The following is a 1153433-nucleotide window of genomic DNA, read 5'->3' as shown; positions in this document are numbered from 1 at the left end:
TATTTAAGATCTGTGTTGTTAATGAACCATCATAAGGTGCTTGTCTCAAGGTTTTCAATAAGGGGGATATGGGCATCCAAATCTACAGAGGGTTAATTGGAATTACTTCCAACATCTCCAGAGGGGGGATAGCGGTCAATCCTTTGACCAATCCAACTCACATGTTACCATCAGGCAACGTTGTGGCAGTATTCAGTCCTACCGAATTCACTGCAGTATTATTTAGTTGCCCTGCTCGGCATACCTCAGCATAAGACAGTGGTTTCGTCGCTAGGTCAGAGAGAACACTGGTTGCAGAGAAATTGCCACCCTGGGCAGTTGTATGGAGAGACGAACGCAATGGTTAGGTGGTTTTAAGGTAACGGTTTGCTTTCTGCCTTCGATAGGAAAAAAGTTGGATAGGGTAGGTTGGAGTGATTTCGACTTTGACATTTGTTTCAGAATAGGTGCTCCTTCTATTTCAGTTCCAAGGACAGTATTACCAGGGACATTAACATGTGCCCCTGTTTCTATTGCTTCAGCCCCTTTTCTTTTTTTGGCTGTTCCTAGCATCTTTTGTTCAGATTCCTTTTGATGGTTCATTTTATGTTTTAACTGGAGGCGATATCTACTTTCCTCGCCCAGTTGCCTCAAGTCTATTACTTCATCCTCACTACTTATCGCAGAGATTTGTTTGTTGTTGGAGTTGTGAGATTTCATTGCAGGTAGGGGCATGTTTTTTGTTTTCTTAGCTTGCGCATCCAAGGACTTTTTTCTATTTTCTCTGCGCTTTGCTGCTCTCATTTGCAGTCTTTTATTGTGGCGTGACAAGAATGAAGATGCACTATAGGAGAAGGCATCCTTCTTCTCATCAATTTTTTCATGGTCAATAATGTCAGTTACAGCCGTCAGACTATTCAATAGACCTCCTGCTGCGTGGCCTAGAGACATTTATCCATCTAGATGTTCATGGCTCTCCTTGTCACACATAGACCCCCCTGCCCAGTCCCAAAACGGATTTGTGCTTTGATATCCTTCAAATCTTGAATCATAAGTTTAATTTCCTGTGTAAGTCCTGCGACAGATGCCAAGAGGTGACCAGCGTCAACATGTTCGGTCTTATTAATGGCCAATTCCACATCAGTTACAGAGTTTCTGGCTGGATCGTGTGACTTTTTAATCACTATAGATACTGTTTCAAGGGAGCAGGGTTTGAGTCGACTTGTGTGAGGTCGATGTGTTATTGGCAAGTAGGTGGATGTCTAGGGCTGCCTCACAAGGTTCTTTATCCACGTGCCTACAAGATTCCCTTGACATAATAAATCCCTCCATATGGTTAATTTTGTAAAGAATATCTGCAATGGACTGCCTGATTTCCCCTCATTTCTAAGTGTGTCACATCATGTCCTTTATCCAATAGATCAAGTATTCTAATTATAACAGGAAAGGAATATGGCTCATCAGTGCCCGATGTAGATGACACGTGAGGCGACTCTTGGGCAGTTTGGTTGTTCACATCATTTGATAGTGAATTGAGTAAGCCATCTCCACGCCCCACTGGAGAGGTGCTAACATGATCAGGAGTTGGCGATGAGTTGAGAGGGCCAGTGCCACCCATCCCAAGGCTATTACCATTATGGAATGGGGAAACCCCTTTAGATGAATATTCAGGAAAAGATGAAGCAGGGAGGAGCAGTCCATGACAGTTGTTTCCCAGAATAGTAGGAGCAGTAGTAGTTCTGGGGGAATTCACGTTTGGATTTTCTCTTGAGAAAAGGCTAACCTCATCAATCCCCCTTAAATGCATCTTATGAGGAGTATCGGTACCCAGGGACAGCCTAACCCGTTGTCCTAGTTCAGCCACCACCACCAGTCCCAGTATGGAAAAATCATTCAATGCTTCAAAATTCATACCGATTGAATTGAGGGATCGAGATCTACGAATTTGATGTAAGTCATTATCCATTTTGGCTACCATATCAGTTTTTTCTAGGTCGTTCATTTCCTTTGTAGAGTACAGGGCATCATGGGGGATTGGACGGTCTGCTATCACTGCATGAACTTGGGCCACCGTACAATGTGGGTTATACACAGTGGCTGGTAGCTGGACCTCATTCCCAAGCAGTGTGATATCTGTGTGAGCTATATTCGTGACTACCTTATCGAATAGGGCAAGGCATGCCTGCACTTCATAACCTGGTAAAGGCACCGCTGCGGTGGATATAGCGTGCTTGTTTAAAGGGGCTAACACACCATTATTTATACTGTTCATCAGGGAAGGTTCAATGCATCTTCGACTGTGCAGAACTGCGCCGCCCACCATTTTCTATGGAAAGGAGGATGTCCTTTAATAATATCAGGATGTTATATCACTGATTTTAAGTTAGAATATCTCCAGAAACTTTCTAAGCTGAGAAACAAACTGAATATAAAGAGTCAGTCGAATTCGAGCAGAGAAGATACCATTACCATGGAGACATATGTTCGCTAGAACAGTGGAACAGCCAATGTACTCTGCACCAATGTACTAGAAAGGCAGGATAATACTTTTTATCAGGCAAACAGTAAATACAACTTTGCAGTGCAATAGAGAAATCACCCCAACTCCTGCGTCCTACCTCCCAGCCTAACAGCACAAGAGCTCTAAGAGGGGTTGCCGGGAGATAGTGGGTGGGGCCCAAGCACACACTGAAACACTGTGAAGCAAAAACAGAATAACGTAATGATCTTGCTAGATAAACAAAGACCCAAAGACCCAGCCAGTAAGTCCCAATGCACCGTAATGGGGCGTAAGTCCCAAATCTATATTTACTCGTTCTTCTTCTTGAGCATGCAGTTCTGACAGGTCTGGCCCCAGATACCAGAGTCAGGCGCGGGTCGCAGCAACGTCGACCTTAGATGTATATATGTGTATATACTGGCCTCAGTCTGACAATGATACATTTGTTACGTCCTTCAGTGCCTGTCTGTGTGTCTGTGTGCCCACTCTTACCGCTTCACCTCCTGGTATATGTCACTCAATCAAACACTGCTCTTATGTAAAGGCCCCTTATTCCAGGACTGCCTCCGCTCTCTGTTAATGTCTAAAAATAAAAGAAACATACATACATTGCCTCTCGCAGAGGGAGGACAGACGGAAGTCAGCACTTAGACCCTCCTTGCCCAACCCTCAGACTATTTCACTAGTCATTTGAAAGGGTTTCGGATCGTATTTAGAATGTATTCACTTCAGAAATGAAGAATGGCGATGATAGCTAACAGTAAAGAAGCTTGGCTCATTGGCTGAGCTGTGGTTCCATACCCTTCCCACTGTGTGTGGGAAACCATTTCTATTAAATGGATGGTGTATTGGTTTGGCAGATAATGAGCAGTTGTGTTTGCAACACACAATTCCCACTCTATGCCCTGTGGGAGAGTACCTGTCTTCCGGTTGATCCAACCCGAGCAGAGTGGTGCCAGGAACCTGTGGTTCGTATGTGGGCCGAGTCTAGAAGCAGAGTATTCCACTGCTGATACTGCTATAGAGAGACTCTGGAGGGTATTCATCGGTGGAAATGAATCATAGCTCTGAAAAGCAACTAGGCAAGCCAGTAGATGATGAAATATATTTACACTCATCACTGATGATTCAATAATGAAGTAATACTGCTCTGAGTCAACCATGGCTGAACCTGTACTGGGAATCTGTATATTTCTAGTAGGGATGCAGACTAAATGAATACCATTTGTGACCCTGATGGTTTCTATTGAAACTTGTATACTTCTGGGACACTCAGCTCTCACATGAATAATTGACTGACTAGCAGACAAATGTGTGCGCCAATACACTCCTTTAGGAAACAGTAACAAATAGATGGGCAGGTGTTCTGTGGCAAAGTACTTGATGGCTGAAACTTTATTTAGCGGTGACCAGGGCGGGCCAGTTTTATGATTTGCAAGGTCCTCTGCACAAATAAAGACACACGGAGCCTCCTCATGTACATACAATCATGGCTATTGTCCTCTCCCGCCTAGACTACGCTAACTTTCTTTTCCTGGGCGCCCCTGCAAACCCACTCAGAAAGCTCAAATGCACCCAAAGCACCGCAGCTAGACTCCTGCTACACCTTTACCCCAGAGAACACATCACACCCGCCCTGCGTGTCCTCCAATGGCTCCCTGTCAGGTGACGGTCCACCTGGCAGCAGTGGGGCTAAAGCCCTTCATACCGGCCCAAAGGGCCTTAAAACTCCATCAGAAACATACATGGAGTCAGTCCTGGCGCCTTTGGCGCCAGGCTCATTATCAGGAATAAAGCAATACCAGTTTTGGACCTTAATCCAACATGGAGGCCTAATACACAGCTCAGTTCTTTAGAACCAAGCCACGCGGTCTAGTGTTTTGGGTGTGGCTGGGCTTGGAACTACTTGGCCTGGAACTACTTTACCTAGGCTATTTAAAACACACCGAAACAGCAGAACACGCTTTGCGTTATTTTGCACTCCTGCAGCATAACGGTCACCGTGTCCAGCTCCTGCTCATCTGCTTCTCCGGTGGCCCGATCCTGAAGCCCTAGATCCAGATTCCATTAATAACCTGGAAGAACAAGAACAGCATTAGCGAGCAAGAACACTTACCTGTGAAGTAACCGACCTTGAATCCATCCTGCGCTCGCTTACCTCGCCCATCTCCAGAGTTTGCTGCAACCTGCAAAGATAAAGAAACAAGGACAGCATTAATAACAATTCTTACCTGGGCAATCAGCAAGTCCTGGCAGCACCCTGCGCTTCTCTTACCTCGCCCATCTCCGGGTTTCACCGCAATCTGCAAAGGAGAAGGAACAAGGTCAGCATTAACCAAGCACTTACCTGGGCAAGCAGCGTTTCGATTGCTCATCACTCCGGAACATCACTGCAACCTGTACAAAGAAGAGAAGAGAACACAGGTTACAAATTAAGACCAATAAACAGCGCAGCGCTCCGTGCATCAATAACTCACCGTGGTCTTCGCCATCAGTGCGGCAACTCCGAGATCGCAACTATCCCTGTGAAAACAAAAAAGAGATATTATTAGGGAACAGCGTATTGGAGCAAGACTGTTGAGACTTGAATGTCGTGTAGGCAGAAGAGTCCTCTGTCCCCAAATGCCACACAGAGAGAACTCAAAGTCACTCCCTGTGTGACTGTTGAGGCCACAGGTGGAGACGGTCAACTCCGGAACCGCGAACCTCTGGGACCCCAATCCGCTGCAAAGAAAATACTGATTAAGTACCAAGCAAATGACAGTAAATGACAGTGCCAAGATAATGTGAAAAAGGTCTTACCAGAGGGGTCAGGAGAAAGGCAATGAACCTATGAGGTAGGGGTCCGGGACTCACGTGGGCAGGTAGACTGTAGTCCCAAATAATGGCGTGAGAACCACCTGATGACAAGAACGTGGTTTGGTAGCTGTGGAGCTTGAAAGCAAGAAGTACCAAAGAAAACCAAATGCAAAAGGGAAATCCGTGTTGCAGTCCAAAGAGCAGTCCGTATTCAAACCACAGGCAAATCCAAGGTAACAAAGCCAGTAAGGTAATCCAAGCAAAGTCCAAGTAAGCAAACTGAGGTCAAAAATCCAAAAGAGTCAAGAAATCCAAACGGACGCGTAATGCCAAACAGGTTGCAAAGAACAGCTGTGAAGTAGCGAGTACACGGAGAGCCGTGTTTAAATACTCGCGCTTCTGGCATTACTTCCCGTCATGTGACGTGCTGTCGCATCACGTGAGTGGATTCCCGGGTCACGTGAGCACACAGCGCTGGTCACGTGACGCGGAAGCATAGTAGCGTTCCGGCGATTACCTAGGCGCCAAGGAAGCTGCCAATGCAAAAAAGGACGCAACCTGGAGAGCGTTCTGTTGCGGGTGAGGCGTGCATGTGCACGCGAGTCATCAGGAGGCCCACGTGAGTGCTGGAGTGTGAAGGGGGAATAAGATGGGACAGAGGGAGCGGGGCGAGCTATAGGGATTCTAGAGTTTTGGGCAGGAGTGGCAGTATTGTCAGGTGTGTGTACAAGGGAGGTTGTGACAAAGACGCAGAGACGACAGAGAAAACGTAGGGAAAGAAAGAGACAGAATAAAGACGGAAAAGACATTATAACTCACCTGGAAGACAGCAAGAAGAGTCAGAGTCTCAGCCGGTCTGGACCCGACATAAGGACACACGGACCAGAAAAGCAACTAGGTCCACGGAACGCCCGCACCAACCAAGCGCCCCTGCACAGAGAAGCAGGACAGAGAGTTCAAAGCACAAAAACCTAAGGTGAGCAATAACCTCAAGGGACGGGATTTGGACCAGAGGGAAGTGGGAGGCCAACCATCACAGAACCAGTATCTTAAACCTCCATTCTCCTGTTATAGGCGCTACCCAATGTCTGTCACATAACCAAGCAGAGAGGGGTCCGGGATATCGCTTAGACTTCCATCCAGTATCATGTGGCGCCCCTGTGGATACCAGGTGAGTGTAACAGAACATCACCCACCGTGCCCTGCACAATATAGGCATAGAAACTCTTCAACACAAGCTGACCTGCTACCAAACCAATAGAAAGCTGCAATTTGGCACTGCACTACTCCTTGTATTCCCTCCCTTCAAATCAACAAGTATAGGGAAACCTCCTGCTCTGTCCTAGCACCCACTATCTGCAACGCAATCCCCCTTGGCAATCCGCCGCTTAGAGAATCACCTTGCCTTCCGGAAAGGACCTCAAGTCTTGGCTTTCCACTTACCCCCGTCCCACCTGGCATTGGGCATTTTGGGTTATTTAACTCTCTGCCAAGGCAGCAATGAAACCTCATAGAATGCACTGAGCGATGGAGAGGATATACTCCGGCAGACCACGTGACAGCATCCACGCCACATCTACAAAACCAAGAAACCAGCCAAGACACTGTTATGTTTCAATGGAAGATAGCTGCAGGCACGGCCACCCACCCACACACATCTGCTATCATACACTACTTGAAGAATACATTGCACAACACCTTTGCCATTAGAACGCAGCTACGTCCCACGATAAAAATGTGGTCTAGCTGTCCACATAATCAGTCCCCTTCACTTGCATACTCTCCCGACAACCTCTCAGCACCCATCCACAAGCCAATTTAACATGGGTTCCTAGCAGGGACTTGGCCACCCCAACCCACCTTTGTATTGGCTTAAAAGCACACACGCATTCTAAATTCCTCTGACAAATCTTTCATACCTTGGACTTCGGTGCCCTGAGGGCATTCACCTACAGCACGTTGAGGCCATACCAATGGGAAACGGCACTATACAAATTACGCATTACATTACATTGCATTACATATGTACTGACATCACTGGACTTTGCATCACAACAAATTATGTCCTGGTGAGTGGCAACAGTCTTTGATCCTCAGGGGCAGCATGCAAGAAGTTGCCATGAGTAAGACAAGAGGAAATAACTTTCTAATGCACAGTAGTTGAACGCTCACTATTACTATTATGAAAAGAGGAGCACAACAGTTCACTATGAACAAAATCACTTCTAGGGATTCCCAATTTTGGCAGATAAGGCATTGTGATATAAAATGATTTATTTGACCTGGGGTACAGACTTTAGTGATAAAGCTGGGATTTGAACAAAGCTTGGTCAGATCATCACCTCATCCTGTTCTCCATCCCTTGAACCTCCCTTCCCAAAGCCACATCAGCCCCTCCTACGTTATCTAGAAACTGTCGTAACATCAACATCAACATTGACAGCCTCCAGCCCCTCATTAGCAACATCCTTAATGAGACCAAGTTCAGTAGCCTTGACCCTCCTAATTTGGTAGACCTTTATAACGACACTCTTAAATCAGCGCTAGACATCCCAGCCCCTCTTAAACTCAGGAAAGCCAAACCCATCACACACCTCAATAAGTGGTTCACCCCCGAACTAATAAGCCTCAGAAAAACCAAAAGATCAGTAGAATCCACATGGCGTAAATCGCCCATCCTCACCAACAAAACTGCATGTGCATCAGCTTCCTCTATTTACAAAGCGGCTATCCTCGCTGCAAAAAAAGAAGCCTACAATTCCAGACTCCACAATGCCAAATCCAGTACTAAAGAACTCTTCAGCATCCTAAAAGAACTCGAATCCACAGCACCGCCCTCACAAGACTGCATCAATGATGCAGAATGGTGCACAAAAATCCATCAAGCACTTACTAACGACTCTCCCTCTAGTCCAGACCCAGCTATAACCCCACATTCTTGCACACCCCTCGATTTCTCACAAGTAATGTTAAAGGAAGTTGAAGTTGAAGACATCATAAAAAGCCTAAAACCTTCCCACTGTCAAGGGGATACCTGCCCAGCATCCATAATTCAAGAGGGAGCAAAACACCTAGCCCCCTTCATCACCACTCTGATAAATTATTCTTCCTGCTCCTCCAACCAGGTTCCTAACCACCTCAAGGAAGCTTGGGTTATGCCTCTCGTAAAAAAGAAAACCAACCTGGATCCAACTATCCCCACAAACTATAGGCCCAGCACCACTGTCCCGTTACTTTTAAAAATCCTGGATCGGGTGGTCTACCTGCAAATTCAGAAGCACCTAGAGGAGAATGAACTCCTGGGTCTCAGACAACCGGGCTTCAGACCCAGACATAGAACTGAGACTGCCCTCCTAGACCTCAAGATCCAAATGGACGATGCGAAGGACAAAGGTAAGCTTGCGATCCTCCTACTCCTCGACTTATCTGCGGCCTTCGACCTTGTCGATCACCAAATTCTCACCAAACACCTCAACACAGCTGCAGCATTTACCACTAATGCTTCGGGCTTGGATTAAATCCTTCCTCTCAAATCAGACCACCAAGTTTTTCTCCCTCTCAGCCTCAGCAGACCCCACACCCATACTCTGTGGAGTCCCTCAGGGCTCTTGTGTGTCACCCACACTCTACAACATTTTTACGAAGCTATTATTCGACCGCCTGGAGAAATTGGGTGTCATCTATACTAACTATGCAGATGACACTCAAGTTCTTACCCCCTCACTGGATCCTACGACCACGATTCCAAACTACTGAACAACATTTATCTCGAAATCCAAGCAAGGATGGCCACCAACAGTCTACGTCTCAATGATGATAAGGCTGAGTTAAGGATCGTGGGTACTCAGGCACGACTAAATAAACTTGACACCAGGTACACATCCTTCGTCATTGACGGCAACTTAATCAATGGCCCTCATTACGAGGTTGGTGGTAGTCATGGCGCTATTTGCACCATGACTACCACCAATAACGGTACCGTGTCCGGTTTGGTGAGATGGGGACTTACCAGTCCAGTCCAACCTTGGTGGGACCGGTAAGTCCCCATTCACCAAACCATTCCCCATTCCCATTTGAGACCCTATAGGGCTCAATTGGAATGGGGAAGGCGCTAATAATGGTACCGCAAATTTCGGTACCGTTATTGGCTCTGATTTCCCTTAACGGGTCCCGTCCATAACGCCTGGTCAGTGTTAAAGGAGGGACCCGCTAAGGGAACTCGTAGTAGGGCGGTAAGGGATTACTGGCACCGGTCGCCTTACCGGTGCCCGGTATCCCTTACCGCCCTACTCGTAATAAGGCCCAATGTATCTAAAGAGATAAAAACAATGAGGGTCTACTTCGATTCAACACTCTCTTTTAAAAAACAAGTCAGCAGTGTGGCATCTTCCTATCTACAAGTAGTTGCCTAACATTAGCTAGAGTGCTTGCACTGTCTAAACTAGACTACTGCAACACATTATTCATAGGCTCCTCTGAACACAATCTAAATAGACTCCAGCTACTCCAGAACAACTGACTAAGAGCAGCACCTGGCTTTCCCAGATCCTGTCGTATATCCACTCACAGACACAACGTCAATTGGTTGCCCATCCATGATAGAATCACATTACGCACCCTGGCCATCACGTATAAATGGCTCACAAACACAGCCCCGAAATACCTGTCCGAAAAAATCTCAGAACCTGGTAGTACCAAGATTCAATCTAAAAACAGCCGGAGGAGCCAGCTTCCCAGTCCAAGCTTCCAAACGATGGAACTCTATTCCTATCCCTCTTAGACAGGAACCATCCTTCCTCACCTTTAAAGCCAGAATAAAAAAGTGGCTGAGCCACATGCCTCCTCACAAAGATATCGCCATTACGTTTGTCTGACCACTATTTATTTATGCTGTAGTACATGACCTCAGTTGCCTGACTCACCTGTAACTAGGGTCTCATTTCACTGCCTGTAATGTAAAGTGTGGAGACTAGGGTTTCCACATTTGCCTTTGATGTACTTTGCTTCACCTTGCATGTAACCTCTAGGTTTCTCAAGCGCCCAGTTACCTCAGGGTTTGGTGCGCGATACAAATAATAAACAAATACAAAAAAATACAAAGTCTACAATTCATGCACTTGGCCACATATCTTCTCAGGTCTAGTTTACACGCATATGTTTTAATACTTCACCTTCAAGTGCTAAAATAATATTCAGCAATAATGTGCACATATCACATAATGAACCAACCTGACACATCCCTATACAGTCTGTATTAAACGTGCATACTTGCAGGTTTATAATTCCTATCCAGAATGGAAGACTGCAATTATCAATAAGCAAAATAATGAGAATCTGGAGCATCTCTTATGGGTGTTGTACATTCAAGACTCAAAGACACACAACAGACAAATGTGTGATATGTGCATCTGCTTGTTGTCGTTGTTTGACACGGACATGCCTCTTGTTATTATGCATGATGTGGAGAAAGTTTAAAGTTCCCCAAAAATGGAAATCCTTTATGTGCATGAGCACAGACTGTGTACCCAACTGGATCTGTTTGGGGTCTGGCAGATACTCCTATTGCAGTTCTAAACGCTCAGTCACACTTATCAAAGGGTATTGTCACCAACAATGGTCATTATAATCTTCAACTTCCTGTGCTGTGCCTAATGTTATCCACAAATAAAGATGTCCGCATCTAAAGGGGCTGCTGATAACAGAGATGCTTTGTTTTAAGAAGGTATTTGAGTGACCCTAGTGCCAGGCCTTGCTAAAGGTGCAGTGGGGCATCACTGGGACGCTGTGTATAGTCGGAAACCTCCTCATCACAGCTCTGGCAGTACTGGAGGTAAGTACGGCTCTGATGCCCATGATATGGCAGAGCTCCATACTGTGCAGAGAGGGAAAGAGAACGGAAACGCAGGGGAAACATATGATTACACTGTGGCGAATTCATCCGCACAGTGGGACTCAGCACAAGATTGAGTGACAGGCCAAAAACGTATAAACATATATATAAACATCTATATATATATTCCTCATAAATTATGATAGAAAAGGCAGAGGGGGTGGTGCATGCATTCCATGAAACTGCACCCAATTGGATGGAAGCTGATGCTGATAACGTATAGAGTGGTATGAAATAAAACGATTACTACAGAGAGGAGAGAAAGTGAAGGAGCATTCCAGGCTGTCTTCACTGAGGCATCTTCAGGCTTGGGAAATGAGACAGAGACCACAGTCAACTGAAGCATGCTGCTGGCGAATTGCTACCGTCGCCTGATTTTCATTCTAATAAGGTTCAATTACTCATGCATGCTCCAGGGTGGTCGGGCAGCTGGTAAGAGTAACTGTGGGGACATGGAATGACACCCCGAGAACATTCCTCAATGCATGGTGGTGGCAGTGAGCGTACGCTAACAGACGCCTGCCGCTAAAAGTGTGGGGATCCATGGCTATGTGCTTGTTAGCCCTATAAAAGAAAAGTATGGGATATGGGATGGTAGACGCTTCTTCCCACACCCAAGCTTGCCAGTTTCAGTGGTGCGAGTGAACGATGTGATACACCGCAGAGCACAGTGCCATCTCATTAATCATTTTAAAAAGTAGCGCTTTGCAAGAATGGGTCAGTCAATAAACTCCAGCATCCGTGGCTACTGGGACCACGGGATCAAGTGATCCCATCTGTTGATATGAATTTGAGCTCAGGATCAACAGCATCAGCCCCAGCAATTGTTCAATGTTTCTACTGAAAATGTACCTGAGCCAGTGTGCAGGCGAATTGAAGCATTGACTGCAGAAATGATGGATAAGAAAACTCTCCTACTGGAGGCATCGGCAGTTCTGAAGGTAGCTCGTGTAATGTGTCGAGCTGCCGATCATGCAGTATATAGTCTTTTATGGCTGTGGCTTATGATGCTTCTCACGTCACCTTTTATCCTTACTGTTTTTGAGGTGTTGAACATATCATTGTTTGTTGTGCATTGTGTCATGATTACATTGTGTGTGTGGATATATAGAAAAGCTATGGAGCCAAGAGTGTGTATGGCTCTAAATTCTAAAACTCTAAAAATGAGGGGGCAGTTAGGGGAGAATATATATTTATAAAGTGAGAATATATATATATATATATCTGTATGGAGTGCGTTCTACTGGCATTGACCAATAGGTATAGTTTATGTCCAACAAATAAGTATATTGTGAGGTTGTGATATGGCTTTTGGAATGCATGTGCTCACACAGAACACCCATGTCTTCGCTTTCTGGTCTTTCACTCCGAGGTGCTGCTCAACCGCTCACCCTGATGGTCCGCGTGCACAACAGGACCTATCTCTGGGGCAGGTGTGGAATGTGCTTCATCAGCATCTTCAGTAGGCAGCAGTCGATCACGAAACGGATGTGTCTTCTCGCGGGACATCGGCCTTGGGAGGTCTGGGATGAGACTGCAGGGGGATAGAGTCTATTGTTCTGCAGCTGGACACAAAGCCCCCAAACACAGCCGTCTCCAGGTGTGTGGATTATTCAACGTATCCGGGTGTGTGGGTTATTCGACGTCTATGGGTGTATGGATTATTCAACGTCTCCAGGTGTGTGGATTATTTGACATCTTCGGGTGTGTGGATTATTCAACGTCTCTGGGTGTTTGGATTCTTCTCATGTTATGACTGGCCGAGGTGTCGATGGGAGAGAGGAAGCAGAGCAGTGTACCCCTTCATTATAAGTTCTGCTCTTGGGGAGAGTGGCCCCCTGTTTACCTCTGTCTCTGGCGTCTGTCATTTTTTGGGAAGGGCAGCCAGGGTTCCTACTGCTGGGGGATACCAACCGAATAACTGAAACTCACTTTACCCTTTCTCAGAAATCCTCTGTAACTGCGAAATATAATGTTGGCGCATTTCAAGAATGGATTATTGATAAAGATATTATCCCATAGAAAAAACAGGCTTTAGGAAAAATCATGTGACTATTGACAATTATATGAAAAACCTGGTTGAGAAAAGTTTTAGTATGGAATGGGAAATTATTTGTCCTGTTTGTTGATTTCTGCAAAGTGTTTGACCCAGTTGATAGACCCTGGCTATTGGAGAAGGTTTATAGTCATAATGTCGACAACAAAAATGTCCACAGTCAAAAAGTCGAAAAGAAAATGTCGAAAAAAAAAATGTCGACTTTTTTTTTCAATGCATTTTTTTTTCGAAATGGGGGGGTTTTCCCCCCCAGCCCCCCTTTTTTTTATTTTTTTTTATTTTTCCCTTTTTTTTACTCCCGAACCCCTAAAATAAATATATAATTAAAAAAAACGAAAGCCGACATTTTTTTTTTCGACATTATTTTGTCGACATTTTTGTCTGTCGACATTTTTTTTTCGACATTATGACTCCCCACCATTGGAGAAATAACATTCCTGGGTTATTCCTTCTGGTCTCTTGAACCTGTTTGGGGCTTTTCATAGGCATGCTTTTGTTAGGGTTCACTAGGATTTGGCTGGTCATCTCACTAAGAAAATTATGACTTGAAATGGCCTTTGGCAGAGGTGCATTTTAGCTCCTCTTACTATCCCGGTGGCAGATATACTGCTGTCATTAAGATCTGTATGAGATGTCCTGCCAAAGGTAGGTTCTAGGCAAGTACAGGTCCTGCTTTATGCTGATGATACCATTTTAATGGATGGGACGCCCATCGCATTGAGCGCTCTGGACCAATACTTTAAGAGACTTTTTAAAAAATGAAAAAAACTAAAGTTATGCTATTCCCCACTCCCCAACTCCCCAACATATACATATAGGTGAACACAGCTGGTATTTTAGATTTCTCAAAGTGGAATAAGTGGTGGTATATATATACATATATATATATATATTTGTATATATATATGGGTGTTGTTTTGGATGAAGCAGTAAGGATTAAGAAACAATAGCTTTGAGGAAGAGAATTATAGTGGTTCAAAATGCCATAACAATGTATGAACACCCAGGGTGCTAGAGACTTTTGCTCAATTCAGCTTTCAACCCAACCTCCTTCCATTTTGATGTCTGGGTGTCAATGCTGTACCCCCCAAGAACTAGAATAGCCTCCAAAAGATAGAAAGTAGAGAGCATGGACAAATATTCGCTCAATCTCTACCTGGGGCGAATAGAGTGAAGTCAGGAATGAATGCCATTAGTTTAAGGCTAACGCAGCTGCTGGGGTGAGGTATTGGTACAGAATGCATTTAGCTGACTCGGACACTGTCAATTTTTTACTCTTTCTTGAGATGAAGCAAAATAGGATTTATCATAATATTTTTGAATTTCTTTGTACTTGGGCCAAATGAGTATTTAAACTAAGTGAGGAACTCATGCTAACATTGGACCCCTATGCAAATCATACATCTCACTTAAAAATACTGTTACGTTTTCTATTCAGATTATTCCGGTTGTCAGAAACGTAGACTGCGCGCGGGTATCTGTCGGACGCTGAAGCCTGCAGTTTGTTCCCACGGGGTTCCAAATCGTGTGCTTGTTATAATTGAAATTCATTTTTATTGACTATGGTGTAAGAAATATTCAGCATGCATTAATTCTCATATGGTTCTGCTTCAAACAGCATTTCTTAAGCCTTTGGAAAATGTTTAAAATATTTTGATTTTTTAGTGCTGGAGAAACTGAGGTGTTTATATTTTTATAATTATAATATAGAAGTATGTTCTATGGTTTCTTTGGAAACCTTTAAATAAACTAAGGATGCCACTGACTTTGATGGACAGTGCCCATTTACTCTCATGGCGTGAACTAATGAGAGCTAATGAAATGCAGACAGCAAAGTTATCATTGTTAGTGCAACAGGGAGAGGCTCACCTTTCCGATGATGTCAAGCTTCTGGTTTGTATTAAAAACTTTAGCACAAACCTCTGTGTACAGAAAAACTATGTGGAAAAAATTAAAACATATGACAATAACTTTTAGGCATTAGGCCGTGGAGGGAAAAATGAAAAAAAAAAGCAAAAATCACTCAATTATAACAAGAAGTGCTTGGGAAAACTGTATCACCATAGCCCAAGCTATTATTTTGTTGAGGCTCGACAATTCTAATGCCCTCCTAATGGCTGCTAATAAAGGGTGTCCTGACAAACTTCAGGTCCTGCAGAATGATTCTGTACGCATTGTATAAGGAGTTTCTCTTGAGAGACCATGGCTCAGGAGAGCTATACATTGGCTCACGCTAACAGCTTGAATTCAGTTCAAGGCAGCTACGTTGGTTCATAAATGCCTTTATGGTAAAGCCCTGACATATTTGAAGGACAGACTGGTCATGCATGTATCTAAGAGGACTTTATGTTTGAGCGACTCTGCTTGTATGTTCCCTTACATTTAGGCAGACAAATGGCCTTGGCAGGTCTTACCCTGCTGTGACGACTCACTTCTGGTACCCCCTGCATTTGGAGTTGCGACAGGAAGCCGATTTGTTCCCTTTCTGCAAATCCCTGAGCCCTCTGCTGTTCAGCTGCAGGATGTTTTGCTGTAGAGTCTTCTGAGATATCTGCCCAGTCCTGTCATGGATGTTTGTACTGTTGTGTTGTTGTGCTCCCTGATGCCTGCAGGGTTTTCGGCTGTGTTAGAAATAAGTAATACAAAAAAAGATATCGGGCCTCATTACGACCGTGGCGGTACGGGGTAAATGGCGCCGTAAAAGGTGCCGGCGCCGTTTACCCCATACCGCTTCATTACGAGGTCCCCTCACGGGATCCAGGAAGCAACGCCTGGTCAAACCAGGCGTGCTTACCGGGTCCCGCGAGGGGAAGAGGGAGCAAACAACGGGCCAACTCGTAATGGCCCGTTGTTTGCTCCCTCTCCCATTCCCATTCAGCCCTATGGGGGCTGAAATGGGAATGGGGAAGGACCGGGTCCTTGGAGGGAGGAATTACCGGGCCTTCCGAACTCAGAATGGCCCGGTTATTCCTCATTCTGAGGACCCGGACGCAATTTCGGCGGCAGCCATGCCGCCAATAGCGGCATGGCTACCGCCGAACTCGTAATGAGGGCCATCGTCTTGCATTTGCTCTTTCAGTTAAATCCTTGTAATCCATGTCTTCATGACTTATTTACTCATTGATTGGCTCTATCTGGCGTCCCTCATTGTATTTCATAGGAGGAATTTTCCAAAATGGTTACACTGTAGCATAAAGCCCTGTGTTGCGGTCATTCACTAGCGATATTGGCCCACCAACCCATCGCGGGCAGGCCCGAGCTAAACAATGGCCTCTACCAGTTCTCAAGATCATTACCAGCTGTGAGCACAGATGGACACAGAACCTAATGCTATTGGCTCCCGGCATGGTATGCGGGGTGCTGAAGGTATTTTGTAGTTTGCCTGAAAAATAAGCTTTCTTTAATGAAAGGGTCCATGCATTGTTGCTCCCATGGATGCAATGATTACGCTCTCCATGGCAGCCTCTTGAGGGAGGCTCTTGAGGGAGGAGGCAGTGAAATGGCTAAACATCGGGCAAAAGGCGGGGTGCAGGCGGATGTTTGGGATGCGTGTGGCAGGAAGGCGACCACAGTGAGGACAGGATATGGGTGAAGCATGCAGCATGTGTAAACTGCAGGCTCATTCCATTGCACCCTACATGGCATTCCTAGAAGCTGGCCGGCTGCTTCCTCCACTGCCGCGTGTGCTGTCAGTCATGTATGGCTGGGGATTTGGAAGATCTTCCCTTTGCCAAAGTTCTTTTTAGGCTCACAGGTGTCACAAACCGGCATCAAGTTGTGACGATTCCCTACCAATAAAAAGACTGAACGCCAGATGTATATCCAAATTAAAAGAAATGTAATTAGTGTAAAGTGAAGCCCTTCTCTTGTCAGTGCTTCAGTCTCTCTAAGAGGCCGCGTCAACTTCCCTTGGTGTCTCCCCATATTGGACTTCTCTGTTGAATACACCTTCTTTGTCAGGATTTTGTGTTCATAAATCTCACTCTCTCAGATTTGTTAGTCTAAATATAGAAAAGGGAGCACCTCTTCCAACCCTGGCATCCTTCATAATGAGTCATACCTTTTGAAGTCTCCTTGGATTCACCTTGACTTTCCCATTGGTTCTTAAGCATTAATTATCCTCCGCCTTTGCACTAGCCATAGACTGTCACGTCTCTGAGAGTTATTTGAGTTTGATTAGGTTCCAGCAGGTGCTTCATTCCATTCCCTCAACACTTCTAGTCCTTCAAAGAGTGCCTGGGTCCCACAATGCATTGCACCTTGCTAGTGCATTGTTTATTTAGACTTCCCTTAGACTTGACCCTCAATATACATTGGTCTTTGATGTCACAATGGTTCTCAAGCCTTTTTCAGACTTTGTTTCTCAACTTGAATAATTGACCCAATGTAACACATGTACTTGGTTTAGACTTTGCTTCCCAGCATGCATCAGACCTGGTTATTACAATGATAGTTGAACGTTCTGTAGACTTTTTCCACCAAAAGTATTAGACTTTAGGCATGATTAACAAAAATGTTTTCAATGGGACATTCCCATGTTAACGTTTTTGCAAATCAGGCCCTTTGGGCCTCATTACACATTGTGCGCTAAAAATCGACATTTACCGGCATGGTGCTATTAACGTGTCCGTCTTGGCAAGAGGCCGCTAATAGCGTACCATTACGAGTACGCGGACACGAGCATAGCGCCATGCCGGTAATGACCCTACCACCATGCCGCTAAAGACCCTTAGCTGCACCGATGAAAGCGCTGATAGCACTTCCGACCTCCCGCAACATGCAAACAGCAGTCACCGCTAATAGCGGTCACCGCAATTAGCGGTCACCGTTAATTAGCGGAACCGGAAATAGCGTCATCGCACAGGAACGGGAAAGAGCACGGCGGCCATCTTTAAAAACACAATCCATTGCCATCCTCTACCCCCTGGACCTGTTTCGAGAACTGTGCCATTCCACAGCCACAAGGATTCCCTCGCCATGCCTAAGGCTATAAAAAAAACAACCGACCGCCAGCGCAAGGAGAAGTTCACCAACGAGGAGCTAACAATGCTCACTGAGACCCTTGCAGCGAATGCCGACGTGGTATTTTCAAACGACATGCGGCAGGAGACCCTGAGCCGGAAGAAGGCTATCTGGGCAGAGGTTGCCCTGAAAGTGAGTGTGGTGGGCACCACCACCCGCACTGTCCGGGAGTGCAGAAAGCGGTGGGGCGATCTCCGCCTCCGAGTCGGCAGCATCCTGTCTGCGAACCGCAACATGGCCATGGCCACAGGAGGTGGAGCCGATTCGCCAATAAAATTGAAGGAGTTGGAGGAGACCTGCGCCAACACGATTGGTGTTGAATCAATTGAGGTAGTCGGGAGCATGGAGCATGGTGTGGCCACTACATCAGATGGAGGTGAGTGTAAACATGAAACTATGCACTGTGAATGTTGAGGTCCCCCCCCAAATGTGAGCCCAGATTCACCTCATGGATGCGCCAACATCCATACATGCATACACCCCTGGCCATGTCAGTGTCAAACCCAAACACACACACATGCACGCATCACCACAGACAAGTGCCACACAGAACCATGCATGGATAACCCACTCAACAGACCCATCACCTGCATCCCTACCAATGAAGTCCCAATGCACACAACAGCATGATTAACGTATTCTGCATGAAGTACATTGAACCATCACCAATGCCATCCCCCTCTTTGTCCCCCACAGGCTCACATACAGACAGTGAATAACCTGGCACTGCGACTCAGGCACCCCCTGCCAAGACAAAACCAAGGCCACAGGACACAGGGGACACCCCCACTACATCAATGGGCAAAGGGAGAAGGGTTCCCATGCAGAGTGCCAAACATTGTCGGAGCGCCACTGCTACCATACCGCAGTCCACACCAGCAACAATTGCCACACCTTCAGATATGAACCCCCCACCACAGATTCCAGCCACGGAGGGCAGCCACAGCGCCGCTCTCAGATGTGGAGGACCCGATGGAGTTCTCCATGGAAATGCACACCCAACCCCCCCAGGAACTCCAGAGGCAACTCCACAGCAAACACCAGGGTCCAGTGTCCATGGCAAGTCTGGCGAGGACAACACAGGAGGGTGCAGTAGCCCACCGGTGGCTTCACCAGATGTCCTGGTTGCAGAGGAAGGCGCAGCAGCCACACCACAAGCACGCCACAGTGCCCTTGACCTGGCCAGAATCAGGCAGCGCCAAGAGGACATAACTGTGTTGCTTGGGCAGCATGTGGAAGAGGCTGCCCGTCTCAGGGGGGAGATAACAGAGACTGCCAGGCAATCAAGGGAGGTGATTGAAGCCTGTACCAACAGGCTGTGTGTGGAGATTGGCCAACTCAGGCAGGTCCTCACGCGTATTGCGGACGTGATGGACCACCAGTTCCCACCACCACCACAGGGACAGACAGCCACATCATCATCCGCTAGTTCGAGGCAGACAAGCCCCCTCCGCCGCTCCACGCGCACCACAAGGCACACGTCAACCCAGCCTCCTAATGCTGGTGGTGGCAATGTGGAATAGGGACTGCAGGGTCAACCTTCCACGTGTGCAGCAGGACAACAACATTGTGCCAGACACATAAGGGGTTGTTGTCGGTGAGAGGGGGTAAAGGGTGTTTCAGGACTGTTGTGGGGGAGGGCGAAGGGTGTTTCGGGACCGTTGTGGGGGGAGGGAGGAAAGGTGGTGGGATAGTTGGGGATATGGACTTTTACATCTTAAAATTCCTTAATACACTGGTGATTAATCAAAACACAGGCTTGGACTTCTTCATTGTGTATGTGTACTTTATTGGTGAAAGGGTCCATTGTGCGCTTCAACACAGACACCAGTGCATTACTACCCATATCCATCCTACAGAGTAAAACCATGTTACTCAGAATATTTGGTTGATCAGATGCTGTCTCACATCACGTCCCTCTTGCCCATCGCCTCTTGCATGACCTGCATCCCCGTCACCTCCGTCCTCATCACCATCATCATCCTCATCAGGTGCTTGTATTTCAACGTCAGGGGGCAGTGGCACATTCCGTCTGATACACATATTGTGCAGCATGACACATGCCATGGTGATCTGGCCACCTTCTCATGGCCATACAGGAGAGCGCCACCAGACCTGCTAATGCACCTAAACCGTGTCTTCAAAAGGCCAAATGTCTGCTCAATCACGACGCGGGTACGGGTATGTGCACGATTGTAGTCCTCTTCGTGCCTGTTCTGTGGGTTCCGTACAGGGGTAAGGAGCCACCTCTTCAGGGGATAGCCGATATCACCTGTATGGGGGGAAGAATGGGGACCTGTGTAACGCTCACCTGATTCTCGCAGAGGCGCCGGTCTTGACTGGGCGACTACGGTATCTTCAAAGGTGATGTGTAGCACCCGGTTGGCTCTTTGGGATGGACCTCTGTGCACTGTATGCCTGACGTGTAGAGTAAGATGTCTGCAGATAGAAAATATGGGGTTAATGAACTGGGGTTATTGGGGTGTCCCTATCTCTTTCCTCTTCTCCTCTCCTGTAGACCCCCAAAGGTTAACGCTCTCACCTTAGGTAAGTGAATGCCGAGCTCTCCATCTGCCTCGGGGCAGGGTGCTGTAACCAGTTTCTTCACTGGATAGGTAGCGCAGGCCTCTTGACTTCAGAGGACTGCTGTCCGTCGTTTACTGCACGAACGGTAAGTTTCGAGTCATTCAAATGTCTTTAAAGTCTTTAGTAATGATGTCTCTTGTTTTGCAGGGTTCCGGCGATGGCGGATGACGGGCTGAAGTGAGTTGAAGATGGAGCCCGTGTGATGAATAGAAGCGCCTGGAAGCACGTAAGTAAGCGCTTGTTGCCTGCTTCACTATGCGCTCTAACTGTCTTTTTATTTTGCAGGTACGAGTTCGGAGCAGCTGCAGGGTGCCGGAATACCCACTGGATTAGATGTGGAAAGGAGTAATGGCACGTGAGTATTAAAGTTCCCCAATGTCTTTAAACGCACCTTGTTTTGTCTTTCAGATGCCGGAATGCAGTGTGAAGACCTCCGGAGCGCACGAAGAGTAGGTAAGCCTTTGTCTTTCAGATGCCGGAATGCTAACCTGTTCTTTCTTGTCTTTATAGGTGTTGCTGAAGACTGGATTCAGGATGGTAAGCCTTTGCCTTTCAGATGCCGGAATGCTAACCTGTTCTTTCTTGTCTTTATAGGTGTTGCTGAAGACTGGATTCAGGATGGTAAGCCTTTTTCCTTAGGCCCAGGACCGGATGCAGAAGACACGATGAGCGTTCTGCTGCAGAGGTTGCAGAATAACGCAAAGCAAGATTCATCCACCGGGTGTGGTTTAAATAGCCTCCTGTAGTGCTTAGGTGTCTCCTTCCACAGCCACGCCTAAGTAAGAAAAGAGTTCCTGGTAAGAAAAGAGTTCCTGCCTTCCAGAAGAGTTCCAGTGTTCTGAATCTAGGGAGTGGCTCCAGCCCCACCCAACAGGAAAAGTAGTTCCAAACAGAAGAGGATCAGAGGCTCAACTGGCAGGCAAGTAAGCAGCATGGTCTGCTGAAGGTAAGTCCACCCAAGCATTATGAGCCCGGCGCTTCCAGCGCTGGGACTGGGCATATTTATGAGCCTGGTGCCACTGGCGCCAGAACTGGGTCCAAAAGGTCCCAATTGGGACTAGTTGGCACTCGGAACCTGGGTTATGGATCTGCTTCCAAGGGAGTTGGGAAAACCCTGACCTTTTGGAAGCAGAGATCATGACAGTACCCCCCCTCAAGACCCCTCCCAAACCGGGCTTCTCCGGGGGTTTTGGCTTGTCAGGAAATGTTCGGTGAAATCTTTTGATTAGGCGAGGAGCGTGGACATATTCAGCAGGTTCCCAGGATCTCTCTTGGGGGCCGTAGCCTTTCCAGTCAATTAGGTAGAATAGTTTAGATTTGGAGATCTTGGAGTCCAGAATGCTTTTGACTTCAAACTCGAGTTCTCCATCCACTAGGAAAGGTTTTGGAGATTTGGTTAGTCGGGTTTGAGGGTGCACGGGTTTTAATAGAGAGACGTGGAAGACCGGATGTATCTTCATGTGCGGGGGCAAGTCCAACTTGACCGCTACTGGGTTTACTATGGTAGTGATGGAATAGGGACCAAGGTATCTTGGGTTGAATGTGCGTGGCCCTTTTAGAGATAGATATTTGGTGGATAACCAGACTTGATCCCCTACTTGATAGTGAGGGGCTTCCTTCCGATGTTGATCTGCTCCTTTCTTGTATTGTTCTTTAGCCCTTTGAAGGTGAGAAACAGCTTCCTTAAAGGCTTGGGTGATTGTAGAATGCAGGTAGTCTACTGCTGGTGTTTCAAGATCTTGGAGGGGATCCAACTCCGAGGTTCGAGGGTGACTGCCGTACAAAAGAAAAAACGGGGTTTTCCCAGTTCCCGAATGGACAGAGTTATTGTAGGCATACTCGGCTATCCAAAGGATATCTTTCCAAGTTTTTTCAGTTTGTTGCAGCATGCACCGTAAATACTGTTCCAGAGTTTGATTGGTCCTCTCGGTTTGTCCGTCGGTCTGAGGGTGGTGACTGGTCGATAGTCTCACATCAATTTGAGCCGACCGACAGCAACTTCGCCAAAAATGAGAAATAAATTGACTACCTCGATCCGAAATTAGAACCGAAGGAAAACCGTGCAGTCGGACGATGTTTTCGAGAAATTCTCGGGCCAGAGTTGCTGCTGTTGGCAAGCCTTTGAGCGGAATGAAATGCGGCATCTTGGAGAATAAGTCCACGATTACTAGAATCGTATTGTATCCGGAGCATGGAGGTAGATCGGTGATGAAGTCCATAGAAAGCGTATGCCAAGGGCGAGGTGGGATGTCAATAGGGCGTAAGAGGCCTGCTGGTCTTTCCTTTTGACTCTTGTTTTGGGCGCATACTCCACAGGACATTATAAAGTCTCTGATATCTTTTTTCCAAGACGGCCACCAGAAGTAGCGCTTGATCTTTTCTGAGGTCTTGGCTATACCGGGATGACCTTCCATTAAAGAGTCGTGATAACAAGAGATTACTTTTTTCTGTAAATCTGTGCTGGGTAGGTATAATCGTTCTTGGAAATACAATAAGTTGTCCTTTACTGCAAAGTCCTTTCCCTGCAGATGCCAATTCTGTATGTCTGCTGGAGTTACAAGTTGCCTGGCTTTATCCTTAACTTCCTCTATGGATTCTGTGGCGATTACACCCAGAATTCTTTGTTCGGGAATGATTGGTACAGGTTTAGGGTTGACCAAGTGTTCTTCCACTCCCATCCGAGAAAGGGCATCGGCTTTACCGTTCTTTGTACCAGGTCGATAGGTAATTATGAAGTCAAACTCGGCAAAGAATAATGCCCAACGGAGTTGTCTAGAGGATTGGGCTTTTGCGGTCTTCAAATATTGCAGGTTTCGGTGATCCGTAATCACAGTAACGGTGTGTCGGGCCCCCAGCAGATAATGCCGCCAAGCCTTAAAGGCAGACTTGATAGCCAGAAGTTCCTTGTCAGTAATCGTGTAATTGATTTCAGGAGGCGAGAATTTGCGGGACCAAAATGCCACGGGATGCAACTGATTGGTTACCGGGTCCTTTTGTGATAGAACTGCCCCCATGGCAAGGCTTGAAGCATCAGTTTCCACGATGTAGGGGAGTTCGGGGCGAGGGTGTTTTAAGATTGGTGCAGAGATAAATTTAGTCTTCAAATCCTGGAAAGCTTGTTCCGCCTCGGTAGACCATTCAAAACGTTTGTTTTTCTTTAACAAGGCAGTGATGGGCTGGACTATTCGAGAGAATTCGGGGATAAACCTGCGGTAAAAGTTAGCGAAGCCTAACATGCTTTGCACACCTTTTACGGAGGATGGTGATGGCCATTTGAGAACTGCATCAACCTTCTTTGAATCCATACGCACTCCGCCAGGTGATAATATGAATCCCAAGAATTCAACTTCAGTCACGTTGAAAACACATTTTTCCAACTTAGCAAAAAGTTTGTGTTGACGCAATCTTTCGAGGACCATTTTCACGTGTTTCCGATGTTCAGATTCCGATGAAGAATAAACGAGGATGTCGTCAATGTAAACAACAACACATACATCTATGAGCTCTCTGAGGACATCGTTCATAAAATATTGAAAGGCGGCCGGGGCATTGCAAAGTCCGAAGGGCATGACCTGATATTCAAATAGCCCATACTTGGTGCGGAAGGCCGTCTTCCATTCATCGCCCTCTTTTACTCGTACCAAGTGGTAAGCTCCTCTAAGATCCATCTTTGTATATATGCATGCTTTTCTGACTTGGTCCAGGAGTTCAGGGATCAAAGGTAACGGATATCTATTCTTAACGGTGATCTGGTTCAGGGAGCAATAATCGATACAAGTTCTAAGGTCTCCTTCCTTTTTTGGAACGAAGAACAAAGCTGAAGAAGCAGGGGACTTGGAAGGACGAATAAACCCATTTGCCAGGTATTGATCCAGGTATTGTCGAAGGTGAAGGTTCTCAGGCTCGGTGAGGGCATAAATTCTACTACAAGGAGGAGTAGATCCAGGTATCAGGTCTATCTGGCAGTCATAAGACCTATGAGGAGGTAGAGAGTTAGCCTGATCCTTCCGGAAAACATCTTGGTATTCTAGGTATTCGGGAGGTAACTGGGGAGTCTCTGAAGAAATTGCGGCCAGTGCAACACCAGGTGGAGGGTGACAAGTAGAGACACATTCTGGAAACTGGACCGTTCTTGCTCGCCAATCGATCAGAGGATTGTGTTTCTCTAACCAAGGTATTCCTAGAATAATCTGAAACTGAGGGGCCTTGATCACATCGAACACGATCTTCTCATGGTGTCCATCTTGACTTACTAGCGTCACCTCTTGAGTGGTATGCGTTACTGGCCCGGAGGCTATCTCCGTACCATCCACCGTAGTAATGACGTCCTTTACAGCCTTGGGACAAAGAGTTAGATTCATCCTCAAAACCATTTCATGATCCACATAATTGCCGATGGCACCGCTGTCGACGTAAGCTTCAATTGCATGTAATCGATCTGGATTATCAGGGCTAATGAGGACCATAGGTATCACGAAATGCGAGGTCACGGAACTGGTTTTCACGCTCGGCAAGAGGACCTCTATTCTTGTCGGGCGAGGTCGTTTCCCTGCTCAGAGTTTGTAACTTTGGTAACTGCAGCTCCTACTGCCTTCTTTACAGGTTTCAACGGACAGTCTCGAAGAAAGTGCCCTGAGTTTCCGCAATATAGGCATAATTGCAACTGTTTCCTCCTTTCCCGCTCCCTTTGTGTTAGAGGACCTTTCAGACCCCCTATTTGCATGGGTTCCCCGGAGTCTACTCCTTTGGAAGGAGTTGGCGGTTTGGAAAATACTCGAGCATCAAACTTGGAACGATCGGCCTTCCTGTTCTGCAGCCTGTGATTTATTTGAACGACCAAGTCTATATAATCCGAACAGTCTTGTGGGGGATTCACTACTTGGGCTAAAACGTCTTTGAGCTCTCCACGTAGACCTCTATAAAACAGCGTAATCCTTTTGTCCTCAGGCCATTGAGTTTCCACTATTAGTCTATTGAAAGATGCAATATAAGCCAAAAGGTCTTGATTACCCTGTCGCAACGAAAGAAGCTCATTGTCCAAGGCCTGCCCCTGTGAATGTCTTGCGAACAGTTTTTCCATACTAAGCTGAAAGGCTTGAAAATCATGGAGAACCGGATCATCTTGATTAACTAGAGGGATCGACCAGTCTGCTGCATTGCCACTAAGGTACGAAAGTACAAAAGCTACTTTTGCTTGATCAGTTGGAAAGGCTGCTGGCCGGCATAAGAAGTGCAACCGGCACTGATTGATAAATACTGCAAACCTCTTTGGGTCACCAGAAAATCGTTCGGGCGGAGCCAGAGGTACATTCCCAGGTAGGTTGATCTGCACTGGATTCATAGAGGATGTTGAAGGAAGATTTGCCCCTGATGCGGGTAACGGGGTCTGTCTGGCTTGTGACTGTAGCACTTGTCTAGCAAGATTGTCTGTTCTCTCCTTGGAAATAATTAGTTCCCTTCTTAGAGCATTCGTTTCCTGACGAGCTGCATGCACTTCTGCCCTTAGTTCCCCAAGTAACCGGGCTAGGGGGTCAGTATCCGAGGTTTCCATAGCGCCTGGGCGAGAGTTTTGCGGTAGGCTTTGCGTTCTGTAACGCTCACCTGATTCTCGCAGAGGCGCCGGTCTTGACTGGGCGACTACCGTATCTTCAAAGGTGATGTGTAGCACCCGGTTGGCTCTTTGGGCTGGACCTCTGTGCACTGTATGCCTGACGTGTAGAGTAAGATGTCTGCAGATAGAAAATATGGGGTTAATGAACTGGGGTTATTGGGGTGTCCCTATCTCTTTCCTCTTCTCCTCTCCTGTAGACCCCCAAAGGTTAACGCTCTCACCTTAGGTAAGTGAATGCCGAGCTCTCCATCTGCCTCGGGGCAGGGTGCTGTAACCAGTTTCTTCACTGGATAGGTAGCGCAGGCCTCTTGACTTCAGAGGACTGCTGTCCGTCGTTTACTGCACGAACGGTAAGTTTCGAGTCATTCAAATGTCTTTAAAGTCTTTAGTAATGATGTCTCTTGTTTTGCAGGGTTCCGGCGATGGTGGATGACGGGCTGAAGTGAGTTGAAGATGGAGCCCGTGTGATGAATAGAAGCGCCTGGAAGCACGTAAGTAAGCGCTTGTTGCCTGCTTCACTATGCGCTCTAACTGTCTTTTTATTTTGCAGGTACGAGTTCGGAGCAGCTGCAGGGTGCCGGAATACCCACTGGATTAGATGTGGAAAGGAGTAATGGCACGTGAGTATTAAAGTTCCCCAATGTCTTTAAACGCACCTTGTTTTGTCTTTCAGATGCCGGAATGCAGTGTGAAGACCTCCGGAGCGCACGAAGAGTAGGTAAGCCTTTGCCTTTCAGATGCCGGAATGCTAACCTGTTCTTTCTTGTCTTTATAGGTGTTGCTGAAGACTGGATTCAGGATGGTAAGCCTTTGCCTTTCAGATGCCGGAATGCTAACCTGTTCTTTCTTGTCTTTATAGGTGTTGCTGAAGACTGGATTCAGGATGGTAAGCCTTTTTCCTTAGGCCCAGGACCGGATGCAGAAGACACGATGAGCGTTCTGCTGCAGAGGTTGCAGAATAACGCAAAGCAAGATTCATCCACCGGGTGTGGTTTAAATAGCCTCCTGTAGTGCTTAGGTGTCTCCTTCCACAGCCACGCCTAAGTAAGAAAAGAGTTCCTGGTAAGAAAAGAGTTCCTGCCTTCCAGAAGAGTTCCAGTGTTCTGAATCTAGGGAGTGGCTCCAGCCCCACCCAACAGGAAAAGTAGTTCCAAACAGAAGAGGATCAGAGGCTCAACTGGCAGGCAAGTAAGCAGCATGGTCTGCTGAAGGTAAGTCCACCCAAGCATTATGAGCCCGGCGCTTCCAGCGCTGGGACTGGGCATATTTATGAGCCTGGTGCCACTGGCGCCAGAACTGGGTCCAAAAGGTCCCAATTGGGACTGGTTGGCACTCGGAACCTGGGTTATGGATCTGCTTCCAAGGGAGTTGGGAAAACCCTGACCTTTTGGAAGCAGAGATCATGACACCTGTTACTGTTGACCTCAAGAGCGGCCTGTACATATCACACAAATTGACTTTGCATTGTGATTGAAATCCACGATTGCCAGCATGCATGCAGACGACCTGTGTGACTGCAATGTGCAAAGGTGAGCTCGACCCTGCAATTGGACATGCCCCATTCATGCCTCCGACAGTAATTGACATGTCCTGGGTGAGGCCAGGTTTTAGGTGTCCCTGGGCCCAGGCAAAATTGGTACCACACTGCTAGTGTACTGCCATTCCGACACCGATGTTGCCATGCTGTGAAGCATCACATCAGTGGTGCTATAGGTGCGTGGTTCAATGCTATGGCTAGGGGTGATCCCTTTGCATGCATTCAAGGGCACATTGCTTTATTGATGTTGTGCTGTGCTAATTCTGTATAACTATCTTGACGCCATGTTGCCGATTTGTGTATTATGTGGTGTGGCATGATGTGCAATGTGGATGGATGTGTGATATTTGGAAACCTGGATTGTTCTCAATGTTGTGCACCTTCAAATTGCATGTGGGTTCTTCTCAAGTACATTGTGGCCTTCCCTGATGGACATTGGCGTACATCTGAATGTCCATTTGTCCTACGGACGGCTGTCTACACCCCCCCCAATCACACCCAGTTGGAGTATGTATCTCTCCCCCCCAATCACACCCAGTCGGAGTAATTATCTCTCACCCCCCCAATCACACCCCGTTGGAGTATGTATCTCTCCCCCCTCAATCACACCCAGTTGGAGTATGTATCTCTCCCCCCCCAAATCACACTGCCATGTGCTTGCCCTGCTACTCACCAAGTAGCCACGAACGTTGTCTGGATTGTCACTCCATGTAGCGTCGTATGGTTGAGTTCCGCAGAACCATTGAATCATGGGTTGATCCGGGAAATCGGACACAACAATGTGTGATTATCTTGTTTGCGTCACATACCATTTGGACATTGATAGAGTGGAATTGCTTTCTGTTTCGGTAGACTACTTCATTGTGATGTGGGACCACCAATTCCACATGTGTACAGTCGATGTAACTTGGATGCCTGCCAGTGAATAGAAGCCAAATTTGGTGTTTGCGATCTCCTGGGCAGTCCGTGGCAGGAATATGTGTTCACGTGCATGCTTCAGGAGGGCATCGAGCACCTGGTTCAGCGTGAGTGAGAATACTGGTTGTGAGATGCCATGCATCTGCCCCACTGTATGCTGGTAGGTGCCTGTGGCTAGGAGGTGGAGCACGGTCACCACCTTCAGTAGAGGGGGGATGGCAGTTCTGATGTCTATGAGGCTCACAATGTCGTCATGTATCATGTCCACGATGCTGGTGATGGTATCCCGGTCCAGACGGTACAGGGTGTGTATCTGCTCAGGGGTTAGGTTAAATGGACAGTCTCGGATCCTGGGGATTGGTGGCTGCCTCTGTGGTATTACTAGGTGCCCTGGTGCTGCTTGCTGCGCCTGTCTTGCCCTCCTACTCTTCCTCCTCCTGCGTCTCCTCTGTGCTGCCTGTTGTTGTTGCTGCTGCACTGCAATCATATCCTCCAGCCCATGTAATGCTGCTAGTATTGGAACCATCTTGGTGTGGGAAGGGGTGTCGTGTGCTCCTTTTGTGCTGCCACAGTCTCCATTGCCTCCACCTGTGCTGATTGTGTCCACCTGTGGCAGATGGGAACACTGCCCAGTTCTCTTAACGTGTGGTTCGTGATGCCAGTATTAGCGCCATGCCGGTAAGGGGTTTTTGGGGCTTTACCATGCCGCTATTTGCATGCCCGCATGGCTTGTGATGGTGTGCTATTAGCGACATGCTGCCATTTACGGGATGTAGGGTCGCGCGCCCGCGGACAAGCCGCTATTAGTGGCACCGTACTTAGCGGTGCCGCTAATAGCGGTAAACCGGGTCGTAATTGGGGTTTGGATTTAACAATACCGGTATTCCATTACCGGTAACGTTAATCCCTTAACGCACAACATGTAATGTTCAAAATAATACTTCAAAGTGGTTTAGACTTAGGGCCCCATTACGAGGTGGGCGGTAAGGGATACTGGGCACCGGTAAGGAGACCGGTGCTGGTAATCCCTTACCGCCCTATTCCAAGGTCCCTTGAAGGGAACCGTAAGGAACGTGTGGTCTGACCAGACATCCCTTACGGGTCCCGCTAAGGGACCAGGGCGCTAATAATGGGCTTGCCATTCACGAGCCTGCTATTAGCACCCTCCCCATTCCCATCACCCCTGACCATGCCCCGCAGGTCACCCACACCACAGGGGACCCCCTACACCCCTGTCCATGACCCAGAGGCAGCCCACACCACAGGGCACCACCCAACACCCCTGGCCATGCCCCGCAGGCAGCCCACACCACAGGGGACCCCGCTACACCCATGTCCTTGACCCGCAGGCAGCCCACACCACAGGGGACCATCCAACACCCCTGGCTATGCCCCGCAGGCAGACCATCACCCCTGGCCATGCCCCGCAGCTAGCCCACAGCACAGGGGACCACCCCTGCACCCCTGTCCATGCCCCGCAGGCAGCCCACACCATTGAGGACCACCCATCAACCCTGACCATGCCCCGCAGGCAGCCCATCACCCCTGACCATGCCCCGCAGGCAGCCCACACCTCAGGGGACCACCCATCATCCCTGACCATGCCCTGCAGGCAGACCACATGGCACCATGCACCTGCAAGCCCCAACTCATGACCCCCACCAGTGACTGGCACCTGCAAGCATGCCCCGACTCATGTCCCCCCACCAGTGACGGGCACCTGCAAGCAGGCCCTGACTCACGTCCCCCCACCAGTGACGGCACTTGCCAGCAGGCCCCGACTCATGACCCCCACTAGTGACGGGCACCTGCAAGCAGGCCCCAACTCATGTCCCCCCACCAGTAACGTGCACCTGCAAGCAGGCCCCGACTCATATCCTCCCAACCAACACATTGTCAGAACATACATGCATGTAGCAAATGTCCACCCCACGCTGGCCCCCCACAGTGCAACTCCACACCCATCCATTGTCCCCACTTCCCAGTACAGGCCCCATGGTATATCATTCACAGAAGCACACATGCATGCACCCCAAGACATGCCCCACATGGCCACACAACAGCGAAACATGGCTGAGGCAATGACAACTGGCACATGCACCAAACAAATGAGAGCAGACAACAGAAATATCTGAGCAAATGAAAATTTATTAAAAAACGGAAATCTACCAAACGCAAAACAACCATGAGAAAAAAAAATGTATGAATGTGAACTGAACTGAAATGCAAAAGCCAAAAAAATATGTTATCCAAAAAGAAAAAAAATGCTCAAACTGGGCCATGTCCAGAGTTCAGAAATCAGAATTGAAAGGGCAAAAAAATAAAAAAATAAACATTCCTTCATGGGTGTCAAAAAATAGATGAAAACAATCCACGGTAGCAGGAATATTTACAAGGAATTTTTGAGGGTCCATGAGCCCAAAAGAAAATGAAACTTATTAAAAACCCTACAAAAACACAACTATATACAAAAAGTGCAGCAATGTCCGTCAACACCAAAAAAAAAGAATAAAACGAAAGGAAACCTAACCCTAAATAACTATTTACAATGGCGGCGGGCTAGTCCTACAGCTCACCGTTCTTCCCAAGAGTCTTGGCCTGGGCATCATTGAACTCCGACTCTATGGCCCGGAGGCGGGACTGCGCTCTATCCTCGAGGTCTCAGGGATGCTGCCATGCTCTCCTCCAGCACCCTGCGAGTCTCCACGAGGAACTCTGCCCGCCTCAAGGCTCGTCGCATGGAGTTCTCCTCCCTGACCATGGTGAGCCGTGCCCTCTCTGGCCGCCGCTGCTCTGCACCTATCTGCTGGCCCAACCACTGCCACACAGAAAACATACTTTGTCCAGTGTCCTCCTGACCTTCGGCCGATGCCTGCCCCCGTGATGTAGTCAGACCGGAGTCATGACGCCTCCCACGTCGAGCCTGCTGCCGCCTTGATGGCATCTGCCTGTGCCACCACGGCTGCCTCTGGGAAGATGGCAATACCCAGGGGCCGTTATGCACGTGCCCTGCTTGATGGTGCCTGCACAACCTCCGTTGCCAGGGGTCCAGTTGCTTGGTTGACCACCTCTGCTGGACCTCCGACTCCCGACTGTGGCAGGGATGGGATCTCCACCAGCATGGCCGTAGTGGCTTGGGCAGGTCCACAGGGGGCCCCGGTGGCATGTGGGCCGGAAGACGGCATGGAGTACGACTGGGGCATAGTGTGTAAAGAGGAGGAGAGGGTTCCAAGAGCACCCACCACATGTTGGAAACCCCCGACAATGAACCCTCCTAACCGGTTCATGTTGGCACACACCTGTTCGTGATGACGTGCGTGGTCCCCCCAGGAAGCACGCACATCATCATGAATTGCCCGTGTGCGCAACACGATACCTATTAGGACAGGCTCAACCCTGTCCTGGATCGCCACGTCCACAGGTAGAGAAGTGTCAGTTGATGTGGAACTCCCCCCTACCTGCGGCCAGGCCTGGGACGGGGCATCCCTGCTGGTGCATGGTGATGCAGTCTCAGTATCAGGGACAGGATTAGAAACAGGCCCCTCTGCGGTGACCTGTGCTGCCTCCTGCCCCTGCCCCTGGACTGCACCACTTGCACCAGTGGAAACACCCCCACCAGGCCCCATGTGTGGGTCTGATGCGGCCGCCTCCTCCTCCTCACCCACCACCAATCTGGATGCCTCTGCACCGTCTTCTGCTGTGGACAGCACCTGTGGGGGCTCACCTGCCTGTACCTATACCGAGGAGCCCACTTCCAACCTCCGCCTCTTAGGCATCCCCTCGGCAGGCCTGGCCATGGACGAGGCACCAGTCCCCTTGCTTCCGGAAGATGAAATGTCCTGGGAGGGTGACGGGCCATGCGTACCCGTCTGGTGGCGGCATCCCAGTGCTCTGCTCCACAGCGCTGTCTCCGCCCTCTTCCTCAGTCACTGCTGTAGATAGGGAGAGATTCAACACAAGCATCAGGGTACTGAACAATAGTCTGCTAGACACAAAGCAATTGCACGAGTGGCACTGTCAAACGTCACTTCCATCATCACCCTCCACAACACACGGATCAGTGCAAGCAACACACATGCAGAAACAGGCATGACACATGCAAAAGACATTTGCATCCATGCCCAAGGCACCGTTGGAACATCCGATGGGGGGCTGAACGTCACATGCATCATGGGACATGCAGATCACATGCACACACACCACCGGACAGTCATGCATCTGGCCATGTCTACCTCCCGACACAGTGGATTCATGGACAACTAGGCCGCATCAGTGAATTCACGGATCGTGATGGTCATGTGTCATGCATCCATGGCGTTTCCCAGTCACACACACACTACTCAGGCATACGCACGTGTACACCATGCATGACCATGACCGTGACATCAGCATCCATGTCTCACACCCCAAACATGGCCAAGTCCAGACACAGGCATGCAAACATGTCTGCGTCGTCACATGCTCGTGCACATCATGCATTGCAACACAGACACCATTGACGTGGAACACGCTTCAGTGGACTCACATGCAGCACTGTCATGGCTCTGCGCTCAGCTATTGCTGCTGACGCGCAGGCCAACAGGGAAGCCCTGAGGGAAGATTACTCATCCCTCAGAAGTACTCTGGGTGCTTTCATCATGGCCCAGGATAAACGGGCAGACCAGAGGATGGTGCAGCTTGAACGCACACTCTCGGCTGAACGCCATTCAAGCCATGAGGAGGTCAGTCTGGCACGTGAGGCCTCCCTGGCAGAACTTTGTGTTATACGTGAGGTGGTGTATGGGGACCTCTGTGCCATATTCATTCATAACCAGGCTCACCAGGCCCGCATGCTTGCTGCCGTGGAGGGGCTTGCTGGGGTTATGCATGGTCAGGCACCTGTGCCATGCACACCGCCTGATGTACAACCAGGGGGTGACGATGACAACAACCTGTCTCTCACTCAGCTCATGCCGTGAAGACCATGAGCCCATGGAGGATTTTTTTTTTAGTCTCAACATCGACACGTGGGTGTTGAGGTGCCCCCTGCACCTCCCCCCTCCTGGGTGAAATCCCCACTAGCCCCACCCACACACTAGTTGCCTTCAAAGACATGCTGTGTCCCTGCTGCACATGTTCACATTGGGCCACATTACAGTTTGCTGGTACAGTAACAACGGTACCGGTAAGCTTGCTGGTACTGTTGTTACCATACCGGCAAACTACAAGTTCTGCTCGCGGGTGCTTTTGCAGCCACCAGGTCTGACCTGGTGGCCGTACCGGCACCCGCGAGTAAAACATGAGGGTAGGACCGGTACGGTTATTAACGGAACTGGTGCTACCACCTTCCCCATTCCCATTGAGCCCTATGGGGCTCAATGGGAATGGGGAAGATTTTTTCCAGCGCCCAGAAAAGGGAAAATTACTGGGTCTGGCAAGGTCGAAATTACCCGGTAATTGCCCTTTTCTAGGTGCCGGAAAAAAATGAATACCGGGGGCAGCCATGCCTGTACTACAGGCACGGCTACCGCCAGCCTCGTAATGAGGCCCAATGTATTGTATTATACTGATTTCATAAAGTATGTTGAATTGGTTTAAGAATATTGTATTTTGAATAATTAATTTATAAGTAGATTTTATAGTACTGTATTAAGAATCGTAATGTAATATGTGCTTTTGGTTTCCTGTTCGGCCTGTGTTATGTAGAATAAATGTGTATACGGTTTATATTAAATTAGAAAAAAATACAACAAACAACAATTATGCTGCACATTTTCTCCGGTGTGTACAGTAGGTCTCCACAACACCAGAATCAACTATTGAGTAGGTCAAGTGGTCTGTCCAGAGTATTATGGGTCTTTATATGGGCCCTGTTTGACCTGTGTTCACTTTTTCTTCGCAGGTATTAATGGGGGGAGTAATCAAAGCTTCAGGGGGTAGTCACTGACACATGTCAAGCAAGCAGAGAAGAGAAATATTACCCGTGAGTACATTTCCAGGTATAGAGGCAGCTGTTTATCATGACAATATCTTACAATATGAGAATATCTGTGTTGAAAGTATTTGCCTTGAACATAGAAATTGTCATAATAGACATGAACCTTACCCCCACGCCCCATTCACATGGAGCAGGCGGGGAAGGTTATTGTGATCCTCTAGGCTTCGTCCAAAGTAGTATAGGCTACACCTGGAGCTTTTCCTTACATTTGCCCAAGCACTTTTGGATTCTGGAATGTTACCTGCATGAACCAATGCTGAGTATGCACGTAAGGTGGTACATCTATGGATGCACACCTGCAATTTGCACCAGGACATATGACATAATTCAGATTTTCATACTAACGTTATAGAAAGTCATTATTCTATTAAAGACACAGAGGCAAAGGATTATGGTTTACTCTTTAATTCACTACTCGAGCAGCAAAGCACAAAGTTCCATTTAAGTGAATACCATCAAAGAACTTCTATTTCCATGAAAGACTGGGCCTCATTACGAGGTGGGCGGTAAGGGGTTAATGGTGCCAGTAAAGGTGCCGGAGCCGTTAACCCCTTACCGCCCTATTACGAGGTCTGCTTGCGGGTCCCGCAAGCAGCCCGGCATGCTAACAACGGGCCCGTCATTAACGGGCATGTTGTTAGCATGTTCCCCATTCTCATTGAGCCTATGGGGGCTCAAATGGGAATGGGGATGGTCCGGGTCCAGGTTCTCTGAATGGGGAAATACCGGGCCCTCCAAGGTCGGATGGCCCGGTATTTCCCCATTCAGGGTGCCCGGACCGGAGTTTGGAGGCAGCCATGCCCTTTTTAAGGGCATGGCTGCCTCCAAACTCGTAAATCACTGGGCGAACAATCGCATGCTATGTTGCTTCTGCGTCTTATCAGCCAGCCTCGTTCTTTACGCTCTTGCATGACCTGTCACTTGGCTTCTCAAAAGCCTGCCCTCCAAAGCTGCCTAGTGATTGCGTGTGTGGGATAATACTTTGCCTCTGTGTCTTTAATAGGATTGTGACTTTCTATAACCTTAGTATGGAGAATCTGAATTCTATGTCAAAACCCATAGGTTTGTATTATGCTTGTTTAACGCTTACTTACCACCAACAAGGCTACCTGATCCACTGTTTTCAATAAAAGGTTTTGAGGGTCGTCTCAATCACCAATCCACGGCTCTCATGATATCTTGGAGCCATGCTCCACAAGTGAAAGCTTTTGACGCCATGGTGCCACGTGCTAAGTGTGCTCCAAAGTGCTACACATCAATGTCAGCCTGGAGCATAATCCACTTGACCCAGCGGGCTATGATGGCCGCCGACACTGCTGGAAACGGCTTATGTAGTGCAATGAATACTCTGCTATCCCCTACCGGCCTGAGGTGTGCAGTCCTCGCCTCATACTCCTTGAGGCTTTTGACCGGGCAAAGGCTAGCCTGTCCCGGAAACGCAGAAAAGGATACCGAGCTGATGGCTGTCTTGGTTCTTCCCCTCACGTGAAAGGTTACACCTTCTGGTGAAAAGGAATTGCTATTCATCTCAAGGGCCCCCACCTCTGAAACCCTCTTACATACTGCCAGGCACAACAGCATTGCTAACTCACCAGAAAGCTCTTTCCTGAATAGGTCCGGGTTGTCTGGCCATCTTTGCAAGAACTGAAGAACTACGTCTACGTCCCACAGACGTGACTATTTTGGCTTGGGTGGATGGATGGCTTTCACTCCTTTGAGCAAACTGGAAATCAGGGCATGCTCACCTATCAGAGTGCCCAGTACTTGTTTGTGCCCTGCTGAAATGGCTGACCTGTAGGTGTTCACCAATCTGTATGCTTTACCTTGAGCTGCCAGGCGCGCTAGAAAATTGATGACGTGGATCACATCTGCAGAAGCGGGTTGGACGCCCCTCGCCAGACACCAACTATGCCATTTAGCCCAGGCTCTCCTGTGGGATCTAGTTGTCTTGGGCGCCCAGGACTTTCCGATGAGTCTATCAGCTTCACCCAAAGGCCTAGCTGTCTCCAGGTACTCCTGAAATCCCCCAGGCCATCAGCTTCAGAGTCCATTGCAGGACTAATGGGTGCAAGAGTCCCGAATGATCCAGGAGGATCTCCCCACTGTCAGGCAGAAGAACTGGGGTATCGCATGAGAGATACAGAAGATCTGGGAACCAAGCCTGACTCTTCCAGGCTGCCATGACTAGGACAAGCCTCGATCTCTGTCGCCTCATGTATGCCAACGTCCTGGCAATCATTGCGACGGGGGGAAAGGCATAATCCGTGCCAGGCCCCCACTGCTCTAGGACGGCATCTATGGCGGCCACCTCTGGGTCCAGCCTCCAGCTGAAGAAACGTGGCAGCCATCGATTCAGTCTGGACGCAAAAAGATATGTTATGCAAGGTCCTTTCAGATTCATCAGGCTGCGAAATATCACTGTGTCCAGCTGCCAGTCGCTGGAATCCCTGAGATAACGAGAATTCCAGCCTGTGACTTTGTTGGCCAGCCCAGGTAGGTATTCTGCTGTGACGCTGATTCCCTTGTTCAAGCAGATCCGACAGAAGTCCTTGGCTAGTTCCGCTAACAGCTTGGACTTTGTACTGGCCAGTCGGTTAATATATCGAACGGTTGACACGTTGTCCATCTTCAGCAGGATGCAACACTGCACGCTGTCTTGAGTCAAACTCCTCATCCCAAAGGAGCCTGGCAAAAGTTCCAGGCAGTTTATGTGCAGTTGGCTCTCCTTGGTGGACCAGCGGCCCCTGGTCGAGACCGCTCCAAAGCGGTGCTCCCCAGCCCCTGGCATTTGACTCCATCACCAGGTCCAGGAGAGCACCAAAAATGGCTTTCTGTTCCAGACCTCTTATGTTGGACCCACCAGTGCAGCTCTATCTTCGCCTCCTGAGACAAGGGCACTCTCTGATCGTAAGATAGCCCCTCTCGGAGGGGCAGTATTTTCAGAGGCTGCAGTGCCCATTAGTGTAGGGGCCCAGGTAATATAGCTTGAATGGAGGTGAGCCTCCCCACTATCAACACCAGTTCCCTCAGGAACACCTGGTCTTTGCCCTGGACTGCTCGGAAGTCCTTCCTGATGTCGTTAACTTTCATCAACGGCAGACTCAGGGTCCCTTGCACCAAGTCTATTATGAAGGCCAGAAACTCAATTTTCTGAGTGAGATTGACCTCAGACTTCTCTCAGTGACTAGGAAACCCACGTCTTCCAATAGCTCCATCACCTTCACCACCTGCTCCCACAGATGTTGGGCATCTTGTGCCATGAGACAAATGTTGTCCAAATAAATGATCAGCCTCACTCCTCATTGTCGCTATTCCGTCACCAATGGTTTTAGCACTTTGGTGAAACACCAATGGGCTGAGAACAGGCCAAATGGCAGACAGGTGAATTGCCACCTCCGACCTTCCCAATTGAACTGGAGGAAGCATCAGTGGGGGCTGTAAATGGGGATCACTAGATAGGCATCCCTGAGGTCTAGGCGCAGTACCCAATCTCCTTCTTGAAGGATGTCCCGTAAAAGATGGATGCCTTCCATCTTGAAATTGGTGTAAATCAGGATAGCATTGAGGGCTCAGAGTTTTATGACCGGCCTGACTTTTTCCTTTCTTTTCAGTAGGAAAAGGTTGCTCAAAAACCAATCTGGCTCATCTGTGACCTGACTGATCGCCCCTTTTTTTAAGCTTCTCTGTCTCTTCTCCCATTAGAACCCAGTCTTGCTCCGAGAGGATTACGGTCCGGGGTGGGGTAACATAGGTGGGTTACTTGAAGAGCTCTAGCTAAAACCCTTGCACTGTTGACAAGACCCAGCCGTCCCCCGTAATCTCTCGCCACCTCCCTAAGCATGTGGCTAATCTGCTGCCTATAGCGGGTAATGCAGTGCTTGCATTCGCTACGGTAGCGTGAGCTCTCACCTGGTGGGGGGATGGAGTACCACCAGCACCTCCTCATCCTCTACCTCTGCCTCTCCCCCAGGTAGGGAAGAAAGGAGTAGGTTTCCTGGATTCCTGGTGACACCAGGAGCCTCTTTAGCAGGGGTACCCAACATTTTGCGTGGAATAAGCTAAATTAGCATATCAAATAAAATGGTGAGTAACATCCATTATTCAATGGAACATATCAGCACTCAGTTGGTCGAAAGAGTATTGAAACACAACCTATAATTTAAGATTGCTAATAGAGCATAGTCATTTGCAGTACTTAAAAAATAATCTAGAGCAGGTGCAATTCTAGAGGAGGAAATCTTCAATGGCTTTTAGCTTCATTTAACATTAAGTGCATTGCAATTAGGTGGAAGGGACCTTATACGTTTACACTTTTGTGTAAACAGGTCCCTGCCGCCTACGTTTCCTCAATAGAATGGCAGAGTGCTAAAGGGAGGGTAAAAAAAACAGCCTGCATGCTTTTATGCCACCCATTTGTACTTCACTCTGAAAATTGGGAAAATGCTGCCTGCCATGTAACCATGTCAGACAGCATTTTCAATGGCTTCCTATCAAGTATACCTGCTGTTTTCCATGTGCAAAAAGCATGCACACTACATAGGAATCCCCAGTAATTTTGCCAGCATGAAAATGCATACTAGTGCAATGTATTTGCATGTTGGAGAGGAAAGGGGTGGGGGAATCAGACGCTTCACCCCTCCTCTCAGTCATACACCTTAACAAAAATGGGGCATGATGTTAGTGATAGGCGTAAAAGCCTCACACTAGACTTTATGTTACGACCAGCTCAACAAAAGCTCCTAAGTGGTTGTTTACAGGAAATGTTCAGGAAATTAAGTGGCAAGAAGGACATTTTTAGACAGATGGGGCCAGTCAAGTTGTTCCACAACATGGTAGAGCTAAAACACTACCAGGGGCTTTGGGTTTTCGCTCAAAATATTTCCAAGAAATTTAGTGCAAATGTTTAGACTGTAAAATTGGTCAGAAATGGAGCACTGATCTTGAGGTGTCATTTGGAGTAATGCCCAAAGAACATTTTTGATCTTTAGTGGTAAATGGTGCATTCCTAAGCATAGAAGACGTGACATGTACTGGAAAAACGTGTATTTTCAAAGCACCCAGTGCCTGTTTCATTGCTGAAAAAGTGGTTAGGAATAAACGCCATTTTTCTGAAGGATTTGGGGCCTCTTCCCTCCCCAAAAGGGATTTTCTGAGACATTTTGTGGCAAATATTGGCTATATGTTTGAGCCTTTGAAGAGCACTTCACAAAGAGATGTGGTGGTGTTAACTATGTATTTGAATTCATGAATTGGCTTGTTACTTAAAACACAGTAACTTAATTGGATTTGAATATTATCTGTCCATCATCCACGTGTCAGGCGGACACAGTGTCAAATGCTGACAATGTGGTGTAGGTGACACTAAAAGTAATATTTTTGATACATGGTGGCATGAAACAAACCTCACCCATACAAAAAGCCGCATATGCAAATTATTTAATAAAGGAAAGTTGGGTATGTATGCCACTTGTCCGTTATGGAATTACTAGCTGTGCAAAGGAACAGAAGATAACAATTTTTAACAGGACACAAACATAGGCACATGGTTGAATTATTTTGCTCATTAATGCATTTGCCAGCTGGGCAAAGTATCTGAAGATGACGACATTTTAACCATGACACTGCAATGAGGAAGTACATTTTCTGAAAAATAATTTGCATGCTGGCAACACACTCAAATCTTGCTTCTACAAACATATAAGCCAACTGGGATCACAGCAGGCACATTGACTAACACTGGCTTGCACAGCACTCAATCCTAGCTACATTGCTATTGAGGTCTCATCCTTTCAGCACCTCCTTCTTGGCCTCCAAGCCATGAACTAGAGCAACTGGCGAGCAACATTTTAGGGTGGTATGGGCAACATGTTGCTCCTGAGCTACATGGTGGGGATCACCACTCTATAGGAAGGCCTTGACCTCTACCGGCTTGCCCAAAAACTCAGGGCACGAAGAATCTCTTGAGAGAAGCTTGAGCTTTGTCGAGGGCCACGAATGTGTTGACGAATTTTGACATATCTTTAACGAAGGCGTCCCCAAAGAAGCAACCTCTCACTGCAGTGTCGGCCTCAGAAACTGCCAGCTCTCCCAATTACGGATACATTTTAACAAGGATTGACCTGCATCGTTCCACGGTAATGGCACAGTTTGTGTTGCCGACAAGACAATCCGCTTGCAGGGTATAAACCCCTTAACACCTGGAGGTCTAACTCTTTCTCTCTGGCCTCTTCCGTCATCTCCATGATCTTAGCTAAAGGACCTGTAATGTCCAGGAGCTTATCCTGGCAGGCGGTCAAGGACCCATCAATCCCTTTGCGGATATCCTTAGCGTACTTCGCCATACTTCTTAACATCTTAGAGTCAATCGCGAGGTGTCCGCAGCCTTGTCTGGCAGGAGAGGCCTGGGCTTTCGGCCCTCAGCTTGTTATGTGCTTCCTTGCTGAGAGGCGTGTTGAGGCATTTACCTAGGTGGGCCACTACTGAGGCTGAACGCTCCCACTCAGATGATCTGGGATGCACCAACATGTCTGGGTCGAACTTACCTTCAGATTGCTCTGATGGGCTCATGTCTCTCTTGCGTTTGCTAGGCTTTCCCCGCTTCCGCAAGCTAGCCTTTGAGCGAACTGACACCACTGATTCCTCATCGCCTGTGCCTGTTGATCTTCTTCCGGCTAGAGGGTACGTCCTTGCGCCAATGCGCGATGTTTGGACTTCAGGAGTCTCTTGGAGTTGTGTGAGCTTTTATCTTGGCACTTGGGAGGGGAACCCGTAGGCTAACGTCTCTTATCGCCTTGCAGGCTCTGCACTTATCAACGCGGTCTTCCCCCTGTGTGCTCTTGTCTCTTCTCTGCCTGTGCCGGAACACTCTGGGGCCTTGTGTGAGGGACCGATGGGGGGTCTGTACTTCCACTATTTGGTAGAGGAGAGGCACAGAGGACCCCTGCCAAGATTCTCAATATTGGTACGTGGTCGAGCAATCAAGGCCTAGCTTCTCGGGAAGGTGATGCGGGCTGATTCTTAAGTACAGTGTAGTCCCCAAGCACCCACAAAGGAATGTCCACACACTGTATCGGTTAAAACACAGTCTTTATATAATTAATATTCAAGGTTATATACAATATCACAATAACGCACTTTGTACTCCGTTATCTATTATGGCAAATATACAGTTCTACGTGGTACCACAATTACTATTAGATCTCTTTAAAGTATATCAACTGTACGGTTAAAAGGCGCACAAATCAAGTTGTAAAGGAAACCAACAGTAGAGAAAAGAGGAAAGCAGTTGATAAGAACAAATGGCAGAAATACTGGTCACTACCGTTAAACACAGCTCTGTGTGGAGATCCCCCCCACCTGGGCAACCTGTAGAATAAAGATACAAGCCCAGTCCATATGTTGTTCACAAGAGACTTCCCAATAGTTCTGCAACCCCAAAGTACCTGGTGTTGTAGCGTTCCTCTTCGGGGAATCGACGGCCCTTCTTGAGTATCCTCCCTTTAAGGCAGGAGTCACTGGTCGTCGAACGTCCGACGGAGAACAGGGTGAGCTATGACGGTGAAGTGGCAGCTTCGTTCCTAGCGGTGCTCCTTGACAGGGAAGCGTAAACGTCCTGCAAGGAAGAGGCGTGCGGGGCACCTCGGTGTCGATAGTTCTGGACTGCAAAGAGTTTGAAGAACTGTGGCCCAGCAAGGGCGTCGAGTCGTCGGCGTCTCTTTGGTCTTTGGGTGGCGGGAAACCCACCGGCGGATGTTCCTCAGCGCATCGACGGTCTGGCCTTCTCCAGCAGGATACAGCGGCAACGATGCGGACAAGAGCGTCCTTGGATTCGAAAGTTCTTAGGCAAACGGGAGCAGGGCGGCTCCGGTCAACAACAGTGGTCGTCGACAGTGGCGGACAACAGTCCGGGTGCTTCTCTTTGGGAATCCGCGTCAGTCCCCGTCTCGGGTCGGCAGCCTGTCGAAGGTCTGTCTACTAGGGAGCTTTGGCAAACATCTGCTGGTGCACGATGGTCCCTCCTAGCTCGGGAAGAGGGCACCTTACCAGGTCCTCTCTGGGTCAGTCCTTGGAGACACAGCAGCTTTCAAATTGTGAAGGAGAGCAACAGCAATTCTTCTCATCCAGCAGGGCTTCAAGGTCAAGCTTCAGTTACTCCAGTTGCTCGTAGTGGACTTCAGCTTCTGAACACGATTCCTAGCAGTCAGAGGTCCCCAGATATACTTTTGATCTCCCATTTATTCCGCTGGGTCATACTCAAGCATCCAATCACGGTGAAGGGCATTCATGCAGGCAGGCAGCCAATCAGGCACACAGTGCATTTAGGCCATTCACTTCTCTCCAGACACTCACAACAAGTTATGTGTATTGGGACAAGTACCCAGCCATTCAACACTCCACACTGCATTCATACCGGTTTCGGGCAGGGCTGTCTCAGTCATTGGGCCTCATTACGAGGTGGGCGGTAAGGGATTACCGGCACCAGTAAGGCCACCGGTGACGGTAATCCCTTACCGCCCTACTACGAGTTCCTTTTGCGGGTCCTCCCTTAACGCCTGTTTTTTCCAGGCATTAAGGACAGGACCCGCAAAGGGACTCTGGAGCTAATAACGGTACCGCAATTTGCGTTACCGTTATTAGCGCCTTCCCCATTCCCATTGAGCCCTATGGGGGCTCAAATGGGAATGGGGAATGGCGCTGGTGAATGGGGAATTACCGGTCCCGCCAACCTTGGAATGGACAGGTAATTGCTCCATTCACCAGGGCGGAGTCGGAACGAGTTTGGAGGCAGCCATGGCGCTAATAGCGCCATGGCTACGTCCAACCTCATAATGAGGCCCATTGTGTCAAACACCAGATACTAGACGCCCACAACACAGAATGCGTATTCGTCACATACTCCATTCACACAGGTCCCACCCACAGCCGTACCCACAACATACGGTCATTGGGAAGGCTCCAGCTAGTCTGGTCAGCACTTCCCCACACTACCATATATGGAACTTCCACCCAACAGCCAGCCAGGGGTAAGGGACAGAGTCAGTGCTTCCCGGGACTTCGGGAAGATCAAGGTAACAGGCGATGGAAGGCAAGAGGCCACGGGGGCCATCTTGTCTCCATCAGGAATCTACCGATTCTAATGACAGGGCCTGGGCATCCCAAAATGGAGGACGCTCAGGGCACCAGTCAATTCAACATGGAGCTGCCACCAGTCCGTACCCTGCTTTGTGGGCCACCCACAGGTGCCCAAAAACATACACTAGGGGCACAAGGTTGTACCTCTACCCATGGGTACCATAAGGGTATCCCATGGGTCTGTTCACCAACACCAAAAGAGAGAGCTGCAGCGCCAGAAGTCCCACATGAAGTGCTGCATGGAAAACACAACAGACACATGATAAAAAGCAGTAAAGGACAAGGATACAGAGGTCCTGTTCCTCCGATGCATTTCCAGCATCACAGTCACCCCCCCCAGACTGATGTTAGGGTGCCTAATCTCCCACGAGATAAACACCCTCATCCAGATGGTCAACATTCCTTCTGGAAAGGCCATCTGCATTATCGTGACTCTTCCCTGGTCTATGCTCTATGGTGAAGTCTAACACCTGTAGGCTAATGGACCACCTGAGCAGCTTCGGGTTCTCACCCTTCATCTGCATAAGCCACTTCAGGGGCTTATGATCGGTTTGGACCTTGAAGGTGGACCCGGTAAGGTAGGGTCTAAAAGGCCTAAGGCTCCAAACTATACTAAAACATTCCTTTTCAACAGTAGCCTACCTAAGTTCTCTACCCTTAAGTTGTCTACTTATGAATATGATCGGATGTTCCCTTCCTTTGTCATCTAACTGGGACAAGACATCTCCAATTCTGGTTTCGCAGGCGTCAGTTTGAACGATAAAGGGTTTGCTGTAATCGGGCAAACACAACACAGGTGCCCTACACAGACTTTCTTTCAAGCCATCAAAGGCCCTCTGACAGTCTTCAGTCCAATTAACATTCCTAGGCGGTTTGGGCAAAATCAGAGCTGTCAGTGGTGCAGCTATGGTGCCATAGTCTGCCATGAAATTGCGATAATACCCAGTGAGACCCAAAAAGGCTCTCACCTGGGTTTGAGTAGTGGGAGTCTCCCAGTCATGTACATCCTGTACTTTACTGGGGAGAGGTTGGATTTGACCCCCTCCTACCTCATGATCAAGATACGTGACTTTCCCCTGAGCTATCTGGCACTTGGTGGCCTTGATAGTGAGGTTAGCCCTTTTTAAGGCCTGCAACACCTTATCCAGATATGTCAAATGCTCTTCCCAGGTGGAACTCTAGACGGCAATAGCGTCTAAGTGAGCTACACAAAAGGCTTCCATCCCACTGAGCACATGGTTGACCAATCTCTGGAAGGTGGCAAGGGCATTCTTCAACCCAAAAGGCATGACTCTAAACTGGTAGAGTCCCTCTGGTGTTGAGAACGCTGTCTTTTCCTTAGCATGGTCCGTCAGAGCTTTTTGCCAATAGCCTGAGGTAAGGTCAAAAGTGCTCACAAATTTGGCAGCACCTATGGTGTTCACAAGCTCATCAGCCCGGGACAACAGGTGCGCGTCAGTTTTGGTGACGGCATTGACTCCTTGGTAGTCCACACAGAACCTCCACTCCTTGGTACCTGCCTGGGAACATGCCTTGGGGACAAGGGCCACGGGACTAGACCAGGGACTGGCTGAGGGTTCAATAACACCCAGATCCAACATCTTGGCGACCTCAGCCTGGATGTGCTTCTTAACTGTATCTGACATACGGTAGCACCTGCTTTTGACATGCACGCTGTCACCAGTGTCAATCTTGTGACTACACCACGGTGTAAGGCCTGGTGTCAGTGGGAACAGAGAGGCATACTGTCCGAGCAAAGTCCTGCAGGCCTTCTGCTGCTCAGTCGTCAGATTGGGAGAGAGATGTACTCCCTCCACTGAGCCATCCTGAGGGTTGCTATGCAGCAAATCAGGAAGGGGCTCACTCTCATCCTCTTCTTGCTCTGAAGCTAGCAAGAGATATGAGACATCGGCCCGCCGGTGGAAAGGCTTGAGTCTGTTAACATGGAATACCTGAGGGTCTACCCCGGAGGCTCCCATGTCAACCAGATAATTGACCTCACCCATCTTGGTGATTATCCTGAAGGGTCCAGTCCATTTATCTGCCAAAGCCCGAGGCTTGGTAGGCTCCATCACGAGGACCTCCTGTCCCGGAGTCCAATCACTTGCGATGCTTTATGGTCATGCCAATACTTATTCAATTCTTGGATGGCCTTGAGATTCGCTGTTGCCTGACCCATCATCTGTGTCATCCTCCGTCTGAGGCCTAACACATAGTCCCCCACTGGCTTGGTGGGACCTGGAGGGGTGGCTTCCAAACCTTCTCTGATTAAGGCAAGGGGTCCCCTCACGGGATGTCCGAAGAGTAACTCAAAGGGGCTGAAACCAACACCCTCTTGAGGTACCTCTCTGTAAGCAAACAGCAGGCATAGCAGGAGAAGATCCCACTTCATCCTTAGGGGCTCTTCCAAAGCGCCTAGCATGCCCTTGAGAGTTTTGTTAAATCTCTCAACCAGACCATTGGTCTGGGGGTGGTAAGAGGTGGAGAACTTGTAGGTTACCCCGCACTCTTTCCACGTGGTTTTCATGTAACTCGACATGAAGTTGGATCCTCAGTCAGAGACAACCTCCTTAGGGAATCCAACATGGATGAAAATGCCCAGGAGAGCCCGGGCAACTACCTTGGCAGTAATAGTCCGAAGGGGTATAGCCTCAGGGTACCTGGTGGCATGATCGACCAAGACCAGGATGAACCGATGTCCACCTGACGTGGGAGGGTCAAGGGGACCTACGATGTTGATGCCCACCCTCTCAATCGGTGTGCCCACCACTGGCAACGGCTGCAGTGGGGCAATGACACTGCCTCCAGTCTTGCCTGACAACTTACAAGTGGGGCAGGCCCTGCAGTGGGACTCCACTTCTACTCCCATCCGAGGCCAGTAGAAATGGGCAGAGAGCCTCTGCTTAGTCTTCTTGGTACCAAGATGACCAGCTAAGGGCACCTCATGCGCCAACTGCAGTAGGAAGGGCCGGTAAACCTGGGCTACCACCAACCTCTTGAGGGCACCCGGTTCAGGCTTAGTGGGCTCACTAACAAGGAGCTCACCCTCCCAATAAATCCGGAATGTCCTAGGCACTTCTGGGATAGGGCCTGTTTCCTCAGACCCTCGAGAGAGTGGCACTCTCTCTGTCCCTTACAGAAGTCCGCCCGGGAGGGTCCCTCTTCAGCTAACAAGCACTGAATGTCGGGATGATCCTCTGGGTTGAGAGCCTCTCCCACAGGAAAGTCTTCTGGCTCTTCTCCCACAGGAGTTGAGATGGGATTCACCACTGGACCCAGCCCGTCCGGAGCATGGATCCCAATGGGTGCTGTCGGAACAGCAGGAAGAGCAGGGGCTCCCTCCACAGAGATGGCCTTCCTACGCTTCCTTTTCCTTCGTGCCTTGGGTTTCCCCATCGGCAAGGATACCGGGCCCGCAGCCGGACCCTGTGTGACCTGCGATCGGGTGAATGCCACAGCAGCCATGGGTAGACTATCCGTGATCATCCCCAACTCAACCAAATCGTTTCCCAACAAAATGTTTGCAGGCACGTCGTCCTGAACCAGGACCGGAAGCTTTGCTGTCTTGTCTCCAATCGTAATGTTGACAAAGGCTACAGGCGATAATTTGGGAGGCCCACCAGCTAACCTGATGGTTCTCAGAGGAGCATCTACATAGTCCTCTGGCTTGAGCATAGTCCTGTCCACCACTGTCCTGCTTGCCCCAGTGTCTCTCAAACTAGTAGAAGGCTGGCCATTCAAGAGGACACTTCTCAAAAACCTACAAGTGTTCTGGGGGATAGTCGCCAGTACTTCTGCGTACTAGTCCCAGGCCCCAAGGGACACTAAGGAAATCTCTACGGGAGCACCAAAGGTGATCCCAGTAGAGGTGGGGAGGACAGTGGCCTCCACCTCAGGTACGGAGTAGGGGTAGGTCGGGCTGACAGCCTGGACTCCAAGTGCCTTACCCTTACACTTGGGGTCACCCCTTCGGTGATCCAGAGCCCCACAATCCCAACATGTGCCAGGAGTGCGGGGTACGGTACTGGAGCCACTGGGACCCTGCTTTGCAACAGGCGGACCAGTACTTTTACTCCCACCCACAACAGACTTATCCCAACTAGGTTTTTGGGTCTTTGGAGAGGAAGGTTTTGGTTTATCCGACTGTGACTGCTTTAGGGACTCCTCAGCTTTTGGAGAGGCCCCCTTTTCTTTGTCCTTGTCCTTCCCACTGGTGTCCTTAGGGGACACCCGGTGGGAGACCCACTTATCAGCCGACCTAGCCAGCTTAAAGGGGTCCAAAATGTTTTGGTCAGCAACATACTGACGCAACTCTGGTGAACAGGCTTCTGAAAAATGCTCAAAAAACAAAAGGTGGGACAATTCGACAAATGTTTACACTTTGTAACCATCAATCCACCCCATCGTGTTCATGTGCGCAGCACTCACCCAGTCAATCCAAGAAACATTCTCTCGTTTCTTAAAATCCATGAACCGTTTAAGGTATTGGGTCGGTGTCTTGCCAAACTTGGCAGTTAAAGCAGACTTCATGCACTCATACTGACCATTTTCTTCCACACTCAGTTTCAGAATACAGTCATGTCCAGTTTGAGGCACTCTGTTTAACAAACACTTAGCCCAAACTCTCTTATCAACATCATGAATTGCACAAGCCATTTCAAACGCTTCAATCCATTGAAGGATATCAGAACCCTCCGCATACACACCAACCAAATCTTTCATAAACTTGGTTGCTGGGGACCTGACACTCTCAACTGGTTTAGCTGAAGTCTCCACTCGAGCTTTCTCTAACTGGATTCGCTGACATTCACTGTCCTGGTTTTTGAGTTCAAGGTCCTTATCTTTGAGTTCACAATCCCTATCTTTAAGTTCAAGATCTCTATCTCTGAGCTTAAAGGATAGTTCCAGGACTTTTTTTTTATTGTCCCTACGGTTCGGCCATGTGTTTTTAAGCATAAATCGGTAGATCGTAGAAAACTTTCCTATGGACCTTACCCGACTTTTCGTCCATTAACGCACTCGAAATCAGCCGCCATTTTGTGATAATCCTATCATTTCCCCCCATCGACCTGGCTCACCTGCGTTTGCGGCACTAAATCAAATCCCCCGCCCCTGAGCCTGACATCAGCAGACGCGTACCGCCCATTTCCCAACCCCAAAGCACGTTTCGTGTCAACAATCGCTGCGCCTCAGCTAATGAAGTGTCGCTATGGAAATGGCAGGACGCCTCTTTCCTCAATAAGTATAAACACACCGTTTCACAACACACAGCAGCAGATTTTCGATTCCATTCCTCTCTCTGTGTTACTTTGAGTATTCTGTGACTCGTTTCTGTGCTCTGGTCAGCTACCTTCGCCGCTTCTAGGCCTTGTGAACACCTGTACCATCTCTGTAAATTATTTTACTTTCTTTACCACACAATGGCTACAATAATGCCGTTTATGTACGAGCCCGAGTACACCGAGGAGGAACTACTGGAAAGGCAAGCACGCGAAAACGATGGGGATTCGGACGGCAGTTGGGAGGACCAGTCAACGGATGAAGAGCCTGGACCATGTCGCATGGACGGCGTCTCCACCTGGTGCACGTGCAATCGGTGCAAGCTAATGCCAACTGAGGAGGAGAACTGCTGCTGCCGTGAAAATTCCGGGTGTTTGGCCTACATTTCGGAAGGCGAGCCAAGTCCGCAATGCATCACCGAGCTGCCAGAGTTCAGGGAAGCCTGCCTCTCACGGACCGTGTTGAGGATGATGGTGCTTATGCACGAACTTTGCGGCACTGTTCGTCCGCATAATCCGAGTAACGAGTAAGTATACTCTGGTTGTGATGTCAGTGATGCCACTACTATTTCATGGTCGTCTCCCACATATAAAATTACATCTACATATCATTCGAACGCATGTAAATTGGTTCCATATTGTGCATTTTCTAGATAGAATTTTTTTCAAAGCAGAATGACATTTTTTACCTGAATCGACATTGATAAGAAAGTTTTGTCATTTTAATACAGTTTGCATCTTTCTTTTTCACAGGTGGTACAGGCTGGTGGCCTATCGTTGCTTCACTTGGTGGCTTCACGGGAGGCTTGGACACCGCATTCGGAGAGTAATACCTGCCTGTGCGGTACTTGCCATTAGACAACATTTCCCCAGCGACAGTGGACAATACCGCGGATTTTCCCTGGATGTGCTGCAACTGGAACTTTACAATGTGTAATGTTTATTATTTATGTTCAATTGAAATTAAGATCTAAAATAAAACCCAACATATATTTTAACAATGGTTGTTTTGATTTTTTAAATGAATCTAGTGTGTCTCCATTGAATAGTCTTCCTGTGCCTTGTCTTGTCACACCACATGTCTCCGGCCAGCATCCTCCCTCACGCTGGCCGTCCACCTTCAATCCACATAAGTGTGTCTCCATTCACGAGTCTTCCTGTGTCTTGTCTGCACGACCACCGCCCCAATCCACCCCCCGCCCTATCAAAGGCAGTTCGCACCGGGGTACTTGCGCTGGCAAGTGGAGCTGTCAGGGAGCGATAAAGGCCAAGAGGTGCCAAAGACCATGTACACTTCAAAGTGGTCTATAGAGCATGGGTTGTTGTTCCCATGTCTACCTCCAGACCCCGTGTCTCCTGCCAAGCATCCCCCCTCACGCTGGACGCCCCCCTGCAAACCGCATAATGCCACGACATATACACGTCATTCATTCACAAACACACCCCTGTTTCGAATTCTTTATAACCCACTTCATGTTTCTAATGAGAACTTCTTTGCGCTTTGCTAGTCAACCCGTGAAGGTGCTGGTTATCTGCTCTTCTTCTCTGTGAACTTCCGTGACCACTTCGAGCAAACTCGTCAGTTTGCAACCTGTGAACTGCTCCCTGTTCTACGACAAGAAACTACTCTGATCCCTGCATCTAACTGTTTGTTCGTCAAGGTAAGGCCATGTACCATAATCATTTTGCGTCCAATTTTTAATTTATATCTATTTGCTAGTAGTCATCAAATTGCATCCATGTTTTCTTTTCGTTCAAGACAGTACATGCAAGGAACTAGTCACATGTTCTGAGTTTAGTCAAATTATTTTTCTATTTTTTTAAAGTTATTCAAATACTTATCCGCATGTGAATAACGTGTATAGTTCCAAGAACCAAAACGAACCTTGCATTGGACCTTTTATGTGTCATTTAATTTTTTAACACATTGGTATTCATTGAGAATTGTTGATCTTTACTTTTCAGAACTTTCCACAATGCCTGCCTGTTCCATTGGCGGTTGCCCTTCGAAGACCCATAATAAATCTGAAAGTACTATAATGCATGTTTTCCCTAAGACAATAGATCAGATAAGAGAATGGGTCCGATATTGCGGATATCCACCGTCTGAGCTTGAAAGTAGAGTCCTAGAAGTCTTTGCGGACAAGAGGGGTGATCGATACCGCATCTGCAGCAGGCACTTTAGCTCAGACATGTACTCCACATCATTGCTAATAAAGAAGAATACACCGCGAGCGACGCGAAAATTGCTCTCAACCGCTATTCCCACTCTATTCGTCCACATCCCTCCACTGGTGAGTCAAGTTTACAGATTTAGCTCTCGGCCTTGCGGTAGTGTGTAGCATTAGCTAACAATAATTTCCCCATTTATGTATCCACTCAATATGAAGGCGGAAGATTCTCCATCCGTGTCGTTATTGCAGTCATCAGCCACTTCAAGCGCCTATCGGGTAATCTTACTTAGCTATTCTGCAACTGACTTGTTTTAGGCATGTAAATCAATAGTTTTAATTTATCGTGTAATTATTTTACCTAATGGTACACCCTAGTACTCGTCCTCTAGTCTTTGTTTCAGTTATAATTATTGTTATCCAAAATAATGCAAGTACTGTCTTTCAGGGAGATGCTGAGGAGTCCAACGCATTGACGACAACCGTTGATGTCACTCAGATGCTCGAGGTACGTTTCCGGACAGTTCCATCGATGGAGATCATCAGATCTTGCATTCTTGTAGCGTGATTGTTACACACAATGTTTCTTTCGTTTTTAGCCATTGATATGTCCTTCTGTCGTCGCCCTCCTATGTGTCTTCTTTTTTCAATATTGTGTTCATTACTAATGAAAGTCCTATGTTTCAGGGAGTCGATGGAGCATTAGCCCAAGAAGAAGGGGGAGCATGCAGTTACGGGTCGGCGCAACAGCTTGCAGAAGTGTGCACCGCAGTTACAGCGTCCCTTGATGTTCTTATGCATTTCGAGGTATGGATACTGACAGTTCGATCAAGCGAGATCATATGACGTGATTACATCCGCTATACTTCCTTCTTTATTAACGCAAGTACTATGTTTCAGGGAGATGACGGAGCTTCTTCTACAAGAACATCACCCCTAGTAGTTGATGCAGATCTCTGGGTGGTGACACTTCCAACGATCGAGCAAATCGAATCATATTTAGATATCCATTATTTATTTTAGACAACTGATCATTTGTGCAGGTCTATTTAGATGAGCCGTTGACGCCTGCACAAAGTTTATGTTCTTTTTAACAAAATAGAAAACCATACTAATGCAATTACTGTGTTTCAGGGAGTTGCTGAAGCGTCATCTTCAATAATATCATCAATGGAAGTCTATGCGGAGCCCGAGGTATGGATCTTGACAGTTCCATCTAACTAGATCAACAATGCGTGAATAATTGTCGTTTGAATGTTCTACACAATGCGTTCATTCGTGTTTTGCTATTGAGATGTACGTGGGTATTGGTCCCCAAGTACATTTTGTGTTTTCAATATTATTATACATACTAATGAAAGTTCTATGTTTCAGGGAGTCGATGGAGCGTCAGTGCGTGATGGATGTGCTTATCATGAAAATATAGTCGTTGCAGCGCAAGAGGAAGTGGAGACATGCACACACGAGTCGGAGCAACAGCGTCCAGATGTTGAAGTTCGAGGCAAGAAAGTTTCAAAGAAAAGAAAGCAAAAGAAGGTTAGTGTCCTGGTCACTATATTATGTTGTTTTTCACTGTTAATAGTTCAATACTGTAAGTTGTGTTTAAACTGAACATCCCTTTTCCAATCTGTCCTCTAGTTGCGAGTGGGTGTACGAACTAGATCTACACAGACAGTGAAGCGAACGAGAGATGTTGCTTGTCAAACCTTTTGGCAGGGACTTGAGACTGGAGATGCATCGTGCCAATGGGAAGAATATGAAGTGATTGACAACGGAGCTATACCACCACCAGCCATTGATAGTGAATGTCCTCCTGGTAGTTCGGATGCAGTCGGAGATCAATTCACAGAATCCACACCCGCAAAAACTAAGACCGCGAGAAAGTTGAAGAAATTGTTTTATTCTCCCATCGCCGGAGAAGGAACAGATGTTGCAATGGAAGAGAATGAAATGGACGACAATGAAACACCATCAATATCACTGAACATAGCGGAAGACGATATCAGAGATTGTACCTTTAATGTGAGTGACATGTCCTCAACATTACAGGCCGAACCAGCTGGGATGCAGAGTGACAGTATAAGGAAAGAGGCCAAATTCATTGTATTCGATAGTTGTTTGATTGATATTATTATTATGATGAAATGTGGGCATTCGGTTGGTGGGGAAGTAGGTGGGGAGCCATTGATCAATGTGACTCGTGCAATTCGAGGCACTAACCTTAAAATACATGCCACCTGTACACAATATCATCCGTTCTCATGGTCTGCACAACCCATGCTGGGGCAACTGCCAGCAGGCAATCTACTTTGTGCAGCGGCCGCACTTTTTAGTGGTTCAAGTTTTAAAAAGTTAGAGTATTTCTTTCAGTTTGTGGGAATCCATTTCATTGCGAAAACTCAGTTCTACAAATACCAAACCGATTATCTATTTCCAGCCATTAGCGAAGCTTGGAGAATGGAAAAAATGTCTATTGAAAGTACATTCGCGGGCAAACGGTTCAGGCTAGCCGGTGATGGACAGTGCGACAGCCCAGGATTTTCAGCCAAGTACTGCACCTACCACTTTCAGGACATGGAAAGTAAGAAAATTGTGAGTTCGGTGGTCGTGCAGGTGTCACAAAGTACATCCTCAGTGGCCATGGAGAAAGTTGGCTTTGTAGCATCATTGCAAGAACTACAATCGCGGGCAATGGTGATCGACCTGATAGCCACGGACAGACACATTTCAATTGCCAAGACAATGAGAGAAGAGTACAAAAATATAAATCACCAATTTGACGTATGGCATCTTGCAAAAACAATCAATAAAAAAATGTCGGCTGCAGGTAAAAAAAAAGATATGCAAGGTATTTCACAGTGGTCCAAGTCAATCAGCAACCATCTTTGGTGGAGCTCAAAAACATGTGAAGGGTCGTTGGAAATTCTACTGGGAAAATGGCGGTCAGTAATGCTACACTGTAGCAACGTTCACCGCTGGACCACAAACCAACATTTCCACAATTGTGAACATGGCCATTTGTCCACAGAGGAGGCACGGAAGAAGAAGTGGTTGATTCCTTCATCACCCACTCACAAAGCCATTGAAAAGATTGTATTTGATAAAACTATAACAAGAGATTTGAGGGGACTCACGGAATTCTGCCACACAGGAGATTTGGAGGTGTTCCACAATATGTGCCTAAAGTACAGGCCAAAACGATTGCATTTTGGCATGGAGGGCATGATAAATCGGACTCTTCTAGCGGTCTTGGCACATAACCATAATGTTGGCCGTCAACAAAGTAGGACGACCGGAACTTTAGGGACGCTTCGCTACAATAAGGCCTTCACTAAAAGAAGTAAACAATGGGTGATCAAACCAGTGTTTGAGGATATGCAATATGAGTTTATTGAGAGACTTATTGTTGATGTCCTAGATAGGCACATACATGGAGTTGTGAACGAACCTGTGCAGGGGACAACTGCATTGCCACCCAACATTGCCTCTGTTCCATGTCCACCTAAAGCAGAGCTCATTGAGAAATACACATCACGGTTTAAATGATTGTAATTTGATTGTCTGTTCTCTCGAGTCGCCTCATGTTGCAGGCCCATTGAATATGTGTATCTATGTAATGTGTAAATAAAAGTGATTGCTCAGTGTACATGCAATGTGTCTCTCCACCCTTGCCCCTCCCTTCACCGTGCAGTAGTGCAAACCACCCGGGTGTCACCTGTGACTTTGCTCTCGAGTCTCCTCATGTCGCAGGCCCATTGAATATGTGTAGCTATGTATTGTGTAAATACAAGTGATTGCTCAGTGTACATGCAATGTGTCTATCCAACCTTGTTCATTTGCGCATTAAATTAAACCAAACAATAATATAAATCATTTTTCAAAAAATATAGAATGTCTCCGTATTTATGGTTCTCTGGGGCTGCAAAGCACGCAGACAAAATGCAAAGATGGAGTGTAAATTTCAAGTCCTGTGAGATGGCCTTACACTGAAAGTAGCTAACTAGGAATGTGTGCTCGTTCAAAGTGAAGGTCAGCTGCTTTGATTTTTTGCTCGGGTGCCGGAATGGCCCACGACTCAGTATAAGGTTCTATTGTTATTTGACCTTGACAGCCCGGGCCCATCCCGAAAGACTTCTTTTTGGGGGTGTGGTGCAATAACGTAAGAAACGATAATGAATAAAATTTCAGAAACGATAGCCATTTAATGTTCGTTCATTAGAAGAAATAACGTCGGCATAGAAGGAGTGGTATTTCGGGGCTGCCCTACGCACAGACACAATGGAAAATGCAAATATAATGTAAGTAACTCTTTAGATGAGTTTATACCGCAATTTAATTACTATACAGTAGCTTTAAAGACGGGTTAAGTTGTACTTGTTCGTTCTATGTGGCATATTGTTTTGTACCGCGCACTATCTTGAGGAGAACCATCTCCTTTTACGGAAGCACCTCAAAACTTTCCTCTTTGCTTCTGCTTTCTCTCTCCCTCTCCCCTGCTACAACTGGTCCACTGTCTGCGACCTCGGTCCTGGGCCCTTCCACTCTCCACCTGCACTGCCTCCCTGTCAACCTCTGCACTGGGGGACTGTCTCAGTATCCTACAGCCCCCCCCTTCCCAGCACTTGTTCTGCACTTACCTTGCACTCCGCACCAGCTGGCCCTATGTATTTATTATTTTATGCTACTTACCTTGTACTCCACTTCCCCCCTCCCCTTCCCCTTGCACTTTTATCTTCCCCCTACCCCTGCACTTGCGCGATCTGAATGACACCTGGCCTAGTAGGATCATTGTCTGTCTTCTCCTTGTTCCCCCCCCTCCCTGCCTCGCCACGCCTTAAAACACTTGTGTATAGGCGCGTTGCAAATGCCATATTATATCATATCAGTGACGAAGTGGTCCACTGGTGCTCAGGCGGCTCTGAAAAAGGCGGAGGAGAGGGGGTGGGTTACTGGAAATGACGTATAATACCCAGTTGCACTGTCCTAGCTATGAAATAATTTCCCGACCTAATATATAAAATGAATAATTTTAATAAAGATCTGATGGTCAGACTAATTTCATTTTTTATGTCTTTAAAACAGGTACATCCTTCATTATTGTCTGTGTCACGAGTACCAGACACCGGCGGATGGCTTTTACAACTGCCAGTTGCTTCTCCGCGTGAACAACGTTACCACCCTGACCATTTTATGGGACGATCGCCAAGTACAAGTATGCCCTTACGCGGTACTAATGGCTAGATGCAACATACATACCGTTGTGGTGGCCTAGTGCCTCGTTGTTGGAACAGCCATGCGATTATCAGTGCGACCGAAGAGCTTATTTTATCGTAAACCAACACCCTGTTTACTGCACACGAACATCGCTTGCCTCAAGACTAACTATTTTGGATCGAGAGCAAAGAAAAATGCAAATCGCTGAATATTCTCTAAACATTTGATGTCCAATAAATGTACTTTGCCAAATGTACAATCTTGCGGTTTGATTTAAAAGTACAGTTTCATATTCCGAATTGTGACGCGCTGTGTTGTGAGCTGATCTGTGTTGGTTTCCGGGTTATGTGTGGAGTCGCGTAGAAGACGCCTGGGCGCGTTTGCCTACGCAGCACAGTCACGTCACGGATAGAGGCGGGGAATATGAATGTTTTGATAAAGTCTGTTTCAGGGGCGGGGGATATGATTTAGTGCCGCAAACGCAGGTGAGCCATGTCGATGGGGGGAAATGATAGGATTATCACAAAATGGCGGCTGATTTCGAGTGCGTTAATGGACGAAAGTCGGGTAAGGTCCATAGGAAAGTTTTCTACGATCTACCGATTTATGCTTAAAAACACATGGCCGAACCGTAGGGACAATAAAAAAAAAGTCCCGGAACTATCCTTTAAGATCCCAATTCTTGAGCTCTACTTGCTGTGCCAACTCCTCTTTCTTAAGCTCAGCATCTATTTCCAACTTGCGATATTCAAATAACTCAAGCTCCTAGGATGTGCTGGGGTTTGGAACAGAGGCATCAGGAATGGTGGCATTCCCAGAGTCAGATTCGGCGACAGCCCTTGGAGTAGAGACCTCATTGGGTGCATCCCCCCCTTCAAGAGGTTCTCAATCGATCTGGTAGTCCACCAGGGCAGCTATCAGCTCGGCCCTTGACTTATCCACAAAGCCTAATCCCCTGGCTTCACAAGCACTCTGGAGAGCCTCTAAGATCATCCGAGTCAATTTACCATTTGCAATAGATTCCATTGCTTGTAATGCAGTTATCTTGTACACAACTAAACCTTAATTTAACAAAGTGCAGATATCCTTCGTAAGTGGCACGGTTATACACTGAATCTAAAAACCATAAGCATCCCACCGCTGCCACCAGTGTGAGGGACTGGAGGGGGGACTGTACTTATGCTCTCTATTTGGTAGAGGAGAGGCACAGAGGACCCCTGCCAAGATTCTCAATATTGGTACGTGGTCGAGCAATCAAGGCTTAGCTTCTCGGGAAGGTGATGCGGGCTGATTCTTAAGTACAGTGTAGTCCCCAGGCACCCACAAAGGAATGTCTGCACACTGTATTGGTTAAAACACCGTCTTTATATAATTAATATTCAAGGTTATATACAATATCATGATAACGCACTTTGTACTATTATGGCAAATATACAGTTCTACGTGGTACCACAATTACTATTAGATCTCTTTAAAATGCATCAACTGTACGGTTAAATGGCACACAAATCAAGTCGTAAAGGAAACCAACAGTAGAGAAAAGAGGAAAGCAGTTGATAAGAACAATTGGCAGAAATACTGGTCACTGCTGTTAAACACAGCTCTGTGTGTGGATCCCCCCCACCTGGGCAACCTGTAGAATAAAGATACAAGCCCAGTCCATATATTGTTCACAAGAGACTTCCCAATAGTTCTGCAACCCCAAAGTACCTGGCGTTGTAGCGTTCCTCGTCGGGGAATCGACGGCCCTTCTTGAGCGTCCTCCCTTTAAGGCAGGAGTCATGGGTCGTCGAACGTTCGACGAAGAGCAGGGTGAGCTACGATGGTGAAGTGGCAGCTTCGTTCCTAGCGGTGCTCACTGACGGGGAAGCGTACACGTCCTGCAAGGAAGAAGTGTGCGGGGCACCTCGGTGTCGATAGTTCTGGACCGCAAAGAGTTTGAAGAACTGTGGCCCAGCAAGGGCGTTGCGTCGTCAGCGTCTCTTTGGTCTTTGGGTGGTGGGAAACCCACCGGCGGATGCTCCTCGGCACGTTGACGGTCAGGCCTTCTCCAGCAGGATACAGCGGCGACGATGCCGATGAGAGCGTCCTTGGATTAAAAAGTTCTTAGGCAAACGGGAGCATGGCGGTTCCGGTCGGCGACGGCGGTCGTCGACAGTGGCGGACAACAGTCCGGGCGCTTCTCTTGAGGATTCCGCAGCAGTCCCCGTCTCGGGTCGGCAGCCTGTTGAAGGTCTGTCTACCAGGGAGCTTTGGCAAAGATCTGCTGGTGCACAATGGTCCCTCGTAGCTCTGGAAGATGGCGCCTTACCAGGTCCTCTCTGGGTCAGTCCTTGGAGACACAGCAGCTTTCAGATTGTGAAGGAGAGCAAAAGCAATTCTTCTCGTCCAGCAGGGCTTCAAGGTCAAGCTTCAGTTACTCCACTTAGTCGTCATAGTGGACTTCAGCTTCTGAACATGATTCCTAGCAGTGAGAGGTCCCCAGATGTACTGTTGATCTCCCATTCATTCCGCTGGGTCATACTCAAACATCCAATCATGGCGAAGGGCATTCATGCAGGCAGGCAGCCAATCAGGCACACAGTGCATTCAGGCCATTAACTTCTCTCCAGACACTCACAACAAGTTATGTGTATTGGGATAAGTACCCAGCCATTCAACAGTCCACACTGCATTCATACCGGTTTCGGACAGGGCTGTCTCAGTCATTGTGTCAAACAGCAGATACTAGACACCCACAACACAGAATGCGTATTCATCACACACCCCATTCACCCAGGTCCCACCAACAGGCGTACCCACAACATACGGTCATTGGGAAGGCTCCAGCCAGTCTGGGCAGCACTTCCCCACACTAGCATATATGGAACTTCCACCCAACAGCCAGCCAGGGGGAAGGGACAGAGTCAGGGCTTCCCGGGACTTCGGGAAGATCAAGGTAACAGGCGATGGAAGGCAAGAGGCCACGGGGGCCATCTTGTCCCCATCAGGAATCTACCGATTCCAATGACGGGGCCTGGGCATGCCAAAATGGAGGACGCTCAGGGCACCAGTCAATTCAGCATGGAGCTGCCACCAGCCCATACCCTGCTCTGTGGGCCACCCACAGTTGCCCAAAGAAATACACTAGGGGCACAGGGTTGTACCCCTACCAATGGGTGCCATAAGGGTATCCCATGGGTCTGTTCACCAACACCAAAAGAGAGAGCTGCACCGCCAGGAGTCCCACATAAACTCCTGCGCAGAAAACACAACAGAACACACGATAAAAAGCAGTAAAGGACAAGGATACGGAGGCCCTGTCCCTCCAATGCATTTCCAGCATCACACCTTGTGGGGAGGAGATCCATTTGTTGATGAAGTCTGCATTGGCAGACAGTGGAGGCCCCAGCCCTGCCCAAACCGCCTTCTCTGAGTAATTGCTGCTTCTCAGGCAGCCAGCTCAACCTGGAAGGGCCTGCCCCAGGTGACTCTGGGTCCAATGAGCATCCACCCGCATAAGCCACGATAGGGCTGTTTGTCACTGCTGCTCCAAGTATGAGCACAAATTGGGCTCCGCGCGAGGATGTACTGCTGCCATGCACTAAAATGCTCCACCTAATCTCTTCCAGGTTGCTTGGGCCTGGACCTGTCAGTAGTGGTATTTAGCTGCTGGTTAAACATTTCCACAGGCTGCAGGAATGAACAACCAGCAGGTGGCGCACTTCACGCTTGGTAGCCGTGATGTTTGAGAGGCACTACCAGCGAGGGAGCACTGTCGCCTGAAGCTGCTGTGGCGGCAAGGAGCTTGTGCGGAGGCAAACACACGTCTGGGGGCCCGGACCGTCAAGGGACTGAGGCGCAGGCGCACAGAACTTCGTTTGGAAGGTGCTAACACACCTTTGCGCTTGCCATAACGTGGTGAGGCTTCGTCTAGTATTGCATGGCACCACAATCTGTGACATGACACTGTGAATAAATGCTCTAAACGAATACTAAAACGTTAATTAAGGTTGCATAAAGCGCTGAAGTGAAAATGGTACTTATCTGCTGCTCGAGCAGAAAGGAAAGAAGAAGAGGAGGAAGGAATGACAGAGTTTATGCCGTGGACCAAGCCCTGATTGGTGGGCTGAGTCATGTGAGAGACACTGTCAGAGAAGTCAAGTTTCATTAAAAAAGAGACTGTATACGAGTAGTGAATAAAAGAGTAAAGCATAATACGAGCCTGCGGGTCTTGACGTGACTTGAATTCAAACAAGGCAAGCTCCATGTCATGACCTATCAAGACACTACACAATGGCTGACTGACGCATGAACCCTAGCACCGACACCAACAACATCTAACACCAACATTTACCAAGCAGTCACTTTGCTTGTACTGCAGTGACATTAGTGGTACGTTGCTGCTGCCTAAACCATGTATACCATTGCAAAGGTTGCAACAGTATGAGCCATCTTTACGTTCATGGAGCATGTCAATTTACGGTTATGGAACATCTGCTCCATTGATCATGGGGACACCCATCGGCACACAGTCCTACCAACACACCAGCCTACATTTGAGAATGAGGCAAGGCTGATGAAGCAACATGCTTTGAGCATCGTCAATTGAGCAGCAGTGAAGGTAAAATGGGTACTCCTGCACTATTGACATAATGACCTTCATTTCCTGGTTTAAAATCCGTGAGAATATGGGCTGAGAAAACCTAGGAGTTATTGTAATTGGTTATTTATAACGTGCTTAATACCCAGAGGTTTCTAAGTGCGGACCCGAGGATCGAACGTCGTCTTGCTTCCAAGGCAAGCGCGTTGCCCCTGAGCTATCCTCCTGGCCTTATGGCTACTATACCCTGGAAGCATCCAGTGGCACAAGAATAAAGAACGAACAACAACTTGACGAGAGTCGGAACAGCGGTGCAAATCTTGGTGCAAGGTACCATTTGGTGTTAATATGGCCAAGTAATTCAAGCATTATTTCTGTATGCTTTTAGAACCTGCTCAGTACTTATGGTGAAAAGTGATACCGTTGTGCAATAGGTGTGCAACTTTCACTCTACTTCCATGCACTGCCTGGGTCACGTTGTTAACATTAGCATTCCTTTTTTTATAGCGGAGTGCTGCGCTTGCAGAGAAGGGACACCACTTAGCTACCCCACCCTTCCCTGCTGTCCCTGAGGGGCACTGATAGATGTGTGGCATAGAGCTGGGTGAGAAGGGCGAGTCCAGTGAGGCTCAGGCCGGCACGGGCGTAAACTGGGGCTATGGCCTGACCTACCTCCCACGATAATGCCTGCACACAGCAAAGGCCAAGCACGAGCCAACCTGCAGCCCCGTCGCCCAGAAAAAAGTGTTTTCAAAAAATGTGTCTGACATGTTGGCCTGATGCCTGACTTCCTGTCTGGGCCGCCTAATGTCCTGTCCCGCCCCAGCCACTTCATTGACTGGAACCGGCAGGAACACAACAATGTAGCCGCTGGTGGTGACTTAAAGGCTAAGTCAAGCTCCTGCCTTGTCCCTACAGTGCTCATTCCCCTTGCTGTCTCCCATACTCCCTATCCTTCCTCTCACCATTCTAAAAAATAAAAATACCCACGCCGCCCCTGCCCCTCAAGCACCACCGTCCTCTTTTCCCTGCCCTCCCTACCCCTGCCATCCACAAAACAGAAGCTGTACCCCCCAAGCACCACAATCGCCTTATTCTCTGCACCAGCGCTCCCCCATCAAAGAAAACCCAACACTGGTGATGCCCCTATCCCCTCCTCCAGCACCGCAATCCCCTTCCCCTGTCCCAAAGAGAAAACTCACTGGACTGTCGAGACAGCCCTACCTCTCGACACCCCCTCCGTGACACCATCTACATGCCCTCCCACATCCATCCACCACACAGCATTGGCTGAGCCCACCTTGGGCCCTAGAGCCGGGCCTGACCTCCAGGTTCGGCTCTGGCTCAGCCAGACCCCAGAGTTCCCTGGCTCTTCCAGCTCCAGTGTGTCAACAGTCCAATATATTCACAATAACAAACAGCTTTTCACATACAACACTGCAAGAGTACTAGATAACTGTTGTGCACCTCTTCAGAAAGTTTCCGCTTCCCGAATGAAGCAAAGGAGGCAAATTCGGCACTGCTTACATCATCTATGCCACTGCTTTGCTGACGTACATTGGACACCAACATACTCAAAATACTCAATGAATCATACAAATATGCAAAGCCTGATTCTAAATCAGAGTCTTTATTGCATAACACGGGTACTCCTCAATAGGAAAGCAATACTATTAGATAATGAAGGCATTGTTGTGCAACCGACTACAGTATCTTTCATATGCAGAGTGCTCCTACCAGGCTGGGACTGGGCTATAGGCAATAGGACCACAGCCAAACCCAAAACACAAAATGCTGCTGTTGGGCAGTATTTATGGTCAAAGTGGGCCACTTTTTGTTTGCAAATGTGGGCCAGTTTCATGAGTTACTTCACTCTGCGGCTAATCGTTTTGACCAGTGTTGCTAAATAAATATTCTTTAAAATGCACAATTTGCATCACATTTTATCAGAAAAAACTCCCCATTGGGTACTATTCAAACAGTGTCACAAATTGGAATGAATAGCCATTTGCAACTGTGGCCCACTTTTTCATTGGTGCCCAAGACAATTTTATGGCCCAGTCCGACCCTGGCTCCTACCCCTGACTAGGACTTCTATAACGTTTCAATTCGGAGGTACCAACTGTCTTGAAGAGGACAACATCTTCTTAAAAGCAGGACCAGTGAGTCAATAGTTTCCTCTAATATTAATGGCTGCAGATTCTGCAGTCCAGGAATCCCTAGACAAAGGGAAATAAGCATTTCTCTCCAACTAGCATGCAGTATGTTCTTTAACAATTGAGTATGCTCCTTATAAAATGTTCACTCACTGTATATTTATTAGCATGTATTGAACAGTTGCTAAAATAGTCATTACATTCAAAAATGATATAGTGCTCATCAGGGAAGGAATTGGGCAGGACCAAGACGGAGCTGAGGTTCGTCAAAAGTAGTCTTGCCGGAGCGCCGTTCCATGTAGACCCGAGGCCCAATCCCCCTGCCCCACCACCCTTCGAGTGGAGGGCGTTCTCTGCCCTGACCCTGACTGCCGCTAGTCTCCTGGACCCTCTGTCTCAATGTGTGCAGTTGAACGGCGATATGCAACAATTTCACAGACTGCATCTGAAAGGAGTCCTTTGCTCAACAGCCCAAACTGCAACAATGAAACAGTACAAAGCTGTATACATGTCTCATGCTTTGCCCATATGTTACTGTCAAGGTGACTATTCTGACAGCTGAAATGAGCACCAGGCCAAGTGTGCATTGCATGCTCAGAAGAAATGTCCATTTGAATTACTAACAAAACATGTTTGAGAAATTGGTGGTCATTATTATGTTCCCAAAATGCACTTTGTTTTTATACAAAGCAGCCAGCATCCTATATTCGGGCAACACACATCATTAGACACTTAGCTCCGCCCCTCAGTCACGGCCATACGCTGATAATCCATTCCACCCCCAGCTCCACGCATCCACGAAGGAGGGGGGAAGGTGCGTTCTCCCAGTAAATTCTGTCTATTTCCAGCACTGGTCCTAGTATATGTTTACTTGCGTTGCATTTGCTAAAACAGCAGCATTAAGCATTTGCTTGACATTTTCAAATCACATTAGCAGGTTTGCCTGATTAAAGCTTTTAATTTGCCCTTCACATTCCTGTGTATTGCATAGTAAATGCTTAAATTAGGCACTCTGTAAACTGTTCGCTTGCATAGTCAATGCTCAGGAAACGCCTTTTGTACTTTGGGCATCTCCCTTATAAGATATCAGCCAAACCATTCAACATGCTGTTTATTAACCTGCATGTGACATATTCGCATATGGGGCATCTATAAACAAAACGGTGTATTCACTTGCAAGAAGAAATTAATGCAGACCTGCAGCCATTTTGCTGTGTACCTGAGAACGTGAGTGATTGGAAACTACGAATAGTACCTCTAACACCCTGATGGGCTGGAAACCCTGAGATTGGGACCCTCTTCCTCAGAATCTAGCCTTCAAACATTTTCTAAAAGCAGAAAGTAAGCAGCCAACTAAGTGCAAACAAAAATGAAGGGGAATTAGACTCCACGCTTCCCGAGAATGACGAAGCCCGGGGTTTTGACGTGCTACGCAGCCCGGCACTGGAAATCCCACGGTTGCACACTAAATTCCCTACATTGCAGCTTTTTTCTAGAAAGCAATAAAACGCATGAATAATAAGAACAAAGGAAAGTAATCATGTGGAAATGACGCAAGAGTCTGGCTTTGGTTCGTAAAAGAACAGTACATAAAAGTAGCTGTGAAAAGACCAGAAGTCCCGGGCTAGTGTGTGTGGGTGGGCAGAGAAGTGCCCAGTGACGCAGTCCGCGTGTAATCTGACATTTACACGGTTCGGTTGAGCAACATCCAGCACTTTCTTTGCGTCTGTCAAAACCCACTGCCCTTCCTCATTTCAGCCCGCAGGAAGTGGTGAACGGGGGTGCTGCTTGACGGTTTGTGAGGCAAGAGCTCTCCGGGGCATTGGATTACGCAAGCGCGCGCTTTTCATGTACCTGGCATTTCTCCGAACCCTCCTCCCCAAGCCTGCGCTGGGGCACTCAGGTTCATTAATGCAGGCAAACTTGCAAGTCAGCTATGGTTTTCCCTTCACATTAGATTCTCCCTCCTAGTGACGGCACTTTCGGCCTAAAGCGAGGCATACTTGTCAACATTCTGTGACCAAAAAGATGTAGGATTTTGGAAGTTTCAAAAATTAATAATTCCCCTAACAATGACATCACGGGAAAATGCATAACATACATTGTTGGCACCATTGAATTATTCTAAAATACTCAACCCATCCAACAGCACAGTATGGAAAGATGTTCAAATGTTAAAAATGTATAATTGTGAATGGTAACTTAACACCAAATTCAATTACCTAACTTCACAGAAGGTAATTACACAGAGCTGGTGGGCAACGTTTGCCACTGCTGTGTAGTGGCAGCCCAGGCCGTACATATTTATTGCAAGTTGAACACTGAATGGCATGGTGACCGATACCCCCCTTAGTCTGATAGGCAAATGTTGTGTAAAGGTGTTACACTCTGCCACTTGCCTTCGCTGGTGGTTCACCTAAGGGTTGTCCTGGCAAGAGTGCAGGACAGTCACGTAGCTGTCAGGTCAGTGGATTGGTCTGAGCCCAATCAAAGTAATCACCTACCAGTCCACTGTACAGACAGACTCATGTGTTGCATGCTTTATCCTGGAGCTTGCCTTATAGTCACATAAATTACTTGCCACTATAAAAAGCAGTAGGACCTGTCACTGAAATCTGTAGGCGGTAGGACTGCTTAAATCTGTAGGGTCGGCAAGTATGCTATGATCGTTTTCCCTTTTTGAGAGCATCCCTCCCCTTTCTTTGTTTCTGACATCAGTGTCCAGCCACTTTCATCTGAAAACAAGGAGTCTTTGAGGTGAATAACATTGGTTTTATGCTTGGAAATCCATATTTCTATTCCCCTGCCTTAAATACAGACAAATGTGAACTCAGATACCTCACACTTGGTCCCTCTTTCCTCTGTAGTTTAGCTAATATCCTTTTTGCTCTGGAGAAATTACTCTGTTTACCCAACACTGTCTGATAGCCAGTAATCTCGATTTCAACTAAATTGCATTATTTCCGACGCAAGCAATCGCTCCCTGCAATCCATCTTTCCATAATGCTTCCTCCTGTAGTCTTTCCCTCTCCTCTGCAGTCTCTTCCACCGGAAAGGCTCACCCCTGTTGCAGTCTCTGTGAAGTCACTGGCCCATGCCCGGTCTCGAGCTTCCACCTGCAGTCTCTCTTACCCTGCCTATGCTTAGGGCTTTGCTCTGTGTTTCTGAAATCGAGGTGAACTTCCAGGGGTGGCAACTAGATGGTGTTGTGGTGTGTGTGGCTTAATGGAAATGTCCTATTTCACTCTCACTTTATTTAGAAGGACTTTTTTTCTTCCCTTTTTCAAACCTGTAATAATAATGGTATTGTTTTATATTGCTACAGTGTCTGTCTCCCTGTGCAGATTTGTTCCCAATGATGTTAGGCTATATGCAGGTGTCCATGTATAGCACCTTTGTCACAAGTGGCCCCTTGGTGCTGACAACTGTATTAAGAAAACAAATAGACTGCACCTGAGGGTAATATATAACCTGAACTAACTGGACAACAGGAAGTTTCAAGTTTTTTTTCTTAAAACTTGTGAAAGGTGCGGTTCCTCTAAGAAAAAGAGAAATAGAATTCAGACGGGAACAAGAAAGCGGAAAAATCTCCTGCTTAACGTTGAACTTTAGGGCAAGTCACCAGTAAATGGAATGCACACCCAAGAATCTGGTGAGGTCGAAGTTAATCATGGCTAAAAGTGGGTCTCTAACCATTTTTTATTTTATTTATTGAACATTTGTATGGCGGCTGGTGGAAATGGAGTTGCACAAAATCACACGGTGCAGCAGCAAGCGCCGGGAGCACAGCAAAGCTTGCAACCGCAGACTATGACACATTTTCCGCAAGGTCAGTCTCAACAGTCACTGATGCAACTGTTACAGACAACAAGTACAGGACAGGTACTGAATTCTGGAATGAGAAATAACACTGGTGATGGAGGAAGTCCATTCACTCAACATGGGACAAAGTTATATATGGACTAGGACAGCTCACTGGTAAACCTGATGTGTTCTATCCGATAAGTGACACCAAACCCTCACGAGGAACCAAGGGTAGATGTCCTTATAGAGGATAAGGAGTATTCTTTCTTAGTTGACACATGTGCAACACGCTCCTGTATACGTGACGGCAAGTTTTCTTTATCTGGCGATGCCATAAATACTCAAGGCTTCACAGGAGCAACAGGTTGTGTTCCTTTTACAAAAGAACTTCCAGTTTCCATAGGAGAATGTGACATGAATGTGCCACTGCTATATTCAAGGCAAACCCCAGTAAATATATTGCGACGAGACCTAATGACGAAGTTAAACATGACAATCTCGTTCACGGAGAAGGGCATAGTATGTTCAACTCCAGGAATGCATTATTTGAACGTATGCGAAATGATTAGAGCATACACAGGACAAACGGCTATGAGAGCTGTTCCATTGGAACCAGAAATATTTGCGTATGGAGTGCGCATATTAATGTCATGGCTATCAGGCATTACAGACAAACCAATGAGAACCCCAGATGATTTTTTATTTAGACCAAGAATACCTATGCATGAGGGAAAGGGACAAGTGTTTCCCTTGGCAATACACACAGCCATAGTGCGAGGAAAGATGGCACTGATCAACAGTTGTGATGACAAAGGCAGACAACGGTGCACAGTAATCGCCATTGAGGAAGGCTATAAATTGACTGACGTCACTGATGACGATCTGTTTGAAGAACAAACAGGTGTAGATGAAACAACAGTTACGGTTAATCTCATTTATTCTGTGAAAATGATCAAAAGAGAAGTACCCCAGAAATGATGCTGGCACAAAAACATCCTGAATATTTTAACGATGACATGGCGAAAGTGCCTATCTCAGTGTGGACTACAGGCCCTTATGACGTAGGCTTGTTGAAAGGAGTGGGAGAAGTAAAGATTACTTTGAAACCAGGAGCAATTTTACCAAAAGCACGACAATATCCCATCTCTAGGGAAGCATATGAAGGGATTTTTAAAACAATTTCTGCTATGATGGAGCAGGGCATCTTAGTGACGTCAGAGCCGTCATGCAACACCATGGTTTATCCGATTAAAAAATCAAAGGGAGGGTCTCTGCTTCTAATCCAAGATCTTTTCCCGATAAATTATATTGTAGAAGCCGAGTTCCCTCTAGTTCCCAACCCGTCCACAATCCTATGTAATATACACGTTGAGGCGAAATGTTTCACGGTGATTGACTTGAAAAACAAATTTTTCTCAATCCCATTGCACAAAGACTCACAAGATATGACTTCATTCATGTTCAGACAAATGCGTCTGAAAAGTACAAGGTTACCTCTGGGGTACTGCGAGTCTCTGTCGATTTTCAACAGAGTCCTGCAGATGGACTTAAGCAATATTGCATTAGAGAGTGTTGTCTTGCAATATGTGGATGACATCTTAATTTGCAGCACACCAGAGGAGACGTGTAACGGGTACAAGGACCTAATTGTTGTGGTGTGTCCATTCTCTAGATGGGTAGAGGCAGGTGCATGTACACACCCAGACTCTACCTCTGCGGCCACATTTCTGATGAGGGAGGAATTTCCCAGATGGAGAATATGTGAGGTCATGAGGTCAGACAATGGACAATGGACCTCACTTTGTTAATGCAGTATTTTACCAGATCAGCTTGTTGCTTGGTATAAAGCACAAGTTTTCTTTGGCGTATCATCCACAAGGAAATGAAATATGCGAGAAGCTCAACGGCTTGTTAAAGGAAAGAATAGCCAAGTTGAAACTTACTCTAAAGAAGGGATGGATGCACTTCTTCCACTGGCACTGTATGCGCTCAGAAACCAGCCTGGTTCCGACCACCATCTCACGCCGCATGAAATTATGATAGGCAGAAGGATGCACACGCCACTAACACCCCGAGATAGAGCTAGATGTGATGCTCAGCCAATGAGGGAAGTGTTAGGATCAGAAATGCAAAATTACTTGAATTGCATGACATCTTGTCTTACTGTAATTTCAGGACAGCTGCAGTGATGACAAAAAGGGTGCAGGGCAGCACAGAACATGGAAGGAGATACTACAACAGACCAAGGTCAGGGTTTACGTGTTCCACAACTGTTCCCTGGGGACACGGTCCTGGTGGGAAACCACACGAGAAAAATGTGGGATGAGCCAAGGTTCAATGGTCCCTTCAGAGTGGAGGACATCACTCCCTCTGCAGTAAAGTTACAGGGAAGAAGAGCCTGCATCTGTTTGGGTGTCATCAAGCCATATATCGGAGAAGACTCTCTGCCCTCACCCCAACACTTAGAGACTACAAATGACGGGGAAGAACCACAGCATGTGCGGACGAGATCCATGACGAGGAAGAAGAACGCATTACCAGCAAAGCAAAGGCAAAGAACTTTTGTGCAAAGTTGTGGTTTAATTTTGGACAATTCCTCTGAGCAAAATAAGGGGATAAGGACATACACACGGACACTCTGTGCATCCTAGTTGCAGGTTGAAGAAGAAAATGACATGTATAATCCACAACATAGTCTGTTGACTTTCATCTTTGGACTGAGGCATACTGAAGCCTTGATAAGAAAAGAATATGCCAAATTTTGTTTGAGGACACATAAATTGGAAGAAAATACAGTATCCAGACTCTTTCAACACGGAGACTTTATTCTGGCTCGCGTATGGTGCCCACAGTAGTGACATCACTAAAGACGTCTTAATCTATTTCGAGTTAGTATTGAGACCGTACCCATCGTTAGTGGGAAGGCTCACTAACATCACTGAATTTCTTCAAGATCCTGAAAACAAAAAGACAATCAGAAGGCTGCTCACTGTGATTGCTGAGCAGTTCCTTTTGCTTCCGGAATACAGGGAGGACAAGACAAATGTCCCTGTCACCAGAATATAGCAGATTAGCAAGCAGTCTATTTTTCCACCTGATTGAGTACTTTCCAGAGCTTGTGGGGAGACCTGCCAGTGTTGACGTCCTCACTTTCATCAGAGACCCAGCTACCTCTACAAAGATGAGCATGCTCCTGCATGGTATTGTAATGCAGGTCGAACTTTCTAATCATCATCAGATTTTCTGGAGAAGATTGTAAAATTTCTGCCGAGGGACAGTTCGAGAAAGTGTTGCCAGAGAACTTCACTCCTGCTCATGCTGACAACAAAACAACATGTTTTCTGGAGTGAAACAGATAAAGGCATTGACTGAGAGCTTGTTTATTTTGAACAGGCACATTAAAGACTTGCCGAACTTATTACCTTATTTGACATTTTTGTATACGGAAAAGAGAACTGTTTCCAGAGACAAGAGACAATCTATTATTCAGGCAAAGAAGAACAATCGTTCCAGTATCTGCAACTTACAAGCAGAAACAGCAGAACCCGGATATAACAACATTACCTATAATGTATTAAAGAGTTAGTCTTATTTCCTTAGATGATCGAGATGGGCAACCAAAATAGTAATCTTGTCCTCCCTCAGGAGGAGAGACGCTTGTATTGGCCCAGAAATAAGTGTTGCAAGTTAACCTACAAAGGAATCATTTACCTATGAATAGTGTTCATTATTGTTTTGTTGTCACTGACGATTCAAACTGAATTTTTTATTGGTGCACAAAGCGTTCCGATTCCAGTGCACCCACCTAATGATGTAAGCATGAAACCCACGAAGGTGCCCAGATCTTACATAGTCATTCCAGTCCCTAGAAGGTCTGACAGGGGAATGAGTGAACTTGAGATTGATGTGATTAGCAATGACACACACACACACTTTTGGTAACAAGCAAGATGAAAAGCCAGAGACAGGGTTGGCAGAGCACGCATGAGAAAAGGTTAACGAAAGACACACACGCAAACGATTAGCACACATACACCAGGTCTAGTGTCAATAACTGCATAACCACAGTCCAAAGAATGGGAGAAGTTTGGACAAACTACAATGAGAAGCTCCACACCAAGAGAAGTCAAATGGCAAATGGAGACAACTGAACTTTTTAAGAGACAAGAGGAGTTCGAGAATAAACAAACAGAGACAGCATTGACAAACACCCCCAATCCAGCAATGAAAGGGGCAAGTGCAAGTCCTACAAAACTGTCACGCGCAGAGATGATATCAGAATCAATATGGCAGTTTATAGCCAGAGCCAGGAAAAGACAAGAGGACAGGGAAAGAATTACCAGACTTTCTCCTAGTCAAATGGTACAGATGAAAATGCCTGGACCGTGGAAGGAGATACCTGAGAATCCTCCAGTGAGAAGAAGCTATATGGATGCTATTAAGAATGTGATGATAGCAAACTACATTAAAACCTTGAGAATCAGGAGAAGCACACAAGAAGACAACAGCAAACTAAATGACTACCTGGACAGCACAGCACACTTGGGAAATAGCATCTGGTACCAACATATGAAAGAAGTTGGACGACGAAATTCAGAGGAAGAATGCTTTGTTTGTGCACTCCTACCTCACAGCATGGGGAAGTCAAAGATCTTTGTAGCTGTCGAAATAGATGTACAGACAGCACACTGTCTGTCACATATAGCAATGTGCAAGACCAGAGGCCAGTTCATGGGAAATGATGCTTCACTCAAATGGGCAACTGAAGCAACTGATCCAAATGAAGACAATTATGTCCAGGACATCAAGACAAGAAACAATGGAAAAACAAAGAACATTGTGATCAGATATGAGAAGCCTGGAGTTAAAGGAGCAGAGAAGAGAGGCAAACCAAAGACTGAATGTTCAAGGGACTGATTGTTACCAGGGTACTATTGACATAGTACAGAATGGAGGCAAGCCATTATGGCCAAAGCTTGCAAGTCTGCTAACATGGGTCAAGGACAGAGGAGGACCCTTGCAGATAGTACCATTGGAAAGCCCGAAATTCTGCTTCAGAAATAATGGTACAAGAAAAATGGGAGAAAATCAGAATTGTGGCCGAGTCTTTGATGCTCTAGGAATGGCACATGGTACTGCAGTGATCATGGATCATTATTGGGCATGTGGATCCAAAGCATATATCAGATTTCCGAAAAATTGGGGAGGTATATGCACACTGGTAAATGTCCATGTTCCAGCGTTGGTGATTCCAAAAAGTGATTTGAATATTGCCAGTTTTACGAAAGCAGATGCTCACCTGAGAAAGAAGAGATCTGTGGAACTGATTAACCGAATGAAGAGAGAGAATTGCATTTCTGCTAAATCAGAAGAAGCCTTTCATGCAATCCTGTATGAACACAGGTTGTTCAGCCTAACCTCATCAGTGTTCAGGACAATTCTGATGCCAAGAGTTCAGGTTGGAGCAAATACTAAATGGTTGCAGATAACCAGATGGGAGTTACTGCAGACCATCAACACGACCATAAAATGATTCAATGCAATCAAGGAAGAGTTAAGTGTGATTCGACTAATGACTCTCCAGAACAGATATGTCCTTGACATGATCACAGTTATGGATGGAGGTGTTTGTACAAAAATCGGAGAATCATCACATTTATACCATCTCACGATGACGAAAATGGAACCTTAACAGAAGCCATAGATATGCTGACGAAACTACCGAATCAGATGATTGATGAAGCTGACAAAGTTGATGAAGACAGCTGGTTTGGATCGCTATTTTTATGGATTCCGCAATGGATGGCAGATGCATTCAAATTCCTAGGAGCCCTGCTGCTGATGATATTGCTCGGATTCTGTGTTATCAAGATAATATCTCAGTGCCAGAAAACTGCAAAAAAGGCCATAGGGATGAAGATCATGATTGATGTTGAGTCAGGATGGAAGCCTAAAGACCTGACTGATGAAGAAATAAGAGACTTTGTGAAAGCCAGCATTTATGCACTAGAAGGAACAAAGTTTCGATATCCAAGGAAACATAGAAATGATGAGGGAAGATCGATCTATTGCAGTCCAAGTGGACAATGTCAACTAATGACTTGGAACAAAGATGAGCACGTAAGAACAGTAGGAACCTTGAAGGGAGTAATAAAGATATGGCCCCAAAGAGATATTTCTTCAGACCTCTCTGTGTGGACCCAGAGGATGAAGTAAAAGTTGATCCAGAGGATGAAGTAAAGGTGGATACAAAGAAAAAAGTGAAAGTGGTTGATGAATCACACAGAGGGGGAGTGTAGAGGAGGTGCCAAGCTCGATTCACACTCCAACCGCCCATTTTGAAGTACCAGGAACATTCACGCCGAAATATGTAACGTATGATGAACAAATAAACCAGCAGAGAGCCGCAGTGGGGCTCTGTCCAGTACCTATCAGAATAACAGCAGCCATTGAAGTACCGACACATAGGAAAACCTGGACAGTAAGGTACCCATTGAGAAAACCATATCGACAAGTGAGAAGAAGAATTATGACGTCATAAGAGCCCGGACTGACTCACATATAGAAGATATTATGACCTATGAATGATGAAAAGAGACGAAACACCATGGATAAGTGACATCCTGAGCCTAAAGTGAAACAATTGATGTCAAGATGTCAGAAATTATGCCATATGCATGATGAATATATTCAGTTAGTTTAAACGTGTACATATGCAAAGTAACCGCAAGAAGCACAGAAATCGTGAGGCTAGCTTATGCTTAGTAGTAAGATAGAGTGCAGCAAGTGCCACCTATACAAATATCTACCTCAAGGAGCACTTTATATAAGTATACTTCCACTATGCACAAAAGCAGAATCAACCAAAGGTTACTAAAGGTCTCAAGAGGAGAGTTTTGCAGCAAACAAATTGAGAATTAAAGACGGAGAGAAACTCAGACAAAGGCAATCATGCCAAGAAGCCAAGGTTGTATCAGCTGAAATAGACCAACAGTGGATACAATTAATGAGAAGAAGAACAGAGTATCCTGTGTAGAAAGGTCAAGATAAGCCACAGATGGCAGACGACTGGCAGAATTAAATCAAATACACGAAATTGCATGAAGAATAAGACGATTTCACAGTATTGGAATCACGTGACTAAGCAAGCAGAAGGGATGAAATTTTCACACCTACTCATGGACCTTGCCCATGCACAGACGCCTTAACTTTCCCAGACCAAGAAGCAGACTCGAGGCCAACCACAAATAAATAATTGACACATGACCACTGAAGTGATGATTCATTGTAGCAATAATTGGAGGGAAGCTGGGGGTGCAGACGATCTCCCTGCACCTGGCCGGCTATTCTGCATACTGCTAAGCAAGTTGAAAAGTATGAGTGGGGTTGATGCCAACCCAATCATAATGCACCATGTAATCTAGGGTCCTATAGTTAGTAGAACCAATGAGACGTCATACTTTTAGTGACGTTTGCAGGAGCCATTTTGAAGGAAGGGCTTAGTTGCCCCACCTGACATTGTTTATCCAATTCCCTCTTCCCGTTACCATATACAGATATAGTGCCTGTATTAAAGTTAGCTTCCTAGAACCAATCGAGTTGCATGCTAAGTTTTGTAAGCGACTTCAATTCAACACTACAGCTAAGTCAATGCCTAGTCTGGGATGCTGATGTAAGCCCTTATTGATGTATTTTTATGTCCAGTTCATTTACTCTGGATGACAACCCTTATATAACACCCCTCTCTCAGAATCCCCCCGACCCCGCTGAGCCAAGAAGTAGGTTTGTTTTGCAAATTTAAAAGGTTTATTTGAAAATTAAACAATATATATCTATCACACTTTTATAGTAAATTAATGTTTGATAGCACACTTGTGAAAATGATAGTGATCAACAATGGATAATGTTACAGTGGTACACTCTTTTTGATGGCTTAGAAGTGATATAGAGAGGATAAAGTAGCTGAGGATGCTTTTATGGCTTCAAGGACAAGGCAATGATGAATGAAAATGCAGTACAGAAAATAACTTGACATGACTTCAACAAAAGACAATGTAATCACTTTTCTTTGACAATTCACCCTCCCCCCCCTCTATGCAAGGTAAAGAGATGGGAGGAAAGCACACAGTTCTCAGGAATGCAATCAAATATAATTCAGTTCACACCTAGCAAGCTTAGAGGAAAACACGTAGGAGTTTTAAACACAGGCAAAATCCTTTTAAATGTGGTTGCAATTAAGTGAAAAATATGCTAAAAAGGCTTTCAATTCCCTATAGGGGGTTCAGGGTAGTTGATAGATACTTTGAATCAGTTCAGGATCACTTTAGCAATGCTCTATGAATGATTGTCAGGTTGCACATGAATTTCAGCAAGGAAAGCAAGGACAAATATTGTTACACTTGGCTGAAATTAAGCAAAATGTCAAATCGCGGCAAATTTAGTCGCGTGCGTCGAGCACAATTACGGAGGCACTATAAGGAGTAGGAAGTCGGTTCTAGGCTCGTTGGAATGCTTAGAATCTAAGCTTTAAGATGACAGTTAAAACTCGCACAAACGGTTCCGGAGATATTGCCGATTTAGTCAAGGTAGTTTTTCGGATTTTAAATTTTAAAGCTCATAATGACAGATGACAGTTTTTAGTTTTAAAAATGACAGAATGACACGATTTTAGGAGGCAGTTCTAATAGGCTAAAATAGTTTGGGTTAGATTATTTTAAACTAAGAGATTGGTTTTGGCACAGTGCTAGCTGGGTACTCACACTAGATTTTGGACAGGAATGCGACATCGTCACCGATCGGGTCAGGATTGACTGGACTTCTGCTAGCAGTTCTTCACAGCGATCTGGTCTCTGGTTCTCTCTGGTTCCGGATACAGCACTGCTTTCTGGATACTGCTACAGGTTCTTGCAAAAGGTCTTGGCAAAGAATTCAAACAGCTCGCCCGGCTGTTGAATAGTTTGGTTGCTTTTAAGTCCTGCTGGAGAGGATTCAGCTTGTGGATTCAGGCCTCTCTGCTACAAATTCTGGAGTTAATTTCTGGTCTCTGGAGATTGATGGATTTGAAGTCTGGATCTCTGGATGTGAAGTCTGAAGTCTCCCGGCAAAGTGTCCCGCAAGAAAGTGGAAAGTGAATCTCCCTACCTGGGTTTCAATGTTCCTTTTTATGTGTTTAGAAAATGGGTGTGTGCCTGGGCCTAGCTAAGCCTGCCCCTCTCACTTATCATTGGCCAAGCTTTCTTCTCTCCCTTGATTGGGGGAAAGAAATGGAGTGTCAGAGTGATGCTGTAGGTTTTATGGTCAGAGGAACCTCCCCTTGTCAAATTGCACACAAATCTATTTCTGATCCAAATACATATTTCCCAGATACACAATTTGTTGAAATTACATGTACATATTACAGATTCCTTATGGTCCATGCTTGTCCGACTCTGATCTTCCTGGGGGCTTGCATTAAAAAATGACAACTTAATTTCGTTTTTAATTGGTTTACCAATGTTAAATCTGTATCAAAAATTACACCAATGTACACCCTCCTTCTACACACATTCCAGTAATTTATTAGGTTTCTAGCATAAACCCGGTGTCTGTAATATCAATAAATAGCGGGGTTTCGCCTCAGAACATGGTACAAAGTTGAATCAAGTCTTGAATTGTGGGGACATTTCTTGGATTAAGGTTCTCTAAATTGCACATTTTTGTGAGCTTAGTACAATATTTTAGAAGCATTTAACTTAAACATATATTTGCTGCAATAGGAATCCACACTCAAGTCTGGCCCGCCCCTCGAAGCTGGGTGGGTCAGCTCACATGTCCCTGCTTCCAGGCAGAGCTCTGTTTACAGTCCACATCCAAAATTAACATACTCCATTCAAGGGAAAGAGTCTATTGTGTGGGTCTCTGGGGTGAGAAGGTTTCCCAGCCTCTTGGCCTGTTAATTGAATCAGATTGTCTCTGGGAACAGCAGGTGGTTAAGAATGTTAATTAACCAACAGGCTTTGAAGTCCCAGTTAGGCTGGATCCTCTTGCACTCCTGAGATACAGTCCTACTGTCAGAGTTTAGACCGCTAGCGCCGGTTTGTGGACAAAGCTGGTACTGTACCCATTTTTGGGATCTGTCTTTTTCTGAATTAATGCATTTCAATATAGTGGTCTTTTGCTTGATAGTAAAGGACCCTTGTTTAACATTGGTTTGATGGCATCCTTACAGTAGAGTGGTGATGTGGAACCCCCCACAAGAAGGTTGTATCTTTAGAGTGGTCTTGTGCCCATGATTTTAGCAACTTTTTGACATTAAAAAAAATTGATTTTGAACTGAACCACCTTTCTTTGCACTGGTGGGTGGCAGATTAGGTGTCCATTTTGGTGTGCGCAAACTGCGCAGTTCTCCTGGATTCTGGCGTGAATGTGGGCGGCGACAGCTCATCCCCACATCTACCCAGTCTATTGATTTAGTTTGTTCTGGGATAGAATAATGGGCGGCGACAGCTCATCCCCACATCTACCCAGTCTATTGATTCAACATGGGTCAAAACCCTTGACAAGCCCCCCTGCCCGACTGCGCTTTGATTTCGAGTCGAGGGGAGTCCGGCGCAAAGGATGTTTTGATCCACGCGCTGGTATGTCTGCATCATCTTCTTCCAATTCTGTAGATGGCACAGTTCAGCATCTTTTCCTCCATCCAGTTGGATCGATCGGTTCTCCTCGCCGGTCCTGATGGGAATATTGGGCGGTACCCCGGGCCCCTCGGATCTCTGCTCCCGGTCCCCGGATAGTTCTCCTGGGTCAGTCTCCGTGGTTTTATCTCTCTTAGGATGATAAAGCGAAAGCGGCAATACCTATTCGTAGACATTTCTCCACCACTATTAATGGTGTGGCGAACACGTACATTTTATACATCCGATTACATTTTTCAGTCTTATTTTAAAACAGGATATAACATGAAACATTTTTTTTTCCAATCATAATATTTTAGAGACTATATGTGGGATATTTTAGGATGGGAACTGAATAATCTGGAGTGGTCCCCTCTGGTATTGCAGAGGACTCCTCCAGTTGCTGCAGAGTGTGCCTGGGATGGCAACACTTTAGCTGATTTATATGTACCCACTTGTCTTCCCCTTCCGCCAGATTACCTTTGGGGATGCGGATCTTATAGGCTACAGGGGAGATTTTGTCTATAATTTCAAACGGTCGATTCCACGTAGGCAAACATTTTCGCTGTTTTGCCTGGTTTCTTTGGAAATTGTATAGATAGACCCGGTCCCCCACCTCATATACTTTCCTGGTGGTTTTCAGGTCGTAGTGGGTTTTCATGCTATCAGCTGATCTTTCTAGATTCCGCTGAGCATAGGCAAAAGCATGTTGAAGGTGTTTCCTTAAATTCTCCACATACCCATGAGTTGTGGAGGCATTTATCAGCGTCTGCTCTTGGGTCCTGTAGAGCAAATGCTGGGGAAGCACCATCTTGCGTCCGGTCATCAACTCAAATGGTAACATTTTAGTTGCAGATAAAGGGGTAGATCTGATGGCCATTAGGACCAGAGGTAGTCGGATATCCCAACTTGGCCCAGAATCTGCCACAAACTTTTTTAAGATGCTCACAATGGTTCGGTTGTAGCGTTCTACTGCCCCAGAAGAAGCTGGCCGGTAAGCAATATGTAACTTCCTTTTGACCCCCAGTATCTCCCACATCTTTGTCATTACCTCGCCGGTGAAATGGCTACCTCTGTCTGACTCAATCCTTTGAGGTAGACCAAAACGGGAAAAGATGTGGTTAATCATCAGGGCAGCTGCTGTTTCTGCCTTGCAGTTTGGGGCCGGGAGACATTCCACCCACTTGGTAAACAAGCATGTGACGGTCAACATGTACTTGTTTCCTCTAGATGAGCGAATTACAGTGCCTCCAAAGTCGATTTGCAAATCTGACCATGGCAGTGTCATCCCCCTCTTTTGGAGAGGTGCACGGTGTGTGAGGGATGATGGCTGAAATTGTGCACACACAAGACACCCCTTCAAGTATTGGTCGAGGTCCTGCCCCATGTGTGGCCAGTATGCAACCTCTCTTAAGATTTCCATTGTTGTGTGAAACCTCCTATGACCGGCTGTGGCCGCATCATGGGCGTGACTTAACATCACGCTTCGGAATGAGGTAGGGACCACCCACTGATCATGGCCAGCTTGGGATTTCCTTACCAACAAACCGTCTCGGATCCGGAACCTTTTTGGACATTTCATCAACACTCTTAGGTCCTCTTTCCCAATGTAATCAGTATCCGTTAGGGGAAAGTTCTCAGGGTCCTCAATGTGTTGGTAAAACTTACCAATTATTGGATCCCCTTTCTGAGCTGTAATCAAATCAGCATCAGGGGTCTCCTTACTCCATTGTGCAGTTGAAAGATCATTGTGAGCATTTGTCTGGGACCTAGTGATAGCAGTGACCTGGATTCTCTTTTTCCAGTAGATGGTCATCCCATTCGATGTGACCAGATCATCAATGTTTTGGATTAACTTCCCATGTTTCAAGGGTTTGTTATTAGCACATAACATGCCTCTGGTTTTCCAGTTAACCAGGTGCTCCACAAACCCGTTCCGTACATAATCCGAATCTGTGATTATGACCAGTTCGTGGAGTTGATGTTGGACAGCAGTGAGGATGGCCTGATGCACAGCCATCAATTCTGCCACCTGACTACTTCGGGGACCAGTTTTGTATCCAACGGAGGGTTCTGGGGACTCATTCACCTATGCATTCCCTACGCCGGCCACCAGTTCTTTCTCCCCGTTGTTGTCAACATGGTAAGAGCATCCATCCACATAGACAGTGGGCATTCCCTCACACTTGTCTTCTTCAAAGACTTTGTGTGGGGAATTAAGGTATGCCTCTATGTTGTCCTTGATTTTTAGACTTTCGTCCTCGTTCTCTGGCACAATCATGCAAGTCGGCAAGACCTTGCGCGAGGGGACTCTTCTTTTTTTGGCCATATCTGACCTCCACAGGAAAGCCTTGCATTGACAGAATCCAGGAAGTAATTCGGGAATTACTCACATTTCCGGCCCGGATTCTGTCACTTTGGAGATATTGCAGAGGCTGGTGTGGAGTCTCCACTATGATGTGTTCCCCCTGGATGAACGGGCGGTAATTCTTCAATGCCCACACCGTTGCCAGGAGTGCCTTTTCACAATCGTTGAATTTTTCCTCCACAGAGGATAAAGTTTTTCTTGCATAGGAGATTACTTTATTAACCTTGTCATGCTTTTGGTATAATACTGCCATCAAGCACGTATTAGAGAACCCTGTCTCCAGGAAGAGCTCCTTGTTTCTGACAGGGTAAGCTAGGCAAGGCGCTTGTGAGAGACTTCTTTTGAGTTGTCTTACTGTCTCGGATTGTTCTGGACCCCATTCCCACTTGACCCCCCCTTCAAGAGATGAATCAGGGGTCTAGTGATCTCTGCGTAGCCTTCAATGAACTTTCTGCTGTAATTAGTCAGTCCAAGGAGGCTCCTTAGTTCCCGCAGAGTTGTGGGGTCTTTCAGTTTCTGAAGTGCTTCCACTTTCTTATCCTGGGGACAGAGACCCTGAGGAGTAATCTCATGCCCAAAGAAATTAACATGGGTTCTACACCACTGTGCTTTCTGAAAGGAAAGTTTTGTTCCGGCGGCCCTCAACTGTGTCAGAACATAACGGATCTCCGCTATGTGTTCTTCCACAGATGAACTTTTGATGAGGACATAATCTACATGAGCCAGGTTACCCCTCGCACCCAGGTCGGGCATGGCCTTATGTGGGAAAATGTTGAATTCATTGCCGGAGTTGAGGTATCCGAAGGGAGTCCGGGTCCATGTGTACTGCTGGCCCCCAAAGGTAAAAGCCAGTTTGTATTGGTCCTCCCTACTGACAGGCACGGTCCAGTATCCATTGGTCAGGTCTATTGCAGTGAATACCTGTGACCCCTGGATCTGGGCCAGCCCTTGGTCAATGTAGGGCAGAGGCCATCGGGAAGTATGGACCCGTTTGTTGAGCTCCCTAAGGTCGGCGCAGAGTCTCCACTGGCCGTTTGGCTTCAATATTCCCAGCACCGGATTATTGAAAGTGCTGCGGACTGGACTGATTATTCCCCGGGACTCAAGGTTCTTAATTATTTCAATAAGGGACTCCATGGGTGCGAGAGGCAAGCGATATTGCTTCACAAACACTGGAGTCATGCCCGGGTCCGTGGGAATTGTTGTTGTGTGGATGTCGGTGCAATCACAGTCATATGAGTCTACCGCAAAGAGATCTTGGAAATCCAAGAAAACTTGTTTCAACTTTTGCTTCTGTTCCAGAGTCACGCAGGCATCAGCTAGGTTGACTCTCTCTTCCACCATCTGCCTGAAGCCTGGAAAGACTTCTGGTTTAGCTATCTCAGCGGCCTCCTCCAGCTGGGTGGAGAAGTCCCTGGTCAGAGTGCTGATTTGGACTGGAGGCTTCAGGTGGGAAAGGCAGCCCTCATGGACCTGGAAAATCACCTCATCCCTCCTGAAGTCACAAGTCACATCTTCCTTACCATAAGGGCAAGAAGTGTACACCAGGAAGTTCCCCCCATGCCGGTTGAAAATCCTGTCTGGTGTTGTATTGTCATCACTGTCACTGTTAAAACAGTCCTTGGGGATTGGTCCTAACAGTTCATTTCCTAAATCAATGGAGAAATGTCGGTCATCAACCGCCATTCCAATAATGGTGCCTGCGGCTAGAGTAATACTCTGTAAGTCGCTGTTATCCACCTCTATTGGAATGGTGTCATGTTCTATGTTGACTAATGGTGTTGTGTTTACCCCTAACCCTTGCTGTTGGAGAGAAGCATTTAGATGAATATAAGCATCAGGGTTTTTCAATTTTTGTCCTCTTTTAACTTTCACTTCCAGGGAGAATTGTCGGGTCCTTTCTGGGGTGGTGACTTTCTCTTTAAGCTGAATTTCAACTGCATAAGGTAGCAATTGAGCTGACCTAAATGCTTTTTCTTGATCATCAAAGCCCATGGGATTATCTGCTAATCGGGACCAAGCTTTGAAGTTTATTAGGTCCAAACTAATGGCGAAGCGATTGAGAATGTCACTGCCTAAGTAAAAGGCGGCAGTGACGTCTCGCACGACCCAACAATTATGTCTTGTTGCCAATGGAGATTTTGAGCATACACCTGCTTGGCAGGAGATGTTTGGAATTGGGTGCTTCCAGGTCCATTTCCCATTTGTCTTATCAGTTTGAATGTGGGAATGGCTGGATCTTTTGGGAGTTGGCGGAACATGGCTTCGCTGATGAAGCTCTTACCGTTGGTCACAGACACTCGGGCGAGAACAGAGTCCTTCCCATCATTTAACTGAACAGGGATGAACAACTGCTCTCCAATTTGCTGAATATCAGCCAGGCTCTGAGCTGACTTCACATCTTTCTGGACTATAGGAGTGGGAGTGTCTGATTGTGGATTGGTAAAGAATTTCAGAGTGTTTCCTTCCAGTGTGGAATACCACCTTAAACTGGAAGGAAGGTTGATTTTCAGAAATAGAGAGGATCCCCCATCACCAGTCTGTTGTCCTACTGCTATTACTGTCACGTCTGGAATTTGGTTGTTCTGGAAGTGAAATTCTACTTGGTTAGATTTTTATTCAACCATGTGGCAGGTGCCATTTAAACTAACATGGTTGACACTCTGTTTTAATTTTATTGGTCGGCTAGTCTGGGTCCAGAGGACCTTGTTTACACAATCTATTAGGGGTGACAACCTACTCAGGGGGTCGTTCCCTAGTAAACAAGGGGTGCCCTCTGGAGTCACTACTATGACCGGGTGTTTCACCTTGTGTCGCCCAATTTTAATGTCCAACTCTGCAGTCCCCTCGACGGGAATTTCCTTCCCGTCAAAGTTCTGCAGTTGTCGAGGAAGAGAGGTGAGAGGAATGCGGTAATTCTCCCCCCTTCCTGCATTTAGTTCATCAAAGGCCCTTTTGGACAGAAGGGTAGCTTGGGATCCAGTGTCCACCAGTGCCAAAATTGTACCCTGCCCCTGTACTTGTACCGGGGCATAGTATCTTCCCTCCTTCTCCTCAAGGGGGCACAGATAATGCACATTTTTGGACAACTGGTGGGCTAACTTTCTGGTTTTGGACATGGCGAGAGAAGAGATTTGGGCAGAATTCTGTGAAGTGTCTGGGGAATCTGAAAGAAAAAGTTGGCAACTGGAATGGTTTCGGGTTCTGGGCTGCCCCCCCCCCCCCTTTTTGGAGGCAGTCATCAGGATGGGTTTGACCCATGGGATTTTGGTATTGTTGGTTCTGGGATAGAATGATGGGCGGTGACAGCTCAATCCCCACATCTACCCAGTCTGTTGATTCGGTTTTAGGTTCCTCTGGTTCCTGTTCTGGGCCACCCCTGCCCTTTTGGAGGCAGTCACCAGGTGGGTTTGAACCAGGGAAGTTTGGTTTTGTTCGTTCTGGGATGGGATGATGGGCGGCGACAGCTCAATCCCCACATCCACCCAGTCTGGATTGGAATCTCTTGGGACCCATTTTTCCTTGGGAGGAGTTCCCCATCTCTGAAGGAGAAGATCCTTTTCCCAGGATCCTCTTGGGATCCCTCTCCCTCAAATTGGAAGACCTTTACCTCCTCCACAAAGTGGGTCTGTTTGGGTACTTTGTTTCTACTACCCCCTCTCTGCTCCTTGGGTGGCATACTTTCAGGGGTAGGAGATTTTGTTTCCGGTTCCTGGGTTTCCAGGGGGTGTTTACAAGTTGGGAAGGAAGCTTCCTCCAAGGCTTTACACCCCCCTTCCCCTTGTGCTCCTCACTGGGAACCAGTGGGTTATCGGGGTGCTGCCTCCGTCATTGTTCTGGAGCACCAGGTCCAGAGTTTGGGGCATTCTGCGGTGGCATGCTCATCGGAGGGTTCTGTTGAGCCCTCAGTATGTGACCCAGATCCCGTGCCATATTTTCGACCTGGCGCTCTAACTGTGAAACCCGCTCAGGCTGATACGGGGTCCTGTTTTCTCCCCTGGGCTGATCCCGGGAAGGGTAGCTATCCCTTCTCTGGTAATACCCTGGGGTGGGAAGATTTGGGTACCCCTCCAACCTTGGCCTCCCCTCTCCCGGATTAGGTTGTCTGGGCCCAGGGAATAAGGATGGATGGTTTTGGGGTTGGAAATTGGGTGGATACCTGGGAAAAAAGTTCTGCCCAGTGTTCGGGGAATTTCTGCCCTCCTGTGGGAAGTTAGGAGGGAAGTTCCCTGGGTCAGGTGCTTGGCTGGATCCCCCCCTTGGCTGGAGGAGTCCACACATAGCCCAGGATTGGTTGGTTTCCCTTGTAGCGGGGACTTACATAGTCCGGGGAGCGAGGGACCCCATTTGTGGGACTACCTCCTCGACTCCCTGTCTGTGACTGGCCCGAGGGCCTTCTGGGCTGTGAATTATTTGGTGCAGGCAGGTTTTTAGGCCCCCCCATCTCCAAATCTAAAACGGGAGCAACCTTTACCTCTGCCACCTTGGCAGCAGCAGGGGTGCTGTTGGTTTTGGGGGTTTTCTGCGCATTACTTTTATTTTCTATGGGCTTGTGCACCTCCTAGATCTGGGTGGCTTGCTCAATGACCCAGTCTAAAGATCTTTTCTCGTGAAAATCTCTCACGAGCTGGGTCATTATGTACTTGGGAAGAGCATGGAAAAATGTGTTGATGAATTCTCTGCTGTCCGTGCGCACCCTTCTGGTGGTCTGCACAAAGGCACGCTTCAATTCTTGCACGAATTCTTGTGGGGCCTGATCCTCCCCACATTGCAAATTGTAGGCTGCCTTGCGAGCCTCTTGGGGATTTCTATGTACAGAAAAATGTTTCAAGATGGCCGCCCTATATGTGGACCATCTTGAATGGTTTTGGTCCTCCAGCCCGCAAAGAAACTGGAGTATTCAGGGGAGAATGTCCATTTGACGTACTGGATGCAGCTACTGCTGTCCTTCAAATGGAAAGTCTCCATCATTTGCTCATAGAGCTCCAAGTGTTCCCAAACAGAATACTTGGCGTTCTTATGATAAGGCGTGATAACACTCCTGATTGCCTTAATCTGTTGTAAGGGGTCCTTAAGCAACGCCCTTTTCACCTTATTGGCCTTTTTGGTTCGGGTAACCCTGGTCCATTCATCCTCTGATTCAGAAGCACTTCTCCCAGAGGTGCCCGTCTGACCTTCCAGGTTTTCCCGGATTCTGCGAGCCTGGGAATAGCTGGCAGAATGTGGGGACCTGGTCTCCTGTGTCCTGTGACGCTCAGAGGAGTCTTCAGATCCCTCCTTGCTACCAGGATTTAATGGGTACCCCCATCCAAACTGACCCAACTGGGCAGAGGTTTTCAGGATGCCCTTAGTGGGCCTACTCTCCTGGGGTTCCCCACTAAATTGCACTGTACTTAGGTGCCCATACCCGGATGCCCGCCCATCCATTCCTGGGTGGTACTGGCCTATGAGCCCCATCCTTTTGGCTGGATGGTAATCTGCCATCCCTATGGCCCTGTGCTCATGTGCGGCAGGGGACATGGGGGTGGTAGAGTCCAGGGACTGGGAGAGATGAAGGCCTCTGGTACTAGGGCTCCTGAGGTTATGCTCAGGCATTTCCCTTTCCCAGCGAACCACATCTCTATCAGCCCCTGCTCCCTGTTGCAATGCAAGAGCCTGCGCTTTCAGTTCCTCAGTTAAGGCCTTGCTAGACTCTATCAGTCTCTCCTGCATGGCTACCTCTTGCTGGAGCCTATCATTGTGCTGGCAGAGAGCCTCATTCTCTCTCTGTGCCTCCTGATTGGTCCTGGAGTACTGGGCCAGTCTTTGCTGCAGGAGGGTTACCTCCTGACTCCCATCCCTACTGGCCTGCTCCTTTCTTGCCAGAGCCTCTTCCACCCTCCTGGTGTGCTCTAACAGGTTCTGATGCTCTTTTTGGAGGTCACCCAGCCCCTGGAGGGCCAATTGATTTTCTTCAGTTTTTCTTTTTAAATGGCAGACTTCCTGGCCTAAGGTGTCCCTTTCCTGACTAAGAGTCTGCATCTGTGCCGCCAGGTCGTCCCTTTGCCTTTGAAGGGCACCAGCTTTCTGGCGCTCCTGATCAAACTCTGCCTGGGTATCCAGGTCTTTCAGGATCAGTTTATTGCTCTCTGCCTTTTCCCTATCTAGGTGGCTTTGCAGGGTGACTACCTGCTCAGCACATGCCCTATTGAAATCTAATTGTTGCTCCAGCTTTTTCTGGCTCTGCAGTAGGGAGTCCAAACCTTCTTGGTACTCCTTCTGCAAGGCCAGTAATCTGGTATCCTGGTCAGACTTTTCCTGTTGCAGGATATACATGTCCTCTTTGATTTTAATGAGATACTGTCTGCTCTCATTTTCTGACTCCTGGCTTCTGTGCATACTCTGCTCAGAAGAGACCAGGTCAGATTGGGCCTTCTCTAACGCGATCTATTGCCTATTTGCCAGATCTTGGCCTTCAGCACATTTGTCCTGCATGGCTCCCATATATAGATACAAATATGCCGCTATCCTAACCATCTTGTCGTTTTCATCTTTAGCTTTAGGGGCCATGTATAGTTCACTCAGGGCCACATGTAAGGGACCCTGATCTCTCCAGATATCTAACCCAGTTGCAGTGACCTGTCGTGTGATTGCCTGCAACCACGCATCCTGGCCCTGCTCAGCCCATTCACCTCTCACAAATAGCTTATGTAAGAAGTGCTCTCTGGCTATTTTGATGTCTACCAGTGTCGTCATTCTGGAATTTGAGTTCCTTCCTGATTTACGGAAGTTTGTGTTTTATTTTGCAAAACAGATCGTTTCCTTAGAGCGTTCCTTTGAGGAGTGCTTTACAGTGTAACACAGCGTGGTGATCTAACTGGATATGTGTATCCGGTCAGTTGACACTCTGTATTAAGCTGCACAAGTGGTAATTCTAACCTAGAATCTCCCGGCTACGAGCCCCCACTTTGTAAGCGACTTCAATTCAACACTACAGCTAAGTCAATGCCTAGTCTGGGATGCTGTTGGAAGCCCTTATTGATGTATTTTTATGTCCAGTTCATTTACTCTGGATGACAACCCTTATATAACACCCCTCTCTCAGAATCCCCCCGACCCCGCTGAGCCAAGAAGTAGGTTTGTTAGGCAAATTTAAAAGGTTTATTTGAAAATTAAACAATATATATCTATCACACTTTTATAGTAAATTAATGTTTGATAGCACACTTGTGAAAATGATAGTGATCAACAATGGATAATGTTACAGTGGTACACTCTTTTTGATGGCTTAGAAGTGATATAGAGAGGATAAAGTAGCTGAGGATGCTTTTATGGCTTTAAGGACAAGGCAATGATGAATGAAAATGCAGTACAGAAAATAACTTGATATGACTTCAACAAAAGACAATGTAATCACTTTTCTTTGACAATTCACCCCCCCCCTCTATGCAAGGTAAAGAGATGGGAGGAAAGCACACAGTTCTCAGGAATGCAATCAAATATAATTCAGTTCCCCCCTAGCAAGCTTAGAGGAAAACAGGTAGGAGTTTTAAACACAGGCAAAATCCTTTTAAATGTGGTTGCAATTAAGTGAAAAATATGCTAAAAAGGCTTTCAATTCCCTATAGGGGGTTCAGGGTAGTTGATACATACTTTGAATCAGTTCAGGATCACTTTAGCAATGCTCTATGAATGATTGTCAGGTTGCACACGAATTTCAGCAAGGAAGGCAAGGACAAATATTGTTACATGTGGCTGAAATTAAGCAAAATGTCAAATCGCGGCAAATTTAGTCGCGTGCGTCAAGCGCAATTACGGAGGCACTATAAGGAGCTTTAAGGTGACAGTTAAAACTCGCTCCTAGCACAAACGGTTCCGGAGATACGGCCGATTTAGTCAAGGTAGTTTTTCGGATTTGAAATTTTAAAGCTCAGAATGACAGATGACAGTTTTCAGTTTTAAAAATGACAGAATGACACGATTTTAGGAGACAGTTATAATAGGCTAAAATAGTTTGGGTTAGATTGTTTTAAACTAAGAGATTGGTTTTGGCACAGTGCTAGCTGGGTACTCACACTAGATTTTGGACAGGAATGCGACTTCGTCACCGATCGGGTCAGGATTGGCTGGACTTCTGCTAGCAGTTCTTCACAGCGATCTGGTCTCTGGTTCTCTCTGGTTCCGGATACAGCACTGCTTTCTGGATACTGCTACAGGTTCTTGCAAAAGTTCTTGGCAAAGAATTCAAACAGCTCGCCCGGCTGTTGAATAGTTTGGTTGGTTTTGAGGCCTGCTGAAGAGGATTCAGCTTGTGTATTCAGGCCTCTCTGCTACAAATTCTGGAGTTAATTTCTGGTCTCTGGAGATTGATGGATTTGAAGTCTGGATCTCTGGATGTGAAGTCTGAAGTCTCCTGGCAAAGCGTCCCGCAAGAAAGTGGAAAGTGAATCTCCCTACCTAGGTTTCAATGTTCCTTTTTATGTGTTTTGAAAATGGGTGTGTGCCTGGGCCTAGCTAAGCCTGCCCCTCTCACTTATCATTGGCCAAGCTTTCCTCTCTCCCTTGATTGGGGGAAAGAAATGGAGTGTCAGAGTGATGCTGTAGGTTTTATGGTCAGAGGAACCTCCCCTCGTCAAATTGCACACAAATCTATTTCTGATCCAAATACATATTTCCCAGATACACAATTTGTTGAAATTACATGTACATATTACAGATTCCTTATGGTCCATGCTTGTCCGACTCTGATCTTCCTGGGGGCTTGCATTAAAAAATGACAACTTAATTTTGTTTTTAATTGGTTTACCAATGTTAAATCTGTATAAAAAATTACACCAATGTACACCCTCCTTCTACACACATTCCAGTAATTTACTAGGTTTCTAGCATAAACCCGGTGTCTGTAATATCAATAAATAGCCGGGTTTCGCCTCAGAACATGGTACAAAGTTGAATCAAGTCTTGAATTGTGGGGACATTTCTTGGATTAAGGTTCTCTAAATTGCACATTTTTGTGAGCTTAGTACAATATTTTAGAAGCATTTAACTTAAACATACATTTGCTACAATAGGAATCCACACTCAAGTCTGGCCCGCCCCTCGAAGCTGGGTGGGTCAGCTCACATGTCCCTGCTCCCAGGCAGAGCTCTGTTTAAAGTCCACATCCAAATTAACATACTCCATTCAAGGGAAAGAGTCTATTGTGTGGGTCTCTGGGGTGAGAAGGTTTCCCAGCCTCTTGGCCTGTTAATTGAATCAGATTGTCTCTGGGAACAGCAGGTGTTTAAGAATTTTAATTAACCAACAGGCTTTGAAGTCCCAGTTAGGCTGGATCCTCTTGCACTCCTGAGATACAGTCCTACTGTCAGAGTTTATACCGCTAGCGCCGGTTTGTGGATAAAGCTGGTACTGCACCCATTTTTGGGATCTGTCTTGAATTAATGCATTTCAATAGAGTGGTCTTTTGCTTGATAGTATAGGACCCTTGTTTAACATTGTTTTGATGGCATCCTTACAGTACAGTGGTGATGTGGACCCCCCACAAGAAGGTTGTATCTTTAGAGTGGTCTTGTGCCCATGATTTTAGCAACTTTTTGACATAAAAAAAACAGATTTTGAACAGAACCACCTTTCTTTGCACAGGTGGGTGGCAGATTAGGTGACCATTTTGGTGTGCACAAACTGCGCAGTTCTCCTGGATTCTAGCATGAATGTGGGCGGCGACAGCTCATCCCCACATCTACCCAGTCTATTGATTTAGTTTGTTCTGGGATAGAATAATGGGCGGCGACAGCTCATCCCCACATCTACCCAGTCTATTGATTCAACATGGGTCAAAACCCTTGACAGTTTTGAGAGTTACACATCAGTGGTGACGAGTTTTTGGTATAAATATGTTTTTTCTGAAATGAATTGGTGTTGAAGTGAGAAAGAAGATCGAACAATGGCTGATATTCATGAATGCCCCATTTTTTGTACTTGTCATTAAATGGACTCCCTTTGCCAAACTATTGAGTTGTCATCATTGATTTGATGCGAGAGTATTAATCTGCATCCCCATCCATCTCAAGGGTGCTGCTACTCATCTTGAAGTGCTGTTGGGCAACTCCCAGTCCTATGGGCCGGCTGGGGTCCCTACTGCACACCTGAAGCAGAAAAGTATGCATTTCCATCGTCTCTTGGAGAAAAGTAATATTGGCCTCCCCCACCTATGATTGTAACCCCCTGATTAGGTTAGTAAAACCACAAACGTTCCACGACACAAGTCTGCACTCCCCATCCTAGAGCACATTTTTTTGACTCTCTGACCGTGCAAAACATTTGTACAGCTTCTTCCAGCCAAGAGCAGTCTTCCAAGGCCACAGTCGCACGAGACAATGAATTAGAACTCAGGAGGTTGGTGCCCAATGCAGGGCCGATAGATTTGGGAGTCAGAAAACCAGCCTGTTCGTTGGGTCATGGAGGTCAAAAAGATCTTAGCCTACCACCTTCAACATTGCTCGATCCTTCCACACTATTTGTGCTATCAGGTTCGATAGTAGACAGATATGGTCATTCCTGATTTGGGGAAAGTCACTTGAGTTATGTCATCGGATCTCAATGCACGTAAAGACAAGATTTTGTGAAAACCCCTCAACATTTGGGATCTGTTCATAGATTTTGGATATTTGCCTGGGAAACAAAGTCCCACCCTATGATAGTCCCCTGAAAGGTATCAGCCCTGGTTGTATCAGATGAGCCATCATGCCTTGAAGACAACAACGCAAGCTCTACTGGTAGAGACATGGGCACCACACCAGAAGTCGATGCCTGCAGTGTCATTGCAGTTAGTTCCAGTACGTCTTGGTGAATAGCCAACGAGTTTATGGGAGCCTTTAGAACGTCATTACTCATCTGCACCTGGGCTAGATTAGGTAGAAGAGAGGTACCCAAGAACAATGTCATCTAACTTTGTTTGGTGGCTGTCTTCTTCTTGGGACTTCGTACTTGGGGTGTGGAATCCTCAGATATAACCTGAGACATAGGGGAAAGTGGCATCAGAGATACAAGTACCAGGTCCTTGACTATGTCCTTACCCGATAGTGTGCTTATACATTTTTGGACTTTTTTCCGCTTGTTCTGGTTAGAAGCTGGAAGATTTGTAGACACCTTTGGGGTGTCCGGCGTGGTGTTTTGTTCCAGGCGCTAGAGGAAGGTAGTTGTTCTGGGACATGTGGCTCTGGTACTTCCCAGACCTCCTCATCAATGCATATGCACTCGGGAACGAGGCACCCCATTTGTGGATTTTGGTGAGAGGAAGCACGATGAAGGAGTTTGGAGCCTTCCAGTAATAGGGTAATGTAAGAGTCAAGCTTGCCCAGCTTCCTTGCATTGTCCTGCGCAATGTCCTTGATGTTATCGTACAACCTGAGCATAGATTTGCACTTTGAAACACCTTGTGTATAGGCGCTTTATAAATAGACATATCATATCATATCATAGATTCTAACACCAGGTGCTCTGCTGAGATTGATGATGGTCCCAAGAAGTCTATCTGCGGCAGTACCATAGAGTTCCTCCTCGTTTCCATGTTGCTGGGCGTGAAGAAATCCCCATTCAAAGGCTGTTTGAGGATAGATTTCGGAATGGGATTGTCCATATTTCTTGTGGTAGGGGACTTGAATGGAGACCCTTCAAATAAGCAGATGGTCTAGAGCCCAACGAATAGAACCTATAGCCTCTGTTGGTTACCCCCTCTACATGTTCACAGAGTCTTTCAAAGGAATTTTCCATTATCATGAAATGATTTAAGGATGTCGAGGGAGCAGCCTGCAGCCCTGGTTGTTCTGGAGCCTCCACTGCCACAGGTAATCCAGCCACAGGCCTCCTGTCCTCCGCAGAAGACCCTAATCCAAACGCAGGGGAGTGCAGACTCGATTTACCCAGTTCCACCATGAAAGTAGTGCACTGGTTTAACCTATTTGATGTTCGGTTGATAAAGGGTGGATTAATTGCCTCCTTGGGGGTTGTATAGCAAGCAAATTGAGGGACCCAGTAATTAAAGCAGGTCTAGCCACTACTTGTGAGAAGGGGGGGGCGTTTTTGTTGAGATTGTGAGTGAACGCCCTCTCCCCCTTCCTCTAGAACTAAGTGGGTTTGTTCTACGTTGGTTGGTATGCTGCCCTCTGAAGTGGCTAGTGCCTTCCCCGCGTCCCATTCTTTCAGGGCCACCAAACCCTTCTCAGTGATTAGCAGTGCCCTGCTCCACAGCTTTGCAATGGGCATTATTGAAAGAACACTGAGTCAACACAAACAGTCAAGTGACATCGTGCTTACCGTAATGCTGATGAATGATTGTGTCGGCATGGCATGCTTCACTCGCCCACAAGACCAAAAGACCACGTTTTGATCCACTTGTGATCCGTGCGCACGCTGCGCTGTTTTGGTGTCTTTATGCAAGCAGTGTTCCCAGTAGAATGGAAAGCGGAGACAGACTCCAAGATTGGAGAACAGAATCCAAGATTGAAGGACAGATCCCGCGTTGCGTGCACAGTCAGCAGCACGGTAGTCACACACAAAGAAACAAGTCGCAAAACGAACCAAAACACCACTTATTGATCCACTTGTGATTGGCCTGACCGTTAAACAGAGGGGTGCTGCATATAATTGATGCCTGGGAATTTTGGTACGGGGGAGACAGTGCTTTGCAAAGTGAAAACAAGTGTAATTCTCCATTGAAAGATATACACTCTTTCCTGACATTATGTGACCCTGACAGCAGAATGATTTTGTATTGCTTTTGGGGGTGAAAAAGGAAGGGTTCTATCAATCAAATGTAGTTGTACAAATCTGCGTGTTTTCAAAACTGCTAGCATTTTCAAGTGTGCAGGGAATTGACATGTAAAAAGGACTGCATGTGTAACTTGCTTTGAAAACCAAAACTTAGAGTTGTTTTAAATCTAAACCCGATCAGTGATATTTACCTGTTTATAACAAAAGGGAAAAGGTGCATTTTTTAGGGAAGCTTTGTTTTGTGCCACAGTGAAGGTGGTGTGTTTGTGCCCATTGAGTGCAACATTTATTGAACCTATACTTTAAATGAATATATATTCTCTCTATACACCAGCCTGGTTCTTGGCTCATTGTTGGCAAAGGGAGAGGGATCTACGAGGCTCTATATGGCTCATGGATAGGGCTAGCCAAACCCTAAATCAATGGTGTATTGTGGGCCATCTTAATTGGAGGCGGGACTCCCTAAGTTAGCGTGGTCTCCTAATATATCATTACATACCAGACATCCTTTCAATGGGCCTCATTCTAAGTGGGACGGTCTGGAAATAAGAGTGCCGGTCCCACCGTACTGGCACCCTTTCCGGACTGCCACACTACAACTCTGCCTTCTGGGGCCATTGTGCCCGGCAGGTCTCACCTGCCAGGCGCAACGGCCCTGGATGATCGAGTTGTCATGGAAGCACCGGCATCGTTAAAAACGGTGCCGGTGCTTCCATGAACCCTGGGACTCCACGAGAATGGGGACTTCCCGAATCCGCCGCCTGATAACCCAGGCCGCCGGGACTTGTAATATCCCGGTGGCACCGGGACATCAGGCAGCAGATTCGGTGTTACAAGGACAGAGGAAACCCGCCGGTAGCACTAGAGGGTTACAGCCGCCCTCCTAATGAGGCCCAATATCTCCCTGCGCTCCTGTCCTTAACAACTGAAGGCCTGGTCCATCCTCAATTCCTGGCATAAAACTATACCCCACCACCAAAACACATATAAACGCACACAAACACGCACGCACCAAGTATTGTGGGTATGCTGGCTAGTTGCTCATTGTCAACACCCCCTAGAAAACTATGCACTTTCCAGCGTTGTGTGTGTGTGTGTATTTGTCTGTGTATGTGCATCAGTGTGTGTTTATCAATGTATGTGTGTTTGTGTGTGTCTCTGCATTTGTTTGTTAGCGTGTATGGTTGAGTTGGTACATACCTTTGTCTGTGTTTTTATTAGAGAGAAAATGCATGTCTGCATATGTCCGATTGCCTATGGTCGTAGGTAGTTTGCACACGTCAGCGCTTGCAAGTGTGTATGAACGCATATTGTTCTGTGTGGGAGATTGTGTTCGTTTTTGAGTGCATGCGTGTGTATGCATGCGAGGGTTGGTCCTTCTGTGTTCATAGCTATGATATGATGCCATTAACTTTCAAATGAGGGAGAACGAGGACAAAAAAGTTGAGCATGCCTAGGCATAGGATGCAATACATGCACATCATGTGACTATCTGGGCATCTCATAACAGTGCCTGGCATTTCACAGGAATCCTAGAAAATAGCATGTCACTGCTTGGACGTATGATTCTAGTACATGGTAGATAGTGGAACTACAATAAGGGCTACTAGTAGGAGTAAATGGCACTATGTAGGCAATACATAGCATATGGTGTGATACATGAGCTGAGCATATTATCCCGAGATGCATCCGATCACAGTGCCTGGGCATCTGATGGCACTACCTGAGCAAATGGAACTGCCTTTCCTGGCATATTATACTCTGGGCATCATCAATGACCTGTAGCCATGGACAGGAACACGGGGCATATAGGCAGTATATGGAGTGGCAGTAGGCATGGCCTTTGATTATGTGTGTGAGACATACTGGGGATTGGCGCACACAGGGTGTGGCGTGTGCACTCTATGTGGATTACAAAGCGAATGGCCTGGGACTTTACACAAATGTGTTTTCCACACTTAGATACACTCTTACTTATATCGGAGTTATTAATGCGTAAGCAGAGGTCGAAGTGAGAGGGAGCTATCGGTAACGGAGTTTCACCATTTTTATTTCTATTTTTAACAGTTCCAATACTTTTTACAACCACTTTCACCATTCTGGAACTGTTCTTTCTGAACTTAAAACATAGCTCTTCATTTTACCACCCTATGGTAACTACAACCCCTTCAAATATCTATTGTCACATGTTCACCGCGGCATACACCGCCCCCCACCGGAGTCACAGTTCCACTACTTTTTTTGGCACACTTCTACCACTATGTGGAAGAGGTTAAGCAACAGGTAGGGAAAAGCTCACAGTCTGCAGCCAAATTGACATCATTTGTTAATGAAGTGGCAACACGTTTGGGAAACGTTTTCACAGGCAAGAGAAAGCAGTCAATTAAAAGTCAGGACTTTTAAATCCGTTTGTGATGGTTGCACAGTGAGAAACCACACTGCTTTCGTACACATGGGAGTCCAGTGTTTCAGGCACTTAATGCTTAATGTTAATGAGCACACTATTTGTTTTTCTTTATTTTGGTTGGTTAATTAATTAACCTTTCAAAACAAACATTTTATGAATACAATCAAATAAAAAAGAGACAGAGAAAAATAAAACATTGACATAACAATAAAACCATCATATAAATAATTTAAAAAGGAAGAAGAAAAAAAACAGAAATTATCATATATACATGTTCGCATCACATTGTAGGTTTAAAATACATGTTCACTAACCTTCTATTATAAGATCAAAATGAGAATGAGTATGCACCATTCTCATTCACTTCAATAAATCCACACAAGCCGTGTCTCATTCCGAGGATCTTACAGTGTCTTAGTTTCAATCGATTGCAGTTTAGACAATGACAATAGGGCAACTAATTCTCAAAATACGTAGTATACAGAGCTGTGTTTAGAAATTGCATAGTTGCTATTCTTACTGCAATTTTATTTTTGATGTCGCAAAAAACTCGTGCCACAGTTCATCATTTGACCGCATAATGTGGTGATTTTGTGTTAATTTTTTAATAACCACTTCTCTCTCCTGTCTCAGGGCAACACAATCAATTAATATGTGCCTTAACGTTTCTTTGCTATCTGTTATTTTACAAAATCGACAAATCAAATTTTCCACTTGAATAAGACCTCTTCTCAATAATATCTGATTAGTCGGCCATAAATTCAAACGAAACCGTAATGTCTGATTTCTTAAATTAAAAGAAGGACATTTTAATAAGTAATCAGCAGCCTGTCGGAATTTTTTGTGTGCGAAAAGTGCCCTGTCAAAGTCTTTCAATTGCATACATCTTTGTTGTGTACTATTCCAGTCTAATTGATGCAGTTTAAGTTTTGCTTTGTTAGGATTGTTTAGCAAGGTATCGAGCGAGATGTTAGCATCACTCATATCTGACATTACAGCAGCTCTCCATTTCGACAGGAAAGAATGCTCGGATCGTAATAAGTAATTTGCCAATCCTGTAAGCACATTTTTATTGGCTAAACCCAATATACACTTTCGAAAAAGGCAACATCTTTTCCATACTACTTGTATTTGTATAGATAAGTTACCCAACTCAAAGCGGAGGAAAACAGTAGGTGTTGAGTTCATTACCCTTTTCCAAAACTGTGCTTCTAATCTATTCCAATAAGTGGGATTTTGTGGAAGCCAAGTCTCAGCTCCATATGTAATAATGGGTACTACTTTCTGTTGGAAAAATACCAGGATATGTGCACAGGAGAATTTCCCATACCTATACTGAAGAATCCTCGCCTGTGCAATGAGAGCTGTCAGCTTGCTATTTATGCTGTTAAACTGAGGTTTGTTCACAGTGGAATTACTAAACAGAACGCCAAGATATCTGTATTCATCAACTATAGTTAGCTTTTGCTTCTTCAGGAACCAGTCATAATGATTTCTTTGTCTCTTTTTATTTTTACCTAATATCATAATTTGAGTTTTCTCCAGATGTAAAGTTAAATTGTTTTTATCAACATACAGGTCTAATTTATGAAGCATATTTTGCAGACCACTCGGCGTCTGCGAGATAAGGATGAGGTCATCTGCATACAGAAGCCAAGCGATGGTCTGACTTCCTAGTTTTGGTGCATCATGCGTTACTTCCATGAGATCAATTCCTAGATCAAAGATGAATAGATTAAATAAAGTAGACGCAAGTATGCAGCCTTGTTTTAGGCCTCTCTTAGTATGAATCACCTCCGATAATAATCCATTCAAATTCAATTTTACCTGCATAGAGGTGTTTGAATGAAGTAAGTGTATTATAGAGACTAATGCAGATGGACAGCCAAATCTTACAGGTTTCTGAAGAAGCAGAGGGCGATCTACAGAGTCAAAAGCAACTCGAAAATCTACATACGCTAAATAAAGAGGTTGTTTTTTTGATGCATAGAGCTCTTTGATCGCATTTAGAGTCGTGATGTTAATAGCAGTGTCAAGGCCTGCGACAAATCCAGTTTGAAAAGGATCGCGGCAGTTCTCATTAAAAGTCCAGGCGTTAAGATCTCTTAGTACAATTCTACTAAAGATCTTCCCAGGGGGGTCCAGGAGAGATATTGGACGATAACTAGCCGGATTTGTTCGATCTCCTTTTTTATATATTGGCACTGTTATCGCTCTACACCACGACAACGGCACACTTTGTTTTATTAGTATTCTTGAAAAACAGCATATAGTATGGAGGCCCACAATATGGGATTCTGTTTTAGGGCAAAATTTGATATGCCATCCGGCCCAGGTGCTCTAGAGGAGCAGGCCTTTTTTATATAGCATAGCACATCATCTAGGTCGAATTTGATCGTGAAGGTAATTTCTTTCTGATCGTAAGCCAATTGTGCGTTATTAGTTTGTGGATGCGCATACATATTCGTGAAGTGACTAAGCCAACCCTTTTCAGATACACCATTGAGTTGTGATAGCAACTGTGGGCGTGATGAACCCATATTTAACAGCTTCCAAATTGGAGACGATTGTTTATTCTTAAATACTTGCAACCAGTATTCACCATCATTTTGGTGCATTGTTGCCTTATGCGCACGCATCCAATTTTTATACTTTGTTTTTAACCACCTTAAAGACTGCTCATGATTTTGCACCGGAAGCAATAGAATCTGTCTTTTTTCCTTCCGGAAAGTCATTTTTCTGAGTCTAACAGATTGGTCAAATATGTGGGTTTGCACAATGCTGGGCTTATTGGTATCAGACGCAAGTGCAAACAAGTGTATCTTGTCAGTATACTCAGGAGGAGTAAATCCCCTCTCTAAGAGATGCTGGTCTTCTACTACGCTACAGGCAAAAGCTTCTAACACAGGGCTAGTCCAATAGAGTCTATTTCGTTGAGGATTTATGACTAAATTCCTCAGTGTTTTTTGTTGCGTTCGAGATTCATGGGACAGATGGATCACAAATTCGGTCTCCAGCATCAAATGATCACTAGATAAGGTTGGCACTACGGAAAACTTGACAATTTTAGTAAATAGTCCTCTATCCACATACATATAATCAATAGTTGCCCTTTGTGCTCCACTTATCCAGGTGTGAGAGGGTGGAGAGTCAGACTCCAATGCTCCATTCAACATGATTAAGTCCCAATTCTGAACAAAATCAAGCTATTGAGTGACCCGTTCCGAATTTCTCTTCTTGCCAACTGCCACAAGATGTATATTCAGATCACCAGCTAGAATCACATGGTCAATATTTGGAGTAATCATAATGTTCTCCATAATTGAATTCAGATCTTTAAAAAAAATATCGGTTAGGATTGCCATTGGATTCCAGTATATATTAATTATTTCAAATCTTGTATTTTGTATCTCTATTATAGAGCATTGTACCAAGGAATTCGGATAGGGCCAGTCAGCTAAATTGTTTATGGTAGTCATGTTCGAGATAGTAACAAGGCCAGACATAGGTCTGCCTTTTTGACCTTTTATTGCTGGAAGTAAGTGAACATAATGATTATCCCATGAGAGAGGCACACTTAGCCAAGTTTCCTGCAATAACACTAAATCAAATGTTTTGAGTTGGCAATTGGCATTATTAAGTAAATGCGTGTGACCTGTGGTATTCCAACTCACAATAGCTATTTTATGAGGTGTAGAATGCAAATCACTAGATTCTAGTTAGGTTTTATTACATTTGCAGGCCACTACCACCGTACCCTCAGTTTTATCCCCTTGGATTCAAGGCTGTTGTAACGGGGCTCTCTTTTGTGGTAGAGATTAACATAAATCCAAGGTCATGTAAGCAGAGCTTGCAGACCATATTGTATTGTAAATAATACGAGACTTTATCCACAGGCAGGATACAGTCGGATCGTTATCATCAGGAAATTCAACCTGCTGGATATCTCCTGTGGATGTATCCTCCAACCTAGAAATGTCGGAAAATAACTGTAATATGGTCATTCTGTTCATAGTATTAGAAGGAAAGGAGCCGCCCCGACAACTAATAAACACTGAGTACATTGGAAGCGTCTTTATATTCATAGCGGTCATCTTTGAGCTCACCTCCTTCTTATTCAGTTTAATATCTCTATGTAAGCCTCAGTTCTCTTCTTCTAAAGGCAGTCTGAATGAAACATTCTTCGAGATCCCTTTCTCATCAGAAGCATTTGGTAAATCAGATTTATTAACTAGCAATGATTTCATAGAGTATTTAAGTATCTTCTGTTCGGCAGTTAGAGCTACTAAGCAATCTTTAATTGTGCTTAGAATGTTATTTTGTAGATTATCCTGTATATAAAGAACAGAAGAGTTTTCATTCAATTTCCCCTCTGTAGTTTTACTTTGAATCTTCAATGGTAAACCCATCAGATTTGTTTCGGTTTCTTTAAGCAGACCTAACTTCGGCTTGATGGCAGAAGTTAATTGAGCTAAAGGATGACTCACACTCGTCTCTGAGTGGAATTGGCTCATATACTCATCCACAGCTTTCCTAAGTTCTTGTCTATTTAGTGTAGATTCATAGTTCACAACCTTGCTCTCTGTCTTATTTTTAGGCATCAGAGCTGGTTGAGTCTCTAACACTACATTCTCTTGGCTAATATTCATCTCCTCTGCGACCTGTAACAACTTATCTAATGGAGAATGAGATAGATCAACTTGAGGGAAGTTCTCACCATTCTTTGTATTCTTATCTCTTTCTATAGTTTGATTTAAATATTTTTTAGTAATCGCGTTAGCTGCCAATGTAGAACATTTCACTGGCTTAGAGAGTGATTTAAAAAACTGCCTTGTTTGTCCACTCCCATTCACACCCTTGGATTTTTGATTTTTTGATTTCTTCATATTGGTCCTAAGGTCGGTTTTCTGGATTATTGGATTTTTCGCAAAGATTGTGTATGCCTCTTTACTCGATCTGGCATTTTTGGACTTGTGCAAGGCCACCTCATGTGGCTTACTTGCCACATCGACAGCAATCGACTGTAAGTCCTCTTGGGCTATTGTGGCTACATCCAGAGGTATTTCACATATAATACCCTCGACACATGGAACTGCTGACTCCAAACATTGTAATTTACCACCTCCCGTAAGGTGTTCCTCTACACGTGGAGCCACAGACTTCACAAATTGTGATTTTTCACCTGTTGCCTGTGTTTCCTGCCGCAAATCCAGTTGGCCATTTAGTTTTTTGTACAATGACGAGATGTCTACAAATTGCTTTGTCATTAGAGCGAATTTTTTATCATCGGACACTTGTCTCTGAGCCAAGGAATCACTGCAATTTTTTTGCCAATTTGCTATACTTTCTAGATTGGTATGAATAAGATCTACTTTAGAATTTAGTGCTTCAAATAATCTGGCAAGTGACATTAGTGCCGTATTCATATTTTCAAAGGTCATCAAGGAAGGTTCTTTAAATTGGGAGCCCACAGTTGTAACCGAATCATTCCTAATCTGTCTTCTAGGAGTTTTGAGGGATATAAGAAATGGAGGATTCTGATTCTGAGATATTCCTATCCTGAAACAATATCGGCGATTTTGATAAGTCGGATTCATCTTCCTTGGCTAAGAAACAAGAATGCAATGATTCTAATTCTATAACCGCATCATCTGCCACCAAATCCGATTTAGACTTGTTGAACAAGGGTGCAACAATTCCAGAACTAGCATTTTGTAGGATCATGGTATCAGACAGGGAAATATTACAAGGTTGTTTACCGGCCTCAATACCATCATTCACCTCCAAAGTAGTAGGTGAGCTCATTAGCGGGTGCTGCGCTGCAGCACCTTTTTGATTAGTCAGGATTGGTTGTGCCTCTGCAGTCCAGACGCTTAAGTTTATCACTTCTGCCATTCGATTCATAGGACCGGGGGAAGGCAAAGCAGCAAACCCAAAATGCCGACGATCACCCGTTACACTTTTGGATCGTGTTCGTTTCCTTGATAGTCGTTTATCCCACGGTGCACTCTTCGCACAAGGCCGTGCAGATTTTGGCGTAGAGGCATTTCTTTCATTTAAAGTGGGGTTAAACAGAGCACGTAGTCTTTCAGGACAGGGCATATCTGTGGATAATGTAAACATTTATGCCCCTCGCAGCCACACACTATCTCAAAGTGGGCACTACCAAACCTTCAGTTTCACCCAAATCAATATGCCACTTGCACTAACAATTTTCTAGCTGTGGAGAGGGTTACAGTTATTTTCCACTCTGCTAAGCTAACCGCTACGCCGCAGCGAAGCAGCAAAGCGGGACTTGACGGGGTTTCAGCGCAACCTCGTATTTAAAGCCCCTCCCAGGAAAAGTAAGCAGAGTGCCTGCTGGTTAACGTAGTTCGTTGCAAGTCCAAAAGCGCTGTCCCAGGAATGGTCCACAAAAGTCACCCGCGGCAAAGCGGGACTTGACGGGGATTCACGGGTGCGCCACACTATAGCGTTCTCACGAGTGCTTTCAGTGCTTTCAGCCAGGCTTGTTTTTTGCCTGTTCTGGGCATGGTTCTTTGAGAATGCCAGGTCCAGTAGTACATTCTGAAAACACATAAATATAACTTCCTCTTGGGGAAAACAAAATCTGTATACGGCCCATCTCACGTGTCTCTCTGCAAATCTGTGCATTTCGAATATCTATGGATGCTTCCAGTCTATTTCTGCCAAATTATATCTCGCCGTAGTTTCTTTTGTGAGCCAGTTTTACCACTTATTTACTACAAAGAGGGAGTAGACTCCCGAACCCATCCACTTCCACCCCCTGCCCCCAATTCTATATTGTATCTAGAGGATAGCTTAGGGGCGCTTAGGGGCAATGTGCTCTCCTTGGAAGAAAGACGACACAGAGCAACACAGGTTCGATCCCAGGGTCCGCGCTTAGAAACCTCTGTGTATTAAGCCATTATGAATAACCTATCATATCCCAAACTTACCATCAATATTTTTGCGGCCAAAAAAAATGTGCACAGAAGATCGGTGAAAGCGTCCTTTGGCAAAATGGGGAATAACGATTTCGATCGGTCTTCAAGCACTACATTCTAATGCTGCATATATAACCAAAATGATCCCGTGTTCCCCTCTCTTCCTTAAAAGTATATGCTTTACATAACCTCGGTTACCAGTCTGAATGCACAGCTTTTTAAAGTTGTACATAATATCTGCCCAGTTGGTCAATGGGTTTCCATTCACTTGTGTTTCATAACCCAATGGGTTTAAGATGGGGTTGAGTTCAGGTCGCTCGAGCGGGCCACGCCGTTTTCTATTTCCACCATCCCATACTAACATTCTTCAATATACAACTGCGACATAAAACCTGAATTAGCATCCAGTGCCGGCGATGAACTCTATGGCAGGCTGATAAACAGTTATTGCTACAGGCTGTTTTTAGGCACGAAGGGTCGAGTCAGGTCAAGAGTGTATGTCTGGTTAATCAAACATCTGCCAAACACAGACATACCACGCCTAGCTTTTGGTGGGAAGAAGGGCGGGGAAACTGAAAGAGCACCTGCTTTTCGCACACACAATTCAAGAGCTCACTGAAATGGAATGTCCCCATACCACAAAAAACACACACAAATGAAAAAACACAACTTTACCGTGGGAAACAGTGCATGTCGAAATTTTGACCTGTTGGTTTACCATATGCTGGTAACGAAATGGACCAATAGCTCCTCGTCACAGTGGACAGGAACCCGTAGCTTTCAAATGAAACTCTGAACACTGTAAAAATGACCCTTTCATAGATCTCTCCTCTATAAAAGCACCATAAAAACGGCCCCACAGAGGAATACCTCCTGCGTTTTGTCTGTCCTTGGACACTCTTGCCAGAGGGGCCTTGGTGGCCACAGCCTTTGCCGTTTCAAACATATTTTGCTTTTCCTTTCCCCAACATGTCTTGGCTGGGCACTAGGCTTGGGGTTCATTGGGGTTCATAATACTGGCAACCGACTGGCAGGGCCTGCGGCTAGCTTTTGCTGGAAGTCATGTGTCAACTCACAGGCGAGAACCGCCAGTTTAGCAACTGTGCACACCACAAACATGGAAAAGGAAGATACGACTGTATAAAGGTATTTAAAGGATGCAGTGCGCCCACAGACACTTAGCAGGTAGAATGGTGCACTGAGAACATTGGGGTCAAAAAAGTAGAGCACAGCTCTTTAAAATGTGTATTTTCTTTGTTATATATTTATTTTGACTTTTGAGGAGATTGTACACATTTTGAACAAAGGACTTTTTACATTAAAAAGAATGGAACGTCCTGTTGGGTGCACCAGCCCCGGAGATTTACCCTAGATCGGAGAGGATGGCTAAACCTTTGACTCAACTCCTATGGCGGCGAAGATTACGATTGTCCGCACATGGAAGACTACTGAGGGCCCCTCCATGATTCTGTGGTGGATTAAAACATGGGATATACTAGTGGCAGAAAAGGTAACGGCGGCCCTGCTGATGGACCTCAACAGGAACTTCCCGGCACTGATCTATAAACTGCGTCTAGCCCAACTGGCCCTACGGTCGGGCCCAACAGTGCCCACAGATGAACTTTCCTCATTACGCCAGGAGGGGTCCTGATCGGGGGACCGGGAGGGATAAAGGGGAAGGGGAGATTACAGGGCCTCTAGATTATGGACACACAGCCTGTAATAGCAATGACTCTTAGTCGCATCAAATGTCGAGATTACTTGTACTCTCTCCTGCTGTGCTGCTGGTTTAAAATAAAAAAGATTGGAAAGGTCCATACTGAATAATTTAAGATTAATGATCTCAAGAGAACAAGACTCCCTCTCCTGCGCTGTCCATTCAGTTGAAAGAGAAGCCTAGAGTTGGCCATGCAGAAAGCGCAGCTGGCTGAAGAGGAGCAAGCGAGTGGGCTGGAACGGGAAGCCTAGCCCTTGAGCTTCACCAGCGACAAGCTGACTTATCAGAGAAAGATGAGGACCATCTCAACAGATGGAGCGTAAGATACTCAAACGCGAACCAAGAAAAAAGGGCACAACATGAGCCCAGGACAGGATAATGGAGCAGCACATCCTTTCCACCCCTACTTCACAAAATACATGGGAGCAGTGTATGGGATTGATTCTATTCTATCCATTGGCCTTGTTTGATTTGGTCAGGCACTATGCACAAGTTTAATGGGTAGGATAAAGCGGCCTTTCTACGTAATCGCTAATATCAAAAAAGTCAATATTTTGATTCGGGGCATAAGGAATTAGTATCTCCCTCAAGTAACAGGGAGCCAGCCTTCGAAGACATTTGAAAGTCAGACATAAGATCTTGAAATAAATCCAACTTTGAACAGGTAAGCAGTGCAGAGAGCGGTGCTGTTGTGACACATGATCGGTTTCTTTAGACCAGCATAGACCAACGAATTGCAACATTCAGTACCCACTGCAATCTTTTGGATTTAGTAAGCAGGAAGTCCTGCATTGAGAACATTGGAATCATCAATCATCCTGCAATAGCGTAATTATAATTAGAATCGTTCTTTTATAACACGCTTAATACCAGAGAAATTTAGTTCTACGCGTGGGATCCAGATTCGAGCCCATGTTGCACTGCGTTTTCTTGCTTTCAAGACAAATGCTTTGTCCCTGAGCTATCCCCCACTCACCACGTGATGGTCTTCTTTAGGGATGAAGTTAAGAATCTGATGCAACTCCTGAAATCTTAAGATATAACACACGACTACCTCATTTATCTGGGCTTGGTTTCCCCGATTAGCATCCGCGATAACTCTTAGATGCCTTATCTTCGTAGAGAAGGATTTATCAAGACATAACAATATGGGGGACACTGGAGCAATCCTCTGATGAAAGATCAATTTTTTAGGGTGCAAGCAAAATACCCTCTCCCCCTGGGAGGCACTTGTGAAGAAATGTCATCTGCGCGGGTGTGCAAACCCACGCTTTTGTGATTTTTGTTTCGTTATCTTGCATTTGTATAGCATCTTCTGCTATAGTTTATGGCATTGAAGTACATTTGCCTGTTAGAGAGTGAAAGGAGCAGTATAATAAAATATTCAGTAGTGGTAGAGAGGAGAAAAGTCTGGCAGATATTTGGGATGAGAGCGAGGGATAGATAAGATACTCAGGAAGGAAAAGTTGAAAGAGCTATGTGTACAAAAAGTGGGACTGAACTGTATTCTGTTGGGTGCTGCACTGAAAGGAGGCATAACTGGAGAAAGGTGTTCACTGGGGTAGGTTGTATGTCTGGAATGTACTCATCTCATGGTGAAGCCATTCCCAAGAAGACACAGACCACAAAGCCCTCCTACTAACTTCCGTAGGCCCCCAACAACATTTGGGAGGGGTTGCATGTCAGAAATCTGAATTTGCCAAGTTTGCAAAAGCTCCCTGAAATGTGTGCAAAACCCCCCCTGAAATTATTTAGTTTCCTCATTTATGTCATGGTTACCAAAACCCTAAGCTTATGCTTCTGTGCAAAGTGCTTAAGGTCTATGGCTTAGCCATGGTCAGATGTTTGAGCCTATTTCATCAAAAGAAGGGGCATATACATACTTAATAACACAACATGTTACCCTCTAAAATCTGAAACCTACCATACAGCCACTTAGCAAATGTGGGCTGTGTGTAATCTAATTAATGACATATGACAATACTTACACTAAAATATCATATTTTAATTCATTTGCTTAGTCACACAAGTATCAAAAAACATTTATAAAAATACATTTACACCACATAAAAAGTATACAATGTTAAAAGTAGTTATTCCACCACACAGAATCAAGTTTTACAAATACTTGAAACACTACGCAGTAGCAACTCAATTCCTCTTGCTCCCTACGGCATACACAAAAGTTAGCCCAACTCATATAAGTTTCTGTCCTTGATGTTACTATTAACTGGACATTCTTCAGGGGCAGAAATGTGTCTTGTGCTTCCTGCAGACTTCTCTCTTTACTAAACCTTAGCCTACCCTAATCACCATTAAGATGCAACAAGTATACAATTTATAATACACTGGTGCCTCACACTTGTAGCAATAAAAGTTTACAAGTCTGTTTAACAATTACAATAATTGTTATTCACTTTAAACTGTGGTTTGGAGAAAATAGCCAGAACCTAACAACGTTCTATAATGTCATTTTAAAATTCACCATGCCTTTATGTGCACAGTATTACCATGAGCCTCGCTATTAATTACCAATAACCCGAGGAGGACAACAAAATAAATTTAAATTAAGTCCTCACCTCGGTCCCATATATAGCTTCTCGCTCTCTTGGGGAAGTTTATTAGATCTTTCTAGTGACCAAACAACCATGGGGTAATACGTCCACAATGCGGGTCATATATTTGATCTGATGGAAGTAGAAAAAACTCAATGAGTTTATAGCAACAATAGGGGCGGGTATAAAGAAATGGTGTGTGGAATCAGTCTACGCAAACACTGAGATCCAGGCCCTTACCTTCAAATCGCTAATCTGTAGGGCAATCATCATATCAAGGATCTGTAGTTTCCAATTGGAAATCCCAACCCTGGCTTTCTGTCCATTCAATGGATGGGTAAGCTTCTCACCTACAGCAAAAACGGACAAACCCACCAATATGTTACAATGAGAATAGCCTGGCTCGAACTACAAGGAACCCATCCCCTGGGGAACCCTTGCTTACCTCTCACATGTGTTGCTCTTGCAAGTCTACGGTCTGCTGTTTCGTGCTACAGACAAGCCCGCGATGCAAGCATTAAGATAACCCTACAGCGTCGCGACCACGCGTGAGCCGATGATGTCATCACGTACAGCGTAACGCGATGACGTAACGGAAGTTTGCGTTGTTGCTATGCGACCCGTAATACAGGAGTTACACTCCATTTTCCTCATACGTAAAGCGGCAGGTTAAAACCAAACCAAATGCAAAAACATGTAAAACCTTCACCAAAAAGTGTTGATAAAGGTTACTAATAGTTGCCCTGTTTTAAGTTCGCTAATATGGTTTCTCATGTGTCTATATGTACCTGACATCGGCACTGAATATTTCCTCTAAATTCATGGGGGTGAACTTGGATCACCATTAGTTACCCTCTAGACTCGTAGGGGTGAAATTAATATAGAGCCTCTCAATTCTGCATGAACAATCAGATACACCTTAAAAATCAGATACATCTCAAAAATCTATCCAGATTTGACTCCAGAGGGACGATAGCATACACAATTATGTCAAATTCATTTAAAAAGACAGTATGGATCAATCTAAAACCCCTCTCTTATGTACGATTAGAGGACTAAACATCTTGTCCTTCCATGAGTTGGTTGATGTACATTCTTTTTGGATAGTTATCCTTATGCATCAATAGGGAATGTCAAACAGGAAATGCAAGACTAACGAGCAAATTGTTATAGATCAAGTCATTGCTCATTTAATATTGTGCCACTCAATATTTTCATTTAGCCCTATTACATGGCTATTAGTTAGAAAAATGAGTTTCTGTTCTAAATTAATCAAATTCCCATTGATTTCTTCCTGGGTTTTCCCCTTGACTTTTTTCAGAATACACCACTCAAAATCCATAAATGAATGGCCCTTCTCTTCATAATGTTTAACCAAAGGAGCTTTCTCAGTGTGGTTTTTTAGGAAGCTCCTATGTTCAATCATGCGTGTCTTGCATTTCCTATTGGTCTTCCCTATATACAATAATGCACATGGGCATCTGATCATATAGATTACGTTATCTGTTTGACAATTAGTATGTTCTTTCATTTGCCAGTCTGATTTCAGGCCTAGATTCACAGAGGTCATTTTACGTGTTAGAGGGCACATAACGCATTCACCACAAGGATGGTGTCCCAAGACCCTCGGTAAACCCCATAAAGTACTCTGTCTACCCTCAGAATTACACGTCTTCTGTATATCATTCCTCATAACTAAGTTACGGATATTGGTGCTTTTCTTAAAAGCCACCAGGGGAGGCGGAATGGTCATTATCGTCTTCCAGTTCCTAAGAATGATGTTCTTTACTTTGTAGGATATATTACTGAAAGTATTTACAAATACCAAAGGGCTCTCTGGTTTGTCTCTGTTTTTCTTTTCAAAGAGAGCTTCTCGATGGTTGTTGAAGGCTCGCTTAGCTGATTGTTTAACAATCTTGGCTGGATACCCTCTATCTGTAAGTTTGTTGATCAGTATATTGGCTCCTTCTTCATAATCTGACCTAGTGCTGCTATTGAGTTTGAGGCGCAAAAATTGCCCAAAGGGCAAGTTGTCCCGCACATGTTTGGCATGGTGACTACCATAGTACAAGAGTGCGTTTCTGTCAGTGCTTTTCACAAAAGGTTTTACCCACAGTTGGTTATCTCTGTGATAAATACTCAAATCCAAATAATTGACCTCAATTGGACTCATAGATGCTGTGAATTTCAAATATCTATTTTGATTGTTTAACCACCTCAAAAAGTTATTAGCTTCTTCTGACAATCCGTGCCACACCATAAATACGTTATCTATGTATCTCAGCCACTGTATTATGTGGTGTCTGAAAGGATTAACCCCAGAATAGATCACAGTTTGTTCCACCATATCAACATACAGGTTGGCTAAGTTAGGAGCCATAGCTGCACCCATGGCGGTTCCTTCTACCTGAATATAAAACTGTCCTAGGAATTGGAAGAAATTATTAGTGAGGGCTGTTTCCGCACACCATAAAATGAAGGCGTTACTAACATGATGGTTATCTTCTCGTTGTAACAATGTTTCTTCAATCACTTCTAGAGTGGCTCTTTGAGGAATGTTGGTATATAACGATTGTATATCCAAGCAGATCAAAATGTCTGTAGCAGGGTCAAAAGTCAACCCTTTAATTTTTACAATCGCGTCTCTAGTATCCTGTACATAACTCTTCATTTTGTTTACAAAAGGACGTAGATAAAAATCCACGTATTTGGACAGAGGTTCCAAAATGGAGTTGACACCTTACTAGAGCCCCTACAGCACTGCTACCACTACATCCTCTACAAGCGATATTTAAAGCATGCATTTTCTTTATGCTTTCCTATTTATCAGGTATAAGGAAGGAACAGGATTGCCCTCTTAAATTCACCTGTACAGGTAATATTCATACCTTTTACAGGTGTTACTCTATTAATAACAGTTAAACTGGATTTATAAGCATCACTAGCTCACACTAGTTTTTTCTTGTCTTTGTTTGATAGGGAATGAATCGCACCCTCCACCTTTTGCCAAATCCTCAACATTAGCATATGCTTCAAGCCAATAATACTACCAGGGTCCCACTCCTAATGAAAGTTCTGAATTTTTTCCCATGAACTGAAACATGTTGAGACTTTTACTCTGTATAACAATACTGCAGTGATCACCTGACGCAGTCAACCACCTAAAGAGGTAGAAAACTCGAGGGTATACTGAACTAATATTTTTTAAAAACCCGAGGATAACAGGATAAAACAATCCATCTTTGTTAGAAGTACCCTGGCTATCGAAACGGCACTTTGTAAATGTATTTTGTAAACGTATATGTCTAATGAATCACAATGTATGTGCTGTTTCTTAGCATATATCTTTTTAAACATTTGACATGTGTGATGTTGAAACTTTAGATGATTTAATATACTGATTAAAATGTTTTGTTAGCACTGTAAGGTATCCCACCCTATCAAACAGGCCTCTATATTTCTTGTCTATAGCATTGAAAAGGCTCAGAGGCGTAGGCAGGGTAGGGCCTGAGGGGCAAGGCCCACCCAAAATCTGTAAATGCCCACTCAGTAGCGCTGTGTGGGTATTTACGGATATTTTTGTCAGTGCAGTGGGCCCAACTACATTCGCATCAGGCCCCATTTGCTAGACAATCCTGGCTACGCCTCTGAAGAGGCTAAACATATAGGAAACTGTCTTCTTTTGAACTTGAAAGGCATATTTGTATCAGAAGGAATGAGAGGTATGCGCGGTATAAGATCAGTATCTAAATTCAATCCATGGATTAGACTGGCCTCTATGATGTGTCTTAGTAATTGCGTAATTGTCAACCTTATTTCATTGCAGCGTTCCCGTGACGGCATATGATTGCGTAGTAGCATAATTACAGCACCTGCTTTCAGTTTTAGCTTGTGAGGAGGCATTTGTCCTACAGCATTTCGCTCTTTAGAGAATGAAAAGTTGAGCCAGTAATGAACTGTTCATTGACACTGGAACCGCTGTGCCCTGTGTAAAGAGAAGAGGGGGTGGAAACAAGTAACTTGAAATTCTTCAGAATGTTTGCAATAGTGGAAGGTGACCACATAGAACCATACTCATTCTGTTTGTTAAAATGATAGTTGTTGTTGAAGTGGAAGGGCACACAGAGGTGCACTTTGCCATTTGGACAGCAGAGGGCAACCAACACTGATAAAATGCTTTATTAAAATGATAGCTGTTTTTGTTGAAGTGGGTGGGCACCCAGTGGTGCACTTTGCCATTTGGACAGCAGAGGGCAACCTAACACTGATAAATTGCATCAGCTGAGTACGGAAACATACCTAAGCATTTTATATACATATATGTGCATTTAGCTTTGGGAAAAGAACACATTGCTTCCAGCAGAAAAAGACATTACTCAACATGTTTCTACAGCTTAAAACATGGCACAGTGTAGCATAACTTAACACAGTGTAACATACCAAACCTAATTGAGTGTAGAACTTCAACTCCCAAACATGCTGTAGTACTGCCAAGAAAACACAGATAAAAACTCCCTCAGCTTTTGCACAGTGCCATGTTATGTGATATAATCTTGCATTTTTATAGCGCCTCCTGTCATAGTTTTGGCCAAAAAGACAAAAGAGGAATATGATGGGGCATTCAGTAGGGGCAGGGCACAGCAAAGTCAGGTAGATAGTTGGGATGAGGGCGAGGGATAGATAAAATGCTCAGGAAGACATGAGATGCAAAGGTTGGAGGACCAATGTGTTCAATGGACCAAATTTACAGTGGAACTCAACTGCATTCTAGGGGCCGCAGCCCATATAATATAGCATATGCAACCCACCCTGCCAAACCAGCCCCACTTTCCAATTCTCCATGCTCAAAAAGTGTAATGCACAGCCCAACAGGGAGCATGCTCATGTTTGCAGCCTGAGTGCGTATCTCCCATGTTGCCAGGAGGAAAGGTGGAAAGAGCCCTCACCCAGACCCCCCCCCGGACTGACCCGGGCTGGACCCCACTGACAATAAAGGTTCTGTGCATATTGTCCTGCAATTTCGGATGGATTGGTAATTCTTTGGCTGAGCTACAGCAAGGATGAGACGGCGGGGGAAAACAAAAGTGCTTCCCCTGGAACAGCATTCCAGTCCCTGCGTGCAACGTGAACTACGGGTCCATGTTGGGCCTGCGAGGAAGAACCCAGTTCCTTAGGAGCTGCCCCTAAAGCGGCAGGGAGCAGATCTGTGGCCCGGAGGAGTGAGTGGATCCTGCCTGGTGGGAGGCCCCCTCTCACAGCGGGAATGGAAAGGCCCATCGGCAACATCACCACCACGGACAGGGAGGAGCTGTGTACCTGATAAGGCTGTAGTGAGGCCCGCTCAAAGGCACAGTGAAGAAGCAAAACAACAGAGCTCCATGTAGCGGAAGGAACCCCGCAGCTGTCCGGCCCCACCAGGTAAGGAGTGGGGACCGTGATGGATTAAAGGAGTGGACCCCCACAGAGCGACAGTAATAGAGCTATCACCCGGGCCCAAGGCCCGACTTCAATTGAGTGGGCCCACGGGCTCCCATCTGGGACTTGAGCCGCCTACAGGTTGGCAACTGCAACCATCTTGAAATGGCCCGGGGGTGATAGCAGACCATCACAAAGGACTTTGGGAGACTTGTGGATGGGTGCCCTGGGCCGACTTCGCAGGGTGTGGGCCCCCAGGCTGCAGACAGTGGTGTTTGCCCGCACTGTGCCTCTCCCGCCTCCACGGGTTCAAGGTTTTGAAACAGAGATTTGGGAATGGTGGGCAAAGACCTGGATAGACATCCCACATATCAGACTGACCAGCCAGACCCCCAAAGTAGGTGAATCTGCAGAAGGCATTGGAGGTAGGGTGACTGTGGTGGAGGGGGGACTGGTTGAAGGCGTAACCTAGTGCTCCTGTCCCTTGCATCTGAGAGATGACCTGTGGACGGAATTCTAGGGCTCATGCTGCAACCGAAAGGGGGATTGCGTGGCAGTGGGCCCTTGAAACATTATAGCAAGCATATAGGAGGCCCCACCAGCAGATTATCAGACCTGGCTCTGATAGAGGGCACCCCGGATCACACGAATTGGAGACTGAAAATGGGTCGAGTTGAGTATCTGAGAGGCCCAGGTCTGGGGCATCCAGTACCAGCTCTGAACATGCAGGAAGGCAGGGACAACCCGGTGTCCACGAAAAAGAGACATTGGGCCTCATTACGAGTCCAGCGGTAACCGCGGCGGTAAAACTGCCTGGTTACCGCCGGACTCGTATTACCATTCCGCCTCCGTGACTCTCGGAAATACCAGGGCATTACGACCCTGGTCTCCTGGGAATCCCGGAGGCGGAATGGTGTAAATCCCCATTCCCATTGAGTCCCAAAGGACTCAATGGGAATAGGGAAGTGGAAACACCGGCACCATCTCGTGATGTTGCTGGTGTTTCCACGTCCGCCTGCAGGCGGGAGGTGTTCAACCCGCCAGGTCAGACCTGGCGGGAAGATCACCTCGCGCCTGCAGGACTCGGGATCGGGCGGTCTGGAATTAACAGCTTCGGGGGGTTTACCGCCACTGTTAATTCCGGACCGCCCGACCTGTAATGAGGCCCATTGTCTCCTCATTGTAATGAGGATATTCGGAGTATGAGGGCGGACATCAGAGGTAAAGTGGACAAAATCAATGGTATAATAGATAAAATGGACGAGAGGTTACAAGCTGTGGAAAATAAACGCTCTCAACTCTGGAGCTTCAGATGAACATGAGAATGGTGGAGCTGGAGAGAAGGGAGGAATAGAGCATGCTTAAAATGGATGACTTTGGCAGGATTCCAAGATGGCCGCCGGTGTGGGGAGACGCGAGTGAGACTCGCTCCGGCTGGGCCTGTCATCAGAACCACAATTAGCCTCGATCCCGAGGGTACCACAATTAGCGACGTGTGGTCCCGAAAGCCCAGAGACTGCGGGATGGCTTGGGAGGTGGATTCCCACCTGTAAAACCCAGGCGGCGCAGCAGGAGCGGAGTGCCTCTCCCCCACCGCGGCAACAGCATTCCCAGCGCGGGCCGGAAACAAGGGGCAGCTGCGTCGGGGATACCCGGAACCTGGGCGGAGGAACGCAGTCGGCAGCCACAGAGACGAGGAGGGACAAGCTATAAGGGGTCTGCTCCGTCGGCAAAAAACGCCACAGAGGAGTAGCGGCAGACCGCTCCCCCCCTATCCACCCCCAATGGAGATCACAGCGACCCACACAGAAGACAGAGAGGGGGGAGTGGGACGCCACAAAGCGGGGACTCCGAAGCGGACAAGTGGACAGCAGATAAGCACAGGGACTGGGTGGCGGGGCCCCCCCTCTCCCTCCCGATTCGGGGAGCGGCGGCTCCGGACACAGAAAATGCCCCGGCCCAGAGATTTCAGCGTCAGCAGCTCCCGGAACGGCGGATGTGCAGGTGAGCGGCTCCTCCCTGCCCACCCCCCCCCCCTCCACCCTCCAGCAATTTTTGGGACTCATTGAGCACCACACAGGGGACATCCTTACACCCCTTCATACAGGCCAAATAAGGCCGGTGACCGCAGAACCAAGGTGGGGGAGGAGCCCACCTTCTACCAACAGCCGGTAAATTACTTATTTGAATAAGAATAGGCCATTGAGAGACGGAAGCCCAGTGCACAGCGGAGGCTTAATTACATCAAGCAAAGGCCTTGTCTAGAGCGAAAGGGAAGGGTGGGGGGTCCCAACTGACCTAACTACCCCCCAAACAGGACTCGAGCCTCCTTCATATGTGGGCTTCAGATACCCCGGTGACCACCAGGGGAAGATCACAAGAAGAGCCAACAATGCCGACATCAGTCTCCACCCAGACCACAAGTGGCAGTCAGCCCCCAACAATGGACGACATGCACGCCTGGTTCATTGAGTTACAAGACAAGCTCATGTCGACAGTGCAAGATCAATTTGCCTCAATGAAAAATGAACTGAAACAGGCAGTCCAGGAATGCAAACATGACATTGACAACCTCGAAGAAAGGACAGACACCCTAGAAAAAATAGTGCAGAACGTAGAGGACGAGGCGACTCAGTACAGCGAAACACAGGAGCACCTGGTGCGATTAACCCACAATCTGGAAATACAGTGCGAAGACCTAGAAAATAGGTCCCGCAGATCGAACATTCGCATTAAAAATATGCCAGAATCAGTACTGGACACTGACTTCAAAAAAGCGGTGCAGGAAGTGTTTGGCGAAATCATTGACGCACAAGAACTGGACAGCATTGGGATTGACCGCATTCACAGAGTGGGCCCGAAACGCACAGGGGCACCTGGGGAAAGACCGAGAGATGTGCTGGCCGCTCTCACATCGTACCCACAAAAAGAACTCATCCTACGGAGGGCGAGGCAGTTGGACCAAATTAGGACGGTGTAGACATTCACCTTTATCAAGACCTATTCGCCGTGACACCCCAAAAGAGAACAGAAATTGCCCCACTAATAAGAGAGCTGGTCTCGAAAGAGATAAAATACAAGTGGACATTCCCCTTTGGTCTGTTGTTTGAGGGGGAAGGAAAGCAAAGAAGGGTGACCACCTGGGAAGAGGGACTAAATGTCATGGACATTCAGATCGAGGAGGCTCCTTCCAGGTGCGAATTGGCAAAGGGGGACCAACAGAAGAGGCCAAGAGGTTGGGAAACGGTGCAGCATAAAAAGAAACGGATTGGAAGGGGAAAGAACACGCCGACCTCAGCGGAATAAAGCTGTAGAGGCAAGATTGGGACAAAAAACACATCCAAGGCACGCAGAGAGGTATCCTTTGAAGGGAATTGAACGCTGTGGGATATACAGGTCCGATGCGGAGTAGGCACGACTCGCAGTCAGGTCTGAGGAAGATGCAGGGTTTAGGACCCCCCGCAAAAGAAATCTCGAGCATACTGAGGGCAGGGAGCGATAGGTGGAACGCCAGAGCTACCACAGGAACCCGGGCCCTCCTCGGGAGCAAAGTTGTTATTTGGTTATTAGTTGGGGTACTGTTGGGGCGTTGTGGAGGGTGGGGAGGGGGGGTTATCCGGAAGAATTTGAAGGCTAGCGCTCCCGGGCTAAGGGGAAAGTCAAGGAGGGCATGCAGATATGGGGAAGATTAGACTGCTTACCCTAAATGTTAGGGGTCTTAACTCCCTGTGAAAAGGAGAAAAGTAGAGAATATGCTCAGGAGGGAAAGGGCAGAAGTATTCCTATTACAGGAAACACACATTAGAGTAGTAGATAGGGGGAAAATACGCATTCGTGGGTATGATATCCTGACGTAATCAAATTCCTCAGGGAAAAGAGCAGGGGTGTTGATGGCAGTCAAGGGGGGACTGGAAGCAACAATGATAGATAAACAGGCAGACAAAGATGGGAGATATGTATTCGCCAAAAAATCAAGATACACAACACGGTATTTACCTTAGCATCCATTTATGCTCCTAACACGGGCAAGGATGGCTTTTTGCGGGATGCGATGGGGAGACTGGAGGGGTTCGCGAAAGGAGAACTAATCATTGGGGGGGAGATTTTAATATGACATGGCAACCACAGCTAGACAGGAGTGCGGGGGGTCCCCACATCCAGAACATCCCATCGGGACGTCTAAAAAAAAGAATGGACTGCATGGCACTTTGTGATGCCTCGCGGGATCTGAAAGGTCTAGATAAGGGGTTTACATATTACTCGCACGTGCACAACACAATGTCGAGAATTGATTATTTCTGGGTCTCAGCGGGAATTCTGGGTAAAGTTCAGGGATTGGAACTGGGCCCCCTAGCACTGTCTGATCACACCCCACTTTGGCTCGATCTATTGACCCCTGGGAACGAGGGTGGCCTTTGGCGCTGGAAACTACCGCAGGACCTGCTCTCAGACCCATTGATTGGAGAGGCTATTAGGGATAAAATCCTAGACTTCTTTGAGCACAATGATACGGGGGAAGTCCCTCTGGGCATGCTATGGGAAGCGTTCAAGGCAATCACCAGGGGACACTTCATAGCTCTGAAAGCCACTAGGGACAGTCAAAGGCTTGGATGGGAATGAGAACTAGAAAAGAAACTAACTGAGATTCGAGAAGAACTGCTGGCCCATCCCACCAGGAAATTAAAGAGGACTCTACAACACACACAGGGGCAGCTGGAACTCCTCCGCAACAAAAAGGCAGAGAGATCACTCCTCTACCTCAAACAGAGATTCTATATCAAAGCCAACAAAGCGGATCGACTCCTGGCAAGGCAACTCTCTGCAAAGCAAAAGTCCAAGACCATCCTCAATTTCAAAAATCCACAGGGAGTGACACTAGCGTGTACCAAGGATATTGGGGAAACTTTTAAGACATTCTATCAGGAATTATATGCAACAGAACATCCAGATGAGGAGGACCAAAATCTCTTCCTGCGGCCACTCCCCATCCCAAAAATATCAGAGGAGAATAAAATTGCATTAGACGCCGAGATAACTGAAAGTGAGGTAAAGAAGGCAATAAAAAGATCTCCCTCTCAATAAGGCACCGGGCCCGGACGGTTTCACGGCCTCTTTCTATAAAAAATATGCGGACATCCTGACCCCATTTCTCACGAGATTGCTTAATTCTTTCAAAAATAATGGAAATGTAACACCATCCATGAACGAGGCAAAGGTCTTGGTATTTCATAAAGAAGGGAAAGATCCCTCCCTCCCCACCTCGTACCGACCAATCGCACTAATAAATTTGGACTCGAAGATATACACGAGAATACTAGCGGCAAGACTTTCCCCGCTGCTGCCCTCTCTGATACACCCGGATCAATTGGGTTTCATCCCAGGGAGGCAAACTCATGATAATCTCAGAAGACTAATACACTTGATAGAAAAAATAAACATCACCCACACCCCAGCAATTCTTTTATCACTTGACACCGAAAAGGCATTTGATAGGGTGGAGTGGTCCATACTCTTTTAAACCCTGGAACACATGGGATTTGGGAACAACTTTATAAACATAGTCAAAGCCAACTACGCTTCCCCCTCGATAAGAATAGCGGTTAATGGGGCAGTCACATGGCCTCATTACACGCCTTACTACGAGGTCCCTTTGCGGGTTGGGGGATTTAACGCCTGCTTTTTGCAGGCGTTAAAAACCAACCCGCAAAGGGACCCAGGGAGCTAATTACGGTACCGCAATTTGCGGCACCGTAATTAGCGCGTTCCCCATTCCCATTGAGCCCTATGGGGCAAAAATGGGAATGGGAAGGGCAATGGTGGAAGGGGGAATTACCGCCCCGCCAACCTTGGAATGGGCCGGTAATTCCCCTTTCCGCCAAGGCGGTGCTGGTATTTTACCTGCATGAACCATGGCGCTAATAGCGCCATGGTTCTCCGCCATCCGTGTAATGAGGCCCACAGAGAGGGTAATGGTCACTAGGGGGACGAAACAGGGCTGCCCGCTTTCCCCCTCTTATATGCAATTATTTTGGAACCGCTCTTAATTAAAATTAGGGAATCTACCCAAATTAGGGGGATAGAAATAGCGGGCAGACAAAATAAAGTGATAGCATATGCGGACGATATGCTGGTAGCGCTAGAGGAACCAACGGACACACTCCCCCGAGTGGTACAGGTCCTGGAGTCATTTGGGGACATCTCGGGCCTGAACATAAACAAGAATAAATCAGAGATTCTACATCTAGCAGGGGATAGAGATCCACTGGACAGGGGGGCAGGAGCACTGGAGCTAAAGATAGCGGGTGAAGGCATAAAATACCTAGGCATAACACTCACACAAAAGGTAGAGGCGCTATATAAACGAAACTACCCACCTCTTTTAACCAAAGTAAAAAAAGACATGGAACGCTGGTGCCCGCTAAATATCTCGTGGTGGGGAAGAATTCAATCGATAAAAATGAATACACTCCCCAAACTGTTGTATTACTTCCAGGCCCTTCCGATTGTAATCCTGAACTCGTTTTTTAAAGAGCTGGCAAAGACGGTCTCCCGGTTTGTCTGGAATAGGAAACCCCCAAGAATTGGCAGAGCAGTGCTGACATCACTCGTTAGAGAGGGGGGGCTAGCTCTCCCTCACTTCAGAAACTATTATCAAGCAGCACAACTTTGGGTACTGAAAGAATGGCTGGGGGACGGCCAAAAATCGATCTGGGTGACGCAGGATAGGGGGGTAGCGAGAACCCCCCTAGAAGATCTCCTGTGGAAACCTGAGCAACATAGACATCCAAACCTTCGAATCAGCAAAATCATGAAGCCCACATTGAATACCTGGAACAAGCAAATGCGGAAAGGACACATTACCACGTCAACCGCCCCTTTTTCACCAATTTGCAGGAACCCACAGTTTCCACCGGGACTGGAACACGGGGCTTTCGAAAAGTGGGAAGAGGCAGGGTGCAGGAAAATTGGGGAAATGTTCCAGGACAAGGAAATTAGACCATTCGCGGAATGCAAGACCATGTGGAATCTAACGAATTCAGACAGGTACAAATATGAACAGCTGAAACACTGGTTAACGACCCCGGAGATGATCCAGGCGGCAACCAGGGATCTGACCACTTTTGAAAAATTCCTCCTTACCAACTCAGGAGACAAGAAACTAGTCTCCACTCTATACACCTTCATTAACAAACAGGAAGAAGGAGTCAAATGGGCATACATGAAAATTGGGAAAGAACCTTAGGGGAAGAAACCACGATCCTCCAATGGCAGGCGCTGTGGGGGGACATCCCTAAACTAACAAGAGCAGTCCAGACCAGAGAAATGTGGATAAAGGTAGCCACACAATGGCACTACACGCCGGAGAGGCTCAACAACATGTATCCGAACTCGCCAAATCAATGCTGGAGAGGCTGTGCAGAGCCAGGCACATGGAGGCACATCTGGTGGGACTGTCATAAGGTTAAGGGGTTCTGGACAGAAATGACTCAGAAATGAAAAAGATATTCCCAGAGGTGGAACTGGTAGGAGAAAAGGTGTGGCTGTGCGGAATGCAAGACCAACAAACCAGGAAATACTCAAAGGCGCAACGTAGAAGTTTCATGGGCCTGGTCATTGCGGCATGGGCCACAATAGCTCAGAATTGGAAGCAGCTTGATACTCCAACGATATACACATGGCTACAAAAGGTCTGGTCACATATGACCATGGAAAAAATCATGCATATTTTCAGGGAACACAGGACTCCTTTATGAAAGAATGGGGGGGAGTGCTTGAATATTTGCAATCGGACTACATGGTGCAATGGTGCCCACATAATATTAGAATATCAGACATTTTTGCCGCATAGATCAGCCCAAGGACAACTGCATCACTGACACTTCTTCCGGAAGGGCGGTTGGGTGGGGGAGGGGGGAGCTGGGTAGGGTGGGGGTGTTTGTTGGTATTTTGTAACCAGTTTATACTGTGAAAACAATAAAAATAAGTTTAAAAAAAATGGATGACTTTGAAAACCGAGAAAGGAGAAATAACTTTCTCCTTTTTCCTGGAAAAGGGGAGCGAGACAGAAAGAGACTTACGGAAAATGGTACAAGAGGTGGCAATCGCTCTCTTTGGGGATGACACTATTGATGAGCCAAACAAAAATTGACAGGGTGCACAGAGCAGGTGGGGCGGGTAGAGGCCCGAGGTCTGTCATGGCATGCCTGCATAATTACTCCGACAAGCAGAAGATCCTCGAGAAAGCGAGGGGCGCTGGGGCCGCAACATTGGGGAATGCAAAAACTATGGTCTTCCAGGATCTGTTCTCCCTCACGTTGGGAAAGCTGCGACTGTCAATGCCCCTCAAAAAGGGGCTGAATGAGAAGGGAGTGAGGTATAGATGAGGGTTACCCTTCTCCATATCTTTCGAGGTGTATGGATACGCTTACAAGTTGGTGTCAGAGGACGATATAAAGAGGGTCATGGGGAAACTGATGGGAGATGAGGCCCCTGTCCCCGATGGAGAGGTGAAGGACCCTGGAGACGGACAGTGGTATGAAAAGGACTGCGCAGACGCAAGGTGCGTGGCACAAGGAAATACAGGAAGATGAACTCCACCCCAGCGGGCCTTTTGAACTGGGATGATTCTTATATTTGGTGTGGCTTTATAGCCGCGTGCCACTTGCACCAGATTCCTGTTGACAATTTACAGCAGTTGGACAGTTTCTGTGGGGTAAGGTATTTGATTGTGAGTGATCCCAGGAGAGGGAGGTGGAGTTTGGAACCTGTTTGGGGGGGGGTCAGTTTGCGGGCAGAAGGGTGAATGTTAGTATGAAAGTTATTTGGGGTAGCTGAAGGTGGGGGGCTCTTGTTTTAGAGGAGGGAGTGAGGTTGACCCGGCATTTTGGGTTCTATTGTTGGTTCAGTTCTTGTCCATTGATAACTGGTTGGGACAAAGCGCTGTGGGGGGGGGCGGCTGGGAAGGAGCTGGGGAGAGGCTTGGGGGGTGGGGTGGGGTGAAATGGTTGGGGCAGGGAAGGGGAGTTGGGGAGGGCACGAGGCAGGGGAAGGGGAGTGTTTACTTCAAATCTATCTGATCCGGGGGAAAATATTTGCTTTATGAGATGGACCCTCTTGCTGGGGAAGGTTGTGAATGTGAAAAGGCTTAATTCACCGACCAAGAGGTCCCTGGTTGCCGGAGAGTTCCGCAGAGTGGAGATGGATGTTCTTTTTCTTCTGGAAACTAGGTACACAAGGGGTTAGGAGAGGAAGATCCCATGTTGTCTCTTGGGACAGTCATATTGGGGGTCAGGGACGCACAAAAATGGGGAAGTGGGTATTTTGAGCCACAAGATGCTCAAATTGGAAGTTGAGAAAATATGGAGGTGTGATGCGGGGAGGGCTCTGCTAGTGTCTGGCCTCATGAAGGGGACCCGGATAACCTTGGTGACACTCTGTGCCCCAATCAGGGCCAACTGCCTTTTCTCAAATCCAAGTTAGTGAGGGATTTGAATGAAGGGGCAGGACACTTGGTGGTGGGAGGAGACCTCAATATGTGGATAATCATGAAGCTAGAGAGAAGGGCAATGGGGCAGAGTGAGACGGGACCTCCCTCGCTGACTGGTGACGGGCTGCAGGGATGTTCGATTTCACATGGATTGTTCGATGTGTGGTGCTTTTTCCACCCCCAGGAAAGGTGTTCACTTTTTACTCCGCACCCCATGGGACTTGTACTCACATAGACTACCTTTACATTCTGAGGGAACTTCTGGTAGGGGCTTTGGGAGCAGAGATCCATCTGGTCTCGTGGTCAGATAATGACATGGTATCATTGGACTTGTCCTGGGCTGATCTCTCCCCCCGCAACTCGATTTGGAGGTGTAACAAGTCTCTGTGGAGGGACCCTGTTTTTCGCAGGGAGTTGGAGGGGGTGATACAGAAGTACCTTGCTTTGAATGACATGGGGGAGGTGGACCAGAGTAAGGTCCGGGATGCGGGCAAGGTGACATGGAGGGGCCTGCTGGGGAGGGAGCACGTAGGAAGAGACAGATCACCTTGCTGACAAACAAGCTGAGGAAGGAGATAGGGACATTGGGGAGGTGGGTAGGGAGACAGAAGAGGGGGTAAGGGAACTGATAATGGACGCCAGGGGCAAGAGGGCGGAGCTCAGGCTGTTGGAGGAAGGCAGGACAATCTGAAAACTTCAGTTTCCGAAGAAGAAATACTATGAAAAAGGGGACAAGGCTGTTGCTTTGCTGGCAGTGCGATTATGCAGACAGCAGGCTGACAGATGGATATCGCGGTTGGAGGGTCCCAGGGACGTTCTTGAAATATCAACGAAATGGGAGGTTGAGACCTTTGCAGACTTATATGAAGACCTATAAAAGGGGGAGGACCAAACAGAGGGGGAAGGGAAGGGTGCCTACGTTGGAGGTTTGTTGCTACCAAGGCTGTCCCCTGAAGAGGCTGATGATATGGACGTCTCCATTACAGGCGGGAAGGCAATCCGTCATATGCAATTGGGAAAGGTGCCATGGGAGGATGGGTACGTGGTGCGTTTTTATAAGACGCTTGCTACTGTCTTTACCACCCACACCTGTTCAAACTATGGGCCCTTATCTCTGTGATACATAAAGAGGGTAGAGACCCATGGGCCTGTGGTTCATACCGTCCAATTTCTCTCCTCAATGTCAGGTCCTGGCATCGAGACTAGACCCACATATGCATCGGCTGGTGTACTCAGACCAAGTAGGATTTATAAGGGGTAGACAAGGAGCGGACACAATGCGCAAGACTATGCATTTGATTGAGGGTGCCCGGTGTGGGGGAGGTAACCTCATGCTTCTATCTGTTGATTCAGAAAAAGCCTTTGACAGAGTTGATTGGAATTTCCTGAACGCAACCCTGACTAACTTTGGATTTGGTCCCAGGATTCTGCTAGGATTTCTGGCTCTGTATTCGGACCCGGTAGCTTGTGTTTCCGCTAATGTTCGTCCCGGGAGGATAGCTCAGCAGCAACATGCTCGCCTTGGAAGCAAGATGACATGGAGCAACACGGGTTCGATCCCCGTGTCCGCGCTTAGAAACCTCTGGGTATTAAGCGCGTTATAAATAACCTATCATATCATATCATGTTAACTTTTCATGATGTTTTGGGTTTGGTCAAGTCACGAGACAGGGTTGCCTCCCTCGCCGATTCAGTTTGCTTTCTCTCTGGAATTGCTGGCTCAGACCCTATAGGATGACCCCTGGGTGGAAGGTCTGTCCGTGGGAGGGACAGAATATAAACTGGGCATGCACGCCAATAACATTCTCCTACATCTTAGGAATCCTATGGCTGCAGTCCCAGCGGTGGTTGAGATTGTCTGGCGATATGGGGCCCTCTCGGGTTTTGAAATAAATACTGGGAAATCCATTTTGTTTTCATTGCACCAGATGGGGTGGAGGATAGACCGAATCTGGCCAGTCTAGGAATGAGGGTTGAAGAGGAGCAGCTGCGATACCTGGGTATAAAGGTGACAAATAACATAAGGGGCTAATACGAAGCGAACTGCCCCCCTCTTTTGGTGAAGCTATTTAATGATCTCAAGAAATGGGGCAAATTGAAAATGCCATGGATGGGGCGGCTGAATTCCATTAAAATTAACTTTTGCCCTAGAATACAGTATCTATTTCAGATTCTTCCTATTCATGTCCCAGACACCATGTTTTGCGAGGTTAAGACACGGCTCCTGAGGTTCCTGGTGCTCCCAAAGGAAAGGGGCAGAGTGGGCTTCCCCGATATCTAGCTGTACTATAAGGTGATGCAACTTACAGTCCTGGTCCCGCATCTACGGGAAATAGGGGACTGTCAGTGGGTGGGCCTGGACAACATTCTTCTGAGACCGATGATGGTTGGGGAATGGGTACGGGTGCCTAGGGACCAATTCCAGAAGGGAGTGAGGGAATATAAAACGATATCATTTTTGATAAAGTGTTAAAGAGCATGCTTAGCGATGCACTGGAAGAGACTATTGCTCTCATGCAGGAAGGAATGGATAAACGTGGGCAGGAACATTTATGTGATGGAAAGAATCATAGCTGCAATACACGAGAAAGGAGGGAATCTAGAGTCGGAGTGGGCCGAGTTTCAAGCCAGGTATATGCATGGGTAACTATATACTAGGAGGCTGGGGTCCTGGACAGGGAATGGGGATAATGTGGTGAATATGAGGAGAAGATGGCAGCATACAATGTGGGAAGGGGAAAACGATTTATGGTAAAGGAGTTTGGAATATAAGGAAAGCATGGTATCAACAGTAAGACGGACACAAGAGACCACAGTTCAAAGGTGTTTATTGAACTTTCCCAAATGTGTGATAAATGCCTATATAAACCTAAATCTACATATGGGAGCAAGCAACAACCATCAAATAATAAAGAATGCAGTCCTAGTGGAGTCTTGTCAAATAAAAAGGACCTATACTAAAAAAAACAATTGCCAATCCTTACTGCTAATTTGCAAATAGAGTGGGGTAATGTTCATGAAAAAGAAAGAAGTGTTCACAAAATGATATGTCAGGATGTTCGGGCCGTTGGCCTCCTTTACCAATGTTTTCAGCACGGGGCAAGGCCGTTCACTCGAGAAAAGCACACACTCTAGCTTCTTCGACATGAGGATACAGTTCTATTTCTAGCAGCATGGCCTTCTGTGCCCAAGTCTCTTTTCTCATCACATTCTCTTGATTCAGAGGACCTGATGTACAAAAATTAAGATACACTGTTCAGTTCTTCTTACAAGTATTCAACTCGGGTGCTCTACCCTGGATGCCTGTCAGCCGGGTCAGATCCTGTTACTTTCCCATTGTTAATGCGGACCCCCCCTTCTGGGCTCAGATCCTACTTTTACAAAGTTCATAGAATATTTGTTTTCTCAGGCAACTCACGGTTCATCCTGGGTCCCCCTCAGCCAGGCTCAGATACATCCCCTTTTCCAATTAGTCTCCCTCAGCCGGGCTCGGACCAATTGTAGTTCACCTTGGTTTATCAAAGACTTTTAAATGCGCACAGGATTTAGCTTGACCCATTGCGGGACCATTTCGATACAAATTTCCGTTGTACAATACAGTTGCCATTCAGTTGAATACCTAACATAGACCTTCGAATGAGCACCCACATGGCGACGGACCACTCTATATATGGTATCTTGCTTCGCCTCCCCAAAGTTCATTCACTCATTTGGTTTCCAATTATATTCGCGTCACTCATCACATGCGTTTCGCACACTGTCCTCGTTTGATCTCGTCATACAATTTCGCCGCTTGCAACCTTGGTTCAAACACAAGCTGGTTTGCTATCAGTCTCTCCAACCCACCGGCTGTGCTGTCTTTACTGGTGCTGCTTTGTTGTAGGAGCCATGGACAGTACCATGGCGGCAATCGCTCCTGCCCACCTTGGTTCTCAACACAGGAGAGGCCCAGTGTAGGTTTGTTCAGCTTTAGTTCCCGGTCTTAGGTTTCTTACTTTCCAAGGTTCGCAAAAGTAACTGTCTTTAAAGGTCAAGGGCACTTCCCTCCTTGCAACACTCTCTGGTCTCGCCGTGTTTCTCCTTGTATTAAACTGCCATCTTGGAACTGCTGTTTCCGCATGGGCTTTTTCTCGATCCTAGTGTGTTTTCATGCTCTGCCATTTATCCATGTGGGGAAGTGTGATGGAAGTCAGGTGTGTGTAATGATCAGGAATTGCCTGACCTTGCCTGACTATTGTATTGGGACATGTCAGGTATACAGCTCTGGTGTTAGTCTGTTGCCGCTTCATGGTGAACTGTCCATGAGAAAGTGTTTGTGTCGGGAAAGGGGTGGGGGGTTGAGTTCCTAGGTATCCTACATGGTAGGATGGGGAAAAGGTGTTACAGGGAAGGGGATACCTCGTCTCACTATCCGGTGCCCCATTTCCACTCCCCAAAGAAACCTCATCCAGGTGATCCTCCTGCACTGGTCCACCCACAGGAACTGGATTGAAAAGCAATGGTCATGTCCTGGCCACCTGGATGACTGATCCCCAGGGACTAGTGGGTGAGACACCTTCAGGATTCTCACAGGAAGAATATCTGGTACTCGTGCCCTCAACGGGACGGACCTTAATATTCCCTGCTTGGCCGCGTCAGATGGTGGAGTTAATATGTTTAAGGGGAAGCAGGGGAGAGGATATGTTAGGCCATTGCCAAGTTGTTCTTTAAGGCTTTTCGTATGTTCTTTTATTTGGCTGTATGGTGTACTGTCTTTGTTCTTGAAAACATCAATAAAGTTGAATTTCTTTTTAAAAAGTGTAATATACATATCTACTCGATGCTGGACCCTCATAACAACATCCCTGCAACTTCCACATGGTTTCCAAATGACAGCCCCAGAATACCATGTTAGCCCGAAAAAGTCTTCTGTAATCCAATATTTTCGAACAGCCATGGGCTGCCCTAAACAGGGGGCAACCATGATTCATATTACATCACCAAGACCCAGTGGAAGCTTGGTGAATATCAATATAAAGCTATATCATTTTTGATATAGTGCCTTATGAGGAAATACAGCTACACATTGTCAAAACAATCTCGTGCCATTTTGTATGAACTGGTTTCCTGTGACTTCTACAGTTGTCAGAGCTTCTATGTATTACTGTCTGGGGTTAGGGGCTACCCACAACTAACTTTCCAGCAATCTCTGGGTTGGCCCACTCAGTTTTCTGCCTGAGAAGGATTAACATCTTCCACGATAAACAGGGCATATCCCCAGGCAGCAGGATGGTAGCCAATACATCAAGGGATACTCTGCCAGCACAAAAGGGAAATAACACCAGGGGGATAATTACTGGAGTCTCTTTGATCAGACAGCCACATAGGGAGGGGAGGATAGTGGAGCTTAGGAGAGGATCTGTTCTCAGAGAAAGGGTCCTGCAATGTAAGGTAATGTAATGTAATATGGAGAAGATGGCACTGTAACCAGAAAAGGTATCTAAGCACTCCACTGAGAGTCCACCGACTGAAACAGAAAACCGAGCAGAGAAAAAAATCTCAGGAGAGGAATCTTTTGACTTCCTTTCTAAAAGCCAATAAGTTATTAAGAGGGCACACATTTCAGGGAGGGCACAGTTTTGCAGCAGTTACCACAACAGACCTGCCCAGGCCCTTGGAGAGAGTGAATTGATGTATAGTGGCAGACAGCACATTGTAGATGAGTCGCTGCTTGCCACTTCTAACAATCTTAACAGAGTGTTGCGTATCCTTAAAGCTTCATGAGCAATGGCATGGAGTTTGAAGGCCTCTCTATTTTTTACTGGCAACCAGGACTAGGGAGATATGTGCATAATTTGGGGTATTGGTTATAATCTGTTCTGCAGGGTTTTTCACTACCGTAAACTGGTGCAGTATGGATTCCTAGATACCAGCATATAAACTGTTACCATAATCCAATCTGCAACCAACAATTGCCTGAGCAAACTTTGAGCAGTGTTTTCCAGGAAGAAATTATCTGTTTAAGGAGCAATGGGGGAAAATTAACGAATTGACTATTAATTCCACAAAGAATAGTGATCATGACATTTTAAACATTTCAATTGCTGTTTTCGACAGAGCCATTAGACATATGTATGGAAGAGACACTGTCGGTTAATCAGGGTAATTGTATCTAGTGGGCTAAAAGTAATACTAGATCCTTAAATTATAGTCTGAAGAAGGCCCTTGTGGTTGACCAATGTATTGTCCCGTGATCTAAGACCGAATCCAACAGTTGGATTGCGATTATCTTGAATAACGGGGGAAAGCCTACTGTTAACTATCTATTAAAAGAAGTGCTCGAAACGTACGACAGCCTAATAGCAGAGAGAAAGTGTGTTCTTAGGTGATCAATTTGCCATCTTTGGAAAATTAGACTACTATCTGTAGAAAGCAAGCTATCGAAATTAGGGCCCTTAATAACAAATATAGAAATTGGTTGTGGGAACATAAATCTTCTGTGCACGCTAAAAGATAGCTACTTATGCTAAAGACACGGGCGGCCAAGGATACAAACAATTCTGGATCCTTGTTGGGATAATACGGCCCTAATAAATACTGTAACTGCTTCTAATTGGGAAGAGTACATTGAGTCCAATTATTTCGCCCCACAAGAGTGTTTCTGCAAGAGACCTAGGGACAAGTTTGACCTTAGTGACTACGATGTAACTGATCGTATTGAAGTATTAGTAAGGGACCGTAAAAGGTCTGGAGCCCTGGGTTCTGACAGTCTATCTAATCTGTTTGTCAAGGACGATTCGCTTACCTATGACTACTTCAGATATATATTGGACCAAAACGAAATATCGCAACCTTGGAAGCGAAATCCTAAAAACAAAAATGCAATCCTGGTTTGAGGGAGAGAAATGCAAGTGGAACTGCAGCGGCTCATATCGCTGCTGTTTCACTTGAAAAGAAATACATGACAAGATCAGGGGTGACCCTGTGATGCATTGCACACCCCCGGCACCTCTTCCAAAAAGGCACAAGGGAATGTCTTTCATTTGAGTGTATTTCAAAATACATTCCTGTTCTGAATTTGGGATGTGCTTTAAAATGCTCAGAAACACAACCCTACTTAAAATGCGGAAAGGGGATGGACAAAGGGCATCTACATGTCTGCATCTGTGTGTGACACGACCATACAAACATGGCCTATTGTTGACAACCGGTAACCATGGAGCACTTTCATTGGGGATATCCCCTTCTTTTTCTTGTATATGAATTAACTAGAGTCCAAAAACAGAATTCTTAGTAAAACAAAGTTAACAGCATTTCATTTTCCCTCACAAATCAGTTTGACACATTCTAGCTCACAAGTTACCCATCCTTTGGGTTAAGACCACAGTTTGTCTTAATCAATTTTTATTAACAAAATCCTCTTTTACAGCATAAAAAATTCAAACGTTATGGTCAATAATTCTTGACCTTATGATGCGCACATTCAGATGAGCTTTGACAATAGAGCAGAACATTCTTTGGGGAAAGTCACGAGATGCTCGAAAGCATCTCATGCTTTGCGCAAAAAAAAAAGTAGTAGGTCCTGCCCAGTATATCAGTGGGTAATATGTAGGATGGCGTCATATTTGCAAGGTTGCACATTTGGGGTGTACTGAATGGCATGTCTGTGCTGGTAGTTGCCCTCTTGTGGTCTGCTGCAAAAGCGAGGCCTACTTGTGTTTAGGAGGCTTTAGTTCATCCTCAACCTGTTTAAAGGCATAGGTACCTGGTCACAATTAGGCTGGTCCACCTCCTTATGCATTTTTTATTGTTTATATTATTGGAGTGGAAGGATTTAGCTCTGGTCATCGTTTTTTGTTTTGTTGCTCTAATCATTTTTGGAATGGGCGGAGGGCCGTGAGGCCACAGCCCATCCCATGCGGGGCTGATAGTCGGCACACTACACAAGAGGACAAAAGAAATGACAAGTAAAGCGTGCTTAGAGACTCCTATAGCCCACACAGTGATGTTTAGATTCCAAATACCCCTCGAGAGGGTGCCAGAACTGACAGGCAAAGCACGGTTAGAGAAACCCATAGCCCACACAGGGCAGAGAATTCGAATTCCTGACGAGGGTGTTCAGAAAAGCCAGAACCAAAGCAGGGCTGAGCATTCTCCTGGCCAACGGCGGGCTGAAAATCTGAACACCCCAGGAGGTGGTGAGAAAAGTGGCAAACACAGCAGGACTGAGCAGCCCATGCTACACTGTAAGTGTAAATTCCTGGAGGGGAAGGAGAGAACCTTGCTGTGGTGAGTACCTGCCTACCCAGGTCAGGGGAACCTGTTTTGTATAACAAGGAGAAGATATCCCAGGAGACGGGGTCTTATAGGAACATTTTGGACTGCCTGACAAGGCCATTGCTTTGGCCAAAGGAAAGCTGAGAGACATTTTTTGTTTTTTTTCTTGGAACTACCAGGCCGAGGGCAGGAAAAGACTTTGATGGCTGTCAGAAAACCAGCCCCCACTAATGTATTTACGGTGCCGTAATTAGCGCCTTCCCCATTCCCATTGAGCCCTATGGGCCAAAAATGGGAATGGGGAAGGGGCCATGGTGAATGGGGATTTACCACTCCGCCAACCTTGGAATGGGGCGGTAAATCCGCCATCCACCATGGCGGAATCCGGCATGGACCATGGTGCTAATAGCATGCCAGGGTTGCAATGAGGCCCTATGCCTTTACAGAGTTTCAGTACAAGGGAGCAAGAAGGGTAAAGGAACGGGAACGGGAAGCAGATCTGGTGATAGGGAAAGGACAGATTAAAGAGAGTTTGGGAACACAGGGCGGGATGGGCAGTACAGTGTGACAAGTGGCAGATAGGGTGACACAAATCATGAATATATTTGAATGCAAGGAAGAAGAAGGAACCAGTGCAGCTTGGAGAGGCTTCCAGCATGCTGGTGACGTCAGAGCTGGGAGAGGAACAGGGAAGGTTGTACAGTGTACATGTTGCAAAGATGAGTATTTTGTTTAGGGGGTTGAAGAGTAGAGTGGAAGGCTCTTGAGAAGGTTCAAGCAGTAATTAAGTAAGCTGGAAACAAGAGAGGAAATCAAGAATTTAGTAGTGGTAGGTGAGGTGGCGATGGATGTTGCATATGTTCAGTATGTTAACCGTGGCAGCCATGGCAGTAGAGGTAATGGATATATAAGGTTTTAGTACACTGTCAAAGAGGCCCCCGAGGTTCCAAACCTTGCACGATTGGGTGAGGAGATTGTCATGTTGCAACATGACTCATACAGCCCTTCCACATCGTTATGTGGGCAGCCTCTGTTTTGGGCCACAATAGTAAACATGGGACGTTGGGCTAGGCATGGGGGCGGGGACTACGGGTGTCAGGTGGGTTCAGGGCTTTGACAGTTGAACCGTAACTCAAGAGAAATAAAGAAGCGTTATAACACTACGCTTGTCCTTGTTTATGGTCTATTGGGTTTTGCTCCCCACCCTGTCTGATGAGCCCTAAAATATTGTGCAGGAACTCTCACAGAGATCAAGGGTGGGAAGGGCGCTACATGCAAAGACTCACAGATGATTTCTGTGTCCTGGCCTTCTCCCAATAGCCAATCAGTTGCGCATTCATTATTTTCATTATATTGATGGTTTACAAGGCGCCTCTCGGGAGGATAGCTCAGCAGCAACGTGCTCGCTTTGGAAGCAAGACGACAACACGGAGCAACACAGATTCGATCCCCGGGTCCGCGCTTAGAAACCGCAGGTTATTTAACCTATCATATCACACAAAACATCCCCATCAGGGCACACACATAAATGAGAAAACGGGGGGAGGAGGGAGAAGGTTACAGCATTCGCAGGCATCCCGTTCTACGCTAGACTAAACGGCCACATTCCCATACAGGCCCCCTTTCACTGAAGGTGCCTTGCAAGCACTCTCACGGCCAATGTTCGAATGCATGCAAGTGGAGTGCCCCCGTTTGCAGAAGGGCGCTCTTATGATAAGGTGGTACTTTGTAAGACTGTCACATGCACATTGTAGCTCAGCTTTGTTGTGTGGACGAAAAGCCCACACACGTGGGCTCGCCTCATTGTGTCGCTGTTATCGGAAAAGAAAGTCTATAAAACAATAATGTGTGTTCATATTTTCTCGCTAGGCTCCCTCTGCTTCTAAGCGCTGTAATAACAGGTGCTGTAATAACAGGTGTTAATATCGTCCCATATAATGACACTCAATGTATGGACCTCCGTCGGATTAAGGGCTGAGTTGGTCCTGCCAGGGGATTGAGACTCGTGGAGCGCTGATTTAGGCACACGGAATTTGGGGAGGTGATGTATTGCACCACCTGACCGTACTATAGCTACCAGTCATGATAGCATTTCTAGGATTTTAATGCTGGATTAAGAACTTTCTTTGCACAACATTGAATGTAAAGCAATGTGAGGGCTTGAACATATTATTGTAAAGGGGGGTGCCCCTGGATATTGGGCGTTAGGATGTCTTCTCAGGGTTTGAAAGGCGGCGGTACGTTCCAGTTCATCAGAGCGGTTTCAGAAATGGAGGAATGGGGAGAAGTTTATTGCGGCGACGCCACCACAGGTGGACAGTTATGTATGATATGAAATGTTATTTATAACGTGCTTAATACCCAGAGGTTTCTAAGCGCGGACCCGGGGATCGTACCTGTGTTGCTCAGAGTCGTCTTACTTCCAAGAGGAAGTACGTTGCCCCAGAGCTATCCTCCCAAGATAATGGTAGCCTTGCTGCCGGCGGCGAAGAGAAGGGCAGCATTGTGCACGCTATTTATAGTTGGGCTGCCTGGCCCAAGGGCCATTGGTTGGCATTGTGCTGTGCCCCAGAAACAAATGGGAGTCGTGTTTTTGGTGCAGGGCAACACACACAGGGACTCACCCATGGCCCCAAAGTTGGGTAAGGCGAGAGGGGTGCCCCTTGCCTGGTAGTGGTGGGCATGGCTGTTTTTAAATAAATGCGTTTTGCCCATTATTGTTCCAGTGTCTGGCCTTGCGCGAACCCCTTAAAAAGACAAATACCTGTCTTGAAAACAGGCCAGCAACCAGGGGCTTAAGGCATGGACATTATCGCGCGCGAATGCCCTCTCATTATAAGTCATTATTGCTTAAATTTAGTTTAGATATAATTTTAAAAAAATGTCTTTGGAGTGACCACCGAGGCCCGGCCGGCTGCATCTGACTTCCGCTCGACTGAGGCTTAACTAAAAGCCATGTTCCGGGTCCGTGAGTTGAGTCCTATGCTTTTCAGCTTCCTCTGGATACAGAGGTAGTTTCTGTGCTTTGTATGAACTGCGGTGTGTGAGAATTTATGGCTTCACAGTTTCCATGAAGTCTGTGAACGTGACGCGGCTCTGTGCAGGAGGCATACTTCAAGAGGCCGAGTTAAAAAAATAACACACACACGCACAAATGTTGATGCTGATAATGAGGCATGCCTAACGCGCAATGTTTGTACGACACACATCAATCCCGCCGCTGTACGAACGGCTTTGTGAAGATTATATAAGCTACCTCCTCACCTGCTCCAAATCCATTTGAACTCATCAGTATCTTAAGTTCCTCTTTGCATTCTTGAAACTTGGTTTGATTCTGGTTTCTTCGCTTCCTTTAATAAAATGCCCTTGGCTTCACTCAATAAGCCGCCTGTTCTCGCTACCACCTCTGGCCTTCCTGATTTTCCGCTCACGCATCACATTTCTTTATTTGTGACTTCTTGATCTTTTTACATTCATGGCATACCAACAGGAAGTGTAGCAGTGTTTCTTTTATGTTCATGTTTCCCGGGCACCTGAGCCAGCCAACAGAGAAACCCACCCTCATTGGTGTTTCCCGCATTGGCATAAGCGAAGGAGCAAGAGGTGGCCAGGCCACTATACATGTATAACACAAACCCGCCGCAGGCGGGTTTGTTCTAATGATTGGCTGCAACTCTGGTTAGTGTTGGCAATAAAAGTTTGTAGATTTTATTGCACAATACATAAGTAAATCATAAAACATGATTGTAATTTCATTCATAAAATGTACTCCTGTATAACATAAGGTCTCATCTCTGTTGTACTTTTGGGCACATGTTTCCGCAAGTGTCCTCTTACGTATGTAGTCTACTGATTGTGATGAGGACTTAAGTTGACAGTATAATCTTTGTTACCTGACCTCTGAAATGGCCTCATTTACATTGTGGGGTTGAAGAGGAAACCATCAGAAAAAAGCATTTCTGTGGATTTTTTGCATCCCACCATTCTAACCCTTTTCCCAAATGGAGCACGAACCACACAATGAACACTGGCGCCCCTTCTTGCAGTGAATAAAATACAGTGGGAATGACATAAGCTGTGGAAAAAGTGGCGCGCATGCTTTAACCTTATTATCCACAGTGGTCTGCAACCTTTGGCTCTGCAGATGTTTTGGACTACAACTTCCATTAGGCCAAGTCATCAGAAGCGATGGCGAGGGGCCATGGGAGTCGTTATCTAAAACATCAGACTGCCATCAAGTACCCGGGCATCTAATAGGAGTGCCTGACAAAAGCTTAAAACATATGCAGAAGCCAAACATTTTGTCCTTGTCAATGCTTGTGTTTGAACAGGAAGGACCTCAGTGGCTTTGCCAATGCTGTTTTTAACAGGACTTCAGCGAAGGACGCGCAGAGTGCTTATAGATCGGGTGCCTGAAGGGCTGCAGCAAATTAATTTTGTAATGTGAGCTGTGCAAAGCGCACTTTTAAAGCCCCAGAATGCAAACATTACAAAAATGTATATATTGCAGCATTATACAACTGATGATTGGCACATGGTGGTAGTTGCTGGTACTTTCTTTACACATTGTACTAATGATTATTCTGGTGCAGCTTCAATGTTACAAGCAGTTAACTCTTTCTCCTTCATGTGTGAAAACCATTTTAATACTGCTCTGAGCCTATGTTGCCCTTTCTCAGATCAGTCTCTCGCTTTCTCTTTACAGACCATCAGCAACACCTTACATTAACAAATCCAACCAGTCCAGGGCAATTGAGCAACTAAAAACAACGGACTTCAACCTCCACAGTGCACCTTCCGGGATTTGGATTTCCCATAGCAATGAGCTCATTGCAGTGACCATTCCCCAGAACGAGGTGAGCTAGCATGAGTCTTTTGTAGGGTTTGGTGCTCAGGGCACTCCAACTCTGTTTGTGTTCATCTGTAGTAAAGAAGGCACACCATTTTTTTAAAAAAGAAGCCCATGTTTGTGGGGTCAATGAGGAGGGGGGAAATCTGATGAACAGTACAGACTACAGAATGGCATCTATGACTAGCTGAGAGGGTGGCATTTGAAAATGGAAAGTCATACATATAATGCAAAAAGGCCTGCTTATGGTTCAACAGAAGCAAACCTGTCCATTTGGAAACTGTTTTTCGAAGGATAGGATTGGGTGGTGGTTCCCACTTACCTCATGATGTCCTGGTATCTTCCAGGTGAATGGTATACAGTAATTTGTTTTACTGCTGTAAAATCCTAGTCTTTCAAACATCAGAATACCTTCTTTCTAATCTTCACCATTGCTCCCAAAGTGCTTGGGAGGAGTTGGGGTTGTGTCATGCAGTCAGAAAAATCTCCCTACATTCTAAACAATGTTTTTTTAGAACAGTATTAACAGAAGAAACTTGCCTCATTTCTTCCTTAAGTACTCAGTTGCCAAACAAGCTGCAATACGTACTGTGTGGCTGGTGTCACATTTGCTAATGGGGATGTGTGTTAACGCATGCGTAGATAACATTGGCAATTATACTCAACTGTACTGTTCGATGATAAGTACAGAAGAGTTGTGTATAATTGCAGACGCTATCTGTGTCTAGTACCGACTAATTATACTTATGTGTTATTGAAGAGCATACCTAACAATGACTACATGATCCCATCTAAATATACATGTATATAATCATTTTGCTTATTAACAGGTGTCACTGTTGCCGAAAATGAATTCAGTGGACCAATTACTCTCAAAACCGTTTTCCGGACTCGCACACAGTGAAAAACTGGAGGTGAAAAGACTAGGGCCTGATCGGCCAGATGTAAAAATTGAACAGTCCGCAAAAGATAGGGGAAAGGCTTACACACGCACATTTTCCATGGTGTGGTATGAAAAGAAGACATGGCTCACTGGTAGCATTGCTAAGCGGTCTTTGTTCTGCTTCCCTTGCCTGCTGTTTGGAGGTGAAACGACCTGGATAAAAACCGGAGTCACTGACTTAAAGCATTTGTCAGAAAAAAGCAAGAGACATGAATCGTCCAAATCTCATATTGAGAATATATTACAGCTGCGCATTTTGGGAAGTGTAAACATTGCAACACAGTTGGATGATGCCTATTGCGGGAGTGTGATGAGGCATAATGAGGATGTGAATAAAAACCGATACATCTTGTCAAAGTTAATAGACTGTGTGCGTTTTTGTGGTGCGTTTGAATTGGCTTTACGTGGCCATGATGAAACTGAAGACTCTTTAAATCGTGGTGTATTTAGAGGCCTGGTGGATTTTGTATCCAGCATAGACAGTGCAATGGAACTACACTTAAAAAATGCAACAGTATTCAAGGGCACTTCAAAAACAATTCAGAATGAACTGCTGGACTGCATGCTCACGGTCATCAGAGAGATCATTTTAGAGCAGTTAAAATGCACTGATTATGTGGCTATTCAGGCAGACGATACAACTGATATTTCTACTAAGACTCAATCTGTGCTAGTCTATCGCTACATTGATGAACGATGCAGAATTGTTGAAAGGTTTTATGGATTCTCTGATCTGAAAGACTCTAGCGCGCAGACCATTGCTACTGCCATAATGGAAAAATTGGACAAAGTATTCCCTGAAGATTGCCACAAAAAAAAGTAATTGCGCAAACATATGATGGTGTGAGTGTTATGAGGAGGTGTCTGGTGGAGTCCAAAAGAAAGTAGCTGAAGTGTATCCAAATGCACATTATGTACATTGCTATGCACACCAGCTTAACCTCATCATTGAACAGGCTGTTTCAAAAATCTCACAAGCTCGAGTTTTCTTTTTGGATATCTCTGGCTTCTGTAAATTTTTTTCTCGTTCTCCAAAAAGAACCGCAGTTCTAGATGAGGTATCAGATTCCAGACTTGTAAAACCATCTCGCACTCGCTGGAGCTACCATATTTGGGTAGTGGAAGCCATATATCGGCACAGGGAAGCACTCCGTACATGCTTTGAGAAAATTATTGAAAGACGGACTGATTTTGAGGGGTTTCTGTGCATGAGGCCAGGGATTCACTCGAACTCTGAAAGAGAAGGAGTTCCTTTTCTTCCTTTTTTTGTTCAATGACATAATGCCTCATGTCGACATTTTATATAACCAGCTTCAGAAGCGAGACATTGACTCTGTGTATGTGCAGAAAGCTACTGAAACTTTTATCAAGTGCATTGGCAGAGTATGTGAAAGCACTGACAATCTGGAAGCTAAATTTCCATCAGATGCAACTTTTTCAGGTCGCAATGCAAATATGAACACTTTGAATCGTTTGGCTAAAGAAGTATGTGATATTATAGTTACACAAGCCCAAGAACGCTTTGCATTTACTAACCACTTGGATGGGGCCAAATTGTTGCAGAGTGACCTATTTCAAACACATGGACAGTCTTTTCCCAATGAGGCACTGAATGCAACTGTCCAAGCGTAACCCATGTTAAACAAGGAAAGACTGCGCACTGAGCTTTCAATTGTTTATGAGAGACCAGAATTCTGTAGTTCAAGTGGGGCAATTTCTTTATTAAAATTGTTCGTTGAAAACAATCTCGAAGAAGCATTTAGTGAGACAATGCAGTTATTAAAAATTCTGATTACTACACCCATGACAACAGCTGAGTCTGAGCGCTGTTTCTCCACCCTGAAGCGAATTAAAACATTCTTGAGAAACACAATGACTGAGGATCGTCTGAATGCTTTGGCCATGCTGTCTATGGAAAAACAACTAATTCAAGAGATCCCTGACTTCAATACACGGACAATTGATAAATTTGCCTCTATGAAAAATAGACGTGCACAATTTGTGTACAAACTTTCAAAATGATTGACCAGTGAATGTTCTGTTACAAACAAGCTATTTGCAGTTATTTTGTGGGTTACTTTGAATTCTTTGTTTCAATGGCCTTATATATGTTAGGATTGTGTGTAAGGTTGCAGTGATCTATATGACAGAACAATGGGAAATGTGAAGTATGTTTTGATGTTATGGTTGTTGGTTGATAATAAAACACTCAACATAGTAAACTATTTCTGTTGCATTTTTCTCCATGCAATATGTATGTGCTATTTCTGAGACCTGTGCATACCACGTGTTGCAACTTTGAGCAACCAAAGCAATGGCAACTCAGCGAGGCAGACAGCCATTAGAGGTAGGACAAATATGTCACATTAATTAAGTGGTTAAAAACTAAAGTAATATTTTAGCTTAGTTTCCCCCTTTCAGAAAATGCCTAAAATCCCACCTTAGTAAGAGGATGAACGCATGTGAATGCCAGTAACAGCATGACAAACATGTTTCCATCATTACTGACTATATAATGAATTTCTTTATGCATACACCATAGTACCAGTTATTCCCAATACAGCTGCTGTAAAATACACCATCACACTTGCACACGTAAGAATAGTGTACCACCATTAATATGTAAAACTGAATGCTTTTTCATATTTCGGTGGGTTTTTTTAACAGTAAATTGCACATTTTGTAGGCCATTTTTCCAAAACTTTCACGGGAGGAGAACGCCCCTGCACCCCTCTTAGGGGGGTGGGCTCGCGCACTGCGCATGCTCACTACTATATTCGCCCAGGGACATTTACGCCCCACCAACTTTCAAACTCACCAGCCGCCACTGGATGGGAGTGAAAGGGCCAGTGTTTGGGGCAGTGTTCCAAGGATTGGTCTAATATGTCGGAGGCAATTCAGTCAATATATGACACGCTTTGCCCCTGGAAGGTATGGCAGCGTTGAAAGTTCCATTGAGTGCCGTTACGAGCTTCCAGCAATAACAGTCTAGTCTTTGTTCTATTCTGGCACATCAAATACAGGCCACGCCCCTCGCTCCGAGTGTTGCAACTTTCTCAGTTCACTATGCTCGTAGCTTGCTACTCACTGGCCTCATACACTTTTGCAAAGTTTTGATCCCTACCCGCTTGGGAAGGCTCTCTCTATTTTCCCGCTCTGTTTTCTTCTTCTCTCCCGAGTTGATATTTGCCCCGTCTCCTGCCTGCTCTCTCTCTCTATCTCTCTGTTTGCGAAGCCGGCGCTTCTTGCTTTCTCTGTCCCCTTTTGTTATTTTCTCTATTGGCTGTCACTGGACTTGCGCGCTTACCCTGGTTACCCCGCGGAGTCAGCTTTCCCGATATTCTCTTCTCTTGGATCCACTCTCTGTTCCTGGATTGGCTCAGTCTCTGCAGTCCTTCCCGCCAAGCTTACCTTCTTGCTCAGAGTGATCCCTCTTTTCACTCCATACTGTTTTCTTTCCACACGGGCGGCTGCTTCCTCTTTTCTGTTACGTCTGTGTTATATTCTCAGCCTTTTGGTTGCGGGAGCGGTAGGGTTGTTCGTCCTTTCGTCCCTCTGCCTCTGCTCTGCCTCTGCTCCACAGCATCTACCTTTGCTGCACATACCCTCTAAAATCTCATACTCAACCACGGGGTGCTGGAGACTTCACTTCTCCCTACTTACGCAGAAGTTGCCAGATCTACATACCTACAAACAACCTGCCGTACCTTTCGGATGAAACAGGGTTTTTTCTGCCTATATTGGATTTTTCCCTGTTCTGGGGTTGGCTCCTCAGGGTTCCCCTTGTCCCTAGTCCCTATCTCGGTCAAGGTGGCCTCTGGGGGAGCTCGCCCTTATCTCCACGAATGAAAGATGGTGAAGAAGGAAAAGAAAAAAAGAAAGGAAGAGGAAGAAGAGGGATTGCAGAAAGAAGAAGCCGGTTACCCAGGACAGGTCAACGGAAGACCCAGGTGAGGAGAGTCAGAGGGAGGATCTTTCAGAACCTGATAATATAAGAAAAGGATAAGGAGAGGAGGAATATGAACAGTGTCAAAGGCAGCAGAGAGCTTGAAGAGAGCTTGGAGTGGAAGGGAAGTTGGAGCAATCAGAGATTGCTAATTACATAGTTGCTTGCTGCAGAATCCATTGGAATTGGAGGAAACTGCAGAGTCCCTTGGTCTCTAGGTAAATAGTTATACTGTTAAATACTACATTCTGTACAATTTTGCATTAGTGATGGGGAGGGAAACAGGCTGACAGCTGCCAGGGTTACTGGTCTCACTTGATTCTTTTTTTTTTAGTGTGGTAGGTATTTTGTAATAAGCAGGCAAGGTACACGAGTAAAGAGTAAGGTTGAAGAGAGAGGAGGGGTAGGAGCAGGTAAGCGGTGTGAGGGTCGTGATTCTCTGAAGGTGGAAAGAGTCTAAAGCAACACAAAATTGCAGCTTTGTGGATGGGTGCCAGTTCAGTCGAGGTTGTGGGAGAAAATTATAGTAGTGAATTATAGTAGTGAGGACAGATGGTAAGTAGCTTTTGACACACTCCTCCCAGAGGGCTACAGGATCCTCTCTAAGCCCAGGCCTAACCAGTCTGGAGACGGAGTGGCCTTGATCATCCCTGAAGAGGTCCCTGCTACTATCATTCCCACTCAGACCTACTCTTCTTTTGAATGCCTCTTCTGCAGGCTTGGTGTCTCTCCAACCCTCTCGCTGACTCTCGCCACCACCTACAGGACTCCATGTCTGGTCTCCCTCTCCCTCCACCCCCAAGCTTCTCCTCCTCAGAGGCTTCAATATTCACATTGACACTCCTGATTCGGCCACTCGATCCTTCCACAGCCTCTGTGACTTACTTTCCCTTACCATTCATCCCTCCGGTCTGACGCACTCAGGCGGACATACCTTGGATACTCTCATCCCAGCAGACATCCCCATCTCTAACCCTCTCACTACACCTCTCTCCTGGTCTGACCATGCTCGCCTGTCCACTCACCTTGATCTCTTCGGTCCCCCGGCTAATCCTCTACCTGCACTGCCAGTCTCTTTCTCCACCATTCGACCGATGAAGCGAGTGACAGTTGCTGCTTTTGCCGCCACTTTCATCCCCCTCCCTCTCCTGCCACATACTCCTACACTGACTCTGCCCTTGCTAATCTTCACCTCTCTATCAACCAATACCCTGGACATTCTTGCCCCTGTCACGACGATCCACATGAAGCCTGCCTCCGAGCGCAACAGCTGGTATGACAGGCCTGGCACTGGACCGGTTGACCTAATTCCTCTCCGACCAACCTTCCTAGGTTCAACTGGGCCCTTCTCTCTCCCCTATCACACTCTCCACCTGTGGCATCCTTCAAGGCTCTATCCTCTTGTCGAAGCTCTTCAACATCTACCTTGCCCTTCTGGCCCACCTGATCTCCTCCTTCTCTCCTCACTTCCAGTGTAATGCAGATGACATACCGCTCTCCTTCAAGCTTCCCGCTACTGCCTCCTCTCTCATCCCTGACTGTCTATCTGCTACTCAGGCATGGTGTGCTGCCAATGATCTCTGCCTTAATGCCAGTAAGACTGAGATCCTTCTCATTGGGACCCCAGCTCCCTCCTTCCCGCCTACCTTCTGGCCGCCCTCTATGGGCCCCCTCCCCTCCCCCTCTTGTGAGGCAAAAAACCTTTGTGTCATCTTTGACTCCCCTCTCTCCTTTTCTCCTCACATCACGGACCAAGAAGACCCACTATCAGCTGTACCCCCTCAGAGGCATTTTCCCTTACCCTCATCTCCCCCCAGAAAATCAATGTCTCCAGAGATCTGGTCCTCTCTAGGCTGGACTACTGCAACAGCCTCTTCCTCAATCTTCCTTTATCCTCCCTTCACCCCCTTGACCTAATCCAGAATAGGACTGCAAGACCTATCCTTGGCTTCAAGCCCAGGGACTGCTCTCTCCACTGGCTCCCAGTTGCTGCTTGAATCAAGTTCAAGACCCTCTGCAACATCCACAAGGCTTTCTGAGGCCTAGGACTCAGCTACATCCAATTCTCTGTTCCTAAATACCTCCCTGCTAGAGACCTTCGGTATTCTAGCTCCAACTCTGTGCAGATCAGATGCTTCTATAAGCAGAGTGGGGGCAGAACTCTCTCCTCCACAGGATCTTCCCTCTGGAATGCTCTCCCTGCCCCTCTCAGGCTTGAGCCAGATCTCCTTAAATTGTGGAATCTCCTCAAGACACTCATTTCCTCTTCTTCCTTCCCTCTTCCCCTCCTCTGCTAACACTGCTTCCTGCTGCAGTGATTGGCTGCATGGTTCTACAGGGCACACGCTCCCCGCCCAGTCCACCCCTCTCCTTGCACTTAGCATGTGGACCCTCTCCTGCACCCCATGTAATCCCTGGCACTTGTCTTCCTGACCTCCCCTTAGCACTCTCTGAGGTCCTGTGGCCCCCTACCCTCTCCTCCATCCCCCTCTTTCACTTGCACTTGCCCTTCTTTACCCTGCACTTCCCTTCCTTCCCTAGCACTTCGCATTTCGCACAGACCAGCACTCCACCCACCACACACTTTTTGTTATTGCACTTTCACGATCCAAATGCCACAAGGGCTAGCAGGACTGTTATTTTTATCTTTCTCACTTGTCCCCCCCTTTTTATTGTCTTGTGGTGCCTTATAACACCATTTGTTGTATAGGTGCCTTACAAATATACAATAAATGAATAAATAAAAATACAATGTCCTCCCACGCATAGGGTATTTTGGGGGACCATATTTTAGTCACCCCCCCTCAGGTTGTCTGCACCTCTTATGTGTTCATCCACACTCCAGGTCATATAGCAGCCCCCCCCCTTGAAATTGCAATATACCCAGCGTCCAACATGGTTACGAGGGTGTTGGGGATACGTACATTTTGATCCTGGAGGGGTAATAGGGCTTTCCCTTACGTGAACATGAGGTAGATCATCAGTTTGCGTATGTTCATGGATCTGGGATTTCTGATTTTTGTCACTATTTCCATTCCAATGGCTCCTTTGGCAGCCTTTTTGCAACCGTTTATTGCTATTCTTAAAACACGGTAAGCCAGTAGTATGAAGACTACTATGGCTATTCATATTTTTAATGCATTAGCCAACCAGGTGGGTATCCATGAGAACATATGGCTGAACCAATCATAATTTTCAAGTTCATCTACCTCCTCCACCACTTTTGTGTGGAATTCTGTTAAAGTGGCTATGGACTCTGTGAGGGTTCAATGTTTCCCATTGTGAGCAGATACGTACGTGCAGCAAAATAAAAATGGATTATTTATGTACACACCACCCTCCATGGCTGCTATCAAATTGAGGACATCTGTTTTGGAGGGTCATGAGTCTTATGGCCCTCAATTCCTCCTTTATGTCATTAAATCCTTTCACGGTTGAGTTTGTTTGTAACAACTCCCATCTGGTTATTTGTAACCATTTTGCATTTGTTGCTGCCTGCAAACCAGCAGTAAAGAAAGATGTAAAGAACACTGCCGTCCTGCTGAACAGCTCATGCTCATCTGGTATGTCATCATAGGGCTCTACTTATTTGCCTGAGAAATAATGTTCTCTTTTACTGCGTTTGAGGGACCTTTTGTTTTTTGGGTGTGCATCCATTCGAGGGAAGTCAGTGATTTGTACTTCACTCTGGGGTATTACTATGGTTGGTGTATTTATTAGTACTATGCAACATAGGCCTCCCCAGTTCAGGGGCAATTACATATAAGCTTTGGAATCACAAGCCCAATAGTGCTGCATTAATACTGCTGCTCCTACTTTCACACCTTGTACATCGAAAATGCGTCCTCATTCAGTGTTCTTTCCATTATAGACCCATGTGAGTAACCTGTGATTTTGGGCCATATGTTGAGACATGCTTTATTTCCCTTTAGCAGGACCTCCTTCCATTACTTCCAACAATGCGTGTACCTTGCACACAACCAATCCTTCAGTACGTCCTTCTGGTGTGAATACAGTCCCTTTTATTTGTAACTGTCCTCTGTACCAACATCCTGGTATTTCTTTCCCTTTCTTATCGTTGCACTGCAGTATTTTATTTTCTTCTTTTCTAATCCCTGCTCCATTTGTCTCAGATGGTAGATATTTTATCATCTTGTGCTGTGCCTCGGCCTTTATCATCATCTTCATCTCCTGTATGTAACTATCTTCCGGTGTGCAGTTTGCTTCATTTACCCATGCTAGTGAAGCCGTCGGACCCTGAAGTAGTCCTCTGGTAATGCAAAGTGGCAGGTGCGTTAGGCAATGTGCTGTGTTCAGGGGTACTTATGTTGATATAAAAAGTCTGGACGCGCTCATGGTAAAGGGGATACGAGAGCACACATAACAGCTCTCCTCAGACGTCTCTCTCCGCACTCGGCCCATATGCTGATACCACACATTATCAGTTACTTGAGTGAATTTGATCATATATGAGTACATGTGCTCAAAATCATCTGTCACACTTCGTTTCAGTCTCCTCATCTGCTTGGTTACTACAGGAAATTCTTGGGTAATCATTTCATTTACCATTGTGGGTATAAGGTAATAATGTCCAGGTAGTAATATTTTGTTTTTGAAAAAAGAGATTGTGTGGATTGGAGTACTTCACTTCATTTAAATTGCAAAAGGGGGATGCTCAAGGGGGATGCATGCATTTATAACCAATCTATATGGCTAAACTGTGGGGGGGTGGCCAATACAGTACCCGGGGCAAGTCATGGCATAGCATGGTCAGGGAAAAACATTTGGGTGGGTTATTATAGGAGAGTAAATGGAGGAACATGAGTGATCACATAGGGTCATTCAAGAAGAGATGGGGACTTGGTCAGATGATAGGAATTAAATAAAATAGGGATAAAATGTAATAAGACTTTTTTTAAGGATTCAGGGGGGACAGCTTGTCAGATCTCCATACCGTCTCACTACGGCATTAGGGAGAGTGCATACACCTTTAGAAACCAAGTTTAAGTCTGCCCGTAATAAACATACGTTTACTGGCAATCACGATCTGGACCGAAGGAGCAACATTGATTGGTTGCTGAGGACGCAGCCAGGTGCTTGGAAGTTGGCCTGGCAACGCTGGCGTCCTATGCACCGTAGGATGTTCCGCCCTGCGCTGATAGCAATACGCAATCCAGTCACATGATCTGTTCCTCATAAGCTCCTCCCATTGACTCCTTCGACACTTCTGAATAAGCTTCGGTGGCGTTTTAAGAATATTGCGATATGTTTCTTGGAAACCCCGCTTCCTAGTTACCAGGACCATTCCTTGCCCCTCTTACTGTTCTAGCTGTTATGGCCACGGACCGCTCCTGAACTTGACTTGGATTACGTTTGTACTTTGCTGCCTGCACCCTGCCTGAATACGGACCGCTCCTGAACTTGCCTTGGATTATGTTTCTACTTTGCCACCTGCACCCTGCCTGACTACGGACCGCTCCTGAACTCGCCTTGGATTATGTTTGTACTTCGCCGCCTGCACCCTGCCTGACTACGGACCGCTCCTGGATATCCTTTTCTGCCGGCTTTTCATCTCGCCGTTCGTAACAAGCAGCACAGACCTTTTGTTCTACAATATAGAACTACACCCGTGGATTTGGGAATTTTGAACCTTGGTTTTTCTTTGTTTTTGGGACTCAAACGTACACGGACTAGAGCCTTCTGGGTGTACTAGATTATTTGGTTATTGTGCTTTCCTCTGGATACAGACTTGGAATTCTTTATGCCACGTGCTACTGCTGCCCTTTGAACTCTTCATTACCGTTGGACAGGAGTCCTTTGTGGTAAGACATTTAACCTTGTATCAGTTGACTCCTATTTAACCAAACTCAGTTACTCATTCTGGTTTTCTCTTCACAGAGAAGATCAGGTTCCGGCTTCCCTTAGCTCTCTTTACCTTGATACTGCCATATCGTATGAATAGTAGGTTAGTGAGTGCAAAGTTCTGATGGTATATTGAAGTTTGCCTGTTTATTTGGTTACTGATAATGTGCTTTGTTTTCAGTTTGGTGGTGTCTCCTTCTTCTCATTTGCGCCATTTGAAGTTGGATATTGCTCTCCTCCAAGAGACACACTTGATAGAGACAGAAGCAGACAAAATGTTTAGGGGCTGGGTAGGGCAGGTATTTCATTCCTCCTATTCCTCAAGTTCTAGAGATGCGATGATTTTGATTTCCAGGAGCGGTTCTGGCTACAAAGTAGTGAAAAAGAAGGGCGTCTGGTTTCAGTGACAACGCGGATCCAGGAAATGATTGTGTTAGTGTGTAACATGTATGTAACAGTGGAGTTTTGTTTGGTGATGTGGCATGGCATTTACAGGATACAAGAGAAAAAAATATCTTGTTAGGTGGGTGGACCCTTTTCTGGATAGAAGTAGTGAGAGATTTCGAGATGGGAGAAAGAAAGATAGGGAGGTGTTAGGCCTTCTCATGAGTGATTTTAGTTTATTGGACATATGGAGACTGGAACATCTGTCAGGTTGAGAGTACACTTTTCATTCAGGAGCACATGATGTATACTCAAGAATAGAAAACATATTGATGTTGGGATTGGTATCTCAACATTTTAAAAAGTGTGATATTGAGAACATTGTGTATTCAGATCATGCCCCAATAGAGATGATGTTGTCTTTGGATTATTCGTCCAGTAGATCATACAAATGGAGAATGAAATGAACACTTCTATATCAGAAGATGATGCATTGAGGGAGGAGCTGGTACGAGAGTCAGATGAGTACATTAAATTTAATATGAATGGTGAAGTGGAAGTGGCTACTGTATGGGAACGTTCCAAGTGTGTGATGTGGGGGGTTCTAATGAGACTCTCGGGAGACAAACGAAAAATTTTAGAATGTCCTTTGGTCCCCTGAGGAAGACGTAGTGAAATAATACTCAGACGTCAAAACCGTTCGGTCCTGTTATAGTCTTGGAAATTGTGACTGTGCTCCATTTGACAACTACTTAGATCTATTCCAAGACAGAGAGAGAAAAAAAGAAAAATGAAGACACAAAAAATTTGTTGATCATTGTCATGGAGTGATGTCGAGATCAAATGATTTGTATTTGTATTGTAATCTAGTATGTTGTATAAACATGAATGTTGAACTGGCGATGGATGATTGCATTAGGATAGATTGCCTGATTGATGGGTGCGCATGAGTTGTTGTTATCCTTGTTTTGTACTTTGTCACAGTTGTGATTTTACCTGCATCGAATTGTTGCTTTGTTGATTCACTCAGGATTTTTTCCTGCAATATTTGGTATCAATTTAATTAAATATTTGTGATACTTTTCTATAAAATTATGTCCTCTGGTTCTTCTCTTCAGTATACTGTCAGATGGTTTAAGGGGAAACAACTCTGATTTGGAATTGTTTATTTTTTATCCAGAGTATCTGGAGAACTCACGTACATCTTGCATAATGTGGGGTAAGTTCTACTCCGGGTCCAGTACATAAAGTAATGTGTCGTCGGATATTATCTGGGGTGGACCATTTATCCTAATATGTCTATGCCCATGTATCTTTCTGATTAACGCAGCCAGCGGTTCAATAGTAAGTGCAAATAGCAGGGGCGAAAGGGGGCAGTCCTGCCTGGTGCCCCTAACCAGAGGAAACAGCACTGACAATGTTTGATTAGTATGGACCCTGGCAGCCAGTTTAGCATATAAAAACCAAATGCATTTTAGGAAATAAAGACCAACCCAAAAACAGTGAAGTACAACAAACAAGTAGCGCCATGAAACCGAATTGAACGCCTTTTCAGCATCTAAGGTGGTTGCAACCGCTCTTGCCCGGGGATTCACTTGTGCCATTACACAGAACAACCAGCGTAGGTTTAGGGTAGTGGACCTTGTGGGTATGAGGTCCGAGTGCAAGAGTTGGGGCAAGAACAGGAGCAGCCGGGTATCAAGAATTTTTGCAAATATCTTGGTGTCTGTGTTAATTAGGGATAATGGTCTATACAACGCCACATCTTGAGGAGGCATTTGGGGCTTGATCAGATTCGTGATTATGGCTTCCCGCATAGCTTCCCGCATAGACTGTGGGAGTGTGTCACCATCCAGGGATTTTTCCCATACCGCCAACAATATGGCAGCCGAATCCTGCCGGAATGCCTTGTATAGTTCTATCCCCAACCCATCTGACCCCAGAGCTTCCCAGCAGCTAGAGACTTCACTGCACCTTCAATCTCCTCTAGTGTGAGGGACTGTTCCAGGGTCAGGACAACCTTTAATGACAGTGAGGGCAATTCAATTGCAGACAGATATCGGGAAAGGTTGCCTTGTGTGACCTCATTGCAATTAGAGTACAGCAAGAGTAAAAACTGGAAACGGTTTAATTAATATCTTTCTCGCTCACCATCACAGTGTTGCCAGGTCCATGAATTCTGGTAATATTTGTATTTGTATTTATTGGATTTTATAAAGCGCTTTACATGAAACAACAGGAATACATAAAAAGCAATATAAAAGAAGTCATGAGTCAAATAACCAAGAACAATTTGCCGAGATCATTGGAGAACCTGAGTAGGGTAGAGCAGAAGAGGGAAGTAGTAGAGCACTGTCAGGAGAAAGATTGAAGTAGGTGGGATTTTAAGGAGGAGCGGAAAGATGAATATGTGGACATAGAGCGATAGGGAGAGGGAGAGAATTCCAATGGAGTGGGGCAAGGAGCTGGAAAGAGCGGAAGCGGGAAGGGGCGCATGCTGCAGGTGGGACAGTAAGTAGGAAGTTATCAGCAGAACAGAGCGGGCGAGAGGGAGATTAGAAAGAAAGGAGGGAGAAAAGGTAGGGAGGGGCAAGATCATGATGAGATTTGAAGACGAGACAGAGGAAGTTGAATTTGAGTTGGGAGTGAAAGGAGAGCCAGCCAAGTGAGGAGAGTGAAGATGAGATGGAGTCATGTGGCGAGAGGAGATAGAGAGTACGGATGGCAGAGTGATAGGGGGAATTAAAGGGGGGCTAGATGTGAGGCGTGGAAGCCATAGAGGAGAGCTGAACAGTAGGAGAGACGAGAAAAGAGTAGGGAAGATATTAAGAGTTTGGTGGCATGAAAGGTGAGGGAAGATAGGATTTTGCGGATGTTATAGAGATGGAAGCGACAAGCACAGGAGGTAAGAGAGATATGGTGAGCAAAGGAGAGGTTTGAGTCGAAGTGGAGGCCAAGATTCCTGGTAGATTTGAGCAGTGGGAAAGAAAATAGAAGGAAGGGGAGTGGAGGGGGAAATGTGTTGGTAGGGAGGAATAAAACTTTGGTTTTGTCAGTATTTAGGGTGAGAAAGTGGGAGGACATCCAGTATTTGATAGCAGTGAGACAGGAAGAGAGTTTAAGGTGGATTTCGGGGGTGAAGGAAGAGAAGGAGAGGAAGAGTTGGGTGTCATCAGCATAGAAGTGGTGAGAGATACCAAAGGAAGAGATGATTGGGGCTAGGAAGGAGGTATATAGCGAGAAGAGGAAAGGGCCAAGCACACAGACTTGGGGAATGCCCAAGTCAAGAGGGTGGGTAGGGGAGATATGGCCACCCCAGGAGACGGCAAAGGAGCGATTAGATAGGTAGGAGGAGAACCAGTTGAGAACAGAGCCTTTGAGACCAAAGGAGGAAAGAGTGTCTAGAAGTAAGGGGTGATCAACGGTGTCAAAGGCGGCTGAGATGTCAAGGAGAATAAGATGGGAAGAGTGTTTAGAGTAGCGTGCGGTGAGGGGGGGGTTAAGAATCGAGGTGAGAGCAGTTTCAGTAGAGTGTTTGGGGTGAATCCCAGACTGAGTAGGGGGGAGGAGAGAGAGGTTGGAGACAACAGCTGAGAGTTGGGAGTAGACAAGGTGTTCAAGGAGCTTAGAAAGGAAGGGTAGAAGAGAGATGGGGTGAAAGTTGCAAGCCAAGTGGGGGGTAGGATGGATTGGGGGTAATAGGATGCATGTGGTTCTCGGTCTTAACAAGCCTAGCTAAAAATCTGCCAATGTTATCCCCATCACCGTATCTCCTTGCTCTAACAGGAATAGCCATGTGTTGGACCTCCCAGTCTGCTAACGTATGAAACCTACCTAATATCTCCAGAATCTATCCCAGAGTAGAATCCCCACAGGACCTGCTATAATCGTTTTCAAGCACTCCGCCCGACATAGCTCCTGCCTAATACTCCTGAGGGCCCCAGAGGATTTAGCCATAATAATACCCCTTATCCATAACTTAGAAATCTCCCATAGTATTGAGTGTGAGTGGACAGATTTCTCATTAATACTAAACAATTCAGCAATTTCAATATGTAAGGATTCAGCCACATTGGAGTCTCTCAGAAAAGAAGAAGCCATTACCCAGCAAGGATTTTTCTTAGGATAATCAACAACCTCAAGGGACAGGGATACAGGGGAATGATTGGACAAAGTGTGAGGGAAAATTGTACAGTCCTGCACCATAGGGGCCATCTGAGGAGCCATTAACCAAAGATCTATACGAGACCCTGAGTCGTGAACAGAGGAGTAATAGGTTAATTCCTTCACTTGTGGTGAAGTTCCTGCCAAATATCTGTAATAGGGAGGTACAACAGTAATTGGTGCAGTGTCTGGGCCGCCCTGGTGAGAGCACAGGGAGCACAGGATGACCTATCTAGATCTGTGTCAAGGATTGGATTAAAATCCCCCCAACCCCAAATAACTCAAGTCTCTCCCCAGGGGCTAGCAGAAATCATATTATAGAACCCATGGTCATCCACATTAGGCCCATATGTATTAACCAAATGGTTGAGTTTCCACCCATTTCACCCCACCTTATAACATAGCGCCTCTGAGGGTCTATGCTAATTATCAAAACCCTGAATCCCAATGATGGATATATAAGGGTAAGAATGCTCTGCGATTGCGAGGAATAGTTGTGTAGAATCTTTGGGGACCCCAGTTCCAGGCAAAGGGTTCATTCACCTTTCCCAGAGCATGCATCTCCTGCGGCATCAGGATCCTGGGCCCATGCCTTGCACCATGTGAACTGACCTATCATGCTTTAACCAGGTTGTTGAGCCCACAGACATTCCATATCAGCAGCGTGATCTGCAGGCAACCACCAGCGGGTCTACTAGCTGCTATACTTGGCACAATCTATTGACATATATAGTACGCTGGTGTCTGACCCACATGTAGTTGCTCTCAATATGACCATCACTTTTTCCAACTTTCAAACCAACAGCCACCCCGAACCCTCCCCCATCTGCACCATACACCCCAACTTGACAGTGTTACCCCACGAACCAATACTATAAGGCAGCAGGAGGCGTAACGCGAACAACAACACACACTACGCGTTATGCATCAAAACTCATGGCGGCCAACAGGGTATTATTTTTTCAAACACAGCGAGAAATGTGGACCTAGTCATTCACAACAGGACCCACTTCCAACACCAGGTGATGGCTCCACCTGTTAAGCTGACCCATCATTACGCCCAGCATCTGCACCACCAGGATTAACTGGAACAGGGATGGACCGTTCAATGTACGAGGTAGCCTCCTCCGGGGACTCGAAAAAGTGCACCCTTCCAGCATGTTGAATGCACAGCATGTGTTAGGAAATCCGACGGCCTTGAACTCGTAGTGTAGCCGTGGAGATCCTCAAGACAATATAATACTTGTGCGAGGCAAGACTAGAACACATCAAGTAAGATATTGGCCAGAAGATGGAGACCAGTGGACGTCACGGAGCTCGGGACGATGAGGGTCTTGAAGCCTCTATTCAGTTGCAGCAAGATGATAACTCAGTGGTAATAGAGCTAAGATGCGGAGTATTTCAGATGTGGGCAAGAGACAGGCAAAACCCCTAAAATTACAGAAACAATATGAACCAATATTTCAGAACAGAATGAAGACAGTAATTTACTTAGAAGCAGAAATAGGAAAGACTTACCACTGGGCAAGGCGGAGGATGATAGCACCTCTGGTCACCAGGATCCTAACCCGATGCCACACAGAACGCCTAACCCTGGGGTGACAAGTCTCTAGTTCAAAAAATGTCACTGGGCCCGACGGAACAAGGACGCCTTTACCTGAAGTGGCGAGTCCCAAGTCCCGAATGCTACCGGACACGACGGAACGAGGACACCTAAAAGGTAAGTACACTGGGACCAGAAGGGATATTGAGTCCTGAGAAATCCCAAAAGATGATGATTAGAAGTCCACTGCTGTTCAGCAACCAAAGGAATTGCAGAGGGTCCCAAGAGTCGGTCTACTCCAGATGAGTAGTAAGATCTCCAGATGATTGTAGATGTGATGCTTCCGGTGGATAGCAGGGTGCGCCGGTAATCCAAGAAACAGAAATGACAGAAGCAGGGTTAGGTCAAAGGGAGTAGAAAAAGAAACAGAGTTCACGGGAAGAAAACTCCAAGAACTGTACCAGGAGAACCAAGCTGAAATGAACAGGCAAAATCAAACCAAGGCAGTGGGAACAAGGTCGTTACACGTAAGTATCCAAAAAACCAGAAACAGACACTTGAAGAGTAACTGGAACTGCTGATCCTCGACGCCCAGCTGGAAGACGAAGACTTGCTGTTGCATTTGCTTCGACCTGATCTGAAAGCTGCCGAACTCGTCAAGGACTGATCCGAGAGAGGACCTGGTAAGGCACCCTCTTCCCGTGCTCCGGAGGACCATCGAGCACCACTAACCTTCGCCGAAGCTCCCTGGAAGTCAGACCCTCGAAAGGCTGCCGACCCGAGACGGGACCGCTGAGGAGAACGAAGCAAAGCACCCGGACTTCGCCGCTGTCGAAGTGTATTGCCGTCGACCAGGGTTTGCAGGTTTGTGCAACCGCTGGAGGCCCGTCGAAGTTGTGTTGCCCAGCTGTGGGGACCACTTGACGCCGTGCAGCCGACAACCGGAGCCGCCCGCTCCTTTACCTAAGAACATTTGAATCCAAGGACTCCCTTGCCCGCAACGTCGACCGCTTTGTCCCGCTGGAGAAAGACGAGGACGACCAACGCGCTGAGGAGAATCCGCCGGTGGGCTTCCCCCCACCTGAAGGCCACAAAGACTTCGACGACTCGACGCCCTTGTTGGGCCACAGTTCTTCTGAAACTCTTTGCGGTCCTGAACAGTCCATCGCCGAGGTGCGCCGCACACCTCATCCTCGCAGGACGTCGCTGACGAGCACCGCCTGGATCAACATCGGGGTCTCGGCACCCTTGAACTTCTCATCGCCGCCGTCAACGACAAGTTCACCATCTTCGACGCCTCTCGATGATCCGTGGCGCCTGATTTAAAGGGAGTCACTCAAGAAGGATTCTTCGACGCGTCTTTGAAGAGCTCTACTCCACCAGGTACATTGGGGGGGTAAAACCTTAATAGGAGGAAATAAAACTAGTGAACAATATATGGACTGGGCTTGTGCTATATATCTTTATTTTACAGGTTGCACAGGTGGGGGGATCTCCACACAGAATTGTGCCTAGTGGTAGGGGCCAGTACTCTACCTATTGTTTCAACCATCTTGCTTTCCTCCCTATCTCTATTGCTGGTTTCATCGTTATTGATCTGTGTGACATTTGAACCGTACAGTTGATGCACTTTAATGAGATTTGATAACATTGGTGGTACCACTTTAGAATTGTATATATTTATCATTGTTGATTTCCGAGTACAAAGTGCGTTATTGTGATCGTGTACATACCTTTGAATATTAATTATATAAAGACTGTGTTTTCAGTAATACAGTGTGTGGACATTCCTTTGTGGGGGTTTGGGCACTACACTGTACTTAAGAACCAGCCTGCATCACCTCCTGAGAAGCTAGGCCTTGATTGCTCGACTACATTACCAATAATAGAGAATCTTGGCTGGGGTCCTCTGTGCCTCTCCTCCACCATATAGAGAGCGGAAGTATAGACACGCCCCTCCAGTCTTTACACTGGTGGCGGCGGTGGGATGCTTATGGTTTTAAGAATCAGTGTATAACCGTGCCACTTACAAAATATCTGCACTTTATTAAATTAAGGTTTGGTTGTGTACATAATAACTGCATTACAAGCAATGGAGTCTATTGCAAATGGTAAATTGACTAGGATGAGCTTAGAGGCTCTCCAGAGTGCTTGTGAAGTCAGGGAGTTAGACTTTGTGGATAAGTCTAGGCCTGAGCTGATAGCTGCCCTGGTGGACTACCAGACTGATGGTGAAACTCTTGATGAGGGGGGGGAATGCAACCAATGAGGTCTCTGCCCTTGGGGGTTCTACTGAATCTGTTTCTGGGAATGCCACCATTCCTGCTGCCTCTGTTCCGAACCCCAGCAATTCCTTGGAGCTTGAGTTATTAAGGATTAAATTGGCCTTTGAATATCGCAAATTGGAAATAGATGCTGAGCTTAAGTAGGAGGAGTTGGCTCAACAAGTGGAGCTCAAGAATAGGGATCTTGAACTCAAAAATAAGGACCTTGAACTCAAGAACCAGGACACTGAATGTCAGAGAATCCAGCTAGAGAAAGCTAGAGTGGAGACTTCAGCGAAACCCAGTGAGAGTGTCAGGTCCCCAGCCGCCAAGTTTATGAAAGATTTGGTTGGTGTGTTTGTGGAGGGTTCGGATATAAGTGTTTGTTAAGCAGAGTGCCTCAGACTGGGTATGACTGTATTCTGAAACTGAGTGTGGAAGACAGGGGTCAGTATGAGTGTATGAAGTCTGCTTTGATTGCCAAGTTTGGCAAGACACCTACCCAATACCTTAAAAGGTTCAGAGATTTTAAGAAAAGAGAAAATGTGTCTTGGGTTGACTGGGTGAGTGCTGCGCACATGAACATGGTGGGGTGGATTGATGGTTCAAGGTGAAAACTTTTGTTGAATTGTCCCACCTGCTGTTTTTTGAGCATTTTTCTGAAGCCTGTTCACCGGAGCTGCGTCAGTATGTTGCTGACCAGAACATTTTGGATCCCTTTAAGCTGGCTAGGCTGGCTGACAAGTGGGTCTCCCACCGGGTGTCCCCTAAGGACTCCAGTGGGAAGGACAAGGACAAAGAAAAGGGGGCCTCTCAGAAAGCTGAGGAGTCCCAAAAGCAGTCAGAGTCGGGTAAACCTAAACCCTCCTCTCCGAAGACCCAAAAATCTAGTGGGGATAAGTCATATGTGGGTGGGAATAAGATTAGTGGTCCACCTGCTGCAAAGCAGGCTCCCAGTGGTTCCAGTACCGTACCCCGCACTCCCGGCACTTGTTGGGGTTGTGGGGCTCTGGATCACAAGAGGGGTGACTCCAAGTGTAAAGGTAAGGCACTTGGAGTACAGGCTGTCAGCCTGACCTACCTTACCCCATGTCTGAGGTGGAGGCCACTGTCCTCCCTTCCTCTACAGGGATCACATTTGCTGCTCCTGTAGAGATTTCCTTAGTGCCCCTTGGGGCCTGGGACCAGTACGCGGAAGTACTGGCGACTATCCCACAGAACACCCATAGATTTTTGAGAAGTGTCCTCCTGAACGGCCAGCCTTCTATTGGTTTGAGAGACACTGGGGCAAGCATGACAGTGGTGGACAGGACCCTGCTCAAGCCAGAGGACTATGTAGGTGCTCCTCTGAGAACCACCAGGTTAGCTGGTGGGCCTCCCAAATGATCGCCTGTAGCCCTAGTCACAATCGTAATTGGAGACAAGACAGCAAAGCTTCCTGTCCTGGTTCAGGACAATGCTGCGATACCGACCACGCACTACGACTACGCACTACCTGCAACAAGCATATTGACCCCCCCACCGCTGATAAGACTTTTCCGCGGAACGAGTGCTGTGTTGGCCCGACCAGGCCTGCTGTCGGCGGTGCACACCTCGACCACACATAGCAATTACCGCCATACGCCGATCAGAGAAGGCAGAGCACATTAATCCTGTGGAACAATCGATCAACAAAAAAGGGGATAATGCCCAAGAATTTTGGTCCTAAGAAGAACAAGGGGGCTATCGACAAATACACCACGACTATCCAGAAAGATCCAGCGTCCGAAATGGAGGAGGTAACGATCCCGCTCGACCAGCAGGCTCCGCCAACCACGCTGATGGACCCGCAAGCGGTCTTCCTCGCAATGCAACAGGGGTTTGCAGCACTGAAAGACAAACTTGACGGGATCACTGCAAACGTGGCGTCCATTAAATCAAAATTGGACAAAACGACAACACGTATAACGGAGGCGGAAACAAGAATATCGGGCACTGACGATGCTCTTGAAGCCCTGAAAAGTACGGTATCCACGATGGCGATCGAACTAGGAACGGTGAAGACTAAATGCGAGGACTTAGAAGCGAGGTCAAGACGCAACAATATTCGCATAGTGGGGGTGCCGGAGGAAGCGATGAAGGGCTCCATGGAAAAAGGAGTTGAGGCCTTCCTGCACACACTGCTGGGGGACCCCGGGTGGTCACCTATGTTCATTATTGAGCGAGCTCACAGATCTCTGGCCCAGAAACCGAAGCAGGGAGCATATCCCAGACCAATAATAGCACGTGTGATGAACTACAGGGACAGGGACCTGATACTGAGGGCGGGAAGGGAAAAGCAGGAGATGAGATGGGAAGCCAACGTGATACGGATCTTTCCGGACTTTACACTAGCGGTGCAACAAGAAAGGAAACAATTCAATGGGGTTAAGAAACTGCTCCGGGAACGGCAGGTTCGGTACACCATGCTCTATCCGGCAAGACTTAAAATTCAATATCAGAACAAGATCCACTTCTTCACCTTCCCTGAGGAAGCCGCCAACTTCATAGAGACACATATCCCCACGCCGTCGAGGAGCACTGAAGTTAACGGACAAGAATAATCCTCATGAGTGCACATTAACAGAACGTTCAACCAATGATACATTAGTCCTGTAGCATTGGCTCCCCCTTCTGGGGGTTGCTTTAAGTGGGGGCGGGAATGTGTCAATATGTGTGATAAGCTGCATTGCAATGTCCCCCTCTGACAATAACAAGTGTGAGAGTAACGTATGGAACCGGTTACCCTTATTCAAGGTTTGGAAAAGCATAGGCCCTGGGAATCACCGCAGGCCCCCCTGTAGCAGGTGCATATGCAGTTGGAAGGGGGGAAGGGTTGGGATCCTAAAGGCACAGTTGAAGTTAGGGGAACTGTGAGGGTGGGGGGAGGTGGGGAGTTTGACACGTTGGGAGGGGGTTATGTTATGTTGGGGAAGAAAGCAAAAAGCACACAGTTAATGTACACTGGCAAATCTGAAAGCATTGTAAAGCAATTTTTGCAAACACACATTCACAATCATTTCGTGTGGAATGGCTGAAACAAGCATTGAAGATATTAAAGTAATGAGCTGGAATGTTCGAGGTTTAGGCTCCAGAGTTAAGAAACGGAAAATTATAGCATACATTAACAGACAGACTCCCAAGATTCTTTTCCTACAAGAGACACACATTGGGCCACAACAGGGGGGACAGCTGGTTCCGAATTGGGGAACACACCAATATTACACAACTTACTCGAAAAGAGCTAGAGGTACAGCAATCTTGTTACACAAGACCTTGCGGTTCACGTGCAAAGAAGTGGAATGTGACTCTGGGGTGAGATATGCGTTAGTACATGGTACTCTACGAGATAAAGAGATAGTCCTCCTAAATATATATGGGCCAAACATAGATGACCCGGAATTCTACTCCACAATCTTCGGGAAACTGGCACACTACCCCACAGCCCATCTGATATGCGGGGAGGACTTTAATACCATTCTTGATGTGAACATCGACCGTACTTCGACACAAGTGAGAGCATTATCCAAAGCAGCACAGACAATTATCACTCACATGGCAGATTTGAGACTGAAGGATGCATGGAGGACATTACACCCCTCTGCGAGAGGATACACATATTACTCGACAGTACACGACATGCACTCCAGGATAGATATTTGGTTGCTGGATAACACAGTATTATCATGGGTCATTGACACTCAGATACTCCCCAGGACATACTCAGATCATTCCCCCATACTGGTGGCATTGCGAATACCCGGCAATGCGGTGGGCAGGCCCCCATGGAGATTCAAACCGGCTGCGCTAAGGGATCTGGTCTACAGAAATGCAATGGACCAGCACATACAAGAATATTTTAAACTCAATGAGAACTCAGTGTCCTCTCTCGCGATGTTGTGGCAAGCATTTCAGGTGTATATAAGGGGCACATCCATATCAAAGGAAAGTGGCATCCTCAAAGACATTAGGAATAGAATGCAATGACTAGAAGTGCAAATAGCATCAATATAAGCCCAATATGTGCTCACTCCGACACCACAACTCACGTTAGATATAAAAAACAAGCTAGATAAATATACGGACACAGCAGACCAAGAGATCCGCTACTTTGACAGACCGGCGGCTGCACGTCGCTACGGTGAAAGCGAACGCCCGGGGAGGTTGCTAGCCAGAGCAGTGAGGGGAGAAAGGGGATCAACAGATATCCCATGTATACAAACAGCAGACGGCTCGGTCACCACAGATCAGGGTAAGATTTGTGACACATTTCACGCATTCTATGAAGAACTTTACTCACCTCAATCCGACGCTACGGATGTGGAGATTGAACAATATCTCTCCCAGATCCCAACGACATTGCTGGCGGAAGATACCAGGGAGTTGTTGGAGACTCCGATATCTGAGGTGGAAGTTGTGGAGGCAATTGAGGCACTCCCCAACGGGAAGGCCCCTGGCACCGATGGCCTTAGCGCAGAGTTCTACAAGGAGTTTAAACATCTTCTGGTGCCCAGACTACTGGCGATGTGGACCGAAGCCCTGGACAGAGGAGAGCTCCCTGAGACTACAAGGGAAGCAGTAATAACGCTACTGCTTAAATCGGGGAAACCCCCGATGACTGCGGGTCTTATAGACCTCTATCATTAATGAATACGGATGCAAAGGTCTTGGCAAAAATACTCGCCACTAGGTTAACACCATTGATGCCATATATGGTCCATGAGGATCAGGCAGGGTTCATTCCTGGCAGGTCCACGGCCACTAACATCAGAAGATGCCATGAGATCCTGACTACAACACCCCCAGACCAGCAAGCCATAGCCGTGTCACTAGACATGCGCAAAGCATTTGATACAGTATCCTGGCCCTTCCTGTTCGGGGTCTTACGAAATTATGGGTTCGGTCCAAACTTCCTGAAATGGATACAACTACTATACACAGGGCCCCAGGCCAGAGTTAGAGTTAATGGCACCCTAACAGAAAAGCTCAAACTGCGAGGGATACTAGACAGGGTTGCCCATTGTCGCCATTACTGTTCGCCCTAATAATAGAACCATTGGCGGACATATTGAGGGCTCGCTACAGCGCATAGGGCTAAGGATAGGGAATAAACTACACATCATAAATATATACGCAGACAACATCTTGCTGTACCTAAAAAACCAAGACAGAACATTGGGGAGGGTCCTGGCAATAGTAGAACAGTTTGGTAGACTCTCGGGCCTACGACTTAACCCCAACAAATCAGAAGTGTTCCCCATTACTGAAAACACAAGTAAACCCCATGACCTGCATGGCCTACAGTGGTGCCCGACACATATTCTGTATCTGGGAGCATGTATAGCCAGGACGGCTCAGTTGTCTCGGGCACTAAACTATAACCTGCTGGCAGACTCTCTATGTATGAAGTTAAAGCGCTGGAGTGCTCTCCCCATTTCCATGATGGGTAGGATTGCCTTAGTGAAAATGATAATTCTCCCAAAGCTGTTTTATTTATTTAGTACGGTACCGGTCTGGCCGGGGCGGGTCTTACTCTCCAAGATGTCTAGTGCATGTGTTTCATTTGTTTGGGGTGGTCACCCTAGGGTGAGCTGGAGGGTACTCACTGATGACTACCCAAAGGGCGGTTTGTTGGCACCAGACCTCGAACTATACTATTTGACAGCACAGGCACAGCATGCCGCCCAGTGGGCCACAACATTTCTTAACCCAGCGGGCCCTTCCCTGCACCGAGCCAGCCCGAAAAAGAGGCCGTGTTGGTGCTCCACCAACTCACGAGGCCCACTTCCAAGCATTATAACTCCCTGAAACCAACAAAGGTGGTTACTACGGCGTGGGCCAAAATAGTTGAGACATATGGCACGGATAAGATATACCACCCGAGTATGCCGCTCTGGGTGACCCCCAGACTCCCTTCAGTATAGAGGGGGAAGTAGCCTGCCATTGGTCCTCCAGGGGCATATCACAATGGGGTCAACTATTCACGGATGGGCACTTTACCCAGTGGGATGATATCAAGGATGTAGTGGGGAATACGCATGGGACCAGACAACAATATTCCCGTATACGGGCAGCCATACAAAGTATATGTCCGACCTTTCCTAATGAACCACCACTTAACATGGGATTGGGATATATGTTCACGGGGGGATCTCGGGGGGATCTCAAAAGATAACGGCATCAGCACTGTATAAGATCATACTCCAGACACGTCCGATAGAGCAACGCACAACTAAGGCCAAGTGGGAACAAGACTTGGGAGAGCGGATTGAAGATGATGAATGGTCCCGACTCTGTGCACTCACCAAACAGATTTTCTGTAACTCTAGATACAGGCTAATTCACTACAAGATAATACAAAGAACACACTACACTCCTATGAAGCTCAAACGCATATATCCGGCCATGACTGGGAACTGCCCGAGATGCCATGCTGAAAATGCAAACATTTACCATATGTTATGGGCGTGTGTTAAACTGAGGGGATATTGGGAGGAGGTGTGTCTAGCATTGGATGAGATGGCAGATCAACCAGTGGAATGGACCCCATGGATGTGCCTGTTGGGGGTAGTCGAGAAAATGAACCCGATATGGCGGAAACTACTGAACTTAAGTCTGCTCCTAGAGGGCAATCCTGCTCAAATGGAAGAGTGCGAATCCCCCAACCAAGGCGGATTGGGACAGGGACATGGTATGGGCAAACGACATGGAGGAACTGTACATAGACTCGGTACTGCCTGTCTCCCGGCCAAAGAATATTTGGGAAAGATACAAACTGTACCTATTTGAAAAGACCGAGCAAGAACACTCTGACTCTGAACAGTAATTGAAATTGTACAATGTATGAACATATTAATATTACAGCTAAGTGTTTGTATTAACTGTGTGCAACAAAAATAAAGAATTTAAAAAAAAGGGTGTTGGTTTCAGCCCTTTGAGTTACTCTTTGGACATCCCGTGAGGAGGCCCCTTGCCTTGATCAGAGAAGGTTTGGAAGCCACCCCTCCAGGTCCTGCCAAGCAAGTGGGGGACTATGTGTTAGGCCTCAGACGGAGGATGACACAGATGATGGGTCAGGCAACAGTGAATCTCAAGGCCAGCCAGGAATTGAACAAATACTGGCATGACCTTAAAGCGTTGCAAGTGGATTGGATTCCGGGACAGGAGGTCCTCGTGATGGAGCCAACCAAACCTCGGGCATTGGCAGATAAATGGACTGGACCCTTCAGGATAATCTCCAAGATGGGCGAGGTCAATTATCTGGTTGACATGGGAATCCCAGGGGTAGCCCCTCAGGTATTCCATGTTAATAGGCTCAAGCCTTTCCACAGGCGAGCCAAAGTCTCATGTCTCTTGCTGGCATCAGAGCAAGAAGAGGATGAGAGTGAGCCCCTTCCTGATTTGCTATATAGCAACCCTCAGGATGGCTCAGTGGAGGGAGTGCATCTCTCTCCAGATTTGACAACAGAGCAGCAGAGGGCCTGCAGGACTTTGCTCCAGCAGTATGCCTCTCTGTTTTCGCTGACGCCAGGCCTTACACCGTGGTATAAGCACGAGATTGACACTGGTGACAGCGTGCCTGTCAAGAGCAGGAGCTACCGTATGTCAGATACTGTTAAGAACCACATCCAGGCTGAGGTCGCCAAGATGTTGGATCTGGGTGTTATTGAACCCTCGACCAGTCCCTGGTCCAGTCCTGTGGTCCTTCTCCCCAAGGCAGGTACCAAGGACTGGAGGTTCTGTGTGGACTACCGGGGAGTCAATGCCGTCACCAAAACTGACGCGCACCCATTGCCCCAGGCTGATGAGCTCGTGGAAACCATAGGTGCTGCCATACTTGTGAGCACATTTGACCTCACCTCAGGCTATTGGCAAATATCTCTGATGGACCATGCCAAGGAAAAGACGGCGTTCTCAACACCAGAGGACTCTACCAGTTTAGGGTCATGCCTTTTGGGTTGAAGAATGCCCCTGCCACCTTCCAGAAATTGGTCAATCATGCTCTCAGTGGGCTGGAAGCCTTTTGTGTGGCTTATTTAGACGATATTGCCGTCTACAGTTCCACTTGGGAAGAGCATTTGACACATCTGGGTAAGGTGTTGCAGGCCTTGAAAAGGGCTAACCTCACTATCTAGGCCACCAAGTGCCAGATAGCTCAGGGGAAAGTCACATATCTTGGTCATGAGGTAGGAGGGGGTCAAATCCAACCTCTCCACAGTAAGGTACGGGATGTACAGGACTGGGAGACTCCCACTACTCAAACCCAGGTGAGAGCCTTTTTGGGCCTCACTGGGTATTATCGCAATTTCATGGCGGACTATGGCACCATAGCTGCACCACTGACAGCTCTGACTTCCCCCAAACAACCTAGGAAGGTTAATTGGACGGAAGACTGTCAGAGGGCCTTTGATGGCTTGAAAGAAAGTCTGTGTAGGGCACCTGTGTTGTGTGCACCTGACTACAGCCGACCCTTTATCTTCCAGACGGATGCCTGCGACACCGGAATTGGAGCTGTCTTGTCCCAGTTAGATGACAAAGGGAGGGAACATCCTATCATCTTCATCAGTAGACAACTAAAGGGTAGAGAACTTAGGTGGGCTACTGTTGAGAAGGAGTGTTTCAGTATAGTTTGGAGCATTAGGCATTTTAGGCCCTACCTTACGGGGTCTACCTTCAAGGTCCAAACAGATCATAAGCCCCTGAAGTGGCTTATGCAGATGAAGGGTGAAAATCCGAAACTGCTCAGGTGGTCCATTAGCCTGCAAGGGCTAGACTTCACCATATAGCACAGACCAGGGAAGAGTCACGATAATGCAGATGGCCTTTCCAGAAGGTATGTTGACCGTCTAGATGAGGGTGTCTATCCCGTGGGAGATTAGGCACCCTCCACCTCAGTCTGGGGAGGGCGACTGTGATGCTGGAAATGCATCAGAGGGACAGGGCCTCCGTATCCTTGTCCTTTACTGCCTTTTTATCATGTGTTCTGTCATATTTTCTGCGCAGGAGTTCATTTGGGACTCCTGGCGGTGCAGCTCTCTCTCTTTTGGTTTGGTGAACCGACCCGTGGGATACCCTTATGGCACCCATGGGTGGGGGTACAACCCTGTGCCCCTAGTGTATGTTTTTGGGCACCTGTGGGTGGCCCGCAGAGCAGGGTATGGGCTGGTGGCAGCTCCATGCTGACTTTGACAGGCGCACTGAGTATCCTCCATTTTGGGGATCACCAGGCCCTGCCATTGGAATCAGTTGATTCCTGATGGAAAACAAGATGGCCCCTGTGGCCTCTTGCTTTCTATTACCTGTTACCTTGTTTTCCCAAAGTCCTGGGAAGCCCTGGCTCTGTCCCTCCCCCCTTACTGGCTGTTGGGTGGAAGTTCCATATATGGTGTTGTTGTGAAGTCCAGTCCAGACTGACTGGAGCCTTCCCAGTGACTGTATGTTGTGGGTACCTCCTGTGGATGGGATCTGGGTGAATGGAGTGTGTGACCAATATGCACTTCTTGTTGTGGCTGTCTGGTTTCTGGTATGAGAGACAAAGACTGAGACAGCCCTGCCCGAAACTGGCCTGAATGCAGTGTGTAGTGTTGAATGGCTGGGTACGTGTCCCAATCCACATTCCTTGTTGTGAGTGTCTGAGAGGGAGGAGGATAGCCTGAATGCATTGTGCGCCTGATTGGCTGACTGACTGCATGAATGCCCTTCTGTATGATTGGCTGCTGAGAGTGACCCAGCCGTGTGGATGAGAGACAAGATAGTATACCTGGGGACCTCTCACCACTGGAAATTGTTCTGAAGCTGTGTCTACACTTGAAGAGTAACTGGAACTGCTGATCCTCGACACCCAGCTGCAAGACGAAGACTTGCTGTTGCATTTGCTTCGACCTGATCTGAAAGCTGCCGAACTCGTCAAGGACTGATCCGAGAGAGGACCTGGTAAAGCGCCCTCTTCCCGTGCTCCGAGGGACCATCGAGCACCGCTAACCTTCGCCGAAGCTCCCTGGAAGTCAGACCCTCGAAAGGCTGCCGACCCGAGACAGGACCGCTGAAGAGAACGAAGCAAAGCACCCGGACTTCGCCGCTGTCGAAGTCTATTGCCGTCGACCAGGGTTTGCAGGTTTGTGTAACCGCTGGAGGCCCGTCGAAGTTGTGTTGCCCAGCCGTGGGGACCACTTGACGCCGTGCCGCCAACAACCGGAGCCACCCGCTCCTTTGCCTAAGAACATTTGAATCCAAGGACTCCCTTGCCCGCAACGCCGACCGCTTTGTCCTGCCGGAGAACGTCGAGGACGACCAACGCGCTGAGGAGAATCCGCCGGTGGGCTTCCCCCCACCTGAAGGCCACAAAGACTTCGACGACTCGACGCCCTTGTTGGGCCACAGTTCTTCTGAAACTCTTTGCGGTCCTGAACAGTCCATCGCCGAGGTGCGCCCCACACCTCATCCTCGCAGGACGTCGCTGACGAGCACCGCCTGGATCAACATCGGGGTCTCGGCACCCTTGAACTTCTCATCGCCGCCGTCAACGACAAGTTCACCATCTTCGACGCCTCTCGATGATCCGTGGCTCCTGATTTAAAGGGAGTCACTCAAGAAGGATTCTTCGACGCGTCTTTGAAGAGCTCTACTCCACCAGGTACATTGGGGGGGTAAAACCTTAATAGGAGGAAATAAAACTAGTGAACAATATATGGACTGGGCTTGTGCTATATATCTTTATTTTACAGGTTGCCCAGGTGGGGGGATCCCCACACAGAACTGTGCCTAGTGGTAGGGGCCAGTATTCTGCCTATTGTTTCAACCATCTTGCTTTCCTCCCTATTTCTATTGCTGGTTTCATCGTTATTGATCTGTGTGACATTTTAACCATACAGTTGATGCACTTTAATGAGATTCGATAACATTGGTGGTACCCCTTTAGAATTGTATATATGTATCATTGTTGATTTCCGAGTACAAAGTGCGTTATTGTGATCGTGTACATACCTTTGAATATTAATTATATAAAGACTGTGTTTTCAGTAATACAGTGTGTGGACATTCCTTTGTGGGGGTTTGGGGACTACACTGTACTTAAGAACCAGCCTGCATCACCTCCTGAGAAGCTAGGCCTTGATTGCTCGACTACGTTACCAATAATAGAGAATCTTGGCTGGGGTCCTCTGTGCCTCTCCTCTACCATATAGAGAGCGGAAGTACAGACACCCCTCTCCAGTCTTTGCACCCTCGATCAAGGAATCATGATGACCGGACATGACTTGTTCTCGTAGTTCTTGGTTTGGTAAGAATAAACGATTCCTGAAGTAGGGCAACTGATCTTTTATCATGTAATGTTCTCCTTGTGCACTCCACGCTTGTAATTGCTCCGGACTCATCAGGTTTTGAATTTCTTCATGTAATTCTTTCTGAGTTATCGTTGCTGTGATTCCTAGGAGCTTGTCACTCGGGATGATTGCTATTGGGTCAGGGGTCTGATACCCTTGCTCTTCCACCCCCATACGGGAAAGGGCATCAGCCTTCCCGTTTTCACCCCTGGTTGAAATGTAATCACGTAGTCATGTTCAGCAAAAAAAAAGAGCCCAACGTAGTTGTCGTGAGGATTGGGACTTTGCCGTTTTTAGGTACTGGAGGTTCCGGTGGTCAGTTATTACGCTGATTGTGTGTCTGGCGCCCAAGAGGTAGTGAGACCATGCCTTAAAGGCTGACTTAATGGCCAGGAGTTCTTTGTCTGTGATAGCGTAATTGAGTTCAGGGGGTGTGCATTTACGTGACCAGAAGGCAACAGGGTGTAACTGGCCCGTTTTGGGGTCCTTTTTTGAGAGGACGGCTCCCATAGCCATGCTTGAGGCGTCCGTTTCCACGAGGTATCGGAGATCAGGGCGAGGGTGGCGTAAGATTGGGGCAGATGTGAATCTTGCTTTGAGTTCCTGGAAAGCCTCCTCGGCTTCTGTTGTCCACTGGAACTTTTTGTTGCTTTTCCTTAGTAATGACGTGATGGGATGCACGATTTGCAAAAATCCTGGGATGAACCGGCGGTAGAAGTTTGCAAAACCCAGCATACTTTGAAGCCCTTTGAATGAATTTGGGGATGGCCAGTTCAGGATAGCATCTACCTTGTGTACATCCATTCGGATTACATTCGGGCTGAGAATAAAGCACAGGAATTCCACCTCAGAGAAGTGGAATGAGCCCTTTTCGAGCTTGGCATAGAGCTGGTGTTGACAGAGTTCCTCCAATACGGATCGGATGTGTTTAACGTGGTCCTGCTTTGATGCGGAATATACTAGGATATCGTCGATGGACACTAGAGCACAGACATCAATCAATTCCCGTAGGACATCTTTCATGAAGTATTGAAATGCAGCAGGCACATTGCAAAGGCCAAAGGGCATTACTTGATATTCGTACAAGCTGTATTTGGTGCGAAAAGCGTTTTTCCATTCGTCCCCCTGTTTTACACGAACAAGGTGATATGCCCCCCTCAGGTCTAGTTTTGTGTAGATTTGGGCATCTTTGACTCGATCAAGCAATTCAGGGATCAGTGGCAGGGGGTAGCGATTTCTTACGGTAGTCTGGTTCAGTGCGCAATAGTCGATGCACGTTCTCAAGTCCCCCTCCTTTTTCGGTACGAAGAATAGAGGACTGGCTGCTGGAGACTTCGAGGGACGGATGAACCCGTTGGCCAGGCATTGGTCAAGATAGGCCTTCAGGTGCTGGTTTTCTGGTTCCGTGAGTGCGTACATTCGCCCACAAGGGATTTGTGCGCTGGGTATCAGGTCGATTTGGCAATCGTATGGTCTATGCGGTGGCAGGGTATTAGCCTGTTCTTTCTGAAAGACATCTTGAAAGTCCTGGTGTGGTAGGGTGCCGATTGCCAAAGTCGCAAGCGTGGAGGTTCTGGTGTCTACTGGTTGTTTCTCTTGGCGATAACATGTGTGGGTGCAAGTCTCGGGAAAGGCCAATTATTTTGCTCGCCAATCGATTTGAGGATTGTGAGCTACCAACCATGCCATTCCCAAAATCAACCGGAACTGTGGTCCCTTAATGAGGTCGAAAACGATAGATTCTTGGTGCCTGTCCTGGCACAGAAGGGTTAAAGCTGCAGTGCATTGGGATACTGGACCAGAAGCTATTTCCGTGCCGTCGACAGTGGTATAACAGTGTCGGTGGTTGATTTAGGGCATAACGGAAGCCCCATCTTTGCCGCAAGATCCTGGTTGATGTAATTCCTAACGGCTCCACTGTCTATGTACGCTCTTACTATGTGCATCCAAGATGGTTGTTGGTGATTGATCAAGACCACAGATAGTGCAAAATGGGAGGTCTGTAGTTCACTTTCTTCGCTCGACAAGTGGACCCCTACACTTGCCGTGCTGGGGAGTTTTCCGATTCCTTGATGGTATCTTCCTTGTCCGTGGCCCCTACCGTCCTCCTCGGTGGCTTCACAGGGCACTCTTTAAGGAAATGACCTGACCTTCCACAGTACAGACATATCTGCTGCTGTCTCCTTTTATCCCTTTCCGCTTTAGTCAAGGGGGATCTGACGCCCCCGATTTGCATTTGTTCTCCTGAACCTTCCGTTGTTCGGGCAGTATTGTCCTTTGAACGCACATACATAGGGCGAGGGTCCGTTCTGGTTCGATCTGCTCTTCGGTCCTGCAACCTATGATCCAGTTGAACAACAAGGTCAATGAATTCTGAGCAGTCTTTCGGGGGGTTCACTACTTGTGTGAGAACATCCTTGAGCTCCCCCCGCAAACCCTGATGAAATAACGTGGTTCTCTTCTCCACTGGCCATTCTGCTTCAACTACGAGTCTATTGAACGTGGCTATGTATGTTAATAGGTCTTGATTCCCTTGGCGTAGGGACAGAAGTTCGTTGTCTAATGCCTGCCCATGAGTATGACGGGCGAACAGCTTTTCCATCTCCTGCTGAAAGCCCCTGAAGTCATCCAGCAAAGGATCGTCTTGGGCAACAAAGGCTACAGACCAGTCCGCGGCGCTACCACTCAGGTAGGATAGCACAAAAGCGACCTGTGATTGGTTATTCGGAAAGGCCCCTGGCCTACAAAGGAAGTGCAGGCAGCACTGGTTCATGAACGTTGCAAACCTCTTGGGATCCCCTGTAAATCGTTCAGGCGGGGCCAAGGGAACTGCCCCAGGAAGGGTTATCTGAACGGGATTGGCTGATGGTGCTGGCATCAACGGCACACTTCCCGGCAATGGTGCATGCCCTTGCTCTCTTGCAATGTTTTTTTCAGTACCATAAATGAATATGGTCTGGGAATAGAACTCACCTAGACAAGGTAGCAATTGTAAATCACAAGCTTTGTGTTTCAAAGTGTTACGGGTTGATCCCTTTAGTTCAAGGGTATGCTTGTGATTGATATCCCTCAATCTCTCCTTGTTTGAGCATGCCCTGCTTGTAACTGGAGAAGTTGCCGGCTTAAATCATCAGTGCATTCTTTGGCTACTATCAGCCCTCTCCTCAGGGTGTTGGTCTCCTGCCTGGCTGCATGTACTTCGGAATGTAGTTGCCCCAACATGTGGGCTAACTGGTCGGTTTCTGACGTTTCCATGACGCTCAGGTGGATTTTGATGTGAGGCTTTGCGTTGTGTAACGCTCACCTGGTATCCACGGGGACGTCACTCAGCCTGTTCTGACCTCTTACGACCTCAAACCCTTCCCTGGAGGCTATTCGACTGGAGACTGGGCCTGAAACACAGGATTGGTATAGTTTAACTCCCTATTGTCTCTGTGTGCTTGAACCCCTTCTTCCCTGGGGTCCAACCCTTCCCTTTGATCCACAGCTCACCTTGTTTTCTTGGATGGTGTGCTCTCCGTCCTGCTTTCAGCGCAGGGGCGCGTTGATTGATGCGGGCTCATTGCTGCCTACTTAGTTCACTGGCAAGAGTCCGACAGGTAAGTATAATGAGTCTTTTGAACAGTTCTCTAACTTCGTTCCTTTCCTTCCTTAGATGATGGCCGGCGTCCGGGGATGGCGGCGTGCTGCTGAGATGAGTAGCGCTGAAGGTGAGTGAGAGCACGATGCGCGATGCACCCCTTTCGTATTTGCATTGACCTGAGTTCTTTTTCTGTGTCTTTTAGGTGCCGCGACGTTTTCAGCGTGGATGCCGGTTAAGAAGAACAAATGCGGTGGGTAAGCATGGTATGCGGCGCCTCTAGATGTTTCCACGCTAACCTGGAGTGTCTTTTCCCTCTTGCAGATGGATGAGAAGTTCTGGAGACAGAGTTCCCCCAGAGCGGCTGGGATTCAGGTAAGCGTTTGAAGCTCGTACAGTATTTAAAAATAAGCGAAGATTTGCAGAATGCTTACTAATGCCTTTTTTTCTGTTCTTTTCCCTTTTCCTTAGGAAGCAGCGTGCCGGGATGGGAATGACACCGCCGAAGATGCCCGCAGGACAGAAGGAGCGATGAATGATGGGCAGATGCGCCGCAAGGTAAGGCTGTTCCTAACAGTGTTCTTGTTCTTGCAGGAGCTGAGCGCAGAAGAAAGATGCAGGCCTACTGGAGACCGATTCGAACACGGTGAGTGTCACGCTGCAGGTGCAGAAAACGCAAAGCATGTTTTTCAGCCTGGGTGTGGCTTAAATAGTCTCTGGGTATCTCAGGTGTCTCTGGGCTGAACCACACCCAAAAGACTAGACCGCACATGCAGTTCTGGGAACCGAAATATGTGGGGGCATCCATCTTGTCCCCATCAATGCACTACAAGTCCAATCCCCAATGTTATTCTATGGGAGTGAGTGAGTCTGCTGCCACAAGCGCCAAGTCTGACTCCAAGTGGGTCTTTGGAGGGATGGAGAGGCCCTTGAGGGCCATGTAGGTGATCGTGGCCTGCCTCCAGCCTGACATATTGGAGGACTGGGTACATGAGGGGCAGGAATCATGACATAACCCCTCACCGGAGGGAGATCCACTACAAAGTCCGTGGACACCATGGACCAAGGTTTATCCGGAATAGGTAATGGCTGAAAGAGACCCAAAGGCTTAGAACGGGAACCCTTTGCTTGAGCACAAACAGAGCAGGATGCAATATATGACCAGAGTGTCTTATTCATAGAAGGCCACCAACAACATCTGGTAAGAAGTTTGAGGGTTTTCCTTATTCCTGGATGAGCAGCCACTCGAGAATCATGATACCAACTCAGAGCCCAGTTACGGGACTGTTCATCTGGTAAATATACCCGGCCCTGGACGTACGGTAGGCCATGTACCAGGTCCATGTTGTGTTCCTGTATCTCCACAGGATCAGAGCGTACCCAATTCTGTAGCCTTGTGTTAAGCGACGGCTGTAACACACAACCACAGACCACCTGTGTGGGTAACATAAACTCATTGTTTTTGGTTGTCAAAGAATCTGAGACATGGAGGCGAGAGAGAGCATCAGCATTAGAGTGTTGTGAGCTGGGATGATAGGTGTTTTTGAAATGATAAGCTGAGAAGAACTCTTTCCACGAGCATGTCTGGCCGTGGTGCATTTCACAGAGCGCAAGGCAACTAGATTTCTGTGATCCGTATAGACTTGTATAGGCGACGTGGTAACCAACAGATGATGTCGCCAAACAAGAAAGGCGTCACGCACGGCCAAGAGTTCTTTTTCCGTGACTGAGTAATTCCGTTCATAGGAGGTAAGTTTCCGAGAATGGAACGCCACCGGATGTAGAACCCCCGAATCGCGACATGCCTGAGAAAGAATAGCTACGACAGCAACGTCTGAAGCAGCTGCCTCGACCACAAAGGGTAAAGTAGGATCAGGGTGCTGCAAGACAGGGGCAGTAGTGAATGTTTTCTTCAATAAATCAAATGCTTGTTGCGCTTCTTCATTCCAGCGAAAACACACCCTGCTACTAGTTAGGGCAGTTAATGGTGCCACTATGGAAAAAATGGATTGTATAAAACGCCTGTAAAAATTCGAAAAACCCAAAAATGATTGCAAAGATTTTGGGTTGGTTGGTACAGGCCAATTTAGAACAGCTGCAATTTTAGAGTCACTCATGCGAATGCCTCGGTTAGTGATGACATAGCCTAGGAACTCTACTGCTGTGACATGAAATACACACTTCTCCAGTTTTACATATAAGTGGTTCTCCTGTAGGCGCTGTAGGCCCAAAGAGACATGTTGGATATGTTCACAAAGATTCGAAGAGTAGATCAATATGTCATCCAAGTAAATGACCACGAAGACATCTATCATGTCCCTAAAGACATTGTTAATAAAGTGCTGAAATGTGGCCGGGGCGTTACAGAGACCAAACGGCATTACACAATACTCATAATGTCCATACGGTGTCTTAAAAGCCGTTTTCCATTCGTCCCCTTGACGAATCTTCACAAGATTATAAGCACCCCGTAAATCAAGTTTTGTAAAAATCTGTGAGGAGCCTAACTGATCGAGGAGGATGGATATAAGAGGCATAGGGTACTGATTCCGAATGGTGATGGCATTCAGACACCGATAGTCTATTCAGGGCCTCAAATCGCCTTCCCTTTTTGGCACGAAGAACATCAGTGAAGCCACAGGGGATTTGGAGGGCGGATGAACCCAGACGCCAGAGATTTCTCAATGCATTCCTTCAACAATGCATTTTCTTTGTTCGTCAGGGAATAGACCCTTCCATCAGGTATTTTCGCCCCTGGCACAAGATCAATGGGACAATCATATGGTCTATGGGGGGGTAAGACCTCTGCACCCTTGGAATCGAACACATCACGGTAGTCAGTACATTCTGATGGTAACGTGACGGTCAAAATCACCCCCACAGTACGGACAGACTTCAGTAAAGATCGTGAAGGAGGGATAGGAGTGGAGACCGAGGACAAGCAATGTACCTCACAGTAACTGGTAGCGAAGAACACCTCCCCCGAGTGCCAGTCAACGTAAGGGTTGTGCAAGGTCAGCCATTGTAACCCCAAAATGATCCGAAACTGAGGTGCAGCAATAACATCAAAAAAGATAACTTCGGAATGACCGATGTTAGTGGTCATGGTTAAAGACATGGTTCTCTCCGTAACCAGACCAGATAGTAATGTGGAACCATCAACTGCATTAACGGTTTCTGGTTCGTCTTTGGTGAGTAGGGGAAGACCCAGCGAAAGAGCATAATGAGTATCAATATAATTACCGGTTGCCCCAGAATCAATGACTGCTTTCACAGACCAAGAAGAGGAACCAGGAATCTCCAAGTGAACTGAGATTGAAAAGAACATCGAGGTAGCAGGTTCCTTAACTGTTGAGCTCGGCAATAAGGCCCCTTCTATTGCCGGGCTTTTGCGTTTCCCTGTTTCTTTGGTTTGCGCAGGCAGAGCCGTAAGATATGATCTGAAGCCCCACAATAAAAACACAGATTCTCCCTTCTCCTTCTCTCTCGTTCTTCAGGGGTCAATGGTACTCTAACCCCACCTATTTGCATCGGTTCCGGAGCACTTCCGGTGGATGCCGGAAGAGGTACCGGTAGTTGACCCTTGCACTCCCCCTTCCTTTCAGCACGCCTGGTGTCTATTTGAAGCACCAGATCTAAGAGCTCAGGAAAAGCAGTGGGGAGAACAGGTACCGTAGCTAGGATATCTTTCAAAGCGTCTGATAACCCTTTGTAAAACAAGGAGGATTTCTTTTCTTCAGGCCAACCTGTTTCTGCTGCAAGTTGATTGAACTTGGCCAGGTAGGAAAATAGAGAATTATCACCTTGTTTAAGATTCAAGAGTTCTAAGTCTGTCGCCTGTGATTTGTATCGAGTATCAAATACTCGACTCATGGCTGTTAACAAAGCATCGCAGTCATATAACATATGGCTGCCTTCTTCCAGCAATGGATTAGCCCACGCAGCCGCGGTGCCCCCCAAATGGGACAACACAAAAGCGGGCTTAGTGGTTGAATCTGGAAACGAATTTGGGCGACACAAAAAGTGCAATCTGCACAGATTAACAAATGTCTTAAACACCCGGGGATCACCTGTAAAGCGCTCAGGTGGGGCAAGAGGGAACTGTGCGGTCAGATAGACCGGACTCTGGTTCTGACCGGTAGATGAAAGACCAGAAGTAGAAGGAGCTGAAGCTAAAGGCGGAGTAGGAGCAACTACAGGAATGGCTGCCTGAAGCTCGTTCCTGCGATGTTGCGTGGTGTTATGTGCGGCAGCCATTTCAGTGCGGAGGTCTGCCACCAGTTGCATAATGGTAGCTAAATTTTCACTGATCTCCATAATGTAAAGATAAGGCTCCTGATTATGTTAGGAAATCCAACGACCTTGAACTCGTAGTGTAGCTGTGGAGATCCTGAAAACAATATAATACTTGTGCGAGGCAAGTCTAGAACACATCAAGATATTGGCCAGAAGATGGAGACCAGTGGACGTCACGGAGCTCGGGAAGATGAGGGTCTTGAAGCCTCTATTCAGTTGCAGCAAGATGATAACTCAGTGGTAATAGAGCTAAGATGCGGAGTACTTCAGATGTGGGCAAGAGACAGGCAAAACCCCTAAAATTACAGAAACAATATGAACCAATATTTCAGAACAGAATGAAGACAGTAATTTACTTAGAAGCAGAAATAGGAAAGACTTACCACTGGGCAAGGCGGAGGCTGATAGCACCTCTGGTCACCAGGATCCTAACCCGACGCCACACAGAATGCCTAACCCTGGGGTGACAAGTCTCTAGTTCAAAAAATGTCACCGGGCCCAACAGAACGAGGACGCCTAAAAGGTAAGTACACTGGGACCAGAGGGGATATTGAGTCCTGAGAAATCCCAAAAGATGATGATTAGAAGTCCACTGCTGTTCAGCAACCAAAGGAATTGCAGAGGGTCCCAAGAGTCGGTCTGCTCCAGATGAGTAGCAAGATCTCCATATGAGTGTAGATTTGATGCTTCCGGTGGATAGCAGGGTGCACCAGTAATCCAAGAAACCGAAATGACAGAAGCAGGGTTCGGTCAAAGGAAGTAGAAAAAGAAACAGAGTTCACGGGCAGAAAACTCCAAGAACTGTACCAGGCGAACCAAGCCGAAAGGAACAGGCAAAATCAATCCAAGGCAGCGGGAACAAGGCCGTTACACGTAAGTATCCAAAAAAACAGAAACAGACACGGGCAAAAATAGGAGCAATCCAGAGACATAACCAAGGTCGAGTAAAGCACCGGGCGACTAAACAGAAGAAGATGATCCAAGGAAGTCCGGAATCCAAGCAGAGGTCAAGGCAACTATATTTCCAAATGCAAAACTAGAAACGCCAGGGCAACTCGTAATCAGGAGCGCCGTGGTATGGTTTTGCGCTTCCTTATACGAACTAGATCACATGATCTTGCGTGGTATCGCACGTGACCCGGAGCCAGCCGATGCCGTCCTAGTTGCCACGGCAACCTGCAACGTTCGGTAAAGCATGTCCTGGCCGTGAGAAAGACCTGCTTAGCTACCGATGTCGCAAAACGCTGGTAGGGAGAGTACGTAGGAGCACCAGAGAATGCTCTGGTAAAAGGACGGCGTGAACCGTGAGTTATAGAAGTAACATGTTTCCTAACAGCATGGCAGGAAACATCATAGCATATTGTATCCGTCTATCTCGTAGAAGATGCTTCACGTGGTTGTGATTGTGATTGTTTATTGTGATTGGTGATTTATAACGCGCTTAATACCCAGAGGTTTCTAAGCTTTGACCCGTTGATCGAACCTGTGTTGCTCTGCATCGTCTTGCTGCCAAGCCGAATGTGTCACCCCTGAGCTATCCTCCCAGGACTCGAGTTCCTTGCTGCCTGAACCCCAGAAAAGAAGACTAGATAAATGTGAACTTTCGCAGAGTCATATTGGAGTGAACCTTTTCTACAAGCCAGTTGGAGCACCAGATCACAGTCACAATAGTTGAAAAGGCAGGCTATAATCGTACGGGGAGGCGCCCCAGGCCTTGGGAGTGGGGCCAGCGAGCGGTGCGCACTCTCGACCAGGAACAGAGCCGAAAATGGTGTCTCATTGAAAATGGACCGCAGGACCTCCTCTACAAATGTTTCTATATGGCCATTAGCTGCCCTCTCGGAAATGCCCACTATCCGTATGTTATTATGGAGGGAACGAGATTCCAGGTCTTCACATTTTGCACGCACCGCCAGGAGCTCCTTTCTAAAGGCCTTTAGATCTTGCCCATGCACTCCCACAGTGTCCACGGTGTCACTCAGTCGCGTCTCTACCAACGTGATTCGACCACTTTCTTTGTCAAGTTTCGTGTGGAGTGAGTTAATATTGGCCACAATGTCATCAAGCTTGGAGTTTACAGAGGCAAACCCGGCCTGCTTCATCGACATGTAGGGGTCCATACTGGTGACGGGCCATCAGTGCCCACAGGGCCGGCGGTGACAGCAGGGGGAGGCACCCTCTGCGTAGTACTTGTGTAGGAATCCATGGGGCTCTTTTTGTTCCTTCTGTTTCCATGGGTCATCCCAGCCAGGATCAGTAGGGTAGAAGAAACCCCTGCCACAGGCAACCCCAGTTACACCCAGTTACCAGGAGAGCTCCAAGCAGGCACCAGAATGTGCACGCGGACCAAGACGGGCATAGTATTCAGTGGTTGGGGTATGTATATACACAGTCAAAAAGTTTCAGGACGGATATCTCCCACAGCAAGCAGCAATGTCACCAGCAATCCTGGGAGGGGGGCTGTCCCCACTAAGCAATTTCACACCTGTACCGCATTGCCGGTAACTTGATGAGTCCCAGGGGCACTCAACCAACGTCATGGGACTGTCCCCAGCAGAACTGCCAGGAGAATGAGCCTGCATGAATATCCCTGGGTCGCCTTAAATCAGCCGACCTCGCGCTCCACACAGGTCCCCACTGAGCGCGGCCACAGGGCTGCTTGCAGGACTGTCCCAACAGGGCTCTGTCGCCCGGGGCAAGTCCTAGCCCGATCCGGCCACTCAAGTATGTTTAACTGCCCAGGGTGCCTCACCAGTCTTTCCGCAGCTCAGCCACCATCAGCCAGCTCCCTGCTCTCCCTCGATGAACGGGTCCAGCAACCGCAGGGTCTCTCGCGGCCTCACCAGCCGCTGTCTATATCTCCCCCACCAGGGAACCAGTGCACACAGTTTTTGCCCAGCTGGTCGCCGCCGTCATCAGCAGTCTTGGAATATATTTTACTACAATATGCTGTGCTAAAAATCAGGATTATATCAGGGCAGGATGTTGTTGGCCGCTGTAAGGAAGGCGTGCTATCAACAGTAAGATAGGCACAAGTGACCACAGTTCAAGGGTGTTTATTGAGCTTCAAAAATGGTTTGAAAGATGCCTATCTAATCCTAAATCTACAGATGGGAGCAAGCTACGATCATCAAATAATAATAACGCAGTCCTAGTGATGTCTTGGCAAAAATAAAAAGGGCCTATACTAATAAACCTATTGCCAATCCTTACCTCTAAACACAAAAAGTGTGGGAAACAATGTTACGAGAAATAAAGAAGTGATCAAAAAATGATATGTCAGAATATTGAAGCCGTTGGCCTCCCTTCCCCACGTTTTCAGCATGAGACAAGGCATTACACTTGAGTTTAGCACAGTCTCTGGTTTCTATAGTACAGTTCTACAGTTCAATCATTAGCATCGTGGCCTTCTGTGCCGAAGTCTTTTTGCCTTTCATAGTCTCTTCTTTCAGAGGGCCTGATGCAAAGAAAGACCAATATGTTCTTTTCCTCTCAGGATTTCACACGCACTCAGTTTATTAGGTGATACACTATTCACCTTGGATCCCCCTCAGCCGGGCTCAGATTCCACCTACTCAATTTCTCGGATGATTCACGGCTCACCACAGTTCCCCTTCAGCCGGGCTCAGATCCTCTTTAACACAATGTTCAATTAGTCTCCCTCTGCTGGGCTCGGACCAATTTCAATTTAACTTTTTAACACAAACTTGCTTTAACCTAAAGATCTCAGCTGATCTCCCTCCGCCGGGCTTGGGTCAACTTCTTATACTTTGTCATCAACTTTCTTTATGCTATTAACATCGAAGGCTTTCGATTTTGCACAGGATTTTGCTTGACCCGTTGCAGGACCACTTTGATTCACAATTTTTTGTTACTCTTTCAGTTGGATACCTTACAGAGACTTTCAAATGAGCACTCGCAAGGTGCCGGACCACTCTAAGGTATCGTATCATGGCTTTAAAGTTCAATCACTCATCTGTTGTTCAATTTTAATAGCGTTGATTATTACATACACTTCATACAATGTTTGCTTCAGTTTTCACTATACAATGTTGCTGCTTGCAACCATGGCTTCAACACAGACCAGTCTGGCATCAGTCACCCCAACTCACCGGCTGTGCTGACTTAACTGGTGCTGCTTTGTTGTAGGAGCCAAGGACAGTACCACGGAGGCAAGCGATTCTTCCCGCCTTGACTATCGACGCGGGAGGGCCCCTCGTACCTTCGACACACAATGCAGGATTCTTCAGCCTTGTTTCCTGGTCTTACACTTTCTATTCTCAAAGGCTCGTGAAAGTAATGGTCTATCATCGAAAGGGTCAAGGGCACTTCCCTCTTTGCGATCCCCTTCTGTTTTGCCATCTTTCGCCTTGTATTAAACTACCATCTTGGAACTGCTGCTTCCTCGTGTGCTTTGCCTCACTCAAATTGTGCTCTTGTGCTTAAACTTTTATCCATGTGGGGGAAGTGTAATGGAAGTCAGGTGTGTGTAATGTCAGTAATTGTCTGACCATTGTATTGGGACATGTTAGGTATACGGCTCGGGTGTTAGTCCATTTTTTCTCATAGCGTGATGTTTGTGAGAAAGTATTCATGTTGGAAAAGGGGAGGTTGACTTCCTAAGTATCCTACCAGGTAGGATGGGGTAAAGGTGTTAGAGGGAAGGGGATACCGCGTCTTGCCATCCGGTGTCCCAATCCCACTTCCCAAAGACTCCTTACCCAGGTGATCCTCCCGCACTGGTCCACACCCAGGAACTGGATCCAAAAGTGATGGCCGTGTCCTGGCCACCTGGATGACAGATCCCTGGGGACTAGCGGATGAGACACCTTCAGGTTTCTCACATAACCTTCCCCTATGCGAGGTGGATATACTTGGTCTTTCAAAGGTCCTCTAAATTTAGGATAGTGGAGAGAACAAGGAAATTATTTATCCAGGTGCTCTGGCATATTCTGTGAGCTTTGTTTCCTTTGGTCTGGTAGAGGCGGGATGTTCGTGTTTGCCTCCCGAAGGTATCCTACGAATTGGGATCGAGGTGGTGATTTTGTCATTAGGTATTTCTGGGGTTTGAAAGGTACCTCCTGGTGAATGGTAGGTTCCCAAATACAGTTTCTGTCCACTCCCACACTAGAGAGGCTTGGAAACAAAAGTCAGTTTGCCACCAATCGTGGGGTACAAATTGTTTAGGGGAATTTGGGAGATATTGTAAGAGAGTAGAAAATACAGGGAAGTCTCTTCCCACAATAACTTCTTCATGGAGTGCAGGAATAATGACGGATGACACCAGCCGTGATTCTCCCCTGTGTTAATGGACACAGGTATCTTGGGGTAGATCTCATTATTTCTGTGCAAACGTGACTCTAACTAGATCAGCATTTTCCAGGTCTGCTGTTGTTAGCAAATCAGCCCTTATGGTGTTTTTTTTGCTGCCTGAATCAATTAGCGCCTTTACTGGTATTCCATTTACTAGGGCTTTTCCTATGTAAAGTCAGTTGAAGACTGACATAGACATATGCTGAAGGTTTCTAGATCGGCCTCTGTTTCTTCCCACTTGTCCTCTCTGGGGCACCCTATTTCCATTGGTTCTTCTCTTAGATTTGTAGGGCACTGTTGAGCCAGATGGCCAGTTTCTTTGCACGAAAAACAAATAGGGGTGACAGCCTAATCCCTTTAAATTCTTTTCTCCTGCTTTCCTCTCTCCCCTTCTGTTCTGGTCTCCAGATTTCTATTCTTTCTTTCACGGTCCATTCTTTGGGTTTAGGGAGCCCCCTATCTAGTACCTGGGTTTGGGAACGTTATGTGGGATGGTGATCCTTATGTTCTTCACCTCTGTGTACAGAGTGAAAATGTTTTGCTGCGTCAAAGTGTTTTTGGGCGGTTTCAATGGCCATGATTAGGGTAGGTCGGTTTAGCTGTAATACTGCTCTTTGTAAAAAAGGGAGGTAGAGAATTGGTGAATTGCTCCAGAATGATAATTTTGACCAATTCCTCCATGGTTTTGATGTTAATCCAGAGGGCTACTGTATTCTTAATTCGTCCCCCTAACTCAGGGGGGTTTACCCGGGAATAAATCTAATAGCCCTTAGTTTATGTCAATAGAAGTTACAGTTTGGCCTACTCTTTTAAGAAGTCCCTCTTTTATGGATATAAAGGTAGCTCCTTGGGAAAGGTTGAGTAGCTGACAGGCGGTCTGTGGCTCGCCTTTCAGTAGGGGTCCCAAATAAAAAATGTTTAGATTTTCTTCCCATCCCAATTGCTCAGCTAATCGCTTGAAGTTTAAAAAGAAATTCCCTAGATCTTCACCATCTTGATAAGGCTGTCATATCCCTTGCGTTAGTAAGGGTCTGGCCTGTAACTCGACTAGTTTTGTAAATTCTCTTGAAGACGGTTTCGGCCTGCATCTCATGGGCGGCCAGTTGGTTTATGACATCTTCAAGGTCGGCCATATTGTCTGTGACACTTTCAGAATTAAAAAAGGGTCTCAACCTCCAAAAGGGTTTTGAAGTTGTCTGACTCCTCTGAACTGGATCCTGATGGAGAAGTTCTGGGTGGGTTGATCTCTACATCTGATGGGCTAGGAACTGAAACTAGTCTGGTACCAAAGAACAAAGGTTCGGGAAAGGTAGATCACGACACTAGGTCTAATGAAGATGTGTGCAGACCTTATTTTTAAGACTATTCAATCCCATTGTTGGATATTATAGTGGGGGAGCGGAAGGGTACCTAACAATACCTAGGTTTTGAAAAACAAATCTTGTTGGCCAATTGGGATTTGAAGCTGGGAGAACAAGGTTTCTTTTATGGTGTATATTCTATCATCAGAGTCAAGGAGTTTAATAATCCTATTTTCTCCTTCTGGCGGTATGACGATTATTTGCATGAGTTTTCAACCTTTGACAGTTGAATTATATCCCACTTCTGACACCACATTTAAGGAAGGCATGGTATCAACAGTAAGACAGACACAAGTGACCACAGTTCAAGGGTGTTTATTGAACATCAAAAAGGGTTTGAAAAACACCTATCTAATCCTAAATCTACAGATGGGAGCAAGCTACGACCATCAAATAATAATAACACAGTCTTAGTGGTGTCTTGTCAAAATAAAAGGGCCTACACTAATAAACCTATTGCCAATCCTTACTTCTAAATACAAATAGTGTAGTAAACAATGTCACGAAAAAGAAAGAAGTGTTGACAAAATTATATGTCAGGATATTCAGGCCATTGGCCTCCCCTCCCCATGTTTTCAGCACAAGACCAGGCGGTACACTTCAGCTTAGCAAAGTATCTGGCTTCTCTAGCACGAGGAAACAGTTAATTAATTAGCATCTGGGCCTTCCGTGCCCAAGTCTCTGCGCCTTTCAAAGTCTCTTCTTTTTTCAGAGGGCCTAATGCGAGAAACAATTTGTTCTTTTTCTCTCTGGATTTCACACATACTCAGTTTCTTATGTGATACACTATTCACCTCAGATCCCCCTCAGCAGGGCTCACATCCTCTTTAACACAATGCTCAATTAGTCTCCCTCCGATGGGCTTGGACCACATTCAATTTAACTTTTTAACACAATCTTGCTTTAACCAAAAGTCTCAGCTGATCTCCCTCCGCTGGGATCGGACCAATTTCTTCTACTTTGTCATCAACTTTCTTTAGGCTATTAACATCCAAGACTTTTGATTGTGCAAAGGATTTTTCTTGACCCGTTGCAAGACCACTTTGAGTCACAATTCTTTGTTACCCTGTCAGTTGGATACGTTACAGAGGCTTTCGAATGAGCACACGCACAGTGCCGGACCACTCTGTCTAAGGTTTCGTATCTAGGCTTCAAAGTTCAATCACTCATCTGTTGTTCAGTTTTACTTGCATTGACTATCACATATGCGTCATACAATGTTCGCTTCAGTTTTCACTATACAATGTTGCCACTTGGCTTCAACACAGACCAGTCTGGCATCAGTCTCCCCAACTCACTGGCTGTGCCGACTTCACTGGCACTGCTTTGTTGTAGGAGCCAAGTACACTTCCACGGAGGCAAGCGATTCTCCCCGCCTTGACTATCAACGTGGGAGGGCCCCTGTGCCTCCGAGACACAATGCAGGATTCTTCAGCCTTGTTTCCTGATCCTACGGGTTCTATTCTTGAAGGATCATGAAAGTAACGGTATCTCTTCGAAAGGGTCATGGGCACTTCCCTCCTTGCGATCCCCTTCTGTTTTGCCATCTTTTGCCTTGTATTAAACTGCCATCTTGGAACTGCTGCTTCCTCATGTGCTTTGTCTCGCTCAAAGTGTGCTCTCGTGCTCGACCTTTTGTCCATGTGAGGAAGTGTAATGGAAGTCAGGTGTGTGTGTGTAATGGTCAGTAATTCCCTGACCTTGCCTGACAATTGTATTGGGGCATGTCAGGTATACGGCTCGGGTGTTAGTCCGTTTTCTCTCATAGTGAGCTGTTCGTGAGAAACTGTTTGTGTTGGAAAGGGGGGCGGGTTCCTCATCATCCTACCTGGTAGGATGGGGTAAAGGTGATACAGGGAAGGGGATACTGTGTCTCGCCATCCAGTGTCTCACTCCCCGAAGACTCCTCATCCAGGTGATCCTCCCGTACTGGTCCACCGCCTGGAACTGGATGCAAAAGCGATGGCCGTGTCCTGGACACCTGGATGACAGATCCCTGGGGACTAGCAGGTGAGACACCTTCAGGTTTCTCACAGCGCAGAGTAGATAAGTTAAGCAGTCATCTTAGTTGCCGGTCAGCAGTAGATGATGTAGCAAGACTTGAAGGTGATTTGTGCGTGCAGTGGGAGCCAGTGAAAGTTGATGAGGGCTGGGGTAATGTGGTAGTAACTGTGTAGACCCTTCATGAGGCATGCGGCCGCCTGTAGGACACTTCTCTAGGGCACAAGGGAGGACGACGGGAGGCCTTTGATGAGAGCAATGCACCCATCCAGGTGGGATAGGACCAGTGCCTGAGTTTTCTTAGATATGTGTGTCTTGAAGGAGAAATGTTTGTCGGTGTGGAACCCGAGGTACTTGGCACAGGAGGTGAGCGCATGTGTGAAGCCCTCAGAGTTCATGGTTGATAGCCAGGTCTGTATATCTTGTGTTTGGTGTTGTTGATGAGGAGTAGGAATTCAGCCTTTGAGAGGTTGAGTGTTACGCTCCGACAGCTCGGTTCTCGCCAGCCACCCTCGGCAGTTACACCGGCTCACACCGTCCGGGGAAAGACATCGCTGTGGCAGTGTTATCGGTTTCCATGGAGACTGTATGGACGTCGGTATCAGTATTGACCGCGTCAGCTGACACGCGCATTACGCACTACGCGTACACCGATGCCCCGCCCCTTGCTTTCTTAATCCGGTTCCGCTTGGGGCTCGGTGCTGCTAATTGTAGTCTACACGTACTCTTACGTGTTTATCCCTCGAGCTAAATTCCTTCTTCAAACATTCCAACTTAGATTTCCTGGTTTTCGACCTTGCCTTCCACTTGGACTGTTCACGGATTGCCCAGCTGATTTTGGTTCTACACGCTGTTACGACTCGGAACGTTTCCTGGATTGCTGACGGCTGTTAGAAGTCGTTTTCCTATGCTCTGTAGCTTTTTAGTTCCTTCCACAAGGGCTGCATTAAAACAATCATCGTCTGACACTAGTTGCTTTCAGTAAGTGTGTTTCCATTGTCATTACTTCCTGTGATTTGCTTCTTGGATAAACACTGCCAACCCCTGAGCCTATGCAGAAATTACCTTCCTTGGACATTGTGCTGGATTTGTATTCTTACATTGCAATTGCAGTTCAGGACGCTTTCCAGTTACCTGCACCAACCCGTACCTAGTGTGTCCCTCGTGCCGTTCGGGTGTTTCCTCCCTCACTAACCTTCCTGTTTATTATTTTCTCCTGTTGTTGTGTCCTTTTGAACTGGATTTCCCTCTTGGCTCCTCAACCATATCCTTCCAGGTCAGTTGTGCATTCCCTAGGGGTCCAAGGGGATTCGTTCACTCAGCAGTTAGTTCCTTATTGTCCTTTGTATTGTTCTTTTAGGCTCTGTATCTGCTCTGGTATTCCAACCAACTTATTATTCAGGTATTCATGGATAGTTGATTGTCTTACAATTATTATTCTTATCCTTGCCGTTTATAACCCTTTCTGTGGTTTCTTTTCAGCTGTTGGTCTAGCGGTGTATGTGTCTACCCTGCTCTTTTATTTGATTGATACCTCTGTCTGTCTTATCATCACAGCAGAGGGATACATCATAGAAAAGAGCCCCTCTTTTGAGGAAGCCTGATTTATTAAAATCAGGGTAGCTGAGGTCTAGACTGGTTGATCTGAGACTTCCACCACTTCTGTCTTCGAGGTCCGGTTTCAATCCTCCGAATCTTGGTGTGGTGAGTAACAGAATTAGCAGCCTTAGAGATGTCTACAGAGACAACCGACGCATTAGCGCAAATAGTGCAAATGGTCACTGAGTTACGTTCTGAATTAACCACAGCTCAGGAGGCCTTGCGTCAACGCATGGATGCAATTCAGTCTCTAGTGACCTCACCAGCATCCCAAGCAGGAGCTGGAGCTATGGCTTCAGGATCTGGTTTTCCTGTACCTAATTCAGAACCAGCTCCCATGATGCTTACTACTCAGTTTCCTTTGGCCCCTCCAGAACGCTTTCTAGGTGATCCAAAACAGTATAGGACATTTATAAATCAGTGTAAATTGCATTTTTTATGCCGTCCTACGTCCTTTCCTACCTCCACCACTAAGGCAGCCTTTGTCTTATCTCATTTAGGGGGTACGGCAGCAGCATGGGCTAACCCATTGCTCGAATCCAACAGCCATGTATTATACAATTGTGACGCTCCTCTTTCAATGATGAGCAAGGTGTTTGACACTAGATACACCACCCAAGCCACAGATCTTGAGCTCCTTAAACATAGGCAGGGGAACAACTCTCTATTGGTTTATTTAGCAAAATTCAATCAATTGGCAGCGGAGACGGACTGGCCAGAAGAAAAAAAAGCAGCTGTATTTTATCAGGGCCTTTCTGATGAACTGAAAGACATACTATCCATGGTTCCTGTGGTTCCTACCGCTTTCACTGAGCTCCTCGACTTAGTCCTCCAAATAGACGCTCGAAAGGCTGAACGTCGTGGGGAAAAGAGGTCGCCTCCACTCATGTCGGTACCTTCTGATACCCCTGCACAACTGCCAACCCCTGAGCCCATGCAGATCGGCGTGATGAGAAGCCCGTTAACTCCGGCTCAACGTGAACACCGCCGGTCCCACAATCTTTGTATGTATTGTGGAGCAGCCGATCATTTGTTGCCTGAGTGTCCAAAAAAGCACAAAAAGAAGGCAGGAAACGCCAAATCCCGACAGTAGAAGGAGTCCCTACGTCGGGAGATTCAAACAAGGGCTCTTGTAAACTTGGCCAATTCCAATTGGTTCATCTTCCTGTTACCTTTTCAGTAGCTCATGAAGAAACATTTGAGGCAAATGCCATTATTGATTCCGGAGCCACAGGCAATTACATTGACCAGTCTTTTGCATCTGTATCTAGAGTTCCCTTAATACCCAAAAAACAACCTGAAATGGTGAATGCCGTCGATGGATCTACCTTGATTTCAGGAATGGTTACTCACCAGACAATACCGCTGCTCATGTCTACTAAAGAAGGTCATACCGAGGAGATATCCTTTGACGTTATCAAGGCGCCTGCTTACAAAGTCATTTTGGGCATTCCGTGGCTTCAATACCACAATCCCGCCATCGATTGGTCTTCCCAACTGGTGCAGTTTCCATCCTCTGTATGTAATACGTCATGCACTTCCTTGCATACTATCAATCAGAATAGTCCAACTCAAGCACTTGTCTCCTCTTTGCATATAGGAGCTATCTCTGCCACTGCGATACCTTCAGTTCCGCCTGAATATATGGATTATTCGGATGTTTTTGACAAGGGTTAAAAATCAATATCCTCTCCCGTTATTATCGGTCCTTCTCGACCAATTGGGTTCCTCACAAGTTTTTACGAAACTGGATCTCCGAGCAGCGTACAATTTGGTACGTATGAGAGCTGGAGATGAGTGGAAAACCGCATTCAAGACACGCTACGGTCTCTATGAATACCTTGTGATGCCGTTTGGTCTCTGCAATGCTCCAGCCACCTTTCAGGCTTTTATGAAAGACCTTTTTCATGATATATTAGATCAGTATGTCGTTGTCTATTTAGATGACATTCTGATTTATTCCAGGACACTTCCAGAACATATCCAACATGTCAGAACTGTACTTCAGCGTTTGCGAGAAAATCACTTATATGTGAAAATTGAGAAATGTATTTTTCATACCCCGGAGGTTGAATTCTTGAGATATGATTTGACCAATCAGGGAGTTCGCATGAGCAAATCCAAAGTGAAGGCTATTTTGGAATGGCCTAGCCCGAAAACAGTGAAATCACTCCAATCATTTTTGGGATTTGCCAATCTTTATCAGCGTTTCATACATGGGTTTTCGAGGCTTTCTGCGCCTCTCAACTCCTTGACCAGCGCTAAGGTTTCATTTGTCTGGTCTAAGACGGCCCAAGATTCATTTGAACAACTAAAATTGGCTTTCACATCAGCTCCTGTTCTAAAACATCCCAATCCGGAGTTACCATTCTATGTGGAAGCTGACGCTTCTGGTTTTGCTATTGGCGCGGTTCTGTCGCAGAAGTGTCCTCTTACTGGTGAAATACATCCCACTGCTTTCTTTTCTCGTAAACTTACAACATATGAAAAGAACTATTCTATCACTGAACGTGAACTCTTGGCCATCCGAGACGCTTTTTCCGAGTGGAGGCATGATTTATTAGGGGCTTGTCATCCTGTCACAGTTTTTTCTGATCACAGGAGTTTACTCGCTTTTAAGACCATGAAATGCCTGACTGCCAGGCAGGCCTGTTGGCATCTGTTCTTTTCGCAGTACGATTTTCTTATTACTTATCGTCCTGCCAGGACTCAGGTGTCTGCTGATGCTCTATCTCGCCTTCATGTTGAGGAGCGGCTGTCACCTCTTCCACTGCTACCTAATAAGGTTATCTGTGCGTGTGCTGTGCAACCCACTCTACGCTCTGTCATTGAGAAATGGGTTTCTTCCCATCCTACGGAAGTCGCTGATCTAAACCTAGACATGGTTCAGGGTCTCCCTTTCATACAAGGACGCATCTTCATACCACCGGGTCATGCTCGTACCTTGGCCTTACAGTGGTCCCATGATTCTGTTATCGCAGCACATCCCGGTCACAAGAAGACAGTAGAGGCCTTACGTCGCTGGGCTTGGTGGCCTAACATGTCTAGGGACATCAAAGATTATATTTCCTCATGTGCAATATGTGCACAATGCAAAACTTCCAGATCTAAACCCGTAGGACTATTACGTCCATTACCAGTCCCTTACAAACCTTGGCACATTGTCTCAATGGATTTTATAGTCGATCTACCTGAAGTGAGTGGATATGATACCATTTGGGTTTTGATTGACTATTTTACCAAATACGCCATTTTTGTGCCCTGTGCAGGTTTGCCTTCTGCTCCTCAGTTGGCAAGGTTGTTTATGGCTAAGGTTTTCAGGTTTTTTGGATTAACGTCCATCATCGTGTCTGATCGAGGAACGCAGTTCACATCTCGTTTCTGGAGGGCACTCACTGATTCTTTTGGCATCGATGACAGATACTCCTCGTCGTATCATCCTCAGACGGACGGCCAAACTGAAAGGGCAAACGCTACCATAGAACAATATTTGCGTTGTTTGTGCCTTCAATTTCAACAATCTTGGTTTACTGCATTACCCCAAGCGGAATTTGCTTACAATAACTCCATGCATTCAGCCACAGGAGTGTCACCATTTTTTTCTCTATATGGGTCTCACCCACGGTCTTTGCCTCTCGACCCATCCTTGCCTACAACAAATCCAGCTGCTTCGGAGTGTGTTCGTGATCTGGACCAGTTGCATCGGGACATCTGTTGCCATTTACTCCAGGCCCAAGAGCATGCCAAAAGGACTTCGGATGCTCGCCGTGTGCCTGGCCCTGACTATCGGGTCGGTATGAAGGTCTGGTTGTCTTCACGGAACCTGCGAATAGCAGGTAAAAGATCTTTGTTACCACAATTTGTGGGTCCTTTTCTTATCATCTCTATGATCAATCCTGTCACTGTGAAGTTGGCTTTGCCGAAGTCATGGCGTATCCATCCTGTCTTCCATGTGTCCTTACTAAAACCCTGTCCTCCTTCCACACGTTTATTGGCTCGACCACCTCCTGTATTGGTAGATGGAGAGGAGGAGTATGAGGTATCAAGTATTCTGGATTGTCGTATAACTAGGGGTACTGCTTTCTACTTGGTTGACTGGAAGGGTTTTGGTCCTGAGGATCGGACTTGGGAACCCCTTGATAATTTGCATTGTCCTGATCTCCTTAGAGAGTTCCATGCCTCCCGGGGGTTGCCGGCGTCTTTGGGGCGGATGCTGTTATGCTCCGACAGCTCGGTTCTCGCCAGCCTCCCTCAGCAGTTACACCGGCTCACACCGTCCGGGGAAAGACATCGCTGTGGGAGCGTTATCGGTTTCCATGGAGATTGTGTGGACGTCGGTATCAGTATCGACCGCGTCAGCTGACACGCGCATTACGCACTACGCGTACACCGATGCCCTGCCCCTTGCCTTCTTAATCCGGTTCCGCTTGGGGCTCAGTGCTACTAATTGTAGTCTACACGTACTCTTACGTGTTTAGCCCTCGAGCTAAATTATTTCTTCAAACATTCTAACTTAGATTTCCTGGTTTTCGACCTTGCCTTCCACTTGGACTGTTCACGGATTGCCCAGCTGATTTTGGTTCTACACGCTGTTACGACTCAGAACGTTTCCTGGATTGCTGACGGCTGTTAGAAGTCGTTTTCCTATGCTCTGTAGCTTTTTGGTTCCTTCCACAAGGGCTGCATTAAAACAATCATCGTCTGACACTGGTTGCTTTCAGTAAGTGTGTTTTCATTGTCATTACATCCTGTGATTTGCTTCTTGGATAAACACTGCCAACCCCAGAGCCTATGCAGAAATTACCTTCCTTGGACATTGTGCTGGATTTGTATTCTTACATTGCAAGTGCAGTTCAGGACGCTTTCCAGTTACCTGCACCAACCCGTACCTAGTGTGTCCCTCGTGCCGTTCGGGTGTTTCCTCCCTCACTAACCTTCCTGTTTATTATTTTCTCCTGTCGTTGTGTCCTTGTGAACTGGATTTCCCTCTTGGCTCCTCAACCATATCCTTCCAGGTCAGTTGTGCATTCCCTAGGGGTCCAAGGGGATTCGTTCACTCAGTAGTTAGTTCCTTATTGTCCTTTGTATTGTTCTTTTAGGCTCTGTATCTGCTCTGCTATTCCAACCAACTTATTATTCAGGTATTCATGGATAGTTGATTGATACCTCTGTCCGTCTTATCATCACAGCAGAGCGCTGAATATATTGGGCTAAACAACCCAGCTCAGCACTATGGTTCACTTATTGAGCTGCTTTTATCAGAGCACTTTCGGAGAGGGTGCAAAATATGATGAAACAATTACGTATTGAACTTTCCCACTCTGGATCCTTCCTCTCTTTCTCTTCCCCTCTTCTTTTGACAGTGGTTCCCCCCAAGTCCCACCCAGCTGGAGAGGAGGGCAATTTTCTGTAATTTCCATTGCATCACCCCTCTCACCTTTTAACAGCTAGCACCAACTCTCTAACAGGGAGATGATCGCACTCCAACAAATGAGGAGGATCACTGAATGTGCATGCATGGGTGAAGAGAAAAATCGGGTCAGCTCTGACTGGTGGCTATTAGTGGATTCCATGGCGCCCGGCTCACTTAATGCCTTGCCTTTGCTGACAACCCTCCCAATTTAGGCGGGAGGCTCACGATTGTTCTATCCAAAATGGTGCTTTCTTTTTTAACTTTCTCCCTACCAAAATAATCCGAACCCAAACCCAATTCAATAGCAAAATGGTACTCTCCTGTTTTATGGGACAAAATCTCCCTCTCAGGTGTGATCCACGATTTTGACAATATCTATGTATTGCAACTGCCCTATCTTCATCCATTGTCTCTGCTCCATACCTGCCTAACCTCTGGATTTTTCTCGGAGACTCAGGAATTTTAACCATTTCTCCAGGTCTCCGGGAAAGGTCCTGGAATCTCAGGAATTTTGGTGGGGGACAGCTTTCACTGATTGCTTTTTTTCAGCACATTGGCAAAAAGAATGCAGGTGAAGCACGTTTATTTTGCTTCACCTTTCATTCTTTTTTGCCGACTTTCAATGCGAACACGCATTTCTTTTGCTTTCGTTCTTTTTGCCTAGGTTAGGGTGGACTCAGCCCCACTGAACCACAGGCATCAGGTTTGCAGGCTGGACAACTCACCACTGCACTACATAACCTGATGAAAAACAACTAAGGTGAAATGTCCAATTTCGGTACTGCAAAATTCAGGGAAAACCTTTGTATTGGTTCATGGAGTTTACATGTGCACATTTTAACGTGTTGATTTTATGGAAGGCGAATGCAATTTGGTTGGTTATGAAAAGGCAATTTAATGAAATATGCATATTTCAATTTGAACTGCAAATTTCTGACGTCTCATCACATTACAACAGAGTCATGTGAAAATGGGCGTTGTTTTGTGTGACTGTTGCATGTCACCCCTGTAGGGGGACATGGTCTCTCCCAGAGTGGGCGTTGTGGTCACATGGTTCTCCATGTGACCAAGACAATAAAAGGCCCAAGCTGCTTCCGGCTCGGCTGACCAAGACAATAAAAGGTCCAAGCTGCTTCCGGCTCGGCTGCCCGAGTAATCTTGACTCCAGTGTCGTCTGTCAAGCACCATGCTGGTGCTGCTCTGCATGCGCTGGTCCCAAGGACGGGGCCCAGCACGAGGACGGTGCCCCTGCAGGGCAACGCCATTCTAGGGTGATCCCTTAGCCATGTGAGCATGGCTGTTGGGGCGACCCCGGCCTTGGTGTCCCTCGAGCCGGGGCCGCTGTGAGCCGGGTGCCCCTGGCCACGTGTGGAGCTCCGGTGATCGGGAGCGGGTGCCGCCACCCATGAGTCCGCGGTGTGATCGCCGCACCAGTGAGCCCCGTCGGGTGACCCCGACATGAGTATGGGGGCTGCCTGGTGATCCAGAGCAGCCCCCCTAACAATGGCGACAAGAAAACGGGCCCGCGTGCCCGAAAGGCCGAAAGGAGAACACCGGAGAGGAGAGAGTGTCCGCGGCGTCGGCCGCAAAGGAGGTGCTGCCCCTCCCCCACCCTCAAGCCGCGGAGGGGAGGAGCGGCAAACATCGCCCAGCAGGCCCGACTCCAACGGGGCCCACGCAGGAGAGACGGTTGGAGCCGCTGCCCCCAACCATGTGGGGGAGGTGTGATCTGCGGCATCGGCTGCAGGAGAATGCACATGCAGGCGGCAGTTGCCGTGTGGAAAGGAGGGTGGGCATGCGCCCCGACCCCTATGTGGAGGAAGGCAGTGCCAAGGGAGAGCGGCATCGGCCGCGTGAGCGCCCCCACCCGCAACAAGAAGAACGCGGGTCGGGCCCGCGAAGGGCAAGAGACGGGCAGAACCCCCAAGAAGATGGAAGCGGCATCGGCCGTGCGTTCTGCTGCGCCCCTCCCCCACAGGAGCGGCTGCTAGGCGGCGAAAGATGATGAGGTGGAGCCTTTTCCCCCGCACCCCCAACAGGAGTCGGGCCCACCACTACCTGGGCCCGCGAAGATGAATACGCTGGGTGAAGCCCCCATCCCCAACACAAGGCGGGCCCACCCCCAACTGGGCCAGCGAGAACAGAGGGAGCTCCGGAGTGGAGCGAATAAAAGAATAGGGCGCTGCCCCCGGCGACCTGCAACAAAGGGGGAGCGGCCCTCCCTACGGCCATATAAGCGGCATCCGCTGCATGGAGAGGTGGCGCTGCCCCTCCCCACCCAGAGGCCGGGGCGAGGGGTGCCAAAAAAAAAAACAATATGAAGGTGGCGGGCCCAAATCCAACTGGGCTCGCAAGGAGGAAAGATGAGGCGGGCCCAAAGCCAGCTGGGCGCAGAAGCAGAGGACAGCAGAGCCCTGCAGCGGGCCCCAGTGCAAACAAAGGGAAGGGGCGTGGCCCAGGAAACCCAGGCCAAAAGAAGCACAAATAGGCAAGAGGTATCGACCGCGTGTACTGATGCTGACCCCCCACCCGAAGCTGTGTACTGCGCTGGCCCTCGCGGGACTCAGTGACCCCCCCCCCCCCCTCCAGCAGTCGCTGGCTGTAGTGTTCCATCCCAGAGCACAAAAGTAAGAGGGTGCGATGGACTGATAGGAACAATGGGAGGGGGTGTGGGTTTTTTCCGAAAGCCTAGGCCCAGCAGTGATCCATCACAGCCTTCAGCTCCATAATGAGGACGGACAGCACAGCAGACCTGAGGGTTATCCAGCGGGCATGTCACCCTCACAAGGGTCAGCATCAACACCCTGGCTGCCCAGATGAAGAACAACTGAGTGAACAGTCCCCGACAGGCAGTGAAAGCCATAGTGTGTTGCAGGCCCCCACAGCAACATTAGGATGGGTGGCCCCAGACACCGGCCCCCAATGTCTCCCGGTCAGCGGCCTTGAAGTGAAAGGAGAGGCGTTTGAAGTGGTTGGCCATCCCGCCCCCAGTATCGTGCAGCGGTGAGAGGTGCACCAGCTTCGAAGGAGGCGGAGGCGCCTCTGGTCCTCCAAGGGGCAATCATCTTGGGCACAGTGTAATCATCTGGCCACCATCCTGCCAGGAGGCGGGCCCCCGAGACTGTGGACTTGGCTGATGTGGCCCCTGGGCCTCCCCAGGTGCGGCTTTGCCGGTTTAGTTGACTTTGGTGTGGCTGTCCGAACTGGCCAGTGGCGAGCACACAGGCTGGCGTCCGGCAGGGTTTGCAGACACAGACTGGTTTTGAAATGGCTTGGTGGGTGGGCAGGATAAGGCAATTTACATCTGAACATGCGGCATGGGTCACAGGGCGCTAGTAGCGTCTACCAGTGTTTTGTATTTGTAGAGCCACTCACCCAGGTAAATAAAGGGTGTGCAAAGTAGTAGAGTGGTTCAAGTAGTAGTAGTTGTGGTTATGCTGGGACTTTGGTGTTTTTGTTTTGTTGTTATGGAAAAGGAGGAGTGTTGCATGTCACCCCTGTAGGAGGACATGGTCTCTCCCAGAGTGGGCGTTGTGGTCACATGGTTCTCCATGTGACCAAGACAATAAAAGGTCCAAGCTGCTTCCGGCTCGGCAGTCCGAGTAATCTTGACTCCAGTGTCATCTGTCAAGCACCATGCTGGTGCTGCGCTGCATGCGCTGGTCCCCAGGACGAGGCCCAAAACGAGGACGGCGCCCCTGCAGGGCAACACTGTTCTAGGGTGATCCCTTAGCCATGTGATCATGGCTGTTGGGGCGACCCCGGGCTGGATGTCCCCAGAGCCGGGGCCGCTGTGAGCCGGGTGCCCCCGGCCACGTGTGGAGCTCCGGTGATCCGGAGCGGGTGGGGTGGCCACAACCCATGAGTCCGCAGCGTGATCGCCGCACCAGTGAGCCCCGTCCGGTGACTCCAACATGAGTATGGGGGCTGCCTGGTGATCCGGAGCAGCCCCCCTAACAGTGACTGTGGGCATACATCTCAGGAATTTTGATTTTCAAATGAAGGCAGGCATGCTCTGCTCATACATGCTAACCCTCTGAATGAAGACAAAAGACTCCGCAGTTTTCTATCAAAAAAGTTGCTATTTTTTTCCTTTCTCCCTCCTAAAATAATTCTAAACCCTAATCCAATCCAGCAGGAACATTTTGTTCTCCCCGCTTTCTATAATTAAATTTCCTTCCCAGCATAGCTCTCAACTCACAAGCTTTTGGCAGGTGTCACCCGCCTTGTAAAGGGCTGACTCACCGGCCAAGCCTCCTGCACGCCCATTCACTCCAATGGGCGTCTCACCCGCCAAAAACAAAATCGGGTGATTTCACCCGCCTTTGCAGCACAAATGGGTGAGCTCTATGTCCCAGGTGATCCAAAATGTTGGGATGTACGCTACAAACATTCTTTATGAAACCTATTCTGCACCGCCGCTCTTTAAAATCCCCGACGCTGAAACCCGTGTTTACAGTGCCAGAGAGCCCCCTCTGTGGAGGTCACCAAGAACCGTAATGTAAACGGGTGTGCTGCAAATCCACCTGGAAAGTTCGCAGGGAACGTTCTTACTCTTATTCCTGACTCAATAACGTCCCCGAGGCCGAAGACTAACGTGACGTGGTTGCATCACGAAGCGTACGTTGCATTGACGTCCCGTGGGAGTCACGTAATCAGGACGTTGCTAGGTCCGTTCCTCTAATGTGTACTAATCGCTGCTGATAGAGAAAAAGCCATGCTTCTGACAACCGTGAACTGTAAGTGCCGGGGGTTGGGGGGCGAGGTTGCATGTTATGTGCAGATGAGAGTCCGAACAGGCCTGTGGCCAGGCAGGAATTATACTCAGTGACAGGGGAAGAATGACTGTTTCACAGGTGCTCCCAGTAAATGTGCATGATTAGAGAGTTGGTTCTACCTAGATATGGTTTGGAGGACAAAAGTCATTTTTATCAAGGTGACCGCCCCATGTTTATAAAAAAAAAAAGGTACCAGAAAACGATTGAATTTAGTTTTTTGGCATATTTGGCTAGTTTTGTAGGGCAGTTGGAGCGTACATTTTTAATAAAACATAAATGATAATTTTTTTCTAATGGCTTTTCTTCAAAGAACCTTACAGATTTCAACTAGCCGAACTGTCATATAGTCTAACGTATATCCACAAAAAATGTATTTTTCGATGTAGTTTACCTGTGGGCGAGACATTTCATTCATCTTAGTGTGCTTCAGTTATTTTGATAATGGCAGAGGTGCACGGTATAAATCACAATAACATAACCAGTGGTGGAAATGGAAAAAATGTGGAGGGGGATCCCACAAGGTCTGGTGTGTGGGCGGAGTTCGGAGGAGGGGGCGGAGGTCAGAAGGGGCGGTGCTCCAGTTGAACTCAGATCAAAGGAAATGTTAAAATATGTTTTAAATGGCACAATTTCTTTGATTGCTTGAAAAGTACACAAACCATAGTAAGTGCAGTAAAATGTATTTTGACAACCCAAACTACAAGTACCAGAATTCATTTGGGAAAGGCAACGATCACCGAAGCTGGGGGCTCGGTGATCATTGCGTTTCTCAAATTAATTCTGCTTTCTGCAAAGTCATATGGTCTTTGACCCTCAGCGAACTTGGGTGCTCGCCTCAGTGATGTAATCTGCTCTGTGCATACACACTGTACACAGTGCGATCGCACAGAGCAGATTAGGTCAGAGAGGCGAGCCCCCATGTTCGCTGATGGTCTGCCTTGGCTCCTGTTGCCTATGACATAGGTGGGTAGGGGTGGAGCCAGAAGAGCGCTCACCAATGTGCTGTGGGCGATTCCGCCAACAACTCCCTACGTAGCGCAGAAAGCACTTTATTATTTTTTTCTCTTCATTTTGTTTTTTATTAAATGCACTTTATTTTGCGATGGGCCATTTGCCGCTAAGGCTGGCCAGATCCCGAGATCCGGCTACACATCTGGTGCGAGCTGGCCCAATGGCCAGTGCTGAACATAACATTCACCCACTAATCTTAGTTAGGGTGACCAGACGTCCTAGTTTTTTCTGGGACTGGGTCCTCTGTCCGAGGAGAGACCAACAACATAATGCTCTCAAAATTAAGCTGACAGGTCAGGCTCAAACCCCCAACCTTTCAGGTACCACCTACATGCATTAACTGGTTGTGCCCCAGAGAGAAGTTGAGAAACGAATTAACAGCAAGGCCTGTCATATAAATCGGAGCAATATCTCCTACTTATTAACATGCATGCATCCTGATTCAAAACCACACATTTTATAAGCCAGTTCAGTGCTGGAAATTCTGTGGGATGGTGTGCGATAGGATGTGTGAGGGGTGGGTTGGATTGAGGGGTGAAATGCAGGGCCCTGGGTTTGTAAGGGGGTATAGTCTTTCTTTTATGTTGTTGTCAGTCATGTTTTTCTTTTGAAAATCTGGTCACCCTCATCTTGGAGTGAGCCAAATCCAAAGGTCATCAGCAATGGCATCTTCAACAGGTCCATAGATGAGCATTAGTGTGAGGTTTGCAAATGTATTGGTTTGGCCTAGGCAAACGTCACCACAATGGGTAGCAAAAATGCCATCCACTGCCATTTAACCCTGATAACTTAGGTCATGTGACCTTTTAGCCAATTATATCACAGGAAATGACATCACATGAAATATAATGCGTTTAATGTCCTCATAGGACTTGATACCATTGCTATCAATGAAGTAAATAATTTCCAACAAGTTAATAAAACAAAGTCCTAGTAATATAGGACATCCATATACACAATGCCGTTTTGACACTCCTGCTGGAATTGAGATGCCTTCTTACCTAGCATTAACAAAATAAATGTTTTACGCTATTCCACAGACGGGAGCTGCCCCCTTATGTAATATATTTTTTACATCCATTTGTTCCCCTACCGCTCTGCACCCTTTCCTTACCCTCCCCTCCAAAAAATATAGTACGTGGTCGAAATGCATGGTAAATCAACCTGAGAATGTGTAAGAAATCTTAATATACATATGCAAGTGAAAATACAGGGGCAAGACAGCACAACAAAGAATGCATATCAGCAACATGTTTACAAGGCAATCGAGCAAAGAAATTGGCCTAAAACTGCGCAGTATTGTCCAATGCAAGGAAGATGAATTGTGTACATGTTAAAATAAGTGACCTTTCTCCATGAGTAACTGTGTGAAAAGTTGACCTACTTGGTGAAAAGAAAAAAAAACGCACTTCAGCGTTTTATTTAGCGACTGATTTCAAAAGTGTATACCATAACATGGTAGACAATGACCTGGTGGAATACGTTTGGGTTTCCTTGCTCTTCAAAAGGATAATAACACGCAAGTGTCAATGAACGTGTTCCAGTGAAGATTCGTTCATGAACTTATTAAAGAAATCAGAGAAGTGTGTTTTTAAAATAATGACTGTTCTTTTATACACCATAACTCCCGCCTTCCAACTCTGTGGGGAAAGTGATTCCAGGACCACTTCCGGGATTAATGTTCATATCTGTATGTAGGTTTCCCTGTAATCGGCCCTGGGTCCTCTGCCATCAGGAGAATGAATGTGCGTTCAAAGACTGTATGCTTCTTTCTTCGTGGCATTGGTCATCCTCCTCAATGGCAGACAGGAACTATCCCAAAGATCAACGAGTGTGCAGTTGAATGGACGCCTTTTCTCCAATTTGTGTCTGAGGCGGTCTCCTAATCGGAGGTGAGGCAAGGTCTTATTGCCCATGCCGTTTATCCCCACGGCCACCCATAAGCACTGAGCACTGCTGCTTCTCTGCCATTCCGTATCCCAGGAACAAAGAAGTGCTCCAGGGTTGTACATCTCCTCAGTGTTTCTAGCAGGAGAGCATATTTTCCAGTCTAGGCCACACTGCCTTGATCTGACTTAACTCTGCCCTGTAGTCAGTGGTGTTGCTAATGAGGGTTTGGGGGGTGGGTAGTGCTCTTCCTCTGAAATCCTGTGCCCCCCTACCTAAGGCAAGCAGTGACCGTGTTCTCTGTTCGTGGTGTCATTTGTGACAATCACTAAGGCAAATGTCTCAAAGCTAGCAGTGATCTTGGCATGCATTCTGGCATCAGTATGAACATGCATGAGCACGAGCCACTTCTCGGGTGTTCCTGCCCGACTTCTGCACAGCGACCTCCATAGTGTCCAGAGCAGCTTGCAGCCTTTCCCATCAAATTGTAGGCACGAAACCGCTAATGATGGGCCATTAGTCACTGAATGGGTTCATTCCTGCATTCTGATGGGAGGGGAGGTGCAGTGGGGTGTGGGTAGTTGGTGTGCACAAAAGCCTCTCTGCAGGAGTGCGTGTGATGTCACACATTACCTTTCATAGGTGGCCACCCCTACTTTTGTCTTTGGCCCCCTCTGTGCCTCTCCTAAATGTGATTCCTGGCTACGTCACTGCCTGTAGTCAGTGCCTTAAGTGGCACTGCTAAATGAGCCAGGGCTCATCAAGGGGGCGTGTCCTAATGGCGGAGGGTCACCTGCTGGCCCGTTAGGCCACGCCCCCTTGACAAGCCCCTGCTCAATGGCCTACTGGCACCCCTGCCAGGCAGCCCATTGTTGTGATCAGCACCACCCCATTGGCGAGTGGGTGCTGATCTCTGCATTTATATTCTATAGGCTATGGACTTAATGGTATCGCTCGCCAGCTCGAGAGGTGCAGCATCACCATTAAGGCTGAAAGGTTGAAGCCTCTGGAAGAAGCATAGGCCTTTTTCCCAAAAGCTGAAACTCCTGCGAATGCGTGGGAGCTTCAGGATTTATAAAACAAGGCCTCTGCTTCCAGCAGCCTCACGTTTCTACCAGACCACAGACATCTCTTGCTTGAAGGGATGCCTCGCAGGTGCGGCGCCACCATTATGGATGAAAGGCATTTTTTTCTGAAGCCTGATGCGCTCGTACACGAGCGAGAGCTTCCGGCTGTGGAAAAAAATCCTTTTCATGTAGTGGCGGGGGCTGCCAGGGGGACTAGTGAGCCCCAGCAGGGCCCTGTCTTAAAACGAGATCTCGGAGCCTGCCAGGTCCCCGGTCCACTTAAAGCGCTGCCTTTAGTATCAGTTACCCGCCAGGTAATCCATCCAAGATATCTTGCCGTTCTTTGTTGCTGATTCCGCGGAGAATGTCGATTTTTGAACAGCGTACAGTGCTCACATTCTAATATTGATAGGCAGAAGTAGCACAATAACACCCAAGCAGGGATTGTCCTACCAAGCAATGGGTACTCTGGTTGGGAAGAACTAGCTTACCTCATATGGCAGCCATTCCCCCACCAACTCCCTGAAACCTAGGTTTTATTACACCCCATGCTCACCATGCAGAAAGTTTAAATTGCCGGGCCACTCCAGCTCTTTTTTGTTGATTGGTATGTTCTGGCATCCTTCTGACCACGACAGTTTATTATGATGCCCAGATTGATATGAACTTTGCGTTTAATGGGCAGTAGCAGCGCAGAGGCTTGGATTTAAAACAATAGGATACCCCGCAAATGCAGCAATACAATGTGAGCGAGAGGTAAAAGGCGTAGTTAATACTTTTTCAGTTCCATTGTAACTGATGGCTGTTCATCTTATTTGTGTATCGCTAGTCAGTTGCTAATTTCATAAACATCGAAAGATATTGCCTGTGCATATTATTTCTAAAGAGATCCTAAAAGCAGTTAAGCCAGTTCATTGAATTATGCGCTTGCTGCAGTCATTGGATCAGAATTTAGCAGGGCAGGCTCACGTTTTCAGAATGATTTCTGTTGGGATGGGTAAAAGCACTGCCTTTGTTTACAGCTCTCCACACGTGCAGGGAATGGAACATGAGGCATTATATCAAAATATAATTGTTAACATAACCTCTTTTCTTTCTCTTCCATGCACTTCAAAAAACAGTTGCCAAGGCCAAGTCAAAGTAAGTCTTTTTTTATAATTTATTGATGTAGTAGATAGAAATGTTGAGGTGCGTCTAATCTTTCCATAAAATGAATTATTATTTGCAGTCACAGAATTGTCTCTGTTTATTTTATCCTGGCTAGTTTGACACAGGACCAAATTAATTGGTTGCACAGTGCAGCAAAAGTGGTCATTTTTTTGGACTTTCCATCCATTTTGATTGCTGTTTAAGTGGCAGAATATGGTGTGCGCACTACTTTCATGCAGTTGTGTAAGCCACACTTCATGATTTTTTTTTTTCGGGCGAAGTAGAGACTTTGTGTCACCTATGAGGCCCTACAGCTGTGCCAGTTTTGGTAGGTGGGTGATATGGGATTTAAGTGGAAGGAGGCTGGGAAGGGAGGAGGAATACACAAGCAGAATCTGGGGGTGGGCTAGGAGATATTGTATGGGGGGCATCGGGTGTTGAGGAGGGTGGATCTGCGCAGAGGTCAGCCCACAATTTCTAACGTGAGGAAAGCAAAACAGGCGCTATACTATAGCCACAGACTGTGCACTGTACTTTCAAAGAAATGCTTGTGTGTGTGCGCGCGAACAGTGTCCCCATGCCATCATCTAAATGTGGCCACTGTTTATAATCGTAAAAACATCTCTTCAACAGGGTAGAATTATAGCATGCATTGATATTGATATTTTATATAAGGCATTTTGGACCCAGGCCCCAGGCCCCAGAAAGCCTTGTGGACAATGCAAAGGGTCTTGGGAGCCAGTGGAGAGAATTCAGGGCTGGAGAGATACGATCCGAGGGCTTGAGGCCAACGACACGTCTTGCAGTCCTGTTCTGTATAAGTTGCAAAGGATGGAGAGTAGAAGCAGGTAGATTTAGAAAGAGGCTGTTGCAATAATCCAACCTAGAGAGAACCAGGGCTCGAGAGACTGGTGAGCTTCTGTGAAGGAGAGGTAAGGCAGAATACCTCTTGAGGAGTTACAGTACGAAATGTGACTTTTTAGAGACATCGGTGATGTGGGCAGAGGAGGAAAGCGTGAAGTCAAAGATGACCCCAAGGTTCTTAGCCTCGCAGGTGGGGGTAAGAGGAGGACCAAGGGTGGTCGGCCAGAGAGTGACAGGAAAGGAGGGTGAAGATGTGCCGATGAGGAGGCTCTCCGTCTGGCTGGCATTCAGGCAGAGATCGTTGGAAGCACACCATCCTGAATAGCAGATAGGCAATCAATGACTTTTGTCCTCAGCATAGCACTGAAAATTGGAACAGAAAATGGCAATGCGGTGGGCGAGAGTTGCCAGGTATGCATGGATTGCAACAATGTTTGACCTGTTCTGGGGAAATTGCAGTGCCTTTTGAATTTAGGTGACTGACGTGTGACATGTCTTTCTTAACCAATGCCTTTTACTCCTTTCATATGTACTTCCTTGCTACTTGGGCAACCCATAGATTAGTTCTTATGTTTATGTGCTTGCAACAAAATATATTGTTAGTAAGGGCTCTAGGAGGTCAGGATTCGCAATAAAGTAGGTGGGGGATGCGTTGTATGTCTCCTTGTGGATGTGTAATTTCTTGACTGTGAACAGTTCTTTTTTTACTTTTTGTTAAGGAGAGGAAGACTGTGCATATCAGTTTAGGCGAGACCACCTGTGGCACCATACACAAACAAAAGGCGCGACTTTACCACCTCATCATATGTGGACACTGCCATTGTTCAACTGAAACTTGTTCCATAGTCTTACCAAATGTGCAGTCTATATGGGATGTATTATACGCACCAATATTTATTTATATAGCACCTTTTATCCAAAGCGTTGTACATGGCAACTATAACAGTACAATAAAAAAAAGCAGTTTCAATTTAGAATTTTAGACAAAAGACTAATCCTTAAGGAAATACAATCAGACTAAAACTTGTGCTGGTTGTTAGTGAAGCCTAGATCAAAAAGGTGTTGTTTTACACATTTCTTAAACAAAATCAGAGTGGTGCACGAACACATGTTTAAGGGTAAATCATTCCACAATTTTGGTGGCCATAATCAAGAAACTGATTCAAGGAGGTTAAAGTGAGGATTTAAAAATAAATTGAGTACAAGAATGTAATTGTTTAGACGGTTGATATTATTTGATCAGACAAATAAGATGGGACCAGTCTTTGTGCACACACACACAACCACCCCCCACGGATCCAAGCTTTAAAGCTCCATATGGGTGTAACCATGTGGCAAATAACATAATACGGAATATTATGTATCCTGCACCAGGGCTCATTCACAGGGCCAGTAAATGCAAATAAAATAAATAAAACATGCTTCTTTTTCCATTTGGTAGCCAGTCCTTCTCTCCATTCATATCTTTCCTTTTACTTTCCTCGCCTGCATTTCTTCTTGCCTTGCTGCTCTCTCAGCTTGAGGGTCTCCACGCTTTGTTTTTCTTAACACAGATAAATCTAATGGCACACCTTCTCCTCTGTCATGCACACCCCACATATTCACTCGAGTACCCCCTTTACTCACATCTCCTGTGCTTAACTGGACCCCTTGCGTTTGCTTTCAAAATACATCATAGATATTGCTCCTTATTTTTTTGTCTGTAAAACAATCTTTTCAGGAATTAACTATCCACTAAACTACTCAACATTCTGTTCTCTGGTATCTTAGCTCTATTCTTAATTGCCCTTTTATTTGGCTCCCTGTATAATATCCAATCCTTCCAATGTATGCCTAGAAATTCGCCATCTAACCATATTGGTTTCCGAATAGCCACTACATTTGCATTACATAAGTCTTTTCTTTAGGTCCATTCCCCGTACTGATCCACGCCATCAATCTGGTATGCGCCTCGTTCTTTTACCCTTTGTGCACAATCATACAATCAACATCCTTCCCACCACTTGATACCATCTGCCGCGTACAGAAATTAAACCTTATTTTTGTCTTGTCTGTTCACCATTAACCAGACAACTTTTCTATCCTGTTTTTTATTATGTTTATTGCATTAGAAACTCAATAAAGGAATCTAGACCACGCACAAATGAACATTGATTGCCTTCTATGCAGCTGTTTAAACACAACAACCTTCCATAATTTTATAATCCGCCAGTTATAATCCACGCAAAGAAAATAAAAAGGATCAGATACAACTCTGTGGTATAGATGTGGGAGTGATGTCCTACTCATTACGTTCTCTCACAGAAAAATAATTGATATCAATGCCCACATGGGTGGGCTAACACACATAAGGTACCGTAGAGATCGGAATGGCTATGCAACTATACTAAAATGCACAAGTTCATGTGAAGGTAACACTAATACACATTTGGGTATCTGGAACGGTAAACAACTAGCCACTGCTTGATCCCAAGGCTGGATAGTTTCCCCTCATACCGTATCCATATATTTTGTAGCTTCTTTCATCGCTGCAAAGCCCATCTTCAATTTGCTACACCATCGCAGGAATCCCCATTGCCAGCTGGTCACTTCATATCCCTCTGAAGTCTCTACTTTTAGTAAGGGTTTCCAAACACAAGCCAGGGAATAGCAAAATGTGACGCCCTTTAAATTGAATCCTCTTTTAAATCGCAGCTCTCTTGAGTAATCCACCCCTTAGTTCAAGATGTGGCAGGCCTAACAACGGAACATTTGCTGTGTGGATCCTATTTTCAAGCCTTTCCGACCTGTCCTCAATCAGAAGTATATAAGTAGCCAAGCAGTTTAAAAAAGAAAAGTCCAGGTTCCTAGTTAGGGTGAAGCACACAACTTTCAGTTCGACCGCCATGGATTTATTGACATCCCCCACCCCTGTCTCTATTCTAGCTCCTCATCATGTGTGTCTCCATGGCCTCCTGATTAGATGCCACAGTGGTCACTGCCGTGTTGTCTGCATCAGTCTTTTTCTACATTGCTTTCATTGATGCTAAGAGTACTTCTTCACCTCCAGTGAATCCGGCCATCTCCTCCTCTCCATTACGCTCCACAGGCACTCTATCTTTTTCTCTTTCTGTGATGTTCAACCCCTGAGAGCAGGGAATTCTTCCACTCTGTCCTCCCCCTTACATTCATTGTCAACTGGTTGCTTATTTTTCATATTAATTTCTTTAACAATCCGCACCCGTTTTGCCCTGTGGGTGGTGTAAGGGAGAAAGGTGCTGTTTAGGCCCCCCTACATTCCGGGTGAAGTGTTTGTAATGCTCATTCAATGGTAGGAAATGTACCCTGGTCCGAGCTCCGGTGATGGTTGCGAGGTAGCTACTGAATGACAAATATCCACTGACTCTTGGACGACCCCAGGGACTCCATTTTGAATAAGACACAACCCCATCTTTTACTAGGCCGCGCGAGAATCTCTCAGAAGCATGCCTTTCATCTCTCCCCTGTCCAGCGCCGTGCACAGCCTGCCCGACAACCCCCACCTCCTCCCCACTGTATGCGCTGCAACTGTCCTGTTCTCACGGAAGCTTGGGTGCAAATTGTTGCAAAGCTGACACTATCTCTTCTCTTCCTATGAGATCACTGCCCTGTGTGTGACCGGGCCAGAGCCTGGCTCTTGAAAACCATTTGTCTCCACAAACCTGCCCCTCATCTCTTTGATGTAGCAGTGGGGGGGACCCTTGGGGGGACCCCTGCCCATGGGCCACCCTCGATTGCCCCTAATAACTAATCCTGAGAAAACATTCTCCATGTACTAACAAGTTCCGACACCCTTGTTTGATCATCGAGGCACCTGATAAATGTGCCCCAGACTTACATGTCAAGATAAGGCACCTGGACCACCGCACCTCTGCCCTACTCTGGTCCAGGTCAAGAATGCACACCTCTTGCCACAATGTGTTATGATGAACTTTATGTGCCATATTAAATCTTGCATGCCCATGATTACTGTGAAGCTTAGCTTAGTTAGAATTCTAACTGTGTGGACACGGCTTGACCCGTCGCCCCTCCCTGATGAGCCCAACTGCCCCACTTGCCTCAAGAAGCAACAAGTTCGGCCTCGGCCAATCCAGCAGCAGCTCAACTATACAATGTATAATGTCTTGTTCAACTAAATCAATGAAATGTGCTCTTGTAACCCTTATAGCACACGTCATAGATGACACGTTTTGGACTTATAATGTGACTTTTCTGTATTATTGGCAGAACGCTCTCATAGCAGCAGAGTCCTCTGCATGTCTTACCCTTCTTTTATAAAGATATCCTTGACTCACTCGCAATCTCTCCTGGTCTCATTCCCTACTAGGGTGTGTCCATTAGTGTTTATTTCTTGGGATGTTTTAATTGTGATTTTGGGTAATGACCACTTTCAGTGGTTATCCTCTTTTCTGTCAGTACTCAGGGCAGCACTTCCTGTGAGCGCCATACTAGTTAGTGCTAATTAAACGTTCCAGAATGAGAACAAATTAAACCCAAACATGACTCTTGTGGGGAGGAGGGCAGTCTGGTGTGAAACAAAATTGTATTCCATATTCCCGGTGCATAGTTGCAGAAGCCTTGCTTCCTGCTCTTCTTCTGGCAATGTCCAGCTTTTGGACCAAAAGATGGTATTTCTTTTATTCATTTTGACATATATAGCCAAAATCTACTTGCTACGTCAGACCCACTAAGAAATAGTGTTAAAAAATTATCTTTTTTCCAAGACGTCCCACGTTTTGGGGTATCAGTGGTTTCTCACTTCAAACTTAACTCCTCTCAAGTCTATGCTGGTCCTCCATGCTAAATCTCCCACCCTCTACACCCCCAACACACCATTTTCTTGCTCCTTATGGCGACCACCTTTTTGCTAAAACAGCCCTTAACGAAATTATTGTAACCCTATTGATGAAGACTTTGGCGCCTAGTTTGCCCAATCTGTGTATTTTCCCGAAGCGGAGAGCCACGAATGTCACCCGTATACTATCGATCTAAGATTATTACTTCACAAAAACAAGTGTATACTTTCAGCTATTCAACACTGTTTTAGTTCATATGTCCACTTTCTGTTAAAAACAGCGAATGCCTTGCCGAGAAAAGCCTGAAAGGAAGCATCGTTGGGAGTGGAAGCCGAAAGTGCACCCGGCTCCCGAGCTCCCCATTTGACCTGGAAGCCCGCACCTTGTCCAATCCTGGGACGCATTCTGAAGCACGTGAACACCATGCCAGTCCAAAGTGGACCCTGCGGAAGCTCTGCTGCTGCATCTCACCAAGCTCAGTCTGATGGCAAAGCTGCACCAGTGGCCGAGAACACCAGTCTTCTCAAAAGACCAGAGCGAAATGAAAAAGCAGCCATTCATGCTCATAACCTGACGGACACAGCTGGGCTGCTCATTTCAGAGGTCTCCTGTTTACATGCACAGTTTAATCAAATGTGCAGGCTAAGGAAGGACCGTTTCCATCGATGCCCAGAATAGCTAATGTTCAGGTCAGGGTAAGTCCCTTGTAACGGTTCTGGATACGAGATGGGGAACGCCTCAATGGGATGCCTCGCAGCCCTATATAAAAGCAAGTGCTTTTGTTGACCATTTTAAAGGTATTAAAACCGTGGTGGCAGTGTCTGGCTTTCAGTTACCACCCGCCTAAAGTAAACTAAGGAGTTTCTGTTGCTAGTGTATTGTTGGAGGGAACCGGCATTTATGTTCCATTGTTTGCATAGCAGCTACTTCTCACGGCAATGCAATGGTAACGCCGACTACTGTTGAATAATTCTAGTAAAATTGACACAATGGAAGACCTATGTAAGACACCGAAGCAAGCAGCAGACTGACAATGTGGTTGTCTTTACAAGACCGAGTGATCCTGTGGGAGGTCATAGGTGAAAACGGAAAACAATGAACACAAAGCAAGCACGAGCTCGGAATGTAGATCCACCCTGGACATTCGGGAATGGTGTAGAATGAATCTTTTCCACGGCACAAGCGAGATATTTCTGAGCAGATAGTGTCCGAAACTAGTGATCGATGCTATGGTAACTATGAAAAACAAATGTATGCATGGTGATTTGACAGCACTGCATGTTGCATAGTGTAGGGCCACTCGGCGATTTCTCTTATTTTTGGGGATGCTTACCCTATGATATCTTCAAAGACTTAAACATTCTCTCTAACTGAAGATCCTCAGAAAATCTGATGCAAGTATATCGATGGGGAGCGGCCTGCCACTGTGTTACAAAGAGACCAAGACAGTGTTCATTGGCCTACTCAGTCTGGGAAGATCACACAGATGTTCACGATATCTACTATCTATGTGCATAAATGCAATGTAAATATGATGGATTTCACTGAACATGTTTTATGAATATGTTGGTCACTTTGAAAACCCAACTGCAATTGTCTCTGGAGGATAGCTCGGGGGCAACAGGCTCGCCTTGGAAGCAAGACGACACAGAGCAACACAGGTTCGACCCCTGGGTCCGCGCTTAGAAACCTCTGGGTATTAAGCGCGTTATAAATAACCTATCATATCAATTTACTGTTCGGCAACTTGGCGGATCCAGGACTAATGCTAGAAGTGGAAGTGATTCATAATCTTGGGAAAGAAACTAGCAAAAAACTAAAGGCTGCATGTCCAAAGAGACAGATATGCAGTGTTATTCATTTCTCGTTTCAGAGAGGCCAAAGGTTGAATGGGCATGGCGATTGGAATCTAGATACTAAGGCAAGTGCTCTATAAAAATCAAGTGTTGGCTCTGATACACATGTTTTGGTCTTGTGGAAAAATCTGTCGGCATTGGGAGAAATCCTTTCCCGGATGGAGTTGGTGACTTGGTCAGTTTTACCACAGACTCCATTATTTTGCGTTCTGGGTTTATTTCTAAAAGACTTAAAGCTATCTGCTGAAGCCAAAAACTGGACATGCAAAGCTTTATTACCGGCTAAGAAACCGTTTCTTAAGAAGTGAAAGCACCAATTGAAGATTGGCTCCCCAGTATGTCACTATTGTCAGCTAGAGAAATACTATTGTATGTTAAAGTATATTTGATTGAGGACTGTGGATTGATTTGGGAAACATTCAACAATGTATGATTATAGACTGTTTAATGTTGATTTCAAATAGTATGTGTGTGATAAAGAACCTGAAAGTTTGGCTTACCCTTATTACTTATCCTTCCCCACCCATGTCTCGTAATGTTATGTCTGTCTTGTTTTCATTGTGAGTTGTGTAAACACGTGGTTGTTCATATTTCTGGTTAAATATGTTTGGTAGGAATGGGATATTAAGTTTATTTATGACATTGTTAGGATGTTTTGAAATGTTTTCTTTATTGATTCTTTTGCATAATACCTCCCGCTAGATTGTCCCCACCCCAATTTTATTGTTGTTGTATTACAGTTTGACAGTACTATTGTGTACCTGTTTACTTAATGAATAAAATATAGCATCTATGTTTGTTTGTCAAAAGGTGTTATGGGCATATTGGCGCCAAAGCAAACCATTTAAATAAAAAAAGTGTAATTTTAATGGAAGACTGAATCGCATAGGCATACAAAATACTAAAAACTGACGCATCCTAGTTCATTCTTTACAAAAATAACATTCTTACTAAAATGTGTAACCACCTTAAAAACAGAAGTTAAAGATAATTTGATATGTGCAATATGATAAAGCAAAAACGTTATCAAATCTACAATACATACATTTCAAAAAAGGATGCAAGCCATATAAAAAACAGGTAGGTTGCTACTCCGTAAACTAAATCAATTTTAGGTGTCGATATTTGCACTTGCCATTAGCCATTGGTTAGTGATCATTGATGCTTGGCAATTAGGAAATGGTGCTCTGTGCATCTGGAAAACTGAAGTGGAGAGTGGATTAAAAAAAAAAAGTTTTAATTTAAATGCCTGGCCAATAACTTGCAAATTGACATTTTTACACCTGCAATTTTTGTTCAACAGATCTGCACTATGATCACATAGACTTCATTCTGTTGACTCTCAAAGGCGTAAGCCGTATTTTTCTTATGTGAGATACAGTTGGCATAACAGGAAATCTACATGTGATACCTCAGTACCCTGGCACATAGAGCATTTGCTGGTGCCTCCCCATGCCACTCTGGTAGTATAAGCAAGAGATGGGGCACCCACATAGAACCTAAGAATTCTTTATTTCGAAATGTTTTAATCCAGTCCAAATAGCATATTTAACAAAAGTCGTTTTTCACTGTATGTTTTTGCTATTGAGTATGTGGCGCATTTATTGAAAATCCAATTAGGGTAGTTTCCTTTATCTCTGTCGATGTCCTGCATGCAGATACTATGAAGGGCATTGGCTATATTAGCGAGCCCGATTACCACAGGTCCTTTTTCACATAAACTAACTAGGGCCATTCCACACGTCCAGAAGTAGCAAGGGCATCAACCGAAGCTTCTTCATATGGGCGCAGTTTGGGTATAGACCATATCCTGATCAAGAACATGGCAGCCTTTAGACTGAATTCGAATTCCCTTTTCAATGCATTCATTGCAGCTCCCTTTTGGAGAAACAACAGGTTTAGAAAAAACCCTTGCTACAGGGAGCCTATCTTCTGGTAATCCCACATTTCTATTAAGACTTTTGGATTTTGGGCTCAGTATACCTAAATGGTGGCGTTCATGTAACCGCTGCTAAACTACCTCACTTTTTACTTTCGGATACTTGCATAAACCACTCCTGCTAATTCTTATTATTTCAATATAATCCAAGGAATCGATGCTCGTGATCACTTCGCCTCTCAAAGTTAAACATACCAAAAAGTTTTTTTAAAATTGTATTTACAATTAAGCATTGTTTCTCGCACAGCCTATTTAGAGTCTCCAACTGTTTGCTTAAACATGAGGCAGTTTTGGATAGGAGGAACTCGTCCCCAGTGAATTAAAAATTCTTACCTGCTCACCATTTGATTTGGGAGAATCTGCTGGGAATGTACTCGGCTCTTCTGTTAAAACCAGTAAGGTATAAGCAGAAGAGCCAGAAAATAGCACTGGCGACCCCTTTTTTCTGTTTGGATTGTGGTTTCTCCTCCCAGCCCGTGTTGAAGTGTAGCATAAATATTTGTATATAAAGATTCAGTTGCCCTCAGGAGGTTGCGCCATACCATGTATGTCCTTAATACTGACCAGATCACAGCCCATGTTATCTTATGTGGACCTATACCGCACACTGTTACCACCACTGGTGCAGTCTCCAGGCGCTCACGTGGCTCCGCAAGACATTTTGGGTGGGGGTGGGTTAGTGAGGGTAGTATGATAGGATAGGTTCAGAACCAGGAGAAACTTGTTGGTTGGCTTGCAGATCTGTTGATTGCGTGCATTGGCTTGTTGTATCCGCAAAGGTGAGGCCCAATGCCTGGGTTGTTTGTTGTGAGTGTTGGTTATGTTAGGTGTGTGTTTGTGTGTTTCATGTGTAGTTTGCCCGGAAGTTTTATTGTGCGCACTGGCTTGTTTTATCTGTAAGGGGAAGGTCCAGTATCTGGGTGGTTTGTTGTATGCAGGTGTTTGTTATGCTGGGAGCATGTTTTTTGTGTGTTTCATGTGTTGTTTGGGTGGTCGTTATGGTTGTGTGCACTGGCTTGTTGTATCTGTAGGGGTAGGGGCCAGTGCATGGGGTTGATTGTTGTATGCAAATGTCGGTCAAGTTGGTGTGCGCTTGTGTGTAGTTTGGCTAGCCTATAGGGCATGTATAGTACTTGGGAGGAATGTTGGAGTGGAGCAAGAGCTGGATGGTTAATGCATTGGCAACTCTCAAAGTTCTTCGAAGTGTGTCTGCAGAGCTCATTTAGTTGTAACTCCTTGGCCTCCGATTTTTTTTTAAGTGCAATACACTGGCCACCACTGCCCCGAGCGCAACACACCAGCCACTCCCAAAAATGTGTCTAAATGTAAAAACATTGGCTAAGCCCACTAGCCCTTCTCTGTGCAGCAAGGAATACCAGACACAAGTGTTCTTCTGGGTGCAGCAAGATTAAACAGCTAATGTGATGCATGGCTTGTCTTCACAATTCTGTCTAAATGTGATGCATGGCTAATCTTCATAAATGTGTCTAAATGCGGCGCATGGCTAATCTTCATAAATGTGTCTAAATATGATGCATGGCTAATCTTCACAAATCTATCTAAATCAGCACAGTGGCTAACTATAGGGCACAGCACAGTTCAACACAATGGCCACCGCAGGGCGCAGCACAGTTCAACACAATGGCTAACTATGGGGTGCTGTGCAATAGCCAACTATGGGGTGCAGCACAGTTCACAAAGTCATATAAACTAGCTAGCACAACTCTAAAGAACATTTGCAACTATATTCTTTCAATGTAACAAAGGGAATTTGAATGCTGGCAGGGTGCGGGTCTAAAGCACTAACCTACTGTTAGAAAGTGGAATCTTTTGGGGCGGTTGGGGTACTACCGCCCAGTGTTGTAGCCCAGCCAGTCTACTTAAGAGACTTAAGGGCAATAGCGCACCCACAATACGGCTGTACCCTGTCCTAGCATAAACCAGTTCACAGTAGTAGTTGTATAAGAGTGGCAGGGTTTTCTGGAGCTCATTAATGTCTGTGCTCGCTGCATGTACCACCTTAGCCAGTTCTTGCAGTTGGATGTCTTGTCTGGCATCCATGGGCGAACAGGGGCAAACAGGAAGAGGTGCTGCCCGGGGGTGCTGCCCTTTGCCGCTGGCCCTTACCCAATGACTGCCTGGGCAAGGCTGCCCTGGGTCCTTCAAGAGGTTGGCCTCCAAGCAGAGCAACCAATCAGAGGGGAGGGGTGGGAAACCGTTAAAGCAGTGCCACGAGCGCAAGAAAGAAAGAACAGAGAGAAACGAAAATGGAAGGGCCCATAAAGGAGCAAAGAACAGAGAGAAAGGGCAGAAAACGAACATTGAGGAGCTAGAATTGGGCAAAGAGCAGCGAGAAAAGGCAGAAAAACAAACATGGAGGGGCTGGGGGCACTTACCTTCACCGGACGGAGCAACAGAACCCGCTTTCGAAAGCAGGGTGAAAATCGGCAAACAATAGTGTTCCTTTTATTAGAACAGCATATTTTGCTAAAATATTACTAATCTGCAGGCATGTTCTATAGTACCTACTTTCCCCATGACGCCAATTTGTAAATGGGTTAAGATTTCATGATGATCAACCCATTCTTCCATCCTATTCACTAACACTTTATTCAGGGGTCACTACAATTCATACACATAAATGTTGAGAACTTATATACACAATAAGAGCTGATCTGCCTCTGACAATCCCGCCATGAGGAGGAATACCTATGAAGTCGCTGAATATCAATTATTATTTCTTATGAATCTGCAATATTACAAAATAAGATGTATTCTATACAAAATACTTAATGATGGCATTGCCGCTTATCGGCCAGTGTGTTCAAATACCTATACTTCACATAATCAATCAGCAAGTTTAGAACATTTTATTTTTTCAGTATCAAAAACGAATATTGGTACAAGAGAGAGGTTGAATGGAAAACTGACCTTTTTGACCATATATTTACATTAGTTTGCCCCTCCACCCCTGACTTTGTGAACATGGGTGTGATTTAATTGACATCTGGAAAGGATATAGAAGCTCTGGCTTTTTTTATTTTGATTAATACAATTTTGTCATTCCATCTCAGAAAGGGCAATCTGCCAACCAGATCTCCCTTTCATAAGCTCCATGCCACAAGCGTAGTGTATACCGGTTCCCTCTGGATTAGTAGCCTGATCGGCAGCACCTTCTCTCCAGTGGTACAAAGCAGGTCCACTGATCACGGGTTCTCATTTGATGGCTGCTGTGACAGCCCAGTCACTTCAGCAAAGAGACTGCATGTAAGATATGCACCTCTCTTCCCAAACCACAAAACTATGAGAGTTGCTATCCTGTTGGCAGCTGCAAACCTTAGTATAAGCCAAACCTGAGTTTAAGGTATATCTCTCATAATTACTAAAACTAGATCGGATTGATATCATACATGTGTCCGGACTGTGAGCCCAGCACAACTGTGGAAGGAATGTGTGTATCCTGGTGTCACAGTCTGGCACTGCCACTAGCAGGGCTGGAGACAGAATGGCTGGGTCTCCACTTTTATACTTTGTGAGATCTGGTAACTCCTCTCTCCAGCAGAACTGCCTCCAAAACAGTAGCTGTCCTGGGAAACGGGAGTCAAAGAGCGCACCCATCCCCAAAAGGAGTAGCCTCTCACACCAGGGTGCTGCATACCATAAGAGCCTTTGATGCTATTGTAAATTAAATGGGACAGATGCAGTGTAGATGGAGGGAGCTCAGCATAGTAGGAGGAAGATTCCACCATCTTGTTTCTCTTTCCTTCCTGTCACCTCCACTTCCTTTAACACAAACCACTTTGGGCATGATGTCAGAAGGCAAAGACCACTTTTGTCAAGGACAGGGAGTGTACCCCTTAAGCAGGCTTCCTTTTAGTCTAGTCACCTGTGGGCATTTGCCTATAAAAGAGTGTCTTCTGCTTCTCCTTGATTGACATTTGGTCAAACACAAAGTAGAATTAATTTAGACCTCTTTTGGGACAGTTGACCTTTCCAAAGCCCTCATCCATTTAGGTGAAGGACCAGTCCAAGGCAGAGAAAGATCTGCTCTGTACCCAATCCCAGGGCACATTGTCGGGCTACTCTTGCTGAGGTTTAGGACCTGCCACTCTGCACCAACCCTTCCTAAGCTAGGAGAGCAGAACCTGACTGGGCTCACCCTGTTCTAGAGCCCTGGGGTGTGTCTCACAGAAACTGGGGGGAGTCGGATCAGATAAGGCCCTGTGTTCTGCCACATCAAACTTGCCGTACTGCATTTGAACCATGAACAATGCACTCGAACCAGAGGCACTCCACCGGACTCCTCGAACCAGCGTGCTTGAAACCGAAAAGAGCTTGGCGCTGCATCTTAACCTCAGAGAGCCAGTCACCTGCTGAGCTTGAATCAACTGCTCATCAACGTACCTCGAGTTGAACCACTAGTGTGTTACTCACCGAACCAGTAGTTACCACACCTCTGAACCGCCTTGACTCCAAAATTATCCTGGTGAGCACTCTGCCCTGCATCACTCGAACGCTGCCTTTAAATCACTCTGAGTCACCACATTCAAACCAACTCGACGCTAGCTTGGACCAACACGACTCGCTGCACCCGAACCTTGTTTGACCCGTTCGCACAAAAGCTTGATGGCTGTGAACTGCCAAAGAACAGCGAAAAGGTACTATTGAGCCATAACTGCTCCATGGTCCACCTTTGGGCCCTAGAGACTGGTTAGGCCACTTGTGCATCGTTCTCACTGAAAGACACATCCCTTTTTTAAAGAACATTGTTGGTGTTGGTTGCTTTTTCATTCCTGTTTGCTTACCCATAGTGCAGCATCTTTAGATCTTTTTATATTCTGCGTTTTCTCCACAGGGTTGGGTTGGGTAGTGTTTTCTACTATAGTTGATTTCATGTGGTGTGTTTGATTAAAAAAATATATTTTTTATAGAACCTTTTGTACATTCCTTTATTTTGGACTGTTGCACTTTGCTGTTTGGGTCATTACTGTTTCATTTCAACATCCCTCTTGAGAGAATAGTGTTCTGCTAACATTATCTCTATCTGCCTGGTTCACCTTTTATGATTGGGATCACCTTTGTTTTATAAAAGTGAACTGGCTGAGTAGGCGGTTTAGCCATTGCTCATCCCTGTACTCCTGCAGGGCAGACGTATTTCCGTTGCAGTGGGATTGTGGCGTTTTAGCATATGTGTGCAATTTGAATGCAGGCTATAAAGTTTCATCTGTTTCTCCTGGTTTGGGTGAGAAAAAGGTGTATGATTTCCTAATACAAGGATATGATATGTTATTTGTAACGCGCCTATACACAAGTGTTTCAAGGCGCGACGAGGCAGGGGGAGGGAACAAGGGAAGACAGACAACGATCCTACTAGGCCAAGTGTCATTCAGATCACACAAGTGCAAGGGTAGAGGGGAGGGGAAAAGTGCAAGTGCAAGGGAGGGGGAGAGTGCAGTACAGGGGAAGTAGAATAACAAGATAAATAATAATAAGGGACAACTGGTGGCAAGTGCAAGGTAAGTGCAGACAAGTGCTGGGAAGGGGGCTGTAGGGATACAGAGACAGTCCCGCAGTGCAGGGGTTGCCAGGGAGGCAGTGCAAGGGAAGAGTGGCTGGGCCAAGGGCTGAGATCGGTGAGAGTGGCCCAGTTGCAGATTCAGTGCAATTTCAGTCATGAATTTAGCAGGGGAGAGGGGGAGAGAAAGCAGAAGCAAAGAGGAAGGTTTTGAGGTGCTTCCGGAACCGGAGATGGTTCTCCTCAAGTTTCAGGGAGGCAGGAAGGTTGTTCCAGAGGGAAGCCCCTGCCGAGGAGAGAGATCTACCCCTAGCTCGTTGCTTGGAGAAGCGGCTGACACTGAGGGAGTTGGAGGCGGATGAGTGAAGAGCACGAGAGGGCAGATTTTTAGGAAGAGAGAGTTGAAGGTATTTTGGCCCCAGGCCCCAGAAGGCCTTGTGTACAATGCAGAGGGTTTTGAACTTAATCCTCGCAGCCACTGGGAGCCAGTGTAGGGATTTCACACCTGGACCTGGAGAGATACGATCCCTAGGCTTGAGGCCAAGGACAGGTCTCGCAGTCCTGTTCTGGATGAGTTGCAGAGGGCGGAGAGTAGAGGTAGGCAGATTTAGATGGAGGCTGTTACAGTTGTCGATCTTAGAGAGAACCAGGGCTCTGGAGACGGTGAGCCTCTGGGGGAAGGAGAGGAAAGGAAGAATACCTCTGAGGAGGTGCAGCTGGTAGTGAGACTTCTTAGAGATGTCAGATATGTGAGGAGAGAAGGAGAGTGTGGAGTCGAAGATGTCCCCGAGGTTTTTTGCCTTGCAGGAAGAGGGCCAAGAGAGTCTGGCCAGAGAGCTGCAGGGAAGGAGGGAGTGGGGGTGCCGATGAGTAGAATCTCAGTCTTGCTGGCAATAAGGCAGAGGTCATTGGCGGCACACCATTCCTGGATAGCAGACAGACAGTCAGAGATAAGGGAAGAAGAGGAGGAGGCTGAGGGTAGCCTGAAAAGGAGCTCGGTATCATCCGCGTAGCACTGAAAGTTGGGTCAGAGAGTGGCGATGCGGTGGGCAATGGGTGCCAGATACTGGTTGAAAAGCCAGGGAGAGAGGTTAGATCCCTGGGGGACAACACAGGTAGAGAAAAAGATGTCAGAGAGGAAGGACCCCAGTTGGACCTGGGAGGGTCGATTGGAGAGGATAGAGGTCAGCCACGCCAGGGCCTGACCAGTGATACCCAGGTTATCACGGAGACGGTTGAGCAGGATGGCATGGTTGACAGTATCAAAGGCAGAAGAGAGATCGAGCAAAATGAGAACACATGGAGTGTTGGAGTCAAGGTTCGAGAGCAGGTCCTCACGTATGTTCAAGAGAGCAGTTTCCGTTCTTCTGGCAGCTCTGAAGCCAGACTGATGGTCATGAAGACTACCAACAGATTCAGCATGAAGATTGAGCGGGAGATGAACAGTTTCTCCAGGAGCTTGCCCAGGAAGGGAGTGATGGAGATTGGGTGATAGTTGGCTGGGCAGGAGGGGTCGGAAGAGGGTTTCTTAAGAAGAGGCTGCACAAGGGAGTGCTTAAGGGGGGATGGGAAGACTCCAGAGGCGAAGGAGTGGTTGCAAAAGTCAGCCAGGGCAGGAGCCAGGGAGTCGATGTGGTCCTTGATAGTTTTAGAGGAACAGGGGTGAACCTGTTTTGACGAGACTTTCATAGATTGGACTTGTCTGGAAACCTCGTCAGCGGAGAGAAGGGGAAAGGCAGAGAAGGAGGGAGGAGGGATGGCTGCAGAGGGGCCAGAGGAAGAGCAGGTAATAGAGGGAGGGAGGTGATGGGAGGAGAGTGAGGACAGGATGTCCTGAATTTTAGAGATGAAGTGTGAGGCCAGTGCCGTGCAGAGGGCCTGGGAGGGGACAGGAGAGGTAGAGACTGCAGCAGGGTTGTCCAGCTCCGTGCAGATTTTAAAGAGTTCGGCCGAGATGTTAGAGGCCGCAGAGATGCGGGCTTGGATGAGGGCTCTCTTCTTGGTGAGAACAGAGAGCCGGTAATACCTTTGGAGCAGGCGGCAGGCCAGTTTGTCAGAGGATGAACATGAAGCACGCCATTTCCTCTCTGCCACCCTGCACTTGCGTTTTAGGGTGACGAGATCCAAGTCGTACCAGGAGTTACATTTGGCTTTGGGCTTCAGGCGGATTCTCATGACAGAGGCAAGGATATCAAGAGTATCGGATATAGCAGAGTGGAGCGTAGAGAGGGCAGTGTCAGGGTGGGAGTCAGCCGCAGGGGGAGGGGCGGGCGAGAAGGTGGCAGCGAAAGCCTCAACTGATACGCGCTTCATGGGTCGGATTTCCGAGAAGGATGTGTACCCCTTCTTCTTCACTTTACCAATCGGGTACCACATGTGAAAACCTCTTCCACTGTACTGTGCAACTTCAAGAGAGAAGTGGATGTATTTATATTGGTATCATTTTCCATGGGAATGGAATTAGAATGGCTAGACTCCCTTTCTCCTCCCCATTACATTTTTAAATATCTAGGGTTTTCACAGGTCACATATTATCAAGCAATTGTCTATTTTGGCTATACCTGTGAAAATCACAGAATTCACTTTATTTTAGCCATCATTTACGGTATGCAGTGATTTTAAAGAATAAAAAATAATTAACAACATTTGTAACTACAATTTTTTTTTTCATGAAAAACATCTAAATTTTCTTTTAAATATATGGCGAGTGGGGTAAGGGGTTAAACTGGTGGGGAGTGGGTTGCAGTGGTATTATAAACTAAGGGAAAGGGGGCATGAGGGAGGGAAACTCCCACCCAAATAAAAAAATAAAAAAGATTCAGTATTGTTTTCATTAAAAAAAAGTGTATTTATTAATTTGGTAAAATCGCATGTAACCTTATTTACTAAATGCTGCACTGTCGGTGCCAGGAATTGTTCTCTGTTTTACACGGCACAGAAAAAATCTTTTTTTGTTCTTATTTAAATGCAATCTCCCTCAGCTTTAGTGCATTGAAAGCAGAACATGGCTCATTCTATCACTACAATGTCCTATTCTCATTCTGTGAATAATAATAATTTGTTACCCCATGCGCAGAAAAATACTATGTTTTCTACAATAAGTCAAATCTCACTTGGCTTTGACTATCGTAATGGTAGTTGTCATTTATATAGCACCTTTTCCCATTTGTATGGCCTCAACGTGCATTGTGGTAGGAATTTCCTTGGGGATTGAAGTCCAGGTATGGGAACATTCTCAATAAAGGCTTAAAGTGTGTGTGCGCATTTGGCCACGATTAGGAATTAGGTGGGTTGGCTAGGCTCCAGTAAGCAACCCATGAGGTCAAGCATTTGGATGGGTGCTGTGGGAGGTCACGCCAGAGCACTAGTGCAAGAGACTCGATATGTGATCGCTAGACTGTCGTAGGTTGTCGCTGTATTCTAATGGCAGAGGTGTTGAGGCAATTCTGGCAAAGCCTTTACGTGTCCAACTAGATCAAATTTGTCATAGTCATAGCTGCATTCTGAAGTGTGTGGATGGATAGCCATGCCTGCAGCAAATGTCCACCGAAGTGGTGCATTTATAAATACCTTAACCTCAGATTGAGCTAATATATGATCTCGCTGTGTGATGAAGACAAGCTACCCTCGTATGCGCCTCTAGGCACTAGAGAGAGGTTACCCCCAAAGGCTTTTAAGTGCAAATGGACCAGCTATCCTGTACCATCTTCTTGACATTTCAGACAGGCTGTTTTAAGATCTAGGGTCATAGGATTTTATAGCACAATAGACAGGCTATCCTTAGTCTTACTCTATATCCTCCAAGTTCGATAATAGGCTTAACATCAGGCATCTTCTAGTGCAGTATCAACATATATCATTATGAGTTACAGTGGCTAATGTGTTGATCTTCTAATTGCAATGGATAGGTTACCATCATATATCTTTGAGCGCAATAGACAAGTTAACATTATAAGTTGCCGCCCAAAGTGTCCACTCCCAGATCTATCCGGGTGCAGCACATAGCTCACCCTTAAATCCATCTAACATTCACAGATCTTCTAAGTGAAATACACGTGCTAACTATCACAATCTCTTCTAGAGCTGTACATGTGCTAGTCTTCACAGTTCTTAATGTGCAATTGTCTTTGAAGTAATTGGTGCTTAGGTCATCTGTAAAGGCTGTGTTGTCTCCATATTGGAACAGGAAATGCAGGCCTAATGCATCTTGTAATCGTAATAGACAGGTCGACGGCCTTGAACATGTGATTCCATTTTCAAGAACATTCTGAGAGCTTTATCAGCTATCCCCTTAAACCTTTTGAAGGGAGATGGGCTACCAGTATGAGTCATCTAGGTGTGCAGCCGAAGCAGGGTGTAATAAACGTGAACACAGTTCACATTTTGTGCCCTGGGCCGCTATCATAATACATTTCTTTGGTAAAGTACCAGCTACCATCAAACCGTTGAGATGTATACAGGTAGCCTGAGCACACCAGTCAGAGTGAAGGAGGACAGGTGGGCTGATGTGTGTTCCTGTACACAGAGTAGCCTGCGGATTGCGTGTGTAGCTGGGCTGCTGCAGCAACAGCCGGCATCTGCCTGACAGTGTGTGCACACATGACATTTTGAAGTTTAGATGTGAGTGAGGCTGATGTGTGTGATATAGGAATAGGGGTGGGGAAGAGTGTTTCAGGTTGCCATAGGGAATAGGCATGTTTTGAGGGCCTTTCTGATGGAGAGGTTATCAATACAGTAGATATGAAGTGACAGGGAGTTCCAGATGGATCCTCCCAATTGGTTGATTTGTGATGGGGGGATAATGAGAAGAGCAGAACTAGATCTGGGGTTCCTGGTGGGTTGATAGCATGTGAGTCGATCCTGGAGGAGTTTGGGTCCGGTGGTGTGGAGGGCACGGTGAGTGATGCACATGGCTTTAAAGATAGTCAGTCAGCCTATAGGGAGCCATTTGTAGCACTCTGAGTGCGGGGGTAATATGTTCTCTAGGTGAGAGGCCAAGGAAGAGACCTGCAGCAGCGTTTTGGAGTTGCTCAAGTAAAGGGAGTTTGCATAGTCTATGCAGGAGAGGATGATGGCAAGGATAGCAGAGATTCTGTGTGGGTGGGTGAGGTATGGGATGATTCGCCTTAGGATGCTGTGATGACCCTGAAGGTAACAATACTAACTTCTCAGGGAAGGTCTGTTCCCAGGTGGCCAGGGCCTACCTGACACCAATCATGGGGGTGGCTATCTGTGGGAGGGCAACCTGTGAAGAGACCAACCCTGGGAAGACGGGATTGCCCCATAGGAAACATACAACTCCCCTCTAGGTCAGAATAACAGCTGTAACTTTACACTATCCCCTATATCTGTCATATTGTATGGTGGAAGATGTAAGCAAAACCCTTGATTGCGATTATATGTGGCGGGGGTGGGGGGATGTACTGAGACGAAGATGATTAACCTAGTAATGAAGATTACCAGAGAAGCCACTGATGCATACTAGTTGTTTTCATCATGTGACCAATGCCAGAAACTTTAAAAACGAGAGTGATCTGAGACGACGGAGTCACTTGGATCCCAACGCAGTTCGGGAAGCAGCAATGGTACGATGTTGAGGGACAGAATCAAGAAAACCAGAGAAATCCTGACGCGAGAAGTCTGAGTCGGGAAGACCGCAATCCCAAAGCCGGGAGCAGCGGAAACTCGAGAGCAAAGACTGAAGCGGCGAGCAGACCGAAAGGGGCTATAGCAGACACTGCAAGGTTTTTCAGAACTCAAGCTGCCACAAATACTCCCTTTCACGCCTCATTTTCGCCAGTTCCCTGCTCTCTCCATTGGCTACCAATTGATTTTAAAGCACTTTGTATTCGTGCTTTTTACGGCACAGGTGCAGTATACCTCCAGGCTAAGTTTCACCTGTCTATTCCTCCTCGAGCTTTAAGATCTGAGAACGCACTTTTAATTTGGTTGCCAAGGTTCAAACACTCCAGATGGGAGGGAGAGCCTTCTCGGTGGCTGCAGCAGCTCTTTGGAAAAACATCCTTGTTCTTTACGCGCGATAGAAAGCCATTTCATATTTCAACACCATCTTAACATATTTCTAGTTTTATTTTCTCTTCTTTGGCTTTTGGTTGTTCTCAGTTTTCTAGCACCATGATTCCTTAATTGGTGGAGGTTGCGCTATATAAGAGCTATTGACATAACATATGATATTCTAGGTGAAGGGAAGAACCCTTCCTTCATTGAACACTTCTATTTTGTTTTGTTATGTTTGGAACTACTGTGCTAAAGCCTTAAAGTGTGGCTAAAGAAGGTTGTCCTCCATCACGTTTTATGTTCAAAGTGTTAGGGACAGATTAGAGTTTTGGACATGCTGCAAAATACTTTTTACTTTGATATCCTGACTGATCCCTTTATTTTATTGAGGCAGGGAAACCCCCTCCATAGCTGTAGGGAAAGATGGACATTTACCCAACTCCTCTTTGTTAATAAAAGTTTATAGCCACAAAATCAGGTTTTGAGTGCAGGGAGTGGGTATAGGTAGATATTGTAGAGGAGTTGAGACAGGGAGGCTCCCTGCGGGACCCCTTTCGGCACAGGGCGAGAGAGCGAGAAGAAAGGCGGAGGAACATAATTTGGGAGCGGCTTGAGACTAGGGAGTAGATCCATGTCGGAGCAGAGTCTTAGATTCCTAAGGCTTGTAGCCGGTCTGTGAGTATGGTGTGGTCAATGGTGTTGAAGGTGGCAGATAGGTCGAGAAGGATGAGCGCTGAACATCCTTTAGAGTTTGCTATTCTTTTTAAGTCATCTTAACCCGACATGAGAGGACTCTTTCCTCTGAGCGGTCTGATGCCGGTTTGAGCTTGGTCAAGAAGGTTGTTGGTTTATGTGAAGAGGCAGAGCTGTTTCTATGCAGTACAGTCAGGTATTTGGCAATGGCGGGTGCTGGAAATAGGCCGGTAGTTGGGCTAGGGTTTTTTGAGGAGAGGTTTGACGTAAGAAGTTTTGAAGGCCTTCAGTAAGATACCTGAGGAGAGGCACTGGTTAATGATGGACTGTGCAATGCTGCCTGTACATGTTGTTGATAGGATGTTCTTGAGAAGAGTGGGGGGACAGGGGAGCCAGACGGTCAGCTTTGCGTTAGAAGCTTGAGCAACTCTGGTTTCGAGATGGGGGAGAAAGGGAAGACCGGCATGAGGAGAGGGCAGCAGGGGTTTGGTGGAGAATGGGAAGGGATAGGGTCGATGCTAGTTTTGAAAGGTTGGCACAGTGTCAGTGTCAAAAAGATGTCTGTCACTTGAGACGAAAGGCTGTACGCTTTGTATATGTATCCTGATAGCTGAGCATCTTTATAAGGGTTAGACACCTGGCCGTGAGTAGTGAAGCACAAGAAGTCCAATGCGAAATGGTATTTGTCGTGCTGTTAAGAGAGCATCATTACAGCATAACATCTCAAGTGATAGACATCTTTGTGCATTACCGAAGAATTTTGTATAATCGCAGTGGAATCGTTAGTTGCGCTACTTATACGTCCTTTTACTTGGAGACTTGAAGCACTTCAGCAACTGCTTTTTTTCAGACATTGGTGGCCATTAACCTTATCTTTGTCACCATTAATGCATGAACCCCACGAGTGCCTTACACTGCTTTCGCTCTCAATGAGTGAGGGGATGCGGGGGAGGAGGGCACACATCTTCAGCTGGGCCTGCCCGCACTAATAACAAATAATGCCAGGGCTGCAGAAGACGTTTTCAATGTTCTTTCATTCTTGTGATTAAGGCACTCGCGGCACCTTTAATCACGAGAATGGAAGAATATTTGAAAGACCGTCTGACGGCATGCTGTTATTACTGTGGGGCTGCGGACTAGCAAGTCGCAGGGATAATATTTCTCCCACTCAAATGGGTGGAAGAAATATTTCTTCCCAGCAGCGGCCACTTGCTAACACCCAGGCCCGCACACAACCTGCTTGCAGAAGGCTGCCCCCGCCCTCTCCTAAGCACCCCAGCATGACGCCTTACTTGAGATTGAAGCTGGCAAGGTATGCGAGTGGAGCTGAGGTGCTTGTGCTTTTCCCCATCTCTCTCTTTACATGTGATTTCATGTCTCCGCACCCGGGCTGGGCTCGTACTTTAATACAATGTTTTTAGCTCATCCCGGGATCTTCTGCCTTGCCTGCACGCTGTGCACCGAGCGCAGAGTTTAAATAAAAAAGCACAGCTATTTGTGCCTTTTAAGCTCTGCGCGATAAATCATATTCCAGTTGGTTGTCGAGGTATTTCCCCGTCCAATGTATTTGTGTGCATCGGACCATGTGTGGAGAGTGTGCTTTGTCATCTGCGGGGGTACTAGATGCATTCGCCTGCCGCTATAAAGCCCCTGAGTAGGTAGCATTTCCCTTCTTCAACCCTTCTCTACTTTAATTTGGGGGTAATCTGGGGTCCCCATGCAGCTAGTCGTTCACCACCCCCAGTTGCCTAGCCCACTAGTGCGATTGCAGATTGGGCAGGCCTATCCCACCCTTCCATACTGAGCGTTGTAGAGTTTCCATGCCAATATGTGGCTTCTTACCGCCCCACAATCGTGTAGTGTTGCATCATTCCTTGCAAAAACCAATAAAGAGTCGGGATCAGAGCATTTTGAAGCACATAAAGACATTTTGGCAGCGTCAACATTTTGAAGAGACGTTTTACCCATCAGATTCAGTGGGATACCTTTCCATTGGCCAACATCCTGAGTGAACCTGCCCAAGAGTGTGAAGATTTGTCTGAAGAAAGTCAGAGAGATAGATCCCCAATTGAAGGCCTAGGTAAGTGAAGCCTGTTCTGGATACCTGATGGGGGAAGTCCTGTGGAATCTCCTAGTGCCCCCACTCCTGTATCTTCTTATTTCGCACCCCTCGCTCCACCCCCCCACCCCCACCCAGGGCCATCTGAATCCCAACAAGTCTGGTCAGTCCTAAATTTGATTGTGAGCAGTTCTATGGCCAGTGTATATAGCAGGGGAGAAAGGGGGGAGGAGGCAGCCTTGATGTGTTCCCCGCCGAGGCGAAAAGTCTGGGATGTAACCCAGTTAACCCTGACCTCTGCAACAGGTGAGTTTTATAAAGTAAGCAAGTCCAACTCAAGAAATTGTTCTCAACCCATGCCTGACATAATTTCCCATAGGGATTCCCACGAGACCGAATTGAAAACCTTCTCAAAGCCGATTAAGAGAAGTGCTAACAAGTCTGGTATCTCAGAGGCTTGATCTATGGCAAGCTGCACTCTGCGGAAGTTCATTTGAGTGGATTTAGCAGGCATGAACCCACACTGGTCAGGATGAATTAAGGAGATCACCCCCAAGAGACGATTGACCAGGACTCTCGCCAAGACCTTGGCTTCCCTGTTAATAAGTGATATCTGCCTGTATGACGTGCAGAGGTCAGGCGGTTTGCCTGCTTTGGGAAGAAGCATGATGTAAGCCTTCCTGAGGTTGGGAGGTGTGGGGGACAAATACCATCCCACCTACTTTGGGAGAGTAAGTGGTATAGTGGCACAGTAACCGGATACCCAAGCTTTTTCCGGACTTCTATTGGGAAACCGTTCGGGCTGCTGGCCCTCCCATTCTGTAACTGAAAGACGGCTGCAGCTATTTCTTCAGCTGTAATATCCGCTTCGAAATCCTGCTGTTGTTCGAACTGACAGCTATGGGAGGGAATCCTCCGCAATAGCAGACATCCTCTCAGACAGTGTCTGCCCTTGCAGGTCACAATATAAAGATTTGTAATATGAGGCAAACATTTCAGCAATATCGGAGTCTTCTACCACAACATTCCGCTCAGCGTCATGCCAGGCTTTTGCGTTCCTACTACCTTCATCCCTCCTCTCCAACCATGCCAACATCTTGCCCGATTTATCACCCGCCTCATAGAGCTGGCTTCGCTTAGCCCAGTGTGCCTCTTTAGTGTTGTCTAAAGCTATATTCCTAAGATTTTCTTGGGCTATAAGCAGCACATTATGGAGGAGGGAGTTCCCAAGGCAAGAACATTTTCTTCAGCTGCTATTGCGGGCAATTCAGCTTCCCGCACCGCTTGTATAGGTTTATTTTTTCCGCGGACGCTACTGAAATCATTTTAATTTGGGGAAACCTAAATAGTAATTATTCATTAGTCATAGTGGCTTAGGCTTTACCCTCCCGCTTTTAAATTCAGGAAGAAGCCATGAGTGGTCCGAGATCCCTAGGGCCAAAAGCGATCAAGACCAGCTTATGCCTGTCCTGCTGTGGAATGAGGAAATAATTCATTCTGCACAAAGAGGCGTGGCCCCTGGAAGAAAACAATAACACCGGCTCTGAAGCATGCAACGTCCTCCCAGGTATCAATGAAACCCAACACTGTGGCAAAGGATCTTAATTTGGAGGGTACTCCAGCAGAAGTTACCAAGACAGGATCAGTCCAAAACCGGGTTCATAACCTCATTATAACCCCTCCCGTCGCCCCTCCAAAAACCAACATGTCAGGGTGTTTGTTCACTACCAACTTTTGGAAGTCATTTAGCAAGTCTAGTGTGAGAGGAGGGGGTGCGTACACAGCTACAGTACCCCAAGTGGCACCCCACAATAATTCCCCCCCCTGATAAAAACAAAGCCTCCTGAGGGTCTGATTGTACTACCATAAGTTTGAAAGGAACCCTTTTATGTGTAGAATTAGTGTACAACGTGCACCCCTGGAGAACCTGGAATGGAAGGCAGTTACACTCTGCCCCGGATAAGTGTGTTTCGGTTAACAGGGCGAAGTCTGGTGAATGCCTGTTGATAAACTGCTATACCAGCCTCTGTTTTATGCTAGGGCACAGCCAGTTCACTTTCCACACCAATAAGGAAATCGCCCCTTCATGTGTTATCGACCCCAAAGATGTATCTCAGAATTTGAATACTCGAGGTGCACCGTTCCAACCATAGTCTCAGACAAGGAGAGGATACCTCCCCACCCCCAAGTGACCCAATCAAGACAGTTAAGCCAACTAACTTTACCCACCCCACCCACCCTGAAGCATTGGTCGCCCAAACCGCATGTGAAACATATGCGGGGGACCGGCTAGAACAGTTAAAGTGCAATGGAAACTAAAACCTAGATGCTCTAATGGCACAGGGGCCATTGAGAAAAGGTCAATCATGCCAGTAAACTGAACAACCCAAACAGCAAAAGTGGAATCCAGTTCATCCATTGTTCACTATTCCGTGAGCTTCATATGCGTCCTCAAACAGAACTGGTGCATGTGAATCCAATGGCGTAGAGCAGGGGTCCCCAACCTTTTGTGCGCAATGAGCAAAATTGGCATATCAAATTAAATGGTGAGCAACATCAATTTTTCGACGGAACATATCGGCGCACAGTTGGCGGACAAATGATTGCAACACAAATTAGAAATGTAACAAAGTTAAAACTGCGTATAGAACATTTAATTTGCAGTACTTAATAGTTATCTAGACCACGTGTTATTCTACTCAAGGAAATGTGCAAGGTCTTTAACTTCATTTGACGTTAAGTGGTTGTTTACAAGCAATTTTGAGGAAATTAAATGATGAGTTGTACAATTTGAGACATACAAGACCAGTCCAGCTGTTCAAAAATTGAGTAGGAGTAAATAAACATTAACAGGGGTTTCAGGCTTCTTAGCAAAATATTACTGCAAATGTATGGACAGTAAAAATGGCCACAAACGGAGCACTGATTTTTCAGGTCTACTGGGATTCTGGCTAGGATTTTATGGGATCTTTAATGGGAAATGGTGCATTCCTAAGCATATAAGATCAGCAATACTGTTCCACAGTCATTGATGACTGTTTTGTGGATTGTTTTTTTCTTCAGGAATGTTATGAAATGTTACATTTCTTATTGATCAAAGAGTAAAGAGAATCCTCTTGAGTTAATTTTCCAATGGCCAGGGTAGGCACCATGAAGAATATATCTGACAGCCAGAGAGGCTGGTTGGCGATGCCTACTCTTGAAAAGGAGGCATTGGAAAGAATTACTAATTCACAAGAAATTAAGATATTTTCCTAAAACTGTTGAACAGTTCAGAGGCCACAAAGGAAAAGTGTCCTTTTTTTGAGTCTTTAGGAGACACTATCCAGGACAGAGCTATTGGCAAAATGTGCCCCCAAGTTCAGGAGGTCCAGGTTATACAAAGGGATGCACCATGGTTCGATGCAGAATGTAGAATCTCGAAAAGATAAAAAAAAGAAAACTGAACCATGATTTAATGAGTGGTGTGTACATTGCTAGTCAGATTCGTAGTTTAAAAATGGCATAAAAAATTGCCTTAGGACAAAAAAAATTTGAGAAACAATGGGCCATACTAGGTTTGAAGTTTAATAAAGTTTTGGAAAAAAAAGAAACAATGGGAGCTTTTTTGAAAGACACAAAATCGCTTTATGTTTATTGCTGTTGTCAAGACAGGCATTATGCCATCCCCTTAGACAAGTATTTCTTGGATCACCAGCCCCTGACGGTTATACGCCAATTCCCTTACTGGACATTGGGGCTCATTATGAGTTTGGTGGCATCTCAACGGTACTGTTACTGCCACTTGGTCCAGCGGTATCACTGCCAGATTCCAAATGGTGGTTTGGCGGAGTTAGTACCCAATTATGGAGTCCGTAGCACTCCAGGGTGGATTTTGTCGGTATTTGATTGATAGTAATGTGGCGTAATTTACATTTTATTGGAGTCTGTGACAAATCTGTGGATGCTGTCCCTTCTCCCTTAGCGGGGAGACCATTCCCATGGGGCCTGGGTGGGATGTCCTTGGTACAATAGTTCTCCTGAGGGTGATGCACAGGGAGAGGGTCACCTAGGAGAGGAAACCCCTCATGGGACCAGGAACGACCCTCCCCTGAGAACGCGATATCCCCACCAATCACCAGGCCCTAGACACCCCCTGCCCCCTTCCTATAACCACAGAACAACCCCTTCCCTAATAGGCTCATGAGCTATAGTCGCCCTGCCATTTCCCTAGATAAGTACTGGGACTATGATCAGCACAACTGACCCAAGGGAGATCAAGGGTAGAAATACTAAGACGAGGAAGAATGGGAAAGAGTTGAAAGATATGCTATTGACAACCACTGAGACAAAGAAGATGACTGGAGGAATGTAGAGTGTTTCGCATAACCAACATGAGCATTCTAGACAACTTGGAATAAGTACTGGGATGAAGAGGAGGAGCGGAGGCATGAAGAGTTCTCCTAAAAACCACAATGAGCAGTCTAGTTGTTGCTGGCTGCTCATTGGCCAATGCAGAGTAGAAAAGGAAGAGAGACTCATGAAGACGTTGTCTAGTCCTCCATGGAGGAGCTGCAGGAGCCAGCAAGGTGCAGGAAGGTGCAAGGAAGCACATCAGGATACCAAGAGGGGAGCTGGGAGGACAAGGGCCAGTCCACAGTGGAAGGACCAGAAGGCGAGCTGGCAGAGAGAAGCTCCCGGTGTTCCTGCAGACAGGGAAGTGTGTGAAAGGAACACCACGCTGCCTGGGAAAGATTGACACTGCAGTGTTCCCGGGCAGACCAGAGCCCACTACAAAGGGTGATCACTCAGGCTGGCTGGTGGGAAACTAAGACGGCGCAGCCTGCATCTTAATAGTCACATTACCTGGCAGGCACGGGAACCAGGTCTGTCCCCCAACAAGAGAAACTTAAGTGTCTGGGACCCACCAAACAAAAGCAACATGAGTCCTCTTCCTTGTGGCGGTACTTGGGAGGAAAGGGCTCCAAGTACCCATACACAAAGAAGAGGTGTCTGGGACCCACTACACGAGAACCACACAAGTCATCTTCCTTGTGGTGGTACATGGGAGAAGAGGGCTCTAAGTACCCTCACACAAAGAAGGGGGGTCTGGGACCCACTACATGAGAAACACACAAGTCCTCTTCTTCATGGTGGTACTTGGGAGTAGAGGGCTCCCAGTTCCCCGAACATAAAGCGTGGTCTGGCACCCAATCCCATGAGAAGAAGCAAAACCACAAAGTAATTTACTAAGGACCGTACTTGGCAGGGAAGTCAACCAAGTTGGCCCAACCGGAAAGAGAGAGAAGCAGAGATCTGGGACCTACAAGAGAAGACACCAGGGCAAAGGAGTCATTGCCCCTGGTTGTGGTTCAAGAAATAGAGAATTGCCAAGAGAAGGAACCAGGACAAGGGAGTTGTTGCCCCTGGTTGTTGCAAAGTTTGTGCAACAGAGAAATATCTAAGAATTTTATGAAACTTAGTTTTACAGTTGAGAACTTTGGTTTTGGAACCTTTGTTACTTGGAACCCTTTGATTCGATCTACAACCTATTCTTATGAATTAACAAGACCTTTTGTTTTTTATAGTTTAGTCAATAGTGTGAGAGATGGAAATAGTCTTCAAACTTGTGACAGTGGACTATTTGCTTTAGACAAGACATCTTAACAGTTTCCTTAGTTTTGGTTGGGGTAGGGAAAACCCTCTTATCTTTAGGGAAAGGCAGGAGTTTCCCCAGTCCCCCACCCTTTTACTTTCAATAAAAGTATGTCAATCAACATGAGCCCACTTTGTCCGAGTCCTACTTCTACACTCTTACAGGTCACTATTTTTTTTTAAGTCTTACCCAACAGTGATACACAGACATCTCAGCATCTTTCCAATATACAAGATTGTGGAATTATACATTGTTTTCTAACACCAATAAAGGTGACAAGCAGGGATGTCAGTTGGTCCCAAAGTATTCCTTTTGGATGTTGATTCGAGTACTTCTGTTAGGAAAGTTAATCCACCCTCCACCTGCAGAAGACACAGCCATTTTGGACTTGCCCCCAGCAGGTCTGCAACAGGGCCTGGTAAACACAAGTTACTATTTTGGGAATTAAAGTTTGAAATTAAATATATTAAAAACAAAAATAATGGTGTTCATGCAAAGGGTGAAACCTTGTAGCTAGTTTTAAAATGAATGTAGAGATGAGGGGGCAGTCTCATTTTTATTTGAGCCTACTCTTCTGAAAGAGCAGTGCTTGCGTCAGTCATTTTAAGAAGATTGCTGAAAAGGCATCATTAATGATTAAATGGCTTTTTACTTTGTTATTTCAAGTTTGCGGCATTCTGATTGGAGAAGTATCTGTAGGTATATAAGACAAAAGTCTGTTCCATGATTTTAAGGCCGCAAAATCTAGGGTGGTTAGAACTGTTATTTCCTGGAGGGGTTGCAAAATAAATTCCTGTGCCAAATAGTAGGTCTCCCTGCAGATACACCTGGTAGCGCCTTGTGCGCTGAAATGGGGGTGTTCAATTTTAAAGTGTCAGGCCAGTTAAGAAAGTTCCTTATTTTTTAAAAGCACATATGGGATTTTCTGCTATTCATAAAGTGAATTTCAGTGCAGTGCGATTATAGCCTCCCCTGGTGAAGAACAATACTTGTGGTTATGGGCGATTGTAAAGCACTGTCCTTTTGGATAGGGATGGGATATAACTAAATTTGGTGCATTAAGTCACCTCAAAATAGCTCCAAAAGCAAGAGCTTGCCCAATGGATAAAGAGTCAGATGTCCAAAATATACATAGGTTGCACACTTTAGCCTTATATACAGACTTGCGTACACATATAAGATGGCAAGGAGAAATCTGTGAAATGAGATCCCCAGAGTGCAGGAGGCTGGTGGTAATGATAAGTTTAAATGTACCTACTCTACAATAAATTAAGAAAGTGTGCAGGAGGAAGCACAAAGTGCGCTTGCAAAATAGGAGTCGGAGTTCATTTTCCGTTCATTTGCCGTTGTTTCTCTGTTTTGCATAAGCGTGGAATGCATGGGAGCTATGTTATATACAATTAAGTGTAATGATCAGGCTTTTATATATAGCAAGTTTGTATATGTTAAAGTTGTTTTTTTTATTTTGGGCTTGTTCTGTGTGAATTGTATGAAAAATATGAAACATGTTTATAAATGTTGCTGACTTAATGGAGAAATACGATTAAATATTAATTAGTACTTCAGGTCATTACATGGTAGGCTTTAAAGATCACTTCATTGGGCCTTTGCAGGTTACCTCCTGAGAATTATTTGGGAATGTTATGGCAAATGTTTTGTTTTAAAGCTCCTGAAGGCTGTTGCATTGGTGAAAAAGTGGTTAGGAATAAAAATAATACCTTTCTCAATTATTTGGAGCCGGTTTTCCCTGGCCAAAAGAGATTTTACACAAGACTTAGTGGCAAACATTGGTCAAACCTTTGAGCAATTGATGACCACTTCAAAGAGGGGTGTGGTGGTGTTAACTAAGTATTTGAATCAATTAATTGGCTTGTTAGTTTAAACCTATTAACAATAACTTAATCGGATTGGAATACAGGGCAAATTAATTATGGAAAATGTGGCATGCATTTACCGTATCTGCCCATTAACCAAGAGCCAGATGGGCAGAGTATCAAACGATGACCATTTTTCCGCTAGGATACTATGTAATAATAAATATAGGTGACACCAAAATTAATAGTGTCGATAAATATGCATGGTGGCATCAAACACATACCTCACTTATACAGAAAGTGTGAATGCACATTATTTAATAAAGGAAAGTTGGGTATGCATACCACCTCCTTGTACATTATGCTCATAAGAGCTGTACCCAGGAACAGAATATCCCAATTTTCTCCATGACACAAACATGGTTCAAATATTTTACTCAGTAATACATTTGTCAGCTGGGCAAAGTAACTGGAGATGACAGGGTTTTAACAATGACACTTCCATAACAAGTAAAGACATTTACTGAAAAATGTTGTGCATGGTGGCACCAAACACAAATCTTGCATGTATAAAAATAAGCCAGCTGGAAACACAACGGCTCATTGGCCAACATTCTTGCACAGTCCAGGACTCTGTCCTGACTACAGTGCTACTGAGGTCTCATCCATTCAGCACCTCCTTCTAGGGCTCCACACCATGGTCCAGAGCAACTGGCGAGCAACAATTTAGGGTGCCGCGAGCAACATGTTGCTCCCGAGCTACACGTTGGGGATCCCTGGCGTAGAGGATGGCACAGTCTCCTGCAACACTCGTGAGACTTCCTTCTGCAGTGTGATAACTGGATGAGACTGAATTTGGATCTCAAACCTATCCCAAGCCTCTCGAGGACTATTAACAAGCTGAATCTTCAGCCTGGGATATACTTTCAACTGCGTGGCAAAAAAGAGGGCATATTTGATGCCACGGGAGGTCAGCTTCTTTATAGAGTCTAAAGAACTTTGCATACTTCCCTGGTATGATCTGGGGAAAAGCCAATCCAGGATCCATTATACGGGATTGGGCCTGTGGCCCTGGCCATCTGTAGCAATGTATCCTTATCACTGTAATTCAACAGTCTTGCAATCATGGTGCCTAGAGGAGCACCAGGTGTACGGGCCTGCCTGCAGGAATCCGGTAGGCTCTTTCAATCGAAAAGATGTTGGACAACCTCTTGGGCACCATGAGGTCAGTCAACCACTGCTACAGGAAAAGGTCTACACAGGGCTCGTCCTCCTTCTCCAGGCAGCCCTAACATACAGATGTTCTTCCGTTGCGACCTTCCTTCACTATCCTCCACCCTGCTTTCCAAAGATGTAAGATGAGAGGCAGATGCTAACTGCTTCTCCATTCGTTTAATGCACCCTTCAAGTCTGATATTCGCTGCTTCGTCTTTGCCACTCTCGAGTTTAGCTTGCAGAAGTCATGGCGCAGGAAGGATACCTCGGACCACAATCCATCTATCTTCTCCTCCACTGAGGTTCGTGGTTAAGCTATAGCCCCTAATATTTCCGCAAGCGAGATGGGAAGAATTTGACCCATGGCACCAGCTGCTGACCCTTTCAGGGTGGAGAGCTGGGAGGGCAGAAGAGTGTTCACAGTAAATTTGTCCATTCTGCTCTGTTGAGACACATTTCTTGAGTTTATCCTTTGCCATGCTGCTATATAGGATGTTCAAAATAAGAAGCCTCCAACGGACAATGACATCTCTCCATGGGAAAATCAGCAGGGATCCTTTTATCAGTGTGGTCCTAGTATTCTCACCTCCAAAGCCCACAGAGGCCTTGTTGCCAGCGCACGGAACCCCTGCGTCTCCCACCATGCTTGTATTGCAGGAGAAGTACTGGTCTGTGGCTGGCTGTGCTATGCCATACACCGTTATATCACAAGGTGCGCTTGGCACACCCCACTACTCCCTTCTTGAAAGGCCCTAGTGTGCGGCGGGAGCGCCGGGCAGCAAGCTTCTGTCAAGGCACCCTATTCAAAGATGGCCTCGCAGTGTAGAGAAGGGCCCATAGTCACCCTCCAGGTGCCTCACTGATAAGGACTCCCTCGTAGCCAAGACCAACAGTTCTATCAAAAAGGTGTACTGTCCGCAGAGAATTTAAGCCTGCTGGGCCACAGACAGAAGGACAAGTCCGGGGGGCCGAGAGTGGAGGATAAAACAGAAAGGATGGAAGGGGATGGGGGGGGGGTAAGAACCATTGAGGTCTGTTGTGCAGTGTGGGCCTAATTGATATTGTCCCTCTAACTGGATTCAGTTCATGCAGTCGGCAGTTTCACACAGCACAGCCCTGCTGTGTATTCGAAGAGCCAGCCTCCCCAGGGAATCCCGGCATCAGCAAACGGCACTCCTCCCTCAGCCTGTCCCAGGTGACGGGCACAATCGTTCACCTAGACCCCTCGTGAAGGCAGCAACCCTTGCTGCGGCCCCAAAGGGACCGTTGTGCCCCGGAGCCGAAGGAAGGTACCAGCGGTGCTGAACCAAGATGGCGCCCAGACTCGAGCAACTTTCTGCATCGAAAAAGACATTGGGATGGAGCAGAGACACTTCGCTGCTGTGACCTGTTCAAATTTTAAAAAAACAAGCAATTCCAACAATGATATTCCATCAGGATACTGGCGGCCTCACAGAGCACTGAGAGCTAACGTCGGCATACACCGGCTGCTCAACAGCACCTGCCCCATGCAGTGTGTATTAAGGGGTGGAGAAGATAGCTCAGTAAGTTAAGTGCTTGTAACAGTGGTAAACCCACAGCCATTCAGAGATTTGAATGCCAGCTACGCTGTCATAGCCTTTCATCTTCTGATGTTGAGAAATTGAGTACCTAAAGTAGAATAAAATACAGATTAATTATTTAAAGTGATACACAAAATTCAAAGATTATGTTCAAGCACTGCATAGAAAACAAAAGAATACATCATACTCCACTTAGACAAAATGTTTTGATAAAGATACATTTTATATTTTCAGATTGCTTTAGAACATAAATTGGAGCTTTGCAAATAAGTTTTATTAAACAGGTTTTGCTCATGAGGGAAAACCATTAAGAAATCTTGGTATCCTAGTATAAAACCTGGGCATGTGAGACTGTACCTCACATATAACTATTCCAAGCATGTCCGGTTTTTCCAGCCATAAGATAGCAGTTCATGGGGGATTGACACTGCACTTGGGATATGATGGCAGCACTTGGATTTGTGAGGCTGTGTCATGTATATGAGGACTACACACACAGGCTGGATTTATTTTATTCTGGCATAAGATAACCATACTTGAGTATATGAAGTGCACACTGAGCATATTATAGCAGGTCCAGGCATGTTGGCCTGTAACAGGCATACCATGGCATTTACTGGTCTTAAAAGATTATTGATGTTTCCCTTGCAAATCTTGACTTCATATTGTGTTCTCTGTAGTTAATATGCGGTTGGCAACTACAATAGTATTTTGTCTGCATTAGTGCTGCACGTTATATCATGTTTTTTAAAATGTGATGTAACGTCTTTGCAGGGTGCAAAATTAAGGTTTGATGAGCAGTAACCAAAACCAGCTCCTGGGTGTTGGGCATCACACTGTAGGCACAAGGTGCCACAGGGCAACCAGGAGATGCTGCTTTCACTTTTTGTCCATTATGTATTTATTTATGTTTATAAAGCGCATGTCACTATCCCGGAGGCTTAATAGCGCTAAAAGGAATTGCAGCATATAATCATAACATATAACAACAGGGACGATGCCTAGTAAAGGGTAGACAGCCCACAGGCCAAGCCTGGCTGGGGCGCTGTAATTAGACTAGGGTTCATCCAAACAGCCTGGTTTTCGGATCCTTCTTAAAAGTAGAGAAAGATTGGCACAACCTCAAATCGAGAGGCAGCGCATTCCCGCTCTTAGGGGCAGCATAGCCAAATGACCCCTGGTTGACCCCTACCAATTTGGACCATGGCGTGCTGAGTAGCCTCTTTGTTGGCAACCAAGAAAGGGGATTGGAGACAAAGTAACTCGGACGAGTATACACAGTGCAAGACGGAACACTGCTTTATTGCAGAAACGGCTGGGAGAAGAAATTCAGACAGTCCTGTGGAACTGAACTGGATGAAGGAATTCTCAACCCTGCCCACTGCTGAGACACTATTTATACAACAAAACATTAATTACATTTTGGGCTAGGGCCCCGGGGACACATAAAGGCCCAGGTCACCAATCTCAGCGACTGTGAGATTAGCAGAGGAAGGAAGAAGGGAAGGAGGAAGTGAAAAGGAAAGTCTTGAGGAGGTTCCAGAATTTTGGAGGTCCGGCTCAAGAAAAAGACGGAGGTTGTTCCACAAGAGGGAGCCAGCTGAAGCAAGAGATCGTCCTCCAGCCCTCTATTTAGCGAAACGCTTCACACACAGAGTTGGTACCAGAGGTACGTAGAGGTCTAGAGGGAGAATATTTAGTAATAGCAAGTTGCAGATAGCGTGGCCCCCGAACAGCCTTGTGGGTAATGCAGGCAGATTTAAATTAAATCCGTGCAGCAACCGGGTGCCAGTGTTTTTAGGGCAGGAGAGATGCAGTCCCTGGGCTTGAGGCCAAGTATAAGTCTTGCTGCTCTATTCTGGATTAGCTAGATGGGGTCGTAGGGAGGAGGAAGGTAGATTCAAGGGAAGGCTATTACAGTAGTCAAGCCTGGAAAGAACCAGAGCTCTGGTAACATTGAGCTTCTGGGGGAAAGTGAGAAAACTGAGAATTCCTTTGAGAGGGAAGAGTTGAAAGTTGGACTTCTTGGCAATGTCCTGAATGTGAGGGATGGAGGAACGGAGGGAGGAAGGGAGGGAGGAGCGAGAGGAGTCGAAGGTAACTCCAAGGTTTCTGGCTTCAAATGAAGGAGAAGGGGGAGAGCCCATGGAGGATGGCCAGAGTGAGGGGAAGAAAGAGGGATCAGGGGTCCCAATAAGAAGGATCTCAGTCTTGCTAGCATTGAGGCAGAGATCATTGGAAGTGCACCAGGACTGGATGGCAGATAGGCAGTCTGGGATGATGGAAGAAGCAAGAGTGTCAGCAGAAAGTTTGAAGAAGAGTTGTCTGTATAGCACTGGAAGTTGGGAGAGAAGGGAGATCTGATGCGTGCCAGCGGAGCAAGGTAAGTGTTAAAAGAGCCAGGGGAAGCAGTTGGAGCCCTGGGGGACACCACAGTGGAGAAGGAGGTAGGTGAGGAGAAGGTGCCGAGAATAACCTGGATGGACGGTCAGTTTGAAGGAGGTCAGCCAGTCCAGTGCCCGCTCCGAGATACCAAGGGTATCATTGAGCCGTTTTATGAGGCTGGAGTGGTTGACCGTGTCAAAGTCAGAGGAGAGCTCAAGTAGGACGAGGACAGCGGGTGAGTTGGAATCCAGAGATACAAGCAGTTCTTCACGGTGTTCAGAAGAGCAGTTTCTGTGCCTCTGGATGCTCGGAATCCAGATTGATGGTCGTGGAGACTGCCAACAAGTTCAGTGCGTGAGGTAAATTGGGGGAAGACCCCCTTCTCCAGTAGTTTCCCAAAGAAGGGTGTGATGGAACTAGGGCGGTAGTTATTTGGACAAGTAGGGTCTGCTGAACGTTTTTTTTTCAGGAGGGGGCGCTCAAAAGAGTGCTTGAGGGAGGAGCGGAAAGATCCAGTAGCAAAAGAGACGTTGTGATACCAAAATATCCTGATCCTTCCTTAATTGCCTCACCAAAGCTGACCAGCAGAAAAATTCTTAGCTATAATTGGCTGGCATAGTTCAACATACAAATAAATAGCTACAAGCTAATTAAATCCTGTGTTTGAGGAAAGCATGCGCTACAGACATTGTTAACTCCCTTGGAACACCACATATCAATTTCCTGATTCGTTTCCCTCCTCTCTCGACTCTTCCCTTGCATAATGCCACCTTCAGTTAGAAAAAACATAGCAAGACACCGTTAGTGAATTTCTATTTCTCCTATTTAATCCTCTTATACTGTTGTATTCGCTGCCCAGGCCTTCAGCACCCAGCACAGTGCCCTTGAAACTTATTGCGTTGGACTGCACCTGGGGTCTGTCTGGAGCGCTCTTCCAGTGAGAAACCTTTCCCTTGGCAACAAATCATCGGCTGCTGTGACCTTCTTTGGTTTTCAACCATGGTGAACTGATCCACTGTTTCTTCATGTCAGCAGAAATGCAATTTTACTCTGAAATATATTATATCTCAACACTGCTTTGCTCCACAAAGAATGCGCACAGCGAAAACACGCAGTTGCTGGCCTTCAGGACTGAGCAAGTCATATTGTATTTCCACACTTCTGGGTTTCCCCACGCCACCGGACCACCCTCCTTACAGCAAAATACTGCGGCAATGTTTTTGGCAGTAATTCAAGACACCTTTAGTCTTCAAAATGTCTTTAATTCACCATTTGATATTGAAAAGCATTAAAAGAATGGAAAAAAACAGACTCACAGGCTTCATCTGAGTCAACCATTCACAGTGTTTCTCTGCTGTAAATACAACCTTTCTCAGTCCCTTGTTTGTTTCATCACCTATAGTGTCACCCATTCTAAACATTGACCATCATGGCAGCTATCTTTCAACATTGTACAGTCTCCATGGTTTTAAATAACCCCTTGTATGTGTGGCAAATGTCTTTCATCTTGTTTCCATATATGCATAATGCTGATCATTTCCCTCATTATTGGAGTTATTCAAAACATTACCACAGAATCACAAATTGCACAACAGCCCAACCCCGGAATATCAGACGATCTATGAGGAAATGATAAGAGAATGGCTGGAGAACGGGTTATTAGAACTGGAGGAAATGGAATATATACGGCTAAAACACCCAGTAACCCCCACAATCTACTTTGTTACCCAAGGTGCACAAAAAACTACAGAATCCTCCATGGAGACAGATTATTTCAGCCATGGGATCACTCCTGGAAAGAAGTGTGGTCTGGTGTAGTGGGGAATCCTAGAAGTATGGAAATAAAAAAATGTATATATACACACATGCCACCAGTAGCCATCCAGCTAGTTGCAAGTGGAGCATCCCTTATGGGGAATGGGTACGATATCGTAGGAACTGCTCAGATATTACACAATTTGATAAGTGTTGTTCTGTAGCCTCCCACAACATTTTATCAAGAGGTTACTCTAAGGGCTTCATTGAAAGTGCAGACATGAAGTCTAGATTTCTCCATAGAGATTCCTTGCTCAACATGAAAAAACGTACCAAGCCCACTGTCAACGATAACCCACGGGCGATTGTGACATTTGATGCTTCTGCGCTCAATGTAAGAAACATTTTCCAGAGACATTGGCATCTCCTTAAGATGGACAAAGACCTATCCCCTTTACTTTCATCACGTCCTGTTTTTGACATATAGACGGGCACCCTCATTAAAGGAAAAATTGGTCTCTGTTTTTTTGCAACCCCTGATTAAGACTCCTGCCAACACTGCTTGGATCCCTGTGTCCTCTGCTGGTTTTGTCAAATGTCACAAGTGCAAAGTATGCCTCCATGCCATTGCACAAAAATCCTATACACATCCGATCACTGCCTTACCTCGGGTCATCATACAGCTTCTCACATGTGATACCTCCTTTGTTGTCTACGTTGTTTGTTGCCCTTGGAACAAATGGTACGTGAGCAACACCACATGTGAATTAAAGATTCGGATTCTCCAGCACTTAAGAGCCCTTAAAACATCTGATCCCTCGTATCCCATGGTTAAGCATTTCAAGGAGCTACATGACAACAATTCCCAGTTACTGACTTTCTTTGGGGTTTCCCATGTAGCCAAACATCCCAGAGGGGCTGATCGGGTTCTTCGGCTGCACCAGCTCGAGACCAAATTTATTTTAGATTTCGATACCAAGGTGCCTATTGGTCACAATATTCATGAAGAATTGTATACTTATTCTGCTTCATTTGTTCCCACTTTTCTGTGTTCATTCATGTCCTTGAGCGAGTGGGATGTTGCACAGATTTGGTGATGACATCTTCTCTCTTTTCATTCCCCTTTTTTTTCTCGTGCTGTCTAAATATCCCGATTTAATATGTTCAGACTGAACTCCATTTTGTTGATATATTATTTTTCTGATAGCCACGTTTTTTTATATTTACTCGGATATTTTTTTCATGATGTATCTTTTGATATGCTGATATGCTGTTTGATTTTTACTTTGTTTCACATGATTAATTTTTGTTACTTTTGCTGCTCTTTTAAGCTGTGCAGTACTTTGAGTTTTATCTTCTCGTATTGTATTTGTTCCCGTTTGTGGGTAAGCAATGGTTTGCTTTGTCTTTTTCTTTCCTGTATTGAGTCATCACTTTTTGCACACTGTATCCCGGATCCCCCGTGTTGGACATTGTTGGTTGCTGCGTGGCATTGACCGGCATTACGCCTTTCCCACATTTTGTTCCATCTGTGTGGCCACTTGGTCTTTCATTCTCTGTGCAACCCCTTACTTTGTATCAGCGGGATACATTGCTTTAATCATATCACCAGTATTGTTTGCATGACACCAGTGTTGGATGTTTTTCTCAGGCTTCCTCAGGGAATCCTGTGTCCCAAGATTAGCAGGCACACAGTATATATATTGTTTTCTTGGAGGATAACGGTTATCTGTTTTTCACATGAATTCATTATCGTGATGTTACACCTTGTTGCTTCCTTGAGATAGTCTTGCGAACAAATGACAAACTGCAATTAATGGTTGTTATTTGGACATTTCATGCATTTGCACTTTAGATGGTAGCTAATTGCACTAGCACTTTATAACGTTCTGTGCTCGTTTAGCACTATTTTATTACTGCTGGCACTTGCTCTTTATTTGAACTGTCCATTAGCTTGACATTGACTCACGTTCTGAACTTTGCACTATGTGGTCTTGAGTATGAATATGTACTAGCACTTTATATTGTATGCTGCTTTACGCATTAGCACCTTTATCGCTACATGTGTTTTTTTTTTATGGTTACATTGCTTCTAGAACCTGCACTTTATTGGACCTGTCTATATACTTAGTACAGTGCTGGTTGCATCAACAACACATTACGTTACTAATGGAATTCACTATGCATCTCTTATTACATGTGTTTAGATATTTTATCTATATTTTCTATTAAGATTATTCGAGTGCACTGCCTTGTATACTATGTGTCCTTCTCCATTCCAACATGTTTGCCTGCATAATACATCTTCCTGGGTGCACTTATTCATACTGTCAACATCAAGAAAGGACTCTACTGGAAAATAAAAACCCACTGCTTTTTGTAATTCATGTGTGTACAAGAGCTCTGTGAGCACGAAACGCGTCATCCAGGACCTTGTCCCTGTTGTGTCCTGCCTCTGCTGTGTGATTTTCTACGAATAAACTTCTATTTTACTTATCCGTGGAGTTTATTTTTTAATGTTCTGCCATCTCCAGACCCTGGAGTATGTAACAAGGCGGACCCGTCATCAACACACCTGAGCCAGCAGGTAAGTTATAAGGGTTTATTAGTTACATACGCAGCAGGAAACACCGGCACATCCTTGCCAGCCAGCTCTCTATCTCCAACTGTCCCCCATGGAACACCAGTCATATCACAACACTCTCAGAACAGTGACCTCACCACATTCCACTGACATCACCACTGCAGGGAAGACACATGAGAGGAAACTCTCATTATAACACTTCTCCCTCCCTTAATTCAATTAAAGGACACACCAACATTGTAAAGTACTAGTCATTCTCATAAAGTACTAGTCATTCTCATACACAACTACCATCCAACACAATACCGATACAAATACATGTGGCCACCACGTACCTGCCCAGCAACACCCAAGCTCACATGAACACAAGACCCAATCCCAGGAAACGGTCCACATGAAGCCCATTCACAAACCAAGGCCCACAACAGAGCACAAAAGCTCTAAGCTACCATAAAGGTACAGAAAAGCACTGACACCATTGAAACTATCTCCCCACTAATAAAACCCAAAGTATGGAACAGGTGGAAACCTTGCACAATTACTCCAAATAAATGCAACACAAATCCACCCTACAACTACTACAACTCTCCTTGTCCACCAAACCACTGACAACAGAGGAACCCACCGACATGGAGTAAGGGCTGCACCTCCCCTCAACTGAACTGGAATACATATCGAGGAACAAAACAAAAACAAGAACTCCACCTGCCTCAAGCTGCATCACTGATGACATCACATGTTTGGCTCCCCCTTTACTGACATATCTAGACCACATGGTTTTGTTCAGTAACAGTCAAGAACTAAAAATTGAAAAGGTAGTATATTTGTAGACTTATCGTTCAAGTATGTTCTTACAGTGAATCCCTTAGGGTCAAGTCAGATCATATGAAATATATACATAGCGGAAGACACAGGCTTGAAAGAGAGCAATCCTTTCTGTGCATAAAGATAATCATTAGGCTTATCAGCACTTTCTCATAGTGTTTTTTATTACTGTACTTTCCCTATATATACTTATATTTGTATAGATTGTACTCGCACTCCTTTCCTTAGGGTCCAGTCACATCATGTGATACACATACATAGGGTAAGTAGCATCTTTGAAACAGAGCAATCATTTCTCTGCATAAAGATAATCAGTTAGGTTATGAACTCTTTCGGCTACTACTTCTGCTTTTTTGCTTACTTCACTTTCCCTGTATATACTCATATTTGTATGTGTTGTCTCTTTGTGTTTTGTCTGTAATAATGCAATTATGTGTTAAATGGGTTTTATTAGCTACTTAATACATGTTTCATAGTATGCAAAACTCTAATAAGAAAGCAGTTATCATTTCACTATTCAACATGGCAAGCTTATGAATATTGCACCTTCATGTATACTGCACACACTGCCTATGTTTCTGCATGAGTAGCTTAGTATACTGGATAGAACTTCATAATAGAATGCTATTTATATCAATGCATTGCTTAATGTACTAAGTAGCTCATGATATTTTTCCAATGATCCTTGACACTTTTTGGTCAACATTATAAGAATCCCTTGTACAAAGTTTTCATGAAAAGTAAATGCACATGTGATGTCATCAATGACATTTTTGATGTCATCTTTGATGTCCTGGGTGTTAGTCTTAGCAGTGCACGGTGGCGCGGGTTATGGTTGCTTAGCTTACCATAACTGACTTTATATATATATATATATATATATATATATATATATATATATATATATATATATGTAACATAGAACATACTGAACCCCCAGCTAGAGATTTTGATGTCCGTGGACTGTGCGAATGTCCACGGACGGACGGACGGACGGACGGACGCGGAAAACAGCAACACTACCCAAAAACATGGGGGTATCTTAAATTGTTATATCATGCCATATGAACACTGCACAAGTTGAAAAACCAATACACAAACACATTATATGTAGTAATAAATAAGAAGTAGAACATATATATATATTATTTTTTTTACATCAACCATCCATTTATATACTAAAATGGAATATACCAAAACAAGAAAGATATATGTTTCTAACATAATTACCTCACAGAAACTGCACAACTAGGAGCAACAGCAGACCTTAAGAACAGTGAGAAGACAACTTACCACAATTTAGTAAGTAAACTTATTTTTTCTTATATATTTCGACAATGTCTATATTACATACAATAAAAGTAATATATATATTTTTTTCCTCACGGAAATGTCGAATACTTTAGAATGGCTTGAGGAGAATTTCCCACATGGTGAAATGTCTGAAGATAGTGAAACTAATGGTAGACACTTCTATATATAACCAAATTAATAAGCATTACTTTATGTGCACTTAATATATATATATATATATATATGTGCACTATATATATATATATATATATATATATATATATATATATATATATTTTAACAGACCATACAAACATTGAAAACAATACACAACAAGATACTTTAGAACAAAACTCTCCAGCGCATGGAAGAAAACATGAACAAGCTCATGACAAATTTCCACCTTTTGAAAGATTTTGTGGAGGACCACATAAAAGAAAAAAATAGATACCATTGTGCAACATGTACCTGTCCCCACTCTCCATATCCCAGTCAATTATCCCCAAACCCTCCCCACATAGAAAAACGTTTTGATGAGACTTCCATCCCTTCATCTTCTCCTGTCCATCCTCTTGAAAACCCCAATTCCCCTGTGTTTGTGTCAGTTTCTGTCAGTTTCTGCTTCCCCAAATTGTACATGAAAAATAAATCTTATGTGTGTGTTAATTTAGTCCTTTGTTTCCGCGAACAACACGGGTGTCCTGAAATGTTCGTAAGTAAACTAAATGGGGGTGTCCTGAGGACGCTATGACTGTCTGTATTGTTCGTAGACAAGTTGAAACTGTTCTAAGAACAACCGCCTGTCCGTAACTGTTCGTTTCACTTGTGTCGCACTTTTAATTAGTTCCAGGACCTTAACACTGTCCGTAGAATATCTACGCACATGCGCACCGCATCCATAAATCCTACGAACACCGCGCCTGTCCGTAGCTGTCCGGCAAACTTGTGTCGCACTTTTAATTACTTTGAGGACCGGAACACTGTCCGTAGAACACCAACACGCATGCGCAAAACAGTTCCCGTGCATTTGGTGTCCTGCGGACACCCGTTCCCTTCGCGGACATGTTTGTGACGCCATCATGTGAACGCACCAACGCTAAGCGTGTGTTCTGATTGCGGACACTGTTCATGTCCCCGAACAATTTAAAAGTACCTTTTCAGGCAATCCACAATATTTTATAATAATAAATCACCATAGCACATGTCCCAGATAATGATCCTGACGTTCTACATACTTTTTGGGACTTTCTTAGCCTTTTTTTGGTGTTCGATCTGTCCGCGGACAGTGCGGGCGCAGCAGCACCCCTATAAAAGGCCACACCTGAGAGCTCATTCTCATGGTGTTTCTGGCTACCTGACAGAACACTGTACTATGGCTTCCAATCTTCTGATTTTTAAGAAACCTGATGGCAACCATGGATCCTCTGCTTCCACCTGGTGCTACATCTGCCTCAGCACCACCCTCATCCCCTCCACCACCACCACCACCTCCTCAAGGGCCTGAAGAGGGGAACAGGAGTGAGGATGTAGAGGAGGATGAGGATGAAAGAGGACGAGGTAGTGGAAGTCCCTACTACCAGCACTCGCCGTGACTCTTGGATGTGGCGGTTATTTACCATTCATGGTAACATACCCAAGGCACGTGCGGACAAAGTCACCTGAAAAGCATGCAAAAAGGTGCTCAGTCGCGGGAGGCTTGGTACGTACAGCTTTGGTACGACAAATATGAAGCGACACCTAAGGTCATTCCACGGTGGGGCCATTCGTAAGGTTGTATCTTGCGAGGAGCGTAGTAGGTTGACTTCCTCTACTACATCCTTTGTTTCCGATCCTGTCACCACAAGAAACACTCCCGTGGGAGAGCGTATTCCTCCAGCTGCCTCACAGGCCATTTGCAATGCTGATGACCCTTACCTTTCGAGGGTCACAGTTGTGTGTATGTACTGTGACACAGTACTCTGCAGGGGGGAGAGACTTCGTAGTGCTTTCGAGACTACGGTCTCAGAGCACGAGAAGACCTGCCCACTACCTAAGTTAGGCCCACACTGCATCTTCCTCTCTCCACCCGCCCTTTCTTATTCCCGTGGTTGGTGTCCTCTCCTTTCCCCTCCTCTCCTAGTGTGTCGTGTGTAAAAAAGAAATTTAAAAAAATAAACTCACAAAAAAAGGCTCTTTTCAGAGCCGCCTTTCACAGTTTAAAAATAGAAGTGGCAAATAAATGGAGAAGGGCCCTGTGTATTTTTTAGAAGACATCTAAAATTTTGGGGTGCTGCCCTATCATAACCATTGCACCTTTCTCTGGGAGGAAGTGGTGGCTCTGAAAAGAGCCTTTTGGTGGTGTTTGTGTTTGAAAAATGGATGGCTGTAATTCCAAAAAGGGTCGCAATGCATTTTGTACATTTCTCAGAAAAATCTGATTGCCAGCATAAGTAAGATGGACTCCATCTCTGCGTAAAATGTATGTGCTATGAAACATAATATTTTCATTGTGAAAAGAGGACATGCCAACGTCTCTTAGAAAGGCACAAACAGCCTTATTGACATTGCGCCTCGCTTTCTCCATTTGTGGACCAAATGAAGAAGAACGCAGCCACATTTGTCTCTGTGCAATCCGAGAAAAAATGACTTGAGAATTTGGAAACAAGTCCATGACCTTCGCAAGTCCTTCTTTCATTTCAAATTGCAAAGAAATTCCAGACACATGTCCTAAACTATTCCCTCCACAATGAATTATCATTATGTCTGGATGATGCTCTGTCTCCAAAGTAGCACAGAGAGGTACCAAGTCCAGCCACTTCATTCCACGCACTCCATGCCAGTGCACTTCCACATGTGGCAATCCAAGATCTACAGCTACTCCACAGCTTTCTGCATGCACCTTCAACCAATGTATCCACAAATCTCCCAAAATCCAGACAATCTGTTTTCTGACACACACAGCCATAGCTATCTGTTCTTCTCTCAGGAAAAAGACTTTCGGACAAACTCTCTCCTGACACAACACACCCACTAAACTTTACTGACCAATCCCTTGCTCTGCTCATTCTCATTTGCATACCTCCCCACCCCAAAATCCCTGTATGTAACACGCGATGTCCGCGGACATATCGTAACATGGACAGCCCTTCTACCATTTCCACTTCACTCTCTGTGCCATTCCTTGATTGGATACAGCTAAACAGTCACACAACCATCCACCAATCAGATCCAAGACCTCTACATCTAACTCCATCATCATAGATCAGCACTTCAAATGTACTGTTAATAACTCTGAGTACAAGTGTCATATCACTGGAAAGCACCTACTACAAGAACTACTGTACAAGTCTCCAAGATTTCTACTTGGAGCTGCATGCATAACCATATGCATGAACACAAACTACAGGTATCCATATGTTCTGTATAGTACATGTACAATTCTTATAAATGCATATAAACAGATTAACTGCCTTTTAACCTGTATAACATATAAAATGAACTGACTGTCATTTTTCCCATCTGCTATAATCAACTGTCATTTCCAAACCTTTCTGCTATTTAATGTCTTTTTACACACATTTGCAAAGCATGTTGAACTAACATATTTAAAGTAAAATATAAAGACTGCACATAGTCAAACAAAATTGCATGCACACACTGTCTAAATTAACATCAGTGCTATAAACACACAAAATTACTAACTTCTTTCCTTTACAATTGCAGTGAAGACCACTCTTCTGAAAAGCAGCAGCAGAATCTGAAGTACAAACAACTCAGAAGAAACCTGCTCATTCCACACAAAAAAGTAAGTTAAATGCCACCATAATATTTTTACTGTTACTCAAACACACTGTGGTGTTCATTCATGGTATTTCTGCGCCAATAAACAGAGATTGTGCACCATTCTGCCCACAAATCCCCATTTGTTAAACAGGGATTTGCAGGCAGAATGGCACACACATCCCCGTTTTTCGGCGCACAAATGACATAACTCAGCCCCTAGAATGTTAGGATTGTAGAACAAAGAACTGTTTTAATTCTATCCCATTAGATTTACTGTTTGTGCTTCTCCTCACCACTAGCTTACTTTCTACTGTCATCTGAACCCCAGTATAGTAACACACAAATTCAAGAATAGCCATCCCAACTAATTACAGTTGCCCAATGCACAATCACACACCATCACATACATCTTTACCATCATACTCAGACACTCATGCACACAGCACACATACATTGCAGAACAGCCCAACCCATACCTTCTTTATTTTTTTCAACAAACCCCAAAGAATGCCTACCAAAAAGCAAGTCCATAGAAAGCAATGCGGAAGTAGAGCAAATGAAAATAGAAGTGTCCAAAATAAGCATCCATCTCTAGCGGAATTTGTACAAAAAGTTCAAACAAAACAGCTAATAGTCATTTAGCGAAACAAAACAAGCTTCAAGTACAGAAACTTTGCCTCCTCTATCAAAATGTAAAACGAAACAGAAAACAATTAACAAGAATTCAGCTACCACTACTGATAAAACTGCTCCTATACATCTTGATATAGTGCCAAGTAAGCATACCAAAAAAAGTATTTTAGCAAAAATGTTCCGCCACAGAGTCCTTCATAATGTTATAAAAACAGGAGAGAAATCATACACAACCATTAAAACCTACCGTAGAAAATGTATCTTAGAAGCTTTGATAGACAGTGCAATCCTTCTCAAAAGAAAGTTATTTATTTTAGTGTTAAACAAAATGAAACCACTAACAAAACAAATGACTTACAAAAAAGACATCTCAATAAACGAAATGTCAACAAAAATAACTTCTTAAATATCTGTGGAGGTGAATGGAGGCACACCACAAGCACATAACCTTATTTTAATGAAGAAAATGAAGAGGCATACAAACAAAAGCAAACAAATACAATTTCCATACATAGCAGTGGACAAGGTTATGAAAAAGTTAATAATACCATAATGGAACAAGAAATACTGCTTACAAAAATATCCCCAGAAAACTCAGAATTACCTCTCCATTCGACTGAACGAGAATGTCCAGTATACAAATGGCCATGCACGTCAATGTGTAACATTCCCAAAAAATCTTTCAAGTCTTTAAGCCAATTCCTCAATCAGTATGTGAAAGGCAAGACAAAATCAAAATGAAACTACTGCAAAATATGGATACCTGTCCGGTGCGCAAATGCACAGGACTACAAGGACATTCATTAGCCTGCATTTCAGGACCTACTTGCAAAGCCACCTTCAATCATATCAAAATGATATCAACACATCATTGAACTATAAGAAATCTAGTCTATAAACTGTACTATGCTAAAGGTCCTGCTTTAGCACTAGCAAATTTAAATAACATTCTTCTACATGATACAGCCAAAGACCTACTCGAAGAAATCGACTATATCCAGAAAAAATATTTTGGAAGTGAAAGCCACTTACAAAATGCAATAGCTTTACAACAGACTGGCAACAATTCTACGCATGGCAACCTTCTACTACACACATCAAAAATAAATACTGAAATTTAAAAGTACATCTGCTGAACTACCAAACCATGTGTGTGTGTGTTGCCGCAGAACTTTTTATAAAAGTAACACCAAAACTGTAGACCTAACATATAAAATAGAAGACAATGAAGATTCTAAATGGTTTGAATTAGCTCTCTACCTTATAGCAGAAAACAAATACGAAATAACTGACCCCTTAATACTTTGCAGTTACTGCACTATAAAACTTGACAACAACCAAAATCCTTCACTTGCTATCAGAAATTATTTGGAATTATTCCCACTATCAAAACCCCTACAACAACTCAATTTATATGAGAGCATCATAATTCAAACAGTGCACCCTTTTCAAGCAATAATACGCCTTCAACCAAAAACAGCAAAATTACCTCCCTCTGAATTGGTGAAAGGCATTTGTGACAAAATAGTGTATTTACCATTAGATCTAAAACAAAATTTGCACACTCTGGGTGTCCAATAGAGTAATCTTTAATTATCTTAGTAAATGGTGTACCTACAAAAGACAAAAAAATTTGGCAACAACTGGTAGACTTACATAAAGTTAGACAAGCCTTGCAATATCTAAAACAATAATGAATACTAAAAAGAAATTAATATGGAAGAAAACTTGAAGGAAACGGAGTCACCAGAAACTGGTCAATATGAGCTTCTAGATCTTGCTACAGTATCCAATATTTTAGACCATTATACAATTCATCCATTGCACTCTAATGACACCATAGAAGATGCACTAGAAACGTACCAAATGCGGCAAACGAAAGGATCACCAATCCGCATATGGGAAAAAAGTATAGAAGCACGTGCTTTTCCTCTACTCTTTCCTACTGGCAAAGGAGGAAGGTATAATGATAGACCTATTCAAATAACAGCATCAGAATACCGCTTGTTACGGATGTATTCTGAAGATCCCAGATTTAGACAAAATGTGGAATACATATTCCACCTACTCTTTGAAAGTGAACTAGCAACTCTATGTTACGGAGCTGCACACACATTAAAATCAGGAACCCACTTTCAAAATATGTCAGCTATGCAATTATTACAAAAAGTGCAAGAAAAAGAGGTTTTACAATCAAGTATTACAAATCTATTAGCAAACATGCGTGGTACTAAAGAGTACTGGTTCCGACGTCATGGAGATGTACGTTGTATGATAAGAAACCTTGGCCCACCCACTTGGTTTGTTACATTAAGTTGTGCAGAATATGCATGGGAAGATTTACATGATTTCCTACGCATATCAAACATAAACAAAACAAACATAGATATACTAACACCTGGAGAACTTTGTGCTCTAGATCCTGTTAATGTTTCAAGATATTTTCACCATCGCTTCATTGCTATGCTACTCTTTGTGTAATAAAACTGTTCCTTCCCTCGGAGAAGTGCAACACTTCTTTTGGAGAAAAGAATACCAAGCCAGAGGAGCACCACATATCCACCTGCTTTTATGGATTAAAGATGCTCCTGAATTTGGTCAAGACAATGATGCCACAGTGTTACAGTTTATCGAAAAATATGTCACTTGTGAAATTCCATCGGAAGCAACAAATGGTGATCTTCATGCACAAATTTTACAATTTCAAAGACACAAATGTGGCAAATATTGTCGTCGCAAATACAAAAACAAAGGGAAATACTACACCAAATGCCGCTTTGGTTTCCCTAGACCGGTTACAAAAACAGGTCAAGTGAACAACTTCATGTCTTCAGTTAGACATAGTGTTAAAGGTAAATCACCTAAAAATACATATTACATAAAAAGAAAAGAAGAAGCAAAATATATCAATGATTACAATGCAATCATTGCCCTCTTAGGGAATGCAAATATAGATGTGCAGTACATTGCAGACAATTACACTGCAGTTGCACGATATGTTACAGCATACTTAACCAAAGCAGAAAAAGCAGAGCTTCAAGGCCTCTGGTATGACCTGTCATCAGACAAAACACTGTCTCAGAAATTGTACAGCTTGGGCATAAAAATGCTCTCCCTTGGGGATAAAAATGCTCTCCCATAGAGAATGTGGCTCCTATGAAGCAGCAGATTGTTTAACCGGTACTGCTTTGTATGGAAAATCTGAACATATAGTATGGCTAAGTCTTGGTCCTGCTAAATCTAGAAAGAGTTCTCAGATCATACGACGACATTGAAACAATAGCCAAAAATGATCCCAACAGCCAAGACATTTTGAAAAACAATTTGCCAGACACATACTACCCAAACAGAAGTACCACTTTGGAAAGCATGTTTCGAGGGGATTGGGTCCTCCGACGTATTCCATATCTATGACAGTAATCACTACAACTGTGCTGCTTCGGAAAATCTTTCGACGTCTGCGTCCTGTGTCGATGACGTCGATACGCCGTCTTCGAGGACCTCCTCCGACGACGAACGTCACCGGATGTTATAAGTAGGACGCATGACGCCCGTAGCCTCAGTTCCATTTTTTCCGCGAACGTGTTCGCTTCGGAGATCTCGGCGCGCCTCGACTCTTTGGAGTTTCTGTTCTTTCGGTTCTTCGAACCTGTTCGTTTGTGAAGTTTATCGGGATGTCTTCCTCTTCTTACAACCCGCGTCCGGGCTTCAAGAAGTGTTGGGACTGCGGGTCTAAGATGTCAGTGATGGACTCGCACAACGCCTGCCTCTGGTGCCTCGGGGAGGCCCACGACACGGATGATTGTGTCGACTGCCAGATGCTTACGTCCAAGGCCTTGCGGGAGCATAAGAAGAAGCGGTCGTCGGTAAGGTGACCAAGCCCCGGAAGTCGAGGTCCACTGGGATTTCGACGGCAATTCGAGGGGCGACTCTCTGCATCGTCGTCGTAAGTCTAGGGGGTCTCTGTCCCGGAGTGGGTCCCACCACTCCTCTGCCTCTTCGAGGCACTCACGGAAGTGCCGTCATCGGTCGCCTTCCACGTCCTCGTCTGAGGACTCCGCCCGTCGGCAGGTTGCTTATCCCACCAAGCATGCGACTTCGGAGGAATGGGCTTCCTTCGGTAAGAAAATGTTGCCGATTCTTGAATCGCAGGGCACCGATCTGTACACGCCTCCAAGAGGGGTCGGACGTGACCGTACTAGAGACACCGCTCGTACGCCTTCGGGCTCGGATGGTCGGCACGATTCGCGGGAAAGGTCCTGCTCGGACAAGGGGAATCGTTCTAGTCATGCCCGTTCCAGGTCCCGGTCCTCGACGCGCTTGAGACCGTGTGCACCTGTGAAGTCTTCCAAGAAGACGTCGACGCCTGTGGCACCGAGGTCGTCGAGGGACTCTCTGAGGGCTTCGCCTCCGAGGAAGTCGTCAATGCCATCGGCGCCCAGACTGTCGGACACGCTCGGGGCTCCACCCTCGAGACCTCTGTCGAAGCCGTCGATGCTGTCGGCGCCGTGCTCGACGTCGACGCCGATTCACTCGATGCCTTTCGAGGCTGTCTTGTCGGAGGTACCCCGTGGCATGGTGGAACCCCCTAGAAAGGCTCTGGCCAAGGCCAAACATGTCTTTGTCCCCCATTCTGTGCCCACTTTTCATCATCTGGATTATATTTCTGAGGTGGATGAGGGTTCTGAAGATGGGATGGTTCCTGATACGGTACCAGACGAGATTATCCCGGGACATAGCCAGATTGAGGACCTGCGTCAGTCGCTGTATGACGCCGGTGGTCTGGACACCTCTCCGGAGGTGGAGTTCTGTAGGCCTGAGCCTGGCACCCATGCAGAGTCCTCGTACCGGTGCCTTATGTCGAGGGTCACCGAGTACTTGGGGTGGTCTGCTCCACCAGGGGATTTTCTGCAGGATGACCCGACAGATATCGTCGACCAAGGTCCACCAATTGACCCAGTACTGCCGTTCCATATGGCTCTGCAGAGGAGGGTGGCGGCGGCTTGGACTGCTCCGGAGAGTCTCCCGGCAGTGGGCAAGTCTTGGCCGCGAAAATACCGCCCAGCCATTAGCGACCCCTGCTACTTGACCACGCACCCCACTCCGGAGAGTTTGGTGGTGCAGGCGGCTATGGCTCCAGCAAAGCAGGCATCGTATCCTACCATCACTCCTGATAGGGACAACAAGCGTTTTGATGGTTGGGCGAAGAAAGTGTTTTCTTCAGGGGATATGGCTCTTCAGGGGGCCAACTCCGTATGTGCCTTGTCACGTTTCACGCACATTCTGTGGAACTGTGTTTCCTTAGCGGCTGAACATATTCCCGAAGGGGACGAACGGGATGGTTTTCTTGCTATGATACAGGATGGCAAGGATGCCATGTGTGAGGCCTTTCAGTCGGGTCTGGACATGCCAGATTGCGTCAGCCAGTCCATGGCGGTGAGCACTGTGATAGGCAGGTTTGCGTGGTTGCGGAAGTCAGGGTTTGCTCCTGATGTGCAAGCCCGGCTCCTCAACATGCCCTTTGATGGTGTACATCTTTTTGGCAGCAAGGCTGACGAGAGCCTTGAGAGGTTGCAGACCTCAAGAGCTGCAGCAAAGTCATTGAGCGCTGCAGTTTGACAACCTACGCCTTTTCGTCCTAGGGGACAGCAATGGAGGGGAGGTTCCTTTCGTTATTACTCATCTTTTAGTAAAGCGAGAGGAGCTGCTAGTCAAAGGGGCCACCGTAGGAGTGCCAGAGGTGGAAAACAAGGTACTCGAGGTGCCAAGGCCGCTCGGGCAGTTGCCTCGTTGCCCTCAGGCAACGCTGCAGCCGCTTTAGCTCAGTCATGATGCCATATCCCATGGTTCGCCGGTTGAGGGAAGGCTGGCGCAGCATCTTGTAGAATGGCGATGTGTGGGTTCTGGAGATCATAGCCCACGGTTACTGTCTTCCCTTTCGGCAGAGGCCTCACGACAATCCACCAGGGAATCTCTCTTTGAAGAGTCCAGATCCCCTCCTTGCGCAGGAAATTCAAGCCCTGCTGGAGAAAGGCGCCATAGAACTGGTGCCTGTAGCGGGGAGGAACAAGGGATGGTATTACCCTTATTTTTTGATTTCAAAGAAAGACTGGGGCTTGAGACCCATCATGGACTTGCGCGGTTTGAACAAACTTCTCAGGAAGGACAAGTTCAAGATGGTTACTCTTTCTCAAGTCCTCCAGGCCCTTCAACTTCAGTACTGGTTGGTGTCTCTCGACCTCAAGGACACTTATTTTTATGTGCCGATCCATCCAAAGCACAAGAAGTGCCTGAGGTTCGCGGTTGGCGACTCACACTTTCAGTTTTGGGTCCTGCGTTCGGATTGACCTCCGCCTGAGGGTCTCCACCAAGCTCATGGTAGTGGTGGCAGCACATCTCAGGAAAGGGGGGATTCACGTCTACCCCTACCTGCACGATTGGTTGATCAGGGCGCGCTCTCCCGAGCAAGTCCTGGATCATCTGTCCGTCACCTGCCACTCCCTCCACAAGCTGGGCTTTCCCTCAACTCAAACAAGTCCCACTTGACGCCAACTCAGAGGCTCCAGTACATCGGAGCAGTGCTCGACACGTCCCTGGGGCAGTGTTTTCCTCCCCAGGTGAAGGCTCTTCACATTCAGCAGATGGTGCAAAAGTTCCAACATGCCCAGAGTCGCCCTGCGTTCGAGTTCTCGGAGGTGACACTCGTGACAGACGCATCCCTCACGGGATGGGGAGCTCATGCCAACGAGTTGACAGTCAGCGGTCGTTGGTCTCCGTCGGAGTCCAGACTCCATATCAATCTGTTGGAGCTGAGGGCCGTCAGGCTTGCCCTGAAGGCTTTTCTGCCGACTGTGCGAGGAAAGAATGCCCTGATCCTGATGGACAACACAGTGGCCATGCACTACCTCAACAAAGGGGGGGGGAGGGCAGGTCACTTCCTCTGTGCAGGGAGGCGATGCAGCTCTGGTTCTGGGCAATCCAGCAGGAGATTTCGGTCTCGGCAGCTCATCTGGCCGGAGACGAAAACGAGACAGCGGACGCTCTGAGCTCTCATGAGTGGGAATTGGTTCAGGAGATTCTCCTGGAGATCTTCGCCCTTTGGGGGACCCCTCAAGTGGATCTCTTCGCCTCCAGTGTCAACCGGAAGTGCGAAAGGTTCTGCTCACAGGAATTTCCTCCAAGAGGAGCCTTAGGATACGCGTTCGTGGTGGAGTGGTCATTCCCACTGCTGTACGCGTTTCCTCCAGTCCCCGTCATCCCGCAAGTGCTGCGGAGGTTACGGAGGGTCGGTTCCCGGATGATCCTCTTTGCTCCGTCATGGGCCAGGAGGACGTGGTACCCGGACCTTCTCGACTTCTCCATCTGCCCTCCACGTCGTCTTCCCTACCGAGACGATCTGCTCTCACGGGGGGGGTCAGGTTCTCCATCCAGAGGTCAGATCCCTCAACCTTCACGCTTTGCTCCTGAAAGGTTGAGGTATAAGGATTGGGATTCCCTGAAGACGTGATGGAGGTGTTGCTTTCGGCCAGACGGCCGGAAACAAAGTCCCTGTACCGTTGCCGTTGGAGAAAGTTCTGCGACTGGTGCAGGGCTAAGAATGTGGATCCTTTTACATGTGAAATTCCTGTGGTTCTGTCTTTTTTGCTTTCTTTGGCCCACAAGGGCCTGCAAGTGGGTACCGTTAAAGGTTACCTGGCGGCGCTGTCTATATTTAAGTGCTCATCTGAGGAGTGTTCTTATTTTAAAATCCCTTTAATTTCTCAGTTTCTGAAAGGGCTCACTAATGTATTCCCTCCGTCACCGTTCCAGGTGCCTGGTTGAGATCTGAACCTTGTTCTCAAGTTTCTAATGGGTGCTCCCTTTGAGCCTTTGCATTCTTGTCCTTTGAGACTGTTAGCCCTTAAAACAGTATTTTTAGTTGCGGTCACTTCCGCTCGCAGAGTGAGTGAGTTACAGGCACTTTCAGTTAAGCCACCCTTCACTGTGTTTCATGAGGACAGGGTTGTCCTTGGAGTTCGTCCTTCCTTTCTTCCGAAGGTGGTGTCGGAATTTCATTTAGGCCAGAAGGTTATTCTTCCTGGCATTTTATCCTCCTCAGCATCCTGGTAACGAAGAGGAGTGTCTCCATAGGCTAAATCCTAGGAGAGCTTTAAGCTTTTATATTTCACGCATGTTTCGTGTCAGAGTGGACGATTATTGGTTACGCTGGAAGGCGTTTGGGACAAGCTGTTACTAAGCAGACTTTGTCTCGATGGATTATCCTGGCAATTTCTGAATGTTACCGCTTGGCGGGTAAGGACCCTGCGGTAGGCTTGCAGGCCCATTCTACCAGGGGGATGGCTTGCTCTACTGCCCTGCAGAGGGGTGTTCCTATTTGTAACATCTGTGATGCAGCCACCTGGGCTTCGGTCCATACTTTTGTACGTCACTACTCCCTCGATTCTATATGTGGGCAGGATCTGGCCTTTGGCAAGGCAGTCCTTTACTCTGCAATTTGATTGGGCATTCTAAATTTCTATATTCTAAATTCTTTTCCCACCTCCTTACGTTAGTACTGCTTTGGGAGTCTGTCATAGATATGGCATATGTCGGAGGACCCAATCCCCTCGAAGAACAAGTTATTCTCTTACCTGGTAACGTTCTTCCGATGGGATGGTCCGACAACGTATTCCATATCGCTCCCTCCCTGCCTTCCCCGCTACAGAATTTCTTATGCGATTCCAGCTTACGTTTCCGCAAGGCTTTCTGTGGTCATACTGGCAGTAGTTTGGTGCCACACGTTCTGGGAAAAAACTACAACTGAGGCTACCGGCGTCGTTTGTCCTTCTTATAACATCCGATGACGTCGGCCGTCTGAGGAGGTCCTCGAAGACGGCATATCGACGTCATCGACGCAGGCCGCAGACGCCGAAAGATTTTCCGAAGCAGCATAGCTGTGGTGATTACTGTCATAGATATGGAATACGTCGTCGGACCATCCCATCGAAAGAAAGTTACCAGGTAAGAGAGTAACTTGTTCTTCTTGATCTGTTTTCTAAATCCTCACACTGCTGCTCCAGTTACATGGTAGTTTGGGCAATCCGGTCCAATGTTTCTTCTGATTTCTGGAAGTCCTCTTCCACCTGTTGAAGCTTTCTCTCTCCATGATATCGATCCTTTCTTCTAACTTGGCCACATCCTGTTTGATTTCCTAGATCGACTGCTTCATTTCTTCTCTGAGGATCTTAAATTGTTCCTGCATAGAGCTAAGGACCCAGGATTGCTGCTCCTTAAAGCAGTTCCTCATGTCCTCTTTACTCATCATGTCCTCCTCCCCCGTTGTCTGCGGTGGGTTGTCGCTGTTTGGGGGATGCTGGCCTGCTTTGGATGTGGGAGCTTCCTGTGCGCCCCAAAGCTGTCTAAGATTCCTGTTTTGTTTCCTCTAGGGGGGGGGGGATTGTGCCGGTGTCCTAGCCCTTGATTTGGACATTAATGCACAGCGTGGAGGCCGATAGGTGGGGCAGAGGGGTACATGGTGGTAGCTGTAGTTTGTACCTTGGGATTCCTTGTGCTTTTCCCTTCCTATTGGTTTTGATGTCCTGAGTAACTTAAGTTGGCATGGCGACTCTAATCTGTACTGTGAGTTTATGATGTTGATAGGTCTCTTCCTTGGTGGATACACTGTTCCTCGCCTTGCCACGGCCCTTGCCACACAGGCATGCCTGGTCTGGGTAGAGCATATAGTGTGGGAGGGGGGGCCCAGGTGTCTTTAGTGTGGCTACTATAGTAGCTTGTGTCTGTTGGGTGAAGTCTGGTTGTGCTTTCTCCCTCCACATCGTGGATTTACAGGTAATGTATGCAGGCAGTTGGTCTCACCTCAGGGCCCCGCTCGGGACCGGTTGTCAGTTGTCTCGGATGCCTCCTGTGCTCTGCTGCTGTGCTAGGGATGTCTTTTGACTGGATCACCTCTGTTTGGAGACCTCTCGTGCCCTGCTGGTAACAGGATCAGTCTGCCTGTCTTGAAGAGGCTGCAACTGCTGCTGATGAATGGCGGCTGCAGGGCCTGGGTCTCCCCGCCCGCCGCGTAATGCCAGGCAGATGTGTGGCCAATGTTGCCTTTGTGTCGCTGCCGATCACTACGGGTCCCAAAGGAGGCTGCCGCGCTCTCTAGTTTGGCGTGTGTGGGGGGGGGGGTGCAGGAGCACTGACCGCCACACCACGATCTGGCTCGCTCGGCAGGGGGGAAGGGCCACGGCTACCAGCCGCACACTTCGTCGGCTCAATATGTCCTGTGTTTATTTTGCATTTTAAGTGTCAAATTTAAGTACACAACACAGTGATAGAACATTGGTGTCTGGGCAATATGATATGATATGGCATTTGTAACGCGCCTATACACAAGTGTTTCAAGGCGCGAAAATGGGCCTAGCCAGCAGCAAGGAGAAATGTGTTCCTTAATTTGCTTATTGGGGGCATGCAGCATGGCCGAAGTGGTAGGTTTGAATGCAAAAAAATATTCTGCTTGCAGTTAGCCAGTGGTGCACTAGATCACTAGATTACAACAAACATGCGCGACCAGCAGTAGTAAGGACCGGAAAGCATGTTTTTGGAAATATGTCTTGTTTAATTTTTCGAATTGTAAGAATGTAAGTAGAAAAAATAGTGTTCTCCAGCATGGTGTCTGGCATGGATTCACATGCTCATGAATATTCCCCGTCGTCAGGCCGGGAATCCTCTGTATAGAAAAATCAGTATCAGTTTCGTTTCTGATCTGTCTTTCTCAGTAGTAACCAATCACTGGTCTCTGGGTCATACTGCCCCAGCCAATGACTGCCCTCTCCCTAAGCCCCGCCCCTGGCAGCCATCCTCAGATTTTTACCGCACGTTCAAGTGTTGGGAGTCCTCGTGCTTAGCTCTCGAGCTTTTGCTGCGTATGCGTGCTTTTTTCAGGAGATTTTCTCATTTTTTCGGTTAAATAGAGCCTCAGGCTCCACCGTTTCTACTTCCGATCAACGGGGATCCGTTTCGGAGTTTCTACGCCCCTCAAGGGTGAAGATTTCGTCGAGTTACGCTTTTGGAGGATTCCAGAAGTTCCGAGGCCTACCCCGAACATGGCCCAGGAGAAAGGGAGCTTGACGCCAGGGAAGCTGTTCAGGACCTGCCCTGGATGCCAGCTTCAGAACTTTTTCAAGGAGGACGAGCATTCGTTATGCCTCTACTGTCTCCATGAGGACAAGACGCACAAGGAAAAGGACTGCGCGTTTTGTGGGAACATGTCGGAGCGGACCATGAAGGATCGCCACCTCCGTCTCGCCAACTGGCTTGAAGGTAAGAGCCCGCCAGGCGAGAAGAAGAAAAAGAAAGCCGAGCGGTCTTCTAAGTCCTGGGCGCATCCTCCCCGGCGCCATCGACCACGAGCCTACGCTCTGGCTCGGGTAAGAGGAAGTCTGAGAACCCGGCGAAGCTTCTGGAGAGGCCCCGGTCGATCTCGAAGATTCCGGCAGAGGGGGAGCGAGGCTCGGACCCTCCCCCCAAGGTGAAGGCCCCAGGCGTACAGAAGGTGACGTTGGCCTTAATTCACCCTGCTAAGACCTCGATTGAGGATGTCGCCGCGGCCCTGGCTCAGCCTGTGGAGGCTACACCAGTGGAGGCGCCCTCAGGTACCAGAGTCTCCCTGCCATCGCGGAGGGAGTCGTCTTTCAGGCCCATCGAGAAGACCCCCACGAAGTCCTCGTTGGAAAGGGTGGGGGAGGGGTTGGTGGCCGTCGTGGATACGGACACGACCTCTGAAGAGGAGCTCATCCAAGTCGTGGAGGAGGCCCAGCCCATCGGGAGGGATCCCGACGAGGGCGACGACGAGGGCGACGGTGACGCAGACGAGGCTCCTCAAGAGCCCTCGCTCCTGTCGTTTCCGGCGCCGCAGGACACCTCGGCGGCCATTTTGTCAGCCATCCAGTCCTTATGCTCGGAGATAAGGACTAGGTTGCCCCTTCCCCCGACGGAGGTACCTGAGCAAGACCCGACGGAGGAACCGAAGCCAGGACCTTCGGAGAGCCCACCACTTAAGAGGAGGAGGACGCATCCTAGGCCTCCTCTCCCGCCTCTGCGGCCTTCTCTGCCTTCCCCCCGGTCCACTACCCACAGGGATGATACAGGCATGGACACAACTACGACGGGTACGGATGACAACGGAGGCGAAGACGGGACGTGTCCCCCGTCCCCCCCTGCCCGGGCGTCCCCGCCCGACGAGATTGGAGTTCCTTTACCAACAGCGCAAGGCTAAAAGGAAGACGGTCCTCGCCGTACCGCTTCTTGATGACATCTGGGACGAGGGGCTCGCCCTCCTCAAGAACCATGCCACGACTCCTGCGAAGAGGGACCGGTACGAGAAGAAGTACCGGGTCCCCGATGCTGCCCCCTTGTGCCTTAGGGCGCAACCTTCCCCGGACTCGGTCGTTTCGGCGGCGGCCAAGAAGAAAGTGGGGGGGGGGTATCGGCCTCGACTTCAACCTCCCTTCCGGACGGCGAGGGTAGGAAGCTGGATGCGATGGGACGACGGGTCATCTCATCTGCAGCGACGACCATCAAGGCGGCCAACGCCCTGGCCATCGTAGCCCGCTACGACAGGGAGTTGTGGTTCAAGATCGCCCCTCTGTTGGACTTCCTTCCGGATGCCAAGAGGGTTGAGGCCCTGGAAATCTTATAGGAAGGTGAGATTGCCGCGGACCACGCCATTACGGTGGCTACAGACATCGCCGACACCGGTTTCCGTCAGTTGGGCAACGGCGTTTGCCTGAGACGACGAGGATGGCTCAAGGTGACGGATTTCCGCCAGGACGTTCAGACCAAGGTTTTGGACATGCCTTTCGATGGGAACAACCTTTTTGGCCGGCTCCCCTATGTACCGTCAAGCGGCAAGGTCTTCGTCGCAGGAGGCCTACAGGGGACGCGTCAAGTCAGGTGGATCCCGCCATCGTCGCCAAGGTGGTCAAGGAGGCAAAGCGGCCTCCAAGCAAGATTGAACCGACCGTCGGGTCGGGCCCCCGCCGAAGCACCCCGGTGGGAGGCCGGCTGACGAAGTTCGTCGGCGTGTGGGAGTCCATCTCCACTGACCGTTGGGTGCTGGATGCCCTGGCCCTGGGGCACGCCCTCGAGTTCCAGAAGAGGTGCCCCCGCATTCCTCCCGTGGCCAGGAAGGAAAATCACGTCCCTCAACTGCTGTTGGAAGTAAGGGCGATGCTCAGGAAAGGTGCCATCGAGCTCGTCCCGAAGAGGCTTCGGGGCTCCGGAGTTTACTCAAGATACTTCCTCGTGAAGAAGAAGACAGGAGGATGGCGTCCCATCCTGGACCTGCGACGACTAAACAAATACATCAAGGCACAGAAGTTCCGGATGGTCACCCTCCAGCACGTGCTGGGACAGCTGGAGGAGGGCGATTTCCTGTCGTCGTTGGACTTGGAGGATGCTTACTTCCACATCCCTATTCTAAAGAGACACCGAAAGTTCCTCAGGTTTGTGGTCAAAGGGCGGCACTACCAGTTCAAGGCCCTCCCGTTCGGATTAAAATCGGCGCCCAGGGTGTTCACCAAGTGCCTAGCACCGGTGGTGGCGCGGCTGCGCCTGCAGGGTTCCACGTCTACCCCTACCTGGACGACTGGCTCATACGGGCAAGGACAAGGGAGCTCGCCGTGGAACACACTGCGAAGACCGTCCAGCTGCTCACGGACCTAGGGTTCTCCATCAACTTTCCAAAATCCCACCTGGTCCCGTCGCAAGTCGCCCTGTTTCTGGGAGCACAGCTCGACACAGTGGCGCGGCAGGCCTCACCGTCGCAGGAAAGGATAAGGACCATCCTAGGAAAGGTGCAACGTCTGCTGGCCACGGATGTGGCCAGAGTGAGGTCTATCAAGTCCCTCCTCTGGATGATGTCCTCCTGCAATTATCTGGTGCGCCACTGCAGACTTCGGATGCGGCCCTTGCAAGAATCCCTAATTCCTTAATTCCCTGTAGAGGTTCAGGGTGAGTGATAGCTAGTTGGTATTAGTTCAGGCTCACTTTAGCAATGCTTTATGAGTAATTAGCAGGTTAAAAACGAATTTCAAGGATGAAAGCAAGTCAAATCGCGGCAAATTAGTTGCGCAGGTCGAGCGTAATTACGGAGGCACTATAGGGAGTAGGAAGTCGGTTCCAGGTTCGTTGGAAAGCTTAGATTCTAAGACAAACTGTTCCGGAGATACGCCCGATTTAGTCAAGGTAGTTTTTCGGATTTGAAATTTTAAAGCTCAGAATGACAGATGACAGTTTTCAGTTTTAAAGATGACAGAATGACACGATTCTAGGAGGCAGTTCTAATAGGCTAAAATAGTTTGGATTTGATTATTTTAAACTAAGAGATTGGTTTTGGCACAGTGAGTACTCATACTATATTTTTGAAATAAGCCGTCAAGGTCTGGTCAGGTTGGACGGGACTTCCGGCGGGTGGTTTTGAAGTCCCGGCTATCTGGGTCAGCTCTGCTCTCTGGGTCTGTCAAGCACCGGTTCTGCTCACAATGGTCTGGTTTGTGGTTCTCTCTGGTTCCGGATACAGCACTGCTTTCTGGATACTGCTATAGGTTCTTGCAAAAATTTCAAACAGCTCGCCCGGCTGTTGAATAGTTTGGTTGGTTTTGAGTCCTGCTGAAGAGGATTCAGCTTGTGGATTCAGGCCTCTCTGCTACAAATTCTGGAGTTAATTTTTGCTACAGGTTTTGGAGATTGATGGATTTGAAGTCTGGATCTCTGGATGTGAAGTCTCCCGGCAAAGCGTCCCGCAAGAAAGTGGAAAGTGAATCCCTACCTGTCCTGCACTGTCTGCTTTTATGTGTTTAGAAAGTGGGTGTGTGCATGGCATAACTGAGCCTGCCCCTCTCTACTTGTCATTGGCCCAATTCTCCCCTCTCCCATGATTGGGGGAAGGAAATGGATTGTCATCATGATGAGGTCTGTTTATGGGTCAGAGGATCCTCCCCTGGTCAATTTGCCCACAAATCTATATTTGATTCAAATACATATTTCCCAGATACACAAGTGGTTGACATTACATGTACATATTACAGATGAATTAAGACAGGTCTCTGTTCAAGCCCCATGTTCCTGCGAGCTGGGATTCAGAAATGACAACATTTTGCACTTTTTGGTCGGTTTACCAATATCGGACATTTACCAAAAATTACACAAATGTGCGCAAGAGTATGGACATTAATTGATGAAGTGTCAGATTTTTAACATGCAGACATTTGGAGTAAGACCCTATTTTCTGCTAGCAACCCACCAGAATACACCACTGGGTCCTAACACCTCTTAAAACGTGCACAGAAAAATCACAGGAATAATGATATTACTTATATCGTTTATAGTGAAAAGATCGAAAAAAATCGCAAACAAAAAAGGTCGAAAAAAAAGTGGCATTTTTTTTTTCAATACGTTTTTTTTCGAAATGGGGGGTTCCCCCCAACCCCTTTTTTCATTTTCTTTTTATTTTACCCCTTTTTTTACTTACCTGACCCCAAAAATACATACATAATAAATTCGACCTTTTTTTTCAAGATTTTTGTTTCGAGATTATTGACATTGGAGATTTTTTTTTCGAACTTTTGACTGACCACCTACTTATATAATTTTGACAAGTCCGTACTAGGAATTATACATCTTTTTTTTAAATTATGCTCTGGCCCAAAGGGGTGTGGTTCTCCCAAGCACATGGTGGAATAGCTGGTTTATCCACTTCCCCCAAGCTCCGCTGGCTCTCACAGGCACTGTCCCTCCCAGTTTCTCCCAAGAGGAAGCCATTTACGACCCCCCCAATATAACATTTGCTTAAGTCCAGGACAGGGCTTTGTTCAATTTCCTGCAGTCTGCAGGTACCCCTCCCTTCAATCAGAGAGGTGTGATCTCCTTTTGGTGGGGGCAGCAGGATGCAGCTAGGCCTGGGAAGAGTTGTTGAGCCAGTTCAACTCCTGTCGGGGGTAGTTGTCAGGCAGAATTCAATTTCTTTAAGCCAAGCTTCAGCTAAATGTCCTGTTTGTTCCCAGTTTAAATCAAACTTACAATTTTTACACATGCAGCTAGAATGCTGATTCTAAGTTCAAAACCATGACATTTAACAGTTGCAAACTATGTGACACTCAAAAGTAGGTCACTCATTTAATTTAAACATTTCGATTTTAGTGGTTTTAAATCCAATTTCCCTTAAGCTGCTGACATCCCCAGCTATTTTTTATATATACATTTAAATAATTGCTTCCTTCAAGTCATTTCAGAATATAGTTTTACGTTGTATCCACCTCTTAGTAAGTCTTTCCTTGGCCTGGTTTGGGTTCATTTGTTCAGTTTTATACAAAAGTCTGGTGGTTTTAAAACGCCGGTTTTCTGATAGTGGTGAGCACCAGTATTGCATCCATTTTGACATTAAGAAAATGAATTCCCCACAGTTCTGGGTTGCTTTTGGCAATCAGCATTGCCATTCCCAATGGTTTCTGGCTACTGTGTGTGTAGCCCAATGGTGGTTTTAGGCAGTGCCCTCCTGTGCTCACTACATAGGCAAAAATGGGTGGCAGCCTATTCTTCATGTTTTCCCTGTGCACTCTCTGGGGAGTTCTGGCCATCATGTTTTCAATGCCAGTAATGCACAGTTTTATGGTAGGGCTTGGATGCATGGGTAAAAACATCCCACAAGCCCCCCCTCTTGCGATGGCCATTCTGATCTTTCACTGATGGAACTCGCAAGATCTGGGATGTTCGCCTCATCTTCTTCCAATTCCGTAGATGGCACAGTTCAGCATCTTTTCCTCCCTCCAGTCGATCAATCAGTTCTCCCTGCTGGTCCTGATGGGAGGATTGGGCGGTACCCCGGGCCCCTCGGATCTTCGCTCCCGGTCCCCAGGTCGCCTTCCGTGGTCAGTCTCCGGGTTTTCTTTCTCCTAGGATGACAAAGCAAAGCTGCAATACACATTCCTAGACCTTTTTCCACCACTATTAATGGTGTGGTGACCATATACATTTTATACATCCGAATACATTTTGCAGTCTGATTTTAAAACAAGATATAACGTGAAACATTTTTTTTTCCAATCATAATATTTTAGAGACTATATGTGGGATATTTTAGGATGGGAACTGAATTAATCTGGAGCGGTCCCCTCTGGTATTGCAGAGGACTCCTCCAGTTGCTGCAGGGTGTGCCTGGGATGGCAACACTTTAGCTGATTTATATGTACCCACTTGTCTTCGCCTTCCGCCAGACTACCTTTGGGGATGCGGATCTTATAGGCTACAGGGGAGATTTTGTCTATAATTTCAAACGGTCCCTTCCACGTAGGCAAACATTTTCGCTGTTTGGCCTGGTTTCTTTGGAAATTGTATAGATAGACCCGGTCCCCGACCTCGTATACTTTCCTGGTGGTTTTCAGGTCGTATTGGGTCTTCATGCTATCACCTGATCTTTCTAGATTCCGCTGAGCATAGGCAAACGCATGTTGGAGGTGTTTCCTTAAATTCTCCACATACTCATGAGTTGTGGAGGCATTTATCAACGTTTGCTCTTGGGTTCTGTAGAGCAAAGGCTGGGGAAGCACCATCTTGCGTCCAGTCATCAACTCAAATGGTGACATTTTAGTTGCAGATGAAGGGGTAGATCTGATGGCCATTAGGAACAGAGGTAGTCGGATATCCCAACTTGGCCCAGAATCTGCCACAAACTTTTTTAAGATGCTCACAATGGTTCGGTTGTATCTCTCCACTGCTCCAGAAGAAGCTGGCCTGCAAGCAATATGTAGCTTCCTTTTGACCCCCAGTATCTCCCACATCTTTGTCATTACTTCACTGGTGAAGTGCCTACCCCTGTCTGACTCAATCCTTTGAGGTAGACCAAAACGGGAAAAGATGTGGTTAATCATCAGGGCAGCTGCTGTTTCTGCCTTGCAGTTTGGGGCCGGGAGACATTCCACCCACTTGGTAAACAAGCATGTAACGGTCAACATGTACTTGTTTCCTCTAGACGAGCGAATTACAGGGCCTACAAAGTCGATTTGCAAATCTGACCATGGCAGTGTCCTCCCTCTCTTTTGGAGAGGCGCACGGTGTGTGAGGGATGATGGCTGGAACTGTGCACACACAAGACACCCCTTCAAGTATTGGTCGAGGTCCTGCCCCATGTGTGGCCAGTATGCAATCTCTCTTAAGATCTCAAGTGTTGTGTGAAACCCCCTATGACCGGCTGTGGCCGCATCATGGGCGTGACTTAACATCAGGCTTCGGAATGAGGTAGGAACCACCCACTGATCATGGCCAGCTTGGGATTTCCTTACCAACAAACCGTCTTGGATTCAGAACCTTTTTGGACATTTCATCAACACTCTTAGGTCCTCTTTCCCAATGTAATCGGTATCCGTCAGGGGAAAGTTCTCAGGGTCCTCAATGTGTTGGTAAAACTTACCAATTATTGGATCCCCTTTCTGACCTGTAATCAAATCAGCATCAGGGGTCTCCTTACTCCATTGTGCAGTTGAAAGATCATTGTGAGCGTTTGTCTGGGACCTAGTGATAGCAGTGACCTGGATTTCCCCCAACAGGGACTCTATTTCTATTAGATCCCCTTGGATGGCCCCGGTTTTGGCCAGCTGATCAGCTAAGTCATTTCCAGTTTTTTCTGGTCCCTCTACTTTGGAATGACCCTTGATCTTTTTCCAGTAGATGGTCATCCCATTCGATGTGACCAGATCATCAATATGTTGGATTAGCTTCCCATGTTTCAGGGGTTTATTAGCACATAACATGCCTCTGGTTTTCCAATTGACCAGGTGTTCCACGAACCCGTTCCGTACATAATCCGAATCTGTGATTATGACCAGTTCGTGGACCTGATGCTGGACAGCAGTGACGATGGCCTGATGCACAGCCATCAATTCTGCCACCTGACTACTTCGGGGACCAGTTTTGTATCCAGCGAAGGTTCTGGAAACTCCTTCACCCATGCATTCCCTACGCCGGCCACCAGTTCTTTCTCCCCGTTGTTGTCAACATGGTAAGAGCATCCATCCACATAGACAGTGGGCATTCCCTCACACTTGTCTTCTTCAAAGACTTTGTGTGGGGAATTAAGGTATGCCTCCATGTTGTCCTTGATTTTTAGACTTTCGTCCTCGAGACAGTTTTCTCTGGCACAATCATGCAAGTCAGCCAGACCTTGCGCGAGGGGACTCTTCTTGTTTTGGCCATATCTGACCTCTACAGGAAAGCCTTGCATTGACAGAATCCAGGAAGTAATCCGGGAATTACTCACATTTCCGGCCCGGATTCTGTCACTTTGGAGATATTGCAGAGGCTGGTGTGGAGTCTCCACTATGATGTGTTCCCCCTGGATAAACGGCCGGTAATTCTTCAATGCCCACACCGTTGCCAGGAGTGCATTCTCACAATCGTTGAATTTTTCCTCCACAGAGGATAAAGTTTTGCTCGCATAGGAGATTACTTTATTGACCTTGTCATGCTTTTGGTATAATACTGCCGTCAAGCACGTATTAGAAAACCCTGTCTCCAGGAAGAACTTCTTGTTTCTGACAGGGTAAGCTAGGCAAGGCGCTTGTGAGAGGCTTCTTTTGAGTTGTCTTACTGCCTCGGATTGTTCTGGACCCCATTCCCACTTGACCCCCCCCCCCCTTCAAGAGATGAATCAGGGGTCTGGTGGTCTCTGCGTAGCCCTCAATGAACTTTCTGCTGTAATTAGTCAGTCCAAGGAGGCTCCTTAGTTCCCGCAGAGTGTGGGATCCTTCATTTTCTGAAGTGCTTCCACTTTCTTTTCTTGGGGACAGAGACCCTGAGGAGTAATCTCATGCCCCAAGAAATTAACACAGGTTCTACACCACTGTGCTTTCTGACAGGAAAGTTTTGCTCCGGCGGCCCTCAACTGTGTCAAAACATAACGGATCTCCGCTATGTTTTCCTCCACAGATGAACTTTTGATGAGGACATCATCTACATAAGCCAGGTTACCCCTCGCACCCAGGTCGGGCATGGCCTTATGTAGGAAAATGTTGAATTCATTGCCGGAGTTCAGGTATCCGAAGGGAGTCCGGGTCCATGTGTACTGCTGGCCCCCAAAGGTAAAAGCCAGTTTGTATTGGTCCTCCCTACTGACAGGCACGGTCCAGTATCCATTGGTCAGGTCTATTGCAGTGAATACCTGTGACCCCTGGATCTGGGCCAGCCCTTGGTCAATGTAGGGCAGAGGCCATTGGGAACGATGGACCCGTTTGTTGAGCTCCCTAAGGTCGGCGTAGAGTCTCCACTGGCCGTTTGGCTTCAATATTCCCAGCACCGGATTATTGAAAGTGCTGTGGACTGGACGGATTATTCCCCGGGACTCAAGGTTCTTAATTATTTCAGTAAGGGACTCCATGGATGCGAGAGGCAAACGATATTGCTTCACAAACACTGGAGTCATGCCAGGATCCGTGGGAATTGTTGTTGTGTGGATGTCGGTGTGACCACAGTCATGAGTCTACCGCAAAGAGATCTTGGAAATCCAAGAAAACTTGTTTCAACTTTTGCTTCTGTTCCAGAGTTACACAGGCATCAGCTAGGTTGACTCTCTCTTCCACCATCTGCCTGAAGCCTGGAAAGACTTCTGGTTTGGCTATCTCAGCGGCCTCCTCCAGCTGGGTGGAGAAGTCCCTGATCAGAGTGCTGATTTGGACTGGAGGCTTCAGGTGGGAAAGGCAGCCCTCATGGACCTGGAAAATCACCTCATCCCTCCTGAAGTCACAAGTCACATCTTCCTTACCATAAGGGCAAGAAGTGTACACCAGGAAGTTCCCCCCCCATGCCGGGTGAAAATCCTGTCTGGTGTTGTATTGTCCTCACTGTCACTATCAAAACAGTCCTTGGGGATTGGTCCTAACAGTTCATTTCCTAAATCAATGGAGAAATGTCGGTCTTCAACCGCCATTCCAATAATGGTGCCTGAGGCTAGAGTAATACTCTTTAAGTTGCTGTTATCCACCTCTATTGGAATGGTGTCATGTTCTATGTTGACTAATGGTGTTGGGTTTACCCCTAACCCTTGCTGTTGGAGAGCAGCATTTAGATGAATATAAGCATCAGGGTTTTTCAATTTTTGTCCTCTTTTAACTTTCACTTCCAGGGAGAATTGTCAGGTCCTTTCTGGGATGGTGACTTCCTCTTTAAGCTTAATTTCAACTGCATAAGGTAGCAATTGAGCTGACCTAAATGCTTTTTCTTGATCATCAAAGCCCATGGGATTATCCGCTAATCGGGACCAAGCTTTGAAGTTTATTAGGTCCAAACTAATGGCGAAGCGATTGAGAATGTCACTGCCTAAGTAAAAGGCGGCAGTGACGTCTCGCACGACCCAACAATTATGGACTATGTTCTTGTTGCCAGTGGAGATTTTGAGCATACACCTGCTTGGCAGGAGATGTTTGGAATTGGGTGCTTCCAGGTCCATTTCCCATTTGTCTATCAGTTTGAATGTGGGAATGGCTGGATCTTTTGGGAGTTGGCGGAACATGGCTTCGCTGATGAAGCTCTTACCGTTGTTCACACACACTCGGGCGAGAACAGAGTCCTTCCCATCATTTAACTGAACAGGGATGAACAACTGCTCTCCAATTTGCTGAATATTAGCCAGGCTCGGAGCTGATTTCACATCTTTCTGGACTATAGGAGTGGGAGTGTCTGATTGTGGATTGGTAAAGAATTTCAGAGTGTTTCCTTCCAGTGTGGAATACCACCTTAAACTGGAAGGAAGGTTGATTTTCAGAAATAGAGAGGACCCCCACCACCAGTCTGTTGTCCTACTGCTATTACTGTCACGTCTGGAATTTGGTTGTTCTGGAAGTGAAATTCTACTTGGTCAGATTTTTGTTCAACCATGTGGCAGGTGCCATTTAAACTAACATGGTTGACACTCTGTTTTAATTTTATTGGTTGGCTAGTCTGGGTCCAGAGGACCTTGTTTACACAATCTATTAGGGGTGACAACCTTCTCAGGAGGTCATTCCCTAGTAAACAAGGGGTGCCTTCTGGAGTCACTACTATGACCGGGTGTGTCACCTTGTCTCGCCCAATTTTGATGTCCAAATCTGCAGTCCCCTCGACAGGAATTTCCTTCCCGTCAAAGTTCTGCAGTTGTCCTGGAAGAGAGGTGAGAGGAATACGGTAATTCTCCCCCCTTCCTGCATTCAGTTCATCAAAGGCCCTTTTGGACAGAAGGGTAGCTTGGGATCCAGTGTCCACCAGTGCCAAAATTGTACCCTGCCCCTGTACTTGTATCGGGGCATAGTATCTTCCCTCCTTCTCCTCAAGGGGGCACAGATAATGCACATTTTTGGACAACTGGTGGGCTAATTTTCTGGTTTTGGACATGGCGAGAGAAGAGATTTGGGCAGCATTCTGTGGAGAGCCTGGGGAATCTGAAAGAAAAAGTTGGCAACTGGAAATGGTTTCGGGTTCTGGGCTGCCCCCCCCTTTTTGGAGGCAGTCATCAGGATAGGTTTGACCCATGGGATTTTGGTATTGTCGGTTCTGGGATAGAATGATGGGCGGCGACAGCTCAATCCCCACATCTACCCAGTCTGTTGATTCGGTTTTAGGTTCCCCTGGTTCCGGTTCTGGCCCGCCCCTGCCTTTTTGGAGGCAGTCACCAGGATGGGTTTGAACCAGGGAAGTTTGGTTTTGTTGGTTCTGGGATAGGATGATGGGCGGCGACAGCTCAATCCCCACATCCACCCAGTCTGGATTGGAATCTCTTGGGACCCATTTTTCCTTGGGAGGAGTTCCCCCATCTCTGAAGGAGAAGATCCTTTTCCCAGGATCCTCCGAGGATCCCTGTCCCTCAAATTGGAAGACCTGTACCTCCTCCACAAAGTGGGTCTGTTTGGGTCCTTTGTTTCTCCTACCCCCCCTCTGCTCCTTGGGAGGCAGGCTTTCAGGGGCAGGAGATTTTGTTTCCGGTTCCTGGTTTTCCAGGGGCTGTTTACAAGTTGGGAAGGAAGCTTCCTCCAAGGCTTTACACCCCCCTTCCCCTTGTGCCTCCTCCCTGGGAACCAGTGGGTTATCGGGGTGCTGCCCCCGTCATTGTTCTGGAGCACCAGGCCCAGAGTTTGGGGCATTCTGCGGTGGCATGCTCATCTGAGGGTTCTGTTGAGCCCTCAGTATGTGACCCAGATCCCTTGCCATATTTTGGACCTGGCGCTCAAGTTATGAAACCCGCTCAGGCTGATACGGGGCTCTATTTTCTCCCCTGGGCTGATCCCGGGAAGGGTAGCTATCCCTTCTCTGGTAATACACCGGATTGGGAAGATTTGGGTACCCCTCCACCCTTGGCCTTCCCTCTCCCGGATTAGGTGGTCTGGGCTCAGGGAATTGGGGAAAGAAGGATGGATGAGTTTGGGGCTGGAATCCTTGTGGATACCTGGGGAAAAAGTTTGGCCCAGGGTTTGGTGAATTTCTGCCCTCCTGTGGGAAGTCTGCAGGGAAGTTCTCTGGGTTAGGTGCTTGACTGGTTCCCCCCCGTTGGGCTGGAGGAGTCCACACATAACCCAGAATGGGTCGGTTTCCCTTGTAGCGGGGACTTACATAATCAGGGGAGCGAGGGACCCCATTTGTGGGACTGCCTCCTCGACTCCCTGTCTGTGACTGGCCCGAGGGCCTTCTGGGCTGTGAATTATTTGGTGCAGGCAAGTTCTTAGGCCCCCATCTCCAAATCTAAAACGGGGGCAATCTTTACCTCTGCCACCTTGGCAGCAGCAGGGGTGCTGTTGGTTTTGGGGTTTTTCTGCGCATTACTTTGATTTTCTATGGGCTTCTGCACCTCATAGATCCGGCCTGCTCAATGACCCAGTCTAAAGATCTTTTCTCGTGAAAATCTCTCACGAGCTGGGTCATTATGTACTTGGGAAGAGCATGGAAAAATGTGTTGATGAATTCTCTGCTGTCCGTGCGCACCCTTCTGGTGGTCTGCGCAAAGGCACACTTCAATTCTTGCACGAATTCTTGTGGGGCCTGATCCTCCCCACATTGCAAATTGTAGGCCGCCTTGCAAGCCTCTTGGGGATTTCTATGTACAGAAAAATGTTTCAAGATGGCCGCCCTATATGTGGACCATCTTGAATGGTTTTGGTCCTCCAGCCCTGCAAAGAAACTGGAGTATTCAGGGGAGAATGTCCATTTGACGTACTGGATGCAGCTACTGCTGTCCTTCAAATGGAAACTCTCCATCATTTGCTCATAGAGCTCCAAGTGTTCCCAAACAGAATACTTGGCGTTCTTATGATAAGGTGTGATGACACTCCTGATTGCCTTAATTCGTTTTAAGGGGTCCTTAAGCAAGGCCCTTTTCACCTTATTGGCCTTTTTGGTTCGGGTAACCCTGGTCCATTCATCCTCTGATTCAGAAGCACTGCTCCCAGAGGTGCCCGTCTGATCTTCCAGGTTTTCCCGGATTCTGCGAGCCTGGGAATAGCAGGCAGAATGTGGGGACCTAGTCTCCTGTGTCCTGTGACGCTCAGAGGAGTCTTCAGATCCCTCCTTGCTACCAGGATTTGATGGGTAACCCCCCCCCACTGACCTAACCGGGGAGAGGTCTTCAGGATGCCCTTAGTGGGCCTACTCTCCTGGGGTTCCCCACTAAATTGCACTGTAGTTAGGTGCCCATGCCCGCCCATCCATTCCTGGGTGGTACTGGCCTATGAGCCCCATACTTTTGGCTGGATAGTAATCTGCCATTCCTGTGGCCCTGTGCTCATGCGCGCCAGGGCACATGGGGGTGGCAGAGTCCAGGGACTGGGAGAGATGAAGGCCTCTGGTACCAGGGCTCCTGAGGTTATGCTCAGGCGTTTCCCTTTCCCAGCGAACCTCATCTCTATCAGCCCCTGCTCCCTGTTGCAATGCAAGAGCCTGCGCTTTCAGTTCCTCAGTTAAGGCTTTACTAGACTCTATCAGTCTCTCCTGCATGGCTACCTGTTGCTGGAGCCTATCATTGTGCTGGCAGAGAGCCTCATTTTCTCTCTGTGCCTCCTGATTGGTCCTGGAGTACTGGGCCAGTCTCTGCTGCAGGAGGGTTACCTCCTGCGTCCCATCCCTACTGGCCTGCTCCTTTCTTGCCAGAGCCTCCTCCACCCTCCTGGTGTGATCTAGCAAGCCCTGATGCTCTTTTTGGAGGTCACCCAGCCCCTGGAGGGCCAAGTGATTTTCTTCAATTTTTCTTTTTAAATGGCAGACTTCCTGGCCTAAGGTATCCCTTTCCTGACCAAGAGCCTGCATTTGTGACGCCAAGTCGTCCCTCTGCCTTTGAAAGGCACCAGCTTTCTGGCGTTCTTCATCAAACTCTGCCTGGGTATCCAGGTCTTTCAAAATCAATGTATTGCTTTCCTCTTTCTCTCTGTCTAGTTGGATTTGCAGGGTGGCTACCTGCTCTGTGCATGCCCTGTTGAAATTGATCTGTTGCTCCAGCTTTTTCTAGCTCTGCAGTTAGGAGTCCAAACTGTCTTGGTGCTCCTTCTGCAAAGCCAGAATTCTGGTATCCTGGTCTGTCGTTTCCTGTTGCAGTATATCCGTGTCCTCTTTTATTTTAATGATATAGTGCCTACTATCATTTTCTGACTCCTGGCTCCTCTGCAGCCTCTGCTCAGAAGAGACCAGGTCAGATTGGGCCTTTTCTAACGCCATCTGTTGCCTATTTGCCAGGTCTTGGCCTTCAGCACATTTGTCCTGCATGGCTCCTATATATAGATACAAATCTGCTGCTATCCTGGCAATCTTATTGTGTTCATCTTTGGCCTTAGAAGCCATATATAGTTCGCTCGGGGCCACATGTAAGGGACCCTGATCTCTCCACATATCTGACCCAGTTGTAGGACCTGTTGTGTGATCGCCTGCAACCATACATTTTGGTCCTGCTCAGACCATTCACCTCTCACTAACAGTTTATGTAAGAGGTGCTCCCTAGCTATCTTCATATCTACCAAGGTCGTCATTCTGGAATTTGAGTTACTTCCTGACTTACAGAAGTTTGTATTTTATTTTGCAAAACAGACCGTTTCCTTAGAGCGTTCCTTTGAGGGGCGCTTTCACAGTGTAAAACAGCATGGTGATCTAACCGGATATATGTATCCGGTCAGTTGGCACACTGTCGTAAGCTGCAAAAGTGGTAAATCTAACCCAGAATATCCCGGCTACGAGCCCCCACTTTGTAAGTGACTCCGATCACGCAATCCCACTAAGTCAGTGCCTTGTCTGGGAGGCCCAAGGCCCAAGGGAAGCCCTTATTTATGTATTTTTATGGCAAGTTATAATCTGGATGATGAACCCTTGTATAACACCCCTCTCTTAGAACCCCCCTTGACCCCACTGAGCCAAGAAGTAGGCTTGTTTTGCAAATTTAAAAGGTTTATTTGAAAAATTAAACTATATATATATATATCACACTTCTATAAATACATTGATAATGGATAGTACACTTGTGAATATGAGCAATAATCAGCAAGAGGTAATCCTACAGTAGGTAGCACAGTTCTTGGTTACTTATGAATAGGAACAGAAGAATAAGGTGGGAAAGAATGCTTTATATGGTTCAGGGAAACGCAATGATGAATGAAATGCAGTACAGAAAATAACTTGATATGGCTTCAACAAAAGACAATGTAATCACTTTTCCTTGACAATTCATTCCCCCCCTTTATGCAATATAGGGAGATGGAAAGCAGAGCACACAGTTCTCAGGAATGCAATCAAATACAATACGAAATTCAGTTCCCCCACCAGCAAGTTTAGAGGGAAACAGGTATGATTTTAAAACACAGGCCCAAAATGCTTTGAATGTGGTGGCAATGAAGTGAAATGATGCTAAAATTTTAATTCCCTGTAGAGGTTCAGGGTGAGTGATGGCTAGTTGGTATTAGTTCAGGCTCACTTTAGCAATGCTCTATGAGTAATTAGCAGGTTAAAAACGAATTTCAAGGATGAAAGCAAAGGCAAATATTTTCACAAGTGGCTGGAATGATTGCAAATGTCAAATCGCAGCAAATTAGTCGTGCGCGTCGAGCGTAATTACGGAGGCACTATAAGGAGTAGGAAGTCGGTTCTAGGTTTGTTGGAAAGCTTAGATTCTAAGCTTTAAAATGACATACATTTCGTTCCTAGGACAAACGGTTCCAGAGATACGGCCGATTTAGTCAAGGTAGTTTTTCGGATTTGAAATTGTAAAGCTCAGAATGACAGATGACAGTTTTCAGTTTTAAAGATGACAGAATGACGCGATTCTAGGAGGCAGTTCTAATAGGCTAAAATAGTTTGGCTTAGATTATTTTAAACTAAGAGATTGGTTTTGGCACAGTGAGTACTCACACTATATTTTTGAAATAAGCCGTCAAGGTCTGGTCAGGTTGGACGGGACTTCCGGTGGGTGGTTCTGAAGTCCCGGCTATCTGGGTCAGCTCTGCTCTCTGGGTCTGTCAAGCACCGGGTCTGCTCACAACGGTCTGGTTTGTGGTTCTCTCTGGTTCCGGATACAGCACTGCTTTCTGGATACTGCTACAGGTTCTTGCAAAAGTTCTTGGCAAAAATTTCAAACAGCTCGCCGGCTGTAGAATAGTTTGGTTGGTTTTGAGTCCTGCTGAAGAGGATTCAGCTTGTGGATTCAGGCCTCTCTGCTACAAATTCTGGAGTTAATTTCTGCTACAGGTTCTGGAGATTGATGGATTTAAAGTCTGGATCTCTGGATGTGAAGTCTGAAGTCTCCCGGCAAAGCGTCCCGCAAGAAAGTGGAAAGTGAATCCCTACCTGTCCTGGTCTGTCTGCATTTATGTGTTTAGAAAGTGGGTGTGTGCGTGGCATAACTGAGCCTGCCCCTCTCTACTTGTCATTGGCCCAATTCTCCCCTCTCCCATGATTGGGGGAAGGAAATGGATTGTCATCATGATGAGGTCTGTTTATGGGTCAGAGGATCCTCCCCTCGTCAATTTGCCCACAAATCTATATTTGATTCAAATACATATTTCCCAGATACACAAGTGGTTGACGTTACATGTACATATTACAGATGAATTAAGACAGGTCTCTGTTCAAGCCCCATGTTCCTGCGAGCTGGGATTCAGAAATGACAACATTTTGTGCTTTTTGGTCGGTTTACCAATATCGGACATTTACCAAAAATTACACAAATGTGCGTAAGGAGTATGGACATTAATTGAAGTGAAGTGTCATATTTCTAACATGCAGACATTTGGAGTAAGACCCTATTTTCTGCTAGAAACCCCCCACAATACACCACAGGGTCCTAACACCTCTTAAAACGTGCACAGAAAAATCACAAGAATAATGATATTACTTATATAATTCTGACAAGTCCTTACTAGGAATTATACATCTTTTTTAAAAATTACGCTCTGGCCCAAAGGGGTGTGGTTTCCCCCAAGCACATGGTGGAATAACTGGTTTATCCACTTCCCCCAAGCTCAGCTGGCTCTCACAGGCACTGCCCCTCCCAGTTTCTCCCAAGAGGAAGCCATTTACGACCCACCAAATATAACATTTGCCTGCGTCCAGGACAGGGCTTTGTTCAATTTCCTGCAGTCTGCAGGTACCCCTCCTTTAATTCATTCAGAGAGGTGTGATCTCCTTTTGGTGGGGGCAGCAGGATGCAGCCAGGCCTGGGAAGAGTTGTTGAGCCAGTTCAACTCCTGTCAGGGGTAGTTGTCAGGCAGAATTCAATTTCTTTAAGCCAAGCTTCAGCTAAATGTCCTGTTTGTTCCCAGTTAAAATAAAACTTACAATTTTTACACATGCAGCTAGAATGCTGATTCTAAGTTCAAAACCATGACATTTAATAGTTGCAAACTATGTGACACTCAAAAGTAGGTCACTCATTTAATTTAAACATTTCGATTTTAGTGGTTTTAAATCCAATTTCCCTTAAGCTGCTGACATCCCCAGCTATTTTTTATATATACATTAAATAATTACTTCCTTCAAGTCATTTCAGAATATAGTTTTACGTTGTATCCACCTCTTAGCAAGTCTTTCCTTGGCCTGGTTTGGGTTCATTTGTTCAGTTTTACACAAAAGTCTGGTGGTTTTAAAACGCCGGCTTTCTGATAGTGGTGAGCACCAGTATTGCATCCATTTTGACATTAAGAAAATAAATTCCCCACAGTTCTGGGTTGCTTTTGGCAATCAGCATTGCCATTCCCAATGGTTTCAGGGTACTGTGTGTGTAGCCCAATGGTGGTTTTAGGCAGTGCCCTCCTGTGCTCACAACATAGGCAAAAATGGGTGGCAGCCTATTCTTCATGTTTTCCCTGTGCACTCTCTGGGGAGTTCTGGCCATCATGATGTTTTCAATGCCAGTAATGCACAGTTTTATGGTAGGGCTTGGATGCATGGGTAAAAACATCCCACAGAATCTAAAGTACAGAAGAAAGAAACATCATCACCAGAAAATGTCAAGAACATTAAAGTTCATCATCATGTATACAAATGAATTGTATGTTTGAGGCCTGCTTATTGCCCCATATATGTGCACCATGAGCTGAGACCAAACCCTAAGGAAAGTACTTTAAGACAAGATGGTTAATATCTAGATATATAACACAGTTTCAATTTTGATTGTTAATGAACAAAACCGCCTGACGTAGATATGGTAACCTCTACGGTACGTAGAGTTTTTTCGGTTTTATTTGGAATCATAACGTCCCTTTAACAAAGTGTGTTTATTGAATATAAATATATATATTTGTTAATACAATCTAGGAGCAACAGTCCTGCTCTACCTATGCTAATCAAATAAGACGGATCTTTTTTGTCTATGTGCTCACGTAAAGCGTGCATAAGAGTACTCTAATATGTACTTCCCTGCACAGCGCCCTGCTCCCTGACGTGTGACAAACTAGGTTTATTGTGTGTTTGTCGTGAAGTCACCCTCCCAAGTTATCTTTTTGGCGTTACTGTGCTACCTCTTTAGTTTGTACGTGCACTCCAACCCCACCACCTTATGGGCACTGTTAAATCTATAACTTCACATTCCCCCTTTTGATATTTTCAGTCGCCACTTCTTTTACCTTGCTGTCCTTTCCCTCTATATGCCCCATGCACACTGCCCTCCGCCAACCCAGTGCTCTTTCCAAGGTGGGAGGTGACATGGAGAACGCTCTTAGATGAACAGCGACATCTCCAACCATGTGGTGTTCTGGTGGTGTTTGTGTATGTATTTTTCTTGTCAAAGGTGTGGCATAATTGCCACCACGAGAATTGGGACTGTTTCTCAATGAAGCTGGACAACCATGTGGGGACCCAAGTTTTTGTGCTGGTCAGTTTAAGTGATTTATTTGGGGGGCAGGATATTTCGGTATCATGATGTCATGAAGAGGTGGTGCAAGGTTTAGTTCCAGGAAGTGTTTTCACCAATTAGCAGTAACTAATGTGTAGGTTGCCTTAAGGACTTGGTGACGCTGGCCAATCATTTATTTTGACCTGCCCCAAAATACAATCTTTTGTTATGTAAATAGTGTATCAGCCGTGGGCAGGGTTGAGAATATTTGAAACCCCAGCTGACATGTGCAAAGAGTCATCAGGGCCACAACGAGAATCAGGACTACTTCTCAATGAAGCTGGACAACCATGTGGGGACCCAAGCAAAAACAGTATGAAAGCAAGTTTTCGTAATCACTTTTGCCCATTTTTTATATCGGTCACATCAATCTTGAAGAGTGGTTAGCCTGAAATGAAATGCCTGTTACTCCACTGCAAAACACCTCGCCCTCTCTGTCCCATTCGCCAACTGCCTCGATGCAAAAAGGTGAGACAAAACAGGCAGCCACCTTGCTGAAACTTCCCTGCAGTTCTGTTAGCCAACTGCTCATTCTTCTCGGCATCTTAATTGCAAGCTCAGGGACCTCTAAGGTCATGTGCGGGTCTCATTTTGAAAAGCTGGATCTTGAAGAGCAGGATGGTCGACCAAGGGGACAATGTCTGAGTGGGGGACGTGAGGGAGGGGGAGTAGAATGGGCACAGTCTGCCCCAGTTCTGAGATGGAGAGGGCAATACTTGGTGTTCACAGGCCCAATGATACTTTAGCAGGATCGGGTGCATGGTCAGAAATGTACACATTCCATCCATGTGGCCGCCCGTAGCTGCAAACCTTCCACACTTCAGTGACATGTAACAAGAGGGATAGATGTGAGGTCCCGCAAACTCCACATGGGCTCCTCAAAATGACTACAAAAGACACCCCAACACTACAAGTCTGAATGTGCTGACAGTTATGGGCCAACACCAAATCTCCCCACCCTCTGCTCCAGCTGATACTGTCTTTATATTCCCATGTGTCTCCTGACTGACACAACATTTTTCTGTCAGGCCATGCGGCCTATAGAAGAGTGAGTACACTAGAAAGACCCTCTGGAATACAGATGATTACTTGAAAGCAAGAGTATTGCTAGTGCCATATGCATAGGACCAAAAATAAAAAATGACCTGAACCAAGGCTTTGTGACAAGTGTTCGGGACAATGATTTTGGGTGAGTTCTGGAATTTTAAATAGTGGCAAATATATGGTATTTTTCTTCAACCACCACCGAGTTAATTTGCTAACATTATCATGAACCATTTCCTCTGAAACCTCTGCTTCCACTGATATCTGCTTGTGGGTTATGTTGACACACACATACTGCCTGCCCAGTGACGAGATGCTTTTCAGAGGCTACCAATTAAACCTTCTTCACTCTTTTAGGGCCGTCCTTGTACAGATGATGAGCGCAGCCGGGACGGGATTCCGCTTCAACACAAAGAGGGGCCGGCTAAAGGAGAAGTTAGTATTGAGGAGGTATGATCCAGTCGGTAAGTGTGTACAAAATTCCGCCTGCTTCTGTTCAATAAACTGCTTCTCCTAAGGGGATGGTTAACAGTCGGCAGGTAATATTTTTATTTACTGGATACGTTTGATATAGTGGAACCCTTGCTATAAAAAAAAGTCATGTGTAGCACTGTAAAATATACAACACTATAGTACCGAATGGATTTAAAATCTAATCTCAAAATATAACCGAAATACTTTAGCCTGAACACAGTAGCAGAAAATAAAATAAGCCACCCATAGCAATCACCCATGCAAATGTAGAGGGAAAGCATTCCAAAGACTAGGAACAGTCCAGTAAAAAGCACCGTAAAGGTTGATGCCTTTCCCAAATAGGGAGTAGCTGTGTGGGCAAGCAATTTGCTACCTGTCTCCCCCAAGCACTCCAGAGAGCTTTAGCTTTGCTACAAATAGGAAGGGGGAAAGCCTTAAATGCCTTAAAAGCTGTGGAGGAGAGCTTTAAATGAATACGAGAATCCAGTGGAAGCCAGCACCGTGAGGCAGAGTAGCAGAAATTTCGTCAGATGTTCAGGCACCCACCACGAGATGAGCTGCACAGTAAAAGGTAATTGTGGGACTCCCATAAGAAGTGAATTTCCGCCACCAATGTGGGAGAAAACAGGAGCCTGAACCACAGATTGGGAAAAAGAGGTCAGTAGGAATAAATGGTTCAGTCTAGCAAAGCAAAGGGATCTGAAAGTGTCCTCTGTGATTTATTTGCTACATGTCAAATGAAAAGTCAAGAGAATGGGATGAATGATAGAGGGATACCATCCTTGCTCAAAATACCCAAGCAAGACTGAATAGCTTCACGGGACTGGCCAGATGAGCAAAGGTGACCCACCATTGGCAGCATTGAAGTTTAGCTTTGCCGCCAACATCCAGGACTGAACCCGTTCAAGGCAATCCCTCAGATATAAAGTGCCCTCCATGGATGACCTCTTGAATTAAAGTTGGGTATCATCCGCATACCGATGGAGGCAGACCCCGCACTTACCAGCGAATCAAGTAGAGATGGAACAAAATGGGGGACAGCATAGACTCTTGAGGCACAGATGGGGATGAACAGGGGGAAAGGGGGGGGGCAGCGGAAAGGTGCCATCTGGACAGATTGGTGTCTGCCAGAAAGGAAGGAACAAAGCCAATTCTAGACTCGAGCCCCCCCAAACCGCCCCCCCGTCCTCCGCAACACAAGTGTGCAGATAAAATTGCAAGGGGTGCCTTATGGTGCAACATATCAAAAGCCGCCCCAAGAGTTTTGGAAGCATGGATAAGCAGGAAGTACCATCAATAGCTTTCAGGATGTCAGCCACAACCATGAGGGTAGCTGCTTCAGTACTATATAAGGCCCCAGAATCTTGACTGATGAGAGCAAAATAATTTGCATCTCCATATGAGCCAATAGTTGAGATAAGACTGTCTGTAGATCCTGGGAAAATGCTTGAAGGCATTTTCTTCAGCAAGAGGGAAATAAGATCATATTTTAAGTGATCAGTAAAAATACAGTGAGTAAGAGAAACATTGAAGATGTGCAATAGAAGACCTGAAGCATCAGGTAAGACATTTTGATGTATTGTGAGAGAGTAGCATCATCAACATATGTGGTGGGCTTTAAAGAGGCTAAAATGGATACAAATCCAGATCACGAAATGGAGGAAAACCCATCCCAAAAGTGAAAGATTTTCTTGGAACAAGAAATGAATTGAAATTGGTTGTGATTTTGTTTTCATTTGTATTTTTTCAGCATGTTGCTTCTAATTTGAAATAATTTCGTCAGCAAAAAGAGAATTGATAGATGCACATTTCTCTACCAAAGAAGTAATCGGAGAGGGGGGAGCTAATAGACTGACGCAGTGATGCACGGTGTCAATAATGGTTTTGGATTGAATGGAAGCACAGGTCATTTTAGGTGAATAGTAAGTAGGTGGACTTGGCTTCCACCACAATGCCTCATTTTGAGGAGAAGCAGAATGCAGTTCTGGAAGAGCTCATTCTCTTAGGTGATTATGCCACACCTCTTGTTTACCAAGTCTGCATTTATTCTGCTTTGGTCTGAGAGTGTACCAATGTGCACAGTTAGTTTTCTTTAGACTTTTCAAAGTAAGAGGCGCCATGTGGTTCACTTGTGAAGAAACGGTATAGTGATAATTAGCGGGAGCAACATAAACATCCTCTTCATTAGAAGTAGAGAACGCTGCAGGGATAAGAGCTTCATGTAACAAGAAAATGTGAATAGGAGTGTTTTGCAAGGTTTTTTTTATGACCAACTCGATAGGTTGCTGTTACGTGAAAATGGAACTGAAAAATGATCTGACCAATCCACTGAAAATACCAGCATAGGAAAAACTAAGGAGGGGGAAGAAATGATAAAATAATAATCCTTGGATACAACCTTTATAACATTGTGATTGTACATGGTAGGATATAACCACTGACGTGTCAATAATGCATAGAAAACACTTTATAAATTAACACGACCTACAATGCATTAAACCATACCTCTCAAAACCTAACTGCCTCTCAATAGCCACAGCAACCATTGCAGCCAAACTGGACTATTGCAATGCCCTCCTAGCAGGCACATCAGCAAAAAACCTAAACAAACTACAAGTCACACAGAACAATGCTCTCCGGGCCGCTCTTGGCATCCCAAGAAGCGACCATATCTCCAAGGCCAGACACTCAGCCCATTGGCTCCCGGTCAAATAGCGGATCACACTCAAAATCATCACCCTCACATACAATGCCTCTCTCTCTCTCTCCGCCCCTTCCTACCTATCAGACCATTTCCAAACCCCCCTCCTCACCTCCCACCAGGACGCAATACACCAGCCTACTCCATATCCCACGCATCAATGGAGCCAAAGCCGGTGGCCTAAGCTTCCCCTACATTGCTGCCAAGTCCTGGAACGCACTACCTGCAGACATTAGAGCAGAAAACTCACTCCCGATTTTTCGTAGGAAACTGAAGATCTCCTTCCTTACACAATAATATGTAACATTTTCTAACCTTTTTAAATATACTTCACTGTAAATTTGTACAAATGTCATACGTGTTCCTGTAAATCTATGTATTACTCGTATATATGCAACTAAGATATGTCTGTAACAAGCGCCATGATGCCCCCGGGCTGACATGCGCTCTACAAATCCGAATAAAATAAAAGAAATGCTAAGATGCAAACCTCAAAGTATTGAGACAGTCCTCACCCACCAACACAGGCAAATTGGCGGTGAGTAAAAGAGCAGTGCCCTTTACCACACGTGCCATAAGGACCTGATTGAAATACTGCGCTATTGACAACGTGATATGGTCACATGACCTCCTCTTCAGCCAGTATTCACCTCAATATTACATTCTGGAGTGTAAAAAGGAATTTTGCCAAAGTAATATAAAGAAGTCGGGTTTGTGATCTGGTAGATTAGAAACCTGTAATGAATGGCATTTTTAGAAGAGGTGAACAATTTTAATCCCTTAATGTTCGTATTTTGAAATAAAAAAATATAAAATTGAGGTTACCCTTTCCTTGCACTTGGGCTATGTAAGAATTCCCTGAAGGAAGGATGATAAGAATGAGCAAGGAGAACACAAATTGGAGAAAGGAAGATGGAGCTTGGATCATTTATGTAGGGTATCATTGTTTAGCAGCATATTGACCCCTACGAGCCACTTTCCTTGCATGGGCTTGCTGGTGCATACTTTTTATGAATGGTCTTTGTCCTTTACTCTTTGGCATTGTGCAGTGCCTAGAGGCTATTTAATTCACTGTGCAACATTTCTCATTGTTTCTACACTCAGTGCTGATCTGTCTCTTTTGTTCTTTCCATCTGGCAAATTGCGTATAGTGTGTTTAAACCTTTGCAGCATAATTTAAATTGACATTATACAACTTTGATATTTTTACAGTTTGAGAAATGTATTATTGCATGGACTTCCCACTTGTGTAACAGAGTCCAATTGGTTACTTTATCACATCAGTGCAACTCACAGGCATGATTTTTCTTTTTTTTTTTTATCTATAGACTAATGAGCCTAGCAGGCCCTCAAAGCGCTGGTAACCAAAATACAGACAAAGCAGTTTTTTGAAATGAGATTGTTTTAAATTTTGTAAGAAACATTAAAAGGCGTTTGATTTTGCAGACTTCTTCTGGCAGGGCATTCCATATCTTGGCAATCTGAACCCAGTAACAACACCCTAAGACGTTCTTCCATATAAAGCGTGAGGTTGAGATTAAGGACTTGTTTTAAATTGGGCAGGAAGTGGAAGAAATGTCAGGAACGGAATCGCTGCCAATTTTACCACTGCATAATTGGAGTGAATTTCACCATTTGAATTAACCCGGACTGAATTACTGCGGAAAACAGGCAGAATTACCCTGGCTGTTATTCCGCTGGTGGAATTCGCACCATGAGTAGAAATGGTAATTGCGGCACACTTAAAGTGGAAATACTGCCAAAAATGGATGGTAATTGTACCAAAACACAGTGCAGTTAACGCCACCTGAAAGGTGGAGATAAAAGCATTCAGGTGATGAAAATGAATTCACAAGTGCCAGCAATTGCCACCAAAACGGTATATAATGTGAGCAAACGATCCCATAATGCCTAGTTCAAGACGCATGAATTAGACCATGGCCCCATTACCCACTGTGAGCTGGCCACAGAATGACCAGAGGAAACTCCTTATCGCTATCCTGGTATGAATGAAAACAGGCACACAATTCCTTGTACCAATCAAGGCCCCTGTCAAATCCAACAAACCATTCCCAGCCAATGCATGGGAATAGGCCAGTAAATGCTGTAGCGCCATCGCCATATTGTACCCTTCAGGGGTGATGCCCAAACAGCTGTAAACCCCTGAAGTATGATGCAGGGCATACTCTACTTTTCTGCTAGTGCCCTTTGAAAGCCAATAGACCCCGCCCACACACCCACCCCACCCAAGGGGATGCATTGGGGCATCATCCACAAAACAATGAGCAAACGGAAGACCACCTGCACAATAGGAATAGTAATGTGCACTTTGACAACCAAGAATGATGTTCAACACTGTCCTTTCTGTCTGTTGTAGCTGCAGTGCTCCAGATAAGATTTGGAGTTGGGAGTATTTTACTCCCTGTTTTTAAACTTTGAGATTAAAGGGGATTTCAACAGGGTAGAAATTACTCTTCTTTGCAAGAGAGTAAAATGTATGTGACATCCAGCCGATGTGTGCAAAAACTGTATGGAATCAATCAGCTTTCTGAATTGTGACAGAATACACCTTTCATTATTTCTCTATAGTCTGGCCATTTGATCTCTCGGTTTATATTTAAATGTTCAAAACACAGAAACCTAGTCCATTACATAGTAAAGCAAACATGAATTGTATTGTGTGTTTTGAGGTTCGATAGCAGAATTGTCTTTTATGTTTAATGAAAGTCCTCATTTCCTGGAGCTATTCTACCTAATGGTATGCCGAAACATTAGTGCAGATAGGCAAGGACTCCATGCTAAATTCTATATCTAATCGCATGGTCAAATAATTATTATAAAGTGCTTTTAGCAAAGCGCTGTACATAGAACATATATCACAATTATCACGAAACCGAAGATGGTACTCCTTTATAGACCTCGAAAGGATGAAAGGCTGAGTTGGCCTTGCCAGGATTCGAACCTGCAACCTACAGATCGCAGCAACAAGTGCTTACCTGGCTGAGCCATCTTATTGGCTAACATTCAGAGGTCGGTAAACTGAGTATTGACTGAGGTATAATAATCACAGTGACTAGATGTTGGACGAACCATGTATCAAGCGCTACATAAAGTTAAATAACTATCTGGACTATCACAGGGACAAGCTTTGCTGAGTTTCTATTTTAATTACAAATGTAACTTTCATTTGTTTGTTTTTGAACAGTGTTTTGCACTTCCTGGAGAGTCAAGTTTTGGATGTTTTAATTGTAATCTTGAAGATTTGAGAGGCTATAACACCTGTGATTGGTTTAATGAAAATCCCTCACCCTTAAGCAAAGACTGCTGCCACTGACCATTTGTAGTAATGTACCCCATTGACTGCAAGGTTGAATGGATGTAAACTAGACCCTGCATACTCCTCATTTGCCATTTTTATAATTAGAGTGTAAATTAAATTATAAGTGTAAAAATATCTGCCTCCACATGATTATGCACACAGGAACTCTGAAAAATACAATGGTGCAATTCTGGTTTGCTTTCACTAGAGAAAAAAAAAGCATAATTTGTTACTAAAGATTAATTGTCAATTGCAACTTAGTTTTCCATTTTATTAATTATACAATCCTAAAATGCTAGGAAAATAAAGGAAAATAAAAAAGCACAGTGCTTCTGTTTGCTCCATGAGCATCTACACACAACACGGCAAAAGCTGAATGGAAAGAAATCATTCCTTGTATCACAGTGTGCAGTTTCTTTTTTTGAAAGGCTTCAGAGAAATCGATTCTGTTTCAGAGCCGTTTCTCTATGGCTTGCATCCATGTAGATAGAAAATAGAAGGGTTCTGGTTTCTGTCAAGTAACCTGACCTATTTGCTGCCAACTGCAGGAAAATAATAAAGCTGTCTTATTTACAAGATTTTCATGCGTTAAAAGACCTGGTACGCACCTTATTTGGAGGCCTGGTTGTAGTTGACTCGCTATCTGCAGTTACCCTGGTTGACGACACACTGCAACGGACCCCGGTACACTACAGGAGGGGTAGCATATAATGAGGCACACAAGAGGTCCAGAACATGCATTGAGCACACATTTGGACTGATTCAGGTGCCGCCAACAGACAGGTGGGGCACTCCTGTACAGCCCAGTAAAGTTGGAAAAATATTTGTCATATGCGCAATGCTGCATAGCATGTGCATACAGCAGAATATTCCATTGTTGCCACAAAAGGACTATGCATCCCCTGCACTGATGGCCCCTTAGGATAGACGTTAATAAGAGAGAGAGAAAAATGCATTGTCTGCCAGGGCCCAATGGAAAGCTTTTTGATTCCGCGCATATGCACCTGTCACTGTACTGTTAACTTTCACTGAAAGCACATGCGTCATTTAGGTGAAATACCCACTGGATATGTTCGCTGAAGTGATTTATTTGACTTGTACACACCCTCCTATCCCCATGCATTCCTGGTGTTCAGTCAGTCACATGGATGTGTCTACTACTCCTTTCTCTTGCCACCTTTTTGACTTGGAGTGGTGGGAACAGGAATGTGCTACTGCTAGCGCGCCTTGGTGGCATGCTTGTCACAGATCCCTTTGTTGGGGGACTGACGTTGAAATAGCAGATTCATCCCCCTAGATGTGCTGCACGGTGAGGGTTATAGCCTGTGACACATTTTCATTAGTAGCGGACATGTGCTCTGCCAACCCCTGCACACTTTGGCTCATCATTGTGCTGCTAGTTGTGCCATCTGCTGCAAGGCAGTAGCCACCCTCATGGAGGCATCCTGCACCACATCTCGTTGTTCCTGTGTAATGCATTCCATCCTCTCCTGCTCAATCTGTATGAGCCTCTCCCAGATGTTATCCTGTGTGTGTTGCGGAACTGGCCTTAGTGTCACATGGCAGTGTCTTCCCTCCGAGCCAGAAGCTTGTGCACAGTCCGCATTTTAATCCTCTGGAGGTGATTCATTGTCTTCTGCATGGTGCAAATGCAGGCCACGGAACAATAAGGGGAAGGGACTGGTGTGCAGAGGTGAGATGCTATGAAGGGGAGAGGAGCCCATAGACCTGGAGCAGAGGTAGTGCCAGTGGTGCCTGTCACAGGTGCTGCAAAGTGGGCAAGCAAGCTGGCCAACATCTTCTTTGGTGTCTGAGTTGGGGCTGGTGGTTTGCACCCCAGATTCTCTGCCAACAGTGATGGGAACTGGCTGGGTGGGAGATGCTCCTGCAGCCTGCACTATGGCCGATGTGGTTGCCACAACCATTGGGGGTGTGCTTTTGCCACAGAGGTGCACTTACTGCGAGAACCTGAAGGTTTACTTCTGGCCACGTCTACTTGGCTTCCTGTGGGCTGACATGACCTCCTGGCTCTCTTATGTACCTGTTAGGAGACATGCATCCACGCGTGTTTACTCTTGTGGAAATGTTGTTGTTGTGTGATTTCATGCAGTTTAGCATTTAATTACTGGGAAAGCTGAGTGTGTAGGGTGTAAAAGTCCCAAAAGAGCCTTGTTCAAATAGCAGGCAATGTCACAGGTGGCCAGCTTGATGATTGGTTGTGATTGTTATTTGTTGGAAATGTGTACATTGGCTGGCCTGTGATCTCATGGACATAATGGTTGTGCAAGGTCACAGGTGCCCATGTAGACCAGGACCCATGTTTTAATTAAAATGAGTAATCGTGTCACCTGAGAGCTAGCTATCATATTGTGAGTGTACCATTTGGGGGAACAAACTAGGCATACAGAGGCCTTGTTGCTGCTGATCGGTTGCACTTTTTGTCTGTGGTACCAGGCCATCAGCAGCATTTTATGGGTGGGGGCTCTTTAGCTGACATGTTTTGTGCATACATGGTGCAGTGTGTACTGCCAAAAGAGGTTGGTGATGTACTATGAGAGGTGGTGTCAGTCCATGAAACGTACTGTTGCATGTTTCTGTTGTATGTCCTACATAAAGGACTTCCGCCTTCTCTATGGTGTACCTTTTTAGGAGTTACCACCTGCCATGCCTCATGGTGTTCAGTTCTAAGTTGTCTGTGTTTTTGCTGCCCAATGCTCTGCAGGGCGACTGCAAGTGGGTAGGTTAACATTCAATTTGGGTATGTGGGACATGGGTCACTCATGTACTCACAGGATCTTCCTGGCTGCCAGCTCTGACCTCTGCTGCTCCTACCTCCGCCGCTCCTACACCCTTGAGGACCTCAATGTGTAATATGCTGCTCACTGTCTCCTCCCATGGGTTGAGTTGCAGGGGCACCACTGTTCCTCCTCCAGATGCTGCTGTCTATCGAAGGTTGTTGGCTACTAGGGTTCAGACCCTTGTTTTAAAGTCATTCCCCGTCGTCCTGAGGCCCTTACAGTCTCCATAGCTGCCACCTTGATCCACATCTCTCTCCAGTTGGCATGTATGCACTGGGGGGGAGGTCTTTTGGTTTTGTGCCCCATATAGCTCTTCAGAACGAACCACCACCTACTCGGAGACCTCTGCCTTGCTGAAATTTGGCTTGCATGTTGGGCACCTTGCCTTGGTCCATTTGCCTACTACCATGTATTGGCAGAGTTCAAGGTTCGAATTGCACTTCCAAAATGGTGAATTTGAGGCCATCAAGTTTTTAAAGGTGGACACCTCTGAACTTCCCATTTGCGTCATGATGATTTTCCAATCTGCACCAATTCCACTGGTGGAATTATCATTCATATTTACCATTCGGTAATTCAGCCAATTTACAGCAGTAATGGTAATTTCTGATGCTTGTTAATCTGTTTAGAATCACATGCTGTGCATATCGTCTGACATCCAGTGGTAACCACAGAGTATTGCATCTTGTCCCACAGGCCGAGGTCCCTCCGATTGTATTTTTTCTGCCATGAGGGAGCCCAAGGCTATAATAAGTGAGTCCATAAAGTGAGAAAGTAGTAAGACTTCTATGTTCCTTCCACCCCGAGCGGGGAGGTAGGGAGGACGCATGTGAATCTAAGCAGATGCAATCATCAGAAATGCTAATCTGTTTAGAATCACATGCTGTGCATAGACTAGCGAGCAGTACCCGAGTTGGAGGTGGGTTATGAGAAGGAACAGTAGAGAAAAGATGTCTTAGTACTGCTTGTCCCACCTGAGAATCAGACCTAGAATGAGTGGTTAGGCAATAGTGTTTTGTAAAGGTGTGTACAGAACTCCAGGTTGCCGCTTTGCAAATGGACTCAAAAGGAACACTTGCAATGAATGCTATGGATGTCCCAGTGCCTCGAGTAGAGTGTGCTCTAGGCTTGAAGGGCAGTTCTCTCTTAGCAAGAGTGTAATGTAGTGTGATGCATTTGACAATCCACTTTGAGATAGCTGATTTAGAGACGGGATCCCCTTCTCTTCCAGCTGCCACTGAAACGAAGAATTGTTTAGTCTTCCTTAGTGGTTTGGTTCTTTCCAGGTAAAACATGACTGCCCTGCGCACGTCTAGTGTGTGAAGGCTTCTTTCGGCCATGTTAGTAGGGTTCTGGAAGAAAGTGGGTAGTTCGATAGATTGGTTCATACGCAAATTCGAGATGAATTTAGGCGCAAACCTGGGATGTGTGCGCAGAACTACCTTATCTTTGTGGACTGTAACAAAGGGGTCTAGAAGAGAAAGAGCCTGTAGTTCGCTCACCCTTCTGATAGAAGTGATAGCCTCTAAGAAGGCTGTCTTATAAGTCAGGTCTTTCAGACTTGCTTTATGCATAGGCTCAAAGGGAGCTCGCATGAGCCTGGTCAAAACCACATTCAGATCCCATCCAGGGGCTGGGTGAGAAATAGGAGGATAAATCCTCTTAACCCCTTCCATAAAGGCTTTAATCACTGGTATTTTCCACCACAACACCTTTTGTTGTGATGTGGTGTAGGCTGACAGAGCAGCCAGATGAACCTTTAGGGAATTGAATACTAACCCAGTGTCCAACAGGTGGGTTAGATACAGCACGTTGTGTGAGCAATCAATGGGATTGACACCCTTGGAATTGCACCAGATGACAAAACGTTTCCATTTGCTGGCATAGCAATAACGTGTATTAGGTTTTCTCGCTTCCCTGAGTATGTCCATGCACCTCTAAGGGAGTTGTAGGTGCCCAAACTCTAAGATCTCAGGAGCCAGGCCACTAAGTTCAGAGTTTGTGGGCATGGGTGTTGGGTCTCTCCCCTGTCCTGAGACAACATGTTGTATGGGCAGGGTAGCTTGACTGGCGGGGAGAGGGACATTTCCAGGTGCGTGAACCAGGGTTGGCAGGCCCACATGGGGGCCACCAGTATCATGGTAACTGGTTCCTGGTGCATCTTGTGCATTATCTTGTTGAGAAGGGGAGTCGGGGGGGTGGGGGGGGGTGGGAAAAGCGTAGACAAATCTCCCCGACCATGTTGTCCAGAGACCGTTCCACTTGGATCGGTTCTGGGGGTATCTGGAGGCGTAGTCTTGGCATTGGTCGTTCTCCTGAGCACGGAACAGGTCGATCTCTGGGAACCCCCATTCTTTAAAGACGTTGGACACAATGTCTTTGTGCAGTCGCCATTTGTATTCTTCGGGCAGAGGGAAATCTCTGCTGAGTACGTCTGCTAGAAGATTGAGTTCCCCTGGAACATGTTGGGACAACAGAAACATCTCGTGTTTGAGAGCCCATTTCCAAATATTCAGGGACAGCTTGGATAGCCCTGGAGAGTGAGTGCCCCCCTATTTGTTCAGGTAATACATAGCTGTAGTGCTGTCCGTCAGAATCAGCACTGTCTTCCCTTGCAGTTGCACCTGAAAGGCTTTCAAAGCTTTGAACACCGCTAACAGCTCCAGTAAGTTTATATGATTGGACGCTACTTGAGGAGACCAAACTCTGTGCGCTGTCTGTTGAAGCAGATGAGCTCCCCACCCTGTGAGAGATGCGTCTGTTGTGAGAGTGGCTTCCACTGCAGGGATGGTGAAGGTCTTCCCCTTCAAGAGGTTTTCTCTTGACATCCACTGCAGAGAGAGAACGAGGGCTGGCGATACAACTACCAGATCTTCCCATTGTCCACTGGCCTGATATCACTGGCTGTTGAGCCACTCTTGCATGGGACGCCACGTGTGGGAAGCAAGTATATGCATGACGCCATCTTTCCTAGCAAGCGTACCGTCACCTCCCGACTGGCTACATATTGAGGGATCTGTGAAAGCATGTTCTGAACCCTATCGCTGGAAGGGAAGACAAAACCGTCTTCCGTCCGAATTAGAGCTCCCAGAAATTGTTTTACTTGGCTGGGGACTAAACTGGATTTCTTTTCGTTGATCGAGAAACCCAGGCTGAAGAAGAGATATACTGTTTTTTAGGTGTTCGAAAAAGAAACGGCGAAGGAGTCCCCCGTGATGAGCCAGTTGTCGAAGTAAGGGTACACTGGGACTGATAGTCTGCGCAGGTGTGCTGCTGCCACTGCCAGGACACAGTTGGAGCCAAGGTGATGGCGAAGGGGAGTACCTTGAATTGGTAATATTTGTCCTGGATCATTAACCTCAGATATTTTCTGTGTGCTGGCAACATTGAAATATGAAAGTATGCATCTTTCATGTCCAATGTTGCCATGAAGTCCCCCTGTTTCAGCAATGGGATCACCTCCTGCATTGTTACCATGCAAAACATCTGTGGTTTTATAAACTTGTTCGCTGGGCGCAGGTCTAGAACAGGACGCGTGGTGAGATCCTTTTTTGGGTACAAGGAAGTACACTGAATAAATACCCTTGTTTACCTGAAGAATAGGAACGGCTTCTATGGCGTCCTTTCCCAGCAGTGCTTCCACCTCTTGGATCAGGATCTCCAGATGGTCCGGTGAAAGGCGCCGTGAGCGCGGCGGTCTGTACTGTGGAGGTCGGGCGAATTCCACGCAGTAACCGTGGGCGACCGTCTTTAAAACCCACTGGTCGGAAGTTATCCCCTCCCATACCCTGAGGAAAGATGTTAATCGCCCCCCGACTGGGGTGACATGGGAGGGGACCTGGACTTGGTGGTCGTTTCTGACCAGAGGCCGTGGCCCCAATCCTCTGGGATTGGGGCCTCTGCCTCTACCTTTGCTGCATTTCTGACCCCTTGGGAGGTAGTAAGTGGGGCTTCCAGATGTTTGATTTGTGTTGAAATTACCCGTGCCGTAGTTGTTTTGACCAGTACGGGCTTGCCCTCGAAAGGACCTCCGAGAGTTATTACCCCTCTGGGAGGAGGGTTTTTGTGTAATTTGATGCAGAGATCTAATAGTCTCATGCTCCTTCTTGGCTGTTTCCAAAGCCTCATCTACTGCTTTCCCGAAGAGGTTAGTCTCCTCAATAGGTTTATTAATGAGAGAGGCCTGAGTCTCAGGTCTACATTTTAATGTACGCAGCCAAGCGTGTATTTTCAGTAGGGTCCCTTGTTCAAGCGACCTGCCTGCAGTTTCCGCAGTGTGTTTTTCACCACATTCTGGTTAACTAGTCTCCCCTCTGTTACAATGGAGAGAAGCTTTGACTTGGCAGGTTCGGGAACTTCTTGGAGGCCTTACTGGAGCAAATTCCATTGGGCATCAGCATAGCTTGCTAATAGAGTAGTATTATTAGCAACCCGTATGGTGTATGGAGCTGCTGACGTGACACGTTTGCCCAGGGCATACAGCCGCTTAGACTCCTTGTCCGGTGGTGATTCTCCCGTGGCAAGGGGTATCCCTGCTCTTACGAGTGGTAGTCAATCTGGGATGGTGTGCCCTTTGATATATAGAGGGTCGGAGGGAGAAGGTCGAAATAATTTTTAGACTCTCGGGTTCACTGCCCGTGTCTGAGCAGGTGAGACCAATGAGGGAGCTACCCGTCTCTTAACAGAGTTAAGGAGGGGGATGGATTGACTCGCTGGAGGCTTTTCTTTAATACTATCCTCCATGAAATCCTGCTCAGGTACCGCCTCTTGAGTGGCAATTTTGAAGTATTCAGCTGCTTTCTTCAACATGGAGTTGAATGCCATTTGGTCATCTACAGGAGAGGCCTGGCGAGCCGGGGTGGACGGAGGAGAGTCTAGGCACAAAACATCAGTGTCCTGATCTTGCTGTGTCCAATGGTCTTGACATTCCTGCTGGGTTTCCTCCCAGTTGTCCGTAGTATCCTGTTGATCTTCCTCACAGTTTGAGAAAAGAAGCTTCTTCTTCATTATAGATGTCTCTATGTGTGTCCATCTGGACCACGTCTTCCTGTTGGAAAACATGAGATCGATCTTCTTAAATTTGGAGGTTAGGGTCTACCCGAGCCCTTTTCGGAGGAGGATGATCAGAAGAACTGATAATCTGCTCCAGCCGATCCATATACCCCTCGAATTTTTCAGTAGTCCATTTAGAGGACCTAAACGGGCCTACGCGAGGAGAAACGACATTCTCCGCACTGCGGCGTCGAAAAGAACCTCTCAGGGTGTCGGAAAGAGGCTCTCGACTATCTTCGTAAGCCTCATTGGAATCGGGAACCCAATCCGCCAAAAATGTATCCGCGGCTTCGCCCATAACCTTAGGCGGAACCGGAGTAAGGCCCACCGCCGCTGTGATTCTTTCGATGCTACTTTCGATAGTCGCCTAATCGTCGTGAGACAAAGGCTCAGATGATTTGTCGGCAGTTGTAATACCGTCAAGGGCACTAGAGGGCCTAGCGGTCAGTTTTCCGGGTAGAGGCATAGCCGTAGTTTTCGGTCCTACTGAGGCCTTGGAAACCGTCGAAGCGTCAAGGGGCTCCCGCACTTCGACGCGTGTAGGTTTCGGAGTAGCGCCCTTAGTTTGTTTAGATTGCCCAGTCGCAAAACGGTACTGTGGATGCGGGGAAGGTTTTGGATCTGAACGATCCGAGGGAACCGGCAAAGTTTTTGGCGGCCCTATTGGCGCTTTCGCTTTTTTTTCGACAAAGGTGTCGGAATTGGTGTAGGAGTTGTGTGCTTAGTGCGAAGCGCTTGTACGCCCCTGTCGCCGGGTGTAGTCCCTGTAGCAAGACCAGAGTCGAGCCTGGAAGGGTCGGGGACAGGTGTGGTGGACCTAGAAGCGTCTGCCTCAAGTCTATAACATCTGCATTGGACGTTTTGTCATCCGAAGTACCCCTGTCACTTTCAGCTGGCGTGGGGGAAGGGGTCTCCACGCGTGACATACCGTACGCGGCCCACCGCTTTACACGGCGCTCCTTAAGGGTCTTAGGCCGAAGGAGTTTGCACGCCGCACACCGCTTCTCGTCGTGCTCTACGGGGAGACAGGCGTTACACGTCCTTCCAAGGATATCTGACCCTACACTTAGGGCAGAATCTAAAAGGAGTCCTTTCCATAGCAAAAGGGAAGGATGACCAGACCAGCAGGGAAAAGAGGGGAAAGGAGGAAAGACATGCTAAACAATATGGCCTCCCCGACCCCAATCTCCCTACTGTATAGGTCGGCCAGAGGGCCCGACCACGTGGAAAATCAGACCGCCGGATCTTAGGCACCGAAATCCACATCCGTAGACGATTCCCCCGTAGTCTTCGTCAAAGATGTTCTTGTTGGGCGAAGTGACTTAACGGGGAATAAACCGACAATTCGGTAAAGATAAAAAATTTCTCTAGTAAGAGCTCTGCTATAGGGTGACCAGTTATCTGGGCGGAAAAAAAGAATCTGAGGTGCGTGAGGGATTTTGGGTACTACACACGTCACTATAAGGATAGTGTTACAGACATGCCTATGCCGACGTCCCCTTTCCATTCCCGAAAGACCAGATGCAATACTCCGCGGTTACCACTGGATGTCGGACCTATTACGGTGAGTAATGCATGTCATTAAGCTGAAAATTGGCAGAATTACTGCGGTCTATCATTTTTCGGCAGTAGTTCCGCCTGATGGAATTACCATTGCCATCGACGGTTGGTTCATGCCCCTGTCCACTCCTGATTTGGCAGAAATGTTGCCTGACACCACAGCGGTAACAGTAATTCCAATGGTAATTCCGCCTGACAGATTGACCGCCCTTAATAGCAATGAGGACCTAGTGTTTCTTCGAGGTATGTAACATTTAATCTTACCCTGTGGATAGGAGGCTCCAAGGTCATACAAGGCTTCATCGGCCTGGGTAAGACGAGCCTTTAAGTCACCCAGGACGCAACAGGAAACCAGTGTAACTTTGTGAGATATGAGCTTGCTGTGCGGTTTTTGTACTGATTCAGGCAGCTGTATTCTGTACGGCTTTATGGCGACAAATGACTCTTTTTGCTCTAAGAAATCCAATGGGCCATAATTATGACACAAGCAAAAGGGATGCAGTTTGCTTTCGATAGAAAGGGGTGAATTTTTTGCAATAACCTGATGAGATAAATGACACCAACAATTTTACTTTTTCTGAGGTGTTAATCTTCAAAATGGAATATTGACATGTATTTTGGCCATGCCTGGGGTTGAGCGATATCTCAACCCATGTCGTTAAACATACCGGCATGTACATAGTGTGTGGAAGGCATGGTATCGAGCAGTAGTCACAGACACAATGGATACAAGTTTTCAAAACTTGTATTTACACTTTTGCTTGGGATGGTTGAATTCCTAACTTGCTTAACTCTAAAATCAGAGTAATATCGACCATTAAACAATAACAAGTAGGTCCAAGTCAGTCTGGTCAAAATAAAAAAGGCCTATACTAATAAAACTTAACCTTGCCCTCCTTCTTAGAATTACAAATGTGTTGAGGGAATTCAAAATGACAATAGTGTCTCAAAAGGAAATGTCAGAATGGCTTCAACGCCAACTCCCTTCCCCAGGTTCAACCCCACGGGGTCTAGAGTCTCTCTCATAAAAAAAAAGGATGTGTGGATTTCACTGTTCTGTCAGTCTTGCACACTTGCACACTTTGATTTACTAGTACAATTCAACAGTTTAATCTTAGGCTTTCAACTTCCGATAGTTCAATCATATCTTTTGGCTTATCCTGCCTTGCCATCAATACTCAGTTCATATATACCTCAATTTCTCACAGTTATACACAGGCTTCCCTCTGCAGGCTTGAGCCTGTCTTGTTTCCTTCGTGGGGGTTCCCTTCCCCACATTTTATCTCGTATATCTTTTCACTGTCAAAGACTTTCAAGACTGCATGGAATTTACATATACCTCTGCATGACCACTTTGACTTCCCTTTCAACAATCCTTAAATTCACAATCTTCTCTTGTAGCACCAATGCCTCTTTGCAGTGATCCAGATAACATTTTGAGGTGGGAGTATTTTACTCTCTATTTTTAAACTTTGAGAGTAAAAAGAATGCTATACTAGCTTCTATTCGCAATGCTTCTTGCCTTTCTGGATTTAAGAAAGCCATTAAAACATTTTACTTTAGTACCAATGACGAAGTCCGCCTTTCTCTTCTACTGACTCACTGGTGCTGTTCCATGATATGTCTATTCTTTTAGCACACTGAGGCCTTCGGTGTTGCGCTCTATACAAAATAAATAACATAACTTAAATGTGATTTCAAGAGAGTAAAAATGAGTGTTCTCCTTTGCGAGAATAAAATGTATGTGACATCCAGGCAACGTGTGCAAGAAGTGTATGGAAATCATTACTATGCAGCAGCTTTCTGCATTGTGACCAAATACACCTTTCATTATTTCTCCAAGGTCTGGCCTTTTGATCTCTCCTGTATATATTTAAATTTTGAAAACGCAAAAACCTAGCCCGTTGTATAGAAAGCAAACCTGAATTGTATTGTGTATTTTGAGGTTCGATAGTTCAATTGTCTTTTGATGTTTATTGAAAGTCCTCCTTTCCTGGAACAATTACTAGCTAATGGTATGCCAATGTTATGATACAACAGTGCACAGCGGCACGGACTCAATGCAAAATTCATGGTCAAATTGTTATTTATATAGCGCTTTTGGGAAAGCGCTGTACATAGAACATATTTATCCCAATTATCACAAGGAAGTTGGTACTCCTTTATCAACCACGAAAGGATGAAAGGCTGAGTTGGCCTTGCCGGGATTCTAACTTGTAACCTACAGATCACACACAGATTGCAGCAACGAGTGCACAACCAGGTGAGCCATCTCTTTGGCTAACATTCTTCAAAGGTTGGTAAACTGTGTATAGACTAAGATATATTAATCACAGGGCCTAGATGTTAGACAAACCATGCACGAAGCGCTACATAAATTTAAATACCTATCTGGATTAGCACAGGGTCTGGTTTTGCTGAGTTTCTATTTCAATTACAAATGTAACTTTCATTTGTTTTTCAACGGCGCTTGCACTTCTTGGAGAATCAGGTTTTGGAGATTTCAATTGTAATCTTGAACATTTTGAGAGGCTAGAACTCCCGTGATTGGTGTAATGACAATCACTTACCCTTGAGCAAAGACTCTGCCGCCACTGACCATTTATTTTAATGTACCCCATTGACTGCAAGGTTGAATGGATGTAAACTAGACTGTGCATACTCATATTACACACTGTTTTTATAATTAGTGTAAATTAAATTATAAGTGTAAACATGATCTGCCTCTGCATGATTATGCACACAGCAGAGGATCTCTGACAAATAAAATTGTGCAATACTGCTTTGCTTTCACTGGGAAAGAAAAGCATAATTTGTTACAAAAGATGAATTCTCAATTGCAACTTAGTTTTCCATCTGATTATTTATACAATCCTAAAATGCTAGGAAAATAAGTGTGCACAGTGCTTCTGTTTGCTCCATGAGCATCTACACCCAACACACGAGAAGCTTAGCAGAAAGAAACCATTCCTTTTATCACAGTGTGCGGTTTCTCTTTTTGAAAGGCTTCGGAGAAAATGATTTCAGTTTCAGACGCTTTTCTCAATGGCTTGCAATTACATCCATGTAAATACAAATCAAAAGAAGCGTTCTGGTTTCTGTCAAGTAACATGACATTTGCACTGCCCTCTGCTCTAAACCTGTGCATAAATGTACGCAGGAAAATAATAAAGCTGTCGTATTTACAAGATTTTCCTGCGTAAAGATGCCTGGTACAACCCTTATCTGCAGGCCTTCTTCTTGGTACTTGTAGTTCATATCCTCTTTTACTAGCCTTCTTGGCCTCTTTGCACAGTTCTTATACTTTACTCTTGCCCTCTTGGCATATTAAAGTTCACAAATGCAACTTTCCAGTTATTGAACTTTCTTTCGTTATCGCGGTTTCGTTTGACGTCCGCTTGTAATATCTTTCAAAATTCATAACATTTCACAGATCCTTTCAAATGTGCGACTCGTAGGACCACTCTGCTACTTTGTATCCTTGTCTTACAATAATTGTTCTCTGCATTCGCATTTTATCAGGAAACGCGCAACCTTCAACTTTCAAATTACAGTCACGTTCCGTTTAACATCAACCAGACTTTTGTTTCCCTCGATAACTCACCATCTATGTTATGGATTTCTTTCTTCTCTTTCCTGCAGCTCAAGGTTGTTAACAATGCCTCTTCTGTTCCTCCCCAACTCTGCCATTTACCCGGGAGGGTCGTAGGCTGCTTTCTGGCAACGTGTAGGTTTCTTTCCTCCGTTCGCCCGGCTTTGCTATTTGAAATTACATGGCTCCCGAAAGCATGAAAATCTTGCCTGGCTTTTTCTTGATCCTTTCACTTGTCGATCAGCCAGTTGGCTTTCTTCTACCCAGCCTTGCTCAAAGTGTGCCTGTGCAACCTTTTATCTTCACCGGGAGTGTTAATATGTGGCAGGTGTACATTGTTAGAGCTACGTGCCTGACTCTGTCTGGCCTTCTTACAGGGCCAATGTAAGTCAGGGGAAGTAATCCTTTTAACCTCATTCTTCATCTTCTTTGGTGCAGTACTTTTGTCTAGGTAAATTGGGGAGGAATTATGAGAGTTGTAGTTTCCCATAAAATAAGCAGGGATAGGGGTTAGATAGGTTGTGGTGCCACTCCCTGAGCACACCCTACGCAGGTGTTCCTTCCTCGCTTGTGCACCCCCAGGGTCGGGATCCAAAAGAGATTGCATTTCCTTGGCCACCCGAGTGCGGGGGTCCTTAGGTTGTGAAAAACCCTCTATTTTTTCACAATAGTAAAATGCAATTGAAATGTATTCGGGCAGCAAGCACATATTAACAATTATGAACAGAGTTTCTCGTTCAGTTTGAATGTCTGGGCTGTGAGCCACACTGATATATTCTTTTGAAATCTTTATAAGGCATTTTTACCTTTTTGGCAGTTTTTTGCCAAGAGGCCATTATTTTGATAGGTTGATTTTACAATTGGATTTGATCTTATTCTTGGATTGTGCAGCCCATAAGCCTCCAGTCATCCAGCCTCTATCTCTTGTCTCCCTACCCTCTGAGGATAGTAGTGAGTATGAGGGCCTGTTTTACCCATTCTTAATACACATTGGGAAAGAGGAGAGGTGTTGGAAAGCAGTCTGTAGAGGAGGACCTAAGTACCCCTACTGGAAGCCCCGCCCCCATGTTGCCTATATTTTGGGAACCGGAAATTGCGACATGCGCAATGCCAGTGAGGTTACCTAAACCGCAAAGAATCCTTGAGACAAGGTACCCATTGATAAAACCCTGTATGCATGCACGAAGAAATCATCGTCTGAAGGAAGTTCCGTAAGAAGTGTGAAAATGAATGAGAAAGAAGACTTGTTATGTCACGTGAAGCAGACGTTACGCAGCCAGAAGAGATTTCAATGAAGAAAGAATATAGACATTATGGAGAATCTGATGACAGAATCAAAGTAAGCAACATTTCGCCATCGAAATGAAGATTGTGTGTGCAAAGAAGCATGCAAAGCCATTTTACAATTGAACAGACGCAGTAACGCAAGTAGACAAATAACACTAAGGCTGGCTGTGTAGTAAATAGATTGCAGGCGATGTGCCTATGTATAGGAATGTATAGAATCTGGACGTTCCACAACGACTTTAGCTCACTTGAGCCCTGTGAATGGAAATGGCTAAAAGTGTGGTGCAGTTGAATAAAACAGCTGATGGCGAAGGAGAATTCAAGAAAGGCTGGCTTGCCCAGTGTCAAGAGTCGGGCCGCCGCGAGCTTGGTTATCTATTCGGGAAGATACATGAGCGTGAGAAGCAAGAGGAGCTCCTGTTTGAGGTGTAATGGAAATATATAGTATTAAATGCAACGAAGGAGCTCAAAATGTGGTCTACAGTCACATGGTCAGATGCAAATAGACTTTGGTTCGAGCTACACCAAAACTAGAAGATAAGACCATGCCATCACTCCCTTTCATTCTCAGAGCCTTAACTGAATAACAGACCACAGGAGTGATGATGGATGTGGGCTAATTGGGTGGGGAGGCATGACCAAGCTGACCCTCCCAGCACCTGGGTTACCAGCTTGCGCGCTGCTAGCGAGTGGAATATTCCAGAAGTGTACAAGCGTGCCAACCAATTGTAGAGGGCCACATAGTACAGACTCTATATTTTGAGCAGCCAATAGGATATCGTATATTTTCATGACAGAGAAGATTACTTGCAGTTGGGATGGGCTTAGTTGCCCACATAATCTTAGAGACCCAATCACAACCCCCACCTGTATAGAAGGTATCATTAGATGTTTCTTATAAGCCCATCATATCCCTTATTAGGTTTTCTTACTTTGCCACGTAGTATGACGTCAGTAGTGACAAACCTTTAGTATAAAAATGTTGTTTTTTCATAGGATGATTTGACAGAAATCGAGCGAGCATCCGTTGGTGATTGTTGTAACTCCCTGTTTTAGATAATTGTTAATAGAACAGTAACGTGTTTTGCCAACTTCCTTAGTTGCTCTGATTATTGATGTATGAGTAAGTGCTGCATCCCCATCCATCTCAGATACTGCTACCTCATCCTAAAGGGCCCCCAGCCCCGGGGTTCAAGTCCATTTCATGTGGTTGTGTAGTGAGACTTAATGTAGTAGTCAGTTACTTTTGCAGTGGCTATTATGCTTCTGAGGTGGTTGATTGGTCTTGAGTAGACATAGAGGCTATGACAATGATAGCTGCATATTCATAACTATTTGCGTATTGAGTGTGCTGTATGTGTTTACAATAAGGGTGACTATGTTTCTTTATTACTTTTCTCATAATAAACAGAATTGCACTATACCCGAGTGTAAGAGCATTCATTGAGTGTTCACTACTTTGAATGAAGTCAGAAGCGTTTAACCATATGCATTATGAGTGGGGCATCTATTTGAAGTACTGTACATTGACATACTGTATAAGTTGCATGTTTTGATAAGAAAAGTGTTAGTAGAAGGCTGGAGCGGTAGACCATCAATAAAATATGTGACATTCGTAAATCAGTCCTGTGTGGATGAGTAAGAGTAACTACCTGCTGCAAGCATTTGTTGCCTGCTCTCGCCTGATGCATAGTAACATGTATATGCCTTTCTCTACCTTTATTCGTACCAAAGCTCCTCCTGGGGGGATCTAGGACACCCCCCCCCTGGGGTGGAGGAAAGGCTCTGCGAGGTAGAGGTGATAAGAATCACAGCATTTCTGGGCACCCCAGATTGGACATGACAGCTTAAACAATCCTACACCCTAATATGTTCTTCCTACTTAGCTACTAAAGAGTGGCTATGGGGGTTGTTACAGGCCTGGTGATACAAATAATTACTTATAAATACCTTTTTAAAAGTACACTCTAGTGAAGAGCAGGGTGACCTTTTAAGCACATTTTCTTAATAGCTATCAAGTGAAGAGATACTAAAATGACTAACCAATATATTGATGTCCCTGTAGATTGCCTCCAAGCAGTAACCAGATTGTTAAATGAAGTGGGTGTTGGATATGTCGACACCAATTTTACAGTAGCAGTGACTGAAGGATTTCCAGGGGAAACCCTCTTTACATATATGACGACACCTGGGTCAGGCAATGGGGCTGGTTTGAAACCCTATATATTACATGGGATATAGACCAGGTACACATTATAAGTATCCTGAGGTGGCTTTGCAGCAGGTAGACCACCAGAACTGGTTTCAAGGGGTTTGACATATCGCAGTACCAAGGCTAGGCATTACCCTTTTGCTATTGAATGGTTAACCGTAGAACACATCCTTGGGTACCACCCGAATAGGGAGTTAAATGACCCCTATAGCAGAGAAACAATGTACTTCTAAGGAGAAACTTTGACAATATCCATGCTCAAGCTGTATAGTATAGAGCTCTGGGGGCTGCATTAGCAGCATCTAAACTGGTAATAGCAGTGTAGGAAGGAACACTCCCATTATAGACCCTCAAAGCCTTAATGAGAACATACCCACAGGACAAGAGGAAATCCCTAGATGTTATTCCACTAGATTGAGCCAGCTAGATGCAGCCTACTCTCCGTCACTCCTCAGCAGAGGGCTTTAGCAATCATGATGCCAACAGGTTGTATTCCACCTATGGAACACTATCATAGCTGGGTTTCAGTGTATAGTTGGTTATACCTAAATTTAGTAGGGACTCCTTCAATTACAGCACTAACCTCCATTCTAGGAGAGATGCTGAACTCCCAGGCAGCAGAAGCAGCAATGACTTTAGGACTGGCAATAGCTGGAGGCAGGTATCCCATGACAGAGGGAGTACTCTTACTGTCAATTGCTCTACAAATGTTCTTTTTGCGCCTAACTACAGTCAATACGTCTCAGATGTGCCATTCTGCTCCTTACTGTATTAGTTTTGGTTTCTTTTGTACATATTGTATGCATTGCCTGTAACCTCACTTATGCTAATTTGTAACCTTTCTGCAATGCGCCCAGATACCCCCGGGTTCAACGCTTTATATAAATAAATAAACTAACGAAAGGGGAATCTGTGAGACTAGAAGTCTTCAGGCACCTTGTGGTGCTGGCCAGTGAACGGGAAAAGAAACTCCAGTTTGGTCAAATTGTGACAGCTACTTACAGTTCCATAGTTAAATATCACCTTGGTAGACCCCTCGGGGAGGGGAAAAAGAAAGCATTAAGAGAGAGTAAGCACACTAGAATGGTACTACCTACAAACCCTACTGGTTCCAGACAGGAACCAGGCAGAAACACCTTCTCAACTAGAGGTAGAACAGGAAGGACACGTGATTCCAGTCTGCCCCTCGTAGTAGAGGAAGACCTTTCATAGCAGAATGGTATCTATAGAGAGGAATAGTACATGCCTCAGGAAGGAAGCTGATTTGGGAAGAAGAGCCTAGATGGGCATAAGTGCTGAGAAAAAAAGTACCTACCAACTCTGAGATATACCACAGCTTAGGCAACCACAAAGTTACAGAGATGAAGACTATCCTTCTTCTCCTTCTCAAAAAGTGAAGAAACAGGGCTCAGCACCCAAGGTAGAACAAACGCCTGCCAAAAGGGTGGAGAAAAAATGAGAAAGGAAGCAAACTGCAGTTTTACAGTGGACAGTGGCGAAAGCACTAACCCAGACTCGCAAGATAGTGTCAGTGACTAAAGAACCAAGTGTTTGGCTAGTAGTACAGTTGGATTCTTGTACACAAGTGTACATATCCCGAGAAAGGCACAAAAAGCCTTTAAATTGTATTCCTACTGATCAGAAAGTAGAAGTTATTACTCCCACCAGAGAAGTGGTTGAGGAAAAGGAAGAGTACATGGTTACAATACAACTTGAAGGGGAACATCCAAAAGAAATGGAGGCACTATTTTGGTCCAAGTTGCACATAACCCAAGATGGCCTTTTAGCAGAACAGTGTTGTCCCAGGCTATATGTTAGTGAAACCCCTATGGGGAAGAAGTAATTAAGCCAGCCTTTTCAGAAGAGTATGAAGAACACTTAGTGAATGCTTATGCAGCCTCATGGGCTGTTTTAGGTGCATCACAACTATTCAAGAATCATTTAAGACATGACAGATTGCCCACTACGTAGAATGCTAGTGTTTGCAACACCAAACCCTCAGACGATATTCAATCGAAGCACAGGCTATTCTACATTTAAAGGAAATAGTGGATCAGTTATTAGACCAAGGAGTTCTGGTACGACAGGCAAGCCCACACAGCACTACTTCCAGTGTCTAAGCCAGATGGTCCATATCAACTGCGAATTGACTTTAGGATTCTAAATGCAAACACACGCACAGAGGCTATTCAGGACATGCCTGGTTCAGGCCTCCTGAGAAACATACATAGATATAAATATAAAACTGTGTTGGATCTGGGGAATGGATTATTTGCACAACCTTTGAATCCAGAGAGCTATAAGTACACAGCAATAACATTCAGAGGGAAACCGCTTTGTTTCACGAGGGGTACACCATAGTCCAGGGATATTCTCAAATAGATTACAGTCCCCCTTTTATAAGGCATTCAGACTTGCTGGAAATATGTAGATGACATGTACTGTTCAGATGAGGATTTGATGTGACATTAGTAAATCAGTCATGTGTGGATGAGTAAGAGTAGCTACCCACTGCAGGGGATTGTTGCCTACTCCCTCTTCTGATGCATAGTGACGGGTATATGCTTTTCTCTACCTCCATTCCTACCACAGCTTCTACTGGGAGGGTGAAGGTGTCTAGGACACTACCCTTAGGGTGGATTAACAGTTCTGTGACGTAGAAGTGATAAGAGTCGAGTAAATACAATGGCTTTAGGTTCACCTTCAGAGGATCGGTTACAATAAGAAGACATTCCATCTTCGACTGGGTTCCCAGGCTTCCTTGCTTTCTAGCAGCCACAGCTCTGTGTCCCATTTACTCTGTGTTTGGTCTAGGAAGGTGACCCCTGTTGATGCGAATGGAGTACAAGCGCGCTATCAGTCCTTTGGCGGTTTGGCTCTCGTTTAGGATGCTTTCTAGTATGGTTAGTGGACTGAGTGTCAGCCCAGCGTGGGTCTAGCAGCATGCTTCTAAGCTGCAGGTAATGCAGGGGGAGATGGTTGTACCCTGTAGGGCCGTGTCTAGTTCCTGCTTCGTTATGAAGGCACCCTTATTACACATCTGTCCTGCCCTTACCAAGCCTCCCTCATACTGGGGCTGAAAGCTGCTCGGGTCTGCTAGCAGGACTCTTATTGGGGGCACCCAAATGCAGCTGAGTGGTGATGGCCAGGTCGTCGCCCCTCGCATCTTCGAAGATGGGTGCCAGATAGACCACAGCGCTACAAGCACAGGGTGTTCGCGGATTCTATGTGGCATGGAACTCAAGGGGACCCAGAGCCATTCGCTCAGGGTCACTGGGGTAAATAGTTTGTTTTTGAGCCCCACCCATTTCAGTGTTTACTCCTCTAAAGTGGTCCACCAGCACCTGTTGTTGGGATGCTCTGTAATATTCAAATAAATCTGGAGGTTCATGCCTCCCTTATCTTTGGGCGTCACCAGGGTCGTGTATGATATTCTTGGCTTCTGGTCAGGAACTTTAGCAGGGTTTGCTTGACTTCCGTCTGGAATGATTCTGGAGCAATTGGAAGAGGGACGGTAACCTTGGGAGTATGTTCATCTTGATCGACGTGAAGCGCGCTGTCCAGGACAGCAGCATTTTGGACCACTTCTGCAGGTCTGCTTTGATTGTGTCCCATAGGGGTGTGAAATTTGCCCTGAACAGGTTAGTTAGGTCTTTGGTGATTTCTATCCCTAAATACTTTAATTTCTCTGCTTGCAGTTGGAAACCCTTTCTGTGGTTTAGTGACTTGGGAGGGCGAAGGGCTGCTTTAGTGGGAGCGCGACAGTCTTATTTAGATTGATGCAAAATCCTGATAGTGCCACGTATTCGGCAAGGGACGTTAAGAGGGCGGGATGGATTCCTTAGGATGGGTCAGGTACGCTTGGATGTTGTCTGCAAATAGTGCAAGCTTGTATTCTCGCCCTGATCTGACCAGTCCGTGTATCTCGGTGTTTGCCCGAATGGCTTGCGCTAGAGGTTGCAGGACCAGTGCAAAAAGGAGGGGTGACAGAGGGCAGCCTTGACGTGTACCATGTGTTTAGAGAAAGTGTTCTGAAACAATGGTGTTCACTACATAGCTGTGGCTTCTCGGTATAAAGCCATGCCCAGGCCAAAACCGCCTGCAGAAACAGCCACTCCACCCTGTCGATTGCCATCTCTGTATCAATTGACAGTAGGGTGGGGCACTCGTCTTGGTCATTTATGGAGGCGATTTGGTCTAGGGTTTTGCGTATATTAGCTACCCCTTACATATCCTACTTGCTCTGTGTGTACCAGTTGGGGGAGGACTCAGGCAAGACGCCCGGCCAGGATGCTGGCGTATGCCTTGGCAGCCACGTTTATTAGGGATATCGGGCGGTATGATGCACAGTACTTGCTGTCTCTGCCTTCTTTTGGGATGACTATGATTCTCGATTCTGTGAACAAGGTTGGGCCTGACCTGTCTTCAGGATCTCATTGAAGAGTTGGACTAAGAATGGGGTTAGAGAATTACTATGGGTTTTGTAAAAAGCTGGGGTGAACCCATCTTACCCTGGTGCTGAACCCGCTTTGAGGTTGAATATGGTGCTTTGTATTTCCTCAGTTGTTATGGGAGAGTTTAATACTGTTAGGGACTCGCCTGATAATTGGGTTTGAGGGGTGTTTTTCAGATATTGCGCTATTCTTCCTTGGTGCCGTTTTCCCCTTGTGGTATATAGGGTGTCATAAAATTGGGAAAAGTGTTTAGTTCTTTCCTCTGGGTCTGTTATTTCTTTCTCCGTTTTATCTTTCAGTTTGCGGACCGCTCTGTCCGCATAGTTGCATGGCTAGCATGGTGTGAGCCTTCTCACCCTTTTCATAGAATCTCTGTTTTAGATACCGAAGTTGGGTTAGTGCTTTGTTGTGCCATATATCGCTCAGCTCCTACCGGTGCGTTCCAAGCTTCGCTAAGGTTTCCTCTTTGAGGGTTGTCTGGGTCTGGAGGAGTGTTTCGTTCTACCTGAATTCCTTCTTTAGTTCTTTTTATCTTAGAAGCTTGGTTCTATTTCTAAATGCTCCCTCTGAGATTAGGACGCCCCGGAGTGTGGCTTTAGCCGCCTCCCATACTGTGTTCAGTGTTAATGCCCCTGTGTCGTTGCTGGAGAAGTAACTTTTTATTTCCTCTACCAGGGCATTCCTAAAAACTGGCTCTTTATAGAGTGTATCATTGCAGATTCATCTGTGATCAGTTGACTGGGGAGGTCCTAAATTGAGCTCTACTAGGCACTTTTCATGGTCTGACCACCCTACTATCTCGATGGTGGCTGATTGTATAGTATGTACGTTTGCTGCTTCTAGAAGAATGTAATCTATTTGCGTGTATGTGAGGTGTGCGGGAGAGTAGAAGGTGGATGCTCTTTTCTGTGGGGGTGTCTCTCTCCATGCATCTACTAGGTAATTGGCTTTCAGGAGATCAGGAAATAGTTTGCCGGATAGATTGAAGGTGGTGGGGGGGTCGCTCCCCGTCTCATGGAATCCCAGTCCATGGCGGGGTCTGATATTACTTTGAAGACTCCCCCATATATCAGCGAACCCGTCTTCCAGTTGTCTGAGAAGGTGAGGAGGTCTTCGCTGAAGACTAGCTGTTTCTGGTTTGGTGCAAAAGCTGAACAAAGAGTGATCATGCGTGTCCTTCCCTTCGCGTTTATGGCTGTATAGCTCCCCTCTTTGTCCTTGTGAACGTGTGTGATTTGTAGGACTAAATATTTCCTGTAGATTATACCTACTCCCTTCTTGTGTTTCCTGATGCCCATAGCACCTGTCCTGTACCTCTGCCCCCACCTTGAGTTATTTGGTTTCCTGGACAAACAGCACATCCAGTTTCGAGAGCTTGAATTCTCTCGCTAACATGTATCGCTTTTGTGGTAAATTCAAACCCTTGACAGCGAGTGACCCAAACCGTTTCCCATTAGCCTGGACCATGATCCCATGTTAGGTGTCTCCCTGTTACTTTGGACCGCCGATCTGTTTGCTTATTGTTTTCACCTGATGACAGACCAATACGGCATGTGGCGTGCTTGTTTCGCATGTCTTGTTCTGACAATGTTATTTTGGATAGTACATCATCCTGTGTCTGATGTAAGTCCCACCACCCATCCTCCCATGAAAAGTGTCATCATTGGCACTCCTCGATTACTTGAGACGCCCTTAAGTAGTAAGGGCTACATAATTGGGACTCCTCACGAGTTGTTTGTGGCTTTAATCTGAACCAAACTTGTAATGGTGTGAACCGACAACCTTAGTGAACTTACTAATAACCACAACTAACCAACCGTCTAGATGTTTACAACTTACCTCCACCTGCAAGGGGGTTTTATCTCAAGTTCGTGTAGCCGCACTCAGGCTCTCTGCCTCTCCTCTTTTCCGTTATGACCCCTGCTTGTGGGGTGGAAGGCCAGCCCGGATTGGGCTGGCCCCTGGTGATAAAATAGCACTTCTATCAGACATCCCCAAAGTCCGCACTACGTGCGTCTTCACAGGGCGTTAAAGTGCTTGTATTTCCTTCATCCTTGCAAACGACCCTTGTGCGGGGCAGAGACTGTTGACTTGTCCATGGGGCCTTTTCTGACCCATCTTCGGATGTAACACGGTAGTCTTCTCTGCCGCATTCAAAGTTCAATGAAAAAGGGAAACCCATCTGTAACGTGCCTCCTGTTCTTGCAACCAGGTCGTGAGAAGACGGCATCCCTTTCTTTTAAGGAGTGTGAGTGCTGAAAGGACCTGGAAGATTTTTATGGTTGATCTGTCCCTCGCCTTTTGTAGGATGTCCGTCTTCTGTTTCTAGTAATGACACTTGGCTAGGACCGACCTTGGGCTGTTTAGTGGGCCCCTGGCTCTGTGTATTCTGTCAACCTCGAATTCCGTTGTTGCTTGGGGGTGCGGGGGGCGGTCAAAGAGGGAAGTTATCAGGGCTTTCACTCGGTTCTCCAATGAAGATGACTCACCCGGCTTTTCATTGAGTCCCAAAATGCGGATGTTCGTTCTCTGCTCCCTGTTTTCAATGTCATCGAGTTTCAGTGCCAGATCTCTCTCGCTTTCTCTGCTCTAAATCTTGGAATTGGGCTTTGCTGTTCATAACTGTGAGATTGCTGGATAGTTGATTATTTTTTAGCGCTTCTATGCGATCCTCTACTTTCCCCATCCTGAACTGCAGGTCTGTGACCTTCTCTGTTAGGGTGGACTTTATAGACCTGATTTCCTCCAATAGGAGTCTAATGTCTGCTTTGGTCGAGCTGTCGTGATCTGCTCCGGGGATGTCTGGCTGATCGTCCATCCTGTTTGATTCGGTCTCCACTGGCATGTAGTTAAAACTGTGCAGCTTGGTCTTGGTGCACTGATCCATGGTGTTTTAGGTGTCCTGTGTGCGCTTTTGTTCGCACTGGTGTATTTTGCTGTGTGTTCCACTTCGTTGAGCGCGAGGCGCTGTGTTTGGCTTAATTGTTCTGTTCCAATTGTGGGCGACCCCCGGTTATTGTTTACCCCTGATGCTTTTTCACTGCGCGCTTTGCGCTTGAAGTTGGGGGTTCAGTCTGCTCCCTTGCTTGCCCCTGTTTTGCTGTGAGGGATCTCTTTATTCCCTATTGCTTGTTGTTAGTTAGGGCTTAGGACACCGGCCCTGCTCTGTGTTCTGACACGTGCAGGCGCTGCATGTTAATGAGACCGTGGCTCGTTGGCTGTGAGCCACTGTCTTGCTGGATGAGTCTAGCTTTATCTTTGTCCGCCCAGGCTTCTATTCTCCTTCCCTCTTCTATTCTCCCTCCCTCCTCTCTTTGCTGAGCGGGGGCGGGGGGTGGCTAGGCTCACTTATGCCGGCTTGATGGTTCTGGTGGCCGGCGTGTGACTTGTGCCGGTCTGGAGCTCAGTATTCTGAGTCTTGCAGCGTCTGGCTAGGGGGGTTGTGCTGCGGTTGCCTCTTACTGCATGTTCCGCCTGCCTGGAGGGGTCGCAGAGGTCATCCGTGGCTCCATGTTGGCTTCCTCATCTTTGCTGCTGGCTGGGGGGTCAGGGTCTTCCTTTCACTGTGCAGTTGCGCCCGCCATGTTTTCCCCTCCTCGGGAGAGTTTCATGCTTCAGATTCGGGCAGCCTTCGGGCTGTTGGAGTGCTTTGCTGCTCCTGTGGTTTAGTCCTCTTGCGCTCACTGGGGTCTGGTCTCGAATGTCCGAGCAGGTTAGTTCCTACACGCTCAATTGACGGTTCACTGCTCTGCCACTTTTTCCTCAGTGAGGGAGACTGCTTAAGCTGCCATGATGTCTGCGCCCCCTGGTGGTCTCCGTCTCATGGTATTTTTGTGGTATAGTGGTATTTTGTTAGCTTTTGGTAATATATTGTGGTAAGCTTAATGGGGTATCTTTTTATTGGTGAGACTAACTTCAGAACACTGCCTAATAATTATTTTACCAAGGCCACTAACGATGAGGAAGTACTGGACTTAGTACACTCTGAATAATTAACTCATCCCCTCCTGTGGTATGTTAGCTACAATACCACCTTATGCCCTTGTGGCAAGCGTCCCAGAATACATTTACCATGCAAATGAAATGTGCAACATTCATCCAGAGCCTCTCGGAGTAAAACAATTTACAGTGACTAACTTTGCTTTCATCTATTTTACTGCACCTTCTGCAGCTCTCTGCATGCCATCCCAATAAAGCTGAGTGCAGAATAAATGCACTGAGGCAAAGTCACCTTTTCGAATAGTTTTTCTTTATCAGAAGCTAGAAATATGCAAGTTACATGGAATAACATGTACATCCATGTTGTAATTAAAACATAAGCAAAGTCTTTCCTGCAATGGGTTCCAAAACATTCTATTTGCTACAATGCCCAGAGTTCTGCCAACATTGGCCGTGAACTTCGCAAGAGAAATTGGCACAGAACAGCGTCTGTCACTCTGAGCTTTATGGCAGCAAAACCTGGAGAAATAAAACATAAACACAGTTTTACATACATGTTCAAAATATCAAAGTGCTGCACCCAAAAATGAAATTAAATGACTTGGCTACTCTGCGCTAGCTAACATCAAGCATGCTCCTCAATTACTGCATAATTTCCTAGATCTGTTGGGGTCAGTGGATTCTCGTATCAAATGTGAATCAAGACTTTCACACACACACACGCACACGCACACACGAAAAAATAAATTTCGAATGTGTTATTTTTTAATTTACATGCTTTTTTTGCTTTCTTGAGAAGAAGAAAAAAGGGAGTGTTGGGGGGGACCCCCCATTTCGAACGGAACATTTAAAAAAAAAGAAAAGGACATTCGACATTTTTATTTCGGCCAAATGTTTTCGACATTATGGCATTCGAAATACTGTAGGTAAACCGTGACAAGATCTGGGACCTGGGCTTGTCAATGGAAGGAATGAGGAAGTCGGAGACGACCATAGTCATGAGGGCAGGTTCAAGTACAAGAGTCCCAATGAGACTCCTCTGTGCCTGTTTGCACACACTTTTCTACAGCCTTGCTTCCTGGTCTATATACCTGGCAGTGTTTTTCATTCTTTTCAAGAAGGTCAAAAACTGAGGGTGAGACCGACTGAAAAAAGCCAAGGGAGATGAACAGAGCCATTCCATGCATCAACTAGCGAGGAGGGAATGACGAGCAGCTACAGCCCCACAAAGAGCTGACTGCCATTGGGCACCAACTGGGGAGCTAAGGACAACTGGCACAACACACCCGGCAACAGAAAAGGAGAACCGCTGCAGCCCACCGCAACACTAGGAAGAAGACCTATCCGATAGGGATGGCAACATGCGACGAAGCGTTCGCATGTATCAGTCCAGCCACACCAATCCACCAGGAACAAGAAAAGGGTGACAAACCCCCACTTACTGGAACGCCAACCAGTAAAACACAAATGTGGCCATTACATTTTTGACACTGCAGTGGTACTTAAGTGGTGGGGGCGGGGATTAGGCTCCTTTTGGAGACTTCCCCCAAGCACATACACATCCTGTAAGGAGAGAAAAGAGCAGGAGTGGCTGGGGGAAGCTGTCCGATTTGGGCAGAGTGAGGGAGATTTAAGCAGGCAACATGAAAGAGGAAGTGCAGGGTTTTTGGGTGAGGTCGACAATGGAGCTGGAAAGGAAGGAAGGAAAGAATTGTGCAGCAGGTGAATTATTGGTTTCGGAGTGTGAGTGCTTATGCAGTGTGCATGTTTGGTGTGGCAGGTGAATAGAAACTAGTGTAAGGAGTGAATGAGAATTGAATGGTACTGGCTGAAAGGGGGTGTTTGTGTAGCATAGGTGGGAGGAGGAGACTTGTCATAATAGTGGTGAGAGGAGGAGAGGGTGTACAGAAGTGAGTAGGAGGGATGGTAACATTGAAGGGTGGAATCAAGGGTAGGAGGAGTGGAACATCTAAGGGACTGAAAACTGGAGGGAGGATTAATACAGAAGGGAGCGGTAGTAATTGTAGAGGAAAGGAGGTGAGTGGGTGTGACTGATGTAGCCTAAAGACCCCAGAGCAAGTGCAAGGCACTTTCCAAACTCTATTCAGAACACTAACCTTTGGTTAGAGTAAGGAAAGCTGGTAAATCCATGAGGAAAATTGTAATTGGTTATTTATAACGCGCTTAATACCCTGAGGTTTCTAAGTGCGGACCCGGGGATCGAACCTGTGTTGCTCTGCGTCATCTTGCTTCCAAGACGAGCGTGTTGCCCCTGAGCTATCCTCCCAAGATTAGATAGTCTGCATTTAGGGAGCCATCATTAGAAGAAGACAGCAATTAAGCCATAGGGGTCATCATTCAGTCGCACTAACCAGGAGTTAAGGAAGCCTGGGTTACAGAAGAGAATACCAAGAAGACGAGAGTGAGGGGTGGGAGGTGGCCCTAGGTCCCTCAAAGAAAAAGAAAACCTTTGAATGGTCTCAAACACTGTGTTTTTGTGCCATCTGTGGCATGCGCTTGAACTAAAGGGGTCAGGATTGGTTCAACTAAATTCGACTCCTGAACATAACAGAGAGAATGCTTCTCTACCTGGTAATTCTGAAATAAAATACTACAGTCTCTGGAGTATAGATCCCAGTACACGTCTTGGCTTGTACTTTCAGACTTATGGGTATAGGACCAAACTGTCCTCTCAACTTCAGTCTGTTATAGAACATAGTTCACTTCTAATTTGCCTTGGAGTACAAATCAGGCTCATATATTCTTAATTGCTGGCTGTGGGTCGCCCTTTTGGGCAGATGATCTCTTTTACAAACTCCTACCAGCAAGTTCCCCTCCCACCCCTCTTTTCTTATGGTTTTGTTAGGCTGTGTTTTTATAACCCACTATCCAAAAGTTGCTACCATAGCCAAGGTCTCCTCTGGTCTCTTTCAATGTCTTGTTTCATCCCAGCATCTGGGATATAGCCCTTAACATGTGCTCTCCTTCTCTGTGTCTGGTGACTGCCATTATTGTAGATAGTGCCCTTAGTAGGCTCTTGCTCCTGCTTGATGTCTGACCCTTTCCCAGTGTGTGTAATCAAACCTTCAGTGGCTCTTTGCTCTCTCATTTTGTGGTCTCTGCCAGGACTAGAGATAAAGCCCTCAGCAGGTCTGGACTCTCCTTCCTTTGGGCTCCCACTGTGTCTTGCTCTCATTCAGGGACTGTCTCTTTAATTCTCCCTTCCTTCCAGTATATGTCCCTTTCCCTCTGTGTAGCTTTCCTTTTGGCATTCTTTACTTTATATTCTAGTTTAAAACGTGGACCTACCTCAAGAGAAGCCGAGTGATGTACAGGGTGTGGTTAACCAGTGTTTGGGCTGGTTTCTTTTAACAGTGTTGTAGCACTATGATTTGTGGTCTGTCAGTCGCGTCCACCAGGATTAGTCCTTGTCTAGGTATTGTTGAAAAGGCCATGTTTTACAGAATTGAAGAATTGTGGGGGTAGATACAGGGGAGCCGATACAGGGATCAAGTTCTGGAGGGTGGGTGCGTGACAAGAGAATGATTGTGTGTGGGGGTCCTCTTTTGCAGGTGACTTGTGGTTGCTTTGCTTCACAAGGAGTGTATGCCACCAAATATGTTGTGCTTAGCCGCCAGGAACCCTGGTTTGCTACTCATGACTGATTTGTAGATGATGCATGCAGTCTTGAACTGTATGATTCTGGCCTGGATAGGAAGCCAGTATAGTTTGCGCAGGATGTAATTGATTATTTATAATGCGCTTAATACCCAGAGGTTTCTAAGCATGGACCTGGAGATCAAACCTGTGTTGCTGCATGTCGTCTCGTTTCCAAGGCGAGCGCGTTGCCCCTGAGCTATCCTCCCGAGACAGGATGGGGATGATTTGGACAAATTTCCACATACCTGTAATGAGGTATGCTGTAGCGTGGTTTGCTGCTTTTAGCGGAGCCAGGTTAGTGGGTGAGAACCACATCCGGAGGGGGTTTTCCCCATCGATGTGCAAGACCACAATTGCCTGCACTGTAGCCCAGACGTCCTGTGGTAGGGTGAAGGGTTTGATTTAGCAAATGGTGGAGATTTGGAGCCGAGCCGTTTTGGCCTTTTTGGCTGTGTTTCTGGAAGGACAGTCTGTTGTAAATGGTGAAGACTAAGGATTTAGCTGGATCTGAGAGTTGCGCATCAACTCCATTTTGGCGCATATCATTGAGCCATTGTTGTATGCATTGTTGTTAGCAGGGAACCGATCATGGAACGATTCGGTCTTGAATGGGTTATGTTGGGGGTAGACAGTCATATCCAGGATTGGATGATGGCTAGGCAATTGGTGAGCAAGCCAATGTCCTGTGGGCCTTTTACTCATGTGTAATTGAGCATCATCTGCGTATTGGTGGATGGCTATAATTGATTAGGGTGCCTAGACTCTCCATGTAAGGGTGCCCAGACACTCCAGGTAAAGGTTAAAGAAGATTGTTAAGAAAATCCAGCCCTGGGGGACTCCAGAGGAGACTTGGAGTCAGTAAGCAAGCAACCTGCTCATCTGGACAACCTGTGTCCGAGAGGTAAACCAATTTGGGACAGTGCCAGTGACTCCCATCCCATCTTGTCCATGAGGAGGGAGGGATAGGAGGATGTGATGGTCAACTGTGTTGAATGTAGCAGAGAGGTCCGAGAGGCATGAGTCTCCCTTATCCATGATATGAAGACAGTATTGTCTACCACCAGGATGCTGCATTTGGGACGGAGCCCTGACTGATAGTCATGTAGAAGGTGTAGTTTTTCGATTCTGGCTAGTAGTTGTGTAGCAAATACTTTTGCCAAGATTTTGCCAATAAATGGAGGTTTGTAGTGGGCTGGTAGTTAGCCAGATCGTCTGGGTAGTTTTTTTTTCAAAATGACCCGTCTTGTAATCATTCTGTTGCACTTTAGATCGACCATGGGCGGTTAAACTGCACTTTCTGGTATATAAATTATACATGGATCACAGATTTGGTATTTTTTCCTGGAGGATAGGTATTTAGTATATAAACAAATATAAGGAAACTAATATCGAAATTCTATTGGAATATTCATCTATCTGCTTATATTAACTCTTGTGACAAATCCCTTTGTGCTGTCACATCCCGGGGAGCGGCACCCTTCCCATGGTGCCGGGGAGGTGAGGCTGCTACGCGATAGTTCCCCTGGGGGTGGTACTCAGCGGGAGAAACCCATGGGAGGGTACCCCCTTGTGGGAGAAAGGAAGACTAACGCCTCCACCCTCTATATCTCCTCTTTTTTTCTGTTAGTTACTGCATGCATAGTATCTCTGTCTATACTGTGATGAGGAAGGCTGAGCGTACTGACCTGAAGAATAGCAGGGCAAGGAAGAGCCCTACGCAGAACCAAGATAAACCTACTAGCTGTCCAGGATTTGAAAGACTGCTTACCACAGAGTTAGTCCTTCCCCAGAGGAGCATAGAGCTGGGGAGCAGAGCCACGCATGGAGGACGCGCTGCAGGTTCTGATGCCGTGAGAAAGGAGTCGGCGTCCAAGAAGGCTGCACGGAGCGAGGGCTTGCCTGAAAGCCAAGAAACCCGACATCCGGTGACAGGAAAGAAGTCATCCGAGTGGTCCAGGCGAGACCCGACATACAGCAAGAAACAAGCGTGGCGGGGGCCGCTGAAAGCTGAGAGTAGACTGCAAGAGCCCAGTGGAATCCGGAGAAGCTTGCTGGTGTTTCCAAGGACTGGGACCCTCGTGGACCAAGACAGAAGGTATGTGGAGGGGGACCGGGAAGACACTGGGAAACCCTAGAAGCTGTGATCGGGAGGAACTGGAGAACCATCTTCCTCGTCCCATTGGGACCAGATGATAAAATGACACATAGGTGAGAGAGCACCCCAGAGAAACCAGAAAGAGAGATCAGGGTCTGGGACCCGAATATTAGGAGGCTTGGAGAGTTATACATACAAGACCGGGCCTGGCAGGACCGGGCCTGAGAAAGAGGCCTTATAAACCTGAAAAGGGGGGTTTGGGACCCGGTAGTTAAGAGATTGGAGAAACTGTACGTGCAAGACAATGCCTGGCAGGATAGTGAACCAGGTCTGAGAAAGAGACATTATAAATTTGAGCAAGGGGTCTGGTACCCACCTAACCAGAAGAGAAGACCAGAGGAGGGAAGAGAGAGAGATCCTTTGGCAAAGGTCAGAAGACTACCAACAGAAAAGAGAAACTTTCTTTATTCAAAGTCAAGAGAAAACCAAGGTCGAGAGAAGACCAGAGGAGGAAAGGTATATCCTCTGGAAAAAATCATTGCGACGTTTGAAAGGGGAGCCTGGAAGAGGCTCAGGGATTGGAGAGATTTTCCCCATCTTGGTGGAACTATAAAGAGTTGCCTGAGAAGGCCTGGGGAAGGGAGACACCCCTCCCCCATTTCCTCCCTTTCCCTCTCATCTGTGTGCAACTATATAGAAAGGCCTAGTGACGGCCAGGGGAAGGAGGAGATCCCCCATAGTTTATGAACTGCCTAAAACCATCTAGAAGGAAGGAGCCACCCTTCTGGATTCGGTGAGAAACCTGTTATATAGTTTTCTTTTGAAGTGTAAGGGACAGAAATGGGTTTGAAACATGGATGTTCTGACCTCATCCTTAGTTTTGATTGAGGCAGGGAAGCCCCTCTTAGTTATAGGTAGAGGTAGGATTCTTTCTTACTTTCTGTTTAAATAAAGGTTTATGCCAACAAGCATGCCACCTTTGTGTCCAGAGTCTACCTCTGCACCCTTACACTCTTCATTTTAATAATTCTGCTAACTTGTATCTCTTTAGTTCCAGTAGGTACGATGTATATGCACTTTAATGCTCTTTTGATTGATTCACCTTGTTGTAAATTCATTGCTATAATGTAATTATCGCATCAGATTTCATTCCACATGGATTTTATGGATTTTTAACTTTATTTGTACACGTCTGCTGCATTTGTATGTCTGCTGTTAATGGCCCACGCTGAAATAAAGCGTATGATGATGAATAACCCTTCAGTGAGTGAGGCATTAATGATGCTGAGGGGTGCGTTGAGTGCATTGCCAGGCCCCTCAATTGTTTGATGAAAGGCCAGGATGATATTGTTAGGGTAGGATGTAGGATGTAGGTTTGTGGGAGGTGTGGGGGGGGGGTTTGGGCTGGGATTCTGTAAGGATTCCACAGGAATCATCACAGAGGCAAGCATATTTAGGAGGTTGGGGTAGGAGTAGAGAAGTCAATCCAGAGTGGCAGTGTTCCTGCTCCAGCACAGAGGGAATTAACGGTGGGAGAGGTTGAATCCATGATCTGTCAGTTTGTCTATTTTTTCCATGAAAACTGTGTTGAGTTACAACACCGTTCTAACCGACCCCTGGGTCGGTTAGATCTAGCCCATTTTTGCTTTTTTTTAATTTCTTTTTTTTACTTTATTTTTTTCGCACAATGTTTTGTGCCCAAATGCATATGGTTAGTGGGAGTAAGGTGTGTATGTATGGGATTGCGGGGGGAGGGGGTGGAGGGGGTAGTATTTCTCCCATCGCATTTTGTCACAAACAAAAGTGCTCCTGTTGGTAATTGAAGTCTAAGGCTATCATGTACGCAGCTGGAGTCGGGGTGTTGCAGGTGCCTGCACCAATGTTCTCGGGCGCTCACATATTGTGTAAGTGGGCTTACTGAAATGTTGCGTCTCGTGAGCCTGCCAGCACAGAAGTGCTCTGCTGATCGCACGGTTCCTCATGGGATCCGATTCTTGCGCCCTTTCCCAAAGCCCACATGTTCTTTAGAAACTGCAGATGTTGTGCTGTCTCTTCCCATGATAACATGACGCAGGAAACACGGTGGGTGTTCTGTTCTCTATTCGGAGTGGGCCTGGCTCTCGGGGAGTCCTCTGGTGGAATCCTACATGTTGGCCTGGAAGCTTGCATTGAACCTTCACCTATTCTCGATGGTGGGATGAAACCCATATCCCTCTTGTTCCTTGTGTCACTGGATGCTGCGCATGCCATGGCATCGTATGCCTTGTTTTTTTAAGTAGGTCAGTGTCCTCGTTTGCCCATTATTAGTTCATTTTTTCCCCACGGTTGTTTTCGTCAAATTGTATTATATGTGGTGTGTGTTTGGTGGTAGGGGTGGTTGAGTGGCATCGCCCATAAAAAAATAAATAAAAAAAAAAAGAATTCGTTGAAAAACGACCTCTGGGGAAAAAAGCACCAGTAATGTGTGAAGGGAAGCGCCCCCAATTCAGCACGATCCTCCCCGCAATGAGAGACAATAAGGGACTCTCCCGTAGTGGGAATAAGACCAAGACAGAGTGCGGGTGAGCGTAAGTGGGAGTTTATCCAAGAATAAGGCATGCAAAGAACTCTGCAACCTACGAGAGCGCTCTGCCTGACAATAGCAAAGACAGGCGTATTTCTAATACAAAAAACGTCATCAACACCTAAACACTATAGGGGGCACAAGTCAATTGGGATTGGGTGGCGTCGACTAACTATAGGTGTTGCTGCAGCGGGGTTGGTCTTGGCGGGACGACGTCACTGGTCAGCCTCGTGGGTTGGGTTGGGCCTGGCAGGCCGGCTTGAGGTCATCCGTGCGGTGTTGATGTGCTGGGGCAGCCTGTGACAATGACGAATACCTTTCCTGTCTCATTTGCCCTAGGCCATGCACACTGCAGTTATTCAGAAAATGACATTTAAGTTCATTAATAAATCGCTTCAGCAGCTTATCTTATAAAATAAACACAACACATGAGGAATGCACCTCGTGAGAGGTCTGGTGGTTGTCGGTTGGGGTGAGATTTACCTGTGTCCTATTGACCGGTATTTTAGGTCGCGGGACGGGGCTCTGGGGCCTGGGCCGAATGATACATGTCTGTCTGCTGCGTTAGAAGTTATTATATAGATGGGTCTCTGTGTCTTGTCCCAATGATGGGGGTCGTCCTTACACGGGGTCAGGATTCTTGGGGGGTTCGTGGGATTTATGAGAGGGTGCTGGTAGATCAGTGGGTTCATCCGTGGGTTTATTACCGTGCTGTAAATAACACAGGTGGCGGGCTGTGGCCTTGGTTGCGGCGCCGGGGCCTCTGACTCTCTGAAGTAACGCCAGCTTGGTTGGGGGAGGTGAGGGAGCGCGGCACAAGTCTTAGCTTTTTTATCTGGCAGGCTTGGTGGGGTGGGAGAGGGAATGGCCTTGCATATATCCACAAAGGTATTTTCCTCGTGCGTTGCTGATCAGTGGATGCAGAAGTTCTATACTGTTCTGCCTTATTTTGACGTTATTTAGACACATATATATATACTTCAATTTCGTTACACATTTCTTTAATACAGTCGGTTCCAGTACCTTTTCATTACCTAACATTATATTCACTACATTGTGTGCGTATTGTATGTACATTAGACGTTATACGAGGGATATCTAGGTTATGGCCTACAGAGATTGATGCTCGCCGCTTTGGGTGAATTAAAAAACATATATGAGTTCAAGTTTCTACATACTATTGAAAAACACTTTTACAGATAGAGGTTACACGTTTGATCAACATCTTTCTCCGTGGTTATAGCAGCATTAGTCCAGACCTGGAGGGATATCATATAACGTTACATTTTTATGGCTTATTCACATTTTAAACAGAGGTAGTTCATTAATACCAATACTTGAATTGTTTTCTACCTTCTTCAGATAGTGATGCTTCAGCTTTTTTCCTCGCTACCCCGGCCTTGCGGTCCGGGTCATACGGGGTGCAATATCACATTGTTACTAATATAATGTTGCCGTGTTGGCATCTCGGGTTTAGCTCATCTCCGACTTTCTCATGGGAACGTACTCGCAGCGGATCTGTCAGGGCTGCTGAGGCGACAGAGATGCATGAAAGGCCCTCCAAAGGTGGGGGCCTCGTTACAGTGTGCTGAACTCACACCATGTTTGCTAGGCAAGATGGCGTCTAGGCCTAACTTAATTTTTGGTAAATGCAAAGACAGGGTGCGTGTGGGCAATGTCGTCGGCGGGTGAATCCTCCTCCACCTGGGCCCGGGTGGCATGAGGGGGCGCCCACCGAGTCATGGTCCTCACCTGGGGAGGGAGCTGTAGGTGAGGAGGGCCTCGTGGCCATTCCTCCCCTACATTTCCCCCCTTTCGTTACTTAAAGTAACGAATTCTTTAGCTCTTCCAATCTTCTACATTCTTGTTCCTCTAACACTGCGTCATCCCATGCAGGGGTTCCTTTTATAGGCATCCATGCTCTGCACACCCCCCTTAAACTCTCACCTCTCCTAGCATACTCGTCTGGTGTACATGTTAAATATATACAGTCGCCAGTTTCTTCCAGATCTACCCAGACCTCCTCATACCATTCCAGTTCTACGTCTCGTGGTTCTTTAATAGTGGTGTGCCATAGTTTATCTACTATGTACTTATCACGGCACATAGGCACTAACTGGTACCTGGGGGTGTTGTCTGCTCCTGTCTGCACATGTACTTCTTGTGTTGCTTTAATTGTACCACCGGAGTTGCCCATTGTCACCATCATCATTGCACCGTTAGGAACTGCATTAGCACAACATCGGAGGCCCACCTGGCACAGGCAGAACATTACAAGAATGATCACCACTATTGGTATCAGGAACTTCATTGTCACTCCAAGCCATGAGGGAACCCAAGAGAAGATATTGTCGAACCACGAGCTATCCTCAGCTCCGCCTTCCATTTTCATCTTCTCGCCCAGGTTATGTACTGCTTCAATAACGTGGGACAGGGACCCATTTTCTGCATCTTCGGAAGGTACGAACGTGCAGCACGCACTTCCTATTTTTCGGCAAACACCTCCATCGATTGCTGTTAACAGGTCTAGAACATACCTGTTCTGCATGGTCATTAATCGCAGAGCTCGTAGTTCCACCTTTATTATGTTGAACCCTTCTTCAGTGTCATTGGCCAACTGGATCAGTTCCCACCGTGTGATCTGGAGCCATTTTGCATTTGCTCTTGCTTGGACACTTGATACTAGCGAAGCAAAGAATGTTTCCACGGAGCTGAACAGGCGATACCTGTCTGGGATCTGTGCCAATAAATCAGATGATGCTTGTGATATGTAGTTCGAGGCTCGCTTGTTCCTTGAGAGCTCTTCTCCCTCCCCTCCGGAGGACAGGACATAAAGGTGCGCTTGTGTAGTTGGAGAAGCTGCATTCTGGTTCAAGCCTCCTTTCATCATGTTACTTCTGTCAATATGGCTTTCTGGAATCACCATTAGTGTTGAGTGCAAAGTGGCCATTGAGCAGCTACCACTCCATGATTGGGGAAGGTGCAGGTACGCCTTGTTCCCGCATACCCAGTAGGTGTCCATTAGTGCTGCTGTTCCTTTTTTCATATCTGGGATGGTGAGAGTTTTGTTACAGTTCTTGTTCGTTCCCATTGCCATTTTTCCTTCTCCCTTGAAACATAGTTCGTTTTGTATTTCACTTTGTAGCTTGAAGGGTTTCTCCATCGCTGTTACCCATGTTAGTTTAGGGATGTGTTCTTTCCATATTGGCAAGCACGTTCTTTCCATCCACCGCAACTTGTCCGGTTGGACACCTTTCAGTGCTTCTGCCTTGCACAGCACTTCTTCGTCTTTCCATTTGTTTTCGGAAAACAGTGTCCCTTGTATTGCAAAGAAAGGTTCTTTAAGACAGATCACTCCAGACGCTTGCGAATAGCACGTTTTGTTGTTCTGTAGCATTCTGAAAGAGACATCGTGTGCTTGGAAAGTGTTCTTTATTCTACACAGCGTGAGATGAAGGAGACATTGGGCATCCACAATGGGCAATTCTCGTGGCAACAATACTTTAGGTGTGCCTGATGCATGGGGGATAAGTGAGCAGACATAACAGCTCTCATTGGTTGTTTGTTTGGCTGTTGTGCTCATATCTGCATACCATTTATTTGCTTGGTGAGGGTGTCGTGGGTCTTCCATTTTGTCTAACCCTAGCCCATAATACTCATCATACCCTTTTCCACCAGTCTCTCTTCTCCGCCTACTTTTCTCCCTTCTTCTGTACCTTCTCGTTATAGTAGGTGAAAAACCAGGCCCCCCCTCCTCCCTCCCACCCCCCTTTTCTAATTCTTCATATAGGGACTTGTGTTCTGTCATCATAATCACTTTTCCATCCTCCTTAATAAACAAGAGATCGTTGTTTGAAATTGGGGCGGGAGGGATCGTGCGGTTGTTGTATGTTCCAGGTTGGGACATTGTGTCATTATTTACATTTTTGGTTCTCGATTGTGACAGGACAGCAGTGGGTGGTGTAGTATAGTATCCCCACACAAAGTGTGATCCATCCCAGATCAAGAAATCACCTTCTTTGATACCTACAGTCGGAATTGTTTTTGTTCCAGGGGCAAGGGTGGTGTTGTTCCCCCCTCCCCCCTCGTTCATCTCGGTAGAGATGAACGCTATAACCCAGTGTAATACTAGACAAAACATTGAGATGAAGAACACGATAGCACACATTGATAAACCACATTCAAATGAATATGTTAATCTAGCCACTAACATTTCTCTAAATCTAACATATCTATTAGTTGCAGGCTGCCCATTCGATGCCATGATAAATCCTGTTTGAGACACAAGAGTTCATTAAATACAAACATGTAAACATTTCCACGTTGTAACGTTTCGGTGATAAAATATAGGGTTGGGTGAGGGAGGGGGTGTGTTGACAGACAAGGTAGCCTTTCAAGCATCATTATTCGTACCTTACTATATATATATATAAATAATAAAAAACATGACAGTTTAAAAACAACAATAATAAAAAAAACATCTTAAAGAGCACAGGAGAGGAAAAAAGAACCCCACGCAAAACTTTCAAAAATTGTAATAAAAAGAAAATTTGCATACACATATGTACATGTTTTAGTCCAGGACATTTGTTGCGCGCTGATTGTGTTCACTGTTCATCTTATAATGCACACAAAATTCCAATCATTCATTCCGCACAACTTCATCGTCCGCTGTTGCCTGTGCCTCGTCCTGCACCTCACTCTCCGCAGCGCTGTAAGCTTTACGTACGTCTGTCAAATGCACCCAATATCGCAGGCCCTTAACCTTTACTGCTGTAGGCGTGCAAAACACTACCTCATAGGGGCCATGGAAACGTGGTGCGTTCCACCTCCGCACAAAACTTCTAACATATATAAGGTCACCAGGCATTAGCTGTAGTGGTTTTTCAGGCAACCTGTTTGGTTCAGTCGCGTTCCCCTCCTCTCTTGTCGAGGGGGGGGCTAGTTGCTTTGCAATTACGCGCGCTGCCCGTGTCAGTTTTCGCAGATATTCTGTGAACTCCTCCCCCAATATAGCTGCGCTTCTGTGTGCATCAGAACGCTCACGGAGAGGCGAATGCGCTGTATGCATTCTTCTTCCCGTGACGATCTCGTGCGGGGACAAATGGTGATCCTTACTTGGCTGGTTTCGTAGTTCAAACAAGGCCAAAGGCAGGCAGTACATCCAAGTCTTTTTAAGGGAAAAACAAAGTTTTGATAATCTGCTTTTTAACAGGCCATTTATCTTTTCCACGACGCCATTACTTTGAGGATGATAAATCGAACATAATTTGTGCTTTATTCCCAATAATGTAGTCACTTCTTTAAATAATTCATTAACGAAATGCGTCCCGTTATCTGAGCGAATAACGTCGCAAATTCCCCAGCGCGGAAACACTTCCCGCACTAGGAACTTCGCGGCGCCCCTCGCGTCAGGGCGGGCACATGGACCTGCCTCCACCCACCTCGAAAATGGACATACAACCACAATCATGTATCGAGCCCCGTTACACCTTTCTCCCATGTCTACATAATCAATGTGGAGCTCGCTGAATGGGCCACTTGGTTTTGGTATCGTACCCCTTAGTGTACGCAATGTCATACCTGAGTTGTAAATTTGACATGTCGTGCATTCTAGGGCTAACCTTGTGACGTGTTCCTGGAGGCAAGGTGCAAACCAATCTTCTTGTATCTCTGCCATTATGTGTTTCTTTGTGTTGTGTGCGGGAAAGTGTAGTTGTTGAAATGCTATTTCTAACAGTGTAATTGGCATTACCACTTTTCCTGAACTCTCTTGTCGCCACAATAAATCAGTCGGTGATTTGCTGCATCCTCTCTTAGTCCACAGCAATTTTTCCTCTGCACTAGCTCCCTCTTGCAGCTCTATTATCTCCTGTGTGGACATCATGTTGTATCCTGTGGGGACCTCTTGGCTTGCTGTGTGGTGCAACATGTACTCTCCTATTTCACCTTTTTGTAGATATGAAGCTGCTTTGGCAGCGGCGTCTGCTGCCGCATTCCCCAAAGATATAAAATCTGTATTGGTGGTATGAGCTTGACATTTTACGATGGCCACTGCCGTGGGGTCTTGCAGGGCCTCAATCAGTTCTTTCAATAATTCTGCATGCTGGACTGGCGTTCCGTCTGCTCGTCGGAACCCTCTCCGCCCCCACCGGGCCAACCCACCGTGAACTGTTGTTGTCATGTATGCTGAGTCTGTATATATGGTCACTGCGCACCCCTTGGCGGCATGCAATGCTTCTATTAGCGCTATTAGTTCTGCTGCTTGCGCTGAATAGTGTGATGGGAGGCGGTGTTGTACTAGTATCTCATATTCATCTTCCTCTAATCGTACCACTGCCATACCCACATGCTTTTCTCCTGTCTCCATGTCTATTGATGCTGACCCGTCCACAAAATACACCTCACCCTCGGTCAGGGCATTTTCAAAAATCACTTGATCCTTACTTTCGTCACCTGTGTACGTGGCGCAGTTGTGGTTTTGCATGTCCTCTACGGTGCATGCCTCTGTGATGAATGTGGCTGGATTCACTGTTTTACATCTTACTATATGGATGTTAGCGCTGGACAGTATTATCTCATATGCTGTGGCGCGTTGTGTTGTCAATGTGCTCTTCGTTCGCTCTAATATTGCAAAAAGTGAGTGTTCCACAAACAGTGTCACCGGGCAGCCCATCACTATCGTGGCACTTTTTTCAATTGCGAACGCGGCTGCAGCTAGGGATTGCTCGCACGCGAAATGACCTTGCATTACTGCGTCTAGGGTGCCGCTATAGTAAGCGAGTGGTTTGTGCCCTAAAGATGTTTTCTGTGTCAGTACTGCTGTCATCAATGTTCCTTTGCAGTGTGAAAATAAGAAGAATTCGCGCCCATAATCTGGGTTTGCTAGTACTGGAGCGCTTGATATCAGCTCTTTTAGTGAGTTAAATGCTGTGTTCATCACCTCTGTCCATTCTATGTGTTTGTGTTCTTGTTGTGCTTCTTTCAGTGCCTGTAGCAAGGGCCTTGTGTACGCCGCATAGTCCAATATCCATGCTCGGCAATAGTTACACATACCCAGAAATTTCTGCATCTCTTTTACTGTTTTGGGCTCCCCAATTGTTCTAATCGCCTGTGCCCTGTCTGGTATAATTCGCTTGCCATCCTTTGATATCAACTGACCCAAGTATAGGACCTCTGTCAGACAGTATTGTAATTTCCCCTTGTCCACCTTGTACCCCTTATTGGCCAATAATGTCAAGAGTGTTATCGAGTCCTGTCTACACTCTTCCTCATCCTGTGCACAAACCAATAAATCATCAACGTACTGAATCACTGTGCTCTTTACAGACAAATTCCCCAGATCTTCATGTAGTACCCTGTTAAATATGCTTGGGCTCTCGCAATATCCTTGTGGTAGTCTGCAGTGTTCGAACCTCCTTCCTCCCAATGTAAATGCTGTCAAGTACCTGCTCTCTTCTGCTAAGGGAATCGAAAAAAATGCATTTTTTAAGTCAATTACTGTGAAGTGTGATGCTACTTTTGGAATGTTGCACAGTATTGTCGCCGGGTTCGGGACTAAAGGGAACTCCTTCATTACCACATCGTTCAGTGGGCGTAAATCTTGTATCATCCTCCATGAACCCCCCTTCGCTTTTTTGATTGGGTAAATGCATGTGTTGCATGGGGAGTTTGAGGGCACGATTATACCCTGTGCTAGCAGTGCTTCTATTGTCTCTCTGATCCCTTCTTCTGCTTCTCGTGACAGTGGATATTGTTTCACCCGGGGTAGTATTGCTCCCTGTTTTACTTTTATCACCACAGGCTGAACTTCATGCAGCAACCCTACATCGTGGGGGCCATTAGTCCATAAGTTAGTGGGTACTGACCTCATGTCTTCATCAAAAAATGTGTGCGGTGCTCCTACTACCGCCATTAGTTCAACCTTAGTTTGTCTGGCTGTAACTACAATGTCGCAGGGCATTGCCAGTTCCATCACTACTTCACCATCTCCCTCAGTGTCAGAAAATAGCTCCTCGTCCGAGAGCTCTCTCAGCGGGATATTTGCATTTGTACACAATACTGTCCGCCACTCACACCCTTCCATGTCAATACCAATCACACATATTCTGTTTGCTGATACATGTATTGCATGCAAATCCAACGATAGTACTGCCCCAAGAGCAGTGTCAGGGCTTGCTATGGGACGAAAAAGGAATTCTGCTGGGATCCTCCACTCCACCCTTTTTAGTTCTGGTACTATGAGAGCCAATGTTCTCATACCTTCAACAAACATCTCCTCATTTCTTGGTACCCCTCTGATCTCTTTCATGATTGTGTGGCCGTGTATTACTGCTAATATACGGAGGGGGCATATGCCTGGCGTTGAACATACGATACCGCTCCCTGTGAATGATATTGTCATGTTTAGTTTGCTCAAGAGATCTCTCCCCAGTAAGTTGATGGGAGAGTTTTCATAGTATAGTAAGGGTGCTTTCACTGTTTTACCCCCCACTGTCACATCCAATACCTCTGTGTAAGGAACTTCAATTACAGCCCCAGAGAACCCCTGCGTCTCTAACGTTCTATTAGATAACGGGAACCGGCCCTCTCTAATGCATGATTTCTCCGCTCCCGAATCCACCATGAATATGAATTGCTTGTCTCCTATCTGCGCTCCTATCAATGGTTCCTCTGATGCATTGTGGGTCGTAGACAGTACTGGACACGCAAGTGCTCTCTGTGGGCTGTCCTATGCGGGGTGTCTCATTGCCCCCCCTTGATCGAAAATGTTCCCCGAAACCACTGACACTCCACTGTAAGGTGCGGGGGCGGGTGCCCCATTAGCCACTGTGGCGAAAGTGTTACCAGGCGTGTAGTGCACATTGTCATTATTCTGTGGGCTGGTTTGTGTTCGGTACTGATGTCCGTGTAGTTGTGCGTTACTCCTTTGTACTACATTGTCTGGTTGCTGGTATTGTCCCATGGGGAGGCCGTAGGGGCTTCCTGGATGGGGGTGTCCGTACTGTTCTATCTCTTGGAAACCGTTGTTTTGTCTGCTCCTACATTCTCTTGAGTAATGCCCCCATCTCCCACAATTCCAACAGCTCCCCTGTGGACCTCTGGGACCCTGCCACCCATTTCCTCCCATTCCTCCATACCCTTGTCCTCCTCTTCGACCCCTGTACCCACCTCTTCCTCCTCTTGGGGCCCACTCTTGCCACGTTGGACCTCCGTTCTGCTCCTGCTCTGTCCACTGTCGTTGCCCTTGTCCTGCCCAATTCGCTGCTATTCTTCCTTGTATTGCTATTTGCCCCTCCTCTCCTTCCTCTCCCTCCCGTATGAGTGGGAGTCCCGCTACCGCTGCTGCGACCTTCACCAATTTTGATTGCACCAACTTCGCCTCATCCGCCAACCTTTTCTGTGCTACTTCCCTCTCTCTTTCTTTGATCCGTTTACAATGGTGTACTATTATGCTTTGGATCTCCGGCCAGCCTTTTGCCTCAACACCTGCTATTTTATCTAGTGCCTTTTGCACTTCCTTTGGGAGCCCTCTCTTAATGATGAAGTAAAATAGAGACGTGGATTGGTGCCAGGGCGTACCCGTTTCCGCTCTCCACATCTCCTGCACCCGGAGAATGTAATCCATAGCGTCCTCCCCGTCATTCATGGTACATTGCATTACTGACTGCAAATCAGGGGTATCTGGGAAGGTTTCCCGCAGTGCGTCCCACACCCTTGCTCGCACGGTGTTAAAAGAAGCCCCATCATGGCGATCACACTCTAAAGTTACAGCTGGAAAACCCGCTTTAGCCCATACTCTGTCTGCCTGATCCCCTACTGCGGACACTAGTAGGCTTTTCACATCGCCTACTGCCAGCGGTATACCAGCGGTATGTTTCTCAAATGCATATATCCACTTGCTTGCCCCTCCTGACAGCTGTGGTAGTAATTTCATTAAATTAGCCTTGTCCATCTGAGCCCACGGTATATAGTTTGGCCTCCCGCCCCCCCTGTGGAGTAATGGGAGTTGTAATTTCCCTTTTGCCGTTGCAGCTTCCTTTTCCTTAGTCACTGCTGACTCTAATGACGCCATCTTCCCCACCCTATTTCTTAGTCGTCCCATCCATTCATCTTCTATAGTCCCCAGTGAACATGCACCATCTAGCTCCTCGCCTTCTCCTCCTACTGCCATGCTCAATCTATCACTCTCATCCCCCCCTCCTCTGACATCACATAACAAATCCTCTCTGATCCCTCTCTCTCGCGAGACGTCACCAATGCTTCCTTCTGCTGTCCCTACTTCTATTATCCTGGTCGGTTCTTCCTCAATTCTGAACAGTATTTCCCCCTTTTTCCATCCCTCCTCAATTTGTCTACTTTCGCTCGACGCTCTAGACGTGCGTCCAGATTGTGTGGGGGCGCATGCTGTGCGTTCACATATGTCTTTTATTCTTGAGAGTTCATCTCTTGCCACTGTAAGCCTCGACTCTAAGTCACTCGTTAACTTCTCTATGTCCACCCTCTGTGTGCCTCCCTGAGCGCGCTCTCTGGTGTTTTCGTATGGTGGGGGTGCAGTTGGTCTTTGTGGCGTGCTGGTCGAAGGGGGAGGCACATAAATCGGGTCGCTGTATCCTGCTGCAGGGGCTGGTTTAGGTAATATTGGGTACAACATAACCACTTCCGCAGGCTGTTCTGTACTTAACTGTTCCTTTTCCTCTCGCGGGATCATTAGTGGATTGTCTGTGGTGGAAGGTAAATCAATATTTGGAGCTGGAGCTTTGGGTGGGGGTACTTCCTCAAACAATCTCCAAAGATCTAATATCTCCTTCCTATTCTGCCATTGTTTTCCCTTATACTTGAGGCGAATACATGTACATACCATATCAAGAACGCTTTTGTCAAAAGACCCTCCTTCTGGCCAAATCTGGGGCAACCCCTCCCCTTTCAATTCTGTTAACCATTGATCATGATATTTATTTATGCGTTCAGCATATCCCGGCAAGCTCTTACAAATGTGTGACAAGGGAGTTTCAGCCCCCATCCTCTAAATCGCTCGCGCTACCGCGTTCGCCTTCGTTACTTTTTATTAGGTGTAAATATGCGTATGTATACCTTTATGGCACAGACAAGAGCGGACCTCTCAAAATTATCACCCACTGTTATTCACTGCACAAATCTCTTCTCACTCACCATATCTCATCTCCTTCCCATTCCCAGGCACTCTTATGTGATCTCACTTGTAATTGATCAAGTACTGGTTATGGCCACACTCTCTGACACCACCTCGCGGCCACCCGTTCGTCTCTAACACTCGTACGGTGCGCGCACCCTTCACAATGCTTTCCACTCACACTTTTGTCTTTCTCCTCCCTTTCCTCCCTAGCCAGCTGTCCCTGTTTTCCTGCTAAGGTTACTGTGTTCACGTCTGTACGTGCCACTACTGAGTCCCCACTTTTTAAGATGTTCTAACTTCTTTATACCCTTCTCATTTTCGCCCCCTACCCCGTGGAAATGGAAAAAGAAGAAATAGAGAGAGAGAGCACAATCACTAAAAAAAAATATTCCCGGTGTCTCCTTTTGCTAGACACCAATAACTTATTTCTCACTTCTTCATATATTCCCAGTACTAGTCTAGATAGCACTATGCGGCGCCGCCTTCCACCCCCTCTCGGAGCTAGGTTTCCGTCACTTCTACCACGTCACTTATTTCTTACTCCTAATGGCCATATGCAAAAGAAAGAATAAAGAAAGTTTCAAGACCCGTCTGTAGTAGACCCCCGATATTCTTCTCCTCTACCTGTCCCCGTTCTTTTATTCCCAATTCCCCTTCTTTTCCCCTTGACGATCACTCGCACTCGGTACTCACGTGCCCGTCTTGAACCGATACTCTCCGAAACTGGGTCCGTCCAGGCGGCGTCACCGGTAACTCAACGGTCAGCCCCTGGCTCCGGCGAGCGGCACTCAAAGGGGATTTTTTTCCAATCGGGATCCCGTACCCTTTCTCATTGAGTGCGCACTTCTTATTGTGCCGGTCGCCGTTGGCGGGCGGCCTCCCGGAGACGGCTCACCGTGCGTATCCCTTCTCGACCGGAGATTCTCGTGCCACAAGGGGGTCGTTAAGAAGGAGTTAGGAAAAATAGTTTGGAGATATCACGCTATCGGGGTCACCACTGAAGGGAAGCGCCCCCAATTCAGCACGATCCTCCCCGCAATGAGAGACAATAAGGGACTCTCCCGTAGTGGGAATAAGACCAAGACAGAGTGCGGGTGAGCGTAAGTGGGAGTTTATCCAAGAATAAGGCATGCAAAGAACTCTGCAACCTACGAGAGCGCTCTGCCTGACAATAGCAAAGACAGGCGTATTTCTAATACAAAAAACGTCATCAACACCTAAACACTATAGGGGGCACAAGTCAATTGGGATTGGGTGGCGTCGACTAACTATAGGTGTTGCTGCAGCGGGGTTGGTCTTGGCGGGACGACGTCACTGGTCAGCCTCGTGGGTTGGGTTGGGCCTGGCAGGCCGGCTTGAGGTCATCCGTGCGGTGTTGATGTGCTGGGGCAGCCTGTGACAATGACGAATACCTTTCCTGTCTCATTTGCCCTAGGCCATGCACACTGCAGTTATTCAGAAAATGACATTTAAGTTCATTAATAAATCGCTTCAGCAGCTTATCTTATAAAATAAACACAACACATGAGGAATGCACCTCGTGAGAGGTCTGGTGGTTGTCGGTTGGGGTGAGATTTACCTGTGTCCTATTGACCGGTATTTTAGGTCGCGGGACGGGGCTCTGGGGCCTGGGCCGAATGATACATGTCTGTCTGCTGCGTTAGAAGTTATTATATAGATGGGTCTCTGTGTCTTGTCCCAATGATGGGGGTCGTCCTTACACGGGGTCAGGATTCTTGGGGGGTTCGTGGGATTTATGAGAGGGTGCTGGTAGATCAGTGGGTTCATCCGTGGGTTTATTACCGTGCTGTAAATAACACAGGTGGCGGGCTGTGGCCTTGGTTGCGGCGCCGGGGCCTCTGACTCTCTGAAGTAACGCCAGCTTGGTTGGGGGAGGTGAGGGAGCGCGGCACAAGTCTTAGCTTTTTTATCTGGCAGGCTTGGTGGGGTGGGAGAGGGAATGGCCTTGCATATATCCACAAAGGTATTTTCCTCGTGCGTTGCTGATCAGTGGATGCAGAAGTTCTATACTGTTCTGCCTTATTTTGACGTTATTTAGACACATATATATATACTTCAATTTCGTTACACATTTCTTTAATACAGTCGGTTCCAGTACCTTTTCATTACCTAACATTATATTCACTACATTGTGTGCGTATTGTATGTACATTAGACGTTATACGAGGGATATCTAGGTTATGGCCTACAGAGATTGATGCTCGCCGCTTTGGGTGAATTAAAAAACATATATGAGTTCAAGTTTCTACATACTATTGAAAAACACTTTTACAGATAGAGGTTACACGTTTGATCAACATCTTTCTCCGTGGTTATAGCAGCATTAGTCCAGACCTGGAGGGATATCATATAACGTTACATTTTTATGGCTTATTCACATTTTAAACAGAGGTAGTTCATTAATACCAATACTTGAATTGTTTTCTACCTTCTTCAGATAGTGATGCTTCAGCTTTTTTCCTCGCTACCCCGGCCTTGCGGTCCGGGTCATACGGGGTGCAATATCACATTGTTACTAATATAATGTTGCCGTGTTGGCATCTCGGGTTTAGCTCATCTCCGACTTTCTCATGGGAACGTACTCGCAGCGGATCTGTCAGGGCTGCTGAGGCGACAGAGATGCATGAAAGGCCCTCCAAAGGTGGGGGCCTCGTTACAGTGTGCTGAACTCACACCATGTTTGCTAGGCAAGATGGCGTCTAGGCCTAACTTAATTTTTGGTAAATGCAAAGACAGGGTGCGTGTGGGCAATGTCGTCGGCGGGTGAATCCTCCTCCACCTGGGCCCGGGTGGCATGAGGGGGCGCCCACCGAGTCATGGTCCTCACCTGGGGAGGGAGCTGTAGGTGAGGAGGGCCTCGTGGCCATTCCTCCCCTACATGTGCAAACGAGGAGAGTGGTCTCGTTAAAAACACGTTACAACCCATGTGATGATACTTTAGCCGAATTGCATGTGGTCCTGTAGCTTTTCGCAACCGTTATTCCTGTTACTGTTTTTACCCAGAACGTAGCATTTGATATGGTAGAAAAAAACCCTGTTAAAGGTGAACGCTCAGATTTTAGTTGTACATTTTGGACTTTAATGTGCCAGGAGAGGTTCAAAACAGGAAGGGAAAGCATTCCTAAACGCTGGAAACCCATAACCTCGCTATAGAGGTATTTTGGAAACCAATACATTGTAAACCTTGTTGGGGACTGAATGGTTCCAAAAGGCCTATATTTTTGCCGTTTTTAGCTTCGCTGCTATTAAGGTTTCATTGGTACTTCTATGGAAAGGAAGCTCGTGATACAGCATCATAGATCACTCTGCAACATTACCACTAAGGGAAATATTGCCCCGTTCCTAAATGTTTGATTTTTTACGATCACGTTTATGTATTGTTTTAAAAGTTTATTTCAAGAATCATTACATGTATGCAATTGGGCTTTTTGATTAGTTCGGATATTTTTTTCTTTTCATTTTAATAAAACTCCTATTTCTTTCACAGTGAACACGCACGTCCTTTTTTTTGAAAAGAAGAAAATCCGCTCCATTTGAACGGCGACTTGATTTATTTGGGGCCTCGTGCGGGCGGGGAAGCACCGCCATCCTGCAGCAGTGTGTGCCAGGGAGATAGGGCACCGTCTCATTGTGGGGGAGCACAATGCATGCAACGAAAGGTCTTCACTCCTGGGCTCCCATCATTGCACCCACTTTCAGTTGTTATCTCTGCCTATTTTTACAGCGCTGAATAAAATCCTTCAAATTGCTGTTGCATGTGTCCACAATGAATGGCTTTTTATTGTACATTGTCTTCCAAGCAGAGCTTGCCATTGTTTCCATGTTTCGCAGATTACCTGTTGATTCCAGGATGCCACTGGGTGGGCTTATAGAAGAATCTTTGGACTAAGAAGCCTTGTTTGTAAGCGCAGGGCGGTCGTTTTCGAGGAAGAAGGCTACGCATGGACCTGGCCTGTCATTTGCTTGGTACTGATGTGCTGCTTGTAAAAGAGGTTCGTGTGGTGAGCCGATAAGATAGTTCAGTGCCAGCTTCAGGGATTTCTGTGCTCTGTAGTCATAGGTTCGAATTCCAAATGAGCGAACACAGCCCTTCATTCTTGCAAGGTTGATACATGGAGTAATACGTACTAGAGTAATAGTAACAGCGCCTTAACACTTAAACCCACATCTGATGTGAAGAACTTTGTATATTTTGCAAAGTGATGTTTAGCACTGTTTGTGTATTCCTTGTCACTGCTTTGTATGGATCTATGGGATTTATAAAGTGCCAACCTAAGTGGTGAGCAACGGAGTGCTGTATTTATTATTTATTTATTAAGCATTCTAGTATACCGCACCACATTGCCTGTGGGCCGCAGGGCGCGCACATACAGCAGACAACCGGATAAAGCAACAAAAAACGGTCAGTCTGAAAAAATGGCCAGTCTAAAGGCCGGGTTGCCAACAGGCAGGAGAGCTGAGCACCAAGGAGACGCACCCACGGGGTTACACATTGGGTGCAAGTGTAGCAGAGGAGCTGCAATGGTTAAGGGGAGCAGGGGATGGTTAAACTCCACAGGGGGAGAAATTGGGTTGAGCCGAGCATTTGTCAAGATGTTCTCTGAAGAGTAGGGTCTTAAGGTGTTTCCTGAAGTGTACAATGGAAGGGGCCCATCTTCTTATCTGTGTTGGCAACTTGTTCCGGGGACCACGTGCATAGCAGAAAAGGTGGGGCATAAAGTGGGCTTTGACAACTGTTCTGAAGCTCTGCTGGGATGACAGGCTTGACTCAAGCTGCTACCATGATGTTTGGGTCTCCTTGGCAAACTGTGTTTTGAATGAAAGATCACAGTTGATGGTAAAGTCAGATGTTGCTCTCCATTTGATTCACAGGATATCTACACCTAGACAGACTATGGAAAAGTTGCACACCAACCCTTCAAAAGATGACTGGCCTGAATGAAATGCCATTACAATGGAAAGCTGTGTATGCAAGCATGCCTTGTCCTTGTGATGTCCATGCACACTACATGCTTGCTTCTTGTTTCACAAATGCCTTTCGCGCATGAAGTTTAAGGGCAAGATGAAGAGGTCTGTTGCAGAATAACTGCATTGTAGGGCACATGTCCAAGTTTAAACTGGCTTCTGTACGCAAGTCAGTCAATTTAGATTGAACCGTATTGACGCCTAAGTGAACCGTATTGACGCCTAGTATTTTCTTGCACCAACAGTCAGCCTGCTGCTTAGTGAAATCCAGAGGTGTTTGCAATGTTTTCATTACCCCATCATCTGGCTTTTTCATCGCAGTCCTTACTTCATAACACGCTTAATACCAATGAGTGGTTTCAAAGTGAGGGAACAGGATTCGATCCTGTGTTGCGCTGTATTGTCTTGCTTCCAAGACAAACGTATTGCCCCAAGCTATCCTTCCTCCCCTAATATGGGGAGTTGGTATTGGGCTGAGTGGGTCTTTTTCAATATAGGCACCCTCAAAGAGAGCTGACTGATTTAGAATGCAAAAGCAAGGCTCCACATCATAGGCATTGGAGGCAAAGAGGTGAAATGTAGCCGAAGGCACTTGATGTTGAACTGGCTGGAGATATTCATGACTCGATAAACGAGGAGCAAGTCCTCAGCCAGTGGATGTCTTCCCAGCCTGAAACTTTGAGATGGGTGTAAACGGCATACTAATGCATGCGGCTAGAAGATCTACAAGCTATTTCATATGCACCTCAAACTTTAGTTTGGCTAAAATGGACTCCTAGTGGCACGCCATGGTGCATGGAAAGAGAGAAGACCTGGAGGAATCCACCTGGTCAGACTGAGACGGGATAGATTTAAAACGTTCCTGCACAGTTCCTTCGAAGTCCCTACCAGCAGTCGCAATGAAACGCAATGACCCGTTTGTCCACTATGTTGAAAGCTGCTGCGAGAAAAAACAGCACAAATACAGTCACCCATTTCAGTAGCTTGTAAGAGGCCATTCACCACCTGGAGAGCGGCTACTTCGGTACAGTGTTCTGTACCGAAACCAGACTGATGGGAACCATAGAAGGTCTCACCAGCAATTTTGTGACTGCAGCTACAAAGATACCAACATCCAAATCTTGCCTAGAAACAGTCAACTTTAATGGGACGAAAGGGAGCTTTAGATTCTCGCGAAAACTCTCTTTGGAAAGAGAAACATTAGTACTCGTGTATTATGTCACCCCCGGTAAATGGACAGAATCGGAGATGCCTAACAAATGAAAAAAAAATCATCCTGCTGATGTAGGTGGCCCAACATGCTTTCACAGTGCCTCCCACTTAGGCACCCACCACAGCAGACCACCTCTGTGCTTAGATAATACACACTCTTGCTGGAATAGTGTGCCGGCTTGTATGTTCTATCAATTGGCTTGTATTTGTTGGTTCTCTTGTAGCATGTAAGCGTTCTTTCTCTGACGCTTTCCTTGTACTTTCTCAGTGACACCCTTTCTTTCGTCACTTTGCTCTCTGCTCGCTAGATGAGGACATTTCCCAACCTCCTCAGCCTGAGGTTATTTTGTCACAAGACCAGTAAATAATTCTTTCTTCACAGGGCACACCGGCTCTGTGACCAGTTTCCTATGGAGCACTGCACACGGATTGGGTATAAAGGTCTTAGTGGAGACCTTATGCCACACTCCACTGGGATAGTGAGGGGCCTCATGGTCTTAACAGTGTGTATACCTAGTTTCCCAAGAAAAGCCCAGTTCCTGGGGAGTCGAGGACTAAATGTGTGGGGGAAAGGCCATAGGACTAGTAGCCAACTGTGTTTGTGTGTTTTTTTGTACTGTTTACTTAACTTGAAGGAAGACCTCTTGCCCTTCTGAGTCACATATAGAGGGTCCTTTTACTGTATGCAGGCAGTGTAAAAATATCACGAAGGCGTTTTCGTGGCCACATCTGCTATTCCAGATGGCCCTGGATACCTACAGCAAAAAGAAAAAGCTCGCAAAGGGATCTGCAGCATCTTCCTGAACCAGGTGAAAGCCATTGTGGCTGTTCCTCCTGGCTGTTAGTGTCATAGGATATACGCTCTCTGTTTATTCAGTTTGTCCCTGGCATTTGCAGCCAAGGGGCAAATGCCTGTTTGTGTCTGCTAATGGGACAGCCTAACATGGCATTACAAGATGGTAGAACACAATGGCATTATGTCCACAAAACAGAGGGCAGGAGTAAAAAGGATCAAAGGCCATTATAACATGTTCAACTCAGTATTTTAACTTGCCACTATAGCATTTATGATGTTGTTTTTCAAAAGGCTTTAATTTGCTGCTTGGCTTAGGAGTGAGTCCCTTTGCTTTCTCCAGATTGAGGTGCAATTTCTCAAAGACTTTGGTCAACTACTTGGCTTTTGGTCACCCTCTTAGCTTTGTCTGGATAAAGGAGCAGTTTCTCAAGAACTGAAGCAGCATCTCTGTCGGCTTACCAGCTGCATGCCTTTTATGTCGGCCAGTCTAAACCATTGTTTCACTGAGACTGCTCCCGTCAGTCTCATGCAATCCGAGGAGTCACAGGTCATCTCCCAGTTCCTTCTATATCCTGCAGCTGGCATCTCTCTGCTTTGTGCTTGTTCCTCATGGTTTTCTTTTATAAACATGTTTATGACAATTCCTCTTGGTATGGGAGTACTCTGTTTTCTCGTATCTCGATAGGTGGTCTGATGGTAGGGGTCACCCATCTCCATCTGACCAGGGTGTGGGGTCTCTCTGTCACACATGGGGATTGTTGTATGTTTATGTCAGCATGTTTTTAGGCCATGCTAGTGGATATGTCTCTCTTCGCCGTCTCTATTGCCCCCGTACCCTCCCCCCAAACAAAATGAAAACTCCAGCCTAACTGTGACCCTCTACTTAGAACAAGTCTTGGCTTCCCTCGCCACCTCCTCAAAACTTCATTGACTTTCTGGAGTTCACTTAAACACATCCGTATCCTTTTGAGTACTATGACCCCTCTTGCCTTCATCCATGCATCTCTACAGCCATCAAACAGCGAGGGAAACCAAGCACCGTATATTGTGCTACTGGTGCAAAAGCCAACCTCCTTGCTTTCAACAAGAAATCACTTCCTGATCTCACTAGTGCTGTGAAAATCCAACTTTATTGCCATCCTGGAAAACTATCCAAGACCCTCCAGTCCATGTTTGCCCCCTAGCTACTTTGACGTTGCTCTTTGTCCTGCTGTTTTTTTTTGTCTGCTACTTTTCCTCAATTATCTCTGATACCAGACACCCAGTTTGCTCTTCTCACCATCCCCTGCATATACTTCTCTTTTCTGTCCATTACTTCATCTCTCACTGCTCACTATTGGACTTCACACATTCTCCAGCATTGGATCTTTCATGGATTCACATGCTTAGAATATTCCCCGTCGTCAGGCTGGGAATCCCCGGTACATTATATAGACCCTTTCCCGTAGGAAAACTTTTTCGACGCTTATGCGTCCTATCCACCTCGTTTTGTATCATGCATGCCCGCGCCGTCAGGACGCCCTGATATGAATACAGGACCCGCCCCCGCGCTCCCTCAGATTTCAACCGTCTTTCAAAGTAGTGGGATCCTCGCGGTTACTGCTAATTGAAGTTAGGTTGTGTTTTCGCTTCGGCGAAATTCCGTTCTGAAGAAAATATGTCCGGAAAGGCTTTATTCCGTCCTTGTGCGACATGTAGACTCAAAAAAGTCTATGAAGGTGATGCCCACATGGATTGTATCTACTGTCTCCACCCGCACCACACGGCAGATACATGTGAGATATGCCAGGGTTTCTCCCAAAAAACCCTTAAAGATCGGAAAAGAAGGTTGGTCGACTGGCTTAATGACGGAGCGGGTGCCTATCCGGCATCAGAAGTTGGCTCCACGGCCTCCAGGAGCAAGTCGGAACCTCCCTCGAAGAAGGCGAGGCCTGTCGAAAAATGCCCTGCGGACAAGCATGCGGGAAAGCATGCTGGGTCTTCCTCATCACACAAAAAGTCCTCCTCCTCCTCATCTTCCAAGACGGAGAGGCAAGCGACATCAAAATCCTCCTCAGGGGACCGTCCTAGGTCTTCCGTGAGTCGAGATGCTTCAGCAGGGAAGTCGGCAACGAAATCGGCTACGAAGTCAAAAGGCTCGGTGCCGGCGACTGGCTCGTCGACCCCGGTATCGCTGACGATGCCGATTACTATTCAGGCAGCAGCGGTGGGGATTCCTTCCGTTGCTCTTTGTCCTGCTGTTTTTTTTTTGTCTGCTACTTTTCCTCAATTATCTCTGATACCAGACACCCAGTTTGCTCTTCTCACCATCCCCTGCATATACTTCTCTTTTCTGTCCATTACTTCATCTCTCACTGCTCACTATTGGACTTCACACATTGCATCCTGGCTGTGCAAAGACTGCAAATCCATCCGATACGCCATCATGGTACAGACAGTAAAGAAAGCAGCCCGCCTGGCCTGCTCAGACCTTGGTCTTTTCTCGTTCTTCAACTTCCCCTAGTATATACTCCTTTCCTTGCAACAAGGTATTGCACTTTCATACCTGTACCCTCAACTTCCTTGCACGATTCTCACCCCGACCGTACATGCAGGGTGAATATCCATGCAAAATAGCTCCCTATTCAACATCTTTTGTGCAATAAAATCTATCCATGTGTTTGCCCCCACTATCTCGAAGAATCTATTACCCACCACTGACCCCCTTGCACTCATTGCTCTCCTGAACCTAAGCATACCCTGACTGCCTCCCACTTTCGCGCCATCACCTTGCTGTCTCCCATTTAATGGAGCAGCTTACCCCTAGTAATTCACAAAGTTCCAACAGTGATAAACGTCATGATCACCCTGAAAACATACCTTCTCTCATACCCCCCCCACTATCGACACTGAATTCGGAATCTGTAAATTCTGTTATTACTGAAGATTTATTTGGTCTGTCTTGTGCTGTCCATGTTTACTGTTGCCAGCTCCCACACCACACATCTGGTTTAATGTGTGAACTACTATTTCAGTAAAGCAGCCAGCAGTGGGACTGCTCTAACCCTCAATATGTCCTTTGTATCTTCATAGTGAAGCACTTTTCATTTTGAATATGAACAAAAGAAAACTATATGTTTAAGCAAAGGGCGCCTATCTCTTTTTATTTTTTTAATATCTAAAGCACCTTCCCACTTCTTGACATAAGTCACTCATGGATCCCTGGAGGTTTCTCCTGCAGGAATTCTGGTCCTTTCAGTGGCTTGCCACAAGCAAACGGGGCGAGAAGGGGGTGGGGGGGCGCAAATTCCTCAGCCCTTTGCGTGTGGAGTGCAAATACTACGATATGCAGGGCTGGTGGTATTCAGAACTCGCTCTTCTAGTGTTGTGGAAAAATGAGCACTGACTATTCCGGTGGATTGGTGAACCATTTATTAGTAAAAAAGCAAGCAGCAGAACAAAAACCAACTAACAACAGTATGAGACTTTGATGCCAGCAAGAGACCACCCCCACCCCCTGTGCACTGTCTCTTATAACTAAAGAAACACATGCATTTCAATGGAAGGGGAGGTTCAGACAGTGCAAGGAATCATACTGTAACAGTTACAAGCAGAGAAAGTTCCACTGTACAAGGTTTTGGTGCCAGCTGTGATCTTACATGTTAAGACAGTGGTCTCAGGGACGACAGCATAACATGATGCATTTAGTTGAGCTGAATATACTCCTCAAAGGTTCATACGGTTTGAGGCAGACAAGCACGCTTTCAGTATAATGACTTCCATCTGCTAACACCACATTTCCTAAGAAAGCATGAGCCTAAAACACGCTTACATATGCCAAAAGGGAAATGCATCCGAAGCGAGAGATGTGAAGGCGAGTATAACAGCACTGTAGGCGAAGAGCCTTTATCACAAAGACGTGCAGTAAAGCCTAAAGCCTCACCTCGCACACGCAAGAAACATTGTTTAAACATAGCAGTTTGCGGTGTCTGCTCAATATTATGATGAAGCAGTATACTAGGGGGCTACATACAATTTTCAATTCCTAACCTCCCTCCACAGTCCCCCCTCCTATGAGACATTGTTTTTTTCCATACATCTTTAGAGGAACATGCCTCACATGCAGGCATATCATATTAATTCTTCAGTAGCATGACAGTAAAGTATTTGGGCAGTCTGGAAAACATCAGAGCAGGTTGTGCATACTCGTTTATAGAGGCACACATCATCATCATCAGACAAGACAGACTTGGTATCATGGCTAACACAATGAGTCAAATCTGAGCCATAGACGCACACAAAGGTCCTAGTAGACCCACAAGCCAAGACCCAAATATCCAGGTAACGATGCCAGTACTACAATGCCAGTAATATTACTTCTGTAACTTGGTATGTAAGTGCAGCACTCACTCTTCACAGTTGCTCAGATGCCTCCTTGTGAGGCTAGGACAATGTCAAAAGCCATACGGTTTGGAATCACCACAGTTTGGATGGCTACCTCTTGGGATAATAAGGTCAAGGAGGACACTGTGGCATTTGCAATATCCTTTACCAACCATGACAATAAGATACGGCAGTCTCTGTTTATCTTGATCCCAAGGGCTGGTATGAGATATCCTACCCCGCAACAAAATCTTCACAGGCAATGCTTCTCCGGGGTTGGGGGTATGACCCACGGCCGGCAGAACATAACCCATGTGAAAACTCCCTCCCCAATTAATGGGCAGCCAAGGGTAAGCATTGTTCCCACAGATACGTTGCAAATGAAAAATTGGGCTCACAGGCAAAAGTATCATTATTGATAACTACACTGGAGTTGGTAGATGAGTAATAATGACATTTGCTAATTCCCGAGAGCAAAGGACCTGCATTAGTATAGCATACAAGACTAGTTGCCATGGAGGAAAGGTGTAGTGTTACTGGCTTGATTCATACTTGGTCTGCAGTGGGGAAAGTTGGGGGACCGGTGGGAGTGTGCATCTCTGCAGGGTCCTGAGCATTGGGATTGGGTGACCACTGTAAGACCCAAACACTCATTTCCGCCCCACTGGAATGGGTGCAATAGGAAACTTGAAGGATAAATCACGAGGCTGATGAGCACAGACCCGACAGTCCGTAAGATTAGGAAGGCAATCATATTGCCTTCCGAGGTGCAGGTAAGTTTTTTCACTGTGAAGCCAAGGATTTGTAGAGGGCCCAGAGTTTTCCAGATGTGTAGAAAGCAACAGTCACAGTGAAATGATAATGTATCAGTATTCTGATAATAAGAGTTATAGCCAGATGTAGTGTATACTAAGATCAATCCTCAAATCAGCGCAAAAGTTTCAGTCCATCAGGGCAGGTGATGCATGCAACACAAGTGCTATAAGCTCACCAGGATAAAGCTTTCAGTTCAGTTTCATAGATTCCGTGACAGTTGTAGCAAAGTAAATGTCACTGATCAAACGTTCCAACAGAAATTGGGTACAGGAGGAAACAAATGCTGAATCCACAGTTTGTCGAAAGTTCCACCCAAAGGTTTCAACTAAGGTTACCCAAAATACCAGAGCCACAAGCTTATAAGGGTAATTGACACGAAACTAATGGCCAGTAGGTGATACTAATGGGCCATAACTTGCAGGTATTCGTGAGTCAACAGTCGTGGCCGCCACTCATTGTCAGTGCACTTCCACCTCGGGGGGTATGAATCGTTATTGAAGGGACAAATCCAGAGGTGATTGACAAGGCCATTGGCCACTTTGCTCAGAGCTACTGGTTCTCCGAAGCTGTTCCACAGCATCGTAAAGTGTACCTTTTGGGTGCTGTGTTGTGAGATCCAGAGGGATCAGTCACTGATGGTGTGGTACGCCAGAAGTAGACCCTGAATCGGGGTTGTTCGCACCAGGACTTCAACTAACTGCTGAAGGAGCCTTCACCATCTCTCCCCCAGGGACCTTGCTGTGTGTAAGAGATGCAGAAGCTGTGGGTCCTGGTTCAGCACGTGAGCATACTAGGTGATCGAAGGCTGTGCTCTCGCCTTCTGTTATTGTACATTCCGGTAGCGCTCAAAGTCTGACATTGGCAAACACCTGATGGTGTCACGGACGCAGGAGTCAGTGGTCGCTGTAGAACTGGTGCCAAGCCGAAGACGAATGGTCACATTGGAGACGGTGGTGTCAGCTGGGGTGGCAATATTGCAGCAATGTGTCGCATGGATCCAGGCTGAGATCCCAGCACACTAGTAATGAGAACCTGGATCGGGCCGCACCACCTTGGCTGGTGTACCAATTTCCGCTGATGTACCTTCAGCAATATCAAATCTCCTGGCTGTAGAGGGTGACCAGGCTCTGTTGCAGATTCAGGCAGGGTTTCACAAACCTGTGCGTGGCGAGACCTAACAGTTATAATCAACTTGCGACAATATTGGAGTAAAGTATCATTCTCTAAAGGTAAACTTTGGCTGTGGGGAACTGCTGGGGGTATAGTTCCCATTCTTATGGGATGACCTGTGAGGATTTTGTGTGCAGACCATCTGTGTTTACGCTGAGGATTATTTTGCATGGCAAACACAGCCAGGGCCAGGGCTTGGAGCAATTTCAACTCGGTTTCTTTACAAACTTTTAGACAACCTTAACTTAACTCCTCCCTTATCTTTTCTCACCTTTTCTACTACTCTTCTCTCTTTTTCGGTCTCCCTACCTCTCATCTTGCCCTCCTTAAACCCATCTACCACTCTGCCATCCGTACCCTCTGTCTTCTCTCTCCCCATGACTCCATCTCCAACTCACTTTCCAACCTAGGCTGTCTTCCTTTCCATTCCCAACTTAAATTTCACTTCCTTTGTCTTGTCTTTAAATCTCTTCATGACCTTGCCCCTCCTTAACTCTCCTCTCTTCTCTCATTCTATACCCCTCCTTGCTCCCTTCGTTCGGCTGATCTCTTCTTACTGTCTGTCCCCCCTCCTCCTTGTGCCTCTTCTTGTTTCCGCTCCTTTCAGCTCCTTGCCCCCCTTCATTGGAACTCCCTTCCCCTCACTATCCGCTCCACTTCCACCTATTCTTCCTTCCGTTCCTCCCTAAAAGCACACCTTCTTCGCTACCGTCCCTGACTCCTTCCCCTCTCCTTCACCTGTTCTCTCTCCTCCCCATAACCTCTTCCTTGCTCCTCTAACTTCCCTGTCTCCCTTTGACCTCCATCCTCCCTACTTCTCCTGCTACTCTCCACGCTCTCTCCCTTTTCTCCTCCCCTCCCCCGCCTTTCTTCTTCCTTCTCAAATGCAAATTGTTTCACATGCTGTTTTCCCGGTTTAAATCATCTATACTGTTATTGCTTCTATGTTCCTTTTTTGTTGTTTCCGGGTTGTTAAACTGTAAAGTGCTTTCAATAAAAGCACTATATAAAAATAAAATACAAAATACAAATACGTCTTTACCCTGAATCGGACACTTCTGGCCCTGAAAAGCAGCACAGACAGTTTGGTCTCTAAGACGCACTCACATGCAAGGTGGAGACCTGTGCAATCCAAATTGACAAAATGCGTGAGCGCATGACTGAAGCTGAACAATGCATCAGCGTCAACGAGGAAAGACTGTCATCTCTGCAGAGGTAAGTGACTGCGCTACAGCAGTCAGTGAGATGTGTAGAGGCCAAACACGATGACCTAGAGGGGAGGTCCCATATGAAAAACGTCCGTATTGTAGGGATTCCAGAGTCTGCCCAGATAGACAACATAGAGAGAATTGTTGAAAGGCTCCTCACAGATGTACTCGACCAACCCCCGCTGTCCAACATGTTCTTGGTGGAGAAGGCCCATCGCTCCCTCACCCCCCAGGCTGTCCCCTGGCACCATGATTGCCAGGATCCTCAATTACAGGGACAGAGATCTCTTTACGACAACCAGGGACAAGGGCGAACTGAGATTTGGCTCATCAGACTATTTCCTGACTTCAGCCCTTAGGTGCAGGAACAGCAGAAATCGTTTCAAGCTGTTACAAACAAACTCCGACAGAAGAACTTACAATATGCTATGATGTTGCCCGCTAAGCTTTGCTTCCTTCACAATGGCAAATCCTGGTTCTTCACAAACCCCTCAGCAGCGGATAGATTAATCTCTGAAACTGCCTGACTCACCTGAGGCCCAGGCTACCCATCACGGCTGAACCAGGTTTTCTCTCTCACAGCTTACTTGGCAGTACATTGGCTGATTGCCTTCTTCGGGTTCATCTCCTTTCTAGTGGGCTCATTGTCTTCCCTTTAAGCTACCCACAGAAGCTTAATATGTAATAGCTCCTCTCAACCAGAATACTAACCTGTTTGACCTACAGAGGTGTACGGCATTGCGTTATGGTTGCTGATCACTTGAGCTACGTGGACGCGCTCAGTACCCCATCAACGCAGCCACTGTGTTCATAGTTCTGAGGTTTGGGTTAATTGGGGTGGGATATGGGCCGGTAGGTTGCTGTTTCTGGCGAGGGTGGGGGCTGGTTGGGTGTCATGTGTTTTTTACAAGGTGCTCATTCAAACTTGGTTCACTGTTGCAATCTAATTCTTCAACTGGAAACGGAGGACTCATGGGTACATACAGGAATGGTGTACTGCGCTTTATGTCCCAATGCACTTCAATGTTGTCCATACAAATGCCAAATAATGAGGGGTGAATCCTTAAACCTAATGTCCTGGAATATTAGGGGAGTCACTAATGCTAAGAAATTTCAGTTGGTGACTTATCAGGCCAAATTACATGGGGTCAATCTTCTGTGCCTGCAAGAGACGCACCTATCGCAGGACGCCTTACTCCCCCTGGCTAAGGAATGGGGGGGTCCATCAATATGATTCTTCCTTGCATCCCAATCAAGGGGCGTTGCAATATACATACACCATTCAGTTCACTTCTGCTTACATGAGAAGATATGTGATGTGGAGGGGAGGTATATATTGCTTGCTGGCGACTGTTCCAGCCTTCAAGTACTGCTTATTAATGTCTCTGCTCCAAATGTAGACTCCCCTGATTTCTTTTCAGAAATGCGCTGCCATGATCCATAATTACCAACATGTGAAGTTGTGTGGGTTGGGGACTTTAATATGGCGCTATCATTAGATCTGCACTGGTGAACGACAACACTGTCAATACTTCCTAAGGCAGCCACTACTTGGGTCGTCATTGCTGAAACTCCTGGGCTAGTGGATATATGGCGACACCGGCTCCCCAACACTAAAGAGTTCTCCTTTTGGGGGAGCACATGGTACATCCTCTAGGATAGCTTACATCATGCCGTTCGTCCCTCTAGTTGGCGGAACTCATACCACCTAAGCTGTTACTGATAACACTATCCGACCATTCCCCGGTTTTGGCAGTGATCCCTGACTCACTGCTCCGCCCTCCTCTCTAGCGCTTCCGTCCCAGAGCCCTTGAAGACATGCTGTTCCGAGACGACATCCTAGAATATTTCCATAATAACGCAGACGTAGTCCCCAACTATAGAACGGTCTGCGAGGTCTTCAAGGTGTGTATAAGGGGTAGCTGCATCTCCAGGGAGGGAGGCGTTCTAAAATCCATACGGACAACACTCCATCGTCTAGAGGGGGAGATGAAAGACCTGGAACATAGTCAGGTTCAGGGTAGCTCCACCGAGCACGAGAAATTATTCTCAGAGAAGCGGTTTGAACATCTGAGAGCGCGCTCAGGGAAGGCCAATGCATGGGGGACCCTATCCTTGCAACTAAATATGTAGAGGGTTGTAGGCCCAGCCGCATCCTAGCCTGGGTGATCCGTAAGTATAGGGGATATGGTAGAATTATGGTAGTTATGGACCCTGTCGGGAACATGTTCCGGGAACCCAGCGAGATCAATAAAGTGTTTCATGATAACTATACCAAACTATACTCATTCCAGTTGAACGCCTCTGCCGAAGACATCAGATCCTACTGGGTTGCCCTGGGTTGGCTAGACCCCTCGCTTGGTGATCTGATGACCGCCCCCCCTACCATCGAGGAGATGCATAGGGTGATTTGTGAGCTTCTGAGTGGTAAGACCCTGGGACAAGACTGAATCTCAGCAGAATTTTACAGAGTATGTAGATATCCTTGCCCTGCCTCTGTGCAACATGTACACATTCTCTGTCGATGGGCCTCCTCCCAGAGTCAACCAGGGCGGCGGTGGACACATTCATGCTAAAACCTGGTAAAGACCCCCAAAACTGTGCATAATATAAACCTCTGTCCCTCATTAATACTGACAACAAAATCCTGGCTAAACCACTGGCGGATCGTCTCCTCCCACATAGTCCTCCCCGACCAGGCTGTATTTATCTCTTGCAGATACACCCAAAATAACCTAAGACGACTCTTTACTGTGATGCATAACGTTAAGGAAGAGCTCCCATTATAGTCGCCGCCCTCAATGCCGAGAAGGCCTTTGACTCCTTTAAATGGCCCTTCCTGTTTGAAATACTGTGCCGATCCGGACTAGGTCTTCATTGCAGTCAATGGGTCCGACTGCTGTACACTGCCCCTCAGGCTATGATATTGTCCAACCAATTAACTTCCGGCGTGATATCCACTACCAGGGGAACTAGACAAGGGTGCTCTTTCTCCCCTATCCTCTTCGTTCTGGCGGTTGAACCCCTGGCATGTGCAATAAGGGAATTCCACATACATGGGGGGGGGGTCGATCTATTCCCATATCTCTAATATCTCTTTCTATGCAGATCACTTATTGTCACTTTATTACTATAATGTACGTTAAAAATCCTAAACAAAATGTTCGGCCACTAGTACAGGCAATGTCTGTTTTTGGTGGATTCTCGGGGCTATGCAGCAATTGGTCCAAATCAGAGATTCTACCACTCACCCCTGCAGCACTCCCTGCTGAGGTGGGCAATGAATTTCGCTGATGTCCCGGGGTGATGAGATATCTGGGGGTAAGGATAGCATTACCGGGTCTGGGGGGACCTCAAGCTTTTTTAGGACAATTACTTAACAGTCCTAGAACAATTGGAGTGGAAGATTGGGGTTTGAATCTGTCTCCCTCTGTCCCAGGCTGGCCAAGATGGTGGTGGGCCCAAAATTGCTCTACATCTTTAACAACGCCCCATTGGTCCCACCCTCGTGATTCTGGAAATGGGTCTGGTTGCTGATGTCCAGACTTTTCTGGGCCGGTGGTATGGCACAGGTCACTCTTGACACTTTATCACTACCGTATGCCTCCGGTGGCCTTGATTATCCTTATCTATACATATACTTCCTCGCCACGCAGATCCAGTATGCTTTATGGTGGTCGAATCCCTCAGCTGAACTCCCACACACCAATCTCGAATGGGCCATTGCTCATCCTTATGATCTGAAAGGCTTACTTTGGGGCATGCTCAAACGATCCCCAGAGGGGAAATGCAGTCCACAGATGTTACTAGGTGGGCATGGGACCATGCCGCCCTCATGACCAACACAGATAGCAATTATCACACTGACTGCAATATACTCTACATGGTGTCCCTCTCACAGCAGGACAGAACTTTAAAACTCAGCTCGAGAAATTAGGGGTATCCTCCATGGGCAACCTGTTGCATGAGGGCAAAAATCATACATTGGCACACCTTGAAAGACTGTGGCCCCTGGAACGCTGTCTCCATTCTACTATACTATAGATTGTGGGAGCCGCTCTGGGAATGTTGGAATGATTTGCCTTCAACCCCACGCCTCCTCCCACCAGGCCCACTTTGTAACCAACCTTCCAAGCCTCGCAGGGGCAGTCTCTGCTCTATACAAACTGATCAAATCTCTCAGCCCAGCCTCCGGATGTTGTTCAAGGCCAGGTGGGAAAGGGTATTAGCTACACCTCTACATGGTAACCATTGGTGGGTTATTTGCACGATGTCCAAAAAGATCTCGCTAAACTCCAGGTTTCACCTTGTTCAATTTAAGTTCCTTCACCAGTCTTGCCTCACTCCTGCACAGCTACATAAGTATTACCCTGAGAGGGACTTCACCTTCCCAAACTGTAATGCTGCCCCTGCTGACTTTATGGTCTGGAGCTGTGCCCACATGCAGTCCTTCTGGGAAAGGGTCTCCGCTACCATGAGCAAAATGGTCCCAGGATGCCCTTGTGACTCTCCAGTGGCCTGGCTACTTGCTTGGTTCGATGTTCCCACTAAGACCAATAGGAAACAGTTGGCCATGACCTCTGTGGTCACTAGGGCCTTGATCGCTAACGCATGGATGAGAACCTCGCTGCCTACTGTGAGGGAGTGGGTTAACATGTTGAAGATATGTGAAAGATATGAATCATCCTACTCCTCTCTCCCTCTTGGTATGAGAGCCATTGACTATTGTGGCCCCTTTCGATCATATCTCCTCGAACTGGAGCCCCCCCCCGTTTCAATTGTAGATAAGACTGATATATCTCACCACCCCATGGGTGGTATGCGACTATCTCAACATAGAGAGTTTAAATGCCTCATGTAACAGTTGATGTCCCACTACTATATAGATGCCACTCTACCTGCATTGATATGTTATTCTGCTCTGCTTCTACCATGTTTGTAACTGTACACTGTATCCGCTCATAAATGCACCTTGCTACATGGTTTGGGGGCGTGTGAAGGTGGAATAAGGGTATGGGTTGTAACCACCATGTGTAAGTGGTAGTTTGCTTGTTGTAAAATGTCAATAAAAACTGATTAAAAAAAGAAACGCAAATTAAATCATAATAAACCTGCTAACCATGTGTCAATAAACCATATCAACATGTCAAAAATTATTCGACAACAAAATGTGGAAAATTCAATTATTACATCCACCAATTTGTCATGTTTGGTATATTATCACAGACCAAACAAGTTCAAAGACAATTTGAGGTGAGGGAGATTTTGTTCAACCACAAAATTACAAAAAGAAAAAATGAAGGAATAGAAGTAACGGTGTGTTTTTCTTTTTTAATGTATATTTCAATTCTGCACAATGCAATATCATATCCATTGTTGTCTTTCAAATGAACACCCAGCCATTGCCTGGCCGATCGTGAACATGCTTTAAGATGAACAGTTTTTCAGTTTGTTTCAGAGACTTGGGGTAGGTAAGAGTCAAAAGACAAGAGACACAATTGGTAGAAACAAAGCCTGTTACAGCACCTGTACAAGGATAGAGGAAAGTGTGCAACATAAAGCAGGCAGGATCGCAAGGACAAGACACCCATGGTGCTCCCATCCAAAATATTTTCTTCACACTCATACAGAACACATTCCTGCAATTCCCTGATCCATACTACGCTACTCTGGGCGGCGCAGTCGTCTCATGCCTTCTTAAATCATTAGGGTGGATGGATGCACTGTTTTTTACTTTTTATTCTATGCTGCGGTGGCCAACCGCTTTTCGTTTTTGTTTTTATTCAAATAAACCGTTTTGTAGGCAGGGTACCTTCACTCCTCTATCCTTGGTTATCCATAACAGATTTTGGAATTCTATAACCAGAGACACACATTTACCCCAACCTATTTCAAAATACCTATACAAGATATGACAATGCACTGATGCCATTACCTGTCTTCACAAATCAACGATTTTCAGTCGACTCTTCTTCAGCTTCTGCTCTGTCCACCTTCCCCAGGTCTCTGGCTAACTCTCCCCTCTGATGGAATAGTCTCTCCTGGGCACCGGGGATCACAAGGGGGCGGGGGCTCCGGCGACCGTTGGAATCCGACATCGTAGGGACCAAAAATGTTGTGGGAAAACTACCACTGATTATTCCAGTGGATTGGTGAACAATGCATTAGTAAAAAGCAAGCAGCAGAACTAAAAACAAACCAGCGACAGTACAAGACTTCGATTCAAGTGAGAACCCCCCCTGCATCCGTGCACCGTACCCAAAGGAACACAAGCATTTCAATGGAGGGGAGATCCAGACAGGACCGTTCCACTATACAAGGATTTGATACTAGCAGCATTCTTATATGTTAGGACTGTGTTATCAGGGAGTACAGCATTACGTGATACATTAAGTTGAGCTGAATATACTCTCAAAGGTTCACACACGGACTGAGGTAGGTGAGCATGCTTTCGGTATGCTGACTTCTGTCTGCTTAAGCTGCTTTTCCAAAGAAAGCCCCTGATCGACACGTCCGGCCAAAGAGAAAGGAGGTGAAGGTCCCAAAACGAGGCAGATTGAGCCAGATACGCAGTCACGATGATCCTTGGTTGCGTCTGTATACGGACGAATTGCGTCTTGAGAGACGAGCTGATTGATCAGGTGAGTCGTGCCCCGATTTTTAACAGCCCTGATATTGGTTGAGAGTTGCTCTTGCAAGATCAAACGGCCAGGGTAAGGAACGAATAAGATCAAATATGCCTGGGAAATTGTCTTCCTGTTTAGTGGGATTTTTCCACTGCGGTAGACAATCTTTGGAAACTGGCCAGGCTGCGCCACCCATAAGACTCTCACTCCTCAAAGATATAATTCCGCAAAGGAGAGGAAGAAAGTGATACTAAAGGGAAAGACATTGTATGTGGCCATATTCGTTATGAAAAAGAAGACCACATCTTGTTGACTCTCAGCCCAAACCAGTTAAAGGAAAGGATCGCATACATATTTTAAAATCAAGGAGACGGCCAAACCCTATGGAACATCCCCTTATCTAATAGGTTATTTATATAACTTAATAAAGATCGTTCAACTGAGACTGTGTACTGTGTTCTATTTCCACCCGCTCTATCACACAGGGCAAAATAATGTTTCATCATGGTTTGCAGGCACCCCAGTAATTAGTCTGATATCACAGCCAGTACCTATAACACTAGGTCCATTCACTGAGTCCTGCTCGTTTCTTTTGACACAAAATTGTGGGCAGAATTTATTGGGTTTAAATTTGTTGAAGAAATTAAGTGCGGTTATATACTGTTCTCCGGATGGAGTGTTTTTGACAATAGCACCACAAAAAATGCCAGTATCACAATTTTTGTCCAGACCATTACCAACTGAATTAAGTAAGATACTGACCTATATTTGGGCGATGAATGACAATGATGTTGGTTGTTTGAAAATAGAGCCATTAAGAATTGTTTTGAAAGAGGGAATCACATTGCCACGTATCCCACAGTATAAAATATCGGTAGAAGGCGAGAAAGCATTGAAATGTATTGTTTCTGATTTAGTTAAACGAAACGTGATTGAAGAGATTAATGGTAGCACTTGCAATAGTCTCATTCTTCCATTTTATAAGAAAGGAGGTAATGAGATACCATATGGTTTTATTATTGATTTGCATGCATTAAATAAGGTAGTTGATCCCCAATTTCCATTGGTCCCAGATGTCACTACCTTTTTGAGAATGATTCCAGCCTCTGCTTCACATTTTAGTGTCGTAGATCTCAAGAATGCTTTTTTTAGCATTCTAGTACATCCCGATAGCAGATATTATTTGCTTTCACACTAGGAGGACGTTCTTTCACATTCACAGGAATTCCACAAGTTTACACTGAGAGTCCAAGTATTTATAGCAGAGCACTGAAAGAGCAGCTAGACATGTTAGAATTGCCAGCAGGTTGTGTACTATTGCAGTACATTGATGATCTGTTAATTGCTGCCGGCACAGAAGACATTTGCTAAGAGAGTACTGTCAGACTGTTAACACATTTGGCTGCAAATGGACACAAAGTGTCATTGAACAAATTCCAGTATTGTCGAAAGGAAGTGGCCTATTTGGCTACCTCCTTTCGAAAGAGGGAAGTAGACTGACACCATAAAGGATAGAAAGCGTCTCTGGCATGCCTATTCCAAAGACACAGGTGGAAGTCAGAGCCATAACATGCATGGCTTCATATTGCAGGCAATGGATACCCAATTTTGCAATGATTGTAAACCCTATGGTGGAATTGACAAAGAAAGATGTTGCTTTGCCTTTGCCATGGAATGAGGAATGTCAGAATGCATTTGATCTGCTCAAATTTGCGTTGTGTTCAGCTCCCATTTTGGGCACACCAAATTATGAAAAGGATTTTAAGTTATTAGTGCATGAAAACGATGGTTGTGCTTTGGCTGGTTTGACCCAGGAACAAGGCGGAAGAAATAGACTGTGCGGTTATTTTTCTTCCGCACTGGATCCTGTCGCTTGCGCTTTACCACGCTGTTTGCGAGCTGTCGATGCAGCTGCTGCGTCAGTAAAACAAACTAAAAAGTAAAACAAAAGGGAATAGTTTGGGTCACGCCTTAACCTTAATGGTGACTCACACAGTAGACATTCTCTTAAATAGAACGAAGACGCAACATCTTAGATCAGCTAGATTGACTAGATACGAAATCATCCTCTTTGCACCACATATCCAAATTCAGAGATGTTGCGCTTTGAATCCTGCAGAGTTAATGCCCCCTCTCAATGAAAGAGCAGGTGAGAATGAATCACCACCCCATGATTGTATAATGGTTACTGAACAAGAAATGAAAGGAAGAATTAACCTAACAGACACCCCACAGAAAGAGCCAGACGGAGAACTGGTTTGTGACGGTTCCTGTTTTAAATTGCCCGATGGCACATCAACTGCTGCATATGCCATCACGACACTGAAGAGTATTGTAGAGAGCAAAAGAATTCCATACAATTCAGTGCAGCCGGCAGAGATAATAGCTTTGACGAGAGCATGTCAAATTTCTGAAAACTTAAATGTAAACATATATACTGACAGTCAGTATACCTTTGGGGTGGTACATAATTTTGGTCAACTCTGGACTGAAAGGGGTTTTCTAACATCACATGGAACTAGAATTCAACATGGCCCCTTGATAGCACGATTGTTGTCTGCACTCACGTGTCCAAAGCGACTGGCAATAATGAAATGCGAGGAGCACAAGAAAGTAACATGTAACATTGGAAAAGGAAACGCATTTGCAGACAAAATTGCGAAACAAACTGCCACTGATTTACACACGAAAATGTTAATTGAAAGATCAGAAGAAGTGCCCTGCTTGATAGAAAATGGGATTGCCACAGTCAAAGAGATGCAGGCGGAAGCAACTGCTGATGAAATAAAATGGTGGGCTGAGGGCTCCGCAGAATTAGACGTAGAAGGTTGCTGGGTGGAAAAAGAGTAGAAAGTGTATGCTGCCCAACTCTTATGTAACTGCAATGGTCACCATGGCCCACAGCCCCACACACATATGTGCTAAGAAGATAATTCAGCATCTAGCTACCGTATGGCAGAACCCACTCATTAGAAAAACTGCTGAAAGGCTAGTCCAGAATTGTATGACATGTTTGCAACATAATATTTGAAAAGGAACAGCCAGTCCAACGGGTAGTTTTGGTCCCCCCTCTATGCCTTTCAAAGTCATCCACTTTGATTTTATTGAGATGGAAAGATGCCAGAACCTAAAATACATCTTGGTGATAGTCTGTACATTCAGTAAACGTGTGGAAGCATACCCGCTTAAGGACTGCACAGCAATAAGCACAGCAAAACTAATGCTAAAAGAGTATTTTTCAAGATTCGGCCTGTCGCGAGTCATATGGTCAGATAACGGCCCGCATTTCGTTGCCGCCGTTATATTACAGATTTGTGCAGGCCTTCAGATTGATAAGCGATTCCATTCCGCCAGACACCCTATGAGTGCAGGTCTTGTTGAGCGCCAGAACGGCATCTTAAAGAATAAGATAAGCAAGATATGCTCAGGGAGTCAATTAAAATGGCCAGATGCATTGCCTTTAGTTTTGTTATGCATGCGCACGTCTGTGCAAGCAAGGACTGAACTCTCCCCATACGAGATTGTGATGGGGAGACCTGCAAATGTTTGGGGCGCACCAGAACCTAGGCATTTAAGTGAAGTAGAATACCCTCTGCTTAGTACATATTGTGACGTGTGAACGCAGAAACTCAGTTTGATTCATCAGCAGGTGCAGGAGGCTCTTCCGGTCAGATACACAGGCCCGGGACATTGTCTGCAGCCGGGTGAGTGGGTCTTAATGAAGAACTTCGAAAGGAAGACCTCACTTGTCCCGAGGTGGCGGGGCCCTTATCAAATTCTCCTGGCGACGCAAACTGCAGTCCGTGTGGATGGTCGCAAGGCATAGATTCATGCCACCTACACGAAAAGAATTCCAGCACCATTGAAAGAAGTGCCTGATCTAGACGACAAGAAAGAAATGGCTGCCCTTGATCCGAAAGACACCGTTGCCAGTTCTCTGCCACAAATTCTGCTTGAGGCTGAGAGAAAGCCTGAAAAGATTGCTAAATAGGAGAAAGGGCTAAATGTGCCCCAACTTTGCCCAGCTGAATCTATATCGCCACAGGCTGACATAAAACTTGCATCATCACTTGCTCCATAACTGGCTGACACTGAGCCTGCATCTGCAAGTGCATCTGCACTGTTCGGTGATCACACAGTACCAGGAGTAATAAGGTACAATCTACGTTCTCAAAAATCAAGATGATCTGATCTTTGTGTTTTGTTTCGCCTCTATTCCCATCACGGATGAATTGGGAATCGGAGGACTAGGGAAGTGGAGTGTGGGGGCTGCACCAATCTGCATCTCATTGGGAGTTCTAGAACGCAGCTTCCCAGTGCCATCTTTGGAAAAAATCCATGTGTTGATCACCCCGTGCGAACGAGCGGGGCGCATATGGTACAAAGGCAATTCATATGTGCTCTGAAGTATTCTGAGCAATGTACAAGGGTACAACAATCTTGCCACATGTTTAGCAATCCAGGCTGCTGAGAACTGGCCTAGACACTTTGCCAAATCGTTTTGACATTGTGCTGTTTCAGGGGGCGCGGCTGTAAGAACTATTGATGACGAACATTGTTGAAGAAGAATTGCTCACCATGCCCATACTTGCTTCTACTCCCTCCTGCACCAACGCTGATGATAAAGTAGATATAGAGACTATAAAAATGTTGAAACGAATTTGCTATTGAAAATTCATGCTAAGTATTATAATACTACTTTGCATCATGAGTACACTGATCCCAATGTTATGGTATTTGGAAAGTGTGCATCCATTGAATCCTCTTTTGCCTGCCACCTGTAACCGACAGGCCAGTCCATGTACTCTCTTATACTCTCCCTCCATTAGAAGAAAGACACAGGGAAGGTTATGGTAATAACACGTTGCTTTTAATAATGAATATGACTCACTCTATCCTGAACAGAACGAACTGCTGGGTCTGCTCCCATTTACCCCAGCATGGGGGGAAAAGGAATGGGCTGGTATGTACAGCCCTGGCCCCTCAATTCAGCATGCTATGCATCATTAAGTGCACTATTTTATGGGAAATGGAACAAGAGTGACACGGGTCAGTTAGATGGAACAGACATGGAAGAGTTTGAGAAAGTGGTCATGGAACCTGTAGGTTGTTTTATATTTAACAGAGCCAGAGTGATAAAACTAGTGGTGGAAAGGCCAGTGGATAGACTGTATGTGCCCTATAAGTCATCTATAATCACGTTTCATATGAACCCAGTAGGAAACAAGGATGTATTTCCCCCATCGTATACAGTAAATTACAATCCTCGCACTGTCTAATTTTGTCTATGGAAAAAAGGTTCCTATTTAGTAGGGACATTCGATAGGTGCATGAATATTGCAGTACTTGAAAGAGAAGAAGAACCAATATACGTAGGTGATCCAGTTTATTTCATAAGTGGAGAAAAAGCTTATCCCTGGGTACCTAGAAATTGGGTAGGGACATGCTACCTAGGGATCCTTTTCCCAGGTGTATTCCTTTCCAGAACGTCAAACATATCGAGATAAATTAGATTCAGGCCCCGGCGGGATGAAACGGGATTAATTGTAGAAGACAGCGCAAAATCATTTATACCATTTTGGGGTCAAGCAACAAACTCATGGAATATACAGAGATTAGCTAGCATTTTAGAAAAAACGATAAATGGAACAACTGATATATTGTATAATATGACACTAGAAGAAAAAGAAGTTAGATTAATGACACTTCATAAGAGAATGGCTCTTGATATAATTTTGGCTGACCGCGGAGGTGTTTGCAAAATCGTGAGGTCAGCGTGCTGTGTATATGTAAGTGATTCTTCCCCCTACTATTTTTGAGGCGATAAGGAAACTACACATTTTAAGTTCTGACCTCTGTGCCCCGACAGGTGGTTGGGAACTGAATATACGTTCCTGGTTGTGGGAGTCATTACGCTCATGGGGATGGAAATTAATTGCAATCTTAGTAACGGTACTTGGAATATTTATGACATGTTGCTGTTGCATACACTGCCTATCAATTATTTGCTCTGAAATGACTGACGAATGCGTACACATGGTGACAGAGAAAGAAATTCCTAAAGTAGATACGGATGCAAAGAATGAAACCCAAACTATGAAAGAATTCATGTCGATCAATATTGATGATGACGATTACAGTAGTATGCATAGTTCAGAATTAGAGAAATGGTCAGAGGAAGATGTATGGTTGATGCTCTTGGCTTACGGCCAAAAGGAGGGTTTGTAAGTCTAGAAAATACCCTACCATAGCATAGATGTTATATTATGTTGGCCGAAAGCCAATCGTATCATATGCCCAGCGTCGCCAGATATAGAATCGTCATCATAACCATAGTGTCCATTTTGTATCATCATGATCCGCCATTTGCTTTCTGTTGCTTTCTGTTCAAACGCATTGCAAACAATGTATTCAACTTCGTTCTGCTCTTGCACAAAACAAGGCCACAAGTTACATGATTGAAAGACCAGCCCAGACAGAAATGCCAAAGCAGTACAGGAATACATTGTTTTCCTCCCTCATTAGTCCTTGAAGATGAGCAGAAAGGCATTTAATCACCAAGCTAGGTGCCAGCTGTTCTCGCTGAAGCTGTAGAAACTGTCCGTTAAGGGCATGAATTATACTCTCCTTACGGCCCCCCTTTTCGGGCCCTCTTAGATCAAACTGACCCCGAGTGCACGAATAGAAACTAGAAGATGGCATGCTTTGGAATGTGCCTCTCCTACGAACAGTCTGCTCACTGAACAAGTGCATTATGTTCTCTCTAACAAAGACTTCTGTCACCATCTTGCAAATTTGAACTGCTGCTAAATCGAGTAATACAGATTAACAAAGAAACGTCTTAGAAAGTGTTATATTCGTCATATTTGTCAATCACCAAACCCTTGCTCAAGAAAATACATTATGGGCAGTTTCTGATGTGTCACAAACAGATTATGTGATTGTCTTTTTGTATATATGACATGTATGCTCGCTCTCTTGCGTCTCATGAGGTCTGGGTGACACACGTTGCGAGACGTGAGACCCAGTCGGCCGACTGAGACTATTTGCTTTGCAATAAACCCTAGATTTTGGGAATTGAACCTCGTGTCTGGCGTATTTATTCGTGTATGGTGATTGTGCCTCCATGTGCGATGGTCTTAAGGGCCTAGCTGCGCTGCTGAGTGGGCATTTACAGATTTTTGGTGGGCCTTGCCCCTCAGGCCCTACCCTGCCTATGCCCCTGCTCTTACTCCCGTGGAACCTCCAGGCAAGTTAAAAAAGCTTGAGGGACTCGAACCACCCAAAAATGGGATGGTTCAGGTTTGGCATGGACTATTCCGTTCACTCCTACTGGACACTGCCAAAAGCTTGAAGCACCCCACAAAAATATCAATACCTCCACTGTAATAACAGTGTGGCGAAGAAGGGGGTGGGGGACCCGGGTCCCAAGGAACATATGTCTATTCTTGAAAGCACATTGAGCAAGTAGGACTGATTTACAATATGAAATCATTTACATAAATATCAGTTAGATAGTATTTCTTTGTGTAACTATGACACTGTCATACTCTTCAGAGATTTTCCTTAGCGTTGTCACATTGTGGATGAACTATAGATAGTTTCTGTGCAGATTTATTTTCCTAAGTCTCCGGTGGTAGGCGGTACAGGGATACGCTGAGCCCTCTCCTGTGAAATCCAGGTATAGCCACACAATGGAATGACCTCATCTCTACTGGAAAATAAAGGGGCTGCACTCTCTTCTAACTCTTTAGGAAGCTTTGTCTAGTTCAGCCAGACTTGAAATTAGAGGTTTTTACTGGGAAGGGCTATACACAACATGCAATTTGTCCAGGTATGAACACTTACCTGAGTGCCTGAGGGAGGGAGAACCTGCACACATGTGCATAACCTGCAGCTTCGAGATAATGCTCTTAGAAACCTGGGTGACATGCAAAGTAAAGCTCAAGAAACGGTCCTGCACTCTGGAACTCTGAAATCTTACATGAGACTCACTTCTCCCTTACTAGTGCTCAGGAAAGGACAACATAGCAGCTCAGGAAACGGTCCTGCACTCTGGAACTCTGAAATCTTACATGAGACTGACTTCTCCCTTACTAGTGCTCAGGAAAGGACAACATAGCAGCTCAAGAAACGGTCCTGCACTCTGGAACTCTGAAATCTCCCTTACTAATGCTCTGGAACGGACAACAGAATGCACCTGTAAACTGCACAGCTCTGGATATAAACCCCCGCCCCCAACCTACACCCCCAGCACCATTGTGCTATGTGAAGTGCTCTGCTGTCTTTTGGTGTCAGGTCCACGCTGTATACATACCACAAATGAAATACATAAAATACCATAGAAGTGGTACGACATTGGTAACCTAAGGAAACTGGTTAAAGCCATAGATATAGAATTTTAACTTTAGTCTATACTGTCCCAGTTCAATCTCTCCTAGACGACCAATGGTCAAGGGGAGGACTGGCTGATATTCACATAAGTGTGTCCATATTTGTCATGAGTGGATAGCTCAGGGGCAAGGTGCTCGCCTTGAGAACTTAACGACATGGAACACAGGTTCGATCTCCGGCTCCAGCGCTTAGAAACCTCTGGGTACAATTATAAACCTGAATTTGTGCACTTACCCAATTCTTAACACAAGCTAAATACAGCCCACCACGATCAATGCACTTCGTTTATTTTATGCAACTCTCCCAAACAGTTTAAAAATATTATTGCACACTTCAACCAATATGCTGTATTTGCCAGTGCTCAGTTAATGTTTGAACAGTCACCCTGCAGTAGAATGGCTAGACACTGCTCATCTAACCCAGTCGCCATAACTAACACCCTCCTCGCCCTCATGTGCGCAAACGTAGAAAGGCACTTCTCATCTAACCCTCCCCTACATGTGAACAATATCAAGGTGGTGTGAGTGCTTGGGATTTCCTTTTACCAACAATTCCATTGTGGGAGTTGTAGTCTTGGTTCACTGAAGTCAACCAGTGGGGCAGTGAGCTATAGTAGAAGAGATGTCTTCAGCATTGCCAGTAGAAAAGGAGAAAATTGGACGGATAAGGCACACCCTATTAATGTGGGTAATAGTGTAATGGATTATTGTCTAAGGCGGAAATTTAAGGAAAATAGAAAATAGATATGAGGTGCAGAGGAGAGATAGGCAACCTTGACACCTAGGTTGCACAAAGTAATAAGAAACAAGATAAGTTCCCAATTAAGGAACTCACGTCCCCTGCACACTTTCCAATGTCTGGAAAACCAGACCAACAATGAGTTTGTATTCTAAACAGTGTTTCTAATAATATCTTTTGAAACCTTTGCATTAAACCAAGCTCATAAAGGTCAATTATTAAAGAAATCAACATTCAGGCAAAGTAGGTCACAAGAACCAAAATTCATATTCATTCTTGATGTTGAAACTGTGGATGGCCCAACGCGTTTCGAGTGGTACAACACTCTTCATCAGGGGCAAATCAAAAATTCTAAGCAAAGATATGTAAAAAATTTACATTAGAGTGATATTTTCCATTAACAACAATTTTGCAAAACAAGTCGTTTCAAGAAACTTCAGCTGGTATATAGGCTAATTGAATGAGCATAATTGACACTAGATAGCTAAAGTTCTGGGTACATTGATGCAAAAAATAACATGTTTTATAATATTTCTATTAGAATAAAAGCAGTAGATCGGTGTCATGGGCTTACTTTATAAACTGTGCTGTGCACAAGGTGGACTATATGATCATAGAATAGATATAGCAAGTGTGGACTAAAGAGACTCTTTAGTCCACACTTGCTATATCTATTCTTTTCAGCATTGCCAGTAACATCCCAGCCATGTTCACCTCAGCTAGATCTTGCGAGACATGATGTTTAATGAGCTACAGCCCACTAATATTGTGAAGTGCATAAGGTATAATACAGTAGGTATCTGCAAGCAAAGGCTTTAGTACCTAGGGAAATTGACGCAGGGACAATCCAGTAGTCCAGCTAACTGTCAAAATAGCCAAGTTGGACTCACTAGACCACCAATGCGCGTTGCCTTCTATTTCTTGCAACTGTCATCTGTTTTAAAAACAGTAGCACACATTTCAACCAATATGGAGTGTTTACCAACTGCTTTGCTAATTAAAAAAAAGTCTTGCCATCAGTGTTCACTTAAATACATAGAACCCCATCCATAATTTTGCTCTCCGGGTAGATCCGTTTGTAGAATAAAGTTGTATTTTAATAAAATATTATTTAAAAGATTTTTAGAGAAATATCTACTTATAACAAAATTCTATTGTGTGTATCTACAGGACTACGATGATTCTCATTTACTTTTTACATCTTCATCATTTCACTTACACATGCCATATTTACAATTGTTCATACTCCATTTAAATAGCAATTTTTCATTTACTTAACAGTTACAAACTAAATGCAATGTTTCCTTTTCCCCTGGTGCAATCTCCTGAGAACCCAAAGGGAATGGCAGGAACTCATAAAGGAGGTCAAAAGTCCACTCAACCCTCACTGCGTCCCCTAGAGCTCCCTGACGTGGAAATTCCTCAAAGCAGAACAACTCGCACTTCCTGTTGGCACTGTAAGTGAAGAGGTCCCCTTGAGAGTTCCCCAAAAGAGAAGATCTTCTCCAGAACTTCTTTCTGCTCAAGGCATCTGCTGTGACATTGTCTCGTCCTAGCAAATGAGCCGCCGTGAGAGACCACTTGCTTCTCTGCACCCCGCAACCTTGTTTGTTGAGGTAGTATATGGTCACTGTGTTGTCTGTCAGAATCTGAACAGTCTTGATTTAGACAGAGGGGAGGAAAGCGACCAGGGCCAGCCTGGTCGCCCTCAACTCCAGCAAGTTGGTGCGTTCCCGATACTCTGCGGCTGACCACAGTCCGCTCAATGTCAGTTATTATAGGTGAGTGCCCCAGCCAGTCAGAGATGCGTCCGTGACCACCATTACCTTGGCCTAAGGTTGACAAAACAACACGCAAGCCACTACCACTTGCCGCAGCTCGGTGGAAACCCTGGGCGCTGATGAAAGACCGCACAGCAGGACCTTGAACTGCTAATGCTGTTGGGCCACTACGAACCTCAAGTACTTCCTGGGCTTTAGATGAATCAGCAAATGGGAGTAGTTGTCCAACCAACCAGTCCCATACATCAAGGGCTTGCATGACCTGGGTTAAGGTAACCATCTTAAACTTGTCCTTGCGTAAGAACAAGTTAAGCATCCGCAGATCCACCCCGTCCTTCTTCGGAACAAGAAAAGAGGTAGTGTACCACTTCCCTACTTTTTCTGCTTGTGGAATTAGTTTGATTGCACTCTTCTCCAGAAGCTGACAGACCTCCTTCAGGAGGATGGGGTCCAGAGACCAGGGGGTGGCCAGGGGACCATGGTCTGTGGGATGCTGGAGAAAATAGAGGCAATAACCTTGTCGGATGACCTGCAAGGCCCAAGCATCGAACGTGGTCTCTGACCATTCCTTGCTGAACAAGGCGAGCCTCCCACCCACCGGAGGAGCATGACAAAACATGCTCACTGGGGTTTGGTGCCTTGGGGCACGGTGGGGACAGAGGCAACGGCCATGCCAACCCTATAGGCACCTTTTCCCTTACCACTTGGAAAGCATCTGCCACTTTCCAGGGCAGATTGACCACAACCTCTTGGGGCAAACGTTGTGGAGGGGCAAAAACCCCTGCCCGGGATGACTGCTGTGCAAAGGGCTGTTGCACAGCAAGCCCCAAGGACTTAGCCATCACCTTTGAAAACTGAACCTTCTCATGGGCGGCGTCAGCCTTGGCTCTAAAAAGGTAGTTGCCATTGAATGGCATGTCCAACAATCTGGTTTGGACATTGGCAGCAAACCTGATACCGTAGCCGGGAGTGGCGCTTGTCCACCAGGCTGGTGGCCCTAACCACACAGTCTGCTGTTCTAGCATTTAGCGTGCCGCCTCCCTGCCATCAGAGAACGGGGCCTGGAATCCATCCCTCATTTCCCCCTGGGGGATGTGTTTGACTGCAATGGCCAGCGCTGTCCAAAGGGTGAAGGAAAACTTTGTCATGGTGCATGAGGCATTCGTGATCCAACCTCTTACTCTCCCTGTCTGGTAGAAGGGACGGGAAGATGTATTTAGGCTAGCTGTGGTAGCATGGAGCACCAAGCTCTCATGTGAAGCATGGGAGGAGAGAAAAGTCAGGTTGGGTGGACAGTTTTCTACGTCTGCCTCTGTCCACAGCCGGAACACAGGTAGGCTTCACCACGCCCAGGTGCTTAAGGACAGGAGCGTTTCCTTTTTGGGAGCCTCGTCCAGAATGTCAGGGAGCTCAATTGCACACTGGACCTGGATGAAGCAGGCCATCCAAAATTACTGGATACCTTTGCATTCAAGTGTTGGAATGCAGCTTGGGGCTTCCCTGGGGTGGGAGCTGGCAGCAAACCAATTTCCAGGGAGGTGTCGAGGCTGCTGGCTCCTTGCAGGTCCTCTGCTAGTGCCAGTGTATTCTCAGCTTCCCCAGTAAAATTCCTCTGAGAAATCTCTCACTTCCCTAGAGACCAGAGATTCCAGCCCAAAAGGTATCTGGTCATCCTCATAAAAACATCCATAGGGAGTGGGACATATTCCCATGGAACCGCAGTGTCCATGTGGGGCCTATGGTTGCTGAGCTACCACAGCTTCCTTTTGGGCCAGGCCAGAGCCCGTAGGCATGCATGCATGGATGGTTCCTTGAGGGTGCGCTGCCAGTCACAACACAGATGCAGTGGGCCCCTGCGGTGCCATAGCAGAAGGTGGCATTGCCTGGGTGAAGATGTCTATCATCTTCAGGCTGAAGTTCTCCCATTCCTCCGGAGTGGAAGATTAGGTTAGAAAAGGTACCTCTTTTGCCCACTCAGGCGAACCCCTGGAGTGGTGGGTCTTCTTCAAAGAAGACTAATGCTGGCGCAAGGACCCAATCAGAGAGCACTTCTGGCATAGTTAGAACATTGCTTTAAGCTCGACGAGCATGTTCCCGATTTAGCGACCAGTGTGTGTGGGGAAAAAAAGGAAGTGAGGTCATGGAGTCCAGTGCTGCTAGATAGACTGGCCCGACAGCCTATCCTGTGCGGGACACGTATAGGTGTTGGAAACCCCTGGCGGCAGACATTTTTCTGGAGAACCGCTGCACCAGGGATCAGGCTATCATAGATGAGGAATCGGTAGGAGTAAGAATCCATTAGAATGTGTTGTAGCAATGACATTCAGCAGTAGCTTGTGTAGATGCAGCTCTTCTACTCCTCCCTATTCCTCCATGTCGCTTCCCCCAGCCTCAGTTTCCTCACGTATGCCTACCTGCTGCTTATCTGTCACCTCCCCCACACTGTGAATGACATCACTGTGGGCTGATTGAATAATTACAGCCGCATATCACAGTTCTTGGCTTTAATTTCCTCATTACATTTTGCCAGTTATGTTGGATCGCTTAAATTAAACTAGATTAACATCCATCAGACAGGGGGATGTGAGCGACGATATAGTGACATGCCAGCTTAGGTCCCCCTGACTGGATTTGAGGATGATGGGTGTATTTTTGTTAAATGATCTCCAATCATTCTAATAGTATTCTCATACTACACCTATTAATACAAATGTAATATATATGTATGGTAAAAGAGTTGGCTTAAAGGTTGCTTAGATCCTGTTTGCCACCTCTTCTGAATGAAGTCATGTTAGAAATCTTTTACATTGTGTAAAATTGCCACTGTCATGCTCTTAATGAACTGGTGCTTGTTTGGAAGTTAGCATTTTGTGCCTGTGTCTGGGTTATCTAGACCATAGTATGCAGAGGAAAATAAAAGGGTGAAGCAGTGAGGTTAGAAGAGTACTGATAAACAAAAGGGGGGGTGAAGGAAGAAGGATATGTTCATGACCACTTGGGTATACATTTCTATGCAGAAACGCATTTACAAATGTTGCATCTCTCTTTATTGCACATGTGATCTGCTGTACAGGTGATGTCACTCATGATGCCATAAGTGATGTCCTTTGTGATGTCATCAGTGTGCTTAGGGGGCAGCACAATGTTGGCATCATAGTTAAGGTGGTGCAGCTTCAGCAACTAACACATTCTTTTGATAACCTACCTGATATCATGTCATTTGTTATCAATATCTGTTCTTGAGCTACGCAACATCGGGTTTATGAAGTATTTCATCTTTTTTTGTGCATCCACTATAATAATAATAATAATAATTTAGCATTTATATAGCGTTACGAACCCTCAGGTATCTGAGCGCTGCCTATTATTACCCATGGTGTGTGGTGCTCATTTATCGAGCTTGGAAGGATGAAAGGCTGAGTTTGGCCCTGCCGGGATTCGAACCTGCGTTAGCAAGCTCTGCGCAGATGTCAAAGCGAGTGCTCTACTCGCTGTGCCACTTGACCGGCATAAGAAGGGATTGAGTAATGGTGTACTGTGACAAGGAAGAGCAAACGGGGGTTAATGGGGACTGTGATGAGGAAGACTGAAGTTGTGTAGTTGGGTACTCTGACAAAGATTAGGTGGGTAGTTGGGAGCTGTGACAAGGAAGAGTAAGGTGGGGTAGTTGGGGACCGATGAGGAATAGCTAGGTATGATTAGAGGGGGACTTTGTAAAGGCTCACTCCCCGATTTACACATGCATAATCATAATAATAAAGAATGCAACAAACCCCAGTGGGGAATGAGACCAGGAGAACAGGTTGCAAGTTTATATAAAGTTGGCATCCGGAGAACTCTGCTGCCACGAGAGCGCTCTGGCAAACATTACAGTTACAGTCAATAATAAAGGGAAACAGCGTCCTAAATGACACAACTAACATAGGGTGCTACAACAGTGCGGGGTTGGCTGGAAGGCATAGACATATAGCAATGTAGGTGCTGCTTCTTCTGGATTGGTTCCTCAGATGGCGGGAGGGTGAGCATCACGAGGACCATCTGCATGTGTTCGAGAGGGGTGAGTGTTAGGTCATGGTGAGATAGAGTTGACACTAACTAAGCTCGCATGTGAAACTACCCTTCTACATATAATAAACATCACTCATTAGTATATTTTTGAATACATCTAGAAAAACCTATACATTGTATGCATACGATTACACCATCTTTCATTGGGACTTTCATGGGTTACAAGGCACAGATGGCTTGTCCTCTGTGATAACCTGGGCGACTGGGGGGTTCTTAGAACATCAAGGCAAGTGGAGAGTTGTAATGACATGTTCGTTTTAGGGCACAATATACTGAGGCAGAGGTCTGGGTTTATTGAGGGCACTGTGGGGTGGGCTGCACAGCAGGGTCACACTTCTGGTACATCAAGAGACTACCTTAGGAGGACACAGGGTTACATTTGCAGTAATTTTCAAACAACGGGGGCAAGGGAGCAGGGGCAGGTTTGTGAAGATGGATGAGCTACAAGGCATGGTTCAAGCCGGTTCATCAACAGGACAGTGATCACAAAGGAAGAGTGAGATGATACATTATGTTATTTTTTTCAATTATCCGGAGCGCATCTGTGAGAAAGGGAATTGTGAAGCTTTCAGACAGGGAGAAAAAGGTGGGGCCATGAGCGTGCTGTGAACGGCGCTGCAGAGGGGATAGAAGCCTTTTAGTATTATCGAAGTGAGGCCTAGTCCAAAGATGGAGTCGAGGGCACACAAAATGGAAGCCAAGTGTATCCCGCAATAGCCCCACTTATGCTAATGTTAGCATACGGGCGATGGAAACGTCCCCCACTATTACATGAGCAAGTGGTCCATGATGTGCAGAATGTGTGAGGCCCAAACGACCCCTCACTCCCACACATTCCCCCCTTTCGTTACATCGAAAGTAACAAACTAATTCTTTCTATTATTTTCATTTCGATAATACTCTGCCTCCTGCACTGCCTCGCCCCATGCTGGAGTCCCTTTTATTGGTATCCAAGCTCTACATACACTTCGTAAGCTTTGACCTCTCCTGGCGTATTCGTCAGGTGTGCAGGTCATATATATTCCCCCATCCAGGTCCACCCACACCTCCCTGTACCATTGTAATTTCCGTGGCTCTTTGATGGTTGTGTGGTATGAGTTATACACCCTGTCCCCCCGCTGATGATATACTGCTGTTAGGTGATATTTAGGGGGATTTGATTCTCCTGTTTGTATTTGTGCATCTTTTACATTTGCTACCGTTGTCGGTTTGCGCATTGTTACCATCATCATAGCAGAACTAGGCATTGATTCTGCACAACATCGAAGGCCCATTTGGGGCACACAGAAGAATAGCAGCACAAAAACGATGAGTGGGACAAACATTTTCATCATCACACTGAGCCAGGAAGGTATCCAATTGAAGATGTCATCGAACCATTTGCTTGGCTCTATTCCTCCTTCCTTCCGCATTCTCTCCCCTAAACTATGCACAGCCAAGATGACGTGGGAGAGGGTCCCATTGGCTGCACCTTCAGAAGGTGCGAATGTACAGCATGCACTCCCGATTTTTTGGCAAACACCGCCGTCCATTGCTGTGTGAAGGTCCAAGACGTACCGGTTCTGCATTGTCATTAAGCGCAAGGAGCGAAGTTCCACTTTTATAACGTTGAACCCTTCTTCAGTGTTGTTGGCTAGTTGGATCAGCTCCCAGCGCATGATCTGCAGCCATTTGGCGTTCATCCGGGATTGAAGTCCTGGCACCAGGAGGGAGGCAAAGAACTTTTCAGCGGAGTTAAAGAGCTTGTACTTATTTGGAATCTCAGCCAGCAGGTCTGATGACTTGCTGGAAATATAGTTGGATGACCGTCGTTTGCGAGGCACCCTGTCTTTTAGTTAATTTTTAGACAGAATGTTGTATGTGGAAGGCTCTGTTGTTGCTGGCTGGGGTGCTGGCGATATGTCAGCCACATTTTTCCCTCCTTGGATATGGCTTTCTGGAATCACCATTAGTGCTGAATGGAGTGTGGCCAGGGCGCAGGTACCCCTCCAGGATGGTGGAAGGTGCAGGTATGCTTGTTTGCCACATACCCAATACATGTCCATGAGTGCTGCTGTGCCCTTTTTCAGGTCTGGAATGATAATTGTTTTGTTGCATTTTCTGTTCGAGCCCATTTGCACCTTTCCCTCGCCATGGAAAAAAGTTCATGTTCACTTTCTTTCTGTGTTTTGATGGGTTTCTCGAGAGCTGTGACCCATGTGAGCTTCGTAATGTGTTGAGACCAGACCGGAGTGCATGTTTCTTTGACCCATTGAAAGTTCTTCTCAGTAAGTCCTCACAACGCCTCTGTTTTGCACGTGATCGTTTCATCGTGCCATCTGTTTTCTGAAAATCGTGTCCCTCTGATAACGAAAAATGGTTCTTTGATGCAGATCACTTCTTGCGGCTTACTCGTGCATGTTTTTTCATTCTTCAGCATCTCTCTTGTAACTGTGTGTGATTGGAAGGTGCTTCAAATCCTACACAATACGAGATGAATTAAACATTGGGCATCAGACAAGGGCACTTCTTGGGGTATGGGTATTTTAGGTGTGCCTGAGGCATGTGGTATGAGAGAGCAAACATAGCAACTCTCATTCGTTGCTTGTTTGACTGTTGCACTCATGTCTGAGTACCATTTGTTTGATTGATCTGGGTGGCGGGCATCTTCAATCTCATCTAATCCCAGGCCGTGGTATGCATCATAACCTTTCCCTCCCGCCCCCTTTTCCGTCCTCTCCTCCCCCCCTTCACTGTTATATATCATTTTCACTCTCCCTCCGGTAATTTATGGGAAAGACATCTGCCCATGTCGCATCACTTAATTCACTAGCAACTTGCCAAGATTGCGGTACTGAGGGGTCTTGGGTACTTGGGTTGTCAGGGTTAAAGTGCATTACAGTGCCTTGTGAGGTAGGTTCTGAGGTTGTATGTGCATTTGTATATGTCAGGTCAGACTTACCAAACCAGGAATAATCACCATCATACTGGTTACTCTCATTATCTTTGTCAAACCCCATAGCAGCAATAAGAAAACATGGGTTTTGTCAGTTCAGTTTTTATGCAGCGTTGTTAGATTATCATGCACAGAGCCATTATGTTTCCATATTGTTGTATTTCCAGCCCATATGAGGCTTGAGCCTTTCCCGTATCAGGTTTACCCCACTACCCCCTCTTTCATATCCCCAATTATGAAAGAAACGTCCAGTACAAGGCAGCAAAAAGTAACATCACAGAAAATACTATTGCCGCAAATGCCAATTCACATTCATAATTATACCATTTGTTTATTCTACTTTCTACTCTATCACTATCTACATTTCAATCGTTGTTAGTGAGGGCCCTCCTTTCCATCATATTTCCACTTAAAGGTGTTAAGTTCATTTGCACATAATTTATTATACTTTTATTACCGCATAATCTTATTTCTCAGCTATTCATTTTTTCTTTCAATTATATTATATTAAACTTCATAAATGTTCTTTAAAAATATAACGTTAGTTAGAACCATGAAATAGTAAGTGACGGATGGATGGATGTATGGATGGAGAAAGTGAGAGCGAGCGAGAGAGAGAGAGAGAGATGCATGCTGTACATTTTTTACTGCACTTCTTTATACATGTTATTTCATCAAACAATTTCCTTTATTGTACACTTTTTTTTACTTTTCTTTGCTTATTTTATTTCATGTTTGATAACTTCATTTTAAACACTTTGCTCCTCTTGGCCCTGTTGTTGCTCACTCTGAGGAGTTGTACCATCATGTGCTCTTCTCACATCTGAGAGATGCACCCAATATTTTAACCCCTTGACCTTTACTGCAGTGGACGTGCAGTATACCACCTCGTAGGGGCCATGGAAACATGGGGAGTTCCATCTGTGCACGAAACTACGTACGTAGACATTTTCTCCTGGCATTAATTGTCCTGTAGGGCTGTCTTGTGATTGTATCTGTTTCATTGTTTCGTGTAAATGCGGGTGCGATTTGTCTTGCTATACTTGGTACTGCACATGTCAGCTGGGTAAGGTATTCCTTACATTCATCCCCCAGCACTGTGGCAGCTCTGTGAGCATCTGACGCTCTTCTTATTGGCGACAATGGTGTATGAATGCGCTGTCCCGTCACTATTTCGTGCAGGCTCAAATGATGGTCCTTTCTTGGTAGAGTTCTGATTTGGAACAGTGCTAGGGGCAAGCAATACACCCAGTTCTTTTTAAGTGTGTTACATAACTTTGACAATTTGCTTTTGAGCAGGCCGTTGATTTTCTTTCTACCACCCCGTTAGCCTGCGGGTGACAAATCGAACATAATTTGTGCTTTACACCTAACAACGTGGTTACCTCCTTGAAGAGGTCATTCACAAAATGGGTGCCATTGTCTAATCTGATCACATCGCATATGCCCCACCTCGAGAAAACTTCTTGTACCAAAAACGTCACTCTGCACTTTGCATCTGGGTGTGGACATGGCCCAGCTTCCACCCACCGTGAGGAGGGACATACTATTCCAATGAGATATCTCGGCCCATTACACCTTTCTCACATGTCCGCATAGTCTATGTGGAGCTCTCTAAAAGGCCCCACAGGACGTGGCAGTGTTCCTCTGAGTGTTCTGAGAGTCATTCCTGAATTATATGTTTGGCATGTTGTGCATTCAATTGGTAATTTTGATAAATGTTCCTGTAAATTTGTATAAACCAATTTTCCTGTATCTCCGGTGCAATGTGTTGTTTTGTTACATGCGTTGGAAAGTGGAGCTGTTGAAACGCTATCAGTAATAATTCTACTGGCATTACTACCTTCCCTGTCGGTTCTTGTCGCCATATTAAATCTGTTGATGATTGTTTACATCCTCCTTTTCCCCATAATTCCTGTTCTTCTAATGGTGCACGTTTTTGCAATTCTATAATTTGTAGAATGGGTGTGCAGTTATACCCTTCTTCCTGCTCCTCTGTATTTGTCGTTTTCACAATGCACTCTAGTGGTTGGGGTACTTTGAGGTAAGCTGCTTCTTTTGCAGCAGCGTCTGCTGCCGCTTTCCAGAGCGAGATCGCATCCGTGTTATTGGTATGTTCTTGGCACTTTACCAATGCTACCATTGACAGTTCTGCTAGTGCTTCTATTAAGTCATTTAATGCTGCATGCTGTACTGGCAAACCATCTGCCCTTCTGAATCCTCTGCGTCGCCATCGTGACAACCCTGAATGCACTGTTGTTGTCACATATGCCAAGTCAGAATATATTGTCACTGCACATCCCTTGGCTGTATGTAGTGCTTCAATTAGCGCAATCAGTTCTGCTGCTTGTGCTGAGTAGTGTGATGGGAGGTGCTTTTCTACTATAACCTCGTACTCATCTCCTTCTATTCGTACCAATGCTGCTCCTACATGTTTTTCTCCTGTCTCACTGTCAATTGACTCTGACCCATCCACGAAGTATATTTCTCCTTCCTCCAGCACATTTTCGCTCACTTTTGGGATATCATCTGCCTCCCCCTCGTACGTGGCACAGTCATGTTCTTGCACATCTTCTACAGTACAGGGTTCAGTGATAAATGTACAGGGTTCAGTGATAAATGTGGCTGGGTTCACACTTTTACATCTAACTACGTGGACGTTAGGACTGGATATTATTATTTCGTAAGCTGTTGCTCTCTTTGTTGTGAGTGTTGATTTTGTTCTTTCTAAAATGGCAAATAATGAGTGCTCCGCATATAGAGTCACAGAGTATCCCATTACAATTGTGGTGCTTTTTCTATCGCGAAGGCCTCTGCTCCGAGTGCTTGTTCGCACGCAAAGTGGCCCTGCATCACTGAATCTAATGTGCCGCTGTAGTAGGCCAGTGGGGTGTGGCCCAGGGATGTGTTCTGTGTTAGCACTGTTGTCATCAGTATTCTATTGCAATGTGAAAAGAGGTACAACTCCGGGTCATAGTCGGGGTTTGCTAGAACTGGTGCGTGTGTGAGAAGATCTTTCAATTTGAAGTATTGTCATCATTTCCTGTGTCCATTTTATTGGGGCACTACTCTTTTGTGCTTTTAATGCTTGCAATAATAGACGGTTATATGCTGCATAGTCCAAAATCCATGCACAGGAATAGTTACATATTCTGAGAAATTTCTGCATGTCCTTCACTGTTTTTGGCATCATTACATAACGTATTGCCGCCGCCCTGTCAGTTATTATTCTTTTCCCATCTTTTGAAATTAACTGTCCTAAGTACAGTACGTCTGCTAGGCAGTACTGGAGCTTGCCCTTGTCCACTTTGTACCCCTTTCTGGCTAGTAGGTTTAGCAAGGCAATGGAGTCTGCCCTGCCCTGCTCCTCACTCTTGCTGCAGATGAGGAGAACATCCACATATTGAATTATTGTGCTCTCTACATCTACATTACCAAGGTCTTCATTCAAAATTCTATTGAAGATGCTGGGGCTCTCACAGTACCATGTGGCAAACAACAATGCTCATATCTGTTGCCCCCTAATGTAAATGCTGTGAGATACTGACAGCTTAGGTCAAGTGGCACTGAAAAGAAGGCGTTCTTTAGATACACTACCGTGAAGCAGGTTGCTTCCTTAGGTATGCTGCACAAGATCAATGCCGGATTAGGCACTAGTGGGAATTCTTTCAGTATGACGTCATTAAGTGGGCATAGGTCCTGTATCACCCTCCAAGCCCTGCCCCTCGCTTTTTTAATCGGGAAAATTGCTGTGTTACAGGGTGAATTCAATGGCACTATTATACCATGCCGTAAGAGTGTGTTTATAGTCTTTTATTCCTTCTTCTGCTTCTTTTGATAAGGGGTATTGTTTTACTCTCGGCGGAATCGCACCAGGTTTCAGTTTTATTTTTATGGGTGTGACCTCTTGCAGTAGCCCTACGTCATGTGCACTGGTAGTCCATAGTTCTGGCAGTACCTTTTCCATATTTTCATCAAATATTGTGGGTGGTGCACTAATGCTAGCCATGAGAGGGTTATGTATTTCTCTGTGTTGGATCATTATGTCACAGGGTATACTTATTTCCATTATAATTTCCCCATCAGTATCATTGTCAGTGAACAATTCCTCAGCATGCACCACACTTGGAGTTCTGAACCTAACTTGCGTCTCATCTAGATAGAAATGTGACTGATCTCATGTACCACACTCGTATGGAATTCTAAACTTTGGCTTCTGTCGCTTCTGGATGGAAGTGTGAGTGTCGGCATGTGCCGCACCTAGATGGAATTCCATAATTGCAATATTAGCATATGCCACACTTAGATGGAATTTCTCAAGCCTAGTCTGCGCCAGATCTAGACAGGAATGTGATTATTAGCATATATGATTCTCAGCATGCACCACACTTAGAATTATGAACCTAGGTCGCGTCAAATCTAGATAGGAAGGTGACTGTCAGCAGGTGACGCACCTAGATGGAATCCCACAATTGCAAGGACAGCAATGCCAACTAACCAACCAACTAACAATTCCATCCCTCTGCATACACCTCTGAAACTCTAACCAAACACAACCACAAACCTAAAACGCAGCAATCTGCACAAACTTCACAACAATGCAACAACAAAACAAACCACACATAGACTTGCACAACAGCACACGATGACTACGGACCACAAAACACCCAAGCCCAGACAACGGACCCACCAGGCTGAGGCTGTCAACAGCACATCACTGCTCTCTTGCACTTTTCCTGCTTCCTCCCACTAACTCAACCTCCCCTCCTCTTTCAGAGCCGCCGGAGTGCCAAGGGACCACCACGGTGGTGATAGTGCGCGGTACAAATGTACTTTAACATTAACATTAACATCAGTCAGATCACGCAACGTTATGTTTCGGTCGATGCACAGCACCGTTCTCCACTCACATCCATGCCTGTCCAGTCCTATCACTGCGATACGTTTACTTGAAACTTGCACTTCTTCCAAATCAATGGACATAATCGTTCCTGGCACAACATCAGAGTATACAATTGGGCGGAACACAAAATCAGATGGTATCCTCCATTCTTTTTGTGTTATCTCTGGCACTACTTTGGCAAGAACCTGTATCCCATAAATGAATATATTGATATCAATGGGTATCCCTCGTACAACAATCTCATTTGTCATAGAGCTGATCATTAACATGGCCCTTACCGGACATACCCCTGGGGTGGAGAATACTATCCGGCTGTTGTTGCAAAAATGTTAGTGTTTGCGTTTCCCATTGTGTTCAGGCATGCTACCTGTTGCATTCCTTACTGTTGGGGATGTTGTCTGCGTGGCATTTGCTGTACCCTTGGCTGCTGCTCATTATAGCATTGTTCGTTCTGCCCTCCCACACCCATTGGTAACCCGTAAGGACTGCCTGGAAGCGGGTGGCCATACTGCTGTTCATTCCCCATGGGAGGCTGTCCTTGGTAATATCCCATTGGTCGCATTCTGCATTCTCTGGAAAAATGTCCCCACCTCCCGCAATTCCAACATGACCCTTGTGGTCCGCCCCTCATTCCTTGCCCACCAAATCCTCTGTTTCCCATTCCCACAAATCCTCCTCTTTGCCCCCGGTACCCATCTCGTCCTCTTGCGGGTCTGCTTTGCCACTGGGCCCATTCGTATTGCTACTCTCCTGCCCATTGCTCTTGTCTGTTTGCAGACCAAGTTGCTGCCATCCTTGCTGGTGTGTTCCCTAACACCTCCTCTCCTTCCCCCTGCCTGTCAGTGGGTTGTGCTGAATTCATTGCCGTGACCTTCACTAACTTATTTTGAACCAATTTAGCTTCGTCTGCCAACCTTCTCTGTGCTATCTCTTTTTCTCTTTCTTTGATCCTCCTACAATGGTGTACAATTATGCTCTGAATTTCTGGGCAGCCTTTGGCCTCTATCCCAGCTATTTTATCCAAGGCCTTCTGAACCTCCTTCAGGAGCCCTTTTTTTAATTATAAAGTAAAATAAGGTGCTGGATTGGTCCCATGCCAGGCCCGTTTCTGATCTCCACAAGTCCTGCACCCGAAGGATGAATTGTGTAGGCTCTTCCTCATCTCCCATAGTGCACTGCTTTACTAAATGTAAGTCTGTAGTATCTGGGAAAGTTCTTCGCAATGCATCCCATACTTGTGCTCTTATATTGTTAAACGATGACCCGTCATGGCAGTCACTGTTCATTGTTACTCCCGGGAAACCGGCCTGATCACCAACGGCAGACACAAGTAAACTTTTCACATCCCCTATGGCCAATGGTACCCCTGCTGTGTTCTTTTTGAATGCATGTATCCACTACCCCGCCCCACCCGAAAGTGGGGGGAGCAGTTTCAGCAAGTTATTTTTGTCCATCTGTGCCATGGGTATGTAGTGTGGTCTCCCTGCTCCCTTATGTATCAGAGGCATCTGTAACTTGGCCTTGCTTCCTTTTTTACTTACCGTTCCCTTCTTTGTTTTACTTACCAACATGTTTCCTACTCTTTGCCTCAACCTCCCTTGCCACCTGGGGAGCCCTCCCCCTTCCTCTGGATCCATAATGGGAGTGGGAATCCTGTTGCTGCCACTCCATCTTCATATTCATCTAAATCGCTCCATACTTCGTCTATCTCCTCTTCTTCCTCCCTTTCTCCCTGCCCTTCTCCTTCTTGGTCCTCTGCAGTTTCTGCTCTTATTATTTTTATTGGTTTGTTATTTAAATGGAAGAAGAATTCTCCTGATTGCCACTTGTTTTCTGGACCCTTTGGCACATTGCCCTGCGGCGGTGGAGATGGTGTAGACCCCACTGCTATACTTGGTGGCGGTGTCAGGTCACTCGCTACACTTGGTGGCACTTCTACTCCCCAAGGCAACATCTGTCCTCGATCGCATAGGGCCCGTAGTCGTGTTATTTCCATTTGGGCATGAGCGAGCTGTCTATCTAAATCTCCAGTTAGCCGTACTAGGTCCACTGGAGGGGCACTAGTGGGTCCATACAATGTGCTTGTTTCATATGGTGGCGGGGCTGTGGCACCTGTAGCTGTTGGGGTACTCAGTGCCGGCACATATCTTGGCTCACTATATCACACTCCAGGCCTTGTCATTAACGGGTAAAGTTTGGTGAGGTCATTCTCTCCTGTTTTTACTGGGCATTCTCCGGCCATTACTCCCTTTCCCTCTGTAGGGGCGGCCTGCCTTCTGAGGCCCTTATTTGCGTCACTGCTCGGGGTTGCTTCCTCAAACATTCACCATAAATATAATACTTCACCTCTATTTTGTAATTGCTTACCTCGATACTTTGCTAACAGATGGGTTGCTACAAGGTTTAAGATCCTTTTCTCAAACGACCCTCCTTCTGGCCATATTTGGGATGACCCCTCTCCCTTTATTTCCGTAAGGCATTGCTCATGGTATTTTTGTATTTTCTCACTGTACAAGGGAAGGTGTTGACAAATATGTGCTAGTGGTGTGTCTCCCCCCATAATGTCTTTACACACCTCTTTTTGTCTCTCTCTCTTATACTAGGGTGTCACACAATGTAATCAACAGGCCCTTTCCAGTGCTATTATCAGTATTTGTTTACTTAGTCTACATAAAACACCAACAACCTTAATTACTTACACCTTCATTTCTGCAATCACATAACACATTTTTTAGCAATACTCATTCTACAGACATCATACCATGCGTCTATTTCATCGACAGACAAAATAACAAGTGACTTTAACAACATAAAACATGTAACATATACTGCCTTTTTAATATTAATTACCCTGTTTTTCATTATTCTACCTTTTATTCTCTTTTTCTCTTATTGCTATTTTTATTTTCATTCACTCCCCACCACTGAGCCCCCTTAGGCTGTCTCTTTGAAGAATTTTACTCACACGGAAACAGAAAATTATAAATAACTACTCCGAGTCTACTAAATATATGAGACTCCAATGTTTTATTCTCTTTATCTCCACTTGTTCCCTGCACTGGTCAAGACAAAGCTATGTGGCGCCGCCTTCTACCCCCCTTTGGAGCTAGGATCCCGTATTCCCTTTTATCTCTTTGTCCACAACAACCTAATGGCCATATAAAGGATAGGTCCGAAAAAGCCTCAGTTTCATTCACACAGACCCTAAGCTTAGCTTCCGATTCCCACTATACCATTACCCTTATCTTTTACAATATTATTTCTCCATTTTTTCTTCCCCTCTCTTGGGAATCTCGCAACCAGTACTCGCGTGTTCAGCCAGGTGGTCCGAGAGCCTCCATTCACGGTCTGTCCTGTGGGATGTTTTTACCCATACATCCGAGCCCTACCTCAAAAACTGTGCAGTACTGACATGGAAAACATCATGATGGCCAGAGCTTCCCAGAAAATGCACAGGGAAGTGCATGAAGAATAGGCTGCCACCCATTTTGCCGATGCTATGGGCACAGAAGGGCACTGCCTAAAACCACCATTGGACTACCCACACAGTAGTCTGAAACCATTGGGAATGGCAATGCTGATTGCCAAAAGCAACCTAGAATTGTGGGGAATTCATTTTCTTAAATCCCAAAAATGGGTGCAGTACCAGTACTCACCACTATCAGAAAGCCGGCGTTTTAAAACACCAGATCTTTTTTCTTTTTGTGTAAAACTGAATAAATGAATGAAATAAATGAAGGCAGGCCAAAGAAAGACTTACTGAGAGGTGGATCCAATGTAAAGTTATATTCTGAAGTGACTTGAAGGTTTATACAAGACTGGCTGAGCTGTGGATTTCAGCAGTTTAAGTAAATTTGGACTGAAAGACACTAAAAATCTAAATGTTTAAAAGAAATGAGTGACCTACTTTTGAGTGTCACATAGGTTGCAATTGTTTAAATGTCATAGTTTAAACTTAGAATCAGCATTTTAGCTGCATATGTAAAAATTGGTAGTTTTATTTGAATGCAGAAAACTGGGTAACAAAAAGTGACATTTTATCTGAAGCCTGGTTTAAGGAACTGAATTCTGCCCACCAGCTACCCCCGACAGGAGATGAGACTTGCACAACAGCTGTGTTCCCAGGCCTATCTGCCTTTTGCTGCTCCCACCAAAAGGGATATGACACTTCCCTGATTGAATTACCTGGGCTCTGCAGGAAATTGAACAAAGCCCTGTCCTGACTCAGGCAAACGTTTTATTATGGGGGCCGTAAAAAGTGGCTTCCTCCTGGAAGGAAAGGGGAGGAGCACTGCCTGTGAGAGCAAGCTGGCTTGGCAGAACTGGAAAAACCAGAAATTCAACCTTGTGCTGGGGGGAAACCACACCCCTGTAGCCAGAATATGGTTTTAGAAAAAGATGAATAACTCATAGTACGGACTTGTCATAATTATTTAAATGATACCATAATTCTTGTGATTTTTCTGCCCACATTTTAAGAGGTTTTTAGAGCCGTGGCATGATCTGGGGGCAAGCTAGCAGTTAAGAGGGTATTACTTAAAATGTATGCATGTTAAAAATCTGACACTTCATCAAGTAATGTCCATACTCCTTGCGCACATGTGTATAAATTTGAGTAAGAATCTGATATTGGTAACCTGACCAAAAAGTGAAATATGTTGCCATTTCTCAATGCAAGCTCCCAGGAAGAGCAGATTTGGACAGGGTATACCTCTTGTGATATGTGATGGGTGCATGTAATTTTAAACAAATGTGTACCTCTGCAAATATGTCTTTTGGGTCAAAATATAGATTGTGTGTAATTTGACAGGGGTGGGTTCTCTGTACCATAAACAGACCTCATCATGATGACACTTCATTTCATTCCCCCAATCAAGGGGAAGAGGATGAAGTGGCCAATGACAAGTGGAGAGGGGCTGGCTAGTGATGCTGCTCACACACCCATTTTCAAAACACATAAAAGCAGACAGACAGGACAGATAGGGACATTCAATTCCATTTGCTGCAACGCGCTCTGCCGGACCATACCACATCCAGAGATCCAGACTTCAAATCCATCAATCTCCAGGGAAAGCTGTGCAGAAATCTCCAGAGAGAGCAGAGCTGACCCAGACCACTGTTAGCAGAACCAGAGAGCTGACCCAGATCACTGTGAAGTGCAGAGACCAGACCAGAGTCCAGTCTAAAACCTGACCAGATCCGTGGCGAGGCCCATCTATTTCAAAAATATATTGTGAGTACCCAGCAGAACTGTGCAGAACCAATCTCCTAGTTAAAATAATATAATTCAATCTATTTTAATCTAAGTAGAACTGCTTCCTAACTGTCACCTGTCATTTGTAAAGCTGTCACCTGTCATTTCTAGTTGCTTGCTGTCATTTGTCACTTTGAATTTTAACATTCCAAATCCGAAAAACTACCTTTATTTAATCGCTCATATCTCCGTAACCGTTTGTGCTAGGAACTTGCAGTAACTTTCCTCTGAACCTAGAACCGCATTCCAATACTTTTGCTGCAATCGCGAAAAACGCACTCGCGAATTTACCGCGATTTGCAAATTTCTCCACGTGTGAAAACCGCAGCTTCATTGCTTTCCTTGCTAAAAAAATGTGTTTGTGTTTGCCTCTTAAGAACCATCCCTGAATCATTGCTAGAGTGAGCCTGGACTAATATTAACTAGATACCACTCACCCTGAATCTCTAGTGGGAATTAAAAGCATTTTAGCATATTTTTCACTTCATTGCCAGCACATATGAAAGCATTTTGGGCCTGTGTTTCCAACTTCTGTAGTGTAAGCTTGCTGGGGTGAACTGAATTACATTTGATTGTATTTCTGAGAACTGTGTGCTTTCCTTCCATTTCCTTGCATTGCATAAAGGGGGGTAGGGGATTGCCAGAGAAAAGTGATTACATTGTTTTGTTGAAATCATATTGAGTATTTTCTGTATTGCATTTTCATTCAACATTGCATCCATCTGAACTTATATAAAGCATTCTCTACCACCTTATTCTTCTGTTCCTATTCACAAGTGTGCTAGTGCCAGACTATCCATTATTGATTACTGCTCAGATTCAGTGTGATATTCAATTATTAATTTATTATAAAGCGTGATATATATATATATTGTTTAAATTATCAAATAAACCTTTAATCTTGCAAAACAGAACTACTTCTTGGCTCAGTGGGGTCAGGGGGATTCCAAGAGAGGGGTGTTATATAGGGGTAGTCATCCAGAACGCATGAACTGGACATAAAGATATATCAATAAGGGTTTCCATTCAGTATCCCAGACTAGGCATTGACTTAGCTGTAGCGTTGAATTGAATCCTCTTACAAATTGGGGGCTCGAGCGGGACGTTTGGGTTAGATCTATCACTTGTGCAGATTAATACAGTGTGCCAGCTGACCAGATACACATATCCGGTCGGATCACCACACTGTGTTACGCTGTAAAGCACTCCTCAAAGGAACGCTCTAAGGAAAAGGTCTGTTTTGCAAAAATAAAATACAAACTTCTGTAAGTCAGGAAGGAACTCAAATTCCAGAATGACGACCTTAGTAGACATGAAAATAGCCAGAGAGCACTTCTTACATAAGTTATTTGTGAGAGGTGAGTGGACTCATCAGGACCAGACGGTCTGGTTGCAAGCAATCGCACCCCAGATCACGGAAACAGGGTCAGATATATGGAGAGACCAGGGTCCCTTACATGTGGCCCTGAGTGAACTATATTTGGCCCCGAAGGCCAAGGATGAGCACCACAAGATTGCCAGGGTAGCGGCATATTTATATTTACATATGGGAGCCATGCAGGACAAATGTGCTGAAGGCCAAGATCTGGCGAGTAGGCAACTGCTGGCATTACAGAAGGTCCAATCTGACCTGGTCTCTTCTGAGCAGAGGCTGCAGGGGAGCCAGGAGTCAGAAAATGAGAGTAGACAGCACATCATTAAAATAAAGAGGGATATGGACATCCTGCAACAGGAAAAGGCTGACCAGGATACCAGATTTCTGGCCTTGCAGAAGGAGTACCAAGAAGGTTTGGACTCCCTACTGCAGAGCCAGAAAAAGCTGGAGCAACAGTTAGACTTCAATAGGGCATGTGCTGAGCAGGTAGTCACCCTGCAAAGCCACCTAGATAGGGAGAAGGCAGAGAGCAATAAACTGATTCTGAAAGACCTGGATACCCAGGCAGAGTTTGATCAGGAGCGCCAGAAAGCTGGTGCCTTCCAAAGGCAAAGGGACGACCTGGCGGCACCGATGCAGGCTCTTAGTCAGGAAAGGGATACCTTAGGCCAGGAAGTCTGCCACTTAAAAAGGAAAATGGAAGAAAATCACCTGGCCCTCCAGGGACTGGGTGACCTCCAAAAAGAACACCAAAACTTGTTAGAGCACACCAGGAAGGTGGAGGATGCTCTGGCAAGAAAGGAGCAGGCCAATAGGGACACAGCTCAGGAGATAACCCTCCTGCAGCAAAGACTGGCCCAGTGCTCCAGGACCAATCAGGAAACGCAGAGAGAGAATGAGGCTCTCTGCCAGCACAATGATAGGCTCCAACAACAGGTAGCGATGCAGGAGAGACTGATAGAGTCTAGTAAGGCCTTAACTGAGGAACTGAAGGCGCAGGCTCTTGCATTGCAACAGGGAGCAGGGGCTGATAGAGATGAGGTTCGCTGGGAAAGAGAAACTCCTGAGCATAACCCCAGGAGCCCTAGTACCAGAGGCCTTTATTTCTCTCAGTCCCTGGACTCTGCCACCCCCATGTCCCCTGGCGCACATGAGCACAGGGCCACAGGGATGGCAGATTACTATCCAGCCAGAAGCATGGGGCTCATAGGCCAGTACCACCCAGGAATGGAGGGGCGGGCATCCGGGTATGGGCACCCAAGCACAGTGCAATTTGATGGGGAACCCCAGGAGAGTAGGCCCATTAAGGGCATCCTGAAAACCTCTGCCCAGTTAGGTCAGTGGGGGGGTACCCATCAAATCCTGGCAGCAAGGAGGGATCTGAAGACTCCTCTGAGCGGTACAGGACACAGGAGACCAGGTCCCCACATTCTGCCAGCCATTCCCAGGCTCGCAGAATCCGGGAAAACCTGGAGGAACAGACGGGAACCTCTGGGAGCAGTGCCTCTGAGTCAGAAGATGAATGGACCAGGGTTACCCGGACCAAAAGGGCCAATAAGGCAAAAAGGGCCTTGCTTAAGGACCCATTGAAACATATTAAGGCAATCAAGAGTGTCATCACGCCTTATCATAAGAATGCCAAGTACTCTGTTTGGGAACACTTGGAGCTCTATGAGCAAATGATGGAGACTTTCCATTTGAAGGACAGCCAAAGCTGTATTCAATATGTAAAGTGGACCTTCTCCCCGGAATACTCCAGTTTCTTTGCGGGGCTGGAGGACCAAAATCATTTAAGATGGTCCGCCTATAAGGCGGCCATCTTGAAACATTTTTCTACTCATAGAAATCCCCAAGAGGCTCGCAAGGCAGCCTACAATTTACAATGTGGGGAGGATCAGGCCCCACAAGAATTTGTGCAGGAGTTAAAGCGTGCTTTTGCACAGACCACAAGAAGAGTGCGCACGGATAGCAGAGAATTTATTAATACGTTTTTCCATGCCTTTCCCAAATACATAATGACCCAGCTCGTGAGGGATTTTCACGAGAAAAGATCTTTAGACTGGGTCATTGAACAGGCGACCCGGATCTATGAGGTGCAGAAGCCAATAGAAAATAAAAATAATGCGCCCAAAAACCCCAAAGCCAACAACACCCCTGCTGCTGCCAAGGTGGCAGAGGTAAAGGTTACCCCCCGTTTTAGAGTTGGAGATGGGGGGGCCTAAAAACCTACCTGCACCTAATAAGGCTAGGCCCAGAAGGTCCTCGGGCCAGTCACAAACAGGGAGTCAAGGAGGTAGTCCCACAAATGGGGTCCCTCGCTCTCCTGACTATGTAAGTCCCCGTTACAAGGGTAATCGACCCATCCTGGGTTATGTGTGGACTCCTCCAGCCCAAGGGGGGGGGATCCAGCCAAGCACCTAACCCAGGGAACTTCCCTCCTAACTTCCCACCGGAGGGCAGAAATTCTCCAAATCCTGGGCAGAACTTCTTCCCCAGGTATCCACCCAATTTCCAGCCCCAAAATCATCCATCCTTCTTTCCCCAATTCACTGAGCCCAGACAACCGAATCCGGGAGCGGGGAGGCCAAGGGTGGAGGGGTATCCAAATCTTCCCAACCAGGGGTACTACCAAAGAAGGGATAGCTACCCTTCCCGGGATCAGCCCAGGGGAGAAAACAGGGCCCCGTATCAGCCTGAGCGGGTTTCCCAGTTAGAGCGCCAGGTTCAAAACATGGCGCGGGATCTGGGTCACATACTGAGGGCTCAGCAGAACCCTCAGATCAGCATGCCGGCGCAGAACGCACCCAACTCTGGACCTGGTGCTCCAGAACAATGACGGAGGCAGCACCCCGATAACCCACCGGTTCCCAGGGAGGAGGCACAAAGGGAAGGGGGGTGTAAAGCCTTGGAGGAAGCTTTCTTCCTCACTTGTAAACAGCCCCTGGAAACCCAGGAACCGGAAACAAAATCTCCTGCCTCTGAAAGTCTGCCTCCTAAGGAGCAGAGGGGGGGTAGGAGAAACAAAAGACCCAAACAGACTCAGTTTGAGGAGGGGGTACAGATCTTCCAATTTGAGGGAGAGGGATCCTCAGAGGATCCTGGGAAAAGGATCTTCTCCTTCAGAGAGGGGAGAACTCCTCCCAAAGAAAAATGGGTCCCTAGGGATGCAAATCCAGACTGGGGAGATGTGGAGACTGAGCTACCGCCGCCCACCATCTCATCCCAGAACCAACAGCAAGAAAATCCCCTGGTTCAAGCCCATCCTGGTGACTGCCTCCAAAAAGGGGGGGGCGGCCCGGAACCGGAGCCAGGGGAACCCACAATGGCTCTGATCTCCAGTTGCCAATTTTTTCTTTCAGATTCCCAAGGCTCTCCACAGAATTCTGCCCAAATGTCTTTGCTAGCGATGTCCAAAACCAGAAAGTTAGCCCACCAGTTGTCCAAAAATGTGCATTATCTGTGCCCCCTTGAGGAGAAGGAGGGAAGATACTATGCCCCGGTACAAGTACAGGGACAGGGTACAATTTTGGCACTGGTGGACACGGGATCTCAAGCTACCCTTCTGTCCAGAAGGGCCTTTGATGAACTGAATGCAGGAAGGGGAGGGAATTACCAAATTCCTCTCACCTCACTTCCTGGACAACTCCAGAACTTTGACGGGAAGGAAATTCCCGTCGAGGGGACGGCAGACTTGGACATTAAAATTGGGCGACACAAGTTGAAACACCCAGTCATAGTTGTGACTCCAGAGGGCACCCCTTGTTTACTGGGGAATGACCTCCTGAGGAGGTTGTCACCCTTAATAGATTGCGTAAACAAGGTCCTCTGGACCCAGACTAGCCGACCAATAAAATTAAAACAGAGTGTCAACCATGTTAGTTTAAACGGCACCTGCCACATGGTTGAACAAAAATCTGACCAAGTAGAATTTCACTTCCAGAATAGCCAAATTCCAGACGTGACAGTAATAGCAGTAGGACAACAGACTGGTGATGGGGGGTCCTCTCTATTTCTGAAAATCAACCTTCCTTCCAGTTTCACGTGGTATTCCACACTGGAAGGAAACACCCTGAAATTCTTTACCAATCCACAATCAGAAACTCCCACTCCTATAGTCCAGAAAGATGTGAAATCAGCTCAGAGCCTGGCTGATATTCAGCAAATTGGAGAGCAGTTGTTCATCCCTGTTCAGTTAAATGATGGGAAGGACTCTGTTCTCGCTCGAGTGTGTGTGAACAACGGTAAGAGCTTCATCAGTGAAGCCATGTTCCGCCAACTCCCAAAAGATCCAGCCATTCCCACATTCAAACTGATAGACAAATGGGAAATGGACCTGGAAGCACCTAATTCCAAACATCTCCTGCCAAGCAGGTGTATGCTCAAAATCTCCATTGGCAACAAGAGCATAGTCCACAATTGTTGGGTCGTGCGAGACGTCCCTGCCGCCTTTTACTTAGGCAGTGACATTCTCAATCGCTTTGCCATTAGTTTGGACCTAATAAACTTCAAAGCTTGGTCCCGGTTAGCGGATAATCCCATGGGCTTTGATGATCCAGAAAAAGCATTTAGGTCAGCTCAATTGCTACCTTATGCAGTTGAAATTCAGATCAAAGAGGAAGTCACCATCCCAGAAAGGACCCGACAATTCTCCCTGGAAGTGAAAGTTAAAAGAGGACAATATTTGCAAAACCCTGATGCTTACATACATCAAAATGCTTCTCTCCAACAGCAAGGGTTGGGGGAAAACCCAACACCATTAGTCAACATAGAACATGACACCATTCTAATAGAGGTGGATAACAGCGACTTAAAGAGTATTACTCTAGCCGCAGGCACCATTATTGGAATGGCGGTTGATGACCGACATTTTTCCATCGATTTAGGTAATGAACTGTTAGGACCAATCCCCAAGGACTGTTTTGACAGTGACAGTGAGGACAATACAACACCAGACAGGATTTTTACCCGGCATGGAGGGAACTTACTGGTGTACACTTCTTGCCCTTATGGTAAGGAAGATGTGACTTGTGACTTCAGGAGGGATGAGGTGATTTTCCAGGTCCATGAGGGCTGCCTTTCCCACCTGAAGCCTCCAGTCCAAATCAGCACTCTGACCAGGGACTTCTCTACCCAGCTGGAGGAGGCCGCGGAGATAGCCAAGCCAGAAGTCTTTCCAGGCTTCAGGCAGATGGTGGAAGAGAGAGTCAACCTAGCTGATGCCTGTGTGACTCTGGAACAAAAGCAAAAGTTGAAACAAGTTTTCTTGGATTTCCAAGATCTCTTTGCGGTAGACTCATATGACTGTGGTCGCACTGACATCCACACAACAACAATCCCCATGGACCCTGGCATGACTCCTGTGTTTGTGAAGCAATATCGCTTGCCTCTCGCATCCATGGAGTCCCTTACTGAAATAATTAAGAACCTTGAGTCCCGGGGAATAATCCGTCCAGTCCACAGCACCTTCAATAATCCGGTGCTGGGAATATTGAAGCCAAACGGCCAGTGGAGACTCTGCGCGGACCTCAGGGAGCTCAACAAACGGGTCCATACTTCCCGATGGCCTCTTCCCTACATTGACCAAGGGCTGGCCCAGATTCAGGGGTCGCAGGTATTCACTGCAATAGACCTGACCAATGGATACTGGACCGTGCCTGTCAGCAGGGAGGACCAATACAAACTGGCTTTTACCTTTGGGGGCCAGCAGTATACATGGACCCGGACTCCCTTCGGATACCTTAACTCCGGTAATGAGTTCAATATTTTCCTACATAAGGCCATGCCCGACCTGGGTGCGAGGGGTAACCTGGCTTATGTAGATGATGTCCTCATCAAAAGTTCATCTGTGGAGGAACATATAGCGGAGATCCGTTATGTTCTGACCCAGTTGAGGGCCGCCGGAGCAAAACTTTCCTTTCAGAAAGCACAGTGGTGTAGAACCCGTGTTAATTTCTTGGGGCATGAGATTACTCCTCAGGGTCTCTGTCCCCAGGAAAAGAAAGTGGAAGCACTTCAGAAACTGAAAGACCCCACAACTCTGCGGGAACTAAGGAGCCTCCTTGGACCGACTAATTACAGCAGAAAGTTCATTGAGGGCTACGCAGAGATCACCAGACCCCTGATTCATCTCCTGAAGGGGGGGGTCAAGTGGGAATGGGGTCCAGAACAAGCCGAGGCAGTAAAACAACTCAAAAGAAGCCTCTCACAAGCACCTTGCCTAGCTTACCCTGTCAGAAACAAGGAGTTCTTCCTGGAGACAGGGTTCTCTAATACGTGCTTGACAGCAGTATTATACCAAAAGCATGACAAGGTCAACAAAGTAATCTCCTATGCGAGCAAAACTTTATCCTCTGTGGAGGAAAAATTCAACGATTGTGAGAAGGCACTCCTGGCAACGGTGTGGGCATTGAAGAATTACCGCCCGTTTATCCATGGGGAACACATCATAGTGGAGACTCCACACCAGTCTCTGCAATATCTCCAAAGTGATAGAATCCAGGCCGGAAATGTGAGTAATTCCCGAATTACTTTCTGGATTCTGTCAATGCAAGGCTTTCCTGTGGAGGTCAGATATGGCCAAAACAAGAAGAGTCCCCTCGCGCAAGGTCTGGCTGACTTGCATGATTGTGCCAGAGAAAACTGTCTCGAGGACGAAAGTCTAAAAATAAAGGACAACATGGAGGCATACCTTAATTCCCCACACAAAGTCTTTGAAGAGGACAAGTGTGAGGGAATGCCCACTGTTTATGTGGATGGATGCTCTTACCATGTTGACAACGACGGGGAGAAAGAACTGGTGGCTGGCGTAGGGAATGCATGGGTGAAGGAGTTTCCAGAACCCTCCGCTGGATACAAAATTGGTCCCCGAAGTAGTCAGGTGGCAGAATTGATGGCTGTGCATCAAGCCATCCTCACTGCTGTCCAACATCAACTCCACGAACTGGTCATAATCACAGATTCTGATTATGTACGGAACGGGTTTGTGGAGCACCTGGTTAATTGGAAAACCAGAGGCATGTTATGTGCTAACAACAAAGCCTTGAAACATGGGAAGTTGATCCAAAACATTGACGATCTGGTCACCTCGAATGAGATGACCATCTATTGGAAAAAGATCAAGGGTCATTCCAAAGTAGAGGGACCAGACAAGACTGGAAATGAGTTAGCTGATCAGCTGGCCAAAACCGGGGCCAGCCAAGGGGATCTAATTGAGATTGAGTGCCTGTTGGGGGAAATCCAGGTCACTGCTATCACTAGGTCCCAGACAAATGCTCACAACGACCTTTCATTTGCACAATGGAGTAAGGAGACCCCTGATGCTGATTTGATTACCGCTCAGAAGGGGGATCCAATAATTGGTAAATTTTACCAGCACCTTGAGGACCCTGAGAACTTTCCCCTGACGGATACCGATTACATTGGGAAAGAGGACCTAAGGGTGTTGATGAAATGTCCAAAAATGTTCCGAATCCAAGACGGTTTGTTGGTAAGGAAATCCAAAGCTGGCCACGATCAGTGGGTGGTTCCTACCTCATTCCGAAGCCTGATGTTAAGTCACGCCCATGATGCGGCCACCGCCGGTCATAGGGGGTTTCACACAACACTGGAAATCTTAAGAGAGGTTGCATACTGGCCACACATGGGGCAGGACCTCGACCAATACTTGAAGGGGTGTCTTGTGTGTGCACAATTTCAGCCATCATCCCTCACGCACCGTGCGCCTCTCCAAAAGAGGGGGATGACACTGCCATGGTCAGATTTACAAATCGACTTTGTAGGCCCTGTGATTCGCTCGTCTAGAGGAAACAATTACATGTTGACCGTTACATGCTTGTTTACCAAATGGGTGGAATGTCTCCCAGCCCCAAATTGCAAGGCAGAAACTGCAGCTGCCCTGATGATTAACCACATCTTTTCCCGTTTCGGTCTACCTCAAAGGATTGAGTCAGACAGGGGTAGCCACTTCCCCAGTGAAGTAATGACAAAGATGTGGGAGATACTGGGGGTAAAAAGGAAGCTACACATTGCTTACAGGCCATCTTCTTCTGGAGCAGTAGAGAGATATAACCGAACCATTGTGAGCATATTAAAGAGGTTTGTGGCAGATTCTGGGCCAAGTTGGGATATCCGATTACCTCTGGTCCTAATGGCCATCAGATCTACCCCTTCATCTGCAACCAAAATGTCACCATTTGAGTTGATGACTGGGCGCAAGATGGTGCTTCCTCAGCATTTGCTCTACCGGACCCAAGAGCAGACACTGATAAATGCCTCCACAACTCATGAGTATGTGGAGAATTTAAGGAAACACCTTCAACATGCTTTTGCTTATGCTCAGCGGAATCTAGAAAGATCAGCATGAAGACCCACTATGACCTGAAAACTTCCAGGAAGGAATATCAGGTGGGGGACCGGGTCTATCTATACAATTTCCAAAGGAACCAGGACAAACAGCGAAAATGTTTGCCTACATGGAAGGGACCCTTTGAGGTTATAGACAAAATCTCCCCTGTGGCCTACAAGATCCGCATCCCCAAAGGCGGTTTGGCAGAGGGGGAAGACAAGTGGGTCCACATAAACCAGTTGAAGTGTTGCCATCCCAGGCACACTCTGCAACAACTGGAGGAATCCTCTGGAATCCTAGAGGGTACTGTCTCAGATTAATTCAGTTCTAACTTAAAATATCCTACATATCGCCTATCAAATTCTGAGTTTCTCAATGTGGGTGTTTTTGAATGCAAAAAGAAATGTGCATGTTCATATGTTTTGACTATAAATTTATATGCCACCCCACTATACCAATGGTGGGGGAGAAATGTCTATGAATAGGTATTGCCGCTCTTCCTTTGTCGTCCCAGGAGAAAGAAAACCTGGAGACGGGCCAAGGAGGACGATCCGGAGACCGGGAGCAGAGACGCAAGGGGCCCAGCATACCGCCCAATACTCCCATCAGGACCGGCGAGGAGAACCGATCGATCCAACCGGATGGAGGAAAAGATGCTGAACTGTGCCATCTATTGGAAGAAGATGAGGAAACATCCCAGGTCTTGCGAGTCCCATCAGTGAAACAGAATGGCCATCGCAAGAGGGGGGCTTGTGGGATGTTTTTACCCATACATCCGAGCCCTACCTCAAAAACTGTGCAGTACTGACATGGAAAACATCATGATGGCCAGAGCTTAACAAAAAATGCACAGGGAAGTGCATGAAGAATAGGCTGCCACCCATTTTGCCGATGTTATGGGCACAGAAGGGCACTGCCTAAAACCACCATTGGACTACCCACACAGTAGTCTGAAACCATTGGGAATGGCAATGCTGATTGCCAAAAGCAACCTAGAATTGTGGGGAATTCATTTTCTTAAATCCCAAAAATGGGTGCAGTACCAGTACTCACCACTATCAGAAAGCCGGCGTTTTAAAACACCAGATCTTTTTTCTTTTTGTGTAAAACTGAATAAATGAATGAAATAAATGAAGGCAGGCCAAAGAAAGACTTACTGAGAGGTGGATCCAATGTAAAGTTATATTCTGAAGTGACTTGAAGGTTTATACAAGACTGGCTGAGCTGTGGATTTCAGCAGTTTAAGTAAATTTGGACTGAAAGACACTAAAAATATAAATGTTTAAAAGAAATGAGTGACCTACTTTTGAGTGTCACATAGGTTGCAATTGTTTAAATGTCATAGTTTAAACTTAGAATCAGCATTTTAGCTGCATATGTAAAAATTGGTAGTTTTATTTGAATGCAGAAAACTGGGTAACAAAAAGTGACATTTTATCTGAAGCCTGGCTTAAGGAACTGAATTCTGCCCACCAGCTACCCCCGACAAGAGATGAGACTTGCACAACAGCTGTGTTCCCAGGCCTATCTGCCTTTTGCTGCTCCCACCAAAAGGGATATGACACTTCCCTGATTGAATTACCTGGGCTCTGCAGGAAATTGAACAAAGCCCTGTCCTGACTCAGGCAAATGTTTTATTATGGGGGCCGTAAAAAGTGGCTTCCTCCTGGAAGGAAAGGGGAGGAGCACTGCCTGTGAGAGCAAGCTGACTTGGCAGAACTGGAAAAACCAGAAATTCAACCTTGTGCTGGGGGGAAACCACACCCCTGTAGCCAGAATATGGTTTTAGAAAAAGATGAATAACTCATAGTACGGACTTGTCATAATTATTTAAATGATACCATAATTCTTGTGATTTTTCTGCCCACATTTTAAGAGGTTTTTAGAGCCGGTGGCATGATCTGGGGGCAAGCTAGCAGTTAAGAGGGTATTACTTAAAATGTATGCATGTTAAAAATCTGACACTTCATCAAGTAATGTCCATACTCCTTGCGCACATGTGTATAAATTTGAGTAAGAATCTGATATTGGTAACCTGACCAAAAAGTGAAATATGTTGCCATTTCTCAATGCAAGCTCCCAGGAAGAGCAGATTTGGACAGGGTATACCTCCTGTGATATGTGATGGGTGCATGTAATTTTAAACAAATGTGTACCTCTGCAAATATGTCTTTTGGGTCAAAATATAGATTGTGTGTAATTTGACAGGGGTGGGTTCTCTGTACCATAAACAGACCTCATCATGATGACACTTCATTTCATTCCCCCAATCAAGGGGAAGAGGATGAAGTGGCCAATGACAAGTGGAGAGGGGCTGGCTAGTGATGCTGCTCACACACCCATTTTCAAAACACATAAAAGCAGACAGACAGGACAGATAGGGACATTCAATTCCATTTGCTGCAACGCGCTCTGCCGGACCATACCACATCCAGAGATCCAGACTTCAAATCCATCAATCTCCAGGGAAAGCTGTGCAGAAATCTCCAGAGAGAGCAGAGCTGACCCAGACCACTGTTAGCAGAACCAGAGAGCTGACCCAGATCACTGTGAAGTGCAGAGACCAGACCAGAGTCCAGTCTAAAACCTGACCAGATCCGTGGCGAGGCCCATCTATTTCAAAAATATATTGTGAGTACCTAGCAGAACTGTGCAGAACCAATCTCCTAGTTAAAATAATATAATTCAATCTATTTTAATCTAAGTAGAACTGTCTCCTAACTGTCACCTGTCATTTGTAAAGCTGTCACCTGTCATTTCTAGTTGCTTGCTGTCATTTGTCACTTTGAATTTTAACATTCCAAATCCGAAAAACTACCTTTATTTAATCGCTCATATCTCCGTAACCGTTTGTGCTAGGAAATTGAAGTAACTTTCCTCTGAAAGCTTAGAATCTTAGCTTTCCTACGAACCTAGATCCGCATTCCTACCCCCGATACTTTTGCCGCAATCGCGAAAAACGCACTCGCGAATTTACCGCGATTTGCAAATTTCTCCACGTGTGAAAACCGCAGCTTCATTGCTTTCCTTGCTAAAAAAATGTGTTTGCCTCTTAAGAACCATCCCTGAATCATTGCTAGAGTGAGCCTGGACTAATATTAACTAGATACCACTCACCCTGAACCTCTAGAGGGAATTAAAAGCATTTTAGCATATTTTTCACTTCATTGCCAGCACATATAAAAGCATTTTGGGCCTGTGTTTCCAACTTCTGTAGTGTAAGCTTGCTGGGGTGAACTGAATTACATTTGATTGCATTTCTGAGAACTGTGTGCTTTCCTTCCATTTCCTTGCATTGCATAAAGGGGGGGAGGGGATTGCCAGAAAAAAGTGATTACATTGTTTTGTTGAAATCATATTGAGTATTTTCTGTATTGCATTTTCATTCAACATTGCATCCATCTGAACTTATATAAAGCATTCTCTACCACCTTATTCTTCTGTTCCTATTCACAAGTGTGCTAGTGCCAGACTATCCATTATTGATTACTGCTCAGATTCAGTGTGATATTCAATTATTAATTTATTATAAAGCGTGATATATATATATATATTGTTTAAATTATCAAATAAACCTTTAAACTTGCAAAACAGAACTACTTCTTGGCTCAGTGGGGTCAGGGGGATTCCAAGAAAGGGGTGTTATATAGGGGTAGTCATCCAGAATGCATGAACTGGACATAAAGATATATCAATAAGGGTTTCCATTCAGTATCCCAGACTAGGCATTGACTTAGCAGTAGCGTTGAATTGAATCCTCTTACAGTCCACAATCGGGGTCGCACCCCAACCAAGCCGTGACCCGCCTTGGCGAGCAGTTAGTTGGGTATTTGCAAAGATGACGAAGGCAATGGTTTTGCTGAGGGCGTCCCGGATCTCGACGCATGGCACTGGGGCCTCGGCGCACCTGTCTTGATCATGCGGGAGTCACCAAATGTAAAGACTCACTCTCCGACTGACACATGCATAATAATAAAGAATGCAACATACCCCAGTGGGGAATGAGACCAGGAGAACAGGTTGCAAGATTTAGTAAGTTTATATAAAGTTGTCATCCAGAGAACTCTGCTGCCACGAGAGCGCTCTGGCAAACATTACAGTTACAGTCAATAATAAAGGGAAACGGCGTCATAAATGACGCAACTAACATAGGGTCCTACAACAGTGCCGGGTTGGCTGGAAGACATAGACACATATAGCAATGTAGGCGCTGCTTCTTCTGGATTGGTTATTCAGATGGCGGGAGGGTGAGTGTCACGAGGTCCATCTGCATGTGTCCGAGAGGGGTGAGGGTTAGGTCATGGTGAGATACAGTTGACACTAACTAAGCTGGCATGAGAAACTACCATTCTACATATAATAAAAACATCACTCATTAGTATACCTTTCAATAAATCTAGAAAAACCTATAAATTACATGTATACGATCACACCATCTTTCATTGGGACTTTTATGGGGTACACGGCATAGAGGGCTTGTCTTCTGTGATAACCGGGGCGACTGGGGGGTTCTTAGAACATCAAGGCAAGTGGTGAGTTGTAATGACATGTGTTAGTTTTAGGGCACAATATACTGAGACAGAGGTCTAGGTTTATTGAGGGCACTGTGGGGTGGGCAGCACAGCAGGGTCACACTTCAAGAGAAGTGTGACATCAAGAGAATACCATCAAGAGAATACCATAGGAGGGCACAGGGTTACATTTGCAGTAATTTTCCAACAATGGGGGCAAGGGAGCAGGGGCAGGTTTGTGGATATGGATGAGCTACAAGGCATGGTTCAAACCGGTTCACACACAGGAGAGTGATCACAAAAGGAAGAGTGAGATGATACATTGTGTTATTTGTTTCAATTATCCCTGGCGCATCCGCGAGAAAGGGAATTGTGAAGCTTTCAGATAGGGAGAAAAAGGTGGGTGCCATGAGCGTGCCGCGCGCGGCGCTGCAGAGGGGAGAGAAGCCTTTTCATATTATCGAAGCGAGGCCTAGTCCAAAGATGGAGTCGAGGGCACAAAAAATGGAAGCCAAGTGTATCCCGCAATAGCCCCACTTATGCTAATGTTAGCATACGGGCGATGGAGGCGTCCCCCACTATTACACGAGCAAGTGGTCCATGACGTGATGAATGTGTGAGGGGGGGCCTAAACGACCCCTCACTCCCACACACTCACGAGTAAGACAGAATCTGTAAACATATCTACCATACACATTATAAACACACAACTCCTTTTTAAGGACTCCCTATAAATAAGAACTTTTTTTTCCAGAAATAATACTCCAATCAAGAACTATGGAAATACTGGGATGAGGAAAAGTGACATGCTGATATGAGATCTAGATTCATAAACAATATCAATGTAATTCATTATTGAGATCGAGAATTAACAAAAAAGGAAAGATATGAAGATACTATGTGAATGAAAAGTCATGATGGTACAAAGTATTCAATCGATAATGAGATGAGGAACAGTACATTTAACAATGCAGACTGAGAACCACACATACACCCAATAAAATAAAAACGGCATCTTAATCTTCCAATTATTACTTCATGTGAAGTTAGGATGTAAACACTACAAAAAACATTGATAAATGCACTTTATTTTGGAAAATGTTTAATAAAAACAGAGGAAAAAAAGACTATTTTCTTCTTGACTCATGGGTGCAAAAATTCTGCAAGCTATTTGGCCTAAGGGCACGTGCAAGGTATGAAATTTGAGAGGTGATTGGTTCATAGACACACAGATCATGAATCACATATATACTGCAGACATCCGTACATGTCCTCATTGCTTTGGAGACAAATTTAGGTGAACACAGTGAAAACGTTGTCTACCAAATTTGCTCACTGGCACTTATTTCCTATCCAAATCTTTTCCCTTTGTTGTACCCTGTTTTCTGTCTTTTTGTATGTTTTATATTCTTTTCTTATTCCCTTCTCAGGGATGTTTTATCCTTTTTCTTTTAATGTTTGTTTTATTCCTTATTTTTTGTTTTGATTATTTTCTGGAGATTGTGACACAACATCCCATGGCATCCTCCAGCAATGAAGGGCTCCACCTCCTCACTGCCCCTGAAGACCCGGAAGATGTTGAGTGGGCAGAGCAGCCAGCTTCACCCAAGAACTACCACTTCAGGAGCTTCATACCTTCCCTGTGCTGGCAGTACTTTAAAGGGCTTAAAGACACTCCACTATCGGACGTCAGGAAGGGACAGTGTACATTTTGCCACTAGGTCAGAGAAGATTTTCCAAGGTTACTGCACAAAACCTGGGGACCACGGCATTCATCAACCACTTGATCCGTTACCACTGGCGGTAAGTGGATGAACATTTCAGGAGCTTCTTCTGGCAACAGGCAATCACCCTTGAGTGCAATGCCCTGCAACCCACTGCCAGACTTTAACTCCACAAGAGTAACCAGGACCATCATCACCTGCTGCGTCATTTGCTGGACCTTTCCCATCGACTGCATCTCGTGCCAATGATGCGAGTGTCGCGTCTGCCACCCCAGCATTGGACATTCCATGCCAATGCAGTTCTCCAGTAGGTGGCGCTTTCAGCTGTAGGAAGTGCTATATGTCAATAGCACTAAATTCAACAACTTTTGAGGCAATTGAGGGTGCCTGTGTTGAGCGTCTGCAAAATTACTAGTAGTTTTTTTAACTCTTTTTTTCAGATTTGTTTTTACCTGAATGTTAATTTAAAAAATAAACATATATTTAAAACTTGTTAAAAAAAAGGTTGTCTACTTTCCACTCATCTCTCCTACACCCACTCCCTCCATCTCCCAGCCCCTCCTTAACCCTGCAACCGTTCTTTTCAGAGCCACCTTGAAAGTACAAAGAAAGATATAAGCTGGGGGAGGCGGGTTTAATATTAAGCACCAAAGAAAAGCTAACTCTACTAGTAACCTCCTGCCCCCTAAATTAAAGCCCCAAATGAAACAATGGTCCCTTAACTCAGGCAGTGGTATTGTTACCGGCAGTCTCATCCCGCCGCTGAGGATTATATTGGAAGGTCTTTATTTTTAAATTGATACACTAAGCACAATACATAACGGTATTTAGTTTGAAGAAAAAAACACTTACCTTGCAGGGCACTTTGGCACCACGTCCCAGTTCCTTAAATACATTTTCTCTGGGAATGACCATTACATCATCAACAGAGAAACGAACTTCCGAAAGTAAGGCACATAATAATACACTTCACTTTTTTACATTCTATACTTTTCATTAGTCATGTCTTGCGAATTGAGAAATCATGCAGAGTCTATTGTTCGTGACTCTGTTAAAAGCTTACTTGCACTGCAGAGCGGTCGCAGAGTCGAACAGAGTCTTTGGAGCAGTGCTGCAGTGTTTGGAGTGTTTCTGCAGTCTCTACTGCTCGTAGGCTTGACTCTGTTTAAAGCTGACCCGCACCGCGGAGCGTTCGCGGAGTCGAGCAGAGTCTTTGGAGTCCTTGGAGCCTGCCGTGTCGGCGGTGGCACTATGTACCAACAGACGACTCCTGTGTTAACAAAAGCCCACTTGCCTTTGTGGAGAAACAAATTCCCACCATGCGGGACAGAGGGAAGTTGCTGCATCTATCTCAATTGCTTCCGCTGAAGGCACGAGCTTAGCTGCGTCGGGAGCACGACGAGTCAAGGCTGGTGCTGGGTGAGCAGACAGAGTCTACGTAATCTATGAAGGAGACAGCAAGAGCATTACACCAAGTAAGTCCTTCACTTGCGAGTCAAAGTCAAATTGCAACTTCCTGTGAACGGCCTATGTCATGTACAGCCCTATCCCCTCCTAATATGGGTGACTCATGGGCCCCCCGCATCTCGGTGGAAGTTAGCAGTTTGCCACTTGGAGTACCGCCTCAGAGCGCAAAAATAGTGGTCCTTAGATTGTGTTCTGTATCTAATGAACTCTTCCAGGTGGTGCCTGACATCAATATGGACAGCGAGCATGGCGTTGTGCACACGATTGTAGACTGTGACAAAAAAATATAAAACATTTAGAACTTTAGAAAATATAAATCAGATCTCACAACTACGCATGCTCGCGTGGCGTGCTGAACAAGCCACGAGAGGGTGTGATTGTAATCAACTTCATAAAACAATTGGTACGTGTGAGCAACCAAACTGCTCCAATAACCAGTACGAGGAGAAAGTACTGGCTGTGTGTCATGACCCCAAAGCACTTATTACAGAACTACCCACAAAACGGGATGGTTCTGTTTTGGAGCAAAATGTGTGGGATTTTCAGCCCGCTGTAATGATAGCAGCAACGACAGAAAAAGATGATGATGTATTTGGCGATCAATTATCCTACCCTATCCCTGAAGGCAATGGAGTGTCGGGGCCAACACCTGTGTTAAGTGCAAGGAGAGACAGACGAAATTCATTAGAAGTAGTCAATAAATTATTACACAATCGAACTCAACTAAACAAGGAACACATTCATAAACAGAAGGAGGATAAAACAATCCTTATGGAGACTAGTTCCTTGCAAAACTCTGAGGAAACACTGACGATTGAGATGATTGTGATTCCGTCTAACAAGAGGTGGCAAAGTGGCCAATACAAGTGCAGAAGGATCGATTCTAGTGCTTCATCTACTCTGAGCTACTCTCAACAAAAAAACAGTAAAACTCACACAATGCCTCCTGACACGATTGCCTCACACAAACAAGCTGTAATGACAGGACACAAGAGATGATCTACATCATCTTCAGAATTATCTGTAACTGACTCATCGATAATGGAGCGCGACTACCCAAAAATAAGACGCGCTAAGTTTACAGCGTGTGCGAGGCACAATGAGCGTGAAAAGGACCAAAATAAAAAGACAATACAAGACTTGCAATCCATTTTGATGTCCACAATGTCCATAACCATCTCTCCCTGTTATCAATCAATGATAATGTGAAAGACCTAACAACGTTGGTCGCGTTAATAAATTTGAGCATAACTAATCTCGAAAGTGATAATGATCTGGTCAAACACACTTATCATGATATGACCAAAAGCATTGAGGGCTCACTAAATATACTGACTGAGCAAAAAAAAGCTGCAGCATGGACAAAAAACTGTTTGCAGAAGTGGTAAAAGAAGCACTAGGTTTGCTGAAAGTGAGAAAACCGACACTAGTCCTCTTAAAGGCATGGTCTAGTAAAAAATGTTATTGTCCCTACGGGTCAGCCATGTTTTTTTAAGCCTAGGTGGCTCAATTTTAGAAAACTTTCCTATGGACCTTAGCTGAGTTTTCGTCCATTAAACACACGCGAAAACGGGCACCAGGGAGCTGCCATTTTGTGATAATCCTATCACTTGCCACATCGCCCTGGCTGACCTGCTTCTGCAGCACTAAATCAAATCCCCCGCCCCTGAGCCTGCCATCAGCAGACTCGTACCGCCCATTTCCCAACGCCAAAGCACGTCTCGTGTCAACAATCGCTGCGCCTCAGCTAATGACGTGTCGCCATGAAAATGGCAGGACGCCTCTTTCCTCAATAAGTATTTCCCAACACACAGCAGCAGATTTTCGATTCCATTAATCTCTCTGTGTTACTTTGAGTATTCTGTGACTCGTTTCTGTGCTCTGGTCAGCTACCTTCGCCGCTTGTAGCCCGTGTGAACACCTGTACCATCTCTGTAAATTATTTTACTTTGTTTACCACACAATGGCTACAATAATGCCCTACATGTACGAGCCCGAGTATACCGAGGAGGACCTATTGGAAAGGGAAGCATGCGAAAACGATGGGGATTCGGACGGCAGTTGGGAGGATGATTCAACAGATGAAGAGCCTGGGCCTAGTCGCATGGACGGCGTCTCCACCTGGTGCACATGCAATCGGTGCGAGCTAATGCCAACCGAGGACGAGAACTGCTGCTGCTGAGAAAACTCGGGATGCCTGGCCTACATTTCGGAAGGCGAGCCACGACCGCAATGCATCACCGAGCTGCCAGACTTCAGGGCAGCCTGCCTCACACAGGCCGTGTTGAGAATAATGATGGTGCTTATGCACGAACTTCGCGCAACTGTTCGTCCTCGTAATCCGAGTAATGAGTAAGTATACTCTGCTTGTCATGCCACTCCTATTTCATGTTCTTCTACTATATCCAAAATTATATATTCATATCATAGTAACGCATGAAAGTCGTTCAATAGTGTGCATTGTCTAGATATCATTTGTCCGTGCAGAATGCCATTAGTTACAAGAATTGTCATTGACAACAAACGTTTAATAAACTTATCTTGGTCATTTAAAAACAGTTTGTTTCATTCCTTTTCACAGGTGGTACAGGCTGGTGGCCTATCGTTCTTTTATATGGTGGCTCCACGGGAGGCTTGGACAACGCGTTCGAAGAGTGATACCCGCCTGTGTCGTTCGTCCATAAGAGAAACGTTCCCGCGTGACAGCGGTCAGTACAGGGGATTTTCTCTCGCTGTGCTGCAACCTGACCTGTATAATATTTAAAGACTTGTATTTTTGTATCATGAAAATAAGATACAAAATAAAACACCACATATATTTTAACAACGGTTGATTTGATGTTTTAAATGAATCAAGTGTGTCTCCATTCAAGGATGGACGTCAGACATCTGTGCTCCGAATGGGTGAAGGTCTGGTCGCTGTGAAGCAGGGTGGTCACTATCTATCTAAGCTAACATAAAATATTCTCGATAATGCATGCACTAAATAACACTTGTTCAAAGTCTTTCAGTAGGTTATGTCACTATAAAAGTCACACATATATCTATACTAACAATTACCATTGGATTATACAGGCCTTAGGTTAAGGGTCTTGACCACTATAATACACCGGTTGAAGTGTGGGTCTGTGCTCACAAGAATCTCCGGTATGTGGCATTTGTTATTGATAAGCAATGATATACTTTCAAAGGCAGTTTGCACCCGTGGATGAGCGCCGGCATGTGGGGCTGTCTGGGGCGCGAACGGCCAAGGTGCCAAACTACATGTACACTTCAAAAGGTATCCCACGCCAAGGGGCCATCGGTCACATGGCCTCCTCAGACCCTGTGTCTCCAGACAGGCCTCCCCTTGAAGCAGGCCGCCCCCCTGCAATCCACATAAGTTTGTCTCCATTCAGCAGTCTTCCTGTGCCTTATCTGCACGCCCCATGCCCCTCCATCCCACCCTCCTTCTATCAAAGGTGGTTCGCACCCGGGGATGAGCGCAGGCATGGGGGGCTGTCACGGGCGCAAACGGCCAAGGTGCCAAACAGCATGTACACTTCAAAAGGTATCCCACGCCCAGGGGCCATCGCTCACATGGCCTCCTCAGACCCCGTGTCTCCAGCAAGGCCTCCCCTTCAAGCAGGCCGCCCCCCTAATACCACGACATACATCGTCATTCATTCACAAACACACCCCTGTTTCTAATACTTTATAAACCACTTGATATGTCTCATGAGAACATCTTTGTGCTTTGCAAGTCAACTCCTGAACGTGCTACTTGGCAACCACTGAGATCTACGCTAATCTGCTCGTCGTCGTGCTATCCGTGAACTTCTGTGACTGCTTAGAGCAAACCCATCAGTGTGCTACCTGTGGCCACCCACCTATTCTCCTGCAACATACTGCTCTGCTTGCTGAATCCAACTGTTTGGTCAAGGTAAGGCCATGTATCCTAGTCATATTTCGCAGATTTTTATTTGCGAGTAGAGTACACAATAGTGCTATGTTCATTGGTCTCATTGCTATTGACTTGAGTTTCCATTGCTATGCTATCAATAGATCTATTTATTTTCATCTTTGTCTATTGTCATCGAATTGCATCCTTCAGGGGTCCAGTCTATAATGTAAGCATGTTTCCTTCTCGTGCAAGACAGAACATCCAAGGGACGAGTCACATGTTCAGATTTTAGTCACATAATTTATACATTTCTGCAACTTTTGCAAATACTAAGCCGCACATAATGAACTGGTATAGTTCCTGCGACCAAAACAAACCTTGCATTGATCATTGTATTATTCATTTACTTAATCTTTATTCATGAAGATTGTATAATAATGTCGATATTTACTTTTCAAATTTATCAACAATGCCTGCCTGTTCGATTAGCGGTTGCCCTTCAAAGACCCATGCGAAATCTGAAGGCACTACAATGCATGTATTCCCTAAAACTGTTGATCGAATAAGAGAATGGGTCAGACATTGCGGATATCCACTGGATGAGCTGGAAAGTAGAGTCCAACAAGTCTTACAGGACAAGAGGGGTGATTGATACCGCATCTGCAGCCGGCACTTTTCCTTGGACATGTACACAACATCTTGGGTAGCAAAGAAGAATAAACGGCGAACGACACGGAAATTGCTCAAACGCTATTCCCACTCTATTCGTCATTGATATGAGTGTATAGCTTTTTGAATAATGACATTTATCAATATATTATTTTTAGATTTCATAACGCATAAAACTAAATCTATATATGGGCACAGGCAACTGGGCTATATTGCGCATTAGGACAAAAATAAGTTCCCAACATAGGAACTTACGTCCCCTGCACACTATCTAGTATCTGGATGACCAGACCAACATTTATAGAAAGAGTAGTAAAGTAACTCTATGAAATAAAGTCTTAATAAAGGACGTGTTGGTATGAAAAAAATACAAATTCTTAAAAAAGGACAACATTCAATCGTTTAAGGTCACAAGAAACAATCTTCATTATTTATTCTTGATAGTGCAGCTGTGGTAGGCCCAACGCGTTTCGAGTGAAACAGACACTCTTCATCAGGGGCAAAAACAATGATTCTAGGAAAAAATATGCACAATATTTAGTATAGAATAATGTATAAATCCAAGTGAAAACTTTTTACCAAATGTCTTTTCTGACTCGACAAAGCAAGTGGTCCCATGATTTTGTACAGTAATTAAAACCCTAGAACATTCAACATGTATGAGATTTGCTGGATACAGAAGAGTAACTGACAACCAGTAAATACTTATTCATATATTTTGGAAAAAACAGACATTAATTGTTTAGATAATAAATAATATAGTGTTAATGTGGATCACAAAACAGATAAGTCACAAAAGCATGAAGAAAAAAAAGGGGGAAAGAGAAAAATCTAACCTTGTATGTTTTATATAAAAAAGGGGGACTGGACGGGGACTGTGACAGGAAACCCAGTCATTCGTGTATGCAAGGAACCCTTTATCTGAAAAAGTAGAGCATAACAGAACTCAGTTCAGTCAGAAGTGAGTTAGAGGTCTGAAACAAGTCAAAACATGGAGATACACTTACATGCTTAATTGTTCATCCGGATGGGGGAAACCATCAATTGAAAAAATAAGCGGATAAGAAAGCAGAGGGTCTTGTAGTAGTGCAAGGGCTTGAACACTATGGATAAAAGTCCAAAGACAGAAAGTCAGGGTGAGGAAAACTATATGGAAGGAAAAAAAGCGGGTTCAGCAGAACCCAAAGGTAATATAACTTACCTAACTTACTACAGCGTTGCAGACAGAGGGCAGGAGACCGGCAGGTAATCCGATTCCACCTACAACTCCGCCGCCATTTATGTACTATTCGTTAGTATGACATCACCATGCGCATGCGCGTGATCCGTCATTATTAGAGCTGCTGTGAAAGCGCAATAAAATTATGCGAAAATAGATGGCATTGCCCCGTATACGGAACGGATAGTGCCTTTGTCTAGAAAAAGCGAAAAATAGGTATAGATGTGTGACTACCAGTTTGGGAGTGTTGATACTCTGACGTCATCATGCAGACGCGTGCATGACGCCATTTGTAAACAACCAGTTGGTATAGGAAAAAACAGTTTAGAGAAGAGGAGGTGCTATGTTCAACAAGGCCTAGAAGTTGTCCAGGAAGTAGCATGAAACGATCAAATGTCAAAATACTAAGTTCAAGGAATCGCTAAAGATAAGGTATGAATAGAGCAGTACCTAAGGAAGGGCAAAAGCCGAAGGAGGCGTAGAAGTGTACGTCGGGGAATTAAAGAGGAGCTCACTGCAATCTGATGACTTAGTAGAGACAGTTAATATTAGATGGTATAATAAAGGTGTTTCACAGGATTGACAAAGTCCAGAACTGCAGAAGGACATTAATTCAAAGAAGCATGGAAATGATGACAATAGAAGTATTAATCAAAAAATACAATTGTTATAAGGTGCCTAAATACATGTTCCATTAGGTAACATCTTAACAACATGTCTCAACATGTTAACATCTTACATTAGGTCACTTTTTAAAAGAGTGTCTCAAGCCCAAAAAGGCAATCTGAATGCACCACCAGCGCTATTGTCTAACTTTCTATGTAGTCAAAACATAGAAAAAAACACTGCCCACAAATGTGGTTCACATACTTATGATTAAGTTATAATCTATTTAACAGAGAAACCACATATATGGAAATGTCAGATGTGTCTACATGAAATCTTTAAACTGATAGACATTTTGGACAAGTGTACCCTACAGATGACTGCCAACAAGCTGCCCCTTGGAATGGTTCACAGTCTTTAGGTTAGGATCTGGTCTTCTCAACTATCATTAGTTGTGGAAGAATTTGCCTAATATTCACATGGAATAATCCAGGTAAAAGGAAGAGTAAGGAATAATATATGCTCAGATAAATGGGCCTAGGTATTAGTCCTCATTGAGCCCAAGAGGGGCCATTGCATCTAGCCTATGTATCCAATACAGTTCCCTTTGTGCCAGTAGTTTTGGTAAGTCACCACCTCGTTGGAGGGGATGTACCACTTCTAGTACTGCAAATCTCAACTGTGAGATGTTGTGTTTATGGTCTCTAAAATGCCTGAAAACCGGTGATTTGACATTTTTAGTTCTGATTTGGGATTTATGTTCAGTCCACCTTTCCTTCGCTTTTCTACTGGTTTTCCCAACATAATATTTCCCACAAGGGCATCTGATGGTGTAGATGACATTTTTGGAATCGCAAGTAGCAAAGCTTTTTAAAGGGATCTTGTTGCCATTATTCGGGTGCCTAATATAATTGCCTTTAATGATGTTTGAGCAATGCTGACAATTTAAGCATGGAAAAGTGCCATTTTTTAATTTTGTCAATACCCTTTGGGTGGATTTTTTAGGTCTTTCTGCTCTGATTAACGTATCTCTGAAGTTTCTTCCCCTTTTATACGCTAACATTGGAGGATTTGGAAAAAGGCGGTTGAGATTGGGATCTGATTTGATCAGGTCCCAATTCTTCATAATGATTTTTTTGACTTGATAACTCTGTGCAGAGTATTTCAATGTATAGATCAAATTCGATTTCTTCTGTGTGGGTTGTTTGTTAAGAAGTTGATCACGAGGATATGATTCAGTCCTCGTAATTGCTTGTGTCAACACTTCCTCCGGGAAGCCTCTTTCCAGGAATCTTGATCTCATAGTGTCAAATTCTGTCTGAAGTCTCTGTGTGTTGGAAGTAATCCTTTTCGCACGTAGCAGTTGACTGAATGGTAAATTTTCTTTTAAGTGTCTCGGATGGAAGCTATTGAAGTGTAGGGAGCTATTAACATCAGTCGGTTTTCTAAACATAGATGTAATCAAGACCGTGTCTTGCCATTCTACAGTTACATCCAAAAAATTCACACATGGTGAACCGATTTCCATAGTGAATTTGATCCGGGGGTTACACTGGTTGAGATATTGCCAAAAATCGGTCAGCTCTTGTTTTGTGCCTTTCCAAATCCCGAAGACATCATCAATGTATCTTAGCCAACAGTGTATTTTATCTTTCCAATGTGGGTGGTCTAGGACATGCGTCATCTCGAAATGGAACATAAAAATGTTCGCATATGAGGGGGCTACTGCTGAGCCCATAGAGGTGCCTGCGATTTGAAGGTAGTACTGTTCATAAAATCTGAAGTAGTTGTTATAGAGTATCAGATTAATAAGTTCAATGGCGAAGTTTTTTTGGATCTGGATTTCGTCATGTCTTAGAATGAACCATTCCAGGGCTGCTATGCCCTCATCGTGGGGGATTGAAGTGTAAAGACTACTAACATCCATGGAGAATATTAATGGATCATCAAAATTGATCTGAAGGTTCTTGATACTTTGAAGGAAATGTGTAGTGTCTTTCAAATATGTAGGTATTTTTTGTACCAGTGGTTGTAGAGCCGTATCAAGGTAGACAGCCAAGGGTTGGAATATGCTGTCAGTGCCAGCAACAATCGGTCTAAATGGGGGGTCTTTGGAGTTTTTATGAATTTTGGGTAATCCATAGAACACAGGAATTATTGGATTGCTTTTAATCAAGAATTCTTCGGTTTTATCTGAAATCCAATCCATAGTACTAGCTTTCTCTACTGCTTGTTTGATAATAATGCTGATGTCATTTGTGGGGTCATGGTCCAATGGTAAGTAGGTCTGTCTGTCTTCCAAAAGTTTGAGACACCCAGTGTTGTAAAACATTGTGTCCATAAGTACAAGTGCACCCCCCTTGTCAGCTTGTTTAATCGTCAGGGAGGCGTCATCAGCAAGCTCCTTGATAATTTTTAGTTGATGTCGCCGAATATTGTGTTGGGTAGATGTGTCGTATTTAATTTTCCTCAGATCACGAGTAGTTTTAGTTTTGAATAGATTGATGAGTGGGTTGTTAATTTGTGGATGGAACGTGCTCGGATTCTTCATCTCTAGAAAGTCATGTTCTTTAGCTGGAGGTAATTGCCCCAGGTTATCAAAGAAGATCTTGAGTTCCATTTTGCGTATTAATTTGAACAGATTGACTTCTTCTTCGAATAGATTCGTTGAATTTGTAGGGATGAATGAAATCCCTAAACTCAGAGTGTCAATTTGAGCTTTAGAGAGTTGTCTAGAGGAAATATTGATAATCAGAGGAGAATCTACTTGTTCTTTTGGCGTGGTTTTCTTTTTCCCTCTTCTGGTCGGGCGTCTCCTAAAAAAGGCTGAACAGGAGTTGCAGGAATCAATATATCAGTTAACCTTGGAGTGGGTATGTCACTTTCTATTGTTATGGGTGTGGCAGTAGGATTAGATGAGCTTGTACTAGGTCGTTCTTCTAGTTCCCCACTTGTAATGTCACTGCTGTCAGTATTATTATTCAAGGATGGTTTCTTTAATACTCCAGATGGTCCAGGTCTTGATCTGTGGTTGCTATAGTATTCTTGCCACGTGTATACTATTTCTCTAGCGTAGTCTAATGTGTCTCTTCGAAATTTGCGTATCTTACGTTGTTCAATATCGCGTTTGTAACTGTCCAACTTGTTGTTGGTATCTTCTAAGATTGACTGTAGTTCAGATGCAGTTTTCAGCTTAAGAAGTTGCGTGGAGACCTCTTCAATCTCTTGGTTAATTGTATGGAGTGATTTTGCAAGTTCCTCTATGGTTAATAATATTAGATCAAGGGAACATTTGTTCAAAATATGTTCCCAACGTTTGACAAATTCTTTATTTTCCTTGCAAAGTGTCGGACGGAGATACACTCTAAGTCCCCTCAGGATTCTTTTGGCCTTGTAGTACTGCGTAAGCGTGGTAGCGTGGAGTTTCTGTGAAATCTCCCTCCGAATGAGTCTTTCTAATCGTTGAATAAGTATTTCCGGATTTTCTCTATTAGTAGTTTCTGTACTGGTGTCTTTGATAAGGCCTAAAATCCTAACAGCTTCCTCATCCATGAAAGCTAGAGTGGTCGCTGCTTTGTCAGTTAAGCTGTTGATTTTTGAAAATGACATTTCTAATAGGACGGGGTGCTCTGGTCCAGGGTAAGGTGTCAACCCTTCACAGGGTAACAATACATGGAAAGAGGAGAATAGGACCCATAGGCACACCCTAGTAACAGGAGTGGTAAATTTGAGAAGATGGGGTAGGTTTCAAGTTTGTTAGGAAACTAAGTAAAAAGAGGTAAGAGGTGCAGAGGAGAGAAAGGCAACCTTGACACCTAGGTTGCACTAATAATAGGACAAAAATAAGTTCCCAACATAGGAACTTACGTCCCCTGCACACTATCTAGTATCTGGATGACCAGACCAACATTTATAGAAAGAGTAGTAAAGTAACTCTATGAAATAAAGTCTTAATAAAGGACGTGTTGGTATGAAAAAAATACAAATTCTTAAAAAAGGACAACATTCAATCGTTTAAGGTCACAAGAAACAATCTTCATTATTTATTCTTGATAGTGCAGCTGTGGTAGGCCCAACGCGTTTCGAGTGAAACAGACACTCTTCATCAGGGGCAAAAACAATGATTCTAGGAAAAAATATGCACAATATTTAGTATAGAATAATGTATAAATCCAAGTGAAAACTTTTTACCAAATGTCTTTTCTGACTCGACAAAGCAAGTGGTCCCATGATTTTGTACAGTAATTAAAACCCTAGAACATTCAACATGTATGAGATTTGCTGGATACAGAAGAGTAACTGACAACCAGTAAATACTTATTCATATATTTTGGAAAAAACAGACATTAATTGTTTAGATAATAAATAATATAGTGTTAATGTGGATCACAAAACAGATAAGTCACAAAAGCATGAAGAAAAAAAAGGGGGAAAGAGAAAAATCTAACCTTGTATGTTTTATATAAAAAAGGGGGACTGGACGGGGACTGTGACAGGAAACCCAGTCATTCGTGTATGCAAGGAACCCTTTATCTGAAAAAGTAGAGCATAACAGAACTCAGTTCAGTCAGAAGTGAGTTAGAGGTCTGAAACAAGTCAAAACATGGAGATACACTTACATGCTTAATTGTTCATCCGGATGGGGGAAACCATCAATTGAAAAAATAAGCGGATAAGAAAGCAGAGGGTCTTGTAGTAGTGCAAGGGCTTGAACACTATGGATAAAAGTCCAAAGACAGAAAGTCAGGGTGAGGAAAACTATATGGAAGGAAAAAAAGCGGGTTCAGCAGAACCCAAAGGTAATATAACTTACCTAACTTACTACAGCGTTGCAGACAGAGGGCAGGAGACCGGCAGGTAATCCGATTCCACCTACAACTCCGCCGCCATTTATGTACTATTCGTTAGTATGACGTCACCATGCGCATGCGCGTGATCCGTCATTATTAGAGCTGCTGTGAAAGCGCAATAAAATTATGCGAAAATAGATGGCATTGCCCCGTATACGGAACGGATAGTGCCTTTGTCTAGAAAAAGCGAAAAATAGGTATAGATGTGTGACTACCAGTTTGGGAGTGTTGATACTCTGACGTCATCACGCAGACGCGTGCATGACGCCATTTGTAAACAACCAGTTGGTATAGGAAAAAACAGTTTAGAGAAGAGGAGGTGCTATGTTCAACAAGGCCTAGAAGTTGTCCAGGAAGTAGCATGAAACGATCAAATGTCAAAATACTAAGTTCAAGGAATCGCTAAAGATAAGGTATGAATAGAGCAGTACCTAAGGAAGGGCAAAAGCCGAAGGAGGCGTAGAAGTGTACGTCGGGGAATTAAAGAGGAGCTCACTGCAATCTGATGACTTAGTAGAGACAGTTAATATTAGATGGTATAATAAAGGTGTTTCACAGGATTGACAAAGTCCAGAACTGCAGAAGGACATTAATTCAAAGAAGCATGGAAATGATGACAATAGAAGTATTAATCAAAAAATACAATTGTTATAAGGTGCCTAAATACATGTTCCATTAGGTAACATCTTAACAACATGTCTCAACATGTTAACATCTTACATTAGGTCACTTTTTAAAAGAGTGTCTCAAGCCCAAAAAGGCAATCTGAATGCACCACCAGCGCTATTGTCTAACTTTCTATGTAGTCAAAACATAGAAAAAAACACTGCCCACAAATGTGGTTCACATACTTATGATTAAGTTATAATCTATTTAACAGAGAAACCACATATATGGAAATGTCAGATGTGTCTACATGAAATCTTTAAACTGATAGACATTTTGGACAAGTGTACCCTACAGATGACTGCCAACAAGCTGCCCCTTGGAATGGTTCACAGTCTTTAGGTTAGGATCTGGTCTTCTCAACTATCATTAGTTGTGGAAGAATTTGCCTAATATTCACATGGAATAATCCAGGTAAAAGGAAGAGTAAGGAATAATATATGCTCAGATAAATGGGCCTAGGTAGTAGTCCTCATTGATATATATAAACCATACAAGGTTAGATTTTTCTCTTTCCCCCTTTTTTTTCTTCATGCTTTTGTGACTTATCTGTTTTGTGATCCACATTAACACTATATTATTTATTATCTAAACAATTAATGTCTGTTTTTTCCAAAATATATGAATACGTATTTACTGGTTGTCAGTTACTCTTCTGTATCCAGCAAATCTCATACATGTTGAATGTTCTAGGGTTTTAATTACTGTACAAAATCATGGGACCACTTGCTTTGTCGAGTCAGAAAAGACATTTGGTAAAAAGTTTTCACTTGGATTTATACATTATTCTATACTAAATATTGTGCATATTTTTTCCTAGAATCATTGTTTTTGCCCCTGATGAAGAGTGTCTGTTTCACTCGAAACGCGTTGGGCCTACCACAGCTGCACTATCAAGAATAAATAATGAAGATTGTTTCTTGTGACCTTAAACGATTGAATGTTGTCCTTTTTTAAGAATTTGTATTTTTTTCATACCAACACGTCCTTTATTAAGACTTTATTTCATAGAGTTACTTTACTACTCTTTCTATAAATGTTGGTCTGGTCATCCAGATACTAGATAGTGTGCAGGGGACGTAAGTTCCTATGTTGGGAACTTATTTTTGTCCTATTATTAGTGCAACCTAGGTGTCAAGGTTGCCTTTCTCTCCTCTGCACCTCTTACCTCTTTTTACTTAGTTTCCTAACAAACTTGAAACCTACCCCATCTTCTCAAATTTACCACTCCTGTTACTAGGGTGTGCCTATGGGTCCTATTCTCCTCTTTCCATGTATTGTTACCCTGTGAAGGGTTGACACCTTACCCTGGACCAGAGCACCCCGTCCTATTAGAAATGTCATTTTCAAAAATCAACAGCTTAACTGACAAAGCAGCGACCACTCTAGCTTTCACTGATGAGGAAGCTGTTAGGATTTTAGGCCTTATCAAAGACACCAGTACAGAAACTACTAATAGAGAAAATCCGGAAATACTTATTCAACGATTAGAAAGACTCATTCGGAGGGAGATTTCACAGAAACTCCACGCTACCACGCTTACGCAGTACTACAAGGCCAAAAGAATCCCGAGGGGACTTAGAGTGTATCTCCGTCCGACACTTTGCAAGGAAAATAAAGAATTTGTCAAACGTTGGGAACATATTTTGAACAAATGTTCCCTTGATCTAATATTATTAACCATAGAGGAACTTGCAAAATCACTCCATACAATTAACCAAGAGATTGAAGAGGTCTCCACGCAACTTCTTAAGCTGAAAACTGCATCTGAACTACAGTCAATCTTAGAAGATACCAACAACAAGTTGGACAGTTACAAACGCGATATTGAACAACGTAAGATACGCAAATTTCGAAGAGACACATTAGACTACGCTAGAGAAATAGTATACACGTGGCAAGAATACTATAGCAACCACAGATCAAGACCTGGACCATCTGGAGTATTAAAGAAACCATCCTTGAATAATAATACTGACAGCAGTGACATTACAAGTGGGGAACTAGAAGAACGACCTAGTACAAGCTCATCTAATCCTACTGCCACACCCATAACAATAGAAAGTGACATACCCACTCCAAGGTTAACTGATATATTGATTCCTGCAACTCCTGTTCAGCCTTTTTTAGGAGACGCCCGACCAGAAGAGGGAAAAAGAAAACCACGCCAAAAGAACAAGTAGATTCTCCTCTGATTATCAATATTTCCTCTAGACAACTCTCTAAAGCTCAAATTGACACTCTGAGTTTAGGGATTTCATTCATCCCTACAAATTCAACGAATCTATTCGAAGAAGAAGTCAATCTGTTCAAATTAATACGCAAAATGGAACTCAAGATCTTCTTTGATAACTTGGGGCAATTACCTCCAGCTAAAGAACATGACTTTCTAGAGATGAAGAATCCGAGCACGTTCCATCCACAAATTAACAACCCACTCATCAATCTATTCAAAACTAAAACTACTCGTGATCTGAGGAAAATTAAATACGACACATCTACCCAACACAATATTCGGCGACATCAACTAAAAATTATCAAGGAGCTTGCTGATGACGCCTCCCTGACGATTAAACAAGCTGACAAGGGGGGTGCACTTGTACTTATGGACACAATGTTTTACAACACTGGGTGTCTCAAACTTTTGGAAGACAGACAGACCTACTTACCATTGGACCATGACCCCACAAATGACATCAGCATTATTATCAAACAAGCAGTAGAGAAAGCTAGTACTATGGATTGGATTTCAGATAAAACCGAAGAATTCTTGATTAAAAGCAATCCAATAATTCCTGTGTTCTATGGATTACCCAAAATTCATAAAAACTCCAAAGACCCCCCATTTAGACCGATTGTTGCTGGCACTGACAGCATATTCCAACCCTTGGCTGTCTACCTTGATACGGCTCTACAACCACTGGTACAAAAAATACCTACATATTTGAAAGACACTACACATTTCCTTCAAAGTATCAAGAACCTTCAGATCAATTTTGATGATCCATTAATATTCTCCATGGATGTTAGTAGTCTTTACACTTCAATCCCCCACGATGAGGGCATAGCAGCCCTGGAATGGTTCATTCTAAGACATGACGAAATCCAGATCCAAAAAAACTTCGCCATTGAACTTATTAATCTGATACTCTATAACAACTACTTCAGATTTTATGAACAGTACTACCTTCAAATCGCAGGCACCTCTATGGGCTCAGCAGTAGCCCCCTCATATGCGAACATTTTTATGTTCCATTTCGAGATGACGCATGTCCTAGACCACCCACATTGGAAAGATAAAATACACTGTTGGCTAAGATACATTGATGATGTCTTCGGGATTTGGAAAGGCACAAAACAAGAGCTGACCGATTTTTGGCAATATCTCAACCAGTGTAACCCCCGGATCAAATTCACTATGGAAATCGGTTCACCATGTGTGAATTTTTTGGATGTAACTGTAGAATGGCAAGACACGGTCTTGATTACATCTATGTTTAGAAAACCGACTGATGTTAATAGCTCCCTACACTTCAATAGCTTCCATCCGAGACACTTAAAAGAAAATTTACCATTCAGTCAACTGCTACGTGCAAAAAGGATTACTTCCAACACACAGAGACTTCAGACAGAATTTGACACTATGAGATCAAGATTCCTGGAAAGAGGCTTCCCGGAGGAAGTGTTGACACAAGCAATTACGAGGACTGAATCATATCCTCGTGATCAACTTCTTAACAAACAACCCACACAGAAGAAATCGAATTTGATCTATACATTGAAATACTCTGCACAGAGTTATCAAGTCAAAAAAATCATTATGAAGAATTGGGACCTGATCAAATCAGATCCCAATCTCAACCGCCTTTTTCCAAATCCTCCAATGTTAGCGTATAAAAGGGGAAGAAACTTCAGAGATACGTTAATCAGAGCAGAAAGACCTAAAAAATCCACCCAAAGGGTATTGACAAAATTAAAAAATGGCACTTTTCCATGCTTAAATTGTCAGCATTGCTCAAACATCATTAAAGGCAATTATATTAGGCACCCGAATAATGGCAACAAGATCCCTTTAAAAAGCTTTGCTACTTGCGATTCCAAAAATGTCATCTACACCATCAGATGCCCTTGTGGGAAATATTATGTTGGGAAAACCAGTAGAAAAGCGAAGGAAAGGTGGACTGAACATAAATCCCAAATCAGAACTAAAAATGTCAAATCACCGGTTTTCAGGCATTTTAGAGACCATAAACACAACATCTCACAGTTGAGATTTGCAGTACTAGAAGTGGTACATCCCCTCCAACGAGGTGGTGACTTACCAAAACTACTGGCACAAAGGGAACTGTATTGGATACATAGGCTAGATGCAATGGCCCCTCTTGGGCTCAATGAGGACTACTACCTAGGCCCATTTATCTGAGCATATATTATTCCTTACTCTTCCTTTTACCTGGATTATTCCATGTGAATATTAGGCAAATTCTTCCACAACTAATGATAGTTGAGAAGACCAGATCCTAACCTAAAGACTGTGAACCATTCCAAGGGGCAGCTTGTTGGCAGTCATCTGTAGGGTACACTTGTCCAAAATGTCTATCAGTTTAAAGATTTCATGTAGACACATCTGACATTTCCATATATGTGGTTTCTCTGTTAAATAGATTATAACTTAATCATAAGTATGTGAACCACATTTGTGGGCAGTGTTTTTTTCTATGTTTTGACTACATAGAAAGTTAGACAATAGCGCTGGTGGTGCATTCAGATTGCCTTTTTGGGCTTGAGACACTCTTTTAAAAAGTGACCTAATGTAAGATGTTAACATGTTGAGACATGTTGTTAAGATGTTACCTAATGGAACATGTATTTAGGCACCTTATAACAATTGTATTTTTTGATTAATACTTCTATTGTCATCATTTCCATGCTTCTTTGAATTAATGTCCTTCTGCAGTTCTGGACTTTGTCAATCCTGTGAAACACCTTTATTATACCATCTAATATTAACTGTCTCTACTAAGTCATCAGATTGCAGTGAGCTCCTCTTTAATTCCCCGACGTACACTTCTACGCCTCCTTCGGCTTTTGCCCTTCCTTAGGTACTGCTCTATTCATACCTTATCTTTAGCGATTCCTTGAACTTAGTATTTTGACATTTGATCGTTTCATGCTACTTCCTGGACAACTTCTAGGCCTTGTTGAACATAGCACCTCCTCTTCTCTAAACTGTTTTTTCCTATACCAACTGGTTGTTTACAAATGGCGTCATGCACGCGTCTGCGTGATGACGTCAGAGTATCAACACTCCCAAACTGGTAGTCACACATCTATACCTATTTTTCGCTTTTTCTAGACAAAGGCACTATCCGTTCCGTATACGGGGCAATGCCATCTATTTTCGCATAATTTTATTGCGCTTTCACAGCAGCTCTAATAATGACGGATCACGCGCATGCGCATGGTGACGTCATACTAACGAATAGTACATAAATGGCGGCGGAGTTGTAGGTGGAATCGGATTACCTGCCGGTCTCCTGCCCTCTGTCTGCAACGCTGTAGTAAGTTAGGTAAGTTATATTACCTTTGGGTTCTGCTGAACCCGCTTTTTTTCCTTCCATATAGTTTTCCTCACCCTGACTTTCTGTCTTTGGACTTTTATCCATAGTGTTCAAGCCCTTGCACTACTACAAGACCCTCTGCTTTCTTATCCGCTTATTTTTTCAATTGATGGTTTCCCCCATCCGGATGAACAATTAAGCATGTAAGTGTATCTCCATGTTTTGACTTGTTTCAGACCTCTAACTCACTTCTGACTGAACTGAGTTCTGTTATGCTCTACTTTTTCAGATAAAGGGTTCCTTGCATACACGAATGACTGGGTTTCCTGTCACAGTCCCCGTCCAGTCCCCCTTTTTTATATAAAACATACAAGGTTAGATTTTTCTCTTTCCCCCTTTTTTTTCTTCATGCTTTTGTGACTTATCTGTTTTGTGATCCACATTAACACTATATTATTTATTATCTAAACAATTAATGTCTGTTTTTTCCAAAATATATGAATAAGTATTTACTGGTTGTCAGTTACTCTTCTGTATCCAGCAAATCTCATACATGTTGAATGTTCTAGGGTTTTAATTACTGTACAAAATCATGGGACCACTTGCTTTGTCGAGTCAGAAAAGACATTTGGTAAAAAGTTTTCACTTGGATTTATACATTATTCTATACTAAATATTGTGCATATTTTTTCCTAGAATCATTGTTTTTGCCCCTGATGAAGAGTGTCTGTTTCACTCGAAACGCGTTGGGCCTACCACAGCTGCACTATCAAGAATAAATAATGAAGATTGTTTCTTGTGACCTTAAACGATTGAATGTTGTCCTTTTTTAAGAATTTGTATTTTTTTCATACCAACACGTCCTTTATTAAGACTTTATTTCATAGAGTTACTTTACTACTCTTTCTATAAATGTTGGTCTGGTCATCCAGATACTAGATAGTGTGCAGGGGACGTAAGTTCCTATGTTGGGAACTTATTTTTGTCCTATTATTAGTGCAACCTAGGTGTCAAGGTTGCCTTTCTCTCCTCTGCACCTCTTACCTCTTTTTACTTAGTTTCCTAACAAACTTGAAACCTACCCCATCTTCTCAAATTTACCACTCCTGTTACTAGGGTGTGCCTATGGGTCCTATTCTCCTCTTTCCCTATATTGCGCATTACTCAAGTATTCTGTCTCCTTACATGGCAATTTTAAATATTGGCATTTCATTATCAAACAATAATTTACCTTTACAACTTCTTGACTATCCCTTGAATCTGAAGCAAGAACATTCTACTTCCGTCACCTGCTCGCAGTTATCAAGCACTTCTAGTGCGTATCAGGTAATCATACTTGGCTATTCCGCTACCGACTTGCTTTATGCATGTCAAGTAATAGTTTTTATGTATCGTGTGATTATTTTACCAATTGTTTGGTTAGTGCTTTCCAATTGATATACACCTTAGTTGTCGTCCCCTGGTGTTTGTTTTCAGTTATAATTAGTGTTATCCATACTAATGCAAGTACTGTCTTTCAGGGAGATGCTGAAGCGTCCACCACATAGACAACAGCCCTAGATGTTCTTCAACAGCACGAGGTATGGATACTGATAGCTCCATCGACCGTGATCGCCAGGACTGGAACACTTGCCGTTTGATTGTTCTACACCATGTTTCATTCGTGGTTAGCCGTTGATATGTACCTGTGCGGTCAACCCCAAGCGTGTCTTATGTTTTCAATATTGTAATCCTTACTAATGCAAATACTATGTTTTAGCCAGTTGTTGAATCGTCAACCCACGCAGTTGATGCAGAGCCCGACATTCAAGTAATTCCGGTGGAAGCGGGACCATGCGGATACGAATCGGCGCAACAGCTTTCGGAAGTGGGCACCACATTGACAACAGCCCTAGATATTCTTCAGCAGCACGAGGTATGGATACTGACAGCTCCATCGAGCGTGATCATATAACGTGATTCCATTTTCTATACTTTCTTCCCTATTAACGCAAGTACTGTGTTTCAGGGAGACGATGGAGCTTCCACTTCAATCACAAGATCCCATTTAGATGATGCAGATGTAAAGAAATCGGAGAAATAAGTCGATTAAATCTGATCATATTTAAATATTCCTTGATTCTTTTAGACAATGCAACATTTGTGGTTATCTCTTTAGATGTACCTGTGCTGTTGACCCCAAGTGTGTGTTATGTTTACAATATTGAACACCATACTAACGCAAGTACTGTGTTACAGGGAGTTGCTGATGCCTCCTCTTCAATACAATCATTCGTGGGAGTCCATGCAGAGCCAGAGGTATGGATACTGACAGCTCCATCGAACTAGGTCATCAGAGCTCGAATACTTGTCATTTGATTGTTGCACACAATGTTTAAATCGTGTTTGTCTATTGAGATGTACATGTGTGTTCGTCCTCACGTGTGTTTTATGCTAACAATATTTTGATACACAGTAATGAAAATACTATGTTTCAGGGAGTCGATGGAGCCTCATTCCGTGCTGTCTATGCGGATACAGAAAATATAGTCGTTGCAGCGCAAGAGGAAGGGGAGACATGCGGATATGTATCGGAGCAACAGCGTGCAGATGTTGAAGATCGAGTCAAAAAAGTTGCAAAGAAAAGAAACAAAAATAAGGTTCGTTACAAACAGTTCATAACTTTAGAATTTTTTTTGTGCTGGGGACTATTTTATGTTTTTTTCAAGTCAATTGTACTATACTTTATCTTGTGTTTAAACTGAACATCCCTTTTCCAATCTATCCTCTAGTTACCCGTGGGTGTCCGAACTATACATACACAGACATTGAAGCGAATGAGAGATGTTGCTTGCCAGACCATTTATACTATGGAGGAACTATTAATTTAGACGCCGCGTGTTGAGACTAGAGATGCTCATGTCCAATGGCCAGAACATGAAATGAATGTGTCCGGAGAATCCAGTAAAGTTGTAAAGGACCATTGCTACAGTACGACCGCACCACCGCAACAACATGATACTGGATGTATCGAAGATAGCTCTGAGATAGTCGCAGATCAATTTACACAATCTACACCAAAAAAGCTGTCAACATTGTTGTGTTCTCCAATCAATGTTGAAATGACAGAGAATGAACCAGCAGCAGCATTCACTGACGCATCAGAACTTGATAGCAGCGATATTTCTTTCAAATGTGGGGAAATGTCCTCAACGTCACAGGCCAAAACAACTTTGATGCAGGATGACAGTCTAATGAAAGAGGGCAAATACATAGTATTCGACAGTTGTTTGATGGATATTATAAGTATGCTGAAATGTGGGCATTCCGTCAGAGGGAAAGTATCTGGGAAGCCATTGATTCATGTGACTCGTCAAAAACAAGGCAGTAACGTCACAATACATGCCGCCTGTAGATTACATCATACGTTCTCATGGTCTGCACAACCGATGCTGGGGAAACCGCCAGCAGGCAATCTACTGTGTGCATCTACATCACTTTTTAGTGGCTCCAGTTTTAGAAAGTTAGTCTTTCTTTCAGTTTGTGGGACTCCATTTCATTTAAAAAACGCAGTACTACAAATACCAACATGATTATCTGTTTCCGGCCATTAGTGATGCTTGAAAAATTGAACAATTGTCTCTAGCAAGTACATTTGAAGGCAAACGATTCAGGCTAGCCAGCGATGGACAGTGCGACAGCCCTGGATTTTCTGCCACGTACTGCACCTACCACTTTCAGGACATGGATAGTAAGAAAATTGTGAGTTTGGTGGTCGTGCAGGTAACACAATGTACATCCTCAGTGGCCATGGAGAAACTAGGATTTATAAAATCAGTGGAATATCTGCATTCGAGGGGAATGCACATCGACCTCATAGCCACGGACAGACACGCTTCGATTGCCAAGACAATGAGAGAGCAGTTCCCGCTTATTAATCATCAATTTGACGTATGGCATCTTGCTAAATCAATCAGTAAGAAAATCTCGGCTGCAGGAAAAAAAAGGTTTTGAAAGTATTTTGCAGTGGTCCCAGTCTATCACCAACCATCTTTGGTGGAGCTCAAAAACTTGTGAAGGGTCAGTGGAAATACTACTTGAAAAATGGCGGTCACTGATGCACCACTGTACCAACGTTCACCGCTGGTCAGAAAACCTACTTTTCCACCAATGTGAACATGACCCTTTGTCCCCAGAGGAGGCAAGGAAGAAGAAGTGGTTGATTCCATCTTCACCGACACACAAAGCCATTGAGAAGATTGTTTTCGACAAAACTCTATCAAGAGATTTGAGAGGACTGACAGAATTCTGTCACACAGGAGATTTGGAGGTGTTCCACAATATGTGCCTAAAGTACAGGCCAAAGCGCTTGAATTTTAGCTTTTGGGGCATGAAACATCGCACTCTACTAGTGGTCTTGGCCCATAACAGCAATGTCGGACGTGAACAATCTAGGACTAGGGGTAAAGTAAGGATGCCTCGCTACACTAAGGCGTTTTCAAAACGAAGTAAGCAATGGGTGATCAAACCAGTCTATGATGAAATGCAGTTCGACTTTGTGAAAGGCCTTATTGTTGCTGTGTTAGAGAAGCACAGATATGGAATTTTGGACGTTTCTGTGCAGAGCAGTGATCCATTGCCACCGAACATTGCAACTGTGCCATGTCCACCCGAAGCACAGCTCGTTATGAAGTACAAATCCCGGTTTAAATAATTGCAATACGATAGTCTTTTTGTAAATAAATGTTATTGTACAGTGTACCTGTAACCCTAACCCCTACCTTCGCCATCATGGGTGGCGAACAAGCTGGGTGTCATCTTTGAATTCTCTCTATTCACCTCATATATGTGTATGTATATATTTTTCTCATGTCTCATCTCATGTAAATGTAAATGCTGCGCACTGTTGCGCACTGTTAACGGAGGGGAGGCTTGCGTATTGCAAATAATAAAACAAACAAACAATAAATCTCACTTTTAACTCAACTCCTGTGGTACTTTATACTTTCCCTGACCTTCCGCCAAAAATTAAATGTCTCCATAGTTATGATTCTTTGGGGCTGCAAAGCTCATAGACAACGGGGACAAAATTGGGGGCCTTAGAACGCGCCAAGCGGGCCGAGGCATTTGGGAGAGAAGCCAGTTCGCATTTGCACATTGTGGCGCACTACATAGAGGGATTCTAAACTTCAAGTTTTCACAGATGCCTTTACTACGGGATGTTGCAAATAACGAATGTGAAGTACAGCGGCTTTGTTTTTCAGCTCAATCCCAGAAGAGGCCCACAAGTCGCACTGGAAGTATAAGGGTCTATTGTTTTTTGACCTTGAGACAGGGACCATGCCGAAAGAACTTCATTTGAAGCGGGTGCGCAATAACGTAAGAGACGATAAGGCAGAAAATTCAGAAACTAGACCGAATTTCATTTTAGTTCAGTATACGAAAAATCATTGTCAAGAGCACGGTCGGATTTACAGACTGCATTACGCAGAGACACAATGGAAATTTCAAATATAATGTGAGTAAATCTTTAGACGCTTTTATACCGGAATGAAGAATTAAGGAGTGGATGCATGAATAAATGAATGAATGAATGAAGAGCTAGGAAAAGCAAGGAAAACGTGTTCGTAGTGGGCACATAGGCATGCAGGTCCACAGGTCTCACCGATCTCGGTCCTTGGCCCAGCCACTTTTCCCTGCACTGCCTACCTGCACTACGGGACTGTCTCTGTATCCTTCAGCCCCTTCTCCCGGCATTTACCTTGCACTTGCCACCAGCTGGCCCTATTATTTATCTTGTATTCTACTAATCATGTACAGCACTTTTACCCCCCTCTCCCCTTCCCCTTGCGCGATGTGAAAGACACCAGGCCTAGTAGGATCGTTGTCTGTCTGCCCTTGTTCCCCCCCTGCCTCGTCGCGCCTTGAAACACTTGTGTATAGGCGCGTTACAAATGCCATATCATATATCGTATCATTCCACACGCATGTAGACAAACTGTCGTTTCTCATTGTGTGTTGGCCTTGATTTATTTTGTTACTTTTCGCATTGATTTTAGAGCCGAACATACTCCATTGAACTATCCTTGCAAGCAAATAGTTTCTGATCGGCCGTAATAAATAAAAGAATTGTTTTGTTTTCATAACAGGTATTTGATCCCGTTCTGCTACTGTCATCGGTTTGAAACACCGGCAGATGGTTTTTCAACAGACACCTGCAGCTTCGTGTGAACAACTGGAGCACACTGACAATTTTATGGGACGATCGCCAAGGGCCCACATGCCCTTACGCTGTACTAGTGGCTAGAAGCAACATATCAACCTTTACGATGGACTAGTGCCTAGTTGATGGAACAGCCTTGCGGTTCACCGTGCTTCCAAAGTGCTTCTTTTAACAAAAACCAACACGCTGTGTACCATAAAGAAACAGCGCGTGACTCAATATAAACTTATACGGATTTGCGGATACAGATAAAAGAAAATAAATGGCTTTCGGAGTTCATATGGCAATTGCTGAATATTCTCTAAACATTTAATGTCAAATAAATGTACTTTACCAAATGTACCGTGTTGCTGTTTGATTTAAAAGTACAGTTTCATATTCCGAATTGTGGCGCGCTGTGTTGTGAGATGGTCTGTGTTGGTTTCCGGGTTCTGTGTGGAGTCGCGTAGAAGACGACTGGGCGTGTTTGCCTACGCAGCACAGTAACGTCACGTCTCTCAAGGAGAGAGGCGGGGAATATGAATGTTTTGATAATGTCAGGCTCACGGGCGGGGGATTTGCTTTAGTGCCGCAGAAGCAGGTCAGCCAGGGCGATGCGGCATGTGATAGGATTATCACAAAATGGCAGCTCCCTGGTGCCTGTTTTCGCGTGCGTTTAATGGACTAAAACTCGGGTAAGGTCCATAGGAAAGTTTTCTAAAATCGAGCCACTTAGGCTTAAAAAAACATGGCCGACCCGTAGGGACAATAACATTTTTTACTAGACCATGCCTTTAACTAGACAGAATAGTCAAGCGTGCCAGTGCTCACAGACTAAAAAAAGATGAAACACCATTAGAGGAATGCAACTACTTACATAATAAAGAACGCAGCACTGAAGGCAAGAATCAAGGTGCGGATGTGGCATCAACTTGAATAGTAATGTGGGACTTGGCGGGGGGGGGGGTTCACTGGTAGAGTCGGCAGTTACAACTAGGAGTGCTGAGAACCCCAATGTAAGCCCAAAAACAAGAGGCACTGAAGGCAAGATTCAAGACCTAGCCTGCGCATCAACCTAAATAGCAACATGGGTCTTGGGGGGGTCTTTGCCTGTTTTGGCAGTCACAACTGAGGGCATCGAGAAACCTAATGCAAGAGACGCAAGACCAAACACAGGTTGCGAAAGGGCAACTGTGGAATACATCGATGAGAAGGAATGTAATACATCAAAAGCGTTGTAAGAAATAACTGCAACACCACTATGCCCCATAATTACCATAATAGATGACATTGATGCAATAACGAAGACCATGCAGGAACTAACCATGAATTCCTCGTTTGCCAGTGCTTTGAAAAGTAGTATGGCACAAAATAATCTTCCCACCACCTGAGAGAAAATGGAAGGTGCCAATAATAAAACAACGGAAGAAACCGACCAGTGCATTAGAAAAAAACTGGAAAACAATGGGATATTTGCCATTTTTAGTGGAAATAACATGAAGGCAAGGACGCAAGTAGGGAAAAAATGAGAAGTAAAAACCAACCATCCAAGCACAAAAAATTATCGGTCATGTAATAACTCGAGGACGTTTTTACACAACATAAAGATGGTAAATGTCACTGTAAACAATAATAGCGATCTAGTGCCTAAAAACAAAAAGATTAATGCAGAGGCTAAACAAAGCCCGAGTGAAACTAAACTGGTGGTGGAACTAGCGGACAGTGACGAAGTTTCGATTGACTTGATGGATATGTCCACTTATGAAGATGACTGCAGTGGTGCACAAGTGCAGTTCGCTATCGCAGATTTGACGGCCCCTACAGTGATTCCGATGATTGAGGCTGTGGAGATACCCAATAAGCCAAACATGCAGAAATCGGCAGCTCAAGAACCGGCCATAGTGTGAAACACAACGAAAAATATAATACCACCCAAAAAGGAGCTGGCAATTGAGATAAAAGCTGTGCCATTAAAAAGAACATGCATAGTGATTCAACCGACCATGTCAACAGATTTGGGAACTTTTATAAACGGGAGTCCGAACTTTACTACACTCAATGGAAAATGGGAAAGACTAGCTCAAGAACCATGGATAATGAAATCAGGCAAAGGATCTAACGAAATAATAGCAGCATGTGAACACTCTAAGTCAGCCATGGCGGCGAATCCTACAAACAGACCGAGATTTGTGGTAGGATCCCAGGTGGCGTTTACAAAATATGACAACAGACAGCCTGCAATCGATTGAGAAGAAAAAAGGATAGGCATCACAATTAACAAAAGACAGCCTGTAATTGACCGAGAAGAACAAAGGAGAGGTGTCGCAACCAACAAAAAAGGTGCGGAAACAAACGCTAGAAAACTACTGGCTCCGTACAGACGTGGGCTGGAACGCATTGTGAGTAGCGATAATCTCATCTTGAATCGAAATAATGTCTTATGTATGCCAAGTCTTAGAACTATTGAATACAATGATTTAAAAATCGTGAAGTTTGCGGAGGAGGTGCAAAACGATAGTGATTCTACACTTAGATTAAAAAATCATATACAACATCTTGATGGACGCTGCTCCTGTGCTTGTGTCACTGGGTTTTGACATTTTTGAAATACCGGCGGAGGTTCGTGGGTCCCCAAAAGATGAGAAAAAGAACGGCAATCTTACAAAGGAACCAAACGCAGAGGCGCATGGTGGATTTGTTGGAGAGCCAGAGAGATGCAAAAACATTAAGGAACATGCCGCAAAACAAAATAGAGGAAACCACTGACCACAGAGTATGTAACGGCACTAAATTGTCACATAAAGGACAGATTAAGGATCTAATTAAAATAACGTTTGGATGTGGAATCACAACAAGGGACAGTAGTCAGGCCGCTGGGGCCATGCAGAAAACAGCAGAGATGACTAATGACTGGCATTGGCTGGCTGAGGAACTAACTGCAAACACCCAAAAGAACAGTTCTGATTAATGCCAGGATTATAAGGAAAGGATTGTGACAGTGATTGGCTCCTGGAACACCAGAGGTTTTCGGCATCTGTTTCAAAATAACAGGTTGACTGATATTGACATAATATGTCTACAGGAAACCTGGTTTTCAGACTGTCCTCTTTCTGATGAATTTGAGGTTGCAATCAATCGAGCCATAAGAAGATCTAAGGGGAGACCAATGGCTGGCCTTTTAACACTTGTCAGGAAAGATTCTAGTCTCAGAATTATCAAATCTTGGAATATATCCTCTTACATACAGACAACTGTGATTGAAATGCCTAAATACGAATCAATCTATGTCATCAACCTATATTGGCATCACGTAGCGGCAGGGACAACAACCTTCATTGACAAAGTATCATCTCTTATGGATAATATATATTGAGAAGAGAGTCTCATTATTTGTGGAGACCTAAACATCAATTGTCTGAACATAAACCATGAAAGGAGTAATCAGAAAGCGGCTAAGTGGTGTCTTGAAATGGATTCAAGAAATATAATGATGTTAAACGGAAATACCAGTGGTGACATTCCTGCCAATCCTATGTGGAGTCGAATTGGTCAAAAGTCTATTCTAGACTATTTTTTGTGTCAGAAAGTATACACAAACGAGTCGCTCACATGCAGGTGATTGCTGGGCCCCATAGTGATCATAACATGGTGAAGGTTCCATTAATCATGGCTAAAGAAAGGAACCACCTAGGGTGGAACCATAGCGTCACAGTGGAATCCAATAGAGTGAAGCTACAACTCAATGACACAGATGTGAACTCAATCGCAAGGAAATACTGCGAAGAACAAGAGAAGGTTGAATATGGACACTTGCTAACTCAATTCACAGAAAAGCATCAAAGTCTAAAAAAATGTAAATTTGTACCCAAACATAAATTTGACCTTGAAATACTGAAGAGAAGACAGCAAATGTGTGGTGAAATTAGAAATGCGCCAAGAGAGAACATAGCAATCTTCATAGAGGCAAAAGGAGCTGCAAAACAAAAATATAAGAACTGGATCAAAGCACACAGAGTACTCATGTTACAGAATGATTCAGAGCTGATGAGGATGAAATTAAAAAACTAAAACTCGCGTGAGTTCTGGAAAATAATTAACCACGAGAGTGCATCACAAACAGCATTGCAGACCAATATGGTACCTGAAGCAGCATGGATAGCGTACTGCAGTGAACTCTATAGTAAAAAGGGTAATACAGAAGAACCAACCGACTTTACTTATTCTTACTTACTGGAATTTAAATTTTGAGAAAAATGACATTCTAGACATCATTAAGAGGGTAAGGTCGTCGAGGGCCACGGGGCCTGACGGCCTAACTAATTTCGCCTTAAAAAAGAATCCGGAAGCGTGGGCGGACTTATGCAACGCTCTATTCAACGGAATCAATCTTAAATGCACAACCCCAGCATCCTGGAAAAGTGCTGTAATCGTACCAATATTCAAAAAAGGTAACTGGGCCAATCCTAAAGATTATAGGCCTATAGCACTTTTGGACATATTGGGAAATGTTTATGCCACACTCCTACCGCAGCCTTTAGTCGGCAGGGAACACGCCGAGCGCTGAGACGCAGGACGATGACTGCACTAGGACACTAAGCGATGGGGCCTCCCCCACCTAGTTTGGATCCATACTGCACCCTCATAAGACTCTGAGGTCGCATTTCTAAGAGATTCCCTTCCTTCTTTGATTGTTTCCCTTCGGATACACTCATTAAGAGTGTCTTTCTTCGACTTGAAGCTTTGAGCAGCACTAAGAAGGAACATATTGACCATCCTCGCCAATTAAGGAAGAACCACATGAAGAAGGGACACATGGAATAATATCAAGACATCCATTATTGTCTGTTAATAAGTGCCTTTTGAATAATTATGTGTGGAGAAATGACATGTATTTTGCACAATTGATTACCTAATCTGTCCTGTCCTGAGAAAGACGACTGTCAAGCCTTCTCTCTCTTGCTAGGTTAAGAGACAGACGGCTTAGACATTATTAACTAGTCGTTGAAACTACCTGTGTTAGATACCAGTACAGCCCATGAGATTGTTGGCAGCTGTACCAGGTACTGGTCGTTGACTATTGTGGTCAGATTGGAGACAAGTATTGCATCCGTTTTAGTTTATACTGATGCATTCCTAACTTGTCTGTTTACAATATAATTTATCTTTGATTGGGGACAACCTATTTACTTCGCAGGACACATTGACTGTCTTGACCTGCGTGGTATGGTGCCCTCTTTATACATATATATAATTTTTTGTCTATTCCTTTTTATCTTTTTTCTATTTTTCTACCTTTTTTTCTCTTTTTTCTGCCTTACTTTGGTTATATAAAATTGATTTTGAATATAGATCGGGCAATAATTTGAGATTGAAGCTGTCCTCTGATGCAATATGTTTCCGAATTATTTTATGCACAGTGAGTCCATTTTACACTTTAGGACGCTCATTAGACTAATATGCACTTTAATTGGAGATGTTCATTATTGACTGTGTGTTTTTATGCTGTTTGTATTGTGATTTCAGCACTGTGTGCAATGTAATTGAATATGTGTCTATTAAAGATTGATTTTTTTAATCCCCTCTTTTAGCTCCTGCACAGTGAGCAATTTATCCTGTTGATTTGCTCAATGGTTTGATTCACGTGACCCCCCCTTGCTCTTTTGCTCATTGTTCTGTTACTCCCCTGGGTACACGTGGTTGGGGATGCCTATCCTGGATTACATATGCCACACTCCTACAACAAAAGCTGCTCAACTGGATCAAAGAATCCCAGCATGTAGATTTAAGACAGTCAGGATACGTAAAGGGAGTTGGACGTGGGCCGAATCTCCTAATATTAAATCTTCTTAAAATGGAGGCGATAGGAACTGGAGGCAAAGTGTACCTAGCCCTCACAGACTTTTCTCACGCATTTGATAGTATAGACCGGGAAATGCTGTGGTCTAAGATGAAAGAATCGCAGTGTCTGCCAACCTTACTGGCAGAAATTAAGGAACTACACACTGAGACCAACATCAAGATTCGCTTAGATCAGACAGGCACCTTGTCAGCCGCGATTAGAACTTTTTGCGGTGTTAAACAAGGTTGTCCCTTGGCATCTATCATCTTTAATATGTTCCTTTCTGATATTGGACACACTTTCGAGGAGGTATTTCCACCGGAACGCATGTGAGTTGGCTTTTGTACGCCGATGATCTAATTCTCTTGGATGTAACACCAATTGGCTTACAGCGCCAGTTGGATGCTGCAGAAACATACGTCAAGGACAACGGCCTACAATTTAACAAAAACAAACGTGAAATACTTGTTTTCCAAAATCTAAGGAACAGCAAGAGAAGCAAGGGAAAAAAATTTGAGCGGCGGTTGGGAAGGGAAAAATTAAACAATGTAAACAATACGAGATACCTGGGAATGAAGACCAGTTCCCATATAAACGATGGGCCGTGGGTCGAAATGCCAAAACCAAGTGTCAGAAATTAGCATGCCAGGCAGCCATTCTGACAAATATGGCAAATTCTCACTAAGACCTGTGATACATTTTTATAATCAAAAAGTGGTGCCAGCCCTTACATTCGGAGCAGAAAGTGCCTTTGGATGTTCTCACAAGCTGTGGGCCGCACTGGAAAACATCTTTTGGACTAAGGTGCTGTGGCTTTCCAAAGGCACTCCAACGGCGTGCATACGTTATGAGCTAGGGCTGATATCAATTAATGCACATGTATGTTGGAACATGCTAGCACTTTTTCGTAAGACAACAATGAAAGATACTGCACGTCAATTTCAAATTCTGCATAATCCCGGCAATGCTGATGCAAAGAGCCTTTTGACCCTATGGTCTAGTCGATGCGAGGCCATACTCGAAGATCTAGAAACTGACATCATAACCTTACACTACAACCCGAATCAAGTCAAAATAAAACTTTGGAGAACGGTTTGGATCTCGACTGCTGCACAAAGGCTCAGACACAGAATGATGAAGGATGTGCCCTGCGAAGCCAGACCATTCAATAAGCCACACAAATATGTGGAACGTTTTCCGGACCAGTACCGTAGAGGTCTGTATCTTAGTTTTCGGCTAAATGCATTTAAAATCAAAGAAACACTAAGCATTTGGGCGAAAAACAAACCAACAGATTTAATCTGCAGACTATGCACTCAACAAGAAGAAACGTTAAAACATCTTGTACTGCACTACGTACCCAAAGGACAAAACGTCCGGGATCAATACTCAAAAAACAGCAATCGCTAAGCGCCCGAGGACTGGTGGCAAAGGTTGTTTATTGGTGCAGAACAAAAACTGTTTTTTGCATTGTCCTTCTTTTTGGAAACTATAAGATATGCAATATTAGATGCGCCCAGTGATGGATAGTAAACAATATCAGGAAATCAAATGGACTTTGTGTAACTAAACAGATCTAGAGGCTAAAGAGGACATGGTGTTGGAGGGGTTGTTGAGTTAAATCAAGTGGAACTATGTGGAAAGCTTTGATGTGATAATTGTTTTGTTTCCCTTTTTTTTTAAAGGTTTTAATAAACCATATAAAATAAAATGTTAAAAAAGAAATCATGCAACACAGTGCATATTTATATCCATGCCAACTGCTTCTTTGCCAAAACTAACAGCACCAACACTCGACCTCCTTTGTACCCCTCACATCCACCCTTCAAAGAAATTAAACAATCCTAAAAGCAACTTTTCAAACTTCTGTACCAATCACGACTTCAATAACCGCTTTGTTCAGAACACTGTATCGAGAAGCACCTTTTTTACTGTATATTCTTCGCTAGTTAAGTCCAACGAATTGCAAAAACATGCGAAAAAGTGCAGATTTATATCTGCACCCACTGCCTCTTTCCCAAAACAGACACTAATTTACTTCCTTTAAACCACTCACATCCTCCCCTCAATCAAATCAACTGTTAGACCTAAGATAAACTTTTACAACTTCTATACAAATAGCGACTTCGAGAACATTGAATCGAGAAACGTTCCTTCAGAACACGTGAAAACCTCATCCAATCAAAACAAAACGCAATGCAACCACGGGTCGGCCATAAACGTGTCTCAGTGGCACACTTTATATTCACTAAACAAAAGTTAAATAAAGCAGTTCTTTATCTTAATACACACACATGAGATGTTAATTCACCTTAATACACCCCCTACACATTTTAATTTAGTGTGGAAAGCATTTCTTTAAAAAAACCTTTTAAAATAAAATCCTACATTTACTCGAAATACTCATCTTCCACGAACTTACAAGCATACTGATTACCACATCTCGATGTATTACAGTTCACAAGTATTTACTCTTGCTTTTCCCCATTCGCGCTGCTCCCCGATCTCAGCAAAACGCTTGAAAACACAAACCAAACTACGCTATCTCCAAACCCTAAACCTTCACCAATTATCCTTCCTCACCCTGCCCACATGCTCTCCACCCTTGAAACTCTCTAATTAACACCCTTTATATCATTTTCGGGCACTTTTCAAAGTGAATTCGGAACTCGATTCGCTGCCTATTAGAACTGAAAAGGTTTGGCAACAGCAATGCATCATGGGAGATATAACTAACATTTTAGCTACAGGGGCACCCTGCTCTGTGCCAAATAAAAAGAAAACCACTGGATAGATTTGCACAAAAACAAGAATGGATTTCCTTCGAGTGCTTCGTGGCCAACTTGTTTCTTATTTAGCGTGAATCCATCCAGGGGTTTGGGCTGTGCCTGTGAGAAAAGATTTGACATTTTTGCTATGGAAAATGAATTGAATTGAAAAACTCACCCTTTTTTGACCCTTTATAGATTTTGAACTGTAACACGGATTTGCACGAAACATCTAAATCCTGGAGGGCCTGGCCCATAACATAGGAATGTTTCATATATATATATATATATATATATATATATATATATAGTTCAGTTCGTTTGTACCGTGTTAGTCAAGGATTTAATAGTATGCTGATCCAGAAGAAAACAAGTCGATACCTTAATTAGGCTAACAAAGTCAATTATTTTGCATATTTGCGAGCTTTCATGGCATGTGTCCACTTCCTCAGGCAAAGATGGAATGAAACCTTTGAAAAACGTTACAGCTTACATAGCCCCTCATGCAGATACCCATTTATCGGTACCTGTCTGTAGAAAATTTGTAGTTTTGCTCAGCGAGGCATGTATTGGATGTCCAACGCCTTCACGCATTGCGATATTCGAGGTCCAAATGGTACACTGTTAAGTGGAGCAGGGGTCACTGAAACTGGAGAGCAAGGGGAAAAAACGAAAAAACTGCCTACCCTGTTAGAGGGCTCTCAGGAAGTTGATACATGCAGTGATTTTGATCAATACATGGAGAAAAATGCATCTTGAGAAATTCTTCAGTTTAAATCCACTAAATAAATCTGTAGCATGACAAGGTGGGCAAACAAATCGAATCAAAACAACTTGACCTCGTGTGTAAAACAGTGTTCATGATACAAGACTGTTACACTATTCCACTTAGGAAGGGAAAAACGATTTCTTATTTCAATTATAAAAAATATATACATTTTATTAGCCACATCAATGTAGTACATATAAAATCTTATAATACAATACATATAAAAACATTTTATTCAAGGCACCCAAAAGAATCAATCCTTCACATAGATAAAGTGACTCGTGCTTCGCAGTGCTGGTTTTGGTCTCACAGAGAAAAGATTAATAATGTATTGACTTGACGACAAAGGAAAGATTTACAAAACACACACACAGCAATGTAAACATTCTCAACACAAAGTAGTGCTCAACAATAGTAATTGATTATACACAATCTCTAATATACACATATACCTTATTATTACATTCAGTTATTAAAAACAGATCTAGGGACAACCCAAGATCTTTCTTTCTTTTTTTAGAAAACAGTGCAGAAAGTCTCTGGTAATTCTTCAGGGTTAACAACTTCCTCTATTGTCTGTATCAACACCTTTGCCAACAGTCACAGATATATTCATCTAAAATACTGGGGTCACCAGTCCTGTATCACGAAAACACACACAAAAAACAGCTTTTAATCACGCTGTTATATTTGAAAAAGACACCACTACATGTCCAGACCTCATTGTGGTCTGAGTACATGGCTTACCGCAGGCCAATTAATGGGCTGTAAGGTGGTATAAATTGGAAAAAATCAATGCTTCCTCGTATTCGCCTAGAAAAACACGAAAGTAGTAACACTTAGTTGATTCATATAGCGGCAAATTGTGAGCATTTACGCATTGCGTCTGCACTTGTGAGACAAAGGCATAGCATGGCCATGATTAGAAGCAACCTGTTTTTTACTAATACAGTACACATCATGATTCTTACCACAGTATTTATCACAGAGCTGGGACATAGTTCTTATTTCTTCCTCGCTCTAGTTGCAAAAAGTCATAAAACCCGAGGCATTTGTAGTAACATATGCTCAATTATCTAACATCTCTACTCAAGAGCATGCTTAACTGGTCTTTCGCATAATCAATCTGGCACGAAAACGGCCAATGCATTCTTTTGATGAAAAAAGCACTTGCATCCTGTTAGAAACAGCCATCGCCTTCAAGCAAATCTGTATGTGACTGTTTTCCCATTCTAATGAGTTTATGCCGCAAGATTACAATAATTATTCAGTCGGCAGCATGTCTCCACAAAGCTGTAGACAGAAAGCCTGAGAACATCACGTTACTTACGGCTCACCTCAGTCAACAAAATAAACGCACTATTTAAATAATACCTAGTGCGCGAGTGAACTTATGTGCGGTATATCGCCAATCTTACAATGCTAGCACTCCGGCTGTTGCAATTTCACTGAATTGCTACTGTATTCCATTTTGACTCCCTGTCTGTATTTCAGATAAACTCCATTACCTGTTAGTGCTCCTGTATCTACAGGCAGTCTGTCAACTATGTTCCCAGCAGAATCGCTACGTGCAGTCTGTCATTTGACCCATTATAACGGGCTGACATCCCACGTTTGACGTGAGAATGATTGTCTCAAACCCGCTGACATATTGGACTGGTATAATCCTGTTCTCAATAGTAAAACTCAGTATATAGATCGTAATACTGAGACTGTCCAATGCCTCCTTTTTCTTATAAAAGAAAAAGTTAATTGAGGTTGTGCCGTGCAGGTACCTGTTTAAATAGGCAACAAGAATAAACTGGCAGTATACAGCATCAGTACATACAGTTCCAATCAACATTTTCATTTAATCCAATTACAGAACTATTAGTAAGGTATATTAACTTCATGTCGAGTCTTAACAATGTTGTTCTATTGTGTTCCGAGTTCAGTTTCTTGAAAACTGTCCAGGTTAATTCTTCACACATATGTACTGTTTGCACAAAGTGGTCGACTATCAGGGCTGTAATTATGGAGTTCCTAATGCAACTCTTATGTTCTGTAATTCTGGTTTTCAACTTCCTTTTAGTTCTGCCTATGTAGATCAAGTTACACAGACACCAAACAGCATAGATCACCCAGCAAGTAATACAATTAGTAAAGTCGTGTTGTTGCCAAGGTTTATGTAGGCCAATGTTCACTTCATTTTTTCTCCTAGTTTGTGCACAGCATTTGCACATACCACATGGCCTGTGTCCTTTAGGACGTGGCATCCCCCAAGTCTCTGTCAACGTCAATCGAGTTGCTGGTCCTTTATATACATCATTTCTTGATACCATTTCTTTCAAATTCTTACATCTTTTGTAAGAACACACTGGTTGAACTAATGTGCTATCTCCCTTGGTAGGTATATGACAGTTTTTCAGTATTATCTTCTTTATTAGATTCGACATTGTATTAAAAGTTCTGACACAGGTAATGCTGGTCTTCTCAGTCTATTTCCCCTTGTATTCTAATAGTGCTTCTCTATTCCTGTTGGAAGCTCTTTTCAAAGCTTTGCTGACTATTTCTTTGGGGTAACCTCTCTTTAACAGATTCTGACTTAAGTTGAATGCTTCCCTTTTGAATTCTTCTTTAACAGGACTATTTCGATTGAGTCCTAGAAATTGTCCAACTGGTAAATTATACCTTGGGTGTTTCAGATGGAAATTTCGAATATGGGTTTTGTAGATTGAACCAAGTAAAGAACTCTCCTAATTCACCTACATTACCCTGCCATATCATCAGTATGTCATCGATATACCTCTTCCACAATTTGATGTGGTGTTTGTATGGATTTTCATCAGACAAAATTCTACTTTTTTTCAAGAATTTCCACATAAAGATTAACCAGTGTTGGTGCTAACGCTGACCCCATAGCTGTGCCATGTATACAATGGTAAAACACATTGTTGAACACAAAATAATTTTCAGTGAGTGCCATTTCTGTACACCACAGAATAAATGAGTTTGGTGTATACCCATCTCTTCTTTTATCTAGGAGCAATTCTTCAACCATATTAACAGTCATAGCCTGAGGTATCTTAGTGTACAATGATATAATATCCAGACTCACTAGTAATTCAGTGTTTGCATCAAATGTAAAGCTTTCAACCAGGTTGATTACACTTGTTGTATCCTGTAAAAATGATAGCATTTAATGTAGGACTTCAGAAAAAAATCTGAAAATTTAGCAAGGTGTTCTAACATTGAATCTGTAGCCAAGATAATTGGTGGACCTGGTGGTTTAAGAAGGGTTTTATGGACCTAGGGTAATGTGTAGAACTTGGGTCTTATTGGATCAGTGACAATTATTAAGTCAGCTTCTTGTTTCAATAATCAGTTTCTTTCTGCAGCCTTCTGAACTTTCAAGGCTATCTCTTGTAATTTAGCAGGCCGGTCCATCAGTAGTTTTTCGTAAAATGAGATGTTACTCTGTTGACTATCACACTCCTCGATGTAGGCACTCCTGTCTTGTATCATAATCTCACCTCCTTTATCAGCCTTCCTCAGAATAACATTTCTGTTGTTTTTTAGGGAGGTGATTGCTGATCTTTCTCTTGTGGTCAGATTTTGGAAGTTACTCTTGAATTGGTTGTTATTCTCAAGTGTTGTAATCTCCTTTAGGATACTCTTTTCAGAGACTACATATGCCAGACTATGACTTATTGTAGGCGGACAACATGCCGACTTGTTCTTCATACCGCTTGCATTGATCATTTGGTCATAGGGATTGGCGGCAAAGTATTGTATCAAATGGATTTGCATATTAACTGGTGTTCCTCCACTCTAGTCCTAAAACTGTCGTATTTCGCCCTTGGTACAAAGCCAAATCCTTTTTCTAGTATAGAAGTTCCATCTGTTGTGGGCCTATAAGAGGACCAGTTCATTAATAAGGTGTGCGACTCCTGGTCTGTCTCGGTTCGTGGTCCGTAAGTTGTTTGGGCCATGTCTAAGACATTTTGTTGATTAGACCCTCTACCTCTATGCGCTCTATTAGATTGAGACATGCCTCTCTTGTTGTTTCATCTGCTGCATCCTCTTGGACATCCTCTACCTGTTCCTCTTTGGGTGGCATTGTCTGACAGTGCATCATCATTAGCACTATTAGAGCTAAAGGATGTGTTCCCAAATCTTACCCTTTTGCCTCTTCTCACAGTGCTATCATTATTAAAGTTCGGTACATAGTTGTCTTGAGTATAGTGGAAGGCCTTTTCCTGAGAAAAATCGGTCAGATCTTTCTTTAAACATCTGATCCTGTCCTCTGTAGTGAATTCCTTAAGTTCATACATCTCTTTTTTAATCTCATCTAATCATTTTTAAAGGAATCTAGTGAAACCAATTATTTCTTCTTCTAAGGTATTCAAGTCAACAGCTAATTTGTCAGACATCTCTTTCGCTGTATCTATAATCAAAATCAACCGATCTCTACCGCACGTATTAGCAAAGTAACTACACTGTATAACAGATTGTTATCCAAAAAAAGCTGTGGTTCATTTCTCACCACTAGAGCTAGTGGTAGTGTCCCATTCCTTTAGATATTCAATCATGATGGGCAAATAAACATTGCGATCTGTGACCTCAATACAGTTAACGATTTGGTCCAAGGACTAGGCACAGAAGACAGTATGATCCTGTTGATTGGAACAAACTTGGTATCAGTGTCTATAGGTATAAAAAAAGAGTAAGCTTAGTACAAAATCAAGATTTTACCAACCCTTGACATCGGGCAGTCACATGCAAGTATTTCAAAATCTTGTCAACAATGACCTAAAAAAAGATCAGAAAGTTTTATCCATCCTGAATTTGTCTAAGAAAGACTGGACCACTCTGGAAGAGCTTTATACCCTTGTGGACTGCATTATGAAGCCCTCAGACAAAGGCAGAAACATCATTTTGAACAAGAGGGACTATTTTCATGAAGCTAACAGCTAATTAAACAATTCAAATTAGTATGTCAAACTACCATCAAATCCTATGAATGGAGAATAAATTGCTAGCGTGTTTACCCGATTGGGAAACTAAAGGCCTGTTGGAGGAAGATGACTGTAGATTTTTATTTCATAGGTATTCAGTCATGCCCACTATCTACTTCCTCCTCAAGGTGCACAAGAACTTCAATAAGCTGCCGGGGAGACCCATAGTAACGATTGTGGGTCTTTTAAAATATGTCTAAGCATGCTGATGAGGTCCTGTTACCTTGTGTGTCAACAATACCATCGTATATTACCGTCCCTAAAGATTTTCTCCAAAAAATAGATGACATACCTTGGGAATCTCATATCTTAGCCACTATGGACATGATTTGCCTTTATACAGCCATACAACATGAGTTTGGGATGAGAGCATGCAAATACTACCTCAACACATGTTCTTGTAACTGTATGAAACATACTGAAATGATTATGGCTATGATTGATCTTTGTCTCTCCAATAATGTTTTTCTGTTCAATAACATCGATTTTAGACAGTCACAAGGGACTGCTATGGGCACACCTTTTGCCCCATCCTATGCATATTTGACCATGGGGTGATAGAACAAGTGTGTGTTGTGATCTGAGGTTAATATCCTGTTAACACAGAAAAGGGTATTGTGGCTATGCTTCATAGTCTGTTTGTCATCTGGAAAGGGAGAGAATCGGACTGGGTAGAGTTTCTGAAGATTCTGAATGTAAACACGTGTAACCTACATTTCACTGAATACAATAGCAGAAATTCCATTGTGTTTCTAGATGTATTGGTCAAACAAGATGAGGTTAGACTAACAACTGAGCTCTTGTCATGGCCATCGGGCCAAGGACACAAGCATTACAGGGCCACTTACACAGGGGGCCCGGATGAACACAGTCCTGGCGCCTTTGGCGCCAGGCTCATGAAAAACAATAAGCAGGAACATGCATTTGGGTCAAGAATACTTTTATTATGAACATGGCACCTCATTTTGGGTGCCAAGTGTATTTAACATAGGGAACTTTCATTACTACAGCAGCCCCACGTGTACTCTTGGGTGGGGTTGTTGCTATTGGGTTGCCTTGCACGTGCTGACTCTCTGGGAGTGGCAGGGCGTGGTAGGGAAGCCAGGCCTAATGGGCGTGCCCACGATCGCAGCTATATGAGCTGCTCCAATTCCCGAAGCAGACGCTTTGCTTTATTCTGCACTTCCATGCAGCGTAACGCTCACCGCCGCCTGGGGTTACACTTACCTTTGGAAATCCTGTTACCTGTCCCCATACTTAGCATCTGAGGAACCTGCTCTCACCTGTGCTCATCTTCAAATCTTCTGGAATGCTGATGTCTTCATCTTGGCACCGCAGCTCACTTTTAAACCTTCCGGAACGCTGAAATCTTCACCTTGATACCGCAGCCCATCTTCAAATTAACATTAACAAATCTAATTCTAGCATGAAGGAAGGCTTCTCCATACTAAAAAAACTAGTGTCACCAATAGCTATACCCGATATCTGTACTAAAGATAAGTCTTGGTGCGCAGACATCCAACATGCGCTAGCTAACAAAATTAACATGCTCCAAAATAAAATTGAGAAGAAAAAAGAAGCGCTGAATCTCCAGCATTCCCCTAAAAACCCTCTGCCCAGTGATCCACCGACGGCACACAACATATTCCACTTCACCAAAATGTCCACCCTGGAAGGAGAAAAAATCATCCTCTCACTGAAGCCTTCCAATTGCAAAGGTGACATCTTCGCAACACAACTAATAAAAGAAGCTGCCAGAGAACTATCTCCGTTCATTGCCAAATTGGTCAATGCCTCCTTTACTTCAGGTACCATCCCTGCTAACCTAAAACAGTCTTGGGTGCCCTCTCTCCTCAAGAAACAGACATTAGATCCTCTCATCCCTACCAACTACCGTCCTATCACGACAGTACCATTTTTACTTAAAATACTGGATAAAGCTGCCTATAACCAAATTGAAAAACACCTAGAATTGCACAAACCCTTAGGAGACAGACAATCTGGTTTCCACCCATTACACGGAACGGAAACAGCCTTAATTGATTTAAAATCCTAAATCGATGAGCTGAGAAACAAAGGGAAGACTGTATTTCTGTTCCGACTTGATCTCTCAACTGCATTTGATCTAGTGGACCATAAGGTCCTCTGTAGACACCTCGACTCTGCTGCTCACTTCTCCTCTGAGGCTATCTTTCCTGAGTGAGAGAACCATGAGAGTTTTCTCTCCATCGGCAGCCGCAGACCCTACCCCTATCCTGTGCGGTGTTCCTCAAGGTTCATGTGTCTCTCCAACTCTATACAACATCTTCGCCAAGCCCCTGTTTGATGATCTGGACCATCTGGGTATCATCTACACTAACTACGCAGATGATACACAGATTCTCCTCCCGCTTTCTGGGGATCTAGAAAGGACACAGAGTTGGTGAACAGGGTATATCTTATCATCCAGGCATGGATGGCCACTCATGACCTATGCTTGAACGATGATAAGACTGAGTTGATAATCATGGGCACACAGGCCAACATCAAAAAACTAGGCCAGGAATTCTCCTCATTCAATATCGACGGGAATACCATCAAAGTCTCCAAGGAAGTAAAAACCCTTGGTTTCTACTTGGATTCTACACTGTCCTTTGACAAACAGATAAAATCCCTGGCCTCCACTATGGCCTACACTTGCAAGCTGATTAGAGCTGGCAAGCCATTCCTTTCCAACGACAGCTGCCTGATCCTGGCCAGAGCCTTAACACTCTCTAGAATCGACTATTGTAATGCCCTATATAGTGGTGCTAATAAAATCACCATCCAGTGGCTTCAAACACTACAAAATAACACATCGACAGCAGCACTTTCCATAAATAAAAGAACTCATATCTCCTCCTTTAGACGCCAACATAAATGGCTGTCTACAGGCAACAAAATACAGCTGAAGGCGCTATCATGACCTACAAAGCTCTAAATAACGCTGCCCCTAGTTACCTTATAGATAAACTTCATAGAAGAATCTCTCTCAGACCAACTAGAGCTGGCAATGTTAACTGCCTGGCTATACCCAGATACAGGCTTACTACAACTGGTGGTAATAGCTTCCCAGTGAAGGCTGCTAAATTATGGAGGCTACTGTCTCAAGACCTGAGAGCTGACTAACCTTTCCTACACTTCAGAAAAAAGGCTATTAAACATCTTATCTCTACTGACCCCTAGTCTCCCACCCTTTAGGCTGTTTCCGCAGCACCCAATATTCTCATCCAACTCCGCCTCACTGCTCTCAAGTTCATGTGTAATCTAATCTATTTTTGAGACTTAGTGCTATACTCAGTGTAACATGTTGTAACTTGTATATTTGTACATTGTATATTGTTGTGACCACATATGCCTTTATATTGTATATTTTGGATATTGTGTAACCATGTAAGCCTTGCATTTCCTTATTGCTGCGCCCTGTTACCTATGGGTCTGGTGCGCATAAAAAAGTGAATAAACAAACAAACAAATCTTCTGGGACACTGATACCTTCATCTTGACTCCGCAGCACAACGCGCTCCACCCGCGACCACAGCACCTCTAAGTAAAAACAGGAGGCAAGGTGAGACACTTAACAGACATTAAGTTTAAGGTCGCGCTACCACCGAACCTCACACTTTTCCTTAAACCATCGCTCACCTGTTGTCGAACATTGCAGTTTCATCCATCTTCCTTCCGGCCGTGCTCCGTGCCTCCATAGCTGCTTTTGGGCCGCATTTCCACCTATTAGGAAGAAAACAGAAGAGAAAACGTTATTCAGGAATTAACAACACTATTGAGAGCAATAATACCAAGACAGAAAACAGAAAGGGGAAAAGACAAGAGACATTTACCATCAACCAGGGAAAAGCATAGTCGCAGCTGAACTGGACTATTACTTACCAGGGATCAGTGAAGGAACTAGATCCCATCAACAAGCGCCCCTGCCCGAAGTAGCAGGACAGTGAGCTCATCATCAATAATTGACAAGTGAGCCTTATGGGCCAATACTTGCCACAGAAATCGCACCTTGGGTTGAAGGGTTAGAGAGGTACAACAGTCACCGACCAGCGCACTCACATTTTCTCATATCCATGCAGGAGCAGTGCTACCAATTGTCGCCATCCACAGTTTATCAGCAGGGGGAGAGGCCTGGCTGGGGTGATCTAACTCCTGGGAGGGCTGCAACCGTGCACCAACGCCTCCGCAGAGACCAGGTGAGCGTAACAGCTCTTTAGAAAACCCAATAATACACCCTTACACACCACCACCAGCCACCCAAAGAGTTTGATTTGGAGTATCCCCTATTGGGAGTTCATTAGATTAAGAAGAAATTCCTTATGATAGAGAAAGTAAGATCACAGCTTTGGGGTTTAGTCAACACACATAACCCAGAAGAGATATCAAACAAGCCTATATTAAAGCTCGCTCAAGCAACAGGGACACTCTTTTGACAACTTGTAAACGTGAAAAGAGAGGGAAATCTGAGTGGGTTGATATGAGATTGATTCTTAAGTTTGGTACACATTCCAAGCGAATAAGAGAAATCTTACATCAACAGTGGTACATCTTAAAACTTGATAAAAATCTCACCCCCATTTTGGATACTGGACCGAGCATCAGGTTTCGTAAATCTACCTCAATGAGGAATATTTTGGTATCGTGTTTTATGGCAAGTGATAAGTCTGTCTCAGGTGGCTGTTGGTTGAGAGTATCTGGCATTGGTTTTATAAATGTACCAAATGCAAGCAAGGCATGTCAATTTGCCCAGATCTGTACTTGGTACAGACATCCTATTTTGGGACACACTGTTAAAATCACCACTAAGAACAACACATGCAACACAGATTTTGTTGAGTATGTTTTAAGGAGCACCTTTAATAAATGTAGTGTGGGAGAACACAATGTGCAAATTGAAAGTGTGGATTTTAAAGCATGTGAGAGCCATCAAGAATGCTGATTATAATTGTTTTTTTTATAACACGCTTAATACTGAAGAGGTTTCTGAGCGCGGACCCGGGATTCAAACCTGTGTTGCTCTGCGTCGTCTTGCTTCCAAAAGGAGCGCCTTGCCACTGAGCTATACTACCCGTGCCTGATGAGACTTATCCCATGGCCAAACATTTTCGTGAAACACATAAAGGTAACTTGGAAAGTTACGATTCTTCGGTCTCCACAGGATAGACATTGCACCGAGAAGTGGCGATAGGGAATTTTTACGTCATCAACAAGAGACTAGATATATTCTAGATTTTGAGACACAAAACCCTTTGGGACACAACATTGATAAGGAGCTGCACACCTTTCTGGGAACATATTAAACGGGATATATGTGTATATATATATATATATATATGTATGTATGGGATATATGGCTTTTTTGTGCACTGTGTTTGATGGTTATATGTTGAGAAAGAGAGTGTCAACTTTTTTACCACACTTTAATCCATGCAATTTTTCACTTTAATGCATGCATTGGTGACAATGATTAAGTCAGTATCGGTTAGAGGACACATTATCAGTGGTGAATTCAGGCGACACTTATTATGGTTGACCCATTTCTGGAAGAGAATAGAATGGTTTAATAAATGGCAAACATTGTAGGAGTAGGCCTGATTCTTCTGTTTTGTGGCTTGGATATGTTTATCAGCATTACTAGCATTGATGACATTTGTATTTTGAAAATCAGCACATTGATGGTGCAGCAAATTAAGATCATTAGACATCTTCGATCCATGAATATAAGTTCCACAGGTATTTAAGGATTGAGGTGGTGGCGGTAAAGAGGTTCACTGGTTGGGAAATTGGTTGCAATGTCTATCAGTTTGTAGTTCGTTTTTATATATTAATAATTTTAGTTATTTTGTAGGAAATGAGGATTTGTCGTTTCTTTTGCTGTTTTTGAATTTTGGTGGTGTGAAGGAAGTCATACACGAATACCAAGACCGGTCATTGGTTATCCAAGAATGGTCATTCGTGATCCGGGAACTGTATTGGTCCATAGATTTTCAAATTTGAAGATGTTATTGAGTTTTTATGCTCAACTCTAGGTACCCCTGAGGAATGTCCAGCATTTATAGATGTAGGTACAGAAACATGTTGGGTTTGAGCACATTTGTTTTTTGTGTTATGAATTTACCATAAGATGTTTATAGTACATGTACTAATTAGGGAGGGATGTTTTTTGCATATGTACGTATCATTGAATACAGCAGTATAAAATACTGTTAAGCTATGAGCATAGTTCTCTTTTGTTTGGTTTGGACACCACTTCTTCATCTCATTTGGAATGTGTAAAATGTTTATATATATTTTTGCATACAGAAAAAGAGAAAATTGTTTATGAATGTTAAAAAAATAAAGAAATTGTACTGTGCACTACTCTTTGACTCTGTTTTGCGACCTGTTTCCTGCTTATGTGACCTTTTTTTGTCTGAAGACACAATATACTAGCATGACAGTTGTGAATAGTTGATGCCCCAGCTACATTACCCCATTTCAGATGCCTATTCTCAGTGTCGGTTATCAGTAGATGTTGTTTTTATGCTTCCTTGTTTATCCCGTCTTGTTGGCATATACCTTAGTCTGTGTTGTCAACAATAGATGCCCACAGAGACTGGTTTGGGGATTATAGTTTTCATTTTCCCTTCCTATTTGTTTTTGTATGAGTTTCTCTTTGGTGATCCTTGTCTTTTTAGAACTTATGTTAGAATTTTGAGGTGTATCTTAGTGTTATTTAGAGGGTTTTTTTTTTGTTACTTTCTTTATATTTCTTCATTTCTCTTTATTTATTTTTTTACATGTTTATTATTGCAGTCTGTAATTCAGGACACTCCTATCCTTTGCATCTATATATTTTTTGCACACGTCAGTCTCTTTATTTCCAAATCAACGTTTCGTTTCCAGTTTAATTTTGGTTTTTGCCACTTCCAGTGCAATGGCGGTTGCATACTACCCATGAAATTTAGGTTTCAACTGGTCTGTAGGAAACGTGTGGAAAGGGGCTGCTGATTGTTACAATGAGATTGGTTATTTAACTGTCTTCGATAGGCTGGCCATCTATGTTTTGGTAGAGAGTAATGTCTAACACCCTATGCTGCAGGATCATTGATGAGTATACTGGAAATTTACATAATAGCAATGCAGTGGCGGGGGTTATTGTTGCATAGCTTATCATACCTGGTGAATTTCTTTAGTTTTTTGATTTTACCTTCCAATCATAACATCTCTTTAACGTTTTTATCATTGAATTTCCATGGTTTTTATAAATGAAAATATTTCATGATGTTACAGCCCTGTATATAAGTTGTAATAATTCCTTTTTTAAGATATATGAAAAGACTATAAAGCTGTTAGAACAAACATATTTTCTGCAGCGCACACTGATTTGTGGTGTTTTCAGCATCGCATGCAAATAATGGTGCCTCTGCTTAACCCTCCCTGTGGGTTTGTAATTTCCCTGGCATACTCCCCTGCCTGTACTCTTTATGCACTTCCAAAGGCCTGGTGTACTCTCCTGCCAAGACTTGACTTGCACTCACACTTGTCCAGTGTACTCTCCTGCCAGGACTTCTCTTGCATTCACAATGGCCTGGTATACTCTCCTGCCAAGTCTTCTCTTGTAATCACAACTGCCTCGTATACTCCCGTGCCAGGACTTCTCGTATCCTAAAGTTCCTGTTTACATCCAAGTAGCATATACCTTTCTTGGCTTGGTGTATCTACTTGTTTCATTGCTCTTGTAAACTTTCCCCACATTTGCATTCATTCCTTATTGAGGTTCTCGTTAGCACTCTGCCCTATTGAAACAATCTTCATATTATTTCACTTTCTGTTCTTTTACAAAGTTCGAAGTCTCTCTAGCGCGGTCGCCAAAATGACCCGGGGTCCCCATTCTGCTCTGGCAGACTCACCGGCTCTCTACCATTTTCGGGCTTACTCGTGCTTACGCGGTGTACCTTCACAGTTTCCTTCCCACTCTGGGAGGCTCTGACATCTCTCCAGCTTCTCTCACGGCTCTGCTTCTGCATGCAGGTTTCTCCTCAGCTCCCGGTAAGGACATGCTGCTTGTCTTGGCTACCGGACTTGCAGGGACTCTCTCGCGGTTCCTGGCATCTCCACGGCATACCTTTCTCGCACCATGTTTCTTTCCTTCTATGCGGGAGAGCTCCTTTGCTCCGCCACACCGGATCGGGCATCCAACTTTCGCACATCAACCTGTGCCTCTAGCTTCCGCACACCAGCTCGTGCCTCTAACCTCCATCCGCCTTCACTGGAGATGTCCTGCATTCTCCTGAGCCCCCTCTCATGAATCGGTTCACATTTATAAAGGTCCCACACACAGGTGCTTTCATCCAACGACTAGCAACCTCATTACACTTACTGCTCTGTATTTATTTGTTCATCCTCCTTGTCTCAGTACTTAGGTGGTTGTGGGAATTGAAGTCCATTGATGGTTTCTGATGTATGATACTTGGAAGGTCTTTTCCAAACATTCCACACGGAAGATAAGTTTTATCCAAAAAGGAACACTGACATGGCAATAGGCCATTAGGGTTTTGGGCAACAGGGGGTCTTCCTCATGGCAAAGTGGAGGATACCACGCCTTATCCAATGAAGTCATGACATCTCCCTGGTGGTCCTCTCCTACCATGTGATCCTCCTTCATATAGCTGCCACCAGGGTCAGGATCAGTAGGGGCTGCCGTCCCCTGGCCCCATGGGAGGAGGCTGCCTCCCAGGAATCGATGATTACTCCATTGGATTCATCACAGTGACCAATGGCCAGTGTTCATGGCTTTTAGTCATGGCCATTGTCACAATTCATGGGCATGGGCTTTGGCCATGCCGAAGGCCCCAATAAGAAAATCAGAGCAGACATTTGTCCTTGCTGATGGCCAGGCCCATTGCCAAGACACCAAAGTTATAGCACCATTTTTTGTACATACATTTTTATACTTTGGTAAAAAGAAAACACAAAACAGATTTACAAATGCATGCTTTCAGGTTCTTGCTGATGCTCCTCGCGCAAGCTTGCTGCAAGCCTGTCCAGCACTTCGGGCTGTAGCCGCGAGCAGAATTTGTGTTTCCATTAAAGCCTATCTGGATTTTGAAGATTTTAGCACATAGCCGGTCCCTGGTGGTTAACCCCATTGCTGGTCCCTGGTGGCCATGGCCAGTGGCCCGATTGTCCGGGGCATGGCCGACAACCTGGCCACTGTTCATGGCCACAAGCTAGGCCTCAGGCACCAAAGTTATATCACTATTTTTTGTACTTACAGTTTGACACTTTTCAACAAATAAAACACTGGACAGATTTGCAAAAGCATGCTTTCGGGTCATTGCCAATGCTCTTTGCAGAAGTTTGCTGCAAATCCATCCAGTACTTTGGAATGTAGCTGCATGCAGAATGTTATTTCCCATTCAAGCGTATCCCGATTTTGAGTTTTGGGACCCCCCTACAATTTAGTCCCCTCTGGTACAAACATTCCAAGTTGGGTCTATAATATTTTTGCAAACCTTTGTGCAGATTCGACAAATGGCACCAAAGTTATAAGCCATCTAAAAATGTTGCAACCCCTCTCTGTAATTTTGCCCCCTCTTGACGAAATGGCACCAAACTTTGCAGCAACATTCAAAGTTGAGTCTAGATTTGTATTGCACTTTCGTTGAATGGCACTAATGTTATAAGCCATCTAATAACTGCTATACACCGACTCTGTAATGCACACATATGCATGGATGTCCTCTAACATTTGTCAAGTTTGTGAACATCACAGCAATGCCCCTGAACATCCGAGATGTTCACGGACCTCAGAGTACAAAAAACCACACTTATTTTGGCTTTTTCTGGACAGATACCCTTTCATCCTCATTACTTCTCACTGCCGTGGCCACGTAGTGGATGTAAAATAAACATATTGGGGGAACAAATACAGTGGACAAGACCATGGCTGGTGGCTTGATAGTGTTCTAAAATATACAGTGGGCACGTCCAGATGCCCTGGCTAGTGGGCCCAAAAGAGAGGGGAACATGTGCAGTAGCCATGGCTAGTGGCCCAGTAGTGTTTTAAAATATAGAGTGGGCCTACGACCGTGCTCACTAGCCAGGGCTGAAGTCCCTGGCTAGTGGGTTCGAAAGTGCCAACTGGTGGGTGTAAAAGAAACATATTGAGGGAACATAAACAGTGGACACAGCCAAAAGACGTGGCCACTGTTCATGGCCGAAGGCCGTGGCCAGTCGCACATAAAAAGCAATGGTATAACAAAACCCTTAAAATTCACTCAAAAAACCTTAGTTAAAGTTTAGTTAAGCTGACCAGATTTATTGCAACTAAACCCTTGAAATTCAGTCGATGTGGGAAGTTATGACTGGCTTAACTCAGCGCGTTTCCGTTGCAAAGGCCATGAGCACATACACACAAGAAAAGGGATTTACAATGAAATACAAAATGGCTTTACGGGGGACATGGCATTATGGGGGACATTAACGGGAGCACACCGAGTTAAGCCGGTTATGACTTCCCACATCTGCTGAATTTCAAGAGTTTTGTTGCAATAAATCTGATCAACTTAACTAAACTTTAACTGAAGCTTTTTCAGTAAATAGATGGGATAAAAGGCCAAGGTAGCTCCAGTACCCCTGGTAGCGTGAGCTCTTGGTGTGCCAGGCAGAGTTTTATTTGACAGAGAGTAGCAGAGCTGTATGCACCTGACTATCCATCTGGAGATGGCTTTCATTGAAACATGGTAACCTTTCCTGCTAGGTGCTATGGAGACAAACAATTGGTCTGTTTTTCTAAGCGGTCTGGTTTTGTTTTCGTAGTAAAGGACAGAACTCCTTACCTCCAGTGTATGGAGTTTTTTCTCAGCTGAAGTTGACGGATATTGAAACAAAGCTGGTAGTTCAATGGACTGATTGACATGGAACTTACAAATGAACTTAGATGAAAACCTAGCGTGCATTCTAAGAACCAATTTGCCTTTGTGGATAAAAAAGAAAGGGTTTTACATCAACAAAACTTGTAGTTCACTGACTTTTCTTATGGAGGTGATATCCACTAGAAAGCTGTTTTATATGTGAGGTTTTTAAGGCTGGACTTGTGCATCGACTCAAAGGGGGGTCTATGAGCTTTGCAAGTACCACATTTAGGTCCCACCGGGAAGGCGGGTTTGAAATGGGAGTGTGGAGTCTTTTTACTCCCTTCATGAATTCCTTTATGACAGAAATCTTCCACCAGGACACCTTACTTTGAGTAGTGGTGTATGCGGATAGAGCCCATGGTGAACTTTGATTGAGTTAAATACTAGGCCGAGTCTAGTAAGTGGGCCATGTAATGGAGAATGTGTGAAGGAGTACATTCTATTGGGTTTATTTGTTTTGACTGGCACCATATTACAAACATTTTCCATTTGTTAAAATAACAGTGTCTGGTGTTTTAAATGGCCAAATTCTATGACTTCAGGAGCGAAGCTGCCAAGTTCATAGACTGAGGTTGTGGGTGCAATGTTGTTCCCCCGTGCTGTATAAGCATGTTGTAGGGGCACAGGAGCTTGATTGGGTTGCACATCGCCAGTTTGCACAGATTTGGAAACCAAGGTTGTCTCGCCCACATAGGAGCAACTAGGATTAGTGTCACTTGTTCCTGGTGCAATTAGTTTACCACCTTGCTCAGTTGTGGAGTTGGGGGAAATGCCTAGGCAAATTTCACTGTCCAGTTCATCCACAGGGCGTTCCCCTTGCAACCGTGTTGGGGAAACCTGGATGCAAAGTATGGGCATTGCGTGTTTTGACTTGTGGCAAACAAGTCTAAAGGGGGTAACACCATAGGGAGAAGATATAGTTTAATATGTCTTTGTCAAGCTGCCACTCATGCTCTTTGGGTAGAGGATCTCTGCTTAATGAGTCTGCCAAACAATTCAGTAACCCTAGAACATGTTGCAATGTTAGAAACATGCCCCGCTTGAGTGCCCACTTCCAAATTTTTTGTGCTAGCCTGGACAGACTTGGAGAGTGTGTGTGTCCCCTGCTTGTTTATGTAAAACATGGCAGTTGTGCTGTACGCCAGGACTTGTACTGTCTGACCCGACATGTGCACTTGGAAAGCTTGCAGTGTTTTGAGTACTGCCAGCAGTTCCAGAAGGTTTGTGATTTTGGGCTGTGATCTGCATCCACAGAGCATGCGCTATGTGATGAAGGTAATGGGCTCCCCACCTGGTGACTGATGCATCTGTTGTGACAACTGCTTGTGCTGTAGGGTTGTGAAAGGATTTTACTTTTAACAGGTTCTCCTTTGTCCACGAGCGTAGAGCTTGTACTAGGGTTAGCAAAACTACCACTATATCATCCCACTGACCACTTGCCTGAGACCACTGTTTCGCTAACCACTCTTGCACTGGACGCATGTGCAGCCGTGCGTGCGCGACCAGTTAAATGCATGATGCCATCATCCCAAGCAAGCACATTGCTCTGCATACTGTTATTTGGCGACAGGCTAGATACTGAGGTATTTGCAGAAGTATGTTTTGAACTCTTTCATTTGACGGAAAGACTAGACCCTCTTCTGTCTTTATGACAGCTCCTAAGAACTGTTTGATCTTGCTTGGAACAAGATTTGTTTTTTTCTTGTTGATTGAGAATCAAGCGCGATCTGAATGACACCTGGCCTAGTAGGATCGTTTTCTGTCTTCCCTCTGTTCCCCCTCCTTTGCCTTGCCGCACCTTGAAAACTCTTGTGTATAGGCGCGTTATAAATGCCATATCATAGCATATAATATCCCAATTGGAATAGTAGATTGATTGTTCTGTGGGTATTTTGCTTGCAAACTTAGGGGGGACTCCCCTGTTATCAGCCAGTTGTCCAGATAAGGGTACACTGGGATTGATTCTCTGCGTAGATGCGCTGCCACTACCGCTAGTACCTTGGTAAATACCCTTGGAGCTATGCCAAAGGGTAGAACCTTGAATTGGTAGAGTTGATTTGTTATTTTGAAACACAAGAACCTTCTGCGTGCTGGGAACATTGAAATATGAAAGTATGCCACTTTCATTTTCAAGGTTGCCATGTAGTCCCCCTGTTTCAGCAGTGGGATCACTTCCTGTAGTGTGGTCATGCAGAATTTTTGTGGCTTGACATAGGTGTTGCAGGGCGCAGGTCTAGGACAGGGCGCATTGTTAGCTCTTTTTTCGGCACAAGGAATTACATTGAATAAATACCCCTGTTTGCCTGGTTTGCCGGGATGATTTCTATGGTGTCCTTTAGAAGCAGTGCCATCACCTCTTCCAACAGGATACATTGTTCTTCCTGGGAGGTGTGTCTGTGTCTTGGTGGGTGGTGTGCCGGTGTTTGGATCAAGTGATCCCCTCCCATGCGTGGGTAAAGTGCGAAATACAACCTCATACTGGAGTGGCATTGGAGGGAACCTGTAGCGGGTGGTCATTGCTATGGGGGAGTTTTTCCCTCTGAAACGGCGAGAGTTAGAGCCCCCTCTTTGCCCAAAGGGTTTGTTGGTGAGCTGCCCTAGGGATTTGAGGGTGTCATATTCCTCTTTTGTGCTCTTGAGAGCATCCTCCACTGCTTTGCTAAACAAAGCTTTGGGCTCAATGGGCATGTTGCGGAGGGTTGCCTGGGTTTCAAGTTTGAAGCCCGATTGCCGTAGCCATGCGTAGCGTTTAATCAGTGTGCCTTCTGACACAATTCTCCCCGCATTGCCCACTGCGTCCAAGTTCTTTTTGAGGATGCAGTTGGCTACTTGTTTCCCCAATGCGATGGTGAGTAGGAGCTGTGTTTTGAGGGGCTCTGGGACAGAGTCTATCTGCTGAGCGATTTCATCCAACTTGTGACAGTTGTAACTGGCTAATAGTGTTGTGTTATTAGCAATTCTTGTTTGGTAAGCTGCTGAAGAAGCTACCTTCCTGCCCAGGGTGTAGATTTTCTTACTCTCCTTGTCAGGAGGGGCATTCGGCAGAGGCCAGAGGTGTTATCGCCCTCTTTCTTGTAGTAGTAACTACTAAGGAGTCTGGCTTCAACTGCCCTCTAATGTATATGAGGTCTGATGGGGCTGGTCTGAACATCTTCTCAATGCGCGGGTTGACTGCCTGTGTTTAAATTGGGTGTGAGCAGAGAGGGTTGAATGTGTCTCGTCACTGATTGCAACAGGAGAATAAATTGGGTTGCTGTCTTCCACAAACTCTTTGCCGACTTGGGCTTCTTGTGGGCCTAACTTGAAGTGCTCTGCAGCCTTTAGGAGCAAGTCATTATATTGCAACTGGTTGTCTACCAGTGAGTCTGCCCCCGGTGGGTCGGTGTGATCTAGGTACTGGATGACGCAAACGTCCTCATCATAATATTGGTCCACGTCCACGATGTCCCCTTCGTCGCCTTGGTCTGTATATGTGCATGTAGTCTAGGATGGCTTCTTTGGCGGTTGGCTGAGTGACTGCTGCCCCGCTCTGAGAGGCTGCTGCCCCGCTTTATGGTGTTCCCTGAAGATTTTGCAGGACCTCAGTGGTCATCAAAGAAATTCATAAAACAGGACATCCTCCTCATAACTTTATCAAAATGTTCTGCTGTCCATTGTGAGGAGCTTGGCAGTACAGAGGGTGGACAAGTAGGAGAAGTGGGTGTAGGTGGTGGCTCTGGGACAGGGGTTTTCTTATGGTGCATAGCCCCTGATGGTGAGCCCTCTCTGGGGTAGTGAATTCCCTGCTCTTTGTAGCTTGGGCTTCTTCCCCCCGGATTTATGGTTTTTCGAGATATGGCCCAGGTGTTGGGGACGTGCTCCTTGATTAACTTGCTCATTTCAAAGCTCTTTGTACTTTTTTTGTAGGCCGAGGGCTTTGTAGGTTTAGATGCGTTGTTGGAAACAGACTTTACCATCTGTTTCGGGGCCTGTCGTGTGGTGATCGCGACCGTGATAGGACGGGGACATTTCGGACCTCCCCCTCAAAACCGTGTGTGGTCTATCGGTCGGCGGCGTGGTCGACTTTCAGATGTGGGATGTGTGTTTTGTGTAATGAGACTTGGTAGTGTTTGAGCTGGCGGGTGTTGTCCCCGTAGAACCGCCGGCCTGCCTGTTGGGGTCGGGGTCTCGCACCCAGCAATCCGATGAAGCCCGATCGCCCTTGGCATCACTGAAGAAGTCGATGCTGCCGTCGATGGAGGCTCCCTCGACATCCATGGCGGCCTCAGCCTGCCTGGCGTGGTGGGCCCTGCGTTGGGTCTTATGGTCCTTTAGGGTTTTAGGCCTGAACAATTTGCAAAACTTGCACTGTAACTCGGCGTGATCCCTGGGGAAACAAAGATTGCACATCCGGTGCAAGTCTTTCCAGGGGAATTTCCTATTACAGGAAGGGCAAAATTTAAAAGGTGTGTTTTCCATGATGTATGGGCGTGGCAGCCTGGCGAAATAGATGGGAGTAAAAGGGAATATACATTTTCCTAACAAAACTAGAATGTGAACCTCCCCCATCTCTTCCTACTCTGCATGGTTGAGGCCCGGTGGGGCCTTCAGAGGCCGTAGACAAAGGACCGTCAAGACAGGAGTTGTCGTCGATGATTGAAACTCGTCCTTGAAGCCGTCACCGAAGATCTTGCGGCAAACGGATATCAAAAGGACAGAAAGAAATACTAGAAATAAACTTTTTCTAAATAATGGCGTCAGACAAGAAGGAACTATGGAAGATATGCGTCCGACTATGATGGCGGAAAAAAACAATCTGAGGGACTTCGACGCATTAAGGACCATGGGTATAGTAGACGTTGTTAGGCAGAAACCTGTGCAGTTCCCTTAGGGACCACTGCAAAAGATTTAAGACTACAGGTGTTGGCAGTAAACCCACTTGGTAGCAGTCTGTACCACCCAGATTTACCTGGTAGCTGTGGTTGAGCAGTCAGACTTCCCTCAAGAAGAGTTAGGCAGTATGCAAAGTATACTCAATAGGCACTCAGATACAATAATACAAGAAAACACTGACCAGAGCTTTGGTATCAAAGTATATAATTATTTATTTAAAAACACACAGTTGAAACACTCCAGCACTCTTATTGTAAAATTTCTAAACACAGTTACTATTATGATATATACAGCCCTTTTTCCCTTATTAGAAAATCACAGTAAGACACCACTTATTTTCATACAGAGGTGAGCGCTTAACTAGATTGCACTATACTAAGGTTGTGAAAAAGGGAGGGAAAAAGACAGAATATGCAGGATTACACCACTCTACGATTCAGGAACACTATTAGCAAGGCAGAGAGCAAAAAGTCACTGGTGAGCCAAAGTCCAAAGGCTGGGCCCACTCTTAGAGAGAGCAGAGCACAAATGCGCCCAAGATCACACAGTTACACTAGGATTAGAAAGTCTTGCAGAGGGTTCAGAGAAGAGTTTAGAGAGGCTTTAGAAAAGTTTAGCCAGGGTGTCCCAGGCTAACCCAGGTTCGAAAGCCGGGGGCTAAATCTACCCCGTACAGTCGGTTACAAGGGAAGCCAGGCGGGACACGGTACATTAAGTGGGGAGGATCCTCCAGCGGTGGCAGTTGTTCCTGGTAGTGGTTGCAAGTTGCGGCGTCGTCCAGGGGAAGAGAAGATCTCGACGTGGAGGAAAGATGCAGGTCGTTGCACTACCAAGGCAGAAACCAGCCGCGGAGTTTTCCGGTAAAAGGTGGTACCTTTATCTCGCGGTCGTGGTATAATGTGGTATCCCGGTTGCCGGGGTGCTTAGCACGGGCAAGGCGGCCACGAGATACGTCGGGAAAGCGAAAAGACAGTGAAACTGGTTATCCCCACCAGTCAAAGACTCTCCGGCGGGAGATCTCCTCTGTCGTTGGGAAAAGTGGTGAGACGGTCCAGCAGGGCTCCACCCGTCGTGGTGTCGTGGCAGGTCGGCTCAGCTTCTCCCTCGTCGGATTCTTAGGTCCTGTGGCGACTTCTGAAGTTCCAGTCCCCAAAGCCCTGCTTTTATGCAGCAACCCCCCATTCACTCAGCCTAGCTGTCACTCAAACATGCTAAGTGGTGAGCCGGCCGGCTCACCACTTGGGCCAATCAGGATGGAGTGCGACTTGAGTTGCCTAGGAAACTCAGTCCAGGGTGCCTAAATTCCCCTCCACCCCTCCTAAGTACCCCAGACATAGTGGCACCACTTTGGAGGGCTTCTGTGGAGAAGCCCGCCAAAAAGTGGAACAAAGGGCCCGACTTGGGTTGGAGTCACAGAAGAGAACACAAACGCCATTTTAGAATCAAGTTTTGGCAAAAAATACCAACCGGAGAATTAATATTAATTAAATAAACCGGCGGTATGTTCGAGGCTACCTTAAATAATTAAATAAGATAGTAGCCTAAAACAATGGGAAATCCCATAGGAAAATATTCGCGGTTGAATATAAAAAGTAGTATCCACTGCCACCAGCCAAAACTCGATCAGGGGGGACGGAGACGTGCCCCCTCGACTAACAGACCCTGGGGCAATCGAATTGCCCCAGCCAGTTCGTCCACAATATGATGGTTTGTACTGGTTCTGTTCAGAATTTAAGACTAGTAAAGTCAATGGTGACTTTACATGCCCTGGGAGACAGTAGTCAGTCCCAGGGTATGGAGTCTATACTGGGGGGTCACTATGACACCCCTGTGTTACTGCACGGAGGGTGCTGTGTAACACACATCACAAAAACACATGAAACCCTATGGAGTAAAAGACCCCATAGCCTATTAAACACATCTAGATTCAAAGAAACACACTCAAATCATGTCCAAGAGTGAGGGTAAAAGAGTCTCACTCTTGGCAGGAGAAAAAATAAACCCCAAAAAATCCAGCAAAGCTGCTGGGGGACTCACTAGGTTAGGAAATTCAGCCTAAACAGAGAATTCTCCCTAACAGACGTCACAGTAGGGATAGTATTACTGGCACAACCTGTCGACGTCCCTTTTTCGAGTTTCGAAAACAAAAATTGTAATACTCTGCGGCTACCACTAGATGTCGGCCTACGCATAGCATGTGATCTAAGCAGATTCCATAAGCCTCAGAAATATACACAGATTATCTCCTGGTGGCGGCATATAGACGATGTGTTTATCATTTGGAAGGGCACTGAAAGGGTCTGGCTATCATTTGTCAAAAGCATTAACAATAACCAGGTCAATCTCAGCTTCACTGAATGCCACAGTCGCTCCAAAATTGTCTATTTGGATGTGCCTGTCATGATGGACGATTCAGGCATCAGTACTGCTCTACATAGGAAACCTACCAACACTGGTTTACCACTTCATGCGAATAGTTGTCATCCTACACCTTGCAAAAAATCCATCCCTTATGGCGAATTTATTTGGTATTGCCGCAATTGTTCCAACATTGCCTGTTTCGACTACCACTGTGCACAGACCGCTACGGACTTTCTGATACAAGGTTACCAAAAAAGAACGATTGAAATTGCATATCTTTGAGCTCGTGGTATGTCCAGGGATACCTTATTGTATGATACCAGTCCTAAAACTGTGTCAAATGATGATCCCAGACTCATCATCACATTTGATACTGCTTCCAATGACATTCGTAAAATTGTTGCAAAGCATTGGCATGTTCTTATCCTGGATAATGACTTGAAGCCCATTCTGTGCAATCGACCAACCTTGACGTACAAACGTGTTCCCTCTTTAAGGGACAAAATTGTGTCCAGCTTTCTACCCCCAGCGCGCAAGATCCAAGGTTCCAACACATGGCTTCCAGCTTCACATACGGGATTCACCAAGTGCATGAAATGTAAAGCATGTGCACACGCCATTGCTAAAAAATCTTTTGTGCATCCCATCATTCAAACACAGCAAATGATTATACGTCATTCTATTAACTGTGATACCACCTTCGTTGTTTATGTACTTTCTTGCCCTTGTGTGCGTTGGTATGTTGGCAGTACCACCTGTAAATTGAAACTGAGAATTCTGCAACATTTGAGAGCCATTAAGAATTCTGATCTGACATATCCGATGGCTAGACATTTCAAATCTGAACATAACAATGATGTGAAAATGCTAACGTGTTTTGCTGTGGCGCATGTACCCCCTCATCCCAGGGGTGGTGATCGTATTTTGAGGCTGAGACAACTTGAAACCAGATTTATTTTGGATCTGGACACAAAATCTCCCAGGGGTCATAATGTGGACGAGGAGCTTTATACTTTCATGGGTACTTAATTATGTGCTCTAGTCTATCTATGGTCTCTTTTGCCATTTCTGCTGTTTTTCCCTTTACTGGGGTTATCTTGTTTTCCTGTTAGGACACTTTCTTAACTTTATTATTCCTGCTTCACTTTTGTTGGTTTCATGCGGGTATCTATTGATTAATTTTTTCTATACTCTTTTAAATTTTCTTGACCTGCCTGTCTTAGCTGATTATTTTGCATATAGGGGGAGCGTTCTTTTACTCATGCCGGTTTACTCTGGTGGCTGACACGCAGTCGTTTTTCTTATATATTTGTGTTCTTCCCTTCTCTCATTGGCATTGGTCAATTGTTCCTCAATGTTTAGATTATACTGGTCCTGCCGACAGGGTGTTCTGGTTGTGTCATGCTGCTTTTAGCCCTTGGCTTTGTGTACCTTTGCATCATGGTTCTATGCACTTGCACTTTAATGGAATAGCTGCTATCTTTTGCAAATTTTGTACAGTTTACAATATTGATGCACTTGCACTTTATAACTTCTTCAAATTTGAAGTCGGTTAGGCACACTGTTGTCCTGCTGCTTGTTTTGCTCATTTGCACTAAATTACAGTCATCTTATGATCTAGCTGCTATTCTTGCTGGTTGCACATATTATCTTGCCTTTTGCACTGCCATGTTGACATTTTTAACATTTTGGTCCAGCTCCACTGTTTTTTATCTAATTTTACATCTAATTTTGGCTGATCTGTTTTTACTGTAATTTTATTGTATTTTCTATTTGAGAGTTGGGAATAACATGCTTTGTTTACTTCCTTTATGAGGTCGATTGTACATTTGCACTGGGTTATTTCCAATGTTGGTTTTCTGTATTCTGAGTGTGGCTATTATATTATCTGTGTCTTGTGGTCATTACACTGCTATTTAATGCACTGTGCATTTATTTCTAGCCAGGTCCTCATACAGATATTGTTATATGTATTAGGATTTGACCGTATAGTGGAACTACTATGTTCTACATACTGCTTTACACTTTGGTCAGTGCCACTTTCTACCTATCAAGCACTGACTGAGTTTTGTAAAGGCACTGTGCTTCCATTTTTCTGATTTTGCCTGGATATACACTCCCTTCCAACATGGCAGATTTTGTTTCCTCATGTGCTGTAAACAGCCTCTGCTATTGACATAGTCGAGGGACTGCATGACTGCAATGTATTTACCACTGCCTAACCGACTCTCCCTTACGTGATCAAGCGCTTAGTATAGCACGAAACGCGTTGTTTGCAGGATGCTCCACCTAGGCGTCCTGTTGTTGTTTTGTCTTCTATGTGCTGCCCTGTGTCGTGCATTTGTTCTCTGCACGATGCATTTGTTTTTTTTATCTTGACTAAACATTAAAGACATCAGTAATTCTTATACTGTGTCTGTTGTGTTTTTTTCCGACTCCTTACTGAACCTGGCATCCACCCGTAGCTCCTCTGCTTCATTCCATCTAGTGGTGTTCCTGACTACAGGAAAACATTTGAAGACCCATATTTACTCTGTGAGAAGACAAAACTGGCAACTGGGGCATGTCTGATCAGTTGAAAGAAACAGTGGGTTCCAGACTATGCAATAATGTATTTGTTTTAGTGTTTTATATAGTGCTAACAAGGTGCCTTGCATTAGCTTCCAAGCGCTTGGAGACACTGCAGCATGCTGCAAAGCCTCACACAATGCACAGCTCAGAGAACTGCATCAAACAGAAGAGACATGAGGGCACCGTGGAGTTTGTGCCCCGCCTGGGTCTTAGGGCCTTGAGAGAGCCTGATGCCTTTAAAAACACTTTCTGTGGACTGGGTAGCTGAGAGGCCATGAGGACGGTTTCCAAGTAATTCAGCTTGTATACTGCAGCTATCAATACGATAACTGCAACATCTTTTAAACTGCGCCAAATCACCACTGTAGTGCTCTCAAAGCACTTTGCTTGCCAGTTAGTTGCCGAATCGTGCTCCTGCTTGGGTTTCTCAATCTGTCGGCAGAGACAAGATAAAGGGACGGGGTGAAGTGGTGGAGATTGAGGGGAGTGCTTACTTTACAGTGTGAAAGCAGAGGTGCAGACTCGGCGCCAGCTGGGAAGTTAAAATACTCACCTGGGCAGTGCCCCCATGAGCTGAGTCCACTATCCTTCTCACCAGTGATCTCCTGTTTTTTTAATACATTGTATTGAAATATTATTATTATTAGCACACATTTCAAATAACATCCATTATTTGGTGAGGATTTAGCTCTTTATTTTTAAAGACCAGTGCCACGATGCAAAATAGTATTTTTAGAGTTGTGAGCAATGAGAGCTACAGTTTGAAAGCCAAAACGAACTCCTGCTTGGCCTTCCACATTTGCAGCAACTGTGATGGTGACCTACTTTACCCCCAGGTGATGTATGCATTTGCATTTAAATTGCGGGTGTAGAAAGCTGCAAGCTCAACTATAGGATGGGAGAGGCCAGTAGCTACTGGAGCTACTGGCAAGCTGTAAAGACGGATGTATACTGTTTGGCCATGGCACAATTGTTCGCGGCCAAATTGTCTGTGGTCCATTCGGTCACAAAGCCAATTTTGCAGCGGCCTAATCCGCCCAAACTAAAAAAAAAAAAACACCCACCAACATAGACTCCCCCACGCACCCACTACCTACCTTTTCACCGTCCACTAATTTTCTAACCGTGCGGCAGCGTCGGATCGTCCCACCTACGCGGGTCGTATCCGATGCTGCAGGGTCCGCTTCTTGTTTTTTTTCATTTCTTCCCATCCCCCCTCCAAACCTCCGGAAGCGGGGGACACCCCTGCTACCCCAAAAGCCATCACTACCAAACATGGGGAGCGGGGACATCCCCGCAACCCACGCTCCCCACGTTTGGTAGTGATTACCCAAACTGATCGTTTACAAACGATCGAATGGTACTGGCCGAATTTGGACAGATGTACCATACGATTTGTTTGTAAGTTATCAATTTGGGTAATACCGTAAAGACCACTTTCCATTTATGGTATTACCCCAAGAAGAAAGCAATTGGCAATTTCCCCCCGCTCGACCCCCACTCACTTTAAGGACCCTGCAGAGCTTGAGTGCCACCACAATGTGCCTAGCGATCAAGTAGACAGCCTTGCACAATTGTAGATGTGTTACTTGCCACAAACATTGGTGTAATATTCCCGAAATTCTTCCAGCTATTACTATTAAATTAGCACCAGGATTGCAACCATTAGTATATGTGGGCACATGCTGTGTACAAAACGGGGTCTTTTATAATTTACTTATTTGGTGTAACAATAAGAAATGCAAATGCTTAAATGTGCTTTCACATTCTTACAGTCCTGGTCATTATTGTATCAGCTTCTACGTCCACACATTTTTAATGTACAACCTCACAAGCCATATTCATGCCATTTTTTCACACACCCCTCCAGAATACACAATCTCAATAGTAAGAAATATAATATACTGGTCATTCCATTATAGGCCAGTATATTCATCACACCTCCAAAATTAACCTAGATAGTTTGTTAGTCATTATTTTGCATTTTCTTTAGAAACATTACAATTCCATTTGAAACTCAGTACTTTCTTCTTTCTGCCCATTCCCACACTCTCCACTTGGAGATTCCCAAAAACCCAACACGTTTCAACCCCCGAATCAATGACTTGCATGTCAGAACCTTGGCTTCTTCAGTGATTAACTGGAGGCAAACAATCGTTCATGTAAGGCACAAAAATGTTCTCACGATTCTCTAAGTCTTTATTATTTAGAAAATAAAGTTTTTCATTTCCAGGGGCAACATACCAATTTCTCCCATGCAGGTACCCTCTGACAACGAAATCAAATATCTCAGGTGTGGTGTACACCTGCCCTTTTTTTTAAATGGTAGTTTAGAAGTCCAATCTCTTCCCTGTTCTTTTCATTTCTTTCTAAGATTTCTTAGTTTCGCCTCCATGTTCGGGATTCTGTTGTAGCTTGAATGGTTCGGACCGTTCAAGTCATCTTACACTTCAATTGGTGGTATATACTGTATGGTATATACTAGCCTAAGAGAGAACTTATGAGACGAAAATAACTGAAATTATCCCTTATTATATATGCAATCCTGTTCCTATATATACCAGGTAGTGAAGGTCTGTGAGATAGAAAAGAACACTGGAGTAGGAGTCTGTCTTCCCTTTTCATGACCAGGCAACCTCAACTACATATCAGAAAAATGGCTGACACCAGAGCAATGGGAACGTCCTGATGGAGCTTGAAATCATCAGGGAGGCAGAGAGGGAACTGCATCCAGGGCTGTTGGCAGCAGTGAGGACAGAACACACACATTAGATCCAGTAAAGAGAATAACTGCTACTCTTGGAAGTTACCAAGAGCCTCCACATGGAGGGCCGGCCAGCAAAATCAAGTAAATACAGCCACACAGGTTATCATACAGTCAACTAACTTTATTGGCGGGACGTCATTCCTTACATGACGTATGGCCACATGGCTCTGGTGAGCATCCCCGTCTGAGGACAAGGGATGCTATGAACCAGACACTATAGCCCCCCACAAAAAAATAATTCATCCCATTTTTTCTATCCATCGTCTTGGACGTTTTATTGTTCAGTGTGTCCTACTGTCTGCCCTCGGGGTTGTGTTGCCCTGACCTTGTGGACTGTCTCCCCCCTGGGATTCTTCTTCGTCTCCCGTGTATCCAGTTTCTTCATCTGTCTCATCTCTGACCTCCCTTCTCTCACTCAGCTCTCTCGGCCCACGCTCACTGATATTCCTGAAGAAAGATACGTTTCAGGTCAAACTGTTGTCTGCCAACGTGGCTGTGACCACAGAGCCTTTTATGTTTGTCATAGTTATTGGCTCCGAGTCAAATGGAGGCATTCCTTTGTGAGTTGCTGACTGCTTCACTAGGACGATCTCGGCTTCTTAGATATCAGATGCTTGTGCCTTCCGCCGGTGGTCAGCATAACTCTTCATCCGGTCTTTAGCTACCTCGTCATTCCTTATGTCTCGTTCACTTCCTGTATCTGTTTTCACATGTGGGGTATGGAGCAGTCTCATTCTCACGGGGCGTCTGAACATCAGTTCTGCTGGGCAAGCTCCTGTTGAGCTATGGGGAGTGTTTCTGTAATCACGCAATAGTTGGTAGATGGTCTGTTCTAAGGGTTTGTGTGTGATATTAGCCACCTTCACCGCCCTCTTGTTATTGCCATAAATCTTTCCACGGCCCCATTCACCCCTGGCCACAGTGGTGCCTCTCTCCAGTGGTGCAACCCCATGTATTGGGCAAATTCCTTGAAGTAATTTCCCATTAATGGGACCATCTTTGGAATGCTGTAGATAGAAAAGATGTGGTCTAACGCTAGGATCACATATGTAGCTGCTGTTGATGGCAGTGGTTGTGCTGTGAATGTTCATCCAGCACCACCGGAACAAATGCGCCCGATCGGAGTAGTCTATTGCCACATCTACCCACACATGCTCAGGTAGCTGCTTCATCTGCAAGGGTTCAGGGACCATGTGAGGGTGCAGACTGAGGCAGATGTGGCAGGCTTTGAGGGTGCTTTCTAACATGGTGTTCATGCCATGGAACCATACCTTCTGTCTGAGAAGCCTCTTGGTGGACACTATGCCCCGGTATCCCTCGTGTGGCATCTCTATTTGCTGCTGCAGGGGAGCTGGTATTATTTTATAATGACCTTTCACTATCAGGTCCGATGGTGTCATCGAGAGTTTCTCTCACTGGTGTTAGTGTTCTTAGCAGCTGTATGTCAATCGCTGAGTTTGAGGATGCTGTGCGCTCGGCTGTCCGCCATCGACCGCTCCGGCTGCAGGTGGCCACCAATTGTAAAGTTGGGTCTTCCGCCATTATCCGTGTTAGCTCCTGCAGAAAGATTGTGGATGGCCTGGAATGGTGCATAATGTAATTGACATACCCCTCCACTCCATCACTGTTGGACCGTGGGCACGGCAGCGGTTGGCAGGATAAAAAACCTGCCGGGTTTTCTTTCTTACCTGGTTTGTGTATAATGTTAAAATTGTATTTTTGGAGGCATAAGCCCCACCTAGTGATGCGGGCGGCATTTGTGCTGTTGGTTTTCTGTAGATCATGGCAAGATATTGACTATGAAAAGCTTGCAATAGAGGAATAGATGAACATGTTTGCAAGCCCACACTACGGCACGACTTTCTTTCTCCGCTTGAGAATAGCATATCTCTGCATCCGTCACACTCTTGCTGGCATATGATACTTACTTCCTCAGGAACTGGTCACTTCCTGTGTGTTGGGCTATGATGGTGACTAGTCCCACCGGGCTGGGGTCTACATTCAACTCAGTATGACGGTTCGGGTCAAAATATAACATTCACATGGCTGATGCTATCTCTCTTCTTATTTTGTCGATTGCTTCCTGTTGGGGTGGACCCCAAGTGAATTTGTGGTCTTGCTTGGTTAGGGTCCGCAACGGGTAGCTGATGGATGCAAAGTCTGGGAGGTAACGGATGCAGTAGCTTGCTAAACCAAGGAATGAGCGTACTTGTACCACGTTATTTGGACGAGGGGTCTCCGCTTGAGCCTTGATCTTCTCTGGGTCAGACTCAAACCCTTTCTTCGAGAAGATATGGCCTAAGAATTTCAGTGTCAACTTATTGAATATGTACTTTTGAGTGTCAGGGTGGCGTCTTCAAGTGCTCGGCAGACACTCAATAGGGTGGTTTCATGTGACTCTTGTGTCCCCCCTCCACCCCGTAGACAAGAATATTGTCACTGTAATTAAGACTGTGTCGAATGTGACAGATTACCTTTCTGATTCTGTCTTGAAATCTCTGCCGCCGAAGAGATACCAAAGTTCAGTCTCTTATACCAGAATAGTCTGTGTCATAAAGGACATGATGTAGTGCAACTCCCTCTTTAACTGAAGCTGGTGATACCCATTGTTTAGGTTGACCCGGGAGAACACACGTGATTCTGTTCAACAGGTGCATCATGTCCGTAATGGGTGGTGTCTGGTGGCATTCTCTCATAATGGCCTGGTTGGGGACTTGCATGTTGATGCATAACCTTATGTGACCATCGGGTCCTTTCTTGGGGACTGGCACCACTGGTGATATACATGGGGTGGGCCCAGTGGCTGGTTTAATTACGTCTGCTTTTATTAGTCCCTATAGCTCCTTCTCCACTTGGTGCTAAATATTACAGGGTATCCCTCTGTAGTGCTGGGCTACAGGCATCATAGATTGGTCGATGTGCAGATCTATTTGGCACCCCTTTAGTTTCCCTATCCCTTTAAACATTGACGGGAACGTTGCTTCTATTTTGGTAGCTGGTGAAATGTATTTGTCCGCAATGAGGCGGTAGAGAATATGGATGAGTCTGATTGGAAGCTCAGTTTGCATTCTTATGTGGCCTCCTCATCAATGACGTGTATTGTGATGCAGTCCGACCTATCTTTGAAGCTTGCGGCAATTATGAACAATCGTTTTCATGGCAATGGTTCTTTCGCCCAATAAGCATATATGTCCACTTGGATCTTTCTTGGGAGGAGTGTTGATTTGGATCACCTAAGTAACCAGGGAAGAAACCCGCCGAGGGCACGCTAGTAGCTTTATCTCTTACCTTGTAAGACCTTTGACTACATCCATAATAGCAGTGTGCACGTTTCAACATTCAAATTGAATACTTTGAAAAAGCGAGTGACCCAGCCCTGTTGGAACACTCAGAACCCGTGGGCCTAGCTGAAACTACATTTCCCAGAAGGCCCAGTTTAGCTCAAATAGAAACGTCAGTCCTCGCCGGCTGCGGCGTCCAAAGGCACATCATTGTATTCCTTGAAACTAACAACTGACTGTATCTTCCTCTGGCCGCACCAAGGTAAGGAGGCCTCCATTACCTGTGTGAAATGCCTATTGACTGGCACCAACAATGGGTGGGGGAGGTACAACGAGCTCTACAATATGACATGGAAACTAGAAGGGGGGTAGGAAAGGACAGTATAAACACCCAAGCACCTGAGAAGTCCCAATCCCCTGTCTTCTTGATCAAAACTCACCTAGAGCAACATATTCGTAGAAATAGGAGAAAGAAACATCACCTAACAGTAAAGGAAAATCCATGCAAACCCTTAAATGCTAACAAGGAACTCACAATCTGTTTACTAAATATCAGATCAATGAACAAGCATGCGTTAAGCATACATGACCTAATTATTGAAGAGGGTCTTGACATGCTGTGTCTCACAGAGACCTACCTCCAGGACCCCTGTGGCCCAACGAAGGCAGTGCCTGAAGGTTACACCTTTCACTATATAAATAGGGAAACAAGAACAGGTGGTGGAGTAGCAATAATTGTAAAGGAATCAATTCACTTGTTTACCTCATCCATAAACTGTTGTGAGGTTCTACACCTCAAATATACACTGACAAATAACAAATTTATTAATATTCTAGTGATTTACAGACCAGCCTCTCTATCAACGGGATTTAACGATGAAATCATCCATTATATTAATTCTATTAAAGGTCCCAATACATCAGCGCTAGTTGTAGGTGATTCAAACAGGTGGAGACGTAATAAAGAGGACAAGAAAGCAATTAACTAGAAAAGGCATTAAACAATCTCACATACCATGTGCTAAATTCGGAACCTACCACAGATAAAGGGAATCAACTCGTTTGGGTAATTACCCATAATATTGACGCCCACATAGGGAAAACGGTACCATGTGTATGGTCCGACCATTACAAGATATTTTTTACTCTGACTGTAAATAACAAGCAGTTGAGAAAGGATAATGCACATGTAGGAATCCTGAACCGAAACTATAAGAACATGACCCCTGACAAACTGGAAACCTGTCTCAATACAATTCTAAAAGAAAGCTCAATGGACGACACATGTGAGGAGATTATCACCAAATACAACACACATATACAAATACTACAGAGCAAGAAGCTCCCCTGAAGAACATACTTCCCCCAAAGATCATCTTAGATAATAAAGAGATATTCTCACCTCTACTAACGATCGTGAATGCATCTTTTAAAGAAGGTTTAATCCCAGAGAATATGAAGACCGTTACTGTGACCCCACTATTAAAAAAATTGGGACTTGATCCTAAGGAGCCCAGCAATCTGTGGCCAATAATAAATTGCAATTTTATCCTTAAAATCATGGACAAGATTGCGACAGCCCAGTTACAAAAATGTGTTGGAACGAATTACATCTTAGACAAACAACAATCTGGTTTTACATCGGCTCATAGCACCGAGAACAGCCATGTTAGACCTATAAACTCATATGTTATACATCAAGGATGAAGGTAAAACAGGCCTACTTGTACTGCTTGACTTAAGTGCCGCATTTGATCTGCTGGACATCAAGCAACTCCAGTGGGTCCTTGATAAAGTGGCTAACTGCTCCCCAGCTGCCATTAAATGGCTGATCTCCTTCATCTCCGGGAGAAAATCTAAAATCCACTGGGGAGACAAATTCTCTGCGGAATTGCCCAAGAATGTGGCGTCCCTCAAGGCGCCTGTCTTTCCCCGCTATTGTTCAACCAATACCTTAGGTGTCTCTGTATTGTTCTAGAAAGAACTGGAGCATTTTTCACCAACTACGCCGACGACACCCAGGTGGTGGTTGAACTTAGTGGGAACTACAGCCATGACTGCGCAAGGTTAGGAGACCTCTATAATATCATCGAGGCATGGATGCTGACAAACTGGATGTGCCCAAATGCAAAAAAGACTGAGCTTATGATCTTTGGCTCTATTCATGCTAGGCATAACAGTCCACAGTATAAGTCTTTTAACATCAAGGACTCGGCCATTACAGTCAGAGAGAAGGTGAAAACTCTAGGCATGATCCTGAAAGCATCACTAGATGCTGAGGCTCAGGTAATACTCCTACAACAGAACTGCCAATACTATAATTGCCTACTCTGGTCTATTAGACTGTATATAAGCGAAGAGAACACAGCTACCATCGCTAGAGCCATTATTCTATCACACCTGGACTATGGCAATGCGTTGATGCTCGGCGCAAGCAAAGGCTGCATGGCCAAGTGTCAAACAATTCTTAACAATTCAGTAAGAATAATTTAAAAAAAGGCCATGCAGAGAACACCTTACTAAGGACCAAATTGATCTCCACTGGCTGGCAATTGAAGAGAGAATTATTTTCTAGAGCATGACCCTGGCACAGAGGTGCCTGTTTGGACAAGCCCCAGGCTACCTAAAAGAAAGGATCACCTTATACACTCCGGCAAGATCCCTAAGATCAGAAGAAAAGAACCAGATAAAAAGCACCCCATTCAAATACTCACAGGGTATGGATAGAGCGTTCCTAGTCAGAGTTGTCCTGATATAGAACAAACTCCCTGTAGAGCTTAGACAGGAAATTAATTACCAAAGCTTTCGAAAAAAAAAGCTGAATACCCATTTATTTAAATGAATTCACTACCCAGTCAAAACTTGAAAAATCGAAGATAGGATAGATTTCTTTAATTGTCCTTGTCTTGTCTCGTTCTGTGTTCCATGTTGCGCCCTGATGCCTACGGGCTTCGGCACGGTGAAGACCTATATATAAATAAAGGAAATAGAATTTCTCAGGCGTGGTGTTTGCTTAAGTTTCAGGAATTCCTTCTCTGGAATCATGTTCACTTTCGCACCGGAGTCAATGTGGAAGTCGTATTTCTTCCCTTGGAATTCGAGCGGGGCTGTGTGCCGTAGCGGTGGGGTTTCCCAAAGAGTACAGGTATTCTCTTCGCCTCTCCAAGCTGGATGTTGTGTCCGAGCCCCTCGAGGACGGTCTCGATGTGTACATCTGGTGGACATGTCTTCTTCTTTCTTTCTGGCAATATTCTAGTGAGGGTGCGCACCTATATCTGGTGCTGCGCCTTTCCCTCATGCAGGGTCTCCGCTCTGCCTGTCTGTGTCTTTCCTCCCTAGAGTGACCGGGGTTGGGGGATTTATGTCTGTGTTGCTTATATTCTTTGGTACGTAACCCCGTTGCTTTGGGGGCATGGCACATGGATCTAAAATGGTGCTCCCCTCTGCACGCCGAGCATTCTTGTCCTAACCATGGACAGGTACTGTCACGCGTGAATACATAGCCACAGCGGAAACACTGGCACTTGTTGTTCTTGGTGTCTCTTGCGGGCGCAGGCTGTGTCATGATCTTATGCACCGCTTCCTCTTTGATTGTGATCACTGGTGAAATCTGTAGTCTGCTCATGGTGGAGACCTGGTGTTAGAGGGCCATGGTCGTTCTGGCCAGCAGCAGAATTTCTGCCAGGGTGTGAGACTTCTGTAGACGTTTTTTTTCATGAACGCCACTGATTCGCACCCAGCAATGATTTAGGATTTGGTCGTCAAGTCGTTTGAATAATTGTGAAAGTCACAGTTTTGGACTCTGGCCCTGGGATGTGTTACAAACTTGTAGCTGTGGGGAAGACGTGGTACTCATAGTCCACATTTTGCATGAATCGCAAAGTACAATCGCAAAATCGCAGAATCTGTTTTTAGTTTGAGATAGTTCTAGACAACAACTTGCGACAGCTCAAATATAACATCTTGGACCTCTGGGACTGCCATTAATGTGAGGAGCCCAATTATGCGCTTATCGTCCTGTGGTCCCAAGACATCCAGATAGACGTCCAATTCCCTTGTCCATCGTGCCCAGATTTGTAGTATCAGTTGTGTCAAAGTGGAGGGGGGACGGTATGGGGGAATGTCTCGCGCCTGCTGGGCAAGACCCCCTCAAACTGGCCTTGAGGCATCATCTTCTGGCGCTTGGTCCACCATCTCGTCTTGCTGCTCATGGCACGTGTGGGCCCTCTATGGCTTGTGGCGTGGGTGGGGTCGGCTTATCCTCGTGTCTCTGTGGGGAAACCGTGCAGCTTAAGGTGCCCCACAAGACTGCTAAGGGGCCAGATGGCATCTGCTGTGTTTTCATCTGTCACTCTCCTGCGCTGCACAACTGGGCCTGGAGTATCCTTCTGCCAGTACATGGCTGCAGGGTCACAGCATACTGTGTGCTTGGTGGGGCATCCAGCCTGCTGCCGGGCTGTGGCGCAGCAAATGCTGTGCCTGCACCAAAGTGCCAGACTGCTGGGCGCAGAAGTGCGCCTCGTGACCATCCTCAGCAGCAGCGAGGGGCACTTTCTCACGCTCTGCCATACAGGCGCTGCTGTCTCTGCTAGAGGCAGCAGCCTGCCCAAGCGTGATATGCGCACTGGCCTGGGAGCGCGCTCCAGATCCTATGCATTTGCCACGCGGCAACCTGCACACTGCAAGGCAACCAGGACTGTGCAGGACGCACGCAGTGCCGGTCAGTGTGGGATCACACGCCCACTGGTCGCCATTGTGCTATCTCTACATGGAGGGCAGACCAGCACGATCAAGGAAACACAGCCACAAAGGTTCTCATGCAGGAAACTCACTTTATTGGCAGGACGCCATTCCTTACACAACGCATGGTCACATGACTCTGGCGAGCATCCCCCTGCAGTGACACGTGATAGAATAGAAAAAACATGCATAGTGCGCACATCCAAAGAACCAAGCAAGAAAATAGGTTTTCCAATATTTCTTGAAGGTCTCAAAGGCTGCGATTCTTCATAGATCAAGTGGGAGTTTATTCCAGGTTCGCGGGGCCATACATGAGAAACAGCTGTTTCCCCCCCTATGTGGTTGATTTGGCAAATGGAATCCTTCTGATGACCTCATAGCTCGGCTCGGATAATAAGGGACATTTTAGCTGAGAGATAGGCTGGTGCGAAGTCATGGAGGTATTTGAAAACTAGACACAAGGTCTTGAACAGAATTCGTTGTTGCACCAGAAGCCAGTGAATATCCAACGAAAGTGGCAGATAGATGCCTTCTTAGGCAGTGAAAAAAATAAGTCTCACTGCAGAATTTTGGGCGACCTGTAGCCGCTGAATTTGGTATTTGGGAATACCCAAGAAAAGGGAATTACAGTAGTCGAGCCTCAAGTTTACAAGTGCTCCAACCACTGAGCACCGACCTTTGTCTGTAATAAGAGGCATTGGGGGTTTCAACAACTGTCCATTACAGTTACAGTTCATATTTGATTGCCAGCTACAACTGAGATTCTTTACTTTTTGTGAATAGTTTGTCTGAACATTAAAGAGAGGACCTGGCATTTCATAATCTATTTTTTTTAGCCAAATACAACAATTTCCGTTTTAGACAGATTTAGTTGCAACTTGTTCTCCAAGGAACCAGACACTACAAGGGGCAAAGGAGCAGTTCTGAATACAGGGTGTCTCCTGCCTAGCTAGAGAAGTTCGTAGACACCAGCAGCTGCAAAGTGTGGGAGATGTGTGTAGTGCCGGATTAACCATGGAGCAAAAGGTTAATTTGCACCAGGCCCCCTATACACATAGGTCCTGTAAGGAAGGAAAGGGCGAATTAGCACCCCTATACATTGTACAAGAAATGAACTTCCTGCTCTTGCATTAGTGGGGGACTCCTCCATCGCCCTTCTGCTGCCATGAGGAACACGACCTCGGCTGGAGCAGAGGCGGGGCTATTGCAAGACACACTTGGACTCCATTTTGTGTGCCCTCAACTCCATCTTTGGACTAGGACGCAATTCGGCACTACGAAGTCTCCTCTTTCCTCTGCAGCGCCGCTCCCAGCGAGCACTAACCGCCCCCACCTTTTCTGCATGGCCCAAGTCCCTTTCTCACGGATGCGCTGAAGCTAACTGTAACAATTAAAACTATGTATCGTATCATTCTTCCTCTGAGATCCCTGTCCTGTGTGAGAACCGGCCCAAAACATGACTTGTAGCTCATCCATCTCCACAAACCTGCTCTTGCACCCCTCACCCTCTCTGTTGGGAAATTACTGCTTGTGTAACCCTGTGCCCTCCTAAGGTATTCTCTTGATGTAACAGAAGTGTGCCCCCACTGTGCTGACCACCCCAGAGTGCCCTCGATAAACCCAGACCCCTGTCACAGTATATCCTGTCCTAAACTAACATGTGTCACTCCATTCCCTGCCTCACCCTGATGTGCCAAACCAGCCCAGTCCCCAGGTTATCAGAGAAGGCAAGACCCCCCCCACACCCTTCACCTTATGAATGACCCAATCTGAGATGATGCAGTTATGTATGTACAACCTATAAGCCTCTAAGATGTATTCGAAGGTGTATTGATGCTCACTGTTTATTGCATGTCTAGAATAAGTGTATAGATTAGTTAGTGAGGTCCAGCCGCCTCTCCGACCTGGCCTAACCTTCACCTCGCATGGACCGGTCCAGCTGAATCACGTGATGTCCAACCTCCTGCCAAGTCATCAGCCAATCCCGTAGAGCCAGCCCCTAAAGAACTATATGTGCACCTCCCTCCTAACCAATGATATTGTAACTTGCTAGCTGTATGGAAATCATAGCGCTGGGGGGTTTGGCGGTGGGCTAATACTGCCAGCGGTAATACCGCCGACGTTACCGCCCAACTCGTGATGAGGCCCATTGTATTGTATTTTTTGCCAGAATGCTCTCAAAGCAGCAGAGTTCTCTGGATGCTGAATTTCTTATAAATCTTTGACAACTTGCAATTCTCTCTCGTGGTCTCATTCCCTACTGGGATGTCCTTTATTCTGAATTTTATTGGTATTGTGGGGGGTGAGTACTTCCACTCCCAACCCTGATGCAGCTGAATTGTACAACTTTGCATGGTCAATGCTTAGCAGCCGGAGAGTTTAATTATTTTATCATTTATTTTAAGTGCAAAAGTAAAAAAGGCAGCCAACATTTCATGATTTGCTCTACACCAGACCACATTCCTTTACATCACAAAACTGAAATGGCAAATAGAATTATTTGTATTTGGCATAAGAATTGGTATGCCAATGCCACCTCTGCTGTCCCATTCCCAAAGGTACTAGTGACAAGAAAGCCTGTCTGTGCAATGAGTATTTGTTCTCGAAAAAGGAAAGACCTTTAATATTTTCAATCCATTCAGCTTGTTTGGCCTTGCAAGTAATTGAGTTTAAGTGCTCCAAGTCACATTTAATGCAAGCACTACCCAAACGTGTTAGAGTAGCGACTTTTTACCTGCTACATATTTAGTTCTGGTTCCCAATAGTGCCCAAGAGGGGCAGTCGTCTGGGAGAAGTGACTGCAGCGTTATAGGTAACATAACGCCCAGGGCAACACAGTAGACTGAGTCACTATACTGAAAGCCCCACACTGCCATAGTTACTCAGTATTATAAAATCCTTGAACATGCACACAGCTAGTTTTATTTATGTATGGTAAAATGAGCACCATTATCTGGCGCATGATAGCACCTGTTAGGAACAGCCTCTGGACTTTCAATCAAATCTACCTCATGAATTCCATTTCATCTCACTGCTGCGTAAATACAATTATGCATATAAGGCTGGTAAATATTAACCCTCAAGTCCAAGAAATACATGTGGGACTGAGCACTTAGGGAAAATTCCCTAGTGTTAGCTGACTATTTACACACTCCAATTCCAGGAAGCTAGCTCTGCATGTTAGTGTGCCTGCTGTAGACATATCTGTGTAGTCGGAAGTATACAGGTTCCAATCGTAGTAAGATAGCTTAGCTGACAAATGAGCTTGCTGTGGAGAGCCCCTCAACCACTTCACCCCCCACAATGATTGCACACTATGGCCCCCAGAACCTTAGTCCAGCCCTGAAGGCTACAGGACAGAGAAGAGACATCCGAGACAAAGCCTAGTAGGGCACCAAGGAATTCCAGAAGCACCAGAGGATGTACTTGGGAGTCTCATAGATGAAAGTGTGAAATGTAAGGGTGAAGTGCTGACTCTAGGGGTGCAAACTTTCTAGCACAAATAGAGAAATCAATAACTGAGAGAAGCACAGAATTCTGGAACTTGGAGCATAGGTTCTAGTGCACCATGAGTCCAAGTTCTTGAAGGCATAAATCCTACAACCATTACAGAAACTAATATGGGTAGTCTGCTGAGGGCTACTGGCTTAATTGCAGCTCAGCTGTACATGTGCTACTGCTGTAATACAAATGTCTTAAACAAGTGTGCCTTCGGCCACTTGATTTATACCTGTTGCTTGCACTGACATTTTGTTAAGCATTGGAAATGCAACAGTTTTGGCTTGTGCATAGGAATTAGGCCCAGGTAATCATGACGTTTTCCAACAGGAAAAGTACTAAATCCTGGCGGCAAGGATTTTAGCGCTACCAGAGAATGTTACTGATGTAAGAAACATTACATCCTGGAACTTGGCCAAGTTCGGATCTCAGTTGCATAAAGCAACCACAAGGTGAAGCACTGAATCCTGGAACCTCGGGGCACAATTTGAGGATGTCACTAATGCAGACACCTTAATCCTGGCGGGGACCTGCAGGCAAAGTCCCGATTTGAGAAACCAATTAATACTTGAAACGCTGAAACCTGGTGCTTGAAGTCAAAGTTCCGAAAGCCATTCAATAAAGAAACTGACGGAAGAAACGTTGAATCCAGACACCTATATTTAAAGGTCTTAGCTTTGTGAATGCTGGCACCAGTGGTGCTGGCCAGCTTGTTCTTCTGGATCTCTCAGAAATATTTCATACCGTTGATTATGAGGTTCTGATTAAAACCTGTTGTGATGAATCGGGACAATTCACCCCTTCTTGCCAGGCGGGAGAAACCCCCTTTGAGGCTAGAGAGGTGAGCCGCTAAGCAAGACCCTCCCTAGAGATCAGGGAAAGCAGGACCTCAATGACTCCCCTCTAGGGGGCAAGGACTCCCATTTCTACAAGGAACTCCCTATACAGAATACTCTGTCCCCATATAAGGGTATAGAAGAAACTGATGTTACTTCTGTCTTGCCTCCAACCAATACTGACATTGCTTTTAAATCATTACCTCAAGGTAATACTGGCATTTCCTTGAACTCAGCAACCGACGAAAAGCAACACAGCCCTTTTAAAGTACGGCGGTGACAAATAAGAGACAAGGAACCTTTAATAGAGGAGGCAGAATCCTAAGCAGAGGTGAGCCGCTGACATACAGACGTCCTGGAGGAGCAGAGCCATGCTACACCACAGAGCCAGCATCGTGGAGAGAAGGCAGAGATGTTGGAAGGCCGGTGCCGAGAAAGGCGATACAGCCAAGTAAGAGAAGGGGACGGAATGAAAGTCTAACCTGTGCACCCATGGTAAGTCTGGGGCCTAGGAAACTACACCCAGGACAGAATGGAGGAATGAGTCCTCCCATTGGAACGTGAGGACCATAGAGACTGCCGAAGCAGGCAGAAGTAGAGCAGCCAGAGATGGGGGACAGAAGGACCTTCTTACTTGGTCGTGTGACCACGCTGCAGCCGAGAAGGTCTGGGACCTGGAAAAGTATGCAAAGGCCAGCACAGAGCAGAGAAAGGAATCCTACACCTGGAAAGTGAGGACCGTAGAGATTGCTGAATCGGGCCAAAGAACAGAAGCTGACGCTTATGTGCCGGTGACGCCATGAAGAACAGCAACATCTTCACTAGGATGCCATCCCACTGGAACACACCCGAAGGCATAGAAGGTACCAGGGAGGCGAGCAGAAACAGAGAAAGAAACTGATAAGGAGGGTTACACGAGCCCTAGAACCCAAAGTATTGAATCTTGACAAGAAGCATATATACAACCACAGAGGTTAAGGAAACTTGAAAGCCAGATGGGCCTGGCGAGTCCTCGGGAAACACGTGACATTGGTAAAAACATAGGTAGACCGGAAACTTGAAGGTTCCATCAATTTGTTCAAAATACCAAACCATTAGAGAAAAACTGGTCAAGGTGGTGGAAACGGAATAAGGGAAGCATTCCTCCTCGTGAAGAAGTTGATCACTTTGATTCTCTAAAGACTTGCCAAGCTGGTGTAAAAGGAATAAGGGAAACATTCCTCCCTGTAAAGAAGTTAACTCATTTGATTAATCCAGAAACTGGCCAAGTGGGTGACAAAAGGATAAACAAAGACATTCCTCCACGCAATGAACTGGAGACATTTGATTTATGTAGAGGCTTCCAAGTCTATCTGAAAAGGCTAACAGGAGTTCTGAGAATATTTCTTTTCTGAACTATTATTGTATGAGCTGAGAGGCTATTACTTTGGCTTATATTTATATGTAGTTTCTTTCCACAATGGTGGGGCCAGATAGCGATTAGGTTTGGACTGTTGACTACTTCTGATTTTGACGGACGAGCAGCCTTCACTTATTTCGTAGGTAGGGAAAATCCCCATTAGCAGTGGGAATACATCGGCCTTTTCTTTTTAATTTAATAAACACCCTTGAAATTGTCATCCTTGAGTCCTACTCCTTCACCTGGGTCTCCACACTATCCACCTGCATAGGTTTGGCAGGTCCTGTTCTGGCTTGGCTTGCCTCCTTTCTGCATAATCTTCCACCTCCGGGACTGCTTCAGTTCCATCAAGGACATAATGCCTCTGCTTTCTCTTAACCTTAACCCCTAAAAATCTGTGCTTGTTTTAGTTTCCTCTTCAACCCGAAAGTTCAAGAGTGCCTTTCACCACACTCTCCTCTCGGTATCACCCAGCCCCTGGTGTTCTCTCCGAAATCTTTGGGTTTTATTCTTGATTCAAATTTAAACTTTGAAACGCACATTTCTCATTTATCCCAATCCTGTTTTTTCAGTTGGCTCTTCCCTGGAAGATGTATTCCCGCCATGTATGTCTTCCCTCAGATTCCCGTACCGCCATCCAGGCGGGATCGGGGATGCTGTATTCCGGGGCATTTCATACTCGTCTTTGGCTACTTTTGAGGACTGTGTTATTCTCTGCAGCCCACTTGATTTCTGGCACATGACCATTTGAGCATGTTAGCCCCTGTTCAAATTCTCTTCAGTGTCTCCCAATTCTCTTTAGATGCCAGTTCAAGATCTGATGAATCACTTACAGGCTCTTGGATCTATGCCACCCAGGGCTCCTTGCAGCTAAACTGTACAACCAAGAATTGGAAATCAAAGTGTACAGCTTCCCTTGACCTTGCTTCCCGATTTGCGTGTAGCGCCCCCCTGAGGAAACAGTGGTACCGTGCAGTTGTTTTTTTCTTGGCCATTTCCACAAAGAGGTAAAAAACAAATAAATGTGCATCAATGGCTCGCTGAGATGTAAGGTACCATATTGTGTCACATGACACCATATGTTTCGACCTAGATTACAAAGGCTGAAAGTACTCGAGGAGACGAAGGACTCCATGAGTGTACACACTTATTTATTCTTTTTATCTGTGACCCCCATCCTGATTATGGCAGCTTTCTTCACTGATCCTGTCTGTGCTGAATAATCCACACATATGGTTTACATAATACATGGATGCAATACCAACTTGCCATTCCGGTGCCTCCTTGCAGCAAGTTGCCATCCCTCAAGTTTGCATTAAAAAATGACAGAAAATCATGTATACGCTGGTCCTTTTGGTAGTATTTCGCGTTCTGTTCCTGGTCTCTGCTGGCCACTATGCATGTGAGATGGGATTTTGGTGTCAGCAGAGTGAAGGCTAGCTCAGAGAATGTTGGGGGCGTGGCCTTTGAATGAATGCTCTGTGTGTGTCAGCTGGGGCTGAGCTGGGATGGGTGAGGTGGCCGATAGGCGTCTCCTGTCTTTGTGTATACTTGTGGCTTAAGACGTGACCTTGAAAACAGTCCCAAGTTACCTATCAGTTCGAGTGTGGCAGTAAGTGACATTGTATGTGTGCAATGGTGTGCACTGTGTGTTTGTGTGTGGATGGGAAATCTGCAGGATTGTAGTATTTTCGATTGCTTAACTTGTCTTAGCAGGATGTGTGGTTTTAAGTGGTTTGTCAAGGTATTATTGGGATATTTGAGTGCTTGTGTTTAAGGCCAGGTCGGAGTGTGGCAGGCTCAGACATGTATGTGGAAGGAGTAGCTCGTCTCAGTGTTTTGGGACTACCCAAGGTTCCTGACTTCAGATACCACAAACTCATCAGTGTTGGTACCTGGCCTTTCCGGAGCGGGGCAGACTATTAGCTAAGGAAACTAGTGTCTCTGTTTTCCTGCATTCTTTATGTGGACAGGGCAAACAGTTTTACTGTAGATGTTTACCCTATTCTAAAAAACAGCTCACTTTAGCAGATGACCCTATACTGATTTTTACACCCATTTCATTTATTAGTTGTGGCTATTGCGTGGCGCTCAACTACCATCTGGAAACCAAAACGATTGCATTGGATTACAGCTAGGCGGGAGATGACATGAGATTAGCGACAAACAGCTTGTGGGTGTTGTTTGGTTATTTAACCACCAATTGACTGCCCATGACCATGTTATCCCCTGTGGTCTTCTCACCCACTACGTGCACATCCCCGATCAACACACATCCTTCTGGTATCTCTTTGAGCTAGCTTTATCAAAAAGGAACATCAAACCTTGGCCTGCCATTGATATTTAAAAGCAGTGCGCTGAGAGTTCATGGCGTAATTGCAGCTGCGCATGTGCGACTGGCGTTATAATACTTCTCACAAAAGGGTGCCTTCGTCCACTTCTTTTATATCTATTCCTTGTACTGAAATTCTGTTAACAACAAGCATTGACAAAGGCAACAGGATTGTGTATAGGTTGTATGTATTTTTAAGGCATGTCTTAGGCCAGGTAATCTTGCCATCTGATGGTAATACCTGGCAAATGTCTGTCTCATGCCTACACAAAAGCCAGAACTGTTGGCTTTCGCCAATGCTCATTTTTATTTTCTTTCTGGTATTAGCATTTGTGATGTGCATGTCAACTTTGAGAAAGCAGGGGTGTTCTATACTATAATAAATATAGACAGCTTCCTCAGGAAGGGGGGAAATAAAGAGTGTCAACACAGAGACTGGAGTGGCAACCCTGAAAATGGTATTGTAGGGTCTTCAAAGGCAAGTTGCTAAAAGTATTTCCTAAAGTTCAGGAGGGTGGGGGCAATATGGACGAAGACTTCCAAGAGGGCTGGAGAAGGTGCACAGCGGGGCCAGTCCTGCGTGTGAATTTTTTTTCTGGTAGTATGACATTTCCCGTCTGGTCAAGGCCTGGCTCCAATTGGTGAATGAGCATGAGTATTTATTTATTTTTATTTAATTATTGGATATTTGTAAAGCGCCTATACAACAAATGATGTTTCAAGGCACCACAAGACAAAAAAATGGGGGGAGGGGTGGGAGTGGGGACAAGAGAGAAGGATAACAATGGTGGTCCTACTAGGCCTTGTGACATTCGGACTGTGCAAGTGCAGTAACAAGAAGTGCGAGGGCAGAGGGAGCAATCTGCACAAATGCAAAGTGCAAAGGTGGGAAGGGAAGTGCAGGGTAAAGAGGAGAAAGTGCAAGTAAAGGGGGGGAGGCGAGGGGGCAAGGGCAACGGGGCAGGCAAGTGCTAAGGGGAGGTCAGGAGGGCAAGTGCCAGGGAAATGCATGGGTTCAGGGGGTGAAGGTCCACATGCTAAGTGCGAGGAAGGCGGTGGACTGGAAGTGGGGGGCTGGTGCCCTGTAGAACTCAGAGGCAACCGGGCAGCCAGTCACTGTGGCAGACGGGGGGTGTTAGCAGGGGAGGGGGAGAGGGAAAGAAGAAGGGAAAAGGAGTGTCTTGCGGAGTTACCGGAACTTAAGAAGATCCGGCTCAAGCCTAAAAGGGGCAGGGAAACCATTCCAGAAGGCGGCTCCTGCAGAAGAGAGAGTTCTACCCCCCACTCTCTGCTTAGCGAAGTGTCTGATCTACAGAGAGTTGGAGCAAGAAGACCAAAGGGAGATTTTTAGGGAGCGAGAATTGGATGTAGCGGGGTCCCAGGCCCCAGAAAGCCTTGTGGATGATGCAGAGGGTCTTGAATTTTAAACTAGCAGCAACCGGGAGCCAGGTGGAGAGATTTTAGGGCTGAAGAGATGCGTTCCCTGGGCTTGAGGTCACTGATAAGTCTTGCAGTCCTATTCTGGATTAGGTGAAGGGGGTAAAGGGAGGATAACAGAAGATTGAGGAAGAGGCTGTTGAAGTAGTCCAGCCTAAAGAGGACCAGAGCTCTGGAGACATTGAGTTTCTGGGAGAAGGTGAGGAAAGGAAGAATACCTCTGAGGAGGTGCAGATGATAGTGGGCCTTCTTGACAAGTTCAGCGATGTGAGGCGAGAAGGAGAGTCAAAGATGACACCAAGGGTTTTTTTGCCTCACAAGAGGGTGAAGGGAGGGGACCCAGAGAGGGTGGCCAGAGGGTAGGAGTGAAGGAAGGAGCAGGTGTCCCAATAAGAAGGATCTCAGTCTTACTGGCATTAAGACAGAGATCATTGGCAGCGCACCATGTCGGAATGGCAGCAAGACAGTCAGGGATGATGATGAGGAGGCGGTAGAGGGAAGCTTGAAGGAGATCTGCGTGTCATCTGCATAACACTGGAAGACCGAAGCGAATGGGCCAGAGGGGCAGGGTAGACGTTGAAGAGCCACGGCGAGAAGATAGAGCCTTGAGGGATGCCGCAGGTGGAGAGTGTGATAGGGGAGTGAAAAGGGCCCATTTGAACCTGGGACGGACAGTTGGAGAGGAATGAGGTCAACCAAGTGCTAGGCCCGTGATGCCAAGGGTGTCACTGTGCTGATTAGTCAGGGTGACATGATTGACTGTGTTGAAGGCAGAGGAAAGAGCCAGAAGGATAAGAATAGATGGAGAGTTGGAATCGAGATTTGAGAGCAAGTCTTCACAGGTGTTCAGGAGAGCAGTTTCATGCCTCGGGCTCCTCTGAAGCCAGACTAGTGGTCGTGGAGACAACCAACAGAATCAGTGTGTTGGATCAGTTGGCAGATGACCAGGTTCTCCAGGAGTTTGCCCAGGAAGGGGGTAATACATAGGGTGGTAGTTACCAGGGCAGGAGGGGTTGGCAGAGGGTTTTTTGAGGAGAGGGTGCATAAGGGAGCGCTTGAAGGGTAGCGGGAAGGAGCCAGTGGCAAAGGAGTGATTAGCCAAAGGTTGGCACAAGAGAGGCAATATTGTCCTTGATGGTTCTGAATGAGCAGGGGAGCACCTGTTTGGAATAGACTTATCATAGAGAGGACTTGTCTAGAGACCTCATCCAGTGCTATGGGCGAGAAAGAGGAGTGTAGGAGGGAAAGGGGGAGGAGGGTCAAGGGAGGCAGGAGAGCTTGGAAGGGTGCAGAGGAGGGAGAGTGAAGCCCACATGTCCTGAGTTTTGGTTAAGAAGTGAGAGGCAAATGAAGTATAGAGGATCAAGGAAGGCAGGGGAGAAGTGGAGACTGTAGTAGGACTGGTGAGTTCCTTGCAGATTTTAAACAATGGGCCCATGTTGTTGGAGGCCCCAGAGATGCAGGCTTGCATATGGGCCCTCTTCTTCGAGCGGATGGAGAGTCTGTTTTGCCTTTGGAGCAGGTGGCAGGCCAGTCTGTCAGAGGATGTGCCTGGTGCCCGCCACTTCTGCTCAGTAACTCTGCACACGCATTTCAGAGAGGCTAGGTTGGAGTCATACCAGGTGTTGTGTTTGAAGGCAGGCTTCATGCGGATCCTCATGAAAGGGGCAAGGCTGTCTCTAGTGTTGGTGATAGAGAGATGAAGAGAAGCAAGGGAGAGTCAGTGTGGGAGTCTGTGGTAGGAGTGGGAGAGAGTAGGCAGGTTTGGTGGTGAAGGAGATGAGTGTTGTGGATGAGAGGGTGATCTTAAAGAGGATCTGGGAGGAAGGTTTCTTATGGTGGCATTCATGTTGTAGACATACACCCAATGTGTATTCCATGCTAGAAATAGAATTTGACAAGAAACACATGCCCTGGCTATTATGATGGTTTTTATTTATTTTATTTTTTTGCAGAAAGAACATTTTAGTAGATGCTGGTATTGTCGACAATGCAGTATGCTGCTCCCCAATTAAAAAGTTGAAGAGATCCCATTTCTTCTTATAATTCATTGGTGAGAATTAATTAGGAAAATCCAAAGACAACTGTAGGTCTTAAGCAGAGAACTTCCATCCCTGGAGTGGTACATTTGGGAGATACTTGACACCATCTGATCGAGTTTAGGCCTGTATGGTCACATTAGGTTAAAAAAAGGGGACGGGGGAACGCATGCTAAAACCCCAATATGGTAACTGCCCTGCATCATACAAGAATACGCGCCTGCCAAAAGGTTTGCACCCGCTTTCAAGATGGAAGGAATTTCAAGGGTAAAGTCATAGGACTTCCAAAATATTTTCTTGTACAAATACGCCTTCTAAAGGTCAAGCAGTTGTAAGTGGATGGAGGTGGGGGTTATACCACTGGATTTTCACTTAAATATTAAGGGAGTCAAATTCACTGAACCAATGACCAATACTTTGCAGTGCGCCACTGCCAATTTAAATAATTAGCATACAGAAATCAGCGAAGAAGTGAAAAGGCTTGAAATTGAATGCTGAAAATAAAAGGCATTCCAGAAATGAACAGTTTCTGGAATAGTGAAGGTTTGTTTATCATCAGGTATGATTCTGATGGAAACACCTGCTCTTTAAATTCCTAATAAGCACTGCCCCTTCTCTCTTATGCAGCATGGCAGCAATACTGTGGATGGGTCTGAGACATGACCGACCTGCAAAAACTCCATAGCACAGAAAAGTAATCTTACTTTATAATAAAAGGCCAGATGTAGGATTGTCCGATGCCGTCATGCGCAGTAGAGGCTGCCCAAACGCACAGAATGCTCTGCTAGAGGGGGCTGTTGCCTTAGGATATACAGTGGTTACATTTGCATAGCTTTGCCTGCTGTCACAGCTAGAGGGAGCTGTAGGCTTAGGATCTATAGTGGTCCTACTGTGTAAATGAAAACCTGCACTTTGGCCCGTGTAGACGGACATGTAGACTAGTATAGTATACAAAGCTAACCCCTCAGACCAACGTTTACTTTCGTTATGCATGTGGGGTTCTGCGCATTTGCGGCTCCTGAAGAAATAAGGCATCTGTTAAAATGTGAGCCCACCCGCTATGTATGCAAGTACCCTGCCATCTCAGGAACTACCTTATCTACGGATTATTCCCCGCACTAATTTGGAACAATTTAACAGCTGCAGGCATTTTTGTGCAGTGCTAACTGCAATTAACGTTAAATGTGTATAGGCGTGAACGTCATGCCCTTAGCACTGGGAACGTAGTGCCAACGAAATGGTATACTTGTCTGTACCACATGATTCTTTCCCTTAAAAGACTTGGAGCTCTGCCACCTCAAGGATACCTACAATGATAAGTGTTTGATGGACAGGTCGAATGTGCTTTGCATAGAAATCCTATTTGCAGAATCTCTACAAGGTGCAAATCCCCAATTTCCTCATTCACCATTGAGTAGGACTATCAAAAGGTACACGTATTGCAATAACATGAGAACCTGTGTTGAGAGCAGTTCAATATTTTAATTCATGATGTTTCCCAAATGGGGAAGGCCAGTGGGCAAAGCAGGGTCTTTAAGCAAGTGGTTGTGGCCTCACGCTTCATGTTAACTGAGGTCCTGGAAAAGATGTCCTGGAAGGTCTTTTCTGGAGGGATAGGAGGACTGGGTACCGGCTGTCTGGACGCTCACCGAGGCGATCGAGTTGGATCGCTTGATCATTTCTTCCATGCCCAGATCTGGATAATGAGCCATGTAAAACGCCAGAGCTCCGACAAAGCTGTCCCCAGCGCCCTAGAAGGGGGGGAAAACAAGACCATTAGTATTTATAAGTCAATCATGTTATATTCATAAATAAAATGATACTGCTGGAGCTGGCTTTTAAAATCCAATCCTAATTCCAGTTGAAGGAGAGGCCAATGTGTTTTATTTTGATTTTATTTTTTGTTAGCGCTTGCCTTGCCCAGATGGTCTTGGGGCACCCTACATGGTTCAAAGTTTCAAAAGGTGAAAGTTGCAAAAAGAAGATAGAAAATGATTTCAGGAAAGGATAGGAAGATTGGGAGAGAGAAGTGATCAGTAGCGGAGGCAGTTTTTGGTGGCTGGGATGGGTAATAGGGTGCCATCAGGATGCTGTGGGTTCCACTGGACTACAGGGGGGAACCAAAGAAGGGGGCAGCCGATCACCCTGTACTACCCCCTCCCCGGCTCTGGCACTGCAAGTGATAGCAGTGGAGGAGGGCAAGGTTATGTGTGGGCAAACAGGTATGTTTTGAGGATCTTTCTGAAAGTGGTGATGGAGGGTGCAGTGCAAATGTGAAGAGGTAGGGTGTTCCATGCCGTGGGTGCCAGTGGGCAAATGCTTGTTTTTGTGTGCATGCGTTTTTGCAAGTTGGAATATGTAGAAAGGGTTGGCTGGCTTATCTGGTGTTGGTGTATGCAATGGGTTTGAGTTTGTCATGGGGTTTTGAGGTGGATGGCTTTGACCACAATGCAGAGTCATTTAAAGGCAATTTCCTAGGGTATGGGGAGCCAGTGAAGCTGGGAAAGAGTGGGGGTGATGTGTGAAAGTTTGGGTAGGTGGAGGATGAGTCTGGCTGCTGCGTTTTGTATGGCTTGCAGCGGGGGGCAAGGGTGTTGTTGGGGAGTCCAGTGAAAAGAGTATTTCCATAGTGAAGCTTAGATAGAACCAGTGCTTGGAGTGTGGTGTGGGTGTCAGCAGGAGGAACGATATGTCTGATGTTCCATATGAGGTGTATTTGTATGTTGCATGCTTTGGTGACCGTGGCTATGTGGTGTGTGAAGGAAAGGTGGGGATCAAAGGTAAAGCCAAGGGATTTGACAGGTGTGGAGAGGAATATGTGTGGGTTGTCTGTTGCGAGTTCTAGGATCCACGGGGTGAGGTTGGGTTTGTACCTTGTGGGGCAGATGAAGAGGTACTCTGTTTTGAAAAGGTTGAGTATGAGGACGCGGGTGGCCATCCAGTTGGTGATGGTGGAGTGACAGCTTTTGAGGCTGTGGAGTTGTAAAGGGGTGGAAATTTGGAAATATATTTGTGTGTCATGTGCATATTGGTGGAAACGGACGTTGTGTTTGCTAAGGATCTTTCTGAGGGATTCAACATATAGGTTAAAGAGGAGTGGAGATAGGAAGCAGCCTTCTGAGACCCCATATTTGACAGGGGTGGGGTCTGATCGATAGGGGGTCATTGACATAGAGTGTGTCCTGTCTTGAGAAAGGAGGTGAACCAGTCAAGTATGGTGCCAGAGAGATTCATCCTGTGGGCTGGGATGCCTAGTAGAATGGTGTCTTAGGAGAAGAGCAGGGCCCCAAGAGACTGCACCCACTTTCAGAGTCTTAGCCTTTAGCCCAGATGCATTAACATGGTTAAATCTCATTCATCCAATTTTACTTATGGATCATGTTCAGGATACTTCCACTTCCATCATTTAATTTTCTATTCAATGAGTGCAAAGGATTCTGATGGCCGCAAGCTTCTGTGATCCCCATCTTTACATGGAGTAAGATGCAGCGTACCCAAACTGGACCCAATGACGTGTGTGAGTTACAGCCAATGTTACGTAATATCACCTTTCTTGGTACATGTCAAAGGTCTGCTGATCATGGGAGAGACTGACAAAGTAGCATCGTGACGCTGGAGCTAAGGAAGCAAGCATATGGCCTCCTCTACACACACACAGTTTTCAGTTCTTTGGAAGCTTGGAAAAGGGGTAACATGCCTCTTATATCTTTATCTTGATCTAAACTTTAGGTCTGTGCAGAATGTTCAAAAAAGTAGCTGAAGGCAGGAATCTAGTGTTTCCTAATATAATCTGATGCTATTACAGATGGAATTCCCATGCTTCCACCACTTCAGCAAATAATACTTCATGATGGGATAAAGTCTCAATTCGTGCATGTAGGTCACCTGCTAACATTGTAACAATCATCATTCACCACAACACATCGTCCAGAGAGGACATAACCTCAGTAAATTGTCCAACCGAAAGAATTCGGTCAGGTCTAAGATACATATTTACAATCAGGAGGTCAGGATTAATCAATGGTTTAATATGTACCCGCTAACATCACTTGATTCCATCACCAATTAGACTGCCGTTGCATATAGATCAGATCAAGGAGAATCCAAACGGAAAGCCTCTCACTGGATCTGCCCCTTTAACAATTTTGAGCTGGAATATGATGGGGAGAATAACCTTGAAGAAAAAAGGGGTTTTAGTGACCAGGTGTCAAAGTATATGGAACCCACAGATATAATGCAGCCAACCTGTGTCCTACATCCTAATGTCTAAACCTGCTATATTGCAGGACACATGGTGAACTGTACCTGAGTCAGTGGTGGGCTGGCAGTTAATGGGGACCTTTGAAATTTCTGTGGGACCCAGAGGTGGGTCGCAAGGTCTATCAAAATGAATTCAGTATGTTAGATAATTAGTATCCACCACCACCCGTGGTTTCAAAATCTTTGACTAACCTGTTAATATACATGAAGGAACCCCAATAACCTGAGATATATCTGGGGTAACACCTATAAACACAGCAAGATCATTTAACGTGGGATATGTCAAATAATAAGTCGCATACCTGACTTGTCCATAGCGATCTAAGCACAATACATGATCATCAAAAGCCTGTGTGTTCAACAACACCCATTATTCACTGTACATCTTTATGGTGCACTATCCCTAACCATCCCTATTGTGTAAAACAAAACACCCATCATTTCATGTCAAATCCACACATTGAATGCAATTTCATACTGCATTCAAGCAGACACACAATCTTTCAAATCCACAAAATAAATGCAAAAATGGACTGCAACATTTTTAATACGTCATGCACATCCATCAACATTAAAATTACATGCACACTTATTTACAACTAATATAAACATATATGTATCCTTTCCACTTTCAAAAAAATGTTCTTCCCTTCATTAAGTCAAAAGTTAATTAAATGCAAAATACTTTTATATAAAGAGATTTAGACATCATCTCTTCTGATTGTCCCCAATTCTATTTCCTCCTTCATACTACATCTTCCACAATTCTATTTTATCCTAAAAAAGCCTGGACATCCTATGCCACAAACCTTTGACCTTCTGTAGGTCCCATGCCCCGCTTTTAAGAAGGAACTGATTCTGCATGAAATGGTTCGAAGACTTCCAGGTTACCTGGAGCAATGATGCCTTCTCTGCAGCGGCAGTGGGAGCCCTGGCAAGTCTGCCTGTTGGAAGCCTGGAAACTCATCAGTGTACCAAGAGTCAGCCCTAAGGAACTTTTGCAGCTGGGTATTTACTTCAAGATGGCCCAGAGAGACCTGTTGGCATACATCAAGTGCGAGCCTGCTGGGGTGTTTGTGCAAGAGAGGGCACTTTGTCTCCATTTGAAATGAAAACATTAGTGCCAGTTGGCAAAACCCTCCCTAGCGTTGCTTAGCGATGATGGTGGTTATTGTAAATTTGCTGGCCCCCTGAGTTGCCGGTAAAGAGGTTTGAGCTACATGACACATGGTTTCCAATCATCGGGCCTTGCAATCACTCTGATTGTTTATGTTAGTGACCCCCCTGGAATAAACCTTAAGTTTAAGGTTCTATCCCTATTTGCATATTGAAATGCACCTGTCATATCTTAGCTTTCAGTCAAGGGTCCATCGCAGCGCTTCATCTTCATGAATAGCTTTCTTCCGGAGTTAGGACTTTGAATGTTGAGTGCTTGGAGACTTTTTTTATCTCATCTGTGAACCCAGTGACCATCACAGTGAGGGTGTGAACTCTTTTTAATACATTAATTCCTGTTGTGCGCTTAAAGGCGGCCATGATAGGATGTTATGATAGATTTATGACACGCTTAATACCCAGAGGTTTCTAAGCGTGGACCCGGGGATTGAACCTGTGTTGCTCCGTGTCGTCTTGCTTCCAAGGCGAGCATGTTGCCACTGAGCTATCCTCCAGAGACAACATCCTCCTCAGATGAGATGAAGATCTGGACTGGAGTCATGGAAACTACTGAACAGTAGGCGTACCTGGCTTTTGGTTGGATAACCTCTTAAGAGTTGAAGGAGCCCTGGGAGTACAAGAAGATGGTTCCATTGCGCATGGTTGAATGAGCCAAGTGTGACGTGTGTGTGACCTAAGGATCACGGGTCAGAATCGGTGTGGACCGTCTAATAATTGCATCCCAATTGTATTGGCAGGGATTGCGTTCATAACATATCCATTGGATCAATCACTCTGGAGGTTTTAGGGTAATGTGGTGCAACTGAGTTTTCAGAGAGGATTAACATTGCTGGCGCTGACCATAATATGACATGATCAGCAATATATGTATGTGATCAGTCATCGAAAGGTTAAGTATGCCTCTCCCCCGCCTACATTTTTGACACTAGATTTTCTATATTCATCCTCGCCGAACTAAAAAGGACCGATTTTCATTAATTTCAAATCCAGGCAAAAATTGGGATTAGCTATACCTTATATCTAAGCACCATTGCATTGGGTAATATGAACGTGCATTGCTTCAGCAATTAGGTGGGCACCAAAGACTGAGTTAAAGCGATTGGGCCTTTGACGAGGAGGGAGGGATCGTGCGGCCGAAGCTGCATCATTACAAAGCTATTCTATTATAAAAATGAACATGAGTACACATTGTCATGTGGATAGTATATGAATCCGCTTGGGCTGTTTGTAGGGAATAGGCTGTAGGTCGACTCTGCGTTAAGACAGCAGCACACAGGACGATCTATAGAGTATGCCGACTTATGTAGCCCATAAATTGTCCAATTATCATGCACAATGGCCCTTCCACGAATTATAATTAATATGAAAAGATGCTGTACAATTGTGAAACTTGTTAACACCCCCATATGGTAAAATGCTGCAGGACGTTATGTGTGCAATTGTATAGATGGTGGCCCCAACTATGTTGCATACCACACTATACAGAAAGCAAGACATAAAATAACCTCAACCGGTGTCCCACAAACTGAGCAAAAACTCAAGAAATCAGGTTAGATTACGCATGAACTACAAGAAGCACCTACAGACCAAAAGTGTCTATACAGAGATAACTATGTCCCAGATTAATCCTGATATTTGGCAAGGCTCCATCTTTGGTTATGCCAATGATTCTGCTCAAGGTAAGAAGGAATATACCTCGGTACATTAGAGACTACAACCCCACTCTATCATATCAACATGGTGGAAGAAGGCCGCTTTTCTGTCTTGCTTGCTCCACGTATAACAAACAAGCATTGGCAATGTCAACAGTTTGGGCTTTTGTGTAGGCATGGGAAAGGCATTTGTCAGGCACAGCCGGAGTGGTATTAACTACCCACTGTAGGTAGCAGCTGAAAAAGGAGCAGTTACGAGCACGACGTGAAATAGAAGCACAAGAAGAATGGGCCGACAGCGGTTGGTGGGGTAATTACAACCCGACGCCATAGCCACCCAACAGCAATTTACTCTGCGAACACGCTTTCAGCGTAGAAATCCTTGAAATTTGAGTCAAGTGGAAGCTCTATCCCTGACATAGGAAGGGTTCTCTCTCATGCAGTGCTCCTGCAGATGCAGGGTGGAACACAACGGAACCAAGCCTCGTACATTTTTCACGAGTGGTTACGTACAGAGGCGTTGCTAGGGGGCGCTAAGGGCTATAGCCCCTGATCATTTGGTTGTAGCCCTGGATAGAATCTCAGGAGCTACAACTAAAAGGCTAGCTAGCCCCCAGTCCTGACACTTCCAACATGTCTTTTCCACGCCTAGCAACACTCTTGGTTACGTCGTTCCGCTGTGATCTGCAATTGGAAAAGCCTGATTGTTGACACTGATTCCCATTGGTAGACACATTTTTCAGCATTTACGAGGAGTGTTTCTCGACCCCCGAGTAGTCAAGAAGTGCTCAGGTGTTTGGAAGTGCCCACATACGGGGCAGTCGTGTGAGCGCCATTTAAGATTGGAGATCTACTTGGCTAAAATTGGGGATGGTCCCTTACGTTGGCCAGGATTATTATTATTATTATTAACAAATCAACTCAAAGCCGTAAAATAGGTTCGGCTGTTGTTTTTAGAATACAACAGTGCATTGTGTTTAGATATACAGCCCCTGAAGAATTTCCTGCATTGACGTGCTACTAATGCTTAGGAAAGAAACATGTTGGATTACGGTATATTGAATGAATTGGCTTTTGGTATGATTGGTACGTGATGAGTATGAATGGAGTGCTTGATGTGTTTTATTGTTTTAATCTTGTTGCACAGCACTTAGACACTTCATTAAAAGTAGTGGAAGTTTTCAACTTGTATGCTTCCATTTTACAAACTGTCGGTGTGTTTGCACTGTGTAAACCTTAAACAATTGAATTGTGGTCTTTCCAAAGGACCAATTTTGTCCTGCCTTTTTATCTGTAATTTGTTATTAATAAAAACAAATGAAATTATTTTTGCATTGAGTGTTTGGTAGGATGTTTTTTGGTTTTCTGGCCATTGTCGAGGTGGGTTTCACCTCCCTGTAACAGACTAGCTCGCGTTTTGTTGTTTGTGTTTAAAGGTTGTTTAACCTATTTGAGGGATTGCTTGGGTTTAGGGCTCCCCTCACGCCTCTCATAATTGTTGTTAGCATCTAATAGCAGTGCCTGGCAAAACCTTAAAACGTATGCACTAGCCAAAAATGTTGGCTTTGCCAATGCTGGTTTTAAATAAGACTTTGCCAATGCTTTTTTTTTAACAGTACTTCAGTGAAGGACACGCAGGCTGCTTATAAATCGAGTGGCTGAAAGCAGGGCTGGTAAGATATTTTTATTACACCAATACTACACCCTTTCCACCTTGAAATATGCTGGAGCTGGGGAGCCATGACCGCTATGTAGACGAATGCCCCCACGATAAAATGGCCGCCCCAGGCACAATGAAGATCAACATCTGGGTACCTGGCATTTTGCAGCAAGCTGATTGGACAGTGCTGCAACCTAAGCCCGGCCCGACCAAATCCGGAGCCGGACGATTCCAAAGGCCGTGTCTCAAGGCCAGTTTCACTCTCCGCTGCTCAGCGCACCATTCGCACACTAGCCACTTTTCACCCGTCTCAGAGCATTCCCACCTTGTGGAAGTCACTGACTATGCACACGCATTGAGGCTGCTGCCGACTAGGCCTTGCATGGCCCTTGCAGACCAACTACCAACTATCTTTACGCGGTATGTCACACACCACAATGGTAACCTAAATAGCCCAATTGCCTTGTCAATGTCACACTTACTAACTAACCATAATCCCTCTTCCTACCAGACCCTTTACCATACCGATGCACTCCCACCAAAGCCACTGTGGTACATTGTGTGCTCTGAGCCTCTAAACCATGTTCCGTAACACGCAGGAACAGCCAACGCCTATCCATCCAACCCTAGTCACATTAGCCGCATGCACACAGCCAGCACCTCAGACGCGATGCAAACCCTGAGCCTGATCTACCCTCCAGAGTACCTTAAACGGCCTCACCAAAACATTGGCAGTGGCGTCAATGTATCAACAACCTGCGTGTCACAAACACTGTCTGCTGGGGAATGTTCCTCCAAGCACCCCGCATAAAGCAGCCTACCACCACCATGCACTTGGTTTGGCGCAGCCACAATGCAGAACTTCCAATCATGTCCACAGCCGCTCCTAACTCTGCCGTCCACATAATCGCCAAAGCCTCAAGCAACTCGAAACATACAACAACAATGGCCTCCGCTCCGGAATTACCGACTACTGCAAGAACTGCTAACACTGGAAATCCTGATATTTTATGTACTCTGAAACCTATCGACACTGCGATCACCAAGACATCACGCACCACAGAGTGTACCGCAATAAGCTGTAAGAATCTTGGCACCTTGGCAATGTCCGCAAGCACCCCAGAGAATGTTGCCCTATCAACCATTCCTGCCCCATGCTTCTGTGAGCCTATCACCCCCAATATGAGTGCTGCATCCAGTACTTAGCCAGCTACTGCCACTTTGCTCAAGCTCCCTTGTATCAGAGAGCCTATTGCCCCCACTAGGATTGATGCCACATCTATCCTGGAGCCTGCTGCTCCCATTATGAGTAATGCCACATGTATCCTGGAGCCTGCTGCTCCCATTATGAGTAATGCCACATGTATCCTGGAGCTCGCTGCTCCCATTATGAGTAATGCCACATGTATCCTGGAGCTCCCTGCTCCCATTATGAGTAATGCCACATGTAGCCTGCTGCTCCCATTATGAGTAATGCCACATGTACCCTGGAGCCTGCTGCTCCCATTATGAGTAATGCCACATGTACCCTGGAGCCTGCTGCTCCCATTATGAGTAATGCCACATGTACCCTGGAGCCTGCTGCTCCCATTATGAGTAATGCCACATGTACCCTGGAGCCTGCTGCTCCCATTATGAGTAATGCCACACGTACCCTGGAGCCTGCTGCTCCCATTATGAGTAATGCCACATGTATACCTGGAGCCTGCTGCTCCCATTATGAGTAATGCCACATGTACCCTGGAGCCTGCTGCTCCCATTATGAGTAATGCCACATGTATCCTGGAGCTCGCTGCTCCCATTATGAGTAATGCCACATGTATCCTGGAGCTCCCTGCTCCCATTATGAGTAATGCCACATGTAGCCTGCTGCTCCCATTATGAGTAATGCCACATGTACCCTGGAGCCTGCTGCTCCCATTATGAGTAATGCCACATGTAGCCTGCTGCTCCCATTATGAGTAATGCCACATGTACCCTGGAGCCTGCTGCTCCCATTATGAGTAATGCCACACGTACCCTGGAGCCTGCTGCTCCCATTATGAGTAATGCCACATGTATACCTGGAGCCTGCTGCTCCCATTATGAGTAATGCCACATGTACCCTGGAGCCTGCTGCTCCCATTATGAGTAATGCCACATGTATTCTGGAGCTTGCTGCTCCCATTATGAGTAATGCCACATGTATCCTGGAGCTCGCTGCTCCCATTATGAGTAATGCCACATGTATACCTGGGTTTGCTGCCCTCCTCAAGAGTAATGCCACATGCATCCTGGAGCTTGCTGCTCCTTTTATGAGCAATGCCACATGTATCCTGGAGCCTGCTGCTCCTATTATGAGTAATGCCACATGTATACCTGATTTTGCTGCCCCCATTACAAGGGATGCCACATGTACACTGGAGCCTGCAGCTCCCATTACAAGTAACGCCACATGTATACCTGAGTTTGCTGTCTCCAACAAGAGTAATGTCACATATATTCCCAAGTTTGCTGCCCCCATTACAAATGATGCCACATGCATTCTGGAGCTGGCTGCTCCCATTATGAGTAATGCCACATGTAGCCTGGAGCCCGCTGCTCCCATTATGAGTAATGCCACATGTACCCTGGAGCCTGCTGCTCCCATTATGAGTAATGCCACATGTAGCCTGGAGTCTGCTGCTCCCATTATGAGTAATGCCACATGTACCCTGGAGCCTGCTGCTCCCATTATGAGTAATGCCACATGTACCCTGGAGCCTGCTGCTCCCATTATGAGTGATGCCACATGTACCCTGGAGCGTGCTGCTCCCATTATGAGTGATGCCACTCGCATCCGTGAGCGTGCTGCTCCCATCATGAGCAATGCTACACGTATACCCGAGTTTACTGCCCAATTATGAGTGATGCCACATGTATCCTGGAGTTCCCATTATGAGTGATGCCACTTGTATCCTGGAGCATATAGCCCCCATTATCTTCGTTGCCACATGCACCCCAGCTGCCATCACTATGATCGAGGCCACATGCACCCTAGAGCATATCCCTCCCCACTTTCTTGCTACCACATGCTCCAAAGTATCTAGTGCTCCTGCAGCTGACCTACATTCGCCAGAGCCTACCAGCACAGCATTCAGCGATGCATCCAGTAAATTTGCCATAACTCCCTCCACCCACGACCGTCAAGCACTAGGCAAGTCTCATTTGGCCAATAGTGAGACCGAGACAGATCTATCCACAAAGCACCTTAGAGCTTATCAATACTAGATCTCTCCTGGCCCATGCCCTTGATATTTCTGATCTTATCACGACAAACATCTTAGACCAAATAGCCATCACAGAGACCTCGCTGCACACAGCCGCGGACCATCCCTCTACCTTGCGATCCAGGACACCTATACCATCTTCCGAAAGTACAGACTGCTTTCCAAAGGAGGTGGTGTAGCCATTATAGCCAAGAGAAATTCCAAACCAAACATTCCAATCGGGTGAACTGCTCTCCATCAAACTATCACTTTCCAACACTGCCACACTAACCATCCACACTATCTACAGACCACCTGGCCCCAAGCTATCCTTCGAGGAAGACATTTCACTGCTCCTCTATAAGGACACCAAGCCTTCTTCCAGAATTATTCATGGGCGATGCAAACCCAGGCCTTAACGACCCTACTGATAACAATGCACTGGCCCTAGCCAATGCCATCGAAGCTCTGGGCTTCTCCCACCACATCAAATGTCCTACTCGCGATAAAGGTTGCACATTAGATTGGTTGGCTTATTTGAACTGCAACTCAAACATCGTAGCTAACACCCCCTGTCCCTGGTCTGACCATAATGTCATCTTGTTTACCATCCCTAAAATCTAAATTTGCACAATGCAGCAACCGGCATTAGCCTCCCTCTCAAGAAATGCATGCAATATCTCTCCCGCAAACATGCTCCCACTGCTTCAACCTATAATGAACTATCAACACTCAGTTAGCGACCCCAAATCCATGGTAGACCCGCATAACCATACACTCCTACTAGCCATCGACAAGGTATCCCCACTGAGGACATGCAAACCCAAACCACTAGCCCACCTAAATTCATGGTACATTCCAAATCTCAAAACTTTACACTCCACTAAGCAAGTCGTTGAAACCTTGTGGAAAAAGTCGCCGTCAGCTGCCAACAAAGAACATTTTATTCCTGCAGCCAAATCCTACAAACAGGCCATCCACCTAGCCAAATGTTCAACCTACAAGGAGCGAATATGAAAGGCCAATTCTTGCCCTTTAGACCTCTTTGCCATTCTGCAAGAACTCAAGTACCCAGTCACTCCCCCAGATAGCTGTCTTAAAGACACCACATGGTGCTCCAATATTCAAAAGGCACTATTGGATAAAATCACCCTACTCCAAACTAAAATTGAGACAAAAATAAAACAAGCTATTACTAATGGAAATAAAACCCACTCCCAGGCCACCACCCCCACAATCCTTCGAACGTTTCGAATTCAACCCAGTCTCTTCTTCAGAAATCACGCAAATTATTAAAGGTCTAAAGCCATCTAGATGCCAAGGGGATATTTGCCCAGCATCCCTCATTAAAGACTGCGGTGGAATCCACCCCATTCATCGCATCGCTCATTAACAACTCCTCCTCTGGCAACACCCCCTTCAACCTAAAGGATGCATGGGCCATTCCACTCCTATAGACCTGTAGAAGCCTACCCTAGATCCAAATATCCCCACTAACTACAGTCCCATCGCAACCCTGCCCTTCGACCTCAAAATACTGAATAGAGCTGCCTACCTGCAAATATAAAAATACCTGAAAACCAATAACCTCCTGGACTTATGCAATCTGGCTTCCGACCGAGTCACGGAACTGAATCCGCACTACTGGACCTAAAAAACCAAATGAATGAAATTATAGACAATGGGAAACTGGCCATCCTACTCGACCTTTCTGTGGCCTTCGACTTAGTGGACCACAAAATCCTATGCCAACACCTCTTCTTTGCAGTCTACGTCTCCCCCAAAGCAACCACCTGGATGGAATCCTCCCTGACAAACAGAACATTTAGGGTTTTCTCCAATATTGCTGCTGCCTCCCCCACCCCCAAAGCCCCAGTCACCTGTGGAGTGCCCTAAGGCTCCTCTGTCTCCCCGACACTGTATAATATCTTCACTTAGTCGCTCTTTGTTTTACTGGAGGAGCAGGGTGTCTTCTACACCAACTATGCGCATGACACCCAGATCCTCCTCCCATCTCCAGCATCTACAACTCTGATACCACCGAACTGAACAAAATATACCAAATCATCCAAGTCTGGATGGCCCAACTCAGAATATGTTTAAATGATGAAAAAACAGAGCTACTTCTTGTGGTAACACAAACACAGACGAAATAAGCTAAAAGACAACTACAAGTCCTTTGTCATATACAGGAACCCCATCCGAGTTTCTAAAGGTGTAAAGGTGCTGGGGGTTTAGTTGGACTTCTCGCTCACTCTAACAAGACGCGTGAGTGCGATCGCATCTGCGGCTGCATATACAACCATACCTATCAACGCCTGCTGACTCTTCCTAACCTCCGAGAGATATATCACGATAGCCAGTGCACTGATTCTGTCCAAGATCTTTAGACTACTGCAATGCTCTCTATGTAGGCTAAACGGCTCGTAATATCAAGACTCTAGGTAATACAAAACAATGCCCTAAGAGCAGCCCTGAACATCCCAAAAAAAGAACACATCTCGCCCGCCAGAAGAAATGCCCATTGGCTGCCGGTTTGCGATCGCATCATGTTCAACTATCTCTCCCTGACGCATAAATGTTTGGCTAACACTACCTTCTATAGCATTCGAGCAAATTCACCAAATCACAATCCATCAGACCTACCCGGGCTGCCCACTCGCACCTCCTCTCCAGCCCCACAATCAAGCAAATAAAGGCAAGGGCCAGCAGTTTCCCGGTTGTAGCAACTAAACACTGGAACACACTCCTGCTCTCATTAAAATCAGATTAATCTTTCTGGTCCTTCCGCGAACGCCTCAAAACATGGCTTTTCACGCAAGATCTGTAACTCACGGGTTGCCACAATGCCTGGCTATGTACTTTAATCCTCCTCTATATGTAAGTGATAGCACTCTCGGTCTGGGTCATGCTCCCCTGTAACCGGCAACCTGACACAAGTGCTATCAACATGACTGCTTGCTTACCATTTTGTCTTCTATTTAACGACCAGCCAGATTCCAATTAAGTCATGAACTTTCAGAAGACTGCTTTGAACAAACCCTGGCAGGCACTTTGAATGCAAAGTCTGATGGTAAGGCTTAAATAAAGCAAGCTCCGAGTTCCCATGAGGAGGTTTTTTGGGTGGGCAGAGGCAGGAATGGGTGGGGATGGCCACAGAGATTTGAATGGCCATGGGCCGGCAATGGGTCTGTGTCCCTCCTCATATGCCATTGCTCCCTATATGTACTCCGATGCAATAGTTTCGGCTTATAGGTGTTGCAAGGGACACCCAATAGTCCAAACTAAAAATGAAAGATAGCTCTGGAAGGATATGGTATGCTCGCGGCCAATGGACGTGACGGCGTGACGAAGCAAAGTGAAGGAACTAAATGCCCTGACTATTTGGTGGGTATCTTTGATCTGATCATTAAAACATTCACATTTCTGTGCACAAGAGTTGTCATGGAACACCACTTACAAAGATAAATCTCTTTTGAAAAAAGTACATTTTTAAGACTTCCTTTTTCTTCCCAAATTAACTTTATTAGCAACCAATACAGTGCACAGCAGTAAACACAAGACACATTTTTTAACAATAAGCATACACATATGTACACAATGATTACTGTTTGTTTTTATTCTAGGAGTACAAAAATAACAACAACTCAAAATAGATAAGCGGTGTTCCCACTCTGATAAAGCGGATCCATGCATCTGCAGCTGGTGGAGGAAACTGATTCTAGTTCCTGTCTCCAGATGAGGCATCTGATGTCAAGAGATCAGTGGGTGCTGGAAAGGATTGTTCGCAATCGCACTTACAAAGTTGGATTGGTGGTTTCCCAGCTCTGCTCTCTGCTCACCAGGAATACTTTTGCAGGAGAAATAGGAACCTGGTTGTGCTCTCTGTGACTAAATGTTGGGTGTTAAAATCTGCTCCAGTAGGTCTCCCGATTGGTAATGCGACGCACCAAACTCTAAGCTGGTGGGGACCAGAGGCAAGGGGATTGCTGGTCGGAACTAGCTCCGAGCCTTCATGTGTTCCCCGCCTCGTTCATCTGTTCTACTAGCACTTTCCTGGCAGCTGTTGTCTATTGCTACAACTGTTCTCATCTATCTTTATTACAGGCGTCCCACTTCCAAGACTCATTGCCCGATTACCACTTTACCTATTGTCATGTTGCTCTTGATGATCTTGTACTGCCTGTTTTCAATGCATCCTCTATATTTCACGGTGTCATCCCTTATGGGGGATGGGGGTCCGCGGTTTCTCCATGGTTTCATTCCATTTGCTCATCTCCCTTTGTTGGTCACGTAGCATGGAGGTACACTGTCCCAGATGGAGTAGCTGAGGGTTAGACGGTGAAAAAAATGTCCGCTCACTTCTTTGAACCCTTTGTTGTGATAGGAAGTTGCAATGACAGTGAGGTGGAGGGCACTATAGAACATAGAACACAGCGATGGAACACCGACACAAAGGTTCATACACCAGTCACGCGCCCAGGGTTTCATACACACAGGCAGACATGCAAGAAGACGGACAACAACATGGCATTCTAACTGGGAAATCCCTCCGATGATTCTGAGCGCTTCTTTAGGTACATAGATAAATTAGGCAATAGACCCCGGCGGGCGGGGGCATTACTGGGACAGGCAGTGCCCTGTGGCAGAGTTACAGGCCCAAGAGAAGCGTAGCCGGTTGGTCTGAGGCACCACATTTGGGCCAGCCTCCCAGTTGACATGGGACCTCCAAGACTTTCCCTTTGGAATCATCCAAAAAGTCAGAAAATAAGACTGTATGAATTTTGTCTATCCGAAAAGCTTGTATAGCCTATAAATTCAAGCAAATATGCCATACGAAACATTACACTGGAGAAGGGCTGCGGGGTATCCTCCGCACCTTTCTTCACTGCAATGTGAGCGGGGGTTGCCCTGACTCAAAGTATATTAAAAAAAAAGAAATGCAGACCCTGCAGCGCTGGTTCCCATACAAGCAAGTGAAACGAACCGGCGTAGCAGAGGGATGTTGGAGACGGCGGCACACAAGGAGGTGTGCCGCCCACAGGTAAGTAGGCGGGGAGGGAAAGGGAAAAGTCTGAAATGTTCAGGGGAGAGAAGACCAAAAGTTATTTTCGGAAAAATAACCTCCATTCTTTTCTCCTCGAAATTTCAGGCACAGGCTTTCAATCCAAATCCTTTCCCTTTTCCTCTCCTGGATATCAGGCCCCACTTCAGGCCTTCCTGCAAAGCCCGTTGTCTGTATCTCTCCCTCATGTTGCTGGCTCCTGCTATCCCACCAACTGCTCCCGCTCCTGCTGTTCCTCCTTCTGCTTCCCTATTTGGCCTTTTATGGACCAAACCTCTAAATTCACCTCCTTTTCTCTCTTCTGATGTTTTGTATGAGGTTTTCCATTGGTTGATTCACTTGATCATTTTCTTTGTCCCTCCCACAGCAGTTATGCAGCTTTCCAAGCTTCTAAAAGGCCAGGTGGCCATCTTGGCGTCAGACACCTCTATGTCAGCTCTGCAATGCTCTGCTGCCGCAGTCAGTATTGGATGCATGTGGCTCGTGTTCGTTTCTGCGGTACTTCCACAGACTCTGGGCTGATAGTTGCTGGTAAGATTTGCACAGTGACTCACAAAAACCCCAACTCGTGCAGGGACCTAATTCTGCTAAATTGTTTCTATCTCGATCTTGCTTCCATTTCAGCCCGTTTCGATCTTCACTGCAGCGTAATCCATACCAGTCCTTTCAGGCTTATTAGGTATACTAACATTTAGTTCCTCACGATGACCTGGATTGAGCGCCAACGAAGAGGAGGTCTAGAGTCTCTGTGGCAAGAATTTCTTAAGGCCAGAGTCACTGTAGAGAGGGTTGTTCAACTCCAGGCCTCAAGAGCCGGATCCATGTTGGGTTTTCAGGATACCCCTTGTTAATATTCATGACATACATTTGCATACAATGATTCTAAATGTATGCATATTTTCCTCATGAATATTAATGAGGGATGTCCTGAAAACCAGTCAGCATCCCGGCCCTTCGAGGCCCAGAGTTGGACAGCCCTGCTGTAGAGGGTATTTGCGTACTCTAGGTACTCTCGCATAGGGGGTTTGGGTATTAACAATATAGGAAAGAATGAATTCTGCCTCAGTCTTCTAGCTCGGAGGTCCCAGTACTGAGGAAAGGCCAGGACCATAGTCGTGTGGTGTGGAGTGGGGCTCTGTAGCGACGACAAGTAGCCCAAGCCAATGGCAACAAAGCCCTTACAGGCTGGCTTTCCTGGCCTGCACAGTCCCCTCCAGGCCGTGGGACGAATGGAGGGACCCGCCTTCGCCAGAACAGACCGGCGAGAAATGATGGAATGCAATATTAAATAGATGAATCGCAGTGGCTAAGAAGCATTGCATGCAGCATACCCAGCCATCGCGTATTCTGTTGCCCCTGCTCTGTCTGTGCTGTGCCCAGTCTCCTGGATCCGAGCACAAACCTGTAATTGCAATTGACTCGATGATTATGGGTGTTTATCAGTGATCGAAGTGAGCGGGAACAGTCCAGAGTGGTGTGCCACTACTTTTCTTTTTTTCTGTTAACCATTCCTCTACTTTTTACAGCTATAGTGACCATTCTATACAGAGGATTTGTCCATTCATGTCCCTGTGCAAGTGTAAAGTTGTAATAGGAGTCTTAGTTACTAGTCACTTAGACTATTGAAACGCCCCGGCCGCAACACCTTGTTACATGTCGCACTAGGCTTCCCCTTACCCTCTCCCCTGCCGAGACCAAAGTTCCCCTACTTTTTTCGGTACACTTCTACCACTGGTTTTTATCACTCCTCTTTGTCTTTGGAGTGCCACGGCTGGTGGCCACAGTTAAGCAGCCCAGGGGTGGAAGAGACAATGTTGCCTTTTATTAAAAGCAGTTGGTTAATGGGGGGGTTTGCTATCTGGCACAGGAAGGGCACTGAGCATGGGTCGTAGGAGTGATGATGTACTACTGTCGAATGGTGAGGCCAGAAATGACAAAAGCCTTGTTTTTAGACGCAGTCGTAATCGAGTGCATTACCCGGCCCATTAGAATGGCTTTCATCCTTGGCTTGCTTCCCGCCATTTTGATCTCCAGAGAGGAGGAGCGACAATTGTCCAAGATGCTTTTCATGGAATGTACTAACATTATGTAAACATTCATCATTTCATTATGTAGACTTGAATTCTTCCCCAGAGGGAAGTCATCCCAGTCCGTCATATCCAGTATAATGGGATTACTATTTACAGTACAATGAGAGGACCTTTCCCTGGGAAAATGTGTGCATTGGAGGTTGGCACCAGGAAACAGCATCAATCGCATCCCCTTGCTTATAATAGAAATAAACTTCAGTGTTTTCCAGGGCGTCCTACCCTGAACTGTCCTGCGCCGGCGGCGGCGGCTCTGCTTTGGGAACGCCTGGGCGAGAACATGAGTGCTGAACCCAATGGAACAATGGGCTGAGAAACGTGGCCCGACTCCAGCAGGCGGAGGGAGGACAGCAGAGCGAGAGCTGCCAAGGGCTCACATCCTGAACAGGGGACCTCAGAAAGGTTCTATAGAAAATGTCTATGCATAGCCTGCTGATTCCAAAGCTTCATAAGATTATGTATGCTTCTCCTTGCTTACAATATATCTATCCGTGTCAATAGCTGGCTGTCTTTCTGTGTCAATGTGGAACTCTATCTATGTCCAGTAATCGTCTTTAAACCTACCGATCTGGCAATGAAGTCGATCAACCATTCTATGTATGTATAATGTATATAGAACCATTTAGCTGCCTCTCTCAATCTAAGGCCATCTCCCTGCCACCATTTATCCCACTGTAAAGTATCCACACAGTCTATCTATCCTATTTGGGTAGAAAAGTAAACTATTTGTGATATGCATAGGAATTACAAGATGTTTATACATGATATGGCATTTGTAACGCGCCTATACACAAGTGTTTCAAGGCGCGACGAGGCAAGGGAGGGGGAACAGAGGGAAGACGGAGACAACGATCCTACTAGGCCAGATGACATTGAGATAGCACAAGTGCAAGTGAGGGGAAAGGTGCCAGGGGAAAGGGGAGGGGGCAGTGCTGTACATGGGACCAAAACAATAACAAGAGGTGTGGCCAGCAGGTGGCAGGTGCAAGGGTAGGTTATAACACGTTTCCGACACATCCGAAGAGACGCTGCGACATCATTAGCGCTCTTTTTCCGATGATGCATGTGTATGGACACTAAGACCGCCTCCATCGCTGCTGCTTCCGGTCACACAGAACATTCTCTGGGTGATCACGTGACTGTCTCCATGCCTCTTTTCATTCGCCCTTGAACCTAATGTGCGTGCTAATCATGTGCTCTATTAACACCTTGCAGTCAGCTCTCCTGACTGCACTCTTCCCCGCGCTCTAGCCTAGTCACCCCTTTGCACTGTGTAGACCATATTGTGACTCTCCCACTGTGCTTGAATCGTTCCTCCCCATCTCCTGCCTTACACACTCATTCATTCACCCCCCTGTATTGCAAGGGCTGTATTCTCTGGCGTCTGTCCCTCATGCATTCTGAACCCCTTGCCCACCGTCGCACACCACTGTCTGCCGCGTCCTTGCTGTAGTTACTCTAGCCAGCCAGATGTTCTGCTACTCCAAGCGTTCTCCTTTTATTTCCTGCAGTATCTGCCAGCTCCACCGCTATAACTTTGCCAAACCGTTCACAGATCTGACTTGGCCCCAATCCGTCTTTGATATTGGCTACCCTCTAATCCCAGGCCCAGGTCCTCGGCCCACTATTTCCACACCTGCACAGCCCCCTTGGCAACCCTTGCACTCAAGGACTATTTCTGTATCCCTACAGCCCTCTAGCAGCACTGGACACTTGATGTCTGCACCTACCCATGCATTGCCACCAGCTGGCCGCACTTTTATTTATTGTCTTTATTTAGTATTGTTTTATTTATTTCACTGTTATCCTATGTACTGCAGTGCCCCCTCCCCTTTCCCGCTGCACTTGCCCGATCTCAATGTCACCTGGCCTAGCAGGATCGTTGTCTCTGTCTCCCCTCTGTTTCCCCTCCCTTGCCTCGTCGCGCCTTGAAACACTTCTTATATGTGCGTTATAAATGCCATATCATACCATAATCGCACACAGCCTTTCGAGGCGCTGTTTATCATTTCATAATAATAAGGTGGCTCCTTGCACGGGGGTGGGAGGCTGGGAGCCATGGCTGGACTGGTCTATAGGGAACTCTGTAGATTTCCCGGCAGGCCTCTGCAACCTGGGCCAGGTGTGTTATTTCCAAATTTTCCCCTAGGAAAAGGGCTGGCCTTGCTCAAAATGGGGCCACTTTGAACATTATTTCCAGGGCCTCTTTTGGTTTCCAGTCCACCCCTGCTGGGAGCACCCGCTACTTCATCTGCTGACCGGTCATAGAATGGGAGGCAGGTGTATCTTCAAGCACACAGGCATTCAGATGCCCCATCGCTCTCTGTACCACCGATGGCTGCGGTTTTCAACGCCTACCTGGTGTACTCACGGTAGCTTGGGGACCATTTTCCGAACCTGGTGTTAGCCGGGATAGGGAGTTTTGTCGCAGAAGATTTCATCGAAGAAGAAATCATTGAATGTTTTTACCACAGATTTTGCCCCAAAAATAGTGGGGGTGGGTTTAGTCTAATAATTAATGTAGGAGTGCTAAGGAGTGTGGGGGTGGTCTTCTGCACCCCCTCTCCCCCGCCGCATAATTTTACAGCAAAATTGACCAGTAAAAAAAACAAAAACATTCAATGAAACCTTTCCCATCAGATCACCATGTTGCCATCATCAACTTAGCAAATACCTGAACTGGGTGCCGCCTTGGCAGGCTATGAGCTGCCCACTGTTGCTGCTTTTTATACTTTCATCAATTGTCAACATGAAGAATGCTCTGAGTTTAAAGCCACATAGCAAAGCACTGGGGATATGGACCCATGCATAGAAATGCTTACATTTGTGCTCCATTTGAGATGAATGTCTCTCTTAAAGGAACATGATCTGCGAAACCTTTATATCAATCAACGAGGGCACAAAGACACCAGGTTATAAGGGCCTGTGGGGCACAACCTATCCCCCCAAAAATGAATCATTCTAAGCTTCAGAGGCGGGGCTAGTCAGCCACCATGCCCTTGTGGTGGCAATTACTATGCTGTGAGACACCCATTCGAGTGTCTGAAAACATGGAAACCATTGTTTTTTTTTAAAGTGTAAATCACAGAGGTCTACTTGTTTCCGAAGACAGTGTGGCACTGTTCAAGTGTTTTGCCAAAATGATATGGTCATGTGACTCCAAGACTTTACAGAGTGGGGGTAATTCCCCCTCCCCCAGTGGAATAAACCACTTCTCTGTCAAGTCCCTGCTCATTGGATTGATTGGCCTATTAGCGTTCCAAAGGCAGTCTATGCCTTCCTCAAAGTTTAGGGCATAACCCCCCAGTTTTACACGCAGTGCATACTAGCCTGCGCGGTGTCAACGTGATTGACATGAAAACAACCTCTTCACAATTATTGCAGTATTGCACATCCTGGTACTTATAGACCCCTCCTTTGTAACGTTGAAGGCTACACATCAACAAGAATGCAAAATAACACGGACTAAACACAGATAGGACTTAAAAGTACAGGACATGTACGAGAACTAAAACCCTGACTGGATAAATCGAACAGCTGAGAAAAGTGCACAGTGACCGTGCGTGGTCTTTATTGCCAGCGTTAGGATGGTTTAAAAGGCGGATGCAAAGGCCGTCTTTGCACCTCTTTCATCCCCCGGAAGTAGCTTGTGCCCACAGCCTGTTGTGCAGACGGCGAGAGCAAGCCGAGAGCAGGCCCGGGAGGCCCAGGCAAAGGTTACTTTCCAGTGAAAGGCATCACAGGAACGGATCATGGATGTCTATTCCGAAGACCCAACATTTTAGAAGAAAAGAGGAGACATTTTGGAGACTAAGAGATGGCAGTTTGTGTGTAATGGACTTTACTGGTGGCTGGTTTTGGATATAAGTGGGGGGTCGGTTTAATTAATGTATGAAACAAAGAAAGGGGGTGTTTCCAAAAGAAGAGGAGAAACATGGGGACCACTGTAGACAGAGTGCAACCACAGGCATGAGCAGACAGAAGCAAGCTCTCCTTGGGCTGAAGCTTTAGTGCACTGTGCTACTTGGGGCCACCTGGCCGTCACCTCCAAACATTAAGCGGCCCCCTCTACCCTTGCTGAAGTGATGACCCTCTACAGACACTGAAAGGAACAAATGAAATATTGCTGCCATGACAGTACACATGAAGAGCATTATGATTGCAGCTCCTCTGAAATCTTGGTCTGGTGATCACGGAGGATTAAGCCATACACCTGCCTGCCTGCTCCAGCCATACACCTGCCTGCTCCAGCAATACACTTGCCTGCCTCCTCTAGCCATACACCTGCCTACCTTCTCCAGCAATACACCTGCCTACCTGCTCCAGCCATACACCTCCCTACCTGCTCCAGCCATACACCTCCCTACCTGCTCCAGCCATACACTTGCCTGCCTCCTCTAGCCATACACCTGCCTGCCTGCTCCAGCCAAACACCTGCCTACCTCCTCCAGCCATACACCCGCCTGCCTCCTCTAGCCATACACCTGCCTACCTTCTCCAGCAATACACCTGCCTACCTGCTCCAGCCATACACCCCCCTACCTGCTCCAGCCATACACCTCTCTACCTGCTCCAGCCATACACCTGTCTACCTGCTCCAGCCATACACCTCCCTACCTGCTCCAGCCATACACTTGCCTGCCTCCTCTAGCCATACACCTGCCTGCCTGCTCCAGCCAAACACCTGCCTACCTCCTCCAGCCATACACCCGCCTGCCTCCTCTAGCCATACACCGCCTACCTCCTCCAGCCATACACCCGCCTACCTCCTCCAGCCATACACCCGCCTGCCACCTCTAGCCATACACCTGCCTACCTCCTACAGCCATACACCTGCCTACCTCCTCCAGCCATATACCTGCCTGCCTCCTCCAGCCATACACCTGCCTGCCTCCTCCAGCTATACACCCGCCTGCCTGCTCCAGCCATACACCCCCCTACCTGCTCCAGCCATACACCTCTCTACCTGCTCCAGCCATACACCTGTCTACCTGCTCCAGCCATACACCTCCCTACCTCCTCCAGCCATACACCTGCCTACCTCCTCCAGCCATACTGCTCCAACCATACACCTGCCTGCTCCAGCCATACACCCCCTACCTGCTCCAGCCATACACCTCCCTACCTGCTCCAGCCATACACCTGCCTACCTGCTCCAGCCATACACCTGTCTACCTGCTCCAGCCATACACCTCCCTACCTGCTCCAGCCATACACCTGTCCACCTCCTCCAGCCATACACCTGCCTCCCTGCTCCAGCCATACACCTCCCTACCTGCTTCAGCCATACACCTGCCTACCTGCTCCAGCCATACACCTGTCTACCTGCTCCAGCCATACACCTCCGTACCTGCTCCAGCCATACACCTGCCTACCTCCTCTAGCCATACACCTGCCTGCCTGTTCCAGCCATATATCTCCCTACCTGCTCCAACCATACACCTGCTACCTACTCCAGCCATACGCCTACCTGCTCAAGCAACACACCTGCGTACCTGTATCAGCCGTAAGCCCGGACTTTACAATACCTTCTTTTACAGATACCTGGCCAGCCTGCTGCTTTTCGCTTACAGATGGTGAAGATAAACCTACATTTAGACTCTTTTGGCATAACAATTTATATTTTGTCAGGTTGGTTTAGTATTTGATTTGTTTATTGTCAATGTAATTTCTACAAAGCACTTTTTTTATAGCTCTGGCAAGCCCACCATTTAAACAAACCAGTGTCAACTATAGCTGATTAGATATATGCATCAGGGACATTATTTAATCTCACTGCTATTTATCTGCCAAAAGTGTGAGTCCCGCGAAGTGACTCAGTCTACACCATTACAAAAACATCACTCGCGATTTACTAGACCAAAAATGAAGCCTTATGGACTGTGAAATGTTTTCTTTGTTGGAACGTATTCATCAAACAAAGAAATATTTGTTTCCAAATGCCCTTAGGATCTTGGTTACAGTTTTTGTTGCTGATAGTTGACAGGAGTTTCAGCTGGCTGCAAAATCTAGGAGGGTGCAATTTTGCCAATGAAAATACACATGAGATAATGAAATTCCTTTTTTAAATATAGTCTAACTTGCTTTGGCTATATATCACTTTTAAGTACGTCAACTCCAAGTTAATGCAACCAGCTTTTGTTTATATTGCATGATTTAATGATTTTCTTTTGGCAGTGTTGCAGTGCATGGTTTGCGGTATAGGGTGAATGATAGAGTTTCACCCTGCAGATATCCTTTCCGGGGAGCGCGGGTCCCTGGCCCGGAGCACCCGTGTATTCGGTGCCCCTGCGGCGTGCAGATGTGAGCAAAGGCTGCATTAATGCGAACGCGATTGGCTAGCACACATTACATGGGTGCTTGTAAAACATGGGGCCTCCCAGCACTCCCTCGCATTATGGCGATTTCACGTCCCTGCCTGGCCCCACCAATACATACGTTTAGTTGGCAACCACGTGTGCATTATTCCTAAAAGGCCTATTTAACAAGAAGTGTGACCCACTGCAGGAAAAGGAAAGACAATTGTTACTAAATGAAAAGGGCTTTTATTAAAAACTGCTCAGCACACGTCACTGTAAGGCTGGGTTTTTGGTGCAGGCGGTTCCATGGCAGAAAGGAGGATGTAAGCTGCATGACACACCTTCCAAAGGTGCCCACTCAGAGACGTAGCCAGGATTGTCTAGCAATTGGGGCCTGAAGCTAATGTAGTTGGGCCCGCCGCAGTGACAAAAATCTGTAAGTGCCCACACGGTGCTGCTGAGTGGACATTTACAGATTTTGGGTGGGCCTTGCCCGCTGAGGCCCTACCCTGTCTACGCCTCTGTGCCCACTGTCCACGCACACACGCTGCATTCTTGTTGTCGTGTTTGGCGCCTGTTTTGAGTTAAACGGAATAACTTTGAGCCGTCCTGCTACCCTTAGCAAGGACCCACTGTGGCATGCGCGTCTCCTGGGACCCGTCAAGCTGGGGCCTACCCTTCCCTCTAGGCTAGCAGTCGGCACCGGCTTCCTGGCAGATTTATGGAGGCGTCGCCCGAGTGCCATTAAGCAGCTCCATTGAGCGTTAACCCCATGCATTCCTGGGCCGTGAGTCGCGCCACTTTCCCTGCGATGCGCGCACTTTTTGCCGTGGAACTTCACAAGCTTATCCGCCATTTCATATCAGATCAAAGGGCACCAGAGAGGCTCAGATTCCTCTGAAAATGTATCTGGCTTGTGGTTTGAGCAAGAGAATGGGAGGTGGGGTGGAGGGGTAGAATCAAACGGCTCTTAACATCACAACCAAATGCACTTCTTCTCCTCCTTTAAGTTTAGACATCAGCTTAGGCACAGATGCAACCCATTAGGGATTCCTGAAGGGACTCGTGTGCGGGAAAGTGGAACTATAAGGACATTTGGTGATTTCATTGTGGTCAAGTTTATTACTGTCTGACAGAGTGCAGACCCGATGGGAAAAGGTGACAGGGCGTTGCGATAATAAAATAATGATACTCAGCTGATCATCTTTTCTGCTATACAGGTTTTCGTTTTCCTGTTTTACTTCAACCTTCAAACCTAGTTTTTTTCTGGGAAAATTCCCTGCCATGACCTATGCACCGAGATACACCAATCGAGATGCAACGTTGGACGTGTGATCTTGGCTCACAAACACAGATGCATTGCTCAGTGGGGTGCAATAAAGGTCATAGCTCTACACCCTTATCTTATAAATTCATTATGTCTAAACTAGACCTCACGAGAAACCCACTTAGCTGCAGCATTAGAACAGTCAAATCCCTGCAGGGCCAACCCTCCCCTTTACCCTTCTCGGGTCCATGGAGCTCATTTTGCAGTCCCCCGCTATTTACTTTTTCACCTACAGTTTGCCCTCAGCCTTCAAAAATAAATTGGTTCTGCGCCAGTTTCACGCTAGCGTAAAACCAATGGTTTCCTATGGAATACGCCTTCTTTTTGACCCAGCAAAAAACAGGCGGGTTCCATAGGAAATCATAAATGCTCCTGCCGTGCAAAGTGCTTCTGCTGTCTCTTTACAATTCTCTTTTGCACACTGCAGCGTATGGATGGGCCCCTAATCACCTTAACCAAGCAGGCCCAGCACTTAAGGAACAAGTGCACGTTTGTACTTAAAGCAAGTTTATTGAACAATTGTCCGGGATGAGAGTGATTGGAAGCCCACAATGAGCACACACAATAAAACTCAACAGAATACTCTTAGACAGATGTATATCAAAAATAAATGTATTATAGGCCTTATAACTAAACACAAGTAAACCACAGTAATAATAACAGTTACCACACACGCCTTACACTATTTACCAAATGTACAAATAAATTTCGCCTAATGCGGATAAGAGGGAGAACTTAACCACAACCTGTAACAGAAGATGTGTTTCGCGCTCAAATCTGGGTTAACCAATCAAAGGTCTTCTCTCTTACATTCAAGCAATCATGGCCCACAGTGGTTCCGGTCATTCAGGCATATCAAACATACTGCCACCAGTAGTGTGGATTGGGACCAGACAGTCCCAACCCTCTTCCTGGGGACTAGTACACGCGACATGCAGGAGCCTGCAAAAGATGCTGTTTTTGCAGGAGGTGGCATACCCAAATAAGGAATACCCAGCTCACTCTACCTAGGGGAAGGCAAAAGGACATTTTCGGCACTGGCCGTAGTCTTGAGCCAAATGCGGTAAACGCGTTGTGGTTAATTAAAAAGAATAAAAATACTTTAAAAGTAAACTACTGCCACCAGTTCGTCATAGGCACACTTGTGCAATCACCAGAAAATCCTTAGAGAGTGGTTAGGGCCATAAAACAAAAGGACCTGTATGCGCACTACTATAAGGTACTTGGCACACAGATAAAAAGTTAGCAAGAAATGGCAACATCGTCAAAGACTAATGAAACAGTTTCCCAGTACTGACAGCCTGAAGGACATGTCAGTTTCCCCATAACAGATGAGCAAAAGCCCAGAGGAGTGCAGCTGAAGGCTGTGCTCCACTGGATAAAGCCATGTTAGGTAAGCCAAACAAAAACAAAAAGTTTTGGGGGTCCATAAATGGATGGAAAATTGCACCTAAGGGAAATATTTCCTAACAGGAGTCGCTCCTGGTGAGGTCCCACTTATCCCTACCCCTAGGGAGGGTCTTGTGGAGCGGGGTGACCTCCCTAGCCTCACAGGGGAGGCTTCCTATTAGGGAGTAGGGAAGAATTCCCTCAATTTATCACACTACCCAACCTAGAGGATGATGGGCTAGGGCATGGTATGGGCAGGATTCAATAGTCACCCTAACTTAGTCTCAGTCATAAGGCAGGGGCCAGTCTCATAGGACATATACCTGAGACCGGCCCTTTGAGAAGGTATGCTCATCACAGGGATGACCACTCCCTCAGCAGTAAGATCACTACAGATCACATGTCACTGGGTTCTTATTGATAATGAGACACATACTGTGCCCTCAGCCAAATGGAATAGAGGAAGAGAGGGGTGGAATCTTGCTTCAGTTGATGCTTGTGCAAGTGAGGACACAGCTCTACTGCTGGGGCCAGCTCTCGTGTTTATGCATGGCAGAGCATGATCTGTCAAACCAAAATGGCGGACCAGACCTTTACAGCCTCAGCCCACACTAAGCACCACACAAGATATCCTTCCAAGTATGACCAGTTTACACAAAGAGTAAATCTGGAATAGCCGAAAGAAAACCAAAGAGGCAAGGCCAAGGCCAAACAAGTAATGGGAGGCATACCCAGGCACATGGAACTACTAATCCCAAGTTGCCAATCCCCATCCCAAACGTACACACCTGAAACAGGTAGACCTGAATCCTGCCCAGGAGGTAGGGCAAGAGCATATAAAGGTATGCTGGGAAATCAGATCACTGCGGGATTCCATTTGAAGTTGCGCGGTAGAAAAAAGCACAGGAGATGAGCTTGCACAAGGCTACTGGAGACTGGCGGCTACTGGAGACTGGCGGAGAGACCCTAGATGGTGGGAGAGAAGTAAAACCCAAAAGCTGGGTAAGAAACCCATGGGACTGGAGACAGAAGCAATAAGCAAGAAGTTGAAAAGTGTTCGCCAAAGAAGATGAAGGTAGAAAGAAGGGTGCAGCGAGGAGACGGTAGATAGAAAGCGATACTGTGAGTTGGAAAGGGGTTCAGGAGAATGAGAGGACGGAAACCCAAGTGTAAGGAGTAATGCTACCAAAGGCGTGAAGAATGAGAGAGGGAAAGACTGGAGATTATGGAAGTGATTTGTATCCAGAAAATAATGATCGGGAGACACCAAAAGGGGTCAAGAAGAAGTAAACATCATTGTTTCTGAGGAAGGAGTTGAAGTAGACATATGTTCTAGTCTGACCCCACCAAAGCCTTCTCTCCACCAATACTAAAAGTGGAGACCACAGTTCTATTTAGCCCTTAACACAGCAAGCTGCCTCCTCTATGGCTTCAGGGAAACCAGAGGGTTCCTCTACCATGCTGCACATCTGTTTGTGATCTCCAAGGCTTGGAGGGGATGGAAGGGGAACTGGACACACCACTGGAAAAGTGGACAATTGCTTTATGAGGACAGACACGTGGCTGTGCCTGGCGGTCCGATTTCCATTCAAGGGCGGATCCAATTGCTATAGTGGGCAGGGACTCTGCCACACAGCTCTGCCACACAGCCACCAAATAAAGCTCTATGCAGTGATATTTATGCCAGATCTTGGTGGAAGTTCGGTTTCATTGCAATGGAAGTTTCAGTAGGACCATACAGATTTTTTAAATAGTAAAGTACAATTTACAGTTAAGTCCTTGGGTGGATTTGGATGTCGTGAAAGATCAGTTGGTTGCACTTTAACCCTCTCCCTTGCCTCAGCTTGTGTCTGTTATTCCCCAGAAACATCACAAATCTCTTGACACACTATGGGCCTCATTATGACATTGAAGGTAGCCGTGGTGCTATTGGTGCCATGGCTGCCTCCAAAACCGTTTCCGGGTCTGGGTTCCCTAAATGGGGAAATACTGGGCCATTCCGAGTATGGAGGGGAACCAGGACCTTCCCCATTCCCATTCGAGCCCCCATAGGGGTCAATGGGAGTGGGGAGGGAGCTAAGAACGGGCCCATTACAAGAGGGCCTGTTCTTAGCTCCCTGGTTCCCTCGCGGGACCCGCTATGGACGTCTGGATAAACCAGACGTCCACATCGGGTCCCGCGAGGGAACCTCGTAATAGTGCGTAATGCGTTTAACGGCGCCGGCACCATTACCGGCGCCGTTAAACGCATTCCGCACGACTTGTAATGAGGCCCATTGCACTTCTGGATCTTTGAGTACTGTGAGGGGTCAGAAATGCGAGGCAGACAACTTGATAAAGGTTTTTTTACAAGTAGCTATTTTATTAAATTATATGGGTGTGATAAACGCCTCACTTTCCCAAACCTAGCGATGATGTCCCTGCCCACTAAACTAAGACTAAAGGAAAACACTAATAACAAAAGATATCCATCCCTCACACTTACAACAAAATCATACAGGTATCATATGGCGGTTGAAACTCAACAAAATAATGGTTAGCTTCATACATAACTTTATCACCATATATCTTTGCAACCAGGGTTGGTTCCCTTTCCCCAGGATTAAAGCAGGATTTTCCACCTCAAAATGTCAGTCAAAGTTCTTTGCAATAATCCAGTTCTGCTTCAAAGGCAATACAAAGTTCCTTTCAATAGCCTCATACACAAAGTTTCTTCACTCCATGAGTTTCTCGCTTGACACTTGGAGTGTCCCACTGTCAGACAAGGGTCATCACTTTTCAAAATAAAGTTTTCCACAAGCTCTTGTTTGTCAAACTTAAAAGTATGTGCCTTCACACTTCTAGCGAATATTTCAATATAACTTTTGCTCTTTGGAAAATGCAACTTCTTCACCTTTTTTCTTTATAAACAATGTTTTTGTCCGGATGGTTTTACCATAGTTCATCAAACACCTTAGTGGCCTTGCCACTTTCTTTCTACCATAACCTTTCACCACAATGTAGTACTTCAATATCTTCTTCCTGGTCCACTAACCTGCCAGGACTCCGACTAACAATCCCTGTCCTGGTATACTCACCTGGCAGGATAAAAATTCCTATCACTGCTACAAGTACTCTGTGGTGAGGCTTACTTCAAACTTTAAAGAAAGTCTTAGAATTTCACCAATATAGAAATTCACAACGTCTTTCACAACTTCTTTCATAGGGATACAATACACATTGATGCTGTTTGTTCCACTGGTATGATTGCCAATTGCACTGCAGGTTAGGTTCCTCTCCCCATGAGGCGTTCTACAAGAAGGGCTTCTCTCCTCCTATTTTTGGCTTTCTACTACCATACCAGGTAGCTGCTGATAATGTCTCTTATTCACATTTCTCTCCTTAAGAAAATTATTTCCCCTTTTTGTTACAATGGCCTTAGGAAATGCTGGTTGTTATTGTGTTCTAATATTACCCCTCTCTTTACTTGGGCAATGATGGTTGTAATCTGGGTAGAATATTTCCCTTTCTTTACTTTGGCAATGGTTGTTACAATTCCTCTCCTCTCACTTTCCTTCAATGTTTAAATTAGGCCACAAATACTTCAATTCATTAGTTCCCTATTCAAAATGACCGTTAGCAACCAGCAGTCTAGTGTAGTGAGCCCGGTGTCACCTAATGAAGGCCAATTTACTGGTCTTCGTTTGCGCGTTTGCTCGACCCGCTGCCACTTCAGTCTTCTCTTCTCACGTCGGGTCCGGGATGTTTGACAGCTCCGGTCATACTCCCGCGCTTAATGCAACAGGAGCTTGCCACTTTCCTTGTATGCTCTGGTGAAGGTTTATAGTCATAATGTCGAAACAAAAATGTCGACAAACAATGTCGAAAAGAAAATGTCGAATACAATAATGTCGACATCCCATACATATAATGGAGAAAGTCAATTTTCCGGAAAAAAAATGTCGACAAAAAATGATCAATTAACGTAGGCAATAACACGAACTAAATAAACATAACAAAACTAGCGTTTATTATTGGGGGGGTTCCCCCCCAAACCCCCCAACCTCACCCTACATCACGAACCATCCCAGCACGCCCTCCCCTCCCCCTCGCCCGTAATCACCCACTTGTCTAACACACTAGAGAAAAGTAGGTTACGAAATAGTTAACACAATAGATGACATTCCTGAGTAAAGCACCTTGTTTTGGTAGCAGGAAACCAGTAACGGCTGTGGAAAACCGTCATTACCTGACAGAGCATCTCGTGAGAGCGTACTTCAGGCAACAGATTAAAATTCATTCATACTCAGAGCAGGAGAACAGGTAAGACACACGAACATTATAATAAAATAAAATGTACTATACAACACATAGTATAAAATAACACAAAAAATAATTTTATGTATCGTTTCAGGTGATAAAATGGAAAACAAAGTGGAATTCATGAGCAGTCAAAAAGGAGGAAAGCAGTTAATTTGGAATGGTTACATGTTCTATAAGGAACTTCAGAGAAAAGAACGGATTTACTGGCGCTGCGCGGAATATACAAAAAATAAATGTACAGCACGCGCAATAACAATCGGAACAGACGTACAAGGTAAACAAGAACACAATCATATGCCTGATCAGACTAATATAATCATCAAGAAAACCTTGACGGAACTAAAAAGAAAAGCAATTGAACATCAGGGGGAAGCTAGCGGATCTATGCTCAGAGAAGTTTGTGGCCAGTTACCGACACATATAACAGCTCAGTTGCCGGCTGAAAAATTAATGCAGCGCACTATTAACCGAACAAAACATGCAAATGAAAACCTGCCACCACCACCAATATCCTTTGAAACTATAACAATTCCGGACATTTTTAGGGTTACTGCAAGAGGAGAGAATTTTTACTGTGGCACAATTGAAATGAACACTGACAAAATCTTAGTGTTCGCTACCGCAAATAACTTTGAGCATCTGAGTCGAAGCAAACAATGGCAGAGTGACGCAACTTTTAAAGTATGCCCTCACCCGTTTTTTCAGTTTTACACAGTACATGGGACAATAAATAACAAAATAATACCGCTAGTATACTTTTTGATGCCAAAAAAAAACAGAGGAAACATACAAAATCATATACAATAAAATTAAGGAAACAGCACCAGAATCGAAACCAGAGACAATAATCATGGATTACGAAACAGCTAACATCAAGGGATTTTGTACAGTGTACAGAGAAACTAAAGTAAAAGGATGTTTTTTTCATTTTACACAGAGTGTTTGGAGAAAGATACAAAAATTAGGTTTAGGATCAAAATATACAGAGGACAGTTGCTTTCAATTTAACATTAAGAAACTTTTTGCTTTAGCTTTTGTACCAGAAAATCATGTCATTACTTTTTACGAACATTTAATAGAAAGTCAATAATATAAAAATCATGAGGATGAGTGTACAAATTTACTGGACTACTTTGAGAACACCTGGATAGGCCAATTAACGAGAAGTGGAAACAGACGCAGACCAAAATACCCAATAGAATTGTGGAAATGCTACCAGGCTACCATGGAAAACACACCAAGAACGAATAACGCATTATAGCCGCATAAATAAAAATTTCAACACACAGCATCCAAATTTATGGCATTTTTTAAAGGACTTAAAATTAGAGGAACAGCACCAGGAATTACGTATTTCACAAACAATATCATTGGCAAACCAAGCGCCGAAAAGAAAAAAGTACAGAGATTATGACAATAAATTAATGCAAATAGTACACGAATTCAGCATGGAAAACATGGAAAGTTACTTAGATTCACTGGCATTTAACTTAAAATGTTGAAAAACACTTACAGTTAATGGTCATCAAGATTCCTCGGTGAAAAAGGTGAAAACTCCAAGAAAATCCCATAAATCCTGGTGTAAAACGAAATTCCAGTGAACACAAAAAAGTGCTGATACCAGGTGAAAATCCACACCAGTAGAAAAAAAAAATATCCGAAGTCCAAGGAAATAATCCGTAAATCCAAATGATAAATTGCAATCCAAATGTCTGTTCCAAGAAAACACCATGATCCAGGAAAAAAACATAATAATCCGTAGGCGAAATCCACCGCTCGAATGTCTGTTCCAAGAAAACACCATGATCCAGGAAAAAAACATAATAATCCGTAGGCGAAATCCACCGCTCGAATGTCTGTTCCAAGAAAACACCATGATCCAGGAAAAAAACATAATAATCCGTAGGCGAAATCCACCGCTCGAAAAAAACAATAATCCAAAAAAAATGGAAGCATCCAAGAAGACACAGTCCGAGGCATCCAAGTAGACCCAGTCCATCCGATGAAAAATGCAAGAAAAAATAATGAAAACAAGAAAAAATCCGAAAATACGGAGGACCGAACTAACGAAGACGCGACCGCGGGAGAAGCTTATCGAGAGTGAGCTTGAGCTTTAAAAATGGCGCTTACGGTTACGTGGAAGTACGTACCGTGCGTAAGAAACCAAAACAAAGATATGTTACTATTAATAGACATGCATTTTAGCACACTAGCACCATCAAATGGTCATTTAGTATATTACATGTTCAACTGAAATGTAAACTTAAGTTAAAGTTATTTATTTATTTACGTGGAAACATGCATCTAAAAGTTTTATTTAAAAACAATAATTATATTTAGAACTTTGTTTATTTTAGAAATAGGCTATAGTGAACTATTTACTATTTGGATACTATACTGTGTTAATAAAAAATAAAACTAACTTACCTGAGATGAGAGATGAGTGCTTTACTTATTATTGAATGTATGTTATTTTAGTAATTTCGAAAAATTAATGTCGAAAAAAAATAGTGTCGACATTTTTGTACGCGACATTATTATTTTCGACATTAATTTTTCGAAATTTTGACGGTCGACATTATTGGTGTCGAAATTATGACTGCCTAGCTCTGGGGAACAACAACCACTGGAGTAAGACACTGGGCTGGGTGAGCTCCTCTCTCCCACGGGGCAGCCAGCAACTGCACCGCTTCCCACTGCACATCTTCTGCAAGGCAAACTGACAGCTTCTACGACTCTCTCAGCACCGCCCTTCGCTGAAAACACAGCGTTGGTCCCGGCGTCTTCTTTCTGCTATTCCCCCTGCTGATGTCCACTTCTTCTACTGCTTCTTATGGCCTGCATGTGAAGGGGCCCTAAATATTCAAAAGTAGTCCTGCTCAGGAGTGGGTCATTAGAACCACTAGTATACACATCACGGTTCTGCACCTCTGAGCTCCTCTTCCTCGTTTTAGTACCTGGAGCATTATGGGACTTGAAGTCCTTAATGCTCTTGTTCTTTTTTTCATTTAAAGCCTCTTTCTCTTTAAATTACTTTTGAAATTTACTTTTAGGGAAGGTTTGTACAGGAATAAATGGTTGATTCTGGGCTTTTTAGTGCACATACAAGGGGGACTCATCACCATCAAACTTGGTGATATGGAGTCTCTGACTATTACATATATCATTCCCCTGTTGATTATAAGGGTTTTCACTTATGACAATTTGGGTAGTCTTGGGAGGGAAAGCCCTACTCTTACAACAAGCCATTAACTATTCTGGCATCATGAAAAGATCAGCCTCTGAAGAATATGAACACTTTGTCTCCTCACGGAGCAATCCTATTCCCTTGGGGGCTTTCTAATCCCAGGAGTTCCACCCAGCTAATACCACCCCCAGGGTCAGGATCATGCAGCGGCTGCATTCCCCAGGCCCCCTGGGAGGAGACTTAAGGCTGGGATTCTGTGAGGACTCTGCAGGATTCATCACAGTACCTTAATAGATCCTCACGGATCTAAGGCTTCCAGTGAGCAAAAAAGCCCTTGGCCGGAAGGCTGTCTCAGCTCATGAACGTTTTGGTGGTAAAACCTACTTTCTCTCGATTGATCTTTCATAACATAAGCTTGGCCATCAGGATAAGCTCTGTTCTCCTTTTGGTGGATCAGAGCAATTTGGCTCCCCCTCCTAGTTGACCCCTGACCTCTCAGGGTAAAGTTTTTGTATGTGTTTTTTGGCTGTACTAGGGTGATTTGCTGAATGTTGGGCTTGTCATTCTGATATAAGAAAATTGCATTAGAATCTCACGTCTGGCAGTGTTCTCTGATCCTAGATCTCCAGTGATGGAGTTCAGCATCTCTCCATCAATGGGCAGATGCAATGATCTGAGGCCTTCGGGATCACCAGTAAATCTCTTGCCTCCGGGTGAGGTATTCAGAGCGGAGTCTCCCGATTACGGCCCAAGCATCTTACAGTACCATGTCGTAGATGTGCAGGTCAAAGTTGAGCGAGTTTGCCTCCTTTGCAAAGTGGCACCCAAAACAAGTACTCTGGAGCGGCTGGTTAGTGTTTCCCTTTGGCAGGAACACTGCTGGTCTACATTTTCCAGGAATGGACATCAACCATTTCATACATCTGTATACAATCTCAAGTCCTGCCAGGAGGGCCTTTTTATACTATCCCTAATCAGAGATGTCCTGATAGCCCTACTGTACTGGACCTTTGCGCAGTTATTTATATTTTTTTTCCTAAAGCAAACTGATTTCTGATTGGACCTCTCCATGTCTAATGATGTTTGCAAGTCAATCATTTACCTGACTTTTGTTTAACAATCCTGCTGATTTTGGTTGCTTAAATGGAAAGTCTTTCTGACAAGTTTACAAAATAAAAAGTCTTTCTAACATGTATGTTTCTTTTTGCCGGTCGGGCTTCCATCTTTTTATTACTTACTCTCGGCTGGGCGTGCACACCAATTTAGAATACATTTTGCTGCACTCTCCGTGATATGGCCTGGCTCCTTCAGTACTTTGGGTCCACATCATGCAATTCCACTTCACATGGCCAGGTGGTGAAGGGGAAGAGCTGCAAAGGAAGTCTTTCTGGGGTTGGTACACAGCTGATCTGTCCATTTCGTCTCTCCCTGCTGCACTCTGGGAGCTTAATAACCTTGCCCCTGATTTCTGCTTCGTTGCAGCAATGTCTCCCCGTTCCTCCATCTTTCTATAAACCCGGAGAGCAGCTTTCTGGAAACTCCTGGGCTCTCGGAAGAGGGATGGGGCTTCTTCCTCCCACAGACAGTGATAGCCTACACTCTGGAGGTTCTGTCTAGAGAAATAAGATGGTTTTTAACATTTTCTGAGCAAGAGAAGTCTATTAAATCTGCATCAATTTAGAATTAACACAAATGTGATCAAAACAAGGATTCCCAGGACCTTAGCCTGTCACCTTACACAGCCATTGAGGTTTTTAGTGTATGAATTAAGGGAAATGGCTAGGCAGTTTTTCTGAATGACATGTATATTCCAAATTTAAACGAGCATTGGCAAAGCCAACAGTTGTGGCTTTTGTATAAACTGACCATAGGCATGTGTTATTAACTCTCAGCACACTTCTTATCATTAACACTGGTAGGTTCTTTGAGTACAAAGTTTGATGTTTCGGTTTGAGAACACTAGCTCTGAAAGATCCCAGGAGGAGGCAGTACGTGGGAATGGCCCAACACCTAAAAGCTGTGTGTCTCTCCCACATCTCATCTCCATTCTAGTTGAACTTCAATGCAATAGTTTCGGGTTATAAGCGATTTCTAACACTCTAAACTAAAAGAGACCGAAAGAAAGACAGCTTTTAAAGACCCACACGCTTGCAAAGACCTTGCAGGGTTCTTATAATAACACTCCGGCTTACCTGACCAAGTTTCCAAGCATCAAACAACGACCACTGTTCATGTCCTTCATAATAACACCACACTTCATAGATATGGTCATGGTGTAACTGTGCACCCAAAATGCTGATTTTGTAACTTAAAAGAGGAGTCGTTGAAACATTTGATTGTTTTGCCAAAAACTGCGAAGTCTAAGAACCTTGTATCTAAGTAACCATTTAGTAGCGCAGTTTGGTCTAGATGAAGGAGCTTGGTGGGAGGCTCTCTATGCAGGGGAGATGCCTAGATGGTCATATGCAGTAACTACATTTTGGGAAATTGTTTTGGAGAGATTGGTTTCTGCTTAAATGGAATGGAAATGTAACTTGTTCAATTTTGTTAAATGGTAAAAGTTTGTGATAAACTGTAAACCTCAATAATATAAAAAAATACAAACAAAATAAAATAAAAATGTTACATTTGAAACAGAACACTTACTTTTAATATCCATCTACAACTTCTAAGAAAGGTTTTAGTGCCTTTTTATAAACTCTTTTAACACAACCCATGCCAAACATGTTTGTACCACACAGTTTCGTTTCCTTTTTTGTGACTTAAAAAGGCTTCTTACAGAAACGTGTCTATTGTTTTGAAAGATGACTTTCATATTTCAAAACTCCGTGGTCTTGCACAAGCTGGAGTCTTACTTGGAAGTTCTCCAAATCTTCAACATCTTTCAACTATTTGCTCTTCGTTTTTTATTTTTTTACCACTGTCTTACTAGCACAAAGCCTCCCCAATGCAAGGCTGCAGAACTAATACTCTGACACAGAGGTGTCATAGTGATTAGCAAACACCTTTATTCAAGTGACAAAATGAAAAGAAAACCCAATCTTGCCCTAACTCAAAAACGGTGTTCCCTGCCTCAACCAAAATAACTAGTGTCAGTGTCAGAATGTCCAAAAGCAAAAAGTCCCAAAGTCCAATGTCAGAATCCTAATTCTGTCTCTCACACTCTAAGTTTAAAATAAATGAAAATAAAGTCTTTCTAGCCTAAAGGGAGTGACTCAGTTCCCCTGGACAAAAAGACAGTTCTGGGGTCTACAGTTTATCAAATGTTGGGGGAATATCTCCCTTCCCTTGTTCAGGCTTCTTGTAAAGTTCATCAACTGTTGGGGGAATGCCTTCCTGCCCCAGCCTTTGTCAGGATTGAAACACAATTCAACAATCGCTGGGAAAATCTCAGTTCTCTAGTTGGCCCTTCTCAGGCTTCTTCTGTCTCTGGGTCCCCGACCCCGATTGGCAGATCTGGTTTATTTTCACCAGGCACAGTTTTAAAGACGAAGAGTTTGGATGTGTTTCCTAACTATGGCGGGTCACTGACCTTGGTTGGCAGAGCTAGTTTCTTCTTACCAGATGCTGCAACGAAGAAGAATCGCTTGGATGCCCTTCCAAGCTGTGTTTTCACATACAGACTTAGTTTACTCACCTGATAAGTATTACCTTTATGTATATCACTCTCACAGTTCTCTTTGTGGTTTATTGATTTCACACACAGGCTTGATTTTATATGGGTGCAGGTCCCAGACTCTCACTGTGGGTTTTCCCAGTACTCTGCTAAACATGTTTCACTATTATGCCAGATTTCACAAACAGGTTTGATTTTATATGGGTGAAGGCCCCAGACTCACACTGCAGGTTTTTGCCAGTACTCCCCTAAACTTATTTCACTGTTATGCCGAGTGTTATCATCTTGTTTAGTTTTCAAAATGTCTTTTGACTTCAATAAGGGTCCTAGACCCAATAATGTGGCTTCTTTTGCTTACTTGGCCCCATTAGTTGTCTCTGCCACTCTAGAGGCCCAGCGCTTGGCCAGTCCATCAGCGTACCTTATTTCATGGTCTGCGATGGTCTCGGGTTGCCCTGTGCACCAGCTGTCTGTGGTGGGGCTTCCCCTGATGTCTTCTCTCATTTCCGGTTGTCAGCCGCTCCATCGTGCCCATGGGACCGTTCCTCTGCGGATGCTGACCTTCGGGGATGCCAGGAGAGTCTTCCTTGCTGCTTGCCGCACTGTCTCTGCACATCGGACCAGCTTGACAATGACCTCCTTTCTCTGCTCCCTGGTCTGTCTCCCTCCTTCCCTGAACATACTCGGGCCCTCATAATAAGTTTGCTGGTCCAGAATTTACAGTGCCGGTAGAACCGTACCAGCACCGTTTTCCGGACCGGTAAACTAAAAGTTCTGCGGGCGGGTGCTGTCCCACCCGCCAGGTGTGACCTGACGGGCGGAACGGCACCCGTCTGCAGACGGACGTGGAAACACTGGCACCATTACCACATGGTGCCGGTGTTTCCCGCATCCCCATTCCCGTGGAGTCCTATTGGACTCCACGGGAATGGGGATTTACAGAATGCAGATTTACAGAATGCCGGTGCCGGATTTACCGGACCACCGGGGCTGTAATGCCCCGGTAAATCTGGCAAGTCCGGCACCGGTAATTCACTACGGGTCCGGCACGGCTACTGCCAGATTCGTAATGAGGGCCTCTGTCTCGTGGTTCCTCCTGGGCAGGATTGACACTTTGTCAAGTCCTTCTTCACTTTTAACTTGGTTCTTTCCAATCGGCTGACGAGAACCACTAGAATGGGCAAAGTGGTTCTGGGAGGTACTCTGTACTGCTCTGCACCTCCTCCTTGTCACAGTACTGATCGGGTAAAGATGTTGTGACTCACTAGAGATCTTCGTCTCAGTACTTTCGACTTACTACAGAAGTACAAGGGAGAGGAGGGTAGGGGGAAGAGGGAGGGGGTGAAGGAGAAGTGGGGATGTTATAGGGATACCATGTTCTCCCAATATGGTCATCACAAGTCCCCTCCCATGAGATCCACCCGCACAGTACCACCCTCAGGGGGGCTATTGGGTAGCGGCCTCATCTCCCTGGCCTCATAGGAGGGGGCTCCCCCCCACAGAAGCAGTGACAACATCCTTTGTTCCTGCCCTCCACCACACCAACAAGCATAATGGACACAATGAGGGTAAATCAGCCCAGGAGTAGTTCCTACATTTGACACAAGACAAACCAAGCACTCAACTCTTGCCCACAATGAGGTTTGTGGGACCATCCACCAAGCAACTCCAGGTACGTATCTTATCAGATAACTATATACCAACCAAAAAATCTAGGGTGAGGGAGAAAGTAAGCTAGCGGCTTTCAAAGTTATACATGTTAAAATAAAATAAAAAATAGAGTAATTATTTACTACTGCTGACGAATCCGTGCAGTGTGCCGGAAAATCCAGTGTCAGATGTGACAATCATACAGCGAGTCAATGAAATTACAGGAAAGGGAGCGTTAGCAGCTAAGACAATGTAGGAAATATGCAAGTACTGATAGAAAAGACAACAATCCTGTTCTCCACTAAACAAGGGTTGTAATATTAAGCGTTTATCTGCTTAGGGCATGGCCCTCTGTGTCCTGTGCATGTCTCATCTGATGCGCATGAGGTGGAAGCCACGCCGTCGCAGATCCTGCTGTAATTGCAGACGCTGTAGTGCAGCAGAAAAACCAATGACACTTTGCAGTGGTTAAAAAAAAGCAGCAATATGAACCCATGGGCCTGATTCCAAGAGATTTGCAATGAGCATCTCCGATTTGCACCTGCTGCCATATAACTCGCTCTCAAAGCCTAAAACTGGAGCAAACCTGGAGGTGCCTGGAAAGTTAATCACACATTTGCAAGCAAGCATCATGTCCAAGCATCTCCATATTTGCTCTATGTTCACACTTTGAGAATCAGGTATAAGGTAATGCTGAAAAGGGCCTCTTACATTATTCATGTTGTGGGGTATACCGCAGGCCAATGTGACAGATGTAGAATAGCTCACTTAATATTTTGGTGTACAAAAAAAGGTCTGGGTGCACCTCTACCGAGAATAAACACGACCAGATAACCTGTTCTCTGGGAAGGTGCCCACTCAGGAGGGTCTGCAACCACGTTTTAGCTCACTGTACCTTTCACAGAGGAGAAATATCCATTTGCACATTAGTCTGGTTCCACCCACTTGGGCAGTCCAGCAGAGAAATGATAGGCAACTCTCCGTCCCCTTGCTCACTGTGCCTTAAGGAGGCTCGGCTTCACCTCACTGAGGAGATCCAACAAGGTCGAAACACGTGTCAGGGGTTGTTGATGGTACTCTTGTTAGGAAGAGAATTGCCTAGCATTTCGGTGTTGGACTGCCCTTGTGGGTGGGACTAGATGGATATGCAAATGGCCATTTCTTCTCTGTGAAGTGTGCAGTGAGCTAAAACGTGGGCATAGACCATCCTAAGTGGAACAAATTCCATAGACCAGGGTATTTGACCTACGTACCTCGTAGTAGAGGCGCTCCCGCATCCATGCTTAATATTTTGGTGGATGTAACTTTAGTTTCGTATTATACTCTGGGCCTCATTCCGAGTTTGGAGGTAAGTACCGGTCATTACCGGCATGGTGCAAATAGCGTGTACGAGCTGGCAATAGACGCTAAAAGCGGCCTATTACGACTTCGCGGGCACGAGCTTTGCACCATGCCGGTAATGCACCTAGCGCCATGCTGCAAAAGGGCCCCAAAAAGCCCTTACCGGCATGAAGCGCACCGTACATAACACTACCGCCATAGAGTAAAGCGGCAATAGCAGTGACAGTAAATAGCGGTGACCGTAATCAGCGGTCACCGCTATTTACGGTCACCGTTAAATAGCGGAACCGGAAACAGCGTCATCGCACAGGAACTGGAAGGAGCAGCCATCTTTAAAAACAAAATCCATTGCCATCCTCACCACACAGGACCCGGAACCATTTTCTGATTACAGACATCGACCATCAACACCAGCATCATGCCAAAAGCACCAAAAAAGGGAGCTGCCCACCTCAGGATGGAGCGCTTCAGCCCGGATGAGCTCCAGATGATGGTGGATACTCTCCACGAGCAGTCAGACACCGTTTTCAGAGGTGACATGCGGAGGGTGGCGGTGATTAAAAAGAAAGAGATCTGGGCCATGGTAGCACAGAAGGTGAGCGCAGTGGGCAACCCCCCCTGCCTGCTGCCGAAAACGGTGGGACGACCTGCAGCTGAGGGTGCTGAGCATCCGCATCCTCTCGGCCAACAGAAGCCAGACCCTGGAGCCAGGAGGAGGGCCAGGTTCCCCCATTAAATTGATGCCGTGCGAGGAGACGTGTGCGGCCATGATAGGCCCAGAAGCCATTGAAGGGGTTGGCGACATGGAGTGCGGGGCAACGTAATCCGTCGATGGAGGTGAGTGTCCAAAGTCAATACTGGCAACACATTTGTTATGAAAGTCACTGCTGAGGGCTGGGCAAGGTGTCACGTCATGGTTGGCCAAACCCCCCCCTTTAAATCATGCCGAAACCGCGCGAGACCCAGGCTAATGCCAGGTGCAAGGCTGTAACCTATATGGCACATACCACACGAAGAGCCCCATTCCGTGAGGCACACAGGGCAGTTGATGTAAACAGTGTGCATGTGAGCCAGCACAGTACCCGGCAAACATGAGTGACCCTGACATATGCATGCATTTATCATCCAAGCATAGACCAATGTGCCGCTCACCACCCAAATGGCGACAACCCACTAGAATCCCATTGTGATAATGTAGGCATGTCCAAATGCTGACTCTCAAATCATCGCTCATGCCGTCTCTCTCTTCCATCCCCACAGGCAGAGAGTATGACAGCGAGGACCAGGCAAGCAACCGGTCCAGTACCTCCAGTGGCCAAGTCAGGGCCCGCCGTCTCCATGCAAACAGGAAGACACCGCAAGCCACACCACCGGCTCCAGCAAGGCCCATGGAGGGTGCACAACCCCCACCCCCACCCCTACCCCACCCTGCACTGGCGTAGGACACATGCCCCACGCTGCACTCTGAGTAGTCCAGTGTGGCTGGGGAGATTGCAGCCACGGGCCCCTCGATTTTCCCGACAGCCCCTCATCTTTATGCAGAGTAACTGAAGAGGACACTGATGAGATTGTCCACACCCCTGACACCCAAACCAACCCCCAGGTCTCATACAGTGACTGTGGTGAGAGTGATAAACCAGGGCTTACAGGGCAAGGAGCTACACTGGAACATGCCAGTCCTGTATCCACTTCCCTTAGCGAAGCACCGGAAAGACATGCGAGCCGAATTCCCAGCGGGCCAACCACATCTAACACATCATCCATTGATGCAGAGCACTCTCAGCAGCTCACAGGCCTCATTAATGACTTCATCCGAGACAATCGGGAGGCCAGGGAGGAGTGGCGGAATGAATTTAGGGCACTGGGCGAGGTCATCACAGTCAGCACAAACCGGCTCTGCGAGGTCCTTGGCCGGATTGCAGATGCCCTGGAGGCAGCACCTCCTGCATGACAGTCCCAGCAGGAGGACACACCGTCTCAATGCTCCTCCATCCAGACCAGCCCGCTCCGTCGCTCACAACGTACATCGCGCCGCCAGGACATGCCTCCCCCTGGCTCTGGGAGCGCACAGTGACAATGCTGACATACACATGTGGCCTATGTGGTCCTTATGGGACTGGTGTGGGGTTGTTATGGTGGGGGGGAGCGGGGGTGAGGGTGTGTTTGGGAGTTGTGGGGGGAGATGGAAGGGGGTGAGGGTGTGTTTGGGAGTTGTAGGGGGAGGGGGAGGGTGGTGGAGGGTTTGTTTTTCACGTTTGAACCTTCTAATTCAATACACCGGTTGTTCATCAAAAAAACAACAGAGTGGACATTCATCATTGCGCATGTGTCATTTAATGTTTCACAGTGCATAGTGTACATGTATCCCCACACCAAGTGCCCGATGTCCTGACATCCTCACACCCTCTGCTGACCTGTGTGTCAGAAATATTGTCCAATCAATGATTGCCGCACGGCACGTCCCTTCTGTGCATCGGCACTGTGATGCTGTCCTGCTCCTCCTCCTCCCCTTCATCATCATCAGGTGGTAGCAGCTCCATGTCAGGGGCAGGGGTACGTTCCGACGGATGCACATATTGTGCAGCATTACACATGTCATGGTGATCTTGGCCACCTTCTCATGGCTGTAGATAAGTGCCCCACCCGACTGGCTGAGGCAACAAAATCGTGCCTTCAACAGGCCAAAGATCTGCTCAATCACCACACGTGTACGGGTATGGGAATGATTGTAGTCCTCCTCGTGCCTGTTCTGTGGGTTTCGGACAGGGGTCATGAGCCACGGCTTCAAGGGATAGCCACCATCAACTGCATGAGAGGGGAATGAAGATAAGTGTTTGTACATTTATGGCGGACAACTGTACTGGTTTTACATGGCAGCAGGTAATTTCTGCCCATACACACATGTCCCTGGATGCATTGGCCCCATTTCTGTCCCCGCTATGTGTCCTGTGCAATGGGATGATGGAGTGGTTAGCATCCTCAGTATGGGTTATGGTGTGCACTCACATCTTGTTGCACGTGCATCGTATATGCATGCAGCAGTGTTGGAGTGAAATCATTGATGTGTTGTGTTCTGTGAGATTTGGTAGTAGGGAGTGTTGGCTGTTGTCAGTAGCATATTCGTACCACGCTGTGGTATCTCTGTTAGGCTCAGTTCAAATGCACTCCCAGGGATGACTCTCCGGTGTGGTGATATGCTGGAGGCAGCGACATAGTGCATATGCAGTGCATAGTGCTAGATGCCCTTACGGTGTGTTAGGGCCGCCGATGAGTGGTGCATGTGTTGTGGGATGTGGCCTGATCACCTGTTAGTCATGTAGTGTTAGGTGTCGGCCTTACTTCATCACTGTGGGATTTGGTAGTCATGTGCCGTTTCACTGGCTCTGGGGCACAGTGTTCGGTGAGATGCACATCGTACACTGGCGTCAACATTTCCACCCAGGTGGAGTATGCATCTCCCCCCCCCATTTCCCACCCAGGTGGAGTATGCATCTCCCCCCCCACTTCCCACCCAGGTGGAGTATGCACCCCCCCCACATCCCACCCAGGTGAAGTATGCATCTCCCCCCCCCACTTCCCACCCAGGTGGAGTATTCATCGCCCCCCCCCCACATCCCACCCAAGTGGAGTATGCATCTCCCCCCCCACGTCCCACCCAGGTGTATTATGCAGGCACCCACCTCACAACCCTTATGCACTGCCATGGCCCAGTCAGGCAACTCACCAAGCTACTAGGCATGTCGTCCAGCATGTCGCTCCATATAGCGTGGTAGCGTGCAGTTCCGCAGGACCAAAGAGTCATGAGTTGATCATGGATATTTGGCACAGCAATGTGTGATGATCTTGCTCGCATTGCATACCATCCGCATGTTGATGGAGTGGTATTGCTTGCGATTGCGATACGCCACCTCCATGGCATGGGGGACCACCAACTCCACGTGGGTGCAGTCAAGGGCACCTATACAATTTGGCATGCCTGTCAGTGCATGGAAGGCAACTTTTGTATCGAATATCTCCTGGGTAGTCCGTGGTAGGGATATGTAGTCCCTTGTGTGCTAGAGGAGGGCATCCAGCACTTGGTTCAGTATCCGGGAAAATAAGGGTTGTGATATGCCATGCATGTGCCCCACTGTGTGCTGGTAGGTGCCTGTGGCAAGGAAGTGGAGCACAGATACTACCTTCAGTAGAGGGGGGATGGCGGTGCGTATTTCTATGAGGCTCACTATGTCGTTGTGTATCAGGTCCACTATGGTGGTGATCGTGTCACGGTCAAGCCGGTACAGAGTGTGGATCTGCTCTGGTGTTAGGTTTAAGGGGGTGGCTCTGATGCGAGGGATTGGGGGCTGCCGGCGTGGTAACGGTGGCTGCACTGGTGGGGCATGCTGGGCCTGTCTCACCCTCCTTCTCCTCCTGTGTATCCTCTGTGGTGGGGGCTGTGGTTGTTGTTGTTGTTGTTGTTTCTGCCTTGCAAGCAGGGCCTCCAGCTCCAGTAATGCTACTACTATTGGTATCATCTTGGTGTGGGAGTGGGTGTGGTGTGTGGGTGTGCTCCTTTTGTGCTGTGCCAGACTCCATTGCCTCCACCTGTGCTGATTGTGTACACCTGTGGCTCTTGGAAACACTGCTCAGGTTTCTTAACACCTTCTCGGAGATCCCGGTAATTACTCCATGCCGGTATGGTACTTTTCGGGCTTCAGGAGGCCGTTATTTGCATGTCCGCATTACTTGGGATCAGCTCTGGTTTACGGCATGCCGCTAATATCGGCATGGTGTGTCGTGCGCGCGACCATAGACCGCTATTTACAGCATCGTACTTTATGGTGCCGTAAATAGCGGTCTGGTTGGTCAGAATAGCCCGTAGCCGTAAGCGATGCCGGTAATCCTTTACTGGCATCCTTTTTCCCTTACCTCCAACCTCGGAATAACCCCCTCTATCCCGGAAGACTTCAGAGTCTAAGGTCACACTTTTATTTCTGCTGTTAAGGATTATGCTATATGGATGTACAATATCAATGGGAACAGTATCCTGTGGTTTTTCCCACAGTAATTACTTCAAAGTAATTTATTTTGAAGTCATTACTTTGAAAACAGTTTATATAGGGGGTTGTGGGTTAAGGGATTAAAAGGGGAGGGGAGGGGCTTAGGGCAGGGGTATAAGTGTAGGGGAAGGGGCATCTTGGGGGTGGGAGACACCACACAAATTTAAAAAAAGATTTGAGTGAGTTTGGAAGTAATTTCTTCAAAGTAAATGATTACTTCGAAGTAATTACCGTCGGCAAAATGACATGGAATCGTCCCCACACCTCCAGGTAGCTGGGCTGAGCCCTCATCCACTGGTGTCTAAGGTCCAGTCCTCAAGGTTTCTGGCTGGTTACCCCAGCTCCTCTCCTCAGGCCCTGCATGTTCACATGATTCCTGACCTCAGTTCTTAGAGTCATCAGAAGGATGCACCAACTCCACCTTCTCTGGCATCGTGGACTTTTGGGGTTTTGAAAACTATTCTTACGTTAGTTCTTGGTGCAGGATTTCCAGAGAAGGAGGGTCATTGATCTTGATTGGCAGGAAGAACTAGAGAAGGGTCCTTCTGAACAGAGTATCTGAAACCTAGTATTTTACCTCTTCCCCCTCTGTAAACTGACCGTATGCTCCATGACCTAGTCTTCCTCTACCCTCCCTCTAGGCCTGCCTTGGGACAGCCTGGACTGCCAGAATCACCTAGGTTAGCCAAGGCCTTGCATGCTTTCAATCTCTTTCTCTGAAATTCTGTCCTTCCTCTGTACCCCTCCCCTTTGATGTTACCACAGCTTCTGTATCATGCCCAGTCTCTAATGCATGTCTCTCCCTTGCCCAGGAATGTTCTTCTCTGCTAGATCCTTCCCTACTCTCAGTCTCCTCCCTTTGGCTGAACTCACCTCCCTCTCTGTTGATCGCACTTCCTTATTAAATCTATCACTCTTCGTCGCTTCCAGTTCCACACAGAGTTTGTGGTTACCTTCATTACCACACACTCCCTCTTCTCTGCTCCTAGTGTTGTTTCCTTCTCCCAGTTCTGCTCTTGTTACATCCTACATCTCTACCTCAGATGCTATAGCCTCTTTCCTCATTACTTCAGCTCTCACCACCTCCTCCAGCTCCACCTCTTATGTTATTGATGCTTTCTGCTCCCCTTTAATTCTCACTAGCTCCCTCTGCTCCGCTATTGATATATCACCTCCTTAGACATTTCCCATTAAGCTCTCACTGTCTCCTACTCTCCTGTGACACCAGCTCTCCCATCTCCAACATGCCTGCAGTCTTCTGATCCACCTTGCAAATTCCAACCTTCACTAAACACGAGTCTCCTGTGTCTACACCACATATCTAGCAAATGCTTTATAATCAGTCCTTTCTTCCCCCTTGATGGATCATACCCTGAGGGTCTGCACCCGCTAGGGGAAATAATGTGAAGGCAGGGATTGGTTGGGTTCTTCAGGCACACCTTTGGCTGGTAGTGGTTCTGCGGGTGAGTCAAAAACTATATCGGACTAAGTGACTCAGCTGGATTTTATGGCCGCCTCTGACTCATCTGGCTTGTGTTTTAACTGCTTAGGGGCTGGTAGGAGTGCCTGCATCGTAATTTAGGGTTGGAAATACTTTGGCTATGTTTTTAAGTTTATTCAGTTTATGAGACATGTTTTTGGCAAATTAGTACATGGACAATAGAGAAATAGAGCAAGAAAGTGAGTTAGCATGGGGTTTTGCTTCGGCCTCCCACTGGTCGGGAAGCCATGGGTTGAAAAGTTTTTGTTCACAGGACAGGGAGACTTAGTGATGATCCCACAAACTTCAAATAGAGATTTCTGTAGGGCTGGTTTTGCATGAAATAGTTCCCAGGCCCTCAGTGCCTTCACTCTGGCCCCAGAGAGGGTTTCCCTTAGAGGTAATGTCTTCAATATCATCCCTATAGCCTTGGAACCATTTAGGAATAGCGGTTTACTTTCTCACCTGGGGTGGGGTGTTGTTGCCGCCATTATCCAGTAGGACCTTGTCGGGGATTGTGTTATGGTTATCGCTTTCAGACTCAGTCCTCCCTAGCGTGATGATGTGACTGTCTCGTGCTAAGTTCTGGGGTCGAAGCCAAGGTGACCAAGGGATCCTCCCCAAGCCATCTCGGGCCCAATTTCCTCTAGCTCAGGGTGGCGCACGGCCTCCTGAAGCACCTTCATGTCGATCACTAACTCAAGCATGGGACCTCATCACAACTGATGAGGATAAATCCAAATTTATTTTAAAAAAGGTGGCTTTTGCGCCGGGTGACATTGTGAAATTCCATTCCGCCCACCACGGAAGCAAAATCTGAAAGATTTCGATCTGTTTTGCCGATATCTGCCATTCCGTCACCTCTGGGTATCGAAAAGAGCAGCGTGAAGTTTCTAGTACCGTCTCGTTTGCAAAATTAGCACAAATTGAAAAGAGCAGAACAAAGTTTCTCGTGCCACTACGCAAACCTAGCTTGAATCAAAAATAGTGGAACCAAGTTTCTCGTGCTGCTGCGCGAACCCAGGACGAATTGCAAACAGTGGCAACAAAGTTTCTTGTGTCGAAAAATATGTGCAAACTTTCTTGTTTCAATGTGCGAACCAACCACGAATCGTACATAAAAGTTGAGCTAAGTTTCTCGTGCCCCTACACGAAACTAGCACAGATCGTGGAAAGGTGCGCAATGTTTCTCGTGCCTCAGCACGAAAGTACCACAGATCAAAAAAGACCTGCCTGAAGTTTCTCATGCCACTGCATGGAACTAGTACAGATTGAAAAAAGACTCACACAAAGTTTCTCGTGTCACGAACCTAGCACAGAACGATAAAAGACCCACAGAAATCGAAAAATGTTAATACTAGGGAACAGCAATTTCAGATTATGTGCCACTCCTGTACAAAAAGGTGGGGAGTGGATATCAAAGGGGCTCCCTCCTGAAAATGTTATTGCAAATTGTTGACGGATGAATCATATTCTGCTGTATAGATGTTAATCTGGAGTTTGTTGGTAATCTCCTGGTCTGGGATTCAATGGAGGCCTTTCGTAGAGGCTACAATATGACCTATATAGTATTTGTGCATATTGTATCAAGGTGCGTGATTAAGACCACTGGGTACACATATTATGAGATTTGGAGAGGCAACATTCTGAATCCCTGGTGAAGAGCATGGTACAGGCAATATACAGCAAGATTTAATTTGAGCTAAGACTGCTTTTACCAGCCACCTTTTCCTGCTGAAAGAGGGTGCTAGAAGCAGTTCTAGCTGCAATAGGGTATACTATACATAGAAAGTCATGGAGGGGGTAAGATAGGTAAGGCATTGTACTTTGGGCTTTTCCTGGTAGAGAGGTTATTCTAGGCAGTAGTGGTTACCAATCTTTAGTATTCAGCTGTCCTGGGGAATTGGGAAGCCCGGGTCAGGCTGACGGAGTCCATGGGAGACTGAGGAATCAGTTAGGACAACTCTTTAGTTGAATTATCCTGCAGCCTACAAGACAAAATGAGATAAGAAGCTTGTCAATAAAAACCCTTGAACCAGATTTATCTGTGACAGTCCCAAACTAGGATATTCATATGGACACGTTTCATACAGAAATCGAATGGTGACTGCTAGAGAGAAGATGGGCACTCCCTAACCCAACAGGCTAGGGGGGTTGTTCATGATCAGATTATAATGGGAATCAAGAATGTGGAGGGTCAAAATGTCTATGACCATTTCAGGTGAGAACTTGCTCTTTTTTACTCTAAACTGTCTAATCAGGAAATGTACCCCATCCAAGGAGATAGGAAGTTTTATGGGCTTCATAGAGCTTTCAGAATTGGCTCTCGATTTGGCAAATGTACTAGCCTGGCCATTTGCTGAAGAAGAGATTCTTTTGGAACTTTGTTCACTGCCGAAAGGGAAGACACTCAGTGGGTATGGGGAGCCTTCAGAGGTTTACTGTATGTTCAAAGATCTCTGGATTCCAGTACTTAAGGTATTAGCAGAGCCTCGGGAGGATAGCTCAGGGGCAACGTGCTCGCCTTGGAAGCAAGATGACACAGAGCAACACAGGTCCGATCCCCGGGTCCGCCCTTAGAAACCTCTGGGTATTAAGCGCGTTATAAATAACCTATCAGATCATATCATATAGGTCATGGTAATGTTCCAAAATCTTTGTGGAAAGCAAATAGAATAGTAATTTTAGAGAAAGGAGGGGATTTAACCTTGGAAGAATCCTATGGGCTCATCTGTTTGCTTAAGGTCAACACTAAAATATTTTCTAAAATACTCGCTTTACAACTAACGCCAATAGTGAGGAATACAATTGGGGACGTCCAATGTGGTTTTATTCTAGGTGAAAGTACAACAGATCAAAAAAATACATCCCAGATTTGGCACATATATGGCTTTATCGAAGCCACCAATATTTTATTACTGATCATCCCTGGATGTACATGAGCCATGGGCAGAGCAAATCCGCAGCCATGGTAGGGAAGAATGTGCTGCGGCCGCATCCATGTTTGAGGAGGTGACGCAGTAGAGTCTGATTGGTTGGTGTTTGAGGAGATGACGCAGTAGAGTCTGATTGGTTGGCACATACACAATAGCCCATTAGGCTTTGTAGCAATGAGGTTAGCCTCAGTCTGTGTCGCAGGTATGCTGAGTAAAGCAGAAGATATTACTAGTGAAGGTGTGCTTTGCTGCCTGAGAACTGTAACAGCGATCAAGTGGGTGTTAGACACCATGTCAGGACTCACTACATATAGCGGAATGATCCACTGAAGGCCATGTTGTGTACCATGTTGGTAGACTGAGCAGAATTGTACATATCTCACTCAATGCTCCTCATGGCAGGGGGATGTTTTGTTAGGAAGTCCATTGGTTTTTTTAATAACAATGTATTGATTTTTAAGCATACAAAAAGAACAAGAAAAAAATAAGGACGACGAGTCGAGTCACTGCATTGAAGTAAAACATCAGTGTAACGATCCACATGCATAGTGTTCAATATTAAAAGGAATAGATATAAACCCATTCAAAGATGCTAGCTGTTTTCTTCCCATTTGCTCCAGATTGCACAAACGTACGGGAGCAGCCACGTGACCTGTGTATCCTTTCTTCCATTGACATGCAGTCATCCATGTCCCTTTAACAATTGGATATTCGGGGGAGGCCATTTACTCCCCATTTCATAGCAATGTTCCTTTTTGCTACTAATAAGGCCAACAATAGAAGGGTACCCTCTGTTTTGCACAAGAACTCGATTGATCCCACTCTGAGTAGGAACACTTTAGGATTGAAATCAATGTTGTTGCCGCATTCCATGGTTCCCTATCCTGTGCCAATAACTTTGGATTTTTGAACATTGCCAAATGAGGTGGTAAAACGTACCCACCTCCAGTCTACATTTCAAGCAACGATTATCGGAGGTATGCCCCCATTTCAGAGGAGGTCTCTGGCATGATAGATTCTATGGATAATTTTGGGTTGGCTCAATCAAAGCCTCGCTGATATGGCTACCGTTCTGGGGAACATTAAAACGTCTTGCCATTCCTTCAATTCCAGGGACCCCACAGTTTTTAGGTTATGTAAATGGTTAATGTAAACAATAGGAAGGCCTGCTACAGAGTTGAGATTGGTTTGTTAGCAATAAGTAACTCATTCACGTTGGCCTCCAGCAGCGATTGACGCAGTAAGCCTAGAGTATCAGGGAATTGAGACCGCATGGCATGTTTGAATTGAAGGTAGTGGTAGACTTCACTATTTGACAGGTTGTGAGTATTCATCAATTCTTGGAATGTGAGCAATCTCCCATTAGATATTACATCTGACAGCAGTTTCATGTTAGAGTTTAACCAACACCAGAAGGGAGTTAGTCTATTGATCTGGACCAGGTCCTGCCCACCCCCATTGCTTTCATTACCTCATTACCTCATCATGTGCATGCAATACCGTCATAATGATGGGGGAACATTGTACCCATCCACTTCACCTCTGACTTTATATGTGGGTGGTCAGTGTCCCCATTGATCCATTCGTTAGCTATTGTAAGGGTGTGGATGAAGGAAGCTGACACAAAGGTGGCATGTTTTTTGTTATAAACTTTTATTTCTCAAATAGAAAAACCTACCTGTCCCAACTTCTATGAAGGTTTCCCTGGCTCGATATAAAACTAAAGGAATTGCCAGAATGTCCATCAAATCAAAGTTCCACCCTCCTGTGTCAAATCCTACTCTAACCCTCACACTGCATCTAAGAGATAAACTAACAGAAAGTTAATTCTTCAGGAGAATGGCTCTCTTCTCCTGGTGTAGATTTACACATTTTCCAATAAATCCAGGGAAATGACTCCCTTCCACTGGTGTCTCCGGTACAACTCTCAGTCCAGGACCATGAGAATACCTCCCTTCTCCTGGTATTCCTTGGTAGTTTTCACCACAATGTAAGAGGGAATGACTCCCTTCCCCTGGTGTTGCTTGGTTCAGTTCACAAGGCCAGTGTGAACGGCTCCCTTCCCCTGGCATCTTTATTACAGCTCTTTGTTTGGTACCAGGAGAATGACTCCCTTCTCCTGGTACTGCTTGGCACAGTTTTTTTTCACAGTTGGGGTCCCAGGCCCTTCTCTGGTGGCCAGTGGTATTCTTGTTACCACTGCGCCGAGAATGATTTCAATCTAAATAAAAGGAAAGCTAAGGATTTATTTATATGTATGTTGCTGTTTTTGATATAATGTATTTGTACAATGTTTTGTGTTTTAGAATGGATCGTATATTTTTAGGATATGTATTATGTTGTGTAAGGTTTCTTGTAAACTAATAATGCAACAATTAAAAATTAAAAAAATTAAAAAGTAATTTAGATTGAATTTGCCCCACATGTATTGTCAACTCTAAGTCACAAGATAGGTCATCAAACTGTTTTCTGTGCACAATATTATGTGGTGAATTTTATGCGATGTGTATCTATATACAAAGCCATTTTGGCTATGAGTATATTAATAAAGAAAGAAAGTATAGATCTTTTGCACTCTTCTTATTCATCCTAATGAAAATGTACTCCAATACCTTAACTCTATGAGTGCTTTCTTTATATAGAATAAAAAGAACTCTACATAGTCGTAAAGGGCTGTGAGAGGTTTGGGGTTTGGGATTTGGGGGCCAGTCTCTTCTGAATTTGTCATGTTGAAAGTGGGCAACTTTGTCAAATTGATGAAATGCACTTCTCTTCCTTGATGGGCAAACCTCAAGGGTCACAGATATGCGTAAGAGGTTGCTGTGTGGAATATAAGCTCAGTGGTCCTACTTTTTGTATCCATTGTGAAGGCATCATGACGCAAGACACAGACAACAGATTCAAAGTTCAAACAAAAGTGTTTTATTTAACTTAAATGTGAGGATGCGTGAAGGCCTAACTTGCCCTAAACTAAGGTGGGATTTCCTTACCTAAAGAAACTAAGGAAAGTCCGAGTCCAAGAGTTAAACTAAAAAGTCTGTCTGTGTCCAAAACCTATACTTGCCCTCACAACTAAAGCCGATCAACGTGTAGGAATGTCAGTAATAAAATAAGTAGTGTTTCAAACAAAGTTCTGAGCTTCTTCCAGCTCCTGGCCTACTTTCCAGATCCCCTTCTATAAGTTCAAGAAAGTTCCACACAACCTCGGGGTTCCCTTCCCCAAGTACAAGACAGTTACACAAAACCTTTGTCTCAGGAGGATAGTTCAGGGGCAACGTGCTCGCCTTGGAAGCAAGACGACACGGAGCACCACAGGTTCGATCCCCGGGTCCGCGCTTAGAAACCTCTGGGTATTAAGCGCATTATAAATAACCAACCATATATCATAACCTCGGGGTTCCCTTCCCCAAGCGCCATACAGATCCACAAAACACTGGGGTTCCCTTCCCCAAGTTCAAAACAGTCTGCTGATACGTATTCACAACAGTTACAGATCCACTTCATCCTTCATCGGGTTTCTTAATGACTTTCTCTAACTTTGCTTCAGTAATTTCTTCAGCTTTCAGAATTAGGGTTCCCTGGTCTAGGCATAGTTGTCAGACCACATGGCCCACCCACTACAGGTCGCGCAACCAGGAACCCTCGGTTTCTCCAGCCCTCATAGGTTCTTCCATATCTGTGCATGTGCAAAGGTTTACATTCGCTTGGCATCTCCTATTTGCCTTTTGGCTTTGCCACACTGTGTCACCTTTCCTTTGCCAGTCTTTGGCATTGCCACACTGTATTTATGTGTATAGTTTACTTCACTGTGGCTTTGTTTCCCCACCACTTTTAGATTCTTTCACACTTTTCTATACTTGCAGAGTTACACACTTCTATGGCTCCTGCTTTGCATTAACAATAGGCAATATCTGAAGTTCACATACTCTTATCATCATATCATGGCTCCTGCTAAAAGCTTTCATTTGATTCAGTATTCAATTGGTGTTATCTTTTACTTTGCGGCTTGCACATTATATTGTCCTTATTTTCCTCTCAACCCGTGGCTTTGGGTTGGTTTCATCATGCACATGATTTTCCTTTCACTTGGCATTCACTTCAGTTTCCCCACAGCCCCCAGGAGAGCCCCGGTTCGAGTGATTCTCTCTCCTCACTCACCGGACCTTGGTGTTTCCTGCTGCCAGCTGAGATTCTTGTCTAGGCTCCACCTGAACGTCTTTCCGCAAACCACGAACCCCGCTCGCACTTCCGCTTTCACTCCGTGGACGTTGTCGGTCAGTTGGCTTCTCACTGCCGCTTCTGTTGTGCAACTCCAGCCACCGGCAGCTCTGCTTTCTCACTGTGGACGTTGTAGGGTATTTTGGCTTCCCTCTTCTGTGTTCGGCGGCTTATGTTGTGCAGGTCCGACCATCGAGGCTCCCCCTCTTGTTTCCGTCTCGTGGCCTGCTTGGCACTGGACTCTAGAATTCCCTGGTGTGCTCTGCCGGCATTCAGGCTCTCCTGCAGGACCCCCCACGCTGCCTCCTCACATTCAGGATTCCCTTCTGGTGTCTTTGCTGTTGGTCTCCTCTCTTACCACAAAAGTGATGAGAGGAAGGTTTTGAATGAATATGAACCACTGGCATTGCTCTGGGCAATCTTCCACACCACCGTTTTTTTAGCCCGTCTGCGCCATTGCAAAAGGGGTCCAGCCATATGCAAATCAGTCCGGTACTGCCACCAATGGTAGACGCCCAGCCCGAACTGCTAGGCCAGGTCCACTATGCACGGAAACACAAGCAACCCCAGACATGTTTCGGCCTTGTTGGGCCTCCTCAGTGAGGTGCAGCTTGGTTCCCTATGGCGCAGCGAGCAAGGCACCCACGTCTGGGCATACCCTCTCTCACATAGTGAGACAAACTGTGACCACAAAAGTGATAGCTGGAAGGTTTTGAATGAATCTGAACCACTGGCATTGCTCTGGGCAACCTTCCACGCCACCGTTTTTTAGCCCGTCTTTGCCATTGCAAAAGGGGTCCAGCCATATGCAAATCAGTCAGGTACTGCCACCAATGGTAGCAGCCCAGCCCGAACGGCTAGGCCAGGTCCCCTTTGCACGGAAACACAAGCAACCCCAGACATGTTTCGGCCTTGTTGGGCCTCCTCAGTGAGGTGCAGCTTGGTTCCCTATGGCGCAGCGAGCAAGGGACCCACGTCTGGGCATACCCTCTCTCACATAGTGAGACAAACTGTGACCACAAAAGTGATGGGAGGAAGGTTTTGAATGAATCTGAACCACTGGCATTGCTCTGGGCAACCTTCCACACCACCGTTTTTTAGCCCGTCTGCGGCATTGCAAAACCTTCCAGCCATCACCTTTCTGTTTTGCTAAAGTCACCCCGAGTGGGACGGGTATGCCCAGACGTGGGTCCCGAGTCTGCCGGGCCTACAGACCCAAGCTACTCTTCACTGATGACGCCCAACAAGGCCGAAACATGTCTGGGGATGCTTGTGGTCTCGTGCAGAAGGGATGTGACCTAGCAGTTCGGGCTGGACTGCCCCTTTTGGGGTAGGACCAAGCCTGATTTGCATATGGTTTTTCCCTTCTGTAATGGCTTGGCAGGCTGAAAAACGATGGTCTGGAGGGTTGCCCAGAGCTTTTCCCGCCCGTGGTTATGATTAATTCAAAACCTTCCAGCCATCACCTTTCTGTTTTGCTAAAGTCACCCCGAGTGGGACGGGTATGCCCAGACGTGGGTCCAGAGTCTGCCGGGCCTAGAGACCCAAGCTACCCCTCACTGATGACACCCAACAAGGCTGAAACATGTCTTGGGATGCTTGTGGTCTCGTGCAGAAGGGATGTGACCTAGCAGTTCGGGCTGGACTGCCCCTTTTGGGGTAGGACCAAGCCTGATTTGCATATGGTTTTTCCCCTTCTGGAATCGCTTGGCAGGCTGAACAACAATGGTCTGGAGGGTTGCCCAGAGCTTTGCCCATGATTATGATTAAGTCAAAACCTTCCCGCCATCACCTTTCTGTTTTTTCGAAGGTCGCCTCTCTTATACACCTGCAACCACTTGACAGGTTGCAGGTGTGAGTCCCAAATTGGAATTGCCTGGTGGTAATTAGTACAGCAGTTGGGACATACCTGACCTCTGCAGTACTCTGCAGGCCTCTTCCTCATCTCAGTACTAGAGTGGTGAAATTACTTACTAGTGTTCACCACTCTTAGATGCCTCTTCCTCGTCCCAGTACCATAGTGATTTGAATAACGTAAAATGTTGGGGGATGTGTTACAATAGCCTATAAAGGTCAGGGGAGGGTTGGATTGGTCTTCATAAGGAAAAGGGTCTCGCTATTAACCCTCCTCCTTCTCGCCCTCTTTCTGTGGTTTCTAGATAGACAATATTGTCTACTATTACCCTGGAAGGGGTAACGATAGCCCATAAACACGCCTGGGGTTCATCACATAATGCAAAGGGGGAATAAGGACGTCCTCTCCCCAATCCTGAGGACCCTCCACCGAGGTGATCCTACCTCACTTCTCCAACCCCAGGGTCAGGATCCACAAGCGATGGCCTTTCCTTGGCCACCCGAGAAGAGGTCCCGTAGGGAGTAGATGTGAGGACGCCCTAAGGTTTCTCACACCATACCCTGGCAAAGCTGAATAAGTGGAATGTTAGAAGTAGATATAGTTGCCGAGGTGTGAAATGGGTAGCATAGACATGGTGTATCTGTCTGTCGGCTGTGAGGTGATTCAATGTTGATGGGGGGAGTGTTTACAATGCTATCACTGCTTGTATAACTTGAGTGCGTTATAATACCAATGCACTTTCAATATTGACTCTATTTTAAAGCATGGTAAAGTATCCTAACTGCATAGGGGTCCTCTTGGACCACTAATGTTAACAAGGGTATGTTTTTGTGTTGGCTTTGCTTGAATTTATAATCAAGATGTTCATCCCTATTGGAATGTAAATGATTTAAAAGTTTTGAAAACGTAAAAAGGGAATCAAGTATATGGGAATGTTGGATATTATAGACGCTCAAAGGCATCTCCTGATTAGCTGAAATGAAAATCTTCGCAAATCAGACCCATGCTCTCATATTGCCATGTTTCAGTCACTTAAAAGTAGCATTGTTATGTTGCTGTATTTTGAAAACGGTTTTGTAAAGAATTGACAAATATGTCTACCTTGCATAAACCTTTTCAGCGAGAGAGAGACAGAGAGAGACAGATAAAGAGAGAGAGAGAGCACAAGAGATTGAGAGCTTGTTCTCCAATATTTCAAATGGTTCCTGGAAGGCTGTTCCAAACGCCAAAGAACCAACTTGAGATACACTAAAAGTAAAATAGGGAACGATTGGTAAAGAATCAAACTCATCCAGAAGAGGAACGGATTCCTGGAAAGACACATCATTGCTCTTGGCGAACGGAACTGCAACCATGCCCTGTGGTTATGAGCAATGCATCTTGACGTTGTTCTGCACTAGAAGACAGCACAGAGGTCGTGTGCTCAGGATGATGTGGAGCAACTTCCGTTCTTCCTCATTCTCGAAGCAGATCTTCTGGAATAGGCGCACTGTATACATCAATCCATCCGGTGCCACATTGTGTGAAGGCATCCCAGAAAAAAGCCATCACGTGCTCCATGATGGACCAAAGGTTAAATGATTCTTGGGGTTGGGAACGTCTTCAAACCCAGTACAAAAGCAGTTTGTGATTTATATTAAAAAAACTGATAAGCCATTATAGATTTAGCGAGGTGATAGCCAGTATGTCTACTATCATCAACCTCATTCGCGCTTCATCTAGGTAACAATCTTATCACATACTGCTAATGCTTTGGTACAAAGATCCAAGCCTACAAAGGCATTGGACGGGGAAAGGGACTGGTCAAGAATGATGAAAGTAAATACCATTCCAAGGTCATTACGTCTGTATCTTGTCATCTTGCCATCATGAGTCACTTCCGAGGACCTTAATGAGGTCTGGGAGCACCCCTGGTGGAATTCCATTAATCTCTGACTCTGTAGGAATCCCAGAACTTTAGTCCACAACTTGTTTTACATTTTCACATAGAAGAAAAATTCATTGTAGTCCTTGTAGTCTTTTAATCTTTGAGACCATGGGAAGTCTGTGCTATAGAGGCTGAAACCTGAAGTGAAGTTACACCTACAATTCAGAAAAAATTAAGGCCCTTAATGGCAGTGCTGAAAATAAAAATGATTAACTGTGGGAACCCATCAACCACGGGAAGCGGGAGAGGTGGGTAAGTGGGGAGTTTAGGAGGGCGGGGGGTTGTAAGTTAGGGTCATGGAGAACTCCAGGGTTTTTTCAGCACCTCCCATACATGAACATTTCAGGAGATTAGTATATTATTAAAGAAAGGAGGAGCGTCTCCTGTAATATTGCAAGCAAATTAGAAAAAGTGCTAAAGAAATGGGTGGTGTTGGTTACCACGTGTCACTGCGCCAATCTACTTGTCCATGTTCATAATATTTTTCTTCCAAATACCAGGCACTGTCAGCATCAGGTGAGGGGAAGACCGTAACACCTGCCGGTCTGAAAATGTGTGCAAGAATTGAAAGAGGGACCCCCTCACACTTGTGTGCTCAATTCCTGTGATCAGTCATAAAAAAAAAGATTCTGTTACTTGTTTGTTTTACTAGAAGTGCTTATTTAATCAAGTAATTTGCAACGAGAAGGTTACATCATAATTATCATTAGTCCACTTGTGCGATCATAATCAGCCATTGCAGACAATGCAGTAAGAAACAGCCAACAATAACCTTTTGGTGGACATGCCTCTTGTTTCGCCAAACAATGGCTTCCTCTAGAATGGGAACTTACCGGCTTGCGGCCGCTGCCTGTTATATGCCGGGAATACCAGGATATCGGTGTCAGAGATGGTAAGGGCAGTTTGCCAGTTTGCCGCCAGTAATACCAGCGGGATACCGGCAAACTCCTAATGAGGGCCATTGTCTTGTCTTTGCTTCTGCCCCCTAACATCTACTTATCTCAAAAGCCAGATTTCTTCCAACAAATACTCTGGCTCCTTTTCGAGCCAGGTGCTCCTAAAATATTTAAACCCCTCTTCTCCCTATCTCCGACTGATGATTATCTGGCAACTATGAGCTCATCTCAGTCCTCAGTTATTTCTCCATCTATGCCGTGCTTTGCAGTGATTAGAATGCAATCAAAGAAATCCTCCTTGAAAGAAACTGATCCTGTGAACTGTAGCCTGGTCTCCCAGATAGCAAATCAGCCTATTTATTTATTTATGTATATAGTGCACCAAGCCCGTAGGCATCTAGGTGCATTCTTGAGGTTAGACATTACAGATAGAGCTAGTAAATTAAGTATGATTCAGATGATGTAATGAGTTGCACAGCAAAGATAGAGGAACTATATAGGATCTTTTCTCTGACTAAGCACAGAACAGTTAAAGTTCTTTGCAGACAGATATGTGCAGGGTAGCAGCCAGGGGGATTAAAGCCTTCTGATGCCTCCTGAGTGAAGAGCCAGGATTTTACTTTTTTCCTAAAGCAAAAGTAAGACAATTCTGATCTTAGGTCTATGGGCAAGACAATCCATAGTTTAGTTGCTAGAACAGGGAAGCTACTGCCTCCTGCTTTCTGTAGCTTAAACTCAGGGACCTTGAGGCAGTGTAGGTATATGGACCTCGTGGGTCGGTCTGAGATGTTTCTTGAGAATTTGTCGGCTAGGTATTTAGGCACTGAGTCAGAGAGACATTTGTGCGTGAGTGCTAAGGTTTTGAAGGTAATTCTGTTATTGAACGTTACCCAGTGTGCATTACATCTCGCTGCCGATATGTGGTGAGTTCTAGTAATGTTTGCATTATTTTGGAGTATTTTCAATTTTTTTATGTTATGTTGATTAATTCCTAGGTACAAGGCGTTGCAATAGTCTAATCTGGATAAAATAAGCGCTCTGGCTATGGAGGTGCAGTTGGCTGTCGACAAGAAGGGTCTGCAGGCATTGATTAGTTTGCAGATGTAGGCTGTGGCAGAAACTGTTACATTGACTTGTCTTGTCAGGGTCAGTGAGGAGTTGAGGCAGATTCCAAGTGTTTCACATCCTTGGAGACATTCATGTTGTTTCCATCTATGTTAAAAGCATTGAACTGCCTATCTAATTTATTTAGTTTAGTCTGGGATCCAATGAGAAGTAGCTTATCATCGTTAAGACAGAGACCGTGTGTGGCCATCCATGCTTGGATGATTAGGTAGATATTATTGAGAAGTTTAGAGTCAGTATCATAGTCGCCAGTGATGGGGATGAGGATTTGGGTGTCATCCGCATATTTAGTGTAGGTGACACCCAAATGGTCTAGGTCATCAAAAGGGGGCTTTGTGAAAATATTGTAAAGCATTGGAGAAACGCAAGAGCCCTGAGGTACTCCACAAGTGACCGCTGCGGGCTCAGCCGACGCAGTCCGTGCGCACACCCTCATTGTTCTGCTGTCTAGGACAGATTGTATCCAAGCGGTAGCTTCGTCTGAAAAATGGGCTGCTGATCAGCCGTGATTGCACAGCACTTTGTGATTGACTAAATCAAAGGCGGCTGATACGTCTAGTAGCAGAAGGAGGGCTAAATTGCCTTTGTCTCTTATGCCATCCATCTGCGTTTTTAAATCTATCAGTGCCGTTTCGGTTCTGTGTCTAGGTCTGAAGCCAGACTGTCGTAGGCCAAGAAGGTTATTGGTTTCAAGAAGTTCCTGTATCTGAAGGTAAGCTGCCCAGTCAAGAGGAACGGTACTGTGGTTATCGGTCTGTAATTTGTTGAGATGTTAGGATCAAGGCTGTTTTTTTTAGTAATGGGAGGACCCAAGCGTGTTTCAGGTTAGGTGGGACATGCTAGTTTCGAAGGATGAGTTTATTAATGTAATACTTTGCTGCCTCTTTGATGATAGTTGCCGGGAAGATGTCCCCCTGGCACCTTGAAGGAAGATATCCCCCTGCACCTTGTGGCTTGTTATTATGCCCTCTACGTCCTTAGTGGTAAGAGGGGCGAACTCTAAAAGGTTGCATGGTTTGAGAGAAGAGATCTGAGGCTTTTGTCAGTTTCTGTTGAGTTTTTTAGTTATAATTTTGGTTTGTAAAAGCACTATTTTGTCAAGCAGCGCTTTTTGTATGTTAGTACTCTGAATGGAGTCTTTGGTGCAAGTGCCCGGTGGTGGATTGGGGGATTCTAGTTCTCTAAGAATGCTAAAAAGTTCTTTCATGCTTGATTTCGCTTTATATATTCTATCATTATAGGTGTTGCTTTTGGTTTGATGAATGGCAGTTTTGTAACTGTTGGAGGCTCTTTGGAATTCTTATTTGTTTAGTGCTGAAGGGCGACTCTACCATAAGGTGTCAGCGCTTCTTTTATTATTACGTAGGGTTCTGAGGTGAGAGGTGAACCAAGAGTTTAGGTGAGCATGTGGCTTGGCTTTGTGTATTTTCAAGGGCGCTACTGAGTTAATGGCTTGATGTAATGGTCTGTTGTACAGCTCTACTAGAGATGAAGAGTCCGTGTTAGGGGTGGAGTGATTGGTAATAGGTTGTAGTAGAGGGAGTCATTTCTCTGTTATATTACAGTTATTTCTGGTGGGTGTCGGTGGTGCCAAGGAGTTGCAATGGTTAGGACAGTTACTGTCTTGTATAGTGAATGAGATGATGTGGTTGTCGGACCAGGCGCAAGGGGCGTTGGAGAGAATGTTAGTGTCGCAGTTCAGGTCTGTGATCCAGTCTAGAGGCCTCCCTTTGCTGTGGGTCGGCTTAGTAATGCGATGTGAGAAGCCTAATTCAGAGATGGCATTGGCAAGGGCTGAGGCATTGTCGTAATTAGAGTCTTAGAGGCCTAGATTGAGGTCTCCTAGCAAGATGATTTGAGAACCCAGTTTTGTGTTTGAAGTAAGGAGTAGTGAGATATCGTCCTCAAATATAGATATAGGTCCTGGTGGTCTATATATGAGGTGGATGGTCAGCGTTCGAGATGCCATGAGGGGTAATTTGATGGACAGAAGTTCATCTGAGGGGAAAGGTTGGTTAGGTATGGCCCTTAGGCCAAGTTAGGTCATGGCTATAAAGGTGACACCGCCGCCTCTAGAGGATTATCTGTCTAGTCTGATGATGGTGTAAGTGCCTAAATATTTTGAATGTGTGGCAACACAGGGAATGCAATCATTTCCGAGTTCAATGAGATATCTGATCAAGCTCATGTACATATCTGTACGGGAAAGGTACAGAAATGGCCACCACTATCACATTTGAACATGAAGTCATTTTCATGGGCTGCAACATAATATCAAAAACCACCCATTCAAAAGAGCTTACTATCCCTTAATATAGCTTCTCAGTCTTCCAATGCTTTCTCCTGAATTGCAGCCTCTCTCCAAACATCTCTCACTGCATCCTATTCATCTTAAGGCACCCCAACAATCAAGCCTTTGCTGACTGCTTATGCAAAAGCATTGCCACCTATATTTGCAATCAATCATTCTAGAACAACCATACTCTGAGCCAGAGGATCAGTGAGTCAGGCTAGATCAACTAGCTGAACTCTCACAGAGCGAGAGGCCTTTTTTCCGGAAATCTCCTACATCAAATGATCACAGATTGTATCAGCCTGCTGGAAGACACAGACACCGTTCTTCCATCATGGAGCCACCACAATGCCTTAATGATCAGGATGCCGGCTCCTGAAACCCACCCACACTCCCATTCGGTAACTGACTAGGAAAACCATCAGGATTCCTGTTTATCCTGCAATACTGAAGGGAACTCTGGCAACATAATAATAAAGACACATCAAAGAGGGTGGACAGTCTACCTTTGGCCACCGGCTAAAATTCACTCATTAATCAGACCCAAGAGGCAGTCCTTTCTCTAAGAAGAAGAAGGTCAGATTGTTTAACCAAGTACTACATTTCCTCAAATCCATGAACAGGCACCAGGGGTGCCAACAGAGCATAATCTCAGATCCTGCCCATAAAATGACTTGTCTGCATCTCCAAAGATACTACCCAACAGCTGCTCAAAAAAACCAAGAAACTTTACTATCGGCCCTTCACAAACACACCTGGCTCTTGCGCTCTTCTATGTCTTCTTCCATTAAGGATCCCTTTGTTAGGTACTAAAAATCTAATTCAATCCTCCTCTGAAGACAGCAGATCGTGAGCAAAGAATCTCCACAACAACAGTCGTATAGCCATGAGCCACTTATTCGCCAAGCTCAACAATAGGGCAGCATGTCAACAGTTACTGGAGTTTACAGACACCCATTCTGGACAATGCTCTGCAGGTTGTATGTCCACTCAGGGGCAGTGACTCAGCATTGATAGCCACTTATGTGGACCGGATAAAACAGGCACACACCATCATCCACAACCTTTTTTCCATCTTTTGCCCTCTTAACACGATGAACCAGAAAACCATTGCCAGCCAACTGGCAGAGATGGGTATTCAAAGTCGATCATGTACACGCATCTCTTCTTTACCCTCTGGTTGATGCCACATTAACTGTTCTTTATTTTTGCTGTATTAACTTCTGAGTTCCACTGGGCTCAACCATGTCCCTTTTTAACCTCTGCCTACGCTTACTCCTTCGCCTGTTCAAATCGTTTGGACTCATCTTCTAGAACTGTGCTAAAGACACACCAAGTATGCTCGAACTCCCTAACTCGCTGGTCTCCGACCCCAGCAATCTTTGCCAATGTTTACTGGAAGTGGGCCAATGGATGGCACTAAAGTACCTGAAATGTAATGCATGAAAGACAAAGATTATGCCTTGTGCCTACTGATCAGCTACCCAGCATTACCCACGGTTATGAGTATCTGACCCAAACCTTCCAAGATGGTGATTTATTTTTAGATCAGACACTCTGCTCTCTCTATTTACCCTGGAATCAAAATGTCACCTTTGCAGGGCGTCGAGGCATATTTCCCTTTTTTCGACTTTTCTCTGACAGCGAAGGCCACCATAGCACTAATCCTACCTCCCTTAGACTATTTTACTCAAAAGGCCTCTGTTGAGATCCCCTGGATACATGATGAGATAACTGCAGAATGCCCAAAACTCAACAGCCAGATCCTTGATGGAAGTGCATAACAGGCTGCATGTTCTACATTAAAGCCCTATGCACTGTCAATTCCAAGTCTCTCTATCCCCCGGAAACTGCATTGCATTGAAACCAAAGCATATTTGGCAGTTACCAACCAAGAGAGCTTTCTCTCAAAAAGCCAACTGTGGAACAAAAGTCAATATTTTCCAAAATCCAGTGAGACCTGCCTGCCAGAATCTAAAACTTTCTCTGCTGCATATATGCAATCTTGATCATCGCATCAACCTCAGGAAATCCCCATAAACCTGGCTATTCCCTTTATCTAGGACCCGAAGAAACCATTGATCTACCCACAGCCTGAAAATCTATCACATAATCACTCGTTGCTAACTGTTCATCATAGGATCAAAAAGCCCTTGTCAACCCTGCAATAACAACTTCCACTCCAGGCTATCATCCTTACCTTTGGCAAATTAGCCAAACTAGCCAACTACTTTCCCTGCACATGTAAAATGTACCCGCTGCAATATCCTTGGACACACAATTACACGTAAGCATGCAAAGATTGTGCATGCCGAAGTGGAACAGCCAGAATCCTTCCTGCAGCTCATGCATGCATAGTCACAGCAAAATGGTTTCTGTAACATGATCAGACTCCATCCCCGCCCTTATGCATGACACACACTAATACACTGCAGGGGACAAATCTGCCTTGCGCCAAGAACTCTCCCCTGCAGGATCACTCCAACTGGACTGATGCAGCACATCTCTGTTATGCATGCTACATTTTCAGCACCATCACGGGCATGCATTAGATGCACCGTCAAGAATGCATGTCCGCGATGGGGCATATCCCTGTGCCTCATATACGATAACCATGAGATCCACATAAACCGCACTCCAACCACACACTCCGGCCCTCAGCTTGCCAGACAAGGCAACAGTACAAGACCACACTGCTGACAGATGTGCGCTAACATAAATTGCAAATTAACTTAACCTACACATTTTTATAATGTCACTGGTACCTATAGTTCCACTAGTATTAGCGTATTTTATCCATTCTAAGGCAAGAATGTCATATGGTGTTTTGAGTTAAACCCTGGAAAAAAAAATAGAAACGTTTTTAACTCACCATTCCAATGGACTCTGTAGCCAGGTTTTCTGGCCTGAATGCCAAGGTGGTCAAGTCCATTCTTTCAAACCTGCGGATTGTGCTATTACTCCATCTACTTTCAGTCATCACCGAGACAATAAATGCATTTATCTCGGCTACATTTATTATGACTTTCATGCCTTTTGTCATGCCTTGCTATACCATGTTATGATTTGCTATGTGACTCTTCAAGATAGTAGACGCCCCTCACCAACCTGCTCTTCAAGGTCTTTGACCGCTCCCTGAACTAACACGCTCAAAACACAATACACATACCAAGTCACTTGCATAGAGCAATTGAACAACCCTGCAAACACACCTCAAACAACAGAACACTAAAGCTCTACAACCACCATGCATGTCACAGTCCCAGCAGTTGCATCCTAGCAGCACGGGCAGGCAAGGCTTCCCTCCGGACACTAATGCCACCTCGAAACAGATCTGCATGCAAAGCTCAGGATACTTCCGATCTTCATGCTATCTGTTCCCTCTCTTCCCACTAACAACCCGACCCCCTCTCTTTCAGGTCTACCAGAGTGCCTGCCCAGAGACCGCAGAAATGGCAGCGGTGTGTGGTATACATGCCGGTAGCATGACATCAGAATTTGGTAATAGTGTTTTTAGCGTGGCTCCCTGCTAAATCCATGATCCCTTTGCAGCATGTGCAAAAACACTGCCCCAAAGCTCTCGCTCGATCTCTCCGACTCTTGCTTTGTTACATTAGCCGGTATGCCGAAATGGTAACTGGTATGCCGAATTCCAGGTTTTAGACCGAAACACATCGCTTCCAGAGAAAATTCCTCCACACAAAAGCATCACTGCATGCAGTACTACCACAAGTAGAAGTACCACGTGTCTTCAAGGGAGTCCTCTGGCCTCCAAAATGGGGAAGAACAGAAATGTCCACATGAATCAGTCCTGCGGATCTTGCCAATTATTGCACTGCATATGCAGTAATGATAATTGTATCTAGCCGTCGTACCAGAGGTAATACCGCCAAGCCCATAATGGCTGCCAAAGCATTCCATGGACTAAAACCATTATTACAGTCTATACATTTGGTCCTGATCGCCCCACGAGATCTTTCCGTTCAGCCAACATGAAACATTTGATCATCCCCTTTTTAAGAAAAGCCAGGTAGAGGGTGGGTGGTGTTTCTGCTAAGTCTTCCATACATTGTGAACCTCTCCTGTCTCAACCGTGCAGGGAGTTCAATCACCTCAAATTCATGCAGGCCATTAAAACCTGGATTATGCCATGTAATTAAAGTAGCACAGCTCCTCTCTGTTCTGTAGGAACCTCGGCGCCAATATGCCCAAGCAGAGAGTGAATGCTTGCTTGCTTCAAAATACTTCCCAAAACACAGAACTCATTTGCTTGTAGTTTGTTCACTAATCACAACTGTGTGCCTCCTGCCTGTATAAACGATGTGCCCATATATACTTGAACCTCAGCTGAGATCTCTTGCAGGTCCGCTAGCATGTTCGCTGTAGTCAACACATCCCAGCCTGCTGAGCTGCGCTATGTAGCCAGTTATTCCTCTGCTGGCGTGGCACAGCCAGATTTCCTATACCAACCTGATTACCACTTTCTTCTGGGTTAGGTGTCAGTCAGGAACTGTTTGTTTCTGTCGGCTCACTCTGCCAGCAGGCACTACCTCTTTCTGTCCATTCCCTGTGCCAGTCTGGCACTGCCCTTCTGCATCTGTGCTTGCTTGCTTGGTACGACAAGATTTGGGCTATTCCAAGCGCCTGCGGGGCACTGTCCATGCATTTCCCTAAATTCTCCCAGGATGCACCATGTTTTTCTTGCAACTCATAACAGCCCTGGAAACCCAGGTCTTTCCCGCCTGTGGGGGTTATCTAAAGTGCTACCGCTTTGCATCGTTCGATTGTCCTGATCTGGCATTTGCGTTGGTGGCTTTCCAGTTTGGCGATTAGATCCTGCTTTTACTCGCATCACATCTTTGACCTTTTGTAAGAATTACACATACGTGTGTGTCAGTAATTACACAATGCAGGCCCTACTCTTCAGAGCTCTAGTATCATAAAACAGCTCCCGGGGACTCAAGGAGCATTATCTTGCGTCCCTTCTAGTTGGCAAGGGCCCTCCCTGTGCAGTCCTACTATTGTTGAAGGTTGTATGTTTCTGGGTAATGTTGTTTGAACTCGAGCCTCTTGCTTCTTGCACTGTATCAGGCCGGGTATGCCACCATCTCTTACAGTTCAGTATAGGTTCAGGTCTCATGCATATGCTTGTTATTCCTCCTGTGTGCGCCTATATTGGGTACTGGGAAGTCCCTTGCACATCTATAGTAAAGTAGTATTAGCGAGTCAGTTAACCTGTGCAATCTTGGGCACTTCCCCGACAGATGGTAACGACTTCTGGTTTTGCCATAAAAAACAATCCAACAAACACAGAGACAACATCTTGTGAAAGTAGACGTTCAGTGCTAAAGTTATGTTTTAATACTGTTACCAACTCTGATACTGCATTTCCTTTTTGATTTCCTCTGAGGTTTCTCTGATGCGATGTGAGAGTCTGGGTTCCAACTGATCAGCCGCGCCATGCAAGGTCGCAGAGCTGTGGAATGTGTGTACGCCTCAGGCAGCCCGGCCAGATCATGGCCCCTCCTGAGAACTCCTTTAGTCTTTCTAGGAGAGAATGATGATCGACTGTGTTGAGTATGGCCGACAAATCCAATAGCATCAACATGCCTTCTCTGTCTGAATCCAGCAAATAAAGCAGGCCCTCCATGACATCAAGCATAGCATCTCCTTAAGCCTGTTTGACGGCCACTAAGCAATGTGGACTTTTCCACTAAGAGCTAAATGTGCAGCATAGTTACATTATGTAGAATTTTAAAAGTAAGGGGCACATGGGAGATGAGCTTATAATTAGCAAGCACAGATGGTTCCAATGGCCATGTACAATTCAAACCCATGTCTTAATAAAGAAGCTGTGTCCACAATTTCCGGCTCCGATTTCAAAATAACTACATTCAGGGTTTGTTCAGCTAAATTGAAAACTGTCCTGTGAAGTTGTAGGATCCAGCCAGGAAAGTGATGATATGAACATGAAAATGCACATTGACATAACTTGGAAAAGGAAGAAAAGTTAGCTATTTGCAAAAAAGGAGCTGAAATGTTGAAGTCTGCAGATCTTGGACATAGATTACACTAGCAGCTTAGGTATGAGTCTGCTGGAACTGGATCGGATCCTCAAGGCCAGAGCAGATATGACAGAGAAACCATTTCACAACTGCGCAAAAACTCCTTCCCCCTTTCCTGTCCATGGACGTTTTTGCTATTATACGTGCTGTTTCATGGGCGGACATTGGTTTTAGCCACTCCATTTGTATATAAGGATGAGCCACGCCTGGGGTAAGGTGAGAGTAGAGCAGTGAGCGGACCTCCCATGCGCTGGTTTGTCTGCATTACATGCCATTTCTCTCTACCTCTTGTCTCCTGTGTATTATGAGTGCACAAGGGGTTGTGGGGGAGCAGGACAAGCCCGTAACATATTGGTGCCGAAACCCGGGCGCTCCCCTTCCTACTTGCGTGACTGGAGTATACGACATGTAAGTGAAAAAAATCTTTTCGCTGTACCCGTTGTGCACTTGACTAGGGGTCTTTGGAGTCTTCGGGGATTCGAGGATTCAAACAAAAGTACTGCTGTATAGGAACACTGCCTCAGAGTGCTACAGTGGTAGAGAGTTGGAAGGGCAACTACAGGGCCACAATCGGGCCGAGCATTCCTAGGCACCTGTGATACAGTCAGAGTGCCAGTCGTGGAGAGACGGTGTAGGGTCAATGCTGTAGAGGGCACAGGGTAGGAGTGTAGGGTCGGAATCCTGAGTTAACTTGATGTAGGGTTGATACCAGGGACAGTCACAATATGGTGGACGCCAGTCCACTGGCCAGACGGGAGTACGGGGCAGACCTGTCATATGAATCAGGGTCCAGGGCAGTGCTGAAGATGTTGAGGAGTATGGTGGACAATTGGGATGTGGTCCCCCAGTTGGTATGAAAGAAAAGGGAGGTGGGGAGCGCCGAAGAACAGGAGTTGGAAAGTGTACCACTGGGAAGGGATGAAGGAGATCATGGTGCACTACAAGTTAAGCCCAAAAATATCACGCAGGTGATGAAGATAGGGCAGGATCAGAGCCCCTTGGATTTTGAATGAATGCTTACACAAATGTTCATGTGGGATACAACTGAGGAAGAGAGGGCCAGAATATGGTGGCTGTTGCCAGATGACATAACCAGGGTGGTGGAAGGGAAGGTGGGTGTGGAGGAAAAGTTGAGGTCCGCCCTGGGGTGTGCATACATTCTGAATGCATCTGATCACGCGTGACTGACAGCAGGAAAAGAAGTGCCTGTGAGGGAGTGCAAGGAGGGGGCAGAGGGAGAACACAGAGGGGCAAAGTTGTGAGGAGCTAGCACTAGCGCCTGTGTGCAGCGCTTAATGGCGCAGAATGGTACTGATGTGGCTCTACGTATTTCTGAGAAAGTGGAGGGGAAAGATGAGAAAGAGGGAGGAGACAAGGGATGGCTGGGTACTGGGGGAGGCAACCATGTGCAACAGAGGGGCAGGACGACATTCTGGGCATTGACATTCCGCAGAAAAGGGGTGTGATGATAGATTTAGCAAACAGGTGCTCGCAGGAAGAGAGAGGCAGGTTACAGGTAGTACCAATGGCTGTGGTGATGGCCGCTATTAAGAGTACCACCCACATTCTGACACCCACAAACAGGGTCCTGACAGCATGAGGGGAACCATACCCAGATAGAAGGGCAAGAAATAAACTGCTTTATGTAGAAGTACTGGGGTCAGAGATGGAAACTATGCAAAGCCTTGGACAGTGATTGTAGTGGATCATAGAATTAAAGAGAAGAGAAGAAATAAAATGGGCTTGTTAGCAACTCTGATACTGCATTTTCCTTTCGATTTCATCAGAGGTTTCTCTGATGCCATGTAAGAGACTGGGTTACAGCTGATCTGCCGTGCCATGCAAGGTCTCAGAGCTGTGAGATGCATGTTACACACCTCAGGCAACCTGGCCGGCTCATTGCCCCTTTTATGAAGGTACACAGCTGACGACTCTGCTGGAACTGCATCAGATCCCGAAGGCCAGAGGCTGCCTCGCAGATCTGAAAGAGAAACCATTTTGCAACTGTGGCAATACTCCTTACCCCTTTCCCTTCCATTGACGTTTTTGTTATTTTACGTGCTGTTTCAAGGGTGGAGAATGGTTTTAGCCACTTCATTTGTATATAAGGATGAGCCACGCCTAGGGGAGGGGTAGAGCAGTGAGCAACCCTCCCATGCGTTGGTCTGTCTGCATTACATGCCATTTCTCGCTACTTCTGGTCTCCTGCGTATTATTTGTGTCCGAGTGCACGAGGAGTCGTGGGGGAGCAGGATGGGCCCACAACAAATTGCAGCATGTCCTAATGTAATTACAAGCGCACTTTTGCATAAACCAGAACATACATTGAGATCTAGCATATGGCTGATTGAGAGTGCAAGAATTTGAAATACAAAATTAATTTACCAAGGAGATGGACAAAGCAGGAATGTTCGGACAACACCTCAGACTGTTTTCACGTGCTCTGTCTATCTCATGAGCAAGTGAGAGGCTCATGTTCTTATAGGGTCTATGTTGTGAAACTCCCTGATGAAATTCTACTAATGGACAGACCTTAAGCGACGTTGCTGCAAATGCTTATGTGAAACCCTGATTTAATAGTTCCATGGTTTATCTGGTCAAAAAGACCAATTGTTCTTAGCGTCCGCTTGCCTGGTAAAAATGGTAGCCTGTTCATTCATCAAGAGCAACTCCTTACAGATGGCCAAACTCTGCTTCTTTTGCTATCATTAATGACAATTGTTTTTAAGCCTACCAGTCAGACTATATTGCACAACTCTGGCCTTAGTGTGTAGCATACGCCTGATGGTAACGTTTGACCGGTGAAGTACAATTAGGACCATGCCCGGTTAATGCTCCTCCCGGTTACACTCTTATGTAATGCTTACTCAAAAACAAAGGAATGCAAGAACACAAGTTCATGCAAACCAAACACCCCTCACCTACCGCTTCTCCACAGTGTGCTGGACATTCTTGGAGGGGTCCCACGATGGCCCGGCACAGATGGAACAAGTTACTTACCTGTAACTGTTGTTCTCCAGCATGGGTCTGGCATGGATTCACATGCTCATGAATATTCCCCGTCGTCAGGCTGGGAATCCTCGGTAAAGAAAAAACCAGTATCAGTTTTGTTTCTGATCTGTCTTTCGTAGTAATAACCAATCACTGGTCTCTGCGTCATACTGACCACAGCCAATGACTGCCCTCTACCTAAGCACCGCCTCTGGCAGCCATCTTCAGATTTGGAAGCACGTGAAGTGGCAGTATGACCAAGTGAAGAGCCGCAGAGGGGTAGGCGGGAGGGTTCGCATGTGAATCCATGCCAGACCCATGCTGGAGAACAACAGTTACAGGTAAGTAACTTGTTCCTTCTCCAGCATGGGGTCTGGCATGGATTCACATGCTCATGAATAAAGAATACATAGCAGTACACACATGCACAACCACGGGAGGTGGCAAAGGCTCAACATTAAGCATTGCATCAAACTCAACATTAAGCATCTTACCTCCTCACCAGGCTCACCTCAGGCGAACAGGTTGCGCAGCACTGCTTGGCCGACCCTGGACTCCTCCCTGGAATCCCGATCGGCGCAGTAGAACTTCGTGAAGGTGTGCGTCGACCTCCACGTAGCAGCCCTGCATATGTCCAGCAGGGGCACACCAGAAAGGAACGCCGTGGTAGCTGCGATCGCTCTGGTGGAATGGGCTCTCGGACGGCCGGGCAGCGGTCGGTTTGCCAACCGATGACAGTACATGATACAGCCGGAGAGCCATCTGGAAATGGAAGCCTTCGAGAGAGCCTTCCCCTGATTGACAGGTCCAAAGTTCACAAAGAGTTGTGACGTCTTCCGAAAACACTTTGTGCGGTCCACGTAGAACTTCAGCGCTCTAGCCACATCCAGCGAGTGCAAAGTCCTCTCAGCCGGCGACGAAGGCGACGGGAAGAATACAGGCAACACCAAGGGTTCGTTGAGATGGAAGTCCGACGGTACCTTGGGCATGAAGGAGGGGTGCGTCCTGAGCACTACCCTCGTGTCGTGAAAAGTCAAGTACGGGGCCTTGCAGGAAAGGGCCTGGATCTCTCCCACCCGTCGTGCGGAGGTGATGGCCACAAGAAACGCTGTTTTCCACGACAGAAACTTCAACGGGGCCGAGTGCAGAGGCTCGAACGGAGGTCCCATGAGCTTGGTCAGCACCACGTTGAGCTCCCACGCCGGGGCCGGAGCCTTCACCGGCGGGAATGATCTGAACAGTCCCTTCATGAACTCTTTCACCAGACGATGAGACCACAAGGACGTCCGTCCCGTGGTTCTGGTGTATCGGGAGATCGCAGCAAGATGAATCTTGATGGACGCGTGTGCCAGTCCAGCTTTGGCCAGCGTCAGCAGGTACGGCAGAACTTGGGGAGCCGTAATCCGTAGAGGGTTAATCTTCTGTGCGTGGCACCAGACAGAGAACCTCTTCTATTTGTGTCCGTAGCATTTAAGAGTCGCGGACGCCCTGGCCTTTGCAAGAACCTCTCTGCAGTCGGCCGGTATGTCGTATCCTCCAAACTCTAGCGCTGCAGGAGCCAGGCCTGCAAGTTCAGCGATTTCGTGTCGTGGTGGAGGATGGCGCCTCCTTCCCTGGAGAGCAGATCCGCGTCCACCGGCAGCTTGATTGGCGGGGACGCTGACAAGTCCAGAAGGTCCGGGAACCATATCTGCCTCGGCCACGCAGGTGCGACGAGGATCATCCTGCACCGTGACCTCTTGAGCTGGTTGACGAGCCGGATTAGCAGTGGCAAAGGAGGGAACGCGTAGAGGAACAGGCCCTCCCAGGGGAACGAGAAAGCATCGCCCATGTTCCTCGCCTGGGGAAACCTGCTGGCGAACCTCCGGCACTTGGAGTTCGTCGCCCTCGCGAACAGGTCGATCTGGGGTGTGCCCCACCGTCGGAAGAGGCGATCCACTAGATCCTGCCGTAGTTCCCACTCGTGGCACGAGCGCAGCTCCCTGCTGAGTGAGTCGGCAATGGTGTTTTTTATCCCTGCCAGATGAAACGGCACCAGAAACATCCCTTGGGCGACTGCCCAATGCCACAGGTCCTGCGCCTCCTTGGACAGTGCTGGGGACCTGGTTCCGCCCTGTTTTCTGATGTAAAACATGGTGGTGGTGTTGTCGGTGAAGATCCTCACCACCTTGCCCTTGAGGGACGGAAGGAAGGACCTGAGGGCCCAAAACACTGCACGGAGCTCCAGGACGTTGATATGTAAGGATTTCTCCGTCGGGAGCCAAAGGCCCCTTGCGTGCAGATTTTCGGTGTGCGCTCCCCACCCTTCCAGGGAGGCATCCGTGGTCACTGTCTCCTGGTGGGCTGGGGTCTGGAAGTCCATGCCCGCCGTCAGATGCGCGCGGGTGCCCCACCACCGGATCGCTCGTCGGAAACTCTCGTCGAGTGTGATCCTTTCCTCGAAGCTGCCCGTCGTTTGGATCCAGCGCGCGTCCAGGAACTCCTGCAACGGGCGCATCCGGAGCCTGCACATGGGAATGAGGTAGATGCAGGAAGACATCATTCCGCAGAGGGACTTGATGGACCTCACCTTGGCCGCGTCTGCCACCAACATCCGCTGCACCTTGCCCAGGATGGTCCTGGTCCTCTCCTCCGACGGGGAGGCCAGAAGGGACACTGTGTTGAGCCTCGCTCCCAGAAACAGAGTGTCTTGCGCGGGTACCAGGTGGGATTTGGCGTAGTTCACGGAGAATCCCAGGTCTGTGAGAAGTTGGACGGTCCTTGCCGTGTGAACCACGGCGAGCTCCCTTGTCTTCGCTCGGATGAGCCAGTCGTCCAGGTAGAGGTAGACGTGGATCCCTTCGCGGCGCAGCTGAGCCGCCACCGGTGCGAGGCACTTGGTGAACACTCTGGGTGCCGACCGTAGACCGAAGGGGAGGGCTTTGAACTGGTAATGCCGCCCTTGGACCACAAACCTGAGGAATTTTCGGTGCCCCTTTAGGATGGGAATATGGAAGTAGGCATCCTCCAAATCCAACGACGACAGGAAGTCTCCTTCCTCCAGCTGACCCAGGACGTGCTGGAGGGTGACCATCCGGAACTTTTGCGCCTTCACCTCCAGGAGAAGTTGAGGGACGTGAAGTTCTTTCCTGGCCATGGGGGGGACGCGCGGACACTTTCTTTGAAACTCGAGCGCGTGGCCCCGGGCCAAGGCGTCCAGCACCCAACGGTCGGTGGAGATGGACTCCCACACGCTGACGAAGCTCGCCAGCCGGCCTCCCACCGGGGTGCTTCGGTGGGGGCCCGACCCCCCGGCCGGTTCAATCCTGCTTCGACGAGGCTTTAGCGCCTTGTCCTTGGCGACGACGGCGGGGTCCGCCAGGCTTGCCTCGTCCTCTGTAGGCCTCCTGAGATGACGAGCGGGCCGCTTGACGGTAGGAGGAGAAACCGCTGCCGGAACCTTTGGAGGCGCCCTTGCCTCCGCTGCTCCGAAAGGGCGTCCGTCGCTGTTGCAGAACTCCAAGGGCCCGGGCCGTCTCGGTGTCCGCTTTAATGGCCTGAAGGGAATCGTCCACCGTCTTCCCAAACAGGTTGTTCCCAACGAAGGGCATGTCCAGGACTCTGGTCTGAACGTCTTGACGGAAGTCCGTAGCCTTGAGCCATCCACGCCGCCTAAGGCAAACGCCGTTGCCCAACTGGCGGAACCCAGTGTCGGCGATGTCCGTCGCAACGGTAATGGCGTGGTCCGAAGCCACCTCACCTTCCTGCAGGATCTCCAGGGCCTCTGCCCTCTTGTCGTCCGGCAAGAAGTCCAGCAGGGGAGCCAGTTTGTACCAGAGCTCCCTGTCGTATCGGGCCACGATAGCCAAGGCGTTGGCAGCTTTAATCGTCGTCGCTGCAGACGAGATGACTCTGCGTCCCATAGCGTCCAATTTCTTTCCCTCGCCGTCCGGTGGGGAAGTCGATGTGGAGGCCGCACCCCCCCCGCTTTTTTCCTGGCCGCCGCGGAGACGACGGAGTCCGGGGTAGGCTGCGCCCGGAGGCACAGGGGGGCCGTGTCCGGGACCCGGTACTTTTTCTCGTACCGGTCTCTTCTAGCTGGCGTCGTGGACGGGTTCTTGAGGAGGGTGAGGCCCTCATCCCAAATGTCGTCCAATAGAGGCACCACGAGGACCGTCTTCCTCTTGGCCTCGCGCCACTGATAAAGGAAACCTTCCTTCTTCTTCTCCTCAGGGCAGAGTTGGAAAAGCTCGGATGCCCTGGCGATCATTGAGTGGAACGATCCAATCTCGTCGGGCGGAGAAGCCCTGGTGGGAGGCGACGACGGTACATCCTCGTCGTATACCTCATCTTCCGTACCCATCGCTGCCGTGTCAGTCCCCGTATCATCCCCTCGGGTGGACGGGGAGGAGGGCTGGAAGGGGCGCGACGGCTGAAAAGGAGGTGGAGGGTGGATCCTTCTTTTCTTGGTAGGGGGAACACCAGAAGGTCCCGGTTCTGGGTCCCCCGACGGGAGAGGTTCCGTCGGCAACGGTAGTCTCGTCCTTATCTCAGAGCATAAGGACTGTATAGCTAACAAAATGGCCGCCGAGTTGTCTCGCGGCGCTGGCAGAGGGGAATCCGACGGGCGATCAGGGGCCCCGTCGGTACCCTCGACGATGTCGTCGTCACCTGCGTCGGGATCCATCCCGACGGGCCGGTCTTCTTCCACGCCGAGGCCGTGGCTTAAGACCTCGACCAGCTCCTCCTCCGAGGTTGAGGCCGAATCTACGACGACGCCCTGCCCCCCCTTTTTCTTCCCCACGGGGGATTTCACGGGGGTCCTATCGATGGGCACAAAAGAGGACTCCCTCCGAGGTGGCAGGGAGACTCTGAGCCCCGAGGTCGCCACCACTGGTGTAGCCTCCACAGGCTGAGCCAGGGCCGCCGCGACAGTTTCGATAGAGGGCTTGGCCGGATGGATTAAGGCCTTCACCACCTTAGGTGCGCTCACCGCCTTATCCTTGAGGGGGGGGACACTGCCTCGCTCCCCCTCCGCCTTCGAGCTCGACCGGGGCCTCTCCAGGAGCTTCGCCGGGTGCTCGGCCTTCCTCTTACCCGACCCAGAGCGTTGGCTCGTGGTTGATGGTGCCGGGGAGGGTGCGCCCTGCCTGGCGCCCGTAGAGCCCGACCGTTTGGCGCTCCCGGTGCCAGCGGACTCGCGGTGCTTGGCCTTATGTTGGACCCCCGTCGCCGGGGCGTCCTCAAAGGTCTTAGAAGACCGCTCGGATTTCTTCCTCTTCTTCTCGCCGGACGGGCTCTTCCCTTCTAGCCAGTTGGCGAGACGTTGATGGCGGTCCTTCATGGTCCGCTCCGACATGTTGCCGCAAAACGCACAGTTCTTCTCCACGTGCGTCTTGTCCTCATGTAGGCAGTAAAGACAAAAAGAGTGTTCGTCCTCCTTGAAGACGTTCTGCAGCTGGCATCCAGGGCAGACCCTGAACAGCTTTCCGGGCGTCGAGCTTCCCTTCTCCTGGGCCATGGCCGGGCCTGAGAAACTTCTGGAGTCCTCCAAAAGCGTAGTTCGACGAAATCTTCACCCTTGAGGGGCGCAGACGAATCCGAAACGGGTCCCCATTGATCGGATGGAGAGTCGGTGGAGCTTGAGGCTCTTTTGACCGAAAAAACGAAGTTTTTGAGAAAAAACGTGAAAAAATAGCACTAACGCTCGAGAGCAATAGCACGAGGATCCCAACACATGAACGTGCGGTAAAAATCTGAAGATGGCTGCCAGAGGCGGTGCTTAGGTAGAGGGCAGTCATTGGCTGTGGTCAGTATGACGCAGAGACCAGTGATTGGTTATTACTACGAAAGACAGATCAGAAACGAAACTGATACTGGTTTTTTCTTTACTGAGGATTCCCAGCCTGACGACGGGGAATATTCATGAGCATGTGAATCCATGCCAGACCCCATGCTGGAGAAGTGTAACCCTCACGTCCCATATGCAACAATGTGCGGTTATTTGTGCATGGGCACAGTGAGTTCGCTGTGGTTTTTCAGATGTTGCAGATTCACATCAGTGGCTCCATGGGTAGGGAACGGAACAATCTTTTATTTAAGTATCCAGCGACAGCTTATTTAGGGATATGTTTGAGCTGCTACTGTGCACTATGTGCACGATCTACACACTTCAATATTTAAACTCCTTTGCAAATATCTAACTTTTCTTCTTTTTCCAAGTTATGTCAATGTGCGTTTTCATGCTCATATCATCACTTTCCTGGCTGGGCCCTACAACTTCACAGGACAGTTTTCAATTTAGCTCAAAAAAACCTGAATGTAGATATTTTGAAATCGGACAGGGAAATTGTGGACACAGCTTGTTTATTATTTTTATTTTATTGGTGGTTGACTTAAAATACATCTTTCACCTTTCATGTCCATTTATCACATAAAACAGGAAACAAAAGAGGAAAGGATACAAATTGCATTCTGAAGTATGCCATCCACAAAAGGGGCTCTGCATACTAACAAAGAGAGATCTAGTTCGTACCATTGCATGTATCACTCATTACTTATTACATATTAGTGCACTCAATTCGTTATTGTGCCTTAATTTACTCAAACACTTTCTCCAGATAAGAGATTAAGGCGATAATAAGTGATATCCTTTCCCCCTGCATGAGCATAATCCACCATTCCTCTGCGTAATTGTCTTGTTCTCTTCGAAGAAAGATCCCAAGAATGGTGTTCTGAGAGCTATTGTTGCTCTACAAAACAGCAGCAGATGTTTGAGGGTTTCTTTTTCAGTTTTCTTTTTTACAAAACCTGCAAATATCGCACATTTCACTATCACGATTCCTTGTTTTTAGAACCTCTAAGGTTGGGTATAGATTCAATCTAAATTTCGTAAACAGAGTTCTGTACAGAGGGCTCAGGCATTTTAGCAAATATTTTGGTACAGTATTATAGGGTCTGCAAACTGGAGCACCGTTCGAATATAGTTTGAAGTGGCAGGTTTGATCAATTGTCTCAATCCAGTCTTGCCTCCAGATCTTTGTTCTTATTGCTAATGGATTAGCCACTAACTGGGCCTCTGTTGTATCTAGGCATTCCAAGTTTTTATTGCAAGCGAGTTTCCAATTTGACAGAGATTCATCAGTCCCACTCTTTTCAATAGGCAAAAGCCTCCTACTGGTGCTTCAAGTAGACGCTTGTTGTATAAGGTTAAGATCTTCCACGTGACCAGAGCAAGTAAAGACATTAAATCCAGTTCTTGTCTCACTACTTGTATTGGCACACAGTTTGGTAAGTTCAAGACTTTCTTGCAGAATAGGCTTTCGACAGAGGGTCAGATTTTAGTTGATAGTGCAAAAAATGCTCCAGCCCCGGATGTTAAAATCGGTACGACCTTCATTTTATAGAAGGTCCCCGCAGGGACTAATGAAAATGTACCATATCATTTTTGGAGAAGTCTGCCTTGGGATGCGAGTGCTTTTGTTTTATTCCGCAGAATAGCTTCAAGAGGAGCATCTCTTAAGGAGATGTTAATGCATATTCCAGGGTAGATAACTGAGTTCACTCTAGTCGGGTTTCCTTCCTTTCGCTGACTGGCGGGTCAGGACGTTTGATTTTTTGACATTGAGTTTTAGACCATTGGCCTTCACGCAAGTTTGTAGGGCATTCAGTTGGCGTTGAAGGACCACAGGAGTTTGGTCCTTTAGGACCAAGTCATCCGCGTACATTTAGTAATCTAGTGGAAGGCCATTGATGGTAGGTGGGAAGCTTCTTGCTTCTTTCAGGGCTTCCGGGAGTTCTTGATGAAAAGATTAAATAGGGCCGGCGCCAGGGGGTGCCCTTGTTTTCGGCCTCTAGATGTTCCAATCGACCTTGACAATAGGCCTTTTTGGTCGAACTTATTTTGCAGAGATGTGTCTGTATGAAGGGCCTTAATGCCTTCAAGGATATCCTCTGGGCACTGCAAGTTCTCCAGCTTGCTCTCTAGCTATAGAGTCAAACGCTTGAGCCAGGTTGATAAAAGCCAGGAAGATCTTACTGTATGTTTTAGCAGTTCGTAATTTCAGGAGGTTAATTAGGAAGACATTCAGTGAGGTGCCCATCACCCTGACAAACCCTGATTGCCATAGGTCAAATCGACCGGTCTTGTTTGTCTAGTCCTCAAGGCCACTGAAAACTAGTTTGGCGAATGTTTTAACTATGACGTCAAGAAGAGCGATTGGCCGATAATTTCTCGAGTCCGCCTAATCGCCCTTTCTGAATATTGGCACCACTATAGAGCTCTTCCACAATGTTGGTACCCATTTTAGCCTTTTAATATGGGCAAACCATATTCCCAGAAAGTTTCATCATAATTCCGGATCCTCTTTAAGGAGAGCATTGGTCAAACCATCGGAGCCAGGGGCCCTCGATCTGATAGCTTTTTTAATATGCATTAATGTTTCCTCTTCTTCAGTCGGGAAGGTCCATTTGGTATTGGACTTCACCTCTCCCTTCTTCTTATCTCAGGTTTCCATGTTGAACAGCGTTGTAAATTGGTCTATCCATACAGATTCTGCCACTGTATTACATTTGATTTGGTGTTCACAGAGTTTATTAATTTCCAAATTTCGCTGGTCTTTTCTGCAGCATTCGTTCGGCGTCTTCCTGCAGCATTTTGTATTTTCGTGCCTTTACCCAGTTTTTATTCTGTTTTCTTTTTCTAACCAAGGCTTTGCTTGTTGGACAATCCTTTGCTTTTAGCTTCTTCAGATCGGATCTCAATTGCCTCTTGTGGGTGAATAGATCTGAATCATAGCAATGCTTGTGGGAAAAATGTGGATTAGCGCCTGCGTTTTTCTGGTTTCACCAAAGGCCAACAAGAGTTTCGGATAGTCGAGGGCCATAGTGTCGTGCTGCTTCTTTCTCGTTAAAAGATCTTCAAGCCTTTCGGTCAAGAGTAGTATTTGTGTCGAATCCATTATTAAACGATTTCGACCCTGGGTAATATCAACGGAATAAGCATAGGTTTCTTCCAAGAATTTGTAACTTGAATTACACATGAGTTTGACTATTCTGTGATCACTCTGGATCATCTGCATTACCTCGAGTGAAGACACCCCCTGCTGTACATTCTCTGACATGTTGAAGTAATCCAGGACCTTATTGAGGCCACCTCGAGTTCACGTTGGACGTGCTGGAATGTCACCCCTGGTTTGGCCGTTTACCAAGTGGAGGCTTTGCAGGCTAGTTTCCTCTGCCCATACGTCACCTTTTTTTTCTGCTACTCCAGTGGTTTCCTTTTTCAAAATGATCATGATAAAGTCACAACATATTATTATTGGGTCTTCCAAATTTACACATAGGCCATCAATCAGATCCATGATTTCATTTATGAAATGTGCGTCGCTGATTTCTAATGAGTTCCAACAGATGTTAAATATAATCAACCATTCAGTTGATTCTCTGCTTAATCCAGGCGTCCACATTTTTAGAACCTGTGTGTGGGGGTTTTGATTCCATATCTCAGTAATTTTGAATGCTCTTCCAGTTTTATCAATATAAACAACCCCGAATCAGGTCTACCCCTAGGGCACTTCGTAGTTGGATTCAAGAAGGCTGTGAAACCATCCAGTACTGGAGGAGTTCTTAACCAAGTCTCTTGAAGGCAAATTATCTTGTAGCTGTCCCATATTAACTCCTAATTGGCAAACAAGAGGCCAAAACCTCTTGTATTCCAGCTACCAACAACCCATTTATCCTGGTTTTGTCGGTCCTAGTTAGGCTCCACTCCTTTTGGTTGCGGGTGCTTCTGCCAACCAGGACCAGGATTCACGCTGGCTGTTTTTCATTGTATTGTCCTGATATGTTGTTACTTCCCTTTCTGCTGCATTAGATTTCCCCAACGTAATTCTAAAAACTGGCTTTGAACCGTCCCCAAGATCAGCTCTTTTACAATTTCTCGGTCAATCTTGATCTCTTATAATGTTCACAAAGGCTATGGATGCCTTCTTTAGGTGGACCTTTCCCCCCTCCAGGGCTTTTCTATTTGCAACCCCTACCTCAGGTCAAATCCAAGCGGTAGGAAAAGTGAGGCCTCTTCCAGGATAGCCTGCTTGATTAGATTGGATTTCAAATGAACAGCAGCTTTGTCCAATTGTTCCTCACATAGGAATTCCACCGTACCAATTACTTTAGACGTGAGCAAGCGCAATTTCAGGATGTGGTGCAGTAGTTTCAGGACATTTCCTCTATTAAACATTAGGCCGTCCTCTATGCGGAAGATCGTTTCCAAGACAACACTTAGGTCTTCATTCAGAGGCTTCTTTCTTCCCTCCCGATAATTTCCTTTTGAGAACCATTGCTTATCTAAAAGGCTATTGGTCCTTTCTCTAGCCACTTCAAAAGGAGATGATGAATCAGCAGAGGCCTTCACGTTTACTATTGAGGCTTGAGATATGTTCTGCTTAGGTGTTAACACCAGTTGTCTTTGTTCCAATGTTTTGAACTCTGGGTAGGCCTTCTCCCTGCTGGCCCTCAATGTTTCATCCTCATTGTTTGTTATTGAACTCCTCTGATCATCTTCAAGATGTTCAACCAATGATGAGCTATGAACTTCCTGGGGCTCTTCGATTTCCTCGTCATTACATGTGTATGTTGAAAGTATATCAGCTGTTCAATTGTTTCTTTCTCTATTGTGTTCTCATCCGATTGTTGCGAGGCAATTCTCACTCTTTCTGTCCTCCCCCTACTTTCTACTTTCCTTATGCGGTTTGCCCCAATGTTTTGCCTCTATTTACAGGCATACTAGATGGAATATTTAAGTTCTTAAAGAACTTTCTGGAGTCAATAGATTTATATTTGTGATTGCTTTAATTCATTTTTTTGCGTTTCTTGTTGCTGGAGTGGCTTCTCGTCCTTTTTCCATTTTTTTTGTTCCTGGTAACATCAGGTATTCTTTGATGTTTTTACAGGGTGGGGGGGTGGGTCTAAGATGGTCCATTCTTCCTCGTCTTTATCCCTCTCAGATTCCCCACCCATCCTCTGCTTTTCAGAGACTTCAACCACTTTGGAGAGCCCTTCGTTGCTCCTAGGGCCAGTTGACTCTGCTACTATAACCTCCTTCTCTATTAGGCAGTCTTTGGGTAGGACTTCGGCTGGCGAACTCCTCGTGACAGTCACTATAGCCTGTTGAGGCTGTTTTCCAAGTTCAAGGCACGGGAGTCTGCATTCGGACACTTATGTTTGAGGGTACGCTCCAGGGGGTCTTTGAGCCCCAATGTTCCATCAAGCTCTTGACTATCTTCTTAACTTCTTTTACTCAATCATAGGGTCTAAAATACTGTGTAGTATGTTCATAATTTCGTCCCTGTTCTTGTCCAGTTTTTCTTGGACTGAGGTCAAGAAGACTTCTGTAATAAGGTAACTTTGGGGTCTCTGTAGCTTATCAGGCTGCTTTCCCGTACAGCTTGTGGCTCGTTTATCTGGGTTAGTTGTTCCAAACTCCGACTTCTAGAATGTCTTCTTTCCTCTGCCAGCCCCTGTCGCAGATGTGCTGCAGCAGCTAACATCAGCAAACTGCAGACAACTGCCTCTACTCTGCTTTCGCTCCGCGAGTGGGCAGTGTATTTGTAGCCTCCTCCCAGCAAACAGGTAAGGGTGAGAGCAGACTCAGAGCCAAACGCCCAGCTCCTGCTTCCATTCCCTCTGCAATGGGGCAGTGTATTTGTAGACTCCTCCCAGCAAATAGGTAACAGTGAGTGCAAACTGACAGCCAAATGCCCAGCTCCTGCAGACAACTGCCTCTACTCTGCTTCCACTCAGCTTTGCAAGTGGGCAGTGCATTTGTAGACTCATCCCAGCAAACAGCGAGAGCAGACTCACAGCCAAACGCCCAGCTCCTGCAGACAACTGCTTCTACTCTGCTTCACTCAACGAGTGTGCAGTGTATTTGTAGACTCCTCCCAGCAAACGGGTAACAGTGAGACCAGACTCACAGCCAAACACCCAGCTCCTGCAGACGTCCAGCGGTCTCACAGGGCTCTCGGAGGGGCCTTTGGGTTGGAGGGCATCCCCGCTAGTGCTAGTTGCCCGCCGAGTGGGGTACCACTGGCAGAATTTAGTAGGATTAGCAGGAATTGCCTTTGCCCTTCCGCTCGCTGTCTCCGCTTGTTTATTAAGTCATGGGTAAGAAATGTACATGGCCATTGGAACCATGTGTGTATGCTAATTATAGGCCGAACTCCCATGTGCCCTTTACTTTAAAAATTCTAGACAATGTAACTATGCTGCAGATTTAGCCCTTATTGGAAAAGTCCACATTGCTTAGTGGCCGTCAAACAGCCTTAAGAGAATGCTCTGCTTCATGTCAAGGAGGGCCTGCCTCAGTTGCTGGATTCAGACAGTCAGCATGTTGATGCTATTGGACTTGTCAGCCATACCCAACACAGCCGATCCCCATTCTCTTCTAGAAAGTCTAAAGGAGTTGGCTGGCTTGTCACATACAGCAGAGAACGGGTTTAAATCATTCTCTGCAGTAGAAAACCACAAGTTAAAACCGGCTATTTTGAATCTAGCACCTATCCATTCTTGTTTGTAATGTCGGTCTTTGCTCTATAACATTTACATCAAGCCCCTCCTCGCTCTTCTGGCTTATTCCATAAATGTGTGGACCTAGGTGTTAGGCAGGAGCTAATTGAAGAGGAGGGTCTTGAGTGCCTTCTGGAACTGTAGAAGCAAGGGGCGCGTCTGTTGTCCCGGACTGGTCCTGAAATGATTGGCGGTTGCTCGGGCCACCGGCAGCGTGGGCACAAAGACAGAGCTCCTGCCCCCTCTGCTGGGCTGTCGGGGGTAGTGGGACGAACAATGCCCCAAACTTTTCCCACGCGCAAAGAGGTAAGGGGAAAATGCGGCTCACACCGGGGCAGTGCAGGGAGCCCACAGTAATTGTGGCCAGTCTGCGAACAGAGAAGGACCTGTTGCCGACAATGCCACCATTACAGGGAGGCGGTCCCTGGCCAGTTTACCCTAATACAGTGGAGACTGAGAGGCAACCCAGCGGGGCGCCTGCCCATTTTGACTGGGCGCGGGCCGCCCGATTCCAATCCAGTGCAGTCTTGGGGAAACAGGTTGCAAAGCAGAAGCATGTGGAGCCCTCCTGCGCCTAGAAAGAAGGCTATGTGAGACCATAGCAAGGAGGAAGCTAGGTTCCTGAAGATCATCAGTATAGCCGTGAGGGAGGTCCAGGCAACTACAGAAGGCACCAGAAGGGTGCCGGGAAATCATCCTCTTCCTCATCTTCATCCCAGTCTACAGATGAGATAGCAAGGCCTAAAGGAAATATCCTGGACAAAAAAGCAACAGCCATGGTGAAATTTCAAGCACCAACAGTGGCAGGAGAGGAGGAACCTATGATTCAACAATTTGAAGAGGATACTAAAAGGGGTTTCCGCCTTATCCCAGTGTTGAGGAAGAAGGTGCTCCATGATTGGAAGGAAAATGAACAAGCTTTATTCCACTTAGTGAAGTGGCTAAGCTGCCATTATCACTAGAGGTGGACTCACTCCTATAAAGTCTGAGTAGTAGATCTCTACATGAGTCCGATGGCCAGGGTTAAGACTGGCGGGTGCATTTCGGAGCAGTGGCGGCTAAGTAAGGGTACCAAGCAGCATTGTCCGCGGTCTCATATGCTATTTATACTAGCCCTGGAGCAGCTGGTAATTTATCTACATAAGGAATATCGAGGAGCTGGCATAACTACAAGGGGTAATAATCATCTGCTTTACCTGTACGCTGTCAATATGCTCCTATTCTTACAACATCCTGAAATTAATCTACAGTATATTCTAGATGTGTTGCAGCGTTACGGAGCATTATCAGGTATCACGATTAACGCTCAGAGGTTTTGCTTGTTCCCCTTAGCGGGGAAACAAAGGGAAAATCTTAGACAAGTTGCCATTACTGCCGATTAAATGGGAGATAGCCAGATTTAGATATTTAGGGCTAGATATTTATCACAACCCCAAGACAGAACACTTGCAAAACATGGTGAAGGAAGTGGACAAAATAGAGAAATCCAAGGTTTTCTGGGGGAAACTGCTGCTTTCACTGATGGGGAGAATAGCGCTGTTAAAGATGTTAGTGCTGCCAAGGCTGCTCCATTTCTTTACGAATGTGCCATATAATACACCCAAAGGCTTCTTCAAGAGGTTATACACAATAAGTCGTAGCTTCCTATGGCATAACTCGAGATTCTGCATGGCCCTCGCTAAATTACAAAAACCGTATGCCCAGGGTGGAATTGGTGCTCTGCACTTTGAGGATTACTTCTTGGCGTGTCAGTTACAATTTGTAATGAAGTGGTTGTCGGATGTGCAGTCCCAAAACACCTTGCTATTGCAACCACAGTGTGCCCCATTCTTCTTAAAGGAAGTAATATGGACTGTTAAGTTATGCATCCCTGACCCCCTGTTACTTTTGAAACTGGGTAGAGAGACATGGCAGAAAGCGGGTCGCTTCCTGCATATAGATTCACCGTATTCCGTCCAAGTGCCATTAGTGTCGCTAAAATACGAAGACTCGCAACTCAGATTGACGATAAGGAAATACTTGGGACCAATGGGTGTGGCGACGGTGGGCGACCTACTACAGGAGGGTAAATCGAAAGATTTTGTCACACTCGCCTCTGAAACAGGCGTACATGCGGGACAGTATATTACACATGCAGCAAAGCAGATGGCCTGCCCCGATGGCATATTACAAGAGGATGAGATCATAGAAACATTCTATGACATTTCAGAAGGGGGACACGACGTGTTGTGGTTATATGAGCTGTTAATGTCACGACCAGGGGATGGGATGGCGCAGACCAAGCACAGATGGGAAGCAGGCTTACATGAGCAACTGACAGATGCTTCCTGGGGCAGAGCTCTAACATACCATAAAAAGATTTCTAGAAACACAAAACTCCACTTGATCCAGCTGTATGTCACCGATAGGGACTATCTGACACCGGGGAAAATTGCCAAATTTAGCAGCGCGACGGAGCAGGTTTGTCCAAAATGTGGAATGATTGATGCAGATTTACTACATATGTTTTGGCCGTGTGCAGAGGTAAGACATTTTTGGGATGAGATAGCCCGAGCCTTGGCCACGGCGGTTATAACATTAAACACAAGCTCCCCAGCAGCTTTTCACACGGCCGAAGACACGTTAGTAAATTAAAGGACCTAGCATACATATTGACGAAACGTAGAATTGCTATGGGATGGAAAGTGGGCAAGGGATCGGAGATGGGTCTATGGTGGAGGGACCTTCAGAAATGGTCAAGGGCGGAAACCGCAGTATGGCAGGAAGCGGCACGTAGCGGCCGAGGGGAACAGAGTGTATCCCTAGATTCCTGGACGTAATTGGTACAAGACTTGTCGGGATCGTGCAGCCCGGGAGGGGAAGTCTCTCCTGTGTCGTGAAGGATCTATGCCAATGTATAGTTTGTGACAGCTGGTCGAATATGATGTGGTATAGGGTTTGGGACAGGCTAGAGTTCGGGTGGAGATGGAGGGGTAGGTAGATGGACACTATTGATGCACAATGTTATGGACCATTGATTGATGTCTATAAGTTACAATGTTTAAAAATCAATACCCTTCTATGTCAATGATAGAGGCGGCAGTTCAAGACCCAGAGGACCAGAAGGTAGATGCAGCCCTCAAGAGTTCCTCTGCAGGTGCACACTTCTCCCTCAGAAAAGGGACATTCACCTCTTACACTGCCAAATGCCTGTTGGTGGACTTTCAAAGTTGTATGATGCCATGGAGGCAGGAACGAAGTGCTCCTGCTCCAGTCTGACTGAGAGCATGCACCTTGAAGGCTGATCTCCTGTCAGATTTAGCTTATGACTCAGAGCAGCAACACTCAAGATTGGCATCATGGTGGTGGCATTCCATCATATCCATGTGAAGGAACGGAAGACTAACAAAGCACAGAAAATAGAGGCCCCTCCATTTACCTTTCAGGTTGAGAAACTCTTTAGCAACAAATTAGAAGAGACGAAACAGGATAAGCATGCAGGCACCCTCAGGAGGCCCCACCCTTGCAGAGGGTCACAAGAGGCGCTGGAGACCCTGGAATAGGGCAAAAGCAGGTGGAACCAAGCCAGTGTTCAGAGGAAAGCTAAGGAGAGCTACCCTGGCAAGTCGCAGAGCTTCACCCCCGAAGACACCTCAGCGGTCCATCAAGTGGGTGCCAAGATTCAGTTTGGCCAGATATGGACAGAAAGGACGATATACTCCTGGGTACTCAATATTGTTCAGCAGGGGTAAAGACTGGAATTCTCAGAACACCGGGCGGGGACCAGAACAATTGTGACTCCAAGCCCCTCAGTGGCAGCACAGAGTGAAGCCTTGTAAGTGGAAATCCAGCTCTTAATCCAGAAAGGAGCAGTCCAGGAAGCCCCAGCAGCTCAGCAGGGGCAGGGATGCTACTCAATCGTATTCTTGGTGCAGAAGTCGTCTGAGTGATTCCCTCTCGTCTTCAACCTGAAGGGGTTGAACAAGAGCATCCGGAAAATCAGGTTCAAAATGGAAACCCTCCAAAGGATCATCCCCCCTGATTGCCTGGGGAATTGGCTGGCTTCCCTGGACCTCCTAGGCGCTTATCTCCACGTCCTGACCATCTCCTCAACTTCAAGTATCTGAGGTTTGCAGTGGGCCAGAGCCACTTCCAGTCCAGGTGCTGCCATTTGGGCTCCATTCAGTATGCAGAGTGTTTATGAAGGTCCTGGCCCCACTACTGGGACTGTTACACCAGGCGGGGATCCGCCTGTATCCTTACCTCGACGAATGCCTAATCCATTGATCATCCTACCCGAAGGTCAAAGGGGCAGTACAGAGGACTTGCAAGATGCTGACACACTTTGACTTCCTACTCAACATGAAGAAGTCACAGCCTGCCCCGAAACAGTAACTTCGAATTATCAGTATCTTATTCCTCAGAGAAGTAGGAAGGGTTTGCCTCCTGGAGGAGCATGCCCGGTGGCTGCAAAGGGCTCTTTAGCTCCTCCACCAGATGCCTCAGGCCTCAGTGCACCGGTTGATGCATATACAGGGTCTGATGACATCAACAGTATTTGTGACCCCTTGGGCCAGGCTACACCTCCTACCCCTGCTGTCCCATCTACATTGCTGGGGTATTCTGGGCCTCCTGAATCTCAAAAGTCCCATCCCAGTGTCGGAGCAGGTTTTAGATGATCTCAGGTGGTGGTTGAACTTGGCAAAACTGAAACACAGGTTCACCCTGGATCCCACCACTAGACATTACGACGGATGCCAGCAAGAGGTGTTGTGGAGCAATTTTGGGACAGATTACCACCCAGTGGTCCAGAGAGATGCGGGACAAGTCCTCCAATTACAAAAAGCTGGAAGCATTTTACCAGGAGCTGTTCAGCTTCACCCATCTGATCCAGGGATCACCGGTTCTCATCAGGACAGACAACACGTCGGCCCTGGAATAAATCAACTGCCAGGGTGTTCCCAGATCGAGGCCTCTAGGGAAGGTGGCCTGAGAGATATGCCTCTGGGCAGAAAACAACCTACTGGATTTGATTGCAAACCACATTCAGGGTGTAGACAACCACCATGCAGATCTCTTGAGCAGAGCCTCTCCTCCTTCGGCAGAGTGGTGCTTATCCAGAGAGACGTTCTGCTGGCTCACAGAGAGCCTGAGTGTCCCTCAGATAGACCGGTTTACCTCTCACCTGAACACCCAGCTCCCCAGTTTCTGCTCCAAATTTCCCACCCAGGGAGCATGGGGGTGGATGTCCTGTCCTGCTTTATGCCTCCCCCCAATCCAACCCCTGACCAAGGTAGTTCACCAGATCGGGAAGGAGGAGGCATGTGTGATTTTGGTGTACTCTGTATGGCCCAGGGTTTACAGGATACAGTGGCTTCTATCATCCAGGCATCTAGGAACCCGTACACTCTGAAGTCCTACACCCACCAGTGGGAGTCCTTCTGTGGGTGGTGCAAGAAGCTGGGCTTCCTCCTGCTGGATTGTGGGTGTGTTGAGGGGAGTTTCTCCTTTTCTCCATGAGCGGTTTGCCTTAGGGCTCTCACCCTCCTCCTTTACGCAACAATGGGCAGCCTTTCTGGCCTTTCCGGTACCATGGAGAGCGGGGCCCTCTGCAGAATCAGTAGTGGCTCATCTGCTGAGAAACTACTCTGTCCCGGTCCAGGGTATGACAAATAACTCCCACCCAGGACCTACATTTGTCCCATGGTCTCTTCAGGGGCCTCCCTTCAAGCCTCTAAATTAGACAGATCTGCAGACCCTATCCTACAAGACTACCTTTCTAGTAGACATGACCATGGCCAGACAAATAGGGGAAAGGAGTGGGGTTCTTTGTTCAGCTCCATATTGAATAGTCTCCCCCTCAACTATAGTGTTACATTGGGACCCAGTCTTCCTCCCCAAGGTGGTCTCGTCTTTTCATTTATCTCAGGTGATTGTCATCCCATCCCATCCCATCACTTCCCTTCCCTTCCCTTCCCTCCCTGAAGGATTTCCTGATGAGGAGGGGGCGTACATGGAGGGTCTAGACGTATGTCTGGTCCTTTTAGCTTCCTCAGCTAGAACAGCGGGCATTAGAAAATGGGAGAGCCTATTTGTCACCTTTGGGGCGCAGGGAGAGGCTGGAAGGCCTCCCCAGCGACTATCAGCTGATGGCTTAGGAACACTATCGCCAGAGCATATGGACCGTGGATTGCAGTGTCCATTAGGGATCCTGGGGTGCTCCACGAGGGGGATGGTGGCTTCGTAGGCAGAGGCTAGGGGACCACCATCATTGATATCTGTTAGGCAGCTACCTGGGCATCTTCCCTCACCTTCATGACGGGCTACAGGCTCCTCCCCATGGGTTAAGAGGATTAGGGGTTTGGTCACCCAGTTGTCTGGGCTGTTTCTGGTTGATTTCATGTTTGCCATTCAAAATCATGTGGCCATGGTATAATTCAATAGGAAATATTGGAACGAGTAAGAGGGACCCAGAGGTAGTGCTCTGATTACTAACCGGCATTCTTCAGTACTTCTAGTCCCAGGAGAGGATCATGCCCCCCCTCCCAGCGCAGAGAGCTGCAAGGTTTGTGGATGATGAGGAGAGGTAAGCCCCACCTTTTATAGGAGGAGAGGGCTCTCAAAGGGTGGCTTTTTTAAAGTAGTTGGGATTGCTGTTTGGAAGGGAAGCGAGCCCCTCAAGAGTAAGTACTGGAATGAGAAAGAGTAGGACTGGGAGTAAAGAAGATCACTGGTAAGTAATCCGAGCATGCAGCCCTCCCCCCCCCTCCAGATCTTTCAGAACATGGCTGCCAGAGTAGCGACTAACACTCCCATGCAGCTCACATCACACATGCTGTGAAGAAACTGCATTGGCTCAGTGTAACATTAGAAATGTCCTTTATGGCTCAGAAAGTCCTGTCTGAGCCATGTTTGCATGAAAGATGAAAACAAAGGGTACCCGCCAGGGAGAGACCTGCGCTCTAGGGACCCGTGCCAGGTGAGCATTCCTGCATGTAAACCTTCTAATGCCTGTGAATGCTCTTTCCATTCCCACCTCCAGGGTGAGCGCTTCTTTCAACACCTCATGTATTTTTGGTTTCATGTAATAATGTCCCCACAAAATGTCTCCTGACAAAAAAGTTGCAGTTTTTTGCAGAGACATTATTACATTGAACATGCGGGCAACACCCTCCGCAAACCCTGAATTTGTTCTTTTTTTTTACTAGGGGAGCAGGGGTCATCCCCACAACCTGTCCCCATACATAATATCACCATATATAATGTTGCCAATGGCTTTTCCCTGCGACATTATGCATGGGGACATTTTACCTGAAACCGTGTTTTTACAGTTCATTTTTAAAGAAATTGATAAAGAGGGCACACCTCATTATTGAAACAAGCATTGGTGAGACACAGTCTTAAGTATTACAAAATAAATGTAAAATGTTAAAGGTTTAACTTTGCTGTTATATAGTGGATGTATAATAAAAATAAAGAAATAACCATTCTATATGACAGATTGCAACCCCATATCCTTCATGTGCGCTGGTTCTTATGGCGTATCCTGCATGCACTCCGATTACCTCTGCACTAGGGATTTCTACAGCACAACCATGCCCCTTTATTCTACCCCATGGGGGACTTTAACCCTTCACTGGTTTCCATATCCAATGAGATTCAAGTTCTACAAAGTAGGAGGTAGGAGATTCACAAAGAAATAAGCCGCCATACACAAAATGTGCTATGCGCACTTTGCACTTGCAATGTATGTGCATGACGGTTGGCAAACACTGGGCAATGTGTTCCTATGGTGCTTTGCGTGTGCAAATGCAGCCTAAATCGTAAAAAAGAGCAAATACGCAAGTGAACGTTCCTAAAAGTGACATTTTACATGTTGACGTGAAAAGTGAATTCAGATATTGCCTCTGTCCGACAGTTGGGGAAGTGAAAGACTACGGGTTTAACAGGTTGTTTTATAAAAATGTAACTTTCTTCTTCTTGTTTGGCTGAAGGGGGATGTGGCGACCCAGCTGCAGATTGCTGAACCCCAATCATGAGTGCCTGCCCTAGACACTGCCAGTGCTCATCTCGAGCGATTGATAACCGAGGAGGACCCGTTGGAAAGCTAATGTAGCAAGCCCTTTAAGCTTGGGATAGGCCCGGGCTAGTTACAAGACACAAGGAGGCATTGACCAACCACCGCTTTCAGAAAAATAATCAAACGTGCCCCCAGAGTCTACGAAAAGTCATCCTTTGTAGCAAACATTTAAACTAAAGTGCAACATACAAGTCAAGTAGCACTTTATTTTCGGAACAAAGCCATAAAAGTATACACAATTGCAAATACAACACACTACTTTAATGGTTTAAGTATCTAGATAGGATTGTGAATGTTAGCATCTGCCACACTTAGATGGAACTATGTAGGTCAGCATGGTAAATGTCATATAACCCACTAACCAATATAAGCTCAAACTCTCTGCATACTTATATCACTGAAAAACTCACACAACCATCTCTCGGCACAACAAGCTGCACACACTTCACCACGCCGCAGCAACCCATAAGCCGCACCAACAGCACACGCGGAATGACTGCACCCGGTGTCCACCGAGTGGAAGCTGCCAACAGTATACCACCCCTCTCACTATCCAACTCCCTCTTCACCTTACTAACCCTTCCCACCTTCTCGTTTACAGATCCGCCAGAGTGCCTGGGGACCAATTCCGTTGGTGATGGTGCGCTATATAAGTACCTTTAACATAACATAACGTAACATAACTACTTTAACAGTTTAAGTTACAAAAAACATGACATGTAATTTAAGAGTGCGTTAATTTTAGGAACACCCGATTCAAAACATGGAATTAAAATTTAACATACTTCGTACAGAGATTCGGTTCTAGCAAAGTAATAAATATAGAATCAATGGTTATTTTAATATCTACTAAACCTTCCCCACTAAAATCTAACATGTTTCATCAAAATACATTTGAAACAGTTAAAAATCAGTATTTTAGAAAAGTTTTCGAAATAATGCATCCAAGATCTAGAAAGGGGGCGAATAGACTTGCAGCCCCAAGCTAGAATGATGCAATGGTCACGCTGTACAGAAGGTGCCACATTGCATGGGCTCAAGCACAACCAGTAATTCACGTCTTGGATCTTAGGAGGCGCAAGAGTCAGGCTGCTACCTCCACAAAGTGCAAGTGCATCCAGGACCTTTTTTTGCCTCCTCTCCGAGTTTCACTTTTTTTGCAGAGAACTGATGAATCACAACTTTCAGCTACAGTATCAATGGGTGTGATGAAGAATTGCAGTGCTATAATAACATGATCTTGGGTCAACAGTATTAATTGTGAGCTTGTGTCCTTTACAAGTGCATTACTTGCACTGTGATCAGACTTGATTAGGAGTTGGCCGAGATCTCGCTGAGAGGCTATAGCGCTACCCAGGGTTGGGTGCGTTGCCTCCGTTATTACAGCCGGTGAGTTGCTAGGCCACTAGAGTGCAGATTAACCCATCACATTTCTTTGAATGAACTTACAGTATGGTACAGTAGCAGGCTGACTGTGGCCGTCGGGCACCCTAGTGTGTGGTGGTGCCGGGAAGCCCTCTGTGCTGGTCTGAGGTGGAGAAGTATTGATGAGGAGGGTGGGAATTACTTTAAGGATGTTGAATGCAATTGAAACTCTGATCCAATAGTCAGAGAAGGCTCATAGTGTCCTATGATCCCCCCCAACCATATGGTAGGTATTTGGTTCTCTCGTGTGGATGCTGCAGATCCAGTTTCCGACTAGGGTTTTTTCCAGCATGTGATGATGCTTCACCTACCAATAGAAGACACCGCGATCATTCTTTCAGCTGATGGTGGAAACCCACTCGGTCCAGAAGCTGTTCTCACATTAATAACCAATCAGGTTATCAAACCACTATCATCACCTCCTCTACAGCATCTGCTGCAGCACACAGCACAGTGTCATTACGTGGGCAGTGGCTACTATAGTTGTGCTTGTAATAAAAATCATAATGAAATACCTGAACAAATTCTTGCATTAGATTGCTGTCCGGATATTGTTTTCTTGACATTCTGCCAGTTTTTGGGAGGCCGGACGCATTGGATGCCAAATTGAATGCACGTGCGGGAGGTGCTGACTCAGGCACATGGCCAATACGGTAGCCTCTTTTGGAAACAGCGATTGCTCTCTGGAACATAAAGAGCAGTCCCACTCTTGGAATGGATACAGAGGTGGGCACTACATAGAGCGTCACCTCTCTTTTACAGGGACCAGGTCTGCCATGGCAATTCCTGGCTTCAACACAAGTATGTTGACATGTGCAACTGTACAGTAGCAGTTCTGTTCATGTGATGGCCCACTATGTATATTATCCATAAAAGTATGCAAATATAAAATAAATAAAAAAATGCGACAGTGGTGGAGACATAGGGCCTCATTCCGAGTCATAGGACAAGAGGGACAGGGTTTTATATTCCCAGGTAGGGAGTAGAGTTAAGTTCACGATTTTTAGCCAAACATCATTTGAATTTCTGGCTGGAAGGCAGGGAATCTAGAAGGAACCCCTATGGGGGACACATGTGTTTATCGTGACTGCAATCAAACATCATCATCATCTCTCTAGCTCAGTCATACTCCATTAAGAACATATTTTACCTGCAGGAACATGTCTGTGCTCAATGGTTTAATGTACAAAAAATACATGTTTTATTATGTAAAACGTTTAAAAAGCTCAATAGCACCAAATAACAGTCTCCAGCCCACACTCGGTGGACTATTTATCACAAACATGAGTGATGGGGTTAGTAAAAGCGACTCATAAAAGCTCAAAACAGAAATATTACACTAATGACTAACAGTACTTCTAACAATGAATTCACTTTTCTTATTACACAGATGTCCGTCTGGACTTGATGCCTAAATGCCTTTCCTCTGGCCATGTACACTAATCACACTCTACTTCAGTGTTTTCTTCTGGCCAAAAGACATTGGCAAACACATAACAGTATACACTAACTCTCAGATGTCACTGACTGTGAGACTTGTCCTTGTCCTCAAGCCGAGGGAGCGTATCTCTCCAGCACTGAAATCTCTCCATTGGCTCCCAGTGGCTGCAAGGATCAAGTTCAAGACCCTTTGCATTGTCCACAACCCTACTGGGGTCTGGGACCAAAATATCTCCAGCTTTCTCTTCTGACGTATCTTCCTAGTCGAGCACCTCCACATCCAACTCCTTGAGGGTCAGTCGATTTTCCAAGCAACGAGTTGGGAGCAGATCTCTCTCTTTGGCTGGCGCCTCCCTCTGGAACAGCCTCCCTGCCTCTCAGAAACTTGAGTAGAATGATCTCTGGTTCCGGAAGAAGCTCTAGACATTCCTCTTTGCTTCTGCCTTCCCTCTTCCGCTACCCTGCTGATCTCCCGTCGGATACTGCACTGGTTTACCTGGCTACCCTGTGTACCACGGCCCAGGTTCCTGCCCTGCCAGTTGCCGACCTGCACTGCCCCTTGGAAACCCGGCACTTGGGGCTGTACCTGCAATCCTACAACCCCCCATACTGGCACTTATCTATTACCTGTTTTTCTGCACTTAACCCTTGCACTGCCACCTGCTGGCCGCACTTCTTGTTTTTCAATGTTTGATCCTACGGCTTGCACTTGCTCCTCCCCTTCCCCTGGCACTTCTCCCCTTCCATCTCCCCTGCACTTGAGCAAACTCACTGTCACTCGACCTAGTAAGATCGTTGTCTTGTTCCCCTCCCTCGCCTCGTCGTGCCTTCAAACACTTGTGTGCCTATGCAATATAAATAAAATATCATATCATGTGTTCCGTCTTAGACCTACATATATTTCCTTTAATGCACTGTGTATTGTACAAACAAAACAGTGTCGCCAGATGTGTGTTTCGGCCTCTTATGGGATCTCACCAGCCGTGCAGGGTATATAGACAGGCAGGGTTGTGCATTAAGGGGAGGGGGACCCCAGCCTGCACCCCCTGTTAACCCCTTAACCCATTTACATTAATTATATGCCTAAACCACCCCCCACAAATGTATGCAGCAAAATGCCAAAACAATGGGACCAATTCTCCAACACCCAAATTGGACGCGCAGTAATCAACCAATCCCAAACTTTTCTCTATTGTTATTCTTCTTGATTTCTCTGTTGCTTTGGATACTGTGGATCATGGCACTTTAATCTCCAAACTCTTTCGGTTTTTCAGTCTCTGCTTTGTCTTGGTTTAGGTCCTATCTCTCTGATCTCTCTTTTTCTGTTTCCTGGGGTGGATCTAAGCACCCCCACCCCCTTTCTGCTTGCCCATGGTGTGCCGCAAGGCTCAGTCCCAGGCCCTCTTTGTTTCTTTATATACTGCTATTTTCTCCTCTCTTAACCTGTTTGCACACTTCTACCATTCATCTCTTTCTCTTTTTCTGATTCCTTGCACTCCTCTGTTACTGATTGCATAATTGCCATTCAAGCATGGATGCATGCTTGTTTTCTTTAGTTGAACGCTATTAAAATGGAAAAAAAAATGTTCAAGCCTCTACTGCCCCCCAATTTCCTCCGCCTTCTATTTGCTTTTCCCCTGCTCTTCTTCATCTTTTCTCTGCTCACAACCTAGGCGTTCTTTTTGTCTCGTCTTTCTTTTCTCATATCTTTAATGCAGCACAATCTTTGCAATTTCAACTTCTGAATATCAGAGAAGCGTGTCCTTCCCTCACTGTTCATGCTACCAAACTACTGATCACTTCTCTTGTCTTGCGTATTGTTCATGTCTTCTTTTTGGTCTTCTTGCTTCCCATCTGGCTCCTTCGCACTCCATCTTTAAGTCGGCTGTCCGTACCCTCTGTACTATTCCCCCTCGCTCTCCCATTTCCACTGCTTTTCTGTCTCTTTTTTGGCTATCCGTCGAAGCTTGTCTTCAATTCCCTTTCCTTTGTATTACTTATAAATGCGTCCATGGGCTTGCATTGGGTTATCTATGTTGGTTGTTTTCTATGTATATCCCTTCTCGTCCTCTCCGCTCTCAACCCCAATTACTCCTTTCTGTCCCAGGGCCGCCCTGCGCCCAGTCCAGTTTCCGTTCTTTTGCTCTTCTGGCCTCTAAGCTCTGGCATGCTCTCACACTACATATGCGATCTATCTCTTCTTATTCCCTTTCCCGCACTACCCTGAATCCCATCTTCTCGCCTCTATGCCTTAATTCTCCTCCCTTTGGCAATATTTGGTTTGATGCATTGATTGTACCACTTTTTACATTGTATGTACGGCACTTTGGCGAAAGCAGCTTTTAGAGCTGCCATGGAGGATGGGGGGGAAATAAAGCTCCAACCGTACTCTTTTTATGAACAAGTTACTATAACGATGATTTTCATATTATCCAGTGGTTTCATACGTTTTGTACACTATTCTAGTGATCTGTATAAAACATTTATTTTAGCTGTGGTTTTTTGTACACTTTTTAGAAGCCCATCACTTGACCATCATGACCTCTTTTTCCATTTTCAGAACTGGTGATTGGTTATTTGTAACACGCTTAATACCCGGAAGTGCGAACCCGGGGATCGAACCTGTGTTGCCGCTGGGCTATCCTCCCGAGATTAGCGAATAGAACATTTTTAGATAAGGACTGGAGTTGATTTTCCATGCCAAGCTCCTAATAAATTCGATGGGGCAGTGTTGCTTTGTTTCTTCTCTGCCTTTCTGGAATGACTATTCTGAATTCTCCCTCACAACGCGATATTTTCTGTCTATTTCTGTGGCAGAAGCCACGCCCGCGAAAGTCGTGTTTACATCTCTGACAGCGTTATCTTAGACATAATTCGGTGTTTGCCTTCAGAGCTAGACTGCACAGGGCCTCTGGCTGCGTGCCAGGCACGCTGGGAGTGGGGAGTGGGTATATAAATCGCAGGGCTGTCTAGTTCCCAGCAGGGCTTCGGCAGCGGCTGGGTGGTCCACGTTGAAGGCCTTTCACTGCAGGGACTGTAATCCCCACACTCGCATGTTTTACTGCATCCATTCATGGTTAGTACCAAGGTGAATAATGGCCCCCTAGACTTAAAAAAAAAAAGCACGAATTATCCCTGACAGGAAGGGCTCTAAAGTGTTTCTTTTCAACCTCGTAGGCAGGCACACAAGAATCTTACTCTGGGCTGTGCAGGCTAGCACAGGGGACACTCCTGCATTGCTGGCTTAGGGTACACACGCAGAGGGTGGGTCATTTTGAGGTGGTAAAAGGCAAGGGCGGAAGGCAAAAAAGTGGTGGGACGCATTGACACGGACAACGGGAAATGACATCACGGGCAGTGAACATATTAAAGTTAAATATGGAACAAAACACATGGGTGTTTCCAGCAGTTCAATTGGCACTTTTGCCTTTTTGTTATGAGCAGGAAAGGCGCCCATAAAGCAATGAGTGTGTCTAGTTAAATGAAATGTGTAAGCGGCCGCTAAGAACTTAGGGGAAAAATCGTATTAGAATAAAAACAATGGTTTGATACTACTTTTAATTAACTGTAGGTGGATCATTATGAATGCTACTTCCAAATAGTCCCTAAATAACACACTCCTAATATACAACCTTTCAAAGTGGACTTGGCCATGCGCTGATGTAGTCTATTAGGTAACCTGAAGACCTGGGTTCATATGCAAGCTTCGGCCAGTGCAACATGCGCTGACTGACATTCCAATCAATTTGAGAGAGAACACTACTTTTGACTCACAGCCTCAAAAGTACCCAATGGGGACAGCGCCACCATCTAAAAAAAGTGGGCAGGTGCGATCCACTCTCCTGTACCCTCAAGTTGTACACTGGGCATACGACAAGCTCTGTGCCTGGTTTTTCCACTCTGGACCCTTTTCATCAGATCCCATTCACAGAACGGGGGCATGGAAGGAAAAGGCTGCTCCGCGTTATACCCCAGCTCCATGAAGGAACTTTCATTTGCATTTACTTTTGGTGCGGGTGGAAAGGAATGGATCCCAATGGATTCACCCTGAATGTTGCACCTGTAAAAAGCAGGTCCATTCCATTGGGATTCGTTGCAATGCTGACTGCAATGCACATACATGGCCGCTTTGGTCGCCACTTGTTTTCAGATCGGGTTTCGAAAAAGAACGGGAGCCCGCCACTGCCCAGAATCCTCTTCCTTTTTTTATACTCCTCCATATTAACAATTATGTTCATGGTCTGATGAATTCATAATCCAATCATTTAATTCTTCTATTCAAATAATGTATTCATGAGTTAATTATTTTGAATAATCAGAACATGATAAAACATATATGCAAAACATTAAAAGAAAATATTCCTTTATTCAAAATAACACAATGCTAAAAACAATCTTGTGTGTGTATGTATATGTGTATATATGTATATATATATATATATATATATATATATATATATATATATGCAGTTTAATAAAATGATCGTGAACTACTTCTTTGATCTGGTACCACCTTTTTCTTAAACAAACCATTTGATATCCTTGAAGCTATGATTTCTATGAACATCGCTAACTGCTGTTTTACGCATGTCTAGAACCAAACATTTGTAAATTAACTTCCTTCTTAAATACGAACAGTGGTTTTAGTAGATTATAGTGAAATGCTGGTAGTATATGCCAATTGCGTAGAATCAACCTAGATACCCTATTACTGTAATGACAAAGTACACACACACACTATTCTATTAGGCTGACTTTTCTGCTTTTTAACTAACAATTTCTTTTCTTTTATAAAATCTGGCTTTTTGTGTAGGACAGTTTCAAAGGTTTCATACAATAGCCTCTCTTGGATAGTCTCGATCTACTAATATCTGCCAGGTTGTAAATATCCATTAATGAAGTCTACTTTCTTCTTGCCCCTAAAAATTGATTTAAGGGAACATTTTGTCGCAAACTTACCAGAAGTTGTCTTGAAAAATGTAAGCTGATATTTCTATCTGTAGGTTTGCAGAATGATGTTGCAGCCAGTTTCCCTTCACAATTTTGAATTCATCAATCTAAACATGGTAATTGATCCTGCCTGTATGAAGCTGCAAATTTAAATTACTATCTACTGTGTTAATCCCCATTAAGAATCGCTGAAATTGAGATACACAATTTCTTCAAATAATCAAAATATCTTCAATATAATGTTGATATAGAACAATAGATGGTAAAAAGTATATTGTGGAGCTAAAGAAGGGCGAGAGTGCACATCTTTTTTCTTTTCTTATGTTGTACTGTTTCTCTTTCGATATTGTTTCATTAATTAAGTGTTCTTTAGTGGGGTGCAGCCCACTGTAAAGTGCCACCGTGTGGGGCACTAAAAGTGAACTGGAGAAGAAGACAGACATAGGCTGACAGCCTTCCGTGTGGGCCGCACACCCTTACTACCCACTGTGGGTTAAGCAATTTCCTGATGCTTCTGTATCAACTTCAACGCGGTTATCCTTGTTTCAAAGTGATTTTATTTTCCAAAACGTGTATTTCTCAAATACCAAATTTTAGATTCGATTTCATCCTTTAGGCTAATGCTGAGACTGTGGCAAACAGTAACCCATCGGGCTAATGCATTTCAGAGTTTTCCTTCATCAGATCCTGGGTTATTTATATTAGTTTTGTGAATTATTAAATCAATTTATGCATTATGACACCACCAATCATATTTCCAAAATGCATGTGACAAATGTTTCAAAATACGTTTTCAATAGACAGGGCGCCCACAAGTACAAACAAACATTAAACAATGAGTAGAGAAAATAAGAGAGAAAACTTTGACTTGATCAATCTCCAATTTCAATTAAAAGCATGTCCTGCTACCTTTTAACATTTGTGCCTCATGTCTAGTTAGCATGCGTGCAAGTGTTATAGTGCATGTGGCATATGTTTAAATATGGCTCTGTTATGGTCGCATTCACTAAAGTCTTACTATTCATGCAATACACCCCGTAATTGTGATTAATGACTAATACGGCTGGTGAACTTTCTACCTCTATATAGTGAATGAAGAGCGCGACTATGCATTTTCTTGCTGACATTCACAGGAGTCACTGACCTGTCTGCCGTGATTTCAGATCACACAGAGAATTCCGTGTAGTATGATCGTGTTGCACTGTTGGGCGATCAAAAAGTCAAGTTGGAGTATATCAATCTCATACTGATATTATCTTTTACCATATGCTTCTGCATTAATGTCATCTTACCTTAGTGTACAAAAGAGCCAGTTTGTGCTCCTGCTGCTGTTGCCGGCGAAAAACTGTTCGCGGTTCGCAGCATTGCTATAGTAACGTTTGAGTACCAATATGGCCACGCGCGTGTTGCCACGTCGGCCATATTGGTGGACGCAAAATAAGTTAAGTGGACTGCTTACTGTGGTCTATGTATTTAAGCCTATATGGTGTTGCAGTTGTGAACTCTTAACTATGTGTTGTTCGTGTTCACACGTTCATAATAGCATATGTATCTGTCTGTTATTCGATATATTCGTAATTCGATTGAATCATGTGTTCTTGTAAACATACGCTGGATTGATTCGTGCTACCCTAATCTTATCTATAAGTTACGCTATGTGTCACGGGGTGATATAGTATGACATAACACTTATGGTTAACAGGTGCTAAGGACTAGCATTCGTATTGTATTAATGAAGTTCCTTTGTACTTTGGGCAAAACAAAAACAGGTCAACAATGTTATTTACAATAAACAAAAGCAAATAGTCAAAGTTATTTAGAAAAAGCAATTAAGATCGAACTCTTCATTAAGTCCTCGTGGGGATAGTGCTTCTAAGCGGTCTATCCAGTATGCTTCTTTTTGTTGCCTTCTCTTTTTGATGTCTGTATGTGAACCATGTGATTCAATTGTTTCCAACACTTGGAATTTGATCTGAGAGATGTTGTGCTTTTTCTCGTTGTAATGTCTTGCGACTGCAGAGTTCATATTATTGTTGCATATACACGACTTGTGTTTGTTTATTCGAATTCTCAACTTCCGTCCTGTTTCTCCTACGTAGTAGAGCCCACACGGGCAACGTATACAGTAGATACAGTTCTCTGTGTTGCAAGTTGCATAGCATCTAACTGTTATTTTTTCTCCAGTATACGGGTGTGGTACTAATCCACCTTTCATGATGTTGTTGCAATTACTGCAATTGAGGCAGGGAAAAGTCCCTATTTTCTTTGGTTTGCTCCTTTTCTTCTTGGTATCTCTAGTGTTTACTAGTAAGTCCCTCAAGTTACTGGATCTTCGATACGCGAATGTGGGAGTTTCAGAAAAAAGAGTCTTGGTTCTTTCATCACTCCTGAGTATTGTCCAGTGTTTGTTGATACACCTTTTAATCTGCATACTTTGTGAGGATAATTTTGATACATACACTAAAGCTGGATATTGGTTCTTGTCTTTGTGTTTAAGTGCACTAGCTCTTGTTTTGGTCAACAACTTTTCCTTTGCTATTTGTAGATTTTCATTGGGATAGCCTCTTTCTTTCAATTTCTTACTTAATTTCTCTAGCTCTTGTTCACATTCTCTCTTGTCACTGATGATCCGTTTCAAACGTAGCATTTGACCATAAGGCAAGTTCTTCAAAGTGTTCTGCGGGTGGAAACTTATACGGTGTAGAAAATTATTTCTGTCAGTTGGTTTTGTGAATAGGGAGGTTGTAATCTGATTGTTGTGTACATTGACCTCAATGTCCAGGTAATGTATGCCTGGATTACCAATTTCGGAGGTGAATTGAATCTGTTGATTAATGCTGTTGATGTAAATCAAAAATTCATCAAGTGACTCTTTAGTTCCTTGCCAAATGCCAAATACATCGTCGAGTATATTGTGCTCACGCCATATGTGCCAAAACTCAAATATAGCCACAAAGAAATTTGCAAACTAGGAGCAAAGGATTATCCCATGGACATTGTTTGTACTTGTTTGAAAAGCATACCTTTGTTCCCCTTTAATGCAACTGTAGCTAATTGGATGATAAAAACGAGTTGGAACTTGATGTGTAGTTAGTTGGTCTCAAATCAAGGTTCTCCTTCATAACCTCTTTAGCTTCAACGTGTGTTATATTTGTATCAGTGGTCGAAGTGTACGAAAAGAAGTAGTGGAACTATGTTCCCTACTGGCCTGCACCGCTCCCCACCACCCCCATCGCCACGCCCCCTCCCATGCACAATACAAACCCCAAAAACACATGTGCCTGCTGTTTAAGCGAACGTCCAGTTCAGTGTACTGCAAGTGCAAGTTTCAACTTCTTCCTGCACTTTTATTTTAAATCGAAACCATCCTGGAACGGTTTCTTTTTAAAATAAAAGTATAGGAACGGTAAAACCTAATTAAAAGAAGTAGAGGAATACCGCTCCCGACCACTTCGACCACTGAATTGTATAAAGGGACCCAGTGGACATTGGCACTCTGCGGCCTGTTAGGGATTTGAAATACAAGCCTTCCACTAATCTAATGACATTGCCTGGGTCCTCTAAAAATGAAAAGCTATTCTTCTAAACTAGTTTACACTAACCTGTATATGACCACTGAATGCACTTTATTCTTTATGGTTTTGAAAAAGTGCAGATGTGTTTCTTCTTCGTTAAAAACATTATGAATGCATTTTATCTTTCAGTAGGTTTGTTTAGAAGTTAAGGTTGGTATACTAGTAGGCAATGATGTTTATACAGCCATTTCATTGTTCTGGATAATGTTTGTATTGTCATGAATATTTGAATTTCTTCCAAGTGATTTTAGGCACTGTATAAGCGCCTGCACTTTGTGTATTTCTGTTAATGAATGTTTTAATGTTTTTCTAGAAAATATTTTGACAATATATGATCTGCATGAATTGTCATTTTGTGATGTACTGCGCTGTTCATACTGATTATCAGATACTGCCTATTAATTGTTTAACAATGGCAGATTCATTTGTACTATTGGTGATGTTCTAGTCTTTGTAGATTTATCTCATGAAGAGTGTCTTGAGTTTTTTGTTCATTACAGCACTGCTGAGGCAGCACACACGTTTTGTCTCTTGTCATCCCACACCACCACCTGCCACTCATGAACCCTACAGTACACCTGAATCCTCTAGCCTCTCTGGTTCTTGCACACCACACCTGGCTATAATCGCCCCTTTTGTAATGTTCCTTTAATGGGACTCGAGGTAGTGGAAATTGCAAGCCAGGTATCATAGATGTAACCCTTCCCCTCTGGTGCCAACAGAACAACACGTTAATTTTGGTGTCTCCTGAAACCAATGGTTAACAGTGCTATTATTGTGATGCCCTAACGCCCACAGATATCGAAGATGCTGTTGGTGTCCAATCAACTCGCTAATGGACATTTGGAAGCTGCTCTCAGCTTGTATCTGTGGTCACAGAAGCTGTGAGATTAGTGTTCTGAAGATGGACACCACTCTGACACAGGTACGTTTTACATTAGTTATTGAAGATCAAGCAGAAACTGAGAAATACAAAAACTGCACATTTAGACCAGCCTTCTCCAACTCCACCAACCGCTGCTTCTAGAATCTCTACAAACCCTTATTCTGTGTGATGTCATATACCCTCTTATTCAGGCAAGCCACACAAGGTGCACATCGAACGCACCTCTTATTCGAATAGCTCATGCAACCATATGGACTGGCATTAAGGAGACCCCTCCCATAGCACCCTCACCACTCGGTTCAAATGTCAAACCGGGCCACCTTCCACGTGCACAGACCCTCTCAAGATCATCAGCACACACACTGGTATCGTAAACAATAGGTGTTCCTTCACCACACTGGCCTTCCTTGCCTTCACAAGGCCTCTCACTGCATCAAAATTCATATCTACAGTCTTTCCTCTAATGAATCTGGCGATGTCACTACTGTCTCCCCTGGGATGGTCTCTCCCCATATGGCCAGGGAAGGGCAGCCGCTACCCGATCCCGACCCTGGGGGTGGCGGCCTGTGGGTGGACCATGTGGAGGGAGACAATAAAAATGGGAGTAAAGTGGACTCGCCAGATGGTAAGGGGTGTTTCAAGAAGACCCACAACCTCCTTCTTATGACCCTAAAAACAATCCTTCCCCTAAAAGTCTCATTAGTTGTACTCCTCTTACCAATCCCCTAAAAGGTAATGGGACAATGAAGAATAAGAGTCACCTTAATGAAGATAACTTTCCCAGTACCGGGACGAGGGAGGGGAGTGAAGGAGAAATGATGATCACTCCCCATGAGAACCACTATTAGCAGTCTACTCCTTCTCCAAATCATATTCGCCAGAGCCAATATAAAAGTAAGGAAAAACTCAGGAAGTGTGAGGGAGGCCCTCCTTGGAAGACCTGGCTGCAGGAATCCTGTGTTGCAGAGAGAAGGGCTTTGAACTGCTATACCGGAAGGGAGGGGGAACCCTTGCACCCTAACTGCCCATGGGGAGTTGGGAAGCACTGGAAGGGCCAAGGAGACCAGCCTACCCCCTTAAGAAAGAAGGGGAACGCCTGGGCATCAATAGAGTGTGTACCATAGCCCAAAAGAAACTGCAGACTCCCTCACTGCGGTGTGGGGGCCAAGGAGGGTTTGTTTCTTTGCCCAGCTAGGCGTGAGACCTGTTGAAGATTATGTTGGCGGCTGCTGCTGTTGGCGATAGAACGGTACGCCCAGTGCTTAATTTGTTTTTAAAGTTATTTTTATTAGCATTTCAACAATACAACAAAAACAGTTTGCACAGCTGGGACTCAAAAAATATACTGTTGCACGTGGGTATTGCAGCATCTATGGGCACCTGTCTTCAAGTTTGTCCTATCCCCTCATAAAACGCCTCACTCTCAGCCGTGCAGATCACCCCCCAAACCCCAGCTAGTAACAAATTGCAAACTGTGTATGCTTCTCCCGTGTCCCACCCACCCACTCTCCTCCTATCTGTCTTCCCCCCTGCTGCTCCCCCCAACTCCGTTCTCGCCTCCTATCTCGCATGCTCGCTTCATGGCGGCCTGAGCCTCACGAGGTCCGGGGGTGCAAACATCATTTGGACCAGTGCATTCCACGCTTAAACATAATTGCTAACTTCATTCCGTCCCTTTCGCACTGCCCTGTACCACACCACTGTCTCCGCCTCTGCCCATTTCTTTAAACCCCCCCCACCATGCATCCCCCCGGGTACCCTCAGCCGATTTCCATGCAATGGCGATCCTTCCCTTAGCCATGACACATGTATGTAAACTCGCCTCTGGTAGCCTCTGGTAGCCTCTCATGCATATCTATCCCTGCCCTCAGGACTATGTCTGCTATGCCCTGCCAAAACCTCTCATCTTTTGGGCATGACCAGAATATGTGTAGAATATCTGTCAATATCTGTAGAATATCTGTCAATTCGTCTGCGCACCTAGGTCATCTCTGTTCCCCTGCCCCCGGGAATAATGAGATGGTGTGTGGGGTCATGTATGCCCTCTGTGTGACCTGCAGCTGTATTAGCTTGAATCTAGCATTCCTCAACACTTTCCGCATTTACAGCACTCTAGCCCATTCCCCATCTGTAAAGGCGTGCCAAATATCCTTCTCCCACTTGGCTCTCGCCTGGAGGTCAGCTCTGCTGAGCGAGTCCAATATTCATTCATAAAGCCTGGAGATAACATGGACCCCTACCGTCAGGTCGTATCTCATATCTAACATGGCATCCCCATAACTCCCGTTTTCACTGCCGGCCACCTGCTAACAACCATCCTGGCCACTCTGTGGTGTGTCAGGAACTGTCCCCTCGGAACGTCATACCGCTCTGTCAAGTCAGAAAAATACCCTGTCTTGATTCAGATCCCACAATGTTATTATCCCATTTGATTCTCACTGTTGTCTAATATTGTAAACTTCCTCCCGCGTCCTGCCGCAAACTGCTGTCAGGGGTATATTGTCAGAGTACGTGTCCGTCTTCCCACCATCTTCCACAGTCTGTGCCATAATGCTCGTCCTAGCATCACCAGCGCAGGTGTCTCCCCCAGCCCGTCTGCCTCCACCCAGAATGCTTCCTTGCTATAGTACGGATTTACCCTGTCCTGCAGCCTTGTGTCTAACGATGCGTCATCCGCCAACCAATCCACTATGTACTGCAACTAGCCAGCTAAATAATACGCCTCGAAATGCAGCCCTCTAACCCCTTCATCCTTGTAATCTCTGCACAGTGCACCCAGCGAGATTCGGCTTCTTTTGCTACCCCCAGAAAAAAAAGACACACTATGGTGTCCAGCCTGCAAAAAAACTCCCCAGGGATCTCATAAGGGATGTTTACAAAATGATATAGTAGTCGTGGCAACACCACCATATTGAGGAGTGTCACACAGCCCATCATGGACAGCGGGAGTCTCTGCCAGAACACAACTGATTTCTCAATTTACATTAAAATAGGCATGAACGCAGAAGCAACTGTGAATGTGCTCCTGATCTATAGGCCCACATCCATGACGGAGGATTTTGTTATGGCTCTATCAAACTTCCTCATCACACTCTTGAAACCCTATACTAATGTTATACTGTTGGGTGATCTTAATTGCTGGCTGGAGAATGATGAAGACAAAACAGCCTCTGATATACAGCCAGCTCTTTCTGATTTAGGTTTTGATCAAATGGTCTATGTACCTAACTATTGTTTGGGGCACACTGTAAATTCGGTTTCTACCTTGAAGGTTGTCACTAGGGAGACACAAATGTCGCCATGCCCATGGTCTGACCATTTTTTCATAAAATTCATAGTTCAGGTGCAATTCCCCATGAAAGTTAAACAGGGGAAGAGCAGACCTAAGCCCTCAAGAAATCTAAAGAATATGTCATTGGAGCAAATCGAACCCTTGTTGAGCCCGTTGGCTGCCATTTCGGACCTGAACTCCTCTGACGAATTAGCAAAACTACTTTCAGCCCATCTGTATAATATTTCGAACACATTAGCTGCAGTAAAACATAGAAAATGTAAGGACACGATTAAAGAAAATGTGTGGTTCTCCCCTGAACTAAAAAAACCCAAAGCCTCAACACTTAAACTCTTTTATAAATGGAAGCTCAATCTCTCGCCACCTGCGTTGGCAGTTTATAAAGAAGCTGCCACCAAACCGCACAGACTGGCGAATGTCGAAGCAAAAAAAAAACATAAAACTCTTTTAATGCCAGAATACAGAACGCTCAATCAGATGTCCAGGAGCTATTCCGGATTTTAAAGGAACAAGAAACTACCCACCCCCTCGACTCCTCGTATTTAGTTAAGAACGCAGACTGGTGTTCTGCAATCCAAGACGCCATGGAAGGGAAGTTGGATTATATTATGGTGGAAATCGATAAAAAGAAAGCAGGCCACACTATAGCAGTAGCAGAAGATTCTACAGGGACCCCAGCCTTATGCCCCTTTATCCCTTAATTCAGCTTCACTGCTATAACAGTCACCAAATTGAGTACCAAGTACCTGGGAGACCCGTGCTCTGCGGTTATAATCAAAACCTACCCTCCTAAGCTATTAAAGGCTATTTGCAAATTCATCAACCTATCTTTTATGGAGGGCTTGGTGCCTCAAAACCTGAAGAAGGCTTGGATAACCCCGATATTGAAAATACCTGGGCTACCTGTTGACTGCCCTCTTAATTACATGCCTATCACCAACACGCCTTTCCTATTAAAAATCTTAGACCGTGTAGTGTACATTCAAATCGCAGCGTATCTCAACAAATTTCCCATCCTTAACAATCATCAATCTGGTTTCAGACAAGGGTTTGAGACTGAGACTGCGCTACATGAACTTAAGCAAGGCTCATGGACCGGATGGATGGGAATGAAGCTTCTTTGCTGATGCTTCTGGACTTGTCGGCAGCCTTCAACCTGGTGGACCACTCCATCTTGGTCACCAGGTTGAGGGAGGTTGCCAACTTTTCGTCGGCAGTGGTCCAGTGGACATCATCTTTTCTTAATAAACGTGAGAATAGAGTCTTCTTTGAGAAGGCAGTAGGCTACACCGACGGAAATACGGAGTCCGGCAGGGGGCTTGTGTTTCCCCTTGTTTGTACAATATCTTTACTGCTCAATTTTCAAGAAGTGGTGATGTTCACAAACTATGCGGATGACACGCAATGCGTCATACCCATCTCCGGGATTCATCATACTGATGAAGCACAGCTTAATAGGACCTATGCCATTATTGAAAGGTGGCTGGTTCTTAATAATCTGGCCTTGAATAGGAATAAGACTGAGCTACCTATGGTAGGAACTCCTAATATGATTAAGAAACTTGGCCCTGCCTATGAAAGCTTTTCTATTGGCGACTCTAAAATCTCTGGTTATTTTTGATCAACACCTAAGCATGAATGCCCATGTGGGGAGCTTGGTATCGTCATCTGCCTACTATATTAAGCTCCTTTCTCATCTTCGACCTTTTATCACCAAATCCAATGCAGCAACTATTGTGAGAGCTATTGTGGGGGCCAAATTGGACAACTGTGGTAGCTTACTTGTTGGTATTAATAAAAAAGATTGCAATAGACTTCAGGTTGTCCAAAACGGGGCAGTGCGTGTGTTGGCTGGTCTTGGAAGAAGAGACCATGTCTCAGGAGAGAGACGCGCTCTGCATTGGCTCCCTGTCGAGTCAAGTATACGGTTTTGATTGCTTACTATCACACATAAATGTAGATTGGGTCTTATGCCGGCCTACCTCCTGGAGCTCCTAACTGAAAAAACGTAAAGGAGAGTATTGAGATCCAACAACCAGGAGCAATTGAATATTCCTAGATGTAGGACTGTGAAGGTTTCAAAGGGAGGCTTTCATCTTGCAGCCCCTAAAGCTTGGAATGACTTACCGATGGAACTTACGTGTTTAAAGTCAACTGATCTCTTTAAGAGAAAACTAAAAACTTACCTGTTTGCCTAAATTGGGCTATTAGAGCTAAGGGATTTGCTCCATAGCTCCTGCCCATATTGTTGTTCTGTTTGTTTTGCGTTTGTTGCACCCTCAAGCCTACGGGTCTATGGCCTGCGCAATACAAATCTAAAATAAAGTAAAGTAAACACCACCATATTGAAGAGTGCCACACAGCCCATCATGGACAGCGGGAGTCTCTGCCAGAACGCCACTGAGTTCTCAACTCCATGAAGCGCCTTTAGCGTATTTGCTTCATATTCCTTTTTTCGGGTCATGGTATATGTCCTCCCTAGGTACCGGAAAGGTGTCCACTGTCCACCGCAGCCCCAGGTTCGGTAATTGCCTATGTTCTAGACCTGCCAGGCCCACTAGTGGGAACGGGCTCGATTTCTCCTTACTAATAGTGATCTCAGACAGCCTAGCAAAGTTATCCAGCACAGCCAGGACGTGTGGCAGGTTCTCCGCCGGGTCCTGCACATACAACAACATGTCCTCTGCATATAGCGAGACCACATGCACGTTGTTCTCTACCAGTATGCCCGCCTCTCTGAAGTATTTCCTGAGAAAGACTGCCAGAGGTTCAAGTGCCAGGATGAACAGCATAGGGGAGAGCGGACACCCTTGTTTGGTGGCTTTCCCCAGTTCCCACACCTCTGAGAAGTGCCTCCCTGTTCTTACTCGGGTTAATGGCTGTGCCTATAGCAACTGCACCCACCGCGCAGATCACGGCCCCACTCCAAAGCGTTCCAGCGCTGCTTGCAGCCAATCCCATCTGATAGAATCGAACGCATTTATCGCATCTAGGGAGGTCACTGCATATTCTGCATAATTTCTCTTTGTTCGTTCTATAACATGGTGCAGTCTGCGCAGGTTCCAAGACATACTCCTGCTACGGACGTAGACCGCTTGATCAGGGTGCACCAGTGTGCTAATCACTTTCCTCAGTCTAGTTGCCAATAGTGCCACCAGTATTTGACAGTCCTGATTGATCATTGAAAGTGGCCTGTATGAACCACACTCCAACGGGGGCTTCCCTGGTTTTAATATTGGTACTATTATCGACTCCCGGAGGTTGGTTGGTAGCAATCCCTCCTTGAAGGCTTTCCGCTAACATTCGCAGAAGGTGCAGCACTAGTTCTTCTGCGTATTTCCTATAGAATTCCAATGGGAACTCATCTGCCCCCGGCGTTTTCTGTTGGAGGTGCGTCTAACATCTCCACCTGCTTCTGCTCTAAGTGACGCAGCTCAATCTCACCCCAGACCGCCTCTATGTCCTCAACCCCATTCTCCCCCCCAGCCTATAAGCATTGATAGACCCTTCTAAAGACTGTGTATTTCTCACTCTGGGCCCGCCATTGCTCTCCGCACTCATCTTTTATGGCACTAATCATAGTCCATCCCTCCTCCGCTCGACATAACCAGACTAGCAATCTCCCAGGTTTATCCCTGCTTTCGTGGAGCCGCTCCACATATTTACCATAGTCCTGCTTGCCCAGTCGCTCCCAGGCAGCTGACTGCATCTCTGCTCACCTCCCCTGGTTGCCCGTCCCCTACCATCTGCGCCTCCATCCACTCCTCTGTGCTGAATATAGTGCCTAGTAGGTCTGTGTCGCGCCCGCTTTCCCCATTGCCTCCCCCCTGATCACCACCTTGAAGGATTCTCACAAGGTCCGGGTACTCCCCACAATACGGGCATTGACCATAAAGAATTCCTTGATATTTCCCTCCCAAATAGTCTCTGAACTGCTCATCGAGCCTAATCGCCACGTCGGAATGGGGGGGGGGGGTCTATTTGCAGTTCTCTGCCACATCACTAGCAGCAGTGCATGGTCCGAGAGGACTCTCGCCTTATATTCCGCTGCCACGAATTCGCCTAGCATCTCAACGCCAGTGAGCATATAGTGAATGTGCATGTGTACTCCATGCGGACTTGAATAGTAGGAGTACCCCCTTCTATCCCTGTTCAACTGTCTCCACACGCCAAACAACCCTAACTCCCACAGCAGGTTTGCAGCGCCTTAGCAGATAGCGATCTCTTCCTGCACCTCCTATCTGACCTATCCACCACCGGGTCTAAAGTGCAATTGAAGTCCCCACCTTCCACAGCCATAGATCACCTCTAAACTGTGCTAACCGGGGGCCCAATGACCTAAAAAAGGTAGTAGAATCATGATTGAGCGCATACGTGTTTTCATGAAGATTTCTCTCTGTTCAGGGAACCCATACATCACTGTCATTCGACCCTCATCCTCACACTTGCAGTTTAGGAATTTAAATGACACAGAGGATTTCCGTCAAGGAAAAATTAGTGACAGAAAAGTCTGCATGAGAAATGTACGCACCTCAAAATGTTTGTGCATTTCCCATGCGAACATACACTGTGTAGAGGAGGTCCCAAATAAAGCCTGCACTCCAACTGCCCATTTCGAAGTACCAGGAACGTTCACACTGAAATATGTGACGTATGATGAGCAAATAAACCATCAGAGAGCCGCAGTGGGGCTCTGCCCAGTACCTATCAGAAGAACAGCACCTATTGAAGTACCAGTACCAAGGAAACCATGGACAGTAAGGTATCCATTGAGGAAACCCTATCAACAAATGAAACAAAATGAAGATCGTCTAAGTACAGTCCCTGAAGAGACCAAAAAGGTCTTAATGGAAGACGAATGGTGATGTCACGAGAACCCGGACAGACTCACATATAGAAGAAATGACAACCACTGAATGACGCAAACAGACGAAACGCCATGAACAAGAATATTGTGAACTTAAAGTTAAAGGGCGATGTCAAATGTAAGAAGCTTAAGCTGTAAGCATGGCAAAGATACTTGGCCAGTTTACACCTGTACATATGCTTGGAACCGCAAGAAAGCTAAGAAAATCGTGCGGCTTGCTATGCTTAGTAGAAAGATAGTGCGGCAAGCACCACTATACATATCTACATCAACGAAGCACATTATTTAAGTGTATTTCCACTTTTGCACGAAAAGCAGAATAAATCCAAGGGTTACTAAAGGCCACAAGAGAAAAAGCTTCATATTTAGCAAAATCGAGAAGAGACGGCAAAAACAAAACTCAGCAGAGGCAACTCGTGCCAGGAAAGCCAAGGTCGTACCAATAGAAGAGAGGAACAATAGCTACATTTAATTGAAACTAAGAACAGCATATCCTGCCTCTGAAACACGAGATAAGAAGACGAAGGCAAGTGGTGGTTGAAACGAGAATCAAATACACAAATTGATGGAAAAGAGGCAAATTCACAGTGTCTGAATCACGTGACTAGCCGAGCGAGAAGAAGTGAGGGCGCACACCTACGCATAGCACCAGGCCAGGCAAAGGTATCAGAACCTTTCCAGACAGAAGGTGCAGTCTCTAGGACAACCACAGTAAAATAATTGACACATGGCTACTAAAGTGATGATTGATTGTAACAATTGTAGGAAGGCCGGGTAACTAAGGGGCACCCCGCACTTGGTCGACCATTCTGCGTTCTGCTAAGCAAACTGGAAAAGTATGCATGGGGTTGGTGCCAACCCAATCACAATGGACCAAATAATCTATGGTCCTATAGTAGAACCAATAGGACGTCGTACTTTTAGTGACGTATGCAGTAGTCATTTAGAAGGAAGGGCTTAGATGCCCACCTGACAGTGTTTACCCAATCCCCTCACTCCGTTACCATATACAGATATAGTACCTATATTAAAGATACCTTTCCCGAACCAATAGAATTGCATGTCAACTTTTGAGTGTTACACGTCAATGATGACGAGTTTTCAGTATAAATGTTATAATTTTTATGAAGTTCGTTGGAGTTGAAGCGAGAAGGAAGATCGCACCAGTGCTGATATTCATAACTTCCCGTTTTTTCGAATTGTCATTAAATGGACTTCCTTTGCCAAACCGTTGAGTTGTCCTTATTGATTGGTGTTGAAGTATATATCTGCACCCCCATTCAGCTCACGAGTGCTGCTATCTTGTCTTAAAGTGCTTCTGAGCAAACCCTGACTCTATGTGCCGGTTGGGGGTCTCCGAGCACAACTGCAAACCACCCCATTCCCATACCCATACCCACACCCCCACCCACGATACACCCCCCACCAACACCTTCAACACTCCCACACCCCCAACATAACCCAAACCCTACTTACCTTTTCTTCACGCTGCGTTCCTGCTGCACCAGTTCTCTTTCACTTCCGTGATCGGGAACCGGCGCCGCAGGGTCCTTTTCTTTTTTTTTTTATGGGCAGCTGCAGGGGTTTCCCCCGCAACCCCTGCTCACTATAATGTGAAGTATAGTGAGTGGGTTGTTGCGGGGGACAGCCCAGCAGCCCCCGTTTTTTTTTTCTGGGGTGTGCTGCTGGGGTGTCCCCCGCAACAACTCGCTCACTATACCAACCACACAGTATAGTGAGAGGGGTGTTGTGGGGGACACCCCTGCAGCCCCCCTTTCTTTTCATTTGTCAGGTGTGCAGCGGTCCTTTCACACAGTTCCGACACCAAGGGGGCTACCCGTATGAGGGTGCACCTGGCATATGCTGAGTAAGTCGAGCCCCATACCACCCCCTCCACACTTTTTTCCAATTGTGGCCTGTCTGGAAGCCGTCAGATGCGTCTCCTGTAGGAGGGCCACTTGCACCCCTTTGTTCACCAAATATGTGTGCACCCTATTCCGTTTGATATAACTGTTGAGCCCCCTCACGTTCCAGGAAGCAATCCTAAAGCTACTAATTTCCACTGCGTGGCTTCCTCTACTGGGGCGTCCCACTCGCCTTTTCTCATTTACCCTCTCCACTGTGTTCCTGCGCCTATGCTGTCCTCCCAGCCACTCCTCCTCGAGCTTCTGAGCTATCTTAATTTTTCTCCCCCTCTTCTTTGTCCTCCCCCAAGTGTGTCGGTGTAATGTGCAATTCAACCCAACAATAAACCCCCCCAACGTCCCAAACCAATGCCCAATGGTACCTGACACGTTCAGTTCAGGCTCAGCTGCTTCTCACGCTTACCGGTTCCATTCGCCTGTTTGCACGCAGCAGCAGAGTGCTTCCAAACTGCAGCGCTACAGGGACCAAAACAAGTTCAGCAGGGTGTGTGTGTGATTCCCGTTGCCCCCTGCTTGCTCCACAGCCCTGCTGCCAATTTATTGTTGCGCCCTCAGTCTTATTGTGCATTTATCTCCTCCCGCCACATGTCAATCTTGTGTCGCCCTGCTACATGTTCATTCCGGGTTACGTTCCCCATCTCCTTCGACCTCCTTCAGGGGCAGCCTCTTGTCTCCTGCAAAGGGGGGCAACCCCTATCGTGTCCATCCAAGCCTGCGCCCCTTCCGTGTCATCAAAAAAGTGTGAGGTGCTGTTGTGGAGCACCTTCAACTTGACTGGGATTATTAACCTATACATAAGGCCTGCCTGTTGCAGCCTCTCCTTTGTGGGGCCGAAGGTTGCTCTCTGCCTCTGTACTTAATCTGGGTACACTGTTATCTTGGCCAATCGGATCCTCTAGGAGTCCACCTTGTCTTGAGAATGCCAGAATTGCTTCTCTGTCTCTGTAATTCAGAAGCTTTGCTATCGGGCGTGTCAGGGGCGCTCCCGGAGGGGGTCTCCTAGTCAAGGATCAGTGAGCACGTTCCACCATGAAACCCTGTGACAGGTTGCCTGCTCCGACTTCTTGCAGCAACATGTTTTCCATGTATGTCGTGGAGTCTCTTCCCTCCGTCCCCTCCGGCAGGCCCAGTATCCATATATTGTTGTGCTGAGCTCTTCCCTCTGCGTCTTCGGCTCTGTACTCTAATACGGCCACCTCCAGTTTTAACTCTCGGACCTCCGACTGGCCCTTTACTATGCACTGCTTGTTTTCGTCCACCTGCGCCTCCAATGACTGCACTCTTTTCACCAGTCCCCTAACATCCTACCACAGCCGTCCCACATCAATTCTAACTTCATCGATCCCCCCTCACCAGGGTTCACTGGAGTGTGGCTATGGCCTTCAGGATTTGGTTCTCGTCCGTTTTCCCCTCCTGTTTTGTGCTGCCATCTTGGGTCTCACTGCCCCCTCTCCTTTGCTGGCAAATGCCTCCATTTTAGTTTGCCTGGTCTTGCCCTTGTGCTGTTTATCCGGCATGTGCGCAGTCTGCTCACTCTGTGTCACTGTCGGTACAGCTGGCCCACTTATTGATGCTGCAAACCCAGATTATTGTCGGTCTGTTGTCCAGGCGTGCTCTGCGTGTGTCAGCTCTGATGAGGGGAAGCAGTCCCTGCCGGTACCTCATTGTTCAGTGGCAGTGTCTCCCCTATCTCTTAACTCCACTCTCACCCTCTCTTCTTTGCGCACAAGCTGAGAGTGCCTGTGCCACCCAGGTTCCGAGAGCCCCTGCGTCCCCTGTGGGCTTTCAGCTTCCTCTTCCTTCCCCTTCGCTTTCGAACTTCTCCATGAGGCACCACCTCAGACTCTCTCCTAGGACACACATCGGAGGCTTTACTGTGCCTGCTGCTGTCTCCTGCTGCCCTGTCTCTCTTCCCACCTCTTTACAGCAAAGTCACCAGTGCTGTCTGTGGTTGTATTCTCTCGCTCCCACCTCTGCAGGGTGGACACTGTCTGCCAGTCCAGGCCTGTCCTGTATGCTCAGGGGAAAGGGGGCGCGTCCGCAGCAGTGCCACAATCCTCTTTGCATGTGCCTGTGCAGCCTCCCAGCGCTGCTCTCACCCCCTTCCTATAATGTGACAATCCCTTGGGTGCTCATGCCCACTGGTCACTAGCGTTCCTCAGGGCTCCCTGAGGTCTCAGCACCCTGTGCTCTCATTGCTTCTCTTCCTCGTGCAGCGCTGCCTCCAAGCCCGCTCAGCTGGCATGTACCTGGCGGCTCGATGTGTTTGCCCTCATTCCTGCTCCGGCTTTGCCTCTTAGCCAGTGCGTGCAGTGCCGCCTCGTTCTCCCCGCACTGCGTGCCAACTGTATTAACCTGGCTCCTCCAGGTGCGCTCCTTCACCGGGCCTGTGGTGACTGAGTGGCTGCTCTCCGTTCCCACCCCGGGAAAGCGTTTCAGCCAGGATTCTGGGGCTGCGCACCGCTGCAGCCCAAGCACCTCCTTGCCCCGGCCAGCACCTCTCCCCTCCATTCTCTGCCTCAGTGTCAGGCCGCACATGTGACCGCAGATGGGCTCTCCCAGACTGGGGGTCGGCAGTGCCAGGCCCCGCTGCCACTCGCCTCCAATTCCGCAGCCCTTCCAGTCCACCTCACCGGCCCCAGTGTTCGTCTCACACTAGGCGCGGGGGGGGGGCTTTCCCCAGGGCACTGCACCAGTTCCCAGCTGTTATCCCTCAGCACTCTGCCGTTCTCCAGGGCTCCGCAGGGTCTTTTCAGTCAGCAGCCGCCATCTTTCCAGATTTCAGCCGCACACGTCTAGATGGCGTCCTGGACGACCCAGTCCTCGTTTCTCAGCAGCAGTTGTCCCAGCTTGCTCAGGCCTCATCCCGGTACAAGAATATGATGATTCATATTGTTTGTATGGGCTCATCAATTACGAATTCGGTGGGAGCTCAGGAGATCTGCTGCTCACCTGATGGCCACGCCCCTTCACGCCCAGTGGTTAATTTGTAAGAAAATAAGTGCCAGGGCCCAAATATTTTCTTTCACGCTTGTGACACTGTGGGTGCGCAGCTCCCCACCATTAATGCCACCACACACAGCTGCTCCCCCCAGTGTCGACACATTTGTGGTTAAACTATAGCTTGCACCTTCTCATTGGGGTTGATGGATGCTCTAGCTATCATCACTTCATAATCAATATGAGTCTGAGACAATAAGTGCCAGGGCTGAGCCCTGTGCTTAACATCCCTACAAATTAAGCACTGGACCATCCACCTCTCAGCGAGGCACTAGGTCCCAGACAGGTGTGGGAGAGGCTTGTGGCTGAGCGCAGAGGAAGAAGGGAAACGCTGCAAGAAGGCAGCGCACTGCAGAGACACCAGGAGACAGGAAGAAACTCATGGGCATGCACCGACCGCAGAAAGCAGACCCTTACCTGCGAGAGCCCAAATCGAAACCAGCGTGCTGAAGGGAGGCTGTGGGAAACTAAAGGACACTGAAAAAGAAGTCACAAAGGGAAAGCAGCAAGAGTATCTTCACTTATTGACCACGAACGAGCCAGAGAATGCCAACAAGAGCCAGTGAGTCAATCCAAGGAAAGTGCGGATCCCGGGCCATATTGGCGGGTGCACCAAATGCAAATAATAGTGAAGCAGGTTGAAAAGCAAGAGAAAGCCAAGAGACTAATTGTAAGAAGGGAAAGTGAAATGAAACCAAAGCCCTTACCAGTATGTGAATTCATGGAATGCAAATACATGGAAACACAGAAATGAATAATATATCAATAGGATGTATTATTCAACCAAGTAAGTGAATATGAAAAGTCCTGGCAGGAAAGTATACCAGAAACTGGGAAGATTCACTGCAAAAGCATGGTGAATTAACTGAGGCACAGCAATAAGCAACCACTGTTGCAATGATTTAGTTAAATGTAAAGAAACATAAATGAGTATATTTTAACCAAAGTAATTCAAATAATTCAGAATTGTATAGAATACACTTTCAATACCAAAATGTATATAAAGAACATATATGAGTGTTTTTCAGCATACACAAGTTCTATTATTCCAACAAATTCTGTCAACAGTGAAAGAAACAAATCAGTCCTCCACATGACAAATGTGCATTGCAATTCAACAATATCTTCATAAACATAATAACAATTACATAACAAAATTCAAGAAATAAAGTCCCAATATACGAGTTGACTTAAGTTGTGTGATGTTTGTGTAACAAGTGTCCTCTCTTCTTAACTACGCGTTTCGGGGCGATAAACACCCTTCTTCAGGTTATATATATTGGGTGAAGGTTCTTTAAATCCCTCCTGCAAGTAATTATAAAAATATTTCAGTGGGAGTTGTAATTTTGAAGTACGTGAATATCAATACTGAATTACTTAACGGTATAACATGGCACTAACCTTGTAGGTGGACCTGGAGTAAAGTCCAAGTGGTAGACTGTAAAGTCACTGAAAAACATTTGTGTATCCGTGTTATTCAGAAGCGAAGTAAAGCGTGGCTCAGGGGGAGCAAGCGCCAAAAATTAGCGCTGGGTCCCGCTGTCGCCACACGTGGTTCAATCAAACAATACAAATGTACCAAAAGGAAACAGTCTGAATCTTACCTAAAAAATATGTGACCAAAATCAATCTGTTTAGGTCGGTAGGGGAGACTTGGTAGATTCTCAATGTGCCGGATTGAATTCTGATAACATACCTGTAACATATATTATATGTTTAATTTCAGGGGTTGCTAACATATCTCAATGTGTAAGTGGTAGATGATTAAGGAGAGACAGCCTACCTGTCTCAAAGACAGCGTACAGCGTACGTCCTAGCCTGATGCAAGTCACGGCCCGATAACTCGATTCACTCGTGTTTGTGTATTGAAGAAAAAATCTCTGCTGAAAATACCAAAACAGAGTATCAGATTTGAATGCACTATATATGTAGCCGTAACGCTAGATGTGTAGTTTATAACTCGTAACCTATAAGTACCTTAGTCTTATGAGTCCACTCTGTATCCTTCTCTCTGCACACTTCCAATGTCCGTTTACCACCGCTGTCTCAATTGGAGAAACGCGGGTTCCATGGGAATGCTTCTACTTTAAATGTCCTTCTATTATTTCTCTGGCAACTCGAGCACGGGCGCCATCTTCGAATGGGCAAAGACGCTATTAACTATGTGAATCTAATTTCTTGCCTGGTCTATCAGTGCTCGTAATGATACCAAAATTAAGGGAGAATATTACAGTTTTGTAAGCGATCCAAAGTGCAACTTATATGTTGGTGTGGTAATTTAACATCAATACAACAGAGAAATACATCCCAACACTGCATGTTGAAACACGGGTAACTGGTTTCAAAAACCACATCTCCAAACACGTAGTAGCATTTAAAGTCTACAGTGTATACCACTTCCTAGATGTAGGTACATTATTCCAAAAGGCACAATAATGTAATTTACATATATAATAGCATCACAAAAAGAGAGTCTCAATCCCTTTACCCCTAATTTCAACAAGATTGCATTGTCACATCAATTCCCACTTAAAATCTCACAAAAAACAGTTCAGATCCCAATCAATATTCATTCCACAGGGATACATAGTATCAAGTTTCTCGATCCAAAAGATCTCTCTCTGTTGTAATAATTTCATCAGATTACCCCCCCTTCTTGGGAGTTTAACTCATTCCAAAATCACAAATTTCATCTGTGCAAGGGTGTGTCTTTCTGAAAGCAAAAAGAGTGGGCACCACTTTACGATATTCACATTTCTCAAATAATTGTTTCTGTGTAGAAGTTTCATTGCTCTGAAGGTTCCTTGTTGTCAAATTATAAGAAGGAGCTGGCTGTGACGAATAAGGAGACACCCTAATTCAAAAATACACAAGAAGCCAAAGACCAAGTTGGATGCAAGGTCACACAGCCGCTCTCTTGGAAGACCCAATCAGGGTATGTAAGTTATGTAAACTCTACAAAGCTTGATAGACTCCAAAGTAAAATTGTTTACATATTCAAAAAATAATGATAATAATGAAAGTTCAGTGGTATTTCATAAAGATTTTTATCAATCACTGGTTTTGTGAAAACATACGTCTCTTGGTATGAGGCGTCACTAATTTCTTCTTAGTGAGGAAGAAAAAAGCCAATAGCATTTTATGATACAACCGATCTTTCTACTACTACAATGATTGGTATGTTATTTATATATTTTTTTGTGAATGTGCATTGTAATACATTTTCCTTTGGATGTTATGTAAACATACATGTCAACTACAGACTTGCCCTGACGAAGGATTTGTAAATCCGAAATGCATTGGCAAAAGATTGTTTTTGGTCTGACATAAAATGCTATTGGCTTTTTTGGAAGAAACAGGAGTTATCAACAATCCAAGAACAACAATACGTTGGAATGAATATTGATTGGGATCTGAACTGTTTTTTGTGAGATTTTAAGTGGGAATTGATGTGACAATGCAATCTTGTTGAAATTAGGGGTAAAGGGATTGAGACTCTCTTGAGATGTATTTCTCTGTTGTATTGATGTTAAATTACCACACCAACATATAAGTTGCACTTTGAATCGCTTACAAAACTGTAATAGTCTCTCTTAATTTTGGTATCATTACGAGCACTAATAGACCAGGCAAGAAATTAGATTCACATAGTTAATAGCGTCTTTGCCCATTCGAAGATGGCGCCCGTGCTCGAGTTGCCATAGAAATAATAGAAGGATATTTAAGGTAGAAGCATTCCCATGGAACCCGCGTTTCTCCAATTGAGACGGCGGTGGTAAACAGACATTGGAAGTGTGCAGAGAGAAGGATACAGAGTGGACTCATAAGACTAAGGTACTTATAGGTTATGAGTTATAAACTACACATCTAGCGTTACGGCTACATATATAGTGCATTCAAATCTGATACTCTGTTTTGGTATTTTCAGCAGAGATTTTTTCTTCAATACACAAACACGAGTGAATCGAGTTATCGGGCCGTGACTTGCATCAGGCTAGAACGTACGCTGTACGCTGTCTTTGAGACAGGTAGGCTGTCTCTCCTTAATCACCTACCACTTACACATTGAAATATGTTAGCAACCCCTGAAATTAAACATATAATATATGTTACAGGTATGTTATCAGAATTCAATCCGGCACATTGAGAATCTACCAAGTCTCCCCTACCGACCTAAACAGATTGATTTTGGTCACATATATTTTAGGTAAGATTCAGACTGTTTCCTTTTGGTACATTTGTATTGTTTGATTGAACACGTGTGGCGACAGGGGGACCCAGCGCTAATTTTTGGCGCTTGCTCCCCCTGAGCCACGCTTTACTTCGCTTCTGAATAACACGGATGTACAAATGTTTTTCAGTGACTTTACAGTCTACCAGAATGTAAATACTTGGACTTTACTCCAGGTCCACCTACAAGGTTAGTGCCATGTTATACCGTTAAGTAATTCAGTATTGATATTCACGTACTTCAAAATTACAACTCCCACTGAAATATTTTTATAATTACTTGCAGGAGGGATTTAAAGAACCTTCACCCAATATATATAACCTGAAGAAGGGCGTTTATCGCCCGAAACGCGTAGTTAAGAAGAGAGGACACTTGTTACACAAACATCACACAACTTAAGTCAACTCGTATATTGGGACTTGATTTCTTGAATTTTGTTATGTAATTGTTATTATGTTTATGAAGATATTGTTGAATTGCAATGCACATTTGTGATGTGGAGGACTGATTTGTTTCTTTCACTGTTGACAGAATTTGTTGGAATAATAGAACTTGTGTATGCTGAAAAATACTCATATGTTCTTTATATACATTTTGGTATTGAAAGTGTATTCTATACAATTGTGAATTATTTGAATTACTTTGGTTAAAATATACACATTTATGTTTCTTTACATTTAACTAAATCATTGCAACAGCGGTTGCTTATTGCTGTGCCTCAGTTCATTCACCGTGCTTTTGTAGTGAATCTTCCCAGTTTCAGTATTTCTCAGTAAAGGTAGCACTTTACTCTCTGGGAGCACCTACAGTAGTTTAAAAAAATCGTCCAATCATATTGAAATTAGAACTCAAATCATAATTTCGTTAACTTTACAGGTGTGCATCTCTACACTTCACCCATAGGAAAGTATACCAGGCAATTTCAAATGAATGAATATAAGAAGCCCTGGCAGGAGAGTATACCAGGCAATTGTAAGTGCAAGAATATAAGAAGTCCTGGCAGGAAAGTATACCAAGCAATTTCAAGTGAGTGAATATAGGAAGCCCTGGAAGGAGAGTATACCAGGCAATTACTACTCTGTGAAGCACAAGAAACCCTGACAGGAAAGTATACCAGACAACCACAATTTTCCTCTACCCAGCTGGAGAACAAATCCACTAACACAAGGATGAAATGACCCTTGCTTCTTCCCATGTTGACCCTAGCCCACACCGGGCTGAGAATCTGTATTCATCACAAAGGGGTGAACAGACTGGTAAACACAATAGCACTGAGAAAGCCACACACCCACTCCGGGCTGAGGAGTCCAAATATCCCATAGGGATGTGGGGGAGAAAAACAGAAGGAAGGCTGAGCAGGCCACGCAAGGATGAGAGTCCAAAGGGGTGAAAAAAGAAATGTACCAAGGGAGGCAGAAGAGCTGAGAAGCCCAGGCCGGGCCATTAAACATTCCACAAGGGGATAACAACTCAAATAACTCAAGCAAGCAGGAGCAAGGAAATAACTACAAATAGCAGGATATTGCAAAATGGCATGAGAGACGTATCAGGTACTGTGACTACCGACCAACTCATGTCTAGAGAACCTTTACAGAGAGGAGAATACAGGAAAGGTGAGAGGCATTTCTTTCTTTTGTTTTTAAACTACAATAATGTGCCTAGAGCCAGAAAAGACATTAAGAACTCTTTTGCGAGGGTCACAATACCAGCCACCACTAATCCACATCAAGGGAGAAATAACCTTATCCCAGCTGAAGTTTTTTGTTATCTCTTTTCTTTTATAGTGATACGGCAGTAGTGCAGGATTGAACCGAGGACAGAGTTTCTTTGTAGGAAGTCCTGACGAGCACTGGTTTATTATTTTATTGAAAAGGGAACCCATGGTGGAAGTAGGACTTAGAGGAGGCGTTATTTCTTTTAAATAAAGAAACCATTGTCAACCATGTCCTCTTGTCCGTCTCCTATTTCTGGCTTAGCACACAGAATCAGTCTTCTCCAACCCCTTCTCTGAGAAGGAACCAAGCCCAACCCAACATCACCCATGTAGAGCCTTTGAAACAATCTTAGTCAACGTGTCAAATTGTTCTAAGGGCAACAAGAGGTTATCTCTCTTTTGAGGTTTTGAAATTCTGACGCACAGTCTCTTCCCCATTCAAACTCAAATCTCTTCAACAGTCTCCTCATGTTGCAACTTTTATACTGTATGTGTGTTGCACATACATGTACATAACCCCCAAATATGCAGTACTTTATTTTATGGCACAAAACATGACTTTAGGTTACATTTAAGAGCTTGCAGCACATACATATGAACCTAAACAGCTTCTGTATATGTATGATACATTTGTATGAGCTATATACCAAAAATATATCATGGACATATGAATCTTGTTCAATAGGACTTATATTATGCATATAGCCTTTATAAAAGTAGCTCTTGCCAGCTGACTTACTCTGTGATGGAATAATGGGTGCTGTGAATGAAAATGAAAACAAGGTTCTGGATCATTTCCGATACAATTCGATTGTCCGAAGGGACAGCCTTAATTTTGCTTTGGAGCTGGGCGCTTCAAGATTTCTAATGATAGCTACCAATTGTCTATTTGGGGATGCTCTTTGTAGGAGATCTCATGTCTCAAATAATCCACTGTCCCCACCAATAATAAGCAGTTTTGCTTCCTTGACATCAACCACTTGCTTGCAGAATATCCAATACTTTTCTGAGCACCATATCATGCTCCTCCTATGTCTTCTCTTCTATAAAAAATATTGTCTTGGAAACAGTGAACATTCCTAACCAGCTTAAACATAGCCTTCTTGAACACAGAAGAAGCAGAAAATAATACAAAATACATTCTTCGATATTGAAACATACCTTCACGCATTATGAAAGTTGTAAGCCATGGCTATCCTGGGTTTAGATCCATATGACGATAGGTGGACACCAAATCCAGCTTTGTGAAAACTTTAAACTCCCCAATCGAAATACATCTTTCTCATTTTGTGCAAAGGGCTAATCTCCACCTTCACATTCTTAGTCAGTTGCCTCAAATCTATACGCACTCCCCATCGTGTTTGAGTGCTAGCACTAGGGGCGACACCCATTCCTCTGCACCAGCCCTCTCAATTATACCCTACTCAAACAACTTCTCTAACTCCATCTTGACTACACCCCCCAAGGCCATGGAAACTGAACGTAATTTTGAGATCACACCTACCGCTCATGGCTTCAAAACAACTCAGTGCACAAATTCAGGGAGCTTTCCAATCGATTCTGCAAAAACAGTTGGGTGCATAAGTATTTCACACACACTCTCTCACTGATATCCAATTTATAATACTCGTTCCTCTGTGTTTGGATCGAACCAGATGTGGATTCTCTTTTGTTCTCTCCACCCCAAGAGGGACGTCCCCTTCTTTATAACAAACCTTACCAATGGCTTTCCTCCTTTTGAGGTCCAACTGAGCCATGAAGTAGCCCAGAAGTTTGATCATATCCAAGTTGTACCCCCCCTTGGTTGATGTTTGATGGTAGTAGGCTTCTCGCATCACCTTGAAGGGCCCCTTTCCACACTTCTCTCGATTGGGGTGTTGTTTTAGCACTCAAATCTATCATCATTTGAATTACTGGACCATTTACTTTTACTTCATCCATGAGAATTTCACAGTTATCCTCCTCTGTCTCACCTGACTCCTCCGATCACATTTATCTGAAGTATGTCAATGTGGCAGACTGCCATCTGGCTAAGGTGTGAAAGTCATGGCTTTTTTGATTTTTCGTTAATACACTGATGTCGGTAACCCTGTTTTTGGAAGGGGAGTCTTCTAAACAGACTGCCACTTTCATAAAAAAACTCCATGCCAAAAGGATAGTGCATCCATATGCACTTTCTGCATGAGCTGCCTGGTAACTGAAGCTCCTACTCTTCAGTGGCACAAGGCAGGTTGTAAGGTCACATGTGCATTCCTGTCAGCTACTGCGACACAACGTCACTGCAGCCAGTGGAGGCATTGTAACCTCTGAAGTAAAATATAATAATTGTTGCGTTATCCATCTAGTGGCAGTCTAATCTATACGAGTGAGTCATATCTGGTTTTGTTATGTGACAGTTATTAAAGCCACACCAATCTAATATCATACAGGCTTCAGCTCTGTCGACAGAGGCCAGATATGTGAGGGAAATTTGTATTCATGGCAGCCTGGTTGTCTGCACTGCTCCAAGTGAGGCAATAGTCAGGATTCTGTCTTCTTTTGGTTCCTCAGGAGGAAGGGTAACACCTTCCCTTAGGCACAGGAGCTCTCACCAGTGGAAACAGTATTACAGAGCCTGGGGCTTAACTGATTTGTTTGAATTTGTGTAGTTTACATATTCAAATGAATTATCAAAAGTGTGGCATTTGGAATGACATATAGCTGGTTAGTATATAAATCAGAGCATCAATTTGAAGTTTTGTAAAACAATTTAAGTTTGCTTGTACATAAAATTACTTTATTTTGGTGTTGCTTTTAGATGTTATATCAAAGGGCCTAGAAAACGCTCATTGAAAGACAGTAATACATGTTGACGATACAAATTAATTGGGAAACAAACCTTACCAAAAAATGTTTTTTCAATATCATTAGGAATCATATATATGTTAAACGATTCATTCATTGGGGGTGGTGTGGAGTGGAAATATGGAGCAGCCTTCAATGAAAACAATTGTTATTTGAGGTACTTTGCGGGGAACCCACTGGCTATTTCCTCCCCATGTAGCCACCAGACTTGCTTTTTTATCATTAAGGTGGATTTATGGGAAGCACAAAATAGCTTCTTCCCCACTTCTTACAAAATGTTACGTAAAGATGTGAATTAAGCAACAGTAAAATACATACCACATCCAAGCACTGGAGTAAGCACAATCTGTCTAGGTACATTTGTTAAAGTGATATAAAGGTCTAAATGAACCATTATGCCAAAAAGAGTCCTATTTCAGGATTTGTGATCATTGGTATAATCTTGTAGGTTTAAATACTGCAGGTACTGGGACCTCCAATGCAGAGTATTGTTAAATGTGCTTCTCAATATTAGGAGTCCGTGTTTATAGTGAGTGTCCTTTTAGTGAAAGAGTTGTGTGCATTCATCACTGAAGGAAAGGGTGTGGTCTTCTGATGAGGTTATATATGCACTCTCAAATTCACATTAACATAGCATAAACATTAGCATAATCTCTGCATTTAGAGATGTGGACAGCTTCAGTCATGGTTATGAAAATGATCTAACCCTAATACAACTGAAAGACGCTGTGTGCTCTAAATTTCAAGCATTGGGTGAAATACTTTTCCTTTTCAGGAAGAAGAGTGTCACAGATGGCCTCACAGACCGACAGACTAGAATAATAGATTTTTAGGGTTTTATTTGATTTCAACAGTAAGTCTATCGGGAAGACTTGGGGTACTCCAGCCGGGGTCCCCACAGCTCTCTCAACCAACCCGTGGTGCAGGTGTCACTAAATTTACAATGTACCCCAATGCTGCACTATTGAACAGTAACCCCTACTATCTTTGTCTTACTTAGCTGATGTGAGTAACTTAAAGGCCGTCACCTTCTCGACATCCCTCTGTGAGTTCATAATAGATTATCCACCTCCTTACGATGGCAGACTCCAATGGTTCTGTCAGCGCTCTCCCTCCTCCACCACTAGCTCCCTCTCTACCTCCACTTTCCTCCCCCCTCTTTCTTGCTAATCCTCCTCTAACTCCACTCCACCCCTCATCTAATTGCTAGTCTCCTTCTCTACTCCCCGCTCAACTCACCTCTGCTCCCCTCCCCATTTTGCTCACCTCTCTTCCTTAGCGCCTTGGTCTTAACACTCCTTCTACTTTCTTTGTGTCCTGATCTTGCACTTTTCCAGCTTCCTCCCACTAACCCACCCTCCCTTCCTCTTTCAGAGCCTCCAGAGTGCCAAGGGACCACTCCGGTGGTGATAGTGCACGGTACAAATGTGCTTTAACACTAACATAACATCTTTCCACACTTCTCTCCTGTTTCTTCTTACTACCTTTCTCCTGCTACTCTCCACTCTAACACTGTTACTACCTTCTCATCCACCTACACTGTTATTTACACTCCCCCTCTCTCTCGTTAGCCCCTAACCTTTCCTCTCTCCTGTCTCTCTCCCTCTATATCACTCAGCTGCACAGAGAACATTCTATAGAGTCTGATCCTGTAAGTGAAATGTTTGGCACCCAACAACCTTCTTTCCATTGGCAATACAGTATTGGCTATTCCACCAATACAAACCACCGACAGTCTTGCATGATAAACATTCAGTGTTCAAGCAAGACTCAAGGGTTTGAACTGACAGGTCAAGCATTTCAGCTAGTAAGAACAGGGTTCGTTTATCCAGACATTTCTGCAATGATCTAGTGCCTTTTAGGGGTCCTTTGGGCATCTCTGGATCCATGATTGTAGTGTGTTCTATTTCGGAAAGTAGGTCTGGAAAAGGATATTCTGTCCTCCTAAATTGGTGTCCCTTGGGACTTTTGGTGGTGTACTTTTATCTTCTCTTTGATCACCTATTATAAGATTGTGCTATTAGGAGGATATACCCATCTATTAGAACCAGCATATGAGGAAGGGTTTTGCCAGAATAAAGACATGTGACCGTGCAAGCAAGGTAGGATGCCGTTGACGGGACTGATGTGTTCCACTTGGAATGCTCTCTGCGTAAAGTGGGAATTTACCCAGAGTTCCTTTCCTGTTTTTACATATTTTATGTGTCGCCCTATGCTTTAGTGTTTTATAGAGACTTAAATCTGCGAGGTCAGTAGTCAAGATTCCTTAAACCAAAGGTTGACAAGGAGTCTACATGGGTTGTGAGTAGCAACATTGGTGCCACTATATAACTACCACAAACCAACCCCAATTAAAGGTCTGCAACTGCAACGGAAAGGAAAAGGCGACAGAATTGGCTCAGGGAGAAAAAAAAAGTCTTCATAAAGCTCAGAAAGGCCAGATCTATCATCCAACCAAAGTGCTCACCTTTCACAGAAGCCCATTTCAAGCCTCTACTGCATGTGGGTGTCAGGAAGCTGGAGGGTGCCCTGTGTCTGTGGCCGTGCGTTTTTTAACAGCAGGTTGTAATACTGCCATTAAAGGTCCAAGCAGTGTAGAGGCAGCAGAGGGGCATAGCGTTGCACTGGGTCGCACCCATTATTACTTCACAGAGTAAGTCAGTTACAAAGCAGACAAGTGTGATTTCTATAAAGGCTACATAGATAATATATAACCTATTGAACAAGAGTTATATGTGTATGAGATATATATTATAGTATATACATCGTACATATGATACATATGTATCACACATATACAGAAGCTGTTTAGGTTCATATGTATCTGCTGCAAGCTCTTCAATGTAGATCTAAAGTCAGCATTAGTGCCGAAAAAGGAAGTACAGCTTATATGGGGGCTCTTTACATTTATGTGCGATACAAATATAGGAGTTTTGGTGATGCAGGTCACAATGAAACTACGTTGTTGGATGTCGCCTTCCTACCCTTACAGTTATTTCTGCATGGATAGGGGGGCCATCCAATCAGGACATTTGGAATGTGGGCTCGAACAGCTAGTAGAAGCCCAGATTCCAAGTTGTTTCTATGTTTTCCCTGCTCAAGCCAGCAGTTTTTTGCCAGTGGGGTGGAGGTCGGGGAGCCTGGACTTAAGCCCCAGGCAGGGGGGATTAGACCAAAGGCTACCTGATTCGATCTGGCCGTGCGTCTCCAACACTGCAAGATGATCATCCTGCTCTCTTTCCTTTAGGACAATGGCATTTTGTAAGTAGTCTTTCTGTTAATGTTAAAGTTCAAGGATATTAGTACAGCGCACTATCACCGCCGGAGTGGTCCCCTGGCGCTCTGGTGGATCTGAAAAGGAAACAGGGGGTGGTGGTGAAGTTAGTGGGATTGCGCGGGATCAGTGCAAGAGAGCAGTGATGTGCTGTTGGCAGCTTCAGTTCGGTTAACACTGTTCGCTGAGCTTGGGGGTGCTTTACTGTTCGGTAGCTGTTGTGTGCTGTTGTGCCAGGCTATGTGTGGTTTGGTTTTTTGTTGCGATGTAGTGAAGTTTGTGTGGTTTGTTGTGCTTTAGGGTTGTGGTTGTGTTTGGTTAGAGTTTGAGAGGTGTATGCAGATGGGTGAGATTGTTAGAGGTTTGGTTATTGGCCTCGCTATAGAGGTGATATGTGCTAAATTTCCACATTCTTTCTAGTTGTGGTTCGTGAATATCTCTACATTTCTATCAAGCTCTGGCCTTGGCTAATATTCACAGTCCTGTCTATATATGACGTATGCCAATATTCACTATTATATCCAAGTGTTGCACTGACTTGGCTTCGAAGCCTGTTTAGATGCGAATCAAACTAGCATTCACGATTCTGTCTAAATATGGCAATGTTAATATTCCAGGTGCAGTCTATATGTGGAAGTGGCTAATGTTCGCTAGTCTGTATGTGGAAATGGCCGACATTCATAATCCTGTCTAGATGTGACACAGGCAAATCTTCACAATTCTATCCAAGTGTGGCACTTGCTAACCTTCAAAAATCCTATCTATATTCGATGCAGGGTAATGTTCAACATTCTAACTAAATGTGGTACTTGCTATCATTCACAATTCTGTCTGGGTCCAACGCAGGTTAACGTTCACAATTCTATCTAAATATGGTTCTTGCTAACATTCACAATTCTATCTAAGTATGGCACTTGGCAACGTTCATGGAATGGGTAAAGTTGTTGGGGATGTATGCTAATTTCTGTCCTCATGGGGTTGTCGCTTGTGCTCTATTCCACCTAGCGGCGTCTCTCTTGTTGTTTTAGGAGTTTCCCTTAGACGGTTCTGGGCGTTGCCTGTGCCATCATATATTCTGTCAATCTGTTCTTGATGTTTTCTGTTTGATTGTTTAGTTGTTTAAATTTGGTACTGGGGTGTTGAATAGCCAGGTTTTTAGAAGTTTTCTAAATTGTAGGTGGTCTTTGGTGTTGATTTCTTTCGGGATGGTGTTCCAGGTTTTTGCGGCCAGGTGGGAGAAAGAGGAGCCCCCTAGTTTTTTCTTGACGTATGGTTTTGGTTCCAGGAGGATTTCATTGCTTGAGCTGAGGAGTCACTTTGGTTTGTAGGTTATTTTCTTTTGTAGGTATTCAGATCCCTGTCCGCTGATTGCCCTGTCTGTTATGCACATTGTTTTGAATGTGATACAATGTTTGATTGGGAGCCAGTGTAGTATTTTTAGTTCTGGAGTGATGTGGTCTCTTCTGGATAGTTTGAGGAGGAGTCTGGCTGCTGTATTTTGGATGTGTTGTAGTTTCTTCAGGAGGTATTCAGGAGGTATACGCTGTTTGCCTAGTCGATTCTTGACATGATGAGGGCGACGATTGTAAGTGTTTTGGGGGTGAAGGAGAGGAAAAGTAGGATTCTTCTTGTTGTGTGGAGGAGGAAGAAGAATTTCTTGATTATTGCGTTTATTTGTGGTTCTAAGGACTCCCAGATTATTTACTACCTTTGATGGTGTGGGCGCGGTTCCCATTTCCGTCGGCCTGGGAATGTAGGTGGTGTTCTCTTGCATTTTGGATTTAATCATGATGTCTGTCTTTCCTGCGTTGATTTTCAAGTTGTTGGCATTCATCCAGTCAAAGACTTCTTTTAGACATTCTATTAGGGTTGAGTGATCGGCTTGAGTATCTTTGATTTTGTAGATGATTTGAGTGTTGTCTGCGTAGTTGTAGCATGTAATGTTGTATTTTTTGAAGATCCTGATTATTAGAGTCTGGTAGATGTTGCAGTATAGTGGTGATAGTGAGGATCCCTGTGGTACGCCACAGTCGTTAACTCTTGGAGTAGATTTGAAGAGTTTTATCCATACGGATTCTGTTCTGTCTGCTATGAATGATTTAATCCAGAGTAGTGCCATGTCCGTTATACCTATATCTTCCAATCTTTTGGTTAGGGTGTCATGGCTTACTGTGTCGAAGGCTGCGGAGAGGTCGAGCAGAATCAAAGCTGAGGTTGTGTTTGAGTCTGCATTTGTTTTTAGGTCGTCCCAGATGAAGAGTAGTGCCGATTCTGTTCCTCTTGCGGGTCTGAAGCTGACTTGTGCTTTGTCTAGCAAGTGGTGTTTTTCTACCTGTTCTTGGGTTCATTTGTATACGTAAGTTTCTAGGAGTTTTGCTGGGTAGGGAATGTTTGAAATTGGTCTTTAGTTGGAGAGGTCTTCCACGTCGTCAGTTGTGTTTTTTAAAAGTGGCTTAATATATGCTGATTTGAAGGATCGTGGTACAGTTCCTGTTGTGGGTGAAAGATTAAAGAGGTTTCTGTAGTATTCTGATGGCGTTCCTTGTGCGAGGATTGATTTGTAGATGTCGGGGGGGGGGGGCATGGATCCATGGGTGATCCCGCTTTCTTGCTGTGTTTTACTAGCTTGACAAATGCCTCTGCTGATATTTCAGGAAGGTTTTGGAGTTTGTATTGTGGCTCCTCGTCAGGTCATGTTAGTTGAGTGTTAGGGTTGGTTGGTCTGTTTTGTATGATTTGTCGGATGTCATTGATTTTGTTCTTGAAACACTCTGCCAAGTTGTTGCATAGTTTCTCTAAGGGGGTTGGAGTGTTGTCGCAACCAGGTGGGTTTCTCATTTCTTTTATGATGTTGAACATTTCTTTTTGTGTGTTGGTGGCATTGGTAAATCTGTCATCATAATGCCTTCTCTTTGCCTTTTGAATTTTCTTCTTGTATGATTGGATTTTGCAGAGCCAATAATGATTCACAAACAATCTCGTGCCACGTTTATTTGATACTACCACGGGAGTGACAACACATTACTTTTGAAGTGGGACAGACTTTTCCCTGAGATTCAAGTTCACTAGGTTTTCTATTTGAGAAATTAAATACAAACTTCACTAATCTTTCTAAACTAAAGATACTGTTTATTCTAAGACATTGTCCAGTTACTTTAACCATCATATTCTCAATTATTGTTGCTTTGTTGTAATTACCAATTGAAAAAGGAAAATAGTCTATACCAAAGCATGAATATTGTCTCGTAACATTCCCACAAATTAGTAATCACAGTACTATCCTGGAAGGTGCAAGTTAATAATCACAACTCTATCCTTGTAGGTGCAAATTAACATTCACAGTGCTATTCTGGAGTGGTGCTTTCTAGATGTGAATCAGGTCAGTGTGTGCTAATCTCTGAGGGTACAGCACAGTCGAACAATCACATTATTATGCTAAGGAACAGGCCAATAATCACAGTAGTATCCTAGAGGAGCAGGCCAATAACCACAGTAGTATCCTAGATAGCACACGCTAATAATCACAGTATTAACCTAAAGGTGCAAGTTAATAATCACAGCACTATCCCAGAGGCACGGGCTAATAATCACAGTGCTATTCTGTAGTGGTGCTTTCTAGATGTGAATCAGGTCAATGTGTGCTAATCTCTAAGGGTAGGGCACAGTCTAACAGTCACAGTATTATCCTAATGAACAAGCCAATAATCAAAATACTATCATAGAGGGCACAAGCTAATAATCACAGTGCTATCCTAGAGGGCGCAAGCTGTTAATCACAGTACTAGCCTTGAGGGTACAAGCTAACAATCATAGTACTATCCTATCCTATGGCAGTGTGTTTTTCTCTTAATAAAGACACTATTTTGTATGTAAATGTAGCCAGCAGTGCATGCTGTGTGTTCAGAAACAGTCTCCCCATTTGCTTGAGCTTATGGCGCTTGAGTTCCTTCGTTCTTTTAGAGATAGGCTGGGCAAGACAGAAACCTGGGCTGGTGTGCTTTTATTAGCGAATTCCACATCACAGTGCTCCAGGAAACATGGGCTATCGAGCCCGTTCACCTCTTCACTACCAGACCTTCCACTTGGCGGCCAGCAAAGGTCTACGTGGCAGGCCAAGTGGTGGCATGTTGGTGTGGGTGGACATTACCCTGGGTTGCAATATTGAGGTCATGGACACAGGCTCCCCGGTCTTACAATTGTTGTTAATCTGGACGGCCAAGGATAACTTGTTATATCTTTATAATATATACAACAGACCCTCACTGTCTTTGGCAACTCTTGCTTGTCTCAAAAACGCGGTTAATAATAAGCGCCACCCAGCCCTGTACTCTAACTACACTTTTGTGGCCGATGACCTTCATTTACAAATTGAACCCTAGAAAGACCTTAAAGATCTATGGGATGACCAGGACGAAGCTATATTAAACGCTCCGGCTCCCTCACAACTCCATCGCTTTGCCATGGACTCAGCCTATACTCAGTATATTTCTGACTGAACCGAAATCTCAGGGCTTGCAATGGGCACTTTGCCCAGGATCAACCTGCTAAAAAAAACTTCCAAAGTCATAATGGAAGCTCCCTGATAGTTTATTTGCTAATTTCTGGGTAAGACTGAGCAAGAGTGAGCGACTTTGTGATCTCTGAAAGATCAGAAAGTGACCACCATCCTTTAATGTTTGAAGTCTAGGGCAATCCTGAGGTGAGAGCTAGTTTTAGGGATCTTTCCCCTGTCAAACCACTGGAAATGGTCATACAAGAAAATCAGTCAAATGGATTGACCTGTTCAACCATGCTGTAAAACCAGATATATATTCTTCCATTCTAGATAACATCCCAGCTATATGTGATGAGTGCTCTAGTGATAGAATTGTTCTGGAAGAGTATAGGAAGCTAAATAGAAACCTAATCTCCTTTATCTCTGTCAGCTCTAGTGAAAAGAAGAAAAGAGCCAAGACCAAGGCCAAAAGGGATATTGAAGCTTGCGTGAGAACCAAATCAGGAATAGATCAATTCACCCTACGTTCCTTCAGATGAAATATAAAGGGCTAAACACCTTAAAAAAAGGAGAATATGTTAAAGTGAAGTGGTGTTTATTGGACACTGCTTTGCAAAGGGCAGACTCCTGTCTCTTTTGGAAATTCGTCTCAGACAAGGAGTTAAATGGAGACCGGGAAATACACTGCTCCATCAGTGAAAATGTTTGGTGGTGCCATTTTTCTAGACTATATGGAGCAGTGAGTATACCAGCCCCAAGGCATGTCAAAGGAAATCTTAGCCCTGGCACATACCTTGTTCTTACAGTGAATTAAGTGATAGTTGCTCTTAAGTCTCGTTCTCGCAGAGGGGTTCCTATGGACCATTTTTTGATTGTTTAATGGACTTAGGGTTTGGTGCTGGACAAAGACTGATATGCAAATTGAATATTTCCCATCTGTGGAAGGTACAGTAAGCTAAAGTGTGGATGCGGACTCTCGAGTGGGTACCTTCCCAAAGAACAGGTCATTTTTGCCTTGTTCATTCTTGCAGAGGGGTGCCCATGACTCATTTTGATTGTTTCAAGGGCATAAGGTCTAGTCACCCTAAGTTTCCCAGGGTCATCCAGACATGGACCCCTTGCTCACTGTGCTCAGAGAGGCACAGCTCCACCTCACTGATGAGGCCCAACAAGGCTGAAACACGTGTATGGGGTTGCTGTTGGTACTCTTGTTCAGAAGGGAATTGCCGTAGCATGTCGGTGCTGGACTGCCCATGTGGGTGGGACAAAGACTGATATGCAAATGGATAGTTCCCATCTGTGAAAGGTACAGTGAGCTAAAGTGTGGCTGCGGACTCTTGGGTGGTACCTTCCCAAAGAACAGGCCATTTTTGCTGTTCATTCTCACAGAAGGGCGCCCATCACTCATTTTTGATCATCAAGGAGAAGACGCTGGCCCTAAGGAACGACATGCTACCAGTGCTGCAGTACATGGCACAGGTCTGGCCCGTGCATCAGAGGATGGCGAAGACCATCACCTGGATGTTGTTCTATATCATCTGAAACTTGAAGAGGGACAAAGTGAAGTGGGATGTCATGTACAAGGAGCACGAGAAAGGAGGGAAATGAGTGGTGGACATCCCCTACCATCCGGAGAAGCTTCTTAACCTACAACTGCATAAGAACCGCCCTGGACCATCCTGGTGCCTTCTTCCTCCTCCACGGCCATGTTGCCTTCTCCTCTGCCCGCCCTCGGGCTCCTCCTATACCTCTGCAGGCAGTACCTCTGATCTGTACCTCTCCCCAGATGGCCTTTAAAGATGGCAACCTTCTCCACCTCGCCACTTTTAACTCTCGCTCAGCTGTTAAACACTCCTCTGCCGTCTCCTGGAAGAACGTGACCTCGATGTCCTTGGTCTCACCAGGTTCACAGCCAGCTCTGTCACAAGCTTCTCCTTCCTGATGGCTACAAGATCCTCTACGCGCCCAGATCCAACTGTTCTGGTGGGGATGTAGCTCTGATCTTCTCGGAATGGATGCCTGCCTCTGTCAGACCTATGCAGACCTACTCCTCCTTTGAATGCCTGGCCTGTAGGCTTTCTCTCTCTCCTGGCCACTCTCTCACAGGGCCACTACCTACCGGCCACCTGGTCAGATCTCACCCGTCCTCTCCGAATGGGCGGACCTCTTCTCCTCCCTCCTGGCTTCAACCACTCAACTCCTCCTCCTCTGAGACTTCAACATCAATATGGATGCTTCCTGTCCCACCACTGGACTCTTTGGCAACCTTTGTGACTCTCTCACACTCTCTCTCTCTCCATCTTTCCCTCTGGCCCGACTCACACTGCAGGGCACACTCTTGATGATCTAATCTCCTCAGACCTCTCCCTCTCTATCCCTCTCACCACTCCTCTCTCTCCTGGAGTGACCACCTTCTCCTCTCTTCTCATCTCTCTCTCTCTCTCTCTCCACCTCAGGCCATGCCTACCCCACACTGCCACCCACCTTCTCAGTCATTCAACCCATGAAGCGTGTGTCAGTTGAGGCTTTTGCCGCCTCTCTTTCTCTCTCCCCATCCTGCACCCCTGGCAGGCTCACATCCTGACACAGCCTTTTCCATGCTCCACTCTACTATCTCTGATACTCTAGATGCACTTGCCCTTGTCATGAGGATCCGCATGAAGCCTAAAGCCAAATGCAACTCCTGGTATGACTCAGATCTCGTCACCTTTAAAGGAAAGTACAGGGTAGCTAGGAGGAAATGGTTGGCTCCTTGCACATCCTCTGACAAACTTGCCTGCCGCCTGCTGCAAAGGCAATACCGACTCTGTCCTCACTAAGAAGAGAGCTCACATACAAGTCTGCGTTTCTGCGGCATCTAACAACTCAGCCAAACTCTTTAAAATCTGCAAGGAGCTGGCCAGTCCTGCTGCAGTCTCTACCGCTCCTATTCCCTCCCAGACCCTTTGCACGGCCCTAGCTTCCCACTTCATCTCAAAAACCCAAGACATCTTGTCCACCCTCTCAGCTTCTCCTGCTTCACCTTCCAGTCTCCCCTTGAGTGCTATAAATAAAATATATCAATGACGTGCGTCATGCAGGATTCTTGATGCCCTTCTTCTTCCTCCTTCCGGTCTGACAAAAACTGAGGTGGGCAGAGTGGAACATCAGGAGCCAGTACAACTGGACTATGCCATGGTACTATGGAGAAGCAGAGGTATTTGTGAGGGCATTCCAGCTGGAGACAGTCACACCAGACCAGTTGAGAATGGGGCTATCTACACACGCCTACGGGGAGGGATGTCTGCGAGCAGATCAGTGCCCTACCCTCAACGACAGCAGAGCACCTGTAGGAGAACATTGCATCAAACAGACTGTCGAACAAGCACATCGTCTGGAAGGCCGTCTAGGGAGGACTGCCGGCGAGGGCCTTCATGTATGCCATAGGACTCAACCACTAGAGGAACTGCCTGGGGGGGATGCAAAGCAGAAGCAATGGAGTACCAACTCTTCTGAGGCTGCACCTACACCAGAGACCTGCTGAGGGGCCTGTCCACAGAGCTGGTGAGCCTGATCCCTATAATGTACATCACTGTGAGTCAGTGTGGTATGGTTTGTTGCCCGGGACGCATGCACAGCAAGATATCCAAAACTGCTGGAGAATCCTGTGCTGCTTTAAAGATGTGCTTCTCTTTTCCAAGAACTGACTTGTGGTGGGCAAGAAAGACACATCAACTGAATCCTATCGGCTAATGATCCACAGCCTCCTGAGGAGATACGAGATCAACGGTCCAGGCGACGACGGCAACAATGAGCGCCCGATGTGCACTTTGTCTTACCTGGCCCTTTGCTTTCACAGGCAAAGGTCAACTCAACGGCTCGAATACGTGTTGTCTTGAGGATTCTGGAGACTGATGGATAAAGTGGGGGATTCAGAAAGTGGCGCTCTACCATATCTAAACTGAACGTGAACCCAGACCAAAAAAAGCGTTACTTACCAGCAGGGCTCTAATGTATGGTAGATGACCCTCGCCCTCATTAAGGGACCACTATTTGGCAGTTTGCTTCATAAGTACAAAATACACCCTTTTACAGTCCATTAAAATACCAATGGACTTTGCTGAGGGTAGTGCAAACATCTCTGCTATGTAGTGGCAGCAGCTATCAGAGGAATGTCCCCCCCCCCCCACCATCCAGCGTTTATCATGCAAACAGACCCAGCATTCCAAGCTTCCCCACACACATGGCTCATTCACATAGACACTTGCTCAATCATCCAAGCTGCGGTCTAGCTTTCCAGGGGGCAGAAGCCGCCAGAAACTAGAAGTTTAAAATATATATATATATATATTTCCCTTTGTTTATGGTTTACACAAACCTCTACATCAGGAATTGAAATTAAAACAAACATTTTAAAACAGATTTACAAATTTACAATCACATTCTTACATTCATATATATATAGGCTCTTTTTAAATAAAAATAATAGCCATGCTTTAATCGCGTTGTTTTCCAGACCCTCTATTAAATCTACTATTTGTGCTGCCATCAAGACCAAACACGTAGGCAAATGCGTAATATTAAGAGGCAATTTGAGGACTCATGAACACACCCGAGCTATTAAATAAAATAGCCCCTCGCCCCCCCCCCACCCCCCCCCCCACCGTCTCCCCCATTGAAATGCAGTTTGAAAAGGTAATATGTTAAAATGCTCATAAAACGAAAGGACGAGAAGAAAGACAAATGCAGCACAATTAAATGAGCTTTAAGCTACCGGTTATAAATGTGTATTTTATCTTGTGAGCTCCTAATGGACAAGTCACATGACCCACAGTGACCCCTAAATCGCACAGATCCAGACACTGCCTGCCCCAGACATTCCTTTCCAGTGTGATAATTGTATCGATTGCTGTGCTGGATTTTTTTTTTCTTCTTTTTTGAAACGGTTTCCAAATACATGAAATCTTTGTGTGGGTCACACTGCAGGCAACGTCCAGGGGGTGGGATTATGAAAGAGGGCGAGCGTGCGGTGAGGAAGGGCTTGACCGCCCTTTTTTTTTTGTTCCGTGGAACAGGAATCCGAGTAATTAGTCGGTGAAGTTATGTATTTATGCGCCCGTCTACTGGAGCCGTTAAACCGCAGCAGCTGAAAAAGAAAGCAGAAGTGGACTTGTCCTGCACGGCTTTACTTCTGCACTTGCGTGCCAGTCTGCAGCATGTTCTCGCTAATCACTTGCGTCTTGTGCCAAGAGACAATTAAACGCGGAGAGCAAAATGTGCCATTACTCACACTAATTTAATGTCATTTGGTTAGACACACGTGGACCCGCTTTTCCCATAGACACTAATTTAGGAAACGTTTGGGCTATATGTGAATATTAGCACGTGTGTCCTATAACGAAAGGCATGTTTCTGCCCATGTTTGCCACACCCGCACGCTTTCATGTTACAGAATGGCGGCAGCGACTTGTGGGGTCCTTCCCGGCTAACATTGCAGCCATGCAATGCCAAGGCCTTGACTTTGCAGACGAGGGGCTCCTCCTTGTGCGTCGCCCCACCATGGGTGTTGGACGTAAACACATTAAGTGCAAAGTCCTCCATCACACGGAGTGAAGTATTTGAGTGCGCTTCAGAGGTCCGAGATGGGAAGAAATCCCAAAATGGAGGCGGTGGTGCCCTCAGTAATGGCTGTGTGTACCTGAACCAGACTGGCATCATTTGATAAAGCGCAACCTGGACCCAACTTTTACGGAGGACCCGGAACGGGAGAATCTAGGAGGCGTACCATGGTGGACTAGAAGGCCTGACGAATTGTCATGGCTGCCAGCGAGTACGCAATGATAGGCCTCACTAATCGGGGTCGAGGGGTAAAGGCAAATGTATTCTGAGTTGGGATGGAGGGTAAGGAAGAACAACACCAGGACACCAGGACCACCAGAAGAAAAGGAGGGGGAGGGGAGAGGGACCCACAGATAGACAGATATGCAATAACAGATGGAATGAGCAGAGGTGGAAAGACCAGTGCCTGTGTTGGGTATGAGGAGATGTTGAACCTTTGTGGAGAACTTGTCAGAAAGGCGTGCATGAAGCTGTAAGGCATGCCTGGGATCCAAAACCTGCTGAAACACAGATAAGTCCAAAAATATGACATGGAAAGGACATGAGATGGAGGCTGTTGTGTGTCGGCACCGTGATCACACAGGCCGGCCAGACTGATGTGGTGGGCACACAGCAGGCGAAGATGTGGCCGTGGTCACACAAACTTATGTGGTTGCTGGGGTTACCCGGTCTTATTAGCAGTGCCATGATCACACAGGCCCGCTCCAGTTGTTTGGTGGTCACACGGAACTGTCAGACAGAGGGCTATGAGCACATGGCGTTACCTACACAATAATGAGCCGGACACAGATGCTTTGCACATGAAGTCTGCCGCCATACTGCTGCATGTGCCGGTAAGAGGCTCCTTTTATTGGGAGCAAGCCATGAAGTGGTCATGGTTCACATCCTTACAGGGATCTGTGTGATTTGGCCGTGGCATAAATGTTCGCGGCGGAATTTACCATAGTCAATTTCACTGCAAAGCCAATTTTGCCATAGACAAAATCCACAAATCTATGCCTCCCCAGCCCCCAATACATCAACACCCTCCCCCCCCACTTACCTTTTGCATGTCTGCTTTGATCCGGCGCATCAAGGAGCCCTTTTCTCATTTTTTTTCATCCCCGGCATGCAATCCTCAGGAAGCAGGGAACACCCCCGCTACCACCAAAGGCCATCAATACTGTACTTGGGAAGCGGGGGACACCGCCAAACTCCGCTCTCCATGTTCGCTAGTGATACCACGGTAAACTGAAAGGGATTACAGAACAGAACGGAAAACGGACCCAGACGGCAAGAGAACAAAAAGGGTATGTTTCGAAGCAAAGATTTCAGGTTAGTTTATATGTATATGTAGGTCAAAAAGGAAGAAGGTAAAAATATACATTGAAAAGTAGGTCAAACAGACCAAACGATAAAAAAAAAAGCAAACTGGGGAATATCCCTTACAGGGGATATCACCACAGAGGCCAGTTCTCTGATGGCAGGAGGGTTTTAAACAAGTCCATGTCCTATGTGGTGGAGGTGGGACACCAGACGGCGAGACACAGTACCGCCCTCCCTGTAACACCTTTTCCCCATCCTACAAGGTAGGATACCTAGGAACTCAACCTCCCCCCTTTTCCGACACAAACACTTTCTCACTGACAGTTCACCATGAGCGAAAATGGACTAACAGCAGAGCCGTATACTTGACATGTCCCAAAACCTCGGTCAGTCAAGGTCAGGCAATTACAAATCATTACACACACACCTGACTTCCATCACCCTTCCCGAAACAGATAAAAGGTGGAGCCCGGAAGCACTCTCTGAGTGAGGCAAAACACACGAGGAACCAGCAGTTCCAAGATGGCAGTTTAATACAAGGAGAAAGACAGCGAGACAGCAAGAAGGGAAGCGCTCTTGACCTATAAAGACCGTTACTTTCGAGAGCCCTGGAAAGTAAGAAACCGAAGGCCAGGAACTAAGGCTGATCAAACCTGTACAGTGTGTCGGGGGTACCCGCGGCACTCCCGCGTCGATAACCAAGGCGGGGAGGAGGAATTGCTGCAGTGGTATTGTCCTTGGCTCCTACAACAAAGCACCGTCTAAAAAGGCAACACAGCCAGTGAATCGGAAAGAATGATAGCAAACCAGCTTGTGTTTTGAACCAAGGTTGCAAGCAGCAACATTGTATAAAGAGAACAGTGTGTGAAGCGTTTGGAATGAGCGACGCGGCTGCAATTGAAAGGCAAAAGTAATTACTTGTTTGTTTATTTATTTGGTAGTGTGCCCCAAACCCTTAGCGAGCTGGGTGCAATAGGAAAACTGACAAGATAACTTAGCTTAGTTACAGAAGCATGTCAAGTGTATAACGTACATACAAAAAATAAATAGGTTACTGCCACTTCCGGTTCCAGTAAAGTGGCTCACATATTATGTAATACAAGGTGCCATCGATAGGTAAAATCAGTGGCAAATACAAATGGTAGTAGAGCAGGTGGAGACTAAGTAAGTTAACAGTCATTAGTTTGAAGACAATTGAGTACATTCCGTCTGAATTGGGGGTATGGTTGTTCCATTCTGAGTTCTAGAGGGAGGATGTTCCAAGATTGTGCAGCTTTAACTGGGAAACTAGTTCCACCAGCTGTGATCCGTTTAAATCCAGGGGTCTCTAACATGTGGGCGTTTGTGGCTCTCATTGGTCGGGAAGTAGTTCTCCTGTTTATCCTTTCAGAAAGGTAAGGGGGTGCTAAGTTGTTCAAGCATTTGGAGGTGAGACTGTTTTAAGGAAGATCCTATCAGTTATTTTTAGTCAGCGGACCGCTCTTCTAGAAGTAGAAGTGTGTTCTCTGAGGGTGATGTTCAACGCTGTTCTTAGGGCATTATTCTGCAGTCTTTGGATTTTTTCTGTGACATATTTGTTAGCGCCTGAGTACAAGGCGTTGCAGTAATCTAGCCTAGACATTATAAGAGCATTGGCTAGGGTGATACAACTTGTGGTAGAGAGGAAAGGTCTGCAGGCTCAGATGAGCTTACAGGTGTAGGCTGTTGTAGATGCAAGTGAATTAACTTGTTTCTTGTGTGTGAGTGAAGAGTCAAGGTAAAATCCTAAGGTCTTGACAGCAGGCATCACCTTAATGTAATGAGGTTGTTGTCAATGTCGAAGGAGGCGTAACTAGGACTATGTTTTTTGATATTGGTTTCAGAACCTAAGATCAATAGCTCAGTTTTATTGTCATTCAGGCAGAGGCAGTGAGATGCCATCCATGCCTGAATGAGGAGGTATATCCTGTTTACTAAGGCCGTGTCCTCAAGGAAGTTGCCCGAAAGGGGGATGAGGATCTGAGTGTCATCTGCATAATTAGTGTAGGTGACACCCAGTCTGTCCAACTTATCGAACAAAGGCTTAGTAAAAATGTTATACATGTTCGGTGAGACACACAATCCCTGTGGTACTCCGCACAAAATTTGAATTGGGTCTGCGGACGCTAATGGGAAAAAACTCTCATTGTGCGTTTAGCCAGAAAGGACTGGACCCAGGCTATGGCCTCCCTTGAAAATGGGCTGCTGACCTTAGGTGGTTGCATAAGACTGCATGATCCACCAGGTCAAAGGCTGCCGATAGGTCCAGTAGAAGTAGCATAGCTGTTTTCCCATTATCCTTTAGCTCGTCAATTTGGGTCTTAAGGTCGAGCAAGGCAGTTTCCATGCCGTGAAGAGGGCGGAAGCCTGATTGCCGCAATCCTAGTAGCTGATTAGCTTCCAAGTATTCCTGAATTTGAGTATAAGCTACTCTAGCAATAATTTTAAGTAGAAAAGGGACAGTAGTAATAGGTCTATAGTTAGTTAGGATGGTCGGATCTAAGGTTTGCTTTTTAAGCAAGGGAAGGACCCAGGATTCTTTAAGATTATTGGGCACTGTAGATAAGCTTAGAGATGGAAAGGGCCAAGTCTCTAGCTGCATCCTTTATAATTTGGGCTGGCCAACTATCGCCCTTACAATTTGAGGGTTTTAGAGAGAGTATGATTTTCTCTGTCTCGGGAATGGAAATCATTTTGAAGCTAAAGGGTAGGGCTGTTTTGTTCCCAGAGTATTGGAGAGGTTGCTGCTCAGATACGGCAGTGAGGCCTTCTTGTTAGCTATTTTGAGTTGGAGAGATGAGATTTTATTTGACAGCGCATTTTTTATAGCTGTGCACCATAGCTTGTCCTTAGGGGCATTGTCTGTCGGCTGTATTGGGGATTCCATTGCACGAAGGATGGTAAAAAGTTCCTTAGTGTTGGACTTCGCCTTAGCGATTCTCTCGTTGAATATATCATTTTTGGTATTGATTATTTCTTTCTTGTAAAATTTGGAGTGGTCCGTTAGCTTGGCCTTATTATCATTGGTAGGTGAGTGACGCCAAATGGATTGAAGCTTTCTTTTCTGTAATCTTAATTCTTTAAATTGAGGCGTAAACCAAGTGTTAGATGGGATTTCTGCCTGCCTTTGTGCAATTTGATAGGGGCAATAGTGTCCAGAGCCTTAGTCATGGCGTTATTGAAAACTTCCACTAATAGATTGGGGTCTGAGTTGGTGTTAAGGTTGTTAATGGATGGAAGGAGGTATGGGAGTAGTTTTACTGCTGTAATGTCCCTTTTTCTTCTGGTTTGGAGTGGGGGTGCCATTGTCAATAGTTTTAGGGCTGAGGAGATATAATGTGGCAGAGAATGTGATTAGATAGTGGTCAGTCCATGATTGTGTGGCAATATTGGTGATGTCAATATTACAGTGCAGATCGGCCACCCAATCAAGGGTCCTTCCTTTGATGTGGGTAGGGGATAGAACATTTTGTATGAGTCTATGATCTTTAAGTGATGCTGTTATTGATTGGGCATCCTTATTGTTAGTGTCGTTGAAACCAAGATTTAAATCCCCTAGCAGTAGGGTTTGTGAGTGGTCTTTTGTCTTGTTGGCAATGAGGTTAGTTAAGTCCTCCTCGAATGTTCCCAATGGACCCGGGGGTCTGTATACCAAGTAGATAGTTAGGGTACGGTTATTAGATAGGGGAAGTTTAGCTACGAGTATCTCACATGATGAGCAAGGTGGTGGTGTGGCGAGTCTGATGGGTAGATTATTTTTAGAAATGATAGCTAAGCCCCCACCTCTAGCGTTGGGCCTATCTGTTCTGAGTATCTGATAGTTATCAGGTACTGCCACCATAAGAGTTGGTCCTGCAGCTTCGTGAAGCCAGGTCTCAGTTATGGCAAGTATATCCAAGTTATCATTAGTTAGGGTGTCAGCAATTTCAGTAGCATGGGCCACCATTGATTTGGCATTAATGAATGATCTGGATAAAGTCAGTGTACTATTGATATTAGGGCTAAAGGGAGGTTTAGTTGCTGGTATATTAATACTTGCAATGTTTTTGGTAGTAGCAACATGAGCTGAGCTCAAGTTATTGGGTCTAGGTGCCGATGCTCATCTGGTCAAACAGTCATTAGTATGGGGGGCGATAAGTATGGTGAGGCTGTTTGAATTAATTTTATATTTAGGTTCATAAAGACGGGACAGTCTAGACCTAAGTCTCAATTTTCTACCCTTAGGTGAGCATATTGAGATAGTGGCAGAGGCCATTATGGCGAGTAGACCAAGTGTAAGTACGAAAGTCTGGGCCCTCTGATTTTCCTTCATATTCAGTAAGGTGAGTGAGTCGGGATGAGGCAAGGATGGGCTACTCGGTATGTCACAGAGTAGGCTAGTTCTGGAGGACACAGTAAGCCTAGAGTCACTTTGCACAAAGTAGACTAAGATCACTTAGCATTGAGAAGGCTCGAATCACTTTGCAAAGGGTAGGCTACAATCACTCAGTATAGGGTAGGTTAGAATTACTTTGCATAGGATGGGCTAAAAACATTTAGCATGAGGTAGCCTGCAATCACTTTGCACAAGGTTGGCTGCAATCACATTAGCATAGGGTAGGCTACAATCACTTAGTATAGGGTAGGCTGCAATCACTTTGCACAAGGTTAGCTGCAATCACTTAGCCTAGGGTAGGCTAGAAACCCTTAGCATGAGGTAAGCTACAATCACTTAGTTTAGGGTAGGCTAGAAACCCTGAACTTTATAGTTGAACTCTGGGGAAACCAAGAAAAGATACCATACACAGAGTGGTCCGGGGCCACGTGGGTGCTCATTGAAAAGTCTCTGTTAGGTATATAAATGATGCTGAGTGTGAAAAATATTGAAATCGAAGTGGTCATGCTAAACCTTGTGCACATTTGAAAGTCTTCGATAGTTTAAAGTAAATCCAATTGGTCCGAGCCTGACTGGGGGAAGACTAATTGAACCTTGTTTTGGAAAGGGATCTGAGCACCAAAGAGGGGGCACCAACGTTGATATTTTTGTTTGCGAAAAGGATCTGAGCCCCGCTAGGGTGAACACCCAAATGGAAAACTGCGAATACTAAATAGGATGTTTGCGTGACATTTTTGGGTACAACAGGTCCTCCACGTCAAGAGACTTATGAGAAGTAAAGAGATTTGGACACAGAAGGTCTTGAGTTTTGTGAACTGTGAAAATGGAACTGTATCCTCGTGGCGCAGAAGCCAGAGTGTGCGCTTTGCTCAAGTGAACCACCTTGCCCCGTGCTGAAAATGTGGGGAAGGAAGGCCAACCGCCCAATTATCCTGACTTATCATTTTGTGCACACTGCTTTCTTTTTCATGAACTTCACCCGACACTATTTGAAACTAGGTAGTAAGGATTGGCAATAGGATTATTTGTTATAGGCCCTTTTATGTTCACAAGACTCCACTAGGGCTGCCTTCTTTATCATTTGGTAGTCATAGCTTGCTCCCATCTTAGATTTAGGGTTAGATAGGCATTTATTATACCCTTGCAAAAGTTCAACAAACACCCTTGAACTGTGGTCACTTGTGTCTGCCTTACTATTGCCACCATGCGTTCCTTAAACCTATGACACAGAACGTGATATAGGTTAGAGCTCTGATGGTATGAGGACGCAAGTTTATTGTCTACCTATACCAGACACTATGAGGATGCTGGGAAAGAGAACATTACTAGAGAGGCCCAAAAATGTTGCAGGTAGTTACGACCAAGATAGAAAAAATGCAAGGAAGAGGAAACCCCAGGAGAGAAGGAGCACCAGGGATTCGGTACTTAGGCATAACACAACGATCCGCTGAGTAAGAGCAGGAATAGTAATGGACAAGGCAGGAAAAAGTGAGACACTAGGCTGCAGAAACTTAAAGGCAACAAGGCAAGGGAAACAAAAAGGTCAGAGTAAAGGGAGGTCAGGAGAACGAAGAACCTGGCACCAAAGGAGATTACAAGAGTAGGTTTAATATGCCGTGTTTGAAAATCAAAATGACACGCAGACAATACCGAAGCAAAATCTGAAGGCAAGTCCGGGGATGGAGGCAAATGTCAGGATACTTTGAGTGCTATTAGCACAGACAGAAGTCAGGAATTTCTCAGAGAAACAGTAGTTTACTTATATATCGTTGAATGCTCTGAGCTTCTGGGTCTTGCAGCAACAACTTGAAAGATCTCATTCTGATCTATGGGCTAGTGGTGCAGGCCACCTTATGTTCTTGTCAATAGACAATGAACCGCTCACCTTAGTCTTAATTACTGATTAATCTTTACCCAACTCTTATTCCTCTGTATCCCAGGCGTGTCACCTCTAACCAGAATCCTAGGTTTATCCTTCTATCATCCTTCTGTTCAGTAAGTCTAAAATCTATTTTAAAGAATGATTCATTCAATCACAATAGGACAACATGTGGTTTAATCCACATCGAGGCCAATGCATCTTTCAGCTCATACCTCAGCCCTCAACAAAATAAGAAAGAGGGCCACTGTGGTTACCATATAACCTTGGAGCTGCTCCAAAAATGTGTGTAGTGGGAAACAATATGGGTACAGACATCGGCAGGAATCTTTGGGCAAAGGAGGTGGCAGCATGGATCCCCCTAGTCCTGACCCTGTAGGAGGAGAAGGTGAGCTCCATCCTTGACATGGAGGTGATTGAGTGAGTCGGGAGTGCGGAGGCCGGGACCAGCAGCCAAGTTGGATACAGTGAGTCTGAATGTCCCTCCTTCCCCTGACAATGTACAGGCAAAATGCCCATCCCACGCATGTGTCCAGCAGCACAGATTCCAATGGCTCCTTCAGCAAACATTACCCCAATTCGCAGTGGCCATGTGCATGGGCATGCAATCGACCATACCCCACAGACCACATGCTTAAGATGTCCCTCCACCATGTAGCATGTGTGACTTGCAAGCCCACGTATGCATGATGAGTAATAGCATGTCAATTTTCACCCAACAGGTTCACTGGTGATGCAAGAGGATGAGATGCAGGCACATCCACATCACATGGGGCAGGGCATCCAGGCCGATGCCAACAGCCACTACCCCTGCATTGCCCAGCAACGGGAAGAGGAACAGAAAGGGCAGGATCACACCACCAGGGCCCAGCAGCACCACACGTGCCAGTGCTGGCACGCCATCTGATGAGGCTGCAGGTACTGCACCCCCGGACCTGCATCCGCCGCCCAACAGCCACCCACTGAGGTCATGAGTGGGGAGCCAGATGCTGGCAGGCACATGAAGGACATTGTGCGCACACCCACTCACCTGGCACATGATACCCCCACATCACCTGAGTGGGACATGCAGTAACTTGGCCAGCGTGGCCAGGAGCCAGAGAGTAACAGCAATGGCCTATCATAGGGTCACCCTGTTTCTGCCCCAGACCTCCCTTTAGCCCTCAGCCAATCATTCATCCATCCCAGGAAGCCATATTGAAGCTTGACGACATGGAACATCGCCATGTGCACTTAGATACACTAGTGGAATCCCAGGTTCAACATCTACATCCCATCCGTGACACTGTGCAGGGAGCCTCACAGAGGATAGTGAGGCCATGGAGCGCCACAGCATCTGCCACGCTGACTGTTGTCGGGCAGAGGGTGAGGGAAATGACAGAGGGCATCTCTGCCTTTGCAGAATCATTGCAGGCCAGCATGCTTCTGGCCATGCAATGTAACCTGGGGTCTTATTCCAATCCATCCATCTCTGTCACCCCCACAGTGGGATCACTGCCTCTAACCCCAAGACATTGCTCTGTGCGTAATTTGGCTCCGAAGGTGCTAGAGGACACAAGTATGGGCAAAAGGTCTCGCAAGTGACTGTTCATTTGTATATAATAGGCACTGAGATAACCATTGAGATTGAGGATTGGTGTTGGATGCGGCCGCTGCAGAAATCTGTACGGTGCGGCTTGACGCCTTTAGGTGCCCTACTTTAACCCTTCTTTTTACCATTCTCTGTGAAGCGGCAAATAGAGTGTTGCGACCAAGATGCGGGAGGCACTGCGTCGGGGGTGGTGTTTGCAAGGACTTTTACCAGCCTTTTACCAGCCGCCACTGTCTTCTGGTATATGACGAGCGGTGAGTGAGGAGAGCGAGGGGGGTTCAGTGCTGTGACTGCTGCTTGCCATCTGCCGCTTGAACGAGGTGTGTGAGGCAAGTGAGGCAGCGGGGGGAGTGACGCTACAGCTGTCCTCCAAGACCTAACATCTATACTAGAGATGACTACGCTGGACTGGGGAAACGCTGACTAATTGTTAATAAGTTAAAAAAATAATAATAAAATGAATTTAAAAAAGACCTAAATAAAAAAAGGAAAGGGGAGGAAGATCGAGGAGGGAACTGGTCTGGCAATGGGAGGCACAGGACTATTAGTGTTCTAGCCTGTTCTTCCTCCCTCGCACTGGTTCGGGGTTTCAAGTACGGGGCTATGTGACCGAGAGGTGTGAACCAGAGGGACCAGTCAAGACCTCAGTCATTAGGTCAGAGGGGCGGATTGGTAATCTTTTCTACCGGGGACTGCAGGCCCATGAGAGCCTTTGACCCGGTCTCTCGCTTGTAAAAGGTGATATATTTAGAATCAGATACATTTCCTTTTCCTGTGGTCCGTGACTATAAGCCTATTGGAGCCTTTGAGCCTATCTTTCCTAGTCCGTAGGGACAGCTCACTACTGGCAATAAAGATCTTTCTTGTTTGGTGCTGGTGACTGCAGGGCTCTGAACCTTCGAGCCTTTAAGCCGGCAACCGTTAATTTGTGACAGCGTTAAGCTTGTTGCAATTTATAATTTACAGGCCACTTTTTTGCAGTTTTCATCAAGGAGAAGGAGTGGCTGAGATTCCACGTCCTCATCAAAAGTCAGATCTCTCAGGGGCAGCATGTCTCGAATTCATTATCTGAGAAGTGGTCTTTTGGACGATGACCTGAGAGCACCCGCATTGGATGATCCTCCACCAGTATGTTGATCTTTGAGTAGTCAGCTGAAAGTACTGGGGCAGCCCACAAATACAGTATCCTTACCTCCAATCCACGTAACAAATGTCATACACCAGCCCTCTCGATCCTGACCATTTGAGCAGGCTACTGCCAGGGAAATGGCTTCTTCCTCCTTCTTCACAAAAAACTATTGCATCACCCTCATTGATGGGCATGAATAACTCTCAAATACCTTCCATCTCAGGCCTAGATAAACACCCAGATGTAAGCGACTTTCAATTTCATCGCCTAACATTGTCATATCAAGGGCGGGAAAGAAAGGCCTTGAATACACATTAACAGCAACAACAATCAAGAAAGCCATCATTGAATACTTCCCAAGAAGTTGAAGCCGTAGTTTTGGGAGAATTGGGAGTGACGGAAAGGAATGACCCACCGGGGCAAGAGGGGCAAACAGAAATCTTCTCTATCAGGTCTCTCATTGAGCCCCATACTTGCTCATCCAACCGTTCCCCAAAGGGCCTGTCAAATACTAAGCTCAACTGTGCGCAGTGTCACACAGGAAGAGTCAGAGGATTTACAAGTTCCCCAAATGAAACCAAGTAATGTGACCTTGACAGCTGTAAATTACGTCTTGAACTAGCTTGTTAATGTTTTTGAGCTATTAAGGGGAGACGTACAAGCGCACACAGGCCTTCTACTAGAACTCACTAGAGAAGTGAGTGATTGTGGAAGCTCTATGGGGTGCCTAAAAACAGTAGTCAACACAGTCATGAGCGACATCTTATTAGAGCTAAAAACAGGTGTCAAAGTCCAATCAAAGGTGGCTTCCGAGTTACAAACCAAGTGGTGATATTCAAACACCACAGCGGAAATACTAAATGTAAATAATAAACAACTTATCCAAGATGTACAAGCCAGAAACAACTGAGCCCAGAACGGGTGAGACACTGGGAATAATGCTCTAGATGACACCCCTCTATCAAACTCAGTTATGTAAGAATGCATCCATCTACCACACAGTGCAGGAGATCTCCCTGGAAAACAAAGCGACAGTCTAAAAACATCGTCAAAGACGCCCCCCTCTCGAGTTGTAGAGGAGGGGTTAAAACTGCGAAGATCGAATGGGAGAAGTAGAAGGAAAAAAAGGATAAATGAGGAAGGAGTGATGGAGGGAAGCGCTCGACTATGGGATAAACAAGAGACAAAAATAAGAAAACGTCTAATAAAAAGAAAAGCACAACAGCTCAGTTTGTGAAAGCAATTACACTCCCAAATTCTAAAGAAGGGCAGAAAGCCTGGAAGAACAAGGAAAAAACACTCAAGGAGGTAAATTATCAAAGTCAAGTAGACACGTTTTGTTTTATTTCTTCTGTGTATCCCATGTACTGCACTGTCCCATCCCCCGTCCCCCCTGCACTTTTCCCATGCACGTGTGCGATCTGAATGTCACCTGGCCTAGTAAGAACGTTGTCTCTGTCTTCCCTCTGTTCCCTCTCCCTTGCCTCGTCGCACCTTGAAACACTCGTGTATAAGCACGTTATAAATGCCATATCATATCATATATCATATCACATAAATAATAGCGATTAGTGTGAAAAACGGGGTACAAGAAACCTCTGCAGCTAAAAAACACTCAGTAGGTACCTCAATGCAGATGTACGTTAGTGTGGGGATACAAACAGAGACTTCAGCAAAACCACTGAAATTAGCACCAATATACTTACAAGGCAGAGAGATCGCCTCATAAGTAAAGTAAAGAAAAGCCCCCTGCCCCATACATAAGCAAGCCTTGCAGGTGGAGCACATCTTAAGGGGTGAAGAAGGCCCCCATATGATTGAGGGGACCCTCCTCCCAAACAACTCGAGTAGTCAGTCATTTGCTAAAACGATCATTTCTGACAGTGGATCAAGTAGATCTATCCAAGATCAGAGCAGCACTCCAAGAAATCTTGAGGTTTTTGGGAAATAATTAATTGAAAGCAAAGAAGAGAGAGAACAAGTCTTGGCAATAACTCACTTAATTAGATCAAGAGTAGTAGAAGAACGAGATGGGAGAGATAAGGAGGTTTCTCCCCCAAAGAGAGACTATCCAGACCGTCCCTATGCTTTATCAAAGATCTAGATGAGAAGACGGGGTGAAAAGGACAAAATGAAACCCTTAAATAGGAGCGTATCCCTTGCGATCTTCAAGAAAGTAGATGACCTATTCCTCTTTTCCACCAACGACATGTAATATGTGTGTTTCCCAAACTACCCCAGAGTTGAAGTCGTGAAAATTGGATTAAAATTCAGGGTAGGCGCTGATGCCATTCTTGCAGCCACACCTTATCTAGAAGTAGAGGGACTAGAGATATGAGAATAACCAATGGCCGACTATAGCAGAAATGGGAAAGAGACTCCAAAGGCCTTCAGTAGAATGGAAGTTGCAAGTGACTCACAGTACCCATCTCGCCAGGATAATCCCATACCAGATAAAAGGCTGGCACAGATTGGTGAGAGCTCAGAAGACAGGAAAAGACTCAACACCTGGACTATGGTTCCGGAAATAATAGAGCAGGTTTTCCATAAACTGGGCTTAGTAGAGAAATTATAAGTTACTCACCGTAGTGACTAACTTACTCTTAGTCCCCTTTCCTCCATACTGCATGGGCGTCCCTTCCAAGGGACAGGAGACGGAACCTTTTTCACCAAAAAAAACGGTCTTCCCCTTTAAATGTAGAGGCGCGCAGGGGTGCGGCCATGGGAGCATGCACTGCCCTGACTCCGCCCTCCGGCGCTACACCTCAGTCTCCATTGACGCATCGACAATAGATTTAACATTGCCTAATGACACCAGTATTATTAGGGGGGAGGATGGTGGAACTTATGGAGGAAAGGGGACTAAGGACTATGATTACGTTAGTCACTATGGTGAGTAACTTATAATTACTCTTACATCCCTTCACCTTTCCTCCATACTGCATGGGCGATTACAACTGAATGCAGCGCCAGGGTGGAGAGGAGACCCTCCTTAAGCAAATAGGTTCCTGAGACCCGCCTGTCCGAAAGCCACATCAGATCTAGAGCCGGCATCCAAACAGTAATGCTTGCAGATAGCCGAGGGAGTGGCCCAAGTGGCCGCCCTGCTTATGACCTGCCAAGAGACATGGCGCTGGAATGCGATGGCCGGAGCCTTGGCCCTGACTGTGTGGGAGTGCATGTTGGCCACAAGCGGCTTGTGCTGGCCCTCGTACGCTTCCCTGATGGCCGAGACCATGCAACGGGATATGGAGGCCTTGGAGGCCTGATAGCCTGATCGTGAGCCTCCGAAAGTGACAAACAGGACTTCCGATTTACGGAAGCCCTTGGTCCTGTCCAAGCAGAATTTCAGGGCATGCCTGACATTCAGGCAGTGCAGCACTCTCTGTGCTTTCTCCTTAAGTTTGGAAAATATCGTAGGAAGGACTATTTCCTCGCTCAAGTGGAAAGCAGACGGTACCTTTGGCAGAAATGCTGGGTGTGTCCGCAGGACTACTTTGTCCTTGTGAAAGGTAGTATATGGTTCCGAGGCAACCAGTGCCTGGATTTCGCTGACTCTACGAGCTGAGGCCTACCAGTAAGGCTGTCTTGGTGGAGACCCGTCTGATGTCCGCGGATGCCATTGGCTCAAACGGTTTGTGCGCGAGGGCGCCCAAGACTATGTTAAGGTCCCACATGGGGTGCAGCCTCTTGATGGGAAGGTAGAGCCTTACGAGCCCCGTCAAATGTTTCTTGACGATAGAATTGGAGGAGAAGATCCCCTCCTCCGAGTCCCTGTAAACCCCGATGGCTGCAAGGTATGTACGGCAGGTGTCCACCTGCACACCAGAGTGGGCGAGGTGCGCCGAGAAGGAGAGCACGTCGTCCAAAGTACAAGCTAGGGGGTCGAATTCCTTGGAGTCTGCCCAGTGGCAAAACCTGGTCCATTTATTTTATACTGGGCCCTGGTAGCCTTGCTCCTTTCGCCCTGTATGATTTCCAGATTAGCCTGGGAGAGGCTGAGGTGCCACAGCATTACCTGCTCAGGCACCACGCTGAGGCACAAGGTGGATGACCCTGCCCCCCTGCTGCACCAGAAGATGTGCTGGGCCCGTCAGGAGATGAATCGGGGCCGCTCTGAGAGGCTGAGCAGCTCCCAAAACCATGGCCTGGCCGGCCACCATGGAGCTATTAGGATGATGTTGAGTTGGCGAGCTCCTTGATCTTGCAAATCACTCTGTGAATCAGCAGAGTGGGCGGCAAGGCATAAGCCTTCATGCCGTTCTACTGAAGCCGAAATGTGTCGCCCAGGGAGCCGGGACCCTGTCACTGCCAGGAGGCGAACAGAGGGGACTTCTTGTTGTGCCAGGTGGCAAAGAGATCCACCTAGGGAGTACCCCACCTGCTGAAGATCTTCTGAATAACAAGGTAGTTTAGCTGCCACTCGTAATTGTCCGCTCCCAAACTACTGAGCCTGTCTTCCTCCAGGTTGGATTCCCCCGGGAGGTGGACTGCTGTGAGGTAGATGTAATTTTTTCAGGGCCCACTCCCACATGCTGATTGTCAGTCTGTACAGAGGAGGGGATCTGATGCATCCCCTGCTTGTTGACGTAGTACATGCTGGTCGAGTTGTCTGTATGAATGAGGACAACCTTGCCCCTGAGAAGTGGTAGGAATGCTCTGAGCGCTAGCCAGATGGCGTTCAGCTCTAACCAATTGATGTGGTATTCCTGCTCCTGTTGAGGCCACCAGGTCCCGTGGATCGAGAGATCGTCCAGGGTGGCTTCCCAGCCCTCGAGCAAGGAGTCTGTGGTGATGGTGGCCTGCGGGGTGGGCAGCTGAAAGGGCTTGACCGTTCGTAGGTTGCAGTCCCTGGACCACCATGTTAGGTCCGGGTGGAGAGATGGAGGAACGTTGATCATCTCGGATTGGGAGCCCTGCTCCTGGTTCCATGAGGCCGCGAAGTGCAGCTCAATCCTCCTCATACTCAATCTCATGTGTGAAACGGCTAATAGGACCACCACCAAGAGACCCAGGAGATAATGGTAACACCAAGCCGAGGTCATCTCCCTGCTGAGGAAGTGGGTGGTGGCCCTCTTGATGGCCTAGATCTTGTCCTCTGTCGGAAATACCTTCTAGGAGCACGTGTCCCAGAAGAGGCCCAAGAATGTCAGAGTTTGCGTGGGCTGCAGCTGTGACTTCTTGAGATTGAGCGAGAAGCTCAGATCGTGCAGTGTGTTCATAAGGGCATCGGAAGAGTGGTGAACCGCTTGCGGGGATGTAGCCCTGATGAGCCAGTCGTCAAGGTATGGGTAGATGTGGAGGCCCTGCATTCTTACGAGGGCAGCCACCGTATTCATTAGACTGGTAAAGACCCTGAGGGCCGAGTTGAGGCCAAAAGGAAGGACCTTGTATTGAAAATGGTAGCCCATGATCCTGAACCGTAGGAAAGAATGATGGGGCTGACAAATCGGGACGTGTAGGTACACGTCCTTCACATCCAGGGAGCACGTCCAGTCTTCCTTGCACAATGTCTCCGCTATAAAAGCTGGCGTAACCATCTTGAATTTTTGTAGGGGTAAGGAGAGGTTGAGGGTGGAAAGGTCCAGCACAACTCTCAGGCCCACCTGTTTCTTGTTTTGAATGGCAAAAATCCTGGAGTAAAAGCCCAAGCCTCCCTGGGAGGCTGGGACCTCCTCCACTGCCTGGCTCACTATGAGCGACCGGATCTCCGAAAAAAAATAGTTTCTGTCCCAACTTCAGGGAGTAGAGGGGAGTGTTATGAGTCGGCGTTCATCCCCGGCTATCAGCAAAACCCGGTCACTTACGCCGCTGGCGCTTCGGGTTTCCAAATCTACTACCAGAGGCAGTAGGAAATTTATAGCGCTCCCCAAAAGGATTCGGCATCAAACCGCGTCGTTTTATGCACGATGGAAGTTGCCGTGGAAGTTAGCGGCTCGGAGACTACACCCCCCAGGAAACCTGCTTCCGTACGGTAGTTCACCGGAAGAGCCTCACATTGGCTAGCCCCGCCTTTCTCCATTATTTAGTTCCCGGAGACGGCCAAGACGCTGCTTCTGTTTACAGCTACTACCGGTAATTAGAAGTTCCTTCTTCGATTGCTATGTGCTTGTGGTTCTTACGGTTTTCGACTCGGATTGTTTACTGGACCTTCTATTTGGAATTCCCTCACCTTCTGATCTGCCTTCCCGTGTACCGAAAATCCTGCTTTCCTCCTGGACTCCTCTTTTCCACGTTCTGTTATAGTTCCTGTCAGCCAGTGTACCAGACCTTGCCTGTTTTTGACCTACCTGTCTCAAGAGTCATCATTCCGATTGGTTGCTCTGTATCCTGCCAGAATTTACCTCCTTAAAACCCATTCACCTGGAAATACCATCCCGACTGTCATCGTCCTTAATCTTTTTCCATCAGTGGGAAGACTTTTGGTGTTAAACGGAACATTGGGTTTGTGCATTTTCAGGACGCTCTGCAGCAGTGCACCATCCCGAATCTAGCGCGACCCTCGTGCCGCCCGGGTAGTAGAACCCTACTAACCTTACCTTTTTCTTATTTTCTCCCTGTCGTTGTGTTCTAACATTTCAAGTACTAAGTCAATTCCCACTGGTAAGATCCTACCCACCTTTTTGTTTGTGTAATTATTTAAACCAGTTAGATACTAAATCTTGTCCTGCTCTTAGGTGATTCCCGGGTTAATTCCTTCATCTATCCTACGGGGGGAGGAAAACAAGAACCCAGGTACTCCTCAGTTAGTAAGGCTTATAAGGGACAACCGTTACCTTTTGTATTACTTACTTGTTGTTCTTTTCTTTTCAGCCTGGTTCGTGGCGGTACGAATTCTCTCCGCCCTTCTGGGTGATCAGTCCCCTTGTCTGGTTAACTACAGCAAGTGGTCATATCATTTTGAAGGTCTATTTTCCCTCGCAGAGAGGAGGCTTAGGTAGAGGCCCTACTTAAGCTCCTTCAAGCAAAATTCTGGGTTTGGATGCTTCCTGGTTCCTCGCACTCATCCCACCGGTGAGTAACAGGAGGAGGGAGGAGAGGCTGGAATGGGAAGCGGTACCCCGTGGATACTACGGAGAGGATCCAGGGGTCCGCTAAATTCTGGCACCAGAAATGTGCATGGAGAGCAAGCATGCCCTCCAATGGAGACAAGTTGACCAGAAGGGGTGTGTCATGCCTTCTTTCCCTCTGAGGCTGTCGCGGACCTCCGTTCCTGGAAGCCGCGGAAGCCGCCATATGTACGCCCCCTGTCGGAGTGCTGCTGTGACTGGGTGTACGACTTGGGCATGGTCTTTGTCAAGATGGATAAAGACTTGGCCGTTTGTGAGCTGTTTTTATTCTTGTCCAGCTCTTCGTCCGTGGTGGAGTGGAACGGTAAATCTAATATGCGTTCCTGGACGTCCGAGTTGAATTTCGTTGCCTGGAGCCAGGCTGTCCTTCTCATGTCCGTGGCGATACAGATGGCACGGCCAGAAGTGTCAATATGGGCCACAGTGGATTCCATGAGGTCCTGCGCCACCAGCTTGGCCTCAGCCAGTCCCGTCTTAAAACGCGATTGGCTCTGGGCAGGGAGTTCCGGGAGGAAGTCTTCAATTTCCCGCCATAACCATTGCAACAGGGATGTAACCTAGCAGTTCAGGCTGGACCGCCCCTTTTGGGGTAGGACCAATCCTGATTTGCATATAGTTTTTCCCCTTCTGTAATGGCTTGGCAGGCTGTAAAATGATGGTCTGGAGGGTTGACCAGAGCTATGCCTGTGGTTATGATTAATACAAAACCTTTCAGCCATCACCTTTTTGTTTTGACTAAAAATGACTACAGAGTCAAATAAAAAAAAATACAATCAAAATATAGGAACTGGTCAAAATCACAGAAATATACGCGACTACAGCAAGATGGGGAACAAATGCTACAAGCAGTGGGAAGGGCAAACTCTAGGAACCTTTGGCGTATCATTAATTCTCTAGGTTGCTCTCAAAATAGTCTACAGAGCAAGCAGGCTCATTTTACTATTTTTATACACCCCATTAAAATATGACCCTGACCATCTGCCCGAAAATAAAAAATTGGGATATGAATTATGATTAGGAGTTAATAGAGGAACTAATGAAGAAGTCCTCGCCCTCTGGAGCAGTGGGCCACAATGGGCTAACAAATCAGATCCTGAAATTCAACACAGGGTTGTGGTCAAAAATACTATTTAACCTTTTTAATATGGTAATTAATTCTATGACCATCTCTGAAACATGGAGAGGCACAATAGTTATCCCAATCTACAAAAAAGGTGATTGGCAGATGCAACGAACTATCGCCCAATATCGCTTCTAGATGCAGATAGTAAAATCTCTGCAGGTATCATCTTGAGGGATTTGGAATCATGGGCAAAAAAGGAGGGTATTTATCTAAACATGAAACGGGACTTAGATGGGGCCTGTCAACCTTAATGAATGGTCTATTTGTAAGCTCAGCATCCAGTAGATCCTTCTTGAAAGGGGGGCCTCCTCTGTTCGGGGCACCTATAACAGGCCTTTGATACCGTAAATAGAGTACACCTGTGGCAGAAACTCAGGCAATGGGGCCTCCCGCCTCAACTACTGAACATCATAGTTGAGCTTCACAATCGTTCCCACCTTAGAGTAAGGTTGAACATGTAGGGCGGCCTGTGGGGTCCTATCTCCACGGGTAGAGGTGTTAGGCCGGGCTGCATTGTGGCACCCTGACTTTTCAATCTTTGTATGGTGGATCTGGCGAATCACTTAAGGCAGCGTGGCTTAGTGAGTCCAAAGATTGGCACAGTAAAATTAAGCTGGATCGCCAATGCGGACTATCTCATCCGATTAGACCACACACCTGTTGGCCTGCAGGACCTATTGAAACCTTTAAAGGTGTATGCTCGGTTAAATGAACCAAAGATCAACCCTTCAAAGTCCAGAATTGTCACATTTAAACAACCTCAGACTAAAGCGGCCCCATTTAAATGGGCTTCAGCCTGGCTCAACATCCCACTAGTAAAGGAAGTCACTTATTTAGGCTTCAATATGAGCTCTTTTCTGTCCTTACATCATGTTAGTATAACTTTAGAGGGCAAGATAGTACAACTTGGTTGCCAGATGAAAAAGATCAATCAGGTTATTGCAAATTTATGCTGGAAGCCCATATCAAATTTTATACTGGTAAGGTAATCCCTGTACTAACGTACGGTGTGGAAATACATCCAGCTATAAAACAAATGAATTGGGAAGGGGGGCTTGAAGGCAAACTCTGGAAATATGTGCTAACTCTTCCCCAACCCCTTCTTGTGGCAGGTCTTAGATGTGAAATAGGCCTCCAGTCCCTGAGGTATCACGCCAAATGGAGGGTATTCATCTCTCTACGGGCAAATCATTGTCCCCAAAGATAATACACGATGGGCCTCATTACGACCCTGGCGCTAATGGGTTAATGGCGCTGTAAAAGGCTGCTGCGCAGTTAACCCATTAGCGCCTTACTACGAGGTCCCTTTGCGGGACCCGACCTGAACGGCTGGTCTAGACCAGCCATTAAAGTAGGGACCCGCAAAAAGGGACCTTGGTGCTAAGTACGGTACCGCAATTTGCGGTACCGTACTTAGCGCCTTCCCCATTCCCATTGAGCCCTATGGGGCAAAAATGGGAATGGGGAAGGGCCATGGAGGAAGAGGGAATTACCGTCCCGCCAACCTTGTAATGGGGTGGTAATACCCCCTTTCTCCATGGCGGAGTCGGTAAGTTACCGGCATGGACCATGGTGCAATTAGCACCATGGTTTTCCGCCTGGGTCGTAATGAGGCCCTATATGTGGACATAAAAACTATGAGGCCGATTCATGGAATAATTAGCGCGGCGCAAGTGGGCAAAAACGTGCGAATCGCAGTGGAATAGCGAAAATCGCAGTGAACGTGCGAAAATCGCACGAAAAGCAGCGCACGTCGATTCATGGAAGTCCGTGCGCGAGAAAACCAGCGGATGTGCGATAAAAAGTGCGCGGCGCACGTTAGCGCACAGGCCATCTAACAGCGTGCGCCAGGTCACAGCGAAAATCGCACAGGCCACAGCGAAAATCGCACATAGCGCGGCGCACGCAATAAAAGTAGGCGGAACACGGGCGTAACACTCGGAATGGGGAACAACTTGCCAAAACGTGGGCGTCACGGGGGAAGTACAGGGCACAAGTGCGCGGAACGCCCACACGCTCGCCTACAACACGTATTCATGGAATAGAATAGGGGAAAAAAGCGCACGCTCAAACCAGCGCACAGGCACAAACACGACCGCCACAAGAAAGGAGGCGGTAGCGTCTCTGCGGCTGTAAGAAATGTGCGCCAAAAGGTGCGCCAACAAATAGCACCTATATACTGCCATGATGAATGTCCCATACTGTGGCCCTCCAGGAAAAATGACGTGCAAAGGGGTACCCACAAACACGGACACCCGCTGACAAAAAATACGTGTGCATGTATACCGGGGTGCGCGGGAAGTGTCACACGCGATTTGCAGGGTACGTGCATCACAGGGGTTCGCGTGAAGTTATTCACGCGATCGGGCCTGGGGGAGCGGGCTTCGTGTATTACAGGGGTTCGCGTGAAGTTCCTCACGCGATCGGGCCTGGGGGAGCGGGCTACGTGTATAACAGGGGTTCGCGTGAAGTTCCTCACGCGATCGGGCCTGGGGGAGCGGGCTACGTGTATTACAGGGGTTCGCGTGAAGTTCCTCACGCGATCGGGCCTGGGGGAGCGGGCTTCGTGTATTACAGGGGTTCGCGTGAAGTTCCACACGCGATCGGGCCTGGGGGAGCGTGCTACGTATATTTCAGGGGTTCGCGTGAAGTTTCACACGCGAATAGCCTGGGCGCGTGAATTTGAGGGGTGCGCGGGAAGTTCCTCACGCGATCGGGCCTGGGGGAGCGGGCTACGTGTATTACAGGGGTTCGCGGGAAGTTCCTCACGCGATCGGGCCTGGGGGAGCGGGCTACGTGTATTACAGGGGTTCGCGTGAAGTTCCTCACGCGATCGGGCCTGGGGGAGCGGGCTTCGTGTATTACAGGGGTTCGCGTGAAGTTCCACACGCGATCGGGCCTGGGGGAGCGTGCTACGTATATTTCAGGGGTTCGCGTGAAGTTTCACACGCGAATAGCCTGGGCGCGTGAATTTGAGGGGTGCGCGGGAAGTTCCTCACGCGATCGGGCCTGGGGGAGCGGGCTACGTGTATTACAGGGGTTCGCGGGAAGTTCCACACGCGAATAGCCTGGGCGCGTGTATTTCAGGGGTGCGCGGGAAGTTCCACACGCGAATAGCCTGGGCGCGTGAATTTGAGGGGTGCGCGGGAAGTTCCACACGCGAATAGCCTGGGCGCGTGTATTTCAGGGGTGCGCGGGAAGTTCCACACGCGAATAGCCTGGGCGCGTGTATTTCAGGGGTTCGCGGGAAGTTCCACACGCGAATAGCCTGGGCGCGTGTATTTCAGGGGTGCGCGGGAAGTTTCACACGCGAATAGCCTGGGCGCGTGAATTTGAGGGGTGCGCGGGAAGTTCCTCACGCGATCGGGCCTGGGGGAGCGGGCTACGTGTATTACAGGGGTTCGCGGGAAGTTCCTCACGCGATCGGGCCTGGGGGAGCGGGCTACGTGTATTACAGGGGTGCGCGGGAAGTCCCACACGCGAATAGCCTGGGCGCGTGAATTTCAGGGGTGCGCGGGAAGTTCCACACGCGAATAGCCTGGGCGCGTGTATTTCAGGGGTGCGCGGGAAGTTCCACATGTGATTTGACAGTGTGGCTCCTCCCAGGTGTACCCTGTACACCCTCCACGGCCCCTGCAGGCAGCCCACACCACAGGGGACTACCCTGCATCCCAGGTCATGTCCCGCAGGCAGCCCACCCAACATGGGCATGCCCCCCAGCAAAGGCACATGTCTCCTTGAACTAATGAACACCAACACATGTCCCCTTGCACCCCCACCCCCCAGCACTGTGGGGCACCTGCCAGCAGGCCCCCACCCATGTCCAACTCATGTCTCCCACCACCCCCAAACCCCAGCCACCAGGGTCACCCTCCACCAGGGCCCCACTCATGTCTCCCACCACCCCCACCCCCCAGCACTGTGGGGCACCTGCCAGCAGGCCCCCACCCATGTCCAACTCATGTCTCCCACCACCCCCAAACCCCAGCCACCAGGGTCACCCTCCACCAGGGCCCCACTCATGTCTCCCACCACCCCCACCCCCCAGCACTGTGGGGCACCTGCCAGCAGGCCCCCACCCATGTCCAACTCATGTCTCTCACCACCCCCACCCCCCAGCACTGTGGGGCACCTGCCAGCAGGCCCCCACCCATGTCCAATCCATGCCCCCCTGCACCTGGGTCCCAACATTCCCCAATCATGTCCGTAATGCCCATCCTCCCCTGCCAAAAGGCCCAACCAACTATCACACCCACCCACATATCAAAGGCAATTACATGTTACACCCCCAATGTAAATAATGCAATTTAACACATGTCTGTCACACACAATGGCTGCAAGTGAATGACAAAACACCCAACATGACATGCCTGAAAGCAATGAGATGATACGACACATTGAAGATTAAAAAAATAATATGTATTGAACAGCAAATAAGAAAAAACACAAAGCAAATCAAACAAAACAAGATGAATGTCCATGAAAAAATTATGAAAAAATAAAATAAGCCAATCAAGAAGATAATCCTGGGTCCATGAGCCCTACCAAATTAAACCTAACTGACTACTAACTAAAAAGGGAACTATATACAAAAAAGTGGTGCATTGTCCAATCGCAACCCAAAAAAAATTCAAAAAAACAAAGGAAACCTAACCCTAACTATACAACTATATACAAAGGCAGCGGGCTATTCGGACGGCTCACTGGTTGTTGTCATGGGCCAGGGCATCCTCGAACTCCTGCTCAATGGCTTGGAGGCGGGCATGTTCCCTGGCCCCGAGGTCCCGCAGGGATAACGCAGTGTCAAGCTCAAACTCCCTGCGAAGACCCTCGAGGCACTCAGCCCGCCTCAGCGCCCTCCGCATGGAGTCCTCCGCCCTGACCATCGTGAGCCGTTCCTCCTCTGCCCGCTGCCGCTCCGCACCTATCCGCTGGCACAACCTCTCCCACACGGAAGCCACTCCCATTCCAGGGTTCTCCTGCCCTCCGGCCGATGCCTGCACCCCTGATGTTGATGGCCCCGAGCCATGATGCCTCCCACGTTGAGCCTGCTGCTGCCTCCGACGCAACTGCCTGTGCCAGCACGACGGCATCCAGGCTGATGGAAACCACCGACGCCGTCGTGCACGTGCCCTGCCCGATGATGCCGTCACATCCTCCATCTGCTGGGGTCCAGTTGCTCTGGTGTCCACCCCTGCTGGATCTCTGACTCCCGACTGTGGCAGGGATGGGATCCCCACCGAGCTGGCTGCATTGGTCGGGGCAGGTCCACAGGGGGCCCTGGTGGCATCTGGGCTGGAAGACGGCAAGGAGAACGACTGGTGGATAGCCTGCACAGAGGAGGAGAGGGCCGCCACATTGGCCAACACATGCAGGAAACCCCCGAACATGGCCGATCCCAATTGGGCCACGTCGGCACGGTGCACTTCGTGATGACGTGCGTGCTCCTCCCGGGAAGCACGCACGGCATCACGAATCGCAGCCGTGCGCAACGCGACCCCAATCAGGACCTTCTCCGCACGGCCAGGGGTTCCCACGTCCGCAGGTGGAGGGGAGTCAGGTGACATGGACATCCCCTCTACCTGCGGACAGGCCTGGGACGGGGCATCCCTGCTGGTGCATGGTGGTGCACTCACAGGGTCAGGGACAGCGACATGCACAGGCCCCTCCACGGTGACCTGTGCTGCCTCCTGCCCCTGGCCCTGGACTGCACCACTTGCACCAGCAGGGATGCCCCCACCAGGCCCCATGTGTGCCCCAGTGGCGGCCTCCTCCTCCTCTGTGCAAACCACCAACCTGGATGGCTCCTCACCGTCTCCCACCGTAGCAGGCCCCTGTGGGGGCTCACCCACCCCTTCCGCTGCAGCCGTGGGGGCATCCCCGCCGCCTTGCTCCACAGCGCCGTCTCCGCCCTCTTCTTCACTAGCCGCTGCGTAGAGGGAGACAAAGAACACAAGCATCAGGGCACTGTACAATGGTCCCCTAGACAGGAAGCAATAGCAGATGAGCACCACTGTCAAAGTACACTTCCATCATGTCCCTCCACAACACATGGGCCAGTCCAGGCAAAACACACACAGTAACAGGCATGGTGCATGCCATGGACATTTCCATGCATGTCCAATGGACTCTTGAAACATTCAATGATATGTAACACACATGCATCATGGCTCATGCCCATCACATGCACACACATCACCTCAGTCACATCCATCTGGCCCCAAACACACCAAACACAGCGGATACAAGGGTCATTTTGCTGCTTTACTGAATCTCTGCATTGTCACACACATGTGTCATGCATCCATGGCATGCACAAGTCACAGACACGCAGGTCAGGCACACAGACATGGCTACCATATATGTACCTGGCATCAGCACCCATCCCTCACCCCCACCCATGTTCAGGTACAGAGACTGGCATGCTCTCATGTTCATAATCTGATTAGGGCTCCCCATGCGGCATTTCAACACATGCAACAACCATGTGCATCACACATCACTGGTCGCACATGCATTACCATGATGTCCCTGCACACATACATGCATACATGGGCTATGGCACACATACAGGCAAGTATCATAGAACCAGCACACCGCAACATGCCCTGTCTCACACAGTAATGCATGGACACTTACCGCTCAACTCCAGACGGGCCTCCCTCTCAAGGATCTGGGCGTGGAGCGCTGGGCGTACGCGTTCCAGGACCCTCATCTGGATGGTACTCATGCGGCCCCGGCCCCCCTCCACGAGGCGCCGGGCCTTCACAAGGGTCCTGGACCTCAAGTCCTCCCAGCGCTTCTTGATCTTCAGGACGTCGCGGGTTGCCACCCCCTCCGCGTTGATGGCAACCACACAGTCGGCCCAGATCCTCTGCCGTCCTTCCTTGCTGGCGCGGGACGATCCAAAGAGGGCATCATACTGCCCCAGGACATGCTCCACCAGGACACCAACTTCGGTGACAGTGAAGCTGGTGCCCCTCTGCCCCTCTGGCCTGGGGTTGCCACTGGTGCCAGATGTGGAAGTGCCCGACATGGCAACCCCAGAGGCAGGTGTGGGTGGGCAACTGGGTCCTGGGGCTGGGCTGTGGAGCGATGTAATACCAGTCGGGAGTCTTCAGTTCCAGCAGGGGTGGACACAGCAACTGGACCCCTGCAGATGGCTGATGTGCAGGCACCAAATGGCAGGGCACGGTGGCAGCAGGCAGGCAGGCAGCAGCAGATGGCACGTGGGAGGCTGCTCGGGGCACTGGGGGGCAGTAACTCGGCCTTCTGGGCAGGAGCGTGGGCTTCCGTGTGTTTTCGCGTGGCCAGCTTGATACGGAGTGATTTGGCACGTGAAAATCCTGCACGTCAGCGTGAAATCCGAGGAAAGGCCCTTAGCGCGTAAGCGCGTCAGCACGCATACGCGATTCTATTGGACCAGAGTCCCTCAGCGCGTAAGCGCGTCTGTGACGTGACCCGCACGGGTGTTCCCCACTCAGGACGTGATGACGGGGCACACGTGGAGATACTGCACGTCAGAGTGTCATCGCGTGTAATTGGACAAAAGTGCGCGTACACGCGATTGGCCTATGTACGTGTATTTAATGGGTGCGCGGCCACTTACACACGCAAGTACGTCAGCGAACCTGTATCCCGTGGTGCGTGTGAATTTCCACACGCTATTGGACTGGGAACTGGATTCCAGGGCTGCGCGGGTCACACGCTGTATCCCGTGGTGCGTGTGAATTTCCACACGCTATTGGACTGGGAACTGGATTCCAGGGCTGCGCGGGTCACACGCTGTATCCCGTGGTGCGTGTGAATTTCCACACGCTATTGGACTGGCAACAGGATTCCAGGGCTGCGCGGGTCACACGCTGTATTCCGTGGTGCGTGTGAATTTCCACACGCTATTGGACTGGCAACAGGATTCCAGGGCTGCGCGGGTCACACGCTCGCCTAGAACACGCGCTAAGCATAAATTGCGGACTTTAACAATAACAAGCTCAGACGCCAGGATGAACATACCGTTCCTAGCAGCAGTGGCAGTGGGCTACCAAAGGAGGAGGAGGAGGATAGTCAGGGCCAGAATATTCACACCCAGAACCAGCCTTTTCGGGATGCCTGATGACCAGGTGTATGGGAGGTAAAGGTTTCCACCACACATCATACTGGACCTGGTGACTGAGTGGGAGGATGACCTCACATCACCCACCCTGTGCTCCCAAGCACTCAGCCCCCTGGAGAAGGTCCTCAATGTACTGCACTTCTTAGCCACTGGATGATTTCAGCGGACAAGTGCCATAGTGGGTGGGGTGTCACAGGCCACCCAGTCACGCTGCCTACACCAGGTCTTGAACATCATGACTGCACGCCCATCAGTCCGCAGGCACATATACCTGCCCAGAACACCTGCAGAAAGGCATGCTGCCGCCCTGGATTTTTACGCAGTGGCACGATTCCCCAAAGTGCTAGGTGCCATCGACTGCACCCATGTGGCTCTACGTCCCCCCAGGGCATCTGAGCACATCTATAGGAACCGCAAGCACTGGCATTCCATCAACGTGCAGGTAGCATGTAATGCCAAGGGAATCATCACCTCAGTATATGCCAACTATCCCGGCTCCACCCACGACAGCTTCATTTACCGAATGTCCACCCTAAGCCGGGACCTAGAAGCTGGGCGGCATGGCGATACATGGCTGCTTGGTGAGTATGTATGCCACTGCACATGCATGCATGTTGGATACTGAGCAAGGTCACAACCTCACCAATGATACCAATCCCCACCTCCACAGGGGACAGTGCCTACCCTCTCAGCCCCCACATGATGACGCCAATTCGGAACCCCACCACGCCACCCCAGGTAAGATTTAACACAGCCCACATTACAACCAGGGGCATAGTGGAGCGCACATTCGGAGTGCTGAAGTCACGCTTTCGCTCCCTTGACCGTTCTGGCGGGCAGCTGTTATACGCTCCCCCAGTAGTGTGCAGGATCATAGTGGCAGCATGTGTCCTGCACAACGTTGCAACACGCCGGGGCCTGGCCGTGGACATGGTGGTGGCCCCACATCCCCAACCACATGCACAGCCGCTGCGCATGGGAGGGGAAAGGGCACGGGGGGAGGCAGCCCGTACACAGCTAGTGGCTAATTACTTCACATAGAAATCACACCCCTGTGGAGTGCACACTGCCCTGGCACATTCCATCTGACAATCAATGATGACTCAACCTGACACTGATCCTGAATGTGTGGAGAATGAACCGGGAATTCCATGTCAGCCTGAGATTGTTCACCTGGAAGTGTCACAATGTGTGCATCCCTACCCACACAGACACCACCAATGCAGTTTTGTGAAGTTACACATTGAAGCAGCTAAAATGAATACCCACTTGCAAAATACAACAAGAGGACAGTGCCATGTCAGCCAACCCAACCCCAGCACTGCCACACGACACACCGTGCCATGTCATGCTAATTGCAGGTATACAAAGTAATCCTCACAACATGACATCACTCTCACTATGTACAGTGGCACTATTAGAAACCTGCAACACCTGAAATGCTCACAGCAATGCCGGACCAACAACATACTTGAGCACGTAGTACCATTAACGTAGTACCATTAACATGACATCAAAAATGTAACATATTAGTAGTCTCACCACCTGGAAATGCCTGCACTCCCACCACTACCAACTGTGCAGTGTTGGCGCCATGTAGAGTTGTAGGAGGATGAGTGTGCGGAGGTCCCCATGCAACAACTCACGGGATGCCCGGACCTCCGCCCTCGTTGCCTGCATCTCAGCTGAGAGCGTACGGGTGAGACGCTCCAGCTGCTGTTCTGTCCTTTGGTGTGTTGAAGCCTCAAGCTCAACAAGAGTCGTCCTGAGGTGTAGGAGCTCCTGCCTCAGGGCTTCCCTGTGGCCCTGGGACTCAAAGCAGAGTCGCCAGTGCCGCCCGCCTGTCCCTGTTGGACCCCAACATGTCCTCCCTGTGTGACTGGCAGATGGAGTCAGTTGCCTGCTCTAGTCGCTCCATCAGCCTTTCTGGGGGGACAATGGAAGTGGCCACCCTATCCATGGCCTGAGCCATCATCTCGGATGATGCAGCCTGTTGGGTAGCCATACCGTAAATGGATTGCTCCCATGCGGTATTGCCAGGTGGCGTACGGCCACCACGTCGGCGGGCACCACACCTGTCTGGGGCAAGGCGAACTGCGCCTTGCTGTGCCGGCACTGCCTGAGGCTGCAGGACTGCATTCCCCCTCTGATCTGCTGGCCCAGGAACAGGATCAGATGTCGCGGAGTGTGACCCTGCATCCGTAACCACCAAAGGCGTAGCTGCCAACAATGACATCCCCATGGAGGGTACTGACCCTGGTGCAGGTGGGTGAGACAGAACAGAATCCCTCCCTGGAACACTCACCAGCGACGGCACGTAGGTCTCATCCGAATCAACACCTGAGTACAGCTCGGGGGAGGTGCAGCCAGAGACACCCCTTGAGAGCACGACCTGCAGCACTTGTGGGTTCTCCCCCACCACCACACCACATCCCTCACTGGTGGTTGGTCGGCCCTGGGACACCTCCTGGGTCTGCACCATCTCCACAACCCCAGCAGTATCAGGTGCGTCTTCCCCTGCAAAGACATGAAAACAAAGTAATGGAAACAGGCATTAGCACCATGGCACACATTGAGGGCTGAGAAGCAAGAGAACCCGTACTTGATTGACATGTCCCACATGACTAGAACCCTCCCATGCATGCACCCTCACTGCGTATGAAGTGCAGGCAAACGGCACACACTGATGACACCAAGATGGATGATGAACAAATTTTCTGCATGCTGCCTGGCAGTGGCATCACACATTGGCCTGTGATTGGCAGGTGAAACACACATGCCATCACACAGATGGCATGTACCATTGCTATTGAGTGAAGATGGAGAGGAGGGCAGCACCTATTCATTCAGTCCAGTTCCCGCATGTAATAGCTTTTCTGATTCTAACAGGTCAGATTTTTCACCTGGAGCTGCCAGTCTGTAATGGTCAAATTGCACAGGGACATGTGTGTACAAATGATATCCAGGTAACAAAGTCACTCCCCTTTACCATACCCATGTCAGACATGTGACTAGTGGACAGCGACATGCCTAGTGAAAGTGGTGGAATGCAAACAAACTGACTGAATGAACAGTGAAAAATAAGCAAATCTGTTGTGTCAAGGTGACACTTCAAGGGCAACTGGCGTGCAGTTGTGCTAGATGTCTACTGTTGGCAGAAGGGATACTGCTATGGCCAAATGCAGCTGCGCAGGAAGTATTGCATGAAGCACATGGCTGACCCATACGACTGAGGCGCACACACTCTCTCCTGGCACCCAAACAGAAGCCCTCACACACACACCATGCACATGTATGACACACACATGCATGTGCACTCACCGGACAATGCCTCGTAATCAGCCAGATCTCCCACGCCTTGGATCTGTTCCTCCGTGACGTAGGTCCCAGCGACTGACTCATGTGGAGTGAGTTCCATGTCTACTACTGGAGACCCACCTCCAGTCACTAGAGTTGCGGCATGACTTGAGGCCAGCTTACTCTTTGCCCTGCGCTTTAGGTCATTCCAGCGCTTATAGCAATCATTGGCTGTGCGCCTCACGATTCCAAGGGCACTTACGATGTCCGCAACGGTCTGCCAGTGTGCCTGGCGTTGTGCAGGTGTGGTCTTGGATCCTGCAACAATGACCATCTCGTTGTCATGTCCGGACACATACTCGACAAGTGCATTCAGTTCGTCATCCGTGAAGCTGGGCTTCCTGGACGGGCCGGACTGTGTAGCCGTGTCTGGGGCATCAGCCTGTGCCGGACGAGCACTCTTCCTCTTCCGCTTGGAAGGTGGTGGTGATCCTGAGTGTCCTGCGCCGCTCTGGACACTAGGGGCAGGAGCCCTGGTGGACTCTGTATCAGGAGTGTGGGATTGCACACTCAGCATGGGAGTTGGTGCAGGCATTGGCTCGAGTGTGATGGTGTCAGGGGGAATCTCAGCAGCATGGACTAGGACCGACACTGTCCTGGCTGGGTGTGTGAGGGCTGGGGTGGATGGAGCCGCAGCTGCCCCTGCAGCCACTCCGCCCTGCCTCCTTGGTGCAGTAGATGACCTTGCTGCCCCAGATCCACGTGGCATGATGGCATCAACGTGCACCAGCGCACGTGTCGTAGCCCTGCTGACCTGGAAGTCAGCCATGGAGTCAGCCAGGTCTGGTGCCACAATGGGCTGGTCCAACAAGGGCTGAGCATGGATGGTGTCAGCCACTTCAGCCTCAACGGGAGGGGGGGAGGGGGGGGAGGGGGGGGGATGATGGGTGCCCTTGACTGGTCCTCCACACATGGGGGGACAGGCTCACCCTGCAAGTTACGACCACGTCCCCTACCGGATCCACCACGGCCACCACTTGTGGCTCTTCCACCTTTGCCACCCTTACGGAATCCTCGCCTCCCAGCCATGGCACTGATATTAATGTGCGTATGGGAGTGGCTGTAGACAATTGTCCTGGGCAATTGGGGGTCAAAGGGGTTGGGTACCAGATGGTAATTGTACCCTAGTGCTCTAGCACGGCTGATTGTAACCCCTGGGGAAAGATGACGGGTCACGCAACGCACAGGAGGCCCAAAAAAGGGAGATGACGTGCACGCAACCCCTCCTAGACCACGTGTGCAGAAAGAAAAACCTGCACTACGCTGTGGCACCCAGTAACACAAGAATGAACGTATGCGTGTCACACGCAGCCTAGAATGACCTCTGAAGGGGTAGGCAACACACGGGGCAAGCACAGAAGTTGGATACGTGCGTGACTCACCGTCTGCCAGGCAAAAGAGCGTGAAGAATGAGCGCGTTTGGCTGGCTAAACCCCCGCCAAAAGAAGATGTGTACGCTGTCTGAGAAGACAGGACAACAGTAGAAGGGGACACTGTTTGAGGGAACAGGCCCAGGTAAACCAGTAAAAGAGAAAAAAGAGAAAAAGCTGTCAGAGGTAACAGGGAATACGAACTGGAAACGCCGTGAAGTAAATCGCGTGTGAAACGACAAGAAGTACAGATTTCACCCACTCGCTCTCCACGAAAAGCACGTACAAGGAAATGGTGTTCTACATGTACCTTATATACAGGCCCACACGTACAGCGTCACTTACGCGGCGTGTACGTTCACCAATCACACGCTTTGTCACTCCTGCGTGTAGATCCATTTTCACCAATCACACGCTTTGTCACTTCTACGTGTACATCCATTTTCACCAATCACACGCTTTGACACTGGGACGTGTCACGCAACAATTTCCTGCACGTGCAGGTGACTATAGGCGCGCATATGCTGTTGACGGGTTTACGCGCTAAGGGCCTTTGCTGACGTGTGGGATTTCACTACCTATCAGGCTGTCCACGCGTTCACACACGAGAGACCACGCTCCTGGCCAGGAGGCGAAATTACTGCCCCCCAGAGCCCTGAGCACGCTCCCACCTGCCATCTGCTGCTGCCTGACTGCCTGCTGGCCACGTGCCCCACAGTGCTGGTGGGTGGGGGTGTTGGGAGACATGGGTGGGGGCCTGGTGGAGGGTGCCCCTGCACTGGTGGGGGTGGTGGGAGACATGGGTGGGGGCTTGGTGGAGAGTGCCCCTGGTGGCGGGGGGTGGTGGGAGACATGGGTGGGGGCCTGGTGGAGGCTGCCCCTGGTGGCGGGAGGGTGGGGGTGGTGGGAGACATGAGTGGGGGCCTGGTGGAGGCTGCCCCTGCACTGCTGGGGGGGTGGGGGTGCAGGGGGACATGAGCAGGTGTGCAGGGTAGTCCCCTGTTTTGTAGACTGCCTGCAGGGGCCGTGGAGGGTGTACAGGGAACACCTGTGAGGACCCACCCAGCCTAATCGCGTGTGATGATTCCCACGCACCCCTGTAATACACGTACCCTGGCTAATCGCGTGTATAACTTCCCGCGTACCCCTGTAATACACGTACCCTGGCTAATCGCGTGTTAAACTTCCCGCGTACCCCTGTAATACACGTACCCTGGCTAATTGCGTGTTGAACTTCCCGCGTACCCCTGTAATACACTTACCCTGGCTAATCGCGTGTTAAACTTCCCGCGTACCCCTGTAATACACGTACCCTGGCTAATCGCGTGTTAAACTTCCCGCGTACCCCTGTAATACACGTACCCTGGCCAATCGCGTGTTGAACTTCCCGCGTACCCCTGTAATACACGTACCCTGGCCAATCGCGTTTTAAACTTCCCGCGTACCCCTGTAATACACGTACCCTGGCTAATCGCCTGTTAAACTTCCCGCATACCCCTGTAATACACGTACCCTGGCCAATCGCGTGTTGAACTTCCCGCGTACCCATGTAATACACGTACCCTGGCTAATCGCGTGTATGACTTCACGCGTACCCCTGTAATACACGTACCCTGGCTAATTGCGTGTTGAACTTCCCGCGTACCCCTGTAATACACTTACCCTGGCTAATCGCGTGTTAAACTTCCCGCGTACCCCTGTAATACACGTACCCTGGCTAATCGCGTGTTAAACTTCCCGCGTACCCCTGTAATACACGTACCCTGGCCAATCGCGTGTTGAACTTCCCGCGTACCCCTGTAATACACGTACCCCGGCCAATCGCGTTTTAAACTTCCCGCGTACCCCTGTAATACACGTACCCTGGCTAATCGCCTGTTAAACTTCCCGCGTACCCCTGTAATACACGTACCCTGGCCAATCGCGTGTTAAACTTCCCGCGTACCCATGTAATACACGTACCCTGGCTAATCGCGTGTATGACTTCACGCGTACCCCTGTAATACACGTACCCTGGCTAATTGCGTGTTGAACTTCCCGCGTACCCCTGTAATACACTTACCCTGGCTAATCGCGTGTTAAACTTCTCGCGTACCCCTGTAATACACGTACCCTGGCTAATCGCGTGTTAAACTTCCCGCGTACCCCTGTAATACACGTACCCTGGCCAATCGCGTGTTGAACTTCCCGCGTACCCCTGTAATACACGTACCCTGGCCAATCGCGTTTTAAACTTCCCGCGTACCCCTGTAATACACGTACCCTGGCTAATCGCCTGTTAAACTTCCCGCGTACCCCTGTAATACACGTACCCTGGCCAATCGCGTGTTAAACTTCCCGCGTACCCATGTAATACACGTACCCTGGCTAATCGCGTGTATGACTTCACGCGTACCCCTGTAATACACTTACCCTGGCTAATCGCGTGTTGAACTTCCCGCGTACCCCTGTAATACACGTACCGTACCCTGGCCAATCGCGTGTTAAACTTCCCGCGTACCCCTGTAATACACGTACCCTGGCTAATCGCGTGTATGACTTCACGTGTACCCCTGATATGCACGTTACCCGCTTTGCGTTCCTTGTTTGGCTGCCCTGTAAACTGGTCCAGAGTTAGCGCAGCCCTTTGCGATGATTTAGCGATTTTGCTGGCTTTTCCTTGCGAGAGGGCGTTCTTGGGGGCGTTACTGGCGCTGCTGCAGGGTCGCTGCGATACTCTGCGCCACGGCTGGTTTGGGAGCATGTAATCCATGAATACGCTGTGCGCGGAAATCGGTTTTATCGCACGTGCCTGGCGCAGTCAATCGCACGCGGACACTCTGCGCCAGCCGATTGCGACACTTTTCTGCGAAATTCTATGAATTACCCTGTATGTAGGAGGATAATACAAATCAACTTCTAAGGGAACTAAGAACCTATGCGTTAGCAATACTTTCTAACTATGATTGTCTAGAGAAAGATCTGACGCAAAATCCTATTTATGTAAAAGGGCGTTTGAAAAAAATCGGACTGGATTCAAACAATAGCAGAAATGCTGAGCACCAAGCTCCACCAGTCACTATCGCCTTTTGACAAACTAATAGGTTTCCGAGCAAGATACCTAAAACGTTTTCCTAATCCTAGATATAGATCCGATTATCTCAGATTCCACCTGAATCTATTGCCGACAAGGGAGAATCTTTTTATCAGATGTAAGGAACAATAGGAGGACAATCTGTGTCCCATGTGTGGTAAAACCATCCCCCAAACCTTGAGACACATATTATTGGCTTGTGATTCCACAAGAGAAATGAGAACAAAGGCATTCGCAAGATTTGTGGACAATGTCGCCTGCAAGAAGAAAGGTCAAAGGTGTCGGTCACAGTGCATTGTGGATGCATTCCATTTAATAGAGCATGTTGATGGACCTTATGTGCATGCATTATGAGTTTCGTTGCACCACATGTCTTGCTATCACAGTATGTGCATGTGGAATCCAGCAGTAGTTGCATTGTTGTGTTACTCTATGCAGCCAGCTCACTAGCAGCAGTTGCTGTTTTCAGGGTCTATGATCTATGATTGTTATGGCAAGATGCCATGGTGCCTGTTTTGGGCCTGTACGTTGCCCTCATGCATGTGCCCTGATGGTTGTTTAGTTGTACCTCAGTGGGTTTCTGGTGTTTGTGTCACTTCCGTGATGGTGCCATGTACCCGAGTACTTGGCTGAACAACTGCCAGTGTTACTGTTCTTTGGTACTGTGTTGCACTTTGTGTTTCAATGATTAGGGATGTATCATGTTGCATTATGGTACCTGTATGCATGTGTGTATGTTGGTTGGCTGTTGTGCGAATATGCATATTCATACAGCATTGTCGATCATGTCCTAGTCCTGTGGGTTTGTATGCCGTCATTTGTGTGGTGAGAGGACAGGTCCTGCATGGTTATGGCCTTGTGTAAGGGCATGAATTTTGCTGTTGCACCCTCCTCTCCCTGGACTATGCTTTTCTGTAGTGCAGCACATTGACATTGTGTGATGGCACTTGTACTCACCCACTATCCACGTCCATTGTCTTCTGTGCCTCTCCATCTATCCAGGCAATGTACTATTGTGTAGGACCATGGCATCATGGGTGGAACCAAGGAAGTGGGCACAGCAGTGTGTGATGTAGAGGTCTGGATCACAGGTCACCTGGACGTTCACTGAGTGGTAGTACCTCCTGTTGCGGTACATTTCTTCATGTGCCTGTGGGCCACCAAGGCCCCATGGGTGCAGTCCAGAGTTGCAATGACGTTTGGCATGTGTGCCAAAGCATAAAACTGTAACTTCATGGCATGCTCCTGTGCCGGGGTGGTGTGCAGGGAGACATACAGCAACACATGGTGTAGTATGGCTTCCAGCACCTGTGCAAGCACGATTGAAAGGGTTGGCTGTGACATGCCGTGTAGCATGGCCACGGAGTGCTGAAAGGTGCCAGTTCCCAGGAATTGCCAGAAGGACACTAACTTTAGCAGCGTGGGCACAGATGTCCTGATGTTAACCCTGCTCTCAATGTCCCCCTGGATTATGGTGAGCAGCTCACCTGTGGTCTCCCTGTTGAGCCGGTACAGGGTTACTAGCTGGATGTCCATGAGGGTCTAGGATGAGGGCCTGCTCCTGGCTATGGATGCTCGCCTTCCATGGCATCTCCTGCACATCGTCCTCCTCTCTACACCATGTGCCCTGGGCTGATTTTCCAGCCTCTGTAGATCCATGCGCCGTGTGATCAGCTGCATATCCCAGTTTGGAATGGCTAGTGGCAGTATGATGTTGGAAAGTGTTTTTGGGGAAGGCGTGTGCCTTATATAGCCCTCTTGACTGGATTGAGTGCACCTGTGGCTTCATTTGTGGCACCTGTCTGTAACTGTGCTGCATTTTTGGCATTATTACCATTCAGCAGAATTACTGCCATGTCCCAACATCAAATGCAGCGATAATACAGCTTTTGTGTTCTCAATGGTAATTCTGCCGACGGAAATTCCGCCAACTGTATTACAGTCAGCGGAATTACCGTCAGCGGAATTACCGTTGACGGTATTACCAACGACTCATAATTCAGCAGAACAGTAAATGTGGCGATAATCCCTTTACCACCACTTTTTTTGTATACTGCCCAACTCGTAATGACCCACTATATCTGGCAGTGAGGTGCTATGTAAAACAACATTAATTAACAAATGTTTAAAAACTGCATTGATTGTGCATTGGTTTGGCTGGTGCAACATAGATACTGGGCTGACGCTTCCTATGCATTGGATTTTGAGCAAGGTGGAAGGGATTTCAGTAGATCTCCTATGAATCCCACCAGGTAGCATTAAACGGTACAATCTCTAAAGATGGTCCCACCAGAGTGTGTGTGCTTGCACGTGTGTGTGTTTGTGCGTGCAGCAGGACAACAAGCAGAACATTGGGAGCCTAAAGGTCATCTTGGTCGGACAAAGAAAAAAGGGTAGGAGGAGGTGCGGTTGTTAATGGACTAGGTTAGATGCAGGGTCATTGTATGGTAGGAAATGTACAGTGTGCCAAAATAGCAACCAGGTTTTGATAAACTCACCTTCACCTATGAAACATTCCAAAGAAAGGCTGCTACTATAGGTGTATGCGACTCTCAGTGTGGGATAATTAACATGGTTTGAGGACAAATCGAGTGATCTTGTGAAAGAATTATAGGGGTCCGGAAAAATTTTACAGAAAGTGTTTCTCAGAGTGGTAGACTTCTAAAACGATTACAGCAATGGGGATCCAGATTGTCCTACAGGAGACGGATGCATTTGTATATGAGAAAGGGGACATTTATATGAATTCTGATTTTTATCACCCAAAGACAAACGGGTGTGTTGAGAGGTTTAATAGAACTTTCATGAATGAAGTGAGGATATTTGTGGCATGTTGTGGTGATCACATAAATAGTGGCTTCCTATCATTTCCCACCATGTTATGACTGCACTGGTGTCTTTTGAAGTTGTAAGGAGGCACGAGCCTAATATGCACATGCTTCCTGGATAGTTGGAAAAGGCTAGATTTGTAACATGGAGAGAGAAGTTCAGAGAAAATATAGGAAGGCAGAGTCTGTGATTAAAGAGTATGTTGACGCTTACCACACTTGCAAAGAATTGAAAGTTGGGATAGCAGAGATAGTCAATATTAAACTATCTGTAAACAGAAGTTGATGGTTATCAGTCCGAGTCTAATCAAATGCATGGATGGTGCAGTCGAGATATATGATGAAAGGGCACAGAATAAATTAAAGGTGATCGTTTTTAAGAAATATGTATATGGCGTACAAAGGTGTGTTCTATTCGGCTGGAAGGGGTTTTGTTAGACTGCACAGAGAGAGCGCTGCTCTGGGATATGTCCAAATAAGTAAGAGGATTGATGGATGAGGTGGAACGATTGTGCAAGGCTTCTGTGGCTTGAACACGACAGACAGGTGCATACTGGTTCAGTGTTTGCTGGTTGAGTTCCTGGACTATTTTAGAAACAGTGCTCTGGATAATCGATGTAACTGCCTGTGTTACAGCCAATCCTAAACAAAAAACAGGAGCACAAGAGATATGCAAGTGTGTGCCTCTCAATGCCAGCAGAGGTCCCTATCTTGTGTTCAGACTTTTATAAACGGCACCATGAGACAACCACCAGCTCTAGTGTTGCCTCACCTTAACGGGGTCTTTAAGGCAAAATGCTTACTTTACTTTATGGGGTTTACTAGCTACAAAAGCAACACACATTACCACTAACTTACCTATGTTGTAATTTGGTCGGATCAGTGGAATGGGGACCCAGCCCCACATTTAAAAAAATTGAGGCGGTTGACAAAGTTCGACAAAAAAGTGGGGACCAAGAATACGACAACCAACTACAGGTCATTGTAACCATGTTGAACCATTATAAATATAAAATGATTTCACCATTCAAAACTCGTCCGTAAAATACACTGCAACACTAGGGTTCCAGATAAGATTTTGAGGAAGAGTGCCATCACAGGGGTATCTTTGAAAAAGTGACTCTCCCTTTTTCGAATATCATTTTGCTAAATTTCTTCAACAGTAAAATCTGAGAAGGTTTTGAAAAAAATCTCAAATTAGAAATCTCATCCCCCACTATTCCTTCATTCCTCTTCAAGTATATGCACCCTAAAATCCACTTCTGGTACCACTTATTTTTTATCATCCTCATGGAACAGGCCGAAGATTAATCTTTTTGTATGTTGTGACAAAGTCAGTACTCTGACCTTGTCAAGAGGGGATGGGAACCCCTCTCAGACTCGAGTTGCAGGCCTATTGGGAAGTATCCAGAGCAAGTCCTACACCAGAGGAGGTAGGTGGCAGTTGGGATGGCCCCAATTCCCGTCCCTTCTTTAGAGCCAGTTTGTTTTTGTGCAGTACCAAATTGCATCGGAATGCAAGTGGTGGCCAAGTGTTTCATTTTCTTTTCAGAAATGCTGCAAACATAGGAGAAGATCACCAGCAAGAAAGGAAATCCTCTGTGCCCACGCAATAAGCATTTCCGGCCAGAAAGGGAGAGTCAGCAGGCCAGGAACCAGAGACCCTGAACATGTACTTAGAGACCTCCCCGAGCAGCATACAGACGCTACCGGAAGGAAGCAAACAGAACAAAGAGTCAGAGCCCCACTGCTGCCGATGCCGCTCACGCATGCCATCCTCAGACAACCCGGTAATAAGACCTGTGTGGCTCCCCTTAACCACCAGGGTCAAAGGACACAAACCCATCAAAAGGAGACAGGAGTGACCCAATGAGTGGCCGTGGCCAGGCCAGGACCCCCGCCCCCCAACATGAACTGAACACAGTACAAAAACCACCATTGTTGTCCTGTGGTCAACCTGTACGGAGAAGGGTTTCAGATGAAGAGAAGTGAGGTGCAAGTGGTACTGCGTTGTGAGTGTGTGTGAAAGGGTGGTGAGTGTGCTCAGGAGAGTGAGTGAAGGGAGTGAATGTGAAGTGTTTCTGCGGTGGAAGGAAAGTGTTTGACTAGTAGGTGCAGTGGAGTAGGAAGTAGGAATATGGAGGAGGAAGAAGTAGCACAGAGGAGTCCCAAAGGGCAGAGGCAAGGCTTACCTTGAGCAAGAGGTCTTGGAGGGATAGAAGAGGAGCAGACAAGAATGAGCGGTAAAGAAGGGTGTGGCGCTGAAGGGAGAAAAGTATTAAGAACTGAGAGGGCAAAGAGTACGTTAGGGTGACAGAAAGGAGACCAAATCATGTAAATTCTGAAAGGCACAATCCAATACCTCATTTCTTAGATAACTAACCACTGGATAGTGTAGGGTCAGTCTAGGAAGACCCTGACGGAGGTTAGATAGATAAGGATTTTTGCCTTTAGGTCTTCAACTCTAGTGTACGTCACAATCTAGACAGAAGGGGTCAACATTCTATATATGCTAACCGGAGGAGTAGGGACACCTGGGCAAATGAGGATTAGTCCTTTCCTGACGAGAGGGTTGGCTGTTGGGCCCTGAAAGATCAAATTAACACCCTTGAACCATCTCTGAACCTACTTCTTGGGCCATCTGTGACACGTGGTATCAGAAGTGTGATTCCTCTACTCCCGAAATAGAGGTTGCCCATGCCAAAAGAATGGAAGAAAAATCTGAGGCCAGAGACTCCTGGGTGACTGCTAGCAAACAAATCTTAGTTTAAAAAAAAATGTTAATTGGAGTAGAGCTAGAATTCCCAACTCTAGATCCAGGTCCACAATAAGCTGAAGATTTCTTGGAGTCTGGCGGATCAGACCCTGTTGAGTCAGTGGACAGGAAGGATCTACGTGATTTGTTCGTGGCTGATTGTTCTGCGTTTGTTCTGGCAGGGGTTGGGGGGGTGTTCTCCGCAACCCCCGCTCACTGCAGTGAGTTGGATGTTGAGAGGGACACCCTCCCAGCCTTTAAAAAAACAAAAAAAATCATACCGACCCCACCAAAACACCTAAGCAATTACCACGAAAAGTTCGAACTTTTGGTAGTTAGAAGTTTTCGTGGTGTGTGTTTTAGGTCTTTTAGTGGGGTCGGTAATCTTTATTTCAGACATTTCGTCCTAACCCGACAGGAAGACCCACCATTATTTCAGTTGGCACCAACAGATGTTTGCTAGATCAGATATGGGAGGCCAGAGAGAGAACAAGACTGTTGAGAATGGCCCAAGGTAATGAAAAGCCCTGTGCTCCAGCAGTGGAGTTGCCCTGCCAGTTCAGATGGGGAAGTAGCCATACCCTCTGGTCTGGAAGAGACACTAGTTTGTCAAGAGCCAAGTAAATCTGCAATGTTGGACCTGTTAAGAACCCTTGTGGATGGCCAGCTGGCCATCAGTCGACAACATCAAGAATTGTCAACGGCCTTGTAGGGCATGGTCACTTAAAGACGAGAGTTACCAGCAGTCCTTGTGGCGATCCTATCAAAACCCGGCGCTTGTGAAGATCCTTCAACCTTTTGTATACATAATGAGAGGGTCTTTGAAACAACTGGGTGGCACAGTGATAGCTCAGTTGGATACATTGCTCCTTACTAACTGAAGAAACACAACAAGCATTTAAAGCCCTCAATCCTGATGGAAAAGCTATGAAAGACCTGAAGAGGGGCTTCCTGAAGATACTAGGACAAGACAGGAAACACTATTGATTCAGGATGCATCCCCTATGACAAGGAGAAACACCTGGGCGACTATCTTATTGAGTAGAAGACTTACTAAATAAGTGGCAAGCAGATAATAACTATGCAGAATATAAGGACATGCTGGTTCTGGAACAATTCATAGATGCCTTAAGCCGTATCTACAGAAAGTTATAAATCACCTACGTGACCCCAATTTTGAAGAGGCCACACAAACTGTTAACACCCATAAAAGGGGCATGTATGCCATAGAAGCCAGTGGGGGACCCAAGGTAGCAAATGGCACAAGACCGGTGGTGTGAGCGAGGGAAGAAAGCCCAACCATATGGAGACCCAACCCTACGCCCCCCAACCAACCCTGAGAATAATCTGAAAGATCCAATAAATTGGCGAAAAACCAGACTTCTACCAGCCAGAAATTGTAAGGTATTTTGCATGCAGGAAGCCTGGGCATCTGGCACGATTTTATTTGATTGAATTATTATTATATATTTATATTGTGCCACAAAAGATTTGTGTTACAAGATCCAGTGCTTTACCATGAAGACATTTTTGTACTAGGTTAGCCACCTTGAACTGTATTCGAGCGGCCACTGGCAGCCAATGCATACCCTTCCTGATGCTGGAAATGTGAGCTCTGTAAGGGACATCCTTCGCAATGCGAATAGCATCATTTTGTAAGACTTGAAGTCTCTGTATGCAGTTTTTACTTGCACCACCTAAGAGTGCATTGCAATAATCGATCCTCAGTAGAATAATTGTTCAGGCTAATGTAATACAGTTCCTTTCGGACACAAAGGGTCTAATATGCTGAGTGGTCTGGGGTGATATTGACAACTTTTAACTATTTGACTAGTATGTGCGTCCGCACCAAGAGAAGATTCCAGATACGGACCTAATGTTTTCAATTCTGGAAGTGTTTTTAAGCTACAGCCTTCGATTGTCCAGCTAGCATACCTAGGATATAATTTAACATGTGCTTGGCATGAACCAAAGATCAAGAGCTCCGTTTTGGAGCTGTTGAGGCACATCCATTGCATGGCCATCCAGACCTTGACAATCTTATAGATACGAGCAAGACTGGCTGCTTCGCTTGCGTAATCCCCACTGAACTCAACAGCTGAGTATCCTCCGCGTAGTTGGTGAAATACACTTCCGTTTCAGTTAGAAGGTCACACTGTAAATATTGTTGGCGACAGGCAAGCACCTTGGGGAACTCTGCAAGATATAGGGGTGGAGTCTGAGGTGACGTCACCCCAATGAATCTAGGACCTTCAATTACTTAAAAACAAGTTGATCCAGCATACAATATTCTGTGAACAGTTGCCTTCTGATGCAAGGCTGTTCAGGAGCCGCTTGTGGTCCAGGAGATCGAAAGCCGCTAATAGATCTAGTAACACCAGAAGCCCTGATTTACCTTTATCCAGGATATCTAATGTCTGCGTCTGGAAGTCTAGCAGGGCACTTTCAGTACTGTTACCCGACAGAAAACCAAATTGCCTATTATGTAACTTGGAGGCAGAGTCTAGATGTTCTTGAAGCTGGGCCGTAGCCACTTTGTCGATTATTTTCAATTTAAAAAGTATTGGTGATTGGCCTAAGGTTCTTACCATCACTTGGGTTAAGTCCAGCTTTTTTTACTAGAGGGGTGACTGTAACCTCTTTTATAACATCCGGAACGCACTTATGAGAAATAGATGCATTCACAAATCGCAATAAAAACGGTGAGAACAATCTTTTGTTCTATAGGATTTAACTTCGAGGCAATGTCATTTCCATGACAGGAGGTAAGACGCATTTCACCCCCAAAAAATTCAATTTCAATGATTGAGATGGATTTGAAAGAAGATTCTGAGGGATGCGACGAACCTCAGTGATTACTCATTGAATCAGTATGTAGACCACATTCACTTGGAGAGGAGTCAGTGTTTGGCTCATTTGAAATTTTTTCTCGAGCCGTGATGATTTCTTTGGTGAACGCTTGCTGAATCCATATGCAGTCTGAGTTAGCTGGAATAAACGGCTGCGCTAACGCTTTGGGTTTCTCCTGAATTTTTTATATTTCAAAATGTTTCTTGCTATTATTTCTAGCGTTAACTATTTGTTCATTAAAGTAGTTTTTGTTTGTTTCATAGATGGCCAACTTATAAGATTTCTCATAATTGTTCCAGACTTTATTGAGGGCGTCCGAGTTGCTTTTCTGCCATTCCCATTCTGCCAGTCTCTTCTTTTTTCTTAAGCATGTCAAGACCCAGTGTAAACCATGCATTATGACAAGTGCGTCCACTTCTATTTTCTAAAACACATGGGGAGTCAGAGTCTGAAGTAGATGCTAATAAACTGTGAATACATTCCTGTAGGTCCAGAGGTTGAATCTCCTTGAAATTCCGACAAAGAGCACTCCTGGGATGCTCAATTGCTTTTTAGGTGTCTCTTGAAGCAGTATACCGACATCAATGAATGGGTGGTCAGACAAGATACATGGCCTGGTACAACTACCATCAATTTACAGTTTCTGTGAAGTCACCCACTCCAAAGTGTTTCCCTTGTTGCATCTAGGTTCGTTATTAGGTACTTGGAAATCAATATTTTGAAGGTTTTGCTCCAACAGTATTGCATCCTTGTCAGTAATATTGCCTCGCCAGCAATTAAGTCCCCCAAAAATAAGGTTGCATAGTTAGGTTTATTCAGTGACCTTAATAATTGCACAATTTCATCATTGAAGTTAGGCATATCCTCAGGGGGAAGGTAGAGGAGAACAATGTTAACATAGCTGTTGTTGGTGGGTTTTAACCTAAGCCGGAGAATTTTGCAGTCATTACAAACACTAGGAACTGCCTAGAATGGATATCCAGTCCTTGACAAAATGTCAACCCCTCCCACATTTCCTTTCTCCGAATTTTGAGAGAACAAAACATACCCTCTGGTGTTGCTAGGTGAATTTTAGGCCCACTAGAATCTTTCAGCCAAGTCTCGGCCAAACATAATACACTGATGTAATTGTCCACTATGTAATCGTGGACATCTATAGGCTGTCTATTCAGAGACCTGGTATTCAGAAATGCGGCTTTAATGACATTACTATCTGCTCCATTCGTGAAGAGAAGAGCTTATCACTACAATTAGTTTGAGATGCTCTAGATGGAGTCAAGATTGAATTAACAGTACGCATGTCGAGCCTAGTATATTCCAAAGCTGCAGGTTGATCATTACATTCCTCTACTTGTTTGACTGTGAAGATGGTGTAATATTTTTCTGTGGCTAATGTGATGGATGTGTCTAGATGGTCATTTGACAAAAGTTCACTGGTTTCATCACTAGCAATGCTAAGGTAAGAATAATATTTACAAGAGCCAGATAGAAAGGTATTAACACCATGTGAAACATCAGGTGGGTGTTCGTTAGTAGTGTCATGTAGCATAGTCTAATACATAGTAGGCTGGTTTCCTTAAAAGACTGGCATCTACCTTACATGACGGAACTGCCGTAGTGTTCATGCAGTCCTGAATAATAAAAGCAGCGGGTGGTAATTGGTCGGCATTGGCTAATGGACCTAAAGCTTTAATATCCTTCTGCAACACATTCACTGAAGCAGGGTGTTTATCTGGCATCAAGGAATGATATGATGCTATGATATATGATATGGCATTTATAACGCGCCTATACACAAGTGTTTCAAGGCGCGACGAGGCAAGGGAGAGGAACAAAAGGAGGACGGACAACGATCCTACTAGGCCATGTGTCATTCAGATCGGGCAAGTGCGTGGGAAAGTGGCGAAGACAGTGCAGTACATGGGAAAATATGAGAACAATAATTAAATAACGGCCAGCATGTGGCAAGTGCATGGATAAGTGCGGGCATCAGGTGTCAAGGGCTGGTAGGGGGACTGTAGGGATGCAGAAACAGTCCCCAAGTGAAGGGTTGCCAAGTGGGCAGTGCAGGTGTGCGATGCTGGCAGGGGAAGGACCTGGGCCCGAGATTAGGGGGGTGTCCCGGTAACCAGTGCATTTCCGGTTACAGCCAGGAGGTCAGCAAAGGAGAGGAGAAAAAGCGGAAGCAAAGAGAAAGGTTTTGAGGTGCTTCCGGAACCGGAGATGGTTCGCTTCAAGTTTAAGGGAAGCAGGGAAGCTGTTCCAGAGGGAGGCACCAGCCGAAGAAAGATCTACCACCAACTCGTTGCTTGGAGACTGACCCTGAGGGTGTTGGAGGCGACTGACCCTGAGGGAGTTGGAGGCTGATGAGCGAAGAGCTTGAGAAGGAAGATATTTAGGAAGAGTGAGTTGAAGGTATTGAGGCCCCAGGACCCAGAAGGCCTTGTGAACGATGCAGAGGGTTTTGAACTTAATCCTCACAGCCACTGGGAGACAGTGCAGAGATTTCAGTCCTGGAGAGATACGACAAGTCTCGCAGTCCTGATCTGGATAAGTTGCAGAGGGCGGAGAGTAGAAGCAGGCAGATTTAGAAAGAGGCTGTTACAATAATTCAGCCTACAGAGAACCAGAGCTCTGGAGACAGTGAGCCTCTGGGGGAAGGAGAGGAAAGGAAGAATACCTATGAGGAGGTGCAGCTGGTAGTGTGACTTCTTAGAGACGTCAGAAATGTGAGGAAAGAAGGAGAGTGTGGAGTCGAAGATGACCCCAAGGTTTTTAGCCTTGCAGGTGGGAGCAGGAAACTGACTCAGAGTTTAGTTTAGCAGCCAGGAATTTGTCTACAATATCCATACGAGCGGCTTTTTGTGCTGCAGGAAGAAGCCAGAGTCTTGCAGGGTATACCAATATTATGGCATTCAGAGAGAGGTATAGCAAAAGTATAGCCCTGCAAGGTGAAAGCAATAATACCTAGTGCCAAGTACTTACACAACACAAAGAGGTATAATGGTGAGACACTGCAACACGCCCAACACAAAACGACACCAACCGGCTTTGGCGCGTCAGCGCTGACACGCCTAATGTTTCAATAAATGTATTAGGGCTGCTGGGAGATGTAGTCCCAGGTGGCAAAAGCTGTCAAAACTGAGTGAAAGTAACAAAAGCATAAATTAGTTTGGGCCCAAAAAATTTAACTTGATGTCTACTCTGCAAGTTGTTTGAATCAGATGTTCGAACACACACAGACGCACAAGGTTTCTACTGTGTACGTTGTTTAAATGAAATGAGAAATGGCTACTCACCGTCAGTAATCACAACTTTAAACACACACACATGATGGAGATCTCATTCCCAATCCTATTTTAAAAAACAGTTGTCCTGAGAACCCCATGACTCCGAATTACCAACGCTGATTTCCTGTTATTTTCAGAAATGTGGACACGGGAGTAGATCATCTGAAAGAGAGGAAATCATCAGCACCCCACACAAAAGCATTTCTAAACCCTGCCAGAGAGGCAGAGTCAATAAGAGGAAAACTGAGACCCTGTGCACTGGCTCAGAGTCCTGCACAAGCCCCATATGCATACAGCCACCACCAGAGGGAAGCAAAAAACAGAACAAGGAGGTGGAGCTGAGCTGCTATGCTGCTTCTGCCGACAGCACACACTGCACGCCAGCCTCAGCCCGCCCGGTAATGAACGCAATGCGGCTCCCATAATCCACTAGGGACACAGGACAAAACCCCACCAGAAGGAGACTGGAAAGTCCTTAGGGGCACCCTTAAAGCAAACTTGAACACTGTATACAAACCACCATATTTGTTCCCGGACAACCGAATGCAGAGAAACGGGGCAAGGCTTAATGCACTATATGATAGCTTTGTTGTAAGGAATACCTCCTGGGCGAGGAAGCTATGGCTACATTGGCCAGAGAAAGCAGATGAAACGAAGGATAGGCAGGGGTTTAAAGGAGACCCCCGGAAGCAGGAAGGTGTTGGTTTTTTGGGCGAGGTCAGAGAAGGAGGTGGTGGTAGACCAAGATCCCAGTAGAAGGAAGGATGGTGGAGTGGAACGCAGGGACGTCATTTCACCAAAATGCCTGGGGTAGCGCAAGTGACATCAAATGACCCTTGACCTCTGACATCACAAGAAGTGATGTAATTTGACCCTAACCCGAAATGACATCACGGTCAGCGATGGAACACACGCTATCACCCCTTGACAAAACAGGAAGTGGCATCACATAGTATTGTTCTGAAGTACACTACGATAAATATGGTTGCATTTTCACTGTTATGCAATTTACATTTCATACAAGAATGAATCACTATATGTATCGTTAATATCAGTGTGTATAGGCCCATATTACCAAATTAGAATCCAAGCGAACGTCCAAGGCCAAATGATAATGATGTGTTATTATGTAGCACTTACGATAATATAGAACAAATATACATGCATACATCCATCCTTCGAAGGCTGAGTTGGCCTTGCCGAGATTCGAACTTGCAGATCACACACATCGCAGCAGCGAGCACTCAACCTACTGAGCTATCTTACCAGCTAAAGCTATCTTACCGGCTATAGTAAAATGAGCAAATACATGTCTGAATGTTCTCAAAGTCAGAAAGTAAATTACACTCTGTAGTAGATACCAATAAATTGGTAACTGAGATTTAATAGCAGGCCAGTTCATCTACAGGTCTGGTGAAAAGTTAGCCACATGTCAAGCCTTTGTTGATCTAATTTACAGGCTTCAGAGGTTGGCAAAATACATACCATTGGGAGGGTTCATACCTCTGTGTTAAAGAATTTAGAGTAGCGAAGGGAAAACAGGGAACTCACACAGCATCACGTACCCTGGGAACCCGTTACCTCATACATGCAAACAAACCCCCTGAACAGCATGCCAAGGAGATAGGAAAGATAGACACATTACAACAAAGCATTAATTGTTGCACAATTAATTCAAAGGCCACTTGATGTGCTATAGACAAACATTTTTACACTGTTCACAAGCTTTTAGGCACAAGGATTTTGTCAAGTGAACGAGGACACCGAGATGGAATGTCTTGTGATGATCGTAACAGAGACAACGGCAGAAAGAAACGTGCTACAACTGCAACTTGCGAAAGGCAAAATACATAAAGTATTTGTCTGCATTGTGAATTTCAGATGTTTAAGAACAGACTAAATAAGACTAAATCAGTGGCTCGCCCCATGAAGTGTGCCTAAAATAAACGTTTAATGGGTCTAGTAATTATTGTATAGAATTCCAGAAAGACTATTTGTTATTCCTATTCTTTCTTGTTTAGGGTCACTGCTCAAAGAGTTACATTTGTGGAACCACTGTTTTTTTTTTTAAGAGGCCTGATCAAGAAAGCCTGTCACTGCAGAAACAAAGCCACATGGTGCTGTCCACAGTCCAGGAGCTTCCATTTAAAAAAAGAAGAAACAAAATGATTTTCTTTCTTTTCTTTTTTTAGGGGTAGCAAGGGTGACCTCAGAGGTAGCAAGGGTGACCACAGGGGTCGCGGTTGCGACCCCAAATGACGTCCTTGGTGGAGCGTGGAGGCGGGTTTTGAAACAGGTGAGGCATTAGTTAGTGAGTGCAAATGGTACTGTGTTTTGAGTGTGTGCGAAAGGGTGGCAAGTGAGCTCAGGAGAGGGAGTGAATTTGAAGTGCTTGCCATAGTGGAAAGTGGGTGTTTGTGTAGAAGGTGGGGTGGAGAAGTAGTGTGGAGGAGGCAGTAGTACTGTGGAGGCAGAAGTAGTAGCGTGGAGGAGGAAGAAGTAGTGTGGAGGAGGGAGTAGTAGTGGAGAGAAGGGACACAGTGGAGGAAGTAGTGACACCAAAGGGTGGCCAGAGGAGGAATATGCAAGAAATAGAGGAAGAGAAGGAGGGAGAAGCTGAAGTGAGAAGAGTAGTAAGAGGGGATCACAGGAAGTGAGTGAGAGGAGTATGTGGGTGTGACAGGAAGGAGACTGAATAGAGCAGAGTGTCTGAGAGACACATTAAAAAAACGTTTTTTATACGACTAACCACTGAATAGTGTAAGTTCAGTCTAGGAAGTCCCTGAGGGAGGTTAGATAGGTAAGGTGTTTTGTCTTTTGGTTTTCAACACTAGAGTAAATCAAAATCTTCACAGTAGTTGTCCATATTCTACGTATACTGACCTGGGGAGTATGGCCACCTGGGCTAGGGAGAATTAGTGATTTCTAGACAAGATTTAGAGGGATGGCTCTAGGATCCTAAAGGATCAAATAAAAACCCTTGAAACATCTCAGACTGAGTATTTCTTCAAACCTCTTTGACAGTGTGTGTATACGCTTTGAAACACAATTTCTTGATGTATAACCTTACAAATGAACAATAAATAAATAAAATACAGACACACACACACACACATGCAAGTTGACCACATAGCTGTGGGATGAATTCCTGCTGCAGTGTGGGCCAGCAACGAATAAGCTACATAACTGAATCATTGGCAAGCATTACATTTGAAGGTTTGTTTTCTCTACAAACTGTCACAGATAGCACAAGAATGACTCCAGGTCAGAGGACGGTTCAAGGGTTGTATTTGCATTCTTATATGCCCTCCTAGGTCCATCCCTCGCTCTCTTGTCTCCTTTGCTATCTCCTTCCACACCCAGGTGTCTGTGTCCCTATTTCCTGAGTTCATTAAAGGTGGTTCCCTAAACGCAGGCTGGCCAAACGCCCAAAGGGACTTCCTAATCGTCCCTACTCTAACCAGTGGTTAGTGTCCTAATGAGAATTTGGGATAGTGCCTTACACTTACATAGTTGGATTCAGGCTGGTTCACTCACACCCTCGCTCACTTCTTCGCTTCTACCCTTACTGTCTGGCCTTCCACCTTACTCAAGCCACCACTCTCCTGTACCTTTGATGTTTCACTCCTCTTAGCTCTCACTAACATCCTTTCATGTTACTTTTCCTTACACTCCACTTCAGTACTCCCCTCCTCCCACTACTTCTCTTCTCCTCCCACTACTACTCTCCTCCCCCGCTATGATTATTCTCCTCCCACTGCTATTTTCCGACTCCCACTACTTCACTCCTCCTACCAACTATTATTCTCCTCCCTTCTATTAACTACTACTCCCCTCCCTCCAATCAACTGCTACTGTCCTCCCTCGAATCAACTGCTACTCTTCTCCCTCCAATCAACTACTACATTCCTCCCTATAAACTACTACTCTCCTATCAACTACTACTCTCCTCCCGCAATCAACTACTACTCTCCTCCCTCCTATCGACTACTACTCTCCTCCCTCCAATCGACTACTACTCTCCTCCCCAATCAACTGCTACTCTCCTCCCTCCTATCAACTACTACATTCCTCCCTATCAACTACTACTCTCCTATCGACTACTACTCTCCTCCCCAATCAACTGCTACTCTCCTCCCTCCTATCAACTACTACATTCCTCCCTATCAACTACTACTCTCCTATCAACTACTACTCTCCTCCCGCAATCAACTGCTACTCTCCTCCCCAATCAACTGCTACTCTCCTCCCACCAACCACTACTCTCCTCCCTCCTATCGACTACTACTGTCCTCCCTCCAATCGACTACTACTCTCCTCCCCCAATCAACTGCTACTCTCCTCCTGTCATGATGCCCGCTCCCGGGGAGCCGGTTCAAGCCCTGCGTCCCCGAAAGCAGACATCCAGTCCCCAAGGAAGGACCCAGCAACCCCATATAGGGGCCCTTTGGACAGTGTCCTGGCGCCTATGGCGCCAGGCTCATAAAAGACATCAGTCCTGGCGCCATAGGCGCCAGGCTCATTATGGAAGTGCTTGGGTGCACTTACCTGATGCAGACCATGCTGCAGGATCCCGGCCTCCTTGAGGCCTGAAAGGAACTACTTTACCTGTGGGACTAATTTACCATCCGGGCGTAGTCGGGGAAGGATACATACTTGATTGGAGGAAGGATACATACCTGGAACTTCTTCCAAGGCTATTTAAACCCCACCCGAACAGCCACACATGCTTTGCGTTGTTCTGCATCTAGCAGCTGGACGCTCACCGTGTCAGCTCCTGCATCCTGACTTCTGCCACGCCTGCCAGCATCCTGGATCACCTGCAAAGGAAGAGAAGAAGAGAACAGAAGAAGGAAAAGTCCTTACCTGCTAAATCCGCATCCCGGGGACATCTCGCCGACAATCCTGAAAAGGAAGACTTTTATTTAAAAGCTCATCGCGTCGATCGCTGCAGCGCCGCATTCCACTCACCTTTACAGGGCGCCTCCATGTTCAGCAGCGATCATCCGGATTCGCAGTCACGCCCCAGCGCCTAGGGAGAAAAAGACCAGAACAAAAGGTGAGAGAGAGAAGGGAATAAGGAAAGCTAAATCTCCATGTTAAGACTTACCTGTTGATTCATTCCCTCTTCATTTCGGGTCCGCGCCGCATCCTGGCATTTCCGGACCCCGGCCCCTAAGGGGAAAAAAAGACATCAGCGTTAATGAGCGAATGAAAAGACATTACCAAAAAACGCTCATTAAAGACTTACCTGATTTCTACAAGGATTTCACCTCTCATCTCGGTCGGTGCCTGTTCCCCGGCATTCCGTACCCCGGCCCCTATGGGGAAAAAGACACTAGCATTAGTACATTAATGCATGGACACAAGGGGAACCTCTTATCAAAAAACTTACCTGGAAGCCAAGCAAGTTTGGTTCTCACCAATCCGAAAATCCAGTGAAGTAACTGGATACCAACGCGCCCCTGCATCAGAAGCAGGATGGAGAGCTCGTCCTTCCAGACCCTAAGGTGAGACGCTACGAGGAATCACAGAAGGGTTTCGAGGAGGGTGAGAGGGGAAGTGGGAGGCTGATTGCATTACCCCGCAGACAGTTAATCCCCTATTTTCGCCTACAGAAGGATACTTCTGCGAGCCAGGCAAGCCAGATTTGGGGGCCCGGTCCAGTCCGTCTTCCGAACCCTGCGCTTCACCTTAGAAGAGGTCACAGCAGCGCGAGCCAGGCCAGCGCCTCCGTGGGAGTCAGGTGAGCATTACACCTCCCTCCTATCGACTACTACTCTCCTCCCACCAACTACTACTACTCTCCTCCCTCTTATCAACTACCACTCTCCTCCCTCTAATCAACTGCTACTCTCCTCCTTCCAATCAACTATTAATCTCCTCCCACCAACTACACAAACACCCTTTTTACCCTGTGCCAGTCAATTCATATTCACTCCTTACACTAACATATCTACTCACTCATCTTCCAAACAAGCACTCACACACTGCGGAACCAATATCTCGCCTAAGCAAACACTTGCTCCATAATATTCTTCCACTAGCTGCCGCTCCAGCTTTCCTTCTTCTGGTCTCTTGGTCGTCCTCCGCCTATGATCTCCCCCGGAAAATCCACACTTTCTGCTCTCTTGTATCCCGCTTAAGTATTCCTAACCCTGTGATGATTGGCTCTCTTTCCTTAAGCAATCTGATCCCGTTTGCCCTTCCAGAGCGCATATGCTCAGGGAAAAGCCTTGGAATGGCCCCTTTTCCCCGCTTTGTCCCTGGTGGCCTAGAGGCTCGTAGTGTAGGGGTGCAAGATTGCCAGCCGACTATGCTGGTCCCATGAGGTGGCACTTTGTGCCGTAGCAGTGCGTGACTGCAGCTAGTCTATCTCTACCTCCCTTACGTGCAGGGCTGCAATCGGGCCTTTGCAGCGTGGTGGATGTTCGTTCCGATTAATTTTTGTTCATTGGTATGTGATGGACTGATATTGCTTTTCTGGCTAGCGCTTCGATATTTTCTGTCTCCATTGTTCTGGGTGTAAGAGACAGTGAAACAGAACACTGGCCAGTAATTGCACCAAGAGGCAAGGCTGGAGAGAAGGCTCTGCAAACACACAAAAAATGGGCTGTCAGAGGGACAAGGATTGGGACCTTTTAGGGGTCAGACGGGCTCTGGATTCTTACCTAGTAGGTCTCCCACCCCTACCTGCGAGGGGTTCCCATCCTCCTTGACAAGGCCAGAGTACTACCATTGTCACAAAAATCAAATCTCAACGCCCTTTAGAGTTTTATTGCAGTAATCATTGCTTGCCCATTTCCTTTGGGGTCTGCAGGTCTGCATAACAGATTTCTTATGATTCAAGATGAAAATAAATACGAATGCTAACCTAGTTCTCTGACCTTTCCATCTCTCCCTCCTCTTCCTCACAGCTTGCTGACTGGCCGCCTGGTGTACCTCAGCGTCTCACAGGTCCCTAGCATCCCTGCCAATCCTCTTTCGCACTTGCCTCAGGACCCTGCACCCCACCCACACTCACTGCACTTGAGAAATAACCCATGAGAGTGGCTCTCTCTGCACTTACCCCAGTCTCCAGCGACCAGATGCACTTGGACCTCCCCCTCCCTGTGACCGTCTGTGCACTTGCATGATCCGTACGCGCTGTGCCTGAAGATCGTCTGTCTGTTCTCCCTTGTCTTCACCCCTTAATTACACTTGGTAAAACTGCAGAATCGCTGTCAGGCCTATTTACTGTATATCACACTGTTAAATGTACTCTACGCACTTACTCTGCCTGTTCAGACTATCATTGTCTCAGAATTTCAAGGGCTCTGAGCAACTGTTGTTTTTTTCCCCCATGTTCGCACCCTCCTTGAGCACTTTCAAACACTTGCCTGTGTATAGGTGCTTTATAAACAATACCATACCATACCAATGGTATTTGTCAGCACCTACCCTCCATCAGCATACACCTGATGGAGGGACACGTACACCCCGATACTTCCCAACGAAGGATTCCCCTTGAAGTAGCCGGACCATTACAGAAACCACTGGATGGACGTGTTCTATCGCACTTTGATCAACATCTTCATACTGTGGTGATAATCTGCATCATGTTCTCGGGGCCTATGGCCATATGTGACGGCACAGATATAAAAGAATATTCACTGCGCGTGCTAAACCCTGAGCATGCACGCAGCATATAGACGGGGGCCGGGTCATAAAAAAAAAAACAGACAATTGTGGGGGGTCATTAAAATGCCAATTGAATGTGGTGTCACCAGAAATTAGCATATTAAAATGCCCTCTGAAAAAAGTGAGGGGACTCGGTCCAGCTGCGTGTACATGCCCTGCATATAGAGTAAAGGAAAAGGGCAGATTTCCCTTTGGTCTGAGCCGACGCAGAATGTTTGAGGCATAATGCACACAATTTGACTGAATCATCATGCATCATCACAAGTTGTTCTACCGCATATGTGCAGCCTATACATTTGCCTGAGAATGCATCAATGCAAACCAACGGGAGACATCGCTGTCACTTCTACACCAACCCGAGGGCCAATGTTCTTTGCAGGTCCCTTTCTATATGGGTGGGATGTGGTGAACACTATACTAACCCTAGGGAACATGTTCTTTGCAGGCCCCTTTCTTTATGGGCGGGATGTGGAGAACAACTACACTATACCAACCTTAGAGCTAATGTTTTTTGCATGTCCCTTTCTATATGGGATGCGGTGCATCAGTGTCTGTCCTTTCTATATGGGTTGCAGTGCATCAGTGTCTGTCCTTTCTATATAGGATGTCACGCATCAGTGTCTGTCCTTTCTATGTGGGATGCGGTGCATCAGTGTCTGTCCTTTCTATATGGGTTGCAGTGCATCAGTGTCTGTCCTTTCTATATAGGATGTCACGCATCAGTGTCTGGCCTTTCTATGTGGGATGCGGTGCATTAGTGTCTGTCCTTTCTATATGGGTTGCAGTGCATCAGTGTCTGTCCTTTCTATATGGGATGTGGTGCATTAGTGTCTGTCCTTTCTATGTGGGATGCGGTGCATTAGTGTCTGTACTTTCTATTTGGGATGCGGTGCATCAGTGTCTTTTCTTTCTATGTGGGATGTGGTGCATCAGGGTCTGTCCTTTCTATGTGGGATGCGGTGCATCAGTTTCTGTCCTTTCTATGTGGGATGCGGTGCATCAGTGTCTGTCCTTTCTATATGGAATGTAGTGTGTCAGTGCCTGTTCTTTTTATCCTTTCTATGTGGGATGTGGTGCATCAGTGTCTATGCTTTCTATGTGGGATGCGGTGCATCTGTGTCTGTCCTTTCTATGTGGGATACGGTGCATCAGTGTCTGTCCTTTCCTTATGGGATGCGGCGCATCAGTGTCTGTCCTTTCTATGTGGGATGGGGTGCATCAGTGTCTGTCCTTTCTATATGGGATGCAGCACATCAGTGTCTGTCCTTTCTATATGGGATGTGGCGCATCAGTGTCTGACCTTTCTATGTGGGTTGCAGTGCATCAGTGCCTGTCCTTTCTATATGGGATGCAGCGCATCAGTGTCTGTCCTTTCTATAAGGAATGTAACGCATCAGTGTCTGTCCTTTCTATGTGGGATGCGGTGCATTAGTGTCTGTCCTTTCTATATGGGTTGCAGTGCATCAGTGTCTGTCCTTTCTATATGGGATGTGGTGCATTAGTGTCTGTCCTTTCTATGTGGGATGCGGTGCATTAGTGTCTGTCCTTTCTATATGGGTTGCAGTGCATCAGTGTCTGTCCTTTCTATATGGGATGTGGTGCATTAGTGTCTGTCCTTTCTATGTGGGATGCGGTGCATTAGTGTCTGTCCTTTCTATGTGGGATGCGGTGCATTAGTGTCTGTCCTTTCTATATGGGATGCTGTGCATCAGTGTCTTTTCTTTCTATGTGGGATGTGGTGCATCAGGGTCTGTCCTTTCTATGTGGGATGCGGTGCATCAGTTTCTGTCCTTTCTATGTGGGATGCGGTGCATCAGTGTCTGTCCTTTCTATATGGAATGTAGTGTGTCAGTGCCTGTCCTTTTTATCCTTTCTATGTGGGATGTGGTGCATCAGTGTCTATGCTTTCTATGTGGGATGCGGTGCATCTGTGTCTGTCCTTTCTATGTGGGATACGGTGCATCAGTGTCTGTCCTTTCCATATGGGATGCGGCGCATCAGTGTCTGTCCTTTCTATGTGGGATGTGGTGCATCAGTGTCTGTCCTTTCTATATGGGATGCAGCACATCAGTGTCTGTCCTTTCTATATGGGATGTGGCGCATCAGTGTCTGACCTTTCTATGTGGGTTGCAGTGCATCAGTGCCTGTCCTTTCTATAAGGAATGCAACGCATCAGTGTCTGTCCTTTCTATACGGGATGCGGCGCATCAGTGTCTGTCCTTTCTATAAGGGATGCGGCGCATCAGTGTCTGTCCTTTCTATATGGGATGCGGCGCATCAGTGTCTGTCCTTTCTATATGGGATGCGGCGCATCAGTGTCTGTCCTTTCTATATGGGATGCAGTGCATCAGTGTCTGTCCTTTCTATGTGGGATGCGGTGCATCAGTATCTGTCCTTTCTATATGGAATGCAGTGTGTCAGTGCCTGTCCTTTTTTATCCTTTCTATGTGGGATGCGGTGCATCAGTGTCTGTCTTTTCTATGTGGGATGCGGTGCATTAGTGCCTGTCCTTTTTATCCTTTCTATATGGGATGCAGTGCATCAGTGTCTGTCCTTTCTATATGGGATGCGGTGCATCAGTGTCTGTCCTTTCTATGTGGGATGCAGCGCATTAGTGTCTGTCCTTTCTATATGGGATGTTGCGCATCAGTGTCTGTCCTTTCTATGTGGGTTGCGGTGCATCAGTGCATGTCCTTTCTATATGGGATGTGGTGCATCAGTGTCTGTCCTTGCTATACGGGATACGGCGCATCCGTGTCTGTCCTTTCTATATGGGATGCAGCGCATCAGTGTGTCAATCTGGAAAAGTGAATACCCTTCATTTGAATGACAGACGTAACTTGATGGCCGTAGGCCAACCGTCTTATGCATCGAATTATAGAAATACAGACTGCTATGCTTGACCAACAAGCGGCCATTTTAAACCTAGCAAGAATCGCCATTTTGCTTGTTAACCATTGCTCATTGCTTTCTGTCTAAAACTGCTTTGCAGCTTGCAATTCTTGTGAATTCTGCTTACTCTGCTCAACTGTTAACATTGTTGTCTGAATATGAAAGGGCAAGGTCGCAGGACTGAAGAGTTCGTTGAAACTCCTTGTGAGTAGCCCAGAAAGGAATGCCCACGCTCCCTCTCTGTAGCCTTGAGGGAGAGCTGCAGGGCATTTAATCATTTCACAGCTGCCAGCCAGTCTCGTACTGTGGTAGAATATGTTAGAATAAAGCAGCTAAAGGCTCGAATTATGCTCTTCTTACGGCCCCCCTTCGCAAAACCCTTTAGAGCGTGTCGGCTCCCAGGACACGAATAGTACCTCATAGATAGCAAAGCTTGGAATGTGGCTCTTCCCCCATGTGCAGCTTGCTTCCAAGAACAGAAGCACCGTGTTCTGTTCAACAACTAAAAGATGCCTCCGCACTTTCTAATTGCACATTGTTGCTAGAATAGACATCGAAAATGTCATAATTGTCATACCCGTCGGAAAAGTCCATCGTCATCCCGAGTTCAAAGAAACTTAATAAAGGGAGGTGTTAAACATGACATAGCTGATTGCATGATATGCATTTTGTATATATGTAACTGATGTACGTAATTCGCTCTCTTGCGTCCCTCGAGGTCTAGGAAACTCACGTCGCGGGGCGTGAGACCACAGTTGGCCAATTGGGACTATTTGTGCTTGCAATAAAGCCTAGCAATGGGAATTTGAACCTCGTGTCTGGCGCATCTTTTCGTGTATGGTTCTTGCCTTGTTTCCATATCGCGAGGGACCCCTAGGTGCCCCTTTCAAGATGGCGCCCGAACAGGGACCCTCCCTCACTTGCCCCATCGTATACGTTGTAACTGAGTAAAGGCGGAAGAACGGCGAGGACGGGACGATCGAGCCGGGATCAAGAGGTGTACGGGGCGCCCGGTAGAAGTGAGGAGAGATTCCTTCGCAGATCTGCACACATCTGATCCCTGATCGACGTACCGGGCCAGAGGGCAAAGGAGGCGAGGGTCCCGAGACAAGGCAGAAGCCAGAGAAGTGCAGACACGACGTTGGGAGTGGTTGCGTTAGGACAGGCGACTTGTTTTACCGGTGAGTCATTCCCCGATTCAAACAAAAACCTGATTTTTGGTAGAGTGTTGATTTTGCAAATTCAAACGTCCAGGTAAAGGTTAGCTAACCAAAGGGGAAGGTTAAAAACATGCCTGGAGTACTTTCCACTTTAGCGGGGCTTTTCCGCTGCGGTAGACAGTCCTTGGAATATGGCCAAAGTGCACCGCCTGGGGGAACGCCGGCTTATGACATGTATGCAAAATATGGTGTGGGTGCGATAATATTTTGTGAAATTTGGCATAGGCAAACTAGAAAGCAACAGGACCACCAGTGGCTGATTAATGGTAGTTTTGAGATTGCGAGGATAGATAACCTAGAAAGGGTGCTGATTAGGAAAAAAGCGCGACCCGCAGCTTTTGAGACTGTCAAAGATTGGAGGAGGGAAGCAATGCTCCGACTTAGGAGTAGAGAGAAGCATGCGCGTAGGCACAAATCGAAGGTTGAGGTAGCAGAAAAAAAGGAGGAGGAGGAGTGGACGGCAAGTCTAAGATGGGAAGGGAGACGTGAGCAAATGAACATAGAAGGAGTATACCCGCAGCGGGAACTACACATAGCAGACAAATTAATGGAACATTTGCTAACTAATACGGGTCGAAGCCCAAAACCAGAATCGAAACCACACACGCCAGTAGTGACTGCGCAGGCCCAACCAGTAGTTCTCATACCCCCTCCCAAAGCCCAAGCACTTCCCCTCATGCAAGCATTAACCCAAGCCCCACCCACAGCTCGAGCCCTCCCACAAGCGCAGATCGCAGACACACAATTTCCCAGCACCCAGGAAGGCCCTTCACAGATGCCACCTGTGTCACTTGTCCCATTTGCACCTCCCGCTCCAGAGACAGATTCAGCACCATCCGCCCCTCCCAAAGTCGAAATTGAGACCGAGGAGGCGAGAGGCGGGGCTGAAGGAACAGGATCTGGACAGGTAACTCGAAGCGCGATCAGCAAAGTAAGAAAGATTGAATTACAGCAAGAGGCAGAAAGCTACATAGAAGGAAACGATGGGACGGCAGCATTGGCCTCATTGAATGGGTACCGAAGAAGCAACGAGAGACAGGTAGTGTTGGAATGCATGGGGGAAATTTGGTGGGAGAATGGAAAAAGATACTTGGGAATTTACTGCCACAACGATTGTTAGATTTGAATAAGTTAGCACGCAGTGAGCAAAGAGATGAGGATTTAAGAAAACATGTACAAACTCATTGAACTGAAAAATGAAATGGAAGATAGATATGCTGAAATGTTTGCTACACCTGAATATAGTAGTGAGTGTATTAAGAAAGGTAGGAAGGAGGCGTCGAGGTTGTATATGCAAAAATCGTGGGCGAGAGTTTTTTCAGGTGGTGCAAAGCATTTGCCGGTACCGGGACAGATAGGTGATAAACAGAGATTGCAGGCATGGGTGGGGGAAACAATGCAATGGATGTCGAACAAAAGAACATCAGTGAAGGAAGTAAGTGAGATATGTAATGGGTACCCATTAGAGATGAGAAAAGAAGCGATGCGAACGATAGTAGGAGTGTTACTGCAGCAGGTCATTGGATACAATAGAGGTAGAGGAAATGCACAAGGCAGGGGAAATTTGAATAATATGCACAGGGTGTCATTGGGAGTAAATCAATGTGCGTACTGTAAGGAGGAAGGACACTGGCGAGCGCAATTCCCGCACCTACAGAATAGAGGTGGGTTTGGCCAGAGAAGGCCTCATAGAGGACACCAGGGGTCAAATGGCCCAAGCAGAAATAGTATGCAGCAGCAGCAGGGATATACCAATGGAGGTACTCAAAACCAATCCTATGGTCAAAACCAGGCGCAACAGAACCAGGCATTGAACCAAAGTGTTCCGAACCAAAATCAGGGCGGGCAGGGCCAACAGAGAAATGATCAGAGTGGAGGACACCGAGGGGGAAATGGGAATATTTTTGATACACAGCCAAACACGTATTATAGCAGCAGCGGTGACTACACATCGGACAATGTGTTATTTTCGCAATAGGACAGCCCACGGCAGGGGTCGGAACCAGTGTCTATTCCCGTGATTCAGAGAGGACCCTATGTAGATATGAGAGTCGGGAATAAGGAGCACCGTTTCCTTGTAGATACAGGGGCGCAGAAGTGTTTTGCCACTGTCGGGGCAAAAGAATGTTTCTGTAGGGTTCGCAGGTACACCAGTAATTAACCCCATGTCCGAAGCTGTCCCGATTACAATAGGACCATTTACGGAACAGTGTCCATTTCTCCTGACAGAAAATTGTGGGGAGAACTTGCTAGGATTACATTTTCTGAGAAAATTGGGGGCAGTTATACATTGTACGGCAGATGGGGTGTTCCCCACGATGCACCGGTGACAGAATTTATGTCAAAAGCGTTACCAGAAGAGCTAAGTAGAGTACCAACCTGTCTGTGGGCAATGCATGATAACGATGTAGGATGCTTGAAAATAGAGCCAGCAAAAATAATTTTGAAAGAAGGTGTTACATTACCACGAATTCCCCAGTATAACATTTCTGTTGAAGGTGAGAAGGGATTAAAGAGTATTGTTACTGACCTAGTGAGATCGGGGGTGGTTGAAGAAATTGCAGGTAGCACGTGCAACAGCCCGATTCTTCCAGTTTACAAGAAAGGAGGCAATGAAGTACCATATTGTTTCATAATTGATCTGCGCGCATTGAACAAAGTGGTAGACCCACAATTCCCTTTGGTCCCAGATGTCACAACAATACTGACAATGATACCGGCCACTGCAGAATACTTTAGTGTAGTTGATTTGAAGAACGCGTTCTTTAGCATTCCAGTGGATAAAAGCAGTAGATATCTGTTCGCGTTCACTCTAGGAGGTCGATCATTCACATTCACACGCATTCCACAAGGATACACAGAAAGCCCAAGCATTTACAGCAGAGCGCTAAAAGAGCAGCTAGACATGTTGGCATTACCCGAAGGTTGCGTACTCTTGCAGTGCATAGTTGACTTATTACTAGCTGCTGACAAAAAAGAGATCTGCAAAGAAAGCACTATATTACTATTGACACACCTAGCGACCCATGGTCACAAGGCATGTTTGAAGAAATTCCAGTATAATCAAAAGGAGGTGTCTTATTTGGGTTACCTACTTTCGAAATAAGGGAGAAGATTAACACCAGAAATCATAGAAAGTATTTCTAGTATGCCTATTCCAAAAACTCAAAAAGGAGTGAGAGCTGTAATAGGCATGGCCTCTTATTGTTGGCAGTGGATCAGTAATTTTGCGTTGATTATGAAGCCGATGATAAAGTTAACTAAAAAGGATGCAGTGATCCCTTTACATTGGGATGAGGAATGTCAGAAAGCGTTTGAGCAATTGAAAGCTGCATTGTGTGCTGCGCCAGTTTTAGGCACTCCTAACTATAAAAAGATCTTTAGACTATTTGTGAGCGAGAGTGAAGGATGTGCATTGGCGGTTTTGACACAGGAACAAGGTGGAAGAAATAGGCTGTGCGGCTATTATTCTTCCGCGCTGGACCTTGTAGCGCACGCACTACCACGATGTTTGCGATCCGTCACAGTGGCTGCTGCGTCAGTGAAACAAACGGAAGGAATGGTATTGGGGCACACTTTAATTGTGATGGTGCCACATGCTATAGACGTTCTATTAAATAGAACACAGATGCAACACCTCACTTCTGCTAGACTAACAAGATATGAGCTCATCTTGTTTGCACCCCACATCCAAATTATGAGGTGTAGCGCATTGAATCCTGCAGAATTAATGCCACTGCCCATAGCAGAAATTGGTGACAACGAATCACCACCCCATGATTGTTTAATGGTCACTGGAGAAGAAACAAAGGGAAGAGTTGACTTGAGTGACATCCCACAGAAAGAGCCAGATGGGGAGTTGTTTTGTGACGGCTCTTGTTTTAAATTACCTGATGGCACATCAACGGCCGCATATGCAATTACTACCCTAGAGAGTGTTGTAGAAAGTAGAAGAATCCCCTACAATTCGGCACAAGCCGCAGAAATAATAGCACTGACCCGAGCCTGTGAACTCTCTGAGAATTTGAACGTGAATATTTATACTGACAGCCAGTACGCCTTTGGCGTGGTTCATAACTTTGGCCGTCTCTGGGCTGAGATCGGGGTTTCTTGACATCACATGGGGCCAGGATTCAGCATGGGCCTTTGATTGTGCGATTGTTGTCTGCATGCACGTTTCCAAAGCGCCTAGCGATAGTGAAATGGAAGGCGCATAAAAAAGTAACATGTAAAGTGGGAGAGGGAAACGCATTTGCAGACAGGATTGCAAAACAAACAGCAACAGATTTGGGAAATAAAATGATGACAGTACAGACTGAGGAAGTACCTTGTATGATAGAGAAGGGAGTTGCCACAGTCAAAGAAATTCAGGCTGAGGCCACGACCGAAGAGATTCAGGGGTGGGCTGAGGGCTCTGCTGAGTTAGATTTGGAAGGATGTTGGGTGGACAAAGAGACCAAGAACTGGATGTTGCCAAATTGTTACGTAACCGCAATGGTTACAATGGCGCATAGCCCTACCCACATTTGCGCGAACAAGATGGTACAGCATTTATCCACAGTATGGAAAAATTAGCACATAAAAAAGAATGCAGAAAGGCTAGTACAGAATTGTATTACGTGCCTGAAACACAATGTAGGGAAGGGAACAGTGACTCCAGTAGGTAGTTTTGGCCCACCCTCCATGCCATTTGAGGTGATCCATTTTGATTTCATAGAAATGGAAAGGTGCCAGAACTACAAATATGTGTTAGTGGTGATTTGTGCATTTAGCAAGTGGGTGGAGGCATATCCTTTAAAAGACTGCACTGCCATGTCAACGGCAAAAGTAATGTTGAAAGAGTATTTCTCCCGGTTCGGGTTGCCCCGTGTCCTGTCGTCAGACAACGGCCCACACTTTGTGGGCGCAGTAGTACTACAGATCTGTGCAGATTCACAGATCATTCCACAGTTCCAGGTATCCCAGTTCTGCCGGGCTTGTTGAGAGACATAACGGTATCTTAAAGTCAAAGATAGCTAAAATCTGTGCTGGGAGCAAGTTGAGTTGGGTGGATGCATTACCCCTAGCGCTATTGTGTATGCGCACGTCTGTGCAGGCTAAAACTGGGCTCTCCCCCTATGAAATTATAATGGGGAGACCAGCAAATGTATGGTGCGCACCGCAGCCCAAAAGATTATGTGAGGTCGAGCATCATATGTTAAGCACGTACTGTGGCCTTTTAATGCAGAAGTTGTGTTTAATTCATCAGCAGGTGCAGGAGGCGTACCAGTGCAATACACCGAACCGGGGCACTCGCTGGAGCCTGGAAGCTGGGTCCTGATAAAGAACTTTGAGCGGAAGACAGCATTAGCACCCAGGTGGCGCGGCCCCTACCAAGTACTTTTGGCGACGCAAACGGCCATTCGAGTGGACGGACGGAAGGCATGGATCCATGCGACACATGCCAAAAGATTCCCTGGAGTGCTGACAACTTCCGACGACCAAAGAAAGGAAATGGTCTCGGAAACGAAAGAAACTGTTGCCAGTCCATTGCCACAGCATCAGCCTGAGCGAGAAGTGAAAGTTGAAACAAAGTCCAAGCGAGAAGTGAAACTCGAAACAGAGCCTGAGGAGGCTGCCAGTAAGGGGAAAGGGCGAAAAGTGCCCCAACGTTGCTCAGCAGAAACAACATCACTGCCGAGCGACACAAACCCTGCATTGCAAACACGAGCAGAAACAACGCGTGTACCCCTTTGGCGGCCACCAGTTTCTGCAAACGCACCAAAGCCAAAGAAAGAAACTACATCATTGCCACGGCACTCATCGCTACCCATCATTGTGCCGCAGGCTGACACTGAGCCTGATACTGAAAGTGCAACGGCACTATTCACGGATCATACAATACCAGAAGTGAAACGGTATAATTTGCGGCCTCGACAGGCAAAGTAATCCACAGATCTTTGGTGCTTTTCTTTTGCCTTTGGTTCCACTCACGGACGGAGTAGGAGCCAGGGGCGTAGAAGAGAGAAGTGTGAGAGTTGTGCAAGTCGGACAATTCAAGACTCACGGCTCCTCGGTGCGCTTATAAAAAGAACATGTGTCAGGAGCCAGAGCAGGACAAGCTGGACGCACATAAGTACTAAGGCTGATAGAGTACATGTGGCCTAAGCCAGAGCGGGACAAGCTGGATGCGCATAGTACTCTATCAATAAAGAACTATTGAGAAATCGTCTGAGCAGTGGGAGAAAGAACAACTAATCTTGCTTGGAGTGGATAAGTGATCTAGGCTGTGAAAGGGCTGGCAGAATTAAACTGTGACATTTTCGTTGAACTTTTCTGGCATCAAGAACGAGAGACATTTGCGACAAACTTTGCCAGCAAGAAGAAGGACGATGAAGAACAAATAAAGACCGGTTTCAGCCTCCTCCTGCACCCCTGCTGAAAAGATGATAGATTTAGAGACTGTAAAATTTAGGGAAAAAGCATGGTAAAAGGAATAAGGTACTGATTTGGACATTGGTCCTGTGTTTCTTAAGTATGGTAGTACCAACAATAACAGCTATTACACTATGGTTCCTGGAGTCCGCGCACCCATTAGAAACACTTTTGCCAAAAGAAGCTACTGAAAGCCCGGTTCATGTAATCACTGGTACTTTGCCCCCAATGGAAGAAAGACATAGAGAAGGATACGGCAACAATACATTGTTGCTCATCATGAACATGACCCATGCGGTTTTAAAGAAAAAAGATTGCTGGGTTTGTGCCCATTTACCACAGCACGGTGGGAAAGGGATAGGCTGGTATGTACAACCGTTACCATTGGTTTATTCATGTGAAGTATCGTTGAGTGCAATGTTCTTTGGGAAATAGAACAAGAGTAATACGGGTCAGCTAGATGAGACCAATATGAATGAATTTGAGGAAGTGATCATGAGACCTGTGGGTTGTTCCATATTCCACAAAGCTCGCGTGTTTTCACCAGATCCCATGAGGAAGAATACATGAAAGACAACAAGACTAGATAGATTACATAGGCAGAATAGACTGACCCCGCCAGCAGAAGAAACATCAGTAATGACATTTCGAATGAGGGATGAATGGAATAAAGATGCTGTGCCCCCTGCCTATACAGTGGATCACAGCCCCGAAACTACTCCCCTATGGTTACAGAAAAAAGGTTCCTATAAAGTAGGAACGTTTAGCAGCTGCCTGAACACAGTGGTTTTGAAGCACGGAATAGAACCCGTGTACGTAGGGGACCCTGTCTACTTTATATGTGGAAAAAAAGCATATCCATGGTTACCTAGGAACTGGGGAGGTACATGCTACCTAGGTCTACTGTTTCCAGGAGTGTTCCTCTTGAAGACAGCAGAAGTAGCCAGACGAACAAAAGGTAGAACTCAAAGGAGTAGCGAGGATGGAATGATAGCAATAGATATAGCCAAATCATTTATACCATTCTTGTCCCAAATAGAAAATTCCTACAATATAAGAAAACTATCTAGAATATTAAAAAATACAATAGATTCAACAACGGATATTTTATTGAATATGACGTTAGAAGAAAAAGGAATAAGACTAATGGCACTACAAAACAGGATGGCTCTCGATATAATATTAGTTGATCGTGGAGGAGTTTGCAAACTCGTAAAAACTGCATGCTGTGTGTATATAGATGATTACTCCCCTACGATATTTAAAGCAATCTGGAAATTACATGTCCTAAATTCCACACTCTCTACTGAAGAAGGGGGTTGGGGGATAGGATCCTGGTTGTGGGGACTGTTACGGTCCTGGGGATGGAAGCTAATTTCGATACTAATGGTGGTACTTGGTATATTCATAACCTGTTGCTGTTGCATACAATGCTTACCAATAGTTTGCACTGAAATAACTGATGGATGTACTAAGGGATGTATGCACATGGTGTCGAGAGGAAAACAAACGCATGGCCGAAATAACAGAGACACTGATGAAACAAAAACAGTAAAACAATTCATGGCTATAGACATTAATGATGAAGATGATGCTCATGATAGCATGAGAGGTTCAGACATAGATACCCCAGACTTATCCTCATCAGAGGAGGATACAATGAATGAATAAGACGTTTGGCATACGGCCAAAAGGAGGGTTTGTCAATCTGGAAAAGTGAATACCCTTCATTTGAATGACAGACGTAACTTGATGGCCGTAGGCCAACCGTCTTATGCACCGAATTATAGAAATACAGACTGCTATGCTTGACCAACAAGCGGCCATTTTAAAAGTAGCAAGAATAGCCATTTTGCTTGTTAACCATTGCTCATTGCTTTCTGTCCAAAACTGCATTGCAGCTTGCAATTCTTGCGAATTCTGCTTACTCTGCTCAACTGTTTACATTGTTGCCTGAATATGAAAGGGCAAGGTCGCGGGACTGAGGAGTTGGTTGAAACTCCTCATGAGTAGCTCAGAAAGGAATGCCCACGCTCCCTCTCTGTAGCCTTGAGGGAGAGCTGCAGGGCATTTAATCATTTCACAGCTGCCAGCCAGTCTCGTACTGTGGTAGAATATGTTAGAATAAAGCAGCTAAAGGCTTGAATTATGCTCTTCTTACGGCCCCCCTTCGCAAAACCCTTTAGAGCGTGTCAGCTCCCAGGACACGAATAGTACCTCATAGATAGCAAAGCTTGGAATGTGGCTGTTCCCCCGTGTGCAGCTTGCTTCCAAGAACAGAACCACCGTGTTCTGTTCAACAACTAAAAGATGCCTCCGCACTTTCTAATTGCACATTGTTACTAGAATAGACATCGAAAGTGTCATAATTGTCATACCCGTCGGAAATGTCCATCGTCATCCCGAGTTCAAAGAAACTTAATAAAGGGGAGTGTTAAACATGACATAGCTGATTGTATGATATGCATTTTGTATATATGTAACTGATGTACGTAATTCGCTCTCTTGCGTCCCTCGAGGTCTAGGAAACTCACGTTGCGGGGCGTGAGACCACAGTTGGCCAATTGGGACTATTTTTGCTTGCAATAAACCCTAGCATTGGGAATTTGAACCTCGTGTCTGGCGCATATTTTCGTGTATGGTTATTGCCTTGTTTCCATATCGCGAGGGACCCCCTAGGGGCCCCTTTCAAGCGGCTTTCCTTTCTATAGGGATGTGGCGCATCAGTGTTTGTCCTTTCTATACGGGATGCGGCGCATCAGTGTCTGTCCTTTCTATATGGGATGCGGTGCATTAGTGTCTGTCCTTTCTATGTGGGATGCGGTGCATCAGTGTCTGTCCTTTCTATATGGAATGCGCTGCGTCAGTGCCTGTCCTTTTTTATCCTTTCTATATGGGATGCGGTGCATCAGTGTCTGTCCTTTCTATATGGAATGCGGTGCGTCAGTGCATGTCCTTTTTATCCTTTCTATATGGGATGCAGCGCATCAGTGTCTGTCCTTTCTGTATGGGATGCGGCGCATCAGTGTCTGTCCTTTCTATGTGGGATGCGGTGCATAAGTGTCTGTCCTTTCTATATGGAATGCAGTTTGTCAGTGCCTGTCCTTTTTATCCTTTCTATATGGGATGCGATGCATCAGTGTCTGTCCTTTCTATGTGGGATGCGGTGCATCAGTGTATGTCCTTTCTATATGGAATGCGGTGCGTCAGTGCCTGTCCTTTTTATCCTTTCTATATGGGATGCGGCGCATCAGTGTCTGTCCTTTCTATATGGGATGCAGCGCATCAGTGTCTGTCCTTTCTATATGGGATGCAGCGCATCAGTGTCTGTCCTTTCTATATGGGATGCAGCGCATCAGTGTCTGCCCTTTCTATATGCGTTGCAGTGCATTCGTGTCTATCCTTTCTATACGGGATGCGGCGCATCAGTGTCTGTCCTTTCTATATGGGATGCGGCACATCAGTGTCTGTCCTTTCTATGTGGGATGCGGTGCATCAGTGTCTGTCCTTTCTATATGGAATGCGGTGTGTCAGTGCCCGTCCTTTTTATCCTTTCTATATGGGATGTGGTGCATCAGTGTCCGTCCTTTCTATGTGGGATGCGGTGCATCAGTGTCTGTCCTTTCTATATGGAATGCGGTGCGTCAGTGCATGTCCTTTTATCCTTTCTATATGGGATGCGGCGCGTCAGTGTCTGTCCTTTCTATACGGGATGCGGTGCATCAGTGTCTGTCCTTTCTATATGGGATGTGGTGCATCAGTGTCTGTCCTTTCTATGTGGGATGCGGTGCATCAGTGTCTGTCCTTTCTATATGGAATGCGGTGCGTCAGTGCATGTCCTTTTATCCTTTCTATATGGGATGCGGCGCATCAGTGTCTGTCCTTTCTATATGGGATGCGGCGCATCAGTGTCTGTCCTTTCTATGTGGGATGTGGCGCATCAGTGTCTGTCCTTTCTATGTGGGATGTGGTGCATCAGTGTCTGTCCTTTCTATATGGGATGCGGCGCATCAGTGTCTGCCCTTTCTATATGCGTTGCAGTGCATTAGTGTCTATCCTTTCTATACGGGATGCGGCGCATCAGTGTCTGTCCTTTCTATATGGGATGCGGCACATCAGTGTCTGTCCTTTCTATGTGGGATGCGGTGCATCAGTGTCTGTCCTTTCTATATGGAATGCGGTGTGTCAGTGCCCGTCCTTTTTATCCTTTCTATATGGGATGTGGTGCATCAGTGTCCGTCCTTTCTATGTGGGATGCGGTGCATCAGTGTCTGTCCTTTCTATATGGAATGCGGTGCGTCAGTGCATGTCCTTTTATCCTTTCTATATGGGATGCAGCGCATCAGTGTCTGTCCTTTCTATATGGGATGCGGCGCATCAGTGTCTGTCCTTTCTATGTGGGATGTGGCGCATCAGTGTCTGTCCTTTCTATGTGGGATGTGGTGCATCAGTGTCTGTCCTTTCTATATGGGATGCGGCGCATCAGTGTCTGCCCTTTCTATATGGGTTGCAGTGCATCAGTGTCTGCCCTTTCTATATGGGTTGCAGTGCTTTCCTTGCTCATATTTTGGAAAGCACTTGCACGTGGTGCAAAGGTGCTCAGCTCAGGCTTGACAGCACAGCCATCAATAACTCTCTCCTTTCTGTGCCGTGAGTTCATCCTGACATACATCTCCTTTGAAACTGTGCAGGCTTCGTGAGGTCTGTGTGTGGTCTGGCCTTCGGCGCCGGTTTGGAATCCCCGTCCTTTCCCCTCCCGGCAACCCATGCTCATCAAGGCTCATCTCGGCAGAGCTTTTACTGGAAAGAGTCTTCACGTGTCATCCACTGTGGTTAGTGAACACCAACTCTGCCCAGAGTAAAACCCGGAAACTCCCGAGCCCCTGGGAAACTGCATTCACCTTAACGACGATCTCCCTTCTCGAAGTCTTGCTTGCTAATTGTGCATTCGCTTGCACTTTGAATGGCAAAACCAACCCTGCCCCAAACGCTACCTGCTTTGCAGAGTCATTTCTTAGAAAATAGCTTTAGATGTTTTGATGCGCACCCTCTACTACCTTGTGTTGCATGCAAAATCCCATACCTTTCTACGTGGCTGTGACAAGCGAGAGACCTCGTGTTTGCTTTTCATTTGAAGCTATGAAGTAAGTGTACGCGTTGTCTCATGATTGCCTCCTACTGACCTCCCATGAGTCACCCGAGTGCCGCCAGTGGTTAATTTGCTGCTGGAAGAGCCTTTCTTCACAGTTTCCATATTAGCCTGTAATTAAAAGCAGTGCCCGCTTTGTCCCCCTCCCCCTCCCACCAAGAACAACAAAGCAGGTGACTAAAAATAGGCTGTGTGACATTTCAAGCCATGCACGGATTTATTTCCACTGGACTACCTGGGGTTGTTGATCACAGCGCATTTAGATTGAGTGGGGAGTTTAGTATATTGACACCACGCATGGGGCCTGGTTAATTCTGCCCATGACAACCGGGGAAATGAGCAAGCGGACGGGCTACTTACTGGGGGCCAGGTTTCCTGTCACGCTCCTGAGCGTGTGCCAAAAGGCCAGTGCTTGCCAGTCTTACATCTTTATCTATATGGTTCCAGGTATTTACATCAGCACGCTCCATATATTTTGTTTGGCTTTTTTTTTTTAAATATTGCATGGTCAAGTATCATTTCCTTTCATTTTTTTAAAACTGTGTATGTATTTTTTATTTGTAACCAGTGAGGCACTAGCTTACCCAGTGTTAATACATGGTTAGACTCTACATTGAAAGTAGGCCAGTCTAGCCACATAAAACTTACGTTTGCTTTACCCTTAATTCTTTACCTTTATGTGCTTCCATAAAAAATTGATTGTAAACTGTATTTTTTTACCCAATTTTTCACAGAAAGTGCTGTAAAAGGCACCATTTTAACCCATTATTTAAAACATGTTCTCACGGGGGGAGGGGCAAACCAACCCCCCCCCTTCTTTAATTCAGGCTCTCTCACTGCGCTCGGTCGCTCCCATATATAGGACCTATACATTTATACCCCTCCAGTAAAATAATTTAGCAGCCGCCACTGGAAAGACCATGTTGCTAAAAGAAATGTAAATTAATCCCAGTAATATCTGTGATATTCCCAGCTCTGACTAGTCATCTGTTGGAAGGAATTCAACACCTTTAATTGCAGATTTACAATGTCATGTGTATTATGCATAGTGCCAAAATGCTTGCATGTTTCAAACAATGACTACAAGCAGGCGACTATCGTACCTAGTCTTCTGGGCTGTAAGTCTGAAAGAAGTACAGCCATACATGGGGTAGTTTGCAACAATCTGAAGTTGCGCTCGCTTGTAGATATAAAATACGAAAACAAACACAAATGGGCAGTAGAAGTAGATTATAGATGTAGGAAGGTGTGAGGGGAACCCCCACATGGTGGCAGAAGAATGGTCAATTCAAAAAAGGACCACACAATTTGAACAGGAAGGATAGGAACAATACATAAAGATCCCCAATTTCATTGACTCAGACAGCAGGTGATCTGTATCACCCAGCAGCATGAGAAGAAAGGTCATCTTACACCAGCAGGGTCAGGCTGAGTAAGAGAGGTAAGACGCAGAGGCTTGGCATGGCCCTTCAATTAAAGGGGATTGCCAGTCATTACTTGGATTCATACATACAAAAATAGAAATCTGATTTTGTAAGAACCATGCTTTATGCATTCAAATAAAGAGGGAACAAACCCACACAAAACCATAAAATCATAAAGTGATAACCTTTAATGCCTTAATCTTTGACGTAAGTAGTTTGGACGAAGCTTGGCGCTGACATATTAAGCAACATAATGGACTGCACTATTGCCAAGTTCTAAGAACAAGCATTAACTGATGGGCCACCCAACAGGCTACGCAACATCCGCCACCGGAGGGCATCATTGGCAGAGGGACATGATCTGGGGGATACGAGATGTGTGTTGTGTTAAGCTGATACTTCTTGTGCTGCAAGGTATGTGTGAGTGTATAGCTTGGTCCAACCAATGACATCAAGGATTAAGGTGATCACAAATCCATCAGACAGAGCTTCTTGCAAAGACACAGGGCCAGACAGTAATGTGGCCCTCACTCCACATTAGGTTTACACACATATAACCATTTAATGTGACCGGGAGTGAAACAGTGCCTACAAGGTAAGAAACCCTAACACCTCTTTGCAGAAGGCAACAGCTTATTGCCAGCTGCCAGCAATTGCACTCCTTCAGCAGTCACTATAAAAACAAGCACTGGCAATGCCAATAGTTTTGGGCTTTTGTGTAGGCATGGGAAAGGCATTTGTCAGGCACTGCTATGGTGGCACTAAATGGCCATTGATGGTAGCATCAGCAAACTGGTGTGAGTACCTGGGCATATAACAGCCGTGCCTGGCAAATGCCTTATACATTATACACAAGCCAAAACTGTTGGCTTTGCCAATGCTTTATTTTAAAACGACTTTAGTGAAGGACACACATAGTGCTTCTAAATTGAGTGGATGAAGGCAGACCTGGTGATGACGTTTTTATTACACCAGCAGCAGACATACAGCTAAAATTAAGTCATTAACTCGTACTGGCACTTTGAGTGCAATGTTTGTTGGTAAGGCTCGGATAAGCTAGCTAAAAGAGATCCGAGGAGTATATGTTTGGGGAGGGGAAGGGCAGGAAGTGGGTGGGAATGGCCTTAGGGATTAGCATGGCCATGGCCAGTAAATGGGTGGGTAAATAACCAAACAACACCTACAAGCTTTGTTTCCATCCCCACATGCCATTTCCCACTAGCTGTACCCCCAATGCAATAGTTTCGGCTTATGGGTGGCCCTTTAGCCACCTAATAGCCAAAACTAAAACGATACCTTTAAAGAGGTGGTGGAAGTGTACCAGTATTCTTCCCATCATCAATGCATGACAGAGCAGTAGCAAGGCAAGATCCTGCAGCGCTTTGCCAAGAGGAACAGCGCAAGTTTAGGAGAATATTATTTCCATATTGGGAGCCAGAAGGCTGCCAGTGATTTATAGGCCTTCCATAGGAAGTATGTCAACAGGCAGGAACTCTCACATACGCTTGCAGGATTCTATTCACTAAACCCATCATGCTCTGTGCTCATCCAATAGTCCTCCAGACATGCTCAAAATGCAGGTTTAAGCAATGCACATTATTTTGGGGTCAGGAAAAGGTATAGCTAGTATTCCATATACACTCCCTCAGTCTAGACATCTCACTTGCGCAATCCCACTCCCACCATGGGCAGCAAGTCCCCCTTTGTGCTAAGAGAACTCTACCAAAGAAAAAAAAACACCTTGTTTTGCTGAATAATCTTATTACTCTTTCCACTTAGTCCTTCGATTGAGACGGGAAGTCGAAGGATATATTGAGATGAGAAATCGAAGGATAAATTGAGACGGGAAGTGGAAGGACAAATTAAGATGAGAAATCGAAGGATAAATTGAGACGGGAAGTCAAAGGATAAATTGAGACAGGAAGTAGAAGGATAAATTAAACTTCGTCTTCAATAAGTTACTCAATGCCCTCAGAAAGTTTTAATGTTAAGCGACTTCTCTTGTAACTCACCAAGATTGAAGGTATCTCTTGTATACAATAGATTTCCCTCTAAAAGATTAATTGTACTCTATGCTGCGGCTCATTTGTAATGGTCGAATGCATCGATGTCCCACTAGGATCCTCAGGAGACGGTTCTGCATGGATGTTCTTCAAGTTTCAAGCTTGATCAATGGCATTATATCCTTTGTGCATTTAGATCTGGCCTCTCCCAGCATGCATAGTCTCCCCCTTTAGAAATGCCACATACGCTATATCGGAGTCCTCCCGTTCAGAGGAACAAGTAGGCATTTTTCCGATCAGACTGAACAATGCTTTACTGGATACTATTTAGGTTGGTTATTCATTTGTTCCAACTCCTACTCAAATGGGCTCAACCACTCCATCAGCATATTTTTGGGTTTCTTTACGAAAACCTAACAAAAATAAGCAAAATCTCTTTGATCACGAAAATTCAGCTTGTAATAAAAAAATAAACGAACAGTCTCCAAATAAACATGAAGGCAACAGGTGTTAGTGTAGGTTCTAGTGGATGGGAAATGGGAGTCAAAGGGGGATCTGGGCTGAAGCCCCCATTTAAAGAAAGAACAATTAAACATTGTAAGAAAGTACATTTGTGAATCTGAAATTTGAGAACAGTTTCTTGGCAATGTCATAGATTCAATTGGGTATGAAACTGGAAGGCCGGGATTGGCTCAATGGGATGGCGGGAGATATCCCTATGGGCTGTTGCTCCTTGGGCCTTCTTTGCACAGCAGTGCGGACGGGTACACAGACACACGTGACCATGCACTATTCGTTTAACCATGTGAATGTAGTTGATCCGATCCTTTATGCACACAAAAAAAAAACAAATAGAACTCTTGCGGGTGTTCAGCTTCTTTTTGTCACCAACATCCATACATTAGGATTGACTCACAGACACTGTATGTTCAGCCTGCATCAAAAATTGCAAGGTGCGAGTCAGGCTGCGGATCTGCACTTGCTGGCATTCCTGGGCATTGCTCAGTGGCACTGCACATGCCCTCAACAATGTTCAGGATGGCTCCGCTCCTTGCACAAGCTCCTCTGCCAGCTTGGGCCAGGCCCGAAGAGCACATCAAGCCTGCAAAGAGAAGAGAGTGCAGGAGGAATCGGGCAGATCCCAACTCTTGCACTCAGGGACTGTTTCTGTATCCCTACAGCCCCTAATAGCACTTGACATCCGATGCCTGCACTTACCCTTGCACTTGCCACCAGCTGGCTGCACTTCTATTCATTCTATTTATTTTTCTATATTTATTTCACTGTCATCCTATGTATTGCACTGCCCCCTCCCCTTTTCCCCTGCACTTTCCCCTTCCCCCTCTCCCCTGCACTTGCGCGATCTCAATGTCACCTGGCCTAGTAGGATCATTGTCTCCGTCTTCCCTCTGTTCCCCCTCCCTAGCCTCGTCGCGCCTTGAAACACTTGTGCATAGGCGCGTTATAAATGCCATATCATATCATGAGAAGTAAGGGCACGTTAAGGACAGGAAGTGGGAGCACCATAGAGAGGTTGAGATCAAGCGGTGTCGCCGTTGTAGATTGGAACAAGCCAAGAGGCCGTGATAAATTGTAGACATAATCTTCTGACACTTCCGGTGAGGTGGGTGTATGAGTGAGTGTGGAGGCGGATCAAGTTCACAAAGGAAAAGGACATGAAATGTATTATGAAAAATATATACCAAAGAGACCTACAATTAAGGGAAAAGGTGGACCTTAAATGGAGTGGTGCCCTACACGAGAGGAAGAGAAGGGGAGGCCGAGGAAAAAGGGATACGCAAATAGATATTAAGCAAGAAGCAGAGGGAAGAGAGAGGAAGGACAGAAGGGGAGCGTGAGCCACAGAGGAAGCAGTGAAGAAAGCAGGCAACATGGACTGAGAGAAAGAACACAGGGTGAGAGAAAGCGGGGAGAAAAAGAACTTCGGAAAAGAGAGAGCAAGCGAGAGGGAAAGAGAAGCTGCGTGGAAAAGTCGGGAACGCTCGCCACAGGAAACCAAAGTGAGAATTACACGATAGCTAAGTAAAGCATAGGGCCTCATTACAAGTCCGGCGGTAACCATGCGGGTAAAACCGGCAGGTTGCGCCAGACTATCGAATTTTTCCTGCGCCTGATTTGCCAGAAACACTGTGGGATTACGACCCCGGTGTTCCTGGAAGTCAGGCACTGGAAAATTGCACCGGCCCGCAGAGTCGTAGTGTGCCGGTCCGGAAACACTGGTGCTGGTAGGCTTACCGGCGCCGGGTTTTTCCCGGACCGGCACAGTTGTAATGAGGCCCATAGTAAACAAATTAGGGCGGGTGGATGCAGCAGACTCCGAGGTAAGCAGAAAGACCTGAAATGCAAAGTCCCACCCTGGAATCTGCTCTGAAACAGAGGACAGCCCGTGATTATCAGAACGGATAATGCCCCCTAGGGGAGCTCTCCATGGGATTATTTGGTATCCAGTGATGATAATCGCTGGAAATAACGCTAGGGTGACTCGATATATATATATTTTTTTTAAAAGGCACTATCCAACACATTCCGCCCCCGCAGCCTGCTCCTCCCACACCCCACCTCCTCAACAAATACCTAACCCCAACCCCCAGCTACAAATGCGGCGAAATGAGTTAAAAAGAACAAATGGGCCTGAAACAAATAGACTGGTGAGGAAATGGACATGATTTAACCTTGCTCCATGCCTCCATCTCCCTCTCTGCCATCACTCCTCTTCCCCCAAACAGGGAGGAGGGGGGATACAAGCTGCACACAGTGAAGACTAAACCCCTATAAAACGATCCTTCTTCGGACGTCCATTTTATTTGACTCCTCTGGTGTCATCTGTCAACATCTCAGGCCTTCTGGAATATGTGATTCCATCCAGCGGGCGCTATCCCACCAGAGACCACCACAGTCTTCAGACACTGAGTCCCTTGCCTTGAATGAGGACAGACAAAAGCACGAAGCAGTGAGTAGTCCTGTGCAATGTAACCAGAGCAACAAGAGTGGTCCGTCTTCAACGACCCATCCATCCGGTGCTGGGTGGAATGAAGTGGTGGATCCAGCGTTCATACACATTATTTCTTTCATTTAACTACTGCAGCAAGCAGCTCAGAAAAAGCAGCGATGTTCTTTATTTAATTAAAGGAAATCAAGCAGATCTGTGTCATGGATCCTGTGATTCTCTAGGAAGAAAAAAGACGACGCAGATTATGGAGAAAAAAAAACCTAAGCATGTGTAAGAAAAGAACAAAAACCACAGGGCTGCAGGGCACATGATTCAGTCCCCTGAAAAAGAACCACCCCTGTATGAAGTTCAAATGTGGTGCCAGGGCCTGCGTGGAATTAGACAAGATGATTGTGCACCCACCGTGTGGGTGAGAGGCGATAGCGTTCAGCTGCACGCTGTGGTTATAGCAGTGTAACCCTATCCACGCGTCAGCAATACCTGCACATTTCCAAACATTGAGACACGTAATCCTACCCTGAAATGTGGGTTTGCAATTGGAAAAATAAAAAACATACTGTCATAACGTCAGCTTTGACATTTGTTCTTTTGCTCTCTTGAACCCTGATCGTAGAAACGACTTCAATCAGATTTTGCCAACTGCTAAAAATGTGTTGGTTCTGCAAAAAGCCATGTTGTACTTGCTCGCTAAACGGTCTTTTATAACAATCCCCTGCATTCTGGTTTTCTCGTTTCTTACAGGCAGTTCAGGGGGTTTTCTTTTTTTCTCTAGGGGGCCTAGGGCCGTCTGTGTCCCTCTCTCGCCTTGGTAGGACTCTTCTCCCTAGAAACAGCCATCTGTAACCCCTGGTAGTGCTTCTGTTCTGAATGTTGACTCCTACTGTCTTATATACATATGGTGACCTCAAGTGCCGGCTGTCTGAGCTCCCTCAGGGACTTCATAGCTGTCTGTGCTCTATCCAAGGGTTAGTGTTCTAATGGGGAATCGAGACAGTGAATTCTATTGAATTCAGGCTGGGTTACTCGCACCCATGCTCATTTGCTCCTTTCTACTCTCACAGTCTCACCATCTTTCGACCACCAATCTTGTGTGCCTCCGATGTTTCACTCCTCATACTTCTCATCTCCACCCTTTGATGTTACTTCCCCTTCCACATCACTTCAATACTCCTCTGTTCTGCTATTACACTCCTACTCCCCTCCCCCACCTACTAATACTCTCCTTTTCTTACCACTCCCCTCCTCCTACTACTGCTGCCCTCCACCTCATAACCTTCTACAACTACTCTCCTCCTCCCACCAACTACTCAAACAACCTCGTTTCACCCATTGCCATTTAATTCACATTTACTCCCTACACTAATCTCTCTACTCACTTGCTACAGAAACACTCACACTCAGACTGCAGAAGCACTTTCAATTCTACATGAATACCTCAGATGCTCAACGAATCTCCTGCACAAGCCGCTTCTCCCTCCGTCCTCCTGGCTGTCCTCCATCTCCAACTCTGACCTCACCCAAAAAAACACACTTCCTGTCCTCTGCTTAACTCTCCCTCCCCCCGTGAGGATCGGACAGCATTCCCTGGCCAAGTTCGGGGCATGTATGAGTGAGGAAAATTCATAAAAATGGAACTAAGCCCTGCCCACTTTCCCCACGCATACCAAAAACGGCAGCGTAGAAAGTTCAATGGCCCAGCTCGTGTTGTAGGCTCCATTTCTCTAAAGTTTGGGGAATGAGGGTTCTTTTCCCACTTTTGGCCACTGGTGGGTTAGTGGACTGTACCTGTTTAAGCAAACTCTGCGGTGGGAGTTGCCAGCCAGGACATGGGTTTCCATGCTGTGTCTGTGTGTGGCTGCAGCTAGTTTTTCGTTCTTCTGCCGGTATGCTGTGGCGATGTGATTTCTGCAGCGCTGTACCTTCTCATTGCGGTTTTCCTTCGCTGGTCTGGTTGTACAGCACTGATGTGGATTTCCTTGATGGGTCTTTGTGTGGCTGCAGCTAGTTTCTCGCTCTTCTATCGGTATGCTGTGCAATCGGATCTCTGCAGCGCTGTACATTCTCATTGCGGTTTTCCTTCGCTGGTCTGGTTGAGCGGTACTGATGTGGATTCCCTTGCTGGGTCTTTGTTGGTGGGGTTTGCATCAGGCTGACGGTTTCTTAAGCGAAGAGAAACACTGGCCATTATCAGAACTGTGAGGCAACTCTGGACACAAGGATCTGTAAAGAAACATGCTGGGACAGCGGGGGCAGGAAATGGGGCCTATCTGCTGCCACCATCCACCTCAGGGCTAGTCCTTGCTCTGGATGGCTGCCTGGTAGACCTCGCACCCAGAACTGAGAGGGGTTACCATCTTGACAAGTCCAGGTGCCTGGCCGTGTCACACCCTCCTAACTTGGACATCCTTAGAGGTCATCAGGGGTAATTTGCTGCTACCACTGCCGACTAACTTGTAGCCCTTTTGCTGCCCTTGAGACTCTTAACTCAGGGAGGCACAAAGGCAGGGCCACTTTGAAAATAATGTAAAAAGGGTTCTAGCAGAGTTTCTTACGTTTAGCAGTACTCACCCCTTGTACCTCCCATAACGACTCAACATCTTACAAACAGCTGCTAGGTTGAGAGACAGGGGTGGCAAATACTCCGGCCACCCTGACTGCGTCAACAGTATGTCGCTGATGTGATGCACGCAGGCTTAGGAAAAGCCGGAAGACAGAGAAGAAGATAAGAGTGTCATGGAGCACCAGGCCTCATCTAAACTGGGAACTGTTTCTGCAGACGCATGGCCTCTTCCCAGGTAAGACTGGGCATGCAGCTGGGCCAGCAGCACGTTAAGACAGACACGTCTGCTAATTTGAGACCGGACCTTACATTTAGTGATCCTGAGGGCAGGCAGGGTGGGATTCAGCGGATGAAGTCAGGTATGCCTATGTGTTATGATATGATAGTTTATTTATATAGCGCCTATACACAATGTGTTTCAAAGCGCTTCACAGCAAGGGAGGGAACAAGGGAAAATACAATGACATTCTTACAGGCCATGAACAATAAGAATGTGAAATTAACTATCGTACTCGGCCTGACGACATTTCAGATAGCGCAAGAGCTAAAACATAGATAGGAAGGAAATGGGAAACAGACAGGCGACTACCGTACTAGGCCTGACGACATTTCTGGCAGAGCCATAGATTAACTAGAGGTGAGGGAGGGGAAGGAGAAAGGAGGGAGAGGAAAAAAAACAAGCGACTACCATACTAGGCCTAACATTTCAGATAGTGCTGGGGATATGGGGGGGGAAGCAAAGGGAGGGGGAGGCGACAAACATTTGTTGCTATCATACTAGGTCCAGGGACATGTTTGTCATAGAATGGCAGCAACTAGACACAATAAATGTGATAAATGCTGGGACTATCCCAACCGTCACCCGCGTATCCTCCTTTGAGGGAGACTGTGGAACTCTGATGGCATGGAAGAACCACCCTCTCTGTGATGTGACCCCTTGAGGCGGTACATGGAGATATCCCCAGGGCTCCCCCACAGTCTACCCTCAGCTAAGCGAAGTGGTCAGCAGATGTCCAGTTCAGAAAACAAGGCCAGCATTTCCCAAGAGAAAATATGCCTTAGACACAGAAAAAAAAAGAGCTGTGGTCAGGGGCACCCATTACTCACAAGTATAAGAACCGCCCCAAGAAACTTAAATCAAAGTGTGATTTTACATGTACAGAAGACAAGCTGATGATTTGATGAACACCTCGAGCACCTTGTCCGGTTCCACACCAGAGCCGAATAAAAGAAATCAGACGGCAACCGAAGAAGCACACCCGCCCTGCCTCGCGGCACCCCTTGGCCTTGGGGCTGTGTCCGTAACCCTACAGTCCCCCTACCTGCACTTTTGGACACCTGCTGTCTGCACTTGCCCTTGCACCTCCACCTGCTGGCCGAACTTCTTGTTATTGTTTTGATCCCATGTACAGCACTGCCCCCTCCCCTTTCCCCTGGCGCTTCCCTTCCCCCCTCCCCTGCACTTGCGCGATCTCAATGTCACTTGGCCTAGTAAGATCGTTGTCTCTGTCCTCCCTCTGTTCCCCCTTCCTTGCCTCGTCGCACCTTGAAACACTTCTGTATAAGGTGCATTACAAATGCCATATCATATCATTATGTTATGTTATATTATCATATCATTCACAGTCAGAAGGAGAGAACCTGCATGGGACAAACCAAATAGGGCACCTGCTTGGGAAGATATAGAAGTTCAAGTGGTTAAAGTAACTGAGTCATCGTGCCAACTAACACAAGGCCAAACTGACAGGGAAAGCTACGGTTGAAAGCCTAATGAGAACCTGGGCCCAGAGGCTGGTAGGAGCCAGGCCCTGAAGACGAGGGCCAGGGGAATAGATTGCAGGGGTTCTAGGTCAGACACCTGTAGTAGCGGCAACACCACCAGCCCAAATGAAGACGTTTGCCACCGAAACTTCTACGCTTAATTCTAGATTAAGCATGAATAATTTGGCTGATACGAGTCTTTTAAAACCTATGGCATGCATCAGTTTCTGGTATGTGATATGTATATGCTAATAACCTCGAAAATAAAGATCGATTTCGATATATTTGTTCTGAAAGTATGCTTTTTGGGTATAAGGAATGCTTTTTTGGGTAGAAGGAAAATGCCAGGTAAAATGAAAGTTGAGCAAATTCGACAGGCCTGTTCGGATTTATCCAACCAATGGCCCAACCCAATTTAGTGGCATTTCATAAAGAGGTCAAAAGTTATAGAGGAAAAACCTTTTCTCATTTTCCTATATAAAGAATCCCATGTAACATTGTCTACACTGTGGCTCCTGCAAAACACTATTAGATGTGTCCATTTTAAGTACATGTGTATATGTGCGTGTGCCTATACATACACACAAAATATATGATCTAAATTGCATTTAATGTTTTGTGTCATTCATTTTAAAAAGCACTATAAATAGAAGAACCATATAGATAATTGGCGAAACGCAAACACCAACTAGGAGTTGGTGACTCCCCAGGCCAACTAGTGCCGTACAAACTCACCTACCTGACATCTACTGTTTGGGAAGTTGTTTAAAAGAGCATTATGGCAACTGTATAAGACATATAAAGCATGATGGGTCATATATAATCAATAAAAGGTTAAAGAGTGCATCTCATGTAAAAATCAGATTGGCGGAACACTATGTGCAACCTGGGGCTAGCTGCTAGTTCGCCAGAGGCAGCTCCTGCTACCGGGGTGATGCCGGATACCCAAGAGTTGCTTTCAGCTCCTGCTCATTAAATGTAAGTAGTCTTTCATAGTGCACACATTACCATCATTACAGGCCTTCATGCTCGAGAAGCTCCTAGTACAATACAACTACATTGTGAATCGACCCACCGCTTCTTGGACCTTGGATTGGGGACTATGAATATCAGTGTAACATCATAAAATTGCTTTTTGTGAATTTTGCTGATTTGTCACTGTACAGTTTGAAGGAAAGTCAGATGTATTTGTTTGAAAGGATCCAGTGAAGATGGTGCACAAGACATACCGTAGTGTCCACGGCCTTGACTTTCTCCGCAGGGATATGCTTTGGGGTGGATCCGCCCGCAGATAGGAGCACGCAACCTTCTGCTCCCAGGGTTACGATGACCAAGTTACAGCCTCTCTCCAGCAATATGGATGCCGCCTTCTCAGCTGCTTTAGGGCTGCAGACTGGAACACCGGTTAGGATTTCTGCCTGCACAAAAGAAAGAGAAAATTATACTATGGTGATTTATTACCTTTATGTAACAGCTTTTTGTGTCCAACTGAGCAACATTAAGCGCGTACAGTCAGGTTCCACCTCTTCAGTGTGTGCCATGAGGTTTAGGTGTTGAAGAATAAAAAGCCATTGCTCAGTATCTGACTCTCAGCCTCCAGTGCCACGGCAAGGTTTACTCAGGTTCCCGTGATCTGCTACTTTGGCGTCCCCCTTCCTCTCAATGGGGCCAGGTTGGATGTCTGAAAGGCCATTAAGTCCCCTCGAGGAACCTGTCTGCCAATGGCGACCTCAACATCCATGTACAACTAGTTGTTTTGTATAGTGAAGAATAATGAAAGAAATTGGATGATACATGAAATTGATGGCTTTAGAGCAGTGGAGGTCTTGATTGCTCAAGCCAACTGAAGGAATTTTGAAAAAAGATGTGGGGTTAGACTTCATGTTGTAATAATGAACTCAACATCCACCTAGAACTCACCATCCGGCCATGCCACCACCAGCCCACCACACCGTGCTCAAGCGCCGAGCCTGATCTTACGGAGGCCTGCACTGAAATTCCTTTCTGTGGGCTCTGGCCAAGGTTAGGTGCATGCCCACAACCAGGACACGACACTCGGCGAGTAAATTAGTGATTTGCTCCATGGTGTGTACTGCTCTTTAGGATTGGTCGTTAGTGCTGGAGTTTTATTGAGGCAGTGTCACTTGGTTGTGTAAAACTATTCTTTTTAGGGAGACTCTGATCTTGAGGAGTGTCATTTACATGTGATGGGAGCTCCGGAGAAAGTAGGATTGCCAAGGATGCCCAGATTGCCAATCCCCTGCCTCGGCTTTAGAGCACTTTCAGGAAGGAACTTTAAGTGCCACTTTCTCCGGATGATCTCAGGGGCTTCGGAAAGCTAGACTAAACTCATGTGACTAAGATATGTCAAGGTACATTTATGAATGCACTTGTGAATAAGGCATAAGACTGTGAATCGTAGCCAACTTTCAAGCTGAGGTTAGGCTTGGAACCTGTTCAGATAGTGGCATACTCTACTCTAGAACGCATCATGAAGTCACCCACCCCTGTCTTTTACTTACTAGGGATGCCGGGGAGAGCCTTGTTTGATGATGTGCGTCATTTGGAAGACGGCCTATGTAACAGAGTTGATTTCAGATGTTCGAGTTATGTATCTATCCACGAGGAGGACAATATCCCTTATGGAACGTTTGGCTCGGGCATAAACAGCTAGAAGGTCATGTAGGAGAGACCGGAGAGAGGGATTAGCTAGGAGTTTGTGGAGTCTACTATGGGAATCCCGGTCCTCCTGACTCACCTGTAGCCAATTGAACTACCCCAAGAGAGGGACTGAAGAAAAAAGAAAAGTAAGAGCGAGTCCGAAAGGAAGCAGAGTATGATGCCTGCCCTTCATAGTGCTTCCTCCCTGTGGACTATGCATGCTTTTATGCAGTTACTATAAGATGGCCACTGAAACGGAGGCACGTGGAAGATGCCGCAGTAGAATATGAGCGACAAAGGATCTATATGCCCAGAGAGCGTACAAGAACTGTGATCAATGCTCAGGACAGAACGCTTTGCCAAGACACGCTAGATCGATATTGCGATCAAAGTGTGATGTGACAAGTAGAAGAGGAAGACCCGAATCACGGTTCTTGCATTGGAGTGGCACGCATTGCTGCCCATGTCGACTAAGGTGATGCCGCATGTGGGCCCACATTTAGATTTGGTGATTCACACCGAAGGATATGTCTAGCCTTTGAGAGTCCAGATCGGTAGCGATCAAGCAGCAGTGTTAAAAGAAACACTATACAAGCGAGGGCGTTCCTAAAATGTACGCTCAATGTTTACAATTGTTCTGCGTGTGTGTAGAGGACCTCGCGGGAAGATGCTTAATTCAGTGACGGCCTTATGCACGCCATCATGGTTTAAACACTTAAACACGGCTCTAGGAAGTAATTTCTGTCTTGGCCCTATGAAAAAAAATGAAGGAAAATGGCCGTTCAACAAGGGAAGCATGCGACCTCTGACCTGATCCTAATAGTTTCCTGACCTATGCTCCGGAAGCACTGGATCGTCTTCCGATTAAACACTTGGATTTTGAAGGTCTCAAGAAACATTGGTCGGTTTGGGTAACCGTAATCCATTCATTTCGGTAACTTTTCTTTCTGGTTTGTTTTGTGTAGCAGTGAACGGGTGAACGTTGCGCTGAATACTTAGGAGCGCAAAGGCTGCTTGTCAGCTGTTCCTGCTTTTTTATGTATGTCTATTGGAGGCGCTTGTGTTTAACTTTACTGCTGGGAAGCTTTCTTTTAATTTCTTTCATGTGGTTCGAGGACAAAAGCATGTCAAGTGAATGCTTGCAAAGGTATCGAGTCTGCTTGTTTGCTTAGCCTGTAACATTTGCGCTTGCCTTTCAGATCTTCCTGGAACTGTTTGCCAGAAAGCTGGGGCCTGTCCAAACTGGAATGTCTGTGGCTTGGAGACCAGATGTACCTGATCCTCCGCTTTGAAGTTTATTAGAGGAATGCAGGGTTCTTTCGTCCGTGTATATAAATAAATAAAGCACCCCGGGTGAAAGTTGGAGCTGGAGAGAAAAGGTTTTGAATGCCAGGAATAAAATTAGCCTGGCATCAATAAAGTGCACACTAGATGCCAGATATGCTGGCATTGTGTGCTTGAGATCAGCGAGATTTGCATAAGGCAACACTGGCAGGGGGGGAGGGGGAGGACTCATTAATATAACAATTGAATATGGTGACCAGAAATTAGCATATCAAGGTGCCCTCTGAAAAAAGTGGGGGAAATGGAAATCCTGAAAAAAGTGGGGGGACGGACTCCGTTCACCCACGTGTACCCGCGACTTGAGCCCTGTCACACTGGAAAATGTGAGCTTCCATGCGGACAGAATGGTCCAGTTTTTAGGTCTGGCGAAGAGAGGTTGGACTCTCACCCAGAGCTAAAACATCTGCTGTTGGGAAAACATTGAGACGGTCTCCAAAGCTTTAATGGTCAGACACACGGAGCCAAGTGCACCGGTTTTCATTGGTGGTTCAGCACACTCAACTATTTTGATTGGCCATTCAGTGTATCAACTTGCATAAAGAAATCTGTGTGTGGGAGTGGAGGAGGCAGTCCTCCATTTTCCTCCCCAATGCCTTGCCGCCTTCGCTGCGCTTCTTCAACAGCGCACTCTGCTCCAAACAGGCATCAAGCTCTTTGACACACATTGTGTATAGGCGCTATATAAATAAACTATTATATCATATCATCCTAGTCCTCAAGCAATGGGAATAGGAGTTGGGAGGATTGCAGGACGGACCCCCTCCAGCGTTCCACGGTTCTCTATTACCTTTGTGAGCAGGCAGTGCTGGAAATGGAAACCATTCACTGTGGGATCCCACCAGCAGAGGTCGCGCAACGTGCAGGGGTGTCATAGGTTAGGGGGTGGCGGGGGAGAATTTTCTTAGCCCCCACTTGTAATAAACATTTCCATTTGATTGATTAATACATTATTAACAACTGGAAAATATCCCATGCGAGGAGGGGCGTTTCCTATAATGTTGCAAGCAAATTATAAAATGTGCACATCCTTTAAACGTGGAAAGCTGTACTTCAATATTAATTTTCCTCAGAGTACGATGGTATTCACAAGTGTTTTTACCAGACGTTCCAGTAGCCTAGTGGGTAAGGCTCTGGACTTTGCACCTGACGATCCAAGTTCGAATCCTGGGACCCCTTTATTAAATGAGGCAGAGTGAATTCTGCAACATTTAGCACGAGCGAATATGTACAACTGCAGGAGCCTTTGCACGGAGGGAGCCACAGTGTCGTCTAGGACAGTATAGAAAGAGAACATTTGCTTGAGTGCAAGGAGTGCACTACTGGTTAATAGTTGTGTACTTATTATTAGGATAACTTTCAAAGCACCAAATGGGTTTGGTGATTTTTTTTGCTTAAGTTTTTCAAAAATGTTTTTTCAGAAATATTCATACATAGCAAATGAAGATGTCAATATGCATGACAGATGAAATGACAGTGGGTCTATTAGAAACATTAGTATTCAAGAAAAACAATTAGAAACATCCATATGTGTTCCTACATGGTAATGCGTATGTTACTGTATGTCCCATGACCAAATTGATTTGATACAATTAGTAATGTCTGTCTATACGTGCTGTGATTACATGGTAATGAAAATGTCCATTTATACTGTATGCATCTTGTACTGGGTCCATGTGTTAATATCCCTGCAAAAATATCGAGATACAAGAATGGCGCCATATTTTTGCGGGCCCCCGCAACCCTTATATTATTTTAAAGGGAGTAGGGAACACCCCCGCAGCCCCCGCTCCCATTTACCCCAAAAAGTATCCCCAATAATAATATCGCTAATGGCCTTTACGGACGACCATACATATGGTGATATTATTGGGGGGAAAATATTACCTGATATCCTTGTACTGTATGTGCCCCGTCTACACTTGTTCGCACTCTAGAGCTTCTTCAGGGCATAACATGGTTATAACTTGCAGCAGTAATGGCATTCTTAGTCTAGACAACACCTTATATGATTCGTAAATGCCAGTTATGGTATGATATTTATAACGCGCTTAATACCCAGCGGTTTCTAACCGCGGAACCGGTGATGGAACCTGTGTTGCTCCGTGTCATCTTGCTTCCAAGGCGAGCACGTTGCCCCTGAGCTATCCTCCCAAGACTAATAACCATGTTATACTAATAACATGCTGTGAAAAGAAGAAAAAGGAAAAAACAAACAGACCATGGCAATGTTGCTTTAAATGAGAAAAATCAAAGTATAAAGTTCCCTTATGGCAGGAATCAAACTCTGCACTTGAGACTAGCCATTGGCAAGTTGGCCAGTAAGAGGTGCTTTACTGTGTGCATGTAGAGAAACGAGGGTGCAGGTGACTGGTTGCAACTTGATGTTTTTACCCCTGCCTTATGGGTTCATGCTTGCCTCTATTTCCAGTCAACATTCAGATAGTACTGCACAGAAATTGGCAATTACTTTTATTAGACTCAGACACTGTCCAATACATTGAAATCCTATGATGATATACCGCAAGCCAGTGGCCTTTAGGAATCAGCTATGTCCCAGCGACAGACCTAAAACAATCGAAAGTGCATGTACTACTTGACTAGAATGAAGAATCTTAGGCTGCCACAAGAGTCTCCTCTGCTCAACTTGTCAATAGCTCTTACCAAGCTACCGACTTGCAGAAATCATTAGAGCAGAAAGTTAGGGTCATTGATGTTTCATTAACTGCAGACGTACATTTACAATATACATCATCATAAGTAGATGTCAAAAAATGTATGCTGCAAGCACCATCAGTGAAATCAGAATCAACACCCAATGGATAACCAACATGACTTAAGACTCCCTGGACTTGAAAAGGTCTGGAAAATGGAGAGAGGAGGCGGCAGGGTGTTCACACTGCACCAAAGGGTACAGCACTTTATCTTTATTCAGAGATCAATTAGCATAAGTTTAAACATAGATCCTGAGCTAACCTTTTCATCGAACTGATGAACACAATATACAAGTCCTGTGTATGAATACTGTCCAAGTGTGTCATCGTATTATAGAATGATGACCCCATCTGGGGGGTAACGAATGGAGCACAATTTTGTATACCCGCTGGCATGCATGTGCGTGACCCACATTGTTCACCTCCTCCAGTTTTGTGCATGTTAATTCCTCCATAGCAACCAAACAGTTCATAGCACAGAATAAAAGTATCTGTGTTCGCGAAGTACATTAGCAAACATGTATTATGGCATATGTGAATGGTCAGGAATGAGACTCGGATACAAGGGATTTACAGTTTTGGTCAAAGACTTTTATTAGAATAAAAGGGGGTGCGGAAATGCCTCTTCGTCCCTGCACTAGAGGCGTTTCCCTATCTAAAACCAAAACTAAGGTTCTGTTGATGTCAGAATGTCCAAAACAAAACTGTCCTGTGTCCAAAGCACTATTCTGACCCTCACACGCTAATAAAATAAACTCTAAGATGAAAAGGGTAATGTCTTTGGCCTTGAGTGATTGATAAATGTTCAAAAGAAAAATACAGAACATCAACACAAAAGGCCCAGAAGGATAGCGTTCGTTGTTCCAGAGGGCGATTCCCTTCCCCTGGATTTCTCTTCCCTCTGTTGTATCTCCAAAAGATATCAGTTCATTGAGTTTCTCTTCCTTCACAACATAGCAAGACAACTTGTTTCTTTATCTTTTATCTTGTTAGGATACCCGGTGTACTCCCCTGCCAGATTTTCCATCCTCTTTTCTCTGGCTTTACACAGACTTTTGCTCGTCCTAATATATCTTTCTCAGGACCCCTTTCTGTGGAAATGTATCTCTTATGCACTGTTCAGTTTGTCCGTGCCTGGTGTATTTCCCTACCAGGGCTTTCTTATTCACACCTGTAACTGCCTGGTATAGTCTCTTGCCAGGGCTTTCTTGCAACTGCTCGGTATACTCTACTGCCAGGACTTCTCATAAACATGCTTGCAGCTTTACTTTGTTTGATTTACCCTCCTGTGTGAGCTTTTCTTCTGCGGGCCTTGCACACTTCCAACCGTGATGTCTTCCCGACTTTGCAGTATCTAGTACTGAATCTGCCTGGTATAGTATCCAGTCAGGGATTTTCTTACGTGTCTATTTCATACACTCACAAACTGGTAAGTCCTTGGCTTCTCTTCAGTTTTCCCATTTAACAAAATGCCCACCGGCTTTGCCACTTTTCAATACTTAGTTTGTTTTATAGCTTAGTTGCATGCTGCATGGCTGCCCGAACGCCCCGTTGGGGACTCACCGGCTCTTGCTAGCGTGTTTCTTTCTTTCTGCGGCAAACCGGTGACAAGTGATCCGTGTCTCTTCTTGTCTTGCCGCTTTCAGTCTTTGGTTTCTCTGCCTGCTGCAGTCCGCACTGGGCTCTTCAGCTCTTCTGGGGCACATGCTGAGGGCTCAGTCCAACTCTCAACCTAACCCTGCTTCCCAGAATGCCCAAACGCCCAGGGCTGATGCATGGGGGTCGGGGGGAATGATGGGAGGAAACATCTGACAATCCACAGGTTCCTGATGGGGGGGGGCAGGTGGAGGGGAGATGCCAAGCCCTAGAGGAAGCTTCCTTTCTTTTCCAGACAGAACCCCTAGAAACCTCAGTGCCTGAAAATGGCTCTTCTAACCCGCAATGTTAGAACCCAAATAGCAAAGGGTAAGAAGAAGAGGCCAAAGAAGAACCCACTTTGTGGAGGAAATCCGGATCAACCCCTTTGAAAGAGAGGAATCCCTGGAGCATTCAGGTAAGGAAATCCTCCCTTTCAGGAATTGGGGGATCCCTCCCTAAGTAAAACGGGTCCCAAAAGACCCTGAGTGGGACGGGGTAAGTATGGAGACCTACCCAAACTAGAAACTATTCAAACCCCAAAATGCGAGCCATATAGAATAGGAACGGAGGTGTCCTTCCCCCAAACAGGTTCTGAGAACTGCCCCCAGGAAAAGGGGGACAGCAAAGAATCGGAGGAGAAAGAGGATTCCCCAAATCTACCCATTGTTAGTTGTAAAATGCTCTTTACAGATTCCCGATCTGCAACACAGAAAATCACCCATGATCACAGTGTCGGAGTTCAATATTAAGAAAATGACCACCGGCTGGCAAATAACTGACACTTTCTTTGCACCCTGGAGGAGAAAGAAGACAGATTTTATGTACCGGTAAGGGTGCAGGATCAATGTGAATTATCAGCTCTGGGTGATACTGGATCCCAAGCCACCATCCTGTCCAAAAAGGCTGTGACCAACGAAACTCAGGACGGGCGAGGGCCACCAAATTCCCCCCACACCACTGCCCGGAGAACTCCAAAACATCAACGGGAATGACATTTCCGTCAAAGGGACTGCGGATCTGGAAATAAAAATTGGGCGACATCGATTAAAATTTCTGGTGATATTCGTGATTCCAGAGGGCACAACTTCTTTACTGGGGTTTAATCTCCTGAGAAGGTTATCACCTCTGACTGACTATGTAAATAAGATCTTATGGACCCAGACTAACCGGCTTATAAAATTAAAAATGAGTACTAGTTATATAAGCATGAATGGCACCTGTCATTTAATTGATCACATTTCTGGGAAGGTAGAATTCCATTTCAAGAATAACCAGGTCCCAAACCGGTCATCTCTGTAGGAGAACAAAACTGGTGATGGGAATCCTTCTACATTCTTGAAAATCAACCTTCCACCCACCCAGTTTAGGGCCAATCCACACTGGAAGGGGATACATTGAAATGTTACACCAGTCCAAAATCAAAAGAAACCTTGAGTACCGTGAAAACTGACAAGGAAGAACCCGCTCAAAGTTTGATGGACATTCAGAAAAAGGGCGAACAGTTGTTTTTCCGCATTCAGTTAAAGGAGGGGGAGGAGCCGGTGCTTGCCAGAGTGTGCCTGAATAATAGAAGGAGCTTCATCAGCTAAGTATTATTCAGGAAACTCCCAAAAGATAAGACCATTCCCACATTTAAATTGAATGACAAATGGGAAGTAGGTCTGGAAACCCCACATTCCAAACATCTCCTGCCTAGAAGGTGTATGCTAAATATTTCTATTGGCAACAAAAGCAAAGCATAATTGTTGGGTCGTGAGAGATGTCCCTTCCGCCTTTTATCTGGGCATTGGCATTCTCAACCGATTCACAATCAATTTGGACCCAATTAACAATAAAGCCTGGTCCTGACTTGGGGTTAAGCCCATGGGCTTTGGCAACATGGAAAAAGCATTCCGGTCAGCTCAATTGCTGTTTTATGCGATTGAAGCTCAAGTGCAAGAAGAGGTTACCATCCCAGGACAGGTGTGACAATTTAATATTACCCTCAAAACAAGGACAGATCCTCAAACTATACAAATTTAAACTTCCACCTCTAATAACAAGGTTTGTATTTAAATGCGAGACCTCAAGTTCACCTAGAACACAACACTATTTGAATATTGGTGGATAACAGCAAAGTATCACTTTGGGCGCAGACACCTTTGTTGGAATGGCGGTTGATGTCCAACATTATTTCTATTGATTTAGGTAATGACATCATGGGACCAATCCCAAAGGACTGTTTCAACATCAGCAACAGTATTCCTCCAGAAAATATTTTTACTAGTCATGGGGGGAATTTCATGGTGTACTCTACCTGCCCCTACGGGGGGGTAGAGGTGACCTGTGGCATCAGGAGGGAGGAGGTAGTGTTCAGAGTCAAGGAGCACTACCGCAAAACCCTGGAACCTACTGTACAGGTCAACACCATCAAAAGATATCTCTCCACCCAACTGAAGGATGCCGCTGAAATCGCCAAGCCCGCGGTCTTTCCAGGTTTCAAGCAGATGGTTGAGGAAAGGATCAATCTTGCTGATGCTTGTGAGACTGAGGAGCAAAGGCAAAAGCTGAAACAGGTTTTCCTGGAATTCCGAGATATCGTTTCAGTGGACTCATATGACTGTGGACGCACATCCATTAATTCAACCACCATACCTATGGTCCTGTATTTGTGAAACAATAGTGATTTCCTCTCGCACCCATGGAATCACTTACAGAGATTATTAAGAACTTAGAATCCCGTGGGATAATTTGTCCGATCCACAGTACCCTCAACAACCCAGTACTCAAACTAAACGGCCAATGGAGACTATGTGCAGACGTGAAGGAGTTGAGAAAACGGGTCCACATGTCAAGGTGGCCACTTCCCTACATCGATCAAGGGCTGGCACAGATCCAAGGGTCAAAGATGTACACTGCCATTGACCTGACCAACAGCTATTGGCCAGTACCCGTGAGTAGGGAAGACCAGTACAAGTTTGCCTTTACCTTTGAGAGTCAGCAGTATATGTGGACCCGAACCCCCTTTGGATACATAAACTCTGGCAATGAGTTCAACATCTTCCTACATAAGGCCATGCCTGACTTGGGCGAAAGGGGAAATCTTGCCTACATAGATGATGTTCTGATCAAGAGCTCAACTGTGGAGGAACACATAGCAGAAATCTGCTATGTTCTAACCAAGTTGCAGAAAGTCGGAGCAAAACGGTCCTTTCAGAAGGCACAGTGGTGCAAGACCCGAGTGAACTTCTTAGGGCACAAGTTCACCCCTCAGAGTCTTAATCCCCAGGCGAAGAAGGTGGAAGCCTACTTGGAATCACTAATTATAGTCGGAAATTCATTGAAGACTATGCAGAGGTCTCTCGACCCTTGGTCCATTAATTAAAGGCCGGAGTCAAGTGGGAGTGAGGTACGGAACAAGCCGAGGTAGTTAAACAACGGAAAAGAAGCCTTTCCCAGGCTCCTTGTTTGGCTTTCCCCATAAAGAACAAGGAGTTCTTCGTGGAGTAGGGGTTCTCAGCTATTTGCCTAACAGCGATGTTCTATCAAAAGCATGACAAGATCAACACAGTCATCTCGTATGCGATCAAGACTTTGTCCTCTGTGGAGGAAAAATTCAACGACTCCGAGAAGGCATTCCTGGCAATGGTGTGTGCGTTGAAAAATGACTGCCCAGTCATCCAGGGGAGCACATCATTGTCGAGACTCCTCACCAACCCTTGCAGTATCTCCAAAGTGGCAGAATCCGGGCAGGAACGTTAGTAATTGCAGAATTACTTGCTGGATTTTGTCCATGCAAGGCTTTCCTGTTGAGGTCAGATATGACCAAAGAGGCCCCTAGCGCAATGTTTGGCGGACTTGCATGATTGTGTTCAAGAAAACTATCTTGCAGATGAAAATCTAATGACCAACAAGAACATGTAGGCATATTTCACTTCCCTACACAAGGACTATGAAGAAGACACGTGTCATGGGATACCCACAATTTATGTGGATGGTTGCTCCTACCATGTTGATAACAACAGGGAAAAATAACTAGTGGCTGGCATTGGGAATGCCTGGGTGAATGATACCCCAGAACCCTCTCTGATGGTTACAAAATAGAAGATCAAAGTAGTCGGGTTGTTGATGGCCGTTCATCAAACCATCCTCAATGCAGTACACCATCAACTCAATGAACTGGTCACAATTACTTGCTCTGTTTATGTAAGGAGTGGGTTTGTGGAGAACCTGATTAACTGGAAGAATCGAGACATGCTTTGTGCCTACAATAAACCCTTAAAGCATGCCTAACTGATCCAGTCAATTGACAATCTGGTGACCTCCAATGAGAGGACCATCTATTGGAAGAAGATAAGAGGGCATTCCAAAATAGAGAGACCAGATAACACTGGTAACAAACTGGCTGATCAAGTGACAAAACAGAGCTCTGCAAGGGGATTTCATAGAAACAGAATCTCTGCTGGGGGAAATCCAAGTTGCTGCTGTCACCAGGTCACAAACTCGTGTGAATAGTGAACTATTCACTGCCCAGTGGAGTAAAGATTCCCCTGATGCAGATTTGATCGCTGTACAGAATGAGGACCCGATCATTGGAAAATTCTATCAAGACCCTGTGAGTTTTCCTCTAATAAAGTCGGATTATACAGGTAAAGAGAATCTCCGGGTGTTAATGAAGTTTTCCAAGATGTTCTGGATCCAAGACGGTTTGTTGGTAAGGAGAGCACTATCTGGCTCTGACCATTGGGTGGTATCTACCTCATTCAGGAGCCTGATGTTGAACCACGCTCATGACGCGGCCACTGACGGTCATAGCGGGTTTCATACGGCATTGGAAATCTTACACAAGGTTGCCTACTCACCACACATGTGCCAGGACCTTGACATTTACCTAAAGGGGTGTCTTGTGTGTGCTCAACTTCAACCCAGTTCACTCTCACACACAGCTCCCCTAAAAAAAGGGGAATGAAACTGCCTTGGTCAGATTGGCAAGTCAATTTCATTGGGCCAGTGATTTGCTCTTCTAGAGGAAACAAGTACATGTTGACTGTGACATGTTTGTTCACAAAGTGGGTAGAATGTCTTCCAGCCCCGAATTGTAAGGCAGAGACAACTACTGCACTAATGATTAACCACATCTTCTCTCGTTTCTAACTCTCGCAAAGGATGGAGTCGGACCGAGGAAGCCATTTTACCACTGAGGTGATGATGAAGATGTGGGAGATTCTAGTGGTAAAAGGAAAAATCCACGTTGCCTACCACGCGGGGAGGGAGGAGGGCTAGAGAGATATAACAATACAATTGTGAGTATCTCAAAGAAGTTTGTGGCAAACTCTGGACCCAGTTGGGACATCCGATTACCGCTTGTCCTGATGGCTATTAGGTCTACACCATTTCAGCTTATGACAGGACAAAGTATGGTGTTACCTCAACATCTGCTCTACAGAACTTAGGAGCAGACGTTGATAAATGCGTCCACTACTCGTGAGTACATTGAAAAGGTAAGGAAACACCTCCAGCACGCTTTTGCTTATGCTCTGCGCAATTTTGAAAAGTTGGCTGAAGGAATGAAGACCTAGTATGATCTAAAGACCACCGAGAAAGTGTATGAAGTAGGGGACAAGGTTTACTGTACAATTTTAAAGTAATCATACCAAGGAGCAGTTGTTTCTCCCGTCTTGGCGTGGGGCCTTTGAAATTGTACATAAAATATCACCTGTTGGCTACAAGATTCGCATCCCAAAGGATAACAAACAGAAGAAAAAATTGGTCCACATCAATCAGTTGAAAAGCTGCCATCGCAGAAGAGCTTTACGACTGATTGAGGAGCCAAATGAAGGTCGAGCAGAGGAACCATTTGAGGAATACATATAAATACAGGGAGTAATTTGGTTAGTGCTCATTGTAAAGGGAAACAAAATAAATAAATAAGGTTTTGTAAAGTGGTGAAAATGTCTTGTGTTATAATTGTATGCTGCTATTGTTTTTGTCCATTCTGTGTAAACATTCCGGGGAAATATGTTGTGTAAAAAGTACTGAACCTCTCTTTTTCTATTTGCAACATAATTAACTTCATTCACTTCCAGCCTGGAGGCAAGAGGGATGTCTGAGGGACCCCAAGGAACCCGGAAAGAAGAAGGAAAGGGGGTGCCATGCTACACCCCCCAACCCGAAGACAGAAGGAGAGGCTGGAGTGCCCACTCCATAATGAAGGAAATTGAGCTGGACGGGCTCCAACCGAAAGAAAAATATATAAGAAGAAAAAAAGGGGACTTTGGATGAAAACCCCACTCTGCCCAGCTCTGCCCTACGAAAGAATCCTGGAAGAACGGGGGGCATGTGGGGTGTAGTCAAAGGCGCCAAACCAATGGAACTGAAGGGCCCACTGGTTAAAAAAGTGACTTGCCAGCCTTCATAAAGAAATTACAAAGCCTTCACACTGAACACGGGCCTATTAAGGCAAACTGTGGGGTTTCTCCAAGTAACACAAGGAAATGCCATGTTGAAAAGGCCTATCTGTCATTCCAAAAGGAAAAGCAGAATTTTAATTCACAGTGGCAGAAGACATTTATAGGTCCCTTTTACATGAAAAACAGGATTTTCAAACACTGACACCAAAACGGCTGTGCATGTGTGTTTACAGTTTAAGGAAAGACATGTGAAAAATTATCCCCTGCCAACATAAAGATGTCAGGGAACAGAATTTGTGTGCGTTGACAAGATGTAATGCATATTATGCTTCACATGCAAAAGACCTGAAACAAGTTAAAAGAAAAACTTTGTTTCCATGGGTCACATGTGAATGTCCTGTAAGCCAGAGGCAGAACCTTTTTCTTGTTGCTGGGCAAACTTCACAAAGGACTCTACCACTGAAAGCATGGCTTGCATCCCAGCTATTTATAACTGCAATAAAGTGTGACCTGCTAAAAAGGTGTTGACAAAGACGGCATGGCCAGTGCATGACTAGAATGTGGGGTGGAGTTGTGAAAACAGGATATCCGTGATTTCACCGAATCCACTTCACCTAAAGGAGAAATCATCTAATGTCTTTTCTTTTAATTTTTTATTATTTTGCGGAGGGAGACCCACCGCCCCACCCCGCTTCCCCCTAAATTATCCTATCCCCTTACCCCATCTATGTTTTTAAATGTACTTACTTACCTAACCAATTTGAATAAAACAAATATTAGGTGATTTCTGAGTAGATGAAATTGGATTAGGTGAAATCTACGGTATCAATGAAAACAGGGGCTGCAATCAAGGCTGAACTCTGAAAAAAATACAAGAAAATAGAAGCTTTTCAGATCGAAATGGTGGTCCCCTTCAGGTAAGTGGACAGGATGGCAGATGTCTGCAGGGCCTCGTGACATCACTGGGGCGGCCTAGCTCATTATCTGCAGTGTGGGATCTCTGCTTGGCCAGTGCATCCTGAGTATTTATGACCAGAAGCATACCCACTTCAAACAGCAAATGATATGGCATTTAAAAGAGGCTAATAAAAAGAAAAAACACTCTGGTCACAGGCTGGCAAATGGCCCGGAAACAGGAAAGCTCCAATTTGCATAACATGAAGATTTCCTATTAGTTTAAATGGACTATCACAATTGTTGCATTTTTGCAGCAACCACCAGTCACACTGCATACATGTATGTTTAATTATTTAGATACTTTCAAGGTGATTGGTTGAAATAAAATGTGTCCACCTGTGAAATAGGGAAATGTAATGACAAGCTAAAATGTGTTTCTGACTGCTCTGATAATGTCCCGAATTCCAGAGTTGGTGTGCTGGTGGAGTGTAAAATAAGGTATGTGGAGAGTAAATTGCATGTGCATAACTATTATGCGTTATTTGTAAAAACAGCGGAAAATTGCCAAACAGCCGCAAGGAAACACCAAAAGGAGATTTTGCTGAAACTGTATCTGGGTGGAATTGGCTATTGCTGGGAAGGCCTAAAAGCCAACTGAGTCCTATGGTGAAGAGCTGGGGGCGCATCTTTGAGAGTGCAGTGACCAGACCCCTGTCCTGTCCTTTCAGACGGTTCTGAAATGCAGCTGGCTTTCCTGAACTTTAAACAGAAGTTTTCAATGTAAGTAGAATTGAACCCTTTGGAACCAAAAGGTGGGGAATCTGCTTTCCTTCAACCCTTTCCCTTTATAGTTGGTGGGGTTGGGGCAAAACTGTGTAGATCCTTCACCTATTTAAGTAAAAATATAAATTAAATTAATTCTCCATTTGGCGGAACACCACAGGATGTTCTTTGTTAAAATTCGAAATTAACAAAGCTCATTCCCAGTGTGCGCTGAAAACTATAGCCTGTAATTGAATTGGGCAATCTTTCTGTTCAGCTTCCCCAACACAGGCCTTCAAATGGAGGGAGGTCTAAAATCCAAAATTCCCAAACATCCTGATTTTTCTTGCTGGCTTCCCCAACACAGACCAATGTGGGGGGGAGATCTGAAAAACAAACTGCTAAATCACCCTGTATTTATTTTAAAGCAAAAGTGTGGGTGAAATGCATTTGTACAAATCTGTAATCCAAACTGCTAGCCTTTTAAGCGCACAGGAAAATCGAAATTTCCCAGCATTGCATATGTAATTGATTTTGTTTATTGGCCAGTGTTGATTATTTCTTGAAGTGAAATCTGTAGAAAGTAAAGAACTGTGATTTGTGTTTCTCCCAGACAACTTGTGTGATTTATGTAACAAGAAGTTACATTGTGAGACACATAGAAGGTTGCGTGTGTCGTTTTAGTGTGATCTCCATTATCTATAATTCAAATTAATACAAATATATTTCATGTACACCGGCCTGGTTCTTGGCTCATTGGTAGCTCAGGGGGAGGGATCCAATGAGTATTAGATGAATTGGAAATCGGGCTGAACAAAGAACTGACATTAAACACTTTGTTGGGTGACACCTGGACTGGGGAGAGAAGGAACTCCCCATGTTGAGGGGGGCCTCTCAATAAACCGTTACATAGGATAGAGTGAACATCAGGAGGAGGTTAGTGAAGGATAAGAAGAGGTTGGTGGGGAAGATCAGGAAGCTGGTGGAGAACAGGAGGTTGGCGAACATCAGGAGGAAGTTGCTCAAGCACATCGGAAGCAGGTGGATGGGAGTAGCCATCTGGAGGAGGTTGGTGAAGTATATCAGGAGGAATTTGGGAAGCATCCAGAGGAGCTTGATGGAGCACATGAGGTTCATGGGGAAAATATAGAGGCTGATCGAAGAGATCAGGAGAATGTAACAGGGCCCCACAAGGAGGTAAGGATGTGTAGAGAGGATGTGGAAAACTATACAGAAGTTGATGAGGAGGGTTTGGATTTTACAGTGCACATGACTAATCACTTCCTGCAAGAATTGCATGTCTCCCTCATTAGTTGGATTCTGTTGATAGTTAAAAGAGTGGTTGTTTGAAAGATAAACGTATTTTTTGTATTGTGCCATGTTCCCCACAAGGATGCATGGGAGACCGTCTGGAACATGAGCTACACGGGAGCTTAAAAAGCAGCAGCCATGCAGTTCCTGAGCAATCTCATTCTGCTGTCTTGCAGACCTACTTCTAAGGCCAAACTACATGAGATTGGCAAATTGTTTCATGGAGGTAAAGTTACCTATTGCAAAATTAATTTTGGCACAATGGGCAATCCCATCCATATATGCAGCAATAGATCTGGGGATGGAAAGCAAAAATATCTTCCGGTCTTTTGCTTTTCCCTGTGGAATCTCACTACAGAATGGATATGTACAGTCAGGTTAGGAAGCTCGTGAAGCGTTAACAGAGCACTATTATGATGTTTGAGGCTGATCAAGGACTTCTCTGTCCTTTCCTAGCAAGACCCTTGGCATTCCTAGTTAGCTCTACGAAGACAAAAGAACCCACCTCATCCTCCCAGCTGTTGACTTCTTTATCCGATGTGTTGATAGGGGATGGACCCTTCTCTTTGCTCAGATTTGTCGGGACTACTACAGACTATCATCCACAAAGATGAGCCTGCCATTGGACGTTCTACAGGTCTGGCCAAATCTCTACTGAAGAAGGGTGAATATCAGGGTTTCTTCCAGATCTGGTAGTATGCTATATTTCCATAATCTTTGCACAACATCCTCTCAAAATATCCCTCGTCCAGTAGCACTGGGTTTGGAAAGTATTGCCTTTATCAGACTCTAAAGAATCTGATTCGGAGCCCCGCAACCAATGGGCGCTGGAAGATGGAGGAATGTGTACTAAAAGTTCTGCAAAACTACTAGGACCATTTTTAAACACACTTGTGGGCCCTTATCTTTTAAGCAACACATTCTAGAATAATTAAAGTGCAAGTATACCAAAAAAGTGCTTTCCTTGGAAAGGGGCCTTATAAGATATTAGCTAGGGACTAGTACCATGCCGGGTAACATGCTAGAGCTAAAGAGAGGATCAAGTACCATTCTAGCGTGGGCCTGGTAACATGCTAAAGCTGGCTTGGTTACTCTTCAGAAGGGCTTAATGATGATAAAGCAGACTCCTGCCCAGATGAAAAACAAAAGGGGGGTATGGGAGTCTCTCTACCAGCACGAACACGGCCCATTGACCTGTCTTGGATGGATGGCCCCTGGGAGATATCCTTGCATATCAGTCTTTGTCCTGCCCAGGGGCAGTCCTGCACTGAAATGCTAGGCAATTCTCCTCTGAACAAGAGTACCAACAGCAACCCCATACACGTGTTTCAGCCTTGTTGGGCAGCATCAGTGAGGTGGAGCTGTGCCTCTCTGAGAAAAGTGAGCAAGGGGTCCACGTCTGGATTCCCCTGGTAACTTAGGGTGAGTTGTTGCCCAGATGACACATACAAGACGATCCTCATCCAAAAGACACCTCTAGAACATTTCTGCAACCTCTTTAACCATTTGATGTCAACAGGAAATGTTTCACAAAGCTTCAAATCGGCATACATCAAACCTCTCCTTAGAGACCTCTCGGGAAGCACAGAAGACCTAATCAACCACTGACCAATATGAAACCCCATACCGGCGATACTCCTAGAAAGCCATGTATATGAACAAATTGTGGAACATGTAGAAAACCATCGGATACTAGGCCCAGCAGAAGTTGGTTTCAGACCCATGAGAGGAATGGAAACGGCGCTACTATCCATCTCGGATGAACTAAAAACTAATGCTGATTCCAACATCACATCAGCACTAATACTACTAGGCCCGTCAGCAGCTTCTGACACAGTCCACCACGAAACAGTCACCAAAAGACTCTGCGAAATAGGAATGTAAGGGCGCAGGCGTAAGGCTCGGACAGAATGGTGCCATGTTTTTTGGCAGAAACATTTATTGATCAAGAATTGTTTCCCTACCTCAAAGAAAACAAGTGAAATTGTCAGGATGTCCAAAACTAAAAAGTATGTCACTGGCGTGTCTCAAAAGCCTACCCTCTGTCCCTAACACTAATAACTTAAATCAATTGTGCAAGGATGATCACTTCCCAAAGTAAAATCTTCATGGTAGTTCCAACCAATGGAAAAGTTCCCAGTCTCTCGGGTAATCAAAACTGATTGAATAAACAATGTTCACAAATGGAAGAGTCCAAGAAGAGTCCAAGGCTAGGGTCGTGTTCCTTTCCCCTAGACTCCTTGTTGTACTTTCCTTCCTTTTGGGCTTCTGAGCCCTGTATTTTCTTAGGTAAATGTCACTGGATAATTCACAAGAATATGCTTCTCAGATTCACAGTTCTTTATCCCCCCCCTCCCTTTGGCACACTCCCCTACCAAGTGTAGGATTCCTTTTAATTAGTCTTTTTCAGTTCCCAGTTTCTTGACAGCACTTATTCTCAAACTCTCATTTGGGTGCATGTCCAAGACTCGCAATATTCTGAATGGCTTGGTTTACTCTCCTGCCAAGCAAAGGGCCTCTCATGGACTGTCTCTCTTTCTCTCACAGGGTCCCAGACCCTCTTATTCTTTGTTACTTTAGGTTTTTGTCTCTCATATGGGAGAGGGTCCCAGACTCGCAATGTAGCATTGTATCCACTTGGTTTACTCCCGTGCCAAGCATACCACTCTTCCTTGTTTGTTTTACAGTCAGGGTCCCAGACCCTCTTATTCTCGGCTTCTCACATGGCTGTGGGTCCCAGACTCGCAATTTATAATCATATTTGCTTGGTTCGCTCTCCTGCCAGACAGACGATTCTTACTCCAGCTTTGGCTTTCACCCCCTTGCGTCCCCGGACCTCTAGCACCTCTAAGGGTAACCTGTTTGTTTCTTTGGTGCCGGTACCAGCATTTCCATAGCAGCTGCGTCGCTTCTCGGGGCTCCGGTAGCATTCAGGTAACCAGTGCTGTCTGCAGCGGCTCTATAGACGTCTGTCTCTGCCTGGTTGCGCGTTGTGAGGCAGACATGGTCTATAGAGAGACACAGACTCAAGTGTTATAGTTTCAAATCCTTTATTTACTATAATGCTGGGGTTGGTGTAATACCTAACTGGCCCTAACTCTAGAGGAATTGTTCCCTCAACTGATGTTTCTAAGGGCCGTTGACAACTGAAATTCCAAAACCAAAATCCATCTGTCTAAATCTATGCTTGCCCTCACTCTTTGACAACATGTGATAGGAAGTCTCTTTAAAGAAAAATAGTGAAGAAGAAATATACACCAAGGCTGGTTTCAGGTGGTCTTCTCACCAGGTGTGGTTCTGTCAGTATCATCAAGTTTTAGACCAATCAAAAAAGGTTGTTCATTAACTCTTATCCACAAAGTTCTTCCAAGCTATTCAAACCATTTTCAATGTATTTAGTTCCTAGGGATTCCTTTCCCCGAGCTTCAATCCTTCCAAGTTTCAAATAAAACAAAAATATACCACAGTTCCTCTTAGGCTTCTCAGGGTCCCTTCCCCAAGTTTATGCCTCTCTGTTTCACAAAATATGTATTCAACTTGTTAGGCTTCTTAGGGTTCTTAGCCTTCCCTTCCCCAAGCTTAGGCTCCTATAGTTTCAAACACAAGTTCAGTTTGTCATATATACAGTTCCTTTTGTACACAACCTTGTCAAAACATCAGGTTCTTTGCGCCTCCTATGGGCAAAACTCTGATCTTTGGCCCCTCTCTTTATTTCCTGATCTTGTTTTCCCTTTTGTCTTTCATCTTCAGGTGCTTACTGCACTCCTTTGTTATCTTTCACTTTGCCATTCACACTTTCACCTTCTTTTGCTTTCTCTTTTGTCCCCTTGTCGTGCACTCTGGCATCTTCTGTTGCTTTATTTATCTGTGTTATGTCTCTTGCACATTTCCTTCTTTACTTTTGTGCACCCTTGCACCTGTCATTTCCTTATTGTGCCTCTTGCACACTTACCTTACTCTTCAGTGCTCACGTGTTCCTTTCCTTTACTTTCGGGTCGCTCGCACCATTCTTGTTCACTTTTATGCCTTTTCCTTTCTCTCCGCTCTCTTAGTGCCTTTCTCTTGCTTTCCATGTACTTCTGTTTTCTCTCTTGCTTTCCGCTTTGTGCCGCTTTGCAAAATCTGTCTTTCTCTCTTCCCGCTCCAGCCAGTCGCACGCTCCCGAGTTTCTCTCTCTAACTTGATTGAAACTCACTGCGTAGCTATGCACTGGCGAGCGGTCTCTCTGGATGCATGGGATCGAGATTAGGGGCTCACCACGTGCCCCTCAGACCCCTTGGGACCGGCACACGTCCCAACGGAACAAGCACATCTCTGCACACCGCCAGCAGGGCACAGACTGCCACGCTCCAGCTCCTTGGACTCCCTAGCCATGCTGCAGCCCCTCACAAACACTGTGCCAGCGTCTCAACACACCGTTCTCCTCTGGATCCTCCAGGATTCTGTCCCTGTAGCTCTCTGCTCTTTGGCTTCTCTGGTGCAGTCAGCATCTACAGCTCGCTCCTCAAGTTGTGTAAAGCCACACCTTTTATAGTTGAAACGAAAGTCAAGTGGAGTCAGGTGTGAGTAGTCAGTGTTAAATGCCTGACCCTGACTGACTCTATTAATGGGACAACCTAATGGCAGTAGGTGGGACTCTTCCCTCTGTTTATCAAGGTGTTTCACATAGGTAATCCTCACTACTCTCGGATGCCTCTTCTTCTTCCCAGCATTAGCTGGAAATGGGCAGGGGGAGATGGAATGGGATTGGAAATATTCCATGAAAGTTGAGGAAGGGGATTTTGATGGAAAATGGGGAGAGGGGGAATACCATGTCTTGCCCTTGGGTTTTCTCCTCTCAATCCCTCGTGACCCTCCACTAAGTTGTTCCTCCCTCGCTTGTCCACACCTAGGGTAGGGATCCAAAAGTGATGGCCCTTCCCTGGCCACCTGAAGGGAAGATCCTGGGGGAGTAGGTGGGAGAACACGGTCAGGTTTCTCACAGCATCCTCTCTCACTCTGGTGCTTTTCCGGAGCCTGAGGTGCCCAGAGGTTCCACTCGGCAGCAGCCCGAGTAGTCCTTCCGCCCTGGACCACGTACGGGTTCTCCCTTTCCTCTGTTGATGGCTTCCCTTTCGGCTCTTGTCTGTTCACCTGGTGCATTTCTCCCGCAGTTCCTCTTCCTCAGACAGCTGGACTGCTCTTAGTGTTTCACCTTTATGACTGAGATCACTGCTGATTCAGTAGTGATGTGGAGCTGATTAGGAGTTTAGAAATCACTACGCATCCCTGCACTCCTGCAGAGCAGTAGTAATCTTGTCACACGATTACATTACACATTTTTACCCTACATAAGAAATCCATTACTAACCTGACCAAGGAGGAAAAAGCAGATCATCAGTGCTTCGTTTTTAACACAATCCGAGTACATCCTACTTATTAGAAACATTGCCTATGCACAATTGATAGGACTGTGAGATGAATTCATATGTTTGATACTGGGGGATGGAATTGAGGTGGCCCTGGGAGTCAGTGACCACCACCAGCTGCATGAGACACAGGATTCCCGAGGCTCCCCAGCCACGTTTGTTACCACCGCCAGCCTGTGCACAACCACCCTGGGCAATATCGAGCTATGTCATAATGTGGGCCACAACACAACTGCAGTATATATGGTTCACTACTAAGTCCCATGGTTTGTGGTACATTTGCGCATCCGCTTAATCACATGAGGAGATGCATGGATCCCATGGTGCAGGGAGTGCCTGAATGAAGGCCAGGAGAGTTTGTGAATTAAAGACAGTTGGTTTCTTGTATTGGCTGCCAAACAAATTGTAACAGAAGAGTGATTATAAGAAAACATATTACTATTATCCCCATTATCCTTTAATACATTACAGCTTTATGCCCGCTGTACATTTCTGGGAAATTTTGAGGCGATACAACCCGCGGCAGCGGGCCGACAAGCCCAAACAAAGTGAATATCCTTTAACACGGGCAGCAGTGCGATTACCGGCAGGGATGGCCTGCGGCTCTGAGTTATGTTCCCATTTGCACCCACGAAATGGCACAGCGGTGCTTACAGCTAAAATAAATAAATTACGCTTCTTCTAGGCAAGGGAGTCAGTTTTCAGTTTTCATTACGATGACCGAATCAAAACTAAAAAGGGACTTGCTGTCATCTAAGCAGCATTTTGCAGAAACGAAGGTAAGTGAGGTTTTCATTTTTTTAATAAATATTTTTAGCCCTTGGCACCCATGCGTGCTTATTTGCGGTGGCTAAAGGTGTCATGGCGAAGAGGGTGCATGGGGATGAACGCAAAGCACTTGGGCAGCTTGGAACGCAGGCTTATACCACTGAATATAGCCTGCGTTCAAGCTCCCTGTTTAGGGAGCACCACCTACCAGGCGGCTAATGTTTGATCTTGTCTATGCACAATTAAATTGCAAAATAAAAACAAAAACTGAAACATAGTATGGAAGCAGATAGAACAAATAATGCAATACAAATTTGGCAATAATAGTAACTTGATAAAAAGGGGTGGAGGTTACCTCTGTCTCGTTGCAGCAGAAAACATCCGTATGAGTATAGAATTCTGGGTCTAAGTCTGCCAGGGCTGGTGCAGGGTTAAATATCGTCTTCACTGAAACAGAATTACACAATTAAATGGGAATACAGCAGATTACTCTTGACACACATAACAAGCCATTTATGTGCATTTATGCAAAAAGATTAATGAACATAACATAAAAACGTAGTGAACTCATCACATTCATAACAAAAGAAATACTAAAGCAATTGGTACACTTTTCAATCTTCTGGTGATTTTCAACATACAGAACCTTGTATTGTCGAGGGGTTAAAGTGGAACAATATAGAGTTAAACATGAAGCGTTTTCTGCCTAATTGGCATACTGACACAAAAAAGAGTTGACACAATAGTGTTTCATCCTATTGCATTTGAGTAGCTCCATGTAAAACAGCCTTCATCAGGACAAGAATTGTGATATAGGTTCCTCACAGTCTGTGGTATGCATCTAAAACAAAAATGAAATGAATGAAATTGAGTGTTCTGTAACCGGCACATAAATAAATGGAAGCTCTACAAGTAGCTAAAGATCTAGTCTCCAGAGGGATAGAAAAAACGTACTGTGCTCTAATGACGTTGCACAGAGAGTTGAGATGATGCCATCAACCAGGTGGTAGCTCCAAAACACAGCCAACGTCCGTGCGTGGAACTGTAGCGAATTCAGTGCATGCCTGAGAAAAAATGCACAAGACGAAAAAAGCTTATGACTCCCAAACTTCTCTTCTGTGTTTCAATTCTACATAGGGGCAGCAAAGGATAAAGTAATGAAAAACTCTTACCCTGCTTGCTCTGTGACCATCAGTAGCACCTTTTAGGTGGTCATTGTATGTTCGTAAGACGTAAGTCTGCTACAGCGGCATTGCTGCTGTCAAGGGTGTGTGACTGTTAAATTCACAGACTTCCCTGTGAAGAGAGGATAGTCTGATTTAGACCAGGCATGTCTATGCTATGGTCCCAGTGTCGGGAATGGCAGCGCATGTTCGTGCGAAACACAGTGGGAACCACAGCGTATGACCGCTATTCCAAAAAGTTGAGAGGGATCTTACCTCTGTGTGACTTGGTACCCCAGTCGATGGAGCGAGTAGCGCGGATCCTCCATGTGAGCATCTGTTGCGCGGCGCTCGCGATTGGCTGCTTCGAAAATACAAGGTTACAGCCGTGAGCGCCTCGAAACAGCACATATAAATGGTGCAAACACCGGGATCGGTACATCGCAACCTTTTCTTGCCTTGAAGTATGCTGCTGAGCGCTGCTCAGTTCTTTTCTGCCTTGCTTGTTTCCCTCTTGTCTGCACCTATCATTTGGGTGCTGATAGGTGCTGGTTTCTCCAGTTCTTTTCTCTCTTCTACTACATCTCCATTTCATTTCTTTGCTACTTGACTTCCCACGTTCAGCACCTTGTGCTGCCTGGTTCCACGTAAAGTGTGAGCAGTCTCTTAAGCGTGGTGCTGGGAAACTGCTTACCGTCCCTCACTAGTTCCTACCTTCTGGTTTGGGTTCAGGGGGTGGATTTCCACATCATCCTTTCATCAGGACCTGACTAACACCACTTCCAAACTTGATCCTGGACCACCATCAACGCCAGAGTACAGGTATTCAGGAATCATGGGTGGCTCATCTTGACACAGATGTATGTAGTGTGATGAAGAAGAGTAGGAGTAATGCAGATTACCAGTAAGTAATCAGAGCAGTAGTCGCCATTTCTATTAAGAATCTTGCCCGATAACCAACACAATATTTACCTCAATATAAGCTTCTTCTTGTCGGATTCCCTCATCTTCTCTTTCTCTCTGATTTTACACTCAAACTGATGCATTTGAAAACCCAGCCAGTCAAAAGTAACTGTACAGCTATGTAAAACAGGTGGCCATCTTTGCCTAGTTTATTCAACAGCATTCAGTTGAGATGGCTAATGCTCTTTGGTAAAATAGCATAATTCTGTAGTTCACAATCTTCCATTTCATATTTTTAGATCAACCTTTTGATGCCTCTACTAAACATTTATTTTCTTTGATGCTACTTGTCATTTATAAGACAAGTTAAAAAAAAATTAAAAACTTTGTAGAATGCCTCCATAATTGCGTCAGAGTGATGTGAGCAGAAAACCAGTCAGCGGTATAATATTAATTGTGACTGATATATTCATCTTTTCAAACTGGAGGCTGCAGCACTTATGCTATCTCAATTGTTGATCCTCAGGAGTTAATATAAGGAGGATTCTGCCAAAGCCTCTTCCTTCCAAACAACCATCTGATGGGGGAGCCCCTGTGGAGGGCGCAAACCAGAGAACAGATACCTCAAGGCCGTGGACAGACAGGGGGAGCGACCATGACATGTTACTATGTCGGGTCCCATTGAAGTACACAGAAAACCTGCCACATGCGAGCTGGTGAGGTGGGGGCAAGCAGAAGAAAGGTTCACTGCAGACTCCAGCCTAACTCAGAGCCCAGTCCAGCCAGAAAACTGCAAGGGAAGAAGACAGACCTGCCTGGAAATGGGAGACCCTTGAAGACAGTACACAGCGGATGTCTTAGAGACTCTTCCAGACCTCCCTACCGGCGAGCCCCCCCCCTCACAACTCCAGTATCCCTGGTCTAAAAAGATGACTTTGGAGAGCATCCTGGAGTCATTTGATGATCATCAAACTACATTAGAGGTCTTTCTCGCATCATCAGACATCATCATGGTTTTAAAGTCAACAGCAAGATTTCTGAATTGTGGATGATGATTTAGGGGATGATTTTAGGATGACTTGCTGATTACTTTAAGTGCATCACATAATAAAACACTACTCCAGAATGGCTGATAAAAAATGTGGGAACAGTCTATTCTTACTAACTCTTGTCCCTATAGAAAAGATAAATTCCCTTATTATTGAAAATGTCACTCTGCGGTCCCATGTCCCTACATATTGGTGGTGTGTCGCCTGTCTAAACAAAGGAAAGAAAGGAAAACTATTGTCACCTTACTAACTCCTAACTGTGAAAGGAGATATTTTTCTTCTTAAATGTGAAAAATAATAAAATAGAACAACTGAGATTCAATCGGTGGGACCCAAGAATTACCACCAAGATGTTTTCAGAATTCTTTTTTATATGTATTTATAAGGATTATCACATTATCAGTTTAGAACTAGGACTCTTCATCCTTTATTCTTCCCTGTTTTAGCCGGTTTCCTTCATATGCACGTTACATTGTTATGTTATATTATGTTAAAAGTTACTATACCGCGCACTGTTGCAACCTGCATGGTTTCTTGGTGCTCTGGCGGATCTGTAAAGCAAGGGAGGGGGGGTGTAAGTTATAAGGACTGGGTGTGAGAAAGAAGCAACAGAGCTGTGATATACTGTTGGCAGCTTCGGTTCGGTTTACACCGTGCGTTGAGTGTAGGTGTGTTTTTTGGTTGGTAGCTGCCATGTGCTGCTGGGCGGGGCTGTGTGTGGTTTGTTTCGTTGTTGTGGTGTAGTAAAGTGTATGCAGTTGTTGTGCTGTAGAAGAATGGTTGCGGTTAGTTCAGAATTTGAGAGGTGTATGCAGAAGGATGAGTTTTTAGTAGGGTTGGTTAGTGGCAGTATCCTATCCTACCCTCTCTGTTTTGATTGACTGTGGCCCATATCCCTTCCCCTGTCATACATTTGGGTGTTCTACAATTACCACTCCTGTGTTGTGTGCAGATGTGTGGGTCCTCAATAGGGTTATTCAATGACAGGAACTTTTCTACCCCCCAGTGTTCAGAATAAGTGCCGCCCTAACTCTTTCCCTTTAGTATATTTTGGTGTGCAGAAATTACCACCCCCACGGGTTCCTCTGGGAGATGTGTTCACTGTGGTCCATAAGTTCCGGGATCGAAACACATCTCTTCACTTTTTGTTCCCATCTGAGGCCTCTATCTGTGGTCCAATTAAGTCTCTCTCTATGAGGACGGTAAACCTAGGTCTCCCTCCCATTCAGATGCCTCTCATCTTCCCTGCACTGCACGGTCCGGCCTACTGCCCAGTTCTTTTCCGTTGTGTGTTCCATTCATGGTGCGTGGGTGTTATTCATTCATTTTTCTCCCCATTCTGGAGTTGAAGAGCCAGGTTTTTAGATGTTTGACTCTGTTTTGCGTTAATGCAATACATTCTCAATGGGTAGATATATAAAAGTCATTTATCTTTTAAAATGTCGGAAACCTATGGTAAGGAAGGTAAAGTGGAATAGTTGTGTTTACCTCTGAATCTATTTCAGTCTCGCTCTTCATACATCACAAATGCTGGCGCGGCTCTGTTGTATATTGCAATTCGAGCCGCGTCCAGGACGCTATCTTTTGTCTCTTCTGCTTAGTCATGTGATTAGATCGTGGAGCGTGCCGTGATGATGTCATAATTGACTTGTTAGCCGAAGACATTGGTTTTTAGCCTGGCAACATATATGCATTGCTGCCCAGATCCGTTCTCTTCGACATGATTTACCCAGTATCCATCATGTCTGCAGAAATTCCCCATTCTTCAATCTTTTTGAATAAATGTATGTTTAGAATAATCAATATTTCGGATAGAGGGTATTTAAATCGTTATATTCTAGAGTTGCTAAGAAATGATCAATATACATCACATCTGTTATTCGGACATAACAACCTCCACCAGTATAACATGCAAACGATGTCTTAAGTATGCTTCTTTGTTATTCATTAGATCCAGGTCCATTCTCTTCAACCTGATTTACCCAGTGTCAACAACAGTCGCATCCCTTCCCCAGTCTTAAACATTTTTGAATAAGTGTATATTAGTATACTCAATATCACCTGTAGTGTATTCAAATCTTTATCTTCTCTGAGCCGTTCATGAGAAATTATTTATAAGCATCGCATCTGTTATTTAGACACAGCAACATCCAACAGTATTATGGGTAAGAGATGTCTTAAGTATGCTTCTTGGTTATCAAATTGATATTGTCAATGGTCAATGGTCAATGATGATTTTCGGCAGTCACCTTCTCGTGGTTGACCACTATCCAACAACTCATGCCAATACGCAGTCGAAAGAGTTTGCCATGGTATAGCTTAATTTAGCCTGTGTGTGTGTAATCTGAAAACCTAGTTCTGTTCACGTTTGAATAAAAGGTTAATATCTTCGCCCCTATGTGGTATATTAATTTGTTCAAGAATAGTCCACTTGAAGTCCTATTCTGTGTGTTGTCTACTTAAAAAGTGATCAACCATTGGTGCAGATTGCTTCCTGTGCATATGCCCGATCTATGTTAATTTATGTGTTTCATGATTGGTCTGTGTGTTATACCCATATATTTCAAGTCACATAGACATCTAATGAGATAAAAAACATTACTCGATTTGTCGTTAGTAAACTGTTTCTTTATCCATGGTGTGTGCCAACCCACATTTATTTCAGTAGTACGGTATACTGAACATGATCCACATGGGCTATGACCTTTCGGTGCAGGAAGTGGCCATAATGCTTGTTGTGTTGCATGTGTAGTTGGACTTTTAGAAATGGGAGCTAACGAGTCTTTCAAATTATTCCTTCTTGTTATTGCAATTTTTTGTTTGCATTAACTTGGACTCGCCCACATCAAAATTGCCCAAAGTTTATTTTATCTCTTTCTTAAATTTGTTTATTAACAGCGAATAGCTAAAGATCGATATGATTTTATTATCCTGCACTTGGTATTTCACATGTTGTTGTAGCATAATTTCCCGGGGGATATTCTTTGCCCTTTTTTAATACACGACGGAGTAGCCGTTTTGGATAACCGCGCTCACTATGTCGAGCGCCCACATTTTTTGCCTGTTGATCAAAAGTATTGAGATTAGAACAGTTCTTTCTGTATCTCAGGTACTGCCCATAGGGGAGATTGTCTCTGATATTTTTTGGGTCGTAGCTACGAATATTGTAGCTAGGTATATTTTAGCTATGCGCTTTTATCTGTTGGTTTTTGGTACAATGATGTGGTTAAAGTACCTTGAGGTGCAAAAACCATTAGGTCTAAAAACTGAATTGTAGACATACTTCAATTACAGGTAAAATTCAGGAATTCATTTATCGAAATGTAACCAATTGCAAAAGACATCCAGTTCTGCCTTTTGTCTATTGAAAAGTACACAAATATGATCTATAAGGCGGACCCATGTATGAATCTGTTCTTTGAAAGGATTCTCCTAAGAGTAGATTGTGTTGTCAAATTCAGCGACATATAAATTGGCAAACTGAGTGCGAAGATTGCACCCATGGCAGTGCCAGAGATTGGTTAGTAAAATAGATCATTATGTATGAAGACATGTTTGGTTAGTGTCAATTCTGCTAACTGTAAGACTTCTAAGTCTGAGGAACGGTTTTCAGTAAATATTTTACTGCTTTTAATGTTTCATGTTTTGGTATTCTCATATAAAGCAACTCAATATCGAGGGTTACCGGTAGTGTTTTTTACCATACCGTTTATTGTTTTGCATAAGGTGTACAAGTGGTCTGGCAATGTCTGCAATAATGGGGCAAAGGGGAGCAGTGGTTAGCACAAGAAGAGACAGATTTTTAATAAATAGGCACATTTAACTGCTTTTTTAAAATGTGGAAATGAGTTTAACATTTTTATGTTTTTACCATGCTGTGAAATTAATGTTTAGGGCTTTTCTAGCTGCAACTAACATAACAAGGACTGCAATATACCAACATTGTAATTTCAGAGATTAAATGAAAGCCTACCTTCTGTATTCAGAATGATTTCTACTGCCAGGTCAGGTCACTTCGGGTCGCTTCCTCACCTTTTTGTGTTCTATATGCTGCTACTGTATATTTTGTAGCAAACTAATAGTCTAAAGTTAATATGACAAAATAGTGTCACTGTGAGAAAGGATTATCTGAAAACTAGAATCTCTGCAATGTGTGCATTTCAGGAACTAAAAAAAAAAACGAAACACTTCCAATGGGTTGTGAAACCCAACAGTGTGTGTGTACATCCAGGATTGAGCTCTGTAAAGACAATAAAAGCAATCATGGTGGTCAGTGGCCATTACAACATCCTCCTTTTCCTACCTTGTGTTTTACTTTCACATCTTTGGGGTCACTGTATCCTTAGAAAAGGTTTGTCATTTATGGTTTGATATACCACTTTAACAGAGCATACTGCAAGCAAAACTACCAACTGCCGATATTTCACATCATTCTAGGGAGCATGACAAACCCACCAGAGATTGTAGTTAAAAAATTGAATTCCAGAATACTAAACACATGTCCCCCAGGCATCACCCCTAAACCACCATTCGGGGCATTCCTTAATAAAACATGGTACCTAGCCACCAAACATTTAAGAGATGCAAAATTCCACTGCGTAGCCTCCAACACTCATTTAGATGTCAGTAAATAAGGATCACTCTAGGCGCCATCTTGGCATGTCCTGACTGGCAAGCATTAGAGGCAGTCACAAGGACCTAGAGTCCCAATAGAAGCACATTGCTGGCACTGACGGATGACACTAAATATAACCCATGTACAACCCCGACCCCCAAACACACACACTTCCACCCACATTCACATGTTCTTGCCCGCAAAACACTTGGACAAAGCGGTAGGGCTTTGAGGCCACACTAACGGCAGCTGTGCACTATGCAAACACCACAAGTAGCATTACATAACTGTAGTTCTGACTGTATGCAGAAATGGAAGCGAACCCATCATAATATTTGAAAAATGGTCACAGTTAATGCACCACAGTGATCTTCTGCCATATCAGACATAGAGACATATGAATTATTTTCACCCAAATGCACATCTTCGCAGAGAAGCAGAGTTGCCAGCCTACCAGGAAATGCTTCTGAGGGTTTCAAGATAATGGCTTTCCAGGAAACCTATCAGTGTGAACCCTCTATAAACGAGGCAGGTTTCCTGGCAAATGGTTGTTGTGTAGGTGAATCCGCTCTGGGAGCTCTTCAGAGTTCTGAAGAGCTCCTGGTTGCAGCAACGATTATGGCTCACATTTGTCTTTCTGATTTGGAAATCCAGCTGTGTGATTTATTCCCCTCTAAATTCTCATATAAAAAGGACTCCCAGAACAAACCTCCATAAGTGGTGGCCCCAACAGCCTTTCTGATAGGAAAACCCAGATCTATGCATCACATAACAGAGGGTAGGGGTGATTGTAGTGTAGCTACACTCTTTTTGACTCCCTTCTCTCACGTAGCTGCAAAACAAGCAGTGGTTTAAATACCGCTCCCAGGCTTTGGATGAAATTATGTGGTCAGGTCAGGTGTGGATTGCTCTTCTGCAGTATTCCAGAGAAGAGCACCCCTCTTTTGCACAACAATCCAAGCTGCCTACACACATAGAGCCCCACCAACAGCTGCACCCAAGAATCTAGTGCAGAGCGTTCCATACCGCAGAGCCATGCGGATACCCACAAGCACAAGACTGTTATCTCCAGTTGTGAATCCAGCATCCCAAGGGTAGTGGGAAGCATTTACAAGAACTGGGAGACAGATTGCTGGTTGCTGTAGTGGGACGCCATTGCTAAGACCCGGCGAGCCCGTGCATCGGAAACGGGATGGACCTAAGCCCCCATTTAAGCCTTTACTGACCTGTAACACCTCCCAGGCAGGAAAAGAAGCCATCGTTGGTTGTTTTGGTGACCCAGGTGAGGGAGGTAGCCAATGGAGGGGGAAGAGTGAGGATTGCTGAATGCACAAATTCTGGGCTTTCACTTGATTATAACAATGTATTTCTTCCACTCGCAATCCGCACTCTGGAATTAGCCAAAGGAGCGGCCTCACCCCTGCACGCATCTGCTTTCACATACAACTCGAATTACACTAATGCTATAAGAATGTAGCTACCTTTCACGACAAAAGTTCAAACTGTAGCTGCACACATAATTGACTATTCTCTTACACCCGCCCCCACTGCTTATTTCCCTAGCGTACCGCCTTGTGAGGGATGGTGCTGTAACATAGATTGCTGGTCCAGTACTCAATCGATGCAACTTTTGGAGATTCGAAGGAGAACCTTCGGCAGTCTAGAACTGTTGTGAGGCAGGTTCAGAGCCCTCATTGTCAGTCTATGCTTTCCAGTGTGAGAAGAGCCACAGAAAGAGAAAAGGTACCATAAGCAGTGTTTTGATTGACATAAGGAGCAAGTCTTCTCTTCTGCTTCCCTTTGTGTGCAGGGCCTGAAATGCACATAGCACACAGATGTCTTATGCCAACTGATCTTTTACTAGGCCATAGTTTGTGTATTCAATGGGAGTTAAGTTTGCCGGCAAAAAGTTACTGTCTCCAAGGGAAGTGGGGGAGTCGTGCAGCTACTACAGACTACACGATATTGGAAACGGAGCAACAGCAGGGGATGGTAAAACACACCTAGGGGAACCCCTGCCTCTCCACATTAGTAATTTATATTACGTACTCCTTGGGGTTGCTAAGACTTTCACTGAAGTGTCCTTCTGTGCTATAGAAAGGTTTACACACACACACACACACACACACACACGCCCCCCAAACCTCCCCCAAATCCCCCTCCATTCACTCCGTTTCTATTGTGTTTCAATCATTCCTTCATGATGTACTTCAACGCAAGTGTACACACACACACCACGTGCATGCAGTGGTTTAAAGCTATCTTTTTCTGAAGTGCAACGAAGGTACAGACACACAACATTCACCTCCTAGTTGCCGACATGATCCAATCTATATACTTCTGCTTTTCCCATTATAAAACTCAGACTACAAGTCCTAGAATTTGTTTTTTTTAAAACGGCCTGTATTTTTTTTTTAAAGTATTTTATTGGCATTTATATAAGTACATAACCATCAAACGGTAACATAACAAACAAACTACAACTAATTAACTACCACAGTCTTCGTAGCTCAATATGTTGTTCATAATTGTAGCGGGGGGAGAGGGGTCGGTAGTCGGCGTACCCGAGGTCTCGGGGGATGGGTTTTCAGGTTGTCCATTCTTGGGGGTAAGCCTCAGGCAAGTCTCTAGCAAGGGTGAAAGCTCAGGGGGGTTTGTGGTCTGAGGCATATTGGATGTCGCGCACCAGGGCCTTCCATGATTCTAGGGTGTCATTGGAGTCATCATCGTTTGAGTGGATTCCATCCTGCCAGGCTCTGGTCTCTGCCTCCGTCCACTTTTCTAGGTCCTTAAGCCAATGTCCATGCCTCGGGCCCCCTGGTGATTTCCATGCCATAGCTATGGACCTTTTTGCGAGGATGCAGGCTAGGTCCATTAGTTTGACCAGGTGTTTGTATTTGCTGAGTCTGGGATGGGCTCCCAGTAAGCATTCCTTTGGGTTCCACTCATATCTCGTGAGTCCCGCTTTGGTGCAGGTGCTTTCCACCATGGACCAGAATTTAGCCGTTTTGGTGCAGGTCCAGAACATGTGGATCATGTCCGCTTGATCATTTCCGCACCAGGGGCAGTTCGGCGGTGCTTGTTTGTTAAAGGTAGCAACTCTTAATGGGGTCATGTAAGTTCTGTACAGCACATTCAATTGGACTTGTTTGAATCTAATGTTCCTCGACACCTCTTTGGGGTATAGTAGTATTCGCTCCCATTCACTGTCAGTTAGTGTGGTCCCTAATTCGGTTTCCCATTTTTGTCTCAGGGACGCGCTTTTTGGGTTGGGTCTATCATTTAGTTTGATGTATAAGCAGGAGACCGGCTTCCAACCGTCCGCTAAATCGTACATCTCCTGAAGGAGGGGGTCCGGTGGGGGTTCCTCTGGCCAGACAGGCCACTGTGCCCTGGCTGTCCGCTTGAGGCGGTGGTACCACAGGAATTGGGTGTTCGAGATGTCTTCATTAGCTTGCAGCGATTCGAGTTCTCTGAACATGCCGTCTTCAAACAGGTCTCCCCATGTGTAGATTCCGGCTCTCTCCCATTTCCTGGCTGTCGCTAAGTCTGCCTGAGTTTTGCATACATCCGCCAGGATGGGGGTATTGGGATTGTAGGGATGTTTCAGTTGTCGAAGGAAGCCAATTCTGGCCCATATCTGCCTGCCCAGGGTAACAATCATGGGAACTTCAGAAGTTTGTTTCATCGGGTTCCAAAGCATTTCTTTAGGGAATAGCTTGGAGGTCGGATGTCGCAGGAGCCCCACTTCAGCCGACAGGTCATCAGAGAGCCATTTCGTCGCGTGGCTGAGCTGCGCAGCTAGGTAGTACCTTTGCAGATCGGGTAGTTGTATCCCTCCTTCTTTGTACGGGAGCGTGAGTGTAGGCAGAGAGAGCTTGTGTCTGGACGACCCCCATATGAAGTCCTTGATTAGAGAGTCTAGTTTTTTTGAAGAAGGGAGGTCTGATGTAGAAGCATACGTTCGTGAAGTGATATAGGAAACGGGGGAGAACTATCATCTTGACTATTGTCGCTCTGCCCATTACTGCCAGTGGTAGCTTCGACCAAAAGTTCATAGATTTGCGGAGGGCTCTTACTGCTTTTTCTGTGTTGTGTTCGTGCATGAGCGCAGGGGTATGACACATTTCGATTCCCAGGTACTTAAACTGCTCTGGTTGCCATTGTATCCCGACGTCTGGAAGGTCGGACTTATCCAGACCCTTGAGTCTGGCCAGTGGGAACGAACACGACTTTAGTTTGCTAAATGTTATCCCAGAGTATCGAGCATAGTTGTCGAGGATGTCCAACGCGACTTGTGCATTGAGCTGAGGGTTATTCAGATACAGGAGGACGTCATCCGCATACATGGATATTATGGCGTGATCCCTGCCCAGCCCAATGCCCGCGTCGAAGTGTTGTTTCCTGAAATAGGCACCCACTGGCTCCAGGCCCAGTATGTATAGTATCGGGGACAACGGGCATCCCTGCCGCGTGCCCCGCTGTATCAGCCAGGCTTTGGACACCGTCCCGCCAGTCTTCACTCTCGCTGTCGGTGTGTTGTACAATACCTCGACCCACTTTACAAAGCTCTCACCAAAGCCGAATTCCCTTAGCACTTCGATCAGCCACTCCCAGTAGATGGAATCGAAGGCTTTTATAGCATCCAAGGATAGCAGTGCTAGGTCCTCGTCTCGATCATAGGTCTCTGCCATGATGTGTTGGAGCCTCCTCAGGTTCGCGGTGGTGTTGCGTCCTGGTACAAAACCATTCTGGTCCCCATGAATCAGGGTTCCTATCACCCTCGCCAGCCTCTTAGCCAGGATTGTGGTCAGGATCTTGCAGTCATAGTTTAGCATGGCGATTGGGCGGTATGATTCACAGTTGTCGACAGGTTTGTTGGGTTTGAGTATAGGGATGATAATAGTCTCTTTCATGGAGTTGGGTAGGTTTCCGTTTTCGTATGCCTCCATATACACCTTGTGGAGTGTTGGGGCAAGGGTCGCTTCATACGCTTTGTAGAATTCTGGTGGAAGCCCGTCGCTCCCGGGGGTCTTGCAGGTGGATAGCGATTTAATCGCCTCCGTCACGTCCTCTGGAGTGATTTCCGCGTCCAGTAGCTCTCTTTGGGCCTCCGTCAGTCTTGGGAGCTCAATCTCAGCCAGTGTGGCCTTTATGTCCTCCACTGGTATTTTGGTGTCGTGGGCGTACAATCTGGAGTAGAAGGCCGCAAATGCTGAGTTAATGTCTTGTTGCGTCCTGTGGGTTATTTCGGTTGGGAGGTGTCTTGGGAACTCGCGTTTGCACAGCCAGGCCAACATTCTACCAGGTTTATCTGGTTCTTTGTGTGCCCTGGCTATGTAGGTCGTGTAGTCGAATTTGGACAGTCTATTCCAGGCCAAAAGGCACTCCTCCCGGGTGCCCTTCAGTTCTGTTTCAGCATCCGGCATGATGTCGATTTCAGATTCCAGGTGTGTGATCTTGTTCTCCAGTTCCTCCAGTTCCAGCTTCAGGTGCTTACAGATGCCACCAGCACCTGATATAACTTCTCCCCATGTTACAACCTTCATGGCCTCCCATAGTGTGCTCCAGCTTGACACTGAGCCTGTATTAATGTGTAGGTATTCCTCAAGTTTGGTACCAAGTTCCTCCTTAAATGCGTGGTCTGTGAGTGCTGCGGGTGGCATTCTCCATAGCGGGATTGACGGTCTGGGTCCTCTAGGAGCCCATTGCATGGTCAGCGGTGAGTGATCGGATATGGTTCTGCCTAGGTACAATGTGTCGTCCACTTGTTGAGCCAGCTCACGATCTATGAACAGATAGTCTATTCTCGTGTGGACCTTGTGCGGGGCCGAGTAATAAGAATAGCACCTCTCGGTGCGATGTTGTTCCCTCCAGATGTCTACTAGGTCGAGCTGTTCTATTGCAGTGTTTAGCGCGTTAGATGCAGGGTTATTTGAATGACGGGGGGGGGGTCTGATCTGTCCACAGCTCCGTTCCTGATGCAGTTGAAGTCGCCACCCCATATGAAGGAACTCTCTCTGCGAAGAATCATTTTGGCACTGAGCATTTCGAGGTGTGAGGGTATTCCGTGTTGCGGAAAGTATGAGTTCACCAGGCAGACTGGCGTGGATTCAATGGTACCCCATATTATTAGGTATCTGCCCTCTTTGTCGGCTTCATAGCCCAGTAGCTGGAAAGGCACAGTCGGGCTCACCCACGTAAACAGTCCTCTGGCGAATTTGGAGTATGGCGCCCCTTTCCTGATCCCTCCCCATCTTTCGGACAATTTGGCCGTGGTTTCTTCCGTGAGGTGAGTTTCTTGAAGCATCGCTATCGACACCTTTTTCCTGCGCAGGTAGGAGTGGATCCGATTCCTTCTCAGGTATGTGCCCATGCCCCTCACATTCCACGTCATCACCTTAAGTTGGAGTGCCATTGGGTTTGTGTCTTGGTTTCATCATTCCGGTCGCCCCCGTTTTCACGGGGCGGCCCTTCTCCAAGTGGTGAGGCTCTCCCTCTGGGTTCTGGTGTTTTCTCTTCCTCGGCCCCTAAGGGCCTCCGGTCCCATGTTTCCGCTCCGCTAATAATTTGAGGACTGTGGTGTGAACAAAACAATTAACAAAACTGTAACTGGTGCGCCCAGCAACGACAAGGTCCTGCTGGTGCTCAGGCGCTCTCGTACCGTCAGGACCCATCCGGGTGTCGGGCACGAGGGGTCGGTCAGGCAACTGGCCTGTCCTGTGCTGTTCGTGGGGGTAGGGCTCTGTGCTTGGCGTGGGCCGAGCGAGGGCCGCATCTTCGTTGCTAACTGTTGGGTGATTTTACTTTCTCTTAGATCATTTGCCTTGCGTCCGAGTTGGCTTTGTGAGTCATGGCTTCGTCCATGCCTCAGGCGCAGGAGATTCTTCAATTCTCCGTGGGCTGAGGGTCCTTGTCCGCGGCTAGATTGTTGTCTTCCAGCCACATGTTTGCAGCTGCCGGGGATTCCAAGAAGATCGCCCTCCCCTTGTGAATCACTTTCAGTCTGGAGGGGTATAACAACATATACTTCAGGTTCAGTTGCCTGAGTCGGGCTTTAAACGGCACAAATTAGTTCCTCTCCCGTTGGACTTTCGGGGTGTAGTCGGTTTAGATCGTGATCTTCGAGCTCCCGCGTTCAATGGGGCCCTCCTCTCTGGAGTGCCGGAGGATGGTCTCTCTATCCTGGAAGTTAAGTACTTTAGCGATTATAGGGCGAGGGTGTGAGCCCGGCGGGGTCTCTTCTGAAGTGATCTGTGCACCCTTTCGATCGAGAATCCTTGCGTTATGCTTCCAGCGCCCACCTCCTGTTGTATCAGGGATTCTATATAGGCCGTCGGATTCGGGCCCTCACTTCCCTCCGGTACCCCCAGTATTCTGATGTTGGCGCGTCTGGCCCGGCCCTCGGCCTCCTCAGCCCTGGCCTCGAGTGTGAACACCTTCCATTCCAGGTCCAGTACCTTAGCTTTCAGCTCCGCTGTGTCTCCTGACGTCTCTTTTATGGTTGTTTCGGCGGTGGTTACTCTTTCTGTTAGATTGCGGGCATCCTGGCGCATGAGTTGTAGCTCGGATTTGAACTCTCCGATTCTGGAATCTATAAATGCGCGCAGTGATGCAATTGCCTCCAGTACCTGGGCTTGATTTTCGGGAGAGTCCGCCGGTTTTGCTCGGGGAGGTTCGGGAGTGGAAGTGCATGGCTGCGGAGGAGTTTTCGCTTTAGCGGACACATACGTATCCATGGTGCTTGTCTTCGTCTTGTTCCTGGCCGCCATGGTGTGGGGTGGTCGGAGACGCCAAGCGGTCGTGTGGGGGGTAAATGGTGGTGGGCGTCGTTTCCTCAGCAATGCCCTCACCAGCCCAGTGATTTCGGTGTGTGGGCTGGGGTCAGTGTTCAAGTTCTCAGAGGGATATACAACGGCATATGTTCGAATGGTTTATGCCCTCACCCAGTGCTCTCCTCACCTCCACCTTCTTCTGCTGTCGATGGCGGGGCTCCCCGCACCGGGGGGTCAGCGTAGCCACTCACGGTGCCGTAGTCCAGGGCCGGGTCCGGTCTCCCCGGCCGGGAGCTCCCGGTTGGCTCCCCAGTCGGTAGCTATCACAGCAGAGGTTCGAACCCGGGTGGAGGGGGAGGCTCCTCTCCCTTGTTTCAGTCGTGGCAGCAGCTTATGGATCGGCTTCGCTGCGAAGGCGGCTAGCGTTTTCCTCCGGCATCAGCTTTAAAAGATGGCCGCCATCTTAGGTCCCGCCAACAGAGGGGACCTTTATCGGGAAGAATCCGTGGGCTTGGAGGTCCAGATCCAGGAGAAGCCCACAGTATCGTGTCTGGGGTTGGTTCCCTTCCCTCGGAACCGGTTCTTTCCGTCTCAGGTGCGATTTCAGGCAGGTAAAAGGATCAAGATACGGCATCTCGGCCGGAGCACGGCGACTCAGCTTCCACTCGCCATGAGCTCCAGGCCACGCCCCAAAACGGCCTGTATAAGCACATACAGTTTGGAACGCATCATGTTGTCAACTATGTTCACCTTTGGCTTCAACCGCTAGTGTTCCTGTGGTTCAGTGCAGGCATTTGTACACACTCTCATGCAACATGTTCATGCTAAGCTTTAAACCATTCCTTTGATGTGGTTTAAATGAAGGTACACTCACAGACATTCCTTTGGGTGTTCAACCTACCATGTTCTGTTAGTTCCACCTATCAAGATTGGAGCATTATCCATTTGTTTACTTTTCCATGGGTGGCACCCTTACTGTGATGGGATCTGCTATGTTTTGGCCACCTTCATCTCTTTTGTGTGGATTTACTCATCTGTAGCAAACTGGCTATTAGCTCCACCTGCATGGTGTGTCATGCTTGGTATCTTATCCACATGCGGACTGTTTTCTGTGAGTAGCATCCATAATGTGTTAAGATCCACCAATCCTTGTTTTAGCGTGGTTTGAATCTAGGTCTCCAAACCTTTGTTTGTTTACTTTTTTCACTGTTCTATACTATAATATAATCGTATTAATATACTTGTAACTGCTTATATTACTATTTCATAGTCGGAGACATTTACTGAAAATGAAGCTACAACTTGGAACAAAAATTAAATAATTCAGTACCAAAATGACTAATTTGCATCAGCAGCTAACCACATTGTCCCGACTGCCAACCTTGTATCATTAATGATTCCACTTTGACTGCTTTTCATGAGGACAGATTACATGCTGGTGTTTGTGTTTTGCTCACAAAGAATTTAGAAGTACATCTTGATCAACAATGATTTACGGAAGAGACTGTGCTTTTTATCACACAAATCCTACATAAATTAGTACAAACACAATTTGAGTTTGCCTGTAACTCTTTTGCATCCTACTCAACATAAATGTGTAAATTCTAATCACTGCACAGCCGAGTATCCTCTTCTAAAGCATTTGCGTGTGGTAGTTGACTGCGTCCCAAGTTAGTGGTCCCAAGCCTGAGGCGAGGACTTCGAACAAGGGCGGAGTTCACCTACCACACAATGCAGCCCAATGACAAGGGCTCTAACTCTTTGACCGAGCTTCTCCACATCTCACAAAGGCATGCTTGGAATTAAACCTTTACATGAGGTTAGAGCCTCCATTCTAAGCGTTCTGATTGGCTAGAGAGCTGGAAAGAGCAAGAAAAAAAAGGTGATGCATGGAACGCAGGCTCCCATTGGTGGTTAGAGGTTGCATTCTCTAAAAGTAATGAAAACATGCTCCGATGACATTAAATTTGCTTTTTCATGGTTTAGAAATTAGGGAACGCCTCCTTTTTCTTTTGCAAACACCTCCAAGCCTTTTCTACTGATTCCTGTACGTCTCTAGGAAGACGTAAACACATCAAAGTGTTCATGGACCCCAGTGAGATCACAGAAACACATTACATGTACGTCTGTCTTCCAACACGCGCCAGAAATGGATCCTAGCTCCAGACTACGCTCCGCTCAGACAATTGTTCTGCAGCGGAGGCAGACGCACCATTGAGACCCAGCTGCAGAAGCTCATTATGAAATTATGCATGCTGGGTCTGGTCTTCATAACCATTTAGAAGAAAATTAAACATGTATGACATTAAGATCATGAACAATTAAAATTAAGGTGAGGGTCGGGCGAGTTCGCTATCTGTGCAGTCGGGTCTGTGTACAGTATGTATCAAGCATTTCATAGCAAGCATATACAACTGTGTGTGCAAAAGGTAAAAAATGACTTCTGCCCCCCACCCTTGAGAATTATTTAACAACCATCTATACTCGCCCACACACAACTTGTAAAGTTTGGCAGGTGGGTTGTGAGTGTTAGGTGTACATAGCGAAGGAACTAGCTAGTGAGGACTAGGGATATTATGCATCCTCCCACCAAGGGGTCTTGCTAGGTCTGTATAAGATCGGGGGCTGCGCTAATGTCAGGACTGTCGGGACTCGGAGCTAGCTAGCCTTTTGGTTGTAGCCCCTGAGCTTCTATCCAAAGCTACAACCAAAAGACCGGGGCTGAAGCCCCCCCCCCCACCAGCCACTCCCCCTAGCGACACCGCTGCTCCCACCCCACTGATTATTAGCCAAGGAACTGTGTCCATGTGTACAGAAGCTACTGCCCCTGCTTTTGCCCTAGCTTCTTCACCTTCGAATACTCAGAGGTGGATGGGCACTTCCATGGGGTTGTCTTTGTGACTGGGCAGTAACAGGAGAAGAACAGCAACAGAGATAATTCCTAAAACCCCTTAAGCATACTGGACAGCAGCCACTGGCAGTGGGGGGAAAGGAGGGAGGGGGGGGGGGAAATCGGATAAAAACTGTGTACACAGGGATGACCAGCTCATAACTGATTGCCAATTTAAGAAGGGCTCCCTTAGTCCTCCCACCCATATCCTTTATCCATCACCTCATGAGAGGAGAGCCCTCCATTCACTGACTTCCAAAAGCATTATATGAGGAACATCCTATAAAAGACTGCCATTTGGATCAGCTGGCCTACAGATCACTACAGTGTTCCCTTGGACTCGACATGAAATGACAGAGGAAAAGGATAGCATGGTCCATGACCGGTGATCAGCACAGCTTGCTCTGCATTACACTGCTCTTCTATTCATCAGTCACACGCATCGGCTCATCCCACTAAATATCCATTCACCATCTGGGAGGATGTCCCATCTGGTGGGTTTAGGGAACCTGCCTGCTACGCACTAACCCCCTGGAATCTCTCTCCCGCACCAGCCAAGTCACTGCATGCTCCTAGCACCCTGCATGTGAGACTTAGAAATTGGAACTCATGCGCCCAAATGGCAGCCTTAGGACCAGGACAAAGAGCGGCCCTGTTACCAAGATATAAACTGAGAACGCACAGTTCATGAAGTAGTCCGTGGGGTAGGGTGACCAGACATCCGGGTTTTCCCGGGACAGTCCGGGGAAATCACCCTCTGTCCCGGGGTCCCGGGAATTTTTTCATTTTTGAAACCCCGTCCGGGGTTTGCATGTTTGGGGGGCTATGGTAATAAAAACCGTAATTACTTTTCACAACACTTTCAGCATTTTGAAGTTGGAGGTTTGGCTCGAAACCCAAACCTCTCAGGAACAAGTCAGAACACTTACTGACTGTGCCGCAGAGACTGGCTTGCAAATGGTTGTCCAGCAGGCGATGTAATATCAATTAGAGCTAACGCTAGTCTTGAATTAGCATGCAACGATTCACAGACAAAACTGCACAAATGAGATTATATACAGTTTATAGAAAGGAGAAGTGCTGGAAATGTGATTGGGTGGTGGTTGTGGGGGTGTGTTGGGGGAGGGGCGGTAATTGGTGGGCTGCGATGGGGTAGTTCCTCTTTTATGTTGTTGGCCGTCCCGGTTTTTTGTTTTGAAAATCTGGTCACCCTACCGTGGGGCCACTCAGTCCCTCACTGGGCTGCAAATAAAAGTGTTAGGACAGACAGGATGCGTATCCGTGAGACTTGAATCGCAGGCAAAGAACAGAGTAGGAGGAAGGCAGGTCCGGGTACACAGAGGACAACCATGGAAGGACCAGGAAGACACCATGACAATTCCGCCTGATCTCAAGATGGAGTTTTTTTTTCACATTGTTTTTATATCTCCCCCGGTGAAGCAACAAACCATAATAGACATTAGGCTAACATGATAAAGGCATATCTAGGAAACATACAAGATTAAGAGACGCACTGGGAAAGGGGGTGAGGGTAGCATCAGGCCACCAATCCTACAAGTCCTTAGGAGGGATAGGGGGCCACCACCAATCAGGGAGCAAAGAAATGCCAATTGCACTGACATCACTCTATAAAATAGGCCAGAATCAGACAAGCAGTGAGGGAAGAAAGGCAGTGTTCCCCAGGGGTGAGGGATATAGTGAGAGGGGAGAGGAGGAGAGCAGAGAGCATGAGTGATGGAGAAGAGAGAAGCAAGGGACAGGATGGATAGAGAAGAAAAGGTTATAAAGGGAGGAGGAGATAAAGAGAGAAGCAAGATGAGAAGACACAAGAAGAGGAAGACAGACAAATATCAAGAGGAGGTGGGAAGGAGTAATTTTTTTTCTTTTTTTAAATTTAATTTATACCGCGCACAATAGACCCGGAGGCATGATGGCGCAACAAGACACAACAATACATGAAAACATGAATAACAAATAACATAGAAATGGCGCTATAACTATCCAAGCAAATAATTACACCATTGGTGAGGATAACCAATAAAAAATGGCAGTATTTGAGCTATCAGTTCAAAACAATGTTCATCTTTGATGTTAATAGTGGGTGGTTCAGATTATGGAGACTGTAAAAACAAAGGTAAACTACTTGATCCGCATCCCACCAAAATACAATCAGTGTTATGTTCACTACACCAATCATTAATATGAATTCGTCGTAGAACCCTAAAGTCAGCTGGTCTGACACAATTGGGAACCACTTTTATATTAAGCCAAGCTTGGATTTTATTCTTTAAGGACTCCCTTGTTTCGTGATGAGTTGATTTTGCTACATTAGTTATTATAAAGTTTCTAAATCAAGAACAAAGCTGCTCAAAGTGGAGTCGCTAATTTTTGCCATTTCACATTTTTTCAGCCGCAAATCCTTAGGGGGTATATTAGTCAATGGTTCCACCGGTCTGATAGCCAAGAGACTCCCTTTAGTGGGGCTTTAGGGCCAGGGATGATAGTGGCAGGTACTCCCTTCTGTGCAGGCAATGTCAAATGCGTAACCACAGCAGGATCCGTTTGTGTTCCTTGATGGTGTTCTGTATGGCCGAAAGGCTTTTTTGTCCTGATATCCTTCTCAGTTAGTGAGATGGGCCGTGGGAACTCAACTATCTCCCTCCCAATTATCTTGACCCAGGAGAAGAAATCCTCCATGTTGTGGAATGCCCCAAGGTCTTGAAATAACTGGTCCTTATAATCTGACCGGGTAGGGGGAACAGTTGAAGTAAATGTCCCACAACTGGGGCTCCCTGGAATCATAATGCTTATTTGTTCGCTCAACGACACCAAAATAGAAGGCGCTTTGGAAGGGTGTGGTAGTTCAGGAAGGCACAAGATAGCGAAGGTATAGCACTAGCACTGGTGTTAATGGTACTATTAAGCTGATTATTACATAACAGCTCCAAGAGGAGACTCTGTTCCTTTTGGAGCCTCTGACGTCTCCTGGCACTTTAGGCTAACACCTCAGAGAGACATTTGCTTCTCATTCGATGGTCCATTGTGGGTAAGAGGGAGGGATATGGCGAATAACCTACGCCCTCCCCCGCATTTATCTGATTAATAGACGGCTGCAGGGTAGAGCACAATTCCGCCTCTAACGAGCGGACAGTATGCATGTCTATAAATGACATAGGCCCTCATTACGACCCTGGCGGAGGTCCATGGTGCAATTTGCACCATGGACCATGGCGCAGAGCTGCCAACACCGCCATGGGGGTTGGCTGACTTACCGCCCCATTCCGAGGTTGGCGGGGCGGTAAGTCCCCAATCCCCATTTACCCTTCCCCATTCCCATTTTTGCCCCATAGGGTATAATGGGAGTGGGGAAGGCGTTAATTACGCCACCGTAAATTACGGTGGCGTAATTAACAACAAGTCCCGTAGCGCCATGGATTTTTCCGCCTGCAAAAAGCAGGCGTAAAAATCACCATGGCGCTACGGAATGTCGTAGTCTGGCGGAGAGGTACGCCATGCATTACGCTGGCGTAAACCCCTCTCCGCCAGGGTCGTAATGAGGGCCATAGATTGCAGTCTAGTGACTGGCATAGCCGCTGCTTGAGATAAACAGAAAAGCAATTATGAATCTGGGAATGCAGACCAATACGCTTGCCTGGGAGTAGCCCCCAGGGTCAACTCAGCAACCAAAAGTGGGGCTGAAGAAATGTTTTACTCACGTGGCGAAGAGGGCCCAGCAAAAGGGGGCCAGCATCCACGCTGAGCAGCAAATATGTAAAGTGCTGCCGGCGACACCTGAGCCACGGGGGCCGCCTAGGCTGTCAGCTAGGATGCGATAATCCGATGGAAGAGGAGCCGTAGTTTGGAATTCTGGGCCGTCTAAGTTGCTAAGTCTTCCAGGACTTTGCGCAGGACGACTTGCTGGGCTCCAAGTACACTACCGCCGCCCGAAATCAACCCTGCACTCCTTGCAAGGATGGCCGGGTAGCGTGCTGAGGACACACGCCGTGCAGAAAGACGCCGAAAATCCCGCAACTCTCCCTGCTTCCTGCTCTGGGGACTAGAGAAAAGGACTCTATGCGATGTGCGGAAATCAACCTGCACTGCCTAACGCAGCCGCTTCCGACTTCCGATATTTGTTTCTAGTTGGCTTGCATTGTTCACATTGGAGATACCCAGGCTTGAGGACAGAGAGAAAACATAGAAAGCTGAGAGAGGGGATTCTGTATTGGGTCTTGCCGGGCACAGACCTTGCCCAAGTCCTTCTGGGGCCCACAGGAAAACTCAGTTTTAAGCCATAAGCAACTGGGAAGGAAAGAGCTTGCCAGCTGGGGGTAGGAATCTAAGGCAGCCGTGGGCAATGCAGGCTCTTATGAGCCTGAAAGCCCAACTTATGGACCCGAGCAAAGCAAAGGGGCGTAAGAAGGGCTGAGGGAGCACAAGAGCCGATATTGCACACTAGCTGCAGGCAACAGGGCTATTATGAAATGAGGAAAGCCAGTCTGAGAGGGATGACTATGGAATTCGACCTGAATTTTTATATCTAATAGCATGATCTAACATCTAACTCTCTCCCCCAAGGGTCAGCAGTGCTAGACCCTTGGGGGAGAGAGCCACATGGGAAGAGACGCTTTGTTTTTTATTTAGGAAACATGATTATCTGTAAGAGTTTATTCTGACATTCTTGATTTGTTTTTCCTTTTGATTCCGTCTTTACTAATTCATTTTTTCGGTAGCTTATTTGCATGTAATTTATCTGGTCTGCGGTCATTCACATCCCCGACACACCACATTCCCCCCCCCTGTTTCTTAGTTTTATAAACGCATGGAGCTTCTGGGCTTACTATATATTATTTTTCCCTGTGCACTGAGTAGCGCTTCTTTGTTAGACCTTAGCGATGTAGATAGAGAGTCCAGGATGAAAGCAGATTCTTATATTCCTTAATTACCAGCTTTTGTGACTTAGGAGACATGTTCTTATGTCTCTGTTCAACAAGCAGGAAGATATTAGAAAAAGCGGACAGTGCGGAGGAGGTGCATCATCCGCCTGGGAAGTTACGATAAACTGAGAATAATTTTGGTTTAGCAAATAGAGAGTTGTTCTTCCAAAACGTTTTAATTATGTATCCTTTTTGGTTATGAATTGTTTTGAAATGTTGAGAAATAAAATTTCTGTTTCTTTATATACAAATATATGTTGTGACAAGTTATTAAGGTGCTAGTAGAACCAATTGAGGTTCACAACAGGAGTGTGCGGATTGGGTTCTGGACAGTTCCTGTTCAGGCATTGTGTCACAGTTTAAGCTGGCGCAGCGCCTATCATGAGATGTACAGTGGTGATGTAAACCCCGAATACAAGCTGCATTACATGTCTCAACTGGAATCTTATGCTGGACCAGGATTCCTTGCTCTCCGTTTTCCCGTTGCTCTGATCTTCTTTGTTAGCCTTTCCTCTTACCCGCTGCTGCCCTTTTCCTCGCTCAACCGATTTGGGTCCACTACCTGCTCGCCTCTTCCTCCTGGCTCCTCCCCCACTCCTCTCCTCCTGTTAACTCCTGTGGCTCGCTCAGGACGGATCTTAAGCCTGTGCTCCCTGGAGTTTGTCATCCCACTGGCTTGCGCTGCTCGACCCTTCTGGGTCCTCTATTTGGATTCTTTTTGTCCTGCAGTATTCTCGGAGGATTCTGTAACATTTCCCCTCAGCTGCATATCGATGAATGGGGTGATATCTGATAGCTTTCCCACTGGCCGCTACAGAAGGCCAGATTGCCCCCTTTCACCTTACCGGTTGAACGTAGCAGAGGAGGAGCTATAAGCTATAGACCTGCACGCCAAGCCTGAAACTGAGGCCTTCTCCTTCCATTATACATGTCCCAGTGTCCTCCTGTACACAGATGGAGTCTTGTTCCTGATGGTCACCCCAAGTTCTTGACTAAACACATACCTGACCTACTGACTGTTTTCCTTGAGCTCCCCAACTTTAAAATTAATAGGTCAGAAGGGGTACCATTATTGAGAACAAATATGCAATTGGTCTGTGAAGGTGCATTGCTGACTGGAGATGTTGGGGGTGTCAACTCGACTATGTGGGATAAGGTTCATGCAGTACAAATCACACTACTCCAGGGCTTCCTTTATGCCACTAGTATACCGCCCACACCCCCGTGTTTGAGAATTAAACAGACGTTATTTAAACCATTTCTGTGGGGAGGAGGGATTCTCAGGAAGCCCCCTCTTGATCTTGAAAGAGAGCATTGCTAGGAGAGTGTTTGGATTTCCTGATGTGGCCACTTCCAGGTCCTTCTCCCTGCCTTGCCCTCAGTTCCTGGCTCGGTTTTGATACGGGTGTGGACCACTTATTGAGTATTGTACCCTGAATCTATGCCAAGCAGTGAGTCTATGCTCCTTCTCACGGCTACTAACTTCTGAAACCTCTGCCAGAGTTCCCACGGGCCAGAGTTCCCACGGCTTGTCGTTGCCCCACCTCATAGATCACAGGCTGGAAGGTAGCAATCACGGGTATGCAGGAGAATGTTTTGCTGCTTACAGAAAATTTCAACATGGAGAATGCATATCTTAAAAGAAAAAAGCAGGGACGTCATTTCACCAAAATGCCAGGGGTAGCTGAAGTCACATCAAACGACCCTTGACCTCTGGTGACATCACACGAAGTGATGTCATTTGACCTCACCCGAAGTGACGTCATGGGATGCGATGGAACACAACCTTTCACCCCTTGACAAAACAGGAAGTGGCATCACATAGCATTGTTCCTAAGTACACTACGAAAAATATGGTTACGATATCACTATTATGTGATATGCATTTCATACAAGAATGGATCACCATATATATCGTTCATATCAGTGTGTATAGGCCCGTATTACCAAATCAATTTGAGTGCAAGCAGACGTCCAAGGCAAAATGCTAATGATGTGTTATTATATAGCACTTACTCTTAAGCGCTTTATATAGAACAAATATACATACAATATCACCTAACCTGTGTTGGTACTCATTTATCGACTTCAGTAGAATGAAAGGCTGAGTGGAGGTGTTTAAAAACAGACTAAATCAGTGACTCACCCCCTGAACTGTGCCAGAAACCTTTAATGAGTCTAGCAAATTCCAGAAAGACACATTATTTGTTATTTCTATTCTTTCTTATTTAGGGTCGCCGCTACACTTTTGGAACCCCATGATTTTTTAAGAGGCTTGAGCAAGAAAGCCAGCCTCTCCAGAAGCAAAGAGCCACATGGCCATGGCAACAGCACAGGAGCTTACATAAAAAAAAAAATTAAAGTAAAAAATACATTGCAAACCTTTTTTAGGGGTAGCAAGGGAGACCTCCTGGGTTGCAGTGGCGACCCCTAGCGACCCCCTAATAACGTCACTGGAAAACAAGTCAGAACATCCACTGCGCCACTGTTGATCACAAGCAGTATTTTGCTATATTACCTTTCTGTCCTACTCGTAAACCTTCTCAACATTGGCTCTCCCCCAACTGCGTTCTATGCGCTGTCTTCTTCGTCGCTTCGAAAAGGCGTTGGCTAAAGATCAAATCCACGCCTGATCGCTCCTCTTATTTCTCTTATCATGCTCTTTATGATGACTTGTTTACTTTCTGCTAAGCGTCTTTATTATTCTGACCTTTTACAAACTCTATCTACTAACTCTAGGTGTATTTTTCAAACTCTTGCTTGTCTTCTCTCTCTTCCTACTATTGATCATTCTGCTAATTCTACTCTTTCTGCCTCCGATTTTGCTCACTTCTTTTCCTCAAAAGTTCTGTCTCTTTGTCAGGACATCGAAGCATCTAAGTCACTCCAAGGGCCCTCTCCAGTTCCTACTGCTTCTGCCTCTATTACTCACTTTGCTCCTGTGTCTAACTCTGATGTTTTCCTTTTATTAGCTAAAGCTCACCACACTGCTTCCCCTACTGACCCTATTCCCTCTGCTCTAATTCCCAAGGTTTATCCTTTTCTTGTCCCCCATCTTGTCTCCTTTTTCAATATCTGTCTTTCCACTTCCACTTTTCCTATATCATTTAAGCACGCATCTTTTAGTCCTATTTTGTAGAAACCCACTGCTGATTCTTTGCTTGTCTCTAACTTTCGTCCTATTTCCTTACTCCCTAATCTTTCGAACCTTCTGCAACGGTTTGTTTATTCTCAGATTTCCATGTTTGTTTCTGATTCTTCTATTCTTCCCCAATTTCAATCTGGTTTCCGCCCTTCCCAGTCTACAGAAACTGCTCTTCTCTCGGTGCTGAACTAGTTCTTTCTTATTCTTTTTGATCTATCTGCTGCTTTCGACACTGTTGATCACTCCCTACTTTTGGCTTCACTTTTGTCTTTTGGACTTTCAGGTTTGGTCCTGTCTTGGTTTCTCTTAACTCTCTAATAGAACATTTCCGGTCACTTGGGCGGGCAAGTCCTCTGAGTCGTTCTCGCTTGCCCATGGTGCACCTGAAGGGTCGGTTTTGGGTCCTTTTCTATTTTCGCTCTATACATCTATCTTGCGGCTGTTATTTCTTCCTTTGGGATAGCTCACCATTTCTCTGGGGACGACACCCAATTATTTCTTTCCTTCTCCTCTTTCTCGTATGACATTCATCACAATCTTTCTTCTTGCTTGGTTGCAATTAAATCTTTGATATCCTCCCATTATCTCACCCTCAATGCCGGGAAGACCTAGGTATTGTTCTTTCCCGCTAACACTCTTTCTCCTCATCTTTCACCCTCGTTTATATCCTTTCCTCCATCTAAGCTCTCCATCTCACCCATCGCTCATAAATCTTGGTCTTTACTTTGACACAAATCTTACTTTTTCCTATCATATCTCATTAACTTCCCTTTCCTGTCGTTTTCATCTCTATTTCTTATTTATTTGTATCTGGTCACAGGAATCTTTAACAAAAAAGAATTAACAGCAGCCAATACAAATATGTATATTCCCTAACAATTTCACAGACTAATTTGTACTAAATAAGAAAAAAGAAAAAAATAGAGAACAGTAGCAAATCATTTAAATCATTTAAAAAATATTAAACCTATATACAATAACACTCTCAATGAAACCAGATTTAGCACACAAAATATTTAAGATAAATCAGGAACAAAGAAGAAGATACAGAAAGCGGGAGAACAAAGGGTCTACTTGAGACAAAAGGTAAAGAGCAGATCATGTAGCAGACAGTTTCATGACTCAACATGACTATGAGTGACTACCCAAAATGAATGAAATTTAAACGCAATAAGGGCACTCACATATACCAATGTGCCCCTTCCTCTGGGTTAGTTGACCCCATTCTCGCAAAAGGAAGCGACCTCTAGGATCAGATTATACTTAGATTTTACTAGGCCCTGTATCACCGCTGTTGTCAATCTTGCTTAATGTCTGGAGATCAATCTCTCCCAGAACATTTCAGTTAAGATTCCCTCCTCACTGGTCACAAATCTCAGGAAGAGAACAACTCTACAGACCCAGGTGCCTTCACAATCTAACAGCAAATGTTTTAAAGATTGCCTTCTCGGATCTTTACGTGAGTCACATAACACAACAGAGCCATCTCCTTGCCCCCTTTTGGCCAATACCTCTCCAATTGGTAGCACATTTAGTCTGATTCTCAGAAATTCCTTTCTAATTTTCCAATCTGGAAACTTTACTAAATATCTTGAGAGACTTCCCAATTTCTTTTCTACTTGCTGTGAGAAGTTTGTGGTGGCTAAGGATCGCACATTTTCAATCGTTAGAATCCAATCCATCTCTTCTAGTGATTTCCTAACTTTAAGCGGATTGCATCTCTTTAATATTCGCAAGGCTTGTCCATTTCTTACCTTTCAAGCATCTAAACCCCTAATTTCTTCTTTAATTTTCTCTCAACTTTTCTACTGTTCATCTGCCCTGGTTGGACTCCCTAACTCTCGTCTTGCACCTCTTAAATCAATTTTCAATTCTTCTATTTGTCTTCTGTGTCTTCTCTCGTTGTAGGACTCTATTGCCTCTTCTCCTGTAACACTTGGTTGGCTACCCTTTCATTCTCAAATTAAATAAAATTTTCTCTGTCTTGTTTTTAAATCTCTGTATGGTCTTGCTCTTAGCTATCTTACTGCTCTAATATCTTTCTATATTCCATCACGTTCTCTTCGCTCTTCTTTTCAATTCCTACTTTTGGATCGTCCCCTCCACCCCCTGTGCATAGTCTTGTTTTCATTCCTTTGAACTCTTTGCTCCTCTTCACTGAAATGCTCTTCCTCTTTCTCTTTGCTCTATCTGTGTCAATTCTCTGTTTCGTGGTTTCCTGAAATCTTACCTACTTCAACATTCTTGAGTGATTCTTTTCTGGATTGTATCGTTTGTACGTTTATATTGTACTGTTCCATATCTTATGTACAACGTTTTGGTTTAAGGCGCTTAATTAAATACAAATAAAATACAAAATACATGTGTGGGTGGTGTTTTTGTGCGGTTAAATGTTGCCCTTTGAATACTGAAAGGTTAAGTACAAACAGTTACATAAGGAAGCAAGGTGATAGAACGCCCCAAGTTTCCTCCTACAGGCTTTGGTGACTGCAGGAAAACCCCCGCCTTGTACACATTGGTGTGCCCGCGCCACTCAGCCTCAGCCCAATATGAAATGTTTATTGGATAGGAGAAGTTGAACCAGACAATTACTGTGGGTGGTGATCGGAGAAGCTGGACGAGATTATCACCCAACCAGTTTGGCCCATTATATACGATAACTTATTGCGCATTAAAAAGTGCCCCAATTTACACTATGCTCAGCAGATTATCATCTTTCGCACTGTATTGGTCACCAGTATGGATGTTTATATATAAATTAACAGTTTCAGACATCTGTTGGGACTTGTTTGGAAGGAAAAGGCACCATTTACACATCTCCTAGTCGCGTGGCCGCTGACGTCCTGCTTCACCTCGAGCTGAACCCGCAACGCCCTGCCCCTTTTCTTGCAGTACTAGAGTTTTGTCTTCTCAGTTGGCTGGTGGAATTACCAATGCTACTTTTGGTACTCGCTTGATTCTGCTGCTTTTGTTTACATTCAATAAAGCTTCTGAAAAAATGTTTTCTTTAAAAAAAAGATAGCACGCCACATCTTGGCGACTGGTTCCTCACTGTGTGGCTCTTTTCATGTTTTGGACTTCAACTCACATGATCCTTCACCACCGACTATCTTGGCAAGGGCTGATGGGAGTTGGCATCCAAAACATCTGGAAGGTTACATAACCAGATGTGCTAGGAGGATTACGACTACAGAGTTATTTTGAAAACATGGTGGTAATTGCATAGGGTACCATTGCACCTGGCAGCAGCAAATTACGATGGGTTCCACTTCAATTTCTGATTCTTTTTTTATTTTAAACATGCAGTCGATATGAAATACACATTACTCGCACATTAAAATAAAATTCATAAAATGTACTGCCACCATGTGCAGTATTCCTTAGTGAAATCTTGTACCACAGGAGCAAAACAACGCATAAATCCTATTTGGAACAACTTCATTTGTGCCACCTTGTGCAGTTTATGCACTGGTCGCTTGTGCCTTTTGAACCGCTATAGATTTTTCCCCAAGTGCAGTTTGAAACATGGCAACCAATCAAACCATTTCAAACAAATGAGTAGACACATTTTCATCAAATACCTTGGTTGGTGTGCGCCAGTTTTAAGGCTTCAAGAGAAACAGCAGGGTTTATCTCCAGCTGACAAACCATTATTTTGGCACCGGAAATGGCACTGAAAGCTCTTTGGAGATCTTTGGAATCCAAAAGCAGGTTGGCACCAGCAACTATGACGATGGCATTCTGACCTGGAATGAAACAGTGCAAAATGTTACTGAAAAGGGTAGCAAACACCTGCTGTATGTACCAAATCCGTGACAGCCAATTTGAAACTAACATTCACTATCACGTGACAAAAATAGGCGTGGGCAATATGACCATTCAGCAATGACAGGCGGCCACAAAAAGCTATCATTCTCAACATCTGCCATTTTATTAACAGAAAGCGGTTTGGATAAAGGCCCATCCTTCCCTAACAAGAGTGTCAATTCCTATGAAACTGAAACTAAAGCAGAATGTCCTTGTGTCCAAACTCAATTTGACCCTCACACCAATAAATACAAGCACAATGTGCAGGGTAAATGTTAAAAAGTTCAACTCAATAGAAAAGTGCAACAACTTAAACATAAGTACAATAACTCAAACATATAACTTAAACAGAAACAATTCTTGTATCCAAGGGTTGGATCCCTTCCCCTTGATTATTTCAGACAAACTATTTACAATGTTCAGTGTCAAAACCAAATGTCTCTTTTACCTAATACTCTCCTCGAGATGACAAAACAAATGTTCCTTCCATGAGAATGATTTGGAAAAGAGAAAGTCTCTTCTAGTCTTTCAGAATGGCAAAACAACGTATCTTTTTCACAGTGTTGGTTTGAATATGGTAAAGGAAAGTCATTACTACTTTTCAGGATGGCAAAACAAATGTCTTTTTCAGAACAGGGATTCAAATGTGGAAAAAAAAAGGGTCTAGTTAACAAAATGTTCAAAGGAAACAAGATCTTTATATAAGCAAGTCTCTTTTCAACATACCAATTCAAAGTGGGTTTCCCGGGGCACTCTCCTGCCAGAAAACTAATCAACTGAAAACTCTTGATATCCTAGTTTACTCTCCTGCCAGGAATATCACCCTTTTGGCTCACCTAGATCCCCTGGTGAACTCTCCTGCCAGGTACCCTTGTCCAAAAAGGTTTCACCACCTGATATCCTTATCAGGCTTCTCAGCACATTCACTTTCTCTTTAAATATCACACAAGTGTGCTTCTTCACTAGCACACTTTTTTGACTTCCACTTGTACCAATTACCCCCAAACTGACATCCAATATCTGAGGGTTTGTTCAAGCTTTGTCTTTCAACCTCTGTTTCAGGCTCTCTTGTCTCTTGGCAATGCTTGTTCCAGGTTTCTCCTAACTGACCTCTTAAATCAGAAGAATTACACTACATTTGCCCCTGTTGTTGTCTTGGCAAAGTCTTTTGGATTAGGCTATGCTGGACCCAGGTTTCCCCCCAACTGACATCTCATGTCAAGAGAATTGCACCACATTCTCCTTTTCCATTTAGTTCTATTATGTCGGTAGTCATAAGTACTTGTATTATGCTTTCCAGCATATCCGCATGTCCTCTGGCCCCCTTCGGAATAAGGCTGACTCACCGGTTCTTTATGCAGCAGTTGAGTAAAGTGCTTGCGAGGGGCCAGCTTCCCTTTATTGGCAGAATCCCTGTAGGTCTCTGTGTCAGCTTTTCCAGCCTTCGCTGCCAAGACCATGTAGCTTTGCAGGACTGCGTCTCTGTACACGGCTCTGCTGTGCACCATCTGCTTTCTCTCACCCGTAGCTTCGCTCCTCCGGTCCCTAATGCCGCCAGCTGACTTCTGGCGAGCTTCTCTTCCTACAGTCCTTTGTAGGATTTCCCCTGCCACCGGTCACACTTCCCGCTCTGCAGCCTGCCTTCTCTCTCCATTCACGTTCTGCCAGCTGCAGGTGATTTGGGCATTTAAAGGTACTGTGCAGCTGATTAGATTTGTGACAACCAAACTGCACAGTGTTCTCAAGGTCACATTTCCTCCACATGCACTCCTTACGCCTCTTCCTCGTCACAGTACTTGAGGATTTCTGGGACTTTGAGTCCAAGGATGCTTTAATGGATTTTACATCACATGGTTGAACAGTTGCAATAACATTACAATGATCATAAACATCAGATGTTTCACATGTTCTAGTTTTATCATCTCTAGATAAAGACTGTTTTTGTTTAAACAGAGTATTTCTCATGGTTTTAGAATCAGATTGTTTTGAATAATGGCAGCAAACCATCATAAACCCAGGAATTAATGGATCTTCTTCACAAAAAAGAGAAGTATATTGCTTCACTCCTTGTGGAGTGTGATACATAAATTCACCTCCCAGGTGGCCAGGGAAAAGCAGACGCTTACTGCTCCTAACCTTGGCAATGGTGTTCTGAGGGAGGATCATCTGGTCGGAGAAAAGGCTCAGGGGAATGAGAAAATTCCATGGGATGAGACGCAGTATTTATCTTCCTCTAGGGAGGATGTCTCTTCAATGCCAAAGTAGTTAATGACTTGTTGTAATAACCATCTTTTTGTTTCACAAGATCCACATATAAATAAGGGTGAAAACAGTCACACATTACTAGGCGTTGGAAAGAATACAAATCTTCCTTTGATGCTAGAGACTGATAAAGCTAAAACCCTCCCTTATGCCCAAATGTAGAGTGAGAGAAAATCTATGAATTGTAATGGTTTAAAAGAACTACCTTCCCCTGTTCAATCAAATCCGATGACGTAACCTTGTGATGTTCCTTTAAAGAATATTAGAAAGAATGTATTTAGGTTTAAAAGTAAAAATCAAACCCAAAAACCTAACTTTACCATTAGGAACCTCAAGTCCCAAAGCTCCCTAAGGATGAAGGGATTTAGACCAGTTATGCAGAAGTAGTCAGGTCATTAATGCAAATGACCAACACCTGAGAGAGGCAGAGAGGCTTAAAAGGCCTCCTCAGGTGCAGGTTATTAGGTTGCAGAAGGAGAAGGTGAAGAAGCATAAGCAGCGTGGCTCGAGCTGGCAGCCCAGGCAGAAGCTGGAGGAGAGAGAAGACGCTAGGACCTCTGTGTGGCAGATGTCAGCTGCAGGTCCTGTGAGGGTCTGTACCTCTCGATTCCTGAAGGGAAGATATCGCACAGCGGGAAGCCGTCAGGAGGGCAGCATGCCCTCTGGTGAGCTAATCTGCAGAGGCTGCGCAGCGGGGGGAAGGAAGCTTTTCTTCCCAGGAGGCTGTCTCAAGAGGCTGGCCTGCACCAAGAGCCTCAAGGTTGTTCCTGATGGTTGGCGTGCATCAGAAGTGCTCAGGAACGGAGGGAGCTCTATTGGAAGGTGGCACAGGCGGCGGCAGACTAAAACAAGAAGTTGGCTTGGTCACGAGGAGCCGCAACACCAGAAGTCCTGCAGGCGACGAGAGGAATGCAAGCGCACATTTTACCCAATGAGTTCAAGGCTTGGCAGTGACCCCGGAGCGCTACTTCCCACTCACATGTGCAAAGCAGACATCTGGCGAGTGAGGAACACTTGCGTATAAATGAAAGTTGCTCAGAAAGCATTTTTGAATCTCAAACCTTTGAAAAGCAGCATTCGTGTGCGAGTGAAAGCAGTCCGAAGAGTAGTCAGATTTATTTTGAATACCAAACTCATGAAAAGCAGCAAAAACAATATGTAATAAAACCAAATGACTGAAACTTTACTAATGTCAGTCTGTAGAAAACCCAGCAACCTGATGGGGTGAGATTGTTACGAAATATTACTTACAAGCATTGCCCAATTCAAGAGAGACTAAAGGTCAGGCAAATACATTCCATCACCTATTGCCAGCAATGAAAAGGGGCTAATGAAAAGTCTACAGAGTGTGAAACTTGTAACCCATACTTTGCCCCATATTTGGTAAAAGCTGGTATAAACTCACATTGTCAAGGCCAAGGGAGGAACAGAGTAAACCCTATCCTTGTCAGTATTTGGTTACTGGTGCAGTGGGCAAATAAGAGTGGCAAAAGGCTGCCCTTCTGGAGAAGGATATTCAGAAGGAGAGAAGTATTATTTGTATTGAAGAGCACCAATGTTAATCTGGTTTCCCCTGAAGAGTTGTTAACAGTTTTGAGGATGCAGACTGGTTAACCTTGTGAAGTTGTTGTGAACCTTTTGTTTGTTGACTTTAACCCCAAACGCACTATTACTTGTGAAGTGCTGTTTGGGCAGGAGAGTATACCCATATGGCAAACCTTGAAGGAGGGGGCCTGGCATGGGAGTAAACCAGGTGGGAGTTACAAGGTGCTACAAAGTGGTACTGACAAAGTCAATTTATGGTGTTAAGATGCTGAAGAAAGAATTGTGTAAAGCTGTTGCTACTGAAGAAGTTGCAGTTCTTTTGAACCTATCAGTTGTGACAAATCATCCTGACCAATACATTTATTGATGCTATTTGATGAACTGAGAAACTGTCCTTTAATTGACGGATAAATGGTATAATTGTTCAAGGAAGAGGAAAAGTTTTCTATTTCTTTGTTGAATCAGTGAAATATTGGAACTTTCAGTTGAAGAGTTGAAATTACAAAGAACCATGTTGGAACTTGGTGGTGAAGCAGGATTTCCTTACTTACTTTTCTTGAACTGTGAAATGGAACTCAACTTAACTCTGGGAAGGGGAATTCACCCATGTTAATCAAGAGAGATTGTGGTTACATTACAAACGTAATCATTATTGTTTTGAATTGCCATGTATTTCCTTGTTTATTTAATGTATGTATAAGTGTGAGGGACCGATATCCTTTGTTAGAGTTTCCTTTAGTTGATTTTAGGCAGGGAAATCCTCGTCAGGGTAGGGATAGTGAGGAGTTTATCCAACCTTTGAATATAATAAAATGGCATTTGTTGAAGAACCTTCACAAAGTTGTTTTCCTCACATTTCTGACCCCTCACAAGAAACAGGAGTTACCACTTTCCCCTTACAGGCATCTCCTCCCATGTGATCCAACTTCAGAATACCACCTCAGAATACCACCTCAGGGTTAGGATCAGGTAGCGATATCAGTGATGATGAATTCTGAAGTATGATGATGATGATGAATTACGCAGTGGCACTTTCGGGGACACGGTGTGACATTGACAAGTAACACTGGTCAAAAACTAGCAGTTTCACAGTGCCCTAAATCATCAAACTGGTCCAAAGTGGCCCACAAAACCATCCCACGCTGGCCTGTTCAGCTGGCCTTTCAGGCATTGCGCTACAGCACTACAGAACAGTCTGTGTGAGCTTGTCACTGCCTTCAGACACACTTGCTTTATCTAAAGCCAAATGTCATTTCTACAGTCCTCATCCTGCCTACACTACTGCAACCGCATCAGCGTCCTGCCACTGGCCTAGTCCTTCCATAATTGTAACCGCATCAACATCCTGCCACTGGCCTGGTCCTTCCATAATTGCAAATGCATCGACATCCTGCCACTGGCCTGGTCCTTCCATAATTGCAACCGCATCGATGCCCTGCCACTGGCCGGGTCCTTCCATAATTGCAAGCCCATCAACGTCATGTCACTGGCCTGGTCCTTCCATAATTGCAACCGCATCAACGTCCTGCCACTGGCCTGTTCCTTCCATATTTGTAACTGCATCGACATCCTGCCACTGGCCTGTTACTTCCGTAATTGCACCCGCATCAACGTCCTGCCACTGGCCTGGTCCTTCCGTAATTGCAACCACCTAGACATCCTGCCACTGGCCTGGCCATTCCATAATTGCACACGCATCGACGTCCTGCCACTGGCCTGGTCCTTCCGTAATTGCAACCACCTAGACATCCTGCCACTGGCCTGGCCATTCCATAATTGCACACGCATCGACGTCCTGCCACTGGCCTGGGCCTTACGTAATTGCAACTGCATCGACATCCTGCCACTGGCCTGGTCCTTCCATAATTGTAACCGCATCAACGTCCTGCCACTGGCCTGGGCCTTACGTAATTTAGAACGTGCAAATCTTGCCAGCTGGGAAGACTCTGCTTTAGTTGCCCTCTAAACAGCATACCGACTTCAAGATTCTCTACTTGAGCCATAAAGTTTCACCTGCGCTATCTCACATGCTTCTCCACTACCCACTGGCCAACCAGAAGCCTACAAGCAGCTTCTAAATAACCTGCGGTGCTTAGCCAGTCAAGTGCAAGTAGTCTCAGGGTGCATCTCCTCCACTCCACTCTGGGACGACTTCTACATACATCCATTCTGTCTTGAAACCGACGATCTGAAGTTCACAAGACCTATGATGACCCAACTATTCTGGCCCACTTAAAGCTCCTCGGCCACCAACCCGGCTTCCTACCCAACTTACCCAACCCAACCTTGCGTACTCCACTTCCAGCACTCTGACGTGGGCACTCAGCAGTGTCAGTGCTCTACAAAAAACTTCAATCGTCAACAAACTCCCTTTAATGAGTACAGTTAGAGCTGACAAAAAGACAACACCATTACAGTTGCAATACGTACTTTTATACAGAAAACCATGTTTAATTTGCAAGATGACATCACCGTTCAAAAGGAAACCCAAATTAGCCAGCTTTCAAAAGGACACGTTCATGTTGACTCTAGGCCACAAACCCTGAGACCACAAACACAGGGCCTCATCACGACTTTGGCGGTAATAACGCCAAGGCCCCCGGCGGATAATCCGCATAGATCACGAGTTATCGTGCACGCGCCCCGGTCCATGCAATTAGCGCGAATAGCGTGAACCTTTAAATCCGGCACACCGTGCGCTACCGCCATGTCGCGCTCATAGCGCGTGCTATGAGCGCGCGGGAAACGCGGCACCGCAGGAACGGGAAATAAAGCGGCTGCCATCTTGGAAATCACAATCCATCGGATATCACAGCCCCTGGAAGCCATCCACGTGATCCAAGCCCAAAACATGTCTCAGGAGCGCACTAGGGGCAAGTCCGCCCTGGACAGGGTGAGATAGCCCAAATTCAGTGACCAGGAGCTAGCAGTACTGGTCGAGGAGGCTGAGATACACCATGAGGAGCTGCAGCAGCGCAAAACAAGTGGCCAGCGCAGAGCCCAAATATGGCGAACCATCAGCCAAAGGGTCAGTGCTGTGGGGCGCGTGCCCCGGGATGGGAGAAGAAAATGACAGCCCTGATAGATGTTGGCACCATCAAGGACATTGGTGGAGCGGAGGCAGGCACTGGCATCGACCCAACGGCAGGTGAGTCCCATCCCCAAATACATGCAGCTGAAAGTACCACACATTCAGACCCTGAGTGAATGAATGCAAAGACATGTGTCTGAGGTACTGCATAGACCCATAAGTGAAGCCTACATCCATAGAACGGTAGTGCTGCCTAGACGACCCTGTATGTGCAGTGCATGAATTACAGGGGCAGGGGATAGACTTCCATAGCCATAGGACAGCTACGTAGAGTTGAAGTATGCATGAATACACCCCCAAAACCCAGAGTGCAGTGCACCCCAACCACGCATGCAATCTTGTCACTCTGACATTCCCATGCAGTGTACCCCCATACACATTCACAACAAGCACCACATGGTGACTGAACAGAATGCAAGTAGAATGCGTGATTGTTACTGTCTTCAATCACACTTGTTGGCATGACCTGCATCACACAAATATATGTAGCATTGAAATCAAACCACACCCTATGTACCCCACAGGCACAAGTCGATCCCAACGGGACGAAGATGATGGGGGGAGGCCACACCAACACAGCGCCCACGGCAGCGCGCCTCCACCAGCACCAGCACGCCACAAAGAGGCCGCACCGAAGGGAGACGACCCAGGCCAACACCCACTTCACCCCAACGCAGCCCCACCAGACAGCAGCAGCAGCCACATGGCCACAGGGAGGCGACCGCCAGCTCGCCCCAATCCACCAGTCACAGCCCCGATGCTGACGGAGAGAGGTCTGCATCAGAGCCTGACGTGGGAGCAACACCTCCACGTGGCCATCATGCCGTAGGACAACACTCTCCCGGAAGCAGTGAGGCTGAAGGGATGATCACACCCCAGGGAAGCCCAAGGCCAGGCACACAGCATGCAGGAAGTCGACATGTGCCTGTGCGTCGTGTCTGCACACCGCAGCCGGATGTGGACACGCCATCATATGGGAGTCCAGAAGACCAGCACTCTGTGCCAGGCAGCCCAGTCCAGGCTGGCGCCATGTCGCCATGCAGCCCCCCCTCACCGTCCGACAGCACACAAGTCGCAGGCCACCACGTGACACACCAGGGGGGCCCTTCGTCACTGGGGCAGCAGTGATGGGCCGACTCGACATCATTGAGGCCAAACAGGCCAGGGTGGAATCGATGGCCAAGGTGCAGAGCCGGCACATCAAGGCTGTCAGTGCATCAATAAGGCATGGGTGCAAGTACATAGCGCGGGACAATGCGCGTACACGCCAAGTTGTTCAACAATGTACAGCTGCCCTGACAGGCTTCGGCCAACGAGTGAGGGAGTTGACGGTGGCAGTCTCAGCACTTGCTGAACAGACACGGGAGGGAAACAACCTCATGCAACAGCACATGATGGCCACCGCTTCAGTCACTTCGACATCGACCACATCCACAGAGGGTTCCCTAGAGCCATCTCCTAGGTGCCCGTCTATGCGCCACCTAAGGGCATGCACACCAGAGGGTGCCGGAAAAGGGAAGTGCCCGCAACTATCCTAGTGGAGCATGGCATTGTTGTTGGTGCCCTGATGAGACACATGTGCCTATCTGCACAGTTGGGGTTAGTTTACTGGGGGGAGGGGGGTTAGTGTGCTTGGTGTTTACCGGAGGAAGGGTGGTTAGTGTGCTGGGTGTTTACTGGGGGGTGGAGGGGTTAGTGTGCTGGGTGTTTACTGGGGGTGGGGGGGGTTAGTGTGCTGGGTGTTTACTGGGGGGAGGGGGGTTAGTGTGCTGAGTGTTCACTGGTGGGAGGGGGGTTAGTGTGCTGGGTGTTCACTGGTGGGAGGGGGGTTTGTTGGATGGTAAATAAATCACATTAGAAAATTCACAATGCATGGACAGTAGTGATTGTTACTGATGCAATTCAATGTTGAAGTGACATATTTCCAATTTACACATTACCCATTTCTAAAATAATCCATCAATCAATCCCTGTCTGGCCAACCTTCCATCCCTCAGCCCAATCCTTTGTGCATGTGCAACACCTTCTGGCACTTCATCGCCCTCACTCCCATCCTCAGGTGGCTGCACATGAGCATCAGGGGGCAGTGTCACATTTCTGCGACAGCAGATGTTGTGCAGCATGGCACATGTCAGTACAATTTTGCCAACTTTTTCTGGTGCATACATCAATGCCCCTCCCGTGCGGTCGAGGCACCGGAAGTGTGCCTTCAGCAGTCCAAATGCCCTCTCCACGCAGATCCGTGTATGGGCATGGGCAAGGTTGTATGCCCGCTCCGCCGCCGTGTGTGGGTGACACACAGGGGTCATGAGCCACGTGTACTGGGGATATCCAGAATCACCTGCAGTGGACAGAAAGCCGGTATAGGGACAAGACAAGTCCAGTGGGTGTACAGAGCTCTGTAATCAGTGTCATTTTGCCATTTTTAGCATTTGGCCTATAACATTGTGGAGTGTGTTGTCCTACGGGCACGATTGAATCAATGGGGTACTCTCCACTTGGTACGCCTAGGTTTCTGTATGTAACAGTACTCATTCACTTGTCGCAGGATAAGGGGGCCCTTCCAGCTACTTCTGCATGACAGAAGCGGCTGCCTCATGTGTCATTGCAAATCCATTTGGCTAATGTTGCATTTGCTGGTCGTCACTATTCTGTACTGTTCTCCATGCATTTCCCTGGCCATTTGGGGGACAGTGTTCGTGGGATGTACATTGTCATTACTCGGCCTACTTATGTGTGGTGCATTTGTGGATGTGCCAGCTTATGGTTTGGAATTCCATTACTGTAGGGTGGGGAGGGTGGGATTTCTGTACTGTGTCAGTGTTGAGAGCCATGGTGCCACTCACACGTGAGGCTTAATTGTGGTGGGGCTTCCATATGTCACTGTGCTGCCACATGTTACATCCTGCATGGGTGTGTTCTACTGTGTTGGACATGTCCAAGGTTTATCGTGCAAGGTGCTTGAATGTGAATGCTGCAGTAATGCTGCTGCCTATTGGGAATAATGAATTCTGTGACAGGCACCATCTATTGTGGATTGACATGCTTTATGGTATACATTTGTACTCACCCAGTAGCCATGTGTTTTGGCCTCGATGCCTTTCCATGTACGCCGGCAGGGTACTGTTGCGCAGGACCATGGAGTCGTGGGTGGATCCTGGGTAGCGGGCACAGCAGTGGCTGAAGGTGGGGTCAGGGCCACATGTCATCTGCACGTTGAGGGAATGGTACTGTTTCCAGTTTCTGTAGGCAGCCTCATGTGCCTGGGGTGGTACGAGTGCCACATGTGTGCAGTCCAGGGCTGATATTACATTCGGGACTTGGGCAATGGCATAGACTTGACCCTTCAGCTGGTGCACCTGTGCCTGTGTGGCTGGCAATGCAATGTGTTCGTTCACATGATTCAACAGTGCATCAAGCACCTGTTCCAGCATGGCACTGAATGTGGACTGGGCCATTCCATGTATCATGGCAACGGTATGTTGGTAGCTGCCAGTCCCAAGAAATTGAAGCACAGACACGAGCTTCACTAGGGGAGGTACTGCCGTGCTGGTGGCTATGCGGCTGCCAATGTCACCCTGGATTGTGTCCAGCAACTGGGTGATGGTTGCCCTGTCCAGCCGATATTCTGTCACCAACTGACCATCAGTCAGGGCCCAGGGTGTTGGCCTGACCCTGGGGATGGCTGGCCGCCTTGCTGGTGCTGCTCTCCTCCTCCTTCTCCTCATCCCCACTGCCCCCTGCACTCCTGGGGCCCTGGCCTGGTTGGCTGGCCTCTGTAGCTCCAGGCACAGCAGGTAGAAGTCAACATCAAGGCTCCCGGCTCCAAATAGCAGCATGGTGTTGGGGAGGGTGTGTTGTGCATGGGTGGCTCCTTTGTAGGTCTCTGATTTGCAGTGGTTCCACCTGGGTCCTTATTGCTGTCTCCTCCCTGCTCCTGCTGGTGTAATGGTGTTGGGGAGGGTGTGTTGTGCATGGGTGGCTCCTTTGTAGGCCTCTGATTTGCAGTGGTTCCGCCTGTGCCCTTATTGCTGTCTCCTCCCTGATCCTGCTGGTGTAATGGTGTTGGGGAGGGTGTGTTGTGCATGGGTGGGTCCTTTGAGGCCTCTGATTTGCAGTGGTTCCACCTGGGCCCTTATTGCTGTCTCCTCCCTGCTCCTGCTGGTGTAATGGTGTTGGGGAGGGTGTGTTGTGCATGGGTGGCTCCTTTGTAGGCCTCTGATTTGCAGTGGTTCCACCAGGGTCCTTATTGCTGTCTCCTCCCTGCTCCTCCTGGTGTAATGGTGTTGGGGAGGGTGTGTTGTGCATGGGTGGGTCCTTTGTAGGCCTCTGATTTGCAGTGGTTCCACCTGGGTCCTTATTGCTGTCTTCTCCCTGCTCCTCCTGGTGTAATGGTGTTGGGGAGGGTGTGTTGTGCATGGGTGGCTCCTTTGTAGGCCTCTGATTTGCAGTGGTTCCACCTGGGTCCTTATTGCTGTCTCCTCCCTGCTCCTCCTGGTGTAATGGTGTTGGGGAGGTGTGTTGTGCATGGGTGGCTCCTTTGTAGGCCTCTGATTTGCAGTGGTTCCACCTGGGTCCTTATTGCTGTCTCCTCCCTGCTCCTGCTGGCGTAATGGTGTTGGGGAGGGTGTGTTGTGCATGGGTGGGTCCTTTGTAGGCCTCTGATTTGCAGTGGTTCCACCTGTGCCCTTATTGCTGTCTCCTCTCTGCTCCTGCTGGCGTAATGTTGTTGGGGAGGGTGTGTTGTGCATGGGTGGGTCCTTTGTAGGCCTCTGATTTGCAGTGGTTCCAACTGGGCCCTTATTGCTGTCTCCTCCCTGCTCCTGCTGGTGTAATGGTGTTGAAGAGGGTGTGTTGAGCATGGGTGGGTCCTTTGTAGGCCTCTGATTTGCAGTGGTTCCACCTGGGTCCTTATTGCTGTCTCCTCCCTGCTCCCCCTGGTGTAATGGTGTTGGGGAGGGTGTGTTGTGCATGGGTGGGTCCTTTGTAGGCCTCTGATTTGCAATGGTTTCACCTGGGCCGTTATTGCTGTCTCCTCCCTGCTCCTGCTGGTGTACTGGTGTTGGGGAGGGTGTGTTGTGCATGGATGAGTCCTTTGTAGGCCTCTGATTTGCATTGGTTTCACCTGGGCTCTAATTGCTGTCTCCTCCCTGCTCCTGCTGGTGTAATGGTGTTGGGGAGGGTGTGTTGTGCATTGGTGGCTCCTTTGTAGGCCTCTGATTTGCAGTGGTTCCACCTGGGCCCTTATTGCTGTCTCCTCCCTGCTCCTGCTGGTGTAATGGTGTTGGGAAGAGTGTTTTGTGCATGGGTGGCTCCTTTGTAGGCCTCTGATTTGGGCCCTTATTGCTGTGGCCTGTGTTCTGTTACCTCCAGCTATTTGCTGGAGGTATTTTCGCTAATAGAGCCTACGACGGACTCGTGATTGCTGATGTTTTAGCGCGAAGGTTCCTGGTGCTGTTATGGCCGACACTTGCACAGCCAGCTGTACTTGCGCCGGCTGTAATGGCGCCGGCGGTATTTGGACTCATAATCCGACGGACCCTTAAAATCGGCGCTAATAGCGTTACCGCAGATTTTAAGGGTTACCGCTGAAGTCGTGATGAGGCCCCCTGACTGCTGTCTGTTGGTTGACATGATGAACGCCAAGGCCTCTGTCTCAGTCTGGGTTTTAGCAGATATCAGAAGGGGTCTCAACCACCCTGCCCTATGATGCGAGTAGCAAGGGTAGAAGAGCAGGTTCGGCGCCCCGTCTCCACTGCAGTGCTCCAGTAGGTACATGAGCAATCTTCCAACCCAAAGACATACGTATATATATTTTTAAATTAACCAAAGTTGCCAATTTGATTTTTCTTGATATGTGATACAACTTATTTGTTTAGCAATTTTTGTACCATTATTTTCAGCTATGCAGGTAGTTATTGGCATTCCAAGGCATAGAATAAACAGCATCAAAGGCCAAATGAGATTTTAAAAAGTTATCAGCATGAAAGGACAATTTAGGAAAACCCCACCAAGATATAGACATATGACATAAAATGCGCTATAAACATTGTTAGGACTCGTGCCTGTGCAGTGATGCTCTCCGAGGTGTACTGGCATGAGTCATGCCTGTTTGTACATGTTAATGAAGTTACAGTAGAGTCAGAGCTGGGGACGAAGTAGGGTGCACTGGGCTGGAGCAGAGTGGGGAAGGAGAGCCCTTTGCCTGCCATTAGCAACCTTTTTTCAGTGCGCCCTCGTTTTCCCAATTCCACGCACGAGAACCTTCTCCTGTCATGTTTGTTCCTTTCTATTCGGGAACCTTTAGATTTACATGTCTCTTGGGAAAGGCACAAGTACAAGAACAAAAACTAAACTAGGACTGAGTTAGCTACTCACACAAAGGACAGCTGGAGAGCTCAGGTGATCATCATTATCCATTTGGCTAGGCCTCCACAATAGTGTCGTAATGGAAGACCAACAACAGAGCTAGAGTTTACGTTGAGCTGGTGTTGCAGAATGCAGGGAGTAAGGCAGAGTAGGAGAGAGAGAATGTGTTTGGCTGTTTGCCAATGGTACAGGTAGATGCGGCTTTTAAGTGCTAAGGCCGAGTATGTTTTTCCTGAATTCTCTTAAGAAGTCACTGTAGGCACCGCCCACTCGCGCAGTTGAGCGCAAAACATGAAACTGCCGGATGAGAGTGTGTGTGTCAACGTGTTTAGGATCACTCAGTGGGTTGAGTAGATGTAGTAGAGATCTATCTTCAACCTACAGGGCCCAGGTTCCTCATCCTAGTACACTCGCTGCTCGGTTGAATATCATTGCACAATAATTGGATTATTTTACTCATCAGTGTAACCAAGTAATTCCTAATACCCAATGATTTTTTAAATTTTTTTTTTATTTGATTTGGTTTCATCAAACCTTTAGAATTTTAGACAGTAAAAAATACAAGAGAGAAATAGATCAATCATAGCAAAACTTCAAAGAAAAAAACAGGGAAAAAACAAAATCCAATTACTTAAAATTCCCAATGATAATCATTGTTCTCTCAAAACTCAAGTAGACCATGCTCGGCCTGAACCCTCTAAGAGGCTAGTACATACAATTTCCTGGAAGCAAAGGGATGTTTCCTTTGGCCAGATCTTTTAAATAGCTTCATAGGGTGGCCGGAATTGCTAGCATAAGACAGCCATGGAACCCCAATTCATTCATCCAAGGACATCATTTAGCATGTCATGGTAAACTGCGCTGTTTCCCTTAACCAGAACCAGACCGACAAAAACCCTACTGCTCGAATGCTTACCTCAGCATTCATAACAAGGGCAGATGTCCCCAGGATTAGCTGTGCACAAAGGAGTTCTTTAATCCGCTGGATGGGTGGCACAATCCCCTTGATTGCAGCTCTTCAGAACCCGGCATCCAGCACTCTAAAGTGGAAAAACCTAAATGCATCTTTTAGCTATATGGCCAAGAATACTCCCTCTAAGCACAGAATACCACTGGCTGTCTCTGCAAGTGTTATGGATTCCTGGATGACCCAGGACCCTGTGGACAAGAACCACATGCCCTGGCAGTCAAAGGCTCTTATACTCACAAGTACTCTACCACTGAAGAAAGCCCATTACAGTCAACTTGTTTGTTCGCTTGTTTATTTATTGTTTGCTTGTTAGGTGCTTATACAGCAAGTATAATACTGTTTCAAAGCGCCAAAGCGGGGGACTTTAAAACAAAAAACAGTAAGGGATCCTGCAGCGTCAGTTCCAACCCCCGTTTCAGGGACGGAACTGACGTTGCAGGGTCAGATGTAAAGCCGACAGTGAAAGGTAAGGGCGGGGGTGTATTGGTGGGAGGTTGGGAGGGAGGTGTGAATGTATTGGGGAAGAGGCGCAGAGGCAGGGGGAGGCTGTTCGACCACCTACCCTCTGTTTAGCTAAATGCTTTACACACAAAGAGTTGGTGCCAGAGGAATTTAGTGGTCTAGAGGGAGAGTACTTAGTAAGATAAAGTTGAAGATAGTGTGGTCCCCTGGCGCAGACACCCTTGTTGATGATGCAAAGGGTTTTGAATTCAATCTGAGGGTCAGCAGGAAGTTTGAGAGGAGAAGGTGCCCAGGATGCCTTGGGAAGATCAGCCAGTGAGAAAGGATGTCAGCCAGTCCAGTGCCGTTCTGAGATACCAAGGGTATCGTGGAGCCTTTGTATGAGGATGGAGTGGTTCACTGTGTGGTAGAGGAGAGATCGAGAAGGATGAGAACAGCAGGGGAATAGGAGTCCAGAGATGCAAACAGTTCTTCACAGGTATTCAGAAGAGCAGTTTCCGTGCCTCTGGATACTCAGAATCCAGATTGATGGACGTGGAGACCATCAATAAGTTCAGTGTGATAGTTGAATTGGGGCAATGGCAACTTCTCCAGCAGCTTCCCCAGGAAGGGGAAGATGGAAATAGAGCGGTGGTTGGCAGGGCAGGTAGGGTCTGCTGAAGGTTTTTTCAGGAGTGGATGCACGAGGAAGTGCTTAAGAGAGGAGGGGAAATATGCAGAGTTAAAAGAGTGATTGAAGAAATCAGTGAGTGTGGGCGCAAGAGAACCAATGTTATCCTTAATGGTCAGAGCTTCATGGAGCTGACAACTCTGGTAACTTCTTCAGGGGTGACAGGAGAGAAGGAGGAGAAGGAGGCATGTGGAGGGCGAGGGGCCACGGGAGGCAAGGGTGTGTGGGATGGGTTGGGAGGGTGGGAAGCAAGGGTGTTCATGATGTCCTTCGTTTTGGTGGCAAAGTGTGCGGCCAATGAGTTGCAGAGGGCCTGGGAAGGGGAGGAGGAGACTGCGGAAGGGTTGGCTAGTTCCCTGCAGATCTTGAAAGGTTCAGCCATGTTGCTGGATGCGCTGAAACCTTCAAACTGTCCTCTAGGAATAACTGGCTTCCTTTGGTGGAAGAACAGTTCCAGTCGCCAAAGCAATAGCAATAGGCTCAACTGGATGAGGCTGCGCTGCCCATAAACAGGATGCCGAAGCAATAGGCTCAAGTGTATGAGCCTGTGCTGGACATAAACCGAATGCCAAAGCAATAGGCTCAACCGTATAAGGCTGTGCCGCCCATATGCAAGAGGCCAAAGCAATAGGCTCAACCGTATGAGACTGCGCCGCCCATAAACAGAAGGCCCAAGCAATAGGCTCAACCATATGAGGCTGTGCTGCCCATAAACAAGAGGCCAAACAATAGGCTCAACTATATGAGGCTACGCAGCCCATAAACAGGAGGCCAAAGTAACAGGCTTAACTATATGAGGCGGCGAATCTCATAAACAGGAGGCCACAGTAATAGGCTCAACCATTTGAGGCGGTGCTGCTCATAAACAGGAGGTCAAAGCAATAGGCTCAATGGTATGAGGCTGTGCCGCCGATAAACAGAAGGCCAAAGCAATATGCTTAACCGCATGAGGCTGCGCTGCCCATAAACAGGAGGCCAAAGCGATAGGCTCAACCGCATGAGACGCAGCGGCCCATAAACAGGAGGTCAAAGCGATAGGCTCAACCGTATGAGGCTGTGTCACCCATAAACAGAAGGCCCAAGCAATAGGCTCAACTGTTTGAGGCGCTACTGCCCATAAACAGGAGGCCAAAGCAATAGGCTCAACCATATGAGGCTGTGCCGTCCATTAACAGAAGGCCAAAGTGATCGGCTCAACCGTATGAAGCTGCTCTGCGCATAAACAGGAGGCCTGGGAATATTTGCCCACCCATCTTTGAGGTGTCAGCTGATACTCCAAAACTACTCCCATCAATACATACAAAAACTGTGGCGCCAAGATGAAGCCCCGTTGGTGCTGTATTTCCCACATGTTATGCTTGATCACCGTCAATAGGGGAGGGTTAATGACTAGCTGCAAACGCTGGATGCATCTGTTTGGACCATTTATGCCAAGGTTATTTTGAAGGGCCTGACTCTTGCTAATGGAGTCAATCTGGCTTTAAGTAAGGTTTAGTAAAAAGAGAAAGTGAGCTTTTGCCCATTGAGATAACACTGGACACTTACCAGGCCAAATGATGATTTAGCAGAGGTGGCAATATTAAATGGAACGCAACCAATATGGACAGCCTGTGTTCTTACAATGAAAGTCTAGACTATACCAGAGTCAGCCATAGCGACTCTGCATGTATGGCCATGTTGGACCCCCTCCACCCCATACGAAGAGCACTTTTTGAGATGATTACAACTTTACCATAGTTCGACGAATCTTCACAACATTTTCCGTGGGCTCTATAATGTTGGGAAAGTTTTGTGAAGTTCTGTCCAGTGCGGGGGTGGGGCAAAGGGTTTGGCAAAACTCATCATCAACGCAAATTCTCAAGGGTCACCTTTTGCTCTCACCTCCTACAAAAAGTGCTGTATTGGCATTAAACAAGCACGAGAAGTTCCCACCTGGTCTGAACGGTGATCCCTTGTTGGTATGGTGAAAATCCGTCGTAAGGGGCAACCAATTTGGTCACCCCTTACTAGTTGAGCCAGATTCCAATGGCTATTCTGCTTGGTTTGGGTAGGGGAATGTGTTCCAAATGGCTGCTTTTGCAGCCTATTGAAATGTTTATTTTTATTGGGCAGGGGGGTGAGGGGAGTGCAGATGGCCCTGCATTGCCATAATTATAAAGGAGCACTCTATGGGCCCTGCGACCCTACTGAGGGTGAGGAGGGTGGAGGAGCAGATTGATGAAATGAAAAAAGTGTTTTTGTCAGCATGCCGTAGAACCAGTCCACGGGTCTTGTATAAAACACTCTGACTTAGTGTTTGTTTTCAAATAACCGTCATGGGGCACCCGTCAGCATCAATAGGGTGGGTGCGGGCATCTAGAGGATTCGAACCCTGCCCAAACTTACCTTGACCCCACAGACTTTGTCTGCAGACCAGTGGAAGTCTGGGGACCCAAGATGGCCAAAGGCCATGCCCTGAGCAATTTGAGCTAAGGACATGGTTGCAGGCCAGGCCCAACAACCAATCGGTTGATGTGGGAGCTCCTGTGGCATAGCCCAAGAGCATGAGGCCAGAGGCCATGCCTAGTGCACATTTTGGGTGGGAAACTAGGTCTGTGTGGGCTAATAGTAAGGAAAGGTCCTGCCATGGACATCGAGGTGCTTGGGGTGTGGCTGAAAGTCAGGTCCCTGCCAAAGTTGCCCTGGCCCATGCCCAGTGAATACATGGGTCATGGTTTAAGGACATTCCACAAGCAAAGTGGCAACTGGGCATGATAAAATGCACAGTGGCCTCGTGGGTGGTTGACCAGGTCTGAGTGGTTTGTAGTAGCCTGTGGTCCTGCCACGGCTACGGTGGGAGCTTGGGGTACAGCCAAAGGCAATGTGTTGGGCAAGCTGGCAACTGGTCTAGTGGCCAGGTGGGGTGGCTTGGGGTATCCAGGGCTCGGTTGGAAGAAATGCACCAGGGAAAGTTGCTTATTTGGGAGCACCACAGACTATGCCCCAGACAAAGTGCTCACTGGACATAGGTGCTAGGCCATACCCAGTGGACACAATGGGTCGTTGGAGGTGACCGAGGCAAAGCCAAAGGGCCTTGTGATCACTGGGCCCCCTTGGAGGTGGGGCTAGAAGTGGTAGTCCGTAGACCCCCCACCAATGGATGCGAGTACTGAAGGTGCTAGGTGTATGGCTGAATGTCAGTTATGCCCAATGGCCTAATAGAGTGGTTTGGGGACACTAAAGGCATGTCCTAAAGACATACTACAAGAGGTGGCTATGGAGCACTTCCATATGACCTGTCCAGTGGCCAAATCAAGCAGCGTGGGGATGTCAGAGGCTTAATCTTAACAAAGAAAGGTCGAGTAAACACCATACCTCTACCTTGAATGAAACGCGATTGGGACCATAATGGGACCAATCTGGAGACCATATACTACCAGAAAATCAGACAAAAAACAGCATCTATGTATAAATCTAGTTCTTTTGGATGCGAGTACTGTAGGATAGCAGGTGTCCCGATTATCACTAGTGCCCCCCATGAAGAGTGCGGGCCCAACTGAATCACAACCCCAGGCCGCACTGATCACTCGTGAGCACTCTGCGGAAGATCAGCACTTCATGGTTCTAGAAACCTGCTACCTATCCGACATAAACAGGGGACAAGACCCAAGGCAAAATGCAGAAGACAACATTCATATCCTGGTTCTTCCATGGAACCACTTAGATAAACTACTAAGACACACCCTGTGGGGATGATCTGGCTGCGAGAGACTCAATATTTGGTATTATCTACCTAGCCTTTGAAGCCCGATCACTGGCTTTCAAAAGCTTTCAAAAGCTGCCATCATAGCCGTCAAAATTACCCAGGGCAATTGCAGTATTCCCGACATCCCTGGAAGGATAATGGGCCAAGCCGGCACCACTGGAATTAGAACGTGTGAAGTGTAGCCTGGCCACACTGTACTCCTCCGTTGTCCCCCTGTTGCAGCTGTTTCAACATCAGTTATAAAGACAGAGCCTGCAAGTTCATTACATCCCCATATGCAGGGATCAAAAGGAGCTCAAGATAAGATCTCTATGACTTTAGGGTTCCAGGTTTGCAACCCAGATCTGCCTGGAGAGGCCTGCACCAAAGCATGAAAGCTACAGAAGCCTTGCTTCAAGCCTTAATTTAACTGTGTGTTGAAACTGACCATACCATAACAGAATAGTGTTTAAGTGCCCCCCCCACTCAACCCCCTGAATTAGAGAGGTGTAAATCATTCAACAGTTAACTATGGATCCCTAAACATTAATTACCCCCACCCCACCCCACCCAAGTGTATTCAACAGCAAGGCACCCTGAGGTTATGGCTAAAGTTAAGGAGTACTGGCAGGGAAACATTGAAGTAGTGGGGACCGATGGGCGTGAGCCAATGCCATGCAATGCTTAGTCTGTGAATTTGTTCATGGCAGATCTGGGTAAGTAATTGTCGGCAATATCGACTAGGCATGCTTTTAGCAATTTTTGTGATGTTATGTGTTGAAGGTGTTCGCCCTTAATTAGATTAAATTTGCTTTCTTTTTTGTAAGTGCTGGTTTGTAGCCTTGGATACAATAATTACAGAGAGCATGTATTTATCCAAAATTTGTAGACTTTGGATACAATAATTACAGAGAGCATGTATTTATCCAAAAGTATTGTTCATACACACACATACACAAACACGCACGCGCCCCCCCCCCCCACACACACACAATCACACACATTCTTGCTACTGAAACACAAACCAAACCGAAAATAGTATTTGGGGTTCACTGTCAGCAACATCTAATAGGGGTGCGACTGAAGGGGCCACAGTCGCCTTGTGCTCCTGAAAATGACATGCTTTGTCCCACCCCTTCTCCTGCTTCCTACCTGCACAGGTGGTGTCTTGGTGCTTAAGAGGTAAAACGCCTTCTTGTTGAGAACAAGGCAGCAGCAATCACTGAACGGACTTGCTTCAAAAATAATACATGCTGCTAAAGTTGCATAAATCAGCGTCAGACAATGGGTACTTGGGTGCGTCCACAATGTCTCCAAGATGTATTTATAGGACACACACAACAAAGCCATTGTTGTACCTCTGGGACGTGGCGCCTGTGGCAATCTATTTAAATATGTGACGTCCCACCTCCCCCTGCACCAGGATATACATGTCACTCGGGGCCATAGAGCAGACAGACAGGTTTCTGGAACACCCCCATGCATATAGTCTCTTGGGGGGGGGAGGTGGAGAGGAGGGGGTTTTCCATCACTCTGCCCTCAGACATCAGGTTGGGCGCCCGAAAAAACGCAGGCAACAGCTTTTAGTATGGAACTGGTTATAACTAAACACGCTGGGGGTTCTATATGAAAATCTCCCAAGGAAAATGTAGATAGCAAAAAGTCATTTTAAATAATTTAGTCATTCAATACAATCAATGCAAAGTGTGGAAATGTTGCCAGTAACAAGGTTGCCAAAAAAGCTATTCTTAAATACACAAAAGTACAAGGCAGTAACATTGACAATGACTAAAACCTTTGAAAAAACTGCACATTCATTCTAACTCATTTCCTGAACCCTCCCCTAACTCCAATTACAACCCAGAACACTTACAGAACACTAAACCTTCAGCGCGATAAAGCATTTTATTTGCATGTTACTCAATACAAAATCAATGGAAAACTAACTGTGAACCTTACTCCAACCCCATCAACAGCTTGCCGCAAAGTACATAGCCCTTGCCCTAATCCAAACCCTTGCTCTAATCTTAACCTTAGCCTTATCCTAATGCTTACTGTGCTTTAACCAGTAGGTTTATCCTAACCCCCATCTTACGCCAACATTACCTGCCCTCCCAAACTTCCCTTTCCCTTTCTTTAACTTTCACCCAAACCATAACTCTATTAGCCCTAGCCTTACCATAACCCCTGCCCTAACACTTACCCTGACACATATCTACCCTAGTGACTAATCAAACCCCAACATCACCGGCCCTGCAGCAACCACCCTGACCCTAATTCCAAACAAAATCTTTACACAAGCCCTACCCCTGTCATACCCCTAAACCAGGAAATCACGAGCCCACATAACCCTCCTTAAGGAGGGTTAACCCTAACAATTACCCTAGCAGCACTGCATTGTTGACTACTTTCCTGTAGCATTTTTTGACTCATTGTGCTTGGCAACTTTATCACTGCAGAGGTAATTTCACCACAACCTTTTCACTGACTACATTTCTGCTGGCAACATTTTCACTGGATACCAGGCTGGGCCCTTGGCACTACAAACTAACAGCCACCAAGTGGAAAAGTGACACTGGAACATTTTACATATCCCCTCCACCTGTTGAAGCAACATGCTCATATTGGTCTTAAAATACTCAGCCCCAGAACCTAGAAGCCCTCCAAATTCGTTCCCCAACATTCCATCTCCCCAGGCTTAAACGTCCAACTGCTCATCATTCAGGACTCATTCCTGGTGGTCATCAGGCTTCCAACAAGTCGGCATTACTGCTTAACGCCCGGGAGCATTCCTCATGTAAGAGACATGTTCAGGTCTACAAATCTCCGGCATTACACAACACTGAGAAATGAAACTCCCAGGGGGTTGTTATTCCCGCCTGCTCTCTTAAAAGCGTGAAGGATCTCACACTAGCTTCTTGCTGGTCAGCTACAAATAATGACAGGTGAAAGTATCCAGTCTGCACAACCCAGAAATATCAAATATGAGGAGATCACGCACAAGGAGAGGTCCTGCTGCATCTTTTCAGAACCCATAGATTTCCCTTTTCCTCACCCTGAAAGCATTACCTACTGCTGCAGAATTCTTAGTGGTGCCCTACCAAAGGAGGACAGGAGCCAGCACGCAAGCCCACTGTGTTCATAAACAACCTGGGTCTCTGCCCCTTTTATTGACTCCAATACACAACCATTAAAGCAATCATTTACTAGCAAATCATGTATCATGACTCAAACAGCAGTGACTATTCTATTTATCCAAACTTTACTCCAACAGGACACCCTCTTACTCAGTCCTGTATGAAAGGTGCGCGATAAGGGGTGTGGTAGAAATAGGCACACATTGAGCCCTTTTGCTGTACTCCATTTGATTAATGCCTGGTTAAGCTTTTATCACCTGCTTATATAGAGTGTATGCCCCTCTAGGGAAGGCTCAATAATCCGGGTACAGGAACGAGAGACAACTCACATGTTTTATGATGTTAGGTTTGAAAAGTAGAGTGTCAGCAAGGCACTGATGCGTCTTAAAGTAGTGGCAGACACCAGATATGACCAGGAGCAACAAATAAGCTTTAATATTAGGCAGGTATGGGGGCACATACATACAGTTCACATCTAACTTCATGGCACCCTTACTAGCCGAAGTCAGATCTTTCCTCCTAGCCCCTTCTCCACCACAGGACAGCTCTATTGAGAAAGCCGTCCTAGACACAGACTCTGCCCTCGCCTCTCCCTTTGAGCACCACTATCCTGCTTGCTTAGTTACCCCCCCTCACAAACAACTCAGCCTTGGAGAACCCTTCTAATCTGCCAACTCAGAACAACCTTGTGATTCCATCTGTGGCTACAAGGAAGCCCTTCCTACTCTACTACCCTGCACTCAGCAAAAACCAGTTGCTGCACTAACCTTATAGCCTCTGTCTGCTCCCACAAACGCAACTACCCAACACCAGATAGGTCATACTCACAGCTACCCTCCCTCACTCCAACCGTTCATCTCTCTCAGCCCACAACTTTGCCTCTTGTCTTTTCTCTAAAATATCAAAAATAAGAGACACTTTGGCTGCCTTCCCAACACCCTGCTTCTCCCGATCACTCTTTATCTCCACGCTTTCCTCTTTACTATCATTCTCAATTTATCAACTTTGAAAACCTCGGCACCAAATCACTATTGCATTTGGCTATAAAACAACTGGGGAGCATTGAAGCGTATCTGATCGGGTCAGAGAAAACAGACGACAGAGCATTAATTGCTCGCTTCCGTTTAGACAGTTTAGCCCTTGTAGTCTGTAAATCTACTCTCTGCCCGTTTTGTGGGACAGTAACGGAAACAGGCATTCGTTTTTTTTTAATGTCCCATGTTTCCCCATTTTCAGAATAAATGGATTAAACCACCTCTGATAATTTACAGGATTAGGCATTTGGACGCAGCCTTACATTCCCAAAGAGGTAAACTTTCTACAGGCTGCAATGAAAGTAAGGTGGGCAGTGAGCTGAATAGGATGCGATTTTAATGTGTACCCACACGCCCGTGTGTCAGGTCTTGTCTCATTTTATTAAGTGTGTGTGTAATTATTCAATTTTTCCAGCATGGATGTGTGTTATTAATCCCTCCCATTTTCCTCTATATTTGTGGTTCTGAGAACATTAAAATGCTTTTAGTTTATCTCGATTTGAACTGGTTTTAATTACCAAAAAGCTTACGTTTCTTTTACTGCCCTGCTGTATTTAGGTTTTGTCATCATGTACTTCCTGCCTGGTCTGTTTTCTTTCATGAATGTAATATTGTATTTGCTGTTTTTTAATTTTATGGCATTTAGCAGAATAAAGTATTGTGATTTAGGACTATCATTCCCATTAACATAAGGAAATCCTCTGGGCTGCGATCCATCTTGTGTCACTGTGGTCCCTTTAGGACCAACAAACCATCAAGGAAATTAAAGTTACTCACCGTAGTGACTAGAGTACTCATCCCCTTTACTCCATCCTTGTGGGCGTCCCCCAACATGAGAGCGGTACCGGAACATTTGGCAGTGAAAAATGTGAGCTACCCTTTGAATTGATATTTTATTTATATCGCGCTCGTACACAAGTGTGTCAGAGCGTGACAATGCAAGGGAGGGGAACAGGGGAGAACAAAACAACGATCTTACTACGCCCAGTGACATTGAGAACGTGCAAGTGCATGTCACACTCACCTCTGTCTCTGCAGGAGCGATGGATGAGCCTCCCTTGACCCAGAGTTCTCACTTCCCCTGTTTCACCCGGAGGTATACCTGTTAAATGTACTCTCAGACCTAAATTCACCCGATTCCCCTGGGCCCTTCCCTACTCTTTACTGTGTGCTGTGATGTCCCCTAAGGGCTTACCTTGATGTTTAGTAGGGTGTGCACCCCATCCTGCATTCGCAGGGGCGCTATTCACTCGTAGGGATGATGCCAATGTCTGTTGGCTGAGTTCTGATGCCACACGCTGTTCTGTGCCTTCACAGCACGGCAGAGTGTTCAATGTGCCAGTTTCCTCACTAGCTAGAAAGTCCTTTCCACAAAGTGAACGTTGCGCGGTGGATGTTAAGTGTCCGGAATTGTCCGTATTGTCCTTGTTTTGCCAAGGTATTTTTGGGTAAGTAGTAGAAGTCAGCCGCTGGTAGGTATGCGCAGCGTCATAGGTTCGAGCGCACCTGGTAATGTCTCTCCTTTTTCTCTTGCAGCAGTGGATTATGGAATACTAGCGCCTCGAGTCTGGGTTCAGCGCTACTGGAGACTCAGTAGTCTGGTAAGTATGCACCGCGCTATTGGAGAGAGCGCAGTGAATAATGTCTCTGCGTTATTGGAGCGAGCGCAATGAGTAAAGTTTCTTTTTTCTTTTGCAGGTCTTTGAGCACTCACTATATGGACCTGGATTCCAGCGTAGCGGGAAGATTCGGTGAGTATGCGCAGCGTTACTGAAGTGCGCGCGCTAATGCAGTTCTATTTTGTGCTTACAGGTGCCGGTATAGGATTCCTCTCTTGACCGGAGAAAGCTGCGGCGTGGAGAAAGCACGGGGTAAGATCCAGCTGACCACAAAAGTGATGGGTGAAAGGTTTCGAATGAATCTAAACCACTGGCAATTGCTCTGGGCAACCTTCCACACCACCGTTTTTTAGCCCGCCTGCGCCATTGCAAAAGGGGACCAGCCATGTGCAAATCAGTCAGCAGCTGCCGCCACCGAAGGTAGCAGCCCAGCCCGAACTGCTAGGCCAGGTCCCCTCTGCACAAAAAACCAAGCAACCCCAGACATTTTTCGGCCTTGTTGGACCTCCTCAGTGAGGTGCAGCCTGGTTTCCTGTGGCGCAGCGAGCAAGGGACCCACGTCTGGGCATACCCTCTCTCACAAGGAGAAACAAACTGACCACAAAAGTGATGGGTGGAAGGTTTCGAATGCATCTAAACCACTGGCAATTGCTCTGGGCAACCTTCCACACCACCGTTTTTTAGCCCGTCTGCGCCATTGCAAATGAGGACCAGCCATGTGCAAATCAGTCAGCAGCTGTCGCCACCGAAGGTAGCAGCCCAGCCCGAACTGCTAGGCCAGGTCCCCTCTGCACAAAACACAAAGCAACCCAGACATGTTTCGGCCTTGTTGGACCTCCTCAGTGAGGTGCAGCCTGGTTCCCTGTGGCGTAGTGAGCAAGGGACCCACGTCTGGGCATACCCTCTCTCACAAGGAGAAACAAACTGACCACAAAAGTGATGGGTGGAAGGTTTCGAATGAATCTAAACCACTGGCAATTGCTCTGGGCAACCTTCTACACCACCGTTTTTTAGCCCGTCTGCGCCATTGCAAAATGGGACCAGCCATGTGCAAATCAGTCAGCAGTTGCCGCCACCGAAGGCAGCAGCCCAGCCCGAACTGCTTGGCCAGGTCCCCTCTGCACAAAAAACCAAGCAACCCCAGACATGTTTCGGCCTTGTTGGACCTCCTCAGTGAGGTGCAGCCTGGTTCCCTTTTGTAATGGCTTGGCAGGCTGAAAAATGATGGTCTGGAGGTTTGCCCGTGGTTATGATTAATTCAAAACCTTCCAGCCATCACCTTTCTGTTTTGCTAAAGTCACCCCGAGTGGGACGGGTGGGTCCCGAGTCTGCCGGGCCTAGAGACCCAAGCTACTCCTCACTGATGACGCCCAACAAGTCTGAAACATGTCTGGGGATGCTTGTGGTCTCGTGCAGAAGGGATGTGACCTAGCAGTTCGGGCTGGACTGCCCCTTTTGGGGTAGGACCAAGCCTGATTTGCATATGGTTTTTCCCCTTCTGTAATGGCTTGGCAGGCTGAAAAATGATGGTCTGGAGGTTTGCCCAGAGCTTTGCCCGTGGTTATGATTAATTCAAAACCTTCCAGCCATCAACTTTCTGTTTTGCTAAAGTCACCCCGAGTGGGACAGGTATGCCCAGACGTGGGTCCCGAGTCTGCCGGGCCTAGAGACCCAAGCTACTCCTCACTGATGACGCCCAACAAGGCTGAAACATGTCTGGGGATGCTTGTGGTCTCCTGCAGAAGGGATGTGACCTAGCAGTTCGGGCTGGACTGCCCCTTTTGGGGTAGGACCAAGCCTGATTTGCATATAGTTTCGCGCTGAGTTTCAGTCATTGGCAGTCACCGGTGTGAGAGGAGCTGCAGCGACCCCCTGCTTTCACTGTTTCGCTTTCCGTGTGCGTTGAACAGTACCTGCACCTTTAAGGAAAGTAAGGCCAATCCACCTTAAAAAGGCCTGGTCAGCGCGGAGCGCGCGCGGAGTTTCGCGCTGAGTTTCAGTCATCGGCAGTCACCGGCAGGCAGCCAGTTGCCAGGTAAGACTCTTGGTCATGGATACCCGTTCATTAACTCGCCTCAAAACAAAACAGAACTTGTGTGAAACCGGGTGTGACTCACCCTCGAACTCGATGCCTGTTGACTCAGACTTTATCCCCCCGACGGCTGTCCCTGGGGGCGCAAACAAGATCAGCAACCCAAGTGGAGAATCTGTGGGAAATGAGTCCAGCTTTGTGAGCTCTGACCAGGAAGTCCGATTGGCCCCAGCCCCCTTGACAAATGCTCCCCTCGAACCCCCCATTACAATCTTTCCACTAGCACCAGCATTCTCCGCCTCAACACCGGCCCTAGATGCTGTACAAAATGGATCGTGCCCTGCGGAGAGACGTTCTTCGCCTGCTGTGCCCCTGGACGAGGCCGTCTCAGCCTCTGAGTTCCAGGTAAAGGCGAGAGATGCATTGGAACAGCCTCATGCCGAAGAGGCGGCAAGCCGTGAGCGAACCGCTTGTCCAGATGCCCAACGAGACCAATCGAAAGCGGGACTCCTTGAGAGTACCGCAAACTTTCTTGACCCCACGCACTTAAACAAAGAACTTGCACTTGTTTCAAACACCGATTGCGTGGAACATACATGCAAAACACATTTCGACGCTGCATGTAAGACATCACAACCATGCTGTCCACCAAAAGAGAGCAATGAGGACAGAGAAGATTTGTTTTATTCTCCCTTTGAGGTGACGGATGCTGAGCTTTTAAACTCGGACCCTTCACGCACCCAAAATAACTCCAAAACGTTACGATTTCATATTCGAAACAAGGATGTTGCCCAATCTGCTGTCATTACAACTTCCCGCGGAATGTCTCAGAACAGTCATCCCCTGATTAATCAACTGGTAAATGACATAACGTCTAATTTAAATACAGAAAACACTAATAATTCAGCGTACACTAAAAAAGAGAACATGACAGTAAATTCCATGCATTCCTCTCCCTTTACAAGATTACCAAACATCGCAATTGATTCATCTGGAAGGGAGGCCAGACTTACACAAAGGCTACAAGCCGACTTTGAGTTAATGAAAGCAAAACTGTCAGAAAGCTACCCTAGAGAAAAATATGAAAATGGGAGTAGCAATCGAACGAAGTTAGTTTTGGAGCCATCTCCTAATGTTGAATCAGGAACTATAAACTACCAACAAAAATCCAGTCCTCAAGAAAAGGAAGAACGCACATCGATCATCTCACCGAGATGGGAGAGAGGTGTCCTCAGCTCACACCGGTCCCATGTGCTGAGAGATGATCGAGCTGAGAAAGCGGGAGGGACTGCACTCAGACCGAAGTTCGTGGCAAATAAAGGTGGTGACAACGCGCCAAAGTGCTCGTCCCCCTTCAACGTCCATAAACTTGAATCTGCTGACGCAGGCCGAGAGAAACAACGTCTGCCACCTCAAGCGGACCCCTTCGAATATAATGGTCACTGCAAGCCGAAATTGGCTAGCCCAATGGACTCAATCTCCGAAGCCAAATCCAATCTTTCGGTCGCTGCAGCAATACAAATACATAACAACGTGCTAGCAGCGACATCTCAGGCTCTAATACCCTTCATAAAGTTATATGAAAGTATGAATGAAACACTTCACAATAACGGTGCAATCATCGGACATCTGACAGAAAAAGTATCCCTGCTAGAATATAACTTCAACCTGCAGTTGGAACAACGAACAAAAGAACAATTAGAGATAGAAGATGGCCTCAGAAAAATATTCCTGCTAATTGGAAAAAATTCAAACGAAGCAAAGACACAAATGGGCGAGCTGTCGACATTTATACAAAAATCTCTTTCGCACCTAAGTCCAGCCCCGACAAAACTGTTCAATTCGGAAAATGGAAGCTGTCAACATATAAATCCGGGTGATTCAGCTACACTGCCAATAACACTCCCTGGAAAAATAGTCCAGGTGAATGTTCAAGGTATTACTTATCCCCGAGCAAATGTTGAACCAAATGCACTAAAGCCGGTGATAAAAGTGAAAGAAACAGGCACTAAAACTGACATTCCTGCGAAACTTCAATCCTTCCTAGTGGAGGGCTCTCAACTGCCAAAAGAAAGAGAAGTACATCAAAGCCTAAAAGGAAAAGTCCCTCCTAGCATCTGGGACCTTCCCCCAGCAGCACCAAGCTGCTCAAATCTAAAGGCTTCTTTTGGAATCTTTCACGGGGGCGCAAAAAACCTCCAAAACGGAAAGATTTCAAGTTCCACACAAAATAGAAAACCAGGAGGACTTCAAAGCAGTGATTCACACAACAAAAAGAAAGAAAAGACAAGATATACAATAGTCTCAAAGCAATTTCCAATTTCGAAGAAATTCATCAGAAACTTAACAACGCCTCCCAAATCCAAAGTCTTTGTCCGTGACAACACGTCAGGAAAATAGTTAAAGAGTCAATCTCTATTCCAGGCCCCGGTCTCTAGTAGAGAAAACGGCAATAAAAAAGAAGAGACAAAAGAATCTAATCCTTCATCTCTGAAGAAAAATGCGCCAAACCATGCGATTAAGCCAACAAAACCAAATCCAAACAAGCGAAGGAGGATCGTCTCGGATTCTGGCAGCGACTCGTCCGTAAATGATCTTGAGGAACTCTGCAACCTGTCCACTTACTCACATGAAGTGAGTGAGGATTGTAGCCGTGTCCTCGACGACAATATGTCTACCATCGATAAGACCCCCCTCGAGCTCCACATTCAACCATACAACAATCCTTGGAAAATAAAAGAAAACCAAATACGTTTGCCAACAAAACTGAGTGAGAAATGCATACCAGATATAAGAAAGTCCGACAGCAAAATGGCCGGCGGAAAACTTCTTAACTTAAATACTAGTAAGGAAAAGCTAGTCACTGTTCTAAATCCAAAGTACACAACTGCTCAGAATCATAAATTCAGGGACACAAGAACGAAATGTACCACTGTTGGGCAACACTGTGCCATAACATCAAAGAAAATCAAACTGACCAATGTGTTGGCTGACGACTCTGATGTAAATCTGAACCGTAGCAATGTGATGTGCCTCCTACATTCAGTCCCTTCCTTAAGGACAATTTCATCTGACGACATTCAAATTGTCGAATACTACTCCGAAGAAAGAGTCGATTGCATACTACTACATGTCAACTCCCAAGCAGTCAGAAGATCTATGATGGGGGCAAGAGAAGACATATTACGGCTTGGCTTTGAAATTCTTGAACACTTTGAACCAGCTAAACAGCATAGAGATAATGTACCGGAGGAATATGAACAAAAAGCCACCCTGAGTCATCGGTGTGAGCAGATTCGAAGGCATCTGAATTCAAATTTGATATCTGCTAAGACCAACAGGCCCTCACACTACGACACGAGAAAACACTAACTAGACAACGATGGATCAGAGGTCGTTAACACCCTGATTTCATGGAACACTAGAGGATTCGGCCACTTATATAACAACTTTCCTGTGGACCTTCAGGACAACTTTATAATATGCCTGCAAGAGACCTGGATGCGCCAGCTTCCCGTAAAAGACGGTTACCACATACTAATAAACCCTGCAAGCAAAAATGCGAGAGGTCGTCCGTCTTCAGGATTATTGACAATGATAAAAATAGGAACAGGTTGGGAAGTGGCGGATACATTAAATCCTAATGGTCATGTGCAGTCAACTTTACTCATAAGAAAAACCAGTGAATCCAGAAAAGATCCTAGCCCACCTCAACATCTTCTGCTAGTCAATGTATATTGGAACCCTGCAAAGATCTCGGCAGGGGTTTTTATCCAATCAATAACAACAATAATCGACACAAACCTAAGAAATCTTTACAACTTGTGGATAATTGTGTGCGGTGACTTAAATATATCTTGGCTCAATGGAAACCACTCGGACATCAATCATCGCTGTAATAAAGATCTCAAGGACTCTTCCAAAAGAGCAAGATGGCTCGAGGCTATGGAAGCCAGAGATTGCACCATGTTAAACGGCAATGTGCCGGGTGATACTCCTCCGCAAATTACGTGGATGAACATGGGACTAAAGAAAATACTAGACTACATTTGGGTTTCAAACAACCTGATGCCGACAATTACCAACCTGCAGATCACGCCTACGAAGAACAGCGACCACTTTCCGTTGAAAATGTACTGGCAACCTCACTGTAAGCGTCTAAGTGGCACGGCATGCACCCAACTAGAGGTGAATGCCAGTCGGAATAGACTTCGGATGTCATTAGAACAGACACAGTACCTCACTGCCGACTTTCAGTCAAGAAATGAAGCATTGATAGTCTTTATTGACTATCCCGCCATTCTCCTAACCTTGGGTAGTTCCTATTCAAGAAAGAACACGTCAGTGCCCAAACATAAACACACATGGAGTGTATCTCAAAACAACGAGAAGAAGAAACTGAGGAAAGATCTGAAGGAACTACGAGCTGGGATTGGCGTCAATAGAGTCGCAAAAATTAAACATCGTAAACAAATATATCGAAACTGGACAAAAGCTTTTGCCCTCCAACGTGACCAAGAACGCGGCGAGGAGATGCTGTCCTTGATAAGATCTCAGAACACCAGAGACATTTGGAGAATTCTAAATATGGACCACACAAACCAAGCTGTAACCATGGCTAATGGTATACCCGAGGCGGCTTGGGTAGCACATTTCGGAAATGTTTTCTCATCCACTGGCAATACGTCAGTGGATGAAAAAACAGCGAAAACGTGCGCTGGGATACTGTGGAGACCGTGGAGAACATAAGCGGCGCTATAACAAAGTTAAAAAACTCCCGAGCAGCTGGCCCAGATGGCATATCGAACATCATGCTTAAACAACATCCTCAAGTATGGGCCAAGTTCATAGCTGACCTATTCGTGACAATAGCCTCCTCCAGGAAAATTCCATCATCCTGGTTGGAGGCTATTATTGTCCCGATTTATAAAAAAGGCAATAGAGATGCACCTGCCAATTATCGCCCTATCGCATTATTGGATACCATCGGGAAAATATTTGCCTCGTTCTTACAAGAAAAGATCTCAGCTTGGGCTCGCTGCTGCGGATTAAATGACGTACGACAAACTGGTTTTACAAAGGGAGTAGGTACTGAAAACAACCTTGCTATACTTAATCTGCTAAAGTTGGAAGCTCTGAGAAGAAAGGAAAAATTGTTTTTTGCATTCATAGACATGCAACAAGCTTTTGATGGAATTAACCGAGAAAAACTCTGGGGAAAACTGAAAAACTGGAACTGTCCACCTAACATACTGAATCCCATAAAAGCCTTACATGATTCTACATCAGTAAGAATAAGGTTAAACGAAAGTGGTGTTCTTTCTGAAGCTATTCCAACGAAAAAGGGAGTAAAGCAAGGCTGCCCTCTAGCAGCGGTACTCTTTAAATTATACATTGCAGACGTGTCAGATACACTAACAAATACTCACTGCTTTCCTCCCAAAGTTAACTGCAATCCCCTAAGCTATTTGATCTACGCCGACGACTTCGTCCTAGTTGACAAAACGCAAATAGGGCTACAGAGGCTACTAAATACATTGAACACCTATATGATGGACAACGACTTAAAAATCAATGTGGAAAAAACAAAAATTCTGAAATTAGGTCATGGCGAGGGACACAGAAACAAGAACTTTAAATGGAAAATAAACAACGTCCCGATTGAGGAAGTGACCTCGATTCGATACTTGGGTATTCCATTCTCTATGTCAATAAGAGAATGGAGCTGGGTGTCCGAACTCGAAAAAAGAATAAAAACACTTTCCCTACAAGGTGCAAGAATACACTCGCAATACGGAAAATTCTCTCTGATTCCAGTACGAACATTCTACCAACAAAAGGTGATACCATCTTTAACGTTTGGAGCAGAGGCAGGCTGGAACATCGACTTTAAGATCTGGTCCAAATTTGAGGGTCTTTTCTGGCGTCGGGTGCTAAGATTACCTAAATACCTGTCAGTATCAGCAATCCGCTATGAATTGGGACTTGAACCGATGTACGGAGCTGTCATCTGGAAATCAATGATTTTACTACGAAAGATGTCGTCAGAGAAGGTTGAGCCAGCATTCAAACTGTTCAGTTTACAAAAACATTCAAATTCAAACACCTTACAAGAAGTATGGGCCGAAAAAGTCAAATCAATCATGCAAGCTGTAAACGTCACCATGGAGATGCTAATAGAACGACCCCAAAACGCAAAAAAAAAATTGAGACGTCAGCTCTGGATTGACAACACGGAAAAACTCAATGAACTAAAGACTGCCATAGATCTGAGCATGATTCCGAATAAATTAGATTGCTTACCGAAGTACCTGAGTATATTTCCGTCTCGTCATCACAGAGATAGCTTTCTGCGATTAAGAACAAACATTTATAAGACCAGACAAATGTGCTTTCTACGACACATCGACAATGTAAACGACCCTTCATGTAGGTTCTGTGGAAATCACCCAGAATCGCTAAAACACATAATGACTGAATGTTACTCGCTCAAGGACACAAGGTCTCTCCACCTATTTAAGTTCGCCCCCCGAACCGATTGCATGGAAGACCTGTGGCTGAGAATTTTAAGCGGGACCTCAGTTCACTTGACTTGTGCAGCTATAAACTTTCTGGAGCAAATTATGAACTAACGAGTTGCCAAATCCCTGATGTCGACTCTTTTAAAAAAAAAAAAACTGCAAAAGTGAAGTGACTGAGGAAGAAAGTTGGAAAAAAAAACAAAAAAAACAAAGGAAAACATTGTAATAAAAGTTTGTATGAAACTAGAAATTGCAATAAAAAAAACAAATATATAGTTTTTCCCTTCTGTAATGGCTTGGCAGTCTGAGAAATGATGGTCTGGAGGTTTGCCCAGAGTTTTGCCCGTGGTTATGATTAATTCAAAACCTTCCAGCCATCACCTTTCTGTTTTGCCGGGATAAGATCCAGAGCAGGTAAGCAGACGTAGGATGATCCGGAGCAGGTGAGCAGAAGCAGGTTGATCCGGAGCAGGTAAGCAGAAGCAGGATGATCCAGAGCAGGTAAGCAGAAGCTGGATGATCCGGAGCAGGTAAGCAGAAGCAGGATGATCCGGAGCAGGTAAGCAGCCTTGGAGGGGGCCTTGGAGGCACCACCTGGGGCACCACCTCCTTAATGAGATCCTTGACGAATCCTGCCATCTGCGGAGAGGGCATAAGCAGAAGAAAGCACTCAAAAAAGCATTCCTCACAGGCTGCCGGGTCGCGAGGTGGGGCATGGCCCAGACGCACTGGGCCAACTGTGCTGCTCAAAGTGCCAAGGCACCTGGGAATAGTACCTGTACAGCTGGGTAGCATAAATTAGCTCTTTAGGGTCCACTTGCTTGGGCCGTGAGGATACAAACCTCTCCCCGAAGGAAGAGGGCTGGATCCTCCCTGCGCCGCCCATACTGATGGCGATTGGGCAGCCTGCCTAATGTCAGAATCTAAGATGGCCGCCAGCCGCGCAGACTCGGCCACATGCTTATCTGCCATTTTGGGAGCCTGCAACACGCCCTGTGAGGTAGGCCGTAAATGTCCCGATCGCCGTCCTGGGTTCGCCATGGGCGAGGACTGTGCCCTGACCCTGAAGCAAAAGTGCCAACCTCAGAGAGGGCTCTGGTAGGCCTAGGGTCCTCAGCCAGTGGGGTGGAGGTTGAATTGTCCCCCTGTGTCTCAACCCTGGCGTGGGCTCAGCCGCCAGGCTGGTAGTCGTATGGAGCCGCACCTCTAGGTTGTGCCTGGAACCGGAGCTCGAAAGCCCCTGCAACCCAGTGCAGATAAAGAATAGCAGGACCACCCCTTAGTCACTTGCCCGGAAGAACCCCTGGGCCCCTTGACTTGGGCGCCGGTAGCCTTGCCGGCCTTGGGCCTACTACCAGTGTTAGAGTCTGAGGGATCCCTACCAGCCGCAGGCCCCAGGAAGGAGTCTCCAGGCTAGAGTGCCTTAGAGAATAGTGGGACTACCTTCTTGTGAAGCAAGGTCTTGGCCAAAAGTCCTCAGATGGCTGGGTGGTGAAGTGTGGAAGATCTATCTCCAGCGAGAAAGCCGATTCTTCAACTAACGATGACCGAGAGAGCTGCAAGCCATGCAGACGTTCCCCCAGCGGTCGGGCCCCAAGTACTCAAGTTAGAGTGCATGGGAGTCCGAAGCCGGGAGCGACCGATCGTAGGATTTGCATCTCGTGAGGCTTCCTGCTGCCGGCATGCGCCGGTGGAGGCAAGGTACCGAAGGGAGGTGAAGAGCTTAGAAAGGATAAGAATGGGAAGCACACAGAACGTTCAAAAAGTGTCCACGTATAGCTGCCAGCTCCAAAACCGTCCGTGTTGAGGTGAGGCTCCCGCGCGTTTTCCTTAATTTATAGGGGTAGCTCATAATTGTACCATGGAAGCAGAGAGGAATTGGCACAAAATCCGTCATCTGCTTCTTTTGTTCAGTTATTTGGTGGAATCACACCTGCCATGTGAACATTCTGGCCTGAATGTCTCACATAGACTGATTGAATGCTAGGCGCACAGGGTGAACATTTCATCTAGGGGACAGATTTTGAATTTGGCGTGTGGATTTTACAGCCACCCACTAAGGCCGATTTGTCTGCAGATGGGCGAGATGGTGTGAATTAAAATAGGTCAAATCCACCTAATTTGCTTGCACCATGGAAATCTGACCAATCCTTAGTCTTCGCTAGCCGCCTCAAAATTGCCACTCTCCTAGCCCTCTTGAAATAATTGTATGCTGCGTGCAACAACTGCCTTCCTCCTCAAACCCTACTCTAAAAGCCTAGAGCGTGTCTGATGTTTAACCACATTCCCACTCACCTGGAGACCAATAGACTCTGAAACCCCCTCGAATCTACTGTCTGCAACAGGCACTAGAAGGAAACAGCTCTGATACGTGTCGCTAAATTTGCCATCAATGCTCACCACTCCATGTTCTCCGTAATTCTGATCCTCCTCGCTCTCTTTGCTGCCTTTGACCATGATGATCACTCATCTCTCCTATTCTCACACTACAACATTGACATTCATCCACGGAGGCAGGATCGGCGGCGACCACCTGGAGAGAGGAAGCGGACCCCATCGGATGCACAGCAAAGGCACAGCAAAAGCACAGTAAAGGCGACTGACCAAGCCCGAGCATGAGAGGGCTTGTCAGTGAGACGTTGCAGGGAGAGCGGCTTGTGTGCGGCGAGCACAGGACTAAAGCGGAGGAGCTGAGCAGTGGTGCTTCCCCAGCAGGACGCCGCTCAAGACCAGAGCAAGGCGGCGCCGACCCGAGACTACGAGGTAAGATTCAGCCTTGAGGGAACAGCGCATACCAGGGCGGAAGCACAGTCTGAGGGACATCGTAGCACAAGCAGCCAACGCTCCCTTGGGGAGCGGTGGAGGAGACGTATGGCACACTCCCATCCGCGGCTGCCCCCTTGTGCACCTCAGAGCCAGGGACAGGAACGCATGACACAGCGAGGTTAGAGGCAGTTGGGCACACAAACTGCAAGTGCTATTCAGCACAATTAGTAGGACGCCTGGCCACTGAAAAGGAGCGCAGAAGCACACACCCAACCTGCAATGAGTTGCTACCTGTGACTGGGGGAGGGGGCGATATCAGAGCAAGATGTTGCTGGTGATTTGTAAACACAATAACGAGTCCAGGAGGACACTAAGCACACCAGACCTATTGATAGAAAACGGACAACACACAGTTCAAGGGCCAGCAGGCGGAAGCGGCACAACACACCGCCCAAGAGAAGGACAGAAACGCAGGGGTGCCCTGGGTGAAGGGGAAACTTGCACAGGAGACAGTACATGAATTTTCAAGCTAATTGAAGGCACCCAGCAGGAAGGGAGCTCGGCAGCTGGCGGGACGCAACCCAGCCCAACCAGGCTCGTCTTAGTAGCGGTGAGGGCAGCAGCAGCCAATAGACCCTCCTGGTTGTGGGCAGCTACAGGGAAGTGCACAGGGACAGCACAGCGAACGGCTAAGTGGACAGCAGGGTGGTGATATGGCGACCAGACACAGATCGCAAAGACACTTAGTGAAGCAGCTAAAGTCGGGAGGGGCCCCCCACTTGCACAACAGGTGGAACCAAGTGTACCACAATACCCTTGCTTCAGCCCGACAAGGACACAAAATTCAAATGCCGGACAACAGATGGTAATGGAGTGCTACACCCGCAGGGAAGGGAACAAAATGGTTTCACCAGAACCACAGGCTGTGGCCCTGCCGCCACCACCACCAGAGGTGGGATTGCAGGAGGAAGGACCCATCCTGGCAGCAATTGCGGCACTAAAAGCTGCACTGGAACACAAGATCAATGCGGGCATCGTGGATGTGGGACTCCTACGCCAGGATGTACGCGCAATGGCCGACAGCCTGAGTACAGTGGGACAAGTATGAGATAACACGACTAACATTGCTGTTACACAGACACAGGTGGCGGACCTACTAGAGCGAGTAAAGACCCTGGAACAATGGGCGGAGGATGCAGAGGGGAGGGCCCATCAGAATAACATCAGGATACTGGGACACCCAGAAAGCGAAGAAGGTAGAGACCCCACGACATACGTGGAAAACATGCTGTTGCAGGAAGTGGGTGCAGGCAAGTTAACTCAGGGATTTACCACTGAGAGAGCACACAGATCTGTAACAAGAAACCACCACAAGGCCCCCCCCCCCACCAAGACCGGTGATAGCCAAAATTATGAACCATAAGGATAGAGAGAGGATTCTGGCCTTTTCGAGGGAAGGAGGAACCATCATAAGGGGCTCCTCCAAGTTTCCGATATATATCCTGATTGCACGGCTTTGGTGCAAAGACGCAGAGCAATGTTTGGCCAGACCAAAGAACGGTTAAGGGGAGCGAACCTACGTTATATATGCTTGTCTACTCGGCGAAATTGAAGGTCTTACATAATGGATGGTCCCACTTCTTTGAGGACATGATGGACGTGCACTCCTGCCTGGATGCACAAGGTTTGCCGCAACTGTCGAGCAGAAACAACAACGCAGCGTAACAAGTTCAGAAAGTAACCGGCATGAAACAACTATTTGGTCCTTGCACAGACAGCCGTAACCCAGATGGAAAAGGCAGGTGATATTGAGATGACAGCAGGACACATGGCACAGAGACGCTGAGACTAACACCAGGCGACTTGCCGCCAACCACTGAGGCCGGCCGCCACATTCCCTCATGGTGACCCAAGATGTCAGTTGTAAGGCATCTAGCTTCTGAGCGTTACCTGGGAGAGGGGAGTAGGGTACGGGATAGGCAGCTGTGCCTGAGCGAACAATTCTCTGTTGGTTTGGGACTGTTGAAGCTACGGCTTGTTGGGGAGAGAGGGAAGGAGAGAGTAGACAAACAGGAGGGCTTGTAGAGACCGCACTCACGCTAGGTTTGAGATATCAAGCGGTAATACATCACCAGGGAGAGGGAAAGTGGGGATGGGAGAAGAAGCATGGCCCAAATAGAAGGCTGTTTGCCAGCCTAGAGACTGGTTGCGTGATATATGATATGATATTAATAATGCACTTAATACCCACAGGTTTCTAAGCACGGACCCGGGGATCGAACCTGTGGTGCTCCGTGTCGTCTTGCTTCCAAGGTGAGCATGTTGCCCTTTAGCTATCCTCCCGAGACGATATGCGTGGTATGTTGTTGTGCGGTGCACATAGTTGTAGGGCCTTGGGGGTAGGAGGGACGAGTGAGCAGCGAGTAGAGGTGGAGTCATTTGACGGGTTGGATCATAGACATCAGAGAGCGAGGGGGGGGCGCGATAGCGAACAATGGATGATCCCCAGCTGGTAGTCTAGTCAGGCAGTGGGAACAAGGGGCCCAGAGACATACACTCATGTCTAGGAACAGAGGAATGGGCATAATTACTTGGAACGTAAGAGGCCTCAATAACTATGTGAAAAGACTCAGAGTATGCACATACTTGGTCAGGAAGGGCATATAGGTGGCAATGTTGCAGGAAACGCACCGCACAGCAGACAGGCAAGCTACAATAGCCAGGAAATGGGGAGGTAAGCTGTATGGCTCGCCTTATTCTGCGTCCGCTAGGGTTGTCCTCATTTGTATTGCCCCGGCTGCCCCTTTCCACCTTCTGGAGTTCCACAAAGACGATGAGGGCAGACTGGGTGTGGTGTACGGATTATGGGAAAGCAGAGAAGTCAGTTTTATAAATACATACCCCCTGAATCATGACGCCACTGTATTTTTCATGCATTATATCCCACACTGCCAGCATATAGGGAGTTGGCATGGATCTGGGGCGGGGACTTCAATTGCACCCTTAACCCAAGCCTGGATAGGACGGACCAGAAACACAAAAAGCCTGCGCCGCCGGCTACAGTGATGGGCTCCCTGCTGTGGGACTTTGGTAGACATTTGACGGGAAACACATGGTAACACAAGAGGTTATTCCCATTTCTCATTCCCTCATGATGAACACACAAGGATATATAATATCTTCACGGGCTGGAAACACACAGAGAGTTCACACATAGAGAGTACACTGCTAGTGTCCTTTTGGACCACGCCCCACTGATGGCGGAATGGCAGAGTGGAACGACCAGACCCCGGATACCAACCTGCTGGCTAAGGTCAGAAGCCTTACATGATGAGGTCTTTAACAAGTGCCTGCAAAAACAGATAGAGGAATACTTTGACACCAACACGAATCGCGTAGCAAGAACAAGCTCTGGGATGCATTCAAGGTGGTTATGAAAGGGGCGGCAATGGGAAAAACAGGGGGCTTCAAGAAGAAAATACTACAATCTTTGGAAGACACTGGCAACGAGATAGTAGAAGCGGAAGGTAAAGAGGACGGGTCACCAAATGAGTCTGGGGAACTACTGGGATTGAGGCAAAAGTGTCTAGGAGAATGGGACAGGCTAGGAAGATTTGACTTCGCCAGATATACCCAGAGGCTGCACCCAGCGGGGGATAGGCCGGGGAGACTGTTGGCATGGTTGTGCAGACGTGAGGAACCAAGAGACCTGATTAGTGTCATTGCTGATGACAATGGAGACATAATTAGGACTCAAGACAGGATTAATGAGGTCTACACAAAATTCAACAAATCTCTGAACTCAGAGGAGATAGCTGACATGGGGAGGGACATAAACAAAGCCCTAGCCCAAATAGAATTACCAGGGCTGACAGAAGAGAGGGCGGCCATGCTAGATGTACCACTGGGGTTGGAAGAAATAAAGGAAGTAATAAGAGACTTCCCGAGAAAACATATGTGGATATGCTGGCACTGCTGGAGGTCTACGCAGAAGCGTAGGAATTGGGAGTGTTGCCTAACAGCCTGAGAGAAGCTATCATAGTGCCCATCCTCAAACCAGGTAAGCCCCCAGAGATGCGGCTCATACAGACCGCTCTGAATGGTAAATCAGGACTGCAAAGTCCTGACTGCAGTACTGGCGAAAAGGCTAAAAAGGGTGATAAGAGGCCTGGTCCATTCGGACCAAACTGGACATGATCCGGGGCGCAATACAACATGGAATTTGTGGAGGTGACATCACGTCCTAGATAGCAAATGCCAGAGGATTGTATGGTGGCCTCATTGGATGCAGTGAAGGCCTTCGACTCAGTGCGCTGGGACTGGCTGCTGGAGGCTTTAGTGCAATTTGGGATAGGTAAAGCCTTCCTACGCTGGGTGAAACTAGTCTACACCTCACCCATGGCGAGAGTGCGGACGGGGAGGCAGATATACAAAGCATGGGAGATACATAAGGGAACCAAGCAGGGCTGCCCACTGTCGCTGATGCTGTACATTCTGGCATTAGAACCACTGGCAGTGTTTCTCAGGCGAGAGTACTCAGCAGCTGGAATCAGGATAGACAGGGTGGTAATATGCGGACGACATTTTGCTATAAATCAAGCGGCCGGAAGAGAATGTGCAGTACTTACTGGATGTCGTTGACCAATTTGGTGTTTTCCTCAGCATCAAGATGAACCTGGAAAAATCCTGCCTGTTCCCACTTGCAGGACTCAAGGGACTCAGTGAGGATGTACTGCCGCGACTGGGTCTCCAGTGGGCGACCAACACTTTTCAATACCTGGGGATTAATATATGGCATGACCCAGAGGCCGAGCACAAGGTAAACACGCTAAAGGTCTTAACTGGTGTAACCGCTGCAATGGAGTTCTGGAAAATTCTACCCCTTGGTGTAACGGGTAGAGCAGCCCTCCTGAAGATGATAGTACTCCCACGCCTCCTGTATTACTTTACTAATATACCCTATAACATACCCGCAGTTTTTTTCCGTAAACTAGAAGGGATAATCGGGACATTTCTGTGGGAGGGAGGACGCCATGCACATGATACAAAGGGACTATGCTAAGGGAGAGATAAAAATACCCCATTTTGAGTGTTATTACCTCGCAGGGCAACTGCAGTTCATGGTAAACTGGCTGGGTGATGAGACCTCGTAGGACACTTTTTTGCTACAGCCAACGCTGGTGAGGCAATTCTTCCTGAAAGAGGTACTGTGGGTGGAAGATCTTGCCTTAAATAGACTAAATTATTGTCCGTGGGCCGAAGAGTATGGCGCAGGGCCAAGAAGTTCCTGGGAGTATCGGACCCTTGCTCTGTGCATGTCCCCCTGATAGGAGTGATCAGCTGAGTGTCATGGGTCAGTACAGGAGGAATTGGGAGAGTAAAGGAATAGCCATGGTACGAGGATGCAGAATAATCGACTTCCAGACATTAGTAAGCGAATACGGCATACATGAAGGTCAATTCTCGTTATAACTAGGAATGACAGGGAAAATGAAAAGAAGGTGGCTTGGCCAACAAGAGACTATGGAGACCAATGCGACATTAGATACCATATACGATGTGTCGGGGGGGGGGCAAATGGTCTCCAGACTGTATGACCTGTTCTTAGGTGGCTTTGCAGCTACAGAGTTAAAAGTGAGGGGGAACTGGGAGACTTGAATGGGGGAAGAGTACTGCAGTATACCGAACAGGTATCGAGAAACGCCAGATTTAAACTAACCCAATTGTATGTTGTACACAGAGCTTATATGACACCACATAGGATATCCTATATAGCAGGCAGCAGGAATGCCGCCTGCCCGAGATGCACGCAAGAGGGAGCGGACATGATGAACATGTTTTGGGCATGCCCTGTGATTAGGAAATTCTGGGGAGATGTAGCAGGAAGAGTGGCTCAAATGGGAATGGGGATGTTTTTTTTCAATGAGGAATTGCCGGGTCCTCCAAAGTTGGAATGACCCGGTTATTCCTCATTGAAGGAAACCGGTACTACCTCCATACTCGTAATGAGGCCCAAAGAGTTTGTTACAGAGGAACGCAGGGATCTAGAAGGGGAGTACTTGGGAAGATAGTGTTGCAGATAGTGTGGTCCCTGGCCCCAGAAAGCCTTGTGGATAATACAGAGGGATTTGAATTTAATCCGTGCACATAACAGTACAGTACTTCAGAGCGACATTTGTACATATCGCTTTTTTCCTCTAAATCAGTGGAATCCAACACCTCGCGAACACATCGCGGCCATATTATGGGCTCAACACACGCCAGGCACAGATGCCTTTTGTCATTCCCTTCTAGTTAACTGCTAGTCATTCAATGGGAGTCAAAGCGACTGCACCGTCATGCACTAGCCGCAAAGGTAGTGAGGAGGAGGAGTGCGTGATGTAGGCATCCTTTCAAGCACATAGGTGCACAGTAGTCGCCTGTTCTCTGTAACAGAGGTAGGCAAGAGCATGACCTAACTGGTGTATCCATGATAGAGTGGGGACAATGGTTTAAATCTGGTTTCATCATCGTATCGTTAACTGGGCAAACGTCTAATCACCTGGGAGACCGTACATCAACTGATTCGCTCCAACATTGTTATTTTGAATACATTAATTAAACAGCAGATTTTACAACTGTATATTGTTTTTGTTGGTTTATTGTTTGAGCGAATCCACTACTTTTGCTTTTTTATTAATACCCCAAAAGTACATATTGTGATCAGTCTGCTTATTTGTGCTTGTTTGCATGTTAAACATGCGCTACTAGGTGCATTTTCGTTTCTACATAGGAGGGAGGACATGTCCCAAAGTGGATGGGGCTTAGTGGTCTGTACTTCATACAACAAACTGATCGAGCTTTTATAGGCATTCGGGAGGCCTCCTCTACTGTGCACAGACACCATATCCACCATTTGATGAACTCCCCTGCACTCCCTGTCCGACAGCTGCTGGGTGTTCCGTAGTGTTGTTCAGCTCAGGCTGCACGCCCCTCTCTTCCCACACACCACGCCTACACCTGACTGAGTGCCGTCTTTCACAGCATGCAGCACGATAAAACAGGGACAGGAGAGTCCGGCAGGCGTCTTACTGTGTCGTCAGGGAAGTGCTGCATGTGACACTGCACACATTGCCACCCTCCCCCAACATCACAAGCTTCTTCCAAAGCGCCTTTGAACTGTGCCTGCCTCTCCTTGCTGCCCTCCACATCCCCACCCATGCACACATGGACTGAGTGCCACAGTAACAGTGAACCCTTAAAAAGTGTGGAGAACTACAGTATACTCACTGCGGATCTATGTGATCACTGTGACCCCCATAATTGCGATGGCTGAAAATGCCGACTTTTTAATTCTTTTTATTTAGCCCCCTTTACATCACATACATATGCGGGGGGAGACCCCCTGCAGCCCTCCATATTACTATAATGTCACATACCCCCCCACATATATATATAAGTGGTGTAAGGGGGTGTTAAAACTAAGTCAGACATTTCAGTCATCGCTATTAAGAGGACGACATTTTGACCCATTACCCTCACTACTAGTAGATTATGATTTATTTTAAAGGGGGCAATAAGGACAGTGTAAAGTAACGTTTGGCGGGCCAGAGTGTGTTGGGGGGGGCACAAGATGGCCCCTCATCCAGCTAAGTGTTGGAGCGGCCCCACAGAATTATTTTGTGGTCCGATGACCTGCCAGATGGCATGACTATTTATTAATCGTGCCAATAAAATAAAATAATAAAAAAACTCTCCAGGATAATATTTTATATACCTTGGAGTAGCTTCAGGGTAGTATTCACTCTATAGTGCATTTGTTCACATGATTGTTTGAATTGTCTTTTATTCTCTGTTTCTTTGTTTTTTGTATTTTCCAAATATTTGTGTTACTTAACATTGGTTTTAGGTTCTGTATGTGTTGAAAAAAGAAAAAAAGAAAAAATGTACAATTCACCTTTGTATTAAAATAATCTTTATACCCTAAGGCACTTTCTGTGACCTCTGTGCACATAATAACTTGCTAAAGAAGAAGCATGAATGGTGACAACACATTGCGTTGTCAGTAGAGTGGATCCCCCTTTTTTGTTCAATATTGTATATTGCCCCCACTCCACGCCTGCTCACAGGGGCAGCCCTATGTTCTATAAAATGTTCCCATGACCTGCCAGAGCAGGGGTCTGCAACCTTTTGACCTCCAGATGTTTTGGCCTACAATTCCCATTATCCCAAGCCAGAAAGGTCAATAGTGCGGTATCTTGGGAGTCGTAGTCCAAAACATCTGGAGAGCCGCAGGTTGCAGACCTGTGTGTTAGGATTGTAGGTCAAAGGATCGACAATCAAAGGGTCGAATGGTCAAAGGATCGACACCAAAGGACCGAAAACCAAAGGATCGAATTTTTTTTTTTTACATTTTTTTTTGGGGAGGGGGCGGCCCCAGCCCGTTTTTATGGTAAAAAACACTTTTTTTCACTAAACGAAAACCCCAAAAAATATATATAATTTTTTTTAAAAATTAGATCCTTTGGTTTTCGATCCTTTGGTGTGGATCCTTTGACCATTCGACCCTTTGTATTCGATCCTTTGACCAGACACCGTGTGTTAGAGTATAAACTGCTATGCATAAATGTCCATTACTGTAGCTCACATGTTCACATGTGCTGCACCTTGCATACAGAGACAGAGGCAATGGGCCTAGTTCACAAAGATTTGCACTTGAGCCACACCATATCAGTGGGATGCCCTCATCTCACAGAAGCCTAACCCGACAACTAAAAAGAGGTGCAGGATGTCTATGGGCTTCGACTGTGTGCCTTCTCACTGCGATTACCCAGGGACGCCGTCGTTGGCCCCATCATAATACGAGGGTAATTGCTGCTGCAGCGTAGAGGACCGCTAACACATACTCATACATCACCCAGAGGCGAAGCCAGGATTGTCTAACAAGTGGGGCTTGAAGCTAATGTAGGTGGGCCCAACGCAGTGACATTAACATCTGTAAATGGCCACACGGCGCTGCTGAGTGGGCAGTTACAGATTTTGGGTTGGCCTTGCCCCCTCAGGCCCTACCCTGTCTACGCCTCTGACATCACCTGGAACTATTTATGACCCAGGAAGTAAAAAGGACTCCGGTTCCAAGCATACATAAGCTGTGAGGCCATACTGCCTTCAGAATATAGGTGTGTTTTCCCTAGGTAAGCAGGAAAACAAAAGAAACAAAAAAATACAAGTAAAATAAAAAACACAAGGCCAAATAAAAAAGGTATTGACAGAGGTGGTATTCAAACCATGGTGTATTCAAACCACGCTCTCACAAACTGTGCTCGTTCAGAGGCCAGTATCCTAGACACTTGACAATACAAGGCCATGTTCATTAATCCTGGAGAAAAATAAATGCACATTGAACACCCCAACAACATTCAACACCATGTGCTTGGCTCCGTCAAGACCTTGCACATGGGCAGCGTGGTGTCTGTAGACACCATGGAAAGAGTAAAGCAGTGTGCTTGTTTTTCTTTAAAACTATGTAAGAGGGAAAAGAATACATCAATCAAAGTCACTGCTTGAGACAACAGGTCTCATATAGGGCATAAGGGCACCTGATGTCAATATTTCAAAGTTAAAACTGGGACTGTATTGAGTTTACAATCTCAAACCAGTCCCAGTTCACAATCCTGGTGCACTCCCAGTTTGAGAATACCATTATACTCCCCGGTGCAAAATTCATGTCAATTTCAAGGATTTTAATTCCAGTACAATCCCAGTATTTACAATAATAGTAGATGTCCAGGTTGTCAAACTGGCATTTTACGGATATTTTCAGTATATAATAACGTTGTGCTTTGCCAGTATATACCCGGTGTTAAATTCTGAGTATGCCAGCTTATTACTAGTTTGATAATGATAGTATTTTCACATTTTGCAGTGCGCCCCAGTACAGGCAATTCTCGAAGACTTTCCGTCTTCAGAGTATTCCCAGTTTGCAGAATTCCAGCATTCACCCAACTTACTTTTGCAAACTGTGGGTCTACTGCCACTGTTATATTCAATCCCAAAATACTTACAGTTTACAGGTAGACAATTCAAGCAAAATCCTGGTACTCAATTTCTCTATATGCCACAGATCCAGGCTGCACACTCCCTGTGTACTCTAAATGGTACTATCCTGGCCTTCCCTGATCACCATCGCTTTCACAGGAGGGCCCACTGACCATCTCCTCCTCCCTGGAGATTCGAGAATAGATCAATTGAAGATCCGGTCTTCAGAGGGTAAACGGGGAAGGACATAGACCAATTCTTTCATTATAATGTGGGATCGGACCCGGGGTTGGTTTGGGAGACATTTATGGTATGCATAAGGGGTAGCTGCATGGCCGGGGAGTGGGGTGTCCTGAAGGATCTCCGGCATAGACTCAGAGGCTAGAGGGGGAGATCAAAGTGCTGGAAATCAATCAAGCTTCTGGCACCAAGGTGGATGTAGAACAATGGGCCTCATTCCGAGATTGGTGGTAGTCATGGCGCTATTTGCGCCATGACTGCCACTAATAACGGGTCCGGCACCGGTCCAGTTCAATGGGGACTTACCGGTGTAGTCCGACCTTTGCAGGACCGGTAAGTCCCCATTGAAAATGCCATTCCCCATTCCCATTGAGCCCCTATTGGGCTCAATGGGAATGGGGAGGGCGCAAATAACGGGCTTGCGTATGTCAAGCCCGTTATTTGCGCCCTGGTCCCTTAACGGGTTCCGTCCATAGCGCCAGGTCAGACCAGGCGTTAATGGAGGGACCCGCTAAGGGACCTTGTAGTAGGGCAGTAAGGGATTACCGGCAACGGTCTCCTTACCGGTGCCCGGTATCCATTACCGCCTGACTTGGAATGAGGCCCAATTACTTTTGGAACCCAGGCGAGAGTTTGCTGATATGTCATTGAGCCGGTACAGGCTGGAGCTTGCAGGGAGGGGGATCGACTGAGTAGGACCGTTGCTGGTGCTATCAGAAAAGAGAGACAACCGGTGAATATCCTCAAAACAAATAGGGAGAACATGGTTAGGGATAATGAGGGTAAAATTGGGATATTTCAAGACTATAATGGCTCTCTCTATATTACCCGAACAGGGGCGGACAGGACTGACGCACAACGGTTTCTCGATCAGGTAGCACTGGGGTGGCTAGACTTGTACCAAGCCATCCTGCTAAACATCCCGCCATCAAGGAAAAGATACGTAAACTAATAATGTCCCTGCCGAATAACAAAGCCCCGGGGATGGACAGATTCATGGGCAAATTCTACAAGGAATTCGCAGACAAGTTAATTCCACAGCCCTTGGTATGTAGAAGTCAGCATTTGACAAGGGCACATTGCCTGAATCCACTCGATCAGCCATCGTAATAGTGCTATTGTAGCCCCATAAAGACCCATCGAGCTGCTCCTCCTACAGGCCACTGTTGTTAATAAATTCAGATGATACAATTGTAGCCTGTCTATCTGCAAATCGGCTCCAAATGCACATGCCGGCATTGGTACTACCAGATCAAGCCCGATTTATACTGGGCAGATCAACACAGAATAACTTGCGATGGCTGTTCACTCTGCTACATAAGATTAATGATTCGGTCTGTGCCATAGTCACCTCGCTCAATGCAGAGAAGGCATCCAATTCTGTCAAATGGCCCTTTATACTTGAGATCCTCCGCAGAACAGGATTGGGTAATGCCTATGTGCAATGGATGTAGCGGCTGTAAATAGCCCCGTTGGCCAGGGTGTTAATATATAAAACGCTGTCGGAATCGATAGGCCCAACCCGAGGGGCGAGACAGGGTTGCCCCATCTCCGCTCCTCTTTGCACGGACCATAGAACCCATGGCATGTTTTGTTAGGGAATACCATGGACAGAGGGTAATTAAATTGTATTCTTGGGTGAACACAGTGTCACTATATGCAGATGAATATGCTGCTTTATGTCAAGGACCCCAAGACAAACCTGCTGCCCATAGTGCGAGACATACAAAGTTTCGGAAACATTTTGGGACTCAGAATAAAGTGGGAGAAATCTGAAGTCCTGTCCTTGACAACTGGCAGTGGATTTAATTTTCGGACAAAGCAGGATGTAGTATATGCTGAATTCTTTAAAGAAAGTATAACACATTGATTGAAATACACCTCAGATTGTTTTTGCACATGCGGCCCCAAAAGAAGCAAACTACCCTGGTTGAAATCCTGGATGCAGATGCACCACCCAACAAAAGGCAAAGGGTGTACCATTTCCATCTACAGTGGCAAACTTTTTTTTTCTTCCAGCATCTTTAATCTACGGTGCCCACGTTGCAGGGTGAAAGAAATAGTCATGTTGAGAGGCATTTTGCAATAAAACACAAATTATGAAAATAATGTTCCCAAATGAAGCTGTCTGCAAACCTAAAAGGTAGCTAAACGAAGCGCTGCAATGCAAATGCTGTTACAGAGGCATCCTTCAAAGTTGCTAATTATTTGATGAAAAACAAATGTTCTTTTACAGATGATGCAATTGTGAAGAGATTTTGAAAACTGTCCCGAATTGGTCTGACATGTCAGGTGTGCAGTTAGGTGCAAAAACTATGGCAGGGAGGGTATCTGCACTATCAGGAAATGTGATTGTCTGTGTCTATGAATCTGCCTTTTTCAAACATGAACTTCCTGTAATCAAAACTTTGATCCTGTCTGACAGCATCTGAGTGCTGTTGCTGTTTCAAGATACACACCAGATAACTGAGCACTGGTGGATAGCATGCAGTGTCAGCCTTCACAATTAATGTCCCAATTGGTTTCTGATATGCTTGACAATTCTTAGGAGACAACTACGAACAGAAAATAATGAAATAAAGATGCTTTTGAAGTTATTAATATCATAGCAAATTCATATGCTATTTATTTTTTATATAAAGAGCAAATAAACCACCCCAAAAATACCCTGGCAAAAATTCTCATTCTCATGGGCATCACCGGTCCAGTAGCTCTTGCCAGTGGCTCTCGCCTATTGGCCAATAACTATAAGTAGCTCTTGCCAACGCAAAGTTTGGAGACCCGTGATCTAAGCATTCAAACTAGGACCAAACGGGGACTTGAAGCGCACTCCTTGGGGTAGATGGTTAAAGGAGTGCAGAGTGGAGGTCCTACTGCCTCTGACTCCCCACGAATTCCCCGGTGACCCAGTGATTTACATGTTTTTTTGTCTGGTTTCCTTTTCACCTACAGCACATTTATATGTGTTTAAAACTTTTCGCTGTTTCAGGAATTGCTATTTCCAGTATTGTATTTGCATTACTTGCTGTACGTCTGAGTGGGATAGATATGTGTAATATCTCCTCCTCGCATCCGATTCCAGCAGCGGTGCTCCACCCTAGAGGCACCCATATCCTACCAAATCTGTGTGCCTCCACTCACAGGCCAGACCAGAAAGACCAGAATGGCCACAGATGCCACATGAATGACAGCCCTTTCAGGGGTCTGTGTCAGAGGTGACAGAGAGAATGCATACTGTAAGAAATAAAGCAGTGCCTTCACTCGGGAGGATATCTCAGGGGCAACGCACTCGCCTTGGAAGCAAGGCGATGCACAGCAATGCAGGTTGGATCCCCGGGTCCACACTTAGAAACCTCTGGATATTTAGCGCTTTCTAAATAACCAATTACAATTACTCAGATTCTGGCTCCTGCTTTCTCTTTAAATGGAGTACTACCCTGGCAATGAGTTGACCCCTCCAGTGGCAACAAATTAGGAGTTTGGAGCCCCTCTGTGCTACTTTAGCCCTTGCACCGGCACCGCCCCTCTTGTGTTTCTACCGCTGATCTACGCACGCTTTTGCTCCCATGCCTGCTGTGCATCTAAACACCTGTGAGCTTTCCTGAGCCACCGGATCCACTGCCGTGCAAAGGATAACCCATAGTTCTTTGTTTCTGGAAACTCCAGGGCACCCTTCCCTTTAGCCAAGGGGCCCAATTGAAGCGCAATGCCTCAATTATCCGGAAGCCCTTGATGGCCTTCACTTTGCACCTGAACGCCTGAGTTTGTTCTTCTACGATGTGTTGGGAATAACTACCACTATATGCCATGAAAGGGTTGAACCCTGTTATGCTTGCGCTGATAACAAGGAAGATGAGGGTTTTCAAGTTTTTCACATATAGGATTTAATTAGTAGGTCAGCCGACACGTGTTCTGACCCATCAGGGTCCTTCTGAAAGCTAAAATGATTCTTGGCTGCCCATGGTTGATGGGTGACTGGCTTTCAGGTTGGACAATCTGTGCCTTTCGGCTGCTCGTCTCCTCGGCTGGTCTCTGAATAGTGACAATTAAATGAATTAAATGAACAGTGACTATTAAAATAATAGAATCCAGTAAATGAAAAATTAGAAAACACCATCTTCCTTATTGTCAGCGCAAGCATTGCGGGGTCCAACCCTTTCATGCTAATACGAGAGGTGAGGGCAACACCTCTCCCTCCCGTGAACTTGCTGCTTATACAAATATCAAAACCTTAAACAAACCATATGGCTAAAGAGCTAGTGCTGTGCATGTCGATGCAGCCTCTAGTACCCACTTTCACCCGATCACTCCAGGTCATGCTTCTGACAGCTAAGTTGCCTTCTTATACAAGGATGACTCACACATGGCACAACAAGGTGGGACCTCTGGCCCAATTCCCTGAGGGCTGCACTTGATTAAATACATCAAAAATCCACCAGAGCTCAAGGTACCCCTCCCTCTACGGGTTTGCCGCCCATGTAGCAGATGGAATAGGGGCTCCTGCTTACCCTCGGAGAGAATTGGGAGACCAACTACCCGGCAGAGAGTTACCCAAGCACTGGGCAGTAGCTGGCCAGCACCACTGCACGCGGTGCCTCCGCTCACTCACACCTGCACAATGCAACGCTTGAGTGGAAACCCCAAAGGAGTTGAGAGTGAGAGAGAAATGATCTCATATTGAATGGGTAGGCAAGCCTGTATGCAGTTCTGTGTGTAATGTAGGGGTTATTGAAACCTAAAGATTTATTATTCCAAATGGAAAAACAAAATGGCGCAGTCTTGTGCAGAGAGTGAGCTCTGCCAAATTCCCCACCCTGATGTATTACTCTGTTCAAAGGGTGACACCTAACTGCGTTTTATCGAATGATCTAGAAGATCGAAAGAATGCACTGCCCTGCGGCTCATAGTGCCGTTGAATGGCAGCTGCGCCAGAGGGCAGGCCTGTTGTGGAGCTGCACAGAGAGGGAGAGTTCAGGCATAGGGACACCGCAGCGCTGCACCCGTACCTTCACTGTTGACGATGATGGAAGCTGCTCCCGTGGCTGCCTCCTCGGTCTGCCCCACGAAATCTGCAAAAACAGAAAGGGACACTTTAAGGACACCAGGTAGTGCTCAAATCATCAGGTTCCATGTGCATGGAAATGTGTGCCTGGCTATCAGAAAACAAACACGCAGACCAGCAAACATTGGCTCGGGGGCATGAGCTCACAAAGGCACACACACATTTTATGTTCCTTTGGATTTGCAGCCTTAATTATGCAGACAGGAAAATGCACACCAACAAGATCACAGCAACTCTGATTTCATGTGTCTGGGAAGATGAGGAATTCAAGGGTATCCGCCATCTTGTGTGTTTATTTCTGCAACAATCCCTCCACACCACCACAACCTGTCCAGGGACCACGTGGGCATGATGACAGCTGGGGGAGGGTCAATAGGCACAACACTGGTCCTGCTACTTCCCTCCTCTCCTGCACGCTTTTGCATTAGAGGAAGGTTGGAGATGGCAGGTGAGTAATCACTGAAATGATCACCACCCATAGGCCCCCCCTTAGCACTCCTCCCCCAATTTATTTTTAAATGTGAATGTACAGAATGGGTCTTCCAGACAGTACCGCTTTGCAACATAAAGATAATTTTAATAATTAGAATACTAATAAGAATCATAATTATAACTTGTTTTTGTACCATGATTGCTACCATAGGTGTTCATAGCTCTTTAAATATTTAACAACTGTTACTATTGCACAAATCATCAATTTAAGGAGGACGAATCCCCGGGTTGGCCGTACTCATGAAGCCTTGAAGACTTCATGAAGCGTTATCATCACGGGATAATCTTCGAATCATGGATTGAGCCAAAGCAGAGTAGGGTTGAGAAGGGCAATTATGCCAAGCGCTACCGATACCTCCAAAGGACTATTAGCGCTGGGGAGACAGCCTAGCGATAGGTCTGAACGCTGGGTAACATCTTCTTAAAGTGAACGCTTTGAGTTGGTTATGCGGACATGTGAGCCGGTGTGTTAACATTTGGGGGATTTTGCAAACCCTAGGATTCTGCAGTATTGGAGCAGTGAGTAACAAGCTGGGGCCCGCAGCAACTGAGAATCTCTCGTGGCCAGGGGTAGCCGATACAGACCATTGGAGGAAACAATGCGTTGTGATCTACTTTTCCCTCTTGTCTGCTCGGTGTGCGTGTGAGCCCCGCAAGTGGAATGTTGCGTGAGTGTTTTCCTTGAGTTCTGTTGGGACTGTGTTGCCTTAGAGAATATGTGCCGGTGGATCTCTCTGTGCCTCTGAATCCTAATGCACTTACCCGATACCTGCAATCCTGCAATCCTGATTTCTTGTGACCTTAACTTATGTAAATAAGTTATCTAACACAACTGAGGCTGCAGTATCATCTGTGAGCAATAGTACTCCCATAACACAATGGCACTGTTATGTGTCAGATGGAAGCCTGGGTCCCTAATAGCGGTGATGGGTGCTGAGAAGAGCCAGATGGAAAATAGATCGGGAGCAGAGGGATATAGCAGCAGGCTTTGAAGTAAAACTATTACTCAGTTATTTCCTATTCTAAACACCTCTCCCCACTTTTGGCTTGGAGTGGTGTGAAGAGTGTGTGAGAACCCTGAGTGAAGTGGTAGAGTTGGAAACAGGAGAGATGTGAGGAGACCATTAGAGAGATGGAGAACACATCGGAACGATAGTAAGAAGTAAGGCATACAAAAAGCAGTGTCGCATAGCAATTTGCTATGCAATTCTGTAGTTTTGCTAATCAAATGAACACATGTGTAGCACAGTTAGCTATTTAAGTTGCCCTCTTCAATGAATGCACAGCTCGCCCTGCATTCCTCTCTTGCCATCCGTGCTGTCTTCACCCTCTTTTCTCTGTTCCCTTCAAGTGGTAATGGATAGAAAGTGCAGCAGTAATCCTCTCCTCTACTCTTAAGTGCCAAATGCATGTGTAGGAGTGCAATAATTTGTTTTTCAAATAATTGCAAACCAGAAGTAATCTGGATGATACTTTTATTACAACATATCTTTTAAAAAGACAGTCATGCAATTCAATTCCTAAAATGTAAGTTGTTAAATAATACATAATTACAGTATTGAGACTGTAAAACCTTGCATCGATCCATGCTTTACAGTAAAGTTTAGGTTAGTGTATCTGCATTTCATAGTTTAACCTATATTTAATTTTGGGAGAAGATGCATCATGTTGACTAGTGAACCTTTGGAAATGTAAATTATCACATGATCAAATGCTTTTGATGGCACACCTAGGTCTGTAACCTGCAGGTTGCATACATCTTGCAACTGGTGCTGAACCCATGATCTAACCCATACTCCTTGACATTCTATATTATCACCCTGTTGCTTTATACCAGGTACCCTGAAAGTGAGATGACCAAAAACTACACTATTCCACCTAGTTCTGTGTAGTCTTTCTTTCCTCTTGCAAAATAAATACACAAAGTTAGCTAAATGCTTACACAAAGTAGTGATCAATAGTTCCATCCAGTACGTAGATCTACAGATCTACTGAAATACCAAACACTGTAGTTAGCCTCTAGAGCTCACTTTGCTTAATGATTCTATTATATTTTACCACCTGGAGGAGACAGCTGGCCAAACTGTTTTCAGACCCTTTTTAATCATATATATTTATTTGTGCCATTCATGAAGCAAACCTTTACATTTCACAAACACTCATCTATGGCTCGCAAAGTCGTTTCGCCAACTCAGTCGAGTAACTTATTTCACATCTACTTTGTTTGCAGTAAATGTCAAAGGTTTCACTGTACATGACTGGACTCTGGGTGGCAGCAGTGTGCCAAACATAAAGTGGGTTTGGAGTGACATGCACCATTTTACAGAAATCGCATTATAATTTTGTTGCCCTCTGTTGCTATTGGTCAAAGTGCATTTCTCTTTGATTGAATAGGTGAACTAAGTTACTCAACCTGCAGGTCTAGCTGAAGTTTAAAGAATTTGCAAGGTCTGACTCCTGTCACCAATGTCTTATTTCACTGGTAAGCAACACTGCTGTATTGTAGCTCATTTCATGTCTTGGGTACAAATAAGATCTCGTGACATTAACAATTTTAGTACAAAATTGCTAATCAAATGGGTCTGTTTGCTAATCAAAAACATTTTAATTAGCAAACTCTGCTAATCAATTTTTGAAAACTAATTTATGCCTTGAGAAGGCCGAATTGGGCAGTGTGCCAGAAAGGCACACCCTATAATCCTTTATAGTCAATTAACGACATTGATAGTGTAGGGTCAGTCTGGGAAATCTCTGATGGAATTCAGACAGCTAAGGCATTGACCTTTATTTTGTTCCCTTTGCCAAAGACAGAACCTCGACAGTAGAGAGAAACTGCAATATATACTAACCCAGGGAGCAGGAAAGCTTAGGTTAGGGAGGAAATCGTGCTTTTAGATGAGAGAGATGGTGAGGGCAGGTTGGAGACAAGTAGGGAAGGTTTCAGTGAGTACGAGTAATAAAGTTGAGGATTTTCTCCAGTGGTGAGAAATAACCAAGGGGGAGGACCAACTGCACGCTGAAGCACTACTAAAGGCAAAATAGATATGAGAGATTTAGCTTAAAGAGTGAGAAAGGGACAGATTTTCCTAATGTTAGGGAGGTTGAGTCAGGCTGTAGTGGCAGTCAATGTTAAGAATTGCTGGAGTTTGAGGTCACTGTCAAAAAGGACCCCAAGGTTGCGAGCATTAAGATATGGGGAAATGCGGACAGGTGAGAAGGACATGGGAGAGGAGAGAAGGAAAGGAGCATTACATGCAGAGAAAAGAACAAGGTACTTACCAAATCTGGTAACGTTCTTTCGATGGGATGTTCCTCCGACGTATTCCACATCTATGACAGGTAATGTCCACAGCTGTGCTGCTTCTGGCAGAGGGCGTCTGGCAGAGGGTGTCCTGCGTCGATCTGTTGCCCCTTGAGGGCCTCCATCGAGGGTCGACGTCACCGGATGTTATATATAGGACGCACGGCGCCCGTAGACTCATTTGTAGTTTTTTAACAGAACGTGTGGCACCGATCTCCTGCCAGTATGACTGCAGAAAGCCTTGCAGAAATGTAAGCTGCAATCGCATAGGATATTCAGTAGAGGGGCAGGCTGGGAGGGCTATGTGGAATACGTCGGAGGAACATCCCATCGAAAGAACGTTACCAGATATGGTAAGTAACTTGTTCTTCGAGGGGATTGTGTCCTCCGACATATTACACATCTATGACAGACTCCCAAAACAGTACCAACTTATGGAGGTGGGAAAAGAATTTACAATTTTAGAATTTTAGAATGCCCAATCAAATGGCTGAATAGAGGACTGCCTTACCAAAGGCCAAATCCTGCCCATGGATGGAGTCCAAGGAATAGTGTCTCACAAAAGCATGGACAGAGGCCCATGTGGCTGCTTCGCAAATATTGCGAATAGGAACGCCCTTCTGTAGAGCAGTGGAGGCAGCCACACCCCTAGTAGAGTGAGCCCGTAAGCCTACTGGAGGGTCTTTTCCCGCCAAACGGTAACACTCAGAGATCGTCAAAATGATCCATCTGGACATGGTCTGCTTGGAAACAGCCTGACCCAAGCGCCTTCCAGCATAACCAACAAAGAGCTGATCGTCCACTCTGACCCGGGACATTCGTGAGAGATAGATAGCTCTTCTAGGATCCAACCTATGGAGCCTCTCCTCTTCCTTACCAGGATGTGGAGGAGGATAAAACGCTGGAAGAATCACCTTCTGGCTCAAATGGAATTCCGACACAACCTTTGGAAGAAAAGAAGGCTTCACCCGAAAACAGTAAAGGGTGGCTTGGCGCAAAGTGTCTGCAACTCACTCACTCTGCGTGCGGAAGTAACCGCAACTAAAAACACACTTTTAAAGGACAACAGTCGCAATGGACAACAACTTAAGGGCTCAAACAGAGTTCCCATTAGGAACTTTAAAATCAAATTCAAATCCCATCGCGGCACCTGGAAAGGCACTGGTGGAAACACATTGGTTAGCCCTTTTAGAAACTGGGAAATCAAAAGGAATCTTAAAATAAGAACATTCCTCAGACGAGCACTTTAATATGGACAGCGCTGCAAGGTAACCCTTACTGGTACCCACTTGCAGGCCCTTGTGGGCTAAAGAAAGCAAAAAAGACAAAACCAAAGGAATGGAACATTGGAAAGGATCCACATTCTTTACCCTGCACCAGTAACAGAACTCTCTCCAACGGCAACAGTACAGGGATTTCGTTGCAGGCCTTCTGGCCGAAAGCAACAACTCTATCACGTCTTCGGGGAGGTCCCAAACATTATACATCAACCTTTCAGATACCAAGCACGAAGGCTGAGAGACTTGACCTCTGGATGGAGAACCCGACCCCCCTCCCGTGAGAGCAGATAGTCTCAGTAGGGAAGACGCTGTGGAGGGCAGATGGACAGGTCTAGAAGGTTCAGGTACCACGCTCTCCTGGCCCATGCTGGAGCAATGAGGATCAAATCGAGAACCGAACCTCCGTAACCTCCGCAACACTTGCGGAATTACGGGACGCTGGAGGAAACGCATACAGCAGTGGGAAGGACAACTCCACTGCGAACACGTCCCCTGAGGATCCTCTTGGGGGAAATTCCCACGAGCAGAATCTCTCGCACTTCCGGTTGTCACTGGTGGCGAAGAGATCCACTTGTGGGGTTGCCCAAAGGGCGAAGATCTCCAAAAGAACTTCCTGAGCCAGCTCCCACTTGTGAGAGACCGTGCTCTGCCTGCTCAGTGCGTCCGCCGCCGCATTTTCGTCTCAGGCCAGATGAACTGCTGAGATCGAAATTTCCTGCTGGATGGCCCAGAATCAGAGCTGCATCGCCTCCCTCCACAACGGGAGTGACCCTGCCCCCCTTTTTTGTTGAGGTAGTGCATGGCTACTGTATTGTCTGTCATAATCAGGACATTCTTCCCCCGCACAGACGGCAGAAAAGCCTTCAGGGCTAGCCTGAGGGCCCCAACTCTAACAGATTGATGTGGAGTCTGGACTCCGACAGAGACCAACGTCCGCTGGCTTTCAACTCGTTGGCATGAGCGCCACAACATGTGAGGGATTCGTCCGTCACGATCGTCACCTCCGGCCATGGTTGCCAAAATGGTGCTCCGTTCATCAGATTGCCTTCGTCGGCCCACCATATAAGCTCCTGGGCGACCGAGGTCGGAATCTGAACGGGATCCGCAGCCTGGCCTCTGGCACCAGGAAAATGCAGGATACCATGAGGAAGAGCAACCTCAAGAATTCGAACGCCAGGAGATTCTGGGCACGTTGAAACTTGTCCACCATCTGCAGAATGTGATGAGCCCTCACCTGGGGAGGCGAACACTGCCCACAGGGATTCGTCAAGCACTGCTCCAAAGTATTGGAGCCACTGGGTAGGTATCAAATGTGACTTCTTTAGATTGAGGGAGAAGCCCAGCTTGTGAAGGGAGTGGCAGGTGATGGACAGATGATCCAGGGCTTGCTCAGGGGAGTGTGCCCTGATCAACCAATCGTCCAGGTAGGGGTAGATGTGAATCCCACCTTTCCTGAGATACGCTGCCACCACCACCATCAGCTTGGTGAAGACCGTCGGGCGGAGGTCAATCCGAATGGCAGGACCCGAAACTGAATATGCGAGTCGCCAACCGCAAACCTCAGGTACTTCCTGTACTTGGGATGAATCGGCACATGAAAGTAAGCATCCTTGAGGTCCAGAGACACCAACCAATCCTGAAGTTGAAGGCCCTGGACGACTTGAGAAAGTGTTATCATCTTGAACTTGTTCTTCCTGAGGCGCTTGTTCAACCAACGCAAGTCAATGATGGGTCTCAATCCCCAGTCTTTTTTCGGGATCAAAAACTAAGGGGAATACAGGCACCTGTTCTATGGCGCCTTTCTCCAGCAGGGATAGGATTTCCTGCGCAAGGAGCGGATCCGAACGCTTCAAAGAGAGCTTCACCAGTGGATTGTCGTGAGGCCTTTGCCAGAAGGGAAGACAGTAGCCGTGGGCTATGATCTCCAGAACCCACACATCTGAAGTAATGGCTCGCCACTCTCCAAGATGATGCGCATGTCTGTGTAACGCTCACCTGATTCCCACGGAGGGGCGGGTCTTGGCAGGAAGCTGTCTGTGACTCGAAAAGTGATGTGCAGGACTCGATTGGCTTCTGGGGTCGAACCTCTTCGCACTGTGTGTCGGACTCGAAGAGTGAGGTTTCTGCAGGTGAAAGAATATGGGGGTTAATGGTCTGGGTAGTTGAATGTCCCTCTCTCCCTCTCTCTTCCCAGCTTTTTCGTAGAGCCCCCAGGTCAACGTGCTCACCTTATATAGGTGAATGCTGGGCTCTCCATCTGCGTCTGGTGCAGGGTGCCGTTGCCAGTTCCTTCACTGGTGAAACATAGGCCTCTTCAATTCAGAGGATGGTTACTGTCGTTGTCTGCACGAGCGGTGAGTTTCTGGACACCTTTTGTCTTTATAGTCTTTAAATGCGTGGCACGTTTATATGCAGACTCTATATAATGCTTTTCCCTTATGTATTGCAGGGCTCTTGAGATGGAAGATGAAGTAAAGCGCCTGGAAGTTTGTAAGTATGGCAAGCGCTCTAATTGTCTCTTTCCTTGCAGCTTAGTTCGTGTTAAAGAGACGCCAGAGTATTTGCAGGCGTTTTATTGCGACGAGCGGGATGGACGTAAGTAAATACCTGCTTAATGTCTTTTCTTTTGCCTTTCAGATGTTGGTTTGCAGCGCCGGAGTCCGCGGAATGCCAGTAAGTTGTTAACGATGCTTTGTCTTTACAGGCGGCGATGCAGAACGAAGAAATCCGGAATCCACAGCGTGCCGGTAAGTATGGCAATGCTTTTGCCTTTGCAGGTGGAGATGCGGCGTGACGAAGCGGCCGCAGCCGATGGATCAGGTGAGTAAGTACTGTGTGTAAAGTTCGCCTTGCTAACCTGTTGTTTCTGTTCTTTGCAGGTGCTGATGATGTCTGGATACTGAAATGGTAAGTAGGATTCTTGCAGGTCCAGGATCAGAAGAAGAAAAGCCGGAGCAGACTCGGTGAGCGTTCTGCTGCAGATGCAGAATAACTCGAAGCACGCTTCATCTATCGGGTGTGGTTTAAATAGCCTTGGAGTGATGAGGCGTCTTCTTCCACGGCCCCGCCTAGGTAAGAAAAGAGTTCCAGTTTCCAGAAGAGTTCCAGTGCTGTATCCAGGGAGTGGAGCTGCCCCACCCAGGTAAGAAAGTAGTTCCTGTTCTTAGATAGCTTCTAGGTGGCTGGTAAGTAAGCAGCATGGTCTGCTGCAGGTAAGTCCACCCAAGCATCCTCACACCTATTATCCAGTGCCGGGACCAATGGTTTTGATGAGCCTGGTGCCACCGGTGCCAGGACAAGGTCCAAAAGGTCCCAGTGGGGACCAACTGGTGCCTAGGACTAGGGTTAGGGGCCTGCTTCCAAGGACGTTGGGCTGGTCCTGGCTCCTTGGAAGCAGTGATAATGACAGTCTGCCCCCAACCGGCGAACCATGGGACATGGCCTCATGACTGAGCTGACGCGGTAGCAACAGTGCCTGAGGGCAAAGAGGCAACTGCCCGAGCGACTTGGCACCCCGAGTACCTTGCTTTACACCCCGGGTACTCCTATGGTGGCCCTTTTGATTGGCAGCTCCTCTCGATCTACCAAAGGAAGAGTAGTACCGAAAGGAACCTCCCCTCCATTGCTGTCCCCTAGGATGAAAAGACGGAGGTTGACGTACTGCAAAGCTCAAAGTCTTCCCTGCAGCTTTCGAGGTCTGCAACCTCTCAAGGCTCTCGTCAGCCTTGCTGCCAAACAGATGAACCCCATCAAAGGACATGTTCAGAAGACGGAATTGCACATTCTGCAACCACGCAAACCTGCGTATCACGGTGCTCGCAGCCATGCACCGGCTGACACAGTCTGCCGTGTCCAAACCTGACTGAAGGGATTCGCACATGGCATCCTTGCCTTCTTGCACGAGGGCTAGAAAACCATCCCTTTCTTCCCCTTCGTGAATATGCTCAGCTGCCAAAGACGCACAATTCCACAGAGTGTGTGTATATCTCGCTAAGGCATAAGTGGAGTTGACCGACTTCAATGCCATACCCCCAGCCGAAAATACCTTCTTCACCCAACCATCAAAGCGCTTATCGTCCCTATCAGCAGTAAGCTGTAGCCGTCTGCACCACCAAACTCTCCGGAGTAGGGTGCATCGATAAGTAGCAGGGGTCACTACTGGATGGGTAGTATTTCTTCGGAAGCGACTTATTAACTGTCGGTAGACTCTCTGGAGCAGTCCAAGCCGCCGCCACCCTCCTTTGCAAAGCCATGTGAAACGGCAACACCGGGTCAGTGGGCGGACCTTGATCCAGGATGTCCGTCAAATCATCCTGAGCAAAATCAACAGGTGGAGCAGACCACCCCAAGTATTCTATCACCCTTGACATGAGGAATCCGCATGCGCCCCAGACTCAGGTTGGCCAAACTCCACCTCCGGAGAGGTGTCAAGGCCACTAGCGTCATGCAATGACTGACGGAGTTCCTCCATCTGACTATGCCCAGACAAAAGGTCATCAGGGACATCAGGAGGCACAGGCAAGGCCATCTCCTCATCAGACATTTCCTCAACCTCTGAAATATCCTGTAAAGGTTGGAAAAACTCCAATCTAGGAGGAGGAACAGAATAGGGCTCAAGAACAGGCCTCATAGACTTATTGGCAGCCTTCCTCAGAAGTTCCACAGCCCTCAGGGGCACCTCTGTCAAATCCTCCACAAACGGAGTCGAGGGCACCGAAGGAATCAGCGTCGACATCGACCGAGGCGCCAACGGCATCAAAGACTTCTTCGGTCGAAAGCCCAGCGGACTTTGGTTCACAGGTTTGGACAGCCTACCTACCTTCCTGCAAGGCCTTAGACGTCAGGGACTGGCAATCCTCGCAGTCGTCGGTGGCATGGCTTTCGCTGAGGTACCAGAGGCAGATGTTGTGCGGGTCCGTGATGGACATCTTCGAAGCACAGTCCTGACATTTTTAAAAGGAGGTAGTAGAAGAAGATGAAGACATCGTACACGAAGAAAGGATCGAGCGTGCCAAGATTTCGAAGCAAACACGTTTGCGGAAAAAATAGAACTGAGGCTACAGGCACCGTGCGTCCTATATATAACATCTGGTGACGTCGACCCTCGACGGAGGCCCTCGAAGGACAATGGATCGACGCCATCTGCCGAAAAACTTTCCGAAGCAGCACAGCTGTGGACATTACCTGTCATAGATGTGAAATACGTCGGAGGACACAATCCCCTAGAAATATGACCTCATTCATAGGGGAGTCGAGCATGAGGCAGTGAAAGGCCATCCAGTGACATATGACATAGGCAGTCAGAGATTTCTTCAGTCAGTTAGAGGATGAAGACCAGGAAGGAGATGATGATTTAGGTGCCATTGACTAAGAGATGTTAGGAGACCCGAAAGAAGGATATCAGCTTCTCTATGCAAGCGATTGGCATGCGAAGGACGATGGGGGCAAAGACAGAGCCATGAGGGACTTGACAGTTTGGGGCCCTCAGAAGACAGCATGATCCGAGGGATGGAGAAGGGTGGGTCTGAGAGGCAGGAACAGCTGAGTTCTAAATTCCTAGATTAATGTGAGTAGAGAGCAGAGAGCAGTAGTCAACAGAGGCAAAGTCTGCAAACAGGTCGAGGGGAATGGAAGACAATGAGAATTGAGGAGAGTTTGGTCTTCAGAAAGTAGAAACGCAGGCAAGAAAAGTTTCAGTTAAGTGGCGGATGCAAAACTCTATTGGAGTGGGTAAGAGACTGCTGGATTCAAGATAGTGGGTAATCCTACTGGACAACACACGTTCAACAATTTTGGAGTAAATTGAGAGAAGAGATCGGTTGATAGTTGGCGGGATATATATATCCTTGATCTACATAATACAAGGCCATCTTTATTTGTCAATCGTCGTAGTGAATAGATTTCCTGTAAATAACTTCCAACTTTCGCCACATGTGAATAGTGTCAGGATGTAAGCAGGTGATGGAGATTCACATGATTTGACAACACTTAGGAAATATCCAGACCAAACCTCTCTACATTTCTCTCACAAAGGCATTTCCTACAATGCTTCATAATGCCACTGATAGAGGTACAGTTCTAACAATTTCCTACACAGAAAAAAGCAGAGTAGCGTACCCAATGGAGAGTGAACGGAACGTTAGTGGATTCATCCGGGGATCCAAAACCCACATCAGTCACTTTTTCCTTACACATAACTCCTCTCTCAGGCAGCTATGGAGAGCCAGTCGAAATACGGCCAATGTCACTATTCCCCAAAACAAAACACTGAATAGAGGTTTCCATATTTTTCATCGCACACATTAATGAACTCAAAAGCTATTGTGAGTTAAATACTGAAGGATCTAATCCAAGCAGTAGTGGTTGTCGAAGGTGACACTGTGTAGCCAGGTGGCGGCGGGCTTGTAAATCTCACTATTTTATCGAAGAACTCTACAGTCGCAGCCTTTCATCTAATAGGGAGTCCAGGTACGAGCCCCAAAAGAGTATCAGACCTTGTGGTAAAAGAGCATGATGATGGCTATAGCGGGAGTTTCTGACCAAACACTCCACATTAAAGAGGAGAACTTGCCCTGGAGCTGATCGCGGGCAGCTTGCCCATAATGATTGCCCAATGATTGAGGAGTAAAGCCACCCCAGTGAAAATACTGAGCGCGGCCCCAGCTGCTGGCTGGAGCCCACGTATGTGTCATTGGGCTGGCTTTTGTGTGTAGGGAAACATGGTTCCCCTTTCACAGAAATTTCAGTTCTACAGTGAGCATGCCCAGAAATGCAAGGCTGGGGGGAGGGGTTTGCGTCCCCAACACTGTAGGGCCAAAGGTGCCAAGGGGTGGTCCTGCACCTCCCCATGTATTATCAGGGCTGGGGCATCGAGAGGGTGACGCTCGAGATCCACTGTGCAAATGCAGGAACTCGTGAGCTCTCCCTGTTTCGTATTTTCGTGTTGAGCGAGAGCCAGGGGGTCATCTTAGGAGGCGTTCTGGGGCAGTGGCAGAGTCCAGAGTCCGGAGTCCAGAGCTGGCAGTAAGAAAATAAAAATGTGTTTGTAGGTATTTATGTATGCATGGGTGCGTTTGTCAATACAGTGTGTGTTGTATAGATGCATGTTTGAATGAGCTCGTTTTTATGTGGCATGAGTGCATGTGTGAATGAGATTGCATGTATTTTGCATCGGTGTGTGCCTGTGGGCCAGCCGAGAACAGGCCTCCGATTGAGGCGGTAGAGTTCTCATTGGTGCAGGCATCATATGTTTCCTGACAGTGTAATGCCATTTTTTACTGGCATTATATGGGCATAGTCAACATGATGAGTGTTCATATGTGGCCATACTGGCCTGCATTTGTACAGCCACAATGGCCAAGTTTTCTGACAGTGGCATGCCATTTTAACGGCATTGTGAGAAGCCACCATGATGAGTGTTCTTATCTGCAATAGAGGATGTTCAGTGCGGCAGGCAAGATGTACATGTTTTCTTACAGTGGGCATGGTATTTTAACTGGTATTATGGGCAAAGCCAACATGATGAGTGTTCATATATGGGGCAGGGTGTTATTGGTGCAGACAGCATGTACATGTTTTCTTACCATGGCATGCTATGACAAATCCAACATAATGAATGTTCTGTTGTGACCATACCGGCCTGAATTGGTGCAGCTAGCCTGTACATGTTTTCTTAAAGTGGCCTGGAATTTTTTACTGGCATTATGGGCAAAGCCAAGATGAGTATCTTCTTACATGGGGACAATGGCATATATTGGCAGAGCTAGTACGAACATGTTTTCTTCCTACTATTACTTGCATCATGGCCAAAGCAAATAGGACCGTTCGTATGTGGGAATACTGGCATACATGAGCACAGTAATCATGATTTTTATTTAAACAGACAGGATACTGGCATATACTCTGGGCAAAGGCATCGTTCAAATGCGTAGAAAAATTATCTGGAAAATGCTCCTTTGCACTGCTGGGCAATTGGCATTTATTTGATTTTTTCAAGCGTTACCCTACAAAACAAATTGCAAATTGTGCGACTTTCACCCAATTTTTCACAAAAAGTGTGCTGTAAAATACATTTTAGGCCATTTTAAAAAAATAATGTCTTGAGGGGTGACCCGGTCTCTTGTGTGGTTCAGGCTCCTCCCTAATGTGCAGTGAATCATGCATTTTCATGAAGAAATTGTATACCTCTCCAATTAAGAAACTCACCAGCCACCACTTAATGGGACTTGGCAGTGATGCATAAGATTGTAAATGTGATGATAAGTGACATCAGCTGTGCCAGACTGGCAGAAAACCAAGGGAACTGAGCAGTCCCAAAGTCCTGAGGTCTGAAAGAACAAGCCCCGAATAGCAAGCATGGGTTAATATGCAGTTTACCTGGGCGGCAACTCATAATGCCAACATGTCCCGATGAAAGGAGGAGCTGGTAGTTCAGTTCTGGCTTTCCGGCAAGCACATCAGCATGTCTTCTGCTTAGAGATGGACTGCCAATTTTATTTTTCAGCTCAAACCACTATCGCGCAAACTATACACTTGTAACTGCAAGAAATGTGCCCAGATGCCCCAGGACTTGGAGCGCTATATAAAGAAATACAATACAATCACGGTTTGCTAATTTTTTCTTTTCTTTCTCTCAACATCCAGCTTTTTCCCGCACTGTAAGGTTTTGTGCCCAATTTTTCTAATTTGCACGATGTCCTCCCTATGCCTATTTTCTGTGCAATTTACCTGCGCGTGCACTGCCTTGTGCATCTTTGGGAACACTATTTTTTTTGTGCAAGAGATGGTCAGAAACGCATGTATTCCATCAAGTTCATCTTTCACTTCCAGGAAAAGAAAAACAAAAACGTTTGTAAATTACAGTAGGACCCCCCCCCCACTCCGGGGAACCACGGAACACCCTAGACGCCATAGGTGCCCCCCCAGGCGATAAACTATGAGGTTATTTTGTATGATGAATGGCACAAAAAATAAAAGGTCCTGAATCAGACAACTTTTTTCAATTTTCAAAAATACGCAAAAGGTCATAAAATGTCACGAGTTACACATGCCCCAATTAACAAAGCACATCTGTGAAGCTGTGAGCAATCTATTCTACACGCATGATGCAGGCCATGCACACAAGCGTGTGAGATCAGGGTGCTGTCAAGGCATAGGTGGTCATATCCTGTGTTCATAAAAGGGACGGGCTGGAGGGCAATAAACAGGGGATTGTATCCTGATCACTGTGTATGTTACTAGAGTGGCTTACACAAATGATCATATCCGGCGCAAACAGAGGTCTATGTTTTTACAAACACAACTCTTTACCAATTGTGACTTTTTCATACATCATTTGAGAAGACAGGCCTAGTAAGGCCCATCTGTGGGATTCACCCCAGAATCCACATCCGCCCCAGCAGGGACCGCGGCCAGCTTCCACCAGCAGTTCCCCTTCTCCCCGCCCACTAGGTGCTCAGGGCCCGATACTCATATTTTGACAGGAGGATAGCTTAGGGGCAGCGTGTTCGCCTTGGAAGCAAGGCGACACTGAACAACACAGGTTCGATCCCTGGGTCCGCGCTTAGAAACCTCTGGGTATTAAGCGTTTTATAAATAACCTATCATATCATATCATATTGCAGGAGGACCGGAATTGTGCAGCGCTCCTGTTCCTCCCATGACAAGAAAGGTCCCCTCTGCGATATGGGGGCCTGTGTCTTGGTCACACAACGCAGTGTAGAAGATGAGCATGCCGTGGTTGCAATGTGTGACTATCCCTTTAAGTGTAGTGCTGTCATGTGGTTTATGTCTTGAAAAGACCTTAAGTGTTGCATGATGAAGAGTGTTGACCTCACATTCATAGTTTGCAGCTGGCGTTCCGTGAAGCGCAAGTGTTGTAATTGAACAGTGGAGTGATCCACATGGTTGGAGTCTCAGCTGGGATCAATGTATTAATGTGTGCTGCTTGCGGGAGTATCCAAGAATGTGAACAAGGGCAAGGGAGAGGCGGGGAGGAGGAAATGGATCAGATGGAATTATGCTCCCTGTGGTAGATGAGGTGTTCTTCCTTCAAGAGATGGGCCTTCAAATTCTTCCAGAAATGGAGGCGTGCTGGGGTGAGTTTGTGCGTGGTGAGATGCTGTACCGGTGCCTTGGGATGTAGTCTGAGAAGACTTGCATTTGTGGTCTTCACCTGTGTGCCGTTTTGGGTCTTAAGTCTGGCTATGTCATGGTTTCTCGCCCGTCATTGTCCTCCTAACGCAGAGAGCCCCAGAAAATGATGCAAGCCTGAGAGGAGCGGGGGAAGCATGTCCAGGTCTACCAGGGTTTGCATCAGTCCCTAGCACCATAAACCCTCTGATAATTCTTCATTCGTGATCACAATCACATCCGTAAAGAAGTCTATTGAAGCATCATCCAATATCAGATGCTATTCCTGTCCACCAGAAGACTATTACATTCCCTCATCTTTTACGGTGAACAGAAATGTGGGGTGGGGGTAAGAAGGTGTTCTCTTCCTTCATAAGAGAACCCTGGGTGACTTCAGCTGGACCCTCTAATACGATCTGATATTGTATTCTCCATCTCTAGGCCTCACAGATGCTATCCTGTATCTCTAGATTAAATTTGACTCTCAACAGACCAAGATCTGAAAAAGCAAGAGAGCCATTCCTCCAAGAGCACAACCATGTTCCATCGTCTTGAAGTAACCTTTAGACTCGGATAACAGCAGCCCCCAAATTATTTCATACCTTTTAAACTGCCCTCCATTGACCCCAGTTTTGTAGCTTGGGATGGTAAACAATAGAGATTTGGAAGAAAACAGACTAAGATGTCTGCACCCGGTCACTCCCGCCCAGTCCGATGTTTAACTAAATCTTAACTCTACAAGGCAACACGCTGGTGCTCTGTTAAAGAAATCTCTAACAAAGAAACCAGGACAACATGCATGGTAGCAAACCTTTAAGTAGATCTGTTTCCCTCTTGCGGGTATAAGCGTTCCCAAGTAGGTCAATGAACTTCCCTTGGAGGTTGCTCCTGGCCCATTTATTCTTAAACGCCTTGTTTTCGTTCAGAAATGATATTAATTAAAGGGTATTAGATGCATTACACTGTGTTCTTAGAGGTGCCTGTAATTATACAAGTATACAGTACTTACTCATTAGTGCGGGCGTGGTCGGCTACTTTGGTGCTAAATGCTTCTGTTGACCTACACCCGTGCTAATGTTGAGACTTCGTCAGAAGAGCAAGCAGTGATGGAATGGTCCTGATTTAAATCACAGTGCAAGTACTTTCCAGGACAGTCCACTGATCCCATACGCGATAGTGTCTTTTGAGCCAGTTAAACCTTGATCTGGAGAGCTGGGATGGCTGTATAGCTCCTCTTGTTGACGAACAATAGCATCTTTAGATCCCTAGACATTGGCATTCTTTATTTGGCCATGGCCATATAAAAGGTTACATGCCTGTAACAATAGTTTTCAGGAACACTTATGTGCAATAGCGTGCGACATTTAAAATACCTGCCATCACCTCAGAGCATACTATTATTTTTATTTGTGTTGTGCTTTGATGCAACTGGATGGCTGTCATTTTGCGTAGACCACTATGATGGGACTAAAGGGCTACCAAAATGTCTACCATAAGCACCAATGTAGTTTGCTTCATTTAGAAGGTTGAAGCCATGTGGCTGACCTGGGACTCTGGAGAAGATACTGACATGGTAAACACTGGAAATCAAAATGTACAGAAAAAACCACAGTGCTGGACCTCGGTCTCAATTCTATTGTGGAGCATTGAAATGTTTTGCCCTTTGTGATACTATTCTCTAAAAAATCTCATGACAATGGCTATTTTTTAACTTTTCATTAGAAAAGAGGGAATTTGCAAATCAATTGGGGCTCCCATGCCAGGCCTAGCCCTTGCAACTTACCTCAAGCTCCAAGCGGGCTCCCAGATCCATTGCTGCCCTGAAGTCTCCTTCCAGTCACAGTCCTTTGGCTGTTGTCCCCCAATTTCCCCGAGGTTCCTCTGGGATTGGTTTCTAGGGGAGGGAGAAGCCCAATCATTGAAATTCTGGTCACAACCCCGGCTGTTCTTCCCCGATTGAGCCCACTTGCATTTTGGGAGTGGCGGTTCTGGTCTCCCGCAGCTTTGTCTTGTTGCCTTGGCTGCGCAGGGGTGGCGTGTTCACAGGTCTTCGTGTGTTCTGAAAAACAAGCCACCTGGCCAGGATAGAGGCTGATAGGTACTGAGGCTGAGGCAGTGGTCCCTAGCAACTCCCCCACATCACCCCTGTGGTACCACAGTCGCTGGCTTGACAGGGCCATGTAAATGATCCTGTCACACCTTGCAAGCCTTTTATAGTTTGTGTTGGAGTACAGATGTAATTACTAGCTGTTGTGGAAGGTTGTTTCTGCTGACATTGAAAGAGTAGGTAGTAGGTGGCCCTTGAGGGCGAAATGTGATCTTGGACCAATGTCAAACTTTACACTTGAGCAACAACCCCTGAAAAAATAACTTCTTCCGTTTCAATCAATTTATCACAAACTTCCACCTTCAAGATGTCTGGTACTTACATTGGGGTACATGCAATACATCCTCGGGCAGAATTGTGTAAATGTAGTATTTATTTAGCTCTGAGGAAGAAGAAAATGCAACTTTGTTAAACGCCCATTGGCCACAGGTTATGAGCACAAACATTGGCTCACAACTAACCGTGAAAAGAATTGTGAGCAAACAATAAGAGTCAAGAAGCAGACTCGGCAGATGCACAGAGCTTGCAGCAAGATGAAAAGAATGTCAAACTCCTGGAGCCAGACAATGCAGCATGCACACAAAATGTTTATTTAGCCAGACGTTTGTGCCAACGCACACCATCAGCGTTTCGCACAGGAACTCCCATGCTTTCTCAAGGCATCACCTGAGGTAGGCACACCTGCCTTAAAGGCACTCCCACGGTGTTCGTGTTTATACCTACGCAGATGATACATCTGGCGTACGAAGATACCGCTGTTTGACTGGACGCCATTGGGGACCGGATGAGTCCAACATGGCTAAAGTTGAATGGTGAGAAAACAGAGGTGTTGATAGTGGGCCCTTTTTCGCCATCTCAGCCACAGTGGACCTCTGTTTTTTGGCCACCATCACTTGGTCCTACTCCTGTCCCTGCACAGGTTGTCAAAAATCTCTTTCACCAATTGCTCAGGTTAGTACTACCTGTAGCACCGGAGTCTTTAAACTTAAGCGGCTCAAGAAAGTGCTTCGTTCTATCCCTTTTAACTATCATGCAGCTGTTATTTCAGCCACCCTTATCGGGAGTCTGGACTATTGTAATGCGTCTTGATTAGCTCAGCTAACTTACCAAATCAACAAAGCAAAAAGGTTTTTAACTTAGCTTTGAAAAGTTTGAAAACTGAGATATCCCCTAAAAAGGAAAGGAGCAAATTCCACAACGTGGAGCCTGCGATATAGAAGGCCAACCACAACAACAGACAAAGCGATACTGAGGAACGTTAAGCAATCGCTCATTAGAAGAGCATAGTGCTCGAGAAGGACTGTACAATGAAATGTTCTCTTGACGGGAGATACAACCTTGTTTGTGAAGAGCTCGATGGATCAGGTCCAATGTTTTAAACTGGACTCGAGTCGATAGAGTGAGCCATTGAAGTGCAAACTTAGTCCAAAACATTGTTAATTTCACTGGGGCATCTCTTCAATTATTCCTGGGGGTAATGGTAGATAAGCTCTCGGTCATACGGCCATGTCTCCATTCTGCATCATCTTCTGACCCGGGTCGTCGTCTTGTTCCCTTGCGGGGGGCGCCTCGGGTATGGCTTCCCAGTGGCCAACCTCAACCTCCCCAGGCTCTTGACAGGTGTCACCCTCTTCAGTGTTGTCTTTGCCCAAGCATAGTAACTTTTGAAACCAGCTACCGTTTCTCGTAATGCATGTGCCTTTCACTTCCACCGTGACCATGGATCCTTTCTGTCCAGTCACCATCCTTTGGGTTATCTCAAATGGGAGGCAGAGCTTGTGTCTGGAATACCTTGATCAGATAAGCCTCTGGTCCCCAACCTAGAGGGATGATTCCTGTTATTTAATGTGGAAAAATGGCCCTTTGTCAGATCTTACAGACAGAGGGATACCATGTGTTACAAAAATGTTTGCAAGAGGGCATCACCTCTTCTGCAGCACAGGACGATGTGAACTTTACTTCCAGGTCCGGGTGCTGGGAAAATTGGTCAAGGACCACCAGAAAGTGCTCAGAGTTCAACACAGTACCAAAGGTTGGAGCCTACCATTGGCTTGTGCTTCTCTCTGGAGATGCTATTGGTGGGTGTGGAGGGATCCTGCTGCAGTTGTTTAGCACCACGTGCAGCTGGGTAGGAATGCATCAACTAACTTTTCGAGGTCCCTGAACCAGACCCTCTCCCTCAGCCTTATTTTAGTCTTGCACGCCCCTTGGTGCCCGGCGTGAGCCAGATGAACAACCTGTGGTATGGGGTCCGGCGGTATCACCAGAGAGTATTATACCATCAGGGCCGACTGACAACTCTGCTCTCATCCGCCATGGGCCTTTGAGGAATGCCTGGGCTTTGGCCATGTTGCGGCTGTGATCCCCTAAGAACTTCTGCCACTTTGCTGTGCCATCATGGTGAACCATGGCTTGGTTTGTGTCCTGTAGGAACATAGTTTTGGGAATTGATGTTCTTGTTATCATTCATACATGTTCTCTATTCCCTCATCTTTTGCCGGTTCGATGAGGCGTGGTTTACGGCAGATGTTGTGACAGGTAACCGTGGGGTTATCAGCGCCAACTCAAAATTGTAGTGCAGTTCTGCAGGGTTGGAGTAGCCATCTCTCGAGTCCGATGAAGGACATAGTGCAGAGCCATGCGTAATCGGTAGGACTGGCTTGTGTTTGGTAACTACTGTAATTGGGTGCCCATAGATGTATATATGGAAGTGGTGACAGCCCCATTGAATTGCCAACGCTTCCCGCTGTACTTGAGAATAACCTTGTTCCGTGGCCGTGAGACCTTGCTTACATATGCCACCAGCTCCTTTGCACCATCCTGCTCAAGCTGTAGGGGGGAAGCATCTAAACCCACAGGACTGGCGTCCACAGTGATCTCAGATTGCCTGTTCCTGTTTAAGAAGGCCATATCATGGTCTGCCACTAGAGCATTTTTGGTACTATTAAAAGTGAATATCTGTTTCGGGCCCAATGCCCATGCACAGTCTTTTCTTTTTGTGAGAGCCCACAGTGGCTCCATTAGTGTTGCTAAATTGGAAAGTGCCAGTGTAGTTCACCCTGGCCAGGAAGCTTTGCACCTCGGATGGTGAGGATGTTGTTTCAGTCATTTTGATGTGTTGTCCTTTCTCGACAGAAACTTCTTCTGGAACTGAAACCAGAAGAAGTCAATCCCTCGCTGTATAAATTTGCATTTCTTCTAGTTCAATGCTAGTCCATGTTGTTCCATCTGACAGGTGCAACAGATGCACCTGTCGGATGCAAAAGGTGAGGACCTCTAAAGAGGCCAATGGTCAACCACCACACAATTGAGCCTTCTCGTGCAGGCTTCAACGCTTCCTTAAATGCCCCAAAGAAATAGATTACACCAAACAATCTTCCTCCACCTATATACACACAACAAAAGACATCAAGAGCAGCGGGGAGATGGGGAAGGTTACAGCCCTCAAAGAAAAAGGAAAGCACAGCAGCTTACAGACATGGTAGTAGTGTGTGGGTACATGGTTTCTGAATGTGCTCCCCATTCTCATCAATGAATGCTGATATCAATCATGTATACCAATAAAGCAATGTTGTGTGCCATTAAAGGTGACAGCTAGCCTTCCTGTATGTTGACCTCTATACTGATGCCAGCAATACAATCTTGATGGCCAACATGAATGTCCGTGAAGACACTATACGACCCGCAACAGATCCAACATAGCTTCTTTGTCATACTGGCAAGCAGAGAAGATGTATTTCGGATGAAGAGTATATCGGCATGTTGTTGCCGATGCTTATTACCACTGTAATTCCCACCAGCACACCCCATATGGTGATTTGGAACACCGTTGCGGCTGGTAAGAAGCCTACTTGCGGCGAGAACGTGGTAATTTGTCAGGACTCTTTGTGAACTAGCATCTAATGATATTCAGACTTTAGATCAATGGTCGAAAATATTCTGTAAACCTGCAGGTCAACTAGGATGTAGTGAGGGTTTGGGGTCCCTCTCGCACCGGATGGCATGATTGGGCACCCTCACATATGTATTTCATCTGGCTGTTTTGGCTTTTGGGCCACATGGAATGCAGACACGCAGCCTCTCATTTATGTTGGCTTCTTCCAGTTTCTTGATTTCTGCCTCCACTTTGTGTCTCGTAAGGAATGGAATTCAGTGGTGACGCAGTGCCACGCGCTGCTCTCTTGGGTCTATGTTCCCGGTGAAACTCCTGTCCCATTGTGCACCCTATTCCTCTGCCTTAGGTGTGAAGAAGCCCCTCAATGTCTTCCTGATAGAGAGAGCAAAATGGGTTAATCCTAGCTGCTAGCCATTTTGTAGCTTAATTGTGTTTCTTTGGTTTATGGCGTGACCTAAAACATTGCTGGCGCTGACCTTCCTTCATGGTTTACTAGTGTCTGGAAAACATTGTCTAATGGGAGTTCAGAGGTACCACTGTAGGCGAAAATCTGGATCTTGGGAGTTGCCAATCTCGTTCTGGGTTAAGAAGCTTGAATTGGGCGGTCCCATGACATTCATGGATACCACAGTGTCTAAAAGCACCAGTTCCTGTTCCGTGAGCACAGTCACAGAGCAGCAAGGGTGACCACGCTAGCCTGCCTTTTTTTGGGAGACATCCTCTATATCTTTCTGTGTCGAGTGCAGGACTTGACACCTGGTCTTCTCTGGCGATTGTTGCTATGCCATGTGGTCTTGCTCTGCTAACTGGTACTGCGCTAGTTTGGTTCTGAGTCGACCAGAGCCCCCTGCAGACTTTGGCAAAATAAATAGGTTTTCCACGTCTTCCACAGGTTTGGCCAGTTGCGGGATCACCATGTGGTTGGGCTAGTGGTCCAGCGCACAAGTCAGATCTGGTGTGTGCCACTTCAGCGGCTTTGGTGGGTGAAATCTAGATTGCCCGCCTCCTCTCCCCCACTGTCGTGCAGCTGGGCGAGTTCGTATTGCATGGGCATTTCACACCTATATGGTCTTTATTGCTTCTTCCACATGGGCTGCTCTTGTTGTAGTCACTTTGTGAGATCTACTGATTTTCAAGACCTGTTGTAACGAGATATGATAATCTGGGCACAGATCTCGTCTTCGTCTATAGGTACACATGGCATAGCCAACTGGCGTGACGGGGATGAAATGCATCTAGCAATTCTGCTGCACCGTTACTGGTTTGTCTTAACGGGAAGTGACTAACTAGTAGTATATGTTGTTTTAAGTTTGTGTATGTTAGAAGTCGCAGTTACAAGTGGTGCTAGAAAAAGTAAGATGATCCAGCCCTTTTGGACAAGGTCATTTCTAGGTCTAAGCCCTGGAGTGTGAGCCCTCTTTGTGAGGGTCTCCGGGTTTACTCTTTTGGTATATGGCCTACAATACCAGTGACCTGGTTTTCTCAGCAGAGCCACCGACGGCTGTATCGAGACAGGAAAGAATAACCCACCATTTCAATAATTAATGATCATGGGCACCATGTAAGTCAATCTGATGCTTAAATCTGCTTTTACACTTGAACACATTTTTAAATAAATAAACTGCATGTCAGTAAATTCAGGCTCTATATAAAAAGAATGACTAGTTTTGTTCCCTGCTCGCGGGCATCATGGTGCTCAAAACATGATCAATAACTATCACTAGGAAAAAGATCAATTCAGGCAAGAAGAAGAATGACAAAAAATCACCTTACCTGTACAAACATTGTTCTTTTTGAAGTTTTCAAAGTAATCGCTGCCAAAGGAGTCTTTCCCAACCTGTCAAAAGACAACAGTCCTTAGAGAATGTTCTTAGAACACAAAACATCTTCAGTAATACGCACTTTAAACATAACATGAAATATACCTAGTAGTTACTCAGAAGTACTAAAACAAATATTCCCTGTTGGTCCACAAATAAATAGTGACAAATATACCTTACTAGCAAAAGATAACCGTACTCTGCACAGGTTCTGCAGACAGACATAATAACACTCATCAATTGTTGAAAATCAATGATCCTGTAGGTCCCTGTTTCGAGCCGCTTATCGCTTGATGTGCTTTGCACTCTGAAGTAAACTGCACTGAGAATGGGAGCGTGTGGCTGGCTGACATCGGCCGGAGCGGACGTGGAGGGGAGGCGAGAGTTGGCGTGCTGCAGCATACTGGGACCTTCTGTGCGCTCTCCCCACCTCTCACCTCCCCCTGGCATGATGCAGTGCTATGCAGTGCTTTGTGGTGCAAATATCTCAGAAATGGTGCATCCTAGGGCCTTGAAACATGGTTTTCGAGGACCTTTGAGTTTTGTTCCACGTGTCAAGACGCTTAAAATGAGCTTTGCCCCGGCCCTTCTACGACCACATTGATGCTTTACCGATTTCAGGCAACGTTCTCATGTGTGAAGAGGCTGAAATCCAGGGAGAGCGGTGGGGTGTCCAAATGTCATGTAGCCAGGAATCTCCAGAGGGTGCCAACAAGAAACTATGCAACATTTGCTGCCGATTGGTGGAACGTGTGGAATTCGATAAGGAACAAACAAACAGATTTTCAGCTTTAGATAGATAGATAAGATTAATAGATCGATAGATAGATAGGTCCAAAAACACTGTACAAGAAGGAGAATAAAATCTCAGGAATCTCGATTTGTACAAGATTGTAAATCTCTCTGCACTTCACTAGGACCAGGTGTATAACAAGGGTGAGCATCTATTCCTCTAGCTTATCTTTGAATGGAGCAGGTCTGCTATGTGGCAGGGTCACAGCGTTGGCCTTGTCAAGGGGAAGCAGGGTCCCCTCCCAACCTGGGGTCGGCGGCCTCCCAGGCAGCATGCCACAGCCAAATCCTACCCCATAGGTGGGGTGAGGGTGGTGTGGGACCCAGCTCTCGACTCTGAGCGTGCCTTCCGCTGTAAATCTATTGGTACCACCGTCTTTTCCATCTTGCCTTCCACCCTCTATTCTATCCAGAGTCCATGTTCAGTCTTTTCAGAACCACAACATCCAGAGATCACTGTGACCACGCCAAAAAGCATTGAGTGAGAGAAAAAGGATATTGACTGCGGGTCTCCCTCCACCAATGAACGCCGTAACAGTCAAGCTGCAGGCTTCACAGGCTAGAGGAAAGAGACCAAGAAGGCAAAACCAAGCGACACCGCACTGGATAACTGAGCGAACGAAAAGGGGTCAGGACCATGAATTCATTTTAAAATGTTGCTGTGAAAACCCAGCCCTCTGTGGGGGGAAGCACAGGGGAAGATTGCCCAATGCGGACAGGTGACACTAAGGACCATTGGGAAGGGTACGGAGGTGAACATCAATAAAGTGAGGGCTATAAAGCCCTACACACAGATCCAAGACAGAGAGGTGTACAGGTGCGGTCAGGAGGAGACTTGATGGAGCGATAGACCAGGCAGTGGAGAGCGGAAGGTGGAGCGGAGTCTTGAGTCGTTTGAGGAAGAGTTGGATGAGAGTGCAGGTAAGGTAGTGTGTGTGAGAGTGAGAGTGGTACCAAGCTTGAGAGACTGTAGTGATTTGTGGTGCACGTGTTCCAGTGTACAAGGAGAAAATCGTAAGGGAGAGAGGGGAGTAGGTCTCACTTTAGGAGAACGGGGAAGGTAGATAGTGGAAGGTGAGGGGTACAGAGTGAAAGAGAAAAAGATGGAACTCATGAGAGAAGGTATAGTGAAGTAGGAGTAGTGTGGGGGTTTGGATTACCGAAGGTAGGGAGTGGTCGCAGGAGGGAAGGAGAGAGAAAGAAAGAGGTGGAAGGAGCATGAGAAGATCTGAAGAAGTTGGGAGGGATACAGAGGGAAAGAGAGGAGGGAGAAGCGAGCAAGAGAATAGGACCTAAGAAGATAGGGGGAGTAGGGAGAGCGCGATGGAAGAAGAAGAAGAAATGGACCATAGGAGAGAGGAAGAGAGAGAAAGAGAGAGAGGTGAGAAAGAAAGAAAGAAAGAAAGAAAGAAAGAAAGAAAGAAAGAAAGAAAGAAAGAAAGAAAGAAAGAGGAATAAGAGGGAGAAAGAGAAAGAATGATAGAGGGGAGAAGAAAGAAAGAGAGATAGTAGGAGAAATAGAGAGAGAGGAGGACGAAGAAGCGAGGGAGAGATGAGGACCTAAGAAGATAGGGGGAGGAGAGAGAGAGCAATGGAAGAAGAAGAAATTGACCATAGGGGAGAGAAATAAAGAGAGAGGGCAGAAGAAAGAAGGAGAGGGAGAGGAGGAAGTAGAGAGAGGAGGAGGAAGAAGAGAGGGAGGGAGAAAGAGAAAGAGCGGGAAGGAGCAAGAGGGAGCGGGAAAGAGACCAACCATCCCAACATCTTTGAACCCCACTGCTGCAAACCATTAGAGTAGGGAACCCTTAGGACGTTCCAGAGGGAGGAAGGTAGATAAGGCTCATTGAATGACTAGATTAAAACCAGACAATAAGGGTTAACTTTCTCTAGTCTTTCAGTAAACCCTGTTGGGGAGTAGGGACGTCTTAGCTAGGGTGGAGGGAGCTCATAGGAAGGACAAGGGTGAGGCGAGAAAGCCCATTACTCTGACCTACCTACCACTAGTTAACAGTTGATCCTTTAAAATTGACATTGATAAACAAAAAAAACCCTAAACTTCATTTCTGGTTCCTCGAGTTATTGAAGCCATCCATCTGTGACAGATACAAACCACTGCGATGCCTTCATTCATAACCTGTCTAGGGGTGTCACGGTATTAGTTTTATGACGGTACAATAACCTTCTTGCCAAATGACGGTATATCATGGTTATCGTGGTATAGCAGGTGGAGTTAACTAATCTTAACAAATATTTTCTAAAAGGTCATAAATTGTCAGATTTATCATCACAAACAAAACCAGGCACCCAGGGCCAGAATTGGGCTTTTCAACATACTTTCCACTGAAATGCCACCCCTTGCTTCCACCAAACACAAACACACGTGTGGAGAGGAGGAGGGGCGGGGGGGAGCCCTGCTGCGCCTGGCAAAGCAAACTGAATAGCTTTTCTTAAGTGGTCATTTCAGCTTTTAGCCCCCCCACTGGCTACTGGTGAAGATGAACATGTTGCCATCTTGATAACCTGCATGCCACAGATCAATGGAGTCTGATGGTAGTATACGCTTGTGCGCATACGCACACGCACACACGCACTCTCTTTACGTTACAGCCTTTAGTTTACTTGAGTGCCAAAAGGTGTTCAGTAATCACGGACATGTTACACTTGGTATGGCAGCAGGGAATACCCACAGAGATGAGGAAATTTCGCACTGTGACTTATTATATGTAAATTCAATGATGGAACCAGGGAAATCCCCCATTGTCATATGTTTAGAAAACATTATCCTTTATAAATATATAAACCCCAAACCGCCAACCCAAAGTAAACCCTTTTCCTTCTTGGCACTGTATTTATTCTTCCTATTGCTAACATATTGATTTTGTGTCAGGCACGTGTGGTTTATGGAATGGCATTAAAAACGGCTCCAACTGAAACTACTTGGCAGACGGCACATCCAACAGTGCAAGACCAAGACTGCACAGCACTTGCTTACTGCAGCCTTTCCAAATCAGATAGAAAAGCCCACTTAACGGTATGAACGGTATACCGGTATAAACAATGTGACTGTTATTATTGTTCAATTAAGCGGTTCACGGTATCTTTAACGGTATACCGTAATACCGTTACATCCCTAAACCTGTCCTCGATGGGTGAGAGGGCCTTTTGGCTCCGCTGTTTGAACACAGAAAATAAGAGCCTGCAGCTGGCCCTATATCGTGTCTGGCTGCCATTTGAACATTTGTTGATATCATGCGTAGAGCCGTGGTCATGTGCAGAGCCACTGTCCCCTGCAAGGCCTGTAGAGGAAATATTGCCTGTGTGATATCTTCGTTTGGAAAGCCTGCTTGGAACTCTGTTTGAATGTTACTTCTTTATTCACTTTGTATCTCAAGAGCTTATGAATGAAGAACTGCTTGCATGCATGTATGGTATGCACCTGAATCCAAGGAGCAATGGAATCAGGCGAATGTCAAGTATAGAAACTGCATTAAAACGCCAAAGCTGAACACTACAATAAGCTGATTGAGGCCGCACCTAATGCTGCCAGTAAGCTTTTTGATATCCTTAAATCTCATGAGAAACCGAAATCCATATCCCCCCCATATATTCCAATGGAGGAGGACTGTGAAATCGTAAAAAAGCCTTTGAAAACAAAACTCAAAAAGCCATCATTCTGGCCAGAAAAACCACTAAGGATTTTCATCTTCCCAAAGAGGCCAACTTACAGCCCTATGAATTGGAGAACTTTAATTCTCAAACAATTTCCGAGGCTGAGATGGTGAAGGTGCTAGCCAGGATGAAACCATCCTCTTGCGAGGAAAACCTAATCCCTCCCAAAATTATTGTGGAAAACAAAGAACTGTTTGCACCAGTGCTATCCAAGATAATCAACGCATCCTTCCATGATGGTAAGATAGCTACAGCCATAAAAAAAGGTGACCATTACACCACTGTTAAAAAAACCAGGCCTGGATCCTAAAGACCCCAACAACATGCGCCCCATCACTAACACCAATTTTGTACTGTGGCCCTGCTCCATCTCTTCCGCACGCTTAATGTCGTCGACACCTGGAGGGTGCTGTACCCAGAGGAGAAGGACTTCTCCTTTTACTCATATGTACACTCGCACTTTCTCCAGAATTGACCTGATGTTGGCCTCGCCCCAGATCCTGGCCTTCACGGATGACGTCACAATCGGCCCCCGGATCCTCTCAGACCATGCTCTGGTCTCGCTCTCCCTCCAAGTCCACGACCCGGATCACCCTCCACGTCGCCAATGGTCCTTGTATGAACCTATTCTGGGGGACATGACGGTGAGAGATGCGATCGCCAGGACAATCAAGAACTTCTTCACTGAGAACCGTAATGAGGACACGTCCCCAGCTAACACCTGGGACGCCATGAAAGAACTGATCGTCCAAGGTGCAGCGTTTCACAAACAAAAGAAGGCGACCCGGGATTCCTTTGAGGCCGATGTTTGTGCAGCTGAAGCGATCCACAAGTGGAAGAGATGGTCCCCGAAATCCTTTAAAGCCTTGCAAATCACGAGGAAAAGGCTGGAGGCTCTCCACGCCGACACCACTGCGAACCTGCTCACTAGAACCAAACAATGGTATTATGTCCACAATAACAAAGCCAACAAGCTCCTGGTCAGCAAGCTGGCCAGGGAGAAGACTCGGAGATCCATGCTGGGGCTTCACAACTTGCAAGGGTCGGTTCACTATGCAGACCAAGAGAAAATTCGGCTAGCCGTTGCCCACCAATCCGAAATCCCGACGGCGGTCCCAAGGGACCTAGAGGCGCAGCGTGCATACATCCAAAAGGCCGTCCTTCCACACCTGACCCCGGAAGTTAGTCAAGAGCTGGAAACGCCCATCATGGACGAGGAGGTGGAAGAGGCTATAAAGAGCTTGAGGCCTAGGGCCCCCGGCCGGCTTCACCACCCGTTTATACAAACTCTTCCACCCACAATTGGTGGCGCCCTTGACCCGCCTCTTCAATTCATCCAGCTGCCGGAATGGTCACTCCATCCATGCAGGAATCTATAACTGTCCTCATCTTAAAGCCTAGAAAGGACCCCCTAGAGAACAGCTCGTACAGACCCATCTCCCTGTTCAACTTGGACGCTAATATTTACTCCAAGATCCTGGCCAACCGCCTTGCACCGATCCTACCGAACATCACAGATCCAGACCAAACTGGCTGTTACCCACCGATGAGAGGGACGCCTTGGCGAAGCAAAGCCTGTTCCAGTGGAGCACTCAAGCAATTCCATACCTGGGGGTCCGGATCCCGGCACAGCCGACAAAAGTCTACCAAGCCAACTTTCCCCCACTCTTTGAGGAACTGGAGAAAGACCTCATTCGATGGCGGTCGTAGGAAATCTCCCTGCTGGGCCGCATAACTACATGCGAAATGAACCTCCTTCCCCGCTTTCTCCCCCTTCCTCCAATACAGAAGCTCCAACGGAAAATGATTGACTTTATATGGAAGGACAAGAAAGCGAGGATTCCCCGGAAAATGATGATGGCCAGTGCCAGACTGGGAGGGCTGGGGGTCCCGGACCTTCGCAAGTACCATATAGCAGTGCAGCTGGCCCACCTCCAAGCATGGGGACTGGCCTCAGGTCGCCCAAAGTGGGTGGAAATCGAACAATCCCGCTTGCCCCTGCCTCTCCGCTTCCTCTCGTTTCTCCCCAACGTCTCACACCGAAGCTAGCCGGCTGTGCTGACGGCCACGAAAACTCGATAAAGGCATGGGATTGGGCCCGCAGATGCGGAGGGATCCCGAATGACCTGAGCGCGCTCTCCCCAATCTTCCACAAGACGGCCTTCTCCCCAGGAGCTCATCCAGCGAACTTCAGGAACTGGGTTGCAGGAGGCCTCGAAACGCTGGGACAGCTCTTCACAGGAGACTCCCCCCTCAACTTCGAACAATGTAAATCCTCTTTTCAGCTAGCGGAGACGGATAGATTCACCTACGCCCAACTAAGACACTGGTGCTCCAACCCCCAGACCCGATTGGCGGCGGCCCGGCCCCTCACTCCCATGGAACTCACAGCGGCAGATCTGCCAGCCCGAGGGAAGATCTCTGCCCTCTATAAACTACTGCTGGAGGACCCCCTCCTCTCTAAACCCTCCTACATGTCTGTATGGGAGGCGGACCTGGGTCATGCCATAGAAGACCAATCCTGGATGGACTTCTGGACCAGGACGCGCACGGCATCCCGTTGCATTACCAACCGGGAATGTGCCCATAAACTGCTTTTGCGATGGTACTATCCCCCTTTGCGCCTTCACCACTTCCAACAAACCCTGGACCCTCACTGCTGGCGTCTTTGGGCCACGTAGGATCTTACCTCCACATGTGGTGGATCTGCCCTAAGGTAAGGGAGTTCTGGAACCAATGCCTCGCCACTATAAAAGACATTACCCAAGTGACTATTCCGCTAACACCCAAGCAGGTCCTCCTAGGGATCCCGCACCCAGATGCTTACCCGAGATCGGGGATGGGGGCCACGCTGATCACTCAGCTTTTGTGGGCTGCCAAAATCACGGTAGCCCGCACCTGGAAAACTGTGGAAGGCCCCCTCATGCCCCTATGGTGAATTAAACTCTGGGACATTTTGATAGCCGAAAAGGTCACGGCAGCCAAGTCAGGCAGACTCCATCAGTTCTCTGACATCTGGGCTCCGGTCCTAAGCTATGACCAGAACTATCCGGCACTCACCTTTAAGTTACGCCTGATCGCGAACGCTCTCCATTATATGGAGGACACCTCGCCGCCCTGCCAAACGGAATGAGGCCCAGGAACAATGCCCTCTGGAGGCACGGAGGTTGGGGGAGGTGGGGTATCTCTAGTGTCACATGCTGTCTGTATCGAATGTAAGTTTACCATGCATGTTCCTGTGCGCTGTTTAATAAATAAAGAAGTAAAAAAAAAAATCATGGACAAAATCGCCACAGGACAATTGCAGGCACAAGTGGAAGCCAGCAATATCCTGCATGAGCAACAGTCGGGTTTCCACGCTGCCCACAGCACGGAAACTGCAATGTTGGATCGCCAAACACGCATGCTTTCTATCGTAGACCAGGGCAAAACAGGGATCCTAATGCTCTTGGATCTAAGTGCTGCCTTTGACCTTGTTGATCACACTTTAGTACAACAAGTTCTGGAGAAAACAGCTGGATGTTCCAAGGCAGCCTTGGCATGGTGAGCATCCTTCCTTACAGACCGTGTAGCCAGAATACACCGGGAAGAGAAGTTCCCATCACCTACCACTATAAGTGCAGGTGTACCACAGGGAGCTAGTATCTCCCCTCTGCTCTTTAACCTTTTTATGAAATATCTATGTGTACTCTTAGAATCCCTTGGCGTTCATTTTACTAACTACACCGATGATACACAGTTAGTGTTTGAGCTTGAGGGAGAATACCAACTAGATAAGGAAAAGATTATAACCATCTACAATCTGATAGACAAATGGATGGAAGATAATTGGATGTGCTTGAACAGTAAAAAAACTGAGCTTTTGATTTTCGGCTCTGGTCAAGCAAGGGCTAAGCTCGGCAAAGAATTTGAAGAGTTTACCATTAAAGACTCATGAATTAAGGTGGTCTCCCATGTCAAAACACTTGGGATGATGCTGGCGGCGTCCTTGGGATCAGAATCCCAGGCAAACTACCTTCATAAAAACAACGCATACTATATTAGGCTATTGAGAGCTATACGCCCTTTTCTGACAGGAAATAATGCGGCCACAAAAGCCAGGGCCATTATACTGGCACGTTTGGCCTGTGGTAATTCATTGCTGCTGGGAGCCTCCAAAAAATGCATCAGTAAATGCCAGATAATGGAGAACAATGCAGTCCGGGTCGTAAAAGGGATCGATAGAAGAAGCCATGTGACGGAGGCTAGAAGATCCCTCCACTGGCTTAGAGTTGAGGAGAGAATCCTCTTCAAGTCTATGACTCGAGTGCACAGATGTTTGTACGGAGTAGCTCCATCCTACCTTAGAACCAAATTCACACGTTACATCCCTAATAAGGCTGTAAGATCTCAAACATCTGGCAAGCTACAGATACCCCAGGCATCCGGAACCACGGGTGCAGGGAAATCTTTTCCGGTCCGTGCAGCACATCAGTGGAACAATCTTCTAGGGACTTTGAGAGCAGAGCCTAACCTGTTAATCTTTAGGAAAAACCTGAAGACTCATCTCTTCAAATAATGTGCCACCCCTAGTTCCCACCTAGCGTTCTGCCTAACTCTAATTTGTCTCTCTGCGCCCTGATGCCTGCGGGCTACCGACGCATTACAAACAAATAAAATAAAATAAAATAAATAAATAAACAGTATTTTAAATTTTGAATTGTGTATTATGTACTAGCTTGTATTAGCTTTTTACTTGTTCGTGATTTTTATTTTCTTCTATGTGTAAAGTCTTTGACTGTAACACACTAAAGTATAAAAAAAATTGCGATGCTTTCATAACACCAAGCTTAAAAGAAATGATTATCAATATGAAGAGGAAAATCACATGCTTCTCCCAAACGTATATGTAGTTACAATTGCGTAGCCCACTCCCAAATACAGACACCCACGAAGAGAGTGTCGGAACGCTGTGAGCATGAATCCAAGGGCTAGATGTGCCTGGAAGCCCTGCGTAGCACAGAAAGCACAAGGGCTGGACCGATCAGGAAGAAGCCGGCTAGCTGTTTTGCCAAGGGGCTGTGAGTGCGAAAGAAAGTGCCAGCGAGTTAATTTGGCAGTTCCTCCTGAAATAAATCAATGCTGTGCAGGTGGTCGTCATGTGTACCAGAGAAAAGCTCCAAAAACAACGAAAGGTATGCTGCCAGAGCAGGAGAAACACTTCCAAAGAACCCCCACGGAGGAAGAAGTGGACGCCACCAAGCGGCAACAACCCCACTAGCTGGCGACAGAGCGGCGAAGCCATCAGTGTAGATAGCAAAGAATTCGCAATCCATGCAACGTAAAGATAGTAACTTACAATCTAAAAGGAGCCCACGTGCACCTGTGCTGTCACACCGATTGCAGCACGTTTCCGTTTTTTTACACATTCGGAACGCGTGGCATGCGGGCTCTAATCCAGGGGTCTGCAACCTTTGGATCTGCAGATGTTTGGGACTACAGCTCCCTCCAGCAACGGCCAGTAGAGTCAATGTGGGGGATCATGGGAGTTGTAGTCCAACACATATGGAGAGCCACACATGGCAGACTCCTACCTAATCAGGCTTGTTTCAGTGGAGACTCATTCCAAGCTTCCCTTCCAGGTGCTTGCATGCTGGGCACTGGGTCAGGAGACATGGACAGGCCATGTCACAGCTTGCACACGCGCAAATAGTGCTAGACACCTTACCCTCGGGCTCTATTGTGCGTCTGTTGACCTTTGCTGTATTAGTGGTCCCGAGCCAAAGGTGAGGACCCCCAAAGAGGCCAATGGTGAACCACCACACAATAAAGCCTTCACGTGCAGGCTTCAACACTTCCCTAAATGCCCCAAAGAAATAGATTACCCCTAACAATCTCCCTGCACCTATATACACACAACAAAGAACAGCGAGAGCAGCGGGGAGATGGGGAAGGTTACAGCCCTCAAAGAAAAAGGAAAGCACAGCAGCTTACAGACATGGTAGTAGTGTGTGGGTACAGGGTTTCTGAATGTGCTCCCCATTCTCATCAATGAATGCTGATATCAATTACGCATACCAATAAACAAATGTGACAGCTAGCCTTCCTATATGTTGACCTCTATACTGATGCCAGCAATACAATCTTGATGGCCAACATGCATGTCTGTGAAGACACACTCTAGGACCCATAACAGATCCAGCACAGCTCCTTTGACATACTTCAAAAGACAAGCAGAGAAGATGCATCCAACATCCATTTACTTTGGGCATTAGGTAGCCTTCTAGCACCACCTATAAACCAAAACTATTGGCGGAAGAAGGATTGGTGATGCGACATTTTGAGGGCCATATAAAACTAGAAGTGTTCTGTTGGATTGATGTTTGTAGTTATGACTTATTAGACTTTACTAGCTGGAAAGCCTGATCTTTGTGCACCAAACAGGCATTAAGAATTAGCTAAAATATTAGATCTTGTTATTAAGTCAGAAACACAGCTTGTTCCCCAGCATGTTTTGAATAATGGAAGGAGGGATGGATAGCCTGTTGCCACGGTTTCGCTTTTATCAACCCATTGACTGCCCATGCATATCTCTATGACCATTTCCACACACTACCCGGCCCTGCTTGACAAAAACACACAGCCCGGGGATCTCGCTCAGCTAGCTCTATCACACAGAAACATCAAACAACGCATAGGTTTTCTTTTCAGTAGGCCAGTGCCATTCGTTCAACACACCTCAATGCATGACTTTGGGTTTTGCATGCCTAAGAAAAGCTTGATGTGCCTGTAGAACTTCACCATGTACCTTCTGCTGAGAATTCAGGGCCTAGGTTTATAAAGAACATATCAAGAGAGTTCATTCAGAGAGAGAAGTAGTAAGTTGAGAGCAGAAGCAAGACCTGCTTCCCATCTGCACCTCTAACTAGCGATTGTAGCCGCTGGTTTCATTTGGGAGGTTGTTGTATGCGAGTAAACATCCTGTCAAGTGAGCCATGACACACATATATATTTCATGGCTCTTTTCCTAATTTGTACAGGTTATACATGTACAAGTATGTATTCTTTTGCCACAACACCAAACCACCTAATTGGGTACACAGGTAATACTTGACCAGTGACAATAAAAGCTGCCAAGTGGCTGCCACTGAGCAAGTTTGTGCTTCTTAAGCAACACCCGTTTGCATTCTGGTACTTGTAGTCATGTTTTAAAAAAAAAAGTTTTATTGTGTCATTAGTTTACAAAGTTTAACACATTATACAATGCATATGTTACAGTTAATCAGCACTCACAAATAAGATCCATCATCTATATTTCTACACATTTACAGATACACAACTTCCCCTAATTCAACAAGGATAACATTTAAAAATCGTACAAGTGCTAATATCAATGGCACGCTACTACCTTGTTATTGTTGATTTTTATAGCGCCTATACACAGGCAAGTGTTTGAAAGCGCTCATACCTCCCAATAGTTCATTCCAGACTAACCTCCTGCGCATCAAATCTCACCAACACTTGCACCTTTTGAGTTTTTTATTTCAGGATAGGATATTATGACCAATGTTTCAGGGTGCCTAAAGGCTCTTTTCCACACAATCTACATTTGCATTCGTGTTTTGCTATACCTCTCATCCTACCCCATCTCTCCAGAATTCCCAATAAGTTACACCTAAACTTCATCTATACAGAGCGATATTTAAAATAGTTAGCAGCTAGTTATGTTAAGCCTGCACATAGTCTCCTCATTTGAAGCACTGCTAGCAATAAAGCAAGGACTGGTTCAAGATGGCACATGCCAAGAGTCCACTTGCCAGCCATCGACAATAGGAAACGTTCGTTGTGAGAAGACAGTGCTACTCAAACCTTTATTTCTTACCCATTTGGAACTTCCTGGTTTTTAACACAGAGCACACGGTTTCCTTTGTGCACTAGGGAACAATTGTGTATGTGTTTACCTTTGCAAAGTATCCTGTTTCTGTACCTTGGACAACCCAGTCAATCCCTCTACAAGGGAAATAAGATTCAACCGGGACCGAATTCTCCTGGTGTACCTTTGGCAAGCCCAAAGATGTCTTCCCCAATCACGTCTGCAGCCTCCATTACTCTGGCATACACACTCCTCCCTGCCCCTTGTCCTCTGTCGCTTTCCATCTCTGATCTCTGCCCCTTTAGTTTAGTTTAAGCATTTATATAGCACAGCCATGGACCCCTAGGCACTAGGGTGCAGGACATAACATGAACCTCAAGAAGAGCCCACAAGTGGACAGGGCCATCAGTTAGGAAAACAACCGTGTTTTTAAATTATTTTTAAAGGATTCTAAATTGGGTTGAGCTGAGCTCAAGAGGGAGGTGATTCGAAGCTATTGGGGCTGATAAGTAGAAAGCTCCTTTTTCGGCCCTTTTGGTTCTAATTCTAGGAACGCTCAGAAGTTTTAAGTTGTTGGATCTCAAGGATCGACTTTGCATTTTGTCCGTGATAAATTGCCTTAGATAGTCAGGCATGGTGCCATTAATACACTTATAGGTAATCACCAATAGCCTGTATTGTCCTCTGTCGCTTTCCATCTCTGATCTGCCGTCCCCTGTATCTTCCACCTTATGCTTGTCGCCTCCCATTCTCTTCAAGCTCACACTCCGACATTCGTGTTTGCCACTTGTTACTCTTAATTTCACAAACTAATTCGGTTTGTTCAACCATCTAGAATTCCTGGCGTGATTAGTTCCTTTGAATTTCACTATTCCTGTCCTGCCTGCCTCCGCAAATAGATATGGGATTGTGGAGGCATGACTGCAACAAGAGAATCTGCATGCGCACAGGTTTCAGAAACATCACTGGTTTATTGCACGTTTCACTAATTGTTGCATTGCTTCTGCTTGCCTTGTTTTGCAGAGTGTAAACTGGCCTCTGCAGAGTTAGGAGTGATCCCTGGCAGACAGGATTGATCAGCGGATTGTGTAATGTGATGGTCTGGACTTCCTCTTACACCGAGTACCCCGTGTTTAGCAAATTAATAACAACATTATAGTGAACGGCTTGAAAACGTGTATCATCCACACTTTCTCATTAGTGTGACTCGCTGTATTCACGTAGGCATGATACTAAAGGTTTACTTCAAATTTGAGGATGAAACGTGCAGATTTCTCTGTTCCTCTTTCTCATTTTGAAGAATTATAAATATAGGATTCAGTTTATTTTGCCACAATCCCAAACTACCTAATTTCCAACAGGGAATAGGTGTCAAGCAACCACCAAAGCTTAAAAATGACCAAACAAGAGGCACTTCTACCTTTTCAGCCAACAGCCTTTTGCATTCTGGAATTTGTAGTTCAGTTGTCCGCATTGTAAATAGTTGGCTCCAACTAAACGGTTAGTTAATCTACTTTGAAGATCTATGTGCACCCCCAAGGTCATAACCTTGATTGAGTATTGAACATGCACGAGCTGGAGTGTCACGGTCACTTGGTCTCCACGGGGGCGTGCTCGTGTGCGTAGGATGATGTCTGTCCTTATGCTGCTCTGCTTGACTGGAGATGCTAGCTTGTGTCTTCCATTAGTCCTTGCTTCAGGAGATGTTCGCCTGCAAGTCGAAACAAGATATTAGCTTCCGAAGGGAGCTGGTCATTGGTTTCATCTCCTTCCGATCTTTCCTTCTCTTCTTCTGGCTCACCTCGGTTTTTTAATGGGCGAGATCTCCGTCCTGCACACTCTGGCAGGGGCGCGGTTCACAGTCTTTCCTGGATTGAGTTACGTCACTGATCCGAAGGAGGTTGCTGAAGTAGAAGGCCTGGGAGTAAGCAGGTAAGTCCCTATTCCAATAACTCTTTGGAATAACTGCCTTTAAGTCTTTCTGTTCAAGATAACTATTGTCCGTTATTGTCTTACAGGTGCGGCGTCAAGCGACCTTCGGATGATGGATGACTCTCCTGACAATGATGCTCAGGATTCCTACCGGTAAGTATAGCGCTGTGATGGGCGCGCAAATGTTCGCCTCTTTAGCTTTCCTTTGCTACGTGTGACTAACCTGCTTGTCTTTTTCTGTTCAGCAGGTACGGCGTGATTCTAGGAAGAAGAATAGAAGAACCGTGTGACAGTGTCGAGCTGCGGCGCGCTGCTGAGTGAAGAACTGCCCAATGAAGTTTCCTGGAGCGGGCCGATCAGGTGAGTAGCTACCCGAGAGGGTACTTTTCGTTCTGTTCTGCAGATGCGGCGGTCCGTGGGAAAGCAGGAGATGAGATCTGGATGTACTGCAGGTAAGGCCTTCGATGCTTAAATAACTCCTGTTATTCTCTGTTCACAAGTGCCGATGGATGGAAGACTCTGGACGGGGGTGGCAGAAGGAAGCAAGAGCTGATCTGACACGGTGAGCGTTACGCTGCAGGAGTGCAGAATAACGCGAAGCGTGTTCAGATTGCTGGGCGCGGTTTAAATAGCCTTGCAAGTAGTTCCAAGAAAATAGTCCTCTTCTCTGTATCCCGTCTCTAAGGTAAAGTAGTTCCAGGCCACACCCTGAACTGAATGGCTCAGCCTCTCAGAGCCAAGTTAATGGACCATGTAGCTAACACCTCCATGAGCCCGGCGCCAGCAGCGCCAGGACTGAGTCCAGGTGAGCCTAGCTAGGGCCTGATAAGCCCACAAGGAGGCCACAGTCTGGGATGGCCCCACCAGTTTCAGGGTTTTGGGTGCTTGCACCATGACAGCACTCCCGTCCAACACCCTCCTAATGGCTGATCCACTCATTGGTGCTGGTTTGTTTGGGTGATTGCGGTGGAACCTTTTCAATAACCGTGGAGCATGTACATTCTCGCTAGGTTCCCATGATCTTTCATGCGGACCGTACCCTTTCCAGTCTATCAAGTAAAAGAGTTTTGATTTGGTGATTTTTGAGTCCAGAATCTCTTTAAACTCGAACTCGGGTTCCCCGTTCACTGTGACCGGTTTCGGTGGTTTCACAACTCGTGTTCCAGGTTGCACCGGTTTCAAAAGGGAGACGTGGAACACGGGATGAATTTTCATGTGCCACTGGATTGATTATAGCCTTAATGGTATACGGACCCAAATATCTGGGATTGAAGGTACGAGGCCCTTTCAGAGGTATGTGCTTTGATGCCAACCAGACTTCATCCCCAACCTGATATCTTGGAGCTTCACTTCTATGCGCGTCGGCTGATTTCTTGTAACTTTCCTTAGCCTGCTTTAGATGATCTGTTGCTTATTTGAAGGTTTGGGAGATGGTAGAGTGCAAACTTTTCACAGCTGGCATTTCCAGAAGTTGTGGCGGGTCAAGGTTGGAAGTTCGAGGGGGTAACCCTTAGATTTGTATAGAAGGGACTTTGACCTGTGGTGGAATGGAGTGAGTTGTTATAGGCATACTCGGTGATCCATAAAACATCCTTCCAGCTGCCTTCAGTTTGATGTAACATGCACCTGATATATTGCTCCAAGGTCTGGTTTGTCCTCTCTGTTTGACCATCGGTTTGGGGATGGTGACTGGTGGAAAGTCTTACGTCAATTTGAGCTAACTCGCAACACTTCTTCCAGAAGCGTGAGATAAACTGGCTGCCACGGTCTGAGATCAGATTGGAAGGGAATCCGTGAATTCGGATAATCTGTTCCAGAAATTCTTTAGCCAGAATTGAAGCTGAGGGTAGTCCTTTTAACGGGATGAAATGAGCCATTTTTGAAAACAAATCCACCACTACTAAAATTGTGTTGAATACGTTACTCGGAGGAAGGTCTGTTATAAAATCAGGAGATAGTGTATGCCAAGGAGTTGGTGGAATGTCTAATGGCTGAAACAGGGCTGGTGATTTTTTTTTGTTGGGCCTTGTTTTGAACGCAAACTCCACAGGATAGCACAAACTGCTTGATGTCCTTACGCCATGTCGGTCACCAAAAATGTTGTTTGACCTTGGCCTCAGTTTTTGCGATTCCAGGATGACCTTCTACTAATGAGTCATGGTAATGTGAGATGACTTTTTCCTGAAGTTCTCTGCTGGGTAGATAGAGATGTCCTTGAAAATAGGGTAGTTGGTTTGTGACCGAGTGGTGAGGTCTTTTGGTCGGCCAATCCCTTAGGGTGTTGGAATCCATGAGATGAGAGATATTCTCTTGAATGTCTCCTAACATTAGAGACGTAGTAATCCCAAGAATCTTCTCACCAGGAATAATAGGCACTAGGTTGGGGTTGGCGTTTTCCTCATCTACTCCTATACGGGACAGTGTGTCTGCCTTGCCATTTCGACAGCCAGGTCGGTAGGTAATTCCAAAGTCAAACTAGGCAAAAAATAATGCCCATCGGAGTTGGCGAGATGATTGGGCTTTTGCCACCTTCAGGTACTGTAAATTGCGATGATCGGTAATTACTGTGATGGTGTGCCTAGCTCCGAGGAGGTAGTGTCGCCAGGCTTTGAAGGCCGCCTTGATGGCTAACAGTTCCTTGCCCGTAATAGCATAGTTCAGCTCGGGAGCCGTACATTTCCGTGACCAAAAGTCTACCGGGTGCAATTGACCCGTTTCGGGATCCCTTTGTAAAAGGACTGCTCCCATTGCCAGACTGGAAGCATCCGTTTCGACCATGTACGGTAGATCTGGACGGGGATGTTTCAAGATCGGGGCTGATATGAATCTTTGTTTTAGTTCCTGGAAGGCTTTCTCAGCTTCTTCGGACCATGGAAAACACTTGTTTTTGTGCAACAGAGTGGTGATGGGGTGCACTAGTTGCGAGAATCCTGGAATGAAGCGACGATAGAAGTTCGAAAAATCTGAGCATACTCTGAACTCCTTTAATCGAGGTTGGCGACGGCCAGTTGAGAATGGCATCCACCTTTCGTGAATCCATGCACACACCATGAGGGGTTAGGACAAATCTGAGGAACTCAACCTCAGTAACATGGAAAAAACATTTCTCCAACTTTGCAAATAGTTTGTGTTGTCGAAGTTTGTCCAAAACTGCTCGCACATGTTTCACATGTTCTTGCTCTCAACGAGAGTATACCAGAATGTCGTCGATGTATACTACGACACACACATCAATCATTTCTCGCGAAACATTGTTCATGAAATATTGGAACGCCGCTGGGGCGTTGCAAAGGCCAAAAGGCATCACCTGATATTCAAATAGCCCGTATTTGGTGCGGAAAGCGGTCTTCCATTCGTCCCTTTTTCTGATCCGTACCAGGTGGTACGCTCCGCGCAGATCTAACTTGGTGTAAATCCGGGCATCTTTAACTTGATCCAATAAGTCAGGAATCAGAGGCAACGGGTAACAGTTTTTAACAGTAACCTGATTCAATGCGCTGTAGTCGATGCAAGTCCTAAGGTCACCTTCCTTTTTAGGCACGAAGAATAACGGTGAAGCCGCCGGGGACTTGGATGGGTGGATGAAACCGTTAGCCAGATATTGGTCTAAATATTTTCTCAGATGCAGGTTCTCGGGTTCTGTGACAGCATAGATTCGACCGCACGGAATCTGTGCTCCTGGTAATAGGTCGATCTGGCAGTCATACGACCTGTGAGGGGGCAGTGTGTTGGCTTGATCCTTGTGGAATACCTCCTGACAGTCTTGATATACCAGAGGTAAAGAGGTGGTTGGTTTCATGATTGTTGTTGCTCCAGTGACCAAAGGTCCTTTAGTTGGATAACAAGTTTGAACACAGCCGGCTGAGAAGGTCAGCCTCTTGGCACGCCAGTCTATGCAAGGATTGTGTGATTCCAACCATGGCATTCCCAGAATTATCTGAAATTGTGGGGCCTTGATTATATCAAACACTATGGTTTCCCAATGACCGTCTTGGCACAAAAGAGTCATCTCAGTCGTAGAGTGCGTTACCGGACCCAAAGCTATTTCAGTTCCGTCGACTGTGGTGACTAAGTCTGTTGTTGCCTTTTCGCAAAGGGAAAGGTTCATCCTTGAAGCCGATTCTTGATCCATATTATTTCGAATAGCTCCACTGTTGATGTCTGCTCTGACTGCATGCATTCGAGACGGTTGCTGGTGATTTATAAGGACCATAGGCAAAACTAGGTGCAAGGTCTGGGAGTCCTTCTTTTCGCTCAGCAAGCGGAACTCTACGCCTGCCGGGCGGAGAAGTTTTCCGGCTGAGACTCTGTTTCAACCTAATAAGCGACTCCTACTGCATTTTTGGGTGGCTCCACTGGGCATTCTCGGAGGAAATGGCTGGCTGATCCACAATATAAACAGATGTTGTCTTCTCCTATCCCTTTCGGCACTGGTTAACGGCCTTGTACTCCCCCGATTTGCATGGGTTCTGACACATCGGTGGTCCTGGAGGCATTTTCCTTGGGGCGCACAAATACTCTAGAATGAATTCTAGCATGATGTGCCTTATGGTTCTGCAGTCTGTGATCTAGCTGGACTACCAAGTCTATGTACTCAGCACAGTCCCTGGGCGGGTTAACCACTTGAGCTTAAACGTCCTTTAACTCCCCTCTCAGACCACGGTAAAAAAGCGTTGTACTCTTGTCGTCCGGTCAATCAGTTGCTACAACCAGTCTGTTGAAGGTTGCGATGTATGTTTGCATTTGTATTTATTTGTATTTATTTTATTTATAAAGCGCAGCCAGGCCCAGGGGCATTCGGGCGCATAAGTTAGATCTGGTTACAGTTGCAATTGAAAGCAGTCAATAAGGGTGACGTTACATTGCAGTTACAGGTGGGTACAAACTTAGTCATGCAAATGCATATATACATAGTCTAGTATAAGTACATAAATTACAAAAGTGTGCCAGTGACATTCGATCATGCTGGGATCAGGCGGTTAGGCTGTCAAAGAGTCCATGTTGTGAAGCCAACACTTCGTGTTATGTTTAAATAGGTTAAATGAAGGTTCTGCTCGCAAAAGCGCAGGTATTGTGTTCCATAATTTGGAGGCTTGTACAGGGAAGCTAGCACCACCCGAGTTATGAAGTTTAAATCTCGGTATGGACATAGTGTTAGCTTGTGCTGCTCTAAGAGGTCTTGAAGAAGTGTGAGGTGTAAGTTGGTTGGTGAGGTAGGCTGGTGCAAGGTTGGCCCCGGCTTTATGCGTAAGGGCCAGAGTTTTAAGGGATATTCTGTGCTTGACTGGAAGCCAGCGTAGTTTGCGTCTGGTCTCCGAGATGTGCATCTTTTTGGGGATGTTGAGGGCAGCTCTGATGGCATTGTTTTGAATTACTTGTAGTTTGTTGATATTTTTGTAGCTCGTGCCTAAGTAAAGGGCATTACAATAGTCTATCTTGGATAGGACTAATGCTCTAGCAAGAGTAATGCAATTGGGTGAGGAGATGAACGGCCTACATGCAGTGATCAGCTTGCAGGTGTAAGCGGCTGATGAAGCTACTGCATTAGTTTGTTTGGAGAAGGATAAGGTGGCATCGATGTAAACCCCAAGGGTTTTGGTGTTATTTGACACGGGGATGAGATTGCCATCTATGGTGAAGGATTTAAATGCGGGATTGAGATTTTTGAGTTTGGCGTGAGTGCCAAGGATGATCAACTCGGTTTTTTCGTCATTGAGACAGAGTCCATGATGTGCCATCCATGCTTGAATTACTGAGTAGATTTCATTAAGGGTTTTGCTGTCTGTTTCATAGTTCCCCGAGATAGGAATGAGTATCTGGGTGTCGTCCGCGTAATTGGTATACGTGACACCCAGATAGTCAAGGATATCAAAGAGGGGCTTTGTGAATATATTATAGAGTGTCGGGGACACGCAAGAGCCTTGCGGGACTCCACAGGGTACTGGTGAAGGTTCAGCAGAATCAGTGGGAGAGAAGACCCTCATGGTTCTGTTCGCCAAGAAGGAACTGATCCAGGCCGTGGATGCGTCTGAGAAGTGTGCTGCAGTTTTCAAGTGGTGACAGAGTGTTTGATGGTTGACCAAGTCAAAAGCTGCTGACAAATCAAGCAATAAGAGGAGTGCAAGTTTACCATTGTCTTTCAGGATTTGGATCTGGGTAGTGAGATCTATTAATGCAGTTTCCGTACCGTGTCTCGGTCGGAAACCTGACTGCCTAAATCCTAGGAGATTGTTTGATTCTAAGTAGGCCTGTATTTGTAAATAGGCTGCTCTATCCAGTATTTTTAATAAGAAAGGTACAGTTGTTATCGGTCTATAGTTAGACGGGTTGGCTGGATCAAGAGTAGGTTTTTTAAGGAGTGGGATGACCCACGCATCTTTTAGGTTATCAGGCACTACTCCAGTTTTGAAGGAGGCATTGATGAGGTTGGTTATGAATGGTGCCAGGTCGTGCGCAGCAGCTTTGATGATCGGGGCAGGGCACGCATCACCTTGGCAATTTGAAGGTTTAAGTTTCCTGATGATGTTTTCTACTTCCCAGATTGAGAGGGGTGAGAAGCTGAAAGGTTTACAAGTTGACTTAAAGGTAGGTGATTTGTTGGGTAATTGTTTGTAGTCCGGGTCAGCAAGTAGCAGGGATTTTTTTGCGTTGATTTTAGATTGTAGGCGAGCTATTTTATCTAATAAAGCCTTCTGAATATTACTACACCATAGTGCATCTGTAACACATTTGTCTATGGGGGCAATGGGGGATTCTAGTTCTTTCAAAATCTTAAAGAGTTCCTTTGTGTTGGATTCCGCTTGTGTAATCCTTTTGTTATATGTGTCCTTTTTAGCAATAAAGATGGCTTCTTTGTAACTAGAGGAGGCTAGGGTTAGCTCAGTCTTATTGGATGCTGTGGGATGTTTTTTCCAATGTGACTCTGCGGTTCTCTTAGCTTTGCGTAATTCTCTTAGCTGCGGCGTGAACCAAGTGTTAAGGTGACGCTGAGGTTTAGGTTTCCGCAATTTTAGGGGGGCAATGGTGTTCAGTGCTTTAAGTATAGCCTGGTTGTAGATATCCACTGAGACTGTGGGACCAGCCTCTGAGTCGATATTGTTCAGGATGGGGAGTAGTATGGGTAATAGTTTGTCAGGTGTAATATCTTTCTTATTTCTCGTGCTGGTGGCTGGGGCGATGATAGGCGCCAGGTGAGGTGTATTGGCTTTGATAGAGAAGGTTATTATGTGATGATCCGACCAAATGCATGGGTCATTGGATAGAAGGTCAATAGAGCAATTGAGGTGAGTGATCCAGTCCAGTGTTCTGCCTTTGATATGAGTGGGCTCGTGAATAATGTGCGTGTGACCCAAATCCGATAAGGTGTTAGCTAGATCATGGGCGTTAGTGTTCTTAGGGTCGTTAAAACCAAGATTAAAGTCCCCTAATAAGATTGTTTGAGAGCTGGGTTTGGTATCTGTGGTAATGAGTGTTGCAATGTCCTCTATAAAGGAGGAGATGGGACCTGGTGGTCGGTAAATAAGGTGTAAAGTTGCCATGTGGTTAGGTGATAGAGGGAGCTTAATAGATAAGGATTCAATTTGAGCGTCCTTGATGATTTTGATGTCGAATGTATTTCTGAATATGATGGCGAGTCCACCTCCCTTCGTTTGAGTGGTGTTTCTGTCGCATCTAATAATAGAATAATCATTAGGTATAGCAAGGGCCAGAGATGGACCGGAGGCAGCATTAAGCCAAGTTTCCGTGACTGCGAGGAGATCGAGCTTTTCGTGAGATATAAAGTCAGCGATGTCGAGAGCATGGGCAGGAAGAGACCTAGCATTCACCAAGGCTGCTTTAATGAGTTTGTCTTTTTGGGAAGATTTTTCAGGTGGTATAGATAGGTCGTGCAAATGGGTATGGGCTAACTTGACTGAGTTAGTGGTCGAATTGGCAGGGTTGTGGTCAGTATGCGAATGTTTCATGCTGCGGGCTCTTAATCTAAAGTTTCTGGTTGAGATGCTAGGGTGGGAAGAGCATGGAATGGTAGGTGGGCTTGTTCTAGAATTTAATCTAGTGTTTCTAATAGCCATAGTACAAGGTTGGTTAGGTGTTGGTCTGGTAGCAAAGTGACGTATCCAGAGTGCTGGATACTCCAAGTAAGGGTTAGCAGGTGTCATGGTGCTAGGCCACGAGGTGAGGGTGGTGGTTAACATGCGTGTGCAGGTGTAAGTGTCTTGACTAGGAAATGGATTAGGTTGACTAGTCCAACGTCTAGTGTAGATATACAGTAGGTGGATGAGAGTAGATAGGCACCAATACATGATGCTAGTAAACAAGGGTTGCAAATGTGGTCTATTGGCGACCATAGGCACAACATAAATCAATCAAATGTGGTCTGTAGGCGATCATAGGCACAACATAAATCAATCAAATGTGGTCTGTAGGCGACCATAAGGCACAACACAAATCAATCAAATGTGGTCTGTAGGCGACCATAAGGCACAACACAAATCAATCAAATGTGGTCTGTAGGAGACCATAAGGCACAACACAAATCAATCAAATGTGGTCTGTAGGCGACCATAAGGCACAACACTAATCAATCAAATGTAGTCTGTAGGCGACCATAAGGCACAACACAAATCAATCAAATGTGGTCTGTAGGAGACCATAAGGCACAACACAAATCAATCAAATGTGGTCTGTAGGCGACCATAAGGCACAACACCTGATGCAGTGTGTTGACAAATCCTGATTGCCCCGACGCAAAGACAAAAGCACATTATCTAATGCCTGACCTTGACAACGCCGGGCAAACAGCTTCTCCATATCCAATTGGAATCGTTGGAAGTCTCGCAAAATGGGATCATCCCGACTGACCAGCAGTACCGACCAGTCAGCAGCACTGCCACTAAGATATTAAAGTACAAAAGACACTTTGGACTGGTCATTTGGAAAGGCTCCTGGCCTGCATCGAAAATGTAGATGGCACTGGTTCATAAACACTGCATACCTTTTCGGATCCCCAGCGAATCGTTCTGGGGGTGCCAAGGGTACAGCTCCTGGGAGGACCACCTGAATTGGATTGCTTGATGCGGGGGGTACCGTTGACCCCACCCCGGGTAGAGGCGTCTGCCCCGCCTGTGACAGATCGTCGGTGCGGTCCTTGGCTACAATCAATTCTCTTCGTAAGGCATTGGTTTCCTGTCTAGCCGAATGGACCTCGGCGCTGAGTTCCCCCAAAAGCTGAGCTAGCTGATCAGTTTCTGAGGTTTCCATGACGCCCAGGTAGAGAATTTTGTGTAAGGCTTCGCGTTCCATCACGCTCACCTGGTCTCCACGGGGGCGTGCTTGTGTGCATAGGATGATGTCTGTCCTGATGCTGCTCTGCTTGACTGGAGATGCTAGCTTGCGTCTTCCCTTAGTCCTTGCTTCAGGAGATGTTCGCCTGCAAGTCGAAACAAGATATTAGCTACCGAAGGGAGCTGGTCATTAGTTTCATCTCCTTCCGATCTTTCCTTCTCTTCTTCTGGCTCACCTCGGTTTTTTAAAGGGCGAGCTCTCCGTCCTGCACACTCTGGCAGGGGCGCGGTTCACAGTCTTTCCTGGATCGAGTTACGTCACTGATCCGAAGGAGGTTGCTGAAGTAGAAGGCCCGGGAGTAAGAGGGTAGGTCTCTATTCCCATAACTCCTTGGAATAACTGCCTTTAAGTGTTTCTATTCAAGATAACTATTGTCTGTTATTGTCTTACAGGTGCGGCGTTAAGCGACCTTCGGGTGATGGATGACTCTCCTGACAATGATGCTCAGGATTCCTGCCGGTAAGTATAGCGCTGTGCAGGACGCGCAAATGTTCGCATCTGTAGCTTTCCTTTGCTACGTGCGACTAACCTGCTTGTCTTTTTCTGTTCAGCAGGTACGGCGTGATTCCAGGACGAAGAATGGAAGAACCGTGTGACGGTGTCGACCTGCGGCGCGCTGCTGAGTGAAGAACTGCCCGAGGAAGTTTCCAGGAGCTGGCCGATCAGGTGAGTAGCTACCCGAGAGGGTACTTTTCGTTCTGTTCTGCAGATGCGGCGGTCCGTGGGAAAGCAGGAGATGAGATCTGGATGTACTGCAAGTAAGGCCTTCGATGCTTAAATAACTCCTGTTATTCTCTGTTCGCAGGTGCCGATGGATGGAAGACTCTGGACGGGCGTGGCAGAAGGAAGCAAGAGCTGATCTGACACAGTGAGCGTTACGCTGCAGGAGTGCAGAATAACGCGAAGCGTGTTCGGATTGCTGGGTGCGGTTTAAATAGCCTTGCTAGTAGATCCAAGAAAATAGTCCTCTCCTCCGTATCCCGTCTCTCAGGTAAAGTAGTTCCAGGCCACACCCTGAACTGAATGGCTCAGCCTCTCAGAGCCAAGTTAATGGACCATGTAGCTAACACCTCCATGAGCCTGGCGCCAGCGCTGCCAGGACTGAGTCCAGGTGAGCCTAGCTGGGGCCTGATAAGCCCCCAAGGAGGCCAAAGTCTGGGATGGCCCCACCAGTTTCAGGGTTTTGGGTGCTTGCACCATGACATGGAGGCAGTGAATTTGATTGTCTTGAATAACATTGAGACACACATACACAATTGGGATACATACACTCTCCACCTGTGGGGGAAAACACGATCTCTGCGGGTAGCGCGATGTTGATCTGTATTTGGCTTCTTTTTGGGGAACTGTAATTTTGATCTCCTTTGTCGCCACCATATTCAAGAAAAAACAGTTTGAGGGTGTTTTATTTTTGACGGCAGGGTGAGCTGCCAAAGAGAGTTCCCGGTCTCAACTCTCGACATCCGGTTCGCTGCCTCCACCCTATCCCAAGCCCTCTATTCCCCAGGTGTGTAAAGCAACTAAGGATCAGTGACTCTTACTGCCTAAGCAAGCCTATCCTATTGATGAGCGCCTGATGGGTGCAGCCTTATCTACATTACTCCCTTCTCAGACCTTCAAATGATTCCATAAATCCGTAATGTCCCACAAAGTGTTCAATGATCTTCTAGGGGGTGTTTGTCTCCTCACAGTCTCCCTCGATATCTCAATCTCTCTCTCTCTCTCTCTCTCTCTGCAATTGGTGTCCTCCTCTTCTCTCTCTCCAATATTCTTACACTCTTTTGCTATACTACCCTCTCTCTATACTCTCAGTACTCGCCTTCTTCTGCTCTCTCCTACCTCTCCTTTCTCTCTCCAGTCTTCTTACACACCTCCTCTCCCTCACTGTACTCCCCTCTCCTCCTACTCCTCTGTCCTATCTCCATCTTCCACTGCTACACCCATCTCCTCTGTCTTTCAAGCCCACGTAAATCATGAGTGCACTGTCCTATGTAAAAACCTATTTCTGTCCCTTACATTTGTAGCTAAACTAAAGAGATAGTGGATCTTCTTGGTCCAGAGGAATGTCTCCCTTCTTCGGGACAACGTATCACAGTTCCAGTTGTTAGGCGGGATCTTTACCCCAGGGAATTACCCCTTCCCCAGGTCTCAATGCCTCTCCAAGGCTCAACACATTATGGTCCTTATTACGAGTCCGGTGGTAACCGAGCCGGAAAAACCGGCAGGTTACCGCCGGACCCGTATTACCATTCTGCCTCTGTGATTCCCGGAATCACCGGGCCATTACGACCCCGGTAACCTGGGAATTCCGGAGGCGGAATTGTGTAAGTCCCCATTCCCATGCAGGACTCCATGGGGATAGGGACAATGGAAACACTGGTTCCGTATTTGACAGAGCCGGTGTTTCCATGTCCGCCTGCAGGCGGGTGGTGTTAAACCCACCAGGTCAGACCTGGCGGGAGGGACACCTCCTGCCTGCAGAACTCTTAATCAGCTGGTCCTGAAAGAACGGTGGTGGCAGTTTTACCACCCCTGTTCTTTCCAGACCAGCAGGGTCGTAATGAGGCCCAATGTCCCAGAGTGTAAAGCAGTAAAGACCTAAGTTCAAATTCAAAAGGTAAAGTTCCAATTCAAACATCAACACTCCTTATTGCCCATAGTTGTTTCTTCACTATTGGGTTCCTGGAGAATGCCGCCCTTCTCAAGGCATCTTGCTCTCAGCATTTTCCCAATGCCAGGGGAATGGCTCCCTTCTCCGAAACCTTCCACAAGCATACTCACAGCTCCCAACACCAGGGGGGATGGTCCCTTGCCCTGGCCTTTCTCAGGCTCTCTTTTACACTTCACAATACCAGGGGGGATGTCTCCCTTCCCCAGCCTTTTTCTCAGGTTCTCTTTTACACTTCCCAATAACAGGGGGGATGTCTCCCTTCCCCTGGCCTTTCGCAGGCTCTCATTTACACTTCACAATACCAGGGGGATGTCTCCCTTCCCCTGCCCTTTTCTCAAGTTCTCTTTTACAGTTCACAATGCCTGGGGTATGTGGCCCTTCCCCCGCCCTTTATTAGGTCCTCTTCTCCCTCTCTTCGGTTTGGCCCACTTGGTTCACTCTTCTGCCAAGCATTGCCAGAAGGAAGACACCTTGTTTTTGTATGTAGGTCCCAGACCCTGCTTCCTCTTCCATTTCGTTCTGACCAGTTTGGCTCCCTCTCTCGCCAAGTGCTGTCACAAGGAAGTTAGCTCTTTTTGCATGTGGGTCGAAGACCCTGCTTTCCAAGCCCCCACCGGCGTCTAGCCCTTTACTTTCGCAGGCCTCTGGATGCTCTGCAGGTCCTCCTTGGTGCTTGTGGTCATTCGCCAGGCTGCGTGGGTGTTTCTCTGCCCGCCAGCTTGGGTTTACCACTTCTTGTTCCGGTACCTGTCTCCCACCCACAGGGTTTCTCTGGGTTCGTTCTACGCCACCGGGTTCTTTGGTCCTGCGATACGGAGGGATTTCTTCTCCGAGTCTCGCTCGAATCTCCTGAGTAGGGCGGCCCTTCTTTGGCTGCTGGTGCAGCTGTGGCTTTTCCCAAAGCAGTCCCTCCAGCTTTTTAGGCACTTCTGTAAATCCTTTGTCAGTTTTGATCCTTACCTCACAGTCACGCCTCTGCAGAAAGCTAGAATGGTGATTCTGCGCCTCGTCTTCATCTTCATCTCAGTTGTAGTGAATAGGTTTTACTTGGGTCATCTGTCCTCTTCCTCATCTCGGTCGGGTAAGCCCTATAGCCCTAGACACATACATGTGATAGTCGGGTAACATGGATGTGGGGTGTAAAGGATATGTGGATGTATGGAAGGTGGGTATAGGGTTGAAATACTGCATTTCCCTAAAATGATGGTCCTTGTCCCTAGAGGGGAGTCTCCCCCCATGAGATCCTTCAGCGGAGTACCACTCCCAGTACGACTATTGGGTCGTGGCCTCACCTCTCTGGCCTCATGGAAAAGGGTTCCCCCGTTTGTGAGAAGTGATGACATCCAAGGATTCGTTACATCTCACTCTTTCCCATCTCCCACCCCCACTCTCCTTCTACACTGTAACATACACTGTCACAACCACACTTTTCACCTTTCACACAGGTCAAACACTCTCTTACACCAATACCATAGCTGCACTTATATCCAAAAGCTTCAAAAGACTTCTTATCACTCTGCTGCACATTCTCATGGTCTCTTAGTCCACTATCACAACTCCCGACCTTGCCCTAACACCTTTCGCTCTGTTGTATGCACACCTGTAGTCTCCTGTTGCATGTTCCCTCCCCTTCCCATTGACACCCTGTTTCACCTCATCTCTTCGGCCAATCTAGTACTAGGCTTTCCCCTGGGGCTGGATCATCACAAAACACAGGTGTAAAAACCTAGTTACGCCACACTCCCTTTTCTCTCACCAGTGTTCTGCAACGGCTCGGTCGGGATGTTGTTCCTCAGTTTCCTCACCTTCTCCCTCTCTTAGGAGATATATGTCTTTACTTCACCTGCATTCACTTTGACACTTTTACTCCTCCATACCGTTCCTTTTCCTGGATTTCCGGTCTTTCACTTCTCTTAGCAATCACTTTGTCTTTACAGGGTGGGGGAGAGATGCCTTGGATCCTCCATTTCTGCACAAAACTCCCTCATTCCTCCCCCCCCCGGTCCCTCCTCCACCCCCAACCCCGGCCGCTGATTGAGTAAGCGACACGTTGTCTTTAGTGTCTTGAAATATAGGCTCGGCCCACGATCAGTGCAGGTTCACTGTGCTGGAACAGGCTTGCAGGTGAGCACCCTTTGCATTGAAGCCCCTGCACGACTTTTGGAACCTTGGTGTGTGTTTGGACACCATTTATGCATACACACCACTTCACGGCCTAGTGTAATTTCCATTTCCTGATTTCCCTCATTCCTCCTCCCCTCGCTCCCTCCTCCATCACCAGCCCCGACCGCTGATTGGGTGAGCGACCCGTTGTCTGTAGTGTTTTGAAATATATTCTCTGCCTGCACTCCCCCTCTGGCACCCCATAATCCAGGAGTGATGGTTCAGTCTATGCCTCCTTGCTACATACTCTACACCAGCGGTTATTCAAAAAAGAACTAATCCACAGGGTGGCGTTGTCAGAGAATCCTGCCACATCCTTTAGCCTGGTGACCAACAGCTTCTGGTCCACCAGGTCAAAAGCGGCGGATAAGTCAAGGAGCATGAATTTAGCAGTTTGCCCTCTGTCCATGATTTGAAGCAGTCTGGACTTCAGATAGAGCAGGGCCATTTCCGTCCCATGCCTCTGCCTAAACACAGACTGCCATTTGTTAAGGATCCCATTGTCCTTCATGTGCATCGGGACCTGCTCAGAGGCAACCCGATCTAAGATTTTTTGCAAAAACAAGGTGTTTGTGATCGGTTGGTAATTAGTTGGTGTCTTTGGACATAAGCCTGGCTTTTTTAACAGTGGGGTAATCAATGCTTTTTTCAAATTTGTTGGAACATTATTCTCCTTAAATTAGACATTGACAAACTTACAGAGAATACCTATTAGTGTGGCGGATCATACCTTGATAACCATAGGAGGATACGCATCCCCCTTGCAGTTAGTTGGTTTAAGCTTTTCAATGATTGCAGCGAGTTCAGTTTCTGACATGGGTTTGAAGTTGAATTGATAGGATGGTCTCTTGGATGTAGGGACATCTACATCCAATGTCAAAGTAGCTGCTTTACTGGTCATCTGACTGGTGTCTATATTCTGTTTGATACCCTTCAGCTTATCTAACATAGCTTCCTGATACTAGGCCACGTCTTTCACAATGGTGTCTACTTTAGTGGGACAAGGATGTTCTAATTCTTTCAGGATCTTAAATAACTCTTGATTTTGATTAAGCTTTGTCAATCCTAGCATCAAACGATAGATTCTTTGCAGCAATAACAGCTGTTTTATATATTCTGGCAGCCCTCCTATACGCCTCCCTTTCTTGAATATGCTGGGAGGCCTTCCAAGTATAGAAACACTTGGCTTTATTGGATTTGAGTTTTTGGAGGTCTGGCGAGAACCAGGAATTACTCATTCTTTCCACAATCCACTTCCTCTTCAGAGGGGCTAAAGTATTGGCTGCTTCATCAATAGTATATTGATATATTTTCATGATGTCTTCTGCCTGTGCAAGATTCTTGACCTGCTCCACCAATGGCAGAAGCCATGGTTCCAGAGCCTCTTGCATCAGCTTCTTCACATTCCTAGATACAATACAGACTTTATTCACCTCCCTTATCTTATATTGTTTTTCAAATACTATGGTGAAGTGGACAAAAGAGTGGTCTGACCAGGGACAGGGAGAAATCAGTTGTGATAGCCTATTGCATGGCCACCCAATCTAATATATTCCCCTTGTTGTGTGTAGGGGAATTGATGATTTGCTCAAAGCCCAGATTTGCTACTGAAACTTCAAGAGACCTAGTCCGAGAGTCATGTTTGTTACCTAGCCAGTGATCAAAGTCTCCTAGAACAAACACTCTGGTGTTGAGTTTAAGAAGTGGTAGCAGGACATTACTGCTTTGATTAGCAAACTCAGGCATGGTTGAAGGGGTCTGTAGATTAGTACCAGATTATAAGTATAAGTACCATCTTTCCTAATGTTTATTATTGACATTTCACACCCCTCCACACCCCGTGTTTCGATTTTCCATGCATCAAGATTTGTTTTAAAAATAAAGGCTACCCCCCCTCCTTTCCCCTCCTGTCTATCCTGGTGTTGAATACTGTAGACAGGTGGGACCGCCAATGCAAGAGTGGGTCCTGCTGCCTCGTAACACCATGTTTCGGTAACAGCACAAATATAAATGTCCTGGTTAATAATATATGTGGCCACATCCTGACCCTTTTCCCGTTCTCCCTAGTAACTCCATCTGTCTTTGGGTATGTTGCAGGGCTCGGCTCGTCCTCGGGTATTCTTCTCCGTTGTCAATTTTCCCGTTCTGTATTGTCTGTGGAGTCTCGTTCTCGGCTTCCCCTCAGGCTGCAGTTGCCTACGTACGCGGGGACAAGGAGATTTTTGCACTCCCAGCTGTGATGGTCATTGCATCATTCAGCAGGTGTCTCACCTACAATCAGCTCCTGGATAATTCTCTCTTCTAAGGCAGCAGTTTCCCTGTTACCATTCTCGCCGGCCTCCTAGCGTCTCACTGTGGCATCCTCGCTGATTGGAAAGTCGCAGGCTCTGCGGCTTGGCTGTGCTCTGCCCCTCCGAGGCGTGATCATGTCAGGGAGAGTCCTCCTGGGTACCATATGGTCTCCACCACCTTACTTCACTCATCTCAGTTAAGTACACATCTTGTCTTAAAGAGACAACCTCTTTCTAGTAGATTCACTTCAGCACTGTCTCCAGCCAAATTTAAATATGTTATATTCTTCTTCCCAGCAGGCAGTCCCATTTATGCTGACATGTTGGGCAATCTAGGGAGTTCCTCATAGGAACGGGAGTCCATGTCCAAAGGGGAGTCACCCCCAGTGAAGTCTCATTTGGCAATAACCCTGGGGCGGGTATCGCGAAACAGGCTCACCTCCCTAGCCTCAAACAGGGTGGCTGACCCTTGGGGAGAAGGGACACATGCCCTTGATTTGTCACAGTAGGCTGGGACGTTTGAAACTAAGTGGTGTCCCTGCCGCTCTTTGGTCCTCCACGTGGGCACCCTCCACCCTAACCCAGGCATCCCTAATCACCAGAATGTCCCCCAATGTATTTGACAGCATGGTAACACATACTGTGTAGGTCTTTCTAATTTGGGAGGGAAACCTAAAGGATGTGGCCTTGTCTGTCTAACTCCCTCAGGAAGCTTCTAAATGGTCCTCTCCCCTTGATCAACAGACTGATTTCACAAGGGTTTCTCCATCAGTCTTTCCTGCACTCACGTACTCTCTTCAAGCCTCTGTTTCTCCCTCTAAATGCATCTCTGTGCTCTATGCTCCAAGACCTTCCTACTCTTCCCCCTCTCTCTCTAGCTCCACTCCTCCCCTATTCTCTACCTTCCTTCGCTCCTCTCCCAAACACTTCTCCTCCCTCTCCCTGTATGCTCGTCACTCTCCTTCTATACCCCCATATACGTTTCTGTGTCCTGATATTATCACAGTCTCTTTGCATATCTCTTACAACTTCATCCTGTGGTAGGTCAGAAGAAGGACATTTCCCCGGTTTTTTAATCCACTTATGCCTTTTTGGTGGGAACTATACGAGCTGAATCACTTCCATAATATTTCTCTTACAGTTCTCTCTGTACTGCAGCCCAACAATGATTTTCATTCACCCTTGTTATGCTTTCTCTCTCTTGACTGTGATGAGTATGAGCATTCCAATAATTATTTTTAATCACCCTTGCTAGGTTTCCACTCTCTATGGACTGTGACGAGTATGAGAATTCCAATAACACTGGTTTTCATCCATTCCTCCCGGTCACCCGTTGTCCCTTGTTAAGGATTCCAATTGGGCGTCACACACTGGACCAGGACGCTTGGTCTTAGCCTGGGATGTGGTGCTCAATAGGAATGCTTTTTCCTTAATTTCAATGAATTCAAATTGAGCCGGTACCCGAACCATCTCACACCCCCTTTTACAAATACCCTTGGTCTCAATGGACCATGAACTAGGCCGGTTGGTGAAAATACAATATTTATTTATTTTTAGAGTTCACAAAAAATCACACACATTTTAATATTGGGCAGCAATCACCAATGGGGTGATAATTACAATAGAAATAGAAGCAATGCACTTGGTTAACATCCTAGTAGAACATATCCAAAGCACAAATGAATAGGAGCACTTTTGAATTAGGATAGATAGCACTCAAGTTAAGGTTTCCCCCTGCAATGTTCCCTCAACCCACAAATAATCGGATTCTGAGTGGATAGAAAGAAGCAGCAGGTAGTCAGGGATAAGAGGCAGCAAACAGAATCAAAATATCAACTTCCCTCACAAATAAGGGGCAAAAACCCTTTGCAAAGGCCTAAAATGATACTCAAATTTTGAAAAATAATTAATTATATGAGTGTTAAATAATGATATACATATGTTTTATCACAGTATTATGGAAGTTATCTCACTATCAACCATCAGGCAAAGTATCACAAAAGCATACAGCTCACAAAACAGATTGAAATTGAAAACCCACTGCAGCCGAATTCACACATGGAAAGTTGCATTTTTTCTGGTTTGCAGTTTTAAATGCAAAAACGTTTTTTTCAAAAACAGGTGAAAAACACTTAATTGGAATGCGGCTTTTGGGCAGGGGGATAGATGCACTGCACAGGGCAATACTGAAGTAAAAGGAGGGCTATAGCTGGAGAATTGAGAGGGATTTGGAAGGTAGAATGAGGTTCGTTTTTAGGAAAATAGAGCAGTTCAAAAGAGAAAATCAGTTTTAAAAATGAAAGGCAAAGTTTACTTGAACTAAATTATTTAGACATTATTGTTAAAGAAAGGCACGATCCATTCAAAGATTGATTTGCGACGTCAACCTTTTCCCGCCGTGTCCTAATCTATGTGGGAATTAATTTAAATTACTACAAATATTACTAATGAGTTATAAGATGAGATGAAGGAAAGAATTGCGTTAACACTAGGAAACAAGAACAGGGTGCACAGAAAATTAGAACCGTCTATACAAATTATCAAGGTATGGATAGGGTTGCCTAGAGAGTTGGACAAAACAAAAGTCAAGATGGGGTAGACTATGTGTTATGGGGTGCGGGATACTCGCAGTCAGCTCTTAAATTTAGGATTAGGAACAGTCAACTGGGTTCTGGACTCCAGGGCTCGGGTCACCAGGTAGCAGCAGACTCTCCTAGAAGAACAACAGCTGGACCGGTCTGGTCACCGGATAATCAGGACAGCTGGATGGCAGGGTTGCAGCGTGCATGAAGTTAGTGAGCAAAAAGCCAGTCTGGTTTCAGGATGCTTCCCAAAAGAACACCACAGCTTTTCCCTTTAGTTATTGGGATTTTTTAAGTGGGATTTCTGGATTGAGGCCTTGCTGGCATGGTCAGCAATGCTTTGGACTTACAGTGGAGTCTGGAATCAGCTATGCTTTTACTTTGCAGTGGGATCTGGAATCAGCTATGCTTTGGCTTTGCAGTGGGATCTGGAATCAGCTATGCTTTGGCTTTGCAGTGGGATCTGGAATCTGGCACGATGAATGTAGAAGATCAGGAATGCAGGTGAAGGAAATTCAGGAAAGAGTCTGTCCAGAGTTTTGTCAGCCACCCTTTTTATAGAGCATGGTGATATCATAGAATTATACGGCAGGGCATCTAAATAACTGGATTGGTCAGGGGAGATAGATACCACCTTCCCCTCAGCTGGTTTGGTTATAAGGGCACGATGTCAGATTTATTATGTGAGTTTTACAATGTCCAGAACTTCTCACAGTTACTTTAGCTACAATTCAGTTTTGCCATAAATGGCACATTTATACAGTTGGGGCCTTCTAACAAATTACATAAGCAGGTTACATATTTTATGCAGAACATGCCAGTCCAACTCTACAATTTGTAAGACATTGTTTTGCCCTTCTAATCATTTCATTTGTAGTGTGAAATACTCGGCCTAAAATTCTATAACTTTACACGTGTGCATGGATTATCATCAGGCATGTCTGTAATAAATTTTACATTGGCATCAAACACTTTCCTTGGAATACCCAATTCTCTGCCATTTCTGTTCCCTACATGGCACTAAAGGCTACAATGTCTTCAATTAAACTTTTTACATTCCTGCGAATTTCTGTTGCAAAAATAACCGTTATCAAAGTTTCTTAGTAAAATAGTCTTTTGAAACAAATGGGCATTTTTTGTCCTTCACTGGGACAATTCTTTTTCTCTTCAGCTACCTCCAACTGTCACTTCAGCCCAGTGTGGGGAGGGGTTTTCCCAGTTTGATTTAAGGTTTATGGCTGCTTCCACTTCACAGGTTGGGGTCCTGGAACCTCCAATAAAAGAGGTCTCAGCCCAGATGACAGTCTGCCAAAGTAGCAATGATCACTTGTGAGTTATAGCATCTGCTGTGAGGGGCCTTCTGTTGCTGGCAACCCCCAAGCAGAAACTTGTTTGTGCTGATTTTCCCCACTGCAACCAATGCAATTTAATTCCTTATTTTATTTACTTATTGTCTTAAAACACAATAAAGCCTGTTGAATAAGATCTCCCATATCTGTTTCACAGCACAAACCCCCTTGACATTGCTAGATAAGGGCAGGGCCTTATCCAACATAAACTTTTAAACAAGTATTTTTCTCAGTTTGCAAAAGAGGTGACTATATTTTTCTTGCAAATTCGATTTTTCTCTTCCATCTGAAGTCCCACATTGTTTTGTAGCTATGGTTAACTTCTGTATGCAGCAATGCGTTAAAACACAGATGCACTGAATTTGACATCGGCCCAGAAAGCCAGGGCCTTTTTGACGCACTGATCCTTGACATTTTGTAGCAAAAAATAAAGCGTTTCGTGTAGCTGAAGTAAACCTTCTTTTGATTTCATCAGATCTGAACAACAGCCTGTCATTCAGGAATACTGCTCTTGTCTGCTTAGAGCACAATGTGAATGTGGAGGGGCAGGACAAGGTTTTGTTAATAAATGTATAGTGATGAGGAACAGAAGAAAAAGAGCATCAAAGTGGCATTATTTTCAAATGTAAATAATTCCCTTTTTCAATGGGAATTTTGGGCTTGCAGCAAAGCAACACTGCTTTTTCACTCCCCTTCTTTTGTATATGTAAGAACACACTGACAGGTGTTCTCAGTGTGCCCCCTTGTTCCATCCTGCCCAATATGTGCTTTGCAAGATGGTGCAGCCACCTTTTTGTAGCTGAAAATGCAGTTTTGTTGTGAGACAGAGGTGCTCACGGGAGCCAGCGCAGCCATTTTGCTGCTTCTGCTGAAGTGCAGCTTGGTTATGGAAGGGAGTACAGCTGAGATGGTAAATATATCCCACACCCTGTTACCTTCCATTATGTTATAGAACTTATAAAGTGCAACTAAGACCAGGTGGTCTCCTGGTGCTTTTACCTTCCATTTTTAGGACTAGCGTCACCAGGGTTTTTGCACGTTGAGGATGGGCTTCCTCTCTTCCTAAGCTGGCTTCTCGTGTCCATCTGTTTTTCTTGGGGATGGTGATTCAGTATTTCTTTTGTTAACTTCTCCTGAGCCGATTGTATTGGAACCGTTTCAGCATTGTTACTTGGCCTTCTGGTCCACCACGGCCACGCCGCCAGTTGTTTTTGAATTTATTTAGATTTTTTTGTTTTTTGGGTTTTATTTTAGTTTTTTTCTCTTTCCCTCTTTCTCTATCTCTCTCTATCTCTCCCCTCTCCTCTCTCCCCCCTTGGAACGTCCCACTACCAGCTACGATTCCTCTGGCTTTCTGATTTCCGACGGTAACACGTTGATTACCTCTCAATCTCTCACCTCCGCAGGGTGCTGCACATCTTGCCTCACCTTCGCATTGAAGTCAGCGTTCATCCCCATTTTGAAACTTGTGGGTTCTGTTTGCATTTCCCCCAGGCTCCTCCCCTTTTCAGACTGACGTAGCCATGAGGCTTCCTCTGTGCAAAACTTGGTTCCTTTTTCTCTTGCGTTTTCTCTTCTCCTTCATACGTCCTCTTCTTTATCCCAGTGGAATGGGAGTTTAAAAGGCGGTTTGTCATTTTGCAATGGCAATAACACATATTGACCTTTTATTCACAGACCTTCTCCTCAGAAAGGCTTAAAGGTGTTATTTTGCAGGAGATCCTCCGGGGGAATGGAAGTCCTTGGCCCGAAGTGGGAGTCTCTCCTGGTGAGATCCCATTTGCCTCTACTCCTAGGGAGGGTAATGCATAGTGGGCTCACCTGCCTAGCATCACAGGAGAGACTCCCCCTTGGGGAGAAGGGACAAATTCCCGAGATTCATCACAACCCCGTTCCTGCATCACTCCACCCTCATGACTACTCCCTATACCACCTTGCACTCCACACCCTCCTACCATACACTCTATCATTCTCTTGCAAATTCCACTATGCTTTCTCTCTCCTCTCTCTCCCTCTCCAGCTTTCACTTTATTTTTACACGCACCCTCCTCATTACAACACACACAACTCGTACCACTCTCTCTCACACATTCCACCTCACTCTGCATGCTTTGCTTGGTATCTTGATCCACCAATGCTGCACCCGATCTCAGCCAAACACCTTTCAATCACCTCTGTGCTATTATAGCCCAGCATACTCCCTTCCAGCACTCTCGACTCCCATTGCTCTCCCTGGCCACATGCTCCCCTTGGCCAATCTCGACCTAAGCTATCCCTCTAGGGCAGTGGTCTTCAAACTCTTTTTGGACAAGGCCCCCACCCTGAGCAGAATTTGGGCAGGCCGGGCCCCCCCAGAAATTCCAAATGGACAGTATGTACAAATTTGCGTGCCGTCACTGCACCCTACAGCCAGTATAGTCCATAGGCTCCCTCACCTGCTCCCATCACAGTTGCTGGGCTCCCTCATCCCACTCATACTCACTCACTGGGCTTTCCCCACCCCATTAAGACCCAGTGCTTCTGCCCATCCTGCTCCCACCAGACCTTGGGCTTCCCCAACCCCGTTCCCAACACAGTCTGAGGGCCAGTGGGAGCTGGTGAAAATAAAATACTATCCCTGTCCCCTGTGCTCCACAACGCCTCAGAAAGAGAGCTGATTTTGGCAGGTGGGTAGGGGGATTGATTGTGCAACAAAGGCATTTTTAAAATGCCTTTGTTGTACAGCCCTCCTTCTCACCACAACCCCCCACTTGCCAAAATCATATCAAGTGGCGCTCCCCCTCACACCTGCAGTGCCCCAGCCAAGGAGCACTCCCTCAACTGGAAAAAAGCAGCTGAGTGATTGCTCAGTGTTTCACTTGGCTGGCTATCCATAATGGGTGAGGCGGCCACTGGGTGGATGCCCCCAAGCACATTATGAATGAGCCGCCAGGCTCGGACTCGCCTATAGAGCAATAGGGCAATGCCCGTACCAAAAATGCAAAATGCTAGTTTAGGCCAGTCAAAATGGGCCACTTCTTTTGGCCAATGTGGGCCAGTTTGATGAGTTACTTTGCTATGCAGCTAGTAGTTTTGACCATTGTTGCTGAATAAATATTCTTTAAATATCACAGTTTGCTTACATTTTAACAAAAACACTCACTTGGGTACTATTCAAACAGTCTGTGACTTTAGGAATGAATATCTATTTGCAACTGCGTGTCACGCTTACCGGGAGACCGGGGTTCGCTGCTCGCGCTCTTCCCTCCTGGCGCCTCTATTCGCGCTTTTGCGCTTGGGGAGGCGCCGGGGGGAGAGTTCCGGGGACATGGGCTGTAGCTCCTCGGCGCGTGCGCGGGAGACCGCGGTCACGGTTCCGCACATGCGCCGTGGAGCGATTGCCCAGGATTGGAGCAGCTTGCTGCTCAAGCCTCGCTCTGGGTCCGCCGGCGCCTGGCGACAATCAGGCTTGCGTTCCAGGCCTCGTGGGCACCGGCGGCCCATAAAGGGAGAGAGAGGATCGGGAGCAGATCGCGTCTCAACGCGTTCTGTTCCGGATTGTGTACTCGCTCTCCCTTGTTTTGCTCAGCGTTGCCTTGGCCCTTTACTTCTGCCTCTGGCTTCCCTTCACCTCCTGCCTGCTACCTTTTAGGCTTTCCCCCCGGGCTCGTTGTGGTGCCCTCCCAGCCTCTCTCCTACCCCTGGTCCCAGTCAGTTTTCCCTTCTCTTCCTGGTTTCTCTTCCTTGCCAGCCCAGTGCTCCTGCCTGTTTGCTCCCTCCTCTCCTCCCTGGCCAAGCCTGTACCTAGTGGTTCCCACCAGTGCCTTTCTTGGGACTGTCCTCTCTCCTTTGGACTCTCATCATCACAGCATCCAGTGCCAGCTACGGAAGTACGGCTCCCACTCCTTTGGACTCTCATCACCACAGCTTCCAGTGCCAGCTACGGGAGTACGGCTCCCACACCATTGGACTCTCATCACCACAGCATCCAGCGCCAGCTACGGGAGTACGGCTCCCACTCTTTGGAACTCTCAACTTCTACAACACCCAGTGCCAGCTTCTGGAGTACTGCTCTCTCTTCTTTGGACTCTCAACCACCATAGCATCTTGCGCCATTCTTTTGGGGTTATCCCCTGACTTCTTTGAACTCTGGAGCCTCGCCACCTCAAGGATTCGCTCCTTCAAATTCTCCTGTCTGTGCTCGCACAGTCCCGACGTCACTAAAACCAGGAGAGAGCAGCTTGTGGCGTTGGGGATCAGTCCATCTTCTACCCAGTACCCATTCTGGGTGGAGGAGAGGCTGGTTGCTAGCGTCACCAATTCTTCTCGTCAGTCTGGCTGCCCCGTCGAGATCAACCAGGAATCCAGGTACGCAACTCTCCCGTGATACTCACCTTAACACTGCGGGCCACTTTTTCATTGGTGCCTGAGACAGTTTTATGGTCCAGTCCGACCATGTGAGTCGCCCCTGTCCAGTTCCTCGAAACATTTTATTTATTTATTTTTAGCATTTCATGATGAGCTCTTGCGTCACCCCCCCCCCCCGTGATGCAACCGTGCCCCACAGTTTGAAGGCCTCTGCTCTAGGGTGACGACTTCCCCTGAAAGGCTTGAAGAAGGGTTTTAAGCACCTCCCCTTTTTCAATCTCCATTTTCTAGTGGGTAGCAATGTGCTCAGGCTTCCATGGCGCTTTCTCACTGGTGCACTGGTGAGTCTTGTTACCATTTGGGATTGGGGTGAATTTCTGTGTCCCCCCCACAGCCTCTTCCCACTTCATTTTCTGTCGCCCCACTGTTCCCCTGGCGTCGGTCTGGGGTTGGAAGGTTGAGTGTTTGGTGTCACCTCTGTTTGGTAGGATGAATCCCAGTCCCCCGGTTCCTGTCTGGGTTCCTGATTGAGCCAAGGTGCATTTTGGGAGTAGCTGTTCTTAAAAGAAAAAAGAGAAAACAGTGCAGAAGAGAAACTGACGGGCATTGTGGTAGAGACAGGGTTACCAGCATTTATATATAATGCACACTCAAGGGTGGGGATGGGGGAGGGTTAGTGGATGGCACCCAGCCTAACAGGGGTATGACCTTGACTGTCAAAAAGAGGTTTTCAAGATTGGATAATTTTTTGATACCAAGTTCTTTTACTTCTTTGATTCAATCAATATCCATTGAAAATAACATGTTCTTGGTTCACTCCCTTATTTTCGTGATTTTGAGCCCAGATTCAGGAGTTAAGAAGTCTTTCGGGATGTGGCGATTAAAGGGCTCACCTCTCACAGACCCGCTGTTTACTGGAGAAATTGAATCAGCTCATTAGTCTTGTACAGCTAAAAATAGGATTTAGGAAGCCACGAAACAATCACTACAGTTGAAAAAGGTAATTTTCAAGCCGGCCAGAAATCTACAGTCTGAAGTAAGATATTTAGACAACTGTGTGCTGCTAGATGCCATCTGGAAAGTCTTTGGCCAGTGGACACCGCCTAGAGCCTCCTCCAGACTAAACAATAGCCTTATCTGAATTAATACAATAATAAATTAGATACTGGCACATACATGAAGGAAGCAAAGTTACCAGAATACTATAGCAGGTTCATAAAATGATCAGGGTACGGTTTCTGGCTTCTGAAGAGGCCAAAAGAAGAACGTTAATAATATGTATCACTTCACCTTTACAGCTCAAACCACAAATCCAGAGTTTATCGACCAATACTTAGCTAAAGTTGATTTAACCTCTTTATCACAAGAAATGCGTCCATAACCTGGCACCGTTGTACCTTGCTCAAAGAATAGAGAAGCACACTTCACCCACACCCACAAGAACTGCTTATACCAACTGCTTATATCAACAGGATCTCCATTCTTAAGACCAGGAGAATTTGTGCAAGAGGCTCCAGCTTCCCGGTCTTGGCAGCAGCTCATTGGAACTCATTACCCCCCCTACATTAGGAGTATTGAGTCGCATCTTGCCATCAGGAAAGCAATAAAAACTATGCTGTTTGTGTAAATAGTATCTGGTGCTATTGCTCCATGTAGACTGGACGTTCCTCTCTATTTATGATGTAACTCTCATTGTAATTGTATGACAAACCAAAACTGTAACCACCATTGTATGTGCTCCTCTATTTAACATCTTTGTTTCTAGTTCATGCTCACTGTACCTGTGAGATAAGTAACCCTCCTGTAACTAAGGCAAATTCATGCAACAGCACCTCAATGCCCTTGGGTTGCTAGTGCGCTTTACAAATATAAATTAAAAATTAAAAAAAGAAAGCTATTCTTGAGAGTGCTTCGACAGTGGAAGAAGTTCCCCAAATAAACAATTACCCACAAATACATCTTCAGGCCCAGATGGGTTCTCTTATTACTTGTGTAAAAAAATATATCTATACACACATAGGGCCTCATTACGAGAATGGAGGTAATGAAAATAGGGAGGTGGAATGGTATTACCGGCATCGTTAACGGGTCCAGGCCATTACGACCCAACAACCCGCCAATACCGCCACCGCCCCTACCGTGCCCCTTCATACCAGCATGCGTGCGTACACGCGCCATTTTGCGGAGTAAATACCGGGATGCCGGTAATAGGAGGACATCACAACTCACGCGGGCATGCAATTACCGGCATCCCGAAATTAGGGCCTGCACGATGGAGGCCATACAGGCATCGCGGACCACCCATAAACAGCAACCTGCAGTCAAGGCAACTGCCCCAGGTGCACACAATCACCACAGGTAGAGTCAATGGAGCCTGTCCCAGCATAAAAGGAGTACACCTACACCAAAATAATACCACTAGCTGTTGCAATCATGGGGCTGGAGGACATGCCTATGCTGCTACAACTACAGCAACAACACCAGCTACAACAACAACTACAGCTACAGCAAGAGGCAGCACAGAGGAGACGCAGGAGGAGAAGGAGGGTGAGACAGGCCCAGCAATTACCACCAGTGCATCCAGTAGTACCTTGTAGGCAGCCACCAATCCCTCGCATCAGAACCAGTCGATTCAATCTAACCCCTGAGCAGATCCACACCCTGTACCGGTTGGACCGGGACACCATCACCACCCTTGTGGACATGATACATGACGACATCGTCAGCCTCATAGAAATACGCACTGCCATCCCCCCGCTACTAAAAGGTGGTTTCTGTGCTCCACTTCCTGGCCACAGGCACCTACCAGCACACAGTGGGCCAGCTGCATGGCATTTCACAACCACTATTTTCATGCATGCTGACCCAAGTGCTGGATGCCCTCCTGAAGTACGCTAGCACCCACATATCTCTACCACGGACTGCCCAGGAGATAGCCAACACCAAAGTAGGCTTGCATGCACTGGCAGGCATGCCCAATTGCGTTGGTGCCCTCGACTGCACCCGTGTAGAATTGGTAGTCCGTCATGCCCTAGAGGCGGTGTACCGCAATCGCAAGCAATACCACTCCATCAATGTGCAGATGGTTTGTGTTGTTGCGCCCGATATTCCGGATCTACACATGATGCCATGGTGCTGCGTAACTCCACGCAGCCCCGCTACATATGGCGACATGCTGGACGACTTGCCTGGCTGCTAGGTGAGTTGCCTGACTAGCCCATGGCAGTGCATCGGGGTTGTGAGGTGAGGGAGTGCATACTCCACCAGGGTGGGAATGGGCGGTGAGTGGAGAATGCACGCAGAGCTAAACACTCCTGACCTGAACCTTGCAACCCGAACATGACACATGACTGCCACACATTGGACCAATGCCGTATATCAATGACAACATGTAAGACGCACAACCTGCCCACCATGGGTATGTCAAGCAATGCATGACTAAACATGATTGCAACTGTGCCAATGTGGCTAGTGTGATCATGCACAGTGTAGTATACACAGCAATAATGGGAGGCAAAACATTGTCCTGCATCCACAGTACATCCGCATCAGCATGCAAGTACTCACCTTGCATCATCTGTACAACGCCATCCAGACTACCACACCATATTGCAGTATACAATGCATCTAAATAATATTTGCATAAGTACAGGGACATGTGCATGTCAACACCAAATTGCTGTGGCCATGGCTGTAAATCCTGAAGGTGGCAGCTCAGAGTGACTCACACAGACCTATTTGTATTTGCTTGCAGGTGATGGAGGATATCCCTTGAAGCTGTGGCTACTTACCCCTGTGCGGAACCCGTGGAACAGCCATGAAGAGGAGTACATTCAGGTTCATACCCGTGCCCGTGTTGTGATTGAGTAGACCTTTGGCCTGTTGAAGGTGCGGTTCCGCTGCCTAAGCAGGTCTGGTGGAGCACTCCTTTATAGGCCTGAGAAGGTGGCAAAGATCACCATGGCCTGTGTCATGCTGCACATGTGCGTCCGGAGAAATGTACCACTGCCACCTGACATTGACATGCATGCACCGGGTGTGGATGATGAGGATGAAGATGGAGGAGAAGCAGCACCCCTGCCAGTACGTGATGCACAAGATGGCTGTGCTATACGCCAATCACTGATTGACGAATACTTCTTACCCACAGGGACGTTGATGGATATGTGTCAGAGCTACACTGAGCACTGGGTCCATGTGGACATGCACACAGGGTATGTGGGGAGTTGGGCACTGTGCACTGTCATGAATAAAATGGATTCACACGAAATGGCAGGCATGAAATGATTTTTTACACAACAGGTGTATTTAAGTAAACTACAGTAAAGTGCTACCCCTAACCCCGCACCGAAACACCAAAATTCCCCATACCCCCAATGAACGCCCCACACCCCCAAAGAATTCCCCATACCCCCAATGAACTCCCCACACCCCCAAATAACTCCCCACACCCCCAAAAGAACTCCCCATACCCCCCAAAGAACTCCCCATACCCCCCCAAAAAACTCCCCCTTAAACACCTATACACCACAGACATCCTCTCCCCCACCCCCATTGTTGTCCAACACTATTTCCTAGCTTTCTTGGTGTCCGGGGGCAGCATTTCTGACTGCCTCGCACTCCGTCTTGTCTGACGCACAGGGCTGGAAGGTGCAGAGGAAGCGGGTGTGGAGGATGGGGGTGTGGTGGATGAGGTGGAAGCCGTGGGGGTTGGCACGGCTGGTGCGGGTTGTTGCTGCTGCATGTGCAGAAGGATAGAGGTCAGGACCTGCGTGACGGCCCCAGACTGTCTCGCATCATCACCGCAGAGGCATTGATGTCGGTTGTGTTCCCCGCTATGGCCTGCGCTGTCTCTCGTCTCGTGTCCCCTCCCTCCGCCACGTATGGTCGGACAAGCTCCAGCATGGAGTCCTGTCTTGCCTCCACCCTTGCTAGCCATGCCTCAAGGTTGGTGGGAGCAGCAGTGGTTGAGGGTGCTGCGACCGGGCGTGCATTGGCTGGGCTGGCCTCGGGGCTGGTGCTGAGGTCTGAATCGTGGAGTGCCGGATCCGCAATGCTGCTGGTGGGTGTGGCCTGAGTGTGGGATGGACAGGGGGCTTGGGGAGTGTGGACATGCCACATGGATTAGTCCATCCTCGTCCACATACTCCTCCACTCCAGTTCCAATGCCGCTCAGTAGGGCAGTGGCTGCTGCCTCGTCCACGGAACTTGTTTCCGCTGAATGGGTGCCACTGGCCTCGCCTTTCGCTGGTGTTGCCAGCTCTGTAGTCCCGGTCTCAGGCGTAGCTGTGGAGCCCTCATGTGCGGCCATGGCCTGGGCACTTGCCCTGGGTTTTGGTGTGGGCTGCGAGGCTGCCCCGGAGGTGGATTTGTCGGTGGCAGTTGTTTTGGCCCAGGATGTGGATGCCCTTGTGGTTGCTTCCTCACTGCCATCTTCTCCATCGGTGCCTGGGGAGGGGGGGTAGAAGAGATGCAGGGCATCAGTGATGGTGTAAGATGCAAGTAGCATTGTATGGTGAGGTGGAGATGTTCAATTATCATGCATTCATATCTTACAGATGTGTCACACAGAGTAGTTTGAAGGGGGGCACTCTGGCATTAGCCGTGACGTCTCAATTCAGGAATGCTGCATGGCAGGAGGCATGCCGTTGTATTGGGGTTTGTGTGATGTATGACATGGGAATGGTCCGTGTGTGTTGCCGGTCTGTTGGTAATGGTATTGGCACTCAGCATGCATTACAGTGTGGCAGGGTTTGGGCCTCCATCTGGACACCTATATGTTGATGTGTGTGTGTTGGGAAATGCATTGCCTTGCCTAGACTCTATTCCAGGTCACTTGTGCTACGTCAGGATTTCCCCTACTGGGGTCTGCAGGGTCACTCACCTCCATCTCCAGATATTGCGGCACCCGTCTCCATCTCCCCAAAGCCCTTGATGTACTCCATCTAGATGAAGGTACTGCACGTCTCCTCCCAGCGCATTAGTTTTGTCGGGGAGTGGGGCCCCCCGCCTATGGCCATGGCCTCCCTCCGATTGCTGGCCAGGATGTTACGTACCATCAGGCGTAGGTCATCCCACCTTTTCTTACAGTCTTTGACTGTCCGTGGGGTGGTGCCGACAGCAGAAACTTTGCGGGCTACCTCCTCCCAAATCTCCTTTTTCCGCTGCTGTGCCTCCATCTTGAGGTTATGGGTATTTATGTCCTCAGCATGGGCAGCGAGGGTGTCCGCCAACATGTTTAGTTCTTCATCAGAAAAACGCTGCTTGCGCAGGCGGGGTTAGATTTTCTGCTTGCCTTGGACATGGTGATTTGGAAGGTCCTGGTCTCTCCTGTAAAACACTGGTAGTTTGGGAGTATTGCAATGGATTGTTTTTTTTTTAAAGATGGCTGCCGGCACATTTCCTATTCCGATGCGATGACGTTACTTCCGGGTCCGGTATTGCGAGCCCGGTATTAGCATGGTGTTATTACCGGGTCGGTATTAAGGGGTTCCTCCTAGGCGGAGGCGGTATCAGCGGGTCCTGTGATGGCGCTATGCCGGTATGGCTATTAGCGGCGTCGTACAAGCACGGACCCGCTAGTTCCTCCATGCCGGTAATTACCCCGTTTTTAGCGCACTTCTCGTAATGAGGCCCATAGTCTCATATTCTAGTTCCAAATTTGGCTTAATTATTTCCAGATGTTTTAACATTGTGAGGAGATGTCCACATTCATGTCAGTTATAAGCTTACTTAAAACAGACAAAGACCCAAGCCTATCATATTGCCCCACAGCGGTGGTCAAATAAGATGCGTGCATTGTTTCCAAGGTGCTGATATTATGATTGGTGCACATATAAAAAATCATGATTTTTCTCAGTTACAACAAAAACTTAAGATCGCTCAGCATTTCACCTTTTACTTAGTTTAAAAACCAGGATAGGAGAACAAATTCATATAATTGGATAAAAAAGCCTTTTTGCATTAAAGGTTACCATTGATTCATGGAGTAGTCCAACAACGGTCTCCCGATGTTTTCACAAAGTAAATTACTTAGTTGTAATTTACTTCATGTATATTACTTCACATTTTCGTAGGTATTTGTGGATTAAGAGGTAAAATGGGGTTGGGAGTGGTTTGGGCACGGGGTGGTAGTGAAGGGTAGTGGGGGTCTGGGCGGAAGCCCACCAAAAAATAAATAGAATTGAAGTAAAAATTCGAAGTAATGTACATGAAGTGAATTACAACAAAGTAATTTTGTTTCGTTGAAATAGAACATCAACACCATATCCTTCTGGCGCCATGAGGTTGTACACTGTTAATATAACTTCCTGAGATGCCGAACGTTCAACTCAATTACGATTGATTCATCTCATTTATAAATCATACACTCACTTCCTACATTTATTAGCCAGTCAATGACAATGTTATGTTTCATCAAAAGTGAGTCTTTTCATGGAACTATCTGACTGCGTCAAATCTGCCTGACCGGGACACTGCTAATCTTACTATCGTACACATATAAAAGCCAATAAAAATGTAAATTAAAAAAGAAAATGTTTGCTTATTTAGGAATTAGACTTTCATTAAATGGAAGGAGAGTCCAGTCGACACAGTGGAGCAAATGATTCCTGCTGCAGAAAGTTTTGCAGAAGGGCAGTTTTCGCGACCACGTAGGTGTACTGAGCACAGATTAAATCTGCCATTCTGTATGGGGCAGAATCATGGGGACATGCCAACAAACAAGCAGTCAAAAATAGAGAATACAAATCTATAAGATTTGCCAATGAGGACTCCAACAATCACTCTGTGACTTCAGTTGGTTGCCCAGATACACGCTCTGAGCCATCCTTAAGACCTGTGTTGCACTGGCATTCGCCCCATTGGGCAAAGTAATTTGGACAACTGTCCCAGAAGCTTGTCATGGCCTTAAAACCAAGGGCATTTTCTCCTCTTTCGTCCTTTGTACATGCATTGTGATGAAACCTTCGAAGAGGGAGTCGGGAACCTGACACCACCCTCATCCCTCTAAATTCATGACAAGATGAAAAGCGAGGAAACACCGCAATCATCCAGTCTATTTCGGACGAATTCCTAACGGACCAATGATTGATAAATACATTGAGAGGTATCCCCTCAGCCAGCCATACAGACCATGTGCGGTACAGATCTACCCATGTGTGGATTAAGAGCCACAGGCCATTGTCAGACACACCTCTATGGACAACCTGGACGAGAGCACCAAGAAGCCATGTTGCTGACGTCGATAGAGACACCACAACATAGCAGCGATGACATGAAGCACATGTGCCATCCACACTTCGGGACACAAACACACACTAGAATACATGACGAACACAAGCGTACAGTTGTATAGTTAGAGGACAGATACATACTGTCATTGCTTTTATTATTTTTGCCATTAACCAAGTGCAGTAACACAGAAACCGCAAGGTACAAGAGATCCTGAGCAAAGCTTGCAGATGCTTAAATGAGAATAACCCTATGGAACTGCAGGAGCACCTATGGGACCTGACAGAGCCAAGTGTAACTAACCTATGGAAAATGTAGTATAGCATGGACACTGTAGAAACTGCATTTAGAGGTTCAGGAAAATTACAGCAGGCTTAAAGCCTCTGAGCAAGGGACGAGCTGAGCTGATTCCGGCTGGACAGAGAGCAAGACATGTGGGACAGGACCAGCCGACCAAAGGTAAAGCGATACAGATGACATTCCAATCCACAGACGACAAAGGGACCAGCTGCAGGAAAAGGGCAGCTACCCGACATGGAAGAGCCAGTAGAATAACACATATAGGTACCAGTATAGGTTATCATGCTCCTGACAGCCAATCCTAGATAGTGATTTGTTTTTTGGACAGCGGCCCGAGTAATGACGGAGTGATGACGAATTTGTTCAACAAAAGTGGCTTGCATGCCATTTACTGTGTGAGATGCTGGAATTTTTCTGAGTTCATGTATCGATCCCTGTTGGCTTTGCCTGTAATAAACTGAGTTTGAACTTGCCATTGACTGATCCTCTGTGTATTCTGGGGAGGATGTCAGGCTCTCCAAGTCCGCGAACTTCCAGTATCCCTCTGGCATACCTGGGAGTTCTCCCCAACAAGTTGGTAGCAGAGTTGGTGGTTGGCTGCGCCAGGTCGTCTCCTCCACCGCAGAACCTGAAAGGCTGCAGGACCCTCGCATATTTCTAGAAGATGGGAAACGCGTGCCCATGGAAAGGCCGCCAGGAGCCAGTTGGAAATCATCCTGCTGAAGTCAGCGAGGAGTCTAGGCTGACCAGGACGGGAAAGTGAGCACCATCTGGGGGAGTCGGCAGCCAAGCAGCTCCAGCAGACCACAGAATGTAAGTATTGACCCATTCTAACAGCAACTGTGAGTGTGACGGAGGGTACTGAATATTGTGGAGTATTGTTTAGTATCATCGAGTATTGTCAAAGAATTTTTTTGCATTGTCAAAGTTATCTGGGACAGTCGTGTTTAGAGGTAAACGGATCTTGTGAACAACCTAGACTATTGACTTGAGGGAGCGGATGACAGAAGTATGTAAATAAGTGGATTTCCTGTGGGTTGGGGATTTTAGCTCGGGTCATAGATGACAGTATCCCTGTAAGAGTTAGCAAGGGAGCTGGCTTAGATTGTGGAAGGTGAGTCAACAGGTTACGTTTCCTGGAGGGAGGTGTTTTGCACGCTAGGCAACGCAACAGGTACGTTTCGACCACAAGAGAATATTGGTATACTCTGCCTGGAGGTGGGAAGACAGCTGTGGGGTTTTGTGTTGTTGGGAGTAACGGGCTATTACAGTGAGTGTGCACGATTTGATTTTTCTTAGCACTACCTTCAGTAAACTGGTGACATCACCCATAGGTTTACACATAGGACACTGAGAACATGAGCCGGTTAGGAGCTAGCATTGGAAAATTGGGATTGGCAGACCAGGTGAACAAGTGGCCGTGCGCGGAAATTGCATGTGCATGATTGTGAGTCAGTGGTTGTGAAGAAGGGGCAGTGCGTGGAGCCAGAGAGGCTCGTAGAAACTGAAAAGGATTCCATTATATTGTACCTTTCTCCCTGAACAGCGGATTGTCAAAACCCTCGACTTGAGGTCAGGTAAAGGCACGAAACATGTATCAAACTAAAAGCAGGCGGGACATGCCCCTTCAGCACTTGTGTAAGACACTCCCGCCTTATAGTGAGAAGATTTGTAAATATAGCATAGAATGGTCCAAAGGTACTTGAGTTATGGCGCATGATTCAGGAGGGCGAAGGGGATGCAGAGAGGCGTCCCTCCGAGTGTAGTATCGTATCAGACAACACAGACGATGAACAACGGATGTACCCCATATGAGAATTAAGGTCATCAGATGGGTACTCAAATCCGACATATAAGCCACCACTATATATGGAGGAGGAGAGACCAAAAGCTGCAGGGCAGACAGCTATTGAAAGAGAGACAAGCAGCGAAGCGCAGAAGGGCATGTGGGAGGGACTGGGGAGCATAGCCACGAACAAGTGGAAAGGAGGGCAGATACTTTTGAATCTGGAAGGGAAAACAGATGGGGAGGCAGAAGGGGCGACTAAGGCAATGGCAGGTCTGAAGGGACGAAGCGAAACATCAGACTGGGCAGAGATAATGGATGAGACAGGAGGGAAAGGAAACGGGAGGTGAGATTATAACGAGAAGAGAGGGACGTGAGAAGAGAAGAGAGGTTTGAGAGGGAGAATAGGGAACGAAGGAAGGAGGAGGAGAGGGAGCACATGGAAAGGGAAAGAGAGGAGAGGATCGAAAGGGACCCCAAGGAAAGAAAAAGAGTGCAACGGGAGCAGCAGAGCAGGACAGGAAGACAAGGGAAGTGGAAGAGATTGAAAGGCCAAGGGAAGTAGCAGATGGGGAAAAACGCAAGTTGGCTGATAGGGAACAGAGGAGGTTACAGTTGGATAGACTGGAAACGGAACAAGCACGTAGGGAGGACGAGCATGCAATAAAGGCGGTAATGATGCAAGGAGCCATAGACGGGGGAAATGACAGACTGGAAGAGGACAGACGGACAGAACCAGATAGCACAAGCTCATGGGGTAGGAGCACAGCAGAGAGAGAGGGAGCAGGTCTAGGGGTCTGGGGGGTGGGAAGAAGTAGGTAGGACTTGAAAGACATTGACCTTAGCATGAAACCTAACATGGAATTGACATCGAGGAGGCTGAGTTTTGCAAAGGATTTTTGTAGTAACATGGACACAGGGTCCGACAATGAAGACAGGAACAGTAGGGGTGAGGGGGGGGAGCATTATAGACCCCAGTCAACGGGGAGAGGAGCAGACAAGCGTGTGACGAGGGAGTACAGCATGCACACAGAAGGAGCGAGAAGAGGCAGCCCAGATGAGCAGGCATGACTGGCGGGCGACTCGCAAACCCTACATGACGCCACTACATATTTCGATAAACTTGGAGATCTCCCAGGACCAAGGAATGGGGAAACAGCCTTAGCCTGTTCAAGTGGAAGGTTAACAAGGAGATATGAGTGAGAGAGGGGACAGGCAGGTCAGACTGACTAGAAGAACACATGAGGAGGAGGAGGGTTTCACACAAATGCCCTTACTAGAGAGAGGAGGAGTATGACCCCAGTATATATACCATGGAAGCATGCAGACAAGGAGAATGTGAAATGTAGACTGCCCTCTTTGAGTGCAGGGGCTGGGAACTAGATTTATGAAATGGAGAAGATGACAGAGGGAAATAGGCTAGCTGTGCAGGACATAAAGGGACTCCTAGTGTCGATTTTAGGGGATGCAGTTGATGACGTATGGAAGCGGGCAGGGTTCCCGAGGGTGACGACACAAAACACGGCACACGATGATTCACCGTTTGCAAACTGCAGGACCGCCGTATGGCGAGCATTAAGGACACAATACCCAGACACATCAGACACTGGGGCGATTACGTCCCGGAAAATGAGGGAAGACGAAGACCCTGTGCAGTACATTCAGGAGATTCAAGAGCTTGGCGCCTTAAAACTCGAGAGCGGTGGGAAAAAACAGTAGCAATATTCTATCACATACTAGTACAGGGGCTGGCAGAGCCCGTCCAGAAACCTCTAAGGATATGGTAGGTATGGAGGCAAGTGGGTGGCCAGGAAAAGCTCAAGAAAAAGGCAGAGGACAGGAAGATAAAGGAAGCGAAGTTGGTGCAGAAAAACTCTATTTAATTATGTGATCGAAGTGGTAGTACTAACCAGCCCCACTCCACAGAGAAAACAGCAGCAGCAGCAACGAGGAAGAGGGGGCACGCGTTCGGACCACAGATGCATCATAACCAAGGGGGCTTCCCATGAGGGTGTCGGGGATGTGGGCTGCAGATGCAGCAAGGCCTAGGGGATTTTATGGGGGGTTTCCAAGGGCAGGGGAGGGAGCCACCAGAGTGTTGGACATGTGGGCAGTTAAGACACATTTCAAGAGTGTGTAGGTGCAAGGGGAGCACAGGGCCAGCAGCCTTATCAAGGGGACCAGGACGATTACTATACAAAGGACTAACAACAGCAAGGACAGATACAGGGCACACATCAGCAGATGCAACAAGCACAAGTACAAGCACCACAAATGCAGGTACCACAGATGCAAGCACCAGTACCACAATATTTGCAAGCACCACAGATTCAAGGGAACACACAGCAATTGGCACAGATACAGAACAATGACGCAGCAGTAAATGTGGACTCCATGGCGAAGGTCCTGTCAGACAACTGGGAAGAGATATCATGGTAGAGAACAATCCCTTTACAGGGAATGGGATGTCCTTATATCCTCAATAGGACAGCCCACAGACAAACTTGATGTGTCCCATCCTGTCAATCACACCCAACCCTGTGGAGGAACCTTGCATAGGGGTGGTGATAGGTGACAAAACCTTTTCCTTTCTTGTTGACACAGGGGCGACTAGGTCCTGCATCAGGGAAGGAGCATTTACATTGTACGGCGATACCATTAACACTCAAGGATTCTCTGGGGCTCGGGAAGTGGTTCCTTTCACAAACATGTCACTATCTATAGCAGATCACAATCTATCACTGCCTTTACTCTACTCTTGACAGACACCTGTAAACATCATGTGATGAGACATTATGAGCAGACTGAACATGATTATTTCATTCACAAACAAGGAATAGTGTGTTCTACACCAGGAATACACATGCGCAAAGTAAGACAGATTGTTCAAGTCTATTGTGGACGCAGGGTACAGAGGGGGGTGCCAGTGGACGTGGGAATGTCCCAGTATGGAACTGAAATTGCCATTGCATGGCTTCCAGAAATTGCAGGGAAGGTGTGGCGGGTTCCAAAAGTATACATTGGAGGAGGAGGAGGAGGGAACAATAGTGCAAATAGAAATAAATGCCCTGGTTGCGAGAGAGGACTGGATAGCGGTGCATTGGATGGAGGACACAGGATGGGCATGAGAACAGTGATCGCAGTGGGAGAGGGGTGCCGGTTGACCACAGTGACAAACAAAGAGCAATTCAGGGAAAAGAGACTAGAAATAGAGGTGGTATTCGAGATGAGTGTGACTTACTGGCAAAGGATACACTACAGGTAAGTACCACAGAGGATGGCAATGGCACCACCTAGGCCTTTGGTCGCACCAGCCACCCTCACTAGAAATAAAAAGAACATTACCTCCCCCTTATCCTTCCCACACTAAATAATGCTCCTGACACTTGCTCAGACCCCACCAACCTAGCCGACATGTATAACCAGTCACTGCTTGCAGCCATCAACTCTATCGCCCCGCTCAAACTGAGGAAACCCAAACAACGAGCACACCTTAACTCGTGGTTTACTCCCCAGCTTAGAGTGTTACGCAAAGAGAAACGCACAGCAGAGTCACGCTGGAGAAGTCACCACTCCGACGCACACAAGGACAGTCTTCTGATAGCCACCCTTAACTATAAAGAAGCTGTACTCCAGGCAAAAAAAGATTCTTATAATAACCGCATTATGTCGGCCCAGTCCAATACTAGGGAACTCTTTAATATCCTTAAGGAACTCGAGACACCTGCAGCCCCCCCTGACTCTTGCTCCAAAGACAACACTTGGTGCACCAATATTCAGTCAGCACTCCTGGGTAAAATTGCTACCCTCCAATCTAAAATCAGGGACAAACAGAAATCCCTACAGCTTGACCAACCGCCGACCACACCTACACTTAATACACATTTAACCTATCCGCATAAACCTTTCTCCTTCTCCCCACTCACTACTCTCGAAGTAGAAAACATCAAACAATTTAAAACCTTCCAATTGCCAAGGCGACCCCTGCCCAGCACCTATTATCAAGGAAGCATCTCATGAGCTAGCCCCGTTCATTACAGCATTCATAAATGCTTCTTTCAAGACGGGTATTGTCCCCGACAACCTAAAGGATGCATGGGTTATCCCACTCCTCAAAAATCCCTCCCTTGACCCTAATATCCCAACTAACTTCAGACCTATCACTACAGTCCCATTCCTGCTCAAGATCCTGGACCGCGCAGCCTACCTGCAGATTCAGGATTACCTCGAACTAAACAATCTCCTGGGCTTAAGACAATCAGGGTTCCGCCTTAAACATGGCATGGAGTCAGCTCTGATCGACATGGCATGGAGTCACTGAAGGACAATGGGAAGCTAGCTCTTCTCCTTCTCCTTGATCTCTCCGCGGCTTTTGATCTGGTCAACCTACCAAATACTCTGCCAGCATCTCAAATCCGCAGCCCACTTCTCCGACTCTGCCAATGCCCAGATCCACTCATTCCTGAGCAATAGATCCATGAGGGTCTTCTCACCGCTGGCATCAGCGGATCCCTCCCCTATTCACTGTGGCGTTCCTCAAGGCTTGTGTGTATCCCCTACGTTGTATAACGTATTCACCAAGCCCCTCTTCGATGTGCTTGACTATCTGGGTGTCTCCTACACTAACTACGCGGACGACACCCAGATACTCATCCCTATCACAGGAGACTACACAGCTGACACCAAAGCCCTTAACGATGTTTACTCGGTCATCCAGGCCTGGATGGCACAGCACGAACTTTGCCTTAATGATGATAAGACGGAGCTCTTACTTTTAGGATCAAATCATCGGCTCAACAAACTAGACCAAACCTACAAGTCCTTCATTATTGACGGCAATGACATTAAAGTCTCCAAAGATACTAAGACGCTAGGGGTCTATCTTGACTCCTCGCTTTCTCTGAACAGACAAATAAATGCAGTTAGGTCAGCTTCCGCTTATACCTGCAAACTTATCACTGCCTGTAGACCCTTCCTAAACTCCACCAACTGTATCACACTCGCCAGAACTCTTGTTATGGCCAAAATCGACTACTGTAGTGCTCTCTACCTAGGGACCAGTCAGTCTAACCTTAATAAATTGTAAACTGTACAAAATAATACCTTAAGGGCAGCCTTAAACATCCCGAGACGCTCTCATATCTCCTCCGTCAGATCGGATTTACGCTGGCGCCCGGTAAAACAGAGAATTGCACTGAAAACCCTAGCTTTGACTCACAAATGTCTGAGCAACAACGCCCCACCTTATCTGTCTGCTCGCTTCTCACGCCACACCTCCACTCGACCTACCAGAGCAGCCCAAACTCACAGCCTCATCGTGCCTAGATGCAAACTCCAAAAATCTGGTGGGGTGAGCTTCCCTGTCCTGGCCTCCAAACTCTGGAACACCTTGCCCACACCTATCAGAATTGAACCATCATTCCACTCCTTCAAGAACAATGCTAAAACATGGCTGCTCTCCCAAGACTCATGAGACCTTGACACAGTCCAGACTCCATGTGGGGTACAAGACTGAATATGCATTTTCTCTCTGCTCTCTCCCTGTATTATTCGCTGTTAATGGTACCCTTTGGTATATATGCTGTATATTTTTGTAATTCTCTGTAACTACTGCTTTTTGTAACATGTTTAAGAGTATGTACATGTATATATGCTGTATATTTTTGTAACTTCTGTAACTACTGCTTTTTGTAACATGTTTAGGAGTATGCGCCCGGTTGCCCCTGGGCCTGTTTTTTTGCCCTTTACAAATAAAACCAAATCAAATCAAATCACGGGAGGTGCCACCCCCATTCTGGGAGGAGGACATGGCCAAGATACCCAGCACACTATAGACAACAAGTCCCTATGATGTGGAAGGGAAGCCAGGAGCAATTTTACCAAGAGTAAAACAGTACCCCCTAACTAAGGAGGCAGATGAAGGCATTTATGAGACAATCACAGCAATGATTGAGAGAGGCATTCTTGTACCATCAGAGTCCCCATGCAACAGCACTGTATACCCAGTGAGGAAGGCAGGGGGGCATTGGCATTTCATACAGGATTTAAGGCATCTTAACCACATTGTAGAAACAGAATATCCTTTAGTTGCAAACCCAGTGACAATTCTGTGCAGCATTCTGGCAGAAGCGGTCTGCTTCACTGTCATTGATTTGAAGAATGCGTTCTTCTCAGTTTCACTACACCCAGACACACAAGACTTGACCAGCTTTATGTATAGAAACCAGAAGTTGGAAACATACAAGCCTTCCACAGGGGTACTGCAAGTCACCATCTATCTTTAACAGAGTGATCCAGATGGACTTGAGCAATATACAGATGGCGAGCACGGTCTTGAAATATGTAGATGACATTTTGATTTGCAGTGAGACAGAAGATCAGTGTAGGCAGGACTCAGTGCACATGCTGACTGTGTTAGCTGACAATGGATACACGGTGGCCAAGTTCCAGTACTGCCAGAAAGAGCCGCAATACATTGGACAGACAATATCCCAAAATGACTGACAGATCACCCCAGAGAGAGCAGAGACAATACGCAACACACCTAGACCCACGACAGTGAGGGAAATGCAACAGTTCTTAGGGTTATGCAACTACTGCAGAGCATGGGTTTTTGACTACAGCACATACACGAGGCCCCTACTGGGTGCTCTGAAGGAGGCGCAGAAAGGGACCAAAACACTAACATGGACCAAAGAAACGACTGAGGCATTTGACATGCCGAAGGAGGAAATAAGCACAAAACCAGTGCTAGGGATCCCACACTACAAAAAGGAATTGTTCTTGCTCTCATACACTGACGGTGTAGTGATGAAGGCAGTATTGACAGAAAAGACAAGCATGGGACACAAGTCATTAGCTTACTACATTGGGAAGATTAACCCAGTAATGAGGGGGCACTATCAGTGCAAACAAGCTTTGGCAACTGCTGCATTTGCCTTGGAGAAGTCAGCAGGAATAACCATGGGGTGCACTACCACTCTTTACGTGGAGCACCCATCCTTGCGATACTGCAGAAGCCAAAGAGCACACTGACAACACAAAGAGTATCAGGGTACGAGGTGATACTATTGAATGCAGCGCTGAAGATAGTGAGGTGCAGACTTGTCAACCCAGCAATATTCCTAGCAGACGTCCTACAGGTAGGAGACTATGCACATGACTGCACAGCAAACATAGGGATGTTCAGTGACACTCGCAAGGTAGAGGAGGATGCACTTGAGGAGGGAGATGTGCTCTAGATTGACAGCTCAGCAACAATTGACCAGACAGATGGGGTCAGGCATACAGGAACTGCACTTGTAAGATTGAAGGAAGATGGGACAAGTGAGGTAGTAGCCAGTGCGCGACTACCATCCCATTACTCAGCACAAGCAGCAGAACTAGTGGCCTTATACTAGCACTGGAGCAGTGCAGAGAGAAGGAGGTGACCGTATACTCTGACTCCGCCTATGTGACATCCACAGGGCTGTCATGATGGATCAAGAGAGGATTCTGGAGGGCAGACCGGACTCCGGTACAGCATGCCCTTCTATTGGGCAGATTGATTGAAGTAATTACTTATCCAGCACGGGTAGCAATAGTGAAGTGCCAAGCACACACTAAAGGGGACGATCCCATCTCAAGGGGAAACGAGGCAGCTGATTAGGGGAGAGGCAAAGTGCACAGCATATTTTTGGGAGCTATTGGAACTAGAGGGAGCTCGAGAGTGCACCAGAAATATGGTACTTAAGGAAGGGTACAACGTACTGCCAGAAGCACAAATTATGGAACTGCAGGCAGTCGCGCCAAGGGAAGAAAAGGAGTTGTGGATAAAAAGAGGATGCACAATATCTCCGACAGATGCCCTACGGTGGCAGAATAACACAGGGAAGGTGGTCATGCCACTAGCATTACTGAACACTGCATTGGCACAATTGCATTATCTAACACAAATGGGAAAAGAGATCATTGCTGCCCGCTTTGGAGAAACATGGTTCTGTCCTAATTTGGCAGAACATGTGGCTGAATTTGTGAGTAACTGTTTGGCTTGCTAGCAGTTTACAGCCGGGCATACTCAGAGTTGTGAGAGGAGCCATACCGAGACCAGTCGGCCCTTTACAGCATTTACGCGTTGACAACGTTGACATGATCCAAGTGTGCCAAGGGTACCGCTACATGATAGCGGTTGTGTGCCCATTTTCCAGGTGGATAGAGGCCAGTCCCTGTTCACATGCTAGCGCCCTCAGAGCGGATAAATTCCTGGTCACAGGTGTTCCCAAGATGGGGCATGTGCGAGGAACTGCGGTCTGACAATGGTCCTCACTGTTAGGGAGAATTCTCCAGAAGGGCTAATTTCCCTTACCTATCGAGTCCCTCAGCAGCTTTGCTGGATTTCTAGGATACATTTTTTTTCACCTGGTAAGAGCGTGAGCCTTTTTTCCCACTCTTACATGTGTTTTGCTGTGTGTTGTACCTTTTTGTGTTCATGGATATGGAGTCTCAACAACTCCATAGGCATCATCTTTTTACTGTGTGTTACACAGGACCTTTAGTGCAGTGACACAGGGTTGTCTTTTCAGACTTCCCACTTGTAAACTCCATTTTCTGGGGCTGACTACTGTCCCCCAAAACATGTAAAGTTGCCATTGACTTTACTAGTCTTTTTAAATTTACTGACCCAGTACACCTCATCTTCCAATAGAGTACTGGAGGGGTTAATAGTTATCACCTTTTGCCTGATTCTCATGGAACATTCGTTTGTTCCCCTTTCTCTAAGATTTGGCTGGTGGCAGTGGTATCTACCCCTTTTCTTCTACCGCAAGCTATGAAAATAGCCTCGGTACTGTTAGAGGCTATGGTGGTAGCCTCAAACTCTAATCCCGCTGGACCCCTTTTATTTTTATTTGGTTCTGGTGGGGTTTATTCACCATTTCTTTTTGTAAAGGTCTTTCTCGTGTTTCACTCTGTGCGGCAAACCAGGTTTGGTCCTTTGTTCGTCGTCCTTTCGCGGGCTTCTGCACAGAAGCCCTCTTTAGGCGCCCGAGTGTCTGGGTGGGCAGGATGTGAGGGAGGGGTTTTAGGCCCCCTGCACAGGGTCTCCTTGGAGACCAATGTCACACTCTAGTTTGATTGGCTAGGTGACTGTCCTGCCAGGACAGCCACCCTGCTGTGTGATTGACAGCCAGGCTGTCTGAATGGGGGATTTTGTGCGTAAAAAGCCGGTCTCTGGGACTGGAAGGCAGAGTCGCCATTGGATTGAGAGAGCCAACGAGAAGCTGAAGGAAGACGACTGCTGCAACTATTGGACATCCCGGTGAAGCCCTGCTGCAGGTCTGAATCGCCTGAAACTTCGACGAGAGAGGAGATCTGCAAAGAGTCTTCTCCCCTTGAGCTTGGTGGGACCAACTAGCTTGCCAAACACCAAAAGCGGGCTTCCCTCTCCTGGTCGAATTTACTGTGCATCACTGCAGTGAACCGGATAGCCAGAGAGAAAGGGACCTGTTTGGGTTTTAAGGAGTGCACCTTTTCTTCGACGTTTTGCTCCGCTGCTGGCTTCTTCCCTGGGCAGTGCAGGACCCTCCAGACGTCCTCCTTCTTGTCACCTTGACTGAAGCTTCAGGAACCGTGAGCCTGCAGGAACTGCCAGGAACAACTGCCTCAGCTACAGCAAACTTTTGATTGATTGATATTTTATTTCTATCGTGCTCATACACAAGAGTTTCAGAGCGCGACCAGGCAGGGAAAGGGAACAGGGGAGAACAAAAACAACTATCTTACTAGGCCCAATGACATTGAGAACATGCAAGTGCAGGGTAGAGGGAGAAGAAGTGCATGGAAGGGGGAACAAAAGGAGAGTGCGGAGCGAGAAGGAAAAAAAACTAAAATAATAATAAAATAATAAAAAGGCAACAAACAATGGTAGTGTAGCCAGCAAGTGGCAAGTGCTGGGTTTATGGCAGCAGGCCGTGTAGGTCTGAAAGTGCAGGAAGAAAAGGGGAGGGCTGTATGGGTACAGATACAGACCCCAGTGCAGGGGGTGGCCCGGAGGCAGTGCGTGAGGGTGGCAAGATGAGCAGGTACCTGGGCCCAGAGGACAGAGGGTGGCCAGGTGCATGGTGCCGAGGGAGAGCAGAATCAACAGGGGAGAGGGGAGGAGAAGGCAGAAGCAAAGAACTTCTGCTTTTAAGGTACTGTGCAAATCCGGTCGTTCGTTCCGTCCAACCGCGGTCAAAGTGTTTGAAATCTTTCACCTCTCCGAAGGCTTGCCCTTCTCTTCTCTTTTGAATAACTTTTCCTCCGACCAACTTTGTTTTGAACTCTTGTCAAAGACTTAACCGCAAACTAAAGTGAACTGTGTGATACTCTGCAAAGACTCTGAACCACTAACATTGGCCCAGGCCTATTGATTTGAATCCTAGTTGTAGTAAGCCTTTTTTAGATTGCCCTGCCTAGCACTTGTTGGTATTGTTGATTTTGAATAACCTTATCTTTCCTCCCCTGTAAATTGCTGGAGTGCCATTTTGCTCACACTTCATTCTGAGCTTAACTTGTCCAGAATTGATTGTATGTTGTATAGTGTATTACGATTGTGATTTTCTGCTTCTTTATAATAGTGAACTTTTTTATAACTGATGGTGTAAATAAATGTATATTCTTTTACTCAGAAACCTTGACTCAGTGTTTATTTGAACCATAGTAATTGTTGTCCTTTGTGTAACCTCTTGTACTGCTCGCTATAATCTTGAGATAAGTCTGGCTGCTCGGCCATCGCTACCACTTTACTGTGTAGTACAGGCTTGTACCAAAGGTGAAATTGTACTTCCACTTGTAGTCTTAATTGTGTGTAGTGTTCCCAAAGGGTACTGCATATGATTCTGCCTAACACTCACTCCCCCAATAAGATGTTCCAGCACATCACCACGCTGCTGGGTATTCAACACATATTTGCCTGTGCATACCACGTGCACGTGAATGGAGTGCGTGAACGCCTGAACGGCCTTCTGATGGAGTCCATAGCTAAAACACAGCAGAGCACGAAAAAGAATTGGCTTAACTGCTTACCCCTTGCCTTGTTTGCATTGCACAATAAGCCTGGGTCCGACCACCATTTAACGCCCCATGAGGTGGTGATGGGACGGTGCATGCATCTCCCACTGGTTCCTCCCACAAGAGCACTGAAAGACTGAGAATAGTGCAGATGGGTTAGGACAAGAAATGCATGAGTACATTACTTCCTTGATTGTATGTGCCTCTTTTATCTCTCGCTAGATACGACGACACCAGGGAGGCCCAGAAGGCAGCGAAGAGAGCGCCTGTGCCAACGCAAAAAAAACTCAGGATTAAAAAACCCAGTGTATGTGGGGGACATTGTCCTCCTGAGGAACTTCGCCAGGCGCTGGAATGCGCCACAGTTCACAGGACTGCACGTGGTTGAGAAGGTGGTCGACCGTGCTGTCAAACTCGAGGGGAATCCAGTCTGGAACCACCTGGCAGACATCAAGCCCTACAGAGCAGCAGCCTCACCTGGCAACGAGATCACCGTGATCGACAGGGCCAACGTTCAGAACCTGGGAGAGCTACAAGCGCGTTCTGAACTTACACAACCAAGTGGAGGACACCCAATGGTCACACGCTCGCAGGCAACAGAGTTAGGGACAAGACTGCTCATTGACTTAGTGTGCCCGCACTCTGTCTGTTTGTTATTTTACTCTTCCGCACATAATCGATGAGTAAAGCTGATGTAATTGTTGATGATTGTTCATGTTGCTCTCTGGCCATCACCAAGATACTTTCTCAAACCAATTTGTCCATACCGTGAGCAGAGCCAGCAGATTCCGAGCTCGATCCCCCGAAGTATACTATCTTGCCTTTATAGAATACTTTGCCCAAACATACCCACAGTTTGATCATGGCAATCCCCCCTATCCTCGCCACACTGAGAAACCCATCAGAAAGAAAAGTGTGGGAAGAAGTATTTACTGTAAGTGATTACTTGGGCCGCTGGGCTTAAGAGCATTTACACTACTAACCTAATAATGCATCTATCTCCCTGGCACTTCAACCAATACCTGACGCCCCTCGCCCACCGCATTGCTGCTCTCTGCTCCAACTTTCAGTGCTATGCAGATGACACTCAGCTCATTTTCAGGCTCCCCTCTCCCACATCTTCTCCCCCTCTCATCTCAGACGGTCTGTCTGCAATCCAGGAATGGTGATCCGCCAACGACCTCTGCCTTAATGCCAGTAAGACAGAGATCCTCCTCATCGGCACTGCTGCACCTTCCTTTCTTGTCACTCTCTGGCCGGCTTCCCTTGGCCCTTTTCCTGCTCCCACCTGTAAGGCTCAGAACCTCGGGGTAATCTTTGACTCCACTCTTTCCTTTTCTCCACACATCTCCGACGTCCCTAAGAAGTCAAACTACCAACTATCATGAGACAGAAGACATTTCCAATACATGGTATTCTTCATGTAGGTTGTCTTGATGTGTCCATTTTGCCTCTTATATGGTTTTGTTTGAAGCTCCGTATATCAGCTGGATCCTGGAATGTGAACATGCAGCCATTCAGGGTGACCTTTACACAAGCTGGATCGATATTTCCATATCTGGCGTTTAGTTGCCTAAAGCTGGTCTGAACGTTAACAGTTCTTTTCTCCTTGCTGTTGCATTCGAGACAATTTGAGATATGAAATCTTGGTACCTTTCCACTCAAGTTGCTTTCTTTGCTTAGGTTTTTCCATGATGACAACGACGTGGGTATAATCCAGTAAGGCAAAGATCAACGTTCTAGGAGCATTCCGAGATGGGGGTTTAGGACCCACACGATGAGCTCTTTGGATGTAGAACTGCATGGATGTAGGGAGATCTAGAAGCATCGGAAGCATATGCTATAGAATTGAATGGGATTATCCTTTTCAATGCTTTCCGGAAGCCCCACAATACGTAGGTTATTCCTCCTGTTCTTATTTTCTAGATTTTCAGTTTGCTTCTGGAGATATATAGCCCAATTTTCTAGAGCAGCCACTCTTCCTGTGCCATCTTCTGCATCGCTGACCCTTCATTCAACTTTGTTTATTCAAGCTTCAAACGTAGACCATTTATCATCCAGCATTTGCAGTTTGGCAGTTGTAGCTTCCATGAAAGGTTTAAGGGATTTGATCTCATCCAGAATAGCTAGCATGACAGGGTCCTGTGGATCATCATTGGCCATGGGAGAATCGTTTTTCTGTCTCTTAGTAGCATTGTTAGATAATGTTCAGGACCCATCCTTGAGAAGACCATTTTTTCAAGGTCATGTTCATACTAGGTAAATAGCACACAATAAGAACAACCTTCTGCCTCAAGTTTAGTTGATGGATCAAATGTTACATAAATTATGCACTTTATTTTGAGTTATGGCATAAAATGTGAACAGCCCGTAGAGGGAGCTTATTAACTCCTGTGAGTAGTGTCCGTTAATCTGTAGCGCGGCTCCCTAATAGGAAGATCTTTACTTTGAGTGACAGTAACACAGACACGTTAATAAGCTTTCGTTATGACACCTCAGCTCTTCATTATTAAATTCCAGGCTGCTATGTACCACACTTTACAATGAGCATGCAGGTATCCATGTATCTCAAGCGCTGGACATCTTTGCATTGCTATATTCAGGGTGTATGGCCAGGTTAGTCTTATGACAGTATTGCATAAAACTACAACAAAAAAAAAAGCCAGGCAGTAACATGTTTAAAGCGTTTTTCCTCATTAAATACTTGAGTCTCAGCTGTATAATAGCAGAATTCAGTATGTGAAAAAGTGCCAGGAAAAAGCAGTTCGAAAAGCCACTGTAATGCTGAATGAGCCTTAAACAGGCATAACGTTAGTGTCCGTTTGTTCAAGCGGTGCGGTTTCTTTAATATTGTGCTCCCGTAATACTTACGAGCACTTGTTATGAACAAAGCTGCTTCCCCGAAGAGATTGGCTCCTCAGCTTCATGTATGCCGACCAGCTGACAGGACGCGCCAGCTCTTTTTTTCAATCGACGTCGCTGCTTGAGGCCGCCATCACTAGCTGTCGCAAGCTGCCTGCGTTTCGTCCCTCAACAAGAGCCTGCACACGCTGGAGCGTACCGCTGACTGCTCACCCACATTCCACACATCAGGCAAGGAAAAGAAAGTCTTTCATTTCATTTAAATCATGTAAAGGGAATATATTTGTAACACCGGAGAGGCAGCATAATTTCAGGGGGCCATTCCGCAATGGCGCTAAGCCTTGCCACCTGCCTAAACCAAATCAAGCCATTTCTATGTACTCTCTTTAGATGAATTTAAAGGACGTATGACTGTGTTGTTCTTAATCAGTTAATTCTCAACAGATTGTAAACGTATGTTGTATAGCAGTTGTTGTTAAGGTCTACTTCCAGCGAGGTCCTTTGGGGGTCACCAGGCATCACACCTGCGACCCCTGAGGTCTCACTAGTTACTTAGCCCTGTGGTCTCCCTTGCTACCCCTAAAAAATGTAAAAATTCGCTTCTGGGCTGTGGTCAGCACTATGTGGCTCTTTGTTTCTGGAAGGGCTGGCTTACTTGTTCAGGCCTCTTAAACAAAAAAAAAATGGGGGGTTCAAAAGTGTAATACTTTCAGCAGTGACCCTAAATAAGAAAGAATATGAATAACAAATAATGTTTCTTTCTGGAATTCTATACAATAGTTGCTAGACTCATTAAAGGTTTATTTCAGACAGACTTCAGGGGGTGAGTCACTGATTCAGAGGGTAATTCATAGAAATTCGCAGAAAAGTGTCGCAAACGGCTGGCGCAGAGTGTCCGCGTGCGATTGTCTGCGCCAGGCACGTGCGCTAAAACCGATTTCTGCGCACAGCGTATTCATGGATTCCAGGCTCCCAAACCAGCCGTGGCGCAGAGAATCGCAACGACCCTGCAGCAGCGGCAGTAACGCCCCCAAGAACGCCCTCGCGCAAGGAAAAGCCATCAAAATCGCGAAATCATCGCAAAGGGCTGCGCGAACCCTGGACCAGTTCACCGGGCTGCCAAACAGCAAACGCCAAGCGGGGATTGTGTATTTCAGGGGAGCGCGGGAAGTTGCATACGCGATTGCAGCAGGGTACGTGTATTTCAGGGGTGCGCGGCAAGTTCCACACGCGATAGTCCCAGTGCGAGCAGGGTACGTGTATTTCTGGGTTGTGCGGGAAGTTGCACACGCGATTGTCCCAGTGCGAGCAGGGTACGTGTATTTCAGGGGTGCGCGGGAAGTTGCATACGCGATTTCAGCAGGGTACGTTAATTTCAGGGGTGCGCGGCAAGTTCCACACGCGCTTTCAGCAAGGTATGTGTATTTCAGGGGTGCGCGGGAAGTTCCACACGCGATTGTCCCAGTGCGAGCAGGGTACGTGTATTCCAGGGGTGCGCGGGAAGTTCCACACGCGATAGTCCCAGTGCGAGCAGGGTACGTGTATTTCAGGGGTGCGTGGGAAGTTGCACACGCGATTGTCCCAGTGCGAGCAGGGTACGTGTATTTCAGGGGTGCGCGGGAAGTTCCACACGCGATTGGCCCAGTGCGAGCAGGGTACGTGTATTTCAGGGGTGCGCGGGAAGTTACACACGCGATTGGCCCAGTGCGAGCAGGGTACGTGTATTTCAGGGGTGCGCGGCAAGTTCCACACGCGATAGTCCCAGTGCGAGAAGGGTACGTGTATTTCAGGGGTGCGCGGGAAGTTGCACACGCGATTGTCCCAGTGCGAGCAGGGTACGTGTATTTCAGGGGTGCGCGGGAAGTTGCACACGCGATTGTCCCAGTGCGAGCAGGGTACGTGTATTTCAGGCGTGCGCGGGAAGTTACACACGCGATTGGCCCAGTGCGAGCAGGGTTCATGTATTTCAGGGGTGCGCGGGAAGTTGCACACGCGATACCAGCAGGGAATGTGTATTTCAGGGGTTCTGGGGAGTACTACACGTGAATTGGCCGTGTGGGTCCTCCCAGGTGTACGCTCCACAACCTCGACGGCCCCTGCAGGCAGCCCACACCACGGGGGACTACCCTGCACCCCTGCCCATGTCCCGCAGGCAGCCCATTCACCATGGGCATGCCCCCCAGCCAACCCACATGTCACCTTGCACTACTGATCAACAATGCATGTCTCCCACCACCCCCACCCCCCAGCAGTGCAGGGGCAGCCTCCACCAGGCCCCCACTCATGTCCCCCTGCACCCCCACCCCCCAGCTGTGCAGGGGCAGCCTCCACCAGGCCCCCACTCATGTCTCCCACCACCCCCACCCCCCTGCCACCATGGGCAGCCTCCACCAGGCCCCCACTCATGTCCCCCTGCACCCCCAGCCCCCAGCATCCAGGGTCACCCTCCACCAGGCCCCCACTCATGTCTGCCACCACCCCCACCCCCCTGCCACCATGGGCAGCCGCCACCATGGGCAGCCCCCACCAGGCCCCCACTCATGTCTCCCACCACCCCCACGCCTCTGCCACCATGGACAGCCTCCACCAGGCCCCCACTCATGTCCCCCTGCACTCCCACCCCCCAGCATCCAGGGGCACCCTCCACTAGGCCCCCACTCATGTCTCCCACCACCCCCACTCCCCTGCCACCATGGGCAGCCTCCACCAGGCCCCCACTCATGTCCCCCTGCACACCCACCCCCCAGCATCCAGGGTCACCCTCCACCAGGCCCCCACTCATGTCTCCCACCACCCCCACCCCCCTGCCACCATGGGCAGCCTCCACCAGGCCCCCACTCATGTCCCCCTGCACCCCCACCCCCCAGCATCCAGGGGCACCCTCCACCAGGCCCCCACTCATGTCTCCCACCACCCCCACCCCCCTGCCACCATGGGCAGCCTCCACCAGGCCCCCACTCATGTCCCCCTGCACCCCCACCCCCCTGCCACCATGGGCAGCCCCCACCAGGTCCTCACAATCCCCAATCATGTGCGTATTGGTCAGCCTCCACAGCCAAAAAGCCCTACCAAGTAACCCATTCACCCACATGGAAATGGAAATCACATGTTACACCCCCAATGTTCATGAAGCTAATGAACCCATGTCCGTCACACACAATTGTTGCAATTGAATGGGAAAACACACAACATGACATGCATGAAACCAATGAGATGATACCACACAGTGAAGTATGCAAACAAAATTGTATTGAAAAAAATAAAGAATGCTAAAGAAAGAAAACAAACTACAATGTGAATGAGAAAAAATAAGCTGCATGTCCGTATAAAAACACAAAACTGGAAATCCAAATCGAAAAAATTTTTGTCCAAAGTCAAATGTAAAAAAATCTCCATGCAATAAAGAACTATGTACAAAAATAACAAGGGTCCATGAGCCCAACTGAACAAAGGAAACCTACTAAAAAACCTACCTAAAAATCAACTATATACAAAAAGTGGAGCAGTGTCCGTCGACTCCAAATCATAATACGAAAGAAAGGAAACCTAAAACTAAAGAACTATATACAAAGGCGGCGGGCAAGTCCAGCGGCTCACTCCGTGGTGTCGGGGGCCAGGGCATCATCGAACTCCTGTTCGATGTCCCGGAGGTGGTCCAGTTCCATGGCCCCGAGGGTCCGCAGGGACGACGCTGTGTCCTCCTCCAACCCCCTGCAGATTGCCTCGAGGCACTCGGCCCGCCTCAGGGCCCTCCGCATGGAGTTCTCCGCCCTGACCATTGTGAGCCGCGCCTCTTCCGCCCGACGCCGCTCCGCACCTATGGCGTGGCCCAACCGCTGCCACACGGAAGACTCTCTCTGTCCTGGGTCCCCCTGGCCTCCGGCCGATGCCTGCCCCTCCGATGTCGAAAGCCCAGAGCCTTCATGTCTCCCACCATGTTGCTGCTGCTGCTGCTCTGCCTCTGCCCGTGCACTGCCTCCTGCTGCCTGCACATCCTCCGCTGGCTGGGGTGCACTTGTTGATGTGGCCACCCCTGCTGGACCTCTGACTCCCGACTGTGGCAGGGATGCCTCCTCCACCAGCCTGGCCGCACCGTCAGAGGCAGCTCCACAGGGCACCCAGGTGACTGATGGGTGGGAAGATGGCACAGAGGACAACAGGCGCGTAGGGGGTCCAGTTGAGGAGGGGGTCAGAGCAAGCCCCATCAGACAGCGGAATCCGGCCTGGGTGACCTGTCCCAGCAGGATGACGTGGTCAACGAGCCATTCGAGATGACGTGCAGTCTCTCCATGAAAAGACTGCAGGTCACCTCGCATGGCCCGTTGACGCAACGCCACACCAGCCAGGACAGGCTCAACCCGGACCTGGATGGCCATGTCCACAGGCAGAGGAAGGCCAGTTGACGTCAGCTCATCCCCTGCCTGAAAACGGGTCTGGACGTAGGCATCCCTGCTGGTGCAAGATGATGCAGGGACAGGATCGGGGACAGGATTGCACACAGGCACCTCCGCGGCCGCCTGTGCTGCCTCCTGTCCCTGGTCCTGCACTGCACCACTAGCACCAGTGGGATCCCCACCTCCAGACCCCGTCTCTGGTGATTGCGCAGCCCCCTCCTCCACCAAACCCCCCACCAACCTGGATGACTCCGTGCCATCTTCCCCTGTTGGGCCCTGTGGGGTCCCAGCTGCCCCTTCTGCTGCCGAGGAGTCCAACTGCAACCTCCGCCTCTTGGACCTCCCCCCGGCAGCTGCGGCCTGGGACGCGGCACCGGACTCCTCACTCCCCGACGAGATGACAACACGGGAGGGGAGCCGGGCCTTGCGTCTCCGGCTGGCGGTCGGATCCCCGCCGCTGTGCTCCACAGCACCTTCTCCGCCCTCTTCATCAGTTGACGCTGCAGACAGGGAGAAACAAAACACAGGCATCAGGGCACTGTACAATGGACACATACACGCATGACAGTTGCACATGAGTGGCATTGGCAAACCTCAGACATGTCATCACAATCCCCAACACACATGTCATTGCAACTGGCACACATGAGCCATACCACAGCCATATCGCAACTGCCACCACCATCCCTACACATACAACAGCATCAGCAGCCAAAGGGGAGCCAGACATCACATGCAACACAGGAAGTGCACCACACATGTACACACACCACCACACTTGCATGCATGTCTACACCTCTGCCAAGTGTCGCACTGTTCAGACGGGCATCCATGTCACATTTGCCAATCAGGCTTCCACATACCGCTGTCACATGCATCCATGTTGCATCACTGTTGCACCCTTGTCAAATACACACACATGCACATGTACACAGTGCTCATACATGCAGCCGAAAACAACATACATGCCTGACATCACGGACATGTCTACTTACATACACATTCATCCAAACATGTGTGCACGCACAACTGCATTTGCCATGCAAGCCCACACACACAAGCACCATCCATGTCTCACACATTACAGCCCTCGCATGTGTCAGCCCCACGGCCCTGTACACCCCCACCCATACTCGACCCCATACAAACAGATGTGCAACCGGCACAATGGCGAATGATCACCACACGCACTGCTCACAATCAGGATGCATGTACACTCACCGCTCGACTCCAGACGGGTCTGCTTCTCTAGGACCTGGACGTGGAGCGCTGGGGATATGCGTTCCAGGACCCCCATCTGTTCTTCCGACAAGTGGCCCCGGCGCGCCTTGGCATCCGCTGCCTTCAAGAGGCGCCGGCCCTTGTTCAGGGTCCTGGACCTGAAGTCCTCCCAGCGCTTCCTGACATGTTGTAAGTCCCGGACTGCCACCCCCTCCGCGTTGATGGCAGTCACGATGTCAGTCCAGATCCGAGTCCGTCCTTCCTTGTCGGCGCGGGAACTTCCGAAGAGGGCATTATACTGCCCCAGGACTTGCTCCACCAGGACACCAACTTCGGTGGCACTGAAGCTGGTGCCCCTCTGCCTCTCTGGCCGGGGGTTGTCAGTAGTCACAGATGGTGTTTGCCCCGACATGACAACCCCAGAGGCAGGAGTGGGTGGGCAACTGGGTCCTGGGGCTGGGCTGTGGAGCGATGGAATTCCAGTCGGGAGTCTTCGGTTCCAGCAGGGGTGGTCACAGCAACAGCACCCCTGGCTGATGTGCAGGCAGTGCACGTGGGCAGCAGGCAGTCAGGCAGCAGCAGATGGCAGGTGGGAGCATGCTCGGGGCTCTGGGGGGCAGTAGTTCGGCCTTCTGGAGTGTGGTCTTCCGTGTGCTTACGCGTGGCCAGCTTGGTACGGAGTGATTTGGCACGTGAAAATCCTGCACGTCAGCGTGAAAACCGAGGAAAGGCCCTTAGCGCGTAAGCGCGTCAGCACGCATACGTGATTCTATTGGACCAAAGGCCCTCAGCGCGTAAGCGCGTCTGTGACGTGAGCCGCACGGGTGTTTCCCACACAGCACGTGATGACAGAGCACACATGGAAAGACTGCACGTCAGAGTGTCATCGCGTGTGATTGGTGTAAATGTCCGTACACGCAGAAGTGAGAAAGCGTGTAATTGGTGGAAATGTCCGTACACGCAGAAGTGACAAAGCGTGTAATTGGTGGAAATGGCCGTACACGCATAAGTCACAAAGCGTGTAATTGGTGGAAATGGCCCTAGCGCGTAGACGCCGCGTAAGTGACGCTGGACGTGTGGGCCTGTATAAAAGGTACGCGTAGAACACCATTTCCTTGTACGTGCTTTTCGTGGAGAGCGAGTGGGTGAATTCTGTACTTCTTGTCGGTTCACACGCGATTTACTTCACGGCGTTTCAAGTTCGTATTCCCTGTTACCTCTGACAGATTTTTCTCCTTTTTCTCTTTTACTGGTTTACCTGGGCCTGTTCCCTCAAACAGTGTTCCCTTCTAATGTTGTCCTGTCTCCTCAGACAGCGTACATATCTTCTTTTGGCGGGGGTGTTGCCAACCAAACGCGCTCCTTTTTCACGCTCTTTTACCTGGCAGACGGTGAGTCACGCACGTATCCAACATCTGTGCTTGCCCCGTGTGTAGCCTACCCCTTCAGAGGTCATTCTAGGCTGCGTGTGACACGCATACGTTCATTCTTGTGTTACTGGGTGCCACAGCGTAGTGCAGGTTTTTCTTTCTGCACACGTGGTCTAGGAGGGGTTGCGTGCACGTCATCTCCCTTTTTTGGGGCTCCTGTGCGTAGCGTGACCCGTCATCTTTCCCCAGGGCTTACAATCAGCCTTGCAAGAGCACTAGGGTACAATTACCATCTGGTACCCAACCCCTTTGACCCCCAATTGCCCAGGACAATATTTTACTGCCACTCCCATACGCACATTAACATCAGTGCCATGGCTGGGAGGCGAGGATTCCGTAAGGGTGGCAAAGGTGGAAGAGCCACAAGTGGTGGCCGTGGTGGATCCGGTAGGGGACGTGGTCGTTACTTGCAGGGTGAGCCTGTCCCCCCATGTGTGGAGGACCAGTCAAGGGCACCCATAATCCCCCCCCCCCGTTGAGGCTGATGTGGCTGACACCATCCATGCTCAGCCCTTGTTGGACCAGGCCATTGTGGCATCAGACCTGGCTGACTCCATGGCTGACTTCCAGGTCAGCAGGCCTATGACACGTGCGCTGGTGCACGTTGATGTCACCATGCCACGTGCATCTGGGGCAGCAAGGTCATCTGCTGCACCAAGTAGGCAGGGCGGAGAGGCTGCAGGGGCAGCTGCGGCTCCATCCACCCCAGCCCTCACACACCCAGCCCGGACAGTGTCGGTCCTAGTCCATGCTGCTGATATACCCCCTGACACCATCACACTAGAGCCAATGCCTGCACCAACTCCCATGCTGAGTGTGCAATCCCACACTCCTGATACAGAGTCCACCAGGGCTCCTGCCCCTAGTGTCCAGAGCGGCGCAGGACACTCAGGATCACCACCACCTTCGAAGCGGAAGAGGAAGAGTGCTCGTCCGGCACAGGCTGATGCCCCAGACACGGCTACACAGTCCGGCCCGTCCAGGAAGCCCAGCTTCACGGATGACGAACTGAATGCACTTGTCGAGTATGTGTCCGCACATGACAACGAGATGGTCATTGTTGCAGGATCCAAGACCACACCTGCACAACGCCAGGCACACTGGCAGACCGTTGCGGACATCGTAAGTGCCCTTGAAATCGTGAGGCGCACAGCCAATGATTGCTATAAGCGCTGGAATGACCTAAAGCGCAGGGCAAAGAGTAAGCTGGCCTCAAGTCATGCCGCAACTCTAGTGACTGGAGGTGGGTCTCCAGTAGTAGACATGGAACTCACTCCACATGAGTCAGTCGCTGGGACCTACGTCACGGAGGAACAGATCCAAGGCGTGGGAGATTTGGCTGATTACGAGGCATTGTCCGGTGAGTGCACATGCATGTGTGTGTCATCCATGTGCATGGTGTGTGTGAGGGCTTCTGTTTGTGTGCCAGGTGAGAGTGTGTGCGCCTGAGTCGTATGGGTCAGCCATGTGCTTCATGCAATACATCCTGCGCAGCTGCATTTGGCCATAGCTGTATCCCTTCTGCCAACAGTAGACATCTAGCCCAACTGCACGCCAGTTGCCCTTGAAGTGTCACCTTGCCACAACATTGTTGCAAAATTTTCCACTGTTCATTTAGTCAGATTTTTTACATTCCACCACTTTTACTAGGCATGTCGCAGCCCTCTAGTCACATGTCTGACATGGCTATGGTAAAGTGGAGTGACTTTGTTACCTGGATATCATTAGTTCAAACATGTCCCTGTGCAATTGCACCATTTCGGACTGGCAGCTCCAGGTGAAGAATCTGACCTGTTTGAATTAGAAAAGCTATTACATGCGGGAACTGGACAGAATGAATAGGTGCTGCCCTCCTCTCCATTTTCACTCAATAGCAATGGTACATGCCATCTGTGTGATGGCATGTGTGTTTCACCTGCCAATCACAGGCCAATGTGTGATGCCACTGCCAGGCAGCATGCAGAATATTTGTTCATCTTCAATCTTGGTGTCATCAGTGTGTGCCATTTGCCTGCCCTTCATACGCAGTGAGGGTGCATGCATGGGAGGGTTTTAGTCATGTGGGACATGTGTCAAACAAGTACTGGTTCTCTTGCTTCTCAGCCCTCATTGTGTGCCATGGTGCTAATGCCTGTTTCCATTTCTTTGTTTTTATGTCTTTGCAGGGGAAGACGCACCTGATACTGCTGCGGTTGTGGAGATGGTGCAGACCCAGGAGGGGTCCGAGGGCCGACCAACCACCAGTGAGGGACGTGGTGTGGTGGTGGGTGAGAACCCACAAGTGCTGCAGGTCGTGCTCTCAAGGGGTGTCTCTGGCTGCACCTCCCCCGAGCTGTACTCAGGTGTTGATTCGGATGAGACCTACGTGCCGTCGCAGGTGAGTGTTCCAGGGAGGGATTCTGTTCTGTCTCACCCACCTGCACCAGGGTCAGAACCCTCAATGGGGATGTCAGTGTTGGCAGCTACGCCTTTGGTGGTTACGGATGCAGGGTCACACTCCGTGACATCTGATCCTGTTCCTGGGCCAGCAGATCAGAGGGGGAATGCAGTCCTGCAGCCTCAGGCAGTGCCGGCACAGCAAGGCGCAGTTCGCCTTGCCCCAGACAGGTGTGGTGCCCGCCGACGTGGTGGCCGTAGGCCACCTGGCAATACTGCATGGGAGCAATCCATTTACGGTATGGCAACCCAACAGGCAGCATCATCCGAGATGATGGCTCAGGCCATGGATAGGGTGGCCACTTCCATTGTCCCCCCTGAAAGGCTGATGGAGCGACTAGAGCAGGCAACCGACTCCATCTGCCAGTCACACAGGGAGGACATGTTGGGGTCCAACAGGGACAGGCGGGCGGCACTGGCGACTCTGCAGGAGGCCATCTCCATTGAGTCCCAGGGCCACAGGGAAGCCCTGAGGCAGGAGCTCCTTCACCTCAGGACGACTCTTGTTGAGCTTGAGGCTTCTACACACCAAAGGGCAGAACAGCAGCTGGAGCGTCTCACCCATACGCTCTCAGCTGAGATGCAGGCAACGAAGGCGGAGGTCTGGGCATCCCGTGAGTTGTTGCATGGGGAACTCCGCACACTCATCCTCCAGAACCAGACCTACCACACCCGCATGCTTGCAGCCATGGAGGAGCAGACTAGGGCCTTGCGTGGGCTGCCTCCCATAGTGCAACCACCTCCCGATGCAGCTGCACAGGGTGATAATAGCGAGAGCAGTGATACTCCCACAATAGGGTAGCCGTGTGGGCCATGAGCCCATGGAGGTGTTTTTTTTTCCCAGGATCCACGCAGGTGGGTTCTGGTGTGCATCCTGTCCTCGGACCTCCTGGGTGGCCTCCCCAACCCCTTCAATGGCCATTTTTATTTATTTTTCATTTTTATTTTTGTTTTTATTTTTATTTCTTTTATTCCCAATTTTTTCGGGACGATTTGTTGGCTTCCGTGGTTCCTGTGGGCATACGCTGCATTGTGGCTGGGCACATGCAGGCTTGTAATGTATTTGGTTCAGATGCTTGGGTTTGAGTCACACACACCCCTCCTGCTTCCCGTTTCCATGGGCTTGCAAAGGGTGTGCCCAAGTGACAGTGAATTACACAGTGACGTTGGACTCCCATGAGCTGTGTGTGCAGTCTGTAGTCAATACTGTGTATACATTCCTAGTGCATATTGCTGTTGTGTTGTACACTGCATGTTGCATTGATGTGTAACTCATCTTCTGTGTCTACCTCCCAATTTGCAGGTCCCTTCCTCATGTCTACACAAGGACCTCTAGTCTGGAGATGTGGTCCATGTTGGCAGCAGTGCACCTACAACTCTACAGGCGCCAACACTGCACAGTTGGTAGTGGTGGGAGTGCAGGCATTTCCAGGTGGTGAGACTACTAATATTAAACATTAGTGATGTCAAGTTAATGGTAGTACGTGCTCAAGTTTGTTGTTGGTCCGCCATTACTGTGAGCATTTCAGGTGTTGCAAGTTTCTAATAGGGACACTGTACATTGTAACACTAGTGTCATGTTGTGGGGATTACTTTGTTTACCTGCAAATAGCATGACATGGCACGGTGTGTCGTGTGGCGGTGCTGGGGTTCTGTTGGCTGACATGGCACTGTAATCTTGTTGCATTTTGCAAGTGGGTATTAATTTTGGCAGCTTGAATGTGTAACTTCACAAAACTGCATTGGTGGTGTCAGTGTGGGTAGGGATGCACACATTGTGACACTTCCAGGTGAACAATCTCAGGCTGATATGGTTTTCACGGTTCTTTCTCCAGACATTCAGGATCAGTGTCAGGTTGAGTCATCATTGATTGTCAGATGGAATGTGCCAGGGCAGTGTGCACTCCACAGGGGTGTGATTTCTATGTGAAGTAATTAGCCACTAGCTGTGTACGGGCTGCCTCCCCCCGTGCCCTTTCACCTCCCATGCGCAGCGGCTGTGCATGTGGTTGGGGATGGGGGGTCACCACCATGTCCACGGCCAGGCCCCGGCATGTTGCAACGTTGTGCAGGACACATGCTGCCACTATGATCCTGCACACTACTGGGGGAGCGTACAACAGCTGCCCGCCAGAACGGTCAAGGGAGCGAAAGCGTGACTTCAGCACTCCGAATGTGCGCTCCACTATGCCCCGGGTAGTAATGTGGGCAGCGTTATATCTTACCTGGGGTGGCGTGGTGGGGTTCCGAATTGGCGTCATCATGTGGGGGCTGAGAGGGTAGGCACTGTCCCCTGTGGAGGTGGTGATTGGTATCATTGGTGGGGTTGTGACCTTGCTCAGTATCTGACATGCATGCATGTGCAGTGGCATTCATACTCACCAAGCAGCCATGTATCGCCATGCCGGCCAGCTTCTAGGTCCCGGCTTAGGGTGGACATTCGGTAAATGAAGCTGTCGTGGGTTGACCCAGGATAGTTGGCATATACTGAGGTGATGATTCCCTTGGCATTACATACTACCTGCACGTTGATGGAATGCCAGTGCTTGCGGTTCCTATAGATGTGCTCAGAAGCCCTGGGGGGACGTAGAGCCACATGGGTGCAGTCGATGGCACCTAGCACTTTGGTGAATCGTGCCACAGCGTAAAAATCCAGGGCGGCAGCATGCCTTTCTGCAGGGGTTCTGGGCAGGTATATGTGCCTGCGGACTGATGGGCGTGCAGTGATGATGTTCAAGACCTGGTGTAGGCAGCGTGACTGGGTGGCCTGTGATACACCACCCACAATGGCACTTGTCAGCTGAAATGATCCAGTGGCTAAGAAGTGCAGTACATTGAGGACCTTCTCCAGGGGGCTGAGTGCTTGGGAGCACAGGGTGGGTGATGTGAGGTCGTCCTCCCACTCACTCACCAGGTCCAGTATGATGTGTGGTGGAAACCTGTACCTCCCATGCACCTGGTCATCAGGCATCCCGAAAAGGCTGGTTCTGGGTGTGAATATTCTGGCCCTGACTATCCTCCTCCTCCTCCTCCTTTGGTAGGCCACGGCCACTGCTGCTAGGAACGATATGTACATCCTGGGTCTGAGCTAGTTATTTTGTTAGCGTGAAAATTAATGCGTTGCGCGTGTTGTAGGCGAGCGTGTGACACCGCGCACCCCTGAAATCCAGTGCACAGTCCAATAGCGTGTGGAAATTGCCGCGCACACCGGGATACAGGTGCGCTGACGTACTTGCGTGTGTAAGTGTCCGCGCACACCTGATATACACGTACATAGGCCAATCGCGTGTACGCGCACTTTTGTCCAATTACACGCGATGAGACTCTGACGTGCTGTCCAATTACACGCGATGAGACTCTGACGTGCAGTCTTTCCACGTGTGCTCTGTCATCACGTGCTGTGTGGGAAACACCCGTGCGGGTCACGTCACAGACGCGCTTACGCGTTGAGGGCCTTTGGTCCAATAGATTCGCGTATGCGTTCCTCGGTTTTCACGCTGACATGCAGGATTTTCACGTGCCAAATCACTCCGTACCAAGCTGGCCACGCGTAAGCACACGGAAGACCACGCTCCTGCCCAGAAGGCCGAACTACTGCCCCCCAGAGCCCCGAGCACGCTCCCACCTGCCATCTGCTGCTGCCTGACTGCCTGCTGCCCACGTGCACTGCCATTTGCTGCCTGCACATCAGCCAGGGGTGCTGTTGCTGTGACCACCCCTGCTGGAACCGAAGACTCCCGACTGGAATTCCATCGCTCCACAGCCCAGCCCCAGGACCCAGTTGCCCACCCACTCCTGCCTCTGGGGTTGTCATGTCGGGGCATACACCATCTGTGACCACTGACAACCCCCGGCCAGAGAGGCAGAGGGGCACCAGCTTCAGTGCCACCGAAGTTGGTGTCCTGGTGGAGCAAGTCCTGGGGCAGTATGACGCCCTCTTCGGAAGTTCCCGCGCCGACAAGGAAGGACCGACTTGGATCTGGACTGACATCGTGACTGCCATCAACGCGGAGGGGGTGGCAGTCCGGGACTTACAACATGTCAGGAAGCGCTGGGAGGACTTCAGGTCCAGGACCCTGAACAAGGGCCGGCGCCTCTTGAAGGCAGCGGATGCCAAGGGACGCCGGGGCCACTTGTCGGAAGAACAGATGGGGGTCCTGGAACGCATATCCCCAGCGCTCCACGTCCAGGTCCTAGAGAAGCAGACCCGTCTGGAGTCGAGCGGTGAGTGTACATGCATCCTGATTGTGAGCAGTGCGTGTGGTGATCATTCGCCATTGTGCCGGTTGCACATCTGTTTGTATGGGGTCGAGTATGGGTGGGGGTGTACAGGGCCGTGGGGCTGACACATGCGAGGGCTGTAATGTGTGAGACATGGATGGTGCTTGTGTGTGTGGGCTTGCATGGCAAATGCAGTTGTGCGTGCACACATATTTGGATGAATGTGTATGTAAGTAGACATGTCCGTGATGTCAGGCATGTATGTTGTTTTCGGCTGCATGTATGAGCACTGTGTACATGTGCATGTGTGTGTATTTGTCAAGGGTGCAACAGTGATGCAACATGGATGCATGTGACAGCGGTATGTGGAAGCCTGATTGGCAGATGTGACATGGATGCCCGTCTGAACAGTGCGACACTTGGCAGAGGTGTAGACATGCATGCAAGTGTGGTGGTGTGTGTACATGTGTGGTGCACTTCCTGTGTTGCATGTGATGTCTGGCTCCCCTTTGGCTGCTGATGCTGTTGTATGTGTAGGGATGGTGGTGGCAGTTGCGATATGGCTGTGGTATGGCTCATGTGTGCCAGTTGCAATGACATGTGTGTTGGGGATTGTGATGACATGTCTGAGGTTTGCCAATGACACTCATGTGCAACTGTCATGCGTGTATGTGTCCATTGTACAGTGCCCTGATGCCTGTGTTTTGTTTCTCCCTGTCTGCAGCGTCAACTGATGAAGAGGGCGGAGAAGGTGCTGTGGAGCACAGCGGCGGGGATCCAACCGCCAGCCGGAGACGCAAGGCCCGGCTCCCCTCCCGTGTTGTCATCTCGTCGGGGAGTGAGGAGTCCGGTGCCGCGTCCCAGGCCGCAGCTGCCGGGGGGAGGTCCAAGAGGCGGAGGTTGCAGTTGGTCTCCTCGGCAGCAGAAGGGGCAGCTGGGACCCCACAGGGCCCAACAGGGGAAGATGGCACGGAGTCATCCAGGTTGGTGGGGGGTTTTGTGGAGGAGGGGGCCGCGCAAGCACCAGAGACGGGGTCTGGAGGTGGGGATCCCACTGGTGCTAGTGGTGCAGTGCAGGACCAGGGACAGGAGGCAGCACAGGCGGCCGCGGAGGTGCCTGTGTGCAATCCTGTCCCCGATCCTGTCCCTGCATCATCTTGCACCAGCAGGGATGCCTACGTCCAGACCCGTTTTCAGGCAGGGGATGAGCTGACGTCAACTGGCCTTCCTCTGCCTGCGGACGTGGCCATCCAGGTCCTGGTTGAGCCTGTCCTGGCTGGTGTGGCGTTGCGTCAACGGGCCATGCGAGGTGACCTGCAGTCTTTTCATGGAGAGACTGCACGTCATCTCGAATGGCTCGTTGACCACGTCAGCCTGCTGGGACAGGTCACCCAGGCCGGATTCCTCCGTCTGATGGGGCTTGCTCTGACCCCCTCCTCAACTGGACCCCCTACGCGCCAGTCGTCCTCTGTGCCATCTTCCCACCCATCAGTCACCTGGGTGCCCTGTGGAGCTGCCTCTGACGGTGCGGCCAGGCTGGTGGAGGAGGCATCCCTGCCACAGTCGGGAGTCGGAGGTCCAGCAGGGGTGGCCACATCAACAAGTGCACCCCAGCCGGCGGAGGATGTGCAGGCAGCAGGAGGCAGTGCACGGGCAGAGGCAGAGCAGCAGCAGCAGCAACATGGTGGGAGACATGCAGGCTCGGGGCTTTCGACATCGGAGGGGCAGGCATCGGACGGAGGGCAGGGGGACCCAGGACAGAGAGTGTCTTCCGTGTGACAGCGGTTGGGCCACGCCATAGGTGCGGAGCGGCGGCGGGCGGAAGAGGCGCGGCTCACAATGGTCAGGGCGGAGAACTCCATGCGGAGGGCCCTGATGCGGGCCGAGTGCCTCGAGGCAATCCGCAGGGGGTTGGAGGAGGACACAGCGTCGTCCCTGCGGACCCTCGGGGCCATGGAACTGGACCGCCTCCGGGACATCGAACAGGAGTTCGATGATGCCCTGGCCCGGGACACCACGGAGTGAGCCGCTGGACTAGCCCGCCGCCTTTGTATATAGTTCTTTAGTTTTAGGTTTCCTTTCTTTCTTATTATGATTTGGAGTCGACGGACACTGCTCCACTTTTTGTATATAGTTGATTTTTAGGTAGGTTTTTTAGTAGGTTTCCTTTGTTCAGTTGGGCTCATGGACCCTTGGTAGTTTTTTATACGGACATGCATGTTTTTTTTTCTCATTCACATTGTAGTTTGTTTTATTTCTTTAGCATTCTTTAATTTTTTTCAATACAATTTTGTTTGCATACTTCACTGTGTGGTTTCATCTCATTGGTTTCATGCATGTCATGTTGTGTGTTTTCCCATTCAATTGCAACCATTGCGTGTGACGGACATGGGTTCATTAGCTTCATGAACATTGGGGGTGTAACATGTGATTTCCATTTCCATGTGGGTGAATGGGTTACTTGGTAGGGCTTTTTGGCTGTGGAGGCTGTCCATTACGCACATGATTGGGGATTGTGAGCACCTGGTGGAGGCTGCCCCTGCACTGCGGGGGGTGGGGGTGCAGGGGGACACGAGTGGGGGCCTGGTGGAGGCTGCCCCTGCACTGCTGGGGGGTGGGGGTGCAGGGGGACATGAGTGGGGGCCTGGTGGAGGCTGCCCATGGTGGCAGGGGGGTGGGGGTGGTGGGAGACATGAGTGGGGGCCTGGTGGAGGATGCCCCTGCACTGCTGGGGGGTGGGGGTGCAGGGGGACATGAGTGGGGGCCTGGTGGAGGCTGCCCCTGCACTGCTGGGGGGTGGGGGTGCAGGGGGACATGAGTGGGGGCCTGGTGGAGGATGCCCCTGCACTGCTGGGGGGTGGGGGTGCAGGGGGACATGAGTGGGGGCCTGGTGGAGGGTGACCCTGGATGCTGGGGGGTGGGGGTGCAGGTGGACATGAGTGGGGGCCTGGTGGAGGCTGCCCCTGGTGGCTGGGGGGTGTGGGTGCAGGGGGACATGAGTAGTGGCCTGGTGGAGGGTGACCCTGGATGCTGGGGGGTGGGGGTGCAGGGGGACATGAGGGGGGCCTGGTGGAGGCTGCCCCTGCACTGCTGGGGGGTGGGGGTGCAGGGGGACATGAGTGGGGGCCTGGTGGAGGATGCCCCTGCACTGCTGGGGGGTGGGGGTGGTGGTAGACATGAGTGGGGGCCTGGTGGAGGCTGCCCCTGCACTGCTGGGGGGTGGGGGTGCAGGGGAACATGAGTGGAGGCCTGGTGGAGGGTGCCCCTGGATGCTGGGGGGTGGGCGTGCAGGGGGACATGAGTGGGGGCCTGGTGGAGGGTGACCCTGGATGCTGGGGGTGGGGGTGCAGGGGGACATGAGTGGGGGCCTGGTGGAGGCTGCCCATGGTGGCAGGGGGGTGGGGATGGTGGGAGACATGAGTGGGGGCCTGGTGTAGGGTGACCCTGGATGCTGGGGGGTGGGGGTGCAGGGGGACATGACTGGGGGCCTGGTGGAGGCTGCCCCTGCACTGCTGGGGGGTGGGGGTGGTGGTAGACATGCATTGTTGATCAGTAGTGCAAGGTGACATTTGGGTTGGCTGGGGGGCATGCCCATGGTGAATGGGCTGCCTGCGGGACATGGGCAGGGGTGCAGGGTAGTCCCCCGTGGTGTGGGCTGGCTGCAGGGTCCGTGGAGGTTGTGGAGCGTACACCTGGGAGGGCCCACATGGCAAATTCACGTGTGGTACTCCCCAGAACCCCTGAAATACACATACCCTGCTGAAATCGCGTGTGGAACTTCCCGCGCACCCCTGAAATACACATACCTTGCTGAAATCGCGTGTGTAACTTCCCGCGCACCCCTGAAATACACGTACCCTGCTCGCACTGGGCCAATCGTGTGTGGAACTTCCCGCGCACCCCTGAAATACACATACCCTGCTGAAATCGCGTGTGGAACTTCCCGCGCACCCCTGAAATACACATACCTTGCTGAAATTGCGTGTGTAACTTCCCGCGCACCCCTGAAATACACGTACCCTGCTCGCACTGGGCCAATCGTGTGTGGAACTTCCCGCGCACCCCTGAAATACACGTACCCTGCTGAAATCGCGTGTGGAACTTCCTGCGCACCCCTGAAATACACATACCTTGCTGAAATCGCGTGTGTAACTTCCCGCGCACCCCTGAAATACACGTACCCTGCTCGCACTGGGCCAATCGTGTGTGGAACTTCCCGCGCACCCCTGAAATACACGTACCCTGCTGAAATTGCATGTGGATCTTCCTGCGCACCCCTGAAATACACATACCTTGCTGAAATTGCGTGTGTAACTTCCCGCGCACCCCTGAAATACACGTACCCTGCTCGCACTGGGCCAATCGTGTGTGGAACTTCCCGCGCACCCCTGAAATACACGTACCCTGCTGAAATCGCGTGTGGAACTTCCCGCGCACCCCTGAAATACACATACCTTGCTGAAATCGCGTGTGTAACTTCCCGCGCACCCCTGAAATACACGTACCCTGCTCGCACTGGGCCAATCGTGTGTGGAACTTCCCGCGCACCCCTGAAATACACGTACCCTGCTCGCACTGGGCCAATCGCGTGTGGAACTTCCCGCGCACCCCTGAAATACACATACCTTGCTGAAATCGCGTGTGGAATTTCCCGCGCACCCCTGAAATACACTTACCCTGCTGAAATCGCGTGTGGAACTTCCCGCGCACCCCTGAAATACACATACCTTGCTGAAATCGCGTGTGTAACTTCCCGCGCACCCCTGAAATACACATACCTTGCTGAAATCGCGTGTGTAACTTCCCGCGCACCCCTGAAATCCACGTACCCGGCCAAATCGCGTGTGAGACTTCCCGTGCACCCCGGTATACACGCACACATATTTTTTTTCAGCGGGTGTCCGTGTTTGTGGGTACCCCTTTGCACGTCATTTGTCCTGGAGGGCCACAGTATAGGACATTCATCATGGCAGTATATAGGTGCTATTTGTTGGCGCACCTTTTGGCGCACATTTCTTACAGCCGCAGAGACGCTACCGCCTGCTTTCTTGTGGCGGTCGTGTTTGTGTCTGTGCGCTGGTTTGAGCGTGCGCTTTTTTCCCCTATTCTATTCCATGAATACGTGTTGTAGGCGAGAGTGTGGGCGTTCCGCGCACTTGTGCCCTGTACTTCCCCCGTGACGCCCACGTTTTGGCAAGTTGTTCCCCATTCCGAGTGTTACGCCCGTGTTCCGCCTACTTTTGTTGCGTGCGCCGCGCTATGAGCGAATTTCGCTGTGGCCTGTGCGATTTTCGCTGTGACCTGGCGCGCGCTGTTAGATGCCTGTGCGCAAACGTGCGCCGCGCACTTTTTTATCGCACATCCGCTGGTTTTCTCGCGCACAGCCTTCCATGAATCGATGTGCGCTGCTTTTGGTGCGATTTTCGCACTTGCACTGCGATTTTCGCTATTCCACTGCGATTCGCACGTTTTTGCCCACTTGCGCCGCGCTAATTATTCCATGAATCGGCCTGTCAGTCTGTTCGTAACCACCTCAACTCAGCCTTTCATCCTTCCGAGGTTGATAAATGAGTACCAACACAGGTTGGGTGATATTGTATGTATATTATTTCTATATAAAGCACTTAAGTGTAAGTGCTATATAATAACACATCATTATCACTTGGCCTTGGACGTCTGCTTGCATTCACAGTAATTTTGATAACATGGGCCTATACACACTGATATTAACGCTACATATGGTGATCCATTCTTGTATGAAATGTATATCACATTATAGTGATATCGTAACCATATTTTTTGTAGTGTACTTAGGAACAAGCTCAGAAAAGAGTGAATGGAATGTGGGAGGAGCTACATAAGGGTTAGGTGCCTTGAGGGCCATTCAAGGGATAAAAAGGCTTTTGCACTTCTTCCACGACGCCCTTACCAGGAACAGCCTCAGATGAGAACAGTGATGCAGACCAACTGGCTGAACATTGCAGTTTGAAAGTTTTTCCGCCCTCTCCTCTACTTCTCTGCTCTTTTCACTGTTTTATTCTATTCTCTTCTCGTCTCCTTTCCGCTTCCCCACCTCCCCTACTTTTCTGTGAACTTACTCTATCAAAATTGTCCCTGGACCTCTACCAGAAATGTCGTCAGGCCTAGTACGGTAGTCGCCTGTCTGTTCCCATTTCCTTCCTAGCACTTGCACTATCTGAAATGTCGCTGGCCTGCAAGAATATTTTGTATTTTCCCTTGTTCCCTCCCTTGTCGTGAAGCGTTTTGAAACACATTGTGTGTAGGCGCTATATAAATAAACTATCATATCATAACATAACAATGCTATATGATGCCACTTACTGTTTTGTCAAGGGGTGAAAGGTTGTGTTCCATTGCTTCCCGTGACGTCACTTCGGGGTGGGGGTCAAATGACATCGGATCCTGTTATGTCATCAGAGGTCAAGGGTCGTGTGGTGTTACTTCCGCTACCCCTGGCACTTTGGTGAAATGACGTCCCTGAAATTTGTGGAAATAAAGCGACTGCATTGAATTTGACGTTGCCAAAAGGTAAAAATAAGTCCAGAACAAAAGGTGAGGGGAGGGGTTGTCTTCATGAGTACATACTTTTAATGTGATTTAAGTGCCTTGTTTGGCTTTACTAAAAGTATGTTGCGTAAGGTAATTAATGACAGAGCGACATAGTAAAATACTAACTGCACTCGCACATAAATGACAAGTCAAGCCAATTATTCTATTTTGCGCTCACCCACGCCCCTCATTTTCTGAACTTGGGCTCCTGGTTTGCATCACTGCTTCAGACAGACAGACAGTTAACAGGGCGTTGAGCGCTGTCTTTCTTGTAGCATTGTCCTTTCAAGTCTACTTAGGTTTTATGGCTGTTTTATCAGCTGCTTACCCGGGTTGTAAATGGGACAAAACAAGCCCCTTGCCAACAGTGCAGTGTGTGTGTTCCAGGAAGCACTGTTTATCCCATAGTCCGTATTAACAGGCAGACACATCTTAAAACAGTACAGAGGCGTAGCTAGAAGGGGGATATAGCCCCCGGTCTTTTGGTTGTAGCCCCAGATAGAAGCTCAGGGGCTACAACCAAAAGGCTAGCTAGCGCCAAGTCCCGACATTCCCGACATTAGCAAAACCCCGGTTCTTTTCGAGACCTAGCAACACCCCTGGCTGGCACACACCAAAGCCGAGGAAGTACTGCAATCAGTGCGGAATGCAGTCTGTGCAGTGACTCAAACAAAGCTCATATTGAACAGCCCATCTTTTGTTTTCTTGTTACACGCGAGCTGTGACGTCACTTTCGTAGTGTGGCAATAAAGCCATTTCACTAGACCGTTGTAACTTACCCAAGCTGACTGGTGATGTCAAAATGGCTACCGCACAGACATAGCCTGCCTCTCATCCCTGCAAGCCAGAGACTGTGCTCGGTGCTGTTGTGTAGTGAACCATCCCATGTGCGTTTCCCCTTTCAGGAGATGTATCCCTCGTCATGGCCCAAGTTAATAAAAGGGAACCCTGCAGGTACGTGCGAGAGAACGGCTGCAGACTCCATAACGGAATGCTCCGAGTGTGTGTCTCTCATTGAGGCCTGCAGGCCCACCCTGAGTAAGCAGGACCTGCAGGCCAGGTTGCCATGGGGCGCCCTGCCCAGAAAACAGCCAGGGCCTGCATGAGCCGGCAGGGCCAGATCGCCACCCCTAGAGGCACAAAGCCTCCAAGGTGCTGGCGTCCCATAACACCTCAGGGTGAGGGCTGGTGGGATGTCCCCGACCAGCCCCACCCCTCAATCCTCAGAGGCAGGATACCTCCATGACGCTGGTGTCCCATAGCGTCCCGGGGGTGCTGGTCCGATGTCCATGGCCAGCCCTCCCCCGTTACATTGACGACGAGGAAGTCTGAATCTCCTTGAAGAAAAGGACCTCACTGCAATTGACCTTGCTAATACTTTAACTCACCTAGGATCCACCGATCACATCCAAGAACCCACCCATATTAAAGGGAGGACACTTGATTGGTTAGCTGACGCTAATTGTAACATTAGCTTACTCTCTAACTCACCTTGCTTATGGTCGGACCACCATATTATTACTTTTAACATTGAAGCAGCCATTCGCCCTCCTCTAACTATTGCACCGGCCCTCCCCACTAGAAATAAAAGGGACATAACTAGAGAGAAATTACTCCCTCTTATCCTCCCCACCCTCAATAAAGTTACACACTCTTGCTCTGATCCTACAATCCTAGCGGACACATATAATCACGCCATGCTATCAGCCTTAAACTTAATTGCATCTATTGAACTCAGGAAGCCAAAACCACATGCGCATCTTAACTCCTGGTTTACACCTCAGTTAAGAGTGCTCCGCAAAGCAAAACGTTGTGCTGAAACTCGGTGGATAAGCCTGATGCTCACAAGGACGGTCTTATTTTAGCCTCCCTCAACTACAAAGAAGCCATCTTCCATGCAAAAAAGGAGACACATAAAAATCGCATCATGCAAGCAGACTCAAACATTAAAGAATTATTCAAGATCCTAAAGGAGCTTGACTCACCTGCCACGCCTCCTGATCTCTGCATCAAAAATAGCAAATGGTGTGCAAATATTCAGACAGCTTTATTGAACACAATTTCATCCCTCCAATCTAAAATCAAAGACAAACAAAACTGTCTGCAGATGGATAATCGTCAGAACACCCCACTCAGGGCTGTCCCTCTGGTCATCCCTAATCTCAAACCTTTTGCCTTCTCTCCACTCGCTACTGCTGAAGTGGAAGATATTATCAACAAAATCAAACCATCTAACTGCCAAGGTGATGCCCTGAAGCAGCTCATGACCTAGCCCTTTTCATCACGGCCTTTATAAATTCTTCCTTTAAAACAGGCATTGTCCCGGACAATCTTAAGGACGCCTGGGTTATCCCACTGCTCAAAAAACCATCCCTAGACCCGAGTATACCAACTAATAACAGAGCTATCACCACTGTCCCTTTCATGCTCAAAATACTAGATCGTGCAGATTACTTGCAGATTCAGAACTCTCTGGAATCTAACAACCTCCTTGGTCTAAGGCAATCTGGCTTCTGTCCCAGGCATGGGACTGAAACGGGTTTGATAGATCTTAAAACACAAACAAGTCTTGAAAGATAACGGGAAATTAGCCTTGTTTTTTCTTCTAGACCTATCCGCTGCCTTTCATTTGGTCAATCATCAAATCCTGTGCCAGCACCTCTTATCTGCTGCCCACTTCTCTGACTCAGCCCCTGCTCGGATCAGTTCCTTTCTAAGCAACAGATCCATGAGGGTTTTCTCCCCTTCAGCCGCTGCGGACCCTGCTCCGATTCACTGTGGCGCCCCTCAAGGCTCCTGTGTGTTGGCCACACTTTACAATGCATTTACTAAACCACTCTTTGATGTTCTTGACTATCTGGGTGTCTCATACACTAACTATCTAGATGACACCCAGATACTCATCCCCATCACGGGTGACCACACAGTTGACACCAAAGCAGTGAACAACATCTATCTGGTCATTCAGGCCTGGATGGCCCAACATGAACTTTACCTCAATGATGACAAGACGGAGCTCCTTATCCTTGGTTCCACTCAAAGCCTCAATAAACTAGACCACTCCTATCAGTCCTTCATCATTGACGGCAATGTCATTAAGGTCTCCAAGGATACTAAAACACTAGGTATCTATCTCGACTATACATTTTCCTTGACGAGACAAACTAACGCAGTCAGGTCAGCGTCGGCATACACCTGTAAACTCAGTTCAGCTTGCAGACCATTTCTGACCACCCCCAATAGTATCACTCTGGCCAGAAGTCTCATCATGTCTAAGATAGACTATTGTAGGCCCCTTACTTGGGGACTAGCCAGTCCAACCTCAACAAATTGCAAATTACTCAGAACAATGCCATCAGAGCGGTATTAAATGTCCCAGAAACCAACATATTTCTGACGTCAGAACCAATCTACATTGGCTCCCTGTCAAGCAGAGAATTTCATTTAAAACTCTCGTCTTGACACACAAGTGCCTGGCCAACAAGACCCCCTTTATCCAACCGCCTTTCTCTCCACACATCTACCCGGCCTCAGATAACAACCCAAACACACAGCTTATCTCTGCCCAGATTCAACTTCAAAAAGATGGGGGGTGTGAGCTTCCCTGTCTTAGCTTCTAAGCTCTGGAACTCTCTCCCCACTGCCATCAACTCTGAGCCTTCCTTCCACTCTTTCAAGCACAAAATCAAATCATGGATTTTCGCTCAAACTTGATTTACTTTCCTGCTATCTCTGATACGACCTAGGGCTCTCAGCTTCCAGCTAGAGATCACCGGCCTTACCGTCTTATTGTAAATTGTGCCTTGTATTTAACTTATGATGTCTCAATGATAATTGGCTCAAGTTTGTATGATTATGTAACACTTTGATCCAAGTTCACTCTCTACTTTATGTACATTGTAACTGTTTAATGGATTGATCCAAGTTTACTTTCTACTGTATGTATCTGCAACTGTGTTTTGTAAGTTTTCGCGCCCTGATGCCTCTGGGCCCGGCACGCGCTATAAATAAATTAAATACAAATTACAAAATACAAATACGATGGGCCCTGTGAGGCACGTTCCTACCCCTCACTTCTGTTGGAGTAAAAGGAAGGAGGGAGAGCGAGGAAAGGAGCACCTGACCCCCACCGCAAGTCAGGATTGGCCTGTACCCCACCACCTGTGTCTCGGTGTAGGCCCGAGCCACCCTGCAGTGAGGTGCACCCCGCGGCACTCTGCCGCAAAGGAGAAGTATGCAGCCCCAAAATGGGAAAAAAAGGTGGGCGGCCGCTGCCGCTAAGAAAATGACGGTTCCCGCAAGGAGAGAGTGCTACTCCGCGGCATCCCCCACCAATCGAGAAGTCATGCTGGCCCACAGGTGAAGATATGGCACGGCTGCAGCAGCAAGAGAACTGGCGCATCCCGCCAGGGGAGTGAGCTGCCTTGGTCCTGTCAGGAGAGAACACACCCGTAAGATCCTGGCAGCTGGCAGTGACAGCTACTGTGCTCCGGGAGGAGCCGAAAGAGAAAAGCAAATCAAGAGTGATACACAACCATATGGCTAAGTGTGTTTATGGAGGCGCGTGTCCTCTGCGAGTGCTGGTGCTCAGCTGATGCGCCCTGCTCGACTATCAGCTACTGCACAGGACAGTACTGAGCCGTGCACACCGGTGGTGTCTGTGCCAGGAGGCGCACAACAGAGGGAACGAGAGAGTGTGATGAACCTCTGAATAAGGCCTGCCTGGTGCTCACTAATTAGTGTATGTGTACCCAACGAATGGAACAACTCGCCACCGTCAAGGAAATATAAAAGTGCTGCGAGGCTCAGTCCGTTGCCAGAGGGGGCGCTACATTTTCAACTGAACGTCACAGTGAGTGTTAACTACACACTCCAATGATATTGTGGGGGCACACGAGCAAACAGGTGGGTGGGGTTGCCTCTTGAATACTGCTCAGTAAATTCACCATGCCGGAGAGCAGTGAGCGAGATCAGCACTGGTGCTGGCACTGTAAACCTGAAGGTAAACCAAGAGGTACTAGCAAAGGCAGTTGTGCAGCAAGTATCCAATGATGGTCCTGAATGTGGATTCAAAAGTGAGCTTCTCTATGGGTGGGCAAAAGGGAATACTCTTGTAGAAGGCTTGGACACCAAGCTACAAGATTAAACTACCTCAGAGATTGGAGCAGTGCAGTATGAACAGCTCCAACATCAGTGCTGAGGTGCCCCGCTGTGGAAAGCAGCTCTGGTTGCCTGGGGCCGTGTATCAACACAGGGGAAGCAACCCCCCTGTACTCCCTGAATGTTCACACCAGAGTGGGGGCAACAACTGCCAGTCTAACAGCAGTCTGGTTACATCAATGTTGGTGCGCGTAGTAGCTTCGGGTCATTGATCATTGATCCCAGGGCCCAACAGGAGCCACTGTACCTACGGAACAAATTCAATCTCCACCAGGACCCCAAAGGGGGTGCCGGACCGCAACCCCTAGCCTTGAAAAGGACCTACGGGTCGAAACACACGTCAGCTGACCACATGGGGACATAAGAGCCCCAGATGTACCTTAAACAAGGGTGCATTTTACAAAACCGTAAAACCAATAAACAAACCCTTTTCACAAACAAGCACCAAAACGCATCATACTGCGTGGAAAATCATTTTCTTTTTCTTCAAAACAACCAAACCACCCCCCCTTTCTACCAAACAAATGAGGTATGGGCTTCTTGTTCGTGCAGTGACAACATAAAGCGATTAGTTAAAAAAGAGGCAGAAGGGATGAAAGGAAAGATAACATAGGGATAAAAAATAGAAGCAAGGAAAATGAATTAAAAAAGATAACCGGTGAAAACCAAAGGAGCAAAAAGTTAATTGTGGATACCACAAAAAAGGAGATACACAGGTAGAATGTTGAATGGCGAAAAAGGAACAGAGAAACAAAGATGGTCACAATCAACAGCGTGTGAAAGTGTGTGTGTGGTTGAGCAAATTTGTGAGTGTGTGTGTTTTTCTATGTGTTGGAGGGACAATGAAATGCGCTCGCTGAGCAATACTCAGAACTCAGTGCTGCGCAACCTTACATGCACTCTCATCTCTCTACCTTGCACTGTTCTTGCAGGGTCTTATGCTTCAATATTTGATCGAGATCAGTTGTTCAATGCCCATTTGCTCAATACTTTTCACAGCAAAAAAGCAGTGGGGGAAACCCCGCCATCCACCCACCTTAATAAATACCCACCACCCTCCACCTACTTTTGCTGTGAAATGTGTACAAACAATAAAGAGTAATAGTGCTCGAGCACATTGGCCAGTTCTGGGCCTTACTACTTGCTAGCATAATTTATCCTTGGATCCGGTATGAACCAAAAGAATGTGGTTCCCCAGCTGACTACCGAGAGACCGAGATCAGCTCGTTTATTTTAGCTTTTCACTTTCTTAGACTTTCAACTCACAGTACTGGTTCATAATGTCTTGTGCCCGATTGCTCTTCTGGAAATAGAAATAAACCCCTAAACGGAGAAACAATTCGATTCGTTAGTAAATGCAAATGTTGGGTCATCACATGGCAGGTTATTTACAAAGAATATGTAAGGGTTGCCCAAATAATCCAGAGTGGTCATAAGAAAATAATACTGAGCGTCACACTGGCAACCTTACAGAAGAACATGCTAAATACACCATAGTATTTTTCATCATGCCCTGCCATTCTGTCATTTTAAATATCGCCATGGCAATTTCCACATTGCCAATCAAGTTTCACATTGCCCCAGACAATCAGACACTGCCACGCTTCTTTCAACAGCCAATCTAGCGTTGCCCAGTTAAGGTTATTATAATTCTTTTTTCTGCATTCCTGCCAAAAAATGAGCATGCCATTTTGAATGGGGCCATGCCAGTGTTTCACCATTGCCAGTTTCGGCCGTATCGTTGCACTTTCGCCTTTGTTATGATATGATATGATATGGCATTTATAACGCGCCTACACACAAGTGTTTCAAGGCGCGACGAGGCAAGGGACGGGAAACAGAGTGAAGACAAAGACAACGATCCTACTAGGCCAGGTGACATTGAGATTGCGCAAGTGCAGGGGAGGGGGGAAGGAGAAAAGTGGGGGGGGAGGGGAGCGGGCAGTGCAGTACATAGGATAACAGTCGTTGCACACACTACTGTACTAGTTTCAACAATGACCCCAGAGAATTACCCTATCTCCACAAAATGGCCTTACTAGTTTCTCATTGGCTCTATTTTCAATTGTGTCATTCCTTTGTTGCCCCATTTAGACACATTCTTAAGATACATCCACGTTACCACCGGGAAATAACCATGCCCGATACCCAACAGTATCGTGCTAGTGTTTCCCCAGTTAAGTTCCAGATTATGCAGCATTCAACACTGCACCAATAATGACCTTGCCCATTTCACATTGGCCCATTTATGCCAGTATCACACTGTCACCAGGAAATACTTATACCAGTTTCACATTTACATAATAAATTACTATGCTAGTTTCATATTGCCCCCAAACAATGTCCATGTCAATTTCCAATTGCCTTCAGAAATTGGCATGGCAGTTCCAACAGTCGGTACTGAAGCAGTTAATCAGACTAGGTTGTGCTCCTATTGCGCGCCAGCTCAATCACGTTCTGGACCAGGGTATAGAATGTGCGCCTGATGGAACTCCCATACAATATATGGCCCAAGGCTCTGCATTCTTGTTATGCAGGGGGACGTTTCTGGTGTCGAGTGAGGGAGGAAGTTAAGGCATTTTAGCATCTATAGAGCTTCAACGTAACAGAACTCACATCGAGTGTTCGTCTGCTTCATAACACTGTGATTTTAGTTTCCACACTGCCCACAATGCACTGAATCCTCTCCGTTGTCAATGCAGGGAAGGACATCCCTGCAAATCCGCCCCCACCTATCCCACCAAGCCCAGACGTCTGTTCTGCCACCCCACCCGTCTCCCTCTCTTGTTAGACATATTTACACACAATGATACGCCGCACAGACACATGCACACATATTCCTACCCCTCCACAAACCCCCTCCTTAACTCACAGTCTGCGCCACTGCCATGATCAGCCCACTTCCTCTATGTTCAGTAAATGTATGTACAGTACCCCTACAGGCCACTTTGCGACTAAAGCGGCTTTCAAGGAAATGGTCGTGAGTAAAGTGGGCTGATCGGACATCAAAATAGGATACATGTACTAAGATTGGTTGCCAGGAAGACAAGCATTGTCAATTCCCAACAGTTTTGGCTTTTGTGTAGGCACGGGAAAGGCATTAACTGGCCATTCATGGTAACAGCTGCAAAATGGAGCGAGTACCTGGGCATCTAATAGCAGTCCCTGGCAAATGCCTAATGCGTCTACACAAGCAAAAACTGTTGGCTTTGGCAATGTATGTTTTTAACAGTACTTCAGTGAAGGACACACATGGTGCTTATAAATCGAGTGGTGGAAGACATACATTTTTGTTACAGCAGTAGTGTGTTTACAGCTCCAATGAAGTCATTAACTTTCTGAAGACTGCTTTAAAAAACGCGGGCAGGCACTTGAGCTCAAAGTTGAAATGTAAGGCTTCATAAACCTAGCTCAAAGAGATCCTAGGTGAAGAATGTGTTTTGGGAGGGGCCGGAAGAGGATGCGAATGGCGATAGTGATTGGATGGGCACATAACCAAACAACACTTAAAAGCTTTGTGTCCCTCATCATATCTGCCATTTCTCCCTAGCTGTACTCTAATGCAATAGTTTCGGCTCATAGGTGGCATAGCACACCTAATCGCCAAAACTATAAAAGGACTAGACAGGAATATTTAAGCCAGGCGGCTTGGCCAAGGCAAGAAGTCTATTACCTTAAGGTGCTAGAGGCGTTAATAAAGATATTCAGCTTTCTGTTTGTTTCACGGCTGTGTGGTTGTGGCATCCACTGCTTTAAACTCATCCTCAAATCCTTGCCCTCCGTATGAATTGTGCACAGGAGTACAAATGGAAGTATAATCAGTGTGCAGCTTTGTGTAAGGAATGTAACGGGACGGATAGGATGCATGCATGTATTCATAAATTAAAGAGACCCCACGGTCACCTTCGCAGCTTTCTCACAACCGCCTGTACTTTAAACCAACCTACCTTCCAGATTAGTTCTAGAACTTGGAACCTGGCACGGCATCCAAGAGACCAACCCCACCCCCAACAAAAATCATTAAAATGAAGCACATTAGAATAATACAACAAATAAAACTACCTCTATATCAAGGGAATTAGAGACTACATACATTGAAAACTATGATACAGAACACTTAGGAAAGTGTAATAATATTATAGATATAAGCTATGGCTATAACGCAATGTATAAATAGACACAGAATGATTGATCACATCTCACTTCCAGACAATGTCCTTCACCCAAACTGGTGCTTTCCTCACCCGCCCAGGTTTACCCCCATCATCTCTTCCATCCCATTGACACCATTACCCACACTTCTTTGAATCACTTGCTCTTCCAAGCCTCCACCTCTCTCACCAGCAACTGCCACATTTACACCTTCCCAACCATCATATACATCAACAACAGACTGTTCACTCCTATTATCCACACACACCCTTCCTCTTTCCTCCATCAGGTCCACAACCACAACTTTATCCATATTCCAGATAGAAACATCTTCCAATCTAACTGCGTTGGGCAACACCTGTATCACACCTCTTGGTTCCGAATATTTTGACCTTCCCTTCGCCATGTGTGCCTCTCTTGACACTCATCCTTGATCTAGTAAACAAACAGAACTTGGAAGAACTCACTTTACCTAGCCTCTTGTCATATAGTCTTTCTTATTCCAATATTGTGCCTCTAGCAACCGCCTCCTAACCTGCTCCTTGCACTCCATGTCGCTTGACTCTCCATGCCCTTCCTTACTCTTAAGAATTTTGCTCACCCACCAGGGATTAAGTCCAGTATTGGCTTCTCTTCCCCTCATCAACCTGAACAGCGAAACTCCTGTAACACCACTAGGAGCCACCCTGGTGTTGCACAATAACTTCAAGGTTGTTTTCACATCCATACAATTCCAACCTGCTTGCTCCACATCACCAACAATCACCCTATTGCAACGCTCCACCAACCCACTCGTTTCTGGATGATACAATGACATCAACCTCCACCTCATGCCCTTACTTTTGGCTTAGTCAGCCAATTCAGCACACTTAAACTGAGAACCATGGTCACTTAATATCTCAGACGGGTATCCCTCCCGTCTGAAAATCTGTTCCATAAAACATACTACTAGACACCCACCTAACCATTTTCACCGCTGGCCACTTCGAGAAATAATCTACCATTATAATCATGAACTTGATCTCTTTGCAAAGTGTAATGTACGGTCCCAAAATATCTATTCCAATGCGTGTCCATGTGCCTTCTGGAGGCGCAATAGGCAACAATTCTTGTTGTGCTTTTGTCAGAATTCTGACACAGCCAGCAATCCTGCAATTTATTTTCCATCATCATATCTATTACAGGCCAGCAATATTTCTCCCTCAACTTCCGTTTAGTACCAGTCATCCCTGGATGCCCCTCAAGGGCTTTCTGCACCAACCTTTCCCTAGCACACTTAGGAGCTACCAACATGTGTCCTCTAAGAAGGAACTCATTCTCCATGGATAGCTCTCCTGTCACCCCCAAATGGCTCTACATTCCTCCTTGACATCCTTCTTAACCGGCCATCCCTCTCACGTTTGCTCAATAACTTCTCTTATTAAACTATCTGACATCAACCCCCTTTCCACACTTCCTTGCCAAAAACCACATGTCGGACAACAAACCCCTCTTCCAAACACGCAACCACCTCATCTTCCTCCCCATCCTTGCCAGCATCTACTCTCTCGAATGGTAAACTTGGCTGATAGTCTGCGATTTTGTTCTGTATCCCGGGAGCATATTCCACTTGAAAGTCATATTCCTGCACATGCATGCCCAGCCTAGCGAATCTGGGTGTCGCCCTCAGCATTCCTCTTACCGCCAACACCTCTTCCAACGATTTATGGTCTGTAAGCACTATGAATCGTTGCCCAAATATATTTCCTGAAGTACTCAATCCCCTACACATGTCAACAATTCTCTTTCGATAACTGAGTATCTGCTGTCACACTCCATAACCGCCGTTGATGCATGACATATAATCCTTTCCGTTCCTTCCCTTCCTTGGTACAACACCGCCCCCAACGCCCTTACACTGGCATCAACGATTATCACAGATTCATCTAAATCCACCCAGATTCTTTGCCTCACATATTCCATGTTTAATCTCAATCATTGCTTCCTAGCAGCCTGCATCCCATGCAAACTCAATGCCCTTCTTCAACAGCCTCCTGATTGGCTGACTTTTCTCTGCGAAATGCTTTATGAATTCATTGGAAAATTCTGCCATCCCCAAAATGCTTGTACCTCATCCTTAGTCCTGGGAGCGGGCGCATCCTTGATGGCTTTCAGCGCATCCTCTTTAGATCTTTATCCTTACCGCTAACCACATTACCAAGATGCCCCACTTCTCTCGCCCAGAACTTGCACTTACTTGCTTCTGTGGTTAAACCCTTATCTCTCAACCTGCCCAACTCTTCATGTAATCGCTTATCATTCTCCACTGAATCACTCCCATTTACCTTGTCATCTTGATATACAAGCATTCCTGGAACCCCTTTAAGGATTTGACTCATCACTCTTTGAAAGGCTGCAGACGCTAACCCAAATGGCATCCTGCAGTCAAGAAAAAGTCCAAAAGGAGTGATAAACGACATCAGTGCTTGACTGTCCTCCATCAAAGGTATCTGGTGATACACAGTGGAAAGGTTCAATGCATAACCAATGCACCATCTCAACACAAGTCAGCATCTTCAAAATCATTGGCATCAGAAATGTGTCCACCCCAATGTTCTTGTTCGTCCCTTAGGTCCACACATACTCTGACCTTACATTTTTCTTCTTCACCACTAAAATTGTGCTAACCCATTGAGCTGATTCAATGTGTTCAATTTCCTTGTCCTTCACCAGCCTTTCAAACTCCCTTTCCACTTCCCCTTTAACAGATATGGTTATCCCTGTCGCCAAAATGTGAAAGGAGCATAATGAGATGAATAGGATGGGGTTAAGTCTTTATTAAATACAGAGACCCCACTGCCACCTCCACAGGCTTCTCATAATTGCCTCTTCTTTTAACTGAGCCGCCTTCCAGGTTGCAAGTTTTAGAACTTGGAATCTGGCATGTGATCCAAGATACCACACACTTTCCCATTTACTACGGTCTACTGTAGTTTCTTAATGAATATAGTAGAATAATTTAAAAGTTAAAAAAAGGCCAGAGCTCTTTTACCTTAAGGTGCCATACTAAGGTAACAGTATTATGATTAATAAAAGCATGCAGTGTTAATGTTTATATCTGAGTATACTCTGTGACTGAGTACCATTGTAAAGGCTAGGTGATGGGACCGGAGGACCGTGGGAGCTGGGTGCCACCACCCAGTCCATGATGCATACTCACAGGAGGCAAAAGGATCCCCAGTACATCGTCGGCCTTATGAATATCACACCCCAGGTGTACTCTAGTTTTCCCTTTGAAAAAGTCACCAATAACCTGGGGAAAGCCAGAAGCCCCAATTTATGGCAGCAGGCCCAAGGAATCAGGGAAGCCAGCATTTAGCAATAGTTTCACATAAAGGTGTCGTGTGACCAGCATCAGCCTGCAAGTTTAGACTCTCAATGTTTGGTGACGCCAGCAGAAAATGCTCACAGCTGAGCACAAGGAGCTGCAGGACTGGCTTGCAACAGAGACAATTAGGACACCAAACCAGGATCGTGGGTAGCCCTAATGAGGGCTTGACGGCGGGAGCACAACCACGGATACAAGGTGGAGTAAGCTTAAGTATCAAGATTCAAACATAGGGAGGCAATGCCCATGATCAATGCATAAGGAGTAAACTGCTGAGCACAGATTTTCAATTTCGGTCCCCACAGACATGCCTGTGTAAGTATAAAAATTCCAAAAAACAACTGAGTGTAGGAGTTAGGGGTTGGAGCTTGAGCAAGAGAGGAGTGGCGGATGTGTGATTTGAGGAAGTGCCAGGCCAGTCTGAGGAGGAGCAGGAGGTGAGAGAGCATAGAGATGACCCATGTACCCCACGATTCCAAGGTGGCAGAATCTACTACCATGGACAGCGACATCCAGACGCGTGCAATGAAGGAGAAAACTAAAGACCAGGTAAAGAAGTGTTTTCTGACACTTAAAACTCCCATAACTGTGATTGACAGACCGTAACTGGAGGAGCCAAAGTAAAGATATGGACGGACAGACAGACGTAAGTCCGTAAGCACATTATCAATACTCACCATTTGTTTCTTTCAGTCCCTTTTAGCTTTGTTGTTGGTCTACTCTAACCCCCTGGGATATTGTATGTAATATAAACCTTTTTGAATCATATCCTCTGTGGTCTGATGTGTCGGAGACACCTGCAATAGTTGCCAGAGGAGATGTACTGGTGTTACTGGGCAATTTCAGGGCCCACCAGCCTTTCACAGCTAAGAATGGGACCATCAAAGTAAATCTTTATTCATTCGGAATGATCCCTTCCCGCCTTGAAGCGCTTTGAAGCACTTCACTTCGCTTGTGCTTCGCTTTGAAGCACAAGCACTTCACTTGTGTATAAGCGCTTTACAGATAAACAATTACAATCAGGAAGCACAAAACGCTCCAGTTTTCAGGGCATCCATGGCTGCTCACAGGAGGGAAACTGGGAATAGGATCAGTGCTTTTGGCCAAAAATGTATTAAATAAATGTAAAATTATATATTGTAATGTTGCCCTTGATCGGTCTCTCATGGCGGGAAGGAAAGAGGAGACTATTTAATACTTTGATGGCTGGATACTTCCCATGTTAGGAGCTCGCCTCTCACCTAGGGCCAGCCTGAACTTCACGAGTTTGGTTCCCATAGTCGTTAAAATTGAGTAATAACACTTACTATTACAGCACTTCGAAGCGGGAAGAATACAACATGAAGCACTACATAAAAAACACATATTGCTATTTATATGGAAAATATAGCATTAATGACTATGGGCCTCAATAAGGCTTTGGCGGTAGCCATGCCGCTATTGGCGGCATGGCTGCCTCCAAAACCCGGTCCGGGTTCCCTGAATGGGGAATTACCGGGCCATTCCGTGTTTGGAGGGCCCGGTAATTCCTCCCTCAGGGAACCCGGGCCCGGACCTTCCCCATTCCCTGCACCCATTCCCCCAGCCCCATAGGGCTCAATGGGAATGGGTGCAGGGAGCCAACAACGGGCCGATTACGACGGGCCCGTTGTTAGCTCCCTGGTCCCCTCGCGGGACCCGGTAATGACGCCTGGTTTTACCAGGCATCCTTACCGGGTCCCGCGAGGGGACCTCGTAATCAGGCGAAATGGGTTTAACGGGTCCGCATCCATTAGCGGCACCCGTTAACCCATTCCGCCAAGATTGTAATGAGGCCCTATGTTTCTTTTGCAGCAGTGGTTTGATTTCATTATGCAGTACATTTGATTTTGCCAGTGCCTTATTTGTGTTTTATTACACATCGGTCATTGATTGTCTACATTTGAAGACTAACGTATTAATGTGAAACAACCTGGACTTGAGTTCATCTCAATACACAAATATTCCAATTTCTCATTAAGTTTCAAAACGAAAGTGAACACTTTACATGTTCCACAGATGATTAACAGGGCGAGATTTTACAATGTGACACACAATTACACTTAAAATTAGTCAGTGGTCTTGATTATCTTGAAAGCTTTGTTTTCCTGACAGATTAATCACACAAAGGAATGAATTATGAAAGATGTACATGATTTTAGTTCTTTAGGATTAATTTAGAACATTTTAATAAATGAATAATAAGCTAGAACATTGTGTAGGTTGCAGCTAGCAAGGAGCCAATTCCCTGTTGACATTCCTGCATTGTGGGTCTCAAAGTTCTTTCAACAATGTTATCTCGATGGGAGCCATGTTAGGTGTTTATCAGCGTCGTGGCCTTACCTTGCAAATCATTAACGTATGGGCTCCAAGTCGTGCTGCCTGGATGCACTGGTTCGCTCCCTTTCCCCCGAATCCAATGAAAAACTTGTGTCCATGTATTGTTTCTCCGGCTTTTGGCAAGCGGCTAGTGAGGCTGTGGAAACAAACCATGAAAAGAAGGGTATGATTGTGCACGAGAAGAAACAGGTGTAAGCCTCAAGACAGTTCGAAGCGCTGGAGAGATCCTTGTAAAGGTTTTCCAAATCTCAGTCTGCATGGAGAAAAAATACCCCATTAAGATAGATCGTATGAGCTCCCATCGTGCAATATTTCGCACACTGGCTCATTCCTGTAGCTTTTTCAGCAGGGTCTATCCTTTTGGCAAGCCTTTTTGGTTCAAATGTAGCGCCTCAGTGCCATCTACAACTATTGGTGTCTGATAGGCCAGGATATCACACTTAGTAGTTCTACTCATTGAACCTAAGGACATATCTAGTCTAGTGGAGGAATCATGGACCGCAGAGTAACGTGCAAACCCAGTCTCAGAGATGTGCATCATGATTTGTGATTTGTGCAACAATATAAAATCTGCACTATGTCGCTGAAGATATGAAAACAACTTGCAAGTCTTAAGCAGGTTATTTAATCCACGTGCATTCCAGGTAACATATCTAAGGGGAACCATTACAGCCTAGAAGAATACTTGGAATCCCTTCTTGCCCAAGGCACTGTAATAATCAACTAGAAATACATTGGTACCACTGAATGAAAACGTACCGACAATCACAGGTCGATGCAATGAGGCACTGACAGAGAATATGAATGGCACTTTTTACTTGCAATCCCTTCCCACCAACCCCCACCCACGCTTGCCAACCCAACCTGCCAAAAGATATCCCATCTACAAAATTAAGCATGCACCATAAAAACATGCAGAAGAAAAAACGCAAAAAGAATAACCCAAAATTGCTGCTTGGCCACATGGGGGTAGTTTGGGCACCCACACCATCTACACCATTTCCATAGGTGCTGCTCTGCTATATATATATATATATATACACACACACACACATTTATGTAGGGAAGAACCTTATTAAACAGTAACCAAGTGTCAACGATGTGGCCGATTTGCATCTACCCTAGAAACGCAAAAGTCCATGGCGTCTGCCACGGAGGTAAAGAAATGTCTCCCTTGCGACCTCTAGAAAAAAAAAAAAAAAAAAAAAACAAGTTTTTATTTTTTTTGATTTTTTTATAATGCAAGCTCATGGGCTGTGGCCAGCACCATGTGGCTCTTCAGTTCTGGAGTGGCTGGCTTTCTTGTTAAAGCCCCTTAAAAAAAAGGGAGAAAAATAAGAACAGGAGTGCCACAAGTCTAACACTTTCAGCACTGACCCTAAATAAGAAAGATTAGGAGTGCCAAATAATGTGTCTTTCTGGAATTCTATACAATAATTACTAGACTCATCAAAGGTTTATTTCAGGCATACTTCAGGGGGTGAGTTACTGATTTAGTTTGTTCTTAAACGCCTCAACTCAGCCTTTCATCCTTCTGAGGTCGATAAATGAGTACCAATACAGGTTGGGTGATTTTGGGTGTATATTTTTTTTATATAAAGGGCTTAAGCGCATGTGCTATATAATAACACATCATTATCATTTGGTCATGGACGTCTGCTTGCATTCACAGTAATTTGGTAATATGGGCCTATACACACTGATCTTAACGATACATATGGCAATCCATTCATGTATAAAAATGTACATCACATTATAGTGATAAAACTATATTTGTTGTAGTGTACAATGCTATGTGATAGCACTTCCTGTTTTGTCAACGGGTGAAAGGTCGCGTTCCATCGCATCCCGTGATATCATTTCGGGGTGGGGTCAAATTACATCACTTCCTGTGATGTCACCACGGGGTCAAGTGTCGTATGATGTCACTTCCGCTACCCCTGGCATTTTGGTGAAATGACGTCCCTGCATGTGAGCCTTGCTCACTTCATTCTAAATTGGGAAAGTGTAATTTTTCTGACTGCCACTCCGCGGCTGGTTTAATTCTAAACCCTACCACGTTCCCACTTCCTGCTCACCCTCCTCACCTCCCGCTCCTCCCCTGGGTTTGAATGGGCCTGCTGCTCCACTTATTCGGGTTCTTAGGGCAGCTCACCACCCGTTGCAGCTTGCTGCGGCTAAGGGCCCCGAGGGAAAGGCCGGCTGCCAAAGTAGCAGCTACTACGGATGTTTGCCAGTGTTTGCTGTGGGAGCATACAGCACAGCCGGCAACCAGCAGCGACCGACAAGGTAAGAAAGGTGCGGCCAGGGGGAACAGCCATTAGTGTTTCCTATTTATCTGTCCCTCCTCTCTTATTCCTCCTATTAGCTAAATTTGCAGTCTGCTGCTGCACGTCACAGTTTATGTTATCCATTTCTGGCACAAGATGAATTGTGTAGTTTGCCATTGGGGGCCCACCCTTTTCAGAAAAGTCGAATCTGTGTGTTCTTGCATTTGCTGTTGTGTTTAGAAATTAGGCTTTTTCGTCTTTTCCATGAAAGTCAAATATGTATGTTCTTGCATTGACTGCTGCTGTTTATAAACTAGGCTTTTTTTCCCCCTCGATGCATCCATCTAGGTTTTTCCCTCTGTCCTGATCACTCTCTTCTTAGTGTCATGCTTTCTGCTATATGATGCAGCCTAGGCCTTTTTCCATTCCTCGTCACTTGACTCTAGATTGTTGCATTGCTGTTGTTTGTTGTTGGTGTCGTGCTCTGCAGTGCCTCCCTTTTTTCCTCTCCTTCCTTCTCTCTGCACACTCCCACAATGGTGCTCTCAATCGCCTCTATCTTCTCTAATTGCTATTCTATCACCAATCCTATTCCTCTGATGAAGTCTGGAAGGAAAGAGTTCAAGAAGGATCTCCTGGTTGAAATCCAGGACTTCCCATCGCTGAAACCTATGTCAACTCTTCTTCTAGGTAGACTTTCACCGACATGTTCTTTGTTGTTCCTTCTCCAGACCTTTGGATTCCCTTTATGGTCTCTGTGCTCTCCCCTTTCTCCTCCTCTCACATTAATGTTGGCACCCATTGGAAGGTACTCTTGGCATCCTTCTTCTCTAGGGTCATCATTAATGTCTACCTAAATGGCACTGTCATGATCCAGGGCTCTCCGCCCAACCTCCTCCTTGATAAGCATCTTCCATGTCTCGCCAACCTCCTCCCCTCTCCTGCCACTCCTCTTTCTGCCACCCATTTGGCCTGTCTGCCACCTCTGACGGGTGTACCACACTCCTGTACCCCTCCTCAAAAACTCCTTCAAAAGTGGCAACCTGCTCCATTTAGCTACCTCCAACTCTCGCTCTGCTGTCAAACACCCCAACGACATCTTCCACCTCCTTGAAGACCTCGACCTAGATGTCCTGGCTCTCACTGAGACGCAGTTCACTGCCAGCTCTGTCACAAGTTTTGACACTCTCCTCCCTAAGGGGTACAAGATCCTCTCTAAGCTCAGGCCTAACCGACCCGGGATGGAGTTGCCCTGATGTTCCCTGAGTGGGTCCCTGCTACTATCATACCCACTCAGGCCTACTCCACTTTCAAATGCCTTGTCTGGAGGCTTGGGGTCTCTCCTGTCCTCTCTTTGACTCTCTTTGACTCTGGCTGCCATCTACAGGCCCTGTGGCCAGGGGTCCCACTTCCTCTCAGAATGGGCTGACCTCACCTCTTCTCTCCTGGCCTCCTCCTCAGAGACTTCACTATTCACCTTCACATCCCCTGATGTGGCCTCTGGGCTGTTCCCCAACCTCTGTGACTCTCTCTGCCTCTCCATTCTTCCCTCCGGTCCGACGCACTCAGCCAGACGCACCTTGGATGCTCTCATCTCTTCAGACATCCCCATCTCCAACCCTCCCTTACTCCTATCTCCTGGTCTGGTCATGCTCTTCTGCCTTCTCACCTGGACCTCCTGGGTCCCCCGGCTAAGCCCCGCCTGAATTGCACGCTCCTTCTCCATCATTCAAACTATGAAGCAAGTGTCAGTTGCCGCTTTTGCCACCACCTTCACTCCCCCTCCTACTCCTGCCACTGACTCTCACTCTGACACAGCCCTTACTAACCTTTAACTCTACATCTCCGACACTCTGGACATCCTTGCCCCTATCATGAGGATCCGCATGGAACCTGCCTCCAAGTGCAATTCCTGGTATGACTCCGACCTGGCCATTCTGAAAGCAAGTGAAGAGCGGCTGAGCGGAAGTGGAGGGCTTCTTGCACATTCTCTGGACAAACTGGCCTGCTGCCTGCTCCAAAGGCAGTACAGACTCTCTATCTGAAGAAGTGGGCCTACATCCAAGCGGCTACTAACAACACGGCTGAACTTTTTAAAATCTGCAAAGAACTCGCCAACCCGACTGCAGTCTCCACTTCTCCTCTGCCTACTGTGGCCCTGTGCACTTTTCTGGCCTCTCACTTCATTTCTAAAACTCCGGACATCTTGTCCTTACTCTCCTCTACTCCACTCCACAACCTTCTCCCTCACCCACACTCATGCCTCCCTTGGCCCCCCACACCACCTTCACTCCTACTCTCCTCTTCTTCTCCCAAAATACCTAATGAGGTTTCTCGACAAGTCCTCTCTATGAAAGTCTCATCCAAACAGGCACTCCCCTGCCCCTCCAGAATTATCAAGGACAACATTGGCTCCCTTGCTCCAGCCTTGGCCAATTTCTGCTATCACTCCTTTGCCAATGGATCCTTTCCCTCACTCCTCAAGCACTCCCCTATTCCCACTCTCCTCAAAACGCCTTCTACCGACCCTTCTTGTCCACCAAACTACCGTCCTATCTCCATTACCGCCTTCCTGGGTAAACTCTTGGAGAAGCTGGCCATCTCCCAGCTTATCCACTACACTGAATCTGTTGTTTGTCTCCATGACCACCAGTCTGCTTCAGAGCTGCCAGAGGCACAGAAACTGCTCTCCCGAATACCCATGAAGACTTGCCCTCTAATCTCGGTTCCGGCTCGCCTTCCGTTCTCATCCTTCTTAACATTTCCTCTGCCTTTGATACAATCAATCATGCCACCTTGATAAATCTGCTCCGTGATACCCTTGACATTACAGACCTTGCTCTGGACGGGTTGACCTCCTTCCTCCAGGACCGACCTTCCCATGTTCAACGGGGGCATTTTCTCTCCACCATCTCACTCTCCACATGCGGTGTCCCACCGGTCTCTATCCTCTCGTCTTGGCTTGGCTTTTCAACATCTACTTGGCCCCTCTAGCACATCTGATGTGGCCCTTATCCCCTAACTTCCAGTGTTACATGGATGAAATGCAGCCCTCCTTCAAGCTTCCCTCCTCTGCCTCCTCTTCTTCCTCTCTCATTCCGGACTGCCTGTCTGTTGTTCAGGCATGGTGCACTGCTAACAATCTCTGCCTTAATGCCAGTAAGACAGAGATACTTCTCATTAGGACCCCTGCTCTCCCTCTCCCTCCCACACCCCTGGCACCCCTCCATGGGCCCCCTCCCTTCACCATCCTCTGAGGCAACAATAAAACCTTGGTGTCATCTTCGACTCCTCTTTCTCCCTCTCTCCTCACATCACAGACCTTCCCAAGAAGGCTCACTTTCAGCTGCACCTCCTCAGAGGCATTCTCCCTTTTCTCACCTTTCCTCGGAAACTCAAGGTCTCCATAGCTCTGGTCCTCTCTCCAGGCTGGACTACTGCAGAAGCCTCTTCCTCAATCTGCCTAACTCCTCCCTTCGCCCCTTTCAACTAATCAATAAAAGGACAGCAAGAGTTATCCTTGGCCTCAATCCTAGCAGCCGCATCTCTCCAGCCCTAAAATCTCTCCACTGGCTCCCGGTTGCTGCGAGGATCACGTTCAAGAACCTCTGCATCATCCACAAGGGTTTCTGGGGACTGGGACCCCTCTACATCCAACTCACTCTCCCTAAATACCTCCCTGCTAGAGCCCTTCGGTCGTCTAGCTCTAACTCTCTGCAGATCAGACGCTTTTGCAAGCAGAGAGTGGGGGGTATATCCCTCTTCTCCATGGAGGCCTCCCTCTGGAATGGCCTTCCTGCCCCTCTCAGACTTGAGCCAGATCTCATTACGTTCCGGAAGCTTCTCAAGACCTTCCTTTGCTCTTCTTCCTTCTCTCTCCACCTCCCCTGCTAATGCCCCCATCTGCCTCTTTATTGGCTGCCTGGTTCCTTCAGAATTTTACAGTGCGCCAGGCCCCCTTATCCAGTCAGCCCCTGCACTTAGTCTCCTCTGACCGCCTCCAGCCCCCCTCAACCTGCACTTGCCCTCCCGGGCCCCTCCCCCCGCACTAGCCTGGCTGGGCCTGCACACTTGCAGCCCTTCCAGCCATTACTGCGCACTTGGCACGTGGACCTTCCCCTGACTCGGTCCACCTGGCCTCCCCTGGCACTCGCTTTTTCTCACAGACCCTTCCACCCTGACTGGCACTTCCCCCTCCCCTCTCCCCTACAACTTCTCTTTACTGCACTTCCAAGATCTGAATGTCACAAGTCCTAGTAGGATTGTTTTTGTTTTTTGTTTTGTTTTTGTTTTTTTGTTTTGTCCTCCATGTTGCCCGACCCTCTTGTCTTGTTGCGCCTTGAAACACATTGTGTATATGTGCATTATAAATATAAAATAAATGCCATTTGCACCTCCCAAAGGCATCTTTTCAACTTATCGTTTTCGGATATTCACAAATATTTTGAAAAGGTTCACAAATCTCACGCATGGAAAAAAGAAATGCCGGCCTTTTCATTTCTGAAATGCCTCTCTGCTGCAAAGCACCATAGGAGATATAGCTATAAATTTGGGGGAAAGAGGGAACCCTTTCTCTGTCAAATATGTTAACACCTACTGGAGGGAATAACCCCACACCCCTCCCAGAAATTGAGTCAATGCTTCGTGCCCAAGTTGTTTCGTACCTGGTCCACTTCCGACCAAGGTTTTTTGCTGTGCGTGCCCTGAGTAGAAATGTTGTTTTCTCTATGTGAAAATGAATGGGGACAGAAACAGCATGTTTTTACTTTATTTATAACTTTTTAGTTTGTTAATTGTCATTACCAATATTTCCAGTCTGGGGGGGTGTGTGGGGCCAGGGGTGACATTTTGTTTGCAAAATTATATGCAATGGGAGTCAAAAGTTATTAACACTTAATTTTTTGGTTTTCCATGTATCTTGATACTGAACTTTAGTTCGACGACCACTGTACAATATGCATATAGATATCGACATATAGGCACAGTTTCACCTCACTGATGAGGCCCAACAAGACTGAAACACGTGTATGGGGTTGCTGTTGGTACTCTTGTTCAGAGAGGAATTGCCAGAGCATTTTGATGCTGGACTGTCCATGTGGGCGGGACAAAGACTGATATGCAAATGGATATTTCCCATCTGTGAAAGGTACAGTGAGCAATAAGCGTGTGCTGCAAACTCTCATCTCAGAACGTTATCATGTCATGTTCTTTCTGGAGAGGAGCGTCTGCTACCTTTTTTGAGATATCGATATACAGTCTTGGTATGCCTCAGAAACTATGTGGTATGATGAAGCCTGTGAATTTCCAGACACCAATATCAGTAAACAAAATTACGTGAGTGTAACTCTCATGCCATTTCATTTGACACAGAATTGGTTCCTGTTCTATTGAGCAATAGATAGGAAAACACTGCTTGGGGTGTCTAAGAGGTAAACATCAGATCTCTAGTTCCTGGTGTGATGTCGCGATGTTTGTCTATTGGTTGGAGGGCCCTGCAATGAGGTGGCAGGATCTGGCAGCAGGTGGCAGGATGGTATCTCTAGAGAATAAGGAATGGAGTGTCTGTATCCTGGACACTGCATTACTGACAGTGGACTGGACCAATGACTAAGCATTTTTGACATTACATGAAGAGGAGGGTCTGTCTGATGAAATGGGGTGCAGTAGAAGAGTAGTGTGAATAATCCTACAGATCCCTCACTGTAACCCTGCCTAATGTCTCGTCCGAAGTGGTCAGGCAAAGGCAGATGCTTCCTGATACGGACCTTGGGGGTTGTGTACTGCAGGAGGATCACCTGGGTGTAGACAGAGCCCAGGGTGGTAAGGGGATCCCATGGGATGAGACACAGTATTTGTTCTCTGAAAGGAAGTGCCTTTCTGGGTTGCCAAAACAGGTAATGGCACATTGTCATTATACTGTCCCTGACCCACATATAAGATCTGTGACCCGGGGTACAAGGTCTGTTAAATCTGAGCAAGCCTTGCTAACAGAAAGATGTTTTATGACATTTCAGAATTAATAACCTCCTTACTTCTAAAGGAATAATATAAAAGTATCTAGCGAAAATGCCTTAAGTCCAATGTACTCCTCTGTAACACCAAATCCTAAAAGTCTATCTTTTAAATGAGTTTAAGGGAAATAAATCTACCCTTAAAATTAACTCAATTGTTAAAAGAGCTAACTTTGTTGAAGTGGACTACAAGTCCCATAATGTCAGGAGTACTGGGATGAGGGCTGAAGAGGCATGCTCTAGCAGTATTCAGGCAATTAAGCCTAACAGCCCACACCAGAAGGGACATGGGAGGTATAACATGCCCCCTCAGGTGCAGGCAACTGGAGCTGGGACTGTGACTGGAATATCAGTTGTAGTAGTAGTAGAAGAAGGCCGAAGGCACACGGCTGGCAAACCAAGCAGAAATGGAAGAACAAGAGGGACGCCGGCACGTGGAGACAGCATATTTCACCCGCTTGTTCTGAGAGGGTCATGTTCCCCCAAACTCTGAAGTGCAGAGGCTGTGCAGCAGAAGGCATGCAGAGGAGCTGTCTTTCCCCATGTGAGCCTGATTGCCACACAGCAAACGTGCTGGAGATCGAGGCGATGGGCAGTTGTCGAGCCGTGGGTGTCTGGAGCAAAAGAGGCTCCATAAACGTGTGTTCAGACCAAAGTCACCTAGACAGAGAAAGGGTGTGGGTCCCTAAAAAGCCAGAAGCAGTAGACGTTGTGGCAAAAGTTGTGGAAGCAGTGTGACTCGCAGAGCAAGGGTTACAGAAGCCAGTAGTGATTGTAATGCAGCATTCTAATACCTTGCGCAAGCATTGATGGCAACAGCATCAAGTTCCCAATTCACTTGTGTATGGTTTAAAGTGAGTAGAGGTTGTTCGATGAAGATGTAATACCGGAACAATTGAAATGTATCACTCATGTATAATAGGAAAGTCCTTTGGCTGGCACAGAAAGCAAACGCTGCTTCAATGCATTGCTCAACCTTTAAAAGACTGTTACTGTCTGAAGGAGTGGTCGCGTGTCACTAATTAAGAAGAGTGAACGTTGCAAAGACCATTACCAAATACCTAACCTTGATAACACCATTGTTTCAACCTTTAACTTGTGAAACTACATCAAGGAGTGGTCGCGTGTGCCTAATTGTGATTACCAAAGGAGGACTGAACCCTCTCCTTCCATTTTGCACGGGAATGCAATTCAATACCAATCTTTAAGTTGTGAAAACGACATTAAGATGTGGTCGTGTGTGCCTAATTGTGATTCCTAAAGAAAGATTGAACTCTATTCTTTACTTCAACGCAGCATACCTTTAATATATAAGAAGTAAAAGTGTGTATACTATTGAAGACGAGAAAAAACATTGCCCACGCCAAGAGTCTCCCTATATTAACAGTGAAACCAGCCTTTCTCAGAGTTGAAAAGCAATCTAACTGTACTGTGAAGTTAATGACAGTTCAATTGGGTTAAGATACAAGTATGCACACATTACCTGAAGCTCAGAGAGTGACACCAAGGCTTCTGGGTAATCACTAGGGCAGATAACTGGCATAAAGGTGCATGTTAAGTTGGGGAAGGAAACTGGCTGCTTGTGGAGACTATTTTGAGTTTTGACACAACCTGTAGTACCAGAGACTGTGGAAGACAGAGAGGGGTGAGTCTTTTGTGGCAGACAAACAAGAGAGGCAGAGAGGCTGCCCCTTTTGAAGAGATATATTCAGAGGAAGGATGCCTTGCTTGAAGGTGTTGAATTACTTTAAAGTATATCTTGTTGAAACGTATCTAGAAGTACAAAGTACTGAAGCTGTGGTAATAGTCCAAGGTACTGAAGCTGTGGTGGTATATCTGGTTGTCAGTAGATTCAACACTGTAGTAGTATAAACAAAGTGAAGTACTGTGAGACAAAGGTGACTGTTCTCATAGTGAACCAGGTATATGTGAAGTTGTTGAAGTGGAAGCAGCAGCACTGAGAAGTCATCCTGATGAATATACTATTGTGAAATCAAAAACTGCAACTAAGAAAATACTAACTGTTAACCAGGAACTGTGTATGACTGACAGTTGTGGATATTAAATTTCTTTTGAACTGTGGCAATTTGGAAAGTGGATATATCACCAAGGAGAAGAGATTTGCTATCGTTGGAACTTTGGTTAACAAACTTTTACTTTGACTTTAAAACATCAAGAACTGATTTGAGACATTTCTTCCTTTGGTTGAACATTAGCAGACTGGACCTTGAATCCCGAGGAAGGGAAATTACCCAGGTCATTAGAAGTTTATTCAGTAACTATAAATGTTGTTCATGTATTGTTGTATTGTCATATATTTTCTTGGTGTATTTGTTGCTTAGTGTAAGGGCCAGTTATCCTGCATTTGAGTGTTTCCTCTTAGCTTTGGTTAGGAAGGAAATCCTCAGCAGAGTAGGGATAGTGAGGCATTTTTAATCATATTTATGTTGAGAATAAATTGGCATGTTTTCATAAATCGTCAAACAGTTGTCCGCCTTGCATTAGTGACCCCTCACAGTAGCTTAGACTTTAGGTGGGTGATGCTGTGAACAGAGTTCCTGACTGAGAGGAGTCCCACCTTATATCTTCAAGTTCTCGGTGAGGGTAGAACCGGAACATATAAGAGGAAAACTACTATTACGTGACTTAAGCCATACCGGCATATATCCCTTGAGAGAGGATTGCCCACGTGTGTAGGCAAAGGTGAATCACCCAGGAAAGATATCGGGCACCATTATAAATCAAGGACACACTGATTGACTTTAAGCAAGTCATTTAAACTATATGAGGAGAAGGGAATGTGGGGCTGGCAGACACTCTGTAACCAGGGGCATTCCTATACCTTTCCCTTAAGGGGGAGGCAGGGGTATGATTTCAGTGTAAAAGCAGGTACCCTATTAACTACCTTGCTATATATATCAGCCCGGACCTAGATGACTTCCACTAGCGCAACCTACAACCGGTAATAGACCGATTTTCTGCCGATGTGGCCCACTGGCAGTCTCTTCCCCTGACACTGATGGGTAAAGCTGCTCCATTTAAAATGTTGACACTTCAGAGATTTCTATATATCCTTCAAAATGCCCCACTTCCCATCTCCAACACAATCTTCAGAGCCATAGACGACATCCTTCGCGGGTTGTTATGGGGAGTGAAACAAGCTTGCATCGCACTCAAAACACTGCAGCGCTAAGTTTGGGAAGGGGGCATTGGTCTCCCATGTCTCCGTACCTACTACTGGGCAGCACAAACAGTGCTGGTGAATGAATGGCTCCACAGGCACCCTGCGCTCCTACACATCGGGGCGAGGTTAAAATAATAGGCCCAATCACACCCCTTCAGATACTCTATGGAGAACACGAATAGACGGACAATATTTTGAGAATTACACTCCACATTCACCAATTCTGGGAGGAGGCCCACCAGGGCATTGGGTGGGGCCGGAGACTAACACTTGATCAACCGCTGTGGAACAATAGGTATCTTCCCAAAGTCTGGAAAATGGGGCATTTTACAACTTGGGAAAGGCACGGGATATGCACGCTAGCAGACGTGATACAAGATGGGCACCTCCTAGACTTCGAGGCACTGCAAGGGAAGTATGGGATCCCACCCGGTGATTATTATAGGCATCTCCAACTAACTCACGCCCTCACCGCCCAGTTCCCTGACCTGGTAGAGGTTCCGAAATGCTCCCCGCTCGAGACCAACATTCTCCCGGACTGAATCCCAGCCAAGGTCACTTCTACGCTATACCAGGTCCTCATCGCTTTCAGAGCCCAACAACTGTCCCAACTAAAAGGCAAATGGGAAAGAGACCAGGGCCCACTAGAATCAGAGGAATGGGTGGAAGTACTAATGTTCCCGCGAGAAATAGGACTAGATACCAGGCTAAGACTGATCCAAATCAAACTACTAAACCAGGCATACTACTCGTGCGCAGCGATGGCACGATGGGGCGGGGCAAATAACGGGGAATGCCCGAGATTCAAAAGATCGCAGTGTACCTTCTTCCACATGGTGTGGAGCTGTGACGTAATCCAGAACTTCTGGGGAAGATGCATTTGTAAGATATCTGAGGTGCTGGGGTCCCCTGTTCCACAAGACCCAAAACTGGTATTACTGGGTTTATGGGGGGAGGCTGGCTTTACCAAGAATGAGAAGACATTTCTGGCTATGGCACTGGGATTAGGGAAGAGGCAAACGGCCGCAGCATGGGGTGCTGAGCGAACTGAGTCTAGGCTGTTGGGCCAATGAGATGGACAGATGGTTTGGGGGAAACGGGGGGAAACTATGTAATACCTGCAGCTGTAGACCCAGACAGCCGAACTGCAATGCATTATGTGACCCATGCTCAGATACACTGCTCCCCCACAATCCCCCTGGAGCCGACCGGAAACACTTGTGTGCCTGCCAACATGGCTTTATTCACTGTAATGAACTTATCATGCTATGTGATCCTTTGTTGGCTTGTTCATTTCATTGCATGTAACTCTTCTATTGAAAATAATACATAAAGTTATTTTTTTAAAGCAGGTACTCTAGTACTTTACGCAGGTCCTCAGAACGAAATCGTGTTTTGCTGACAAAAGTTTGTCCTCACCAGGCTTAGAACTCACTGTTACAACAACACAATCTTAAATCTACCACAATGTTACAGATCTTGCTGAAATCTCACTAACAAGCCTTGTATACGAAAGTTCAGCTATCTCCATTTTCTGTTGGAATCATGATAATTGAGAAAATGAACCGTTTAAATTCTGTACACCGTTCAGATTTGCAGCCCACATTTTATATACATCTGGAAGAGGCGCTTTTACTCAAACATGCATTCCATCAAAAGAAAATGTGCTCCAGTAATGTTGTTACTTTGTCATTTCATACAGCACCAGGAGTAATTAATGCATTTTGATTAGCATCCGACAACCTTAACAAGCATTTCAGGATTCTGTAAAATAATAAATCTGTATAACTGAGGTTTAAGCAAAACGATTGCGTGTGAAGATGATGCCGTCATCCATATGGTTAGCAATAATCTAAACATTATTTAGAAAAAGAGATGCCAGTTAAATTAAATCATAAGAAAATGGTTCTTGAAGACAAGCTTAAAGGGGCATCATTAGAACATGATAAAGTGGTTGAACGAGGTCTTGGATTTTTCTTGTCAGCTAAACGCAGGATTCTGAATAGATGCAAACACAGAAATGCAAATCCAGCAGACATTTTGATGGAATTTCAGGGAACAATAACTTCAGCTTCCAAGTCGTAATCATTGTTAGGTCAGAAGGTAGGGTGTAGGTGGAATGGGTACAGCGGGTTTGCAAGCCCAGCTTAAATTGAGATTGAAATAAAGATGTGATGACCAGTCGCTGAAACACAGCGCCTGGATAACATGCAGTGGACACTAGGCACTTCTTTATGTGCCTATCTAGTTGAGTGACTGTCACCATACATAACTTGCCAGGTTATAAATTCTATGTAGCCTTTTTGGGTGCAGCCGTCCTTCATGCCCTGCCGGGCAGATTAGCGCTGTGCCGCCAACTATTGACTACCGGCGATAGGACCCCGCTCTTTGAATTAACTGAAAGCAGTAACTTGTGCTCCACTTTGTCACAGTGCAAGGGTGTGCGGTGCTGTTAATTTTGAAATCCTTCAATACATATGCATAAATAATAAAATAATGCCTGCCACCTATTTACGAGAAGTCTAGACCCAGTGCAATGGCACCTCTGGTGGAAGAAGGGCTAGTAAATAGCTTGCTGCAAATCCAACTACCACATGAGAGGCAAACTAAAGGTTTGTGTCCCATACATTTGAGAAATGATGCCTCAGATGTCGTATGCAGGTTTGGTTCCCTGATGCACTTTTACACACATTCCCAGACACACACAGTTCACTTCTTCCAAGTATGCCAATGTGGAACCAGTTTCCCAGGGGAGTCAAAAGTACCTCCTGATAGCTGTTGGTCGCAAATGTCCAAGGCTCTAAACAGGAGATAAATAGCTCCCAGCTATTTGAATTCCTGCCACCACATTTGCCAAACGGGGTGGGGTGTCCTAGTATGTTTGCAATACAACTCCAAAAATACAAAACTTAGCTCATTTTTTTTGTTTAACAATTGCTGAACTGTTCGACAGGAGACAGGAACAACAGGTGTGGTTATAGTTAAAGGCTACCATATAATATGATTTTTTATTTTATGTTACAAAGCCTCGAGTGGCCGGAATACAGACATTTTGCACCCAAGCAAGTGCAATTTTGTATGGTATGAATACCAGTGGTGTAACACAAAATGTGGGTCCCCACTACGAGCCATACCGAGGGACATCCCCACCCCCCAAAATGCTCAACAAAGCAGGGGCTGCGCCACACTGCAAACCTGCCTGGGGCACCACGCGTGCACAATGTCCATGATGATCATGCTGCTGCAGAGCATGCGCGCACTGCGCTAGGAGAAAGGTGTATGTTTTGTCATCAAATCTTCAATCTTTCACCTAGCGTACAATAAGGGGGTGGTGCTTGGCCCCTGGCACCCGAAATGTACCAGCCTCCAGCAGCAGCTGGTGAATTTTTGTATTGGAGCGGTGTAAATATTTACCACAAGTATGCAATAGCGAGGGTGCCCGAACCAACGAAAGGAGGCACAGGGGGTGGGGCGCATCCTCTCCAATCCCCCCCAAAAATGTTCTGAATAATGGGTTAAAGTGGTGCATTATACAGCACACTTTCTGTGAAAAATTGGGTCAAAAGCCAGTCTGCAATTGGTTTTGTTGGGTAACTCATGAATAAATCCAACAGGTGCAAGTCAACAACAGTGCACAGAAATATTTCCAAACTCATTTCATGCCTTTTCACACAATATATGCCAGTATAAAAAAAAGTTAACGCTCGTTCCATGCAGGCTTTGCCAGTATATGTCATAGTCCAGTACAAGAACATAATCATGTTTGCTTTGCGCATAATGCCAGCAATGACACTATAAGAAAACATGTCTAAGCTGGCTCTGCAAATATATACCAGTATCCCTGTGTAAGAATATACTCCTGTTGGCTTAGCCATTAAAAATGCCATGCCACAGTAAAAAAACATGTCAAAACTGGCTCCAAAGTAGGCCAGTTTAGACATGCAAGTCATGCCATACCACAGATGATCAGTAAACAAAATGTCATGCCACAGTAAGCAACTGCTAGACTGACTGCACCAAAATGCCAGTCTAGCCTTGGCCACAAATGCTAGAAAAACATGCCATGTCCCTTAAAGAAATGTCAACAGTGCTTCACCTTCACTCACACGTGCACCCAGAAAATTCACACTGCTTTCTACACACTGGTACCCACCCAGAACATTCCCCCACCTGTCACTTACCCATACACTTTCTCTTACATTCACTCACACTGCATTCTATCCGTGGGCTCCAACCCAGAACATACATACATCACATTCAGACCCACTCATCCAGTCACTCACCCATTCACCTTTTCTTACATTCACTCACACAGCATTCTCCACATATGCGCCCACCCACCCAGAACATTCACACACAATGCGTTCTATATGCCAGCGCCATCCCAGAACATACACATAATCACAATCACCCCGTCACTCACCCATACACCTTCTCTCACATTCACTCAGATTCCATTCTCCACATATGCGCCCACCCACCCAGAACATTCACACATACTGCATTCTCAAACAAACGACACCCGCACTCACCACCCATAAATACATGCACGTATATACATGCATAACATTACATACATACATACATGATTGCCAGTGGTTAACTACGTGTACCTTTCACTTCTCCGTTTGTAACTGGGATTCATGAGTGTTCAATGCACTAATCCTCTTCTGTAATTAGGGTTCCTGCATGTCCCTTATAATTATTTTCTCTGTAATTGGGGTTCCTATGTGTCCCCTTTCTCTGATCTGAATGCGACGAGGCATTGAAGATGAGGCCCAGCCTTTCAATTTGTTGTGCCTCAAAGGGACTGCATTCACAGAAGGTGATTTATAAACCAACTATAAGTAAATAAAAGGCACTGCTGGTCCCCTCTTATTTCTGGATTTGTCAGTGGCATTTGATACGGTTGACCATTCCATCTTAATTGGCTGACTATATGAAATCGGGTATTCACTATCTTGCCCTTTCCTGGGTAAAGTCTTTTTTTGTCAACACTACACAGTTGGTTGCTCTTTAACCATTTGCATCAAGCTCTGTTCTTTCCCCACGTTTTAACTTATGCCACGTCCCACTGACTAACTTGCACCAGACCTGCATTCAAATGAACCAAAACCGAGGTTCTTTTGTTTAGCTGCAAGTTCTCTTCATAGGATTCCACCATCGGTCCCCAATTCTGGATCCTTGTCCTCACCAGGTAACTCGGTCTACAATATTTGGGTACAGCTTGACTATTTTGACGTTTCTCCCACAGATTTAACACCATCAACAAGGTACTTTTTTTCCATCTCAAGAATCTGCAAGAAGTTCTATGTTTTCCCCTCACTCAAATAGAAAATACTGCCAGCAAATGCTTTTGCTTCATCAAGGTTGGACTACTGTAATGGTATACGCTTTGGTGACCCAGGTGGTCTTATTACCAGACTTCAACATGTTCAGAATACTATGGCAAGACTGATCTTGTTTTCAAAGAAATATGACCAGGTTATAGGGTGCACTTGGTATGGGATTCAGGCACATCCCAAATGTTCATCAAAGATTAGAGCAAATCATCTCTGTTACCAACATTCGAAATGTGTATTTGGGGAGAGCTAACACAGCATGAAGTTCACCTTTCCAGGCGACGAGTACAAACAAAAAGATGGGGGAATCCCTTACCTCTGTATGGCTGCACCCCCTAGTAGTGAATACTAGTTTTACTAAATAGTAAATAATAATAGCAAACCGGACAAAGGTGAAAAAGATTAATAAGAGTATGGACTGGGAAAGAAATAGGCTTGAGCTATTGGACTTTAGAATTCATTCTCACATTGTCTCTCCACAAAAAAATCCCTGGTGCTATGGAGAGTTACCTAATAAGATTTCCAAATAGAAAGGAGAAGAATGGCATTATGAGATTTAGATGCAATGTTATGTCAACAAAGCAGATACATTTTATTCGGAATCCTCTAGAATTGACAAAGATACTGTAAAAACGGGACAGAGATTGAGATACTCCATTTATTACTACTGTGCCCAGCTTTATTAAGTATGAAGATAAAGTACTTTAGAGGATTTGTAAATCAGGAATGGATCCAGAGGTATCAGTTCTGGTTAACCTTACTGCACGGAGACTCAATGGCATTAAAACTGAGAACATTGTCATTTCTAAAAACTGTCTGCAACATAGAATGAAGTTAGAAGAGCTAAGAGGCAATACTTATATGAGTGTGCACAATTCCTATACCTGGAATGGAGACAAATGATGCAATTTGGTAGAAGGCACGAAATATTCCATTTGTTTAATATATTTTCCCGGTTAATAGTGAAATTTGTTGGTAATGATGTGAAGAATTTTGGAAGATAGGAGTGGTGAACAATAGGTTAAAGACTGTTAAATAAATTAGAAAAGACTTGGATTCATTTGTGTATTTTAAAAAGTTAAATGAAAGATATATTATCTGTAATTTTAAAAATGTATTGTTATAAAATGTTATGTGTTTGTTTTGTAAATGTTCATATAAACCATATACAAATAAATTAAAAAAAATAGTGAGAACAAATAATAAAACTGCTCAAGACAATCAATAAAACAATTTAATCTCAAAGACAGAATACTGTGTCTTGTCTTTTATGCATGTGCTCCGTGTTAAGTACTTCAGAGGCAGAGTCTGTGGCCAATGCATTTCGGACTTTATGTCCATCTTAGGGGCCATCTCTACAAACAATAATACAGAATGTTGTGTCAATAGAAAACATGCTATCCCATAACACTTGTATCAACTTACTCTCAGTCTCGTACTGCGGTACATACCTATGTGCAATAGAATCAGAATCTAGACAAGTGAAACCTATTAAAAAAAGTATATGCATACAATGATAATAAAATAAGCTGGCGTTAAGGAAACTGAAAACTTGTTGTGTACTTGTAAAATCATGCTTTCTAATGACACATAGGCTAATTTGTTCTATATGCTGTACCAAGGTACATATCTGTGTTAACATTAAGCTAACTCTAGACGAGTGAAACCTATTAACAAAAAATATATATATTTTATATATATATATTATTTACAATAGTCACAAGACTGGACTCAACGTTGTGTTCTAATGACAAATGTATATGTAGAAAGCACAATGTCACTACCTTGTCTTCCAAGGAATGAGTGTTCTTCCAGAAAAGATTCATAAACCGGAAGTTTTAACTAAAAATAAATATGATGAGATTCAGACCATTGTGGTTCCAACTATCCTAGAGATGACATCATATATGTGTGTAAAACACCCAGCTAGAAAGTACAAATAAAAAATAGTTCTCAGTCACTAGAATGCACAATGTCCACCTGTCACCAAAGAGACTAACAAATTTGGTTAGCTGGTTCATTTTGCGTGTATATATATAACCCGAAATCGCTGAGGTAAAGAGACCCACACGTGAAACCATCCACGTGATGATATTGTTAGACCATATATGGAATAAAGGCACCATAACATATACTAAATGACACGCCAGTCGTGAGGTTCGTTTCCCAAACAAGTCTGGTTTTATTCAGAGTATCCCGATTGGCCAATCGGTTCTTAACACCTCACGATGTGTGCTCACAAACACTGTGAGAGGAGAGAGAGCGAGCCGTCAATAAAGCAGTAATATATATACATAATACATCATCATTGAAGAGCATTATCCGGACCACCCATATACATGACGTGCAAGCTAGGGTTCAGTAATTGACAGTTAAGCATGTAACTTCATTCAGTCTAAACATTCGGTATTTCTAACCGAGGTTTGCAGAGACAGCTTACTGTTTTTGGGAACACAGGGAACTGGCACAAGGAAGGATACCATGCTCTAGCAGGGAGACATTCGAACAATGTTATCTGGTTGCTGTGCTCATGGGCTAAGGGTCAGACAGTTCTGAAGCAAAGAAATACCATCCTTTGTGAAGGAGCACCGTTAGTTGCATATAATTCTCAGTTAACTGCCTTCTACGACAGCGCTTGCAAGACAAGCTGGCACCTGGGCCTCTGATTAGCCGCAGCTCTTGTACAGCTGCAACGCTTTACCGACTAATAAAACAATGTATTTCTGCAGGGTTTCACATTCCTGTCTAAAACAGGATTCAAAGTTCAAGCTATGGCCTTGCACCATGTGTGAGTCTGAAGCACAGGATATAGTTTGCAAAGCGTTACATGAAAAAGAAAATGGTGGACAATTACAAACTGGATTCCCTCTGGCCACATTTAGGCTTCATGGCTTGCGGTGTTCATTGCATGATGCAATTTGCTTACGGCCAACATACGTAATGTGGCATTCGGGCTGTGCGATTACATTACAGTTTAACAATGTCACCACTATCATCTTAAATGTTTAGATGTGACCGTGGTGCTGTGTGAACACTAACTGATAAATGTTGTTACAAATTGCTTCAACATTCTACATAGGAGTGTGGTTAAAGTCCCTTTTGAAGTTAATTAAACCCTTATACGTCTCAGTATTAAACTGAAAAATCATAATCATTTATACTATTAAATGAATGCTGACTCTGTGCATGCAACGTGATCAAGACGATGATGTCATCACGCATCAACCTAGAACCATCTAGGACGTTTGAGCACTGTTATGGTAACATGCAAGCACACTCGAATTAGACAATTACTTGAGTATCACCAATACATTGAATCTAACAGGTTCTTCTAAAACTGAGACAAATAACAAGAATTATAACACTCTATTTTTTTACTTTGATCTACACCAGAGGTCTGCAACCTCTGTCCCTCCATATGTTTCGGACAACTCCCATCAGCCCTAGCCAGCAAAATTAATTTGTTAGGGATCATGGGAGTTGTAGTCCAAAAGATCTAGATAGCCAAAGGTTGCAGACCCCTGATCTACACCAATGGGCTTTGGATCATGTCATCAACATGATCCTAATTGCATCAGTCACAAGTCCTTCACATGACACAATGCCATATGGATTGTTGATGTTATGTTAAAGGAAATTTATACCACACACTATCACCACCAAAGTCGTCCCCTGGCGCTCTGACGGATCTGAAAGGTAAGAGGGTGGGATGGGTTAGTAGGCATAGCATGACAAAGGTAGAGCAAGAGTTGTGATGTCCTGTTAACAGATTCCGTTCGGTTAACACCATTCGCTGAGCATGGGTGGAGTTTAAGGATCGGTAGACTCCCATGAGCTGTTGTGCAAGACTATGTGTGGTTTGTTTTGTCATTGCAGTATAGTGAAGTGCATGCGGTTTGATGTGCAAGGAAGTGGTTGTGTTTGTTTAGTGTTTGAGAGGAGTATGCAGAGCTTTAAGGTTTTAGCGGATGGATTAGTGGGGTTACCTCGATCATACGGACATCTGTGTTAGGTGTCCCTGCCCGTGCTGTCTGCTGTAAGGTTCTGGGTTGTGGGTTGCTCTTTGGGCATTATGGCGGTGTGCCTGCCATCGTTTCCCGTCCCTCCGAATCCCAGGCGCTCCCTGTCCTGTTGGGTGCTAGTTATTGGTTAATGTTCCCTCGTCTACAGCTGGGGTGCCTGTCCCTTAGGCTTTGCCTAATGTAGGGGTTTGGCTTGTGAGAGGGTGAATCCTGGGCTCCATCCCTCCCCAGATACTTCCTGCTTGTGTGTTTGTTTGTGGTGCGTTCGATTTCCATTGCTGCCTTTGTTTTTCTAGTTGTTTCCATCTGCTTCTGCGTTGAAGAGCCAGGTTTTGATTTGTTTTCTGAATTTAAGGTGATCCTTCGTATTGCCGGATTGTTATTGGCCCAGGTGATAGAAGGGGAGGCCAATCAGGATGAGGGCAGGGCCGGCATCAGAGTACTCCGGTGCTCGGTGGAGGCCGGGGCCATGATGGAGGGAACAAAGGCCAGTACAAAGCAATGGCCCAACAGGTCAAAACTGTTAAAAAGAAACCTATGAAAAAGAGCACAACTTGAATGAAGTTGGGGGCGCAACATTAAGGAATTAACAAGCCCCACCAGCACAGGAGAGACAAAAGCAGTGCATGCCGCCAGCTCCATCAAGATTTAACACAAAGTAGGCCTGAAGCCCACAGGGCTTACCTTGTGCTTACTGGGTGGAGTGTCCATTACCCTGCTGCCTCACGCAGGCAGCATGATGTTCCGTCTGATTGAGGGAGGGAGAAGTCAGGCCTTCTGTGAAGGCGTCAACGAATGTTGGTTCGTATATCGATGCTTAAGGAATTATAGTTACTGGATAAAATATGCACAATCAGATTACATTGATCCACAAAGAAGGGAAACTGTTCAGGACTTTTAAGGATATTTCATAAGCTCATGTTATCTCCATACATGCAAACATTCTGACGCATTTTGGAGGGAGAGTTGTGAGAGAAATCTGGAGTTGTAATTTTCCCCATAGGAATGCATTGGCGTTGGAATTATTTTAGGTGGGAGTACGTGAAAAATAGACTAATATTTTTCACCGAAAAGTCGGAAGTCTCACGCCTACATCGAAGGGTTGGCATGTATGTATCGCAAACCTTTATCTGAACAAAACGCAAATTACAGTACAATAGCACAGTTATTAAGACATTGCATTAGACACCCAGTGTTATAAGTCAGCCCCCGGGCCCTACAGCACAGAAAACAAAACAAACGGTCCTATGACGGTAGTGTGGATCCTTCATTGGTCTTGGACACAGAGGAGGACCCTGCGACTGGGAAGATAGTGCTTTAAAAGACTTACCTCAAAATGCACTGTTTTAAAGTTTTTCCTGAATGCATGCATGTTGGGGAATGTTCACAGAGGCACCTTCAGAAAACACGACGGATCCCCCCTTCAAATTTTGAGCATAATTTGGCTGAAGACACTGCCACGGTAGTCATGGATCAGGTGGTTTTAAATCACATGGGAAGAGGGTCACAAGCTGGGAAATGTTTGTTTATACTTTCTGCAAAGGAGTTTTACCAATTTTTACCAGTGGACAACAATAAGCAAGTACCGTGATCAATAAGAAATGGACCCAAAGGCATAAGAGTACCAACATGTGGCTGTTAATCTAACCTTTTTGACCACCGTTGGTAAGCACAATCTGATTCAACCACCCAAAAAAACTCATCAGAACTGAAGCACATTTAAATTTCCCTTTTTAAATACAAACAAAGAACTTGCAAATTGACATATATTAAACATGTGCGTGTGATTTAGAGGGGGGGGTATCTTCTGATACTATAAAAGGAGACCAAGAGTACGACAAGAGTAAGTAAAAAGGCCTAGGAAACACATCAACTAAGAGACATGGGCTCTGTGTTCAACAGCCGTGCAAAGTACATGTCCACCACCAGCACAAAACACCATAGAATCTTTGCGGTTCCCATCTTACAATCAATAATTAAATAGGAGTTCAATGTGAGTTTCAAAACCAGTGTAAACTAGAATTAACAGAAGCTTGGAACAGCTGTATAAAATCCTACTGCCATCTATTTGTGACAGCACTCTTGGCATGTAATAAGAACATGATATCCCTGTACAACTATAATAGGTTATTACAGTAGGATGTGATGTCACAATGCCGGTGTCTGAGCCAGTGCCCCTCAGAATTTTAGATGGCACTAGAGCAGGCCACAAAACGTTCACTAGCCATTGGGGAGTGAGAATGCAGAGTAAACAATGGTGTCATTTGTGCATGCGCAGAACGGGCATTCATGCCAGCTGGCGAAAAAGACTGATGCATGGCTAGTAGATTGCAGCTTCAAGAATCAGAGCCCTTAGTTAATAAGGATACCTTTAGGGTTACAATATTTGTTTACTAGACACATTACAAAGTACACTTCTGTATCTGTGGTAGGCTAGCCTACACAGTTTCTAGGTTTACTTCCACATATAAACAATTAGAAGGCATCTTTCATCAGCAGCCCGGGTATGACACTATTGAAGGGTGGTGATGGAGTGACCATGTAAGGAATTGAATACCCAATACCAAACATCACAAGGTAGTTGCAAGTCCCTGACCTCATAAGTGAACTCTGCCTTCGGCCATATTCCTCTATTTGGTCACACTGTGATTTGCAATATTTGTATAAATTATGATAGGGAGCACAATACCACATATGTTATACACTTGTAGAAGTTGAATAGAACTATGCATTTTTCTTCATGTTAACATCCTACAGAAAATTGATTTTTACAGCAGCTTCTGGAAAAATACCTGATGACATAATATAATCAAGGAAACAAGACACTTTGCCTTGGAGCTGCTCGCGATTACAATTAGGTTATACGTGGACGGGGTTCACATTGTGCATGTTGGAACTGCACAGTCAGGCGCAAAGGAGAAGGACACGAAGGAAATGGTTGATCAGGAGGATTAGTCACCTAGGCGGAATTCCTCCTCTAAAATAAGTCATTCAAACTGTCCTATGTGCGTAAACCGGGGTCATTGGGTTTACCTACCAAGCTATCAGACGTCTACCACTGATGAGCTCATTCATTACTCCCAAAATCAGCAGGCCTTAAAAGCACAAGTGTGGTCTAGCTAAACTCAATTACTTGCCTCGCTAAAATTTGAAAAGCCCCAGGCATCTCTAAATTCTCATGAGTTCCTGAGTTGAAGGGCATGTTCGATTAAGTAGCCGTTTCCGCTCGACTCAAAAGGTCTAAGTGCATTAAGTGTAAAACACTTAGAGAGGCTGCGTTAAAGGCACTGGAAAACATCACCAATGTACGCCATCAGAACAAAAATATACTTTTTTCCAAACTAGTAAATTACACTGAGACGCAGACTCGCAGAGTTACACTGATTTACTTTCAGCAGAAATTGGCACAATCACACCGTTTACAGGGAGTTAAAAAAAATATATATATATATGAACTCCATTAAAGAATCTCCTGCCTCTCTAACGTTTCATGCAGAAGAAACCATCAAGTTGAAAAAACTTGACAGAACTTCTTAATCCTCGTTGGACCTCACTAATGCTACCTTCCTTCTCACGCCTCACTCTTCCTCCCCGCCCCTTGAATGGCTGTGAATACAAAATATCGCGGAAAAAATGCTGTGGTTTTTTGCGCCACAATCATGTAAAGGATGCAGGGGACACCCCTGCAACCCCTGGCCCCATTATACCATTTAAAGGGACCAGGGGACACCCCCACAACCCCTGCTCACCTTAAATGGTAGAATGGGGTACATCTTTACCGGGTCAAACCACAATTTGTTTTACTGGCGAAATTTTTGCCACGATTTTATTACCTGATACTGCCACACGTTGTACATTTTAAAACGTCATCATTCATCCTCTGTACTCATGCCACATCATCCTTATTCCTTCTCCCGTCCCTCATCCTCTTTATTCCTCACACATTATGCCTCACACATCACCCTTATTCTTTACACTTCCGTGTCGGGCCACACCTTCCCATTACGTTTCACGCACAAAACCTGAGGATCCTCCTCAGTCTTCACGTTTAACTCCTCCCACTACAAACAAGAAGGGCAAGTCTGACTTGCCCAGGCTCTAGCAATCTGTTCAAGAGAAGAGGCTGGAATTGGAAACCAGAGCACCCGGTTTCACATCTTCCCATGAACGTTCTGTAGCTTCGAGGTATCTAGAAGGTGGAGTGAGGTATGAGATCAGGATGGATAAGGAGCAGGAAGAGGAATATGGATGTTGGCAGAAGGAGAAGGACTAAGTATGAACACTCCTCCCACATCACCCATATCCTCCTTTTTTTAGTTCCCCTTCACCCATTTTTCAGGTGGCAGATACCATAGTAAAACGTTCCCCCAAAATTGCTGGTAACGTGCCCCAATGGTGCCACACATGAAGTAGCATTTAATAAATGGTGTGTTCGTGTGTGTGCACACAAACACAGTAACACTAGCAACACAAAGTAAGAAAAAATAAAATTGGGTTTTTACATCGTGCTTTATGCTGGAGTCCAGCCTCTACCCATGCTGCTCGGTGTTCTTGCTTCCAAAACAAGCACGTTGCCCCTGAGCTACCCTCCCACTTGCTTCCAAAACAAGCACGCTGCCCCCGAGATACCCTCCCGCTTGCTTCCAAAACAAGCACGCTGCCCCTGAGATACCCTCCCAACAGTAGATGGTTGTATTAAGTATACTTAACGGCACTACTCAAAAACGCAATTGCTAATAATCATTGTGAAAAGGATTATTTGTGTAAAGGATGTTTTACCGTGCCTTCAGTAGTGGGTGATGGTTGCCGTAGTCGGGTAACACCCCTGGCACCAACAGAGTGTCATTTGTTAGATTCCCACCAACTCTTGCTTTTTCCACATCACCATTGACTGATGCATAATTGTTGTCTTCTCTCTCTCCCTCTCTTTATGCCAATGTCTAGATCACGCCCGCCTTGCAACTGCAGCGAAAGGTGAACATGAAGAAGTGCCTTCCATAGCATCAAATGCAGCGTGGAGGAGAGGTCTTTCTTCCCTGTGGTCTGGCAACAGCAAGTGATGCGGGTCTCCGTTGGTGCAGATTTGTGCGGGAGATGCACTGCAGTTGTGAGTAACAGAACCATGGAGTGGTTAGGAGAACTGGCAGAGCTTGTGATAATTGCTGGATGTCGAACAGGGAGCTGCTCAGCAGCAGCGAGGATGGGATGCAAACCCCAGCCAAACATCTGTAGCCCGGGCAACACGAGAAAGAGGCAAGATCGAGAGGTAGAGAAGTGTTGTCAGACACTGAGACTCCGCAGAGCAGCCGCTCTGTGTCCTAATGAGAAGGTTGTCAGAGGTGGAGCAGAACAAGCGACACAGACTAGTTGGTGGACAGAACTGAGAGCACACAACTAAGGTTTATGGCCAAACGCCAGAGATTAGAAGAGTGAAAAGCATCCCAGGCCAAACCTGAGGGAGAATCATTGAGAAGTTGACTACAAGGAGAAACAGTTAATGTTGGAACTTGTGGTCATATTTTCTAGAGTGCACTGATAAGTTGAATGCCAGGAGAAATGTTGCATTGTTCAACATGTCATTAAAGGTACTAGAGTGCCACGAGAAGTTCAATACACAGGAAACTGGTACAAGCTGGGACTTGTGTTAAGATGTTTTAACACCGTGAGGAATCTGAGGGTGTCCTCACTTCTCTCTCCCAAAATTCTCTTGTCAGGTGGCCACGGAAAGGCCATCGCTTTTGTATGCTGACCCTGGGGGTGGATACGTGAGGGAGGATCACCTGAGAGGGGGAACATTGGGGAGGGGAGAAGAGGTACCCTCAGATGAGACATGATAGCCCCCATTTCCCTTTTTACAGGAACCCATCATTCCCCTTTATAGGCTATTGTAAATCCTCTTGACATTTCCCAACACTCAGTACAATACGAAACACCACTTTGGTAGTGGGACGAGGAAGGGGGCTTTAGAGCAGCACCATCATGATGATCAGACATGTCACACTAATAGACCTAATTGGGGTCAGGCAATTACCAATCAAGACTTACACCTGCAGCCTGTTAAACACCCACAGGTGTATGAAAACTGGAGCATGAGAGAGACAGAAAAAGAGAAAGGTGAGTTACAGAAGGGAGCCGTGTTATGCAGAGCAGACATCACCAGGAAACCAAAAACCTATTGGAAAGAAGGTGCAACTTGGTATGATGTGCGAGCAGAGGCCCTCTGCAATATCTGCAAGGCAAGAGAAACAGGAGCATGAAGCAACCTTTCTTCCCCCATTGTGAACTGTGCTCATTCTCCCGTGACGCTGCTAATGCCTGGGGGAGGTGTCGGGGGCAGGGAAAACACCCCAGGGTCAGCCGCTAAGCAACAAGGACAAAGGCCCAGCTGGGAGGTAACGGCAAATGAGAAATCCTTTGTCGAATGAAACTTTATAGCGGAGCAAACACAGAGCACGTTGTTTAAAGTCTATGGGCCTCATCACGAGTCTGGTGGTAACCCTTAAATGCGGCGGTAGTGCTATTACCGCCGCATTCAAGGGTCCGCCAGATCATGGCTGTGGCGGATTTCCCCCCAGCTCTGACCTGGGGGGGAATCCGCAGCAAAATTCCTGATTTTTGGCGCAATTACAGGCAGTGGGAAATCCGCTGGTGGTAATAGCGCAGATTTTCCCCATTGGGCCCAATGAGGAATGAGGAATTCCCGAACGGGCCCAATGGGGAATGGGCAATAACCCTTCCGCCAAACCCGTGATCCAACGCTAATAGCGCTGGGGGGTTTGGCGGTAGGGCTATTAGCGTCAGCGCTAATAACGCCGGTGTTACCGCCCAACTCGTGATGAGGCCCTATGTGTGAATTGTGCCTTGTTGAACAAGTAACGGTTGAAGTGGTCAGGTGCTGAGGAAAAAGCCGGAACGTTTTCAACAAGAATACAGATACATTGTTAAGGAACGTTAAAGTGGTTGTGTATCGAGTGAAAGGATGGGAACGTTTTCGAAAGAATTCAACACAAGTAAAGATACATTCTCATTGTAAAATTTTATCGCATATGAGTCAAAAGAGAGAGTAAAGCTGTAGAAAGTAAAAGGAAGGAATTAACTTACAGAGAAGTGTTTATTGGATGCTGAACTAAGTGAAAAGTGGTCAAAGTTACTTTCCATAATATTTGTAAAGGCAGAAGAAATGGTGAAAGATAACGAAGATTATTTTGAATTTAAAAGACAAAGTAGAAACTTAAAAGTGTATGTTGACAAAAGGGGGGACTTCAGTTGCGAGACCTGTAGTGGGTGACCGTGCAGTCCAAAAACTGCGGCCAGACTGATAGTCCTATGAAGAGATTAAGAACTGTTAATAACTAAAAGAGTCTTAATATTGCTTTGGGAACTTGGGGAAGGGAACTCAGAGAATCTTTTATTTTGCGAAAGAAGGAATACAAGAAACATTTGTGACCTGCATGAAACAAGGGGAAGGGAGAACACCTTTATTCACAACCGGAGGAACCGTTTGACACTGGAGCTTGAATATCAGCAGAAGTGTGGAACTTTTGTTTTTGTACACTATTTTCTTTCTTTGAACTGATATCCCTACACATCCCTATCCCTGTTCATATTAGCAAGGTGAGGGCAAGCACAGGTTTTGGACACAGACAGATTTGCTTTGGACCTCCTGACTTTGACTATCATTAGTTCCCAGGAGTGAGGACGCAGGTTCCCTGAGCTCCGGCTAAGCCACAGCAGTCTGATCCTTTTCTGGGTGCTTCTAGCCCATATATACCATCCACACTGCGATCTACCAGCGACCGAGGCGAGGAGCTGTTCTTTCCTCCTTACCCCGACAAAAATCAGAGCCCGAGAAGCATCTGCCGCAATCCGGCCCGGCTCCCCCTCCTCCCCGAGCGAGGCGCACAAGATGGCGGCCGTTTCGTGCTGACGGACCCGAGGCACATATCAGCGCCGTGAGCCAGCGACTCCGGAGCCGGGCAGGCCCCGCGTCTCTCCTGCGATGTTCCCTTCTTAGGGGTATAGGGCGTACCCACGGGCTGGCTGCTGGAGCCCACAAGAACGCCATTTGGAACCGGGGGGTGCCTCTCCCCCCACTGCTGGAGCGTCCTGGATAACGGCCGAGGGCCGACGCTGCCGCGCGGTGAGGAGTCAATGTGCGGCTGGCACACACCGAGGTGTCTGGACTGGGGATCACCTAAGCGGGAGCACCTCCTCCACGACACACGCGCCCCGCTTGCACGCTGAGGAACGGCGCTGATCCATACCCGGGAGACAGTGTGTGATCAACGCACTTGGTGATTGTCCCACCTGATCTACGAGCCGGGTGTCCGGTGTGCCTGTTGGGGGGAGACGCCGCTCCGCGCCAAGGGGGCGGTGCGGGAACAGATAGTGGCGGAACCCATCAAGACCATTCACGGCACTCCCTAATAGTCACTCCAGCACCGGGGAGCCGCTCCCCGAAACAGAGCTTCCTCCATCGGCGGTGCTGGTGGTCGTCAGCCATCTGCCCATCGCCACAACACCAGAACATTGGAGACCATCTACGACAGTCCTAGACAGTCACTTCAGCATCGGGGAGACGAGCAGTCGCTCCCCGACACAGAGCTTCCTCCATTGGCTGGGCTGGGGTCGCCAGCCAACTGCCCATCGCCACAGTACCAGAACAGCGGAGTCCATCCACGGCACTCCCAGACAGTCAGTTAAGAATTGGGGAGCCGAGCAGCCGTTCCCTGACACAGAGCCTCCTACATTGGAGGGGCCGGGGTAGCCAGCCATCTGTCCATTGCCACGACCCCAAGACACTACCCTCATGTAATGGGCACATCCAGGTTCTCCCAACCACGTCTCCCCTACACACAATAGTGCTAACGTGGTGAAATCCTTCCTTGGTGCACGCATAGGTCCCATCATCAGCGCCTTCTGCATGCCAAGAAACCCAACCGCTGTCAAGGAGTACGGCCACCCCATAGGGGGCAAATTAATCAATTGGACACCGCGGATCCACGTTACGGAGCCCCCCCCAGTGCTCCAACCATATAATACACTGCCTGGACAGTGTTATTTCAAGAGCCCCCAAGGAGGCCCCCTAGCATCATAGACCACTGCAGAAGGGGCATGGTCGCAGACCTAAACGCCATTTATGCCACTGACACAAGGCACCACCATGCCTTAGGGTCCAGACCATCACTGTGAGTGGCAGAACTGCACTGTCGTACACTGGGTTGTGACAAGCTGTAAGAGTTCACACACTCTACTTCTCTGAGGGAGAGCTACAGACACTTTGCATTATCCAACGGGACCAGGCGAAGTAGAGATGGCCGCTGCAAGGAACAAAGCCAAGAATGCCACTTTGGACCCTTTCATAACAGCCAAGCCTCACCCTACTGCCCAATCCACCACAAAAGGCCCAGCAACACACGATGGCCCTGAAGATGAGGTCAGGCATAACCAGCTGCTAGAGGCGATCGCAGCCCTGAGAACATTCATTGACACGAAAATAGGTGAGGTTAAGGCCGATATCCAGCTCATACAGCAAGATGCCCGTAACCTAACGGAGCGTGTCACCATTATTGAATCCTCCCAGAAGGACATTTCGGATGATACGACGGCCCTAAAGACGGAGGTTGTAGACCTCAAACGCAAAGTGAGCTTCCTGGAGGTGAGGTCTGAGGAGGCAGAGGGTCGGGCCAGACGAAATAATATTAGGATTCTAGGTATACCGGAGGGGACAGAGACCATGGACCCGACAACCTATGTGGAATCCTTAATACAGCAGAAAATAGGGGCAGCAAACCTCTCACAGGGTTTCGCCATAGAGAGGGCTCACAGATCTCTTCAGAAAAGGCCCCCCATGGATCCTATCCTCGTCCCATTATAGCGAAGGTTCTCAATTTTCGTGACCGCAAGGTGATTCTGAAATTCGAGAGAGAGAGAGAGAGAGAGAGAGAGAGAGAGAGGGAGGAGAAATAGAGCGGGGCAATTCAAAAATCACCATATACCCTGATTATACTCAATCGGTGCAGAGAGCAAGGAATTCCTTCGTCCCGATCAAGGCTAGGCTGAGGAGACTAAACCTAAAATACATGCTGCTGTACCCTTCACGATTGAAGGTAATCTACAAAGGGCGTGCAATATTCTTAGAGTCACCAGAAGCAGCTGCCATGTGGATTGAACATAACCTGGCTGAGGTCCCCATGGAACCCACACCTGAGAAACATATTGAAAATAGCTAAGGATGATCGCTTGGTGTCCCAGCTAGGGCACCCATGGCCCTTGTATTATACCTTAAATCAGAACGAAGCTACACTACCATTGAAGCAAAACTACAAGATGAGAATGGTAAATGACTGCAGGGCTCATCTGACCTCCTGCACATGGACACAAACCACGGACCCGCTGATGACCAGTGCAGGCCAGTTGCCTGCATGCAACCACTCGCGCCAGAGACCCGGATTGGGTCAGACAGCGTGAGAGCGCCCGAGCACTGCACACCGATGACAGAAGCTGGGTGCGTTAGCTACAGTTACTTTTTTCAAGTTGTTATTGTTTCGACTGTCCTATCTCAGATGAACAATGGCCGGACTGGTTTGGACATTGGACCGGAGGCAGGGGCTGCCCATCCTATACAGGCAGAACAATATGTGACATATGATTCGACACATATAACCCAGAAGGAAGGGGGGGTGCTCCCCATTATAAGGAACCCACTCATGCAATGGCAGCAAGACTCAAGTTAATCACATGGAATGTTAGAGGGATGGGAACCTATATACGGAGGAACCGAATATACTCGTACCTGAAGAGAAAAAGGGTATCACTGGCCCTCCTTCAAGAAACACACCTCACCACGGAAGCCACAGACAAGATGGTAAGCTACTGGGGGGGCCAGGGCAACGGCGCATCCTACTCAAGGTATGCAAGAGGAGTCTATACGTGGGTGAGTCCGGAAACACTGTTTCACCAAATGGGGGTAGAATTGGACAAAGAAGGCAGGTACGTGATAGTGTGGGGCATGCTTGAGAACTCCCCTTTGTGCATAGTAAACTCATACTTCCCTCAACACAACATACCCTCTCACATCAAGGAGTTGTGTGCCAGATTGTTGCATTATAGAGAATATACTTTTATATGGGGAGGAGACTTCAATTCCGTCATGAACGTCGAATTAGATAGATCCGTAACGCCACGTATACCTAACAATGTTTCTTCAGGGTCCCTCTCTAGGATGGTTGCAGACCTACATTTAACTGACATTTGGAGAGACCTTCACCCTTTCGACAGATCATATTCATTCTACTCGGCTCCCCATAACCTCCACACCAGGATAGATTACTTTTTCATCGCCAACGAGCTAACCACGCAAGTAGAATCGGCAGATTATATGGGCAGATCAATCTCGGATCACTCCCCTTTACTGTTACAGCTCTGCTTCAAGGGCCCTCGCCCACCTATCCCGATGTGGCGCATGCCAGTAGACACCCTAACCGACCCGGCATTTAAGGTAACCCTAGGTGAAAAGCTAGAGGAATATTTAAGGATCAATAAGGGATCAGTCGGGAAATGGAGCACACTCTGGGAGGCGATGAAAGTAGTATCAAGGGGAGAGATAATTGCTGAAGCAGGCGGGATCAGGAGGCAGCTGAGAAGGGAACTAGAGACAGCAGAGGAGAAAATCAGACACCTCGAAAGCGACGGCCCATCGGCCACTGAGAAGGAACCAGAACTGAAAACGATCAGAGAAGACTGCAGGGTTGCATGGGAAAGACTCTCAAAGTTTGACTTCTCTGTACGCACCCTGAAGGCCCACAAGGAAGCAGATAAGCCGGGTAGAATACACACATGGCTATGCAGGAAGGAACACCCAAGACCAGCCCTCAAGGAGATCAAAGATAGGAATGATATAACCCATAGGACACAACAGGAGATTAATGATGTTTTCACGGACTTCTATACTGAGCTATATGCCCACAGGAATGAGATTCCTATGGCAGATATAAGTGACACGTTGGCCGAAGTAGGACTACCCAGGTTGAATCAGGAACAACGGGATACGCTGGGAGAGGCCATCACGGTTGAGGGCATCTCAGATGCGAATTAGATCCCTTTCCACATGCAAGTCCCCCTGGACTGATGGTCTTACCCCAGAATTTTACAAGGCCTATGAGGAGATTTTGTCCCCTGTATTGCACGCAGTATACATGGAGGCATATGAGTCTGGAACTCTTCCTAATACCATGAGAGAGACCCTCATAGTCCCAATGCTCAAGCCAGGTAAACCAGCCGACAAGTGTGACTCATATCGTCCACTGGCGCTCCTAAACTACGATGGCAAAATATTAACAACCATATTGGCTAAGAGGCTCTCGAGGGTGATTGGATCTCTGGTGCACGAAGATCAAAATGGTTTCGTTCCGGGACGAAACACTACTGCCAACCTCAGGAGGCTCCAACATATAATAGCACAAACAACCGAATGCAAGGAAGACCTAGCAGTACTCTCACTTGATGCCATAAAAGCCTTTGACTCAATTTATTGGGAATGGCTGATTGAGACTGTGAGGGAGTTTGGGCTCGGAGAACATTTCATCCGTTGGATCAAGGTGCTCTACAGCAACCCGGTAGCAAGAGTAAAAACGGGAGCAATGGTGTCAGAAGCCCGGTCTATTCAGAGGGGTAACAGACAAGGATGCCCGCTGTCACCAATGCTATATATCCTGGGTTTGGAACCAGTGGCAATCTACTTCAGGAAGCAGTTTTTTGACGCTGGCATTAACACTGGTGGGTCGGACAATATTATTTCTTTATACGCAGACGATGTCCTCCTATATCTGCGAGACCCTCTGAAGAATGCCCCAATAGTACTGGATGTCCTGGATAATTTCGCGAAATACTCGGGGATAAAATATAGCAGACAGAAGTCATGCTCGTTCCCACTTGCAAGTCTAAGGGGAAAGCCTGTGGAAGAGCTTCCTGAGATCGGGATCCGTTGGCAGGTGGATGCCTTCCGCTATCTAGGCCTTACTATCACACACACACCAGTATCCACCCATGAGTCCAACACGGAGGCTGCAATGAGTGGAGTACGTAGATCCATAAAATTCTGGTTGAAGCTCCCGCTCTCCATGATGGGTAGAGCTGCAATAGCCAAAATGATAATACTCCTCAGGTTCCTCTACTGCTTCACCAATGTGGCATACTACATTCACCCACCCTACTTCAGGAAGCTGGAATCCCATATTAGGGACTTTCTCTGGGGATGAGCCAGACACAGACTCACACTAAATGTCCTTACACTTACCTGCACCGAGGGTGGCATCCAACTTCCCGATTTCCAGAGATACTACTTGGCGGCTCAATCGACACATCTAGCAAAATGGCTTTCAGACGAACCTACAGCTGAGTTGAATCTTCTCTCCCAATTAACCTCACCGTTGCACCCCAAAGAGTTAATATGGAACACACGAGTTGGGCCATCCAACCCACCCATGATACTAGATGTGGGGAGACAAGTATGGAACAGGGTTAGATACATAGTCGAACTACAACACTCATATGCACCCGATATCCCCATGCTGGCGGACGTTTGCAAAACCCCCAGTGATCTATCAACACTGAGGTGCTGGGAGAGTTATGGCCTCTACACATGGGGAGACATGTTCTGCGAGGGACTCTTCAGGGACTTTGAATCACTGCAAGAAAGGGACGGACTTCCACCAGGCCAATTCCTTTGGTACCAAAAAGTGAAGCATGTAGCCAAGGAGAATTGGGACAAATGGCCTGAAGAGCCAGAGACACAAACCCTTTTGCGGGAAATATATGACCTCGGCGACGGCTGGAAGCCAACATCACGGCTATACACCCAAATAAACAACAGGCCCAACCCAAGGAGTGCACGGCTGAAAGAGAAATGGCATACCCAAAGGAGGTATCTAGGAATGCCAGGTTCAGACTGATTCAACTGAACGTACTTTACAGAACTTATATGACCCCACACAGGATATCCACGTTTAATAACACAGCCGACCCAAGATGCCCTTGGTGCTCCTCCGACCTGGCGGACATGATCCACATGTTCTGGGCTTGTCCCAAATCTCAGAAACTCTGGCAGGCCGCTGAACAAACCTGCAGGAATGCTGGGCTGGAGACATATGAATGGACACCCAAGGAGTACCTATTGGGCACTTACCCGAGGCTGAGTAAAGTCAGGCACCTGGCAAAGCTTATGGACATGGCTTGTGTGTTAACTAAGAGGACGATTGCCATGGCCTGGAAATCGCCAGCAGGCCCCAGATATGAGCCCTGGATTAAGGAGATGGAGAGGTGGACCATGGCCGAAACTAGAGCTTGGGAGGAGGGGAACATCCGGGGAGGCGACGGCGCGAGCAACACACTAGAGGCTTGGAGGGCCCTCCTGAGAGACATGATTTTTTCGACGAACTATAAACCTCCTTGAATCTAACCCCCTTGGATGCCAAAAGGGAACAGAGCGCAGAGATCAGTCCATTGTTCCCATATGCGTCACTATGTCACTGCCCTGGGTGGGTCAACGCAGAGAACTGGCTTCGGACCTGGGCCCCTAACCTAGAAACATGGAACATGAGGTGCTAGTAAATGGTGGGACAGTCAATGTTGTTATTTTGTTTGTTTATCCGTTATTGTTTTACTGCAGTTTAATTGGCACACAATATATACATAAGATGATGCAATCCAAAGCAGTTGCTCAACAGCTTTTCTGTATACTTATAAATGCCAATAAAAACATTTAAAAATAAAATAAAATAAATAATTAGTTTCATTAGGTAGGGACTTCCCACCTTAGAATAGGACCAGATAGGTATTCATTCCATCCTCTAATTTTCTAAATAAAAGTTTATAGACCAAGCTATATTTCATTTGTCTGCATCTTTGATCATGATGCCTGCTTCACAACACACACTGGAAAACGAATCCAAAGAGAACTGTAGGATGGAGTCAGAAATCCATGAATATACTGAGAAAGTGAATGTAAAGAGAACAGGGTTCAACGTTGTTAAGTGATTTTTTGCCTCCTTCCTTATTAACCATTGTACTGGCTACTGTTATAATTATTGATGAAGAAACATAGTACCAATAGTACCCAACCTCTTGGGAAGATAGCTCAGGGGCAGCGTACTCGCCTTGGAAGCAAGACGACATGGAGCACCACAGGTTTCAATCTCCGGGTGCATGCTTAGAAACCTCTGGGTATTAAGCACGTTATAAATAACCTATCATATTATAACCAGTGTCCCCAGTATTTTTTTTAACTCTGGGAGAGAAGAGACAAAGGCTGATGCAAATTTTGGGTCAAAGTATGAAACTGGTCAGGGGGAGTCACGATCTAATGGCATTTTGAGCTTTCAGGAGCAGTACTAATGACTAATGTGGAGGGCCCACTGGCTCAGAGTTACCAAAACTCTGACTTAAAGAATACTGTTATGGGTCAGCGAGCTGGTGGGCCTCAAAGAATGTTGCAGCACAGAACCCATGATGGTGCTAGGATTCCTTCTTGTTAGGGTAGATGTTTTAGGTCCCAACACAGTAAAGAGGTTCACACTACGTAAATTGTACTCGGCCATGGTGCAGCTGGGTTAGATGCCATGTTGCAACTAAATATTTGTTCAATGTAGTAATACACATTTAAATTAGTGTTACTTTGTGTTTTAGTTGGATAAATATTAGAGTCACAGTAGGCAGCAACATGAGGAGTAGTAGCATAGATACAATGTATTATGCAGTGTAGAATTTGTAGCATTGAGAAGTATGTAGTGGAGAGCTTTGTGCATGCAATAGATGAGTTAATTTAAGGGGATCCTAACATGTGGGATGGTTTAAATTGCAGACACATTCAGGGCACTGGGAAATATGAGTTCATTTTGGGTACATGGAGACATCCCAGAATGCAGGTTTCACCTACCTGGAGTTTTTGTTGGCTGCAGAGGCTCCCGGATTCGCAGGAATGGGTTTTTGCCTGGTTTGGAGAGCTGGATAACCGAAGTCATGGAAAGGGGTAGGAAGCGAACTGCATATAGGCGAGAACGTAATAGAAAGCCATTTGTTAGATTTTTAAGGCCAGATTGGGTTCTTAGCTGCAAAGTGTAATTTCTCTGCGAGCACGAAGGCTTGTTTTTTGATGACCAGAAAGGCCTTGTTAAATGGAGGGTTAAAGTGAGAACTGATGGTTTATGGGCTTTCAGGGAATGCATGCTGAAGGCTATATGACTTGAGATGGCAGTCGCAAATAGGATATGTGAAGGAATGCAGAGAAAATAGTATGGGACGCCGGAATATCAGGGAGGATAAGGATTTACGTCTGCTTCAAATGAGTGCTTATTTATTTCTCTTCCTCCCCATGCCTTGATGCGTTTATGGAAAGCCTTGTACAATCACCATCTGGGTTGATGGGTGTGTGTCAAGTCACATGATCTGAATAATAACCAGAGTTATTCATGAATGATAAATGTATTATGTGGAGTACGTCATAACTGACTACGAAAGAAGATCACATTTCAAAAGGGTTGTACTTTGTGAATGTATCCAATGAGGTTTTAGAGGTGGGGGATTAACTTACTTTGTATTAGAATTAGACGATATGGGGCTGGTGGATGACTTTGTAACAAAAAATGTGTCATTATGTATATAGTCTAACTGTGTATATAAGCTGAAACCTTTTTGTCATTAGGAGAGGATTAGGTTAGTTTCTAACTCCAAAGAACTGACTAGCCTCTCCCGATCGTTAGCATACAATAAACTTGCTTTTCTGACAAAGTGCATTTATTTTTTCGTGGATGCCGTTCTTTCACATTGGAATCTTTGAGTCACTTCCTTACACGCTTGTATTTTATATCTCGAACAATTATTTTAAAGACAACACTTGTATCCCAATCAACAGACACTATGGGCCTCATTATCAGACCTGGCGGGCAAGCCGGCACCCGCCCCCAGACACTTTTGGAAGCACCGGCACTGTTATTAACAGTGCCGGTGCTTCCATCATCCCCATTCCCATTGAGTCCTATGTGATTCAATGGGAATGGGGAATAATAATTTACCGGCGTCTGACTTCCAGGAACACCATGGTTGTAATCCCTCTGTGTTTCCGGCAAGCCATGTGCCGGTAAAAATCGCAAGTCCGGTTTTAACGGCACGGCTACCGCCGGACTTGTAATGAGGCCTTATGTCTTAATCTTACTATACGAGATCCCGAGATCGAGGTTAATTAGCTCAGCTGATATTACTTGAGTTGAAATTGTTTGGGATGGCCGCAGAGATCTTGTTCATTTGTATTTCAATTCTAACATAGTGAGAAATGCATGGCTGGAAGAAGCTCATATATTATTATTGGGTTACAAGGTTTTTCAAACTTGAGTAACAAAGGCAATGGTGAGCTGGTTTCAACACAACTTGCACAACATGGTGCTGATGCATACATTTGATTTGATCCATTAAAAATTAGTATTAATATAGGCGACTCCGCACCACTTACAGTACTTAAATTGGCAACAGGGGACGACTCAAAAAGTCCAAATATGGAGTGGGCCTCTATAGTAGGTACCTTACATGGTGTGGGTGATGTGGCTTCAGCCAAGAAACGAGACACAGTATTTGAATTAGCTTCCTAGGGCTTTTCTCATCTGTTGTTTACACCATTCGACATGTTTCATGGCGCAAAATATTCCATTATTTGTCTCCAAGAAACTTGGCTTTAAGACTAGCCAATTATTAATAGCTTAACTACTTGTTAAAATAATAATAATAAAGTTATTGAATGAATGAATAAGAAAGCCTAGCGTGGCCCAAAGGGGAGACCCTTTGGGGGTCTTACTGTGCAGTCAGTAATAACAGAGTTAACTATGGTGAAATGTGAAACTAATTGTCATGAAATCTTGATGGTTAAATTGAGCTGGAAGGATGCTATATCCAGAACGCCAAAAACTTGTTTATTGCTAAATATTTATTTTAATCCTAAGAACCTAAGAAGGCTGTTTTGGACTTGTTCTTAGGATCCTTATCTGACTTACTATTGTTCTGGTCCTCCGACTGTGGCGCCCACATCGTGATTTTGGGGGATTTCAACAGAGAGTGCTTGGATCCAGAAAGATACCAATCAAGTCCTCGCTTGAAAACCCCTTACAGATTAACCGCGAGGGGGCTTTGCTTTCATCAGAAGATCGACACCTGGTGTAATAGCAGACTACTCCGGACTACTTTGGGTGGCTGGTTGTGTCGCAGTGCACGGACGCTTTCTATCATTTGAAAAGTCAGAGTCAATGGAAATGTGCTGAAAGAGAATCAGAGCTAAGGTGGGCATGGCAGGTGTGGCATTGTGGTGATCCAGGGACTGGAGCATCTCACCCAACAATTGTTTCATAGGAGGTGGAGCCCAAAAGTAAAGGAGGAGGGTGTCAAGGTGTGGCTGCAGCGAAAGTGGAGGGAATTTGGTGAGCTCTGAGAGACTAGGAGAAGGGTGGTGGAGTTGATCCTGTGGAACCCTTCCGGAGCAGCAAAATACAGGATCAAGGAGAAAATCCTCTTTAGATGGTCGTGACTGTAGTAGGGCAAAGAAGGCAATCCATAAGCCTCTTTCAAGATGTCAAGGAACAAGCCGAAAGAACCTAAAGAAAGGGCCCTTACACCTAAAGGCGCAAAGAACCAGCAAGATGGGATGCTGCAAAAGCTTTGGCATAAGGAAGGGGTGATGGTGATGGCTGAAGAACAGACCTCACAGGTGCCAGAAGGTGCTGCAAGGTCCCCAAATTGGACAACAGGGCAAGCAATTTCTAAGGTGGTGTTCCAACAATGTTTTAAAGACTTTAGTGATCAAATGGCAGAGACCATACAGTCACAACTGAGTTTGATTAGAACGGAACTAGCTCAATCCCTCCAGGAGGTGAAAGGGGAAATTGCTGAGCTACGGGAAAGAATGGATACTACCGAAAACGCCATTCAAGAGCTGGTGGAAGACACTTGCAAAATAGATGCTTTAACTGAACAACTTGCAACAGCCACGCATAATCTGGAGATTCAGACTGAAGATCTCGAAAAATCGCTCGAGGAGATCTAACATTAGAGTAAAAGGGTTTCCTGAGGGAGTTGAGAATCGTGACCTAAAGGAAATGATGAAACAGGTTTTTGCTGACCTGCTCGAGCTGGAGGCGGGTGGAGAGGTGCCCCTCAATCGTATACATCGAGTGGGTCCTATAAGAGTGTAATCAGGTGCCAGACCCTATGATGTTGTAACAGCTTTCCAATGGTATGGGCAAAAGGATGCAATCGTACAGGTGGCTAGAAAGGCAAGTGCCATCAAAGTGAATGGTATTGAAATTCAGCTATATCGAGACTTAGCACAATCTACTCTGATGAAGTGGAGATCTTTGGGCTCAGAGGTCAAAGCTCTGTCGCAGGCTCAAATAAGATGTAGATAGACATTTCCATTTGGATTGTTCTTGTGGGAGGGACGGCAACATCGTATCACTTCCTGCGAAGAAGGACTTAGGGTTTTGAAAATTGAGGATGACAGGGGTGAGCAACAAGATCTGCAGACGTCAAGATAGACAGTAACGATCAAACATTGGGAATAGAGAAAGGCTTCGAGTGGACCTGGTGGACAATCAACAACTTAACCTGTTCGCGAAGATAAATAGGTACAAGGTGTCTTGGGTTCGGAGGGGAGGGGGTGTGTTTTGAAGCAGGTTGGGCAAAAGATGAGTACATACCTGCGGGGTGGTGGATTATTACTGTCGGGGCATCGTGGTACATGTGAGGTGATCCCGGCACATTTAATAGGGAGGGAATGGGTCCTATGGGTCCTAGCAGACATGCACAAGTTATTTCCAGGCGAGTAGTGAGACTCGACCCCCATGGCTTGTTGCAACACAGCTCGCCCTGTCCTGGACTAAAACCCTCTGCTTGATTGCTCGCTGAATGCCTCCCTTACCCTCTAACCTAACTGCAATCTGTAACTGACCTCTTGCCTTGTGAACCTGCTTTAAACTCACATTTCTCACTTTCTGCTGCTTGTTAGTGCCTTTACTCAAAATTCTTCGTAAGTGTACTTTTAGACCGGTGCATTTCCCATTTTGTGCTGTATTTTAGTGCTCTATTGGGACTTCAAATCTAGGTGTAGATTTAAATTTGTGCACCGATTGTCTTCCATTGTACAGTGTGCTCTGCTAAAAAGTGGGATATAGGCATGTTTTTAAACCAGTTCATTGATCATCTCTGCTACAATGCTCGGTTCCATGGGGTTACGCTTTGCCAGTCTGTATACTTGCACCTATTCACCTATTTTGTCCCTATGATGTATGCATGCTTGATGTAGCCGCTGTACCTTGAGGTGATGCTTTGCCAGTCTGTATGCTTGCACCTATTTTGTCCCTATGTTGTCTGCATGCCTGATGTAGTCCCCCCGTAACATGGGGTGAGGCTTTGCCAGTCTGTATACTTGCACCTATTTTGTCCCTATGATGGCAGCATGCCAGAAGTAGCCCCCTCTAACATGAGTTGAAGCATGGCAGTATTTTTTTTTCCACCAACCGCCACTACGCTGTAATCCTAATACATATTCTTGTACCTATCAACTGTAACAAGCACTTACTGTAAGTAGTGCATAAATGCCTTAGGGCTTTTTGTGCTGAAATGAATGCAAAAATAAATCAAATAAAAATTGTACCCCGACACTTCAGATATGGGGTTCATATTGGCCCGCAAAATGAAACCGGACAAGGACCCCGCGGAATATGTACAACAGATACAGGAAATGTGGACACAAGAGAATAAGAAATCATAGGATGGGAAGATACCCTATTCTAACATATATTGGCTCGGGGACACCATTCGGATGTCCAAGGATCCCTAGAAAAAATAGTGGGAATAAAAGCTAAGGGGTGGCCAAAAATAAATTCAAGCGAGCATGGTGCATTATTGCAAGTGAAAGCAGGAAAGGGAAAAAGATGTGCTAGACAACGCTACTAGAGCAGAGACAAAGTTGGTACAAAAGAAATTAGCAAAGCTTAACATTGAGAGGGCAGTGCTCACAGGTCCTGTCGACGTAGCACCCGCCCAACAGGGGGGTTCCCTGTAGGATAAGGACTGCAGCAAGGGAGGAGCCCCCAGCCACAGTATACACAGCAGTGGGCATCCAACCCACGCCAGGGCATCTATCCCCATGGGGGGCTAACACATACATTGGATATTATCCACAGGGAAGAAGGTATTGGCCGAGAGGGAGAGGGCAACAGGGCCACTTCGCACGAATACGCCCACTGGGACAGAAGATGTATAATAACCCTGGGGGGCACAGCAGCCAAAGTATCAGCTGAAACCCCCATATGCGCCAACAACCTCACAGCCCCCGCAGCCACAGACGCAGGTGCCCGTCCGAGCAGGACCAGCAGGCATCCAAGGGCCAAAAACAAGCATACAGCAGGCACCAGCACCGACATACCCACCCAGGGACGTTACTTTGTTAGGGCAGAATGTAATACCCCATTACACAGGAGTAACAGCAGTGGGAGGGAACCTGTTCTTGCCCCTGCAGGCCACGGTCCCATAATAGGGGTGCCCACAGAAGGTGTATGTGTATCCAGTCCTAGCAGTAACTGAAGACCCCAAAGAAGAACCCAAGGTAACAGCGAAGATAGGACAAAGGGATTTCCCTTTCTTGATAGATACAGGGGCCACCAAATCCTGCATAATGGAGGGCAGACTCTCATTATGAAACAGAGTAATGGACATGCAGGGCTTTTCTGGGGCTATTGTCAGGGTTCCAGTTACAAGGGATTTACCACCAACAATAGGCACACAACATATAGTATCGCCTCTGCTGTTTACAAATGACTCCCATTAAAATACTGGGAAGGGACCTGCTCAGTAAATTAAATGCCACAATCTCATCCTCAGAAAAGGAAATGATGTGCTCCATACCCGGCATGTATCCAGCCAGGGTGGGAGCCATCATACAGGCCTATCATGCACTTAGCATATTACGAGGGCAGCCCACGCACTCCGAGGTGTTCCTATATGGAGTTCAAATATTGTTGGGATGGGTGCCTGGACTGACGGGGAAGACATTCTGGTTGGCAAACAAGTTCATGTTCTGGCCTTTGTGGCACCCGGAAGTTGCTCGGGGTACAACAACAGTATTGTACCTAAAGGGGGTAATAATATGAAAGGACATGCTGATTTTATGCGGAACAGATGATGATGATATGGAGTGGTGAACCATCCTTTGCATCGATCTCTCTCAGACATGGACAGATATAACAGACGCTCTGCTCTTCGCTGATGAGGAGGAGCAGGAGGAGGGAGAAGTGGTATTCCAAACACACATTCTGTGCCCAATCCGAATAGTGGAAAGGTTAGTGCCACAAATGGCCCAGGTGACAAGGTATCAGGCAGCATAAATTCAGGAAGACTTGAAGAAGAAAGTGGTAGTTATTCTGTGGACTAAAACGCCCCATGACGTAGGAGTAATGAAGGGGGTGCGGGTGGCGCACATAAAACTGTTGAAAGGGGCACTGCTGCCCTTGGTGAAACAGTATTGACTCTCCCGGGAGGCAGATGAAGGCATTTATGAGACATTCCATGCACTATGGCTGTATGGCAGCAGGTTATAATCTAGGTGTCCACATCTCTGTGAAACACAGCCACATACCTGATCAAAAAGGCAAAGGATGGGGTGTGGAGATTCATACAGGATCTCTGCCCCCTAAACAACATAGTAGAGGCAGAATTCCCACTCATGCCCAATCCTGCAACGATACTGTGCAATATTCCGGCAGGGCCAGATATTTCATGGTGATTGATTTGAAGAATGCTTTCCTCTCCCTTTCATTGCACCCTGACTCGAGGTACGTACCGTGGGACCAGACTTGAACACACAAGATTACCTCAAGGGTACTGTGAATCTCCTAGCATCTTTAATAGGGTAATCTAAATGATCCTGAGCAACCTGCAGGTGCCCATCAAAGTAATACAGTACGTGGATGACCTTTTAGAATGCAGCATGACAGAGAAGCAGTGCAGGGAGGATTCAATAAACCTCTTAATGCTGCTAAAAGAAAAAGGGTACAAAGTAGATCAGAAAACAATACAATACTGTCAGACAGAGGTGGTGTACCTAGGACAGATAATTTCAGCAGAAGGGCAAAAGAACTCCAGAGAGGGTAGAAGCTAACAGGACACTGCCATCCCGTATTGTCAAAGAGATGGAGCAGTTCTTGGGACTGTACAACTACTGCAGGGCTTGGGTATTCGATTACTCCACATATCAAAAGGCCCCTTCTCCAGGCTTAGAAGAGCTAGTGCATGCCCTGTAATTGGCAACGCCCAATAACAAAGAAATGTTCCACTTATTCACACACTCACTCAGATGGTAAGGTGATGAAAGTAGTACTTACCCAGAAGAAGCCAGAGAGGCACAAGTCCCTACAGTATTCCATGGTCTGCTGGATCTGGTTATGCAGGGACATTTCCCATGTGAGCAAGCACTTAGAGCAGCCACATTCGCTATAGAGAAGCCTGCAACAATAACAATGGAGTGCCCAGTAAGTATGTACATAGAGCACTCGCTCTTCGCGATACTGGTAAAATCAAAATCCATGTTGACCACTCAAAGGGCCTCAGGCTATGAGGTAATACGAACGAACCCTACAATTGCAGTAGTGGGATGCTGGGTAGTAAATACAGCAGAATTCATAGCAGAACCAGCAGAGGAGGGAGACTATCTACATGACTGCGTTGCATGCATGCACAGAGGGGAAGGGCACCCCTGGGTACAGGAGGAGCACATAGAGGGCTAATATATGCTCATCAATGATGGGTCCTCGATGACAGATTCAGTCATGGGACAGAGATACACAGGAGCGGCAGTGGTGTACCACCGGGAAGGAGAATTTATTGTATTTTCCCAGATGCGACAACCGACTTATTACTGTGCACAAGCAGCAGAGTTGGTGGCACTGATTCAAGCGCTGAAAATTTCAGAGGGGCATGCAGTTAACATATATTCAGACTCAGCCTATGTCACATCCACAGTGCATTCAGGACTGGTGAGGTGGGAAAGAAGGGGTTGTAAAAGAAGTGATGACCTTTCCAGTAGATGTGGCCATAATAAACTGTGCAGACCACACAGGAGGGCAGGATTTGATATCGCAGGGTAATGACATGGCTGACCGACCAGCAGAAGAAGCAGCCTACCTGCCCTAGGGGACAACCTTATTGTTATCCGGTAAAACAGAAAAAATAACCTTGATGGCATTTTTATCAAAGGGAAAAGAGAAAGAAATTCCTAGTGAACATTTTAATGCATTTCCAGTTGTTCATGCAATAGAATAACAGGGTGAGGCACCCCAGGGAGAGAAAGAAATGTGGATAAGGAGTGGGTGTTAACTTTCCCCCACAGACCTGTTGTGGAGACAGACTAGCACAGGGAAACCAGTAATGCTGAAGAAGTCATTAAACATAGTGCTGGAGCAACTCTACTATCCTGCCCACGTGTCAAAAGAGCATGTGGCTGCAGAGATTAGTGAGAGGTGGTTTGTGCCCAACATATATGAGTGGGTGGCTAAATTTGTAAACAATTGCGTTGTCTGCCAGAAGTTTCTGGCGGGCCATACATTGAAAGTAGTTAGAGCAACATTGCGGTGACTGGAAGGTCCCTTCCAGCTCTTGCATATCGATTATGTTGATATGCAAGACAGAGGTGCCTCTTACAGGTACCTGCATGTTGTTGTTTGTCCTTTCTCACATTGGCTTTAGGCGAGACCCTGTGCCCATAATGATGCAACATTAGCAGCCAAGTTCCTTGTATGGGAGGTGTTCCGAGGTGGGTTATTTGTGATGAACTGAAGTGAGAAAATGGACAGCACTTTGCCAATGACCTCTTCAAGGAGATTACAGCACTCCTGGGAATGAAGCACTGCTTATGTTCAGTGTACCACCCACAAGCCAATGGTGTTGTTGAAAAATTAAACGGTTTTCTTAAAGAATGCTTGGATAAACTAACTGGGACACTTGGCAAAAACTGGCTGCATTGCCTTACTCTTGCTTTGTTTGCTTTGCGTAATTCACCAAGTGCGGATCATCATTTGACTCTGCACAAAATTGTCACTGGCAGGAGAATGCATGCTCCTACTCCTGCACATGCAATTTCGGATGCTAACAGCTTGGCTCACATCCTTGGCGACGGATTTCACACATACCTGACAGAACGTACCCATGCTATGACCTAAATATCCCACCAGGTGCATAAAACATCCAAGCCGGCCGGCCACAGAGACATCACCCACAAATAAACAAGGTATGATTGCTGTCCATAAACTGCACTTTTTTACCCAGGGGACACAGTGTTTATTTGCAACTTCATCAGAAAGTGGGAGGACCCCAGATTCTCTGGCCACCATACCGTCATCTACTCAACACCCACAGCAGTGAAAGTGGAAGACAGAAAGGGATGGATCCATCTTTCCGACGTCCGCAGAGACAGCAGCAACAGCTCCCCGGAGGAGAGGAGAGGAGCCCTTCATGTTGAGGATGATCAGTCAGTTGTCTGACATTTTTCTCTGCCATTAGGTTGAACAGGAGGCCGGCGGAAGACAGAGGACCTGTCATGAAGTAATAATATGTTTAATAGAAAACAGAATGTTAATGTGTTATGGTATAGTATAGCACTGATTTAGGGATTTTCCTTTTGTGTTTTTTCTGTATAGAGAGAAAGGGGTCAACCGGACAAGAGAATGATCCCAGTAGACATAAACGAAGTGTATTTAATGCAGAGTTGTTTTCACAATGGCATTGGGAGTGTGAAAAACATGGCATCTGGTAATATTTGGTATGATGACATGTGACGTGTGGGACGAGAAAAGGGTTAACGGTACCTGTTACGTGTGCTCTCTCATCCCACACATCACAGGGGCACCCACGCTTTTTATCCCTCAGGAGGTCAAGATAGAAGACGAGGTGTGCATAATGCACCTGTCGCTCTGTAAGACTAGAGGGTTTTGCCAGGGTCAGTCGGTATCAGTACAATGGGTAAACGAGGGGGAGGAAGTGTGTGCAGACAATTAGCTGCAACTGGGGAGAATGGCAAAAAAGGAAGCAACAAAACATATATTAGAAAATGTGACAGACGGGGCAAGGAAGGGAGAGCAACTGTTCACAAGGCACAACAGGTTAAAATGCAAAAACAAAACAGGGCATGATATTCCATGGTGTCATACAAGACCTCTAATGGGAAAAGAGGGGGCAGTGTCCCATGTCCGGCAATGGGAGGGAGAAATGATGCAGTGTCATGCACAGGGATTGGTGGGGTTCAAAAGAATGTGGTGACCAAAGTAAATGACAGCTGTAAGCAAATTTAGGGCACATATGTGCATGCACTAACATGGATTGACAAAATATATCAACAAGTACATATAAAGGCCGTCACACGATTATCCTTGTGTTTCAGGTCTATGTGATCCTGATATTTGGGGTCCAACACCGGCTGCACGAAGGTGATGAGCAGCACGGCTCTGATAGAGGGGACAGCAGTCTTCATGGACCATTGGCGGGCTAGTGGAACCCAGGCGTATGCCCAGCTTCCTCTTGACTGGGGAGGATTGTGCTCCATCTTCACGCTGCACAGTCCGGCACTGGTGGTGTCTCAAGGTTTTGCTGCCCGTGCTAAAAGATGATCCTGTAGTGCCCAAAAAGGAGAGGGCAGAAGGAGGCAAAGCACCAGAGAGCCAAGTGCATTAATTGAAAAGAGAAAAGCGTCAAAGTAACTACTGTTCCAGCAAGAGTTCTGAGAATCTGACAGCCAGCCCACGACAATTCCGACTATTTTCCAAAGCTTTGATGTTCTTCACCTCCTTGTTGCTCCCAGGGATTCAAGCGGCCGCTAATGCGAAGTGGCTGTAACTGACGCGGTACGAGTTTTACAGCTGGCAAATTCAACGGAGAAAGGACTCAACACTGTGAGGGCGGATCTTAGGGCTTTGAGACTCGTGGCACTCCAAAACCGCTGCATACTAGGTATGCTTACCGCAATGGAAGGAGGGTGTGTGAGAAAAATCGGCAGCAGTTTCTGCACCCCGATTCCTGAGAATGATGCAGCTAATGGAACACTAAGAGAGGCCATCAACGAAATATGGACAATCCATGAGTAAATGACAAAAGAAGTAAATGGAGTGTAGTCAGATATCTGGTTGTACATGCTTTTTGCCTGTGTCCCTGCTTGGTTGGCTAACATCTTCAAGGTGACTCTCCCTGTGCTGGTCGTGATGCTCATTGCCTTCTGTGTGGGCGAGATAATAATGAGACATTGTGTTGAGAAAGGGGGGAGGAGATATATGATATCCTTGAATGTTGATGGAATGGGGAAAAAGACACATAAGGACAATTTAGGGGCAAAAAAGCCTGGACTCAACAGAAAATATGAATTGGGGATGGTCACAATGCCACCTGTAAACATAGAGGAATATAATGCCTACTGGATAGCATGCATGAAGGATGGGGAAGGGTGCATGCTAAAGGGGAATCATTAGATAGATACGAAGAAGAGGGGGCGATACGGATAGGGTAACTATGGTTTGGATTGCCCAGACGAGAAGTAAAGAATGGACAGGGAAGATTGAAGGGGGAATGTAGTAAGGGTGCAAATGCAGTGTGGTAAGGGGAAGTGCACTTATCAATTATGTGACTGAGGAGGGGGGGAGAGGGACTGGGGAGAGAAATGACCACATTGATTGCTGTGCTGTGTATTCTATGTGCAGGCCCAGCCGGAGGAGTCAGGGGAAATACATGGAATGGGAGCCCAGGGTGGGGGGCACACAGGGGACATGAGTAGTGGATAGAATGTGTATATAGGCAATAACATAGCGTCTTTATAGTACAGGCCACAGAGGTGTCAATGGATTTTCGCATTGTTCAGCCATGTTGTAAGTTGATCATTCCTAGGAGAACGTGACCGCATGAGAATGGGTGTAGCAGATACATTCAAGGCCAGGAGGCTAAGCTCTTGGGTACCTGGGGAAAGGTGGTAGAGAAACAGTAATTAAACAGTAACATACATGGAAAACTGCAATAGGCCAGCGGTTTGAAAATACTCCTTGGCAGACAAGCATGAGAAGAGGGTTGTGGGGCAAGGGGATGAGGAGAGGGGCCGAGGCATTCTCAGTGTGCAACAATGCACTATGTCCTTCTGGATGCTTCCACAGTGTTTCATTGGTGCGATGTAGAGTGAAAGTCCTCCCGTTGTTATGTTCAGAGTTGTTCTTGGGTTCCGAGAGAGGCTGACCAAAGCAGATGGTTAAAAAGCCACTGGTCAGCACAAATGCGTAATATTTTGGCACCCCGTTGAGGGGCGGTGTGGGATGGTATGTGACGTCACATGAGAGGTGGTGGGCAGAAGGGCCAGGTTGACATGGGCCAATCAAAGTAATGAAATGTATGTATTGCAATAAGGGACTGACATGGTCCCACCAATCAGCTTTGCAGAACAGATTAACAAATGTTACCATTTGTCACGCTCACCTGGTCTCCACGGGGGCGTAGCACGTGGCTGCACGAATGATGTCTCCTCTGGCGTGGTAATGCGCAGTTGATGATGCTTGCTGTGACTTATCCCTTGTTATCACCCCCACGAGGTGTTTGCAAAATCGGAATAAGATATTAGCTACTGAGTGGGGTTGGATTGGACCCACCTCCTCAACCACCTGATGCCCTACTCCTCTTTGATATCACCTTAGAGTCTTATAAGGTAGGCTCTCAGTCCTGCAATCTAGCAGGGGCGCAATTAACACAGTCTTTCCCTGGATCGAGTTACTTCACTGATCCGATGAGCGGTTGCCGAGTCTTGGAGAGCTGGGTCAAACAGGTAAGTCTCGATGCCAATGGTTGCTTGGTATAGGTGTTTGAAGTCTTTATTCCCCAAGTCCTTTTCTGATCTGTGTTTTTGTCTTTTCTTTCAGGCGCGGTCTCGAGCAGATTTTTGAATGGAGGATCAACTTTTCCTAAGATGCTGAGCAGGTTTCCTTCAGGTGAGTAGAAGCGCAAGACTGTGGTGCTGAATGTCTGAATAACTGTTTTTTCACTTTTGTGCGCGACTAACCTGCTGTTACTTTTCCTTCTTTGCAGAAGCGGCGCGGCTCCGGAATGAAGAATGGAAGAACCGCTCCGAAGATGTTCCGGAAGAATATAGACCCCGGGTGAGTATTAGATGCCTGAGCGGATACCTTCCCTTCAGCTGGTGCAGAGGTCCGGGGAACGGCTGAAGGAGCAGCCGATGGATGGAATGCTACAGGTAAGGCCTTTGCTGTTGTACTGACTTCGTTTTCTCTTGTCTTTCTTCTGCCAGGTACCGATGGATGGGTTTCAGGACGGGCATGGCTGTAGCAGTTCGAGGACAGGACAGACAGTGAGCATTACGCTGCAGAAGTGCAGAATAACGCGAAGCGTGTTCTGCCTGCAGGGCGTGGCTTAAATAGCCTTGCAAGTAGTTCCAAGTAAAGTAGTCCCTTTACCACACCCTGGGTAAGCAGAAAGGCTCAGCCTCACTAGACTGAGTAAGTAGTTCCATGCAATTTAACCCATCTTATGAGCCTGGTGCCAACGGCGCCAGGACTGAGTCCAGGAGGTTCTGGGACACTCCCTTGGGGCTTGATAAATCCTTATGGGAGTCAGTGACTGGGGTGGGCCCATCGGATCCAGGGGGTTTTGAGCACGAACCATGACACCATTACATTTAATTGTGTTGCACTATTATAAAAGGCTTGCCCGCAAGGGGTGTTGTTGATAGCTTCTTCACTCAGCTCGGCTTTCACAGGGTTGTTTGAACTTTGCTTTCCCAGCTGCATTTGGGCCTCAATAAATTGCGTTACTTCTCGCACGGTGTAGGCTACTTCTTGGATTACATTGGTGTTTCAGTCATTACTGGTATTGGAGGACCCCTTATACACTTGCAAGAATATCAATTTAATAACCAGTGACCAAGCATGACCCCTTGCATTCCCAGTTACAAATTTCCTTCTTTGCTCATTACCAGAGTAGTACAAGTCCTTGTCCTGGGATCAGTCTCTACTCCACCCCCATTGGCAGTATACAGTCAGTGGATTAACTCTACTAGATCTCTTCACCCTGAAAGAGCCCCGGAGGCCCGATGCCATGTTTCTTCACACTCTTCTTACCTGCTTGCAAGTGCTACTAGGAAGGGATTTTTATTAGCTTGCTTCTCTAGCATGCAGAAGTAAGGAGCTCTAGAAGCTTTGCAGCCCCGGCTGCCCACCTTGGACTCTGTCAAGAGCACAGGAACATGTGAAATAAGGAATTACAGGATACTGGGGCTATTATATCTCCAGGAGAAAAGGGGTGGGACTGAAAACCTGATTCCGGCACGGAGGTCGGTACGCATAAGTACAGGGATGAGCAAGACAGATGTGGTGGACATTTGGAGTAGTCCCTATCCGTTATTGTGTGGTACAATTCAGTGAGTAAAGAGTGAAGCAGAAGGGTTCTACCATCTCATGCATGAATTTGAGTCACTTCAGGAACGAGTTGAGTAAGCCGTTCATTGGATGATTTGCTGCTGTAGATGCCTTTTATGGCGACAGTGCCCTCTTGCAACAAGATGTATATTGTTGACGTTTGGTATGGAACTACAGCTAGAGCTAGTCTCCAACCTTTCAGTGTGTGGGAGTGAGGGGTGAAACCGCATGTCGCAAAAAGAGGAGTGTATTAAGAGAAATCAAAGTACAAGTACTGCTTTTCTGAAATTGTACTACTTTCCTACCTAAGCACAAATTATTTTCCAGAAGACATTTAAAACAAATAAACACACCCATGCTGCTAATCCAAAAGATTAAACAATACATAAAAGGTCGCAGTTACTAATATGTTGATTTTGTTTCTTCTTTTAGAGAAAGGCAGTGAGGGCAGTTTTCTGACAGGTATTGCCCAATTTGTTCGAATTATATTGATAGCATGGTAAATCTGGCCGAATTCGGCCAGTACCATTTGATCGATTTAATGCAAACAAATTTGGCATTCAATAACCAATATGGGGAGCGGGAGTTGCGGGGGTGTCCCCCGCTCACCATGTTCGGTAGTGATTGCCTTGGGGGCAGCAGGGGAATCCCCCACTTTCCAAGGACTGGAGGCGGGGGATGGGGAAAAAAAACAAAAAACAAAAAAACAAAAAGAAAAGCGGACCCTGCAGCATCAGATCCGACCCGCGTAAGAGGGACGGAACTGATGCTCCTTTGTCAGAAGCAAGCAGAGAACCGAAAGGTAAGTGGGGATTGTATTGGGAGGGTCCGAGGGGTCAAAGCTTTGCCAGAGTTTGCTGCTGTAAAATTGTCTTCGTGGCGAAATTGACCACTGTAAATTCCGCCTTGAATAGTTCTGCCACAGTTAAATCAAGTATATCCTTCTGACATACAGTCATTTCTGGGCATATTCGAGAACTTGCACAAGCCTAGGACACACAGAGCAGAGGCTCGTCCATTTCATCATTACCTACGGCCTCAGTGTGCCTAGAATCACATTCTACATGTACTTCCTTATGATACTGAAGACTGTCTCCGGGTGAATTACTTTGTAGTTCCTTCATACAAGTCTCTTCTAAGGAGTGGGTGGGTGGGTAAACGTTTGCAAAACCGTGCAATGGCAGGTATACACTGTGCAGTGGCAGACCCAGCCATTGGCTTGGGGAGGGGAAAGCCCTTCCAATTTTAACAAATTGCAGGCAGAGTACTCTGCAAGGACACTCAGCCTGGGGTGCAAAGGGGAAAAGGGCGCTACAGCAAGACCCTGTCAAATCTCTCACCTATCAGAGCAGAAAGTGCTTAAACACAATCACTAACAGACAGCAGCAACTAACATTCAGCGGCAGACGAAGGTAGCCTGCCCATATCAGTATACCCCCAAATGAAGCCTAAGACTTAACTTCTCTGCTCAGCTCAGCTTTTAGAAGGGCCACACCTCCCAATGGTTAGCATCTCTTTGTGTGGCTAAATATCCCCAAAATTGGAGCGAAAGATGGATGCAATGGACTGAAAGAAGGCACAACATATGAAGGAATGGACAAAAGAAAACGATATTCAACCTTCTGTCTCAGAGGAAGAGGGGTTTAGGGGGGTCTATCCCCTGATTTTGAAGCTATAATAGGAGTACAGTGATGTCATTGCGGGATGCGATCCGTTTTGGGAAAGGTGATGAAAATAGTAGCAATGGTATCCAAGGTTTCCTTTTATATACAACTTTCTTTAACCCTTTGATGCGTTGTCACACCCACATGCCATTAGCACAAGTGTTTGTTATTTGTCCTTAAGTCACAGCCAACTCAGTTGAGGGTTTTCCCTTTACTGAAGGTAATGGTTGTACAGGATAATAAGAACTGGCCATGCGTGCCCCAGAAGTTGGCAAGCTCACGGCTTACCAATGAGGTTGGGGTTACTGGGTGAAGGTAATCGTCCTGCGATTTTGTGGACTGTACTCGTTTAAACTAGAAAAAACACCGGCCCCACATAGGGAATAGGATGTGCATATCAGGGGTAAGATCTATGCCCCTTGCCTGAAGAGGATGAAACAGAAGGTGTAAAATTCGTCATCATGTCCCGGATGTCAATTGTCAAGTCATACTGGAGAGCCACAGAAATAATAGGCGGTATCTCGCCAATACAATGTATTATTTTGTTACGTGGTAGGTGGGAACTGCATTTCGGAAGGCCTACATAGACTACTTTGAAGAAATGGGGTCAATCGTCTCGCGTGGCTTAAGGGGATCACTGCTGTGAAGACGGAGCGGGTTAGGATGGGATGTCTGTTTTCTTGCAAGAAACTTCTGTTAATAAACTTTTGCCTGTTCATCTGCTGAGAATTAAACGGTTGTTTCTTTCCCCGCGTTAATATAAGTGATCTTTGTCTAATCTATAGACCACCCACCCAGCAACGGGTGAGAACAGGGTCTCTTGCAATATTGGGACGTCTAGTCACCTCACATCACGTCACGTCAAGAACATGCCCAGTTAGATTCACAGCACAGGTGCCTTATCAGCACTGACCCCTGCCCTTGACTTTATTGCCTTAATTTTTTCTCAGATCTGTTGAAAAAGAGACCGTTTATGTAAGGCGAGGGCTAGCAAGACCAGAGTTCCCACAACAAAGGCATACTTCAAAATGGGCTTGGAGACCGTTGGAGGAACATTGTGAGAAACCTGAAGGTCTCGCTTACGAGTCCCCGGGGATCTGTCGTCCAGGTGGCCACAACACAGCCATCCCTATTGGATCCAGTTCCTGGGGTGGACCAGTGAGGGAGGATCACCTGGATGGGGGACCTCGGGGAGTGGAAGTGGGACACCGACGGGTGGCATGCGGTATTCCCCTTTTTCCAACATCTTTTCCCCATCCTTAAATTGAAAGGTGGAGCACGAAAGCACAGAACGAGCAAGGCAGACTGCATGATGAGACAGCTATCCAGACATGGCAGTTCAAGAGGAGGCGCGAAACGAGAGGGCGACAAGGAGAGAAGCAACCTTACCCTTTCCGACCAAGGCCAGTGAAACCTCAGTGGAAAGAATTGTAAGACCGCGAACAACAGCCCAAGTGTGTTGCAGCAGATGTCAACGGTACACAGAGCGTGCCTACGCTGATAAGCAGGACAGAGGGAGACACCTGCTACCGTGGTACCGGCCTTCACTCCCAATACAAAGAAAGCCAAGCAGTTCATCACAGCCGGTGAGTCGAGGGGAGGATCAATAAAGAAACTGAACTGTTGAAGAAAAGTGGCAAACAGCTGATTGCATAATGTACAAAGTACTGTTGGTGTAAAAGGGGAAAGCCAGCTGCAGATGAGCCAGGCACTAACTGGGTGCTCACTCGAGAAACTCTGGGCGATTACCCGATTTCTGAAACTACCAGTACCAGAAGGCCTTGGCAAAGGCGAGAAGGGGGTCTAATAAAAATCTTCTGTACAGTCGAAAGTCATTGACGGCAGATGATCGTGAATAAGGGAAATTAATCCCACATAGTAAGAAAGTAGAAAGAACTGTGAGATTGGCAAGAGTGAACCAGAAAGAGGGATGCCGATGGAAAGGGGCAAACTCTAAAGTCCCGAAGAACAGTGTGTTGACAACAGTGAACCCGGCAGAGGGTTGTCCACCTTCAACTGTTTAAAAAGACATTAAGGTTTGTGAATACCACAGAGGGGAATACAAGGGTGAAAAAGCATCACCCAACGTATAAGCTGAAAGGAACTTTTCTTGTTATTTTGAATACTTCAGGCGCTCAAAGGCAAGAGACTTTTTATAGAAAAAGAAACTTGGCCATCGAAAATCCTGATAGCTGAAAACTGAACTGTCATCTCGTGCTGGGAAAGCTTGAGCGTGTGCTGTGCTCCAGAGTCCTGCCTTGCCCCGTGCTCAAAACGTGGGGACGGGAGACCACGACAACCGCATTCTGATATATTGTTTGTGAACACTTCTTTATTTTCTTATGAGCTCTATCCCACACTCTGTTGTATTTAGCGTAGTGATTGGCAATAGGTTTTTCTTAGTATAGGCCATTTTATTTGACAATACGCCACTAGGACTGCCTTATATTAATTTGATGGCCGTAGCCTGCTCCTATCTTAGATTTCGGTTTGGATTAACAATTTTTTTCACCCTACCTATACAGTTTAATAAACACCCTTAAACTGTGATCACTTGTGTCTGTCTATTCTTGATACCATGCCTTCCTTAGATGAGAGATGCCTTCCTTAGATGAGCCAAAGAAGGTGTGGCTAGGAACATGCTTAAAGTTCACACAGAGAGGAGTTTTGGCAAAGGGTATTCACTACTCTTATTAATGCATCATCATACACAGAATGAGAATTGGAATCAAGGGCAAGTATTGATCAGAAGAAAGGTTATATGTTTACAAGTTTTTATATAGAAGCCTGTAGAGGTCACAACCCCCCCACCCCCTCTATGGTGTACTGGTGTACTGTGCCTTGTTTAATATCAGGGACCCAGGATTGTGGAACATCACCTGTACTAACGCCTGTTAATTGCAGATTGGTCAGTGCCCCAGCTGATCTGGGATGGTAGCGTATTTCAGTGTGGCCTATTACTGGCCCGGGGTAATTATCGTACTGGAAAATATCAAAGCAATGTCAATAAATAAAATAGGAAAAGCAGTTAAATCTAAACATAACTTACTGTTAATATTATGGTGGGGACTAAAAAAAACAATAGTTATAATAAAAAATATAAAACAACAACAGTGGACAATGACACAAAATAATCAAACGTGTTATCATAAGAAAGATCTACCAAGATACAAACACATAACAGACCACAACCTACACAAACAAAAGGGCAAGGGGAGACCGGAACATCCCAGAAAAGAGATGAAAGCCATAAAGTACTGAGTTTATAAATGCAAGCAAAATAGGAACTGATACAAAGCAATTCATGGCATTTTTTCATACTTTCCTGCAACGTTTCTCAATTAAGCAATAATCCCATGTTCTGTGGGCTACACCTGCCCATAACAGCCGGGACCCAAGTGCAGTCCGCAGAACACAGGATTATTGCTATTATCACCCCGAGGAAAACCCTCGAGGTGCTAATAGCAACAGAATATTTTTTTTTAAAAAGACACTTGCCACGCTACTTTCATTCGTAGCAGAGGCCGGGGAGAGTCAGTGTTGCCATGGAAATGGATGGCGGGGCTATCAACAACAACAGGAAGCTGTGTGGCCCGGGCAGAGGAGTCCTTAATAGGTAAAAAGACTAGTAGAAGTCCGGGGTGGAATTTGCGGTGGGAGGCAGGGGAGGAGGAAAGGTAGCTCCGAACCAGGGCTTGCATCAGTAAATTCCGCCCGGGTTTGGAGGCAGCTGATTGGCTGCTGCACCGCACCCCTCAAGGGTGCTAATGTTGTGAATATAAGCGGTAGCGGGTAGAGACCGGTATTCTATAAATATAGTGAATTTTAATTCATGCTTCTGAAAATCAGAGAAAATTAAAAGGCACTAGACCTTTAGGTTCTATGAATATTGCACACATTGCTTCATCAGGTATTGCTATTAGGGTTAGAGAAACCCTTCCAATTACAGATTAGGGCTTGGAAGCCCTGTATAATAAACAAATCAAACAAAGTAGATGAGGCACGATTAAGTTGCAAGTCCGGGTACAGACTTTCAAGTGAACTGTTTGCAAACTTTAAAGAGAGATACATTTTGAACATACCTTAGATGAATGCCTGGATCTGTTCCAAGAATTTGCATGCAAAAGGGCAATCAAAAACATACACTAAACGTTTCATCTGACTTTGGTACAAGACCAGCACGCGTTATACATGTTAATCAATTTCTTTTTGTTGGTGTAAGGAAAGCTCTATGAAGTGAGAAGTATGTTTCTGACAAACTCACAGACTGAGGTATTAGGAGTTATTTTCTGTATATTGTTTCAGATTTCGTGGAACAGCACATTTCACATTCTTCCTCTCATTTTGATTCAGAGAACCATTTATCCAATAAAACACTACTATCAATAAGTAGATAATATAAAAAGGAAATCTCGTGAGTTTAGTTAGATTAATGTCAACTAATCTAAATTTATCCGGAGAGAGATTAACACCAGACATTAAGCATATATATTTCTTGAAATATGTTGCGAATCTCATATCTTGGTTCAGCTGACAAGCGAAGCTTAAATAAATTGGGCAAATCTGCAAATCTAAGAAATTGTTCATCAATACTAAATAGATGAGCAAATCCAATATCGCTCGAATGCAAGTCAGGCCAAAAGCCAACCATTTTTCAATTTGATTTTTTTATTGTGCCAGATAAGTCTTGATTTCAGCATTTTCAGCTTTGTTACATGAGGGAAAACAAAGGCTTGCACCACCTCACTTGTTAATTTTATGAGACTGAACTCTAATATTTTCAAAGCTTACTCATCTGCAACATATCTTGGAAAGGGAAAGGGGTACATTGTGGTTAACTGAAGAGGTTTAAGATGCCACGAAGCGTTCCCCAAACCAAAGCTGATTTTGTTTTTGTAAAAATGCCATATTATAAGATAAAGAATTTGGATTTTTGACTGCACCCAAATCCTTCTTACACTTAAGTTTATAAGGTAATTTCAAGTAGTATCTCTCCTCTAGAGTCATTTAGATAACAAGGACTATATGGGATACATTACTCACCGTAATCGTATTTCTGATGCTTGTATCTGCTTAGATTCACATGCTATACAAAGGCCGACATCTAGTGGAAGCTGCGGAATATTACAGTTTGTTTTTCGAAACTCGAAAAGGGACGTCGAATAGGGTGTGCCAGTAATACTATCCCTAGTGTGACATCCCCTGTACCCATGATCCCTCATCCGTGTAGGACCTTCAGATTGTATTTTTTCCCAACATGAGGTAGCATGAGGAGTAGCACGAGTACAGAGTATCCAAGAAGATAAGATAGATAAGACTACAAGCATCCATGCACCTTGTCTCAGAGGGGAGGAAGGGCGGGCGCATGTGAATCTAAGCAGATACAAGCATCAGAAATACGATTACGCTGAGCGATGTATCCCTTCTGATGTTTGTGAAATCTGCTTAGATCACATGCTGTGCATAGATTAGCGAGCAGTGTTAGAAGAAGGAGGTGGGATGAGAGAAGGGTCATGAGCGAACAAATGTCTTAGAACTGCTTGTCCCACTTGTGTATCTGTCTTGGAATGAGTGTCAATGCAGTAGTGCTGAGTGAAAGTATGTATAGAGGTCCATGTAGCTGCTTTGCAAATACTGTCTAAGGGGACATTTGCAATGAAAGCCAGAGTGGCTCCAGTACCTCTTGTGGAGTGGGCCCTTTGCGTAAAAGGCAGTGTTTTATTTGAAAGGGAATAGCACAGTTGGATACATCTGACTATCCACCTAGAGATGGCATTTTTAGAGATGAGATCTGGGGGCGTGGCCTGGAGCTCATGGCGAGTGGAAGCTGAGTCGCTGTGCTCTGGCCGAGGCGCTGTATCTTTATCCTTTTGCCTGCCTGAAATTACATCTAAGACAGAAAGAACTGGTTCCGAGTGAAGGAGAACCGGCCCCGGCCCCGATCCTGTGGTTTTCTCCTGGGTTTGGACCTCCAGACCCACGGATTTTCCCCTGCAAAGATCCCCCCCCACTGCTGGCAGGACCCAAGATGGCGGCCATCTCTTGAAGCCGGCGCGGGAGGAAAACGCTAACCGCCTTCGCAACGAAGCCGACCCACAAGCTGCTGCCACGACCGAAAAAATGAGGAGGAGCCTGCCCCTCCACCCGGGTCCGATCTGCTGTTGCTGCAGCGGCTGACCGGAGAGACAAGTGGGCGCTCCCGCCCTGGGAGACTGGGCCTGGGCCTGGGCCCTGGGCTCCGGCCTCCATAGCGGCCGAGGAGTGAGAACCGGAGAGACACCGTGAGAGGACACGCTGACCCCTGGGTGCAGGGAGCCCCGCCACCGACAGCAAAAGAAGGTGGAGGTGAGGAGAGCACGGGGTGAGGGCATAAACCAATCGAATACCCCCAGCATAGGGGACCATAGCGCCGCACCATCGGCGTGCTGTTGTATGCGCCTCCGAGAACTTGAACACTGATACCAACAGGCCGATGCAGCCTTTACAGAGGGGCCCCCATCTGCTGCCTCCCTGTTGATCCCTGGAGACCCGCGAAAAACAGTCCCCACACGCTGCGGACTGGCCTGGACTACCTTCCAGTACACGCTGAATGCTGACCCTCCCACCCCCGGAACCATAAGCTCCCCCAGCCCGCACACTAAAATCACCGGGCTGGTGGGGGCATTGCTGAGGAGGCAACGTCCACTATCACCTACCCACACATGACCGAATGGCGTCTCTGAACGTCCCTCATCATGGCGGCCAGGAATAAGATGAAAACAAGCACCATGGACAAGTATGTATCCGCAAAGAGAAAACTCCTCTGCTGCCACGTACTTCCACCCCCGAACCTCTGCAAGCCAAACCGGCGGACTCCCCCGAAAACCAAGCCCAGGTATTGGAGGCAATTGCATCACTGCGGTCATTTATAGATTCCAGAATCGGGGAGTTCAAATCCGAGCTACAACTCATGCGCCAGGATGCCCGCAACTTAACAGAAAGAGTGACCACTGCCGAAACGACCATAAAAGAGACGTCAGACAACACAGCGGAGTTGAAAGCTAAGGTGCTGGACCTGGAACGAAAGGTGTTCACACTTGAGGCCAGAGCTGAGGAGGCTGAGGGCTGGGCCAGACGCGCCAACATCAGAACACTTGGGGTCCTGGAAGGAAGCGAGGGCTTGAATCCGACAGCCTATATAGAATCCCTGATACAACAGGAGGTGGGCGCTGGAAGACTAACGCAAGGATTCTCGATCGAAAGGGCGCATAGATCTCTTCAGAAGAGACCCCCACCGGGCTCGCATCCTCGCCCTATAATCGCTAAAGTACTCAACTTCCAGGATAGAGAGACCATCCTCCGGCACTCCAGAGAAGAGGGCCCCATTGAACATGGGAGCGCCAGGATAACAATCTACCCCGATTACACCCCGTAGGTCCAACGAGAGAGGAACTCATTTGTGCCGATTAAAGCCCGGCTCAGGCAACTGAACCTGAAGTACATGCTATTATACCCCTCCAGACTGAAAGTGATCCACAAGGGTAGGGATATTTTCCTGGAATCCCCAGCAGCTGCCAACATGTGGCTGGAAGACAACAATCTAGCTGCAGATAAGGATCCTCAACCCACGGAAAACTGAAGAATCACCTGCGCTTGAGACATGGACAGATCCATGACTCACAAAGCTAACTCAGACACAAGGCAAATAACCAAAGAGAAAGTAAAACCACCCAACAGTCAGCTACATAGATGTGGCCCTCGCTCGGCCCACGCCAGGCACAGAGCCCTACCCCCACAAACAGTTCAGGACAGGCCAGTTGCCTGACCGACCTCACTCGTGCCTGACACCCGGATGGGTCCTGACGGTACAAGAGCGCCTGGCACCAGCAGGAACTTGTCGTTGCTGGGTGCACCAGTTCCAGTTTTGTTAATCGTTTCGTTCACACCACATTCCTCGAAATATTAAGAAAGGGGAAGCACGGGACCGGAGGTCCTTGGGGGCCGAGGATGAGAAAACACCGGAACCCAGGAGGAGAGCCTCATCACCTGGAGAAGGGGCCGCCCCGTGAAATCTGGGGCGACCGAAAAGATGAAACCAAAACACTAACTCAATGGCACTCCAACTTAAGGTGATGACATGGAATGTGAGGGGTATGGGCACGTACCTGAGAAGGAATCGGATCCACTCTTACCTGCGCAGGAAAAAGGTATCGATAGTGATGCTTCAAGAGACCCATCTCACGGAAGAATCCACAGCCAAACTGTCCGAAAGATGGGGTGGGATCGGAAGAGGGGCGCCATACTCCAAATTTGCTAGAGGAGTGTTCACGTGGGTAAACCCAACAGTGCCCTTCCAGCTACTGGACTATGAAGCCGACAAAGAGGGCAGATATCTAATACTATGGGGAACTATTGAATCCACGCCAGTGTGCCTGGTGAACTCATACTTACCACAACACGGAATACCCTCACACCTCAAAATGCTTAGTGCTAAAATGATTCTTCGCAGAGAGAGTGTGTTCATATGGGGTGGTGACTTCAATTGCATCAGGAACGGAGCTATGAACAGATCAGATCCCCCCGTCTTTTAAATAGTCCTGCATCTAACGTGCTAAACACCACAATAGAGCAACTCGACCTAGTGGACATCTGGAGGGAACAACATTGCACCGAGAGGAGCTATTCTTATTACTCGGCCCCGCACAAGGTCCATACGAGAATAGACTATTTGTTCATAGATCATGAGCTGGCTCAACAAGTAGACTCCACAATGTATCTAGGCATAACCATATCCGATCACTCTCTGCTGATTATGCAATGGGCTCCTAGAGGACCCAGACCGCCAATCCCATTATGGAGAATGCCACCGGCAGCACTCACTGACCACGCATTTAAGGAGGAACTTGGTGCTAAACTTGAAGAATACCTTGACATTAACACAGGCTCAGTGTCAAGTTGGAGCACGCTATGGGAGGCCATGAAGGTTGTGACACGGGGAGAAGTCATATCCGGAGCTGGTGGCATCGGCAAGCATCTGAAGTCGGAACTGGAGGATCTGGAGAATAAGATTACACACCTGGAACCCGAAATCGACACCATGCCGGACGCTGAAACAGAACTAAAAGGCACCCGGGAGGAATGCCTTTTGGCCTGGAATAGACTGTCTAAATTCGACTACACGACCTACATAGCCAGGGCGCACAGAGAAGCACTTAAACCTGGTAGAATGTTGGCCTGGCTGTGTAAACGCGAGTTCCCAAGACACCTCCCAACCGAAATAACTGATGAAAGGGGGACAACCCACAGGACGCAACAAGATATTAACTCTGCGTTTGCGGCCTTCTACTCGAAACTGTATGCCCACGACACCAAAATACCAGGGCTACACTGGCAGAGATTGAGCTCCCAAGACTGACGGAGGCCCAAAGCGAGCTATTGGACGCGGAAATCACTCCAGAAGACGTGACGGAGGCGATTAGATCGCTAGCCACTTGCAAGACCCCCGGGAGTGATGGGCTTCCGCCAGAATTCTATAAAGTATATGAAGCGACCCTCACCCCGATACTACACAAGGTGTATATGGAGGCATACGAAAACGGAATCCTACCCAACTCCATGAAAGAAACAATTATCATCCCTATACTTAAACCCAACAAACCTGTCGACAACTGTGAATCATACCGCCCAATCGCCATGCTAAATTATGACTGCAAGATCCTGACCACAATACTGGCTAAGAGGCTGGCGAGGGTGGTAGGAACCCTGATTCACGAGGACCAGAATGGTTTCGTTCCAGGACGCAATACTACCGCAAACCTGAGGAGGCTCCAGCACATCATGGCAGAGACCTATGATCGGGACGAGGACCTAGCGGTGCTATCGCTAGACGCCATCAAAGCCTTTGATTCCATCTACTGGGAGTGGCTGATCGAAGTACTAAGGGAATTCGGCTTTGGCGAGGGCTTTGTAAAATGGGTCGAGGTACTGTATAATTCACCGGCAGCGAGAGTGAAGAATGGAGGGACGGTGTCCGAAGCCCGGGCGATACAGCGGGGCATGAGGCAAGGATGCCCGCTGTCCCCGATGTTATACATACTGGGCCTGGAGCCAGTAGCCGCCTATTTCAGGAAACAACACTTTGACGCGGGCATTGAGCTGGGCAGTGACCATTCCATAATATCCATGTACGCGGACGACGTACTCCTGTATTTAAATAACCCTCAGCTCAATGCACAAGTCGCGTTGGACATCCTAGACAACTATGTCCGATACTCTGGGATAACATTTAGCAAGCTAAAGTCGTGTGCGTTTCCACTGGCCAGACTCAGGGGTCTGGATAAGTCCGATCTACCAGACGTCGGGATACAATGGCAATTAGAGAAGTTTAGGTACCTAGGAGTCGATGTGTGTCATACCCCTGCACTCACGCATGAACACAACACTGAAAAAGCAGTGGGTGCCCTCCACAAATCCATGAACCTTTGGTAAAAGGTGCAACTGGCAGTGATGGGCAGAGCGGCAATAGTCAAGATGATAGTTCTCCCCCGTTTTTTATATCACTTCACGAACGTCTGCTTCTACATCAGACCTCCCTTCTTCAGAAAACTGGACTCTCTAATCAAGGACTTCATATGGGAGTCATCCAGACACAAGCTCTCTTTACCTACACTTACGCTCCCGTACAAGGAAGGAGGGATACAACTACTCGTTCTGCAAAAGTACTATCTAGCTGCACAGCTCAGCCACGTGACGAAATGGCTCTCAGATGACCTGTCAGCTGAAGTGGGGCTCCTGCGACATGCGACCTCCAAGCTATTCCCCAATGAAATGCTTTGGAACCTGATGAAACAAACATCTGAAGTTCCCATGATTGTTACCCTGGGCAGGCAGATATGGGCCAGAACTGGCTTCCTTCGACAATTAAAACATCCCTACAATCCCAACACCCCCATTCTGGCGGATGTATGCAAAACTCAGGCAGACCTAGCAACAGCCAGGAAATGGGAGAGAGCCGGAATCTACACATGGGGAGACTTGTTTGATGACGGCATGTTCAGAGAACTTGAATCGCTACAAGCTAATGAAGGCATCTCGAACACCCAATTCCTGTGGTACCACCGCCTCAAGAGGATAGCTATGGCACAATGGCCTGTCTGGCCAGAGAAACCCCCACCGGACCCCCTCCTCCAGGAAATGTACGACCTAGCAGATGGTTGGAAGCCGATAGATCAAATCCAAAAAGCGCAACCCTGAGACAAAAATGGGAAACCGAATTGGGGATCACACTATCTGACAGTGAATGGGAGTGAATATTACTATACCCCAAAGAGGTGTCGAGGAACATTAGATTTAAACAAGTTCAACTAAATGTGCTAGACAGAACATCCATGACCCCACTAAGAGTTGCTACCTTTAACAAACAAGCATCTCCGAACTGCCCCTGGTGCGGAAATGATAACGCGGACATGATCCACATGTTCTGGACCTGCACCAAAACGGCGAAATTCTGGTCCATGGTAGAAAGCACCTGCACCAAAGCGGGACTCACAAGATATGAATGGAACCCAAAGGAATGCTTACTGGGAGCCCATCCCAGACTGAGCAAATACAAACACCTGGTCAAACTAATGGACCTAGCCTGCATCCTCGCGAAAAGGTCCATAGCTATGGCATGGAAATCACCAGGGGGCCCGAGGCATGGACGTTGGCTTAAGGACCTGGAAAAATGGACAGAGGCAGAGACCAGAGCCTGGCAAGATGGAATCAACTCAAGCGATAACTCCAATGACACCCTAGAATCATGGAGGGCCCTGTTGCGCGACATCCAATACGCTTCGGATCACAAACCCCCCTCAGTACTCACCCCTACCAGAGACTTGCCTGGGGTTTACCCCCAAGAATGGACAACCCGGAAACTCAGCCCCCGTGACATTGGGTACACCAACCACCGGCCCCCCTCCCCCTCACCACAACTAAGAACAATACGTTGAGCTATGAAGACTGTGGTAGTTAATTGGTTGTTGTTCGTTTGTTATGTTACCGTTTGATGGTTATTATGTACTTATATAAATGCCAATAAAATACTTTTAGATATGAGATCTCCTTCTCTGTCTGGCGCTATGGAGACAAACAGTTGATCTGTTTTTCTTAGCGGTCTGGTCTTGTCTACGTAGTAGAGGACCGCCCTCCTCACATCTAGTGTGTGGAGTTATACCTCAGCAGAGCTTTTGGGTTCCTGGAAGAAAGCCGGTAACTCAATGGACTGGTTAACATGGAATTTGGAAATGAACTTAGGTGAGAACCTAGAGTGAGTGTGTAAAACCAGTTTATCCTTACATATAATAAAGAAAGGATCCTGCACTGACAGAGCTTGGATTTCACTGACCCTTCTTATGGAAGTGATGGCTACTAAGAAGGCAGTTTTATAAGTCAGGTGTTTTAGACTAGACTTGTGCATAGGCTCAAAGGGTGGTCCCATGAGCTTAGCGAGTACCACATTAAGGTCCCAACCTGGCGGTGGGTTAGAAATTGGAGGGTGGAGTCTCTTTACCCCTTCCATAAATGCTTTGATGACTGGTACCTTCCACCATGAGACCTTGTTATGGGAAGTGGTGTAGGCTGATAAAGCCGCCAGGTGTACCTTTAGCGAGTTAAACATTAACCCTGCATCCAGTAAGTGGAGCATATATGTTAGAATGTTTGAAGGAGTGCAATCGATGGGGTTGATTTGCTTATTCTGGCACAAAATTACGAATTGTTTCCATTTATCATAGTAACAGTGTCTAGTGTTCGGTTTTCTTGACTCTTTTAAGATATCCATACATCTTTGTGGTAGATTGAGATGTCCGAACTCTATGACTTCAGGAGCCATGCTACCAAATTCATAGAGTGTGGTTGCGGATGCAGTTAGTCCTCTGTGCTGGGTGAGTAGGTTGTACAGGCATGGGAGTGTGATGGGTTCGCACATCGCCAGTCTGCGCAGATGTGGATACCATGGCTCCCTTTCCCACATAGGAGCAACAAGGATCAGCGTCATCAGTTCCTTGTGTAACTTGTTTACCACCTTCCTCATGAGAGGAGTCGGGGGGGGGAGGGAAGCGTAAGCAAATATCCCTGACCAATTCATCCATAGGGTGTTGCCCTTGGAGCCTGGCTGAGAAAACCTGGATGCAGAGTTTGGGCATTGCCCGTTTTCGCTTGTGGCGAATAGGTCTATAGTGGGAAAACCCTACTGAGAGAAGAGGTCTCCTACGACCTTTTCATGCAGTCACTACTCGTGTTCCTCTGGAGGGGATCTCTGCTCAGAGCATCTGCTAGCGAGTTGAGTTCCCCCAGAACATGTTGGGATGACAGATAAATCTTCCGTTTGAGTGCCCATTTCCAAATTTGCTGGGCAAGATTGGACAGATTTTGAGAACGTGTGCCCCCTGTTTGTTTAAGTAAAACATTGCAGTCGACTTGTCTGTTAGGATCTGCACTGACTGGTTGGATAGGAAAGGGTTTGAATGCCCGAAGCGCTTTGAAGACTGCCAGAAGTTCTAGCAGAATGATGTGGTTCTGAGCCACCATGTGAGACCAGAGACCCTGAGCTGTGGGGTGAAGGTAGTGAGCTCCCCACCCTGCCTGGGAGGCGTCGATTGTGACAACAGCCTGTATCTCTGGATAGTAGAAGGGTTTCCCCTTTTTAAGATTCTCTCTTGTCCACCAGCGAAGACTCTGTACTAGTGTTGGCGAAACGACCACTAGATCGTCCCACTGACCACTTGCCTGAGACCATTGTTTTGCCAACCAATACTGCATGGGTCGCATGCGCAGGCGCGTGTGGGAAACCAGGTAAATGCAAGACGCCATCATGCCTAGCAAACACATAGATTTGCGCACCCTTATTTGGCGACCGGCCTGATATTGAGCAATTTGCAGCAACACATTTTGAATTCTTTCTTCTGATGGAAAGGCCAACCCCTTTTGGGTATTTAGGACAGCTCCTGAGAACTGTTTTGAGGTGCTTGGCACCAGGCTTGACTTTTTCTCGTTGATTGAGAAGCCCAATTGGAAGAGGAGGTCAATGGTTCTTTGGATGTTTAGTCTGCAAATTAGGGAGGACTCCCCTGTAATGAGCCAGTCGTCCAGGTAAGGGTACACTGGGATCGCCTCCCTGCGTAGGTGCGCTGCCACCACCGACAGTACCCTGGTGAATACCCTTGGAGCCGAGGCTATTCCAAAGGGCAGCACCTTGAATTGGTAGTGCTGGTTGGCTATCTTGAAACGCAAGAATCTTCTGTGCGCTGGGAACATTGAAATATGAAAATAGGCATCTTTCATATCCAATGTTGCCATGTAATCCCCCCTTTTTAGTAGAGGGATTACCTCTTGTAGTGTAGTCATGCAGAATTTTTGTGGCTTAACATACTTGTTGAATAGGTTGAATAAATTCCCGTTTATCTGGTTGGCCGGGGCGACTTCTACGGTGTCCTTTGCTAGCAGAACAGCGATCTCCTCGACGATAATCCTTTGATGTTCCAGCGAGTGTACTTTGTCGCGGAGGATGGTCTTGGGGGCGCCGTAGCAACTCTATGCATTATCCTCCAGACACCATGGACAGCACCCATCTGTCCGAAGTAATCCCCTCCCATGCGTGGGTGAAGATGGAAATGCGCCCCCCTACATGGGAGGGGACCTGAAGTGGAACATCACTGCTTGTTGGGTGGCGTACCACCTCTGGCGGGGCTGCATCTACCCAGTGTGCAACCCCTGCGCTGCCCTCTGGGGTAGCCCTGTGAGGATTGGGATTGGTTGTTACCCCATGAGGTTCCCTGGTTTTGGTACTAATTGGAACCCCTTTGGGAATTCTGGCCCCGAAAGATGCAAAAATTGTTGTTACCCCTCTGTCCAGGGGGTTTGTTGGTGAGTTGGCCAAGAGATTTCGAGGTCTCGTACTCACCATTTGCCATTTTCAAAGCTTCCTCAACTGCCTTACCGAAAAGTACATTCGGCTCCACAGGCATATCTATTAGGGTTGCTTGGGTTTCTGGTTTGAAACCTGACTGTCTAAGCCAAGCGTGACGCTTGATAACAGTGCCCTCTGCGATTAACCTCCCAGCATTATCCACTGCATCAAAGTTATTCTTTAACATGCAGCCTGACACAGATCACCCTTCGGCCGCCACCCGAGCCAACTGACTCTTTAAGGGTTCGGGTGCGGAGGAAACCAAGGCGGCCACTTCCTCCCACTGATGGCAATTGTAGCTTGCAAAAAGGGTGGCACTATTGGCAATTCTTGTTTGATAGGCCACAGTGGAGGCAACTTTCCTTCCCAGGCCATGGAGATGTTTGCCCTCCTTATCAGGCAGTGCTTCCGAGGAAGCAAGTGGGGTGCCCGCCCTCTTTCTGGTGGTTGTCACGACCAGGGAATCAGGTTTTAATTGACGCCTAATGTACAGGGGATCGGAGGGCGCGGCACAGAACTATTTCTAAACCCACAGATTAACTGCTCAAGTGAGATTCGGGGTTTGCAACGAGGGTTCAATCCTGCGCTGGATGAACTTTAGCAATGGGATAGCCTGAGTAATAGCTTTCTTATCCCCTAGGATTTCCTCAGTGAAATCCCTGTCTTCCTGAACACCTTGTGTGTGAATACTGAAGTGAGCAGCCGCCTTAGCCAGCACCTCATTAAGGAGGGGTTGGTTGTCCACAGGTGAGTCATGCACCGAGGGGTCTATAACAACAGGGAGTCAATGTTGTAAACTTCAGCTTCATCATCCTCCTCCTGGTCTTCGTCATCCCCATAATAAGGGTCACTCACCTGGTCCTCAATATATTGAGGCTCTGTCTCGTCTAGGGGTGTCACGGTATTAGTTTTATGACGGTACAATAACCTTCTTGCCAAACGACGGTATATCATTGTTATCGCGGTATAGCAGGTGGAGTAAATTAATCTTAACAAATATTTTCTAAAAGGTCATAAATTGTCAGATTTATCATCACAAACAAAACCAGGCACCCAGGGCAAGAATTGGGCTTTTCAACATACTTCCCACTGAAATGCCACCCCTTGCTTCCACCAAACACAAACACACGTGTGGAGAGGAGGAGGAGGAGGGGTGGGGGGGAGCCCTGCTGCGACTGGCAAAGCAAACTGAATAGCTTTTTTAAGTGGTCATTTAGGCTTTTAGCTCCCCCACTGGCTACTGGTGAAGATGAACATGTTGCCATCTTGATAACCTGCATGCCACAGATCAATGGAGTCTGATGGTAGTATACGCTTGTGCACATACACACGCACACGCACTCTCTCTTTACGTTACAGCCTTTAATTTACTTCCGGGCCAAAAGGTGTTCAGTAATCATGGACATGTTACCCTTTGGTATGGCAGCAGGGAATACCCACAGAGATGGGTAAATTTCGCAGTGTGACTTATTACATGTAAATTCAATGATAGAAACAGGGAAATCCCCCATTGTCATATGTTTAGAAAACATTATCCATTATAAATATATAAACCCCAAAGCCGCCAAACCAAAGTCCCGGGAGGATAGCTCAGCGGCAACGTGTGTGCCTTGGAAGCAAGACGACACGAAACAACACAGGTTCGATCCCCGGGTCGGTGCTTAGAAACCTCTGGGTGTTTAAGCGTGTTATAAATACGCAACTAAGACAAAAACAATTACGCAACTAAATAAACAAAAACAATTTCTTTAACAGCGCCTCGATGCCCGCGGGCTGTGTGAGCGCTTTAAAAAAAATGTAAATAAAAAAAAAAAGTAAACCCTTTTCCTTCTTGCCACTGTATTTATTCTTCCTATTGCTAACATATTGATTTTGTGTCAGGCACGTGTGGTTTATGGAATGGCATTAAAAACTGCTCAAACTGAAACTACTTGGCAGACGGCACATCCAACAGTGCAAGACCAAGACTGCGCAGCACTTGCTTACTGCAGCCTTTCCAAATCAGATTGAAAAGCACACTTAACGGTATGAACGGCATACCGGTATAAACAATGTGACGGTTATTATTGTTCAATTAAGTGGTTCAGGGTATCTTTAACGGTATACCGTAATACCGTTACATCCCTAGTCTCGTCACAATAGGAATCAGGGTGGTAAGGCTCCACCACGAAGGGATCTGTGACCAAGCCCTGGAAAGGGGCGTCCGAGCGGAGTTTCTTAGTAAGGGGTTGAGAAGACACAGGTGTTACCTTGGACCCAGAAGGGGCAGAGGTGGGAGGGGTGTTAGAGTAACTATGAAAGTAGTTGGGGTCCTTTTCATAAAAGTTAGCCATGAATGTTAACCTTGTCATGACTCTGTCAATATCTGCTGAGCTCCACTCTTTAGAGGTAGGAATGGTTCTGGTTCCAGAGTGATGCCCACATCCTCATCAGTGCCCATATTATCAGCAGTGGGAGGAATGAGTTTTGTTTTTGGGGTAGGTTTTGAAACTTTGGACTTCCCTGTTACCTTTGGTGCCTTATGCTTCTCCCTATAAACATGGGGTTCCAAAGATGTCTTTTTCTGTTGTTTATACCCTCACCCCTTGCTAGAGGAGTGTTTACCAGGCTTTTTAGGGGCCTTCAAGGGGTCCGACGCATCGGGTCGAGTTTCGGAGGTGGGATTCGAAGAAGGACGTCGAATCTCGGGTGTACGGTCAGACGCATCACATCTAGCCTCTTGAGGGTGCCGGGCAGTATCGTCATCCGACGACCGGGCCCCGGGGATTGTTGATCGGGCGACACCTTTCTTAATCGAAGAGGGTTGGGCCTTGCCATGAGGTGAACGGGAACGCCCAGAGGACAAAGATAAATTGGAACACTCTTGTGGTGTCGTCAGGTGCCGATCGCTCGACACGCGTGTCGAGTCACGGCCGGGGCTGATGTATTTAGTGGTGGTAGAATGTGTAGCGCTTTTGCCGCCGGGTGTAGTCCCCACAACGTGGCCACTGGCCAGTCCTTCAGGGACGGGGCCTGCACGCGGGTGTCTGAAGTCCCCCCTTTGCCCTCGCCGTCCGATTCGGCGTCGTTGCTGCCATCGCTGAATGTCCCCTCTACGTCCATGGCCTCTAGTTGCCTGGCGTAGTGGGCCTAGTGCTTAGTTGAGTGGTCCTTAAGGGTCTTCGGCTTGAAGAGCCTGCAGGCTCGACAGGCAGCCTCGGAGTGGTCTTGTGGGAGACACAAATTGCACGTAAGGTTCTTATCCACCCAGGGAAATGTCCTGTTGCATTTACGGCAGAATTTGAATGGAGTACTCTCCATAAGGTACAAAATGGCAGCGGGGGGGAATACATATATATGAAAGGGGGAAGAGAATGAAAGGGGGAATAGAGAATCTATATGACCACCCCCCACTCTCTCTACTGATAGGGCCGAGGCCAGAGGCTTGCCGAGGCCCGGAGTCCGTCGTGGCAGTCCTCGACGGTTGATTTCTCCGATCTTCACAGGCCTTGGTCTTCGGCGTACATACGGTGGAAGGGAAAGGAGAAGTATTAATGTTTATTTAAATATAAAACGGCTTAGCGGCGAAGGAACTCCGCAACATGCGTCCAACTAGTATGGCGGAAAAAAACTATCTGAGGAGCCTACACGCGTGTGGGACCATGGGTACAGGGGACGTCACACTAGGGATAGTATTACTGGCACGTCCCTTTTCGAGTTTCGAAAAACAAACTGTAATACTCTGCAGCTTCCACTAGATGTCGGGCTAAGCACAGCATGTGATCTAAGCAGATTTCACAAACATCAGAAATATATATATGTTTTTTTTTTAATTTTTTTTTTTTTTTAAAGGATTGTGCTAAAGGAACTGGGAGCACAGAGAGAGAATATAGAACTATTGGTGATATTAGATAATATATGAATCGATTCCAACCTCCCCCACCTTGAAAAGAATAAGGGAGACCATGAATTAGTGCGAGTGGCAATCCTTTCCAAGATATCATTGATGTTCCATGTAATGATCACCTTACAGGAGAGCCAATTTAATACCCAAATATACATTTCAGTCCAAATTGGTCTACCTCTGTATTAAAACAAAGATCAAGCAGCATAATGTCTCATTTGTCATTGTTAATTTTATAGACCAAAAAATTAGATAATTAATTTGTAAATAATAGCCAAAGTACTTTCAAAGCTGCTAGAGGAATTCCTAAGGAGTGAAAGAATATTGTCTGCATGAGCAGATATTTTGCATTACAAGTCTCCAACCTGAATTCCAAAGGTAGCCAGGCATAGCCTAATTTTCTTGAGAAATGGTTCCAGGACAAGTATGAATAGTAATAAGGAAAAGAAAGTAATGAAAAAAATGTATAATTAATTTAAACATTAGCTCTAGGATCGCTATATACTACGTTGGGAACTTAGGCAATGCTAGTTAAGGTTTAGGTTATAGCTGCAACACTTCTATCACATTGTTGTGCTATATAAATAATGTTACATACTTTGTTTGAGGACAAGACTATACCCTTAACAAAGCCTGTTTGGCTCTAATTCATTAATAAGAGCATATATTTCTCTAGCATATTAGCCAGTATTTTAGCAAAAATGTTGCAGTGTAAATTAAGAAGGGAGGTTCCTCTATAGTTGCTAGGTAGCTTAATGTGTTTGTCCAGTTTAGGCAATAAAATCAGAGTAGCTTCACTAAAGGAGCCTATTGATTACCACTGTCAATAAAGGATGAGAAGAGTTGAAGTAAATAAAGTGCTAATAAATCAGCAAAATGGGCATATGTTTATGTTTATGTTTAACATTTATATAGCGCACCAGGTACCCGAGGGCTTAAGGGCGCTTCAAAACGAAACACTCACAAAACAAAAAGACGGACAGGAGAGACAAACCCAGTTAGAGACAAAAAGGTTCATAAGCGGGGAGAGTAATCAGGAAGCGAATCCGACCTATGAGAAAAGCGCAGTTTTAAGCCCTTTTTTAAAGATTTCTACCGAGGTGGTATTCCTCAATGTAACAGACAATGAATTCCAATTAAGGGGAGCTGCTGAGAAGAAGGCTGAATCTCTGGATTTTTTGGTTTTCACCCGTGGGATGGCCAACATGTTTGTTTCATCAGAACGAAGGGTACGGATGTTGTTTTTTACTGAAACTAGTTCTTTTAGATATAGTGGCATAACTCCATATATGCATTTCTGGGTGATAAGAAGCAGTCTAAACATAATTCTGGCCTTAACCGGCAACCAGTGGAGGCTGAGCCGGGCCTCCGACACATGGTCTCTTCTTGATAATCCTTTCACTACCCTAACTGCTCCATTCTGAATGACTTGCAACCGGTGGATGACAGATACCGGCAGCCCTATGAGAAGGCTGCAGCAATAGTCGATCTTAGAGCTGATTATGGCCCTTGCCAATGTTTCTGCGTTGGCTTCCGATATGAAAGGTCTCAAACATCGAAACAATTTGAGAAAATAGGAAGCGGAAGAGACCAAGTTATTCACTTGGGCGTTCATGCTAAGGTTTTTGTCCAAGTAAATGCCTAAGGTTTTCACCTTTCTCATGACCTCAATGCGGAAGTCATCAATAATTAGCGATTTATAGCTAGGCCCTAGTTTGTCTAGTTTGGTCTTTGAGCCAATGATTAGAAGCTCGGTCTTTGCGCTATTCAAAGCTAGGCCATTGAGTACCATCCAGTCCTGAATTTTCTTATGAATATTGTTAATTCTTGCCTCATCTTCAACAAGGGAACCAGATATGGGGATGACACATTGGGTGTCATCCGCATAGTTTGCAAATACAATCCCCTCGTTCTGGAGCATCTGGAAAAAGGGAATCATAAATATATTATAGAAGCAAGGCGACACGCAAGCACCTTGCTGATATACCAACTGGCCCTGGTGCTCCCCTTTTTTCAGATCTTTGATGGTGAGAAGGATCTCACCAACATTCAATGGTCTATCTAAGCACTCAGTATTTACACTACTATATGATTCTTTAAGGATCAACTGAAAAAAGTCATTTAGAATTTGGTATGATGTATGACCAGCCAAGAGCTAAAGGGACTTCTAAAAATCTACAAGCACCTCCAAAATATCCCTTTTATTTCTGATAGAGGATATCCTCATTCGCACCTTCCTGGCTTTAAGATAGGATGTCAAAGCTTTACCTACATTGTTGGAAGGACTACATATTTTTGCTTTGTATTTTAACGAAGGGAAACCATCTTTTTTTTCCGTAAATTCTCCTGATCAATACATTTTATTTTCCAAGATTCTAATTTCCCTTTGCAGTGAGTTAGATGATTTTTTGGATAATCTGTTCTTGGAAGCTGTAAATTGCATCACAAATCCTCTAACCACAGTTTTAAAAGTCTCCCAGTTGTTTTGGATAGAAGTGTGTCCAGGAAGGCTATACTGGGAAAAAAGACACAACATTTAGGGAAAGAACTAATAAAATGTTGATCCAGTTAAAACATATTATTGAAGCTCCACCTAATATCAGACTGAGCAAAATTATACAAGTCAAGAAAGGTAGACCTTTCAGAGGGATCAGATAGAGCCATGACAGTGATGGAGGAGTTTGTTAGGTTTTTAGACAAAAAGAATGCAGTTTAACCTGGATTGCGAACCATGTATCAATAATGAGAAAGTACAGTTAATTTCATATGCAGGACCAGGTTTCCATGAATTGATTAGGCCAAGTACCTGGATACAGTTCAAAACTCATTAGAAGTCCTGCTGCCCATACCTTTGACATGTGATCTATGAAGGATTAGATCTACTACCCATTTAGAAATCACTGCCCAATACATGTTTGGCAGGTCCAATGGTAATAATTTGATTTTTAGATTGGACCAGAAGTAAGGATCCAGTCTGTCCATACACATTACATAAAGAAGCCGTAATATTATCAAGGAAACCGTAATAGTATCAATGTAGAATTTAAGTACAACCATCTACCTTCGTTATCTGTGGTCAAACGGAGAACAGAATTTTTAATAGATTTAGAAACGAGATAAGTAAATGTGATTCACCTGTAAACTACTCCAAACTATCATTTTTAAAGCTTGGCCGCATCTTTCACTGATAGAGGAGTTTCCTGCGCACAGACTAATGAAGGTTTGAATGTATACACGAGAGTGTGCATTTTTTTACTTTTGATCGGATTTAGACTACCTTTAATTCCACAAGAAACACTTAAATACCACAGAAAAATTGTAAAAATAAATATACTGTCATTCGAAAACAATACATAAACAAAATGTATTTAAAAACAACAAAAGCGCAATATGAATAGGAGGAATAATAGCATTAAAGGAGCCTCTGACCATTGACCAACCAAATTAAATAATACATGTTTTTATTAAAGAAAAAAACTAATTTGCACAACACTTCTTTTGAGTAATACGGCAAGGACAGGAGCTGGACAGAAAAACAAGGTACGGGAGACACAGCTACAATGACAACTAGACACATAGGGCCTCATTACGACCCAGGCAGAAAGCCATGGTGCTAATAGCACCATGGTCCATGCCGGTAACTTACCGACTCCGCCATGGAGAAAGGGGGAATTACCACCCCATTACAAGGTTGGCGGGGCGGTAATTCCCCCTTCCTCCATGGCCCTTCCCCATTCCCATTTTTGCCCATAGGGCTCAATGGGAATGGGGAAGGCGCTAAGTACGGTACCGCAAATTGCGGTACCGTACTTAGCACCAAGGTCCCTTTGCGGGTCCCCACTTTAACGGCTGGTGTAGACCAGCCGTTAAGGTCGGGTCCCGCAAAGGGACCTCGTAATCAGGTGCTAATGGGTTAACGGCGCCGCAGCCTTTTACGGCGCCGTTAACCCATTAGCGCCAGGGTCGTAATGAGGCCCATATAAACAAAACAGTGTGATAGATAAAATATTGCATTAGACCCTTCGAGCAGAGCAAACCTCAATGGCACATCTCTAAAATGGAGGAATACCGGGAACAGCCACAAAGAAAAAGGAAGGATACACTTAACTCTGTATTTGATCTTTAGGTTAGATGAAACAAAAACAAAAGATGAATACCATGTAAAGTTATTTCAATGTTATATCCGCAGAAGAGCAAATCATTAAAGAATTGATATACTAAAGTAAGTGTGACTTTTTTCATAGAAATGTTCTTACGCTCTACTTAGACATACCCCTAACGAGACCAAACTAAAAAGGTACCACCGTCAAACCAGTGATTATGAAAATTGGTGCTCACCAACATTAGGCGATCTCAATTTTTCTCTTTGATTGTCTGCTTTAGGATCTTATTCTGTTAAAAGCAAGGGGTATTTTCCATCATGGGATTACCAAGTCTATTTCTTGATCTAAGCCTTCTATCATAATGTTGAGGTAGCTTAGAGAAACTGTCAGAGGATGAACAGGAAAGACAGGATGGTGGTGAAGATTAAGTGCCCATATAATTTGCTAGTATTGCATCCATCATTTATGAAGAGCAGGTCCCAAAAAATCATTTGTTGTAATATTTGGTAGGACAACTAACATCCTGGCTGGTTCTAATAAGCCATTCTTAAAGCTTAACTTGCGTAGATCAGGCATGAACTTGGGGAACCTTTTCCTTTTAAACATGCTTACTCGTGAGAACTCTATGACCTTTATACATCAGAGAAAGTTATTATTTTTCCGTATCCAGGATCCTTTTTTCTATGTGGATGTCTCAGTAGACAAGCTATTAGAGGATGGGCTGTTGAGTATGAGATGGGAATCATGCTCTCTTTGGATTTTGACGGCGGGGTAAAAGAGTCGAAGTATCAGAGGGATCTATTTTGCTAACAAAATTAACCATATTTTGATCCTAGGACCCTTCAGGAATTCCAAAGAGCCCAAAACTGGCCTGTCTAGTCCTGTCTTCCAATTCAATAGAAGCCATGTCCACCTGTCAGTCTATTTTTAAGTTGTTCCAGACCTTCCACTCGATCTTCAAGAGAGGTAATATGTCATCCAGTCTCAGTTAAACTTTCTCTAAGCACTTCAATCACGCTTTCTGGTCTTTGACATTGTCTCGACTTCATTGGTTAATTTATTAACCTCCATGACAGAAACATTTATATTGAATAGTTCCTGCTAAATTCTTGCTATGTCTTGAAGTAATGCAGATGAATCTTGAGAGCTCCCTGAGAATTATACCTGTTCCGCCATTGCAAAGACAGGGTAGAAAAGTCTTGTGTGTAGATTACAGAGTAGCAAATGTGGAATCATAATTTGCTTTCTACTACTTGCCTGTAGCAATAATGATCTGCTGTGCAATGGTGAAGAATACTGGCTTCTTAAATACAAGGGTACTCTTATTGAACTGCACATTGTGGGACACTTTACCTATTGAGTTAGTCAGTAGTGAATCATTGTTCCCATTAAGCAAACCACAGGCTTGATGTTACTATCTGTTAATCACTGCCAGTGTTGGAGCGAGTCCATCTCTTAGAGAAACCCTTGCTGAATCATCTCCTTTAGCCAGCAAGTCACTGGTACGGTGCTACCTCCAATGGCAAAGCTAAGATGGAATATTTGGCTTTTGTCAAACGCAGCAGCCAGGAAGCATTTCGCACTGAAAACAGTGCAGCCGGTTATTTTACTAGTGCATAGAGTAGTACGCACTTTATTTGAAGATATGCAAATGAGGGCGCTTTCTTGCTGACAAAGAAACTGATGGAGCTTTTCATGCGTAAGCAGAGTTAGCACATCGCTTACAGCATTGAGGCTTTATGGTCATTGATTTATAGTGTATAATAGTGACACTTTCATTAATCCAGATATTTATGTGGTGTTTGTTTCTTTCGGGTATGGGGTTAGTGGAAGGGTTTCATTTTGCTGGTGGCAGAGAGCTTATCACTTTAAACATGGTCTCAACTCCATCAACAAGGCTGTGGAACTATTGTACCAGGGGAAGCACATTGTGCAGTTAGTCTCTTTCATCAGCAATAGGGTAATAGCCTTGCTTCAGATTCTTACTGGTTAAAACAAAATTAAAAATAAATAAATATTGGTGCTTTTGACAAACACTGGACTGTAAGCCACATGAATTTAAGCGCTAGTCACCTCATCTAAGGGGCACTCCCCCACTGGCACTACCCCAAAACCACAGCTGGTTATTTAAAATAAATAATTAAAGACAAAAACATTTACGCCTGGAGTCGTGTCTCACCTCACCTCGTGAGGCGATCTGCTGACAAACAGCCATTTTATGGATATCCAAGCCGCTAACTCACCAAGAAATAAATCATGAAGCAGGCCTCAAAATGTGCACTCACTGCTAGACATAGGTTATTGATAATTGACTCTTGGAGAGTAATACGCAGTGTGCTGTTTATATGTGACTAAATGATGGGCAAGTGACTTTTGTGCCTGTCTTGTTGCTTGCAGCTTGAAATTTTTATATTCGGATTCTTCTCCTCACACTCCATGTTTCTTAACATGCCTCTTCCATATGGCCTGTATCATCCTTGCCCGTCTTACAATTACACCATAATCAACTGATAATTGCAGTTAGGTCGCAGTGAGAGGATCAAGGGACCATCTTCTGGGATTCAAGCCACGCCCCCACATGCCATTTTATAATGTTGATTTCCTTATTGTGCTCTGCGTCTTTAAATAAAAGAAAAGTTAAACTACAATTAGGAATGCTTGCTCAAAACTACACACTCGTGCAGGCAGGCCCAAATTAATTATTAATCTTAAGTGGCTTGGTAATTTAAGAGGCTGGGAGCACAAAACACAGAAAAATAAATGGCGCGGAATTGTGCCAACAACAGACTAACGAAAGTGTCCAGAGGAATTAATTACAAAAGCATAACATGTATTTAATTAATACAAAATAAATCCAAGAACAGAAATTAATCAAAGCAGGACAAAAAAAACGCTTTTCAGCCAAACTGACGATCAATCAATGCAGTCAGCCATTCCCATATACCTTCAACATACATACACACTCATAATTTCAAAATACTATTTTCAAAAACCAAGAACACAAACAATTATAAAACATGGCACGAATGACAAAATATTTTTACACATGTAGCCAAAAATGGGGATCAAGTATCATTTCATTTTTCCAGTTTTAGACTACATAAAAAACCATACTAGTTTCGACATACTGGAATTGATTAACCACATCTTCGTCAGGGAAATACAGTTGACCTAAAAATGCAAAAAATCAAAACAACATATCATCCACCCAACAATAATCATACTGCTCAAGAGTTCAATCACACACACGACACAAAAATGTTTTTTATAAAATCAATTTCTGTGTGCACGGAAACACCACCATGCATCTAGTGAAACTGATAGATCTTGATGCCACAAACCCAAGCTCGCACCAGAGCTGGCTTCCATGCAATACAAGAGTGGTAGTTCAATTCAATGGTTCAGGAAGGATCAGGAATACTGATTTTCCATGCTAGCGTTATAGAAAGTCAAGATTCTATTAAAGACACAGAGGCGAAGGATTATGCTTTCTTTCTTTACTCATAACTCGAGCAGCATATAACAGTTACAACGCAAAGAATAAAACATCCAAAAACTACATTTCCCAATAAAATGTCTTTTTTGTGTAGCTCATTCTTTTTATGTCCATGAAACAAAACCCACGTGACCCTTTCCACCAGTCACAATACACTGTCCTTTATCTTTCTCATCATCTGTGTCCTTCCTCTTTCTTTGTCTGTCTCCACTTTAACTTTGCGTCCCAACCGGTAAACGCTGCTTAATCTTCAACCTTCTATTCTTACTCATGTCCCCGCATTCTTCACCTTCGTTCCTGAAAGGTAATCCGAAAAAACAAACTGAACCTAGCTGAAGCAGGGTGGGTAATCGTCACCACACTTTAATCTGCACAACTGACATATGTTTTTATAACATAAGCATGAACATTCTGTCCCCATCTAACACAACTACTCGACAATATTGCATTTCCATATAACAATTACTTGGGTGGGATAATCCTTCGCCTCTGTGTCTTTAATAGACTCTTGACTTTCTATAACGCTAGTATGGAAAAATCAGTATTCCATGACAAGATCAGAGGCTCGGATTATGCTTGTTTAAAGCTTACCTATGACCAACGCTGACATCTCCTCTATGTGTCTGAAATAAAATTGTTTAATTGTCGACTCCTTAGACCAGTCTGCTGCCTTGAGGCTGTCCTCTAACCTAGCTCCTGCGTTAATGGTCTTAGATGCCATAGCCCCTCTAAAAGAATGTTCCCCGTACATGCCAATATCAATGCCGGTCTGCTGCATGCACCATCTAAGCCATCTGGCTAAAGTTGGTCCCGCAACCTCTTTGAATGGTTTCGTCAGTGATATGAACAGTTGTGAGATGCCAGCGGGCCTAAGCATACTCGTCATTTCCTCATATTTCTTCAGAACCTAACTGGGCATAACTTAGGTTGGTCTGGGAAGGCCGAATATATCACGGTTTTGATACCCGTTTTAGTTCTCCTGCTAATGTGAAAGGTGACCTCTGCGGATTAAAATGACTTCTTATCTATCTCCAGTGCTCTCACGTCCGAGACTCTCTTCCAGGATCTGAGGCAGAGCACTGTAGTAAGCTTTGCCGATATTGCTTTCCTTGTCAATCTGTCATTCTCTGGCCAGTTGATAAACATATTCAGGATGACGTTCACGTCCCATGTCTGATGGTACCTGGGTAATGGTGGCTTCAATAGCCTTACCCTTCTGAGGAGTCTACATATGAGTGGGTGATCACCCACTGCCACATTCTCTATCTTTGGGTGGCCGGCTGATATGGCTAATCTACACGTGTTTACAGTTCTGTATGCCTGGCTTTGCGCCACTAAAGCTGCTAGAAAATGTACAATCTGGGTGACATCTGCTCTATTGGGATGCATATGTCGTTCCACACACCAGCTAGTCCACCTTGTCCAAGCCAGTCTGTAGGCCTTTCTGGTACCTGGTGCCCACGCTCGCTCGATACATTTTGCAGCATCTCCCGAAAGTCCTGGTTTCTGCCAGGCATCCCGGAAATCGACAATGCGATCAGTCTCAACTCTCCCTCCTGGTTCAGTGGGTGAACTTCTCCCACTGGATTCCGAAACAGGTACCTGAACTGTGGTAAGGCCAGTGGGTTCACGATTGACAGTTCCAGAAGGTCCGGGAACCACACCTGACTCCTCCAGTCTGGTGTTATTAGAATTACTGTCACCTTCTGTCTCCTGCCCTGGGCTATTGTCCTCAGGATCAAAGCGAATGGAGGAAAAGGTGTATTCCTTGTCCGGTCCCCACATTTTCAAAAATGCGTTTGTAGCCACCGCTGCTGAATCAGGCTTCCAGCTGAAATAACACTCCAGCTGAGTATTCAGTCTGGATGCAAAAAGATCCGTTCCGCAAAGGTCTCTTAGTTCCATCAAGGACTCGAAAACTGTCCTGTCTAGTTGCCAGTCGTTGGTGTCTCTCAGATGTCTCGAGTTCCAGTCTGCTATTACATTCTGCAGACCTAGGAGATATTCTGCAGTGATGCTGATTTTTTCTGCAGGCGCATGTGCCAGAAATCCTTCACCAGCTCTGCTAACAACCTGGACTTCCTCCCACTTAGCCTGTTTATATATCATACTGCTGAGATTTTGTCCATTTTAAGAAGTATGCAACAGTTCACCTTGTCTTGGGTTCAGCATCTCACTGCGAAGGACCCTGCCAGTAGCTCCAGACAATTGATGTGGAGCTGTAGTTCTTCTCCTGACCACCTGCTTCCTGTTGTCAGTTCTGCACAATGGGCTCCCCAGCCCCAGCAGCTGGCATCCAATTTTATCACGAGGTCCGGGGATGAGCCAAATATCGATCTCCCGTTCCAGGGCTCCATGTGTTTGAACCACCACTATAGCTCCGTTCTCGCCTCCGCAAAGATCAGCACCTTTTGTTCGGAAGATAACCCTCTCCTCAGGTGTTGGATCTTTAAGCGCTGATGAGCCCTGTAATGCAGTGGCCCCGGAAAGATCGCCTGAATAAATGATGCTAGTCTTACGACCAGTCTGGATAACTTGCTGAGAGATAGTTCTCTCTTTGGAATTATCGAGCTGATCTCCTTCTTGATCGCATTCAGCTTGGCTATCGGTAGGCTGAGGGTAGCGGCCTTCGTGTCTACGACAAAATCTAGGAACTTGATCGTCTGTGCTGGTACTAACTGGGATTTCTCCCAATTCATCAGAAACCAAAGTTCCTGTAATAATTGGGTTGTCTTATCTGCCTGTTCTAGAGGTTTTTTCCTGTCTTGACCAATCATTCAAAAATCATCCAAATATATTATCAGTCTGATGCCTTGCTCTCTGAGCCGAGCCACTAGTGTCCTCATCAATTTTGTAAAGGCCCAGGGGGCCGATGCCAGACCAGATGGCAGACATGTGAACTGCCATTTCTGGTCCCTCCACCAGAACCGTAGGTATTTCCGATCCTCCTGTGCTACCGGGATCGTCAGATATACATCTTTGAGGTCTAGCCTGACTAACCAGTTTCCCTCTCTAATAGGTCCCTCAGCAGATGGATTGCTTCCATCTTGAAATGTCTGTATACTAAGAATTCGTTCAGGTTCCTCAAGTTCATCACCAGTCATTTTGCCCTGAACATATTGCTCAGAAACCCATTCCAAGGATCGGCTACCCGACTGATAGCAGAGCTAGAAAAGAATGGGGCTATCTCCCTGTCTAGCAACTCTTTTTTCTTCTTCCGTGAACCTTATGGGTCTCGGCTCTTCTGTTTGACTCGGTTCTTGCCAGAATTCTAGGTGGAAACCCTGCACTCTCTCTTCGGCCCATTCATCTCCTGATAACTCTCGCCATCATTCTAAGAACTGTGCTGTTCTCCCCCCCATACCACTGGTGTCCCTGGTTAATACCCTGTGTTTGTGTGCGTCTGCATCTTGTCTGACCTGTATTGGTCTGCTGGCCTCTGTTGCCGTCCCTCCAGCCTCAAGCCCTGTCGAAAATCTTGTGCCAAAGACCCTGTTGAGCGATGCTTGCGCCTTACCTATTGCGGCGCAAGTATTAGCAAACTTCGCCATTTATTTGATGAACGCATTTCCAAACAGTTAACCCTTACTTTTAGATGTCGACTCGGCCGTTGCTAGCTCGCTCATCTTGGGGTCAATCTTTACTAGGATGGACCTCCTTCTTTCCATTGTTAGGGGGTTGTTAGCGTTGCCAAGTAGGCATATCACCCTCTGTGCCCAGCCTGCTAATATCTCTGGGTCCACTCTCTGCTCCGGTTGTCTGCCCTCCTCCTTCATCTGACAGATTTTAGCCAAAGGCCCCAGGACATCCAGGAGCTTATTCTGGCAGGACCTCCAGGATCTATGGATTCCCTTTTTGTTGTCTCTGCCGTAGCGCCCCATGAAAGACATCATCTTTTCATCTACCTCTGGTGTTTCTGTGATGTTCTCTGGCACTTGGGGCCTGGGGCACTCTGCCTGTAATTTGCTTCTGGCTTCCTTCGGACAGGGAGCTACGTATTCTCTTTTTTATATAGTTTCCGATTTTGGCAGGTGGCTCCCACTCCGCCGACCTGGGGTGTATGAGTGAGTCTGGGTCGAATACTTCACCCATTTCCTTATCCTCCTTCTGTCTTTTCCTTTTCTTGGCAGCCTTACTCCTGTCAGGAGGGCTTGGGGAGGATGTGTCGCGCTCTTCCGAGCTTTATTCAGACGTGTCATATCCCATTCCTCCTCCTCTACGTCCTCCGAGTAGGATTCGTTATCTGTTTAGCCCGTGCCTCTTTTCTTCAAAGACACACTCTCCTCTTACAACCTTTCTTCTTGCATGATGTACCTGGAGGGGTTGGGGGTGTGATTTGGTTGCTGCTGACCTTTCGGGCCTTTTTTCTTCCCCCTTGCCCCTCTCGGAACCTCTCTGGGAGAATGTAATCAGATCTTCGACCAAGCTCCTGCCCTGTGGCATTCCCCCAAAACCTGCTCCCAGTACACACTGTACTGCTCTGGCCTTGTTGGATGCTGGTATGGGGCTCCTCCATCTCTTCGCTGGAGCCATGCATCTTAATGCCAGTGGATAGTTGCAGGGATCTTGGGCCTGCCCCTGCCTCACAAGTACAGCTAAGTGGGTCTGGGTACACACTGTACAGTTTAGCCTGGGTCTGTGCCTGTCTATCAGTGCTTAGCATCTTCAAACTCGACAGCTGCTGCCTTTTTAACTATATATTATGGGAGGTACACCTCCACCGACCTGCTCTCTGTCGGTATCCTTTTTGGCCACCAGGTGGCGTGCCTGAGCTTATCTTGCTGAGGCTGCTGTCAGTCAGCAGCTGGTCACGCTCTGACACGTTGATATGTGTTCCTTCCTTCCCTTTATGTCGGTGTCAGGGGATTTTGCTAATTATTCCTCTGCTGTATATATAAACCTACTCCTCTACTCTGTAATACGAATACTGAGCAACGGAACCTCGCGGGTTCCAGTTGCGCTCAGTGTCGTATGACAGAACTGTGCCCCCCCTCGAATCCTGAGGGCGTTACACCGGCCGGTGTCCGAGGTCCATTGCGGGTTAGTTTTGCAATATTTCCACTTACTAGAGTTTGCGGATACGCTCCACCACATTTTTTAAAATTCTGCGCGCGCGTGCGCCGTGTCTCAAAACATTTCTGCCGTAAAACACTCTGAATCCTGTAACATTCCCAATCACCATAAAAAAAAGTACTTTTCTGGCTGCCCGAGCCGCAAAGAAATAGGAAAGAAACGGAGATGATGAGAAAGATAAAGGACAGTTTGTATTGTGACTGGTGGAAAGGGTCACGTGGGTTTTGTTTCATGGACATAAAAAGAATGAACAACACAAAAAAGACATTTTATTACGAAATGTAGTTTTTGGATGATCTTTTATGAGTTGTAACTGTTATATGCTGCTCGAGTTATGAGTAAAGAAAGAAAGCATAATCCGAGCCTCCGGTCTTGACATAGAATCTCAGTTTGCTGCCGGAAGCACATGCTCCGATATTTGGTCACCGTGGCATCTATATGCTCGGTAAAACATTCAAATAATATGTTCCACTTAAAAGAAGTGAAATCTTCTCTGTGATGGTGGATATATACATGAACAATAAACTACAACCCTAACTTTGTTTTGAAGACATTGGGTGAATACCTCCATGGTAAATAAGCTCTATGTTTCTCACAAAATGTTGTCTTCCCGCATGGGCCTTCCATTTGATGTGCTCCATGTGTTTTGGCACTGGGCATGGTGTATTTCAAATTATTTCACATTTTCCTCTTTCTCCCAATTGGTTCACTGGACCTCAACTAAGCGTGCATGATTAGTCTGCATGCAGGTGATAAGCATGACGCTGACTGATTGTGCTCAACAAAGGCATCAGTTCCAATCTTTGGAAAAAGCACAGAAGCCACAATGCTCTCAATATCTGTAAGTGTGAAATGATTCAAATATTTCAAAAGGTGCTGCGTCCCAACCAAATCCTGCCCAATAGGAGGGAATTTCAGTATGAAGGAGGCACTTACTAAGACTGTAATGGCTAGATGTCCATTCCAGTGTGGCACGGCACATGCGTCTCCCTATAAGAAAACGCAAGAAAGCGTACGGCTTGTAAAAATGATGACACTGCTCAGTGGGTTCAGCAGTCCTAGGCATCAAAAAGGCACGAGAGATGGACCACCAAGTCATTTTTCGGAGCTCACAGTACCGTGTCCGACTTCTGTCTTCTAAAGGCACTTTCGAAATGTGAACAAAGGCAGCTTATGCACCATGAAAGGCAAGGAAATAAAAGAAGCTGAGGAGGATGTTTATCAGCGGCCATTTTGGAGTGCTGTTTCCTCTATATGTTAGCCAGTGTGCTTCTCTGAAATAATTAAAATAGAAGATGCCAAGGGAGGCGTTTATCAGCGGCCATTATGGAATAATTTTAGCCCCATATGTTAGCTAGTGCATTTTTGAACCAGAACAATAACTCCTGTTATTTATGCTCGTGCAGGCTAGATCTGAACACAGGCCATGGTGCAATTGGTAAAACTGCATTTCACCCCCACATATTAGCGAGTGCATTTTTTAAAACCGAAGTATTACCCCTGCTAAGGCTGGAGCGGGCTAAATTGGAACATGAAACAGGATGTAATTAAACTGCATTTCTAGACCAGTGTAGAAGCATATTCAAAATAATCCGAAACACCACCTTTTATGTCTCATTCGAATTTGTTTAGATTCAAAAGCCAAAGGTGTCCTTTATATGCCAATTTTTGGGATTCCCTTTCATCCCCAGTTTCCTGAATTTTGTCAACGCAGAACCAAGTTAGTTCTCAATTTTTGTGCAAAAATATTTTGCCATTCGTGCCATATTTTATAATTGTTTGTTTTCTTGCTTTCTTAATATAGTATGTTGAAATTATGAGTGTTTATGGATGTTGAAGATATGGATATGACTGTATTGAATGATCGTCAGTTTGGCTGAAAGTGTTTTTCTGTCCTCCTGCTTTGATTAGTGTCTGTTCTTGGATTTACTCATGATTAAAAAGAATGTTTGCTCTGACATTACTGTCTCAAAACATTGGCCATGTTTTTTAAGCATACTGTAATCTATCTTCAAAATAAATTCCTATGCATCTTACCTTAGTTTTCCTCACATTTACACATGCGAACAAAACGCTTTGGGTGCTGCCATCTTGTGCTAATCTGAACCGTTGATACATCACCCTAAATTCAAGTGCCCTCGCGGCACTAAATCATATCACCCGCCCCTCAAGATGACATCACTTGTCCAAACGATATGCTCCACCCATTTTCATGATGTTCGTGGCCAGCGTAGCCAAACTTACCCAGTCATCACCCACGCCATAACGTTACCTAACGCAGAACCAGGAAGATAAACACACGCATACTCTTCACAGCGCAAACATTTTCTTTCTTTTCACAAATCGCAGAACAAAACAATTATTTCGAGGAAAACAGCAATAGTCTGCAATGTAACAAGTACATTTATTTTTCACATAATGCTCAAAAGAGAAGATTCTGTCCATGAAAACATTGACATTGTTTTCCAATTGAAGTCATAGCTACCGAACATTGCACGCTTGAAATGTTTTCATATATAACTTCTTCATGAAACACTGATTGCGCTCAGCGATCGATTAATCCGTGTGTTTCATGTCTTCTATGTTCCAGTCAGAAGATAACGAATCGTTTCATTTTCAAAAGCCACACTTTCACATCAGCTCGTTTTTACATCATAAATGCTGTCAGGTTGCGCGATATTGCTGCTACTGCTAAAGGACAGATTGGTTCCTAGCGATCGTCTCACATAATCGTCATTAAAGAAGCGCTGTTGATAATCCTCCAGTGTCCATCAGACGGGGGCTAGAAACTATGGCATGCACAGAACAGTACAATGTAGCTATGAAAATGAAAGAATAAAAGCATATATTTCAGGAGCCATATTTTTATCAAATATACACATTAAAATATGTTAGCTAACAAGTTACGTTATGAGCAAAATAACGTAACTTGTTAGCGAATGAGCAACACCCACACCCACCACACGGAATGAACAGAGATGTCAAGACAGAGGTGTAGGTCACACCACGGCGTACAGGCGTGCACCGAAGTAGTAAGACCTCCGAATGGGTGGGGGATCCAGGTGCATCAGTTTCCCATAGCGGTCCTTAACTGAAACTAAGGACCAGGTAGGAACATCTTAAGTTGAAGCAAAGACAGAGGGATTTATAATTGTAGTGGAATGAGCAGCAAGCGAACGGATAATCGCTGGGGCTGTGGTGCCCAGGCATGTGATGACGACTGTACACCAGGATATGCCACAGGAAAAAGCGGTGTAGACACCATTAGCCTGAACACAGGTTGTGGTTGCAAGTTTTAGAGGCGTCATCGCCACAATATAGCTAAAATAACAAATCACAACTGTGCACAGAATATATGATTGAGCAAGGCACAAAGCACCTCAAGTGCAACCCTCGGGTGGTTACAGCGCACTGTATAAATACCCTTCAACATAGCATAACGTGCACCCATCTGTGGAACGGAACGGGCAGGAGCCCCCACCTCAGTGCTCCCATCTGTGAAGCGGGCAGGAGCCCCCACCAGTCACCAAGGCCCAGCCAGAAGCCCAGCTGCCCATCCGTGTCGTGGGACTTCACGTGTGCCATCCGGAGAGGAAACCGCCAGAATCCTCACCCGCGCCCTTCCTGGGCCCCACCCAGCACTTTGTCGTGCTTTTTACACCTATTTAGTCTGCCTCTGGCCCACGATCCGCAAGTGCCGACATTTCCGAGAAGCAAAATGTCGGGTGCGATGCGGGCTGAAAACGAGGCTGTGCCTCGGGCTCGTTGCTAGGCAATGTGTGTTTGTTGTCTATTTGAACAAACACTTCCGCCGGCAGGCGGAATAGCCGGCGGCCACCCCAAGGCCACTATAAGGCCAGCTGCCCTGTTTGCCCCACCTTTAGTGCACCCATCTGTGGAACGGGCAGGAGCCCCCACCTCAGTGCTCCCATCTGTGAAGCGGGCAGGAGCCCCCACCAGTCACCAAGGCCCAGCCAGAAGCCCAGCTGCCCATCCGCGTCGTGGGACTTCACGTGTGCCATCCGGAGAGGAAACCGCCAGAATCCTCACCCGCGCCCTTCCTGGGCCCCACCCAGCACTTTGTCGTGCTTTTTACACCTATTTAGTCTGCCTCTGGCCCACGATCCGCAAGTGCCGACATTGCCGAGAAGCAAAATGTCGGGCGCGATGCGGGCTGAAAACGAGGCTGTGCCTCGGGCTCGTTGCTAGGCAACGTGTGTTTGTTGTCTATTTTTTGAACAAACACTTCCGCCGGCAGGCGGAATAGCTGGCGGCCACCCCAAGGCCACTATAAGGCCAGCTGCCCTGTTTGCCCCTGTTCGCGCCCAGGCGCACAAATGCAAATCTACCCTACTGACTTCGTGGTACCTGATCGACTATCTCCACGAAACCCAACGTCAGCCCTGAACACTACACAGGCGAGAGCCGGCCTCCCAGAGAAGGCTCAGATCCTGACTGAACTGCCCGAGCCGCAGGCTGCACCAGGACACTAAGCCCTATCACCACTAGTCCCGCTTACTGCCCTACTTGCACCAGCCCCTCTGGCTCCTGAGCCCACCAAGATCATCCAGAGCCTGGTCATCGCCCCAGTAGCACAACAGACTTCATTGGTGCTCCGACGCAGCACTCTACTCCATAAAGGTAACCTACATGTGATCATAGAGCACCTGTAACTTGCAACTATGATACCATCCGTCCCACTTGCAGTAATACTTGATAATTGCTCCCAAGTTTGCCACATGCTATCTTTACCCAGCCATATGCAGTATCATCTCCTGCTAGCTATATTCATTGTATTGCCTTACAGTTGCATATGCACACGCATTTAGCCACTTGAAAGTGTACTGCCATTGAAAGTTGCATCTAGCCGACCACCACACTGTAATTTGATATTTGCATCTAGTATGCCATTACATTGTGTTCTTCAGTTGCTTTTAGCCTGTCATTACATTGTAATTTGATAGTGCATTTAACCTGCCTCTCCCAGCTGCACTCCAGATTTCGGCTACACACAGTCAATTGCACCTTAGCATCCTAACCTGCCAGCTTATGCCTATAGATCTGCGCTCTGGCACACTATTACCTTCCTCGCACATGTCACTTTTAACTCTGCAGCTTTAGGCACGACCCGGAACTCAGCCGCTGCCCTACGGCCTTATTGGCTTAAGTGTCCTACCCGAACTCAGGCGTTACCTAACCCAGCCTATGTTCTCCTCTGGACTCAGACGCTGCCACACTGCATCATGTGCTGCACCTAGGGTCGCTAATAGAACACACTTGATTTGTGCCTTCTGATTTGTGTTGTGCCCTATGGTCGCCAATAGACCACACCTGATTTGTGCCTTCTGATTTGTGTCGTGCCTTATAGTCGCTAATAGAACACACTTGATTTGTGCCTTCTGATTTGTGTTGTGCCCTATGGTCGCCAATAGACCACACTTGATCTGTGCCTTCTGATTTGTGTCGTGCCTTATGGTCGCCAACAGACCACACTTGATCTGTGCCTTCTGATTTGTTTTGCACCTTATGGTCGCCAATAGACCACACTCGACTTGTGTGGTGCCTTATGGTTCGCCAATAGACCACACTTGATTTGTGACTTATGCTGTGCCTTATGATTGTCAACAGGTGAAACACTGCCCTAATTACTTTATGTATCCCAAATGTGTTTTTGGCTGCACTGTGACTCTCTCATTTAGGTGAAACACTGCCTTAGTTACTCCCTGTTGTCCAATGTGTTTTTGGCTGCGTTGTGACTCTCGCATTCAGGTGATACACTGCCCTAGTTAGCTCATCTGTACTTGCCTAGCTTGACACCACTTGTACTGGCCAGTCTGCCTGCCTACCCAGGTCCCAGCCTATTTGTACTTGCCTAGATTACCCAACTACCAATATACGGTCTCTTACTAGATTGCTTAGACTTCCCTGCTACTGAATTGCTATAACTCATATAGTTACACGCCTTTGCACGCAGCACTGGTCTACACCTATAGCCTGAACCTGGACTTGCCTATCATTAACTCCTCCCTGCCCACGACCATAATGAAAATCACCCAATACCAAACATTACACCTTGTACTGAGCCTCCTCCCCACCATGGCACTTGCATCCGCTGCTTCACACCCTCCTAAGGACAGAAACATGAGACTGAGGGCAAGATTGTCCCGTCTCCATGAACCATCATCCCACCACAACTATAGAGGCTATATCGATCTAGCAAACAAACGTTCGCAATACTTCAAACCTGCCACTCTCCACCCTGCCCCCATAACAACTAACCAGTCACCTTTACAAAAAGTCACTCCTACTAAAAATAAACAACTTCCCTTGAATAAACTAACTAGCACCCTATCACTAACTGGGTCACTCATCAATGCTAGATCCATGGTAGCCCACGCTACAGAGATCTCGGACACTTTAACCAATGAGAACATAGACCTGCTAGTCATAACCGAAACATGGCTCCATGAGGCGGCTGGCCCTGCCATTATGCTAGCAATACCTGACGGCTACCAACTACTAAGAGTCGATAGACCGAACACCAAAGGAGGTGGCCTAGCTATCATCCATAAATCTACCTTACCTATTAAATTAGCTACTACCTTGCTATTTCCATCATGCGAACTCCTTACTGCTAAACTTCACCTTTCCTGTAACCGTACCCTCACCATGTATGTCATCTACAGACCACCTGGACCACTAGGAACCCTTGAAGACGACCTAACTAGTATCCTAACTAATAATATTAAAGACCATGCTCAAATTCTATTACTGGGAGACTTCAACCTGGGCTTTAATGACTGTAATGACAAACACGCCCTATCTGTTGCCTCACTTCTGAATGATTACGCCCTAACACAAAAAGTCTCCTCCCCTACTCATGCTAAAGGCAGGACCCTAGACTGGGTTGCTGATCGGAATTGCAACATTAGCATTACCAACATAATGCCACAATCCTGGACTGACCATTATTTAATTGTATTCAATGCCTCACTTGACCTTATCCGACCTAAACCTATACTTATGGCCCCGCCACTCCCCACCAGAAGTAAAAAAGACATCACAGCAGAACAACTCTTACCCCACCTCCTCCCTACTCTCGACAATCTAGATAACATCACAGACCCCACTTCGCTTGTGGAAGCCTACAACAGCACGATGATTAAGGCACTTGACTTGATTGCCCCTACCAAAATACGCAAAAGTAAACAACTTTGTCACCTAAACAACTGGTTCACACCACACCTGAAAGACCTCAGAATTCAAAAAAGAAAGCTGCAGTCAATCTGGCAACACTCACCCACTGAGGAGAACAAAATTAAATTAGCCACTCTCGCCAAACAGTACAAAAAGGAAATCATAAGTACCAAAAGAAATACCTTTAATGATAGAATATCCAAGGCCAAATCAGATACCAAGGAGCTATTCTCCATCCTCGTGAAATGGAATCACCCATACCTCCGACTGATAACACTCCTAAAAATAAGCTCTGGTGCACTAATATACAAAATGCCCTGGCGGGTAAAATTAGCTTGCTCCAAACCAAAATTGCCAATAAAAAAGCTTCCCTGCTCCTGCCAACGGAGCCTACACCTCAGCCACAGCTCCCTCCAAACCAGCCTAACACCCCTCACCCATTTAGCTTCAGACAAATATCTATAAAAGAGACAGAAAAAATCATACTATCTCTAAAGCCTTCCAACTGCAAAGGAGACAATTGCCCTGCCCAAATTATAAAAGATGCAGGTAGAGACCTAGCCCCCTTCATTTCTAAACTTATCAATGCATCCTTTAAGTCTAACCTAGTGCCTAATAACCTAAAACAATCTTGGGTGCTTCCCTTGCTAAAAAAACAAACACTTGACCCCGCAATACAGACCCATCACCACCGTCCCTTTTCTGCTTAAAATTATTGACAGAGTAGCGTACCTGCAAATTCAGGACTACTTCGAAACTAACAACCTACTAGGCTCACGGCAATCTGGCTTCCGTCCCCTTCATGGTACTGAAACAGCCCTGATTGACCTTAAGACCCAAATTGACGAGTTGAAGGACAATGGCAAATCAGCTATGCTACTCCTCCTTGACCTATCTGCGGCCTTCGACTTGGTAGATCACGCAGTCTTATGCAATCACCTCAGTTCCGCCGCTCATTTTTCAAGTGATGCTATAACCTGGGTACAATCCTTCCTTGCAAACCTGACAATGAGAGTCTTCTCCCCCCTAGCAGCCGCTGATCCCACACAAGTTTCATGCGGTGTCCCTCAAGGATCATGTGTATCTCCGACGATGTATAACATCTTTACTAAGCCTTTGTTTGACAAGTTGAACAGACTGGGTATCATCTACACTAATTACGCAGATGACACTCAGATCCTTATCCCCCTTTCGGGCAACTTCCTGAAAGACACGGCCTTAGTAAATAAGATTTATCTCCTCATTCAGGCATGGATGGCATCTCACGGCCTCTGCCTGAATGACGACAAGACTGAGTTACTGATCCTCGGCTCAGAGCTGGCCATCAAAAAACTTGACCCAAACTATGCCTCATTCAACATCGACAATAATGTCATCAAAGTGATGCCTGCAGTCAAAACCCTCGGGGTCTATCTTGACTCAGCGCTCACTTTCAAGAAACAAACTAACTCACTAGCATCTTCCACTGCATATACTTGTAAATTGATCCGAGCATGTAGACCATTTCTAACTGAGACTAGCTGCATTACTCTAGCCAATGCACTCATCATATCCAAGTTGGATTACTGTAATGCTCTATATGCAGGATCGAACAAGTATATCCTTGATAAATTCCAAACTCTCCAAAATAACGCTATTAGAGTAGCTTTAAATATTCCTAATAGAGCTCATATCTCCACCTCGAGGAAAAATATCCACTCGCTAAAAATCAAAGACAGGATTGCCCTCAAAATACTCTCCCTCACCTCCAAATGTCTTAACAACATAGCTCCCCCTTACCTGGCAAACAGAGTCAACAAGAGAACCTCAAACCGTCCCACTAGAATGACTAATGCCTATACCTTAGTGGTGCCTAGATACAAAAAGAGTACAGCTGGCGGTTCCAGTTTTCCGGTCATAGCTGCGCAAACTTGGAACAAACTCCCTCTGGATCTCAGAATGGACCAACCTTACCCTAGCTTCAGGTGGAAAGTCCTCACCTGGATACGCTCCAATGACACTTAGCTCAACCGTCCCATTGCCACCTGCTCTAGAGACCCTAGATGACTGTAACTAGATAAATTGATTTCTGGTTAACTAGCTTGAACTGTAGTGCCGCATTTTCCTGTACATGCACCTTGTCACTAATGTGAACTGTATAACTGTATTTTTCCTGTGACCAAGTTCTCAAGTATCCTTGTATTGTCTGCGCCCAGCTACCCCTTCGGGTTTGGTTCTGCGCTATACCAAATAAATAAACAAACTAAACAAACAAACAAACGTACGATGTGCATTCTTTTCAACAAAAGGTAAATTCTTCTGGCACATAGTTAGTCCTCAAGTGCACAGCCCACATGCCATTTTTAAACACAAAAATATTACATACATTTACGCTTATATAATTTCAGGGTATTGCATTCTCTCGATGTCACGCTGAACAACTGCGCGGAACAACAGATCTCAGAAATAGAAACTACATTTTCATGTGTCCCCTTTCAATATAGCCAATTTTATCAATTCTATGAGGGTGTTCAACAAACTGTATCCAGTGAACTATGCCAGAGAGGGGTAGGTTACGTTTTGGAGAAAAAATGCCACCATAAAATGCAGACAGCAGAAGACCTTGCTTCAGGCACGTGGTTTGCAAAACTAAGGACAGTTAAAAACAGCGATTTACAATATGTGCCGCAAGAGGAAAGCGATAATACACCAGAAAAGTATGTATTGCTGTTCCCTCTGGGACTATTTTTGCGCTGTATGAAAAGGAGATCCACACCCCCTTCTCCTTCGTCCCGCACTCTTCCATGGCCCAAAGCATCCCGCTACACCTAGTCTCCTACAAACCTACTGACCTTCATTACTAAGTTCCGGTTCTGCTTTTGATTTGTTTGTTCGCAACCCAAATTTCCAGCATATATCGAACGCCTCTTACTATAATTCCTGCATTTCCGGTCATGCTCACATGCCCACCTGAAGCAGCCCTGTGTACCATCAGGTGAAGCTGGGTCCTCATATGTCCTCTGTGCGTTTATTCTCATGCCAAGTAGCCACTGCAACCACAAGGTGAGGATTTAGAACACTGTGTACTCATACCTAATAAGTCTCTAGCCTTTTGCCGCTCTCAAAGTGACCCCTTCTGCCATCAGGGATTTCAATGTGGTGTATTTATCTATTTTTTATTTTATTGGACATTTGTAAGTCACTTTATATAACAGAATTAGGTTTCAAAACGCCACAATGGTTATCGGGAATTGAACTTGGGAAATAATAACAATGGCAAGAGTATAGGGGTGGGCAAGTGCTGATGTAGGTCCGGAGAGGGAGGTGCCAAGAGGAGCCAAGGAAGAGAACCTCGGGCTCAGTGCTAGTACAGGCGGCTCTCAATGGAGGTATGTCGAGCCATTAAGCAGGGGTCTGCAGGGCAGTGCATTGGGGCAGGGGTGCCTGTATTGACTTGGGGGGTGGACCTGGTATCCTGTGAGATACATGATGATCAAGCCACTGGTCACAGCTAAAGTGTGGCGATTAGTGGTGAAGGCAAAGAGGTAGAGAAGAGCAATGTTTTGAGCAGAGCATCTCAAGTCTGAGACTAGCAGAGAGGCTGTTCCAAAGATGGGCACCAGCCGAGAGAGACCTTTCCCCCACCCTCTGCTTGGAGAAGCATTTGACTGTCAGACATTCTGAATGTGCCCATCGAGGATGCCATTCTTTTCACCCCTTTCCATGGCACTTTCTCAAAACCTTTAGTCTTGCAGGAAAGCACCTCCACTTCGTACAGATGAGAAAAAACGATTACCGATCATACTTATTACCTCTGCATCACTATATCCACGGATTAATCTCCACGCGTTTACTGATGCTTCCATTATTTCAACTATGCATCATGTTTAGACCAATCAGCTATATGTCTGTACAATAATTGTGAAGTGCACGGAGTGTCTTTAGCACAGTTGTTTGTGGGTAGTCCCCATAGATACACTTACCATTGTGCAGAATATATTAAACCAGACCCACCCCCCTAGGCGCTTCAGAGTGAGATGAGCCCCATTAGGAGATGTGTAATGGACCAAGGTGGGAGGTGGGCATTGTAATTTCCCAGCATGACCAAAAATATTATGATCAATATAGAAATTTAGACATAGTGTATGCATGCAAGCAAATGGCATTTTTTTTTTTAGATATAGCCAAAGCACAGCCACAGAGAATTCAGCACATATGGATACAGGCTTCGAAGTTGCATGAAGAAACCTGACAACCCCCAAAGAAACCCTCCTTTGTTGTACAATATGCTACCAATGTATCTGTTTGGAAGAAATGTGCCTCGGAAGTCCACGGGACAGTACAAGGCTCCTTAGTGTGCATGTTTCTCACAGCCAGGCTAAAGCAGGCCTCCGACCTCCTCCCAGCCAACCACGAGTTAGAGCCCCTTCAACTGTCCTAGTTCCGAGACCCTTGAATTCCACGATAGTAGTTGACCACACACCACCACCCATAAACCAGCTGGCCATAAAAGATCTGAGAACATGATAAGATTTGAAATGCGAGGTACAGGGAGGAATACATTATAGTCCAAAATGAGGGTGAAAGCCTTTGGTGCGGGCGATGCAATAAGGAGTGAATGAAGGGTGGGTGGGTTAGCGTCACCTAAGACTCCCTCTTTGCCAGTCACCGAGCCTCCCAAATGCACAGTGTAATGATAAAGAAACACTGTTTAATAGTCCGCAATTAATTGCTAGCTCGACCTCGTTTCCATGCAGATGATCAGCCCAGCACCCATGTGATGGAAGACGGATGGATGGGGCTCAGGCCAAAGACCTGTGATCTCCTATAGAGACTTGGCTGGACATGCATAGGGTCTCACAAACCAACCATGCAAGTTTTTCACTGTATATGTGTGTGTCACTTGTGATGATTTTTGGCTTTATACGTTTTTGCTTGTAGTTTTGAGGGAGAACGTTCCATAGCAGGAGAGTTCTTTGCCGATACCCATTTTTTGTGTGAAAATAAAACTGGTTATCCCTGCAAGAGTTTATTGTGCCTTTTTCCCTAACAGGTTGTATTTTTTCTGTTGTGAGCGTACAGGGGCGTGCCTTCACCATCAAGTGCACGCCCACAACTTCTTCTTGTGTCTCCCATCGCATGAATGGTAAATAAATGTGATCTACCATGTTAATGCAAAACCAGGGCAATGGCGGGTGGTGAGTTGCAAGCAAATTGATCAACTAAATATGTTGGTTGATGTAGTTGGGCTATTACGTACAAACATTAGTGTCCCTATGACTTCTGCCTAGTAACATTGCTTCATTAATATCAACCGCACAACTAATAGTTATAGTTCCGTCAATCCTTCTTTGTATTTTAATTATTTTTTGGGGAAATGTGTAATGCACCTACACAACTAATGGTGTTCCAAGGCCACACCACCTCTGGACAGGTTAGATAAGGCCTTAGAGTGGATGTTGTAGCCCCCAGTGAGGGGTGTGTGAAAAGCAGTAACAGCTGGCTGTGAAACACGTCTCAGTAAGCCGAGAAGATCCAGGTCCAAGTACCAGCAGGGGTAAGAAATTATTTGATGATGGAGTTTAAAAATAAACTCAAAACACATTTATTTAAATGAAGTAAAGGTTGGTTTGTTTACTAATGAATGTGCTATGGACAGGATTTGCGCCCGTATGCTTCTGGGCCTTTTTTGGATGCGCATAACAAATAATGTGAAGAAAATCAAAGTAAAGACCGATATGAGAGGAATGTTTTACAGCAGGTCGAGCGTTGAGGTAGCTTAGTGAATCCAGTTGCCACCTTTGAGGCTTTTCCGAGCAGGGCTACAGATTTGTGGTACCCATGTTGGGTGTGTAGAGGGGGCAAGAGAGGAGACAGACAGAGTAGTGGTGGGATCAGTGAGAATATGGTGACCATCGATAAGGAGGGGGTTTTGCTGAGAGCCCTAGGCCATGACACTACCATTCTGAAAGGCAACAGTACTTCCCATCTGAGTGTCAGTGACGGCATGTCAGGATTATTCTGTATTCACGATAAATTCTAACAATTGTTGTATTGCAAATAATCAAAGAAGGGATCTCATTATTGACAGTTCATCTATTATTTGTCATAATGAACATTTTTCACAGACTTTTTACAAACATTTATAGACTCCAAAAGCAAATGTATCAAGAATTTCAATTAAAACAATTAAAGCATTTTTTTCTCCAAGATTTTCAAATAAAACAAGATACTTTAAATAATCACATTGACATGCCATTTAAAAGTGCCCATAGGGCAACAGTGAGGGGACAGGGGCAATTACAACAATGAATAAATAATTTAGTACAACATTATAAGAGACAATGGGGAGAGGAAGACAAACCTACTGTGCCTTGTGAGTTTTCAGAATGTGCAAAGCAGATGAAAATATATATATCAAGAATATAAAATATAAAGAAAGGAAAGAATAAATGAATCCATCAATGCATCTTTAATGTGATTACATAGACAAAAATAAATAAAGTACAATATTGAACATTAACATTGCAGGTGTTATACCATTACATTAAAGCTTTAATTGATACAGTGTCCTAATATTGGGTAGCATATTCAAACTTGCTTGTGAACATTTGTTGAGGACAGCTACAAATCATTTAAATCTGGAAGTCAACCTTTTGACTAGTTCTTTTTTTGGAGGACATTTTGGAGGACAAGCCTCTTTTGCAATGTTCTGCAGCATAGTCTGTGCCCTGGGAACAATATCCGTGCATATGCATGGCCAGCACAGTTAATGTCAGACCTCGCACAAATTCAAAATCCATTTCCTGGAATATTGGCTTGGACACCTACTGTTTGCTTTGTTTTGTAGACGCTATTATCTAACAAAGCATCCTGCAAGTTGCTGCAGTTATTGCTTGTTCCCTCCCAACGTTCCCGTTGTGCGCAAGTACAGCCAGTTTTGTTATTGCCTTCATACCGTCCATGCCGAAATGCACCCTTTTTGGACTGTACTTTAGGCAAACATTATGGAACACCTCTAAATCTCCAGTGTGGCAGAATTCAGTGAGACCATTCAGGTCTCTGGAAAGCGTTTTGTCGCACACAATTTTCTCTAGTGCTGCATGAGGAGGGGAACCTGGCACCAACCACTTCTTCTTACACTGCTGCTCCTTAGTCAAAGGTCCATGTCCACATCTGTGGAAATGTTTGTTTTCTCGCCAAGTGTACGTTGGAACAGTGGTGCATCAATGAACGCCATTTTTCCAAGTACAATTTCTACAGACCTGCCACACGTTTGTGAGCACCACAAAAGATGGTTGCTGATAGACTGAGACCACTTTAAAATGTTTTCTGAACCCTTTTTTTACCAGCAGCGGTAATTCTTTGTTTTTATAATTTTTTATTAGTTTACATACACTCTTGTTGTCACATTGGTTTCTGAAACACCCCCTTCGCCCATTGCCCCTCCAGGTGCAGAGTCCCAGACTCTAGGATAGATGCTTTCTTTTTTTAATGTAGGATGTCCATTATTCTGATGTTGTGTGGGCACCATTGTTGCATGTAGTCACTTTGTAGGTGCATTAGTAGTTGCCCCCATTCAATCGTGAAAGCCTATTGGGCCCCTGGAAGCTTATAAGTCACCCATTCTAGGGATACAAAGTTCCAAACCTTTTGCAGCCATTCGTAGATCGTGGGTGCTGACCTTTTCTTCCATTGTTGGGCTATCACAAGCCAAGCTGCTATAACAAGGATGATAAAGCCCCTTTTCTGTGACTTTGTGAGGCCCCCGGTCTGGGTTCCCATATCCCAGCCATCCAAACCCTTTCCTTGAGCTGCTCGGAACACGTTACCATCATGCCTGCCTGTTCCCTACCCCGTCCCAGAATTGCTGTATATGTGCTTCCAGTCCCCCTTCACTGTACACCCCATCCAGCAATTATCTGATGTTGCTGGAAACATTGTGTGAAGCCTCTCAGGCATATAATGCCATTGGAGTAGTACTTTATGCCAAATCTCTCTTGCTTGTATTGAGCACGTCAACTTTGGAATGATTCCCCAGATATACTGCCATTGTTTCCTGGTAATCCGTTCTCCCAGTGTCTGTCCCCATTTCACCCTATAGTTCCACCTTATCGTCTCCCCCTGGGTGTTTAAGAATCTATAGAGGTTAGAGACCAGCTTCCCCCAGCCTTTGCTTGTCGTCATGTATAGCTCCAAGGGCGTCAACTGTCTTGTGGCTTCCTGCCATATGTGTGGGGACATAAGCCAGTGCTTGAGTTGGGTGTACTTAAAGATGTCCTTATTCGTTAGCCCCAGGGTCGGATGGCATTCCTGGAGTGTCATTTCTGAACCTGAACCTTTCCAATTCTTTCATGAGCGTTGGTAGAGAGTGTTCTGGGAGTGTTAAGTCTACCAACATGTCATCTGCGAAGGCCATAGTTTTATGCTCCCGTCCCGCCATTTGTATCCCCTTCATCCCATCCACTCTCGGATCTTGGCCAGTAGTGGCTCCAAAAAGATTGCCTCTAGTAGCAGGGACAATGGGCACGCCATTTCATTCCTCTCCCCAGGGTCACTGGCTCCGACAGTATTCCATTGAGGCCACCCACATCCGAGGTGAGCAATATTTGGCCTTAACCATTTTGAGGAAGTTCTGCCCAAAACCCATACGATGCATAGTGTGGAATAGTTGTGTCCACTCCACCCCATGGAACGCTTTCTCTGCGTCCAATGAAACAAGTATAGCCTGTGTACTTGTCATTTCAATTTATTCTATGAGGTGACAGACTCTCAGCATATTATCAAAAGTCTGCCTTGTCGGTATAAATCACGATTAATCCGGTGCTATGAGGGATGGGAGCAAGTGCAAGAGTCTCTTGGCCACCACTTTTGTATATAACTTCCCATCTAGATTTATGAGGGCTATTGGGCGGTATGATCCCGGGAGTTCTGTATTTTTACCTTGTTTGGGGAAAACCACTAGTTTTGCCTCGTTCATCGATCGGGTAATGTTGCCTTGTATTTTAAATATGCTAAACAGCTTAGTTAATCTAGGAGCCAATATGTTTTGGAATGTTCTATAGAAGCCATCCAAGTAGCCGCTTGGACACAGTGCTTTGTTTCTCGCTAGGCTTTGTATTGCCTTCTTCACTTCTTCCTCTGTTATGTCTACCTCTAGAATCTCCTTTTCCTCCTCTGAGATCCGGGGGAAGGGTGAGGTTCTCTAAGTAGTCATCCTGTCTGTCCGGTTTGGGGCTGTCCGATGTATATAACGTTTGATAATATTCCTTGAAGATCTCCCCTATGTCCTCATCCTTTGTCTTCTCCTGTCCCGGAGTTTCATTACTGTTCTATTATTTTTCCTTGTCTTGAGTTGCCTTGCAAGGAGTTTGTCAGTCCCGTTTCCTCTTATGTAATACCAATGTTTCAGGTCTAGGAGTAATTTCTGTGCCCGCTTACTATGTAGAGCACACAACTGACACTGGACATGTCGGAGTGCTAAATGCAGTTCCTTGCTTGATTTCTTGGATATTTCTCCTTCGATCTCTCCCAATTTCCCTTCCAGTTCCTCCTCCCACCTGTGTTTCCATTCGTCCATCCCTGCTTTTAACCCTAACAGGCCGCCCCTTAGCACTGCTTTAAATGTGTCCCAGACTTTTCCAACGGGACCTCTCCAGTGTCGTTGTCCGGGAAATATTATTCCATTGTATCCCCAATGGAGTTCACCATGACTTGGTCTTGTAAGAGTTCCATGAGGAATTTCCACTTCTAAACACACACTTTGTTGTGTACCAGGTTAAATATCACTGTAATCGGAGCGTGAACCGAGAGAGAGAGATGGTGCCTAAATCTATCTCCTTAACTTTGCCCACCAGCCCTGTAGAAGCCCATATATAATCTATTCTAGACTGTGAGGTGTGTACCTGGGAGTAGTGTATGAATCCTTGTGTGTGTCCCGGTTCTCCATATATCATAAAGAGCTAACATCTCAATTTTTCGTTTCAGTGCCTTGGATGGACCCTGTATTCCAGAGTGTGTAGTGTTGCTCCTATCCACCTGTGGGTCCCATGCTAGATTAAAATCTCCTGCTAGAATCACCTTGCGCGTGGCAAAACCTTCTAGACATGAGAGTCCTCCCCAGAAACACATCTTGTCCCGTATTGGGGGCATATATCGTGGCCAGTGTTATCATTCGGTCTCCATGTGCGATATTCAAAAAGAGATAGCGTTCTTCCCTATTGGCTAGGGTTCTTTGGACCTGTATACCCCGTCTGTCCTGTTTCGCTATCAGTACCCCCACCTTTTTCTCCCCTGCATTTGCTTGATATATCTGAGAACCCTCTTATCTTCACGTGTCTCGTCTGTTTTATTGATGTGTGTCTCTTGATGTTACACTTCAGGCTTCCTCGTTGGCCTCCTTGCAGGGTAGGACTTCTTTACAAGCTCCTCTATGGACCAGATACAGGCTACCATGGCGTCTGTACAAACTTCGATGGACTCCGGGTCAACTGACTCTTGTAGTGGAAGACGTACGGCAAGACACGCCCCTCTTACGGCTATAAAACCACCGTCTTCCAAGGGGCTCGTTGCTGCTAGATCAGCTACTCGCGGTTTCGTCCGTTTCCTCTTCGTGTCTTCCTACATACGATTCTTCTTCTGAACTCCTGGTGTTGACCTTTTGCCTGACTACTGGATTGCCTCATCTCTTCCTTTATTCCTGTCGTGCTCGTCTGGTTGTTTTGACTCGGAACGTTTCTGGATCCTGCTCCCTTCTGCGGCACTTCATTCCTGGTTGCCGCCTCGGATCTCATCTATAGCTACTCAGGATACATGTGTGCTCAGGTACAGACTTAATTGGCTATCTCCATTGCCGCAACTGTTTTTCTCAACAATTTGTCTGGATATTTTTTCTTCTGTTGGATTCTGGGACATTGAGTGAATTTCATGTGAGATTGCCCTCAAGTGCATATAAACGCTCTCCTGAAAACTGCACCAACCTGGCACTAGTGCGACCCTCGTGCCGTCCGGGGCTACTTCCCTATACTAGCAGCCCTGTTTGTTATTTTCTCCTGTCGTTGTCTTCTGTTCCAGGATCCCTTTCCTCATTATATCCTTATTCAGGTTAATTATCAATTCTATATATAGTTGGGACCGATATTGAATTAGACCATTTCCACTCATTTTGTGTTATTCCTTGTAGATCCACCCCAGGGAAGCTCCACTCCAATATCTATCTAGGTAGTTGTCCATTTAATTCAGCTGCTCTAAACACTTGCATTAACCTCAACCCTGTCTAATATCTTTGTATTCCTTTGCAGCATTGCTATTGGCGGTGTGTGTTCTCCCCGCTCTTTTATTCAATAGACACCTCTGTCTGTCCTAACTGAAACAGCAGAGAGGTACATTGTGGAAAAGAGCCCCTCTTTGAGGAAGCCTGAGTCTTGTACTCAGGGGAGCTGGGATGGAAGGCTGAATATCGATTCTTGTACCACCATCATCTCCAAGGTCACTTCTCTGCATCTTTGGCCTATTTCGGAGTGGTGAGTAACACTTGATACATTATAATGTCCGCCTTCATCCCTCTTGTCAGTTGTTTAACTTTTCTCCTCTTGAATTGGGATGTTTAGTGCCCTCACATTCTATGTTAGTATTTTTAATGGCGCCATCCTACCTTCCTATAGCTCTTATCACGTGTGTTTTCTGAGTTCTGGATCTACAGCCCCCTCTCTCCCCAACCTAATTTCCCCCTTCCTCCCCCCCCGGCATCAACACCCCCAACTTTCCCCAACTTTTTGTCCCCCAAACCCCTTTCCCCAACTCCCTGAGGATGGCCCTGGTTCCTATGAATGCTCAGACGAAATGTCTGCCGCTCCTGGCCCTCTGTCATCCCAGAGTTATCGTCGCGGGGTGTCCTAGACCCCACTAAGAGATCCACTGACCATCTCCCTTCAACCCCTCTGGGCCACTTGCTCATGTAATGGTGACAATCTTTATCCCCTCCCTGGGGTTCACCTCATGTCTCCATACCCCTTCTTACTTGACCACCTTATGTCTCTGTGTTCTCCGTCTCCAACATCCACTTCCTGTTGGCCATTTTGACCTTGTTCGTAACCTTCCTTCATTCATTCCCACAGCTTCCTGTGGATTTGGTCTCCTCTTCATTGACCCTCGCTTGTCCCTTGGCATTCTCCTAGCAAATTCAGAATAAGCTCCCCCGCCTCACATGTAGTAAATTCTGTGTTGTCATCCTTCCCAGGTGAAAAATAGCCCGAAGGGGAATGTCATTTGTACCTGGTTTTCTTTGATGTCAGAAATCTCACTAATGGGCCCATCTGCCATCTCTTTTGCAGTGTAACGTGCGCCAAGTCCTGGTAGAGCTGCACCTCCTCTCCGCTGATTCGGACCTGACCAGCAAGCCTTGCTTTCCGCAAGATTTGTTATTTTTGTTCGTAAGAGGTGACCGCCAGCAGAACATCTCGGGGGTGAGCCCCTGGTTCTCCCGTTCCGCGTGGGCCCACTCTCTGTATCCGATCAAACTGGACCACCGCCGCTGTGTCATCTGCCAGAACCTCTGCAAATAGATGTTGGGACATATATATTTCAAGTCTTTGTCCTCAACCTTTTCGGAGAGGTTCTTAATTCTTACATTGGAACTCCTTGATCGATTTTCAAGGACCTCGGATTGTATCTCCAGGTTATGCATTAGGTGCGCCAGGTGTTTCAATGGTTCTTTGGTCATTTTGAGTCCTCCTCCATCTCCTGAACAGCCCTTTCCACTCTGTCCGTGCTTTCTTCCAATTCCGCAACGTCCAAATTTAGTTCCTGCACTGCCTGTTTCATTTCTATCTTCATGGTTTCAAACTGTGTTTGAAAGGAGGCCAGGAATTGGTCCTGGAACTCCTTAAGCCAGTTCTGCATGTCCTCTTTGCGCGTTGCCATTGCTGCTTCTGTGCTGTCTTCTTGATGTTTCGGGTTTTGATTATTTCCTCCGCCCCTGGAGCTTGTTGCTGCCTCTGCGCCCCACAGTTGTTTGATGCTCGTGGACTGTTTTACCTGGGGAGTTTGTTGTGCTGCAGCCGCTGCCGTTTTCCCCCTCATTTTGGACATGTGGCTAGTGGCGTCCGCAGTTCCATGGTCTTTAGCTCAATTCTAGCAAACCTTTTCTCGTGGCTTGTTCTCCGTTGGGCCCGCCGTCCGTGTGATTTGAGAACTTACTGGTCCCAGTGGTTCTTTTCAGGCTGCCTGCCCCCTCTTTTGTGGTTCTTTCTCCTTTTGAAATGGTGTCCCCTATACCTTTGCCCTCTGTCGTTGGGATCACCTGGTGTTGCTCTAAGCTATTAGGCCGGCCAGTGCTGTACTTCCTTATTCTGTTCTCTCCTGGTTGCACTGTCATCAGTTGAGCGGCAGGTTGTCAGGGGGAACATTGGGGGGGACTGTCAAGGGCAGGTTTGCTTCCAGCCTGCTTTGGTGGTTATTTTTGTCCCCCTGGCTTGCCTATGCTTGCACTTGGAAGCCTTTGTCTCTACGGCGGGGGAGAAACTTCCTGCAACGTTCCATTTGTTTGTTTCTATGCCAGGCGGCCCACTTGACCCGCGACGGCTAGCTTGGATCTCTTTAATTCTTTTTTAAATTGATTTTGCAATGTGCCATACATCAAATTGATGCTGTATGTGTGGAAACTGCTCTTGCATGGCCTTTGCTATTCCATCGTGCCTGTCAGAGGCTATCAGCTATATTTGCATTCCCCTGGATTCCAGAAGTTTGATTGATTTAGTGAAACCATGACTCTCCATGGCAACAGACGATGTACATTCGGACACCTGCACGATGACAGAACTCACCATTTTTTTAGTTTCCGTGTCTAGAAAGTGGTCAGTGCAGTATTTAGCGGAAAATCCTGGACTGTCACACTGTCCATCACCAGCAAGCCTTACACTTTTGCCAGCGAGTGTACTGTCAATTGATATCTGTTTGAGTTTCCAGGCTTGGCTAATAGCGGGGAACAAGAAATCATTCTTATATTTGTAGTACTGTGTTTTAAAAAGATACTCAAACCCAACAAACTGACAGAAACTTGACATTTTACTGAACGCTGATCCGCTGAACAGCAAAGCAGATGAACAAAAAACATTTCTGGCAGGCACTTTTCCAAGCATCGGTTGTGCTGACCATGAAAATGTGTTGTGGTGGTGGACACAGCTGGCCTGGATTTTCAGTTTTGTACCTTTGACTACACGAGTAACATTCACATTTGGCTCCCCACATATACGCCTATGTAATCTTTGATCACATTAAAACTTTTGTATAATCTCTAGCAGGCAGCTGTCAAATACATTGTATTTGTGCTCCTTTAATAGCCAATCATCCTGCAGTATTGTGGTTTGGGATTTGACGGTGGTGGACAAGTCCCCCACAACTAGGAATACTGAAGTCAACATCATGAGCAGATTTGTCAACCAATTGCGAAGATGCTTCAGTTATTTTGGGCTGTGATATTTCTGCATGAATTGGAGAAACAGGTAAAACCGTATGTTTAGTTGATGGACATTTTTTAGAGGGTGTTTATTGTGTCAACGGGTCTGCAAGCAATTCATATATATCATCTGTTTTTTCACTTTCATCTGGGATATGATGTGCAATGTAGCAATGATCCATGGTTACTTTCCATTTTTCGCTCTGACATTCAATTCATACTCAGGCCACAGGACATCTGCATCACGACTCTGAATCTTAACTTGACTATGCTGTGCCTCAAAAAATAGTTGATCCATAGTGACATCCGTTTGGCAAGCGACATCATTAGTTTCTGTTGTAATCTGAGTCTTTATGCTCCTCTTCCTCCTGGGCCTCTAACAGATTTAAAGGGAAACATGCTCAATTTATATCACACATACAGACGATACGATTTATCAATTAAAAACTTAAAATGGTTAAAATATCTGCTAAAAAACTACTCTAAAAGAAACTGGTTTTGTCTTTACCCTGGTTTTCTAAATTTTCTTTGAAACAGTGCACTTCGATTTTCCGACCACAATACTGAGCTGCAAAAAATAATTTTTACAATGTATAAAGCAAGGACATTTCTTTTCCATTCAATGAAACATATGTACATTGCTTCAACTAGAACCTAACTTATGTACATACTTTTTTAACATAAAAAAATTACATGCCTATCATACGTGTTGATAAATGACATTTCAGATAATTTTATGTATACCTCTGGTCCATTTGCCTCTTCAATTTCAACCGATTGAGTGATACAGTCCTTGGACATAACATCCATTTAAAAAAAAGTACATTTTCAAGCAAATTTAACTGTACAAACTTTGATCTCACAAAGTAATTATCAACAAAATTGTTTTAAATGATTGTCGACCGTAAAAGATAGACTTAGTCGTTGTAATACCATTTGAAGATTAAAATGTTTCCTCCAAAATTTGTTTGCGCTTTAATGTTTTCTCGGAAGCACGATGGACAACAGGGGCTGTAAACCGATTGGTAGTATCATTACTCAAACCAACTATCCCCCTAGGGACATTGTAATCAGGGAGCAAGTAGTATTGGCCTATCCGCCAGGGAACGGTGGGTGGGGTTGTGACACAGCCGGCCCAGTTGCAAGTAGAGCTATCATTATGTGGCATGTGTTGTCTAGGAGGAGCAGATCAGGTCAACGAGAATGAGGACATTTGGGATGGACTTGCCACCTCAACTCATGAGGTGGCACAAACTCAAGATTTTTGTGGAGGGTTTACTTTCATTGTTGCAATTCTATGGGTGACAAATACAGCAAGGTTGTTGATTGAAATGTTTTGCACTTTGCTAACAGTATTTTACATTGTTTGAAAAATAAAACACTAACTTCAAACCCCCCAAAAATATTTTGTATTTGTATTTCGTTTATTTGTATAGCGCTCCTAGCCCGTGGGCATCTGGGAGCATTTCTTACATAGGAGGTTACAAAGTTATATAACAGTAATAAGAAGCATTCATATATAAATCACTTACATGATTACAGGAGAAGGTGGTACAATTATGGAGGGCAGATGACAGACAAATAACTGAGAGCTTAGATTTACAAATATATACAGGGCAGTGAAAAATTACATATAACAGAGATACTGTTGTCGGTCTCATGGCCGAGAGGCAGAACAAAATCTATGGATCTTAAGCAAGGAGCCAGATTTTGGTGTTCCTTCTGAATAGATGGAAGGCATGTTCAGCTCTTAGAGAGTGTGGTAGAGAGTTCCATAACTTGGCTGCAAGTACCGAGAAACTGCACCCTCCAGCCTTTTGCAGCTTGAAGCCAGGTACTTTACGGCAGTGTGCCTGCGCCAGTCTTGTGGGACGGCTTGAGGTATTGCGTGTGAATTTGTTGGTCAGATAGCAAGGTGCAAGGTGCAAGGTTGGCGAGACATTTGTGGGTGAGTGAGAGAGTTTTGTACGCTATCCTTTGCTTGACCGAAAGCCAATTTAAGTTCTGTCTAGTCTCCAATATATGATCGGATCTAGGAATATTCAGCGCAGCCCTGATGGCATTATTTTGGATAACTTGCATTTTTCTCATATTCTGTTGACTGGTTCCAAGATAGAGTGTGTTGCAGTAATCTAACTTGGGTAGTGCTAATGCTCTAGCTAAGGAGAGAAAAGGTCTGCAAGCAGTAATTAATTTACAGGTATGAGCTATGGGCGAGGCTGATGCATTAACCTGTCTTGATAGGTTTAATGACGAGTCGATGTATATGCCAAGAGTTTTCACATCTTTGGAGACCTTGATGGAGTTGCCATCAATGTTGAAAGCGTTAAATTGTTTACTTAGTTTATTGAGTTTGAGCTTAGATCCTACGAGGAGGAGCTCAGTCTTCTCGTCGTTTAGACACAGTCCATGTTTGGCCATACAGGCTTGAATGATACTGTAGATATTGTTAAGCATTTTGGCGTCTGTCTCATAATCGCCAGTGATATGTATGAGTAGATCCACAAATACTAATGTAATGAAAATGTTAACTAGGCATACCTCATACTCCGGACCAGTTGCAAATGAGGAAGTGATTGTTGTGTAAGTTCCAGCATCCCTCTATAACATAGTAATTGTTTTAATTAGGATGTAAAGGCAAAATTAAAAAGAAAATGTGATGCAGACGGTGTTCCATATTGAGAGACATTACTACATGCTACTTTGTGTCAATAACCAATAATATACATAAGAATCTTCTTTCTGTTTTAATTTGAAGTAGACCACATGCATGTATTGTTCAGTCGCATTTAAAGCGTTAGTATAAAATAATTACTTGATAGGTGACTGAGGTTGCCTTTGACTCCAGAATAGGAATCGATGATGAATCTTTCTCCTTCATTATATATATATATATATATATATATATTCATGAAATAGTCATTTTGAAAAGGTACCCTAGTATAATAAATTTGACCACAGTAAACGCTCAAAAATATTACTACGTTCATGTTGCTTGTCCTCACCATTGTGATACGCAATGTGTCTGTGGTGTCCTCATTGGTGAAGGGCTGGACTTCCATCAGTGAGCAGTACGTAAACAAATACAAGTTAGCCAAGAAATCTAAAAGAAATTAAGTGAATAAGTGAATGTGGGGATAGACAAAGTAGTACACATTGAAAAAATGTAAAACTGCTGTGCATTGTGTCGCGAGCGCAACTTATGTAATATAACATCGATGTAAATATTCCCCAGAAACTAAAAACGGCTCCTCATGTTACCTTTTGTACACACTATTTCAAAAGATTAAGAGGTCATTTAGAAGGCATATGTGTACAGACCACTCTTAATATAACAGAAATAACTAATTCATCTTCCACTACTCACCTGAGCCAACGTGTGCTGAAAATTAGTTGGAACTGCAATTGGAAGTCAGTTGAAAAGTTGTCTGAAGCAAGGCTTTTTAGTGTACTTTGATGCCTCGTACATATCGTCTGTGAAGTGCATGCTACAGACTCAGAATCGATTGCCCCTCAAGTTTTCCAAGACATCCTTAGCTCTGCTTTCTATCTCAGACAATGGAAGTCCGCAATTTAAAATTGACACGGCTCAAAGTAAGGCAACCAAAAATGATACATGAAGGCATTTTCGAAATGTCTGTAGGATCTGTTTAAAAAATATAAATAGTGGGGGGGCGTGGGCAGCCAGCGAGCAATGGAGACGTGAGCACATGAAGCTCCCGCGGGCGCCAAACAGATCCTGAGCAATATCCTGGGTTTTTCATATGGAAATAAGTCATAAATGGTCCGACTCGACTTCTGATCGCCTGGTCCCTCTGCAAGCAGAGTTAGATGCAACAACTCGGCGGAATCTCTAAGAAATCCCCCACGGTGTAACAGACCCGGTGGCATCTGCCGGCGGGAAGAACCAAGATGGCCGGCGGAACCCGAGGACTGGAAGGGACCCTACCCCGCTCTCAATAACCCGCAACCTGGGGACAGCCGTTGTGCAGTGGAGGAAGCCGGCACACACAAATGTCAGATTTGCAATAAACCTCCCTTCCTTCCTCCTCACCTTTATCGTCTAGTTCGTCTTCTTGTGGTGCTGTCTTTCTTCGTCTGCGTATTTCCTTGCTTTTCTTCTTATCGTGTAAATAAGGTCGGACTCTGGCTGTTTCAGGAGCTGAAGGTACCCCTTGTAAGGGTATGAAATGAGCCAATTTGCTTAGGGAGTCTACCGTGACCATGATGGCAGTCATACCTTGGGAGAATGGGAGATCTACCACAAAATCGATCGATATATGGGTCCAAGGTTGAGAAGATATGGGTTCTTCCCCAACCACGGGGCTCCCCGGGAGACCGTCCTCCAACAGGGAAAAAGCCTCCTGGCTGAAAAAACCCTGTATTGGATCCTTACGGATGTTTCACAAGAATGGCTTCGTTCAAGGTACGTAGTCAACACGAGGAGGATGAGAGTGTGAGAGAGAGACGGAGTAGCCGGAGCTGCAGAAGGTGCCTGAAGCGAGGAGGACACAACACGGAAAGCAACGGAACGGGAAATGAAGGTAAGAACAAAAAGAAAACAGAAGTAAGTACGCTCGAAGAGGCGAGAGGTCAGAACAGTAGGCAACGATCGAAGGGACGATCGCGGGAGAGAAAGACAGAAAAGATAACAATAGAGCGTTAGCTCCGAGAGTGAAAGTTACTAGCGTTGGCAGGACGGTGAAAAGACCAAAGGTGCAACGCATCCGAACGCCAGCAATTCCTCCAGTATAAACAACGGCAGCCATCTTGAAAAACACTAGACCGCTCATGGGAGAACGTAGTGTAACGTGAAGGCACTTTCAATGGAGTCTCTAGGAATGCCATAACTTCCATCGGGGAAGCATGACAGTATGCCTCCTCTTCACCGGGAGACCCCCTGGCTTTCCTGGATGGAGGCGATGGAACCTCCGAATGAGTAATGGAGCATGTATATGATGGTGGCGCTCCCAAGTGCGTTCCTCGGGGGTGTAACCCTTCCAATGTACCAAGTATTGGAGCCCTCCTTGATAGTAACGGGAATCCACCAAATATGAGACCTCATACTCCTCAGGATCGCTTGGTTTGTTGTATGCGGGTCGGGTGATCTTTCTTCGATAAGGGTCTGGACGGTATTCCTTGAGTAACGAAGAATGGAATACCGGATGTACTCGACTCAATTGAGGAGGAAGGTCTAGCTGGAAAGCCACTGGGTTGATCTTTTTCTTGACTTTGAAAGGACCGATATACCTTGGGGCAAATTTTCCGGTGTGAACCTACCTAGGTAAGAACTTGGTAGCCAGCCATACCCGGGAACCTACCCTCCAGGGAGGATTGGGGAGCCTTTTCTTATCGGCCCATCTCTTATAATCCTTGCGACTAACCATTAAGGCGTCATTGGCTAGCTGATGGGTCTCTTTCAGAGATTGGATAAGAAGTTCGATAGTAGGCAGCTTTGAAGGTTCAGGTGATCCTACCAACATATGGCGAGGGTGATATCCATAGGTGCAGTAGAACGGACTCATCCGGATGGCCGTGGGGAAGGTATTATTATAAGCGAATTCTGCTGATGGAAGATACAGATTCCAGTCTTCTTGTCGCTGACTACAAAAACAACATAGATATTGTTCCATAGTTTGGTTCAATCGCTCGGTCTGCCCTTTGCTCTGGGGATGGAAACCTGATGAAAGAGCTCGCTGAATACCTAGTTGTTTACACAGAGAGGTCCAAAATATTGAGGTAAACTGGGAGCCCCTATCAGATACTACTGTATGAGGGAGACCATGTAACCTTACTATGTCTTTGAGAAAGACTCTGGCTGTTTCAGGAGCTGAAGGTACCCCTTGTAAGGGTATGAAATGAGCCAATTTGCTTAGGGAGTCTACCGTGACCATGATGGCAGTCATACCTTGGGAGAATGGGAGATCTACCACAAAATCGATATATGGGTCCAAGGTTGAGAAGATATGGGTTCTTGTTGAAGCAGACCGAGAGGTCGAGACGTCTGGTGTTTGTTCTTGGCACAGGTGGGACAAGTGGCTACATAAGTCTTGACGTCTTTAGCGCAATCTGGCCACCAGAAATACCGTAACACCAGATCTAAGGTAGCTTTCTGGCCCTTGTGACCAGCCAACGGAGTGTCATGACACCATGACATAACCAAGGTCTGTTGCTCTTTACTGGGTAACTATAGGGCATCATCTCGGAAATAAAGTCCTGATCTTTCATTTAATCTGGTCGTTAATGCCTGAGATGGCCTGTTGAGAATGAGGCTGTCTCTGGGATCCTTTAGGAAGGTATTGGCAATGATCCGAAAAGTCTTGTTAGGCAGTAATCTTTCGGGTTTTCCAGGAGATTCGATATTCGTACCCTTGCTGCTGGATAGTGCGTCCGCAAGAACGTTCTCCTTTCCTGGGATGTACGAAATATCAAAATCAAATTGGGAGAAGAAGTACGCCCATCTGGCATGTCTGGCGTTTCTGCATTCCATCTGTTGAAGTATCTTCAAATTCCTGTGGTCTGTCCGAATGGTAAAGCGATGTATAGCTCCTTGTAATAGGTGACGCCACTCTTCACAGGCTAGTTTGATAGCCAATAGTTCCCGTTCTATCACCGAATAGTTCCGCTCACTGGAGGTGAGGGTGCGTGATAGGTAGGCTACTGGGTGTTCCTTGTCATCTGTATGTCTTTGTAACAATGCTGCTCCTATCGCTCTGTTTGAAGCGTCGGCTTCTATTATAAAGGGAAGTGCTTGGTTAGGTTGAATCAATATGGGAGCGGTGGTAAACGCTTGTTTTAATATAAGAAAAGCTTGATCAGCTTCTGATGACCAATTGAATGTCACCCCCTTCTTTAGGAGGGCTGTGATGGGGAGTACCAGATTAGAAAATCCAGAAATGAAATGTCTGTAGAAGTTGGCCAACCCCAAAAACCGCTGAATATCCTTGACGTTCTTGAGTTTGGGCCATTGCAGGATGGCCTTTATCTTCCCTGGATCCATGTGAATCCCTTCTCCCAACAAAACAAATCCCAGAGAGGACACAGAAGAAGAGTCAAAGACACACTTTTCCGGCTTGACGTAAAGTTGGTTTTGCAGGAGTCTCTGGAGCACTTCCCTAACATGATGATGATGTTCTTTGGATGAGTTCGAGAACACCAAAATATCGTCCAGGTATACTACTACTGTGGTAAACAGAAGGTCCGAAAACTGTTTGTCGATGAATCGCTGAAATGTGGCAGGAGCATTTACCAAACCAAATGGCATTACTTTATATTCGAAATGACCTAGAGGTGTCCGGAATGCAGTCTTCCACTCGTCACCAGCTCGGACCCTGAGCAAATGGTATGCACCCCGTAGGTCCAGTTTAGTGAAGATGCTGGCTCCTTGTACTGCCTCCAAGACCTCCTTAATTAGAGGCATAGGATACCGGTCTTTCATTGTTACTTGATTGAGTCCTCTGTAGTCTATACATTGCCTAAGTTCGGAGGATCCCTTCTTCGGGATAAAAAAACAAAGAGACTCCGGCAGGGGACTTGGATTCCTGAATGAGTCCATGATGAAGGTTGCAGTCCAGGTATTCCTTGAAAGCTTGACGTTCAGGTAAAGATAGGGGAAACATCCGTCCGAAGGGTATTGAAGCTCCTGGCACTGTTTCGATGGCACAATCTTCGTTTCTGTGAGGAGGAAGGATATGAGGTTGATGATCCAAGAATACTTCCATGAAATCCAAGTAATGGGAAGGTATCAGATGTATTGAAGCAGCTGACAAGGATCCTGCGGAGTTGGTTTGTGGATGAGGGGAGATAGGCTGCAAACACCCTTCTGAGCAAAACGAAGACTTGAAATGAATGGTATTAGCCGTCCAATCGATGGTAGGATTATGGCGGCGCAACCAGGGCATCCCCAGTATTACGGGGAAATGAGCAGCACGGATGAGATCAAATACCACCATCTCTTGATGTTGGAACAGTTTGACGTTAACAGGTTCTGTTTCATACCTGATGGGACCGGATGACAAAGGAGTACCGTCAACTCCTTCCACTGGGACCGGCTGTAGTTTCTTGCGGAGAGGCAGGCCGTTCTTCTCTGGCCACTGTATGTCGATAAAATTTCCAGCCGCACCACAATCCAACATCGCTATCACATCCCAAGGGTCAGATTTGCCGCTCGTGAGTTGGACAGGAAAAACCATCAAACGTGTATCGTCACTAGAGGGTACAGGTAAGTGGTTGATACAGGGAGACGGACTACTGTCCCCGGACCTTCCCCTGTTCAGGTTCGGGGGGTAGCGTTTCCCTGTCGCCGAGGGGGTACCTCTGGACAATTTCGCAAGAGATGCTTCTGGGACCCACAGTACATACAGAGACCGAGATCACGTCTTCTCCTTCTTTCTTCTGAGGTTAGCGGGCCTCTTGTTGCACCAATTTGCATTGGTTCTTCTCCTTGATGAGGGACTGTACGATTTCCCTGACCCGGCATATGGAGGATGGGCGTCGTAGGATTCCTTCTCCGTTCTTGCCTTCTCTCTCCTAAACGGAATTCAATCTGGAGAGCAAGAGAGACTAAATCCTGAAAGGAATGTGGTCTAGCAGTCCTGGCTAACTCATCTTTGATATCCTCATTGAGACCCCTGCGAAACAATGTTTGTTGGGCAGAATCCGGCCAATCAGAATTGGTAGCAAGTCTCATGAAGGAAGAAATATAAGTTTGCACGTCTAGATTACCTTGTTTGAGGTCTATTATTTGTTCATACGAAGAGAATTGGACCTCAGGACGTTCAAATCATGCTTTGAACATTTGTGTGAATGCTGCATAGTCATTTGTAGCAGGGTCAGACTGGGTTATAAGAGGGGTTGCCCATGCTGGTGTATTGCCGGCCAGGTTCGAAACTAGGAATCCCACCTTCGCCCTATCGGAATCAAATGCTCTTGGACGAAATGTGTAATAGATCAAACAGGAGTCTAAAAACTCCCTTAGCGATCGTGGGTTCCCATCATACTTGCCAAATTGCAACGGGAGAGGAGGTAGGTCACCCCTATTTTCCCTGTTCTCATCACGAGTATTAACTTGCTGGCGTAATGTCTGGTTCTCATTTCGGAGGGTTTGGACTGCCACAGTTAGCCCTTGTATGGCCCCTACAAGTTCTTGGTACTGTTCGAGTGAAGCCATTCTTACTTCCTGGCGTTGCACGCTGTCAGATTTGCAATAAACCTCCCTTCCTTCCTCCTCACCTTTATCGTCTAGGTCGTCTTCTTGTGGTGCTGTCTTTCTTCGTCTGCGTATTTCCTTGGTTTTCTTCTTATCGTGTAAATAAGGTCGGTCTGTGCTGGAAGCCACGCCGTCGGGAGGTAAACCCCCAACCACGGGGCTCCCCGGGAGACCGTCCTCCAACAGGGAAAAAGCCTCCTGGCTGAAAAAACCCTGTATTCGATCCTTACGGATGTTTCACAAGAATGGCTTTGTTCAAGGTACGTAGTCCACACAAGGAGGATGAGAGTGTGAGAGAGAGACGGAGTAGCCGGAGCTGCAGAAGGTGCCTGAAGCGAGGAGGACACAACACGGAAAGCAACGGAACGGGAAACGAAGGTAAGAACAAAAAGAAAACAGAAGTAAGTACGCTCAAAGAGGCGAGAGGGCAGAACAGTAGGCAACGATCGAAGGGACGGTCGCGGGAGAGACAGAAAAGATAACAATGGAGCGTTAGCTCTGAGAGTGAAAGTTACTAGCGTTGGCAGGACAGTGAAAAGACCGAAGGTGCAACGCATCCGAACGCCAGCAATTCCTCCAGTATAAACAACGGGCAGCCATCTTGAAAAACACTAGATCGCTCACAGGAGAACGTAGTGTAATGTGAAGGCACTTTCAATGGAGTCTCCAGGAATGCCATAACTTCCATCGGGGAAGCATGACAAACAGATCCTCAGCCTGAACTGGGGTGAGAACACGCAGCGAACCGCTGCATGGTGCCCGGCCGGGAGAGTGGTTCCCCCTGATACACTGCGACGTGACCCACGGCTCCGGCAACAAGCAACGGCCCCGCTGCGCCGAAGGAGAGCCTTGCCACCCGCCGTGTACGGCCTCAGAGCTCGGCTGCCGGGAGCACTGATTGGGAGGCTCCGAGCGATGATCCGCAGCGCCGCAGCACCGTAGTGAGGGAGAGCCACGGAACCGGCCAAGACAGGGGAGGGGAATCCCTCCCCTCCCCCCAAGGAGGGAGCATCTCGAAGGACCATCCACCCGCTGTCTGAGCAGAGGTGAACACAGGCAGCAAAACGCTGCACAGTGTTCGGCCGGGAGAGCTGCTCCCCTGATAAGCTGTGAAGTGAACCGCACCCCCCGGTGCCCTCCAGAGGTGGGCAACGAGTGATGGCCCAGCTGTGCCATAGGAGAGCCTCCCCACCCGCCGGTGCGACGCCGGGGCCTAGCTGCCTGGAGCGTTGCTTGGAAGGACCCGGGCATAGATCTGCAGCGCTGAGGCACTGCACTGAAGCAAAGCCGCGGAACCAGCCAAGACCACCTCGGAGGACCATCCACCTGCTCAACGGCAGGAAGCGTACGGTGCAGCTGACACCGGCATCAAGTAAGTCCACCAAGGAGGCAGTAACACAAACCCCCCCCATAGACACCGAAGGGAAATAGGAGGGGAGCGGGACCTTATCCTATGGACGCAGTGACCCCCAACCCACGGCTGCACTGGGTGAGGGGGCAGAGGACTGCTGCGCGACAAATGAGATTGGCACCACGTGGAGTAAACCTTCCTTGATTAAAAGTCCTTCTGAAACTAATGAACAGTGTGCCCTCGACCCGGGACCCTTCCCGCATGGGATGTGCGGACTCCGCTAGGCGTGTGACTGGTTGTGCCGGCCTGCCTCCCCCCAGGAAACACATCGAGACATAAACAACGCGGAAGACTCACGTTGCCCTCGACCCACAGTAACTGCTGCCAAGCGGGGGATCCACCCTACGCAAGGGGAACGTCCCGCCAGCCCTGGGAGTCCAAATTGCAGTAAAGGGACGACTCAAACGAGAACACTGGTACTAAAGAGCAGGACAAGAGTGGAATCCAGAATCGAGGGAGTGATCCGGGGCCTGAATCCACAGCTGCTACTGCATCTACCTCCGTAACCATAACAAGGAACGCCTTTACAATAGCGAAGCATGGAGCCCACGCCGCCAGTGCCATGGGCAAAGATAGACACAAGAAAACATCCACACAGAGCAGCATGGACCAATACGCTGTCGCCACCACTCCGGCACCGATGGGCCAAATGACGCGGCCGACATCTCCCACAGGCGAGGACAATCTTTCACTGAGGGACGTGATGGCCGCTATTGCTAGCTCGCGCTCCTCCATTGAGATTAAAATGGACAGTATCGCGGCAGACGTCTCCTTTTTATGCCACGACCTCCAAAAACTCACCTCTCGGACAGGAGAAGCGGAACATCGCATCTCTGAAGCAGAAGACAACATTAGGGGAGTCAACCAACAATTGTCGCAAGCCATGACCCGCCTGAAAACCCTGGAATCTAGAGTTGACGAGGGAGAGGGAAGGTCTCGCCGCAACAATGTGCGCATTCTTGGGCTACCAGAAGGAGAGGAAGGGCACAGCATGGAGCTATTCCTAGAACAGTGGCTTGCAGATGCTCCCCATTCTTTCTCCAAATTCTTTTCGGTTGAGAGAGCCCATAGGATGCCCTCAGGGAGGCCAATCCCGGGCGCGCAACCCCGCACAGTGATTGCTAAACTGCTCAACTACTGGGACAGAGATGCCCTCCTCCAGATGTCACGCTCGAATGAGACAATTACTCACAACGGATCCCGAATCACATTCTTTCCTGATTACACCCAAGATGTCCAACGGGCGCGGCAATCCTTTGAACCACTAAAGAGACAGCTAGCCCTCATGAACGTCAAATACGGGCTGCTTTTTCCAGCACAGCTTAAAATTTATCATAAAGGATCCACAGTACATTTTACCGACCCGCTGGAGGCATGGAAATGGGCAGAAACGCACATCGAAGGCGATTGGAATGCGAGACCGGCGAGACACAGAGGGAGACCCCGGCCTGGACGAGACCGCCCCTCCCCCGTAAGAGATCCTGGAAGGGTGGAACCAGAAGCCCCGGAACAGGGGGCGAACCAGAATGAAAGATGAGCGGGCGATGATCCTACACCAAAGGCGCATCAAGGATCACAGCTATGCAGCGACACTCTGTTCCTTCAACTGGCTCACTGCTGTGTGGAGTGCTCCAACATGAGAAACCCGACCACATGGTGCAGGAAATGGGGCAGACTGTTTCTCCTCCCCATTGTTTCTGACTTTAGTTACAGTTTGACCTGACCCCCTAAGGTTTGGAGGATCAGCGATGTTCGGGCGACAGGTACTTCAAGTTGGGGTGGTGTATAGGGAGGGGGGAGGAGGGGAAAGTTTTCATGATGTTTTGTTAGTTCGGGACTATAGCATGCTCAAACACCAACCCAAACACAACCCTCTACACATTATACCCTGCAGCACCATGTATCGGGATTCTACTCCCGCAAGACATACCAATGGGAGGCAACCCTCCCGACTAAGGCATCCTTCAAGCCCTCCAACAAGAGTTTTAGATGGCACAAACACAAACCCACTCACCACCGGCTGACCGCCCCAGATCCCTCAAGCTGCTCACCTGGAATGTGAATGGAATGGGCTCTGGGATTAAGAGACGCCTGATTAGGCAATTGCTGCATAGACACTCTCCCGGCGTGGCCCTACTATCTGAGACACATCTAGCGGGAACACACTGCACCCTCTTCCAGAGAACCAACTACCGGACCGCATTCCATGTGGGGTATACAATGGGATCCAGGGGCACCCTTATCCTTACGCACAAAAGAATCCCATTCTCCCCACAGGTCGTGGAACAGGACCCGCGAGGTCGCTATGTACTCATCCTGGGTTCGCTCTGGGGAGAAACACTGGCCATTGTGTCGATATATTCCCCGCCTGGATTGGGCCAGGATTTATTGGATGACCTAACCACTCTCATGGGGAAACACCAGTCAGATCGGTGGATACTGGGGGGAGACTTTAATGATGTTATGTGCAATACCATAGATCGTACCCACCTCAGAGGGCGCAACCCGGATACTCCCACAAAACTCTCTAACTTTGTGTCCGCCCTGGGCCTCCGCGATGTGCGGCGGGAATTACATCCCCAAAACAGAGGTTATTCGTTCCACTCAGGTGTCCATGGCTCCCTCTCTAGACCCGACTACCTCTTCCTCCCGAACACAGACCTACATAGGGCGATATCCGCAGAGTTACTCCCTCGTGGAATCTCGGACCACTCCCCACTAATAAGAGAAATACAAACGCATGCCATGACTCCTCCTAGAACATGGAGACTAAACAACTACCACCTCTGATTCCCCGAACTGGTTGACCGCCTCACGGAGGTGTCCGATGAATATTTCGATATAAATGAACCGGCTGTGGACGACCCAGTAATGGTGTGGGAGGCTTATAAAACGGTGCTGCGTGGGGAAATAATCTCCTGGGTAGCGAATAAAAAGAGAGAGAGACTCCAAAAAATAGAGGCAGAGGGAGAATTGATCCAGGCCGAAAACACGCATGTTCTTGACCCTACCCCGCAGACCCAAAGGTCTCTCAAATTAGCCACGGAGAGCCTCAGAAATATCATGCTGGATAATGCCAAACAGGCCCACTGGGATTCCAGAGCGAGGATATACGAATTAGGGGACAAAGCAGGCAAAATGCTGGCCTGGCTTGAGAGAAGGGATGAGGGGAGACGCCACGTCCGGGAAATCGTTGCCCCAAGTAATGTAAGGTACCAGACGGATGCCGAAATAGCAGAGGCCTTTGCCCAATTTTATGCGGAACTATACCGAGCCCCGATATCACCACTCGACTCGACTCTGCTAGACGAAGTAGTACTCCAATCATTGACAGCACAACAGCTTGCGGAACTAGACTCCGATCTCTCTGAATCTGAAATAGCCGAAGCCCTAGCGCAACTCCAAACAGGGAAAACGCCAGGCCCTAACGGATTCCCGGCCGAAACCTGGCAAAAGCTTGGAGGGAACAAAAATAGCAACCCCCTCTACAAAATGCTCCTTAACGCCCGCGACCAAGGCACCCTCCCACCAGACCTATGTAAAGCCACCATTGTGGTCATTCCCAAACCTGATAAACCCCCGGAACTGTGCGCCTCTTACAGGCCTATCTCACTAATTAATAGTGAAGCCAAGGTCCTCGCCAAGCTCCTAGCCAACCGACTGCAGCCAGTAGCCCACACCCTGATCCACCCGGATCAATGTGGCTTTATGCCACACAAGTCAACTTGAATGAATCTGCGTCGGCTCCACTTGGCGCTAGAACGGGCCCGGTCATCGATAGCCCTCTCGCCCTATTGGCAATTGATTTCGAAAAGGCCTTCGACTCGGTCAGGTGGGACTGCCTCTGGGAAATCATGAGACGTATGGGGTTTGGCGACGGCTTCTTTCATCCCCGCCAAATGCACCTCCATCCTATATAATGCTATCACAAGCCTGAACTCACGACTTTAAAGGCCAAATGGGAGGTGGATGTAGGGGAGATAGATCCAGAAGACTGGATCCAAGCACTAATGCATCCAAGGGAAGTGGCCATCTCCTCCAGGCTTCGGCTGGTCCAGTTAAAGATCCTGCATAGGGTCTATTACTGTAGAACGATACTATATAGGTGGAAGAGAGCCTCGAACCCGAACTGTCTCTGATGCGGAGAGGAAGAGGGGACCTTCTTTCACATTCTATGGGCATGTCCCCGAATCCGCACTTTCTGGAATGAATGCTGCACTGAACTTAACAATGTCCTTGAGTGCCGCATACCACTGGACCCAAAGATTTTTTGGGTGTTCCGGATGAGATTGCTCTTAATAAATGGGAAAGGCTGCTTTTGAACACGGCAGCGGGACTGATGAAGCGCAATATAGCGCAAAGGTGGGGAGCCCCGGAGTCCCCAACAATGGAACAATGGGCAACGGACATGGACATGGACATATGCGCAAGGATAGAACACAGAATATACACTGCCAGAGGCTGCCCTGCTAAAGCGGACAAGATATGGGGGAGGTGGGAAGAGGAAGGACCTTAGATCCTGCTGGATGCAGCAGGGGGATACGGTTTAATTGCACTAATGACTTGGGGAAATGTTATGGGTGATTGATAATGACTCTGCTGATGATTGAACTTTGAAAGGACATGCTAGTCGCTACATGTTGTTGTTGTTTTGATGTGATGTAAACAATTAAAAAAGTTTTATCCAAAAAAAATATATAAATAGTTATTAAAATGAATAAAGTATCACTGTGAACAAAGCATCAATCACATAGCTTTGTTTGTAAATCTAGTTTTAAATAAAAAAAAAACCTTTGTAACCTTGCCTAATTATCAAGGCGATGAAATTAGTCAGAACTCATAGTTATATCGAAAATCATCATGTATTACTATTACATTCATTAAAATCCGAACAACCAAAAGAAAACATGCGTTTAAAACATAGACTACGAAACATTACATTCTGATACCACGCACTTGAGGGGAATGGATGGGAATGAGGCAAGGGCAAAAGGCCCGGAACAATGTTCAAGGGATACATAAGCTCTGGAGCCGAGATGGCAACTGCAGCTAAAGACACCTGAAACCCCATCTCAGTGGGTTTTGCCCATAAAGATGGCTGCGACATTGGTTTTGTGTTGGCAATAAAAGGCAGTGGATTTTATTGAACAATACATCATTGATGAGGCAAAAGGACACCAAACTTCTTTCATGCACCTCCTAGAAGGTTGGACGTGTTGTGTTGTTGACTTACTAAAAAATGTTAACTATTCCCATTAACTTTTTTTTTATTTACGTCGGTAATGTTGATGGCACAAACAAACTACAAATTGTATTGATGCGGTTGCGGTCCTGTGTGTAAAAATCCCCTGTATTGTCCGTCTTCATTGGGGAATTTTGCGTGAATGTCTCCCGAAACACAGGCATGTATTACTCGTTGAACACTGAATCCAAGCCTTCTATGAATCCCCCCTGTAAACGCACGATAGGCCACAAGCCAGTACCACCATTGATAAACAGAAATATTTTACATCAATGAACCAGATGGCTGTGTTTCGTTATTCCTAAATGCCCACATACATTCGATGACATTGTTACCCTTAGAAAAGTATCAAAGTACAAATGTGAACGCCCATTCCAGCTAGAAGAGTTTTGGACCTATGGCAATATTGTTTTAAAGTTGAAAGTGAATGAAACATAATTGTTTGGAGGTTAAATGTAGTGATGAATACTCTGCCTTTACACTAGTACGGGAAATGTATTCAATGTACAGAAAAAAAACATTTGTTGTTGATCGATGGAGGTTACAATGATGTAGCAGAACAACATCAAAAGTTAGTTGTTCCTCAAACATACATCAGATCTAGAGTGAACTTACTCGTTACTTGGATTATGAGGGCGAACTGTTGCTCGAAGTTCGTGCATAAGGATCATCATCATCCGCAACACAGATCTTGTGATGCATGCTGCCCTGAAGTCATGCAGCTCGGTAATGCATAAGGGTGGTGTGTCTTCTTCGGCAACGTAGGCCAAGCAGCCAGATTTTTCTCGGCGGCGGCAGCAGCAGTTCTCCACCTCGGTTGGCATAACCTTGCAATGATCGCAGGTACACCAGGTGGAAACGTCTTCCATGCGACTGGGATCAGGCTCTGGTGATTGATCATCAGCACTCTCATCCAATTCACCATTGTTTCCGCTTCTTTCTCTTTCTCTTTCAATTATTTCCTCCTCTGAATATTCAGGCTCGCACTGGTAGGGCTGTATTGTTGCCATAGTTCCTGAAAATTAAAGAAGTAAAAAATCAACAGTCAGAAAAATAAGAATGTGTTTTTTTTCATATAGTTACTACTATTAAAGAAGTATAAGAGAACACACTGCCACGTTACAAAACCCCATAGTGCAAAGACATGAACAATAGGCACAAACTACAACATTCTGCATGCACACATGTACAAATTAAGCCTTGTAAAAGGAGAATTTAAATATGGTTTGGTTAAGAATTTTGCATATAGGAAATGTTTAAATAAAAGCAACAACTGCATTTAATCAGTTCAAAAACTCGAAGTACCAGTTCACAGTGCATCAAACTGGAGTGATAACTGAACAGAGCAGAAACACAAAATCACAAAAGGTTTGTTTATACTTTGGGGAAAATGTGTCTTGGCATTTCCATGGAGACACGTCACTAGCTTGCGCACAGACGACATTGACACAAGACGTGCATTGGCATTGTCAAAATGGGCATAAACGTCCAGTGATGTCAGCTTGAGGGGCGGGTGATATGATTTAGTGCCGCGAGCGCACTTGAACTTAGGCCGATGTATCAACGGATAAGATTAGCTCAAGATGGCGGCGCCCAACCCGTTGTTTTCATGTATGTAAATGTGAGGAAAACTAAGGTTAGATGCATAGGAAATTATTTTAAGATAGATAACAGTATGCTTAAAAAATCATGCCCGATCGATTGGGACAGTAACATTTCTGAGCAAATTTTTTCTTTATATCAAATCATTGTGTATTAATTAAATAAATGTTGTTATACTTTTCTAATTATTCCTCTGGACTCTCTTTCCTCTGTTGTTGATTTTTGTTGATTATTTGCTCCCTGAGTCCAGAGGGTGGGAACACCTGCTCTTCAGTGTACCCAAATGAAACCAAGTAAACATTCTGTGACCGTAAAACATTTACCAAAAACAAAGAAGAAAGGTGTTTCAAGGAACCAAACAAGATGCAAATAAAGAATCACTTGAAGAGGTGTCTACAAAAATTAACTCCCATCTCATAGCCTGTACCTGAATGGGTGCCAATGGGTGAATGGGGCATTCCATTCCACAATAAATAGTTCTTCCCCTCAGTAATATCCCAGGTAACTAAAATAGCTACGGTAGTAGTGAGGGTGACAATTGTAATGCAATCTCATTTCACTCAAACCCATGGAGCAGGTACACTGGTGGCAGAAGCTGTGCATGGTTAATTCATCCCAAGCACAGAACGTTTTACACAGTATAACATGTTTCACCTGGAGAACATGGCAGGCTCTCGGGTCATGCGTAGCTAGGTCATCCAGAACAGTTTTATTTCTTTGCATTGTGGGATGTTTCTCATTCAAATATCTGGACTACAAATTCCAGAAAGAAAAGAAAAACAAAACTACTGAAAGGCTTACTCACACATGTCAGGGGATCACTTGAAAGCTCTAAAATAAGCATTGGTCGGGTAGGGCAGCTTCAACGACACAGAGACCAACTGGGAAATAAGCCAACGCCAGAAACACCAGCTTTCCTTACAGGCTAGCGCACACTCAATAGCGGTGAAAATGTTTCCCTTAAATCAGTTTATTTTTGGCAAAGAAACCAAGTTGTTAAAGCCTCATAGTTCTTTTAAAAATTCTCCATCAACATATTTCTTTAAGCAGGACCTCCAATATCAGGCCCCACCTGTCTTTCTCTGACACCCACTGGAAATGTTCCTGTGTGTAGAAATAACCTTGAAATGCCCACTATCTGTATGACTGGTCCCTAATGAGAATTTCACCCAGGCATATACATATGCGGACAGCGATGTGAGGCTGTTACTCTACCTGGCTTAAAAAGCTTAACCTGGAATATCATGCCTGTATGTGGTTATTTGAGGATGCACCTAAGATTGCAATATTTGATCATTTGAGGGTCTACTTTGCGTATGATGGAAGCACCATGGTATGTGATGATGTACTTTGCATATAATATCACAACCAGCATAGAATGGCAGTAACTGCCGAGATGAAGCTGCATTCGGCGTGTGCCAGCAAGTGACCATACGCCCCTGTTGGGGCACATGAAGGCTTTGCGACACTCTCGGGATTTCCATCATACGGCCTGCCATCTACCACCATACCTGCGGTAAAGTGCACCAACAGATGATTAGTGTTGAGCATCAGGACAAGTAAGTGTTGTACATTACTCATTCTGTAGAGGTTGGGGTGCCGATTCTTTATTTTTTATTTTACATTTTTAAAGCGCTCACACAGCCCACAGGCATCGAGGCGCTGTTTCAGGAATTGTTTGTTTTTTGGATGCATAATTGTTTGTTTTTTTGTTTTTCTTAGTTGCGTATTTATAACGTGCTTAAACACCCAGAAGTTTCTAAGCGCGGACCTGGGGATCGAACCTGTGTTGCTTCGTGTCGTCTTCCTTCCAAGGCGCGCACGTTGCCGCTGAGCTATCCTCCCGGGACGATAAATGCAAATCATTGCTTTTTACAGTAGGAGTGTAGACTCTGGATTTGTGCATTCAATATAAGCCAATCAATAGCAGCATTCTGTTCTCCCAATTGCTCCCGCAAAAGATAACAAACAGTTCACGCTTCTGAACACTAATATTCCTGTATATTATTTTTTGCTGTACTTCTAGATGCATGAGGGAGATCATTGACGTGTTGTGACCCTCTCCTGTCCTCTCATCACTGGACCAAAGTTACTGAGTCTTCTACCATGCTCAGTGACGTCTCAGTTGGAAATGGCAGACTGTGGCTTGAGCTACACTTTAGTTTCCACTTTAGTTTCCGGGGATAGGGGGATGATTGGTGTACAGTCTGTGCTGTGTTTCTGCAGTACACATGCTGTACTACACTTGCCAACATGATCCATTCCATTTCGATCTGTAGGCACTGATCCAGGCCCATTTTCTGCTTTGCATCCTGTGACTTGTAGTACTAGTTTCATAAATAGTGGGGATATAACTTGAGGGGGTAAAATGGCATTACATGGTGTACAGTGCTGCTATACATTGATTATATGTGTGAACAGTGCAGTGTTGGTTTTACTGTTACATTCTAGGCTGTGACCTATAATCCATGATGCTAACTAGGAGCAGAAGTGGCTGGACGTATGCAAGGACATCAAAGACATACTGTTCATGGACTAGATACCCATTGCACTTGAGCGCTTTAAAATGGTGACATTTCAGAAGAGAGAACACTAGCCTAAGTAAACCGCGGCCAAATCACTCAGTCAATGTGTATGTCTGGGGGGCATCTCCAAGAATGTCTCAGGTCATGTTTTGAGGGAATAATGCACACAGGCGTCTCCAAAGGGTACATTGTCTGTGGACCTCTAGTCCTAATCTGGAAAATGTAGATCCATAGGATACTGAAACTGAGGTTCCTAGAGGACAACTATCTAAAGCAATCGTTAGCTGTAGGATTTATTAAGAGCCAGGATCGTTTTGGGCCTGGACAGCGCTTGGTTTCAGGACTTGGATTTTATTGAAATCTTGTTTGCGCACCTCAAGGTATACTTCATGCATATGCACAAACCCACAAACAAGGCAGAGCTAATTGAGTCAACAAGTGTTTTGTTTTTCAAGTGCTATGTGCTGCAGGACAACTGCCCATATAAAAAAAAGGTCCAACAAATGGTTGTCGAAAGGAATGGGGTAACAACAAATATGTAAATATTTTTATATATGTTATTTGAATTGGATTAGGTTTATTGTCCTGAAAACTTGATGAAATTAGCTGTTTGCAGGCTTTGTACCAAGTGAGGCCCAGGTCTGGGCTGCGTCAGAGAACATCATGTATGAGTTAAAGACGGGCTTCCGGCCGGGATCTGCAACCACACACAACATGCGATTATTGAACTGGCTTATATTAGAAGCAGTGCAAAAAGAGACCCGTCCTTTATACATAACCTTTGGTGACTTTAGGTCAGCTTTTGATCTTGTGAACAGAGCCAGGCTCTGGAGTACAATGGAGGGCATGGGATGTCCTGGACGGGTCCTGGACATAATTAAGAAACTACATGAAGATACCGGAGCACGAGTTCGGCTAGACAACGAAAGGGGGTTGTCCTCTTTGATCAAGCTTAGCAGGGGAGTTGAGCAGGGTTGGGTGCTGGCCACCCTGCAATTTAACTTGTATATTAAAGACCTCCCCGCACGGTTATTGGCCGCTAAATACCCGACCAAGATTGGTCAAACGAGGATCCCAAGCATGTTCTATGTGGACGACCTCATAATTATTGACCATACACTTAGTTACTGAAATCCATGTTGCACTGTTTGGCTGAATATGCAAGGGAGAACGACCTTGAGATTAATAAAGATAAAACCAAGACCCTATTAATATCTGAGAAAAAGGTAAGCAGGGTGAAGTTAGACTCTTCTTTGGGTGAAGTGTCATATGTGGATCACTACCCTTATCTCGGGCTCGAAATGAGTGCAGGCCCCCTTATCCCTATATTATTGCAAATAAGAAGAGGAAAGCAGCAAAGCTGACACAACTCTTTGCCACCTTTGCCCATCAAACGGCAGGATATTCCCTTGAAGGGAATTTGGCCCTCTACAGATAGTGTTTCTGCCCTGCTATCCAATATGGATTAGAGGTGTTGAGGATAAGGGACTTAAGATAGCTTAATTGCCTTGAGGGAACATTTTGGAGAAAGTTGCTGAGATTAAGACATTCTGTCTCTATGGAGGTTGTTGGTTTGGAGTTGGGGCTGATCTCCGTAGGAGGATAGGTCATAAGGAAAAGGGCTGAACTTTATTTGAAGGCCAAGGTGGCACATGTGTGCCCCTATTAAAACATTTTGGGGACAAACTGTGGGAGAAGAGGCGGTTTGATTAGTGAAACTTTTTACGATACAGTGATGTCTACTTTCCATGCTATTAACTGGTACCCAAACTGGAATATAAAGGGTGGATATCAAAACTTGAAACTATCATTCAAAGCGAAATTTCGATCTCTTTGATTGCAATAATAACTATGCACATATTGCCACCCAAAAATGTTTAAGCAACGTGCCAAATGTGGTACATAGTTATAAAAAGCCCACAAGCCTATAATCACACTGGGTCCTAACCTAGAAGTGTGATTGCTAATGCTGCGACTTCAAATAAACGAATTGCTGTTGCTTTCCATCTTGGGTCCACAATGGAAAATACCTTTGGAAGGTAGACAGTGCCGTGTTGGTATGAAAAGTCAATGGTTGGAAACATCCAAGCACTTGTTTACTGAGTGCTCAATTCTATGCACACTCTGCATGTGCATGTAGGAGCCCTGCGATTACAACTACGATTCAATCAAATCTGCCGAATTTTGGGCCTATTTTTTAAACTCTCCTTCAGTGTCGGTACACATTGCATTGCTTAGGGTTTGGCACTGTAGAGTAAAGATGTTACCTAGCGACACAGATCCCCATAGACATTATAAGTTGCGGAAAAACAGTATCATTTAAAACAAACGTCTATGTTGGTTTTAAATAAATGATGTTCTATCCTATCCTACTCCAGCATATGCATTCAGTTTATTGTACTACGATAGCCACTCCTTTCCCATCCCAGTGTTTCATGAAATAGTCAGCAGACAGGTATACACAGAGGGGAAAGCTAGGATAGATGTGATTTATGCATTTTTTGTATTTTTATTTTTCGGTATTTGTAGGTTTGTTTGTTTTAATGTTAAGCTGTTTCTTTTATTGATGTACATATTTAAATGGAAATGGTGTAAATTGGCTGCTATGTATTAATGAATGAATAAGACATTATTGATGTATTTATGTTTTGTAGAAAGTCAATTTGACTGAATACAATAATAATAAATAAATAAAAACCAAATAAAATTAAAAGAAAACAAATAAAATAGAAGTCTGGTGTGTACCAATGGAAGCTGGGAGCTTAATGAGTGTCCCAGCTGTATCGGAGGGGGGAAAGGCAAAGAGGTACCTATAAAACGAGTAGCCAAAGGAGGATGAGGGGGAACATCAACATTCGTCCTTAGATATAAACTGATCGTTCTCACTTTGTAGACTTGTTGGGGGGGGGGGGGGTGTTCACCAAAAACAGCAGCACCCAAGGGATGGGTACGTTAAGACAGGGGGCAAAAATTCAAGTTACAAACTACGAGCCAGCCATGAACAAATCGCTTGCCACCTCTATTCTATGCCTACACACAACAGCCTCATTACACGGTAGGCGGTAAACCATGGTGCTATTAGCGCCATGGTTCATGCCGGTAATTTACTGGTACCGCCTTGGAGGAAAGGAGAATTACCGCCCTATTCCAAGGTTGGGAAGGTGGTAATTCCTCCTTCCTCCATTGCCCTTCCCCATTCCCATTTTTGCCCAATAGGGCATAATGGGAATGGGGAAGGCGCTAATTATGGTACCGCAAATTGCGGTACCGTAATTAGCACCCTGGTCCCTTTGCGGGTTGGATTTTTAACGCCTGCAAAAAGCAGGCGTTAAATTCCCCAACCCGCAAAGGGACCTCGTAGTAAGGCGGTAAGGATTTACCGGTACCGGTAAAATACCGGAACCGGTAAACCCTTACCGCCTACCGTGTAATGAGGCCCCAAGAGTCAAATATCACTAGCCAATGGCTAGTGCAAAATTTGCACCCTGCGTTTAGGTCCCCATTCTACTCTCAGGAGCTGTGCCCAAACTAAAAGAATTTTTGGGAGCGGCACTGGGAATACAGGATGTGGCTTTTGAGAATGTTATATCAAATAGCGCAATCATCATTATATCTGGTCAGAACGCCGTTATAGCAGTCTGGAAACATTTACCAAAACAGTTTGCCAGTTGCAAAAGTGAAGGGATACTTCAAAAACAATAAATAACAACTCAGGTGGTACTGTTTACTGAACTCATTCACTGGAGATGTTAAATTGACATGAATAAAAGCAATGCAATAAAATAACATAACAAATACTGAACACAATCAAATGGTCATTCGTGCCACCAGAATAAGATTTGAGATCAAATAAAGCTTTGTTTTTTAAAGCAGGTGATACATTAAAGCAATAAATAACAAAATACTCTACAGTACACTCAAGCATCTATCATATATAACAAAATAACACAGGCAGAGCAAATTAAATCCTTATGCCCAGACAATTGAGGGGTCCACCCAGCTGATTCACCATGTTGAAACCTTCAACTTTAATCTACTACAGGCAGACCAGTCAGGCACTCACTCCACTTCCACCGATGTTACGCCGAACCACTGGCACCTTAATGCATATGTGCTTGAAAGGTTATCTACATCAGTCAGATGCAATTTTCAGAGATTGAGTTAGGTATTTGACTGGCCAGCCAACCCATATTTTGTTGGATTGCCCCGATTTAATTGTATTAATGTCACTACCCATGATGCCCTTGAGAAGCAGAGAATGATGGTACACCTTGTAGTGTTTTTTCTGTGATGTCACTTCTGGAGACATCAATAAAAAGGCAGTTTGGTGGTCTACATGTCATTTGACGCACAGTATCTTAGAAATCCCTGGACAGAACCTGGAGTAAAATATCAGATGCAAGTGTCCAGTATGCATAGCATCTATAACAGTTTAATAATTTTTTGTGGTGTGCGTGGGTCTCATCACGAGTTCGGCTTCAGCCCTTAACTGTGGCGGTAACGCTATTACTGCCACATTTAAGAGTTGGCCCAATTACCTCCAGCTTTCTGCTGGAGGTAAAAATGTCCACTTACTGCCCCTTTTCAGCTGTATTACCACCGGCGCAATTATCGCTGGTGGCAATAGCGCCCGCTGAATGGGTTTTTACCGCCCCTGCAACTCGGGATCTGGCACAAATTGCGCCGGAACGAGTTGCAGTAATGCACATTGCGTTTGGCGATATGCAAGGACAAATAACGCCGGGATACCGCCCATGTCATTGAACTGGAGCTTCCAGCCCTTTAAGATGAGGTAGCAATACCCTTGAGATGGATGGGGATGCAGAAATTATTCAAACATCAATAATCGAAACGACTCAGGTAGTTGGCAAAAGGGTAACTGTTTTGATATCAATCATCTAAAACAGGGAGTACAGCGGACATCAACGGACGTTACAGCGTAAGGACTCTCAATGCATTTTTTTTAAAAAGCATACATTTATAGCAAAAAATCGTCATAGATTACGTCAACCTACGTATTACTAATGTCATCCTACGTGGCAAACTACAAAAACATATTGAAGAGAGTGATAGGATCTAAGGGATCATCTAAGTATACGATCCATACTCGTCTAAGTGGGTGAAAGAAAGTGATTTGTTTCTTAACATCAGGTGGGACAACTAAGCCCTCCTCTTAAACAGATCACTATGAACGTCACTAAATACACAACGTCCCATTGGCTATACAACTATAGGACTCTTAATCATGCAGTCCTCTAACATTGGTTGGCTTCTAACCTCCGTCAGTACCTTTCCACCTACGTTTAGCAGCAAACAGGCTGATCTTCCAGGTGCTGGTGTGCTCGTCTTTACCATAGCTTCCCACCAATTAGCATAATCATCTATCATCACCTCAGTGGTCTGCTATCAATTAGGGCTTTGAACATGTCCTTGGGAGTGTTCTTTTGCTCTGGATAATTCAGGGGCGTGCAGGCATGCTCTGCCCTCATGCGTAGGTGTGACCATCATGCTCGTCCAACTTCTTCTCACCATGTGACTGAAAATAGAGTTTCTAGTCCATTAAAATACTATTTTCTAATAGACCTCTGATGTCTTCCTTGTTTTTGTCCAAGCCTCCTGAACAGGAGCTTCGTTCTTTCACACGATTTGTATCCAATGTCTCCTCACCCCCGCCTGATATGGCCTTGCCTTCTTGGCTCATCCAGCCTCGTCTTTCTGAGATTCGCCTGTAATTCATTTTTTTCTAACTGCGACACACTTGAAAAGAGGCCTTCCTTCTTTAGCCCAGCTCTGCTATTGTACGTAGTGGAAACATCCATTCTGTACTGATTCCAATTTTATATATATATATATATATACACATACATACATACACACACACACACACACACACACACGTTTGCGCATGCCACAATCTATTCACTATAAAGCTAGCCTCAAGAATATTTTGTCTGCTTGTGTTTCTTTGCATATGTACACATGTAAAACAGCTTGATTTCTCCATCCGTTCTGTAACATAAGCTTCTTCATCTTGATCACACGATGCCTCTTATCTTCGATACTTTCTTGATGCCTTATAGGATTATTTGCATTCTCTAGTCTCTGCATCTCCTCTATGTACGTCAGCTCTGCTCTGCTTGATGTCACCATTCGCCTTCATCATTCATTTGTCCTGTTTCTTCCGGGATTTCATTCAAATGACCATCGTACTGTCTCGCATGCAGGTATGGTTTTCTCAATGGGAACCTTGCTTCTAGGATTCTCCTTGGTATCAGCATTTTCACTGGTACTGCACGTGTCTCACACTCTGGTCCCCTACATATAGGTTATATGGGCGAAGTGGTTGAGGTGGGGGCACTTGGCTCCTTCTCTACATCATGATAGAGCCCTGTGTGCTAGAACACCATTTGCAACCAATGTGAACAAAAAGTAGATAAACAGAGAAAAGGACCCCGAATGATGCTTTACAGATCCACGTGCAGCACAGAATGCCCTTGATGCGCAGCCGCATTTAAAGTATCCAGAAAATTCATTTTGAAAAGTTGGCAACCCTATTAGGTGGAGCACATTTACATAGTCCTCGAATGTCTTTCAATCCTACCAGAAGACTCATTAACACCAAGGGCACCATATTCAATTTCTGGGCTTTGTTTTTCATTTACTTTCACTTTATTCAACTGAACTGCCCTTAGACTACAACTCCCACAATGCAATGGATAAGGCGAAATACAATGGAGAGAGAAAAACAAGCCCAGCATTGCACCCTGGTGTACTAGGGTCCATGTGACAATGAGTTATCTGGTTACCTTATGTTAGCGGTGAGTGTCTGAGCATCCACCTAATAAAGAGGTCACAAGGCAGTGTTGTATCTAGGCGAGAACAAGTCTCTGGGATACAGAAACCTTTCATGTCATCTGTCTGCACATAGCGGTGCAATAATAACAGATGAACCTTAAAAGATAGAGTAATAAAATATCATAGACCAACACTTTGCATTATAAATGCACTCACTCGAGAAAATCGAAGATATGCAAAATGGATTAAATATAAATGTGTAAAACTAGGAAACATTAGATTTGCCATTAAAAAGAGTGTAAACACTTATGTTCGCAAGGCGTAATAGAAAAGCACAAATACAATCATATTGTGAGATCATATTCACGAAATGCTAAACTGACACAAACCAGGAAATAGAGCATGGCAATGCATAGACTCTTGTGTGTGAGAGAGAAAGCAAACGTTACGAGGCGGAAAGCTATTTAATGTTTGACATATACGAAAACAATCATTTTGCAAACCGAGATCGCAAAAAAGAGTATCCTGCGCCAGCAAATTCATGTAAATATATAAACAATTTGAAACAAATGGTTAACAAAGAATTCGAAAAAAGAAATGGATTTTGGGATTCCAAGATGGCAGCCGCATGATGAAAACGTGTGGGCGCGCACGCCATCTCCGTCTTGGCAGCAACATAACCACAGACTGGCCCAGTGTGAGGAATACGCCGCCGGATATACAGAAAAGACCTCCCGCCTGCTTGGGAGCAGAGACCTGGTATATCACTTGGTCAACTACAGCTGAATCGCAGCCTTGATATTGGGCGGATCATGCATTTACAGGCTGCATGGGTGCGCCGTAACTCTCCGGTGAATACAGGAAGGGAGGGAGCTCAGTGATTATCTCCGATCAGCATTGCATGTGGATCTCAGAAAAATCATCAGAGTAGCTACCGGGCTCCTGAAGGTTTTCGCCAACTACAAAAAGAAAGCACGAAAGCGACATGGAGGTGGTCTCCGGACCCGGTGATAGCAGAAAGAAATGCACGCTGGAAAGGGGGATTGGAATACGGAGGAAAGGTGTGTCTCGAGACAGCCCCTTGAGGAAGTGAACTTCAACTGTTGGCCTGCAGAAATATAACTTTGATGCGCCAGGAGGACTCAGCTGAGGCTGTATATCTTGCTGCCAATAGGCTGATATATCTGGAGGTGCCCCTCATAAGGTAGACAAAAGATAAACGTTATTAAGTGTGAACGATATAGAGTGGTGGTGGACTTCAGGGTTTGGGTGAGGAGGGACCCAACTTTGAGCATATTCCTGTCTGTGGCAGGATATTGGAGCATCAGCTTTCCTTTGGCTCCAGATACGTAATTATTGATTTGGTTTTACTGGCTCACACATGCCAGGAGGCAGGAAGAAGGGGGCCCCCGGCTTTGCATAAACAGCCACACTCGAAATAGCCTAACACATTAGAGAACCTTTTGATGAGACAAACAGAACAGGTACACTCCAAGAGCCCACATAGGCTACAATCCTCGTTAGCAGCTCTGCCAGAGGCCTCAGAGATGGCGGCCTCTAAGGAAGATTTCACCAAGAGCTTCCAGGATTTTCAAGAAATGTTCTCGGCTTCATTTCAATCACAATTTTCCCCTTTCACCTCAGAGAATCGGCTTTCATTACCTGAATTTAGTAAATAAATTACCACATTAGGGGATCGAGTTGACACAAATGAGAGGGCAATCCAGGAACTAGCGGAAGAAAGCGGACAATCAGATATCGCCCTAGAAGAACTCTCCAAGATCACACATAACCTGGAAATCCAATATGAGGATCTGGAGAACCGATCCAGATGCTCTAATATACGTGATAGGAACCTTCCGGAAACGGTAACAGACCCAGAGTTGTCACGCAAAATTGTGTAAACCTTATTGCTGCGGAAGAGGCAATCGAGATCCCGATAGACAGGATTCATAGGGCTGGGACGAAGAGGTTGAAACCAGGTGCTCTTCCTCGAGATGTGCTGGTGGCGTGTGCAGCATACCCACAGAAGGAGCAAATACTGAGAGCGGCACGTACCTCGGCTTTGATAACGCACAATGGAGCAGACGTCCAATTATATCAGGACCTTTCCTCAATCACTCTTCAAAAACACAGGGAAATGCAAGTTGTAGTGAAAACTCTTAATTCAGGCATGTAATATCAAATACAGATGGACTTTCACAGAATAACCTCCAAAGAATCGAGCATGGAACTACTTCAAATTTAGGAGGATTCCATAATGGGTTCGTCGGAAGGAGCTGGTGCAATGGTGGAAGGGGACACTAGACTGGTCAAATCTACGGAATGGTCCTCAATAGATCCCCGAAGGAAGAGACATAACATTAAACAAAAAGAGGACTGGTGAGCTTGCTTAAAAGGACTGATCTTAGACCGGCGAAATGAAGGAGTCTTTTGATATCACACAGAACAGTCAAAGAACATTATAGGAACATTAACGTAGACGGAGAGGGAGCATGAAAACCTGGAATCCGTTTGTTCAGGTAGCAGATGGGGTGTTAGAGTACCCCGCGCTTAGCCCTGGCTCAGTAGGTGACTCCCAGCTGGTGGTTTGTACCCCGGGAAACACAAGGTTCTGCGTCTCACATCAGGGGACTTTAAGGGAGAGTGGGAGATAGATGGGGAGGTGTAAGGGGGAATACATGGGGTTTTGGGGGGGGACTAGCCCATTGTGCACATGTGTCATTGAAATGTTTTAGCAGATTATTGCCGGAATCTAATAATTCTCATTTGTACGCAAAGAAATATGTTTAATTCAAGTGTTTTTCATTGAATGTAAGGGGGCGTTACACCCCACAAAAATGCAGGAAGCTAGATTCCCTCTTGGGGCGTCACCAACCGGACTTGGTGGATCTTCAAGAAACCCATATTTGGAGAGTGGACAAGAGTAAACTCTGATTGAGTCACTATCCTCTGATTATGCACACTAATGCAGATCGTAAGGTTGCTGGAGTCCTTATAGAAATTAGGGTAGGGGCAGGTGTTAAAGGAATCAATACCAAGTTTCATAAAGAAGGTAGATACATATTCGCAATCTTGGAAATAGGCTTTTTAAGGTTGACCGAAGCCTCAATATATGGCCCTAACACAGCCCAGGAGAGTTTTTTGAGCAACACCTTGGGACAGTTGGAATTATTTGTAGAGGGGGAAATACTATTACTAGGAGACCTTAACATAGCATGGGACCTGAAGCGTGATAGAAGTAGGTTGACATATAATACTCAGCCCCCCCTATCCCTCTCCCCCAAGGCCCTACAACAGAAATTCGTAAAAATGTCTTGGTAGATGTCTGGTGAACCCTCAAGGGAACTGATAAGGGTTACACATTCTACTCACATGTTACTTGATCATTTTTCCTTATAGATTCCATCCCATTTGTGGGCAAAATAACACACATTATGACTCATACCATTGCATTATCAGATCATGCTCAAATAACACTGTATATTAAATTGGCAAGGGATAAACAAAGGTTATGGGCATGGAGGTTCCCAACAGGCTTATTGCAAGATCAAGTGGCTAGGAGAAAAATATCAGAGCGGATTAAGGAATATTTTGAATTTAATTTAGTGGAGTAGTCCGTAATGAATATATTATGGGACGCCTTTAAGGCAACGTTAAGGGGTTTCCTTATAGCAGAAGAAGCCAACACACCTAAGCAAAATACAACACTTGAAAAAGAATAAGAGGAGGAACTCAGTCAAATAATGAAAAAGATGAAAACAAATACTGATCCACAGATACAGAAAGTAGTCAGGGCTCCGGCCGGTAGGCTTAATATCCACCAAACGAAGAAGGCAGAGAAGGCCCTTCTTACTCTTAAACAAAGATATTACATAAAAGCTAATAAAATGCATCGCCTCCTGGCCTCCCAACTACGTCAGAGAGTAGCCTCTAGGATTACGCAACAGATCAAGCTCCCTTCGGGTGAAGTGACATCAGAAACCTCTGGCATTCTTGCACAATTCCACTCATTTTACTCAGCCTTATATAAATCGGAGGCCCCAGATTTGGACTCACAATGGGAATATTTAGAGACAATTACTCTCTCTCTCTGCTTACTCTAGCAGATAGCCAAGCGCTCGATGCGGATATTACACAAGATGATGTGCTTCGTGTTATTTGTGAGCTCCCGTTAAATAAGTCGCCAGGTCCTGACGGGTACCCAGCAAAGTTCTATAAAACATACAGCAATTTGCTAGCTCCCATTTTATCTCGATAATACAATTCCTTTGCATCTTCAGTCACTATCACCCCTACAATGCAAGAGGCGAAGATAGTCCTTTTTCCTAAACCGGGTAAAGATCTGACTGTTTGCGGATCTTATCGCCCTATAGCTCTAATACATATAAATGCTAAAGTAAAGTGATGGCAAACAGGCTAGTGGACTTACTACCGTCATTAATCCATCCAGACTAAACTTCTTTTATAAAACTCTGGCAGACCCATGACAATATCCGCAGAGCATGTCACATATTAGAGAAAGTAGAGAAGAAACAGATTCCAGCTGTCCTGGTCTCTATAGATGCCGAAAAAGCATTTGACCGTGTTGAAAAGTCGTTTCTCTTCTCTACATTGGTACGGTAGGGATTCGGCCCAAAGTTCACAGATATGATTAAGGCCAATTATAAGTACCCTATCGTACGATTGTTAATAAACGGACAATTGACTTCTCCTATATGGCTACAATGTGGAACTAAACAGGGATGCACTTTATCAACCCTATTGTACGCACTTCACTTAGAACCACTATTGCCAAAAATTAGACAGCTGGAGTGAATTAAGGGAATTGATTTTGGGGGGTGTACCGCACAATAATATGGCCTATGCCGACGATATGTTGCCCATGGCAGCAGATCCCCTAAATACACTACCAGCGGTTACCCAAGAATTTGTGACAATTTGGTAAGGTGGCTGGCCTAAAATTAAATCAAGCAAAGTAGGACATCTTAAACTGGTCTCTCTCACTCACTAAAATCCAGTCCCTTAGGTTATACACACACTTAGGGTGGGCGCAAGAGGGAATCAAATTGCTAGGGGTAACTATGACTCCTACTATTAAAAGGTCTGCATGCTGCAAATTATCCCCCATTGTTAAGGGACATAGTGAGTGGACCCCATCTCAACAATTGTGATTCTATTTCTTGGCCGGGCAGAATCAATACTGTAAAAATGGTCATACTTCCCAAAGCGCTCTATATGTTTCAGGCTTTGCCAATACGGGTTCCCTTGCTATTCTTCTGCAAGCTTCACAGGGCGATTTCCGCATTCATATGGCCAAATAAAACCCAGACGGTTGCTTTTAGTATGCTAATGGTCCCAACAGAGAAGGGAGGATTAGGCCTGCCTAACTTTTTGAAATATTATCAGGCAGCCCAAATAAGGATTATCAAAGATTGGTCAGTAGGGGAGACAGGTAAAAGATGGACACAAATGGAGCAAGCGGTGTGGGACCCTCGTGTCAGGGAGGTTCTGGGGCTGCCGAAACAAGATTGCCCCATCAATATCCATGCAAGTGAAATTATGAGCACGTTCGAGGAAATCTGGGATATCGTAGTTAAAAAGTACAAATTAACAATGTTCCCCTTCTCTTTTGCCCCGTTATTCTTTAACCCTCAATTTGCTGCGGGTCTTCAATCTAAAGCATTTAGGGAATGGAAACAAGCAGGCTCTGAGAAGCTGCGAGAAATGTTTCTGGGAAACCACCCTACATATTTTATACAATGTAAACAGGAATTGAGCTCACGGGAGAATAGTAGATTTCAATACTTCCAGGTTAGGCATTGGATTTTTGCCCCACCAGTAAAAGAACTAATGCCCTTTGAAAGATTTCCGAATAGCTAACCCAGGTAACAATGCTCTCATCTCGAATCTGAATAAATTGTTAGGGGATGCCAAACCAAATGTAGTAATGAGCTATGAAAAGCGTTGGAGTTGTACAGTTGGGGAGGAAGTACAGGAAGAGGAATGGGAGTCCTTATGGAGAGCAATACCCAAGCTTGTAAGGTCGATCCAAATAAGGGAGTTTTGGTATAAGTTGATGGTGTAAAGGCATTATACACCAGCCCGTTTAAAGAAAATGACATCCTCGATATCTGACAAATTTTGGGAGTGCGGCCAGATAGCAGACTGGGAACATGTATGGTGGAGCTGTCCAGGGTTGGCGCAATACCAGGAAGAAGTGAATAAATGTATGGTTGAGATGGTTACTTTGAAGGAACCAAGGTGGTTACGATCATGTCTTTTGGTGATGTTGGAGCAGAACTTTAGACTGACACCGGAGCCTATTATGAAAGCTTATGTTATGCTACAAATAGTAGCATTGTTGGTGATAGCCTAAAAATGGAAAACGAAAGAACCGCCCCTAATCTCAGACTGGTTCTCCAAAGTGTGGAACTTTCTGGCATTAGAATGGTTGACATATCCCATTCAGGGAGCTCATTTCAAATTTACCAAGGACTAGAATATTGTCCACAAAAACTCTGTGTTCTTGGAATTGCTTGAGTTAGCAGAGAAAAGGAAAAGGAGAGAAGTGAAAAAGAAATGGGTCTTATTTATCTGCATTGTGGCATACTCTGTACTGTGAAGAGGATACATTTGCACAAGGGGTAAGGAGTGGTATGGAAGATAGTGGGGAGGGAAGAAAGTTGTAACGGGTGGGGGATAGGGGATAACTGTATGGTAATGACAAATGCCAATAAAAAAAGAAATGGATTTTAGAAATAAAACTGATTTATACTTTGCAATTGAAGGTGCAAGAATATAAATGGTCAGTAGATGGCAGTATACAGTGTAACCGGAAAATATATAGGAAGAAGGTGCATTCGTACGGATGTAAATGAAGAATCAATGACCAAAGGGCATTCAAGAGGAAAAGTAAACAAAAAACAAGGAATACTTGAAGAAGTAGCGCTGGGGAGAAAAAAAAAGTAAGTTAAATCGTATATAATTACAAGTTCCAATATAATGGTTATACAATCTTTTAGTGGTGGCTAAATCGAACAAAATGTGACTCGGTATTTTAAATACGATATTTTCAACCAATACCATAATAAGACACTTACCTGACCATATCAGTCATACAAGAGCCCACCACTACCACGGCGGCAGCAGCAGCAGCTGCTGAAGCGGGGTCTGCCTGCACCCCCTGCGACATTGTGGCTCAGAGACACTGCAGCAGCCCCAGGGCTGAGGAGGAAACCAGGCTTCCTGCGTCTACCCTGGTGCACGTGCACGCGGGGAGCGGACTCTGGAACCACGTGACTGCCAGCACAGAGAAGCCAAAGTCCAAGAACCATAATAATCACAACAACCCCGGCCAGTGCTGCCAGGGTGGAAGGGAAAAATAAGCTGAATGCCCTTCCAAAACAAGCCCAAAACATGCTGACTCCCCGCAAAATAAGCAGGAAAAAGGCTGCTGCTCAAAAGTAAGGAACAGAACGCAATAGCATAAACATACATAGAGAGAACACTGACATAGTGTGTAAGAACAAAAATATTGTATTATAATTGCATTTTTCTGACATTTATTATCTGTTGTTTCAGAGCTCTCAACCTTTCATGGCCCTCGGGCCGGTGAAAACACCCGATTTTACATCTGGCGGGTGAGAGCCCATTGATTCCTATGGGCGTGTAGGGGGCTTTGCAGGTGAGAGAGCTGCCTAAGTGGCAGGTAACACCCACCGAAAGCGTGTGAGTTGAGAGGTATGATTGTTTCCATTTCTTGCTTCCATTTATTTATTTATTTGTTGTTTTTATCATGTGCTACTCGCCCATGGGCCTCAAAGCGCATGGTATTTAAAAGTGTATCATTGGCATCTCTGGTCTGTCACCCAACTGGTCCTTGGTGGGTCACTCTCCTTTAGTCCTTGGCTTCTTGATTCTGTCACCCCTCTGGTCCTTGGCACCCTTGCATAGTTGCCATGTAGCTCCACATCATATGTGACAATGTGGGCCAGTCTGGGCATTTCACGTTGTTCTGCTGGACTGCCATGTTTGTCCTTCTCGTGATGGGTACAATTACCAGCATGCAGGTAAAAATCTTGGCATGCCTTGGTTATCATGACACTGCCCATTTCGCAGCTATGTCCTTGTGAGTTGCACCTCTGGTCTTTCCCTCCATGTCGAATCTTCTCTGGTCAGTCACCCTTCTGGTCCTTGGCGGGTTGCCGTGCTCTGGCTCCCAGCTCACCTGATCCATCGGACCTCTGGTCATTGGCTCCCCTGTGAGTTTCTCCTCTGTTGAATCGTTTTTCTGGTGCTTAGCATGTGGTGCCTGGATTGCAGAGTCAGATGCTAGGTGATGGCTTAAATACATCTACATTATACTGTTACCCCACGTAATACTAAGCACTGCCATACTTGCCAACATGCCTCATTCCATTTGGGAATTGCTAGTTTTAACTTTGCATTCTGGGACTTGCAGTCCCGTATTTCCATATTATAAATCCTGGACTAAATACAAAGTGAAAACCAGGACCGGACTAGTTGCTGGAGTGAGACATGTATGCAGTGCTACAATTGGTGTGTTTGAGGAGTCAGTGTGCAGTCAAAACTGAGGTCCTGGGAAACAGACTAGAAACTGTGAGCCCTGCATTTTTTTACCATTAGTTAATGTCACCTGATTAAGCAGGAGTAAGCCTAAAATTGCATATGGCATAATAAGGCATTAATGTAAGCAAATAAATGTGACAAACTGTGATGTTGCCAAACTGAAAAAGGTTGCCCCCAGTTATTAGGTGGTCTGTTTCGCAAGATATGGTAACAGTAAGCATTGAAAGTCGCTCTATATCCCACCCTAACCAACAGCACATCTCTAAACATAACACCCCCATAGGTTGCACAATGGAATTCACACCACCATATGGCATACATCTGCATGACATTTCCTTAAATAGTACACTAGCTCACCACAGATGCACAAACTCAATCCTCCACATTCCTCAGACACCACCCCGACAGAAACCGCACAATTTAAGTTGCTAACCTGGAGTGCATATTATCTACTGCTCCTGACAACTCACATAACAAATATAACATCAGTGTCCATGTCATCAGAACAACTATCAGATAGGTTGCAGTCTTCTTCTGACGAGATCCCGTCAATGACAGAACATCTCAACTTCCTGAAGAAAGACGAGTTGCGGCTGATGGAATGGGCATTGTTCTCGGTCGACACCATGGACCCTTTGACCTGCGTCACCAATAGTGGCTTGGGATGAAAAGCAGGCGTGTCCTAAAGCACTACTGCACTGAAATAAAGTGTTCCTGCTCACATCTCTATATGACCCTGGCGCCAAAGTCCAGCCAAAGCCCCTGTGTTTATGGGTCCCAAAGGGACATAAGTGAGTCAAGTGACCCATTGCACCCCATCACTAGATGGTGTGGTTTTTGTGTTCTGGGGCCTGTGGCCATGACAACACTCCACCTCAAGGCCCCTCTCATGGGTGATTTCCCCCTGGCCCTGGTTTAGTGGGGTTATTGCGGTGGAACTGCCTGATTAATCATGAAGCATGGACATGCTCACTGGGTTCCCAGGTCCGATCTTGGGGTCCATAACCTTTCCAGTCTATAAGGTAGTATAACTTGGACCAGACCATCTTAGAGTCTAGGATCCTTTTAACTTCGTATTCTGGTTCTCCTTTAACTATTTCAGGATCCGGTGGAGTATCAATCCGCATACCTGGTCTTAATGGTTTTAGGAGGGAGACATGAAACACCTGGTGGATCCGCATGTGGGCCGGTAATTCTTATTTCATTGCCGAAGGGTTCATCATAGCCTTGATAGTGTAGGGTCCCAGATATCTGAGATGGAACGCCTGTGGTCCTTTCAGGGGAATGTTTTTGGATGCTAACCAAACCTTGTCTCCAACTTGGTAGTTGGGGACTTCCCTTCGGTGTCGATCCGCAAACTGCTTCTGTTTCTCTTTGGCTCTGGCAAGATGCTCTGCTGCTTCCTTAAAAACCTGGGTGATGGTTTTGTGCAAGGTCGTTACAGCAGGCATTTCTAATGATTCGAGTGGGTCGAAAACAGATGGCCGTGGATGTCGACCGTACACTATGTAGAATGGGCTTTGTTCCGTACTGGTGTGAATGGAGTTGTTATATGCGTATTCTGCTAACCAACGTATGTCCTTCCAGGTATCCTCGGTTTGTTGCAGCATACAACTTATGTATTGCTCGAGGGTCTGGTTAGTCCGTTCAGTCTGGCTGTCGGTTTGGGGGTGATGGCTTGTAAATAACCGGAGGTCGATTTTGGCAATTTTACAACACCTTTTCCAGAATGCAGAGACAAACTGAGTTCCTCGGTCTGATATCAATATTGATGGGAACCCATGTAGCTGGACGATCTGTTCCAAAAACACAGTAGCCAGAGTAGAGCCATTGGGAGACCTTTCAGGGGAATAAAGTGGGCCATTTCGGAAAACAGATCTATGACAACTAAGATGGTATTATATCTGTTACAGGAGGGAAGGTCTGTAATAAAATACATTGATAGCGTATGCCAAGGTGCTGGGGGCACTTCTAAAGGACGTAGCAGTCCTGCGGGACTTTGTTTTTGGGACTTGTGTTGTGCACAGGTACCACAGGTTGCGATGAACTGGACAATGTCCTTTCACCAAGTTGGCCACCAGTAATTTTTCTTTATTTTAGCTTGGGTTTTGGCTATTCCCGGATGCCCTTCTACTAATGAATCATGATAGTTTGCGATGATTTGATTCTGTAATTTCTTATCTGGGATGTACAATCCTCCTTGCTAGCATGTCAGGTTGTCCACGATCGTATGCCGGTCTTACTTCCCTAGCCATTCCTGTTGAGTTGGTGGACCCATCAAGTTTTGCAGGTCAGATTTTAAGTTGTCTAGAGTGGTGGTTGCGGCAATCATGCCTTGGATTCGTCCTTCTGGGATGATGGCCACGGGGTCTGGTGTAGTGAATGCCTCTTCTGCCTCACTCATGCGAGACAGGGCGTCCGCTTTTCTATTGCATACTCCGGGTCTATAGGTGATGACAAAGTCGTATTCCGCAAAGAAGAGAGCCCAGCGGAGTTGGCGTGATGATTGCGTTTTAGCAGTCTTCAGATATTGTAAATTTGCGATGATCCGTGATGACAGTGACTGTATGTCTAGCTCCAAGAAGATAATATCTCCAGGCTTTGAACGCTGACTTAAATGCTAGCAGATCTTTATCAGTGATTGCATAATTCAATTCAGGGGCTGAAAACGTGTGAGACCAGAATGCCACGAGATGCAACTGACCTGTTTCAGGGTCTCGTTGTGACAGGACTGCTCCCATTGCTATGTTGGAAGCATCAGTTTCGACCACGTATGGTAGTTCTGGTCGAGGTTACCGTAGAATTGGTGCTGTGGTAAATGCTTGTTTTAGTTCCTGGAAGGCTTTCTATGCCTCTGCGGACAAATTCAGTTGTTTATTTTTCCGTAGTAAAGAGATAATTGGGTGGACGATCTGGGAGAACCCGGGAATGAACCGGTTATAAAAGTTGGCGAACCTGAGTACACTCTGTACTCCATTTATGGATGTTGGTGAGGGCCAGTTAAGGATAGTGTCTACCTTGCACGTGTCCATGCGTACGCCCCGAGGTGTGAGAATAAAGCCGAGGAATTCTACCTGTGTCACATGAAAGAAGCATTTATCCAATTTGGCATATAGCCAGTGTTGCCGCAGTTTCTCCAAAACTGGCCGGACATGGTTGACGTGGTCCTCCTTGGAGGTCGAATAGATAAGAATGTCATCAATGTAGACAAGAGCACAGACGTCCAACAGTTCACGAAACACGTAATTCATTAAAAACTGGAACGCTGCCGGGGCATTACATAGTCCAAAGGGCATAACCTGATATTCATAAAGACCATATTTCATGCAAAAGGCTGTCTTCCACTTGTCTCTTTTTTGACTCTTACTAGATGGTAGGCCCCTCGTAAGTCTAGATTTGTATATATCTGAGCTTTTCTGACTTGATCCAAGAGCTCAGGGATAAGCCGTAATGGGTACCCGTTGTTTACCGTGATCTGGTTAAGTGCTCTGTAGTCAATGCAAGTTCTCAGGTCTCCCTCCTTCTTAGGCACAAAAAAGAGGGGCAAGGAGGCAGGGGACTTGGACGGACGAATGAAGCCATTTACCAGATACTGATCGAGGTAGGTTTTTAGATGCTGGTTTTCCTGTTCTGTCAGGGCATAAATTCGGCTGCAGGGAACTTGAGCTCCAGGTACCAGATCAATTTGGCAGTCATACCGTCTGTGCAGAGGTAGGGTGTTTGCTTACTCTTTTTGAAAGACATCTTGGTAAGCCAGGTATTCAGGTGGTAGTGAACTGCTGAGACCCAGTATGGTTTCTTTCTTCGACGTACCTGGGTTGGTAAGACCTTTTAATGAGAATCCCCTGCTATAACAGGTGTCGGCACAGTCTTGCGGAAAGGTCAGAACTCGTTTACGCCAGTCAATCCTGGGATTGTGGGTCTCCAGCCAGGGCATTCCCAGTATCATTTGGAACTGAGGAGTGCTGATGAGATCGAAGGTGATGTCCTCTTGGTGACTGTCCTGACACAGAAGCATGACCTTCTTGGTGTAATGCGTCACTAGGCCGGATGATAGCTGAGATCCATCAACTGCTGTGACGTTTTCTGAAACCTGCTTCTGTCGGAGAGGAAGGCCTATCCGGGTAGCCAGATCTTGCTCCATGTAATTTCCCACAGCCCCACTGTCAATGTATGCCTGCAAGGCATGTATTTTTGACGGTTGCTTATGGTTTACCAGGAGCACAGGGATGACTAGATGTGAGGTCTGTATAGGTTCCTCTTCACTGCTCGACAAGTGGACCCCTATGCTTGCCGGACGTTGGAGTTTCCAGAGTCCTGTTCTTCTTCTTCACCCTTGTCAGTTGCTCCAACTGCTTTCCTGGGTGGTTTCACCAGACATTCTCAGAGATAGTGACCTGCCTTACCACAATACAAACAAAGCTGCTGCTGTCTCCTTTTCTCCCTTTCTGCCATGGTGAGTGGGCTCAGCAAGCCTCTGATTTGCATTGACTTGGACTGATCGTGGGATTTGATTTGATTCTGACGGGGTCGCATGTAGACCGACTGCCCCTCAGCCTTGGCCCGATCCATCTTCCGATCCTGCAATCTGTGATCAAGCTGCACTGTGAGGTTGATGTATTCAGCACACCTTTCCAGGGGATTTACTACTTGGGCTAATACGTCCTTAAGTTCCCCTTGCAAGCCTAGTTCTTTTCTTCTCTGGCCAGTTAGTTTGTGCTATCAGACAATTGAAGGAAGTGATATATGTTAGTAAGTCTTGATTACCCTACCGTAGTGATAACAGTTCATTGTCCAGAGCCCGCCTTTGAGTATGCCGTGCAAATAGCTTCTCCATTTCACGCTGGAAACCTCCGAAGTCTCGAAGCAAAGGATCATCCTGGTTTACCAAGGGTATTGACCAGTACACTGCACTACCTCCCAAATATGAGAGTACAAATGCCACTCTCGCTTTATCATTGGGGAATGCCCCAGGTCTGCACAAGGAATGTAGGCGACATTGATTCATAATGATGGCGTACTTATTCGGATTGCCTTTGAAGTGTTCTGGTGGGGCCAGGAGAACCCCCCCTGGAAGAACCACCTGTACTGGCGTGGGCTTTGGAGGCATGGCAGGAGGGGCATACCCTGGCAGTGGGACCTGGCCTGCCTCTGCCTGGAGCATTTGCCTTGCTAGTTCATCTGTCCTCTCCTGGTTCACAATTAGATCCCTCCTTAGGGAATTGGTTTCCTGTCTTGAGGCATGATCTTCAGCCCGTAACTCTCCCAGTAATCGGGCCAACTGGTCCGTTTCAGAAGTTTCCATAATGCCCAGGCAGAGATTCCAAGAGGCTTTGCGTTCTGGTACGCTCACCTGGTCTCTGCAGAGGCGTTGGGGCATGGTCGCAGCACTCCCGGGGGTGAGGTCGCTCGGGTCCAACTTCGCCCTCTGGGCTTATGTGGTGACTGGTGGTAATAGGTGATGCTGCTCGGGACTGCTCCTGCGTGGAGAATGGGGGCATGAGTATGCCAGCTTATGCGCTTGATCCCCTTCCAGACCCCTTCTCTCAAACCGTGGTACCCGTGGGATGCACTGTCCTTGAAAAGCTCACCTGTTGATAAGTTTTGGTGAGCACTCCATCCTGCTGCTTCTGGCAGGGTTTTGTATGATCTGGACCGAGTTCCTTCACTGGTCCCTTGCACATGGTAGTCCAGTCCTGTTGCAACAAGTCCACTATGCTTCAGGTAAGTGTTCCTGTTTGCCTTTGTCTTTCCTCATCTGTTGTATTGTAAAGTTTGTTGTCTTGTATTGCTGTCCGTTCCACTTTTGATGTTTGCTCTTTTGCTTTCTTCCCTTGCAGGTGATGTTGCTGGCCCGGCAGAAGCTGCGGAGCTCGAGGTGGCAGCTGGAGGGAATGAGGAACGAAGCTGCGGCGGTACAGATGATGGTAAGTTGTTAACTAGGGTGCGCGCGGGGTTCAAATGCGGCGCGGCCCTAGGACGGATGTTCTAACCTTGTCTTTCTTCTTCTTCACAGGGTCCTAGTTCGTGGATGTGGAGTGTGGTGCTGCGGCATCTGGAGCAAGATTACTGGATGTCAGGAGATGAGTCTGCAGATGAAGCGATGAAGCACTGGTTTCCTGGAGGTGAGTATGCAGGAGAACGCCTGGTTTCAAAGGTAAGTAAAATGGTGCAAGCTGCAGTGAGCGTCACGTTGCACGCAAGTGCACAATAATGCGAAGCACCGGCCTTAAGGATGGAGCAGCTTATATAGCTGGGCTTCTGAAGCCACGCCCACCAGGTTAAGCCAGCCAGCCTGCCCCACCCGATGAGTCAGCACATGATGACTAGGTCTAGGGAGCCACACCCGATGAGTCAGCACATGATGATGTTCTCTTGAGTAAAGGCTTTCAGCTCCTGGAAAGTTCTTGTAAAATAAAAGCACTCCTGCACTGAAATAAAGTAAAAGCAGTCCTACACCAAAATAAAGTGTTCCTGCTCACATCTCTATATGAGGCTGAGGACTGAGTCCAGCCAGGGCCCCTGTGTTTATGGGTCCCAAAGGGACAGAAGTGAGTCAAGTGACCCATCGCCCAATGACTAGATGGTGTGGTTTTTGTGTTCTGGGGCCTGTGGCCATGACAGAAGGTGTACTGAAAGCCGAAACGTCTGCGCTGTAGGAACGCCGAAAGACGCAACCAGTGAGTTTAAATGAGAAAGGAAACCCGGTGTGCTAGTTTTTGAAGTTTCACAGAGGATTATGTAACTGAGTGGTCGTGTATATGAACAATCACGTTTCAAAGCTCTGTAAGTGAAGTCCTCCTTAACCCTTGAACCAATGAGAATACTTTGTAGCGGAGCGGTCGCGTGTAAATGAAGACACATTTGTGAAAGTCTCAGAGTGCTGGACAAGTTACAAAGGCAACTTTCACCAATTTCTGAATGAAACCTCTTCTAAATGAAAACTGTACCAAACACCCTTTTAGGAAAATGCAACTTCAGGTACTTTATGTTGAACACTGTTTTGTTGGTTGCTGACATCCCTGCACATTGTATAGATTAGTTGTAAGGGCAAATTTAGGTTTTGGACACAAACAGATTATTAACTTGAACTCTTGGACTTTCCTTAGTTTTGGTTTGGTAGGGAAATACCACCATAGAGCCAAATAGGCATTTTCCCATCCTTTTAGTTTAATAAACTTGTGTTGTTCATTTAGAATCTGTTGTCTGTGTCTGACTCTAAGATGCCCTCACAAATGGTGTCATAGGTGGGATGCGGCTCAACCGAAACAAGTTGGGGAACCCTACAGTTCGAGAAGTGGAGTGTCAGAGTATTGGACCCCACAGTAGCCACTAAAGGCTCTATTGGATTTGATATCTGTAGTAGTAGGGATGAGACCATTCCTCCATGAGAAAGGAGACTGATACCTACTGACCCGATATTGTCCCCAGCCCCTAATACATATATTAGAATGACACCCAAGTCAGGATGAGCAAGGAAATTTGGGATTGATGTCCTAGTGGGAGTATTAGACTCAGACTTCTGGGGTAATGTTAAATTCTTGTTACAAAACCATGCAAAGGACCACTTTCAGATCCACCAAGGAGATAAGATTGCTCAATGGGTGCTTGAGAAAGCAGTATTCCCCAGAATTAAAGGGAAATCCGGGGCAGGAAACACAGACTGGGGAACTCGAGGTTTCAGACAGGTTGATGAAATATCTAGTGACCCTACCCAAACGGAAATTAGAAGACCTGTAGAGGAAGAGCCTAAAATACTTCCTGATTTTGCCTTCACCCAGAGAAATGATCCCTTATTCGCTGGGGCATTCTTGCAGGTGTTTGCAGAACCAGAGGGTTGTGAGAAAGATGGGCCCTTCTTTTTTTTTTTATCTGGTCACCTTTATAGAGTGGATAGTGAAAACACAGTTGGTGGTCCCCAAGAGCCATAAACAAGTGGTATTATAAATGGTCCATTCCCATCTGATGGGAGGTCATCTAGGGCAGGGCAAGACTCTGTGCAAATAGCCAATACATTCTATTGGCCTTGAATTCACGCTGGCATTTAAACCTTTATCCACGCCTGCTCAGTCTGCCAGAAAACTAGAACACATATCCCACCACCAGCTCCCCTAAACTCTTTACCAATTATTGAAGTTCCATTTTCCAGAATTTGTATGGATATTGTAAGACCCTTGGAAACTTCTACACTGGGAAATAAATATATTTTGGTCATTGTGGACTATGCCGCCCATTATCCCAGAGGCCTTCCCATTGATCGCTAACACAACCCAACAGATTTTGAAACACTTACTTGCATTTTTCCCTAGAGTAGGGTTTCTGAAGGAGATCACAATGAATCAGGGCTCCACTTTTATGAACAAGCTTATGGGGTATGTTAATGAACTACTACACTTTGCCACTCTTAAAATATTAGTGTATAATCCCCAAACTGATGGCCTTGTAGAAAAATTCAATAAGACCCTTAAAACCATACTGTAAAGGTTAGTGGAACAAGATGGGAAAAATTGGGATCAGATGATACCTTGGGTGTTGTTTGTGGTTCGGAAATCTCTTCAGACCTTGACAGGATTTTCCCCGTTTGAACTTCTTTATGGGCAAGAACACTGGGATATCCTAGATATGGTGAGAGAAACTTGAGAGGAAAGAGAGGCAGCTCCTCTTCCCCTTTCCCAAACTGTGAGTAGGTTGAAAGAACATATGAAGGTGGTAAGATTTCTGGTACAGGCGCATATGATTAAAGCACAAGAAAACAGGAGACCTCTTATGACAAAAAAAAGTTTCCCTTAGATCTTTTCCAATAGGTCAAAAGGTGCTCATCCTGTTACCGACTTCAGAAAATAAACAGATGTCCAGATGGAATGGACCATACGTAGTGATAGAACAAATGGGCCCATGTCATTATAAAATTTCACAATCCGATTGCTGCCTTAAAACACAAATCTATCACATCAACTTATTAAAGGAATGGAAAGAACTTCCCACGGAGTCTCTGACCATATTATCTTGTCTTCTACCCGAGAACGCAGAAGATAAGGCCCTTATTGCATCTGACCTCAGTAATAATCAGAAACAAGAGCTACATGAGCTTATAAGGCAATATACAGATTTCTTCCGAAAAGAACCTGGGAGAGTGAAAGATGTTGATCATCATATCCACACTTCCGTAGGTAAAGTCATACACCTATAGCCATATTGTTCACCTGAGGCCAGGAAGGAAACCATAATTCAGGAAGTTAAAACTATGCTAGAGGCTAACATCATTGAACCTTCTACTAGTCCTTGGTCTTCCCCTATCGTGTTGGTGGCCAAACTCAGTGGAAGTTGGGAGATTTTGCATAGATTTCCATAAATTAAATGCCATTTTCGCTTTTGATGCTTATCCAATGCCTCATGTTGATGATCTGATAGATCAGCTGGGTAATGCAGTATATCTGTCAACATTCATCTTACCAAGGCATTGGCAATTTTCTTAACACGGGCCTGATAAAGAATAAAGTGCTTTCACCTCTCCCTTAGGATTGTTTCAATTCAAAGTCTTACCTTTTGTATTGTATGGTGCTCCTGCAACATTCCAGAGACTTATGGGTAATATCTTACAACCATACTCAGAATTCGGCAGAGCTTACATAGATGACATTGTAATTTATAGTAAGACATGGGAAGATAATCTATACCTTTATACCATCATGAGAGTTTTAAGAAAAGCAGAGTTAACCGCAAATCGAAAAAGGTATAAACTAGCCCAATCAGCAGTAAAATAGCTGGGATTTTTTGTGGGTAATGCCACTGTCCAACCACAACAGGAGAAGGTAAGGGACGTCCTAGAAACACCACCTCCTAAAACAAAGATCTGAGAGTTTTTTGGGTTTAATAGGATACTACTGCAGGTTTAAATAGGAGGTCACCTCTGCCACTATACCCCATGCAGCCAGTCATTCATGGAAGCAGACCCCCATATGCGAGACAGAGATAAAGCAGCTGACTGGGAGTAAAATGTGTTTTAATAAACCATAGTACAAGTTGACTCAAGACATCCTCAAAAAAGTTCTACTTCCCTCCTGCTTTCATAGAATTTTCAACATTACGCAACACTTTTATGCAAATTTGCACCTTATACTTGGAACGTTTTGATAGGCCAATTTACTTAAAGGTCAAACATTACTTGATTTCCATTGGTCATTCTGAAACACATGCACAATGACCTCACAATATTGCATCAGTATTTACTTGTTTTTTCCACATTCACTAAATCACAGGCACATGTTGCAACTTAGAACTAATTAATAAAACAGCTGTGTGAATGACATAGATTTGTAGCTCAATTCTTGCTAAGAACATCCTCATGCATCAATTGCTGCACGTTATTTATTTCCTGACATTATGCCAATTTTACTTTGTAAACACCACAGTTGAAAAACATAAATTCTTCTATTAAATGGTCCCACAATAGTGCACATGACTTTGAAGCAGCTCTTGATGACACCCATAGGAACATTCTCTGCCACCGTTCTTGTTTTGCTGCCAAAATCCGTATGTCAGACCCTCTCTTATCAAAAAAACCTTGGCTGCATTATTGACCACTTGTTGAAGCCCTTCATATCTCTGTATGTTTCTGTGCTTTCAACACTTTGCTTTGAGGCTTTGTTCACTCTAATGCCTTAGTATCCATTTTAGAAAAGAGGTCTACCTTCCGCTATGGTATTTTTATGTCAGGGGGCTCTTTTCTGTGTATATATCGGCATCACCTTTTGCAGATATATTATTCATTACATTACTTGCTTGGGTCATCCTTGGCTCACACCGTGTTAATCCTGACTGTTTCTGTCTAGGGTTTCAATGATACAATTGTTTAAGGGAACACCATTTCTTATATTTGCAATATTGGACCAGGGGCAAAAGCCCTACGTGATATGTCATCTGTCTGTCAACAAAAGGAGGAGGGGTAGTATCTTTTTGGTCTATCTGTCTTCATTCCCCCCTCTGGTTGATATATCAACCATACTTTCAGTGTTTCTCCTCTCCTACTTGAGGTATGTTTGTGTATCCCTATCTTAGTCACCCCCCTTAACTCAGTGCTAGTCTCAATTTGGGAGGTATCCTGGAAGACACTCCTCAAGTACTACTAGTGTCTCCATTCGTGTTGTATCTTTCTAATATATTTTATATGTATCCTCTTTTGTCACAAGGTGTTGCATATTTTGCCCTCTTATTAAAATTTGCAACAAGATTTCGATATTAGTTACAATTTGCAAAAGCAGCGGCAGCCAACTATTGCTTGCAAGGGAAATGCCCTCTTTTGTTATTCTATATGTATATGTATATGTGTATCCCCAAAAAGTGTAATTGTTCACTCCTGTTTTATACCCACCCCTATTACCTAATTTAATGCTAACTCTGCCACTACAAGAATTGGGAGATGTTGTTACATAACTTTTATATTATCTGAAGGGACCCACCAGCCCATTTTCTGCTGTTACTCCTCTTTCTTCTACATATTTTCTTTTTTCCTTCACCCCATAACACTCCCATAACACTCCCTGGTCCCTGTCCCATTTATCAGCTGATTAAACGTCATTCTCCAGCACTCATCTTGCTCATCTTCCGTTCGACCATCTTCCATCGGGTTCTTTGTTCTTCTCTATTCCAAGTACAAGGACCTTTCATTAGTCCATTAAATCTTTTTGGCTGCTTTGCAACAAGTTCCGGTGGCCCCATACTTCCTAGCAAAACAAAAGAGTTGATGGCTGGAAGGTTTAGAATAAATCTTGACCTCTGGCATTGCTCTGGGCAACCCTCCAGACCATCGTTCTTCGCCTGCCAAGCCATTACAAAAGGGGAAAAACCATATGCAAATCAGACTTTGTCCCACCCCCAAAGGGGTAGTCCAGCCCGAACTGCTAGGTCACATCCCTTTTGCACGAGACCACAAGCATCCCCAGACATGTTTCAGCCTTGTTGGGCGTCATCAGTGAGGAGTAGCTTGGGTCTCTAGGCCCAGCAGGCAAGGGACCCACGTCTGGGCATACCCTTCCCACTCGGGGTGACAATAGCAAAACAAAAGAGTTGATGGCTGGAAGGTTTAGAATAAATCTTGACCTCTGGCATTGCTCTGGGCAACCCTCCAGACCATCGTTCTTCGCCTGCCAAGCCATTACAAAAGGGGAAAAACCATATGCAAATCAGACTTTGTCCCACCCCCAAAGGGGTAGTCCAGCCCAAACTGCTAGGTCACATCCCTTTTGCACGAGACCACAAGCATCCCCAGACATGTTTCAGCCTTGTTGGGCGTCATCAGTGAGGAGTAGCTTGGGTCTCTAGGCCCAGCAGGCAAGGGACCCACGTCTGGGCATACCCTTCCCACTCGGGGTGACAATAGCAAAACAAAACACATACTTCCTAGGCCATTTCTTCATAACACGTTGTCTTCTTTGAGCAGGATTGTTAGTCACAGGGACAAATGCCACGAGCGACATAAGGATGGGGGAATGTACATAAAGAGGAGTATGGCTTCTTTCAGTTTTGGGAACAACTGGGCATCCAGCTGGGTCCCCCTTAAGAGCTTTTATAACGGTTAGGACTTTTCTCCCTGCTCGTAGGCTCGTGTGCAAAGGCCACTGGAGGTGCAGGTTTTCCCTGTCCATCTGTAATATAAAAAACTGGGCGAGTTTCTTGAAAAATAAGTGCATTTTATTTATCAACATTTCCTCATAAAACGCTAAACATTCCTACTTCAATGTGTTTTTTCTCTCTTTTGAAATATTCCTATTTTCTAAAAACACTTGCTACTAAATGTATTTTTCTTTTAAATTCATTGGCTGCTTCTTCTCCCTCTTGTGCATACCTCAGTGCCACCTGTGTTTATCTATGCGTATACCTGGGTGTGCCTGTAACATGGAACAAAAAATCAAACATACGTGTTATTTTAACCTCACTTGCCCCACCCCTTTTTTTAGGGTCACACCCCATTGTGTCCTTCTTAGTGTCATGCTGAGCTCAAATCTCCAAATACTTCTCAATTAAAAAAGGAAACATTTCTCCTCTATTCTTGAATGATTGCATTATTATCACTAATGGGGCTAAACTGTCCCCTTTAGTTTATAATCAAAATAATAAAAGACAAAACAGACAACAAGTCAAATCCAGCAATAACACAAAAAATAAAATAAAATAAACATTTTGGCCGCTCTTTTTCTTTCTTCTTGGTGTATCCAGAAATGTCATGCACTTCCTGTAGAAATCAAATGTAGACAAAAGTCATGATATACGAGCAAACCAAACTTTACTTTTCTTTTAGTAAGTTTTTCATTTCCTTCTTTGCATGTAGGGCATTGGTCCTTGTCGCTGTGTGTTTTCTTGACATAACAATGCTAGTGTCATCTCCTTTTATTAATGGCTAGGTAGAGCGTGTCTTTATCTTTTTAGAGTAGTGGCAGTGGTGCACTGCGCTTTGTTCTTCTTGATGCAACATGAAGGCAGGCCTGCTTTTAGCTCCCTTGATGCACATTTTCTCTGTTTTCTTTTTTTTGTAGTCCTTCTTCCAATGGAGTAGTGTTGCACTCTTCTTCTGGCATTGGCTGCGGTTCTACTCTAATAACCTACCCATGATGCTGAAAATAAGCGCTTTTTCTATTTAAGTGCAGGCAAGTGTGACATATGTATATACAATGTTTGCCTATCACATCTGTGCAGTTAGCACTTTGAAGCATATCGTGTGTGAGTGGGGGGATTATAGAATAATTTTGACTCCAAATAACCGGACAAACTGCAGTTTTATTCTCAGTCTAATAAAACAGGGAAAATCTGACGAACACCAACAGCAATTCACACACTTCCAACATATTGAGTTCCGGGGCTGCCTTTGTACCCCAATGTATGTCAGCTATGATGTCATCCTATGTGGCAAAGAATAAACTTACCAGGGGTTGGGATTGGTTAGTAGATACAGACACATACGTATTAGTACATCCAGTGTGTCCCCTATGTCAGGTGGGCACACTTTGAACATCCCCCTAACTGAAAATAACTTTGGCAGTAAACACAGTAACAGCAGTTGGTTTCGTTGCACTTGCAACAATGTACAATTACACTGTGTGCACAACCCTTCCTGATTGGTTTGGCACGCTTGTAACCAACCTTAGGACATTCGGTTCATTAGCAGCACATAAGCTAAGAAACCAGGCATTGGGGAACAAGTCAGATAGCCACTTTTCTAGCCAATAAGCCTACAATCTCTCATCACCTAGGCCTTAAGCCAAGGGTTTCCCTTTGTAGTTGACCTTGATGGATGTTCTCTTCTCTTGACTCCAATGGGAGTGAAGGTACGTTGCTATCTTTGTCTGGTACCCATAACTAGATTCTATTTCCAGCTCCTGGTTCACGTGTGAGAAGACCACAATTTGGCCCATATTGCAGCTATTTCCATGTCTTTCACTATTTGATTCTTGGCACCCGCATTGTTCTCTTCTATGCCTTATCTAAGAGAGCTATGTCCTATTCACACGTCTTCTACTTAGTCGTTCCAGCTGCACTATCCTTGACTGTAAGTCAGAATAACCTCCTCCATTTTATGCATGAATTCATCTTTCAGTGTCTGTTCGCCTTGCAGCCTTGGCTCTTATCAAGGGTTTCTGCTTACTAATTATACAGGAACCCACGTCCATTTTGTCTAAAATGGTGGCTTTGCCTCTGTTCTATTTACTATGATAGCAAGCTTCTAGTTGTCTTGTCTATCTTGTGTTTCAGCATATATACACCAATTGTGCTTCTTGTCATTTATTTTCTTGAGTGCATGCATTTCTTCATCACTGCATATGCACTGTATTTCGAGTCTTCCGTTACACCATCATTCTTAATGGATTCATTCATCACCTTAATATGTCATTCTGTTTCACCATCAGTGCGTCTTTGTCCCATTTCTCTATGATGTCACTTGGTGTTCTGTTTGATTCTGCCACATATTCATTCAGGCATGAGCTCCTGCAGGCCTGTGTTTCTTTCATCATTTCGGGAAGATATATGATATGGCTGTCTCATCGAGAGTCGTCTTCCAAACGTTTGCTGGTGCTGCAGCATTTGCACTATAGCTGGTGTCATGCACGGTGCAATATGTCAGGGTAGAAGGAAGGGGTACTGTTGCCCCGGGTCAAATAGTACCCACTATCATGTGAGCCAGACAAGGGTATATATAGCACGCTTATCACAGTATGGCAACAGGGTATAATAAAAATGTCAGAATCCCTGTGTAACACAGCCATCTATCCTGTCAAGAAATCAAAAGGAGGGGGTGGAGATTCATTCAAAATCTCTGCCCCTTGAACAACGTGGTGGAAACCCAGTCACACTATTATGTAATATTCCTGCAGAAGTGACATGCTTCACAGTCATTGATTTGAAGACTGCATTCTTCACTATCCCATTGCATCCAGAGTCACAGTATCTCACTGTGTTTACTCATTGCCGGACGAGGTTCCAACATACTCGTTTACCACAAGGGTACTGTGAGCCACCTAGTGTGTTCAATAGGGTGATCAAGATGGACCTAAGCAACTTGCAAATGTACAGCACAGTCGTCCAATATGTGTACAATCTCCTGGTGAGCAGTACAACCGAGGAACATTGCAGGAAAGATTCAGTTACACTTCTGACATTGTTAGCAGAGAAGGCATACAAGGTGAACAAGGAAAAGTGGCAGCACTGCCAAAAAGAAGCAGTATATCTAGGGCTGATAATATCAGTAGATGGCAGGAAGATCACTCCCAAGAGAGCAGAAGCAATATACAGCACACCACAGCCACGCACTGTCAAGCTGATGGAGCAATTCCTAGGTCTGTGCAATTATTGCAGGGCCTCTGTCTTCGATTAGTCCACATTTACAAAGCACCTCCTTCAGGCATTAAAAGAAGAACAGAAGGTAAAAGTCCCCAATAAAGGGACATGTGAAATGAATGAGTCATTTGTCGATTTGAAGGAAGCATTTTAGCAACCCGAATTACAAAGAAAAATTATTTTTGTTTTCACATTCTGTAGCACAGTGACAATGGCTGTCCTCACCCAAAAGAAGCCACAGTGATACAAGCCCCTAGCCTACTACAGTGTTCTCCTAGACCCAGTAATGCAAGGCCACTTCCCATGCAAACAGGCACTCACTGCAGCAGCAGTTGCAATTGTCATTGAGAAGTCAGCAACAAAAACAATGGGATGTGCAGTCACGCTCTACATGGAGCATTCGCTTTTTGCGATACTAGAAAAATCAGAGTCCACATTGACAACCCAGAGAGCGTCAGGATACCAGGTAATTTTGTCCAATCCGCAATTAAGGTAGTGAGGTGTCGGGTTGTTAACCCAGCAACATTCATAGCACAACGGGTGAAGTTAGGGGAGTATGTACACGACTGCCTCATATATGGACAGGATGGGGGTGACCCCAAGTACATGAAAAGACTTTGTTGATGAGTCATCAACGATAGCTTAAAGCACAGGTGGTCAGCATACAGGTGCGGCAGTGGTTTGTTTTTATGAATGAGAATTTAAGGTATGGGTTCAGATGAGGTTACCACTACACTTTTCAGCACAGGCAGCTGAACTTGCAGCCTTGATAATGGCCGTTAATGTGTCGGAAGGGCATACAGCCAACTTCTTTTCAGATTCAGCCTACGTCACACCCACAGTACATTCGGGATTGGCCCAGTGGGAAAGGAGGGGGTTCTGGAGGAGCAATGGCTCTCCCATAAAACATGCAGAGTTATTGTGCCGGTTAATAGAGGTACTGCCCCTCCCAGCAGAACTGACAATTATGAAGTGCGCCAACCATACCATTTGCACAGATTTCATTACCATTGGCACATATTTATTTTCACAAGGCATCAATAGGGCCAATTCTGCAGCAAAAGAAGCAGCATATTTAGCACTCCACACAACATGGTTCATGTCTTCTAAAAAGTACCAAACGCCCTTGATGGCACCCTACACTCATGGAGCCATTTAACACATTGCCCATTGTCCAAGTGATTGAGTTGCAGGGGGATGCACCCAAACAAGAACAGGAGTTATGGAAAAAAAGGGGCTGCTCACTGTCACCTACAGACCTGGTGTGGAGACAGAACAGTATAGGGAAAGTGGTGATGCCCCAGAGGCTGCTCCAAATAGCCCTGGATCAGCTGCATTTCCCAGCACATGTGTCAAAGAGCATGTGGTTGCAGAGATTAATGAACAATGGTTTGTGCCTAACTTACAATAATTGGTAATTGAGTTTGTAAATAACTGTGTAATGTGCCAAAAATGCACAGCAGGGCACACACTTAAAACTATTTATGCAACATTGCCATGCCAGGAGGGGCCCTTCCGGCATTTGCATATTGACTATGTTGATATGCAGGATCGATCTAGCTTTTATAGGTAGATGATCTAAGAAATATTCCCTATGTGCGGGGTATGTGATATGTTAAGGTCGGACAACAGACAACACTTTGCCAATGATCTATTTAAGGAGGTTACATCTTTACTTGGCATCAGCATGAAATACAAACTATGTTCTGCGTACAACCGCAAGACAACGGACTTGTTGAGTGCCTCAATGGTCTGCTTAAAGAGTGCCTTGCTAAGCTGTCAGCGATACTTGGCAAGAATTAGCTCTATTGTCTATTGTAGTATGCAATTCCCCCGATGCTAATCATCATTTGACTCTGCACGAAACTCTGACTGGCAGGAGAATTCGTGCGACTCTCACTCCTGCACATACCATTTCGGACGATAACAGTTCTGGCCAACTCCTAGTTGAAGAATTTAAAGTATAAGTGAGCTCACAAAATCTTTCACCTACATCTCACATCAAGTACAACCACATCAAGGAAGGCCTGCTGACCCGGCATCAAGCACAGACACCTCCTCAGCACAAGAAGAAGAGATATTGGCAGTATAGCCTCCTCTTTATACTGGCGAGAAGATCCTCATAAGGAACTTCACAAAATCTTGAAAGGAGCCACGCTTCACTCGACCCTTCACTGTCGCGTACTGCACCCCTACAGTGGCGAAGGTAGCAGAGAGGCACACATGGATTCATTTCTCTGACATCCACAGGGACAAGACCAGTGCTCCCATTGTAGAATAAGAGGGGGGGCAACCGATAGGAAGTATTCATCAACTGTCTGACTTTTTTCTCCTCCTTTTGCTTGTATAGAAAACCTGTGAGCGGGTCGAGGGAGTTGCAGCAAGTGGACGTTGCAGGAGGAGGAAGGACACTGTAGAAGGTTTGTTGGTGGAGTGTAGTGTTTTTGTTATTATGTTTATTTGGTTTTTAGTTGACAGGGTACAGCTTGACCCTATTAGGAGTAATAATGAAGGAGTACGCACAAGACAAGATGCATTTAATTCTGAATTGTAGGATGATGGCATTAGGGGCAGTCATAGCACTGCGTCTGGCAACATATAATATGACAAAATGAGACAGGTGCTCTCTCATTCCACATGTTACAGGGGCACCCAAGTTCTTTCTGCCTCAAGAAGTGTCAGCAGATGACAGGGGGTGTCATGCATTTGTCATTGTCTAAGACAAGGGGCTTGTTTCAGGGAACCTCAATTACTGTCCAATGTATATATGAGGGGAAGGAATTATATGCCGCCAATTCTATGCAACTCACGAAAATAGCGAAAAAAGAGGCCACAAAACATATCATATTAGAATATGTGATAGAAGGAGTGAGAAGGGAGGGCAACTGTTCACAACCCACAGCAGATTAAAGTGTCATAATGAGACAGGGTACAGCATTCCATGGTGCCATATAAGCAGGGCTCAAATTGAGGGTACCCATGGGTGGACGGAGTCCTCTACTTTTTTTTCGAAGACCCCCCACTTTTTTCAGAGGGCACGCTGCTAATTTAATATGCTAATTTCTGGTGACACCACATTCAATTGGTATATTAATGAGTCCCCCCCACTTTTTTTTGAGGAGTTGACCCCTGCATACAAGACCGTTAATGTGCATTGAGGGGTCTGTCTTACATGACGGGCATGGGAGGGGTAATGTTGCAATGTAGGGCAGAAGACTGGTAGGGTTCAAAGAAGATGTAGTAAGAAAAATGAATGCCAGCTGTCTCAATGTTAGGAATCACCATCATATGCAGACAGGTGATAAGGGTCCTGTAAGGAACAAGCTACATGAACGAAAAACATCCAAGAGGAAATCCTTCCTTTCTCGCACAACATGATCAAGAAAAAACATTAGGCTGCAGCACAGAGCCCCATTTCTTGCTCACTACCGTTGCCATGGTGACGAGGGGGACTCTCCTCATGCTGACACGCCACAGTGTAATCATCACATGAGAGTGAAACGTAATGTGCGGGAAATAAAGCCGGCCCCCAAAGTGATGTACGGCGCTTCTGATTGAAGTGTTTGGACCTTCGCCATTGTTTGCTACATCTTGAAACTTTTGGTTTAAACCTGTTTTAGTTTCTTGGATTGCCTTGTCTTAGCCCTCCTGATTCCTGTCTTCAGTCTGCCCTAGTTCCTTGCCTCGTCCTTGTTGGCCAGCTAATCCGTTACCAGGGCCCATCTGCTATTAAACCAGAACTCTTTGTCTAGCGATTTAATTCCCCATCAGCCCGCAATCGCTCGACCTCCCTTCTGCTACACGGATTGCTCATTTCCTAATGATTCTAACACTATGGCGCCCACACGTTGCCAACCTAATTCTGGTTACACTGGACTGCCTCTGAAATAGTGCTTGTACCTCTTTTTGCCTGTACGTTGCTAGACCCATTTTGTTTAACAGAATTCCTTGCCCAATCCTTATTCCATCTGCACACTCTGAGTGACTCATTCCATCCCTAGGAGTGCCCGATACGTCTCCCCTGCAGGATTCATCAGTCCACCTTGCCATCTTATCTGGACTCCTGGAATTGCATCTCTCAAAGACTCTTCACCAAAGCAACTTCTCATTGGAAGTAAAGACTAGAAATGCATGCTGTGTTGCCTAGGCATCTTTTGCCATCGGGTTAGGCCTCTGGATTCTGGGACTTGCTCAAAGGACTCTCAGGCGTCCTTGTGTCGTCGGGGCAGTTCCTTGGATTGCTGGACCTGGGATTACAGACATACTGCAAAACAATTATTCGCAGGAATACTCTCTACTTCAATGTATCTTGTTATTGCAATCATATTCTTGCCCTTCCTCATAGGGATTCCTGTTCTGTTTTGTACTTGGTTGATTAGGTACACACCTGACCCTGTTGAGGATATTTCATCATCACCATCATGTGAATTTAGTGCTAACTGTCACCATTCAGGTTGGTAAAGCTTGGGTTTATTGATACTTCTGGCCGGCCTCACTTGGCCCCCTTCCTGCCCCTACCTGCAAGGCTAAAAACCTCGGGGTCATCTTCGACTCCACACTCTCCTTCTCTCCTCATATATCTGACGTCTCTAAGAAGTCACACTACCAGCTGCACCTCCTCAGAGGTATTCTTCCCTTCCTCTCCTTCCCCCAGAAGCTCACTGTCTCCCGAGCCCTGGTTCTCTCAAGGCTGGACTACTGTAACAGCCTCTATCTTAATCTGCCTGCCTCTACTCTCCGCCCTCTGCAACTTATTCAGAACAGAACTGCGAGACTTGTCCTTGGCCTCAAGCCCAGGGACCGTATCTCTCCAGGACTGAAATCTCTTCACTGGCTCCCAGTGGCTGCGAGGATTAAGTTCAAAACCCTCTGCATTGTCCACAAGGCCTTCTGGGGCCTGGGACCTAAATACCTTCAACTCTCTCTTCCTAAATATCTTCCTTCACGAGCCCTTCGCTCATCCGTCTCCAACTCCCTCATGGTCAGCCGCTTCTCGAAGCAACGAGCTTGGGGTAGATCTCTCTCCGCAGCAGGGGCCTCCCTCTGGAACAGCCTTCCTGCCTCCCTGAAACTTGAGGAGAACCATCTCCGGTTCCGGAAGCACCTCAAAACCTTCCTCTTCGCTTCTGCCTTCTCTCTCCCTCTCCCCTGCTAATCCTGCTTAACTCCCCACTGAATTCAGCACTAAACCTGCATCTGGGCCACTCTCAGCAACCTCGGTCCAGGGCCCAGCCACTCTCCACTTGCACTGCCTCCCTGGCTCCCCCTGCACTGTGGGACTGTCACTGTATCCCTACAGCCCCCTTCCCAGCACTTGCTCTGCACTTACCTTGCACTTGCCACCAGCTGGCCCTTTTTATTTATTATTTATTATTTTTGACGCTACTTACCTTGTACTGCACTTCCCCCCCACCTCCTCCCCCTGCACTTCCTCCTTTTCCCCTTACCTCTGCACTTGCGCGATCTGAATGACACCTGGCCTAGTAGGATCGTTTGTCTGTCTTCCCCTTGTTTCCCTCCCTCCCTGCCTCGTCGCGCCTTGAAACACTTGTGTATAGGCGCGTTACAAATACCATATCATATCATATATCATATCATACCTCAACATTTATAGTATTTATTTGTTTTTTTTTGTTGTTTCTCTAGTTGGCGTTCCACGGGTGTGTGTGGCTCCTCTTCCAACTATTGGATCTTTCTGCCTGTAACAATTACACAGCAGAAGATTACAATTGTGGGAAGAATTCTTCAGCGACTTCCAGGGTTCTGTAACCAATGCTCCTGTCGCATTGGTACAACGGCGGTGAGTCTTAACACTCAAAGTTTGGAACAAACATGTTCACGCTCTAACGTGGATTGATGAGAAAATAACTCTTGCACATAAAGGAACTTGCATGCTTTTCTTTGCGTTTCAGAGCCACTGGCTTGATATATTCGGGGACAAATACTGGCTGCACCAAGGTGAGGAGTATCCCAACACTGAGAAGGACTGCAGTTATGGACAGATGGTGGACATGCGGAAACCAGGCATAAGACAAACTCCCTCCAGATTGGGGAGGAAATGTGTTAATCACCCTACATAGCGCTGCCCTGGTGGTGTCTCATTCAGAGCTCATTCCATCCAACAATCATCTGTAACGCTCACCTGATTCCCGCAGAGGTGCCGGTCTTGACTGGGTGAATGCCGTATCTTCAAAGGTGATGTGTAACACACGGTTGGCTCTTTGGGCTGGACCTCTGTGCACTGTATGTCTGACTTGAAGAGTAAGATGTCTGCAGATAGAAAATATGGGATTAATGAACTGGGGTTATTGGGTGCCTCTCTCCTCTTCCCTTTCTCTTCTCCTGTAGAACCCCAAAGGTTAACGCCCTCACCTTAGGTAAGTGAACGCCGAGCTCTCCATCTGCCTCGGGGCAGGGTGCCGTAACCAGTTTCTTCACTGGGTAAGGGTGCAGGCCTCTTGACCTCAGAGGACTGCTGTCCGTCGTTAACTGCACGAACAGTAAGTTCTGGGCACTTCAAATCTCTTAAAAGTCTTTTGTAATGATATCTCTTGTTTTGCAGGGTTCCGGCGATGGCGGATGGCGGGCTGATGAGAGTTGAGGATCGAACCCGCGTGAGGAATAGAAGCGCCTGGAAGCACGTAAGTAAGCGCTTGTAGCCTGCTTCACGATGCGCACTAACTGTCTTGCAGGTACAAGTTCGGAGCTTTAGAGAAGCTGAAGGGTGCTGGAATACCCACTGGATTCGGCGTGGGAAGGAGTAATGGCACGTGAGTAATAAAGTTGCCCAATGTCTTTAAACGCACCTTCTTTTGTCTTTCAGATGCGGGATGCAGCGCCGAAGGCCTCCGGAGCGTGCGAAGAGTAGGTAAGCATTTGTCTTTCAGATGCCGGAATGCAGCGCGAGGCGTTGGTGACAGCCGATGGACCAGGTAAGAGATGCGCTGCCACTGAAGACCGTAGTGCTAACCTGTTCTTTCTTTGTCTTTACAGGTGCTGCTGAAGACTGGATTCCAGGATGGTAAGCCTTTGTTCCCTTAGGCCCAGGATCAGAAGCAGAAGCAGAAGACACGATGAGCGTTCTGCTGCAGAGAATGCAGAATAACACAAAGCAAGATTCATCCATCGGGTGTGGTTTAAATAGCCTCCTGTAGTGCTTAAGTGTCTCCTTCCACAGCCACGCCTAGGTAAGAAAAGAGTTCCTGCTTTCCAGAAGAGTTCCAGTGTTCTGAACCTAGGGAGTGGCTCCTGCCCCACCCAACAGGAAAAGTAGTCCCAAACAGAAGAGGATCAGGGGTTCAACTGGCAGGTAAGTAAGCAGCATGGTCTGCTGCAGGTAAGTCCACCCAAGCATTATGAGCCCGGCGCTTCCAGCGCTGGGAGTGGGCATCTTTATGAGCCTGGTGCCACTGGCGCCAGGACAGGGTCCAAAAGGTCCCAATTGGGACTGGCTGGCACTCGGAACCGGGGTTATGGGTCTGCTTCCAAGGGAGTCGGGCAAGTCCTGATCTTTTGGAAGCAGAGATCATGACAGCACCCCCCCCTCAAGGCCCCTCCCAAACCGGGCTTCTCTGGGGGTTTGGGCTTGTTAGGAAATGTTCGATGAAATCTTTTGATTAGACGAGGCGCGTGGACATATTCTGCAGGTTCCCAGGATCTTTCTTGGGGACCGTAGCCTTTCCAGTCAATCAGGTAAAATAGTTTAGATTTGGAGATCTTGGAATCCAGGATGCTTTTGACTTCAAACTCGAGTTCTCCATCAACTAGAATAGGTTTTGGAGATGTAGTTAGTCGGGTTTGAGGTTGCACGGGTTTTAATAGAGAGACGTGGAAGACCGGATGTATCTTCATGTTAGGGGGCAAGTCCAACTTGACCGCTACTGGATTTACTATGGTAGTGATGGAATAGGGACCAAGGTATCTTGGGTTGAATGTGCGTGGTCCTTTTAGAGGTAGATATTTGGTGGATAACCAGACTTGATCTCCTACTTGATATTGGGGGGCTTCCTTCCGATGTTGGTCTGCTCCTTTCTTGTATTGTTCTTTAGCCCTTTGAAGGTGAGAAATGGCTTCCTTAAAGGCTTGGGTGATTGTAGAATGCAGGTGGTCTACTGCTGGTGTTCCAAGATCTTGGAGTGGATCCAACTCTGAGGTTCGAGGGTGACTACCGTATAAAAGAAAAAACGGGGTCTTCCCAGTTCCCGAGTGGACAGAGTTATTGTAGGCATATTCGGCTATCCAAAGGATATCTTTCCAAGTTTTTTCAGTTTGTTGTAGCATGCAGCGCAAATACTGTTCCAGAGTTTGATTGGTCCTCTCGGTTTGTCCTTCGGTTTGAGGATGGTGGCTGGTCGAAAGTCTCACATCACTTTGAGCCGACCGACAGCAACTTCGCCAAAAATGAGAAATAAATTGACTACCTCGATCCGAAATTAGAACTGAAGGAAAACCGTGCAGTCGGGCGATGTTTTTAAGAAATTCTCGGGCCAGAGTTGCTGCTGTTGGTAAGCCTTTGAGTGGAATGAAATGCGCCATCTTGGAGAATAGGTCCACGATTACTAGGATCGTATTGTATCCGGAGCATGGAGGTAGATCAGTGATGAAGTCCATAGAAAGCGTATGCCAAGGGCGAGGCGGGATGTCAATAGGGCGTAAGAGGCCGGCTGGTTTTTCCTTTTGACTCTTGTTTTGGGCGCATACTCCACAGGACATTATAAAGTCTCTGATATCTTTTTTCCAAGACGGCCACCAGAAGTAGCGCTTGATCTTTTCCGAGGTCTTGGTCATACCGGGATGTCCTTCCATTAAAGAATCGTGATAACAAGAGATTACCTTTTTCTGTAAATCTGTGCTGGGCAGGTATAACCGTTCTTGGAAATATAATAGGTTGTCCTTCACCGTAAAGTCCTTTCCCTGCAGATGCCAATTCTGTATGTCTGCTGGAGTTACCAGTAGCCTGGCTTTATCCTTAACTTCCTCTATGGATTGTGTGGCGATTACACCTAGAATTCTTTGTTCGGGAATGATAGGTACAGGTTTAGGATTGATCAAATGTTCTTCCACTCCCATCCGAGAAAGGGCATCAGCTTTACCGTTTTTTGTACCAGGTCGATAGGTAATTATGAAGTCAAACTCGGCAAAGAATAGTGCCCAACGGAGTTGCCTAGAGGATTGAGCTTTTGCGGTTTTCAAATATTGCAGGTTTCGGTGATCTGTAATCACAGTAACGGTGTGTCGGGCCCCCAGAAGATAATGCCGCCAAGCCTTAAAGGCTGACTTGATAGCTAGAAGTTCCTTATCAGTAATAGTGTAATTGATTTCAGGAGGCGAGAATTTGCGGGACCAAAATGCCACGGGATGCAACTGATTGGTTACGGGGTCCTTTTGTGATAGAACTGCCCCCATGGCAAGGCTCGAAGCATCAGTTTCAACGATGTAGGGAAGTTCGGGGCGAGGATGTTTTAAGATCGGTGCAGAGATAAATCTAGTCTTCAAATTCTGGAAAGCTTGTTCCGCCTCGGTAGAGCATTCAAAACGTTTGTTTTTCTTTAACAAGGCGGTGATGGGCTGGACTATTCGAGAGAATTCGGGGATAAACCTGCGGTAAAAGTTAGCGAAGCCCAACATGCTTTGAACACCTTTTACGGAGGATGGCGATGGCCATTTGAGAATTGCATCGACCTTCTTTGAATCCATACGCACTCCGCTAGGTGATAATATGAATCCCAAGAATTCAACTTCAGTCACGTTGAAAACACATTTTTCCAACTTAGCGAAAAGTTTGTGTTGACGCAATCTCTCGAGGACCATTTTCACGTGTTTCCGATGTTCAGTTTCCGATGAAGAATAAACAAGGATGTCGTCAATGTAAACAACAACACACACATCTATGAGCTCTCTGAGGACATCGTTCATAAAATATTGAAAGGCGGCCGGGGCATTGCAAAGTCCGAAGGGCATGACCTGATATTCAAATAGCCCATACTTGGTGCGGAAGGCCGTCTTCCATTCATCGCCCTCTTTTACTCGTACCAAGTGGTAGGCTCCTCTAAGATCCAGCTTTGTATATATGCATGCTTTTCTGACTTGGTCCAGGAGTTCAGGGATCAAAGGTAACGGATATCTATTCTTAACGGTGATCTGGTTCAGGGCGCGATAATCTATCCAAGTTCTAAGGTCCCCTTCTTTTTTTGGAACGAAGAACAAAGCTGAGGAAGCAGGGGACTTGGAAGGACGAATAAACCCATTCGCTAGGTATTGATCCAGGTATTGGCGGAGGTGAAGATTCTCAGGCTCGGTGAGGGCATAAATTCTACTACAAGGAGGAGTAGATCCAGGTATCAGGTCTATCTGGCAGTCATAAGACCTATGAGGAGGTAGAGAGTTAGCCTGATCCTTCCGGAAAACATCTTGGAATTCTAGGTATTCAGGAGGTAACTGGGGAGCCTCAGAGGAAATTGCTGCCAGTGCAACACCAGGTCGAGGGTGACAAGTAGAGACACATTCTGGAAACGGAACCGTTCTTGCTCGCCAATCGATCTGAGGATTGTGCTTCTCTAACCAAGGAATTCCTAGAATAATCTGGAACTGAGGGGCCTTGATCACATCGAACACGATCTTCTCATGGTGTCCATCTTGACTTACTAGCGTCACTTCTTGGGTGGTATGCGTTACTGGTCCGGAGGCTATCTCCGTACCATCCACCGTAGTAATGACGTCCTTTACAGCCTTTGGACAAAGAGTCAGATTCATCCTCAAAACCATTTCATGATCCACATAATTGCCGATGGCACCGCTGTCGACGTAAGCTTCAATCGCATGTAATCGATCCGGATGTTCAGGGCTAATGAGGACCATAGGTATCACGAAATGCGAGGTCACTGAACTGGTTTTAACGCTCGGCAAGAGGACCTCTATTCTTGTCGGGCGAGGTCGTTTCCCTGCTCAGAGTTTGTGACCCTGGTAACTGCAGCTCCTACTGCCTTCTTGGCTGGTTTCACCGGACAGTCTCGAAGAAAGTGCCCCGAGTTTCCGCAATAGAGGCATAATTGCAGCTGTTTTCTCCTTACCCGCTCCTTTTGTGTTAGTGGTCCTTTCAGGCCCCCTATTTGCATGGGTTCCCCGGAGTCTACTCCTTTGGTAGGAGTTGGTGGTTTGGAAAATACTCGAGCATCAAACTTGGAACGATCGGCCTTCCTGTTCTGCAGTCTGTGGTCAATTTGAACGACTAAGTCAATATAGTCTGAACAGTCTTGCGGTGGATTCACTACTTGGGCTAACACATCTTTGAGCTCTCCACGTAGACCTCTATAAAACAGCGTAATCCTTTTGTCCACAGGCCATCGAGTTTCCACTATCAGTCTGTTGAAAGACGCAATATAAGCCTGCCGCATTGCCACTAAGGTACGAAAGCACGAAAGCTACCTTAGCTTGATCAGTTGGAAAGGCTGCTGGCCGGCATAAGAAGTGCAACCGGCACTGATTAATAAATACTGCAAACCTCTTTGGGTCACCAGAAAATCGTTCGGGCGGAGCCAGAGGTACATTCCCAGGTAGGTTGATCTGCACTGGGTTCGTAGAGGATGTTGAAGGAAGATTTGCCCCTGATGCGGGTAACGGAGTTTGTCCGGCTTGTGACTGTAGCAATTGTCTAGCGAGATCGTCTGTTCGCTCCTTGGAAATAATCAGTTCCCTTCTTAGAGCATTCGTTTCCTGACGGGCTGCATGCACTTCTGCTCTTAGTTCCCCAAGTAACTGGGCTAGCTGGTCGGTATCCGAGGTTTCCATAGCGCCTGGGTGGGAGTTTTGCGGTAGGCTTTGTGTTCTGTAACGCTCACCTGATTCCCGCAGAGGCGCCGGTCTTGACTGGGTGAATGCCGTATCTTCAAAGGTGATGTGTAACACACGGTTGGCTCTTTGGGCTGGACCTCTGTGCACTGTATGTCTGACTTGAAGAGTAAGATGTCTGCAGATAGAAAATATGGGATTAATGAACTGGGGTTATTGGGTGCCTCTCTCCTCTTCCCTTTCTCTTCTCCTGTAGAACCCCAAAGGTTAACGCCCTCACCTTAGGTAAGTGAACGCCGAGCTCTCCATCTGCCTCGGGGCAGGGTGCCGTAACCAGTTTCTTCACTGGATAAGGGTGCAGGCCTCTTGACCTCAGAGGACTGCTGTCCGTCGTTAACTGCACGAACGGTAAGTTCTGGGCACTTCAAATGTCTTAAAAGTCTTTTGTAATGATATCTCTTGTTTTGCAGGGTTCCGGCGATGGCGGATGGCGGGCTGATGAGAGTTGAGGATCGAACCCGCGTGAGGAATAGAAGCGCCTGGAAGCACGTAAGTAAGCGCTTGTAGCCTGCTCCACGATGCGCACTAACTGTCCCTTTTATCTTGCAGGTACAAGTTCGGAGCTTTAGAGAAGCTGAAGGGTGCTGGAATACCCACTGGATTCGGCGTGGGAAGGAGTAATGGCACGTGAGTAATAAAGTTGCCCAATGTCTTTAAACGCACCTTCTTTTGTCTTTCAGATGCGGGATGCAGCGCCGAAGGCCTCCGGAGCGTGCAAAGAGTAGGTAAGCCTTTGTCTTTCAGATGCCGGAATGCAGCGCGAGGCGTTGGTGACAGCCGATGGACCAGGTAAGAGATGCGCTGCCACTGAAGACCGTAGTGCTAACCTGTTCTTTCTTTGTCTTTACAGGTGCTGCTGAAGACTGGATTCCAGGATGGTAAGCCTTTGTTCCCTTAGGCCCAGGATCAGAAGCAGAAGACACGATGAGCGTTCTGCTGCAGAGAATGCAGAATAACACAAAGCAAGATTCATCCTTCGGGTGTGGTTTAAATAGCCTCCTGTAGTGCTTAGGTGTCTCCTTCCACAGCCACGCCTAGGTAAGAAAAGAGTTCCTGCTTTCCAGAAGAGTTCCAGTGTTCTGAACCTAGGGAGTGGCTCCTGCCCCACCCAACAGAAAACGTAGTCCCAAACAGAAGAGGATCAGGGGTTCAACTGGCAGGTAAGTAAGCAGCATGGTCTGCTGCAGGTAATTCCACCCAAGCATTATGAGCCCGGCGCTTCCAGCGCTGGGACTGGGCATCTTTATGAGCCTGGTGCCACTGGCGCCAGGACAGGGTCCAAAAGGTCCCAATTGGGACTGGCTGGCACTCGGAACCGGGGTTATGGGTCTGCTTCCAAGGGAGTCGGGCAAGTCCTGATCTTTTGGAAGCAGAGATCATGACATCATCCTACACTTGTAAATAAATATTTACACACTAATAAAGCATTGAGCAGGGGGGTGAATATACAGCCAGTCTGATCCTTGAAATTGAAGAGAAATTGCAGGGATAGTAAATATTGGTCTAAAGAAATCAGACAGACTTGCTGCGATTCCAACATAGTATAGGCTTTTTAATAAAGCAGGAGAAAAAATGGGTAAGTCCCAGGGGTTTTTGTTCAAGGGGGATTGAGCACTATTGGGACTACTTATATAGTGTTAAACAATGAAATAATGCTCAATTACCTCTCTTTTAGTCTGCCTTATAAGGTGGTCAGATAGAAACTTAACAAAAGGATAAAATTATTTACCCTTATATAATATGTATTGACAAAAATGTGTCATGCCAGAGAAGTACACATAAAAACACATTTTAATCAACAATTAAACTCAGTACATAATGTGGTATATGCTTTCCACCAGGCTTTACCACTATTTCAATTTGTAAATGACAATTTATTTGACAAACGATTTGAAAAAAACAAATTCTCAATGCTTCAGAATTTGTGCCAGTGGTGGCTGGGGTTAGTAAGTGACAATCATATTTTCAATATACAAATAAGATATTGGTTCCAGAATTGTTGACAAAGGAGCAGACTATCAGAGTAAAGATGGTAATTGAAAAAGATGTTATTTGTAGAAAAGACAACGTTGTTAAAGGTGTCCGTGGGAAGTCTACATATGTTTCGGCTAAACAGAATCTAGTGAAATGACGGTGTAGCTAGGATCTTTCTTAAAGTGGACAGAGAGAGGAGTTTGTGTAAAGGGTATCTACTACTCTTATTAATGCATCAAACACGGAATGAGTATTTGAATCATGTGTATGTATTGATAGGAAGAAAGGTTATGCATGTCACTCTTTAATAGGTGTACACGTTTTTATATAAAAGCCTATATGGGTCACAAAACTCCCCCTCTGGTGTACTGTGCCTTATTTAATAACAGGAATGCAAGTTTGTGGTCCATCTTTTGTGTTAAACCTTTTAATTACAGGTTGCTCAGCGCCTCAACGGAACAGCCGGTCTGGGATGGTAGGATGTTCCAGTGTGGCCCATTACTGGCCCTGGTCAATTTTAGTATTGTAAAATATCAAAGCAATACCAATAAATAAAATAGGAAAATCGGGTGGAATCTAAACATGCCTTACTGTTAATATTATGTGGGGTCTAAAAAAAACTATAGTTTTAAAATAAAACACAATGACACAAAATAATCCTACGTGTTATTATCATAAGAAAGATCTACCAAGATACAAACACATAACAGACAATAAAACAGACACACAAAAGAGCAAAGGGAAGGAAAATCTCAGAGAAGAGAGGAAAGCAATAAGTATTGAGTTTATAATGGCAAACAAAACATGAACTGGCACAAAGAATTCATTGTGTTTTTTCCTCCTTGTGCATTTTCTTGCAACTTTTCTTAATGAAGCAATAATCCAGCCTTCTGTGGATTTCAGAGGCCAGTAACGGCCCGAGCCCACAGAATGCGAGATTATTGTTATTAGCACCCTGAGGCACTAACATAAAAGAAAAAAAAAAAAACAACCACTGGCACGCGCTGCTTCATTTGCAGCAGAGGCCGGGGAGAGTCAGGTTGCCGTGGAAATGGATGGTGGGGATCCGCTCAGAGCCCCTCTTCCATTTCCATGGCATCAACAGGAAGCCATGTGACCCGGGCGGGCGAGCCCTTAGGAGGTAAGGAGATTGATGGAACTGGGGGATAGGATTTGGGGGCAGGAGGCAGGGGAGGAAGGTGTTGGGGGTCTGTCCGTGGTCCCATGCGTGCCCGCAAGCCCCCACCCTGAAAGGACCACACCGCTCACACGTCCTTCCAGTTCGGGCTTCCCGGCCGCCCCGTTTATTTATGCAGCACACGGCGGCGTGCAACGTCACGCCGCCGCGTGCGCGTCCCACACGGGGAGCGCCACAATCCTCCTTTTTCGGGAGGACACACAACTGCTTTTATTACTAAACACTACAAACCACACAACACAAAAGCAACATTTTACGCCCATACCCCTTTAATGTCAGCCGCCCGGGTCCCCCTTATTCGGGCATACTGTCCACATGTCCCAGCACGCATTCGCTGAGGTAAGCAGGTTTCCCTCGCCCAGCCCTCTGGGGGTACCTCCCGCTTACCTCCGGCACGGGAAGTCCTTCCGCAGCAGTTCCCCCCGGACAGGGGAATGCGGGGTGCCCAAGGGACCTCCGGCACATCCGCCACATCCGGGTCCAGTGCTGGCTCAGTTCGTGGATCACCCAGCTTCTTAAAGAAACTGACGTTACGGGTGACGGCAGATTTTCCATCCGAGGCCGTCACCATGGACCCCTTTACGGCTACCACGTCCAATGGCTCCGGCTCATAAGGGAGCGAGAGCTTCCCATGGGGGTGTCGGTTTCGAATTAGCACCTCGTCTCCCGGTTCCAGCCGCTGGGGGCGAAGACCCCTTCGCAAGTTCTCCTGGTCAATCCTGACCCACCTGTCAGCCTCAACCTGCTTGTTGTCAATTACTCCCGGCTCCTTCTCCCGGACCTCGGGCAGTAGGCCGCGGGGACATCGCCTGAACAGAGCCTCCGCCGGGGCTACCCCCGTGGAGGCATGTGGGGTGGTGCGGTACACTCGCAGGAATTGTGGCTGTCCTTGTCCCTGGGCAATCCTGAAGGTCTTATTGAGTGTCTGCATCAGTCTTTCAGCGTCTCCATTAGCTCGGGCCACAGCGGGGATATCTTCCTGTGCTGAATCCCGCAGCTCACCAGGAACTCCGAGAACCGCTCACTTTGGAATGGTGACCCATTGTCCGAGCACAAAGTGATGGGGAAGCCATGGGCCGCAAACACCTTCTCCGCGTCCACGACCACGTGCTCGAAGGCCACCGACTCCACAAACTCCACCTCCGGGTATCGGGAGTACTCATCAACGATTACGAGAAAATGGGTGCCTACGGACGTCGACCCAAGGTCCGCATGGACGACCTCCCATGGCCGGGTCCCCCAGGGCATCACCTCAATGGCCGGCTCTCGTTGCACAGGAGAAGCCGCCTGGCACCACACACAGGCCGCCACAAAGTCATCCACCCTTCTCTCCAGTTCCGGGAACCAGACCTTCAGCCGCAGTCTCGCCTTGGTCTTGGCGGCGCCCTGATGTCCATGGTGGGCCAAGGTGATTACCTCCGTTATCTTGGATTGGGGGACCACTATGCGATCACCTCGGAGTAGGAGACCCGATTCCGAGAAGGACAGCTCGTCCTTGACCTTCCACAATTGCTCAAGCCCTGTCCTCGCCTCCTGGGTCCGCCCCGCCAGAGCCTCCAAAATGGATTTCCAGGAGCCGTGCTGCATTTTGTGCTTTAAGATCTGGAAGCACTCATCCTCGGCCGCCTCCAGGTCCGACAGGGGCTTTGCATTCGGCGTGGCTCCCTCCACATCCATTCAAACATGGTCGTCGGCCTCCTCCGCACAGGTGTCGTACTCCTCTCCCCTGCGCACTCCAGGATGCCGGGAGAGGTAGTCTGCTGCGTTATTGGCCCCGGGCCGATACACCAGGGTAACTCCATACTCCAGCAAGGCAAGCATCCACCTCTCAATCCTAGCTGGGGGCTTCGAGGATGACCCAGCCAGAATGGGAAGCAATGGCTTGTGGTCTGTTATCACGGTCACTGGACGCCCCAAAACATAGAGTCGAAAATGTCTGCAACCCCAGAGGACCGCCAGTGCCTCCCGCTCGATCTGGGAGTATCGTTGCTCCGTCTCCGAGAGCGCCTTGCTGGCGTATGCCACTGGGCGGACACTCCCGTCCTGGTCCACCTGAGTCAGCACAGCCCCCAGGCCGAACGGACTAGCGTCCACAATGATCTCGGACGCCAGCGCCAGGTCGAAGAATGCCATGGTGTCCTCTGCTGTTAAGGAACTCTTAATGTCCTCAAAAGCCGACTGCTCAAGTGGCGCCCACTGCCAGATCGACTCCTTCTTCGTCAACGCCCTGAGCGGCTCGGACCTCGACGCAAGATTTTGAATGAAACGCCAGCAGTATGTCACCATACCAAGGAAGCTCCTCACGTCGGACACCGACTCGGGGGGCTGCGCCTTCTTAATGTCCTGAACCTTCCTCAGATCGGGCGACACCCCCCCTCCTTGAACACGAACCCGAAGAATTCGATGCAGGGGCGCAGGAACTCACATTTATCCCTATGAAGGGTGAGGCCCAGTGACTGCAGCCTCTCAAAAGGTCTTTCCAAGCCTCCTCAGATGGTCCACCTCTGTTCTAGCGAACACCAAAATATCATCGCTGATATTAAGGACACCCTCCAGATCTGCTAGGTTGCCCCGGATAATGTTCTGAAATACTTCTGCAGCCGATGACACCCCAAAACTCAACCTCTTGTACCTGTATAGCCCACGGTGGGTGGTAAACGTTGTTATGTACCGGGACTCGGGGTGGAGGACAACCTGATGATATCCTGCTCGAAGGTCCAACTTGGAGAAGAAACGGGCCCCTTGTACTTCAGCGATAATGTCGTCGATGGTAGGGGTGAGATGCCACTCCCTCTTAATGGCCTTGTTGGGTAGCCTCATGTCCACACAAATCCGGACAGAGTCAGGTTGTTTAGGTTTTCTAGCCACCACAATGGGGGGATACCCAAGGCGTCGGACCCTCGACCTTCTCGATAATGTCCAGACTCACCAGGTTGTCTAACTCCTTGTCCACCTGCTCCCTCAGATAGAACCCTGCAGTGCTTCAGGGCAATCGGCTGTACGGAGTCATCAATGTGCAGCCTGACCGGGTCACCGGTCATCTTTCCAATGCCGTTGAAGAGGGCAGCGTACATATCAAGGAGGTCACTGATGTCTTCCAAGTACACCGAGTACGCGAAAGTGACAATTCCGAGAGCCTCGGCAGCAGCACAGCTTAGGAGAGTGTTGTTACTCACAGGGGTCACAAGAACCGAGCCCTGATCTGGGAGCCCTCATCCTCCACACTTGCCACGAAGGCACCGTCCAGCGGTATTGGTTGTAGTCCTCCAAAAGCGAATATGCGGGCTCTCGGCGTAGCCAAGTCCGGGGGCAGGTCAAGGGCGTCATAGTGTCCCCTGGCCATTACATTGACTGACGCCCCCGTGTCCACCAGGACCGGAGAGTGGTTAACCTCCACCACACACTTCGGCTGCCTCCTGTTCTTCCCCTTCAGGACTTCCACACTCGAAACAAAGAAGATGTTCTCTTCCTCTTCCTCATCTGCCTCGCCCACCTGGGCCTCCTCTTCACCTTGCTCTACCTGGGCCACATTTGGTGGTCGGCTCTGGCGCGGAGTCCATGTCCGGGCCAGACCTCTCGGTACCACCATGGGCAGGGCCGCCTTGCACACTCTAGAGAAGTGGTCAGGCAGGCCGCACCTGCCACATGTCTTTCCAGCTGCCGGGCACTCCCGTCGGGTGGGGAAGGTCATAGCCACACTTCTGGCACGACTCCCCTGATCTTCCTGCTCTGTCCCGGGGTCCTCTGCCAGGCCTTCCCATTCCTCTGCCGCCTCGCCACACAGCACACACCTCCTCCGACTTTATTGAGCGGGACCCCGCCTCCATCTTGCTTGCGCGAGCCTCTGCCACCTCATGACATGGGCCCAGTTCCAATATGCGGGACAGAGTGATGCCCGGCTCTCTCAGGACCTGCCTCCTGAGCTTGCCGGAGGAGCACGCCTGAATCAACATTGTGCGCATCATGTCCTCGCGTCCCCCCATGCACAGCCCAGGGAGAGGCAGCGCAGGCGACCATAAAAGGTATCCAGTGTCTCATCGTCCTTTTGTTTGGCCGACAGCATGACAAATCTTTCATAGTCCACGTTGGCAAGGGGCAGAAAGTGCGCAAGGAGCACCGCCTTGGCCGCATCATAGGATTGGTCCACCGGAGTAAGCGACTCAAAAGTTTCCTGGACCGCAGGCCCCGCCGAGTACAGCATAGTAGCCACCATGCTGTCGTCGTCCGTCACCTGAGCAGCCCTGAAATACATGTCCAGGCGGCCAACCCACCTCCTCCACCGAGGCCCCATGCTGGAAGGTGGGCCCAATGCATCAAATTCGGGGATGGGCTGCAGGGCAGCCTGGGCTCGTGCCTGAGCCATGACAGGGAGTCCTTGCTGAGCACCTGGCTGCACCTGGGGTGCAGGAGCCTGAACACCTACTTGCGGGGGTAGCTGTAGAGCCGCCGCTGGTTGTTGAACTGGAAGCACTGGGGGCTGCAAAGCCTGCTGATGTTGCGCCGCTTGGCCACCGTCCTGAGGAAGCTCTGCAGCTACGGCGGCCTCACCCTCCAGATCATCAATGTCACTCATGGGCTTGAGCGCACAGGCACCCCCACCTAGTGTCCTGAGGGCCGCAACTCAACCACCCACCACCACCATGCAGACAAAAAGCCTCCCCCCCCTCTTCCAGGCACAGCAACAGTCCAACCTGGGGGAGAGGCGGTGGTGACTTGTCCCTCGCTCACCTGGGACAGCTTCCAGCCATAAGACCCATGGAGGAGAAGAAGACACCCACTGCAACCCATCCTCGTGATGATGAAGGGGACAAAGAAGAATCCACAGCGTCCTGATGATGAAGGGAACAAAGAAGAACGCTGTGTTTCCCCCCTGTCGTAGTCCACAGGGGTGTGGATGTTTCAAAAATTAAGCTACAATTGTGGAGTGGACTAGGCAGGCCCTGCCATGTTAGTCGTTCCCTTAGCTTTCACTCGACGTAGGAGTCCCAAAACTGGAGTAAAATTCACAAACCAGGCATGGGCGTGCAGGTTAGTCTGCCTGCAAGCAGAATATCAAAGAATTAGACCTGGATCACCTTCACCCTCCAAACCGGAGCCAGATGAAGTTCCACGGCCTCAGAGACAAAATTGCTGCCAGCCGCGTGTACGATCCGCAGCCACGGCGTGAAACGAAACATCCGAATATTCCGTTTCAGGGAAAGATTCCGGAATGCCTTCAACGCCGGGCTCGGGCATCCGTTGACACTCCTCACCACTGTTGGGGGTCTGTCCGTGGGTCTGTCCGTGGCCCTATGCGTGCCCGCAAGCCCCCACCCTGAAAGGACCACACCGCTTACACGTCCTTCCAGTTCGGGCTTCCCGGTCGCTCGGCTGCGGCCAGGAACGCACCGTTTATTTATGCAGCAGGCGGCGGCGTGCAACGTCACGCCGCCGCGTCCGCGTCCCACACAGGGCAGCGCCACAGAGGGAAAGGAGCAGCACCGGATGCGGCGACCACTGAGGTAGCTCCGAACCTGGACCTGCATGAGTAGATTCAGCCCGGGTTTGGAGCCACCCGATTGGCTGCCGCACCCACCAAGGAGGCTAATGTTGTAAATATAAGTGCTAGTGGGTAGAGACAGGTATCTTGTAAATAAAGGTCATGTCAATTCATGCTTCTGAAACCCAGACAAAATTAAAGGCACTAGCCCTTTAGATTCTATGAATATTGCACACATTGCTTCATCAGTCATTGCTATTAGGTTTAGAGAAACCCTTCCATTTACAGGTTAGGGCTTGGAAGTCATGTATAATAAACAAATCAAACAGTGTAAATGAGGCATGATTAAATTGCATGTACGGGGACATCCTTTCAAGTAAATTGTTTGCAAACTTTAGAGATAGTTATTTTTAATGTGCCTTGCATGAATGCCTGGATCTGGTCCAAGAATTTGCATTTGCAGGATATTTTGGTACTGGGTAATCAATTACGGAAATCCGGGAGTGACTCGACACTCTCTGGATTTTCATTACGTAGCCTAGCATCTACCATCACACCTGCAGTAAAGTGCACCAACAGATGATTAGTGTCAAGCATCAGGACAAGTAAGTGTTGTACATTACTCATTCTGTAGAATGCATTTGCGAAATAATTTGAAATACACCATGCCCAGTGCCCACACACATGGACCACATCAAATGAAAGGGCCATGGTGGAAGACACCTTGAAGGAAAAAATGGTAGAACTGCAGGCTAACTTAACGGGGAAAAGGTGGGGTGCATTCGAAATGGGGAAAGGTGAAGTTAACGGGGGTCTGGTGGTGGGTATGCTAAATGTAAAAGGTCTAAATTCCCCAACAAAGAGACCTCTGGTCACCAGAGAATTTTGCAAAGCGTCCCTAGACATGCTCTTCCTGCAGGAAATACGCTTAATACAAGGGGAAGAGCGGGCACTAAGAGGGGTAGGGGTAGGGCAGGTCCACCAGGTATAGGGGAAAAAGAGGGGGGGGGGTTCGGAATTGTAATACATAAACAATGCAAATTACGAGCGTGTGTGGCCACCAGCCTGTTGGAAGGAAGATTGCTGGTACTACATGGGACATTGGAAGGGGCGATAGTACTACTAGCAGCGGTATACACACCCAATCAGGGACAAGCACAGTTTACATCCAGAGCGCTCAACATGATATAGGAACGGGAGTCAGACTTGTACATCATTGGGGGGGGGGGGACTTCAACGCCTGGGCGAGCGAAACCTGGGACAGGAGAGCCGGAGGGCGGGATGCGCCGGGGGAAGACGAGGATAGGCTAGGGTACTTAGGGAGGGTGATTGAGACACGAGGCCTAGTAGATGAGTGGAGACAGCAACACCCACGGGAGGAAGAGTACACCTTTTTTCAGCTCTGAACAAAGCATAGACTGGGATCGATTACATGCTGCTAAACAGGGATCAGGGGACGAGGGTGACGGGCAGTGAAATCGAGGGTGATGGGCAGTGAAATCAGACCAGTGGGTTGGACCGAGGGTACTCGTGACACTAGATATAGAGGGACTCCATAGGCCAGATAGAAGCTGGCGCAGTAACGAAACGCTCTGGAAGGACCGCCTCTTTGCGGACCTATTGGCCAAGATGATCTCTGACTATTTCAAGCTAGATGATACCAGGGTAGTGTGCACAGGGACGGTCTGGGATGCTGGGAAAGCAACCTGGAGGGTGCTGCTAATTAGAAAGGGGGCGAGGCGTAAAAGAGAAAGAAACCCGAGGGAGGAGAGGTTGAGGAAAGAAATAGTGGAAGCAGAGGAAAGGATGCTCGCTACAGAGGGGAACACAGCTGGGATTAGGGAGGAGATGCTCAATAAAAGTGCAGAGCTGAAAACACTGGGGATGGGAGAGACCATGTGGAAATTGAGGTACCTCAAACAGAAATATTATGAAAAGGGGGATAAGGCAGACGCATTACTAGCAGCGAGAGGGCGGAAAGATGGGTATCCGATCTAGAAGACCCCTAGGAGTCATTAGGGTTGCACCAAAAGACGTAAGAGAAGGTTTCGCTCAGTACTATGAGGAACTTTACAAATCAGAGGCCCCCAGTGGGGAAACTGCCGTGGGAGAATACCTAAGTGAGGTGGACATGATGAAGCTCACGGGCCCAGAGGTGCCAGGAGAAGACTGTTTTACTATTGGGTTCTATAAGAAGTACGCAGGGGTCCTATCTCAGCAAATGGTCAAACTGTATAACCACATCCTAGAAACAGGAGAGGCGCCAGCCACATTCAGTAAGGCATTATTTTCTGTCATTCTGAAGGAGGGTAGGGACCCAACCCAATGTGCATCATATCGCCCTATTTCAATCCTGAATGTGGATCAGAAAATATTTACACTAATTCTGGCAACACGTTTCAAAGAGCAACTACTCTGAATCGTCCACCCAGACCAGATGGGATTTATAGCAGGTAGACAGGGCCCAGATGCTGTCAGAAAGACCCTTGACCTTATGGAACATGTCGGAGGGGACCCGTGGGACAGTGCTCTACTGAGTATAGATGCAGAAAAAGCATTAAACCGAGTTGAATGGGGCTTTCTTTTCACAGTACTAAGGAAGATAGGAGTGGGAGACAGAATGTGCAGAGACATCAGAACGATCTACTCGGGTTCCGCAGCGAGGGTGGTGGTGAATGGGACAAATTCTAGGGAATTCTGACTTAGCAGAGGCACTAGGCAGGGTTGGCCACTGTCTCCCCTTCTCTTTGCCCTGATGATGGAGCCACTGGGAGAACGGATACGCTGGGACGGTAAAAAAACAAAGAGGCATTGGGGTGGGGGACGATAGCCACAAAGTAAGAATGTACGCAGACTATATAATGGTATATCTTTCAGAGATAAGGGAGACGGCCGAAGGTGTTCCAGGTATTGGAAGAGTATGGAAAAGTATCAGGTTTTAAGGTAAATGTGAATAAGTCGGTCCCCTTCCCCTAAGAGGGATGACTAAGGAGCAGAGTGGAACGGGGGAGACTGGGGGTAGTGGTGGTGGAGGACAGTATAAAGTACATTGGGGAAAGAATACCCAGGGAACTGGATAAGTTATACGAGAAGAATTTCCCCGCCTACTGCACCAGCTCTTTGGGGGAACTAGACACCAGGTCGAAACTTACCATCTCATGGTTAGGACGGCTGAATGCGCTAAAAATGACACTTCTCCGCAGAGTGCTATATTTATACCAAGCATTGCCAATAGAACTCCCCGACTTACACTTTATGGAATTTAAATAAAGAATACCTAGTGCAGCCCAAGGAAAAGGGAGTGGTGGGTTTACCTGAAATGCCCACTTATTATAGGGCAGCCCAGTTCAGAGCCCTAGTTCCGCATCTGCGGGGAGACAAACAATGGGTGGGCATCGAGAACTACCTATTTAGACCGGTTACGCTTGGGGAGTGGCATATGATCCTAGCCCCGCTTTGGACCCTCTGGAGGAGGGGAGATTGAAGAACACAAGAGAAATTGGGAGAGGTACATCGGAGTGGAAATGGAAGTAGACCAGTGGCAAAGATTGTGTTAACGCGCAGTGCACATTGGTGGCCTGTCAATATAAGCTACACAGGCTCAAACTTATATACAGGTGGCAGTGGGACCCAGCAAGGTTGTCAAAGATATACCCGGCAGACCCCCACTGTTGGAGGAAATGTGGGCGGAGGACGAACTACTGGCACATGTGGTGGTCATGCGAGAAGGGACAGAAGTACTGGAAGGAGATCTTGGGGTGGATAAGGAGCTTCGACGGAGTAGCTAGGCAACTGGACCCCCTTTTTTGTACTGTTTAGGGTTGGGGTTAATGGAGGGGGCCTCAGTTACGCCCCAGCATATGCCACATTATTTGCTGCAGGCAGCTAGGGCTTGTTTAGCAGGGGGGGTGGAAAAGACAGGAGCTACCCAGTGAGAGAGAATGGGTCTTGGAAGCCCTCGACATATATAGGATGGAACAGCTCAACAGACAATTACAAGACCAAACCCCATATAGGGCACTGGAATTGGCAGCCTTTCTGGAGAAATATGACCCAGAGAGACCTCAGATAGAGGGGAGAAATGGGAACCCAGAACCTTCGGAGGACCCCACAGGGGGAGTATGAATTGAGAGAAGAGGCGGGCGTGGGGAGGGAAATGGAGGAGTGAGGCAGCTCTGATTGGAAACAGGGGGAAGGGGAAAAAGCCAGAGGGTGGATCTCAATCCAGACCTCAAAGAGAGACTGCGGAATGCACCAACGAATGTGGTGGAAAGAATCGAAACCAAAAGTGGGGCAAATGATGGGATGATCCTCGTCAAAACAGGACTCAGTGAGACAGCCGCTGTGAACACCCTGGGGCCAAGTTAGAACGTGGGGGGGGAGGGATCGGGAGTTGGGGTAAAGGGGGGAGGTAGGGGTGGAAATTAAAACTGTTGGGAAGGGGTGAAAATCCAAAATTTGTATGGTGAATTTCGTGGTATGTAATTGAGAACATGTACGGTTTGAGTTTTGTTCATGCCAAATTCACTAATAAAGCAAATTTGATGAAAAATAAAAGAACTGCTTTGGATTTGTAATTTAAAAACATTGTAACGAGACCTGAGTTCAATGGAAGAATGGGATTTTGGGACATAAATGGTTGTTTTTTGGCTTATTTTTAATATGACTCTACACTGAGTTAGAAATTCAGTTTAATTAATTACATCATAGTTTATGTCCAAACCTAGCACGCACAAGGCCTAACAGGAGGATGAGGAGGAACATCAAAATTCGTCCTTAGATATGAATAGATCTAAATTATTTATATCAGTCTAAAAAAAGTTTTACAAAAACTAGTTCCCACCAGAGTCATGTGTTTCCTAGGCTGTATACGTAGAGCTGGTACACTGACCTGAACAAAATATATATATAAATATAAAACTGAAAAAACTTTGTTAAAGGGACGTTATGGTTATGTTGGACTAATAAAAACCTCTGAAATTCAAAGAAAAAACTTTGTTAAAGGTTCAATTATGGTTTCAAGTAAAATCGAAAAACCCCAGAAATTCGCCACTTATGGTAAGCTAAACAACCATAACTCGCGCACCAGACTAACACCCAGGCCATCAAAGATGACATCACAAATGTCATTGATGACATCACTGATGACATCACATGTGAAATAAATTTTGATGAAAAGTCCCTACAAGGATCTGTGTTTATATTGTTGTATTGTTGGTAACAAGATGTAAGAGTTGATCGGCAGACATTTCATGAACTACTTAATCTATTAAAGAATGTACTCATCTAATATTGTATTGGATTGTTGTCGTTAATACAGAAACCTTCCTTTTTCTCTTCACATAGGTGGCAGTCTATGTGTCCTCTTCGCCAGTTTCACAAGCTTCCAGAGGAGGTGGTGAAGAAAATCGAGAAGAACTTCCCCTTTGAGCGTCTGTATGACCTGAACCACAATGAGATTGGAAAGGTGGTAGTGGGATTTTTGTTTGAGTTTGTAGGTTTTTTACCTGGAAAGGGTGTGAGCCTTTTTTTCCACTCTTTCGTGTATTTTGATGTGTGTTTTACTCTTGTGTTCTTTGGTTATGGAGTTTTAAGATAACTCCATAGGCATCTTTTCATGTGTGTTACACAGCACCCTCAGTGCAGTGAAACAGGGATGTCTTTTTTTAGGCTTCCCAAAGGTTTAAATACCTTCTATGGGATACACTACTGTTTCCCAGAGAATGAAAGGTTAAATTGACTTTACTAGTCTTTTTAAATTCCTAGACCCAGCACACACTATCTTCCTATAGAGTGCTGGAGGGGCTACCTAGTATTGTCATCCGCTGTCACGGCCATAGCCGTAATTGGCGGTTGTTTCCGCGTTGGAGCTGGAGACACAGAGGTAAGATGTTTTAGTCCTTTCTCTGTGTTCCCAGTTACGTAACGCAGCGCCGCTAGAAGTATTTAATCCCCCCGCCTCCTGATAGATGCTGTGTTGCAACCCGCTTTGGACACTTCCTGTTTCCCGGTTTCCTCGCTCCGATCCTCTGCCGTCCACCTTCGGATCTGCCAGAGGCTTTGTCCTGTTCACCTGTGTTCCTGTTTTCTTTCCTCGGAACGCTACTATTTACTTCCGCTGCTCCGGGCGGTACTCCGGTGTGCTTATTTCCGTTTCTCTCTCCCTTCTGATTTCGGGAACCCTTCCTGTATTCTCTTCCTGTTTGTGCTCCTCTGAGCTGGCCTGCTGTATACTTACCTCCTCTTCCTGGAACCACAGCCTTATCTGCTTACTGCTTCAAGGAGCCTTCGTCTTCCCTGACTCCACTACTCCATTGGTATTAGACGGCTGGACTTCTTCTACTCTACTATTCCGCCTCGCTCCATCGCTCTCAATAGCGACCATCCTGTCATCGGATCGAAGAGTCTACACTGCTCCACAGGGTTTTTTTCCCCTTTTGGGTTTTTACCTGTTTCCGGCTTGGTTCCGGAAAGGGAGTCACGGGACAGCTGTTTATCCAGTGGTCACTGTGGCTTCCCTCCGTGACAAGCACATTCATCGTAAAAAGGGAAGAGACTACCTTGCAAGAAGACGTCTACAAGATACCGCCAACTCAGACAGCTCAGGTGAGGAGAGTGTGCTTGTGGGGGAGGAAGAGTTAGAATTGCACCGCTCATCACAAGTATCCCCTGTGTCTAGAAACTCATGTAGCAGTCAAATGCAACCCTTTTCTATCAAAATAGCTGGTGGCAGTGGTTTTACAACAAACTACCATGATTTTTCCCGACCGCGAACACCGGTAGCTAAAAATCGCGGGAGCCATGTTTTTCAATATGGCGCCTTAAGCCACTTTGTTTAAACGAGTCCTGGTCTTCGTTTTTTCACCATTTCTTTTTGGAAAGGTCCTTCTAGCGTTTGTCTCTTCGCGCCAAGCCAGGTTTGGTCCCTTTGTTTCCATGCCTTTGGCAGGCTTCAGGACTGAAAACCACCTCTGGCGTCTGAGTGTCTGGGGTGGGCAGAAAGTGAGGCAGGTGCCCGAAACTCCCTGTGCTTAGTCTCCTAGAAGACCCTAATGCACTCAGGCGTGATTGGCTGACTGTCCGGCAAGGACAGCCACCCTGGTGGGTGAGTGGCAGCAAGGCTGGAATGAATGGGAGAAAACTGTTTAAAAGGCAAGTCTCCTGTACTGGAAAGCAGAGTCGACCACTGGAACAAAAGAACCGAAGACAAGCTCGAAGAGGAAGGCTGCTGCACCTCCTGGACCGTTAGTTTGTCCAGTGAAGCCCTGCTGCAGGTCCAAATTGCCAAGTTCATCTTGACAGAGAAGCCCCTTCAAGGATGACTTCTTCCTTTTCAGTTGGTGGGACCAATCAACTCGTAAGCCACCGGGATACCATTCTCGAAGCTGGTTAGGATTAACCAGGGGCAATTGTTTAAATGGGTCCCGGTCTTCTTTAAATGGGTGCCGGTCCTGGTAATATCTTAGTGTACCTGCAATTAGAAACCCCCCTAGTAGCATATCTTGGTGTAACAGCATTTAGAAAATTCGCCTGATAGCATTTCTTGGTGTAACTGCATTTAGAAAGTCCGCCCGATGGCATATCTTGGTATAACTGCATTTAGAAAGTCCGCCCTATAGCATATCTTGGTATAACTACATTTGAAAGTCCCCTGATAGCATATCTTGGTATAACTGCATTTAGGCATACCCCTAGTAGCATATCTTGGTGCAACTGCATTTAGATAATCTGCCTGATAGCATATCCTGGTGTAATTGCATTCAAAAAGACTGCCTAATAGCATATCTTGGTGTAATTGCATTTAGATAATCCGCCTGATAGCATATACTGCTGTAATTGCATTTAGAAAATCCGCCTGATAGCATATCTTGGTGTAACTGCATTTAGAAAGTCCACCTGATACCCCATCCCCTCCTCTGCAACTCCCTCATCACCCTCCTGTACCGAAGTTAATTGCATCCTTTTTAATGCCCGATCTGCAGCAAATACAGACACAGCATCTTTGACCTCCTCGCTTCCGACAAACCAGACCTAGTCTTTATCACGGAAACCTGGTTCTCTGACGACTTCGCCCCGATCGCCAATTAAGCCTTTCCCCCTGACTACTCCCTCATCCCACTAAATCGTCCCTCTAGAGGTGGAGGAATAGCAATCGCATTCAAATCTCACTTCCACGCCTCAATCATCGACAACCAGCCATCCATTCCTTCCTGCGAATCACTCCTCGTAAAACTCTCCCTCCCCCCTTCGTTCTCCCACAGCTTCCTAATAATCTTCAGACCCCCTGGCTATGATAGACAATTCTCAAACAACCTCTGCAACCCTATTGCCACCCTCCAACTAAACCATCCCAACCTCACCCTCCTAGGAGATTTCAACATATGGCTGGACATTACCACCAACCCTATGACACACTCTCTGGTTGATGGCCTAGACGCGATTAACCTCCAACCCCACATAAATTTCCCGACTCACTAAAAAAGGACACACACTTGATGCCATCTTCAGCTCCCACAACCTGATACATCTAAACCCCCCCATCCCTATCATCTGGTCCGATCACTTCATAGTTTCTTTCGCCATTCGCTCACCCAACCCGCTCCCCTTACCGGAACCTGAACCTCCAAATCTACGCAAATGCTGGAAGAAACTAATAATCCTTCCTGACCTAGCCGACGCACTCCTCCAGTCTCCACCCCCTACCTCCCTACTCAATGAACAACTAACCTCCGATGCCTTTGACTCATGCCTCATCACCCCACTAATGCGGCTCACCCCCCTCCTGCAAACCATCAGCCCGCCGTGGCCTTTTCCCTAGATGTTTCACACCTGAACTGAAAACCACTAAACAACTACATAAATCGCTAGAACGCAAATGGCAGAAAGACCAAACCCCACTCAGTAGATCGACCTTGGCCCAGCACCTTCGTCAATACAAGGCCGAAATCCGCAAAGCAAAAAAAGCCCATTATAACTCCCGAATCCTAAACTGTAAAAACCCCAGCAAAGAACTTCACAAAATCATCACCGAATTCACCAAACCATCATGCATCACCACCCTCCCGACCCCCTCACAATCACTGTGCGACTCACTCTCTCTCCACTTTTACACCACAGCTCCCGAAAGAACAAATACTCGAACCAACAAACTAGCTTTCTTACACCTTCCAGGCAATCCACCCTCCACACCACCCAACCCACCGCCTGCGATCACTTCCCAACCAACATTCGACTCCTTCTGTCCAATATCAACCGACCAATTTCTCAAACTTCTCACTGCCCGCAAACCATCCGGCTCTCCGCTGAACCCTTGCCCAGCCATAACCCTCAAAGAAATTTTTGCATCCACCTGCGCAGGAGAACACGCGAGAACCATCATAAACGACTCCCTTTCCTCAGGAATTTTTCCCGACGCATTCAAATCGGTTCATGTCAAACCTCTTTTGATAAAAAGCTTCCCTCGACCCTCTCGAGCCCAAAAACTACCACACCATCTCAAACACCAGATTCCTAGCCCAACTCATCGACCGAACCTCCTACTCCCAACTAAATACCTTGTCGAAGCCAATAATCTCCTACACCCCGCCCAATCTGGTTTCAGAGCCCGACATGGAACCGAAACCACCCTAACCTCATTCTCGGATGACCTTAAAAACACAGCAGATTCTGCGGGATGCGCTGCATTAATCCTTCTTGACCTATCCGCCGCCTTCGACGCAATCAACCACTCAATCCTGCTTGACCGCCTCCACTCCCTAGGAATACGTGGAACCGCCCTCAAATGGATCGCATCCTATCTCAACAATAGGAACCAAATAACCATACTCTCCATCTATTCCTCCCAAGCCCGACCAGTCGACACCGGAGCTCCACAAGGAGCATGCCTATCAGCCCTCCTGTTTAACCTCTACATAGCCACCCTCCCGAGAATAATTTGCTTGCACAACATCCTGTGCTACAACTATGCTGATGACACTCAACTAATTCTAAAACTCCTAAACTCAAAATCCAACTGCCGACCAGACCTTGGGTCCTGCCTCCTCGACATAGATCTCTGGATGACCACAAACCACCTCTTGCTAAATCTCTCCAAAACCGAAATCATGATATGTGGCAACACCGAACTTCTTCCACACCCACTACCCTGGCCATCTACCATGGGCAACTCACTGACACCCTCTAATTCAATGAAAAACCTTGGCTGCACCCTAGACTCTGACCTAACCCTCTTGCACCAAATCAACAACGTCTCAAAGTCCTGCCACTACCACCTTAAAACTCTAACGCACATTTTTCCATACCTCTCCTTTCCCAACAGACTCTCCGCCGTCCAATCAATTTTTATATCAAGACTGGACTATGCTAACCCCCTCTACCTCGGAGTGCACGCATACCAACTGAATAAACTACAAAGAGCACAAAACGCCGCAGCCAAACTGCTACTGGCCCTTGGCCCAAGGGACCACATCTCCCCAGCCCTCAAAACTCTGCATTGACTTCCGGTTGCCCGAAAGACAAACTAAAACCCTATCACCCGGCTCGTACGCTAAGATCAAGCTCAGCCGGCCTCCTAGTCATACCAAAAACAAACTCAGTCAGGTTAGGTGGATCATCATTCTCAGCCTTGGCCCCCACTCTGTGGAATGCACTCCCACCCAACATCCGACTCACCGAGGACCTTATGTCTTTCCGAAAACTACTGAAAACATGGCTCTTCCTCTAAAACCGACCCGTGACCCAAAAACTGAATAACAGCAACTCAATGACATTAGCCCAAAATGCTAGAACTTAAATAACAACCCAGCATCATGATCTGAGCAAGAAATCGAAAGATAATAATAGCTAAGGTAAACTAAATAGGATGAACAAAATAGAATGAGTAAATAAGGATCAGAGCAATTAAGTGGATAAAAAGAACTAGTTGGACGATAGCAGCGAAGTGGTTGAAAATAACGAAATGGATGAAATAAATGTAAAGGACAAGATCAAAGTGGACGAGAGGAATAAAGTCGATAACAATTCAACTAGCCCAAACTTCTAGATCATAAATAACAATAACATAAATAATATTCCAACATCAAGATTCCAAGCGAGAAATCAAAAACCAATAACTTCTAATGTAAACTGGTTGAAAGTAATGAAATTGATGAAATAAATGTAAAGGACGAAGATCAAAGCGGACGAGAGGAATGAAGTCAATAACAGCAATTCAAGTAGCCCAAACTTCTAGATCATAAATAATAACATAAATAACATTCCAGCATCAAGATTCCTAGCGAGAAATTGAAAACCAATAACCACTAATGTAAAATAAAAAGGACAAACAGAATAGAATGAATAAAGTGGAACAAATCAGTAAAGAGGATAAAAAAGGTATCAATTGTATGAAAGGAGTAAAGTGGCTCAAATTAATGAAACAAATGCAATGGGCGAGAGGAACAAAATGGACAAGAAGAATAAAGTGGAGAGGATGGAAAGATGAACAAATGATACGAATGAGTGCACAGAGTACACTGAACGGGTAGAGTGCACAAGCAGATATATGGCATCGAAGGCAAAACTTCATGGTACAAATGGAACAAATAGAACAGACACTTCAAGTGGGTTGCCAGTCAAAGGATCGACAGTGAAAGGGTCGACAGGTCAAAGGATCGATTTTTTTTATTATTTTTTTCACATTTTTTTTTGGGGGGTTCCCACCCAACCCCCTTTTTTTTGCTAAAAAACACACTTTCTCCCTAAACGAAAACCTAAAAAAAATATATATATATATATAATTTAAAAATAATAATAAAAAAAAAAATAAATAAATAAAAAAAAAAAAGAAAAATCGATCCTTTGACCCGTCGACCCTTTGGTGTCGACCCTTTAGATTCGATCCTTTGACTAGACACCCTTCAAGTGCATATAACAGGTATAGTGCATGGGACAGATGGAGAACGTGGGACCGATCAAGTACGCGTGACAAACAAGAGTTTAACCGATAATGCATGATGAATGTATGAAGTGAGTTGAGCAGATGAAGTCGGTAGATGAATGTCGGTGGAGAGGATGAAGTGCGTATAGCTATAGCGGATGAGAGTGTATAGCGGATGAGAGAGTAAAGCGGACGAGAGCACAGAATGCAGGAAAACGTGGAGCAGATGAGAGCGTGGAGCAGATTTAGGCTGTGGGGTAGATGATAGCATGGAGAGGGTGTAGGGTGTTGAACAGATGTAGGGTGTTGAGCGGATGTAGGATGTGTGGGGTTTTGAGCAGATGTAGGGTGTTGAGTGGATGTAGGGTATGGAGTGGAAGTACGGTGTGGAACAAATGTAGTGTCTGTAGCTGGTGTGGAGCAGGTGTAGAGCAAGTGCAGAGTGTGTAATGGGTCTAGAACGTGTAGTGGATCTAGAGCATGTAGTGGAACTAGAGCGTGGAGCGGACGTTGAGTGTTGAGCAGACGTAGAGTGTGGAGCGAGCATATGGTGGAGCGAGCTGGTGATGTATTTTTGGTACGGGTGATGTATGCGACGGAACGGGTGACGTATGTGACGGAACGGGTGACATATGTGACAGAACGGATGATGAAGTTAGAAGGAACAGATCAAGTATGTTGAATAGAACGTATGTAGAGTGTAGAGTGGGTGTGGAGTATTGGAGCGATCGAGTGATGTATGTGGAAGGAACTGGTGACGGATGGAACAGGTGAAGTGGATGGAGAAACTGAAGTATGTGGCCGAAAAGAAGCATAGTGTTGGAACGGATGAAGCATGTGAGTGGAACGGATGAACTGGGTGGAACGGATGAACTGGGTGGAACGGACGAACTGGGTGGAGCGGACGAACTGGGTGGAGCGGACGAACTGGGTGGAGCGGACGAACTGGGTGGAGCGGACGAACTGGGTGGAACGGGTGAAGTACGTGGAACGGGTGAAGTACGTGGAACGGGTGAAGTATGTGGATGGATCGAGCAAAATGGGTGGATAGAATCAGGGAAGTGGATGAATGGAATAGTGAAGTATGCAGAAGGAACGGGTGAAGTAGATAGATGGAACAGAGAAAGTGGATGTATGAAACGGGTGATGTGTATGGACGGAACGGGTCAAGTATGTGGACGGAACAGGTCAAATATGTGGACGGAACGGGTGTAGTATGTAGTTGGAACGGGTGAAGTATGTGGTTGGAACGGGTGAAGTACGTGGATGGAACGGGTGAAGTACGTGCATAGAACGGATGAAGTATGTGGATGGAACGGGCAAAGTATGTGGATGGAACAGGGGAAAGTATGTAGATAGAACCGGGAAGTACGTGGATGGTGGGAGTGCATAGAATGGTGGGAGTGCATAGAATGGTGGGAATGCATAGTATGGCGGGAGTGCATAGTATGGTGGGAGCGCATAGTATGGTTGGAGTGCATGGAACGGCCGAAGTGCATGTAACTACTGGAATGTGCCCGATCTCGAGACAAACCACCTTATCACACCTACATGCTTACTCTCTTCTCCACACCACCACTCAACTAGAACACAGAAATACTATGACACCATTCGGTATGGCTGTTCTCATACCATCACTTGCCTCATACTCCCAATCATCCTATCTAAACACAGCTGGTTTCACACCCTCCAGCCTAGGCGTTCTCCTCAGGCCTAACGCAGCCAGAATCGGTCTGGATAACAACCGGCCAGAACAAACACATTCTCTTGATCTCCCAACCACCACACCTACCGCCAAGAAGCAACGATCACAGGAATGCAACACCACTTCACACATATCCGGTGCTCACACACACCTTATGTCTCTCTCTCTCTACTGACTCGAACTTCGGTTCCCGAGGGTGTTCAACCTACCAGCACCTTGAGATCATACCAATGGTACATAAGGCGCTATATAAATGCAAAATAACATATATATAAACATAGGCAATGACTGCAGCATGCACCATAGAAGTACACTATTTATAATCTTGTAATTTTGGATAGTACAATAATGAATGCTACCGTATCAGAGTTTTGAGTAAGGTTAAACATGTAATAACTAGCTAACAATTCAAGACTTACAGCACTTGTGCTGGTACAAACAATACATATGAAGAACCACAATGCATACAAATCAGAGGCACATACAGGGAAACTAAAGTAAGGAAGAAAGAAACTGCATCATCAGTTTATCTTCATGTATACAAATGTATACATTTGTGTGTTTAAGGCCTGCTCATTTCCCCATGTATGTGTACCATGAGCTGAGCCCAAACCCTAAGGAAAGTACTTAAAGAACATATACTAGGTTAACGTCTAGATATAGAGCATCTTTTTCAATTTTATTATTCTGACTGCCAGTGAACAAAACCATCTGGCCTAAATATGTCAATAAACAAAAACAAGTGGCCCAGATATGTGATGTCATCAGTGATGTCATCAATGGCATTTGTGATGTCATCTTTGATGTCCTGGGTGTTAGTCTTAGCAGTGCACGGTGGTGGCGCAAGTTATGGTTGTTTAGCTTACCATAACTGACGAATTTCTGGGGTTTTTCGATTTTACTTGAAACCATAACGTCCCTTTAACAAAGTTTTTTCTTTGAATTTCATAGGTTTTTATTAGTCCAACATAACCATAACATCCCTTTAACAAAGTTTTTTCAGTGAATTTTAAAGGTTTTTATTAGTGCAACTTAACCATAATGTCCCCTTAACAAAGTTTTTTCATTGAATTTCATAGGTTTTTATTAGTGCAACTTAACCATAACACCCCTTTAACAACGTTTTTTCAGTGAATTTCATGGGTTACCAGTGCATGTTATTTTCCTACAACTTACTAATATCATACTTACCCAATATAGCATTATTTGTTTCCCATTTACAAAATGACAAAATTCTCCTTAAAACAGCATCTCTCACACACAAATGTCTCAACTACGCAGCACCGCAATATCTCAGACAGATTCACCAGACATACAGCCTCTCGCCCCTTAAGGAAAGCCAACTCCAACCTCCCGTTAGTACCCAGATTCAAACTCACTAAATCGGGTGGGAGCAGCTTCGCTGTTAAAGCAGCTCAATACTGGAACGCTGTACCCCCTGCTCTAAGAGAAGATCTCCCCTACCGACAATTCAGATCCAATCTGATTCAATGGTTAAAAGAACATGATACCTAACCTCCCCCTACTGACACCTGGGATTGTATGTTTATCTTGTATATCTGCTTTGCTTTATTCATATGTCTATTTTCTGAATATACATCTGCGAGTCTCTGACTACACATGCCTTGTAACCACAGCTGTACCTCCATATTTAAATATGTAACCTGTAACCTAAGCTGAACAACCCTCTTTTTGCCTTTGCGCCTGATTACCCCCGGGTCTGGTGCGCTATACAAATAATAAATAATAAAACAAACAAAACAAAGTGTCACCTTAAAACTCTGCCATTTCCCACCTTCTGGAATCATTTTTAACACTTCTATACACTTTTTGCAACTAATTCAACTAGTTTTGCATCCGTAGCCGTCTACGAACATCTGACTTCATAGCGGACCTTCCGGACAGTGCCACATGACCATATGCTGGTGCGCGGCATGATGAGGTGTCCGAGAATCCGTCCGCACTTCACGATAAGATCTCTGCTTCGTGGACAGTTCAGAACTGCATTTTCTACTGATCTAGGAACTTTCAACTTCAAAATTTCCCTTGCACAGTTCCAACACCTATTCCTACACATTATCCATTAACAATTTAGTACACAGTACATACGTTTAGCAAAACTGCTTTTTATCTTAAAATGGTATCAGCTAATGCCATCCCTCCTTCCCAAGAGCCACCACCACTGCTGTAATCAAGGAGCATGAGAAACACTGCCCCCTACCTTAGAAATAACACATGCGTAACATTTTCCCTTGTCCACCTACCCTTCCATATTAGTGTTTGGTTCCTCTTCTCTCATTTCCCTCCCCACCTTTCGTTCTCAGATCTCCTGCCAAAAAAAAAAAATACATCCAAAAACAACAAAAGACATATTCCTTTAGGAACCACCTTTCACAGTTAAAAAATAGAACTAAAAAAACATGTATAGATATGTAGATTTCTCAGTAAAGTACATAGACTCAATAAGATTCCAACATTTCCATTTGCATTTTGTGTAATGCTAATGGGAATATTGTGGCGTTCATCCTCCGTTCCAGGGACTGGAACAGTGGATACCGGCCCAGCGGCTTAAGTTATCAGCCCAAGCGAAGCAAGGGTGGATAACAAGGTCTCTGGACCATTATTCCCCCATTCTAGCCCCTGAAATGGGGGGATGAAGGCCATTAGAACCCTAGGTTCCCAAAGCGGGAACCCGGGGTGCTAAAAAAGAGGATTTTTCTTCCTACACCGGGACGCAGGCGTCCCGGTGTAGAAAAGAAAATCCTTTTCCGAGATGGCTACCATGGAAAGGCAAGGTGAGGGTACCATACAGGGCCACTCTTCGCTTTGCACGGCAACCTGCAGAAGGCAAAAAGAGAACCCTATGACCATATTACCACAAGCACATTTTTCTTCCCTTTCAGATCTATCCTAATATCGAATAACTTTACCACAAAGCCAGTCCCAGGTGGACATGGCCACTTTAATCCTATGTTTTGTCCCTTGTGGTCATGCCCAGTTGCCAGATTGTCCGGATCATGACCTTATTCCATAACCCGGTCAATCTGGCCGCTGCCCATGGCCACAGGCTACCCCTCAGTCACTAAAGGTATACCACTATTTTTTGTAGCTCCATTATGACACTTGTCAAATAATAAAACACTGGCACATATGCAAAACCATGCTTATAGGTCCTTGCCAATGCTCCTTACGCAAGTTTGCTGGAAATCCACCCATGTTTTATTTTTTCAAAAGTGTCAAATGTATGCACATACAATCATCATATAACCTAGCCCCTACTTGACAAAATCTATTCAGACTTTACGAAAACATCTATAGATCTATAATCTTTTTGCAAACCTTTGTGTAGATTTGTCTAATGGCACCACAGTTATAAGCCTTTACAATATTTTGGGACCCCCACCTCTGATTTTGCTCCCTCTTGACAGAATCCCACCAAACTTCACAAAAACATGTATATCTTGATATGATCAGTTTGCCAAATAAAATTTAGATTCCTCAAATGGCACCTCATTTATAAGCCTTTACATTATTTTGGGACCCCCCTCTAATTTTGCCCCCTCATGACAGAATCCCACCAAACTTACTCAGAATCAGCTCAGAAATATACATGCACAATTTCATGCAGTTCCATTAAATGGCGTCAAAGTTATAAGCCATCCAAGAACTGCATTTCACCAACCTTGGAATGCTGAGGTGTCCGGAAACTTTTTCAGGACTGTTTGCGAACATCCAAACTGTTCGCGGACTTTCGCGGCAAAAAAAACACCCGTTTTTTTTTTGCTTCTCGAAGCCATATCCCATCCCATCCTCATCACCCCTCACCTCCCCAGAGAGTATTTGATAAGTTTGACAAGTGCACTGTTGCGTTTTTTAATATGTTTTTACCGCGATTTCCGCGGACAGCGGCGAAGTCCGTGAATCCAAGATGGCGGGCGTTTCCAAAAATCTGACACACTTCACGCTCTTCACCATCCAATCAGTGAACACGTCGCATGTCCGCGGACATGATGCAAGCCGATTAACCAATCGGTGTCCTGTCCGCAGAGCGGACATAGATATCACTAATATTTTGTGACCTCATTTTTGGTCGTTTACAAAAAAAAAAAAAAAACACACTACTGGAGGGATTTTCAACAATTTACAAAAGCACGCTTTCGGGACCAAGCCGCTGCTCCTGTCGCAAATGTGGTGAAAATCCGTCCAGCAGTTTGAGCTGTAGGCGTGAGCAAAGTTTTTTCCTCATTCAGTCTATGGGGAGAAAAGAAATATCGGGACCCCCCTATAGCTTTGCCCCCCCCCTGGACCAAACCTCACCAAACTTTGTAAAAAATAATCAGAGTGGGCCATACACCCGTTTTGCAAATTTTGGTGTGGATTTGTCCAGGGGAAGCAAAGTTATACGCCTCGCAAAAAGTGCTCTTCCTATGGGATTAGCAACTTCACCATAAGTATACGGCCACTAGCGCGGGCCGTGTAATATATATACATATTTCAAATATTGAATGCATTCCAGACTATTCTCACTTTGTAGACTTGTTGGGTGGGGGGTTGACAGGATGATGCAGCGGGTCTTTTAGCCATGCTTATTTTTCCTTGACTGCCATGGCGACAACAGGCGAGGAGGGCTTTGGACAGGGCATGGGTACCTACAAAAGCTGCAGGAGTTGAGCTCGCCCTAAATGAAGCTTGTGGAAAAACATTTGCGGTGAGACTTAGGGGTAATAATTTAGATGGTTTCGAATTAGGACTGGTATCATCCACCCAGACTAGTATTTGAACAATAGAATTGATATAATCGCTGAAATATTCAAGATGTAAAATTAGACATGGCAGGCAGTCTAATTTAAAAGGAGCTCATTTGTTATGGCTGCACATGCATGTGATGAAAATTCGCCTGAGGTATGGGGGAAGGCAGGGCAGTGCAAGGTACACCCGACGCGTAGCCTGAATACTGCTATACAGCTATTGGCTGTGTGGTGTGAACGAGTGGGGGTTATGGAGTACTTAGTGTGTTCTCAGCTATGCAGTGAGTTCACTCCAGTGATGGGGTACGTTAGGGTAGGGGGCAACATTTCAAGTTGCAAACTAGCCAGCCATGAGAAGCAAAAAAAATCATCTCTATTCTATACATATACACAGCACACCATTTCTTACTTGCTAAGAGTCAAAATCACTGGCCAATGGCTAGTGCAAGTTTTGCACCCTGCGTTTAGGTCACCATTCTACTCTCTGGAACTGTGCACAAAATACATTTTTTGGGAGCAGTACTGGGAATATAGAATGAGACTTTTGAGGATTTTGTATCAAATAGCACAATCATCATTATATCTGGTCAGAATGCCGTTATATCAGTCTGGAAAACATCACCAAAACACTGTTTGCCAGTTGCAAAAGAGAAGGGATACATCAAAACAATAAACAATGCAGGTCGTACTGTTAACTGAATTCCTTCACTGGAGTCCTATTCTTGCTGTGCGACGTACATTGACCTGAATAAAAGCAAAGCATTAAAATAACTTAAATACTGAACACAATAAAATGGTCATTCGTGCCACCAGAAGATTTGAGATCAAATAAAGGTTTTTTTGTTTAAAGCAGGGGATACATTAAATCAATAAATAACAAAATAATCTACAGTACACTCGTGTAGGCGCCATATATAACAACGTAACACTGGTGGAGCAAATTGAACCCTTATGCCCAGTGAATTGAGTGGTCAAACCCGTTGATGAGCAATTCACCATGTGGAAACCTTCAACTTTAATCTACTACAGGGAGACCAGCCAGGGACTCCACCCCACTTCCACCGATGTTACACCAACCCACTGGCACCTTAACGCCTATGTGCTTGAAAGGTTATTTACATCATTTGGATGCCATTGTCAGTGATGGAGTTAGGTAGTTGGCTGGGCAGCCATCCCATATTTTGTGGGATCGTCCAGAGGTAAATTCTAGGAATGTCACTACCCATGATGCCCTTGAGAAACAGAGAATGACATCTTGTAGTGTCCTTTTCTGTGATGTCACTTCTGGAGAGGTCAATACAAAGGCAGTTAGGTGGTCTACATGTCATTTGACGCAGAGGATATTGAAAATCCCTATACAGAGTGTGGTGCCACAAGTGGCAAGCGCGCAGACGTAGCACGCCAGGGAAATACATACACCCCACGTTCGGCATGCAGGCATTGTGCACACGAGCGGGGGATGAGAAACCCGGGCACCAATGTCGGAGTCTTTATTTTCTTGGCCCCCCACTATCCCAGCATCCATGCAGGGATGCGCTTTCATATTTAAGGGCCATATAACAATGGCGACGGAGTGACAGCTCACGCACCCGTCCCCTGCTGGTGCGTATTTTCTCACTGCCACTACATGCGGCTTGCAGTAGTGTCCTGCCAGTAAAGGGGGCACGCAGAGTGTGGAGGATCCCAATTTCATGCTGCTTGTTGCTGGTTTGGAGGCCATTAGCCTCAATTTTTTGAACTCGTGTGTCATTCATTGGGAAACATTATTCCCGCTGTCACCTGAAGCAGGAGCATCAAGTCGACTGATTCCTGCACATAGAAGACAGTTATAAGGATTTTGACCATACACAGGAATTTTTGTCTGCCAGTCAGCGCATCCATCTTCATAATTCACCAGTGTGGCACGTGGGTTAAGCCTTTCCCAGGGTTGCAGCTGTTTAGAGGGTGCTTGTGTGCCCTCCACGTCCAGGCCCTGCTCCGTGTCTGGGTTGCGGTTGCCCGTGAGCGCCTGTGCGCCCAGCTACAGGTGTGTGCGTAATTGACTGTGAGGGAGTGGACCATGTCTGGCGACGATGAGAGGGCACTACCCAGAGGCAATCAGCCCCGTCAGCAAGGATCTCTGGCGCCGCTGAATTCGACATTGATGGATCCCCAGCCAGTCTAGATCTGCGATGGAGCCTGTGGTTAGAACGCCTGAACATGTACTTCGATGCAACCAGTGAGTGCGATGACAAAGCAAAACAATCCACTCATTTACTCGGCAGGTCCAGCAATCCATAAAGTTTTCAAAACGCTATGGCCCACAGAGGACTAGTACGCTGCCACCGTTGCGGCTCTCTCTGGGCATTTTGCTCCGATGGTGAACACAGACTATGAGAAGTTCGTTATGAGGACCGCACTGCAGAAGATTGACGAAAGCATGGATGCTTTTCCTGGCTGCCTCCGGCACCTGGCATTTACATGCGCTTGGACAAATAAGGAAGAAAACGTCAGGCTACAGTTGATTTTTGGCTGTTCCTCTACCAAGATGCGCCAACAAATTCCCAGGGAGACAGGAATCCTGTTACTACGCATCCTGGAACTCGGACGCTCCCATGAGCTTGTGGAGGTGAGGGATCCATGATGGAGTCCGCCCTAAAGTCGGTTAAGTTAAAAGAAGCATTGTGGTCGAGAGACGCCCTGCAAAGAGACAGGGCGGGAAGAATTTCTGGCTGAAAAAAGACCCTCGACCCTGTTCGGCCCTGAAATCTGCCCCCAATGCGGATTTGATTCACCCAATGAAAGGGAGTGTCCAGTGAAAGGCCACACGTGCAGTAGATGCAATACACAGAACCACTTTGCCCGAGTCTGTAGGGCGACGGCTCCCACACCCCAACAGAGAGGGAGAGAATGGCTGAGGAAGCCTATTCAGAGAAGGCCCACAAATTGCAGTGGTAGCATCGACTGATGAAGGGGCTGGCATGCTCCTAGGTGGGGAGGATGACAAAGACGTGTTCTTTGTGTCAGCCGTATTGAACACTGAAGCACAAGAGAAACGCCAACCAAGATGCAATCTACAAATTATGGATACTAATATCCTGGTGCATCGGTTAATGTAATGGCGGAAGAACATTACAAGTCGTTACTCACCCCACCGCCACTACAGCCCATGAAAGTTTGCATTTTTACCTTCAGGAGTTACGCTTATTTGCCTCTGGAAGGTGTCATCATAGCGCCAGTGCAACACGAGAGGATAAAGGCATGCTTCTTTGTATTCAAGGTGGGCAACCGCATCCTATTGGGCTGCGCAGCAGCGGAAGCGCTCAAACTGGTACATTTTGCATATACAGTGTTTGTAGAAGACATGGAATGTTTTAAGGACATCTTTACAGGAATAGGGGGTATGGTCGGTGAACCAGTGAGGCTCCCTATAGATGAGATTTATACAAAAACACTGAGCATGCTTTTACAGCACGAGTCCTCTTTTTTTAGGGGCTTGTTGGAAAAGGACTAAATACAGAGAAGAACAAAAGAGGTTACCAACAAACTACCTTTTCATATCCTCACCGGAGGTTACACACCTGGGGCTCACACTAAAAACATGTATTCACAAACCATCAATCTTTTACCAAATATAAAGAGATGGTAGGCTCAATTTTAGAAAAAATAGTTCATCAATTTATTATATTTTCTGATAGAACAGACCATTTGGTCATATTTCCAAAACTCATTATACATAAAAAACACAAATAAAAGAGACTTGTGTTGTGTTCACAAAATACTTGAAAATTAACAGTAGTGGTGTTAGTAACACAATGGGTGACTTCAAAATAGCCTGATCTTGTTTTGCTAAAAAAAGTCCCCACTATCTTTGTGTCGACGTGCACAATACGTTTCCAGCCTTAGTATTTTTTGATCCCACATCGACTTCTCCTTATTTTTTGTATTGGTTAGTCGTGTATGTAAGGCTTTCTTCAGGACACAATATTCACAAGTACAGGATGTTACACAATCAAATGTGCAATGTCTCGAGATATCTAAAAAAACACCGAACAATATACATTACTGCAAAGAAATCTAAAATAGCAAAAAAGAGCCAAATTATTATTTTTGTACATGCATACATGGCAGAGAACCTATGGTTTACCTCTCTATCTCTTTTGGTGGGTATGATTACATCAGGGGCACACAAGAAGAGTCATGTATTAACATTAGCTGCTTGGTGCCACACAATCTTATTATTTGGCTTGTCATATCACAACAAACTTATTTCATTTCTTCTAGCTCATATTACTAAGTGTATCATTTATTAAATATAAGGGAGAGCGAGAAACATACCTATTTTTACTCGCTTGTTTGTAACTTCAAACACGCCTTAACTGGGCTATTCACACAGCTGTCTTTCAAACGTTTGACTAAAGACAGAAAAAAGGGAAAAGCCCGGGGCGATCTTACTACAACACGTAATGATCTTTACAACAAATAAATATCAGATACCAGAAGGACAAGTTCCAATTTAAGCAAAACATACCAGCACTGCTTCAAAATGCCAGTTCTTTGCGTAGTCACAGCCATAGTAACTCATACGGACAATTATTTCAGTTGCCACTTAAAAACACGGCTTCCAAAATGCCGTCAAAACTTTTGTCCTTTGAAAATAGAACCAGAACGAAACGGCCATTTACCAAAGGAAAAGCTCAGGGAAATCTTAGCCCATACATATTTATACACAGACTATCAGGTGTGACACATCATATTGGGTCATCTAGCACTACAGCGAAAAATACGAGTGATCGCACATACCAGTAGTGTTTCAAAATGCCGGGCTCTGCGTTGCCGCAGTCTCGTTTCTCCCACACAGATACGGGATGCAGATATTTGTTGCCGCCCGACCCTAATGTTCAGAGAAGTGGAGAAAAATGTGCGCGGACGCCATTAATCATCGGTATCTAATCTGACCTCAGATCTTAACTATCTGCTTTTATGTGATAGCGAGTTACCTTATGAATGCAAGTTGTATCTCGTTTCACTTCCACATCATTTTCCTTACGCTTCAACGGTTTCCACCGGCATCAGAAAAAAGCGTATTGTTACACTTTGTCATCATCACGGCTTTAACGTGTTATTTGGCAAGTCACGTGACAATAATGGAACTGGAAGCTGAAACAGTCTGCTTTCATTTCGGACATGTTTGAAAGGGGCAATATAGACCAGGTTATGCTATAATATAGTAAGTGGCAGATTTATTTTGCCAAGAAAGTACACCGCTGCAGGGTACCAGCGACAGGGTCTGCGGTAAGAAGTTTTTTTTAGGCAAGGTCACCTACTGTGGCGGTTTTATTAAGAACCTGGCCACCATCTCCGAGCCTCTAAGGTGCTTTACTAAGGACTCAACTTGGAAGTGGATGCCGCTGGAACAACAAGTTTTCGAGGACACCAAGGAAGCTCTGTCAGCTGAATACTCCCTGGCACTTTTTGATCCCTGTAGAGACACAGATTGTCGTGGACGCCAGTCCTTTTGGATTAGGAGCAGTACACGGACGATCATACGTCTCTGAACCCTTTCCCCCTTCTGATCCAGCAGGCATTAGAACTACCGGCACACGTAGAGTGATAACTCAGTGAGAAAGTGGAGTCTCCCGCGCGCAGCTAGCTACACCAAGATAAATCTTGAAAACATCTAAACCGGTAAGTCGGGTGAAAGATAATATGCAGTGTCCTAATCTCATTAAGTGATAATGATTAAACTTAGGGAAATGTATTTTCTTTTTCTTAGAATTACACGGCTTAAGACCGAAGTCAGACAGCAAGAACAGCCACTTTGGTGACACAGAGAGGAATGCCTCTCGCTGAGGGCGGATGTAGTGTACAGACCGCCCAACATTTTGGCGAATGAAGCCATTTCTAGGTAAATTTTGATAAAGTTTGAATCACGAGTTACCCTGTGTTCAGAACATTCAATGACAACGGTTGAGGAAAGGATGTAAACTTTGGGAAATGTTGATATAACAATCACATTGGCTATAAGTGATATATATGAAAATACTCAGAGAAAGACACAGATATGCGAAATACAAAGAGACCGCATGTTAAAGAAATGAAATTTGAGTGGTGTACAAAGATACTATTATGTAATATATCCTTTCACTGGTATTAGAAAATAGAGATGAAGTTGATACAGATCCAATGTATGAAATGTCATGTTTTAAGTTACATTACCATGTTTTTTAGAATGTTTATATGTTTTAATTTTTTTGTGTCTTTAGAATTATTGGAACTATGGCTGGTACCACGTAATGTTACACGTGACACACTGGAAAATACAAGTGCCCTGAAGACAGAACCAGCAGAATATGTATTAGGGATGATTCCGTATATATATTTCTGTAGCAATTTAGATTTATGCTGGTCCTAGAAACACATGAACACAGTGTTGGCACACTCTCCTTGCCCATGTAAATTAGGAAGGGCATAAATAATATCATTGAGGATTAACACACAGACCCCCTAGTGGGGTACAGAAAGGGTTTTTGATATATGAATTCCTAGTCCAGATAGACAAGTCATATATAAACAGAGGAATGAATTCCAAATGGTGTTGTTGTATAATTGTTTTTAGTACAATAATGTTGAGTACAATATGTTATTGAAAAAATTAAAAAATGTATATTTTTTGATAAACTACATGGTTATTCGGCCTTCTTTTGAGTAGGGGGTTATCATGACCTGATACATTGGTATCTGTGACACTCACTCTTAGTGAAAAGGATAGGAAGCTGGTTTGTGGGAACTTGCTGTTTTGATATTTGGTTAGGAGCAGTACTTACACAATATGATCAGCATGGGGAGATACGGCCAGTGACCAATGCAAGCTGAGCTATCTCGGACACCGAGCAACGTTACTCTCAGATTGAGAGAGAGGCTGTGGTGGTACAGTGGGAGTGCTGCACTAGCATTTGTACATTTTCAGGAAACCAGTTTGTGTGGTCACAGATCAAAAACCTCTCCTCCCCAAAATACACAACATGAGTCTCATCTGCCGACCTGGAGTGAACAACTCGGCAGAGTTCCTCTCAAGACACCCAGGCGGGGAGACAGGGGGGTGAGGGGGTTTGGAGGGGTGGTTAACCACACGGAAGACACCGAAACAGAGGAATTTGTGAGGTTTGTTGCCACCAGCACAATACCAAACTCCATGGACACTGATGAAGTAAGGGTGGAGTCCCAAGCTGATGCCTATTGTCAAATATTGAAAGAAGCTATTAAAAGTGTGAATGGAAAACACAGACACCTGGTGAAAAGAACAAGAGATGCGAAGGCCACGTTGGAACAACTCGAGGGGCATACACGAACCTACCTTCACTGAGGAAGGGCTACTCCTCAGAGGATCGAGGTCCCTTCTAGTTTAGTGGGAAGTGTTATTTAACTGGCCCATACAGGTCATCAAGGGGCGGCCCTAAACAATACCTTCCGCATCATACATGGATATGGGTGGTGCGAAAGAGTGCACTCTTTCCTTTTTTTGCCGGGGAATCGCTCAACCCCTCATTGCTCCAGAGGGGTTGCCCTGGCAGAGGCTTTGTTTCAGAGATGCCCCAGGGGTTTTCTCCGTGAATGCGCAGACTGCTGGGAGTGATTAAGGACGATGTCATAAGTCTATTCAGAGGGAGAATACTGGGAGAGGCCTCTGAGGTACGGACATTTCCATGGGTGACCTGGTGCTTGTCCAGACAAGAAACCCAACAGGGAAGATGTCCCTGACACACGAGCCATTGCCCCTTGAGATGGTTGATATCCAGGGGTCAAAAGTGACAGCATCCGACGGACATGGCCATGTCACATGGAATTGCTGTTTCTTCAAATGAGCAGTTGCTTCAAACGACCATCAGGGTCGTCTCCCACAACCAGAAGGCCCATGAAAGGAGTCTCTGCCAAGAACCAGACCCCCATGGCTGGAACTGCGCTATAGCGACGAATGGGACAATGACAGAAGATTGGCTGATGCAGAGTGAGGTGAGCGATTGTGATGGGGAAGGCCAAAGAGCATCAGAGGACCGTCCAGAGCCAGTGGCAGAGCGATGGTATCCGGCTCGAGAATGCAGGTCCCACCCGGCCTATCTGGAGGACTATGTGATTGATAGGTGAAACCTGTTGGGTGCTCCGGTAACATACAGTACATCTGAAAATGTTATGTGTCATGTTGAAGCTCAAGTTCTATGGGTGTGTTTTCGTTGTTTATGAAAAAGGAGTGTGGTGTTGCAAGTGGAAAGCGCGCTGACGTAGCACGCCAGGGAAATAAATACACCCCGTACTCGGCACGCAGGCAGTGTGCACACGAGCAGGGGACAAATAGCCCAGGCACCAGTGTCCAAGTCTTTATTTCCTCGGCCCTGCACTATCCACACATCCATGCAGGGATGCTCTCCTGTATTTACAGGCCATATAACAAAAACCTGGAGTAAAATATTAGATGCAAGTGTCCAGTATGAAAAGCAGCTATAATAGATTATTCTTTGTGGTGTGTGTTAGAATACCATTTGCCACAAATGTTAACAAAAGGTGGATAAGCAGAGAAAATGAGCCCAAATGATGCCTTAAAGATCCACGCCCGGGCTGCTCATCCCTAGCACTGGTATCTCTACTTAAAAGCTGCTGCTTTTAATTTTTCATTGATTTTGTCAAGGAATGTCAGCTGTAGTTTTGTAACTGCGGCTTGTAGGTTTTGCAGTCAACGGATAACTTTAAGAGAAGGAGAGTACAACGGCAATCTTGGAAGGAAAATAGTTTTTTACTCAAGGACAGTAGGTTTTTAGGCAAATAGAAAAAATAAAACATTCATGCCTTTGTTTCAACCTCACAGGTCTTTGTAGCTTTTAATATTAACACATTGTACTATACAAATACCCGTATGTATGGAGTTTGGACATTTCTCACTTTGAATACTGTTTTCTTTTATGTACATACTAAGATGGCCGTCAGATTTGCATGAATCTAGGTCTCAAGACCCTCATATGTATCCATGTCGGCCGCAGGGTCTCACTGGGAGAAGGCAGGTGATGAACCAGGTCATCACCTGCGCAGGGCTTGTGTCACGTCTAATGATTATAGTTATTGTTGTGCCTGCTGCATGTGCCTAGGTCTGGGACGACACCTGAAGTGCCAAGAGTAGGTTGCAATTGAAAAATAATGACCAAAGGCAGCTTTGCACGTGCAGCGTTTACCAAGGAGTTAGTTCCACTGCTTTATTTATCAATAATGGGTGAGCCACGTCATGTCTATATTCGTCACATGTAGTATTTACAATCATCAAAATAAATGAACAGTGTTTAATGGGTAGAACAGCCAACATGTGTTTCAACCACAAGGGTCTTTATCAAGGCATGAGAGTATGGCTTATGGGGTGCACTGCTTGGAGATGATACCAAGGGTCTCAGGGTCTGGAATAATATGCATAAATGAAGCACAAGGATCAGTTAGGTTATTGATGTGCTATTGTTTAAGAGTCTGCACATTTCCGTGATTCATGAATGATGAAATATCCGTATTACTCCAGGATGACCCCCCCGCCCCATGACAACCTCAGGAGTTGTGGGGATTACTCCAGGATGACCCCATGACAACTTGTGGGTGGGGGATTACTCCAGGATGACCCCATGACAACTTCAGGATGGGTGAGGATTACTACTTGATGGTTCCATGACAACTTTAGGATGGGTTTGAAATTGTGAATGAATAATGCAGAAAACTCCAGGAGGAGGTCAATATATTTCATGAGGCTTCCATAAGATTTAGGAAAAGGGTTTTGAGTACCACAGGCTGTATCCCTTGTGAGTAATTACTTTAGGGCGAGTCTAGTTAGACTTATGGATAGTGTACTGGAAAACCTCAATGGAATTTGAAGCCGTCACTTTCCATCTTTGCCTACTATGCTAGAGCGCTGAAATGTCATTAATGAAGTTCACTGATTTACTGTACAAAACTACCCCACAATGTCACGACCAGCCTATAAACTCATTTCAGCTCTCACCTCTAGCTAACATGGCATCCCAATAAACTCCCTCAATTACAAATCACTGCACCAAAATACACATGTTGTGACCTAAACAGAATCGGTTTTGGTCTACCTACATGACAGACTGCAGACAGTCACTTATATCACTGTGAGCAGCTAACAATTACTTCGACCATTCACCACACCCAAGAAAACACTTGCTGGCCCCATCAGAAATCATAGACAATACCCATATCACAAAAGCACGTATCATTTACAAGTTCCCACCAACCTACAAAACCAGATCAACTACATAGTTCTACACACAAGAGCACTTGCATCTTCAGTTTCACACAGCAGCATGTGAGACACACTCCCACCCCCAGTTGATGACTCAAATGGCAATACTCATGCCTGGTTCTATAAACACTGTAATCAGTAACTATTGGGCAATCTATTAAAGATGAACATTGTTGTACATTATGTCGTCGATTAGTAGCGGGGGCGACGTAGCAACCAGACTCAGTTGTGGGGCTGTTCCAATTCCATTGTTTTTAAGGACCGTACTCAGAATGATTGAGCAGGTGTGTGGCAACATGTAGGGGTCACTTCACAGTCAGGCATGACCATCATACTGTAACAAGGACACACTGTTGAGAAGATGTGGCGATAGAGTTGAGCTTGTCAAATTAGATCTAACCGACAAAACATTTGTAGCAGACAATTGACCGTTACTTGATAGCCCAATATTTTGTATATGTTTGCGCAGCTATCTCTTTGGGAACAGCAACATTACACAGAGACATGTGCTGATTTATTGTTGTCTCTTTCGATTGTCCAGGTGAAGCAACAGAGGCATGTTCTGAGGAAGGCATGTAGGAGCAATAAAGAACACTTGCCATCCCTGCCAAAAGACTTAGGGTGACGAAAACCTAACTGTTAACATCCATTATTAAGCTTTTAAAATATAATTCTTTGTTTTATTTTTTTTTCACTGCATCGTCTTCTTGTAGTTGACGCAACATTCAGTTTTCTAGCACTTCCCCGATTGCCAGATTCCACCAGTAGCTGCTTTTCCTCCTTTGCCTTTCTTTTTACAGCCTGAATTACTCCCTCTGCATCATCTCAACAGGTTTTAATTATTGCTTCAAATGTTTTCTGTGTCTTAATACAGTGTTTTTTGGCTGCGGGTATGAAAAAGACAAGTTTAAACAAAATGTGATATCAATACAACAGACTTTTTCCTTGAGCTGTACACTAGGGTGACTCCCCTTAAGCGCGATCCCATCTGTCCCTGTGGTTTCATTTTTACTTATTCTTGCATTCCTTGGTGCTTTCCCTCCTTCCCTCCCCGCCCATAATTATTCTTGGGATCCTTGGCACTCCTCCCCTCATCCCCCATGCAGCTACTCACAACTCTAACTGCACGCATACTCCAACCTGTACTACGGTCCCAACGGGCGTTCAACCAATAGCATTTTGCGATCATACCAATGGTAAAAGGCGCTCTACAGATGCCCCATAATATAAGAGAAATCATGTAGGCCATATATACTTTACAGAGTTACTCTAGAGGATATAGGGGGATGAATGCTTCTGCGTAGGGACGCCAGATGTTCTCCCTCCTTCCCCAAACATCAAATAGATGGACAAATAAAAAGATACATTGCTTACCTGCTGACTGGAAAAGCACTACTGCTTTGAAATTCACATGTTTCTCTACCAGTTTCATCAAGACCCTCTTATCAGCCATTTACAATTACCCAGGAATTGCTAATGGCTCAAATTCCCCATCCTTTCTAACATACAGAGAATTGTCATAATCAAAAGAAAGCGCATAAAGAGTGCCATGATTTGAATTAAACCCTAAAAGAAATTTTTTTAGTATTTACTTATTTAGCACATTTTGGCTCAAATAACCCTCAACTCAAAAGCACAGAAATACACACACACACGTACAAATTACAGAAATACCCAAAAAGACAGATAGGCATATTTGACCGAATTTAGGCTGTACGAAAGGTTTGTACAACCAAAAATTCTATCAAATATGCCAGTCAAACCTATCATAGCAAAAAGGGGAAACGGAGGTTACGGGGTGTCCCCTGCTTCCCAATAATAAAGATTTTTAAAAAAATGAAAGGTCTCTGTGGCGATGGTTCCCAAGAGAACCAGTGTCACAGGGAGTGAGGTGAGTCAGCGGCAGCCCCAAGAAAGTGTGCCGCAAATAGGTAAGTGGGGGTGGAGGGGGAAGGAGTGCATTCCGAATGTATGGGTTGTTTGACCATAATGGTCAAGTTAGCTACAGTCTTTTCAGCCGTGGACTTATCCGTTACAGGCAAACAACCCCAATCCCAAATTACAATACAGAAAATGTAACCTTATATAAATTACATATAAATTTAGTATGCTCCAAGTATTTGTGAAACTTCTACATTAAGTTGCGCCACAATCAAGATTTGTGAAACAAAAAAGTGTTTTTATTTTTCAGCACTCGTGTGTGCACCCACTCATTGGAGGTGCCCTTCGATTACACGTGTTTCGGCACTGCTGGTGCCTTTCTCAAATCAGGGCATTTCTTAACTCAAACACTTGAATTACACGTTTGCTTGTGGTCGGTCTTCTCGTATGTTTTAAATAAAGACAATAACTGGGTTAAATCCCATTAGCTATTCGAAAGAACTCCACGCGGTGTGTACTCTCCAGGAAGCACAGAGGTGTGGTCTTGACCTGCGTTCCTCACATCTGCGACACCACCCTAAACTGGGATTATTTAACCAGGTTGCACAGCATGAGAAGTTGATGTAACAAACCCCTCAACAGATTCAACTATTTGTGAAACTTGTTTAAGAATTGGTGACAAGGCAGCCTCAGCCTCCCTGAAGATTGATGGAGTCATGAAAACGTGCGTTTGGAGGAGAAGCTAATGGAGGAAAACTTGACTGGCAACAGAGCGCCTGCCTTGTCACCAATTTTTAAACATTGTTCCAGGAGTCCCGGGCTCAAAAGGCAGCAGCAGCAGGGCCATCGTGCCTTACAATCGAAAGCCACAACCATGGCTTTCGCCCTCCCCCCCCCCCCCCCATCAAGGGGAAGATTTGTGCTATGGAGAGAGTTGTTTCCAGCTACCTGCAAGAACAATTAAGTGTGAAAAATACAAGTACCAGAATCCTTAGAGTCAATTACCTTGCCACACCTGAAAAAGCAAAGAAACACAGCCTCCCTGAAGATTGATGGAGTCATGAAAACGTGCGTTTGGAGAAGAAGCTAATGCAGGAAAACTTGACTGGCAACAGAGCGCCTGCCTTGTCACCAATTTTTAAACATTATTTGTGAAACTTGCCTGTACCCAAAACCATTAATTGATAGTGGGCTTGCTATGGACATGTTCCTGTCTCAAGTATCCCTTTTTGCAAGTGAAGCGTCTCTTGGTAACTTACTCCAAGTCTTTCACCCAATGTGGCTTCAACTATTTCCATCTGCTTGCTAATAAAATTAGAGGTGGGCGTTCTGGGGAGGCAATATGTTCCTAACTGAATTGAACCGTACCTAAAATGCTGCAGAGACCTTTTGTGTGTGTCCTTTAAAACACAAGCACCTGTTTCAGTTTCCTAAATGTAAATAACAACCTTATGGAGTCCCAGCTTGCAGACAGCAACATGTACAGGAAATTATAGGGACCGGAAATAGGAGGGTTATGTAGGGACAGAACTCATAACGAAAGCAATCTTTACTGGGGGAATAAAACGCCAGGCACTATCCTCCAGAAGGGTCAACAGAAGCTCCCCCATATGCATCACTACTGTGCTATAAATTATGGACTACCGCTGAAATAGTGCAGTGATCATGAGCAGTGGAAAAATCCTGCAAAAAAGTAATCCAAATCATGGGGAAATTGTGCAGAGGTGTGCTTTTCCTAACACATGCGCCATGGCCCGATACAAGTAGATAAGTGAATTCCCTACTTAGAGGGTCAGGTGCACCTACCCGAGGAAGGCATGGACCTATAACAGTGGGAAAGCAATGGCGCTAAAGCCAGAAAGGGGCAGCCAATAGGAGCTTTTATCCCCTTACACCCTACTTGGCGACAGTTTAAAAAGGGATCAGACTGATCAGTAGGACAGTCATTGTTTTGAACCGGGAAGGGAAGGAATCGCCCCATCCAAAAAAAAAAAAAAGGGATTGTCCGTATGATGAACGGCTTGGGTGCCTTAAGGCAGTGGTCTTCAACCTGGGGAAGAGGGGCAGGGGTTCAAAGCTCTTTAAAACAGGATTATGGTGTCTGTTTGTGGCTTGTGGAGGCGCAGAAACTATATTTTTAATCAGAAGGGGGGCTCAGCATAAAAAGGTTTGAAGACCACTGCCTTAAGGGAATAAAGTGACTTCCCACTTTGTTTATTGTTCGCTTGTTAGGCGCTTAGACAGCAAGTAAAATACAGTTTCAAAGCACCCACAGGGCAAAGGGAGGGAACAAGGGAGTGAAACACATTAAAAACACAATATGAAAAGCAGTGGAAAGAGAAAACAAATAATAAACAGACAAACCTACTAGGCCATGTGAGTATTCAGAATTTGCAAGTGCAGCAAGGAGGAGGGAGGAGGGGTAAGTGCTGTGGTGCCCAAGCTAGGTGTAAGTGCGAGCCACCAGGGCGGATGGTGTGCCAATGTAAGTGCTGAGGGTAGACAGGAGCTGGGGCGATTGGGTGAGGGAGGTCAGGGGCCCTGAGGATGCATAAGGGCCCAGGACACCAAATCACTGCAACTGGGATTATCAGAGGAGAGAGCAAGGGAAGGAGAAGGTAAAGAGGAAAGTCTTGAGGAGCTTCCGGAATTTAAGAAAGTCCTGCTCAAGGTGCAGAGGGAGAAAAGCAAATAGCAACACTCCTATCACGGCCAGGTCAGAAAACTCCTACACAGGTCTGCTGGAAAATTCGGGCAAGCGAGAAAGTAGCTCCAAAACATCGAACGAGAAAGAACTGGTACCATCATTAGAGACCATAAAAGATATCAAAATGGCTCCCAAACATCATCATAAAAAGCATTCACCCCAGTTCATCATTAACAATGATCAAAAAAGATATTTTCAAATTAATGACAGTGATCACAACTAGCCCTGGCAAGCATTCAATAAATAAATAAGTTGTAAAGTTTACAGGCAAACTATCTTCCATTAACTGCTGAGGTTAAATGGTTGGAAAACAAACCGCATTAAAGGGGCAATAAAAACCCTCCGGGAACTTCCTCAACCTATACAAAGAATGGGAGATGTATAACTAGAACATGCAGTAATCTGTCTGAGTCCCCTAAAACGCACACTTGTATTTATTAAATCATGTAGAGATTTCCTCAAAGTGTTGAGCATACTAAATGTAGATGGAGGGCAGCACGAGTCATGGATGAATTAGAAAACTGTCCCGTGCCCAAAGGCTGGCACAACTTCGCCCTACTGTGAACTGAAAAGACAATGGAAAATCAACTGGGGTAACCAAGCTCTCTATATGTTCTTTAAAATAAATGGCGTAGAAGCAATACAACAGATCTGCCTCACGGGTATAGCATCCGTAACTTAGAGCAGTGAAAATATAATATTCAAAAGCATTACAATACAAAATTACAGTCTTTGAAATGCCAGACCGGTCGCTTTTTAAGGGTGGCAGCTTAATAGAACCTCTTTGGGGTGGTTTGACCTTTAACTTGACTTGAGAACAGAGTACCTATCCTGTATACTTTTCAAAAAGATGCACCTACCGCAAATAATCTTCCCCAGCTTGAACGAGGTGGAAAAGGCGGGCCAATAATCTGCAACCAGCCCTCCAGATAAGGTGCGTATAAGGCCTTTTTACTGACAGAAATCTTGTCAATAGAGCCTTTTTAATTATTCTTTGTGTACCACCTACGCAGACTATTTATGGCAGTACCCCCATAAATCAAGGAGTTTACTGCTGAAAGACTGGCCAGCAGCATCTTGGCAATTAATCAACACAGTTCCTTGAAAGAAGCAACTGCAATGAGTCATGGTCTGTTTATTTTTTAACACTCTCCTTTGTTAATAATTCTAGAAATAATACTTTGAGTAATATAGAAGACAGATTCTTTGTGACACTTTGAAGGGAATTTGTGTTTTTTAACTTTGTTCAGTTGCTTGCATTTTCTAGGTTACATTGTTATTAAAGCATTTTGAACCGTTAACATGCTTTTTGTGATAGGATATGGCATTTATATAACATGCCTGTACACAGGTTTTCTAGGTGCGACAAGACAAAGAGGGGGGGGAAACAGATGGAGGATAAAACAACGATCTTACTAGGCCTTCTGTCATTCAGATTGCTTAAGTGCAGGGAAGTGGAGAAGTGCTGAGGGGGTGGGGAAAAGTGCAGGTAACAATACGTGCAGCCAGCAAGTGGTTCATAAGTGCAGAGAGAAGGGACTGTGGGGTTGCAGATACAGGCCATATGTGCTGGGATAGCCCAGAGGGAGTGCAAGGGCAACTGGACATGCAGGCGCCTGGGCCAGAGTTCAAGGGTGCAAGGTGACCAGTGCGTGGAGTAGTCGGGACATCAGCAGGGGAGAGGAAGAGAGGAAGCGGAAGTGAAAAGGAAGGCCTGGAGTTGCCTCCGGAACCGGAGGTGGTTCTGCTCAGGTTTGAGAGAGGCAGGGAGGCCCCAGCTGAGGTTAGAGATCTGCCCCCAACTCTCTGCTTGGAAAAGAGACAGACCCTCAGAGAGTTGGAAGTGGATGAGCGGAGAGCTTGAGAACGGAGATGTTTAGGAAGAGAGTTGGAGGTAGTGTGGGCCCAGGCCCCAGAAAGCCTTGTGGATGATGCAAAGGGTCTTGAAACTGATCCTTGCTGCCACAGGGCGCCAGTGAAGAGATTTCAGAGATGCAATCCCTGGGCCAAGGACAAGTCCTGTTATGGATTAGTTGTAGAGATCGGAGAGTAGAGGCAGTCAGGTTTTGAAAGAGGCTGTTGCAGTAGTTTAGCCTAGAGAGGACCAGAGCTCTGGAGACAGAGCTTCTGGGGGAAAGCGAGGAAAGGAAGACTACCTCTGAGGAGGTGCAGCTGATAGTTTGACTTCTTAGAGATGTCAGAGACATGCAGAGAGAAGGAGAGGCTGGAGTCGAAGAGCACACCAAGGTTCTTAGTCTCACAGGTAGGAGCAGGAAGAGGGCCCAGAGTGAGCGACCAGAGAGAGGGGGAAGAAAGGAGGGAGCTGGTGTTCCGATGAGGAGGATCTCGGTCTTACTGGCATCAAGGAAGAGATTATTAGCAGCACACCATTCCTGAATTGCGGCCAGACAGTCTGGTATGAGAGAAGGGGAAGAGGCGGCTGAGGTGAGCCTGAAAAAGAGCTGGGTGTCATCTGCCCAACACAAGGTTGGAGCAGAAAGTAGCGATGCGGTGGGCAAGAGGTGCCAGGTAGTGGTTGAAAAGCCAGGGAAAAAGTTTAGACCCCTGTGGAACACCACAAGTAGAGGGATGGAAAAGAGGAAAGACCCCAGTTGGAGGTGAGAGGGTCTGTCAGTGAGAAAGGAGGTTACCCAGACCAGGGCCTGTTTAGTGATACCCAGGTTATCACGGAGGCAATTGAGCAGGATGGCATGGGTGACCGTATCAAAAGCAGAAGATAGATCGAAGAGAATGAGGACAGAAGGAAGGTTAGAGAGCAGGTCTTCACGGGTGTTCAGCAGAGCAGTTTCCGTGCTTCTGGCAGCTCTGAGGGCCAGAATGATGGTCGTAGAGACAACCAACAGACTCAGTGTGCAGATTAAGCTGGGAGATGGCCAGCTTTTCCAAAAGCTAGCCCAGGAAAGGAGTGATGGAAATCCGGTGATAGTTAGCCGGAGAGGAAGGATCAGCGGAGGGCTTCTTTAGAAGGGGGTGCACAAGGGGGTGCTTAAGGGGGGAGGGGAAGGTTCCAGTGGCAATGGAGTGATTGGCCAAGGCTGAAGCAAGGGTGTCAACGTGGTCTTGGTGGTTTTGGATGAGCCAGACTTGCTTTTGACATGGCTTTCATAGATAGGACTTGTCTAGAAACATCGTCTGGAGTGAATAAGGGAGAGGAAGGGAAAGGAGGAGGAGAGACGGATGCAGGCGGGCCAGGAGTGGAGGAGGAAGAGAACGTGGACAGGATGTCTGAGTTGTAGTGATGAAATGAGAAGCCAAGGCCATGCAGAGGGCCTGGGAGGGAACAGAAGAGGTAGAGACTGCAGCAGGATTGGCCAGCTCCTTGCAGATTTTGACGAGTTTGGCCGAGTTGTTAGATGCTGCAGAGATGCAGGCTTGGATGTGGGCTCTCTTCTTAGCAAGGACAGAGTCTGGATTGCTTTTGGAGCAGGCGGCAGGCCAGTTTGTCAGAGGGTGACAAGGTCGGAATCGTACAAGAGTTGCACTCAGATTTGGGCTTCAAACAGATCCTCATGACAGGGGCGAGGACATCAAGAGTGTTAAGAGATAGAGAGATGAAGGTTAGATAGGGCTGTATCAGGGTGTGACTCAGCCAAAATGTGCAGGAGGAGCGAAAGTAGCGGCAAAAGCCTCATCTGACAATCGCTTCATGGGTCGGATGATCGGGATGGTAGGTGGCAGTGCTGGAGTCAGCTTGGCATGAGGGGTACAGAGAGGGAGGTGGGAGAAAAAGAGCAGGTGATCACTCCAGGAGAGAGGAGTGGTGAGAGGGTTAGAGAAGGGGAGGTCTGAGGAGATCGGAGCATCCAGAGTGTGCCCTGGAGAGGGAGAGGTTGCGAAAGTCCCATAGAAGGGCAAGTAGCATCCAGGTGTATGTTGAGGTCTCCAATGAGGGAGGAGGAGCAGTCAGCCCACTCAGAGAGGAAGAGGGCGACCTGGGCAGGCGGCCTGTAGATGGTGGCCACAGAGGCCAGAAAGAGAGAGAGAGCCTGCAGGCCAGGCATTCAAAGGAGTAGTAGTCCTGCATAGAAATGATAGAAGCAGGGATCCACTCCAGAAAGATCGGAACGGTTGGGTCTGGGTTCGGAGAGGATCTTGTAGCCATCAGGAAGGAGAGTGTCAAAGCTTGTAACAGATCTGGCTGTGAACCAAGTCTCAGTGACAGAGTACATCCAAATCAAGTTCTTCCAGGAGACGACAGATGGCAGAGGAGTGTTTGACAGCTGAGCGAGAGCTGAGAGTAGCAATGTGGAGCAGGTTGCCTCCTTTGAAGGTCTTCCGTGGAGGAGTACATAGGTACGCTCTGCGGATGTGTTCAGGTGCGAGGAAGGAGCCAGGGAGGGGAAAGTGGGTACCAGAGGGGTGGCAGAGGAACGATGCAACAGGGTGGCCAGAGAAGCAGCAGAGGGTGCCGTCGAGGTGAAAGAGGATGGAGACGGCAGAGGAACCAGATAGAGGATAAGGGCATGGGAAGCGTCAATCAAAAAGGAGGAGGTTGGCCCGAGGCCCTGACCAAGACATTAATGATGGTCTTGGATGAGTGGAAGGGGGCCAGGAGTGTCATGGCAACTCAGGAGCACACTTGCCCATCCACCCCAATATGGGGGGCTCATTGGGGCGCTCCCGAATTACTTGTGGGACACAGCATAGAGCCAAATAGTTGTTGTCCTAGCGCTTCTAGGGCACCAGGCTCATGAGGAAGACTAAACCATGGGGAAATTTCCAGGCCCATTCTGCACGTGCTTCTGGCACTAGGTGTGGCAGGGTGTGCCAGCCAGTCTGCTTGGAGGGGCGTGGCTAATAGCCCAGGGCTATATAAGACCCACCCTCATACTGATCCATGCTTCGCGTTACTTTGCTGCGGGAACGTGACACTCACCGCGATCCTGTCTCCAGCCATACTCACCTTCAGGGACCTACAGCTGATTCCATCTGCAGCAGCGGCGAACTTGCAGAACTTACCTCGACTTCAACGCCTCACCGCGATCGCTTTAAGAGAAGAAAAGAGAAAGGTAGGCAACTTGAAATAACGCGCTGCAGCTCAGTAGCTCTCGGGCACGTCTCGGACTCTACATACCTGCGTCTGAATCCACTCTGCATACCACGGCTCCATCCTGTGCATCGTGGCTTCACTTCTGGAAATAGCGGCTCAGCCTCTGCTACCGCGGGTTGCTCCCACTAGCCTTCCCTCGAACCCAAGCCGCATCAACACCTGAGGAAAGAAAGAAACAACATTAGCCAAGGAACACGCATATGGAAACTAACAATACGGAACAAAAGACAAACGACACAGATCCTACAGAACGAATAATACGGATCACATAGAATGAACACAGAACATACAGACGAACGATAACAAGAAAGATAAGAGCAGAGACAATAACAGAACAGAAAGGGGAAAGAGCAGCAATTGCCAGGACTACACCACAGCAGGCCTGGGTAGTCCTTATCAAAGAACAGTGAAGTAACTGGCCCAGAAAGAATTGTGCCCCTGCAAGTATAGCAGGACGGAGAGTCCAGCATCCAAAACTACCAGGTTAGCCATCCGGCATAGACACCCACAAAGGGGTATGAACTGGTAGAAATGGGGAAGGGGTGTAGCATGACCCAGAATAGCTCTCAAAATTAATCACCATCTTCCGTCTACATAGGGTCACCCTCACGAAGCCTGTTTAGAGTTATTCCAACCTGGGGGCCGGGGGAAGATCGCCCCGCCACCCGAAGAGGACCAGCACTATAAGGCGTCCCCGCATAGACCAGGTGAGCTTAACAGGAGGGCCTCCCACCGGGTGCCACCATTAATGCGAGAAGAGGAAAAAGGAGAAAGAACAGAGACCATATCAGGGGTCCATAGGCCTGGAGAGAGAACGACAATGATTTGTTATTTATATAGTGCCTTAAGTCAAAGCGCTTCACAGAGAACATTTATATGTATTTATCCCAACCGAAGTTGGCACTCATTTATCGACCTTAGAAGGATGAAAGGATGAGTTGGGCTTGCCGGGGTACGAACCTGCGACCTGCAGAACACAGATCGTAGCAGCGAACGCTCAACTAGCTGAGCTATTTTACAGGCAAAGAGGATGTTGGTAAGGGTTTGTCTGAAGAAAGCACTGGTGTCGGTATCAGCGATAGGGAAGCATGGGTTGTAGCTTCTTCCTGTCAGACTTAGTGAGAGGGATAGGATAGTCAATAGAAAAGCAGTTAGAGAAGATAGGTGAAACAGAGAGCAACATAATGGGTCCAGAGAGGAAGAGGGGAGGTCAGAGGGGGGAACCCAAGAGGGGAGGGGGGCAAGCAATAGACAAGAAGCAACGGACTAGAGAAAGCAGATGCAATACATAGTCAACAACAAAGTACAGCGCACAATAGGGAACCTAGAAGAAAAAGGATGCAGATGCAAAGAACCAACAGAGCACAGCATATGGCTTTATGACACATGTAGTACTGTGTCAATTTAAAATTGAGTCCTAAACAAGGGCCGCATTTCCGTTTCATTTTCCTGTTTTAAATCGGCTTTAATACAGGCAGTGCAGTTGCCGCAGCATTGGTATTTTATACTTTAGTTTTCTTTTCATGACAGAAGCACATCAGTGGCATTTGGTGGCTTGAGCTTCTCAATGTCTTGAGTTTTTAAGAGAGCCTCCCAGCAAGCAGTTGTTTGCATTTGCGAGAAGGAAAAGCTTTTGGTGTTAAATATGAAGTTGCGCCACTATCAAGATTTGTGAAACCAAAAAAGTTTTTTTTATTTTTAAGCACTCGTGTGTTCAATCTCTCATTGGAGGTGCCCTTCGATTACATGTGTTTCGGCACTACTGGGGCCTTTCTCAATCAAGGTATTTCTTAACTCAAACAGTTCAATTACACGTTTGCTTGTGGTCGGTATTCTCGTATGGTTTAAATAAAGATAATATCTGGGTTAAATCCCACTAGTTATTCGATCAATCTCTGTGCAGTGTGGGCTCTCCGGGAAGCAGGTGGGGTCTTGACCTGTGTTCCTCACAGTTGTGACACCACCCTAAAGTGCAATTATTTAACCAGGTCGCACAGCATAAGAAGGTGATGTAACAACTCCCTCAACAGATTCAATTATTTGTGAAACTTGCCTGTACCCAAAACCATTAATTGATAGTGGACTTGCTATGGACATGTTCCTGTCTCAAGTGTCCCTATTTGTAGCTGAAGCGTCTCTTGGCGCGTGGTAACTTAATCCAAGTCTTCCACGCAATGTGGCTTCAACAAGTTCCATCTCCTTGCTAATAAAATTAGAGGTTGGTATTCTGGGGAGGCAATATGTTCTTAATTGAATTGAACCGTACCTTAAATGCTGCAGAGAACTTTTGTGTGTGTCCTTTAAAAGACAAGTACCTGTTTGAGTTTATTAAATGTAAATAACCTTAGAGAGTCCCAGCTTGCAGACAGCAACATGTACAGGAAATTATAGGGACCGGAAATAGGAGGGTTATATGTAGGGACAGAACCCATAACCAAAGCAATCTTTACTGGGTGAATAAAACGTAAGATTTACACCTTAGCAGGCAGGCCGTTGCTAATATGAGCCAGGCACTATCCTCCAGAAGGGTCAACAGAAGCTCCCCCATAAGCATCACTACTGTGCTATAAATTATGCACTACAGCTGAAATAGTGCAGTGATCATGAGCAGTGGAAAAATCCAGCATGAACGTAAACCAAATCATGGGGAAATTGTGCAGGGGTGTGCTTTTCCTCACACATGTGCCACGGCCCAATACAAGTAGGTAAGCCAATTCACTATTTAGAGGGTCAGGTGCACCTACCCGAGGAAGGGATGGACCTGTTCATGTGGAACAGTGTGGGGGCAATGGAGCCGCAATGAGGTTAAAGCCAGAAAGGGGCAGCCAATAAGAGCATTTATCCCCTTAAACCCTACTTGGCAACAGTTAAAAAAGGGATCGGACAGATCAGTAGGACAGTCATTGTTTTGAACCGGGAAGGGAAGGAATCGTCCCACCCATAAAAAGGGATTGTCTGTATGATGAACGGATAGGGTGCCTTAAGGCAGCGTTCTTCTAACTGGGGGGTGGAGGGGTAGGGGTTTAAAGCTCTTTGAAAAAGGATTATGGTGTCTGTTTTTAAAAGAAAATATAAGCATTTGTGGCTTGGGGAGGGTGGGGGGCAGAAACTATAATTTTACTCAGAAGGGGGGGCTCAGCATAAAAAGTTTTGAAGACCACTGCCATAAGGGAATAAAGTGACTTTGTTTATTGTTCGCTTGATAGGCGCTTAGACAACAAGTAAAATACTGTTTCACAGCACCCACAAGGCAAAGGGAAGGAACAAGGCAGTGAAACACATTAAAAACACAATATGAAAAGCAGTGGAAAGAAAAAAAAACAAAAAGGAAAAAAAAACAACAAACCTACTAGGCCTTGTGAGTATTCAGAACGTGCAAGTGCAGCAAGGAAGAGGGAGGCGGGGTAAGTGCTGAGGTGCCCATGCTCATGGGTGAGCCACAGATGAAGTGCATGTTATGGTGAGTGCTATATGGCCTGGAGTCGCGCTAGGTGTAAGTGCGAGCCACTAGGGCGGAGGGTGTGCCAATGTCAGTGCTGAGGGTAGACAGGAGATGGGGCGATTGGGTGAGGAAGGTCAGGGGCACCGAGGATGCATAAGGGCCCAGGACCCTCTGCTGAAATTCCAAGGTGGCTTCCGCCTTCCGCCCGCATTCTGCTAAGTGATTCCAATCCGTCAATCCCCAGCATAGTATATTATCACTCACCCGTCCTCCTCTTGAAAGTGAGTCTTCATTTCCTTACCATCAGGTAGCAGTCCTATTTTGCCTCTGTGCACTTTCCTCAGAAGTTAATCCCTCTCTATACTTATAGGGCTATTTTCTTCCTAGAACTTCTGGCTACGGACACTCTGGCTTATGGGGTTTAGAGTCTGCTCATGCAATATAGCCAAGGTCGTTACTGACCCGTAAGTGAGGATTAGCTTTTCCTAACTTCCTACATTTCATTCGTTCTTGCTTACTCTTTAGGAGATTTACATTTTCTGTCTCTCATCCTTAGAGAATCCCTCCCAGCCATCAAGCCTTCCATAAACCAGCGGGCAGTGACCATTCTCAAGACCTGGTTCCGAAGTCCTGTTGCCTGCTTCTACACAGGGTCCCACCCCCCCCCCCCCCGGAGGGTTTCCCTGGGGGTTGTGCCCTTTCTCTCACTGGTTGTTCCATTTCCAGGAAAGGGAGGGTCAGGACTGTCCGGGAGATGTTTCATTTCTGCATCTGCTTCCTCCACTGGATATTGCTGTCTGCCCAGGTGAGTGTTTACCTGGGGTTCCCCATATTTGGGATTTAATTTCAGTAATCAGTTAGATATTTAAGGGTTGTAATTGAAACTCCTACACATGGCTGCTGAAAATTTGGGCAAGCGAGAAAGTAGCTCCAAAACATCGAACGTTAATGAACTGGTACCATCATTAGAGACCAAAAAAAAGATATTAAAATGGCTCCCAAACATAATTATAAAAAGCATTCACCCCAGTTCATCATAAACAATGACAGTGATCACAACTAGCCCTGGCAAGCATTCAATAAATAAGTTGTAAAGTTTACAGGCAAACTATCTTCTATTAACTGCTGAGGTGCAATGGTTGGAAAAAACAAACCGTGCAATAAAAATGTGCAATAAAAACAATTGTTCTGTGCACAAAAACTCTCTGGGAACTTCCTCAACAGAAACAGAGAATGGGACATAGTATAACTAGAACATGCAGTAATCTGTCTGAGTCCTCAAAAACGTACACTTGTATTTATTAAATCATGTAGAGATTTCCCCCAAAGTGTTAAACATAGTAAACGTAGATGGAGGGCAGCTCGAGTCATGGATGAATTAGAAAACTGTCCAGCGCGCAAAGGCTGGCACAACGTCTCCCTACTGTAAACTAAAAAGACAATGGAAAATCAACTGGAGTAACCAAGCTCTCTATATGTTCTTTAAAACAAATGGCGTAGAAGCAATACAACAGATCTGCCTCACAGGTATAGCATCCGTAACTTGCAGCAGTGAAAAAATAATATTCAAAAGCATTACAATACAAAATTACAGTCTTTGAAATGCCAGACTGTTCGCTTTTTATGAGAGGCAGCTTAATAGAACCTCTTTTTGGTGCTTTGACCTTTAACTTAACTTGAGAACAGAGTACCTATTCTGTATACTTCTCAAAAAGATGGACCTACTGCAAACAATCTTCCCCAGCTTGAACAAGGTGGTAAAGGCGGGCCAATAATCTGCAACCAGCCCTCCAGATAAAGTGCATATAGGGCCTTTTTACTCACAGAAATCTTGTCAATACAGCCCTTTTAATTCTTCTTTGTGTACCACCTACGCAGACTATTTATGGCAGCACCCCCATAAATCAAGGCGTTTACTGCTGAAAGACTGGTCAGAAGCAGCTTGGCAATTAATCAACACAGTTCCTTGAAAGAACCAACTGCGATGAGTCATGGTCTGTTTATTTTTTAACACTCTCCTTTGTTAATAATTCTAGAAATAATACTTTGAGTAATATAGAAGACAGATTATTTGTGACACTTTGAAGGGAATTTGTGTTTTTTCACTTTGTTCAGTTGCTCGCATTTTCTAGGTTACAGTGCTATTAAAGCATTTTGAACCATTAACATGCTTTTCTTGATATTTCTTGATAGGATATGGCATTTATAACGCACTTGTACACAAGTTTTCTAGGTGCAACAAGAAAGAGGGGGGGAGCAGTTGGAGGATAAAATAACGATCTTACTAGGCCTTGTGTCATTCAGATTGCGTAACTGCAAGGAAGTGGAAGGGGAGAAGTGCCGAGGGGATGGGGAGAAGTTCAGGTAACAGTCACGATCCGCCGTCCCAGGAAACTATGGTGGAAATGGAAGAAGGGCTACTGAGCGGAAACTAATGCAGCGCTCTAGTTGTTTACGGCGCATCACGTAAATATACGCGTCACGCCTAAGCGACGATGCGTTGCAACCCTCCTTCTTTGGGTTTACACGCTTGTTCTCCGTCCACTGTTCTGGTGGTTCTGTTTCCCCTAGTTTTCCAGTTGCCTTCCCGCCTTCCTTGCAGTGCCTTCTCCGTGCCTCCTTCCTCCTAGCGGTTCGTTCTGATCTATCGACCGCCATTCTGCCCCTACTCTGCGCTCCGCTTTCCTTCGGAGCGTTCTTCCGCCCAGAGCCTTCTCAGAGTTTTCCTCTTACACTTACCTTGTGTTTCTACTACGCATCTGTTAGAATTTTGCGTAATCCTCTTCAGCACCTCCTGGAAAGACTGGATACGCCTTTTCGTCCCACGAAGTCAACTGCATTCAAGAAACCGCAGTTTAACATCGTCCCAGGGTTTTTCAGCCTTGCTTTTCCCTGGTTGTGGGGCGGTCCCCCTGGAGGTCCCCACTGCCGGGCCGGCTGCTTTTAGGCAGGGTGGCCTCCGGTGGAGCTCTTCCTAAGACTAATCCAAAAAAGCCGGAGCACGCCTGGAGAAGCCGGAGGGAGATATCTTCAGAAGACTCATCCGAGGAATCACGGACAGGTGAGGAGGAAGGGGAATCTGGGTCAGAAGAATTGTTCTTGGATGGTTTACCCCACATTCATGAGAGTAACTCAGTTGCTCATAAGTGCAGAGAGAAGGGACTGTTGGGTTGCAGATACAGGCCATATGTGCTGGGAGAGCTCGGAGAGAGTGCAAGGGCAACTGGACATGCAGGCGCCTGGGCCAGAATTCAGAGGGTAGCCAGGTGACCAGTGCGTGGAGCAGTCAGGACATCAGCAGGGGAGAGGAAGAGAGGAAGCGGAAGCGAAAAGGAAGGCCTGGAGTTGCCTCCGAAACCGGAGGTGGTTCTGCTCAGGTTTGAGAGAGGCAGCGAGGCCCCAGCTGAGGTTGGAGATCTGCCCCTAACTCTCTGCTTGGAAAAGAGACTGACCCTCAGAGAGTTGGAAGTGGATGAACCGAGAGCTTGAGAAGGGATAGGTTTAGGAAGAGGGAGTTGGATGTAGTGTGGTCCCAGGCCCCAGAAAGCCTTGTGGATGATGTAAAGGGTCTTGAACTTGATCCTTGCCGCCACAGGGCGCCAGAAGAGATTTCAGAGATACAATCCCTGGGCCAAGGACAAGTCCTGTTATGGATTAGTTGTAGAGGTCGGAGAGTAGAGTTAGTCAGGTTTTGAAAGAGGCTGTTGCAGTAGTCCAGCCTAGAGAGGACCAGAGCTCTGGAGGAAAAGAGGAATACCTCTGAGGAGGTGCAGCTGATAGTTTGACTTCTTAGAGATGTCAGAGACATGCAGAGAGAAGAAGAGGCTGGAGTCGAAGAGCACACCAAGGTTCTTAGCCTCACAGGTAGGAGCAGGAAGAGGGCCCAGAGTCGACGGCCAGAGATAGGGAGAATAAAGGAAGGAGGTGGTGGTCCGATGAGGAGGATCTCAGTCTTACTGGCATCAAGGCAGAGATCATTAGCGCCACACCATTCCTGAATTGCGGCCAGACAGTCTGGTATGAGAGAAGGGGAAGAGGCGGCTGAGGGGAGCCGGAAAGAGAGCTGGGTGTCATCCGCCTAACACAAAGTAGCGATGCGGTGGGCAAGAGGTGCCAGGTAGTGGTTGAAAAGCCAGGGGGAAAGGTTAGACCCCTGCGGAACACCACAAGTAGAGGGATGAAAGAGAGGAAAGACCCCAGTTGGACCTGAGAGGGTCAGTCAGTGAGAAAGGAGGCCACCCAGACCAGGGTCCGTTTAGTGATACCCAGGTTATCACGGAGGCAAATGAGCAGGATGGCATGGGTGAACATATCAAAAGCAGAAGAAAGAGGAGCATGAGGACAGAAGGAAGGTTAGAGAGCAGGTCTTCACGGGTGTTCAGCAGAGCAGTTTCCGTGCTTCTGGCAGCTCTGAGGGCCAGACTGATGGTCGTAGAGACAACCAGCAGATTCAGTGTGCAGATTAAGCTGGGAGATGGCTGGCTTTTCCAAGAGTTAGCCCAGGAAAGGAGCGATGGAAATCAGGTGATAGTCGGAGAGGAAGGATCGGCAGAGGGCTTCTTTAGAAGGGGGTGCACAAGGGAGTGTTTAAGGGGAGAGGGGAAGGTTCCAGTGGCAATGGAGTGATTGGCCAAGGCTGAAGCAAGGGTGTCAATGTGGTCTTGATGGTTTTGGATGAGCCGGGCAGAACCTGCTTTGACATGGCTTTCATAGATCGGACTTGTTTAGAAACATCGTCTGGGATGAATAAGGGAGAGGAGGAGAGGATAAAGGAGGAGGAGAGACGAACGCAGGCAGGCCAGGAGTGGAGGAGGAGGAAGAGGAGGTATCCAGTTATAATATCGATAAAAAAAAAAGTCAAATGCAAAAGTGTAGAAAAAAATAATGTGGAAGAAAAAAAATCCGAAAGTTTTTTTTTTTTATTTCTATGGGTTTTTTGGGGTTTAGGTAGTAAAAATAAACAGGGGGTTAGGGGAGAACCCCCCCATTAAAAAAATTACTAAAAAAAAAACATTTGTTTTTTTCTACATTTTTGCAGTCGACATTTTCACTATAAACCGGAGGAGGAAGAGAGTGTGGACAGGATGTTCTGAGTTGTAATGATGAAATGAGAAGCCAAGGCTGTGTTGGGGGCCTAGGAGGGAACAGAAGAGGTAGAGACTGCAGCAGGATTGGCCAGCTATTTGCAGAGTTTGAAGAGTTCGGCCGAGTTGTTAGATGCTGCAGAGATGCAGGCTTGGATGTGGGAGCTCTTCTTAGCGAGGACAGAGTCTGTATTGCCTTTGGAGCAGGCGGCAGGCCAGTTTGTCAGAGGGTGACCAGGCCGGTATCGTACAAGAGTTGCACTCTTATTTGGGCTTCAAACGGATCCTCATGACAGGGGCAAGGACATCAAGAGTGTTAAGAGATAGAGAGATGAAGGTTAGATAGGGCTGTGTCAGGGTGTGACACTGCCAAAAGGTGCAGAAGGATGAGTGAAAGTAGCGGAGAAAGCCACAACTGACACTCGCTTCATGGGTCGGATGATCGAGAAGGTAGGTTTTAGTGCTGGAGTCGGCTTGTCATGAGGGGTACATGTGTTTTTTTTAGTCTTACGATAGCACGCACATGCATGAAAGGGCACTGTACAGATTGTTTTCTTAGAGAGTAAGGAATAGCTAACCATGCAGTCTAACTTTAACTCCCTTTCTGACCACCCACCGCAAGCAGGTAAAATGCATACAAGTAGAAGCAGTGCTGTTTATATTTTCAGTGGCACAGATTGTACCATCACCTCTCAACGAGACTGCTATATATTCAGGCAAAGTAGCCAAATTTATCAGCGGAACTGCTATAGGCGTGTCATGTCACAAAGCTAATTATTCACAGCAGGGCCGATTGCATCATGCCCCCATTTCTTAGCAGGACTGCTGTTTTGGGACAGTACCTGCATTTCTTAACAGAGCTGCTGTAAGGACACAGAACCAACATGTGTTGTAATTTTCTGCAGAGAGTTTAAAGTACTGAGCAAGAACAGTGTGAGCTCTTACCACCATCCCCGAGCTGGTGTGATGCACACGGGCGGACAGTGAGAGAAGATGGAATTGCTGTCATATGCTTCAATCCCTCCTACTCGGTCTTGCGCTTTTTAGAACTTCCACCTCTCCCTTGTCTGATTTACAGAGTCCCACTGGAAAAAACCTAGCACATTTCAAAGCCTCAAGAAATCACTTGACTCGTGAAGGATAGTCCACAGGCTTAGTATTCTGATCCTGGTGTTCCACCTTGATGGTCGTGCAGCTATAGAATACCTCCGTCCCCAAGTATCGCTCGAGCAGATAAAGTATACTGCCCTAGCAATCTTTGAGGCCACAGGTGATGAGTGGCGTCGTCTGTTGGATACCGGGAACACCGGAAGGACCCCTGAGTGCTGTAAGGCAAAGGTTAGAATCAGATATGCTTTGATCTATAATGGCAGTGTAAGCAATCAAGAATAACCAACACAGCTTACCCAGGGGATGATGGAAAAGGTGGGAAACCTGGATAGACAACGAGGGAAGACCAACAGCAGGCTGGAAAGTACTGCAGTTCCTCCAACTCACACCTGAAGCCAGAACGTGATAGTCAAGAGTTTGTAGTTCAAAAGTTCGCCAAAACAGAAGGATAATCCAGAGCAGAAACCCAAGTTCAGACGTAGGTCAAGAGTTCCAGTGATCCAGAAGAATACGCCAAAGCCAAAGGGTGATCCAATAACAAGTCCAATAACGTTCCGTGGTCAAGATCCAGAAAAGAAGCAAGATGAACGAGGAGTAAAGCCGAACAGGTCTCTGGTTGAAACAGCTGTGAAGCACTGAGTGTTTCTCCTCGGTTCCTTTTAAAGGAAGTCATAATCACATGACTGATCACATGACGTACAGGAGCGTCACGTGAGGTTGGACGCCATCCATGATTGGTTATCAAAAGTGGACGCCAGCGTCGGCTACAGACGATCCCGTGATAGTCACGTGATCGCTCCCGTACGCGGGAGCTAGAGCCGGCGACCACGGTGCCGTCGGGCATGGATGAAGCGCCAGGGCAGACGCCAACATGGAAATGGGCGGAAAGAGGTGGTACTGCCCCTCTGTACATCCCGCCTGCCGTGTCTTCCCCGTTGGTGTGGGTGTTGGGTATGGGAACGGATGTTGCCGGGTAAATGTCGGGAGGACGTGACACTTAGCCAGTTTTGTCAGGCAAGCCTCACAATGAATGCCAGTGCCCTAGCTCCATGTGCCGTTCAGATTCAACAGCCTGTTGGGAAAGGTAGTTCAGTGGGTCAATAACCCAGCTGCAGAGAAAGATAGGCGAGTTAATGTGGCTGTATCAGAGGTATGGGTTTAAGCCGAAGGTAACATTCAATTTTAATAGAACTGATTTAGCTTTCGACTTATGTGAATCAAATTAAAATTGTGTTCGAAACATTAGTGACAAAGACTTGTAGGTGCGTACTATCCAGCTTAATATTCACTATACATGGACACCAAAACTTCCATGTATAATGAATATTAAGCTGGGTAGTATGCACGTACAAAGTTCTTTGTCACTAATGTTTTCGAACACAGTTTTAATTTGACGCACATATTGGATAGTTGTCAGACACCTTTTACTCTCTTGCCAGGCACCTTTTACCCTCTTGCAAAGGAAGAAACTCATTTTGACTGTCTTGAAATTGGATTTACTCTCCAGTTCTTAATATCGGGAGTAAAATATTCTCATGCCACAATCCTATCTGAAGCATTGTCTTCAACGATTCTCTGTGCGCAGAAACACAACAGCTAATCTAATAAGGAGCTTTTGTAAAGTAAAAGCAAATTCATTGTGATTGTTCATCTAAGCCCAAAGCGCCCTGTGCTACCAGAACCAGGAATCAAAGAGCGCATTCATCAGGGCATTTCAACCATCCCCCAGCCTGAGGCTATACCTGGCGGTGTGTGCAGCCCACGCCGTACCACACAGCGACTCAAATAGTCTACATGAAACTGCAATGTTCTTCGGCAGACAAATATTGAGTATCGCCGGGCCTGTGCGACTCTTTCCTTCACAGTAAAGCACTAGAATGATACTCACTGAAGGTGCGGTCACGCATATGAATCGTACACATAGCAACGTCATACACAAGGGCACCGCAAACAAGTGGATATTGGACCACTTTAAAAAGTAAAAAAGCAACCAGGGATTTTGCAAAGTTTTGTTTAGTACATCAAGCTTCCGCTGTTCAAGCCCGCATGTGCACCGTCCTCTAGGACTGGGGAGGGCTCAAGTGCTCTTCCAAACTAGCAATCAAAATATATATGTTAACATATAACGTTGACAGCAACATGCCTTTTTTTTATTTAAAAAAAAAAACACACATGCTCTTTATAACTAGTCACCCTACAGTATGGCTAGTTTTATGGCAAAATATCTAACTGTTGTCATCTTCCTAGCAAGACTGGGTAGGCGTCTACATTTTCACTGTATACATGAACATGCAGGTATCTAGTCAGTGAGACAACACAGAGAAATGAAGGAACTCTGTCCTATACAGACAGAAAGACAACTGAAGAAACGACAAGGGGCGTAATCCAGAAAGACATCTTGTAGTACAGACAGACTCTGGCCAGTACAGTTCAATCCACTGCCTGGCAGCACTGAGCAATAAAGTTAGGCACATCTCCCTGCAATGTTCAAGCCAGAATCCCTTACCTCATAAATGCAGTAAAGTTACAGAAATCATGGCAAGGGAACTTGCCATAGCCGCCCCCTGCCCCCACCAACCCGCCGTTGCGGCCACTGCTCTTCTTCCAGATACTCCGGCTGCCACTGCACTCGCCCCCCCCCCTCCGTTGGCGGTATATATGTATATCACTCCCAGCGCAGGAGGGCTCGGCAGCCCCAGAGGCATCCAAGCCCGCGTGAACCTGTGCAGCAGAGCAGAGAAAGAAGCAAGCATGTGCAAAAAAATGGAATCGACATGGGGTTTCATTGCCAACTGGGCGAGCTCATTGTTGTTCAAACAGTGAAAGTCGTGTTGCAAAGATATGGGCATACCTGCCAAACCTCCGGTTATAGCCCAACCGTCCCAACGTCTCCACCCACGCCCCCAATCATTAGACCACAGTACCTTAAATGGCCTCCACAGACCACGCAATTAACACCCAAGATGTGCATGTGATGTTTACAAACAAGCTATACCGTAACACCAATATATTAGTGGTCAAGGGATTCCGTTCAGCGCCTATACAGCTAGACCAAATCGCGTGTGTGCCTCCTTCCTTCAAAGCAATCCCAGGAAATGACGAACGCAGCATTTAAAAGGGAGCAGCGCAATTTAAACCGCACAACTAAAAAAGACGAATCGAGTCTTCACCCTGACAACAGAGTAACGGTGCTAATAGACCGCAGTGGACCATTTCTTTCCCAAGATGAAGACCACTGAGATGATGGTAGCTTTTATTGGAGCAAGAAACTTACATATTCGTGATGCAGCACTAACCTTGCATGACTGCCATTTCATGTGTGCCACTATCAACAGTCCTGGCTATACAGACAATACT

At 46.2% G+C, this 1153433-nt stretch overlaps 1 protein-coding gene and 1 long non-coding RNA gene across 3 annotated transcripts; one reads left to right on the top strand and one right to left on the bottom strand.

Moving 5' to 3' along the window:
• The first annotated feature begins 193369 nt into the window (after positions 1–193369).
• Positions 193370–277606, top strand: LOC138468254 (uncharacterized). Its single transcript, XR_011268226.1, has 3 exons — positions 193370–193480; positions 198489–198507; positions 277500–277606. It is a non-coding gene; the product is annotated as an uncharacterized lncRNA (long non-coding RNA).
• A 198005-nt stretch (positions 277607–475611) lies between these two features.
• On the bottom strand, positions 475612–1064614 carry RBKS (ribokinase). Of its 2 annotated transcripts, XM_069608727.1 has the most exons (9): positions 1064327–1064459; positions 1046917–1047316; positions 924357–924489; positions 825797–825860; positions 802762–802824; positions 751071–751235; positions 721368–721459; positions 698353–698541; positions 475612–477490 (listed from the first exon to the last, which is right to left on the bottom strand). In XM_069608727.1, the coding sequence occupies exons 2-9, from the start codon at positions 1047309–1047311 to the stop codon at positions 477305–477307; spliced, it is 1287 nt and encodes a 428-aa protein (XP_069464828.1). In that variant the 5' UTR covers positions 1047312–1047316; positions 1064327–1064459; the 3' UTR covers positions 475612–477304. The 2 variants fall into 2 exon arrangements, with proteins under 2 accessions (XP_069464828.1, XP_069464829.1); XM_069608728.1 differs by lacking the exon at positions 1046917–1047316 and having other exon boundaries at positions 1064327–1064614.
• Between the last annotated feature and the right edge of the window lie 88819 nt (positions 1064615–1153433).

This window comes from Ambystoma mexicanum, chromosome 4q (genome assembly GCF_040938575.1).
Source record: "Ambystoma mexicanum isolate Mex_15411 chromosome 4q, UKY_AmexF1_1, whole genome shotgun sequence".
Lineage (NCBI taxonomy): Eukaryota > Metazoa > Chordata > Amphibia > Caudata > Ambystomatidae > Ambystoma > Ambystoma mexicanum.
Note: the sequence above shows the minus strand (reverse complement) of the source record. Positions and strands in the feature narration are given on the sequence as shown.

Excerpts from the sequence above, each read along its gene's own strand:
- RBKS (XM_069608727.1), bottom strand. The coding sequence starts at position 1,047,311 with ATGGCAACAATACAGCCCTACCAGTGCGAGCCTGAATATTCAGAGGAG. Across the intron at positions 924,490-1,046,916 it reads CCTCATAATCCAAGTAACGA|CCTCACTAGCCGCTTGCCAA; the intron begins GTAAGTTCACTC and ends TTGTTTCCACAG. Across the intron at positions 825,861-924,356 it reads ATACGTTAATGATTTGCAAG|GTTGGGAAAGACTCCTTTGG; the intron begins GTAAGGCCACGA and ends GTCTTTTGACAG.